The 1,153,433-nt window shown below is 38.4% G+C and overlaps 9 protein-coding genes and 10 long non-coding RNA genes across 86 annotated transcripts; 10 read left to right on the top strand and 9 right to left on the bottom strand.

Annotated features, from left to right (window-relative positions):
* Positions 1 to 23,032: 23,032 nt before the first annotated feature.
* On the top strand, positions 23,033 to 32,072 carry FAM110C (family with sequence similarity 110 member C). Of its 2 annotated transcripts, XM_086875961.1 has the most exons (3): positions 23,872 to 24,410; positions 24,492 to 25,449; positions 28,651 to 32,072. In XM_086875961.1, the coding sequence occupies exons 1-2, from the start codon at positions 24,105 to 24,107 to the stop codon at positions 25,407 to 25,409; spliced, it is 1,224 nt and encodes a 407-aa protein (XP_086732087.1). In that variant the 5' UTR covers positions 23,872 to 24,104; the 3' UTR covers positions 25,410 to 25,449; positions 28,651 to 32,072. The 2 variants fall into 2 exon arrangements, with proteins under 2 accessions (XP_023778302.2, XP_086732087.1); XM_023922534.2 differs by having other exon boundaries at positions 23,033 to 25,449.
* A 2,741-nt stretch (positions 32,073 to 34,813) lies between these two features.
* Positions 34,814 to 40,252, bottom strand: LOC111925910 (uncharacterized). The gene is made up of 2 exons (XR_002862562.2): positions 36,259 to 40,252; positions 34,814 to 35,030 (listed from the first exon to the last, which is right to left on the bottom strand). It is a non-coding gene; the product is annotated as an uncharacterized LOC111925910 (long non-coding RNA).
* A 2,403-nt stretch (positions 40,253 to 42,655) lies between these two features.
* Positions 42,656 to 49,311, bottom strand: LOC111925909 (uncharacterized). The gene is made up of 2 exons (XR_002862560.2): positions 49,179 to 49,311; positions 42,656 to 48,383 (listed from the first exon to the last, which is right to left on the bottom strand). It is a non-coding gene; the product is annotated as an uncharacterized LOC111925909 (long non-coding RNA).
* Positions 49,312 to 50,417: 1,106 nt separating this feature from the next.
* On the top strand, positions 50,418 to 70,263 carry LOC111925907 (uncharacterized). The gene is made up of 6 exons (XR_015282806.1): positions 50,418 to 50,531; positions 58,693 to 58,822; positions 63,381 to 63,439; positions 66,636 to 66,738; positions 68,651 to 68,764; positions 70,028 to 70,263. It is a non-coding gene; the product is annotated as an uncharacterized LOC111925907 (long non-coding RNA).
* Positions 70,264 to 121,992: 51,729 nt separating this feature from the next.
* Positions 121,993 to 152,993, top strand: FBXO25 (F-box protein 25). Of its 8 annotated transcripts, XM_023922517.2 has the most exons (12): positions 122,115 to 122,479; positions 122,583 to 122,621; positions 124,951 to 125,094; positions 131,843 to 131,952; positions 133,268 to 133,317; positions 136,255 to 136,347; positions 139,759 to 139,852; positions 140,564 to 140,748; positions 142,666 to 142,848; positions 145,012 to 145,155; positions 149,190 to 149,216; positions 151,808 to 152,993. In XM_023922517.2, the coding sequence occupies exons 2-12, from the start codon at positions 122,593 to 122,595 to the stop codon at positions 151,895 to 151,897; spliced, it is 1,149 nt and encodes a 382-aa protein (XP_023778285.2). In that variant the 5' UTR covers positions 122,115 to 122,479; positions 122,583 to 122,592; the 3' UTR covers positions 151,898 to 152,993. The 8 variants fall into 8 exon arrangements, 7 of the variants coding, with proteins under 7 accessions (XP_086732094.1, XP_086732095.1, XP_086732092.1 ...); XM_086875966.1 differs by lacking the exons at positions 122,115 to 122,479; positions 122,583 to 122,621 and adding an exon at positions 122,020 to 122,101; XR_015282807.1 differs by lacking the exons at positions 122,115 to 122,479; positions 122,583 to 122,621 and adding an exon at positions 122,027 to 122,101 and having other exon boundaries at positions 145,012 to 146,641; positions 147,515 to 149,216.
* A 7,526-nt stretch (positions 152,994 to 160,519) lies between these two features.
* Positions 160,520 to 188,155, bottom strand: TDRP (testis development related protein). Of its 2 annotated transcripts, XM_023922520.2 has the most exons (4): positions 187,898 to 188,155; positions 175,593 to 175,652; positions 166,027 to 166,130; positions 160,520 to 163,816 (listed from the first exon to the last, which is right to left on the bottom strand). In XM_023922520.2, the coding sequence occupies exons 1-4, from the start codon at positions 188,003 to 188,005 to the stop codon at positions 163,471 to 163,473; spliced, it is 618 nt and encodes a 205-aa protein (XP_023778288.1). In that variant the 5' UTR covers positions 188,006 to 188,155; the 3' UTR covers positions 160,520 to 163,470. The 2 variants fall into 2 exon arrangements, with proteins under 2 accessions (XP_023778288.1, XP_023778289.1); XM_023922521.2 differs by lacking the exon at positions 175,593 to 175,652 and having other exon boundaries at positions 187,898 to 188,132.
* LOC111925902 (uncharacterized) lies at positions 187,653 to 197,406 on the top strand. 4 transcript variants are annotated; one of them, XR_015282809.1, is made up of 4 exons: positions 187,653 to 187,803; positions 190,445 to 190,528; positions 191,189 to 191,387; positions 192,953 to 197,406. It is a non-coding gene; the product is annotated as an uncharacterized LOC111925902 (long non-coding RNA). The 4 variants fall into 4 exon arrangements; XR_015282808.1 differs by lacking the exon at positions 187,653 to 187,803 and adding an exon at positions 188,346 to 188,641; XR_015282810.1 differs by lacking the exon at positions 187,653 to 187,803 and adding an exon at positions 188,353 to 188,543.
* A 61,216-nt stretch (positions 197,407 to 258,622) lies between these two features.
* Positions 258,623 to 325,445, bottom strand: ERICH1 (glutamate rich 1). 4 transcript variants are annotated; one of them, XR_015282812.1, is made up of 6 exons: positions 325,272 to 325,445; positions 309,565 to 309,759; positions 295,477 to 295,611; positions 266,482 to 267,003; positions 263,720 to 263,914; positions 258,623 to 259,162 (listed from the first exon to the last, which is right to left on the bottom strand). XR_015282812.1 is itself a non-coding variant. In XM_086875971.1 (6 exons), the coding sequence occupies exons 1-6, from the start codon at positions 325,291 to 325,293 to the stop codon at positions 259,089 to 259,091; spliced, it is 909 nt and encodes a 302-aa protein (XP_086732097.1). In that variant the 5' UTR covers positions 325,294 to 325,445; the 3' UTR covers positions 258,623 to 259,088. The 4 variants fall into 4 exon arrangements, 3 of the variants coding, with proteins under 3 accessions (XP_086732097.1, XP_086732096.1, XP_086732098.1); XM_086875971.1 differs by having other exon boundaries at positions 263,720 to 263,824; positions 266,626 to 267,003; XM_086875970.1 differs by having other exon boundaries at positions 266,626 to 267,003.
* On the bottom strand, positions 279,486 to 282,797 carry LOC147654656 (uncharacterized). The gene is made up of 2 exons (XR_015282814.1): positions 282,658 to 282,797; positions 279,486 to 282,210 (listed from the first exon to the last, which is right to left on the bottom strand). It is a non-coding gene; the product is annotated as an uncharacterized LOC147654656 (long non-coding RNA).
* LOC147654657 (uncharacterized) lies at positions 300,936 to 301,950 on the bottom strand. Its single transcript, XR_015282813.1, has 2 exons — positions 301,843 to 301,950; positions 300,936 to 301,757 (listed from the first exon to the last, which is right to left on the bottom strand). It is a non-coding gene; the product is annotated as an uncharacterized LOC147654657 (long non-coding RNA).
* Positions 325,446 to 325,565: 120 nt separating the features above from the next.
* Positions 325,566 to 768,935, top strand: DLGAP2 (DLG associated protein 2). 29 transcript variants are annotated; one of them, XM_086875990.1, is made up of 17 exons: positions 325,609 to 325,750; positions 402,551 to 402,605; positions 540,873 to 540,905; positions 554,599 to 554,745; positions 617,252 to 617,284; positions 670,826 to 670,891; positions 685,348 to 686,417; positions 702,240 to 702,451; positions 717,453 to 717,600; positions 720,730 to 720,949; positions 740,659 to 741,008; positions 751,047 to 751,132; positions 752,347 to 752,762; positions 760,958 to 761,049; positions 765,399 to 765,551; positions 766,386 to 766,403; positions 767,892 to 768,935. In XM_086875990.1, the coding sequence occupies exons 4-17, from the start codon at positions 554,724 to 554,726 to the stop codon at positions 768,108 to 768,110; spliced, it is 3,105 nt and encodes a 1,034-aa protein (XP_086732116.1). In that variant the 5' UTR covers positions 325,609 to 325,750; positions 402,551 to 402,605; positions 540,873 to 540,905; positions 554,599 to 554,723; the 3' UTR covers positions 768,111 to 768,935. The 29 variants fall into 29 exon arrangements, with proteins under 29 accessions (XP_086732127.1, XP_086732125.1, XP_086732104.1 ...); XM_086876001.1 differs by lacking the exons at positions 554,599 to 554,745; positions 766,386 to 766,403 and adding an exon at positions 620,235 to 620,354 and having other exon boundaries at positions 325,566 to 325,750; XM_086875999.1 differs by lacking the exon at positions 766,386 to 766,403 and having other exon boundaries at positions 325,574 to 325,750.
* On the bottom strand, positions 359,038 to 363,221 carry LOC147654658 (uncharacterized). The gene is made up of 2 exons (XR_015282817.1): positions 361,636 to 363,221; positions 359,038 to 360,021 (listed from the first exon to the last, which is right to left on the bottom strand). It is a non-coding gene; the product is annotated as an uncharacterized LOC147654658 (long non-coding RNA).
* LOC147654659 (uncharacterized) lies at positions 454,481 to 464,410 on the bottom strand. The gene is made up of 3 exons (XR_015282816.1): positions 463,982 to 464,410; positions 463,744 to 463,881; positions 454,481 to 463,219 (listed from the first exon to the last, which is right to left on the bottom strand). It is a non-coding gene; the product is annotated as an uncharacterized LOC147654659 (long non-coding RNA).
* LOC111925904 (uncharacterized) lies at positions 680,826 to 733,039 on the bottom strand. 2 transcript variants are annotated; one of them, XR_002862557.2, is made up of 4 exons: positions 724,114 to 724,318; positions 705,734 to 705,822; positions 689,799 to 690,069; positions 689,380 to 689,704 (listed from the first exon to the last, which is right to left on the bottom strand). It is a non-coding gene; the product is annotated as an uncharacterized LOC111925904 (long non-coding RNA). The 2 variants fall into 2 exon arrangements; XR_015282815.1 differs by lacking the exon at positions 724,114 to 724,318 and adding an exon at positions 732,711 to 733,039 and having other exon boundaries at positions 680,826 to 690,069.
* A 39,137-nt stretch (positions 768,936 to 808,072) lies between the features above and the next one.
* Positions 808,073 to 815,039, top strand: CLN8 (CLN8 transmembrane ER and ERGIC protein). The gene is made up of 3 exons (XM_023922529.2): positions 808,073 to 808,304; positions 809,666 to 810,304; positions 810,707 to 815,039. The coding sequence occupies exons 2-3, from the start codon at positions 809,717 to 809,719 to the stop codon at positions 811,019 to 811,021; spliced, it is 903 nt and encodes a 300-aa protein (XP_023778297.1). The 5' UTR covers positions 808,073 to 808,304; positions 809,666 to 809,716; the 3' UTR covers positions 811,022 to 815,039.
* Positions 815,040 to 821,738: 6,699 nt separating this feature from the next.
* On the top strand, positions 821,739 to 929,897 carry ARHGEF10 (Rho guanine nucleotide exchange factor 10). Of its 18 annotated transcripts, none has more exons than XM_086876005.1 (31): positions 821,807 to 821,894; positions 830,164 to 830,223; positions 835,542 to 835,617; positions 850,844 to 851,014; positions 853,008 to 853,298; positions 854,247 to 854,310; positions 855,526 to 855,605; positions 856,711 to 856,767; positions 859,319 to 859,482; positions 862,590 to 862,706; positions 863,866 to 863,980; positions 866,431 to 866,543; positions 870,292 to 870,369; positions 870,595 to 870,774; positions 872,048 to 872,164; positions 873,914 to 874,006; positions 875,382 to 875,552; positions 877,825 to 877,970; positions 880,134 to 880,309; positions 892,452 to 892,567; positions 893,701 to 893,739; positions 894,207 to 894,334; positions 894,816 to 894,916; positions 895,828 to 895,949; positions 899,697 to 899,783; positions 901,114 to 901,337; positions 902,237 to 902,394; positions 911,094 to 911,236; positions 917,371 to 917,545; positions 923,937 to 924,059; positions 925,998 to 929,897. In XM_086876005.1, the coding sequence occupies exons 3-31, from the start codon at positions 835,581 to 835,583 to the stop codon at positions 926,510 to 926,512; spliced, it is 4,101 nt and encodes a 1,366-aa protein (XP_086732131.1). In that variant the 5' UTR covers positions 821,807 to 821,894; positions 830,164 to 830,223; positions 835,542 to 835,580; the 3' UTR covers positions 926,513 to 929,897. The 18 variants fall into 18 exon arrangements, with proteins under 18 accessions (XP_086732142.1, XP_086732145.1, XP_086732133.1 ...); XM_086876004.1 differs by lacking the exon at positions 821,807 to 821,894 and adding an exon at positions 821,918 to 822,022; XM_086876008.1 differs by lacking the exon at positions 821,807 to 821,894 and adding an exon at positions 822,049 to 822,245.
* Positions 929,898 to 937,686: 7,789 nt separating this feature from the next.
* On the top strand, positions 937,687 to 958,195 carry KBTBD11 (kelch repeat and BTB domain containing 11). Its single transcript, XM_086876022.1, has 3 exons — positions 937,687 to 938,081; positions 951,943 to 952,074; positions 952,514 to 958,195. The coding sequence occupies exon 3, from the start codon at positions 952,589 to 952,591 to the stop codon at positions 954,359 to 954,361; it is 1,773 nt and encodes a 590-aa protein (XP_086732148.1). The 5' UTR covers positions 937,687 to 938,081; positions 951,943 to 952,074; positions 952,514 to 952,588; the 3' UTR covers positions 954,362 to 958,195.
* Positions 958,196 to 993,951: 35,756 nt separating this feature from the next.
* Positions 993,952 to 1,070,494, top strand: MYOM2 (myomesin 2). 5 transcript variants are annotated; one of them, XM_023922513.2, is made up of 38 exons: positions 993,955 to 994,073; positions 1,001,274 to 1,001,406; positions 1,002,395 to 1,002,514; positions 1,004,194 to 1,004,332; positions 1,004,518 to 1,004,675; positions 1,005,523 to 1,005,615; positions 1,015,340 to 1,015,428; positions 1,015,509 to 1,015,559; positions 1,015,838 to 1,016,002; positions 1,020,337 to 1,020,498; positions 1,022,328 to 1,022,469; positions 1,024,066 to 1,024,265; positions 1,024,977 to 1,025,030; positions 1,027,629 to 1,027,756; positions 1,030,674 to 1,030,857; positions 1,034,056 to 1,034,230; positions 1,035,597 to 1,035,718; positions 1,036,516 to 1,036,536; positions 1,037,891 to 1,038,078; positions 1,040,512 to 1,040,638; positions 1,043,681 to 1,043,859; positions 1,044,021 to 1,044,135; positions 1,044,707 to 1,044,863; positions 1,044,956 to 1,045,062; positions 1,046,794 to 1,046,838; positions 1,047,304 to 1,047,440; positions 1,052,273 to 1,052,417; positions 1,052,534 to 1,052,593; positions 1,054,031 to 1,054,098; positions 1,057,874 to 1,057,987; positions 1,059,323 to 1,059,410; positions 1,062,469 to 1,062,507; positions 1,063,187 to 1,063,292; positions 1,065,983 to 1,066,146; positions 1,066,468 to 1,066,504; positions 1,066,630 to 1,066,652; positions 1,067,450 to 1,067,505; positions 1,069,424 to 1,070,494. In XM_023922513.2, the coding sequence occupies exons 2-38, from the start codon at positions 1,001,300 to 1,001,302 to the stop codon at positions 1,069,748 to 1,069,750; spliced, it is 4,392 nt and encodes a 1,463-aa protein (XP_023778281.2). In that variant the 5' UTR covers positions 993,955 to 994,073; positions 1,001,274 to 1,001,299; the 3' UTR covers positions 1,069,751 to 1,070,494. The 5 variants fall into 5 exon arrangements, with proteins under 5 accessions (XP_023778283.2, XP_023778281.2, XP_086732149.1 ...); XM_086876023.1 differs by lacking the exon at positions 1,036,516 to 1,036,536 and adding an exon at positions 998,952 to 999,031 and having other exon boundaries at positions 993,993 to 994,073; XM_023922515.2 differs by lacking the exon at positions 1,036,516 to 1,036,536 and having other exon boundaries at positions 993,952 to 994,073.
* Positions 1,070,495 to 1,134,856: 64,362 nt separating this feature from the next.
* LOC111926094 (uncharacterized) lies at positions 1,134,857 to 1,137,603 on the top strand. Of its 3 annotated transcripts, none has more exons than XR_015282515.1 (5): positions 1,134,857 to 1,134,919; positions 1,135,300 to 1,135,443; positions 1,135,675 to 1,135,747; positions 1,135,864 to 1,135,950; positions 1,136,134 to 1,137,603. It is a non-coding gene; the product is annotated as an uncharacterized LOC111926094 (long non-coding RNA). The 3 variants fall into 3 exon arrangements; XR_015282514.1 differs by having other exon boundaries at positions 1,134,857 to 1,134,908; positions 1,136,134 to 1,137,361; XR_015282516.1 differs by lacking the exon at positions 1,135,864 to 1,135,950 and having other exon boundaries at positions 1,136,160 to 1,137,603.
* Positions 1,137,604 to 1,153,433: the final 15,830 nt, after the last annotated feature.

The following is a 1,153,433-nucleotide window of genomic DNA, read 5'->3' on the forward strand; positions in this document are numbered from 1 at the left end:
ACTCCAGGAAGGCTGAGCAAAGCAGAACGGGGTAATTAAGTTGCCCTTTTCTCTGACAGAAAAGAAAGATCTCCTTGTTGGAGTTTAAAGTTTCCTGTTGCTTCCTTCCAGAGGCTGTGATATCTTCTAAACAGCCGGGTACAGGTAAAATTAAAGCCCTGGAGATGAAAAGTATCTTTAGTTCTGTGTTTATTGTCAGCTTTTCGTTCAGCATGTCCTAGGGCTGGCTAGTCAGCTCTCAAAAGGAAAGGCTCTGGATACTCAACAGCTTCCTGTTTAGGAAATCTCTATTGCTTTTTGCATCTTTCTAATAACCATTTGAAAAGTCTTGTTCCCAGTTTTCAAGGCCAGTAGTTGGTTAAAGTTCAAATATACTAAAATGAATACTTTTGCCAGTGTGATTTCCCATAGCCGTGTTTCCTACTACCTGATGTGCCTCCAAGAGCATGGTCTGGCCCTTCCCTTCCTCCCAGAACAATCCATCCTGAACAGTCCCTCCTTTTATGTCTCTTCTCTTCTCTGTGACACACCCATCTCCCATTCCATCCAAGTCCCCATCTCCCCAAACACCAGTGTGGCGAAAGGCAATTTATGCCATGCCCTGGCGTGAGTTTTGCATGTGCCAGCCAGTTCAGTGACACGTGGTGATAATTATGGACATCCAAGGGGGCAAACTCCTGCACTGGGTACAGCCCAGAATCCCACCCTGGCTCTCCTCCACAAGCCAGCTGGATGTGCAGGAAGAGAGGATCCTGAGGCTTCTTGCCCTCCATCCACTGCCATGGACAGAGAGCAGGGACATTTCATCTGATTCCTCTCCTTCAGTAATTAACTAGGAGTGAGTGGAATGTGGTAAAATGACTTGTGCAGCAACTGGTTACAATATTGAAATGACAAGGTCTACCACTAGTTTCTGGGGTAAATAAACTAGTGCAATGCATGGGGGAGGCACCAGCTTGCAGGGCAACTGGAGAGACTTGTTTAAGATTTCAGACAAAAAAACTGGTTTGACCTTTTTTGAAAGTGAAAGAATATTACCATGCTGTCAGACAGAAAAAAAATTGACCAGAATATATATTAAAACCAATATAGAATATACATAAAAAGAAGATCCAACAAAAACTGAGAAATTATATGAAATAAAAACAAGGCAGTATTACCATCATTACAAAAATCAGGGTAGCTGTGCCATCATTACATAAATTATATAGTGGGCAACTTTTATTTTGTGGTCTATCTTTCAGCCAGTCATCTATTTGATTCAGACTGTTGTACTGTTCTCCAGTCTTCAGCTCCCCTTCTCACTGCCACTTGTTTGTCACACATGACACTTGGTCATGGCAAAAATGTTTTTTATAAGTGAGAGAATCCTTTTCCTGATTAGGGATTCTTGACAGCAGTAAAAGGCTCCAGTTTGAGCAAGGCTTGGACATTCACATTTTGGAAGAAGTAAAATTAATAAACTGGTGTCTACTATTTTAGTTGTGGTAAAAAAATACTTCCACAAATAAATAACTCTTTTGTGCTCATCTTTAGATGTTAATACATTTCTGATGTAAAGTTATTTTAAAAATAAGGGTCTACATTGTACTGGCAATAATTCACATGAAAAATATGCTTTTAAAGGAATATGTACAGCTTTTAAATCTTCTAAGGCTATTTAATTCAAAATTACTTGACTTTCTAGATAAAAAGCTTTTTTAAAACAACATTTTAAAGCATCTCTTTCAAGATGTTTTGCCATGTGCTGCATTTTTACATTATTCTAATTTCTTTCTCCTGAAACTCTAGAGTTCTATGTATGAATTAGGCAAACTAAATATTAGCCTAAATGATAAAAAATATAGTTCTTTGCAATATCACTCTATTAAAAAAAAGGTCAAAGATAAGATTGTGACTCTTGCTGGCAAACATCATTTGAAGTACCTGAAGAGGAACTTGTTTTCATCCCTGTTAATTATTTTGGAATATAAAAATCAGGAAAAATTGCATGTTATTGTATGTTCATTTCTGTTTTCAAATTAAGCATTTGAAAGCCTTGCACGGTTTCAAGTTCCTGCTTTCTATGTACTACACAATCCCAATAAAACTGCTACCTGAAAAAAACTCAGAGGGAAGACTGATGATATAAGATGGTGGGAGTGTATAATCCTGTGAATGTCTCTTTCATTTCCCGGATGAAATATCAGGCTTCACGGATCAGTAAATTATTACTAGGTTTTAATCCATCAAAGCAGCACGAGTTTGAGAGCTGCAGCAGCGTGGGATGGTTGCAGGAGTGGGGATGTTGCAGGGGGTGTCTTGCTCTGTCCTCAGTGCAGCAATAGCTCCTCCAGGAGCTGGCAAAGTGAGGAGGGCAAGGAGAGCTGGGGGCTGCTGGGGGCTCCTGCCCACTCAGGGCAGCAGCGAACAAGGGACACTTGTGCTTTTCAAACTCCTTTTCATAGTTAGCTGCACACGTTTCAGCCTTGCCAGGTGTGAGTGCTGGGCTCTGAATCCCAAAGCACATGTGGATCTCTGCTACTGGCACCATCAACCCCTTCCACCAGCTGTCACTCGTGTGTGTGATGCTCAAAAGGCATCACTATGTATAGTGGGTACTGCATAACACTTGGTATCATTTGGAGTGAATTTCTTCATTTTTCCCGTTGTTTACCTCATCTTTCAAACTAGAAATTTCTTATCTCAATATCTGCAATCAGGTATCTACACAGAGCCCAAGAAAACCAGCTCCAAATATCCTCCTTTTTTCATCTCAGGCACCAGCACCCTGACCTGCAGGTGTGCACATGGCTGGGCAGCCGCTCTGGCTTTATCTCTTCTCCCTCCATACCACGGAGATTAAATATTTGTGACCTGCTGAGGCAGTGAAGGACTCATATATAGAAGTAGTTTAAAATGCAAAGCACACAGAAAACAAACTGCAAAAATACAAATTAATTTTGTATCCCAGGACACTATCTCGATACAAATTATAGCACAGCATGGTTCTGCAACCTTTTCTGAGGTGGCTTCTGCAAACACCCGTGCTGTGTACAATCACTTATTAACATTTGCTGGAAGTCTGTAGGGTAACATGAAATTAAAAGTCACTCTGGCTGGTATGCACTGATGAGAAAAGCTCGTTTTGAATTTCAAATAAAGCTTGTAGGACTACAGAATACTCATATAAGCAATTCCCATATTAGAAGGCATCTTCCAGGAAAGCAATTAACATTCCATCTCCTGTATTTTCACCACTGGAGAATTTGGGTGCTGACAACCATTGACATCTCCTTACTTACTTCATTTCCCCTTGCACATCCAGCTCCCAACCATGAGTGCTGTTTCTCAGCTCCAGCCCTCTTATTAGTGATAATAACAATGCTTTGGTGAGAGCAATTACAAAGCAGCCTCTCGAGAGACTTGGCAGTCATTTCCCCTCATGCTAAATATGTCAGGACCTGTGTCACCTACAATTTGACCAAAAATTAGTTTAAAAACTTCCCCACAGCAGCATGTAACTCTGATTCTATCAGTTAGCAGACATCAGCACAGTGTCAGGAGGCTGCACACAGGCTGGAACCAAATCTGCCACGGGCTGGCATCAGTGCTGGATGGGGGCTCTGAGAGTGCCTCTCAGCTGGACAAACTGCCTGTGTGCTGCTGGGAGAAGGCAGACACTTTCCACAGGTGCTTTCTAAGGATGGTGTCCATATCCCTCCCACATTGAACTTTTTGTGATCATCACACTCATAAAATTAAAAAAAACAGCACCATGTTAGTAGAAAAGTATGAAATAACCTGTATCTTATTTTTAAAAACTCAACCAACTAAATCAAAGCCTCCTGTGTTAAACAATGGAAACAGGGGCAGAGATCTTGGATCATGTCTCCAAACAGGTGTTTTAATAAACCATACTCTTTTCAGGTCAGTGGACAATCCCCAGAAAAATGTAACAAGTGGTACTGAATAACAATTTACTGGTGTCAGAAGGATCTTTGCAAATAAATAAATTAAATGAGTGATGAAAAACACAATTTCAGTTTGATGAATAAATTTATAAATACCAGCCCTGTTTTTCCTCCATTGGATTCTTAAACAGATCTCTGGAAATATTCTCAAAAATTTATTTCAGGAAGAAAAAAGGTTTAGTTCTGAAATCCTAGGCTATATTACAGATTTATGGGCATACTTGACCAGAACACAGTTATTATTTTGAAAGTAAAATTCATCTTCTCCAGTATTTACCCTTCTTGTACTAGCAAGACCTTTCTTTGTCCTTCTCTTCTTTCCCTGCATATACCACCAATCATTTTAATGAAGTTGCCAAGGTTTTTCCCCTTTCTTTCTCTAAACTTTGCTGTGTGAGTGAGCTCACCCAGGATTAGATTAAGTACCAGAATGTTTTAGTAAATGGAATTTACTCCCGACCTTCAGCTCCCCATCCACTGCTACAAACCAATCTTTCATTCCCTTAAGGCAGCATCTGAGGAAGAAGCCTCTGTATAAAAGAGTTACAACTCATTCAGACTCTGAGGGATAAGCTGTCAAAACAATGCACTGAACGGGTTACATCCAATAATACTCGTGTCTATTCAAACCACATCAAGGTTTGTATTCCATGCACTGCTCAAATGTCAGTTTTGAATCTTGTTTACTCTTTCAAAATGTAGAATTTAGGTATTTTAACTAATTACCTGATAATGTTTTGGCTACACAAAAATGCAGTGGTAGAGGAACCCATAAATATGAATAACAGGCTTTCAGACATATGGGACATCCTTTATCACCCTCAGCAGAACAATCAGATTCCACTGAACTCTGTATCCTTTTCATTGTAGAGAGCATAAAAAAAAAGTCTTGGCCCATGTTTAACAATAAAATTTTGGCCTTGTCCCAGTAACTACACAAAGCTTTGCACTCTTTTTTATGCTCTACCACAATTAGGAGAAATTTTCAAACAAACTGACCTGCAGCAAATAATAATATTTTTGTAAGCCAGAGTAGCTGCATTTTGCCTGATTGTGTAGAATCCTAGCAATATTTAGGTTGGAAAAGACCCTTGAGATTGCATCCAACCATTAACACTGCACTGCCAAATGCACCACTACATAGAAGCCATACAATAGCTTCATAACATTCTATGCTGACCCAAATTAATTGCTTACACAGACCATGACTTTGGCCCTAAATTTAAATGAATCTCCTATCAATTCATACAAAATAATTGAGAAGAAGGAGGACTCTTCCTTTAATTTTTCTGTGCATTGGGGAATACACAATACAGAGCAGAGAAATCATCAAAAGAAGGGATGCTACATCTTGTAAGTCGGGACAGAGCTAAATCCCAGGCTTCTGAAACCTCTAATCAAAAGTAAAGATGCCAACAAAACAGAAGCCAGCCCCAAGACAGCTGCAGCCCCTGGTTACCAATAAGTTGTGCAGGCAGCCTCATCCTTGGGCCAGGCAATGCTGTCTGCGCTCACAGGGCTCCACAAGACCCTCTAAAACACAACCAGAACAGCAGCCAGGACTGCAGACCTTGGGCCCCTGTAACAGGCCCATGCCAGCACTCTTCACACTTCCAACATCTGTCAGTCAAGGTGGAAAATCTTGTAATTCTCCCTTCTCCTTCTTAAAAAACATTTTTTAATCCTGAAACTTTTATTTATTTATGCAAAAGAAAGCTGATCTCACTGAGCTGTAGAGTTCCTGGGGGCATGTAATGACATCCTGATAACTGCAACCTGTGGAAGTGCCTTTACCTGTTTAATCACATGACCTGCCCTGCTGAAGTCAATGAGACCACACTCAAGACATAATTTAAGTGCATTTGTTATTTCAGGGACAGCTATTACATCTGGAGCATGCACACTCATTTTAGTGAGAGTACAATTTTTGGTGTGCGGTAGAGCAATCCATCTGGTGTGCCAATGTGCAAAAAAAACCACCTTTTAGCAGTGAGAATTTTCAGTTGACCTTGAAGTCTGATTTTTCAATAGAATACCGAGCCCCAAATGGGTGTCAGAAAGTTTTACCACACTAGGTAGAAGAAAACCAAAAACTAGATAGAAAGAACAGAAAACAACCACACTCCTTCTGGCACAATTCACTTTGCAGACCCCAACCACAGAGTTGTATCTGGAGATATTTTCCAAGCTCAGATGAGTGCAGATATTATAAATGTTCCTGTAGCCTCTAAAAAAAAAAACAAACCCAAACATCTAATTTATAATAGGCTAGTTTGATTCAGTGGGAAAAACCACCTTTTTCTCCCAGTGTAATGGTATCACTTTTGGAGAGGGAAGAAGTGCTACAGGTGACAAGTAAAAGACAGTAGCAGGAAGACAGTGGCTTCTCAACCTTTGCATCATTGTGTATTGACACAGTTTGGTACTCTGTATAAAGTCTGAGAAACACTGAAGTAAGATGCAATGGTACCTTCCATTGTCATAGACCTTTTCCCAGATGTACTCTATGTCATGTAAATATAGCTTGAGTCATCTAAGCTAGTTTTTTATCCAAGAGGTGTAGAAACTGATAATTTCAGGCAATTTAAAAATTGGAAGGTTAAGATTACTGTATCTGCTAGACACTGTTATTGTTCTATTTACTGTCCTCAAAACAATTTCCAGTTTCATATAATCATTCAACTTTTATGACCCTGATGTCATTGCAGAATGACATTTTCTAATACATTTTCTAATATGTATTGCTTGTAGCTATATGAAATAAACAGCAGCTAAGTTGTTATTTTTATCTGTTGCTCCTTTCCTTTATGAATTGTTTGTAAACTTCTACAACCCCGCTGTCTGTTACTCAGTCACATCCCAAAAACCAGTGCTGGGTTAGTTAAGGGTACTGCAGACTCACAAATGTCAGCCATAGAAAACAGCCAGTAAACACAGATGTCACCTCTGCCATAGAGATTTCATGCTCTACTAATACATGTTTCACTAAAGCCCCAGGCTAAAACATCATAAGTGCCAGATTTTGGTGGAATTCTATGTTAATGTCAAACCACTGGACTCCTGCATTCCAGTGCTTGAAGACCTTGCCTTCTGCAATTTTTATGCCCACTCTTTCAGACTTTCCCTAAAACCTGTCTTTGATGTTATCACATGTGTCTCTCATCTGCTCTTACACTGGGACTTACCCCACTTGTATTTTAATTTTGCTCATGAGTGCAGTTCAGGAGAATTCCTGAAAATTTCACTTCAAAATATTCCTCCAGACATGGAAAAAGATACATGATGAGCACAGGAAGAGACAGTTAAGGAGAAGCACAATACAGACAGCTATACTTAAATGAAGACAAGTGTGTTTATACCAGAGGGACACAGATGCATGGCAGGATTCCTGAGCGGGTTCCTGAGCGTGTTAAGTACCCGTTATGGGACCCTACCAGTGGGAGAATACTGGGTTACTTGGATTTTGGTCTCACCAAGTATTGCCCTTCATATGACTTTAATACTCATTTTTATCTCCTGCTACAACTCACCCTTCTCCTGTATTCACTAAATTAAGCCTCCTGCTTTCACACAGCAGGTCACTTATGAACTTTATATAACCATTATATGCCTCACCTATGAATTTGGCAGAGAAAACACCCTGGTTTCCATCCTACTTAATTATGGGTGATACTATTATATAGTATATAATTATGGGTGATACCATATATAATTTTTTTCAGCACATTTGAGGAGAAACTGGAATATATCCTTAAATATCTGACATCTGATTTGTATGTATCTACACACTATTTAAAGGTGTATATTGCCTTCGTATGTAGGAAAAAGAATAAATAGAGTCTTGGTGGTCTTATCATCTAGTTAGGCTTCAGCTAAAGAAAAGACTAATTAACTATCCTAAGAATGTCATTAATAACCCTGGCCACAATTAGCAAACTGACAGCTCCTGGCACTCTACTTTCTTATGTATACTCACTCAGGATGTCTTTAAAGGCATTAATTACCTGTGCTTTTTACTATCCAAACATCCTCTGTTTTCCATGGGATTATCTCAACCAGAAGACCTAAATTCAAAGAACTATGAAGAGTTGGAAGCAGAACAGTATGGGAAAAAACCCCACCACACTGTGCTGATGGCTCCCTGGGGCCACTAGCCCATCATTTTGAAACCCAGTTAAACAAGTAACCAAATGTAAAGCATCAGCTATTTTTTTTTTTTTATTGTGGTTTTGTATTTTTGTTGATTTGTTTGTTGTTAAAATATACAATTTCTCAGGATGAGAATAATACAGAGAGAAATTGTGAAGGTGGAAACAAAATAGTAGCTCAAGGAAGCAAGATGTAACGCATTCAACATATGAGATATTGTAGTCTACATGATGTGGACTTCTGAAAGACTTTTGGGAGTATGAGGAACCACATTAGCCTGGGGAAAAAAGGCTGAGCTTAAGGCCAAATGTAAAATAATAATTTACTTTATGTGCACTTAGTGTAATCAGGCAGCTGCAATCTCTCCTTGTATTAGAGCCCAGTCCTTTCCTGTTAGACACATGAGCAAACCAAGAAAGGCAAAACATTGCTCACTGCATGAGCTGCCCTGCTGCATGCAAGGTGGCTGCTCCTCTTCCACCTGTCTCATCAACAAACTGAGTAAGCAGCTGGGAAAAAAAAAGCCTTTCACCAGAAGGCAGAAACTTAAGTCTTGACAGTGGAGACAGACAGAAGACAGAGTCCCCCCATGTGTACTGCCATGGCATTATCTAAATGTATAACCAGAATAAACAGCAAGATTTGGATTCTAAGCCTTCCACAGGCCAAGGCACAGGAGCACAAACTGCTCCCTTAGATCTGCCATCAGGGTCTCACAAAGAAAGATGAGTATCTCAAGTCATTTTTCACATCTGCAAAACACTTGGATAGGGATGAATTGGTTATGAAGGAAGCTTATATAGGAGCCCTCAACACCCTTAATTTTTATTACATAAAGCCACTGAACAGAGTCTTCTTTGTGTTCTGAGGAAAGAGTATGATCTTTTAAAATTCCCAAACCATATTTGTTAGGGTTTTTGTTTTTTGTTTGTTTTTTTTTTATGTAAGCAGTTCTTTATCTTACTGACAGCTAAGCAGATTGACAGAGGTCTTCCATAAACACAGAGTCTGGAGATCTTTCCCTAGGACCTCTCTTTATGAAAAGATGGTACAGAATGATACATTGTGCTGACTCTTGGGTCAACAATTTGTTCAAAAAGTTGTCTCATTTAGCTTAGTGAATTTTGGGAATGAATGAAGTCAACGTGCACAAAGTTCACAGGGCATGTCTGCACAGGTCAGTACCTCAGTTCATGCTCAGTGCTGCAGCAATGGACTTACATGACTTCCAGAACAGAAATAGTTCCATGTCTGCCCCACCCAAGCATAGACAGGGAGAACAAGGTACCACTGACCATCAGTTTAGATGTGACCAGGACAGGGAACAAGGCTGTTCAAATGGAGAAACCCTTATGTTGCTATTGGCACTGCAAATTCACATCTTGATTTTCTACAGAATACCTTTCCCATGCAGGCACACCCTTAGAGCAAAAACACACTAGAGGATTTCCAAGCTGGTCAGCCATAGCTGAAAACTTGTGGCAGAGAAAAGTGTAGATGATTATTTTAATATTGACACTGTCCACAGGCTGCAAGACTTTGTAATTGTCAGTGCTTCTGTTTTAAACTCAGGATAATCCAGTAAAACAAAACAAAGCAAACAAGAAAAACAATGGCTATTACACTGTCATTATGGCTGTTTGCTGAAATTTACCTTCTCTGAACATTGTTTTATTAGAAATTCAGGCAGGAGTGCGCTAACCCTGTCCATGTCACACCCTGGATGAACTTGGCCACAGTAACAGCCAAGGGCATATTACAAAAGTGCCAAAAGTCCTGACCAAAGGGTAAAGTGTAGTCAGATGACAGGAGCAGGCTGTGACTCAGGAGCCTTTTCCACACAACACCTGAGCTACACCCAGTTAGCATTCTCTGCAGACTGCTCCCTCCTAGGGCAGACACAGTACCAGGAAAAGCTGCAGCAATTAGCATGGAAGCCTGTGACCTCAGCAGTCCTGATGCTGTAAAAGAAGTATTACAAGATACGCTTGATCTTGAAATGAAAGAAGTGCTGCCAGCAAGCAACAAGGGAACAGAGATGGAACACAGAAGGACCAATTAGAATATAGAAACCTGTCATGCTGATGTTACATGGAAACTGAGTTCCCTATGCATAGGCATCTGGTGTCATTTGAGTCACAGTAGGATAAATAAAGTGGCATCAGGGAGCCATCAAATATAGCACATATCCTCTAGAGCACTAATTTCCTTCCAGATCAGCAGCTGGACATCACATAGGTTCACCCTCAGGCAGCTCAAATGGTGCAGAAGCACCATCTGAGCATCTGCACTGAGGTGGGCTTTAGGGTGACCCACACATCTGTCGAGTGATGGTGCTGAGTAGAACTCCACTGGCCATGGGCACAATTTAGGCTCATGGCACCTACATGGGGACACTCATGGAGACACATTTTGTCCCTTGCTGAACCCCACTGGTACTGTTAGGTGAAAGGAATCCAGGCACAAGGTCAGGGCATATGGATACACAGTGGGTTATTAAAAATGTACTGATCATAGGATTTCAAACTCTCCAGAGTGGAAGGCTTACTGCAGGCACAATGGAGTAGTGGACAAAGATTAAGTGATGGTTTCTTCCCTCAGAAAACATGGCAGGTTTTGAAGATTTAAGGTGAAACACACAGCTCCTGATCAGAAAGAGCTAGTTTACCAATCTGCCTTGACAGCATAATACGCCTTAAGTGGTCTTTGCAGAAATCAGATACTATTTCTGCTGGTTGCATTCCAGCAGAGCACTGCATCGATAAATAGCTTCAAAGGAAACATTGTTCAGGAGTGTTCAGTGCCTTCTATTAACCTCAGTTTCTTTGATGCAGTTAAGTGATATAGTGATTAAAGCCACTTGCAATATTTTAAGATTAAAAAAATTCAAACAAGTTTCTCTCTTTTTCCATTATTCTTTTCCAACCCCCAAGCTCAGAAGAACTCATATTTGACAAAAACTCATTGTTTTTGCTGGCTCATAAGAAAGCTGGCATCATGCCCTGTTTCAGGTGGAGCTGTCAGGGTCTCTGTGTGAGTGTCCTCAGTGACAATACATACTAATATGACCAAATGGCCATAACTTGCTCTACAGTGCACCAAAGACCACCAACTTAGCAGTCGTCTGCTTGTAAGCAAAACAAAACCTCAGTGACTTTTTACAATGAAGTCTAAATTTTCCATAGATTGTTTTTAAAGTAGATCTGGCCCCAGGAAGGAATGATCTAATCAACAGGAGGGAAGAAACCACCTGGAGGATGAACTGGATCGCAGCTGTAGTGAACGTGGAGTCCCTGGCAGCATCCTGCTTCCAGCAGAATGATGCTGCTGCAGTCTCTGGAAAGGCCCTGAAGACACTCTCCCTCCACAGTACACACACATAAACACATGTCCACAGCCAGGGAAAGGGGGACAAGCTCTGTTGGGCCATCAGACACAAGAGGCTGGAGGTCAGCTGGCTGCTCTGGGGGACGTGTGGGTGAGCTCAGCAGACAGCCCAGCCCAAGGGAAGCACATCCACCAACCTGCCACCCAGGCTGGACCATGTCCCATCAACTGCCTGTCAATAACTGCGATATAGAGTGCCCTGGTACTTCTATCAACAACTGTTTTGGCTTTTTCTGTGAGACAAAATTATGACTTTGCAGCATGGCGCTTCCTGAGGAGCAGGATGATGATGGAGGAGTCCAAGTGTCCTTGCTCTGTGCACAGGCTGGTTTGTGGCACGGCAGGGATAGCAGCCAGCTGCTGTCTGCGGGGGAGCAGGGAGCATCTGCTGTCCTCCTGGAACAGCCGAGACACAGGGAAAGAGCAGAGCCAGCCAGGGCCCCAGCTGGGGAGCCATCAGCACCGAGGGGAAAGCAAATGCCTCTCATCAAGCCTCAATTAGCACAAACGTGATTAGAGAGGCCACCTCCCCTGCAGGCTGCTGAAGGCTCGGCCAAAGACAGCAGTGAGGGAGAGGCAGTGGGAATCGAGGGAGAGCGATAACAGAGGGGGAGAGCAGAGAGGGAGAAGGGAGTGCAAGAGACGGACAGTGGGGCTTGTGTGCTCTAAGATAAAATACCAACCACATTATGTAGGTAAATGCATTTCAGCCTTTCCCAGCGCAAAGCTTTAGAGACTTTGCCAGTAATCTAATACTCCTTACCTCAAGCCACACAGAGCTCCACTGAGCAGCTCAGCTGTGTCTGGCAAAGAAAGCAAACCCGTGCTGCTGTTGTACTAGAGAACACAGCCCCTGACCATTTCCATGTGCTTTGCTATCACTTCTCGTGTTGAGCCACACAGAGCCCCATGCTGTGGGGCCAGGCTCCAAACCCACGCAGTGTGCACCAGGGCTGCTGGTTAGGCCATCAGCATGAAGCAGGACAAATATTGTTCATATAAATGGCACTCCGGTTTCCAAGAGAAGGAGAATTCGTAATCATATGGAGGAAAATGCATTCTTGACTGATGAAGTCAGGCTGTGGAGGGTGGTGAGCCCTGTTGGGAAGGTGGGGGGGGGGCATAGATGCAGACCACAGCCTTCATGTAGTGCCTTCCAAGGGGTGAGCTGTAGTTGCTTTTATATTATATGTATTATTATACATATAATATATATTATAATATATTTATACTTATATGTATAATTGCCTATTTCTTGTCTAGAAAATGAAAGATTTTGTGCTCTTTTTTTTCCTTGCTCTGTAGAGCAGTATGGAACAGTATGGATCAGCAGCTGATATCCTTGCTGATCATCCTTTTTTTGATCTCTAAAACCCCTCCAAACATAGCAAAGCAACTTAGTGACCAGTGCATAATGTCAGCCTATTCAAAGAATTGTATAGAAGCATAAAAGGCAAAGCTCTGACATTGAAGCTCAGAGATGCAACCTCACACTCTGATGTTGTATCCATTTACATATTCAGCGTTAGGAATGCCTAGACAGTATTAACAAAACATAAACCTCTCAACTAAGACAACAGCAAACTAATGCGTGCATATTTTGTCCACAGTACTTTTAAGCTTCTAAAAATGTTAAATATTAAATTATATTTTACTAATTAATTCACTTTAAATTATTTTAAATTAAAATATAATTAGTTAAGAAATAAGTTTAACTTTTTACACTATTTATCTCCTTTCAAAACCCTTTGTAAAGGTTCATTTAGCATTGACGTCTTTGACTAACTTGACAGGATGCAAGTTATTTTTATTTCTTGAATGATTGTATCTCTGAGCAAACAAACTTGCCTGATGCTTCGTGTCCTTATCTCTGACTGAAGCCAGTGGGAACTTGAGCTGTTTATAGCTTCACTGATACATAGAAAACCCTCATTTTTATGTGGAAACCTTAGAGGACACAATTCTTTTTCACCGTCTCAGCCTATCTCTTCACCTCTACCATGCTCACATAATTTCAGTTGGCTGAAGCAGCAGTCTCAAGAAGGAAGGAAAGAAAAGCCAGGAACACTGTGGCCTGGCAGATGACTTTGGTTTCTCAACAAGTCTGTGCAAGTGCCAAGTGATTCACAAATGGCTCAGCAAATGTTGTCTCTGCCGAAATCAGATAAGGGTCAGCTCCAGGCGCCACATGAAACACATGAAGCCAGAGCCTGTGCTGGGATTGCAGGGGCTCTGGTGGATGCAGGGTCCTGCTCCTCCTCTGGAGAGCTTCCCCATTCCACAAAATATCTGCAATGGCTGCTCTTCCCACCTCAGATGGGTTTAGCTCAGGACAAGAGATGTGCTAATCCAAGCACTGCCCCATCTCCCCTCACCACGAGCCAGGGCTGACTGTGCTTGGTGCTGGGGGCTAGCACCTTGCACAGGGGCACCAGGAGGCCCAAGAGGAGACTCATAACTTGTCATCCTGTGTTTCAATGCCTGGTTGCATACAGCTTTCACCTCCTGGGAAACAGCTTTAGTTCAGTCTGGGCTGAATGCTCAACACTACAAAACTGGATGGATCAAATTTGCTCTGTATTTGGTGTTACTCGGAGAACCACACACAGTGCAAAAACCACCAGATTAGAAAACTTAATAATTATTGTGTTTTGGAAATATTTTTCCCTGGTAGTTCAGAATGCTAATCTGAATTACCAGATTATCTGTTCATTAATTACTTAGTACCAGTTTTAACCAAAGGAACAAGGATTTCAACTAACTTTTATTTTACAACATATTGCATGACTTGAGTTTGTGTGTTAATCCTTATTTTCTTCCCTTTAATAAAATTTTTGACACAGAACCTGAACAGGATAAGAGAATAATCCAATACTTTCACAGAATCACAGGCTATTCTGAGCTGGAATGGACCCAGAATGTTCATTGATTCCAACTCCTAAGTGAATGACCCATGCAAGGATTGAACTCACAACTTTGGTGTTATTAGCACAATGTTCTAACCAACTGAGCTAATCTCATGTGAAAGAGAAAATAACACCACAACAGTCTAATCATTAACATATTTTAAAAGTGTCTTTTTATTGGGGAAGGGCACTTTTTTTTTGGTGTGTTTAGCAGATGGGGTAATGGAAGCAATTTTCTGGGAGAAATTTAAAATACTATCTGCAGTTACTCTTTAAGAACAAGAAATGAGTTCTATTAGGCCTACATTACAGGCTCCCTCTAAGTTCAGCTGGTATTAAAATAATAGAGACCCTCTATTCAAAGCCAAAGAAAAATAAACTGAAGTTATTTTTCTCTCCAATGTAGTTTCACTTTCAGTGGGGATAAATAATTATTTTAGACTGTAAGTAAATAGCATGTCACATTTATTTATATATCAGTTGATTTTAATATTGCTAGAATCTCTTTTTAATTTATGCCTAATGATGTTACAAGTTACAGACCAGTTAAATACACAAAACCTAAGGTCTATATAGAAAAGCCTAAAATATTTTAGAAGCCTAAAACCTGTATAGAAATACTAAATGAATGGACCACATTAAGAATGGAAATTAAATAGGTGTTCAAAAATATCATATTATCAACTATTCATTTTTTTGCCTTACTCGTTTTGTTCTGCCAAATCTTATCAGTCATTACATAATCCTTCTCCACAACACTATTTTTAGGCCTAGGCCATAACCTGCTGTGGTCTCACAGCTGAGACTGCTTGGAGAAAGCATTTGGACTAGAGACCTGGCCTAGAAGACCTCAATTCAACATGAATTTCTCTGATCCTATGATCTGTGCTAGATCAGAAGCATGCCCATAAACTGTACCTACACTGCCAAATCCCTCAGGACTTGGTCCTGGGCTGACCCCAGTGCCCACGGTGGAGAGGGATGCTGGCTAATGAAAGCAGACCACGTGTGGGTACCATGTGCCCACACTGCTCCTGGAGCCAAGCTACACCCACCCCACAGCTCTCTGCTCCAAACTCCTGTGTTTCTTCTGAGACATAATTACAATCTGTGTGAGTGGCTGAGGGGTCATTTTGTCCAAAATATCTGAAAAGTGAGGATTGTGCTTGTTCCACAGGATGAATTATCTGTGCTGGAGACCACATGTTGCGTGCCTGAGGGTGTAGAGTGAAGGAGACTGAGGGCAGATGGAACCAGAGCTGGGGGAGCCCTCTCCATGTACCCCTTTGGAGTGGCTCTGGGGTGGAATCTTGCCTGTTCTGGAGAAGGAGGACTGAAGGCTCCAAAGCAAAGCCAGTGTGGAAATGAGTGCTCACCTTTCCTCCCTGACCCCCTCACACTGATCAGGTCACACAAACCATCCCTTAGTTTAGTTCAACACCTCTCTAGAGCAACTCAGGCTCTAGTAAAGCCCTAAAGGCCTTAGCATCTACTTCAGAAATCCAGGAAGCTTTTCCTCTTTTATATTTGTCTGTAAAAGTTATCTTAGAAAGACTTAAACATATAGGTTAGCTTATAGAGAGGGTGAGATAAATAAGAAGTCTGTACCAGCTGTACTTGCAAAAAAGGAAGATAGCAATAGACAGACAAGCATTTTCTGACAGGTAAATTCCTGGATGGACACTGAATAGTATCATCATATGGGATGAATGATTAAAATCTCCAACTCTTTCCTGCTCATTGAATTGACTTTTTCAGCTGGGGCTTAGCATCTTGTTAGCACCCGACAAAGTTTGCAGGGCAGGGGTGGAACTGTTCATGGAAGAGGTCTGGACTATTGTTTCCTAGAAAAACCTACAAATAAGAATAACTGTGTGATCTGTGCAGAGCAGCTGCTGCATCAGCATGATAAGATCTTACTGAATCCGTAATTTTGTTTAATGTAGATGTTGCAACATAAATCTAATGAAGCTTGAATGGTGGGGCTTATGTTTATTTGTTTTGTATAGCTTTGGAATTGATTTAATGATACAGAACAGCTAAGCTATTTTACTCTCTTTACCCAAGATGTTATTTAATCTTCAGAGTCAATCAGATTAGAACAAACCTGTTATAACTTTCAAGGTAAATTAATGTACATCAAGAATTTGTAGTCAGGTCATCACAAGAGTATTGTGCATGTTCTTCTGTTGTTGTGTGGAGCTCAGAGGGTGCTGGGGTGCATTTAAAAGGACTTTGAAATGTAAAGGGCATGACAAGGCTCGATTTCACCACGTAAACAGCAGTGTCAGAGAACCCACTTGCAACACAGATGTTACCCAGCTTAGTTAAAACACAACTCTATCATGTAACAGAAAATTACTCATCTCCCTAAACCAAAGCTGAAAATTATCAAATAGACTCAGTAAAATTCACAATTAGCTTGTGCATGGAATTGTAGCATGTCATGGTGAATATCTAGAAAAGGTCAAACAATTAATTAAATTTGTAGTAAGAATTCAGAATTGCATCTGTGGTCTCAGATTTATTCTCTGTTCTCAAGACTAAACCAGACATGATTTGACAAGATCTACACTGTTTAACTCACTTGTTACCCAGATAGGGTAGCTGGAAATTGCCAACAGCCTGTGCTGATTCCCAAGGCCAGGCTAAGGAGACATAGCCTATCTATGTCCTCTGTACATGCAGACAGGACAGGGTGCAGGCTCCCTCTTAAGCTTGGAAGATATTTGCCTTTTATGTCTGAACTGTACAAGAGTCATTTAGAAAGTGACAGGACAAACCACCACACCTTCAGAGGTATAGTGACTGATTACTATTAAATGTAAATGTTTGTCCTTGGCAGGGCAACTGTCTTGATAAATTAGTTCATTTTCTCATCTAAACTCAGAAAGGAGCTCTTGCATCAGCAAACTGAAGGAGACCTGAAAATACTTAGAAAGAGGAAGTGAAAAAGCTGCATTAATACATACAAGCACATTTATCAGTTTTCCTATATTTGCATATTTCTTGTGCCTAAACAGCAAAGAACCAATTGCCCTTTGGAGTCCTTAGACAACAACAGTGTCCTTTAATTATCACATGTCCATCAAGAACTGAACAGCAAACCCACATCCTTAGGGATCTGGGAAAGATTCTAAGCACTGAAAAATCATAGAAAACCTCAGGCATAGAAAACATCAGCACGAGGCATCTCAGCAATGAAAAGCACTGGCTCCTTCTGTGGAAAGGTAACATGCAGACTTCACTTGCCAATGACTCTGCTAGAGAGACCATGCAAAAGCTCTTCTGGCCCCTAAGTAATACACAGGAAGTATGGCTAAAACACTGGTCAGTTCTCCATGGATTTCATAAGGACAGTGATTTAAATTTGCAATCACTTGATAAGAATGAATGACTGCTAGATGTATCTTCAGAGACACTACAAGAAATCCTTGGGAAAGAAGCACGATCTCATCAAATTTGCTATTAAAACCTTAGACAGAAAATGACAGACTTCACATGTTATACATATCCATGCATTCCAAGTTCTGATACTGTGCTCCTTTGGTGATATTTCCAGTGTTTTGGTGTTTGACAGATGGGTTTCTTTAAACATTAGGAGCTGTGTCCATCACAGTGTTGGACAAATTTATTCAGCTGCATTTAAAAGGAGCTCAATGATGGGCATTCTCTCAAGGAAAATGTGTCAAAATTTCTGTCTTATAGAAACATTTTGAGTTTAGTGACTCACCACTTGTTGTAAAACATTTAATATACTCTACAGAATGTGGGTAAGAAGAATAGAGAATGGGATTTCCAGCAGTCAGAATGGGGCAATACCTGCATAAGCTGGTAGGACATTCAAAAGTCTGAAGACTGCTCTGAATGTTGTTTGGTTCCTATGAATCACTAGGATTTTCAAATATGAATGTATCCCATTGTTTGATTTCTAAACTCAAGTCTGTATCATTGAAAATGAGACTGGGAGAGCTCACAACAGCATGTCAGCAAGTATGGTAGAAGAGAGGAAGTTTTCAGATACCATTCTGTGATTTGAACACACATTTCCAGTGAACACCTTGAACAACATCAGAGATGAGACTTCTTCAACCTTCCCTGTTTAAGTCCTTCCACTTTGCAAGAGTAACTAAAAATCCATGAACTTCCTAGGTGCATGCACACTAGATTATCAAATTAATATCTTCTGACCGTTACCTTTAGTAAATTTCTAATTAGACAAGCAAAATACAAATGTCTTCAGCAACAGAATCTGAGTGACAATGAACTACAGACACACATTATAACTACTGTGTTGGGAAGCAAGAAATACTTTTTTTTAAAAAAAAAAAAAAAAAAAAAGTTTTGAAAGTTTACTGCAAATCTGGGAAGGGAAAACTGTCTCTCTCACTTGCCAGGTGAGTACCCCATCTACCACAATATAAATTATATGTAACAGACAGCAGGCAATTCTCTGTCAGAAGTTCAATAATCAGTGACATTTCATATCCTTCCTAATCTGCCTGTGTGTGAATACACAGCAGAATTCATGGAACATAAGTGTGCACTATATCTCTCACCTGCTTAGTCCCATGGATAGATACGTGCTGCCTTGACACAGCGGCAGCAAAAATTTTGTCCTGATCACTTTGGCATCTTCCAGGCAAGCAGAGAGCAAAGGGGTGACACACAGATGCTGGAAGTTCCCTAAAACATCAGGGATGGTTTTAAACCCTTTATTTGTTTTAGCTTTAGATTAGGTGAAAGGGCTTTTCTATGACTAAAGCTAACTTTATACATGAGACTAGGCTAGCAGGACCTTTACAGAGGAAAACTGTGGATAAATATGCTGATGATTGCAGCAATGCTGCCTATAGAATGCATAAAGTATTTAAGAAGTGTCCTGCCCCATCCCTGTGCTGGGTGAAGTGACTGTGTATGAGCTTGGTTGGCTGGTAAAGGGTGTTGCAACCACTGAGAGGTTTACAGCTCTTTACAGCTGCAAGCTATGACTGGGCCTATGGGGAACACTGTGGGAACGTTTATCCAACCCATACACGATGGAAGCAACAGTAAGAACCTTTTACTGAATCCAAAGTTTATTTTAACACATATAACACGTGTTCATTCATGAAATATTTCAATTCAAAATCAAAGGAATCTCTTTCTGGATCAAACAGAGTTGTTTTGGGAGTTAAATTACTTCCTTTACAGCATCATAGCTGTATTTTACTCTGAAAACTCTGGCTCTCCTCCTCTTTTCCAAGTTACTCAGTGAATTTAATCAGACAGCATGATAAACATATCAGTCTTTTCATATCAAAATATTCACTCTCAATATTTTAAGGCACACTTAAATACGTTAGAAACCAAACCTGGGTTTAATTTTTTCAAAATTTTTTTTATTTTTACATAGTGTAGGCTCAGATGTACTGCAGGGATGAGAAGGCATAAAAAGGGAAAGAAGCACGCTATGGCTAGCACCTTACCCATTGTAACTGCCACGTATAATGCATGTTGCTTTTGTTCTCCCTCTCATCTCTTGCTTCCACTGTGATATTCCATCGATTTTCTTCTGCTCTTTGTTCTAATAAGGATCCCCATATGTTGCCATGAACCATTGTGATGTAAATTACACAGTCCTGCTGAGATCCATGATGGTTGTTCAACCTGGAATGTGGTACATCTGGGGTGAATTTCCACAATTCTTCTAAAAAATGAAGTCCACTAATGACAATTGTGAGCAAGGTGGATTGACTTTAGGAAGAAGATGATTTCTGATTAAGATGCCAAGCTGTTTAATGAAGTAAAAAACCTGAAAACACAAGGGTGGAAAAGGATGCTAAGCAATCTGGCAGTGGTGGGAGAGGCTAAAAGAAGACATACAAGAGATGTGAGCCTGTGCCATACAGTGCTCAAGCCCAGAGTCTAAAAATTTTGCATGAGGATGTAGACACATGCCTATATCTTCTATCGTGTGAATCTGAGAGAATTAGAACAGTCACTGATTTCATGTTGAAAGGCCTAAAAATTCCCCACTGGAGACAGCTGTTTGGAGACTGTTCATTTCTGTGTTGTGGCTGCTTCACATTCCCCCAAGCGCAGCAAACAGGACATGCTGTGGCACCACTCAGTGTCACAGTGGAAGTGAATCAGCCCCTGATGAGAGCTGCAGCAGCTGCACTCTGCACTGAGAGCTGCTGGGAGTAGAAACCTCAGTCCTGGGACACCTTGTTCTGGTGGTCTCCAAAATGGGAGCGTCCTATTTCTGCTTGGGCTTGAGCTCCCCTTTCTATTTCCCCCTTGCCTTTTCCTCCCACTGCCACCACTTCATTTTTGCCCTTTGACCACCATAAATCAGAGTGTCACTGACACTGGCAATGGGGTGGGAGCAGTGACAGCAATGACCTAAGCTTTGCACACATTGTACTGTTTGCTTGCATTGCCATTGCACCAGTCCTGTTTCTGGCTTTCCTCTGGCTCAGACTCTAGCTGTGCTCTGAAAACATCCCTTATTAATAAAAACTCAGTGAGAAGTGGTTTTTCTTACCCCAGATAAAATTCAAGTGCTTTGTGTTTCATGATAACTTTAAATGCCAGCTGACCCAAAGGTGTTTTGCACAACTCTCCTTCCATGGAAAAACTCTTTGTGTCAGCTCAGGCTCAGTGTGTGCAGGACTTGCCTCTCTTATCTTTATCTAATGCATTGGTGCCAGAGGGAGACTGATGGCAGCTGAGGGATGGGTGCTGCTGCACCTATTTTAATTTCCATTTTATTATCTGCAAGCCTGTTCTGGGACAGGGGAAAAGGTGGTTTGCTCGGGACTCTCATAATACACTCTCTTTCTCTCTGCTTTTCTCTGCTTTCCAGAAGGAAGAAATGCAATGGCTCCGTCTTCTTTGAATACTCTAAGAGTGTATCCATAAATATAAGAGCTAATTCCAAGAAATACAAATATAAGTCTTTCAAATCAGAGAATCATATTTTAAACTGAAATGCATTTAAATTTTAAAATATGTGAGCTAAATAAATTTAAAATATCATTTCACTGTGCAGCTGATATATTGATGTACTTTACTAAAGGACTACAAAATTTTGTTTCTTGCAATGTTTTCTAACCCTGGGAAGACTTGTCTTCCTCTTAAATGTTGTTGTCATCAGCCAGTATTCTCAGGAAAAATATCTCACATATCTGGAAAGTCCGCTGGAAATGTTGCTGCAATTTTTCACGAGAAATTGTGACATGCACTTCATGGAAAATCAAAACTCACATCCACTTTTGTCAGTGAAACAAGGATGAAACTGGCTGAACACTTAAAATATTTCATCAAAAGTCTTTCAGGCAGGCATTTAAAGCCAAGGACATTTTAAGAGAAAGGAAAGCATAGCCAATTTTTTAAATGTTTTAAACCCTTTTTTTCCCATCTGAACCAATGTTTTTAAATTGGTTTTGTGTATCAACTTTAAACACAAAGCTATTACCCACTGAGAAAAACTAAATACTATTGTACGGAGTGAATGAACAACCTTGATAAATATATTAATTGTAGTTGTTTAATAAGAGCCCTATTATTGATACTTGTGTGTGTTCATTTTTCTTATTATTTCAAATGAATGCAAACAATTTTATTTTTTTTTTGTAAGTTCCTAAAGCTTCTACGAGACACTAGAATTTGGACAAAACACAAATTAAAATGCATGGAGAAATGTGTGCTTGTTATTACATTGTTCAGTGCCATAGAACTCCAAGGAAAATGTTGAAGAAAAAAAAATTAAACAGATTTGTCAATATAGAAATGAAACCTTAGTATCTCATTACTAAATTCATTACATCTATCAGCTTATTGCTCAGATTAACTGTCAGAGGACATCAGCTTTCTCTGTATGCTCATATAGCATCCCATGAAGCATTCAAACATGTAATGATATTAACTACATTCTCACACATCAGTGTGTGAACTGCTTTAACAGGAAGGAGCTCCCTAGTAATTAACTGAGCTTAAAATTTTACTACTGCCTCTCAGTTTTCAATATTGACTTTTAGGTAAGTTGTTATGCAAACAAGCTCTATTTGCATACCTGTAAAAGAAAATAAAGTTCTTTCCAAAAAATTGCACCCATTCTACATATCAACAAGAATTTCACCCTGAGTGATCTCAAGATGTGTCACAAATTTCAGTCCTGATTCAGGCAAGCATTGTATCTGGGATTCTTGCTGTGAACAGGGTTGTATGATTTATGGCTTCTGGAGTTCAGACCTACATGTCTAGAAATGAAGACATGTCAATTAAGGTGAAAACCAGCAGTAGTACCATGCTGGCAAAGAGAATATTTGTTTTGTGTGTTTCTGAGAATGTCGTCACTGAAGAGCTACCCCAAACTCTGACTCCAGGGTTGCTCATAACCCTTCTCTTGTCACAGTGAGAACCCTGGTGGTAGCAAAGTGGTGTACTCTGAAACTTCATAACGAGGACAGGGAGGCTCATCTCTTCCTTTCTAAACTTGTTAGCTACAATTTAGTGATTGTAAAGATGAAGTATGAACCAACCACCACAAAAGCATTCTAGTATTCCCCTAGAAGTAATAGACAAACTAAAACCAAACCACAGAGTAAAAAATATTCATGAAAAAATTTGCAGATATAAACTGTCTTTTATTCCACGTATTAGAAGAAAAGTTACCTCTAATTCAGTTTTTACAGTGCATCTCACATGAGATCACGAGTTAAAGTTGGACTGCCCCAGGTGATTTCCTATGACTTACAAGTCTGACTTTCGGAAGTTTACAATACAGCCAGTGGCTCTGTCCTGCCTGTTCAGCACTGCCAGCCCCAGATGGGAATTCTGCCCCGTGTTTCTGAAGGGCAAAGATTTGCGACACGCAATTCAGACTGAAGTCCATTCCACTGCACTTTACACTTCACAGGTGCGCAGCCGCAGCACAGCTACGGGCTGGGGACAGACGTGTCCCTGCTGCTGCCGCTGCCCCGGGAAGGGCAGGATGCTGCCAGCACAGCTGGGGGCACATCTGGGGGCACAGCCGGGGGTACAGCCGGGGGCACCGCTGTGCTGCCCGCCGGGCGTGCCCGGACCCTGCTCTGCCGCTGTGCTCTGGAAGCCCGTCCCGTCCTTTCCCGAGCATGGCAAGGTTTCCCGCTGGAGCGCAGCGCCCGGCACGGCCGGCTCAGCGAAACCCGCGGGGAACGCACCGCCTAAGGGCCGCCAAAGGAGCGGGGCAAGACGGTGCCCCGCGAAGGGCAAGACGCGCTGGGGTCTGCCGGGTCCGGCCCTCAAGCAGCGCCCGGGAGAGGATGCTTCCGAGGGGAGCAAGCGCTCCGAGTGCCCCGGCGTCGGAGCAGGCGCCCCGCGCCCGCCGCACCCCCGAGCCCCGGGCGCTCCAGCGCCGAGGGAGGCGGCGGGGCCGGGCCGCTGCCCCCGCCAGGGCGGCTCCTGCCTCCTTCCCTCCCTGCCTCCCTCCCTTCCTGCCGGCCGGGATTGGCTGTGCCCGCCGCGGGCGGGCGGGACGCGCGGCGCCCCGACGGAGCGGGGAGCGCGGCCCTCGCAGCGCGCCGCCGCCTCCTGCGCGCCCGGCTGCCCTGCAGCGCGCCTTTCCTCGCTCCCCTTTTCCTTTTCTTTTTCCTTTTTCGTTTTTTGGTTTTGGTTTTTATTTTTCCTCTTATCCCCCTTCCCTCTCGGGACTGGAAGCAGGAACCGCGTCCCTGAAATTGCTATGCCAGCTGAACTCTCCCGGGCCGTGGGAATGCACGCCATCTCCGACCTCCACTCCTCCCTCCCCCTGCGGCTCCTCAACAAGGGGCCCGAGTACCTCCGCAGGCAGCTGGAGGCCGGCAAGCCGGGCAGGAAAAGTGCCGTGGAGAGACTGGCCGCCGATAAGGCCAAGTACGTAAAGAGCCAGCAGGTGATCAGCACCAGGCAGGATCCCGTCATCGCGCTCAGCTCAGCCTCGGAGAGCAGCAGCGAGACCTGCTCCGTGGGGAGCAGAGCAGCGAGCAGGGAGCTGGGCACGGGCACGAAGGCCCTGGAGCTAGGCAGGGGCACGAAGGCCCTGGAGCTGGGCACGGGCACGAAGGCCCTGGAGCTGGGCAGGGGCACGAAGGCCCTGGAGCTGGGCAGGGGCACGAAGGCCCTGGAGCTGGGCAGGGGCACGAAGGCCCTGGAGCTGGGCAGGGGCACGAAGGCCCTGGAGCTGGGCAGGGGCACGAAGGCCCTGGAGCTGGGCAGGGGCACGAAGGCCCTGGAGCTGGGCAGGGCGGTGAGCTCCTGCCGAGCCCCCCTGCAGCACGGCCCCCCCATCGCCAGGCGCGGCACCAGGAGGCAGATGCGGCCCGATTCCCTGGTGATCTACCGTCAGAAATGTGAGCTTGGGAGAGGTCAGAGCCAGGACAGCTCACGGGGGAATTTGGTGAGGAGGATCTTCCATGGGTCCATAAAGGAGAAGCAGTTGGCTTCCCCCGAGTTGCCCAGAGTCATGGAGGACGTCGCAGCCACCGAGAGCTATGAAGCTCTCTCAGCAAAAGATGGTGACCGTGAGCCCAGTGACCGTGGAGCGGTGCAGACCATCCCTGTGAGCACTGAAGGGGAAGGAGTATGTATAAAAGAGCACGAGGGACCCTCTAAACTGAGTACACCTCCTGAAGAGGTCAAAGAGGTGAAGAGGAGAGGTCTCCATCGCTCCCAGTCAGACATCAGCTCTCGCTACTCCAAGTCCTTCGCTGAGTTTGAAACGTTTTTCAAGTACTGTGGCCTGGAGCAGGAGGTCATTGAGGATCTTGGCAGAGAGAACTTCTCCGTGGTGTCTGACAATGTCTCCTTCAAGATCCGCAGCATCAGCGTGGCGACATCGGAGAGTGAGTTCACGAGGCACAGTGGGGATGAGGGGCTGCTGGAGGACGAGCTCACCGAGCAGGTCCCCAGCAGCACCTCTGTGATTGAGCGCAACGCTCGGATTATCAAATGGTTGTACACCTGTAAGAAAGCCAGGGAGACCAGCAAGGTGATCCAGGAACTGGCGTGATGGCTTCGTTCAGCATGCGTTGGAGCCTGGTGAGCTCAAGGTGTGTGCAAAGCCCTGGCAATCTGTGTTTCTCTTTCATTTTTAGAGAGCAGTTGACTTCTCGTAGTTTATATTGGTCTTTTCAGAAAGAGCTGGAGGAAGATTTATTTTGTTTATCACATATTTCAAGTATGGCTTTTTTGCAAAGCAGAAATCCATACTACTACAAAAACCAAAATACAAACAAGTAAATGCTTGCAGCTTGCCAGGTTTAGATCAGACCCCCCACAGGAAATTAAAGAGTCGGTGTCTGTGAAGGATGCCTGTACTTTAGAGATTCCTGCTTGGCAAATATCTTATTTCTTTTAATTTCTGCTATATTAAATGCCAGGAAAAAAACTTAGAAAAGCATTCAACCTTTAGTTACAGTTATTTGGATAACAGACTGAACAGTCTACTACTAATTAGGAGTACACTGTATTTATACTGTACTGCTGAAACTATTACTCATCAGGAGTGCACTGTATTTATACTACACTGCTACAGTTTTCCCCTCTTTACTTTCCTTCACTCTCTCTCCTTCCCCCTACACATAGGCACCCCCAGGTATCAAGAAAGCAAAACTGAATCAGTGCCCTGCTAGCAATCTTATTCCCTCCATGGCTTTTTTCTGGGACCATAAATGTTTGTTCCAGGTGACCTCAGTATTTCAGAGAGTTTGGGTTTTCCTCTGCAGTGGGTTTTGCTGTGTGCTTGGTGCTGCTAGTCGGGCATGAGCTGTGTGGTTTGCCTTGGTCAGAGGGGTACTCCACTGTTTTAAGTTAAAGATAATTAACACAAAAGTGTGGCTCTAGAAATCAGTTACTTCACAGACAGAAACAGAACAAATTCAGCTCTGGCAAAAGCCATAGCCTGGGTTTAGTAAAAGTGGTGTTTGTTTTGCATATGTTCTCCTGAAAAAGAGCTATATTCATGGAGCCTGTGGTGTTGATAATCTGTAAGAGGTTTTTTTCTTTCCACTGCATAAAGCCCCTGGGATAACTACCACCGCTTACTGGGAGGTATTTAAAAATTGCTTGAGTAGGTCTTGATATGAAGGGTTACATGTATATTTTCTGACAGTTTGTAATTGGTGCGTGAGAAGAACATCATCTGGTGTAGATACAGCTGTTGATTGAGCATGTGGGTCTTACAAATATGGAGAATTGTAGTGCTTCAACCTCATTCCTATATGGATGTGGGGCTGTCGCTCTAAATTCCTTTAATCCATATAAGGCAGAAATCCATTTACTTGAAACTGGTTTTAATGATGTGAAATTCGGTTCACCTTTATAATTAGATTTTTTCTCAAAAGTCTGTTTTCTTCCTGCAAGAGGCAGAAGATGGGGAGAGAGCCATTTTACAAAATCCTTTCAAGGCTGTGCTGATAAGAATGTTCTCAGGTATCCAGCTAACAACTTAAAAGAAGTGTTGTTATGTAACAAATCCTTCCTCAAATAATCTTAGAAGAAAGGGCTCTCCTAAACTAATAATTTATCCTTGCTCATCCTTCTGTGATGAAAGGCCAGGGAGATACACAAAACAAGGAAAGTAGTGGTTTTGTGAAGCTCCTTGCAGCTGCCAGCCTTGCTGAACAAGAGGATGGGAGGCAGATTCCAGTAAGCATGAACCATGCAAGAAAACCAACCAACTAAAAGCCTGTTTGCTGCTCAGTGCCCCTGATGGGGGTAGGGTCCAGGTCGGCACCACAGAGCTGGCTCCAGAGGGAGCAGCTGGTCCTTTCCCCATCCATTTGCAGGGTGCTAAGCATGTCCAGTGCTACAGCTGTGGCAGGAGATGCTGGTGAGCACCCCAGGGAGCATGCAGTCTGCAGAGGAGGTGCTGCACCACGGCAAAGGCAAGGGCAGGAGCGGGGAGGTACCAGGAGCTGAACCAGTGTAACTTCACATGGACTTGGTCAATGGCTTTTTATTTTTACCATATAAGATAAAATGATAGTACACAGCCTAGCAAGGTGGTGAAAAGATATCCATGAAATAAACAGCAAGTTTATTCAAGTGATCCTATGTTCATTCTGTAATAACTTTAATACCTATAACAAGGGAGCACTTTACTCTGGTAACAATTTCCTTTGGCACCAAAATTTTTGACTAGGAAAGACTAATTCAGAGGGCCCTTATTTATAAACCTAATTTTAAGAATAATAGGGCTGACTCTTAAGTGTTGGGATCTCAGCTATCTGGTAGTTTCTGAAAACTGAGAACATGCTTACCAATTAGGCCACAGAATTGGGAAGTTCAGGAAGGTCAGCTAAAAATACCTGTACACAGCGCCCAGAATAAAGGACAAGGGTCATCAAGAGTTATCGTAAGTTAAATATTACATTTACTGGACAGAATTTAAGGAGAGAATTGTTATCACCACGTGATTGCAAGATGAATCTTGTAGTTCTGGTCTAAATTTTCATTCAGTTCTACACTTCCTCTGACTATACAGCATCAAGTCAGATATCTTTTCACAATATCCAGGTATTTGGATCTGTTTAGTTTGCCTATTAAAGGGCAGTGGACTTCTGTTCTCTGCTGGGGAGCAATGTACTCTTCCTTGTGTTCCCAGACACATCCTTAGAAGTTCCTGGTTTTCTAGAGAGGCTTGAAAATTGTTTCATCTTCTTTGGACAATGAGGCAAAAAACCTCATTTCTGAAATCCCAACATTTGTTATGTATAAAACACCTTTCAAGAGCTGCAGAGCTTTTATGGGCCAGTGATCATTCCATTCATATTTTATGTTCTCTGTTTAATTTTTCATGAGCTCTCTGGGAGCTGGTGCAGCACCATGTAAATAAAAGAGCTGTTTGAAGGATCAGGTTCTTTAGCATATTTCATCAGAGAGATGATTGCAGAGTGTGGGTTGTGAGCTTCAGAAAACTCAGGTCCTTGGCAAGATGGTCATTGCTGTTTCTTGGTAGAAAGCTGCCTGGGGTCACCTCTACAGTTCAGTTCCTCTCACTGTCAGTTCTGCTTGATTCTAGGGAGAGAGTTCACTTCACGTCCTCCTTCCTGAGCTGAATCAAGATTATTCAGCCTTGAGTTTCTCATCATTCTTAAATGGGTGGGCATTATTCAAGTGGAAATCTCCAAGGAGGGTAATTTACTATGTTGGCAGTAGCAATAGGCAGCTGAATAAAAGCTTTAGAGTATCACCTTATGCTTGTCTGATGTGATAAATAACAAATAACTCTCTTTTTCTTCTTTCTTCAGAATTTTTGACTTGGAAGTTGAACATAACCAGACACAGGAAGAAACTGTTCCCTCATCTGGCTTATGTGTACTTTGTCCAAGTTTAGTATTTTGTTATTGCTTCCTACCTTCACCCCTATCCCCTGGAAGCCTCACTCTTGTTAAGCCCAAGAGTGTCCAAGATTGCAATGACAAGTGGAGATTGTGAGCTGTGCCCCTGCAAGACAGCAGGAAACAAAAACCCCTGGAAAAGCAAAGCGTGGCAGCAGCTGCCATCCACAGTAATATTCAACATCAGCTCACTGCCTCAGGATGTCATTCCAGGCTGTGACAGAAGGTCTGTTTTGTGCACCCATCTCTTTCCAGCAATGTATTTGTCAACAAGGATGCGGGGAGAAAGTGGGAATGAAGTGGCAATGACCTGTGGGTCAGGTGTTTCCTTGCAGACAGAGACTGTTCAAAGGCTCTGCCTTACCAGGGCTGTTTGATCAGAGCTCATCCTGACGTCATTCACCATCATTTGCTTGGCTGCTGAGGGCTAGCTGTGACAGCCTTGTCTGAGACACTGGGCAAACACGCTGTAAACTCTAGCCCTGCCAAGCCTCTCTCTGAGGGCATGCAAGCCAAATTGGTGTACCTTGTATCCATCTAGTTTGATCTTGCTAGTTTGTCACACAGCTTGCTCAGCCATTGGGAAAGAATAGCACCGAGTACTTCCAGGAGCGTGGTTCCAAGGAACAGGTTTTGAGGGAGGTTTTGCATTGTTTCTGCCTTGCAGAATGGTACAGTTTGTTTGCAATGTGTGCCTGCCTCTGACATGGAAACATTGCAAGGTTTGGCAGTCATGGTGTAACAGCTTTAGTTCTAGGCAGTGTGTGAGCAGGCTCTTACAGAATGGCATTAGGGAGCTGTGCAAGGCAAGAGGGCATGTTAGGGCACAGCAGGCCAGGGAATGTCCTGAGGACACCCAGTGTAGACAACACCTTACTCAATAGCCTCAGTAAAATGCTTCATTTGGGCTGCCAGAGCTAAAGATGATACTTGGATCATTAGTGTGGTGAATGAGGCCTCTGCAGTACCTCATGGAATCTTCTGGCTATGCCTCAAACACCCTAATGTGTCATTGCTTGCTAGAAAATCAAAGCATTTCGATGTGGACATTACAAACCACAAAACAATGCAAAAAAAAAAAAAAAGCCAAAGTCACTTTCATTTGCAGTGATACCCATCTGTGAAAGCTGCTTGACTGGCATAATGTAGACTTTAGCTGTTGGTCCTGCAGAGGTTAAAAGCTTACTTTATGTTACCATGGTTGTGGAAGAGTTGCCCTTGAAGAGCTCCTTGACATCAACTAGATATCATCTGAGTTGCACTTCCATGGATTTTAAATGTGGTTGTCAGTCCTTGGATGGTTAGTTCTCAATTACAGCACCAGTTTGGGCATGCAATATCTTCTGTTTCTAGTGTTAGGTACTAAGGCCTACTAAGGTCTGAGGTTCTTAAGATAACTAGATAACAATTCCAGATAAAATAATTGTTGAACCCACTTTTCAGTTGGGAGAAAATGAAATAGTTTGTGTAAGCTCCTTCAGACTTAGAGAGAAGGTAGTATATGTGGATATTTTCTTACATAATGAAATCTCCATATATATTTGTTTACATTATTATAAAATAATGATTCTCAGAGAACTTCAAGATGCTGCTAAGAAAATTTATACACTGAAGGTGCAGGTTTTTAAGGATCACAGTCTAGGTTTATTAGTCAGGAACATAATCTGATGTATCTGTTCTATTCATGCTCCCAGCAAGATGCTGTACCAAATATATATTTATATATCAGGGCTAAGAAATGCTTTTCTTCAAAAACATGGATGACTGTAGACAGCTCAGAGTGCAGGAAATATCTTTTGAGTTACAATCCAGTGCCCTGCCACAGGAGAAGAGAATTAATTTGTTTTGTTTCCAAGGAAATTTTTTGTTTCATTTTCAAACTTCTATTTGCTGTTCCTCTTGTCAGTTGAGCAGCTTTCAGAAGTTAAGATGAAAGATGTATTGCTCATGAGTTTTCAATATTAGGAAGTAATATGTCTGATTTGCTTGAAAATACTGAACATCAACCTTTCTGAAAATCAATGTGGGTTTTATGGCAAAGGTTAGTGAAATCACAACTGGACTCATTTTGAGTACTTTTTAAATCCCTCTTTTTGTCTTTGTGGATAGTTCAGTAGAGTTCTAATGACTTTCCACACTGGTGTGGCAGAATTTCCCTGGCTTTGTTCATACTCTGTAGGAATCCCAAGCACTCCCATTTATTTTAGAGATGATGTGGACCTGTCTAAGATCTTTGCCTGATAAGCTATAAATTCCCTTTATTTAATAATACCTCTGGGGAAGCTAATAATTTACATTTCCTATATGTCAGAACAAAAATAGATGACAGTCTTTTTCTCCCCATATGTTTTGGGAATGGGTAATTCAATGTTTTTTTCCAAATGATGAGAGCTCTGGTGTTCATTCTGCTCCTGTTACTGTTACATGTAAAGGGTTTTCCTTTCTTCTGCTGGGTCATTCAGTCACATCCTTCAAAACAAGAAGAACTTGCTAACTAGTTAGCCACTGCCTATCTTTTTCTCAAAAAAAAAAATAGAAATCATAATTTTTTTGGTTTAGCACTTTTTTTTACTATTTGATTATAAAAGATACTCTTTGGGACAGGTGGAATTTTTCAGCTTTGGTGTTAAGCTGTGGAAACGTGGGCTGTTGCAGTTTGAACAGAAGTTTTAGCAACAGAGCTAGTTTTCCAATTGTCTGGGGAGCCTAAAATGGTGGCTGATGACAAAGGCTACTCATAAATTGAATTATTTTGACTAGAACTACGTAAACAAAATAGTCAAATGGGGTTCAAGTGTGCAAAACAAATTGCTGTTTACATCCAAGTGTTTCATGGTTCTCCAGTGCTGTAACAAGGGGCAATGTCCACTGCTGTGGCATAACAGGAAAAAGGTACAAAGTCTGGGGTTTATGGCCTGGAATATGGAGACTGAAATCTTTGCAATATATTGTAAATACTACTGTACAGAAATCTATAAGAAATACAGATTTTTCTATACGTATATTACTTTTCTAAGGGGTATAAGTCTACACGTTTCATGAAATCGGCCAAGCGTTCTGTCAGTGGGGATTAAGCAGAAACTTCCTTCTGGAGCAGGTTGTCCTGCCAGTGCCTCCTGTGCAGCTTCTTGCATCTGCTTTTGAGTCCTTAGACGTGGAATACTGGCTGGATCTGATACGGATGTTTCACCATTGTTATGCTTATATTCCTGTGAAAAAAACCGCGTGCTATTGAATGCATACAAATAAAACTACCACTCTGAGAGGTAATGCTTGTTTATTTAAAGTATACTTGTATATTGCTGTCTCCATTAAAGTGCTATTATCTTAAAGCTGGAATCCCATTAGGGAATTAATTTCTCTGTGAGTGAGGATGATACTTGACTCTGAACATGTGAAAATGCAGTTTATCCCTGAGCCATGCCCAGACCCCTGGCTGAGAGCTTAGGGATGAAATCTTGCAAAGAGGTGGAACAATAAATAGTAGCTCTCAGTATCAGTAAATCTGAATTATATGAGGCTAAGGCTGTTCTACAACATTCTAATATTTTTTATTTCAGAATATGGCTGAAAAAACAGAGTTTATTTCTGAAGGGTACTATTTTTTTCCAAATTTAATATTGTATTTGGTCTTGCTCATGTTAAAAGCTATGATGTGCTGCAGGCAATACCCCCCATGCATGTATGTCAGCCAGTGTCCAAAGTGTGAGGGGATTTGAATTTCTGCTTGAAAAATGTGTTATCTCCAGAATCTCATAAACAAACCGTTGTTTGACTATTCTTTCCATAGAAAGAATTTAGTATATTATGCTAAATCTCTGTTCATTTATTTTGTGAAGAAAGCAGCACAAATAATGGTTGCATACAGTGAGCTTTTATCAGAAACCAATGCACTCCAGTTTCACAGTAATCATTTTGGTATGGCCTAATCTGCTCAGACTCAAGTTCTTCATCAGCCAGCATTTGAAGGCAACTTGAGGTAGAGCTAAAGGATGCTTGGTGTGCAGATTGGGATCTTCCACAAAAACCCAAGAGCAACTTTATTATCAGTGACATGTAACCTGCCCTTCACAAATCCGGGGTGACCTCTGTCAGTGCAAGGTATAAAGCAAGTCTGGAACAGGTGAAATACATGCATCCCCCTTTCTACAGAGGTTAATCCCCCATAGCAAGCCTTTGCTCATCTTGCTGCCTTAGAGAGGACAGAGCCATCATAGTCTGAGAATGACCTTGGGCTACAGCCCAGCTTAGCATTTAGGAACATCGCTCTTGAGTAATTTTTCAGGTAACACCTTTATCCCATATTTTATGAATCCAGTGGATTTCTTCCAGAAGGAAGGTTTGGCAAGCTCCTGTTCTCAAGACTGTCTGGTGCAAGCAACCTTTAAAGGTCCACAGTTTATCCATCCACTGCTTCGCTTCTGATTTATCTCTGAATAGTAAATAGGCATTGGAAAGAAACCAGAGAAAAGGTCTTTGCATGTGTATTGTAGATGTTGAGGCATTCTGAACACACAACTGCAAAAGGACTTAGTATCTCCAAGAGCTTTAGCCAGGGAACAGCCTATGTCAGCAGGCAAAAACGCACATGCAGGTCTTGGCTTCACTCTGCAAAGAGATGACTTCAGATTTTGGGGATGTTTTGTGATTGGACTGTATTTATCCTGGTTTTATCCCATGGTGCTGAAGGGGACTACGTCAATTCACTTGAGTATAATGTTGTAGAGAGAGGTAGTAGTTAGCCCATCCTTGGAAATAAAATGGGTTTAGAAAGGACTACTCAGCTCATTTACAGGCAATGATGTAACAGCAGTCTGTCAAGGTCTCCATGACAAAAGGTGTTGAGAATTTTGGTCAATTATACTTGCCAATAAAATTAGTGATATAGCAGAAAAACAAACAGTATCTTAGAAAAAAGCCCCTCCAGATCCAAGTCAGCTACATATATCCATCTCCAGGAATCAATGTAGTTACTGAAAGAACAGGAAATCCTGTAAAATTAGCTTGCACATTTGTACTGGACTTGAGTTGCCTCAGCAGTTATGATTAAAAATATCTAAGAGGTGTGATTGTCTGGGTTTCAAAATTTGCCTCAATCATCAAGAGCTCAACAGGAGTACAATTTTTATGTTTTTTTTCATAGGCTGTAGCAGGAACCGGAGGGTAGCAATCATCAACACAAAACCACATGATTATTGGCCGGTTATTGATCAGCATTAGAGCACTGAAGCAGCAAGCACCAGGATGTAGAGTCACACACAGAGAGGCAGGCACAGCTGGGCATGCAAAGAGGAGTGCTGCTCCTATTCCTTCCTTTTAGCCCAACCTCTTCTTGCACCACTGTTTTTCTCTTTGGTGACCAGGAAGTCTTAACCACTTCCGCAGTTATTCATCGGCCTGAGTTGCTCATCTCACACCCTCTCTGACAGTCCCTTTCCATGTTTACATTTCCAATGAACTCACTCATGTGCCAGTCATTACACATGGCACTCTTCTAATTATCCTCTTTCTTGTAATCTTTTTTTTTTTTTCTTTTTTCTGAATAATGCTTTCAGTTAGGTTTTACACCCTTCTTCTCAATCTTTCTGTTTCTGCCCTAAGGAAACTAAGAACTAATGATGCAGAAATTTGTTGTGTAGTTAAGCAGGAGCTTACAAGATCAGAGACCAACTCTCTAGTCTTTTTTCATCCATATAGCTCTTCCTGCATAGTTTAGCATGTATTTTTTCATTGTTTTTTTCTTTGATACCTGTTTGTAACATAATCTTTGGCTTGGTTTATGTCTTCTAGAGGGTAAGTTTTTCAGAACTGTGGTGACACTTCATCCACAAAGAGCCCTGAGCACAGCTACTACAAAACCAAACCCCAGCTCCCACATCTTTTCATAGTGTAGCATAGTTTAAACCTTCTAGGAAGTTTGGTGGGGCCAAATAAGAACATTAGGACAGTGAAAGCCAGTTGGGTAAGCTTTGCAGTAGCAGGACTGGAAAAGAAAGACTGAAGCAGTTCTGTGTGGAGCCCAAGACAAGAAGGTATCTCTTGAGCTTGTTGGAAGGATGCAGTTCGCCACTCATTTCTTGGGAACACATCTTCACTCAACATTTATTTCCTGCTGGAAAGTAAATCTAAGAACTTTATCATGTGCAAGTCAACCAACATCAAACAGAGATGTAGTCTATTGAGTTCACCTGCAAACACAAGCTGAGGTGACTCTCCAGGCATCTGCTGGGTTAAAGAGCATCTGCAGAGCTGCCTTCACTTGCTCTGACTACAGTGAGAATAGGATTCCACTGTAAAGAAGGAATAAATTCCTTGATGTCAATTACTATAAAGAGGCTGAAAATTGTGTAACTTCTGAGAACAGGCCTTCAATTTAACCTTCCAATACAGACTGATTGTCCGGAAGCTCAAATTTTCCTAAATTTTCAGTCTTTTAGATTGTATAAATTTATTATTACCCTACAGTTGGTAGAAAGACCATCTTATTCCTGCAGAGTTTGAGACATTCATAGATCATCTTATATTGCTCTAAAACAATTGCAGAAACAAAGTAATAGGATGGTTAGAGGTAAGAGGACTTCTCTTCCCACTGATCACAGAATCATAGAATATGCTGAGTTGGAAGGGACCCACAGGGATCATCAAATCCAACTCCTGGTCCTGCACAGGACAATCCCAAGAATCACACCATGTTCCTGAGAGTCTTATCGTGCACTGTCCAAGAGGATGATTTTCTTCCATGGCCACTTTGTCTAAAATCCCTGTTTACCTATGCTTGATCTCAAACTGCCACAAATAAATTCCCCTGATCTTCAAATATTTTCAACAGAAATCAGTGTGGTTTGTGTTATGGTAGCATCTTGCTTTACCTGAGGACTGAGACCAATATTAGCAACAGTCTTCATGTGTAAAATGTTTGTACAAAAGAAAGTGTACATAAAAAATCTTAAGTCTGCTAATTACATCACACTACAAAGGATAATCTGTAAGATTTTTTACAGTAAAAATGAATATGATACAAAAAAAAATCATGCCCTGCAAAATGCAGGGAAACAAGGAAAACTGATTTGGAGGAATGTCTAACTCCCAAAATTACATAATTTTCGTCTTTCTTCAGAGTACTCTAAGAAGGGCATTTACAGCCTCTCTAATGGTTCAGCAGAGCTGGCAAGATCTAGGAAGGTTGCAGTAGACTGCAAAAGAGATGTTTCAGTACAGAGTAGAAGTCGGATTCCGCCTGCAGTTGGGAGCCACAGGAAACTTGTTTTAATTAGAAGTATGGATTTAAATCTATTTGTATTACTTTAGCTGTAAAACAAAATTGATTCAAAAGTGTGCAAATATCCATGTGCTCACTTGTCCTTCACCAGTCCTCCCTCTGCTTAGTTCAAGTCAGCTTGGCACAGGGCTCAGATGAACAGAAACAAGATTCTGGAAAATGATGGACTGAGAAGATTTGAAGCTCTGAAACACTCATTTAGTGGAGATCTGGCTATCAAATGCTGCATAGCTAGTTACCTTCAAACTGCAAACCCAGCCTCCAAGGATGCTGAGGTGCCCAAGAGCAGAGCCTGGCCACTGCCAGCTCCACTTTAGTGCTGCAGCACACTGAGCATCTTCTTGAGGTTTTGTCCACCTGGCAGGAGCTGAGGGAGGAGTGGGGACTGCTGGGAAGGAGGCCTGCTAGGAGGAAAGGTGGCTGACCTGGACTCTTTATGTGCTCACCAGGGATCATCCTCTCAACTGTAGCTGTTCCAGCTCCAGGGCCCTTGCCTACTGTGTAAATAGAATATGTACTGGTAAGTTAAAGGAAGAGAACAGGGTTTCTTTTCATCTAAATGAATGCACTACCACTTAAAAAAATTCTATATTTGCCTCTCTAAATAGATCACAAATACATATTTCCAGTTTAAGCCCAGCTTAAAATTATTTTGGTTATTCTTAAGTTAAAACAAACACCGACCAAGGACTCTTGTATTTATTCTCTGTTGATTTTACTCAACATTCTTCTACATCGATATATTTTCAAGGTATATATAGGTACATTTCTTTGGAAATAAAAACTTTTGATAGTTCCATAATCACAGTTATGATCCAGATCAAAACCATCCAAACATTTAGGACTGTTCAGGTACTGAATGTGAACGAGAAACAGAAGGACACCATTTTTACACTTTAGATTTTGCTAGAAGCCTGGTTTTCATCCAGATTCACATTTTAGTGAAGGAGGCAGGAGTGACACAAAGAACACATGGTATGTAGTGTGTCTGGTCATGGGCAAGTGCTGTGCTTTTCTTGTAGGTGTATACTTGTAGCATGATAATGTCCTGGGATGGCCTGCAGAACATAAGCATTGCCCAGTACAAATATTTCAAACATCAAGAACCCTCTGATGTCTATTTCCTGCAGCCTTCCCAGTCTTCCCTAGTGCTTCTATTCATTGTGACAAACCTCAAAGGTATAGCTGGAGGCACAATGATGTTTTCTGTGCAGTCAGGATCACACCTTTGACACTATGATCAAGGATGAAATATAAAGCAAAGACAAATTCCATCCATGTAGGAAGTAAACATGAGTGGTTCTGAGTGAAGTCAAATGGGATGGTGCAATGGAAACACAAAACAGTCAATCATAAACATAGCAAGAAATCCATCAGAAGTATGAGAAAAGCCAGTGTAGTTTAAAAAGGAGATGAAAATGAAATTGCTTCAAGGAGAATTCTAAAAACATGAGGAGTAAGGTGCACTACAAAGCTCCCAGACTGTAGAAAGAAAATGTAGCTGTAATGATAGCATTTTCCATTGGAGGAGGCAAGAAAAATTCATCAGGAATGAAGTGAAACATATGTCAACTGTTTGCCTTCCTTATTAATAATTGTGTTGGATCCACTGCAGTTTGAGTCTGGTGAGCTTCTAAGGTAAAAATAAGCTGATGTGAGAATCATTTTAATGAAGTCATAGATTTTGGCTATGTAAAATGTTCTGCTTTTCAGGCCTAAGTTTCTCACTCTATTTAATTGAGTAATAATCAATTATCGGTAGTAGTTACAGATAGAAAGTGCCACGTGGTACTACAGCCAAGAAGAGGGGGTGCTAAGGTCATAGCTTGAGCTGTTTGAAATGGTGTAATGTTTCCAAAGAACTCGCAAACTTTCCAAATCATAATTCTCTTTATCAGAAGTATCTCTGAGCCAGTTTTGCAAACAGATGCTGGTACTAAGGGTTCAGCCACATGACTCAGCTCTGGCAGCCGAACCTGCCAGCACTTGTCCTGTGAGCTGCCGTGACTGTCCAGGTGTGTGCTCCTGGCCTGCTCCAAAGGAGAGGTGATGCAGCCTGTAGGCATTTTACAGCTGAGGCTCTTGCTCTGTTCTAAGGGCAGGCTAACAAAGGGTGCCCAGCAGCACATATCACCTACCTGCCTACCCCAGCAGGCCTATCTGCAGCCAGTGAGTCATCCTGGAATGAATCACTTGTGCAGCTACCTATAGCTCACTGCTGGCTGCTGGGGGGACAATGGTGACTGATTTAGGCTAGACTGCTAACCTTTGTCCAGTTAAACTTGGACCAGAGCAATCCCACCCTCATCTGGTGTTCATAAGCTGTACCATTGTGAAAGTGTTTGTCTGAATCATAAAGTCTACTGAGATTGTTTGAGAGGGCTTTTTTTTCTGTCACTTTTCTTTTGTCCTTTATTGAGGTAAAACATTTTGGTCACTGTTTTGGTCTACTGTTTCTGAAAATCCATACCCAGGTGTGGCTGGAAGAAGCTTCAACTTGGTAACCCCCAAATTTGTCAAAACTAAGAGGCCCTGGAAGAAATTCTGCAGAGCCAACGTGGTCATTGGCAGAAGGTCCCAATAGGGCAAAGAATGTTGGGTGCCTCCAGGGTGGGCTCACTGTGACACCACAGTGGTACCCTAACATCGAGAGGAAGTGTAAAAGATGTCCTTACTTTTCTAGGAATAGGCAAGTTAGTTAAGGATAAACTTAACGTCTGGCATATTAATTAACTTCGGTGGAGTCTGACTCTCTACAAGTTCTTCGTTGTCTGCTCCCTTAAATCTCATTTTCGAAGGCTATTTCAATCTCACAACCAGCAGGTTAAAGTGGTGCATGGAGACATGATGAGATTTGGATTATCCTTTTGATAGAGATCAACACAGAAGGCAAATCTGAAAAATCAAGCTCCTATTCCAGAAAAGAGCTGTGTCTCTATCCAAAAAATGAATCAGTTGCTGGAAAGGCAGGGAAAACAAAGGCAAGGATTGATACAACAGTCTTTGTTTTATTTTCAGAATGAAAGTGGAAAGAGCAGTTTGTCAAAACAATAGCAAAGGTGTTTAAAATCAGTGGAGGAAGGAGATGTGAGTCATTAGTGTACATAAATCTAGATATCTAAATGGTAAGGCTGGTCAAAAAATTTCCAACAAAAATATTTTCATAATGGAACTTGATTTTAATGGAGCTCATGTTTTTCACAGAAATATTGAATGAATATCCTCCCCACCTCCAACTGTTCCAAAAATTTAAAATTTTAGGCACCAAAAAAGTTAGAAATCTCTGAAAAATATATTTCTGCCATGAAAAACAGTCTAGGTCAAAGGAAAACATCACATACATAGTAGAGGATGCAGTATGCTCAGAGCAGCTGGTGTGCTCAGAGCATCTAGCGTATTCAGAAATAGGCTCATTTGGGGTGCTGGGTTCTTTTTGTTCCTGAGGAGGATCATGGAAAAGTTCAGCACATTTAATTAGTAATTGTTCAGCTAAACAATATTTTTGTTGTTGTTGTTACAGGTGAAGGCCAAAACTTCTGACAAGAGTTTTAGAAATCTCTCATTATACCATTAATGCAAAACTCTCTGCTAACTACTGGGTCTAGGCACTGTACCCCCTTCATCTTAAAATTTCAATATATACATATATTTTGTCAAGTCTATTAATATTAAAGTTTAATATTCATTAGTATTCCAGTCAGACAAATATGTTCCAGGCCATTAGAGTGCAATGTAAAGAGTCATTACTTTTTCCAGATGAAGTGCAATGCACTGGAAAGGAAGTTTTTATTTGAACTCTAAACTTGGATGATATCTTAATATGTGAATGTACAACTACTGAAACTGTTAATGTGTAACTAACTGAAAGATTCTTTGGAACAATACCTTGAGTCTCTGCAGTTTTCTCAGTCATGTTACTGTCAGCAACATGTGATTTGCATGTGCTGTGATAAAAAACTTTGCATATAACAAATATAGTTGCATCAGAGAGGAAATGAAAGGCAATTTCCTGTCTAGCTATCTTTTTCTTTTTTCTATGTACCCTATGTACCCTCTCTAAATGTTGCTTTATCCCTACTGTTATGAAAAGCAAGTCGGTTGTGAAACACACTTAAATCATCCAGGAAGTCTTCTAACACCCATTTCATATTATTTCACAATGATGTTTTTATTTCCGTGTGGAAAAGTGAAGCAAAAAGAAATGGAAATTCCATAAAATTGAGAAAACACATGCCAATACTAAAGGGATTTTTTCTTTTATCTTTGAAGGAGAAGAAGGAAGGAAGGAAGGAAGGAAGGAAGGAAGGAAGGAAGGAAGGAAGGAAGGAAGGAAGGAAGGAAGGAAGGAAGGAAGGAAGGAAGGAAGGAAGGAAGGAAGGAAGGAAGGAAGGAAGGAAGGAAGGAAGGAAGGAAGGAAGGAAGGAAGGAAGGAAGGAAGGAAGGAAGGAAGGAAGGAAGGAAGGAAGGAAGGAAGGAAGGAAGGAAGGAAGGAAGGAAGGAAGGAAGGAAGGAAGGAAGGAAGGAAGGAAGGAAGGAAGGAAGGAAGGAAGGAAGGAAGGAAGGAAGGAAGGAAGGAAGGAAGGAAGGAAGGAAGGAAGGAAGGAAGGAAGGAAGGAAGGAAGGAAGGAAGGAAGGAAGGAAGGAAGGAAGGAATATCAGGCTGAAATAAAACTGTCTAGGAGATAGAAATCAATAAAATACTTTAAAACAAAGCCTTGTTGGTATGACTTGACAATGACTTGTTGGTATTTCGGCTGTCCTTCCTAAGAAATTACACTCTTATTACAATCTTGTTTACATGCTTTTCATAATCTGTTTAGAAGTAATTATTTTTCACTTTGCACCTAAATTTGTCCCCAGCAGTCTTCCCCCTCATATCTGGCCCTTTGATTTTTCATTCTGCTTATGAAAATAAGGCTGCTTGCAAGGTTACAGGACACTTCCCAGGGCATTCACTAGGTGTACCTGAAAGTCCTGCCCTGTGTTTGCCTGAGGTATTGGCTGCTCCTCCCCTAAAGGGGCAGAGATTGCATTTGTTTGCAGATGAAATCTATATTATTGATTTCTAGCCATCAAGGTTCAGGCAGCTGCTGTTTTCTGAAACCCTAAGGCAAACAATGAATTGCAGCCCCAGAGAGATACCAGACGATGTTTCTTGCTTCTGCCATTTCCTTGCACTAGCTTTTGTGTCTTTTGATTCTGACTTGGAGACATGTCTAAGTCATATTTCATTATGAAAATGTTTTGTATCCAGAGATTTTTCTTGCTCTTCTAAATGCACTAGTCCTCCAGACCCTAGCAGCCTATCAAAAGTGATCAAAGCGGGAGCTGAGAGGAGACAGTTTAAAAGGGAATTGCTGATCAAAGGAATGCAAAAAAACATTTTGACCAGAGATACGTGATATTATGTCCTGGTAGAATTGGTATAAAGGGAATAATGGTCTGTTTCATTATTAAAATACAGGTTTGCAATAATAATAGATTCTTAAAAAAGACTATAATATCTCTTATTATTATCTAATAAAAATTAAGCAGTGCCTTTTTGATATCTTTTCAGGTCCATTCATCAGCTCTTCAGACCTAAGGGCTCTTTTCTTTTTAATATACATTTAACTCTTTTGCTGAAGTCCCTTGATCTGGTTAGTTTTGAAGATGCCATACAGGACTAAATTGATTGGTGTTTATATTTTATTGGCTTGTTAAAACTAAGCATGTTCTGAGGAAGAAAACTTGACAAACTGGCAAAGATTAAAAGCTGTGAAGGGCAAAACATGTAACTGGGACAACTTTCAGAATTTGTGTGAATCCATCAGGAAGCCACCTACTTTGCACCAGGCTTGTGGTGTGAGAAATGCACCCACACAGCTCAGAATCCACCCAAAAGTTGTAGGATGGTGCTCTCTGCACCAGCACAGGGTTGCTTTCAAACCCTGCATCCCCAACTACTTGACAAGGCACAAACACAAACCAATTATATATTTGCAACAAAAGCAGTTCACATTCTAGGAGATGTCAAGAAATGTCTGACAGATACCGTAAAGACAACAAATGCAAGTCAAAACAAAGCAAACATTTTCAAAATACTGCTAATATCTTAATCTAAACTTGGGCAATTAAATTACTTAATCACAGACCTTATTAAAGACATTAACAGTTGTGAAATTTCTGTAATTCTGAAGGGAAAGAGGCCCCATGTTGTTGCCTGAACACAATGTAGAACCAAGCTTTTCCTAAGAACACAGGGACTGATTCAGAAAGGCCAACTTCAGACATGCCTGACAGTGCAGCTATGCAGAAGCGCCACATGAGCACCCACCCCTTATTGGCAACATGTCCCCTGCAGTTCATAATTAAAAATTTTGAGAATTTTGTTTTGGATTCCTGATTATAAATACAATATTTCAAAATACAGACTCAACATGCACTGTATATTGAGATTTCAGTGTTCTCTCACTGTTCTCTGGCTACTTCAACATCAGCAGTGCTAGAGGGAAAGTACAACCAGTTGATTGTATGGATTTGAACCTAGCTTTAAAAAAAAATCAGTAAGAACACAGTTCACAATGACAAAGCCTTTCAGTCACTTTTTTGATAAAGATTCATGATTCTAAAAAGCACAAGTACACATCAGGATTATGAAATACATCAACATTTCACTTCTTTTATTGCTTTTTACTTTAGGGGAGGGGGTTGGCAGAGCTATTTGTAAATATGCATCCCTCATCCAATTGCTGATCTATCTACCAGTAAAAAGTTAGTAACATTTAAAAATACAGCAACCTGAAATGTAAAACAGAGCTGCATATAGACTCTTGTCTTCTCCAGAATTAGAAATACTGTTCACTTTTTGGAGAGCAGTATGAATGAATAGATGAATGAGGAAGAAGAAAAGCAGACACATATATAATTTTAAAACCTGACTAATGTTCTAAACCATTAAATGAAGATTTCATCATTTCATCATATCTCTTTCCATTCAGTTGCATGATTCTTTCATTAGGAGCAATTTTTCTTCAGAATTCCTCTGTGTCTTTCCTAAGAGAGTTTCACCACTGTGAAAGAACTGACACACCAGTTACAAAATAGTGGATTTCCCCTAATACGGTCTGGTTAGCAATGAAAATGAATCTCACAACACAGACATTTCTGGAGTTTGCAGACATTGATGGTTTAATAATCATTGCAATATATATAGCCATTTTCATGTGTGTTTACATAACAGAAACACCAAAGCCTGCTGAACTGGAAGTTGATCAAAGTCATATTCCCAATTAGGCAGTAAGCCAAGACAAAGGGCAAGTTGATAAACTCTTCACAGTATTCATATACCCCTTAAATGGTAAGTAATCATGGGATTATTGATATGAAATGCATCACACTGCCAAAAAAAAGTATTGAAGCTTTTATCTTAGAACAATCAAAAAATAACATTTTCATCTTAGAAAAAGAAAAATTTTACCACAGACATTCATGCAATCCTGTATCCTCTTTTCATTTTGTACAAGATCGAAAGGGTGGAACCACTGAAAATTTGTTTTCTTTCAATTATTTTGAAGGTTTTTAGTCGACAGTTTTGAGAGCTTTCTTCTGAAAATAGCAGTACTATCTATGTCTACAGAGCTTTCTAACCTCACTATCATTTCAGTGAAAGAAGAATTAGGGCTGGAATTTTATTTTTTCCATGAGAAATAGAAACAAATGTAAAATCTATTCACTTTAGGGAAGAATGATAACTAGGGCTAGATGCCAGAATAATGCATTTGGCATTGAAAGGATTCCATCAGAGTTTATGAAGAAAAATTGTCTTTACATACATAACCTAGGATGCTGGAAATAAAATATTGAATTCTTTCTCTAGGATCATGTTAGCCATAGACCTGCTCAATAGTGCTATTCTGAGGACAACTGTTTTTTCCATAATTGAGCTACCATGATCCTAAGGACACGCAGGAACACAATTGTGTGCTGACTCAGACCCAGTTTGTTTTCTCATAGTGTTACTAATAAATGCACCTTTTCAGTTATTTCCTCCATTTGCTCCATAATTAGAGCAAATAAACAGTTTATCCAATTTTTAGCCTTTGCTTAAGGCAGGAAATGTTGAATGAGAATATGGCCTTTTAGCTCCACAGTTACAGAACTTTCCTGATAACTAGAACATGTATTCAATTTTTTATTTTTTTCTCTTATGGAGGAATGTAGGGTTTGATTTATCTTTATCACAGAAAAAAATCATTATTTCCATGGAATGACAGAAAATTCATATAAATGTCTTTGAGGAGATTGGTTTGATTTTCCCTGGGATATTCAAGGATCTCCCCCTGAATATTGTAAAAATGATGCTTTGAACAATCCCTTTACCCATAGATACTTTACTTAACAAATTACAGACCTCATATATACGTTCATAGTAAACAAGAAAAACCAGAGGTGTGCCAAACCTAGGTGAAAAGCCCTGCTGTGCTAGTTTACTATGTTACAAGTAATCTTTTTCCCCCTTTTTCTAAAAGGTGATTTATCTTGATCTGACTTGAACTGTCACTATTCGTTGTACCCTTTTGATACAGAAAACTTTCCTAAAAGCCTGAAACAAGCTGATCCTTCATGGTGTCAGTGAACATTTAGAGTACACAGAACTTTCCAGGCTGGTCTTCCAATGCAGCTTCTCTGCTGGTGCTGCTGCTGCTGCAAGCCAGGGGCTGTTGGAGCTGCTGGGAATTGCTCATGGCACAGCAGGTGAGCTCTGCATGTACCTGCAGAGCTGTGTAATGGTTGTTGTAAACCCTCCAGCACTGAAGAGCTGAGAAAATGTCCACTGGCAGGCAGCAAACACAAGTAGCAAATGTCAGTGAGAGGATGGAGTTCTTGCCCAATCTTAACATTCAGCAAAGCAGCCCTTCAGAAAAGGACTTTTAAAATTCTGTTCCTGTGTGAAACAGCAAATATATGAGTTCATCACACCCCAAAGCAAACTTAGATCCACTTGTATTTGACTGCAGACGTTTCTAGGTCCACAAGAGAAAACATGATTTCATAATGTTATCCCATCACTTATGCACTCTCTCTTAGCAACCCCAGCTCATGAAGCAATTTAGGTCACACAGATGACTGCACTCAATCCCTACCAGCAAAGCTGGTGTTTAAGAATTCACCATTAATCATGCTATATAATATTCAGGTACGTGCAAGTTACACTGCAGTCAGTGCCATGCACAAACCTGTACATACTAACCATGGCTAATTTAGAGGAGGCATGTAAAATAATAAAGCAGTAAACCACAAGGCATTTCAAGGAGATCAGTGATGTTTCTTTGATTTTTGTTAAGTCTGGGTACAATGACAGAGCCTTGAATAACACATGGAGTGCAAAACTATTTACAAATTGTACTATTAATCATCTTTTATATATTGGATAAAGGTGCATAGATGCATATAAAAATTATTGCCATGGTTATACACCAGTTCTGATCTCTCAGCTTAGCTCTCACAAGTGGCACTGGAGTGTCCCACACATTGCTGTACCACTAGGTTAGGTGCACATTGCACTTGGGTCCTCATGTAGAAAAACCCCAAAGATAGGGTGGGCATGGTGGATGAGAGGTTGGACATGGCCTGTCAGTGTGCCTGTGCAGAACAGAAATCCAGATGTGTCCTGGGCTGCATCAAAGGCAGCCTGGGCAGCAGGTGAGGGAGGGGTTCTGTCCCTCTGCTCTGCTCTGCCTGGTGAGGCCCCACCTGCAGGGCTGCATCCAGCACAGGAAGGACATGTTGGAGTGAGTCCAGAGAAGGCCACCAACGTGATCAGGGGGATGGAGCACGTTTGCTGTGAGAAACAGTAGCAGAGAGAATTGGGATTGTTCAGCCTAGAGAAGAAAAAGCTTTGGGGTGACCTAATTGCAGCCTTCCAGTACTTGAAGACCACAAGTGAGATGGAGGACTTTTTACAGGAGTATGTGGAAACATGATAAGAGGAATAGCTTCAAACTGAAAAAGAGTAGTCTTATATTAGATACTAAAAAAGTTTTAAAAATCCTTTACTGTGAGGGTGGTGAGGCACTGGCACAGCTTGACCAGGGAGGCTGTGGATGCTCCATTCCTACAAGTCTAGTGAAAGGCATCCTGTCCCACTGCAGGGGTGTTGAACCTAGATGGTCTTTAATGTCCCTTCCAGCTCAATCCATTCTATGATTCTATGAGTTATGATATATCTGTGAGTCTGCAAGAGGCATGTGTCACCCAGCTCGGCAAGGACTAAAAGCTTTTTCTTTCGCATAATTCAAGGCCTGAGGACAGGAGGGGCCATCTGCCACTTCTGTCCCAGTGACACATCAGTCTGCAGAAAGCCTGTCAGCTCCTTGAGATGGCACACAGAGTCAATGAATTCAGCCAGGGCACAGAGGACATCCCACAGAGGGTGAGTGATTCAACAGGGCATTTGGGGCTGTGACTGAGTGCATCTATGGGAAGTGTGAACATCCAGTGAGAACCAGTGCCCCACAAAGCCCTCGTTTCAGCAGGATTGCTTCACCAAGAACCAGGTGCTTATGTACAGCTCAGGAACCTAGGTTACGGAAACCATATGCAATCAGGAATTAATTTCCACATAGGATGGTGTTTTCAATGAGAAGTAATATTAGGCAAAGACTGAAAATTGTGGTTACTGTGCTGTTATAGCATGAGATGAGAAAATGAAGTATGAAGAGAAGATAGAAAAGGAGAAGACTTGTGAACAGCTGGAAAAGTGTCTTGGAAGAAAACTGGAACTGGAAAAAAAGTAAGCTTCAAGACCAGGCAGAAGTTTAGTGTTAACAGTTTTTAACATGGCATATTCTATCTTGGACTATGAGGGAAGCATGGTGACTTTTGTGATAGATATCCAGATAGTGTTGGTCATATTTGGAACAGATCATTCTGTGTCCACCTCTTACAACATTCAGCCTCCAATGTCCTCAGAGAGTTCCTCTCAATAGCACAGCATGATGCATTTACTGGGCAGTGAACCTGATGCAAATCTGCCGCCGCTGCTCACAGTCCCAGAACCCAGCATGAGTACTGGTAGAGAGCAAACATCACTGTCTTCAAGGAAGGTGAGAAAAAGGATATGGGGAACTACAGGCCAGGCAGTCTTAATCACAGGAAAGGTGATGGAGCATACAATCCTGAAAAACGTTTCTAAACATAAGAGCAAGAACGTGGCTGGGCATAGTCAGCAAGGATTTGCAAAGAGGAAAAAGATGCTTGAGCTGATAGCCTTCTGCAATGAAACTGAGGAACAGGGGATGTTTATCTTGACTTTAGCAGGGCTTTTAACACTGTCTCTCATAACATCATTATTGATCTAGATGTTGGGGCAGAGAGAAGACTCAGTAAGACTGCAGAAAATGAAAGGTTGGAATGAGTGGTTGACACACCAGGGAGTTTTATGGGCATTCAAAGGGACATGACCTGACGAGGTTGGAGAAATGGGCTGGCAGGAATCTCATGAAGTTCAATGAGGGGAAGTGCAGAGTCTTGCACTTGGGGAGGAGAAGTTCCATGCACCAATAGACTCTGGGAGATAACCAGCTGGAAAGCAGATCTGCAGAGAAGGAGTGGGGGACCCTGGTGGAAAACAAGCTGACCGTGACCTAACACTAAATAACTGTAGTAAAGGTCAAGAACCTCCTGCATTGCATTAAAAGTGGTGTTGCCAGCAGGTCAAAGGATATGACCCTGCCCTCTGCTCTACTTACAACTCTGCATAAACAATCAACAGAGCTGTAAATAATACGTGGGAATATCTAGATCTCTAGAAGTCCTTTTCAGCTCATCTGTTTTGTGATTCTGGAAAAGCAGAGTAACAAAGTACAGTTTTTAGTCTCTCCATATGGAGTAGAAGAAATCAGTGCTCTGGTTCACATGGCAGTATCTATCCTATTAGCTAATCCATTGATTTTAACATAAAGCTCAGAAAAATGAGCTTGGCCCATAGTTCTCAGTGAAGTGACACAGTCACAGCTTTCCACTGCTGTAATGGAAATGAAACCACTGAAGTGGATCTGACTATAAAATAACTGATGATGTGTTGCTTTGCATAGAGGAAAAAAAAAAACCAAGTGTTTTCAGAACTAAGATCACTGCAAAACTGTGATGGTATGTGTGTGTGATGGTTTGAAAATCCTAGTAAGAAACATAATTGAAAAGAACGCCAAAACATGGCTAAAACTGCTTAATTAGATAGATTCTGTCCCACTCTCTGGTATTTATTACCTCTTCAATCCAGTGTATTATTATATATTCTGAAGGTCAGACTTCAAAGTCTTGCTTTAGGTTCTTTTATTTGCTCAAAATGGCCTGGTCTTGATGTCCTCTGCCAAATTTCTTCCTGTAGAGGGTTTTTCAAGCATTTATGAAATTTATATTTGGCCTATGATTTTTCTTTTCTAAAACTGGGGGAGATATGAAACTCATCCAATTTCAATTAGTTCCTTAAATGGGTGATTATCATATCTGAAATATCTGAATGAGATTCTTGGAGCTGGCATATCTTCTCAGAGGGTAGCACATCCAGATGCTTTACGTAACACGGTTGGTTATAAAGCAAGAGGGATCTCTATAATGTTCCCCAAACTGGTGCAATGCAGAAGGATCTATACTAGCTGAGAATTCCCTGGGGACACCCAAGGCAAACAAGTGCCTATCATGTCCACACATTTCAAGGACATTTTTGCTTCTTTGCTGAGTAGAGGGTATCAACTAAAGAGGCAGAGGCTTGGACTCATGCCTCACCTCAGAGGCTAAGACAAAGCTTCGTTGCCTTCCTCTGCAATCACTGGGGGAGGAGGAGCAGGGTCTCCCCTGCCTGTCTGTGAGAACCAGCCCAGGTCTCAGCCACTGCATTGCAAAAAGCACTTCTCCTTGCCAGCCAGTAAAAGCAGTGAAGAAAGCCTGAAGGAAACAGGCTTGACAGCCTTTTCATGCTCCTCCTGCATACGTGTATGTGGTTTTCCTCCACTGATTTTGGTCTTCTCATAGTGTTTGGCTTTTCTTACCTTCCTGCTCTGGATACAGAACCTTCAGCACCAGCCTGTACTGTGGGTCAGACCGCTTTTCAAAGTTCTTTTAAATACCACCAGGCAGTAACCAAACTACATCAACTATGTTGGCTTTACCACCATACCTTGAGGAATTTGGAGCCTGACATTCTTATTTTCACTCATGTTGGATTCTCAGCTATGCTGGCAAAAAGGATTGAAAATAAACAGGGAGAGAGTTTTGGTGCGGACAAGCATCCACGTCTTGGCTCCTGCCTGCTTATTAAAATAAACAAACAGTGTGTGATCCCCTAATAATCTAAGTATATCCTACAAAAAGCAAGTATTTTTTTTACTCAAGACTATTTATCTGTTTAGTTACTGGGTGTCAAGCTCCAATATGAAATGCAAGGCTGCATACAGGGGAGAGTAAATAATCTGCCCAGAACGATCCCCTGCAGCCCTCTGATAAAAGGAAATGTGAGCAGAGGTGCACCTTGACCAGCTGGAGTTTTGAATTGTGTTTGCAGAAGCTCAGGTTGCAGGCTGTGTAAAAGCTTTTCTCTCATAGTGGTTAGATCAAGCATTAGCAGCTGCTGTTCACTGGCGCATGTGGAATTAAAGCCAGTCACAGGTTAAAAAAAAAAAGCAGAAAGAAAAAACACATGGGACAGTGCAAGGAACAAGGGCTGGTTGATGTTATCACTCAGCTGCAAACAGCAGAGCAGGGGAGGAGAGGGAGGGCTGCTTATCCCAGTTAATCCAGCTTGCTGCAGATCCAAGGGTCTGTTTTGCTTTTAACTCCAGTTCCCAGAACAGTAAAACAAGGGAGGAAATAAGTAGAAGGGTCTTGGAGATGGGCAAGGTAAATAAAATACTATAATGGCAGTGTCCTAAAGGGAGCTAGGAGAGGAAACTGTAAAACATGTTCTCATGCAAAACAAATGGCTAGCTTTCCACCTTGAACTGCAATTACCTGATTCTTCCAAAACAAGTTTAGTAGCATTCATGTTAGGGGTGGTATTGCCTTCTGTTTTCTCCACACTTACCTGCATTAGAATACACAAAACTCAGTACTAACTTATATTTCAAACATGAATCCAGCCAAGCACTTAAAAACATCCTGAAAATGAGGCACATAATTAGTTCCACCAAAGTCAACAAACTATTGATTTGATTAAATTTTAACAGGTACTTGAATGCTTTGCTAGACTGAGATCTCCCAGATGCTTTTACTTGCTAATTCCCCTAAGTACAAACGATGCACCCAGCCCTCCTTGCAGGCAAAGTCTGCCTGCCAGCTGTGCTGTGCCTTGGGAGGCTCCTGCACACACATCCATTGTCACATCACGGCTGCTGCAGGTTCTCCCCTGGAACTACCTGTGTGGGGCACTGCCCTCTCACCTCCTGCAGTCCCAAGTGAGGTGAGCCAGGGTCCAAATACAGACTGGGCCTTGCTTTGAGTGATGGAGCCTCTGCAGAGCGAAAATGTTTCGGAGGTTGGTACCTTGTGTGTTGCCAGGGATGCTGGAGACTGCAGCCTCTCCATCTCCATGCCTGAGCCCCAGGGAGGGGCACCTTAACTGCCAGGATGGAAATGTCATGATTAGATAGTAATTTTTTCATGCAATAATCAAGGGAATTAAACACAGTCTATTCTTTTCCTTGGGGAGATAATACATTGACTTGACTTCATATTCCATTTGTGTCACAAATTGTCAATGACTTCTAAAACAGAAAAAGTAGATGTGAGCGCCTCCTCTATGGGTATAAATTCTGGGCAGAGTCTCTGTTGTCAGAAGTCTCCACTTTGGAATCAAGACATGGAGTCATTATTTATTATACTCTGAGACATTCAATGCTTTCCTGTACTTGAAAAAAAGAACATTTTTCAACCACAGAAAAATGATTGTAGGTGTGGACCAAAGCTGTAAGCTCCATTCATTCTCACGGCTGTCTCTATGAAATGAAGAAGGTTGTAAAGCTCCCTTAAGCTATACATGTCCTGGGCTTCAAAGCATGTACAGGAAACACACCTACATAAATACATGGATTTCTGAAGCCTCAGGTTAAAAATGTAATACAAGGCTTATTGACTTGGTGTATTATGCTCAGTCTAGTAATTCTGTACCATGCTATGCAATTAAAAATGTCAAGTTGCTAGGAGAAATTTAAGCTATCCTTCTCAAAGAAATACCCACACCATGACTCAGAATTGGCTTTGGGCACAGACAAAGTAGGGAAGAAGGCTGCTGGAAGGCAAGTCTGTCATAGGTAGCAGTGCATATACCACAGCTTTGAAAAATCCCTAAACATGTGCTGAATTCTAGATGCTTTTAATTAGGGCAAATGAATTAAATCTTGGAGTAAATACCACAATTGTTTGTCTCCACTGACTGCACATGGAGTTGGGGCCTGGCACTCTGGCCAAATTTCTCACCCTACCACTGAAATCAGGCACCATGAGTTGCACTGCCTACATGCTTTGTAATGGGTGCAAAAATAAAAAGTCTGTCAGGGTGTGAGTGTGTGGTGAGAGATATTTTTTGTAAATTTTTCAAGTAAGCAATCAAACAAAAATTCCTCAATGCATTGTGGTTTACTCTAAAGCGTCTAAGAAAATCTAGATTGTTTCTGTCTTTGACTATTAAACTTAATTAATATGACCAAGCAGATGCAAATGCAGCAGTAAGCATTTAAAAAATACTGTTATCCTTCTCTCTGTTATTTTCCAAATTTCTTTCTCCCTTTCTGCCTGTATTACTCATTAGATTGTATTTCAGAGACCACTAATCAGGCTAAGTGCCCATGGCTCTCTGGGAGAGCTGCAGTTTAGGAAGCACCCAGTGCACAGCCCCATTTGAGCATCGACATGAAGTGGGGCATTCCAGCTAAAAGCACCTCCAGGACTTCTCACTGATAAAAACACACACACTTCTTGAAATGCTGATTGCAGTGCACAAGGCTTTCTGGCAAGGAAAAAAGTAGTCTTGGAGCTGTTATTAATTTTTCACAGCTGTTGCTTCTCAGATGCTGTAAGGATTGAAGAACAGGACTGAGGAAAGCACAGTAGGGTACCAGACCTACCTTTGCTCATCAACTCCGCGATCTCTAACCTCAGTGTGGCTGGCTGCTGCTGAGCCATCATTCATCACAGTGCCTCCAGTTCCCTGCACCAGCAGGTGCCAGTCCAAGATCAAAAGAAATCACAGCAAGTACAGTTTTTCTGCACTTACTGTGGACATGAAGAGGCATCAGAGCTGTAAAAAAATATGAAAAAAGACATCTTCTTTACCTTTCTTCCTGTGAGTTATGTGGTGACTCACAGATTTAAGAGAAACACACAGGGAAAGAGTAACCTCCAGCCAGATACATCTCAGCCTTTTGCTTGCAGGAAAAAATGCAACAAGGGGTTTCTTGGTGTTGTTTTCCTATCCAGACTCTGTCAAGACCTGTTTGGACTGCCTATTGAAAGAGCTGTGTGCTCAGCAGAGCATAATAATATTAATCTTCAGCACTACTAGAGTGCTTAACATTTTACCAGGGCTTCACAAATATAAGCTGAACTGCATTCATAACATTGGCTTGAGAAGTAGCAAGCTGACAGTGAGGAAAGATAGCAAGCATTCTTCCCCTCCTACACACTCGTAACAGCCTTACTCAGAAATGACAGGGTCAAAACAAGTATCCATGATCACAAATCTGGACAGCGGTCTGAATTCAGTGTACTGATGGATTTTTTGTAAAAGTGCCTTGGGAAAAAGAGTAGAAATATCACTTTCCATGGGTAAAATGACCTTGAAAAGCAGAAGCCTGCCAGGTGCAGAGGAACATGCTTCCCAAAGAGCTTGCAGGAACAAATCAGCCACAAATGAAACAGAACTGAAAGGCAGGGAGGATGATAAGGGTAGATTTATACTGAAAGGCTTGATCCTGCAAAGATATATGGACATGATGACCTCAGTGCACTGGGGCTGAGCTCTGCGAAGCATCCTGTGGCTCCTCCAGGGCATTACCTGACAGCCCAGCTGCTCAGACACAGCTCTCATAGGGCAGGGGTGCTGTCCACAAAAATTGGATTCATTACCTGGTGTGCAGCAAGCCAGTAATTAAACACTCCAGAGATATTGATTACTTATTTCAGAGCTGTGCAAGCCTGAGTGCTCCATGAAATTCCACAAAGCAAACACACCAACTATCAGAACCTTTTACTATTTATACATTTTAGCAAAGAAGTTACAAACAAAGGAGCTAGTGTTCATTGGATACAAGTTACATAGTTCTCTTGCTGATTAGTATTCTGTCTTCTATTGGTTAACAATTCTCCTTCCTCTCATGATAATTAGTTCCCATGCTCAGTGTTTCTCTTCTTTTGGGTCAGTGGGTTTCTTGGGTTGGTGGTCAGTGAGTCAGTGGTTGCAGACCTCCCCCTGCCAGAATTTCCTTTACCCAGCTGAAGTTGATTTCAGCACAGTTGCTGAGCTGGGTTTATTAGTTTCTGCCTTATCTTGGATATTCTGCCAGTTGTTTTTGTGGCCCATCAATTCTGTATTCTTTGTGCCCACTACCAGTAGGCATCCTTCTTCCTAAACTTTGTTAACATCCCCCTAAGTCTAAGATCATGTCCAGCCCTGAACCTTAACAAGCCACTTCTACCAACAAGTAATTTGCTTTTCTAACACAAGGATATTACTTAGACCCTGTTAGCTGCTCTCTTTTTAATGGTTTAAATCTCCCTTCTTAATGATTTGGTTTGAAAGTATACAAAGATCTAGGATTAAAAAGCATCCTTAAGAAAATTTTACATATTTCACATTTTGCAGCAATCCTGAAGACCAGGATAGGGGTTAGACCAACTGTACCCACGCATGACAAAGACTGAATCGGCTGATGAAGTAAATAGCCATCTGGAGGTTGTTATTTGGGGCAAACATAATAAGATACATTCTTCAGCCCTCCCTCAGTTGATTCACACAGCTAGAATAAGTAGGATTGACATTGGTATTATTTGTTAATTAAGTACATTGGGAAAATGTCTCTGTATTAAGCTACCAAGCTAAATCTGTAAAGTTGAAAACTGACAGCTATCTAAGGTGAGATGTTTCTGCTTTCATGACATAGTCCATAGCAGTGATGCTGATGAATAGTCTGTCAGAAGATCTAAAAAGGGCCTAAATTCTGTGGCTTATTACTGGTTACAATAGCTACTTGATCGTTGTCTTAAAACTGAACATTTATTAAAGGCTTCTTCTCTCCCTGACTTCTGGAGTCCACAGTTTTTAGAGCTTTGCTGTAAGACCATTTGACTAAGGTGTCTCCAGTAGCTCTGAGCAAAGCCCTGGATGCAGAACAGGGTGGATGTTAACATTAATGTAGAGTTCAGATTGTTTTCCCTGTTGCTACAGGGTTGAACTGCTGTATGAGCAGTGTAGCTTTTTTGTTGTCAGGCATAAGACCAGGCATGCTGTTCCATTAGCAGGCTGCCTCTCCAGCACAAAAAAGAAGGAGGATAACATCTGCATTTTTCAAGGATCGGGGTTTAAGCTGACCCCACCAAGAATTCTAACTAACACATTTTTAATCTGTTTGTTTGCACTGCAAGTAGAATATTCTTGTGTTGACCCAATTGAGATCTCCATAACTAAATGCAGGATTCCTCAAGCAGTCATAGGGGTCTGGTGGACCTTAAGTCCTGTGCCAGGCTCCTCATGAAATTAATCCCCAATTCCTTAGGAGATTCCAGGCTGTTTTCTCTCATAGCAGGGCTGGACTGATAGGAAGTGAACAAGCAACAGCTCTTTATCTAAATCACTGAGCTGCTGTGCTGGCATGCAAGGGAATAGCCTTTGCTCAAATCAAACAAGCAGGCCAATTAAATTGGTAGATTTTTCTCTTTGGAGAAAAAAGCTGTTACTAAAGCTCTAAGTCACAAGGCTGCACTCTATAAATGAGATAAGGCCATCATCTAGTCAGTAGGTTTGCCTTTCCTCTTGAGATATCACTGTGTTGTTGCCATGAAAGCACAGCAAACCAGGTTATTCCTTAGCTAATTTCTCTTTTTGCCGATTAAAACCCTCTCCTGTAAGGCCACTTTAATTGACAATTGCTGAAGAATGCTATTGTTCTCTGGTAGATTTTGTGAAGAAATATTGTTATCTGATAACATAAGCTATATCATAACATTAAATGCCATGTTTAAAAAGCTAATCCTCAAGTTAAGTGAAATCTCAGCTCATTGAAATAACAAGTATTAGCTTTGTCAGGCATCACTGCTGTAGAGAAAGGCTTGAAAATAAGTACCCCAAACATCACAAACTATGAAATAAACAAAACTAATTTAACTAGTTTGTACTTTAAAAAAGAAAAAAACAGATGAACAAAAAAACACCCAAACCAAATCAACCAGCCAACCAAAAAAAAATATTAAAAATTCCAAATTTCCATAAATATTTCTTATTTTTATGTCTTTGTTCTTTCATTTTTAGAAAAAAACTTCTCAAAAGGCATTGGGACTATTCCTAAAAATATTAATAATTTTTTTTCTGTTAATTGCCAACTAGTAAGTAAGTGTGTCACATTCTCTTTACACTGGTATTGCTATTGTTTGTAAAGAAATTAGGTGCTGCACTTTGGACAAATATACACCAAAATGTTTAAAGTTTCATTTTCTTTTACATTTGTAACTTAAAAATTCAGTTTAATTTCTGGATTTATTTAGGTTTTGCTCTCAAAATATTAATGTGCACTTTCATTTCATCCAAAATCCCTTTTTTATCCTGCAAAGGCATTTTGCAATTTAAGACTATTTCCACTTTTGAAAAACATTTATTCTTGCTATGTATTTGTACTTTTTTCAGTGAACACATGAATATCTTTCTAGCACTGTTTTGTTTTACTGGGAAGCCTGAATGAGGAGAGAATGACCATAATAAGAGGCAGTAGGGACACATCTGGGCTAAGTACAGGTTTTTTGGCAGCTGCTTACTCCTGCTCCCTTTTGTCAGTTTAGCTGGTAGAGATCCTGCCCTCAGTTTCAAATGTTTTATCCATGCAGAGAATTATGACTGCAGAAATTTATTACAAACCTTTTCCTTTGCGCTGAATTTTACTCTAACCATTACCTGACTTGAATGCGCAAATTTTAACATCTTCCCTTTGTTTCTCCAGTCCTCTCCTGCAGCAGTTTTCACATTTTTAACATCACCCAGCAGTAGCTGTCTACACACTTCAACAGGCCCAATACGAGGCTTAATTTACTGTGGCCAAACCAGCTTCTCTGTGATTTACATGTTATCTTCAGGAGCTCTCTTTTTCTGGTACCTGGCACACATGGGAGAGGAGGTGGAAATTTTTCACTTGGTGTTAAACTGCTAGGTTTAGCAGGTTATCTGTGTCTAACAAGCCTGAGATGTATAATGAACTTGCTATATTTATAAGAATTCTAAAGGTAAAAACAGTTATTAAATTTGTTCTGCATGGGCATTGTACTGAGGAGCTTGTTTTTTTACAGCCATGCCACCTCCAGCAATAGGTACCAAAAAAGATCATGAGAGATCAAAAGCATATCATCAAGTGTAAAACAAGATTAATGAATAATGGCATATGACTATCTGGGGGGTGGGACCTTCCACTTTCTCCTAAAGTCCTGTAAAATTTGAACATAAATGGCATGACTGCATCAGCATCACTGATCTTCTGAGACAGTCACACTAGTGATGCCAATCTGTTCTAAGGATTTCTTGTTCTTTTAATCCCTTTCCCTTTGGTCTTTCATAAAGACATTTGTTCTAGGCAGGTCTCAATTACCTTTAATGGGTGTCTTAGTGATGTTAGTTAATCTTATAAGTACCTGGTTAATTTAAGAGAGTCTGTTTTCATAACGAACCACAGTATATTTGTGAAATATCTGTGCTGAAAACCTGCTGTGGGTTATAGTGGAAATTCAAGTAGAAATTCTGTTATCTCCTGCTCAGTATTGCATATGCTGTCTCTGCAGCAGGCTGGGGTATATCTGCTGTCTGAAAGCCAAGGACTTGCCATCCCTGAGAATGGCAGACTGTCCAAGTTAGTTTGTTCAGGAAATTATCAGGACCGGCTTGAAATAACATGGAAAAAAGGCCTCTTCCACAGAATTTCTTCTTAATAACTACAGGCAGCCTCTCATGGCATTCCTTTGAATTATCTCCTGCCTCTGTGCTGCAGTGATACTTTCCAAAAGGGCTTCTTTCTTTGCACTCACTTCTACAGTTTGGAAGTGTCACCTGGGCAGAACAGGAGGATTTCTTGCTTTTGTTTGGCACCTCTGGCTTGATCAGAAAACACAGAGATGCTCCTTAGGGAAGAAGGGTACCCTTCAGCACCCACTCCAAAGTCTGATTCTTTGGGAGTGTTGAGGGGTTGATTTTGGTGTGTGGATTTCATAGATGGTCTGTGTTTCTGCTGTACACTTGATGTGCTCAGGATGTCTACTTACTGTGCAGAACCAGCTCACACACATTTACTTCTCAGATATATTCAGCCCATGAGCTGCACACTGCACTGAACCTGCAAAAGTATTTCTGTCAAGAAAATCCACCTATCCTAGCGGGCCCTGAAGTGACCTTCCCAAGAGTCAGTACCTAAAACTTAATTAAATTTTCACTACTTTTCTAGGCCATATGAAACCAGAAGTCATACCCTTCACAGAACTCAAATTCATCCTCAATGATCCATCACGCTTCTTCTTCCCGTGGGTATTCATTATTAGCAAGGGTGGTCTCTTCCCTGTCATACACTCTGCTCTGCTGCAGTTTCTTCCATGTTGCCAGACTGAAAGAAAAGTGAATGAAGCTATTTTATTTTCTTTTTCAAGAACAGTCCTCTAGGATATAAAATAGCTTTTCTCGCCAGTATTATCAGAAATGACAGTTTGCAAAAGTCAGCAAGGACATTTTTTCCAGCAGTTTGCCAATTGTTTCTAATTTGCAAAGCATCCAAAAGTTTTTGAACTACTGAACCTAGTTCAATTTTTTACACTCAAACCATGTCACTTTTATAGGTTTTAGAGGCAAATATCTGACAGGCTCAGTGCTAAAACCTGATGTTGTCACATAAAACCTGATGTTGTCACATGCCACTTTATTCCTATTGGGCCAATGCTGCCAAGGACTAGGATATCAACAACTGTCTGGCTCTTTCTTCTTGACACCCTCCCTTCAGATGTTTTAGATATACATTTAGATATACATTGATGACGGTCCCCTCAGTCTTTTCTTCTGGAGGCTGAACAGCTTCCTCAGCCTTTCCTCATAACAGAGATGCACCAGTCCCCTACTTTGCTGTCCTCCACTGGACCTGCTCCAGGTGTTCCATGTCTCTCTTTCCCTGAGGAGCCCAGAACTGGACATAGCACTCCAGATGTGCCTCACCAGGGCTGAGCAGAGAGGCAGGATCACCTCCCCGAGCCTGCTGGCAATGCTCTTCCTAACGCACCCCAGGAGACCTTTGGCCTTCTTGGTCACCAGGACACACTGCTGGCTCAGGGACAGTTAGTCCCTCTTCCTCTTCTCCACAGAGCTGCTTCCCAGCAGGCTGGCCCTCAGCCTGTGCTTGTGCATGGGGTCATTCCTCCCCAGCTGCAGGACCCTTGCCTTTGTTGATTCCCTCACCATTATTTCACAGACACAAGGCTAAGGATCCCTGGACACTGTGACACCTCTCCCAGTCTGCAGTCCCATGTATTTGGCCAACATGGGCAGGCTGACCAGAAAGCCAGCAGGACAGGAGCATCACAGGGATGCACAGGAACCAGGTGGGTACCACGCTATTCCTTCCAGGAATATTCCCTGCTTGCCTCCACAACCCCTCCTTGGTGGCAACTTTGCAAAGAAAAAAAGCTTTACACAGATACTCTCCCACGGAACTTCATGGGGTGGTCTGAAATGTCATCTTCATCTGCTAAAACAAACCTGGTTAAACACAGTGAGGCCTCTACAGAAAGAAAAAACCAGAAAAATGTCCTGTATTCTGCAGAGATGATTAAATTGCATGTCCTGTAAGTTCTTCTTGTTATAATCACTTTTGATATGCCCTGTGTAACATTCATCTGGCTTTCATCCCTACCTCTGTCTACTGTTTGTGGTTAAAGAAAAAGTGACGTTTATTTTGAGCTAAAAGACAGCTTTGTTCCAGACCAGATGTCTCATTCACTATGCATATGTCAGCCCTGCAGGTGCTATTTCAGACTCAAGAAACAGCAAGTTTTTCAAATAACAATGCAATGTCAAGATATTACTTGCACAAAATAATAAAACACTTTCTCAGCTTCAGTCATAGCAAGTTTTTGGTTTTGGGATTTTTTCCCATGTAGTGAGTTACATGTACTTCCATCACTGTAACTGAGAACATCTCCACTGACTTCAGAGGAAGGCTTCTCATCTATGCTATTAAGAGTGAAATTTTAAAATAGCACATGGATATGCTGCACATTTGAGGGACTTGGCTGGTTTAACACTTTAATTCTTCAGGGACTGTCTTCAGAATTTCCTGTCTCTAATGCATTGAAAGAAAAACCAAGCTTTCAATGAGTCATTTAAGAATCTCAGCTATTTGGGGAGAATTTTTACTTCAGGGTTTCACATAAGCATTATGTCACTTAGATGTAAACAGCAGAAAGTATCCTTCCATATTTAATCCAGGTGCTACATCACATAACTTCTGACTTCTCCCTTTCACCCACCACGAAAGAACTGTAACATCTTCCTTCTTGGTTTTATAACACCTATTTTGGAAACTTGTTGATTTTTTTTGCAGTGACAGCTCACTCTCATTTCAAATATGATTCCTTCTCAAATATCATCTGCAAGTGACCCATTTGTGCTTCCTTTCAAGTTGGTAAAATTTAGATTTTAAGATAAGAAGAGTAGATTGCCCCAGTGGCTACTAGTCATATATCTTTGCTTCACCTTAAGTTGTGTGACTGTCATAAGAGGTAAATTATTACGGTCCAGATCTACAAACATACCTAAAAAAGAATGTATATAGAACCAGGGTTTTCATCACCAGAAAGACATATCCCAAAAAGCTGCCTTATCCCACAAGGACTAGGAAAATTTTTGGTGTACCATTTAGTTATACTTCAATATTCTTTGAAGGAAAACACTGTTCTTCATCCATGGGTGGCCAAATCCAACATCCAAGCTTCCCTCTGACTGATGGGAGCTCTGCACACTGCATCACTACCCCACCTAATATGCTTTGCTTGTGGGTAGTTGGGGACATCTTGGGCCAGTTTCTGCCACAGGTCCAAGAGAAAACCTCATTAACCCTGCACAAGCCAACACTAGAGCTAGACCCTCCAATGAGTGTGCAGAAGGACAGAGGGGCTACCAAACTGCACTAAAACTGCTTGTGGATCTGAGGCACAGTATAAAACACAATGCCCTTTTATAACTGTGTTGCTGACCTGTTTTATATGGAAATTAATCTCTCTTTTTAAAGAGTTGCATATTTATAATTCACCTCAAGAGACTTATTAACAGGATCCTCAGTTATCCAGCCTCAGAGGTTAGTTGTAATAGCATGGCTCCATTTTGTTTGGATGTAGTCTAAATAGTTAAAAGTGCTTGTATGCTTGGAAGGGAAATAAGTTATAATATACTCTTTACATTGTCACAATTCCACCAATGCTCGAATATGGCTTTTGTTATCTAATCAATCATCTATTTCTTCTAGTTACCAGGAAGAGAAAGTCCTGCTGTGAGGTGACAAACACTCATCCTTTGCCTTCACTAGATGTGATCATAATCTTCTGAAGGTGCTTACTCTTCCTGGCTGACTTTAAGGGATGCCTGCTCTTCCAGAGTAGATATTTCTCTGCACTGACAGAAAGGGGAACTCAAACAACAAGTTGAGAGGTGGATGGCTGCAGCATGTGAAGTTTCATCTTTCCATGTGAGCCCTGTCGTCTGCGTCTACCCTCAGAGCTGTGTGACTGACCACGACAGCTCTCTGAGAATGACCTGGTGATAGCTTTCATCTAATGCACAAGTCATTTACTGAAAGGGTTTCAACACTTTAGGTATATGGAAGTTTACTGGTATTTGCCCAAATGGCCTTTTGGTGGCAATTTTCAATGCTGATTGCCAGATACAGCCTTTCTGCTGCAATATATAGCTACAAAACAAGTTACAGAAAAAAAAATCCTGAAGTTTTCTCACTGGGGAAGGGGAACTGAGTTGAGGTAGTGAGCACCTTTTTGTGTGTAAATGACTCTCTCTCATATACTTTTGTTATTAATGCTGTTGCTGTTACCGATTGTTTCTCATCCCATTGCTGTTTGCCTTCAGGAAATTGTTATCTTGACCCGTTGTCTCAGCCCTTGTCCCTCTCTTGGAGGGAGGTGCAGGGAAGGGGAGCAGCTTATTTGGAGTTTAATTCCCACCTGGTTCTAAACCACCACAGGGACATATCCAGGCTTGCAGCTATTTTAAGGCAGTTATCCTGCTCTTGCTAAAATTGCTCAAGGCAACAGTCTTCCTGTTAGCAAGAGACTGAAGAGTGATCAAACAGTTTACAAATATTGGATTGTGCTTCAGTGCTGAAATTTAAATAACCAGTCTTATAATTATTCTGCTTTTCCAGTTCCAAAATATTTTATAAATACATCCTTTCCAGGTCATATAAATCAGTGTCACACTCAGTGTGCTCAGTGGTGAGGAAGGAACATCAGTTCATTTTTTCAGTAGTCATCCAATCTGGCTTTTTATCTTTGAAATAGGAAAGCGGTAGTATTGTGAGCACAAATTTCATGCAGTCTGTTCATATACTGTTGAATTTAAAGTTAAATTTCCCTGACAAACAATTCTCCACCATACAACTTACCTCAAAACTCTAGTCATCTCTGTTAAATAATCTGCACAATTACTGTTACATTAGGCTGCAGGAAATGAAGGAGTTTTAGACTGCTTACCAAACAGAAAAATTCAATCAGTACAACAGTAGTTCAGCTCTCTATTTCCAAAAAAAAAGAAAAAAAATAAATTTAAAAGGCAACAACAACAAAGGAACAGCAACAAAGCAGTCATAACTCCTATAAAGATGACAGATTAGACACAGTCTGCCCATGAGCTTTGTTTCCCTTTAGGTAGAGCCCTTTTACAGTCTGTTACTGCAAGCAGGTATTGCCAGCATGTAAGGCACAGCTTTGCAAAGCTTTGAAAACTGGTGCCATCCTGGGTTTTCAATGAAATCAGGATGCAGCTCAGGGATCAGTGTGGTGTCAAGCTTCCATTAACTGTTAACTTTACTTGCTGAGGAGAAGAGCCAAAATTTGTTTCACTCTTCAGAAGCCAAAGAGAATGGAAGAATATGTGATGGATTGTGCATTCATGGTCAAGGGGAGAAGCTGCAGCAGGACAAACTGCAAACATTTCAGTTCAAAGACAGGACACAACAACAGCACAATGTGGAAATGTAGGTGGAGTCCAGTTGGGCTGATGTACCTAGAAGCAGCATCAAGATTCAGCACCATTTGAATTGTACTGACAGGACTGAGATGAGGAGAGACAAAGTTAAGTGCTAATGTAATGATAACTTTTTACTTAAAAGATCAAATATAAGAGTCAGCTCCTTAATTTGAACGCAGTGTAAAGACAAGCTATAGATTTTTGCCTTCTCAGTCTCATTTTTATGCTGTTGTTCTTGGTTATCAATGGGATTCATGAATAGGTTTTACCTCAGTTTAAGCTCTTTGAAAGCTGTTCATTATCTGTGTTTGTCACTCATTGGGAATTCCCAAAGCATGGCAAAAATCTCTCTGCTAAACTTCAAAGGTTGTTAAAGGTAATCCAGTCAGCCTAAGAGCCATTTATTTTCCCAAATTATTAAAAAATTCCTCATCACTTTTGTTGCTATGCAATTTATGGCAAAACTGCAGGCTGACCCTGATTGCAAGGATGGCTCAGGAAGGGTACATTGCTTTACCTGGCATTTGCCTTACCTGTGGTTCACTAAGCACGGCCTGCTACTCTTTAAAAGGGTGCAGACCTCATGCATAGTCTTTGGAAGAAAGGGCATCAACTAGTTTTGGCATAATCTGTACATAGCCTAAGCATTAATGTTGACAGAAATATCTAAAATCTCAGGCTATGAGATTTCCTGGGCAGTTCTGTCATTCAAGTACCAAATCTGAGGTACCCTAAGGATGCTCTTGCTTCTCGGACTCAGAAGAAAAAGGTCAGATCTTTGCAATCTCTAGCTGTGTCTACACCACTGAGTTAAATAGTACAGGGATCATGGGTCCTGAGGCCAACTGGCAGAACACACCTTGCAATCTGTGCATGACTTACCCTCTTGTATTGATTTTTCAGGAACAGTCCGTGACATACATTGTGATCCAAGCTGGACCTGACCATTCCTTTGGGAGCAGGTAGTTTCAGAGATCTTGAGAACTCTGGGGGAAGGAGACCAAATATCTGTAGATGCTGCAGATCATGTCACTGGCCAACGCCAGACAGAGCAACAATCCGGACTTTGGGGATGACTTACATAGACACTCTGGACAAGTGGCCTGGTGGCAGAGCCAGCAGCCCATTCCACAAACAGATTTCACTTGCCAGACAGCTGAGCTGGCACCAGGCTGCAAGATCCAAAAGATCAGAAAAGCAGTACTACTGCTCCACAAGCAGTAGCTAAAGAGAACTTCTGAAAGGCAAAGGATCCCAACTCCCTTGAGAACATTATCCTGGATCTGGAAAGTATGTGCTCTACAATTTAAGGTTGCCAGTGACTGGCTTAGCACATGCTTAGTGTTGTTGGACTCCTGCTGTCAGCCATGCACTCTCATCACCCACCAACCTGTCCAAGACAGCTTCTTCAGGGCTTTGGGGTAGCTACACAAACTTATCAAATCTAGAGTTAATCTTCTTAGATGAAAATTGCCCATTGTGGTAGCTGAACCCTTGCACTTCTGAGTACCCACCCTCATCTGGTGATACTGCATTTTCAGTCCCATCCCATGCTGGAGCCATTTCAAAAAGGTCATCCATTTGGCTAGTGAAGTACTGCTGCCATATCTTTTATGGCATGAATCAAACACTTAGAACATGCTCTAATAATGGAATAGCAATCAGTCTTTAGAAAATTCCACTGCTAACATTTCTGTATGGCTAATTTAAGTTGCTGAACCCATATATAGCCAGTAAAATGAAATGGCCTGATTTTCAGAGATGCTCAGTTCTTCCACATAAGTGCCTTTGCAAGACAGATGATTTACTAGGCTGTGCTGTTAAGCCTGTTAGCTGCTGGCTCTGAAGTTTCAAAGGCTAATCTAAACTGACAGAAATAGGCATTTTGCAGAGGGATCATCATAGAGGAGAAATATTTTATAGCCTTACACTGAATCTATATATAGAGACTGGGCTATCAGCCAGGGTGTGCAGTCCAGTACATTGTTTCTACCAGAAACAATTGATAAAGCCATTGATTAAAGATTTGACAAAGAAGTCATAGGTTTTTCTTTGTATGCAATTCCATTTATTCACAACATCAGTGACAAAAATGCAAGGACTCATGTTTCCTTCATGACACTGATTTAGCACAGAACCTCGTAGACCTGTGCTCCTCTTCGCAGCAGCCCATTCAGTAAGACAAACCTCCCTGAGACTGGAGAGGAGGAACTGCTCCTCTGCCTTCCTCAAGACTAGATCTGCTTTGGAGTCCCTTACCTGGAATCAAATAATGCAATGAAGAGTCTTTCTCCTTGGTACCAAGCCCTCTCTCTTTTTTTTTAAATATCATGCAACATACACCCTTTTGTCTTTCCTTGCTCATTGCCCTGCTTCTTTCTCACATAATCAAATATGCCTTAGTATGTAGCTGTTTTCTGGAGGATGATGGTTGCCACTGCTATGTCCCCGCAAAGTAGAGTCATTGTCTGAGATGAGCAGTGGGTGTTCTAGCCTCACCCGTGTGTGCATGGAAATCTTAAGAAGGGCTCTCACAGGCATTACTGTGCCTTGGCTAAAGACCTCTCACCAGGTTCTTCCTTTGTGTGAGATGTCCTCCCTCCCATGGAATTCCCAGACAACACTCTGAATATTCACTGGCAGGTGCAAAATCGATTCAGGACCCAAAGTCAGTGAGAAAAATATTTGCAATGAGGCAAGAAATGGGGGAAAAAAATAATTTGTACCCACTCTAAATCAGAGGGAAAGGAAGCAAAAATTATGATTAGAATAGGGCATTAATTTCTTCTTAATGACTTGATGCAGCCACTGGTGTTCACTTTGTGACAAGGAAAGTTTAGCAAAATTGCAAATGGATAAGTAACTATTCAGTACTGTACTTGCATGCTCTTCAAAATTTTAATTATTCCAGTGAGGAGAGAAAATCTAATTTATTCTTCTCATGAGACAGAAAATGAGCAAAAGACAGACAGCAAGGTCTGTTCTTTTAATTCATTAATCTAGTAATCTGTATTCCACATTTTTGCGAATCAAATTTATCCTGCATAGTAAATGCAGCTTGGCAAGACTTCACTTGAGTATGTGTGATTTTGTTACTCTCCTTTCAGATGTTCTTGACCACTCCACTTTTTTGCAAACATCAAAGCAGAGATCACAGTAGTTTAGTTTTCCTTTTTTTTGTTTTGCTAGGCAGGAAGTGAAATATTCCATGAGTACCATCTGTGAAACAAAAATGCTGATTTAACAAATCTTTAGATCCTGTAGTCACTGGAAATCAGGGGACTCACACAGAATCTGTATTGCAGGTCTCTCCCAAACCTCACTTTTTGTGTATATAATAAGTGTAAGCAATCCATATCAGTTCTGTATTAATTTGGCCTTTTTAATGTTGTTTTTTTTTGCCTCCTTCAAGCCCCTATACAAACTGTGTTTTCAATCACTTTTACTTAAGCTACCTATATTTTCTAGTAACGCAAAAGTAAATGTTGCATGCATCCCTTAGTGGTACATATCAAATAGCTCTTTCATACAATTTATTTAGGCAGTTTTTATTTTGCAAAAAACCTTAATTCTTGCAGAGCTATTCAAACAGAGTGATTCAATTAGTTTCCATTATGAGAGGGTCTAGGAAATTTTTATTTCCTGGCCTCTTTTCAGAAGCAGGCAAAGACAAGAATTTTATATTTCAACCAGTGTACAAATTTGACATTCTTCTCATTTCTAGAGTCTGCCATAAAGGATCTGAACTTGGATTCTTGTCATCATACATAATATAAGCGATAACATGCTTAGTACATCTAACATATTGTGGATACTGTATATAAACTATATAGTCAAACTATATAAGTACATTAAGTAAAAAAACCAAATTGTAAAATTCAAGATCCATGCACTGACCTGTAGTTAAAAGTATCTTCTAATATCTATAACAACTTTGTACTAGGAAATATATCAATCTTCCTATTTGTTCCTAACAACCTTTCCTTTATGAAACATTCATTGTTGTTGTGGGTTTTTTGTATTGTTTTGTTTTGGGTTTTTTGGGGGATTTGTTGCTGTTGTCGTTGTTGTTAATTTGTTTTTCTTTTTTTTTAATAATTATTTGTATGCAGAAATATTAATGCTATCTGTATATTTTATCTCCTAATCCACATTCAGGTTCTTGCCAAAGGTCCTAATCATACATATGTAGGTTAAAAGGCTTAAATAGACTGACTTCTATTCAGATGGTGCAGCCAGCGGGCCAAGGCAACTAATTGATGTAAGCATGTAAAGAATAATTCATATTGTAGCATACCTTGGTTATTCTGCCTAAATAATTCAACAGCATTCAGTCCAGTAGGGAACTTCTTGCCCATGAAAAAGACATGCTCTTTGCCCTATGAAACAATGGGACTTCATAAAGCAGAATCTTCCTGTAGGTAAAACTGGATAAAAAACTGGACTGGTTTAGATTTAAAAGGTTAAACAAGGATAGGAAGAACAAGAGAAAAGATTTAAAAAAAAAACAAAAAAGGAGACCACAGGAGCTAGAGGAAGACAGGTACCTGAGGTCATGGTCAAAAATAAGTCTCATTTGATATATTCTGCCAAATAATAAGTTGGCAGAATATTTCAAAACTTAAAGAGATTAACATCCTGAAGGTCTGCCTATCTCTTCTATCATCTTGTCTGTTATTCCCCTCTTTTCTCTGACATTTTTTTCTCTTTCTCTTTCCTTCCCCATCATATTCAGCTTGAAGCATATCCTACTTTAACTTCTTTTACTTCATCAAATACAGTAAAGGTGCAAATATGCATTTTATTAGTCCTATTTGTATGAGGATAGTTCCCTGATTTGAGTGTGATTTCCTCATGGAAACAACTATACTGGCATAAATCCATGCAAGGAAGAATTAGCATTAGTGATGTTGGAATATGTGGTTTTAAAGAAGCATGCCATGCTTTACATGGAGAGAATTATTGTGAGGAAACCTATTGATTCAAATGATATTGCTTATGTGAATAAGCTGCTAGGTTGGGCAATCTGTTGTGCAAAAAACACTCTCTTCCTCTTGACTATAAAGAGAGCACTGACTGTGAGCCATAGGTTCATCATACTCATGAATACAAAACACTACTTTTACAAAGAAGTCATGCACACCGGGTTGGGAATATAAAGCATCTTATGTAAGCATCAATATCTTATATGGATACTTAATTTGCAGGGTTTCCATCCTGTTTATATTGGGCATCTGGTGTTTTGATTTGTCAGAGAAGATCATTCTAGGAAGGATGTAAAATCTTCCTACCATTTGTTCATATAATGTTTGTCCCTCTCATTTTCAAACCCTAGAATCATTATTTATAGATAAAGGAAATCTGAATTATTGCACAAGAATGAGAGTGTTCTTCATTTGTTCATAATTTATTCTCATCCTGCTGCCACTTTTGGCAGTTCAACCATTAGACACAGTCAGACAATAAGAGCTCACAGCATGATTCCTATCTGTAGAGTTTTGCTCAGTTTTTGCAATCTAGGCAGCAATATTCTCTTGTTAAATAGGGGAAAAATTCTGTGTACCATGCAAACATGTTTTTTAGGTCAGCTATGTGCATTATCTACTGTTGAAATAACTATAAGCCATATTTAACCAATGACAAAATCTGGCATTTTATCTTAAAATATTTTATGCTCACTCAGCTTCAGAACAATGTTGGATATGAGATAAGAACCAAAACAAAATCCACTTTTAAAATATTAAGTGTTATACATACATATTTTATCCTTGTAGTCATAGTTATGCTCCCAGATCCAAAAGAAAATTAACTGTGTTAACCGACATGCTGTCTAGAAGCTGACATTGTTATCGCTCAGTTATCGCCCAGTTATCACTCAGCCATCAGTCAGCCAGTCCTGGTGTCTGCACAGAGGTAACCCTGCACTATTGTCCTGTTGATCAATCTGCTAGTCCAATTCCTTTTCTGGAAAAAAATTTATAGGAAAATTTTGACAGGCAGTTTGACAACTCAAGTAAATCCAGGTTATTCTTATTTTACACCTCTAAAAAAGAATATTTCATGGTTTTGATTTTGGTCCCTGGTCAATTTTTTGAGGGATGGTATGTAGTCTGTAGGCAGCTTTCCTAATTCCCTTGCTGTGATATTAATCCTCCTTGTTTCCCTTTTTTCAGTCATTAAATGATTCCTGGTACTATCCACCTTGATAGGTACAAGGAGATGCTGGAATGTTTGATTCATCCCAGTGAACTGAGGGATAGTGATGCACAACCTTATTTCAAGCACTGGTAACATAAGATCTTGCATTCAGATGTTGCCAATTTTATAATTAAAAGATCACAGAAGCAGCTGGGTTGGAAAAGACCCACAAGGACCATAGAGTCCAACTCCTAGCCCTGCACAGCAGCATCCCCAGGAGTCACACCTGTGCCTGAGAACATTGTTCAAACACTCCTTGAGCTCTGTCAGGCTTGGTGCTGTGACCACTTCCCTGGGGAGCCTCTTCCAGTGCCCAACCACCCTCTGGGTGAAGAATAATTTTCTAATATCCAACCTAAAGCTTCCCTGACACAGCTTCAGCCCATTCCTTCAGGTCCTGCCATGGGTCACCACAGAGAAGAGATCAGTGCCTGCCCCTCCCCTTCCCCTCATGAGGAGGCTGTCACTGCAGTGAGGTCTCCCTTCAGTCTCCTGTTCTCCAGTCTGAACAGACAGCTTTTAGACACTATCTGCAGAAGTACAAATTCTCTAGACTTTAGATGTACTTCAAAATGCTTTAGAAATGCAGAATGCAAAGGCAGACTTACAGCATGCATTGAAGTCTCATGCACTATTTCTCAGGGGAAATCGCTGACATTTTTTGGGGGACTTCTACTGAGCAAGGCACCCCACTATGATGAACTTACATGGCAGATAAAAACCCAGGTTTAGTATTAGGGGAAATCTTTTAATGGCAGGAATAATGAAGCTCTAGAGGGATTGCCAAAGGATATTGTCAAATATCCATCCCCACAAATCATTGAAAAAGAGAAAAATTGCAGTTATAAGTTATCGTATCTGGGGGTAGCCAGCTGAACTTCATGAACACTCGAAGTCACCTCCAGGTTTATTCCTGTGTGCTACCCTGTCCCACAACTTACTATGAGATATATCAGCAGGACAAGCCCCCTCAGCGTGGTGGAAGTGTGCATTGCATCTTCCAATGTGCCATGTGAGGAGTCAGGAGATCCCCTGCAGCACTGGTGAGATGATCCACAGGCATCTCAAGCAGCCACACGGGAGTTACAAGCCATGTCAGCCAGGGTGCATTGCCCCTAGTAGTGAATCACCACCCTGGGAAGCATGAGGCACAAGCCAGAAGGACAAAGTTAGAGTTTAAAGCAGAATAATGGTGCAAGACTCTTCTCTTTCTCAGTATCAGAAGGGAAGAAAAATGTTGCCAATACATTTTGTAAGAAAGCCACTGACATGATAGTAGTAGACACACTCTTATCTGCACTTTCTGCACAGCTAGAGTGCAAGACAGATCTAGACTTCAGTTTTTCCTTCAGTTTCTTGCAGGCTTTGTTCCAATGGAAGGAAGTGGACTTAGAAAATTGAAGAGGAGCAGCAGTGTCAGAGACATCTATTAGGCCTGAAGAACAGTGATGGTATTTTTTAGAGGAAGTGTGAGAAATGAGGAATGAGCAGAAAGCCTGCACCATCCTGTAAATTCTTCAAAACAGCGTCCAAGAAAGTGCTTATTGCATGACTTTTCTATTACAATTAAATATAATGATGATGATGATAATGGCAAGGAAGTCCTTAATTTTAGCACCATGAGATAAAATGCAGATGACAACTGTTAGGTTGAGAGTATTTAGTCTTCTTTATAAATTGAAACACTCTGCAAATTCCTATTGGTGTTGTATTTATATCCTGAACAGATGGATTTCCTAGTCATCCTTGTTGTCACAGCCAGGATGTTAAGATTTGAGAAAACCCAGAAAAATTAAACACCAGGACAAATGAGTATCACTGGGGGAGTTTTGTAATTTCCCTTCAAAGTATAATATAATAAAAAAAAAATTGTCCCCTGACTGCTGCAGAAGGAGACAGATAAGAAGAAATATTAGGAAATTTACATTGCCAAGAAAAAGACTTTAAGAAACCCTATAATGCAGGGCCAAAGACTTATATCTTATAACCAAAGATGTTCTATTAGAATACAATATCTAATGCTTAAATGTTAAAGGCAGTCTGGTTTGAATACAGTATTTGATTTATGGCAGGTACAGAAGAGTATTTTCTGTTTCCTTTTCAAAGTAGGATTTCTGATCTGTCCAGTGACTGATCCCAAGATAAAGGACTGAATAGTCAAAGGATGACTAGGGTTACATTTCATGAAAACTGAAAGAATTTCTCAACACTAGCAGATTGCATCTTCAGTGACCAAGAGAGCAGTACAGCTCTGCCATGAAAGACTCATTAATCCATGACAAGCCACAGAATGTGGCTTCTCCTCTGACTCCTTGCTCTAATCACCTTGCTATCGGTACCAGTTATTAAACTTATAAAATGTATCTTAATAAAATGGAAGAAACACATATCTTTCAGTGTATATATGCACTTCCTGTGAAGTTCAGCAGCCTCATTAACTTTGCAGTGTCTGAGCCTAAGTGAATAAGCCAAGCTCACTCAGCCCTCTACAAATGCAGCTGGTTACAGTACTTCAACATTTCAAAAAAAGAATGAAAAAAGAGGTTGATCAATAATTACTATCCCTACAGTGAGACAGACATTAATTATTTTAGTCAGAGAAGATTGTCCACAACCTAAACATTTATTTTTGTTGCATTCTTTTTGAAGTATCTAGAGGCTGTGCTGTTAAACAGAGTAGTTTTCTTATTTTAGTCTGAAAAAAATGTAAGAGTGAAAAAAAAAGCAAAGGAAAAATAATATATTATTTCTCATAGACTAACTGGTTTAATTTCCCAGTTGGCAAAATAAGAAATAAAGCCATGGAATTTTTTAAATTAAATTTAAATTTAAATTCAAATATTCTATATGAACACACATCTACATTTGCCACTATGATATTGACAATGAATAGAAATTTATAACCTTCATTAGAAATAATGTAAATTTAAATATGTGAGCATAATCTGGTATCAGATAATGATATGACAGGGTACAGTTGCAAGTAAAAACATAAATTAAAATATGGAACGAGACAGACATAGAAATCTGGCCTAATGGAGTAAAATCTGCTTTACATCTTGAACAAGTTTTCTGCAATAATTTCTGCACAGTGTTCTTGTCATCGATATGGATACAAACTTCACCAGCATGCATCCATGTATTCTTGCTGAGTGCTCTATTTTTTTTTCAGGTGGCATTTATTTACACCACAGCTGTCTGCTACATTTTCTTTTTCAGTAAGTTCCTTATTTATACCACAAACATCCCAGTTTTGCTCTCAAAAGAGAGCAAAATGTGATTCCACATCGGATCAAATTTTTATGTCACTTCAAATAATAAGCAAGCAGATTGAAGTCCTCTTTAACATCTTCTTTCTATGTTTTCTCCCATTTCTTCCCCATATTTAAGTCTGCCTCAAACATTCCTCCCTCTGGCTTGAAGCCAAGCCTGTGCTCCAGGTCTGAGACAGTGTGACAGGGGAGGTGATGCCTTTCTCTGCAGAAACTCTGCACTTGCCATCCTGCTGACTCAGGGGAGATTTCTGTGTGGCTAGGTTGCAAGTACTGAAATTCAGTATTAAGCAACAGGATATATCAATTCACAGCAACATTTTAAGAAGAGTTTTAGAAATAGGCTACTAAACTCAAGTTTTAATAAAAGGAGAGAAATCAGAGGACAAAACTGTAATATATTGAAGTTGTCTTTACATTTCCTATTTCATCTTATGCTTGGTCATTCATTAATCTGGTGCAATAATGTATTGAACCATTTCTGTTAATTATGCATGTACTTTATCAATGACAGTGGTTATTGGCTGTTATTTTTCATGTGCATACAAATTAATAATAGAGATAAGAGTTGTCTTTTTTTTTAATTTTGACTTCTTAAGCCTTGTATAACTGTCAATTTTCCAAAGACTGAGCTTTCAGCACTTTCAACAGTAAACATTATTATCAGAAAATGCTCAGAAAATGAGGGACCAAGTTATCTTTTAACATGACACCACTTTCTGTGGGCAAAAGAGGTTAATCTAGGGCATAAGAAAGAATTATTGTGCAAAATTCACAAAGAAGGAATATGCAGGTGCTCCAGCTTAGATTAACAAATGCATTTTCTTCGTCAAGAAGAGGTAAAGTAATAATGTCATTGAAGACAAAGAGCCATTGGACAGGTGGCATCTGGGTGTGCTTCTCTAGAAGTGAGCTGCATGTTGTCTGGCCATATCTAAGTGGCAGCCAGGAAGACTTTCCATAACCGGTATGATTTCAAATGATTATTTACTGAATTTGGTATTGTATGAACTTCAGTTCCTTTTTCAAATCCTGTGAAAGAAGAATCAGGAAGCTCCTCCTGGCTGAGCCCCAGGGGTTTTTTGGGAAGAACAACCACACACATAATAAACAGAGCAAGAGCAGTAGTTCTTAAGGTATCAGATTCACAAGAGTTTCTGCTATGACAAAAGTTTTGTTTCTTTACATCCTCCACCCTCTGCATATTAGCTCACAGGATGCATGGCACAGAATCCTGATAAAATCCCATTGATTTGTTATGTATTAAAGTTTGCCAAACACTAACCCACAGACTTGGGATAGAATTAATTTCTTCTGCCAGAGCACTTAGCCTAAATGTTGCAATAATCTAATGGATAAAATGTTGATTTGAAGGTTGCCTGGAAAGAGGATACACATAAATACTTATTTCATGAATTTCAGAGATAACAATATGACAAAGTTATTCCAATAAAAAACTTGCCCGTTGTGGAAATGATTTTTCCCCCAGCATGGTTTCATGGAATCAGTAGAAAAAAATCTTCCCACTTCATAACAGAACGTGATGAAGAAATGAAAATAAGAACTTAAGTAAGAGAATAAGAAATCTTTAATTAAAAATGCCTCCTTCAGCATTTTGCTGAAATTATTAAGGGATTTATGTGAATTGCAGTTGTTTTCTTTGGCTTACAAGCTGAATCTGGAGGTTTTATTCTCTGATAGAAGTGGCTGTTGAAAACAGGGCAGAAATTATGAGAACTAAAGCACACAAGTTGTGACAGGCCTTTAATTATATCACTGAAAACTGAAAGGGGGAGGCAGGAAATATTTTATGAGTAATGTGTTTCTTACATTTTGGAGGAAAAGAAATAATAGAAATATGGTGGGAAATGCCATGATAGTTCACGTCAGAACTGTGAAAGATACATAACACTCTATTTTGGGACAAAAAGGGAAAAGATTAGCTAGAAAGAAAAAATCCTGTAAACCTGGCTCCCCTGTTCCAGTACAAGAACTCAAACCAGAATGTATGTTTTTCAATACTGCTTGTTGCCAACATCAGAATTTCACATTCTTGCTTTATCTTTGCTGATAACCAAAACCTTCATCATACAGATGGAGACTACTCCTCCCCGATCTTCTGTCCTACCTGGCTCCAACTCTCAGCATTATCTCCTCTGAGTTAGAGCCCTGTCCTGGGCAGAGGAGACACATTTCTCAGTGCCTGAGTATGTTGCAAACCCCACCACCTCTCTCAGCATGTATGTTTGAGCAAGAGAGACCCCCCAACCCTGCAGGCACGTCCCTTCTCCAAGAGGCCATCAGCATCCACCCTTGCTGTAGCAGCAGCCCCAGGTGCCCAGGCTCTCCCTAGAAGCAGAGTGGCAGCACCACTGGCCCAGTCCCTCTGCTGCCTTTGTGCTGGCCATGGACTCCGTCTGGAGCTCCTCCCTCCCCACCGACCCTGCAGCAGCCCAGGTGCCAAACACAGCGAGCCCAGAGGAGCGCTGGGGACTGGGCTGTGTTCATGCTGCCACAGATCTTGTTGGACACTCATAAGTAAGGGATGAGGAAATGTTCCTGTGTACACCAATGTGTGTGTGTTAATGACTGTAGCAATGGTGTAGGCTTGTGATCCTGTTTGGGAAGTCCCTTTTTTCTTTCATTTTGCAAAGGAAAATTGTGTTTTTATTAATCCCCTGAAGTACAAAGCGCAATGTGACTGGGAAGCCTATAGTGTGATTGGAGAGAATTGAAATCAAATATAGCAGAGGATGAGAAAAGGGATATAGAAATTGCAGACTGGGTGGACAGAATCAGTTTCTGAGTAATGACTGCTCGTCGGTCAGCCTTTTTCTTGTGGTCAGAAGCCACTTGATCCAAGCTAGCAGCTCTGCTACCTGTGAATGGTGGGTTTTGTCTGCAGGAAAATGTCTCTGCTAGAAGCTGGGACAGCTCAGTCACATCAAGTAGACTGGCTGATAGCAGCAGCAGCCCTTTCAAGAGCATGTGGCAGAAAATCAGAAGACAGCATTTCTGCTGCTTGGCTCTATGAGACCTGTCTCCATGGAGAGGAGACCAGTCACTTGCTAAGATTAGAGCCACCTCTGACTAATATTCCCTGCACACCCTTTAATGAACCCACGCGAGATGTCAAAATCCACATGCTGCGTTGACTCATCCCTCTGCAAAAGTAAGTATGCCCTGAACTGGGTGCATGTGCTGGTAGAGCTTGTGGAGAGCAGTTATCATCCAGAGACTACTGGGATGTTCAGCAATGCACCAGGGCATGGCCAGAAGAGCACCTGCCTGGGCAAGGCAGGGTTTGGTGCTTTGCAGCTCCTGGGACACTGCTTCCCAGGATTGGGGAGAGCACATGAGGAAAGGTTAAAGGGGCAGAGCAAAGCACCTGCAGGTCCTGGTACTCTCTAAGGACATCTAGTAATTTCAGTCTTCATTTGCCCTGGTGCTAGTAGGCACCAGAGTCTCTCAGAAAAGCTATGCCAGCAGTGTTCATCAAGACCAACAGCAGGAAACGTGCTGCTCTGTGAACCTTCCATGCTGTTAGCTAAACCTGCACAGAGCTTGATCGCTATTTCTATGGAGCCTTGCAGTTGGGGGCTATCCACCTTGTGCAGGAAACATCAGATCTTACCCAAAACACTTCTCTTACTACATTACTCTTACTGCTTTAACTTAATGACCACTCTCTGTTTCCCTTTACTGACTGCTTTTTTATTGATGAAAAAGAAAACTCATTTTTTAAGTGACAAGAGAACTGTTTTTCTTGCATTTACTGTAATGTCAACCTCAAAAACTATTGACATCAATAATGCTGCACATCATGAGATGAGGAAAATCAGGCCCCACAGATTCACAGAGGATTTAAAGGGATCACTGGCTCAGAAATGGTATAAAATAATTTTCATTGTCACTAGCAATTGTACCATTCCACCAGCAAGGAAAGATTCTCTTTCTAGATAATTTTCCAAAGTGTCTTTAGGTCAGTATACTCTATTCTGAGCCCTCTTCTGGTGAGGGCTAATTAGCAGATACTTTAGATTAAAAAAATAAGACAGGAAGAATTTTGTTTTCTCGTCTCCAATGCTGAAAAAGTCTGTTTCATAAAAGTCCAGCTTTCAAGGTTCTGAGTCATCTGTGGACAACCACATTCTGAAACTTGCTTATTTGTACAAAACCCTGACGATGGATTTCACATGTTTAAGCAAAACCTGTTCACTGGAACATTTCTTAAACTTACTGTTCATACACTGAAGTATTCCATGAGAAAAAAGGGGTTTTTATGGTTCACAGAGTGCATTTGAACTCTGTCCTGAACTGCAGAGTCTACAGTACACAGTGCTGAGATTCACTGAAAAAGCCCAAGATATTCCAGCATGAGTGAGACACTGAAATACACTTAGACCTTCAAGAGCTGACATTAGTTATGTGTATTGGGAACAGCTGCCACATAAATAATTCCAAATCTTTGGTCTTTAGTTTCACATTTTGTTCCTTTCTAGTTATTCTTTTTCCCCATTTCTCAAATTCTCCATCAGAAAATCAAACAAACATTTTTTGTCAAATATTTCTTGGCCTCTTGCTCCACATCTCAACTGCAGTGTCACCACTTCATTTCACTTCACTGAGATAATTTTATCATGTAATAAGTCCATTATTTACTAGAAGCTAATTATTATTATCTAATATAATGGTCTAATGAGATAAAATTATATAGCAAAACTATATAATACATTATACATCATATTATATAATTATTACATATTGTATAGTACATTATATAATTACTACACTGTATCATACACAAATATAGTACATGCACTACACACCATTACAAAACATAGTAACAGAGTTATACCTAGTGGGGTATTATAAGACATATTTAATGTGTGTATAGGAATAATTATATTACATTTTTGTTAATCTGATTTTTAACAATCTGTTCATAAGTTCATATCAAGCTCAAATAAATGTTTCCTTTTCACAATATTTGCCATAAAAAAGAACAAAAATTAAAAGAACTGATCTATTGGTTATCTACTATCAATGCACTTTGGCTATTTATTAGATATTATTCATATTACAAGATCATTTCCACAACATCATATTCCAGTTTTACTTGTCTCCCTGTCTGGCAAACTGGAATACTTTTAAGGGTAGTGGTATCAAAGCTTCCAGTTGCATCATGTCTCTATAGATAAACAGACCAAAAATATCTATGGCATGGGGAAAATACTCTGGATCTTCCCTGGAGCATAGAATATAGTTTCTTGACATATCTTCTGGGCAATATTTTTAAGGTTGGTCATAATCAATGATGTGTTTACAGCACAGAGCTGTAAACCAAATCTGCAGCAGTTCTAGCAAGCCAATTAACAGGACCCATTATGTAAAAGAGGATATTGCAGCAGAGTTTCTGTTTTATTTATGCCACGCTTTACTCAAAGAGCCCTTTGGTTTCTGCTTGGTTGAAAACAGAATTTCTCATGCACAGAGAAAATAAAATAAAAATGCTAAAAAGATATATTTTGTCTTTCAGGACAATATTTGCCCTGAGGTATATGAAAACACTTGGAATACTAGATCATTACACTTAAGATATTTCAGTGGTTCTAGCTCTGCTAGACAAGGTGTGGTGCAGCCTCACCTTGAATATTGTGTGCACTTTTAGTCACTGCAAGATAAGAAAGATATTAAACTCTCATGAAATGTCCAAAGGAGGGTCACAAGCATGGTGAAGGCCTTGAGAGGAAGCCATATGAGGAGCAGCTGAGGTCACTTGGGCTGCTCAACCTGGAGGAGGAGACTGAGGGGAGACCTCACTGCAGTTACAGCTTCTTGTGAGGGGAGGAGGAGGGGCAGGCACTGATCTCTTCTCTGTGGTGACAGTGACAGGACCTGAGGGAATGGCCTGAAGCTGTGTCAGGAGAGGTTTAGGTTGGGTATCAGGAAAAGGTTCCTTACCCAGAGGGTGGCTGGGGACTGGAACAGGCTCCCCAGGGGAGTGGTCACAGGACCAAGCCTGACAGAGCTCAAGAAGGGCTTGAAAAATTCTCCCAGGTCCATGGTGTGACTCTTTGGGATGGTGCTGTGCAGGGCCAAGATTTGGACTTGACATCCTTGTGAGTCCCTTCCAAGTAAGCTGATTCTGTGATTCACACCTCAGAATATGATACAAGACCACCCTTCATGAGAGCTCTAGTTTAGCTACCCCTCTCCATACATGCTTACTTATACTGCCTCCTGCTCAGAGAGTGCTTAAGAGAAGCTCTGTTGAGTCATGAAAAATAATTGTGCTTAGGTAATTAAATTCTTCTTGAACTGGCTCAAGACAAGCCACTCTTTGGCTTTGCATTAATTAGATCTCCTTTGACTGTAGTGGAAACTAGATATTCTATATATTGGTACATACCTACAAGTATACACCTTTAATGAAAATGATTTTGACTTCTGATCCCAGTGGATATATTTAAATGCAAAGCTTGGAGACAAAGTAGTTACATCATTAACACAACTTATACTGCTGAGGCTGTGAACAAAAGCAGAATTCAACTTTAATCACTTCATTTTTTGTCATGTATTTTGAAGTATTTTGAAGGCAGAAGAGTTTTTGATGTTATTGTTAGGAAACTAGCTGCAAAACCAAGAAAAGAAACACAGAACCGGGCCAAAAGTAAAGAGCTTGTAAGGCAGCTATGTAAGTCAGCCATGCTAAGAAAATAAACCACAGTATTTTGTGGATAAACAACATCTGGCAGAAAATGGTCAGATTTCCCAGTCTTCCTGGTAGAAGTTGTAGTAGGTCACCAGTGAACATCTGAGTTCCTCCCCTGAACGGTGCTTTTGTTCCTTGTCCTTGCTGCAGCTGATTAAGGTACGTTGAGAAAGCCAAAACATGAATGACCTGTGACCTCCTCCAGCTCTCCTTTTCAAATGCCACCTGGGCATTTGGAAGCCAGACTGAACCTTAGCAACTCTCTCCCTTTCTTCTTTCCTGATGGAGCCAATTAAAAGACCAAGCCCCAGCTTGTCAGTGAAACCCAAAATAAAGGATTTGTCTCTGTTTGGGCAGGAGCTGCAGGTGCTGTGGGTTGGCCAAGAGGGCCTTTAGCCCTGGTGCCATTTCTGACTCCAGTGAAACCCATCCTTGCCCACCATATACTTCCAGGGAAGCAGAGCCCAGATATGTGAGTTCAGATCTGACCAGCCTGGCATAAATCTTCCCATGGCAGGACTACTCTCTTCCGGGCATTTTCATCTCCTTTCCTTATGTAAGTTGATCAAAGGAACCATTATTCACTTAAGATTTGTTCCACTGTAAATAAAGCCAAAGCTTTAACCACAAACACTTTACATGTGCTTGTTAGCAGTGTGTAAGTTTTATGCCAGTCCCTCCTGGCTGTTTGCAACTAGCCAAGATTCACTTATTACCATTCCATGTTGTCTAACACCATCCTGCTGATCTATAGGTAAAAAACACATAGTAAGCAACAACTGAATATTATAAAAGGCTCCCACTTTTGCTATTTAATGCATTACCTAACTCATATATCTTTGCTTTGCCACAGGGTTTCTAAGCATTAAAGTGTTGGAACGTGACTTGCATGGGACTCAAGGTTTTCTGGTAGGTTTACAAAGTATCAAATGAACAGCTCAAATTTTTTTCAAAATGTATGCCTAACAAGTGGAAAAATGGATGTGTGGTTGTGCAACTGTTGATAGCCAGTACAGGCATGCTCTCATTTCACATACCAGCTCTTCAGGTACTGCTGCCTTGAGCTCAAGTAAATGTTTCTCCATTGTCATTTGAGGGATTGTTTTAAAGTCAAGTATACTATATATACACGTTCTATACACATACTATACAAAGAAAACTTTTATCACTTCAGGATTCCATGTATGGGACTGATTTTTAAGCTGACCTTGAGTTTCAGTCTCAGAAATCAAGGTGTGAAGCAGAAAACTGAGGCTTCAGCTCCACAGGACACAGCCACTGTCATCCACTACTGCCACCTCTGCACATCATGCAAGAGCAGAAGGGCAGCATGTGTCAGATGTGCACAGAAAAGTTGCACTAAATCTTATAAAACCTCTGTGAATGAACAGATAAACTAGGTTCCAGTGAGTTGCACTTAATTTTGGAAGCAGTTATAAACTTAAAGAAACCAATGTGGTCAAAATTTAAAAGATTCGTTGCACTGAAATTTGAAATGTTTGGAGAAAAAGCTCAAAAGATACTTTGAGTCATACAGTTTCCATCCTCATATTTCTTTAGATTTTGTAATTACAAGTTAATTAAAAATAGGTAACATCACAATTAGTCAATGTACAAATTTATTAAAAAGACACATTTAGGTAAAGTTACCATATTAATAAGAACACCAGGGACTTGCCATATTGTGCCTTAAGCAAATACAGGATAAAGCAAAAAATTTTCATAAGTGTGCAAGTCTGACAGACTGACATACAAGTGTAGTCCCCATGTAACTGGAGACCCTATAATCATAAATGGCAATTTCCCATTTCCCAGGGGATTTCAGAACATCAAATAACTTCACTACAGACCTCCTTGTGACAAATAAAAATAATATAGAGTTTGGAACTGGGCATTTTGGAGGAGCACTCTGACAAGTAGATAAATTATTGCTTGCCCACAGAAAATTATAACCAAAGTTGACCTGGAAATCATGTTTTGAAAGAAAATATTGACTTTTTTTTTTCAATGGCAGGCTTAAATGATGGATTTGGGAAGAAACATGATAGAGTACACATGAGGAACTGGAGAACTTGAAGATGCCATGGGTATTGAGATGAATGATGATGATGTTGAATGCCTGTGGGTAAGAATTATGGGAAAGGCCAACAAGGCTGACATCCTGCTGGGAGTCTGTCATCATCCACCCAGCCAGGAAGAAGAGGTGGACAACTTATTCTGTAAGCAGCTGGAGAGTGTTTCAGAATCACCAGCCCCTGTTCTTGTAGGTGACTTTAACCTGCCAGACATCTGCTGGGAACTTAACACAGCAGAAAACAGGCCATCCAGGAAGTTCTTAGAGTGTGTGGAGAACAACTTTTTGTCACAGCTGGTGAGCCCACCAAGGAAGGGACTATGTTAGATCTGTTGTTTGCAAATAGAAATGGGCTGGTGGGAGATGTGGTGGTTGGAGGCCACTTGGGGCACAGTGATCATGAAATGATAGAATTCTCAATATTTGGTGAAATCAGGAGGAACATCAATAAGAATCTTACACTGGACTTCCAGAGGGCAGACTTTGGCCTATTTAGGAGACTTATTCAGAGTCCCTTGGAAAGCAGCCCTTAAAAACAATGGACTGCAGAAAAGATGGGTGTGCTTCAAAACAGAGATCTTGAGAGCACAGGAACAGGCTGTCCCTGTGTGCCAAAAGATGAGTCAATGAGGCAAATGTCCAGCCTGGCTGGGCAATGAGGTTTTGAAGGAACACAGGAATAAAAAGAGGATGGCTCGTCTTTGGGATGAGGGTCAGGTCTCTCAGGAAGTATTTAAGGAGGTTGCCAGGGCATGTAGGAAAAAAATTAGAGGCCAAAGCTCAGTTCAAACTTAATTTGGCAACTTTTTAAAAGGATAATAAAAATGTTTTTACAAAAATATTAATGATAAAAAGAAGGGTAAGACCAATGTTTACTCCTTATTGGATGAGGGCAGGAACTTAGTAACTGCAGATGAGGAGAAGGCCAAAGAGCTTAACGCCTTCTTTGCCTCAGTCTTTAGTGGGAAGACAGCTTGTCCTCAGGACAACTGTCCTCCTGGGCTGGCAGATGGTGTCAGGGAGCAGAATGTTCCCCCTGTTATCCAGGAGGAGGCAGTCAGAGAACTGCTGAGCTGCTTGGACATTCATAAATCTATGGGACCAGTTGAGATCCATCCCAGAGTGATGAGGGAGCTGGCAGATGAGCTTGTGAAGCCACTCTCCATCATTTACCAACAGTCCTGGCTCACAGGTGAGGTTCCAGATGACTGAAAGCTGGCCAATGTGTGATGCCCATTCACAAGAAGGGTGGGAAGGAGGATCCTGGTAATTACAGGATCCTGACCTCAGTGTCCAGTAAGGTAATGGAACTGTTTATATTGAGTGTCAACACGCAGCCCCTACAGGATGGCCAGGGTATCAGACCCAGCCAGCGTGGGTTTAGGAGGGGGTTTAGGAGCAGGTTTAGGAGGGGTAGGTCGTGTTTGACCAACCTGATCTCCTTTTATGACCAGGTGACCCTCCTGGTGGATGAGGGAAAGGCTGTGGATGTGTCTATTTGGACTTCAGCAAGGCCTTTGGCACTGTCTCCCACAGCACACTCCTGGAAAAGCTGCAGCCCTTGGCTTGGACAGGAGCTCTCTTTGCTGAGTTCAGAACTGTCTGGATGGCTGGGACCAGAGAGTGGTGGTGAACAGTGCTGCACCCAGCTGGTGGCCTGTCACCAGTGGTGTCCCTCAGGGGTCTGTGCTGGGGCCAGTTCTGATCAATATTTTTATTGATGACATGGATAAGGGTATTGGCTCTTTCAGTGGTAAATTTGCAGATGACACTAAGCTCGGAGCATGTGTCGATCTGTTGGAAGGGAGAAGGGCTCTGCAGAGAGACCTGGAATGGTTGGATGGATGGGCAGAGTCCAACAAGATGATGTTTAATAACTTCAAGTTCCAAGTCCTGCATTTTGGCCAGATTAACTCCCTATAGTGCTATTGGCTGGGGATGGTGTGGCTGGACAGTGCCCAGGCAGAAAGGGACCTGGGGGTGCTGGTGACAGCCGGCTGGACATGAGCCAGCAGTGTGCCCTGGTGGCCAATGAGGCCAATGGCCCCATGCCTGGATCAGGAATGGTGTGGCCAGCAGGAGCAGGGAGGTCATTCTCCTCCTGTACTCAGCACTGGTGAGGCCACACCTGGAGCTGTGTCCATTTCTGGCCCCTCAGTTTGGGAAGGACATTGAGACGTTTGAGCGCGTCCAGAGGAGGGAATGAGGCTGGTGAGGGGTTTGGAACACAAACCCTGTGAGGAGTGGCTGAGGGAGCTGGGATTGTTTGGCCTGGAGAAAAGGAGACTCAAGGGTGACCTTATGGTGATACAACTCCTGGTGGCTGTAGTCAGGTGGGGTTGGTCTCTTTCTCCCAGCAGCAACTGATAGAACGAGAGGACACAGTCTCAAGCTGCGCCAAGGGAAATATAGGTTGGATATTAGGAAAAAGGTTTTTATGGAAAGAGTGATAAAGTACCGGAATTGTCTGCCTGGGGAGGTGCTGGAGTCACCATCCCTGGATGTGTTTAAAAAAAGATTGGATGTGGCACTCAGTGCCATGGTCTAGTTGAGGTATTAGGGCTGGGTTGGACTTGATGATCTTGAAGGTCTCTTCCAATCCAGTGATTCTACCGAATTCTGCTGTTGAACTTTTTTCTCTTTTAGTTACTAGAGGTACCCGTGAGGGACAAGCATTAAAATCTGCAAACTTTCTACTCCAACCTAAAATCCTGGACAACTTGTGTAAAGGAGTCTTGGCTTTTTGGACTGTATTCTTCAAGATATTTTAGATCTCTAGAAAAATTCCAGACAGCTGGCTGTCAACAAGAATCACGTATGAAAAAGGACTGATGAATAAAGACAATACTGCTTTAGAGTAACATAGATAATTATCATAGTGGTTCTTAATCAACACCTTAAAGCACATTGTTGAAGTTTTTCAGGTGAATTTGGGCACTTTTAAAATTCATTCATCTCCTTTTCCCATTCTGTCTAGTATATCATCATCTTGAGACATTAAATAAGTTTTTTAAAAAGTTACTAGAAAAAGCCTTATAAACACAAATTTTTCTCTTGACAATGATGATGACAACATGCCAATTTAGGCAGTGGTTAATTAATTCACTCTGTCAAAGGGGAAAAAATTATATGTCTGATTTACTTATGTCATGTTGTCATGGTATCTCTACTCCCTGAAAACCAGCTCTGGAAGAATGCTCTTATCCCAAACATCCCATCAATCCAAACCTGCTTGGCTGTCATCACTTCCAGACTCTGTCAATAACTGGTAATAAGGTGTTTTCATAATTCTCCTTTCCATGTTTATATAAAATGTATTTCTGATGCATATGATATAAAGGATTGTGCACTAAAGTTTATATCACTCAACATTTTGCAATGAATGCTTAATTCTCAACAGCTAAATTATCTGTTTATTGACACATATCAATCTACTCACTAGTAGATTGTGGCCTCAAATGAATATTTTGTTTACTGTCTGGCCAAGTGCTAACTCTGCCCTGAGGACATCAGTGTCTCTAAATATTTGGAATGTGGTTTGAAACTGTTAACTTTCTTACTAGAGGACAACCAGGTGAATGCATTTGATTTTGAATGGAGTTCCTACAGAAAAGTGTCAAAAAGCAGAGATGTGATCTCAGATGACACTCTGATCCTTCACATAAATTTGTGATGTTTTAAAATGCCTGGGTCCAGCTGTCAGACCTACACAACCATCAGTAGCTCTTTAGACAGTGGTCTAGAGACCACCTTGAGCTTACCAAGAAAAGCATCAGTAGCTAGAAACACCTGGGGTTCCTTGTGTACAGTTCCTGCAAATACAGTACTTGTTGAGTACATTTTAGCATGACAATCAGTTCATTTTGCTTTTACTTATGGTTTGCCCATTTTTAAAAACAGTGTCCAGGTCAGAGACTGTATTCACGCAGCAGGGGCAGCTCCAAGGAGGGTGACTGATTTCCCTCTGCATTGTGCAGGACAAGCTCAGGATGCTCTGGACAAGGCAGAGACCTTTGGAGCCAAGAAATGGGAAGGACTGCCAAATGGGAAGGATGTTTCCCACAGGACATTTGCTGACCAGGGCACTCTTGGCACTGGTAAAAATTTTAAGATAATCCATATAGATCTCCTTTAAATTTACAGGCATTAAATCCTTTTTTAGGCTGTTTACCCCCACTATTCAGTCATAAGAATCATGATACTGTCCTTGGGTGGATAGGTTAAAATCGTGGTATTTTGGCACAGTACTTTGTTTCTTGCCTTTATTATATTTCCTAGCTGAATTTTGACATATACTTGGGACATATAGTTAAAAGTTTCTACCTGCAAGAACTTTCTTTAATGCCATGTAATCATATGGTTACTGAGTTGGTGTATTTAAGGATAAACCATTGAAATAGAAATAATGAGGAGGATTTTTCTTTGTTTGGAAAGCTTTTAGCAGGTTCTAAGGGATAAATCTTCTCCCTGTTCCAAATCCTATGATTCTGAATGAATGACTACCAAAAACTGAAGTTGCTCAATGGTGCCATGAAAAAGTGTGGAGATGCTGTGGACTCCTAACCCGTCTTTCAGGAGGTCCTTACATACAGTTTAAATCTAAGGAATATTATCACAATTACATTTCCACCTCCAAATTACTCTTTTTTCTTTATGCTAATTTTTGCTTTCTGTATTATGAATAAAAGAGATATTTTTCCTACACACTGCCACTGAGTATTTATTTTCTTTTCTTTTTTATCACTTTCCTTAATTGAAATTAAAGAAGCCATAGTCTGCAAGACCATGCTTTGTTCCTTGTGCATGAAAACATAATATCCTTCTGGGTTATCTCAGTGGGGTGCACAGTGACTGCAATGCACCAAAAACCTTCTAAAATTAAAAGCAAATAAACAAACTGAGTTTATATTAAACAAAAGAAAATTCCTATCAATTTAAGAGAGCAAGGTTGCAGAAATGTTTCCTATTCTTTGCCAAACTCTACTTTCTTTCTGCTCAGTAAGAAAAGCCATACTATGCTGCATTTTCCTGACTGGTGACCACGTTATCATAATGATTCTTTCTCCTATCACCATAAAAGGTTATAAACAAGTAACTTAGAAAATTGGGATTATTACAGCTGTTCATTGCAGTTGCCCTCACATCAATACATATAGCTATGATTAACCAAATAATTCAACTTCAGTGTTATTATAGAAACAGCACTAGCCTGAAATCATTGCAAAAGTTGCAGGGTAAAAGGGACATTTTCATCTGCCACAGCTAAAATCAGTGTGATTACTGACTGTGACCAATAAAATAATCATTTCAACTTCAGCTGTAAGTGTTTGGTAACAGTATCACACAAGTCATCACAGCATCAGGCATTGCAGTCATAATCAAGGACTTTCCTGTATAATACAGAACAAAAATGATGACCCTTGACTCAAAGTTCCCTGTTCTAAGGACAGATATTACTCAGTGATGACAAATGTCAGGTTGGCTTCCTGTGTGTTTTGCATGACACCTTCTAAAACACATAACTACACACCAGTGATAGCAAACCTGTCTGCAAAGGAAGTACCTGATGTAGGTAGTTACTCACCTCCAGAATTTATTTGAGTCCCTACCGGCTCACCTGTGATTATTTCTGTATGTTGAAAAGGAATGAAGCCAAAACACACCACTTCCATTTCATTATACCAGGAAAATTTCCCCAAGATAAATTCAGATAATGAGGGCTTAAGAACTTCCCAGCCATTCCTTTAGGGGCTTGCTGAGTAAGCACTTTTCTTTTTTCTTTTTTTTTTTTTCTAGAGGAAGTTTGTCACCTGAAGTGGCCTTTATGTAAATTCTCTAGCTTTATGAAAAAATGACTTGAAAATATCCCCAAAAGCCTCAGATTTGGAACATGTTTTGCAGACTAACCAAGGTCAAATACTGTTGCATCACCGAAGGAACTGCAATGGTAATGGAATACATAAGAGAATTGAGCACAAGGGCAGAAATCTTTCATGCAACTGCTCACATAAGCACCTAGAACATTCTTCTAGCTATCTGTTCTTGTGCAGCTAATCCAATGACTCAGAAAGGTTTAGTGCACATGGATGTATAAAAGGAAGGTTTCTTATCTCTACAGTTTGCAATTAGCTCTCTCCTTCCTACAGTTGCCTGCCTAAGTAAATTTAACCCTCACAGAATTGAGTTAAAAATAGGAAAAAAAAAACAGAAATGCTTGCTGAAGTGCCAGAAGTAAATCTGTGCTTACATGAGGATTTATCCCTTTGATGTTCCCTCTGACACCTGGTTGTTTCTGTGGCTAACACTTGAGCTACAGTGCAAAATGCAAAAGGAATGCAGGCTCCAGCACCTCCAAGATGCCATAAAAAAAATGCAGGGCAAAAACATGTTTCTGTGTAAGTTCCTAATCAAAATGAATACTCATAAATGCAGTTTGGAGGGCACTTTTTCTACAGGTAAGGACTGCAGAGCACAACTCACCAAAGCGGAGCACTAGGAAAGAAATAACCAAGTCCTTCAGCAAAATTTTACTGTGACTGTATGAATTTTTTTAGCAGTTACATCACCTCTGGGTGATGTTTTGATGCTTGTCTTACTGGAAAAATTTCCATTTCTACAGACAGAAAAGTAATTTTTAATTAATCCCAACAAAAAGATAAACCTGCTGAAAATTAAGTCATTCCCCAGGTTTGCCAGTCTATTTCCCTGAATACTGATTTAAATGTTCTTGAGAGGCAGAAGGTTGATGGATATAGGTAAAGTGCACCAAATAATGTATTAGGATAACTGAACAGGTTTAATGAGCGCACTATTCGAATTTAACATGCTGAAGAGTGCCTTTAGTGCAGGTAGCTCAGTGTGCGGGCTGCAGATTGAGCTCGGGGTGGTGGGATCGAGACACAAGAGGCCAGGAGCTGGCACCGATCCTTTTCACAAGAAAGGGCATTACCAGACTCTCAGAGGCACAGCAGGAGGCAAAGATCCCCAGACTTTCACACACTTAGACTGTGAGGATATAAAAGCCCAGGGTTTCCTTTGCTCATGTTCCCTCCTTAGAGACACACAGTTTGAGGTTTTGTCTTGTTTTTTAGCTATTGGACCAAGATTAAATTATTTCAAGGATCTAGATCCTGGAAACCCATGGTTGAGCCAGTAAGGAAGCCTGGTCTGTCTGTGTGAGAGTGGAGTGTGTGGGGAGTAAAGTGGGGACCTGTTGGTCACTGGAGCCACCCCCACCAAGGTGTCTCTGTCCCAACTCAGGTGGTGTGAGTGTGACTGCCAGAGTGGCTGCTGGATGGTCAGACAGGAAAGCTTCCTTAACACAGTCTAAAGTTTGTGCCAGTTTCTCTTGCACGGTCACCCAGAGCCTATGTCAGAAACTAAAATATGAATTAGTATGCCTGAAACACAAGAAGGCATCTGTGCTAGTAAACAAAATGTGCCCAGAGAAAGAACCATACAGCGAGCCTCATACCACATGGAGAACTTCTCTTCCAGTCCAAAACAGTGTCATAGATTCTGGAATGTGATGGGATGGCCTGTAATGCTCCATGAACTATACCCAAATGTTGTTTGGGAAAGCTTTAGATATGTCCCCATGGTACTGTGTCCAGCCCTTTTAGAATTTACTAACACATAGTTTATGTATCTACCATCAGGAAGCCACATTTTTAGCTTATCCATCTGCTGATAGTGCTTATACAGACTGGCACTTTAAGTTCAAAGCTTTGCCGTTTCAAGTGTTTTTATCCTAAGAATCCTGTGCCCAAGAGTACTCTATCCATCCAGCCCATGATACCAAACACTCCCACCCAGCAAAATCCAACATTCCAGTATCAGTTTCTCATTTAGAATGTCCTGTGCCAGCTCAGAACATTGCCTGGGAGTTGCCAAGTGCTATTTGATGTGGGTCAAGCTTTGCCAAAAAAAATTCTAAGAATTTAAAAATAGAGAGTACTATTACTCAGGGTTATAGGCTTAATTTATGAATATAGATGTAGCAGGAGAGATTGCTTTTATCCATATGTATCTGCCAGTCCAAGCTACAGGCAAACACTACACAAGGCAGGCCTTCCTTCATTCCTTCTGTTGTCCCTATCTTCAATTTCTGCAGAACAACTCAGTTCAAGAACTAATTACATTAAAACAAAACAAACTGAGATCATCTTTTTTTTTCTGTACATGGAGAATTCTCTACCCAGGACTTTATATTACCAACAGAAAAATCACAAAATTTGTATTTAAAGCTAAATATTTGTTTGTACATGAAAAAAATAGATAGTGTACATCCCTATCTCTCACAATAAAATATTTTTAATACACTAACATGTAAAAGGAGCTTTTAATTTTTCAGATTAACTCTAATGGAATTTGTGGGAGGATTGCTATATACTTCAGTTAATGCAGGCACTGTCTCACAGTTCCAATAATGATAAATTTCCAGTAACTATTAGCTAAGTGGGAATTCCTCCAGAATTTCAGAAATGTATCTAAGAGCCAAACTCAGTCCAAAGTATTTTTTAAAATACTTTTATAATCATGCTAAAATACTGCCATAACAAGGATCAAGATACAGAAATTCACACCATGATTATTGACACTTGTTTAAAATATTATATACTCTGAGTATACATTGTTTCTGGTTGTGACATATACAATTTAGACTTTAGTTTCTTAATGATTTTATTATCAAAAATACACAGTTTTTAGGTCAAATGTCTTGTATACATCATATTGTATCAGCAATGGGGAGTAAATAAACATATAAAACAGAGATTCTTCTTGATACATTTAGAAATTGTGTGTAATAAACAGTGCAAACTGAGAATAGGTCCTGAAAGAGTAACTGGATCATCTGACACAGAGAGGAAAACAGGTGAGAATTCACAAAATTAAGAGATACAGTTCTATTACATAATGGCAGTATTGCAAAGGTTACTGCTTTTATTTACTGTAAAGCAGATTATAATATAATAGAGACTCTTCTTTCAAACACTGAATGATCACTAAGGGGGTAGCAATCAGTATTTCATTTTCAAAATAAGAGGCTCTATTGAGTAAAACTTTGAAGCAGATTTCCCCAGCTTCTAGCTCTTTTTAAGGGACAGAATATACTTCCTACATATGCAATTCACATAAAGCTGAAGAATTTTATTACAGAACAGAGCAATAATCCAAAACCAATTTGACAAATGGGAGAAGTAGGCTCAAAACATAAGTACAAGTGCAGAATATTATTTTTCAGAGGTAATAATAATCTACCAGAATACAAGTATGGGGATAACTGAGTACATATTCCTTCAAAAAAAGGTTTAGCATGGAAGCTTATATTCAGATGAAAAATCAGAAGTGCCATGCCAGTAGAGGAAAGCCATACTGGAGCATTTGAAAATAAATATGCTTCTAAAGTCATGAGAAAGTAGTATTTCTCTTCTGCTCTGCTTTGGTAAGACCTCAGTTCAACAACTGTACTAATTAGGATGGCAGCATTTCAGTAAAAACAACACGAAGGCGTGCAGTATAAAAGCTACCCACTACATTTTCTCCCCTGGATACCTTTTTGAGTGTGATATTTAATTATTTTCACGAACTTAATTTCAGTGATGTTTGCGTGGAAGATGAAGAGGATGTGAAGAACACTCACTAAACCAGCAATATCTTCTGGCCCCTGCTTCTCATGAGTGAGATAAATTGTATGAACATATAAATACTCCTCCTCATCTTAAATACCTCTCCAGACTTCACTGAGTAGCCAATGTACTGCCTTCAATAGGATAAGGCTGAAGCTAAAAAGGAAGCAAACCTAAAAATTGCTTTTATTAGCCCAGAACCCCAAATCCTCAAAAAACTCTTTAGAAAAGCCATATTGACTAGGTTGAAAGCTATTTTCCTCAACTGAATTCCCAGCTCACCTTAATTTCTTTTTCATTATTATTTATTTTAAAAATAGTAATAAATAAATAGTAATAGTTCCTTCAAATCCTATTTCTGACATGAGACAGATTTATCATTCTGTTTGTCAAACAAACAGCTTTCTAATGTTTTTTCTTCTTTGTTCAGGGCTCTGAAGCACTCTAGATCCCTGGGGCAATGATAAGAAATTCTGCATTTTTCCTTTTTGTGGAACAGACCTTTGGCAGCCTGCAGAGAGAGGCAGCTAAAATAAGGAGCACGTGTCAGACCCTGAGCATCTCTCCTTTGCCCTGAGTCAAACCAGGTGTCTCTGTTCTCCGTGCTGCAGTGAACCCATTTGTACCAGGGACAGAACCATACTGTGCTCTTATACAGGCACAGTAGCTGTGGCTTCAAACCTCCAGAAATGTCATAAAGTTCACTCAACATCATCCAAGTACTTCAATAAAGGCCAGCTTAAGTGCTGAAAAGGAACACATGCTTTCTGTTTGAGATGTAAATACAGAGAAAGAAGCGTTAAGTTTTCTTCAGGTGAAGAGGAAGGTTATTTCCCTTGGCTGCTGTCTGCCTCTTGGGAGTTCATGGATGCTTGGCATTTTTAAAGTTTTTGTCCAGTAATGTAATGAACACTGTAAATACAGTTCAGGCACACATTTTCACTGCTTTGAAGCTCACTATTCCATACAGGATAATTGGTGACCTCTGCAATGACAGGCTATAGCAGAATGAAATATTTTTTTATGTGTGTTCATTTTCCCTTTCTTTATTCCTTGGTATTTATATCAGCATACTAAAGAAAGAGATTTTCCCTGCACTGTAGCACTTCTGCAAGTAGAATCAGAATCACAGAATCAATTAGGTTGGAAAAGATCTTTATCAAGTCAAATCTGTGACTTAACACCAGCTTGTCAAGTAGATGATTGCACTGAGTGCCCCATCTGGTCTTATTTTAAACACCTCTAGGGACAGTGACTCCACCACCTCCCTGCCGTGGGCCTGGGCAGCCCGTTCCATGGCAAATCCCTCCTTCTGTGAAAAGCCTCTTTGTGATGCCCACACTAAACCTGGGGAGCGCTGAACACCTGCCTGCCCGCGGGAAGTGATGAATTAATTCCTTGTCTTCCTTTGTTTGTGGTGCAGTTTTTGCTTTACCTATTGGACTGTCTTTATCTCAGCCCAGGAGATATCTCAGTTCAATCTTTCTCACTCTCTCCCATGATGGGGGACTGAGCAAGCACCCATATGCAACAGTATGTAAACTGTTCTCACTGGAGTCAGGGTAAAAATCCCTAGCCAAGTGTAGGACTCTTCACAGCAAGATGATAATCCGTTGACTTTGCAAAATCCATTGAATGGCCATCATTTGTACATTCTTCAGAATTACCAACATAAAGGGCAGAGTTTCAAAATAATAAGCATAGAGGATCACTTATGTGTTCCCCATGTTGTGGATTAAAAAAAAAAAAGAAAGGAAAAAAAGTCATCTGGATGGATAAACTGTCAAGCTGCAGTCTTGCCCACATATAGATGAGATCCCTGTTCAGTGCAGTCTCCAGGCTCAGTCAGAATGGGGAAATATTAAGATGTTTTACAGTACCTTGAACCTATCTGTGGCCACACTCAGACCTCCACTGCATATATAAATCAAATACAGCCACATTTTGGACTGTAGAAGCAAAAAAATACAGCAGATCAAGGAAAATTGTTATTCTATTCTCAGCACATATGTGGTTACATCTGGAACACTGTGGTCTCACTTTTAGCCCTCAGCACAACAGCAAAAGAACAAACCAGAGCAAGCCCTGCAGCTGATTCCTGCAATGCTTAAAGATGGAGCAGGTGATGTAAAAAGAGATGCTGAAGAAACTGCATTTGTTTAGCTTTAGCAAGAGAAGACTACAGGGCCACCTAGGAACAGTCTATGATTTCTGAAAGGGAGTTAATAGAGAAGATGGAGCAAGACTCTTCTCAAAGCGGAACAGCAAAAGGACAAGAGAGGATTCAAGCTGCAAAAATGGAAATTCCCATCAAAAATGAGGAAGAAATTCCACAGTGAGGGTTAATCAGACTGCCAGATAAATTGTGTGGTCTCCATCCTTGGAGACTCAGAATCCAGCTAAACACAGTCCTGAACAAATCCAACCTGCCTTCAGAGATAGCTCTGCTTTGAGCAGAAGTCTGAACTAGATAACCTTCAAACATCCCTTCCAAACCATTTTTCCATGATTCTCTGATTTAAACTATTTACCAGGAAATAGGCACAGGTCTAAGTGTCCTTCGTTTATTTGCTTGCAAAGCAGCTCCAGTAGTACAGGATGAATGTCTACAGTGCATACAGGAAAACTTCAGAGACAAGACCCTTTGTGTGACTCAAGAAAAAGGAATGACACCTTGTTGCTGTTGGACACGAAATGATTCACACAGACACAGCTCAGTGTGTGATAGAAAAAAGAGAGAGATTTTTTCTGTGGTTTCAGTATTTATAGATTCTTGACAACGACCAGGGATTGGATAGTTAAATTACTACTTTCTCAACCACACTGGTCGTGAGAAATGTCTGTCAAAAGACATTTCTTTAATGGGATGTATAAACATCTATGTTTATAGTTACTTTCCTGGGAAAGTGGTTAGAAACTATGAAAACAAGATCAGAAGGCTTAATTCTCAGGCTGACAATGCCTTGATAGATGCTAAAACTTGGTCATAATTATAACTTAATGTTAACTGATCTACCCTGAAAAATTTCTGACATAAAAGCAGAAGACCTTAAATTAACTAGCACAAGACTGAAGAAAAAGAAAAAAAAAAAGCAACAAGCTTTGCAGAACATTCAGGTTTTACAGGCAGAGAAATTTACAGGCAAACAGCAGCAAGAGATGAAGCCATTCCCTACGGGAAGTTGAGCTGGGGGCTGAGGGTGACTGCTAATCACCTGTGCTGCAGACCTGGTAACACACAAGGGCAGTCCCTGGCATAGTGAGGACATGAATCAGGCCTTTGGTCCACCCAGGGAACATTAGGAAATGAAGGACAGAGACAGTGGAGGAATTCCTTAATTAGGCAGTTTAAGACAGGACTGGAGAAAAAGCTTCAGCAAAGGTCCAGGATCCATCCTTGAGGCAGGTCCAGAAACATGGATTGGCACAGGCCCCCTCACAGCAGAACTGGGACCAGGACTGAATTCCCAGCCCTGAGTTGAAATGAAGCCCCCAGCACAACAGTGGGAGTGGAGGCTCCAGGTAATTCTGGTCAGGGCCATTAAAACCTATTAGTGATCTCAGAACCCTGCCAAATTCAGGGTTTAAAGGTATATCTTGTCTAAAGATGTAATTATCAAACTATATTAAGAAAAATAAAGCTTGGTCACTCTGAAGACCATTTTCCACAATGCAGCAAAAGGTGAAATATATTTTATCAACAGAAAAATAATAACAAAGTGTGATCCCATTAAATAAATTTTCCTATTGTTTATTAATAAATCAAGATATTGCATCAAATTTTGACAAGGTTCCTAAATTCCTTACTATCATGCCTACTACTTTTAGAATGGTATCTCACAGCTTAGACCTATTCACTATATTATTAGAAACTGATTGACATCTTGACTTTTCTTCTCCATTCCAGCTTGTGCATTGTGGTCAAATTTCAAGAAAATTGAAAATGCTATCTGGGCCAGATTCATTTCAGTGACGTACACATAAAATGAATTTGACCGGCTGTCACAGATTTCTCAATTTATTTTAGAATAACTTCAACTATGTTAAATAAGCTTCCCCAGAAACTGGAAATGCTCCATCAATCACTAGATGTAATACCAATAGATTAAATGCTGAGCACCAGCTCTGGTAATGACTGAAAAGTGATTTTTAGTGTATCTCCCACAGATATCTTAGCAGCACCATTCTTAGAGGTAGAAAGTTCTTCCTGCCCTTCATACTGTTTATAGATTTTCATAATGATCTGGTACCTGAACATGGTCTTACAACATGAAAAACACCTTCACATTCTATTGACATCCCTGAAAAACTGGTGCATACTATGAATTTTCATGAAACAACTCCAAACCCATATCTTTAGAGATGGCTCCTATATATTATGAAATCAGTGCTAGTTGTGTCCTCCCCAGACACCCTGAAAAATGAAGATTTGTTAGTTTGAATCTGTGCACAACTCTTGCTGTGAAAATAAAGCAATGCTTCTCACAGTGAGTTAAAGTTATCACTGGGAAGGGTGAGCATATGGCAATGAGCTAAGAACTGCTTTAAGTCTCTGCTGACAATTTAAGAATAGATTTTGTATAATTTTCTTTTAGCAAAGCTCAAATACTGAACCAAGTAATTTTATTTTATTTTTTTTTTTGTGAATAGGAAAATTAGTGTATAATTTCCTAGCTATTTAGAGCTCCACTCCCCTGATTGTTGTTGTTGTTGTTAGTGCCCCACAGAGCTGTATGGCATACAACCACTTTTCATCTTGAGGGTAGATAGAGTATTGATCAGGGGAGTGGAGAGGTTTGTATTCACAGCACATGTCAGTGATCCTGATGAGCTTCTTCAGGTCCCACTAGGTCAAGTCCCTGCCTGTCACAACTGCACAAGACCATTCATCATCTGTCTGAGGTATTTTGCCTTCATGTCAAGCAGGAGTGTGTTGATAACTTCCCAATTCTGCTGTGGATCTCAGCAGTCAGCTAAAACTGTGCTAGAAATCCTCCTCACTGGGAACACTGCTGCTGCTGCTGCTGCTGCTGCTGCTGCTGCTGCTGCTGCTGCTTTTCCTTCTGGGCTTTCAATCCATAAACATGAAAATCATTCACTAAAATCAAGTTTGCAGCAATACAATTAAAAGTTACGTTTTAATTTTTAAGTTTCTTATCAACTTAAATCAACATCTCTTGTACAAAATAGTTTCTCATTCATGCTTCCTGCAGGGCACTGTTCTCTGAGTGCAGCTTGTTATCATTCAGTAGTACTGGTGTGCTGGAATCCTGATACCAACATTTATTTGGAAGAGCACCTGGAGCTTCCTAAGCAGATGGCCAGCAGCCAGTGTGTGACTCACCCTTCACTCTAACCTCCTTGAATTCAGCAAGTTCCCCCTCAAAGGGATACTTGCCCTTCTTCATGGGGATAGCTGCCTTTCCTCTGTCCAGACACTTTCCCCTGCAGCCAGAGGTTGGAACTAGTCTTCATTTCCTTTCCCTACTGAAGAAATGGTGTTACCTCAATGCCCACATGACCCAGCCTTCTGAGTTTCCCTCCTGCCTCCTTAGCAATGACTACATCAAATTTAAGGGTTTGCCAGCACTATAAAAACCTCTGCCTACCCCACTGGAGAGTCCTGTGTTTTCAGCACCAGGGAGTGTCTGGAAAGAAAAAGTTTACAAAAATGAAGCAAGTGCATTGTTATTCCTACTAGTCTCAGAGTCACAGCAACTACAAAAGACCTTCATTTCCTGTGTTTCAGCACTGTACAACAAAGCAGGAACATCTATACCTGGATTATTCCTGGTAGACATATCTCTAATCTGTTTTCAAAGCTCTTCAAAGACAGAGATGTCATGACCTTCCCTAGGTGTTTTTTCCACCCTTTTACTACTTGAACTGTTAGAAAACTTCCTTGGTGTCTAACCTGAATTTTCTGATATAATTTAAGCCCTTGCATCCCATGGTATACATATGTCATAGACAAAGAGAACAAATTAATTCCTTTATCTTTACTGAAGACCTTTACTTATTTGAAGTTTGACACTTCTTTCCCTCTCTTTTTCTCCGGATAATCCTTTCTTATTTCATCTAAACAACCCTTGTTTGTTCAGTCTTTACTTGTAGGTCATGTTATCTAGTCCTCTGGTCTTTTTTGTGGACCTCTTCATGAATTTCTCCTTTTCTTTTCCCATGAACTGGAAGTGTCTCCTTCTGCAGAACCTTCATCAAAAAGACTAAGGATTACTTCTTATGTCTTGCAAGCTATATTTCTCTTCATGTGGGCATTTTCATCTAAATGAGGTGTATAAGCTTGCGGGTATCACCTGCGCGTAAAAGAAGCAGCCAAATAACCAGTCTCTTCTGCTAGTTTTTTTTATTAGATCTTTATTAGCCTCAGGTTTTTCTAGCATTCCATCATTTGAATTATGAAAGAAAAGCACAAAGTAAAGCCCTGGACAAATTCCAGTAAAGGTGAGACAAATTGAAACACTCAATAGTGATGCAATTGTCAGAGGCTCTTTTAAAGCCAATACTGAGGTAATACAGAGAGGTCTGCATTAAAAAAACACATCTGTACCTGAATCTTTGGTTAAAAATGTATGGAGCTGATTTTTTGGTTAAAAATATATTTAAAAAGGTGGCTGTTCTCTTCTGGCTGTGTGAAAACTACGTGAAGGCAATTTTGCTGGGAAGGTACTGATCATAGAATCATAGAATCACAGATTGGGTTGGGTTGGAAGGGACCTTAAAGATCCTTTAGTTTCAATGCCTCTTCCATGAGCAGCAACCTTCCACTTAACTGTGTGGCTCAAAGCCCCATCCAGCCTGGCCTTGAACATCCCTGACCTTCCAGGGATGGGGCATCCACAGACTCTCTGGGAAACCTCTCCCAGTGCCTCAGCACCCTCACAGTAAAGGATTTCTTACTGAAATATAACCTAAACCTAGGCTCTCATTTTCAAGTCATTCCCCCTTGTCCTATTCCTACAGACCCTTGTAAAATGTTGCTCTCCAGCCTTCTTTGTAGCCTGCCCTTTAAGTTTTGGAAAACTGCTCTAAAGGTCTCCCTGGAGCCTTCCCTTCTCCAGGCCAAACAGCCCTAACTGGCTCAGTCTGTCTTTACAGGAGAGGTGCTCCAGCCCTCTGATCATCTTTGTGGTCCTCCTCTGGGTTTGCTCCAGCAGGTCCATGTCCTTCTGTTGGGCGCTCCAGAGCTGGATGGAACACTCCAGGTAAGGTCTCGGGAAAGCAGAGTAGAGGGGTAGAATCACCTCCCTCAACCTGCTGGCCACAATCATTACAACTCCAAATGAAATCTGGTGGAATACACATCTGGCTCAGGCCCTTTTTTCCAGTTCATAACAAAGGGAGTGCTGAACACATCATTCCCATGTGACTAGAAACATAAACCCTTACTATCTGGTAGACTGAAAGAAATATTGCTAATGGGACTAAATAACTGACAGTAAGGACAGAAAATTTGGCAGCAATCAAATACAATTTGCAAAATGAATGGCAAAAAAAGGCACACCCTCTATTATATTTTGCCAATTTTTTAATTAAAAGAGTGAGTCATACTTCATGTAAACATGCTTCCCAATTTTACTGACTCTCTGGAATTAGGGAGCAGAAAAAAAGATGATACATGAAAAGTTCACAGTTTTTCACACTCTACTTTAAGGCCCATGGGCTAGATCTGTTATAGGATGCTGGAACATAAATATTTGGTAGCAAGTTCTGAAAATGGTTCTGGAAATCCACATTTTAAATTTGCAATCTCTATGCAGATAGTTAAATGTTTAGAAAGAGTATTTAAATTTAAATACACTTTACTACAGTTCATCAGGAGGACTCCATCAGGGTAGATCTTTACAAAAGCATCACTTTTTCTGGAGCTGGATCCTTGACTGGGGGCCACAAGGATGTAGTACCAGAGGTGAAAAGCACTGTCTCCTAATCACAAACATAATTATTTTCCAAATACTATGTAGAAGTCACTCTTTTCATTCCAAACAAGGTCGAAGTAGGAATGGCACAGAAAGCAGGAAACCTGAATTAATTTCTTCTCTGAGAGAGTGCTGAAGGAAGAAGACTGCACTGCCTACTATTTGCTGTTGAAGCTGATCCATTATTTAGCAAAAAGAACACTGAGGAAATTGCAGAATTAAAAACCAAGACACTGGAAGCACAGCTCACTCATATTTACATACATGACTAGGCAGAGACATTAGCAGGAAGATATACAATGCATATCATACATAAGGTAATATTTCTTGAAATGTATATAGCCTACTTACTGACTGAAATACTAAGGTCTAAAAAGCACCTCAGAGTCCAGTTTTTAAGAGAGCAGGCAGAGTTCACTCAGTGATGTTCCTACAAGCAGTAAAGAACCAGCTCTGTCATGAAGGACTGAAACATGGGACTCACACTAGCTTATTCCCAGTGCCTTAATCACTGGATAAAGAATGTGTCCATGATTACATCGCTAAAAAAGTGATTTCCAACTCTGGGGACAAGGATACTCTCCATGGCCAAAAAATTTAAAAATACATATTTTTCATTAGTTTCACTCAGATGCATTAATTTAATGTGGGTCGAAGCTATGTTTCTCAAGACAAATCATCCTAAAAGTTAATTCAAGAGATTTCCATGTTATATTGACACCTCATCAAAGGTGGAGGATATCTCTTTCGTGTCATGATGATGGTCTTTCTGGAGTCATAATGCATATAGTTACATGGTAGCTTTCTACTCTTCTGTGGTCCCTGCAGCCAATTGTCATCCACGTTTGTTATTAATGAAAGTATTCAGCATACCAAACCTTAAACAGAACCTTGGAACTTCCATATGGCCCTAAAGCTGAGTGCTGGGGAAAGCCCTATATTCTGCTACACAGGAAAAAGAAACTACTCTGTGAATGTCATGAGTGAAATGTGTCTTTGGAAGAAACCTCTGAATGCCCTTCACAGACGGCGTCTCTTTCGCCAAACTACTGACATGGTTTTCTTCTGGAATACTGAAATTTGATGATCATTTGATTATATCGTATCTATCACTCAGTGTTAAAATATCAATACTGAATATACTTTTTTGTAGAAGAATAAGAAGACATTCAGTTTCTCTTAAATTGTTTAAGCAGCAATGCATAATATGATATACATCTGTCTGCCCCAACATGCTTTAAAGAAAAATCTTATGTCAGATAAAAATAATATTTCCATTACAGTATTGTTTTCCATTTTAATTTTAATTTCTTGTTATAAAATATTATATTTTTAAAAGATTTTATGATTAAGAACTAAATTATAAGCTAAAGAGATGCAACCAGAAGTATCAGTTACAATTTCAGTAACTGTCTAAAATACAGGAATTGTGAGAGAAGAGTACAGGTTAGAGGAATAAAAATTGTTTACAGAAAAGCATATGCATTGTGAAAGAACTGAATTGAGACTCAAGAATTAAGAATTTTGAACTTGCTTCTGTTACTATCTTGATGTGGCTGCAAGCAAGTCACTTTATGTTTTCTAGTTACATTTTATTGGTGAAACAGAAATAATAGTATTTCTTTATAGGTGTAGTAATAAGGATATGCATGTTGGTAAAAAACTACTATGACATTGATTGACGACACAAATTCTCCAATTAATTGAAAGAGAATTTGTATTCTTTTTCTTCTTTCAGCTAATGTTTAATAGCTCAGTTGTCATCAACAGAATATTTGTCCAGTGAGACACTGACCTAGGAACTGAAGACTTAAAAGAACAGCCTAAATTCCAGGTTCTGTCTCTGCATTCACACATTCAATTATTCACTCGGCCAAGAAAAAGTGACTGATATGATCAAAGGGAGAACTGGTTTAGTGAAGTTCTTTCCTGCCTCTGAGGAAAGCATTAAGTCTCCTCAACACTGAATTTGCAGGAAACACTGACCCGACATGGAATTTATTTGCCTGAGTTAACTTGACAACTGGCAGGCAGTTGGAGGATGTTTCGCTTCCCCCAGTGCCTGAACTGCTGCATATGAGTCAAATGTAACCAAGCTCTACTTGTCAAAAGCTGTAACAGAACAAGTTGCAGCCCAGGAAGATGACAGATACAGCCACTAACAAGAATATGAAAAAGGTAACACCATTTCTGCATCACTAAGGGACACATCATCTAGAACTCAGTGACAACCCTTGGAAACAGAAAATACAGAGCATAAAGGTAAAGATGAAAGATGTTGTGAAGATGCCTTTGTCCTTTAGTAAGTCTGTAATGAATGCAGTTCTTAACATTCATCAGAACACCCAAAAGATGATGAAACTAATGATTTCCCACTTTCACAGCCTGCAATTGGCATGATAACATGAAGCTATGTACATTGTAAGAATGAGCCTTTTATTCCAGAAATAGCCTCTTCCCCTCTCCTCTGCTCTAACCTGGTTCCATCAGGTAGAAAGCCCTGCACTGTGTGCTGCATCCACAGAATCACAGAATTGTTATGGTTGGATGGGACCTCTGCAGATCATCCAGTCCAGCCCCCCTGCCAAGCAGGGTCACCTAGAGCAGGTTACACAGGAGCTCATCCAGGTGGGTTTGGAACCTCTCCAGAGAGGAAGACTCCATGACCTCCCTGGGCAGACAGTTCCAGTCCAGCTCTGCCACCCTCATGTTGAGGTGAAACTTCTTGTGTTTTACTTTGTGGCCACTGCTCTTTGTCCTGTCTCTGGGCACCACTGAAAAGACTCTGGCACCATCCTCTTAACTCCCAGCTTTGAGGTATTTATTGGATGAGGTATTTATTTAATGGATCCTCTTTCTCTTTTCTCTCTTTTTCCTCTTTCTATAAAATCGTTGGAAAATAAATTTAGGAGGTATTGACCAGAATCAGTTTTTCAGTTTCTGAATTTTTGCACAGGCACTTTCAGAAGGAATCATTCTCTTGGATTTACGATTTTAGAATTTAAAATTTCAGAAACTAAATGAGTGATCTTTAGTGGTTTGGTGGGTAGCAGTGTAAAGCAGGTTGATAACCTGCTTCCCAACTAGATAAAATCTTCTTATGGTATGAGTTTACTTCTCATTTTCATCTACCACTTTCACATTAAAAAAACCCTAAACAAACAAGCAAAATATGCAAATTTCCACTAATAATGTAACACTTGCACTATGTTCAGATCTAAGTAAAAAAAAAATGCAGGTCTTAACCCTCTCACAGGTATACTAGCTGTATCAAAAATTTATGTTAATTTGAAATTTCATGTAAAAGTCAAGAAAAATCTTCTGAGTTTATACAAGAGAATGGAATGAAGACTGTGAGAGTAGACGTTGAAAATTTAAGACTGGTAATTGATACATGCCATAGTCAATGTTATTTTGGTTATACTACCTTTTTCTACATTTGTTTTTAAGGTACAAGCTGATAGATTTTCACTGTGATTTCTATGAAACAAACTTACCAGAGACTTGACTCCTGAATTATCACTTATTCTAAGAAATACTGCCTGATTTTTGCTTTCCTTGTATTTATTTGCAGTGATAAGAAGCCTTTAGCAAACAGGTGGGTCTCGCAATCTGCTCCAAGGGAAATTTCACCATGTTGTGTGTAATCTCTTTTGGCTTCTCTGTTTGAATCAGTTCACAGGAAGATTTAGGAAAAATGCACTGAAAATACTCTCCTACATGCAGACAGTTAGAGTAAGCAATAGATAGCACTGCCAGTGCACAAAGTAAACAACACGTCCCTGTGGTTTTGTGCCATTTCTGAGGCAGTGAAAGGACTACGGGTTCTTTTAAAGGACATTGAAGATTCTTCTTAAATGGGAGAGTTTGGATGCATGAAGATCAAATCATAGACTGAACACTGGAGGAATCCTGTTTATCAGAGTTGTGCAATAAAAATCTTGCAATAACCAAGCTATTTTAGTGCTTGGACTCATGGAGAAGAGTGCTAGTCATAGCAAATATGGCCTAGAGTAAAAAAACCAGCAAAAACAGAGTGACATATCTGTTTCCACATCATGTGGAAAACATTAAGCTCTCTTGTATGTCTGCCTTAGTACAATGTTTAATTACATACCACATACAGTTCTTTCCAACATGTTTAAGGATCAAATTAAGGCAGAATACTGAAGAATACTCTTATCTGTAGCAGCCTCATTTCCTGAGGGAATGAGAAAATATCTAGTGAATAAGTGGAACAAAATAAGCTGATCTCAAGGTTAAGGCAATTGAATCTTTTGCTTATCCTTTTTGCTTCCAGCCCCCAAACAATAGTTTTCTGGTTTTGGGTTGTTGTTTTTTTTCCCTATGTGATGCCAGCCTCCCTTTTAGTAAAGTATTTTACGGATTATCACTAAGTTATTGTTTTCTCTCTTTCTTAAGTGCTGGAGGCTTGACAAAAATGTTAAGTGCCGCTTTGTCCCATCCCAAGCCAACCAGTTTGGAAGATCTGCCTCAAAGGCATGAGAAATTTATACCTTTTCAGAAAAAAGTAAGGCTGTCTGTGTGTTCTGCCCTGAGAAAGCAACTGTATTTTTCTTTTACTTCATTCTTAGTAAAAAATCAGGAGGCTGCCATTCGACACAGGCTGTGACTGTATTAGTAAATCAGACACAGCAGAGACAGTTCTGTAGCACGAGAAGCCAAGTGTCACAACACAGTTTGCAGACATACCACTAAATTATCTTGCATCTCAAAACAGAAGGGCCAGAGCCTGGCTGTCTCCCTGGCTTGTGCTTACCAAGCTATGTCAGTACCCAGGCTGACAATTAGCACAGCCAGTCAAGAGCTCTGACTCTGTTTAGCTTTATGGTGTAAACACAGCCTCCAGGTTCCAGCTTGGATGGGTACAAGTGGTAACACAATGAGCAACTGAGATCAGCAAATACTGATGGTCCTTCCCTGTTGCTAAGCTACTTCTTCTTTGAGGTCTTTTTCAAGTGGCATTTCCATACTTTTTTCATGAAGTTGCCATAGGAGTTTCATAACTTGTAATTGAAGCACCCTATGATAAGGTCATTCATTATTTCTGTTTCATTATGTTTGTTTGTTTGTTTGTTTGTTTATAAAGGAAACACATACATTAATTCATTAAAGTAAAGTAGGTTGAAGTCTGCTTTCCTATGACGTTACCTAAAGTTCTGGGCATCATTTACATTGATTCTGCATTTGTAGTTCAATACTAGTATAATTAGAATGATTTATTCCATGAAATGACAGTAAAGCTGTATTTGTATAAGTACTTGATTAAATCTCTTTCTGAAACTTTCGATGTTCATACATGGTAATAACATGAAAGCAGATTTAACACTGTTTAAGCATTGTAATTTCTGTGTTGTTATTGTTGCTGTTAATACACAAACTGTACAGACCTAGCAAGATAAAAACACCACACACCTAAACAGTGCTTTTCTCTGTGAAAGATGCCTTAACATTTTACAAACTATTCATCATTCTTCATTATGAATATAAAGATTTCCTGGAATTGCCTCTTGCATTTGATTAGTGGTAGCAGTTCAAGTCAGTCCGAGTCAGGAAATAATATCATACTATTCAAAAAGGGCAACAGTTTACATATCCAGGATAAAATTATCTGAATTAGACTTGTAATGGTTTTGGCTGGGGTAGAGTTAATTTTCTTCACAATGGCTGGTGTGGCCCCACCTTCTAGATTTGGGCTGAAAACAGTGTTGCTAATATAGAGATGTTTTTGTTGTTACTGAGCAGCACTTGCACAGCACTTGAGCCTTTTTCTGCTTTCCATGGTGCCACACTGGTGAGGGGACTGTCGGTGCATGGAAGCTGGGAGGAGACACAGCAGGGACAGGTGACCCAAACTGGCCAAAGGGATATCTCAGACCATATGGTGACATGCTCAGTACACAGAGAGCTGGAGGGAGAAGGAGGAAGAGGGGCACATTTGGAGTGATATTTGTCTTCCCAAGTCACCATGACAAGTATCTTTTAAGAGGATGGCTGAACATCTGCCTGCCCATGGGAAGTGGTGAATTAGTTTCTTGTTTTGCTCTGTGTGCATATGTGGTGCCTTTTTTTTTTTTAACCTATTAATCGGCCTTTTTCTCAAACATGAGTTTTCTAGCTTTTACTCTTCCAATTCTCTCCTCCATCCCGCTGGTGGGGGAATCAGTGAGTGGCTGTGTGTTGTTCAGTTGCTGATTGAGGTTACACCACAAGGCTCCAAGGCAATGACATGAAACAGTATTTCTGCACTTTCAGAAAAGGATGTGGACTGTTTCACACCTTTTTATCTAACATTCCTCTTTACTGGTACAATAGCTTTCCTCTCATTTTAGGGTACTCATTCATTGCAAATTTCTGGGCTACAGAATCACTTCTGGTTTGGATAGTAGTCACACCTAAAAACTGAACAAACAGCTGCTGAAGAGTTGCACTCTCGTCTGATCCTTCTGCATGGCAGCTGGAACAGACTTGCACGATCACCAGCACTATCTACAGTACTCCAGTTTCCTCACAGTGTACTGGTTAGATGTAAACAACCTGGTTACTGGAAGTTGTTAACAAGTCTGAAGTGACTTGTAGCAGCTACAAAACAAAGTTACTGAAAAAAGAACTACTACTTTACAGAAGCCTTTTTTAATTAGAATTTAATTTTTTTAACAACAATTCCTAAAGGGTATAACATTCTTGATGTTTAAATGCCCTTATTCTCACCTGTTTATGGACAAATCTCATAATGCATATGGGATTCATTACTGAGAAAGGACAGATGAAATTTATTCCAGAGAAAAGAAGCTTTAAAGCAGAATACCTATGCTAAATCAAGCCATGCAATGATGACCCACTGAAGCTTAAGTAACTTAACCAAGGACAATCAGTGAGATAACAACTAGATGAAGAAGGAAATATGAAGTTTTATATATAGTAAATGCAAGTAGTGATAGTTGCAAAGTGGCTAGTTATTCAGGTGGCTAAATACTACTAATTGATTAAGGTAAAACAGTTTTACATATCACTCTGTTGTGAAAATAGACCTTAAATGCAGCATTTAATTTTAGTTATAAATCTGGCACTGTATTTATAAACTTAAAAAATCACAATTAATTAAAAGCTATTTTCTGAGGGCATCAAGTTAATGTTCTATGATACTTGAATGTAAACAAGTATGTACAGATTTTCTTTCTAAGTATCTGCATGAACTCATATCTGCAAGTCAAGTGAAATCCACACATTGGAAAATTGCCTTCTAATCTAGAATTTCCAAGAAGATTATTATGGTCAGAGGGAGGTGATGGACAACAAAGTAATTCAGTAATCAGGTAAGTAATTCTGACTTCTCAGGGAACCTCCCTCCTGGCATTTCTATTCTGCTTCCTCCTCATCCTCCCTTGTGGCATCATTAAGTGGCACTACTCTTGATTTACTCCAGTAAGCAACCTAAGGAAACGTGGCTTTCAGTGCCAAATTCACCTGGTTTAGGAACTGTCAACCAAGGTGATCCAGCTGATCTTAACTGATGTAAAAGTAACTGAAGCAAAAGGAGTTTCACAAGTTGAAGGAGGTGATCCTCAGCCTCTACTTGACCCTAGTGAGGTGACATCCGGACTGTTGTGTTCAATTCTGGTCTACACAGTTCAAGAAAGACAAGGAGATCCTGAAGAGACCACAAAAATGATTAGGAGTCTGGAACGTCTCTCTCATGAGGAGCTGCCCCTGTTTCTCAGTCTGGAGAAGTCTGAGAGGGGATCTCATCAATACATACAAATATCTGAAAGGTAGGTTCCAGACTTTTTTCAGTGGTTCCCAGTGACAGGATAAGGAGCAATGGCCATAAAGCAAAACACAAGAAGTTTCACCTCAACATGAGGAAGAACTTTGCACTGAGGGTGTCAGAGCACGGGAACTTCTGCCCAGGGAGGTTGTGGAATCTCCCTTCCTAGAGACACTCAAAACAAACCTGGATGTGTTCCTGTGTAACCTGGTCTAGGTGACCTTGCCTTGGCAGGGGAGTTGGACTGGATGATCTCCAAAGGTCCCTTCTAACTCTAACTATTCTGTGATTCTGGGAGTCCAAATACTTAGGTCCCAAAATATATTCAGGGGAAGCCAGTTACATCCTGCAAGGTTTGGCAACTGGAATATTCTCTGCAAGCTATAGCACAACAGCTCTGTATTCAGACACTTTATTCACAAGATAGGGACAATAAAATTGCTCATATCTGAAACAGGACAGTAAATAATCAGGTACTATCATTCAGAATCAAATGAAGATATGTCCTGAAATACAAAGGCTCACATTTGAATTTTTTTTCTCTCTGCACTGCTGCCACCAAGGAGCTCACAATATCTTATAAATACCTCTTAAGGAAGAAAAATAAAGGCATTATGAGGAAGTGCATATGATTACAAAGTCATTTTTACAGGCTTTGGAAACTATGTTTTGAAAAATATTGAGATACTAATACTAATACCACTACTACTAATAAATATATTTTTTTAGTCCTGGGAAGGTAAGGTTGCTGGATTTAGACTGTGAATGGTTTGAATATTTATAAATGCTTGTAAGAATGAGGAATGATTATTGCTGCACATTGATAAAGAAGTCTCTTCTTCCTCAACAGGACTAATAGCATCTGCAGTGCTGAGACTCATAAAGCATTACTGTTGGCTTTTAAGATGATTCATAGGCCAATTTTAACAGAGAGAGGTATCTTAGCATAGCATTGGGAGTCAGAAGTTCTTCCCTTCTGATCTGGGCTCTGATACAAAATTTTCTTTATAGCCTTGGGCTGTTCACTTAATCTTTCTGCCTCATACTCCACATCTGTGAAATATGTAGTTACCATATTCACCTAATAGTAAAGAAAGGTCATTGTTTCTCTTCTCCAAAAATATTTTCCTTAGGCCATACTTCACCTCAAAGTCACATGAGGACTGAAAGTTATCCTGTTCAAGTATCCTTGAACCTTTGAGACTGGGTTAAACTTTGTGCTTGATGCTACGTAATTTGTCTCCACAGAAATATCTGCTATCAAACTCAGAACCTGAACCCTGGATACACAGCCTATCTGACCATAGCACATGCCAGAGTACAGATAATGCAAATGCTCAGTGACTTTCTGCTTGAGGGTGGAAGGAAGAGTCCACTTAAAATAAGTATTGATGGAGTTCTTGCAGTTGGGAAGATAACTTCATTGCCTGTGTTCCAAATATCTAGGGTACGATTTTATACCAAAAAAATATATATAAAAAAAAGTAGGCAATTCCCACTTTGACCCACAAAAGGATCTTTCTACTCTTTTACTTTGAAGCCATGAGTACTACTGTTGCTTTAGTCCTGCAGAAAACTGCAGCATGCTAATTCAGATAACATCCAATTTGCTTTACATCCATAGCCTAGAAACACATTGTACAAAAGAAATAAGTTTTTCTTTTCTTTCAAGATAGAAAAAATATTAAATGATAGCTCCACAGCCCAGAGGAGTGTTCTACCAAAAAAAAAAGGATTTTTTTTTTTTAACTTTAAAATAGTAGCAATATTAAAAGGATATTCATGAAGAGTCTAGGAACTTTTCTCAGTGTTTTTTAACCCTTAAATAGTCCACTCTATTATTTGAAAGTCTAGTGTTCTCATTTACTGTAGAAGTTGTATTATGGTACCACAGATTATTATTATTATTATTAACTCTAGACTCCTCTTGTGGGGTGTTAAACAACACCATTGGGAACCTGGTAATAAGAAAGATATATAAAGAAAAACTATCTAAACCAACAAACAGTGAGGACTGGGGATGCTTCCCTGAGCAGCTGGGAAGTCCTATACAGGACTATCCGTGCTGTCTCCCAAACATGGTATTCCAAGTTCATCAGGAAAAAAAGAGGAATTGCCAGAAAATCACACCCTTCTCTTCCTCTGCACTGACTAATGATACCAACCAAACCCAAGGATTTAGACCACTGTAAAAGAAGTGCAGCTGTGATCTCTCCTCCTAAATTAACACCACCATTTCATCTTGCTGCAGTGTTTCAGTATCTTTTTTTCTCATTAAATGAGTCATGCAGCATAATGTCACTACTACTCAGTAGAAGAGCTGCAAATGAGAACTTGAGTCTTATATTCTACAGATTTGTTTCATGATAAAACTGCTCTCAAAGTCTGTGCATACAACAATCTGCTGAGGAAACTGAGGAGCTAAAGAGGGAGCCTGTGGCCATCAGACTTTCTGTAACCATCCAGCCAGTAAAAGCAACATAAAACCTCTGTTTAGATTGATGAACATCTAACTCTTTCATGGAAGGGCAGAATCTAACTCAGAGTAAATACAAGTTTTTCTAGTAGATTTAAATTCGTTTCTCTGGGCTTTATATATTGATAGAAGAAACATGTGGTACTTTCAACATGCTTTATTTTGTTCTAATTTCATTCAAAATCTATTCTAAAAATAATTTCTGGGATTCTCCTTCGTTCAATTTCTTGAGTAAAGTTTACTTTTACTGGTTGACGATCCAGTATTTCTAATGTATACTGTTGCCATCTAGTGTCAAAAACCCAACAGTGTATTTAATATTCAATTTCCCATTTTTTAGGAGAATAAGTACATATTTGCATGTCTCTACAAATCTTTAAATCAGTTTGATTTTCTTATTTTCTCCTTATCAACCATTTGTGATAAAGGCCACCGAACTCTTACCATGTCTACTGCATATCTTTTCCAAGGTCAGCTAGCAGGGATCTGTGCTTTGACTTCAGTTCTGTTGGGCCACCTAGGCATGATACAGTACTTGGAAACTATGGTGGGAACAGAAATTCTTCCCCAAAAGCTGAATTTGGGATGTCCTGCAGGAGGATGAAAGGTGATCCCTGAGGGAAAGAATCCCATCTAACTAGACATATTTACAATACACACATTTACCTTTAAAGTTCCCTCCGCAGTCATTGGAAAGACACTGGTACTTTCAGGGAGGTATTCATCTCATCCTAAAGCAGAAGATTAAAAGAGGTCACATTATTGTTGTGCTTTAGAATTGCCTACTTCTCTGTGCTCTGCAACTATATAGCCAGCATCAGGTAGCAAACTCAGGTGAACACTTCTAAACTACAGATGACTAAAGGCAGATGAGATGAATCTTACTTTATCTCACTCTCATAAGGTCTGGAAAGAATTTACTAGCTGTCTAAATTTGGACCTGAGCCTGTCTTTTAAATAGCCCTGTTTGAATATTCCTCACAAGTAGTAATGAGATTTTCAAGTTATGTGCTTTCTGTCACTGATGGCAGCTAGTATCCTTTAAATCTTTTCTAATCATTTCAAGAGAGGTCGACAGAACACTGGAGAAAGAAGGAGAATTTGATTACATAATTGATTAAAGTGAAGATACAGCAAAGCTGCCAAGACAATCTCTTTAGACCTGGAAACCCAAAGCACAGTGCAACCCAATAATTCATCATAATGGCAAGTAACTGAAGAATGGGGATCCAGTTGTGGTATTTTCCTGTAATATTTAGAAAGACAGAAGGAGGTTTTTTGGTCTCAGTTTTGTTTCAAGGCAACAGTTTTAATAGAATTGAACTTACATTAAAAGACAAATTTTGGCTTGTCCTAGTCCGCTGGAGTCTTGCCACTGATTTCATTGAGATCAGGACTGCATTCTCAGCACTGCTGCTGCCCACTCTAACAAGTAGCTAAGACCTATGGAGCACAGCAACTCATGAAGGAGCATATGAGGTGAAAGCTTAAGTCAAAAGAGAGTTTTGGAAAGTGTAAGATTCAAGAAATGTGCAACTTTTTCCCCTCTTTTCTGTCAAGTGTTCCTGTCTGACTATTAAATGTACATTTCCAGAACTCATAATTCCTGTGACTCTCCCCACATGTGTTTAAACTTCTGTTAACGCAGTTAGCTCTGCTTCCATATGGCACAGCAGTGCCACTTGGTTGCTGTGATTAACTCTAAGCATTGGCTGGGAAGGTAAATGAAAAAAAAGGCATGCTTTCTGCTGAAGCAATTTGCCAGGGAAGTACTGCAAGCCATATGTTTCTCTACCTTCTTCCAAATATTTGTGCTGATGTTGCTAGAAGGCGATGTCATCCAAGGAAAAGGAGATGCATGATAGATTGTGCTGTGATAGATTACTGAAAGCATACAGCACTTGCCTAATGCATTTTTAGCCTCTAAATTCAGTGCTTTACAACTGCTGATGCTGCTGCCACTAGAATTCATCAGATTATTCCTCCCACCAGCAGGACTGCTGCTTTGTGGGGTCAATTACTTTCTTGATAGTGTTGGAAGCTGTGGAGGTTTTGCTCTCTATCTCCTGCTGGACATTATGCTCAAAGTATGGACATGCTACATAAAATTGTAAAAAATAATAATAAATCAGATCAGTGGTAGGCACTGCATTAAATTAAATGTGTGTCCTCAAGTAAGGTTAAATAATTGCAAATTGATTTTAATTCAGTAATTTTTCCAGCATTAAAACAAAATTAATTCCCCAGACAGGCATAGACTTATCTGAAAAACAACAGCATCTTGGGGCCAGTCTTCACTCTGACAAATTCTGGCTCAAGTTACTGAGCCCAGTTCACCTCACAGACAGCCTCTGCAGCACCACTTTATTACTGCCATGGGATTACTCCCTAAACCAGGCAGCTTCCATAACAAGCATGGAAGGGACCACCAAAAGAATAAGCATTCAAAGTGGTAGTTACATCCAGATGAAACTTCATCTGTCACTATAGTAACTCAAACTAGTCCAGCTTTAAGGGCTAAAAAACCACTTTTCCCTGATCCTCTTATCTCTACTATGCCAAAAAAACATTTTGTACAGATCCCAGTTCTGCAGCTGAAACATCTAGCATCAAAGTTATAAATTACTCTCATTTTTTATTTAATTAAATGAATAAAATGTATCCATGCTATAAAATAGACACATAAAAATAGTACATGCCATGAATTTACATTTTAGAACTGTCAGCAAATTCAATCAGGAAATGATCTTCTCAATATAAATGAACACAGGAAAGCGATTAACTGTTTTTAATTTAGCAACAACAAATTGTAATATGCTTCAGAGAGGTAAATCAGAATTATGTCCTAACTTTAATAATCTATAGGCAGCTGGTCTGTCCTCCCAAAGCTGAAGAATTAATGTAAGACTAGAGGTTAACAGCAGCAATTACTAGAACAATCATAAATACGTTCTTTTAAGCATATTGATTCGAATGGAATGAATGCCAAAGAACAGAATTCTACAGGGTGGAATTCTGCTGCCATTACCTAGACAAAACTCCTTTCAGCATCACACTTTTCACAACTGATGACATGACAGAACTGGACATTTATAAAAATCATAGAATATGAAAGAAGTGACTGGGCTGTCTTTAAACAAATTAGCTGCATCTTTAAACAGATTGGCTACACCTTTACTGTCATTTACAGAGTGGTCTAAATTCCAGTTCATCCCAAAGAGGTACTGCTAGTGATGAGGAGTGACTGCTGACCTCCCCATTCCATGGCAGTGTGGATGCACTCATCAGGTACCAGCTTGTTTTCTCAAAGGGCATACAGGATGATCTAGATGTTAAACACCATCAAAAGAGTTGAGAATGGCCATGGTGTGAGGAGTCCATGGCACCCTTTCTATCAGGTCAGAGCTGTGCGGAACAGAAGCCTCCACAGAAGCCATAAAGTAACTGGAGGAGATGGGTCCCAGCCCACAGCTCTCTCAGTGGGGGCACAAATCCTCTGCTGGGACTTCTACTCTCTGGGACCTACAAAGTCAAAGTAGAAAGAAAGGAGCAGAAGAAATGGAAGGAAAAAAAAGAGACACAATGAAATGTGGTTCCTGATCTGTTCTCAGGGTTTTAAAGACATTTAGTCATCCTTTTGGTATGGAAAGGCAATCATTGCTGGAGTAAATGTTATGCTCATTTAGCCAGGGTGCTTGCAGGAGAATAACATCAAGAATCAAATGATTCTTGAATCTAGCTCATGGGATAATTGTACACCTAGTTATGTAATGTCTGTCTAAATAGCATTTCCAATGCTACCAGCAAGACTATTCACATTGTTTATTGGTATTTGCTAGCATAAATTCCCAACTTGAAAGGCACATTGATCAATTCCTGCTGTTTCTCTAGTCTAATATGCGTGTTAATGAGACAGTTTTATCTTAATAGGTTGCAAAAATGATTTCTTTGCATATTGCTTGTGTTCAAATAATACATGAATTAAGTCTATGTGTCTTCCACTCCTATGAGCTTCTGAAAATGCCTGTTTAGTTTAATGGCAACCCTCCTTTTTCTGTAAAATACAAGAGTAAAAAAAATTCCTATCCACAAAGCCTTTAACTGTTTTGTTAAGGTTCCTATCTACAGCCATAGATTTTATGTTTAAGGTATCTATTAATTCATAATAAAAATTTCCAAATAACATATGGAGAAATGTGCACTCAGAATTAATAGTTCTAAACTTCTCTGGGAACTGGTTAGATGGACTGCCACAGAGTTCTGCTCTATGTAATAGAATGGTCCCCAGAACTATGCAGAAACCTATCTGTGAGTGAATAAAATTCTGCTTTTGTTTCTTCCTTATCAGGGAATAAACAAAACACCAGGAAAACAAACCTGAAATTTGCCCAGCTTTTTTCATGACTGTTTTTTATGCTGAACTGACACTGAATTTAACTATAAAGAATTGTAGTAGCATTGTAGTTGTATAATATACAGTTGCTTTTCTTACATATAAACAAGCCTGAATCATTTCCTGTGAAATAAGGGTCAAAATCCTCTTTGATTCCCTTGGGATTTGAGTGGCACTTGAGGCTGTCATACAAAGTGGTGCTCATATTAATACAGTAAGCAGAGATCAAATGCAGAGATTTCAACCCATAAAGATTACTGGACAAACTCACCACCTTCCCCCCACTCCTCCCCAGGCCCTCCCCAAGTGGATTCTTTAGTAGGAAATGTGAGTTTAGGGATTATAATTACATGGTGAGCAAGGCGATGGATAATAATCATGAAAGTATATTGTTCTCCCATTTCACAAAATATATTGCTTCCCTCTGTTTAGTGCTTCCAAAGGGAACTCTTTACTATCACAGTGGATTACAAATCATGAGGACTACTAATGATGAGGTGTAGAATTACCAACCATGTACTAATATCTGATAGACTTTTGAGGAGTTAAATTAGCTGAAAATATACAAGCATATACAATTCATAATATATGAAGCATATATATTATACAGTAACCTCTATAACTGTCAACCATCAGGTTTTTGTTTTGTTCATTAGAATCACTTATATTTTCATTTTTCCAAGAAAAGATAAAATTATTGTGAACCAAGCACTCCAATACCTTATCAACTAAAGATTTTGACAGTCTGCTTGCTGTTTCATCTCTGGGTCAGATTGATATTCCATTGATGCCACTCTCATTCAGCAGAAGTGTAAATTACTCTATTGAAAACAAAGAGCATTATGTTATTTATAACCAAAATTTATTTCTCAAAAAGGGTATAATATGCAAGCTTACATGTACACAAAGACCAGATAATAACACTAATTTCCAGTTCCTGGAGATGGTGCCTTTTAGATATGACAGTAACTCCCTCTGGCCAAAGCCATGGACAGCCTGAGCTCAAGCTGAATGTCCAAGCACTTTGAAGAGAAAAAACATTTTAATGCAGAACCTCCTGAGAAAGGGGGGTGAGGTTTCAAAGCCCCTACAGGACACCTGTGAGGGATGCAAACGTACAGAGCATGCAGCCATCTGTCTCTCACTGTTGATGGCAGGCATAACAGGCCTCAAAGAAAGTGGCATTTAAAGCTCAGTTTAATATGAAATCTCTACAAAGGTTCAATGTTCCGAAGCTGCTAACACATCACTTCCTGACACTAAGTTGCACCATGAGGTAATAAACATAATGCATGGTACTAACTACATTTGTCATGCAAGATAAGCATGAGTAAAACCTGCATCCCACAGAAGTAAACACACATGCCAGCAAAATTTACAATGTTCAAGAGTTCATCATGTGGTTATCCCATTCCCCTTATTTTTCTACCTACCTCCACAGAAGTAATTGTTTTTATTTCAGCATGTCCTCTTCCTCCTTGTGCCACTATCTCATTCTAGCCTTTTCCCCACCTTTATCCTGTTGAAAATTGTTCAAATGTAAGTCATGGGAACTGAAACTTACTAAAACCTCAATTAACTAAATGTTCAGTTCAACATGCACAAATCTACCAGAGAAAGACTTGCAGTAAGAGTGGAAGATTTTCCAATTCTGAAAAATAACATAGGTATGTGTATAGTATGAAAAGAGTTGATGTAAGAAACTGGTTAGCTTCTTTTAGAAATTTCTGTGGAGTCTGCTTTGCCAGTGGAAAGACACTTTGACTTTAAGAGACTTAAATCACAATTTTGATTGTACCAGACTTTTCTTTTTCCTTACTATGCATTTGCAGTTTGCTTCAGAAAAAAAAACAGAAAAAGGTTTTGTAAGCCAGAACCACAGTTCTTTGATACCACTGGGCTAAAGTGCAGTAGCTGAGTGTAACTTGAATTACTAAAGTTGAGATTCTGCATCCCATGTCATGATTCCAAGCCCACCTGGAGGTGAAACACCATGAAGCTCCTCACTCAAACCCCCTTCCCTTCCCTTCCCTTCCCTTCCCTTCCCTTCCCTTCCCTTCCCTTCCCTTCCCTTCCCTTCCCTTCCCTTCCCTTCCCTTCCCTTCCCTTCCCTTCCCTTCCCTTCCCTTCCCTTCCCTTCCCTTCCCTTCCCTTCCCTTCCCTTCCCTTCCCTTCCCTTCCCTTCCCTTCCCTTCCCTTCCCTTCCCTTCCCTTCCCTTCCCTTCCCTTCCCTTCCCCCCACCCTAGCTGAAACCAGGACAAAATTGTGTTTGTTAGTTTCCATTACAATTGTGATAAATCAGAAAGCCTGATTCTGTTCTCCCACTTCCATAAACCACAACATGAATTCACTAACATAATTATTATTTATAGGTGTTTCATTAGGTACAAGCAAAACCTAAGTTAACTTCAGGGCTGAGTTTTTTTTTTTAATTTCAACAAGATTTATTCTTTATTTCCTCACTGGTCAGCTTTATTATAATAACACTGCTGTTATATAAGATACAACTTTTGCTGCTGAGATAAAGACTGTTGCTGATAGTCCTAGTAATTATGTTTGGGTTTATGTTATTCCATTAAATCATGTATATCATAGGCATACCAAAATGGAAGTGAAGTACCATATGAACAGATGTTTTAATTACAAGTAGATATACAAAAGAAGGTCTGTAGAGAATTTCATTCTGTTTCAGACCACTTCTCCAAGGTCATTTTTAAGTCTTAGTGCATCTTTCCACATTTTTAGAGATCTTGCCGATTTCCTACCATCTACCAGCTTAACATGCATACACTTAATTCTGTATTCCAGCTCACTACAGAGGCCATATTAGTATTGGATCTTTCAACCAGAAATTAAAGTTAAATTTACAAATTATAATTGATAGGCTCATTTTTCATTTTTTAAGACTAGACACAGTATTTGCTCTTTTGCAGTTCTGTCACATTTCTCCAATCCTCTATATGTTTTCTATATAAATGCTAGTATTTTTAAGATTGCTTACTGGCTATGTAACTCAATTTATCAGGACCAGTCAAACTAATAAATATCTAATTTCTCTAAACATTCTAGCTATCTTTCTTTTTCAAGCTCTATTTTTCTCTGTCTTTGAAAACTTAAGCTTTTCAACTAGCCATCTCCTTCAGCTGAGCCTTTTAGCAAACACCAATGCATATAATTTTGTAGAATAGCAGACTAATAGTTTGCTTTTATTCTTACTTTCTAGGTACATCTACTATTTTGCATTCAGTTCCCTGCAGCTATTCAACTATATCATATATACTGATTAAGCTTCCCTTACTATAGTGATGAAACTTCTCTGTAAAATTAGATTTCTTTGATCCAATTCTTCCTATGAGAAAAGCAGACAGAAACAAGAGAGAAAAAGAACCTCTCTCCTTCAACAGTTAGATATCTTCTCATTTACACATTAATTTTATATCTATTTTAAGTATTACAACATTGTCTTCAGTTTTGATCCATTCTTTCCTTGAGTTCTATGTCCCCAGCTTTTGCTGCAGAAATTGCTTTCTCTTAGGAACATATTTGAAACCACTAATCCAAACCAATTTACAGGTTCTATGGATGCATACAAATATGGTGAAAACAGATGGTAACTTACCAATATAGAAAGTCTGCTTCTAAAAATTGGTGTTTTTGTCTGATTAAAGGTTTCAAGAAGGGTTAGAAACCTCATGCCATCCTTCATTACCATAAAAGCAATGAACCTTATTTTGATGAGTAATTCCTTACCAGTTTCTATATCTTGGACTGCCATGAAATTCCACCCCACACTGCAAATTTCTAAACTAATTTATTTTCTTTCCTAGTTACCTTTCTCTAAAACAGGCAAAGCACATATTTCTTGAAAGACAAACATTTCTTTTCCAGACCTTAGTTTTGACCTCACATTTCCCCCATCAGAGATGAGGTAGTTGCAGTATCCAACCTGCCATTGATCAAATGGTGTAATTTCTGTTTGTGTCCCAGGGCTTTCAATTAAAGATTTATCTCAAGATATGGTACATGCTCTTTTTCAGATTGTTTCTCTGGAGTTATCTAAAGTCATGTTTTTTACTGCCACACAGAAAGCTCTTCTGTTTCTCCCTTAATGTTATTTCACAGCAAAGTGTTTTTTTCACAGAGTAATTATTGGTTTTCAAAATCCTCTTCCCTCTGCTATAGAGTGTTTGTTCCAACCAGAATAAATCTGTTTTTACATTCAACAGTGAATTATTATAAAGTACATCTTCAATATTAAAATTCTGCAACCAACATTGATTTGCAAATCTGCTGAAGACAATTACTTTTCTGAGTGTAACCATTAATAACCTACTGTATATCTGTGAATCGTTTTTTTCCCCACAAAGCTCCAATAAGATGTTTCTGTTCATCAATTTTTTCCATTCCCCATGCTCTTTGGAGAGCAGTTCATCTGATGATATCACATCCCTGTGGACTGGGGAGTTGAGAGGGGTGCTGGGGTGATAAGGCAGGGGCCTTGCCTGTCAGAGTCTCTCTGCATAAGGCAAGTCAATGGTGGCTAGGTTGCAAGCAAGAGTCTACATCAAGGGCAAGGCAGCTTCAGGCAGCTCCAAGGTCAAGCTGGGAAGCCAATCTGCCAGTCTGCTTGCCCTGGCACTGTCAGCAGCCTCTCTCCGATGTTCCCAGGAGGAAAGGGGCTGCCCTGGGTTGCACCACTGCTGAGCTGGTCCTCAGCAGCCAAGCCTTTGGGAAGGGAGATGTTGTCTTATGCATCTACAGTTTCCCTAATACACTTAATTATTTATCCTCTCACACTGAGGAGGGCAATAAACCTGATGAAGGAAGAGTGGTAGCATTACCTCTTGTTTTGGCAGTATTCATGAGAAGTATTTAAGAAAAAAATATGCCAGCCACAAAGAAATTTCTGAAGAACTGTGTAATACACTGAAAAACACACATTAAGTAATATCTGGGATAATGAGGCTTTTCTCCAAATTTTGATTAATTTTTTTTACAGGTTGGTAGTTTTTTCCAGAAAAATTAAACTATAAGCAGCTGTCTCCTAGAGAAAAGGCCAATTGCTTGGATTACATGTTCTTCTCCATTTTTGTTTTACTTACGAGTTTTGTGTTCATTATTGTCATGAGTTTCCTTCTTCTTTCTAATGATTTTATTGCTCCTGCATCCCTTTCCTGTTTCTTTTTGTTAGCATTAAATGTTGCTAAGTAACTGAACCAGGCTGCAGTATTATTTGGCAGAACTATTCTATTTTTTGAAATATGTATAGAGATTACTCAGCAAAATGAAAACTACTCTCCCAAAGGAAAGAAGGACATTTGTATCTACCACAACCTTCATTTTCAGACAATTTCTAAGAAAAAATTGGAAGTGATTCCTATAAACATATTATGTATAAACATAAACACATATAAATATTCCTACAATGCTTATTTCCAGACTAAGCAGTTAAGGAAATATGAATCTTAATGAAAAGATGCTTTATGTGCTCCATTAAGTTATCCTAAGCCACACCAAACAACATTTGTTTTGCTTTTATTAACATGTCTCAGATCTTACAAGAAATTGTAATTTTAAAGTAAAATAGCTTGGCTTTCCTTCAGTGTAAGCTCATTTAAAGAGTTCACCTTCACCGTTGATTATTAAAAAGAAATCCTAATTTAAGTGATTTGATAGCAAAAAATGGGAAAGATGGAATTCACCATTTTATTAAGATCTCCTAATTTCATGTTAGTGTGGCAATGATATAGTGTCTCATCTACATGGACCTGCAATCAGTAACTATCTGAATTGCAAAACGCATCTGGGTTTAATGAAATTTTCACTTTAAAATCTCGCTGTAACAATCAAAAGCACTAACAGCCACACTCCAGATCAGTTTGTTCAATTTCCACTGTGAAGGTTTAAACTGCTTTAGTATTAAATAAAACATAATAGAAGGCTGTGACACCAGAATAAGAAAATTACCATACAACTTTATAAAGAATATCTGAAATGAAATAGTGTCAATCAATATTAAATTATTCAAGAACTGCTTGAGCTGCTCCATGTTGATCAGAATAGTCTTAAAGGCTTCCACATTCCATTAAGTTATTTTTCATCTTGAACCCCACCTAAAGAGAACAAAATGCTATTTTTTGTATACTTTTAACACAGACATGCACTAAACATAAAAAAATATATTTTAAAATAAATTTCTGAGTCTTCAATTAGTTTTTTATAGATCAGAGCATGGACTCTCAAGATAGCACCAATACTTAACATGGGAAATATCTTCAAATTTATTCATTTGAAAATTTGTCATATTTTGTTACAAAAAAAGGCACATGGAAAGGTATCATAAACATTAAATAGTAGTATTACTTCACAAACACTATACAGCAAAATGACTTTGGTTTTGAAGTACAGAGTGAGAAATTTACACTTGCAACAGAGGATGGCTCAGTAGTAACTCTGGGCAATAACCACTTTGCACCTGCTTGTTGAATAGTCACAAGATTTTTAGACACTTGGAATGGAACCACCATATACATAAAGTCTTGTAATAAGTGGCTCTTTACTAAAAAATAAATTAAAAATCACATTCTTCCAGCTCTCTCTATTGTATAATTAATATAAATATGCTGAAGCCAGCAGGTGAAATATTATAATAGCTGAGCATGAGTAGCAGCAAATATGCAGGAAAGAGAGTTGTCACAGAAAACCCAATTACTTCTGTACTTCAGCTATTAATAACTTTATTAAATTTGAGGCACAAGTCAAAGAGTGTGACCTCCTAAACAGGGAAGACACAGTTGTCCTTGTCCTTCTGGGACCCACACCAGAAAAAAAGAAAAAAGCTAGAAGCATATGACTTCCTCTGTTTCTTCCTTCCCTACTGTATCCTCCCTAAAGTGTGAGGTATTTATCTGGGCTTGACGCCAGCAGATGTGACCAGCAGGTTGAGGAGGTGATTCTGCCCCTGTACTCTGCTCTCATGGAGCCCCTCCTGGAGTGCTGCACCCAGCTCTGGGGACAGAGACAGGCCGTGAAGATGCTCAGAGGGCTGGAGCATCCCTCCCACAAAGACTGGCAAAGAGAGCTGGGCCTGTTTGGTGGAGAGAAGGCTCCAGGGAGACCTTCTACAGCTTCCAGTAATGAAGAAGGGCTACAAAAAAACCCCAAAAAACAACAACAACAAAAAAACCAAAGCAAACAAAAGCACAGAGAGGCTTTTTACAAGGGTGTGAACTGATAGGAAAAGGGGGAATGGTTTTAAACTGTGTGAGAGTAGGTTTAGATTAGATACTAGGAGGCCATTCTTCCCTGCAAAGGCTGGTGAGCCACTGTCAGAAGTTGACAGAGAAGCTGTGGTTCCTCCACCCTGGAAGATTCCAAGGCCTGGCTGGATGGAGCTTTAAGCAACCTGGTCTAGTGGAACGTGTCCCCATGGCAGGGGGATTGGACATAAATGACCTTCAAAGATCCTTTCCAATCCAAGTAATTCTATGATATTAGGAAGTGTGGTGTCCACCCCTCTTCTCTCTCCCCTCCTCTCTCTTTAGCAGGGGAAAGAGAAAAATGAAAAAGCTCATGGTTACAGACAATGACAGAGAGATTATCTATCTACCAACCACCATCATATGTAAGCTAGAATCAACTTGGGGGAGATTAATTTAATTTGCTGTGAATTAAAAATTGGGTATTTTTTAAAATAGCACTGTGAGAAACAGAAACAAATAAAAGCACCTTTTTGTCAACTCCCTCTTTTTTTTCCCAGACTCAACGCTCTGCTCTGTTCTTGATTTTTCTGTCACGTCCTCTCCTCAAGTGTCACAGGGGGATGGGGAAACTGGGGTTGGGGTCCATTCATAACGCTTTGTCTGTGGCACTCCTTCCTTCTCATGCTGCTGCCCTGCTCCAGCATGGAATTCCCCTCACTGGAAGTCTTCCACAAGCTGCTCCAATGTGAGTCCTTCCCAAAATGCTGAACTTTTTCAAGAAGTAATCTCCTGCTTACTGTCTTTCAGGTTTTAATGCTGCTTACTCCTCAGTAAAACCCAGCTTGCCCTGAAGGAACAACCCCACCAGAGCCATGAGGTAACTCAGTACTCATTGTATGTCATCCACCACAGGATACCTCAGAGACTGAAAATATAGAAGGATCCTAGAGACAAAAGGATTTCTGCCACATTGTGAAGGAATTTTGTAGATCCAGATACCAAATAGAAAAAAAAAAAACCCCACCAAAATCTTTTCATGGGTTGGGCAAGGAGATTGATATGTTCCAGGCAAAGTAGTGGTGTAGAACTGTTAATATTGAATCACATGATTTTCCAGGGTGGGGCTGGGAAACTTTTCAAACAGGCAATGGCAGAAAAGAGTGGCCTACAGACTCTGGCTGTACAAAGGCAGCCCCACACCACCTTTGCCATGGCTGTATTTATGTCAGGATAATGGGTCACGCTGGTCATAGAAGAGAGGGGCACACCGGGTGGGTCACACTGCTCACACCGGGAGGGTCACACCGGGAGGGTCACACCGGAGGGTTCCCCAGGGGGTTACAGGGGGTCACACCGGGGGAGTCACATTGGGGGGGGCTCCCCCAGGGGTTACAGGGGGTCACATCGGGAGGGGTCACACCGGGGGGGGGGACACACCGAGAGGGGTCACTCCGGGGAGGTCACACCGGGGGGGTTCCCCAGGGGGTTACAGGGGGTCACACCGGGGGGGTCACACCGGGGGGGTTCCCCAGGGGGTTACAGGGGGTCACACCGGGGGGGGGTCACACCGGAGGGTTCCCCAGGGGGTTACAGGGGGTCAGACCGGGGGGGTCACACCGGGGGGGTCCCCCAGGGGGTCACGCCCTCCCCGCCCCGCGCGCGCCACACGCCCCGCCCCCGCAGACCAAAACATTGGCACGTGCGCCCCGCGGGCGCCTATCACGTGACTCGGCCGGCCCATCGCTGGGCGGAGACGGCTCCGCCCCTCCGCGCCAATGGCAGCGCGCGCTGCCGGGTAGCAACAAGCGCGGCGGGCGGCGACCAATCAGCGCGCTGGGGGCGTGGCCAGCGCGGCCCATGGTACTTCCGGCAACAGCCCCGGGCCCGGGCCGAGCGCCGGGCGGGGAGCGGCGGGGGCGGCGGGAGAGGCACCGTGAGGTGAGCGCGGCCCGGGCGGCAGCGGGGTCGGGGGAACACCTGTGGGGCCGTGTGTGTGAGCCCTCGCCGGCCCGGGGGGTTGGGGCTGAGCGTGGGCAGCCGTGGCGTGAGGGGTTTGGGGTTGGCTCTTCAGGGCATGTGGAGCTGAAGGAGTGTGGGACAAGGTGTTAAAAGTCAGGGTGGATAGATGGGTCTGGGGAAGGGGACTGGGGCGAGGCATGACGGGCAGCACTGAGGGGTCTGGAGGGATGTGGAGCCTGCCTGGACGAATGGGGCGTTGGGATCTCATAAGCTGTGTGAGGATGGAATCCACCATGGTTTCACTAGGGGCATATCCCGCTTCACAAATCTGGTGCCTTTCTATGGTGGGATTTCAAGGTTGGTGGATGAGGTCATATAGGGTCACACTGTGACTGATGTAATTTGCCTGAATTTATGAAATGCATTTGACACTGTCCCACACAAATTTCATGTCTCTCAGCTGGAGAGGTATGGATTTGACAGATGGACAGCTGGGAAGGTAAGGAACTGGCTGGATGGTCATCTTCAGAGAGTTGCAGTCAACAGCTCTGTGTCTAAGTGGGGATAAGTGACATTCATGAGGGGTCAGGATTTGGACTAGATATGTTTAGCATCTTTCTTGGGGATATGGACAGTGGGATTGAGTGCCCCCTCTGCAAGTTTTTGGATGGTGCCAAATTGTGGTGCGGTCAACAAGCTGGAGAGAAAAAATACCATCCAGAGGGACCTTGACAGGACAGAAATAGTGTGTGCAAATCTCATTAAATTCAGCAAGGCCAAGTGCTAGGTTCTGCAGCTGGGTCATGGCAGTCCCAAGTACGAGTACAGGATGGGTGGAGAATGGATTGAAAACAGCTTTGAGGAGAAGGACTCAAGGCTGTTGGTTGACGAGGAGTGCAACATGAGTCAGCAGTGTGCTGTTGCAGCCCAGAAAGCCAAAGGTGTTCTGGGCTGTACCTAAGGAAGTGTGGGGTCAGTGGGTCAAGGGAGGTGATTCTGCCCCTCTACTCTACTCTGCTCTCCTCATATACCACCTTCAGTGTTGCATCCAGCTCTGTGATCTCCACCATAGAAAGGCTGTAAACGTGTTGGAGAGAGTCCAGAGGAGGGCTGGAGCACCTGTCCTGTGAACACAAGCTGAGAGAATTGGGATTGTTTAGCCAGGTGAAGACAAGGCTTTGGGGAGACCAGTAGAGCAGTCTTCCAATACTTTAAGGGAGTGCTGCAAGAGAGCTGGAGAAGGACTTTTTACAAGGGCATGTAGTGACAGAACAAGGCAAAATGGCATCAAACTGAAAGAAAGTAGATTTAGGTTAAGTCTTAGTAAAAAGTCCTTTACTGTGAGAGTGATGAGGCACTGGCACAGGTTGCCCAGAAGAGTGGTGGATATCCTATCCTTTTTAGTTCATGGCCGTGTTGGATGGGACTCTCAGCAACCTGGTTTAGTGGAAGGTGTCACCCAGACTGGAACTGGGTGATCTTTAAGGTCCCTTCCAACCCAAACCATTCTGTGATAAAGACACCAGTATGAGAGGAGTAGTAAACAATGTGTCGTGGTTCATATTATTTCTATGAAGCAGTAAAAGTATTTGAAAAGTGGATAGGCATGAATAAAATTAGTTGTGACTGGGGGAACGGATGTTGTAAATTTTGGAAAGGGTTCTTGTTAGGAGCAGAGGAAACCTGAGTTATTAGTAGGAAGGGGACTTTAGTCAATCCAGAGGCCTAAGCAATACACTTCATTTTGCATGCAATGCAGATTTTTAAATAAAGAAAAACCCATCTGGCTCACTCAACCTTTATTTCTTCTAGTTCTTTATACTGTTCTAACAAATATGTTGGGCAAATGCTTGTCAAGAGTGCAAATGTTTAAATAAATTCATAGTGATGCTTACTGATGGGGCCGAATATTTTTTAAGTTGAAAAAAATGAGAAAATGCGTATTTGTTAGGACCAAAGCTGTTGCAGTTATATATTAACATGTGTTTCAAATACCATAATGCTATCTTCCCTCTACAGCTTGCATTATAACTCAGGAGCATTATGTTTGCATGATGAATGGGAAGAAGAGAGCAAAAGCTGGCAAGGTTATAGTCTTCTAAGTGTAGAAAACTGCCTTGTTCAAACTCTCAATGTGTCAGAAGTGAATCTCACTTTTGAAAAATGGTAGCAGAACAGTGAGCAATATACCTGTGATGACCTGCATCTATTTGTAGCAATTTCTGAAGATGTCACAATGGACTTTGTTGCAGTTTCCTTTTGTCCTGGTGTCTGCTTAATAGGCTGGCATGGGAAGTGTCCTCAACAACAACCTAAAAAGATTTTTGGCAATGTTGAAATTTCTTTACTGAAACATCAATACACACTGTACAATAAACTCAGTGTTTGTAAGGATTAGAAAAAACAAAAGGAGCAACATTGATTTTGTTAGCTGTCAATCTCTTTAAAACCATTTGTTAGTCACATATAAAAATCAGTAATCTGTTTGATCATGGCAAAGCAGGTTATACATTATATAATTGATATAATTTTGCTTTTTTTGGTATCATTCTCTTCTTGTACTACCAGGATTCTTTTCCTTGTTTCCAAAGAACAAGAAAATCTACCTTGATCTTAGATCTTAAATGCTGAAAGACAAGAAGAATGTGGTTAGAGAATAAAAAAAATCTACTTAAACCACTGAATCTGTTTCTTAAAAGGATGCTCTACAGAAAACTTTTCTCAAGATTTTTTTTTTTAAGGCTAAAGAGAAAACTGAAATAGTGACAGGAAGTTTTGAAGCTTTTAAAATTAATAATTGACAAAGAATCTCTTCTTGCTGCTTATAGAGAAACCATGCCATTTTTGGGCCAAGACTGGAGATCCCCTGGATGGAGATGGGTTAAAACAGAAGATGGATGGAAAAGATGTGAACCCTTTAGTCCTGCGCTTGAGGATGGGAATAATCAGCTGAATGATATCAGCCACACTGTGTAAGTTTAAAAAAAAAAGTGATTCTGCATGAATTAGTAGCAGGTGGGAAGGCAAAATTGACTTAATTTCCATTCAGATGGCAACTGTTTGTGGTAGCTGATGTCATCTGTATACAAATGCAGTCATGTGTTTTGTTAGTTAGCAGGCAGGAGACCCCTGTGGAGATTGTCTGTCTTTTGTCACTGCTTTGAGTTACTTATTTGAGGCAGCCAGATCCCTTCTTAGCCTATATGTCTTTCAAAATAATAAAGCAATAAATACTTAAAAAAAACAAACAGAAAGCCAACCCTGCCCCCCCAATGCCTGTCGAGTACTATTTAAAAGCAAAAGTGGCACTTATGAATTATAAAACAACAATATGCCTGTGCAACTGTCATATTGAACAGTTACCTGGAAGTGAATGAAGGCTTTCTGCTGAGTGGGTATTGGATAAGCTTGTGGCAGCCATAAAATGCCTTTGCTCCAAATACACAATCAGTGGTAGCTTAATGCTCATTCTCTAACACATTGTATGACTGTATTTGCTCCTGTAGGACAGGTGAAAACGAGAGTAGATAAATAAAGTAAGTAATACTTGTGCCAGATGCCCACAGACTGGTGCTATATAAATCACTTTGTCAAAACAAATTTCTCCACAAAGAAGTAATTCTCAGGGATAGCATTCTTGGTCATGAATTCCAGCATAATGTGCTCATAATGAGGAAAGGGAACATTCAGTGTTTTGTTGTTAGTCCAGTAAATGATAACTCATGTGATTTAGAGAGGGGAATTTACTGGGAAGCTAGGACTTGCTGTAGTTACACACCTGTGTTTTCTAAATTTGTGAAACAATCCTCATGGGAGTTACCAAGCAGTAAAGCATTATTATTAAGCTTAATGTACTGTATTCTTCATGCCTTTTTTTGTTTTGTGTTCATCTGTCAGTAATCTCATTTGGATTCCTTTATTCACAGTCTGGCCACTGTGGATACAAAACCTTGTCTGGAAGAATGTTTAGTAAGCCTCCAACATAAAAGTTGCCTTAAAAAAAAAAACTTTGGGAAAAATCTTCTCTCTTTCATATCTTTAATAATATACTTGGCAAATTAAGGGAAATCTAGTAAGTATTTATCAACTATGCCAATTGCTTCAAAAACAAGTATCATGTAGGTTGTTTAATTAATACTGTTTGATAAGTATGAAAGGAATTATCAGTCCTTGTGAATACCAATACGACTTCTGTTCGTAACTGTGTGTGCCTATAAATGTAAATATGTATTGTTTCCCCAGAGAGCAAGGTGAGGTGTTTTTATTGCTTCTTTGAGCAAAAATATTGAATTTTTTCTTTTTTTTTTTTTCCTCCTCAGTCTTAGAAGACCCTAGAATTTAACTCTTCTGGAGCCAAAAACTTTGGCTTTCATTTTTGATTCTTAATTTTTCTTCTGTCTATTCAATTTAAAATGTATGTTGTTCAAACTCAGACTAGAGAATTCAAGTTAGTACATCTTGGCATAGTAGCACTACTTTGGAGTAATTTCAGTACACTTTTAACTTTGGATCTATGATTGTAACTTTAACTTTTTAGATGCTGGTTAAGTTCTGCCACTGAACTGCAATTAATGACTATTTGCACAACGTTATAGAACAATTTAGGGTGGAAACGACCTCTGGGCATTATCTGGTTGAAACACATACTCAAAGCAAGGCCAGCTGAGGTTGAGTTCTGCAGGGCCTTGCCCTGTTCAGCTTTGTGCTTTTCCAGGAATGGAAGTTCTTCTCTGGGTTCCTGTTCTAAGTTCTTACTGTCAGTGTTATTTTTGTTGTTGTTGTGCTGGCCTATGTGGTGTCATTCCTCCCTGCCCTCCTCAGGCTAGTAAGAATTTCTCTTATCACAGGTTGCATCCATTACCGCTTGACTTACTACTGCCCACCTCCTCCAGCCTTACAGTCTCACTCCATCTTATTTATAGCCTCATATTAGAAACTGACAACAATCAGATTTCCCTCCACCACCAGCTCTTAACACTGAGCAAGGTCAGTTCTCTTGCCCTTGTGCACCATGTGCTCCAGTACCTTGGTGATTCCCCACTGGAGTTCCAGTATGACAGTGTTTCTCTCTACTGGGGAGCCCCAAATTAGACACAGTGCTCCAGATGAGTACATATGCCAAATTAAGCTGGATGTTTGCTTCTTTCAGTCTGCAGGATACACTTCGGATAGCTCAAACCAGGGTGCAGTTGGCTTAGCCCAACACAAGGGCACACTGCTGACCTGTTTTCAGCTACTTATACTCAAGACTCCTGGCTCCTTTCTTGCAAAACTGCTTCCTATCCAGTCTGCATCCAGCATATAACCAGGCTTGTGGTTCTTCTCTGTCATGGACAGGGCCTCACACTGTGGAACAGCAGTGAAGGTGTGTTCCTGGCTGGTTCTCTGTACCATCTTATGCTATTTGGAAATAATTATGGTGTATATTGAAGGTAACTCAGTTTAGGAGATTTGTTAACATGATGTAGCACTAGAAAAAGAATGAGACTTGATAAAGTGCTTCCTTGTAGAAGAAACATTTATTAAACAGTACAAAAATACCTATTTATTTCTCTTTAAGTTGCCCTGTGAATAGAGATGGTGGTGTACGCCAGTCTGGCAGTTCTAGCAGGATTTTGTTAATTTACATCCATTGTAAGGAATTTTTTTTTTCACTAAAATATTCTGTAGGAATCTCTTCTGAAGTTAGTCCTCTAGTATTGTAGTTAAGGTAGTAGTTATAGTAGTTTTCCTTTATAAAGAAATAAATTCAAGCTATGTAGTTAAGTGAAACCCTTTCTAGTTTTGTTTCTATTCTCTTCTGTGAGGGCAAGTGTAGATGAAGTTGCTTGCCAAACTTCGTCCTTTACCCACTGCTAATACTTTCTCTTCCAAAATTGCAAAGATCTAATCACAAACAAATTCAGAAATAAACCTTTAAGACACATAAGTTACTTAAATTGAAGAATGTGTTCTTATTAAAATAGAGTTTCTAACTTTGCTTGATTAGTCATCCAATGCCTTGGTGAATCCCGCTGCTGAATTAGTAAAATTGGTGGACCTAATGCTTGAACAAATATAATCACTTGTGTAGGAACAGTTTTAATTATTTGGCATAATGCTTGAATAGTTGCACTTTAGATCTTTTCATGGAAGCTAAGATAGAAAAAAAAATGAGACCATCACTTCTGAGGGTCTTAGTTATTTGCATAAGAGTGTCTTGTGTTCCATTTGTGGAAATGGGGCTTGGGCTGTGTGCATTCAAGCTCTGTGGTGTGAATGCTGGCCATGACTGCCTATAAATTCAAGCAAAGATTGACACTTGCAATGTTATGGCACTGTGTTCTTGAAGTTTGGTGGTGGAGAGAAGCTTGGTGAGGGTAGAGCTGCTTTACAGAATTGCATGCAAGTACATTTCAATAGCTTAAGATTTAAACTGTCTTCTGTGTTCCTTTTGAGGTAAAAGAAAGAGAATTAGACAAATAAGATTTTCATGGTGGTGATACTTCTTTGTGTGTTAGGTTCATATGAACTATTTGGGTTGGCAGGGTAGTCATTTCAATCTGCAGTGTCTCTTGTCTAATTCTGCAAGATACAGTGTTCACAAGAGTGATTTTGGCACTAGATACAAGTCTTTTGATTTGAATCCATTAATAGATAACATTACAATATATTTGTCAAATGACAAATTCATTTGGTACCTGTATTTAACTCAGGGTTTTCCATAGTCAAGCTGTGAGAGTCACTTCTAAAATACTCTATGTGTCTCTGTATATAATTGCATGACTTGAGTGCCATGTGAAAAGAAGCAAGGGGGTTGAGGGAAAATAGTTTGAGCTCAGATAGCCCTGTCACATTTTCCATCCTTTTAAGTGTTGTACCCAAGAGATTGTTTAAATACCACTATGAAATTACTTTTTTTGGAAAAATTGAAATTGTTACATGATTTATCTAAGATATTATATTTCTAAGGACACCAGGTACTTTGCTTTTAAAAGCTTTAGAATAATTTTTTATGAAGTGTGTCATCAAGACAAGAGAGTAAGAATAGCTGTAAATTGGCAGTATTATGTATGTATTTAAATCCTGCCAGGTGCACTCAAATATCACGTGCAGTATTATGATAAAAACATTAAATTAAGGCTTCTATTACACCATATGGCACGTGCAGCACTTGATTTGGTTTCTTGTATCTTAGCTTGGTGTTTGAGGGGGCAGAGGTTGCTTTTGGAACAGTAGAGCAGCTTTATTACTTGTCAAGAAGCTCTGCAGATTTCTGGAAGGATCTCTAGCAATCATTGTGTAACTGTTTCTGTCCCATTCTTCTGATGTCTGTGGGACCATTGCTTTCCTTCACTGCTTTCAGACTAAAGGTTTGTCAGGAAGAATGGTGTTGTTTACAGATGAGTAGGGAAAGACTCTGTGCAAAGTGGGACAGAACATGGGGAAATAAAGCCTCATATCAGAAGATCCTCAGAGGTACCAGTCCAATTTGTCTTTCCTCTAAAGAGACTTAAGGAATTCCAGGGATGTCACAGGCAAATTTGAATGCTAGACAAAGGAGTTTGAAATAAGTCTTCATCTTCACAATTCCTAATGTTTATTGACTCCTTAACCTGCCTTAGTTATTTATATATTTGAGGAAGTGTATCTTACAGGGTGTCAGGAGTGGGATTCAAATCACTTCAGGTATGTTACTGGTCTGAATTACTTTCTAGAGACACTTCGTTCCAGGAACAAAAGAAGGAATCTTTACATTTTAACCTTCATCTTCTAAGCAGCCCTTCAGGAATGTGGCTTCCCATCTTCTAAGCAGCCCTTCAGGAATGTGGCTTCCCATCCTCTCCTAATTGCTTGCCCTGGATCAAGGAGAATGAGAGAGTTTCTGTGCTGCTTGGATTATGTTGCAGAGTATCAGGACCTATCTCCCTAGTCCTGTATCTGTTAGGATGATAAATCTCTAGGAGCTTTAGGCTCAATTTCTGGTTCTGTAGCAGCTCTTCAGAGTCTGCCATAGCTTCTCACATGATATGGTGATGCAGCCAATGTTTAAATCACAATTAAATTAATTTTAGTGAATTTAGAGGTTTTCTATATGATAGCTTTGGTGGAAAAAAAACCAATCCAAACTGATGGATTGGAATGTTGCATAATCAAATAACTTGTGTTGATGTTTTGCTTTTGTCTGTTGCTTTGCTTTTGTCTCTTGCTGGTTTCTTCCCTCTGAACTCTTTTGCTGTTTGACCAGATGTGATATTTGGCACTGTTGCATAGAATATTTAAGGTGTTGAGTCTTAATGCTCTGCTTTAAAAAATATTAAGGACTGGACTAAGGCCATCCCCTTGGATTGAGCAGTATCTGAGTGCAGAGGTATGTTAGGTTTAAATCTTGGGGGGAAAAAAAAAAGCTAAGATGAAACCAACTTTCTTTTTCTAAATCTTCTTGACTTGTGTATCTTTAAGCTGAGCTAGCATGTACTGATTAGAACAATTCAAAAGCCAAGAATATTTTTACAGTGTTTTTTAACAGATGGCTCAAACCTGAAAATTTTAACTCTGTAAGCTAGTAGCAATAGACTAAATGAATTTGGTTTTTGTCACTTAATGCCCAGATACAGGTTATTTTTGAAAAATTTCCTTTCTTCATTTTACAGTGTTCAGTTGTTTTAATCTGAAGTTTGAACTGGTAGTGATAAATTCAGATTAAAAATAGTAATGAAAGTGAGGAGTTCCATATACAATTTTGTTGCCAAAGAGCAGTAATGTTGAAATAAGAGTCCCCCAGTTAAACTTCATTACCATGTATCCTTCATTATTCTTATCTGTTCAAGACAGTAGCCTTCATATGTGAGGTATCTTCCTTCTCAGTGTTAGAAAAGAGAACACCCATTCTTATCTTTGTTGCTGGTCCTTACAGTTATCTGCAAAAATGGAAAGAAAATTTTATGAAGGTGTGTAGATTTCCTTTAGCACAGACAGTTTTTTAATGCATATACTTTTTAGAAAGGTTAGCTTATTAAAAAAGATTTTCAATAATTTGTATATGTATTTTTTTGTATTCACACTATTTGTTCAATAAACTACTTGGTATAGTCCTCAGTGTTGGGTTACATAGTTAACTGTTAGAAGTGACATAGGTGGAGTTGATTCTCTCTGGCAGAAACATGCCACTTGGCTCTTGATGCTGCACAAATCATTGGTAAAACAGTGCCATGACACCTGTAGTATGTGCAGAGTTGTGAATCAAGAGTTTCTTCTTGAAAGAAAGACTTATTTTGCCCCAAAGGTGACAGTAGTAAGAGAGGTGTTGTTCTTTGCTGGCATTTTGCCTATGCAAGGATGTGCAATAATTCTTCACAGACTTTTTACTTGTGTGCAGTTAAGGCTTGGTCCACTTCAAAAAATGGATTTTTGTACACCAGAACTTTGCAGAGTTTTACAGTTGTCTAGTACTGCCTCCTTAGTACTCCTTCCTGAATGTCAGTAATGACTTACAAGATACCTCTTGGGAAGATACTTTTGTGTATTTAATCACTTTGGCACAAAATTCAACCCCTTTGGGAAGAAAAGAAGACAGTTTCTCTCCAGATACGTGTTGCTATAGACAGTTAGGTAGAGGATCTTAATTAAGAATATGATTTCTCTGTTTTTCAGCTGGTAGACTTTAATGCAAAAAATTGTAAGATGTATGCATCTTAAATATTTAATTACTGCTATTCTAATTAGATGTTTTTATTTCAGTATCATAACTGGGGATGATGAGAATGAAGAAGTGTACAATACTGAAGACTGTGAGTTTGCAGCCAAGAAAAGGAAAAAAGATCATTTTAGGAATAACACAGATTCACAATGTAAGGCTGGGCATTTTCATTTGTTTTAGAAGACTCATGTAGGTTCAGAGAAATATTATAATAGCCATTTTACTGTCACCTATACAGTAGGCTCCAAATTATGTCTTTTTCTGTATTGGCAACAATTTCTGGTGTCAAAAGTGATGTGTTTTAATTGAAACTGTGTTATCAATCATTTCTTGTGTTGAATTTTTTTTTCAAAGACCCAAAGTTAATTAATTTCAGAATAGTAATCCCTGATTATTAGGTGTCTTCTGATACTAGCCACTGTTATGTTTTGTGGACTAGTTTCGGATTAAATTCTTCTGGATGCTTATGGGAGCTTCTCCTTCCCAAAGCAGATGGTCTATTTTTGTTTAATTCAAGTTCTAATTAGTCATATAACTCCAGAATCAGTTCATAAATAAATATGTTTTTTCATAATAATCATATCTCTTGATAAAGATTTTGTCAGTATTGAATTTCTTGGAAAGAAGTGCTTTTAAAAAATTAAAATATGAAAGCCATTTTATGAGTTCTTATTTGTAGAAGATCACTTGTACTTTGGACTGCAAATGTGTATGACAGCAAGTAACTTATGAAGCAGAGAGTTCTGTAGAGTAGGTAGAAAATGTTGGTTAGTAATTACTTGGCATTTCTGATGCTTTGATCTTGAAAGGATCTGTTATTTGTAGTACATCTCCAAAACTGTTAGAGAGATGGTGTTGCAGAAAGCTGCCAGCTTCTCCAGGCTTGTCTGAGTTTCAGGTATTTCAGAAGATTCAAGGGGCTGTATGTCTCATTTGACAATACGCGAGACTTGTAAAAGCTGAAGGTCAGCTTGGCTGCCTTTGTTAGTCTTGTATCCTTGACTTCTCTGCAGTCCTCTGCAGTTAGTTGAACCAAGTAAATGTAGAAGAGGCACCTGTACAGAGGAAAATGGATTAGAGTGGTCAGGAACAAAAGTGTTGTCTGTATCTGATATACTTTGGAATGCTAAGGAGCCTGTTGTATTGAAAAAAAAAAAAGCCAGGAATTATGTAGGATCACTTATGTAAGTGATTGGTCACAGCTGACAAAAATTGTCATTCATCTGCCAATTATGTGCCAACTCTTGTGGTTTTAAAAAAAATATTTATGTAACTTTTCTATTATTTTCATGAACTTGTGAAACTTTTTGGTTATCTTTTCCAGCCTTTATAAACTTCCTTCATTAAAACTGTTCTCCTATCTTATGAAGAATTTTATTGGAAATTGTATGTTTAGTTGAGTTTCTTTCTGGAAGGCATTAACTAATGTGGAAGCCTAAAATACTTCTATTTTGATTTTATTTTAGGTTTTTATCGTGAAAAGTGGATTTATGTTCATAAAGAAAGCACCAAGGAAGTAAGTCTGTGTGGTGTGGGTCAATTCCTACAATCTTTGTGGTTCTTAATTAATCTTAATTTTCAATATGCAGCCAGTATATTGAAAAAAAGTATTTTTGCCATGTGGTCTTAGGAGTTATACTTAACTCACTTCATTGGCAACACTGGACACCTGCACATGGTGAGGCAAAGGCAGCTGGCAAAGTGACTTCTAGGTAGGATTTTGTGGCAGAGATGTGAGAACTTGCAGAGATAGACATACAGTTCTCCACTACTTATCCAAGCCCATCTAGCTTTCTACTGTCTCTTTGAACTAAAATTGAAAGTATTTGCAAAACCAGAGAAATATCTCCAAAGAAGTTGCTTGCAGGCAGCCACCTGGTATTTTGGGATCTTGCTGTAAATTTGAATGGAACTAAGTAATACATCAGTTCCAAATTTTACAAAGAGGATCTTTATTTTCAACAAAATCCACATGCTTTCAGTTTGGGATATAAACTGTATCATGTAACTGTAAAGGGAATATGGAAGATCTTGGAGTGACCTCTTGGAAAGTTGAGTTGAAATGCATCCATTGTATGTAGAGATTAAACTGCATTGAAGTGTGAGTTTCATTCCTGTGCTGATTGCCATGGCTGGCTGGCATGTGTGGAACTTGAACACCAATGAGAAGGTTTTACATCCACATAGTAATGTCAGGCAGGAGAGAGGGAAGGAGGTGAGGCTGATGACTGTAGTCATGCAGGCAAAAGTAGCTTTGCATTTTAGAACTGAGAGAGACAATACAGATCTTTTTACTCGGGAAGGGCATGCTGTTGAGAGCTTACATAAAAGGACATACTGCAGGACTTTGCAGACCTTGTAGACCAGTGACCCAAAGACTGCCCATCTACATCTGAAGGGTACTTTAAAGCCTTTCACCAGATTCAGAGCTCTCTTTCTGCTGTATCTTCTAGATGAAGTCACTTAAATTGGTTTGCAAAAGTCTCAGGCATGCTTTTTCCATTTGTGCCATCTCAAATTAGGGTGAGAAGGGGCAGGGGGACAGCAGACTGTCACCAGTCATTGTGGTGCTTTGAATGGTAAGGTTAAGCTGAGGTTTCAAAGTACATTGAGGCCAAAATACAAAAAGCCTAAAATCATGCATTGGTGTCCTTCATAACCCATATATATAGGGATTATTTTTTCCCCTACTTGTGCAGAAGTTGGTGAACTAATCATAGGTGAATATTTGCTTTTGTTCCTTGTCTATTCAGAGAGCAGACAAAATATTTTTGTTACCTTCTAATATGTGACCATTGATCTTTCAGGTTTAATTGGGCTTTTTAATATAAAAGACAAACTGGGGGTGGTTAGAATTAAACACTAACTTTCAAGTAATTTTTTGTATAAATTTAAAAGCTTAGAGTAGAAGGTTGAAAAAGTGGCAAGGAATAAGAATACATGAATCAAAAAATTCAGAGCAACAATTTAGGCTAATCTAAAGCATAATTTAGAGGCTCTAATTTTTCTTACATGTTCTAATCTTTCTTGATTTTGGGATGGCAGTCTCACAACTAGGAAATGTTTCTTTCCCAAACTGGATATTATTTTTAGGGCAATATGACAAGATAGGAAAGTCTTGATAAGAAACATGAAACATGCTATGGGAGAGCATTGAAATTAAAGACAACCAAAACAAGTGCATATGCATGGCTGAAATAAAACCAGATGTTTTTTGAATAATTTTGTCATGATGGTACACTGGGAAAGGTAGAGCTGTAGTTTCATAGCAGTCTGTTTGGGGAAATGTCTCTTTTGGTAATGTTTGAAGCGTGACCTAATGGTGACTGTTTAGCTAGAGAACAGACACAAGTATTTACATTTCAACAAAAGTTTTGTTGACTGTATGTGTTAATTCAGTGCTATTAGCTAAGCAAGGTGTGCATATTGTCAAGTGTGCAGTGTGTTTGGGTTCGAGGTGTATCAGCTGAATGAGCAAGCAGTACAATCTTGAATTTGGTCATTAACCAACAGGCAATAATTATCACCTCTCTCAGTGAATTCTTAACTGTCCTGTCCCACTGACGTACATGCAAGGTAAGTATTCACTGGGTCACAAAAAGGAATTTTTTGTACTTTAGAATTTGTGACCTTTACCTTCTGTAATTTACCAAGGAAGTCTGTCTAGGAATGAGCTTTAAATTCTTACCCTAGGCTAATAAAACCATAGTAGCACACTGCTCTGCAAGACTCTCTTGTACCAGTTAGAGATTTTCCGAGCTTCAGTATATTTGGTCCTGGGTTCCACTGGGGCTTTGTGACTCTAAATGTACTGAATTTACATTATCCTTTCTCATTTTGGACTGCTACTTCTACCTTAAGTTGTTCTCAACAGCTTCTGAAAATTCCATTTTCACATTACAATGTGGAGAAGTACCAAAAGAAAATACTGTTTCTCTTGGTGTGTAAAAAATATAAAGTGCCTAAGCTTCTAGCACTTGGAAAATAAATTCTAGATGTTGATAAGTGTTTGTTGTTCTGATCCCAAAAGCAACTAGCTCTGTTCTCACCCTCAGGTGTGAATCAGGTAATTCTGGTAATTGTAAGCTCACACAGCTGTACAAACAAGCTCTTGTGCATGGCAAATGGGGACTGGATAGCCATGAAGGAATGCCAGCATTATGGCCATGTGAGAGTGGAGTAGATTCCCAGGGAAATCAAATACCAGTGCTGCCAGATTACACATTTAGTATGAATTGAAAGGCCTTGCCTACATACCTGATAGTTGCAAGTAGTGTATCTGGTTTCTTTTAATTTCTTGTAGAACAAATAACTCTTCAGTCCAGAGGTGCTATATTTCCAGGGAGCACAGTATTCATTAGCATCAACTGCATGTCAGAGTGCTTTTCTGGATGTTTTTCTCAATTTTGTCTTTGTTTCCTTCCATTTAAAGTGTATTTTTTCCCCTTCTCAGAGACATGGCTATTGCACCTTGGGAGAAGCCTTTAACCGCTTAGACTTTTCAAGTGCGATTCAGGACATCAGGAGGTTCAATTACGTGGTCAAAGTAAGCTCTTTATTTGATATACATATTGTAAGAATGCATTTGCTGATGTGCCTGTGTCTACAAACAGAATATTTTTGCACTGAACAGGTAATGATTTGTAATTGTATAAATATCCTGATCATATGTAATTTATAACGCCAGTAGCAACTTAAAACTGAGTAAATTTTCTTTGGTGAAAGCTCATTATGTGGATGTCTGAAAGCTACAGCTTGAGGAGGATGGTGATGGCCAGCGTGCTGTGTTATTTAGAGGGAAACATTGGTGGTAGCTTCATTTATTCATCAGTCTGGGTAATGAACTCTTTAAAGCTAAAACAATTTCTATACAACCAAAAATAGCAAAGTGTTATTAATCTTAAATATAATTTGCTGCATCTCAAATATGTTTCAAATAACGATTTCCAGAAGAATACTTGATGTGCAAATATTTTTCTATTTCTGTATTTTTGCAGCTTCTTATCTGTCCTGTGATTCATTGCAGTTTTGGTTTTTTTTAATCAAGGACAAGATACCTCTGCATTTACCTTTGTTAGCATTCCTTAAAACTTGAGACTCCAGCCTTAATTACCTCAATGCCTCACCAGCTGCCCACTTTGAAATGCCTTTTTTGGGGATACTGATCTCTTTCTTGCCCCAGGTTTATTTTGTTGTCCAACTTGAGGTAGTAAAGTGCTTGTCCCAACTCCTAGAGAAGCTCAAAATGTGAGTCATATCAGGACTAGAGTTCTATTCAGTGGTGAGGCTGTTCACAAGTATTGTATTTATTGGAATGCATACAGAACTTGAAAAGACACAAATAAAAATTAAATAAACATACCAGGAGAACACCCTTGCCACTAGGCTGTGGACTATTTGGAGAGAAAACACATTCTGTCCATCCCCATGAAGCTGAGGCAATGTATTGTACTTTCAGAAAAACAAGAGATGTGGAAACAAAGCAGAAAAGATTTGCTAGTGGTTAGGGTACTTGCCTTTTTCACCTTGCAGGGCTTGGGGTTTTTTTGGTACATGTATGTGTTGTGGTTTAGAGCATTACTTTTTAATGCTGTTTTGGGAGCAAAACCAAGAGCTCTGATCCTTCCCAAGACTTTTCAGCCTTGAACAGTAGAAAGAAGAAAGAACAAAGCACTTAAAAAAGGTGATTAGAAATTAATGGTGTCACTTTTGGGTACCTCACTTGAACAGCAAGCAGGTAAAAGGAATGCAGATCTAGAATTTTGCGTTTGTTTTAGATGCTGCAGTGCCTAAACTGGGTTGCTCAAAACAGTTGATCAAGTCAAAGTGCAAAGTCCAGCATAAGCATGTTGACCAGTTTTTCTTCTGTTCACCAAGAAATATAAAATGCTGGTTTAGTCAGCCAGGCTTAAGATCACTGAGAAAGGAGCAGTACTTTAAAATTCAGAAATTTGGCTTTGCAATCCAAACCATTATTCTGCTACTAGCAGACCCTAAGAAATCTGGGTGAATTTAAAATAGTAGATAGACTTTTGAAATCCTTTAAATGTTTTAGAATTTATTTGGAATTTTTAAAATTTAGAATTGTTTTACTAATACAAAACTTTAATCACACCTTTGCATCAGTTCCCCTGAGGTGGTGGCTGTTTGTTGATAGCAAGGTATAAATCAGGAATACTGTTTTTAAAGACCAGACCCTATTCTAGCTCTTCTTTGATCCCAGACCATCAAGATGATTCTCCAACTAAAAATATGCCATTCATTATTAAAAGTTAATATTGATCTCTATCCAGGGCCCTTTTAGGATGGGCAGTGGGGGGGAGAAGGTAGGATGAGTTAGTTTTTTTTGTATTTGTTGGTGCTGTAATGTATTGATAACTTTGTAGCTCTTAAATTCTGATACATTGAATTTGATATGGGTGGGTTTTGATGATCCATTCAAAGTTACAATTTTTAGTGGACAACATAAGCCATGGCTCTGCATGGAATTTGTTTGATTTGATCTTTAGACTGAGTGACATAACTGATTTTTTTGTTTTAAATTAATCAAGGGAGATGTACCTACTTGCTTGAACTGGCAGACTACCAGAGACCTCTAGGTGTGTTCTAAATTATTAATCAAACTAATAAGCTTTGAAGCCAAGAAAGAGATTCTGATATCTATTTATACAGTTTTCAAGACTAGGTTGCTTGTATTTAAATACATCAGGACGTTATTTCTTCCTTTCATAGTACATAATGTTTTGTCAGAAATCGTGTAGAGAAGCCAGAAGTAACATTAAACCAGGGAGAGAACAGGTGTATTCTTTCTTCCTCCCAAGGAAAATGAATGTTGAGTGAAGTGTCAAATTGGTGTTTTAGAAATGAAGATACAATATAATTTTTGGCAAGCTTAGTCTTTTTCATCCTCTGTGCCAACACTTTATGCTTCCCTACACCAGAGCACTCTGTAGGGAATGCTGTTTTCTGCTCCATTCTTTCCCTTTAGAGTGTGTTGGAAACACTTGTTCTGATCTCATTGTCATAAAGTGCAATTGCAAGGCTCAGTGCCACACCTCTAAACATTGCAATGGTGTCACAGCATCAAAGTCTCTCATAATAAGAGACCATTTTTTGTTGAAGAGGTAATGGTTCTTATCAGCTACGAAACTTAATCTGAAATGTAAAAGCAAATGTGCCAGAATGGAGCAAGGGCTGCCTCTAATAGCTATAGCTTGGCATTCATGTGTGGCAAGAACTTAAGCTGTTTTGATTATTTTGGCCTAAACCATTGCCACTGTTCTTGTCACTTTTTTTGCTCACAGTGGTTTCAGAGATGTGTGGACAGCTAGGAGATCCTTACTATAATAGTTAAGAGAAAGTTACTGACATGGTATGTACACTGCTCATTATTAGATCACTGTGGTTTATTCTACTAGAGACCTGCATGTAGGTCAAATACAAAAATTGTTTTTTGCTTCATTTAGGCAAAAGAGAGTATTTCTTCTCCTTGAATAGAGAATCCATCACACTTCAGTTTGACCAGTATATTTTCACTCAGAAGCTATAATTCTGGTAGCTGGTATCAGTTCAGAGTGATGTTCCTGGCCACTATATCTGTCAGGGACTTCAGGACATAGCAACATCTAGGGTCCCATCTGTATTTGTGAGCCCGCAAAACAGACTCTCTTTGTTGCTTCACTACAGCTCCAAGTCTGTACGTCATGTGATTTGTCACAGATAAGCACCAGAGATAAGTATTTGTACAGTATTTTGAAAATGTACATCCTCCAGAAATTGTTCATGGGATTCCAATGAGAATTCTTAAAGCTTTCCACATGTCTTGCTTTGTCTTCTGAAGTCTGTAGTTACATTTTCACAAAATGCCAATGCAGGCTGTTGTAGGTGAGTGTATTGCACTGTGTGCATTTAAAACCATCCTTCTGTCATTCTTCTGACTTATAATTTTTTGTCATAGCTTTTGCAGTTAATTGCAAAATCCCAGTTAACTTCACTGAGTGGTGCAGCACAGAAGAACTACTTTAACATTTTGGACAAAATTGTGCAGAAGGGTAAGACCTAAGGATTTGTAATCTGACTGTTCAGATTTAATTGCTGTAACTAAGCTATCGACTGTGGTTTTGTTAGTTTTATTACCATTTTTACATTGTAAATCATAGCAATAGCATACTTAATTAGTGCCAGGTTTCATACTTCCCATCACATGATTGCAGTAAGTTGTTTTCTCTTAGTTATTAAATTAAGTCTATTGAAAGAGGTTAGAGAAATTGACATTTAGATTCTATTTGAAAACTATTGCTTACTGTTAAATTATGCACTTGACAAAATATGAAAGCTTTTAGGTTAATAAAATGCTTGGGTTTAAGTTTGAATGATATACTGAGACTCAAAAAACATACGTTTTAAGTATTTTAAGAAAAAGCCATTACATTATATTGATTTTTATTTTTTTCTGGTAACTACACTAAATGGAGATGTTATACTGTCTGCTTTGAACCAAAGAAATTTGATTTATAACTACCTGTTTAGCATTGTTTATTAAATGCATAGCATGAATTTTTGTCTGTGAAATTGTTTATTATTGATCTTGCATGTAAGGAACAGCACCAATGAATGTCATGGTGGGAATTAGGGTAGTTATTTGTACACAAGCAATTGATTTGTAATTAATTTATCTAAAAAAAAAAGTGTTGATTGGCTTGAGCTATTTGCTTGGTTAACTCTGTCAACCAAAATTGTATTGGCTTTGTTTTGTTTTCCAGTTATGGAAGACCAATATAATCCACGGTTGATCAAAGATCTTCTACAGGATCTGAGTTCTACTCTCTGTATACTGATCAGGGGAGTAGGAAAATCTGTGTTGGTAGGCAACATCAATATTTGGATTTGTCGACTAGAAACTATCCTTCTGTGGCAGCAACAATTAAAAAATCTTCAAATGAACAAGGTGTATTATTAAATCATATTAATTAATATTTGGGGGAGGGGAATTGTGTTGAGTATGAGGATTTGTAAGTGAACCAAGTTTCAAATACAGTTTAAACAGTTTTACTTGGTTTGTGTTATAAAGAAGTAATGTGAAATTAACTCTTTGGCATCAACTTTCTAATGTTTAAATAGCTTTTCTCTAATGAAAACTACTGCAATGTCTGTACTTCTGCTTTGTAGTAGACATGTATAGATACAATTTTTTTTAAATTTATTTGATTGGGAAAAAGAAAATCTGTCTAGTTTGTCAGATAGACATGGGGGAAAAGCCACAGTTTTTAGTTCCAAAATAAATTTTCTGCAACTGACGAAATAAAAATCTAAAAGACATTTTGGAGGTGTATCAAGAAAACAGAAAGAAAGATAGAAAGAAAGATAGAAAATACTCAAGGAGCAGTTTTACAGATTTATTCATTAGCACAGTTGCTTTTGTGAAAAAAAAAAAGATAATGACTTCAGCATCCAGATGCTCATGTGACAGTGTTCAAAGCATGTGGTATGCACTGTTCCAGGGTTTTATAGTGAAAACTTCAGATGATAAGCAGACAAATTTTTTTAATCTAACTGGGTTACTCCAGGAAGAAATGCTATAAGATATTGCTCAATGTAAAGTCATACAAGTGTTTTATCTACTGGCTTTCAGCTATAAAAATTTGAAATTGTCCTTTCTGTGAGAGCTGGTTATCTGAATAAACCATCTACTTTTGAAATAGAAAGGAGAAATGAGAAACTTGGTCTCAGCAGTTTGCATGTGCCAGGCAGCCACAGCACAGACACTTCTGAGACAGTGCAGTTACTGCTGGGCCTGTTTCCTTCCAGCCTGACACTTCCCTTGGAGCTGTTTTGCACTGGCTGAAGTAGCCCATGACAAATCTTGCATCTGTAGTGCTCACATTCATTCCTCAGCCCCAGCAGCGTTTGCACCAGATGACTCTGTTTGCACCAGATGTTCTGAGTGTGGTCTATAAGCAAGGTGAATGACTGGGAAGGAAGTGCAGGGCTGCTGTGCTGTCACCACCTTGTGACAGGGCAGCTCTGTTCCCTGGGGCTGGCAGCTGCCCATGCTCCCTCCCTGCCAGCTGGGATGCTGCCTCCAGCCTGCTGGGCCTCTGCCACCTGGCACTGTGGGCTCCAGCTTCAGTAGGAGCTGTGCTGTAGCTTACCCCACCACAGGTCACAGAGGTGTATAGTCTTAATGAAAACTTTCTCAGTGCTCTCATCTGTCACCTCAGCAGATCTTCTCATTTATAAATGAGGGGAACTTTCTCCAGACTTCAGAAATTATCCCACTCTCTTCTGCCTCTGACTTCTAAAATGCTTTCATTTTGTACCTCTGGTCTTCAGTCCTGTATTCTGTATTCTATTCTGTACTCTAGTTGTCTTAAGGCAGGTTAACATGTGTTTTGTCTGTTAGCAAAAATTGAGAAACTGTAGTTTCAGTAAGTTACTGAAGTTACAAGTTACTGTAGATCCATTAAGTTAGAAATAATTGGTTTATGCCTTTCTTATTGCTAAGGCTTTAGCACACTAGAGATGGAATTGACTGTATTATAGTTTTCAAGACTGCATAATACTATTTTGAGAGAAGTATTTCAAAAATTACTTGAGATTAAAATAATGATTTTAGGATATGTTTATTTAATAGAAGGAAAGCTATGAGTTATAAAGCTTACAGTTTGTTGCTTCTGTACCTTTAGTCATTTAAATTTTCAACAGCAGTTATAGAATAATTGTAGGCAAGCATTAACCATAGATTTTACTCAATGATTTGAAAAAAACTAAACTAAGACCCAAGATGCTTCTAAAGTAAATAGTCTTATTTGTTCTCCATACTGCCATGTTTTTGTAGCTAAAAGTCTTCAACTCTTATTTCCAGCAAGTCAACAATGGACTTACGCTTAGCGATCTCCCTCTCCATATGCTGAATAACATCTTGTACAGGTTCTCTGATGGCTGGGACATTATTACTCTGGGTCAAGTGACCCCAACTTTGTACATGCTTAGTGAAGACAGACAGTTGTGGAAAAAACTCTGCCAATACCATTTTGCAGAAAAACAGGTAATACATTTTATTATTTGTATAATACATTTTATTATTTGTATAAATGTAGCCCTTTTGGTATCATATGCTAATAATGGAGCATGAGCTTGCCCTTTTTAAGGTGGTGTATCATTGTGCAGCAATCGTGAATATTCTCTGTATTTGGGGCTTGATTCCTCCTAAATATTGCATTCAGTATGAATAGAGTAACTCACAATAATAAGGCTGTTTCCTTGAGATGGTACATATCCTCTATCCAGAGAATTACTTCTCCTTGGGAAACAGCCCCATAGTTATCCTAAACTCACAGACATACTGAATGCAATATTGAGGAGGAATCAAGCCCCAAATACAGAGAATATTCACGATTACTGCACAATGGTTGCAGGATGGGCTTTTTTAAAAACTGCCTAACCAGTGTTGTGGAGGATACCTTGAAAGTGTTCCTCTGTAGTAGAGCTTGATTTACCAGCTAAGGTAGGCAGACAAATTGCTCAAACTTTTAAGTTACATGAAAATTCTGGAGAAGCCAAATTGAATTTTTGCTAAGACTAGAACAAATGCTTTGAAATTAATAACAGAAATAGAAACAGTACTTTCCTGTCACTTCCTCATAAAGAGCATTAAATTAATCCAGGAATGACTCCAGAACTGTCTTCATTTTCTGACATTAATAAATGCTGGGAAAAAATCAGAGTAGGTGAAAATAAACCTAAGAAAGTAGAAAGTACCTCATCAGAGCTGGAGGAAGGATTTTTGAAACCAAGTACATTCTGTACTGGAGGAAGCCAAAGTGCCCATTCTTAAATCCGGTAGGTTGAAGTTGCTTGGTGACTACCAGATTAAATATTACTGTAGTGGGGAAGACAGAACTGAAGCTCAGTTTACTCATGCACCATTCACCCAAATAATATTTTTTTTTGTCAGATGAAAGGTTTTAGAATTAACTGTAGAAAAACTAGACAGACAAAAGTAAACTGAAAATCCATCTTCAGAAGCAGCCCAAAAGAATACAAGGTGAAGTTACAAAGATAACAAAGCAGTTGAGTGGATTTTGAAGGTAGATGAGGTAAACTTTATTGAACAGTGGCAAAACTGGTTGGAGAGTAACTTCTCATAGTAGGATAATGTAGGGAAAAAGATCCTTAAGGATTTCAGAGAAATTATCTGTCCTTGTGCCCATAAAGTACTCTTTTACACAGTGTTTCCAGTGTGTTCCTGCATGTTCACATTCAATTTCTTACTAAGTTATTATCTAATGATATTCCCATATCAAATTCTGCTTCTTCCCTTTAAAAGTATACTGGCTTAATAAGCCACAGAATTATGTTAGGTTGTGTTTTTCTGTCCTCTGCTGTGTTTGTTGGGCCATTGAAACAACCATGAAAACATAATTGATATCTGATGAGCACTTTTGGAAAAAATGAGTTATGAAACAAAGTGAAGTGTAGCTGTAAGCAGAAGGCAGTGCTATCCTCTCTCCATTCAGGAATTGTCTTCTGAATGAAGAAAGCCCTCAATGTACTAGCATTAATCACACTGAGTGGAACAGAAGTCTTTTATAATACATACTTAATAAACCTTGTCTGTCTCTCAAGCTGTGGAGGAATACCTGTTGTGTAGCAGCTAATCTTTACATGAAGATTAGGTCGTCAAGAAATACATCAATCACTAACTATTGCTATCCTAGAAAGATCACAACCAAATGTAAAAAACAATGTATGTATGCTTTTAAAATTAAAGGAAGAGCTTTATTTAAATCCATAATGCTTTGACAGAAAACCTCTATCTGTAATGCGTGATCATGTTTTTAAATCTCATTCCTGAGTGGTTTGGGTTTTTTTAAAGGATAAAATTAATTGCTTACAGCTCTAAATACTGTTTTGTTAAATGCTTCTTGACTATAATTAGAATAATTTTGAGACAGTAGAATTAGATCAGCTGTGTATGGCCTAGTTTTACTTGGCAAATATGCACTCTACTATTTTTAGTCGTTGCCTTCCATCTTTTTTGTGGCCAGATCTCTCTCACTGCTTTGCAGAGATGTATGATGTCATAATACTGACTTCAAAGAATCTTAGTTACAAAACTTCAGTTTAACTGCCTTCCCCCCACCTTCCCCTGTCCTTTGCCTGAATTAACTATAACAATTTTAAAGGAAGATATTAATTTTATGTCTAGTTTTGTAGGCATTTGATTCCATCAGAGAAAGGTCACATTGACTGGAAGCTGATGTACTTTGCACTTCAGAAATATTACCCAATAAAGGAACAGTACGGGGACACCTTACATTTCTGTCGACACTGTAGTATTCTGTTTTGGAAGGTAAGAGCTTTAGAACAGATCATCAGAAATAAGTTCAAATAGCTACTGGTAATCATCTGCAAGGAAAAATATTATGGTCATCTTATCACCTTTCTCATGTGAAAGGTGATTGGATAACTAATATCTAATTTTAAAATAATGTATAAAACTTCCATATAAAATCTGTGTTAAATTCTAAAGTTGTTCTTAATCTTGCCTTATTTCTTGATATCTGATAACCTCAATACTCAGAGTTGCAATGACAAGTGCCATGTGGAAAGAGTTATTCTGTCTACTTTTATTAAATTGATCTTATGGAAAATTGTGAGGGACTGGTCTGAAGTTAGTGTTCTTAATGATGCCATGGTAATCAATACATGTCTAATGAGAAATAATTGCTACATTTTTTCCTACCACATTGATGTAGAGCTCTGTATTTTTAATATTATTCCATCTATCTCATAAGAAGCTTGGAGGAATGTTTAAAACTTCATCCAGAGTGTGTTTTACCCTTGTTTTGAGGTTTACCATGAAGCATGTGCTGTCTTACAGGATGATTTTAATTTCAGTAGGGCATTATCTTCTTTAATTTTTTAATTACATAATCTTGCTTTTACTGTGTTGCACTGTAACAGAGCCTTCTAGTTAGTAAGACTTCTTTAATTTTACAGCTGAAAGATCAGATTTGGGTAGTGTTATGTGGACAGTAAAGAGCAAGCAAAGTTTGAGAAATCTTGTAAAATACTCATATTACTCATATTCTCATTAGCATAAATTAATTGCTCTTGTGTCATCTTTCTGTGATTTTCAGGACAAGTTGTATGTCAGCGTGAGGATTTTTAATTTTCCTTCAAAAAACCTAGGCTGTTTAGCAGGATAAGCTAATTCCTGCTAGAAATAACATGTTCCTTAATGATGTTATCTTTGAGTATTTTTGATATCAGGGGAGCCCTTCCAGATAGTAATGTTTTGCAAAATTAACATTAGAAAAGCAGGTAGTCAGAATTGGCTTCTACTGTGAAAAGCCTGAGCATTTTCTGAAGAATCTGTGCCAAGAATGACTGAGAACTTTCATTACAGCAGAATAAGTATTTAGTATGTAGCTCAATATGTAGGGTAAAGACTCTCTTTGAAAGGGGAAACTTCAAAGGTAGGCACAGGTGCATTTAGATGGGCATTTGTGGTATCAGATTTCTCTGGATTGTCTGCCTTAGCTGTGTAGAGTTAATGCTTTCTACACTACATTTCTCTCATTTTGATCTTAATAAAATTGAAAGTGCAAGTCTCTAATATTATGAATTACTTTAAATGTGTTTGGAATTACATATTAACTTTGGAGATGGTGTGACAGTAAGAGGCAGATGAACCTATGCAGATTGCAGTAGGATTCCAGTAGTAGATTATAGTAGTCAAGGTGACAAGACACCTTCTCCAGTCTCCTGCTGGAATAATGGGGCTCATTATGGACTTTTAAATTCTTTAAAACACAGCACAAGAAGTTCTAAAAGTACTTTAGATTGATGAAAAGTACCTCCTAGGTCACCATTCCAGTGCTGACTGCCTCATCCTAGAGATTTGGGCAGATCTTAAAGTGACAGTGTAGTTATAGATTGATTGTGTGCATCTGCACAAATGTGCTGGAGCAGGTGTTGGGGATTGGCTGTTTAAACAAGAGCAGTGTCAGCAGGCTGAGGAAAGCCATTATCCCTTTTCATGCAGCACTCTTTAGACCATCTGGGATACTGCAGCCAGAGAGACTCCCAGCACAAGGAAGATACTGATAAAGCAGATGAAGTTCAGGTGAGGGTCATATAATCAGGGAGACTGGAGGACTTGCCCTGTGGGGAGTGCTGGAGAAGACTGTTTCAGGGGGACATAAGTGCCTGCCACGAGGACAGCCAAGCAAGGGTACAGTTTGAGGATAGAGCTGATGCAGTTTCAACCTTGGGTGTGCTCAAGAACTGACTGAATAAAGCTCAAACAAGCCTGATCTGATCTCCCAGCTTAGCCTGCTTTGAGCAGGAGGCTGGGCTCCTGATCATGCTGTGAGCCTACACTGCAGTATTCCTTCTCTAGTCTTGGCATCTAAGCCTTGTCTCTGGCTTAAAGTAAATGATGATCAGGCTGAAATAGATTTTTAAATTAATTGATTTATGCATAATTGGAACCCTTATTGGCAGGGACAAGTTAATTGTTCATCTGAAATACCATCTCTCCTTTTACAGAGCAATGTAGGTCAAGTAGGCTGGTCACTCAGCTATATGGGGAAAAAAAATAGTGTGCTTTTTTTTTTTTCAGACTCTTGTGTCTATATTCTTTCCCAAGCTTGCTAAAGGGAGGTGAGAAGTAAAGCAGGGGTGAGGGGCAAAAGGGACAGGAGGTACTTTTTTAATTCTAGATAAATCCTGTGCTAGGTGAAAATATTCTTTAATCAAACTTTTTTCAGGCTTTGGCAATTTATTCAATCTTCAGTATCATGCTTGATTGAAAGGTTGTTAAACTAAATATGTATATGTGTGCTTGACATGCAATTATATCTGTAATGCATAGCAAGAAAACCCCAAAATAAACAAAGCAAAAAGCTAACAAAAACACTGTCACCAAATCCTAATTTTAAAAGAGAAATCACAGTCACTTTACAGAGGAAAAGTGGCAAGTGTTTGAATCTTGAAACAAATGGAAGCACTGTATTCTTTAGATAGCTGATAATATGTAAAAATTTTGTTTCTTGTTTTAATGGTATAATTTAGATGTCGGGCAACTTTTGTTTCCAAGGTCATTCAGAAGAACTTCAGGCAGAATCTGAACGCTTCTTCCTAAGGCATCTATTTTTATTTTTCTTGCTTCATTAAAGAACAAAGCAAAACAAAGCAAAGAAAAATGTGCTAAAGTGATCAGGGCATGAAGAAGACTAGGAATGATTAATTTCTCTTAACCCAGCTGTGTTAAAGCTAAAAAGGAACGTGACTGCTCTCTATATAAATTGTTTTTGGAGACAGAGAAGTGGTGCATAAGCATGAGACTGCTTAGGGAAACTATTTACACTGAGGGAAGTCCTTGATGCAAGTAAATTGTAGTTTTGAGTAAGCGTCCTGAGAGTTAGGAGTTTCTAAGAACCAAATCCATGAGGATCTGAAATAGCCCAAAAGCACGTGCCTAGCTAGAGGTGAGAATTTTCAGCAATTTATGAAATTGATAATATAATGTAATTGCTGACAATGTGAGAGGGCTACACACAGGAAATTCTTGGAGCTCTCTGTTTTGTGTTCTTTTCAAAGAAGGCCTTGCAAAAGAAGGGACTGATGGCTGCTGAATTGAGTAATCTGTTGAACTGTTAAAGTAGGGGAATGACTTTTCACTTTTTCAGTATGTTGTAATACTCATAGTGGGTTTTTAACAAGCCTTTAGGAGTTTTTAGGAAGAGGCATTTGTATTCCTGTACTTGTCTAAAATCTGTAACCTAAGAAATTTGTATATAGCACATAGGAGTCTCCTAAGTTCTTTCTAGGAAGTTCAGTGACTTTTGTACTCTTACATGTTAGGAGGGAGTTGTAAGAAAATTTTCTTATTGAACATCTGTTTTCAAAATGACTTCTTGCTAAAGGATTTGTCCATGATGAAACTGATAAAACCCCATAATTTCAGTAGTGCAGAAGTAATGACTAATTATTGTGTGATGCCTCTGTGAGTACCTTCTCTATACTATTTCTTCTGTTCCACTAGGCACCATTGCAGTTGTGGCAGATTCTTTTATTTTCCTTAGCTTACTGAGTAGCGCTTTTCAGTTACCTCAGATATGGCTACAGAAGCTGAAATGCCTTTTCTTCTTCCAGTTTCCAGGGCTTTATGAAAACAGTGTAATCACTTCGCATAACACTTGGTTTTGGTCTTCTTGCGACTTGTGCCAATTTTGGTTCTCACAAAGCTGCTTGTATTCACCACAAGAATAAAAGACTTTTTCTAAATGGCTTATGAACCTTTTCTTAAATAAACCTTAACTCTGCTTCTTTTACCTTATGGCTCTCCTTCCTGCTTCCTTCTTCGTGATCTCAAAGGACTACCACCTTGCTTTGTTACTCCAGGTATTTCCTGTGTCTCACCTGTTTTCATTGCTGATTGTTCCATAATGTCAAAGTGAATAATGTGTTCCTTTCTAATCATCTGGTGCTATTTGTTTTGATTTTTGTTTCTGCACATCAATTTAGTGGCAGGAATAGTTTGTTTCTTGTTCCCTTTTAGGTAAAGATAGTGATGACATCCCATATCAGTTTTTCATCATTTTGTCTTTTATCATATTATATATAACATTATAATAAATAATATATATAATATATAATACATATTTTATTATATTATATAATATATTTTATTATTTCATATTTTCTTACTGCCATAATCCTTCTTAAAGCCATTTAAACTAGGAGCCATAAATCAATTTCTAATGAGCATAGGTGTCAGTGAGATCAGACAGATTTTGCTAAGAAATAGGTTTCTCTGTGCTCAGTGTTGTTATAAACTGTTTTCGGCATTCCCTGATGTATTTAATTTGATACTTAAATCTGAAGAGTAACATGAACCTCAGATAACTTTCATACAAAGGTACAAAAATTGATTTTATTGCACTTGGAATGCTGTAGTCATATTTAATTTTTATGGAGAATTTCTCTGAAAATTAATTCCCCAAAACAGGCTGCATGTGACTTGGGATAGTCAAGGGAAGCAATTATATTGTTGTCTTCTGAATGAAGAAATGATGAAAATACTTAAACAGAGCTTCTTAATATCTAGCTATGCTAAATTTTGAGGAAAACTACTACATTTGCCAGTAAACACTTCTCCTGGGGAATTCTCTTCTTACTTTGAAATAAGTCAGCTTTAGCTTTGAAACATTGAAATCAAATTATTTTAACACTTTATTAAATGTAATTCCAATGAAAATGTATTTCTCTTGAAATGAGGAATACTCATAATTACAAGAAAGTTGTGATTCTTCTTTTCAGTCCTCATCACTTTCTTCACTGTAAAATTTATGTGGTTTTCAATTAATAAAAACACCAATAACGGATCTCGGAGATTTTTATTGCACCTGTAATTCCCAACTGTGTAGAACTTTCAAAAGTGTTTTGATAATGATGTACAGAGAAAGCAGAATGTTACAAACTCAGTCTAAAATATTCAGGAGTACAAATAAGTACTAAAAGAGGATAAACCTTACCTTGTTTCCCAGAATTATAATTCTGATGGTGGTTTTTACTGGAAACTAGGAAAGTAATGACATGACATTGACATGGCAATGGGTAGAGAAGATAATAATCCATTAGCAACTGCCTTTAAGAGTGTTTTCTGGTGTGGTTCAGCTCTTCCTTGCAGATGTCATCTCAAGATGACTGTGTTAAGTGTAACACTTCTGGTTTTGGTCTTGGTCACCTGTTCTTTCTCATATGCAGATTTCCCCAATAGGCAGTTCTACCTGGGTTTCTTTTTTATGCGTGTATTTGTCTTTCCCTCTGTGTCATGAATCTAACAACTGTTTCTCAGGTGATGTTAAAGCAATTATTAAAAAGAGTGGGAGGAAGAGGAGGGAATACCACCTGATATATTCTTGTATTCCTCCATGGACTTAATGGAAAAACACAGATAATGAATCTGTCAAGTAACAATTTTCACTGGAAAAGCTGAGCAGTATTTAGAATGTGTTTCACCTGGTGCACTTTGGTGCTGCAGAGACTTTCGGTGGGAATATGGCAGTGAGGAAAAAAAATCACTTGGAGATTCTTTCCTTTTATTAACTTCATTGCATGTAACTTCACTTCCTATGGAAACAAAAGCAGTGAAGTCCATAGTAGTCATGTAAAGACCTATTTGTCATGTATTTATCTAGTTTTCTTGCCTCATATGGTGTGTTCACCAGCATTGGACAGAAACTCCTTAAAGCCTTAAACACTTCTGGGCCTTACAACATTGACAAGTTCTTTAACATGTCCATTGAATTTCTTCTCATTGCACCTCTGCATTTCCCTCATTTAGGAGGCTTTAATAAGATGGAAAAAAGAACTTTTTGTTCAAAGAGGAATTTCAATCTTTAATCAGACAGTTCTGCTGAGGTCAAATTTCCGTAAGAGGAAAGAAAGCACTGCAGGCTTAGTGAATTGGTAATGACAAAGCCTTTCCACCAGTCTAACTTCTCTATTCCTACCTTGCCTAGGTGCCATCTTTTCTTTTAAGACAGTGCTTCCATTTCACTTGGGGAAAAGCTAGGAGTGAAAGAAAAAATTAAAACAAGGGGGAAAATGTAGCAAGATGCAAAGACTGGGAATTCAAACACTGTTCAGGTTTTTTGAGGAGGTATCTGCTGTCCATCATTTTCAAAGCAAGGGACTCATTTTCCCCTAGAGCAAGAGCTATGACTTCAGGTTTTGATTAAACATAATTTAGGTTCAACAAAGCAGGTGCCTTTTTATTATGCTTATTGAAAAATAATGGATAAGGAAGATGATACTTTTTCAAGGTCTCCAACTCAGGTTCTGGTATTGGTAGGAGTGAATTGCTTTTGGTTTGATTTGGTTGTTGTTGTTTTTTGTTTGCTTTTTGGTATTTTTTTTTCCTAATTTGGGGGTGAAGGAAGACTGAATATGGAAAGAGAGCTAACTTTTTTCTCTCCTTCATTTTTCAGGATACAGGACACCCCTGCACTGCCAGCGATCCAAACACCTGTCTCATGCCAGTATCTCCTCAGCATTTCATTGATCTCTTCAAATTTTGAGATGTTCAGTAGCTGTTCTCCTGTGTTTGTGGCCATTTTTGTGAAGAGTCAGGCAGGATATGTTATGCTTTTTGTGCAATATATTTAAGTGTAATGTTTTATTGTGGTTTAAAAAAAATAATGGAGGAGATTATCAGAGAGGTTCATTTGGCATATTGCTTTTGTGCAGAATAGAGAGGAAGAAAGGAGAAACATTAAGAAAATTTCATTGTCAGGAAATCTCCAGTGGACTTTTTTTCAAGTCCAAGAAAGATCACTTTAATCTCAACTTTAAATCCATGCTTTTGACGCCTTAATAGTTGGTTAAAATTATGTAGGGGAGTTTTGAAAATTTCATGGAGGAATTAAACTACTCTTGCAGGGACCAAAGGAGGGTTTTTTTGTTAATCCTTCTTTCTATAAGCCATGGTTTTCAAAACACCTCCATATAATTTGCACTATTATAAAGAATAGGTCAATATTCTCTTAGACTCTTACTACATCATAATGAAGGTGGCATTATCTATTATGAGCTAGTGAGTAAAATATAACTGAAGTTATATCTGCTGTTGAACCCATATGAATGAAGGAAATCAACCAATTTTTGTACATACATTATGCAAAAATATTTATTTTTCTTAAGGACTTTATTAAGCATTTAATCTATCTTAGCACATCTTGCAAAACTCGTGAGACCAATCTGGGGCTACTGGAATTCTTTCTGATGGTAGCTACAGCCTTCATTTATACTGTTTGGAATGTCTACAAGTGCAACTGCATTAATTCATCTTCTAAGAAGAAGACATTATTGAAATTTAATGAGAATGTAGTTGCTTGTTTCTAGACTGGTACAGTGGCAGAACACTATGCTGCCAACTGAGGTTCTAACCTGACAGGCTATGAGAAACACTGAAAGTCAGTCTGAGCTGGAGCATCTTCTGCCAAGTTAATCAGTTCATAAATTTTCCAGGAAGCTGTTTTGTTCTATCCTGTAGAAAAAAAAATAAATTGCTTGGCTTAAGCAGGTAAAGGAAAAATTATGGAAGTTTTGGATTTGTCAATGAAATTTAACAATATGTAATGTACAGAAAAAATAAATCATGTACCATATTCTGCACTTGCTTGTTCTGAATCCAGTTTGTACAGTGTAATAAATCATGTTTTTATCTGTTATTCCTATAAGCCTCTGGTGCATAGAGGTGAATCAATTTGAATCTTGTAAGATCTCTCTGTAACATGTTCCCTATAATAATTGGTAATGGAATGAGAAGCATATAAGCAGTCCTAGTGCTATTGCTTTACAGTAGTTTGTTGTATTAGGCCTTTTTGTAATAGCAGAGCTAGGCTGTTTTTTGGCTACACAAGAAGAGAATATTTATGTCCTCAAGAAATAGTTTTATGTTAACTTGAATCTTGGTGATTGAATTGAATTGCTGATTTTTGTGGCTTTTTCAATATAGGGTTTTGTGGATTTTTTTTCTTTCAGTTCAGGTGTGGATCCTAGGACCTCCATTCTTATTCCTGTTCATTCAGAGTATTGCTGCAAGCCTTGCTTTCTCAGCCAAGCACTGCTGTAGCCACTGGATTTGTTAAGGACCCAGCAGTCCTTTAACAACAATTTGTATCCCATTTATTTAATTCCTGTAACAGTTCAGATGCTTTCCTGTCTTTATGACCTTTGTAACCCTGACAGTAGCTGGTGATGGCTGACATCCACTAATCGCTCCTTTACCATGGCTGCAGTTTTGCTGTCCTGCATAAAACTTCCTGTAAATACATGGATGCTGTCTCTGAGAGCTTGAAAGAAAGGTTTTAAAGCCAGTATTTGGTTTAATGCTGCTGTGAGCTCTTCCCCCTTGTGCTGAAGGTCTCTGCTGAGGAACTGTGCAGAACCATCTCTCCTGCAGACAGAGAGCAAAGCTCTTACACTGTGACCTGAGAGCTGCCCAGTGCTGAAAAGACAAATAAGGTGGCAGCTGGAAAAAGGTCTTGAGAGCTGAGAAGAAACCTCTCTCCTAGCCACTGAATTGAGGAGGGAGAGAAATGACTTGAAGGTCTTATAAGCCATCTTAAGACCAGTTTGGAAAAAATTAGTATCTGTAATAATTTTCTGTTCTCTTAGAAATGCCAGGTGACAGCAGCTAGGCTTACTCTGTTTCCCTTTCACTACTTATCTTGCTCTTCCTGCAGTAGCACAAAAAGCCTTTGACAGCCTGAAGGTTAAGTTCTGAAATATGTTAAGTTCCTGTGTGTGGATTTCCATTTAGGAGTACCACAGTGTCCCATTGGGCTGAGGTGGCAGGAGCTAAGATGACAAGAAGCAGAACTCTGCCTTGTATTTAAAATCAATTCATTTTATTCATTCTATTCTCCCAGGTTAATTGAGGGTGGAAGTGACCCAGCTGAAGCAGAATTAGCTAGAGCTTGTTCTCTAGGACTTTGTCCAGAACTGTGTCCAAATGGCTTTTTTATCTCCAGGGAAGGAGACTCTACAGCCTCTCTGGGCAACCTGTGCTAGTGTTTGATTGCCCTCACAATAACAGCATTTCCTGATGTTCAGATAACACCTCCTCTGTTCCACTTTGTGCTTCTTGCCTCTGGTCCTTTACACTGTCAGGAGCCTGGCTCCCTTCTCCTACCCTCCCTTCAGGTACTGCTAGATGATGAGTCTTATCTTCTGAGCCTTATCTTCTCCAGATTGAACAGTTCCAATTCAGCTTTTTCTCACAGGACAGATTCTCCAGTCATCTCCTTTTCTTTACACTTTTATCATCTTTCTGACCCTTCACTTGAGTCCCTGCAGTAGGTCCATGTAGCACACTAACCTTGCTTGACTTGTGTGCAACTTGGACCACCCAAAGCCACTGTGGTAGATCTTTAAACATTTATTCTGGATTAAGAAAATAAAAGAAAAAATAGTCAGGAGAAGAAATGTGCCTAGAGATGCTGAGTATTCCAGTTCAGGGTACTTTTTTTAAAAATCTTAAACACTGTATGTGGAATCATATTGTCATGAGCAGTGTTAAAAGCTTTTAACACTCGCAAAACTGAGCTTTGGGAAAAAGTTCCACAAACTTGTTAAGTATTTTCTGAATACATTGCTTAGACTAGGCAAATAAGAGCTTGATTGAGAGTGACTGTGTCACCAGATGCTTAAGAAGGTAACTTTCAATTGTGTTACATAAGTAAAAAAGCTAAGGCAGTGATTTCAGTAATAGTGTTGGTAGTGTTTGGGTTTTTGTGTTGGTCTGTTGGTCCTGAGAATATCAGTTCAAAGGCAATCTGGATGTTCCCTGCTGTAGTCCACAAGAGCTTGCAATTACAATTTTGAAGACCAAGCTCTCCCCACTCCCTTCCCAGTCACTGCCTCCCAAACCCTTCTCTGAGAGACTCCTGGCCTTTTTTATTACATACTCTCCCAACAGTTTTGTTCACCTGTTTCTGGGAAAACTCTGCCATGGACCTTCTCCAAGAGCACTGTGTGAGCTTTTCTCCTTGGATGTCAGACAGGACTGGGACTCTTATCTGGAAATAACAGAGGAGTGGGACCTTGCTCTTTCTTTCTCCCTGTTGCCCATCCTTGAGAAATTAATTAAGTTGCTTTAGGAGAAGGAAGAAGCAGAACTTCAAGAAAACACCAAGCTCAAAGCAAGAGTTCTCCACTAGGATTAGCACTGAAAGACCAGTGGCTTTCTGCAGTCTAGAAGGCAGAAGCAATGAGGGCTGAGCAAGAACAAAAGGATGGGATGGGGAACAGTAGAACAACATTTTGGATTTCGTGGTACACAAATTAGCATATTTACAGCTCCATCATTGGCAAAGAACTTAAGAGGAAGGCTAGACACTTAATATCCAACTAAAGTTGGTTGAATTGGCAGAGATAGATATCTGCATTAAATCAGTATCAAATGTTTGGGGACATTTGGTAAATTAGAGTTCAGAATATTGAAACATTAGCTAATTATGCTATTCACTTGCAGTATTTTTATACTTCCATCTCCAAGGCTCAGGTCCAACTCCTCAGAGTAACTAGAACATAATTCCCAGCAAAAATTCCTATGAAGTTCAGTAGGATGAGGGTGACCTTTAATGCTTAAAATGTCTCTATTTAAGGACATGACAGAAAAGTGGATCAGAACATGAGACGTGAGAGTAAGGGTGGTTTTCTTCCATTCAATTCCCATGGCCATCCTCTGTGCCACACACAGACCTGTCCCTCTACCTGTCAGACATGCTGGTATTGCTTATTTCCTGCAGGTTTATGTGTACATTCTTCTACAAATATGAATAAAACATGTTCAGTTTTATATTTGTTGCACTTTATAGTCATTGTGCCTTCAGCTGAAAGTTTTTCTAACAATTTTCAAGGCTCCACCAACAGCCACCACTTAATTCTAAAGTTTACTTACTTGATCTTTATATGCTCTTCCCATTTGAATCACATTTTTCTGTAGTATTTATAGCAAAACAATAATGAAAGGATTTTTTTTTGCTACAGTCAGTTATCATTCCCACATAATGCTCAGATACAGAAAAAAGTTCTGCACGCTGAGAGCACCTCTTCCCAATGTTTTGGTTCCCATTTTTCTCTTAGACACAGACATTATTTTTAGCCCTCCTGTAACAGTTTCCTACTGTAAACTTTTAAAGCTGCAGAGCTGCACTCCCCTTCTGAACCTAATGGTATCCCTTTAGAACTTGGTGAATCTATAAAAGCAAGACTTTGGCAGCATTTTCACTAGAACCAGATGTGCTTGACCATAATGCAGCAGCTCCTGCAGTCACATGTCCCAGGCTGCTATTTTTCCTTGCACAGCTCCATAGTGCACGGCCCGATCTGTGCCCTCTGTGCCCTTCCCCTGCTCTTACACAAAAGCCTGACCATGTTTAAGCAGCCACTGGGCAGAAGTGAGACCACTTCTAATCAGGATGGGCATTGCTCCATGGCCTAGTTCAGCCCCCCTACTTCAGTGGATTAATCCCACTGCCACTTAAACTCTTGCTGCAAGCTGCCCATGGGCCTTCTGCTGATACGATGTTTCTTCTGCCACCTGCACTCACCTTCTACATTTTTCATCAACTAAGTCTAATTTATAGGCATAGTAGTATGGAATAGAGCTGGACAAGAGTTTGCTGCAAGTTGAAGAGCAGCATCACTACAAACAAACAGTGTTTGTACCTGTGCACAAGGGATGGTCTTTTCAGCTGTTCATCAAAGGCCAAAAGTCCTGGTCTTGAATAGGAACACCATGAAAAAACACCAGGAAAAAGGAATAGATATGTTAGCTCTGATTCTCTAATACCAAAACCCTGACCTAATAGTAAATATTGGTACTAACAGCTGTAGGAACATTCCCAGATGTTCTGGACTTCTTATTTCTTTTTATAGTGTGCTTCATTCCTCGATTCCAGAACATCAGCTCCTTCCCTAGTCTTGCAACCCCTCTCCCTGTGCCCAGTGCATCCAGACCTCCCAGCACAGCTCAGGAGCTCAGATCTTGCACCATGGCCTCAGCTGCTGCTCACCCTGGCCACAGTGGTTTGGTCAGGTCACACCTGCTCTCGGGCAGGGAGCACTGAGGCAGCTGTGCTGGGCAGATGGGCTACTGCACTTCAGGGTTAGTTTATAAAATAAAAAAAAAGAGCATGTATCTTTTTCATTAAGTGTCTAACTTTCAAAATAACCCTATGTGCAGATTTACTCCTATCTGTAGTATGACTTCTGGGAATCTTGTGCTCCATCCTATCAAACAATGGTTTACTTCCTAATGGGAAGTGATGCTTGACTGGTTTTCCTTTTTTTGTCAAATCAAATGTTGATTGCCAAGTTTCTGTCCAAATGTTCAGAAGATAAACTGCTTACAGGCACTACCTAAACTGCAGGCATTTCAGCCCAAAAGAGGGGTGTTTGTCATGAGAAAAACACCAAGGAGTGGGTCTTCATGTAATCAGGATGTCTTTGCATGTGTGACAACCCTCCTAAAAAGCTAGCAGACTACAAGGACAAAAATAAAACAAATCAAAGAATAATTACTATTAATTATCTTGCATATTAGAAAGCTTTAGGAGAAAAAAAAATAATCTGCCACGTACTTGGTGTCAGGATACATTGGTCTCCCCTCCTTTCTCCAGCACAAACACACACACACCACACAGTGTTTCTTCCATCCCTCAAATACCGGAAGAATTTAGCAGTGTAACCTTGTAGAGAATCCAAGACTCCTGGACAAACAAGATGCTCAAGACCACAGCATATGGGGGCTTCAAGGAAAAATGTACAAGATAAAAAGGTTAAAAGGCATTGCTAATTTATAGGAATATTTCTGTATCAAATCTGATGTATTTTACAATCTATACTATAATCTCTATACTATAAAATCTTTACTATAATCTCAAATAATTAAAGCAGCCAATTCTCTGAAAAATTGCTTAACTGTTCAGTCTCCTCAGTAGAAGGGGCTGGACTAGAAAGCAAAATATCACATAATTATTTTCAGAAGTGGAAAACCAAGATCAGAAAACACACTTTTCTATGCAAAGAATGTTTTTCTTTTCCAATAGCAAACTCACAGTTCAAAATGTGTTATTAAATTTCCATTAGTGTTATTTGGGTCTCAAAAGTGTAAAAATTTAAATGCCAGCCAAGCTCTTACCAGATTGTTATGGCTTCAAAAAGAATACTCTTTCTTGCATCTTTCAGTAACTGCTAGACACAGAATAGGAAAAAAAAATCTTCCCAAGTACAGAGTAGTTGCTTTTTTTTCCATTACCAGTGATAACAGTTGGTAAATAACCATGTAAGAAACCACTGTGTCCCTACACTTTGTTTACTATTATATATTTAATATAAATATCTATTATTTATATTCCTCTTTTTTTCTTATTGTTTTCATACTCTTTATTTCTTTGTAACTATAGAAGCAGCATTATTTTTTGTTATGATGCTGGTGGTACTTACAATAAATACAATTCTCTCATTTTGATTTCTAAACTGTCTTTTTGGCCTGTATGTTTGATTCCTTATCTTGTATGGTACAAACCAGTCATGCTACAAGAAATTTTTGAGACTGGCAGTATCTAATGATGCACACCTTTGCCAACTGGCGCTGGTGATAATCCTTTTAGGAAATTACTTTTCTTCTTCACAGTACTGGTTTTATTTCCCAGATGCATCAGAAACAAAGTAGCAGGCACTCGGAGGAAAAGAATCAACCAAACCAACCCAAATTAGCACTAACAGTTTGGATATGCAAGAAACAGCTAAATAACGTGCACATTCGTGTTTTCAGATTGCACACAACCTACAGTTTTGTCATCCAAGATTCCCATACAATAACAAGCATTTTGAAAAGTTTCAGAAATTGATACAGATGCCACACTGAATTCACCTGGGCAATAGGAATATCTATGCTCAAAATTCAACAGGGTCTTGGTCTGCTCAGGAAATGCAGGTCCTTCTGCTGCCTTTCACCTTCCTAGCTGTGCATCTGACCCACCTGTGTCTAGTCAGAGGCATCTCAATACAGCCTTTTTTCCCCCACTAAGAATATAACTTTTATGAATGAAATTTTCTAGTTTAGCTATTTCATGCACTATGGCAAGAAACATCTTGCCTATATGTTCCTGGCTAAGTCTGTGTAGACAGCCACAAAGCCAGCAGACTGGAGTGGAAGAACGAGAGACTGGCAATAAACTTCCTTCTGCAGCTGCTCCACTGGAAGCAGTGGCTGCTCCTCATGTGTCACAGGCCAGGCCGTGCAGGTGCAAAAGCATTTCAGGTCCTCCACTCTACACACAGCTGGTGAAAGCTGCTCTGCCCAAGCTTTCACAACAGCCAATACGTTAAAAATCCCCAACAAAACCCACAACATTTTAAACCAAAAAATACCAATAAAGCAAAATATTTTAGTTTGTTAAAACCAATGAATTCTTGCCACTGTAAAAGCAGTGTGTGATGCTTTAAATCTAGGATGCTGCAAGTTCCAAGATGGCACGGTTCACAAAATGTTTGGGCAAACACTGCTCTCACTTCCTTGGCCATGCTCTACAATGATGAAAGTAACATCACAGAATCAGGTGAGTTGGAAGGGACCCACAAGGCTCACTGAGCCCATCTCCTGTCCCTGAATAGAACTGTCCCCAAGAGTCACACCTGTGCCTCAGAGCACTGTCCAAACACTTCTTGAGCTCTGTCAGGCTTGGTGCTGTGACCACTTCCCTGGGGAGCCTGTTCCAGTGTCCAACCACCCTCTGGGTGAGGAACCTTCTCCTGATATCCAACCTAAACCTCTCCTGGCACAGCTTCAGGCCATTCCCTCAGGTCCTGTCACTGTCACCACAGAGAAGAGATCAGTGCCTGCCCCTCCTCCTCCCCTCACAAGAAGCTGTAACTGCAGTGAGGTCTCCCCTCAGTCTCCTCCAGGCTGAACAGACCAAGTGCCCTCAGCCCCTCCTCACATGGCTTCCCCTCAAGGCCTTCACCTTCTTTATTGCCTTCCTTTGGACACTTTAAAATAGTTTAATGTTCTTTCTCATAGTGTGATGGCCAAAACTGTCCAAGCAAATGTAAACATATTCACATGAATAACATGTGAATAGAAAATAAAGAAAATAGGACCAATAAAAAGTCAAAGAATAAAGTGCTTCAGTTCAAACTAAATCTTTATTCATATGGAAAATACTACTTTTCTTTTTGCAAATGATGCTAATAAATAAAAATATTCAGAAAGAACTTTGCTCAGAGCTAAGTGACTAAGTAACAGCCACGCAAAGCTTTTAATTCCCGTTAAAACCACGCCAACAATCATGCATATTGGCTATGAGAAAGCAATAGAAACTATGTTTTATTTTGTGCAATCTTATCATACAATCATAATGCTACCTTCTTCTAAAACACTTCACACAGATTGAAAAGCAATTTCAAAACAAATATTAAGGGACATATTCTACACTTATTCCATATATGGAGCTGTGTATAGCTTAAGCTCTCAACATTTAATGTAGTTAAGCATCTAATAAAGGTAAAAGATGAAAGGACCCCATTCTGAAAATTCAGACACATTTATAAACATGAGAGAAGGAAAGCTCACACCAGTGAGTTCTCGACAGACAAATACATTATTAAAGCATAACAATAAATTATATTAAATTTAATAATGTTGATCCTTAAAATGGTTATTTATGATGAAATATCACTTAAAAAGCACACCAAAACTTTTATCACTAGGAATGAAAGTGGAATTTTACATGTCTCAATTTCCCACTTTTGTTTTATAATAGGCTTCAGATTTGTGAGCATATTTTCTATCATACATCTAAAAACAAATTGAAAAAGGTTGCAGTTAAGCTGTGCATCAAACACATCATCAAGGTGAGAAACAGGCACTTGACAGTATAATGTGCAAGGCAAAACCCTTACTGATCACAGTATAAATAGTTTCTTCAGGAGGGAAATTAAAAGTCCTCAGTTCATCTTTGAGAGCAAAATATTAAGGGCTGCTAACAGACCTTTTACTGTACTTTCAGATCAGCACCAACAACCAAATTAAATACTAGCTCATGCCTTAGAGGGTACTCCATAAACTATAAAATGCAGCATACTTTACCCAAGAATACTAATTCATTCCTATAAATAACCTCAGCATACATACTTGCCCAAGGTAAAAACAGAGTTTACTCACAGACTAAACAATGCAATATAAATCCTAACCTTTTCTCCTCTGTAAATACTTTTTAATATCTAATGCAAACTTTACAAGTATATTTGTCAGTTGCAAGATTCTTTTTTGTTGCACAAAACATCACCATTCTTTTTTGTAAACTCAAGAACAATGCCTTTTAGCATCCTATCTATATTGGGGAAAAAAACCCAACCAACTAAAACCATTTTGCTACAGTCTCCCTCCAGGCACATCTCAGCAGGAATCTCCAAAAAAATCTATGCAGGAACTGCAAGCCAGAAAACTCTACATTAATTGGAGGAGAGAAGAGACAGAGAGCTAAGGGAGGAGTAATGTGGCATAACAGAAACAAGCTTAGAAAAAAATTGCATGCATCCCTTTTCATCAGCATAAGCTTCTTGCAAAAATATGTTTACAAGACATCTGTTATATAAAGATCTGTACTTTCTTGTAAAAATGCTGATTTTCTCTAACATGCTAGCTTCATCTTCTGACTGCACTGGCCATATTGCTAGACAGTCAAGTTTCAGTTCTGTTACACCAGTTTAACAATCAGGAGAGAAAAGGCCTACTGTTCATTCCGCATGGAACTTTTGGTTTGATTTTTATTCATGAATGTTAAAGTAGTCTTTGTGTGGGTCACATAAACAAAACAGAAACTTTGGATCTGACATCAGCTGCACCACTAGTGACAGACAACATACTAAAAAGAGGCACTTTTATTAGTCATATATACATTTCAAATCTCAAGTTTAACATTTCACCTTCTTTTACCAAAAAATCAAAGTATCAGTAGCTAACAAGATGGAACTTTTCAACAAAAATGCTTCAGAAGTTGTGTACATGCACATACTTGCAATGGCTCAGTTACTCAGCTACCCTGAAAATGCCAGAGTATAATTCAATCATTGCTTATGCAGTGGGAAGGAAGGAAAAACACAGTCAAAACCAAAAAAGATTTAAAAGCTTCTGTAAAACAAGGATCAGCTGTTGTAAAAAAAGGAAAACATAAGCCCTTCCATAAGAAGCAACTTAATCTTAAATCCAGATTCAATATTCCTCCAGAATAATGAGATCATTTTACTCTTTACTCAATCCTGTTTTCCAAATTTTCAATCATTTCTATTTTTGGCATAATATGTATCTTAAAAACTGAGAAACTTAGCTTTGTCAAAAAAAGTTCAATATTAAAAAAACAAACAATCCAACAAAACCAAAATACAACAAACAACAACAACAACAAAACCCCACTGGAAAAAAAAGTATCCAAGACACAAAAAGTCCCCAACTCTGGAAGGCCCATTTGACCCAACTGTGGGTGACAATCCTGTAATGGCAGGAATTACATCAGAATGTATTTTCCCATGTCACACAGAGTACAGCACAATGTGACAGTAAGCATCTTGTATGCACAAGCTGAAGCATATGCTGAGGCTGAAGATTTGGAAAACAGTACAAGAACTCTCCCTGCAAGCGACATATTGGTATTCTTAGTTAAAAAAGGACAGCATCAAAACTAAAATTCTGAATGGCTCTCAAATACAAGAAAAGAAGCAGGACCTCAAGCTAGTGGAAGTTCCTTCATAAGGCAGTCAAATTTACAACCAGTGTATACATTCACTAAGGAATTACATTTTTTTTTGGTAAAACCAACAATCTGGCATACTGTGGAGTCTGAATGTGAAATATAGGCACAAAATAGATTCTCTACTTTTTTTTCAGTGTGGAAAACATAGCTATTAACAATGTAATAAGAAAATTTACTATCAGGTGAGCAAAAATTTGTAACAATCTGAATAAAACAAAGTACTGTATAAAGGTGCAATATTGAGCAGATTTGATTTTGGTTTAAACATGTGAGTAAATCATGGAACTGTTTTCTTCTTACATATAAAGTATTTCACACTACCAGTATCATTCTAGCTCTTCCCAGTTGTCAGTAAGGTTACCTTTGCTTTGACGTCTAATACTAACCAGCTTTCCAGCTGATTTGATACTCCACCTGGAACTGTTTCCTGAGCTGGCCAGGTTTGTGTATTTTGTGGAGCCTTTGGTTTCATCTTCCCAGCCTGACCAGGCTGTATAGTCACTTAAAGGAGTTGCTGCATCACTGGTAGAATCAGCAGTGGTAATCTGTGGTGGTTCCCATCCCTCAATCTCATCTGGTTTCCTAGATGGAACATTCTGCTTTATCACCAAACTGTCCCAAAAACCTGGCTTCTTTTCGGACTTCATCTCCTCCTTTAATTTTAGGTTTGTTCTAGAAAATAACAATGATGTGGTGATTAATTCCTTCATTTAACAATGTACATAGTAGTTACTAATAAACATTCAATTGTGATGTGCTAATCGTCAGCCTGTGGCAGCACATCCATTGCTGTCAGCTTCAGGAAAAACACCCTCACATGCACATGAACCTAAACATGGCAGATTCTTGCAGTGATATATCAAAAGAGGACTGAGTACGGTCATTTTCTATTACAAGAGAATTGACACACCACCATCCCCACCCCATTCCTCTAGGGTGAATTCCACAGAGCTGCCTTTGGAAACGTACAAAGTATTTTAGGATGCATTTGAACAATTTAGGACTCTAACCAAACAAAAGCAAACAAACAAAAACAAATTTAAAAATCTAGGAGTATGACAGTAGAAGGAGTATGAAAATGTTCTAACACCAGCTTTAACACTTTAACAGTTTCATACACCTGTTACCACCTTGCCAGTTAAAACTTATACCCTAAAATAGTTGATATGCACAGTATTAGAACTTTAAAGATACCAGGTTTTTTATTAACATTTTCATAAAGATCCACACAATAACATGAAAACAGCTGTTTTGTATTTCTGGTAAGAACCCACAAAATTCCCCTCCCAAACCCAAAAAATAACTGTAAGTTCTCTCTCAGATATTTGAAAAGCTACTCATATTATTACTTCTCTTATCCCATTAAGAATCTTCAATCTGAATAATTTTGCAATGTGAAATATTTAAATTACAGAATGTCAAATGTTCATGCATAACGTTATATGTGGGATTATGTATATAATAAAATATCATGCCACAGGGGAAGGTTGAACACCAGGCTGAAAGACATTGAACCTTTAGGGTTCAATGAGCTAAAAAGCAAATTGAAAACATAATCTGTAGTAGCATATCAATTCCTTGGCCACAGCTAAACTCGCCATTGAATCTCTTTTTAAACTGTATATTAAAAAAGCTTTGTTTCATTAATGAAAGCCCAGCTCTCTCATATTTAAACAGAAGCAACTCAACCAATACCTTTAAAAATCACTTTTCCTTTACTGGATTTTGAATTCATGATTTCTCAGAACTTTCGTCTTGCTAAAATCAGCCACAGACTCCAAATATTTTTCTTGTATTGTAAACAGCACACTTAAAAGCTGCATGTGTTTTTAAAAGTAAAAATCATGGTATATAATTAAAGGAAAATATCCTAAACTTAAAAAACAGGCAGTTCTCTTCGGTAATACCAAAATAGCTTTCTACATTGGTGGTAACTCTGTTACCATACTTCTGCTCTCTTCACTGTATTACTTGATTCTTATATTCAGCATCAACTGCAAAACATTATTACAGGAGCCTAGCATCTTAATAACACCCATAAAATTGCACAGGGATAGTGGCAGGGAACTTTTGGGAAGTTTTATGGAACAGGCTCAAATGGAAATAAAATATATGGATTTATATTTTAAATTGTTTATTTATATACATATACCCCCTACCTGTCTATATATACACTTGCATTCTGAAACACATTTATTTCAATGCAAACTAGAGACAAAGCCTGCTACAGCAAGTTTTATCAAAGCTAATGTTTGGTAGGAGCAGATCTACTGCTATGTGGTACATTTGGTTTGTAACCAAAGTAGTTTGGTAGCACATGTAGGTAAAGCCTACAGATAGCTGCAATAGGAAGATGGTCTGTCCTGGAAACGTGTTCTGTCCATGGACCTGCCCTGACCTTACCTGCACACAACGGTGCCAAAACACAGCTCAGTGCCAACAGGGAAAACCTGCACATCCTAGTACAGCACTTAACCTTTCTAGGTGTACTAAGACTTCAAAAGAGAGAGTAAGGCATGTAAAAAAGGGAATTTGTAAATTCAACCATAATTAATTCCTAAGAGGAAAGTGAATGACCCTTTTACTCACAAGGCTTTACTACTTTTCTACAGTAAAAAAATTATTATGCAGCTAAATTCCATTTTCTTCCTGACAAACCCAAAAATTTTAAAAACATCATCTGTCCTTTCCTAATACAGCATGCCTTATTCATTGTAAGCTTAATGTATATATAGCTTTGCCCTTAAACCTTTCTGTGTCAATTTGACTTCCAGCAATTGGACACTGCTGTTTCTCAGCATCCAGCTCCATTACTTTGCACACCTATTTTCCATTCCAGAGGATGTATTTTAATAGCAGATAGACCAAATGGTTTCACTCACCCTTTGGATTTTGGAGACTTGCATCCTGCTAGCAATTGCTGCTCATCATCTTTATTGAACATAGACGTCACTTCCTTCCAACCCCGAAAACTGGCACCTTGAACCTACAGAGAGAAGTAAATTCTCATCAGTGTGACAGACTTAAAGCACAGAGTGGCACTGCCACTGCTGACACTGGGGCTGGCAGGCAGCCATCGCTGTGTCTCCTGCGTGTGGTGCCGCTGGCAGCGAGTGACTCCAGAGAGCTGCAGAGGATGGCCATGCTTGGGAAAAGAGCTGGTCCAGTTACTGCAGCAAGAGCTCTTCCTTGCTGAGCCAACAACACAAATGCTTGGTGGTTTTGTGATTGTCATTGAGTACAGCTGGGCTACGCTTTAACGTATCACAGTAAGAAAGGAATCTAGGCAGCTTTAAAGACAGTCTAAAGGGCTACAGTAAATAAGAAATGAAGCAAACTGTCATGTCTGGGAAGAGTCACAACAGAGGACAGCCACAAGCATTATGAAACTCTTCAGACTGAACCTGTATTACACATATTGTCCCTCTCTGTAACCACTAAATATCAACTTCCAGCCCTTCAAACAAGAAGGGAAAGAGCATTGGCTCACCAGCGCAGTAAATATGCAGCACTGGCGCACTACATTGTGTTCTCTACATTTACTGTGACCACTAAACATTCAGCATAGATTACTTTTCTAACTTTAATAAAGGTTTGATTCTCCCTCCCTCAAGGTGAAATAACTAGGTATAGGTTATTTCTATTTTGATAGCATACTCACAAAAACACACACATGTGTGCCGAGCACAGAATATAAAAGTTGCTGCTCTTCATCACAGAATCCAGCAAGAATGGCAGTGATAGTCTATCAGTGTTACTTGACTATATTAAAAAAATATATGATACATTATGAAGTATAATAACACAAAAAACCACAGCTGTCAAGACAAGCATGAGATTTTGGCAAGGGCATGCACTAATAGGACAAGGGAGAATGGCCTTTAGACGAAGGAGGGTAGGTTTAGATTAAATATTAGAAATTCTTTACTTTGAGGGTGCTGAGGTGCTGGAACAGGTTGCCCAGAGAAGTTGTTGATGCCTCATCCCTGGAATTGTTCAAGGCCAGGTTGGATGGGACTTTGAGCAATCAGGTCTAGTGGAAGGTGCCACGTGCCTATGGCAAGAGGGTTGGAACTAGATTTTTAAGGTCCCACCCAACCCAATCCACTCCATGACTCTATCATCTGTTATCTTACTAGAATTCTATTATTTCAGGCCTTTTTGGGAAAGAACCTTTGCTTCCATAGGCAAAAACACAGCTACAAGCTGCACTTAAAAACTTTTTCTTCCCTTTAAACTGGATGATGCAATTCATACATAGCCTTCCTTCAAAAATGATGTTTCATCAAGTCATTCCCACCTAATAAATTTGCTGATTACAAAAAATAGAACCACCTTGTTACTAGTTTTCAGATAGCAATTTATGACATAAAACAGGCTTAATTTAAATTATATGTGCCTTTAAAGAACAACATTGATGAAATGCTTGGAGAGAAGCATTTATACACACACATTCAATGTAACAAAAAGGATATGCATGCATATACACCTTCTTTAATCTAGATCATCATACATACTTCACCAATGCAATCCCAACCTTTGCTGCACTGTCTGGATACCCAAGAAATGCTCCAAAAAAAAAGAAAAAAAAAGAAAAAAAAGAAAAAAAAAGTACCTATATCTAGCCAGAAGCTTTCCGTACTTTTTAACTTTAGATTTCTTTTCATTTTAAATTTCATTTCTCCAATTCTGATTCACAAATATCTTTAAGAATAATAATGAGAAAATTTCTATTCATTGACAAGTAGATAGCACTCTATCTGTATTTAAATCACTACCTATGTACACATTGTACTATTCCTTCCATATTTTCATGTCCATGGCATTTGGTAGGTACATGCAAGGCTAATAACCGACTTAGTCTTCTCTCAACTAGTCCTTATGAGAAATGTACACCTAACATTTAAGATACACTTCCAGTGTATACATACATATCCAGTGGATACACTTACTTATTTGGGGTTTCCAAAGGTAATAATGTCAGGATAATCTGCATAAGTACACCAGTGCCCAAGTAAACCACATTTTGCCAGTACGTGATATAACTCATAGCACAAAGCCTACTACATATTAAACAGACTAGGCTGAAATAAACCAGGAAGTGCAAGAGTAAAACCAGAACCTCTGCCTACCATTCCTAAGCCTCCTCTATTACACCAGCACCCATCTCCTGAAACATCTTTTCACTCCACCGACCAGGAGCTAACAGCTCACTCTTGACTGTCTTCCCAGTGGTAGCATACTCCAGAATTTAAACCTTAGTGAAGGAGGAGGTCAAATACATATTTCACACTTCTAGAAGCTTTTTTGTAACTACTGAACTGTTTTTAAGACAACAATCTTGTTTTTTGCCTACTGTTATCATGCAGCTGACACATAATAACGAAATTCCTCAGAGCAAACTGCTGCATTTTCATGTTTCATTTCGAAGTTCTTTAAATACTTTTAACCTACTGACAAGTGCAGCTGGAACAGTTAAAACCGTATCAGCTGGTAGGTACAACTCAAGGAGGAGATCATGAAGTCACCATTCCCTGGAACCATCAGTTTGACATGCAGCAGATGTACCAAAAAGTGCTGGGAACCATCACAAGAAGAATTAGATAAATTCAGACAGGAGATCCATAAATGAATACCCACTATTTAAAGGGGTACACATGATTCTTGATGTTAGGGGAAGAGGCCCTAGACACCAGCCATGTTATGCTCTCCCTGAACACCATCTCCTGTTGCAACAGTCACAGATTTCCAGAATCTAAATCAGCTGGGAATCACTTTTACAGCCTTACAGAGCACCTGGAGAATGACCCATATCCCAGCACATTCCTTGCAATGGATGTCAAAGGAAGGTCCGTAAGTAAAGATGACACTTCAGTAAGCTGACTCCTCACCACACTGGAGACTTGTTTTATGTAAAACTATTAAAGTTATGCAAAGTATGAAAACACAATACTGATACAGTCTTAAAGCATCAATCCACCAGCAGAACTTCTGTATTTCATTTTTATGATCTAACTCTACACAAAAGTACTACTCCTAAAATTTTCTAGAAGGTTTATAAATGTAACTGACCTACCTGATTATTCTCAGAAAGTTTAAACTATTTTTCCCTGTGTCATTGGAAAAATAAATAATTCAACATTCAGAGTTCACAAAATTTACAGATGGAAAAGACCTCTGGAGACATCTAGTCCTACCCCACTGCTCAAAGCAGGGTCACTCTCAGCAGATTGCTAAGGATCATGGACAGCCAGGTTTTGAGTAGCTCCACAGCTTGACAATCCATAACCTCTCCAGGACCTGTTCCAGGGCTTGAACACCCTCATGGTGAAAACTATTTATCTTAATTTTAAATTCTATGTCTCTATTCCAGTTTGTGCAATTGCCTCTTGCCTGCTCACTGAGCACCCTGAGAAGAGTCAGGCTCCATCTTCACATTCTCTCTGCTGCTGGTGTACAAGCAGAAACCTTTCTTATTGCTCACCAGATTTCACTCTAGGTGGGTTTAATCCTTCCTAACCCCACCCCTGCATATTCAAAGAGTTTCTATACTCGACCCTGTTTCCACCTCTAGTATGCCTCCTTTTAACGCTTGAGGTTTTACAAGAATATCATGTTCATGCCTCCTGCCACCTTTGCTTCTTTCTCTGCCTGATGGCTTAGGCTTGAGCTTGGAGTAGGTGATCTTTGAAAATCTAAGTCGACTGATAGAACCAAGTGTACTCTCAAAACCAGGTTACAAAAAAAATTCTGTGAAATGCTCATGAAACAGTGAAAAAAAAGAAAATGAGACCACTATTAAGGAAGAGAGCACTATTACTGACTACAACTGTAACATCAGATGTTAGAATTACAGGACCGCATTGGATGCTGCAGTCTGCTATTTTACAAAAATGTCAATGAGAAACAAAGCAGAAACTTCTCAAGATGGCATTTCAGTATTCTCTGAAGTAGAAACAACAGACTGGTCTCATAGCAGTTTGATTATGACAGCAAAGAGTATGCCTATCAGTACAGCAATTAATAAATTTTCTCGTGTTTCTTCTACTTTGGGTTGTGAAAACCTGTGCAGCAATGCCCTGTGCAATCACCTAAAAGAATCAGTAAGAACCAAAATTAAACATACATATTAATCCATCAACAGGCAAACTATTGAAAAGCCATCATGGTCTGTTCCAACTGGTATCTTAAGAGCTCATGCCCAGAGCACAGATTTTTTTCCTTTAGCTCCTTCTAGCTTATGAAGTACATTTTTCCCACAACGAGAAAGCTGCCATTTAGTTAGTGAATCTTCTGAAACTGGGAGTACAAGCAGTCCCTCCTAGAACATCATGCAAAGGATGCGGTCTGTATCCCTGGTCAAGCTGTCTGCCGTTTCTCCTACTCACTCCTCACCCCTCTGCTTTGCCAGTGCTTCAGTATCAGTGTCCATCTGTCAGGCAGATCCCCAGAGACAGGGCATCACAAGGTGCCAGATCTGGTTTATCAGATACTGCTGCTGAAAAGGGTCAAGGCAGTTCACTGCCTGCTCACGGATACTGCCTTCCTTACGCTATGGATTTGTACCTGCGTGATGCCGTGGAAAACCTGTTCAACTACTTGAGCCAGCAGAAATCTGTCTGCCTCATTTTTTGCATTCTTTTAGGTTAGTGCTGAGAATCAATTCATTAAAGATAAAGCATGTGGAATTTAGGGGCAACAGCACCTTTTTAGTAGCAGCAACTATTATGACATGTGAAGCACCCTCTGAAAACTGTATTCATCTATCAGCTTTCTTCCATAATCGGAGCTTTGTACATACAATATGGCTCCCACCAAACCCCTAAGCTTCACTTTAATCTCAACCTTCACAGTAAGACTTCAGCTGTTACCTGTACTGATTCAAGTGAATTAACTCTATACAAATTGTATATATATATATCTTGACTGCAATTTTTCTTTCTTTAGATAAAACAGGAACAAATGTCTACTGCTAGTTAACTTTATAAAATACCCCAGAATTGGTCCGGACCCCTTATATTGGAAGTCTCCTACAAAACTGATAGGTATTATTACAAAATATTACCATTTTTCATCAGAGTTTGTTGATGAATCCTATCTTCCCATAATAGGTAAACAGGGAAAGACTTATAAATGAACAACCAAAGAGTCCACTGGGAAACAGTAAAGTATCACTATGAAGACTTTTTCAGTTAATTTTACTATCAAAGGTAAAATTAAATATGCTGATAATTAGGGCTCTGCTAGAAGGCAGAAGAAGGTTCATTAAATATTAGGGTAAAAGGCAACAAACCAGGAGTACTAACAGCTGGGTATAAACTAAAACAGCTTAACCCTAAAAGCAAATTTCAAAAGTGTATTACACCCCAAAAAAGTATGCAGATATATACTAAAGAAGAAGATGGTGCAAATTTAACTGAAAACAGGTAAACTTGTGCATCAGATGGATGTGGTTAATACAGATTATCTTATAATGGGAGTGACAAAAAAACATGGAATTCAATCAAGTCAAAGAATAATAAGAAGATTTGGGTCACAGAGTTAGAGATACAAGACAAGCAGTTTACAAAACAAGAGATCCAAATATGTTAGAAATTTACCCTGACCGCATTAAGAGTGGGTACTGGTACTTGTATTATATACCTGCTAGACTCTTCTACTTCCCAACTGCTAGGCCAGCAGGGCTTTGGAGCACAGAAACCACTCTCTGCCAGCTAGAACAAGCCACATGACAGAGTCTTAGCAAGCAAAATGAGCAATTACAGGGCGTTCTTGCTGTACACCTGCAGTGAGAACCAGCACGTTCAATACCATTGTGTAGTTAAGCAGCTAATCCCTAAAAAGTCACTGCTCAGCATGTATGAAATGAGATTTCCAGAAATTTATATTTGGACCATGTTTCAGCAGACCTTCACAAGTATTTCCAAAGAGCACTGACAACTGGTGAAACAAAATTCTCTAGCTAAGTAGAGGAATTTCACAAAACACTTGCAGAATCTTTTATAAATATAAACAAAAAGAACGGATTTTCCTCTTGACCTTGACTGAGAAGAAATAATTGTTTGTTCCACAGTTTCCCTCACTCCTCCCCTAAAAAAAAATGAAGCTAAAATAAAAAGCTAGAGATACAATTTCCCATATAAGTTCCTTATAGTTCAATAAAATTTTAACAGTTTAACAGTTAAAAAAACACTAATCAGCTTTAATTAAAGAAGCATTGTTCCCACGTGACAGGAAACATCTTCAAAATGAACAAGAACACAGATAACTGAAATTTAAAAACCAACTCCCCTCCAAATTTGTCTTACAGATATGAAAGCTCTGGTGGTGGTGGGGATTTTCTCAAGTCAGCCGACCTCTGATGTGCAGACCGATGGTTCTTGTTGTGTACCAACACCCTTGAATCCTTCTCAGCAGGGCTGTTTCCAATCCATTCTCCACCCATCCTGTACTTGTGCTTAAGGGACTGCCACAACCCAGCTGCAGGATCTGGCACTTTTGCCTTGTTGAACTTCATGAGGTTCACACAGGCTCACCTCTGTCCTGTCAAGGTCCCTCTGGATGGCATCCCTTCCCTCCAGCTTGTTGACAGTATCACACAATTTGGTGCCATCCACAAACTTGCAGAGGGTGCACTCAATCCCACTGTCCACACCCCCAGCAATGATGGTAAACAGGCCTGCTCCCAACCCTGACCCCTCAGGAACATCACTTATAACTGGCCTCCACTTGGACATCAACCCACTGACCATAATTCTTTGCATGTCATACATGGCAATTTCTTACCTACTGAATGAGCCATCTGCCAAATCCACGTCTGTCCAATTTAAAGACGTGGACATTGTGCAGATTCTCTGCACAAGTCCACATAGATGACATCAGACACTTTTCCCTCATTCGCCAATGCTGCAACACTGTCACAGAAAGTCATCAAATTTGTCAGGCATGATTTGGCCTTAGTGAAGCCATGTTGGCTGTCCCAAATCCCCCTCCTTATTTTTCATTAGCCTTGGTATAGTTTCCAAGAGGACTGGCTTCATGATCCTGCCTGGCACAGAGATAAGACTGACCAGACTACAGATCCTTGGTGTTCTTTCCTTTTTTTGAAAATGGGGCCATGTTTTCCATTTTCCAGTCAGTGGGGACTCCACCAGATTGCCATAACTTCTCAAGTATGCTATACAGTAACTTACCCACCTCCTCCACCAGCTCCCTCAGGATCTACAAATGTATTCCATCAGGTTCCATGGATTTGTGTGCATTAAGGTTCTTGATCTATTTTGTTTCTCAAAACTTCGACTCGTTTCTAAATCTCACCTAAAACCAAGTGCAGATGAAGTTTCTACTGTACTTTTAATTCAGAAGCTGAGCATGAGCATGTGAGACCCCCAAAGATTAAGTTTTTCAGAAGCCAAATCACAGAATCATTTAGGCTGGAAAAGACTTCTGTTATCATTGAGTTCAACCTGTGACCAAACACCAGGTGGTTAACCAGACCATGGCACTGAGCGACTTCAGCTGTTCCTTGAACACCTCCAGGAATGGTGACTCCATGACCTCTCTGGACAGCCCATTTCAATGCTTAACCATGCATTGTGAAGAAATTCCTCTTGATGTCCAACCTGAGCCTCCCCTGATGCAGCTTGAGGACATTTCCTCTTGTCTTGTAGGCAGCTAATTGGGAGAAAAAGCTAACCACCACCTGGCTACAACCTCCATTCAAGCAGTTGTAAAGGTCTCCCCTGAGCCTCCTTTTCTCCAAGCTAAATACCTCCTCACAGGACTTACTCTCTAATTCACACACAGGGTGTGAACACATGCTCCAGATTTCTGCATTTTGCAGAGCACAACTGGAGCATTCATGGTTCCTCGCTTTGAGATGCTACTGGAAAAGCTGAGGCACCTATATCTGCCTTTCAAGAGAGGTGTGATGAGAGAGCTAGAAAAATTCAGCACTGCAATCAGCCCAGCCTCATTGCTCAGTAGGCAGCTTCCTGTAAGAGCAGGATCTAAGACCACTTTCCAAGCTCCACCTGCAGCCTTCAGGACTAGCTCCCACTTTTAGACCTCTATACCTAGGTCAAAGGTCTTCCTCTACAAATGGGCATCAATACTGTCTTTAAACTCAGTCTTTAGAGAAGGCTGTCTCCCCAAGGAGCACACATAGTACTCATCCACTACTTTCAAGAAATTTGTTGCTCTTCACCATATTGTTTCAACATGGAGACTGTTTTATTGATGACATGTGCCTACTGGAAAGGCCACATATGCAATTCATCAGCCTTTTATTAACATATTAAAATGTTAGAACTTCTGGAATATCACTGTACTGACAACTTCTAAGACAACAGAACAACCAAATAAAATACAGAATTGTTTTTAGAAACAGAAGATGAGAAGGATAAGGTGCTTTCTTGAGAATACATTTTTATGACCAGAGGATTTTACTTCAAAAGACAAAAATACTGCAGCTCAGTGCTTTACCTAGTAACATTTCTGTTTTTTTAAGTCAGAACACGCACTTAGCAAGCCTTCCTGAATGACTAAGAAAGGCGAAAAAAAGTTTCAATAGAAAGTAGATTAGTTTTAAGATTCTCTCCTTAAACATTTATCATCTGGCATAAAATATATGGTAATTTATGTTTTCATAAAAAAGAATATATTTCTTCAAAAGGGTAGAAAAAGATAAAGTACAATCTGACTTCTATTTTCAGTGAAAATCATGCTGAATATGAAGTAGAACAAAAAGAAGTAACAGAGAGAGATGTTCAGTTTATACATATTAATGTAAAGTATCCCATTACACTAATGAACCTATTTTAAAATACTTTTCTTTATACCTATGGAATTTCAAAACACGCTCTAGCTTATCGTAATAACTTCCACTTCTTTCATCTTCTACTAATGTATTTTAAGAACATTAAAGAAGATTCTTGGACACATATCAAGGTAAAAAAAAAAATTAACATGCAGGCGTACTTCTCTTTCCTGAAAGAGATACAAAATAAAATTCTTAACCTCCTGTGCTCAGAGAGCCAGTGGAGCTACACATAATGGAATAAACAACCCCAAACTCTTCTACTTTTCATGTTTTTATTGCTAGTTTCAGCTAGAATTTACTGCTTCTTTAGACTTCATTTATTCCTGTGGCTTCTTATTTTCATCTTGTGTTTTAATAGCAATCATTGAGAAGAAAAAAAAATACCAGGATACCTTCCCCTCCCCATTAATGAAAGCAAATAAGGAAGCTTTCCAACTAATCCTGCACTACTAATATCGCTTCAAAGAGAACCCCATGACCAAGGATCATACATAATTATAAAATCATCAATGAACTATATAAATTCCTCAATCAGCTGTCCATGAAAAACTGGCAACTTTCTAACATACATGGACTGAAATATATATATGATATTAAATGTTAAATTTTCAAAGAATAGGTATTTACCTTTGTTGCAAGGTGTGACACTGAAGATGAAACTTCATCATGAAGAAACTGGTCTTTATTCTCAAAAGAAGGATAAAGATAAAAAAGGCCCATAGTCAGTTTTGGTTTTACAATTAACACTGACACATTTTAGACTATTCACAAATGCTTTTATTCTATTTGGCACATCATAAAAGAAAATTGACAAAACATGATTAGAACACAAAACTAAGTAAACACCACTGAGAAAATACAAATCTACACTTAGAATGATGAAAAATCAAACCCTTACTGAACCAAAAACCCCATACCACAAAGGGAGAAAGATCCTTACATCATAAAATATCCAGTACGATTAGTTTCATTTTATCTTAATGGTAGTATCTTAATTTTTTGGATCTGCACTGAGTTTCTAAATACTGTAGTAGATGATAGTTTATGCATTGTCTGTGGGCTGGGGGGAGAGAATGTACTAGGATTTTTTCCTCCTTCCTATTAAAAAGCTTTACAGTTCCTTAACTCAGAGAAAGGCTTTCTTCCATAATCCTTTCCCATCCAAGCACAACTGTAGATTTCAGAAGAAAATTAGAGTGTTAGAGTGCTAAAGATGCCTGTAAAGGTTATTCAGTAGGGAAGCATTTCTGTCCATCTCTGAATTAAACTGCTACATTAGTATTGCCAGGCCCTCCTGTTACTATCAGTGCTCTCTTCAAGACATGGCAAGTAAGATCATTGCTGGGAGTACTTTAGAGACCAAAGATAAAGGAAGTGGGACACTGAATTCAGGAAATCTGCAATTTTCAATCTCTTCGCTCTGTGTCTTAATGAGAAAAATGTTACTTTTTTTTTTTTTCCTCAACATACTACTCCAAATACAAACAGTCCCAAGTATAAAACCAGAACAGCTACATATGACCAAAAAAATTTAACCTCAGTTTCAGGAAAAAAAATACACCTGATTTAAAACAGAAAAGTGGAAAAGGCCTTTGAAGCAGCAGTTTTACAAAATCTCCAGTATTTAGTTTGATCCATATTTTGATTACACCACCCAATTACTGTTTTAAAAATCAAATTTATCAACTCCTTCCTTTTCAACTAAAGTAAATGCTAAGGAGTTGATATGCACTCCACATGCACAAATCCCAAGACACCTAAAACACTTATTATCCTGGCTCCTACACATTGCCAAAGACCTCCTTCACTTTGCTAACAGTCTCAGAAAGAGGTGAGAAAACCAGCAAAAAAGTGTTACATATTTCTAGTCACGTGGGAGCCCAGGGATGTATCAGCTTCATTTTGACCAGCTTCAAATCCCATGTATTTAAAAAAATATATATATTTACTTATTTATATTTCTTTATATATATTTATTTACATACTAATGTTTCCACTTTATGGGCAATACTTTATATTATACAAGGGACAAGGATAGAGCATTTCTAGAATAGAGTGTGAAGACCACTGCTTTATACTTCAATAGTATTTGTATGTTGGAATAGAATGAGCTGTAGATAGCCAGATTTACTTGCTGGGGTGGAACACAAAGTCAGGAACTGCTATTATCATTCAAAATGAGACTATTACTTCCTGTGGATTGCAACAAGTTACTTAACTTCCGAATTCAGTTAGCTGTCTAACATGGGAGGATTGTATATGGGATACAAAAAACAAAAACCTTAAGTTTTGTGTAGTTCTTTCAAACTAAATTCAACTATTTCCACCCCTTTCGGCTTTTTTATTTCTCTACTTTTAAGAGAAGCATTGGCAATGTTTTAAATGGAAACAGCTCACACATACTATTCAGAAGTCTCCCTCTTTCCCCTCAACACTCTCAGCTCTCAACTTTTGAATGAGGTTGCACAGTCTTAACATTTTTTAAACTTAACATGATGAAGTCTCTTCTAGGACACAGGGAATGAGCTAGAGAATACATCACCTGTTTTATCCAAATTTTTCCCAATAACAACAAAAAATCAACAAGAACTAGGAAAGCTCCACGGGGAAATATGGTAAGAGGAGAAATTCTCAAACATCCAGAGCTGGCAGAACTATCAGTTTCAACAACCAACAATACTACCTCCAGAACAAACAAGATACTGTTAGTACCTTCCAAAGAAATAACACCTCATTTTAATTCTTCCAGCTCTACAAGTATCTTAGGAAGGAAAATAAAAATACAAAAGTGCGCAGAGAAATCATGTTCCAGAAGAGAGAAGACAGAAGATGGAGTGTGAAGGCATACAGCCTCTAGCAAGGCTGAGCACAAGGAAGTGAAAATGCAAGGCATTTTCACAGCGAAAGATTTTAGGGGGAAACCATGGGATGCCAAAAGCACCTTATAGGGCTAGGGAGTCAGCATAAATAAAATGTGAATACCACTGTCAACAAAATATGTAATTTACAACAAATAGTAGACAAAAAGGGTTATTTATTTGCTTCTTTTAAAAAGAGACAAGAAAGACTGTGTTGCTGTATGAATACAGTGTTACTACTCATGGTTATACAAAGTGGTACCTCCTAAGGAATGAGACGTGCTTTTGCAGCAACTATACTCACGCAACTCAGGCTGATGGTAAGTGGACAACAAAACAAAGTTTAAAGAGACTAAATAGAAAGATTGAAATACATTAAAAACTCAAGAAAAACTGGTGAGAATCCAATCCCCCGAAATACATTATTTGGGGCAGAAGACCAATCAAGTATTCATAGCATCCCTTTAAATACACTGCTGAAGAAAAAGTAGACTTAGACAATGGCAGAGTGCTTGTGATGTCCATCCACATATCCCATGCATTGTTCAAAAACAGTCTGTAGGTTTGAATTCAGACATCTCCAAAAGAATAGATTTGAAAATGTTTTGTGGAAAATCCATCCTTAGGGAAAGCAGAGAGAAGCAGACTAATTCCACACAGCAGGGTAAGAGGAGGAGAGGAGCAGGTATAGGGGTTCAAAGACAGCCATGGCCCACATGGCAGGGAGGGACCTGTGCACCTTGCAGGAAGGATGGGCTTTGTATTAAAAAAAAAAATACAGAGGGAAAGAGAAGAAGGAGGGAGGGGACCTGTGCCACGACTGAGAAGAACCCACAAGGAAAGATGAAAGATCAGTACAACCATCATCCCTCATTACTCACAGAATAATTTGAATTTTTAAGTGATACACATTAGTACACCCTTCTCCTGATACATATTCCCTACTTCTGCTACCATTCTGATAGGAGGGAGCCTATGATTTGGTTTATCAATTTTCTTTAGAGGACAATCTACTGTGCAGCTACATGTAAAGAAAGATCATCTTCACTCTTTATCATGCTGTGTAACACAGAGCAATACTGAACGCTTAAAAATTATTTCAGAATGTTTTAGTCTGGTTGGTTTACAGTTACGACAATTCCTTGCTTTACTTCAATTTCAAAGAAAAACCTGGACTACGTTACAGTATTTAGATATCTCTAGGTGAAAATGCTAACTCTAGTGGGAAATGCTGATCAGCAGCTTGAATAGCCCTCCAGTTCTGGCAGGGGAAGGTTGGTATGCACAGCATGTTTTCATAAGGAAACAAGCGCCCTTTTGTTGGACATACTGCAAACCATAAGGTACTCAAGGGACTAATTCAACTAGCACACAAACCTTTTTGTACAGAGATCAAAATTGTAATCTGCTTCCCTCAGCTTCCTTTGTGGTAAAGTAATTAATTAGTCTCTTTAGATCATTCACTTTCATAATTCAGGCCAAGATGAAGAATGCTGAACATCAAAGAGTTAAGGGAAATAATAGCATCATTTTGTCCTGCATGCCCTTCTTGTGCTCTAGTAAGTAAAATGGTATATTATTGATTTTCTCTACCCAGTTGTGGGAGCTTCCTATCATGCACACAAACACACACATTAGCTGTGCAAACACAAGAGTAAACAAGCTATTGTTAAAAGAGTATGTACTTTTGGGACAAATTCTCGCCCTTCTACTGACTTATTGCATCCCCTCCGCCTATCATCACATCTCATCAAAGACAGAGTGTAATATAAAGTCTATCTGTCATGTCTGTAAGTGCAAATTAGTTTATGTACCACAAATGTTATCATTTAAGTGGAAAAAAATCCCAAAACAAACAGCACCTGAAGAGATACGCTCCAGGGAAGAATTTAACATAATCACCAGTACTCCACAAACCCTACTAAATAATTTAGTGATAGGAGAGGGGAAAATTAAAAAAAAAATAAAAAAAATCACTCAGGAAATCACAAACCTGAATGTCAACCTCTGAAGCTGGAAAGATTCCCAAAACACTGATTACAAACCACCAACTACATATACATAGCCTGACCAGAAACAACACAGATTGTTTCTATGAAGAGGAGATCACACAGCCAGATCACCATCTTAAAATAAAGCTAAAAAAAGAGAATATTTCCTTGGGTTTGAGAAGGATCTTAATATAATGTAAAATGAAATAAACAAGACTAAATCTGTTTATTAATGCAAAAGTCATTCTGCTTATCTAAATTCAGAACTGAATCAAAACCAATGCTAAATACACTCAAACATGAGGAAGAAAGTTACCAGGAGAAGATCAGTGGCATTTGGCCTCATTTTTTTGCTGCACCTGTAATATAGACCTGGAAAAATTCAATGCGTGGATATATGCTTTCTGAGTTAGGAAATGGATGCAACAGGGATCAAATATAAATGGGCACTGAAACAACTCTACTACTTTCAATATTCTTTTAACACAGCTGAAAAACAAAGCTGAACTGTACCTGAACACCCCCACAAAACTGAACATGTCTTTAAGAAAAAACAAGGGTTTCAATTTTAACAAATAAAGGCTGCATTACTCAGTCATACAGAGCATTCTTCTTGGACACGAGGCTATGTGTTCAGCAGAAAAACTCCAATACTGAACTGTGGATTGCCTCTGCTCCTTTCTGGCAGAGATAGCCTAGACTGAGATCCAGATAATGTGATCATCCTCTTCCATATTTCATCTAATGCTAGATCTCCATCTTCCATTTGTATGTCCCTAAAGCAATGAGTGAATCAAACCAGCCATCTGGGCAAGTGGTATAAAATGAAAATTTCCTTTTAATGTCACCAATGAGAAGTATTACCTAGGCATTCCTAAAGTCTTGCTTAAGAGCAATTTGGTATTTTAAATTAATTTTTTCTCTTCTATACACAATACTTGTCCACACCAGACTGCTCCCTACACTTAGAAAAGACATCTTTATTATGACAATTAATTATCAAATAGTAACAGTGACTCCTATGCTGCAAGTTTCCTCTGCCAGTCTTCAGCAAAACTAAAAACATTTTTGTTGATAAAGAAAAAGAAAATGCAAAATATAAGTGTGCTGAAGAATATACATTAATTTTGGCATACATTTTGTAGACAACACTAATTTGAAAACCTGCTTTTAAAATGTAATTAATCAGATCTTTTCTAAAAGAACTTATTTCACTCCACTTACTTTAAAAGTCTGTGTGACTACTTCAGATACAAGATACAACCCACCCAACATATTTAAAAATGTTTCCATCTTCTATGCTCCAGTCTCTCATAACTGTCTACTATTCACCAGACCAACTGAGAGGTGAAAACGTAGAGAAACTGTTTCCATCTTTCAAATAATTTTAATTTATTCAGTATTAATAAAGACGATGCTCTTTTCTTTAGCATCCACAGCTGTTAAAGAACTTGCTTAGCATTTTCAAACTGTTTCATTCAACCACTTCAGTTATTGTTTCACATTCCATTATATTTTAAAACAGAATATCTAAATTATTTCCATATTTTTACTGTCAATTGATATAAATGGCCAAGTGTACCAGAGAAGATTAATTTCAGAATATAAGTATTTACACAAGAATACTTCTCTGGTTCTGCATTTTATTGGCATTACAAAGAGAAACATTGGAACACCAGATTCCTATGCTCTCTGTTTTTACATCAATACACAAGGTTACTCTACTAAGTGTTCATATTACTGTGCATCTCTGTAGAAAGAGATTATAAGACATCTTACTCAGACTTTGCTTCTCTGAAATATTTTTGGAAGAATATTAAAGATTGATCACCTTAAAATATTTAAAAAGCTCATCTGTCATTTAGAATTTTTAGTTTTAACTAATTTATAATATTTCACATATGTTTCATGAAATGGAAACAGCTGTATTAACATCAAAAAACCATCAGAGTTAAAGCTGAAATAAATAAGGTCAGATAATCAATTTTAATTCAATTTCTGTAATGATTCAACTATTCCAGTGAAGTTTTCAATTTTGATGAAATTTCCAGCTGAAAATCTATCAATTATTTTAACAACTTAGCCATAGCAGAGGTTTATATTTTCTGTTTTCTTATCCAGAAAACAAACCAACAGATGCTAATTCAAAAGACAGTAGCTGACATACAATTCTTACTCAGTCATGGAATTTGCCATTAAACTACATGCCTCCAATAAAGGTCTTGGATGAGTAATGGCCATATTTTCCTAGTACAGTTTCTGCAAAATGGGCTGAATGCATCATTTTTAGTTACAGTGTTCAGCACACACATACAGCTTCCTTTTGAAATGTGGCTTTAATCACATGTGCAGTGATCACACAGATGTTTTCCTGGAGCTGCTCACAGAGAACCAGCAGCAAAACTTGTTGGAAATGTACCTTTGATGATGACAGAGCTGAAAGAAAGTCTACCTAATAAAGTGTTCAGCAACTTCTAGTAACTCTACTTATGTTATGGATGTCCTCACACCATCTGGCAAATAAAAGCGAGGAAAACACTATGAATCTACTTTACAGTAAAGAATTAAAATGATTCATTCATTCTCAAAACACATTACATTTTACTTTGTATATTGATGGTAGCAAGTCCAGCAGTGGCAGGAGAGTATGGCTCCAAAAACCCCACAAAACCCCAAGAAGATGCAATAAATAACTTAGGGAAAGCAGACCTCAAGCAAAGCTGTAGAGCAGAAGATGACGGTGGGAGTGGATGATTCTGTGTCAGGCTGGAGGGGAGCAGGGCAGACACGGCTGCTGCTGGCAAACCCAGGCAATCAGAGCCAGTAAAGCAGAACTGGCTCGAGGAAAGGTACAAGTGATAAAAATGACAAATGGGGGGGGGAGGAAGGGGATGTACTAAGAAAAACCTTGAAAGCAAGGACAGAGATTTAAATGCAAATTTCCTGAAACAAAGGGAGGCCAGCCGAAGAAATGGAATCTGAAGGATGAGGAGGACTTAAACTTTATGCCATAAGCAACAACATATTATCAGCAATGGAATTTGCAAGAACTAGGGGATGGGAAAACACAGCTTAGGTATTAGAAGCTGCAGAAGAAGTAATCACCATCAGTATGGGAAGTGAGGGTCTGCACAAGAATTTCAGCAGTCTAGACAGCAAGAAAAAATAATAAATTAAAAAAAAAATAAAAATAAAAAAAGAGAGAGAGAGAGAGAGAGAGAGAGAGGGAAAGCAGACTTGACCTGGAATTTATGGAGGAAACAATAGTAAAGTCTAGGACACAAAGTCTCGCAGAATAGATAAAAACCACAGACAACCTGCAGGTTACAGGCTTGTATGAAAGAAAAATATATACTGATTGTATCTGTAATAGGAGACCAATGAGAACATGTATGCTTTGTGGACTTTTAAGAGTCAGAATAAGTCAATAGAGAGGGGATAAGAGCCGAGAAACAGATCTGATCCCAATCAACTGTGTAAAAAATGACAGTATAAATTAAAAAGTGAAGCACCTCAAAAATGAAAAGGATTTAAAACTTAGAAAGCCTAAAGCCCCAAAAGACACTATCAGCTCTGTAGAGCTCCAGAAAGACCCTGAGAAAGAAACAGGACCCACTCAAGAAGCTGCTGAAAGATTGTATGACAAGAAGGAGAAAAAGTAAGAAAGGCAGGCCAAGGAAGGCTCAGGAAAGTCTTCACTGACAGTACCACAATCTAATGTTCAAGAATGATGACAGAATTCAGGTGATGGATTTTAGCCAGGAAAATGCCACTGAAATGTCACAAGAACAACTCCAATGATGAGGAAAAAGCTAGGCTAGCCAAGAGGAGAAGGTATGATAGGATTATTAGAGTTCTGAAAGCAAAGCCTGAGAGACACAGAAATGGCTAGAAAGTGAAGGAAAAGCATTAACTGGATTAACATTTTCTACTTTGCTTTTTTTTAAATTAAAAAATACCCTTATTCAACGTATTAGTAAAAAATAAGAAATGCTTCTCAGCTCCCACCCATTTCTGCAGGGCTTGTCTGAGTTCAACTCACTCCAAGATGAAAGCCAGTATTAAAATTGTACCAGACACTTAAACACCTTCATTAAAAGAGATAACTAAAATTCTCTATAGCCAAACTTCAAACATCCTGAGCAAGTCTAAACAAAATTCAGCATAAAACATGTTTTTGCACACATTGTCTTTGAACATAACAAAAAATACAACTGGGGAGAACAGATCAAGGCTAGGGTTCTGAAATATTTTTACATGAAAGACAGAGTTTCATTAGATAATATAGGTCAGCCTGACACCCATCCCCTCCCTTAATATATAGATGAATTTTAACATGGAGTGCCATTTTACGTCAGAGTTACACACGATATTGACACAGCATTGACATCTCTGAGAACTGATTAGACAGTAGGATTGCAACAAGGAAAATGTAGCACAACTGCCAAAACAATGCCTTCCAGAAATCAAAACCCAGCAGTTTTCCCTTTCCAAAAATACAACTACAGTTTGAAACATAATGACTATATTCCAAACTGAACACAAGTTTGGCATGCACCACTGTACATTTCTAGCATATTTTAAGAAAGACACACAAAAAGCACATTAATTTCATCATATGTGCATACTATTTATGCATGTCAAGTTCCCTTCATGCTTTAATTATAACTTAAGTGAATAAAGCACCTTCACTGCATAAATTAAAAATACTTATGCTTCAAAGCATAAATTAAAATTAACTTCTAAGATACAGTCTAAAACTGTCTGGTCTAAAAAAACCTCACAATAATCCCCACATTTATTTACACAAGTACTGTTTTAAAATTTACTTGTCTTTCTTATCTCAGGAAACACCTTACTATTTTAAATAAGTGTTAACAATTCAAAGTACTTGAATGTATGCAGAAACTTTTGCTAAAAAGTGGCCAGAGGCTGACAGTTCCCTCCCTTGCAATTTTCATGTTCTAAAATTTGTTTTTGTTCTCCCCTGGAACAAAATCAAACCATTCTGTATAACACAAAACCAGAACTGTCAAAACTATTTTTTTTTTTTTTTAGATCAAACTAGGCTTTTCTATTTAAGAACTACAAACATCTACAAATTCAAATGTCTGCTTAAGCCCAGATCAGGCTTCCATATCTAAATAGGATGATTAAAATTGCTCTAGAGTAACAAAGGGGTTTTTTATGTTGGGCTTGCTTTTTTTTTTTTTATAACTTATAGTAGACTAATTCTTTGTTGCTGTCTGCTACTGCAATGTCCTAATTATTAGGTTGCACAGTGAGAACTCCTTCACTCTTTCTCTGCTTTGAAGAAACAATATACAGCACCAACATTTCATTACACTGGAATACTTTCAATGTGGTTTGCTTTAATGACATAGATGTGACTACCAATTTCTTGCCTTTGAAGTAAGAAGTTTCAGCCTTATTTATAGCATGAATGGTAGAAGCTAAGGATTTTCTTCCCACTTGCTTATTAAAAATGAAAATAAAGACAAAAGATGGTTGTTGGGAAAACAACATACCATAAATCAAAGTCAACACACAATGACTCTGGTTCATCTTCTCTTTTACCTAATGATGTATCAGAAAAGGAAATTAAATCTAACAGTCAACTTCTTCATGAGATCTAAAGCCGGTCTTCTTAATTTACTAAAAAGCACTCACACTAATTATCTGGATTTTGGCTCTAACAATAAAAAATTAGGGAAGTCCTGGATTCCTCTCATCTTGATGAGGTAATCCTTCATTCACAGCAGGCTGTACCGTAACAACTTACACACATACTGAGGCATCCTCACGCACAGCTAAGGTACCATAAGAACTACCCCTGTAACTCCTCCAAGCTCTCATGGTGCTACTGTCCTCCTAAGCCAGGGGTGGGCTGAGGCAGGTCAGGATGCAGCAGCAGAGAGTGCAGATCATTACCAAATCCCTCCACACATCACTGGATTTCACTCCTTTACAATCATATTATTGGGAGAAAAACAGGACCTGATGAAACATCAAAAGTTTCAAACATTAAAAGCAAGGAACATGAACCAGACCAGCTACAACAAGCTGAACAAGTGCATTTGATTCTCATGACACCTGTCCCAGCCAAAGTTTAGATATATTGTACCCATGGCTGACCTAAAAGCCACCTTGATCATGAGACTTGCAATGCAAATCAAGTGGTCAGAGCTTTCTATGTAGTCTGTTTTTCCTTAAAGTGTACATAAACTCTAAAATGACTACTGCTAAATATTTTGGGCAGGGTGTTGCATTCCTTTCAAAAGATTTTAACAGGCTAAATAACTGATAGCTTATAGTCTTCACTCCAGCCTCTGTACCAAGCTACACTACAGTTGTGCTAACCTTACTGAATCCTTCATCTTCAAGAATATTTCATTTACTGACTTAGAATAATTTTGTTTCACCTTCCACCTCCCAACACTGTAAAGGAATTTTCTCAAAATTCATGAAAATGCAAACCTTTTGCACAAGAAATCATTGTCATCACCATTATAACTTGAGACTTCAACTAATGGAACAGAGGCCCAGGACAGCAAAAGACAATTGGAGTGGACAAAATAAAATAAACAAATTCCAGCCTCTGTCACTAAAGTAGAGGGCTGGGAGAATTGTCTGTACAAAAGTCGGAAGAATCCTCTCCTGACTGGGAGGCTACAGTCAGGAGCCTCAGAGTGAGCTTGGACCATTAGTGGTAGAGAAGAGGAGCAGTGAAGAGTCAGTGGGGTTTACTGGAAGCTTTTGGTGACCTTTGGCGTTCGAGGAGGGTGTCAGGAGGTGAGCACATCTACGAGGGCTATGACAGTACAAGCCAGCAGCTTAGCAAAACCTGTGGAAGCTTACAAGCTCCTGAGGATAGAAACTGCAGGAGGCAGAGGTTAGATGTTGTGTGAGAGGTTGAGGGAGATATTTCAGGTAACCCCAAACCCCACAGTCCCCTTCCTCCACTGAAGAGGGTCTCAGAAATGACTGTCCAATCTTCTTCCACTGGAGAAGATCCTAGTCATCCATGACTCCCCACAGCTGCTGTCAAAGAAGCAGCAAGGACTATGTTTACTGTGTCCCTGCTTTACAAACCATACTGTTTACTGTGCAGGGGCAAGGCAAGGCTAAACTGGTGATTGTGGCTGCTGGAAGATGGAGAGAATAACTGCTGTGACTGGGAGAGGCTGCTCTTCAGCAGCTGCCATACACGTTGACAACCCGTAGCACTGTCAACCAGAAACTCTAGGTGAGGATAATCTATCCTGACACACTCCAGCTCTTTCAGCAAGATAGGCAAGATAAATATGGGGTAGAAAGTTGGGAAGGCTCTAGTACCTTCTTTTGAAAAGAAACTTCACTGTTTTGCAACCCTGGGCAACTGCTTACTTCAGAACCTCTCATTCAATATCTAAAGTAACTCTGTGGCAACAGAAGATCAGCAATGAAGCTGTACTGGGCAGCGTAACAGGCTTCTGAGCTGGATGGATGCCTAATTGCTACCAAGTTTTTGAAAGCAAGTCAACAAACTCTTTTTTTAGTTGTTTTCCCTGATACTCAACTGACACCCTTCCTTTCAGGTTATATTGGTTGAGAAAGTCACTGTTGGTACTTAACAGCAAAAGCTTTCAATCAAGATTGCAGCTATTTAAAGATCGTGAACTACCATTACTGAAACCATAGAAAAAAGCAATCCTGCCAAAACATCAGTGCTCTACACAAACACGCAAATAAAGTTATGTTCTTAAACATCCTTGTTTAATGTATTGTGCTTAACAGATGGGTTCAGTGCCTCTGCCTGGGAGAGAAGGTAACCTGCGGTATGAAGCCACTGGAATGAAGGACAGCAAGTCCCAGCAACGCCGGAGGCCGGCTGCTGGAAGGAAGCAGAGGTGGATAGGCCGGTCAGCACCCCAAAAATCCGGCTGACAGTCGCACGATCCCCTCAAACACTCCCAGCTCCGATCAGAGCCAGCTTGCCGGCACATCAGGGTGGGAAAAGTGATTACTCATGCCGCCGGAGAGCAGGGCAGCGGGAGCGGGGCCGAGCCTCACGACCCCTCCGAACCGGGCTCCGTGCTCCTACCTGGGGGGCCGCGAAGGCGGCGGCGGGCGGCGGCCCGCGGGGACGCGTCTCCTCCTCCTCGGGCGAGTCGTCCAGCAGAACTTTGCTGCTCTTGTTGAGCTTCCACATGGCGGGCGCGGGGGCGGCCCCGCTGCGTCCCGGCAGCGAGCGGGCCGCGGCGGGAGCGGGCGCTGCTCCGCAGCCCCGGCCGGGGCGGCTGCGCTCGGCAGGGCTGTCACCCCGCCGGGGGCTCCCGGCCGCCAGGGAGGGAGCGATGGAGGGAGGAGCTGCCTGGCGGCGCCGGGAGCCCGCCCCCCGCCGCCACCTCACCCGCCGGCCTGCGGATGGAGCCGGGGGCGCGGACGGGCGGCCGGAGGCGGGGCGGGCCGGGCCGGGCCGGGCCGGGAGCCGCCGCTCCTCACCTGCCGCCGCTCCCCGCCGGGGCCGCCGCCGCTGCTGCCATGTTTGCGGGGCGGGGGCACGGGGGCCTGCCCGGCATCACCGCGGCAACAGCGCCGGGCCCGCCGGCAGCACCCCGGGCTAGCCCCGCAGCCTCCCGCGGCACGGGAGGGGCCCTCAGGAAAAGGAGCCGCCGAGCGCCGGCCGGTGCTGTGGAGGGTGCGGGTGGCGCTGCCCGGCCAGCGGTGGCAGCAGAATGTGTGTGAGGGTAACGCGGGGCACTCGGAGGTGAAGCTGGACCCGTCTGCGTAGCTGGAGTAGCGGCGCCCGCAGAGCGCCACAGATGGCCCGACAGCTCTGCAAATGGTCCTGGAGCACCCACCCGTGTACCCTGCCACTGGGGCCACCTGTGTGCTCACCCGTGTACCCTGCCAGTGTGGCCACCTGTGTGCTCACCCGTGTACCCTGCCACTGTGGCCACCTGTGTGCTCACCCGTGTACCCTGCCACTGTGGCCACCCGTGTACCCACCTGTGTGCTCACCAGCATGCCCACCTGTGTGCCTGCTGCATTTCCCAGCCGTGCAGCAGCTGTGTTCCCCCGCGGCTCACCGGGGGTGCCTGTCAGGAAGGGAAGGCTGCACAGCCAGTTCCCCCAGCCTGGACCACGGGCCTGCTCCCCTTGGCCATGGAGCCCTGCAGCCAGGGTGGAAAAGCCTGGTGCATCCGTGCTGGAGCCCAGAGAGTGCCTAGAGCTCCCGTTTTGATGGCTGAACGATCCAGATTTAATGCCCTGTGTACCGCTGGGATTTTCATTGATTCTTAGTTTTCATATAGGTTTGCTAGGATACTTTTCCACTAGAACCCCCACCTAAGCGCTCCTTTATCCATTATTTTGACCTGTGAATTAGGCTCAGACATCCAAAGACCTAGGAAACTACTCTAAAACGACCTTTTTCAGTTGTTCTCTCGCTTAATGCTGCTATGATTTCACCAGTGAAAGGCAGTAACACTCAAGGATCCCTCTTAATAGACTTGCAAGTCTGGCTGTGACTGCCTGATCCCTTCGGGGCCGCGCAGCAGCGATCCGGGAGCAGCAGCGCTTTGCTGAGGCTGGTTTTGGCTGCAATGTGCACCTACCTGCTGAACTGGAAAAGGCTTCTCCCCGCGGCAGGAACACCAGCTCCTGCAGGCCAGCTGCTCCTGTGCTGCCTTCAGCTCCCGGCAGTGGCAGGACACCCACAGATTCGAGATTTGCAAATCAATGAGAAAGTAACTTTTTCTCTCATAAAATGTCCTATGTATTAAGCTAACCTCAGAGGCATCATAGTTTTAACTATAAATTCTCTTTTGTACTGATTCAGGATTTCTGTAATGGCGTAGGAATGCTGTGTAGCTAACTATAATTTGTAGCTGACTCCACAAAAGTTACATTCACTTCACTCGGACCTGTAACCACAGAATTTCCACCAGTGCAGTTTTAATCCTCTGTCTTGAAAATGAATTTCACAAAATTATATCAATAAGCATAAAGCAAGTGCACAAATGTTTGAAGGACTCTAAAAGCCTTTAGTTTTGCAATAAGTTTTCAAACAAACTCTTCTTTATCTCATTTTCAATCCCTTCTATTCTGAGACTAAAAGCTACTAGAAAGTGAAGAACAGAATTTCCTTTCACATCTTGTTTGCATTAATATTAACTGAATCTCAAGAGAATAGGACACAAAACACATTCTTGGTTATTAAAGACAGATCAGGTTTAGCATGGATTTCCTCTAGATGGCCAGGTCAATTTATAACTAGTTCTTTAACCTCTCACTCCTTCAAATTTATAAACAAAAATATTTCTAAGTTATATTGGCACATGTTTGTGCACCTCTAAGCAGAAAACAACCATTTTATTTGATTTGAATTCTGTATTTAGACCTTGAAAAGATCAAATAAGTTACTTCTCACCACATGACCCTACTATTTTAATCCAATGCCTTCCTTATGCTATTTTTTTTATGGCTGCCTGAAACACCAACCCTACTATTGGGCTAAAATACTGCAAATACTTATGACTCTGCACAGTTTTCTCACTAAGAAATTCACACAGCATTCCCAATACACACAAAATTAACTACATGCCCTTTTTTATTTTTATTAATTTTGATTTCTTTTCCCACTTAGGTTTTCTCCTAAGATCTTGGACTTCATCGTGAAAAATTTGTTTTACTTTGGTCATTGAAAATCAATCCAGTTGACTTTAGAGAGGTGAGAATTCCAGTTCACGTTTCCTATTTATCTTCAAGACCCTAGGGCATGGCTGAGCACTATCTCATATTCTTCTGAGAGGAATCTTATTTTCTGCTGATCTGTTCTACAGATTTGAGCTTATAAATTTATTATTGCCTTTTAAAATTAATTATATAAAACTCATCAAATTTGTTTTTCCAGAGTAAGAAGCCGACATCTGCCCACTGGATCGTCCTGGGGTGAAAAAGAATACAAAACACTTAAATACAAAGTTTCTTCCTCTAAGAAATTATATTGTCAAGTGTCCCTAAGTTGTATTCAGGGGAAAGCTGAATACAAAGTTGTTGAAATGAAGGTTGTATTCAGGTGAAATCCTGCTTGAGAAACTCCTTGCATGGTGTTTAAAATGCCATGAACATCTTTATAAATATCATTATGAGAAAAAATTGATGATTTCTCTTCTGAACTCTGATCCTGTCTCCCTTAAGGGAGCATAGAGCTGGAAAAAAAAAAAAGTGAGAGAAGTAACAGAAAATGCAGCCTTTGTCTCTGACTCCCAAGGAGCACTGAGCTGTTTTGAAAGCAAAGCCAGACAACATGGTTTTAGCAGCCACTTCATGACCTGGCAAAACATTATGCTGCTGAAAAATATGTTCCTCCTTTCCTCTTTTACTCCAGGCTCTGACCCAGGAGAGAAAAGGATGGAGTTCTTTTGCTGGCCTAAACCAGGCTCTCAGGAGAGAGAGAGCAAATATGAGAAAAGTGAAGAGCAGTAAGGAGGTGATTCCCTGTGTCATACCAAGTAACTCCATGACACTTTGTGTCTTTAGTCTACTTCAGTGACTCCAGGCTACTTTGGATATTACCAGACTTTCAGGTACATGCACAGTCGTTTCAGGTACTGGATCCATCCCAGCAGCTCTCAGCATTTGCCTTTCAAATCCCAGATACTATTCATGGCATCTCTCGCTCATCTGTGCCACAGTCAGTATCTCATGTGAGGGGTCTGTCACCCTTCCTGACGGACTAACCTTGCTGTGGCTGCCTGAACACAGCTGCCTGCTGTGCTGCTGTTCCAAGCAAGAGGCAAAAACAATCCCATGTTGTGCTAGAGATGACACATCCACCACTGCTGCCACCAATGCCAACCTTGTCAGCTGCACTTGGTCCTAGACCTTAGCCAGGCTGCTGGAAACCACACTAGCAAGATGAGATCTGCCATTTCCCGGCAGTGTTAGGCACACATTGCAAGCATTAGGGAGCCATCCCTGTCCCTCTGCAGGGGCCCATTGTTAGCCATTTCATGGTGAAAACTGTCTTTATAGCACCGTGCCAAAATACAGCATAGGCACTGGAGTATCTGTATATCCTTTCCTGGATTCCTACCCCCATGTGTTTTTCACTTTCTGGACACTGATAGTGCCAGAGTCCCAGTCTGGAATTTATCTAATGAAAATTTAAATGCCCAGATGTCATATCTCGGTTATTCTCCCTTTCTAACTTGTGGAGAACATTGTGTTGTTTTGCTTTTTTCACCTTAGCTTTCTGGAGTGTTTACTGTGGACATCTACTTATAACTGTATCAAAGTTCACAAAAATAAGCAATGTGAGGGCTATATCTTTTGAACTGCAGAAAGGGAGGAAGGTTCAGCAACTAATAACAGCAGAGTTCAGGGCAAAACTTTCTTCTTTGTGTTTTCCCCCATACTTCCTAGCAGTTCCCTAGCCAACTTCAAGCTAAAACATATGTGATTTGTATGAGAAAATACATATCATATGAGACAATACACCATTTTTAGGAATATGATTTCTAGATGACTGCAGTACATGAGTTCTGCAAGTCATCACAAAGTCCAAGCTCATTCAAATACAATACTTACACTTATATATACATAGGTGTGTGTGTCATATTTATTACATAAAAGCTGTTCTAGACTATTTGGAAAAGGTTGTATTCTACTCTTTTGGGATTTTAGTATAATTCTCATTTAAAACAAAACATAAATATAGCTGGTTTAAGAGCGAGAAAACGCCCCAAGATAGTCTAACCTTCCTTTCTAAACTCTCAAGGCTTACTGATAGAAAGGTGAGGTCCAACCCTACAAGGGAAAGGAAATAATTCTATCTCTAGCCAAACTCCATTCTCATTGATAACAAACCCACTCTGATTTGAAATACTGACATGTATAGGAAAGCTGTTTGTGGCTTGGGATGTAAGTTAGTCAATGTAGATCTTTCTCCAAAGAAAATGTGTAAAAGAGAAAAGCAAAATACTTTTGGAAAAAAGACTAATTTTAAAAATTGGCAGCTGGTTGAATCAACTGTAAGTCAGTTCAAGAAATACCAACAGTCCTAGAGCAAGCAAATTATTGCGTGCAAATGCATGCTAAATTAATTTATATTTTGTCATTATGATTTATTATAGAGATTTTATGTTTCCAGGGATGACATAGCAAAAATAGAAGAAGGCCAGTGCTGATGACAAAGACTCTTAGACATGGAAAAATACTGTTATGAAGATAGATCAACACTGTGCTTTAAACCAGAAATAAATATGAGGAGATGGAATAAACCTACACAGAAAAAGACTGGAAAGGTAGATAGAACTAATGGAATTGATTCTTCTCATCAGATATAAACACAGAAGCATCCATTTAGACAAAGGATAATGCATTTATAACTGAAAAAGGAAATAGATGTTTTTCAACAGTGTAATTGCACACTGTGCAAATTAATTTCTGAAGAATATCTCTGAAGTTGTATTAATGAAACAGGAACTTCATGAGGATAATAAGTACATCAGGTAGCACAAGTAAGCCCAAAAAAGCTAATGGTATTAGGCTCAGATTTCAAGTGTTATGCTAATTTTCACAAGCTAGATTTTAATAAAATTAAAATATATTCCATTATTTTCCACTGCAGGATTTCTTGCTGTGATGTACATCAAATTGACACTGACCTTTATGGGAAATAGAATATTACATAAAGCACACCACTACCTAACCTCTCTGATCTTTCATCCCTTTTCTTTTTCATAAATATTTTCAAAAATTTTTCCTGGACACAAAAGAGTTAAAATAAAGTGACCTGAAACAGTTTTGTTCTCTGTAATATCTACACTGGATTGAAGTGCTCTCAGAAGGTTGCAAGTATTAAAATTTCATTGTCTGCAGGAAACAAATGTTATAAACCAAAGTGGGTGAAATTCTCCATTTTTTGAGGTATGCTATGTTTTGTATTAGGTCAATCACTAACTGTTTTTCAAGAAATCTAGTGCATTTATAACCTTTAATTACCAAAATCTAATGAAAATGAAAAATTTTGAGATTAACTTTTGAATATTTAAGCCACAGAGTATGTGGTTCAACTCATAAGAATACTCTCATGAGTTTGCCCAGACTTGCTCAAGAAGAGTTTATGTAATCAGCCATGCATCACCCTCTAGAATATTCAGTGATGTGTTTTGCAGTAAGAGTTAAACCTAATGAAGCCTTCCCAGCATTTTCTTTAAGTCATCAGTAAAACTTTGATTGAAGATTCAGGCTTTCTCTGTCTGGTGAACTGGCAATCTCAGACTGAGATATTTTCATGCATATACCAGCACTCCACACAGGAAAAGATCTCCAGGTGGGGTCGTTTGTTTTGTAGTTCCACAATTATCTGAGGAAAACAATGTGTGCTGGGGGAAAATGGGGGACTGATTTTCTCCCACCCAGCTATCTACCAGAGCAGCAGCTCTGACCTCAAGTGACATCACTGGACCACAGGAGTCTGCTGGGCTATAGCAGACATGGCCTCAGTTTTCTATGGAGATCCAATTCTTACCTGGAGTTTTGATCCAAATGTACAGCATCAGGGCACTGAAGAGCACAAGACTCACCTCCAAGTTCTCTTCTTGCTCCGAGCATTGTAAGGCCATTAGTCACAAAAAAAACTCCAAAAAGGTGGACAGCAAAAATAGATTGGTGAAGAAAAATATGACAGAAACATTCCAGTTCAGTGCTTGTTCTGCTGGTTAACATCAGCAGTGGGAAGACAACAAAGGCAACTACTCAGTGTGAAGGGGGAATCTCAAGGCACAGGCATATGACTCTCCTGGGACCAATTATTCCTCAAGTATTTCTCAGTGATGCAGTGAGCACATAAGCTCTCACTAGGCCCTGCAGAAAGGAGCAAAAAAAAATTTAATTAAGTCCTGTTTAAACCATGTTAGCTGTTCTTCTCCCTTTTAGAGCCAGGTGCTAGCCCAACCATAACCAGCCCTTCAAGCCCTTTGAGCAGAAGGGGCTGGAGGAAAAAAATACAAGAACAAGTGATTCCAGAGGAGAAAGAAGGATTAAAAGGAAAATGTGTGTGTCAGACTCAAAAGTAGATTGATGGGCACTGGAGGAGGGCAGCCCTCAACAACATCAGTCACTCCTGGAATGTGTCCAGGGAAGCCATGGTTTTTGCCCACCAGTGCTCTCTTTGTCAGCATGAGAAGATGAGGGACTGGAAGAAGATGATGGAGTTGGCAGGATACCCTCATTGAGTTTGTGTCTCATGGTGGTGTGAAAGGCCACTTTGGCTGTGACCAGGAGGAGACTGATGAATAGGTCTCGTGTTTACTGCCCATTGTGTTATAAACATCTCAAGTGATCATTAATGAAAATGTGTTGGAAGAATAAATGCTCTTTAATCTAGGCAAAAATGCAATACTGTTCTGCAGTGAGCAAGCCTGCTTTTTTATATGTCATGTATGATTTAAGACAGAATTTTGTTTATTTGTAATTTCTATTCTTCCCTGACATTTAAAATGTTCTTTATTTGTTGTACTAATAATGGGCTTCAGATGTGAGAAAACAAATTACATACTTCCTTTGTAGTGCAACTTCAGTGCAATGATCTGAAAGTACTCACTTACATATTAGTGAATTAATCCTGACAACGTATTAGTCAAAATACATCTTCATAGCTGAAAACTCCAGCTTACCTTTTTTTGCCTCTTTTTAAAGTTTGCTATTACTGGAATAAAACAACAAATCGTGATTCATAGTAAAGCGCTATGTATGCTTGAAGCCAAAATACACAGATTTTCTAGCGAGCACTGTCAGATCTTTTACTAAACAAGCAGCAACATCCTGACTTCACGTTCTTGCTGTTTATCCACTAGCCCACTTTCTTTTCCAATTCCACATCTACACTAACAAGAACTGTTGAAGAACTGTCACCAAGTAGTCACGGATTGTGTATCTACAAATACATTTTTTCAAGTAATCAAAACCCCAAAATATTCTCCTCTGAGTGATACAACTTTTCCAAAGCCAGAGAAGCTTTTATCAAGCTTACAGAAGAATAGGAACATAGATGTTGCCTCATTTATATATTTCTTAACAATTTTCCAGTTCTATAATGCCCTGTTCTCTCCAAGCAATGGTCCCATTTTGGTTTTATTTTCTATTGCTTTGCATTGATCAATGTGATATGAAAACTTCACATCTGAGAAAGACTCCTTATTTTCTCCACTGCTAGCCCAAATCACAGGCAGGCAGTCATTGCCTCACATAAATCGTGCAGACACCTAAATACCATGTTTCTGTCCACAGAGAAAGACTCTGAATATCCTCATGCTGGAGAGAAGGGAAGGTGTAAGGATGTTTATCATGCAGCTGTAGCAATAGCCAGGTTTGTGAGGAACACAGAAAAGATGCAAAACAAGGAATGAGAAGCAATATTGCTAAAAGACAAACATCCTTCTGGAACAGTGAAGGGATATTTGTTTCAGTATGGCTGAATCAGACCAAAAGTCCACTTGCTCCAGCATCCTGTCTCTGACAATGATGTCTAAGAAAAGAAACAAGGCATGGAGTAAAACCATGGTGTGGTACTTCCCATGGCATGTCCTGTCAGCATCAGCTTCCTATTCTATAGACTATGTCAGCATCTTTGGTTTTGAAAAGCCTGATGAACTTCTATTCCATGAGTTTTCACTATGGATTCAACTTTTCTCCATAAAATGTATTTACTTTTCTTTTTTTTCTTTTTCTTTTTAACTGTAATGAGAAAGAAAATCACACACAAAAAAAAGTTCACTTTTATGCAGCAGAAGTTAGGAATGTTAATAGCATGATGGAAAACTTTATGTGGGTCACCTGGTCATATTCCTATGGGTGGAACAGTGCCATCCACTGCAAAAAGTCCCCCTAAATGCCACTGCAGAACAGCCCTGTGCCCATCTGAGCAGCCACTTACTTTCTACCCATCTCTGCTCACAGCCAGGGTGCCCAGCACTCAAGTGTGCTTCTGCTCAAGCATAGACCTTCAGGGGATGATGGAATTTACAGTAATTTAACTTTCTCTTGCTGGCAAAGGATAAAGGTCAAGACCAAACAGCCCATTCAGCATTTCAAGTGTTATTGTTATTATATGATACAGACACATAATCTCCTGCCCTTTCAAATGTTTGGCAATCTATAATGTGTGACTGTGAGAATGCCAGTGGAGCCCAGAATCTGAAAAATGTACTTGGTTTCTGTTGTAAGGAAATATAGGATTATACATAGTATAGAAGCATGCTGTGGATAAGGCAATCAAAGACATTGAGAAAATTAAAAGATTGAACAGCATTGGAAAAAGTATAAATACTAGCTAAGCAACAAAACTGTCTCAAATGCCTAACAGATGGAGTTAGAGTTATGGTTCATGAAATTGTGAGCATATATTTTCCATAGAATTCTGTAGAAAAAACTTGTTATTCCTGAAAGTTGAAAATTTAAAATAACTTTAATGCAAGATATTGTCATCTCAATAAAACTGCAAGTGAATCTCATTCAGAACAAAACATTTTGCAATTAAGGATTTTGCTTACTGTACCGTGGAAGTCTTTAAAACATGGATTAAATTATATTTGCTCCTTACATATATAGTTTTTCTGTTGATTTGACCTTGATTTCAGTTTGTTTACTTTGCTTCTGATATATGCAAAATTAAATTAGAAGTGCTTTAATTCTGAGGCTGTGTCCACACAGGATTAAAGGCAGTTTTACTAATACACACCCAAGTCACACCTGTAGGTGGTTCAGATCATTTTCCTGAATGCTTCTACATAATCAAGGCTGGTGTGACATGCTAATATGGGAGACTGCTGTAGAACTGGATAATGAGAGTCAGGAAGAGAACTATAAATATTTCCACAGAAGTTATTACTCAGTTTTGATTGTTAATTAGTTTTCTAATGAAGTATGCAGGAGTCAGTGGCATTTGCCCAAATTTGCCTAGAGTATTTGCCATTCCTATTAACTTTCTTTAGCATGGAAAAAAGTTCCCATGCATGGGCTAATGATGCAAGATGGAGTTGTGTTTTTCTTTCTATGCTTAGACCAAGTTGCTGAAACCTTGACCCCATTGATGTCATTGATAAAGTTTTCCCTGACTTTAGCAGAGGTGTATTTTAATTCAAAATAACTTCATACAGAAGGGAGAGCAAAAAACTGTGTATGCACAGTGTAGAAATATCAGTGTAATCTAAAGAGATATTTTATCAGATTAGTTCTTGGTTTCTCTCTTATGCCTTTGAGATCAGTATTAAAAAAGTGATTTTGTTATCCAGTTAAATTTCATGAGAGAAAGATTTGCTTCAGTTGATTCAAAACCTAGTAAAAAGAGTGATTTTTGTCATGTCTTTTTCCTCTTGATCATAGCTGTACCTAACCTAAAAGGAGACCTTAGGTTAGACCCATTTCTTCAGACACTTATCTAAAATGTTCCTGAACAAATATTTGAAATTAAGGACATATAAAAATCCAGTGGATTTTGGAGCAGGGTCTTAAGTTCCCTTTTGGTATTATTTATCCAATTGTGTAGATGATTTAAATTTAGAAAACCTGTATAAAGTTTACGTGGCTGAGCCTTTCAGTTTTCATAGAATCATTAAGGTTTTCTTGTCTCTAATCTCAGCTTCAATGACAATAGTTTTCTCAGCATTTAACTATTCCAAAAGCAGAACTAAAAACCAAAGTGCTTCCAAAATGATGAAGTTTTCACCAATCAGTTGCTGCTTTTTGCTCTTCTCAAGGCACTAGCATATAAAGCCAGTATGGATCCCCAAAGAAGCTGGCAGCTTGCTACTTTACAATTTCCTCCACATACCCCAGTGAGATGTAACTCTACAATAATCTACTTTTTCCACCTTTTTTACAGCACCTAAAATTTTAGATCCAAATAAATTTTTCCCCAGGTGTTCACTAATAACATGCTCAGTTTTACTTAACAGAAAGATCTCCTGTAAAGTAGATACAGGTGAGAGTTACTTTCTGAAAGCTTACATTGCTTTTTGTGTGTTATGCTTAGTGCAGGCCAGGTAACAGAGACTATGTCCCTTAGGTTTAGCAGTAAGGGAATATAAAACTTGCTTTAGCCACAAGGGGCTTATGCCAATATAGGAATTCAGTTTAGGCTAAAGCTGGAGAGATTTATACTGGCTGAGAATTTGCTTATGCTTTAAGAAGCTTACTTTTACTTAGAGAGTTCAGAGATTTTAGGATAGGCTTCAATTAGAAGAGTTTATCTTCTGTAGATCTATTTGCATACCAGTACTTATTTCCCATAAGAATTTTGTAACTTAAATTTGCATAGCTTTTATTTGGATTTAAAATAATGTATTTAATTTTCCCCATAGCTTTCCCTTCCTTTATTTCATTCACTGTTGATGAGCTTACATGTTCACTTATTACAATTATACTGTAAAATCACTAACTTCTTTGAAATTCCACTGTATCTTCCTCCTGACTTTAATAGGCTCAATACATACATAAATCCTTTTGCTTTGAATACCATAATAGTTTGCTATATAGTTGTCTATTTAGTCAGTAATTTATATCTACTGCAAAAGAAAAAGTAAAAAGAAAAAAAATAACAGTTACTTGGAACCAAGAAATTAATATGCTTCGGGAAAGGTGAAGATTGATATCAAAACAAATAAACTTACATTTCCTATGAGGGAAAATGTTTGGATTCAGAAATAGCATTGCCAGCTGCGTCTTGTGTTGTGTTTGTTGTGCTGTCACACAGTGCTGTAATCTCATCACTCTGCGTCTGCAAAACTGTTTTTAAAACTTCATCTTTGATTTGGCAATTCCACATTGGCCTCAATGTTGATCTTGAAGGTAAGCAGCCATTATGTGTGCGTGCAAAGTCACTGATCCTGCATTTTGCTTAAGAACTACCCAGTAAGTAAAGTTTCCTTCAAATTTCAGAGCAAATAATATCTGGTTTAGCTGTCCTGTTCAAGGTTTCTGGATGAGTTCAGTAGCATAGGAGCCTGCAGATGATCAGTTTGCCACTGCCTTCAAAGGCAAGTATTGAACTGTTTCAGATGGCACATGATAACTCAGCTAAGACACCAAATTAATCTGTTTGTAGATGATAAATTTTAACTGTCCTCTTTTGTGTTCTTTGCAAAGAAAGGTTTGGCATCTTGATGTAGTATTGCACCACATCTTTCTTGTGAACACTGATGAAAACCTATCAGTGAGGTAATTTCAGAGGGAAGGCAGCACATCCCATTAACCTGTACTGGGATCTGGGTACCTGGTGTTCTGCTAAATCCTAGTTTGCAGTCCAGAAAAGCTGCTTTCATCACAGTTTAAACTAAACCACAAGCTCCCTAAGTACAGGGTCTGCAAGTTCTGCAGCTCCCCTGGGTGTCACAGCTCCTGATTGCTGGGAGATGGGAAGCTGGCACTTACCCCCTCATCAGCCCAGTATTAAGAAGAAAACAATCTCATTTTTGCTAGTCTCCTTCAAAGAGCTTTTGGTTGCCTGGCCCTCAGTGAGTCTTTTCCCCCTTGCACAGATGCAGCAAGGGTGATGCCCTCTGATGGGTGACTAATCACAGAGACCCAGTGGTGGCAAATCAGTTCCCAGTTTTTTCAGTGACCAGTGTGCTCATCTTACAAGTATTCATAATGCTACTGAGAAGAGTTCCACAACAGGCAGGACCTGAGCCTCCAAAAATGAGGAATTCTTTTCATGATGCTTCTATAAACATCTGTTTTCTGCCTAGCAGTGGTCATGTGCCTCTTCACTGCCACTGCAAGAAAGAATGAGAGTTTTTTAGGTGGCAGGTACTTGAATGCGTAAAATGTTACATATTTTTCTTTAATTACTTGATCCTTGTATTCTTTAGAGATCTGGAGGCATAATTTTACTGCGTAATTTTTGAGGACTTGGACATTACAATATCTCTGACAATAAGTGTAACAACAACTAGGCAAAAAAAAAAGGTTCTTAACCTAATGACATAAAAGTCCAAAGAAATTCTGCAGGTCATACATATATGCAGATTTTCTCCATTAAATGAGCCTGAAGGGAATTGTCTGAGTAAAGTTGTGAACTACACTAGCATAAGAATCAATTGATTTTCTCAATAAAAATGCCTATTCTAGTGCTGACCCCTTCTATGAAAATAGCCACTTCTGAGGGTCTGTGGAAACATTAATGTAACATTAATAAAATCTAGGTTTTTTTTCTTTCAGTACTATCACAAGCAGGGGTTTTGATGCATGTAAGTCAGAGAATAACGTACAGAAACCTCATGCCCAAAAGAGATTTGAGTTTTTTGTTTGTTTATGGGGGGTTTTAATTGCTTTCTGAAAGTTAATAAATAATGTTGCAGAACCTTAGATGAGAAGCACCATGTCTAAATTGTACAAACACAGCCGGAGAGTGATTTAGATGGTGACTACTCCTTATCCACCCATATTGGTGGGGCAGCTGCACTTCCCATAGGTAATTTCTAGGAAGATGCAGATTATAATCAGTTGCCCTCCAGAAATCCAGCATATATAATTGAATATGAGTTCCTTGTAGTTCCACAGCCCACACTTTTATATGGAGTCACTATTCCTGTAGAATTACAACTTTCCAGGTATACTGGCTTTTCTCTGCAGGCAGACAGTGCTCACAAAGTTAGGTCAGCAATAGAAAATATCTTGATTGAAGGTAAGTGGTCATTTTTACCGGTGTAAATGACCAGTGGCTTTTCTGGTAAATTTGCTTACCTTGACAAAGTGACACGTGGCAGGGCAGTCCAGTGCAGTGGTGAACAGCTTGAGTACCACCTGTAGCACCAGTGGTAGTACCAGGGCAAGACAATTCAGTTCTGCTTCCTAACCCAACTCTGCAACTGCAGAATAAAGGAGATCCATGATTGCAGTGATCTGTAATTTCAGCCACAGAATTAACAAAACTATCATTCAGTGTAAAAGAAAATAAGAGACATATTCTATTTAATGGAACATTTATTAGTTTTTTATGCATTTTTCAAAGTGACTGTTTGATATTGTGCTATAAATCTGTAAACTATCAAGTTTAAAATAATCTGTAAAAAATTTCTCATGCTTATTACTATAACCCCTTTTTTAATCTGGTATTTTATATTTCCCACCTGTGAAAAACCTAGATATCTTTGAGTAAGCAATGTTATAAAATGTATAAATATTCAAAGAAAATAGTTTTGTGCTGTCTTATGGTAATATTTGTCTGCTAGAAAGTACAGTTTTTAACTTTGTTACGGAAGAATGATTTTCAGTGCCTGGAAAAATGCAGTTTGAAACAGAACAAAGACGTTCTCCATCACAGAAAAACACTGGTATTCAAAACTTCCTTGCTGACTGCCTCAGCCATCTCATAAGACATTTCATTGTAAGCTGCTGTACAGAAACCTAAGGCTCATGACTTAGCACTGCCAGTGGCTATGCTTGTGCTACCAGGCTGCTGCAGCATTGCATTCGAGTTCTTTAGGGAGGTTTGCAAGATGTGGCTTGAAGATATTACGTTGTGGATGAAAACAGAATTTTGGCTTAGCGAGCTCTTACTGAACTGGCATTGCTGAAAAGACTGTGGCTGATAAGACTTTAACCTATGACACAGTAAAACAAAAGAAATAAGTGTGTTACTAAGGTTATGACATGACCTGTAGAAAGTAAAAAAAGTGAAAAGTAAATTTTATATTCAGTTCAAAATTGCTGTGTGTGGTGTAAAATGACATCCAAAGTTGCAGCTTTGCTCAATGAGCTAAAAATTTTGTTATATCCAAGTGCAGTGTAATAGACCAAGGTGGAATTGTTAAAATTCTAGATCTTTGTGTGGCCCCATTTTTCCTGAAATGTTGATCTGTGTGTGGAATGGTATAGGATTATACAGGGAGAAAAAAAAAAAACTCATTTAAAAAATCCCACATAGATGAGCCATTCTTCTGTATATATTTTTCCTGTAGAATCACTCAATTAGTAAAAATACCTTTATTTCTTGTGATACAATCTACTTCATTAGTCTTTTTACTTGCTTATTTGGTTGGTTGGTTTTCAATCCTTGTACATACTAGAATGACAGGGAATCTGTTTTTTTTTTAATGATCTGCAGGTCTAGGTCTGGAAAGCAAAGCTCCTGCCCTCCAAGTTTTTATAGTAGGCCAGAGCTTCTCATTGCAGAGTTGTGCACCAGACACACTTTCCCTGCACTCCAGTTTCCACAGAAAGCACCCCAATCCTGCAGTCTGTAAGGGAATTCCCCACATTGTACCCCCTAGCATGGGTGTACCTGGCAGCACATGGAGACACAGCCTTCCAGAGGCAAAGCACAAGTGCAAGACAAATGAGAAGAGTTAAAAAGGAGCTGAAAAAAAAAACAACAGGCAATTGAAACCAGGACTGGAGAAAAGCAATGCAATCAGATCCTCAGTATTATAAAGCACCTCATTTTGTTTCCTTACAAAGCTGGAGCAAGACAGAGATCTAAATCTAATCAAACCTAGAAGAATGCTTGCCTTAGTCCTGGGAAGAAAGCAAATCAAAAAACAAACATCAGAGATTGAAAATTTCAGATGACAAAAACAAAGCGTTTATTTATTTATTACTGCAGTAATCTATCTCCAGTTTAAATTTTGGTTTTGTTATGTGACTCTTACCAAACCTCAGTTCATTCACTTGCTAAACTGGCATACTACTCAGAAGTAGCAGAAACCTTCCAAATATGAATAGATGTGTTACATTCTTTACTTGGCTCAGTGTATCAGAAATGCTTTTTGAGATTCCTGAGTAACAGGCACAAATTATTAAGTGTTGTTACTATTACTCTGAGCTTTGTATTAGGGACCTGACATAATGAAAATAATCACAGTGACCCACTTCCATCAAATTCTGTATTTCTTTTGAAAATAGAAATTTTCTTTTCTTTCTATTTTCTTTTGAGAATAGAAAATTTGCTAGGTTTATCCATAAATGGGAGCACAGGGGAGGACAGTTTTAGCATATTTAAGGAAGGAAAAAAGTGTGATCAATAGATACTATTTTTTAATCCATGATTAGACACCTAAAAGGGATGGAATGAAAAGCTGCTACAAGTCCAGATGTCACCATCTTGAAGGAGTTCTGGGAAGATTTCTGCCCCTCAGCACCAGTAAAGAACTGGCCTGATTCTTAACTATGGATTCAAGTAATCCCAGATATTCAGTTTTGAAGATGCTGTCTGAAACCTCTGAATATCTGAAACACCCAAATCCTCTAATAGTAGCAGTTAGCCTTTTCTATACCTTGGAAGATCTATGGGACGACTTTCAGTAAATAGTGGTAAAACCACATTTTCTTTTTTTTCTGTGTGGAGAAATAACTTTCTGAATCTCATTCTTTTGGATCAGCTGTAGGCAACACTCTGGAAGAAATACTGACTGCCAATGTAAAAACGTCGAGCTGCAGTCAGCACACTCATCACACTCTAAATATTGTAGCTTGTGGAAAGAAATGCAGTGTGGGAGTAACCTTTTACTCCCTTCTACATACTTGTGGGGGCTTTCTGCCCTTTTGCACAGTTGTAAGTGATTGAATGTAAAGCAAGGCACTACTGGGGGCTGTGGGTCACTGCTGGAAGCAGAGCAGAGCAGGTGACTCCATTTGCCTTTCTGCCAAATAGTTTAAAGGGTACCTTTAGCCCCAGTGTGTGGGGTGGGCATTAAATGAAGTCTCTGTTTGCCCTGCCCAGGGTATGGCTGAGTGTGGGTACTCAGTGACTGATGATGCACGGGGGAGGATTGTCTGCCCTCAGGAGACACCAAACCACCCTTTAACCACGGCTGGGACTGCCTGGGCTGGGGCACACATCTATGCTGGGTCAGGCAGAGACACTCAAACTAGCTTTCAGAAAATCATGTTTAGGGAAACATCCAGCTAGTGCAAACATCAGAACAGACAGTCCCTGGGATTTAAAACCTATAAGCAGAAAATACTCTCCTGCCTCACAGGTATGTCTGAGGTTTGGTCCTTCCCTTCAAGGCTTAATAGTCTATAGAGAACAAAAGAGCCAGAAAAGTGCTTACTACTTTCTATCTAGTGCCTGATAGCTGGTGATTGAAGAGGATGACACCACCTAAGTGAGCCCATTGTACCTCCATTTACAGACTGAATTAACAGCAGTAATAATACATCACATACATTCATTTCCTGCCAACTCAGTGAGGAAATTATATGCATTTGTTATAGGTTAAAATATCTCAGCAAGCTAAGGGGATCACCAAATTATCCCAAACACCTCCTTGTCTTGTCAGATCCCCTTGGGCTTAGCCTTTCCATTTTGGAGAGATTTGCTGGTAGAGCGTAATATAATTTTCTAAACTAGGAAAAGGTGAGAAAAAAGTACCATGCTTTTTGTCAGTATAATTTGTTAATAAAATGAGCCCTAGCCAATATTACCAGAGCAGTGTTTTTTCAGCTCAGATTTAGCCTTTTTTTAGGCAATTGAGAAACAGCACCTTTGGTCACCCTGGCATTTCTGCTACTCCATATTGGGTATAGGAATAGGACATCCATCCTCTTGCAGTGACAGCCCACTGAGCCATTCTGGTGTCTTCAAACATATACTAAGAGAGGATTGAAACTTCCAAAGTTTGATGACACAAACCAACAAGGTAGGTTACTTCTTTGCATGAAGGTAGTAGAAGTTTCAGTGGAGGTATAGAAGTACTTTGTAGATATTATGTAGATCAAAGAAAATCTTTATAAAAAATTGTATTGGGTTTGCATAGCCAGGTTTTGGTAGCAGAGGGGCTACAGGGGTGGCTCCTGTGAGCAGCTGCCAGAAGCTTTCTCCATGTCCAGCAGAGACAATGCAGACAGCTCCAGGATGGATGTGCTGGGCCAATCAGGAATGGTGGTAACACCTCTGTGATAACATAGTTAGGAAGGCAAAAAAACAGTTATTGCACAGCTATAACAACCAGAGAAGAGCAGAGTGAAAATATGTGAGAGGAACAGCTCTGCACACACCAAGGTCAGTGCAGAAGGAGGGACAGGAGGTGCTCCACGCACCAGAGCTGAGATTCCCCTGTAGGCCGTGGTGCAGCCCAGGTGAGGCAGCTGTGCCCCTGCAGCCCCTGGGGATCCACAGGGATGCAGAGATCCACCCACAGCCCCTGGGGATCCACAGGGATGCAGAGATCCACCCACAGCCCCTGGAGAGCCACAGGGATGCAGAGATCCACCTGCAGCCCATGGAGAACCACAGGGATGCAGAGATCCACCCACAGCCCATGGAGGGGATTCACACCACAGCAGGTGGATGCCTGAGAAGAGGTTGTGACCCCTGGGAGGCCCGTGCTGGAGCAGGGTCCTGTCAGGGACCTGCAGACCTGTGGAGAGAGGAGCCCACACTGGAGCAGCTTTGCTGGTGGGACTGAGAAGCTGTGGGGACCCCACGCTGGAGCAGCCTGTTCCCGAGGGACTGCACTCTGTGCAGGAGTGACCCACTCTGCAGCAGTCTGGGGAGGACTGATGCCTGTGGGATGGACTCACCTTGGAGAAGTTCACAGAGAACTATTTCCAGAGGAAGGGACACCACACTAGAGTAGCAGAAGGACTCCTCTTCCTGAGCAGCAGCAGCAAGAACCTGTGATGAACTGACCATAACCCCCATTCCCATCTCCCTGAACTGCTGGGGGAGGAGGTAGAGCTGGAAAAGAGGAGTGGGAAGGTGTTTGTAAGACCTTATTTTACTTCTCATTATCCTGCTCTAATATTTTTGTAATCAATTCAATAAATATCCCCAGTTTGAGGCTGTTTTGCCTGTGAATGATTTCTCTCTGTCTTGAAATTAAGCCAGGAACTCTTTGGTATATTTTTCTCTCTCCTTTTCAGCAGCAGAAGGGAGAATAGATTTGGTGGGTGCCTGGCATCCACCCAGGGTCAACCTACTATAAACTGTAAACGATAAGCTCATTTTTGTTTGGGTTATGCAAATACACTTCATGTTGCATTCATAGCTATGAGGAACATAAAGTTACTTACACATATACCTATTTGTTAATGTTTGTGTGCAATAATAAGAAAATAATAGGAACAGTTAGAACAAGGCATGGCTGTTGACTCACTTGCAAAAAGGAAGACTATGCATATGTAAATAGGCTTCAATGCAATAGAGGGGGGAAATTGTATTTCCATAAAAGAAACTAGGAAAAAGAATATGCAAATATTTTATTGTCTCATTCATGCATTCATTGTATGGTAACTAAAACACAAAAAATTATCTCAATCTTCAGTGTAAGAAAAATTGTTTAACATGAAAGTTTTATTTCAATATTTCTTGAATAGGGAGGAAAAGTTTCCAAACTGAATTTTGGCCTTCAAGAAAGGGATACAGAAGAGTTCTTTATACGTAAGCACTGTAGGGCAAATGTGAAGCAGAAATTGAAATACATATTTTCAGTATATTCAGTATGTATTTGGGCTAACTCTGCAAAAAAAAAAAAACTGCAGGTCTGCCACAACACAAAAGAGAAAGGGAGAGATGAGGTTAAGCTAAAATATCCTGGCAAGACCAATGGACATAGTCCTGTTTGGCATCATGTGTTCTCACATCTGTGGGCTGGGGATGTGTGTTCAAGGACAGGATCTGTTTCTCTGCAAGCAATTCTGCACACTGAACTTCTCCAGGAGCTCCACAAAGTGCTGGTAGTGGCAGCTTTCACTGCTCCACCCGAAGTTTCACAGCAGTCCAAAACTTGGCCACCCTGATACTGCTGGAAGACCTCAGATTGCCTGCCCTTAGGGCTCCTCAGCACTTGGAAAGTTTCTGAAATAGCTATTCCAGAACATTATTTGGGCATGCATCTTCTCTGGGTGCTCCTATTTCAGAGCTGGAATGCCTTTTTAGTCTGACTCTAATCCTTATTCAGAGCTAATTCAGAAACTGGGTGGCTGCATAGAAAATAGGTATTAAAAAATCACTCTGGAGTAATAGTCACAGCTCTAATTTCTTCATCAGATACAGTTTCTGGGGAATGTCTTCCAGTGCATTTCCACATGGAGGTGAGCACTGAGTGTTCCATCACCTGTGTTTTTCCCATCAGATAAAGAGAAATCCTTAAGCCACAGTTCTGAGAAACAAATGAAAACCCTTTGAAATTAAATGCTGCTTTAAACTGAAGTTATTTTGACAATAGATCAATCAAAGGTATCACGCTTTACTTATGGTGCCTGAAGAGCTGAATTCTGAGCTGTAATTTCTGTTGCATCACTGAATTACTCATTGTCTTAAACTTAACTAAAAATGATTCATGGGTAGTTAAAAAAAGGCAAGGAAGGTAAATACCACCCTGGCATGATCCAGCAGATAGGTGTTGTCAGGTGGAGAAACTTGGACAGCAGGTAGGTGTTGTCTCAAACCCAGTCTCACCAACAAGGCAGCGTGGATGCAGCCAATTTAAACCACACCAACAGCTTTTGTCCCCATGCCTGGGAACAATGTACCAAATTTCTGTAACAGTCTGCAGGCAGATGGAGTCAGCTCTGCACCCTTGTGCCGGAGGGACACTGCCCAGGAGGCCCTTTATAGCCTTTGTTTACCATGCTTGCTTCACGCAGCTCCACAGAGAGATCCAGCTGGAACAGAAATGCTGCTGGACTGAAGCAGCTAACCAGTTTTTTGTTGTATATATTATAGTAAGAACCACTGTCGATTTAATACCTTTTCTAGGTATTAGACAAAACAGGTTTAGATTGGATATCAGGAGAAATTTCTTCACTGGAAGGGTGGTCAACACTGGAACAGGCTTCCCAGGGAAGTAGTGGAGTCACCATCCCTGGAAATGTTCAAAAAACATGTAGATGCAGTGCTTAGGGACATGTTTTTGTGGTGGGCTTGGCAGTGTAAGGTTAGTGGTTGGACTCAATGACCTTAGAGGCCTTTCACAACCTTGATCATTCTGTGATTCCAGGTGTCAAAAAGCATGGAAGGAAAGGTATTGCTGCTGTGAACTTGGGCAGCCACCCTTGCCCCACAGTCAGCAGTCTCTTGAAGAACAGGTGAGATCAAGACCTGAGCTGAGGAGGTCTGAAATGCTTTCTAGAAGAGGCTTTGTCTCCACTGCCCTTGCAGGGAGGCACCACTGGCTCTCAAACAGGTGCTCTTACAGCATGTGATGTTAGCAGCTCTATGTACACCTAGGTCTGTAGTAAAATGATATCACAGGGCAACAATGGGAAGGCTCAGCTCTCTCTAAATCTGAGCTCAAGATGAAAAAGGCAAGATCTACACCTGTCAAAAGACACAGCTTTTCCAGGCTGTTGGGACTCTCACAGTTACTGATAGAAAGCCAACAAGTAATAAATAACCACAAAGTCAATCTATTAATTTCTTTACTAGGGCTGGCCAAAAATAGGCCACTGCTATTTGTAGCAGAGAGAAATACTGGATGGTACAGAGGAATAAATTGCTGTTATGAATTATAAGTTAATGGGCAATGAAAGTGCTAAATTATAGATATTAAGTAATTATGCAAATTATAGTCCTTCATCTAATAATTTATTTAGAGTAAGCACTTATATAGTATTTTCACAGAGTGACTGCAGTGGCAGAAACAGTCCTGCTGATGTATAACCTGAAGCATTAGAAGTAAACAAATTTCTGTTATAAATGGTATTGTCTTCTTTTCAACAACCTCAAAGCTTTTCATAATGTTAACAAAGTCTTAAGGTGGTCCTCAGAAATATAGGGATGGGAAATCTGAGGCACAAAACTGGTAGGGGAAGTAAGATCTAGGGGTTTTGCCTTCTGATGTTTCAGAAGTGAAAATGTACCAGTTTCACTGCAGATGGCAATGCTTGGCTTAACATGTTCCCATGCCACCACTCAAGCCTAGGCTACCCAGTGCCCCCAGCCTGGCTGTGTTCCTCAGGTATATCTGCATGATTGCTCATTGGACTACTTCCACACAGAAGATTATCCCTTAAAAAAAAAAATAAAAATATAAGAGTTCTAAATAGCTTTTTAAAATTTTTATTTCTTTTTTTAATTACACCTTAGTGTAAGTTGCCTTGGCAGGAATACCTGATGGCAGGGGCAGGCAGCAGCAGTAGTAGATCTGGGGTCAATGTCAGCCTGCAGGTGGGGCAGGGGATCTACCTAAGAGACTCATCAAGCCTCCCCCTTAGCCTGTGAAGATGGCAGTTCTCCTCTTCATGCACTGCTGAAGCATTGTTTTGCAGGAGGTTGGGTGAAATCCAGCAAATACATCTTTGTTTTTCACTCTGGTCACATACAATTCTCTCTGGGTTTTATGGTTATGCTGGCTGCTCTCTCTTCAGACTAAATGAGCAAACAATTAAGTGTCCCACTGCTCAGCCAGACTTAAAGCAATGGTAGTGACTGCCAAGGACTAGACTGACTATAAACACTAACACTGGGAATTAATTAATTCAGGGTTTATATGTGTGTGCAGCTTATAGAACAGGCAGAATTGCAGCAGAAAGCCATGCAGACAGGAAAAGTCATGTTTCTAAGTCAGAAAGAAAACCAGAAAACCACACTTTGGACAGAATGCTAGCTGAATGCCAGGGTTGAAATATGAAAAGGGAAATTGGCTCAGTATGATTTTTGTGCTTAGGAGAACATTATTTGCCAATAAACATAGTCATATCCAAGAAATAGCTGACTGTCATCATTTTCTCCTATGGAGTAGGGTGCACAGATCACTGCACACGAGGCAAATTCTTGTGATGAAAAGAATGAAAATATGAGATCTGATCTGATGTATTTGAGGCCTCTACGTGGGTATTTCAAAGTTGCCCATTAATTTGAAATTGGAAAAGTTTGTTATCCAAACTGCGAGTTCTGCTGAAAGTGCCTGTAGCATTGCCAAAGCCTGGCAGTGATGACACAGCCCTCAGTGCAGCCCAGACCAAGGCACAGACTTGCTCACCATGTGTCCTGCAGAAACTCTTAAAATCTTCTTTTGCTGGGAGATGCAAAGTGAATCTGTGGCCACTACATGAGACTTTAAGGTGTGTTTCTTGCTCGCTGATATGAAATTCTAGTTCATACCAAAAGCTTTCATTAGAAACTGGGATGAGACAGCTTGAAAATAGGATGATTTCACTGTCTTACCACCTATCCTGCCAGCACCTGTGAGGGACTGGCCATGCACTAGCCATGTAAAAGTTAATGGGAATGGATGAGTAGGTAACAGGACTTTACCACCTGTAAGGGACAGCTGGTAAAAACATGAAGGAAAAGTAAAGAACCATCTGCCCAGATCCTAACTCGTCACCAGAAGGAGTTATACCCAGCTCTTGGTTTTTTTGATCCATTCAAAATCTTAAATGTGGTAAATACCACATGCAGTAAATCATATATTAATCCCTGGAACAAGTATTGGCATGCAAAGGCTTTTCTCTTTCATACTCCCAAATCTAATTATTTTTTCTAATTTTCCTCCCTTCTTTTTCCCAATTTCTGCTCTGTTTCCTCTTTATCATTCTCATCCCCTTTTAAAACTTTCTGCTTCTTTGCACTTTTCCTTTCAACAAAGGGGAAAGAAATCATGTTGTCCTTCATTTTACTGCCCCTGTGTAGCAAAATCAGAAGTATAAAATATTGCAGAGAAGGGAAGAGAAGCACATTTACGTTTCTGCTAACTACTGCTGTTGCTGACATTTATATTTATTGGATTTATGCACACTATAATTAATACAAGTAATAAAGGGGAGAGCTCAGCGGTGAAGCTACAAAAGTTTACAAGTTGCTTTCACATGTTTATTGCTTTGCTAAACCCCAGATCCCTAATCAGCTTAACAGATTATTCCCTGCATTCATAATGCTCTGCTGACAATGAAATGTAAACAATCTGCTGCAATGGGAGAGGAAAGATCTATACAGAAGATCTCAGTGTTAACTTATATCTCTGTTCCTGATGTCAGGAAAAAAAACCAACAAAAACAGCCCAGTAATACAAGCCTCAAGTGAGTAGTTTTTCTGCAAGTGAAAACAATCTCACTGATCAAAAATTGTATGAGGATGTATCCAAGGAACATGTTATCCCACAGTTACTAATTGTTGAATACAGTAGTTAGCAATATCAATCACTCAAGTGAATGGAAACATTTTCTCCAAAAAGAAAAAGAGAAAAAAAAATGTGTAAAGTTAGTAAGAAAAAAATTGCATAAAACAAAACATTGTAGTTTGAGGAAAATTAAATATCACAACATAAAAAGGATTATAAATGTATTAGCATAAAGAATAGGAGTCCAGAAGAGCTCTTTACTGCCCCTCATATGGCCTGGGAGTTTTTAGGCAGGTACACTCAGAGGAAGGAGGAACTTCACTACATGACATTTCCTTTCTGTGATTAGAAATGGGGATTCTTTTTCCTTTTACTCCAAGAAAGGTGGAATTCAGAAAACCTGGCTATTTTTGCAGCTTTTAATCAAAATGACTTTTTTTCCCTATCTGCTACTCATGACAAGCTCACAGGACTTCTGTGTCTCTGCATAAACACACTGAGTCTTCAGAGAGTGCTGCACAGAAGATGATCCTACCTTCACCTGGACAGTGTGGAGGTCAAAGGTAGATCTTGCCTCAAATTACAGCCAATACTCCTGTGAGTGGGCCCCACTGTGAGCTGGTTTGGGATTGCATTCATCCATAGAAACTTGATTTTCTAGCCTAGAACTGACCTCCCTTCAGCCAGCATCTATAGGAATCAAACCAATCCTGTCAGACTGCAGGGCTTCCAAGCAAAGGAGCACACACCAGTTGGCCAGGCTGCACCTACATGTGCTCTTCTGTGTATTCAATTAAACACAAAAAAGAACATATGCATTTTGTCAGTTCCCTGCAATCATTAGGCTTTTCTCTGCCCTTAGAAGTTCATACCACAATCATTAATTTTTAAATAAGTAGGCACTCCTCAATAACTTCCAGCTGTAAGAAATGGGTCTCAGAAGGACAGGCTCATCTATTCCGAGTTCTTGAGCCCTGAGCAACAAGTTTAATTTCTTACACATCACATTAGACTGCAAGGCAGTCCAGGTTGCTATAGAGGATTCCATAACAAAGATAATTGATATGTATTCAAATAAAAACATATTTAGTCTACTCTGCAGTCAAGGAAGGCAAAGCCTATTCGTAGTCTCCTGATACTAGTTCAAAAACCCATCACTTTCCAGACAGAAACATATAGCCTGTTTTCTCATTACCACCCGTCAACACCAATGACAGCCCGACTGACAGACAATTTCAGCGTTCTCCCAAGCCCTCCATCCTCAAACCAATATTTCACAGGTTCAGCATATCTATTACAGCAGGAAATATCCAGTTTATTCAAGGGCATTTGCAGTGTTGACCCTTTTGTTCAGAAGATGGTCCCAGCACAGGATGTTTTACAGCAGCTTTCCCATCACGTGGCAGCAGAAGCTGAAGCCCATGGCTTTTCCATGATCCTTTTCCCCACAGGCATGCGAGCAGTCAGGGAGATGCAGCCCATCTGATCTCTGTAGCTTATTGTCAGAGGAGGTGACAGTGGCTAACACAGCTCTTTTAGGTGTTTAACCTAACCTGTGATTAGATTCAATTGATCTAAAGTAATTGGTGAGATTAGATAAGATTAGATCACTCCTGCACTCTCAAGGAATGCTGCTGCAGGAGGAGAGCCAGAGAATTCATCTGGAGCTGATGGTCTTCCAGTAGACAGCACAGTGTTGGCTCAGGGAAGCATTTCCTAGAGGAATTTTACCCAAAAAGACATCTGCAAGGTGGGAATTGTGACTTAGTGCTCCAACTGGAAGAGAATTTCAGCCTTGGCCACTCAGTGGAAGGTTACATGTGCCAAATATCTTGTGTTATGTTCTGATCTTAGAATTTTCTTGGAGTGTATGTAGGCCTATAGTTGTACATATTTTCTGAAATTATCCTCCAGTGTGACACTTCTTTATGGAGTACAACAACTAAATAGCAGAGTGCAGGCCAAACCACTGGGCCACATTGGAAGGCTTAAGCAGGAGTTAATTTAGAGTACTATTTGGATCTAATCCCAAATGCAGGAGTTCAGGTATTTAATTGCAGTGCAGATGTTCAAGCCACTGTGCCAGAAATAAAAAAGCATCAAGGAGGCTGGGAGAGCAGAGGCAGTATGACCTCATGGGGTAACACAAGGAAGAAAGGGGTGTATTTGGAAACCATTTATATAGTCCTTCTGTAATCAGAAAAATAAGAATTTGTAATGGTAACTCTTGCACTAAATCACTTTTTCCTTCTTCCCTGCAAAAGTCAAGGGAAAGGACCCCTCATGCAGATAGTGTACATCCCTCCTCTTGTGTCTGCTTGCTGGAAACAAGGACAACCCTGAAGGAGCCTCCAATTCACATCCTGGCAACAGCAGGGCTTGCCTGAATGCTTCAGCTCAAGGCAAACACAACAGGATGCTTTAAGGCAGAAAGATACAAGTGCTTCTCTTCAGAAAAGACTGTGCTCCTAAGCGGTGGATTTCACCCATCACCCTCAGGGGAACTAGTCCTGAACCACACCCATGTAGCTGAGCACATCAACACCCCAGGGACTGACGAGCTGCTTCCATTCCACTGCTTAACAGTAATTGCCCAAATACACGTCTTTTGTCCATGGGAAACACAGGCTAGGTCCTGATGTGTTGCTGCTCTGTGCTGAGAGTTGGACAGTTTCACATTTCCCATGGAGTAGAACTTTTCAGGTTATGTGCTCCTGGGCTGTAGCTAACACATAATAAGTTCAGAGGATATTGTGCCTACAGTCCATAATTTTGAGAGCAGAGTCAAATTCAAAGGCCTGAGAAAACAATAAGAATAACTTATTCAATAGTTAATTTTAATTAGTATTCCAAGATGAGTGGACAGAGGAAATAAACAACTAACAATCTTATCCTAAAGAATCAGGATAATTAAATTTGCATTTGTTTGTATTTGCTTAGAAGACCTCTATGGCTGTGTCATGTGAGCATGTTCTCTTGCATGAACTCATTAATTTAAGAAAAGCCATACCTTGAAATGATTTTTTACCAGATAGATGTAGAAATCGCTGAGGGATTCAGATGGCTCTGTGATGCAACTGTTTTCTTGCTGGAAGCAGGAATAACAGACAAGACAGCAAAGGTTCCCAGCTTCCTTCCCTGCTGGGCTGTGGCTGAAAGTTTCTTTTATTTCTTCCTCTCAAGTCTTACTCTAGTTCCTGTTTTGACTTCAGTTTCTCTGGGCTCTGTGTGCTGGTGTTTTTTCCTGTTTCCCTTTGGAAAGGAGGAGTTCACTGACTCCCCCCACAAGTGACAGCTCTGCCTGTGCCTTGGTGTTGTGGGCTGCACCGAGGGTGCTCTCATTTCTGCCCATAAAATGCTCTTGCTCTGCCTCACAACCACTTTAAGCACAAAGAGAGATGCAGCTCTAGCACATCCGGGGTGTTGGGTACTTTCATGGGGTTTTGAGGTGTTTGCTTTTCTGTTTTTATTGGTAGCTCCAAATCCCCATCATGTAGCCTCTCACTTGCATTTCTGGTGACAGTCTTAGCAAGAAACCAGGCTCACATTTTGAGGATAGATAGATAGATAGGTAGATAGATAGATAGATAGATAGATAGACAGACAGACAGACAGATAGATAGATAGATAGATAGATAGATAGAAACCCAAATACCTATCAAATACTTACCTGTTCATATAGAGATGTGTATGCATGTGCATACATTTCCCAGGAGCTGTATGTCAGAGCTGCTGTTGATGTCCTGAGGTTCTGGGTAAGTAGCACATGGATAGTGCCCAGGAAGGGAATCCATAAACCCTTATCCTTGGAGTGTTTGAGCTTGCTGTCATTTAACCATTCTGGCTCAGCTCAGTGGCTCCACCCTCAGAGTACCCTGAGGAAGAATGTGTTATTTGTGAAGTCCTGAGTAAAACTGAAACAGCAAGTTGCTGTCAGTTCTTCAGCTGCTTTTTTTCAGAAGTGCTGTCAGATGAAGAGGCTCCATAAAGTGAAGCAACCGTGCTATGAGAAGCTCTGTAAGCTATGTAATTTTATATTACATTTATAAGATAGATGCTGTAAGGTGAACTAACTGGCTAGGGAATTGTACTTGAATGGATTTCAGTTTCATGTTGGTCAGAAGTAAAAAATACTGACTGGTTTTATGACCCTAAATTTAGCTAGCTGTATTGCTATTTTGTTTTGGAGTAGATAATAACTGTCCAAAATCAAAAGTTAACCTGAGGTGAACAGTATGAAACATAGTGAGTGTCCCTTGTCAAAGACTATTTCCAAAGCCTTAAACATAGGTGATCCAGATTCCTCCAACGTGGTGATGGGCACATGAAAACCATGACATTGAAGTAGAACACTTAGGCAAAATCTATTGCAAATCATTGAAACAGGTTTGTCTTCCTTGTTTCTTTGGGTTTTTTTTATAATACATAATAATACATAAAAATAAGAAAGTGAGCTTTTTGACTCAAAATGTAGCCCAGGCTGCCTGTGGCTTTGGCTGGCCCAGAGCAAGGGCCATATTATAATCATATAAATACATTGATAATATGAAATACAAAATCATACCTGATAAATACACAAGCACATTTTATATGTTAATCATATGAAGCATAAATACATGTATATCTTTTATCACGTAAATATTACATTTGTATGACAGTAGTTACATAATGACACTGATATATAAAGATATACTACAGTATATGATATATAGTATACATGCAATATAAGTTTGTATAACATAAATTACATGTATATAAGTAACATTTTAATAGAATATATATGTAATATATAATATAATTATATTATATATTATTATATATTATTATATAATATTATATGTAATATAACATATGTATATTGCTATATTTTATGTTACTATATTTTACATTTATACATTTTACATAATAACATATACATATAATACACAGTGTATGAATTATATGTATTGTATGTACATAATACAATATTTGTATGGTTATTGTTTGACATAATACATATACATAAACCCCCAGCTGAAATATATGAGTGGATCTGTCAGGTTTGGCTTGTGCCTTTGCAGTGCCCAGCAGTTTTGTTACTCACTGGAAAGACACCAGAGTGACTCCTAAAGAGGAGGCACAAGGAAAGCAGAGGTGCCCTAATGTGCCTTTTTATAAAACTTCAAAAAGAGGATTGACACTATGGTGTCCAGCTCTTGCATCTCTTCATTTTAGTACTGGTTTTCCATGAATTGCATTTTTAATTTGAAGGTATAGGTGGCAATGACACTGTTATGTAGCAGCTCTTTTAAAGTTACTCCACTGCTGCAGGACATCCCTGCCTGACATATTTGCCCAGATGTTTATTATTTTCTTTTAATGGATTGTGTTTAATTCCCAGGAAACAATTCAGACAAAAATGGAATATTGAGTAAAGGTTTTCTGAATATGGCTCCTTCCCTGAGAGTGCTGGCTGGTAGGAGACTTCCCAGAGAGTGGTGAGATTTATGTGCTGGGATAAAGATGATGTGCATCATCTTCAGTGCTGTGAGGCTGCCTGGACACAAACATCTCAAAAGCTGATTATCTGAATTATCTGCTCAGGAAGTATTTCTTGCACAAATGTGCTCTTTCAGACTTTCAAGATAGCACCTACCACTGCAGCTGCCTCTTGCAGGAAGAAATTATTGAGAATTCTCTAGAAAAAAGACAGTTATTATGCAAAGGAAGGTGTAGGGGTGGCAGAGACTTCAGATGGGAATTTGAGAAATAGTTTTGGGCAAAGAAATGTATAGAGACAGCCAAGGGTAGTGATTGATTTCCCAGTCTCCAACTGCACCAACATTCATCTGATTGCACTGGTCTTTTTTTATTATGAGTTATTTATTTATTTAGGATCTGTATTTTCCTCTGTGCTGTTCCACAGAACTGCTTTTAGGTGAATTTAAATTCTTCATTTAAATCTTCATTTAAATTGGCAGGAGAATTTTCTTTTATTTTAATTTTCTTTTTTTATTTTATTTTTGTTTAATATTTCTAAAGCTCTTATTCTTGGAAGGGTCACGAAATAATGGCATATAAAATGTGGACTTCTAAATAACATGTCCAATTTTTTCATTATTGATATTCAGAAACAACTCCACAACATAAGAAGAAATTCATCTGGAGAACACAAGAGTTAAACACAAAATTATGGGGTTTGTCAATTTGATGGCAGATTTACATGAATTTAAACCCCAATCCAAAACAAATAAACCAAGACAGTCATGGCCAGCAGACCTTCTCTGCTGCCTGTGGAGTGCTGAGGTGCAAGTGAGGAAAAAGTTTTTATCAGTTTTGATGCTGAAGGACTGCGTTGTCTAATCATTCCCTCTGGTACCTCTGCAGGGTGCTGCCAAATTCAGTGGGGTTGAATCAGAGTGAATAACATTTGAATATTTCGAAACTGATAGAGCAGTTCTGGGACTATTTAGCTTTGGGGTATTTTGAGATGCCTTGTAGTGTTCATCCCACAAACCGAACCACCTCCTGCTTTGTATTCTGTGACGTCAGCCAGCTATTCCTTTGAAGAGATCTGATTAACAGACTCTCCACCCCCAAATTGTGATGTGTCATAGAGTCACACTTCATTTTAGTGTTTCTCTCTGACAATCTGCCACTAAAGACAGAGTCATCATCTGCTTATAGATAAATTACAGTGCATTCCCATATATTCCACCTCAGAGGGTTGTTGTTACAGCTGTGGGGTGGTGGTGAGGGCCGTGTTGGCTCTTCTCTCTGGACACACCCCAAAACCTCCCAATGATGTTGTAGGGTGTTTGTGAAAGGAGGACATGTCTCTGGCAGCAGGACCAGCCCAAGTGAGCATGTGGCCAGCCCCGTGGTAGGGCTGCAGCACCCAGGACACACAGAGAGGGTGTGTGTGCCTTTGCAGGCATTCCCAACCATCACAGAGCAGGAAACATCTCTCACCTGGTGCTTTAACATGAGTTTGGCACACATTGGTGCCACTGAGTCTTACTGGGGACCATCATCCTTATGGATGGTGCACAGGGCAGCTCTGACAAAAGAAGGCTGCCTGGAGGGAAAGCTTTACTGGAGATACAGTGTCTCACTGCAGGGCCTGAGCCTTTTTGTGTTATCTCAACTAATCTCTTTTTAGTTCATGGGCTGTTTCAACACAGAGGAATTTCATAAGACTTGTGCTTCCATGAGGGGCATTACAGAGGAAGATACCTGAACTGTTAGAAATATTAAAGCAGTTAAATAAATATATTTTTATATATTTATTTAAGTGACAAAAGGATATGTACTTAAGTCAGAACTTAGCTAGATATACTAAACCCAAATGTCCAAAATTGTAATGAAGGCCAGAGTGAAGCAATAAACCAATGCACACCCTATCCTTTTGTACACAGAAGTACTTCAAGTGCAAATCCACCACAGAAATCCCCTATCCTACCCACTGTATGGAGCAGGCTTAGTCTATGGCACCTGTATATGGATGGGATTTGCAAAGCTGTTCCCCACACCTCTTGCCTTGGTGCAATTTCTGATTCTGTACATTGTAAAGGAGAAAACTGGAGCACCACAAAAAGCCTGGCCCTCACACTTGTCTTCCAGCATTTTTTAGGGCTGCAGAACTCGACGTGTTCCTCTGTAGGCTCTCCACAGGCACATTAGCCATCAGGATGTGTTGTGTGCAGAATTGGAGGGGGAGACCACAGCACACCAAAAGGAGCCTCACCCAGGAGCTTCTGCATAAATTTGATAGGCTCTGACTCCTTTAAAGATATTTAGAGTTGTTTCAAAGTGGCATATATTACCTTATTCCCCATAAGGTGTTCCACAGATGAGGCAGTTTTTTGGCATTGATAGAAAGATGATTCATTTGTCTAAACCACTCAGCCTCGTTGTGTGCTCAGCTGGTAATACCATCACACCCAGGCAGGCTCCCAAAGAAGAATATACCTCATCCCTTGTCAGAAGGAGGAAAAGTTACATTTTCTAACACTACAATTTTCATAGGACTTAAAAGGATAAGCAGGTGAGGCTAAGAGGTGATTTATTCTTATTTGCTGGACTCTGCTCTCTTTCACTTCTTCATTTACCTTGTAAGCATAGGTTCAAGGGGTTGACAAGATCCTCACTTGTTCTTGCCTCAGGAAAGTTTCCTGGTTTGGCAAAAATAATAGTGCATTAAAAATAAAATAAGTTTTTTTTAAATTCAGGAATTTGCACGGGTGGATTTGTGAACATATGTATGTTACAGGGATGGTTTAGGACCTTGTCTGGAAATATGCCTTCAAATACCTTTCAGTGACAGATATTCAGATTGAGTTGTTTGAAAGAACAGGATTATGAGGCACCAGAGATTACTTAAAATGAACCATGAACATCCTTTTTCAGAAGAGCCTTACTGGAGCAACATGGAAAAATGATGTACAGGGAATCAAAATACATCCTGAGGACATGCAGAGCTCCAGACACATTTTTTTCTCCCTAGCATGCTGCTGGCTGCAGGATGGCTGTGCTCATTCAGAGAGCTCATTCATACTGACTTTATGTTTTGGGGAGGGCTTGCACAGAGGAAATTGCATTCACCAGGGCAAGGGCATTTACTGGATGTTGCAGATAGGACAAAACTGTGCCAGTTCTGATAGCAACTGCTTAAACCCCTTGGCATGTCCAACTGCAAAAGCTGGCCAATATTTTCAGAGTGCTGTCAAAAATAGTTTTGGTCTGATGTTTTCTCAATCCATTGAGTTCTTCTAGAGCTGGTCAAAAGAAGAGCTATATTTCAACGGGAGATAAACTGAAAAATGGGAATTTTCACTAAGTATTCTTATCCTTTTTTTACTTGCATGTAAATTTGTGAAAGAAATATAATTTCTCTTCTATATTCATCTTTATGCTTCTCCCACACTGGTGCTATAGGAACAGTTCAGAGGAAACCTGCATTAACATTTCGTCTCTTGATGATCAATAGCGTACGAAATAAAAGCTGCACTCCTAAAAAGAAACCTCGGACTTATGCTATCAAATTAACTTTACCTTAGGCCTATAAACTATCATTTGGGTTCCATGATATTGAATAGTTGATACAGAAAAATAAATCAGGCTTTTGAATTGGACCATTTGCAACAATGAGAATAACAGAAGAAATCACATATATTTCTAATCAAACACCAGAACTGGGCATAAGATGGACAAGGTGGTAAAAGTGAAAATTCCAGAATGGGAAGAAAAACAATCCTGAAAATATACTTATGAAAAAAATTACTTATTATATTTGCATAAAATAATTATGTTTTTACTGAAAGAATAACGTCTGGGTGCATGGTTTATGAAGTTTCAGGGCACAGAATCAGAGACAGCTTTCCTCCTCCCACTTGGTGTGTTAAATGTCAGAAGTATGAATATTTGATGTACCTGAAGCTGGGCTCCTGCACCAAAACTGGGCCATCTTCACCTTCTGGTCAGCAGGTAGAGCAGGGCTCGTACCATGAGATGTACCTGAAGTGCCTCAGGGGAGGGCTTGCTGTGTGGATGTGCAGCTGTGACCTCTGAGGACAGATGTCCAATGCTAAAGACTTGTCAGCAACCCCACGTTTGGGGCAGGGGGAGGTGAGTGCAGGCATGAGACCTCTGCCTCCATCCACCTGTGTGTGGTGGCAGCTTGCCAAGCTGAGCACTCCTGCTGCGAGAGACTTGCTTGGGTATGTGGCAGGGTATGGAGCTGGAGATAATGGAGGTTGTTTACCACTTGAAAACAATTTTCTACAGAGCACCAGGGCAATCCAAGTACTGATGGAAGCTCAGATATTTTAGAGTAACTGCCTCAGCTGGAGGTAGTATCCTGCAGACCCACTGGGCTGCTCTGCAGTCTCTTTTCTTCCCCCTGATGCTGTGGGGAGCAGAGTTTACTCTCCTGGCAGGGTACAGCTCATTTCCATGAGGTCAGGCTTTGTGGTACCTGAAGAAAGGTGCCTCAAGTAGAAAGTCATGACTTTGGCCTCCAACCTGCTCCCCATCCCCAATATTATGGACCTCCTCCTACTCAGAGAGGGCAGAACTGCAAGAAAACAACTTTGCTGGAACATCTTTTACTAAATAAATCTGAAAACAAAATACCCATCTCCAGAAAACCCTTGAAAGAAGCACTTGGCAGTGCAGCCATGCACATCTGTGTTCCTGGATGTGGGGCAGAAAACTTCTGGGATGGCTCATCCCTACTTGTATGTTTGGAGGCATGATCCCTCTAGTGATCCTGCTGTATCAAGTGCTGGTTACTGTGTTGGCAGGTTCCAGAATAACAGAGCACCCTTGAGCTTCCTGTCCAAACCAGCTGTCTCCAGCATAATTTTGTGGCACAGGGTGTGTATTATACGTCCACAAAGGCATTGCCAAGCAGGGTGGCCTTGGCTTTGCAAAGTGCTACGACAGAGAGCATTACAAGAAGGTCAGCAAGAAAGAACACCTGCTTTTTGTGGGTCAGCAGAGGTGCTTTCCACAGGCAGTGTCCACTGTTAGAGCTGCTGGGGAGATGGTCAGGTCCATGGCATTTACCACTCTTCCCCTTTCCAAGCTACCCATTTGTTCATTCTTTCTGTGCAGGTCACTTTTTCTTACTTTCGTAACTTTCTTCTGAAACTTTTCTTCACTTGGTGCACACTTTCCTTGAAGGGTGGCTCCAGAATGAGAAACAGCAGTTTTGCTGGGCCTTCACCAGTGCTGGACAAAGCAAAAAGTCTCCTTCACACGCCTTCCAGCCTGCAGCCTCTCTCTTGACATCCCCACGGGATTGCTTCCCACCCCTGCCAGCGTTTGACACTGCTGCCTGGTGCTGTAACTCGCTCCATCGCTCCTGCCTTGCTCATCCTGTGTTCACACAGCTGACGCTTCTGCCAAAGCATCAAGGTTTTGTGCTTGTCCCTCCTGAATCCCACTGCTGATCTTAGAGCTCTTGGCAGATTTTAGATCATTCTGAATTCTGCTCCTGTCTTTCGGCACCCAGAGACCTTCTGAGGTTGATGTTTTATGCATTCCCACTCACATACCATGAGTCATTAGTAAAAATATCAGGCAGCCCCCGTTCACAGCAGTGTGCAGCAGCCCATTCTATACTTTTTTCCCAGACACTCAAAGAATGCTCTTCATTCTTTGTAGGTTTTTTAACAAGGCCTGTAATCTTGTTACTGAGTTTCATTTAAGAGTGTTTTCCCCCAGCTTGCATGTGAGAATGACATTTGCCACCTACACTATGATGCTTGCTCACCTTACACTGTTGTCTGAGAAGGAAACTGGGTTGGTTGCACATGATGTGTTCCTGATAAAAACATTTGCTGTTTTTTATCCTCTTATTTTCTTGTGGGTTTGCAGATCGCTTTGATTATTTTTCGAGTACCGTTGAGTGGTTTTTGAGTACTATTGAGTGGTATTCCTGGGCTTTGCCATCTGAAAGATTTTTTGCCCTATTTTCAGTCTTCTGGGATCTCCTCCATTCTTCAAGAAGCTATAACCACTAATGACTCTGAGATTCCTTCAGCCAGGTCCTAAAGTACTCCTCAGGCAATTTCCTCAGGCAGCAGAGAGGGCTGTGGTCCATCCAGCACCCGGAGAGCACACTGCCTGCACAGGGACACTGCCTGCACAGGGACACTGCCTGCACAGGGACACTGCCTGCACGGGGACACTGCCTGCACAGGGACACTGCCTGCACGGGGACACTGCCTGCACGGGGACACTGCCTGCACAGGGACACTGCCTGCACGGGGACACTGCCTGCACGGGGACACTGCCTGCACAGGGACACTGCCTGCACAGGGACACTGCCTGCATGGGGACACTGCCTGCATGGGGACACTGCCTGCACAGGGACACTGCCTGCATGGGGACACTGCCTGCACGGGGACACTGCCTGCACAGGGACACTGCCTGCACGGGGACACTGCCTGCACAGGGACACTGCCTGCACGGGGACACTGCCTGCACAGGGACACTGCCTGCATGGGAAGGGCAGACACCTGCCCCTCTCCTCCTGCCATGGACAGAGCAGAGAAGTGAGAGAAAGGAAATATTGTTACCTGCCTGTTGCAGGTGAGGAACTGAAAGAACTGCCAGAGTCCCTAACTGGACTCGAATGTAAAACTTGAGCCCTATTCACCATATACCCTTCCCTTTTCTCATCCCCTCTCAGTGAAGTGAATGATTTCAAGTTCCTGGCACAAGTTCAGATTTGAGAGTGCAAAGCACACACAGTACCTTATTTACAGTGTAACAGAGATCTGCAGATAATTCAACCTCAGCAATATTACACAATTACTTATAGACGCCTGTGTTGAAAAGAAAGGAAAATTATTATTTATTGAGAACTGCTCAGTAGTACCTTGGATTAAAGAATGTAATAACATTCTATGTTAAACATTGTGTTAGGGGAAATAATACTTTAGTACAAGTATTGGCAAAAGAATGTTTCATTTAAAGGGCTTTTGGACTAAAATGAGTACAAGAAGTCCAGCTTTGAAAGAGCTATGGTGACTGAGGTACAGCACAACTCACTTTTTAATCAAATATCAGGGATGACAGTGAAGCTCTAACTCTGTAGGTCCCTTCCCACCCAAATCATTCTGTGATTCTGTGTTGCTGTTCATGACTGACTGTGGCTTTGTTGCTTGGGAAAAGCAAGTGTTAAGAGCCATGGATTTAATTTGCTGTAAGAGCAAGTTGTTTGACCTTTGGCATTGGGAGATTTGACACTTAAGTGGATTGATTTTGGCTTGGATTCATCCTAGCTAGCTATGGAAACATAAATGAGATGCCTGAATTAGAAGCACAGACACAGTAGGCTCCCTCCATAATCAGTGGGAAGAAATGTGTGCCTCTGGAGAGTGGACTGTCTCACCCACCCACTGAGTAGCACTTATTTCTTTCCAGTGCCAATGGGAAGAAACTAAAGTAATTGCAATCTTAGTTTAAATACCTCAAGTATTTTATATTTTGTCAGTTCATATAGAAGTTGCTCAGGTAGCAAAATAATGATGAACTAAATAAGACTCAAGACAGTATTTGAAGCATATTTTACATAGAGCTGCACAGTTTTAAGCTGCACTTTATTTTTTGTTTGTTATTTTGAGATTTGTTGGGGGTTTTTTGTTTGCAGATTACAGTTCTCACCCAGAAATGACTTATTTTCTGCTGTTGCCTCCTAGCTTAATTAAGAGACTGGGAAACTTGTTAAATTGCCTTTGTATCCCAGCTGAAATTAATCGATTAAGAGGCCTCCATGGGATTGCTCCAGTTCACAGGCACCTCCTGATTTGGTCACAACTCATGCATGTCCCAGGGCCAGCAGATGGCTCTGGTGGCCACCAGGCTTCACCCTGGCCCCCAGTCCACCTCCAGCTTGCAGGCTGCAGGCAGTGGCCTTGCCTTTGTTTCAGGGGGGCAGAAAGGGAACCGTCTCTCACAAGCTGACTGCAGATGAGGGTCACTTCCCTGAAAGGCCCACCAGGACAGGTGGTTCTGGGAGGGACAAGAGTGATCAGACTGGGGTCCCTGTTCCTATAACAGGGAGATGGATGGCAGGAGCTAGTTGGGCTGTGAAGGTGCCTCATGGTGGATCCTTCAGTGCTGTTGCAGTTTTCTGGGTGCCTGGAAGCTGTTCTCTCTGCAGAAGGCATCCTGCCATTTTCAGGGAGGATGATCAGTTGATACATGCCAAACTCCTGTCTAGCAGCTGCTCCTGTTGCTCAGTGACAGTGCACACTTGTGCCGAGGGCTTCATCTCCAAAGGAAATACAGAATGTCCTTTGTGACCTTTTACTTCCCATGAGGATGCTCAGATGTGGCATCTTCACTGCCCCTTTCAAAAGTGCTAGTCAGTCAGCCCTGGTATCTGGCAGGCTCCAGTACATCCACCTCTCCCTTGCAAGCTTGCTCCTACTCAGTGTTGCTTCAGCTCCCTGAGGCTTCCAGGTGCCTTCACATGAGATGTGAGCCACACTGGTGCTGGTCAGCCTGCTTTCCTAATCCCAGAAACAGCATCCTGCAGCTCAGTGACTCCCTCTGAAAGCTGGAGCCTGGAAATGGTGCCTATGAATTCTCTATCTGTCTGTGTCTTCAATGGGAAACTGCTGTCACTGGAGCAGAATGTTTTTGTAGAGATAGGGATGATTTGTCTCCACTGCCTTGAGCTTTCTGACACTGAGATGTCCCATGGCAGTACAGAGAGAGGCACTCATTAGATGGGAAATTGCCCTACCTCTTCTAGATGCCTCCTGAAGAAGATTAATTTTTTTCTGGAGGTGTTAGTTTTTTCCACTCACTGTGGACAGAACCTATGGAAATAACTCAGGCTGAATATTTAATATGTAGTGACTAAAGTTTAGTGAAATAAAGGTGCAGAATCATACTTCAGTATTAATATCCTACAGCAAACTCTGGGCTTTTAAGTGCACTGCTCAGCAAGGAAATAATTAATGTGGGAGAGCAACTATGAAATGGAATTCAGACTGTATGATTTAAAAAGTGACAACCAAAAAGTCTGCTAGTGACCCACAGAAAGTGGGTTTCTTTAAATTCATCCTCCTGTCACTTTGACACAAACCTGAACTGAAGACAGCTGCACAGCCAAACCACAGCTACCCAGAGCCTGAGTGAGTAGCCAGGTTTGCTCAATGGTGGTGGGAGCATTGGCTCATTATAGGCACCCTGGGCTCAGTGTGCTGCCAGGCTCACTGCATGGCCCGTGGTGGAGATGTACAGCTCCTCTCCCATTGGGAGGGATGCTGCTTCTGCTTCTCTTGTTCTTTGCTGAGTGATATCTCTCTTCCCATCCCATGCTCTTCTGCAAGATGGGGTCAGCTGAGAACTCAGGGCCTTTTTGCTTGGCAAGAAAAAGCAGGAAGTTGCAGGGACACACATGCACCAGCAGAATTGTTACAGCAAAATTGAAAATAATGTGGAAAGTGGCAAAAAACATTGCTGATACCTTCTCAGGGCAAACACTCAAAGTGTTTATTTTGTTTCTTCTCTTGATTCTATGCTATCAAATTAACAGCTGAATTCAGCTGGGGATGAAGCATGACAAATAATCCCTCAGGTGAGCTCTGGGGCTAATGAACAAGATGTCACTGGCAAGTGACTGAAAAGGGGACTCTGAGTTGCCAGATGAAAGAGCTTCTTGCCAGTGCTGTGCTGCAGATAAGGCCCAGTGGGAGGTTGCAGGTTACTCAGGAAAGAGCCACACATTTGCACAAGACTCTGATGCTGCGAGGCACCGCTCCTCACACCACATCAGCGGTCACCACCTGCATCTGGGCACAAGGGCTGCTCCTGCCCTCTCTCCCTTCAGTGCACAGACAGACAGACAGACACACTGGGTCAGTCACAGCTCCACAAGCTTCAGAGGGGCCACAAAGCAGCTCTGGGGGCAGAGACAGCAGTTGGGACAGAGGTGTGGACCCTCACTGAAGGCTCAGCCATACTCTGGTTGTCTTGGCCCAAAGCAGAGCCAAGGGGCTCTTCTGCCTTTGGAGGGTCATAGTGAAACACGTTTTGGGTTCCATTCCTCTCCTTGGGAATCTAGCACAGAGCAGCTGAATAACACCTGGTGGAGCAGAGTACAGGAACATGTGCTTCCTTTTCCCTTGAGGCAGAGCTCACTTTTCAAAAGCAACTGTGGCTCAGCTATGCCAGGGATGGTACACAGTGTTTGAGCTGCTCCTAGCCACTGATGATTCTGTTCAAGCTTTCAGCAATTTTGGATTTACATGCCCCCATTCCTTTTGGGCCAAGAGTTCCAAGTTCCAGTTATCCATTACTGAAGAATAGAGAGTGAAGGACAAACACATTTGTCGTTTGCTTTTTTAAAAATTATTAGAAATCTTTCTCAGCAGCAGGGTAACTCTGCCTTGGCATTTCTTCCTTACTCTGGTTTAAATAACAGCAATGAGATATGGCCCCTTTCCCTGGTCAGGAAAATTGCAGAAAAATTAGAGAACCCTCAACACTAAGTACTCTGACATGCAAGAAAGCCATCCCCATTCCTTCAGCTCATCACAAGGCAGCTTCAGGCTGCTGCCAGGTGCCAAGGTGGCAGTGGCCTGCCTAGAATCCATCTCTGCTCTCTGTATTGAGAGCTAAGGATTTGGGCAGATTTGTCCAGACTTTCTACTGCTCATGTCAGATGAGCTGGATCTCACCTGTTGTTTCTTAATGGAAACACATGGAAGCACCCACAAAGAGCTAATTCAAGCCCTCATCCTGTTTGGCATCAGACACTTCCTTTGACTACTCTGACTCCAGCGTCCCCCTTGTAGGATGAACCCCATCAGTGGCGTGCTGTGGATTACATGAAATTCCTAAAACCTTTTTAAAAGGTGTGGATTGATAGTTTTTATGCTCTTAGAAAGGTCAATTGCAAGAAGGATGCTAAGGAGGAGAAGAAATAGCTCTTTCTGGGCCCTTTGGGGCTGTTTCTTATGCTTACAAACACACCCACTGCAGAGACAGGGGCACTGATTAAAAGTCAGTGACATTCCATAGCTCATGATTACACACAAAGTTGAAAGCTGAAGTGAATGTAGCCTTAGGAACCTTATTAATCTACTGTTTGATTAAACTACCTTTCAGCCTCCTTATTAAACTGCGATAGTTCTAGAAGAATAACAACAAAGTCGTATGAAAGACAAGACTGCTTGAGGGTGTTATTTTGTGTTGTCATTGACTACTCATAACTAAGAGGGGAAAAGGTACTTTATCCAAGGTAAGAAAAGATGTGACAAGCATTAATATCTCCTTTTGTTTGTTTTATCACTAATATATCCATAGGGAAGCACCATTGCACTGCACAGGTAAAACCATTTCTCAATTAAGTGCCAGTGGCCACATTTGAATGAAGTCAGGGAAGTGAGAGAACACTAACACACAGCTTTTCCACTGATAAAACCACTGCACAATTTGCCATTGAAAAGGCAAGGCAGACACAAAATGTTTCGAGAAGGAAAAATCCCATACAATGTCAACACCCCAGTTTTATTTATTAATTTAATCATTTGTCGATTACCACTACAGCAGCATCTGAAACCTCAGCTGAGGCCAGACTTCCATGAGTCTGGCACTAGCAAATCTGCATGGTCTAGAATAAAGGGTTTCTCAGCTTTCTATTTGCATCCTGTTCTCAGTCAGATGCACAAATTAGGGGCTCAGCCTCATGTTGACATTACCACTGCCTTGTAAGAAATGGAGCACCCACTAATGGATAAACCCAAAAGTGAGGCAAACTCAACTTCATCTTCTGGGTCTGTGGTACCTTGGGAGATACACAATCTGCAACTCTAACTTTAGAGATAAATAATGGTCTAGAGCAGCAGTTTTGATGCAGAAGCATAATTTCCAGAAGGTGCAGGAAATATGTCAGACTGTCCCTTTATTTTATACTTTCCTTACTCATAGATGAGTGCTACCTTGAGTGACTGCCACCATCTGCCTGTCCCGATGGAAGGAGACAGAAATCCTGCTTTAGATAACTGAGTGCATATATGTGAAAGAGCTTAAATGCTCTGTGATATTCACCAGCAATGCCATTTATCACAAACAAGTCTCCAGTCTATGCTACATCTATTTGAAGAGAGTAACAACCATGTTTGAGTTTCTGATTATTTAATACTTTCATTTCTCTTGCCTTTAGGAGGTGGACTCAGGCATACAAATCAAACAGCTGCAAAATCTCCTGTGATTCCTCCTCAAAGAATAAAATAATTAACTTGATATATCAAGACATAATTTAGACTAGAAAAATTACTGCTGTTAGAAGTGGATTAGTTGAGTTACAATTGTTCAGTATCAGGAGATATTAACCTATATTTGCCTGATATTAGAAGTAAAACCAATCCAATAAATTTTATGAAATGGCTTTTAAAGTGTATTTGTAAAGAAGGTCTAATATTTACTAGGTTAAATAGTATTTACATTTAAATATTTTTAGAAGCTAGGGAAGGTACAAAGTAATTCCTGGAGGGTAAGTCCTCAAACATAACAATTTATATGCCAAATGAAATCCATCACTGGTGCTTTTTAAAACTAGGTAATGCAGCATTAACCTCCCCAAGCTCACCAGGCTCCTGACTTTCATCAGCATTCAATCGTTGATGAATTGCCAACATTTTTGAAATAAAACCATATAAACAAAAGTACAAGTATATTCAAAATGTAAATGCTTCTTTGGAGATCAAGGAAAAGATTAAATACCTCAGTCTGGCAAAGGATGTAAGGATGTTCCTTAAACTCCTTTGACTTCAATAGGACATAAACATATGCTTGAAGTTTGGCATGCTCAGAGCTTTGGAGGGAAAATTCACAGGCAGGTTTGGGAACTGCAGCATGGAGCAGTATCCTACTCAGGTTTTGGGAGCCCAGCCACATCCTGAGCCTGCAGGCTTCAGTTAGATATCTATAAACATGGCAAGCATAAGTAAGGTCCAAATCCACGGCACGCTGCGTGCAGGGAGCAGGCAAACTTAGCTAATTGGCACTTGGGAGGAAAAGGTTATAGCTTGTCCTTATTTCCTGTTTGTAGCAGGTGTAGAGCAGGGACAGGCTCATACAGCCAGCTTCCTTTGGGAGGCAGAACCCCCTGGGACCATGCCAGTCCCTCAGGAGAATGGGAGGAGGGACGATGCAATGCCACGGGCTCCTCCATGGGAGCACCTGTGCAGGTGCCTTTCCCTCCTCTGCTGAGGAGTGCTTGCTCTAACAGACAGCAGGACAAAAAGAGATACAGGATTTTAACTTTCAGCCATGTTCTGGGCAACCTCCAGCCCACGGCTGGGCTTCCAGACAGAGGAAAGATGAGAAGATGGGCGTGTTGTTGTCACCTCCACAAGGTTTTGATGCCTTGGTGCTCAACACACCCCAGCCCCACCTGGCTGAGGGAAAACTTGAGAGGCCTTCCAGGGAGCCACAGCAGTGAAAGAGAAGGGCACATGGCTGTCTGTTGTGCCTGGCATGAGGTGGCAGATGCACTTGAGAAAACTGACATTTTGGGTGTAGGTTTCTACAGGAACAGATAGGTTAGACACCAATGCCTACATCTGCTGCTGGATGCTGTCCCAACTTTTCACATAAAGGTGATTTTCTGCCCAGGCCAAATTCATCAGAAGCAAGTTGAAACATATCTGTTTTGTAAATAATTTCAATTACAGATCCCTGGTGCTTCACTGTATGTCCCCGAGGCTCCTGTGGCCCCTAGCTTTATAAAAATGTCTTCATACTTAGTGTGTCTATTGCCTGTGTTGTCCTCCTGTCATTTTCACTTGTGCTAAATAAAGCTTTCAAAACTACTCAAAACAATTTTCATGGAAAAGTACACATTCCTCATGAGCATCATGTCTAATGGGAATATCTCAGTGGCCAAGTCATCATTTATTTTATTCTAGTATATCTTGTTAAAATGATGTTATTGCACGTAGTCTTCACCTAACAAAAGAACTTGCATTAGCATAGTAATGGCTCTGAAAACAGCTGATGGTCTTACATTCATGTTGAATGGGAGCAGGAAATCAGTTAGCAAAAACACAGCAGACAAAAATCCTGTAATAGATTAAAAAGCCATAATTAAGGCATACTGAGGGTGGTGGTGGGGGTCACACTACATAATGTCAGTCTCTGTGACTGAATGCTTCCCAGAGGTCTCATTCTTTTGTCAAGGAGTTCAAGTATTTTGTTTCATTTCTTGTAGGTGAAGGCAGAAGATGGAATATTTCATTATATGATTATTTTTTAAAATATAAACAGAAGTCTATATTAGATGGAGGTCATTTGTGACCTGGCACACTGAAAAAAAAATGACCTTGTAAACACTGATTTTCTCGTGATCTTCTAACAAAACTCGTGGGGGAAGGAGAGACATTTCTTAGAGAGGGTGAGAAAAAGGCAAACAGGGACAAGAACAATTCAAAAATAAAAAAGTAAAAAATTCAGCCTGATTCAATTTGTGGTTTGTCATGTTGGAATAAGAAATCTGAAGAGTTCAAAATATTCAGCTGTGTAGGATGCCCCTTAGTGGCTGAATTTAAACACTGTTGACAGACAAAATAATTTTAAACACAGAAAAAGACCCCAAAATAATATTTGTATTTAGTAACCAAGAACAAAGGATTTTAAATGCTAACATATCCACAGAAGAGCCTACAAAGCCATGTTTACATGTAACATAAGAAACAGTTGGAAAAGTGTAAACCAATAGTAAGAGAACTTTCCTGAATAAGTTGTACCAAATGAGAAGAAAACAAGGGAGAAGTAGGAGAAAAAGGTCAAACTCTATTTCTATTCTAATCAGAATGTGTGTTATGAGATGAGTTGACTTTGCAGAAGAATACAGCCAGATATTGAACTCTGCAATGTAACCCAACCCAAAATTGTTACAGATACTTTCTAGAACAGAGAGTTTCTGTGCAGCTATGAAGTTATCTGGTCTGGAGCCATGGGCCCTTCCCAGCACCATATGGCTGGTGTAGCCTGTGGCCATCCAGGCTGTGACAGCAGGCTACCAGCTCGTGTCACAATACACAAACAGTGCTACTCTAAAGGCATCAAGAAATGTTTAATAGAAAAAGCTAGAGTGCACAAATTCTGTAATACCCAGATGTACAGTGCAAGGAGTCCAAGGGAGATTAATTTCATTTGTTCTAACCCTTGTCATGGGAAATATATTGCTTCTAACTTCTTCTTTGCAAAAACAGTCTTTGCATTGGAGTCATTTGCAAAAGCTGCAACGCAGGGACGCTCCCAGAGCCCAGCACCCACACTGGTCTGTTTACAGCTACTCTGAATGTCACTGTATTTTATACCTTTAGATCTCTATGTATACACTGAACAACAAAAGAAGTTCATAGTATTTACAGAAAGTTTGTCTTATTTAGAAATCCGATGCTTCTGGTAGCCGTTATTATTTTTTTTTTCCTTTCTTGAAGAAGTCTGCAGTTCTTCCATCTATTTATCTTTGCATGTAGAAATTACAGCTGCAAAGTGTCTCATTGCCTCCAGAGCGCTCAGAGGGGCAGAAAAGCCACTCATCAGCAGTATTGACATAAGCCTGGACTTCTTGGGTCACATGCTAACACAGCTTAGGTGGTCAGGGGGAATCTTTTTGTCTGAGTTAGCTGGTGTGTGCTGTAGCTGGATATGCTGATCCCGAACACTCCCAGGAGCAGTGCCGCCCGCTGCAGCGCTGTGTCTGACCGGCTGATAACCATCTTTGCTGCAGCTTGAGTCTAAGGGAGAAACAGGACAAGTTACAAGCTGATTCAGCTCAGTGCAACACAAAAGAAGGTCTTTTATTCTTCTCCGTGCCATTTAACAGGGGATGCCTGCTTTCCACTGAAGAGGATTTCACACAACCTATTGCATGTTTTGGAAGCCCTCCCTTTTTATCAGTTTGTAAAAGATAGGACTTTTATTTAATCTGATATGATTTTCCTTTCAGTTGCTGCTCATTGATTTTGGTAACTTTAATGGGTTCCCTCTGGCTACCTGAGAGGGAGAGCATCAAGCGTGGAGGCTTAGGCATGAAAGAGAAAGAACTTCCTCCTTCTGTAGAGAACAAAGATCTTTTCCTTCCAACAGATTAGCTACTAATACAGGATGTTACCTTGAATGTTAGATGTTAATTCAGGAAAGCAAGTCTAGAAGGGATATGATATCCTTTATGACCTCCACAGCTAGGACTAGACCAAGCAGACAAGTTTTGAGACAGTCACTTTGTCAAGTCCAATGAAGAAGCAGGAAATGCCAGGCAAAGTAATTATTTACTATCTGAATAACAATCAGAAAAGAAATTAAATTACTGTAGCTTGCCTGGTCCATATAATACACTGATCAAGAGGCAGAAACACATGATCATGGAATCCCTAGAGAGTAAAACAAAAACTCATATACATATTGGCACTTAGAGTTAAAATAAAATGTATCTTTTTTGGTGCTGCATTTGGTTTCCTTAAGTGAAATAATTACTAGGCCTCAAATAATGTTGGTTTTGTCCTTTTTAAATGCTTTCCTTTGCAATCCAAGGGTGAAAAGCATCACACAGGAGCAGGAGATTCCATTTAACCTCTTTTTTACTTCCAGATTCTATGTCTTTTAAAGAATTTAAAGAATTTGAGCTTAGTGCTCTGACCTTGAAAAATGTGTCTGACTGTGGCTACTTCAGCCACAAAATAAATAAAGACAAAAGAAATTTCAAACAGAATTACTATGCAAGGTGATATAAAAAGATATGCAAGGAGGTGAAAGAAATTCATGTCTAGGATGGAAACACAGCATCTTTAGCTCAGTCTCTCAACCACTCAACTATCTCCTCTCAGCTGCTACAGTCTATGATTCTGGATGCAGATTACAGTGCTAAGAGCTATGACATTTTCCAGAGAAGGGTTGGATACTCTGTAAATATCAAAATATGGAATACAATAAGGAATTCTTCTGTATTCTTTGATGTACATATATGTATATTTATTTATAGCTGCTTCAGTCTCAATTATTCAGATGATTTAAAATGTTTTCTATACATGCTTTTATTATTTTGTTCATATAATGATTGATAGTCTGATTTCCCAGTGTTCCAGAGGTCAATACTGATTGAGGCTTCCTTATCATGGCCAAGAAGCTGGCTAAAGTGTTTCGCTGATGGGTCAACTGAGTCACATCCTTCTTTCCATTAGTATTTTCCCATTGCCCCAAACACCCAAAGCCATGACAAGAGAAAATTATGGGGAAGCACTTTCTGTTTAAGCACTGCAGAAGAATTATCTCCTTCCAAATATTCTGTATTTTGTATTCCAGCATGATACCAATTATCAAGAAATGTCATAATTAATTTGCTTTTCAGCAGAGGATTAATTATTTTGAGTTATGTGAGTTAACCCACAAGAAACCAATGTTCCCTCGGGTTGGTAATGCAATAATTTGAAATAAAATCAACCTGATCAAGAGAAATATGGGTATTTTTAAAATTAATTAAAAGCAGGAAAAAAGAGAAAAAAGGAATTTCATACCTGCAGCAACCTTATATACCCAGGTGTCATTCTCCGGAGAGGAATAACCATGGTTTCTGAGTCTTCCTAGAGTTTCAGCCCCTACAAACCTAGAACACACAAAACATTACTAAACCCCAGGATGTTTTACAAGTTGACCACTTCATGAAACTGAAGTTTAAGGCTAATGCAGTTTGCTACAGGGCTGAAAGCACCCCAAGAAACACAGTTCAAACATTTCTGTCTCACCTGATGCTCTTTTCCCTGGAGCCCTTCCCATGCTCTCAGGCCTGGGGTATATAAAGCCCCACTTTGTTGCATAACCTGTCACATGGGATCTGTCTGCACTGCTTAGGTGTTGGCAGGGCTGCAGCCATCCTGCCTGGGGCCAGGTATGTCTTACAATATTGGAAAACACTCTGGGAATGCCTAAAGCTCATTAAGAGAGTGACCTCCTTAATAAGAAAAGGACCTGAGCCTGCTTTATAGATAGCACTGGACATAGGGAAAGGAGGTCATTATAGCATTTCGTGTCACAGAGTGACAATGCAAATAGGATTGGATGGTGTTTATATAACTTAAAGCATATATTTATACCCACAGGATGACCTGACTGGGTAGGAAGCTTAATGCAACCATGACCCAAGTTGAAATGATGTGCTAATATAACAGGGCTATTTGGAGGCACATTTAAAAATAAATGCTTTCTATTCTGATAGCATTCACTTTTACTCAGCATTATGCACAGTCTTGTGAGGTTTTCTGCTGCTATTTCTTTAAAACTAAAAATATCTAATCTGATACTTACTGATATTACTACCTTTTGTTAACTGTGATCTCTTTTCACTGTAGTGAGCTTGAATTCACTTCTATTCCTGTAGCCATACAGCACACAATGTGAGAAAAGGTGGTAAAATATAATCTACAAAATTAATTTCTCCTACTTTTTGTAGTGTCCATTGATAGAACATGCTAAGAAAGATATTTTTCTCCATTTTCAATAAATGCAACCTTGCATAGATAGCAAGGCAGAATTTGACTCCAGTTGGAGTCCTACTTCTAAACATGCAGGGTAGGAATCTTCAGGTGTTTTAAGTCAGTAGAGCACCAACATGCACACTGAGCCCACACCAGTTTTCATGACAAGTGTTCCAGAGATCAGTGCTGACTTGCACCCCTAGAGTCTCTAAGGGAACTCTGAGAAATATTCCCGCTGTAAAAGAGCAGAACATGATTCTACTTGAAAAACAATCCATTCCAGGTATTCCACAGTGATACCAGTTCCTCATCTTCCTTTCAGCAGATGCCTAATTAATGTTACCTAAAGGAATGCTTCTGTTTTATTCCAGGGCTCTGGCTTACACAGCACACAGCGGGCAGTTCTCATTTTTCTTTCACTGTACCATGTTTGCAGCACACCAACTCCGTGGCACCAACAGAACAATGTCTTATTTAAAAAAAAAAAAAGGATAACAGGCAGGGACACCTTCTCTAGGCAGTAAAAGCAGGAGACTGGGAACCTGTCAATCTGTTTGTTCTCTTTTTTTATAATACATAATTTTCACAGTGACCCCACACTAAAGCTTTCACACTCTATCCCTTAGCTGTAGGAAATACTGTATTAACAGGAAGTAATCAACATAAAACTGGGAGCTGACTGAAGTTATAAGAAGCCTATCAGTACCTGCCCAAACACATTTGGGATGAAAACCTATAGTATGAGAAGTCAAAGACCTTTTTCTTGTTTCTCACTGTATGCTCCATGCCAGCTTTCCCAAACCGGAGAGGGCCTGTGCTTGCTGCCCAGAGCAGGACCAAGGATAATGATGCAGTCTGCCTTTTCCTGGAAATACACAGGACACAGATCTTCCTTTAAATCTGCAGCCTTGCCTACATTCAAAGGAAAACCTCCTTACCGAAGTATCAGAGTTTCAGGAGCTGCAAGATTTCTGCCATTTTGTTTGTAACACTTTCCATTCAGAGAATGGCAAATGTGGAATGTGAGATTCCAGTGATATGGTATTCAGAAAGGGAGAGCTTTCCAAACACGTTTCTTTGTGTGGAAAATTAAAGGGAAAGGAAAGAATATGCTTTGTCTGACATAGCTGTCTTTAAAAAGGATCTCTTGGCCATGTGCAACACAGCTGAATTGTAGAATATTTTCTGTAATTGTAGGTGTTACCAAAATCTGAATTACAGCACCAAGGACTCTGAAAGAATAACTGTCCATGGCTGTTTCAGGAGAACTTTGATCAAACAAGGGAGTGCCTCCATTCCTTTTGAAGTCCAAGCCTCTGAGAATTGAGTTCTGACTGCCAGGACATGGAGATGAACGTGTCTGTTCTGGTTTGGGGATCAGAGAACAAGCCAGAAAGACCTCTCCTGGCACAAGCACAGGGACCCCCCATGTTGTGCAAACTGCTCACTTCATTCATCTACTGATGCCTTCCCTGTCTGATGAAGGCACTAATAGGCCTAATTAGGTGCCTTCAAATAGGCATCAAGCAGCTAAGAATGCAAGTGATACCCTGACATCCTCCCCAATATTAAAGACAAGGGATGCTTTGAACTCAGCTGTCAATATTCACCACCTTGTGCTCTATTTCCATTAGGAGGACAAATCAATAATGAAATTACAAGTTCCTTTGCTGCAATCCAGTGCCTCTGGGACAAGCAAGGGCTGCTTCCCCAAAGGCAGCCAGACTCAACCACCAAAAAATAAATTATTTTCACACTCTTAAAAGGCCCTTCTTGACTGGCACTCCCCAAAAACTTTCTATGCTGCTGGTGATCATGTCCCTGCCTCTCCAGAATGTGGAGCAGGGACTCTCATGACAGCTCAGTGCAAGCAGCAGGGGAAGCACTGCACTCGGGACCCCGACCCCTGCTCTTCTGGCAGATTTTGAAGCCTGTGCTGTTGAACACCCTCAGACAAATGGCTCAAATACTTAGACACTAATCATTCATGGACTTGTCACTTTCCATATGTGCCCCAGACTTTGTTAGGTTCTCTTTCACAGGCAGCTGATTCTCTTGACAGCTGGACCTTATTATGATCTTAGAGGTCTTTCCCAGCTTATGATTCCCACATCATAAGAATCCTCTATAAGATCCTTAAAAATATTTTATCTTGAAATGAGATTCATCTTCCCAGTTTGTCTTGTTTCCTGTGCTCCATACAATGATTCTTATTTACCAGCTCATTTTCCCACATACTTCCTAGCATATTAATTTTTATCCTGATAAAAGGGCAGCTACATCAGCATTTCCCTCTATAGCAGCTCCAGCACCAGAAATTTCTCTTCAGGAGAGGGCCCTATACTGCTTTCTTCTGCTCACCAGTTCTTGCCATTGGAGACCCTTGTGGAATCCAGAGTAGCAATGATCTGTGACACTTGAGACTCTGGATGCTAGCAGGTTCCCACACACACAGGAATCCATTGCCTACATCTGCCTCTGCTCTTTTTTCCCCCCTCATTGCTTTTTCTCTTTCTTTTTCTTTTTCTTTTTCTTTTTCTTTTTCTTTTTCTTTTTCTTTTTCTTTTTCTTTTTCTTTTTCTTTTTCTTTTTCTTTTTCTTTTTCTTTTTCTTTTTCTTTTCCTTTTTCTTTTTCTTTTCCTTTTTCTTTTTTTCTTTTTCTTTTTCTTTTTCTTTTTCTTTTTCTTTTTCTTTTTTCTTTTTCTTTTTCTTTTTCTTTTTCTTTTTTTCTTTTTCTTTTTCTTTTTCTTTTTCTTTTTCTTTTTCTTTTTCTTTTTCTTTTTCTTTTTCTTTTTCTTTTTCTTTTTCTTTTTTCTTTTTCTTTTTCTTTTTCTTTTTCTTTTTCTTTTTTCTTTTTCTTTTTCTTTTTCTTTTTCTTTTTCTTTTTCTTTTTCTTTTTCTTTTTCTTTTTCTTTTTCTTTTTCTTTCTCTTCCTCTTTTTCTTTTTCTTTTTCTTTCTCTTTCTCTTTTCCTTTCTCTTTCTCTTTCTCTTTCTCTTTCTCTTTCTCTTTCTCTTTCTCTTTCTCTTTCTCTTTCTCTTTCTCTTTCTCTTTCTCTTTCTCTTTCTCTTTCTCTTTCTCTTTCTCTTTCTCTTTCCCTCTTTTTCTTTCTCTTTTTCTTTCTCTTTCTCTTTTTCTTTTTCTTTTTCTTTTTCTTTTTCTTTTTCTTTTTCTTTTTCTTTTTCTTTTTCTTTTTCTTTTTCTTTTTCTTTTTCTTTTTCTTTTTCTTTTTCTTTTTCTTTTTCTTTTTCTTTTTCTTTTTCTTTTTCTTTTTCTTTCTTTTTCTTTTTTTCTTTTTCCATCTATTTCTGAAGAAAGTTTTAGCCATCCTGCATCAGAAGGAGGGAAGAGTGAGGCAAGATCAGGTGCATGAGTTAAACCACAAGAAGAGGTGGTGGAGGTGCCCAGGTGAGCAGCCCCTCAGGCCTCCCCTCCAGTGCAGCCAGGTCACCTGAAAGTCCCCTGCAGGAAGGACAGAAGCCTTGCTGGGAGCTGCTCCAGCTGCTGCTGGTGGTTCTGCAGGTGATGCTGACGTTGCTGAGCTGTGTTTGCTGGATGGGGCTGCCATGTGCACTCACTGCCACACCCCACACTGGGCCCCAAAAGCAGTGGGAACAGCAGGAACAAGGCAGGTGATTCTCCTGCTGCTGCTCTCAGTTCCTAAGGGAACCTGCCACAGTCACATTACTGGCTTTGCTGGTAATGCAAATGCTTTGCTTTGGCAAGGTGATGAGGCTGGCAAGGTGATGAGGCTGGCAAGGTGAGAGCAAGAATGTGACACCAAGGAGAGGACAGTGCTGCCCCACGGGTGGCTGCGGTGAGCAGCCCTCACTGCCAGGAGAAGGCAGCTGCACACCTGCAGACAGGAGGAGGCTCTGGGCAGCCCCAAGGCACCTCAGGCAGGTGGCACATGTACATGTTGATGGGCATCAGTTTTGTGTTTCCCACCATACCTCAGAGGGTTGGGGCTGATGTCACACAGTTATTGCTCCCACCTGATGGGTACGGATCGCAGGCAGAACACTGCAGGGCACTGCCTACGTGCAGGCACAATTCTGAACAATAAACTGGTTTAAAGCAAGACTCTCTGCTGGCTTTGAGGGCCATTAAGCTTGATTTACTCAAGGCTCTCTATACTGCTACAGGGACAGAATTTATAAGAGGATTTCCCATAAAGCGTATAACATTTTCATTCTATACCCGGTGAACAATAGGACATTTGGAAGTCATAATTTTGAAAACAATCCAGATATTTAACTAAAGAAGTACTTTCCAAAATTCATCATCCTTAAAGGGTACACGGCAGAATTCTGAACCTACTCACAGCTTCCACTGACACCCCTTTGTGCAGGATAGGAATAAACGTAATGTGCTGTCACTGTGGGCAAATCAATAAAATAAACCATATGAAAAAAAAACAAACCACCAAATCTTCCTCAACACACAGCTGTATGACTAATCGTAGTCTTTTTGACTTTAACAGTTATTAGATCTGAGAGCATGTCCTTGCAAATCATTACGTGAATTACTCAAAAATTAGAGCTAAGCTAAAAGTAATTTTGCCTTAAAGAAAGGTAACTAAACTGCCTGCTCTGTTGGGGTAACAGGACTGGGCACTGTTAGCTTATAGAAGGAAGAGTCCTGTCCCAAAGAGACGAGGATCTGTGGGGAGGCAGATGATTGCCACCAGCTGAAGGAGCACTGGGCAACAAAGAGAACGCACAGCTTGGCATGCGAAGCGATGTTCTCAGCTCACTTTTACAGGCAGACTGTTTCCAAATTTTTGTAGGCATTGCAGCAAAACACAACGTAAAGGAGAGATGTGAAGATGGTAAATGAATTTTAAGATGATAAGGGAGGCAAGGAACAGGAACAGTGTTAGTTGTATTGTTGCATTACATGGTAGTACCTTCACAAACACAAAATTAAGGAGATGGATTGGAATATGTTGACGACAGAAGTAGGAAATGCCATCAGTAAAAGACTGCAATGCTGTGTAGATGAGCTATAGACTGCAGAGTTCAGTCCTCAAAGTCATCTAAGGTTACAGATACACAGCAGCAAGAGATTTGTGTTGCTGAGGCTTACGGAGTTACCATTGAAGTAGCTTAAACTATTCATTTATTTCCTGCTGAGCATTGACTCCTGCACTTCCCACAGCTCCACTGCCAAGCACTTAGTCCTGTGTTTGCAGCCTGCCTGCCCACACTGCTTTGATGCCATTGAGGGGCAAAAGAATAGAAACTGACAAAAATGTAATAGAAAAATAATAGCAAAAAATCAAGTTCATTACAGCTATGGAGAAAGGAGAAATTCTTTCATGGAAGCAAACTTTATCAGGAAATGCTGCAATTTGTATTTGTATGTGTGAGAATATACAAGGGGGAAAAATCCAGAAGTATTTCTTAAGGAAAGGTAGGTAAGCATTATTGTTGCTGGAAAAGCACAAAGGTACTTCTCCAGAGCTTACCTGGAACCCAGTTCTGTCAAGCAGGGCTGGATCTTTCTCACCTAACTCCAGATAAGGCTCACACAGGTGCCTGCCTTGGAACTAGTTGCTCTAAATTCCCATTCTAATTTACCTATTTCAAATGTTTATGTTAAGATCAGGGAGGAAGTGACAATAGTACAGTGAGTTGGTATGAACTGCATCCCACTGATTACAGCAGGACAACTCAAAATGAAGCTGTTACTAAAAATGGCTTTTAAGATGACCAAAGCAGATTAAAGGCATATATTACAAGAAGAAACTATGTTCAACCTCACAAAAGGAGGACCATAAAACCCTTCCTCTCAGATACTGACAAGCAGTGAGGATGTCCTTGAGTATTGATTTTTGCCTCACTCCTCAGCTACTGGATGTGGTCAATAGCCAAGCTTCATGTCCCCTCACTCAGTAGAGGTCTGCATAGAGGGAAAGCAACACCAGTAACATTAAGTGGCCATAGAAAACACAACATATGAGAAGACTGAAGAGAAGGGTTTGGATAAACAGTTATAATCTGAGCTGATATTCAACTACAGCATCTTTAGGGGACGATCTCCAATGTCCCAGAACAGCCACTGCCCTATGGAACTGACAGCTACTGATCCATGAGCCATCAGCTGGATGAGCAAAATTGCTGTCATCTTTTCTCTGGCTCAGATGTGTACTACTATAGATTAATTTATTTCTTTCACAACTGACAACCAAAATGAAAAAAACAAACCAAACACAAAACAACCCAACCCAAACCCACAAACAGAAACAACGGGCATTTCTTGAAGGTCTTCAGACCTTAATAGAAGCTAGCACCTTTTGAAGAGGTGCAGCTACACTCATGCCAACCACTGGCATCTCTTATGTTAGGGTCCATCTTAAAATGTTGAACAATTTTGCAGAATCTGTAGGTTGGACTGCAGCAGAAAACTGTTCCAGCAGATATTGGCAGGGAGAAGTTTGCCTGCCTCTCCTGTGCAAGGCATTGCATCACAGGCATCCTGCACCTTCCTGCTGTCTCACTTAATACACACTCCTGGACAGCTGGTCCAGTTTAAAATAGCATAGCAGAATTACAAATGTCTTTTTGGAGCAACAACTTTATGCCTTTCTGCTTCTGTGGTGAGTTCAGAGGTCAACCAGCACAACATGCTACAGGAGAAGCTGGAACACGGCCTGAGAGCTGTGCTCACTGACCTGAGCACATCTGGGTGCATACTGCTGTACAGACTCAGCTATAGCCCTTATTCTGGGAAGGCTCATATCTGGCAGGCACTGGACAGGCTTCCAGCAGAGGTCCAGAGTCCCAGCTCACCCTGGAAACCTTTGGTAACAGAGTTCCCTTTTTCTCACAAGTGCAATGCCCTGTCCATGTCCCAGCACTCAGCGCAGGCACTCCGTAAGCAAGGTAGTGCTCTGAAGGGTCCTGATCCCTGGTGAAGAAGGTGAGGATCATCTTTTAACATAAAGCCATTTTTCAGCTACCAAGGCACTGCCGATCTGGCGTGGGAAGCCTGTGGCACCCCTGTGGATCTATCTGGATACATTAGTCGCAAGACACATCATTACTTAAGACCAAATGCACTCCTCTGACTGTGTGTACCACTTAGCTGTTTTTAATCCATGACAGCAGATTATTTCTTGCTCTAAAGGAGTGACATACAATGGCTGCTATTTTGCAGAGAAACAAGGCATTAGGCTCTTTCCTGTGAACAGCCTGCAATTTCCCATCTGTTTAAGAGCAAAGACAGGCAAGCTTGTTAAGGAGCAAGGCATGTTCTCTCATTCTGCTCTACTCCCCAGAGTCCATTAAAATGGGTATCTACATCCACACACCTACCAGATACTGGCTCCCATGCCAGGATGAACACGTGCTCCTGGCTGGCCATCCACAGTGGGTGTTTTTCACTGCAAAAGCTGATATGAGAAATTTTATTACAATCTGTGATGAGAACCGTCCATGTCGTGTCCTTTGCTGCTTCTGCGGCTGACAAGACTGAAAGCTGGATTGTCATACTCCATGTCCTCATGGGCATCCCTCATTCCATCTGCAGGGGTCCCAAGTCATGCCAGGTTTCATCACAGAACCCCAAATATCTTCTGCATCTTGATTCAGAGTGTACAGATCCTGACCCATGTAAACATTTTAAGCTGCCCACTGCACATACACACACAGCCCAGAGTCTTTGGAATCTGAATTTGTCTGTAAAAGGCTGGACAGATCATTCCCACAAGTGCTGTATTGCTGCTGGGAATTTTTGTCATGAATAAAGCTGTGCCCATGAGCAGATGCATATGCAACCACTTATTGCACAGGGTTCTTTCTCCTCGTGTATCTCCCACATGACAAACCTGTTACACACAGGGCAGTGAGAGAGGTTAGGAAGCAACCCTTCTGCCATGTAATTCCAGGTATTTGGGTATGGCAAATGAGGATAGGAGGCTGTCAGGCCTCCTACAATGCCTGTGAATGACTGCATGGCTTGCAAAGAACTGCCATATTTTGTGTGTGTGAACAACCTGTGCATACACCACACTGCACTTTTCTGTAACTTAGGGACATGTTTCATTTGTTTCAGAGCACAGCCACTGTGTGAAATCATAGCTGCAGTGGGGATATCTGGGGTACCAGAACTCTGGAATAGAAAAGGATTAATCCTAAGAAGATAAAGACACATTCAAAGTGTGACCACAATTTTGGTTCTAATTCTAAAGCACTGATTTACAACAGAAGTACACAACTTCAGTCATTTGAAGCTTCATTTCATTGGTACCTCTCTGTGCCTTTCAAACAAAATTTTCAGATAATCAAAATGTCTAAGTTGGTTAGATTTAGACAATCATAATGTCTAAATATGGCTTTATAATTTTGTGAGTAATGAATTCTACAAAAAGCACCTGTTCCACCTTCTGAACAACCCAGTACAATCTTTTTGGAGGGGCTGGAACTTTTCCTAAATGTGACAGTTAAATTCACAGTTAAAATGAATGTAGAGCTATTATGGAAATGTAGAATTTTACTGACATTCGCCATTCCTGAGTTAGAAAATGTGTCTAAACATTCAGAGGTTGTAAAGTCTTCCACAGTGGTCTCCTAGGAAATTTTTTTACATTTAGTGGCAATGGATATCTAGGTCTGTAAAATCCAAAAATGGTTTCTGATTTAGAAACTGTAAATGCTTTGATTCACCCTGAATATATTCTGCAGAACACTGTGTGTCTCCAATGCAACAGGCTAGTGAATTAGTCCACCAAAAGAACAAAAGGTCTGTAAATTCCCTTGTAAGGCTTTATACTGAAGTATAAAAATATATAAATTACTTGAGCTTTCTAAGTATGACAGAAGATTTTTCAAAGCTTTAAATTTAATTACATAGCTTTAGTGGTAACCTTGTTAGCCGAATTTTTGTTCTTGAATGCTTTCTGGTATGTTCCCTTGTTTTGGTTCCTTGCAATTGCTTTCACATTGCTGATTACACATGGCTCCCAGTCCTTACCGTCTGTTGTCCAATTTAAATGTTCTAATCCCTTAAATAGACATCTATTAATTCTGGCATGGCATTGCACCAGCATAGTTGTGGTTATTTAACACTACTGGTAGTCTATTTTTAGTCAAAATCCCAGTAAAGATACATATCTTCTGTTGTGAAGTCTCTAGCTGAACACTGCAAGATTCTTTCATCAACTTAAATAGAGGGCAATAAAAATTATGCAATAAATATGAAATAAAGGATTACAAATACATTAATCCAAAGAGTACCATTTCCATAATATTTTTTTATTTTTTCATTACGTGGTCTTTATTCTGATGTTGAGAATGTCTGACTGTGAGGCCAAGCAGAAATTACTAGAATAGAATTCAAATTACCTGGGAGTGGAAAACAAAATGAGGGTCAGAGCAGTGAGCATTTGCACTTAGGTACAATCCACTGGAATAAGCCTGGAGTTCTCTCTTCAGAGATCACATTTCCCAGGGCACAACCCTAACAGCTCACTAGGACCAGATGGAATTCACCCAAGAGCTGTAAACCAAGTGAAGGATGAAATAACACCACTGCGAGCCGCAGTGTGTGACCTCTCCCTGGGAATCCTCTGTGTCAGGGGATGGGAAGGAGGGGAAATGACCAATTTTTACAAAGGATTCCAGGGGTGATCTGAGGAACTACAGACGAGTGAACGTGATGTCCTTGTTCAGCAAATCAGTAGAAGCCACTGCAAGGAACAAAATGAGTAGACACATGGAAAAATATATTGGGAAACACTCCATGAAGCATCCATAAAAGGAAGACACACTTCACAACCCTACTGGCATTTTTTTTTTTTTTGATGAACTGGCAAATAAGCTAACAAGGTGTATTATAATGCATTTTTACAATTAAATGAAGAAAAAGAAAGTCCTTAAACAGGAAGTCTTATGAGCTAAAAATATCCTAATTTAAATGAATAAGCACTTTAAAAATATGAAAAAAGTAGGAATGCAGATTTCCCACTGGAAGGAGATCACCAACACAATCCTTTGGGACTTTTTGCCAGGATCTTTGCTTCTCAGCGAAGTCTTAAATGACCTGGAAAAGGTGATGAATAATGGGAGAACAGAGACTACTGATTCCATTACAGTTATCACAGGAATTAAAATCAAAAGCTGACTGTACAAAGCTGCAGGAAAGGACTGTGATCATGCACAACTGGAGATAAAATGGCAGATAAAATTCCACATAGGATATCCACTATGGTGGACATAATTATGTAAACTAATAAGATCTGTTCATAAATTAAAAAACAATACCATGAAGATGTCAGTTACATACCCAGTAAGGGGTCAAAAATGGAACCAAATTATTTGAAAAGGACTAGAAAACAAATCAGAACACACTTCACCAATGAGTAGTGAACTAGCATTTTTAATAACATGGGCAGTTTTTGCTTTCTCATCTTTGAAAGGATGAAGTAGACTTAGAAAAGTTACAGGAAAGGGCAAAAAAAGTACAAAGAAAAGTAGGAAAAATTTCTTTATGAAAAATCTGCAAAAAGGCCTCTTCAAGTTGTATGTGTCCTAGTCTTCTTCCCTGCTTCCCTCCTTCCTCTGTATGGAGTCCTCTCCCTCTCACAGTACTGTGTTGTCACCAAAATTTCCATAGTCTTCCCAGAATATAGAAGTCAAGGTCAAAACACAGGCTGTCAGAATTTTCTCTCCTAATTCAGAGTTAGAGGGAGGGGTTCTTCCATCTTCCCATATTCCTTCTCCAAGTTAGAAAATTAATATGGATTCACTGCACTAAGATACAAAGGTAAAAAAAAAAAAAACAAAAAAACCAAAAAAAAAAAACCTTTGAATTTTTTTACCTCTTTCCTGCATCACAGCCTTGTCAACAAGATTTTTACTGATAATCAGACATTGACTTCTCCAGTTTGGATGCAGAGACTGCTTTCAGTGCAGAGCTTCTTGGTGAGTTAAGAACTGCAGTGGCAGATTCTCCCACCTGGAAGTTACTTTCAGAGCTGACTGTAAACTCCCCCCACTTGACAGTTTATAGAAATCTCAATCCTCTGCTTTTCTCTGATGGTGAGGTAGTACTACTCTTCAAGCATGTTTCACTCTTACCTCTCACATATGGGAAGCTGGAGTCAACTTTATCTGAAAACTGGAGCACAGGTACTACAATTGCCAAGAGGTGTGCATGCCCTGATTGCTTCATCTGAGAACTTGCCTCTGTTTTGACCAGAGATGAGTCAGATAGAAAATCACTCCAACTTAAGAGATGTGTTCATGGGTTCCCACTCATTTGAGTAGGACAGACACTCAGTTACTGAGAAGCCCACTGCTTCAGTCCTTGGATCGTACCTGTTCAAAGACCTGTGCATTTCAGTTCAGGAGGAGTGGGACTGATGGGCTGTGGGTGGGAAGCTGCTCTTTGTATAGGCCCTATAAAGACTTTACATGAGGTGCAGATCAATACCTTCCTATGAACTTGTACACAAAAGCCCTTCCCTGTAGAGATGATTTGTTTTTTACACTGTATGTAGAAGTGTCCAATTATACAGATTACACAGATTTCTCCTTCGCTTGGTTCCCTACAGCCTGAAGCACTCATCTTCATTAACTTAGTGCCACATATTTCTGCAAGCATCAGAAACCCAATGGAAGGCTGAGTGTGGCACTGTAGAAAGAAGATTGCTAGTCACTATAAAAATGCAAAGCACAACCAAGAGAGGGTGCTTTAATTTCAGATAGACAGCTGTAAAATTGCTTAGCAAAGATAGTTGGAAATTTGCTTGTACTTCTTCCCAATTGCAATGCAGAGGTGAATGGCTGTGTACTGATAAAGCCATCTGTCTTGTGGGTGCCTGGAGGAAGGCTCTGCACCAAAGCAATATTGCCAGTTTTACAGTTAATATCCTGGTGCACAATACTCTTGAGCTGAGAGTTGGATTGCAGAGATTTCTGCTGCCTTAGGGCATCCCAGAGCACAGCATGCCTAGTTGTAATGACTCTTGTTCAAAAGCTCAGGCTGCTGGTTTGGGAAGGGGATGAGGAATGCTGCAGGGCACAGTGCATTGCCTGCACACCATTCCATACACTAAGATAATATTCACATCCATGGACTCAGATTTGAACCCAAAGAAGAGAAAGAACCACTCTAAGTAGAATGCTGTGGTTGTGCAGGTTTTTCAGGTGCCATGCATATCCTGGAGTGCTGGTTTTGACTGGGGTAGGGTTCATTCCCAATAGCTGCTGTGGCACTGTTTTGGATTTGTGCTGAAAACAGGGTTGATAATTGTATTGGGTTTGTGGCCACATTTCAGTAGTGCAGGGGCTACAGCAGTGGCTCCTGTGAGCAGCTGCCAGAAGCTTCCTCCATGTCCAGCAGAGACAATGCCAGACAGCTCCAGGATGGACCCACTGCTGGCCAAGGCAGAGCCAGTCAGGAATGGTGGTAACACCTCTGTGACAACATAGTTAAGAAGGCAAAAAACTAGTTATTGCACAGCTATAATAACAACCAGAGAAGAGAAGAGGAAAATATGTGAGAGGAACAGCTCTGCACACACCAAGGTCAGTGCAGAAGGAGGGACAGGAGGTGCTCCAAGCACCAGAACTGAGATTCTCCTGCAGGCAGTGGTGCAGCCCAGGTGAGGCAGCTGTGCCCCTGCAGCCCATGGAGAACCACAGGGATGCAGAGATCCACCTGCAGCCCCTGGAGAACCACAGGGATGCAGAGATCCACCTGCAGCCCCTGGAGAACCACAGGGATGCAGAGATCCACCTGCAGCCCATGGAAAACCACAGGGATGCAGAGATCCACTTGCAGCCCATGGAAAACCACAGGGATGCAGAGATCCACCCACAGCCCCTGGGGATCCATAGGGATGCAGAGATCCACCCACAGCCCATGGAGAACCACAGGGATGCAGAGATCCACCCACAGCCCATGGAGGGGATTCACACCACAGCAGGTGGATGCCTGAGAAGAGGTTGTGACCCCTGGGAGGCCCGTGCTGGAGCAGGGTCCTGTCAGGGACCTGCAGACCTGTGGAGAGAGGAGCCCACACTGGAGCAGCTTTGCTGGTGGGACTGAGAAGCTGTGGGGACCCCACGCTGGAGCAGCCTGTTCCCGAGGGACTGCACTCTGTGCAGGAGTGACCCACTCTGCAGCAGTCTGGGGAGGACTGATGCCTGTGGGATGGACTCACCTTGGAGAAGTTCATTGAGAGCTATATCCTGTAGGAGGGACCCCAAACTGGAACAGGGGAAGTACTCCTCTCCCAGATCGGTAGGAGAAAGAACCTGTGATGAACTGACCATAACCCCCATTCCCACCTCCCTGCACTGCTGGGGGTGGAGGTAGAGCTGTGAAGGGGTGAGGGGGGAAGTGCTTTTAAGATTTATTTTACTACTCATTATTTTGCTGATTTTCTTATTAATAAATTAATTTAATATCTCCAATTGAGTCTGTTTTGCCTGTGATGGTATTTGATAAGTGATCTCTCCAGGTCCTTAACCCATGAATCCTTTGTTGTATTTTCTGTCTCCTGTCAGCTGCAGAGAAGAGCAAGAAAGCTGGTGCTTGGAATCCAGCTGGGGTCAACCCACCACAGTAATACAAGGATATTTTCACTGTTGCTGAGCATTGCTCCAACACTCAAGGCCTTTTCTGTTCCTCACCTCATCCCACCAAGTGAGGTGGGTGTAGGTGCACAGAGCATTGACCCCAACTGATGCAGGGCATATGGTGTCATGGGCAGTATGTAAAGCAGGGGGAAGAAGGGAGGGGACATTTGGAGTGATGGTGTTTGTCAGTATTACACATGAGGGAGCCCTGTTTCCCTGGGGATGGCTGAACACCTGCCTGCCTATGTTAAGTGATGTATTTATTTCTTCTTTTGTTTTCCCCATGGCTTTTGTTTTATCTATTAAACTGTTAAACTGCCACTTCTGCTCTTTTGTTTCTTCCCCCTGTCCTGTTACCAGGCAGAGTGAGTGGCTGTGTGGTGACTAGATGTTGAATGTTATTAAACCAGGACACCTGGACTTCACAAAGAATGACAACAACTTAAGCAAGAAAAAAAAAGAAAAGTGGCAAAGTCTGGCCTAGTTTGGATTTCTAAAATATAGTTTTATGGTTTTTTGTATAATTTTAGACTTTTTTCTTTGGTCAGCTTCAAGGTAAATACCATTCAAGAGACTGCTGTACAAAGCAACTATGATTTCAGGTCACCAGTGATTCCTGTGATCAGCCATGCACAACTGGAGCTGCACCAGGGTTGACAGAGAGGACCATAGTTGTTTCTCAAAAGTCTAATGATCCTCTCAGAAATACTTGCTCAATATCATCTCATCTTTGTGACTTTTACCTCCTAAGTTTTCCACTGCTCTCATTTGAAAAGAAAAGTCTCAGGTTATCCATGAGAATGCTGTCAAGCAGAATGGGTCTGTGGGTCACCATCACAGCCTACAAGGGAAAAGCTACACCGCTGTCTCATTCCCTCCTGTTCACACCAGGGCAGTAAGCCACTGTTGCCAGCTGCTTCCCAGGATCTGCCCATGTTCAAATTCTCACCCTGCGGTACCTGCAGGGTTGTTTTGAGATCACATTTCACTTTGCAAGGCCTTGCAAATCATGGAAAAAGTAGATGGAGAAGGGACTTTTAGAAACACAACAGTCAGCAAAGTCTTTGTTCCTCAGGTAGCCTGACAAGGACACCTGAACCGGTTTTGGCTTGATATTGAACCTTGATGTTTTTTGCTTATGCATAAAGGAATCAGACTAGAAGAAAAGATAATACCAGGATATTTTGACAGAAATGCTGCTTTTTCTTCCCCTAAGACTTCCAGTGTAGGGGAGAGTTAAGGAACCTTTTGGAATCCTGCAAGGTGTTCTACATTAGCAGTGAGCCAGTTCCGGGGAGCTGGAGGCTTGATGCTGTTTGTCTGCAAGGTTTTATACAGGCACAGTTCAATTAATATTGCTGATGAATCCTTACATTGATCTTATCTTAGGTTTAGACAGCAAACACTGATGCTGACAGTGAACATACCTGTGCTGCAACCTAGGAATCTGCTCAGAGAACTGCTTCTGTAAGGAACTGAAAATTTACATATCCCATATGTGAGTACAAATTTGCAAGCAAACTTCTACATCTCAAATCTGTTTTACGCATCAGCAATCAATGAACTTGTTGCAGGGATCTTTCTTCAATTACCAGCTGGGAGAAAGGCAACACAACAGATAATACAAACAATAGACACCTTTCTAAGTAAAACTTCGGATCACACCTTGAAGGAAAAGAAAAAAAATATCAATTTTCTCTTGTTGTTTAAAAATAATGAAATCTTACACAACAATCATTCTTAACTAATGCAAATCATTCCCCACAGAGCAACAAATTGAAAACACCTAAGAAAAAATTGAGAGGCTATTTACTTTGAATACTTTTCAATTGTTCTGCTTTCTTCTAAACATATTTTAAAACACAATTTTAGAGGATTTTTTGTACAGTGTCTTTAGCTTGGATTCTTATCCTTATCTGAAACACATTAAAGCTTGTTTTTGTAGAAAACTGAAGAAATACTTGTTGACAACTATTACACCTAGTGCCTCATGACTTTCTGATCAAAACAAGAAGTGCATATAATAAATACTTGTTAAAAATATTAGAAATCTACTAGATTATTTCAGTTTTCTGTTTTCAAAAAGAAGGTAAAAATAGGGAATCGTGACTGAATAATGTAATTTCTCTTTGAATCCCATAAAGATTAATACTAGAAATTAACATGTTTAGCATTTTTACTGATGATATGGAAGGAAATGTAATCATTGCTGGTAAAATTTGCAGATGTCACCAAGATCAGAAGATAGTAAATACTAATGAAAGCAGTATAGTCACTCAGAATAATGCATCATTTACTAATCTAGACATAATAAAAAAAAATTGAAGTCAATACAACCAAAGAGAAAGACAAACATTCACAAACATGAAGTATGGAACCAAGGACTAAATCCTGGATAGCAATAAATTTCAATTGTACTTTTCTACTGTTATAAATAATTTAACATAGACTTCCTATACAATCCTGTGTCAAGCAATTGATCCAAAACCAATGAAACAGTGAGTACAAAAATTGTCTTTTCTGAGATTTTAAATGAATGCTAAGTTTCTATGCTCAGTTCCAGCAGGGTTTTTTCCTAAATGGTGGGAAAAAATGAAGAGAATGTACGAGGGAGCCACAAAACCAAGTTGGAAGCTATAGAAAATGCCTTAAATCAAATAGTTTAAAGAGATAACACTCAAGGCATCAAAAAGAAGGTTGCCTTGTAGCTTGATTACAGTGTTCAAAAACTTTCACAGAAAATAGTGGCTAGCGAGGGACTACTTAATATAGTGAAGAAAAGCGCACCAAGAACTAATGGCTGAAAGTTAAATCTAGACAAATTCAAATTTAAAATAAGGCACATGATTCTGTTTATGAAAGTGATTGAGTACTGGAATAAATTACTAAAGAAGGGGCTAAATCTTAATTCCTTGATGTCCTTAAATCAAGCTGCCTGTCTCTGTACAAGACTTGCTTTAGCAAAAATCACAAATTGTGCTTTTGTCAGACTGGTCTTTGCCATGAAGTAAAGGGAAAATTTATGACCAGGGATCTAGATGGGGTCAGAGAAGATAATCTCATGTCCTTTTCAGTCTTACCTTCCACGAATCTATCAATTTACTGAATGAGTATAGAGAAAAAAGTTTCTGACTGACTTTTGCCATCTGGATAACAATGTGATCCATAGCAAATTGTAAATCCTACAGTAATAAATGCATGTCAGAAGCCAATCAAGATGAATATATTCTTGCAATGCCTTCTAATTTAGAAATTTAGAGTTATTTAATATTTTACACATTAATTTTATTCTGGATAATTGAATTAAGGTGAAAGGGTTAAGCGGACAGGCTAAATGAAACACTGTGCCATGTACTTAGTTTAATGTGGTTGGAAAAATCAATGAACTTTGGTCTGTCAGTTTGCAATCACAGATTTAATTGAATAACATGTCAAGTATTTTAAACTGTTTACTAATGTAAATAGAATCCAGCACTACAGTCATGGTAATAAGCCAAGCAGCTTTCCCTGAATTCCAATCAGATTTGAACATGACCTTCATTTTAAGCTCCCACATGCCAGACAGAGATCAAATAGCTATCATTATGTCTATAGAGTTCAGTGATTACACCCGTGATTCTCAAAAAAACATATTTGGTATTGGTTCCTTGTGTAGAATCCAGGTAATGGCTGATCAGTTTGATATTCTTAAAAATGATTACTTTTCTTTGAGAATTTAGTCACTTCCACTTGATTATTGTCACTGGGAGGAGGAATGAATCACACAGCAAACTTAGAATCTACCTGAGAAATGGTAGAGGTTGCTTTGTGCATGATCACATGCACAGAGGAACAAGAACAGGAGAAGCATCTCCCCAGTTTGTGTTGGGTGAACTCCAGGCACAGCTGTGAAACAGCTCCTTACATTTCTAATTTCCCCTTTTATCACCTCCAGGCAGTAGCTTCCCACAAGAAGACATGAAAGCGTCAAGGAGAGAGGGCCACAGCCCTGTCCAAGCTGAAAGAGCTTGCCACTGCCAGACCAGTGTCAGGAGTAAATGATGTTTTGGCCATGCACGTTCCTGTCCTTTTCTCAGATACACTAAATTATGGTTTTTTCATTCCTTTTTTCTGTTTTTTTAACAAGATCCAGATGCCTGCAATGCAGATGTTTCCATGACTTACCTATTTATGCTTTCGTATCAGTCAACATAAAGCACTAAGTTCTCCCATTGGTACCATAGTTCCAATTCTAAACCAGATATCTAACAGCAGTCAGTTATATCAGGCTACTTAATCCCAGTGATTGGGAAGTTCTTTAGGATATGCAGCTCAGATGGTAAAAGCTACACTGTAGACATCTGAAGTCAGGAGAAACAACTGCATGCCTCCAAGCCCTCCCTAGCAAGCTGCAGAAGAACATTGCCTCCAAAGTGCCTGCTGTGGAGAACCAGGTCCCTGTTTTACCAGACTGATCACGTGTGCAATGAAAAATTAATAAGCCACTTTAAACCATCAGCAGCCTTGCCCACAGGTTCAAGCATGTTCTCCATTGTAGAGAGGTCTATCACATTTCCTGAGCACACTGTCATCTCAGATGCGATAGAACTGGCTGTGCTGGTCTGTGCAGCAGGGGAAACCCTGCATCAAATTGCTACTCACTTAGAAAAGGAGAAATCAGCAGAGAAAACAGCAGGAAACTGATGTGGGAGTACACAGACAGTAAGGATACATTAGTCAGCACAGCAGGCAGCTGTCCTAGCACTATACTGACCAGGCTTGGGGTTTTGGCCAAGGTTTTGAGAAGGATCACAGCAAAGGAAAGCTTTCAAGAAGGAAAGGAAGACAATGAAAAGATTGCACTGTAGAGTTATGGAAAGCACTGTGGGGAAAAAGCACAAATGTGTAAATCTTAAAGTATGGCAAATGGGTGATGGAATAATTAAATATGTTAATACCAGAGGCTGACAGGGATGGAAGAATCATCTGTGCATTGAAAGAGGGATGGAGAGGACTGGCAAAGATCTTGAAAGTAAAGAAAAGCAGACCCTATTTGATGCAACCTATAGCAGCCTAGAGTTGATGCAAGAGAAAAGCTCTTTCTGTTTTTATGTATTCCTCTTCAATCTTAAGATTACACTTCTTTTTTGTCCATTATGTATCCTAAAACAGGATGTAGCCTTGCAGTAATAACATAAAAGAGAACTACAGTTTGCTTATGCACTTTACCAGAGTATGGAGCTCATTAAAATCACTATAGACTATTAATTATACAAAGTTAAGCTCTCAGTTTTGAGAATAGCCTTATTAATGCTATATATTTGACGACCTTCACTATGGTGCATACACAGTTTCAAATAATCATAGTATATATAAGTTTTTTTCCTAGATTCTTAGATAGTAAACAAATACAGCATCTAAATTTCTTCTATTCTAAAATACCTATGTCCCTCCCTCCCCTTAGGCCTGCATACATCTAACAGTTTCAAACAACAAACAAAATTTACTCTGATGCAATGCAAAGGATAAAGCAGTAAAGGGTGAAGTTTAATTAGCAATACAGCCCTCCTTAGGAGCAGTCCAGGGCTGAAGAAATTAACTACAAAACCTGCATAGCTATAACCTGAGGTTTCCCTAAATATCAAATATAATACATTTTCCCAATCCTGCAGATTGCCATCTTTTGCACTACTACTGTCTGTTATTATGCCTAGTGTGTAGCATACTGTACATGCATAACACACACCTCTTTCCACTCTGTCTGTGGACTGGTTTTATAATATACATAGTATTACTAGGTGAAAAAAGTTTTCTTTGGTGAAAGACAACTTAAAAATCTTCTGTCATTCAGCACTTCTTTCCTTCCTTGCTTTTTTTTGGTTTTTTTTTGAAAGTTAGTTTTTCCCCAAGGTGTTATTTCAGACATTAAGCCTATTGAGTAGTAACTCCCTACACTGGTGCAGGAGAGAAAAGCCAGCTGTCATAGAAAATATATTAAGGAATTTATAACTCTACATGATTGTAAAGCACTACCTAAAATATTGCACCAATTACAAAGCAGTAAAAATTTGTAACATTAGAGATTGATTCCCTTATTACATATCCACAAAGGAGAAAAATTAAGGTCTTACAGGCAGTTTTAAGAATAAAACACACACCTATATATAGAGATAATGGCTTTGAACTCATACCCTTGCATACAAGTGCAGTGACCAGCTTAACCACTACTACAGTTGTCTCAAATGACTTCAGCCTCTTGGTCTTACTTGTACATGCTGATAAGGGACCACTGCCTCTCAGAGCACATTTCTCTCCCACTGTGCTGCTGCTCCTGACTTATTGTGCACTGTTCAATAATGTAAACTTGAAAGGTAATCCATGAACACACAATGCAGGTTACTTTCCAGTTGATCCTTAAATTCTTCCTACTCTTGGAGTCCATGTAAGTTATAAACCTTGAAATATGCTAATAATAGTGCATGTACAGTTTACCCAGAAGTATTCTGATGCAAAATCCACTTAAAAAACTCTTCCATGTTTCAGTAATTCCACATGATGCAGGACATTCAGTAAACTGAATTCAAGGTGATCTCCTTTCCCATTGTTAAGTTTAGCATGAGAATCTAAAAGGATAAATGTTTCATTGCTATGTTGACGGAGCCATGTATAGTGAAATGAAAAACAGTGTTCACTGGTGGATATTAATTTTTTTAGTTTTCATATCTCAGCCACATTGTGATCCACTGCTCAAATCAACCTGAAAAGGTGTAAGGAGATTGTGCACCATTTCTTTTAGAGAAGCAGTGCAGAAAAGTGACCAGATATTAAAATTGTGATGTATGAAATCTTTTTGACTGCAAATAGAATGTCAAATATGGAACCCTTGCCATTTTTAGTACACTGCCTAATTTAATTTATCAGTAAAGTCCGTTTCTTTTGCTTTTAAACTAGATCTTTCTGCTGTGTTCTTTTGTGCATTGTTCTTAAGTGCCTTCATGCATGTTGCACTTCAGCACACCGCTGTCTGGCACATTTATTTCAGAAACAAATCTACTCTTATGCAATTGCATTTATCTACAACAATCTACAATTTATCTGCTTGAATTTGGTCCAATTTTCTAAATTCTTTAGCATACTTTATCCTCTTCATAATCCTTGTTAGTGCAACAGTGGCAAGTTTGGTGAGTGTAAGATTCAGCTCCTATCACAGGTCATTTGCAAAGACATCAGATATCACTGACTAACTGGCTACACTCAGGAACTGCTCCTGGGCTTGCTTAGCTGGGGCCAGCTGATTTCTGCACAGAATATAAGGCTCTTACAGCAGTAAAAGCAGAGGGAACAAAAAAGAGACCAAAAGTAATCTTTTATCCATTATTACCTGGTTCAAGCAAAGTACATTTTTGATCTGTGAATTGTACTTACTGGAACAGTACAAAATTTTACCCTGCTTTATCAGTGAGGCTGACCAGATGATCCCACTGTGGGGATCCTTTCCAATCTTACCTATTTTGTGATTCTGTCAAAATATTTCTGTTTGGCAAAGATATCAAAATCTGCTCATCTATATGCAGCTATTCAAAATCCAGTAGAATTTTAAAAAATCACTTTAATATTGAGCAATCTGGTCTTGTGGAAAGTGTCCCTGACCATGGCAGGGGGGCTGGAACTTGATTATCTTTATGTCCTTTCCAACTCAAACCAATCTATGATTATGAGAAATGACCAAGGACTGAAAGAGAAGTATTAAGTAAGAGAAATTAAAGCAATAACCAAGGCTGTGACACGAGTGCCTGTGGGATCAGAGCGTGAACATGTGGTAGTGTTCCAGGCTGGACTAGCTGGTGCGCAGGAGAGCCACAGAGCAGACAAGAGAGCCCAGGACCCAGGCAGGGATAGGAAGATTGGCTGTCCTGCTGTTCAAGGGATCAAAAGGCTGTGTAGTCAGCTGTGTGTTGTGTGAGTCCCTGAGGTATGTGCTTATTAAGCATTGTTACTGTCTGAACATGGAAATATGGAAACTGGAGTCACCTACACTGACATCCAGATCTCCAGGTACACTAACCAGGAATCCAGAGAACAATGGGGAGGGATTGCCAGGTCCTGGTGTCTACTCAAGGCAGCAGCCCTATAACTTCCCTCAGCACAGTCACTCAAGTATCAGGAAATGCAGACACTACAGTTATTTTTGCAGTCTTAATTTGATCTCTTTCATACTTGTGTTTCAAGTTTGATTACATGACACTGCTTATATTTTTCATATTCAGTGTTTGGGACAGATAATGTTTACCTAATGAGTTGCTGTGTATCCTTTTTTGCAGTTCCTAGGCCTCATTTATGGTGTGACATTCAAATCTTAAAGTGAGTATGAAGTGATTAATTTCCCTTGAGTCAGTTGAGAAGGGTATCTTCACATTCAGTGATGTTTTCTTCTTTCTCCAGATGTGGGACTGAGTCACACAGGATTGCAGCGAAAAGTCACAGCTACAGTTCAAGAACACACTACTAGTTTCTCCTCTGCAAAGTCCGGTTTATACACCTTTCCTACTAGATACGGACCAAACTCAAGTTCTTCAGCGCTGCCTTAGCTCCCTTAGCTGTAAGAATGGTTTTTCTGAACCTGCAATCATTTGATGTACTACCAAACGCCTTTTAACTTCCTCAATTAATGAGAAAGTGGTATAATTTTATTCTTATTAAATTTATCTTATTAAATTTTGATCATCACTAAACCAATGCCTTACAACAGGATATATCAGGCAATATAATGAAACAGAAAAAAAAACAAAGCAAAAAAAACCCATGTGGTATTTGTATAGTCTCATCAGTAGTGTATCTCCAAGCACAAGTTGGAGAAGTTAAATACGTTGCCCCTCTCTTACTGATGACAAAGCTAACACACCTAGATATAAGATATGGTTTCTCTGTATCACCTGTCAGATGAATGATAGATTGAGAGAAGAGCCTCTCACAAAGCACTTTTTTCTTCATTATTTCTAAACATTTTACAGCCATGGATATTACTTACTGTAGTATCTACACTTGGATAAATTCAATTGTAAAATTATTACACAGCTGTAGACAGATTACACAGTAACCAGGGAGAGAGAACCCAGTGCCAGAGTACCATAACTTGAACTTAGTGAAACCCATGAAGCATGAAGCTGAGCCATGAAGTAGTTCTGAAAATGCCATCCAAGCTTCTGCACAACTCCAAACAGGACCTACATGACCCACATATAGAAACATATCTATTTCCACAATTTAGCAGTTTATTCAGCAAAAATACATTCCTCAGACATATTGTTGCTTAGGTTTAAATATAAAAAAATACAGTTCTGTTTTCCAGGTAAGCAGATATACAAAAAAAGTCAAGAAATACAACTTCCAGAAAGGAATGATAAAACCAAAAAAGATAATACTATATTTCTTAAATAAAATACCAGATAGAAACCATTCCAGTAAAGTCCCTTATCCTAAAGTGAAATGTACATATTGATTCAGCTGAAGACTCAGGCCATACTCATGACCATCCCATCACGAAAGTCACATTGTAGTTATACCTTTATTGTCTTCTGGAGTCTGTAACACAGGAAAGCAACTCATTTAGCTGAAGGTGTAGAATGTGTATTGACACTGCTCCTCCTGAAGAGTTGCTACTTGGTTAAGAGTTTGTATATTAAATTTTAATCATGCGCATATGGACACAGGGGTAAGGCTTTAGTTCCTGCTCTTCACAGGAAGGATATCTGTAATCCAGTAGTGAAACAGAGATGTGGCTACCTTGGCATGATCTGAAACAAAAAAAACACATTCCTCCTGAAATACCTCCATGACATTTCTGAACATAAGAAAAAGACTTGTGCGAACATCTGTTTCCATTCAATATTAACATTTCAGTAAAACCAATGCAAATACTGGAGCTTGAAGACTAATGCCTATGAATTTCTATACAAGCAGGTGCATTTTATTTTAGGAGGTCAGTCTTTTGTATGAGACACAATTTTGCTCATACACTTTGAAATTTCCTATTTGTTATGATTCAATAATTCAGAAAAAATGAGATTGAAATGACGTGATCATATGGACAAGGCTTCTTTCTGTCCGGAGAGTAATTTCACACATCATTATTTAACTTACAGTAGTACCTAGAAGCCCCAGTTGAGAATGAGTCACATTGTACAGATAGCTGCATTAAAGCCTCAAAATGCTACGACTTCTGTCTTAATTCAGAGATTACCTATGTGACTTTATTGATTTTTAATGATAGGATTTTCTGCAGTACTTATCACAAAACAATCACATTTAAGATGATTCTATAATATTATGCTAATACTGTTTTCAAATTTCCTTTTCTTTGAATGCTCATTCATTAAAAAAACCCCAAAAACAAGAAGTGTAAATTTCATCATTTTAAGGCCTCTGTATACCCAGCTTCTGCATTGTTGGCACACAGTACTGTATTAATTCTGGTCTGCAAAATGTACCTCCTCCTGCAATGAAGACTTATATAAATGACAATTCTCAAAAAAAGGCAGTTAAAAGAAGCTTCTAGCTCTGCCACGAGTGATAATTTCCTAGGCAACAAGGGAAGAGTAAGTTTGAGATTTGAAACTAACCAACAAAGAGAAAATGTTAACAGATAATAGAATGAAGTTGATGAGCAGAAGTTCATAAATGAGTTCATAAATTAGGAGATAATGACTTTTTTTAATTAGGTGATCACCTATGCTTTAATAATTGATGTGAAATGGGAATTAAGTAGCTCCCATTTCCAAAGCTAGTTTCCATCCAGCAAAGGGAGCATTATTTCCAGTCTCAGCTCCTCCCCTTTGCCCACTGCACTGTGGAGGATCACCAAGGTCTCTGGCTTCCTTTTGCTAATGGCCATGGACTTTCTAACAGAGAACAGCGAAGCCGCCACCAAGACAAATCCATGTCTATGTGACTTCTGAACATTCTCTTCCCTGCACTTACAGAAGATTTGAGGTAGAGGTAAGAACTTTTTTGTTAAAGACTACCAAATAAATGGAACTAGTAATAGGGCATTTTGTTCTCTTTTACAGACTGAGAACAATGACACTCTAAATAACCATGCTCACAGGAACACTCTTGACCAACCTCAGCTTTGTCTGATCATTCACATACAAGGTCAAAGGCAACTTGACAGAGTGTTTGAAGAACAAAGTACAACACAAGTAGATGGAGGATGACAGCTAAACAGAACAACCAGGGCCTCTGAGCCATAGAGATTTTAGTATGTATTTCTTAAGTATTTTTTCTCATTTAAATGAAGAGTTAAAAGATAATATCAACTGTTGATAATTTTTGTGTCTGAATCTCCTTAGTAGATCTTTTTCCTGCAAAATTTATCAGACCCTACCATCACCCTTGTTAGGACTGTCTTCTATATCACTGCAAATATTGGGATCTTAGAGCTTAAGATAAAAGAGAAATTTATTTCTTGATTATTTTTTCTTTTGGATGCACTGTGATTTTCAATTTGAGTAACAGCCTAGGAGATGCAAAGGAAATACCAAATCACGGTATTGAACCAGCAGTTTTGAATTTGCAATCTGCAAACCTGGAGCAGCCCATGGCTTTATTCTAAAGCACATTTACCATCAGCAGGCATAAGCTTGCCAAGTGGGACTTGGTAACCCCAGTGGAAAGTTGGATGAAACCATAACATCCATATATGAGGAAATAAAAGACAGAATAGTATGGATAATTTGTTAACTTTTACTAGTGAGAATGTGCATTTATATGAAGAGATGCATCTCTTCTCATTTTTTTCTTATGCTTCCCTTCCTGGAATTAAAGATACAACTGAACAAAATATAGCACCCATCTTTACTTTCTTGATAATGGCATCTTAAGTAGAATCACAACCATGGGAAAAAGGGTAAACAGGCTTAACATACTGTTTCTTGAACTACAGGGAATAAAATGTTTATTTTGTAAAAATAATAAACCTTCCTAAAATCAAGGATTTTTTTTTTATCATGTTAATATGGAATGACTTTTCCTTCTAGTACTTTGCACCCCCATCAAAAGACAAGGAGAGAAAAGACAAGATAATAAGACAAAGCCATAAAAAATTAGATTACTATTATGTACTGTACATTTTTACCTTCATGAACTGCCCTAACTTGTCTTTCTATAATAAGAACTTGAATTTGTTAATATAACAAAGGTTGTATTTAAAAATTCAAGTTGTTATTATAGAAAGGTATTATATTACAAAGTTCTCTGTAATAACTTTTATCACCTGCTCATTGGGAGTGAAAACTAGAATTTAAAAATCCTGCACTGGACAAGATGACCTGATTTTGAGCCAAATGTAGGGGAAAAAAAGGAGTATAATTAAAGGTGTAATTCAAAGTAAAATTTCAGAGCATTGTATTTGCATTCACTGAATTTCCAAAATTACAGTTAGAATGTATTTTTTAAAGTCTGCTGAGGAAAATTAATGACTAGCAGGTGCTTAATTATCCTTTAATAATTTATAAGAATGTATTTTTCCTCTTTCTTATGTTCTTGTACCTCATGAATATCAAACAAACTACTATGGTTACACCACTGTGAACTTGGAATGAGATGAGAATTGAGCACAGAGTGACAGCAGTTACTAGGGAAAAAAAAATCAACTGGAAGAGTAAACAATTCCAGGCTGTACCAAGAGCAACATTATTGAATTTTAAAAATTACACAGAAAATTGTCTTCTGCTTTTTCAAGTGATGAACACATCCATTGGAAAATTAGGGGTTTTAATTTGCTTCTGTTTTTCTTTCTTCATTTTGACATTTCTGCTGTACAAAAGTAAACAGAGCCACTTGTCTCGAAGCTGCAAAACTCAACCGAACTCCAACTGTATTGTATTGTATAAAAGTTAGATAAGCCTGTAAAGAATATCCTGAATGTTGTCATGTCAATTTCATTTGGATTTAATCAAGAAAAGCTGAATTAGTTCATTCAATAAAGGACAATACCATTTTCATGATACCTGCTGAGTTCCACTTGGTTTGCACATGTGTATTACATCCAATGAGACAATGTGATTAAAATTAAGATCAAAGATTGTAGGCTTGAAATGCACAGAAGGATTTCATTTCATGTATATGTGGATACTTCACATCCTTCAGAACCTTAAGGGTTGTCATACCCTTAAAGGAATACATATGTACTTCTCTAAGAGCATCCTTTTCAAAATGTGTCAGATCTGAACTCCACAGGCAGGAATTCTCTCTTTGTCCAACACACAGCATTCAGTAGACTCCAGGCTTGATGAGGATCTTAGGCCATTATCATGCTGTAAATTATTTAATGAAGTTACAAGCAGATGTCTCTTCTTTGAATGCTGTTGTTAATCTTTGGATGGCAATGATCTTAACTACACTGTTACCACACTGCTACCATTTCTGCAGTTACTCTTCAAAAGACTGAAGAGTACAATCTAAAATGTTGAGATTCTCTCATGCTGTAGCCAAGTGCCCTCAACTCTGATTAAATTCTTTGAGAGGCAAGAAAATTCAGCACATCTTGTAGATTTTTGACTGATGCTGCAACACAAGTTCTAATGACTAGTAGCAATGACTGTTTAAATGAAGACTACATGGAAAATGAATCATTATCTCATGTGGACTACATGCTGATCCTACTACATTCACATGAAGAACTCTTAACTGTGCAAGAAGAGATTCTACAAAAATTATAGGGGTTGTAATAGAAAACAGAAGGAGCCTGTGCCTCAGGCATGAAAAAATTTAGTAACACATTAATTTTTCTTTTTATGAATGACTTCAGAATATCATTTGTTATAAAGAGTAACTTTTAATTTTTACATTATCAACAGTATGTTTTAGAAACTTAAACAAAACTAAAAATGTAAATCAAAATTTAGCTTGCGAAGTCTGTGCATTAAAGAAGCCATGTGGTGACCAGGAAGAAATAAAATAATGGGTTTTATTGATTCTTATGCAGGTAAAATGAACCCTTAGCTGGAGGCCTGAAATCCTGAAATTTGAAAAGTCTACCATGGTAATGCTTTAAATATAATTAAATCTTAAAACACTTCAGATTTTAAAAATATTGGTTTAAATCCCCAAATCATCTTGTATTCTGTAGTTGCTTCAAAGTGAGAAAAGCTTCTATATTGATTGTTAACAAATGAGAAGTAAGGTTCCCACTTATTTTTGGTGGGGATTATGCTTGCATATCTTGTGTAAGCACATATTTACTATTACATCATTATTTACAGCTTCCTAATTAAAAAATAAATAAATAAAGTGGTGTGAATTTTAATTCACACAAAAATATCAGTGTATGAACTTGAGTGAATAGTACCTACCAGGAGACATCATAGACTGTTCCTGGAATTGTTTCAAAGCATCCTTCAATCTCTCAATATCCTGTAGCAATACAAGGGATTTCAGCCGATGCAGATGAGTCACATCTGAGGAAGAGATGGTGCGAAATTCAAGACATTGTAAGAGCTCTTGGGCAGTTGCTGAATTTACAGCAGCATCTCTGCATTCTGATTTCTCTGCAAAAACAGTTAGAAAACTATGTTAAAAATATTCAGTGAACTCAGAGAATTTTCCTAATTCTAATTTTTTTTTTTCCTAAGACAGCATCTTCCTTTTCAGTACAAATGGCAACCCAATATCAGGTATTAAAGAGTAGCTTGTTAAACATTTTTTTTTAATATTAAAACAATGGTAAAACACATACTACAAAAATTAGTAAGTAAAAAGGACAATAGGATTCTAATGATAGAAATGCAAAAAGAATAAAATTTTCAAAGTTAGCAGAGAAAAACGGTGTGAAGAAGAAACTGTACTGTGGCCAAAGCACTGTGCTTTTGCTTCCTACACATTAGATACTACAAACTGAACACACACGTCGAAAAGGGAACAATTCTGTGGAACTACTGCAAAGCACTTCTGGAGGCAAACAATTACTTTGGTACTGCACCTTTATGTTTTTATTTAAAAAGCAAGTATTACAGCATGCAAGACATTACACTGTTGTAATGGGTTGACCTCGGCTGGATGCCAGGTGCCCACCAAGGTGCTCCATCACTCCCCAGAAGGACAGGGCAGAGAAAATGAGATCAGAAGCAACTCATAGGTTGAAATAAGGCTGTTTGCTAAAAAAACCCCCAAAGCACAAAAAAATCCAACCAAAACTAGCAGATAGTTGCACACACATAATTAAAGATGAAAAAAGGTTTATTCTCTATTTTCCACCAGCGAGTGATGTTCAGCCACTTCCCAGGATGCACGGCTTCAGCCATGCAGTGGCTGCTCTCAAGGCAAACTCTGTAAAAGAACGAGTGCTCCCTGTTCTTCCTCCATCCCTCAGCTTTTATGTTTGAGCTGACATCATCTGATATGGAATATCTCTGGCTAATTTGGGTCAGCTGGCCTGGTTGTGTCCTCTCCCAGGGTCGTGTCCATTCCCAGCCCCTTGATGGAGGGGAATGTTTGAGAGATGGTGCTGATAAGATGGCAGCATTGCCCCAGCAGTAGCCAAAACTTTGGTGTGTTATCAACACCTTTCCAAAGCACTGTGAGGGCTGCTCACAAATGAACTCCAGCTAAGCCACACCCAATACAATTGTTTATACAGTACTAAACCAGAAATTCATTCTTCCATTCCAGTAACAATGTACTGTCTGTCCCTTTAACCAGACTCCCTTTAATTCTGTTTTTTTTACCAGGAAGACACCTGAGAAGTACAGAATTTTCCCCATTCAGATTTTTAATGTATGCACTAGAAGTATAATACAACATGGCCACTTGAAAATGCAGCTAAAAGCAATGGCTTCCAATTTTACCTAAAAAAACCAGAGAGTGTTAAAGTCATTCAACTAGAAAAGGCAAACAGCATAATGTCAGATCTATATATAACTGGGGACTTGCCTAATAAGAAAGTTAGTGACACTCTGATTTATAGATGTCATATCTGATCTACAGATTAAATTCTTTTCACCTAAGAATTCCTCTCTGTGGATTCCAAGAACCTCACTGGATCAACACTCCAATATGCTGGTTTGAAACTAGAGCCTGTCTGTCAAAAACTGCCAAAACCTGAACTTGACTTGCAGGAAAGCTGGAAATTCAACAACAACCTTCCTTAAAAATCAACAAGCAACATAGCTGTGGACAATTCATCAGGTTTCTGTTCTGGGTCATATATTAAAAGCAGATCTTGAAAAATTTGTAATCTTGTTCAGTCACTGTGTAGTTCCACTACAGCAAATGCAAGTAGCTTAGCTTGCATTTACTTAGCCATATGGCGAAGTAGTAAAATTCTTAATTTTGGTGATGGAAATACCTTAGCCAAAAATTAGGATAGATTCCAAATGCTATGCTTAGGATGAGACCTGATGCAGCAAGAACATTTAACATTAAGTAAAGAAAATTCTATGTGTAAATCTTGAAAAAGTTAATGAAATCCCTGATCTCATCTTAACAAGCTTTTTACAGTAATTCTATAACCAAAACATGGATTTTATGGTACTAGAAGCTGACAGCTCTGCCTTAAGATGGACTAAGACAGGTAGGTAAGCTATTTAATATTCTCTATTCGGCTCCACAGTGACCAGTGAACATTGGATAGGCTATTAGAGACATATCCATGCAATTCTTTAGAAAGTACTAGGGAATGTGCATGGAGCACCAATTGCCATTCATCTTGTTCACAAGTATTTTATGCCAATATACTTTCCCAGAGCCAATAGTATCTTCCCTGTTCTGTTACATGCTGTCTGTCTAGATTTCCTTATAGAACACAAATAAATCTTCTCCTAGGAAGCAGAACATTCTGAAAAGTAGTTTGGTGCAGAGATACTAAGCATGAAAGTAGTTTAAGATAGCAATTACCCTTATTTGAAGTTCTCTGAAAGCAAGTAATCCTTCTGGATATTTGCTTGCAGAGGGAAAAGAATTTTAACCACTTGTCTCAAGTGCATTGGAATGTTTAAGAGAAGAACAAGGAACATCATGTATATTTTTAAAGACAGAGGACCACAGTTTTTTTCTATTGATGTGAATTCTTACATATTTATGTACACACCAGAAAGTGGGACAAATACTAGGTACTCACATGCCTTACTTCTTCTCACATGTCTCTCTTCATAGGGACACTTCTTAAGCAGATTTGTCCCATTTTACCGCAGTAATAAATGCATATCCATTTTCCCCTGCGTGGTAATACTCACAAAAAGAAAGGAGAAAGAGTGGTACATACTGTCAGCAAAATAGATTTGTTGTGTTGCCTGCAGGAAGTCCAGAATGCTATCTGCCTTTTCACCTATGTCTTTTAAGCCTGCTGCTTCTTCTTTGTTGTTTTTGTCAGGCTGATATGTAAACTCCAGACTGGTAGTTTTTGTTACTAAGCCAGCTGCTCTCTTCTTTTCTTTCTGTCGCTTCTTTTTCATTTTCCTCTTTTTGTTTTTGCTTATTTTGGGACCGTCTGTTTGCTGCAGCTGTAAATTATCTTGAACAACAGTCTCTTGCATTCCCAAATCTGTTTGTTCTCCATGTAAATTACTAGAGATTTGTAAACTGCTCTTTTGTTTCTTCTTTCGAATTCGCTTTCTCTTGGTTTGCCCTTGATATTCTTCTTCTGTGGATTCAAAAGAGACATGAGAGCTGTAAATAAGATTTGTAATAAGCATTTTAGAACTGCCTACAATGAAATATGATACCCTTCAAATTCTGGGATACCTGAGTGGCTCTAGCCTTTCTTTTATGCTTACAGTGTCTTTCAGTACTACAATGTCAAAGTCAACTTTTCTGAATGCATTAAAAAGACAAGTTTTTTTCCCTTCTGCTTTCAATAAAGACTGTATTCTCCTTCATCCTACATACTTTACATCTCATTTACTTTCTTAAGGCAGATAATATGGTTCTATATAGAGCGAGGTCAAAAGAATCCCCAGAGCAAAAAATAATTTGGGCAGACTGGGCAACATGACATGAGAGAATTCCCCAAACAGTCCCACACCACTAGTTGATAGACTTGACCAAGAACACAAGAAGAATATACCTAATTTACAATAAAAGATGATAGTGTTTATATTGATGATATCCATTCATGACAGTGCTATCCTTTAAGAACACCAGACATCTGTTTCTGAGTCATCTCTTTTATCCTCCTTAAACATTCTTCTCCTTTGGGGTATCTTACTGCTTGCTCAGTTTTGGACATCAACTTTATAGGAAAATGTGCAAGGCAAAAGTGACCTCGGTAAGCTCTAATCTCTTCAACAGCCTGTGTGGTTCTGTTGTTCCCTTGCTACATTATAATTTCCTTACTACCTAATTCTTCAGAAGTCTCAGATATCACAGGAAATAAGTCCCTCTTGCTCTTCAAGACAGCTTTTGCACTTCTTTACTCAGATCTTATCCCTGTACAAAAAGCCCAAGTTTTATCTCTGACCCTGAACTGATTGCTCCTCCCACACACTCACTTCTGAGGATTAGCCCCTCTACCAGTAGCCAAGGAAGATTTAGCCAGAAGCCAAAACCCATCTTTCCTCTGAGTGCTCTGCTGCTGAAGCCCATATTCATGTCGAAATTAATTGCTGTCTACTAACTGTAATTCCCTCATTCATGGTCTAACAAAATCCTCACACATTTAAACATCATGGATTGAAGAATGCCAGTTTTCTTCTATGTATTGAGTTTGCAGGAAAAGATTTTGGTGACAGGGGCTACAGGGATGACTTCAGTGAAAAGCTGAAAAGTTACCAGAAGCTTCCTCTGTGTCCAGCAGATCCAGTGTCAGACAGCTCCAAGATGGACCTGTTGCTGGCCAAGGTTGAGTCATCAGTGATGGTAGTAACACCATGCATGTATGTATGTATATCATGCACTTAAGAAGGGGATAAAACACCAAGGTCATTGGAGAAGGCAGTGCTCCAGATGCCAAAGCATATTCCCCTGAAGTCTGTGGGAAGGACTCATTCTGGAGGACTGTCTCCCATGGGATGAACTCCATGCTGGAGAAGGGGAAGGACTCCTTTCCCTGAGGAGATGAAGAGCCTCACTCCCCATCTCATTGCACTGCTGGTGGGGAGGAAGTAGAGGACTGGAAATAAAGTTAAGCTGGGAAGATGGGGGTTGTAGGAGGGGAGAACAGAAAGGTGCTCTTAAGATTTGATTTTACTTTTCACTATCCTGCTCTAGTTTTGATTGGTAATAAATTCAACTAGTTTCCCCAAGTTGAGTCTGTTTTGACCATGACAGAAATCAGTGAGTGATCTCTCCTTGCCCTTATCTTGTGAACCCTTAGTAAATTTTTCTATCTTCTGTCCAGCTGAGGAGGACAGTAATAGAATGGCTTTGGTGGGTGCTGGCATTCAGACAAGGTGAAAACATCACATTCCAATGTTTTGCTCTAGAAAGTTAAGACATTTATCCTCCCCTCAACCCCTACCTGCATGCTTCTAGATTCCTTACAGTGCCCTGAGTCTTGTACTCTTCTTTATCTAGATTTGCACCATTCTCTTAGGGTCAAAGCCACCTTGCTTGGCTAAGGCAGGTGTGATACAGGAGAAATATCTGACGCCTAATGCTTGTTTCAGAATGATATGCAAAATCTCCTGAACTGTCTCAGACATTCTCAGCGTGTTTGGCTTTCTCATCACTCCTCCCCCTAACCAGTCTTTGTTGCTATTTTTTCCATGGTTGGAGGCTCTCTCTTTAATTTCTGTTTCTTTTTCTGTCTTGAACTCTGGCAGCTCTGAGCCACTTTCTCTTTAAATGTCACTACAGACTTTTAGTTCTTTAGCTGTCAGATGACTCACTGCAAAGCAATTTTCCATACTTTCAATGAAGAAGGCTGCATAAAAATAAATTTGCTGTATTGTAATTGAACACCATAGCACATTAAAGACATGCCAAACGCCACCCTGGACCCACAGTGTGGAATGTTTCACACCCATGGTATTTGAACTAAATATCTTTATATGTGATTTGGACATATGGAATGTGGGAAAAATAATATCTGTGTCATGCTGAAGGAATAAAATATCAGAATTGAAGGCAAATATGAATGGTGAAAGATGCTATAAACAAAACATCAGTGTTTCATTTTGAGATCTAATTTGGATTTTCATGGAAGTATTTGTATAAAAATATGTGAATTTCACTACAAATATATATACATTGTTTTGCAAAATTTCTCAGCCTTCTGTGAACCTGAACAGCACTGTTTTTTATAACACTTTAATCTATGCTCTCAGCAAAGCACCCTAAATTGCTCTTTAAGCATCTGAAACCCCCAAATCTCAGTGGAACTACAACATGGTGTGCAGCCTTCTTTGGTTTGAAATCACTTGGAAAAAACCAGGGCAGAAGCCAGGATGGGGTTTAAGTTAAGCACTGTTTTGAATCAAATCCAAAAGTTTCCTTATCCTAAGTAACTCAGGACAGCAGAAGGTCTTAAGAGACCACAGTGAAGTTGTCAAAAGGCAGAATGAATATAGTCTTCTCATGTGTGGGTAAGATAAATGCCTGACTGAAACGAAACCAGGACTTTGCTGACATTCCTCCAACACAGGAAACAGGCACAAGACTCTGCCTAGTTCTCTTGAGGAGGTAGAGTGGCAGCCCTTTAGCAGTTTTGGTCATTCTTTGCCATGCATTCTAGTATCTGCAGTATCTACTGTTCCATGTGTGGGAGCTACCAGTGATTCAACATCAGCAACGAATACCCTTAGATGCTAACAAATGCAAAGCAATGCACACAAAAGGGATTAATTCAAACAGCTCGATGGTAGGGGTAAAGTGAGCTGTTATCAGCTCAGGAAAAACAAAAGCCATACCTGTGCATCAGCATGGAAAGCTCAAGGAAAACATTTGCTCAGTTGGTATCACTGATCATAACAGCTAACACCTTGTTTGCATACATAAGAGATGGAAAATAACAGGAAAAATATTCCAAAGCTATTATAAAAACCTATTGTACTGTTCAAGCTTGTAATACTGTGTTTCTTAGCATAATTGCAGAACAGTAAGATTTTGGTAGGCAAAAGGAGGACTCTCACAAAAGTTAGCAGAGAAAGAAACTCCAAAAATACTTGTATGATTTGACTTGAAAGACTAACAAAATATGCTTAATTTCTGCTTCTTCATGTGAAAAACAAGGTGACATGCAATTAATCTGAGCTGTTTCACAAGCTAATAGAGGAAAGTAAAACCTTTTTTTTCACTAATCGTACAGTTTGCTATAGATTTCCCATGTGTGTGGCACGCAGAGGAGCCAAGAGAACTGCTTATTCATATAACCAGCAAGGCTACCTGATTACAACAGCCATGCTGAAATATAAATGAAAGTTATACAAGAAACATACACCATAAAGTTTATGTCACAGCCCACACAATGACCTTAACAAATGACATATTCAGTGGGATTCGCCTCCCACAGCTTTAGCTGCCTGAAAATACTTAGTGCATACATAGACCTATGCTCCCTCTGATAACCCAAGAGACACTTTCTTCTTCAGAAAGCAGTTTATCTCATCCTAAACCAGCAGGGATGGAAATGTAACCTGATGGATTTCATCTCTCTCTCCCTTTCCATTAACCACAAAGGAAATTGAGATGATGAGTTCTGACTAGATGCTTGCAACACCTAAGAAGAATCAGTCTCTTCTACAGAAAATATTGGTACACAGGAAGGTGTTTCTTACCATAGGTCTGCTCATTAGATGATTTTTACTAATTAACAAAATCCACTCTTTTATAAAAAACCCCAAATGAGACCAAATTTTTGAATTTGAATAGAAGAGATAATTCTAATAACTTTTCCCACTGACAGAAAAGATTTGTTATGTCAAAGCTAAGTAATTCTAAAAAATTCAGGGAATATACACTGCAAGAAATCTCAGTATGTTGAGTAAGTACTCAAGCAACAATGATAGGAATAGCCTTTGAACCACACTAACTCTAGCCACAACTATAGCTACAGCTTGCTCTAATTCCACAAGAGCTAATGCTTCTTCTGTTCCATATTGGTTTGTCACCTCTCTCCTTTCAAAGACCTTTCTCTGCTCCTCAAGTTCTTTAATTAATCACATAATCCAATTATCTGGGAGCAAGTGACTCTAACCTGTTTAGTCTGCACTTGGTGCTCTTTCAGACTGAGCAAAGTGTCTTTCACGATGGAATGCCTGAATACATTTCCCAGTCACAGTCATAATTTCATAGGCCTTTCTTTCAGCCTTAATAACCCCTTCCTCAGGAACTGTTTGCAGTTAATTTTTTTTTTTCACGGAATCATTTTTGGATGCAGTTTACCATGCAGATACACAGTCACACTACCCTGACTGAAAGTATGATATGGAAGTAGGAATGAGCAGCCTCAGAATGTATGCCAGCACTAAAAGAAAAAGTCATTTTTGAACAGCCTATCTCATCTTGTCTAAAAGATTTAAATGTTTTCTCCATTCAAACTGCATGTGTCTTTAAAAGAACAGAGGTAGAAATATGTAATAAGAGACTTTAAATTAAATAAGAGGACTCAGTTTATACATACAGCTTACTGAATTGTGATAATGAAAAGTCAGTAGCCAGTTTCTATCTTCAAAGAAAAACAGAAAACAATGAAAAATAGAAAAAAAAATATTGACAGGAAGATTCCCAATAACCTCACTTTTATTGAGTTCTATTATATTAGGAAGTTACTTTGTATTCATCATCAGAGCAGCTGGAAACACAAAGAGATTAAATACGGAGCTTAATGTAGGCTAAGAGCAATAGCTGACTTCCTCTTGTCCAGACTGACCATCAGCATGAACACACTGCTGGCAACTCCATCATGGAAAATCTAACCTTCCTCGATTTTATCTTTACTATTTCAGTTCCTTAAGACAATTCCAGATGGAAGCATTGTGAGACAGCATCCTATAAGACAATGAAAAATGGGAGGCTGATTACTTAGGTGTCTGCAAGTCCAAGAGATATGAAGTTCCACAGTATGCAAAATGAAGTTTGTCTATGAGAATAAGCTGGAATTTTTGAATGCCAGGGATTTTTTAAAATCAGGTCCCTGAATATTATTAGAACAAACTTTTAGAACAGGGGGAAAAAAAAGAGAAAAAAAAAATATGTACAGCATACTGAGGAAAAGAGAGTCAAAGAATATCTACTCAGCTTTAGGAATCCATATAATGTGCTCATCATGACTCAAGTATGGCAGCTGGCTCTCCTGTTCAAGTCCCACAGTTGGCTGTCTGGAAGCTGCTCATGGTAATTCTGTAGTTCTATTGGCTTTGTTTTTTTGGCTTTGGGTTGGTTTCTTTTTTCAGATGAAACAGGACATATGCCCTCCTGATTTTTCAGCCAGTTTAAGCTCTTTTCCTTTATACTGGATGAATCTTCCATGGTGTACCATGCAGTCAATAGCAGAGGAGTTTAATTTTGGTTTAGGATCTTCTAAGGGAAAATGAATGTTATTTTTAGTGCCAATTAAGATATTTGTAGCTGCCATTTGACCAAGAGTGAAAAGCTGTGGCTGGTGAACGAAATAAAATGGAATAGCTAGAATAAAATAGAATAGAATAGAAGCAATACTGAAAAGATCTCAGGCACACAAAATGGTGCTACTATTTTTTCACTCTTTTTTGGGGAAACTTCAAATAATTCGAAATCAGAGAAAGAAAACTCATTTAAAAACTTTAAAACTTCTGTTAATGTGCAACACATGTAATGTTGTAGAAGACTGCAAAAGACTAGAATCTGTTTAGGATAGGGACTGCTTTTATTTTTTCATTCATACTATATCTGTGTGCTGGCAAATGAAGAATACACATAAATCTGGCAAGTGTTGCATAAGTGCTGCCTACCACAAAGGAGTATTACCTCCTAGATTTTAAGCAAATCCAATGAATGCTAATGACAATAATTAGTTTTGCATAAGTCTTCAATCATAAATATTCACCTGACTGTATATACAGATTAATTTCTCTTACTCATAAGTTAAGTCAAATTCCTGCCATAGGAAGAACTGTACTTTCTTACATCAAACAAATACCTACCTCTATATCCTGTATCAAACAGTAGCCATTCATACACTGCATTCAAGAAAACATGAACTCTGGACCTACATAGAGGTAAAATAATGGCCATTCTTTTGCACTTTTTACCCTAATAATTGCCGTAATTTTGCTTCTTGATTGCTGCTGAGTGCTAAAATGTTGTTTTCATTGTTATTCTTCGTATTGTAAAATCTTACTCCTGCTTGGCAACAGTCAGTTCTGAGCTCACTATTTTCCAGGTGAATTTTGACTGGTTATCTTTTCCTAAGTACATCACTTGACAAATGTCTAAGATGTGTTTCATCTGTCATTTTTGAAAAATCACTCAATCTGGGATTACACTGCACCCAATTCTAGGCTTTAGTGAAGTTGATATCCATGTAGCCATCAGGTAACCTTCTGGTATCACTTCATTCTTCTTACCTGACCATCTACTAACACAAGCCTCCAGCTGTGACCTCTGTTTTGAGAACCGCTGCATTCTCTTCATCTGCTTATCTATTCTGGGGCTTCATTTTTCATATTATGTCTATGTGCTCTCTTTGGAGAGAAGCTTTATCAAAAGCTTGGTGAAAATTCAAGGAAACCACATCAGCTGTAGCATGATCCTTATCGAAGTGTTTCCTAAATCTTCAGATATTCCAAGAAGTATGTATACTTCCTCTTTGCAAACCTTCTGTTGATCTGTCCCATTCAGATCACAGATTATCAAGCATCCACAAATATTATTTTGCATCATAATTTGTGCTGAACTACCTAAAACAAACAACAGGATAACAGGCTTGCAGCTCCCTGAATGATCTAAAAAACCGGCTTTACACTATCTAACCTCAACATCTCTGACAACAAGGCAACTGGAAAAGCAAGCAGTTTTTCATCGTCAGTATTATGGGCAATTTTTTTCCTTAAATTCTTTTAGAAAGTTTAGCTGAATAAAATCTGGTACTCATCATTTTATTTTATAAATTTATTTTGTTGCACCACCATTAAATAATTTCAATTTCATATATCCTTTCAGAAAAGCCAGGAAGAATTGATGCATCATGGGATTCTCCACAGCATTTTTCCCGCAGCTAACATCAATGCAAAGGATTTATTTAACATCTCTAAAACAGGCTTCTCTAAATAGTCATTCTACACCACGATCACTGGCTCAAAAGAGTGGCAGACACATTGCTCCTGGTGCATCAAAAGTAAGACCTATTCAGTCTTAATTCTATGTAACATTTGTTCAAACACTCCTTCGCCTGTCTTTCCACGTTCTTACATTTAAATATGTTTAATACATCATTTGGGTGTGAATTCAGTTTTTTAAAAGACACCTACTTCTTTCTAACAACTTCCTTTACTCTGTTGTCTGGCTCTGCTATCTTTCTCTTGCTTTTTCTCAAGCCTTTCATGACAGGTGGTGGGCGCTGGCCTTGAATATCACATATGGTGTCCTTAAGTAGCTTCCATACCACCTGGTACAACTTCCTTCTCTTAGCTGACCTTTTTTAGGTTCTTTTTAGTAAGTATCTTTATTTTTGTGTAGGGCTCCTTCTTGAATTGTTGTGGACTGTTTGTTTCCTGTAGTTTTTTCGGCATATTGAACCCAATGGTTGCTGTTGTGATGTGCCTCTTGTATCCTCCAAACTCTGTGTAGGATAAAGTCAAGGGTTTCCTTTCCTCTCACAGCTCCACTAACCAATGTCTTGGTTATTTTATTGACTGTGTCTAAAATCTGAAACTTCACAACATCCTGATGAGACACTAAGGGAGAAACTCAAGATCCCATTTTTGCTCTCTCTGCTGCTTTTCTGATCTTTCAGCAGTGAGTGTTCCCAATCCCAACTGGATACATGACGAAACAAGACTCTAAGCTTGATTTGCTTTTTGGTATGTACACTCAGTCCACACATACACTTATCTGAGGCATCCAGGAGATATATGAAACTATTTTAATGCATAAATTATTTTAGCAATAATGTTTTGGGCCTCTTGTCACTTTATATGGAAAACTACACTTGATGAAGCCCCCAATCTTTCTTAAATGGAAGAATTTCTGATACAAATTCTACCATTAAGTACCATTCAGTTACTAAATTTTAAATATAAAAAATATATTTAATATAAATTAATAAATAATATCATTTAAATGTAAACATTTTAAAATAATTTTCAAAATATAAAAGTAATTTTTTGACCTTCTAGTGATCCTTTATTGTTTCAAATTTCAAACTCAGTGTCTTCAGTCATTTTGACATTTTGGGGTGATGTGTAAACAATCAGACTCAGTCAACATTATTTAGAAGCACCATACAGCACTTTCTAAATGGGCTCAATTGTGGTCCCCAAAACCACTAAGGATTATGTTGACTCAGTGAAGAAAACAGAGTAAAATCACAAAGCTGAGCATACTCGCATAGAAGAAAAAAGACATTCAATGACAACTGAATTCAATGCTTTGAAGGTTACTAAATCAGAAAGGCTCAAGAATCATAAGAAGCCACAAAGACTAATGGCTACTAAATAGAGAAATCTTCTTAGTCTTTGGCTAAATAAGATTACATCTCTGTATTAGAACAGATAGCACTACTATGAATAGGAGGAGGAGATTTGTAACATTCATATTAAAAGATGGAAACATTTTAAACACCTGATGTCGCATTTCCATTTCAAGTACTTGTTCTTTTTTTTAATTTTCAGGACACAATAACAAGTTCAGAGTTTTCTTCAAAGCCTTTTTTCCCAGAGATGGTTTCAACCAATGGTTAGTTTAAAGAATCCAAAGCTCTCTCTTTGCTCAGAATAACATCAGAAATTATAAGAAACATTGCAACCTTAAAATCCTGTGCAGCATTTAAAATGTTCTTTCCAAATATACCAGCTAAAATAGCACAAAATGTTTAGATGTTATTAGGAGTATAGGAACACAGACCGGAAAATGAGAAATACTGGCAAAACAGGTTATCTACTGGAAAACAGATATGCAGTTTTCCCCTGTGATAAAACAGCATCTAAGAGCATATCTAAAGTAAAGTACAATCTTTAGCACAGAAAAGCTACATAAAAGTACACATTGGCACAGCAAAATGAAGATACTTAGCAACAACTGCCCAACTTATGTCAGTTATCACCTCAATATTTCAGTTTATATACCTCATCTATTTTTTGCAATATTCTGCAATATTTCTTAACTTTTCACAAAGCATCTAATAAACAATTTTATTTAACCCCATATACAAAAGTGCTGCCACAACTGCAATTTATTACATGGTTCTTCCAGTAAACCCTGTTTCAAAACACTCTGGAAAAGTCTGAAAGAATGCAGAACTTCCATGCGTTTTATTTTAAATTATTTCCTTCATTCATTTACCTTTGGATCTTAAAGTATATCTGAATTAATTTTACTTACACAGTTTCCATGCAGCTTTGTAAAAACAGGGATGTTTTAGGACATGGATTAAGCTCACTTGCATTAATCACTTTCTAAATTAATTGTGTATTTAAGCAGTAAGTAATTTCTTATTGACCAAGTGCTCTATGTTGAACTAATCATACATATACACGTGCAGGCAGATATGCTGGAAAAATGAGCAACACCACAGGGAAAAATCCAGAATAGCTGTGATCTGGTAATTTGTCAGTTTGTAATAGACATGAATCTGGTGCCATAATCTTGCCCAGTAAACAGGTTTATTCTTGACTGCTCTGCCCAGAGCTGCGTAGTCACACTGCTCAAACTTTTTTTCCCAATGTGAACATTCTAAACCAGCCTTTTAAGAGGAAAGCTAGGTTTTATTAGAACAGACACTAGAACATCTGATTTCTTTTCTGGTGGTGGAGAATACTCAAAATGAGGAAAATCGAAACAGAACTATACATAACATAACCTTATCTCCACCTTGCCCACTGCATCCTCGTAAATCAATCCTTTTCTCTTAGGCTTGTTCTCAGGTCAGCACACCAGACAGTTCCAGAGTTGCAGAACAGTGTGCACAGTGCTCTCTGGGTCTCTAGGGAATGTCCCTCTGAAGCCCGGCTTCCCACTGCTCTCAGCAGACTTCTGGTCTCTGCTGTACAGTGTTTATTCCTTGGCTATCATTCCTCTACACCTGTGTGTCCCTCACATTCCATAAAGTTATTCCCTCTCAGTGTGTGTCTCCTCATATCCTAAGGGCTGCATCCAGGTTTCTGTACTAAGCAGATTTTCAAAGAATGAAAAATGACGTACGACATAAACATCTGATTATTCATAATAATAAATTTTAAATAAAAAGAAACCACAATGTCGCTAAAGGACACGAAATGATTCACACAAACACCTCTCAGTGTCAGAACAGAAAAGGGGAAATTTTATTCTCTGACTCCAGTATTTATACATTCTTGATAATGACCAGGAATTGGATAATTAAGTTACCACCTTTCCAAGCACACTGGTAATGTGAAACATCCATCAAAAGAAGTTTCTTAGAAGGAATGTGATAAACAACTTACATTTATAGAACTTTCATGGGAAAGTAACTAAAACTATGAAAACATTATCAGAAGGCTTTAAGTTTCCGGGCGACACCACAAAACGCAGCTGAAAGCATAGACTGCAAAAATAAATGTTTGGGAAGTGACTGAAATAATTTCGTCTTATGTTTTCAACAAGACATCACGTAGTATGCATATTCTACTTTCCTAGGTGTTGAATCCATTGTACATCATCTTTACACTATCAGACCACCTATTTCCAGGCACAGTAGAATATTACCAGGATAATATGGATCCATCTCTATAATTTCCAGGATTTCTTGTGCTGCTCTCCAAAAGTAATGCACTTAAAATGGCAACAGGAGCATAACAACTTGTCTATTCAGCTTAGTAAAGTGTCAAGTTGTTTTTAGTTCCCATTTGAATTGTTGAAAAATTAAGAGCTGCTCTGCATCTCATGGAAGAATAGTACCATCCCTTGAAAATAAGACATTGTTACTCTTCTTCAGCTATAGGACCTGTGAAATAACCCTGCTATGACAAAAGGACATGTGTTCATCTGTCTACACTTGACATTGTATTTCATATGAATTTAAAAATCTGTCATCTGCTTGCAGAATGCAGTTTTTTCCATCACACATTTTACCCCCAATCCACATTAGTGTGATGCAAATATTTTTCATCTTTGCTTGGTGCGCTGCCTATCACCTCTACAAAGCTGGTTTAATTTTTCCTTTCAACATCATAGAACCTTAGACATCAATAGCTGTCAATAACAGACTATCCATAATATGCTATGGATATGCATACATTTTTTTGCCTTTGACACACTTAGATGTTCATCACTAAATGAATCCCTCACTTGCCTTCACGAGCTGGCTGATCTATACTACTATTAATCCATTGCATTAATGGAATGCAAGTAAATTTCCTTGTTGGTGTAAAATCCCATTCCTTTGGGGTAGGAATAAAAAGGTTCTCCCAAAGAGAGCTTATTCCTGCCATGAGCACCTAACTTTAACCATATATACTGACTTTTAGGCAGGATGTTCTTCCTAAATGAAATACTGAGCAGCAGTAAGAAATATGTGAGAAGAGGAATAAATCTGGGTTTAGGAAGTCCCTCTCTAGGCTAAATGATATCACAAAATCACAGAATCCCCTGACTTGGAAGGGATCCATGAAGATCATCAAGTCCAACTATTAAGTGAATGTATATTTCACTTTTTCCCAAAACAGCTAATATATCACAGAAAATTTTATGACACTAGGGTAATATCACTTTTTTATATTCAGAGCCTGATAATATGCATCATGCATAATTTTATTTAAACAAGAAAATGTAAAATAAAAGTTTCTTCATTTCATTTGTATAGGACAAATAAGAGCCTTCTTGTAGGATCCAGGCCCAAGTGCACCTTGTATTACTATATTGTAAGTCAGATACATAAAGATTCTGGATTTAGATGCAAGGAAGGTAGGCCCAAGAGTAATTTTTCAATATCCTTTAAAAATTATTCCTTGAAGCAGTAACAGTTTCCCTAATTTAAATTAATTACTGAACACAAGGTGAAAAAAATAAATCTCATTGTAGATGCAAATGTTCTGCTGGAGTCACAGACTATAGTTTCATTTGGCCTTTTCCACCTTGAGAACACACACATTTTACAGCTGACTAGACAATGCAGGCTGGTTAATCGGGTAACATACATTTAAAGAGATCTGTGTGCTTCTGTAAAATATATATATATATATATATATATATATATATATATTACATGATCGCTACTGTTCCTACCTGTATAAACTCGCCAACTGCTTTTACACTCTACTACTATTACTCTCATGGCTGTATTACACGCTATACATGAAGCACAAATTATTGCATATGTATCAACCTGATTATCTTCTGTGGAATACAGGCCACCAAAATTGCCTCCTTGAAAAGAAATGTTTATGTTTTATAGACTCTTGGATGGCTGTTTACTATATGAAAAAGTGCTTTTCTAAAATCAAAACCAAACCAAACCACACTACCAAAACCAATGCACTATGTTCTATAGAAATCCCAAAAATCAAGGGGTTTATGCCCAGCTCAGCTGTGTTTTGATTTTTTCCAAAGGATATGCAAAATAAATGATGAGAAAGTGGGACATTTTCTTATAAACCAGTGAAGAGCAAAAAGAAAGCAGGACACATCAAAGTCCAAGAAGTCTGTAATAAGGTTACAAGCTACCCGCACATCTTATTAACAAATTCAAGATTCTTAAGGTTTCATGGAATGCTAGGTTTGCAATCACAAGGAATGGTTGTTCAGTTCCACTCCTGATTCCTTCATAAAAGTAATCTTTCACCAAGTGGGATAAGAGGCCATACAGTATATGTTTCTGTCTTCTCAAACAACTGGGAATTTGACTTTGATAGCCAGTTCCTGTGCTCACAGGACTTTTTTCATTCTCAAATAGTAAAGAGTTCACAAAAACCTTGCAGCAGGTTATATGATCAATAAATCTCAGGAATGGCTTTAGGTTCTCTGAAGACGAGGGCTAGAGCACTGATCTCTGTGAAAGCAGGACTGGGACTGGAGGTCCTCTGAATGGAGATAGCAGATGCCTGGCTCTGTGGTGGTGTTGGCTACTCCTCTGTCTGGGCAGCATTAAGGGAGACTACAGCTGGTATTTTATTACTCACTCACCACCCACAAGGAGATGCATGCTAATCAGGATTTCACACAAGATTCACTTATATGCCATTAAATTACACAGTAGCCAGTAGAGAGAACTTCCACTGTACCAACAAGCATGGTGACACAAAAAGTTGGCAGAAGATCATCAGAGAATAGGATGCAAACAGCTCAAAATAATTCAGGGCTTTCCATTTAGTTGGCTTTTAACATAACCATTTCACTGGAAACAAGTTTAAGTGTACAAAATTACTGCCATTAAAAGAAAAGGTAGAAAAAGAGGGAAGTATAAAAACCTTGTAAATACATTTGAACTAACAGATATATAATCACAATGGAAGTTCTTACTGCTTGTAACATAACTGCTAGAGGCACTTCAATTTAACAGAATTTATATATTACTATAAGAACGTACTTAATATAAGAAAAATGCTAGTGTCAGAGTGAAAAGGAAAAGCAATGTAGGTCACTAGAGAACACATTCAAATAATTTAATCATTGTACTTTTACATAGATGTTTTTCTGCATGTGTACAAGTTCTTCTGCCAGAAGAATGTGTCACAATATCTCTAAATTTTTTGCTGAAGTTTTCTATGAAAGTACATATGGTTTTATACTAAACAAAGTGTGAAGATTACTTTCAAATGCTAAGGGTTCTGATTATTAGTTGTACTAATTAGATTATTAGATTATTAGAATGTTGTACACCATTATGATTACTAGATGTATGTCAAACAGAATACTGCAACAGATTTTTTCCTTGGGATTACTGAATTATACATCTAAATTTCATGCAATCAGTAAGCCAATTTATAACTTGAAATTAGAAACACACACACATAAGTAACATATGAAATAAGGAAACACTACATACTTTATTTGATAATCTTTCATTTTTCCTTGATATGTTCTTCTTCCTTTCCAGAGGAAAAAAAAGAATCTCTGTCCAAAGCTGTATAATATTTAGCACTAAAGGCTCCACCCATCAATAGCATATTCAAGATTATGGTACCAACATTTAACTGAGCAGCATTTCAGAACTGCCTATGAGGACTTACTTTACCATGCACCCATATGCCCTAAAAAAATCATGGACAAATGCAGTAAAAGAAACAGTGAAGAGCAGAGAAAAATCAAAAAGGAGGGTATCAGAAAATACGGAGGGGAAGAAGCACTCAAAATTAAACCCGCAAAGCCCAAGAGGTGGAATGGAGTGTACTGGGTTTGCATGGCCAGCTTTTGGTAGCAGAGGGGCTACAAGGGTGTCTTCTGTGCCAGAAGCTTCCTCCATGTCCAGCAGAGACAATGTCAGACAGCTCCAGGATGGACATGTTCCTGGCCAAGGCTGGGCCAATCAGAAATGGTGGTAGCAACTATGAGATAACAGAGTTAAGGAGAATTTAAAAAAAGCTGTAGTCGCAGCTGAAATTGAAGCCAGAAAAGAGCTGGGTGAGAACATGCAAGAGGAACAGCTCTGCACACACCAAGGTCAGTGCAGAAGGAGGGACAGGAGGTGTTCCAGGTGCTGGAGCTGAGATTCCCCCGCAGCCCATGGAGGAGATCCACACTGAAACAGGTGGATGGCTGAGAGGAGACTCTGTGGGAGGCCCGTGCTGGAGCAGGGTCCTGGCAGGGACCTGCAGACCTGTGGAAAGAGGAGTCCACACTGGAGCAGGTTTGCTGGTGGGACTTGAGAGTCCATGGGAGACCCTCACTAGAGCAGCCTGTCCTTGGAGGATTGCACCCTGTACTAGAGGACTGTTACCCATGGGATGGACTCATATTGGAGAAGTTAATGGAGAACTGACTTCTGTGGGGGGAACCCCATGACGGAGCAGACTCCTCTCCCTGAGCAGCAGGAGAAACATGTGATGAACTGACCATAATCTCCACTAACCATGTCCCTTTTCCTGTCTGGGGAGGAGGCAGAGTTGAGAAGGAGGGAGAGGTGGGGGAAGGTGTTTTAAAGCCTGTTTTTACTTCCCATTATCCTGCTCTGATTTTTCTTTATTAATTAACTCAAATAATAGCATCAGATTTTTGAGGATGTTTTTCCTGTGACAGTATCTGAGTGGCCTCTCCTTGTACTTACCTCAAACTATGAACTCTTTGTTGTATTATCTCTCCCCTGTCCAGGTGCAGAGGGGAGTGAGAGACTTTGGTGGGTGCATGCAATCCAGCCAGCGTCAATCCACTACATGGAGGTAAATGCATGACTTTCACTAGCAAGTGCTACAAAGGAGAAGGATACCAAGAAGGTTTGGCATTTTTTCTCAGGAGGAGAAAAGCTGGTATAAAAAGACAAAATTAAATATATATCTTGAGAGGGAAGTGGAAGATCTCTATCACTGGTTTATTACTTTAAGTCTTCCCACTTATCCTAAGGCTATGTATTTTTATTTCTTAAAGACTGTAACAAATTAGTATTTCTCTCCTCTGCAGTGTTCACCTATATACTAAATAAAGTACTGAACAAAGAATCAATCAATTCTTTTCTCTGGCAGAAGAACAAGAAGGATAGACATTATGTTCTTTTCAGTAAAAATGCCATTGTTCAGCTAAGGTATTTAAATGTTGTGTAAAAACTACCGTAATATTCACTCCCCTTTCTGGGCTCACATAAAAGAGACAGGCTCCTCCAAACAGAAAATTTGATCCCAGACAGATTTTATTATCATCACTTACTGTAATATCACTAGGTGCCTCTCTCTTCTAATTATTCAAGCAGTTTAGTAGAGTATTCTCATATGCTTCAGTGAAGTGGTGGGAAAAAAATCAGATCCATGCACAAATGTGCTGTACTGCAGCAATTCAGGATATGAAGTGTTATAGACCTGCAGAGCAGCCCTGGAGCCTGCAGCAGTTGCTGCCTCTCTGTGTTGATCTATCAGCACTGGCTCAATATCAACTACATTATTATATGCAGGTTTTTGTTCATGTCTTTATGTTTGGGCTTCCACAGCAGAATCTTTACTATTTTATATGCCTTGTGATATGACAAGTGCCTAGATCTGAGCATTCAATAAAGTCAGATTTTCTGCGGAATGACTCTTAATAAAAGTTCATATTTAATTCTGCCTCCTTGTCTAAAAGTTAATGGAGAACTGATCTGAATTTGTCAGTTACAAACTAAGGTTATTAATACACTGAATGAAGGCTGGAGAAGAATATGTGCCGTACTTTAGCACTAAGAAATCCGTAAGATGTCTTCACTGTATTTGCTGCTTCCTCTGGAAAGCTAGTTAAGTAACTAAATATACACTTCCTGTATTTATTAATAGCCACTTTCCATAAAGCTTTACAGCAAATTGGATTCTTATCAATTTAATGTCGCACGCCTTTGTAGTTTTTGAAAATTTATCTTACGTGCTGTTTCATAATGGGAATAACAGAGCATTCCATATGTGAGAAGACATGCAGTAGACAGTATCAACTTTTAACTTCTCATCTTCAGACAGTGACCGAAAAATAGAATAGAGCTCTTTATCTGTCCAGACTGACAAAAGATGTGTCCATTTCTAAGTACTCAAGAAATGCTGATATACTACTCAAACAGAAGGCATACCTAAATGTAAAGATTGGAATGGTTTGTGGACACACTGCAAACTTAAGCCATCCAGGTAAGTGTTTAAGTTGAATTTAAGACAGAAGCATGAAAGGAAGTAAGCTCATTGTGCATTGGAGATGCATCTTTTTTATTAAATGCATGTTAAGCTTTCCTTAACGTGTGACAACCATTATACTTCCATTATATTTCAGATTTTTGCATCTAGCTAACCTACTATCCAAGCTATCAAAACAAATGTTTTATCTAATATCTGTCATCGTGATAGTGCAATGGCTATCTGCCAGTGAAAAGAAAATTAACAAAATAAATTCAATTTTGTGGTTAGCTGTGCAAGGATGCTGATATCCAGTTCAGTGTTATACTCACACGGTGGACCTGTTCCAAGACCACCAAGAATTTGTTTCTAGCAGTCAGGACTTCAGGTCATGAGGCATTTCTCATCCTGTTCTACACACCTTAAAGTTGGACTTACCAGAAAACTAGCTTATGTTGCATTCTCTCAATGTTCCTAACATTTATGAATTCAGCTTTTAAATATTCTTTTTTTAAAAAAGCAATTTAAGAAACCTTTCATGTTCATTCAATTAGATTGGTGAAAACTGGTATCATCATCCCAACAAAGCAAAAGTAGTTGCATAAAACTGTTTCTGCATTCTCACCTACTCTCTCCACAGCAAGATGCAGAGAGTTAGATGGGTGAGATATAAGTAAGTCCTTTCCAAATATCATCTATGCACCCAGAAACAAAGAGCTTTGAGAAAGTAAGGTCACCCAGTTCTTATGGAATAGTACAGAAACAGGCAGAACAGGTATGACTTCACACAAAACCACCTGTCATTAGACCAGCTACACCAAGACCAGAGGCTCAAGGCTATTGCTTAAAGTATTTGCATCAAGAAAAGAAGTCAAATGTCAGATGCTGGCAGTGTCTCACAGGTCAGTGAAGGCCTGTTCCCCATGTTCCCCACTACACCCCTACACAGATCAACGCTCAGCTAACTGCAAACCAGCAGACCCAGTAATGTGAGTACTGGTTATTCCAGTGTGTAGTACAGTAATGAGCTGTACTGGTTATTCCAGCCCAGAGGATGTGCACACTCAGATGTCAGGAGAGGAGTCTGTGAGATGCAGCACTATCAGCTGGATAGAGTCAGAGGTGCAACTGCTGGAAGGGATTTGCTTTCTGTCAGGAGAGATTGCCCATTGGCCCTAATGTTTCCCCCGCACCTGTGCACAGCCAATGCAGCTGGGAAATGGAACCACTGGTACAGACAGGCAGCAGCTTTGTTCAATCGTAAGCTATTCAAAGCAACTGGGGTTCCTTGGAATGCACTTCAGATTGCCTGCACTGCATTTTGGCTAGATTACAGCAATAGATTTGTGTACACTAGTATTTCTGTCTTTTGCTATAGCAATATCCATTTTCTTCGGCCCTACACATTGCTGGAAAGAGAGTAAGGATGATGCATGGCATGGGCAACACACAGCCTGTAATACTGAACAATCCTAAGCCTACAGTGAAGGCAGGAGCATCCTTTTTTGCCAACAGTTTACAATACAGAAGGCTCTGGTGAAGAATGCCCTGTTAGTGATTTGAACTCTACTTATGAGCCAATTTTTGCTTGCAGGGATAAAATGGAACGAAAATAGAATGAAACTAACAAAATTATTTAGCAAAGCTACTGTGAATGGGAGATTGATGGAAGATGATTTTCAAAGCTTCACTGGCACAGGATACATTTGAGGGCTGTTCAGGACTTTCAAACTGCTACATGTAAACTTAGCAGAGGGCAGTAATCAAAGGCAAAGGACATGAGATCGAGAAATTTCCCCAGTGGAGACTGCATGGAGACAGCCTATTGGAAGCTATATCAATGTGTGGCTGTTATACTTACAAGTTGCCATAAAATACAACTACTGCTATAAAAAAGAGTAACAATAAAATGAAATCGTGAGGTAGGCCTGATTCTGACTTTGAACATGAGACACCAGCATTTTCTGTATGTCATACAAAATACTTGCAGAAAGCTGTGTAAGAAAAAAAAGACATAGTTAATACTACACACACTTTTTTTTACTGTCTTAATTTTCCTTCTTCACTCAGCCACACTAAGTCACTTCATACTAGAAATAAATTTTCTACTCTGTTTTTACAATGTCCAGAGAATTTAAACTCCAGGGTAATATGAATGCAGAATTCCTATTCTTAAAAAACACTTTCCTTTTTCCCTGCTCCCTATTTTATTTTCAATTTGAAAACTGAAAATACTGCATTGAAACAAGTCTTGTTAGAGTAACATGGGTCCTCACAGCAAGAGGTTGAGCCGGGGTCACCTTCTCACAGCTATTGATCAACAAGTGTGTTGTCTGTCAGCGGACATTTGGGTCTTAACATGAAGGACAGCAATGTTTTGCTGTGGTTCAATGCCAACAGGTTCATAGGCAATAGCAGCAATAGCAGAGCAGTGGAGGTTAGAATTTTGCATGCACCCAACATATACAACTGATAACCAAAATTAAAATATCATGTGATCAGAAATATCCCAAGAGCTACAAACCAATTAAATTTCCTGCTTTAACATGTGAGGAACTAAGATTCAGAACCATGAAGCACGTGGAGACAGAGACTCAGCTCTCTTCTGCCTTTCTCCTTCATCTAGCCCTATACTAATTTTACCTTGCTGCTCCATGAAGATTTAGCTACAAAAGCTTAGGACTTGATTATGTTTTTATTATGAAACAAGGAGGTGAAAGTAGCCAATCAGTTTCCGATTTCCAAAATGTTTTGTGTCTGCTCAAGTGAGACAGCAATCATAACAGTGTTGGCATTTTTGCTGGGATCTAAAGAGCTTGTTGGTGCTGTTCCCAATTTCTTTTCCTTGACCACCAGTTCTTTACTGTCACTATGACAACAGAAGCCTGTAACACAGCTGCAAGGGAAGAGGAAGGGGGAGCATGCTCCAGCTGAAAGGGGTGAAGTGACTCATCCGGTAGGGAGCAAGGGAAAAAATGATGTTCAGTAGGGAAAGAGGATAAAATAGAAAGCCACAGTGTCTCTTCTTTCTCTGAGACTCCTCTATTATAGGACAGGATGCTCAACAAAAATACTTGTCATCACTGTAATTTGAAATAAAACAAAAAGCAAGGAAACGAAAGTCAGAGATAATGTCCCTAATTCCCTCTCCACTTACTACACATACTGTCACCTGAATACAGAACCTACTTTAATCAAATTACTTTCAGACTTATGGGCATGTAACAGGAAGGGATTCCATTTGAGACACCAATTGTAGCACAAAGGAATAAGAAAAGCTGAAGGTCAAAGAACTACCACAGGAAGTGAAGAAAATGACCAGAGTCAACATGCCTCATTAAACATGCACCTGTTGGTGAATTCTTACTCCGCTTAAACATGCATCTCTCCTCTGGGATCCAGCCCAGATTTCTCTTTATTTAAAAATGAAAACTGAAAGGCATAAACTAGGTGTATTGGATCTGCATGGCCACGATTTTGGTGGTGGCGGTGGGCTACAGAAGTGGCTTTCATGAGAAGCTGCCAGAAGCTTCCTCAGTGTCCAGCAGAGCCAATACCAAAGATGGACATGGAGCCATTCTGATATCAGTCAGGAATGGTGGTAATGCCCCTGTGATAAACCAGTTAAGAAGAAATTAAAACAAAGAAGTTGTTGCACAGGTGTAATTGGGGTCAAAGAAGAGCAGGATGAGAATATGTGGGCAGAACAGCTCTGCAGACACCAAGTTGGGTGCAGAAGGAGTGGGAAGAGGTGCTCCAGGCACCAGAGCTGGAATTCCCGTGCAGCCCATGGGGGACCTGTGGAGAGAGGGGCCCTGCTCCCATGCTGGAGCAGCCTGTCCTTGAAGGATTGCACGCTGTGGAAGAGAGACCCACGCTACAGCAGTCTGAGGGAAGCTGCTGCCCATGGGATGGACTCATGTTGCAGCAGTTCCGAGAGCTGTTACTTGTGAGATGGATTCACGCTGGAGAAGTCTGTGAACTCCGTATCTCTAATTCAAGCCTGTTTTGCCTGTGACAGTATGTGGTGAGTGATTTCTCCCAGTCTTTATCTGAACCCATGAAACCTTTGTTAAACTTTCTCTCCCCTGTCAGTTGCAGAAGGGAATGAGTGAGTGAATGGCTTTGGTGGGTGTCTGGCATTCAGACATCATCAACTCACTACATTAGGATTAGGGGTACGTTGCTTTCTGCACCACAGCAACATATAGTAATGAAAGCTTATTTCAAAGGTAAATTTTGGTATTGAAATACTTAAGGTTTTTTTAGAAGCATATAGAAACTAATACAGCATCTAAACATTTCCTTTATTTACAAAATAGTTACAAAAATATAAATCAAGGATCTTTAATAAACCATTAACATGCAGCCATGGCAAAAGTAAAGTATTACCAGTGTATCACATCACCATGTATTCTTTCTTCCTTAATAAATTTTCATCATTTACACCCTTTCGTAGCACCACACATACATTTCAGCTGAATATTTGGGGCAAGATTCTTTGACATATGGCTTTCAAAGCCATCTTCCAGAGGGTTTTTGGGAGTTTGGGGTGTGGAGGGAGGGGATTTATTTTGTTGCACTGTATATTTTCATGAGGTCTACCAACTTAATGTCAGAAACTACCACAAGAAATACTCATGTATTTCTTGTAAGAAATACTGAAGACTCAGTGACATTAAAAACTCATAATTTGTACCATGCGTTCTGCAACAGTCCCATATGCTTGTGAAGATATTGGCATTTAGAAGATGTAAATAGTTACAGACAGTGGTAGTTAGAAATGACTGGTTTCTACATTGTATATAAACCTAAATTAGTGAGTCATATTACAGCTTCAATTCATAGCCCAGTCCTTTGTTTAAAACCCTCAGTGGACAGCAGTGAATTTCTAGGTAAATTCTGAACTCGCTTTCAGAAGGTTCAGACTTGTTTGCTATGAAATCAAGAGAAGTGATTATTCCATTCTAGCTGGCTGCTTGACAGACCACAGAATTTGTGTGTAACGCTGCTCCAGAACACCAGTATTGTGGAGACATTTTCCTATGTGTCTGCCCAAGCTACACCTTAAATGCTTATAATTTGTATCACATTCAGTACACTAGAAATATTTCCAAGAAGATGGCATCACACTAGGCAGCTTTTGCAATGCAAGTACATCAGCAAGCATCTTCTTTGAAGAATATACCTAATTCCTTAAAATTAAGATGATAAAAGTTACACACATAACTAGAATTCTTGACAACTCTTATATCAGGTGTCACTTCAAAAAGGAAATCTTCTCCTGTTCAGATAGAAAAGGAATCAAAAATTTTCCAAAGCAGTATTAGAGAATAGGTTTAGGTCTTTCTTAGCTTTTAATATAATTCCAGTAATGCAATCAACCCATAACAATGTCAGTGTACATACAAACATTACTGGATCTAGACTTTTGTTTTTCCTAAAAGTTAAGCCAGATTTAACAAAGAACTAAATACTTTATCTGAACTCTGAAAATAAAAATGGTTATTTAATCTTATTCAATTTCAGAAAGAAAACTGGTGATTTTACCTATTAAGGAATGTCATTGCATTTATCAACAAATACAAGGTCTTCCGAGGGGATATTAAAGGAAAAGACATCTGAAGTACAGAATTCTTCAGCTATAGCTGTCCTACATCTCTATTTGTTTGTGGCATCTTTCACCATAACTGATTCCAAAATGTCAAGTGCACTTTAGCTGAAGAAGAAACAGGCTGTAGAGAAGAAACTTCCTTAACCTCACAGACAACTCTCCTTCCAAGTTATTGAATAATCTCTAAACACCATAACATTTTGTAAAAGCCTACAGTAACAGCCTCAACAGAAGAGTCATTGCTGCTACAGCTTGCTTTCTGATGACATACACATGAGAATTCCTGAAGCTGCCGATGGTTCAGAAAAATCTGCCATTCACAAACTGGAGCAATTGATTTCTGCAAGGACAAAGCTAAACTACAGAATGTTATCACCTATAATTTTATCATGCAAAGATATATTGTTTTAATACTAAACACTGATATCCAAACTGGCAGAGAATAAAAAACAAAACACTCAAAATTAACTAGGAGAATTCATCAATTAAAATTAAAAAAAAAATAAAAATACTTAGCCTAACCAGTACAAATACAAAAGAGCTTAAACTACCATATAATCACTGCTACTTCCTTGCAGAATTATTGAAACCAATTTTTTAAAGTAGCAACTCTTTCACAAATAAATTTTCAACCTGCAAGTCCATTCCACCCTTACCAGAAAAGGAAAGACACATGCTAACAAATCTAACAACAGAAGGAAAGAGAAGCAAACCTCAAAGTGTGATAAAAGTAGCTGAAAGCAGAACAGTAAAACTTATTTTTTCAGCAAGTTGTAAAAAAATCTAGACATCTGTGTAACAGTCTCATTCACTTATTTATGCTATGATTTGAAATCTGATTTGGAGCATCTGTGTAGCAAAACACTGGTTATTATACTAAGAGCTGTACTGTAGCATCTTTCATTATTCAGGCATAACTAGTGAAGAAATGAATTATATAGGATTTTTGTTGATAAGAATCCCTTAATAGGCTTGTTTTTCTATTAAGAAAATGAACAAAACTGGAAAGAATTTACTGGTTTTAGTTTGCAAATGCAGAATCCTTACTCTGAAACTTCCACAATTCCCTCAATTAGTCTTGTTATAAGCCTTGGATATTCTCACAGAAGTTGCTAGTACACTCTGGACAGTCAGTGCAGGAGCAGCTGACAGAAGGCACTATAAGACAACTCCTGATTTGCAGGAGGATTTTTCATAGCTTTTTCTCTCAGATAAAAGATTCAGAAAAGCAACTGTAAGTGTTCTTAAACTCCTTTGTTTTCAAGAGAAGTTCAGTTTATTTCATGTTGAGTTATTTCCTGAATTCTTCTATGTAAAATAAGTAACACTGAGTATTGTTAAACATTTTGATTTACAGTTAAGAAGCCCTACACAAACAATATTTATTGTAATATTACTGAGGTAACTGTACACATGAATGAGCCGATGAGGAATTAAAGCAAAAGTTTTAAATTAGTTGTTTCTTGTAACTTTTGTCTACTGTCACACCTTCTGATTAATTTGTAAACATATCTAAGACATTAATATAGTATTAGTTTATTCAAGGGTAAAGAAACACAAATACTACATGCAGCAGTGGAATTATATTATTAAAAAGATGCTGTGAAAAGGGTGATACCTAAGAGCTATAAATGTGACTTGAGGACTGAAGTAAGTCTCTTAGAGCAATGCACAAGTGAACCCATTTGACCAAAAAGATTGATGATGACTTGATTACTGTGCTTCTTTATGGTAAGAAAATACCGCTTAATGAAGGCTCTTCATTTCAGTGGAGGAAAGCAGAAAAAGTAATTTTAATTTTTTTTTTTTTTATTAAATAGAGACCAATTAACTGTTAGCCCTATGAAGCAGTGGAGCACCTCTGCCATTTTTGAAATGTGAATAGATTTTTTTTTTGTTTGGTTTGGTTTCTTCTAAATGCAAAGTGCCAAGTTCATTGTGGGGTAAGATCTCTTTAACAGGTACAGAAGATTATGTTAAATGGTCTGATGATACCTCTGGTTTCAAGGCTACAAAAAGATTCATTATGTTGGATGTTTCACATCTGGTGCTACCTATCAGCAAAAAGTTTGGTGCTGACCTTAGTTGCTTAAAACATATTGCTCCCTCGGTGTGCTGAGTCTATCAGTTCTGTGATGTATCACATTCCCAACCACTTGCACAAGAATGTAAGTAGTCAACATATGATTCATAAAAGCATCTCCTTAAAAACAAACATAAGCTTAAGCACCATTAAGTCTTCCTGAAATGGCTGCCTTTAAGTGAATCAAGATACTACTGACATGTAAAAAGATTACCTGAATTTTCTTCTCCCCTTTTGTTCAGAAGCTATTCTGGACATCATTAATTTCATCCTGACAGCATCAACCATAATGGAACTAGCAGTTTAAACAACAATAATAATAATGGAAAAACCCAAACATATTTTAGAGCCAAGAAGAAATTATTTTATTTTATAATTTTAATTAACTTCAACTTTTAAACCATTTCTCAAAAAGAGTTGATGTTGAAATATGTATTTTAGTAACTGAATGTTTCAGTCTTCCACAGACTAGTTTGCCATAATGAAATGTTAGTCATGGCACATCTACTCCTCTTGACAATCTTGTTGTATTAATCCATATATACTCATATTTGTTTTTTTTTTGAGAGGATACAGCAAATCACAGTGATGTATAACTGAAAAATTTAAATCCTAAAATAGAGTCATATTATTTTCATGAGACAAGTTTGATAAACAGTGAAATTAATTTTTAAGTCAGATTTCTTTTTGTTGAATTTCCACATCATTAATTCCCATTAGTTCTGGGCTAGAAAAGGATAGCACAGGAATCTTTTCTTACCCAGTACATAAACAACATGCTCACATTTTAAGGAAACACAGTGGAAGATTACCTGTTGCCATACAAAATAAATCCTACAGATAATATCAGGATTAAACAATGCATACATTAAATCTCAATTTCACCTTATGGACCTGGTCCTTTGGGAATACCTGGGACAATTCTAAACATAACAGATTTATTTTATATATATAAAATACTCATACATATAGGCATCCATGCACCCTCTTTTTTTTCAGTGTCAAAGGTTCTCATTAGAGCTTTCTTTGCTCCTTCAAAAAAGATCTAAATAAGGGATATACAACTAAATCTAGGTGAGAAGACTAAGTAATCCATGCTATGATTGCTTAAGATGTTCCTTTTATTTTTTATGAACACTGCCTGAAATCACAGACTTCATCCTGCAATAGATTTTATGTGTATGCTTAAATGACATGCACAACTAAAGTGAACCATGTCCCCTTATGCTTGCAATTTTCCAATTCTGCAATCCTTATTTAGACAAAATAAATAAGGGTCTAAACTGCAACAAGAAAGATGTAGCATTAAAAGGTAGTGAAACACCAGAGCAAGTAAAAAAGAGAATGTAAGAAAATCTCCCTATAAGGAAGTTAAAAAAAAAAAAAAAAGCAAATACCTGGTAAGAATAACATCTATAGTCAAACCCACCTTGCAAGAGGAGACACAGATTAAAAACCTTCACTTCAAACTTTTTTTTTCTTAATTCTGTGACAAAGTGCAAAGCCAAATAACAAACCAATCCAAAGGTCTCCCAGAATTCTAGATCCTTTGTTAACTGCTTAAAAAGTGGCTAAAACCCAAAACTTACTCTTCCTGAACAATGAAACTGGGATCAACTAACAGCATTCTCCATCCAGCAGTACATACTGTAACTAAGCAACATCAGAACTCTACTTACTGCTATCATGGTTGAGCACATATGTTTTGAAATAGTAAAGGAAAATATTAAATATAAATAATGAGCAAATAAAGCCATTGTTCAATACTTCATCCACTGTAAAACCAGGCAGATATTTACGACTCTAAAAAGAGACAACATAACTCAATCCTAAATTCTGTTCTGCTTAACTGCTTTGCAATGTATCTAACATCTAATTATGTATAATAATGTATCATTGCAACATCTAATATGCACCATACATAATCTGATTTATTCATAGATTTTAAACAGCAGCTGAATAAATCTGCCACATAAGTTTCATGCTAATGCCTTAATAAGAATATATCTCTGTTGCAGCAGTGTTCAGCATGTATGCTAGTGTTTTATTTAGAAGCAACTTAAGCCGCTGTATTAAAACTGAATTTACCTACACAGCATTAGGAGATTTCATTTAGTCTTATCAGCAAAACAATGAAGTGGAAGAAGCATTCCTCTAATATCTGAAAGAAAAGTACATTAAATAAGAAACAGAAATTATATGGCATGGAAGGAAAGAAAAGATGGTTCAAGATCAGCATAAGCAGCTTGAATCTGACATGCCAGGAAAGAGAAACCCAGTGCACTGTCCAAAGATTCTGCATCTAAACAAAGTTACAGGTAACCTAGAAACAGCTTCTCGATTCCAAACATGAATCCTGTCTAACTGAGAAGAGCACAACTTAGAAGCTCTAAAATAGAACATATTTCCATTCATAATCCAAGAACTATCATGATCTACTCTTATGCTACTCTGATAAAGTTACTTCTTTGTCACTTAAAAATGGTCTTTAAGCCACTGCAGACCAAGAAAGAATATTCTTGATGTGCCCTCAGTCATGCTGTATTTTGCTTCAGTCCCTTGAGCTACTTTTGTAGCTTTACTTGTATTCAGATTCTGACTGGAGCTCTGAACAGACTGTGGACCAAATTTCCAAGCTCAAAATTTACCCCTGTGCATACTGTTTGCGAAGACAAGCAGAATCTGCCTTTCTATATCTGCAAGTTACATCTCAGGTTTTCCTTACATTTAAGGCAATCTCCAGGGTGAAACTGATACTGTAGCTTAATAACTGCTGCTAATCAGATGTTTTACTTCAGCTGCCTTACCTGGCAGCTAGTTCTTCTTTGCTACAGAACGTCCCTAGTGGCCAATGACAGTGATACACAATTTTGGACAAACATAAATCCACAGGAACACAGCAATTGAAAAAACTAAATTAATTTGTCCTGTCTAACCTTAGGACTTCTTTCTAAAGACAGCCAGAATGAACCAAATTCTGGCAATGTCATTCAGAAAACCATGTATTTAAGTGAGATCAAATTAGAATCCACTTTATAGATTCTGTGCTTCTTCTCTTGTATCCTTTGACTACATCAAATAGTGTTTCTGAATTATGTGGTCACAATTTCTCATCAGAAAGCCTTTTGATATTGGATTGATACTCCCCCCTACCAACTCCAATGATTAATACTTGTTCTGAGAGAGGCAAATTTGAAAGGTTGTTAATTCTTTACCTAATTCCTCAGAACATAAAGGGTAGACTTAGTAATATAGTTTTATCTAACATTTGTCCTTAAAAAATAGTATGACTGTTAGCAGGCATAATGTGGATATACATGTCACTTGAGTGGGAGGAGCTAAAGACTTTATCCTCAGTCAGGTTCTACATAACTTCAGTGAGATCTGTGGCACAGCATGGCTATCACCAAATGCTGAATCTAGTCTAGAAACCCCAAATGATGGAAATGAACCCATAGGGATGTCCATCCTCATTTTGCTTATGTTGCAAAACAGTGACACCCACTGGCAGCAACTACTACTTTATTGTAGCAGCCTGAATCTACTTGATAAGAGCTGCTAAGAAGTTTCCCTTCTGAAAAATACATCACAGTAACAACCATACAAACTTACCTGTTGAGTCAGCACTACTGCCGGAGTTTTCAGAAATAGCCTTACTAAGAGCATCTGGAGTAACTGCAACATAACCCTCTGGAGGAAGATCCACTGTGTAAATTCTTCTTGGAGACATAACTGTATCATCATTACCTACAAAACAGAAAATCCAAAGTATCTGGCTCAATATTGCTCTCACTACAGATTTTCTAAAATATTTTCCCAACTACAGCAGTAAGCGATCTTGAAAATCTTTACAGAGGGTCAGGTGTGGAACACTGAAATTACCCTATGACCAACAGAACTGGGCCAAATTTCATAGCATCTACAAATAAACAAATATTCTATGGGTTAGTTCTTTACACCAAAAACATTTTTTTTTCTATTGTATGCAGCAAATCTTCTCCCTTATCTTCAGAAGAAGCTTCCACTTACAGTGATATTTTAAGAGAGACTCTAAGTATTTTTTGCCCCATTCAGCACGAGCAGACACTATTTCTTTAAGAACTGCTTCATAAAAGATGGATGGATGGAAGGATGGAAGGATGGAAGGATGGATGGATGGAAGGATGGATGGATGGATACATGCTTATTAGAAAGTGACAGAAGCAACAGAAAAAGCATCACAAAACTGTGGTTTGCCCATTTGCACAGTGCTTAATCACAACCTATGCTTCTTTGAAGGGTGCAAAGATAAAGGAAGTTTGAAAGTCACACTTGACTAAGCCTCAGCAGTGCCTGCCCCAGAGGACTCACCTCCTCATCCTGCTCTACTTCTTTCTGGGGCAGGAGGGGAAGTCCCAGCTTTCCAACTATTTCATTGCATAAGAAACTATTTGTGGTGATGGCAGCAGTCTATGTTTTGTATGATTTCTTTCCCCTTTGAAAGGTATTTAAAAGTACCTGGAAGAGCAGCAGTAGAAACCTTATTTGTTCACCAGACAAGAAGTGACATCTCTGCTTCATTCACACGAAACCACAGTATTTCTGCACAGAGCAGTAGCAACAGAGATCAACCACAGTGAGAAAAAAGCCCTCCCAGAAGGCCAGGATTTCAGGGTGTCTCCAGATGTTGCCATGTAGTCTTATTGTGAAGTCTTTTTAATTTTGGATTGCTGGGTTTTTTGGTTGTGTTTGTTGTTGTTTTGTTGGGTTTTTTAACAGTGAGCCAGCTCCATAAGTCAGACACGGAACTAGCCTTCCCTTCTTGGGGGCAATGTGTCCCATTAAAACACATAGAGAACTGTTAAAATGATATACAATAAAAATACTTCTGGCAGGTGGAGACAATCAACCTCCCTACACCATAGACTTGCTAGAAGATCCCAGTGATTCAAGTCGATCACTGAGGTGCAGCCATGTGCAACTGTGGTTGGACTAATCCCTTAATTTTTAAAATGGGGTTGCATCTGATAGATCCCTAATGAAAATTACTTCTGTATTTCTAATACAGAATTTAACTATGCACTGACATTTCGCAGATAGACTACTTCAAACACAATAAAGTACATTTCCGAACATTCAAAGTACTCTGAAAACACCACCATTGTTTTCATCATGAGGGAATAAATTTGCTTTGAAAATACAATTGACTAATACTGTCTTTTTCTTGAATGCTCCAGAAAGTTTCCAGTACTGATGATACTTACTTTGAAGGATAATGAAGATAAATAAATAAATAATACAGAAAGATGAAGAGCATGCAACTTGGAAAAATCCATTAGAAATTAACATGAGATAACTCTTCAGCAGATCCTTTCCATGTAGATGATGCCAAATCATTGAACTGGCAGTACTTGCATTGACTTTTTTTTCCCCCATCAAGGTTGATTAATGCTAAGTTCTAATTAGTGTCAGTTCAAAATTATAAGGATGTATAAATGTTTAAGTTATTCTCTTCTGAAGGATTTCAAGTTTGACCTTTTTTCCATTTTTATTTAGGTTTTGTAAAACAAAGATGAACAGGAAAACATTAAACTTGATATACATATGTCTTGAAAAATTCCAATCTTTTAATGCTATAAGCAGTAACTATATTGGGATAATAACCTCTCAAACAATATAGTTACACATAACAGAATTTGAGGGATCATCTGTAACACACAGAAGAACACACTACAAGGAAGAACAGTTACAATTCCTTTGATGGAAATGAATGATGACTCAAGACTATATTTTTTAATTTTACCTCTTTAAATGTGAGTCTCCAAATTACATATTTATTCACACCAGATGCATCTTTAAGAAGTTTCCAAGCTCATAAATCAAGAATTAGTCTTTGCAAATCCTGTGCAAGTGTGTCAAACCAAACTGCTACCATATCTACATCTGAATTTTTCCAGCCTGTGGCCAGAGTCTCCTTGAGCCAAGAAGAGATGGGCTGGTAGTAAAGTCAACCACTGCTGCAAAGAAAATGGCTGAGCTGGTAAAACTATGACATAAAGAGGGTTTTTTGATTAACATAAGTAATCAGATACTAGAGATATTAAAGAATGCTCTCCTTTTACTACTTAAAAGTAATGAACCCCATTTCTGAAGTTTTATTTTATGGAAAAAAAAATCCCCAGCAGCTAAAGATCATTTACAATGCCCCAAAGAGAGAAAATGTTTGTCTTTAAGGCAAACCAAGAATACAGAAGAAATGTTTTGAAACTGTCCTCTATTCACGTTCCCCACACAGAGATCCATGGCATGTAACTCAGCTTTGTGGACTGAGCTGAATGAGGAAGGCAGTGTTGAGGGAACTCACCCTTGGAGCAGGGCAAAGCATCTATACCATGCCATTCCCAACATTACATCTCCAGCCATGTCAGTTGCTTGGCCAGCTACATTATCTCTTGCTATCATACTACAAGCAAGTATAAGATCTTTTTAGAAGGAGATGAAGGTAAAGCTTCCAGCCATACAGAATTGTCAGTTTCTCAGTCAGTCAGTCATCATCTCAGGTAGCCACTGTATTTTGTTAAGTTTATTTTACAGCATCTTTAATCTATCACCTACTTGTAGCTCAGAATGGTGGTACATAACACTAGCATGGTTTCCAGACTGCCTGAACACAAAGCATGCTTAGGCACACCTCAGACACAAACATGGCCATAGCACACATTCATATAGTCTTAGTTCTTTTCTTGCTGTAAGACTAAATCCTGGTCAGAGACAGAATCACTTCCAGATTCTCACTCACTCTCCCCTCAGCAGGCTGAAGCTGCAGTGGCTTACAATGGGGCAAACAGGACTAAGAGAGCTCACAGGTCAACAGCAAAGAGATCACAACTACAAGAATCCTTCCTTGCTGGCTCTTTTAACTCCCACTCCTACTTTCTCTCACTGCAGGTTATACCCAGTTCCTTCAGCGAGACAGGGAGAAGTACAAAGAGATGGTAGGATCAATGTTTAAAGTTTTTGCTGCCCCCTCCTTTTCCCCCACAGGGGTTTTCCATGGGCTGCCATCCTTCAGGAATATATACTCAACAACAGAGAACCTTCTCCTCCTCTGACCCTAGGGATTCTGCTGTTGCCACTCCTTACAGCTACCTCTTGTCTCGGGCTTGTTACCTTGTTTCTTAAAGAAGTTTCTCCTAGGGTACCCCTGCCTCAGCTGTGGGCTCAGCTGTGCCCTGTGGTGGGTGGGCTGGAACTGGCTGCGTCCAGCACAGGGAATCCCCAGCCTCCTCTCACAGAAGTCCCACTGCCAGTGACTGGCACCAGCACCCTGTACAGTTTTGCAATCAGACAAAAACTCTCCCGGGAGTGCTTCTCTGCAACTCAGAAAGCTTTGATAACTCACACAAGTTAAGTTCCCGTAGGGCAGAACTCATAAGATCAAACAGAGAACCCAAGTCAAGGTAGAAAATCCTGCAGCTCCCCCACCAAACAACTGTAAATTAGCCCAATCTTAACAGGATTGTGATCTTTTCTACAAAATTACCCCTTGCAAACACTCAGCTATCACTTTCCCAAACAGATGGAAAGAGCTCATCCCCAAAAATAAGTCTTTATAGAAAAGCACAGTGTGCTTCTCTTCCTGGTTCTGGCCAGGACAGTTAATTATTTTTTACAGCAGCCAGGTGCAATAGTCACAGCCACTGAGGAGGCTGAGCCCACCGGAGTACTTGATCCAGGAGTTCTGGGCTGCCCCACGCTGTGCCCAAAGGACATGGCCAAGACATCAGTGTTACTCAGTACCACCTTACATCACTTGAAGGCTGGGGAAAAGGGAGTCTTGCTTCCAAGAAGAAAGGTGCTCCTTTCCAGTCATAGGGAAAATATCAGGCAGAGGAGCTGTCTGTCATTGTTTTTCAGAGTCCTCGGCTTGGTGAACATTTTGCATGTAAATCATCCTCTCTTTGTACATTATTGTTATTAGCATTGCTGCTGTTACTGTTTGTTTCGTATCTCATTGCTGCTTCCAGTAAACTTCTGTTTTTGACCTATGATCTATCTCTGCCTTTTGTTTCCCAGTGGAGAAGGGAGCATTTGGTGGTTTTCTTTTTAGTGGGAGTACTAAATTTGAGAGTAATTCCTAAACCATCATACACAGGAAATGAGGAATTGATGCTGAATCAAATACAAGGTCTGAGTAGTTCAGTGTGGTACCCTCTGCAAAAGCCATTATTGGTAGTAGGCATTTTCTGTGCAGTGTTACAGTAGATGTGACCAGGACAAAAAATAAGGCTTGAATGAGGTCCATTAATTCCCTTAGAAAAATTGTATTCAAGTATGTTTTTACTTATTATGTAAGCTAGAATATGACTCTGTTATAGCTATTCCTCATTTTTTATTGTATACAAGTGAGACTATGACCCCAAAACTCTGACAATTCCGAAGGAACATACACACCTCATTATCTGTACACAATAACTTTCCCTTCATTGACTAGCAAGACAAGCATCTATAAAGACAGGAGACAAATCTTGGGCAAGAGTTGTCTCCTTCAAAAACCTTCATAAGCTAAAGTGTACCAAAGGTGATATCAGTGGCTACCTGTACACACCTTGAGTGTCCTCCTGAACTGTGGTACTGGAAAATATTTTTCCTGTTGATGAATGTGAAGACATCAAAATGTCCTTCAACAGCATGAACGAATTCAGTGAACCTAAATACCACCCATTCCCCAATGTATACTCATTTTTGTTCATAATACCCAAGTTCCTGGACATCAAGCTATTTCAGTCTGCCATGATAAGGTACATTAAGGTAACCCTAGGGACATGAGGTGTTACATTATGTACAAACAACCTTGGTTCCCAGGTTGACTTAGCACAGGCTTGTCTTCCAGTGTCACACACACTAAAGTGCTTTCTACAAAGAAAAAGGCTTTTAGTCTTCTGTACAATTGGAAAGTACAGTGCTTTTCCTTGGAGGGTGGAATTCCTACTGTGTGACTGCAATCTTCAACAGGGTTCTCTCCCCCAACACTGGGGGAGTCACACTAGGTGGGAAACAAAAAAAACCAAAGAACAGACTCTACCACTCACTACAGACTACCTCATTATCCTTTATTGGAATAAACAAGGGCAGTCACTCCAGCCACTTCTTGGCAGAAGATACATATTCCTTCCAAAGATTTTCCATATTTTTCTAAAAACAAAACAAAAAAGCCTTCTGAATGACTTTTGGATACCCAGTTATCTCAAATACACTGTTATTACTGTCTTATATTTTATTAGCACCAATACATGTAACAGAATGCTGAAGAAGTTTTTTCTTCTGCAAAGTTCCAAATTTTTAAATTTTACAGTTCTGAAGATGTCTGCTATTCTTTATGGAAGGACAAATTTCCTTCTTTGCCAAGTAAAATGTCAGAGTTTAAAGTTCTATTCTAAATTGCACAATTACATACATTTAAACCAAAAAGTGATAAAAGAAGAAAGTCATAATTAAAGAGATACATGTTATCCATCTGGCTCAGAAAATCCTTAAGCAGCAACTGTTAGAGAACATTGTGAGGAAGCAGTACAATACGCTTATTTCATTCCAATCCTCTTTTTTTATAATACTAATGGTGACAACATATTGGTGCAGAAAACAGTACTGAATTTTTTGATTGACCTTAATTTCTGATACTTTATTCAGTTATGTTTACAGAAAAACAAGTCCACTATCCTTTGATATTCAAGCAAAGCATGTTTACACTTAATTCCCAGGGCATTATTTTTTAGAATCCTAGCCATATTACAGAAGACTGCTCCCAGTTCTTAGGGTGTATACCACTTGTGCCTGGCAGCATGTGGAAACTCAAGCCAGTTCATTACAACTTCCCTTCTGCCACTTCACATTCCCAAAAGTTCATCAGTTCACTGAAAAGAGAAAGTGTAGATTACAGAGGGTACTAGATTAGAGCACTGAAGGAAGAAAACAAAATGAGAAAATCCTCAGAAGTACCTCCTCATCATAGCGTTTTCCTTCAACTTGTTGGAAAACAAAAACTTCGAAAGGAAATTGAGGTCAATAAAGACATCTTAGAAGGCTCAAACTTGGGATAGGAAATTCCTAAAAAAACAAGGAACAAGAGAGCTCATGTTTATTTCCCTCTGTACCTCCCACAAATACACTAACTTAAGATTTAGTTTATTTTTTAGACATGTAGAAAGGCTGTATTATAGCTTATTTTATTGGAGACAGCACCTGCCATTACAACTCAGCTTCAGTTTCACTACATTAGGAGTGGCAAACACTCTCTGTCACAGAGAAAAATTTGATTAAGTACAAATTCTTCTTATTCTTATTCTTACTCATGGTCTGGAGAAGATGTTTTTGCTTTTTACCTGTGAACCATTAAAATATCTACATTTCCTTGGAAAAAGTAATGAAAACTAAGCATAAACCAACATGAGAGTGAAGTACAGAAAAACCAGTGATGTGGAAAGCAAGAAACAGAACACTTTTCAGAAGCAAATCTGACTACAGGCAGATGGCAGAATTGAAATTTTGCTGTTTTCTGGAAGTTGAATATAGGAGGAATGATGAAACAAACTATACAGCTAAATGGTATATGTGTCCCATATATGCCCTGGTATATGACTATATGCAGTATTTTGATTAGATGTTTAAGATTTCTAGCTGTACAAACAGGAACACAAGGCTATCTTAATGTTATGCTGGTACCCAGCTCAATTACTTCTCCTGCTGCAGAACTTATTTGTTTAACGCACTTTTCAAAGCCAAATATATCCCTGTTAATCAATCCTTTAAAAAAAAAAATAAATGCAACAACATTGAATCTAAAAGGCCATGTCTAGATTGCAATTACTTAATTATCCTCACTGATGAAGTGATCATGTCATTACTGGAATGTACCTGAAACAAGACCAGAAAATAAATAGATGTGCTCATAAGAGTAAAAGGAAACAAAATTAAAGGTTTTAAAGCTTTTTTCCCCTCTAAACTCACATTTTCTATTCCACAACTAGAAGTTATTGGTAACAGTCCATTCTCATTTGTGTAAAAAACAATGCAAAGCACAATAGATTATGGAAAAGTATTTGCTCGTAACATAGTTCAGTACCAAGCTCACATTATAAACATTTCCACTTTTCAAAACATTGTTAGAGGGCAGAGTTGATAGGAAACACAAGTAGAAAGTAAGCTTATGCAACAGCAGAAAATATAGGATTTGACTCTATATAACTATAATTTTGACAATAGCAGCTTAAGTGATAAACTCCCCAGTGTAAATTGGAGCAGCAGTGGTGTCTCACACAACCTGTTTTGTCATCAATGCATTGAAAGTTATTTCAAACAAGGAGTCAAGGCAGACAGTGAGAATGCTAACACAAAATTATTATGCTGCAGTTCAATTCAATTTAGTTCTACCAGCTATCCTCTAGGTGAAACAAGGCTATTATATCAAGTTCTTAAACGAGCCATTTATCCATTTCCTTTACCAAGATAGAGTTCTTGCAGCTGACTAGTTTAGGTTTAGAGCTTGTTAACACTTAGAGCTAAAGTTGGCATTTTCTACTCTACGTAGGCAACTGCTACACACTGTTAGATGAACTACCTGTTGAATTGTTCTGGGGTCTCACAGAGGCCAGCAGCTCTCCCCATGACAGCTAAGTTGCTTGAAATAAGCAAGTGGAAGAGAAGAATGAGTTAACATATATACATAAGAACACTGGAAAAGGAAAGAATCTGCCAACCAGCAGCAAACAACCCCTCCAAAACCCACAGAAACATTGCTAGAGGAACCGGAGACCTGTCACAAACAGAAGTGATAGATATTATACATGCAGCCCACTCAGTATGAGCAGAGAGAATGGAGATTTTTGTTTGTTTGTGGGATTTGGATTGGTTGGGTTTTTAAGGATGGGTTTTAGAATTTTTTTCCCCTCTCCCCTAAACCCCAGATTTCTACATTTCCCTAAAGCATGTAGTTATACTGGCCTGTAAAACTGGCTGGGCACCATTTTTACCACAGCCACCAGGGGCTGGTATCTTCAGACTAATATTCTGCTCCTTGACACATCTGTCCCATTTGCACAGCATAATAGCACTGTAATATACCATGTAATGGGAGAATTTTTAAACCCTTGAGAAAAGACTGTAAGAGTGTGAGACAACACTTTATTGTATAATAATTATAACCTCTATTGCTTTTTAGCTTATTCACAATAGAAAGCTTTTCAAAGTAATTAACTAAAGCAAAGCCAAACTGTTTAACAAGTCTCTAAAGTTGTTTATTACATTGAGTACTGCTAGAATTTAATTTCGCAACCATAAGTGCTTAATCAATTTGATCAACTAAACAGCAGGGCAGTTCATACATATTTTTAGACATGTTCTGTCTTCTAGGCATTTCTGCCACTAGCTTAAGTTTTCTTTAGTAAAATGGCTATAGGAAGACAGGATTAGTGTGAGGAAGGACACAAGTCCTAGTGTCCTAGTGATGATTTAAATGCAATACACTGTCAGCATCAATAACTTCAGTGGAACAAATAAGGAGAACACAAAATAATCACATAGCTGTACTGAATTTTGACATGAATTCCTCATATAGGATAACAATGCTGGGATATGTCACATTTCATAAGACATTCACATTTTTAGGAGTAAATTGTGTTTCGTCCATTTATATAGCATAAAATAGATTCCAGCTTCTCAGGAAAACTAAAACCTATTCCTAGCAACAGCTTAGTAACATTCCTCACTATTCCTCATATAAATAAATGAAGGAGAATAAAAGTTTAAGTAAGTTGCCTCCACAAGATCCAAAACTCTGATTAGGCTCTCTGCGTTTCAAATTCCTTTTTCAGAATTAGGGAAAAAGCAAAAATCAAAAGTGGCACAGCATACTTTATCACTGATAAACTGAGTACTATGTATTTCACTTGAATACAATTATCCTTCTTCAGCAACTCTGAAATTTCCATTTTTATAAGAAAGACACTAGATACTCATCAGTAAATCCCATGTCTTATAAAAGGTAGTTATAATTCTGACCAAGAAAAAGGTCAGAGACTAAGGAGGCCATTTCCTTGTACAAGGAAAGGCTGAGAGAGCTGGCCTCTTCAGCCTCAAGGAGAGATGACTGAGAGGGGACCTTATCAACATGTCTAAGTACCTAAAGCATGGGCTACCAAGTAAACATTTCCAGGATCTTCTTGGTGGTACCAAGCAATAGGACAAGAGGCAATGGGCAGAAACAGCTGCACAGGAAGGTCCAGTTGAAGATGAGGAAGAGCTTTACTGTGTGGGTGACTGGGCAATGGAACTGATTTCCCAGAGAGGCTCTGAAATCCTGTGCCATGTGCTCTAGGATGACCCTGCTTGAGTAGGGAGGTTGGACCAGTTGACTCACTGTGATCCCTTCCAACCTGACCCATTCCGTAACTCTGAGAAGCAAATCCCTAGTTAGAAGCATGCATGTCACTTTTGAATATATACTACAAAGGTAGTAGAAATAATTACTGAGGTTTTAAAATATCAGCAAAAAAGCAAAGAAATCACAGAACTGCAGACCTCACAAGGAATGTTTTTCATTATAGTAATCTTTGTTGCAAGTAGATCTGGCCCTAACAAAGGTCAAAAACTAACAAAATCAATTAACAGGACAGAATTTAGCCAAAGCCCATAACCAATGCGAGCAATTTATATTTTAAAATGCCCAGTCTTTTGCCAGGTACTTTTTTCTTTTGGTGATACAAGTTTTAAAGCATTTTTAATACAGCATTTGGAAGCATATTCACAAAATATCCTTTGTTTAGGGAAAATGTTCTCTTATTTTAGGAGCTTTAACCTCTCCATTTGCTCTTTTAATGCTTTGCCTGCCATAAGAATCAGGTTCATTATGTGTGTGTAACTTTTAAATGGTTTAAGGTAATAAAGATGGTAATCTAGACCCTCTTTAATTTTATGCTGAAGTAGGAAAAATATTTTATTATATCTTTTGAAATTAAGAACTATACCTCTTGGAATGGATGAATCAAATTCCTCAAGGGGAGAAATATTTAGCAAATCTTTTCTAATTGTCCTGAGGAATAAGAATCCCTACTTTAGTTACATTCACTTTCTCACTAAGCATATTGGTACAAAAGGGGAAAAAAATCTGATTTAGAACAACTATAATCCAAAAGGAAGGTATATCTTAGTATCTATGCCCTAGAACTGAAATTCCGCACAAAGGCAAGTGCTTTGTTCTGGTTTGGGTTTGTCATTTGTTTGTTTGGCTGTTTTTTTTGGTTGGCTTTTTCTTGGGGGGACAGGTTTGGAAGGGTTGGGGTTTTTTATATATGTGTGTTTTTTGTTTTGGTTGGTTTATCTTTTAAAAATACAAAATTTCTCTTTTCAAGTAAAAAGATATGACTACTCTTCTTCTTTGGGGTCCAGAAGAAGAATGATACCTCCATGTTTCCTCCCTCCCAATTTTTTTCAGGAAGGAATTTTACCATTCATAAGGGCTAGTTACAAAGGACAGTGTCCTTCAGAATTTGCTTTCCACCTCCAGTTATCCTGGGTCTTATTGTGAGCTTCAGTTCCAGAATTATGAGAGGATCTTTACGGGATAACCCTTGCTGATACTAAATTGTTAATTATCCAAAATTAAATGAGAACCAACCATTAACATAGGTCCTGAAGCTCCATCTTCTTAAGCATCTGAACTTCAACCTGGTCTCAAAAAAGGCATCTAAATGCAAATATTTACAGGATATAAAAGTATGATCTTAAAAGACTGCATCTGGAAGGACAATAGACATGCCAATAAAATTTAAAGGCAATGCTGCAAACTGCATTCCAATAAAGATCAGAATCTCACAGGGGGAAGGTGGTGGTGGTTAAGCTCAGACAAATTGGTAATGGTATTTTCACAATCTGAGAATAACTGTTAAAGACAAATATGACATTATGATGAGTTTTATAGTAAAATCTGTTATTTAATGCTAGAAAATACTTAATACTGAGTTTATTTTTAAAGAAATCCTCAACTTTTTATTGATGCTGAATCATTTTTAGTAGTATTCTGTAGGACTGAAATAATTACTTTCAAACTAGGAAAGAGTTAGTATCTACAAAAGAAAATCCCTCGTTTTCCATTGTTGCTTTCAATTAGCCATCTTTGACTACTGCTACTTAAATCATCAGCTGTCTTGCAGTTATGCCCATAATCTTTGGTCTGGAAGTAAGAAGTCACTTAAAACAGTTTATGCTCAAAAAATTCAATCAATGCTTTTATGTATTTCCTTCATCAAGGCCACAGAGTTTATAGCTCAAACCTTCTACCTATCTATAAACATGTACTTTCAGTGTCCAATGTTATAAAATCACATGCAAATGCAAGAGCTTGTTAAATTTAAATAAAATTACAACCAGAAAAGAATGGTTGTGTTTGGTTTCCCAGATGGGCAATTGATTTTTTTTCCTATGAGTTTATCACTTCAAGGCTTCTTTTTTTTTTAAGTACTTATATGTTGAACTTGAATCAAAGCAGAACCTTTTCTGTACTACTGTGGCATTTCCATGCCGCCAACAGAAAACAAATCCAGTTTGCTAGTTTGCTGTTAATTTCAAAAACAGCCTTGTTGCTCTGCTGTGAAAATCCTAAATATAAACCTGTTCTTTTTACTCCATGTTTCCTATCCCATAAGCTGTATTTTCCCTGTATTAGAATTCTGAATAAAAAGATTTTCTTTCATTACCTTGAAGAATATTGCATTAGGAATCAGGTATAAACAAATCAGAGGAGTTATAAATCACAAGGTCAAATAAATTCTACCCACCACCTCCCATTTCAGTGGGAGTTTTCCCAGGCCTTAATTTATAAGGAACGGTATATATTCACTACAAATGAGGATAGTTTTGGCTTAAGAAAGTACTCCATAGATGTGTATAATTAGCACACCTTTATCATAGAGCAAATAAATACCCTGTTACCTATTTTGAAAGGACATTAGTTCCCAATGCTATCACATATCATTGTACAGAGTAAGTTTAATGCTTTATCAACCTTTTGAAAACATGCCCTTCATTACTAACTACATAAAAAGTACCAGAAGTACTAATCTTGAAAACCAAATTGAGTATAAAACATATAGAACTACAGAAGTTGAAATTTCCATGCAGCCTTCTATTACAGCAATGGCATGCTGGTTTCAGCTGGGGTAGAGTTAATTTTCCCAGTGGCTGGTACAGAACTGTGTTCTGGATCTGTGCTGAACAAAGGGTTGATAACAGAGAGATGTTTTTGTTATTGCTGAGCAGGGCTTGCACAGAGCCATGGCTCTTTCTACTTTTTGTACTTCCATGCTGGAGAAGAAGTTGCCGGTGAGTGGAAGGAGACACTGCTGGGACAGGTGACCCAAACTGACGAGAGGAGTATTTCAGACCAATTGATGCACACATTGACACACTGGCTTGACCCCAGACCTGCCTTGTCACTATTATCTTGCCCGGTGCCACTGGACTGTTGGTTGAACCTGGTTACTGTTAACAGATGTTCTGCTCTTCTTTGCCAGGCACTGCGGGACTGCTTCCATCGTGATGACACAGCTCCTGTGTCTACCTTATCCCAGCTAGCCTTCCTTCACCTTCCCTTTGCAGCTCTCCCAGTCATATCTGAGCTCAGTCAGGCACCCTGTCACATTTGCTTAGTTTTCTGCATGTCTTAATAAGCCATTCTTATGCTTTGAGAGGTTATTCTTGAACCAGCTCTTCAGAGCTCCTTTGCAATTCAGACCCATCCTCTCATTAATCCTACCAAGCAGATCCCTGAACAAGAGAAACATCTGTTATTTGGTAGCACACAGTTCTAACCCTACTAATCATTCTGCTCACTTCTTTCCAGACGTTACTCTCCTGTCCCAGACCACATCCACAACCAGTTCTTCCCTGAGAGCAAGTAAGAAGGATAGCTGATCATCTCCCCTGTAGAAAGCTTTTTGTACTCTTGGGAAACACACTGTCCTATTTCAAGCCAGTTTAACAGCCTCCCAGTTATGGAAAAATCTGGTTTTACACGAATACAAAGCAATTCACACTCATTCTATACTTGTGCACAGTCTTTTACCCACAAGTAATACCGCAGCTACCTCATTTTCCAGCCCCATCTTTTGGCACACCATTCACATTCTACAACTTATTTGAAAAAAAAATAAATAAAGAGGACTTTTACTTACCTCTTCAAATATTCATGTGCCATGCTCATTGCATAAACACACACAACATAAAGCTATCTTTCAAGGGACTAACACAGTGTCTCAATATTTGCCTTCTGTTGGATCTGCATCCCCCATGGGGTTTCTGTTGCAGGAGGAGGGCAGAATCATGTATTCCTACCAACCTTCATCTGTACCTCTAACAGCTGAGCAGAGCTGTACCAGTGGGAGTCATTTTATCATTATTTAAGAAATATTATATCAAAGACAGCTACAGCTTACACTGAACTTTTAAATTTGCTACTACTAAATGCTGCATCCAAGCATATACACCAAGACTATTTCTTGACTTCCACAGGACCTCAAGTGTTCCAGGTATTAAGTACCACTAGCATTAGTACTCAAATTCATCTGCTGGTATCAATAAATGAAAAAGAACCCGACATACTATACTCTTCTGAAATAAAGCAGCTATATTTAAAAGCATATTATCAGAAAAATGACAACACAGTCTCACCTTGAAATGATTCACAGGGTGTATTAGTTGATGTGCTAGCATCTGCTGATGAAATCTGAACATTATCCAAATTCTTTTCTTTAGATTTTGATCCAAGATTTTCAAGAACCACCTCCTCTTCTCTACTTGAAGTATGAACAAGAGAAGATGATGATGTTTCACCATAGAGTCGTTTCAGTAATTTTGCCAAGAACACTGCAGGGTAAGAAAACTTTTTTTAACAGGAAGAAATGCAGTATTTTAGAAATACTTTAAAACTTCAGAAACCCCAACAATTAACTTTTATGAGACAGTTTCCCTCATATTCCTTGGAAGTCTATTTTGAGTAGTCCCTACCTCTCACAGGCGAAACTTAGTATATTTAAGTTCAAAACTTGAATTGCAAAAACAGCTTTAAAACACCAGAGTTCACTAGCAAGGTTATATTTAAAGTCTTCTATTTGACTACACTTTGGCAATAAATTAATACAATACATTTACAGACTAAAAACACATTAATTTTTAAAATAAGAATCTTCCTATGCAAGTGTCATAAGGCTGCTCAAAATGCAGGTCTCTTCTGGAACAGAGGCACTGCAATTTAATTACTCATTAAAATCAGTAAGCTACAATGATTTAATCACACAGAAAAACTAGAAGTAGACAGGAGCAGAAACACATGGTAACCAGTTATTTCTACAGAATTATCAGTATTCTTATACGCCTCTTCTTCTTATGGGCCCATTTCTGACGACACTGACAATCTGCTACAACTTAGTCAAAAGCAAGTATCATTTGATTAAAGAAATATATGCAAATAATCTACTCATTAACAAAGCCATTATCTTTTTTACATATACATGTATACTTCAATAACTTAAAAAGTACTAAAGTATTACCTATAGTTTTTATCTATTGCAAAGCAACATCTCTAGTTTCATGAATTTTGTTCAGTCAAAGATATATTGTGGGATGTGTGGGTGGGAAAAAAGACATTTGGAGAAAAACATTATCTAAACTGCAACTTCAAATTTAATATACATTCTGTGGACACTACAAAAGCAACCTGCTGCAGATTAATAATGAAATAATTCTGCCAAGAGAAGAGAACTTAAAAATTGTAAGAAGAATGTACCCCACTGCAACTTAGCAGAAAAACATTTTATCATCATGAAACTTGTCAATAAATTACTTTACAACTGAAAAAAACCCACTTCATCCTTGAACCACCAGTCCTTGACAGACAAACTGTATCTCCAGTGTACCTTGGCACATATGCTTTCTCATGTAAACGCCTAACTATGTGGGAGAATGCTTTGTTATGGGCTATGATTACAGTTTCCATATAGACAGACCTAAACAAGTGACTGTGCGTTTTTGTAAGGTTCCCTTGCTGGGTTAATCTACAGCTATAAAGAAAAATCCACAATTACTCTCCTCAGCTACAGAAAGTAAGATGGAAATAACCAGTGTCATGAGATAAAGTTAACTGCCTTTTGCAGATCTCTGACTCTAAAGCAAGTTATCCAAGAGGTTTATCCTGAATCCCTTCCCCAAGTGCTGCTGCTAACGCTACAGCATTTTAATAAACTACAGTACAGCCATTACTAAATATCATGGTTTAATGCCAAGAGGCAGCCAAGTCCCACCCAGCTGCTCGCTCACTTGCCCCCACATGGAATGGTGGAAAGAATCAGAAAGATAGCTCTGAGACCATTAATAGGTTGATGCAAAGGCAGTTTAATAGGTAAAGCAAAAGTCATGCACACAAGCAAAGCACAGAATTCATTCATCACTTCCTGTGGGCAGGCAGTGTTCAGCTATCCTTAGGAAAGCCAGGCTCTATCACACATAAAATGTTACTTGGGAAGACAAATGTACCCCACTTTCTCCTCCTCCTGGCATGCTGAGTATGACACCATACGGTGTGAGATATATCCCTTGGGTCAGCTGGGATGAGCTGTCCCAGCTGCGTCCCCTCCCAATTCCTTGAGCACTTCCAGCCTCCTCACTAGCGGAGTGGGGTGAGGAGCAGAAAAGAACTTCATTCCATGTAAGCACTGCTCAACAATAACAAAAAGATGCCCGAGTCATCAACACTATTTTCATCACAAATACAGAAAACACATCACCACAGGAGCTGTTATGAGGAAAATGAACACATCCACAACCAGTACACAGATTAACATTCAAGCACATGTACTGAGGGAACTATTCTTCCAAAGCAAATGATCATTGACATACTGATGAATCTAGATGTGCAAATACATCTCTAAATCTGCCGAGAAGAGCAGCCTCCTCATAACTACAGTGGATTTTATGCTTCCCATCTTGATATCTGATTTCCCTAGTCATCTCCCCCCGCAAACTAAATCACCTTTTCCTTTCCATTTTTAAAATTGAGGGACTATACTCATACACACAATAGCATTACTTCAAAAAGCAAGACCAGACCTGCTGTGATACATTCCTTCTAATTCCCATGGGGAGCTCTCCCCATCTTTAATAACTTTCCTTGGGAAAGCAAGGTGATAGATGCCTGCCTTGGAGGGTATGGATACTGAGGTTTTTCTTTGATAAAAATCTCTTTTTTCATTCAGAAAATTTTTTCATTCTCTTTTTTTATTCAGAAATAAGAATCTAGATCAGGAACAGTGATAGATTCACCAAAGTAACATCCACTTGGCTGGAGTTTTCAGCAGATACTAGAAGCAGCAAGGTGTGGAGTGAAGGAGCTCTTTACTGCCTACAAAGTTTTCATATATGTGACAGAGCATCTTAAGCACTGACAGAAGATAACTAGCAATTTTCAATAACCATAACAAAATAGAAGTGAGCAGTGTTGACACTTAGACATTAAAAGGTACTCATTTGAAACCTGATGCATTTCAAGCCTTCTGAAGACAACAGGAAGCAATAAATCCCAACAGTACACCTTCCTCAGGTGAATGAAGAATCACAGAATCTGGTAAGTTGGAAGTGACCCACAAAGATCAGTGAGTCCAGTTCCCGTCCCTGCACAGCACTATCTCCAAGAGTCACATCATGTGCCTGAGAGCTTTGTCTAAATGATTTTTGAGCTCTTTCAGGCTTGGTGCTGTGACCACTCCCCTGGGGAGCCTGTTCCAATGCTCATCTGTTCCAGGCACCATCTGAGTGAAGAACCTTTTCCTGATACCCAACTGAAACCTCCCCTGACACAGCTTTAGGCCATTCCCTTGGATCCTGTCACTGGGCACCACAGAGCAGAGATCAGTGCTTGCCCCTCATCTCCTCACAAGGAAGTTGTGACTGCATTGAAGCCACCCCTCAGACTCCTTCTCCAGGAGGAACGGACCAAATGTCCTCAGCTGCTCCTCATACGAATTGCCCTCAAGGCGTTCACTGTCTTTGTAGGTCTCTTTTAGATGGTCTCTAATAGCTTAATATCTTTCTTATACTGTGGTGTCCAAAACTGTCCCCAGCACTGGAGGTGAGACCACCCCAGTGCAGAGCAGAGCAGGACAATCCCTTCCCTTGCTCAGCTGGCCATGAAGCCCCCCAGGACAGGGCTGGCCCTGCTGGCTGCAGGGCACTGCTGGCTCATGTTCAACTCATCATTGTCCAGGACTGCCAGGTCCCTTTCCATGGCCCTACTTTCTGGAATCTCATTCCCCAGTCTGCCTGTACAGCCAGGGCTGCCCCATTCCAGGTGCAGAATTCAGCACTTGTTGAACTTCCTATAGTTGGTGATTTCCCAGCCCTCTAATGTGTTGAGGTCTCTCCGCAGGGCCTCCCTGCCCTAGACAAAGTCAACAGCTCTTCCTTGTTTTGTATCATCTGTGGATTTGGTTAGTATCCCTAGAATCACCAGAGAGTGCTGAAAAAACAGACTGACTTATTTTGAACTATTTGGAATCCTAAATATATTCTAGTCTGAATAAAAAATAAAATAAAAATCTGCCTGCAGCCCAAAACCTTTTGAACAAAGTGGTCCTCAGTATAAGTGAGCAAAGAAATTAGGCTCTGAGGAATACCCATTCTGCCATTCTCAGCAGCTTTACATCCTCCAAAGCAGCACTCTACTTTGCAGTTAACAGTCTTACAACTGAGCTACCAAAACATTTTTCAGATGACAAAGGAAACTCTTTCCAGAGGGTTTTATCGCTGCAATTACTTGAAAAAAAGGCATCATGTGATATCCATAAGCACTGGTTCAATCACAGAATTAGCTGCAATAGGTACCAAACTAGTTCCATGGCTAACTCTTGACAACTCATGTCTGGAAATAGTGAAGTACAAACACATCAGAAAACTGAAAAAACACCAGGTCTCTACATCACATGATGAAAGCAAAGTGTAACTCCAAGAAATACAACACAGAACACATGCTGGTTACTGATACAAACTGTGAACATCCATGATCATTCTATTACTAATTTTGCAAGAAGAGTAAGGAGTCTATTCCAGATAAATGCATTTTTAGCACCTATGTATTAAATTGACATATCGACTGAATTCTTATTACATACACAAGCAGACTATCCACAAACACACTGAAATAGCAGTGAAGATTTATGACAGTTCTGGGGTTGACAACTGGCCTTGGCATTAAAACTCAGTTAGGACTACAGACTGTAATAAAAGCATTCTGAAGAACTAAACAAATTAAGTTCTGAACAACATCAGAAACATTCCTGTGCAACGACAGCTTCTTCAAAAACATTTCTGTGGAGAATCCTTGCCACATACTTTTGGCTACTTGTCATCAATACTTAAAGTACCCCCACCACATTTCTCATTGGGTTGCCTCCTGCCTACTTAAGTCAAAGCTGGGCAGCAAGAACAAAGTAAAGTGGCATCAGGAACCCTGAACTCTGTGAAGCTTGCAAGTTGTCCTACTTGGTCTCTTTGTCTCCCCCACAAACAGAAGCTTTCCAAAAAGGGAAGAATCAGGAACTTCTGAAACCATCCCATGTGCAAGATGTGCTAATATGCTATTTCTGCTACAGCAGAAGGAAAGATAGTACAGCAGAATGGTAAAGGACGGAAAGAGCAGACAGACTGATAATCCTCATGCAGAACATATGGACAAGGCTTCATTAAAATGTTCAGTTCATCTCTTTTACTGAAGAATTACTCTCCAATATTCAAATGGATTTAAATCCTTGAAGTCTCTTTTATCACTAAAGTACCACATCTCCTATGAATGTCATGACAAGACAGTTACTTCACAACATGATCATAAAAATCACAGAATTGTTAATGTTGGAAGGGACATCCATGTATCACCCAGTCTAATCCCACAGCTCAGAGCAGGATCAACTAGAGCAAATTGCAGAGGGCCTTGCCTAGTTGAGTATACCAACCTCATTGCATGGATCATCTCCTCTTCCCTAATCATGGCTGGACACTCTTGACCAGAGATCCTCAAGGGAACCATCTGAAAAAGAGTGACTCTTGAAAAAGAGATGACTGTGTTTATCAGGACCCAGAGCAACAGAGTGTAAAAGTATTTTAAAAGACTGCTACAGAAAGAAAATGTTAGCTAGACTACTGTTCTTACCAGCTAGCAGGCGGAAGACTGGTAACTTCAGGCTAGGAGCTGTTCATTCCTTCAAACCATTCCCCACAAAACTTACTTTAACCATACAGGATAATTTCATAGTTAAGTGTCCTCTGGATCCTTTCTGAAGGAGTTGCTCAGATGGCCAAACTGATGAACAAAGGTCTTTGCTCTGTGTTTATCTGGCCTAACACAGTGATTTTTGGGTCATGGCTCTGCAAGCCTCACAAGGGGTTTGTATACACATGGGTTTGTATTTCAGCCACCAAGGCAAAATTCAGTCTGAAGTTATGATGTCTGATGGCATGCAAGGCATTCTGTTTTGCCTGCAGATTAGACACTGCTCCAGAGACCTCACATACACAAGACACCAATTCTGCCAATGAGCCTGTGAATGCCCAAGATGTACTCAGTAGGGATGATGGTGCACTGAGTACAGACCCCTGTTAGAGTAAATGGAAATCAATACACAGAACCTCCAAGGGTAATTAAAACTATTAACCTTGACTTAAACTTCCCAATACAAGCAAAAGACACACACATTGACCTCGGAAAAAAACAAAACCTCCAATCATCAAGCCTCACAGCCAAAAAAGCACAAGAAAAACAAAAAGGAGTTGGCTGAAAGCTCGAAGACCCCAAATCATTGCTAGAAATTGTAAAGACCAAAGGCTTGAAGTAAGTCAAGATAGCTTGTGTGTGTGGATAACATATTCTAGTCCTGAGGGAACTGAATAGCTATTTAGTTATTAACTTCAAAATCCTCTGAATAGGGATCACTTACCTGCAGAGAAGATTCCAGATTTGGGATACCAGTTCAGCAACTACCAAAAGATTAAAATCAAGGAAGAAAGAGAGTATTTACCAACTACAAAACATTCCATTTCCCCTGAGGAGGGTATCATTTTCCCACTTCCTCATTTTTACCAAAAACATTCAAGCTGTGCAGGGATATGAGAAAAAGAACGATGTAGTGACACGTAATTACATTCTCTGTAGCTTGACAGTTCAGATCATCTAAAAGGTGTATCTAAGATGGGATCCTCTTTTTCAAGTCAGGAGAAAGAAACAGAAAATGTGATTTTCTTGCTGTCAGCAAGGTCAGTTTTGCCAAGAGTGACGTATTTCCATTTCACCACGGACAGTGCATGCAAACCAAAGCAAAGCACTGTAGCAGTGTCATGGGAATAACAAAATTGATCTTTCCATCTGGGGGAAAAAATAGTGAAATATGCGGAATCCTAGCTATGATCAAAGTACAGTTTTATGTACACAGGAATGGGTACAGTATTTGGCTCTGTGCTCCCAGTCTGCAAGCAGTCCTCATCTTGCAGGCGAAGCTATGGTAACAGGCTCTTACAACAGTAGCTAGAGGATATAAAAAGGATAAAAAAGCAAGGACTGCAAGATCTGCAGCAGAAAAATTCAGGCTGAAGCTGACTGTCTCTTTCAAGAGGCACTTGTAGACAAACATAGAAACTAACAGCTTACAAGACCTTGTGTTTAGGCAAAGAGGAGGCCATTCTGCAGATCATTGACTTTATCTTCAGTCTTCATACTTCACACTAAATAGCATCTATGTATGAATTTATAGTCCTTCCTTCCAAACAGCACCGGTATTTTATGACATGCTTTCTTGAGGAAGACACCAAGTAATTTTTCAGCTTCATATTTCAGGATAGAATTCACTTGCATCTTAAGGCCAGAAAATGTACTACTCCATCTTGCCTGAATGACTGGGAGAAGTACTTTTACACACCCACCTACACTGAGACCCAAAAACTTGTATATCAGTACTTAAAATATTACAATTCAAAAGATCTAGAGAAACTCCATAGTTCATATCAGGGCTTTTTCCCAGTGCCTAAATGCCTTTTAAGACACATACACATAGACCATGTCTGCTATTCAGATTTGAAAAACTTGACTGTTTTCAGCACTGGGCCTTTTTCTTCCTCTACTTAGGAAGGAGAGGTTAAGGAATCCTACATTATATAGCAATATGTTTCCCATGGAGACCTCTACAGGTTAGAAACCTTGATTCTGAAGTCTCTTTTGGCCTGGAAGGTGGTCTCTCAGCCTCATACACCTTACTTTTAACTATCTGCCTTCATCAAGAGAGCACTTTGTTTGAACAAAGGCTGTTCATCCCATTTCTCCCACAAGGTATGGTGACTTGCTTGGTTGTTGGGAGGCTTTTTTGGCTTTGATTTTTGAACTATAAAACTCTGAGACTGAGGAGAAACACCATGGTGAAATCCTGATATCACAAGCTGATTATTTTAAACTTGACTAGCTCTTAACACAATCTTTTAGTTCTACAAGACTCACAAAACTTTAGTGGTATCTTACAGGGAAAAAATTGTACAGCTCCTTACAGGATGTCTACACAAGGCGGGAATGATCCTCTTTGACAAATTTACAATTGCTCTCATTGACATTATACGAAACAAATGATTTTAACTGCTAAAGCTATTATTACATATTTAATGGTGTAAAGAACCCACATGTACTGTTTGGGAATGAAATTATGGAAGGATTTAGTTATATCCAAGGTCACATGAATTCTGTGCTTGAACTACTATGTTATCAGCTGCATCTCAGTACGGCTGTTTACTAAAATGTCTCAAGGAGCTGCAGAAGAAAGGCAGATGCTATCATTTTATATCTAGTGTGTAACAGCAACTTCACAATATCAAGGTTTGTCTCAAGACCACTGACATTATTCTCACTGAAACACCATCTATTAGTCTTCAACTTCCCATTAGACAAAAAAAATCGGATGCTAATTGCCCTAATTTTACACCTGTCTTATTCTTTTACAGGTTCGAGAAACACAGTGGAAAAAAAATCCAGTTTTGTGCTCTAAGGTAGTAGTTGATACAGTATGTCTCCACTTATCTTATTACTTAGTATTACGTTTTACAGCATGTGGAAACCCACTTTGTTTTCTAAAACTCAGTAATAAAGAATTCTCCTGTCTGTGAGAAAACTTTTGAACAGCTGCAGCTTATTTAAGTATATGGCACATATTGAAAGGATTGAAAGGTAGGAAAGGAAAAGAATACAGTGATTAAACACCCCATATCTATGTATTCACCTAAATTAAGCAATTATTACAAAGGGACAGTTATTACAGAGAGAGATTGACCTGTGAACCTCCAGAACAACTCAGCTCATAGCAAACTGCAAATCTGCAAATATAAAACAGCAATTTATTCCTAGAAAAAAACAACATTTATTTTCTCTTCTTAGCTTAAAAGAAACTTATTCAGCTAGACCAAGCACTGTCTCTGTCACATTGTAGTCTCAAATCATTAAGACTGGTGTTACATCTGTCAGCAAATTCTACATGACTGTGTAGTTCAACAAGAATCTGACTAATAGATCGTGTCATCCTGTCTCAACAAAGGTTTTAGAGATCTGTCAGTAGGCCACCTTAATTGCAGCCACAAGCTCCTAGACATCTAATAAACTTGACATGACAAAGATGATAAGAAGCTACGTAACCACAATGAGAACACCAGGATTTCGTTTCGCTGTTCATAAGAATCCCATCTGCCTTGTAGTGAAACCCTGCAAAATGTGTATTGCTACTGCAGCCCTGGCAAAACAGAGCACCTTCACTTTAGTTTCAATTTGTGCATACTATCCATCTTCTACAAAACTTAAATATATGTTTCTCAAACTGCACCATTATCTTCTTACTTGGCACAATCAAACAGATCTCACTGAAAACATCTAAAGATATCTCCTGAGTACACCCTTACTAAAGCTTAATAAAGCTGCTATTATTAATACCCATAATTCTGGCCACTGAATTGAGCCAGCTATTAACTACAGTTGCACAAGACTGTCAGCAGTGCCCTGGCAGCCAGGAGAGCCCACTGTGTTCTGGAGGGCACCGGCACCGCTGAGCAAGGGAGGGGATTGTCCCGCCCTGCTCTGCTGCAGCCCCATCCCAAATCCTGTGTGCAGTTTGAGTGCCACAATATAAGAAAGATACAAAGCAGTTAGAGAGCATTCAAGAAACCTTCAAAGATGGTGAAGGCCTTGAGGGCAAGTCGTATGAGGAGCAGCTGAGGACACATGGTCCGTTCCGCGTGGAGGAGACACCTCAATGCAGTCACAACTTCCTTGTGAGGAGAAGAGGGGCAAGCACTGATCTCTGTTCTGTGGTGCCCAGTGACAGGATCCAAGGGAATGGCCTGAAGCTGTGTCAGGGGAGGTTTCGGTTGGGTATCAGGAAAAGGTTCTTCACTCAGATGGTGCCTGGAACAGATGGGCACTGTAACAGGCTCCCCAGGGGAGTGGTCACAGCACCAAGCCTGAAAGAGCTTAAAAATCATTTAGACAAAGCTCTCAGGCACACGATGATGTGGAGATGGTGCTGTGCAGGGACAGGAACTGGACTCCAGTGATTCTTGTGCTCCCTTCCAATTCAGTGTGTTCTGTAATCTTATAAGGTGTTTTCCTCTCTCTTCTGGACAGATTTGGGCAAGGGAAGGCTGTGCATTTATCACTGCTCACTGAGACCAATCTCCTGCCAACACAGGTGTGAAGTTTCAGAAAGTTTAAATCTTACTTCAACCTTAAACTGGATGCAAAGAGCATATGGCTAAAAGTGAAGATCAAACTATGCCACATATGGGCTAAAGTTAAATGTTATGGTAAATGATAGTAGTAATATGGAAAACAGACATCAAAATAGCTAAAGAGTAAAAATCAAAAAGTACAACAAAACACCTGCAACTCATTCTGAGTTCAGATTACTGAGGAGAAAAAAATTGCAGATTTTAAACAGTTTCACATGAGGAGAAGCAGCAAGCTAAAATGAAGGTCAAGATACCAGTATTTAAAAACCAAACCATGAAATTGGCAGGTGTAGTATCACTGAGCACAAAGGTCCACCAAGATTGTGCACTAAGAGTTATTCAAAAGGAATCTCCGTAAAGTCATATTATATAAAATAGAAATTTAATTGAATTTCTACATAGCTTTCTTCAAAGAGTAAATATACCACCCTTTGCAATCATTTCAGTATTTGATTATACAATATCAAGCAACTTCTGCAAGCATCTCTCTTGGGTTGCAATGCAAGATGTAACCAGAAATATGTATTCTATTACCATCTGCTGAAACCAGGTGTGGCAGTGATCTTTATCTCTTCCAAGACCCATCCTCCCTCCAGGGGTATATCTTTTGTTAATGGGCCATTGAGTCTCACTACAAGATTGATAAAATGACATCATCTCATTGTGAGCTGCTCCACCCAGGGGGAGGAGCCATGTGGCGACATGCCTTGGGGAAGACAAAGAGTTACACTGTCCCACCCCAAACCCCTTGTGAAAGACGGCCCAGGTGTTCTGATTGGGTTTGAGTCCCTGGGGGTTTCTCCTTTGTTGTGTATCTAGTGGTCCCTGACCCTGAACTCCACCCTCAGGGGTGGAGGCCCTCGGGAGTTCTGTCCCTCAAAAACCCCTGCCCTGGCTTTGTTTGGGGCTCTTTGTTCTGGATCTGAGTTTGTTTCCGTGCTGAATAAATGGTTTAATGAACAAAGGCCCGTCTCGTTGGTGTTCCATGCTGGTCCCCAGAACACTGCAGCTTCCCTGGAGGAGATCCTGAGGCTGCGGACTGCAACAGAGCCAAGCATTCCTACTTGGATATAATCAGAGACTTTGAACACTACAGTCAGCCTTCCACCACTGGATTCCCAGAGGAAAAAGACCAGACCCATTTACACCACTGAACCGTCAGAGGAAAACTACACCCTTCTACAGGATCATTACTTCAACAGAACAATGTCTGTCACTCCAGGAGGACTGCAGCCACCATTCAATCAGACTGCTACCAATACCCTGACCAACAGGGCATCAGGTTGTATTCTGACTTTATCAGTGGGTTGTATTTTTGTTGGTTTTCTTTTTTTGTACTACTGCATTTTTATTTTAATTTCCTTAGTAAAGAACTCTTATTCCTATATCTTTGCCTGAAAGTACCTTGGTTTCAAGATTATAATATTTTGGGAAGGGGGGGTGGCGGTTTACATTTTTATTTATTTCAGGGGAGGTTTCTGCCTTCCTTAGCAGACACCTGTCTTTCTCAAACCAAGGCAGCATCTCTACATATACATATAACAGAAGTCAATATTACACCAAACGTCCCATCACAGAAGTGTTCTGGAAGTTCCAATGCAGATGAACTTTTCTTTCTAGACATATACGGAGTTTTAATTTAAGTCATTAGGCAACCCACAGAAATCCAAACTTCTTGAGAACAATTTTCAACCTTTTAAATGAAACACAACTGAAAATATAAGTAACCATGTATTGCCATAACAATCTGTGCTGGTTTTGGCATGGATGGGCTGGATTGGGATGGAGATAATTTTCTTCACAGTAACTGGTATGGGGTTGTGTTTTGGATTTGTGCTGAAAAGAGGGTTGGTAATACACGGATGTTTTTATTGAACAGTCTTAAGGCCCTATCCCACCAATGAAGGAAACTGAAAGTACACAAGGAATTGGGAGGGGACACATCTGGAGTAGCTGACTCAAGGCATACCCCAAACCGTATGTTGACATGCCCAGCATATAAAGCTGGGAAAAAGAAGGGAGGGGGGAATGTTGTGTGTCTTCCCAAGTCTCCATTAAAAGTAATGGAGCGCTGCTTTTCCGGGGAAGGCTAAACACCTGCCAGGCTCTGGGAAGTCATAAATGAATTCCTTCTTTTGCTTGGCTTGTGTGGATTTTGGTTTACTTATTAAACTGTCTTTATCTCAACCAAGTGAGTCCTCTCACTTTTACCTTTCCAGTTCTTTCCCTCATCCCAGTAGCAGGTGAATATGTGAGATGCTTTGCTCTGAGGTAACAGCTTCCAGAAGTCTATTTTACAACAATAACAAACTTAGTGTTGAGTGAAAGGCGTTACACACTGAATTTTTAAAAAGGCAAACTAACTACAAACAGACACACTTTAATGGCACACACCACCACTTCTACACAGGTTCATACACCTGCTCCTAAATATATCCTAGCATGTTTAAACAGTCCTACCACCACCATTTGTGGACCATCTTATCTCAATGAATTGCTCCAACTTCTTAAGAACAAACCAACCCTACACCAACACAATCCATCTCCCGAAAAAAACCCAAAACCCCAAACAGCCATCTCCACAAAACCCTAAAGACCACATCAAGTAAGGCTCTGCTCTCTGAGCATGTGCTCCCCTTGCAGACTTTCTAAGTAGAAAGCCATTGGGTGCTTCATTTCTGCTTCTTTCACTACCTTGTTGGCCTTTCTCCTTGACTACATTTCTCATCCAGGCACAATACCAAGGTTAGCAACAAAAGTTTTTTTTCCCCCTTCCATAAAAGGTTTCAACTGCAGAGTCAAGTACACCTACCCTAGTGTAACTTCCACATTTAATCACAAAACCCTCACCCATTTTTAATTTAGCCAACTACAGTCCAAATAGAATTTACATCTTGGTAAACTGCAATAAATCTTTGGTCACATTGTGGGGGAGTAAGGTACTTCTCACAGAAAAAAAAAAAACCCCAAAAAAATGTCAGGCATTATACTCCATTTGCAATTAATGTTTCTTTTACTGACAAACATAAATAATGAAAGAAAACACACTCACTTTAAAATAAAAAATCTCTTTTCCCAGTAAAACATCAAAGTATTTGCCAAAAAATTATGTTGCGTTTGAAAAACAAAAATAAGAAAAGGATTTGAATAACCTCAAGATCTCTAACAATCAATCCTTCTCTGAAACTAGAAAAAGGAAAGAAATTGTGTGCTTTTCTGCAAGAATTAAGATGTTTAATATGTCATATGGACATTAAAAAAAACCCAGCAAAAGAAAACAACCTCAAAACTAAGAAACTGCACTCCATTTCAACACCCATTACAATCCTGCTCTCTCACCTGCGAGATCAAAGCAGCACTCCTTGAAGCAATATTCTCTATGTAAAACCATCTGTCACTGATGTCTATTAAGTGTCCACATTTGCTTTCCAGTTTAATCTCTCCAACAGGAAGTCTCCTATTGTTCCACCAGATTATCCCTTGTACAGCACAACTTCTCTATCACTTTTTACTAGCAATTATAGTCAATAATAATACACTACACCTGCATCAATACCTTAACTCTACCCTTCAGCAGCTGGAACATCACTCTCTATACAACCCTTAATGACAGTGTTATTTTGGGGCGACACAACTTTCAAGAATGATGACTAAAGCTTTCAAGATGAAACAGTCGATGTTTAACAGCAACAAATGAGGAGCTCAGCTGTCCCAGATAGGATCAGTACCTTGTTGATAACACACAGAATGACAGCGGTAGTACCTCTAGCCCTCTCACAAACCACTGCTACATAAGCACATAAAAAAAAAAAAAAAAGCCCCACAAAAGTAAAAAAACCCAAAACAACACTTTCTCAACTACTTCTGTTGCACCCTTTCCTGGCAGAGTGAAGTGCATCTCACTCACCTGCTCTATTGGCTTTTCATTATTTAAATTCTCTTCACTGACAATTACACCCATGACCTACAAGCTGTAGGTCCATCATATTTATTCTGTATTACAGACAAAAATTCATTGTTCACTTTCAATGCAGACAAAAAAAATCTGTCTTCAGCATCTTCAACATACTCTTAAAAAAAAAGAGCTAAACCTTAAAGAGAACCAGCTAAACCTTCCTTCTCAGCTCTTTTATAGGATACCTGTCTTTCAAAAATATATATAGTTTCACAATAGAAAGTCAACAGTTTTCATATATGCTATGGGCTGCAGAGGATGATCAGATGAGGTTCTAAACTCTTCTAGTTTTATTTCCTCCCCTGCAACATCCTTGTATTTCTCCCTGCATTTTCTTCCCAATCTTAAGTCACTGCTCCTTATAGTGGCTGAATAAAATACGATTTCCAACTCAATGTGTAAACAGTAAAGTTAGACACTCAGGATGGTCATTTTAGCTTTCTCTGACACACTACCAAAACAATTAGCTCTTTATCTGATCCTCAGTTTTAAACAATTTGAGAGCTTTAGAGTTCCCCCATTCTCAGCTCTAGAGCTATGCATTCATTCACAAGTGCAGGAACTCACTCTTCCTAATCCACTTTCCTACAGAAAATATCAATTTTTAATTCACATCCCCAAAGCGCAACAGCGGAACAGTTGCTCCTTCTCCCTTTCTCACAACGAATCTTCATCTTACTCACAGAGAACACTACCGTGTATTTATATGTCTTTCAAACGATCTCTAGTTGCAGTCTGTCAGCAAATAGCTTATACATTAACTCTTGCTGATCAGTTTCACTCTCAAATTGTTATCCTCCCATGAAGTATTCCAGTTTCTGGATGCTGGAACTGTCTGTAAAGGCAAAAGCCAAGCACAGGATGCAAGCATTCAGCTCTCTCACAGCTCAGCCCTACTCGACACCCCTTAAGAACGACATATTACTTATGAAACACCTGTATTTTGATTATTGTATTCTTCTTCTGCCGTGTCTTATAAAACATTTAGATAAACGGAATTGATTGAAGCTGTGCTTGGATAGCAGAAGGCTAGAAGATAGATAGAAGGCTTTTATTCTTTGCAAGCACAGCACCACAGTTATTTCAGAAGTAGCTAATTCACTTGAAATAAGCCAAAACAGATGATCACTAACAACAAGCAAGCACGCACGTATGCGCATAATGAGGAAAAAAAGTGTCATCATAAAATACTTTGTGATTAGAGAAGTACATTTTATTTGCTCTCTCTCCACCCTCAGCCAGGAAAACGAGGCAATAGAGCCCGCCCCGGCCCCTCCGAGCCAGAGGGGCTGGCCAGGAGATCGGGAGGGCTCGGTCCCGGAGGCTCCGCGGCCCCGCGAACCCAGAGCCCCGCCCGTGCGGAGGGCAGGCTCCGCCGAGGCCACTTTTGTCCTCCCGCCTCCCCCGCTGCCGGGCTCGCCCAGCTTCTCACCGTCTTCCCCCGCGGGAAGGGCGCCGAGGAGCGGAACAAGCGAGTCCCGCAGCAGCGCGGTGCGCCCGGGCCGGAACACACCTCGGCTGAGAGCAGCCGCGCCCGGAGTCGTCACCGCCGCCCCCCGGCTCCCTCCGTCACCAGCCCCGGGACCAGCACGGCGGGACCGACCACCCCCTGCCCCTCACGGCGCGGCCTCACCGTTCCTCCTGCTCCCGGACATGGCCCCGCGGCCCCTCCGAGCACCCGATACGGCCCCGCGCCCGCTCTCCTTCCTGTTGGCCGCCGCGCCTGTCGGTCACGGCGCTGAGCGCCGCCATTGGCGGAGGCTGCGGCAGGGCGTACCCATGCCACGAGCTGCTCCCGCCCCCTCCCGCTCCGCCTCAGCAGGCGCGATGCCCGCGGGCTCCGGCAGGGGGCGCGCGGCTGCGCAGAGCAGGCGGGGGCGCCCCTGCCGCGCGCGCGGGAGCGAGGGCGGGGGTGCGCGCGGGGCGCGAGGGGCGGGGGGAGCGGCGCGCGGCGGGCGGGCGAGCGGCGCGCGGCGGCCCCGGCGGGTGAGCGGCGCCGGGGGACGCTGGGCGCGCGCCGCTGCTCCCGCTCCCGGCGTCTTCTCAATCCCGACCCGCCGCAGCCCGCACCCGCCGCGTTAATAATGCACTAGAATGTCAGCGCTGAAAAAGGTAGGGAGGGAGGGGAGGCAATGGAAAGGGAGGAGAGGGAAGGGGCCGCCGTCGGGGCGGCAGGCGCTCCGGGCTGTTGGCGGGGTGCCTCCGCACGAGCAGCAGAGGGAACGGGCGGTTGCCGGTGCCGCGGGTCCGCGCGGGGACCGCACCGTCGGGGACGGGCGCCTGGGCAGCGGGGCGAGGGCGCGCCAGCGCGCCGTCGGTTGTGGTGTCATCCGCCACCACCGGTGCGTCCCGGCGTCGCGCTGGCCCCGGCGCGGTGTCGCCGTGGCGGGGGTCTCGCCTCGCTACAGCCCGGGCAGGACGGCGGCGCGGCAGAGCGCCCGGTGCCTGAGAGGGGCGGCCGCGGTCTGGCACCTTCCCGTGTGGCCGAAGGGAGCGGCGGGGAGGGGGATGCTGCGAGCGGAGCCGCAGTGCCGGGGCGATTTAAATTTTGGCAGCTCGTGATTCTAGGGAGGAGAGGCGAGGAGGGCCCGGGGGATCGGGGGGATCGGGGCTGGCTGGAGGCGCACCGCCGCCTGCACCGCGCCCCCCTTTCCCTTGCCGGCCGCCGTGCCCGGGAGGGCGCGGGTACGTCGGAGGGGCCGCGCTGCTCCGCCAGGCTTCTCCCAGTCCTCCGGAGGGACGGCGCGGCCCCCGGGGGCGGTGGGGCGGCAGCCGAGGAGGGGCGGGCGGCAGGTGAGTCCCGCACGTTCCCCGCGCCGGCTCTGCGCGTCTGCCCCGCCGCGGGTGCGCAGGGCTCGGTGCGGCTGCGGAGTCCGCGGGGGTGGGTGCCGGGCGCATCTGCTGCGCTGCCCTCGGTCACCGGGGCGATCGCGGGTGGCTCTCGCCGCACAGAGGGCGGCGTTCGCGGGCGGCTTGGCTGAGCGCCTCCGCGGTCGTTTGAAACACCGTCTGCCGGAGAAATAAAATAATTACTCAGCGTCGTAATGAGAGCGCAGCGCGCCCCAGCCCGCCTCGCCTCCGCTCCCGGCAAACCGCCCGGCGGCCGCCACCGTCGGGGCGGGCGGTGCCCGCCGGCCCGGGCCGAGCCGCCGCTGTGGGGCCGCTGCGGATCGGTCCGGGGCAGGGGAGCGGAGAGACTCGTCCAGCCGGAGGGAAGTGCAGGAATGGGGCTTTCTTCTACGGCCCCGTTTTCTGTCGCCTTCGTAACCTAATTCCTGCCGCTCCTGGTGTCCCAGTTCTAGCAGCGGTGCCGGTGCTGTACAGCTTGGCGTTTAGCCATGAATCCATATATAAGTGCTTCGGCCTCAACTTCCCTCCAACTTAAAGGGTTCTAATTTACGGCGACAACAGCCTACTGTTGTTTGTTTCCAATTTTGCTTCGTTACGGCACCTTCTTACACATGCTTAATGTGCCTTGGGAGCAGGCGATACTTGAATCTCTTCCGAATTACAGCCCTAAGAAGGGGACCAAGTGCTCCCGTTACCTCAGGTGATGTGAGCCCAAGATCACTGCTGTGAAAGCAAGTGCCCTTCTTAGCACTGGAGTGTTCTATATCTATTTCTCTCTGCTGCACAGTAGCAATACAAGCACTAATAAAATTTGAGACATTGGACACCTCTGGCCATTTAGGCAGTAGAAGACTGCAAGCAGGCATCCTGCGAGGAGCGATGGTCACCTCACTGTGACTGAATGCAGATCCAAATGCAGATGATGGAGAAATCTCATGTGGGATCTTAGTAACTAAATGGTTTTTACTGTGGGATGTGTCAGGGGAGCATATTGATGGTACTGGACGTTTTAAAAAGCAGCTCAGGGATAGAGCAGAGGATGGATGGAAATATTTTATAATGCACTTGTATTTTAGGTGTCAGCTGCTCACATCTGATTAGTTTCATTTCTGTCTTTATGTTTTATCTGGAAGACAGGTAAATAGGAATAGTAGAAGTTTTCTGTTTCTCTGCTTTCAGCAATATAGCAATACTTTGTCATTTCCAGATGGTTAGCACAAAACATTTTCTTTCAGAACTGCAAGTTTTAATTTTACTATGTGTAGCTATTTTTACTAAGCAGATCATATAATTTTTGTTTCAAAGGCTCTTCCCCCCCACCATTTTGCATGCTTTTCAGAATGTGTCATATGTGGTTAAAATGGACTCGGTGTTTAATAGTTTTATGAATTACAGTGTTATACATTGGAGATTTAATTCTGAGTGCTCAAGGCAGACCCTGTGTGATCTGACTTAATATTCCTAAGTTAAATAATGCATTTATCATGCCATTGTTCAGTAACACATGAACTAAAATCTAGGATTATCAAATAAATTTGTTGATTTCAGATTTTTTTAGCTTTTCATTTTAGTACTATAAAGTGCTATTTGCATTTATTTAGTCATATATCTAGTTTGCACTAGAACATTATAGGGAATACTCCTAATAACTTTTTAGAATTTTCAGTCCCTCTGAAATGAGTTTGAATTCCTGGTGCAAGTTGAAATTATACTTAGAGTGAAGTCATAAATGCTTTAAACAAGCATTTAATAATCAGGAAACACAGACTTAGACTTGACAGAGGTCTAAGTTCTGTCAAGTCACTTGAGGAGAATGTGTTTTGTCTATGTAACACATAAAACCACAGTCAAATCCAAGACTTGCTGAATCAATGGTAATAACCATAATGACTTAATGGGACTGGGATTTCACATTTGTGTATCACAAAATCCCACAAATATTAATAGTGATACTGTTGGAAATGCCAAGCTGTTGAAACAAAAAAGTCACCAAAGCAAGACAAAAATTTCAAGGTCCTGTGTGCCAAACTAAAAGTTATATTCTTAATGAATTCCAATACATGAAACAAGTTATTTTAATAGTAATTGGTACATGCGATAGAAGAAACATATCTCTGAATAGAAGGATTCATACCTGATCCCGAGGAAAGCTTGCATGTCCAGTTTCCACTGTGTCTCAACATCAAGCAGCATTCTGCCCAGAGGGTACCCCTGAATTTTGCTTGTCCTGGTCCACTTGTCATGTCACAGTTATGAAAGGGTTTTTTGACAGCAGATATTCTGGAAGGAAATATTTGTAGATGCAGTCTGCGAACTTCAGCTTGATTGTGAGCTTTGCCTGGATAAATTGTGGCCTTCAGAGTAATTATTAACATGGGATTTTGTGCCTTAACAAGAATGGTAAAATGTTATTTTACACCTGCCTTTGGCAAGAACTTTTTTTTCCTGTTTGTAATTATGCATAGTGAAAGCAATTTCCTTGTATAAGTATGATAATCCTATGTGAAGTTTTAGTAATAAAAAGAACATAACCCCTCAAATAACCTGCTGATTTTTTATGAGGTATACCATTGGGGGGCCTTTGAATCTGCAACAGTCAAACAAAAACAGCTGTTTTGGTTCTACTCCATGAACAAGACAAGTCTTATTTGCTGCTTCACTTAATCAGTGCAGTGAATTTGTTTATATTTAACCATGCATGGTGAATGAGACGACCACTAATGCAGAAAGTTAGTGTTAGCCCATTTGTTGTGATTACATTTAAGAAAGACTTTCAGTTCTTAGAAATGTATTATATGGGCCAAAATATCCCATTGAATGGAAAATGTTCTGTTTGCTAAATGGATAGTTTTGTTTGAATAGCTACAGGAAAAAAAAATTATACACATCAGTTCAGTTTGCCTTGCAAAAATTCATAGTCATCCACGAACCATATGGCTTTCTTACCTCTAGTAGAGAAATAGCTCTCAGCATGGCAGATACAGTATGTCAACAGCTATGATCAAATATAAGTAGAAGTGGGCATGGATGAATCAGAATCTCTTTTAAAGTAGACTTGTTGGAGAACACAACTTCTCATATTTCAGTCCGTATATACCTCCATTATAGAACTATATTTCCCAGAACAGATTATAGTTCATCACAACTACTTTCTGCTGGAGAGGCCAAAATGATTCATTAAAGTAGAATAAGTACTCTTCCCATGATATTTATTTAGAAAATGTCAAGTAGCAGTTTATTCATTTAGTACACGCTTGGTTGTGATGAGAGAATGGAAATCGCTGCAGTTAGATTTCTCAATCAGTGTTTCCACGCATGCATATATATTAGGTCTCACTTTGCTTTTATCTCTTTCTCAATGTACTCTTCTAAATACTTCTTTTGTGCATAAAATTTACTTATCTTCCATGCATTTTCATTCCGTATTTGTCACATTTCTCTGTCCTTGCCAGTTTTGAAAATGAGCAGCAAATAACTTCCAAAATAGCATTGGCCTTAAGCCCTCTAAATTTTTTGTGGCTTTATAAGCATATATTCCTATGATGTAAAAAGACTTTCTTTGTACTTTTGATAGTAAAGGGTAGTATACACCAGCAGTTAGCAGAAATACATGAGGTATGCCATAGATGAAGGCTTTTATCTCACAGGGGGAATCAGTGTCTGTTATCTTCAGGAGTCACTGCAACCACTGTGTGTAGATAAATTGACAGTAGTGGAACATACCAAAAATATAACCAAATACATAAATCCAACAAGACAAAAATCAGTAATTTAAAAGATTCAGACATTACACAAATAGGAGAAAGAGCTCAAGTATGCACCATAGCTTTTTGTCTATCTGTAGCTCCCCATCTTGGGTCCTTCATAGCTTCTTCTTCTCCCTGTAAAATTCTTCCACCACTCTCAATTTTGCATCTTCGATCTTAAATACTCTCTTTAAGAAGAAAATTTGTTACATCAGAATAAAGAAGAGCATCTTAATGTTGTCAGTTTGACCTGATCTCATTCTGAACACAAAAGTTGTTGCATTTCAAAGTTTACTCTAGAAAATGTAAAGGTTAAATCTTGATCATGATATCGAAAGCAGTTAGGACAGCATAAAACTAAGACGCAGATTTAGGGAGAAACTGACCCCCACTCTAGTGTAGTGGTCAATTAATGTGTCCCTGATATGTATTTCATCCTGGAAGCTGCCAGGCTGCGTGAGCAGTGTTCAGCCTCTGGCATGCTGCCTTTCAGAGGAAACAACTCCTCATGTTGTCCTGGAGAGGCAGCAGGACAGTACTGAGAAAAACAATTCAAAACTATTTTTATTATCTTTCTCCTTTAATTTACGTAATACTGTATGTTCAGTAATCTCTAAGGTGTGGTGAGAATGCAATTTAATTGTATAGGCTAATTTCCCTTAGCATGCAAATTTTTTTTTAAAAAAAATGTTGATTTTCTTCATGAAATTAATTTTTGTGCATTGGAGGTCAACTAAATAAGTTTGCTGTGATTCTTTACTCCTCAGTGGTATGGCTTGTATTGGGAAACTTTTAAATGCATTAATAATGTTATGCAAATTATATATCATAAAGTATCACCAAAATCTCCAGCAATTCTCCTAGTTTTGCAACTGGGAAAGCTGATGACTCTTCACAGAAAACAGACACAATTATTAATTATTATTAATGATGCAGATAACCAAGTTACCTTAAAGAAATCTCTGTCCAAACCATTTCACTCTCATGTGGTGGGTTTTAGAGCTCATGCAGCTGCAGGAATACAGAAGTATGCCATTGTATTATTCTGTGCTTTTCTGGCTATGAGGAGTAGAACAACCTTCTCAGCTTTCATTCCTACCTTCTAGTTTCACAAGTAGCCTATAAAAATAACACTGAACAAATAGCTTCAATCGCCACAAGTGGGAAGGTACTTTTTAACTTCTTTTTCCCCTGAATAGTGGACAGTAGTGAAAGAATCTCAAGCAGTTACTATACCTTTTATTTCTTATACTCTAAAAATAGAGGAGCAAGGAAAAAACCCCAAATGATCTTCCACATTCTTACTGATTTATGGCTTAATAAGTCATTGGGATATAAAGCTTTAGAGCATAAACAATCTTTTTATTTTAAATTTGTCTAAGCAGAGTCCCAGTAACATAAAAGAACTTCTGCTTCATTCATGCAGAGTGAAATTCTTTCCAAAGAGCATCAGTGTGAGGCCACCGTTATCCTCTGTGCAACAGCAGATTTCACTTAAATGAACAAATATATTCCTTAGTTTTACAGTTTGATAACAATTATCTTCCCTGATAAGCAGAAAGGAGGACAATGCTTGCTTTATTCCTTTGATTCACTTCCCTTGATCTTGCACCATTTCAAATCCTTCCTAGCTGAAGCTACAAGAAGAATCTGGGCCTTTTTTAATGCTAGAAAAGGAAATGGAAAAATACAACCAAATGTCTTGCAAAAACTATGTATCTGTCTCAGTTCTTATCCATGCTTCCTCATGATAATGCAGTGTATAGGAAATAACACGTAGACTTAAGAATGTGTGTGGTTTTTTTTAATTGGGCTATAAAGACGATCACAGCAAGAAGATGCTGCGTATCAGTGAGAAGTATTAATATCCTCCAGCTGGGAAGACGATGGGCTCCCATCGGTAAGAATGACACAAGCTTCACCTTCCCTCTGGAGGAGAGCTCCAGCCCCTCTGATGTTTCCAGCCCTTTCTGCCAGTGGGACATAAAACTGATCTTTTCTTTGATAGCAACTTGTGGCTTTGTTATCTAGCATCTGGCCTGGTTTTTGGCTATTTTGGGATTATCTTTGCCATAATGTTTTACTTAAAGGTAAGAAATTGAAAAAATATGATTGTTAAATGTTCCTGTTATGCATTGTGTACATGATAAATTTATTTTTATTTGAGCCTCAGATTTTGATCTCACTCATTTGAGGGTCTGTTTACAAATACTGTCATTTAGGAATAGCTTATATTCATACCAGAGAAGTCCAAAATTAGTTTTCAGAGCTATATAAATTACTGGATTTAAGAGAATAGCTTCAATGTATAATAGATTCATTTTTAAAGAACTAATGTAAATGATTTTTTTTCTTAGTAACTTAACAGAAATTTAAATTTACTCTTTTCCTTTCTGGAATTCAAATGAATAAACTGGAATGCTCTTCCCCTCAGTTTTAGTAGACTGAGAAATCAAAATGTTACATATAGCTTAGGCATGGCTCCTTCATGAATGTTTATTGAAACTCCAATTTACTAAAATTTGTAGATCAGAGTAATTTTGCCACAAGATCCTGCAGTTTATAGAATTATATTGCTTTCATTGAAATGAAAGTAATTTCATTTTGAAATTTTGAAATGCACATTTTGAAATGCACTGGATTCTTAGTGTCTCCCATCTCCATATATGTCAGCTCTCATTCATTATGCAAGAGGTGAGTATCGCAAGGTGTTTCAGAAGAAATTCGTTTTTATGAAGTTGAAAAGGGATGCAATTAGTTATGATGTAGTTTACTTTTATAATAATATAGATGGTAACTAATTTAGTAACAGTTTTCTTAAATGATAACTTATAACTTACTCCTCAAAATTCTTAACATGACACTTTGAAGGGAAACTTCTCAGTCTCATCTCCTTTAGTAAAATGATGCATTCTTATATTGCACTGACCTTTCTCATGAAAATTTGAGCTATCTACACTGCAAGGTTTCAGCTGCAACAAGATTTAGAAAGTTATACATTACTTTATGAATTCAAAGGCACATAGTGACCTTTGAAAGTAAGGAAATAGAGGACCAAAATATTAAAATAGATCTAAAAGAAATAATTTGAAGTTGTTATTTTTCTTTTAAAATTAAAACCTGATAGATTAATTTTGGATGCTTTCCAGAGTTTTTCTCTTTTCCTCCCTATAAATGTTTCTCTGCAGCTAAAATAACTTGTTAAAAGTGACAGAAATCAGTGGAACTATTCTTTTGTCCACTAGTAAAATACCTTATATAGTAATGTGTGTTCAGTTTTGAGGTAATTTAAAGCACTATAAATATATATTTATAAATTTATTTATAGTTAATGTTCTTTTATGTTGTTTCATTTTGAATTATCTTTTTTTACATGTATTTTTTTCTCCCCTTAATTACTGTATTTCTAAATACCTTTTTCATTTTATGGGGCTTTTTGGTACTGTGCATACCCAAGTAAATGTCTCATCTGATATATTATTATATTTAACGTGTACTGTGCTTATGATTCAGAGCAGTGTGGAAGTCTCTCCAGTACTTGTGGATAAGTTATGCAGCACGCTTACTTTGCTAACAAATGTCAGGTCTCTGATCAATTGCCTGGGATTTTTCTATTTCTTTTCACCTTCCAAAATTGTCATGAATTGCTGTTATAAAAATGATGCAGAAAAACCAAAATACAAAGCTGAGAAGATCAGTGTATGCTAGGCTGTAGAATAATGCTTTGATCAATAAAATGGAAAAGTTTCTCCTATACATTCAGATGGCATTCTCTTTCAGGAGCTTTCCTGTCATGTTTGTGAGTAATTTTCTATTTAGTTGCACTCCTGAGTAATGTAATACATATTTCTTTTCACTTTTATAAGAAAGATACAAATGCCTTTTCCAAACTTCCTTTAATAGAATATTTTCTGTGCATTTATTAATTTCTTTAAATTGCACTCCATTGTTTTAAACACTTTGTGGTATGCTTCCTAATTGGATGGAATTTTGTTTAAAGTGTACTGACAAATGTCCATTTGTTACTCCAGCATGGACACTGAAGCTTAGCAAAGTAGTGTGATACCTGAGAATCCCAAGAATGTGTAAAGCTTTACATTCTGATTACAGCCTGCAAATGAAATCTAACATTTTGCTTCACTGATATTCACACAGTGAATGTGTGTTCACACAGTGAACAATCACTGCTGTAGGTGCAGCTTGTTAACATTTGTGTTTTCCTGCACTTCATGTCGCAGTCTCTGAGCTGGAGGGTGAAAAGACACAGGAGCAAGCCCAGGTTAATGTTGGAAAAAAGGGAAAATATGCAGGGATTTAGGGAAGCATGTGTTACTGCTTAGCACCAGAAGAAAAGAAGACAAATGATCAAGAATATTGATGGAAGTGTCAGAATGTCATGCTGGAGAGATCCTAATAGAGCAATACAGAGGATGACTATTTTGGTAGCCTTGTTCTGATTATATGTAAGGGACAGCATCAAGCTTCATAACATCCCTTTCCTGATGTATCACACATATTTTAGGAACTGCATCATACAAGACTGACAGACTTCAATGTTTTCATGAGTACAGTATAAAGTTGCATGAACTATAGGTAAACAGACATCAGTATTGCATAACATATCTTGATATATAAAAATGTATAGAAGGTGCTCAGCTGATGTGAGATAGCTGCCAGGATACCAGGATTGGATTATTCTTTACTTGGGAAGCAGACTGCCTGTGAAATAGGGTGACTTATTAAAAAAAAAAAAACAACAACAAAGCCCAAGGAGACGTTTACTGAAAGAAAACATTATTCTGTTATTAACTTCAGTTGCATAATTCCACATAATGATGAATAAAATTTGTTGCTCTTTTTCAACATCTTTCATGGGCTGATCCAAGTTACCCTAAAGGAATATCTTACTATTATCACTGAAATTTGCCATTAAAGCTGTGCTTCTCTTGACCAATGGAATAAACCTTTCCTGTGTGTCTGACTTTAGAGTACAAGGACCAAAGCACTCCTGGCAGCCAGGCTGTTCCTGTGTGAATTCTCTTCTGAAAGACATCAATGTGATCATTAGTCGTCTCTACTTTTTCAGAGCGAAACATAAAATCCTTCAGCCTTGTCCTCCCTTCATAAATATTTCCAGATCTTGTAATCACTACCACTGGTGAAATCTCATCTGAAAGATTTGCAAGAGGTACCAAAATGAAGAGCAATGTATGTGCATGCAAGATGTCCCCTTTATGAAGGAATGATAGATATGCTGAAATACTGTTCCATAAAAATATACTGATGCATTTTCTTAAAAACTGTATCCATGAAAATTTACTCTTAACTGTCCAGTAGTACTGTTTATTTGGCTGTAGCTATTAGTCCTGTATAGTTTGACCTAGAGGATTTTCTGATATTCTTTTTGATATATTTAAATTCACTGTATATTTAAGCAATAAATTGTGATTATACCCAAGCATTTATATATGTTCCACAAAGGAGAGTGGAGAAAGAGGGAAGATTACAGACCAAACAGTAAGTTTTCAATATCTTCAGTGTCCTTAGATTAGAAATTTTAAGAGAAATTTAAATATTCCCACTGAAAAAAATAAAGTGATTAAAATATAACAAATAAAAGTGGAAAGGCAGAAGATAATACAGAATTATTGATAATGAGCAATAGAAAAGTAGTATTCATATAGTCGTTATGAAAATGAAACTAGTAGTAATTTCACTTTTTTTCCATGTGGAGGCAGTTAATTGTTCATAAATATATGAAAAAAACTCATGAATTGAAAGATGAAAACAAAATTGAACTGATTCCTGTAAAAAATTAAATATGATATAAGGTCAGTTAGTGGTTATGTATAATTTTTTTTCCTCACTCATGACTTGAAATTTTTATTTAGAGATCAACGAAAATAATTTCCTGGAATATTGCCTGTTGTCACCAGGAAACGACATCTTTCAGAATTTCCTTGATATTAACATTTTTTTGTTGTTTTGTTGGTTTTTTTTTTCACAGCAGGCAACTTGGAAATTTCAGGTGGTGTCAAATTGATATATATTTGTGAATTCATGTAAAAATATCTTCCATGTGTGTTTGTGGCTGAACCTGGGCCTTCATTTAGTTTCTTGATGCAGTAAAAAAGGCTGGCTGAAACCTCCTATTCCCAGTTGTGGTTTGGTCACTGTGGATATTGCAGGCTTTCTCTTACACAATGGCAGTTTATTTGCTTTACCTGTGCTTGATTCCATGGCATTTGAGTGTGTTGGGGGGTGAGGAGAACAGAGCATCCTCATTTTTGACAGGAGGCAGCATTTTGATAGCTCTGGCTTACACTTGGGACTAAATGCAGCTGGGCTCTCTTCAGTGCCCAGCACCACTCCAAGATGCCTGCAGAGACCTGGCTGTGTCCAGGTCAGGGGCACCCAGCACTGCCCAGGGAGCACCAACTCCCCAAGGGGTCCCTTCCCTGCCACTGGTGGAGAGCTCAGGGCCATGTGAGGGACTATAGATAGTCACACTTCTGCCCTTCAGCCCTTGCTCCAGAAGGGTCCCATGTAATCCATGTGCTCTATCTGCCAACAAATACAGATACAAATCTGCTCACCTCAGGTATCTCAAACTTTCCATAATAATACCAAATAATACCTGTTTGCAAATAGCTAAATCCTGCCCAAAACCTGTGTTGCCACTGCACTAAGGGGAGCTCTTGAAGAGGCAGTACATGGCTGTAACCACTGACTTGGATGAAAAATCTTCAGTGGTAAGGTAAATTTAAAACTAATGGATCCTAAAGATTTAAATGCATTTGTGTTTTTTATTTTATATAATAAATGAGCACATATAAAGTGCTCCTCAGATATGCTTGGAGAGCACTGTGCTCGCTATGTACAAATTTCAGCTGTCGGTTGCTTAGACTTAAGCTTATTTGTATTTAGATTTCACAAATTAGCCTACTTCCCAGGGAAAATCAGCCACTGAAATATCTGAAATGTTTTAATTCAGCCATTTGAGTTATGGGTGAACAAGGAAGATTTTGCCTCTGAACTCACATCCAGTTTTTAGGTGCCAGCTGTCAAAGGCATCCCTAAGCATACACCTGGCTGGTGAGCAGGGTTTTGGGTTTTAGCATTGTATTTGGGCTGTGTCATACTTCAGTTGTTTTCACTGTGGCCTTCCACAGAAAAGGTGACTTGTATATATTAACTCTCTGAGCAAAATTTTGATGAGCATGGGCATTTTCAAGTCATAAACATCAAAAACTGCCTACAAGAAAAGCTGTATTTTTAGCTTCTCTATGTTGTTTATGAACAAAGAATCCATGTTCCTATTTTTTCTTCTAATGTGAAAGAAGCATTTTCTTACTGTTGCTTCTGTCAGAAGAGTAGGCAAATACCTCAAAACATTGAGCTGGGATATGTGCTGATGGCTGAAGAGGGAGCATCACCAAGTTATTCTCCCCAAACTGTGCAGTGCCCTTTGTTTAACAGCCTCCCCTTCCAGTGATGACCACTGATGATGTGCCGGCTACCTGAGACCAGAACAGCAGTGCTTGAAGTGCCACAGTGGCTCTTGCCCTGCCACTGCACTGTTGATGAATGTGCCATCTCTGGGGTTTGTGGCCAAGTGTAAATTTACTTCAAGTGGGGCAGCCCCTTTTTCCATGGTGCCAGTGAGTTTTCTGCCTCTGAACTTTCTGCAAGCTGTCCCAGTCACTGGCATGGTGGGAATTACTGGAGTACTTTGGGCCATTCCTCTGCTGACATCAGAGGAATCTGAAGGAGGGGTCTGGGATAGAAGTGGCACCTGAAGATCTCTGCCTTCTCCATCGAAGATGATGCCTTCAGGTCATACTGAAGCTGGGCAGCATATTGCATTTTGCTGCCAAATCACAATTACCAGCTCCAAAGCTTGCCCTGCCACTGGAACACTGACTTCTCTTCTGGGTGCAGTGTTTGGGAAGAGCGCAGTCAGCAATCCTCTCTGCTGATCTCCAGTAACGACTGAGAAGGGGGACAGATTTAGTGTTTATCCTGTACAGGGCTGCATGTGCTTTTCCATAATTTTTAGAAATTTCCTTTGAAAGAGCTGACGATGCGTGATCTATTTTAAATAGTGCTTCAGAAGATGAAATTATTTTTGGTCTAAGTGAAATCAATAAGCAGTTTTAAATATAAGATATGGTTTAAATAAGCAAAAAAATATCCAGTGACCCTCAGTATTTACTGTATGTCTTAGACCTGCTATGACAGCCTTTATTAGCTAATTAATAGCTCCATTCTGTAGAACAGCTTATGGAAACCACCAAAACCTCACTCTGAAGTCTTTCAAAACTTCACTCTGAAGCCTTTTGAAGGCATGAGTAGTAACAAGTGCAGGTGTGGTGCTTCCTCCTTTATTTCAGGCTTCCCTTTTTCCTAGGATACCTTTTCCTCAAAGTCCTGGACTTTGTTCTCCCTGGCTTCCTTTTGTGCATCAGGAAGTTTTCCAAATCCTGGGCTATCCCTCCCTAAGTCAGGTGCTGGTAGAATCCCAGTTTGCATCTTCCTTGCCTGCACTGTTGCAAACTTCCCCGTCCTAGCACTCATACATGGTTGAGCTCTGCACATACTGGGCTGTATAGAGCAGTGCTCCTGCCTTGATTATGGAGATCACCATTCTGCCCTGCTCTCACAGTCAAAGGTCTCAGGGTAGAGTTTCCCAAACAGGGAAACATTTTTAAGTCCTTTATAAAAATTAATGTAGCTCTCCCATGCTAGCTTTTCCCCCCTAATGCTCACTTTTTACTGTCTCCTTGCCTACTGCTACAATTGTGATGTTGGTACTTTCATTTGTTATGTTGAATGTTTTCTGAAATAAATAAGAACTTTGCTTTATTTGTGGATAATGCTGGTCCCTTATGTACAGTACTGGGAAATGTTGCCTAGCAAATCCTGTGACTCTTGATGAAATATGTTAGTTTCTTCTCATAATTTACATCTATTATTTCTCACAGTATTAGATGTACATGCTTTCATGATGCTGACTTTAAAGGAAAGTGAAATGGTGGTCAAGCAGACTTTTGGATTCAGTTCTTTCCTTGAGGCTTTGTTTCTGGGTATGAGGTTAATCTTATTAAATGCACATCTTGTAGCTGCTCCATTGGGACAGTAACTGGTGGTTATTGGAACTTCTTGGTTCTCTTGGTGTGGAGAGTGGGGTGGGATGGGCAGGCCTAAGGGGAGATGTAGCCTTGCCCTAAGGCAGGTTAGCTGCATCTCACCTGGGAAGTGCTGCTTGTGTCAACACCTGAACTTGGGATGACTGGCTCAGAGGCAGGTTCCTATCATAAAGGACATATGTATATATATATATATAAGTGAGTTTTGTCAGGGAGATCTACAGCTAGTCTTTTTTTTCATACATTTAGTGAGAATTTTGCCATACTATTAAACAGGTCTTGAAAGAATGAATCTCTAGATTGTAGTTTCTCACTGTTACTAAAGATGCTTTAAAAATAAGTAACTGTGCATAAATACATCAGAAATAATTGACTTCTCATTAATATGAGGTTCCAGTCAAAATAACTGTTCTCATGCCCTGAATTCTGCAGAAAGTTAAAATTTGTGTCCTAACACTGCATGAACTTTTGAGTTGTATGCCCTGTCTCAGGCACCTTTTTTTTTCTTTTTTTTTTTTTTTTTTTTTTTTTTATCTGCATAACAGAAGTCTGATTTAGTGTAGTTCCACACAGGAGCAGGGCTGGGGTAGCTGCCTTCTCTTTTTCTTGTTCTCTCTCTCTCTCTCTGTCTCTCCCTCTCTCCCTCTCTCCCATCTTACCAGTAACTAAATTTTTGTCAGATCTCCTGAGATGCTTGCTGATTCTATTCCTTGCTCAGCAACAGGAGGTTAAGACATAGAAAAAGGCTGTTTTGGAGTCTATTTGAAACATGCCAATAATAGCAATTGTTGGTAATGAATCTATTCCTTCTGAGTACATGACATGCTCCTTCCCTCTTGTGATAGAAGCTTTAAATGTTAGTAGCCAGGAAGTGCCAGCATTTTGATTGCTGCCTGTAGTTAAATACATAAAAATATCAGAGGCATAAAATATTTTGGCATAAAAAAAGCAAATGGGTTGAGAGATAGGGAATATAAGGCAGAGGCAGAAGAATCTGCTTGGAATACTTGATACTGCCTTTCCTCCAAGTATTGCTAAGAGAAGTTTAGCAGCCACATAAGAAATTTGTTTGTGTTCCCTCATCAGCTGTGTTTGAACTGGGGAGTTTGATCTCTAAGCTGGTTCTTGTAACAAGATTTTTCATGTCTAGATAGTCCTGGTGCTGGTTTTGAAATGCTAAAAAGCGGAAAGTTCTAGTGACCTGGAAATGCTTGCTCCATTCATGGTGTTCTTGGAATGGATGTGTCCTGCATTTTCTTGGCTGATCTACTGTCAGTTTTTGAAGGGTCAGCTCTGTTCTGTGCTGCTTTTAACTTATCCCAGAGTTAAAATAATACAACAAATAAAAAGTAACAAATAATTTTTTTTCAAAGAACCATTCTGGTGCACTTTATTCCAGCTGAACTTTTTTTGGCATTTTTATGAATTGAATCTACTGCTGACTGTGTTAGAATGTTAAACAGAAAATTGTCATTGAAACTGGATGTTTAGTCAAAAGTTATACTTCCATAACTCTGATATCATAAAAGGAATAAATTGTCAGTATACATAATGCACATCATTATACACATACCCATTCTCTTTTTTCAGTAGCAGACATACTAGAAAAATTTCAGTGTTCAAAAAAAGAATTTTCATTAAATGAAACTGTTATTGTTGGGATTTAAAAACTTGTAAAGCTCTGTTTTACCATGCTGCATACACAGCTGTTTTTAGAAGCAGTCACGGAGTTTCTTTCAAACTGAGTCAATGTTAGATTTCAACTGAGAAAGCTGGTAATGATTCAGGGTAAGATTTCAATTTCTTTATATGTAAGAGCAAAAAAATATACATAACATTCTAAAATTGAATACTTGTAATACCTAAAATGTCTTAATAGATATTGGCATTTCTTCATATGAAACTTTTGTAAGTCATCCTAATCCTAGTGAGTTCAGCATCTTAAATAGGCACATGTTCATGCATTAAAGCAACAGCCCTTCTGTTGCCCTGTAAGCATGAAATCAAATAGGTTTTTTGTGGTTCATTATTTCAAAGACTTCACAATGGATCCCTAAATACTTTTATTATTAGAAATTCAGCATTTTTTGTTCCTCCAAAAAGCCTGTATGCTTTGTGTTTGAGTCACATTTGAGTCACTTTTGTGTCCAACTGACTTTTAAACTGTTTTCTGTTGCTTTTGATTATTGAATAGTTAGCTTACTCTAGCTCTGCAGGACACTGAGGAAAAAGAAGATAACTGTTCATTACAGATATGGCTATTCTCCCTCCAGTTCTCATCAACACTCTTGTTATCAGTTGTGTTTTAATATTGTTTAGACATGTTATACATTTACAATTTTCTATCCATAAAATAAGACAAATAATTAGTTAATAAATTACCTAAACATAGATGTGGTGCACATCTATCATAATCATATCAATATCTAAATCATATTTAAGCATAAATAAAAATTTGTAGGGAAAGTGACTGTAAACTTCTTTTCTTCTGTGCAATGGTAGCCTGTGTGCACTGTCATCATTCAGGCAGCATATTCTTTCATTAAAATGTTTCACTGCATTTTTATGAAGTTCATGTGCAATGTGTATTCCTGTTTTCAATCAAGCTATAAAACACCAGTGCCAGCTGGTGTTGTGAGCACCATTCATTGCTTCCATCAGACTTCACTGCTCTGCAAGCTTAAAGGACTACTTTTTAAAATTACATTCTTTATGACCTATTCTCTATTAGACCTATTGGTCTAATCAGCTCTACAATCTAGCTACAGATTCCTAGGGTGGCATTTAGGTCAGAATCTGCAGATGATACTCAGTTTGGAATTAAGATACATGAATGTAGTTTTCTGCCTCAATCAGATATCTGATGCCTTTTCAAAAACCTTAAGTTATTCCATGTCACTCTCAGCTACTGCACAAAAATACTCCAATCCTTCTTAGGTCCTGTGTGATATCTCCCAACATCAGCAGAGCTCTGAGTCAATAGGCAGCCCCAGAAGTTGGGGGAAGGCATAATAACAACAGCAACAATAATAATAATAAACACAGTCACCTGTATTTATATACTGACTCAATTCCTCTATGCCTAAGATCCCACTATAGGGCATGAAGATTAATCAGTACAGTGACAGAAACTGGGAAATTCAGCTGAACAGCCTCTGTGTGTGGTATTTCAGATGCTTGAGGTTATCTGAGACACCTGTGGGGGGTAGAATGTGTGTTGTGGGATGTAAAGAGGGTGTATGTTCTTCAGAAGAATGCCTGCAGGTCGAGCATTGCATCTGAGCACAAGCAGTGACACCAGGCACTGGTATGCAAGCAGCTGAATTGAGCCTCAGAGTATTATTAGAGGCATCACTGACTGTATGAGAGGCATAGGCACTTTGGGAACTGTAGTCACCAGTATTTGTGTGTCATGGTTCTGTGAGCTGAATTCTGCCTTGTTGAGGATCTGGATATTAATTCAGCATAATTTTGCTGCTTGGTTCTTTGCATGTGGTACCTCAATACTTCATTGTCACGTATGTACAAGAAATTACTAGTCCATAAAATAAAGAGACCTCTTCCCATAAACTAACATTTTCTGCTCTTTGGCCTCTAAGTCTTGTTCAAGACTTTGACTTGAAATCCAAACAATATCGTTTGCTACACCTTCTGTGCTTAATGAAACCTTTGAATGGTCATCATTTTCATGAACCAACATCTGTGTACCTAGGACTAAGACTGGCAGGTCATGTCTACAAGCCTTTTATTAAGTCCTTTATTGATCTTCTATTATCAAAACATCACTGCAGTATTCTGAAATGCAAATGCTTGAAGTGTGGGAATCTGAAGTGTGCAGCTATCTTCCTACCAGACCACATCCATGCAGTCTGAACAGAAGCTGGGGCTGAAGTCAAGCTATGTAATAATCACAATAAGACCTCACAATCCTGGGTCATCAGAAGCTTTAAATATGTTTTGCAAGTATTAACATCACAAAAGAATGAAGTGCATATTGTTAGTTTTGTGCCCATGCCTGTGAGGGTAAGTATGGAGTAAAAAGAAGCTATGAACTCCTCCTGAAATCTTGGGTATATCATTCAGATTGTCAACTCCTGTCTTAGGTGGATAGTAGTGCTTCTGTATTCAGTGGGGAGCTGGGAAGCAGTGCTAGCTGGGGAGGGTTTTGGTATCTGAAATGGCAAGTGTAGGGGTGTTTTTACAGCTAAAAATAATGTGAATAGGGATTTGGTGTACAATTCATATTGGCATTTATCAAAATGTGTGGAATTCATACAGTTGCAGATGTCTCCATCTGAGCTTGTTGCCCTTGCACTTCTTTACAGTCAGTGGAGGTCTAGTCAGTGTAAAGTGTAACTAATCTCATTCTAAAGTAGGTGTCTGAATAGATAAGACTGACTGCAAAGGGTGCATGGAGGTGACTAGTTCAGATGTAGGAGAACTGAATCTCATCCTACCTGTTCCGTGGGCAAAACTGCTATGATTTTGCCTTTAAAAATATACATTCAACTTTACTGAGCCACAGTTAGCATACCAGATGTAGAAGTGTTTCAGAATAAGTCTGTTTTAAACATTTACCGCAGATTGTCATACCAGCATTTTCATTTCATTATAAATACCAGATAATTATTTATCATCTTACACAAACACAAGGGCAACACCCATTATGTCTGTGTGGGTCATCTGGAGCAACAAGCAAGGCAATGAATAAGGTTTCACAGTGCAGGACTGAGGAAATTTTCCAGGGCTTCTATTTCTAGGACTTCTACATTCTTCCTTAATGTGATCTCTTGGAACCTTGTTCAGATTTCCACAGATCTAATGCAATACTTGGTAACCATATGTAACCATCCCTATCTCCAGCTGGTGCTTAAGGAAGGTGGGGTCTTCTATAGCTTTTGTGTCTGACCTGCCACTGGTGCAGAAGGTACCTGCACACCCAAGTATCTCAGAATGGCACTGGACATTGTATATGGATATCTTAGTCAAGGTTCATTTATTTGTCACCTTTTTACTTGGATCTCTTTCAGTTACCCTCATCTAATAGAAAATCATGTTACAGACAGAAATTTGCCGCATTGGGACTTTCAGAGCAGGCATAGATCATCCACACTGGAACTGCACAGTTACTGACCTGAGTTCTCATTCTCACCCTAATTATATATAGTTTTCTTCTGCCATGTTTCTTTCACGTGGCTGATTTTCCTACTGGGAAAATATATTAATCTTCTATAATAGAATATTTATTCTACAGCAATAACTGGATATTGGCACTCACAAATTAATCCAAGAATTATCTTAGTTGATTTTGACAACTTTCAAAAGACTTGGAAATAGCTTCATATTGGAAAAAAGCAGATCTATATGAGATCCTATAAGCAATGGTAATTCTCTGCCAGCTTTTACTGGTAAGGAAAGTCTCAGTAATCAGCAATGCAGCAAAAATCACCCACTTGCAAGCAAACAGATAAAACCGATACTCCAAGCCCCCTAAAAAAAAACCAACAACAACTTAAAGCACTAAGACAATCTATATTATTTTAGTAAATATGTATGGGACCTGCATGATTGTTACTGAAGTGAATAGGTAGTTTGATGCTTTATTTCTTACAGATTTTTTTAAAACAATGCTATTCACTTGCTAATCACACAATTTACTAGGAAAATCTTTGAAATTCCATTCTGTACTCAATGCTAGATTATTTAATTATGAAGAAGAAACAATATGTTGCTAATTCAAATTAAAATCAATGAATATTTAAGCCCTAAGCTATAAGTTGGGCACTGTGGGCTAGCCATAGCAGTTACAAAAGAGTATTAAGGGGTTCATGTGGTGTTTTTCCTAAGGAATAAATATTTTAAGTCAGTGTGTCCAGTCAGGCCACAAATCTCAGATGTCCTGAAACCTGCTCAAGTGCTACAAGGCACGTTTTTAATATCTTAATTTTAAAATCAATCGTAAAAATTTAATGCCTAAATTTAGGAAAGTTAAATTTTAAGCTATGTTATTTGGGAAGGGTGAGTTCATTAGTTTCAATCTGGATTTAGTACTGACTTGACTGCCCTTACTCTTGCTAGTGAAAATGCTGCGCAAGAAGAAAGGCCAGGAGTGCTAGCAATCTGTCAGTCAGGAACTCTGCAGGAAAGTGAAATTATAAATGGTGGGAGTTACAGAAATAATGCGAGTCATGCTAAGAAACTGTGTGTATCTAAGAGGAGCAATGGACAAGAGTGTATTTGCTCTACCTGTACCTACAGCACAGCAGCCTCATATTCACCATCCCCAACAGGAGCAAGTGTAAACAGCATAACTAAATAAAGGGGTGGGAAAGCAAACTGTAGGGGAATATATCTCCTCTCATCCAAAAGCTGTGAAGCTGCATGAGGGTGATGCTCTGCACAATCTAATAAGTCCTTGTTGGGTCTGTGAACAAATGTGCAGTTTTTAATTATTTTTCTTGCTCCATTTGCTGATGAGCATAAGAGCTTGGCCAGGACGTATCTTGGAAAAGGTAACTCATCATGCATATTCAGAACTGACAGGACTGGCATTTAAGAGATAACTACAGGAAATTAATTCATGTTTCAAACTGAGCAAGCAGAAAGGAACCTTTCTGTTACATTTAGCACCACTCTGAAATATATTGTAAAACTTCAGTGTCCGTAACATCACCGAGGCTTATAAAAACTTCATATACAAATGCCTTTTTTTGATTAACCAATTGTCCCAATTCAGGCACTTTGATTTTTGCAGGGGAAGATTTTTTTGTCTTATATTTGTGAAGAAGCTTTTACTTGGTAAAGGGATAAACACACTGGAATGATGGTAAATTATATATAGAAAAGATGCAAGTAAATAACTAAACAGGGGGTAAGCTGAGTTGTCTGTTGTGTGCAATCTGTAGCAGTTCAGTAGTTTCTCATGCCATTAGCGTGGTAACATAATGCTGTGATGGTAGTACTCAAAAATACAAATAGGAGTTGTGTTCAAAGCCACAATCCTGATATTAATTTCAATGTGAGTCTTATTATAGTCCATATATGAATGTGGTTTGTTATTTCATCTATTCAAATCTGTCAGACAATGCTGTTTCTCTTCCAAAAACATCTTTAGATCAGTCTTATTAAATGTTTTAGTTGCCTTTATGTAATTGCTTTTGAATCAAGGCATTCCTGTCCTAAACAGAGAATGAAAAATAGCCTAGCAGTGAAATCTTTTCACTTGCCACTCAGATTTTCTCTCTAAATTTACATTAGTATAATAAGAATATAAAATGCATATTTTTTAATCCAGAATGGATAAGAATGTGGTAAAAAAATAATTAGAAGTGTGAATAACTATTGTAAAAATCACAAGTTGACAAAAGAACCTACATTACATGAAAGATAGAGAAGCAGTTCAAAAAATGATCAGATTATTAAAAGAGCTTTATGCAGCATTAAGCTTCATCAAATGAGATCTTCCACTCTACAAAACCTTTCATTGTGGCTTGTGGCTCTATTCCTCTTTTTGCTCTTTTCCTTTTTTGCTTGTTTTACTTTATCATACTCTAGTCACGTTCTTAATAATCCATTTGTATTTCCCTGCTCTCATGTCCACTCCCTTGCTTCTCAACCCTCAGGGCTGAATCGTGCCTCTGCTTCTGGGAACTTCCCTGTGAGCAGTGCTTCTCAAAGAGCCCATGTATACTTCCAGAATCCTGACTGCTAGAAACACAGCTCACTCCAGGCCTAGTATTTCACTTGTCTGTGACCACTCAGCTTTAAAAGAGTGAGAAGTTGACTTGAGAAGGGAATGAGAAGCCAGGAAAGTGGTGGACATGGCTGCTTTCAGAAAGGCTCATTCTACTGGCCTAGGCTTTAAACATGCAAGTAATTTCATTCATATAACACTTCTATTATTTCTGTGTGTTAGCTGATCAAAAAGAATTACTTTCCTGAACATAACATAGAAAACTGAGCTCTTAGCAGCTATTTCACAGAGTGATCAGATGCAACTTCTAGTCAGGAGGATCTGAAACCATTGACTGCTAAAAGCTGGGAGTGTGCATCAAGAGAAGGGGCATTCAGTCTCTTGACTTTTCTAAAATGTCTCCTACTGACCATGGGTGAAAGCAGGGCACTACTGTTATATGTTACATGGGCTGTGGGTCTGAGGTGTAACTATTCTTGGCTTAATCTCCTAAGGATGCTCACATTTGACCAAATCTTGAGTTTGTAAAATTCTTTATATTTTCATTAGAGAAATGAAAACACATAATTTGAGTTTCTGTAGTACTGTCTTGGATTTCTTTGAAAGTATAAATTATGTATAGGGGCTTACAGAATTTAATTCTAGTCTTTAGGAATGACTTATGTAAAAGAGTATCAGCTTCCCAGTCAGTAGCTTTGAAAACTGCTCATCAGCAAGGCAGGTAAATTATCAAAACTACTTTAATTAATGTATCCCATGTAAGCCTTTGGCTAGCAGACTTTAGCTGTCTAAATATGTGATTACATATTGCTATCCTTTTACAGATTAAAAGGTTTTCTCTGCTTTCAACTTTTCAGGTGGTTTTGTTGGAGCATAGATTTGATTTCCCTGTTAAATTTTAGAAATAATGTTTTTTTCTTCCCCCTGAGAAACACTGAGAAGTTTTTTGTTTGTAGTTTCAATCCCCTCATACTTTGCACTAAGGACCTGGCGAATCTCTCCTGAACAATTCTGGATGGATCATAGATGTTGGATGTGCTCGTGTTGTTTCATTTTTCTTGTTTTCTGAAGTAATTTAATGTCTTCTTGTGTGTATGTGAAGCTAGAAGTATGGCTCCTATTACTCTTAGCAACACTGGAGTTTCCTTATTCATTAACATGACTTTATGTACAAGGTGGTGATTTTTTTTTTGCACTGAATGCCTGAAATGGGAGTTCTTCTGGTCATCAGTCAGTCACTGTGTAATTTAAGTTTGTATCCTAATGCATATTCAGAAGTGCCAAATAAAGACATTCCATGTTTCCTGACTTCCAACTGCCTGACTTGACAACATCAATTATTTTATTTTCATTTACATTTTAGAACCTTCTTAGATTTAAAAATGGTTGTATTTTTAAGAAACTTTGCATAAGTAGCACACTTATTAGCTGCCATATGCCTCTGTCACTTATACTTAAGAATGGCATTTATCCAACCAGTCTAGTTAGACCAGTCATAAGGAGAAGATGGTTAATAATTGTGAATGGTGGAAAAGACCTTCAGCAGTAGCTGTACACAGATACTTGAGTGACTTTGAGAGACAGTGTACCTGTGTGACATAGTTTTGCTGTATTTCTCTTATCCTTATTTATTCCTACTGCAGTAGTGCGTAAGTGCATATGGCAAAAGGTCCTGGCTGCTTTTGTTTCTCACAATCTGTGTAACACTGTCTAAAATAAAATCAGTCAGAGAAGCCTGGTGTCTTGTCTGAGGTCACAGAACAAGTGTCTCCTCCATGAGACACTGCCATGCCAGATAGGCTGTGCAGCTCTGCTCCGGCACACGGCCTGGGGAGCGGGCAGGAGTCAGAGCACCTGCAGGAGAAGCTGGAAGGGCTCCTCTGCTTCCCAGAGCCACACAGCTGCCTTGTGGCCACAGGGGCAGCTGTGTGACTGCTGTGGTGACATGCTGGAACAGACCTGCTCAATGAACAAGAATGTAATGAAAAATTACTCTTAGGAATAAAGCATTTAGGACTTAAAGGGATCGCTTGGATCAGTGAGATAATGCAATCATATATCTCATTGGACTGATTTAAGTCCCAGTTCTATTTATTGTCAGTTATTTTTATTTTGTGTTGTTATTTCGTATTTTGGAAAGCTTTCTACATCTTTGCATCTCCAAGGGTTTAAAGCAAACTAAATTTACTTTTTACTATATCAGACAGCACTCCTCTTCCTCACCTAGCTCAATATTCTCAGGATGTTTAAGGTCTTTTTCTAGGAGACAAATATTCAATTCTTACTGTGCACAGATTTAGTGCTTTAACTTAATTTGTCTTTTCCACATCACTGATCAAGATAAAAGACTATTAGCTCTTTTCCCTATTCTTACAAGAATATCACTCTTAACTTGAGAAGTGTTTTCTGGAACTGAGAATTGTTCTGCATAAAATATCTATGTTATCAAGTTGTTTCTAGCCAATATTAGTTCTAAAGCAATGTATACAGAGTAGAAAAAAAATACTGAAAAGTGTTACCAGGCTGACAACAGTGCCCTGTGCTGTCTGATACATGGATAAGAAATACTGTCATTCAGTGATCTTCTCCAAATATAACTGGATTTTTTTCAGGACAAGGCAAAAAGTACCTCCATGATTTGTATATCTGTTAAAGTTTGAATTCTGCAGAAAATTGTAAAGAGAACATTTCAAAGAAAATGGCATGCATTTTATATTGGAAATTAATACATAATGCAGTAAGGATTGTTGCTTTTTTTCTTTCTAGCATATCTCAGAAGCCACAGAAAGAAAGCATTCCATTTAGCTAATACTTCTATTTGTGAAATTTCCCCATTAAAGAGGTAAATTGAGTTACTTCTCATGGTTAAAGTTAGTGGCTTGAAACACTGCAGTGGAGCAGGTGTAGTGACCTCTTGTGCTCATGGTATGAGACATGGTCTAAGAACAAGACAACACTGTGGGATATAGAGACCGTCACTGATTTCAGGCTAAAAGTGCTACTGCAAGTATCTGATTGATTCCTTGATTCCTGAATGTCGCTGGTGAGGAACCAATACTCCTCTCAACTGCCTATTGTTGCTCATGGAAGCTTAAAAGGAAGATGTCTACAGTTGTGGCTGACAGAGCAAAATAAGGTGTTTTCCAGGAGGAGCTTCCTACCCTGAAATTTCATTCAAGAATCCCTGCCTCAAATCATCAACTTTTTGAAAGAAAAAAGCAGTTACTATTCTACAGACAGAAAAGGAATACAAGTAAAGACAAAACAGGGGTAAATAAAGAAGGGAAATAAAAGAGATGTTTTGCTTTCTCTAACAAAAGAAATTAAGATAATAGCAATGAAGGAGTCATGCAGAGAAGACAATACTGTTATGAGCAGAATAGTCAGATGAATTTCCAAGCTCTGTGTGGCCTGTGCTGATTAGGCAGGTTTAATAACTGACCAGTCGGCACTTTTTCATCACCTGTTCTACATTCTCCTCTCAATGTATAAACTACCATACAGGCAATGCAACAAGTAAAGCTGTGTTCCTCTCACCTTTTCTATATGTTGCACACATTAAACTGTGCCAGAGGAAGCTCATGAATATAACATTTTCCACTGCTTTTAGCTTATTCTTGCACTGCAGCCTAAGAGGAGTTTTACAGTACGCTTGGAAGGTTAACAAACCTGAGCTTTCACGAACCCTGAGGGTACTCCCAAACTCAGCCCCCATCACAAAAAAATCCTTCTCACAGCATAAAAACACAATTGAGCATCCCTGCAGATCTTGACTGTAGTAGGATTTCACAGGGACAGAAGCAATTTCTCAAGTAATATGGTCTCAAATCACACAAGGCATTGGAGATTGCAGCTAGCATTTGGCTCCCACCTAGAAATCTACTGTATTTTCATTATGGTATAGAAGAGATTCAGGTGCTTATCTTCATTTTTGAAGTTTTGGAATTAGGGCACAGGGCTCTTGCTATAAACTCTGAAATGTGCCTATCTGCTTGTAACAAGCTGTGCTTGTGTAAGATGTTTTTCCAGTGGGGAAGCAGAAAAGCAGGGTATTGGGATAGCAGAAAACATGGCCAGGTATTTATCAGCCTTTTCATCCTGAGCTGCCATGTCAAGCAATGATTTATAGTCTCTCCTGTGCCTCTCCTGTTTTATCCTGCTGCTTTAGCTGTTGATCTTGGAGGAGGACAGATGCTGAACTTTTTCTCCTACAGGGCTGTTTGGTCAGACCAGGAGGTCTCAGTTGAAGGCAATATCCTCAGCTTGGTGACCAAGACACTGAAAATGAATTTTCTGCTGAACCTGAAGCCTCAAGTGTACCATACTTTGGATGCAGCCTAAGGCTTTCTGAGGCCAGTGGACAGTCTTCCACTGATCAAATCCACCTCGGGATTTGGCCCAGACCCATCAACCTGATCTATCTGAAGATGTCCCTGCTCATTGCAGGGGACTGGCATAGAGGATCTTTCAAGGTCTCTTCCAACCCAAACTGTTCTGTGATTCTATTATGTAGCTATATTTTCATAAGATGATAATTACAGGTTAGGCATTCGCTATTAAATGAAAACCTAATAATCCAAATTATTCTCTGGGATAATTCTGTTGTTTTTTGGTTGAGTTATATCAATAAATTATTTGACCCAATATTTTGCTAATAGAAGGGCTTATGAAATGATAATTATGTTGGTCAAATTAGGGAAAACCAAACAGACTTCAGCTTTGTTTGTATGGTTAATAAATGTAATTATGAATGCTGGAATTGACAGCTAGGCTTAATGTGGAATAGTGAGCTCTGACTAAAACTGTGTAAGTGAAACACTTTGTTGGGAGTACATACTGTACGGAAACTGGAACATGTTTTTGGACAGCATCCCTGGCTTTGCAAATCAGATGCTAAGATTCAGCAAAGATGAGTCTTGAAGGTAAGGAACACTTCAGCAGAAAAAAATCATGATATGGGTGTTAGTCATGGGTTGTATTGCCCTGTGAATGAAGGTCCAGCTGGAATTATTTAAAATTGTTAATATGTTAGTATATGAATGACTCTAATCTGAATAAAATTGCCTGTGTTACAGGGAAAGCTGTGATTGATTTGGCCTTGTATTGCCCAGTTTGGTCAAAGCCAAATCCTGACACCACATCCTAAGACATCCCTGTAGAAGAGGAGATCCCATACAGAAACAGCATTTAACAGCATCTTACATAACCAGAATACATTAAGTTAAGATCAAAGTTCCTGCCCCTTCTAAAGCTCTTTTGTCAACAGTCAGTGGAGAGCATGGCATATAGTGCAGAATATATAGAAACATTACATGGTTATTTAGCAAAATATTTTAAAATAAATCACTATATGCATTTCAAAAGAATTCTCTCAATAGGGCAAAGCATAATTGTCAAGCTGTTGGTGCTTGATTGCAGGTTTACATTGAGATGTTTTTGAAATTACTAGAAATACCAAGAAGGCAGTAATAGCTAACTACATGAAGGTCTAGATAGGAGATCTGAAATGGAATGACAAAAGTGAAAATGTTTACTCTCTTCTTGTTCTTCTGTACTTACAGAAATGGGAACAAGAGAATTTAACCAAAGCAGAAGTGCTGCACTAGATTTTGCCAACCAGCTGAAGATTTTGGTTTGGATTGTGGTTTATACTGATATATGGCTCTGCTGTAAAAATCCCTACAACGCTCACTAGAATTAGTAGTGAAGATGAATTGTGTGACTGCTCTTCCATCCATTAAACAGAGTAACCACATTTCTCCTTACAGATTTTGATATGCCCCTCATACCTAAGCAGTTGTTATATTCACCCACCGAGCCTCCTACTCACTCATAATACACCTTTAGCTCACTGTCAAAAATATCTCTGGAGTTCAGGTGATTTATTTTTGCTCAGAAGGTATTAAGAAACAACTGGGATTCCTTTGTTTTTATTACACAATTTTTGTTAGAAATCAGTGAGGGGGAGAAAGATTAAAATAGTAACCTTTGTCTCTTTTGTGAACAATTTGAAGTTTTACAGCGTCTTTCTCTCATGGCATTATTACAATAATAATAGTAACAATAGTAATAGTTAATTTTGAATTATTTAATTTGAACCTTCATTGAAAAGGCAGTGTACTCCATAACTAACACCCATATTACAATTATTATTATTATTGTTAGTATTATTATTGTTCCTATTGAGAGTATTTCAAGGACTGTATTACCATACCAGAAAAAGGTTGGTTTTGTTTTTTGTTGTTTTATTAACAGATGAAGACAGTCATACTTAGATAATTATATAGACAGAAGAGTAGCAATAAGAAACAGGCTTTTATAGGCCTATGAAGTTTCTGGCCATGAGTCCTTGCTTAAGACTGGTGACACGGTTACGGAATTAATAGTATCTCTGTCCCATTTCTGGTCCCCCTGGAATGAGTCCCTCCAGGTGTCAAGTCTAATGCCTAATCCTGTGTCTAGATGTAAGCTCAGCCTTTAACCTACATTATGACCAGAATTTAGGTGTCATTCCAGCTCTTACTCAAGTTATTAAGCTTTTAATCAAGTTGTCTGTGTTAAGGCTCCAGCTTCTCCATTTTGCTCTAGGTACTATGCAGGCAGCATTTATCCAATGAGACAGATCATTAAAGGAAAGTATTTTAAAGCCTCAGCCAATTTACATGTTTATCTGGTTGTCCACTGTCTTATGCTGCCCTATGCAGATAAGTCAGTGACTTCTTTTTTTGAGGGATCAAGAGAAATAACTTAAAGAAATTAGTTCTTTTTAGTGAACAGTTTAAAACATTTTATGGTATTTCTCAGTGATTTTGCTTTCTCCGCTCTCAGTACCTTCACTGCTTCTTACCTCTGGGCTTGGGTTCCTTTGGAGCTGGTCCAGCCCTGCTCCTTCCTGACAGCTCCTTCCTGATTCCTCTTCTCCAGACCTCTCCCACTTCCTCCACAGTGCCTGTCCCTTCTGAGACCCAGCCTGGGAAACTTCACTTCTCACTGTTATTCCTGGCACAGCTGGGACTGAACTTAGTTCAAATAGTAGTTGTTTATTCAAAAACTTACATTTTGTACCAAATGTCTCTGATCCCAACCAGTTGGCCCAAGAGTGCACTGAGAAGGTGATGACCAAGCAGTCTGCCTGCTACACCCATTTGATATCAAAAGCTTTTGGCTACTGCTTTGTGTCTGTGGGACAATTAACTGGAAATGTTTATTGCTCTCTGACAGTCCAACTTACCAAAGCTATAGTTTGGTCAGGAGTCAACATCCCCCTTGGACTACACGTGCATTTACCACCAATGAGTCTGCTTTCACAGCACAGATTTGACTGTTTGGTTGGGAAAATTCAATATTATTTCATTATTTCAACCATCTGATTCAAAGAAAAGTGATATCTCATTGCTGTACTTTTGAAATAAATTTTGAAAAAAATTTTCAATTTTTTTTTCAATTTTTTTGACTCATAAACACATCAATTTTACAATTTCACTATGGACTGCAGTCCCTTTACTCCATTCCAGGACGGATTGGAGCTATTTTTCGTAAGTTGTTTTAGGCTGTTTCTTAAAGTCAGCAAGAAACTGGTGCAAATGGCATCTTTCAGTTGCCACTTAAGTCACAAGCTAAGGCAGAGGACAAATAGCTTCAACTGATCTAGATGTTATAAGGCAACTTCCCAGCAAAGTGGCACTGCAGTGCAGTGCTTAAAATCCCTTTCAGCAACAATATGAAAGTCTCAGGGGTGCCATTGCATTGCAAAAATGCTGGTGGAAGGATAAAATTCCTTGGTGTTTTTTTCTCTCTTTGTTCCTTGCGGCTCCTGGTAGCTTGTGGAAATTAACAGGCTGGAATTGAGAGTATTGCTCCTTATTCTGTTGATACAGAGAGATTTGTGTCCTTTCTTTCCCATATCTCTTTGAAGAAATAAGAAAGGCATAAAAAACCCACACTGTAGTGGGTTGGCTAGATTCAAATACCAGCCACTGTTGGCCTTTCATTGGTGTACAGCAGCCTTTGCAAGATTGTTTTGGGAGCCCCTCCAACACACAAATTTGCAATCTGCTGATACATATGCCATGGAGTTGAAAGTGTTTTTCTTTTATCAAGAACCTTTCAGAGCATCCTTACGCTTCCTGCACTGATTCAGGCTTTTGTCAGAGTTGCCCCTTACATTTCATCAGTCTTCAGCAGCTGAGATGAGGCATTGCTACTGCTAGATACCAAATTCATTCTACAGATGAGCTTGCTGCATGGGGATGTGAATGATACTTTCATAAGCACAGTGTCAAAAAATTACTGTAAAAAAACCTGTCATTAAATCTAACCCAGACTGAAATGTAAATACAAGGTTATGCTACTACTCAGAAAAGGTTGCTCCTTCTCCCTTTCTCTTATTTTTCTTAGAAGATTTGCATTCATTTTCTTTCCTGAATAAATGGTCCCAGATATGACTTAGCAGTTGTACTGTATCAGTAATATGTAATTAAAGTTTTCCATTGAATCTTGTACATATGAATAAAACAATTCTAACTAAGCCTACAAAGTACTATCAAATACACTAATACTGAACTCTAAACTAAAGAGACATTTTAAAGTTTTGTTCCAGACCTGAGAGGTGCTGAAACAACAAATACATCATCTTCCGTGATGCAAAGGGATGTCTTTCACAATGAAAGAAAATAGTTGCCAAATATATGCTGAACATTTGTGAAATTCAAATAAGCAAGGAAAGCCTAAGGTTGTGCATTTTCTATGTATCTCATCTACAGAAAAGATTGTGTATGAAAAGACTAATTCTATTATTAGAAAGGTAAGATTGCAATGACCTGACATTGTAAAAATACATTGTACTTGCTTTATTATTATTTTCACATTGTTATGGAAGTATCCTCTGCAGTAAATTTGTTGTAAAGAAACATTTTCAGACAAAAAATGGTGGCTGTCCAGCATTCCGGTGTTGCAAGCTCATGGGACCTCAATTGTGAGCAATAAAAATGTGCCTTAAAGTTTCCAAGATGCTTACTAGTTCTTTTTCTAAGTTTTTCATCAATAAATCAATTGAAGTGTAAGATGGTTACTTGAGCAAATGAGAAGGTAATGACTCAGTTTCACTGTATTCCTAAGAAAAAGACTATTTTTTTCAACAATTAGCAGTTTATAGCCAATTTGTTTCTCACATCAGCATACCACTTCTTTCCAGTTTGGATAACCCTTGTAACCTGATACTTCTTTAGCCCTTGGCAGATACATATGCATATGTATCTATGAATGACTGACTATGCACAGACATAGTGCTCTGTAAACAGAATTGGAAAATATCTTCTTCCTTCCCTATGAGCAGTGACAGCCCCTTTCAGCCCCTTTGTTACTGCAAGTTATCAAATGGACAAACAACTTTAGTACATGTAGTGGTTTAGATTTGCCAATTTCGTTTCCCGACCAATGCACCAAATAAATGTCGTGGTTTTAAAGCAGTAACTAAAAATACTAGAGAACTTACTTATTTCTTGCTGTGAGATATGGATTAGAACAAGAGCAAAACAGGCTTAAAACTTAAAAGGAATAAAGAAAGTTTATTAACAGAACTAAAAGAATAAGAAAACCAGAATAACTTCCAGAAAACCTCTTTCTCCCCCACTACCCAACCATTTCTTTGTTCACATGACAACATAGAGACAAAAAACTTGGAACTTAGGTGTTTAAATCAGTCCCAATTCCTGTTAGAGCCTTTTATCAGTCTTTATAGAGAAACAGAAGTCTTCTTCTGCTAATCTATGGAGTTTCTCACAAGAAAACCATTTCTGTTATAGCTTTCTATTTTTCTGATGCCAGCTGCCTGGAAATCTTGTCATCAGAATTCACTCCTCCCATTTCACATCACTCTGAGGTGTGTATGGGTCAAATGAGTCTAGGGATGTCATTTTTTAAGGATGAGTTATTCAAAGGTAAAAGTTCGCTTTATCTGTCTCTGTGAGCTTCCCCGGAAACAGAAGTTTTTTCTTTGCCTCTCAAGCGGCCCCAAATCCTCAACTATTACTTCTTCCCCTCTGTTCCAGCACCTCACTGTATCACAATTACTCCACTTTTTGCTCAAAATCCACACTTTGAACACTACATTCCTCCCAATATACTCTGCCATGAATTAAAGGAGTTTTTTTTCAGAACATTATTGTCCATCTCCATAGCTTTAACAGAGAAATATTTCAGTTTATAAAGCATCTCCTTATTCTCTCTTCCCCATCTAAAACTTAACTCTTTTCTTCACTCTCTTTGATGGTTTTATGATGTCTTCTTCATGTTGATTGTCTCTGTCTCTCTCTCTGTCTCTCTGGGAAAAAGGAGTAATCTGTAAGTCTCATCCAGGTAGTAAAAGAGTTAAAGTCTTGGAAAGCTGCAGATGTTCATGGTGTCAGGTTTCAGTTCAGCAGCAGAAACTGCAAACCAAGCCAGGCCGGCCGGCTCCGTTTCTCCCCCACCCTCTGCGGCCTTGTCCGGCCTGGAGGGGGGAGGAGGCCAAGACAGAGCCTGTTACCTCTTCAGAAGCCTGAGACCAAAGAGAACAAGAGAGCCCTGGCTTTACATCTTAAGGCGGTGTTCACAAGTTGATCTCACTTCTCAATGGTCAGAACTGCTGTCGATTCTTAGAAATGACCAATAATTGGTCACAAGAAAAGCCTCCCATCAGCCTCTTGCAGCTTCAACTTCCTCCCAGCTCTCGAAGCTATCTTAAAAGTAAAGTCACCCCATGACAGTACACAAGGGCAAAAGTACTGTTTTCTGTTTATACTTGTCCTTTCTGACACACATAACCAAAAACACCCAGAAAGACCCTTTGATTTGTAGTTACACTTTTGCTTGAGCCAAAGTCCAAAACAATGCCCAAATTACTCTCTAGTTTGAAAACAAGGCCCCAGAGCCATGTACAAAAATGAGCTTAAAAACATCAGTAATCTTTACATTAAATCTGATGGTGGTAAAACCCCATTTAAAGATGAGATGCTTTGCATTCTCTTTCATCTCCTGTATTTTCAACTTCAAAATTTCTCATGCTTTGTATTTCAAAGAATAGTAAGCAATTAAGTAATGTAGTAGCTTAAAGTAACATAAAAACATCAAATTGGTGGATGTTTTAGTGTTCAGTTCTTAGATGCATTGGTTGTATTTGAGTTACTACATATTCTTTGTCTTCAAAGAAAACTTTAAACAAATGACCCTCTAAATTTACATCTGTATTTTCCTGAATCAGGCAGGGGGTTTAGTATCAAGCGAAGAATATACACAGGACTGAATGTTGTCTCTGATTCATAGGTTTGTACAAAAGCTTTGATATAACAACTCTGTGGAGGCATTTACTGAAATCTTGGCAGGTTGAAGCAATAAGAGAGTTCAGGATGAAGAACTGGCCATGCACATGTCTATGAGAAATCATTCTTTATAATCTTGTTGAATTTTCCTAATTTTTGACACAAATATTAGTAAGTTAAAGCCGAGGTAAAAGTGGCCAGATTCTCTGTTGCAGGAAGGAACTGTGTGCTATTCCGGTAACATAAATTAGCACACTCACTCTAAGGCACCTTTACCAATGAAGCACTGAGAGACTTCAGGGAAACATCTATGAAAGATGTGCACACACCCATCCCCAGCACTGCAGTGCCTCTTTTTTTGGTCCTGTCTCCCAAAAGCAGAGTCTCCAGACCTGAGAAGCCCATAGAAACTTTATACATATACCAGGGGCAAGAGATAGTATTTCAGAACTGGATGCTAAGTAGCATGGTGAACCAAACAGCTCTTCAAGTATCTCAGTGTGAAGCCACGTAGAACTAGCCAAAGGGGATGCTCAGTGTCCTAAATAGATGTGACCTACATTTTAGACCTTTGCAAGATGTAGGTACATATGGCAGGGGCCCCCTTTTGCTCTGGATTTGAAAATACTAACTTCTCATATGATATGATTACATCTTTTCTCTATTTTATTCTTCTTCTAAAGTCTTATTTTTAAGCAAAACCATCATCCTGCTGTGTTATTTGGTCCTGTTCTGAATACTAAAGCATTCACAAAAAGCATCATCTTGTCCTTATTTTCCTCTCATGCCTGAAATTGGTGATTGGTCTCAGCTACTTCCTGTGCTGAGGGTCAGGAAGAGTTGGGAAGCCCCACAAAATAAATCCAGTTTAAGTAAACTAACCCAGTTAACTCAATCCTATCATAATAAATCAAATTTATTATTTAAGAAAAAACAATGATAGAAACAATAGAGCATTAAAAAATTTAGCAGGGAATTACTAGTGTTGGTAACATTGCTCCTTGTGCTCCAAGCATGTCTCCTGCAGTGGTGGGACAGATGTAAAAGAAAAGGCTTCCACAGGTGGGAGACATTCCTGCCAGTACATGGGGAGGAAGAAAAGCTGTTATTGTCCTGCACCCGCCCGGTTTCTGATGGAAGCTTCAGAAAAAGCAGGGTTGGCTGTGGTTTAGGATTGCAGCTGCCTGGGGCTGGGTTTTCTCACTCCTTGCACAGAAGCAGTCTGAGGAGAGTGTGAAATGCTTCCTCTGAGATCAGAGGAGGAATGAGATGCTGCAACCCAGGGGCAGCCAGGTGCTAAATGAGACTCTGACCTCCTCTCCACCACCCTTTCTTTCAGCCCTACTTTCTCTACACTTAGGTGCATTTTTCTGCAGTGATTTGACTTAAAATCTGGTATTTTGGCCCAGTAGAGAAGTCATGCAGGACCTGGGGTGGGTTTAGGTGAGGGGCTGGTTGCTGCCACCTGACAGAGGGGTCACACCCTGTTCTCCAGTTCACTGTTCTCAAGGTCTCTGCACTTGGTGTGGCAAGTGTAGGACAGGCTGTGCTCACCTCACCTCTGGACTGTCCACCAGTTTCAAAGCCATCGTTTCTGTACGTCTGAGCTCGCCTCGGGCTTCTTTCCCCACTGCTGGTAGACATGGGTCTGTGGGCAGTACAGTTTGTTAATGCTGCTTTTATGATTTTCTACCTTTTAGGGTAGAACACTGCTATTAGGCATCAATTCCTTTGATATGTGTGTTTGATTTTTGTCACTTTGAGATAAAATTCTGAGAAAGCTGAATTGTCAGTTTATCCTTTAATCCTGGTAGCTCAGGTAAGCTGGTACCTTTTCTCTGTGAACCAACAGAGCAAAGCAGTGGGGAAATACACATTAATCAAGAATGTAGACCACCCTGGATATATTAAAGTGGTGTTGAATTCTCCAACATCATACAAACTGAGCTGGTATCTACAGTGTTTATTAGGCTGAGAGAAGATCTGCTGCAATTCAGTGTTGAGTGCTGACGGGCAAGTCAAACTAACATTTAATTTCTAAAGGTTATGGAAAAAAGTACTTTACTGGTTTTTGGAATAGGAATTAGCTTGTTTTGGTTTGATTTCATTTTGCTTTAGTAAAAGAGCCCTACTTCTACTGCAAATCAAACCAAAGAGCTTGGCTGGGATTTAAATGCCTACATATCCAACATGAGTGGTTTTGGCTGTGTCTACACTGTTGTGTGCTGCTCTTAAGAGTAGAACAAGGCTATCACTGTTGCACATCCAGAGTTCTTGCCTGGAGGAGCCTGAAACCTGCTCTGGTGCAGTATTTTGGGAAGAATGCACATAAATGCACATTTATTATAAGGTTTGATATATATATATATATATATGTATGTATGTATGTATGTATGTATGTATGTATATAACAACCCCCCCATCCCTCAGGGTGCCCTTGCATCCAGAGTCACTGGTTCCCAATCTTCAGGGGTTATATTTGCCTTTGGGGTTGTGTGGTTGAGAAGACAACTCAGTCTGCTTTCTTGCACGAGTTTCTTGAGTTTTTCTGTGCATTCTTAAAGGGTGTTCAACTAATACTTGAGCATCATCCAGACCTCATGGTACTGATCCTCCTGCCAGCACTGTAAGCTGAGGGAATGCTATCCCAGCAAAATCAAGGCAGAGAAGACTGAGGTGGGCTTCAGATTTGCTAAAGATACTGATGACAATTCAGTACTAGTGCACCCCGAGTTTAGCACTGCATTTGGAGCATTTGGAGCATTTTGAGGTGCTCTCAGTAAATGGAAGTACAAATTTACAAGGCAGCTCTGTCCTTCAGGTAGCTCTGTCTACAAAGGATATATGTAAAGAGCTAAATCTCCTGAGAACTGTAGGCAGGAGACAGATGTACAAATCTCAAAAAGTTTTAAAATTTAAGGAGTTTTTGTTGGTAAGGCTACACCTGTTCCTGTAGTGAAGTGGCCCTATTTACAGGGAGAATTAGTTCTCTGGAACTCACATCTTTCCACTACCAAGTGGACTTTCTCTGGGCATTTCTTGAAAGAGACATTTTCAGTTTTTGAAAGAAAGTATTTTGTAATGCAGATCTGGGGTTCATGGATTAGTGCTTCAATCCATAAATTAAAATAAGTTCCTTCACACTATTTTCTCAAAAGTTATTGAATTCCAGAAAAATAAAATAACTAAAAAAGAATAAAATTCAGCCATTTCCATAATCTTCAACAGTTTGCTCTAATATGCTGGCTTGGGTGGCACCTACCCTTAGATATCTCAAATTTCTTTGGACATGGTTTAGGAAGCCTAACTGCTGGATATTGGATGTTGTTGATTTGGACTGTCTTGACCATGACTTGGAGCAGAAGTACTGCACTGCTTAACACTGTGGAATAAAGCCAAAGTGTGAATTCCTTGAATGCGTTACAAATAGTGGCAGCTTATTTCCCAGTTGTCTGTGTGATGTAAGGCCTTGCCTTGTCCATGGATCAGCTCTGTGGGACACACACATGGGGTCAGCTCTATGGGTCTGATGCATTTCAGATGTCTCAGATTCACTGTCAATGTACCACATATGTAGTTCTTTCATGTGGGTTTCTGTTTAAGAATTTCCAAACAGAAGTTAAACAGTCTTCCCTGAAGATGCACCTTTATTTGTTTGTTTGTTTGTTTGTTTGTTTATTTATTTTCATTTCTTGGGTTGTATAGAGGATTCAGCATTTTCAACTCACTAAACTTCTGACTTCCTATATTGCCATGCTGGTTGTCTTATATTGCTATGCTGATTTTCCCAAACAAGCTCAGATCTTCCATTAGTCTATTCCCATGTATGTCTTCCCAGTTAATAATGTCCATCCAACCCAGTGAATGAATGACTAGATGATTCAATTATATCGTCTCTTTTTCCTGTATTTTGCATGTAAAGAGAAAAGAGACTGCTAATAAACATGCTCAGTCTACGATGGCAAAGTTGAATACATGAAAAGGCTTTTTCATAGTATGGTTGTTAACATGCTGCATGTCTCCTTGTGTTCCTTGTTACGTGCAACATTTCTATGCTTAATTAAATTGAAAGTTTCTTGCCATGGTTTTATTTTTGTTTTATGTGCACGCTGCAAGAACTTAAAACCTGTTCCCTCCTCTTATTTTTTTTTTTTTTTTTAGGGTAGGGGAGTTGTTTTTTGCATTTTTAGCGTGCTTCCCCCATTGCTGTTCATTCCTCACCTTAGGGTTACTCCTACTCTGATTCATCAGAAGGAGAGCCCCAAGTTTGCCCACTGCTGCTGCTCTGTGGGGGTCTCTGCAGGGTTGTGCAAGGCTCAGACAGGGGCGCTGCTCAGGGACAGCAGCCTGTGTTTGTGGGCACAGCTCGGGCCTGCTCTAGGCTCAGGAACGGCAGCCCGTGTTTGTGGGCACAGCTCGGGCCTGCTCTCGGCTCAGGGACGGCAGCCCATGTTTGTGGGCACAGCTCGGGCCTCCTCTCGGCTCAGGGACGGCAGCCTTTGTTTGTGGGGAAGACAAAGTGCTGACGGCACACAATGACATCCAGGACTCGGGCTCTATGGTCCATGTGCGAAACGACTTCTAGGGCGGGGAGATCATCCCGCGCTTGTTGCTCCCGGGCAACGGCACAGTCCAGACCTCCCTCAGCTTTCCTTCATTGCCCTCTGCCATGCGGAGACAGCCAGGCCAGCCCCAGGCCTGCGACCCGTGTCCATCGCTGCGGTGGGCCGTGCCTGCTGTGGGGAGACCCTCCCGGCTGGGCGGCGGTAGGAGGTCGCGGCCCACCGGGGACTGATTCGTGCCAGGACAGAGCCCCGCACCTCCACAGGCTCTTCCAGAAAGCTCCCGGGCCGGACGCGTGCAGCGAGCGCCCTTCTGCGCCTGGCGCGCGGCGGGGGCGGGGCGGGGCCGCCGGCGCGGGGCGGTGCTGCCCCCTGGCGGCGGGAGAGAGTCCGGCACGGCAGGCCCGGCCTGGCCCAGCCGCTCCACCTTACCCTGTCCCGGTGTAACCCCGGCCCCGCCGCTCCACTCTGCCCTGTCCCGGTGTAACCCCGGCCCCACAGCTCCACTCTGCCCTGTCCCGCTGTAACCCCGGCCCCACAGCTCCACTCTGCCCTGTCCCGGTGTAACCCCGGCCCCACAGCTCCACTCTGCCCTGTCCCGCTGTAACCCCGGCCCCACAGCTCCACTCTGCCCTGTCCCGCTGTAACCCCGGCCCCACAGCTCCACTCTGCCCTGTCCCGCTGTAACCCCGGCCCCACAGCTCCACTCTGCCCTGTCCCGCTGTAACCCCGGCCCCACAGCTCCACTCTGCCCTGTCCCGCTGTAACCCCGGCCCCACAGCTCCACTCTGCCCTGTCCCGCTGTGACCCCGGCCCCACAGCTCCACTCTGCCCTGTCCCGCTGTAACCCCGGCCCCACAGCTCCACTCTGCCCTGTCCCGCTGTAACCCCGAATCCCGCCCTGCCCCACCCCGGGTGGAGGAGAATTGGGAAGGGAAAAGGTAAACCCCGGGCTCTGAGAAAAGCACAGTTTAATATTTGAAGCAAAATAAAGTTTAATAATTATACGGATCACACAAATGATAATAGTAACAAAAACAGTAATAACGGTAATAATGATAATGATTGTAATGAAAAGGAAAGAGAGGAGTAAAGCCCAAGAGAAATAAATGATTCCCAGTGCAATTCCTTATCACCCACTGACAGATGCCCACCCCATCCCTAACCAGTTTATACCCCGAGGATCATGTTCCATGCTGTGGGATATCGCCTCGGCCAGTTAGGTCAGCTCGCCTGGCTACGCTTCCTCCTGGCTTCTTGTGCACCTGCTCACTGGCAAAGCATGGGCCACTGAAAAGTCCTTGACTTAGGGCTAAGCACTATCAGCAATAACTAAAGCATCAGTGTTGTGTCAATATTATTCTCAAAATACAGCGCTGTACCAGCAACTAGGAAGAAAATTAACTTTATCCCAACCAAAACCAGGATATCCTACTAGGAAAATTTTTACCAGGGGATGGGGTAGGTGGGAAAAGGAGGTGTGTGTTTAGTTATCTACATTTATTTGAGCTTTTGGGGTTTTTTAATGGATTGAACATTTATACAAAATTATAACAATTTTCTACTGTAAGTTTTGTGGGTTTTTTTTTCTGAACTCACATTTCAAGAAATAATACAAGCCATTTTGAGTCCTAAATCCATTTTAAGTATTCATCTGCTGCTGGGATTTGATTTAGTTTTATTACATTGAAAGAATCAATATGTTACTGTAATTCAGAAAATGCTTCAACTGAACTAGGTGTAAGGCTATTTCTTTATTTATTTATTTACCTTAGTAATTAATGAATGGTGCTGTAAGTAGGAAAGCAGTACCTGAAGTACAATTTTGGATTATGGTACCTGATGATTAAATTATATTCTATTATAAATTATAAACTACATTAGCTGTAAATAAATTTAAATATCATACATGGTGCATACAGTAGATCTTGTGCAGCTCTATATTTTGTATTTTCTTTGTGTGTCATTTTTGTTCATCAATATTTATGTAGTCTCTGTTTATGAACATGTAAGTATGTCTAAAAATGTAGAAGAGAAGTTGTCACAGCATAATTTTCAAATCATGTTTAAGCCACCTGCTTTCTAGGTGTTGACTTTGTTTTCTGATTATACATAATCATACAATGGTGAAAAATTAATAGCAAAAGTGAAAATGCGATGCATGCTGTAAAAATGCAGTTTAAATTATTTAGCACATATACTTTTAGAGTACATTTTGATATCAGAAGTTTTCCTGGAGGAATTAAGGTGGCAAAGCAGGAATTTCATGGAAAGATACTTGAATATACCAACAGAAATTAATCCAAGCCCTTATTTTCCAGATACAGGCTTCAGATTGGGTGATGTTTATTGTTTTCTTTGTATTATAGATTCACTAATTTAGAAAAGCTGCATTGGTTTTAGTATTAGTTTTAATGGCTCTCTGTTCCTAGTCTGCTTTGTAAGTAAACTATTGCCATTAGCATGAGTGGGCTACTTCCTGTTTCAGTGATTAAAGAATTGCCAGATTAAAATTAAATTTATTTACAGCCTTGCATTCACAGGCTGAGCCTGAGATGTAAATACATCTTCCTTCCTTATAAGGAGGAAGATGCACGATATCCCATGCAAAGTAATCCAGTAAGAAGTACATTATGAATTATTTATAAAGACCATGACCTTTTTGAAGACCAGACATTTAAATATATTTATTTGAATATAAGGTAGCTGTAATCTTGAAAGCCATCTTCCTTATTCCTTTGGGTCTTTTTCTAATATTTCTTTTGTAGCCAGTCTTGCTGACCTGGATAAAAATATTAGTATTTTCAATGTTCTTTTCTTAGATGCCTAAGCTTGTAACTGCCAGATGCTGTGGTTTCTCTGGAGCAGACAACAATGACCTCAGCAGAAGTCATGGTTTCAGTTCACTGTTTGTGAATATGTGGCCCTAGTGTGCAGAAGACATTGAATAGTATTTTGCACTGTTTAATCTTTCAGTTTGTAATTATTTTCAGCATCAGATACTTTACAGCTATAGATCTAGTACCCTGAAAAAATACCTAGCACCCAATATGAATGCATGCATTATCCTGATGCCCAGAATCATCTGCCATGTGTATCATGGCAGACCAAGCTTTGGGGAATCTCCCATGGATATTATCACCTTTGCTAGGATACTATTAAGATTGAGGAAAGGAAATTGATGTGGAGGAAGAGGTGGGTATAAATCGCTGTAGGAATAACTCTAGCCTCAGAAATAATTTAATAAAAAAAGATGAAACCCAGAAAAATTTAGTAACGTTGTGTTTCTTTAGAAAGAAAAGCACCAAGTAAAACTGAGGACAGGGCAGTGCATTGTATTTGCTTTTGGCAAACATGATATGGAACCCTTGTATTGCAATCAGATAAATTTACTTTGCAAGAGTAAATTTTTGCTGCAGGGGAAGGGTGTGCACATAACAAATTTTGTGGAATGTGTGCTTTCTATTCAAATATATAAATTAGAACTGAGTGCAAAGTGCTGTTTGCACATCAATAATTGCCTTGTGTCTGACTGCCAGCCAGGCTTGACTGCTCAGCAAACACCAAAGAGGGGCTGATTGCTGTCTTCATATCTGCTCTTTGTCCTTGACTACTGTATGCACTTTTGGCTTGAAAAACGTGTTTTTTGCTGCAGAGTAACTGATTGACACAAGCCATCCTGAGGTAAACAGAACAACCCGGGTAAGGCAAGAGACAGTGGCTTTGGGTCTCTGCAGCCCACTGAAAGCCTTGTTTGTGTTTCATGTTCACCAGCTGAGGTAAATGTAGTCAAGTCCAGTGAACTGATCCTGGGACTGGTCCTTCCATCAGGGACAGAAGCCAAACTTGCTCTCTAAACACCAGCCCTTCCTCGTGAGCTCATATGCCAGGAAATGGGCCTTAATTTACTTCCCAGATCTTAACATGCAGCACTTTGGCTTGCACAAAGCTCCCAGAGCTGCACAACAGCTTTGTTGTGCTCTTTGCTAGTTGTGTGGAGGAGAGCATGGATATATTCCATTGCATTGTCCTGCATCAGCCATTACCCTGTGCCCTGGAAGAGTAGAAATGCCCTGGAAGAGAAGTTATGGATGGATGGCACAAAAGAGCAGAGAGGTAATGCTGCTTCAGACTTACCTTTCTGTTACTTACCTGTTGCAGTCAGCATGTTTTGTCTTTATGGTGGGCAAATCAGAACTTTCCATTGCAAAACCAGGAATGCATCTGTCTTTGATGGTTGGCTACAGCCATTCTTTCTCCTTCTGAGCCTCAAATCTTCTCTTACAGTTATTACTCTATATTTACTGTGGGTTTTGTGAAGTGCTGTCTGAGGGCTACACAGGTTGTGAACTGCCTTGGAGAGCCATGCATTTTGACTGTGGCAACACTTTCTGAAACGAAGCTCATCACAGGCTGTAACTAGAGCCCATTGATACTGGTAGTGTTTTAATGCAGTTGAAATAGGTTGAAATGAACTCCAGTGATATAGGAGTTTAAGTGATTCTCTGTTGATTCTGACTGATGCTTTATAAAGCAGTAAGTACATCACTTGGATAATGACCTTGCTTTGTAATCTGTGTCATGCTCCAAAGTTTTGATAAACTGTCTTGTTATAATCTTACACCTTTTTTTTTTTACAAGTAACTACTCTCATATACTATGCCAAACCACTGTGATATACATGTGTATATATATTGTGCAAATGAAAGACAGGATCTTAAACAGATGCCAAACACAAAATGCCTGAAAGACTAGAAATTTCAAATGTCCGTTTCTTTTTAAACACTTAAAATAAGCATAGCCTTTTTAAATATGCATATATCTGTCCATGAAGTTTGAATAGAAAAGTGACTTGCTAATTTTGTCACAAATGATCAGGCTGTACCCTGTACTCAAATAATATAATCTAACTCAAATTTTGTGGCTCCTGGTTGCTCATTTAACAGATTTAGATGGCATGTTGGCAGAGATAGAATCATAGAATTGTTTAAAGACCTTTAAGATCATTGAGTTCAACCATTAACCTAACACTGCCAAGTCCATCACTAAACAGTGTCCCTAGAGTCTAGCTTTGCCTCATTAAATTCTACGTAGGTAGTCTGAAGTTTTTATGATTTAGGGTAATTTAGTTAGTCCAAATTACTACCCCTACTAGACTTTGTAAATGTGTATAGATCTGTATAAATGTATGTATCCTCTTGCTAAGGTACCTGTTGCAGAATTTACCACTACTTATCTGTTTCTATGTGAGCTGTTGTTCCTCTGTCTGTTATCCAGACAGTGAATGTGTGATATCATGTGGATTATGTGCTATTTTCTTAAGCTTCAAATAAGGAAATTAGTTCTGAATGGCATTTTCCGTTGTAGATTTAACCTAGAATATGAATAAATATGCCTCATAGCCTGTTTTTTTCTGACTTATGTTTGCTATATGCTGAAAGATTTATAAAATACAGTCTGGTTGCTATTGGTTCCACTTAGTCTTCCTTTATAGAGTACTGTGTTATACCACACTAGAAATGCTGCCTAGCTTATGTGCAGACCAAGGTGCAGCAGATGATAAGACTAGGCTATTTCATCAGGGCCTAGATTAAATCAAGCAAGGAGTGTACTTATTCTGAGCCCTGACTTAGCAAAAACTCTCATGGGCATTTAAAAAACCCTCCAACAATGATACAAAACCCCCATATCACTGAGAAAGTCTAATGGGAATCAGAAGGCCCTGGTTCTTTCATTCATTTGCTGGAGACAGCCTTGTGAGAACAGAGATGTCTCTCAAAGGAGAGGAGAAAAACTGCTATGTCATTTTGATTCCTGGAGTTGTTGGGTTTGATTTCTGCACTAGCCTCTTTCTTCTCATGTTTGTATTGTGAGCAGCAAACCCCACAAAACATGCTCCAGCTGTGCTCTTCAAAGACCGTTCCTTTCTATTAAAGCTCAAATTGCTCTGTACCTCAAGGAGATGTGATAGAAGTAGGAAGTTATTTTGCAGCAGCTGTGATCTCCTGCCTAAATCCTAGAATTTACAAGATATACAATTATTTATCTGTGGGGTTCGTTCTGTGAAACTGCTTTCCCACTAGTACTGTGCACAAAACAAGCATGCTGGAGAGCAGCCCAAATTTCTAGCAATAAAATAACAGCAGCATTCCCAGCAAAATGTAGAGGTATTCAGTTCCCTCTCCTGTCAAGAGGGGCTCAGTCTTCTGTCTTGTAGTTTACCAGAAACTGGTCTGAATGTCTTACTTCATTTTTTTTGGTGAAGTCCTTTGGAGTTTCTCCTTTTGCAAAAATAATTAGATCTTAATGTGGCAAGATAAAAAAAAGCTAGAGTTGGTGGGGGTATTTATTTGAGGAAGGGATTGCTGGTGTTCTGAATGCGTAGTGCTCCATACTCACTAAAATAGTTACATATGCACTGGAAGAAGAAATAATTTTTAACTATTCCATTCTGTGTGTCCTTCTCTGGTAAAAGAAATGCCAAACAAAAGATAGCTCAAGGGGAAAATTCCAGCATTTTCCCATTGAAGATAGAAGAGCTGTAGTAAGAGGGATCAAGAAGTTAATGAGAATTCACCCTCAGTGACAGATGATGGTTGCTTGACTCTAGTCAGCTATGGAAACAACTTAAAACCCATTTCCTTACCTCCTGTCAGCCTCTGAAATGTTCCAGTGTATTTTGTAAGAAAGAGCATAGGCAGCCATGTATGGAAGAAAGTTCCATCTGGGGAAGGCCAGGAGATTGAAAGTGAGTGCCTAAGGGAACTGGGCTTCAGGTCATATTGCTCACTCAATTATTTCCATGGAGAAGGCTATGCCCTTGCTCACTGCAATGATCTCAGGATTCTCATTTTATGCAGTTTTCATGAGAAGATGCATTCATAGTTCCCTAGTGGAGTTTTTCTGGTTACAGTAGGTAATCAGAGGAGGAAGTGTTGAATCTAACAGCACCTGGACCCATAAATGTGTCCCATTTTGCCTCACCTGTCAGTGAAACATATAGCGCTTGGTGGATGGTGACTATATAATATCACAGTTACACAAAATACAGAGTTGCTAACTAGGGAGATTATTCTAAACATATGCTTGATCCATGTTCACTGAGGGACACTAAAGCAGAGAGGCAGCAAGCATGACACAAGCATGGAAGGGCTCTGACAAGGAATCTGGAAACCAAACCTAGGAAGAGAGAAGAGGACACATCTCTTGTTATCCACAGGGCTGGCAGCCACTGGCTGGGCTTGAGCACACTGATGTTTTGGTAGAGCCTTTCTAATGTCCATGATCAAAGCTGTGCACAATGATAATCTAGCTCTTCTACTCAGACCATGGCATTTCAGCCCAGACTTCATGAGAAGCTGTGTGGTTTTTATGAATATCAGTCTCTGCCAGATTATTTTGTATTAATCATCTCTTCTGCATCTTGCAAGAGTTGCTGGCAACATCTCTTTTCATCAGATACTCCTACATCAAGTGGACTTGAGAGTACCATCATTCTATACTGTTTGTTACAATTAATGCTCTTTTGATCATTGCTTATATGCTACGCTTTACTTTGTACATATTTTCCCCATAAAATACAATCACTGAGGATCTTCTGGAAAATAGTAATTGCTTAGGAATTCAAGTTAATATTGAGGAAAGCACAGTTCACAAAGGTAATTTGACCTCTCTCATTCCTGCCTAAGATTTCACATTTTCATCTGCATATACACCACTCAGCTATTCTGTCAGTAGACTGATTATGGTTGTTCCAGTTTTTTTTCTGATAACAGATCCTTTTAAAAGTAAAACCCTATACACACTGAATGAAAGGTACTAACTATACCTTTCATTGTCCATGTTCTCAGAGCAAAGTTTTGTCCAGTTAGGAACTGACCTATTAGTGCTTCCCACGTTGCCTTCTGCCCTGCTGCATGGAGGCTCACTGTCCCACTGGCATGTGATGTCCTCCTCTAAGAGGTGTCACAAGAATGGCTTAATGGGAATTGATCTCTTCAAAGGGAATGAATGAAATGTTTTATGGACTGGCTGCTGTCTTGTTAGTGAGAACACACTTGAAATGCAACGTGATGGCAGCTTGGATAGTCAAGGAAAAGCTTAAATTTAACTGCTTGAAATGCCTTAAGCATTCAAAAAAAAAAAAAAGCAAAAACCAAAACAAAACTTGAAGTTCCTGAAAGAATCTTTTTGGAAATGGAAATCAACTTTTCCCTTTGAAGATGAACTAAGCATTGTAAACTCTGCAAATTTTCCAGCATATTCTGCTGTACTTTTGTGAGTTCTGCCAAAACCTGGCAAATGAAGATAATCTGAAATGTGATATATTATTTTTAGCTTTTACAAAAATAGTTTGCTTGAAATTTGCAATGCCATGTTAACAAAATAGTCTTTAACTTTACAGAAACACTTTAATGGAATACAGAAACAAGAGTTATTTCCTTATTTTATTTCATAATGGAGATAAATTAAGCAACTACTTAAAATGTGGGTAACTTGGCCACAGTTTAGGAGTTTTTGAGGAACAAAGCCTTTTTTCACTAATTTAAAAAACTGACATAAAATATAGGAGGGTATAGTAAGCAGAAATGTTCTGAGGTAATGAATTAAATCAAACTAGTCTTAATTTGCTCCTTTATTTTAATTCTATTTCAAAGTTCATATTCTACTTCAAGCAGAGATGTTCTTTACAATTTTATACTCTCTGAGAATGTAGGAAAAACCATAAATTGGAATTTGTACAGTGAACTGTCAGTAAAATTTAGCTTTGTTCAGAGATCTGGAATAAGAATTATGCTATATGTAAGTCACATTAAGGCCTCTGTGGAGAGTGAGATTGTACAACTCTAAGATAATACATAATTGATTTTATCTTGGAAGTGTATGCTATTGCTCTTTGTATCAGATGAATGAATCTGACAGACAAAATACTGCATTTAAAACACAAAAGACAAATCATTATCCTTTGATTTCCTCCCTGTCCTTATGATAAAATCTGAGTTCTTTCTCCTTATTTTCTCCTACCGGAGCTCAAGTTAGGTTGCCTCATTTTCTCCCATTGAATTTATGGTTATTTAGGAGGTGTAGTAGCAATTTTATTACCATCAGCACTTCACCTTGAGAAGCACATCTGGAAGTGTGCATGTTCTGCAGCAATTTCTTGGATCTCTTTGCATAATAATTACACTAATTATGATTGTATTCAGAAGAAAATGGCAAAATTGTAATAAAGGTGTACATTCCCTGTTGAGGAGATGTGCACAGGAGCAGCAGTGATAGGCACAGCAGCCTTGACTCTTCAGGGCATTCCCTGTTTCTCCAGCCCAGATCTCCCTTTTTGTGAAGTGGCTGAGCACTGCTTGTTACTTTGGCAAAAGGCAGACAGCTCTCTGTGAAAGCTCTGTGTTGGGTGATGGAAATCTTCCAAGCTTTTCCAGGTTGTCAGTTCTGAGTAATTCCCCCCCAGAAAGTTATGGAGGAAATAGCTGAGGTGGCTTCTGAACCACTAAGTGTGAATCCTGGAGAGCTAAGACTTCAGAAACTTCAAAAAGTGCTATAATATAGTTCAAATGTCAAGGGTAGAAATGAGACCTAGAACACATACACACCCCCTTCTTCCATTAATCTGGATTCCATTGTAACACTGGAACAGTTACCCTGGAAGACTCAACATAACAAACACAAATAATGCCAGTCAATATGGTTTGATGGCAAGGAAGACTTGTCAAATAAATCCGTTATGTTTCTTTGACAGGATTATAGATTGGTTGATGGAAACAACTGTGTGGATACAGAAGCAATTTCATTTCTCTCAAGTATTTGGCTTAGATTCACAGGATATTTTGATTAAAACCTACAACTGTGTTGGGAGGAATAAACAACTGTCTAATTTTCAGGTTTGACTATGTCTTTTCCTGGGGGGAATCTGCAGAGACTTGTTATTGACTGAAAGCTGCTCAGTACTTTAGCAGTGGTCTAAATGAAAACGTGTCTGGTAAAGCATGTGGAAGGCATGTAGATGCTAGAAAATTATGTGGATTCTTCTCTTAATGGTTTCTGTTCATTATTTTGCTTTGTTAATTCAAGTGCAATATAATAAATTGAGAATTAAGATTGAAGGCATATGGACAAGGAATAGGAGGCAGAAGCTGAGATGAAGATTTGTTTGTCCCTGTTGGCAGGGTGGCAGTCTGAGTGCTGCAGGGTGCTGGTGGCATTCCCAGCAGACATGGAGGTGCTGGGGGGTCCTGGCAGGGCAACCCACAGCAGCAGAGGCACAGAGCTTTGTGAAGAGCATGCCAGCAGGGATGTGTGTTCCTGTGGAAGGGAAGGTGAGGAGGTTCCCCAGACTGCTGAACACAAATCTAGAGCAGAGTAAAAGGATCTGACAGGAGTGTGCTTTCCTACCTTGCAGTCAAAAACACAGCAAGAACCTATGGCTGAAAATTAAGTTAAATTAACACCAGTTTTGGTGAAGGACTTGGGGATTTAGCCTCAGCTCTTTATGTAGAGCTTGAAATATGAACATTGGCCTTGGTAGAAGTGGATGTTACAGTAGGATGAAGCAGATAATAAGCCTCAGGTCAGCCACCACATTTGCTACTCTTTGCTTCCAACCTCACAGAACCTGTGACTTTTATAGCAATTACAAGGTTTTCTTTCCAAATGTGTTTTTACCTCTCCAAACATGTCTTTTCAGGTGAGGTGTATGGCATTTCTCAGAGTGACAGTGCTATTACTGTGCCTCCCAACTTAGTGAGAATTTTAAAATAGAAGTAAAGTGGGCCACTTGTTTTAATAAGATAATAAGGTGTCCAGTCAAAACCCCCTTAAAATCACTGGTAATTGATTTCTATTTCAAAGGTTTCAGAAGAACCCAGCAAAATATGGAGCAGGCTATGCTTGAGTCTACTGACTAAAACAAGATGTATACGATTATATGCATTTGAGATGTGGCATGTGAAAGCATACTGTAAATCTCTAGTAGCACAATTTCAAATGTAAATATTCATATAAATGCTTTTTAAAACAGCAATGATACTTGACAGTGAAGGCTGAGAACAAAATTTTAAAAATATCTGCATTCAAACATTTATGTGTAGGCTAGATAAATGTGTGTAAATATACTTATAAATATTATAATAAAAATCTTTCATGCCTATTATCATGTAATATAAAAGAAGCAAAATGCAAAACTGACTGGTGAGTAACTAGTATTTAAACCAGCAGAAGTAAACAATTTGTTTTCAAAATTCAGAATATATAGAAGTCCTAGATGAGTTGTATATTTGGAAAATAGAGTCAAGCTAACTGTGGTGCAGTAATTTTCAATTTCTTTGAGCCTCAGAGTACACTGCAGTGGATCCTGTGTAGTCAGCCTTTGCAGTCAATGGAGAGAAGAGGCTTTCAGAGATGGCTCATCTGTCTGCTATAGAAACCCATCTGGATGTCTCTCTCAGGGTGCCTGCTTCTCTCTGTTGCCTATGGAGAGCAGGAATATGAGTCATGTGAATCCCATCCACTATATGTACAGCACCTTCATGGCTGAGGTGGTTTGGCTTTTTGATACTCCCGGCCCCTCTGGCGGCTCTCTGTGGCATTGGGGGGTCCCTGCTGTCTGACCCACAGCCCTCTCATCCCCAGGCTCACTGCTGCTGTGAGCTGAGCTCACCATCACAGTCCTGGGCCCAGAGCTGCTGCACTGCAGCTATGCTGTTGTCTGCTTTCAGGTTTTCCTTGGGGCCACAGTCTCACTTCTAATCAGTCTGTTAGCTGTACATCAGGGATCTAACAGGATCATCATCAGTGGGGGAGTTGAGGGTTATATCCTGGCAGTTCTCAGATCAAATACACCCAAGTACTGTGAAATGGCTACCTGTTTTTCTTTTCTCTGCCAAAAATCACAGATCTGTTGGAGGTTAACAGGTCTTCAGAAAAGGATTCTACTTAAGGAGATTTCAGTGGTCATCTGAGAGGCTGCAGAGCAAGTAGTGATGTGAGCTTGGAGAGTGAAATGAGGCAGACATGATGGTGGATATGAGCAGATTTTTGTTGGGTGTCATGCAGGTTGAAATGCAAGAATTCATGTTCATGCACTGCCAAATTTTGGATTTTGTTGTCATTATGCATCCACATTTTACAGTTTTTCAGGGAAGAAATGAATTGTTCAGATAGAGATGCACAGCTGCAATGAGCTAATGATCGTAAGAGCAGAGCAGTTCCATGAGATAAACTAGTTCCTAGTTTCAGTGCACTACTGGGAGCTCCTTTCTGCAAGATGACTCCAGAGCTCACTGCAGCAGGCATTGCTAGTTACTCTAGTGGAGGCATCCTGCTGTCCTGATCTGTTCTCATAACCATCCCTGTAGCACTGAGGAGGTCTTGATCTTCCAGAACACCCTGACTTATGTACAAACCCTTGGTTGCTCTGGCCTGACCTTTAGCAGCACTCGAAGACTGCTGTGGATATAGAGGCCAAGGCAGAGGTCCCTCTGGAGGGTTGAGTTCTGGGGTGCTGTTCCTTTTTCCCTCCAGAGCTGTATCAAGACTGTCTCATAACAACTTGTGCACAATCCCTTTGCATTTCCCCCATGCTGCCATTTAATTCTGCAGAGGCTGTGACAGTTTCAGTCAGGGACAGGCAGGCTTCTGGCAAAGCCTTTAGTACATGAATCAAACTTTATTCTTAGGGAAAATAGAAGAGAGAAGCACATGTGAACCACTCCTCATATATCAGTATCTCCTTTCCTTGAAGCAAGACAAACAATTCAAGGTTGCAATAAAAACCATAAACAAGTGTATGAGCTTGCAAAGTGTTCATGAAATAAAATATAAATGTTTGAGTTCCCCAAGGCAGATCCCCAAACTGTCATATTTAATGTCTATTGTTAGATCAGTATGTTAGTTTACAAGTGTCTAGGGAGAGTTGAACTGGGTGGAACAATATCATGTCTTGTAAACATATATCAAATGGTATGAATAGTAAGAACACATAGAATATACAGGATGTCCTCTACAAAGTCTATATATGCTGGCAGAATAATCAAGATTTATTTCAGTTTAGTTTTTATATGTTTTGCATGAATATTATTATTTTTTAAGTTAAATAAGTGTACTGAAATGCTCTGGATATTAAAAGCACCTCTTGAAAATACACAGGGTTCTTTTGTCAGTTTGTCATGAGTATATTGCATGGTGAGTTGCTCTTTATGAACCTTTATAACAACTTTTGTCCACTTCATGTACATTTCATAGAATCAAGAATCATGGAACATGCTGCGTTGGAAGGGACCTCTCATGATATTCAAGCCTAAATCCAAGCCCTGCATGGGATGCCCAAAGAGTCACACCATATGCCTGAGTCTTGTCCAAATGCCTCTTGAGCTATTTCAGGTTTGGTGCTGTGACCACTTCCCTGGGGAACCTGTTCCAATGCCCAGCTACCCTCTGTGTGCGAAACTTCTTCCTGATATTTAGCCTAAACCTCCCCTGACTCAGCCTCAGGCCATTTCCTTGGGTCCTGTCACTGGTGATGACAGAGAAGAGATCAGTGCCTGCCCCTCCTCTTCCCCTCACAAGAAGTTGTAACTGCAATGAGGTTTCCCTTCAGTCTCCTTTTCTTCAGGCTAAACAGACCAAGTGACTTCAGCAGCTCCTCATATGGAGAGAGAAGCACTTCACTATTCTTGTGGCCCTCCTTTAGCTTAGTATCTTTCTCATATTGTGACCCCCAAAACTGCACACAATTTTCAAGGTGAGAGAGCCCCAGTACAGAGCAGAGTGGGACAATCCCCTCCCTTCATTGGCTGATGATGTTCTGCCTGATGCACCCCAGGTACAGCTCTCTTTTTTTTTCATGAAGCATTTTTAGGATGTTTTGTCACTGACATTTCTGTCACCCTCTGCAATATATTTATTTAAATATTTTTTCCTTTGTGTGCTTGTATGCCTTTTTATAAAAATATCTATATTATTGAGTAAATCTTACAGTTAATTAAGAAATTACGTCAACTGAGGCAGAAGTTGTCACCAGACAAGGATTCCCTGCAGTTAAAGTGCCATAGCTAATGTTAAGGCATTTATTAAACGCAAAACAGACACACTCAGAATGTGAGGCATGTATCCTGCAACTGTGACCCCTACAAGAGGGGATTAATTATGCTGATGTCCCCACTGCCTTTCCCAGTTACCTTACTGCAACATGTTCAAAAGAGCTGCGTTGTACATGCAGCTCATGAATGAATCCCTGCATTTCAGTCACCCCCTCACTCCCTGCATCCGAATGTGAGCTGCTCTCCATCTGGAGTAAGGAATGGAATATCTTTCCTATCTGGATGACAGCTGTGAAATACGTCCTTCTGTCTTTCCCATTTAGTCTGCAATCTTCCTTTGAATTTTGGGATCCACTCCAATTTTGCAGCACCTTAGATGTTACAATAATGTCTGATCAGTGGCAGCTGCTATAGGAAGCACTAATACTAAATGGAACATTTTTCTCCATTCACTCCAATTTCTTGTGTTTGCTTGCTTTTATTGAACCTTCATTTTCAAACAGTGTGTGCCATGTTTTCCTTTTCCCAGGGATATATGAGCTTCCATGCAGGATCAGATTAGAGATCCTACTAATGTAATACCCTGCCTAAAACAGGTTCTTCAAAAGAAAGCGAAACTCCCATTTGGCAGACTTGTAATTAAATATGCCTTTGCGGGCAAATTTTCTGAAACTACTAACAGCTCTATTGAATTTTAGATAAAGAGAATATAAATTTTATATAAAGAAGACATAAATTTTATATAAAGAGGATACAAATTTGTGGGCCAACGCTGCACATTCTTTATATTTTGCTATGAAGTAGCAACAAAAATACTAATTCTGAGAAACCTAGTGTTCCTTTTCAAAATGGTTTTGTTTTCTGCCTTTGCAAGTCAATAAATTAAGTTCCACCATATTAACTGTATTTCTTCAACTGTCATATTAGCTGTATTCCTCTTTAACTTCTGAAAATTAGAAAGCATTCTTCCTTGTCATTTTTACTTTAAGGGATCTAGGCTGATTGAGCAGCTTCAATATGTGTAGATGCTTTAGCTTCTGCCAACATCACTTTGCTATGAGCAGAGTTACAGAAAAAAATCCATCTTCTTGTTAGGAAATATAACTGGTGCCAAGCATGTGCTACATATACCTCCTTCTGCTGTCTGCTTACCATCAGATAAGATAAAAGATTGAAAAGAGCCCAGCTGAGAACTACTGTGCACAAAAAATTGATCTAATCAGAAAACCCGCCAAGAAACCAGGAGTCACCCCTGTTGCCTCCACCTGTCTGCAAATTATGTTTCGTCTTCTGCTTTTATTCTCTTTAGTCTTCCCCATAGTTATCTTCCATGGACTGCATTTCTAACCCACATTTAACTCTTTATTGCCAGAAAATCACTTTTCTGTAACTTCCATGTGTGCTTGCTTCCCTCCTTCCCCCAGGTATGTTCTCATCTGGTGTGCAGTGTAATTGCACTCTTATTTCAAACAAGTTTTTACTCTTGCATTTTGCTTGCTGAATTCCATCCACACTTCCCTGTTCCCTGTGAATGCTGTGCTGAAGCGCTACCCTGTTATTCTCTCCATTTCATGCTCTTCCCTCTTCACACTCAGTACTGCAGCTGGTAGCATTATGTGATACAAATAAAATAACTGATTAACTGATTAGCTCTTTTCTGTCTTTGTGAAACAGTTATATAAACTGATTCTCTTTGTTGTCAATTTATACATAAGCCTTTGCTGAGTAGTTGAGATACATATTTTCTAGTCTGTGGGTACTTCACAAACTGCTTACTTTGATTATTAGCTTTTCAGTCTGTGATTAGTCATCTAAATCACAGGGTATCAGTATTGCCAACTTTAAACATTACGGAATCATGAGTCAGCCTCAAAAAATCATAGGATTGTTTAAAAATTATGTTGGCTTTTTCTTATTAAAATACTTTTGCTGTTTGGATTTTACTTGGCTTTTGAGCCTTTCAATTTCATTTGCTTTAAATTTCTTTGCAAGTTTGGATAGGAACACTTTTTAGTAAAGGAAGTTTATTTTGCAGTCTCCTGATTTAATGACCTGGACTCTCAAGAAGAATTTAGGGAAAATTAAATAAAAATAAAAGAATTGACAGTGATGTACCATATTTTCTGTTATCTCATTGAGTGACTGAAAATTTTTACATGGACAATGAGGAATACCAAATAACGATGACTAGAGATATAAATTTTCCGTATTTATTTAAATTCAAACAATTTAACACCTCCACACTAAGAAGTGTTAGGCTCCAGTTTTATTAATGATGTCCCTGCAGACTCTGGAAGAAAAACAAAGGTGCTTATAAGAGGCTAACTAACCCATATTGGCAATAATTCAAACAACAGAAAAATTTGTGCCACTCATACAAAAAAAACCCAAGAGCTTTTTGTATGAATGCAAGTATTTATGTGCAAATATAATATTTTCAGTGACAAGCTGACATTCTTGAACTGTTAAATCACTCAAGCATCTTTGTGCTTTTATGTAGGCAAATAATTGTCCTAGATCAGGGGTGACCAAGCCATGATCTGCTTATTAGGGCAGCTCACACCATCCTTGGTGTGCCCCATGGGCTCCTTCCAATGGTGGTTCGGGATTCGTCTGCACACCAGACATCCACCTTGTTCTCAGCCATGTCTGTCATACCTATGGTCCTTGTGGAAGAAACGACTTTTGCTGCCACCAGAACCGGCTGTCTCGCTTGTGGCCCCCGTTGGTTTGAAGGCACCAGGCAGAGGGTTTCTGGGTTTCTTGGTTTGAGGGCACAGACAGACAGTGTCTAGGTTTGAAGTTTGGAAAGCACCAGACAGAAGGCTACTAGATAATTTTTAGCCAGTTGTAGCCAATTTTTATCTTTCTTGTGCTCCTCACCACTTTTCCAAGCTGCTAATTACCTGTATCCCACTCGGGTATTAGTGGAGGTGCACATAAGGGCAAAGTCTGCAAACCCTTTAAATATGACTGTGAGGCAGTTGTCAGTTCTATACTCTGTAGCCTTTTGTTGTTGCTCATTACAAATCATAAGTGTCTCTTGTCTAGGAGGAAGTGTCTATACAAAGCCACCATTTACAGCAAGTAATCTAAGTAAAAGTAATAGGAACTTGCATGAAAGCTTGGTAAATGTCATGTCTGATTTATCTTACATTCCTTATAAGCAATACCAGGTGCAGCTCGGTTAAAGGTACAAAACCCAAGATGAACAGTTTAAATCCAGAGGAAAACTTCATCTTCCTCATTGCTCACTACCCTGCACTAAGTCCTTTGACTCACACAGGTATTTTATCAAATTCCCCTAATCCCAGGGGATCGCTTTCAAGACTAGTTTTCTATTATTATGAATGCAGGCTTATTTAGAAAATGGACCTCTGGAGAATTTTAGAAAATGATTAATACTACCTTCGAAACACCTAAGTGCTCTACTTCCTTTAGTCTACCTTGGAAACAAACTGAATCTAGGTTTTGAGTTGGACCTCTTGCTTCATCCCCCTAAGGCTTCCCCCTCACCCCTATTTTTTTTTTTTTTTTTTTTTTTTTTGAAACAGGAATTATGAACTGTTCCTCATATATTTTGAAGGTGTTGCAGCATAGTAGACCCACCCAGCAATGATGAAACTCAAGGCAGTCTATCCTAGTATTGGACAAGCCCTCACTATACCTATATCTAGAAGTATGCTGATACAGGCCATATTGTGGTAGATATAAGAAAACATGACAGTAATATTTTTTGAAAACCATTTGGCATACCTGTGTCACAGATAATGAAAATTTCAACCTTTTGTTTGGTCAAAACTGAAAATTCTGAAGATTTGTTCCTATCCTGAATGGTAGCCAGTGGAGTATTAATCAGCTTCTGAGTATTTTCTCTCTTCTGTTCTTCAGCAGATCTTTTCTCCCCCTGCAATTTACTTTACTTAAGCAGAGACATCAGTAGTCCCTGTAGGTAATTCTAGCTAGATCTCACCTCCCAAGACCTTCTGTTTAACGCCAAGTACTGCAAAGCGCAACAACAGCAACCTCTTGGAAGAGCTGTATATCCCACTATTTCTGCCATTTGTGGTGGAGCAAATTGTGGCTATCTCTGTGTCACATCACCACAAAGACAGGCAGCTGGACATTCCCACCGAGTTAAGCGATCACTGCAGCAGTCATAAACAAGCTATTCTGTAACTTGAGCAACTTTGAGGCTACATTGTACAAAAGCTGCTGATTCAAGCATTGCAGGCAGGGAGACACCTCCATCTGTCTCAGCTCTTGGTAGTGGATTTTAGAGGGCAGCAGATGCTGTCTCTGTAGCATCTTTCCTCTCTTTACTTGTAAAACATCAGACTAAGGAAAGACAAAACCCAGTATCAGGACTTGGGGTTGTGCTTACATAGCAAAGCTAGCACTCTTTTGGGACTGTGGTCTCTTGTTAGGCTCCATTGCTATTAGCTATTAGCTATTGCTTCCCTGCCCTGTCCACACACACTGGGTCTGTCCTTAGATCTCACTCTGTTGCTTGATCTGCTCATACCCCTGCAACCACTGCCTGTTTTATCGTTCTCTGTGGGCAGACCCCTGTTGTGTTTTCACCCAGCTCTGACAGAGTGCAATCCCTCCTGACACACCTTGTCCAGTTGTTACTTGCTGTAATAGTCAGGGATTGCCCATGCTGCAGTCAGACTAGATCCTGCTGTTCTCCTCCAAAGTACTGTCAGGGTGGTGGCACCTGAGCTAGCTTGGACTTCCACTATGAAGTCCACACCTCCCCACTGGCTTCTCTCCCTCTGCCTTGTGTATCAGCTTTGTTTTCTACTTTGCAGCACAATTTATCCCCTTTACTTCGCTAGACCAGGTATCTCTTTCAGGCTCCTTGATGGCATTTGCAAATGCCCTTGTGCAATAGCCTCCTGTCCACCCCATTCATTTCTTCTTGGTGTTTTGTCTCAGCAGCCTTTCCACACGACTTGCATGAGTAACTTATCCTGTCGAATTCATGCAGAAGCCACTATCAAAAAGAAGTAACCAAAGTACATGTTTCTAGCCAATATACAGGAATGGAAGGACATTTATAAAAACATATGATCAATGTGATCAAAGTGTCCATGTTGAAAGTGTCCCTGCTGAAAGTGTTGGTATGGATTCATAAAATTTCCCTTTTAAATTGGTGTGAGGTGTGTGTCAGTAGGGACTGCAAAGGATGCTAAAAGTAAATATGGCCAAGAGACCTTCTTTGGGCACATCTGAACTGAGGAATTTTGGAGCATTTCCCAGTCCCTTCAAGTGAGCAGACCATCAGTGTTTGTTGGACAGAAACACAAACACATCAGTAGCAAGTGACCCATCATGTGTTCCTCTGTGCTGTCCCATCTGGAGCATGGGATTGCAATGGAACTATTACAATAGTTGTAATGAAATGTCTCTTTTTGAGAGAAAAGAGAGGGAAAGGAGGAAAGAAGGAAGGAAAGAAGGAAAGAAAGAAGGAAAGAAGGAAAGAAGGAAAGAAGGAAAGAAGGAAAGAAAGAAAGAAGAGAAGAAAGAAAGGAAGGGAAAGAAAGAAAGAAAGAAAGAAAGAAAGAAAGAAAGAAAGAAAGAAAGAAAGAAAGAAAGAAAGAAAGAAAGAAAGAAAGAAAGAGAAAGAAAGAAGAAAAGTGAGAAAAGAAAAGAAAAGAAAAGAAAAGAAAAGAAAAGAAAAGAAAAGAAAAGAAAAGAAAAGAAAAGAAAAGAAAAGAAAAGAAAAGAAAAGAAAAGGAGAAAAGAAAAGGAAAAGAAAAAAGAAAAGAAAAGAAAAGGAAAAGAAAAGAAAAGAAAAGAAAAGAAAAGAAAAGAAAAGAAAAGAAAAGAAAAGAAAAGAAAAGAAAAGAAAAGAAAAGAAAAGAAAAGAAAAGAAAAGAAAAGAAAAGAAAAGAGGAGAAAACTAGAGTTCTCTCTGCTGAGTTCTCTCTGGATAATGCACATTAATAGTGCAGCTACCAGCAGTGCTTTCCATCAGACTGGATCTGAACCACAAAGAAGTGTTAAAGGTGCTTTAAAGAATTTTTCATATTTTCCTCTTCCAGACAACTATCTGACAAATAAAATAAAGATTTTTAAAAGTGACTCTGGTGGGTCACTTTTAGTACAGAATATTCTGTAATTCTATGATGGCTGTTTTTAACCATGTTTTATTGCTGTCTGCTGCCATTTTACACAGGATTTTTAAAAGAAATAAGCACCAGGTGCATTAGATTTTTGTAAGTACATTGTAAGGTTCCAGAAAACAAAGCAGCCTCAGGAAAAAACAGAAGTGAAGCAATACATGATTAGACTAAGAACAGTGCTTTTGTTGTATATGTAATGGCTTGTTTCAAAGCTTGAGGGAGTCCTGTAAATCCCTGGACATGTGGAAAATAACACATTAGTGCAAGGCCATAATGATAATCTATACTGACAGAATGAGAGAGCAAGTATATTTATTTTAACATGATTATACTTAGTGAAAAATAGCACTTCTTGAGGCCAAAGTACTAAGAGCAGAATGTTATTTGATTGCCAGAATTTCATAAGATATTGTGAATTTATCTGCAAATACAGAGTCCATATACTACAACATCAAACATTAAATTCAAGAACAAACTGCCTAAAGAACAATTATCTTGGTGTGTGGTACAAGAACAAGAACAGCTTTGGAGCAGCTGACTTAGGAAAGATGTTAGGCAAGTGCAGCCAGGGAAATGCAGTTAAGATTCTTGGGTCCAGACCCAACAGGATCTGAAGTCAGGTGACTGTCTCTGGGAGCTGAAGTCACAGGGTATATCTAAGCCCCAGCTTAGTTACTTCTGTCCCTGGCAGCTGAAGAAGTCTAATTTTCAACCTTTGGAGGATAAACATAAGTCATAATAAATCTTGTAACTTTTATGGAACATTTTAGAGAAGAAAAACTCTGCACTGTGTTTCTTTTGAAATTCGGCTACTCTTCAGGAGAAGATAAGGAGATTTTGCTGTCTGTTCAGGCTCTCCTCTGTGAGCAAAGGCATGTAGTTCTGATCCCTACTTCCAGCACTTCCTTGGTTATTTTTATTTAGATGATCACCAACCAAAATCTGGAAGCCATCCAGGGAAATTTCTCTGCTGCAAAAGTTCTCTCTAAATTAAAAAGCAGAGAACTGCTTTAACAAGTCATTCCTAATCCTTATCCTGTCCAGTGTTTCTTGGCTGTCTCACCTATTTGGTGTGTCTTCTTTATGCTACAGTTTGCTCACCCTCTCTAAACGTGGAGCTAAATGACAGAAGCACTGTCACAAATAGCAAGCTTTGCATATATAAAGCTGTTCAGTGGCATGACACTTTTATAACATCACACACATTTCATAAACTGCATATGGATTCCTTTGACAGTCTCACGAGGGACATCCTCTTTGTCAGACGTAACTTCTGAATTCCATTTATGCTTACAAAGCATAATAGAATTTTTCACATGAAGGAATCATTCATGCAGAGTAGTTTCACTGTCCTGGGGGACTGAAAAAATTCAGGTATGTTTTAATGAGAAATGACAGCCTTGGTACTGGGCGAAGGTAATTCACTGGAAACTTGATTTTTAGTTCGAAATTTTTGAACAAACATTGTTATTGGTTATATCAGTAGTTTGAGAAATGACCTTTGTACCCATCGAAGTGTAGTTGACAGTGTGAGGACTCCAACGTGGTTCGTCCTAGGAGTTTGATGCCATCAGATCCAGTTTCTGCTTTTCATGGCACTGAGTAAAAGGTTCCAGCTGAAAATTATCCTGACTCTAGTCTCCAATTCTCACAAAGTAACTATTTACCCTTCCTGTTGCATTTTGATGTTTTAAGTTTAAGCTCTCTTAACTTTTTCTCAGAAGAAGACATACTATTGTGAATCAATTCAGATAGGCAAGGGGGTCCCTCCCCTGATCTGCTTCTGCTTGCCTGCTGTCCTTAGCCTCCTACTGAGATTACTGACCCCTCAATTCTGGACCTGTCCTCTGTAAAGGGCTTGGTTTAACTTTTAAGCATCTAAGAAAACTGTTTACTGTTGAAATCAGCTGTTTGGTTAACTCAGGATGAGCTCTGAAGAGAGCACTGACCTCTTCTCTCTGCTGGCATAAAATGAGGGCATTCTGCTTTGCCTCATGTCCCACTCATCCCTGGGTGTGCAGTTCTGCTCTCTCTCCGAAGCCAAGATCTAGCTCAATATGCCAGCAGAAATTAACTTTTTTAAAATTAATTTATTTCTGTATTTGTTTTCTGCCAGCTCAGTGAACTGAACGGGCTTGGCATCGGGCAAGGTAAGCAGCCAAATGAGCATATGAGAAGATGCCTCGGCAGCAGGCAGTAGTGGACAGCCTCTTCTGCTGGCAGCAGCATGGCATCATCTCATGGTTTTAGTCACCTCCCAGCTCTCTGTGCTGCAAATAGGGCCTGCTTGGCAGCAGCTGCTGCATGCTCTGGTGGCTGAGCTACCTCCCATACAGGTGAGACTTCTGCAACAAGGACACTGTGGGTGACGAGGAGCAGGAACCTCTGCATCCTTCCCAAGGCAGACCATCCCCAAGGCTGCATGCAGACCCCTCTTTGGCTCCTTTTATCCTGTACACAAAAATCACAGGGATGAGCATGTTTTTAGTGGACTTTCTAAAAGCAGAATTCACAATAAGCCACAGATTACAATGATACGTTCCAGATGCTCCTTTGGATGAATCAAGGTACAGAAGGATAATTCTGGAGAATGAGGATGAGCAGTGAAGTTGTAATGAAATTGATAGACTTAATTATAGTATTTGCTTCTGTGAAAGCTAAAATGTTGTCTAATTAGTTAAAAAATGTGAGAAGTTAAAGCAGTTACTGTTTTGTCTATTTACACTATTACTTTTAGGGTTTGTTGATATCTAGGATATCAACAAATATATCTAGGATACTGTGTTAAATATAAAGGTGTGAATGGAACTATATAAGCTGATTACATGTTTGGAAAAAAACACATGAAATATCAGAAAACATGAAAAATTCTGGTGTTTTAGGTTGTCCATTTGCATTTTATGTGCACCTCTGGTTTACCTAATCACCTCACTTTGAAAAAAAACCCACCACTAGTCTGTTGTAGTATCCTTCCCCATAGTAAATCCAAAATGTCCTGTGTAAACTCAAAGAAAAAACATTATTATTACTAGCTGTTACTGTAACAAACACCAACAGTAAAGTATTTATACTGGAAAAGACTATTCTGTATTTGAATAATTTAGATTAATTTTTGTGCTCCACTTGTTTTTGGTAAAGACTGTTTTGCATCACTTGATAGAACCAAATTTGACCGTTGAATTATTTGATCTTTATAGATTTTTATTTTGTTTTGTTTTGTTTTTTGTGTTTGTTTTATTTTTTTAATGCATGTGGTATGGGGTAAAGCTTCAGGGAACAAAGCATTTTTCCTGAGATCCCAAGAATGATGCTGCAGTTTTATTTTCTGTTTTGCATTTCCTATGTTGTTGTAACTCTTCAGAGCAGGGCAAAATTATCATCTCATTTGCATTAGTTATATTATTCAATATAACTAGCATTAGTCTAAAAATGATAAATAAGTTAATTACAACTTCTTGACTCTCATTTTTTACTTTAGTAAAAAAAGTTTGGAGCAAAATCTATAATGTAGGGAACATACACTACATATTCACTATATACACAATAGGAACATACACTATATGTTCCTGTTTTCCTTTATTCCCTTGGCAAAGCCTACACTCTTATTCCAAGAGTGTAATTTTGCTGTTGATGCAGTTCCAGAGTTGTGGAACATCCTCCAGGGACTGTTTCTGCCTTGGTGACTTTTCCTCATTCTTTTCTCAAAGCAGTGCCTGAAGGATGAATTTTGCTCTGGGGCACTAAAACAGAAACATATTGACCAGCCAACCAGCAGACAATTAGTTGTAATTTTCTGGTGTCCAGTCTGGTATTTTTCTTTCTCAGAATAAGTCTCCAGAAATGTCACAGGTGTAATAAACCATGCTCAGGGCTACAGCAGGACAGTCTGGGATGTCCAGATGCAGGGAACACCACAGTGTGAACTGCATGGGAGCTGATGACAGCATCATAGTTATCAATGCATATCCAATGGTAGCAAATGGGGACATTGTTTCCCCTTTGTAGTGTGTACTTCTGTGTTAAAATTTTCAGCTGAAATACTCACTGGTTTTGAAGTTATGACCCAAATGTGTATATAGCAAATATTATTAGATTCACTAATTTAAATCTTTATAATTTAATAATAGATTTAGTAGTAGTTATGTCTATGCTGCAACCCAACAAAATGATAAAGTATATATTTTGCAGTTCACTATGTGGTTAAATGTGGACATACTGCTGAATCAGGGCTTGACTTGTGAATGGATATTAATCACAACAAAATACTGAACTATAATAAGCACTTGTTTGCCAAGTCAAAGAGCAAACATACATGACCCCTTTATTTTATTATTCTGAGGCAAATTAGTGCTATTTTGTTCTGTTTCCTCAAGTTATATGTAAATTTTTGTGACTCTTACACTGTTCTGACCTTATTCTGCTGATACCTCGAAGGCTTATTACGTTTTTTGACCCCTGATGCTTGTAGTTAAATCTGTAATTACATTCAGACTTTCAGTTTTCCATGTTTTTAAATCCAATTTCCAGCAAAGAATGCCAAGTGTCTGTTTTCCCTTTCCAGTTTTTCGAATTCATAGAATTCATAGATCATTCAAAGAATGACAAGCACACAGTACATGTCAGTGAGGAAGCCAGCACTGAAGAGTGGACCAGCATCTATGCTATTTTCTTTGTGATCGAGAGTAGACCATGTCATATCCATGCATTTGAAGAGGCTTCAGCATGAATTAATTCTTTGTTTAAACAAGTGAATACAAAGAAGGTCTTCAAGCATATTTTCATCAGTAACATAGTGTAAATATTGCCTTCTATGATAATGTACATAATTTTGCTATTCCTGGTCTCGTTATTTTAAATATGAAAAAATATGGACATCAAATAGCAGGTCACCTTTGAAAGGTAGAAAGCATTTACTTATCTGCCACAAAAATAGGTATGGAATTTAAAGGAGTATCCTTTCCTGAAGATGGGTCAAAGGAATATACCCACAGGTACTGAAGTATTCATTTATTTTATTTAAGTTTTCCCGCCTCATTTGCATCGATATGAATTTCTACACTATGTCACATAACAATAATATTTCTGTTCTAGTTCACAGATCACAATATCGTCTCTTGGTGTTTAAATGAGAGCCACAAAAAGAATTGCCACTTTCTCCAAGCACTGCAAACAGCAAATTAGCTGCAGTTGCCTCATGGCTTTTTCTGAGTTTGAATAACAAAAACTCATCAGTCTAAGGCAGTCTGAAATTTAGTAGGATATTGCATTAGTTGTACAGAACATTTGTGTAAATAAACAGGCTACTTATACTTTGGAATCTTGTCTCTGTCAAAACATTTTTGGTAGCTTTTTTTAATAGCATTTTGGCTAGAATAAGCAATACAAATGCTGAGTGACAGAGCTCTTTAGTCTTTCATCACACAAGTGCAACTGGGACAGACCTAGGAAATTTCATTGCTAATCCTAGATTTTAGTTTGAAAAAAATAAATTACTGGTGTTTACCAGTCATGAGGTAACATCATTGCTGATGTGTATGAAGATGGGATGACCCATGAGAATAATTAAAACACTGAAAAAGGAAATTATGCCAGTGGAGATGGCTTGTCTACTAGTCGGGTGCTCATTCTTTAATATTTTCAGCAGCCTGGGCTTGTCAAGCAGACTGATTTTATAGTTCAGAATTGCGTGACTTAACCTTTTGCTCTTGAGAGGTGACATTTCCTTGAAAGCAACATGAAATGAAGAATTAAAAACAAACAAGCTGAAAACAATCTATTGTCAACTGCATAATCAAGACAGAAAGAAAAAAAATAGCCTCTGAAACAACATTTACTTTAGCATGTAGTTAAGAAAATGGATACATTAAAGGTCATTCCACATATACCTTTACCAACAAAACAATGTTCCTGTACCCTTCTACCAGTTCTTGTGCTTATTTCTCTGATGGTAAATGAAAACTTTAGAAACATCATAGGAAAAAAAAAACAAACAAAAACAGTAAAAAATTTGTCCTGGTCGGAGAACTGTTTAACTTTGTACAGCCTCACTGCCCCTTGCAAGCCTTACAAACCCCCCAAAACGTAGAGAGCTTAAGAAAAGTGTTGTTAATAATTTCTTTATAGGGAAGTATTTAGCATGTTGTCCTGGGATGTAATTGGCACAAATCCAAATATTCCTCTGATTAATTTCAGGGTTCTTCACCACTCCAGAGCTCTAAAATTGGGGACATTTTTCTATGAAAGCAATTCTGTATTGTACACAATACTTAAATGAATGTTATCAGAGAGGTAGGAACTTTTTTTTTTTTCTTTCTTTCAGGAGCTCTGACAGCTAAATTTTAGAGCTCTTTGTGGTCTGAATAACATTAGTAACATTTTTATAACTGTGCAAAATGAAGAAAATCTACATCAGAGAGGAATGTTATCTCACAATAACTGCTCATGACAGCCGTTTAGAAGATAAGATTCTCTCACTTCCATTTGTCAGATACTTGATTTGCAGCTCAATCTCCCATATTGCAGATAAGCTGTGCCTCTATTGCCTGTCTCTCAAGAGGTGAGACAGCACTGTCATCTCCAGTGCTCAGTTTAAGACTATCCCCAAGAGTGTATCAGGTATTTTATGACTGCCAGCTTCCTTACACTCCTGGGGATTCCGCAAGCTCCCCTGGATCCTCCCACTGCACTGGAGGAGCATCAACTGCAGAGAAATAGACATAATTGTGTGTCTTTTAGCTCTGTCATTCCACCTTAATAGGCATCAAAAATACCCTTTCTCTGTGTGCATCTTTGGGTTACTTAGGGGTATGTACACACTAAACTGATCAAAGATTAGAGCAGTGCATTGAAGCTCCATAGTTTTAACAGTGTGGTATCACCAGCTCACAGAGTAAAACTGCCCTACCACTCTTCCAATTTTGTATTCTCAAAAACTGACTGCACAAGTGATGATCTCCCTCTTTAAAAATCACTACCAGAAGCATAACTGTTTAACTGGTACTGAAAAAAATTATAACCTGCTTACTGAGACCTATCCTTGTTTTATTCCACCTTCAGCAAAATCTCTCCAGATGACTGGGGTTTGCAATAAACTATCCTACTGTTCAACATTGAATGAAACGTGGATAATATTTCTGTATAAAGAGAAAGCTATTATTTCCATAAGAATGCCTGATCATTGGGGAAGGAGGTGTGGGTAGTCTCTTTGTGTTCTGAAATCTATATCACCCTGTGCTATCAAACATTGCCAAAGGCATGAATGAGGCACAGGCATCCTTCTCTGTTTGTTCTCTTTGTATGAAAGAATTCTATAGCCTAAATCAATGAAATAAGTATTCCTAAAAATAATCTATCCTTCTCTGGTTTTCTGCTGTCACTTGCAGTTGTCCATCAGGAGAGAAGTGTCCCAGTTCTGCCTATGCATGAATTTGGTAGTGTGCTGCTACTTCAGTTTGTGTGTTGGGCCAAAAGGTGACTAAATGGACTTGTCTTACACAGAACAAAACAGCTGTTGGAAAAGTTGTGTCCTGTTCCCAGTTTTCAGGGCAACTTTCACCTGGGCAAGGAAGATGGCTAGGTGAAATATCAGACATCTGATTTCTTCTCAGTGGATCTCCATCAATGATAGAGTGCTACTTATATCTAGAGTCTCAACTTCTCCAAACTGACAAATGTATAAAAACCTTGTTTGACATGTAACATCAAATAATATTTACAGACTCTTGTCCTTACACAGTGGAGACTTCAGTTTCCCCCATTTATATAGGTGATGGCTATTTTTAGATATTAATAAATTTGAAATTTGATTTATCAAATAGTTTATAAAAGACAAACTACTAATAAATTATAAACCATTAAGTAACTTCATGGATAGCTGAAGTAATGATTCACAACTTCTGGTACGAGTTTGCTTCACAGCAGGAAAAGATCTGTGATACCAGAACCATAAATGCAGGTAAACAGCTAGGATGTTTCCTTTTTTATTTTTGTTGTGGTAACTTTTATACTTAAAACACCCTCTTTTATCCTGTTCATAATTTTTGAGCTGAATGTCTTTGTATCTGTGTGACTCCTACACAGTAGAATAAAGCAGGCCATTGGGAGAGTTTTGTTGCCAAGCCCTAGCACAAAACCATAAACTTTAATTTTTAATGACAATTAGTTTTTTTGTAACAAAGATGTGTGGAAGGACTATTACTCTATTTTACATGTTTAATGGATTTGCTTCTGAAGTGCAAGTATAGGTATCAAAATATTTCAAATCCACATGCTTCACACATAAATCTTAAGTACAATTCCAGAGCAGCAAGAAGAAATATCGCCTGGTATTCCCTGGCATTTGCTTGTAAATATTATTATCTCAATAATCTGTGCTTTTGAATCACAAATTTTTTTGACACTGTGCCTTAAAAAGATCTCCTGCAACAAGGCCTAAACATATTTCACAAAACTCTCCCAGACTAAAACCTGAGAGGCCCCAAGCTATGGCTGGCTTTGTTAATGGTGTGTGGGTGAGACAAACAAGGAAACATCCCACATCTCTAACAAAACCTTTGAGGATTCAAGTGCTGCCTAGTGATGTAGCAGGGGCATGGTGCAGGTTGGTGCCACCAGCTGTAACCTGATGATGGGGCACCTTCACTTCTCCAGCTCTGGTTTTGGTGTGCTGGCTGGAGACCATTCCTGAGAGGTGTTTTTTCCTCTGTGTGGGTGTGCTGCAGGCTATTGTAGCCCTGCTCAGCTCTGCCTGGCAGGGATTCAGCCCTGTGGAAAGAGCAGGTAGGCATGTAGGATCCAAAATGTCCCGTAAGGGGGACTGTGGCTTCTACTCAGGAGAAATAAAAGAAGGGTAAACTGTCAGGGGCAGTAGCAGTGGTATCTGCAGTGCATAGTGTGTGTGTCCTGACAGTCTGTCAGATGAGTTATACGTGTGGAGAGGTAGCCAAGACCTATCTGCTAAAGGGCTTAAAATTCCCCAACCCAAAAGTATTTGCTGTGATTTCCTGTAGCCTTGCTCTACACTGACTTTTACCTGCACCTTTTTTGGTGTGTAGCCTCAGTGTATCACAGTGACATGGTGATAACACCAAGGTGTCCTTTTCCTGGAGGAAGGGTTATTCCTGCCACTCCATACCATCCTCTCCAACTAGGAGACTTTGCAGACTAGGCTTTGCAAGGCCTGCCCATGCATCCTTTGTATCTTAATAAACTAGTGCAGGGGGATGAAAAGGAGCTGTTGTTACTTTGCTTTGTGTTTTAGAGAGGGAAAATGAAGATGTTTTTTCTGCTCCAATATAGGTATAGCAAGCTCTAGAATTTGTATTTGCTCAAAATTCAATCTGATGTAGTGGGTTGACCTTGGGTGGGTGCCAGATGCCCACTAAGTTGCTCTATCACTCCCTTTCCCAATGGGACGGGGGAGAGAATAAGATGGAGAGCAACCAGCGGGTGAGGTGGTTTCATTACAGTGAAAGAAAGAAAGAAATAAGTGAGAGTCTGCACGCACATAAGCCAAGAGAAAAGTCAATCTATTTCCCGTCAGTGAGTGATGTTTGGACACTTCCTTGAAAGCAGGGATTCAGCACTTGTAAAGGTTCTTTTGGGAGCCATCTCTGAGGAATCACAAATGCTGCCCCTTCCTCCTCTCTCCCTTAGTTTTTATATCTGAGCTGACATCATATGGAATATCCCTTTGGCTAATCTGGGTCAGCTGGCCTGGCTGTCTCCCCTCCCAGGATCTTGCCCACTCTCATCCCTTTGATGAAGGAAGGGATGTCAGAGGGACAGCTCTGCTCTGCAATAGCCAAAACACTGGTCTGTTACCAGCACCCTTCCAGCTACCAATGCAGAGCACAGCACTGTGAGAGCTGTGAACTTTACCTCAGTCAGACCCAATACAGATGCTTAAAGATAAATCACAGCAGCTCAGTTAAGATTTCATAAGCAACTTCCTAAGCCAAATAACTCTCCATGCCTTACTCTTTCACGAATTACAGCCCTGGGATAACTAGTAACTTCTGAGGGAATACCTGTCTTTAGCTGCCTTCTAAAGCTGCTATGATTCTATACAGCTTTTGGGTTTTGCAGGTGGGTGTAAATGTACTCACTATTCAAATTTAAGATTCATTAGTACAAATAGAAATTGCATATGTCAGTTAAAACTATATTTGAATGAGGATAGAGGAGCTGGTGCATTTTATTCTTATATTTTACTGTGATCTTTGACTGTGTCAGTACATTAAATCTAATTTATTCAAATTGTGGAATAACTTAGGTTGGAAGAGACTTCTAGAGATCATCAAGTCCAAGCCTCTGCTCAGTGCAGGCTGCTCTCAAAGTTGGAGCAGGTTCCTCAGGGCTTGTTCATCTGAGTTTTGAAAATCTCAAGGATGAAGATTCCACAAGAAAAAAATCTCTGGCATGTCTTTAGCCTTCTATTTCTCAGGATATCTCTACCTCTTGCCCTGAGAAGGTGGCCACCTTCCAAGACAGAGAGGACTCACAGTCATCACCCTTGTAACCCTTGGATGTGTTCTGTCCAGCCTTGTGTATTTGCTATATCTAGTTAACTGAAGTGTTCCCCTCCTTGCTCCTCCTGGACATGAAGCTCAGGGGTGTAATGCAGGGGCTGGGTGAATCTCTGCAAGTAGGACATGCAGAACCTATGCTGTAGGACATGCAGGACCTGAGCTCCAGAGTCCTGCAAACTCCTGAGACAGCTGATCTGGCCATCCCTTCTTCAGCACGAGATGAAGCTTGAGGTCTTACCTCTCCAGAGTCTCCATGGAAAGTCGTGGCTGACCTTTGGACTACTAGAGATCTGCCACATTTATTTCTGTGCCCATGGTCCACATAATCCTATCATGCCAGAGACAGGATATCTTGCATCTAGGCATTGCCATTAGATGGAGATGTCACTGCTGCTTATGGCAGTAAGAGATAGAAGAAGTGTTTGTGATTTCTATTTTACACAAAAACTTGTTCCTTAGGTACAATCTCAGGAAAGTGGATTTGTTTCTTTTAGTTGCTGAATGTGTGCAATGACTGTATATTTGATCACAGAATCGCAGGATCAAATAGGTTGGAAAAGACCTTTGAAATCATTGCGTCCAACCCATGACCTAACGTCATCTTGACAACCAGACCTTGGCACTGAGTGGCACATCCAGTCTTTTCTTAAACACCTTCAGGCTCTGTGACTCTGCCACCTCCCTGGCATTCCAGTGCCAAATCATCCTTTCTGAGAACTTCCTGATTTCCAGCCTAAACTTCCCTTGATGCAGTTTAAGACTGGGTCTTTCTGTCCTGTCACTGTTTGCCTGGGAAAAGGGACTGACCTTCAGTTGTCTGCAACCTCCTTTCAGGCAGCTGTAGAGAGGGATAAGCTCCCTTGAGCTTCCTCTCCTCCAGGCTAAACAATCCCAGCTCCATCAGCCAATGCTCAGAGGACTTGTGCTCCAGACTTCTCACCAGCCTTGTTGCCCTTCTCTGAACATGCTTCAGCACTGCAACATGCTTCCTAAATTGAGGGACCCAGAACTGGACACAGAACTCAAATTGTGGCCTAACCAGTGCCAGCTACAGGGGAAGAATGGTCAGTCCTGCTGGCCACACTATTTCTGATACAGGCCAGGATGCCATGGCCCCTTGGCCATGTGGGCATGCTGCTGGTTCATGGTCAGTCTGCTGTCAATCAGATTAGGAGATACTTGGGAATGCTTCACCTGAAAGTTGAAAATGCAACTGCTTTTGTCCTGAAGTTTATCCTCCTGTTCATTTACTTTCGGAAGAAGGAATTAAAATATCAACTGAAAAGTCTTGGCCTCTTCCTCCAGCAATGTTAGTCTGGGAGGGACCACATCATCATCATCATCTCTCAGATTCAGAGCACTTTGACATTCCTTGTTCCAGATTTCTGAAGGCATAGTTTTGGACAATGGTGTAGTGGTGCAATTATTTGAACAACAAAGTGAAAAGTTCCAAACGAACCTATATTTACTATGCTGGATTTAGTCTGAGACATCTTAAATAATTTGTGAAATCTCTCGTAAGTGCTGCCAGTTACGGTAATTGGACCCAGAGGTCACAAGTGTATGTATCACTGCAGCAAAGCCTTGTTCTGTCAGACAAGAGTGTAAATTCCTGGCAAATGAAAGATATAAAAGAGTTTTTTGTTCTTGCTGGTGAATTGCTCTTTAAGTGTCTAAATACTGAAAAGGAAGTTAGAAATAAATAGGAGTTGTGTCTCTTGCCAGCACTAAATTTCCTACTATTAAGTAAATATTAAGTATGAAGACTGTCTTAAGGTGCTATTTTGAATCACTTCAGAGCTAATTCCAGTCTACATAGGTTTTTTTCCCTCAGGCTTGGCTAGTTACTCTGTTTAGTCAATATGTTATATTCTTATGAAATACAATCCTGATTATACTTGAGATGATAACTTCTAAAAGATCCATGTTTATATGAATCATGTTTATATGTTCATGTTAATCATAGGGCAATTATAATTAGTTCATGCTAATGCAGATTCGTGATAACATTACTCTGAAAAGTGTCATAATGGTTATCATGTTTTCTTTCCTGGGTCATGAAAAAATTATCAAGCCTGTGTTTCAGCTTAGCTTGTCATGGTGACTGGATAAAAGAAATAATGTAGCCAATGGCAGTGCAAGGAGCTCAGCTATGTTATCTGGGGTCACTGTAGCACTATACCCTCTCTTCTGGAGTAACTTTCTCTTAGTTTTGATTGAGATACAAAAAGTGGATAATGCAGTCAATGATTTCCTCATTACGTAAATATCTGTCACCTTTTGTTGAAATCTCTGCTATGGGAAAGTTCCTTCTGTTGTTGCTGTCACTACTTCCTTTAATCATGGAAAGGCTTGTAGAGAAATTACATTTTTTGAGATGTTATACAATTTGAAAGACCACATATTAATATGGATATTGGAATATTTTCATAATATTCTTTAAATTCATCTTCTTTAACATTTCCTTTTATTCAAAAAAAAAAGGACACAATATACATATTTAAATGTGATAAGATGTGCAATGATACATATGTTGATACAATGCCAATGTGTTTGATATATGGCCAACATGATTTATTTATTTTCATTGTAACTTCTCCTTTCCACAAAATCATCATGTTTTATTTATGTTCTTGATAACTAATTGGGAATGGTGGGGAAGGCAGAGGATGATAAAAAAATATACTTTTACTAAAAATCCCACAAAGCAGATAAATCATTAGCAAGTTCTGTTTTGACATTAAATTAGCTTTTGGTAAAAGGAATTAAAACATCAGTGTATATATGAAATTGGATACTGGATGTTCATCAGCATATATGCAAAATTGGATATTGGACAATAGCATATTGGACAATAGCAATCTAGTAAAATCTTGAGGAGACATAATTGGACAAGTCTGGGCTATCTCATCAGAATATAATGAAATGAACTGACAAGACAGGCTTCTCACTCACACCACCCTGGGTGAGAGACATTTTGGCACCAGCTGCCTTTGCAGCAGGGCGCGTCTCATCAGGAGCTAAGAGGAAAGGTTGTTTCCTTGTGAGGGCAGAGGAACTGACAGCTCACAGGGAATGATTGAAAGGTCTTGCAAAATCTCTACTTCTTCCAGCAGTACCAGACAGATAAAAAAAAAGAATCAAGTCTTAATATGTTCTACTTGGGCCAGCTTTGCCATTGCAAGTGGGGTCTGTGTTTCTCTGACAGGGAACACACATGGTTTTGGAGTAAGCCTTGGGAAGGCAGGTGCCACTGGTCCTGATGCTTTCCTGCCAGAGCAAGATGTTTCAAGGACTGGTTTCAGGAGGAACTTGGAACTGTTGCAGATGCTGGTGTAGGTTGCATCTATAACAACTGAAATTGAGACATAAAAGAGGCACACTAGTAATGAGGTCATCTTTTGAGTTCTTACAGGAATGGAAGTGATAACTGATGTTTGTTCGATAATAGTTACTAGATACTAGATACCCCTTAAAAAGCTTAACCAAATATGATTATGCTTGTGGAAGTGCTAAGAAGTTCAGCTTTGGCTTTGGTAGGTTGAACTAACTGCACATTGTTAGAAGTCTGAAGGCAAGGAGCCTTGATGCAGCCTGCTGCACCACCTGCTTGCATAGAATCATCATAGAATTGTAGAGCACTTGGGTTAGAAGGGATCGTAAAGATCATCTAGTTCCAACCCCTGTGCCATAAGGCAGGGAGGGACACCTTCCCCTAGAGTAGGTTGGTGGTTAAAGTCCCATTCAACCTGACCTTGCACACTTTCAGGGAAAGGGCATCTGCAGCTTCTCTGGGCAACTTGTTCCAGTGCCTCAATACCCTCTGAGTAAAGAATTTCTTCCTACTATCTAATCTAAATGTCTCCACTTTTAGTTTAAAACAATTTTCCCTTATCCTGTATGAGCCTGTCTGCTCTGAAAGAATTATGGTAATGCTGTAATGATAAGCCTTTGATTTATGATGGTTTGTATCACCCAACAGCTTGTGAACAGGAAACCTTGCCTACTTTTAACACCCTGTCTGAAGTCAGGTACCTTTACAGACCTGCCAGGTAAAGTGACTGCTGTGAGCAGTCAAATCCCAAATGCTTCTTTTCTGCTTAAGAAGCACCAGTGAATAGGTTCCAAAGACATTCTTTCTTCAACAGTGCTAATGGGACAGAGACATCTAAAATCATCAGGTATGAAGCCAAAAATAGATGGAAACAATAACACAAATGAAAACAAAAATATAATATACTCCTTTAATTATAGGAGGCAACAGAAGACATTCAGAGAAGCATGAGCACAGAATTTCCAGCGTTTTAAGATCTAGTTACAAACGTTATACCAAACCCACTTTGTAGTAGCTGACAAAGAAATTTTTTCCTGAAACAAAAGCCCTGACACAAATATAAGGAAAAGCAAATACAGAGAATGGATGGGATCGTTAGAATGAAAACAGAAAAAGTTATTTCCATGAGTCTAGTGTGGATGGGAGGAAGGCAGCAGTGCTTAGCACAGAGCAGTGCGGGTGGCAAGGTCTGGGAGGTGCCTCTCTTTTGCAAAGAAGTGGCACAATGTTTGAAAGACAAAAAGATAAAACCTCAATGGATCACACCCAAATATCTAACCTGAATTGTCACCATGCTGCTTCCATAGAAGATGCAAGGCATGCTTGGTGGCTGACTGTGCCCATGGACTATTTCTTTGCAACCGTCAGTATATGAGCAAATCTCAAATTCTGGAATCTCTTTTCTCTGAAGATTTATAAATTGTTGTGGATTTTCCCAGTATTTTCTGGACACATTTTCTTCTTGAATGTTACCATATTCTTGCAATCAAAATGCTTTACATGCTCACTGTAATAGTTTTGTGGGGAGGGATGTTTGGAGCCCTGGGGGTTCTCCCTAAGGCAGTCCTTGTAAATGGTTGAATGTAACCCCAAGGGCCACAAACAGGACCTGTGTGGCTGGCATGCCTAAAAGGGTATATTCTGACTTTCTTGTATTTAGGTTCAGTGGATTTGTAGAATGTAAAAAGCAGAAAAATATTGTCTCATCTTGGACCTGAAATCCAAGTTGAGCTGCTTTCCTTCTGGCAAGTTAAAAATCACAGTAAAAATCCTTGTTAAGTTCTGCCTTAAATTTCTCTTATCGAGCACTCGGACTCCTGAGTTGGGTGTTCTGCAAATTTGGACCTGTGAAGCATTCATTTTCAGTTGACTCAATTTTTAGCAGAAAAAAGTGTAAATAGAGAAGGAAAAATAGTATCTAGCTCATTTCTCTATGGCTATTTTAGCAGTCCAATTATAAGTGGGGTAGAATGCAAAACATTTTTATCATTCAGTACCAAAGAGAGGCCTGATCATCTCTGTGCAGCAGATCCTTTTAAGTGAGTAGATATCCATTTCACAGAGGCTTTTTGCACAGGAAAATTATTTTGCTTCACATTTCTGCTTCTCTGTAAAGTGGGGATTTTTTTAGTGGGTTTGAAGTTAAGACTTTCCAAACTGAAACTGTTTTTTAGGAATAAATTCTAGTGCTTGTTATATCACTCTAAAAAAAAAAACCCAAAAAAGTGCACTGAACACTCAAAGGACTTATCTGTCTTATTTTAAAGAAATTAAAGGAAAGTTTCCAAGCAAACTTATAAAAAATATGACCTTTATTAAAATTAAACCACCTCTGTAGCTACTCTGTGCTGCTCTGAGGAGCTTTCTGAGTACCCATATATGTATAGCTACAGGTTAAAATTTGAACACAAGTTATGACAGCTGAATATTTATATATATTTAAGCACAGCAACCTATAATGAAAACAAATGCAAATAGGTCCGAATCAATATCCAACCACAACAATCAGTGTTTTTCACTGAAAAATGCTTTTGTCTTGGCATCATAAGCAAAGACAATGTTTCTGCTACATGGGACTGTCTAGCTGTATACCATTGACCAAAGTTAATTTGCCTACTGCTAGGGAAGCATCTTGATGTGAAGGACATACCACCTGCTGTATTATTTATTCTGTTTCTGCATCTATGAGTCCATTTTTAATTTAGTATTTCAATGCCTTAACTCCCAGCTGAGAGCTTATAAAACAACTGAAGGTTAAATCATCAGTTAATATCATTGAAACCTGTTTCTCTTTTGCCTTTTTTTTCCCCTTGTATGTAAATCCCTCTGGATGCTCACATATTTTGATTTCTACAGCAGAAACCAGTCCAAGTCTGCTTTGGGTAAAGATTCTCCCTCAAATTGCCTGTGTAGGTAAATTTCAAACAAGCAAAAGGGGAAAAAAATAATCTAAGGAGCTTCTGTAAAATTAGAGAAAAATCTCTGGGCCTGATAAGGCATTTTGGGCATTTTAAGCAGAAAACTGGGTATTACAACATGCAAATGAATGAAAAGAAAGCAGCAGGGGAAAGGAGAGGCTTGCAGAGGGAAAGGTGACAGTTTTGCTGAGGAATTCTCCTGTCAGTTTCCCTAGGGAGCAGAGAAACAAAGTGGGGAGAAAGTGGGAGGAGAGCAGTGTGAAAAGGCTCTTGGATACCATGGAGATGGGTACAGTGTAAAAATCTGTATACTGTAGATAAGTAAGTGGGAGGTGGATATCAAACTCCTACCAGCCAGAAACTGGCTTTGTGCAGGGTAAACATGTTAAAAGGCTGGGGAACAGGAAGCATTGTTTAAGACTTTGCCGTACTGTTTGCGTACTTAGCACTTAAGAGAGTGAAGGAAAGGGACAAATAAATGTTTTTTGTGTTTTTTCATATGTCTGTTCTTTTATCTATATCCAGGCTACTAGGAAGGGCAAACTGTTTTCTGGAGACATTTTTTATTTTTTCCCATTGGATTTGTCTTCCAACTTCAGACCTGTTTTTTTTTTTTTTTTTTGTCTCTACTTTTAATTTCAGTCTTAATTTGATTAACTGGGAGCTCATGATAAATTCATAATGCTTCTTCATCGTTCATGAATGTGGGGAAGAAAATGTGACAGATTCCTGAAGAACTAAATGTTACTTTATGTCTGAGTAAGACAGTATGTTTTTAAAATTCATTCTTTGTGTTACACTGCTTTGAAAAACTGTCTCAGCTCATTTTAGGATTTCTTTGTTCTCTGATTCTAATTTTTATGCTTTGGATGCCTCTAAGACTGCTGTTATTTATATCCATGGCCGTAAGGAAGATGCTATAGTTTGTACATATGGCATTGTACCTCCAAGAATTAGGATTATTTTAAATTTCTAAAATGTAAGAGACACTGTAGAATGATGAGTGTGGTTTTCAGAAAATTGTTATTTCTTCCCAAAATCCAAGTTGCCTGCTGCCTATGAAGCGGGGTAAAGCAAGCTGATTTTTTCTTACTTCTTATCCACAAGCTTAGCTTTACATTAATGCCAAAACAAGTGAATTACTTTTGTAAAAGCATACATTTAAATGCTGAGTCTTGTGTAAAATTTAGATGAGTTGGACGGGGAGACCATTCTCATCCCTGTCAGCTGTACCCATTGCTTTTTGTTCAGGGAGGCTTTCTGGCCACAGACTGACTCCCGGAGTGATGACTGCAATAAAAACAGTGTTTTGCAATGGCCCTGCCTCTGCATGTGTGCATTCAGGAGGAAGCATGGTGCAGCAAGGTTCTTAAGACTTTTAATTGTTTTGCTGGAGGACACACAAGCTGAGGTGTTTGTCCTCCTGGGCGTTGTGAAAGTGAGTATTGGAAAAGTCCTGCAGGGAAGAGTGGGGACGTGTGTCACTGCCCAGGGGCTGTACATGTCTGGGTCTGAGCAGTCTCATCCCTGGTTATTAATCTTAGCCAAACAGCAATTGCAGTCTTTGGGGAAAAAATAGAAATGTGTCTATTCCCTAAAGTATTTTACTTCCTGGACTTTCAGAACTTAATGCCAGCTGTGGTAGTGCTTGGGGTCTTCTTAGAGATTGGAATCCAAGTTAGGTTTCCTGATAGTGGTGGTATAGAAACTAACTGGTTTTATTTCTTCTACATTTCACACTTTAAAGGGTGCGTGTTGATCTTCAAAGGTAAATTTGAACATGCCATCTTAGAGCATGATTTTTAATTGGCTTTTTCTCAGAAGCAGCAAAAGAAAAGCCATTAAAAATTAAGCTACAGTTTTACTGATGCTGATATCATTATCCATGGTGCAAATTCTAGATTTTAAATCAGATTAAAATTGAATATTGTGTGCTTTAAGTACAGTTTGTTGCTAGTAGGAGTACCAAAGTCTGCACCAAAATGGATGAATTTAATAAGTAAATCTGTGAAGAAGGATGAGATCCTGCCTGTGGGAAAGGGCCAGTGGTGGTGGTGAACTTCTGCAGCATTTCTCACTGGCTGCCAGAAGCATTGCACCATGGTGGATGTGGTGAACCACAAAATGTGGATTTTCTCTGTCCCCATTCCCTTGAGTTTCCTACTCAAGCTTCTGGAGTTTTATGTTGTCCACTGGAACTGGCTGTGTGGAGGGCAAAATGCCGTGCTTTGGAATTTGGACCTGAATGGTTTACAACAAGCTGGATGCCATAACCCCAGGGCCACATGTGCGAAATCAGGGACAGAAGCATCACTGACTGATAACCTATAGTCTTTCTTAGTTGGGCATTTTTGATTCTGTTCTTATTTTCTTTTAATCAAATTTTGATATTGCAATCAATGGGAGAATGTGAAGCTAACTTTACAGGCAAGTAGTAAGCAGCTCATTTTGCAAGATTCTTCTCTGTTTGCAGCTCCTGATGAACAGGATTCACCTTTACATCACATGATACTTAATTTGAGTTCAGTTTGAGAGCACAAACCTTGATCAGATGCAGCAAATGCAGCATTCCAGAAATGTCTGACTTTTCTTCATATGGTGTTAAAATATATAAATATATATCCATTAACACCTGTTTCTTTGTTGCCACAGGTTCTGCCTGGCATACTGCAGAAGCATTGCTGTATTTTACCTGACAGGAACACAGGTAAACTTTTTTCTTAATGTGTTAATATTGTAATATGATTTGAAGAAGCACGAACATAAATTGGATTATATAGAGAAGCCTTTTTGCTATTTATGGTAATTGAAATTATCTTACAGGCAGTGTTAACTTGGATATTTTGTTTAAATTATCTGCTTTCATGTGAAGATTTTATGTATTCTGCTAACATTCTGAAGGTGGCAGAATTGTAGAGGTTGCTGTCAGATCTCGCTTATAAAGTTATTTGTATGAACTTCTGAATATTTCTACATTTTTAATTAGAAAGTTACTGCTTTGTCAAGAAACGGGGTTTAAAACTGGAGTCTGCAGTCTGGTCCTGTTGATTCACAGAAGTACTAAGCATTAAGTCGTATGTAACTCTGCAGATAAATGCTTGCTTATTTTTCAGACTAGAGTAGACTAAAGGAGTAGACAGAAGCAGTATCACTATCAATAATTTATTGTTGTGCAGGAAGAAACTTAGAGTGATGTGTTTGTGAAAGAAAAAATAAATTGATGTGAATGATACTGGAAGAGAAGAAAGCCATGATTTAATTTTCCATTCTTTTATTACATAAAAAACCAATTTATTTTAAAATAAGTTTTAAAATACTTTCAAAAATACTATAAATTGACTGCATATGCAACTCTGGGTATGATTTGACAGACTAATTTTAGATAGGTAGGAAGAAAAATATTGCTTTTTTTCCTATATCTTCTTAATAGAATACATGTGATTGCTGGCATCTCTTAAATCTGCATACCTCTTTCACCCAGTAGATACCATTAAAATAAACCAGTTTGCTCCTTGGCTTGCTGTTACCTGTATTTCAGGCACAGTTTGCACTAAAGGTAATTACAGAGAGAACTTGACAACTGTGTTGAGCTGTAGTGGGATTTGTGGTTGCCTGCTAATGTTCAAATGAAATTTAAAATCTGATTTTCATTTTAGACTGTGAACATGATAGAAGTACTCTAGTAAGATTGTTAATATCATACCCCTTCCAGCAAGAACTTAAAAGTTTATAATTAGCAAACAAATTGTAGACAAATTTAGCCTTCATAACAATTTCCTGAAAATTTGACTTGGTGTTATGACCTCAGCCCAGTCTGTGTGCTCCTTTGCTGATATCCTGTGCCAATTACTTTTTTCCTTTTATTTTTAATACAGAAACTTGATCCAGATTTCACTGACAACCAAACTTTTTACCTATATAGAAGTGTATAATGTAGATATCAAAGCCAGAGTTACAGGAAATGATGGCCTGGTTTTGGGCAGTAAGACTGACCATTTATCTGGAGAGGGTAAAATATGCCTTTACAACCAATATCAAGAAAACTATTTATCTAAAATCTCAGTCACCTTCAGTAGTGCCTTCATTTGGACATAAGAAATAAAGGAGGAGCTTGCTAATGTAAAATTTGGTTTAGAAAATTTTGAACTAAGCTCTTTGAAGAGGAAATCTATCAGGTTTTTTATGTAACAGGTGCTGTACAGCTCAAGCACACTTAAGTGTGAAAATATCTGTAAGTTCTATTGTGTCTGTGTGACTGCTGCAGTGTTTTTTTTATGCTTTCCTACTATATAGTGGGGAGTTGCGAGCAGGTGCAAAGTAAATGAAATCTGTGTTCCATTTTCCTTCACTTCCCCCATTTACAGTGTTTAAACCCTTGGCAGAGAGAAGGAGAGTTCAGACAGGACATGGGGGATTTTTCATCTTCTTTCTTGAGGAAGAGAATGACTGAATAACAGTTTGATCAATTGCATCTGCTAGAGATGAATGAACCTTTGTCTTGCCAGACTTTAGTTCTAAATCAACTAGTCCAAACTGAAACTATGAAATTCAGTAAATTTGTGTAAATGGGGAATGTGCTATTTGCATTCAAATGTATACATAATACATAATCTTGTCCAGATCCACTCTCACTAAATGAGCCCATAAAAATTTCCTGATTGTGAGCTGTAGGTCTGTTTGTGTTCAGTTGTTGACATCTGGAGGAGCTGAGAAATGTGCAGACTTGGGTGTTCCTAATAAATTGAGAAGGATAAGGAGAAATGGGCTAGGTGGAGGGATGGGAGTAGAGAGAGGGGAAGAACCATACAATGAGACTGATGAAACCATTAGGAAAAAACAAGATGCTGTAGGATGAGTGGAAGGGAGAGAGGCAGTAGCAGTTTCTTCATTCAACAGTTCAAATGCAGGCAGCTTGATGTTCTTGGGCTCCTCATTCAAGAGTGCCCCCGTGACCAGACTCTTTCATGCTATCAGCACTGGAGCTGCAGCCCAGGGAAAGAAATGAGCCCTTGGGAATGATGGGGCCAATGCTGCCAGGCCATCCTTTAGTCTGGCTGCCCTTCAGACCTAAGTTTGATTCTTGGGGAATATATGCAATTAGCCTGAGAAGTAATATGTCCCTGACTGCCTGTACTCTGCACATCTCCCTGTCCCTTCCTGTGCTGTGTAGGAGTTTGAAGTGACCACACTTTGTCAGTATTGCTATTCTGTATTTGTAAACTGGGGAAGAGAGCTATGCCTGGAAAAACAGGTACAAGGATCTCCTTCCAGTGGTGATGGTGTGTAAGTACTTCTACCGTGAACTGTTATTCTCAGTGCTTCTAACTTAGCTATAAAAATATATCCTGCAAAGACTTTCAAAAGGGAGCATAAAAATGGTAATTCAGCCACCCCTTAGCAATGCAGTTTTGGAAGAAGATATATATTTAATGAGATTAGGTGTTTCAGAGGTTAAAGAATTATTAATTTTCAAACATGTAAAGCATTTACAAAATCTAATTCTCTAGATAAAACACTGAATACATCTAATGGGTTGCTTGCATTAAGCTTTGCTAACAGAGAGTGATGTTTCAATTCTTAAGTGTCAATTTATTTGTGTCTTTCCATTAATGATATTTTCATTACTTAATTAAAAGTTCATTTAGCATGCACTGGCACAATGTGTGCTTGCTATTATGTTAGCTGGTATCCAGATACTGTGTTTGTCACATACTCTACTACTCAAGAAGCAAAAGATCCCAGACCAGACACCTTTATTCTATAATTTCATCTTGTATGCCATAACCATACTGTAAGAACTCTGTTGATGGCCCTGCTCAGTTTCTTTCCATCTCCTAACCAGACAGCAACAACTAGGCTGCATTAGCAGTTATAAAGTCAATTGGAAGAAAAGCAGCTACATGCTCTGTACACGTGTTAGTAACAAGATCGTAAGGGGAAACAGTGTGAATGTGCTAATGACCTGGTGGGGAACAGCTTGCTTATTTTCTTGAATTATAATCCTCTCTCAACTCCAGCTGGGAGAAATAACCCACCCCTTTTGATGGACATCCACCACCCTCTGTGTACCACCACATGCAGTCAGCTCATATTCCCTTTATAAACATTTCCCAGCCATAATCCATCCCCCATTACTGGGAAATCTTCAGCCAATTCAGAAGTCTTTTCCATTACTGGAGAATCACTTCTGTAAACCTTAGGCAGACACTAAGGCTGTCCTTCTTCCCTCCCTTAGTAAGGTTCTTGGATATGGTAATGGATAAGAGAGCTGTTCATGCAGTATGAGCAGTGTCCTTGGTTTCTACCCTCAAAATGAAGATAGTCATTAAATGCAATATGTTTTGGCATTCCTAAACAAAACAAAAAATTGAGGGGTAGGAATCCTGATTTGAAACAGAGAAGTCAATGTACACTGCTGTGGGTTGCTTTTTATTTAAATGCATGTATTTGTAAAATTTATTTTTATTTTCAGTCTTGCTTGAAATAGAACTCTTCAGGCAGTACATGTGGGTTGTTTAGCTGTAGAAAATTTCATGCAAATAAAAAGAGGAAATATATCTGAAATCTTATGCTTTTGTGTATTCTGTGTTTAAGCAGTCTTAGAGTAGAAGAATGAATTCTTTGGAGTTTGATTTTTGTTTATTCCAGGCCTCCCTTTGTCATAATCTAGCACAATAAATGATCCTCAAGGTGTGCACAAATATACTTGGTGAAGTAAAACATAATAGAGCTCCTTAACAGAAGGCACTCAGTGTGATTTTTACATCGCCGCAGCTGTTAAATGGACATTCTTGTGCTGCAGAGATGCTGATAGTTGTGTTTTGTCTATCTCTGTTGTGCTCTTGATACACAATTATTAGTCTTCTATCATGTGAGGAAATTGCACAAACAGCTTCTATACTATTCTTTTCTATTGTAGTCGTGAGTTTGGTATGTAGTGGACTGCAAATTTGGGCTCATTTTCTCCCCTGAAGATCCCAAAGGAAGGAATGAATCAATAGTCACTAGCAGCTTCTTGGGCTGATTCATTCTTTGACGCTGTAATCTTGAATTTCCCCTCTCATCCAGAAGGAGAACATAGGTAAAATAAAGAGCATCTGCAGCTATCTTGCTGACTTGATTCTGAAAAATAACTCTCTTTAACTTTAAGCAACACTTTTAGAAAAAAAAAAAAAAAAGGAAAAAAGATTGATGCTGTCTCAAGTTTCTTCATAACACATTTTCAGGTCAGCTCTTGTGTGCTGATATCAAACTTGTGCAAGATGTTAAATCCTTCATTATAATCATCCTCTTTTGTCCATTGCATTGCCTAAAATTGCACTGAAAAAAGTGTGACCGATGTTCTGCTTTCTGCAAAGAATGAGTAATATCTTCTTGAGAGAGTGGTAATTGCTTTATATACAAAAGCAGGAATTTAATAATAACCAATCTCTTCATTGGGTGAAGTGCAGCCCAAGACAGGAATGTTTCATCCTTTGCTTGTTTGCTATCCTTCCTGTTGCTTGAAGATCAAATATTGAACTGGAGAAAAATCTAAGATGGTACTAAATAGAATTCCTGCACTAAAATTTACTAAATTGGACAAAGAAGTTAACATAGGTTTGTTTTTTTTTTCTTTAAGTACAAGTGTGTTACTTTATTAGATTTTAAAATACAAGTAGTGTGAATTAATGCTCAAAACCAAGGTGTTTTATAACTAGCAAATATGTTGCTGCTAGCTAATTTTTATATGTATGTATATGTGTATATTTATTGAAATGCAATGGATGTTTGTAAGGAGAGCCATCCAGATGACTGGGCTGACAATGCGTATATATGAACTGTACAGCAGCCAGTTTGATTCCACAGAAGGAGTTGCAACATAATGTTCAGAAGCCAAAGTCCTGTTACAAAAATATCTTTACCATATTCACTACCAAAATATCTTCCATCTGAATGTTTTGAAGTATTAAATTAATTGGGATGAATTCTTGCCTTGTGCCATTGTGATAATTTTTTTCCTATCATATCCTCTTTTATCAAAGGGGAAGTCAGATTATCAACTGGTGCCACATAGAATATTCACTGGCATGATATATCATCTTCTTTAGAAGTTTGTTGCTGAAACTGAAGTTGTCCTTTTGCTTTCAAGATGTAGCTATAGATTTTAGACAGTTCCTGCAGATTTCACCTGCTGTCTGCTTGCTGAGTTAAACATGAGCATTCTCATTCAGATGTTCAGCTGCAGGCTGCCTGCTGGTACTTTCCATCCTAGTTTCCATGGAAATGGGAATTAGAGGGGAGAAAATAAAGGAAGAATAAATATTTTCTAAATCTTCTAGTTAATCCGGAAGTTCTCTTACCTTGGTGTCAAGGTTGTTTTGCTTTTAGTTGGACAGGCATAGGATGCCAACTTCTGCAAATTAAAAAATAAATAGAACTCATTACTGGGGCTGTTACAAGCAATACTTGTTGCCATGACTCTGTAGAGGTGTTGGAGATTTCCAGAAGAGGATGAAGAAGGAAGAACTGAACTGGACTGTAAAAGAATAAACTGATGAAATGATGAGTGGCAATACCCAATGGCCTTTTCAGACTTAGTACTGCTAGATGTCTATCTAGAATAAAGAACTAGACACTTTCCATCTCAAACAAGCCAGAAGACTGCCTTGTCTTATTGGATTTGTATATACCTAGGATTGTTGATCTCGATCCACTAAAAATATGGTCTCCACGAGAGCAAAAATATAGGCAGTTTGGGCTAGACTCATACTTCAAAGGGGCCAAGTCTTTTATCTCATGACCAATAGGACCTCAGACCTCAGTATTAAGACAGCTATAAAACTAATTAACACATATTAGTCCACTTAAAATAATTAGTCAGGCTAGAAGACTCTGGATATGTGTGAGCATAAAAATGTTTTAAGGCTCCAGCTGGCACAGACCTCTGTGCCATTCTGCTTGTTGTGTAAAAAGAATGATCACAGCACACAGTGCTGGTGCTTCAGTCTTTGCATGGTGTCCTAGTTGGTTGCAAGCATAGTACAAAGACCTTTTTGGAGTTCCAGGTCCTCTACTACCACTATCTCGTCCAGGGAGATGTTTTTCCGCTCCTATTACTGTTATGAGAACTCACAATTTTGCTTCAGCCGAAATTATGTAGTCTTAAAACCACAAACAAAATACTTCACTAATGCTTAGATGTCATGTTAAATGTTTCAAGATTGATAAAATACTCCCCTGAAAGGCAAGTGTTGCCTAACCCCTGTGCTCTTGGGACTGGGTGTAAACCTTTAGCTGAAAAATAGCACTTTCCCAACACTCTCACCCTCATATGTGTGGGGGAAACAGGGACTGAAGAAAGAATTCTGTCTTGGTGAGGCTTAATTCTAGAGGCAGACGTGGGCATGCGTGTTCGCAGTCTCTTTGCCTAACGTCATAAGAGTCCTGGTAGCTAAAAGTGTGTAGGAAGGAAATTCTCTCCAGAAAACAGTATCCCTTTCAAGAAAGCTTACTTGACCTTTGCTTCTGAAATGTTTTGTAAAGCATTCCAATGTGTACAGCTCAGCTGCTGAAGGAAGAGAGAAATGTGCATCATCAGACGCAGAAACTGCAGGCAGCTCTGATAACTGGCCATGTTAATAACGTGAGTAAGTCTTGATAAATGAAAGCTCTATGTAGAGTGACTGATTTCTATATGCCATGCTTTTGGATTTTTATTTTTTCATGCTTTCATCTGTTTGTGAAATGGTTGCCCAGGCAGTATGTAAATCACATGGACTGAGGGGCTCCGAGTGTGTGAGTGTGCTGTACACGGGCACTCTCTTGCGGAGGAACATGGTTTTGAAGTTCACTGCCAAAAGGTATGTCTTGGCCAACACAGACAGTGTGTGGGTAGAGGTAAAGAGTGTGTAATTGAGCAGAGAAATCAAAATACAGACATTTCTACTCATACAGTGAGTAAGGAAAAATGTTAGTATGTTTTTCTAGAGCAACTTTAAGTTAATGGCGAGGAGCACAGGGAATTCTTATAGGTCTCAGAGGAATATAGCTATAGTGCTGAAGGACTCTTGAGTTAATTGGTTTTACGTGGGTTCAGTAGACCACACTGATATTTCATTACCCTTAAAGAAATTTGACTGTGGGCCAAAAAATCTATTCCCTTACCTTTTAAAGCTCTCAGAGGTGCCTACACAAAAGTATCTGCATTCCTCACTTCTGTCCTCCCTCTCCAGCTACAGTGAGGCACCTCTGAAGCGAGAACAGACCTCTTGGCTGGTATGCATAATCATACATAAGTCAGTTGTGCAAAGTATAGAAGTAATAGATATGTTTTATTTGCAACCATTTAAAAAAAAAATTAAGTATATTACTTTTTTCACTTAAATTGCAATTTAACTGTGCAAGTAGATTGTTATCTTAAAAAGATATCTGTTCCTGAGCTTTGAAGACACCCAGTCCTGAGAGGAGTAAGCAATCACAGCACTGGAAGTGACCACCAGTCTTTTATTCTAGATTCACATAATTTTTATTACAATCCTTCAATTTGGTGGCAGTTCTTCAAGGTTTTGAAAAGCAAAACTTCTTTTCAGGTTTGTGGGAATAACGGAATTTATCATGTAAGTTATAAAAAATATGCACTAGAACTCACATTGCTAACTTCTTAAAAGAAATCTGTTTTATGAAACTCTTGTTTGCTTTATTTTGTCCTTCTTCACCTGCCTCCCACTCCTCCCACCCCTTTTTACTAGAAAAGTGAAAAGTATGGGGAATTGAGTTCTGTATGTAAGATGCCCACAGTGTTAGATAACTTCTATTTTCATAAGATGCCTGAACAGTATTTTCCTGCTCTAAGGTATGCTTCTTAGTTTGGAATAGTTTGTCTCATGTTTTGGACTAGTATTTAACTACCTAGGATAGAATAACAGTTTAAAAGAGATGTAGCATGCAAGCATCTCCATGATTAAAACCATCAGAGCTCCCTTTCATTCTAGTTGTGCATTTTCCAGCAAAGGACATCCCCCTTCCACTGATGTACTGGTGAAGACTTTTTCCAGATGTACCTTTTTTCTTTTAGCTGGCTTTATTAAATAATGTAAAGTTTTTCCTGTCCTTCTTAAATCTTCTTGTATTAACTGATTGGGTGGGAGTACTAACACATACATTTTGTTATCAAAACATCTGAGCTGTTAATGCTTTCCAGTCTACAGTGATATTCTGTATGTATAAAATGGTTTTCTTTGCTAGAATGATTTTATTTGTAGTAACGCTGTATGACATGGTTCTCCTGCCTTTTGGGATACTATAGGAACTATAAATAACAGCTGCTAATGTCTACAGTCATACGCAACAGGAAGCAATTTAACTACTTGTCTCCTTTCTGTCACGATGGGAAATATCAACCATTTCTGCATCAATAATGCATATGCTCCCCAAGGCCATCAGTGGTGCTTATTGTAGAAGTATATTACCATAGGAAGTGCTGCACCCTCTGCACTTGAGATTAAACGGTAGCAAATGTTTCCATGCGTGTGGTTTAGTCGTCTCAGTATGACTGTGCATTGGTTAAGACACCAGCTGTACCTCCAGAGAATCTCTCCCAATCTCCCAGCTGAGAGGAGCGATGCTGTTAGGCAGGGAAAAGCAGGGGAAGAGCTTGGGAACAGCAAAAATGGACACATCAGCTTATCCTTCTTGAGACAAAGATCATTGGGGCAGGGAAGGAGCAGAGAAAGCAAAGATATTTCATAATAAAGGAGGCTGGTATTTCAGTATATCTATGAAAGTCATTGTAGAAGATTAGATGCATGTTGTCACTTCTAGGTTATATTAATTTTATTAAAATATGTTGGTTTGTTGGACTTAGGTAGTTAAATGCTTAAGTGAGAGGGTTTGATTATGTAGTTGGCCAAAGCTGCTGTCCCAGAATTCCCCAGGTCTTATCTGGATACAGCCTAAAATCCAGGAAGAAGTGAGGGTAAGAATACAGTACCAGGGAAACTATGAGATGCATAACTCACAACTGTGCTCATTTGACAGCAAATCTTGGGGATGAATCATCTGCAGATTTTCAGTGGTATATATAGGAAACCTAAACTTACCAAAGAATAACGATGGGATGACAAAAAGCCATGGGGGCATTTGCAGTTTTTCTTACCTTATGTAATGGCTTCTTGAATGTCCTTTATAAACCAAGGACTGATCCTCTGTACTGTACCATTAAAACTTGTGAGCCATGAGCCTCCATACTGAACATGGGCAGAACAATGCTGGAGGCTTCAGTTGACAGAAGTTTAATTCATGAACCACCTTCACAAATATATTTGGAAATTGTGACTCACAGAAATCAGCCCACAAGGCATAAGAAATTACATCATGGTTAAGCTGCAGGTGATTATAAATGTAAGGGATAAGATAAGCTTCAGGGAAAGGCATGTATGTATTGAAAATGCTTCAATACTTTCTGCTCCCCTTCTAATTTGGAGGGCAGTTGGAGGAAACAATACAGAACTGAAAAGCTGAAGAGGAAGGATCATCATGGCATGAACTGTTAATACCATGTGTTACAGATGGCTCCTTTCTTTCCTTACCATAAAGACTTGGAAATCATCTACAGCCATGAACACCTGTCCATTAGGACTAGTGATCAATGCTTCATGTACCTGAGTGTAAATCTTTCTGATGTGATGTATTTGCACCAAATATATATAATGATTCTTTACCAAAGATCATTAGAATTTGTTGCCCAGTGCTAAAATTTTCTCTCTCCTGTTTCTATGGAAACTGTAATACTGATAAGACACAGTAAACAAATGCACTGTATTATAAGCCTCCCCTTTAGCAGGACATTCATTTTATTAATATCTGTCCAAATTTGTCTGGTGACAGGTATTGTTCATTTAACCATTCAAACAGTAAAATATCTATTTAATTTTCACTGAAGACTTATCTTGTAGCTTTGAGGGCTTTTACTTGCTCTTAAATCATTTTCCTAACACAGTGGTGAGTTGGTATGTGCCAGTGGTTGCGGCTGCTAATATTTGCTTAGCTCAGAGGAGAGTAGTGAGTGCTTATATGAAGTGCTTCATAAATAGGAAAATCTAAAAGTTTAGAAGTGCACTTGTTGCTAACTAATGCAGAAACTAAAAGCTTCTTTTGCCTTTGATTCTTTTGAACATGCTTATGTGGCATGGTCTTTTGGGGCATAGCTGGAAAGGTACAGGCTGCTGTCTAAGAATTAAACTTAGCCTTTTGTGGAACAAGTTACACCTCACAAAGTGGAGTGTCATCTTCCTGAGCCATGCCCAGTTGCAGTCTTTAAGTATTTTACTCAGCAAAAAGTTCTCTGTGGAGAGAATTCTTCTATAGTTCTGAACACAGAGACAGTGAGGAGATGGACCTCCTCCTCCCCTCTGCTCTGGCTGGGAGGACTGGCAGGTTGTGGGCAGAAGCAGGCAGTGCATCCCCTGCAGTGCTGAGGACTGTGTGCCTTGAAGACATGTGCCAATCCAGGGAGCTCGAGTTGAAGTGGCAAACTTCATACTGATGATACAGTAAAATCCCTGCTTGATTGCTGATCTTACCTCCTGTTTTAGAGCCCTCCTTCTATGATACCAGTTTCAAGGTGACTAACCATGCTGGAAAGGGTGAGGAGGTTTTCAAAGATTAAAACTGAATAAATTGTTCAAATGAGTCAATAAATCCTATGCCTATGTTATACTTCTTGAGTGGTTTATGGGGAGTGAAAAGTCAAAGCTCAAATAGCCAAGGTTAGGAATGGAGAAGCCTGCTTGGTTTTTGGTCTCTGAAGAGACTGGATTTACTCTGAACTCTTTCCCCAGGCTGCAGGGTGGCAATGAGGCAGTCACCTTTGCTCCAGTTTGTAATGTTGAATACAGTTTAGTAACTTAAAGAACTGCCATAGCATTAGCAAAATACTTTTTCAATTCTATGAAAAGCTTATGGTACTTGTTTCATTGAAGACCTGCTATGTGATGGGGGTCAGTGTGCTAATAAGGAAAGATCTAGAGAAATGCAGATCATCACTCCAAGCCTTGATGTACTTGTGGCAATGGTAGACATCAAACCCCCATTTTGTAGGTTTTCCATTTCAGATTCTTTAGCAGTATTACAAGTACTGTTACTGCGACAGGGACTGAGATAATCTGAATGGATTCTGGGTTTTGGATACAATGGTGATGAATGGTGCTCCTCAAAGACACAAAATTACTTTGATGTTCAGTAAGAAGTAGGCTGTTGGATGGTGCTTAAGGTATGTGTACATACCTTTGTGTACAAACACAAGGGTCTTGGTATCATCCAAAAGAAAGCCTCTTTATGCAGGGCATCAGGTTGGACAGGGGCCCTTGAGATACTTTTTACTGCTTCAGTGAGACTGGCTCCATGAGGGTGCCTCCTGTGGTGTTTCATAACTATTAACTCAAGATGCAAATGAAGGCACATCAGTCTGCATAGGCTGAGATTTTTTGAAGGACTAAACGTATTTTATTTTGCCATTTTTTTTTTTTCATGTGGGGCAGGCCATAAGCCTTCATTATGATTGTGTTTTCATTTCTAGTGTTTACTTGAAAATAGATAGATTGCACCATAAACCATTCAGCTTATAAAGGGGGCTTATAGAAAGACAGAAACACTTTATACCAAGAACTGTAGTGAATTAGGCATCATTGGTTTTAAACTGAAAGATGGTAGTTTTGGACTGGACATAAGGAAGAATTTGTTTACAGTGACAGTGGTGAGGCACTGGAAGAAGATTGTGGTGGATGACCTGTCATTGGAAGTGTTCAAAGTTAGGGTGGATAGAGCTTTGAACAACTTGATCTAGTGAAAGATGTTCCTGCCCGTGGCAGGGGGTTTTGGACTAGATGATTTTTGAAGATCCCTTCCAACCCAAACCATTTGATCTATCTATGTCTTTTTGATTTTGGTTGTACTTGTTATTTGAATTAAAATTCAAGGAGGGGTAAACTATGAGATAGATTTGATGGCTTGTCCTTGCAAATGTCATGAGATTCACCTTCTTATTGGAAGGCAGATTTTGGTGTTAAAGTTGACATCTTCAAAATGTCAACCTTGTAGATGTGACGATATTGCTCTGTTGGAAACCATTGCAAGTGATAGCTGCTGGGCTGCTGGGATGCATTCTCTGTTTTCTGCTAGAGTTGGTCTCTGACTTGTTTACTCCAGTAATTTATGTGAGGAGGCTGTGGTCATCTTTCTTCTTTTGCAACGCCATTGTTTAGGCCCTTGTGGAAGATATCCTATGCCATTTCATCATTGTGATTTCCTTTAGTTGTAATTCAATCACAGATCACAGATATATTCATTGATGTTCTGTGTTTTCCTTTTGCTTAGGACATTTCACAACTCAGCATAGCAAGTAACTCAAATCTTCTTTATTGTTGGTAGTTATTTTAATTTTTTTTAAAAATTGACAGCTTTATCAGTTTGTTAGATATTTTGCAGATTCTCATGCCCAATATTTTTCAGTTCCTTGTAGGATTTGTTTGTTACTGCCTCTCAAGTTTTGCTACATTTATTTGATCTTTTAATTTTGTTCTTTATAACTTATGTGAATTCCTTTTTCTGTCTTTTTTTTTTTTTTTAATCATATAAGAAACAAGTTTCTATCCACTATACTTCCTCTTGATTAATGTAGTCTTTTGGCCTAGCACATTCTTAGCTTTTTGATGTTGTGTAATGCTTGGCTGTAAAATTCAGAGCATCTTTAACTGTTGCTGGCATCTTTGTTTGGCATTATCGAAGACATATGGCTTCCTACAAAACTGTGTCGTTATTTAACTTGAATTTCGTTGCCTTCCTGTTGGAGCTTTTGACTGAGGTATAAATACTGCACCATAAATATTTCTTTCCCCATTCAAGAAATCTGATGTTGGCTTAACACTGAGCATTCTAGGAGAGCCTAGGAGGTTTATCTTGCAGTAAAAAATATTTTGGTTTGTCATTCCCCTCTTCTTCCTCCTGGTATTGGACATGTGTGCACAGCACATTCATTTTTGAACTTTATCTGAAGTCATGTGGATAGTGCCAAGAGCGAGCTAATTTTTCAGCAGAAATGAAGATATGGGTTCTCTTTTTTTGTTGTCGTTGCTGTTGTGTATTGATTTGAGGTTATTTTTCTTTTTTTTTTTTTTTTTCTGGATAGGTGCTAAAGTTTAAGATGGAGTTTTCATTCCATTCTTTTACATTCACCGTCTCACTGTGGCCAGCCAAGGTGAAGGTACGGCCGTCACAGCAGAGTGTTGTTGCTATTTAGACTGAGTTTCCAGACTCCCACAAACAGCATGTCTTCTCTAACACAATTGATTTCTGTTGTCAGGGATCTGTTTTTGAGAAACATTTTTCCTTTCCAGGTATTCTGAGCTGGTACTCCTCTAAATTCATCGATGATGATAAAGGTTGTCCATAATTTAGCATCTCTGGTAGAGTTGCGTATGTCTCTGTCTCTTCATAAGCATGTTTTGCATTGTCACATTTAATATCTTCCTAATGGATGGTAACTTTATGACTTAATCTGCCTATATACACAATTTCTTATGGAACTACTAACTAATTTTTGCATGTAGCGTAATTAAATAATTTTACAGTGATTTTGTCTTTTTGGAGAATGTGATATATGCAAGAATTCTTGACTATTTGTTTGCAATTCAAAAGTACCTTTGTCTTCTGCATGGATGTTCACTAATGGTTCTGGGGACTCTATTAATGTAATATTTTAGAGTTCAATGAGTTAAATTTCCTCCAGATCACCTCAAGTTGGCTAAAAAAATGCAAAGATTTACAAATGTGGCTGTGTACATTAAAATGATACAGAATTGGCACCTAGGCTTTCTGTCATGAGAGAGGAAAGCTTCTGTAAGTCTGACTCCTTTCTCCATGAGGACCTGATACAGCAAAGCACTTAAAACTGTTTTCCTCAAAGACATTAGAGAAAACTATAGTGAAAACTGGAAGAACAGTTTAATGGAGGATTTTAGACAACTTGGAAACAAACAAAAAAATATAGCAGAGAAGTAAGCCCATCGTGGTTGAGAAAACTTATATTACCGATTATAAAATAAATTAGGGGGTTTCAATAAATATTTATATTCTGTATTCTACTTTCCAGGTGTAAGGCCTTGTGTTATGCAAGTCAGCAGTTCTTCTGTAACAGTGGTATCTATGAGTAACATTAGTATCTGTACAGTCAAGTAATTTACATCCAAATGTGTAAAAAAACTGGTTTGGAAAGTTTTCTAGCTCACTGTTTATACTAGAACAATTCAAGGACAACTGAGAAACTTCCCTACGCATGGTAGGGGGGATGGACCTAAATGATCTTAAAGGCTCCTTCCAACCCAAACCATTCTATGATTCTATGAAAATTCTCTAAGTGTGTCACTATTATACCAGTACTCAAAGTAACAAAATCAAGATTACTCCAGTAGTAAATTAGATTCATTTTATATAAAACCTGAATTGTGTATAATCTTTTTGGTTAGTAAGGAGTTACAGGTTTAGACTCTGTAATAGCTTTTCACATTTTTAAATGACAGTAGGTCTTGTCATAGAATCACAGAATGGCTTGGGTTGGAAGAGACCTTAAAGGTCCTTTTGTTCCAAACCCCCTGCCGTAGGAAGGGACACCTTCCACTAGACCAGGCTGTTCCAAGCTCCATCCAATCTGGCCTTGAACATTTCCAGGGATGCAGAAATTTTCTTCAAGGTTTCAGTTAATTTCAGCCAAATGCATATAGAGTGCTACAAGCTTCCTGACGATGCAGATGATTTTAAAAACATCACTCCATTATAGCAGTTATGGACTAGATACTGGTTGAAAGACAGGTCTCAAAAGGTGGTTGTGATGGCAGTAAAAAGAGGTAGTTTTTAGAATAGCTGTGAAACAAGTGGAACCAGGCTTAGCCCAGTTCAGCACTCAACTGGAAGTGAATATATATATGTATTCTTAAACTTGTATGTGAAACAATTTTTTTTTTTCATTCTTATTGTGTAATTTTTTTCTGGTCATTGGTGTTTCAGTGGCCAAGGTGCAGATGCTGCTGCTGACACTACCCCGGCATACACCAAATGTGTGCCTCTTTAAAAGGTCATGATTTAGACAACCAAGTTGACTGGAATTTTTGTGTAAAATGTAGATGTCTATGGAGAAATGGTGACTAAACTAAAAGATTTCATGATCTTTTCTAGGTCTTTGGGAAACAATGAACCATATGGAAGTTGCTTTTTTGGCAATTAACGGCTCCAGGAGCAGCCTGAAATATATAAAAATATATTCTTCACCACATCCTGTTACCTGTACAATGTAGCTTGCATATTCTTCTGAAGATTACACTTAAATTACTATCTTATTCCCAGCCGTCTGTAACATCAGAGCTTTTAACTTTTATCTTGATGTTATCAGGGATGGATCTTTCTGGCTCTGAAGTGATCAGAGATCACTTGTTATGCAGATGAACAAGCTGAAGAGCAATTTCATAGCATCAATTCTGAATGAGCCAGAAGTGCAATGAGGATTAACAGGATTGTCAAGCTGTGCCTTGCTGAGAAGTACACCCATCCACAAGATACATCTTTGCCCACTTCCAGTGATCCTGCATCACAAAATATTCAAAATGTTTCCTAATCTAATTTTGTACGCAAGTAAATGCATGTACTGTGTCCTAACTGCTGAATTCAATCAAATTTTAAAAGTATGCAAATATTACATGCTTATGGTATGATGAATGTGATTTGCATGGGACTAAATGCTGAAACACGTTTCTCAAAAGCATTGAAAAGTGTTTCCTGAGCAGAATGCAGTATTTTTCCTGTTGCAGATGAAAGCTCTGTCACTGTTACAGTGGGTTGTGTGCACATATTTAGATAATGTTTGTAGATAAAGGGCTCAGGTTGTTGCCAAGTTGTTGATAAATTCAGGTCCAAAGCTATTTGACAAAGAGAAGTACTCATTTCTTAAAAGTATTATAGTATCATTGCATTTAGTTCTATTTCTAGGAAAAATCCATCCTGGCAAATCAGTAGCATGTAAATTAATTTAATGTGATGTGATAAAAATATATCTATGGTAACTTTAAAACTGCATCATTAGAATTTGAATCAACACTTCTGCAAACATTTCTTATGGACAAGTCATGCAACCATATAAAGCTGTACTGTTTTGAGTGGGTTCTTGAGAGATTACAGGATTTCTGTGCAGGAAAACATTTCAGGATTGATTTTCAGATCTTATTTACTTAATTTCTTTGAATGTGTGCATGATTGGTGGATATACACTTAATCTCACATTTGAGAGAAATATTTAGGAAATTAGGAGAATGTTTTATTTTCTGTCAGAGGTGGATTACTTCATTACACTTCATTGAAGTGATTATGTTTTGTAAGCTAAATAGTCATTCTCTCAGAGAAGTTCAGAGTCTTGTCAAAAAATTGTAGTTTTACAAATCACACCCAGAGTAGAAACCCGGTAATTCCCACAGCTGGATGGAGTGGAGAATAACTTTGTAATGTTCCTAGGCTTTAAGAATTTTGTAAGACATTTCTCTTCCACTCAAATATGAAGAGCAGTTTTCCTATGAGTTCTCATATTCTGATGAGCCTGTTGTTTAAAAGTGAATCTACCTTTGTAAGCTGGAGGCATTGGCAAGGCAGGGTTGTTGTATCATGCATGGCAAAAACATCAATCCAAGACTAGTGCAAACTAAGACTATTGACAACCTTTTAGCTGAATTTTATAATGGGAATGATAATGTGTGCTTTGGAGAGTGAAAATTTTAAACATTATTAAAAACTGAAAACAATTACAGTGACTCAGAAAAAAAATAAATACAATAATTGAAACTGGAAAAAGCTATAATGAGATTATAATGGTACAATAATAATAAAAACAAATAGTAAGCAAAGGAAGATTATGCTCTCAAATATGTAAAGCTCCTGACAATAGCTGGTGAAAAGAATGACTAAGATGGATAGGGAACATTTTGGAAACTGATGGTGTAGTAATTAGCTGTGAGCTGTGCTGCAGAAGCACTACAAGCAGTAAGAAACTGCCCTTTTGGAGAATAGGGCCAAACCTCACCAAAACCAAGCTATCTCTATATGTATGCTGAGTGGGGCAAGAGGAAGGCAATTTGGGATTGCAATCCCCTTTTTGGGGGGTAATCTGAAAGCAGAATGTGTTTTGAATTACTCGTGTTCAGTTGTAACCAAATCTCCCATAGTACTAATTCTGGTCTGTGATAATATCTTATTGCAGCAGTGATATTAGAATCCAAAAGTGAGCAATTTAGCAAGAGAGAGACTGAAGAATAATTTTTCATTGTATTGTGGTATCTCCCAAAGGTTTTCTGGAACTTTCTGGTTACTCTTATTAATATTTTTACAAATGTACTGGTGACAGCATCACAGACGTGGGCTAACACTGCTGGAGCTGCCTCCACAAGGGCACTGTAGAGAGAGAATTGGCTGCCTGGCCACATGCTCCCAAAGTGATCCATGTCAATGCTGACATAGGAAGGGACAGTTCTGAGCTGGGCTGATGATCCTATATTTCCCCACTGTTAAGGTCATGGAAACATCTGTGCAAGCACATAGAAGAGGGGAGCAAAAAACCAATCCAGAATAAAACTCACTTTTAATGTGTATTAATTCCTAGTTTGGGCAGCTACAAGTCCCACTGTAAAGCCACAGGAACCACGTGGTCAAATGTTGGGGTGCACAGCTGCCTCTCAGCAATACTGCATGAGGTTCCAGCTTCCAGCATTCAGAGATCTGCAGTGTTAGGTGTTGACAGAGATCTGTTCAAAGTAAACAGATAACTTTTTTATTTCAGACATTACTCAATAGATCCAAAGCTGATTTATCTCTTCATGTCACGTCTCTCAGATTTAAGTCGAATAACAATATCGTTTATACTGAAAGAAGTATTTTGTTTGGCCCAGGATTGCAGAACTTCAGGATTTTTGTTTTTACAGGGCCAGTAGGCAGATATTTGTGTCCCTCACAGCAGTTTGATATGAGCTTTTCATCTAAGAGTCTGCACAGGTTTCACTGCCTAGTGCATTTTTTATACAGATTTTGTGTTGGTTTTTCAGGTTGCTTCTCTGAGCTCTTCATTCTTCTTCTTTTTCTTACTTTCCCATCTCCTTTTCTACTGTCCTTTCCTTTTTTTCCCCTTTCAGATTAGAAATTACAGGTATGTTTTTAATCAGGCTGTAGGACCTAGGCTGCTTCTGTACTAGCAAACAAAATCATGGAGTGCAAACATCTTAATATCATCCACAGATCCAGAGATACTGTTATTCTCCAATCCACAGACTTTAATGTTTTCCATGTTGTTGAATTGTTAACAGAGGGTTTTTTTTTTCCAATGCAGTTTTTGCTTGGGGCCAAAACTGTCTTTGTCTCAGGCAATTCCTAGACAAGGACAAGCGGTGGCTGAGGCTGAGGACAGAACCTACCAACAGCTTCTTGTCTTATTGTAGAGGAAAGAGAGTCCAGAGAATTACATAGACAGGCTGTGCATGTTACCCTCACAGTAAGCAAATGTTCCTTGGTGAATTTTGTTTGCTGGTGTTTATGTGCCACAGACAAGTGATGTGTAGAGAAAAGGGATATATTCTGGAAGGTTGTGAATGGCCTATGGGCCTGGTCTGAATAAAAACAACAGGTCTGTCTATGAACTAGATTTAGAGGTTCTTGCTTTGAAAGTAGAAGAATAATGCTGAGTATCCTAAGTTCCTGATGATGATCAGGTTTATCCTTTCTTTCTCATTTCTGACCTGTCTCCATTTTGGTGCTATTTACTTCCTCTCTGCCCCTCTTCCTCAGGCTCCTCACTCCTTGCTGAGGAAGTTTGAATCTCTACCTCTGAACTTCCCATTGCTCTCAATACTTGTGCTCCCTGGAAACAAGATGTACTTTGAACCCAGCTTCTTGTCTTGACTGTTATTACAGAGGACACTTTTTTTTTTTAATAAACATTTCTAAGTAGTAATCTGAGCTAACCAAAGCAAAGTAAGGCTTCAAATGTTTGGGTCAAGGCAGTAAATTATATTTATTCTTGCCTTTACATTCACTTTGCACTTGAAAGGCTGTTTAAGAAGTTGCATATCTGTGTAGAAAATTTAGGTCCTGAAAGAAAAGGTTACAACCTCTTGGCAATCTTATACACGCCTTATAATAATAATAATATTAGGCATTTCTCATATATGGGCATTTGAGTCTCAAGAAAATTCTTTATATATGACCAAGAAGCTCATACACCCAGAATTCTTTTTCCTTCTCAGTTGTCTTACACACATCTGATGTCTTCAGGTTTACAAAGCAGTCTTTGTACTTCATGTTCAAAAAGGCAAACAAAGCTGACAGCGACCTACTGTATGTAGATGAGAGGCTCTAAAGGTCTTTTTCAATTGGTAACTTTTTTCAAGCTGTATTTTCTGTACTGATCTTTGGCCATTTTCTTCAGTCCACCACTTTTTTTGTTCTTTGCATATTGGCACAGTGATAGTGCCTCTTCTGGGGTTGGTGGGAAATTGTGATTTGAAAAGGGCACAGATACTGAATCATGCACATCTTGTATTCTGATGAAAAATATGTATGGTGTCTTACAATTCTCCCAGGAGAATTTTACTTAAATGTTAATAAGACACAGTACTAATGCACTGGCAGCATCCATGAGAATAGCTGAGGATGATCTAGCAGTACTGGGAATGGGCCAGGTTAGATCCTGCTGCTGTCCTGCCAAGGCATGGGTGTCCCATGGCTGCTGTTGTCTGTCCTCCAGAGAGGCCAAATTCTGCCAGCTTGTTCTCAACTTCTGCCAAATGAACCTAATTAAAACAGGAATACACATTCTATAGTGGGGTTATAGGTAGCTATCTCTGTGCTTTAGGGAAAATGGCAATATAAACAGAATGGCATATAAATGGCATATAAACAGAAAATTTGGAGGAACTCAGAAGGCAGTAATTTTTCCACTCCTAAATTTGTTTCTGTAGAAGGGAAGATTATGACCATGTCATCTCACTAGTGACATCTGGGTTAGCTGATCTGGTTTGGTGTGCTCACTGAGCAGCTCTGTGGTACTCTTTCTGACATGAAGGACAGTGTGGAATACCTCCAAGATCACCTATGACCACTATTTTTGACCTCAATTGCAAAGCTATAGAGTAACAGTAAGATAATTTTGTGTGCAGAAAGGACCTTATACAACATTTTAGCTTTTTAGTGTATGAACTGTTTTCTCTTGTTTGCAGTTTGCATAAATATAATTAAAATTCAAAGAAATTAAATTAGGTTATTATTTTTAATTAAGATACAAACAGCAAATAATTTTCTCAAATTTTTGTCAAATGTATAAAATCTTCCAATTAAATGTTAGTAAGAAACTTTTTATTGTGTTCCATAGTATTAATTTTCTGCTACGTGGGAGTAGAAGAAAAAGACTTTATTATTGTTATTTCAGTTAAGGTTCAATACACATTCTTCATGACAGCAACTTAATTTTGAACTCTGCAAGGTGAATGGAAATAATTAAACTTTAATCTGTCCTGTTGGATATATGACTAAAAGCCATGTAAGGAAAATAGCAAATGCAAATTTCTTTCAGTGAAAACTTGAAGACTGAGGTAAAAGGCATTTTAATAGACTTACTTTAATATTTTCAATTATTGTAAGTATGTCTCATAATCTGATTTTTGTGGAGACTTCTGGAGAAGTCTCAATTTTATTACAGCATGGTTTTATAAAAAAGGAGAAAAGCAGAGGCAGCAAACATTATTAATTCCAGTGTTCACAGTGCTCTGAAAGTTGAATTGAAAAAAAAGAGGGGAGCGTGTGAGCAATACAGGCTGCAGTTTTACTTTCAGTCATATTAGATCTGTAACTACTTTACCCCTTTGCACCCAAATGTATGCAGCTGGACTGGAGGAAACCTCTGCAAGGGGGTCTGGATGGGTATCAGTGGTGCAGAAGAAAACATTCTTCTTTATCAAAATGTGTCCCATTGCAAAGTAGGACCCCCATGGAGAGCAAAGGTACAGTGATATTTTAATTAACATAGCTATACTCAGGTAAAGTGAACATCCATCATCAGAAAATTATATATAACTGATTGAACTCAGCACCTGGAAAATCAGGTTTTTAACTGAACATTAGTGACTGTGAATTTGATGTTTAGCTGTAGTTCAGTTTCTCCCACCACTCCCACCAGAGGCCAGTAATGTAGATATTTTGCCTAAAAACATCTATTCTGTCTCTTCTTCCTGAAAGAAAAAAAAGGTGTCCCTCAGTGATATTTGATGAGCATGTTTGGAAACATTAATTCTAAAATAAGGAGAAATTATTTTTCATGCCTACAAGTTCAAGCAATGCTTCCCTTATGAAAAAGAATCACGGAATCATTTCAGTTGAAAAAGGTGTAAGTTCTAATCAAGACCGGTCATTAACCCAGTGCTGCCAAGTCCACCAGTAAACCACGACCCTGTGCACCACACCTATACATCTTTTAAAAACTTTGTCCCCAGAGTGACTTCACCACTTCTCTGAATAGCCTGTTTCAATTTTTGACAACCCTTTTGGTGAAAAAAAATTTCCTAATATCCAATATAAACCTTCTCTGGTGCAATTTCAGGCCATTTCCTCTCATCCTACTGCTTGTTACCTGGGAGGAGAGACTGACCCCCCCTCACTGCACCCTTCTTTCTGGCAGTTGTAGAGGGCAATGAGGTCTCCTTTGAACCTTCTCTTTCCCAGACTGAATGATCCCAACTTCCTCAGCTGCTCCTTATCAGACTTTTGTTCCATTCACTGGCTCCACTGCCCTTCTCTGGACTTGCTTCAGCCCCTCAATGCCTTTCTTGTAGAGAGGGACCCAAAACTGGACATAGGCTTTCAGATGCAGCCTCAGCAGTGCTGAGTACAGGGGACAATCCCTGCCCTGCTCCTGCTGGCCACACTACTGCTGACACAGGCCAGGATGTTGTGGCTGCCTTGGCCATCTGGGCACACACTGACTCATGTTCAGCTGTTTTCAACCAGCACCCCCAGGACCTTTTCCACAGGGCAGCTTTCCAGCCACTCTGTCCTCAGCCTGCAGCACTGCAGGGGTTCACTGTGATCCAAGGGCAGAACCTGGCACTTGTTCTGGTTGAACCTGATAAAAGTGGCCTCAGGCCTTCAATCCAGCCTGTCCAGGTCTCTCTGCAGAGCTTTCTTACTCTCCAGCAGATCAATACTCCCAGCCATCTTGGGGTGATCTGCAAACTGGCTGAGGAAGCATCAATGGCCTCAACACTGAGCCCTGGGAAACATCAGTATGTGGGAAATCTTTGTGGAGGAACCCACAGCTTCCTTTTAGGAGTAGTTCTCATATGAGGTTTTCCACTTGCCTGTGCAATTGTCAGGTGAAGAGTATCTCCAACAGGCTCTTCTTTCTTGCATTCCATGCAACTTTATCTGCTTGCTGGCTAACAACAGAGCATACTGTTCCATTTATATCCAGTCGATGGGAAGCACGTTGATTCTTTTTTTTTAAAAAAAAAATACATGATAAATTCCCTCTATTCTTTTCTCATCTCTGCCTTTTCCCTTTGCAGTGTGTTAATGTCAGGTGCAAGCCCCAACCTGACCTACCTTCTGTGTCATCTCCGACAGTGCTTGCCAGAAGAGCTTGACTGCTGCTGAATGGAGAAGTTTGGGTCATCATGAACCCCTTGCTGAAGTACAATGAGTTCACTGTAGTGATCCAAGGGGAAGTTACTCAATTCTGACACTGCTCAATGATGCAAGGGCTTTAGCAATCACTGTAGAGCTTCCAGCCATCTTTTCCTTGAGCTTTGGAACCAAATCCTTTTTTAAATCAGAAACTGAAAAATCCAATTTTTTTTCTTTAGTTCTGTGATGATTATTTTGTATCTTAGACTCCAGTGCAATGCCATTTCATTCAGGGCTGTTACCCACAGCTCCACTGTCCTTCAGTTAGGAAATGGCTTCTGCAGTTTCCTAAGGAAGCTGATTTAACTCTTAAAGTTGGTGCTAGATGGGTAAGCACTATGTACACACTCAGGACACTGCATAACAAGGAAAATAAACCAAGAAAAAGCCCAGTGCACAATCTAAAGGAAGCTATTGATCACAAAGAATCCTATATTATTAAAAATGGATCAAACTTCAGAGAACACCACTTGGTCATTGTACATTAACTTCTTACAGTATGAAGGAAAATTGGTGCTGGCTCTGCATGCCTGGTCACTGCAGGTCCTTACAGTCAGGAGGGTCTTCAGTACACCACTAAGCAGTTGCAATTTGTGCTGTTTGAAAAACCTGTCCTGGAATAGAAATCATCCCAGAACCACCCATTGTAGCACTGAAATTACCCTGATTCGGTGAATTTCTTTTAGAAATTCCCTGCAGGCTGAAATGGATCAAAACATTGGCATGAGCTTGTGGGTTTAAACTTAGGACATTGAGACAAGATGTATCACCATCAGGTAAGTTTTCTCTATAACAGAACTATCAGAAGCCTTGCATTTTAGACCATGTCTTTGCACATAGCAAGATACTACATACTTTATTTGGTGCACCAACTACCAAAAAGATAAATACTTTTAGATATTGTTCTTAACTTATATATCTGTTTGGAGATTTACTATTCCTATTTTGGGCTGAAAGTTCACTTCTCAATGTGTTTCTGCTCTGGCTGTACTCATGAATAGTTGATTAGTAACGGGTTTGTATGCGTATCCATAATGCATACTTTCCTAGTTAGACCTCTTTTGTTGCTTCTATATATTTCACCAATAGATGGAGTAGAAAGTGCCATAAATTCTTTAAAGATTCATTCAGATGATAGCTTAATTGTAAAATAATTCTGGCCTGGAAGAACTTATGTAATATGATAGCAGCTTTTAAATTTGTAAATAAAATAAAAATACATACAAGTGTCTTTACTAAACAAGGCATTTGACAAAAAGACTTCCTTTCACCTCAGCTATTCTTTGGTGCTCTAGCATTAAAGAAAATTTTTTGGAATATACTATTGTACACAGCTGTTTGGTAGGAGGAAGTGGGGGTGTCTTCAGTGAAACACATAAGTTTTGCATGCAAAGAGTACTATTTTTGTTGTGCATTAATATTCAGTTTTCATTTTTTTTCAGTTTTTCAATATAAGGTGGATCAAAAAGAAACAAGTTTTGTGATCATCAGATTCTTGACAGTAATCAATTAACTGACAGTGATTTCCATGATTAAATGTTCATGCTTAGTATATAGCCTACACAATTAATTGCAATGTGTACCTCGCAGAGAATAAAATAAAACCAAACACGATGCATGGATCTCTTTTTTTTAAATTTTCCTTTCCACTATTATATTGTCATGCTTTATTATTCCATGTTAGTCTTCCTAACATGAAATGTGAAATTAGGTTTGTTTGGATTTATCTACTTGGCATTCTTAAACTTTGTGATACAGGAACTTTTAGTTGAATGTAAATGTTATTTATATTTATTTTGTATTTCAGTAATGCAGTCTTCATTTTATAAAAGAACTAGGCTTACAGAACAGAGTTTAGACAGAGTGAATAATAAAATATGCTTTCTCTTTCAAGATTTAATTAATAACCACTGTCTAGTTTAGTAATTGTAAATGTCTTGCTCTTACCTGCTTCTCCTCTCCATCTATTCTGTCCAGGAGTGTCTTACTCCAAGACAGTGATTTGCAGGCTTGATTGCAAATTATAATGCCACTGGAATCTGGGCAATGGAAACAGTCACAGAAATGTTATGACTCAAGCATTTAAGCTAGCTTCTATGGTCTCCTTCCTCTCTTTTTACTTATCCTTTCTTTTATTTCCATCCCTTCTTCTCCCAGAATTGAAAACCATCTGGTAAATACCATCATGAAAGTTCAGTTACACCAGAAATATTGGTAGATTCTTATTTTTCCTCAAAATCTGAAGATGAGGGGAGACTTAAAGAGAAAAAGCTGCCTCTGCCATGGGTATTCTTCACTATCCCAAGCTCAAGGGAGAGGGAAGAGGCACCTCTCCAAAGTTCCTCTGTCTCAAAATGAGTTCAGTCACGATTACACAACCACATTCAAACAGGTCCAAACCCCCCACCTGGCAAGAACATATGGTGAGATAAGGGGATATTTAATGTAGTGCGCTTTGTTTTTGTTGGAGTGAGGCTATGACATGTTCCAAGCATCAGAAGCCCTCAGCTGGTGCCATCTCACTACCTTACCTCGTGTTCATGGGCACACAAGGCTGAGCAGGGAGCAAGGGTCCAGCCTGACCCTTGCAGAAGTTAGAAGAGCTGAAGGGCTGACTTGAATTATTGATGGATGCGGTTCCCATGCAGCTTATGCCAATTCTGACCCTCTCACCTGCCCAGATCTTGTTCTGCTGTGTCTCCTGTACCTGTCACAGGACATGACAGGGGCAGCTGGTGCGAGAGTAGACTTTCTGCTTGAAATTTCTCAGTCTGATGGTAGGGCAGACCTCTTATCAGGGACTGGGGTGTCTTCTCTAAGCCTGCAGAAGTAGGTTAACACCACTGGGCTAGAGAAAGGTAATTTTTATTTGTGGTATAGGCAGAAGGACTTCAGTCTCTTCAGGGAAAGGTAAGTCAGAAGATTTAAAAAATGATAATGTACTTTCTAACCTGAACCCCTTCTGTGATAACTTAAAATGCAATAGCACTAATAAGCCATAATTAGCAATGAAGTCCCTTCTCATTGCACCCAAGAATGTGCTGTGAAGAGTTACGCCTCTTCTCTTCTGAAAGTTGTTGGAACTCTCCCCCTCTCCCTGTTCTCTTTGAGCAAGAGCCAAGAGTGATGTCTGCCTCCATTGTAAATAATAATAGACCTGGTGGGAATTGCCTGAACCAACAGTTGCCTTCTCTTGAAAAGGGAATTAAGTTTTTACTGAAGTTCATTTCTGCTGGCAGCTTGGGAAAAGGCCAGGTTGCTCATGCTGGTGGTTGCTCATGCTTCAATCTCTTCTGCTGCTTATAGCTTGGCTTTGCTGTTGTTTTGTACATTCTGCCACTCTCCCAAGTACCTTGTCAGAGATTTTATACCAAGTAGTTTATGTCCTGTCCTTTTCACCCAGCCAGATATGGCTCTAAATAAAATACCTGCTCTGAAAGAAAAGAAAATTGGGAACTAGAAAATAAGTCAACCTTTCAACTGAGCAACAAACTGCAGTCATATGTTTGAGGACAGATTTTAACCCCAGTCTTGAACCACAATTCATCTGTATTTTGACACGCTCCTGGCACAGAACAGACAAGGAACATCAAATATGGTTTCTGAAAGAGCTTTTATGCTCGAGTACTAGTGCAATCCTCCTGTCTGGGACCTGAGGATCCCAGAATTGTCATAGCTCCTGACAGCTGGACTAGTAATTTCACAGAACTAAAACAGAGTTAAAAGATTTTTCTTATGGTATTTTTTTCTCTTTAATTCAGAACCACTGAATTACCAGTTTTCAATGATATTTTTAAAACAGGGTCTTAAGGGCTTCCTTTTTTTTTCTTTTTTTTTTTTTTTTTTCTTCTCTAAACTTAAATATTGCTTTCATGGCACATTTTGACTTCAGAAAAGTCACTCTGAAGTTTTGATATGCATTTTTAGTCAGAGTCAAATATGAGTAGAATTTCAGACTTAAAGACATAAAAATATCAGTAATTCTGTTGATTATGAACCCAGAATATCAGTTGCAATTGCCTTGCGTGATCTTTCATATAGTGTAGTGCATGTGATTTCCTTTAAATAATACTTGTTTGAAATTGACCCTATCTTTTAGGCAGAAAAATATCTGACTATGATTTTAAATATAGAATCATAAGAACTGCCCCTTTATCCCTGTGTTTCTGATGAACATCTGAATGACATATTTAACAGCAGTTTACTTTAGTGCCACTTCAAACCCCCAGTAAAACATTTTGATAATCTTACTATAAGAGCATAAGGAATACTTAGTGTCTTTAAGGGACTTCATATTAATTAAGAAGAAATAAGTCCTTTTTTTTTTTAATGTAATAGTTCTGTAATTTTCAGTCAGATAGTTGCTATTGTCTTTGTCTTTATATCTTTTTGTGTACTTGGATTTCTTGATAATGGCTTTGTTTGAAGTAAAAAACTTTTAAGAGAAACCAAACAAGACACAAATAACTTAGAGAGTTCCTGAAAATAACTACAAATTTTATACTGAAAAATTTTAAATCAATAAATTTACCATACAGTATGCAATTGTAGGCAGAAGACAGACTGCTGGATTTTTTTGGGTTTTTTTTCCCACCATGTGTTAGAGAATTGATGCTCTGTCCAGGACTTCAATGAGGCAACACAAATAAAAATTCAATGTTTTCCAAATAAAATAGTCTTTAATTGTTTTTCTCAGGAAGGACTTCTTACACCTCCACATTAATAAGCATTCTTCTGTGCTTCAACTAACTACCCACTTACTTTCTCTCTTTAAAGGATCATCTATCCCAATTACCGTTGAGACTTTTCAGTCTCTCATTAAATTTGGAGCAGTAGGCAATTTAATCAGGGGGTGATCAGTGTGATATTGCAGAACATGACCTTTATAAAGCGTCTAACAAATTTGGATATTCTGTTTTACCAAACATATATTTAGTGTTTAGTTAGTTTACAGTTCTCTTTGGAGAAAAGAAAGTGACTCATAGCACTGGTAAGCATAAAAAAAAAAAAAAAAAGTTTTTATATATGTTATTTGTCTTTAATTTGAAGTGTTTTCTCTTGCATGTCAAGCAAATAACGAATTTCCACCCCCCATTTGGACAAGTTTGAATCAACCCTGGAGCTGACTGAGGATGTGGGACATCGGTACAGCATCATTTTTCAGATGAATGCCACATTCTGCCTTTTTTTCCCCCAGTCAGTATGTCATCTCCCATTGCTTGCAGAGAAGGAACCCTCTTGCAGATGGAGCTTTTACGTTGTAGCTGTGACTCAGAGCATCCCCGTGGGCTGTGGAGCGGAGCTGAGGCGCCTGTGGGAGCTGCAGGAAGCGGAGGGGGTGCTGCAGCCTTCTCCCAGCCTTCTGGGGGCTCCTGGGCTCTGCCGCACTGCCGGGGACGCAGCAGCTTCAGCAGCTTCCAGAGCGGCCTTTTCCGGAAATCCCTGGAGACTTTGGGTGCTGCTCTGCCAAAAAGTGCGCTGAAACTATGGCCAGTATGTAGAGTAGGAAATCTGTGAGGCCAGAAGGAGTTTCATTCTGGTGTAGAAGGGTTTGGTGTGGCAGTATTCAAGCATGCTAAGCCATTCAGTATGATTGCTGCCTGTGGTCACCAGGAGTGAGGAAATCAGAGCTACCCTGATACCAGTGAGATACTGAAAATTTTGTTTGAGTTTAGCAAATTTAGTAGTGCAGTACAACACAAGATCTAAAGCAACTATCTTTCCCTAGTGTTCAGGTCACAAATCTGGTTGTTTTTTGCTCTCCCTGCTTATAAGACTGCAAACACATATAGTCCTTGAAAATTCTGTAATTTGAAGCCTTAGGTTCAAAACCCCAGACCAACAGCTCAGCCATGGATCTTTTAATAAGTAATCCTGAGCATCTAAAGCTGTCTACCCATGTGCCACTTAGAAGCTCTACATCTAGATTCTTCATCACAGAAGATGAATTGCAAGTTGGATAGGTAGGATTTGACTTCTGAGAGGGTGCATATATTCCTTCTTCTCCTCTATACTAAAATAATCAAACAGATGCCCTGAGATATAGTGTCCAGTGTATTTTGTATTTCTGTTTTAGATGTTACCATTCTCTGAGTATCTAAATATCTTTTTCATATTACCTTACATTACGTGGTTCAACACTATTTAGTGCTGCCAGCCAGAGAGGAAGAGATGACATCCTCTTCTCTGCCTGCAGATCTCTGAATTCTTCTAACATAATCATCATATGTTTCTTTGGCTAGTCCCATCTCATATATCTGTATCAGAAGTACAAAAGTATTTTAGTCAAGGACTACAAGTACATTTGTGAGAGTTAACTTAAAGGTGTTATTTTTATTATTATTGCCATTGAATCCTGAATCAATTCCTTCTAGGAAAAGAAGGCCAGTTTCATGAGATCAGAATTAACAAAGGTTCACCAACTTCTTCCCTCTGTGGACCAAAGGAATTAACAAAAAGACACTGTACCAAAATTTAACATCTCAGTTCTACCTTTCATATTTCCCAAGTACACATTCAGGAAGAAAATTTGTCAGTTGTCTCTAAGCAACGTGTTAGGCAGTGTTGCAATTTTTCATCTGACTCTAAAATAAGTAATTTATTTCACGTAAATGGTGAGGACACCTATGCTGAATGGTGGATTAGTTAGTAAAAGGTAGAAGACTGATGTCTGATTATCTTGATTCCTTACTATGAGTTTCATTTGGGAATGCTGCTCATTGAAAACTCACATTGAAATGAGAAGAAAAAGGTAAGATTAAAAAACAGAATGCATTTAATATCTTATAGTACGTAAAATTACCAATAAATATTTTAAGAAAAGACACTGCGTTCAGTAAGGAATGTTTTCAGGGATGTAGCTGTATCCTTATTCATATATGTCAATTACTGACTGCTTAACACAAGATGAATTGAAGAAAGGTCTGGAGGGAATTTTACAGATGTCCTAGTCATGAGAAACTTTACAAAAAGCTTGTGAAGCTGCCCACAGATTTGAAGCTGTGAGAAATCTGAAATGCCATGGATGACTACGAAGCTACTTAAAACTTCTGAGGTTAATGGACCGCATGGTAGGGATTATGAGCATCACTTAACTGCTCTGCTTTTACAGAACAGACTTTTCCTCTTCTAATAATGTTAGTTATGAAGCATATGTATTCTGAGACAACATAATGGATGCTATTGTTCCATTTATGTAAACATTCAATGTTTACCAGTGTTGGTGAGGGACAGCATATTGCATAATCCTGCTATGCTTAATTTTCTGTTGTACATAATGCAGCGCTATTTCAGATACACTTTCTGTGTGTGCCAGTAGAACACCACTGCTATCACTGTTTTCTTCTTCACATTGCATACAGTAAAAAACTATTCCCACTTTTATTATAATCAGGAAATCAAAGTACACCTCATCCCATGCTTTCATTATCTTAGAAAACGAGTGATGGCCTTCTTCAGCCTAGTAAGTATTCTTTCTAAAGAATAGCAGCCTGATTTTCAATATCTGAAAGTTTCAAATTATTACTTTTTCTCCAACAGGTCTCCTGTCTTTTATCCCCTGCAGAAATAATTTGGACTAAACAAAGACATAAGCAAGCTTGTCAAATATCTTGCACGAACAAAAGAGCTGGTAGATGGCAACAACTACAGAGAATAGAGTTCTGCTTTCAAAACAGTCTTAAGCACTTATATCTTCCCATCCTTTTTCCTCTGGGAAATGTAGATGGGAGGCTTTCAGTTTGATCCTGGATTTGCAAATGCAGCTATGTTAATAAAGACAACTGAAAATTAGTATTTTTCTGTTTTGGTATCAAAATACCATTTGCTTGCTACCACAAGCAAATGAAACCAGCAGACAAAGGCCTCTTTCACTGACAAAAAGCTTTCCTATGTCAAAAAGCTCTTTCTGCAGAATGATAAAATTACATCAAATATTTGTTGCCTCCATACAGAAAGATATTAGTCTAAAATTTGAATAATTCCTAGAAATTCACTGATGTCCCCTCACCCCCATATTATTAATGCAGATTTTGTGAGATGTTTCCCACTTCCACCCCCCATCAGTTCCATCTGAACTGATGGAAATGTTTGGAATTGAGAAGGATTTTTCAGTTACTATAATGAGAGCAAAATTTAGAATACAGTAGAGATTGAATACATCTCACTACTATAGAAACTCAAGATCCCTTTTTCTCAGATGTGTAAATCTTAACAGATTCTATCAGGTTCAAAGCTTAAGTAAAGTACATATTCTAAAAGTTTTGTCATTTGAGCTCCATTTAGCCATTTCTGAAATCTTGTGAATAAAACATTTTCTTCCTCTGCCTTACAAGCAAGGAAGCATTGATTTGGAGACAAGTGCTTGAAGATGTGCTCTACTGTTCATCACTCTGAGGTACTAAGTTACAGAAAGCCTTATACTGTTTTGCTCCCTCAAGCCCATCCCTAACAAACTGTTTATAGAAGGTTTAAATTATTAATATTGCAACTATAAAGCTCACAGTTACTACTCAGCTCCTTAGTTGGCTGCTGGATGAAATTCTCTCCCCACAGTGGTGGGAACACTAGTAATACATTAGCAGATTGGGTTAAAGACAGACCTCACAAAACTGGTGGATATAGAAGAAGTGAAAGTAATAGCTTAGAAAAAAACTTGGGAGCTATTGATGTTAACTATGTCTGAAGCACTTGAGGAAGGACCCCATTGGGTGCTCCTGATGTTGTCAGTGACTGTTTAGTTTTGGCTTCTTTCGAATGATCTCTCTGCAAAGGGAAAAAACAACCAAAATGTAAGCTTTGTTTCCTGAACTGAGAAGTATCTTTGAGCTTTTTACACACACACACACACACACACACACACACACACACACACCTTTTGAATATATCTTTTTAATCCACAGTTGTATTTTGGCTTGGAATCAGTCTCCTGTGACACATCTTTAAGTTTTTTTGAGTTAGAAATACATATATATTTAACTTAGTACTGGCTGAAGATTATTCTCTTTCTGGTGGTCTATGCAAGATGGATCCAGTCTGTGAAAAATACCTCTCTAATAGAGACAAGTCTATCCAGATACATTATTTTCAGAAATGGGTTGTTTTCTGAGTCCAGTAAGGCTTGTCTTGCCACCTCATTGGAGGGTGACCCCATTAACCCTCATGATTTTGGAAGTATGAAAAAAGGCTACTGCTGCTGCGAGTGCTTTTTTGATAAAAGAATGCTAAGAGTCTGCAAAGTGCAGGCTTACTATCCCTTTCATTTTTATTGTAAGTGGACATGCTCTCTAATGGGGCCCTGTAGGGAAAAAAAAAATCCCTTTTCAAATACCATTAGTCCTCAGCTGCTGTGATGTCCAGCCCCCAGCTAGACTGGGAACCACCCTGCCTGCCCTGGGGTCTGTGGCTGGTGTGCCCAACACTGTGGAATGGAATAGAATGGAATGGAATGGAACAGAAGAATAAATTATTTTAATTGGAATGGACCTCCGGTGAGCTCCTAGTCCAGCTGTTTGATCAATTCAGGTCTGACCAAAAATTAAAGGAGTTATTAAACATAGCATTGTTACTAAAGACCATTACTTGGATGCAAATAAACTGTATACTTTCCTCCTTGAAGCAAAACAAATTATGACTGCAATTCTTCTTGCATTAAAGGGCAATTATAAAAATGGAGGAATAACAAAGCATGTATTTGAACCCTCTGCTGTAAAGTGTGTGACCATTTGGATGGTTGTATACAGCCTTCCTCTTCCCTTCCTGCTGGCTGTATTGCACATCTTGTCACTGCAGCTCACGTTCAGAAATTGTGTTGTGTGCCTAATGCTTCACAGTCACTCTGGAGTCATCACTAAGAGTTAAACCCAGAAATTTTTCATGAGTGTCAATGAATTCAAGAAGGTTGTGTTAGGCCCAGATGTGTTTGGTGTTCAGACTGATGTTTAGGGGAAATTCCATCAAACAAGGTCATTCAGGTGTCCTGAGCTAAGCAGAAGAAGCTATTAATGTTCAATGTGAGGATCCAGAAATGAGCTATATGTTAAGAAATGTAGAAGCACACATCATGTAGTAGTTTTTGAATGCTAGGAGGTTGTATGGTAGGTAAGAGATTAAATTCTTACAATTATCAGCACATAAGTATGATGTAATATGCCATTAATTTGCATAATGTGATGGTTTTTAAAAATTTCTGTCTTCGTGATGTGAGACTTCTTTTCTGTGCTACCTTCTGTTGAATCCTTAGTCTGAGGAACTGTAGGACTCCAGGTTATAAGAAAATCACTGAAAGAATAGTAGAAAGTCTGTAATTTTGTCCCAAAGTGACCCAGGAGGCAAGAAAAAAGGTCTCCCTGTTGGCAGCTGGTTCCCTGGCATCTATTCTGGCTCAAGATGCTACGAGGTTTGAACTGGGATGAGCTCAGTTGGTCAGACCCTGGTGCCTAACACCAAGGTTGTGGGTTCAGTCCCTGTGTAAGTCATTCACTTAAAAGCTGGACTTGATTATCCTTGTGGGTCCCTTCCAAATCAGAATATTCCATGGTTCTGAACTAAAAATGCTCTGCTGGAGCAAGAGTTGTCAGACCTGTCCTTACCTAGGCCTTCCAACCATGTCTGAATGTGAAAGGAAATATATAGCATCTCCAAGCATCCATCTGCCCTCCTATGAAATAGCAATAAAAAGCATATATTCAGTATTTTATTTCAGGGGTTAAGTAGTTAATGTGTTGAGTAGCTTAATGCAGAAGCACTTTGTATGATTAAGTACTGATGTACTTAATAAGTTTAGGAATTTGATAATGTTCTTTGTGGTCTCCTGCTGTGGTTCATTTAGTGCAATTCTGCTTGGTCTTCCCATGAAAGTATAAAGGATGTTGTGCTCAGAACACCCTTGTTTCAGTCCCTCCAAAACAGACAGGACACATTGGGGAATTCCAATTTCTTTGCAAAAATATTTGAGCCCAGAGGAAATACTAATGCTATGGGGTAGGACTTTGCTTGTGACTGTTCATAAGTCAAAAGCAACTACCTCTTTTCCTAGCACTCTTGATTCTTGGGGCTGACAGTCTAGAAGCCTGTCTTAAAGTCTACCTGCTGTAATTCCTGGTATATAGCATCCTGAAATAAAATTTGGGAGGATTTTGCCAGGTATCCCCATCTAGTTCTTTGTACCATTTGGGCTACTTGGGAAATACCAAAGAGATGCAGAGTCAGGCCCAATTTCTGAATCTTACTAATAATAATTACTGAAAAAAAAGTGGCTGGATGTGGTTGTGCAAGTTTGTACATCTGCACAATCATGGCTTAGTTTTCCAAGCAGCTCTTCTCAATGAACATTGCAGATATGGCACTAAGAAATGCGGTGCTGACTGCAAAATAACTGGTAATCACACCAGGAGAAAAGAGGGACCACTGTCCTTGTACATCTCACGTGTAAAGAGAACTCTTTGTTTCAACAAAGGAAAGATGGATTTGTAGCTGCATGTGTGATAGACTCTAGCCCTTGTTAAAGCCAAACTCAGATTTTGGAGACAGCAGTCTTCAATGACAGGAGCAAGTACACATTTCAATATGAAGAGCAGACAGTGACATGTAACATTTGCTGAGAAAATAACTGCCTGCACTGTTTTTTTCTACAATTTAGGAAAAGGAAGAGAGTATATTTCTTGATACAATGCATATGTATCTCCTTTAAACTGATAAACTTCAGAAAACTGGTAATGTTTCTCACCTTGAGACCATCATACTTGAAAAAGCTTCAAGTATTTTGGCCACAGCAATAGTTTCCTAATGTCTGAGAATCACGACTAACTGTAGATGGATAGTCATCTCTGAGCTTTAGACATAGCCTATTCAGCTATGGAAACACTAAAACTCATCTCTGCTTTTAACTTCTGTGCACTTTCTCTCAGTCCACTTGCCCTCATCTTCCTGCAGCTGTTAGCTCTCTTCCTTGTGGCTAGCATGATGGAGCCTGATTTCAGATCGTGGCTTCTAGATGCTATGGAAACAGAAATAAATATTTTTACCTTTTTATTTTTTCTATTTTTTATATTTCTTATTATATAAGTGCATTAGTGAAAATGCATGGCACAGTGCAGTAATCGAATGTGCTGTGCAGAGCTTACTCTTTGTTGCTTAGCAATTAAATGTATGCATGTAGCAGCAGCACTGACAAAAATGCTAATAAAAAGTGACAAGTTGTAGCTCCAGAAAAAAATTACACAATTAAGAAAAAAAATATCTGTCAAGATACTGGAGCAACAGCAAATGTTTCATATGGATAGATCGTGTCCCTCCTGAAGGCAAGATCTTCAGGTACTGACCACTAGAGGGGCTGAGATGATGGAAATAGAAGGTATCCACATTTATAGCATGGGCTACAGACACACAGTTGTGCAAACATCATGGTAAGGCTTTCTGTTGTTGTTGTTGTTGTTCCTTTATTATTTGTACTTATTTTTATCCATAAAGTGTCTAGAAACATGTTCTGTTTCCTTTGTTTCATTTTTCTCCTCGGTGTTCAGGTTTGCAGATTTTTCACAGCATTTCTGTCTATCGAATTTCTGACTTTCCTAGCAGATCCTTGTGTCACAGTATAAGGTCTTATTTATATAACATGATGCAATCTATTGTGTTAATGTTAATAGAATTCTCCTTAAAACTGGTTCTTTGAGAATACTAAACTGCTTCTCTTTATTTATTTATTTATTTATTTTTAATTCAGAGCAAACATGAAGCAGGGGAACTGCACTGTAGGCTGCAATTGTCAAAAAAGCCCAGTATTTAAAGACTCCTTTCTTTGTGGGATTTGTATGCTTAACCTTTCGCTCTTTCTCGTCTTTAGTCTTCTTCCAAAATCTTTGTCACTTGTGTTGTGCTCAGGTAGTGCATTACTGGTTAATACTGACTATACACTTACTCTGCTGTGGATAAATCAAGGATTTTTAGCACTTTTTCCAAACTGGCTTGACACATTGTTGCATGAAATTATTTTTACTACATTTAAAGAATCATTTACAGGTTCAAAGTAAGTGCTCGTAGCTCATTTATTATTATCTGTGGTTTTCAGCAAACATTTCTAGTTATGTGGACGATTTAAATAGTTTTTCTTCTAATAATTCTTTCCGGCATTTTAGAGCTTTTCCTCATTAGATTTCTGATCACCAAAGTGCTGATTCTGCACTTGACAGTCTGCCTGCATATTGAATTGCAGGATCTGGGCCCAATTTTGATCTATTTATATTGTAGTCCATTTCATTTTAACTGAATGCAAGTACTAATTTGGCTGTACTTGCTTTCAGCATTATCTCAAGTTGTGCCAAATCATCAGACAGTCCATTTGGAGTTTGGCGGGCTTTGCTGAAGCTCCTGCATTTTTGGTCAAGTGCTATTGAAAAATGCTATTTATCAAAAAAAAAGTAGCTTAACTCTTGGCTTGGTTCAACAGTTCTGGGTCTTCATCTCCAGCTTTAGCAAATAAGATGTACCCTGAATCAGTGCAGATCATGTTGTATTCTGTGTTAACAAAATGAATCAGGATTTTAATTCATGTACTATACCCCTTAAGAAATAAAAATGAAAACATACAGTAAAAATAATAGTTAAAAATTGGAACATTACTTGACATTTTTCCCCCCTGCCTTCTTTGACTCTATTCATAGAACAGTAATTGAGATAGCACAGAGAACAATCCTGTTATATGATGCAAACAGCAAAAAGCTATTCAATGAGATTTTTTTGAGCTAGTCCACCTTATGATCACTTGTTCCATATTTTTCCAAAAATGAGTCTTTTAGCATTAGTTAAGCAGACAGAAATTATCTCAAACAGATGCAACTATATTGCAATCCCAAGCAGTGAGGGTAAGGAAATGAGTGTGTAAGGGAGAAAGGAAGGAGAAGAGCAGCAGATCATTGTGCTGAAATATTTTATGCGCATTTGGTTGTGATCTTTTTAACAAGATGTTTTACATTTAGCTCAGGACATTGAATCAAACATCCAGAAAAGGGAAGATTTGAATCCACTGGGGTGATATAAAACAAATTTTTCCTCTTCCTCCTACTCTAGTAAAGGCTATCATGGCAAAATAAGCTTTGAGAAAATCACTTTGATTTGTGAAAATCTTTTCTCCAAAGGCTGCATTTTGAAAGCTATTTCCAAATAAGCCTGTGTTACCCAGAAGCAGCAGAAGTATTTCATGCTCTAGAAAGATTTTTTAATACATATTTATATATGCCTTCCTTCCCACATTACTTGCAATGACATGAAAACATGATGTGTGTGTGTGTGTATGTGTATACACGAGTATATGTGTGTATACATGTATGTATGTATATGTGCATATGTAATGCAAAGGGGACAAGCAAATGCTTTACAGAAATGTCTACTTAAATGTCTGCCTGAAAATGTATGCAGTACATTCTTTTTTAAACAGCCTCCTCCTGGTAATACCTTCACTCAGATTCTCACTGCTCCCATACAGTGTTCTGTAAATACCCTGTGAGAATGACTAGCAGGGAGGATGATCTTGCATAACAGGCAGCTGACTAATTTAGACCAGGAACACTGATCTACAATGACTGAAATAGTCTCAGTCTTGTTCCGATTTCGACATTTGAAGTTCTGGCATCACACTCATGGATACTTGTGTAGCTGTCACCGGAAGTCACTGTTCATATATTTTACCATTTTCAGGTAGAGCAAGAGAGGGCTAAGCCATTCTAAATATAAAAAAATGTTTTGTGTCACATGTGTTCCCATCACAAAGATGGCTATGTTAAATTTTTGTGAACTATCTCTGCCTTATCCATGTCTTTAACATGTACCATAACAGGCCCTCTTCTCCATCTTTCTCAACATGCTTCTTTTCCCTCCATATTTTATTCACCTTTCTGAGCACTGTATCTTGACCTAAGCTGTTCTTCTCTTTCATCCATTTAGATTAATTCATATTTTCATAAAAAGACTGTCTCCAAAAACTTCTTGCAATAATGAAAGTCTGAGGTCCATCTCTCACCTGTATTTTCTTCAGTTTTAGACCACCCAGGTAAAGCTGGGGACTGTGGCATATGTTTCACAGGCACACTAATTGTGCAGTTTCTTTGGCCGCCCGTGTCTTTGAGACATTGATTTAAATCAGTGCTGGACACTGCAAAGCCGAACACCGCAAAGAGGCAGGACTTGCTTGAGGACTGGTCTGTTCTGGGTCTGAAGCCAAGGGATGAAGCTGAGCTTGCAAGGTGGGAATGTCTTTGAGCAAAAGTGATTGCTAATCACTAGAGCCTCTGGGAGTTCAGCTCTGATGTTTTCATTTGATTGATATTCAACTATTCCCATAGGTGTTGGTACATATTCAATGCCACTGCTCATGTATGTACTTGCAAACACATTTGAGAGTCCACTGGGGTCCTCCTTTGACTCCAGTGAGCTTTTTCTCCATCCATGCTCTTTCTCTTCTCTTAGAAGAGACCTTAAAAAACTTCCAATGGGCTGTTATGCATGTGCTACATAAATAGACATACATCTTATATTCTTTGCTACCACAAAGATATGAGTCATAGCTGCAAGTAATTTTGTTTTGAGTAACAGCAAACTGGATCTGAATTCCTAAAGTAGAAAGAAGTCAGGGAAGAAATGACTGTGTAGTTTGCTAGTTTTGTTTTCAGCAATGAATCCTGTAAAATAAACAATGTTTCATGAAATATATGCCCTTAAAAGAAACCCAAACCCTAACCTAGAACTGTAAGATATATTGCTTCTGCATTTTTTAATTTAGATTTTCATTCTTACTGCAAAAATACATCTAAAATGAGTAAAACACAGAAAAATAGTAGGTTAAGAAATGAGCAGACATTTGTGCAATTAATTTTTATAGGAAAAGGAGTATTATTTTTTTTCTCTCCCCTCTCCCAAATGTGTCTTGCTTACAATAACCAGCTCACCAGTTTTAATCTTAACTACTTAGACCTAACTTGCAGAATACATCATTATGGAAAAGGTAAACTAGTTTGAATCAGAATTTTTTTCCTTGCTAAAAAACACCAGAAGAAAGTGATGGGTAAAATTCAGGACACTATTGTATAATAAATGAGTAATCTGAGGAAATGTAATGCATAGACAACAGTTGCTCCTTGCTGTGCTGTTGCTCAGATACACATCTTGTTTGAATCTAAACATACTGATTTATAAAAAGTGCATATTTGGTGATACATACCCCACAAGCCTGAAAACAGTGACTGGGAAGAATTATATTCATATAACTGGTTGCTCCCTATTTGAAAAAGCCCTTTTAGGCATACAATAAGCTACAGTGGAGTTAAGCTTGTAAAATTACATTGCAATACATGTTTTAGCCTGTGATTGGGAGAAAAGGGCTTTCAGAGACATCCACTCAAAGGCTTTCTTTTTTTTTTTTTTTTTCATCAGTGCAGAAGAGAAACTCTTCTGTGAGAATAGCTTGGCACAGAGTCCAGACCCCAGCAACAGAGAGGATGAAGTTAGACTTGCTTATAATTTTTAAAGTGTGTGATTTGGTGCTCCTGGGCTCTTTATCAGTGTTAATATGTGGTTGAAATTTTTTATTTATTGATGGACAAAAAAGAATAGCTTCATCTTTGTTCAACAGAGAAGGCCTTTGCAACATAAAGTATTATAAATTCGATAATCTCATTATTTTTGGAAACGTTTCTTTAACTTCATATTAACTTCTGGTGCTCTGTTTGATACTGAATATAGATGTGTTTATCAAGCTACTCGTGGGAAATACTGTGTATTTCTTATGAGACACAAGTAGTAAAGGAGTGCAGGAACCCTTTGCCTGTGGGACCCATTCTTGCCATCAGAATGAGAGTAAGCCTTTAATCTGTGTCATTTTATGGGTGCAGCAGAATCAGTCTGGCGAGGCTTGGTGAGGGAGGCCATTCAAACTGAGAGGTGGACTTCAGGGAAAGCTTGGTTTTATTTTCAACCGCTCAGCCTCTGCAGAAGGTGAGGTGGATGGAGCTTTCTCCCTCCTGCTGGACACCCTGCCAAGAGGACAGCAGCTCGGGGCGCTATTTTGAGTAGGTTCTGACTTGTGGAGAAAGGTGTTAGAGCTGCAGTGGTGCCGTTCCACCAGCTCAGGGGATGTTTGCCTCTAGATGGAGCCGTCCACTTGTGTTACAGCGGCGCTGGCTAAAGCAGAGCCTCAAAGGAGCAGCGCTGCTCCTGGAAGGATGCTCGGCAGAGCCCCAGCCAAGCAGGTCTCCCTGTTCCCAGCAGACTTTTATCCCTGCTCCCATCCCTGGCTATTCCCCTGTGGTCTCTCTTCTTGATCAACCCTTGCAGCTCACTCTGTGTCTTGGCATATTCCAGGCCTACAGAAGTCACTTGTTTCTCAGCATCTTCATCTTCTCCTTAAATCTATCAGCCAGCTGTGTTCTGTAAGATAGTAACTTTTTTGAATCTGTGTTTTCTTTATACTGTGTACTCAGTTGCTGTGATTGTGAATCTGCACTATGTGCTTTAGGTAAAGTCAGGGCATGTCTCCTATGTGGTTGCAGCTTGGAATGATTTCTAAAGGATAATTTGTATCTTTGCAGGTCATTTGCTCCCCAAATGGATTAATCTAATCTGAGCAAGATCTGTACTTGTTTTAAATACTATCCCATTATAAATTACCTTGTCTGTGAGTTACGATATCTGCTATAGCACACAATGCTGCAGCTGAACCCCTGTATAAAGCCATACTTAGAGCTGACTTCTTGGTTCCCAAGAAGCTGGGGCTGTGAATTTTCATTGTTCTGGGTATAAGTGTTCCCAAACAGAACAAAATGTGTTTCTGTGCCAATCAGGTTGTAACATATTTTAAGCAGCATGATGTGACATAGTTAATTGTTAGTATACAGAGGTCACTTTACTTTTTTGGCATTTCTCCCAGGAAATAAGACAGGAGCACAAGTAAGTAAGCAAGCATAACAGAAAACAGCTTAAATGTCAGAGTAGCACTCTAGCAATAAATATCAGCCTTTTGGTGTACTCTCCTTCCACAAGTTTTATAAGATCCTACTAAACTGCTTCTGTTTTTATCAAAATCTGTATGCATGTGCATTTACTAAGACATCAGAAGTAAAATCTTTATCACATTCCATTTACATTGAAAATTTTTGAGCAGAGAATTGTTCAATATTTTCTATGACTTATATAGAAATTGCTGGCTATCTTATGTAACAACTGAATTCTTCAGACTTCTAGCTAGTACTTTTCCCCTTCTTTAATGTATCTATGTGTCATACATGGAAATGATACATGAAAAAGTGACCACTGCTGATTTGTTGTTTGGTGTGACATTAGCAAGAGTTTGTTATTATGCAAGTGAGGGATTATAGGGAAAAGCTCTATTTTCCAGTGTGGTTTAAGAAACTAATGTTGTGATAGGCAGTATTCTGAGTTTTTACAGGTTGGACATCTGGTCTGAAGTGTCAAGGGCAATTTGCCTATCTATCTTTTAAGAAAGTATTTATGATTTTGGCAAAGTTCCATCTGTGAGTATTGGGGATGCTGTTTGACTCCTTGGGGCTGAGAATGCTGGAAGGGGTGCTGTAGATTTGGGTGTCGAGGGGACTATATATCCTACCTCAGCCTCAGGAATAAGCCTCTCATGGCACTGCTTCTCTACAAACCACAGCTCAGTTCAGTGTAATTCCTGCTAAAGTTGTCAAGTACTTTACCTGCTTGTCCTGTATGCAGTGAGCACTCTGCTCTTTCTGAAAAAGGGAAAAAGGCTTCTCCGTGAAAGGACCTCATTGAGTGTACTGAAGATTAATATTAAGAACTTTTACCTAAAGGGAACATCAACAAAATTACATATAGGAAAAATAAAGGGAAGTAACTGAAGTGATAAAGAATATATTGATCTGTCAAATATGTCACACTAAAAGCAACTAGCTGCGAGGAGGTAATTGAGGTGAAAAGAAGAAATCGGCTACTTGTATGTAGAACTGACAGTGGTGGTTCAGGGAGGTTTTCAAAATAACAGGCTATACCAGGGAACAAAATCATCCAGTGTGCTGGAAGGAACTTAAGTAGAAAGCTAATGGAAGTAAAAGGGTAAAACTAAGAAATGTTTAAAATGACTGTTGAGGACACAGCCACTGGATACAATTTTAAAGAGCTTGCTTAAATGCTGCAGGCTGTAGTCAGTTTGACATTTATATAAGAATACTGAAAGAAAGAATCATGCTGATTGCTGTAAGATAAAGTAAGGGGAAGAACGCTCCCAACCCAAAATTAATTTTACATATAGTTATTTATTATTACAACAGATAGGGACTCTAACTACCGAAGATGAACTTTTAACTTTCTTATTATTTGAAAGATTTACAATAATACAAAAAATAATCATCTGAATTTGGCTTGCTAAATCTCCAGCTAGTGCCTTTTTTTTGGCATCCTGTACAGTGTTTTCTGGGTTTCAGCTTTGCACTGGCCAACAGCTGTTCTACACACACTGCTGAAGCTGGGGGTCCACAAAGCATTTCCACCACAAGGTTTCTCCTGCAATACTTTTTCTTATATTAAGATATGGAATAATATGCCTCAGCTCAGAGTCTATACTTAAGAAGATAAAAGCAACACAGCTAAAAGGCTTATAAACCAGAGAGATTATATTTTTTTTGTCTGAATAATTTTGGTGCATTTGGTGAATTTTAATGCTTATGGAAATGAAAGATCTTATTGGAGGCAAAGAAAGTGTAGGCAGTAACCATAGTGACTTCTACATGTATCAGCTTTTCCAGTGTGCTTCAGTTCTAGGCTGCAGAATCCTGGATATCAAGCATTTGTGGGTGCTTACTGGGCAATCACTTTGCAGGGTTGATGTAGGGGTGTTACTGTCCTTTCATGAAAGACTAGGAAAATGGGAACAAAAGTCATTTGCCAAGTTTCTCGCTGAGGTCAAATCTAAATTATGAAAGCATCAAAGGGTGCCACTGTGAATATTAATGTTAATGCTGATGTTTTTCTTTTGCACACTGGCAGGGTTAAATAATCTATTTGGGATAAGTGTGTCTTTGTCATGTCATTTTCTGGCCCTCAGTCATCCTTAGGGAAAACCAGGTTTACAGGTGTACTGTAATATGCTTTCTCAAACTATTATTAGATGATTTTACTTCTTCCTACATTCCACTGTTAATGAGTAGTCTTGCTCACATTGTCTTTCTGCAAGAAACATAAAGCTTAATATAAATAATCTACAGAAAGAATATTTCTACTATGTTGTTTGCTATGGCTCAAATAACTATTTTTAGTAGTCAGGCTAACCAGTAATTTCAATGCACATTTTCACTGACATAGCTTATGCTAGAAGCCTCTGGATCTATTCAAGCTAAAAAAAAAAAATTAAAAAAAAACCATTAGAATTTGTAGTACATGTCAGCTTGGGAACTTTCCTTTGGAATGTGGCAAGGTTCTCTGAAATGAAAATGTAGGCTGATAAAAGAGGAAGGAGATCTAACTGTTATTATAGGAAATTATTATATATTTGAGTATTGAATATTGCAATACTAGATATGTATATAATTTACATTAAGTATTCAGGTTTTTTTTTGTTAAAATGATGCAGTTTCCCTATCCTATGTTGTGAATATTTTTTTTTCCAAATAGGAAACATTTGAAAAAAATTATTCACTTTCTAAAATAAAATATTCAGTTAGTTTCTTAAAAAGCCTCATAAAAATTGTGATAAGTAAACATACATTATTAATGTGGATGTGTGTAAATACATGTTTACCTTTATTACTTTAAGTTAGCATGAAGAGAATTTGTGTCAAAATAGATTTTTAATGCGTATTGTGACATCCAGAGTACCTCATTTCCTCCCACTGTCACTATACTGTGTTTTTCTATCTAGCTCAGATTCTTCAGTGGGGAAAAGTCATTTAAGTGCTATAGGTTTCTCCATCTTTGAAAACCTTGCCAGTCCTACATTGATACCTTAGAGTTTGACTTTCCAAATTTGTAAAGGCCAAATCCAGGTTCTTGTTGAGCTGTTATCCATACTCGGTATGAAGCAGGGTCTCAGAAAAAAGCTCTTCAAGAAGCTTTTGTAAAACAGATAGTAAGAAGCAGTCCTTGTTTTGAAGTCCTCTCAATTTATTTAAACGAAACAAAAAGACTTTGTTTTCCTGGTTGTATTTCAAGTGAATGTGCCAAGACAGGTGTGTCTGTCTGAATAGTTTTCTTGTAATTCATTATTCCAGGATGCTCAAACCCAGCATTGAATAACACTGAGCTCTATACTTCTTTCCCTAAGAGCTAAATCATTCCATCTCACTTAACTAATGTATCGATTGACTTTATCGAGTCCATAATAGTTCTGAGTTTATGAGCTGTGATGCCTGGAAATGGATTAGTGCCAGTGTCTCTGATGAGATATGGCCAGAAGACGACTGTTTTGTCTCTTGGCAACATGTGAAGTTACAGAATTTGACTTTGTTTCACCTTCAAAACCAAGTTTATCATGAGCCACAGTCAGGACCCGAACATGATGCCAAACCCACATTTCAACTTGCAAAGGTCCAAGCTCCGGTACTTTAGTTGTTGCAGCTCAAGACACAGTTAATATTGGGGTGACATAGTAGCCATATTTGCATACTGGCAAACAAAGCACAGAATATTTGAAGCAGAATTTTATTTATACCCCAGAGGATCTAAACTGTGTTACTATATTTAGCAAACAATCAAGAAATATTACTGAGACCTTGTAAACTCTTTCTCATGCCTGTGGCTGGGAGCCAGCACTTCATCTTGGAGCATCACTGCGTGAGGTGACTCCTTTGGGCTCTCCAGCCCCTTTGAAAGCCTTTGAACTATCTTCAGCTGCTGTCACGTTTCTCTCCCCATTTCCCAAATATTTGCCAAGGAAGAACAGATGATTTGATATGAGATTTAACCTGATCATACTTTGGTCATCTTCAAATCCTTCCTCTTTGTTTTATTTTTTCCACAGTTTCTAGAATGATTTTTTAGAACAGCATCTTCAGTTTTCTCATAAAGTCTACTGGTCATCTTTCAAAGATGTCAGATATGTGTAAAATCAAAAACCAGATAGGAAAAGATCACTTTTTTGTATATTTTTGCATTGCCTTTTTGTCTATTTGAATTTAGAAAATCAAGAAGGAGGAAAAGGGGAAGAAAAGTCAAGGAACACAGAACTGGAAGTGAAGGAACTGTGTTTGGCAAAGAACATATATCAGAAAACAAAAAGAAAAATTAAATCCTGTCATTTATCACAAATCAAGGATAACTATTTTTGCTTAAAACAAAAAAGGTCAGAAAGCCTACACAAACATTCTTAGATTAGTGGTTTCTGAAGCAGTGTTACTTGAGAAAAATAGATAAAAATGATGGCCCTGCTATAAAGTTTGTCAAAATGAAACAGTGCAAAGTTGAGAAAGTTCTTAACTGCTCTAAACTCAAACATACAGGGAGACCAGGTGGTTACTGTTTGTCTTTCATTTACAATAAGAATTTTGAGATACCAAGTACTTGAGTACATTCTGAGAATTCTACTGCAAAGAGATGGCTGGAAGCTCTGGAAAGAAAGCAAGCAAGCAAGAAAGAAAGAAAAAGAATATAAAGAAGTGCCATTTTTGAAGCAAACTCATTGTCTTTAAAAGAAGGCATTAGTGCTATATTTTTGTATATAGTCTTTTGGGATTGTCTTTCTCTTTGTTACTACAGCTGTTCTTCAACACTTGCATTAAAAGGCAAATGTTTAACATTTTTAAAATTTTAAATTAAGTTTTAAATTTTTAAATTTTTTTAAATTAAAAAGCCAGATGTTTTTGCAGTCTTGCCTCCAAATGAGTGAGGGATCATTGTTCATAAAGCTGTCTTGCTCACAGATGCATCTTCCACTTTGATACTATCAAAACATAAAGATTTTCTGACATCCTAACCTGCAAGGACCCTCTCCTTTTCATGTCAGTGCTATGAACATACCATAGCTTTGCTGGTCAATGTTAGTACTCTTTTATAGCTTTGATCTTCAATGAAGAAAACTTTCTCTATAGATCTCCTGTCTGCCAAAGGCAATGTTTTTTCACAATAGCTCTAATTTATAGAGAATCCAGGTTTGAAATACTCCAAGAATTAGATTTTTAGACTATGAGGACGAACCCTACCAAACATCTGATCTCTGGAAAGTCTGTCAGGCATCCTACAGTATCAAGGCCTAGGGTAGAAGAGAATATTTAGTTCCTGCTTATGTTAAACAGTATTTTTTACAGACTTTAGGACCATAAATGTTTCAATGCAGCTGCCTTTCAAAGAAGTGGGGAGTTCATTTGAAAAGGAAATGCCCAGTTTCACGGACAGAAAGAAATCAGGCGGAACTTCTTATCCTTTTCTTCCTATTTACCAAACAATTCTATTTCATTTAGAAGAGTCACTAGATGCAAACCATGATTGTCCCTTTTCAATCAGCAATTGTGCTAACCAGGTTTTGAAAATCAAAGTAAAGCTCTCTTCATTTTTTTTAGAAAATTTCTGCTCTCAATTATTTTAATATTCATGTGGAAATCAAAATTACGGGTTTTTTTATATCAGAATATATAATTTTTTGTTTGCTAGAGGTTTTTTTACACCTGTATTGCTAATAGAATGTGAAATTCAAATTTTCTTTGGGACACCAGGATGGCAGCTGGTGATATAAAACTGAGCTTGTGAACAGACCTTTTTTCTGATTGTTTTAGGCATTAACTAATAATTTACTGTGATTATAATTCTTAAGAATTCATTTAGTTGTGATATCTGTAATTGATATTTCTAGCTTTTTGTTGGGGAATAGGATTTGATGAGTAATTAAAAACCGCACTTTATTCTTTATCAACATTGCTATATTATTAAAAAATATAAATTTGGCCTTATGAGGCTGAAACCCCCTTTGAGTTTTCCATAGTGCTGTTGAAAAGAAAAAGTGATGAATCTCAGAGGGATTTAAGAAGAATATTTGCTTAGGTACAGAAATGTGATGCTTGTTGAAGAGATGTCTGTTCAATGGATCCCATCAGTTCAGCTCCTCAAGAGATTTACATACAGGTAGATCTGGATAAAAGAGTGAGGATAAAACTACTAGCACTTAACATTTTTGATCGTGTCTGCAAACATTATGAAGGATAGCAGACTAAAATTTCCTTGTCCAAGACTCTTGCTTAATTTTTCTGTTTGTTTGCTTGATTTTCCTGTTTGTTTTCTATAGAAACTAGTGGAAGTGCAAGATCTTATAAAGCTTTTCCTTGTTTTAGTGGTTGTGAGCCTTGTTAATCAATATGCACATGGGGTGGCCTAAGTAATACAATTAAAGGAAGCATCACACAATGCGCAGTAGCTGTTTTCCTACTCTGCTTCTGGGAAAAGATGGCATGTAAGAATTCACTTTCTATTTGTACTGATTGTTAGCTGTTTGCAGTTGAAAAGGACAGCATTGTAAATTTTTTTAACATAATTTTTTGTTGGTTTGGTATTTCCCCACTAATTAATATACATTACAATTACTGGAGATGGCAGGGTTTCTTGTTAGTCAAGTCTTGTTGGTTGTTAGCCCAGTTAGCAGACAGACTCATTTAACTGAAACAATTTGTTTTGTCTCTGCTTTAGAGGCTATCTACTAAAATATCAGTAGGTGTTTTACAAGGTAACATCCTTCTGTCTCCTTCCTTTCAGAATGGAGTTTCAATAATCCACTGGTGTTCTATAGCTAAGGTTTCAACTCCAGTTAGTGTAAAGCCCAGACATTTTAAAGAAGATCCAGCCTTTCTAAATTTTTGCCCAGAAATGTTCAGATTTATCAGCTGCCTGTAATGTTTGGAGAGATTTAATTTTCAGTTGCATTAGAAAGAACAAGCCAAAAAAAAAAAAAAAAGATAATTAGGAATTTCAAAAGTGGTTTAAGGACATTTAGACTTATTTGTTAGGATATCAGGGTATTTCAAAGATCCCACATGTAAAGGAGAGACCTTAAGAGGGGTAGAATATTCTGTTGTGTGGTCTGCAGTTTGATCAGATGTCCACTGTACTTGCTTAGTGTTAGATGTTGTGGTTTGTGACAATTTCCCCATGACCAAGTGCAGCAGCTTTGCTTTCACTGGAGTGACTCATCCTTTCAGTATAATCCTACAGGTCCTTCCTGAGACAGCAATATGCTTGGAGTATATCCCATAGTATCTCCCTAAACAAATGGGAACTGTTGGAAATGATGGTCCATTCTCTTTAGCACGATGTTTTATAAAGCTTAGAAGCCTTTAAAGGCAGATAGATCAGAGCCATTGGGGCATCTTCCATGGACCATATTTAACATTCTTCTCTGCATGGGAATGGGCTCTAAGCTCATCACTGGTGACCTCAAAACTAGGTTAAGGAAGAGTGGCGACATCCTTTGGCTCAGATGCTGAAAAAGAAATTGTTGTAAGAAAATACACTCTTGCCTACTGCATCCTGGGAACAGCCTTGAAAGACTTTGTACATTAACACAGAAGTCTGACATTTGGTGTTTCCCAAGGCAGGACTGAATTTGATGAAGCAGTGATTAATTTTCTTTTTAGCTATTTTCTGTCTTTTTTTCTTCTCCTCATTTCCATTTCATCAGCTTTTATCTAGCCAAGAGAGAAACTTCTGGACCATCAATCTCAGTTACACTCACACACACTTCTACTTTCTAACTATTTCTTGTGTTATCTTTATCTTTTGTCATGGAAACACATGGAAAATATTGATGCCATCTGGATACACAGAGTTTATGCTTTTCTATTTCCACCCAGTACTGAAATGAAGGGGTTATAATATCCAGAGCCAAAGCTGTGCTTCTGTCTTTTCCTAAGCAGCATATTTAAGGAGATCAGCTAGTGTTATCTTGAAGACAAGCACAGGAGGGATGGGGGGGAGGCAGAAGGAAAGAACAGGCTTGTATCTAAATGGCTATTCAGTGCTCTGAAGCTGTTTTCTCCAATATTTTCAATCTCTGAGGAAGGAGCTCTTCTCTTTAGGGTGCCTGTGAAAAACCCATTGACTTCTCTGCTTTGACAGCATACTGTGTCTTGTAGCCATGGATGCTGTGTTCAGATTTTGCTTTCAACCTATCTAGACCTGAAGTGAGTCACTCTGGTAGGAGTCAATTCTGAAAGAGTTGCTTTTATTATTAAAATTTGTGCTGCCTTGCATTTGAGACCGTCTCTATGTGTAATACAGAATTTTAGTAGAGGGCGGTCCCCGGTCCAAAGAAACTATAAAATAAGGGCAAAGTATTAAAAGGGAATGTACAGTGCAGGGGCTGGATTTTGAGAAGTGGACTCTCTTTTGCTGGGACTACATCAGTGGAAATTTATATAAAGCCCTCTTGGGGTTTTTGCTTTTAAAGTTTTCCACCCTGAAACCCCAGCTTGACTGGTGTTCTGGTGAGCACTGTCCAGACATTGATGCAGATGGATCTTAATGCATTTCTTCCTGTGTATTAAGAAGTTGTTTAGATGCAGCTCAGTCTGTTCAAAGCAGGAGTAAGCAAACCAAGATTTGTGAAGATCCTGTTGAGAAATGGCCTCAGGTAATTTTCTTTTTTTAATCACAGGACCTTATTCTGAAGTTCTTACGGACTTCTGCAAGGAAAAATATTAAATACAAGTTCTTAAGCAATTTGCTTTAGCCTCTAGGCACGACTGAGTCCCTTGGGGAAAGGGTGGGTAGGCAAGTGAACGCTGCATCACCTTTAACTCTCCTCACATCTCTATGTGTAAAAGCAGGCAGATGGAGACTAATTTCAGCTATCTGTGAGTATCATAACATTTCCTAAATACATATATTTAATGGAATGTTTTTTTCTCAAGAAAACACTGATGTAAGAAATTAAATCCATGTAGCTAGTGCATGAAGCTAGCCTGTTTAGCAGCCTGGATTTCAAACAGTCTAAGGGTAATTTGATACAGTGTTCATATTCCAAGTTCCTGTGACAAGCAGCTGCTAATTTTAAAAAATATTCACTAAGAGTAGGCTAATTTGTGTATCACTGAAGCACTGGTCCTTTTTGCTGTCAGTGCATATTTGAAATTTACAAGGAAAAGGGATATTCAGTCTTTTATTATTTGTTACAAAGAAACTGACAGCTACACTTCTTAATTGAGAGTGATTTTGTTCATATCTACCAGTATCCTTGAGAGTGCCGAAGGCATTTGAAAAGGTGCCACTGCTCTGGCATTATGTTTTATCTGCCTTTACTACCTCTCTAGGGTTTTTCCCCAGTTTTGTGGGGGTTTGTTTGATGTTTTTCTGGGGTTTTGTTTTCTGTTGTTTTCTTTCTTTTTTAATGAGCTTTACTAGAGAGGTTTAATGCTCCTCTTCATTTACAGTCTTTTAAGTGATTATGCAGGATTCGTGGTATCACATCAGAAGAAGCTGCTGTAGATTGATGGGACCCCATCAACCACCCTGCCCACTCAATATTATAAAAATTTGTGTCGTCAGTAGTCATGACGTTTTGTAGGAAGTTGCCCATTTATGGATACTAGAGCAAATGATATCATCACAATAGGTGGCTCCTGTCTAAATAGGATCATTTGTGAAATGAGATTACAGGCATTTATCTGGGAAACAGGAGACAGAGGCACCTGCTTTATGTAATTGATATCCTGGGGAATTATTGTGTACAATAATCAAGAAAAATTTTCATTTCTAATTCTATTATGTGGGAAAAGAACCTTTCTTTTTTCTGCCTGCATAAAACAGACCCCACTTCCACATGGAATAAGCTCCAGACCATGTTTTCTATTATGCTTGAATATATGGGACATGCATTGCAATCCTATGCTTGCCACACTGCTGCAGTATACTTGTTTTGCAGAGCTGTGTAGCAGGCTAGTCAAAGCTGTGACTAACCAGACCCTTGGATACATACTCTAATCTCTGGCCTTTATTTTTACAATGAATTTGATTTGTTCATTGATTGTATATTTTTTCTGATTTGTGAGAAGCTTCATGCTCTGTGTTTGGATGCTGACTGCAATACACCAATAGTCTTTGATACGGTAAGTCAAAGATGACTCATTTCTTACTCTTGTGCCTTCAATTTATACTTTCTACAACACCATCTCATCAGGTAGAAAATGATGTATTAATTAATGTCAAAGTAGTTAATTTTCAAGAGATGCTAGTCCCTTCCCTCTCCCGAGCACTTTGCACCATGTTTTTTTTCCTACTCATGAAAGCAATAGGTTTGAACTGTCTTTAAGTAAAATGCTTTTGCTGTGGTATTTTTAATAATATTGCCATCATTTTACCTATTTTATAATTTCAACAATAAAGAAGAAAATAGATCACATGCAGAGATTTGGAACTTAACATGTGATGCTAGAATACGATAAGTTCAGTTCAATATTAACCTTTATTACAGTGAACACAATTGGAAAGGCATGAATCTTTTCAGGGATTTATATTTCAGATAAAGCAGAAAGGTTTCAGTTTTTATTTGAGTATTAATACAGTCAGATACGTTCAGCTACAAGAGCCCTTATTTCACGTGAAAGCAGTAGAGAGAAAATGCCTTACAGAAAGACAGTTTTCTTTGTAATGCAGCGTGCAGAAGATTCAGTAGTACTCCTTATCAAGTGCACTATGTGAGATAAGGGCAAAAACCCCACATATTTGCTGCATGGTGATGACAGCCTTTGCATTATAAAAATGTTGTTAACAAAAAATGCTATTGAGCAGAAATATTCTTTAATGAGCTTTAAAAAGTGCTGTGGTCACACACACAGTGTGCACTGTTTTGGATACCTAATATTAATTGTACAGTAAGGGTTAAGATTTGACCTAAGAATTTTTTTTTTTTTTTTTTTTTTTATTTTGAGAAATCTACCTTTAAGCAGAGGTCTGGAGGATCACTAGGTTACTGGGTCTTCAGTGAAATTCATTCAATCCTGGTTTTAGACTTGGCAACTTTGCAGCAAGTGAATAGTGTCCAAATGCCTTGAAATGTTTCAATATGGGAAGTATTCTCTATATGTATTTTTCTCTTTCTCATGCTCTGAACTTTTCAACAGTAGAGGTTCTGGGTGTTCCTTTTTCCATAAGTATTAGCCCTTCTAGTTTTGGATATGCCTATCCAAAAAATCAATAATTATATATTTTTCAGTTTAGATTTCTGATGTGCAGGTAAAATAGATTGATCTTTAGAAGTTTATGCAGGAACAAGGCTAGAAAAGGAAAAAAAAAGAGAGAAAAAAGGGAAAAATAAGAACAAAGGTTCAGACTGGCTGTCATCAATTCACAAGTTGTAATTTCTGTTGCTTTTTCACTGCTATGGAGAAGTTTGAAGGTTTTATTTCTGTAGTATCAACATGATTATTTTACAGGCAAGCATTAATATAAGTTCCTGTATTTGATCATAATTAGTTCATGGATCCATATCTGTCATGTTTCCCTGTCATTTGAGACAGACTACATTCTTTCTATTTAGCAACAAGTGACCAACATGATCATGTAGTGCCCAGTACAGTACACTTTAAAAGGCTTCTTCTGAAATCTGAAAACAGTAGAACAATATTTTTGCTAGGTATACAAAATCTATGTGTTTAGCAAAGTTGGTGACTACTGGCATCATTTTTTTAACAAAACATGCTGTTTTAAAATACTAGCAGGCAGGTGAAAGTGCTTCAAGACATGAGCAGATTAAACAGCAGTACTGAGTCTGATACTATTGTATAGAATAAAGACTTATTGTATACAGAATAAAGACCATTTTGTTCAAGTAGTTACATAATGAGATTTACTTAATATGTTTCATGGAAGCATTTTTACTGTAAAGGCTTCTTAAAGTGCTCTAGAAAAATGAGAACATTTTCACAGATTTCCTTTGTGCATATTAAGCGAAAGCTAAAGGAAAGTGGCAGATACTGAGTTGAGGCCAAATTGTATGCAATGTGTTTCAGATATACAACTGTTATGCAGCTTAGCTGATCAAATCTCAAATATTGAGTGGTTTGCAGGTTGCAAACCTGGGAACAAAATTTTTTAAAAAATAATTGTGTAGTCACTGCTTTTACTAGCCCACCTGTTATTTTGAAATTTTATTTTCCAAAAAAAAAACCCCAAAAATGTATTAATGATTTTTTACTGGTTTTCAATCTATTATAATTTCCCACTAAATGAAAACAGCTTCTTGTGATAAATAATAAAATAATTTAAAAATAATAGAAAACCTAATCAACATAGTTGGAGCAATAGGCACACTGAAGGGTAAATAAATAAAAGCAACCCATCCATTATGTTTAAAACAGTATATATTACCAGTATTCTGAAAATTAAAAGAATATACGGAAGGAGAAATGACCATAGCACAAAACATACAGTGTTTCACTTGTGCTTTATCTAATAAGTTTTTAAATGATATATGGAGGAGTCATAGAACTCCATAGCATAGATTACGTCATGTTAGTTATGCTCCATAAATTCTGCTTATTATTTCTGGCATTCTATTATTGTCAATATGTTAGAAATCTCAACCGTATTTTTCTGAAAACTTTTTTATCTATATATTTGGGATTTTTCATCCTGGATATTTAAGTTTTTTGCTCTTGGCTTTGTCATTGCAATATATTTATGTAGTTAATTATTTGGTTCTGGTTTCAAGGAGAAAAGCTTGAGTTTATGCTGGAGTTCATCAAGGTAAAACACAAATAATCAATTCTGTAAATTCAAGTTTCATGAGTGTAGTACAGATGAGACCAGATAGATGTCTCTAATGTGAATATAAAGGGAGTTAAGTTTAAATACAAAGGGAAGAATAAGGGATCCACATTTCCATCAAAAATCAAATCATAATAAATTATTCTAGAGTAATAAGGGAAATAAGCTGGCTTTTTGCACTCATTTTAAAAAAAAAAGTTCTGTTCAGTGATAAGCGTTTACTATAGCACAAGGTCCATAAGTGCCAGCTTCATTTTCTTTGGATACAACAGGCGTGACATTTTTTCTTTTTATATATACTTTAGGAATTCTGCCCAAAAACAGGGCAAAAGTCTGGAGCACATACAAACCACATATGCTTGACTGGAGACCCCATGGCTAAATTAAATTGAATTCCTTTTAACTTCTCCTTGTGTAATATAAAATATTCATACCTGCAACAATGAAAGATTTGCATAGATTGGTGCAATACAAATTATATCTGTTGTAGAATTTAATTGTTTTTGACAGATACACTTGCAAAATTGATACTAAAGCCTGAAAATTGTACACGACAGTATGAGTGCCAGCGAAGTAGTTCTGCGCAGCAAGCTATTCATTCCTCTTAGCAGTACATTACCAAGGTACAAATAGGGTAACAGGTCTGTTACTGTCAGACAACCTGCACAGCAGAACATTCAGTGATATACAGAGAAAACCACATAGTAATTCATAGATTTGTTTTAGCGAAGGAAAGTGAAACTGCATCTTAGTTGCCATTAATATGTTCAGAGAAATGGCAGGCAAATAATAAACGCTACTGCAGCTTTTGTGGTAGCAATAATTATTTGCAGTATTAAAGTCAAAGATTTAAAGGTGATTATTGTCTATCAAACTAAAGAGAGAAAGAGATCCAAAGCAGAAAAATTATTTAATTATCATAAGTTTCCATGATCTCTGAGAAAATGCATTCTTTGTCACTAGGTTCAAGTTTTAGCTGATCTGTATAGTAATCTGTTATCTGTCCTCCCAGTTCTAAGCACTCGATCTGACATTTGATACAAGAGCAACAACATCCTTTAAAATTTTCTAGCTGACCTACCATCACCAAATCCTTGGTTTCTAGGGCTTGAACACGCTTCTGCTGAAGCTGATGGCAAAACACTTACTGGCTTAACTGGGATCATGATAAGGACAACACACCATTTAATAACAGAGGCCAGAAAATATCAGGCTGCTTTTTGCTTGTCAGATCCAGGTGCTATTCCTGCAGGCAGAAATCTCACAGCAGTTCACGAAGAGGAAGAGGACTTCCAGACTTTGTGTACTCTGTCCACAGAGGGACAAGGGGCAAGGGCAGGCCAGGCATGTCAAGATAAAATATTCCAGCAGCACGGCACAGATGATAGCATGGCGAGTGTGTGTCTCAGGGCAACCAGGTGCTGTGCACCCCAGGCTGTGCTGCCTGCCTGCATGTAGCACCACAGAGCACCTGCTGCCAGAACCCCATTGGGGTCCCGCACTTCAAATGCCAGCATGTAAAAGGAAAGCAGGTGTTGGTGATCAGATACTGCTTCAGCACACAGTCACAGTCACACTCCCTCACTGTGGCTGCTCCTCTCTATGTGATGGATAGGAAACCCAAATGGAGGTGTTTCATCTCCCACAGAAATTTTGCTGCGGGGTTGGAGGGGGAAGTGAGTTCAGCATTGCTTTGAGGAGTGGGCCCAGTTCAGATGTTCTTGTTTTTAATGGAATCAGACACCTAGGAGGTACTTATTCTTAGAAAGCTTGTCTTTGTGCTGGCTCTCCTAGAGAAAATGCCTGCATTAAACTCCTCCCAAACCTCATATACCTCACCATTCACATCACCTGCATGGCTAGGAGAGGGCACAGAACTCAGGAGCTGTTCTATACATTTCTGCAGAAATGAATTTTTAATCCCTGTTTTTTTCATTTAATTTTGGTCCTATAAATTTTTTCAATGGCTCTTTAAGTGGGATATTGTCACCTGGACAACTATTCTTGCATCTGATTTATTTCCCTTCTCTTTGTCCAACTGCTGATAGAAGTAGCAGGCAAGAACTAAAAGAAATTAAAAACATATTTTTTCTGTTCACCCTGTGTGTTTGACAGCCTTTCGTATCTATTCAGACTCACTGTTTCTTCAGTGCAATAATTTGGCTTCTTCCCATTTGTGCAGCCATAACAGAAGCTGAAAGGAGAAAACAACTTAAAGCAAGAGGAATAATACTGTAGTGTCATAAAGATTGGCAGGCATAATAGCTGAATCTCATAGGAAAACTTGAATTTATTGATTATATGTAGTCAATGGAATCTTTCTCATAAATATGCAGTCTGCATACATTTTCATAGACTTAGTTAAAGCTTAAATTATACCTTACAATTAGACAATTAATTTAGGCTATTGCTCTGAACTGCCGTCTAAGCATTTATCTCTCCATATTTTAACCATACTGCCACATATTGAAGTTGTGGTACCATTTCATTATTCCTTTAGCCAATTCATCTGAAGAGGCTCACATCCTGCCACAGACACTTGTTCCTTCCCACTCGGTGCCCAAAGTGTGCCTGATTGTGCTGACTTGGCTTTTTTGTGTGTGGCCACACTCCAAACCATGGCTTTAATAAGACATTATTTTTCAAAAACATGCAGAGACAAGCAGAACATGCCTTTTTATAAACTATATTCTTTTTTTCCTGTGTGTGTGCAGTTCCATTTTATTTTAATGTTCCATTTCACAGTTCCATTTTAAAGCACACCAGATGATAGCTAGGTTGATCTAGGAAAAAAAATCTGGAGCTAGGAGTAAGATTAACTTCCAAAAAGAACGTTTTATATCAGATCTTCATCCAAAGAAATATTAAAAAGCTTGATAAGTTTTCCTGGTCTAAATGTTGGGTCCATTCTAGATGAAAACAAATATGAAATTGAAATGCTTTCCAGCCTGGGAAATTCCCTTCCCAGGACTGTGCATAGCAACACAGCCTTTAGTGTTTGGTGCCCCTTGGAGCTTCTGTAGTACTACTTTGATGGATCCTTTATGTGCCTGTTGTGCAGTCAGTGCCTGCTTCTTATCAGTCCCATGCATCCCAGACAGAATTCCCTATATTTCCTATCTAAACACTTACTACTTTGAACTAAAACCTCTTGTGTCTGATCTGAGCATGGGGCTTCATGGATACATCTATGCTTCAGTAAGCAAGGACAAATATTTATAACAATGTAATCTTGAGATTCACTTTTGACTTATCTTGTTCTCCTAGGATCTCATGTCTTCCGTACCTGTTCTCACCCAGGATTGCTGTAATGTGTGAGCAGGAGCAGGCATTTGTTCATATGCACACAGATATTTGCATACACATATGCAGACACACACAGATACTTTCAGTAAGAGAGCCAGAAAAAGCAGTGTGTGCCCCCCTGAGATACCGCAGGCCACAAAAGCCAGGGAGGATCCCAAAGACCTCCCGGTGCTTTTCCTCACTCGGCTCATTGTCCTGCTCCATGGCCACACAACACGCTGCAATCAGTGCCCAAGCCTGGAGCTCTAGTGACAGACCTAGTCTGGTTCAAATTCTGGTTCTAACACATTTAAATGTGGGTACAGTATTCTCAGTTAAGCCTTTTCAATGACTGAGTACATTTTAAATAACAAAATCAGTAAAAGATAGATTTTGGACTAGTAATGATTGTATAGTGATGGAATTTTGAAGTGAATAAAACTGTTAACTAATAATTCTAAAATTTCCACTCTTAATTTATACATGAATAATTTACAGCATCTCCCAAACTCTTACACAGTGCTGCAATTTTGCTGGCTCATAAATACTTCAGTCTTCACTGTTTCATGCAATACCACTGCTTTGCAAGCCAGGCCCCTGGGGGATCAATATGTGTTTTTTCAGAAAAGTAGCAAAACAGTTATTTTGGTTTTTTGCCAGATGAATCCCTTTGATTCAGATATTTTTATTTCACTTCTGTGATCACGCTATTAGCAGCGATAATAAAATGATAAATTACAACAGTATTTGGGAAAAAAAGAGCAGAACAAGTGTTTCAGGTATTTCAGTGAAGGGTGAAGATGTGACTGCATCATTTCATGAATGCTGAAAACATTTTTGGTTGCTAATAGGTCATGCCGTTTCCTTGTAAGTCATTCCTCTGTAAAGTATGGATGGAAATACTTTGCCAGGTAGCAAAAAGCTGTATTATTTGAGATAAAGGTTCAGAAGTTGCCCCATTGATTTATTTGGGAAGCATGACTGACATAAATTGATAGAAATTACATCTGATGGTGTTCATACATGTTTCTTTCTATGCTAAGGAAGGGGAAACCATCCTCACAGAAGGGCAGACATTTCCATTGATTCTCTTCTGTCAATATGCTGAGGCTCTGAAGAAGTCCAGTGAAAATGACTGCTCACAGAAGTCAGGGAAGTCACTTAGGGAACCTGGCCACAAATATGCTCACTTTCAAATCCCTTCTTCAGCTGTATTTTTAATTTCTTTAGATTTAAAACATAAAATTACAGCAGTAGCCAAGTGTGGGCAGACTAAAAGACCTAATAAAGAATCAGATTTGCATTAGCTTCCAAAAATTAAGGTTTTGAAATTGAAAATATACTGAAGACACGCAAAGCAGCTGGTGGGATTTAACTTCTGACTATTGTGAGGAAGTTCTTGAAAGTGCAAGTCTTCAACACATTCTACACTTAATTTCATTTTAGTTTTGAAGCATTAAGAAAGCCAGCTATCCTGAAAGATGCTGTATGTGCCATAATATATTTGCATGAAACAAAAAGAGGACAAATCCTATGCACAAGTAGCACACAGGCCTGGAAATTAACTCAAATATTTAAAACTGTATTTCAAAAAACTTTTGTTTTAAAGCTAATTTAATGGCACAATTTCTGTTTTACTGATTTCAGTTCTGAGTTATATTAACAGTTAACAATATGAGATGATCAGCTGCTATGTCTTTTTCTTTTAGCAGTGCCAATTTTATGAATACAATATGAATCTTTTTCTCCCTACCCCCTAAGGGTGAAGTAACACAATTTTTTGCTTTCTGGAGTATTCACTCATGTTAAATGGTCTTAACAAGTCAGTTTAACTGTTCAAATGGGTTACTCTGAAATCAAGAGAGGCCACATTTGAATTTCCAGGCAGTGTGCCATTAAGAATCCAATTAGGGGTAGTCAGTTGGTTATGGAAAGATGAGATTTTAATGGAATTTTAGGCTGGAGGACTGCACAGTTTCTAGTCACATGTGTATGGCACCTGTGCCCCTGCTCCATGGGAATTCAGACAGAGCTGATGTGGTTGAAATTTTTTCAGAGACATTGAAATCTGTGAACAGATCAAGACCATATTGGATATTGAATAATAAAGATTCCTCCAAATAAAATAATTTAAATTAATGTTTTTATCCTTAAATTTAAGAGGTCTTATTCACACAGCTGTGAAGTGTCATGTACAAAAAAAATAACAATTGAGAACAGGATTCTGAGCTACAGTTTCCAACACAGAAGGGGACACTGGGATTACTGTGCTAGCAGCTGTTCCCCTTAAATGAAGGACACCTTTACAGAGAAAGTGTATAAGGATAAGATAGGATAAGAAAGAAATAAAATAAGTGTGTCTAAGTAATGCGAAGTAGGGATTTACAAAGCCTTTCCTAAACCTTACAAAAATCAATAGAATCAGACATCCAACTGAGTATTGTACAGGTTGGTTTCAAAATTAGGTTTGTATGATTTTCAATTTTTTTTAGCAAATATATATATATATATAGTATAGTATATATCCCTTTATTCAAATCAATGGGATACTTACTAGTAGATAAAAGTGGATGTAAAATTACCCTGATGTTCACCTAGAAGACATAATATTAGTTCTTTCTGCTCAACCCATTGCCAGTGAAAGCTAAAACCTTGGCTCCCACTGACTTGTGAGAAGTATCTATTAAAAAATATATTCATGAGGTTATTGAGCAAATTAAGATGCCAAGAGAACCTGTTAGCTTTTTCTCAAAAATTCAAAACCAGACTACACACAACATTAATGAGAATGCTCAATGCAAGTTTTAAAATACATTCTCCAAAGCTGACTTTGTTTTCTTCACATATTTTATGCATCAAAAAGAACCTAGAAAAATCAGAATTATAGCAATCTTGCATCAGCTGGAGACTTTTTCTGAGGACTTTTTTATAGCTTTCTTTTCTCGCTGTTAGAACAAGAATAAAGCAAAAAGTTTCACTAGTAATGGCAACATTAAACAAAGAGCTTAGTGTATTAAAAGAATAAAATATATCATTCAGGTCTAAAGTGGTAGTAAGATATAAGCAGCATATGCTATTGAGGAAGGAAAAAAACCAGGAAGCTCCCTACCTAAGAACTTAGCATAAATCTGAACTGAGAGTTCAAAGATCCTTATTTTCAGCCAGACAATGTTGATTCATGTAGATTAATAAGAACATGTTTATATATCATCTTCTTGTAGAATATGAGATCTGTTCTGTTGAAGGAGTTAATGATTTGGCATTTATATGAAGCAGATTATCTTCTGAACTTCTAAGGCATTAGTTTAAATTATTCCAAGTTTACATCTGTGTAACTAAACCTTAGTCTGAAGAGTTGATTTGATTTCCCTGAGTTAGCTTGAAGTTTATTGCTTATTCACATCAAATGGCCTGTTTGCCATGTACTCTGCCCATGGAGTCCTTCTTTCACTTGCCACTGATGTGTTGCAGGGGTTAAACATCTCTTCCAATACTGAAATAAGTTGTCTAGGCAAAATGTTGGAATCCATTTCTCTATGTGGTATGAAAATTGCGCTAGATAACCTTGAGCTTATGAAGGCTTTCCTTGTTTTCAGCCTGCAGGAAGAAAAAGGAGCAGCACTGAACTATTTAATAACTTTTTGGAATATTGTTGCTATTGTATAAAGAACTGCTAAACATTCATCTGTAAACCTCTAATGTTAGCCATAAATAAAAACCTTTAGAACTGTGATTTATTTCTGTATTGACTCAAAGCAGTGTTTTTTATTTCATTAACAAATTATCTGCTGTGATATCTGATTTAATTTCTGGAAGACTGTGTATTTCTGATTTCAGTCCCTGTGCTGGATTGACCTTGGTCATCTGCCAGACCCTCACCCAGGCACCTCTCATTCTGTTCCTTCAGCAGGATGAAGTATGAAATAGTTTATGGAATGAGATAAAACAGGGAGGTCACTTACCAATTGCTGTTATGGGCAAAACAGACTCAGCCTAAGGAAATTAACTTAATGTATTGCCAATTTAAAATAAGTTTGGATAGTGAAAAGCAAAGAAAAATTAAAATAACTCCTTTCCCCTGACCTCTCCTTCTTCCCAGGTTCAACTTTACTCCTTTATACCTGACTCCTTGGCCTCACCCAGGGCAATGTGGAATAGGGGTTGCGGTCCATCCATAAAAACTCCTCTCTGCTACTCCTGAACACACATCTCCCCTGTTGTGTCCTTCCATGGGCTGTAATCCTTCATGGCCAGCTTGCCTGTGTGGGAGGTTGTCACAGGCTGCATTGTGGCTGTTCCACCACAGTCCTTTCCACAGCTGCTTTGGTGCCTGGAGCACCTCATCCTCTCTGCTCTCACCTTCACGCACACAGGGTTGGTTTGGGGGTTATTCGAAGGTTTATATCACAAATTTTTTCCTCACCACCATTTGTGCAGTGGTTTTTGCCCTTCTTTACACAAACTGTCCCCAAGGTGCACCCTGCTTTGGGTGGTTGGATCTGGCTGGAACCGGCTGTGTCTGGCTGGAACCGGCTGTGTCCGGCTGGAACCAGCTGTGTCCGACAGGAACCAGCTGTGTCTGGCTGGAACCGGCTGGAACCGGCTGTGTCCGACAGGAACTGTCTGTGTCCGGCTGGAACCGACTGTGTTTGGCTGGAACCAGCTATGTCTGACAGGAACTGGCTGTGTCTGACAGGAACCGGCTGTGTCCGACAGGAACCGGCTGTGTCTGACAGGAACCGGCTGTGTCTGGCTGGAACCGGCTGTGTCTGGCTGGAACCGGCTGTGTCTGACAGGAACCGGCTGCGTCTGGCTGGAACCGGCTGTGTCTGACAGGAACCGGCTGTGTCTGACAGGAACCAGCTATGTCTGACAGGAACCAGCTGGAGCCAGCTGTGTCTGACAGGAACCGGCTGTGTCCGACAGGAACCGGCTGTGTCTGGCTGGAACCGGCTGTGTCCGGCTGGAACCGGCTGTGTCTGGCTGGAACCGGCTGTGTCTGGCTGGAACCGGCTGTGTCTGACAGGAACCGGCTGTGTCTGGCTGGAACCGGCTGTGTCCGACAGGAACCGGCTGTGTCTGGCTGGAACCGGCTGTGTCTGGCTGGAACCGGCTGTGTCTGACAGGAACCGGCTGGAACCGGCTGTGTCCGACAGGAACCGGTTGGAACCGGCTGTGGCAGCCCTGGCCTCCCCTCACAGAGCTGCCACTGCTGCCGGGGCCTGGGCACTCACACCCTGTACAGTGCTTTTTTCCTTGGAATGTTTAAAACAGAAAGTTTGTCATTTATCTGATTATGTAAGGAGCATCAGTTTAAAAAGCCCCAGGTCGTATGAATGGGGTGCAGGTATGATGTGTAGGGGAACCACCAGAAAATTAATCATGTAAGCTTTTGGAAAGTGGCATCCTCTCTTTTCTCATGAGAAGGATAGAATGTAAGGCAGACCTACCTAAAAAATGACACCTTGATCTGAAATTTAAAAGTTGTCCAAAATTTCATCTCTTAAAAACCTAATATATCTTATTGTCTGTTTTGGAGACTGTATTTCACGTATTTATAAACGTGTCAATGAAAATTTCCAGGGAAAGAAACTCAGTTTCTTGTGAAGTATTTAAAAATAACTATATTCTGATAAATTTCAGTGTTTCAGTTAATGTAAATGTTTTTGAAGTATTATTTTAGAGAAAAGTCCCCAAGTTAGACAGTGTGGATCGACTGTCTGTGGATTCTGTGGATTTCAGAACCATTTCAGAACCATTTAAATGCAGGGTAAAATATACTTTTGTAGAATAAGATTCATGCCTTCTTTTTGTCCATCTTTGATGTGGTCCAGCCCATGAGAGGTTGTGCAGCATCCAGCACAGCAGAAATCAGAGCAAATGGGCAGCAGAGCAGCCTGTGTGTCTCTGTGCCCTCATCTCAGCCCAAGAGGGGATGAGATCCTCCCTTAGTGCTAAGAGAGGGGACCAGCCCCTGCTGCTCATGAGGAGCACCTCTGGCTGAGGAGAAATGCCTCACTGGCAGACTGGTGCCACTGCTTGCACGGCACTGCACAGCATCTCATCCTCCAGGAGCCCCCCTTGGAAGGGAGCACCAGGCAGCACGGCTCCTTTGCCAGCAGAGGTTTGACCATGATCTTGAATGTGGATTGTTCCTGTACATATTGGTGTAGGTTACATTCCATGTCACTTTGACTTCAAGTTGATAGCAATGCTGAATTCCTTCCCGTACAGTGCATCTACAGAGACCATGTTGGCTCACATCTGCAAAGAGGTCCCATGGCAATGGCAGAACTATGCAGTTGCATGTTTTTCAGATGTCTTCTGGCAGTAATACCAGTGCAAGTCCACAAAAGCTTTCATGTAGCCTCCTAGATGTGAGAATGAACAGTGAGCTTATTTAAATGATAATTTTTATGAAATCAAGTCTAAACTAAATATCCAAGGAAACTATAACACCAAAAGGAAGATAGACAAAAAAAAAAAAAAAAAAAGTACTTCTATTATCTTGGGACTGTCCTGATGACAGTAATGTAGAAAATACATGCAAGTGATATGTACAGTCTGTGCAGTTTGTGATAGAGTTAAATTATCTGAATAGATTCACACAGGACACAGTATGGAGTGTTCCTCCTTTTTAGCAGGCATACAGATATGCCTTCTAAAGAAGCCATCACCATTCTATTCACAGTTATCCATTATGCTATGGCACTGAAATGCAAGGTGGAAATGTAAAATACATTGTGCTTTTTTTCAGTAAATGACATTTCTTTGTAGGTATCTTGATTTATCTGTATAAGATTCTTTTGATTATTGCTACTGACTAGGTCATCAGCATTCAAATTCTAAGAAATCTTGTATTTTGCTGCAGATCAGTGGGACTGACCACTGTTTCTTAGTGCAAATTTTTAGTAGGACTTTTTAAATATCCCTTTTTCATCAAGCATAGCTCCAATATTTACTAGTGTGAAGAGACAGCAATGAGAAATGCAAGTGAATGAGGTCTGTACTAAAGTGCAGTGATGGCAGGAGATCGAGATGTTGGAGAGTTGTGGTGCGTGCTAAAGGAACCTCTGCCTTAAGCAATTGTCTGTGGAATATCAATACTGATTTAGAACCAAACTCTTATTGATTGATTGACTGATCTTATTCATTAGCTCTGGGTTCAGGCTTGGTCAAAAGCCTCAAACTACCATGGGTCACCTTTTATCTATTTGATTTAACAATATTCATTTAGACATGATACTGCAATGAAGGAGGAAGATGTTAAGAAAAGTAACTCCTGAAGGTAGACTAATAGCTCCTATTCAGGCAATTAAACTTACAAGGAGATGCATATGGTGCAGACTTACTCTTGCCAAAGTTTCACAAGCAGGCATTTCCAGATTCTGGACAAAAATGTTGCACCACGCTGTGTCAATCTGTCTGCGCCTAAGGCTGACTGTCTCTTGGATGCATGGTTATTCTTTAATATCAGGAGCTTTACTCAGGCAGAATTACTGTGCAACATATTGTGCATCACTGTGCCTTGCTCAAAGTGCTTAAGGATAAGTGCAGCTCTGGCAGGAAAATTAATATGTCCCTTTTCTGATTTATTTTATTTTAATTATGGAAAGTTGTGAAGTTGTTTAAAGCATTACATATATATAATGCTCAAAACCCCAAGAAAACTCACTCAAATATGCTCACAATCAATATTGTATATGCCAAAGTGTAAAATAACTAGGGGAAGCATATTGCACTAGGTTGTCTAGGATGGATTCAAGAAATATATTGTAAAACTTTTATATTTACAAAATCCTCTGTCCTTCTAAGTAAGATGTGTTACCTGTAAATTTTAGGAAAGCAAGTGAACTTGTAATGTTTATCTAAATTCACTGTGTCCTTGATGTTATTCACTGAGAAAATAAATGCACATATATGTTTATATGTATACATACATATGGAAGCAAAGTAATGTGAACCTGTTGCACACTACAGCAACCTGCCTCAGTCATCCGAGCACATGTCTGAAGAGAGGAAAGATCATTATCCTTATTTTGAGAATTAAGCAGAGACTGTCAGTTCCTCCATGTCCCCAAAGAGGCCTTTGGCAAAGTATGAAATTAAACACATTACTCACCAGTCTTGAACTACAGCCATAACCACTGACCTGAATGATGGACACACTGCAGTAGTCTTCAGTCTTTCATAGTAGTTATTCTTGATCTTTTTCTCCCCATCTGATAACTGTGTATGACAAAATTTTATGATAGACAGCATGGCCAATGTGTTTTCTCTAGTAATTGCCCTAGAACTTCATATATCCTGTGCAGACTCAGACAGCCATGGCTACCCAAATAAACTGAAAATTTAAATCTGGAAAATTTGGGTCTGTATGGGGACAGAGTATCTGGTAGACGTCTTTGATCTCACTGTTCCTGGAACTGCAATTAGGAACATCCATCTGTGACCCTACTGCAAGATGTGTAATATATTTCTGGGACCGAAAAACTTGTAAGAACCATGACTGGAAACTCAATATGTATTACTAATGTCAAAACCATTCTGAAATTCCATCACTGCATAATGCTGGTATGTGCTTTAGATCTAATATCACCTATAAACAATGGCAGAATAAAGCATTTACTCAAAGTGCTTGCATAGCCTCCTATAAAGTATCATAATTTGTAAAAATAAGTGTCAAGCATGCTTGACAGATAATAAAGACTTTATTGTGTAAGCTATAGCTAATTTTCTCCTGAGATATGTCAACACTATTGACATCTTCACTATTCCATCTAATTTAATCTGAACTTGCAGTAATATATGGTCATGGTGTATACATCAGCAACTGTATCAGTGTCATGCACTCTTCCTTTCTGAGTGTTATTTCTCACCGTCCCTTCAGTCTGACTTTTATTAGTAAGTAGCACAATAGTGAAAAACGTCAGTCATTTCCCTTTCTGATTGTCTTCTTTGGGAAATGGATGGGGGTACAGGAAAGGGGAAAAGAGACTTCAGACTATTGTATCCTTTCCTCATTTTATGTCATTGTCTGTAAGGATTCAGGAGGCCCAAAGTTGTGATTGCAGTGAAGGATGTGAAGCAAGATGTACTCAAGATTACACAACTCTTTTGTATTTTCCTTTAGATCCAGCATAGAAGAGTTTAAGAGGTTCCCTAAAAGAGCAGCCTAGTATTTTGTCCTTCAGAAAAACATGATTTTGTTGATATCTCTTATTACTAGAGTAGATTTTCATTGTGTGAGAAATGGCCTTAATATTACCTAAGACTGATGATGTGGACAAGAATGGCAGATATAAGCAAAGGTATAGGATAATAATACTGTTTATCCAAAGTACAAAAGTCAATTATAGGGCCATTACAATCTTCATAAGACCAAAAATAATTATATCTTTTTAATTCTTATCCTTCTTGAAAAAAACAATATTTGTATCAGGTATTTTTCATCATCTTCTCTATCTCTTTTAAAATAATTTCTTTTTCCATGTGTACCCATCAATTTTAACTTTTTCTGTGCAGGCAGCACTTTGCATAAGTGACTGATTACAAGTTCACTGCTTTCAGCCCTGGTGCAAAGATTGGAGAAACTGTAGTGTAAATGTGTGCATATCAGTTCACATGTCTCTGAATTCCCATCTTTGCACATATGCTGAAAAAGCACAGCTGGACATAAACATGTCATAATAACTCATAGTACCATTCTTCTGTTTTGTGTCAGTTTTGACAATTGACTGAAGATGCCATGCTTTGTTAATTGAAGGATTGTCTCTGGTCTTAGATGCATCTTGATGCAAGTCTGTAGAGAGCTAGAGAATGAGTCTGCATCCTCTGGCAGAGCTCTAATACCTGGTTATTTATTATGAAGATCATACTTGTTTAAAAAAATGCATAACAGTCTTCCGTGAGACCTCTGATTTTTAACTAACATGGGTGCTCTGTACAGAACTTGGTTCTGTCTGACATGCACACAAAAAAGGCCCTAATTAACTGTTTTCACTTTAACCTTTTTATTCCTTCCCACTCATTGAGACATCTTTTTAGAACCCTTAAGTCTTGTTTGTGGTTGGGAAGTCTCATAGTTATCCATTCTTTAATCTTCATCTTCCTTAAAGCGGTTAGTAGTCGTGGTAGGGTTGGATCATCACTGTGATACCATGGCACAGGATGTCACCAGGAAAAGGCCCAGTTATTCTTGGAAGACCTTTTCTCTTTTGATATCTAACATGCACTGTCTTAACTCAGCCGTAAGAGATGGTCGCTGCAGGGACCTCCAGCCAAGAGTTAATGGCAGTTCTCATCTTCAGTTCCCTTGTGCAGCACAAGTATCTCATCTGTGCCCCAGGCCATGGAGGCAGGGAACAGGATATAGATACTCTGTACTCAGGATACAGGGTACAGGACAGGCTTTCTTCTCTTTTGAGGAAATGGAGCAGAAATGTCTTGATGAGAAAATGGATAATTTCCACAGCATTTTTGTTTCAGTAGAAAAGGAGGTGAGAGGTACCTTCAGTACCAGGGACCTCCATGGATAAAGAATATCTATCTTTAGGAAGAGTTGAGGGATCTTGGGGTTGGTTCTGAGGTGGGAAGTCTGTCCCTAAGGCTTAGGGACAGTAGCCTGTTCAGGGCATAAAATCAGGGAACAGTAGCCCAGCCTATGAAGCTACCAGCTGGCTTAGGTCCCTTGGTCACATAGGAAAAAATCTCTGCCTATAGATTCAGGTTTAGCATATGGAGATGAGCCTTTTTTAATCCATCCTGTGTGTGGGTTCAACTTCTTAAAAATAGTTGCTGCAGCTGCACACTTTGAGTCTCTGTTCATTTGAAGTAGGAGGGATGCTGAGCAGGTTTACAGCACAGTGTCTTGAAGCAATGTCTCCCCACTGCCTTTAATTCTCCTAGGAACACCTTTTGCACAGGCCAAAAAGGGGTTCTGCTTATGAGCCAATATTCATATGAATGCATAAGCACTGTCTAAAACAAGTGTGAAAATGTTACCAAGAATTAACAGCACATTGAATAGACCTTTCAATTATTCATTGAGAGCCTACTTATATTCCTCTTTGGCATTATACTTAGAAGTGTAACGATGTGTTTTCTACAGATTTTATGGATTATAAAATCATAGGATTAGCCACTCCATAAATTAATCCTGATGTATGTTAAGTAACTCATTTAAAAATGGATACTTCCCATATAGGAAATGAATAATTAATTTTGTTTTCCTGGTTAAAAAAAATCCCTCAGGTGCTTTTCTGTTTTCCGCTGAAGCTGAAATTTTTTAGTCCTCTGACAATGTCTTACACCCTCCAATATGTCTTGTTTCTATGGAGACACCAATGAACTGCAGCTTGCATTCTTCTGCATATCACAATAGAAGGTTGCTTCAGAATTTTCCCAGTCTTTCACCGTTTTCATTTTTAATTAGAAATTAATCAATAGGTTCAGTACTCTTGTCTCATGTACTCACATTTACATGCATGGGCACATATGATCCCTGTGACTGTGAGCCAGCCTATAAACATAATGCATGCTTTCAAAGTTCTAATTCAGAGAACAGCACATTTTATATTGAGGCTTATAAGACCAGAATTCTGAGCTGTATTGGATGTCAGTGTGGGAAGATAGATATCTTGCATGCAGTAGATGAGATGGAAGGATTTTATACCTCATGCTTCTTAAAAATAGGAAGGATGTGTGGAGTTCTGGAATGAAAACAAAAAATATGTTGTTTGGTTCTTGGAATTCTATTAATATTATCTGATATTAATGAATTCTGTTATTATTATCTTAATTTTTTTGGCCCTCCTCATAATTTTTATGTGAAATTTCACCCCTCATGCCTCCCACCCTGAATGATCAGTTATTCCAGGATGATTTTGTGGATCTGTTTCTCTGAGCCATGTTGTTCCTTTGCTGTGAGCACAAGGATTCCTCTTCAGGGCAGCAGGAAGCAAACCCTTTTATGGCAGAACACGTGCTAGCAAACAGCCAAAGAAAGAAGCTATGTAAATTATTTTGTTTATTAATTAAAAATGTACTGTGAAGTAAACAGTATTTTTAATTATCAAGAACCAGTGAGATTGAAAGGATGCCAGAAGTTGCTACTGTCAGTGAGCACTTTGAAGCCAGTAATATGCCTATTCTTCCTGCAAGATAGTCTGAATTATTTTCCCCTGGTTAAATCAAACAGGTCAAATAGAACCAGGCTAGTGATGGTTTGGGTTTTTTTTTTTTATTATTATTATTATTATTAGCTCATATTATGCTGAAATAAATTTCCAGTAACAATTCAAAAATAGCATTTGTAGTGGCCTCATAACAGATAAATGTTTATGTAAACCACCTGGTGATGGCAACAGATTACATCTGATGCTCAGTTTGTGTACTAAGATGTATACTGAGCAACTTTTTTCTCATTTTTTCTTTGTGCTACTCAGCAGACTGTATCCTCCTGCTGTCTCATATGTTCATTGTGATCTCTAGATAAAGAGTTGGGTATTTTTCCCATTTTTTAAAAAACTTCTGAAGTTAATAGTAGTTCTTAATTGTACTTAAACAACTAATAATCCAATGAAAAATAAAGGGTTTTGATGATACACTTCTAATATTTCTTGATAATATGTTTTCATTTATGCTAATACATACAAATATACAGATATATATGTGCCCACCTTTCATCACCATTTTTGTTGTTAAACTGAAAATGTAAAAACACCATTAAGCCTTTTATAGACATGATTTCAGAGAGAATGCTTTGTTTGAAGTCTATGAACATTTATTGCACTCTCAATTTATTTCAACTGTTCAGTATTTTTGTTAACAGGCAGAAAATAAGGTTTAACCTCTAAAAGGGCCAAAGCATTACTGCTTTCTCAAGGATAATAATTGTAGCTATGCAAGCTAGCACATAACGGTTAAATATATCCTTGCTTTTGACAGAAGCGAGTGGAGTTGGAACAGGGATGAACATAGCTTATTAAATATAGCTCTTATGAAGACTGCTCTATAATTACTGTGACTTTTCTTTGTATCATTATGATCATAGGCTGATGAAAACAATGAGTTGTGTGCTTTGGAAAGGCCAAGAACTATTCAGCCAAATAAAAAAGACTGTACCTAGACTACCAGCCCTGTTAGTTTTCTTTGAGCAATCTATGTAAACAATACACCATAAAGGTTAAATAACTTCCACCAAAGCTCCTTCTTCCATTGATAAGAATTAAAAACTCAAGAGGAGAATGCTCCAAGGAGGACCAAAAATGCTTCATTCCATGAAATCAAATACATACCCATAAGCAAATCTTTTGATAGTCTTTTTAATTGAGACTCATTTTTTTGTATAAAAAGATATGCTGAGATTTTTGAATGTTCGGAAGTGTTGTCTGAAAACCTCAGAATGAAATGACCTATATACTCAAAATACTACGATTACGAAAATGCCTGATTGTCCTTTTCTATCAGCTCTGTCACTTCTCAGATTCAAAATAGTTCTGGGGACCTGAATTCAAATATTTTCCATCTTTTCTAAGCCATGAGAGATTTCCGTGTTTTTTGTCCCCAAAAGAACAAATGTCAAGGGTATGATCTTTTGGTCTAGATTATATCCATTCTTCCCACATCTGTGTTGATCCAACTGGGGAGGCAGCAGACACTGATGTAGTTGCTGTATGTCAGGAGTAGCGTACTTGAGCTTTTCAACAAAGACCTTGGTCAGTGCCAGAATCCACTGTCTTCAAGAGTGCCCTTTCTTGTGAAGCTTTGCCCCATGTGTACTTACTGAAAACTAATTTTTAGGGGCCAAAACTTTGACACACCTAAAAAATTCAGCAGCTCCTGTCTTCTTTGTAATGAAGATTAATAATTTAGTTTTTCTTATTTTTAGATTTCATGAGGCAATTGAGGTTCATCAAAACCAAGCAGTTTTGATGCAGAAAACCAGACTTTCAGTATGAAGAAAATGTGAATCAGAAATTTCAAAGACAAAGTTAGGGGTTAAGAGTTGTTGGTATTGACTATCAGGCTTGCAGAGCTGCAAGGACCACTGTGTCTGAGATGAGGGATGGTCACGCTGCCTGTTTAAAAAATCACTTGACAACTCCTTCTGTGAACTAAGCCAACTTTATATTAGAGACATAAGGTTCATTGCCTTGCCTACATGTACTGGAAAACTTATCTGAAGGCTCACATTCCTGATGGTTGTTATTTACCTTCTCACTTCTAGCCTAATTTATTCTCAGTTAGTGTGTTTGCAGGTCACCAGTAACTATGCAGGTAAAATAATTATTTTCCTTCTCTGTTTATGTTTTCTGATGTTTAACAGACATCTCTCATGTTCCCTTAATTATGCTGGAAATGTATTTGGAATTGTTTGTGTTTGTGATACATTCATATATATTTTCACCGTGTGTGTCTATTTATGTAAATAATATTATCTCCTATTTAGTATTATTTGTCTATTATCACATACCCTTCTGTTCAGCCTTAAAGCGACCTAATTGTTTTATCAATTGTATGGAATTAATTCAAAGATCTCAAATCTGTAAGGGTAAACTTTATGGTGTGAAATAGTGAGTATGAAGAAGTAAAAAGAAAGGAGAACTGAAGCAAGTAGTTCAAAACCCAGTCTGAAGCAAATACAAACTTTCCAGTAGGTTTGGTTTAGACAAAAGCAAATACATAAGCAGTCAGATTTTCTATGCCAAGGTTTCACAAATGGCTTTCTGGTAGTGCCACAATTAAACATCAGTCAATTGAAAGAATAACTTAATGAAACCAATTAAAATTAATGATTTTGACAAATCTTTTTTGATTTGTCTTTTTTGACAAAGGCTTTTAGACCTTCCTGCAGAAACCTTGGCTGGTGAAATGTTTCAGTTGTCCAATGTGCTGCTATAATGATTGGCCTCTGTTTCAGCCTTATTTAACAGTTTCATTAATAGTATTAGGGAAAGCAAGTGAACAGCATGTTAATGAAGTCAGCAGATGATGTAAACAGCAGGAAACAGAAAATAAACAACACTTAGAGGTTAGAAACACGAGCAGGAGGAGTTATCAATGTATCATATTCTGATTGAGAGAAATGAGAAGCTAATGCATCTGTGATAAACTAGTTCAGAACTGCTTTTATATGCCTAATACATAATTAAATACACAGAAATGTACACATTCAATTGCACTAAAACTTTTTATTTTCTGGTTATGAAAGGTCCAGTTTGTAGTCAGTATAATGTCTAAAAGGAACTACTGTCTTTGAACAAATATGCAGATTGTGTAAAAGATTAGACATATAATTGCTGAGTTTCACACAAGTAAGTGGATTGTAGGAGCAATTTGCTGTTGGTCAGGCAGGGGTAACGTAAGAGGAAAGACAGAAATGTAATGAATGAATGAACAAAAAAAGGAATGGAGAGGAAGATTGCTGTTATCCACATACCTGAAATGTGTAAGCATTTAAAAAATATATGGCTTACTTAGCATTACCACAGATTTGATATCTTATCAGGAAAATGTTCTTTATTAGATGAAAGCAACCTATAGCCATACTGAATCAAGATTAAAAAAATATACATACAGTCTGTAAAGCACAATTTAGTGCTGTAGGCTTCTACTTGCATACAGAAATACCAAGTCTCTCCAATACCCCTTGCTGGGAGTACATGTTGCAGAATTCCTAAAGATTATATGTAACCTATATATTTTTCCCCTCTTCCCCAACAATATCCAAATGATAATTTCCCAGGTGCTCCATTCAGCAAGGCCAATCCCACACAAGCTTTAAAATATTTCCCCTTCCCCGGTGTGATGACATGCACGCTGCAGGCAGACTGACAACTACCTCCTCCAGTTGGAACATATAATCATCAATACCCTTCTGAGCTCATTTAAAATGTGACTAACTTAAGCCTCAGCTCATACATTGTCAAATCCCACTTGGTGAGTCTTGTTCCTGTTCCAGCTGGAGATGGGCCCACGCTGGAATTTGGGAATCTAGTTTTCACGTTCCAAAATTGAACAAAGAGACTCGGAACTCATTTCTAGTTTCCTAAACTGCAGTCATGTCTGTAAGTAAAATGCTGAAACATTAGTTGTCTGGGAAAAATAAATGAATGATGATTTTAAGAGATATGCTGTGGCTACTCAGTGCAGTAGCTTCCAGCTTTTTGGTGCTGTTCCCAGAAATGCTTCAACCATGGTGAGGAGCTCAATTCTCTAATTAAAAAAAAAAATTGTATCAAATATTTTTCAGCTTTACACTCTCAAATTAAAGCTTAAAAACCTCCAAGGAAGGAAAGGAGGCCAGATTGGAGGGGGAGGAGGTGAGAGGAAGGAAACGGGTGGAGAAAACCACTATATTCCCAAGATGCAAGGAAAGTTGAAAAGTAGAAGAAAAAATATATTAAATCAGTGTAAACTAAGAGGTAAGTTTAAGGCATTTTTTTACATTGAATGTATGTTTTGTTGGGGTATTTTTAGCAGTAAAATTCTGTATACTTAACAAACATTTGAAATACATTTAAGTGAGGTAATTGCTTTTTTGTTTTCAATTTCTTCTGCTGTAAACTTAATCTATATTTTTATTAAGCCTTTCAAAGGATGTGTTGTGCTGGGATTTTGCTGCTTTTCTGCTGTTGCTGGGTAAAATTGTCTATTACCTCACCAATGACCTACATGAAGTGAAACAACATCCCATGGCAGCAGACAGGTTGTTTCATTGTAGAGCTCAGCTGCAAAAGTTAATTGTTTATGGAGACTTAATGGGCATTGTGCTCCTACTTACCTACCTCACTGCAATTCAGTAGTGTGTTAGTGTAGCTTAGGAAAAGAGCCCCTGAAGTAATAGATTGTGGTATAGTTAGGAGGATAGTTGACCTGTGTTCTTAACTTGAGGTCAGAGCAGTGTATTACATTGTTTATTAGTGCTGTTGCTGTTATTGCTATTTGGTGTGCTGCCTATGCTGGGGTTGTATACGTTGAGTTTTGATCAGAGACCACATGCCAGCTGCTGAATAGTAAAGCTTGGTGCACTTAAAAGCTCGTTTGTTACTGGGATGTTTGTTGCTATACTGCCAAGAGCCTGCCAGAGATGCAACAGAATATAAATATTGGCAGTTAATATGACTGTGCTTGTATTGCTGCACCAAACACTTTGCACAGTTAAGTTTAGAAAGCAAGGAAGCAGAAATCTAAAAGAAGTGGAGGCAGGTGTAAGGAGGATTTGCACAGCTGTACCAGCTGGGCAGAGCAGGGAGGCAGAGATGTTCCTGTAGCCCTCAGCACCTACTGCATATATAGACCGGGTTACTTGCAGTATTTTTATTTGTGAAGGTTGGGGACAGTATAGGGTAAGTGCAAGACAGCTGCTGAAATGGGAGAGACAAAAAGCTCTCAGTAGCTGATAGTGAAAAACAATAGATGAGATTGAAGGGATAGGAATAAGGGTTTGTAGGGAATGCTGCCACCTTCCTGTCTGATCCATATCCAGCTTCTGTTGTGTCTGGTCCTCTCAGGCTGGAGGTCATACTGTGTATAAAAGCTTCTGACGTCTCAATTGTTCATGGTTTTATCCAGTCTTGTTTTTTAACATGTTTGCACTATTGATTTCAAAAATGTTATGGAAATAGGCTCTATAAATTAATTACATTGTCTTTGGTTTAAGCCTTGTGTTTGATTATTTTATGGATTTCCTCAAGTGTTCTGACTGTGAAAAGTGAATGCTTATCATTGCTACCTTAAACTGTCTGCTTATTAACTGAAAAGTTGTGGTCTGCTTAGATTCCTCACTTCTCCAAATATCTGGCCGTCCTTGTTCCTCTGTACATTTTCCAGCCGTGTTATGTACCTTCAGTGATTCGGGTGAAAATGTTGGTGATTTGCTGCCTTCTGAAGACACGTATGTCTAATGACTATCTTGCTTGCTTGCACTCGCCACTTAGCCTTCCTTAACTTTTCTAAATTTTTTTTTCAGAGTTGAAATGAATACTTAAATATTTCTACAGATAGCAGTTATATAAATATATGCATGGCAGCTGTGCACTTCAAGATGAATATATTATGGATGAAGAGCTTGAATGCCACAGTATTTGTACTATTTTTATTCAGACACATCCTGAGAATTTAGCATCAAATGGCCTAATTCTGCTCTGAATCTACAGCCAGTGAATTAAACCAGAAACTCCCACCAGACTTCATAGGATCAGACTCTGCTCTGCCTATTAGAGAAAAGAGCTTGACATCACTTTCAGAGTTGTTCCGAGTTGTGCATGAAGCTAGATATTAAGAAGGGTAGTCTTTTGTAAGAAAGGAAACCTGGGAAAGAAGAAACCCCAGTTGTTTAGTGGATGTAATGGTGGTGCTGAGGCAAGCAAGAAGATAGAGATGGCTGAGCAACAAGAGCTGTGAGGGGCAGGCAGGGAGAGCTGGCTGGCAGATGAAGAGTGAGGGGAATGAAAACACAGCCCAGCAGGCAGGCGGCCAGCAGCTGCAGTTACAGACCCCAAAAAGTGACAGGGGTGCTAATACACTAGTCAGATACTCTGATACCAGAATTTCTTCAAACTTCCAAAGGGCTTTGGACACCTGTGAGGGTAAATGGGAATAAGACATTCTAAGGCACCTGTGCCATTTTCAGCCTTGAGGTGTCTCACTTTAGAGGTGTCTCACTGGACAGCTGATGACTCTTGCAGTCTTTATTTTGTTCTGTATGGATTAAAGGAAAGCATTTTCCTCAGACATTTGGAAACCATGACCTATATTTTAAACAAATTCTTAAATAAATAATTAATATGGCTATTTAATCATAACTCCATCACCAGACAAAATTATCCAGCCAAGGAGTTAATCACAATTATATTCTTCCCAGTACCTGGCATGTGTTCTTGTTCTTTCTCGTCTGTGGATGCTTTGAACAGTAAAGGAACCCTTTTAAGCTGATACAGTTTAGCTTGGTATGAGGCTAGAAGGAAAATAAATGTTTAAAATTCTACATAGAAATAGGGAAAGCAGAGTTTGGACATTTTCTCAATGTCCAAAGATGCCTTTGCTCACTGCTAATGCAGCAAAGGAAAATAGGGGAACAATCCAGAAAACACCATATGTAAAAATTAGCCATTTACTTAGAAACAAGCAGCTATCCATAGGAATTGGTGTGTTGGCATTAGTACATCATTTACCAGGTGTGTTCTATCAGCTTCACTTCACAACAGATGTAAGACATAGCTTGTCATGAAGAAATTCAGGCTAGCATTAATAAAGCATGGCAGCACTTCAGGAAGAAAAGCTGCCTTTGACACTGCTTATTTGAGGATTTATTCAAGTGTGCAAACAGGTTGAATCCAGCCAGCTAATAGCAAGATGGGGTAGTAAACAACAAAGTCAGTCTTCTATCATGTGCTACCATGAGCTTTGCTATAGTCTTGGATTGTCCTTTTGAGACAGGGACTACCTCTCTGACTTAAATGGGAAAATGCTTGGTAATACCTCAACTCATTCAATGCAGTATTCACTCATCTGCAGCTGGATCAAATGGAAAGGGAACAAAATGGTGTCAGCAATTTAAGGACTCTGACTTGAGTTTTGCCAACAGTTCTATTGGTAACTGGAAATACTAAAGGCTTTATCATTGCACAATACGTGTTTTGGCCAAATGCTGTCCTTTTCCCTTCTCTCAAGTTGTGCCCCAGCAGTGTCCCTTGCATTAAGCATCTCTAGATGACTAATTTTTGCTCTTTCTGCACAGTGTGTATCCGTCCATTGTCCCTAGGTTTAGAAAATAGATAAATATGCATGAGAGTTGGGAAAAGAACTGAAGGCAAAACAAACCCTTTTCCTCTTAGAAAGTTATCTAAACTGGCACAGGACAGCCCCAATAGTTGTTCCCCATGTCTGCCATGCAGAAGGAACAGTGGATGACACTTTACCTAAAGCAGAAATGTTTAAATGCTAAATAGATTGGAGAAAGAAAGGTGTTGTTTTTCACTATGTTCCTATATCTGAGGTGCTCTATGCAAAGCACCACACAAATTAAAAAAACAACTCTATCTTCCACAATTATTTATATCCCTCTAGAGAATGCCTCCCTCTCCTGAGGTGGCCCTTCATCTTTCCCCAGTAGTACCTTTTTCATCAAGGACACTCTGCGTGTAGTCACAGCAACTGTTAGAAATGCACAAAGTTCCAACGTGAACTTCGTCCTCTTTTCATCACTATGAACACAGACAAAAAGAGAATCAGAATCATTTAGGTTAGAAATTATTCAAGTTCATTGAGGCTAACTATTGACCTAACACAGCCAGGTCTACCTCTAAACCATGTCCCTAAGTGCCACACATACGTGTAAATAAAATCAGGTTCCTGTAATATATTAATTTCCATTTCCAGATACACTACTTAAATATTGCTCTATAGCAAAGTATATTAGAATTGTCCTGTCCTCACTAGATTTTTCTTCTCATTCTTCCACATTCAGATGTCTTCTTGTGCATTATTCAAAAGGAATGTCACAGGTGGTTTCCTGCCCAGCAATACTTGGGCCTTTTGGGTTCCACTGTTGGCACTTTCTGTGCTTCCTGGTTATAGGACTTTATCCTTGAAATAATTTAAAGTAGAAGGGGAAGCAAGAAATAGTTAAAAGTGTTTATTACCTCTCCAATTTATTAATTAATTTTATAGTAATTTTATTAAAATTTTTATTTTTACAGAATAATTCTTTCTGAAGTCAAGGAAGAAGCTGTTTTAGCACAAAATTTGAGACAACTTTTACTAAATTTATCAGCAAATGAAATTATAAATGTTTTAAATAAGAGCTGAAGTGTCTATGTTTATGCATTTAGATAGCCAATGACTTCCAGATTTTAGGAAAAGTATGGTTATTTTATGTGTTTTGGACAGTCTAACTTACTTATCAATATTAAATTATTAATGACAAACATATATCCTGACTTTTATGGCCATTCAAGATTTAAGAAAGGGAATTTTCCTCACATCTGGTGCTCTCATGACCTCTACGTGGTCAGGAAAATGATTGACACTGTAAACTGAACTAATGAACTAACTAATAAACTAACTGAACTAATGGGCAAGGGAGGGATGGATATGTAAGAAGCTCTGAGTCTTATTTCCCCTACAGCACTGGTGATCAAGTATTGTGAAGGAATCTGCTCTTGGTTAGAATCAGTGGGGCAGTATTGGGTGCCTGAAATTAGGAAGGAGTTGACTTTTTGATCATTTCCTTCTCTTTCACTGTGTCTAATAATTCTCAGGTAGGCTAGACAAAACCACAGACTGGATCTGCAGAGGTAAACTGTGTAGTGCAGCATCAGAAAAATATTCTGATGGAAAAACATCTTATTCACTATTAGTTTAACATTCTATAAATTGAATAATAAATCAGTACTGAAACACTTTTCAGATGATAAATTGGCCTCTGAACTCTATGTACCAAACTGGGCTATTTGAAAAACTGGCCTTTACCTCAGTCCAGATGACATTCAGTAAGCCAAGAGAAGAGGAAAACTGAATCTTCAGTTAATAGCCATCTTCAAAGGAAAATAGGCACTCAGTATCAGATTGCTATATTACTACTGTATTTATTTAAAGAGATTGCCTAAATGGGAAATTTTTTTCATGCCAACATTTACCCTGGGAATGCAATGGTAACACCAGCTTTGGCCTAGAGTAAAGTCTAAGATTGTCAGGCAAGAAATACTGTGCTGACCTCCAGTGTCAAAGGTGTCTTTGAGCTCCAAGTTGCTCAGTTTTCTTCTGGGAATGCAGTCATAGTTTGAGCTTCTATGCTGGAAGTGTGTGTTTCACAGATGCCTTAAGGTGGAATTATTTCATAGAATAACAGAAATAGCTGAGTTTGGAAGACATCCCTGGAGATTTTCCAGTCAGAGCCCACCAGCTGAAAGCTGGTTGCCCCAGACACTGTCCATGTCAGTTGAGTTTTATCACCAAGAATGGGGACTGCACAAACTCTCTGGAGAATTAATCCAATATTTTTTCAGTTTCACAGTGAAGAAAGTTTTTTTCTAAATTTTGAGTGGAATTTTCTCTATTGAATTTTCTCTATTCTGTGGCAATTTGTGCCCATTGCCTCCTATACTGTCAGTTGATATCCTGAGAAGAGTATAACAGAGGGACAGTTATTAATTTGTAAACTGCAGAGCATTGTATTGTACAAAAGAAAGAGAGGAGCAGCTAAGAAATAATATTACCATTTTTGTTGTTACTCTATTCTTTAAATCTGGATCAATACTCTTTCAAAAAAAAACCCACACCAGACTGGAATTAGTAGAAATCAGGTAGGAGGAAAAGTCTGAACTTGATGCTTTACTTATCTCTCTGTGCCTTTGAAAAGAGAGGTTGAATTCTTCCCCATCAAAGTGCTCTCTGGACAGGTTCAGTGGGTCTAGGACACATTCAATGCCATTCTGAACCAACTAACAATTGTGACTAACAAGAAATTAAGGACTGTGTAATTTTTTGCTTCAGCAGTGTTCTCCTTTTTTTTAGAATAATTTAGAAGTGAGATAGTCACAGCATCTTTGTTAGAAATTGACTGTATCACCATTATTTTATCAGTAATACATTTTGCTGCAAGGGGGTGGGGAGCTCATTCTCTCTTGGAAGTGCTTATGGATGTATGGATATCTGTGAATATCTAAGGCAAAAGCCTTCAGGTGTGGCTCATGACCCAGGAAGTTATCCCCATCATGATCCAGGGTGGTAACTAGAGAAAAGCGTTAAGGCAGCCACACTACATAATTTTAATATCTATATGATAATTTTAATAGCTATAAATGAGTGAAGAGTTTGACTGTCCTCTGGTCCCCACTTGTAATACATTTTGCTGTGGAAATCTGTCCAGAATCACAGCTATTATCATGACAATAATCTTTACCATCTCTTATGAAAAACAGCCAACAGATTTTATTACTGTAATTCACAGGCTCATGTCATTTTATAGAGCTATATACAGTTTAAAGGTTAAATATCCAGCATGATTTCTTTTATTTCTGTGAGCATTTTAGAGATTGCCAATGTTTTCATCAGAGCAGTGCTGAATATTACTTCACATATCTGGATGGCTTTCAGACATTATATCATAATTCAGGGATCTGTGAGTATGAAACTGTACGAATGTGATTACTATCTGTAAACTATTTTATTCAACAGATAATTTTTTATTATTATTATTTGAATAAGAATTTATTATAATGCTATTTACACAATGGGGTGAAGATAGAGATTAGCCAATATTTATTGCAGGTAACTTTCCAAATTTTGCTTAAGGTGACAGAAGTAATAGCTACTTTTACTGTCTCTGAGAGAGATTTACCTCTGTCTCTCTCCAATGGCTGTAGAGAGGGAATATTTTCAGCTTCCATTTTATGGAAATATTCAAAGTTAGGTGTAAAGAACTGAAACTCTCTAAGAGATGAATATTCTTGATAACTGCAATAATCAAAATACTCCTGGCACTCTGCAAAACTTTCTGAATGGAGAGGTAAGGTGTGAGTTAATTAGGAAAAAAGAAGAAGAAACCCATTGAATGTTAGTCCTCTCCTGATCTCAGGTATAAGGAAAATGAGTGTTTCTCTTTGACAGCAATTTAGAGTGGCAAAAATACGTAAGGCATTAGACAGATATTCCTGGAAACTAGAATGGTTTAAGATTTAAAGTTGATGTACTCTCTTTCACTTCAAGTATTGTTTTAGTTTAGTTTTTAGGGACCTGAGTATATTTTTATGTTGGATTTATCTTTTTCACTTCACTGCACAAGTTATGATAGCTGTGTTCATCCTGTTTTCCTGAATGTAATTTTTCTGTCACTGTGCTACTGCAAGTGATTATAATAGAAGTTCTTTTCATGTATGTCTTGTCTGACTGATTAATTACTTGGATAATATAAATGAGATCACCGGGAAGTTTTTGATATTTTTGTGTGTTTATCTTTGCAGGTGTACATGTATTAATGTCAGATGTATTCTGACTCATTCATAAACATTCTGAAAATCTTCTTTCCTGATTGAAATCAGGAAAGGCAGCAAAATGAATTTTAAGCTGTTTTATAAAGCCAGGCCACCTAAAATGATTGCATTGGATCAAATTATCAGAAATGAATTCTGTGAATACATCTAGTAAAATACAACTTTGAATATAATGTTTTTGTATGAGAACACATTTGTTTCAAGTCTGTCATATGGAATCACTGAGCAACAGTTTATGATGGGTGTGTCCTATAAGCTACTGCATGCCAGTATGGAAGCACTGACTCCAGCTGGGATTACAATTAAAATAATTAGTAATTAAAGTAATTAGTAAAAGGCCTGGAGTTTAAATGTTGTTCTTGGGTCTAAGCTTTAGCAAATGCTAAACTTCATGTTGAAAATGTAAGGGCAGGATGGCAAGGTTTGCCATATCATAACAAGATTAATTTATCTAGACTATAATTTTTCCTGTTCATATTTGGGTAACTTGCATCTTACTGAAACTTCTGAACTTTACCAAAGTAGGTGAGGTGAGTAGTTAAGACAATAAACTAACAAACAAGACTGTATTGTCTTGTGGTTTTTTTGAGGAGTATCTTTATTTAACGTTTTAGTTATGGATGCCACCACCAGACAGGGCTTTTTAAGCTGTTATACAGTATGTTTGAAGTCTGTAATAGAAAAAGTTTTGCTTCTCCACACTCTCAGTAGCTTTCATTTTTTTTCCTAAACTGTAAAGCATTTTCTTCAGATGGACATTTTCTATTGGTTCCTTTATAAATGGATGTTTTAAGGTAAAAAGATCCATGGAAACAAACAAATAAAAGAGCTCATTCTAGCCATGGAAAAAAATAGGAGTTATCTATAAGAGTGGGAAGCTTGAACATGGAGAAGGTTTTCCAGTGCTTTTTAGCATATTTTGCTAAAAAGCAGATGCTTCAAATGCTTCAAAAAACAAGTTATATGGCAGAAACTTGAAAGAACAGTAAAAGCTGTCACAGCTATCAGGACTGTATGAAGTATACTTATGAGCATAAGATGAAGCATTCATTCTTTTCATGCTCTCCCCGCTTTTTAAATGTCCTTGCTGGTGTACTCTTTGGAATTTTTATACTATATTGGTGCAAAAACGGAAGTAGAAGATCCCTGGAACATAATGGTTAGTAAATGACTTTTAACCTGGAGATTTGTCATGTGTCATTCCACCCTTATCAGCATTTGACTACAGCATAACCAGGGCATAGCTTTAAAATAATATAATTGTGAAATATTCTTTAAAACAACCCCAAACAAGGATGATGTCTAAGACAGACATAAACCAAGTGTATCCAAGAGAGATTGTTAGCATGTAGTCAAAGGCTGATTAATGGGATCAGTAGATAAACAAAGCACATCGATTTAATGCTTCCAGATTTCTTGTAAAAATATAGCCATATGGAAAGTAGGCAAAAGAATTCAGAATAAGGTTTTAAATAAAATCAAATCAAAGATGTGTTACCGCATATACTGTATAAGCATAGATGCTGCTGGGAATACAATTGCTTCATCATCATGGGTTCAGTCAGTCAATGGATATTCTAGACAGTAAATCAGTGGAGTATGTCATTATTGAGTGCTTATTATGAAACAATTTCAGAGGTTAGATATACAAGCTAGTTATATAAATTTAAGTGAAGAATAACTATTAACTTTTCAATATTCATCAAAAGCAGAAAGGCTATGTTTAGGTTTTCTAATGTTTATGAATAAATGACATTTTATTACTTATCATTCCTAAACAGCAATCTAATAATTACCAAACGTTGATGACAATTTCTGAATACAGAACTGACCCTGCATGTTTGCATATAATTGCTCTGAAAGAATGATAGATTCATCAGCTTTAGAGGAAGTGTATGCTGAGAATATGAATATATGAGCTATCTGGTGCTAGATCTTCAGATATTGGGAGTGCTTGATTTCAAAGGAGATAGAACCACTCTGAATATCATAATTCATAGCTCAGAGAACATGCAAAGCATCTAATCTCTCTCACTGCACTGCAGGAATTGTCACCCTGATTATGTTTTCATAATGCTTTATGCAGTTTATACTCAAAGGCATTTGAAAACTTCTCTGATTTACTATAGAGGTTATTCTAAAATCAAATACATCTCAATTCTAGGTAGGGCCACCTAATTGTCTTAACTCAGCTTCTCCAAAAGGGGGAAAGCAAACAAAAAAAGAAAATGAAAATTATCAGCAGACAAGTCACCTCTTATTTCCAATTTAAAAAACAATGGGGACACAACTTCACAGTTAATATACTTCCATATACACTATTTTTCATTGAAGCACTGGCATAAAGTTGAAAAGATTGGTTACTTTCTATTCACAGTAATGGTCCCGAAAAGGATGCGTTTTTTAATTAAAATTTTAGGATATAAATATATACACCCATATTTTTCAATGTAGCAGAATTTCACTGTACTAAATTGCATGGGTTGATGCTTTTGTGTTTTCATATGTCCAGTGTGGTGTCTGTGCTACTAACAGACTTAGGCTTGTCTTATAGTTTAGAGTTATCAAGACAAAAATATTTGTGTCTTCATGGAACAATGCACTTTCCAGCTCTCTAAAATATGTTCTATTCTGTGTAAGGTTTCCTTACAAAAACCAATTATCTTTGATGTGTAGCCTTATCAAATTGTTCTTGAAAAATGCATAGCATCCATGTCACTCTCTTATCTATCACAACACCATTATCTCCAAAGAGTTCTGTCAATTTAGTTATGCAAGACATTCCTATCATACAGTCATAGTGGCTGGCTTTAATGAAATTAAGCTTAATTTAGTGGTCTTTTACTATTTGCAACAAAATTGTTTTTAATATGTATTAAAGATGTTAAGCTAGCTGGTGATTAAATATTTTACCCTTTCTCCTGTGTTATTTGAATAGTGCTAGTCTCAACTTTTTAAATTTTCAGAAGCTGGTTCTGCCATCACAGAGCACTGACTGTGAAAGCTCAGTAAATGCTTTGCTAATTGGAAAGCATTAGGAAGCAAAGCGCACTTATGTACTTAAACAACAGAAGCACAGAATGAAAATAGAAAATTTCAGAGAGTGAGAGAGAGGAGTCTAAAATTCAGAAGAAAATTTCCAATGTTAATAACCAAAAAATAAATGCTAAATAACTAGAAAAAAATTCTAAAGAAACAAAACTTTGTGTTGCTGTAAATGTCACACCACAAGGTCTTGGAGGTTTGGAGAACTTAGTTTTTTAGGGTTTTTTTCTGAAATGGGGGGGCTATGTTAGGTATAGTCATTTTTTTATGCCATATGAATAATTGCATTTTCATAATTGAATTGCATTTTTCAGTAGATTTTCAACTTAAGGAAACATTTTGGAATTAAAACAATAGAAAAATATATATACATATATACAGTCTATTTATTGTGTATCATCAAGGTTGTTAACACACTAAAAAGTATACAATAGTAAATTGTAGAGCATAAGAAAAAATAAAAAATGGAAAGTGAAAAGAAGCTTAAAGCCTCAGTAACGATAGGGATTCTCTTTCATACACCTCTGTGAAGGCAGTTTACAGCAGTACAGGCACTGTAATGCAGAGTGAAAAGGAGTTAGTGGTAGTGATATCCTGTGCAGCTTGGAAATGGAACCAGACTTTTGCATTCATGTCCATCTTGGAGGAAAGAAGTAGGCTATGAAAAAATACTTATTTTGTCAGTAGGCACAGTATTAAAATGAAGAGCCTCTCCCAAACAATCTAAACAATCAAAAAAAAAAAAAAGAGATAGAATTTGGGCTTTTTCTAAATATGGAAGAAATGTCCTGTTCCCCTATGGCAACTGGATCTTTCATGATATGGGAGAGTTTAATCTCAAAGAAAAGTAAGCAAGTCTTTAGGGGGCTGTAAGTCTTAATATGCTATTACATGCTCGAAGCATAGGATGAAGATTGATTATTTTGATCCATTGATTATTTTGTGGGACTACAGTTAGACAATAGAAACCTAATTAATATTTTGGTGAAAAGTGGATATTGTCTTGTAGAATTTTCTCAGTAGACAAATAGACATTCTGTCTCCTAAATTGAGAACAAAATCATTACTGGTAAACAGAGTGCAGCTTTAGCAAAGTATAGATGTTTTTTTCCCTTCCCACTTAAATCAATGGGAATTCTGGTCTACTGAAGTACAGTTAGTCTTGTTCACAGAAGCAAGGTGTACTTAGATTATGTAGGAAGCACAATTAAGACAAACCTAAATTAGCTACATATCCTCTTTACTTGTTAATTTAGAATTGCAGGCTTATTTTGATACTAAAGCACAAACATTGATACCAGATGAAAGGCTCTATAAAATAATGCGATGTGACTGCTTGGCTTTTTCTTTGTTAAAGAAGGTATACATTGGCATCTGTAAATAACAAGCAATAGAACAAGAAGAAATAGCCTCAATTTGCACCATGGAAAGTTTAGATTTTAGGAAAGATTTCTTTGTGAAAGGGTTGTCCAGTATTGGAAATGCTGCCTAGGAAAGTGGTTAAGTCAACATCCCTGAAAGTATTTAAAAGATGTCTGGAAGTGGCACTTGGGGATCACAGTTAGTGACTTAGGCTCCATGGTTTAGTGGTGGACTTGCAGTGTCAGGTTTATAGTTGGACTTAATGATCTTAAAGGTCTTTTCCAACTTAATGATTCTGTGATTCTAAGTATTGATTATTTTAGGAGATAAAAAATTCCCGTAGAAATCTATCAGGTTCTAAGAAGTGGCATGCCACCTAAGGAATTTTTCTCAGATGATTATTTTTCTTGCATTGAGTTGACCTCTGTGTTTGAGAGAAACTGCAGAAATAAGTGAAAGATAAAACAAATCTTCATCTGATGCTTAAAAGTGTATTTCATGCAGTCTTACTCAACATTTAAAAAATTTGAGCATATACCAGCATGAATTCTGTTTGAGTCAGCTGTATGCTTTCAGACCCATATCATGTATCCCTCAGACAGTGGAAAACTTTTGGAACTGGATCCATTCTTTTTCCAAAGAGTATATTGAGAAACAGCTTCATAGATTTGTACAGTCTTTAGGGATCATATTTTCTTTCTTGTAAAGATCCATGCTGTGTAGGCACCTTGGCTGTTATGTGGGTGATGACATAATTAAGTTTCTTACAAGTTTGGCTTACGTAAAGAAATATATATGTTAATGCATTGTAAAATACTTTTCTGTGGAATATTTCATTTACTGTAAAAATCCACTTTTTTGCTTGTCTTTACAACCTGTAAAATGAATAGAGAAGATTAGTTGATAATAATAGTACAGTAAAATCTTCCACTGGCAGGGAAAAAAATTATTCATGTTAGCACATTATGCAGTCTCAGGAGTTATCTTCTGTGTAAATGAATGTCATGCCCCTGGAGGAAGCCTGACAGGGCTCTTTGCTCAGGACTTCTATTCAGATTATATACAACACACAGACCACTTTCCCAACTACCCTTCCTTTGTCCTGCACTGAAACAATGAAGGGCAAATCCCTGTGTCCATGTTGATTTTTTTCTTCTCCATGGATTTTTTTTCCAGGAGTACCTTTAGAATTAATGGTCAAATTATAGTTCTTTGAAACAGGAGGAAGCCTATCCCTATCTTTCTCTTGTGAAAGCTTGTTCCTTGCTGCTTTATAGTGTTTGGTTTTATTAAAGTTAAGGCATCACATAGCTGGAACTTTCATTGTTCTAACTAGAGGAAGGACTCCAAATACTCACGTGTTTGACCAGCAACTAGGGAAATTCACACTGCACGGATTTGCTTTCTTCTGGGTATAGATTTTCCAATACCTAAAAATTTTTAAAAAGGAAGATTCCAGTTTTGGTCTATGAGCTTGCCATACATTTAGATTTGGAATTCAGAATAATTTATTAAGGAAACTTTAAGCACTTATTTTAAAATGTCCTTTCCCTAATACCTTTATGGAGCTCCTTTCTGCATTGCTATGATCATTACATACATACTCATGCAGAGTGATTTTGCCTACCAACTACATTAGTTTTGGAAACAGAATGAGCCTCCAGCACCTCGCTGGATAGGAACAATAATTATAATGCATTAAAGCCATGAAAAACATTTATTTCTGCAGCCTAATAAAAGATCATTTTAAAATATCTGAAATTCTTCCATATTTTAATTCAGAGAATTTGTTTGGTTCATCTATGCTTTGTTTGCCACCATTTATTTAGATAGGAAGTTTCAAAATATTGTTTTGCTTAGTAAGCAAAGAGAAAAAAAAAAAATTTGTGTTATTAGAACTTACAATTTTTACCAGAATTTCATTATTTGTTTTTTTGAGGAAGGCATGAGTTGATCAAAAGCTTCAGGGAGACTGTAAAACAAATACAGTGAAAACATTTGTATGGATATTTCCATTTATTACTCACTCTTTGCATTGCTAGCAATACCTGTAGCTGTTCATGAACTGGATGAGTGCATTTAACTCTTCCAATAACTATACTTTACACCTAGATGGGCCAAAATTCTTTATAACCAGCTTCATAGCTTTTAACATAGGAAAGCCTTTAATTTTAAATCCTAGTCTTTACAGTGATCATGGTTGTTTTGAGTCTCTTCATGAGTGACATAAATAAACAGATTAAAAAGCAGTTTACACACTCCCTGTTCAGAATTCTCCCTTTGTTCCCTTATTTTTTATAGAAAGTATACAATAAAACAAGCTCTTCGCTCAGCTTGCATTGTTAATCTCTAAACTTTGCTTATTTGGCTTTTCTTTTGGCTCTTCATTCCTGGCTATTTTGTCTCTTTGTGCCTCTATTTCCAGGAATGACAATTACTTTTTTCATCTTGTTCCAGCTGTGACTTCCACCAATTTCTTCAAGAACATTAAAAAAGCCTACATAATTGACATAAATAGTAATAAAAGCTCAAAAGTGTCATTGAATAGGTGTTGACTCTGGAGAGGAAAATAAACCAAAGTGGAAATTTTAATGCATTGAAGATGTAATAAAGTTTTGCCTGAGTGGTGACTGTAAATGCCATTGTATGAATGTCCTCATAACAAGCAGTAAAGGAAATTCTACCTCTGGAATTCTTTTCTTTGCTACAGAAGTGATGAAGAGCATGTCATTGCATTAGAAACTAGAAAAGCATTTAAGATTACACTGCCAATTCTAGAAGTAAGAAAAAGTTAAAAATAGCTTCAAATGCTGTTAGATCAGTATTCACACTTTTCCATTCATTTTAATGGAATTGAATTTACTTGCTAACACCTTCAATGCTAGAGAACATATTTAAAACCAGATACCATAAGAAATATATTTTTTGCATAATTTATTTATATTATGGAAACATAATGGCAGAAAATGGTATAGTAAGCACAATTAACAGTATTAGATACACAGAATATTTTTTGCTAGCAGGACTAGCAAATATGTTGACATGGATTTGCGTAGCATTTTAAGTTACAGTGTAAACTACAGCATATTGTGAGGATGCAGTTTCAAAAATTTTAAATACGCACTTTAGGAGGCTTGAAGCCGAAAGCATATCAATATGAAACTGTTTATTATCCTCTCTTGCCTTCAAAGTTTTCTTGGGACTTCTGTTCATATTGTGTCTATTAGTTTTTACATTGTCCCTATGAGAAAAAGCCACACACTGAAGACACATAACATAATCAGTAGCACTTACCACACAGCACTGTCCATTTTGTCTAGAAGACAAGACCACCCTTAACACATTTGTTGGATACCTTTGTATTTGCACTCTAAAGATGATTCTCCAGAAGATTTCAGCCAGTGTCTACAGCTCAGTGTCAAAATACGGATTTTGCATGTTTATTGGTTATTTGCAGGATTCAGATCAATAAATGAAGCTGATTTGAACAAGGGCCCTTGTGAGAATCAGGAATTTGATTATCAAGGTGCTGGTGCTTTTGAATACAAGCTCCTGAGTTTGATACTAAGTGCTATGATCTGTGTGATACTGGACTTAGACTCTATAATTTTCTTCTACCTGTAAGTGGGACTGAAAGGATCCCAGATAATACAGTTGTGTGTGCTTAGTATATGCCAAAAAACCCCAAAAAACCGCAGAAAGTACCACCTGTAATTTCTAAAGGCACTTATTGATGTCAAGGACTATTATTTTTGAACCTACAATTGTGCATCAAAGATTTTTGCTGAAGAATTGGAGAACTCAATAGCCATCAAAAATAGTAGTACAATATGATTTATTTTTTTTTCTTGCTTGGTATGCTTCAAGGTTGTGCAATTGTTTTAAATTATGTCATAAATTTCTTTGACATATTAACCTGCTAAAGGGGCTTTGTAAAAACTGTATGGTATTACATATAGTTTTCTTATGATAGCAACCAATATCTGTACGTCTGCTTGACAGCTTTACATTTCTCAGTAATTTCTCTTGAATTATACAGAAATACGTAAACTTTTCCATTCAGAAGTTTGCTAAACTGTGCACCTGTATCTTCTGTAGGACCATACACCCACCAGTCTTTATATGTGATGTACATCATTGATGCCAATGCTTAGGGAATTTGTGATGAGCAAACAGAGTATGTTCTCTTTATAAGATTTTGGAGACAGAGTCAAAATCTTGAAGCTTTATGGTGTCTGTCGTATTGAAAGCTTATAAATTCAGAGAAAAGAGGGCACTTCGCCCTATGGTGGGTAGATTGGCATGAGGCAATCTAGACAGATTTCACATAAAAGTGGGAAGAAATAACCACAGATCTTCTGGTAATTTAACTTTCTGCTTTAGCAGACCAATTGCTTTGTACAAACACTGCCAACTCGGGAAAACTGCTTGTCATCCGTTTTGCAAATCTACCAATTCATATCATATTCACGGCCAGCAGAACAGCCACCAGAACCACAAACACTAAATGAAACTCTGCCATATTTTCTGTTACCTGTTGAAGCAATATTAAGTCTTTTTAAAAAAAAAAGTATAAAAGCTTAAAAAAAAAAAAAAATTAGTCCCAGAAGCTTTCTGCCTCTTTATGATCTTGTGACTGCATAGAATGCTGGTTTTTCCATGAAAAAGAGCAGAGTTTTGCCATAAGGTTGGGGATGTTGTAGCTGCCCCCACTGCTCCTGTTGCTGACCAGTAGCACCAAGAGCTGTGAAGAATCTGTCTTTTTGTAGTTGAACAAAATTGAATGCTGCTGTGTTCCTTACTCTGACTCTGTACAATTAGAGGCAGAGTAAATTAATGTTCATCCCCAGAATAAAACTTTTTAATACCTGTTCCGTTTCTGGAGAAAATCACAGAAATGTGTAGAAGTTAATTTTCATCAATTTCATTCTCAAATTGCACAGCTACTGTAGAAGAATAAATATAAATTAAAAAATATATTAACATTTTTGGAAAAGACTGTTCAAAGTTTTAAACTAAAATGAGAAATTTCTTATCAGTAAAGTCAGAAAACTCTTAATCTAGGCTAATATTTCTTTTTCTACTAATATGTCAGTTAAAAATTCATAGTATTATACAGTTTGAATGTTTTTAATATTCATTTATTCAAAAATTCTATTTAGACTTCATAGAGAATCTTTCTTTAGTCAAATAGTTTGCTTTTTTTATGTTTGGGCAGGGGGACTTGTCTGCCCGTCTTCCTTTACAGAGTAAGTATAGCTGTATCTGGTTTCGAAGATCTCAAAACCCAGTACTAGGAAGTTACTTTATTTTCCTTTTTTCAAATAAGTAATCTTTAAAAGAGTGGACCAAATCTTCTGTTTTCTATAGCATTAATCCGACAGGAAATTTTCCTTACTGAGATCAGGAGAATTTGTCCCTAAAAGGATATTTTTCTTCTCTACTTTCTGTTATCCTTACCACTATGTTAAATTGACAACTTCCAAGAGTATAAAATTGCACAGGTGTAGCATTCTTAGATAGTGCTTTGTATTTGCAGGACATTTTACACTGGTCAATAGTAAGAAGAGTTGTCAAATAAGCATCATAATAACAGAATTCACTTAATATTTATGGTAATCTATACCATTTAAAGCTGATGAGGAGCCTGAACCCTTTGATCACAGTAATATTCTTTAGAAAACTGATTTTTTAAAAAAAGTAGATGTTTGGAGATTAATGCTAGCCATGGTGGCCTTTGTTGGGTATACTTCAAATGGTTTCAGCTTGACTTGTCTCCAAATGAAAAGTGTGAGAATAAAGGCCAAATACTGCAAATGAAAATTCATATCAGAAAGCTGCATCTAAGGCAGTAAAGCTCAGTTCTAGCTGTGCAACTTCACAGATTGCTGGCACAGTGACAGGCATGTGTATTTAAAGGTAATGTGTTATTAGTTATCCCAGCTTGGACTCCAGCTTCAGTGCTTCACAGCTGGTTTACTGCTGACACACTTGCTCTGCTTCCTTTGCCTGGACTTTTTGTATCATCGATATTAGTGCACCTCTTTCCTTTCTAGGAGTAGCTACATGAATGGAGGATCACAAGGCTGAGTAAATCAAATCTGTAGGAGGTACAGTACATACTCAAGTGAATCCTTTATGTTGTACTTGCCAATGGTTCTATTCTGTAGTTTGTAAAAGACATCATATCTTCCTTGTGGAAAAGTGTTCTTTCTATTAAGCTTTCATTGAGAACTGAGAGCTGTGAGAGAGCCAAAACTGTCAGAGCTTTGAGGCAGTGGGCCCTTTTCCATATAAAGAGCTTTCCAAAGAGGATCCAAATGGCTTTGAAGTTCAAAAAGCCAGAATTTCTTCGGCTATGAACTGGAATAATTAATAAAAGCAATAGAAATCTCCAAGTGGCCAGATGAAACAGAATGGAAATGCAAGGTTTATAAATCAGTGACCTTCTCTCTGTGACCTTGCAGGATGATCTTTGCTTTCAGTCATCTCCTCACTGGAGATGGTCCTTGGCAGTATCTCCTGTTCTGCTCTCAGCCCTTTGCTGCTCTTAGCAATTATTCAGGCTCTCTTTGAGTTGCAAGGATGCAGGTGTGTTCTCTTTTTCTGTCTTAGCCCTTCCCTGTCTTTGGCATGCAGTAACTGAGGCTGTTGCATTTCCCAAAGAAATGTACAGTTTCTGCCACCTCCTAGCAGATAACTGTCACTCCTTTTAAAGCAAAGAGGACAAATTTCACAGGCTGATCAGAGAGAGAAGCAGTATTTCCTGTCTGCACATGTATATTCTCAGTGATGATAAGATTCCACTTTTGTATGATCATACAGTATAACAAGTCTGTTAGTTGTATATATGCATAAATAGTGTATGAAGTTCACCTTGTATGACTGTATGGATCCAAGTGGAATCTAATTCATTGATGGATATATTTGTATATTGATGTTGTTTCCAGGCTGCCTATTTAAAAACAGGCATGTCTAATAAAGGTAGAATAGGTATAAAATGACATAACAATGTTTTTTTTTCAGACTGCTGTAGGTGACATTGGTGTTCTTTTCCATAGGTATGGTTTGGGGTATGTCTCTTGCAGTCTTTCAGGCCATTTACCTGCTGCCCTTTGTCCTGTGTGTTGTCCCAAGTAATACTGCTCTTTGTTTCTTCTATCTGAATTGCACATTCCACATATTCAAATCAATAAGTTACGCTGCAGAAACATAACCGGATGTTTTGTTTCAGTATACTAATCGAGTCATACATCCATCCAGTTGGCCAGGTTTTCCTTTTGTGTGACTCAGCAGAAGTGTACTGAGATTTATGAATTAAATGAATAATAATAGCTCAGAATTGCCACAATTGTTTAATCAATATAAGTGATTTTGAAATCCTTACTTACTATATTTTATTTTGTCAGTTAACAAAAAACAGGAGTAAGCATTGGTTTATCCAAGGAACAGCCTTAAATTCCTGTTTCAGAACAGGAACAAGTTGTACTAGTGCTTTATAGCCAACTGCTATTTTGTTGTAGGCCTCATATTGGTTTAGGTAAACTTCTATGACAGGTTTCTTACTTCTATCATGATAATCTTGTATGGAAATCAATCTTTATTTACTGAATTAGACCCAGATCCTTAGGTGCATATGAGTTGTCCCATTAAATCAAATTAAACCACTTTAGGCAGATCCAAATGCCCATTGTTAATTTGTATGCATGAGCTCAGTCATGGCAATGGCAATGCAGTTCCTCAGGGGCTGAGAGCCTCTTGTTTTTGTGGAAGTCAGTGGAAGTGTGAAAGGACTTAACACATTTGGAGAGCGAGTCCAGAGACATTATCCAGGAGCACACATACATTTAAAAGTTTTACAGCTTCTTGCCCAGCCTTACACTGGATAAGTAATTTAAGGCATTTCCTGTCTGTAGTTTCTACTGTAACTCAGACATGATGAATCTCTCCAGAGTTCTTCACCACTTGGTGATACTTTCTGTGGCAAAAGTTCTGGCTGTTGCAAATTTTGTCACTGTGGCATTATATAATATATCGTACAACACACTGTAAACACTTTAACATTGTAAAATACTAAAAATTATTTTTATGTTTCCTGTAATTTTCACTGCTGTTAGGTTGGCTATTCACACTTCAAACCTTGTGTTCCGTGGTAGTACATCTTTTAGGTAGTTTACTTAATATTTTATTAATTATTTTATATATAAAATATTATCATTAATTTATATTAATTATAAACCCTGGGATTAATCTTTTTGTACTGCAAGTGTTGCAAAAAAAGTATCAAGATCAGATCTTGAGGTCTCTTTTCTTTAACTATGCTTAGTAATAGCTCTACAAAGACTTCATAAATGTAGATATTAATTTAAATTAAACATGAAAACCAATGTATCTTTCCAACTTTCTGCTTTCTAACCTGAGTGATTACTTCTGAAGTGTTCATTTCCGTGCTCTCCAACCACCCTGTGCATTGGCTACCACCATCTGTTGTGTGCGGCCAAAATTGTGCTGGGAATCTTTTTGCAGAAAGACTTTTCAACTTTTCAGAAAAGTTTTTCAGAACTGATTAGTTCTGAAAATGTAAGTATTCTCTGTAAGACAGAAAGATATATAATAAATTAATAATTGGGCAGTATGCATCAGAGATGGCAGATCATTTAGAAGTGAAGTTGAACAAAAAAGTGGTTAGCAAGACTGGATACACTAGTAGAGGGAAAGCTCACAAACAAAATCCAGCTTGAATAATGAAATATTTACCAAAAGATGACAGTGCTTAATTTGGGCACGTTGCTCTCCTACCAGCAGTTGCTCTTGAGAAAAGTTTAACACGTGTTTCAAAATCTTCAGAGGTGCTGCTTGTTACTCTCTCCATGTGTGAAGAGTATAGGAGCTGTCACTGGAAATCAAGGTTCAGCTTCTTAGTTTCATTCTTAAACAATATAAAATTTATGTTTAAGTTATATTCACCCTCATTTTAAAAGTTTTGTTGTGCCAGGATGGTACAGTGGATTTTGATGTATCTAGAAAAATAGGAATAGACTGAGGCACTCTAAGCGGAAGACTGAATCTGAAAGCATACAAACTAAAATAAAGGTCTTGTTATTTCACTGTCAGCAAAGGCAGGTATTTTCTTTGATCTCTAGGCCACCCATTTATTGTGTAAAAATGTACTAGGAATCCACAGAGTGTCTGTTTTCAACAAAAGTAGAAATCAGATTTTAGAGTAAAGCATTTTCCTGTTACCACTTTTAAAAAAAAAAAAAATATTTTGAAGAATGAATTAATGTGACATAAAAGGAAAAAAAATATTAGTGTAAACTTGATATTTTGAAGCAGAGAAAAAAGATATTAAGAGAGGAGTCATTTGAGAGAAGTGTCCTCAGGAGAAAACATACTAATAGGTGTTCCAATAAGAGAGGAAAGTTGGCCAGCCGTGAGGGAGATCATAAATAACATAATGTCTCTTTCTTGTTTTCCACACAACCTCCTGCTATATTACTTCAATATCTGTCATACAAATCCAAAACATATTTTCTCGGTTGGTTGTTCATGACCAGCTAAGAGAAGTTTATGTTACAAGAGAACATAAATATCACAATCTCATCAAGACTAAAAGTGCAGACAAGTGTTTTATGATTTCATCTAGCCCTGTCGGGATGAGATTGCATTCTTGCAAATATCCAATACAACAGAGACTAATAATTGTACTCTTCATTTAATTATCATTTCCCTGTGGTCTTTAAGCTTGTATTTCCTATTATAAACATGAAAAAGACAATTAATTAATTGAGCAAAATGCTTTAAACTATAGATTGTGAAGTGCCTGCCAGGAACATGTGGACATCTGTTAAAACCTTAGTTCTAATTAACAAGAGGAAATTGATTGATTAGGGAGCAGTGCATCTTTCAAAATGGTTTGTTTCAATAGAAGAACTGTGGCAACGTATTCGGAAAATGTTTCATTACAATCTCACCTGGTAATGTACTTAACTATTAATATGGTAGTTAAAATTTTGCCTCTGATGTTTTAGATAGAAAGCTAGTAATTAGTTTGCAAGCAAATATCTCAAAATGCTTAAGCTTTAGTTGCCCTTTGACAAGTGTTTTGTAACTATTTATAAGGAAATCGGAAAGAAAAGATGGTTTAGATTTATTTGTCTTATTTAAAAAAAATATGCATTTACAGTAAGAGTATTTTCAACCACTTGGAAATTTTCATTTCTGTTGTGAACGGATATTCCAGGTTGGCACTAAAAACCAAAGTTACACCATTAGGAAAGATCTCCTTAATATGACCTCAAAGGCTGTATGTTTTGCCACAGCATTACTCTGAAAAGATTATATTCCAGATCCTAAATATCTGTGCTACTCCTTGTTGAAAAAGTTAGTCTTAGATAAAATTAAAAGTGTTGTGTGAATATATCTTGATTTGAACTTAGTGCGATATAGGGGGAAGTAGTCAGCTTTGAGGTAATAAAGGTTGTTCCTTGTTCTTTTAGTGTTATTATTAATCTGATAACTTATTCCATAATATGGCATAATATAGATATTTTAGTTGGTTTTTTTTGTTTGTTGTTTTGTTTCTGTGGGTTTTTTGTTTGGTTGGTTTAGTTTGTTTTTGTTTTGGGGTTTTTGTGTGTGTGTTCTTTGTTATTGTTGTTAAAAGTTTTGGGTTTTTTTTCAAAAGGGTTCTCTTGTGTCTTGTACTTCAAATATTAACCATTCCAGATGTTTGTGACGAGTAAAAAGAAAATCAGCTTGTGCAACCTCCATTATTACTGATTGATGAACTACTTAGTCTGACTGTAATTTGCAGTATAACTCTTGAAAGTAAATTCTAGCAAAGAAAACAAAATTATTATATAGTAGAAACTGAAATGATGATTTTCAATTCAAGACGTAATGCTTTTAGGCGTTTTGGAAATTCTGACATTAAAGGCACTCTGCAAATGAATGCATTTGTTTCTTCCAGTCTGTTATAGAAAGTGTATTTTAAAGATTTTTTTTTAGTGTTTTGAATGTGATACTAAGCAAGGCTTACACAGATCAGAGCAGACACTGTCACGGTTACTCCCCACACATCATGAGCCAACCTGATGCGTGAGGTAATTCTGGTCAGATTTTAGTGAGTGTTTCCAGTCTGATAATGCACACTGAATGGAAGAATGTATGTATTGGGCTTTAGCATCACATCTTAATCCAGCAGAGTACTCTGCTTGTCTACTTGTCACTGTTACTTCAGGTAATATGACAGTCTATACTGGATAGCAAATATTTATAGAGAATCATAAGAAAAAAAAAGTGCCAATAGCATGAACTTCAGAAACAGTAGCAAAGTTTTCAGACAGTAAAGAGGCAACAGATAACATATCCAGTATTGATGGAAGGCCTTATACTCTGAATCTTTTTTTCTGAGTTTTCTCATTTTAGCCTGAGATATGAGAGCAGACTAGATAATATAAAACTACAGCACACTGCAATTTTAAGTGTAGTATGGGAAAAATGGGACAATGTCATGAGATTACATATGTTTTTATATTAACATCTTAACAAAGTAGACTTGATCCAGAGATGATAAAGATATAAAGAGGGGTTAAATCTTCTGTGCTAAATTGTACACTGTCAGTGGTCTGAGAGAAAAATCTATTCAAAGCTGACTGGCTTATTTCACCACAAGATGTAGAACAGGTGGAATAATGGAAACATAAACACCTGTGTCTCTACAAAATTGACAAGTGAAGGTAGTTATGAAAATAAGCTGATCTGATCCAATCAGAAATGTCTCATAATATAATTGATCCATCATAAGTTAACTAGTGCCAGAGTAACAGGAATTCATGAGATGGAGCCTGCCTCTCCTGAGATTAGCGGGCTAAATGAGTCACAAGCAAAGCGGAGCTAGATCAGGTGGGAGGCAGCACAGTGAAGTGCCAAATGCTTTTGAAACAGCCTGCTCCTGGGCTGCATGGGCTCCTGAGTCACAGCAGGTGTTGAGGCACTTGTAGCAAAAAGACAGTGCAAATTCTGCTGTTGCTCGGAGATAAGTACGAGATAAATCTCATCCACTGCAGGTATCAGACAGTCAGCCATCCTCCTGCTCCATTAACACATTCCAGGTTGTCTCTGTTCTGACTGGTTACCTGGTAAATATTTTTTTATGTAGTGAACCATTCCAGCTCTTACATTCCTGCTCCTGGGTGATAGGAGTCACAGCTCTAATGAGTTGCACGCTACCTGTCCTTGGCAGGCACTGTTAATGAGGGTGCCTTAATGACACCTTGCTTTGATGCTGTAATGATGTGCAATAGTAGCTAGCTGTGAATCTGCCTTCAGAGTACGTTTATACTGATAATCCAGTTGCCTTGAATTATGTTCTTCATCTCTATGTGTTCTGTTTGTCCTCACCTGTTTTGTTTTGTAGCCTTGTTTTTGTGCCTTATTTCCTAAGCAGGCTGGGTTTATGTGATCACTCAGTGCAAAAACACCTTCCCTAATCATTAAGGAGCCACCACTAATGTTATCAGAAGAGTGCCTCACTCATAATGGCAGGAGAAGATGGAGAGAATGCAAGATGGGCTGAGGACAGTTGTATGAAGTCCAGCAAGGCAAAGTGTAGGATTTTCCATTTTGGTCACAACAACCCCCTGCAGTGCCACGGGCTGGGGACAAAGTATCTGAAAACTGCCCCGTGGAAGGGACCTGGGGGTGCTGGTTGACAGCAGCTGGACATGAGCCAGTGTGCCCAGGTGGCCAAGATGGCAAATGACATCCTGGCCTGTATCAGCAATGGTGTGGCCAGCAGGTCTGGGACAATACCTGGCACTGGTGAGGCTGCACCCTGTGCTCAGTTTTGGTGCTCTCACTACAAGCAAGACACTGAGATGCTGGAGTGAGTCCAGAGGAGGACAGCAGAGCTGGTGAAGGGTCTGGAGCACAAGTCTGATGAGGAATGACTGAGGAAGCTGGGGGTTTTAGCCTGGAGAAAAGGAAGCTGAGGGAGAATCTTACCGCTCTCTACAACTACTTGAAAGGAGGTGTTAGCTAGGTGGGGATCTGTCTCTTCTTCCAAGTAGCAAGTGGTAGGACAAGAGGAAATGGCCTCAAGTTGCACTAGGGGTGGTTCAGATTGGATATCAGGAAAAATTTCTTCATGAAGAGGATGGCCAGGCATTGGAAGAGGCTCCCCAGGGGAGTGGTTGAATCACCATCCCTGGAGATATTTAAAAGATGCATATATGTGGCACTTAAAAATGGCTAGGAATAACAGTGGTAGGTTTGCTGTTAGACTCTCAGTCTTCAGGGTCTCTTCCAACATAAATTATTCTATGATTCTCTGTTAGAATGCAAAGGTATCTCAGTTAGAATAATTTCTATATGGAAACACCAGACTTTATAACCAGCATATGTGTGCTGGCAAATGCAATGCTTAAATATAGACTGAGCAACAAATTTTGAAGCTAGGTAATTGTTTAGGCTTCAGATTTAAAAACAAACAACATTTTGATATAATTTTGGATCTTGTAATAAGATGGTCTTTCTTCAGGTAGCTAATACTCATAGCAAATAAAACATTCAACAGATTAGTAAATAAATTGCAGAAAATATTTGAGTTTTGTAGGGTAATGCATGGAATGATGTAATATATGGTTTTGGATCTGTCAGTCTTCATTTCTCAGCATTCAATACAACTATTTCTGATACACAAATACAGAATTTTAATAAGGTTAGTACTGTGATCTAAGTTAATTTTTAAATAAATGGGATGATTACTACTTCTTCCATGAAATTTTATTTTGAGAATCAGAGATATATTATTGTATGTGTCATGTGCATGTACCTTTTGAATACATGTTGCTCTGATTACTGTTTTGATTGTATAAACTAAATCTTATACTTTTTTTAAGCTTTTCATATAGTTTATGTTTTGTTTTTACAAAATTCCCTTTACAGTTTCCTGCAATAATTTTTGAAAAATATGCATTTAACTTCATGATTTACTCTCTGATTAGGGTGCATGAAAACCAGTGTTGTTTTCTCCTTTTCACTGTCATCAGTGTGAGACCTGACATGGAAATTTTCAGTCAGCGTTTTCAGCAATCAAGATGACTTTCCCCTTTTCTGTCCCTAACAAAGAGTTTTATCTCAGATAATCTCCAAAATTCCTTTATTCTTTCCTTGACCCCTATCCTACTTCAGCAGTTTGTGCAAAAGGGAGAGGGAGGAATCAATATCTATTGAATGTGACTGACATGAATGCTGCACCATCAGAATTTGAGTTCATTTCTGTCAATTCAGGCTGCCTTGAGTGAGAGAAGTTACACTGGGAAGTAACAGTGCAGCGAAGCGATTGGATTAACAGCACAGAACAGCTGAGTCAGGCTGTGAGGATGGGGGTGGTGACGGTTGTTTGGGGTTTTTTTGGTGCTTTTTGTTTGGTGGGTTTTGTTTGGGGATTTTTTTTCCTGGAATATTCTTTTTGCTGGAAAAAGTTTCACACCATTCCAAACAAGGCACTAATTAGAGTAGAATGTGATTTCTGGCAGATCTCTTTGCTTTGCTTGATCCCTAATATTGCTGGGGAAGGTGAGGATGATGGTGCCAGCAATCTGGCTTACCCACTTGTCCTTCTTTTAAGACAGGGAATTTCCTCTTGAGCCTGAAAGGGTCAGGTCACTTTTCATGTGTCTTAATGTACCTGCCATTGAACCATTCAGATTCCTCAGTCCTGTGCTGAGAGCAGCGATGATTTTCTTGGGAACAAGTAAATACTGACCTCAGCTTCTTTACTTCTTGATGGTTGTCTGTGGAGGCGTTATTCATATTTCTGTAGCTCGGAGTTTTTAGGCACAACAGAGAGAATCAGCTTACCCTCTACTTATATTGGCTTCTCACTGCTTTACTAACAGTAGTACCACTAGTATTTTGACTTTGACCCCTGCCTCCAGGCAGGACAGTTAACTAGAATTTAGAACATTGCTTCGCTGTGACTTACGTGTGTGAAGAATGACAATGAGGTGTTATACCTTAAAGAAATGTTTTGCATTATTGATTATGAGCTAGCATGGGGACACAAAATAGAAAGAAAATCACACTTTCTTTCCTTTTTTTCTCTTACTTTTCACGAGCTAAAAGGAAAGTTACAAGGATTTGTCTTGTTCATAGTAAAGTGAAGGTTAATTAGGAAATACTTTTCAGAGCCCTATTAAAATCCTTATATTAAAGGTTCCAAATACTGCAAGTATAAAACATTCTTATTTATTATTCATTTATTTTTGTCTGCTTCAGGACATATGGAAAACTCATTTCTAACTTAGAAAAAACAATCAATTATAATTTGGTACCAAAGCTTTTAATCTGATTCTTCTGGAGGGGGCGGTAGGGGAGGCAGGGAGGGTAGGTCATCTTTGCTGTGAAAAACCATCCACAAAAATTACAGTGGATATTAATGAGAAGAGTTTTAATGATGTTCAGGGCCTCCATAGAAATAAACATTAAAATGAATGCACTCTTACACGGCCTAAATTGAAAAAAAATGGTAGACTCATATTTTCTTTCCTATTTTCATCTGGCTCCTGTTGTCATTTCTCTGGTTGAGCTGATCAAAGCAGGATACTGAGGAGTGGTGCAAAGAGTGGTGCAACGCATGCTGCTTAATCTGCAGCTCTGAAGAGCTGGAAGAGTATTTCTAATGGTTGCCTGGTCTGATCCATACAGTCACCTATTCCAGTGAGGACCTGGACACTTTTCTTAGGCAGTGCCCCTGAAGAAACCCAGAGTTAAACTCTTTGTCTTGGGTGACAGCTCTCTATTGAGAAATAGCAGTAGGTGAAAAGTTCTGGACCATGTAATTTTGTGTTAGCAAGGTTATGAAATGCCATTTATGGCTCTAGTATTTATTTTATTAAAGTTTTACTGATCTTTAAATATCATTATAGAGCATCACTGTTTATTAGAGATCTGTGTGTGTTTCCAGAGTGCTCATTGCTATGGTTTCTGAGTACTGGAGGTCCTGAAGTTATCAATTTGACTGTGAAGCTAAATTAGGCAGTAATGCCCTTGACTGTTTCCTCCAGATCAGGCAATAATCTCCATGATTATAGCCTCTGTTTTGTATTAATTGACCATGACTTGTTATGCATCCTACACAGAAGATTCATAACCTATTTCAAGGTCACTTGTGTACTAGTCAAATGTCTTAAAAAGGTGAATATTGATGAATTCCAGTTTTAAAGGCAGCATTCCCTTTAATAATATAACACTGCTCTTACATGCTTTTATATAACACATCCAAAGCTTGTCTTCCTTAGATCTTCTCAAGACAGACAGTTGTAGCAAAACTTCGGCTTTTCATAATTAATGGAGACAGTAAATTATTAACTTTAGAAGTACAACTAAGTGCCTTTGCAAATAGTTGTTTGCAGGGAATGTGAAATTTTAATTGTGCTCTGGTTATCTCTGAAGCTGTGGAATTTTAGTTGCGGTACCTACATGGAGAAGAAGAAACTATATAGTATGAGAAAAAACAAAATTCTGAATACTTAAGAGAATTTTAATTAATAGGCACTGGAAATCAAACAAGTTGCTTTCATTATAGTCTATTGTTAATAACCATAACTTAATAACATGATTTGATGCAAGTTAAGGACCCAGGGGTTGTAGATTTCCTTATGCTAAATCCATTACTGAATTGGAGTAATTGGACAATTGGACAGCTGGATCTAGGTTCATGTGTAGTGCCAGTAAAACTCAAAAAAAAAAAAAAAAAGCAGAAGAACGGAGAATTTGTTAATTTCACTGAAATGAATGAAGGCATTGAAGTCATTTTCAAGATGGCCCCTAAGCTGGTGATTTTACAACAGCAAATGTCTTACTTTTCATATTTCAGTGAAAGTTATTACAGAAATTTTACTTTTCTATCATTATAGTTTGGTTTTTTTAGCAGATATGATGAATAAGAAACTTATTTTAGATATGTGCATCTATTTCTGTTTTATTAAAATGACCTGCATTTCCTCAGTTAGTTTCTGTATATCTCAGTGGTGATATGACCTAATCATTACTATCTCTAAGCTTCAAAATAGAAAAGTCAGAAGAAAATATTAGCTTGATGGAGACTGAAGAAGAAATTAGCAAGCCTGTGTTACATTTTGTCACTAATTCTCAGCAGACTCAGACATTTCCTAACAGTTTAAATACTGATTCTTGATTGACATAAGAACAGTCAGTGGAATAAAAGTTACTATTAAATAAAAAATTATGTAAATAATAATACATATTTCTTGGAAAACACGGGAGCCCAATAAGCTTAATTAAAATAATTATGACCAGGACATTAAGTAGTTTGCCAAAATTATTATTTTTCTTCTTCATTTACAGAAAGGAACTTTTGATGCAATTTTTTCAGAATTTTTTTCTTCTGTTGCAGCTGAACGACACCAAATACTGCATTATGCCTTATACTTGGTGGGTAGCATGACATTTCTTTCTTAGAAGAAAAGAATGGATGTGAAGCTACTTCTGTGGTTTTGACAGATGAATAATATCTTACATTCTGAAAGCTTAATTTTTCATAGTTTCAGAACTTATTTGATATCTGCTGTTTAAAAACTATGCCTCATGCATTTTAAGTTGTTTTGTAGCAACAACACAGCCCTACAAGACAGGGCCCCTGTTGAACACCTGTGTTTACTAACACAGTATTCAGCTACTTCAGGTCTTGCTGGTTTCTAAAATATAAACCAAAGTGAGCGCTGCTAGAAGACTGTGGGTCTGTATGGAGAGATGCTGAGCAATTCCCAAGGAGTGCAGCCCTGATGCTGTTACTGTGTTTGCTTCCCTAGACACACTTGGTGCTGCCAGCCAAGTTTAGCCAGGTGCTAAATAAGATTGAAGTTGAGAATAATGGTCTAAGAGGGAAAGTGAATAAAGTAGTATTTCCTAATTTTTTTCTAGTATTTCCTTAAAAAAAAAAAATTAAAAAATGATGCAACATGATATAGATTCACAGGTTTTCCTTAATTCTATTGAGGAAAATTTTGCAAAGTGGATAAAGATGTTCTTCATGATTGAAAAGAACCCAAAATGAAAAAATTCCTTAGAAAAACTATTTACCTTAAATGATTCAGTAGTCAGCTCATTTTGAGGTATGTTGCAAATGGGAGGCAAACTGTGTATTTTTAGAGGAGGAGGTAGGAGGTAAGCCTTGTTATTATATCTGGTATGTTCCTCATCCCCCAGTTCTAAAATTACATCCCAGGATGAGATTTAAACTGGATGCCTGAAGCTAACTATAAAGACCAGAAATTTCTTAGTCCTTCTGGATGGAATTAATTCTATCCAATACTGGTATAATAGAGATGTCTGCATATTGAACTGATCATATCTTTCTTCTTTTATAATGAATGCTGAGAAATAGGTGGGTTTAGGTCTGCCTTTCAGGTATGTGAATCAATTGTGCCTTTAAAGTGGCTGGTTAGCTCTCTTCGCTATGAGACAGCAATCTTAAGTGTAATTTAGTGCAGTCATCTGCATTTGATTATATGAATTCCTCTCTATAGTGTTTATTGCATTATAAAAAAGGACCCCTTCTCAAAGTAAATTCAAAATTCAGTACATTAGCTCAGAAAAGCTGCTCAGTCCAAGGTCATTGCTGCATGATTTAACTTCTCATTCTATGCACTGCCTGTCTCACCTAATGAATTATGTTTAGCTGTCCATTAGTCTTGCAGAATACATTGCTCCTCTCCTTTTTTCCCTTTTACATTAAACATCACATTCACAGATAATAAAAATGTCCACAAAAATATATAGCCATAGAAAAATCTTGTGTTCATAATGGGGACAGGTATTTTGAGCCTAAATTATCACAGCAGGGTTTTAAAAATGGATGTGATTTCTCTTCATCAAAAGTCAGATAAATACAGCCTTAGCACAGTTCAGTGCTATAGGTGGGCCCTATTGGAAGGTCGATACCTTCAGACAGTTACCCTTTCCCTGAACAAAGGTAAGCTTAATGTTTCATGTTAGGACTTTAGGAGTACTCTGGGGTTTTCAGAAATCAGTGAGATAGCTTAGCAAATACCCTGTTTCTACAGTGGCTGATGTGAGTGCTCAGACTGTATCTATGATCTTGGACAGTGGACTCCTGTGATATTGCCCCTCCTTTTTTCCTGTAATGTACTGAGGTAAGTACAAATTTCACAGCAGCGTTTGCATTTTCATCAGAGGATAATATACATAGACAAGGCACTACAGGGGCAGAAAATTATTTATTTCTGTTCCTGAAATTCCCAACTGAATGTCCAGCTAACAGAGATGCAGAATTGTATTTCCCCCTGTGTTTTAGATACGTACCCCTGTGAATTTTTTCATTCTTTACACTCCAGCCTTTGCTCTAACCTGATAACTGGATCACAATTGTGGGACAGGAGGGGTGTGACAGCAAAATATCTTCTGCTGAAGAAGACTTTGGAAGAGACCTGTTTTCCTGCCTCCATAAAGGCAACTCTAAGCTGGTATAGAAATAATAAAAATAGTTCCTTTACTTCTTACCCATGAAGCATGTGCTATCAGTGGCAGTTGCCATTGATGCTGAGATCACATTGATGACTTGAAGGATTTTACTGTCTTAGGCAGATCCTGATCATGTCTTGCTGGGCAGGTGTACTTCTGGTTCTGAGCCTTTGAAAGGAGCATGGGTTTTGAGACATTGTTTTAGAAACTCAAAATGGAGCAGTTTTAAGCATGTGCACAAAAAGGGCTCTTAACAGAAATAGCTGAATCTTTAAATATTTTACAGCACTGCTAATATAATGGTTACCGATGTAAACAGTAGGATTTTTCAATTTTTGTGTACCAGTTTTATTCCCTCCTGTATGCTGATTCTATTTTTCTAACAGAAAATCTGATAAAGTAAGATCACTCTTATTTTCTCATGTATAGCAGGAAAATTCTTTACATGTACAAATCTAGGCTCAAAACAAAATAAACTTTTTAACTATAGGGTGTTTGTTGTTAAAAGCAAAACCAACCTTTTTCTCAAATAATTAATACTAATGCACTTTTCTTTTATTTCTGATAATAAAATACATGGATACCTCAGTGATGTTTATTTAGATGATGAATACCAATATTGGGCACTGGCCCTCTGGTTGGACCACATGACTCCAGAGCCATCTAAATAGTCTATAACTATTGATGATAGTCTATAACTACTACAGAATACTTTGTCAAAACTAAATAATTTTTATTTTCTGCATTTTTGTGTCTTTCTGTATTTATTGAACACATGCTTCCTATCCCTTTCCCATAAAGTAGCTCTTTAAACTTGGTAGATGATTGCTTTTATTTCCAAGGCAAATTGCTGACAGCTGTTGCAGAATGATTCATGGTGTCTACATTTAAACAGTGATGCCTAATCATTATAAAATGATCCATCTGGGTTTTGATTCTACAGAGGGGACTTTCTGTGCTATGAAAAGACACAAGGCATGTGACACGGATATTTTAGAATGAGAACATAGCAAGTGCTCTGTCTCATAACTTCCTAGATTCTTGATCTTCCCCTAAGCCTTAAACATCAGCATATAAAGCTTACTTTTGGAAACTCTAAGTTGCTGATACAACTGGCCTGTTCTTTATTTAGGGTAAGATTGTGCCTATTGGCATAGCCTTTAGCAAGAGGTGGTTTGTGAACTGCATCATTGTAATACCAGCCTGGGGAAGTATGGTGACTCAGATTTTCCTCTGAATCACATTTTCTCTTCTGCTTCTTCCTTGCTCTGGGGGAATAGCAATTTACTGCTGGAAATTAGTATCTCTCTGCAGTAGCACAGCTGTTCTAGCCAAGAAGGCTGGAAAAAGACTTCAATCTTGCCCCCATTCCTCCTTAGGTTCCTTCTGCTCACCTGTTTCAAAGGAGATACAGCTAGGTAAATAGTCTGGTTTTATCCTACTCACTCAGGCCTAAAATTTGGTTTGCGTAGGGCTCTAATTGCAGGGTTCTTCCATTCTCTCCTGCGTGGGTGCGTACTTACAGACTAAACCTTGCAGAGAAGGCTCCAGATGTGATTTGCAGCCTAGAGAAAATAAATAGCATTTTATTTTGGCTCAGTCATTCAAGTAAAAGAGGACTGATAATTTGGAGACTTTGTACCAGTGTATGAATTTAACTTTTCTTTATCAAATAGCTTATAATTTTGTATAGTAAACAAATTTAGTTCTAATGCAATCTGAAAGAGAATCTCTCATTCTGTAGATTTGTATCCTATGGAATCTTGCTTTGAGTGGAAGTTTCTTGACATTTGTTGATATCAAGCTATGGAGGCTTGTTCTGCCGTTGCTACATGTGACCATATTAGTACTTCATATGTGAAACTGAATGGGCATCCTGCAGCTTCTAAAATTGTAAGAAGGATGGCAGGATAACTGAATACTTTTCATCAGCACTAATTATGCTCTAGAGGATTTTTAAAAAATATTTTTGTATTTTAAAATATCTATACTAAAGTAGCTCATGTCTAAGTATGATCTACTGTTACATCAGGGTTTATTCTGATTTGGTACTGCAGTATCAATCATGCTACTCTGCAGGAGAGTATTGCTGAATAAAAAACATATACACATACCACTCTTTAAAACTGTCATTATAAGTACACAGTAACAGATAATACTTCATATATTATTTCTAAACTGCAGAATCAAAATGTGATGAACATCAAGCCAAATAGCACTTTTCCTTCGCTGAAGGAGTGTGGGACATTAATCAGGGGCAGCATCCTTAACCTGGGGAGACACTGCTGGAATAATGCTCTCCCTGCTTTTCCTTCATGCTCATTCTCACAGGAGTTGTGATCTTACATTCTTTCATGTTTTTTCCTTAGAATTTTCATTATATATATCCAGATTTATGTGTTTGGTGTGTGTTTTTTACTTTCTTTATTGTGCTCCAAAAGCAATTCTGCTGAGCTCTCCAAGTTGCACTGCTTTAGTGGCCAGGAACAGACCATTTGCAGCCTATGTTTCATTCCCTGGGGCCTCACTGTTATACTGAGTCTGTTCCCTCAATATATCTATTATTGCTCTGTGTTTTTCCTCCCAAGGACCCCTTCTAGAGTGTAGACTTTATTCTGACCATACTGAGCAGTTAAACTCTAACAAAATTCTGTACAGCTGCTGTTCACCACAGTAAACTGGTGTCATCATTGCCAAGATCCAACTTGTACTCCTGATACAACAGGGGAATCCATCACCTTTGCAAACACCTCAGTCTAGATCTTAGTATTTTATTGTATGATCAGTAGTGATCATTAATATTACTACATTTTGTTCTGATGAGGAAGCATGATGTTTCTTTTACTATAGAAAGAAGAGAAAGCATACAAACATTTAGAACAGGCCTTTTTTTAAGAACTCCAGGAGTCATGAAGGGATGAAAAGCCCCTGCAGTACACATGCCCTGTTTAGTATCTCCAGTAACTATAAATGTTGATAATCATTCAAAGGATAAACAGAATGCTACAGTAAATTGTAATGTTCTTTCTAGTTTGTTTGACAAATAAACCTGATTCAAACCTTGCTTCAGCTGTGCTACATTTTTCTACTAAGGCATCTTTTTTTCAGCTCAAGATCATTTACCCTATTGGGGTATCAGAAAGAACAGGGAATATATTACATTAAGGGAGTTGCTATGAAAATCTGTGTGCTGATTACAGATATTTTTTACAGAATATACCATGGTGCAGTTTCTCATAAAAGGTTTATATGAAACATCATACCATATAATATGAGTGCACTGGTAGTAAGACAACTCTTTCAATCTTACATCCTGGTTAAACCACTTAAAATGTGCTGGGTTTGGTTGTCGGGTTTTTTTAACTCTAGTTTATAGCTTTCTGAAAGGGAAGGTTTTTGAAGGTGTAATAATCTCTGGAGGGCTCTACTTGCTGAGGAAGTTAAATGATTGACACCCTGTCACAAGGCATCTCCTACTAACATAACCCAGAAAGAAGTATGCCCTTTTTCTGAAATGCCATTGGCCTTGCTGATTGCTGTGGGATCACTGTTAACACTTAGCTTTCTATCAGCCAGTTCTTCCCTGACTGAATAGTCACTTTTTCTATTAGTGCACATGATCTCTCCTTTCTAAAATCACTACTTTGCCTGGTCTCTGTTGAATTTTGTCCTCTCAATTTTAAACACACTGAACTTTGTCAAAATCATTTTGAATTTCAGTGCTGTCTGGAAAATGCTTTTCACCCCTACAGCAATACGAATGCAGTTTCACTGCAGTTGTGTAAATTATTGCTGTATTATTATTGTAGTCCCAGATTTGGGCCAGCACTGAAGATGTTCTCCAAATTTTGTGACTCCAGACTTGATGAATGACAATTGATAATGACAGGAATGGTTGTGATTTTTTTCCCCAAAGTTGTGGTTCTCTGTAGTAGTAGTTACATTCAGATTACCATGAACAACACTGTTTATTAAATTTGCAACAGTATCACTAACTGAATTAAAGTAATTCTTATATTTGCAGGTGGCAGGCAATTACATTGGCTTTACTATGCTTGGCAAATTCTTATTGTCTCCTTATAGATTGTCTTATATTCTTTTTATAGCTTTACTTTTATTTTTTTTTTTATATATTTTGCAATATTTTGACTTTCAAAGCTAGATTAACATGTTTCTATTTCCTCAGCCTTTCCTTATCCCAGAAGATAGAGGAGATGTGTTTGTTATTCTGCAGCTTCCTTCCTGTATATTTGCAGGTGATCTCTCTGTTGAGATTGCCTTGGCTAGTTAGAAAAGTTGCCTAAAGTAATTCATTCTCTGAGTCTTTATATGTTCACCTTTTCTACATATTCTTCAGCATCTTTGCTTTTTCAGGAATACTGTTTAAAATGCATTTTATTTGGTTGATTGTAATTAATTCTTCTGTGTATGAAACCTGTGTGGAACACTTTTACCATCTCTGTGTATCATCCATATTTATGTCTCCTGTCCAATTAAACAGTAGTCTCTTCCTTTATTTTGTCTTCCCATAACTGGTTAATGTATTTGTAGACTTTCTCCTCATTGCCTTTTGTGTCTTTAGCTAATTGAAATATGTTTTGCACCCCAGTCTTTTGATTTTTATCCATATGGGGCATGTGAGTTCTCCACTATGCTTATCATTAATTATATGAATTTTTTTTTCACTTTTTGTAATTATTCTTTTTCCATTTTCAGATCATTACCAAAAATTACTGATTCAGTTAGAATGGGCTCTTAATATTTTCCCTACCTACACTTCAAAAGGGGTTTGCTTTTGTATTTTCAGTGTAGTTTCTCTCAGTAGGTAGTAGCTCTCACATGCTCATTTCTCCTTTAGATAATGTTATTGAGAGATCTTACTGTGTGGGTTTTTTTTTCCTCTTCTAATCTGCTTTTTAAGTCTGAACAAGAACTTCAATTTTTTTTTTTTTTTATATAGTTAACCTCATAATTTCACAATGACTCCGTATTAGCTTTGCTCTGCCACTTAATTTCATTTTAAGTTAAAAACAAACCTATGGTAGCTCTTCCCCAGTAGCTTTTTTCACCTCCTGAAACTTACTGAACTTCTGCATTAAAGGTTTAAATAATGATGTGTCCTTATATAAAATAAAAATAATCCCTAACCCACTTCCTACTCCTTGGCAATGATTGTTTTTTTCTCTTGCTATATCCACCCCGAGATACCCACTAAGTTTGTGGGTCTTTCTGAATTTCAGAATAAGTCTTCTAGATAATATATGCAATTCCACACCTGCTTGTATATGCTTGTTAAAAAGCACTTTCAACTCTGTGATATTCATGATGTGTGTAGATGTTTTTGTGTTATTCTTACTAGTACTCTAACATCTGATTTTTGCCAAAGGATTCAGATAAAAGTCTATTATTCTCACTGTTTCTCACATAGCCTTGCTGCAATGTCTAATTTCTAGATTTGTATTTCGTAAGTAAATCTGTGTTTTGAAAGTAGCAGTGAGCTTCTTTCAGCCTCTAACTTTACTGTAGTAGAAAAACCCCATTCATCTATATATCTCAAGTAAAATCTCTTTCTGCTTCCCATCAGGTTATCTTATCTCTTATCTATCTCTCTTATCTCTTATCTATCAGGCACTTATCTCTTATCTTATGGAGATTCCTGAAATTCCATTTCCCTTGGGGCTGAGATGGATTTTGTGTGGCTGTTAGATTTTACCAGGGCAATGTGCCATTGTTCCTAAGTTTTGAGCTTAATATGCATGCACAGTCAGTTTGTCTGTCTGTGAATCTCCCCCTTTAAACGTTAAGGTATGTGTGTGTGGATCCTGGGCTACTGCACATTAGACAAGATAATAACACGAGGAGCTGTGAGTGCTCATAGCCAAACAGGAGCAGTGCACATGGCCTCCCTTGTCCTTTGGTGACATTCACAAGATGGCCTTGTAAGAGACACCATGGATAAAGGAAGGGAACCCACAGTCACACAGAACAAAGGACCAAGGCAGGAAGTATCAGGACAACTATATCAGTGTCACCAAGTAAGGGTATAAAGTCAGCAAAACCAGAGCCAGTGAGGTAAGGGTAAATTAGAGTGGGAAGTTTATTTAGGAGGGGTTGAAAAACAGGAATATTCCTGTAAACAGGAATAGCTTGGGAAGAAGGAGGAAAAGAAGTATAAGATGAAACAAGTCATCTGCTTGGAGCTTTTTGGGAATAGCTGATGAGCAGCTTGCTCATGATCAGTGCAGTCTGGCAGGACAACATATCTGTTGTAGCTGTGTCTGTGACAGGCACTGACTGGGTTCAGTGCTTGGGGGAACTGGGGTGCTCTCCATAACACCCATGATGGAACTCCCAGAAGAATGGACTGAACTTCTTAACAAAACTCTTGTTAACTGACTGATCTCAAAGATCTGAAGATTTTTATAACTACAGGGAGAGAGACACAAATTCAGTCAAACTGACAGAAAGGCTTCAGTCAGCTGTGTAAGCAATGGGTGTGGGCCAGTCAGTGCACAGCCTTGGCACACAGCTGAACAGAAGCTACTAAGAATCCTGTGATGAGGACTGGGATGAATTTAGGGAAATGTAGGTAAGAGAAGGATGGAAGAAAACTAGAATTACTACATGAGGGACTGTGTGCACCCGGAGAACCTAGAATACAATAAAAGGTATGTCAGGAGTCAGAACAAAATTGAAAACAAACAACAAAAAAACCCACCAACCAACCCACCAACCCACCAACCAATCAAAAACACACAAAAAAAATGCATTTGTAGCCCTTGCTTATGAAACAATTTATTTCAAATCCCCATGGATTTCCTCTGACACGTTTTTGGGTGAAGACGAATTATTTATTTGGCTTCCTTTATCCGCGGTGAATCATCCCAATTTTTCAGGAAAGTAGTCATCACAAACTTTAGACTTTATCTTTGATAAAAATACCGTTTTCCCCCTTGCTTTTCTTTCAAACTTTATCTGCAAATTATTTCTATTGTTCTGACTCTGTACTGATAAAATAACACTCTTATTCTCACAGAACTAACATCATCTGCAAATTATCTCCTTTGTTCTGATGTCTTTTCCATATAATGTTCACTGACTTCACTTATGACAGGCAATCTTTGTGTCATTCATTTGGGCAAAGAATGTAGTATGTGTATATCACAGCTCTAAAGCTGTTATTGTGCAGATCTCAGAGGAAATTTTCTACTGTCCTCTAGTGTGCTGTGTTCACAAAAATAAAAACAATTAGCTAAGTAAAATTTTCTTGTCTAATCAAATGTGTATAACTTCATATTCAAATCATCTTATAAATGTAGGTAATTTGGTTAGAATTCAGAGGTTTCTTGTCATAGAAATCTCAGTTTTTGTCTTCATAATTACTTGCTGCCATAAGATGAAGTGACCCCATCTGCACCAGACAAATAAGGAGTTAGGAGCCAGAGGCTTTAATTTGCAAGGTTTTGACACTGCTGAGGTTATGAATGATACCTTGGCCCAATGTGCTGGCCTTGGTAGCCTTTTCACCTGCATCTCTTTTCTTTTGTGACCTCAGGTACTGCAAAAGCCTGTTTATTTTCAGTTTATGTCTCTCAGTTCAGAAAGACTAGGATTAAAAAACTGAAAATATTCAAAGCCTTAATGTACCATCCAAGCAACTTGACGCAGTAGGGGACATTAAATTGACTTAAAACCATTTTCTTTTAGCTCTTAAAAAAATAAACTCAGCATCCTTTCTCATACACCACTACAGTGGCTTTTCTCTTAACCACTTAAAGACTACTTTATCTGTTTGTCTCTAAACAATGATCAGCATGGATAAATCACTGATACCCCAAGTAACTGTAAGTATTCAAGTAATTCTCCTTGTTTTCTTTGCAATTTGATAAAGCAAAGTCCACTGTTACAGGTATAAATTTCTGAAATGTATTAGTGAAGTAGGAAACTAAAATATAGGACATCATAAAATAAAAGATAGGACATAGTTTATATTAAATAAAGTTGTGACCATTTTTTACTTTTTCTTAGCTATCTCAGAGTTCACTAAAGTTAAACACAACAACTCCATATACCATTGCCTTTTCAGTGAACAGAAATTAATTTGATATCTTTACATTTGGTTTCTCCTATATCAATTAACATCTCCTTTTTGCTTGTTAACTTCCTATGATGGTTTCTCCTGTATCAATTAACATCTCCTTTTTGCTTGTTAACTTCCTATGATATATGGTAAAGTCTATGAGAAAAATTAGATGTTATATTTCTAATAAAATATCTGAATATTCATGTCAGCCTTTATGTGGAAAGGTTATTATAGATTTGCTTGGAACACTTGAACCATAAATATTATGTTACATTTTTTTTTTGTAGATGGTATTTGCAAAAAAATCCCCTGCTTTAAAATTACTTGTAACATATTGATTAAGCTTATTAGGATTTTTTTTAATACTCCTTTGACCTTATAACTGAAATTACTGAGTTATGATTTAAAATTATGTAAACTGGAATTCTGTACAGCAGCAGAAAAAAATTTCAATTTCAAGTGTGGTTTGTGAGACATATGCTGGGATCCTCTGAGGAATGTTCACTTCCCAGTAACATGAAGTACCATTTGCTATCTCAGTGGGAATTGCCAGATATTGAATGTCAGGCCTGCCACTGGTTCATTTGTACATTTTGGACCTTCGGATTTTATCATATGGGGGAGGAATGAAAGTGAGAGAATGGCAGAAAAAGGCACTTGCAGGAAGGAAAAATATATTTCTCTGGAGACATTGGTATCTTTTTAATTGCAGCTGTTAAAAGCACTTGTCTGGCATGATAGGTTTGGCACAATGCCTTGTTCAAAGAAGGCTGTTGTACTATATCCTCTGCCACCTGAGAGACAGTGGTGGCTGCTGTCATAGTCTTTTCAATCTTCATGCCCTCCAAGCTTTGGTGACTCAATTGCTTTGTGTAGCTCCTTGCCACTTCTATAACTACACCAGCAACAAAAGGCAAACTGAGGAGAATTTCCACCCTTTACCTCAAGCTTGAACAGTAAGACCAGTTGGTCTCTGGGTACCAGCCTCCTGAGCTGGAAGACAGGGACAGGGAGCAGAATGAAGACACCATATTCCAAGGGGAAATGGCTGATGAGCTGCTACATCAGCTCAACACACACAAGTCTATGGAGCTGGATTGGATCAACCCCAGAGTACTGAAGGAGCTGTCAGAACAACTCACAAAGCAACTTTTAATCATTTACCAGCAGCTCTGGCAAACTAGGGAGGACCCAGTTAACTGGAAGTTTGCAAATGTAACACCCATCTATAAGAGGGATTGGAAGGAGAATCTGGAGACCTAAAGGCATGTCAGTCTTACCTTGGTTTGGAGTAAGGTCTTGGAGCAGACCATCTTGAGACTGGGCTTTTACTAAAGCCTTTAATGCCACTTCCCACAGTATTCTGGAGAAACTGGCTACTTCCACCTTGAACAGGTGCACTGTTCAACAGGTAAAAGAAAATGAGTAGATGACAGAGCCCAGAGAGTGGTGGTGGAGTTACATCTTGATGGCAATGGTCATGAATGGTGTTCCCCAGGACTCTTTATTGGGGACAGTCCTGTTTAATGTCTTTACCTGTGATCCAGATAAGCGGATCGAGCGTGCCCTCAGTCAGTTTGCAGATGACACCAAGCTGGGTGGGAGTTGTTCTCCTGGAGAGTAGGGAGGCTCTGCTGGAGGATATGGACAGGCTGGATCTGTGGGATGAGGCCACTTTTATGAGGTCCAACAAGGCTGAGTACAGAGTCCTGCCTTTGGGTCACAACAACCCCAGACAATGCTACAGGCTGGGGACAGAGTGACTGGAAATCTGCCCAGAGGAAAAGGACCTGAAGGTGCTGGTGACAGTGGATAAACATGAGCCAGAGTGTGCCCAGGTGGCCAAGAAGGCAAATGACATCCTGGCCTGTATCAGCAACAGTGTGGCCAGCAGGCCCAGGGCAGTGATTTTCACAGAATTCACAGAATTTCACAGAATCACTGAGTTGGAAGAGACCTTTAAGATCATCAAGTCCAACCCAGCCCTAACACCTCAACTAAACCATGGCACTGAGTGCCACATCCAGCCTTTGTTTAAACACATCCAGGGATGGTGACCCCAGCACCTCCCCAGGCAGATAATTCCAGTACTTGATCACTCTTTCTGTAAAAAACTTTTTCCTAATATACAACCAGTATTTCCTTGGCACAGCTTGAGACTGTGTCCTCTGGTTCTGTCAGCTTCTGCCTGGAAACTCCCCCTGTACTCAGAACTGATGAGGCTGCACCTGGAATCCTGTGTTCAGTTTTGGGCCCCTCACTACAAGAAAGATATTGAGGGGCTGGAGCAAGTCCAGAGAAGGGCAATGGAGCTTTTGAAGAGTTTGGAGCACAAATCTGATGGGATCTGGGATGGCTTAGCCTGGAAAAAGCAAGGTTCAGGAGAACATTACTTCTCTCTACAGCTAACTGAAAGGAGGCAGGAGTGGCGTGGGGGTCAGTTTCTTCTTTCAAGTGTGAAGCAATAGGACAAGAGGAAATGGCATGAAATTGCAACAGGGGAGGTTTAGATTTGATATTAGGATTTTTTTTTTAACCTAGATGTTCCTCAAGAATTGCAAAAGACAGGCTTTTCTTTGCCTTCAAGCATTGCAAGAGACTTCCCAGTGTAGTGATGGTCACCATCCCTAGAGGTATTTAGAAGATGTGTATATGTGGCACTTAGGGAAATGGTTAGAGACTTGGCAGTGTTAGTTTAACTGTTGAAATCCATGATCTTAAAGGTAATTTCCAACCTAAACGATTCTAGGATTCACTGATGGGAAGTAAGCATATCTCAGAATAATTTCTGTATGGAAGCACCAAACTCGATTACCAGCATGTGTGTACAGGCAAACAGTCTTGAACCTTAAAACAAGAGACAGATTGTGTAGTGCTGGATTAATGGTTGGACTCAATAATATGAGACATGTTTTCCAACATAAGTGATTGTGTGATTTTGTGATTTTGTGTGCACAGTGCAAGCACTGGAAAGCAGAAATTTGCCTTGCCTATACTGTTGTCTCTAGGTATTTCAATAACTACCTTCTTACTCTAGATAGCATGAGCAGTGAATTAAAGATCATTACATGAATACTTTACTTCAGGTGAGGGGAAAGTGAGTAAGTTATATTACAGTTGAAATATTTTGCATGGATGGATGTTTTGTCCAGTATTGCACTCATAACTAGTGGGAATCTAAATTTTAGGGTTATTAAACTTACACAACAGCACCTATTAATTTTCCTAGAAAGTGTAATATAATTTAATGACCATTCCTGATGTCATTTTAACAAAACTTGAGTATCATGAGTCCTGTTTTATAAAAGCCTTCTTTATTCCTCAGCTAGTGAAATCTAATATATTAAAATGGTCTCAGATGATTTGTACCAGTATTGTTTTAACTTTTATAATCATAGATTAAACAAATAAGTTTGATGAGATTACTCTTGTAGGAGGGTGTTATTTTTCAGCAAATAGGATCCTGAAGCTCATTTTCTGAAGCTAGTCCTCCCAACCACAGAACATCAGCTTTCTTCATGTCCCTTCAGAAAAGCAAACATGGCACTAAAGACAAAGGCAAGATAGGTAGAGTGAGATCTAGTCTGTATTCAAGTAGTAAGAAACCCTTATGCAGCTTTAATAATGATCATTAATATAATTATTAATCATTATTACTTTGCTCCCCTGGGCAAAATTATGGGTTAGAAGAACATTTGTTTCTTATGCCTTGACTGTGGTTTTAATCTTTTTCAGTCCATAAACTTATAAATGAGTAGCCACAACTGATAACAGGAAGCTAAGGGAGGAATTTTGCTTTCCAATGTTCCAATAATGTTGTAACACCCTACATAGCTTATGTACAGGCTTTCAGTGAAGTATATCACTTACTGAAAGGTTCTGTTTTTTTCAGTTCTCTATAAAAATATATATTATAGCATTCTGACCCATGAGTACATGAACATAACATTTGCATCCCCCAATGGCTACTTGTTCACATTCAGAAAAATCACAGTCCTTTCTCTAACTACTTGTTGAACAGTAAACTGTCAACATAAAAAATAAAAGCTCTTGATGGTACCCACTGGAGAAAAAACAGTGGAAGCTCTTACATGAACCTTTGAGCACAAGTCATTGTTTTATGATTAGATTTCAAATGCACCAGAGTTTTGTAAACCATACCTAATTCACATGCGGTGGTCTTTTCTCCAGTTTCTGAGAGAAAGGAAAATGCAGCCATGTTTTAATGTGAGCCTTTTATATTAAACCAGCCTTGCTGGGCGCTGTTTTGTGAGGGAATGAATCACATCTTAGAATGACTAGCAGAAAAATAGCCATCACTGATTATCCAGACTAAAGGCCAAAGAGGGAGACATAACAGGTTGTAGCAACCTTTTGCAGTTTATTCTTTTTATTGAAGTGGCACAAGTCCATGTCCTGCTTCTCATTTTCTGCCTGAGAAAATTCTTCGCAAAGGTAACAGGACAAGCTTTTAACAGAAACAGTAATAAAATTATGACTAATATTTAGGAAACTTTCTGTTGGATGGTAAAAACATGCATTTGCTTTAATAATATTTAACATAATGCAGGTTTCATTATGCCTGTGACAGACACTTTTACTGAAAGTTGATTTCTGTGAATGTTTGTTACATATTCCATGACTGAGGAAAAATTTCCTGCAACATAAAAGACTATCAAATTTTGGATTTGTTGACTATTACATAATGAAAAGGAATATAATTTCTGAATCAGGTTAGATCAGACAATTTGCAGAGTTCTGCTGTGCTGGAATGCTTTTCTCTGTAACAGATACTGAACTGCACCATTTGGTATGGTTTGAATACCTTTAGAGAGCTCTTCCTTGTGTCCATGCTCCTTTTATGGAATAGGTTTCCTGAATGGGGCTTTTTCTTGTTGTATATGTACTTTTATCAGAGAACCATTGAATGGTTTGTGTTGGAAGGGATCTTCAAGATCCTCTAGTTCAACTCCCCTGCCATGAGCAGGGACAATTTCCACTAGACCAGGTTTCCGAAACCCCCGTCCAGCCTGGCCTTGAACGCTTCCAAGAATGGGACATCCACAGCTCTACTGTTCCAGTGCCTTACCAATCTCATGGTGAAAAATTTATTCCAAATATCTAATCTAAACCTACTCTTTCAGGGGTAGATTTTTCAAGCTGTGTCTTTTCCAGGCTGAACAGTCCCAACTCTCTCAGCCTGTCTTTATAAGAGATGTGCTCCAGACCTCTGGTCATCTTTGTGGCCCCATCTTGCTCCACAGGTCCCTGTCTTTCCTATGCTGGAGGCCCCAGAGCTGGACACAGTACTTCAGGTAGGGTCTCAGGAGAGTGGAGTAGAAGAGGATCACCTCCTCTGACCTACTGGCCATGATTATTTTGATGCAGCCCAGGATACAGTTGGCTTTTGGGGCTGCAAGTAGATATTACTAGATCATGTTGAGCTTTTTGTCCACCAGCTAGACTTTCCTCAAGGCTAGCCTAAATACTACTCTCTATCCCACCTGCATTTGTGTTTGGGATTGCTCTGATCCAGCTGTGGGACCTTGCACTTGGCCCTGTTGTTCTTCATGGGCCTTGTTTACATAGGCCCAACTCTAAAGTCTGTGAAGGTCCCTCAGGAAGAGATTGCCTCCCTGCAGTGTGTCAGTTGCACCACACCCCATGTGTTTAGTGTCACCCACAAACTTCACAGATTTCACAAATGTTCAGGTTGGAAGGGACCCAAAAGGATCACTGAGTTCAACTCTTAAGTGAATGGTTCACACAGGGATTAAGCCTGTGACCTTGGTATTAGCCTCATGATCTAACCAACTGAGCTAATCTCAGGGTCCAGATTTGCTAGGGTGCACTCAATTTCACTGTCCACATCCCAAGAAAGATATTAAATGTCACCAGTCCCAATCCCAACTCCTGAAGAACATCACTTGTCACTGGTTTACACTTGAACATCGAGCCCATTGACCATAGCTCCTTGAGTTTTTTGGCCATCCAGACAACTCCTTATGGGACATAAATGAAGCAAATTTACTGCCTGAAATGGCTGGATTATGTTTTCTCAGGAACTATGAACTACCACTGGTTAGAAGTTATTTGTGTTAATTAATCTACCTTGTAAGTAATACTAAATATATAGCATGTCAGTGAATGTTACTTTAAAAGTAGTCTTAATTTATACAGTAAACATGCTATTTTTTCTCCAAGATAACTGGCAATATGATTCTATGTGAGTATATGAATCTTGAAGCATCCTGGGGATGAAATGTCTCAGAGGCAGTTTTGTTCCCATTGCTTCAGTGAAGTACTAATCAGATGACTGGCAATAACAGAAACAAAGTACCACTTTACTCAGTACAGTTAAATTTATGGTTATATTGTTATAGGAAGATAAAACTTGATGTTTCCCACCTACCAGGTAGAAAAGAGGAAGCAGGTAAAAGAACAAGAAATAAATAGTTTGCATATAAAAATGTGCAGTATAAGTCTTATTCTTTCTTGTATATATGGGTTGAAAGTACTCCAAAGGGCTGTCAAGCTTTAGGGAAATGTTGTAAGAACAGTACTTCAGAGTTTCTCTGTTCAGTTAAAAAATTTACTGTGATTTTTCAGTACTTAAAAAGTACTTTGAAATCACTAATTCTCTGCAAACTTTAGGGATACAATCAAAGAAAACATTTATGTGTTCTATTCTTTGATCAAACTGTAATTAATACTTCATATAGATCAGCCATTATATTAAATATCTTCTTAAATATTTACTTTAATGATCTCTAATTTACTAGATCAAAATTAGGTTTATACTGAACATTTCAATGGCACATTGTATTTGGAAAGCAACCAAGTTGTTTGATTAATGCTGGAACTAATGAAACTATGTTACAGATTCATGACTTATGTTCATATGTTGCAGTAGCCTGGTCCTCTCCTTTTGTTCCTTATAAATAAACTTCCTCCCACCCCAAGTAATATCTTTAGTTTCTCGATAACATCTGCTAGGCTTTCCTATTCACAGTATGCTTGGCTCTCCCCCATGTTCCCTAAATCCCAGCAGCTGGGGTAGGAGCAGCTTGTATAAGAGCTGATTTCAACATAATATGTGTGCTGATTGAGAGATGAACAAATCTGATTGTTGCTGAGCTTGTATGGCTGCCTTTCCAGTGGGGGTCTTGTGTTGGGTTTTTGTTTCCTCTTTCCAGATGTCAATATTGTCAAACCTCTTAGCAACTTGTCTTATAGGTGCCAAACTCCCTGCTGAAATGCAGAAGAGTAGGCAAAGGTGGTGGAAATAGTGCATAGAAGAGTAAGAGAGCTGCTGAAGAAATGGACAGTCAGGTATATTTAATCTCCTTATCAAAGCAAAATTTAAAAGGATGATCAAGTAGCAGGAAGGGAGCAGCTTACTTGTGTCTGTCCTGGTCCACAAATGCCCTAAGAACCTTCCCAGTATTTTTTGATTTTCTCTAGAAAATTTCCTTCCAGACCTTCTGGAGCTACCTGCAATACATCCCTCACTGATCGCTCCAGTGTCTTCCCCTACCCATGACCCATAATCACATCTCTTCCCTCCCATAGTGATCATAGTCCCTCCAAGCCTTGCCCCCAGCCTTGGTCCTAGTTTCTACCCCAGAATCCCTCTTCCCAATCCTCTGGTCCCAGCCCTTTCCACTTCCACTTCTCCTGTAGGTCACACTTATGCTCAATGCAGCTGACATCTGATACACATCTACCTATTTTCTCAGCCAGGTCCAGGTACTTTGATTTACATGGATAGGTCTGAGCTGACAGATTGCCCTTACCTTCTCGATTTGTTCCCAATAGCCACTTAGACCAACTTGTCTGGCAACTGACAGCTAAGCACATCCCTTCCCTTAGGCTCCTTGCTTGCTGTGTTGGTTTTACACGGTCTGGTTTTTGGTAGTGGGGTGGGGGACACAGAGGTGGCTTCTGTGAGAAGCTGCTGGAAGCTTCCATGTCCAGCAGAGCCAATCCCCAATGGCTCTGAAGATGGACATGCTGCTGGCCAAAGCTGGGACAATTAGAGGGGTTGGTAATGCCTCAGTGATAACATAGTTAAGAAGAAAATCAAAACAATGAGGGCACAGTTTTTTCCTAGCCAGAGAGGAGGAGGAAGTGAGAAGATGTGAGGGAAACAATATGGAGACACCAAGGTCAGTGCAAAAGGAGGGGAGTAGGTGCTCCAAGCACCAGAGCTGAGATTCCCCTGCAGGCCGTGGTGAGACCATGGTGAGGCAGCTGTGCCCCTGCAGCCCCTGGGGATCCACGGGGGATGCAGAGATCCACCCACAGCCCCTGGGGATCCACGGGGGATGCAGAGATCCACCCACAGCCCCTGGGGATCCATGGGGGATGCAGAGATCCACCCACAGCCCCTGGGGCAGGTGCCCACACCAGAGCAGGTGGGTGCCTGGAGGAGGCTGTGACCCCGAGGGAGACCCCTGGAGAGAGAGGGCCCTGCTCCCAGCCTGGAGCAGCCTGTCCTTGGAGGACTGACCCTGTGGAAGAGGGACGCACGCCGCAGCAGTTTTGGGAGGACTGCTGCTTGTGGAAGTGGACCCACGCTGGAGAAATTCAAGGACAACTGTCTCCTGTGGGAGGCACTCCTCTCCCTAAGCAGTGTAAGAAAACCTCAGGTCATGAGCTGACTAAATCCCCACACCCTGTCTCCCTGTGCTGTTGGTGGGAAGGAGGGAGGGGCTGGGGGGAAAGAAAGTGGTTTTAAACAGTTTATTTTACTTCTCATTATCCTCCTCTGACTCTGTTAGTAATAAATCCACTTTGTACCTCTAAGCTGCGTTTGTTTTGCCCTTGGAGCGTTTTCTCCTGGTTCTTATGTCAACTCGTGAACCCTTTCCTTAATTTTTCTCCCCTCTACCCAGCTGTGGCAGGGGAGGGTGAGCGAGTGAATGAGTGCCTAGCTGTGGGCCAGTGTCAAACCATGACATTTTCTAACTTAGATATCAATGTCAGAAGTGATTTTTGCAAGCATAGAGACCAATTCACAGAGCAGAAATTAGGTCTGAAATAGAAGTGAGCTATTGAGCTGATAGGACTTCTGTGGTGATCAAGAAAGAAGAGTGCTTACTTTAGAAGAGAAAATATTATGGGTTGACAACTTTTACACACACGGGGAAAGCCAAGAAGGGATATGATTGCTCTCTATAAATATTTCAAGAAGGTAAACAGCAGGAAAAAAATAAGTATTATAGTCTAAATTATATTGCCAGAAGAAGGATAAACTGGCCATGAATCAATGTCAGCTCCAGTTTAGTAGGATGGTTTTAGTCCTCCAAGACTAAAGCTCCTGAAACAGTTTTGTAAGAGCAACCAAAATATCCTACCTAGGTTTGGGTGAAATTTGTCACATCATGAGTAAGACTGGGAGTGGCTCACTCCCAACAGCACTGGGAGTCTGGTGCTTGGGGAGAACCACAAGCACACCAATTTTTGTCAGTAATGCATTGCCTTGCTGCATGCTCCCATGCCTGCCAGAGCTGGATGGACTGTTCTAGATGGTTTTTAATAAATGCCTGGAGCACTAATAATACTGCTTTACTTTGTGGTATATTTATTTATTAATGTAACCTGCTATCATCTTTGCCTTCTTTTCTAGCAGCTGTGAAATGATTTGATGGTTTTAATTATTTTTTATAATATCCCCCAAATTCCTCTCTTGATTAGCTTCCTAGATGAGATTTCCATTTAGTATATATTCTCTAACTTGGTGTTTGGTTTCCCTGCTAATTATCTCACATTTTTTTTCTGTGTTAAGCTGCATTTGCCATCTGCTCATCCAGTCAAAAAATAATGGAAAACCTTTTGAATCAGATTGCATTCTCCTAATTACTGGTTCTGTCTCCAGTTGTGTTATTACCCACAGATTGAAAGATCTTGGGCCAAATAATTAATAAAAACCTGAGATTCCTTTGATTTTAGCTGAGCCATGCTGATGCATACCAAGATCCTGATCTTTCACTTCTTAGTGTTGTAAGTTCCTCATCTTTCAAAATATTAACATCTGAGTCCCACTTCTCTAAATTTTCACGTACAGAATTGATGCTGCACTTCCCACACTTAGACCAAGCTCCTACTGTGAATGAGTGTTTCATTTAGCTATACTGGGCAAGTACTCTCTCTGTGGAATTCACATGAAGTTAGTAGTGCTTCCAACAAGCTTCAATGTTTCAGTAAACATGAACTGAACATTTCTTTGTGGCTACACATATGTGAACATTTGCAGATGTTTGGCAATATCAATGCTTACAATATTAGAAAAAAACCCCAAACTGAGAACATTTTAAGTTTTCATATGTATCTTTTCATTTTTCTCTGTATCTGTTGATTTTTTTTTTTTTTTTTTAATCTTCTCAGTGTTTCTGTATGTCGTTTTGGTGTCGGTACTTTTTAAGCCTTGCACTTGGGTTCTGTGATGCTGCTGCCTCCTGATACTTGTTACATTACTGTACTGGATTGACCCCGGTTGGATGTCAGGCCTCCACCCAAGCCTGTCTATCACCTCCCTCTGCAGCTGGATGGGGGAGAGAAAATCTAACAAAGCATTCATGAATTGAGATAAGGACACAGGGACATCATTCACCAAATACTGTCATGGGCTAAAAAGGCTAGTATTAGAGATATTAATTATATTAATTACTAACAAAATCACAGCATGATAATGAAATAAGATAGAACCTTAAAAACACCTTCATTCTCCCTTCCCAGCTCTACCTCCTCCCAGTGCAGGGAGAAAAAGAATGGAGTTATGGTCAGTTCATCACAGGTTGTTTCTGTCACTGCTCAGGGAACGGAGTCCTTCCCCTACTCCAGCGTGAGATCCCTGCCACAAAAGATAATTCTCCATGAATTCTCCAACGAGTCCCTCCCATGGGCAGCAGTCCCCCTCAAACTGCTGCAGTGTGGGTCACTTTTACCCAGGGTGCAGTCCTCCAAGGACAGGCTGCTGCAGTGTGAGCCCCCCTCCATGGGCCTCCCACAGGGTCACAGGCTCCTCTCAGGCATCCTCCTGCTCCACTGTGGGTCCCCTCCATGGGCTGTGGGTGGATCTCTGCATCCCTGTGGTTCTCCATGGGCTGCAGGTGGATCTCTGCATCCCTGTGGTTCTCCAGGGGCTGCAGGTGGATCTCTGCATCCCTGTGGTTCTCCATGGGCTGCAGGTGGATCTCTGCATCCCTGTGGTTCTCCATGGGCTGCAGGGGCACAGCTGCCTCACCTGCGCTGCACCAGAGGCTGCAGGATAACCTCAGCTCTGGTGCCTGGAGCACCTCCTGTCCCTCCTTCAGCACTGACCTTGGTGTGTGCAGAGCTGTTCCTCTCATGTTCTCACCCAGCTCTTCTCTGCCTGCAATTACACCTGTGCAATAACATTTCCCTTCTCAGCTCTGTCATCCCATAGGTGTTACCACCATTCCTGATTGGCCCAGCAAATCCATCCTGGAGCTGTCTGGCATTGTCTCTGCTGGACATGGAGGAAGCTTCTGGCAGCTGCTCATAGGAGCCACCCCTGTAGCCCCTCTGCTACCAAAACCTGGCTATGCAAACCCAATATATTTATTTTATGAGTTACTATCTTCAGTTCTAGATCTTCTTACCAATTCTTTCTCACAAAGATAATTCCTGTCTTTTTTCCTGTCTGTATATTAATATATCTTTTCCTACAGACTGTGTAGGAATTTTTTTTTTTTTTTTTTTTTGGTTATGATAGAGTCTTATTTCCAAATCAGCTGAATTGATTTTGGAGCTATTAAACTATTATAGTAAGTAGCTACATCATGCCAACTATACAGAACTGTTTATTTCCACTGTGGAAAAAAAAAATCATATAAATAGAACCCCTGTAAGTTGTTAGTTTGAGCAGTGTCACTGAAATACTGTGGCAAGGATGTGAAACCTTAGGGTCCAGATTTATTGCAATATTTGATCTTGTGCATTAGCTATACAAGTATTCTTTTCAAGGATCTTTTTTTAAAGCAGAGTTTGGACTTTTAGTTAGTTGGACAAGCAAGCTGCAGGACAGTTTCAAAACCACCCGAAATTCCTCAGGGCTACCAGTTGTTTTGTATTTCTAATTATTTTTTCAATAGTAAGCTGCTAATGAACTCAACTTTTTTGCTTACTTAAAAGAAATATCAGTTGAATGGTAATTGTAAGCATTGAATTCAACACCTGCAACTTGAGGCAGTGCTAGTTGGGCATTTACCCGAGGCTTTGTTTCAAGAAGCTTATTTCTTCTCCCATCTTAAATATAATTTATTTTTTCCCATAAATACTAGTCTTCTACAGTTTTATTAATTTATTCATGCTGCAACTCATTATTTTATTATCAAAATACATAATCAAAAAAATCATAGGAGAGAAAAAGAGAGAGAGAAAAAGAGGGAGAAATTCCTCATAATGACAGAAAAATGGGTAAAGAGGAGGAGGGAATAGATATTCCTAAATTTCCTTTCCTTTACTGTAGGAGTATTTAAGGATGTCCTAATCTTGGCTAATTTCAAAGCAGGCACATTTTAGAAAAATGTATAAAAAGCGACCTTGTTCTGCTGCAATCAGTGTAAACATTTAGGTGTTTTGCTTTTTTTTAGATTTTGCATCACATGTAATTATGTGAAAGCATGTCATTTCCCACCCAGAATTTTACTGTTGTGAAAAATCATTTGATCAATTATTTTAATACCATGGAAGAGATGGAACTAAATTTATAACTCTAGAGAAAATAATATATGCCTTCAGAACATAAAAAAAAGAAAAATAATTTCAATTCCTTTGTGTAGTTAAGATATTAGATTAATTTTTCTGGATTATTATGGAAATAATAAAGCTAGACTAGATAATTTTTTCTGTAAAACTTCATGTAAAACAAGGCATTTGTAAGTCAAATAGAATTGTGTCATTACAAGAAAATCATACAATTAGTTCATGGAGTCTGTATAACTGTTTCAAGAGCCTAAAATATTAATGGAAAACTATATATATTGGGAAAATTGTTTATGTTTAAACTCCATCTTAGCCAATGTTATGTTTACTGCTTTTCAGTCACACTTGAGGTACAATAATTTTTGAAGTCAAACAACAATTGTCTAATTATATCTATATATCAATAACTAAAATGTTTTAAGTAAGAAAACTTAGATAAATAGTCCTGAAAAATTGATATGATAAATCATGCTGTTTTTTTTTTTTAAGGGTGAAGTATTAAATCTGAGTGACAACTGATTTCACATGTATATATCTGTTTTCTGTTGATTAGTAATTCAGGGGTGTTTCTGTGATTAAGAGAATTTATAATGCTAAATTCTTTAGCATTATAAACTACTCATTTGTGACATTTATTTATGAGTAATTTGTGTATTATTTATAGTTTGACGATGAAAGATCAATCATAACTTTTTCATTACTTGTCTCCTGCCAGTAATTCAATATTACCTTCTTGTTAAAAATAATCTCCTTACTTTTAAATTTTCAGGAATTTTCCCCTTAGTTAAACCTTGCAAATAGTTTGATGGAGGCCAGTAAAATTGTAGTAATCCCATGTGTGTGTTTATAATTCCTAAATTCATGGCCAGTCCTACAGATAACCTCACTCGTGACTAGGGGTCAGTCAGCAGTGTTCAGAATGGTTATCTAAAAGAAAAGGCTACATTAACAACAAATTGCTCATGATTGAAACAAATTTTTTTCCCTTCAAATATTCTGTCAGATAAACAGACCAAGGGTGGCAGTTTCTCAGAATGATTTTAAACACTGGATCATAACGAGAAACTACTCCATCAAACTTTTTTTTAAATTTTTGTATGTAAACTTCCAGTATCTTGTTAGAAAGTTGAGAATAGTGGCTGTCATTATCCTAAAATTGAAAGAGGCAGTTTCAGTAGATATTTTACTTAATACATCTGGAAAGGAAAGATGGTAGTTCTGAAGAATAGGGAGAAACTGGTATGGCTTTAAACTCAGTTGATTTATCTGAGAAATTCTGAGCATTTAATATGCACTAGTGTATTTTCTGGACTTCTGATTTTGTCTCTCAAAAGTGAAGAGCAATTATGCAGCTCCATTTTATGTTTGACACAACAAAATGTTTATTTTCCAAAAGGCATTAACATTCAGATGGGACTATTAGTATTATCCTGTCCTTAGGCTAGATTGGTCAGTGGAAGTTTGCTCCAATGATGATAATGCCAGTGATTGGTATTTAATTAGCTGAGTGTAACATACATTAATTTAATCTTGAGAGTTTTATGAGGGTTTCAATATATCAATAACAATGTCTAAAATATTTGCAAGGCTTCTGCTGAGATTTTCATTTTGTTGCTGTTTTAAAATCAGACAAATGTATCCCATATGAGTTTTGTGTGTTTACACTTCAGGTTCCCTGAATTTTCTACACAACATATAGAGATCTGTGATACTCAGCAGCTACAACTATGCCAGAGTGCATGTTAACAATCTGTATTTTGACCTTTCAATGATTGTGCTCTGTACTTAGACTCCTAATACTGCAGATTTGGACTTCTACGTAGCTAGCTATTAAAGCAATCACCAGACCATTGCAAAGGCATAAAGGAAGTGAAGGTCAAATCACTGGCAGTGAATTCTAGCTTGCTGCAGTAATCTAAAAGGCAATGCTGGCTGAAAGAGGTACCACTTGCGGTGTACATGATGCACCAAAGAAAGCAAGGGGCTGACACAATTGAAAAGATACAGTGATTTTTAAATCTGCTGTTACAACTTTGCTTATTTAAAGTTGAATTAATTAGTGTTCCTACAAAAAGATCAGTCTTTTTCACTCAGTATTTCAGTCATTGAATTCCATATCTCAATGTAGCTTAAAACATCTTTTGCACCTTCAAATCCTATTTCTTTATTGCAATTCTATGTGTTTTTATCAAAGAATTTATCTAGTTATTTTTAATGTTTATTTAGTTGTAACTGGAATTTTGTGTTGGTTTTGTTTATGAATGTTCATGGGGAGTGTTTAAGATAGAAAATCATGCATAAAAAGTCTCCAGATGTCCTCAGTTTTACTCTTTGTTCCAGCTTAGGGTCTTTGTACAAGTGTGGGTGAATACTTTGCCAGAGAAAAGTTGTGAGTTTGAAGTTGATGCTTTTTACAGAAAATAGCAATTTCTTTTTTCCTGTTTAGCTCACTGGAAAGTTTCTATAACCCTAAATAAATCTTTAATTTCTATTGTAAAAGCTAAAATTAAGCACTCATTTTTTTGAGCATAAGTCTGAGTCCTTCAGTAAGCTCTTTGTGCCTTTGTAATGGTTAAGATAAAGGTCACATTTTTTTGTATCCAGTGAGATGGATGTGTTTTAAATCATCATCACAGTAGACCTATTTTTTTTCCTGAAAATGTTTAGGATGGAAAAGTAAGGATATTTTCTTTAAGTCCACTTTCAAAATTTTACAGATTAGCTTTATTAACGCTTATTTCTTTGGCAGCAAATGTTATATAGCATGAACAGATTTTGGTTTAATTTCTTAAAATCAGTTTTAATGCTTCATGCTAAATTTGTGCTTCTTCTGTATTTGCTCTCCAGAAGACAATGTTTCTGAGAGAGTACATGCTGTATGGAAGCTCTCCTCCTGAGATATGCAGATATATTTAGAAATATCATCAGATCTCAAAGACTGGTCAATGCAGACATCCTAACAGTTTCACCTCGGTGTTCTTGTAAACTTAGCTCTCCTCAGCCTGTATTTAAGAAGGAACTCTCATAGTGGTTTCTTTCTCAGGACGGTGGAAAAGTCTTATACAACTGATCAGACCTTGAGCTATGGCCTCTCACTGTTGGTAGGCACTGCCTGGCACATCAAAATTCACTGCTGTAAATGTCCTCAAGTAGTTATTTAGCATATGAGGTATGAGCATATTTGGGACTGGATCAGGTCAAAGCTTTAAAGTGGTATATCACAGTCCTTTCGAGTTTGAATTTGGACCTAGAAGTGTATGACTTTTAAAAGGAGCTCAGAAGTGTATCTGCAGCAATGAAGGCTGACTGCACACTGGACAGAATCAGTACACCTAGCAGGTTAAATTGAGTGATTGTTCCCCTTTTTGGCACTTCAGATGCTGCAGTTGGAGCAGGGCCCAATTCTTACGCACCCCAGTATAAGAAACACAGACAAATTGGACCATGTCCAGAGGATGGCCACCAAGATGGGCAGGGTACTGAAGTATATGATGCACAAGGAGACACTGTAGAGACCTGAATTTGTTCAGCCTGAGGCTGAGGAAGCCAAGAGGAGAACAGAGCTAATTGCTGTCCTCAGCTGCTTAATGGGTCATTACAGCCAGATGGAGCCAGACTGTTAATGGACATGCACAGTGTAAGGACAGAAGGGAACAGATAGATGTTGCAGCAAGGGAAATTTCAATTAGATTTGAGGTATAAACTCTTCATTGTGACGGTAGTCAAACCCTGGAACAGTTGCCCAGAGTGACTGTTAATTCTCCTTCCTGGTGGATTTTCAAAACTTGAGCAGGCAATGCCTTGAGAAATGTAAGGTTACTTAGGTAGTATTCTTCTGCTTTGAGGGATAAAAAACTACCCAGGCAAAAATGTCTCCTCCAATACATACTGTTCTGAGTTGGTAAACATCACTGACTTTCTGTGTTAGGACACCTAGTCAAGTCTTGCCCAGATGTGGATACATCCTCTTAAAATTATTACATGTTTTTGTAGACCCTTTGTATTTCAAACCACCTCCTTAAATTTGTTTGTCAAGACAAATCCCCACTCCATTTAGATGCTTTCAAAATCTGAGTCCTATGTGAAAGAAAAAAAAAAATAGAGTGAAAGAAATAAATTTAACCTTCAGTGTACCAGAGTATGTGATACACTCTATACCTGTACAGTCCTATACTATATTTTTTGCTATCTATCTATTTGGTTCTTTGTTATATCATACTCAGCTTGGATTTGTACCATTTTTATTTGTTCTTATGAGGCTCTGAGAGTATTGGTGAAATCTCTTAAAATGAGCAAAAGGAAAGAATATTGAGGAAAAAAAAGGGATGGAAAATAGAGGAATGATGATATATAGCCTGGGTAGTTTTGCACTAGTGTACAATTGACCCTGAGTTGAACTCCATTGACACTTGCATTGGCTCCAGAGGGCTTTTTGGAGCAAGAAAGGTGCAGGCTGTCTTCAGTTTTGTATTTCACATCACCCTCATGGGTCATCACTACAATTTTTGATCATCACCCTTACCCTCCTTAGTATTTTTCAAAAGCATGCTACAATGTCATTAGGGGGTGGAAAGTTTCTTAACCTTGTTTGCGAGGAGTATGACTCACTTTAACCTTCAACATCACTAGAAAATGAGAAAAATGGAAAGAAATACAAATGGATTTGCTCGATATAAACCTATCACCTGGTTGTTTTTGGACTCATTTGGGATATTTAGACTCTCCACTTGGATACTGTGCATTTGAAATGTGTATCAGAAGCGTGCTAAAGCACACCCTTTTTATTACTGTGTTTATGGCTGCTCCTTTGATAAGAAAGTGTTTGTGTCCAGATGACCAAGAGAAACATTTTTTATTTCTTGAGTGGCTAATATTTTGGTTTTTATTGCTTCAGTTATTTTTGGTTTCCTGTGAAAATATCTGATTTTCTAATCCCATATTTTTTTTTTTTTTTTAAATCTCTTTTGGTTTGGTTAATGTGTAAACTCCATATGGAGAAGGATCTGATGTGCAAATACTGTGAATAGGTTCTGGCATTGCTTTGAGCATGAACCTTATATTTTTATCTGGGGAAAATAATGGTCTCTTAATGGTCGCTTTATGCATTTGGTTGGATGTCAGTTCATTTGCTCAAAAATATATGAAGTTTGCTGCCAGGCTGTTTGCTGCAGGTTGATTTACTTCAGCTTTAGGCTCACTCTATTTTAAGAATGGCTATTCTGTTTATATTTAAAGTTCATTCTGTAGCTTCAGTTCTCAGGACTACTCATTTCCCTTGCTCTGTCTTTCCCAGTATAGCCCAGCTGCTGGTCTCTCACAGGCAGCTGGGTTATTTCCTATTGTATTTTCCCTATTCTCCAAAACTTTAGTAGCTATTTGATTTTCCTAACCTCAAGGCCCAGCCCTAGGCAGTAAAAGGGCTTTAGCTATAAATACCACAGCTGAAAGGAAGTATTCAAGAAAGCTGAAATTGCAAATGCAGGGGAATCTCATCTTGAGAATGGTCATACAATGATCTGCAGTGAGAGGCAGGCAGGAAAATAGGCTCTTGTGTTTGTAGAAATAGTTTCAAATAAATTAAATGCATTTATTTACTATATACACAACAACTCTAAACAATTGTTGTGTTTATATTTTTCAGCATGTTCTGCATGGTGAAGCGACTTATTTTTCTGAGTAAACACATGAACCACAGAAAAACCAAACAAGTTTCAGGATGGTCAGATGCTTACCTATAGATATCCAAATGTAGTTTCCTTTTGATTGAATTAATTTTTATTTCCTCTATGGCTGTTCATGGAAATGGGCCCAAACAATATCTAAGTGCAGAAATACGTGCTTTTATCTCCTATTGTGCCATTTGTCATCATTCATAATACTAAAAGAAATACAGTGTTTTGGTGTGGTGTCATTTTAATTATTTTTACCACTTCATAGTTTCAAACAAAAAGTTGTAAAATACACTTTGAATGCTTTGTGGATTTAGTTTACATGGATTACTTTAATAGGGATTGTACTGCAAAAGTGCATCAATAAAGCATCTTTGACTTATTTTCATTTTTATGATGGCAACTGATCCAGGTACCTGTAGTCAAATTTATGTTCAAAAGGATGAGTGACATATCATTTGAGTCAAGAAAATAGTGCTGCCTTAAATTGGGCCAATAGAAATATAAGAGATTGTCAACAGGTAAATATTTCACTGTATCAGGCAGTCAAAGGGTTTTGGTTATGAAGTGTATTCAGTGTGGGACACTTATAACTTTAGGATATGGCTAAGCTGGAGAACAGCAAAGACAAGTATTGCACACCATGACTGAGAGAAAAATTGAGGAATTAGAACAGAGAAAAAAAGATTAAGGAAATGAGTATCAGTTAGATCCTACTATTTTTTCCTCTGAGTGCATTAAACATTTTATTCTCCACCTGCATATGGAGGATTTTATTCCCTGTCATTGGAGGCTTTAGGGCACATTTTAGGAAAAAAGTCTGTAGGAAAAATGGGCTTTGTAGAAGAAAAGGCTAGTTGGTTTTTATAGATGTCTCTCAGTACCTCACCTAAATGGGTGACTGAACATGGAGCAGGACATCTCCAAAGGATTTGCTCTAGCATCAGTGTGGAACAAAGTGGATATTGTGAATGGATAATCTCAGTGGACATAATAAAATCTTGCAGTTTATCCTACAGGTCTGTCACACTGATGTTTCAGCAGATAATTCTGTGGAATGGTGAGATACCAACAGGAGGAAAAAGATAAAATAGATAAAAGGTGTAGGAGAAAAAATACACATGAGGAAAGAGAATGGAAAACATAGTTCATACTTTCAGCTTTTATCGGTGCTATTATAGCCATGTTTAGATACAAATATTGGATTAAACTCCTTAAAATTAATTGGTTTCACAGTTCAGCCTTAAATCATGCTTTGCTTTTCAGCTGCACTAAATCTCAATGTAGTGCATGGCTACTTTGTCTTCTTGAGTGCCACAGAGCTCTGTTTCATTAACATCAGTAAAATGATGTAGAGTCTCATGACATAGGGTGCTGATGAAAATGTTGAAACAGTTGTGTTTCTTGCCTTTAGAACAAAAATCTAAAGAATTATCTGCTAAATTTCCTCTTGGAAACGGATATTATTATTATTATTATTATTATTATTATTATTATTATTATTATTATTATTTTGCCTAAGTGAATAGGGGAAAGGGAAACTGACTTGTTTCATGTGAGGCAAACCAAAATTCCATATTTCTCTGTGAAACAAAAATAATTTCTAGTTTTTCTCTTCTGCATGGAACTCTGGATTCACATAGGCAGTGATATTCAGTAATTGTATCTATTGTATCTATATTTATATATATATTCTATATATAATATATATCTATATCTATATCTATATAATATATCTATATTGTATCTGTAGCAGAGCTATCTGCTTTTTTTTGGCCAATCAGTAAATAGATCCAGTGGGGGTAAAAAGGAAAAGCAAATAGAGAAATATAAGCAATAGGTAACATACATATCTCTAATTGAAATTTAAAACAATATGGGAAGAGCTATGTAGGGTATTTAGAAGCATCAGATGAAAAGAGAAACAGAAAGGCCTGTTACATAAATGAAGGGGAGATACAGAGCTGGGTATGTGGTATATTCAGAAGTGCTGACCTCACGCGTTTTCTGAATGCAGTGCTGAGGTGACAAGTTATCCCCAGCACTGTTTCTCACCTTTGCATATTATTTCTCACAGTATTGTCACTTCCATAAAACCTGGTCAAAATTATCCAGATTGAACTCCATAATCTGGATAAACCCCTGTTGAATGCTTAGTGTGCAGTAAAGTATAGTGTGAAATACCATCCAGTATTTTCTTTAATTAAAACTATTACTGATATGTTGTGTATCAATCTTATTTCATTATATAGCCTGCATGGATGATTTGAATTGCAATTTTTTTAATGGCAATTTTGTATATTTCACATGGCCCTTTTAATGTTTTCCTTACTGTACTTCTTTATAGTAGATTTGATGGTAATTGCACCAGCATACAAGAAAGGTATATACAAAGAACAGAATGTTAACGTGTTTAGCAGAATAATTTATTTGCACTCTAATTTAAAATTAAATGTTGAACTCCACTTTTTTTTATAAATAATGTTGGCATTTATATGTCTGGGTTTATTATTTTTAATTATTCTTATCATTTAAATTAGACAAGAAAAACTATAAAAATGAAATAAGTTTCATAATATTTGGAGAGAAAAAAGATATTGTGTTTCCATGGTAAATTTATTTCTTCATAGGATCTTTCTTATGACCTATTTTGTCAGCAAGTTCTTGTATCTGGGAACATTATTTCTGTTAGCTAGACAATTTCAAAATGACAGAGTGAGATTAATAATATGAATACAGGTTTTCCTTGTTCTATTGATTTATTGGGTCCTAAATCTCTGAACACTCACCTATATTAGTCATTTTACTATTGAGAGCTATGACAAAAAGTTACTCAGATGGATGAGTGTTTTCTTGAAGGAGCATCTTTGTTAAATGCAATTGATTAGCAACATACAACAAAGACTACCTCCTGTGAAAGTATCACTATAATACTTTGGACGGATCAGATATTTACAGACATAATCCATTACTAGGAATTGTGCAAGGGAGAGGCTTAAGAAATCTCTTTGTCTGAAATATGGTCATGTTCCTGCTTTTATTTCATCCACTTCAACATTTTATCCAGCATGGGTATAGAAAAGTTACTTGCACGAGGCCATAATTTCACATACATTAGCACTGCTATAATAGGTGAGAGACTTGGATCAGGGAACTCATCTCATTAGGACTTGATATACTAGTTTATTTTTTCTGAATGAACATGAATACCAAGCTGCACATGGGTGGATAGATGCATTGTTATCAGGTGAAGTGTGTGCTGGCCTATGTCAGCACAAGTATGATTAGCAAGCTGTCGAGGTTATTACTTCCCTCTGGTGCTGGTGAGGCTGATGGCACATGGAGTACTGTGTTCCCTGCTTCCACAAGCATAGGGAGAAAAGGGAGGACCCTTTTCAACAACAAAGGACCCTCTTCCAGAGCAGTTGAAAGAGATGGGCTTATTTAGTCTATTGGGGTGAAGACCCATAGTGGGCTACATGAAGGAGAGTTACACCCAGGATGGAGCAAAAGTCACTTTGGCAATGCTGGGTGATATAATAAGGAAGAATGGTCACAAACTGCAGACCAAGAGATTCAAATACAGCTTAATGAGGCTGATGCAGCACTGGTGCAGGCTGCTCACTGAGGTTGTGGAATCTCCATCCTCGGTGACTTTCAGGACTTGACTGTTAAGCCCCAGCGGAGTTGAAGTTGTATTGGCAAAAGCCCTTCTCTGCTCTCAGTGGGAGGCTGAACTAGTTAATCTCAGAGGTCACCTATAATAAACACTCCTCTTTTGGAGCAAATGTTATTATGAAGTCTAAGACCTTTTAAAACATTAAAAAAATGGGTAATTTAAAAAAAGGTGACTTCTTGATTTTGATTTCATGCTATATAAATTTCTAAGGCAGATTAGGTGGCTGTTTCTTTACTCTCATTGGTAAATTTTTTGAGGCTAGTTTAGATTTTGCTGATACACTCAATTAATGCTGATACTCAACTTTGGGTGAGATGGATCTAAGCCTAAACAACGTAATTTCACCTGATGGAACGGCGTACTGTTGTCATGTCCTTCATTGTTGTCATCTTCTCCCAGAACAGAAATTAAAATTAGAAAAAATTTCAATTAATACAGGTGTTTAGCATTGAGCCATCTTCCAGAAAGATCTTTTCTACCAACATACAGCAACTTCACTACAGAGAAAAAAAGTTAAAATATATGGCAAATCATAGCTTCTTAACAGAATTTTCAGATTTCTTATATTTCCATATAATGTAAATCTACAAATAATTGAGTGCCATGTGTGTGTTTTATGTGTTGTCATTTTAGAAACTGAGGGCATGCAGTCTCTCAACAATGGCCATAGAATGTACAGATCTAAACAGACTATACAGAGAAGTAATTATTTCTGTCTCTCTCACACAGGCTCGGTGGAAAGCAGGGCTCTGTACAACCTCCTTGTCACGTTATTTACATGCCTACTAGAACTGGTTGTGTTTTTATTTGTCACTCAACCTGTATGTGTCAAGCACAATGACAAGGGTATCTAGTCTCCCCACCCCAGTGGCAAACTACAGCAGAGAAATTAATAAACAGAGACTTACTGATGAATTATCCACATCCACAAATTCTGCTTCTTAGCAGGATAAAGACAGATGTGCTGCTGTCAGTTTGAAATGATTCCCAGCTGCTGGAAGGCATAAAAACAAAATCCCCACATGAAGTCTCCTCTGGCATGCTGAGATAGGGGGACACCTGGGTTGCCCACAGATACGGGACCCTAAATAAACATCTGAAAAAAGTCCAAAAAAGCAGTAGTCTGGCAAGGATGGTGCTGACACCTCTCTAGCTTTTGACAGCTTTCTGGCACTAGTCATAGTTGCAAGCCCTGTTTTGCGGATAGACTATCTAGTATGTTGCAGACTTGTAATATTGGCACTAATTTTTGTTTATGAGGAAAAAGAGGGAAGCTAGTAATTTGTACTGTTGAGTGGGCACATTTGGAAGATGGCGTTAGAAGGCGAAAAATATGTCAGGCAGACTTTGAGTTGTAAAAAACTGGTGAAGAAGTTGTTAGCAGAACATAGAGGATCAAAAAAAGTCAGAAGTTCAGAAGCCAAGTCTCAGCTTACTCTTCCTTATCAATCAGGATAACAAACTACACACAGGCAGACAGCCCATCTCAGTGAAATCTCAGAAAGTCTTTGAATTAAACGTGAAAAAAAGATCTTCTGAGCTGTTTCCTCTGCATCACTTCATGTTGTGGCAAGTGCATTTTTCATTGTGCAGCGGAAGAAACTGGCCTGATTTACCTGTGACCAGGCTTTTCGTGCTCTTGACTGGAGATTTTCTCAAGCCTGCTATTGGAGTGTTGTTTCGAGTTTGCCAGCTCTGCTGGAGACACTGAGTCTGTCAGTACAAACTTTGGTTACTTATGTCATGGTTCTGAACTGCTTTAAATTTCATTCCTTTTCATCACACAAGTTTATGGTGTTCTAAAAGTTGTGATCTACCTATCATCAGCAGAGCTGCCTGGAAAAACTTCTTTTTCCTCATTCCTTTCCCGCATGCATGCCACTGTCTCTAACAGTAGTAAGACCCCAGTGATTAACATGTTTAAAATATATGAAAGATGTAGGGTCAAGTGCCATTACAACAGGGGGTTACTGTGAGACAGCTTCTTATCTGTATGGAGAAAGTACTTCTGAAAATCTGGCAGTGTCACCACAGTGCTACAGAGGTCAATCTGCTCAGTGCATGTGTTTCATATTGTATTTTTCTGACATTTTTTGCCTTTGAGTGAAGATCATAGCTAAGTTAAATCTTCTATCTCTTATTCAAGGTGGAGATAATTTCAGCAAGGTTTTGTAGTGGACTTTTATTTGCCAGGCATGTTAAGCTGCTTTTTTGTACTGATTTTATATTAAAATGTATACAATGTACAAGTGCGTGTGTGTGCCTGCACATATATACATTTACTTCAGCACACTTGTTGCTGTTGGAGATGTCATTTTTCACCTGAGGGTTAAAATGAAGATTTCAGAGATTTGTGATAAAAAATATAGTGTTTCTTGCTTCTAGAAGGAGTTTTACCAGTATATCAGAATTATCTGCCAACATGATTACATACCCTGGGATTTCAATTGATTTTGGTATTTGGATTCTAAACAGTAGCTTTGTTCTACAGCTTGATACTGACTCCTGAAACAACTTGGTCTCAAGAGATACTTCAAAATATTTTCTCCATGTATTTGTACATTATGCAAAATAGATTTTCAGACAACCAATTTCCAAATAGTGGTGTGTGGATAAAATAGTAACTGCACATTTAGAGATTGTATGCTTGTTATGATGGAGTTTTATTTCCTTCATTTCTATACTTGAATGTTTTGCAGAGTGTAAGTGTACATTTGAATGAGTGTTTGACTTCTCTTGCCTAGGAGAACTTGGGAGTCTTTTATGAAAAAGGAATATAACTCTGTAACTATTACTGTTTGCTACCTCCAATAGCAAAATATTAGCAGGTTTAAATTTTTTATTTGAGTGACTGTTGTCACTGCAGTATTGTACATATCAGAACACAAAAAGTCATGTGGAAGCAAAAAGTCCTGCTACATGAATGCAGTCATCTAGAGGCTCTGAAGGTTATATAAATGTAACTAAACATTTATACAGTTCTGTTTTAAAATTCTTCCTGCAAAAATATTTTTATTTTTTAAATTGTTTTGCACCTTTTAAGAAATGTGTGCTGAAAATAGAATTGTATTTTTTGTGCTAACTTTGAGTTCTCTAAGTTTTGTTATATTTGGATATAATTATGATATCCTAAAATAAAGAAATTATAATTTTCTCTTTTTCTCTGCAGAGTCACAGTGTACACTCTGTGGGGAGCCTGAAGGTGAGTGTGTTTTCCTACTAATATTTTTTCAAAGCAGCTAGAGGTGAACACTTCACTTTAATAATATCTGTGTAAAATAGATTGGAAATAGTACATAAGTGATGGAAACATATGAAAGACTTTCTACCCTATGTTAGATACAAAAAATTATTTTAATCAAGCTGAGCACATGTTCCAGGCAGGAAATACCTTAAGGGAGAAATATTCCATTAGAACAAAAACTGAAATATTTACTTCTTGTTTTGTGTGTTGGTAAGCTAATTTGTCAGTAAGTGAGAGTGTAAAGAGAGATTTAAGGACATCAATTTAAGGATGGAAAATATAGAAATTGTACACAAAAGAGAAATGAAAAATATTTTTTGATTAGATATTATATTTACAGGGAGGCTAACATCCTTTAGCAGATGAAGTGAATAAATATTACTTCTGAAATTAAGATAATTAAGTAGAAACTCATGTAGTTTAAATGTGTGCCCACATGACAGTGTTCATTGGTTTGTATCAGGGTTTTTATCAAGTGATTAATGTAATACCAAGATGAGATCCTCCTTTGACTTAAATGAATGCCTAAACAATGAGAATATGATTTTTAAAGTATGTCATTATTGAAAAAAAATCTCTAATTTATTTATTTACTTATTTATTAACATTGTGACTGTTATAAAGAAAACATTAAAAGGTTGACTTAGTTTGAAATCAACCATTGGGAGTCTTTCTAAGGAACAGAGCTCAAAATAGTCAATGTAAATGCTGGAGCAAAGTATATGAACTAAAAAATAAAATTACAGATTCTAGGATGTTCAGAAGGACATTCAGCTTTATGTCTTGAATAGTTACTGAAAAAGAGTTTCAGCTTCTAATGTTTTATAAGTATAGGAGGCACAAGTTATTACAATATGAAGGCTGGAAGTGGAAGCCTTTGAGACCTTGCATCTAGAGAAATAACTCAGTAAATTAAATAATAATTATCTTCTTCTCCTTTGTTATCTACTGACAAAAATTCTTTTAGAATTTTGTTTTGACTCCATTCCTTTAATAAGCAGTCAATTGTTGATTTTTAAATTTTCTTTGTCCTTTATTTGATAAATTTACAATAATACAGATACACATATGAAAAGGAAAAGTGAGATTGGTGTTTGTTTGCCTTTCATTAGATATTTCTCTCCTGATAAGGTTGGCCAACTTTAAAGTTATGCATTGGATTAGTTCTGTTTTATTGTATGCTGTGCCTGCTTTGTAACAATAGTTTTCCTTTCTTTTCATTACTCCTCTTTCATACCTCTTCAGCTTTGCAAATATTAATAAATATATATGGACTTTGTAAAAAGGGAAATAAAAAAAAAAAAAAAAAGTGATATATTTTTGCACATTTACATGACTGAAAACCCACATTCAAAAGACAGTTATATGTAGTACTGTAGGAACAGGCCTCAAGAACATAACACTCCAATTTAGCTGTGCTGAAATGAACTTTCCCAGGAGTGAATGTCTCCTGGATCACCAGTCTCTCCTCTAAAACACAGGATTAGTGGAATGCTAATTATCAATTCTCTGCCTCAATTTTAAAAATATTGATATAACTGTCACCTTAGATTAGTGACAAGACTTAGAATCTGAAGTTTTTTCCCCTGCCAGATTAGCACAAATTCTTATCTAACACTTACCATTCACAGAAGTTTGAGATGTGATTTTGTAATGAAGAAGCAGCTTCTCAGGGGGTATGACCTTGGTTTTCAAAAGGCCATTCTAAGAGAAACTTCCTATCTCTGTTGTATAAACCAAAAAAAAAAAAAAAAAACTAACCAAAAACCCCTCAGAAATATCCTTTTCCTAGAACACTGCGCAATGTTCTATAAATTTTGCTATGGTTCCATAGTACACTAAGAGAAGTGAAGAACTAAAAAATCAAGCTTTTGCAGTGTTCCAAGTGTAATTTCTGACTTTTCTCTGTACACATTTTCAGAAATTTGAGATACTTTACGGCTTTTAGGTTGTTTTTTTTTTGGAATTTGAGGAGAATTCAGAGAGTATTAGTTAAAGTTAGATACTGTTTTCCTCCAAGTTCCTTTTTTCTTCCTCCTTTTCAGATAAAAAAAAAAATAAAAATTTACTAAGTGCCTTAAAGTACTTGAGTATATCAAGGTGAATTTGCAGAATTATAGGACAGACATGCCACAGTGTAGTCTTCCTATGCTCGTTTCCAAAGTGATAAACAGAGATTCATCTGAGAAATAGTAGATGTGGGGAAATCTCCGCAGCTTGGGTGAGAAGAAGACAATGTTTCACATCTTATGTTTTCTGGGCTCCTCTGAAGCTGTTTATACCATTTCTTGAAAGACATGCAGGCAGCTAGGTGTGTTCTGATCACGTCTGGGCTTCTGTAACAGAGGTGACAGAATGGAAGCATTTTGCAAGCCTCGAATTCTGATTGTCAAATTGGTCATCTGTAGTCTCACTGTTCTCCTTACTGTTCATCCTTTTTCTAACCAACTTTCAAAACCAGCAGTTTTGTCCTGGATTATCTCAGTGTCATAAAAACATAAAAACATAAAAACAGGGCTGTGTAAAACAGGGCTCTTCGCTGGGGGCACTTTGCCAAGTTCTTAGCAGTTAGTGCTGCACTGCAGGAAGCAAATGCATTTATCTGCATGCACGTTGCTGCAGAGCTGTGGAACAATGTGCGTGCATCATGTCTATTTTGTAGAGTGAAAACATACCAGATATGGACGGGAGATATAAATTATGAGTACAGATTTCTCATTTCAGTGTTTTGCCTGGGAACTTGTGGTTGTGCAATTAAATGTGTCACATGTTCTCCTTTACGTCCTGTCTAAAGAGAATGAGTGAGACAAAACTGAGGTCTCTGTTTGAGAATGCATCTTTTGTATGAGCTGCAAAGACTTGTGTGTTCTGCTTCAAAAATCATAGGTTTGCTCTGTGTTGATAGTGCACCAGTCACCATTCCTATCACTGTAAGATATTTGAAGACCATCAGGTTTTTTTAAGTATTAGAAGAAGCTAAAATTGCAGAATCCAGTTAACACAGCTACTTCAAGCAGATCCATCTTCTGGAAACACAAGAGCAGCAATATCGTGCTTTCAGAGAGGTGACAACAGCTACATTTGGGGAAGTGATCTGCAGTTGACAGATTATGTCATCATGGTAAACATTGCTGGGTTGTACTTTGCTATATTCCTGCTCAGATTTTGAGTGAGGATGGATGGCATGTTACAGACACGTCTAGCTAAGTCTTTGTGACAGCTGAAGTACTCTTTTAGACACACTGGTGTAGTCATGAGAAGTTTCAGGAGCAGTTATCCCCATAAATCCTCTAGCAGGTATTTCTGCTCTTTCTAAACCTTTGTATTTATTCACAGAAGGTTTTGAAAGGATGATATGATCAAATGTAATTTTCTATATTATCAAGGCAGAAAACAAGTACTTTTGGTGGCAGCTAAGGTTTCATTAGATCACTCTTGTCTTCTCAGAGCTTATACAAATGAAAGATTTTCTTCCAGGCATTTTTAATATCCTTCATAACTCTGGTAGTGTCTTACTCTTTCTGTAGTTTGTCCAGGTAATCCAGATTCTTCCTCAGTGTCTCAGATCTCTTTTGGGCTGTGTTATACACCTACAGTTTGAATTAACTTTGCCCATTATTTTTTGCCAGTAACTAGTGCAAGAACTGGTTGAGGTTGTTAGATTTGCTGTGTTTGTGGCAGCAAATTTTAAATAGTGAGTCTTTTAATTAGTAAAATAAATATTCTATGCAAAAGGAGCACTTGGATGAGTCTTATTTTTTAGTGTCTCACATTGCACACTGGGGTTTTTATCCTAAACTTGTTCTTCTGTTAAGTTAAACAGTTAATAGTTCATACAGCCATAGATACTGAATGACTCCAAATGTCAAAAGATTCAGAAATTTCTCACAATTATATTTTATCTGATAATAAATCCATTTGTCAAAAGATTAAGATGATTTTTTTTTTCTGTTGATTTAAATTTTGAACTCGGATGCCCACATAATTTTGTCTTTCTCTGAGAAAAAATGAGTTTGTTCAATTTTTTTATCAGTTCCAAGAGTGCTAGCATATGTCACAGATTTATCCTTACAGAAGTTTATGTCAATTACTTGCAGGAGGATTTTCAATATGATAAATAGTGGAAAATGAATTTAAATAATTTTAATCCTTTATTTAGTAAAAGAAGTTTTGAATGTTCTGAAATAAAAATAAATTGTACTGTTTAATTTTATTTGCTCACAAGATGCATAAAATATTCTGTGTAATTTGGGAAATATAAGAAATGTCACTGAATATTTGACAGTAACAACAAAAAACTCTATATTCCTTGATGAAAAAAAAATTATTTTTCAGATATGTCAGTGTTACAGAGATGTATTTATTTCAGGTGCTATCAGCTTTGGTGCCATTTGTGCTCTGGTCAATGCTAGTGTGTTGGAGTTTGGGGGGAAAGAAGTCTATTTTTTCCTTTGTTTTCTTGGCCTGTTTTATTTTCTTTGGTTGGTTTTTTTTTGTTTTGTTTTGATTTCATTTTTCTTATTTAGATAAAGGATCTGGAGAGTAGGTAGATCAAAAAATACCCTAAACTTGTCAATATGTCTTAATATTGATGATGTTCCGTCTGTGTAGTTCTGGCTCTGAATATAAACATTTCCCTTGATATCTCATGGATAACTATTGCAGGCATATTAATAACTCTCATTATTAATACATTCTTATTAATAATAAGAATTTACTTAATCTTCATTTTGCTAATCGTAACATTTAGTAATCTACACTGAGATCTGACAGTTTTGCCACTGCATATTTTTGTTCTGTATATGTACTATGAAATACTTAAATAGATTATGGTTCCCACTGTGAACATAATAATAATTCGCAATTATTACCTGAAGTGATTGACATAATGCTGAGTCCATTCAACTATTTATAAAAATTTTATGTAAATATAGGGTCAAGATCTTCAATCTTTCTGCTTTGATTTATTTGTACACCAACACCTTGATTTTCATGAACAGACACAGTTGTGTGCCTGGGTGAACTTCCTTCCTAGCATTTAAATAATGATAAATGAAATTACATTACTGGTCATATGAAACCTCCTCCTGATCCAAGTATTGTTAATAAACATTTTTTAACACTTTAGTTGCTACTCTCAAAGTCATTTTGATTTGTTATTTTGATAGAAACTTTTTCAAGTTTCACAGAATTGTATTGCTGTTGTACATTATTGGGTAGTCTGTAAATATTGAACTATTTTTTTACAAAAACAGGCAAGTTAGTTACACTATACATTTTTAAAACTAACTTGCAAAATTTGGAGATTGTATGAACCTAAATATTTTTTAATCTCTTTCCCACTGGGCTAAAATGTGTGATTCTACCAATTAATTTCTTTAGGATACCCAGTTAGAGTATGTTCACAATGGGCATTATTTCTGAAAGGTGCTGTGTTTTATATGAAGAGCTGTGATGTGTATCATGACTTTTAGGAAGAGTTATAGTATTTTTTTTCTTCAAACAATGTTGAACCACAGGTTGCTGCTGCATTTTCATGTTGCCTGCATTTAGGCAGACAGCAAAAGCTGTTTACAGTGCGTCTGCTAAAGATTTAGTTGCTGAAAAAGCTCTCAGTGTCTGGCTATACTTAAAATATTTGAAGATTAAATTTTGAACCATCATATTTATATAGTTTAAGAAGTTATATATGACATTTTAAAAATTAATAATTTTGTCTATAAATAGTAACAAAGCTTCCCCCTTTATCTAGTTGAATTGAAATAGAGAATGGTATATTCAGAAGCCTTGGTCCTATGTAAACTGAGTGTGAAATATGGTGATACTAATTTTCTTATCACAAGTAATCTTGTGGTTACTTAAGATAGACATATTTAAAGAAACAAATCTCATTTTTCTTTAAGAAAATAAATTATTTTCTTTAATAAAGTGTGCCAAGCCTTCACTTAATGTATATTTGGAATAAATTATTTTAATTCTTCAGCTCTTTTTACTTCTCATATGTACAGGAAACAGCTGTACTGAAAACTACAATGTTATTCTTGTTTTCTTCGTCTACTGATCCACTCCCCTGAGTTTTGCAAACCAGAAAAAGAAAAAAAAAACTGATTTAATTTAGATAAATAGGATGTAATCCCAAATGCACATTCATTTCACATTGTTGTGATTAAACAAACAAACAAAACCAAAGACAAGGACCATCTTATCTCTTTTTCTCCAATATGACTGAATAAGCGAAAAGTTGATTAGATTTCTGGGGATGAGGGGAGAAAAGCTGGCCTCCAAGGCTGTAGTCAGCACACACTTAAGGCTTCATACAGCATTAGGAATGTGAATATTTCCTCTACTAACAGTGGATGAAGTTGCAAATGTAATTTATTCCTATAGGAGAATAAATTGTCTCAGGTCTGCTGTGTTTGCTGGAGGGGAGGCCATTGTGAGTAAGGTCAGTGCAGCCTAGAAGATGCTGATATTTTAAATTAACCTTTGCATAGAAGTAGATATGGATAAATGTACAGTTCTTGCTTCCATTTCTCTTATTTTGTTAACTGTTTAGCACATTTTCATATTACATTCAATGTCCTGTTTTGAGTACTTGTTCTTATGTCAGATTTGTCTGCTGAATGTTAATTTCTGCAGAAGGACCTTCCTCTTAAAGATGCTCTTTTAGAAGTATGTCTCATAAATGAGAACTTTTGTAGTGTGAACTGCCTGTGCTGTCCCTTAGCTTCTAATTTCCATGCTCTGCAGTTCAACTGTAATGCTTCTTTGTATGCATACATAGCAGAACTCTTTCTGTTGAACAGTAATGTCTACAGAATATTGCCTTCAGCTTCTATCATACTTTATGGTTTAGAAACATACTTCTGCATCTTTGTAGGATAAGAAACATGGTGGATTTCTAACTAAATATAAGGATTTATTATTTTTTTTAAAGGTGGCACATTTCAACATTCATTCCTAATTTTATTTACTATTGATTTGACCTGGTAAAGCTGATATTATGGGCCAGTTTTTTGGTGGTTTTTTGTTTGTTTGTTTGTTGGTTTTTTTTGGGTTTTTTTAATTTTTTGGGTTTGTGGGTGTTGTTGTTGTTGATGTTGTTGTTCTGCAATGTGTAGATTGGGGTGAACAGTTAGCAAATTTGATTTGATTTTCACCGTATCACTCCGTGGACCTGTTCTGTAGTCCCAGGCTCAGGGAAAGCTCAGATGGTCATCCTGGCCTCTGCAGACACCTACTTAAAAGGAAATTTAGGTCTGCCTTAGTTTGCAGTTTTGTATCCAACAGGAGCCTTGCACTACTGGGGAATTGTAAGTATCTTTGTCCTTTCCTAGGAAAAGGTGAGGCTAATTCTAAATATAAAGTTGAACATGAGTGAGATGCAAAATGCTCAAAGTGCCACTGGATCTTCTGTATGAAAGATTAAGTTATTGTTTCTCAATCAGTGTTTAATTCTTCTCGGTAGAGGGGGAGTCTTAAAAAAAAAAATCTGCAATTGTAAAGTTTGAGAAGCACAGTTGTAACAGAAAGGAGAGAAAAACTTCCATTCCTATCACCACATACTTCAAGACTGAATATTTCCAATCCCTCTTCTGAAGCCTATGCACAGATAACGTACATGATTATTACTGCACACATGTACACATTTCATTCTGACTGAGTAGATTGTGAATGATTTTTACTTTGATTCTAGATCATTAATCTGAAAAGGTTAAGAAATAGTGTGCTAGCAAAAGGAAGATGATTTTGAAGACAAAACCTGCATTAATTTAACAGATATTTCCATGCAGAAAGAATGCTGGTTTCTCCTAGTGTGTACATTTGCATAAATCTTAGATAACTTCTGGCAATGTTCATTTCAACAAAGTATGAAAATCCTGAGCTCTTAGTGCAGAACTGCAACTGATATTAGTGAAAATACTATGTAGAAACAGAACTAGGACTTTCACAGCAAATAACTTCAAGCAGATTGATTTAGTCTTCTGTACCTGCTGATTATTTTCCATAGGCTTTCATCACAATTTTAGTCACTAGAATCTTCTCACTCCCTATAAAATACTAAAGGCAATGTTTTTATGTAATAATATGTGACAAAGAAATAGCTTTCAGTATGTGGTTGAAAATACTTTTTTGAATCTGCTGACTGATTGTTCATGAAAATGAAAAATATGATGGCAGCAACTGTGTTAATAACAATTAGCTTGTGCAGATGAATGTTAAACAAGTGCTGGTCTCTGAAAAATATTTCAGAAAAATCTTGACATAGTGTTCCAGTTACTGGAAAAATGCTTTTCCAGGTGCATCAAGAGGCAGCATGTCCTTCCCAGCACAGTTCCTACCCCAAAGCTGGTTTTACAAATTTTAACCCCACACAATATAGCAGAAACTTGAGTGAGTTTGTTCTTTCCCCACAGCTTACTTGTCTCAGTGGTACAAATGGACTACCACTGAATGCCTCAGCTTGCTTAGCAAAAGGAATAAGCCCTTACATTAATGCTTCACAAAAGACATGGTTCCCTCTTTATTTGTTTTATTTAACATCAGCATGGCCCATGAAGAGATAATGGGATGAATGTATTCTGTCAGATATAGGGCTTTGTACATGGTCCAACAAGTTATGTGGAAGAAAATGATAATAATTTTGTTCACTGTTCAGAATGGACTAGTTTAATTAGAAACTTTGAATCTTGAGCTTGGTTACACTAATGTCCATTTTCAACATTCCTTATGAGACAGACTAATTATTAAAACATAGAAATCATTTATCTTTCAGTGTATGTGGAAACTAATCTTTTGGGGGTTTTTAGCTTGTGGTGAATTTTCATTATGCCATTAAGTTTTTTGTTTGTCAAGTGTATAATATCAGTGTCCTTTTTAAGAAATGAATGTCTGTGTTTGCAAATCAGACTCCATTCTGAAAAGGAGCTTTTAAGATAATTCCATCTCAGCAGTCTCTGTTCCTTACCAAGAGCAAACTAGCGATGGAACAAAATTACTCTTGTAAATTATGGATTTTGTGAACTGAAATAAGACTTTAACTTAATGCTCTGAATGGCACCATGGATATTTTTTTTTGTCTTTTCCTCAATAACCTTCAGTTCATCATATAGATATAGAAGAAAATTAATTCCCTTACTGATGAAGAACATGTCGGTGTTTTCTGTCTTCCTTTGTTTCCTTTGTATTTACTGTATATAAACTATGTTAAAAATAGTTTTGTGCTAGACATAGTGATTTCCAGTTTTCTGGTGGTGAAGCATCTGATTAAGTGGTTATTTAACCACTGCAATATTTGCCTTGTACCACAGAAACAACAGAGAGGATCTGGAGGATATTCCTGAAGACAAGCCAAAAATAATCTTATTTGGTCTGTGCTAGCAGACTAGACACTTTATCATCAAGTCCATGCAGTTCAAATTCTGGCCTTTCCTTCTGTGAGCTAAATCTGACTCTTGATACCATAAGGTTATGTATGTGTTGTGTTTTCTAGGTAGCCAGTTGCTGAGAGTTTAAGCCCAGCTTGGGAGAGGGCTTTTCGGAATGATTTACTTCATGTTGTAAAAGTGCTGTCATAAAATAACATATTATTACTGTCTTTGCCATGAGAAAGTCTTTGAAGCAATCAGTATATAATTTAGGAATCCTGTGTCATACCAAAGGTTCTATGCCTGCAAAGGTTGGGTCAGAGTGCACTCTGTTTTAAGTATGGGGCTTTTTTATAATCTGTATATGAATGTCTTCATATTGATCTAAAGCCTAAAAAAGGTAAAAGGAAAGTATCTTCCTTTAGGCAAAAGACTAGCAGTGTGAGGTTTCTAAGCTTCAACAACCATAGATATAAACACAGCTCCCACAAGACACATGACAAGGACAAACTTGGCTTTCAAGGTTGAATTCCAGATCTTTGGTAAAGATGCAACAGAGTCATTGACTGATGGAGGATTTCAGGTAGAAAAGAGATCAAATTTCTCGTTAACAAAGGAGAAGCCAGAAACCTTGCAAAAGAGAGGTAAAGCTTTAGATGATGGGACTTACACAAGAGCAGAATTGGAAAAATATAAAGAACTTTTGAACTATCACCAACAGTGATATTCAAGAGCAGCAAGGAACAAAAGAAGGGAGATCCCTCTGTGTTTTATGACACAGTATAAGATTTTTCTTGTGCTGGATCATGGTTTAAGTCACAATAAGATAAATGTAATTTATTTGCAGAATCTTTATAAATCTAATTCGTTTCTTAGTGTTCAATGTCTAACCTTGAAAAGATGACCTCAGTTTACCCATAACTTGCGGGGACACAGACAGATTTATGATCTCCCAAGCCAGTTTAGCTGAGCTTAGAGTTCTCATTTTGTGACATGAGAGTAGAGACACCATGGAAAGAGATTAAACACATCCATTTCTCTCACTGGGAAAACCAAATACAGAAGCATCATCTAGCACAAAAGATCAGCCATGGATATGATAGAAGATGTAACAGAAGAAGAACAAAGACCAACTTGAAAACTGGAATTCATGCTCTATTCCATTGATGCAGGATTTTTTTCCAGTGTCACAGCCTCTAAAGGATGGTGGTTTTAATACCTGCAGTGAATTTGGCCCCATTTTAGCATTTTAATATATCTGTGGAAAACATTTGTGCTCTGCTGAACCACATAGTACCTTTCTGCCACAATTATTTCAGCAGAGCAAGCTCAGGACTTGATGTATCTGACTGAGTAGGCAACACAAACTGAAATGATTAATGTGTTTGAAACGGGACAGTTAAGGAAATTTTGCACTAGGTTTTTTTCTACAAGACAGATGAGGTTGAATACTTTGTGCCTGCATCTGTGCTCTATTCCTAACATTATCTTTTAGAAAGATCAGCCTCTGAATATGAAGACATATAAAGACTTGTACAATATATTTTAACTAGACATTGACAAATCAATCATTCCAACTCACAGTGGAAAGAAGTAGGCAATTTGTTACTGTCTGTCTAAGAATGATGGAGATAACAGGAAGAGTTGGAGGAGAATCCAAAGTTGAGCATTGACAGAAGCAGAAAAAAAATACAGCCCTACCTCACTGTGTAGTTGCCTACTATCCCTGCTGACTGAGCACAAGATCTTGCTGTAAAAGTACAATTACTACTTGGTTCTAAACAATGAGCATTCTGTAGCAAACCTACGTTACCCTCACAACTGCAAGATGACATTACTCATTAACATCTGATGAATTACATTTACAGTGGAAACTTCAGAAACAACCAACTCTGGAGATATAAATGCAGTACATGGAGTTAAAAAGAATAATGTCCCATACTGCATTCTGGGATACTGCTAGAAATACATTTTTAAATATTAGGTCATATTAAATAATATGTTATTATTGCTAAATTTAAAAAATATACAGTCACTCTGTATGGTTATCAGTATATCTCTTTGTCTGTCAGAGGCTGTTTTTTTCCAGAAAAATCTGCTGCCTGAGAATTAAGGGCTTCCAACAGAGAATTAGAAAAAAAATACAATGAATCAACATTTGGATTACTTTTAAGGTTTAAAAGCTGTAGTAGTAAACAGTACAATTACGTAGGAAGAGGACAGTGTTCCATTTTAATCTGTTGTGAATCAGCTGTGATCACATCACAAAATGCTGTTCCATTCAATGACAATCTAAGTGACCACAGCAACAAAAGGCTGTGAGACAGAACCTGGTTTTAAATAGAATAAGAGAATGGTTTGTGTTGGAAGAGAACTTTAGATCATCCCATTCTAACACCCCCCTACCATGGGCAGGGACACCTCACACTAGACCAGGTTGCTCAAAGCCTCATCCAACCTGGTCTTAAACACTTGCAAGGAAGTGATAATCCACAACTGCCCTGGGCATCCTGTTCCAATGCCTCACCACCCACATAATTAAGATTTTTTTCCTAATATCTTACCTAAATATTTCTGTTTTCAGTATAGTAAATACATAAGGAGTAAACTGCGGTCAGAATGTTTATGCTTGTTTTGTAGTGACTGGTTGCTTACTAAATTTTCAATTACAAATAACATCTAGTGTGTTTTGGTTGAGTCCACAGAGACCTTCTTAATAAGCTGTATGATCTGAAAAGTGATCAAATGTACTGTGAAGACAAAGGAAATTTATTAAGCAAAAGTGACACTATTTAGCAGAAGCAACATTTTAATAAATTTTTAGAAATGAATGATAATTGTTTTCAAACAAAAATGTGGGAACACAGCAGGGCAGTTCCAAAAATGTCAGGCTCTTTCTCTCTGACTTGCTTAGAAAGAGATAAATGCATTGTAAATATTCACAGCTTTGATGTTCTCTTCAACTCACCAATTCCTTATGGAACATTTTTCACCCTGTGGTAAACATCTCTCCTGACTCACCCTGAATTTAGTGCCATAACTCCCTCCATTCCTCTTGCTGTTTCATTGCAGCATCATGTATCATATTGCATCTACTAAAATATGCACAGTAGAGAATTTTGTTTCTTGTTTGAACAGGTAATACATTAATTAATAAATGCTGCATAATTTATTGGAGAAGTAATTGCTCATACAGTGGTAAATTAAGCTCCCTAGCTCTACTGAACTTCTGGAAAGCTTTTTTCTGACTCTAATTTCTGGTAGAATAACATTGATACAGTGTCTCTCCTCAGGAGAAGTGACTATAATGAATATTAATTTTAAAGGAGTGATCTAAAAGTTTAGGTTGAGGTTAATTTCTGAAGAAAAGTTCAGACCTGTTGTAAAGAAAACATATCCTGGAAATGTAGGGACTAAGATGACAATGTGCTTACTAATGTTTTATAAAATAAATATACACTATTGACAAGCTCTTTTTCAGATGTGAGATAAGTCCTTCAGTCTCTGTTCCACTTAGTTCAGAACAGGAACACTGAAGCTGAGTCTGTTTTCCAGATGAATGTCCTGGTCTGGATTAAAGTCTAACATAGAACAGATCTCCAGTGGCCTATGTAATCATTCTTTCTTTGAAGGAGTAGATGGCTGTTTATCCATAGTGGTACAAGGGAAATAGACAAACACATTAACCAAAAGCAAAATTCAGTTACCTATTCTGGTTCTGTTTGTAAGGAATCAAAATGAAACATAGGGAGTTCATGGACAAAACAGCTCTGTTTAGTGAATAATTCCATTTACATAACTTCAATTTGTTTTGTATTTCCTATAGTTTACATTTTTACATTTTGAGAAATGTTAATTTGGATAAAAATAGCTAAAGCATGGCCTCTCATATATTCTAATATGTTTAAGAGACATTTGTAGTAATACCACATTTTGGAGAGACCATGCAGTGGATTACTAGGCTTAAAATCTCTCTTTTAGCAACATTAATGTTGCTGAAAATTATTTGGAACGCTAAAAGGGTAAGCTTGCTATGCTTGCAGCCAGTAAGTTTCTTGGTGATGTTCAGAATGCTGACATCAGCCTGTCTACTTTGGATTCATTGAAGTGCTTGAGCTTACAGCCCTGGATAAAGCAACTTCACTGGCCTTCCTCGATCTTCCCTTCATCAGCCCCCAGGGATTGATTTCAAGCTGAGTGTAAAACAAGTACCTTCTTCAGTGACTCAATAATCCAAGTCTGGCCACTTATTGTGTGATTTTTGTGTTTTTATTGTATTTCAGAAACAAAAAGATGAAGTAATATTCTGTTTATCAACATGTTTTGTTTACCCTCAAGTCAATTTGTGTCTCTTGCCATTTTACTGCACTGAGCAGGGAAACAGCCTTGATCCTCAAAAGACATCAGAATGTTTACATCAAGTAACAAAGGTGAGCTCAAGGGCTGCTCTCTGAGTACGTATCACAGCTTCAGTGAGTGGGTTCTTTTCCAGTTTAGTTTTTAATGAGAAAAAGAAAAGGTGTTAATGCAAAAAAATAGTTTGTAATTAAGCGTATAGTAGGAATTAAATGTAGTCCTGAAACAGAACATCTGTTTCTTAGGTAAGCTTGATATCCAAATCGATTCTGTCCTTTGTCTCATTTCTCAAATTGATGCACAAGACAAGACTGGCTAAACTGACCCACAAATTATTTCCCTCTCTTCCCACTGTGATTTCCTTTCTTTTGTTTTACTTTGATCAATTAGGCTTTGTAAAAGTATAAATCAAACCTGTTGAATGCTGCCACTTATGACTGTTCTGATTAATAACTATTTTTCCCAGAGCTGTATATTTAATATAGAAGAGAGCTCAATGGGTAGCCAGAGAGACAACTTGCAACCTGAGTACTAATGAATTAAGACCAAGACATAGTTCCTATTTCTTGTATAGAAAAGTATTAAATATTTTGGAAAGTCCTTCAAATCATTCTCTGCTTCCACTGCCACTTGTCCCTAAATGTCCATGGACTGCATTTATAATGCAGCACAAGAGTATGCTAGTAAGGATGATTGATAGAATTGCCTTGGAGGTTGTGTGATGAGGAATGAAACCTGCTGCAGCTCTCAGAAGATCTGCAACAGGATGGCAATTGTTTGATCAGCTGTGGCATCTCTACTAAAGCTCTGGTGAGACTGGAGCCTTTCAGACTTACAGAATTCGGGCATGTTGGACCTTTGGCTGTTCCCAAAGCACAGCAGTGCTCTGAAGATGGAAAGAAAGTCACTTGCAGGATTGCAGCTGCTGTGTCTGGAATGTGTAAAAGTCTCAGACTCTCAGATCCATATAGACATTTTGAAGTATACAGCTCCCAGGCCTTGGACCAAGAGCAATGTATGCACTTTTAAATATAAAATTCAGCTGTGAAATTGCTGGTCAGTCAACAACCTAAGAAAGGCTAATACGTTATTTGTTTAGTTCTCTGCTTAGCTGCTCAATTGAACACATGGTTTGTCTTAAGCAGTCAAGTTTAAATATTTCATTATATGTTTGTAATAATAACCAGCTTAAGCCTGTGCTGACATTTTTTGTTGGATAAGGCATATTTTTTTGACAGCTGTGGAAAAAGAGAAATTATTTTTTTCGTAGATCAATAGGGCTTCCCCACCTACCATTGAATTCCCATTGAAAACTAAGCATCAGCTGGCTCTTAATTATCAAGTCAGCCTTAATTGTCAAGAATGTAAAGCTGAATACTACAGTGAAGCAACGTTGAATGGAATGGGAAAAAAAATGTGATTTAAGGGCTATATATATTATGAATTTCAGGAATGAATGTAAGAATTTCTACTGTGCTGTACTTGTATAATCATGTTACCAAAAATACAAAGCTGAAATTAAGAATGACTTACAATGATAAAACCCTGAAATACCTGACATGGGACCTGTTTATGAACACTTTCTGTATGCAAACCCATATTTGAAAGGCCTAATTTCCATGAGAACATTGCTGCTGTTATTAACTGACAGTCAGGATGCTTACATCTATTTTATCAAACCAGTGCACTTTTGATATGCAGATATCCCATAATACCTCCAGCTACCTGAGTTAACTCATCCCTTGTAAACACAGAGTGAAGTTTAATTTGCTGTTGAACAAAGTCTCATGTCGGGTGTCTTTGCAGATACAAAAACAGCCAAGACTGTTTTTCTTGCAAAAAGGCATTCAGGCAAAAGTGTATATGTCTTCAAAGAGAGGTTTTCTATCATTTTAATCAATGTTGAACTTAATATATTTAATATAATTTATTTACTATTTAATGTAGCACCCCATTAGTGAGAAACATAGCAGTTAATGACCTGCAAAATGATTCTATGTAACTAAATTCTAAAAGCATTTGACAATTAATTGAATTAACTATATCTTGAAGCCTGCTATTCTGGGAATATTCCAGCAATTGATAAAAAGCTGCTTTCTATACATAAAGCAAAGTTTTCTCTGCCTACAGCTGTGTCCAACATTTTCACTGTGAATCAGGGTACATATATGTAAGGAGTCATAAGATAAATGGCCTTAGATTTAATAGTTTTAATATAAAAACTTATATTCTCATTTTAGATAAAAAATGCATTTCAGTTGTACCTACTAGATCACTTGAACATTTGAGCTGTATATTTACCTTTTTCCTGTAAAAGGAGGGTGAAATACATGGGGAAAAGAATTTTGACAAGCTGTCCTACCTCTTGCTCACAAGTGCTATTTTAGCCTAGAATTTTTAGCAAGGTTTTTATTTATTTATTGATCAATCTAAGAAAAGAAATGTGGGAAAACAAGTGCACTGAAAGTGGCACTGTCCAGGATGATCACTTCTGTAATGTTACTTATGGATGAAGATTTTTAATTTGTTTTCTGTTTTGCATATGTTTTGTAAACCTTTCCATCATGTTGTCCTCTGCACTGGAAGTCCCAGCCTGTAGAATTCCTGGGGAACAAGACTGAAGATATTTTTGTGTTACTAATCTCTACAGATATAAACTTAATCCTAAACTTGTTTCCAAAAAATAAGAGTATTCGTTGATTACTCAGCTGCTCCACAATTAACCAGTTACAGTATTAAAAAATAGAAGGACCAACTTGCTTTATACTCAAAATGTGGTCAGTGACCCATAAATGAATCTTCAAAATTCAGAAAAGTATATTTGTTATGCATGTTTGGGCTAAAAAAAAAGGATTAGGTGAACCTGTAAAGTGTGAACATCATTCCTAAGCCTGGGGTGGGTTATGTATATCAGCCACATACTGAGAAGGAACACCATCTCTGCTCCAACCTGTACACCCAGCATCTCCCTCTGCTCTAGGCTATTCATCACCTTGCAGATACAGTTACTGTCCTTCTTTCTTCCCCAAGCAAATTACCCCACACTTCTCTCTTTGTTATCTTTTCTCCTTCTTCAGCAACTTCAGACTTCCTCAGACTCACCTTCAAATTTCATATGTCAAGCTTTCCTGCAGCTTGATTCACACTTGGCCCTGCTCTGGTTTGTTTACTTTGATTTAATTAAAATGCACCCATCCAGAACTCTGGGTGCTACTGACTATCCACCTTGCAGAACCTTAAATTTCTGCAGTATTTTCACATTGCTTTCTGTATAAGCCTGGAACAACCTCTTTCTTCAGTTATAACAAGAAATGCAAAATTTTTCCCTCAAAACCATCCTTTGTTTGAATCCCTGCTTAACTACCAAATATCTATTTTGACCTTCTTTAGCCAATCAGGAATTCAGTTTATTTCAGTTACTGAAGAAATAAACTACTGTGGTTAGGAAGGTCAACCTTAAAGTCCTTGTTTATTTCTGTATTCTTTTTTTCCTGGTGCTTTTAAGTTTTTCATGTTTATGTCAGGAGAGTAGCTTCATATGAACACTAATTCCTTTACTGTAGTTGAAAATAAAACAGTGTGTTTTTCTATGTTACCCAAGCAGTTTTGGATGGGAGGAATTAACAAATGGAAAAGTGTGTCTTCCTAAATTAGCCAGTAATTAAAAAGAAAAAAAAAAAAAAAAAAGGAAAAGAAAAAAAAAAGAAAAAGAAGTAAAAAAGGGAAGAAAAATAAAAAGTGGTGAGTTTCTCATATCTGGAGCCTCAGCTTTATTCCTAAGTGCAGAAAACATCAATAGCATTGTTAAAAAAGAATACTTCAAGCAATTAAGAACCTGAATAAATATAATTTATTAACCTTTTGGATTATTTGGCCTTCTGGGTTTTTTTTTTTCCAAGCAAGAGGACTTTCTTATTCATCTCTTCTTTTTCTTTCCTTATTCCTCTCTCTATCTCCAGTTCTGTTCTCCAAAGCTCATCCTCATCCTTTTTTCTTGCTTCATTCTCTTACTACTCCTTTCCTCTGTATATTGCTCACAAGTTCAGTTTTTGCCGTGGCAATTGCTCTTTTCCCTCCCTTTAGCCATAGTCTAGCATCCTGCACCTACCTGGCCCCCCAATACAAGCAGCAAAGAGAAGTGACAGTGGGAGTGTCTCAGGACAGACAGGACACAGGAACAAATGCAAAGCCACAGATTAAATGCAAGGTGTGAATTTATTTTGCTAGCCTCACCAGCCTGGGGAGCCTCCAGGCAGCAGCTGGGCAGTGGCACACGGGCTGGGACACAGAGCTCACTCTGTGCCAGAGGCTGCCTGGACCTGCTGCTCCCACATGGCTTCCAGGGATTCACACAGCACTGTGTGAATTCACTCAACCACTGGGCTTTGATCTTTCCCACAGCATGGCAGGAGTCTCAGGCAGCTTCCACAGGGTGCCTCTGAGTATCACAGGCCTGCATTTCCTAAATACAGCTGTTCTGCTCGTCAAGCACACAAGACTAAAGTGCTATTAGTGTGACATGTATGTTTTTTAACACCCCATCTGTAAGTCACCTGAGCAAGTTTGCAACAATCCTCACCATTCTTCCACTGTTTTCCCACACTCTGCCTCAAGTCTGCTCATCTGACTTTTCTTTAAGGAAGAACTGTATTCCCAGATGAATCTTTCCTGACTGTAAAATCAGTGACAGAAGCAGATGTCTGCACAGAATACTGCAGATGTCAGCTCTTGGTCAGATGAATCCCACTCTCACTGACTGCTCCAGTTTTCTTTGAAATGCATTCTTGGAAGGCCTGAATCATTTGATCAGAAATCAGTCTAGATATGATATTGTCTGAGTGCTTGGTTCTGCCTCCAGAGCAGCCACAGGGTCCCTAAAACTCTATTTTTTGTGCTTAGAGAGGAGGATTCTTATACACTGCTGGTGAAGAGAGTCACCCCTTGGTGTTGGAAGCAGAATTAGCTGGGTTAGTACTTAGAGACATTGAATTTACATTAGCAATTTTGGTATGAATAAGTGTGCATGGGAGGAGTGCAGAAGCACAGCAGAGGAAGTGCATTTGGTTCACTGCTGCTCCTGGAGCATGATGCTAGACACATTCCAGAGCTGCTCAGTTCTCTTCCTGAAACACATTGTGCTTGGTGCACTTCTAAAACAGTGGCATTTCTAAAACTTCTCTGTTCCTACAGAACCAATTTTGAGAAATACCCTTTTTGCTTTGCCATTGTGATACAAAAATATAGATGTTATGGTATTTAGAACATTTATCAAAAAGCATTACACAGGTAAAAAGACCTTGAGAGATCTGAAGTCCTTGTTTGCATTTTCAAATCAAAAGGGTTTTCTGGCTAAATATATTTTATTTCTTTCATTAATCTAACTTTAGTTTTGGTTTCCATTTTTTTAACTTTCTTTTCTCGATGTTAGCTGCCAAATATATGTTGATACATCAGTGCAACACTAAAATACTTTTTTTTAAATCAACATTTCACTTGAGTATTTTATAAGCTGTTAGTATGCAAGGCATTGTTCTCTCAGCTTCAAATTACAAATCTGTGGTTTCCTCTCTGTTCTTATGGTAGCTTCATCCCCAGAAAATCAAAATTACTGACATTTCTTCTGACTCTAAAGGTGATTAAAACTGGTATAATACTCTGTTTAGAAAAAAAAATTGCTATGCTACACAAATACACATTTTTATTAATGTTTCTTTTGCCATGGAAGTCTTCGGAGCATGCTTCTAGGGTCTCTAATAAGAAATGCTAAAAGGTATTTAATGGTGTTTTAATTAATTTAGGAAGACTTTAATTCATGATCAAAACATTTGGTTATTCTCAACAAACTTGGTTCATTTTTTTCCCAGTAGCTGTTATAATTCTTCTGTTTATTAAAGTATGACCTTAATTTAATGAAACCTTTAAGAAGGTTCCTGTGGTCTTTCATTTAGTAATATTTTTATTATATTCATGGAACTTTAGAATGGTTTGGGTTGGAAGGGACCCTAAAGATCATATAGTTCCAACCTCCCTGCCACAGGCAGGGACACTTCCCACTAGACCAGGTTGCTTAAAGCCCCATCCAGCCTGGGTTTCAACACTTTGAAGGAAGGAGCATCCATAACTGCTCTGGGCACCTGTTCATTCCATTGCCTCATCACCCTCATAGTGAAGATTTTTTTCGTAATATCTGATCTAAACCTGACCTATGTCAGTTTTAAGCCATTCCCCCTTGTCCTGTATCTCCGTGCCCTTGTAAAAGTTCCTTCTCCTGTTCCCTTGTATGCCCCTTTCAGGAAGTATACCTGCCTTTAGATCACTCAGAAGCCTTTTCTCTTTCTTTCAGAAACAACCCCAACTCTCCTCATAGGAAACCTTTTCCAGCCCTCTGATCATCTTCATGGCCTGCATTGGACTCATCCCAACAGGCCCTTCTTCTTCCTGCCCTCCTTCTTTTGGGGCCCCAGAGCTGACAACAGTCCTCTAGCTGGGGTGTCATGAGAGCAGAATAGAGGGGTAGAATCACCTTTGAAATGAGTGACTGAAGAATTCTACTTTCCTATGAACTGGAGTGTATTATATTCTTGGTGATATATAGCCAGTAGAAATTCAGCTAATTTGATCCAATTTGATCTAATCTGTGATTAGATCAAACCAGGGAAACGTTATAGTAGAAGACATTGTGGTCTCATGAAAGGTCAAATTTTCATCAATTCTGCACTATTTGTGCTGTATTTTCCTGTGTTGTAAATGAGCACAATTTCATTAAAAGTATTTCTGACCTTTTTAGTGCACATACTTTCCTTTTGAGATTCTTAAACTTTTCTTGATTTGTTCCTGACCTGAAAGAAAATCACAATGTTTTGTTCAAATGTTTTCTAATTATTTTGGTATTTTTGCACAAGGCCCAATGAAAGTAATTCTAGAGAAATAGAAAGAATTTATTTTAAAAGCAAGAACTGCACTGTGCATTTCAGAATTAAACAATATGCTCCCCAGTATTAATGATAGCTGCTTCCAGTTCCACTATAGCAGTGGATTCTGACATTCAAACCTACAGGAACAAATTCAGAGAACAATCAGCATTTGAGTTACTGACATCACAGAGTATTTAATATGCTTCTGTGTGTTTGCTCTATCAGCCTAGATTATATTTACCTTCACAAAGTCTTTATCACATGAGCACAGCAATTCATTTCAGTAAATTGCTCCTGTTCATTCTCTTTTCATCTGCAAATTCAGTTGAAAGTTTGTTCAAAGTAATAAAGAAAAAAATTATACTATCTTTACAAGAAGGAGAAGCCATTTACATTTTTAAGATCTTGAAAAAATAGATTGATTAAGTAAATAGAATATCTTCTGAAATAATTTCTCTGTATGTAATTTAGAATTTACATTAATGTATACTATCGTAAATATAATTGTTTTTAACCTCATGAGATCAGTAAGGTTATATCATTTTAATGTCTTCTTTCTGGATGTGGCTTTGAAGATGAGTAAGACTCAAAATCTGCTAAGCAGGATCTGCAGTGTGGTTTGGATTAACTGTGTCAGTTGGTACAGATGAATTTCTCTGTTAGGTAATAACTCTTGCTACTCCAGCAATGCTAGTGACAGTGAAAGCCCTCTGACTATAGCCTGGACATATGACTGAGCTGCTTTGCTCTGTACCATCGTGAAGACCTTTTATGGTCCTCAGTCTACCTGAGTAGTCTAGAAAATGTGTTTGTACCAAAAGTATATTCAGGATCATAATCCTTTATTTGTCTCATAAATCTCAAAGTAATATCCAGCCTAGTGTGAGACTTTGGTAATTAAACTCTACACTGAAATCTATGTGCTTCATGGATCATTGGATATGCTAATTACCTTTTACTAGGACTGTCACCTGTATTTATGTTGGGGTAAGCAATAGAATAATTTCATGTACTTAGCAAAATTGGTAGTTATGAAGGTATTTTAACTGTGTTGGGTTTTTTTTAGGTAAAACATAGAAATATGATACTTTTTCTTTCTCTGTACTCTGGCTAAATGAAACTGAACATCTTAATCTGAGTAGGTCTGTTGAGGTTTTTCTTAAACTCATAAAGTGTATTTGCAATGCATTTTGTGTTTTCTATTGCACTTGGGTTTACATGTCCTTTTACCTTTCTCTAAATTGGAACAAATTGTTCAAAGCTTGAATTGGATAAACAGATCTATTCTGTGTAATTTAATAACTGTTTCCTATTGCATAAATGATTTATATTGCACAGTATCAATATTTTTTTTCTCTTCTTTTCTATGATACAAGAGCACTAATGCAGTGTCAGAAAAATTTAGAGTAGTTTTCTCATTTACAACAGTGGTGTTCTCTTTATTCCTTAATTTTATGTCAAATTTTATTATTTATTTTTTATTTTGATATTAGATCTGATCAGGGAACAGAAGTGATCGAGTAAATATATTTGAATATCCATTTCAAATGTAGCAGAATTCTTGTTTATACTGTATCTGAAAGTATTATAATAACCAATGTGACTTCATTACTTAGAAAAGACAAGTAGAATTAAGCTTTTTTGCTATATTAATACAGGAAAACCACAGGAAAATGAGTGATTTCTTGTAAAGCAAGAGACTATACCTGTCTGACCTCTTTATGAATATAAGCTGAAATTTATAAACAAAAGTATCAGATCAAACAGAAACTAATATTACTGTATTTCCCCCTGAAATACTTTGACATTTCAAGATAAAGAATCAGGTTTCCGAATAAAAAATGTTTTTTGTTTTGGGCGGCATTTTGATGTTTTTATAACACATAATGTGACAAATATTTGTTTCTATAGAATATCCTGGTGATGTACTAGATATTACCCAAATGGCTGGGGTTTTTGGTTCTCTGTTGGGTTACCAAAGAGTCAGCTCCAAAAACTAACAAAATCTGCTCCCAAATTTTGAGTGAGCTCACTGAGGCTGCAAATAACAGAAAAAGAGTGAACCAATGCTTTTCAGTAGAAAACAATACTAAGATGATAAGGGTATGTATAATGACATCCTGATTACCTGTGTCTATTTCAAATGTCATTTTAGAAATCACAAAGATAATTTTCAGTGTAGCACAGTAATATCTTAACTGCTCTGTCTTTGAAAGCTACAGGTGTTCTTGAGCACTTAAAGGTGTGTGGTTTGTTTATCTACACAAACACAGATACCAATACAAAGTTTGAACCAGAGTACAATTCCTTATGTAATCACTCCCCTAAGAGTCGAAATGTGTCTTCAGAAGGAGATAATTTAAAAATTAAATCCCACTTTATTTGTATTAAAAGAAATTTGTCTGGTGATTTTCCTGGGTGCAATGATGAACTTTTGATTATTAAATTTGAACACTTTGAATATCTTTCAGATTTTTCAACTTTATATGTCATTTTAGAGGATTTTTTTCATGAAGTTCTTGTTCAATCATGCATTTGCCAGTATGCTCCATTTTGTTTAAGATTCATCTTTTGCTGGTAAATGAAACTGTATTTGTTCATGCAGATATGTTGCATCTGTAGTGAAACTCGCAGGAGTTCCATTCTTTTAGCTTGATACGATTGCTTTAAATATGGTTCCAGATCAATAGGAATTTTCCCTCTATTAAGTGTTACTGTGTGCTTATGGAAAAAATTTTAAGTGTGATTCTTAGACTGGATGCCCACATAATACTGAAGAGTAATCAGTATCATGCTGAACGTCTCAGCTTGTCCACACAGTCTCAACACCAAAGCAGAACTCACAGTATTCGGAATTCTTGTGGAAGCATATGGGGAAACCTGACTCAACATTGCACATACCTCCTTTGTGATCAAATTGTTTTCCCAATTATCTGAGAAATTCAGGTAACATAAAAGATTTCCTCTGCATTGTTGCAGTCAGCAACCTCAGGATCTCATCCAGGGAAGCTGCAGGGTTCTGGGGACCAGCATGGAACACCAACGAGCCGGGCTCCCGTTCATGAAACCATTTATTCAGCACGGGAACAAAGTCAGGTCCAGAACAGAGAGCCCTGAACAGAGGCACAGCAGGGGTTTTTGAGGGACAGAACTCTTAAGGGTTTCCACCTTTAAGGGTGGAGTTCAGGGTCAGGGACCAGTAGAAGCACAGCAAGGGAGAACCCCCAGGGACTCAAACCCAATCAGAGCACCTGGGCCGCCCTTCACAAGGGGTTTGGGGTGGGACAATGGAACTCTTTGTCTCCCCTGAGGCACACTGCCACACTGCATCTCCTTCATAGTTTAACAGGATGGGTTTCAAAGTCCATTCAGTATTGTAATGGTTCCTTTAATAACAGGCTTGTCAACAGAGTATTTCAAAGAAAAATATACCATTAAATTCCTCACAGTCATTAACTGTCCATTTGTTTAAATATATTTTCTTTCCTTATACATTTGAAAGTCTACAGCTACTAAGTTTGCATCTCCTGCCCTAATGAATTCATCCCAATGATTCAAATAAATTAAAAGCTTGAGGTGGCTTCATCAGCAATTATTAGTTTAGAAGTCTCTGATATTAGGAGTGGCATATATTACTTATAATTGATTCATCTATAGTAGTCAATATCAAATGACAGATTCAAATAAATGACATCAAAGAAGAAAAGTAATGTAATTTAGTTCCTTCTCTGATCTCTGTCAGTACCAACTACACCTAAACAAACTGGACCAGCAATATATCTGTACTTAAAACCTGTCAAATAAATGCCTCTTATATTCCTAATCCTTCCTCCCTCCCTCCCTCCCTCCCTCCCTCTCTCTTATTTCTTGCTCTCTCTTGCTATGCAGTGTTTACAGTACTTTTTTGCAAATAACACTAGCTCCTTCTCTACCTTAGAGTGGCCATTGATCACCCTTTTGTTTATAGCACATTTGTGCATGTTGGAAGAATATTACTGTGTTATACTCAATCTTCTCACCTTCAAACTAACTAATTATTGCTTGAAGTACAGTTTTTTTAATCCCTTTTACTGTTCCCTGAATTTTTCTTCATATTATCTCCACCTTCCTTAAAGTGCTGCTGTGTAAAGAGGATTCTGCATTACTTCAGCTCACTGGTGCTGAATTATGCACAATTATTGCATCTTTATCTGCTCAGCTGCTGCTTACCTTTTTACTTCCTCTATTATGACTATGTTTGATTGCTGTTTTCTGAGTACAACACTGTGCTTGCCTCCAGGAATTCCATCAAGTGGCTGAAATTTTAAAACTGTAGTCTAAAAATAATTTTTATTCCAGTTTCCAATGTGCTTAGAACCCCTCTGCCCTTAGTCCAACAATCAAATTTGGTCTTGTTTTTGCCATTATAAATGGAATTGGTGAAAATAGTTAGTAAGTCTCAGCCCTTCCAGTCCCTGATTCAGTCCTGCTTAAAATCATTAGTAATTGTTTGCTGAGAGAAATTTCTCGACTGATTATCCACTCATTTGATTGTGATTACATCTCCTGCCTTAGCTTTTTTATGAGAATATTATATGCAATAGTGTCAGAAGCTTTAATTAAAAGTCAGGATATATCATATCTGCAACTTCCCTTTTATCCAGTTGACTTGTAGAAGGAAAGTAGGCTGGCCTGACATGGATTCTTTCTGACCAGTGCACATATACTCTTTTACTATCTTGTCTTCTAGGAGCTTGAAGATACCATGGTTAATACTTGTCTTTAAAGTTATTAAGTTAATTAGGTGTTTCTTTGGGCATGAGAATTTGTCATTGACTGTTTTGGGGTTTTTTTCTTCTCTTATAGGTCCTTGATAAATACTTAGATAAATACTTAGTAATATTCATAATTTCAATGGCTAATTACTTAAAAACTTCAAAGTGTGCTTTCAGTATCTGCCCCATTGCTCACGTTTGTCTGATCTGCATCTTCCTTTATCATATTTTATCTGTGCATTTAATTATACTTGTTAAATTAATTCTGTTAAATGAATCTTCATTATTTGTCATTCATGTAAAGATTTAAGAAAAAAGGCAATGTAATAGGTTATCCTTTCTTTTTATGATTTGGTCTCTGTTCTCTTTTACATTCTTTTGTTTTCATTGTCCAAGTATAGTTATGAATCCTTTCTGTTGCCTTCTCTTCCTTGTTCCAATAAGAACTTTTTTTTTTTTTTTTCACACTAGTCTTTTGGATTTATTTTTGAATGAACATAAAGTACTCCCATGTGTTTCTATGATTCCTTTTCTGCTTTCAGATCATTAAAGAGCTCCTAGCTCAGCCAGAAATATCTCTAACTGTACTTCCTCTATTTTCTTTACATATGTACAATTTGTCTTTGTACATTTGGTAACAAAAAGTACAGTATTGCTAATGGGAATATTTTCAAGCTACATGCTCAGATTAGTTGATATCTGTTTTACTGCATTTCTGCACTTATTAGGATGTATTTTTTGAACAAGCTACTAAATGTACTACTTTGTTTTTTCAGACTGAGAAAAGGCAAGACAGAATTTGAAGTGTGCACACAAAGATGAAAAGCATCTCATGGCACTGATGATGTCAGAAACAGCAAAAGATTCAGCTTTCAGCAAACCAATGCACTTAGATTAGCAAATTCTTAGTTGTTTGAGATTATCTGTAGCTGTTTACAAAAACAATCAGCTCTCTCCCCTTGTTTTGGTCAGGACAGTAGAGGACACCATAGCCAATTGAGTTGCATTTTTTTTCCCCTAAAGGCTGAGTCTCAGCAGGACCCAGAAGATATTTTCTCTTAAGGAGACAGATGCTGTCAATCCCATTATGATATTGCAATTTTTTTGTGCAAGGCAGCAGCTCTTGGCAATTGCAGAGCCTGGTATTCAGTAGGAACCAGCTGCTGGGAGATGTCTTCATCGATGCCTCTGATGATGCTGTCACTCCTCTGTTTTGGTCCTGTATTAGCCCTGCTTCCTGTCTATCTACAAATACTCTCTCCAGCATCTCCACCTTAGCTTGCTTACTCCAATTTAGATTTACTTTTCAAGAGACATTTGAGGTTTTTGAAATCTATTACCGCTATTTGTTTTAGTCCATTTCCCAATTAATTAAAATATTAACTATAATAGCTGTTTTTACAATTAATTTTCTCCCTCTAGATTCTCACTGAATTCCTCAAGACTAATTAAAATTAAATCTGATATGGCTGCTCACTGGATGAATAAAAAGAAAATCTTGTATATGTTCTCTTTCTTCTCAGACCTCCTAATATGACATTGAATAAACTGGACTCTTCCTTCTTCCTGAATTCAGAAGAATATTACTTCTTAGGGAAGTATGCCTGCCCCTAAAAAATAAATTGTACTATTCAGGTCAATACTGCAGATCTGTGATTTGTCTCACTAAGAAATGGTGGGAGCAATCTTCTGGAACTTCACTTGTTTAGTAGAACAGATAAAATGTCCTGTCTTGATAGAAAATGATTTTATGAAGAGTTCCAGAGTAGAATTATTTATATACCAGAGTCTTGCAGAGCTTTAAAATACAAGAAGCAACTTACTTGACTCAGAAAATAATTTGAAAGCTACAGTGTGAGTATCAGTTATTTTTTAGCCAGCTGAAACAGTTTCTTGTCTCTAGGAAAAATGTTATCATTCAGAAACAGACACCAATACACTTCACTTGAGAATTCTTGCCAGATGGTGTCACATGGATTTCCAAGGATTTTATATTATCTCCCCATTTATCATGATGCTGTTTGAAAATGCAGTAAAGTCATAAAGCAAGCCTACAGTATTTTGTGTGAATTTATTCTTATTCTTTGAGATCTAATCAAGAAGTGTGACTATCCCAACCCTGATTGCATAGCCGATCTACTCCTGTTCTCACAAGTGAAAATGTTTACACTGGACATGACAGATAACACACAGATGTTTCTTCCTAAGAAATTATCAAAAAGGTTTGATTCTGCTAGCCTTAATCCTATATTTCACATGTTCTAGGAACATCTTTGGCTCTATTCATGTAAGTGAGATATGTGTGGAGATACACACACACACACACACACAGAGCAGTTGACTTGTAAACTTACCAAAGAAAAAGAGATTTTTTTAATCTAATTAAGTTTCAAAAGCATGAGACAATAATGTTAGTGATTTCAATATTTGAAGAAGGAAAATTGTTTTAGCCACTAGGAGTTTGCTGAATCACTGTGGGAAAAAACACTGGGGAAAACAGAAACTCTTGCAGTTCCTAGTTGATGTCTTTTTACCACCATTCCTGCAAAGGGTCACAAATGAAGTGTTTCCTCTTTATTGATATCAAAATTGATGCATGGGGCCTGCTATGGAGAACTTCTGATCTTCCTCAGCTGGGACAAAGGCTGCTTTGAATATTTGAAGGGATATATAAAACAAAGTTCTCTGAAAGACTGAATACTGAGCAATTCAGAATGGACTTTGAATGTTAGTTATCTGACATCTTTTCTGAATATTCCTCAGTTATTCATACACCATATGGGGCATAAAGAAAATAAATCTGTGAAATGCTGCTAATATCTGGAGTTGAATAATCTGTGAGGTTAACAATACCTATGGGTATTGTTTGGCTGCTCCCTGAGACAACAGAACAGAATATTGTAGAGTTGCATGTTAAGTGAGCACCCACCATCATGAGCTCTGAGTGAAGCCAGAACCACTTGCAAAATAGAATCAGACCATGCAATTAAGGCCAATCAAGCTAGGGTGGCAAATTGAAGTACCCCAGTAAACTAATTCTTGTACTTTCTAACTATTGAAAGGCTCATTTTTGAAAATCATGTTCTTTAATGCATTTTTTTTTCTTCTGTATATAATATATATTTGTAGCTGTTGTTGTTTGTCACTGAAAGTCTAATTAATTGTAATGTTGCCTACTGGTTTTCAATGGAAATAGTGGGGTTTTTGTTTTTTACTTCTTATGAGGAAGTATATCTTTCAGCACCTTTCCAGAATATCAAACAGCTTGTCCTAATTTTCACTGCAAGCAATAGATGCTGTCCAAAGGAAAACTAAAAGGAAACAACACAACTGATATTTCAGTAGAGGTTGCATGCGCCAGCTACAGTCTGTAGGCACATACTTCAGCCTGAATACTACAGTTTATTAGCCTGGGAATACATATAAATTTCCAAGAAAGTGTTGGATACAGAAAGGCACATCTTCCTTTATTGCCCTCTCCAAAGAGAGCTGTTGTGGTGCATGTGCCAGCTTAGGAATTTTGGCTGACAGTGTGCAGCTGTCTGGATGACAGGACTGTGCAGAGGAAGATGAGACTCTCCACCACTTCAGTTAGGAACATGGTCCATTTTGGCATGTCTTTACCCTATGGGGAATCCTGCACACCACAGTCAAAAAAAAAAAAGCTAGAAGAGCACTACAGAAACCCTGCCAAAAGGAAATAGTGGAAGAAACAAATGTACTTATAGCCACCTCACAATGATGTGTGCGCATAAAATAGTAAAAGAATTCAGATCAGAGCTTCAGAGAGCAGAGTTCATTGTGTCTGTTGCCTCTGACAGACTGAATATCCCTCTCCTCATAGCCATATTGGAAACAATCTGCAAGACTGAAATAGAGATCAGAAGTTAGATCCAGTGAAACCAGCTGCTCCCTCCCACAAAGCAGGGAAGAGCCGTCAACAAGTTCTTATGAAACTTCATGCTAGAAATGCATTTCTTACTGGACTGTGTGGGAAGGATGAGTAATAGGCTCTCCTTGTGTTTCACTTCTATACCCTTTCCCTCAGAATAGTTGCACAGTAATTTTTTTGAATCTCAGCAGTCGACCACTTGCTTTGCAATTCATCAAAATTGGCTATTCTTTATTTAAGTAAGCATTAACATTTATTTATGGTACTTCAGATCTGATGTGCTGACATATCTGTGTTTAAATATTTACAAGAACTTTCATATATGTTTTAAAATATTTAGGTTATGTCAAATGGAAAGAGTCTAGACACTTTGGCTTCAGAACCAAGGAAAAATATGCACTATTTTGGAGAAGCATAGTTCATCAAAAACTTGAGTGCAAGGTATTTGAAGAACTAAGATTTTCTGTCTTAATGAGTCATAATTTGAAATACAAAGTGAAGAATTGTGGAAAACCCCATGTGGTTATATACTCTTTGAGAAGAATTAGCTCTGAAGGTCATGTTCTTTGAGGGAATCCCATTTCTCTCTCATGATTGATGGTTTTCCCTTTCAGATACTTTTTACTTCCTCCTATCTCATCAGAGTAGATAATTCTGCACTGTCCCCATCATGCCTAATTATTTCCACCTTTTCATTGGCCTTCCCAGAAAAGTAAGGTATCTCTCCCCCATATCAAATGTCTTGCATCTAGTCTTCCATTTCTGTTTCCCCAGATGTTTCACAAACCTCTTCATTGCTTAGATTATTCTCATTCTTTTTTTTCTCTTCATCAGTCCTTGCACAGTTCTGCTTCTGTCTGAAACGTTTTTCCTTTTTTTCCGCCTTTATTTTTGAACAGTCTAGTTTGCTCCTTTTCTTGCTTTCAGATTTTGGCTTTCTAACCACACATGTAACCTCTCCAGTTACTAAAAGATTTTTGGATATATCTTTCTCTTTTCCAACTCAGACACTGAACACATGTATGTTAATGTTTGTGAATGCCAGCATTTTTGGTTTACAAGCACTGATTATTTAGTTTTGATACTGCCTGAGGCTGCAGAGTCTGGCAGCCGACTGCAGTGTGTCTCTTATGGCTCTGTATCCTCCGGCTCAAAAAGGCTGAGCACCTACTGGTGCTGGCACATAGACACAGGAGCCTTGGAGGCCCACAGCCCCCCTCTGGCTGTTCTCTCATCCTGTTTGCTATGTAGTCCAGCTTGATGCTCACCAGCATTTGCCTGTGCTCACTCAGAGCAAAGTGCATCCACACAGAAGGTATATATGATAGTATTAAATATGTGTATAGAATACATATGTGGTGATCAAACACAGGGCATAGTCAGACAGAGTTATGTACTACTGCCTGTTTCCACTTGATTAACCTCATTTATCTGATTAATTTCTATATTCCTACTCCTTTTCCTGTCTGAGCTATCTAGATACCTACATTTCTCCACCTTGAGTCCTTCCTCTAAACACCCCATAATTTATTCTTCACATTCACAAAATTTCCTTATAATATTCCTTCTGAAAGTTTTACACAGTCTCCAAAAATGTTCTTCCCTTCATCCCACAAGGAGTGTCAAACTTTAAAGACAGCTACTCCCTCCAGTGTGGAATGTGGCCATGTGGGAGTGTTTCTTTCACTACATCACCTTGGGGTGTTTCACCCAGGAACCATGGTGTAACAGGTCCCCTTTCTGGTCTTAGAGAGCAGCTGATTTAGTGAGCCACTCTTCACTGATTAGGTTACTTGGATTCCTCTGCCTCTCACTGCTCCTCCAGTCCTCACTGGGCTTTTTGTGATATCGTGGTGATTAGCATGGGCACTTTGGTGGTGATTAGCCTTTAATAAAACAATCTAACACACTGGAAAAAGATTCACCCAGCCACAACAAGTAAATAATCCTGCTCAGTGGAAAACTTCTGTTATTTCCCTCCTTTGAAAGATATTATTAGTATGTTTCTGGGTTGGGTTTTTTACTACAATCTTGTCTTGGTGTGATTTTATGAAATACTGTGTCCCCAGTCACCTGCTTTATGCCCAGAAATGGGTGCTATAACTTCAGGCTGGGCCTGGGGGAAGCCAGAGGAATTCTTTCAGCAGTATGTGTTCAGCACTCGCATACTCACTTGTTTTTCTCAGCTCTGCAGTGGAGAGAAGGAGTATAATTTTTGCATTTATCTACTTTCTTTTTGTTAGCTGAGGCAGTAAGATTTCCCCAGTACTGTGGCTTCTCCTTCTGGAGCTGTCTGGCTTTGTTCCGCTCCGAGAGCGGTGGGACACCGTGACTCCCACTGTGGAGGCTGCAGGAGAGCCTCATCCCAGCTCCAGACCTTGGGAGAAGCCCAGCAGAACTCTAAAGTCCACCAGCTTTCTCCACAGTGAGAAGGTTCAATATTAACAATTATTCTTTGTTCCCATGTCTGTGGGCACTCTGCTTGTGAAGTAAACAGTTTTTTTCACTTTCCTCTAAGAAATTGTTTTTGTATCAGTGAGGGAGGGAGTGTTGAAACCCACCTTCTCTAGAGGAGAGGTTCATTTCAGGATGTTTCCTCCTAAATTTGTCTCAAACTGAGACAAATCTAGTACTGAAGACTAACTTTTTAGCGCTGACAGGATTTTTCAGAAGTGTTTTAGTTGTTCAGTCTTTATTAGAAGTATCAAGAGTAAGAGACTCTTCTCATTTGGTTTGAGGTCTTCTGTTGTGGTCTAGTGTTTCATTCAGGTGCAAATCCATTGTATTCTGCCTTATTTCTGATTCCTTAGCACTCATGAAAACCACGGTGCAGAATCACTCAGTGTCCATGACTAACCCTTGAAATCTAACTTGTATTTAATCTGTATCACCTTATCATGCAATGACCTTTCAAGGCCCTTTGTACAAGGCACTTGTTCATTGAACTCTGTGGTGTCTACTGCCAACCAAAAAGACTGAGAGCACAACAGGGAAATAAGTGAGTTTTCAGCTCTGATTTAGGGCAATGGAGAGTTAGCATCCTTGGCAGGGTTGGTCATAGAGCTCTTGAAAGACTGGGATACCTGGAGAAGAAATGGCACTAAATCTGTCCACATGTGCTTTCAAAGCATGTAGAGTACAGTCAAGTCTATTCAAACTTCACTGGAGTGTATAGTGTGGACCTTATGAAAAAAATCTATTTGGAAAAGTTCTGAAAACCTGGGAAAGCAAACAGTGTGTGTATAACATTCAAGATAAAGCTGAAAAGCTTTTCTAACCAAAACAGCACTAGTCATATATAAAGCATGGTGAAAGTTTGAAAATTTTGTGAGAAGTTTTGATAATTTGAAATTGTCCTAAATTCTGAAGAAGCTAAAAATTTCTATCATTTCATTTGAAAGGGATGTATAGAAAGTATTTTGATCTTGTTCTGTTGCCTAGTTCTTAAAAAGATATACCTCTCCTGGGATGAAAGTACAGACAATTGCATGCACAAAAACTAACTATTTCTTATGTGTATTCTGATGTTAATTGAGACATTTTCAATATGCATCCAAGGATGAGTTGTACTGCATAACAGGAACACTTACTGAGAGCAGTGTTAGAACAAAAGGCTCCAGGTTCAAGAGTATGTATGACATCTGGGGGTTCTTTATACTTTAAATGTTCAAATTCTGTGATATTGAAATATTTGTATTTTCAAAAATATGTTATTAACATGAAATCTTGAATCACTAAAATATCAAAATATGAAAGTATGAAGTGGTGCAAAGCTTTTTTTAGCCTATTTGAGCTATTAAAGGTGGTTCCTGAGGCAATGAGATAAATGTGGTTAGAGCAACAGCAGCAGAGAATGGGAGCAGTATGATTATTAGTTACACATATATGTTAGTATGTATTTGTGCTAGGTTGTCTCAAATCCCTGTAGAATTGAGTTCTTTGTGTCTGCTGTGACTGAAATCCAAACCTAATATGTATATGAGAAACAAGAGGAAGGTTTAATTTGCTACTTGCTTGCAGGATTTTCGTGTGCATCTCATGGACAAACTTCTGTCAAAATCTTTAATATTTACTCAAAAGCATTCCTGTGTATTCAGCATTCACACCTGATTTGTGAACTAATGCAAAAAGTCAAAGTGTCTCTCAAATATTCCTTTACTTCATAGGAGAGGAATATCTATTCTGTAAAGCAATACCATTACTTTACAAACCATCCTTCACAGAAAACTTTATCATAAGATTCTCAGCACAGAGATTCATAAACTGAAGCAGATGAAGATGAATTTTAGTCTGGTTTATAGAAAAACATGAACCTATATCAATTTTATGAGATAGAGAAAACATAAATCTGCAGCAAAGAAAGGGTAGTAAAAAGACCGAGTGTAGTAAATAGATAGGATTTATCTTTAGATGTGATTATGAAGTAGACAACAAGTCAGTAAAGTCAGAGGTGAGAAGCTTTTGGTTTTAGGAATGAGCAATTTCTGAGCATTCAGGAAAGGAGGCTGGAAGGGACAAAGTCCAGGAAACTATGTTAGATGACAGATTAAAGATATAAAGACTGAATTTTTAAGGATGAATTCTGGAATGCTTTGGAACCATTTACTAGGTTTATGTATGAGACAGATGAAAGGAGAAATTTTTTAAAAATAAAAATAACTAAATATTCTGATCTGAATCAAAAGGTAGGTATGTGTGCTGGCATTCAGTGAAGAAGCAAGTGGAAGGAATTAATCTCATTCAACATGAGGCTTTGCAATTTGAATTTCTGAATGAAAACGAGTTGTACAAGGCTGACATAATAATGGCAGAGAAGTAGGAGTGTAACTCATCTGACATCAGCTTTTGGATAAAATCGTGATTTGCTTATCATCACTGATTTTAAAGAAAATCTAGATGATGAAGGCAGATATAATGTCTAAATTAGGTATCTATTTGATCAATGAAACACTCTGTTCCTCTCCAGCCTTTTCTTTTATGCAGCTCACCTTTGTAACCTCAGGCAAAAAAAGCATAGAAAGCTAGGAGAATGGGTGCTGAAATTTTTCTTGTCGTTTCAGCTCTTTGATGAGGACTGCATCAAAACTGAATCATATGTTACGCTGTCCAATATTTCTATCTTCAGGGAAAAAAAGGCAGGAAGAAAAGCAAACCTTTAATAATCTACTCATAAATAGCTCAATAAATGGCTCAAATCCCATGTGAAAAGAGAACCTTTGCTTAGATATCTGAAACACAACCATTTCCCATTTTCCTTTTCATTTCTTAAGCAGAGAGCACAGAGACAGGTGAATCACTAGGGCTTCTGTCAGCTGCTTTGTTTTGCTCGTGTGTGTTAGAGCTAACACAGAGAAATCAGGAAACTTAATACAGATTGTCAGTCCCCCTCCACTGTACTAAACAGAAGGTCTATCTGTATTTTTACCAGATATTTATAGATGAATACAAATACATGTCCCATGACATGTACAGCTTGCTCAAGACCTATATATAGAGTATTATATATAGATATATATAATATATATACCTATATATAGGTATATATAGGTATAGAGTATAATTACACAGGAAAGTTAAGACAGACTGGAATTTGAAATGGACTGTTAAAAAGTTTTGTAGTTACACTAGTTTTCATTACCTTTCCTTCTAAAACAGATGTCCAAGCCTTTTGAGCAGAATACACTTCCAGTCCCTTCCCATCTCCATGTTTTCTGTTTTCACTACTTCACATCTTCCTCCTGAAGATGATCTTTCCCATCATTTCTTTCCTCACACATCAGTTTAAGAGTATGTGACACCAGTGCCAGTGAAATGTGTGGAGAATTAGGAGTGGCCATGCTTGATAAACCCAGATGCTAAAAATATTACCCACTTATGCACCCACACTGCTAATGTTACGCTTTTCTTCTTATTAGCATATGTGGCATTACTGTCACTGTGGGGCAGGACAATGTAGACAAAAGCTGGTCCTCTTGCCTCAGTTCAACGAAAGATTTTTCCAGATAGTGTCTCTAGGGTGTTGTTACTGGAGTGGGTAGCTTGGGTTTCAGAAGAGATGCTGGGAAATGAGTGGGTGGAAATGGCTTTTCCTGGCAGCTCTGTCCCCTCTCTCCTGCACTGTGAGCTGCACCATGTGGGGACAAGGACTGGCAAGGACTGTGGAGCCCCATGCCCTGCTGTCACAGACAGCTATGTCATAGAAAGTAGTAAATGCATGGAGGTACAGTGCCTGACTGTGTTAGTGTCTGTCTTAAACATGCTCAGTGAGATATTTAGTGTTTTTCAGGTGCTGAAGGGAATGATGAATAAGAGGTTTGAAGGGTGATAAATTTATCTCTAGAGTAAGTAGGAACAAGAAAGTAAGAAACTGGGCTGGGTGAACACTGTGAAAAGCAAAGCACAAGAGCAATTTAATGGAAAAGTCTGCCTCGACAAAGAGCAGGCAGGGTGAATGTACATGCAAACCTTAAATGCTCTGAACAGATTAATCTTTGATCACTGTGGCAAACCGAAAGTTTGTAAGTATATTCAATTACTGACAGTTTATATCTGATTATTCATCACTTGCAGTGAACTGTGAAATAGCAGCATATTTGTGATTCATGTTTATGGAATCTATGATTTTATGATTTATTAAATACTTTTTCACATGAAGCCATTATGATAGTTCAGTTTTTTATTTACTGGGAAGCTTTTGGCAATGTAAATTCTGAGGACAGAAATAAGAATTCATAGAAACACAGAAAAATCTTATCTCTGATTTGGAGATAAGAAAGAATGTTGTGAGAGACTGTGTCAAATGCCTTAAATAACTTTAGGTAGACATCTGCCTGTCTTACCTTGTTGACCCTTGGAGTCGGTCCACCATAGAAGGCTGCCAGATTGGTCAGGCAGGGTCTGCTCCAATAAAAACTTCTTGTTTTATATGTGGCATAAAATTGCTTCCATGAGGATCTTCTCCATGGTATTCCCAGGCACAGATGTGAGGCTCACTGGTCTGCAGTTCCCTGGATCTTCCTTTCATTCCCCTTTTTTTAAAAGCAGGAATGATGTTTCCATTTTTCCACCATTGGAGACTGACTGCACTTGACCACCATGACTTTTCAAATACAAGAGAGGATGTCTTGGCAACAGCGTCAGCCAGATCTCTCGGGTCCCTGGGGTGTGTGTTGTCAGGCCTCACAGACTGGGGCCTTCTCAGTTTCACCAAACAGCCATGAACTTACTCTTCACTTACAGTGGGAGGGTCTTCATTACCTCAAACCTTACCTGGAGGTTTAGGAACTTAAGAGAAGTGAGAAGCCTGACTGCCAGTGACAACTGAGGCGAAGTTGTCACTGAGTATCTCAGCTTTCTTCATATATGTTGTCTCCAGTTCTCCCTTTTCATTTTTCAGGGAGGTAGAGTCTCCTTGGTCTTTCTCTCTTTTCTAACCTATATAATTAGAGAATGCTTTCTTGTTATTCTTCACAGAAGAATAACCTTTCAAACACAGGAATAATTTGTTCCTTTCCATTATTTAACTCAGATGCATCAGTCCTTCCCCCACCATCTAAAGATCTGTATGACCTATATCTATCTATATCTATCTATATCTATCTATATCTATCTATATCTATCTATATCTATATCTATATCTATATCTATATCTATATCTATATCTATATCTATATCTATCTATATCTATATATCTATATCTATATCTATATCTATCATCATCTATATAATCATCTATATCATCATCTATATCTATCATCTATACTGATCTATCTATATCTATATCTACATCTATATCTATATCATCTATATCTATATCTATCTATATCTGTCTATTAAAAAAGGTATATAGATAAAAAGAAGATTTATATTATTCTAGCATTTCACTTGGTTAAATTATTTTAACTGTGGTGTTTCTCATCAACATAACCACCTGATTTTGGCTGTGTATTGTCAAGTGCTGTACTATTGATTTCTCATCCATCTTTTAAAGTTGCTTAGTGAGATGATAAATTTTTTTCTGTGCCTCAAATTCTAACTTGTTCACAAATTAAAAAAACCCCAACATTTTGCAACTTCATCAATCAACTACTTCGTTTTCAGAGGGTTAAGGCAACTAAATCCTCTTATGTATGAAGAAAATGTCAGTAACAGGATTGGTCTTTGTGTTTGACAAATGCTGACTAATGCAAGGCGCTTTTTTTTTGTTAATGACCTTTCTTAGTCTAATAATGTTGGTACTGTACAATTCTATCATAACCTAGTGAGAATATGAAGACGTTATGCAAAAAAAAAGCAAAAACTGGTCTTGCAAATCATTCACTGTTACTGCTGTTATCTCACAACCTTCTGCCCATGTTCTGTTTAGTTCACAAATGTTCACTTGTTACCATCCTTGGATCACCTGTTCACTCTTCCAGCAGTACAACCAATGCACAGTTATATTCTGTCATTTGCTGGGGTCCTTTGGCAACACAGGTGTCTCCTTAGAATATGGATATTCATTAAATATATATATATATATATTTAATTGACTTTTTTCTTTTCTCTCCTGCTTTGAAAAGACTTTTGAAATACAGCACTTATATAACAGTGTTTTTAAACATGCCACTATGAGTCTATCAGGAATAACTAGGTGTAAGTATCACTAATGAGTAAACAAGTGTTTAACCCAGGTTAAGGCATGTAAGTGTAGAAAGTGTTTAAATCCTAAAAAAACTCTTCCAGATATGAAATGTGATACTACAAGTATTTTTTTCCATGTGAATTATTTATTTCCAAATTGCTTGTAACTAATCTTGTTATGAATTAATGGTTTTTTAAATGCTGAAATGTTGAACGGTAAGGGAGTAAGAGAAAGTACTTGAGGTGAAAGAGGTAGTAATGTTCGTAGTGGCTCTTTTATTTACAGTGTGAACAGATTAATTTGAACTCAGTTTTCTATTTGTGTGTCTGCTGCTTAAACCTACAGAGGAAAAGATCAATACTGTTCATTGATATAATAAGGCTGTCAAAACAGAAATCCAAATAGCTCCTGCTTGTGGGTAATCTCACCCAGGTTTTTCATCATGTATGTTTCTGAGTCTCTTTCTCTTTACATGAACAGCAGTTGTCCATAGCCATGTATGTTGTGAACCATCCATCAGTATTCCTTGTGTTTTGCAAATCCCAACCCTGCAAGTTGTATGTATTCTAAGGTTGATCTCTCCCTGTTCACTTTACACTCCTCTCTGAAGCACTTCTGGTTGTTGTAGGGTTTGAAGAAAGGCAACATCCAGGAGCAATACCATGATTTTTGTATCCTGACTTCTATTAATTCTCTATTTTCTTCTCCATAGAGATATATCATTGATTCCTAGAAGGCCCTGTAGCCCATAGAAACAAAGAAAAGAAGTCAAATTCTATGACAACATATTGTAGCGATAGGAAAAAAAATGTAAATGTACAGTTCAACTCTAAAACTTTCACAAACACTTCAATTTAAAAAAAAAGTATTTGAAATTTCTCAAAATATTGTAGAAAATAAGTGAGCTGCAGAAGCAACAAAAAAGCCTCTGAACTGTGAAATAAGTATGCTGTACTTGACTGACTGTTTACCTTTCTTAAGAAAACTATCCCATTGCTGTCATGGGTAAATACCTCCTAATAACTCAAGAGAAATTTTCTTCACTTTCCAAAGGAGGAAAGTGTAGGGACAGTGAGAAAAACATCTCCCATAGCTAACTGTAAGCTGTTAAGCTCAATTTGGTTATAATCATGCCTTTTTTTCTCTTATTTTTCTATCCTGCTGAGAGCCCTGGTTTCCAGGGCAAGAGCACCCGAGCTTATGACATGGTAATAAGCCAAAAGATGCTTTTAGCCAAATCTCTGTTCTGTATGACTTTAGAGATCAGGAGCTCGGGGAATATTATATAGTGTGTTTGGTCACAATTCACTTTACATCCACCCAATGTCACTTTCCCTAATGTTTATTAATTAATCTTTAAAAAGTCTTAAAATTTATTCAGATTTGAAAACTCTTCAGAGTCTGGATTTCAGACTATTATCCTGTCTCCTGGTATATAACCTTAAATGCAAGATATTAATAAATTATGCTAACTCTCTCTTGGCTACTTAGCCGACAAATTTATGTTATTTTTATTTATTTATTTTTAAACTAATGTAAGGCAGCCTAATATTTCAGATAATGTAAAATGTATGAGGCTTTAGAGAGGTTAAGGTTTTAAGCAGCTTTCAAAGTCTTAGATCATTTTAATTCTGCCTCATTTAAAGGCAGAAAAAAATCCTGGAAAGACTCTGAACCAATAACTAAAAGACTAAAGGTTAGACCATAAAAATACTTTTTGGAAACAAATACCTGCTCTGGTTAATGTGTTCTGCCTAAGCCACACTACATTTTCTTTCAAGCATGTGTTTTACCTGCCCAATAGGGCACTCAGACACGTCCAGTTTTTGCTCTTGTATTGCAAACTTGATGAAGGATGAACTCCTCTCTAAGGATCACTCTTGTATCACTCCTAAGCTTCAGAGTTTGAGTGAAGTGCTGGTCCTGCTAAAGGCAATAGGACTTTTGCCATTGGCTTAACTGGCTATTTTGAAAAATTCTTTACAGTTTGCACAAGTGGTCAAAGTCATGCAACGGGGAGGCTGATAAGGGCACAGCATAGCTGGGACATTGGTACTGTTGCCCTTAGACTTAAAATTGTTTCTTTTGGAGTTGTAAACAGTAGAAAGTATGTTTGCAGATATGTATTATCAACAATTATGTTTTTCACCAAAGTAAAATATCAAGCTTAGAGTGTTGATGATTTTAAAATGAGAATGCAAAAATGGGAACTAGATTGAAAATTACTTTCCAATCTCAGTTATAGCTGATTCTGACATTGCAAACACTATTATATTTTGCAGATATTTCATTCTATTACTTTCTGCTTTGAAGAGGCTTCAAGAACAGTCTGTCTGGTTTGTCAGGGCTTTTTTCCCTCTTGTGGTACAGGAGTGCTGCACTAGACAAGGCTCTTATCACTGAACTGGCCATTCTTCAAGATCCTGATTTAACAGGGTGGCATTCCCCAAGTGTCCATGCAGTTTATGGTGCATTATAGATTGCTCTTGCAATTGACTGTTGTTTGCTTGTCATGATAGACTGGAGAAGTAATGAAATGGGGTAAAAAGAAGCAAGAAAAATAAGGTAACATTTAAATTATGCAATCAGTAAGCCATTCATAAATTGTCAAAAGACTCTGCTAACAGCCTGGGAAACCTTTTTCACATATCCTACCTAAAACAGACATTGCAAGCTCAAAATTAAATTAGGTAATCACTCTTGTGATCACCCTTCTCTTATCTTTATTCATTGTTTTACAATCACAATTGCAATCCAACCAACGGGAGAAGATAAATTCCGAAGGATAAATAGTCTTGTAATTTCTGCTTGTGCAGTGCCTGGCATAGAAAGACATCAAATAAAAATCAAACAATTGATGCTAACAAAGACTGATAAAACATCCCAGCATTCCATAAGCAGCATTCTGCACTGGCATGTATTTTCAAAGTTTTCTGTTTATGTTCCAATTTCCAATTATAAAGCAGAAGATAAAAGACATGATAGTAAAATATGGTAGGACCTAGAAAATTGTTGGGAAAAAAAAAAAATCACTGCTTGTTTCTAAAATGAAATGTGAACTCTTTAATAAACCAGAAATGGTATTGTGGAGTACATTCCAAGAACTGTAGAGCTGAGATAAAAGCTGAATATTTCAGAGAGAGGCTGAAGAAAAGTCAAATGCAGCTGGATATAGTTTTGCAATATGTTTGTACACTGCATATAAGGAATAGCTAAGAACTCTCATTTTTTAAGGACTGCTTCACCAAGGTCACCTTTCTGTGTGGTTTGCATAACAGTCAGATGTTATTGTTAGGGGGAATATGCTATATTATAGTCCCTGATTCATAAATCTTTGCTTTTTGCCTCATTTATCATTCCACTGGTGGTATCAACAAAGTAAAACTCTGGTTGGCCACCTTTGAAAGGAAGTTTAAAAGGCTGGAAATCTGCTCTGATTTCAGACTGATAAGAAGAGCTAAAATGTAAAATCCCAGGCTGGAAGTGTTGTCATTAGGTGTTTCGTCAAGGTTGTATCAGATGAAGGACTTCCTACCATTCACTTTGAGGGCAGAGAGAAGGGGCTTCACTGATGTATCCTAAGTGATGCTAGGTGCTTTCCTGCTAACAAAGATGGCTCTGATTCATAGAGATGGAAACTGTATGTGATATGGCAGGTAATTTTAAGTATAGTTATATTTAAATAAAATTTAATGGTTATTTGAAATTAAAAATTATTTAAACAAAATCCTGTGAGTCAGATAAAATCTAATTTTTTTTTTTTCCCTTGAGGAATCTTTTCAGCCAGGACGCAGGGAATAATTTCCAAGTTTTACTTGATCATTTTTTTAATTGGATGTATGTTTGGGTATAACATCATTAAACAAAATTAAAAGATAATTAACATTATTGGATTAAATTTGTATTTATTCATTAAATAACAAATTTCAGCAAATTATTTCCTAAAGCTCTGAAGTCTGATCATAGTTCTCTTACCAGCTCTTTTTATTTTACTGTTATCAGGTTACTGTTGGGATTTGAGCCCAGTTCAGATAGGTACTGAGTTGTGAACTGTCTTGCAATTGCAAATACTAATATTACTGTAGGGATCACATTTAGTGGCAATTCCCTTGTTCATTGTTCTGACTTTTCTAAACATAATATGTCTTTGTACACCTGTACCAAGTCCCTAGTGAATTTATGAACTCCACAGCTGCTCTTGTGTGCTGTTAACAAGTCTCTTCTAGTGTTCTCTGTTGCATGGAGAGTTGCTACATTTGGATCAGCTCATTTATCTCACCTCAGTGTTGAGGTCTAATTGATTATCTCATTGTTAGCTATCTACAGCCCTTTTCTCAAAGGACAATATCATTGCCTAGTTTAGTTATTTTATTTTTTAAAAAAATTAATTTTAAGAGTCCATGCTTATTTTTATTCCAAAGAATAACCTCTATTTGGGGTACTTTTTCATAGGTGGGTTTTTCCTGCTGTGGGATTAGGTTTCTCGCTCATCATGTAAATGTGTGAGCATGCACAGTCTGTTCTTCTGTACTTTTCTGGAAATGGTTTGGATGTTTTGAGGGTCTTTGGTGATCTCAATACCCCACTACTGGTTTGACTCTCAGTAGACTGTTCATGACCACTTTTTGACCCCATTCCTTTGCTTGCACTGTTCTTTATGTTGTGCAGTCACCATGGATCAGAACAGGGAAATTTGCCCTACCTCCTTACAGCCCCTCTTTCCAGCCACATCCTGCCCTAACTTGCCCACTTGAATGGCCATTGGTGTTTGAGGCATAGTAGCACATCAGCTCCTTACTGTCCAGGTTTTTACAGTGACTAGTAACATCATTTTTAGTAAATATGGTTCTTCATCATCATTGTGTGATATGTGTTTTGGGGTAGATGATGTCCCAATCATAGCATGTATCCTGTGTGCCTGTCAGCAGCAGTAAAGATTTTTCTTCTGTTTAAACAACTTTTATCTTCCCTGGTGATTAGTTTTGCAGCAAATGCAGCATTGTGTGACTTTGGCATAGCCCAGGGTATCTCTCAATTCATGATTAGAGCAGAGAGCTCCAGGGCATTGTGCTGAGTAAGCAGTATAATTCTGTACAGTTTCATGACATGAACTTTGTTACTACCCTATGTATGTCTGCATCCAAAACTCTTCATTGTTATATTTGAGATTGTGCAGAAGGAGACATCAAGAGAATTGGAAAAAAGCAATCACACTGCTTGACTGTAAACAGAACAAAGAGAACAATCTGGCAAAGGTTGACAGTTAACATCAATCCTCAGAAAAATTCTAGAGCAAAAAGTCAAATAAAGTAGAGGAGCAAAGCACTAGCTGTCATATATCTTTTATTTGATGCAGTATACTCTCTGGGATACTTTTATTAACAACCTAGATGATGGAATAGAGTATGTTTATTGTGTCTTGCAATGATCCAAAACTGGGCGAGAGCTCATATGCTGGGTGATGGGATTGGAATTCAAAGTGATAATGACAAAGCAGCAATGCATGTGAAAACATAAAGCTGGAATTATTTACTGCAGTGATACAAAATGAGGACAGCTGCTTTGATAGCAGTTTTTCAGAAAAGCTGAGCGTGAGCCCACTGTGCTGTAAAAAAAAACAAGCACAAATCTAAAGTAGAGCCAGAAAGATGCATAAGGTAATCAGAAATGTGGCCTTTGGTAGACTAGCCATCTAGAAAACTGACGTTTGGGGCATTGTGCTTCAAGAACTATGTGGTGCAGTGGAGATAGTCTGGAATACATGAATGAGACAAATTACAGTTCTGTAAAGTTTGACCTGTTTTGTTATTGAAAAACATTTCAAAATGGCAAAGTCAATGAAGAAGTGTCATAGTTCTCTTTGTAAGTGATGGAACCTCCACCACTGGAGGTTTTTACAAACTGGTCAAACACCTCTTGTAAACAGTGTAACTATCATTTATCTTACCTAGGAGCTAGCCCCATTTTTTTATTACTCCATGATAATTAAAGCAGAAGTTCAAAGTTTTGATCACAACTGAATTATACACCAAGTAAGTGCTTAGGATTTCTTAATTTCTTAATAATAGATTCCTCTGGCTGGATTAGACTGAAATGACAGTGAATGATCCATGTTTATACATGTATATATGTATATGTTGAGAGCTTTTGTTTCCACTGGACAGGTTTGACAAACTTAGTATAGTTATCCAGATGGAGTTGTCAGCATTGCTGATGTTGAGGTATGTGTGATAGTGGTGGAAAATTGGAATTCTTCCCTTATCAAGTCACTCCTATAGATTCCTCTTATCAATGGCCATTGTTTATGCTTTAAGGAAACATACTCCCATGTGACCATTTTACATTAAAGATAGGTTCTACCATTTTTCCCATATTAGTAAATGCTTGAGGAATAAAGAAAAAACTAATTTAAGAGCAGCAGAATCCGGATCTTGGAATAATTCCGGAGTCAGGATCTCACATCAACAGGATTTGAATATGTATTTAAGTATAATAATGATTTTGGACCCTTAAAAGTAGGATATTATTTCCCCCCTTACTGTTGAACCCCTTCCTTCCATGCAGCTCAGTTGTGGTCTTTGCATTTTCATCCTCTAAACTAGAAATAAATATTTAAGCAGAATGTGAGCATTTTCTGTTGGATGTTTTGTATTCAGTTTGAACTTCTTGATGTCACCTTAACGATAAAACTGGGATAGCGTTACTGGGGCTTATTGTCTTTTTCTTCCTCATTGTCTTTCAGATGTTATGTTTTGGCATATGTTAGTGGCTGTCAAGGGGATATTATTGATCTGCTGAGACATCTGCTCCACTCACATTAATTTGACTGTTCTTTCATGAAAGATGAGTGCCTTATGATTTCACATTCCTAGCACAGTAATACTGACCAGGTCTTTGCAGCTGGAAGTTAATATTATTTAAGATGTGCTTCTAAATTATAGTTTTTGTGTCCTTCTAATTGAATGTCATTCTTTTTGGTGAAATTATCATGTCATAAACTATCTAAGGAATAAAAGTCCAAGTATTTAAATAGTGAGTTTTATTTTCAAAATACATTTTAACTCATTATTTTTGGCCTTGCAATAAAAAGGCAAAACTATTTCATAGAATCATAGAATCATAGCAAGGTTTGTGTTGGGTGGCACCTTAAAGATCATCTGAATCCGAGCCCCCTGACATTGACAAGGACACCTTCCACTAGACCAGTTCCTTGGGCTCCCATACAGGCTGGCCTTGAACACCTCCAGGGATGGGACATCTGCAAATTTCTGGGCACTCACCACCACCCTTACAGTAAAGAATTAATTCCTCATGTGTACCTAAACCTACCTCTGACTGTTTTAAGCCATTCCTCCTTGTTCTATCACTACATGTTGTTGTGAAAAGTCCCTCTCCACCCTTCTTGAAGGCTCTGTTCATTTACTGGAAGGTGCTCTAAGGTATCTCTTAAACCTTTTCTTGTCCAGGATGACCAATCCCAACTCTTTCATCCCGTCTTCATAGGAGATATACTAAACTTATTACTAAACTTATACTAAACCAATCTGACTGTGCTATTTTCTTTGCTATTATTTAAAATTATATTAGTATAACTATACTATATATATAGATACATATATATATAGTATAATTATACCATACTATACACTGCACAGGATCTGGTCGTGCTTCCACTGAACTCAATGGCAAAATTCCTATTAATTTAAATGGCACAAGAATGACCTCCAAATGCTCGTCCTATTAAACTGTTCACAAGCTGTGCCTTCTTCATGTTAATCAGCAATGAATTTTGTTTGTCAGTGCAGCTGATAATTTTGCAATAAAATAATAATAAAGAGATGTGATGACAGCTTGACATTTTTTTGTTCCTTCAGTCAAACACTTGATGTGATGGACTATGTGATTTCTTCATTTAATAAACCACCAGCTGAAGATGAAAGTGCTGTAACTGACACAATTCAAAAATGTTGACAAAAAATCCTTAATATAATTTATGAAATGTTTTTAGTGAAAAGAAAATTTGTCCACTTGTTTTCTTTCCCAGAGAAATAGCTTTTAGAGTTCTGTATGTTTAAATTTAACCTTAGACATTTGAGAAAAGGAAATAGAAGGAGAAACAATGCATCCAGTTGTCATTTTGGCTACCACACATGCTATATAAATAAATAAGTATAAAAATTCAAATTAGTAGCATGACAGCAGGCTTCCTGTAATATGGATTAATCAAAAAAATCAAAGGCAGCATTCTACTTTTCTCCTTAATTCTTATGTATACAAAAGATCTTTTTACTTCAACAGTGTATGAATCCCATTTAGCTCAAATTAGTGGTTTTTCACATGCATGACTGTAACCCAAGGAGCCCTTCACATATTCGGACAGGGAGAAGAGCAAATCTTCCTTATCTTCCTTTTTGTTCATAGTGATCACTGCCTAAGGCTTTTTCCCCCTCTTTTGACCTCATTACTAACCTTGCTGCTTTTCAGGAAACTTAGCAAGCTGTATTAATTTCCATTAACCAGCTGTTCAGAAGGAGTTGGCAAGGAAAATGTAATATTAACATGACATGACAGAAAAATTGTTAAAATGGCTCTAGTGGCAATTAGTACTTGCATTTCAGATGGCCAACAATGAAAGTTTGTTGTTATTTTACTTCCCTTTTTTTTCACCATAAAACTGGTTGCTTGGTGTATTTCTAACTACACAATGAATTGTGTAGTTATTATGACTGTAATGCTGTAATTGTCATTATTTAGAGTAAAACTTTGCCATTTGCAGAAAGTGGGCTAAGAACTTGTGTTACACTTAAAAAAAACCCTTGAAAGCAGCCATTTAGTAGAAAATAATCCCTGGAAATATCCTGCTATGTGCCATTTGCCACTAGAGCCAACATAGAGTTTTAGACACCATGGAATTTGATGCATCAGGAAGATAAGCAATCACTGTGTCTTTGCAAAAGAAATATTCACTGGTATAGAATCATAGAATAATTTTGGTTGAAAAAGAACTTCAAGGTAATCAAGGTCAACCATTAATCCAGCACGGCCAAGTGCATCACTAGATCATATCCCTAAATGCCACATCAACACCTCTTTTAAATACCTGCTGAGATGGTGACTCTACCTCTTCCTGGGAAGACTGTTTCAGTGATTGACAACCCTTTCCATCAGGGAAGTTTTCCTAATATCCAATTTAAACTTCTCCTGGCACAACGTGACACTATCTCCTCTCACCATCTCACTTGTTACTTGGGAGATGAGACTGATCCCCATCTCGATTCAATCTCCTTTTGGGTACTTGTAGAGAGATAAGTTAACCCTCAGTCTCCTCTTCTGCAGCCCCTTCTCCACATCTCCTCCTCATCAGACTTGTGCTCCAGACCCTTCACCAGCTCCACTGCCCTTTTCTGGACACACTTCTGCAGCTCAGTGTCTTGTAGTGAGGGACCCATAACTGGACACAGCACTTGACGTGTGGTCTCACCACTGCTGAGAACAAGGGGATGATCATTGTCCAAGTCCTGTTGGCCACACTTGCTGCTGCAAGCTGGGGTGTCTTTGGCCTTCTCGGTCAGCTGGGCACACGCTGTCTCACATTCAGCCGCTGTCAAGCAGCACCCCCAGGTCCTTTTTCACTGGGCAGCTTTCCAGCCACTCTGAACCCAGCCTGAAGCCATGTCTGGGGTTGTTGTGACCCAAGGGCACTATCTAGCTCTTGGTCTTGTAGAACTTCATGGAACTGGCCTCAACCCATCAATTCAGCTATTTCAGATCCCTCTGTAGGGTGTTTCTAAACTCCAGCAGCTTAACACTCTCACTTTATGATCTGCAGACTCTGGGAGGCTGCATTTGATCCCCCCAAACTGTTGATATCAAACAATATCAAACAGAACTGTCCCCAGCACTGAGCCCCAGGGAACATCACTCATGACTTGCTGGCAGCTGGATACAACTCTGTTTACCACCACTCTCTGGGCCCAGCCATTCAGCCAGTTTTTTCTCATTGAACAGTGCAATGCCCAAAACATGAGCAGCCAGTTTCTCCCAGAGAATGCTGTGGGAAATGGTGCCAAAGGTTTTTCTGAAGCCCAGGAAGGCAACTTCCACAGCCTTTCTTTCGTCAAAGTGGGTCCCTCTGTCATAGAAGAATATTAAGTTGGTCAATCAGCACCTGCCTTTCATAAACCTGCCTTTCTTGTAGATGGGTGTCACATTTGCTAACTTCCAGACCTCTCCTCCCCAGGTAACAAGGACAGCTGGTGTATGATGGAAAATGGCTCTGTGAACTCTTCCACAAGCTCTTCCACCAGCTCTCCCCGTACCTTTGGGTCAATCCCAAGGTGCATTGGTGTAGATGCACACATCTGGGCTCTTGATGCTGACACCTTTCTCAGGGGGAGAAGCTCTAATTTCTGTGTGACCATTCTCAGGCACTTCCATGGTTACTAACACATTACCTTGTGTCTTTGCTCCTGCACGTGTCTCCATCCCCATGTCTCCTAAAGTGGCAGACTAGATGACTTTGCTATCCCACTATCTCTCAAGCACTGACATGCTGTCCTCAGACTTTTCTCTAGTGATTCTGGTTTTATTCCTTTCCCCCTTCAAATACACTTTGAAGCTCCTCCAGTGAGCCTCTGCAATTCCTATGCAAAGATCCTTCTCCTCCTTTGAGACAGGTATGTCCTGTCTGTTGCCAGCAGGCTCAGTGTTGTGTAAACACATGATCAAAAACCTCTAAAATCTGCTGGTGATACCAGGCTTGGAGCCAGGTATTGATCTGCTGACTCTTCCTATTTCTTCCTTTATCATTCCCCACAACTGGAAGGATAGAGAAGGACATTGCTTGTGCTCCTGATCCCTTAACAAGCTGTCCCAAGGCCCTAAGGTCTCTCAAATGCCCTCAGACTTATTGCAACGTCATTGCTGCCTACCTGGAAAATCAATAAGGGATTATAATCTGAGGCCCATATCAGGGTAGGAAGCTTTCTCTTTATATCTGTAACCTGGTGTCACTCTGGAGCAGATCTCTAAATCCTCATAGCTTTGTCTAAAGCCCTCAAGTCTTGAAAAAGAGGCCTACATAAAAATCATGGAACAAGAGTCTGTTCTGCACCAGTGACCTGGACAAGGCCAGAGGGAGCTCAGATGTGAATTCTGAGGGTCATTTCTTTACTTGCCATAACAGATGTTTCTCAGAGAGATAAATGGCTACTAATGCCTGATACAGTATCTTAGAGGAATTATACTGTACTGCTTTAAAAAGGGGAAATATAACAGAATTTGTTAATGTGTGATCAGGTTAATCACTTGTGGTTTTCTGTACAGCACTGGTGTAACACGCTTACTGAAAGCAAAAAAAACCAGAATAATTTGAAAGTAAATCTTACTAAGATCACCTGGCAAGGTTATTTGTCCCTGTCACATCTCATAACTGTCACTTTTTCTTTTTTTTTAATATTTAGGTATTTTTGTGATAGCTTTTAATTATTGTAAAAATATAGGAAGACCACATTTGGAATACAAAAATTATGCATGCAGAATTTGGAAGAGTATTCATAGCTGAACTGTGGCTTATAGTGATGTACTTTTAAGGATATGTGAAGTACCACTTTTCGACATGACATTCTTCATTTTTCAGACACCCATCCTTTTACAAAGGAGATTTCAGTACAAGTTTTTACTAGTAAGTAGAAATTTTTGCCAGTTCCTGAAATGTTCTTTATGCAAATTGGAAAAATCCCAAAACTCTTATGAAGGAAGAGTTTCAAAACTTAGATCCTTAAAAGCCTTCATAAATTCTCTTTGGTTTTCTGGTTGTTTTTTTCTTCCATATGTCTGAACTCTCAGCTGGGTGGTCTAAACAACTGCATTTGCTTGTGTAACAAAAAATTACCCCAAAACAGTATGTTTTAATAGAAAATACAATGACAGCCTCTTGTTAGTACTTTGTTATTGATAGATTTATTGTCTTGACCTGCTTCTGTTTTAAAGGATGGGAGAGAAATCTGCTCATTAAATTTACTTTTTTTTTCTACTCACATTGTCCTTAAGAGTGTTTTCAGAAAAGCAAATTGGATGGCTTGTTTAACTGGCTTGGATACCATCAAGAAGAAGAGATGGTGTCCCCAAAGCTAGGAATAGGGGTTTAATTTAGGTACCCTTTCATTCTGCTGACTAGTTTAGGGAATGTGAATACCTAAAGACAAGCATTGTGAATAATCTACAAAGACTCATTCAGTTGTAAACGTAACATTCGACAAAAACAAGTAAATTAGTTATGTTAGTTGCAGAGATAAATAATCCACCTCTAGACATTGATTTTAAAGCTTTGCAAAGATTTAAAAAAAGTTATTCTGGCTCAGGTATTGTCCTAATCCTCAGCTGAAGTTACTAACACCTCCATATCTTTTCACTGAGGATGTAGGTGTCACTCAGGTATGATTTAATAATTATGATTCAGATATAACAATATGGAGTGGAGGGAAGATCACGTGTAAATAGTCTCCATAAGTAATGTGCTAACATTATTCACCCATTGCAACCACTTTTCTGTGTCTCAGTGCCACAGGATCAATCACTTGGCCATGTGTAAAAATCAAAACAGAAAACACTCGAGCACACATGCTGCTCTTCCAAATTCTCATGTGCTTAATCAAGCTGCACAGCAAAAGATAACACATTAGGTACAATTGTTGAGTTGGAGTAGTGAAATGTGGTGAATGGCATCCCTGCCTTTTCTGCCAAGGGAGAGGGAAGACCCTCTGCACTGATTAGGTGCAGCAGCCCTAGCCAGGGCAAGCACAGCTGGATACATTCTTCTTCCCTCTGCCTCCTCTGCCTCCATTTTTGCAAATGCTGTCATGCTCTACCTTTCTTGTTAATTCCACTGCATTTTCCATATGTTTTGTTATTTCAGTACTGAATTAATATTCCTTGTCCTCTGTTATGCTCCATAATGGGTTCAGCCCCATTCCTGGGGTTGTAGTCCTTTGATGACCGTTAATTGATCATTTGTGGTTTCTGTTCATCCTTTCAGGCTCTCTAATACCACACTGTGCTTGTCTTTTAAGGCTTCTGTTACCATTTTGTGCTTTAACTCCCAAAGGCACCTGCTGTACTCCTGTGATTGCTCAACATGAAGTGACCCACAATAGGTATAGTTCTATCGTAAAAATACATTTTTGTATTTTTCTCTATCCCTGGAACAAACAAGGAAATACATAATAGAGCTAATATTATTATTGATGAAGAGAAAGTACCAAAACTAGCCTGCAAACATCAATGGATGCTTTTGCCTGACAATTTCCTAAATTCCTCATGTTATTTATATATAACCAAACTGTCATCAATCTTAAGAAGTGTTATTGCACCATGAACAGGGAATTACCTTTGATAACAACATAAAACCATTCTGATTTTCTACGTTTAAAATTGGTAATAGACATCAATAATCCTTGGATTGTAGGATCAATACTGACAGGCAGAGTTATAGTAGGCTTTATTGTTTACCTAAAAATGTGGCCTTGTTACTTTAGTCATTATAATAACAATTAGTACTATGTTGACTGTATATTTAATGTTTATATTACATTCAGAGAACTGCATTTTTTAGATATGATATATAAGATATAAACTAAAAATTTCCATGTTATCACATTTTTTTTATTTTTACCCCAAGTGTTGTTCAATGAACAAGGTCTTTTTAGGTGAAAGGAATTTATTTTTGTGGGATATGGCAGAGCAACATTAGACACAGCTCTGCCTTCCTTTCCATGGATACAATATATACTGGATTAGCTATACCCAGATTTTTAAATGATACCTTTGTCATTAGTATGCTTTCAGTGTCCATCTTTAAAAAGGTCTGTTATGTGAGACATTCCTGACTCTGTACTTACTATTTTGACAAATAAAGCATTCATAAATATGGGGTGTTTTAGCTTAACATCTTTTTCAGTTTGACAAAAACTGGTGGCATATATTGGCAGGACATGACTTGTGAAATTAGCCAAACAAAATGTTAATTGTTGATAAAAAAACAATATGCTGTTTTATACCTTTCAGTGTTCATTTGTCTAGCCAATTGTGACTGGCTGTTACATTCTGAAAGTCTTTATGGTACTATTGTGTGGTTTTATTTTTATAATTTCTTAGTCCTCTGAACACTGTCATTTGGGATTTACTTTTATTTTGTGTGTTTTGAAAGGTGTTCGAGATAATATTTGAGATATTTAGTTCCAGTTGACTGACTATTACATGATCAGGAGACTTATATTTTTACTCTAACAAAGAGAAAAGTTTATCATCAACAAAAAACAAGCTCACTAGATATAAAGAGCTAAGATTTTGTTGTCTACTTTTTTCATGGACCATTTTCTTCAACAATGGCTTATAACTCAACAGCAGCTAAATATAAAATACTTTGGACTTCAGAGACTTTTATGGGGACAGGAAAATGTTTTACCACAAAGAAAAAAGTTATCATGTGGTGAAACTCTTAGGAAAACCTCTAAGAACAATTCAGTCTATTAATAAATACACTGTGCCAAAGCTAAAATATCTTAGTTTTGTTTTCTATTGTAGTTTTTTTTTAACAAGAGCTGAAATTTTTAGAACCATACAGTTCTTCGTATTGGTAAATAAATACAATGCCAAAGAGAAAATACCTAGGGGTTTTTTTTTCCATTTATTTTTTCTCAGGAGACAGGATTTTGTTTTTTTGCAATAATAAGGTTCTCTGATTAATAAAATATTGCAAAATATTTAGTTAGTAGTTATTATTGCTCCTCAGTGTTTAGCCTTACAGAAAGATTAAATTCCCACAAACACATACTCTAATACCATGGAAGAGAGTGAATTAAAACAAGCAAGCTACCTAGAATATGCTTAGGTTTCATCTTTTATCTGTTAAAAATTCCAGAAAACCAAACTGTTACCAGTAGTAGCTTTCCTAGCATAGGTCCTCAGCTGGGGTTTTTTTTGCCTAATGCATCTTTCTACAAAGTTTATTTAGAGAACATACTGGGAAGTTAAAAAGGACCACTGTATACTCAACTTGTTTATAAGATGTGAAGCTCCCACATCAGTTTGATTTTCTTCTTCTTCAGGCTTTCAAGACAATGGGGTAGGGGAAGAAATAAAAAGAAAAACCCAGGAAATATTTTCCAGGATACATAAATCAAAAGGTGAAAAACCAAAAAAGAATACCTTACACAAACACATTTTGAGGTAGAAAAAAGAGCAGAGTATAGCAAGAAAAAGATTTTATCACTTTATAGCTTCTATGATCAAATGCATGAATGCAGTAGCTCTACATCTTCAGCACAAATGAATGCCATACCCACAGTTTCAGTAACCTTTATTCTATTGAATTACTTCTCAAAGCTTCCACCTCTCTCTTTTTACAGAGTCTTGCTGATTTTTTTTTTTTCCCAAGAGAAAATAAACAGAATTTGTCATGACCTTTCTTCATTCTTTGGCTTGCTTTCTTCTCCTTTTCCCGTTTTCATCATGTTCGGAGCAGTTTCTTCTCTTTGCTTTTCTCACCTCTCCACTTTCTTGAATTCCTGCATCATTAATCTCTCTTCCATGAACCAGTACCCATTTTACACTGAACTTTTCATTACTTTAACAGGGGTTGTAAGAGACAAGGTTTCCACTGGATAATGGAAACTTCTAACTCATTGCTAATTCTTCTTGATTTCTCTAATGTTTTCCCCTCTGATTTCTTTCAAAGAGTAATGCTGTTTGTAAGAGTGACTTTTCCTTACACTACACCTGCACAAGACTGCTTACAAAAATCTTTTACTTCTTATATAGCAGAAAGTTATTTTTTCAGTAAGAACAGCAGTCCTGATTCAATAAATCAAAGATTTATCTACCATTTGGAATCTGTTCTTACCTATAGATCCCTCAGGTGGGAAGCTATTTACTTACAGGCAGTTAATAGGAAAAACAAGTGCAGGAGCATAGAGTAACTTCAGGCTGTGTGTAGCTGGAGCAATGTGTGCAAATAGGATAGATTTATTACTGTCCTCTGCTGATATTTTAAGACTAATGGATCTCTTCTACAAAAATACCATCCTTTTTAGAAATCTGATGAGCTTTTTCTACTGCAGTGTGTGATTCACATATAAACTGTGTTTTTCATGTGGGTGTTTAAATCTGGAAGTCTGCACACAAAACCTCTCTGAGCCACAAGACACCTCTAAAAGCATATAAGAGACAATGCTGTAGTCTGAGCATTTAATTTGCTCTGAAGAGTTACAGCTACAACAGTTTATGAAGAAAACACCCATGCATGCATCTTTTTAATGTGTGAAGAGAACACTGCCATAGAAAAGCTGAGTGAGGAGTAAAGAGCACCCTAAGTGACCATGATGTGTGGGTTAACTGATTTAACCAAGGGAAATATGGCTGTGGTAATTGGGTTCACACGCTCTTAACCTGTGTAAAGTGCTCACACTGTCAGGCTGCTGTTAGATTTATTCTGAGCTAAACCTGAAAACACCACAGCTCTTTTTCACTGTTTGAAGATCAAGCTGTGTTGGACAGAATGCCAAATAAAAAAGTCTTTTCTATTCCACCATGTTTCAACACTGTAGATATCTGAAGTTGTAGTGGTGAAAACAGATTTTAATCAAACCTCTCAGCTTAATTTATCAGTGTGACATTTTCCATACAATTTTACAAAGAAACTTAAGGACTTTTCTTCAATTGTGTTAAACTTGTGATAAAGAAGACATAAATATATCTTAAAATTTCTTGTCATTAGCAACAGCAGTTTCATTCAACAAATTACTTTTCATTTCTGTGTTTTAAGAACAGGAAATTTTCTGATGGATTTCACATGCATAAGAATGATTGTTCAACTTACAGAATATTAGGCAACTACAAGTTGCCTAATAATTCAGGACACAGAATTAATTATTTTATTCCAGAATTTTAGCAAAAATATTTCTGTTTTTTCTACTTTTTCTATGAATTTTTATTGACAGTAAGAAGCTAATATAAGAAATAAATCAAAATAGTTGAAATTATCACTGGAATAAAAACAGAATGTTTCAATATCATGGAAGGAAATGAAACCTGGCTTAAAAATGGATGTCTGAAAAAAAATCTGTGAGAAAAAACCCCCACATTGTGGCTTCATTAAGGGTAAAATCTTCTTTCCTTTTTCTCTCCCCTGCTTCTTGACATAAAAAATATGTGCTGCACTCTGCTGTCATCCTATTTATTTATACATTTTAATTGTCTCCCTTCTATAGACGTGTTATTGCAGCTTGATAGTGTGGTTACATTTGATCTTGTGTAATCCAGAGCTTCTCCACTTGCTTTAGTCTTTGCTGTTGACTAAGTTCCTATAGGTAGCAAAACAAGGCAGGTGAACTTGTAGCACTGATTCTGTGACCTGGACATGAGTGTTCATTTCTTGCAAGTGTTTGCTGCAGTTCTTTCCTTAGTGAGTGGGAAAACCTGCCAGAAGATCAGTGGCTGGGAAGGGCTCACTGAGGCAGCTGCAGGCAAGTGTTTGTAGGTATGACCTTTTCTCGACTTCACATCTAGTGCAAGACAGCTAACATAAGGACAGTAGCTTATGCATGACTGAAGAATCTGATCCAAAGCAAACTCAAAATGTTTTTTGAGAGCAAAACTGTTGCATTAAAATTTTTACAAAGTAACACTTTTAAAAAAATATTTTTTAAACACATCTTGCAATTAGGGAATCTGTGTAGTGGCAACAAGGCTGATACAAATTTCAAGAAGCTTTCAGTTTTTCCATTTTTCATCTCTATCTACATGAACTGATTTTTTTCTAAGAAATCAATGTTGAAACGTTAAGAACCTAACATGCAGTGGCACAGGATGCAAACTAGGGCAGAATGAATAGAAAACATTTTGTTCCAGAGTTCATGAGTCTGTCTTACCCCCTCTGGGTATAGATTATATTTCAGGACATTTGAATAGCAGCATAAAAAAATCAGTTCCTTTTGTAGCTAAATGAACTATGAATTTAATTTGTTATCAGATGACCAGTAGCTGTTAAGCATTTTCCAGCTGAGTAAGCTAATAAACCTATTTACTCTTTCTGCACGAGCAAGCACAGACCCATTATGCCTTCAGCAATATTCTGTGACATATAGAAGGTCATTCTCCTCTCATTGTCTTCATATCTTTATAGTTTAATGGTTAGCAAAAAGAACAGCTGCAATAGTTCTAATTAGTAATTTAAAATTGCAGTTGTAGGATTTTTATCCTCTTTAACCTCATTCTGATGGATTAGTGCTTTATATGCATTTACTTTGAAGACTTCTTGATTTAAACAGAAATCACCTGTAGTAATTTAAATTGTCAGAGGCTTTATTAAAATTTTGTTGGAAAAATTTTGTGCACATCAAAAGACCTCGTTCTTTACCTTGTTATTCAGCACTTGAGTGTTCGCTTGCAAGATCCTTTGCAAGTGATGGATCAGGCAGAAGCTAATGGATGATTTAATTTACCATGTCTTCTGACAGGTACTGTGTACTTTCTCATTTTTATGACAGGGTGGCAGGACAGGTTCAGTTTTTTGATACATTTCTCAGAACCTGTTGCATTCCTGTAAGTTTCTGCAGTAGGATAACGGAAATGAAAATACCTTACTGCATTTATTGCCTGTATGTCTTCTTCATCAGCGTCAAGTACAGCTGCTACACCAGCTTTCTGTGTTCCCTGGCAAATATTTTTTTGGAAGGACAGAGTCAGCTCACAGTGCAAGTTCACAACACACAAACATCAGCAGGAGACAGCAAATTTCATTTTTGCTTTCTAAGAGTGATAAAGTCTGTGATGTTTTTTGGTGAATCTGTGGAGTGTTTCTTCTGGACCTTTGAGTTTTTCTGCTTGATCAGAGCAACAGTTGTTTTAAATTTGTTTCGTACTGCAGTGAAAAAGGTACATGATGGGGAAGAATATACTGTCCCACACTCCAGCTAGGAAAAGCTCTATTCCATACTCTTTTCCCTCCTAGGGAGCTTATATCATGCCTACTGATATTCAGTTGTTCCTATAATTTCTTCAATTTTCTACTTTTCTACTTTATTTCTTTTTTTTTAACCATTACTATAATATTACTATTCTACATAAGCTTCTCAAGTTAATAAGAGAGATTTAAATGTCTGCTTGCATTTCTTTGGGTTTCTGTTTTAATTTCACACCTCAATTTGCTTAGAATGATTTCCAAATTTCTACAGTTCCACCACAAGCGGGTAGAACCCCTTTGTATTTACCAGTACCAAAAGGCTAAATATTAATAAAACGGTATTTTTGCTTTTACTAAGAGGCTAAAAATATTAATTCCATTAAAAAATATTGATATTTTTACTGTGATTATTGATAAAGGATTCTAGAAATAAAACCAAGTTTTATCACAATAAATATCTGTTTTAACTCAGTCATTTTTCTGTGCTCTTCAGATATATCCAACTGTTCGGATTCAATTTTCAGCCAGGGGGAAAAAGGTATAAAATTACTTAAGTGCTAAATTAAAATTAATATCAGCAGTAAACCCTGAAACTGTCTGTGAGAAACGTCATGTCATCCGATGAACCTTTCTGCCTTAGGGTGATTTATTCTGGAAGAAATATGGCTAGTTCTGTTCTGTCTTATTGCTCATTCAGTGCTGGGCCTTCTATATATTAGAAATCTTTATCTGGCTTAGCTTCCATTTCTCTGTGTTCTTTGAGGTCTGCTGACACTGACATTTTTGATTGGAAAGGCTTTCCTTTCTTTTGGCTGCCCCACAGCTTTCATCACACTTTGGTTGCAGCAGAAGGAAACCCACACTTTGCTTCTGCTTTTCTTTATGTCCCCTTCCTGGTGCTAGAGGATTCAAGCGTTTGGTCCCAGGCTGCTCTTTCTCAACCCTGCAGTTATTTCATGTGTGAGGACATTGTAGTTCTTGTAATGTGAGAAGTCTCTGACATGGAAAAGTGTTTTTCAATGCATTTGAAATTCTTATCTCAAAATTCTAAAGTATCATTTCCCTTCCACAAGTGTTTGAGAGTTTGAAGTGCTCTTATATATGAACAGTTTATGTATAAATGCTTATGACCCTGTTACCATAAGAGCTCTAATGACTTCCAAAGTCTCTGACAATTTGTGTTGTCTTCAAACCTGACCTCTAAACATGGTATTAGAAAATTTATATTGCTAGAGTTTTTGCCACACTTTATTTTGTTACCCATCTATGCAGGAATCTTATTTTATAGCGATCCTTTCTTCCCATCCTGATCCCAACCCAGGAAGCTCTCTGTTGACCCCTGCAAGTTGCTTTCAGTCCCTTCTCTTGCAGTAGGAAACAGGCACGCTGACCTGTGCCACTGGCTCTGTTTGCTGCCCTCAAACAGAGGGGACACAGCTGTCCCTCAGCCTGTGGCTCCAAGCTGGAGACCTTTTTCTCATGGAGCACATTCCTGCCCTCCCCTGGGCAGGAGCAGCCCTGACCTTCCAGTGGAAGGTGCAGCCACTAGGAGAAGGCAAACAAGGGCTTTCTGCTCCACCCAACCACAGCCTATCGAAAGAACGTAGCACAAATAAAACATATATTGTCTGCCACTGCTGTGAATTTATTTATTTTTTTTTAGGAAAGTACAGAAGACAGTTTGGGAACCAGATGCTGGAATTTGAAATAATACTGCTTTTGCTTTTTCTTTTGTTATCCATACACTGACATTTTTAGGACAATTCTAGGTTGTCTTATTATGAGTATATTATAATATTGCCAACTTCTGATTCAAATTTACCTTTTCAAAGTTTCTGAGTGCCATATATAGGCAAAAGAGAGCAACCTGTGTCACTGAAGACAGAAGGGTTTTCCTCCTTATTGACAGATGGTGCTTACTTTCAGAGCAGCGATTCATTAGGTGTAAATTAGAGAGCCACTCAGTGTTTGGTTTTCTCTGGGGATCAATCTGAGCAGAATGTGAATGTTTATTCTTGTCACAGTAGTGCCGTTCACACCAGTGTCGTTCTCCTGCAGTTCTTAATCTGTGGTCTGAAAGCCAAAGTGAAACTGATTACCACAATGATCTTTCCCCAAGTAATTTGGTTTTTAACTTTGAAAATTTCTGTCATAATTTGCACTCCCACAAATTGCTGTACACCCAGTGTTTCATCCATTATAGCTAAGAATGGTAAATCTAATGTATTTACTTACTGCTCCTGCCAGTCCTATGTGAGGTTTCAAAACAAAGCTAAAGGCTCAAAACTTCACAGTTACTGAGTCCTACTAATGTTCTGGTTTTAGCTACAAAAAAATGAACTGCTGTACTTTTTATACACTTGAGCACAGGTTTTGTATGAGTTGTTCACACAGTTTCTGTTGTTGCTAGAGGCAATTTCGTAGTCCTGTCCAGACAGAAGTGTCATCAAAATTTTCATACGCTTTCATAGCAGCAATAAGATGCTTATGGCTAACTGGAAATACAAACTTTATGAGCACTTTTTGAATTCATAGCTCAGTGGTATTAACTGAGACAAGAAGGGAAGTAGGATTGTTGCATTTAAAGAAAACAGTCCTCAGGACTATGTCCTTTATTCCTCTTAGTTTTGTACTACTCATATGAATTTTACGAAAATAAAAAGTAATTCAGTGTTAAGCTTGTATTTTCTGTGGGTTTGCATCACTGAATTCAGTGCTGGGGGATATTCTCACCATCTGCTGCATCAGAATTCTGGGGAAAGGGGGAAATATATTCTTCTGATTTCTTAAAATCCTCCCCACTCCCATTCTGCTACCATCCTTTGCACTTTAGTTTGGGTTTTTTTATATATTTCAGATTAAGGGTTCCAAAGAATAATACCAAGGCAGAACTCCCATGCAGACAAGAAAAAAAACCCTCATATTGTATCCAAGTTCTTATTACAGCATTTGTCTTCCTGATCTTTGCACTCCCTTTTTTTCTGGTACACCAAAAAAAGGACTAAATGAATCTTTTTCTGTTGACCCTTGTCAGGGCTACTACCTGTAGCATTTCCAAGCTTCACTCAGACTAGAGAGTTCTAATATGGCAGTTACATTACGTGAGAAAAGTGAAACTTTCAGAATAAAAATAACAATACTGATGTGTTTAGAAACATATTTTTTCTGTTAGTAAATGCTTATCACTTAATACCGATGAAAAAGCAAATCAGGGCTTTATTTTTACAGCCTGTCTTTAAGCAAGGGATAGATTGATTTTCTATTGTATAGAAATGTATAAACTTATGAAAAAAAAAAAAAAAAAAGCAAAACAGCATCTATGTGGAACCTTTTATTTATCCATTGCTTTTGTGGTGGTAGTAATGTTTCTGCCCAACCCTGCTTTCAGTCTCAATTGGTTCGACTTTAATGGGGAGTTTCAAGAAAGCATCACACAGCAGTCTGTGAAAGAAAATTTTATGGGTTATTTTTAACTATGTGAGTACTTAATTTAGGTTTTATTATTTGTCATCGTGCTTGCCACAATTCTTTATTGCCCTTAGTTGTAATATTCAATTTTCCATTCCCACTAAATTCTTTCACTTTGGTCTAACCTGAATTGGCACAGGAACTGTATGAATATGTATTTCATTAAATATTATTAAATATTCCTTCATGCAATCATTAAGAAATCTTTTGAACTTTTCTTTTTAAGCTATTTGTATTGCATTAAGATTCTTCTGATGTTGACTGAGTGGAAAATGTATAGATCTACTGTTTATTGACTGACAAGGACTGATCTAATATTAATTCACAATATTAGCAGTAGATCTCTGTAATAAACACAACACAAGCTTTCTAAAAAATAGGCCAAGAAAAGGACTGTACAGAACAACCATCTAACTCCTGCCCCTGCAGGGTTGGTGATGTTGAAGAGATGTTTGATCTAACTGTTTTTTCATTACTTCCAATATTGGAAAGACCATAATATCACCATCAGTTCTGCTCCTCTGCCTCACTATGCTTGCTGTTAGAAATTTCACCTAATGTTTGACACAAGTCTTCCCTGTTTCAGAATAAGCTCCTTATTTTTTTTTTTTTCTGCATATGAAAATATAAATAGATTATTCCTGCCCTTTGGTAACAACCTTTCCCACATTTGAAGACTGATATTTTACCCTGTTAGTTCTATTTATGCTTGACTTTATAGCAAATACTCTTTCAGTCTTTTCTCACAGGTCACGTATTCCAGAGTTCTAAACAGTGTCTCCTCTGCACGGTCTCTCCTGTCAAATCTGCAGACAGCTGAGGCCCTAACCTGTACTGCATGTGAAAAGAGGACAGCTTTCCATGTTTTTCAGTTTCTGCCCTTGCTTATATGTCCCACTATGTTCCTTATTTCTTTCCACAAATAGCATGATATTGTTGATCTAAAGTGTGTTGAACTGTAACAGTGAACACATTTTGTGTAAAGCAGACACATGACAATTTGTCCTCCAGCTGATATCTTACAATTAATTTTTCCCTGCTGAGTTCAGTGTCTTGTCCTTACTAAATCCAATCCTATTTTATTTTTTCTTTAAGAATTTTTTTTAGTTTTACAAGATAATTGCAAGCCTGCCCTCATGCTGTCCCAGTGACATAACCAGTCAGTCAGGCAATCCCATCTGATCAAAAAAACCACAAATTACCATTACTTATTCATCAGTATTAAGTTATTTAGCATAACATAAGGAAATGGCCTTAACTTGCACCAGGGGAGGTTCAGAATAAATATTAGGAAAAAAATGTCACTGAAAGTGGTCAGACATTGGATTAAGCTTCCCAGGGAGGTGGCAGAATCACTGTCCCTGAAGGTTCAAGAGATGTCTGGATGTGGCGCTTTGGGATGTGGTCTAGGGGTGATTATGGTGGTGCTGGATTGACAGTAGAACTGGATGATCTTGAAGCTCTCTTCTGGCCTTGATGATTCTGTGATTTCAACTGGGAATGGTTAGGATACAAGTTTTTGACTTTCCATCAGTTCAATTGAAAGTCATTTCATCTCGAATGTGTAATTCACGTTGTCTGGGACATTGCTGCCTTTGTCATGCGGGCCAGTGTCAAAAGACATAAGAAGGTCAATTAAGACACACCTAAGGCTCATCCTCATATATAAGATTTTTTACTCAACACAAAAAGAAATAGTTTTATTCTAGAAAGAAAAAATGTGGCTTGTCACTCCATTGCTTGTGTTCATCCACATGCTTATATATTATTTGTTTTAAATTTTTTCCTTTACCCAGAATTTCTAATTTCTACAGCTTTATGAATAGTCAGCCTCTGTTCCCTACCCCTCCCCTTTAAGTGTTTAAGCTCTGTTTTCCCTTTGTAATCTCTTAATACCATGTCTATTCTCCACCAGATCTAGATTATTTAATAGAATTAGTGAAGTAAGTATTCCTATTTGTCCTACAAGCCACAGGTACCAAAGAGCAGTATTTTTCCATTATAGCAGAAATGTGTGAGCCTGCTGCTCCAGGTATCTGTCTCTAGTTACCCCAGGCTCTGCTCTGATAGGCCAGAATAAACACACTCAGTGCAAAGCCAAATATAGAAAGTCATTAAAAAAACCTTGAACTAGAATGAAAAATGGTCTGTATCTAACAACTCTCTTTTTTTCCTCCCTCTACTTATAAATATTCTATAAGTACTTGTCCCACAAATTTTCCAGAGTTGTGCACTAAGATTATTCTGTTTTCATACCTGTCTTCAGGTGGCATAAATCATCCCCTGGAAATGTGTTTTGTCTGTTGATAGAAGGATACTAAACAAACAGCATATATAATAGCTAATTTTTCATAAGCTACATGCAGACATGGTTATTAAGGAAATTTCCTGAACTTGCTCGGCAGAGCACTAGTAGAGCTGGGAATAGTCCAAAACTTCTGAACTCCTTCCTTTGGCTTTTTTGCATCTCTAATTGCTGTCTTTGTGCATTGTATTACAAAAGAGAACTTTAACATGCAGCTAAAATATAGAAAGGCCAAATTTTGCTATGTCTTTGTATAGAAAATTATTTATTCTTTATTTGAAACTCAGAACTCTTTTAATACGGGCACTGATGAATGTAATGCAAAATTTAAATTTTATTTTTTAAAGCTATTTCTTATTCCAGTACCTACTTTAAGTAATATGCACCAAATTATCAGATATCATTGTGAAAACTGCCCTCACAGTTAGAGTTTGATACAATATGTATTAATGATAGAAATGGAGATTGATTGATTTTGAGAATTTTATGCTACTGATCAAACCTTTGGCCAACATGATATAAGTTTGTTAAAGAGAAAATTTAAAGCAAACATGAAGCATATTATTCTCCAGGGTTTTTTTTATGCATCCAGTTTCATGGGTCAGGGATAAAGTTTGGCAGAATATTTGCACAACCTCTCCATATATTTAAGTTTTTTATATGAATTTTTCATATCTTGTGTCTAAGGAAAACTGTAATAAAATAACTAGTTAAAAGAAGTGGATCCCTTAGCCTGTAATCAGAAGGGCTGAGGACTCTGTTTAGTGATGTCTGATTATTTTTTCTCTTCTCTGAGGAGACAGCACATCTGATGTAGAATATACATCAACCCAGATGCAAAGATCCATTTATATACTTGACCTCTGTATGTAATCGGCAGCCGTGGTGCTTTCATTGCTGCTGCCTGGTCCTTGTAGGTTAGAACCCCAGAGTTATCCTTGAACTCACTCATTCAGCTGGCCCTTAGGCAGAAGAGTGGTGTAGGTCTCCTTCAACAAAAAAATAACAAAAAGAAGATAATGGAGTCTCTTCCACCCAAAAATACATGAGCAATACTGAAAACATAGTCAAAAATTAGGAAACCTTGTAATGAAGAGAATTAGGGCACATGCAGATCCTGTTGTAGGGACAGAAGAGAGCTGACTCAGAGCTTGGAATAAATTTCTGGCTCAGCACACAGCACTGGCCATCAGAAGCCATTGCCCCACTGGTTTAACTCTCCTGCCACTCACGTTGCCATAGCATCCTGGTGCTCCCTCAGGATGGCTGCCACAGAGAAAAGGCTGGAAGAGGAGAGATGATGGGTTGTCAATGTCCAACATCTCTTTGATGAGAAAATAAGTATATTTTATATATATTTGTGTGAGGAGAAGATGAGGAGCCCAAGATCTCACTGGGAAGAGGAGCAGCAACGTGAAATGTAAGGGCAAGACAGTTCATGTCTCTGAGGCCTTTAGGGACAGGAGAAAATAATGCTTCACTTTTGCAGCTTTAATTGCTTACAACCTATTCTGTTTGTCTTAGTACAGAGCTGAACCTACTGAAGAAGCTTAGAATGGATTTGATAGGGACACCTTCAATCACGTTCAGAAACTTCCCCAATGTTAGCAAATTCTTGATGCCATGCAACAAATTTAAGTGAAATGCTGCTTAAATTTATTTAAAATCTGTTCAGGAATTAGAAAGCTATAAATTTTTGCTAAGAATACAGATGGACTTCAATAAAATGTTTTATAGTGCTGTCTCAGAAAAGAAAGAAAAATGTAAAAAATCCAAATTAATTTAAGTTTAATGGTATCTCTACTGAGATTATTAAGCCAGTTCTAAGAAACTGTTTTGCCTGAGGCTGCTGACTTCAGTTTTCTCTCATAATTAGACTTTCTTACACTGTGTGCCACATTCAGTTGCAGTAAGAAAATTAAACTAAGAAATACGAAAGATAGATATTATCCTATCCACTTTATATCAGTGAAATAGTTCTTCTAACAACTAAATCACTGCAAGATTTGTAGAACACAGAAAACAGCTCCTTTTTCTCGTTGATAATAAGTGCTTGAAAGCAACTGTACATTTTAAGCAACACTATTAAAAATTGTGTATTTTATTATTTTTATAACACATCCTCTCACAATATTCAATTGGCTCAAGATAAATGCTAAGTGGAATAACAAGACAATAATTAGAAGTTGTTTGGACTGCTTTTCTTGGGTTTTTTGGTTGGTTGGTTGGTTGGTTGGTTGGTTGGTTGGGTTTTTTTAAATATCATAACCAAATTTCCTGGCAAGCATGCTATAAAACAAGCTGACCAAGCAATGCTATGAAGGCAATTTAAGATTCTAATTAGAAACATGTGTTACTGGAGGGGACTTTGAGTTTTCTAAGTTGCATGATATTTTATTATTTTATTTTATTTTATTTTATTTTATTTTATTTTATTTTATTTTATTTTATTTTATTTTATTTTATTTTATTTTATTTTATTTTATTTTATTTGTGGGTGATCTCCAGAGTTGTGAGGTTGTGGACTGGGGGCAGATTTAAAGGGGTTTTTTTATGGCTGTCAAGATATTAACGTTGCATTGAGGTTCATATTCATAATATACCCAGATGGGAAAACATTGCTTCTACAAAGTTCAACCAGTTAATTTTGGAATTTTGATTTAAAAAAAAAGTAAATTAATGCAACCTTCCTAGTGGTACAGATTTTGTTAAAGTAAACTCTAGAACGTATAATATGTAGAAATGCTAAAATCAGAACAGAGGTCTTTGTCATTTAGAAATTGTACATGTAGACTAGATTTGGTTTCAAATACAGTTATTTTTAAAAATTTCTGGTAATTTTTTGTTTCCATTTGAAAATGCTGTTTTTTTCAAAACTGAGCCTTTTCCAGAGAATAAAACAGTTTCTCTAGAAAAGTTTTTCAAAGTCAAATTTGGTCAAAGTGAAAGAGATCCAGAACAATTTGGCTGCTTGCCTCTTTTCATGACAGAGTCCAGAATTAACTTGTAGCTTAGATATGTATCCTAGATTTAGATTTGGTAATTGACTTGTTCATGTATTTTACAATAACCTTCAGAAGAATCTTACCTAGGACTTAGGTTATTAATAAATAGTTGTTATCTCATCTAATAGTTGAATATTTAAAATCTAAAAAATCAAATACTTTGGATGGTGAGCCATATTCTGTACTGGAATAATTCCACTGATTCCAGTGAGTTATAAAATGACATAACTTTTCTCCTCTGGTAATATTCCACATGAACAATGTTTAAAGCACAAAACTGTTTCAACTGTGTTGAAAGAATGCTAAATAAACCAAGTGAAGCAATCAAATCTGGAAATGCCTGTGGGCAAAAGCCAATTCAGCCTTTACTTCATTCCCTTGTGCATAGAGATTTTAATTACATTATCACAAACTTCCCCCCATGAAATCCCTTCTCCTGCTTCACAGCCTTTTCCTTCTGAATTCAATGCAATTCTTACCTCTAAGAAATTAAAGGGTATCTTGCAGGCATTCCTGGTAGAGAACTCTGGTGTTTTGTCACGGAAAACATTGACAGCATTCCTAAATTACCACTTCAGAGACTGGTTAGTGAAGAGACAGGAACCACACCTCATCAAGGATGTGCAGTGTCTCCAGGCAAAGTCACATGGGGTGCTTTGCCAATAGAGTTAGCTCCTGTCACTCCAGAAATAAAAATGGGTTCTGCCTTTAAGTCTGATGGCATTAGGGTACACTGTACACTGGTAACTACTAGGGCTTTATATTCCTGATCCAATGGAAACAGATTCTAATGCATTTTTTAAAAGAAGTGGAGAATCCTGCTACCAGTAGTAGAGGAGCCCTGCCTCCAAACAGGTGGAGAAGAGGGACAGCTGGCTGGATCCAGTATGCAACAATTCAACAGTATACTCTATTTTTCCTATGCTGATGAAAAGCTGTAACAACATATGAAGTCTAAAGGCATGGAGTAAATGAACTCAATGGGCTTTTTTAGGGATGGTCCATAAACCAAGTGAAATGTGTGTGCGTATAAGGACAGATATCAAGGCACTGGGAGAGTGACGACAGTTTGCTGGGATGTACTGGAAAGTGTAGGACATGGTCATGGAATAAAGGTGGATACTATCCTGGTTTCAACTAGGATTGAGTTAATTTCCTTCTTATTAGCTGGTACAGTGATGAGTTTTGTATTTAGTTTGAGAATTACGTTGAAACACTCTGATTTTTAGTAGTTGATAATAGTGTTTACCCTAAATCAAGGAGTCTTCAGTTTCCCATACTGTGCCAGTGAGCAAGTACAGAAAAAGCTGGGAGGGAGGTGGCCCAAACTGACCAAAGGGATATTCCAGACCACACAATGTCATGCTCAATGTGTAAACTGTGGGGAACCAATCACTGCAGTGGTCAGCAGGTGTAACTGCGTATTACATCACTTGACTTCCTGGAATTTTATTCCTCTCCCTTCCTTTATTTCAGTCATTAAATTGATCTTATTTCAGTCAACAGGTTTTACTTTTTGATTCTCCGCCCACCAGCGTGAGAGTCTGTGTGCAAGTGGCTGCATGGCATGCAGTTGCTGGTTTGGATCAAGCCACAGCTACTTAAGTAGATGCTGCCTTTTTTGCTTGGTATTTTTTCCCTTCCTCCTTAGCTTTTGCATAGCTACAGGCCTTAGAAGACTCCGCTGGTCTAGTATAACCAGAATTGTCCTATTATTTAGTAAATGCCTGAGTCAGCTTTGTCATATAAAGCTCAACTTTGTACTTTATATGTCAATGTATAAATATAGTTATTTAGTCTTTGTGAAACCAGTCAGGGCATCAAAGGCTTGAAAGATAGCTTTGTTTTATCTGATAAAAGGAAAAGAAGGACAGGAGAATAAATATGAAGAAGTACTGTCTCTTGGTTAGCAAAACATAATGAATGATATATGAAGGACCAGATCAAGCTGAACACAAATGTGAATGCAATCTCATATGGTTTAGTGGAAGAGAAGCTGATGCTGTGTTGAAAATGAGAGAAAATAATCTTTTGTTTAGAAAAACCTTCTGATTCAAGAGCTTATATTTCTAAAATTTTCAAGGAAAAAAATCAGGGGAAGTGAGAAAGAAGAGGCATTTCCAAAGTGAAAGAATGAGATAAACTGAAAGAATTTGACATGAAGAAGCAGCTTCTGAAAGACATGTCATAGTATTTGACATGATTAGTGGCATAAAGTGAAACAGTTGAATTTCACAGAATTTCTTGCCTTTCTCGTGAAGAAAGCAAATTTAGAAAGAAACTGCAGCAAAACTGAGCAGACACATTATCTTGATGTTCACTCTTCAGAAAATGGGGTTTTTTAATCTTTTCTTTTCTTGTGTAATGTTATAGAACCTCTATTTGAGACTCCTCATTTGCCTGGAACCTACCTTCAGAGTTTCATCAAACTTTTTCATAAATATCTCAACATAACATATACAGTTTGAATTTTATTTAGCATTTTTTTAATTTTTATAGTTTTCATTGAAAATTTGATAGCTTGATAATTATGAGAGCATCATCAAATCTGAGGGGCTGGATGGAATTCACCCAAGGGTACTGAGGGAGCTGTTGGAAGTGCTCACCAAGCCACTCTCCATAAATTATCAGCAGCCCTGGCTAAGCAGAAAGGTCTCAGGTGACTTGAAGGTAGCAAATGTGAGGTTAGGACAGCCATGGCCCAGCCAGAACAAGTTTATGAAAGGCAGGTCCTACTTGACCAACTTGATCTCCTTCATGGATATTGTCTACCTGGACAAATAAAAAGCCTTTGACACCATTTCCACGGCATTCTCTTTGAGAAAATGGAGCCTATGGCTTGGATGGTGCACTGTTCACTGAGTAAAAATCTGTCTGGATAGCCAGACCTAGAGCGTTGTGGTGAATGGAATTAGATCCAACTGGCAGCTGGTCCTGAGTGTTGCTCCCCAGGGCTCAGTATAGGGGCCAGTCCTGTCAGTGACTTGTGCAAGGAAATGGAGCACACCCTCACAAAGCTTACAGATCACACCTAGCTGGGTGGGAGTGTTGAGCTACTGGAGGGTAGGAAGGCCTTGCAAAGGGGTGTGCACAGGTTGGAGGCATAGTCTGAGGCCCATTGTGTGAGATTCAACGAGACCAAGTTCCAGGTCCTTGGGTTACAACAACCCCCTGCAAGTGCTGCAGGCTGAGGACAGAGTGGCTGTAAAGCTGCCCTGTGGAAAAGGTCCTGGGGGTGCTGGTTGAAAGCAGCTGAACATGAGTCAGTGTGTGCCCAGGTGGCCAAGGCAGCCACAACATCCTGGCCTGTGTCAGCAGTAGTGTGGCCAGCAGGAGCAGGGCAGGGATTGTCCCCTGTACTCAGCACTGCTGAGGCCACACCTTGAGTGTCCAGTTCTGGGCTCCTCACTGTGAGAAAGACACTGAGGGGCTGCAGAATGTCTGGAGAAGGGCAATGGAGCTGGTGAAGGGTCTGCAGCACAAGTCTGATGAGGAGCAGCTGAGGGAGCTGGGGGTTTTGAGCTTGGGGAAAGAGACTCAGACAGAACCTTGTTATTCTCTACAAGGGCCTGAAAGGAGCTGGTAGTGAGGGGAAGTTGGTCTCATCTCCCAAGGAACAAGTGATAGGGCATGAGCAAACAGGTTTATATTGGATAGTAGGAAAACGTTTTCACCAGAAGAGATGTCAAACATTTGAACATGCTGCTCAGGAAAGTGGTGGAATCACCAGCCCTGGAAGTGTTTAAACAAGGTATAGATGTGGCACTTAGCTTTAGTGGTGTACTTAGCAGTGCTAGATTAATGGTTGAACTTGATGATATTCAGGGTCTTTTTCAACCTAAATGATTCTATGCTTTTAAGGTGTTGGTTATTAAGTTATCAGCCACATGTAATTTTAAAAGTGCTTTTGATCTTAAAAAGGTTAGTGGAAATCCTAAGACATTGAAGTTCATGAGGTAAATGAGGTGCTCTCACCTCTTCCATGGCTAAGCCAGCTACACAAGTGGAAGTCACTGGGAAAGCATGAATAATGTTTGTGTTGATCTTTCTGCAAATCTTTTTAATTTGTATGCTTGTTTTACATAAATGCACATATGTACATAGCAGTGTGCCTGTAGACGATACTGTCTACACATAGATGTGTGCCTTCCTGAAAGTGTATGGATTATTATATGTGGTGATGATGGCTTGCCTGTGGTAGTCCACTGGGAAATCCTGGCTCAATACGAGGCAGTAAAGCTGTGATGAACTCCACAGGGTCCAAATTACAGTATACCTACCTCAGATGATAGGTGTCCTCCATGACTGCTCTCAAAGAGCTGGGAAATGCTGCCTCAATAAAGTCTCTGTGCTCAAACAGGGTGGGTGCTGCTGCTGCAGTCAGCACAGCGTCCATCACTGCAGGAAACCAGGGCTGGGATTTCATCTGTAACATACTTTTAGTTTCCTGCTGAGAGCTACTTTGGAAAGCATTAATGTTCTGATCTTGAGATGTCTGTATGTAGCTATAGGTTCTACAAGATATTTTAAGACGCTCTTTAAAACCCTGCGTTGAATTTGGATAAACCAGTCCTGAGGCCATGATTATACTATGAAGCATGAAACAGACCAATTGCTTGAGATCATCAGCAGAAGAAAATGGATTAATGATGGCTTTCAAAATGTAAGGTCACTGCTTCTGAAGTGTTTCTTTTTTGTTAGTGGTTGTTTTTCTTCAGTTTTTTGAAGTGAGACAGAGTAAAGAAATGAGGAAAACATGTTTTGGAAGAAGAGAAACAAATCATGATCCAGTTTAGTTGGCCAGGGTAGGTGCCGCTGCCAAATGTGGCCGGGCTGCAGGGTACGTGTGATGAAGTGAAGGAGCCTTTGAGGGGCTTCCTGGGCAACCCACCTGGGAGCCCCCATGTGCTGTTATGATCCTGTGCCTCTGTGCAGACAGCTTCTGCTGGCCTTCCAGTCATGCACTGTGGAAAACTGTGAGTGTACAAGTACAAGGTGAGCTGTGTGCGCAAAGACTTCGGTGGCCAGTGTGAATGATTACCAGTTAGTAATAATAATAACAGATGTTTTCTATTACAGAAATCAGACTTAGTAATAAAGCTCCCCTAATAATTTATTTTTTTTTTGTGATCTGTCTCCCTCAGTTCAATTGTCTCATCAGGAATAATTCACTGTTTTTTCCTAATCTGTCAACACTACAGCCATATGTGGCCCATAATCTCCCTGGGCAACTTGTGCCGGTTCTCAGTCACTCTCATAGAAGAAAAAAAACACCAAAGGTGTTTCCTGGTGTTCACATGGATTCTTTTGTGTTTCAGTTTGTAGCCATTGTTCAAGTTCTTCCTGGAATAACATAATTCAGAAGGCAAAATATAAAGTGGCAAGTATCAACCTGTATAATTATCATATGATTTTAAGAGAGGGGAAAAACTGATCAGTGAATTTTTTTACTAGAGGCTGACAGGACTAAGTTTATTTTTATCCAGGATTTATTTTCATTTTTATTTTAAATTTATTTTAATTTTAGACATCTGAAGCCATCAAATTTGCCATTTTTAAACCAGCAATTTTTCCATGTCTAAGTCGTTCCCATTTTATTCTCGTGACTGTCTCAGATCCACACCCATATATGCATATTATTTACCTGAAATATTCTGGAGGTAAGATTCATCTCCAATTACCTACACTACAGGTTATGTAACTGTCTAACCTCACGCTGTAGTTATTAGAGATCTTGTCAATGGAAGGAGCTGTTCTAACTATTCCTCTATACAAGTTTAATTCCTGCTTTTCAATGTATAAATTGACTCAATTTCAACTACTTCTTCATTAGAGCTAATGGAAGCTCTGACAGATATCTCACAACAAAACATCTCTACTGAAGAAAAGTAAGTTTGAATCTTACTCTTAATGGTATCACAGGAAGGAATGCTGGTTAAATCAAGCCCTGGTGAGCAGCATAAATGTAATCTGCTAGTCTCAGTATGATGTAATTTTTTTATCAAAAAAACAATATTATCAAATTGAATCAGAGGAATAAATAGGCTTTCAAATGTCATATTGATAATTCTTCATAACTAACTGTTCTGGATTTTTTTCCTTTGAATTATCTCCAAAAATAAAAATGAATTCCCAACACCAGCACAAGTGAGCAGTAGGGTGAGGGATGACTGCATTGGTATGAATTCTTGAGTGCAACCCTTATGCTTTTTTTTTTTTTAACTTCTCAGGGAAATTTTACACAGAAAAAGTTTAGATTTCCATTGTTTAAAAGATTGGTGGGCCATGAAGGAAAATAACCTATTAATGAAAATGAGACTCTGAAAACAGATTAATTGTAGTAGGTTAGGATCATAGTGACAGATAATAAATGAGGAGATCCAAATTGAGGCAGCAGGACTGTGCAAGAGTTGTTATGCTGAAAAAAAATTTTCAGTGAATCATTTGCTTAATTTCTGTAGCTGAAGGAAACTCTCCACCACTAGAGGCTAACACAAAGAATTATTCGTATTCACCTACTTGAACTTAAACCTCTGGCTTTAGGTTTGGGTAGCAGCAAATTAACCCTCAAACCTTGGTGCAGTCAAACTCACAATCCCATTCCAATCCTGAGTTATGTGCCAATAATTTCAGTTTTCACTGACTTGGTTGTCAAAACTACAGCTGTAACTTCTAGTTAATGCAAATCATCTTTCATCTTCAGCCGCTGCAACTCTATGTCACTTCATTCTCTTCTTTGCAACCAGCCCTTTGTATTCCAAATATTATGAGCAGCTGGACTTCACTGATCTTGTTTAAAGAAGATATGAGCTTTGTAGAATTCATGGTCCAGGTGTTGTGCACATCTGAAAGGGTTTCTGAGTTCTGCTGCCCAGTTAGGGGCTTATAATAAGGTAAGAAAATAAAATCTTTACCTTATCTTATAAGGTAAGATTTAATTTTCTAACTGGAAATTTAGCAAAGCAGAGACATTTATTTCTTGCTGACAATCGCTGTTAAAACACTTAGAAGCAGGGCAAAATCTTGTATTTTCAAGAGAGCACGATTTAGCATTCATTAGCTTCTTCTAACCTTTCTAAGCAAGTACCAGCTCCCAGAGACAGTTTGGTATTACATCGTCTTGCTGCCAATGCCATGGAGAACCTTTAATGTTAAATGACTTAAATGTGCTCTGCACCTTAAATGTGTGCTCCTGTGCACTGTAAAAGTCATCCCTTGTGCTCATTTTGTGTTGGCATTCTGCCAGCATGTGTCAGTGGCAGCCATACAGTGCTTTGGTGTTTTACTGTAAGTACAGCACGTGGAGTATCCTGAGAGGGGAAGTCAAAATCTGAGCACTGCATTGTGCAGTGAACATTGTTTGTAAAATAGGGGGAATGGGCCTTGGAGGCAAGATACAGAGAGCACTACATCTTTGCCAATCAACTCTAGGAAGAAATAATTAGTTTATTGGCATGAAAATCTTGTACCATCTCCAACGTCTGTTTTGCACTGAGGTAATAAAATGTGGTGTACCAGAGGTACTGCTTGCTAAAAGCACACACACATATTCTCTTTTTAAAAATTCATGCTTTTCATTATAGCTCAAAGTCAGCTTTATTGTTAAATCACCAGTTTTATTACCTAAATCAATGACTTATAATATGAATCAGGTCTGGATTTCACGAGTGCAGTTCCTTGATAACTGCTCATGTGGACATGTTAGCTATGTTGCCTTAAAAAGGGAATGAAAGTGTGTGTCACTTTTATGTACTCCACTTTCATCTCAGATTCCTGCTGCTTAGAAAGTCTTATGTATGAAAATAAAAGTGAATAGCAACAAATCTGAGCAACTCACTAAATAAATGGAACAGAGGAAAATTGGATTCCACCCGTTCAGGCTTGCTTAATTGAAAATCAGTCAAGGAAACTGAGAAATGCTCTTAACAATAACAGGAAATGATGATTTTTCTGCTGCCCTTGGAGTCCAAAGAAGAGTAGAAGAAATCTTATAGCAGAGACTAAATATTCCAGTTGTTTCAGCAAAGGTTTTGTTCCATTATAACTGCAGTAATTTCATGTATTGAACTAGCAGGGAAATGTTGCACAGTGTATTTATCTTTCTAGGGGAAACTACCTTGCCTGCCTATGCAGTGTCAGCTCATATCATTCTTTGTGAAATGTAATGCTGTTATTGGGGAATGTGGATCATGATTTGTGGGTTGAATAAACCATAAAAACTTCTGGTTTCAGCTAGCAAAGTTGGTCTGATTTTCTTTAACAGTCCACACAGGACACATGCCTGGGTGACAAACTACCTTGTTTTCAGTTAGTGTAGGCTGACTTGTAAGAAAATAAACACATACACAATTTATATCATCAGCTTAACACAAAGTATTACACAGTAGTGTAATGCTGGAACAAGAGACTAATTAATTTACATTAACTTATCTGCAATTCTTTCAGAATAACATTTTTAATAGTGATTTCTGCTGCAAGTTACAATATGTAGATGAATTTCCACTTTTGCACTTTTCTGGGTTTTTTGTTTTGGTTTCAGTTTTTTGGTTTCAGTTTTTTGGTTTCAGTTTTTTGTTTCATTTTGGGTTTTTTGGTTGGTTTGTTTTTGTTTGGTTTTTGTTTGGTTTTTTTTTAAATCCTAGTGTCTGAATAGATTTTTCCACTGCTATAGAAAGAACAAAATTTTTCCCTCTTCTGTTCTTTTTCTTGGATCTTCAAGTTTTGCATCAGGATATTTTTATTAATTAAATAGAACAGATGTTTTCAAATACCTTATTGCTGTGTCAGGACGTGCCAGAGGATGTGCACAGTGACAACAGTTTGGACAATTCAAGCATTATGTATTTTCTGTGTGCTTTTGATTTGCAAGGTAGCTGTGTGCTGTCTCTGTGCTTTCAGGGAGCAATCATTGCCTAGCTAGATGTTCCATTTATGCATAATCTCGTTTTGGTGTGGTTTTTATGGACTCCTAGGGGGTAACAACATCCTTCTGTCTCTCAGACTCTGAAATAAAAAATCCTGAGGGTACTTTTTTTTTTCTCTGTAGTTTATGATAGAGCTTGAGACCCCCCTACACTGGAATTGTAAGTTAATTCACTGTGTTCAGCAATTTGGATTTCAGAAAGCAATTCTCTCTAGTGCATTTATCACTTTTTGGGTTGCTTTTCTCCTGTATTCACTTACAAAACTAAGCATGTTCACAGCCCTCAGTAAATGTCTCAGTCAAACTATTTTAAGAGCCAAACACACCGTTCCTCCTGTCTTAAGTGTTCCTTTTGCAGCTCCAGGAGTTAATTGGTAAATATTTTCCCAATGACTTTCAGAATTAGTTACTGCATTACAAAAAGTTCAGAATTTCTGTAGCCTAAACCATTAACTTAGAATCTTGTATCTGTTGACTGTTGCAATGAGAAAACAACTTTTATTAAAAAAAAAAAAAAAGGATTAAGTAGTTTATAAACAGTAGTTTATAAACCGTACTAAAAGATTTTTTCCAGATACTTCTAGTAAACACAATCAATTCCTAAAAATTACAAGAAAGCTCATTTGTAAACATAGTAGGGTGGATTGTCAGCCACAATCTGTCTGTTGTGTTTTTCCAAGAGAGTGTAGCTGTTGCATCCCCCTGTGATCCCACTGGTCATAGGAAGGGAGGAAGGAGAGTCTGAAGGTCTCACACTTTCTTGGTGAGCTAACAGAAGCTTTGTGGACTGCCCCTAGCAACAGGACTTGTTCTCCAAATGGGCTGACATGCCTGTCTTGTGTGACAGAACACTGTCTAAGAAGGGGTTTCTTTTGGCCGCGTGTCTCTGAGAATTGACCTTTTACCTTGGCAGTGCAGCAGCAATCGCAGCTGCTATTGACTGTACTTCATCAGCCTCCACTACTCTGCTGGCTATACTGCAACTCCTCAAAGTTACCAGATAAATCTTTGTTAAGAGCATGGAATTTCCAAAGGTGCAAAGTGCTTGAAAGATGGAATTCTGAGTTCTGGTCTCAGTGCACATTTAGAAGGAGCCATTCTGATGCCTCCAGCATCACTGATGTGCCTTCCTGCTCTCTCTTCAGATGGAAGTCACCAGTGAAGCCTTCCATTTATGCTTTATGGTGTCAGCAGGAATAATTCCAGCTCTTTTCTTTTTTAAAACACATATATTGGAAAAAAAAAAAAATTAAAGAAAAAAAATAAGTGTGAGCACTAGCATAGACAAAATCAGGTCTATTATCTGTTGTGATCAATAAGGAAAATGTTTTTAAAAGGGTACAATCTAAAATGCATTCTGCATTTTTCTAATTATTATTCTTATGTACAAAGGTAGAACAAAAATTTATACTCAAGGTATGTGTTTCTGAAATCAGAGTTCATTTACAAAGTATTGTAAAATTCCTATTTAATTGTAGCATGTATGTCTTAAACAGTAAAATGAATTAACCTCTCATAGTGTTCAAAGTTTTATTTAATATTTTACCTCTACAAAACTATGGAGAAGAAAACCATAATGTAATGTTAAGTTTTCTGGTTTTGCCTTTCTATATATATGATTAAAATTTTATATTGATGATAATGTGATATTTGGTGCCAGGTTTGATTTTGATTTTTTGTGATTTTTAATATTAAAATAGTGTTAAAGATTATTTTTTCACTGTTTTAATTTCAGATTTGGATTCTCTAACAGGGCATGCATTTCAAGGTAAAGTGGACAGTTAGATTAGATTATGTTATTTGTTTGTTTTATACTCAGTTTATTGAGTTTTCTTGGAGGGTGGGGGAAAGGGGTGTTGTAAAATTTATTTGGTGTGCTTCTGACAGCAGTTTGTTACGTGTCAAAATTGTATTATTAGGTGGATTTTTAGATTTCATATAAATGAAGAAAAGGTAGCTATTAGATGCACTAGTTTAAAGAACAGAATTGAAAATTTGCATTAAATATTAACTATTATATCATTAATGTAAAAAATCCAAGGGGAGGGAAAAATTATTCTAAAACAACAAGCCCTAATGAAAAGATTTTTAAGTTATTCAAACTTGCATGTGATTCTGTAAGGCAGGTAAAAAAAAAAACAAACCAAAAAAACCCACTGTTCATTATTTAAGGAAAGCAAAGATTCAAGAAATACAAGGCTTAGTTTCCAGTGTTCTTACTAGAAATGTGTAGGAAAGAACAGTAAGAACAGTTTTGAATTGTAAGAACATTTTCAGTTTGAGAATCGAGAAAGAATGATAACACAATTACATTAGTCCTCTGGATTCTACTGTACATGCATATTTTTTATGCCGTGTGGAACTTAAATTTAAAAATAGTATATTCAATTAAAAATCTTAGAATTTTACAGTTATACAATTCAACCATTTTGAGTTGTGAATATTTTAGTAATAATAATAATAATAATAATAATAATAATAATAATATTTTAGAAATACAAGAGTAGAGAATTTGATGCTAAGTAATTGTGAACTTCTGTGTTACTTGGGCAGAGATTTTGGCACAGAAGGAATATAAATGAGAACTTTCTGAATAAATTAAATCTCTGCTGCAAATATGTGGACTCTCTGTACTCAAAATTTTCTTTAATAATCTTTCATTTGAACAGGCAGTGAAAACTAAGGCATAATATTTGTATAAAAAAAGAGATTTAGTCAAAATTCGTGATGATATTTATCACTAGAACAATATTACTATTTATTATGTCATTGGCATCTAAAGTGTCTAGTGCATAGTATAATATTCCTCCTTCAGTTTTTCCTTAAATATCATTCTTTAAAAATTATGGGACAGTAGATTCATTTAAGGTTTTCCAAGCATTCCTGCACTGTAGGCATTAGGTATGCTGTTAGATACAGAACAAAAAAGACAAACAGAACAATAAAGTTCATTACAATTAATTTTGTGTGCAGTGTGGAGCATATCTGGGTACAGATTCTGTCAGAGATATTTGTACTTAAATACAGCAGCACAACAAATGAAATCTGTTGGAGAAGTCAGAATACTGTACATGTAGATTTTTCATTTTCATCCCAGATGAGGAAACTTATTCTGAGTATTTTGGTTTGATTTGAGTAAGGATACCCATGGAATAACATACTGCTTAATTAGGGCCATCTTGTAAATTTGTCATAAGTCCTGTCAAATATATGCATGTGTCACCAAAATAGAAATTGAGACAAACAGGATCAGTGTATCTTTTTTTTTTTTTTTTCTCTCTACTTTTTAAAGGTTGAGTCTGCTTTTGTTTTTGCATGAATATTTTATGTTACTAGATGGTGCTGTCATGGTGTGTCCCATTCTTACTTTGTAATATGACAACATAATGATAATGAGCAATACTGACAACAGACCCTTGTATTGGTACTTATGCTTCAGAATTATGGCAAAAACAAATCATCCTTATTCTGCATGGAAAATGTCCTGAATTGCACAACAGGTGATTTACATGCCTGCATTACATTCCAGGTGCAGCTGTGCACAAATCCATCAAATGGCCTGTTATTTAGCACAGGCAGAAATGTCTTAGAATGTAACAAACTGTCAAAGGGATGTAGGAGAATAGTATAGGCAGCCAATAAGCATGAGAGCCTGTCATGGACTTCACTTAAAGAGATATTTATTTGGAGACTCACAGTATGAACATGCTACTATGCAGCTCACAGAAATCACTAGAGGAACCATCTCTCATTTTATGCTTTATTTGACAGAGTTAAGACATATTCTTTTCACATAAAAGGGTAAAAGTAGTAGAATGTTCTTTCTTGCCTTCAGCTTTATTTACATTTAATAATCAACTCATTATAGTATTCTGCTAAAATAGTGCAGAATGTGTAGTTACAGATGTAGCTAAACTAAAAACCAAAAGGGCTGTCTATGTATATATGCTGGAAAACAGAACAGTAAATCCAGATACCTATGTGTTAACATGATTACTCTAGTTAGGCTAAAGTATGTTACCTTTCAGCAGATAGAAGAGAGCAAGGTGTTACTTACGCCTCTTTAATAGCAATTAGTTAATTAGCTGAGATATGTGTGTTAACATGCTGAGCAAACACAAACCAAACTCATTTGAGATTTCTATTTATCTCACCTTGGAAAAAAGCACAGCCTTTGAGCTAATCCAGCAGGATTCATTAACAAAACCTCTAAGGGTATGGTGATCCAATAGTTTTTCACTTGACCCTTGGCCAGTGCTCTGCAGGAGCAGACCATGAAATGACTCCTTTCCTTAAGTCATGTAGCAGTGTCAGTGAAATGCTGAGTGGGTGCTACTGCCAGACCCTTAGCAGGGCAGACAGACCAAACCTGCTTCTGCACTGACCTAATCACACAGGTTCCAGGGCAGAAGGGGTTTGCATCAATCTAGATGACTTTAAATTCATGTGAGTTCCCATTTGGATAGGACTGCTTCGTGAATTTCAGGCTAAGAGGAAATACTTTCCCTATCACCACTGGCAACTGCATCAGCTGCCCCATGTTTTCTGTAGATTTGGGCAATCTCTGCTACTTCAGAGACAGATCAGAATATAAAACACACTAAAGTATCTGTCTGGTTTTTATGTGAAGGGGAAAAAAAAATTCTTTATAACCCTTGCAGTTGATTAGCTGAAACCCTAAAGTACGAGATTTGATTATAGTCATTGTCTTAATGCAGAGCTGCAAGTGTTATGGGCATGTTGAGAACTTCCAGAAGCTGGATTAAAGCATCTCTTTTACAATGATATCTAATCTCGTCCTAAAGCTCCAAGCAATGGCGAGTCCACCAGCTCCCCTGGTAAGCCATTCCAATATTTAATTACCCTTAGTGCTAGGAAATTGAAATGTTGTGGAAAGGTTGAATTTGTCTAATTTCAGCTGCCAGTCTTCCTTTTGCTATGCCTTTTTCAGTGACACTGAAAATTCCCCCTTTCTCAGGTATGCTTTCTGAACAAGTGTCTATAACAAATTGCAGTGACCTGTTGAAAGGTCTCTGTGCAGAGAAACTCTGCCACCTGGCCTGATGAACTTACTGCCTTGACCTGCAAACCTGGCCTCTTTCATAGACTATCACAATTTTATCACCCCTATGTCTACTAAAAATTTTTATACAGTAGTCAAGGTACCTTTCAACTTTTGTTCTGGTAAATCTGATATGTTTTACTCTTTAAGGCTCACACTGTAAGACTGGTTTTCTGACAGCTGTCCTAGGAACCCTTGTTTTTCAAAAACTATGAGAATATATTCATGTAGAATTTTGTAAATGCTGTATATAGAAGTAAAGTACTTTTTTATTTGTACATAACACTTCCTTCTTAATTCTCCCTTTTTTAAGGATTTAGCTACAGTTCAGGTTATGGTGATTGTGTCAAGCAAACCAAGTGGTAATCCTAAAAGGTAACTGACAGAACAAGAATGAGCATTTTTTCCCTAGTCTGATGTGGCTAACATGAGATTTGAGGTGGAAGAGAAGGCTCTTATGCCAGCGTATGACATCTAGTGGTTTCAAACTGGTGAAATCTGAGTGGGCACTGAGTTTTGGGTGATCATTAGTCCAGAGAAGAGGGAGAATTAGCCAGGATCTGTCTCTAAGGAATGGGATGGAAAAAAGGTTAGAGACTTTAAAGCCCTATTTAAATGCATTCTTCAGACTGCATCCCTATAAATAATATCTTGTATTAGCTCAGTTGGAAGATTAAGAATGTACCTTTAACTCAGAGAAACTCCACGGTGAAGATAGTTAATAGCAGTTGTCTGCTTTGGTTTCCATGGGCTGTGAAGCACACTTAAGAATTCCTGTTCTGGATCACATAAAGGTTAGTTAGGTGTCACCAGAGTTTGCAATCTATACTAGGAAATCCAAATACAGCTTCTGCATCTCTGTTGATTTTTCTTTTAATTCAGCTTTAGTATGTAGTGCTTTCCCTTTTCCCTACTACCACTCCAAAGTACCCAGCTGGCTGGTAAGATCCACAGACTTTGTTTTTCATTGTGTTAATGATGAATGCTGTTTTGTTGAAATTAATCTACATAGGCTTGAGATTTTCTGAAATATTTCAGGAACAAAGATATTGGGGTTTTTTTCTTAAAGACTTCTTCACTGTTGGCAACTTAATGCTAGATTTAAACTTATATATATATATATATATTTATTTTTTTAAAAAATTTTTTGAAATTCCCTTAATAGTCTAGGGAACAGACTGCCATCTTCAGCACTGTCAGTAAAACTAAGATAGCTCTAACTGGAATGAGAATTCTTTGAATAATAGCTTGAGCTATGGAAGGAACTTGGCATGTGCAGTCCTGTGGGAAGTGTTTAGAGAAAGAGTGTCTCAAATGCTAATCGAATATGAACTCAAAATATCCATTTTAATTCCTGGGTGTATCTGATCAAGATAGTTGATCAGTGACCTGCTCATTTTCCAGAAGAAATAACACTTTGACCATATAATGATCATCACTTCATGAATTAGTTAATGGCCTGTTGAACTGTGCACCTTCCTATTCACAGACCTCCTGGGTCAAAAACTTAAATGGACATTTCATTCAGTACACCAGTACTGGCTATTGTGGTTGAAATAAAAGTTTATCTGAGAGTGTCTTCTCAGCCATATTATTTGCAGTTGCTGTACATTGAGTCAGAAGCACAGAAAGTCTCACCTTCATCCTTTTTCTCTGCCTTTGCCTAAAGCATATGAAATGTTGGAAAGAAAATGAAGATGGGATGGCTTAGGACAAATAACACTGAGTGAAATTTAGGTCAAGAGTATCAACAACAGAATATCAAAGTTCAGTGTTATTTGATTAGAGCTGACAGATTTTCAAGAACAAATTTGAAGAAAATACTATTTTGCAGCTGGTTTTGGCTAACTATCATCTTGATTTTTATCTGAGAAAATGCTTGCCTAGTGCTGTGTTGGAGGGGTTTTTTTATCTTTCTACTGAATTTCTGTAACAATATTTTTAATTTTCAAAAAAAGTAAGATCTGTCAGCTTAGGTTGAAGACAAGCTTGATTTTAAAAAATAGTAAACCAAAACATAAAATGAAAGTCATCAAACCATAAGAGGGTGGAGTATGATGATCTAGTAAACAAAACAAAACTAAAAAGGTCACTTACAGCTGAGCTCCTTTTGAGCTTCTTTAAAATAGAATGGACAGAATCACAAACTAAGTCATCTTGCATTTATTGTACTCATCCAGTATAAATTTTATCCAAATTCATAACATTTTAAATTCTGTTAATTTCTTACAGTTCTGTCATTGCCCCTTGACTTTTTTGTCTCAAATAAAAGCCATGAGGAGAAAGTTTGTGTGTACCCTATCTTGCCTTCAGAGTCTTAGTTGGGATGTAACTGTGCATAGTCCTGCTGTTCAAAATATAGTTTTTCCAGATGAACCTGCAGGTAAAAAAACAACGATTATGTACCAACATGAAAATGTGCTCTGGGAATTTGTTCTGTGGGAGGGGAGAAGGAGGGGGAGATATTAAAACATTATTTCAAATTGATTGAATTTTTTTTATTTCTTTTGTTTCTGAGCTCCTTCAGGCTCCTGATCCAAAATAGCTCGTATGTTTTCAGTCTGGGTTGCCTCTTCTGGGTGATTGAGCAAAGAGGATTGCATGTCACTGAGCAAACCTTTCCAGGGGTGGGAAGACAGATGTGTCTGGGGCATGCTCAGCATGCTGCTGTGCCCTTGCTCTAGAGTGCAACACAGTCATGGGGTTACAGAGATGGGAAAAGAAATGAAACTGCCCCATCATGTAGGAACTTGGCAGCTGTGCAATTCATTCCTGTATTCAAAGATTTCTATGTCCTCAACTTCACCTGTTTAGTTTCCACCTAAATATAAGCAAAAAGCAAAAATGGAAAGGATATGCACTTTTATTGAAAATATGGCAATTTCAGAAGTAAAGGAACTATATACTCCTTTGAAATTAGGAGCCTCACAGAGACATATGGTATTGATGCTTTGCCACATGAGTTTATTTTACTCTTTATGATTACTTTGTCTCATTTCTTTGGCTCTTAGCTATGATTCATACTTGTTTAACAAGAATTGTATAAAGAGCTGTTGATACAGAGGTACCGCAGGTACTACTAGTAATTTCTTAGCCATTTATATAACATGAATTATACAAAGTCTTAATGAGTTCTGTACAATTCTTGATATTTTTTAATGTGAAGTTAATGATTAATTTTCAGTTGTGCTTTTAATTAATTCTTTTTTGATATTTTATTAATTATTGTTTTTAATTGCTCTGGGGTATTTCATTTTAAGGGTACAGGATGAATCAGAGTAATTATATGCCTCATTCATTACCACCAAACAGATTTTAAAGGAACTAAAATAAATAAAAAAAATATTTGGACTCTACCAGATACTGAGAGCTATATGGTGTATCTCTCATTTGCAAATGCATGAAGTCATGGCTTGATTCTTCTTTAATTAAGCATATCTTTTTAGAAATATCTGAAATGTAATTATTTGAGAACAGCAAGGGCTACAGTATTTATGATACTGAGTTTGTCAAATTATCACCAATGTTCAATTAAGGCATCAATTTTTCCAAGCTGTCATTACCTATTCTTAGTCTTAGCTCTGTGTTTAGTCTGTGATGCTGCAGGAGATTGTTGCAGCACTTCATAATGTTAAGAGAAACAGGTCAAAGAAAGACTCTGAAATGCTAAAGTCTCCGAAAAGAATTATTTTCAGATGTTCTAAACTAATGCTATAGTCCACAGGAACTTATATGAAGAAAGATATCAAATTGGAATTGGAGACAAAGGCAAATCCTTAAGGAGGATAATTTGATTTTTGAGTTGAAAATAGGGTGACCATATAGGTAGTCAAAGCTTGTCTTCTTGCAAGCTTTGATTCCTCATCTAAGTCTGGCATCTTTAATTTATCCATTTTGAAGGCATGGATTAAATGTAAATTGTTTTTACAGCTAAATATAGCAAATGTTTTTAATTCTTCAGGTAGTAGCTTCTTAAATAGATAAATGTTGTTTGGGGTCTGTGTTGATGGGGTTTGTATTTACTGTAGTTATGTACTGTCCAATGTTACTCCTTGGCTGTAAGTTTAGGCCAGTTTGTAGCAGCTGTAAACTATGTAGAATATTTTACAAAATAAGTAGTTGATATTAGTACATATTCTTCTAACATATATATATATAAAAATGCATAAATGTTACAGGACACAATATAAATCATGACTGCTTTTATCCTCAGTGGCCAATTAAGTGGTCCAGCAACATTTTCTTAATGAATTTTAGTTGTTTGCTGTATGCAAAAAAAAAATATGATTTTTTAAAAAATTGTTTCTAATTTAGTTCTATTTTTATGGATATTAATTTATCAAATATCATTTTACCTAAAATTAAGCCACCTCAGAATGTTTTTTAAATTTATAATTCTGAAATATATATTTATTTCAGATCTTTAAATTTTTCCTTTTCTTGAAATGACCAGTTGGAGCTGTGAATTACAAAAACTATCCAAGGAGAATAGATGTCCAGATTATTTTCTATAAACCAACAGATTCTTCCCAGAAATTTTATATATTGCATAGATCATGAGTCATGTATTTCTTTTCTGTTACAAGATTTTTGACAATTATAAATCATACTGCTATATAAACACATTCTTATGAAAATATTAAATTACATTCTCTAAAGCTACAATGCCACAAGCAGTCTTTACTATTTCAAAGTAAATTTGCTGATAGAATTTAAATTTTATTTTTTACATTGCTCTAGAACTGTTTCCTTATTCAGATTTCAGCCAGGGAAGTGATCATGATCAGAGATGATAGGAGTTGGTGTTTTCCTTGCTTGTCTATCTCTGAATAAATATGGCTGTGTTTCCTGTAATCATAAATTTTGGAGGTGGTTGTGTAAGACTTATCTATCAAGATCAGTGGCTTGTGTATGTGTGTTTGACTTTAATGCAAGACTAGGCACTGTTAATTAATATGGAGATGACTTTTTACAGTTCTGGTGCTTAACAATCAATTTACAGAAACAGATTAGTTACTATTCCTGTTAATTTGGCAGGGATACTCAGCCTGCCTCACAGGTCAAGAACTGGTTATTGCTGTGATTGCGAGTCTGTCAGAGGGGATTACAGAATTTGTCCTGTAGCATAATAAAGGTTCATGCACTATTTCAGTAGCATAATCTAATGCTCATTTATTGCGTATGTTCAACTGCAGGATAAAAATACCCTTGTAATAATTACTCTGGTAGGTGTAGTGTTTTTTTCTTTTTATATCAGCTGAACATTTAAGCCTTCATCAAAGTGCTAGATCATACGTACTTAGTTTGTATGAATGAAGTTATAGTCAGGTTGTACATATTTGTTTGGATGGATGCAGAAACAGAGGATTATTTCTCTATCAGGAAAATGTCAGGATCTTTAGATATGAGAAATCATGCATTGCATTGTGGCTGGAAAAAAGAAGCTAACTGCCATGTTTATGCATTCTTTAGGTGAAGTTCATAAGTAGAATATACTGCATCTTACCCTTGATCCCTGCATTGCTCCTGACAAATAATCATGTAACCTACCCACACAACAAGTGACTGTGCTCCAGCATCACAGCTCCTTTTCCAGCTACCTGTGCCAGTTTCTGTCATCGGTGCACTTGCCAAAATGAGAAAATAACTTAGAAGTCAGAAGAATTATCTGCATACTAATACCATATATAAGTAATTCTCAGTTGTGAAGTAGAAAATTTAATGTTTTTACCTTCTGCATATTTTAATAAGGAATACCTGTGAGGAGGTGAATGCCTTAGGGTCCCTGTCAGAGGGTCAGCTCAGGGGAACTTCAGAGACAGAGCCACCACTTCATTACAGAGTCTATCAAATGCAGTGTCCAATATAGCATTCTTTCAAAAGCATCCATTTCCCATGGATAGGTGGTGATTCACTTGCTGACATCAATCAGATTTCTCCTTCAAAAGGAATTTTTCCAGCCTCACTGAGAAAATAGTATATGACATTATTCTTTGCAAGGCAAGGATAGCAGACTGCAATCCTATACTTCCAGTAGGTAGAAATTGATGCTGCTCCCCGTGATCTTTCCATTTAAACCATAGCTACTCAAGTGTGAAATTTCAGAGTACCTTCAGTGAGAATGTTAGTTCTGCTGTGTTTTTAAGTTCTTATTTTAAATTTTTTTCACAGACTTTTTTTTTTTTTAATTTAAAAATATGGAGCCAGATGTTTTTAAAAGTACTTTAGAGTGATTCAGATTAATAGCAAGATTCAAGGAACCATTAGGGAAGCAAAAGACTTACGACTTACGACTATGGGAGTGTGTCAGCAGTGTGTTAAATTAGTAACTGTGTGTAGGCTCAATATGAGATTTAACAGGTGCCCCAGATATGTTGTGCTGACTCTCTGCATTGAAGAGAATTTTATTTTGGTAACTGAGAGGAGGAAGGAGAGAAAGAAGGAATCGGCCAGTGAAGAAGCTGCTTCTGCACATTCCAGAAAGAATCAGACTAACATGAGAGACAGGCCAGCTTCAGATGCCTTTCACTGGACCTCCTGCACAACAAGGAGAACTAGATTGGTGTGTGGTGAGTTGAAAACGGTAGAGAATCCCATGAAATACAGGTGAGAAGAGAAAGAAGCATCTTTCTGCATCTGCAATAAAATCTATGCCTTCCTCAACATTTCCAGCATTTTGTCTGTTTTCTGTATTAGAGTCTTAGAAGACATACTTTGTGTTTTGTAAACTGCAATGACAGTGAAGTCCCTAGAATGGAAAGCAGCTATCTTGGCTAAATTATGTTGCCTGTTGCTATGGAAATGGTAGCTCATGAATTTTTATGTAAGTGCTTGAGGTACAATACTTATGACATTTTATCTCAAAAACAATGTTTATGCTTCATCCACCATCAGGTTTTTGCTTTACTTTAATGACAATATTGGGCAGTAATCCCCAAGAGCAAATGCTGAAATAAAATACTATTCCATGGAAATATCTTTCACCATAATTAACGGGGCATTTTTTGAATTGCAACATAATCAGGAAGTTATTGCCCTTTAAATCTGATTTATATATCTTTTCCCGATGTTTTAAATAAATATCATTACAGGAAAATGCAAATAATTTTAAGCAAACATTGTTTATTCTGCATGTTGTAATTAAGACTCTGCCTGCTTTCTTTCAGTATCACCTATATATCATATTTTTTCCAAATTGAGATGTAGCAAAAAACCCCATCAGTATTATGACAGGCTTCAGAAATGAAGCCAAGCCCTCATAAGTTTTATTCAAAACTTCATTTCCTGTTGCATCTTATAAAACTTTCCTACTGAATGTAGCCAAAAATTTGTTTTCCTCCTGCAGAGAATTACTTGCATTCTCATAACACTTTCCACATCATGTAAAATGTACCCACTATAACTGTTTATTTCTTGCTTAATTGAAAAGTGTTATATTTGTCTTCAAATCACAGACTGGAATTTGAAACTCATATTTTCCCTATTATTTTATCAAATTATGTAGTTGCTAAATAAACAGAGAGCTATCTATCTGCAAGAGACCATAAACAAAAGAAGTTTTCTCTGGAACGCTACATTTATGCTAAGCATGTGATCCTAGTAAGGTAATTGAATATTATAAGATGAAAGCAATTCTTTAGGAATATGGAGATGCTGTAGTGTCTTTGTCTCAAAAAATCAGAGAGCAAGTGCATTTCTTGGGCAAGCAAGGCATCAACTAACATAAGAGTTGCACAGTGTTCCTTCAAGCATTTGGTGGGTCATTGCTGGGATTTTTGTCACAGTAACAAAGGGAAATACAAGCAACCATAAAAAACTGTTTTTCCTCTCACTTTTCTTTGATCATACCTTCCTTTCCTCCGTGTCTGTAATTATCTAGTCTCATCTATTGTAGGCCCAGGTCATCCCTTTTTTTACAGCTGGTCTGAGTCCCAGCTGCACCAGTTCAGTGAAGCCTACTGCCCAGTGCCTGTTGCTGCATCTGCCGCAGTAAACTGATGTGGGCTGTGGTCTGCGCTCCCTCGCTGGCATGTGGCCATCCACGAGTGCCAGAGCATTCCTTGTGTGTGCCTGGGTGTGTTTCAAGGACTTAGGCATCTTTCCCAAAAAGCAGTTTGGATGCAGGCATTTTATTATTGGAAGTGGGGATGAAGGATTTGAAAGTGGTACAAAAAAGAGCTGTGTAGTGACAGCTGGCCTCAAGGCCTGTGTGATAGCCCAGGCCCATTTCATTTAAATAAGCTCATTGTTTAACCCCAGCCAGCACAGCCACTCACTAACTCCCCTCCAAGGGGAGAGAATTGAAAGGGTGAAAATAAGAAAACTCATGTGTGGAGATAAAGATAAGTTAAGAAGTAAAGCAAAAGCTGCACACCCAGGCAAAGCAAATAATTCATTCATCACTTCATTCAGCTGTCCCCATAAATGTCTCCATCATGTGTAATGCTGACTTGTGAAGACAAAAGTCATCATTCTGATGTCCCTGCCTTCCTTCTTCTTCCCCCAGCTTTATGTCACACCATATGATGTGAGATATCCCTTGGGTGATTTGGGATCAGCTGTCCCAGCTGCATCCCCTCCAGACTCCTTGTGCACCCACACTCTCCTCACTGATGGCACAGGGTGAGATGAGGAGCAGAAAAGGCTTTGGCTCTGTGCAAGCGCTGCTCAGCAGTAGCAACAACACCCCTGTATTACCAGTTCTGTTCACAGCACAAATCCAAAACACATCCCCATACCAGCTGCTGTGAAAAAACTTAACTCTACCTCTGCCAAAACTAGCACAACATGTAAATAGAGCCTGTAGAGATATAATCCTGAGCAACGGTCTGCATTGGTACAGAGATGCTATCTCGTTCTGACTATTGCTCTTGTTTCTTCTGTAGCCATCAGATAGCCAAGTTTCCTTGTTAGGGCATGCACAGAACTGGGGGGCAGCTCCTCCCCCGGTATGCATTATTGTAATGGCTTTGAAGATAATTGAACCATGACACTTCAGATTGACTGAGAAATGGTACACTGCTCTGCCATTTCTCTCCCATGTTCACCATGAGGATGATCCTATTCTCCCCCACTCTCTGATATCTAAGGAGCTTTCTAGAGATATTAAAGTCCTAGCTCAGAATATTCTGACTTAATTTTAAAATAAAAGCTTTACAGCCCTTCCTGCTTGGTATCACAAACAACTTTCCTTGCATGATCTGATTCCTTTCAATTAAATAAGTTTTGTCACCAGGAACGTGCTCTCAACTGTCCAGATTTTTTATTTGGAAAATAAAAAAAATATTTTTCAATCATTTCTGCAATCTTTCTGCTCTGTCTGATTTTTCTGTTACTTGGTGGTATAATTTGAGGAATAAATTTCATTCTTTCAAACAAACCCAGTTACTGCTCCAATTAAGAAAGTGACAGGACTCCCAAGTAAGGATTTGCTTGATGCACTAACTTCTGTCAAGGTGGATTATAGCCATTTCTTGATTGTCATGCATTTTAATGATATTAGTGAATTTCATGGTCTGAATAGATGTTACACTATTCACTGTAAAAAGTTACATAGTCTGTTATTTTGCTATTTAAGATCATAGCTTTGTGTTTTCTTGACCTCTTCCCCTCTATTTTAGTGCCTAGTCTTTAAAATATTACCTACAATTTGCATGACCTTTGGCAAACCTCTCCAGCATATTTGTTATGCAATAGGAGACATGTCTGCAATAAAAATTACAGATGATGATATGACTGTTTCAATCTTTTTATATCTTTGAATCCATCTTTTTTATTTATTGAGAGAAAAGCACACTGTGAACAAGATCTTTCTCCTGTGGATTCCAAAAATTTAGTAAATTTGCACAATACAATAAATTATTTTTTCTTGAAATAGAAGCGTTTGGGGCATTGAGATATTTTTCATACTTACATAGCTGAAGTTTAACCTATTTTTCCATCACTGCTAGATATGCAAAGAATGCTAGATAAGGTTTTAGCCATGTTAGGGCAATATATATATATATATATATGTGTGTGTGTGTGTGTGTGTATGTGTATGTAGTTTTCATAGTAGACTTTATATTCTTAATATTTCTAAAAAGTATACAAAATACAAGTTTTATAAATCTAGAAATATTCTGGACCAGATTTAGTACAACTTTCTTATGGAAAGTTGGTAATGCAACTCATACTGTTCTCAAACCCTGATACTAAGTTCAAAATAGCTAAAAACCACACTGCTGACTTGCCTGAGTTTTTATTACAAGACTTTGGCATGGAAGTAAGTCTAAGCACAGCTGGAGCCCTGACTTCACAGGGCCTCCCTTAGAGCAAGCAGGTCAGTTCTGGAAGCTGATTTCCATACACCAGGCAGTAGAGAAGTACAGCCTGTGGCAGGACAGTGGATTCTGGGAGTTCTCAATTCTGAGCTTGCAGTTCTGACATGAGCCTCTCCACAACCTGCACCCACGCAGGTGTGAGAAAGGGGAGAGCAGTGACCTTCACCTTTTGTGCCCTGCTCTCCTCGCTTCAAACTACTCAGCAATATGGGCAGCCCAGCCCACACCGAGCAGCTTCTGCTCTCGGTGAGCTGTGGGCCAGGTCTCAGGGGTGTGCAGTGGCATGTGTCAGATGGTGCATCAATGCTGGCTTCACAGGCTTGGTAGGCATTGTGGTATAAGGGTTCCCTGTGTGTTAGAGTCTCTACATGCATGAGTCATCTCCGGCAGGGGCTTGGGGTAAGAAATAGTCTACACATGTAGTAGAGAATATTGTTAGTAGCTGCCTTATAGAATTGTCTGTCTTGTTTTGCTTTGCAGTTTCACTGGGTTTTTTTCTTAAAAGATAATTTTAAGTCTTGCTAAATCATCCTAGACAACTATTCATCTTCTTCAGTTGGGACAAAATGAATGGAGTTAAAACTGACAAGGTTTTGTTGCAGGAAATGCCAAGGACTGGGGATGGCAGGGGCTATAGGTATTCCTTTGCAGTATGTCACAGAGGAATGTGGGAGGTTGTGCCATCAGCTACCAAATTTGGGCCTTACAAAAAAAGTTGTTTGGAAGAGGAGACAGCAGAGAAGACCTCTCTGAAGTAGAGAGTCTTCAGAGTAGTGACTAACTCTGTCTCTCATGTTAGTCTAACTGTTCTTGTCTGTTGTTTTTCTGTACTGGAGATACAGAAGAACTTTTGAGATAAAAAAGATTTATTCTGGGTTTTACTCATGAGGAAAAACTCATCTGGGATTTAATAAGACTTGCCTGGTTCATTCCATTTTTCCTTTTAAAGAAATTCACTGTGGAATCCTTGACATGATTTATTTGTACATTAAGTATCTGATTCTACATTTGATTGTCAGAGGTGACATTCATTCCACCTAACTCTAAGTAATTACACTCTAGGTGTCTCTGTTAAAACTAGTTACCTCAGACTCCACTAAATGGAGAGAAGCAAGTACTTTCAGGATAAGATTCATCTGACCTATTTAAGATGTCTGTTTTAAGATCAGATGTATAGCAGCCTATTCATCCAATAGCACTTTATCTCCACAATGACTGTATATGGACTCAGGAGTGTTTGCCAAGATTCATTTAGGCAGCTGAGTTTGGCTCCCGTTGAGCCAGATAAACACGCAAGATACGTTCAGACTTCTAAAGTACATGTATGTATTTGGGTAGAATTCTAGCCAAGTAATATAAATCTCTTTTTGAGGTTTTAGTCAATGAGAGGTAAATGTTTATTCCATCAGCTACTCTGCATGAGAATTGATAAGGTATCAAGTATACAGGCAAGTCTTAATCAGAATAACTGATGAGCATGATAACATGTACCAAATGAGTTCCTATTTAGGGAAATGGAAATACTGAAGTCTAATTCCCCTTGAATTGTGTTCATTGTCTGACTTTTCATCCCACATATCAGCTCATACAGTGGCAATGTTGTTGCTACCCTACAACTGTGTGAGCACTGTTTAGCTAATACCCGTGTGCCATCTGGGCACTTAGCTTCTGCCAGCTCCGGTGTCATGCCTGGCTTCTGCCTAAGCAGAGTCACTATTGTGCATTTCCCTACTGTTGTCCAATTTTCACAAACTATCTCTAGTAATTTTTATTCCCTTTTAAATTTGGTCTTGCATTCACAGTTAGTTACAAATTGACAAACAATGGACAACCTGACTGCACAAGTTGTCATAAATTCTATGCCAAAAGTACAAATAAGGCATTACATAAATAAGAATATGTAGTGAAATGGCAGTTGCAGAGGCTAATATTAATGATGCTCTGAAAAATGGAAGTGAAAGTCCCTAAATTCATATTTATTTGAGTGGCAAATCTTGGTAACACAGTGACATAGGTAGGCAACTAAACATGGGGTCATTCTGTGCAGAATTTCCTTGGGTCAGTCTGCAGCATAACAAACCTTTGGGTGGAAAATGCCAGGTGTAGTAAGTGAGAACCCGGTGTTTGAAGTGTTGTTACAGACGCTCATTGCCAGTAAAGGAGGCTGAATTGAGCACAGTGTTGATATCAGGCATAGGAACACAACTGGAAGGGGGCTCAGGGGGGCAGCTGGTGTTAGCTCCAAGCTGCTGACAGCCAGGAGAGCAGAGAGTGAGCAGACACAGACCTGGCAGGGGCAGGGACCTCACTGCTGTCAGCCTCCACTTGGGAACACTTTCAGTGTTGCTCCCACCTGTGTCTGAACTGGGGTTAGTTCAGCAGGCAGTAGAACTGTCCACTTTCTGCCTTATGCTGCTGTTCTTTGCTTTTTATATCTTTTTGCAAAATAATTTTTAGCTTAGTGGATACATGGTCGTTTTTAACACAAAAAGTTTGGCAAATCTTGGTGGATAAACAGGCTTAATAATATAAAAATCAAGTTAGATCAACTTAAAATGACCAAGCCTGGCTCCCACACTGTAATTCATGGTTCCTCTAGATGTCTGTATTTATGGTCATTTTGCTCAGGCTCTGAGTTGGTCATTTGTGAGCAAGTTTCAAGCCAAAACACCTTGCAGCCATTTTTAATGTGATGGAGTTTGGAGCTAAAAAAGCCCTGCTGGGGACTGAGTTGAAGCCCAGTGCTATTCTAATGACAACTTGCACAATTATCACATGGAAGTTGGCTCAGACATAATCATCAAAGCCTGGCAAAATTCTTTGCAGGAGCCCTCAGTACCGATAATCTCATGTTGTATTTTACCTGCAGTTTGTAAAAAGGAAGAGCTGACTGAGACATTAAGCTAACTAATAAGGCTTGCAGAAGCACAGGATTCAGAAAACATCATTAAAGCAAATGATAATTGTGAACAACACCTCTTCAAATATGATCTTTAAGACTGACTAGAGTGCCATTTAAAATGCACTTTTAAAAGTGGGCTCTGTATCCAGCTGCCTAAAAGGAGTCTCACGAGTACTTCTACAGCTCTAATCATGATGCTGTGCTTTTCAGGCCCTTTTTTGCTGATCCTGGCTTAAAAGGTCAGACATGTAACATTCATTACTTTGACCCAGCAGCATCAGGCATCTGTAGCACTTAACTCTGTAGCTATTATTCTCTAAACACTTGGAGTGAAAGCTAGAAGCCTCAAAGTCCTGACTTTTGAGTTTTCTCATGTTTCAACAAAAAGATTTTTCTATTGAAAATGACACAAACTATGTCTTGAGTCTATCAGTAAGTCTCTAATGTAGGGTGGGAACAGAAAAACAGGAGCTGGCTACCAGCAGCAATTCTTACAGAACTAGAATACACAAGTATTGGAAGCACAGGATTTGGGATTTTGGGTGGTCCTCTTTTATTTTTTTCTGTATTTATTTATGGAATAATATCTCTCTCTAAGTCTTAATGAAGTGTTTCTAACCTGTAAGGCATCAGGCTGAATATAAACTCACATTAGACATTTTAGTTTTGTCTCCATAGAAACTAAATGTTCAAATGTGTTAAGTTATTTTTGTCTTTGGAGTATTTATGTGCCTCAGAATTTGGACATGTACTCAGAGAGAAAAACTATGATCTCAATAAAATTGTGTCTTATGGACTATAAGTCAGTGGAGGTGAATGAGATATATTTGAATGAATGGTATGGCAAAAATAAACTCTGAAAAGAGAAAAATCCAGAACTCTGTATTATAAATAAACTAACCCTAATGTTCCATCTTCTTGCAAAATCTGTTAAGTGAAATATATAATATATATAAAGTGAAATATATCCAATTTAGAACATCCAGAATCATCATCTTCTTGAGATTGTGCATTTGAAATCTAATTGAAGTAAGGAAGTCCATTGAAGGATGGTTAACAATACGATTGGGTGAAATTTAATCTCAGCTGATACTTTGTTTCTCAGGGGAGAGATTATACTTTCTTAGAATCAAGGAAAAGCACCACTGCAGCTGAATCAAAGATCACATTATTTGACTTTTTAATATAGAGTTTTACTACAGAAAAACTGACATCCAAAGTAGGAGAGCTCAGGGAATGAAGAGCTTCAGTTCAATAGTAGAGAATTTCAGTTTCAGAAGCCACTTCAGAACGGCTATTTTCAACCTCTGACTTAGAAGAAGAGTTGGTGTTTATTTTTAATGGTTTTATCTGGGTACAGGTAATGTCTGAAATTCAGTTGCTGGGTGCTGTTACTGTACTGAATCAGTACATACTGCTATTTTAAGGGTCTTCACTTCCTAGAAGGTACTGACACATCCTCTCTTTTAAAATAAATACAATTTTATTACATGAGGAACAATTAGAATGAGTTACAGTAAAGCTACAGCAATATCAATAAAACCAAAGCCAACATGAAGCCACATTCTTTGTGTCATATAATAACTTACATTCATTTGTCGTTTTCTGTTGTAAGAAACAACAGAAACAAAAGAAGGCAATAGAGACAAAAGAAGGCAAAATAGAGGGAAACCACAGGAAGTGCAGGAAAGATGATAGCCAGAACATAGTGACAGACAGGACAAAACCCATGCAGAGACAGAAAATTTTAACGTACAGCAGAGAACAAGCTTGATATTTATACAGATGCTGTGACACAAACACAAGCACACATTACATCTTCATAGCAAAGATCTTCACTGCCTCCAAGAAACAACACAGCCTCTTCAAAGGCTTCTGGTTAACTAAAGAATTGCAACACATTTAGTCTGGAGGTAACAAAAATCCATGGGATAGATAGTAAAAAGAAGTTTTAAGAAAAACATTGTAAGCAGAGTGCCATGGAGAGGTACACTGGAAAAGAGGTCAATTAGCAGTGGAAAGGAGTACAGTAAACTTATGTGTTCCAGGTAGCTGTGTGCACTCAGGGATGTGCCCCTTAATTGCATGGCACTGTCAAAAAATGCCATTTTATAGGCTAAGTCCAGCTCCATGAGGTTACATTTTCTTAGGGTATACAAAGTCATTTTTTAAGGCAAGTAAATCTGTGTTATCAAATGAACAGAAGGCAATCTATTTATTAAACATACTGAGTGAAGAGCATATGCTACAAATGGTGTGCTATGTCTGTGCAGAAGGTAGTCACTAAATCATACAAAACAGATGCAAGCATTCTTTTTAGCTAGAAAATATCTGCCTTATGAGTATGCTGTACATTCTTTGTTGCAGTGTCAGATTTTCAAAATTATTTCTTGCTTTAAGAATGACAAATATGCTGTCCCAAATTTATGAAGTGAAAATTCAACAGGTTATGATACCACAGAAGAATACTGAAGTATGACTCTATTCACTCATAAAAGATGGAGACAGGTTGATGTAGTATGCAACACAGCTAATACTTTTCCAATCAGTGTAAATGCATAGTATTCCATATTTTTATGAGCAAGTTGTTAAAATCTAGAATCACAAAATAATAAAAGTTTTAAGGGAGCTCTGCATAACATCTGGTCCAGGTTCTACTCAAAGCAATGCCAACCTGGAGTTTTTCAGGGCTTTGGAGAGTCAAATTTCAACATCCCCAAGGATGGCCATATCTGCAGCCTTTCTAGAAAAACTGGTCCAATATTTGAAAGCCTTCAAGAGTGCTCCATTAAGTCATACTCAACTCTATCTACCAGGCATTCCAAGTTCTTATTTTGCAAAGATGCCTTGGAATCAATTGACCTCCAGCCTCAGCAGAGGCAAGAGGCCTCTTACATGTCAGATGCAGGACTTGATATTTACCTTTGCACACCATAAGTTTATTGTCAACCTGTTTCTCTGCCAGGTTCTTGTGAATAGCAGCATTGTACTGACCTTTCCCCTAAACTGATGCTGCTGACAGGGGACTGAGACCTCCTCCAGAAAATAATGGAGGTGTAGAATAACTGACCCCAGTTTTAGGGTGTGGAGATGCCACTAGTATCCAGCCACTGGCCAAACTTTTTATCAGTGATCACAGCACTGCAAACCCAGCTGTCCAGCTGATTTTGCATTCACCATAAGAATAGATAGTCCACCTGTCCAAACCCATGCCTATGGATTTATAAATGGACACTAATTATACTAATAATACATGTGATAATCATGAATTAAAATGCATTGTATTTGTTTACTCTTGCTGAAAACAGTATGCTTCCAGTGCCCTTTTAGCATTTAGTCGGTACACTAGGATGTTTCTGGCTATGCAGCTGTTTTCTCCCCAATTCAAATGGTCTTTGGAACTGGATATTTCAGATACAGATACTATCTTATTCTGCATTTGAGTTCTGTTCCAGGTGGGCTGGTAAATTGTTCTTTCTAGAAACAGCATTATAATATGGCTGTATTCCTACAGGTCTGATCTTAAGAAAGCTGAAATAAATGAAAATAGTCCCATCAATGTTTCTAGGTTTTATATTGGACTCAGTGAACTCCCAAGCTGATGTTAAATAAATGCACTTGCATTACGGAGGCACTGATGAGAACCCATCAACTGATGAGTGTAAGGAAACATTGTAAGCATGAATAACTGTAGTATAAACCTCAACCTGTAACATTTTATTAAATTTACAAGAGATCACTACAAATATTTATGATACTACTCATCACATAGAGAATTCAGGTGGGAGTGAGGCAGTAATGCTTTAGGCCAGGATTCCAAGCAAGATTTTGGAAGCACATGTAATATTTAAAATATGCATTATAAAAAGTATCACAGTAGATTTTGACCCTTATTCTGAAACCTCCAGTCTCTTAGTGCAGAGTAGGTGTTGTATTAGTATTGAGATATTATAGTGAAAAACACCAAAGAAATACAAATACATGCACAAAATGATGGTGTGTGGTCACCATCAAAAAAATATTAAAAAAAAATATTCAAAAAAATATTCAAACCCAACAATTTTGTGATTAATTTAACAGTTTTGGGAAATGATTTTTCCTTTTTGCACAAAGTGGAAATTTGCTCACAGCAAATTTCAGTCTTCTGTGATGATCTCTCATAAAGAATCTTTAAAAACCTTGTTACCTGAATTGTAAAAAAAAAGTGGTTTTGTATCACCTAAAAATTTGAAGCTTTTAATGGGGGATTAGAGATGGTTCTGGAAATGTTGTCACATATTTAAAATATTTTAAAAGCCCTGGTACTAAAATGCTTTAGCCACCTTTTTGTAAAGCAGATACACATTATTTAAAATTAAAGTACCTTGAAGTTTTCATCAGGTCTAATAATTGCTTGGGCTTTTTTTCTTACTTTTTTACTTTTCATTGTCTTTTGTAAAGCTTTCCATTATTTTAAGGGACTCCTAGCACTCCTTGTACAGGAAGGTGAAGCACCCAAGTGAAAAGTCAAAACAGTAATTTCTTAATGGCACTGTTGGATGTAGCAGTTGAGGGAATTTAGGAGCATGAGCATGCAGCAGTGAGGACTGGCATGAGCTGATGATGAGGGTACTCTGAGGCTGTGAGAAGGAGCTGCCTCCATCCTTCCTCCCAGCTGCCCGTCAGAAAAAGCAGGCTGAACCACAGTGCTGCAAAACAGCCAAGGAGTGGAACTGGTACAATTACCTGCCCAAAGCTGCCAGTTTAACTGTTGTTGCAGCTATTCTTTTTGTTTATAAACAGAAATAGCATTTCTGTTGCTGCTGATAATATGTTTAGATTGCAGTAGCTCCACATGACACGGGTAGAGAACCATTCCATATTCCAGGCGTGGAAAAGTAAGGGAGGGGAAAAAAAAAAAAATCACATTTTTCTTAGTCTAGTGGCTTCTGTATATTGAACTGGACCCAATTTGAAAATTTCTGTATCATGAACATGAAATATAAAACTTTCATGTCCTAAGTATTTTCTGCTCTACAAAGGTATACTAAAAATTACATTGTACACGAGCCTTTTAGGATATTGATTAAACTTTTATGTTTAAGTAATACCTCTGTAAACCTATCATCTTGAGATTAAAGCTCTTTGTATTGCTGAGGTAGTGGGAAATGTATTCTCACACAGCTTTTGATGTTCTTATTCATGAGCTATCAGTGACTTTGAATACTGCAGTAGAGAAAGAAGTGTGACATATTTGTGTTTTGTAGTTCTTAATACACTTGATACATGTATTATTAATAATAAGATAGGGAAAAATGAATATTTTTTAGGCAGTGCAATTCTTTGCTTTAGACTGTCACAAATGTTTTAATCTATTTAAATTTCCCATTTTCTTTAAGTCTGAATGTAAATTGAACATATGTTATTAAAAACACTGACAGGTCATAGAGATCTGGTCCTGAATTATGAACATCTCTTAAAACTGAAAAGTTGCAATTGCACAGAGTTAAATGGAGAATCATATACAAAGAGAGAAAAGTGAAAGAGGTTTTGCAGAATCACCTCGTTTAGTTAGAATCTCAACAGTCTCATTCTTCCTTACATAATTCCTTTCTGTTTCAAGCTGCAAAAAATCCCAGGTTTGTCCTGAATTCTTGTTATTTGTTTCTGTGTTACACTTTGAATTTCAGCTGTTCTCCAGAAATGCAGGAGGTTCCCCACTACCTGGGCTTCAGTTTGGCATGCCTTTGAGTAGGGACCTAGAATAGGATCTCTGTGTTTGATATGACCAATGTGTGGGGTTTCCACTGGCTTCTGTGAAACAGAGTTTATTCATCCTTCTGAGTGTTTTGTGCAGCATATATAGCATGGCCCTGAGCTCAAGCCATAAAAATAATTTTCAATAATCTGGTTTTTATTTTTTGCTGACTTCTTCTATTCACTTTCTAAGGAAATATAATGCTCTTAAATTGAAATCCACGGAGAACACAAATTCTTATGTGGAATCTAGATAACTCTTTCTGAATTGCAGTAGCGATCATAACAGGGACAAGTCCTCCTCCTCCTTCATCTATTTTTATTTTATTAATTTGAAATAAATCCTAAGAAATCAAATATAAAATATAGTTTAAAAATCTCAGAAATAATCCAGATTTTGGGACATGCTCATGTCAAGACCTCTGCCTCTCCACCTTTTAACTAGTTACTTAATTACTTAGCATTTTCTGGTTTGGGATGACAGACAGCTTTTAATTGATGTCAGCATAATACCTTTCTTATCATTTCCGCACCAGTTTTTGATCTGACAGCTTATCAAATGATGAAATACAGAGAGACTGCTTTCATCACCTTTCTGTCATCTATTTCCTTGGTCACCCTTTCAAAGAACTCACTTGGGTTTGTTTGGCAAATAAATATTAGTTGGAGTCTGGGATTTTTTTTTCCTTTTGTCATCCTCTAAGAAGCAGACCCTGTGTTCCTCAATGACTGATGCAAGAGTTTTGCCCAGAGAATAGGCTGGTCTCTAAGGAATTGCATTTTTCTGTCCTGTTCATTTCTCAAATAGAATGGCTGATGTATTTAACCCTTTCCAAGTAGCTGGTCTGTAACAGCACAGATTACAGCAAGACAGTCTGTTTCTGAGGGTCCTGGAGGATGCCACTCTGGTATCATGGATAAGAAAAGAAAGGATGCCAAAAGTTAAAAAATAAATCTGTTCAAGTGTACTGATGATTTTTTAAGCTGACATGTCACCTGCTATGTCAGCTTGTACTTCCTTGTCAACAGCAGGAAGCCTATAAATCTCCTGTTTGCAATTTCAAACAGTTAACTGTGTTTTGCAGCTGGTTGCACACACTGCTGGGCTCTGTATGCATAAAAGAGAGAAATCAAATGTTAGGATCTGCTCCTGAAAGGTTAAAGTAAATAATGAAAACTAGGGCTGTTTTGTGGGGTGGTGGTTTTTACCATCAGTGTCCTGAATGTCAGTAGTGTAGGGACAGGCTCTCCAGTGCAATTCCTGGCAGCAGATCTGCAAGTCTGCTCTGCTCTTGGTGGGTGCCACCTTGCAGCGCTCTGTGCCTGCCTCCAGAGCTGGAGGCGTGTGTTGGGGAATTCGGAGTGGGAATGGGAAGAGGGTGGGATGCAGCCCCCAGCTGCTGAGAGTTAGGATTCTGGCATGAAAGGTCTTTGTGGTGCACTCCAAGCTGTCACTGTGTGTTATGAGTGTCACTGAAAGATAAATCCCTTCTGGAAATTCAGACACACATCAGCTGCCTGGCCTATGATTTCTTCAATGGTGGTAGAGCTTAGGAAGGATTCAGAAGTCTAGTTTAGCAGTGGTAACATTTCAGAGAACTTGCCATATTGCTGTGAGGGGCATTTCCTGACCAACAAAGAAGCTACCAGTGAAAAGTAGAAGATTCTGCATTCTAGACCTCTCTTAGCAGCTGATTTTACCAATGTCCATATTTAAGGTTGCCTGAATGCCACATCTAATTTCTAAAATCTGAGCCACCAAGTGGCAGATAGTATCACAAATCATTTATATGCATTAAGTGGGTTTCTTGCAGTCTCCAGTGTCTTTGCAATTGACTAAATCTTTCAGGGACTTTTCTCTGACATATGCTTACTTCAGTCCTGTAAGACTCCCATGCAAATTTTTGGAAAGTTCAGTTCTTTTCTAGTGCTGAATTACTGGCCTGCTCTCCCATGTGAGGACAACAGGCCATATGACCTTCTTAGGTGAGAATGAAGGCTTGATATTACTTCTTTGACATAATGAAAGTACATATATTGTGCTAATGAAAGATATTACTTTGAAATTAGTTCTGTAATACAGTTCAAGTGTGTGGACCATTAAATAACTCTCATAGTTCAGAATCGCCAATCTATTAATTTCCATCCCTTTATAACTATGGATCTTTTTATCCTTATTTTAATCTTATTTTTAATCTATTTATCCTTATTTTATCCTTTGATTAGTCTTCTATTTCATCTTGTGGAAAAGAACAAAATTTAATATTGCTCCTTAGATTTGAATTTAAATATGGATATGAACTCCCTTAATTAATCATCTGTGCATATGACTAACTATATAATACCTACCAAACCAATTAAAAGATAACTAGCACTGTCAAAGCAACTGCAAGTACATAATGGGATGTGAGTAAGGAGAAAGACATAGTGCTCATTCTGCAGAGCCTCTATGTCTGGTTGGCATGTCTGTTCCCCCAGGCAGCAGGAATGCACAGAACACTGCAAAAAGTGCAGTCCCTGAGTCTGTCAAATGACATAAGCAGAACTTTAAGATCTCAAATTACACCCAGTATGCTATATTTCTGAAAATAATTTAACTTATTTTTATGAAGGAATATATTTAGAAAAGCTATATTTGTTTCCTATATAATTTAAAAATTATGTCCAGCTGGAACAAGGCTCTCCTCCCACATCCATGTCCTCAGCTCACTCAAAATCCACATATTTTTTTAAAAATTACCTTATCTTTCTACACTTTTTTTTAATGACAGTGGTACAAATACAGACTAGATCTTCCTGTAGTTTTCAGTTCCAAACCATGACTATTCAAAACTTGTGGGTAGGGAGTGAATGAAAGACAAAAATATTCTTTATCCAAGACATAATTTGCACCTAATAATTCCACACTGCTTTGGCATCAGTAGATAAAGTGAATCAAAAGAATGTGACGCTTCTCCTGTGTCACTTTAGCATGGCAAGATTTACTGTAATGCCGAAAGAGAAATTTCAGTGGCTAATTAATTGTAAATATTGCCATGCAAGTTAAGCCTTTTTCATGGAAGCAGGAAGGATTCTGCATGATTCTAGTTGCTATATAAATAAATAAAAAGGAATAAAAGACCATGTTACACTCACTCTTGAATGCCTTATTGAAATTGCATATTTTACAGCACTAGCATCAAGTGTCTTTCTATCAGGTAAAAAAGAAAAAAAGACATTTAATTCAGCTAGGTATTAATTCTGCTTCAGTGGACAATTCAGACATGAGTCTCCAGGGAAGTACAATCCCAAACAGGAAATAAAATCAGCTGCAAATGAGGCTCAGCCTTTTACTGTGCTTTTCCAAAGACAGGTTCTATTTGAACACAGCTCCAGGTTTGTGGCATCCTGTGTGCTAGCAAGCCATGCAGATTTTACATACAGTAGCATGCTGCCTTTCAGAAATAAATAAAACGAATAAAGTGCAAACTCAAGCTTCTCTCCATGGCAACTGCTGCATCACTTGAGCCTCGTGCCACTTCCTCAACAACTGCGCATAGGAAAATAAGCCAGCAGCCAGCATGGGGAAAAACAATAGGGACAGGTACATAAAATCTGTCAAAAACAGCCCAGGCTGTCAGGCATGGTCTTTGACTGTTTAGGGCTGCCTTTTTAACTTTGTTTCAGTATGTTCTGTGATAGGTTCCAGTTTATTCTCACTCTGGCATGGAGGCAGAAAATTGGGTGGCTGATGGGATGATGCAGAATATTCTTCTCAGCATGGGCCTCATGCAACAGCCTGTCCCCTCAGCAGGTTTGGTGGGTAGGAGGAAGGGCAGGCTGCCCCTAGGTCTTTCCAGAGCCAGCAGCAGTGGGTCACTGTAGTGATCCTTCCCAAACAGGTATGGAGCTGCACTTGAAGCCAAGCAGCAGCAGGCAGGCAGTAAAGCAGGTTGTGGCAACAAGTAATGCTAGACCCTGAACTGGCCCTGCAACAGTTCTCAATTTTACTTACTTAGGCTCTCTCACTGAGTCCATTTTGGTAAGTAAAATGGGCCACAGTAAGTGGGTAAACTGTCCCCTCTCGGGGCAGTCTTCTCTCATTCCAAATGTCCTGGAGAAGGAGCCCTAGGACATGGCCATGTGCTGTCTGGAGGGAGCCCAGGTGAGAAGGCTTCAGCTCATCTTCACCTGTGCTACCTGTCAAATCCTGCAGAGGAAATTAGAGCTGTATTTACATGCCTGCCCAAATCCACTTTATGAATTTCCAGATAAAAATGTTGGAAACAGGTAGACATCAGAATGGCATAAATGGGCTATGCTTTTTTTTACAGAGAGCTATACTTTTTTTGAACAGAGATATTCAAGCAGAGATGGGCAGAGTGAGCTGCTGTAAGGGCCAGACTTGCTTTGCATTCGATGCACTGATTTGGCTTGGAAGAGATTGGCAGTCATCAAGCCAGTTTTTCTTGGGTCACTGCAGAGATAGGATTCTTACAGTGTTTCTGATATTCTTCCTGTTTAATAAAGTTCATAAAGGAATTAAATACAGTTGTGCCTAATGCAGGATCAAAGAACAAAGTTCATGACCCACTACCATATGGAGGCACTCAATATCTAATGGGTTTCTCTGCTTCAACAGTCTACATACTCCATAATACAATATTAATTTTTTGATACTTGGTACCATATGAGAGATGGAAACCCTATATTCAGACTTTATAAATGTATACCAAGCAAGTATACACAAGTGTATCAAGTGTGTATTTTGCATCTAGCTATATATATGCACTCTTCTTTAGCTATTTTCCAAACCTAATAATAACAACATCTTCAGAAGTAATTGCTATTAGTCTTTTTTTTATTATATATGTTAAGCCCATTTTTATGATATACAAACATTTTGTTGCACTTTGCAAATGTGTTACTTAGAGAATGGCTCACTTACCAGCACTGTAAAAAATGGCAACCAGTGCTGAATCAAGGGGTACGTGACTATTGTGAGAATTAATGCAGGGATGAATAAAAAGCCCCAAATCTCTCCTTTTTGATAGGAATAAATTGACTATGTCTTTGCAAAATACTTTTAGATTAACAGGTCAATTTGCCAAGAAAATGTCCTAGTCACTGGATTAGAGAAACAGACTCTTCAGGGGTCACTAAATGCTTAATTATTTAAACAAGACGGAACAGCTAAAACTGGAGAAAAAAGTAACATTAGTCTTTTGGTCAGGGTACTTAGCTGTCATTGAGAGATGTGGAGTCAAGTCCCTGCATCAAGGCAAGCAGTGTATGGGCACCACACAGGACAGCTGACCATTTGTCTTTTGGCTGCTCTTCAGTAGCAGTGCTCACATCTCTAATAGCAGTCTTTACGTGTCAACCTCCTCATGACAATTTTTTAATTTTATTTTTGCCCCAATGAAGATTAAGACCCAAGCCTCATTTTATTTATGAAGAAAAAGAGGCTGGCTAGCTAAACATCCTGATTAGTTTTCAGAAACATTTTTAGGGTTTTTGTTCCTACTGAATAATCAAAATTTGGTGGATTTGGTCAATTGAATTTGTTAACAGACTGTAAATATGTGTAGGTATCATTGGGACAATGGGAGGTCAAAAGAGAAAAAAGGATGTCATGAGGAGAGTAGTGAGAAATATCACTTTACTGATGCCATTGTCCAGCAGCTGCTTTGGAATTTTTTTTCCAATTTAAAGGAAGATCCTCATAGCTGCAAATTCTCTATGTCCCACTTTCTATTGGCAAATATTGAACAGCACTTGCCTTCTTCCCTGCTTTGTGTGAGAGATGCTCTCTGCTAGATGATCTGCTGCACTTAGAGTGAGTCAAGGTCTCTTTGTTGGACTCCTGCAGACTTGGGTAAAGTGGCAGCCTGCTTGGAAAAGCAGAGGAAACAGCTGAAGGCAGCATTTGAGTGTCTTCCCATTACCACTGAGAGCTATTCAAACATGCATTTTCCTTGTTTCAGGCCATAGCTGTATAGTACATCTATGTACTATATATCTGTACCTATATATGTACATGTGTTTTATACATGTAATCGAGTACATATGTCACCCTTAATGGAGGTATTTTAGAAAGCTGTGCCATTTCAGACTTATTTAGGCTGTACATTTCACAGGCTGGCTGTGACAACTCTGTGCTATAACATAATTCTTGCAAGTTTTTCTAACATAATTTCTTGGAGGGGACAGAAAATAGATAACACATAATTAGGGTGGAGCTTTTGAAATGCATGTAATAGCAGGCTCGAGGTGTGGAAAATTTTCCTTTTATTAGTGTGAGGGTGATATGAAATTCACTGACTTCAGAAAAAGCTGTATTTTTATGTCCAAAGATAGATTTGAGCCTTCAAGACATAGTTTATGTGTGCTGTCCTTATATGTTCCTGGAAATAACTGTAATGGCTGTTTCACAGAGATGTGTGCAAGAGCTCAAAATCACTTCAAAGCACAATTACTCTTTGAAGTAGTCAGCCAAGAATGGTCACCTTATCAAAATTTGAAGTGACATATTCAAGTAGCCATTTGGATGCTGTATCCAGATAGTAAGTGTTCAAAAAGAGACTTCCTTTTTATGTCTATGCCAATCTAATATCTCTGCAAATCACATACACATCCTAAGCCACTTTTAAGGTAATTTTGTAAGTACAGGTTACAGACCAGGCAATGCAGACTACAGCTATGTGTGGCTTAGACAGCACACCTGTTTGTTTGTTTGTACCCCGTGCTCAGTGTTTTGCAGCAGCAGCAAAACATCTGGAAACAACAACCTGGAGGAGCTGTTGCTGACTGCAATAAAATTAGAAACCTTGTGTGAAGCTGAGGGAATCAGTTGATTCTGGGTCTAAACCACTGTTTCCTGGACAGACATGAGATTGTTCTGTCCTGCTCCAGGGCAAACAAAAGCTTCTTGGATGTGGCTACCAGGGTGCTGAGCCCAAGCTAATACACCCTCCCTCACCAGAACTTATTGGCTCAGACTCATCACCATGTTAATTGCTTTTCATATCTTACAAACATAAGCTATGCAGAATGGACAAGTGAACACATGTCTTCTTATAAATAACTATTCAGACATTGAATAAGCCAAATTGTCTGGTGGAAATAAAAGTGAGACACAGACAGCCCTTGAGCCCAACTGTTTTTGCTGGTTTTCCTATAAAAGCCTGAACACAGTGTGTCTTAGATGGGATGTGAAAAGAATACCAAATTACATTAGCTGAGTTTTCCTCTGATTCTTTTTCCTCTCAGTGGAAAGCATCCCAAATCTCAGGTTTCCACTTGGCATAAAAGAGCAAGAGTAAATCCTTTTGTGTGATTTGTCTGTTGGAACAGAGGAGTAATTAGAGACTGTTTATCAGCCTATGAAGACCAACTGACTCATTGCTTGTGTCTTTAATGGTTCTTTTGTGTTCATAGCTTATCTGAATTGTGCATTAACCAGGGATTCAGGCGATCCAGTACTGCCGTAGCCTGTGGCATGACTTCATGCAACCAAACCTTACTTGATTGTTTCCTATTTCATAAATTATGAATAGTGACATCAGCTCCCAACTATTCCATCATAAAAACTTAGATATACCAATGAGGGGAAGTGCATATTGGAGAGAGGTATTATTATAATAATTGTTTACTTTTTGTTTAACTGACCAATAATTGATGGGTAATATTTAGTGCATTTAAGTATTTAATACAGGAAATTTTATGGATATCATGAGAGGGCTGCTCAGTGTAGAAAATAAAAAATAGAGTTTGAGGGAATAGATTAGATAGGTAGGAAAAAAATTCCTACCTTGCATTTCCTGATGGAATTTAAGTGCTTTTTACTAGCTAGGACAATATGTTTCAGATGAACAAAATTAGTGAAAAATGTTAGATTCTGAGGGAAAATTAGAGTTAGTAACATAGTGCAGTTCTGAGATCTAAACATTTGGACTTTTACTTAGGTAGAAATACGGTTAGATCCTGGTTTAGATAGATAGGTGGTATTTATATTATATTTGTATGTATTCAGACAGAGCAGATACGAGAATCTAGATCCCTTTGTAGGAAGTCCTGAAAATGAGTTCTGTAAGTTTGAAATGGGAATTATTTGTCAAAAAGATTGCTTGAATTCCAGTATGTCACATCATTCACATCCATACTAGTGTCAGAACAAGCAATTGAACCCTATTTCTTTTCAGAACATATTCAATTATGATGTGAACTTCATGAGAGTCACACAAATGTACAGTTGTGCACAGAGATGTAGCAGATACTAACTAATGGCTACAGAAAAGGAGCCTATCACACAGAAAGTTTCTGAGACCCTTTCTATCATAGGAGCTTCCAATCCTATATTTCTATTAGAGAAAAAAAAAAAAGGCAAGAAGGAAAACCAGAAGAAAGAATTGGAGGATGGATTTTTGAACATTATGTGATGTAGTACAGATTGCCTTTACCTCCATTTTAATGGTTTTCACAAGTCAACACATTTTTTTGCTGAAAAGTAAAAAAGAAAATTTCATAAATGAAGGTTGGGAGGAGAGAGAGAGAGAGAAAACTGCTTAATTTCTTCAGCAATAGTTGGCAACAGCTGTAGCACAGCTGAGTTCTTATAAGTGTAGTGGGGAAAAGCTACACCATTACTGGCAATTTATCTAATGTTGTTCTCCAGGCTTTGACTATTATCTGAGTGCTTTGTGCCAAATATAATAAAATGGACAGATTTCTCTTTATAGAAAGCATAAATTGCTGAAGGCAAATATGAGGGAAACTGTCAATATAATTGTGCACTCTTGTCACTAAATTGCAGAAAATATATATATTTTTATGTATATGCTAACACTCTAGACCATTTACTGGTTAAATAACTTGAAGAGTGTGCACTGAGGATGTTTTATTCTTTTTGTCATTTTTATTGCTACATAGCCTATAGAGACTACACATTACAATATATTTAAAAAGCATTATAAATAGGTCAGGATGCCCACTTGCAGTCAGACACTTGTAATAATATCATTTTAGAAATTACAAAATTATTTGAGCAATAAATTAACTAGTAATTCAAGGGAAATGAAAATTAGTAGATGTAAGTTGGGCCTTTGTTAAAAATATGAACTCAGCTGGTTTTACTGATGAAATACATGCTTCTCATATATAAACCTTTTGAATGTTTCTGGTGATAGTCATCAAAGAAATACTGGCTAAGGTCATTTAGCAGTTTAATAGTACAAGTAGCTACTTTTCACACATTTAAAATATTATTTATTATGAAAATAATTTATATTTTAAAAACAGCACTTGTATTTTGTTAATAACTTGAGTTTTGGTATCTTCAACAGGAATAAGAGTTTCAAGAGTTTAACTAAGAGTTAAAACATAGTCAACCAGTATAACTTTTCCCCATTTTAGGGTTACTTACAAAAACCATGATGAAATTTTCATGTGTTAAACAAAATGATATGTCAGAAATAAATTTTTCCCAAATTGGAAGTCTTGACAAGATGTGGATAAGATGGAAAGGAGGAAAGTGGAAACAGAGAAGAGGAAAGGGAAGAACTCCAGGTCCTTGTTAGCCACTTGCCAGTGAATGCGTTCTGTGTTACTCAAGTCACCTTCCTAGTGACCAGGAAGGAATTTGGGATGAAAGGACTGAAAAAGAGAAACCAGGGTTTCCATCCTCAGCAAAAGGGAGAGAGGAGAATGCGAAGCATAGAAAGTATCCACCAAGTACATTGGGTGCTTCCCAGGTGTTTGTGGATGCTCCATCTATCTGCATGCTAGAAGGACATGCCTTCCCCAAGCTCTTTTTCCTGAACTTCAAAAGGATATGGAATATGCTCCAGTCCCAGTGTTAAATGAGAAACACAACTCAGCTGACCTATGCAGCTCAAGCTGCCAGGCCTTAAAGTTAGCCAAGATGCTGGAACAGAAAAGAAGGAATAAGATTTCATGTGCAAATTAAAACTGTAGTTTCTTCATTTATCATTCAGTTCTTTAGCTTCACTTACAATTTTGAAATCAAGAAAATTACTCTGTTTTCCTCATTTCGTTATGTTTATAATGACCTTAGGTATTGCTGGCAAGCATTAGGACAGAACTCAGTTCAGAATTAATGTCAAATATATGTACCTACAGACAAAGATGGCTAGATGTCTAAGTTCCCATGACAGTCATTAAAGATCTCATCAGTGGGGCCTCACTGATACAGAGCTCACCATACAAAGTCCATTGATTATGTTTAATAAATCTTTGAGTATGTGGCAGCTCATATGCTTAGCACATATGTAGGCACCTTCATTAATATGAGCTATTATAAGTGAATTAAATCTATTTTAATATATTAAACCTATAATATCCTAATAAAAGCATAACAAATTATAGCCAGACGTTTAGAATTTTTTGGCCTTGATGCAACATGGTGAGATGGCTGTAAAAGGTGTTCTGCTCTTAACATCCCGGCATGGGGTAGGTGCTGTATCTACATCTGTGTAGAAAGACACCCTGGAATAGTGCCAGGCAATGAAACCATGTGGCATGATCTGAACCACTTTTTGTTAGTAAATCTGTCAGCCTCCAAAACATGCCTGTGCACATGGATGAGAGCATGAAAAGTGTTGGAAATGGTGGGGATCCCTTCATCTCCCTGCAACATTCCGATCTCACACCACTGCTGAAACCCCTTTAGGATGTGGGGTTTTATGCTGGGTGGCACAAGCAAAAAACATGCAGCAGAACAATCTAACAATTTATCCACATCTGACTACACTCCAGAGCCTGGGAACATTCCTGAGGACTGGTTAATTCATTAGTGTACTTCTAGCTTGTAAGTAGTACTTCTGATCAATCTGACCTGTAGGCTTTTCCTTTGAATCCAGCATGACCCAGCTGGACTGAAAGTGTTACAGTGCTGTGAATAAAGCATAGCAGTTTGATTACAGATGAAGGAAAAAATACACAAACACCAATCCAAGCAATCAAGAAATAAGGTACATACTGCTTTGTTTACAGCTTCCTTCCACAGCTTATGATAACTCAGTTATTGGTACAGCACTGCAACACTTCTTGGGATTTTCTAGTAATGCACACAGAACAAGTGGCATGGGAAGGTAAATGGTGCCATGGAAACAGAATTTAGATATTGCCTTGAGCAGGATGGTAGTGTAGTGTAGGTCTAACAAAGGGATGTATAATGATTATGTTAGATATGGTCTAAATGTGAGTGAATCTTACATGTAAATACAAGATAATACATTTATGTTTGACTATTTTCCACATCCTCAAAAAAAACTATATCACAGAACAGTGAAATATGAGATTTTTATTCTATAGTGCCATGCCTACTGACTTTCAGAGGTATTGGATGTATTTTTATACTGTATTTGAATGCATTCACAAGTCACATTCCTTTTCTTTGTTTTTACTGTAGAAATAATACAGTTAGCTCTAAGTGTGTTGGAAATATCTCTCTTCATCAAATTCAGTGCAAACTTAAATTATGACAGTGGATAGAAGAAAAAATGGAATTCCAATGGTCTTATGCAGATAGCCTAGTCCAAGGAAAACCTCTCTCTAGCTTTTGTAGTAAAATATTGATTAAGCAAATAGCAATGTTTTTCTTCAACACTTGTCTTAATAATTTTCTTGATTTTTTTTCAATTTAAATTAAAAGCAGACAGTTTTCCTTATTATATCCTTGCACGTTACCTTTTTTTTTTTCAAGTATTGCTGAAGTGTTGCACCTACCACCAGATTTTGGCATCTGTGTTCTGAATCTAGTCTTTACATTGTGCAAATCTATTATCTCTTTCTGCTTTGAAATTATCCATCCAGCTATTCTGATCTATAAATAGCAACATACTGGTGCAATAAAATTCTGTTTTAGAAGTAATTTAACAGGATTTATGTTTCTGTCCCTACTTGTTGTGAATGAGCTGTGACAGCATGCTGGAATGCCTAGAATGTGTGTTTTAGGAGCTGGGACATAAAAATTTAAGCCAGTTTGGACCTAGTAGTTGCTTGGTATTATGTTTTATAACCATAATATTTTTAATCATTATATTTATGAGACTGCAAGCTGGAGCGGGGCAAACAGACCAGGGGATGTGTAAGGAAAATGAAATGTTTCAGTCTGTGGGAGCAGCTGATGCCATGGTCCTGCACAGGCAACACGCAGCTGTAGTGAACAGGTGGATGGACACACAGCCCTTCCATGAGCATTGCCCATCCCACTCCATCTCAGCACTGCTTTCATTGCCCCACTGCTGCCACTTGGGCAAGGAAGACCTGAATAAACTCACAAACAGAAACTCATGAGCTGTCTTTGAAGGGTACAGCTGTATTTCACATTACAGAGATTGAATAGCTGAGGCAGAGACTGCCTCTTACCCAAGGTTTCAAATCAAACCAACAGCAAAGCAAATAATTAGGACTCACAAGTCCCTTATTCACAGCTTTCTCCCATTTGACCAGATGCTGCCACTTCACCATTCCTTTATTTTTTTATTTTTTTTCAGAAAGTTAACTGTAATTGTGAATTTTAATTCATCTTTGAAAGGCCAGGGCATGAGAGCCTCAACAGGCCCTGGAAAGCATGGCCAATGGTACTAACTTGTCTCTTGAAAATTGAAAATAGGATATTGAATTCAGTTTTGTGTATTAAATGAAATATTTATCACAAGAAATTTAGGGAAAAGGATTTGAAAGGTCAAATTTTCCATTATGGTCTAGCAGCAGAAAGGACAGCACAGATCTTCAGAGAAAAGCTAAGGTAAAAATATCACTTTGTTCTTAGCCTTGACATGCAGACTCTTCATTTAATTCAGCAAACTGCATCCTGTTGCTACTCAACCCCTTATTCCCTTGACATTCACCTACAAGAGCAGTGCTTCACATTTTCTATGTATTGTTTTTCCTTTCATTAATTTTTCCATGCTTCAGATGTGCTCTTTCAGCATGCTCAAAAGCAGTTCTGTGAAAGTAAAATCCTTGAAAAGGGAATTGAGTCCCTTTTCCCCCTCTCTGATTAATTGTAAACAGGTGATTTCCTTTTAAAAAATGTGTGAATTTCCCCCTCATTTCTGCCTGATAAAACCTTTTCTGCATCTTTCAGGTGCCCAATCTACAGCCTATAGGCTGGGAAAAAAACCTGGAAAACACCTTTTGCAGCTTTCTGATTTCTGCACCATGCATAACTTGAGCCTTAACATTTTCTATGCATTTCAGACTCTCAGTCTTTGTTGTGTTCAACTCCTGGCCATCCTTTCCATGCATTTTGGTCATTGTCATCGACTCAAAATTGTTTTTAGAAATGAAGGAGCTACTCATCATGAATGAAGATATTTTTTATCATGAGGGTTTTTTATTGTTACTATTTTTCCTGTAAGACTTTGTAGTTTGACTTGCTCATGTTGTCCATAGAGAGCTAACACCCCAAATTAGGCATCTGGTCATTTTTGCACAGAATGGAGATGGTGTGTACTGCAAACATAACACCTTAAGAAAAGCAAAAGAGGAGATGGTCAAAAGATGGTTAGAAAAGCAAAAGCCAAGTTCCGGGTTTTTTAGCAAAGTGCAGTCTGTGTGAATTGTGAAGAGTTATCAGAAAAATGCTGGACTAAGTAAGGAAAAGTGAAAAAGGGAAATGAATAATAAAGTTTTGCAAAATGAGCATATTTAATCTAATTTAGATTTTAATTTTGATGCACGGTGACAAAAAGTTGGATGCAAGCATTTTGTTATAGCAGAAACAGGCTCCAAGAAAGTAGTGATTCAGATTAAGGGATACTCTGAAAGCTACTCTGAAATCTAAGAATGCAGCAAGATAAAAGACCTATTATTTGTCTGGTGAGTAATTTCTAATGCAGAATATTATCTCCACGATTTATTTTTCCATGGATTTGGTACTTGGAAAACAATTTAAGCAAATTTCTACATTTTGAAAAGCTGTCTTCCAGGCTTTATTTTGTTTTGTTTTTCTCAAAAGGTTGACTTTGCCTAGACAAAGCAAGACATTTGGCATTTGAAGACAGAAGCCTCAGGACTCCAGCCATGTAGTAAACTAAATTCTATTTTTATTGCTAATGATTAAAAACAGAAAATCAGAAAGTGAGTGTTGGCACTTTAGAACCCACACTTTAGAACTCACCACAATTCACATTAATTCAACCAGAAGAAGCTGCTGGCAACTGAAAAAATGAAAGGTTCATTTTGACCAAAAGTGTGGTTTTATATACGAGGTACTATAGTGACGCTGAAAGATGCCTGAAACATAAAATTAATGGAGAAAAAAAAATATTTAATGGAGAGGTAAACTGATGTCTCATGCAAACTCTAAGTTACCAGTCATCAGATTCTGTGGATTAACAGCCCAGGAATTAGCTAGACTTGTACTGGTTCCTTTTAAAAGGAACATCCTTACTTGTATGCAGCATTGTTCTCTAATTTCTTTTTCTACTTACACACCTTTCTGTTTACTTTCAGACAAAATCTGAAAGTTGGTTTGTTTGTTTATTTGTTTGTTTGTTTTTCCCAGGAGGTGTTATTTCTTCCCCTTCATTTTTTTCCAACAGAATATATTTTTGGAGATGTAAAAGCTGTAACTGCATCTAGGAATAAAAGTTCACTTCATGAAGGATACTTTAATTCTTTTAAATTCTAGTTCAATATAAAGTCCTCTAAACCTTGAATTCTTTATCTAGAAAAATGTTCCCATATTGGGCACTTCCTGTGACAATCCTGTCTCAGAGCTAAAAATGCTGCTCAGCCAGGTCTCTGGGCTGCAGCCATGCTCCTGGAGAACAGAGGAACGGTTCCAAGGGAGAATGAATTTATTTCCCTTGCTCAGCTATGGTGAAGCTTTATTGTGATTAAAATATCTTCATAAAATGTCTTGACTTCAGGGAACAGGAGCCAGAAAACTCCGGATATTTTCTGAGCAGCATTTATGTTAACAAGATTTCTTTCAGTTTTCCCACAAAGGCTTTTTTTTTTTGAAAGAGCTTGATTGGTATGAGCTATTTCTTTTTCATCTGCTTATGATCTGTCTTACCCCATATGTTATATTTTTTAAACAAATGTTGGTCTTCATCCACTTCAACAAATCAGAAGTATTAATATTTTTCTCACCAGTGGTATATGCATAATCAGCTGTTGTAATAAACATCGTGAATTTTTTAGGGGAAATTGATGCATCTTATTATAGGAGAGTCCAAAGGATGAAATAAATAGCTGTAAGATTAATGGAAAGAAAAAATGTAGCATTGAAAGCAAAAGAGAAAATCTTGAACATGTATAGATCAATAATCTCTGATATAAAAAATGTACTTTAAATGCCAGAGAATGTTAATTACTTTCAATTTAATAAGAAAATTAATTAAGGAACATCACAAGTACAAAGTAAGAATGCCTGTCGCTTTTCTCAGCAGATAATTGACAGCTTTGAAATACTAATAAAAGCCAAGCTTGAGACTTACAAGGCTATTATAGGACCAATTATTTCATGTAGAGGTGAGTTTTGGGCACACATTGAAAATAAAAATCAACTTCATAAAGAAAGTACCAAAAATAATCTGGAGCCATAAGAAAAAAAAAAAAAAAAGTCAAAAGAATTATCGAAGAAAGAAATTAGGGAGGTGGTGCAGGAAGTGAATTCCCAGCATTAAAAGCAGGCTGGACATGTAGCTAGGATCCTGAAGGATTTCTACAATTATTTTCTGTGTCTACTTTTAGACTTTGCATCAATAGAAAAAGGAGAAGGTTGAACAAAATATACCATTTATTAATATTATTTACAAACAATAGAAGAAATACATTGTTGGATATAAATGTTTGGACTAATAGTGGAAAAGAGAAAAGAATGTTGTTAATTGTGAGATAGGCTGTCAGGATCAGGAAATCAAATATAACCTAAAGTGTGATAACTTAAACATTTTAGGCAGGAAGGATTCTAGAAATCCCTTATAAACTGCTGCTTAGTATGTTGGGTAAAGATTTTTCCAGGTTGCACTTGGCAAGCAGGCAGTAAGTTTCTACCACCATGCCTATAAAATTTATGTCTTAATATCTGATAAATCATGATATAAGGAAGTTTTATTTTTCAGCCTGATGTTGTCCTTTCTATAGATGTATTGTATTCCTCCTAACTATGTTCAAATGGAGAAGAAAAAGGCAAGAAGGGTGGAAACAACCAAAGGAAGCATCAGTGTCTACTTTTAAAACTTTCAGAGTTTATGACACATGACATAATTGAAACAGCAGAATAAAGACCTACAGAATTTTTTAAAGTATAGACTGAAACATTGAAATTACTTTTACTCACACTTTCGTATGTTCTGTATAGTCTTAGATGCGTCTCCAGGGGAAATCTGACTCCTGTAAATGGAAATAGATATATATGCCAATCAATGATGTTTTTTTTAATTCAATATATACAGGCAGTGCAGTCCTAAGTTGCCACTTCATTTGCATATCCACTTGTTTACTACTATTACTATTATTTATTTACTATAGTGGTAGATTAGAGAGTCTGTTTCCAGAAGTCTTATGTGTATATTGTCACAATATTTATTTGCCAGTTACATGAATCATGACCTGTGCAAGAGACATCCGTATCTTCCTACATAGGGCACCCAAAGATTTGTTTGTTTATTGCTTTTATTAGCTTTTCTAATGCCATTCTTCATCCTTGAAGCCATTAGTGTTCTTAAAAAAAACTAAAAGACCAGGATGAAATATTCTATGGCTGCAGTTTCCAGTTGTCCTAACTTCCATTTGAGAGCTTTGCTTTCCCAGATTGTGGACTTTTTTCGTGAACAGTTTTCAATAAAACAATTCTTCTAATAAGCATTTTTAATACTATCATAATGCTATCATATTACTAGGAATAACCATAATAATCTAGTGTTAATTACTTATTTCCTTACTTATATGTTAAATATAGCATTGTAGCATTGGGAAACCATGAGCTGAGCAATGCAGCAATGAAATTTTGCAAGTTTAGGAGAATAGTGTTTATAATCTTTCAATTCAAGATGAAAATATAAAAGGAGAAATTACTACAACACAGATTGAGCAGCGGTTTACAGATATCATACTAGTACCCTGTCTGGGAGTTCTTTTAATGTAGTTTTTCTTGTTATTTACAACTTTTGATTGGAGTTTTGAGAAGAAAGCTGTTGCCAAATGAGAAACTAAACATAAGAGGACAGCTGGGGATATTTTAAAGTCACCTGAGTCTACCCAGGGTTGGGTCCATGTGTCCAGAACATGAGGAGTATAACTTAATGAATTGTGAAGGAAACCCTGTCACGCTGTCTTGGACAGCATTATCCATGGACATATTTATCCTGCCATCAAGCGTGATTTCCATTAATTAGTTCAGCAGATTGGCTGATGTGTGTAGCTCCAGTACTGATGGCAACAAGGCTGCGTTGCTCACGCTTCAGTGAAGATTTAACCAGGACCCAGTGTCTGTTCTTAGTGGCAAAGGCCTGAGTTGCTATTGCTTAGCAACTGGTGATTTCTAGCCAGATTAAAGTTTTGTGTGCTGTAATGATTCTTAATAAAAAGGCCTATGATCTTGAGCAAGTGTGTTTATGGGTGTGAGAACAGAGGGCTGAAGATGGATAAGCACACATCAGCATGTAGGAGATGGAAAACTACTGTGGTGAGAATAGGATAGCACAGGAGGCTCTGTTCTCACTGCTTTAATGATGTAGTAAAATTCAGAGTGGGGGAAGAGGGTATTTGAGCATAATATTATGTGATTTTGTATCAGTGAATGCACTTCAACAAAATATGCAATGTTCTATATGTTTCAATGGTGGTGATTTTTAGTCACTGATAATTCCCCATTTGTCCATAAATCCAAAAACTTTAAAAGAAGTTCTGTGGAGAAAAAAAAAAACTTTTTTCCTTTTTTTTATGGCATGAGCTGCAAAACACAATAATTAAGGTTGGAAAAGGCTTCTAAGATCAAGTCTAACTGTCCTTTGTCCAACTAAGTCAACCACTTGGGTGGTGCAAATGTTAGTAATTTCAAATTTAGTGTGGAGGATATTCAAACAGATACTGGTCTTATTTGGAGAATTAAATATTTGAATAGAAAATAGTTTTTCACTATCACAGGACTTGTCAGGATTGCAAGTTTTCAGGACTGCAGCAAAACTGGGTCATGGGCTGACACCAGCCAACAGCCAAATGCCCACACAATTGCTTCCTCATTCCCTCTGCCACGGGATGGGGAGAAAATAGAAGGAAGGTGAAAAGACTCATGGACCAAGATAATAACAGTTAATAAAGAAAGAACTGTACATGGAACCAAACAGAGGAATTCATTCGCTGCTTCCTGTCAGCAAGTAACTGAGTATCCATTCCTTGGAAAGAAAGGACTCAGCAACCAGAGAGATGACTTGGAAGACAAATCCATAACCACATATTGTGGTTATTGCCATAACCACAAACATCCTTCCTCTTCCTCCTTCATTGGGCTGACATGAAGAAAGTAAACTTCATCCCAGACAGACCCAGCAGAAACTGAAACCTTTATGTTTGCTTATGTTTTATGTTTTTTTCCTTTCTCTTTCTTTTATTTATTAATTTATTTTTTTTTAAATGAGTGGCTGGAGAGGTTTATGACCAGTAGTGGCAATATGAGAAATCCAAATTATTTTCTGCTTTTTCTATTCTACTTGACATTACTTGACTTTTGGCATGGTGAATAATCCTCCCTCTGTCTTAAAAAATATTTAACCATTTAATCATTAAATTTAAATAGGTCCAACAAGAAAAACCTAGAAAATATCACGTCCAGAAGACCAAGATACTTTGAGTGCTTGATTAAAGTGAGGGACTTGTTTTCTAACACCAAATCTGACCCAGATGAAATAACAGCTGACAGCTGCTTCTTCTATGCTGAATCAATGTCAAAATTAGCAAGTCCTACCAAGGCAGATTTCCTTCTCTCTTTGGCTGGAAGAGGAAACCTTCATCAAAACTGATACATTCCCGCAAAGAAATTTAGGTCTCAAGGAGCTGATATTTTCTAAGAACAGGAATAATAAGTGAAAAAAGAAAGAAAAACAACAAAACCCTCAACTACACTTTCCCCAAAAATATTTACTTATCCATCAAGAAGCCAAGAAAAATTCCACAGCAAATCCAAAAGGAGGGAATGCATAAATAGGGTATTCTTAGAGGTTAAATTTTAATTCAGATACTGCACAGAGCACAGCCACCATTGTCTGCATGGACATGAGGGGAGATGATTCTGCATATGAGAACTGAGAGTGCAACAGTGAAATTTAACCCATTAAATGCTTTCAGTGTTGGAACTAATGGCTAGAAAGCTGTTGATATATGTTTCTTATCAGTATGGCATCCTTTTGTTATTTCTTTTTAGCTGCCACTTTTACACACGCATTCTTTCTGCCACCTGTAAATACATGGTGTGCTTTCAGTGCCTTTGTCATTTTCCTTTGGACTGACTCCAAATAAAGTTAAACCAACGGAAGGTCTTGTATGAAGAGACTACATAATTTGACTCAAATTAGCTTTTTGCTAAGAGGCTGGAGAATGAATACAAAAAGTAATATTACTTTCAAAATAAAGTCATTAGTAATCATTAAAGCAGCAGCCAAATGCAGACAGTATTACAGCTGCATTAAAAGATGGAAGTGGAAGTCAAACATTACTACTAATCACTGCCATTGTCCTGAAAGAGCAGAAATTAAACACTGATTTAAACTCATTTTAAATCCCATTACTGAGAGACCAAATTACTAAAACCGGGGAGGCCTTACTCATGGATTTCCTCAGAACAAAACCATCTTTGCATTCTTAAAACTTGCAAGTGTCCTTAAGAGCTACCAGAATGACAGCACAGGAACTGCATCCAGTTGCATGGGTGAGTAATTGGTACATGAAAGCAAGATTCCTAGTACTGTCTTGCTGATGTGACTTGACTCTGATGGGGTAAGAAGCTGACAGGCTATTATATTCCTCTTGCCCTTTCATTCTGAGACATCAGAGAAAAGATTAAATTTTGTCATGATGGCATGCCTCTCTTGTGGGAATTCACAGAATTCTCTGATTCATTGTCAGCCAAGGAGTTTGTCACTACCAGACTGGGCTTGATTTGAGCATTGCATCAGGAATTAAAGTCTCAATATTCCTTTTTAGTCTTCTGGCCTTTCTGGTGCCCCTATTTATGGCCTTGAATAAGCAAAGATAAGGAGAAGCAAAATGAGCCCAACAGTACTCATTTGGTTGAGCTTGAAGACCCTTATGCATGCCTTTCTCCTCCTCCCCTTGAAAATGCAGCCATGGCTGAAATACTGCGTGACTAAAACATCCCAGCAAATGTTTATGGGTGTCCTGAACAGCTATTAGAGTAAGATTGTGGTAAAAATGGATTGAAATTAAAAGATAATGTGTTCAAGGTACTGAAACTGCCCAAAAGTTACTGTAAATGGAATGATGTGTTTGTTTCCTATGTATTTTGTGTCTGTGATGGACAGATCAAAGAGAGAGCCCTGCCACACTAGTGTGTTGCAGTAGTTTATTAAGTCACTGTATGTCTGCTGACCCTTGGAAACTGAACTTCTTTACACTGTACTATTGGCAGATATGATCTAATTCCAGGTAATTTTACCTTACAGGCTATGGTTTAACTGATTTGACTTACCTCACAGGCAGATGAATGGTTACTTCAGTAGAGCTGATATTCTTAAACACATTAAACTGACCAAATCTGATCAAGTATCTAAGCCGATATTATTAAACCATTTTTTCTTGTTGCTAAATTTTTCAGTTGTGTGAGTTCTTCCAAAGAGCAAGTTGGATGTATTCCTGACCATGTGTCATTGCCAGGGCAGGAAAAGGCCGGGTGAACATCTGTGCAAATGTGCCTTGCAGATACAGGTGTAGGAGTCCATGTGCATAATGTCACTGACCTTGGCTCTGCATCTGTATTTGCCCACACACAGACCTTAGAGACAAATTCTTGTAGTGAGCAAGATCTGGAAACTGTTTTACTTTGTTGCTCAAGTAGGATTAGCAGCACTTAAATGTGGAAGAAATTTAGGTTGTACTTCTGCCAGCATAGCAGCTACAAACATAACCACAGCCAGTGAGGTGACATGAGTAAATAGCACCTTTGCTGAGAGCAAATATTTGTGTTCAGTTTCTCCGTTCCTTTTTAAGCAATCATGACAGTCTGGCTTAATGTCATTTTGCTTTAGGCCCTTATTTGAGGACTGCAGGTGATGAGCCTGGCAACCCAGCACTTTCCTTAGTCCCTAGAGAAATGGGCTGGACAGAGATCAGTGTAGAGCTGCCCACTCCTCCCCACCAAGGGGAGGAAGACAAGGGTGCCCAGGCTTCCCAGGTGCTTCAATGAAATGCTTATCCTTGAGAAATTTAATGAAAAACCTGTCTCTTCTGAGGAGATAGTACAGTGAACTTTAAGATTAGGAACTGGCCAAGCATCTGTATACCTTTTGCAACGTCTTAAATATTGATTCTGCCCATCTCACAACAGACAGCTTATCATTTTGCTTTCTGTTTTCACTGGCCACACAGAGAATTGATTCTCCTTCATTTCTGTTTGTCTCGTAAGGAAAATCCAAATAACCCAGCCACTTCACAGGTTGTAATTGAATGTCACAACCAACAAACAGAAAGGTTCACCTCGGCCCCATTGTAATTGGTTTTTAAATGCAATGAGTCAGTGTGTCTGTGTATCCTAAGCAATCACAGAAATATCTGCTATATATTGCACAATTTTTAGAGCAACTAGAGATGACCCAAGGAGGGTTGCACCCACTGTGCAGAGTGTTAAACAAATGCATTAGTGAGAAAGCTCTCTGTGGTGAGGTAGTTGGCAAAACCCTTTTCTTTGTAAAGCACAACCTTCCTGAAACTGAAACTGTTTATGAGTCAGTTCCAAACAAATTCCTTCTTAAAATAAAAATGCAGGAGGAAAAAAAAAAAGATTTTCAATTGTTGAAGCATTGTATTTTGACATTTTCAGAAGATTCGTTTTTCTGCCTTGAAAAGTCATGTGCTGCCTGACATCTCTTTTCACTTTCGAAAAAAAATAAAACTGTATGAAATTAATTTAAATATAGATGTTTCTTTCATTTTAGATTTTCACTTAAAAATTTTATTAATTTTAAGTTATTTCTAAGCTGTGATTTCATAATCTGCAGATGAAAATTGCTATGGGAACAAGGAAAATTTCTTTGTTTTTTCTAAATATTTGCAGTTCTCCATTAAAGACCTAGTGGAACAAATAACTCAGTAAAAGCACATTGTTAGGACTATGCAAGCATCGTGCACAAAATCTTCAGGTGACCTTCAACCTGTGCCATATTACTTGTACCTCAGTAGCATTAGGACTGTAGATCGAAGAAGATTAAAAAAAAAGACTGATGGGGGAGAATTAAAAGGAAAAAGAAGAAAAAATAAAGCATATCTATGAAGGAGATGGAAAAGAGAGGGATATGGGACAAAAAGGAAAGACGAGAGATGGAAAGAAATAGATGAGAGAGCAAGTCTCACATTGCAATTGCAGAGAGATGGTGGGGGAGGATAAAAAACAATAGCTAATAACCAATTGCTGGATAATGCATTAAATCTGAGCCACTGAGCATAATTTCCACAGCATCCACAGGAGGATGAAAACACAGGGCAAAGAAATGAGGCATCCTGATCCATCAGTCTTTGCCTGTTGCACTTGCTCCACAACCATGATTTTTTCTAGGAAGAAAACTTGTCCTGGGTATCACTATTTTTGAGAGAGAAAAGGGGGTTCATTTATAGGTACTGCATTTCATATCTGCTTAAATTGCCAAAAGGAAGCTGCATATTACATATTATGTAATCATATTTGCTAAATAAAAAACTCCACCAGCTGTCAATCTCACCAGCATTTAAGTTTTCACAGAAATCCTCACCAAAATTGTCTTGTGTAGGAATGAATATATTTGAGCCTTCCCTCTGCTGTCTTCTAACCTTGCACATAGAGAAAAACACATGTACATCCTGTCTCCAGTTATAGAGAGCTTCATCATATAATGTCAAAGGCCTCATTGAGGGGTTTCACAGATACTAATAGTTAATTTCAGTTCTGAGTGGAATTGCTGACTTTGCCCTCACATCCCATTGGGGTCAAAGGTTTTCCGTGCTAAATGTCTCCTACCATGGTAGATCAGTGTGACAAATGCAGTTGTTCTCTAATGTTAAAATATCGTATTTATTGAACATTTGAAAGACAGAGACATTGTTCAGACCTTTTGCCCCACCATAAAATGAATCTGTAAAATCAGAATGCCATGACCTACTGGTAATAATTGTTGTGTATCTGGCTGTGGTTTTTACCAAAGAGTAAAGCAAAATATAGTCTGAGAATATCTAGTTTAACCTGACAATGGAAAGGTTACAAACCCATGTTCTGTCGAACAGTTTATTATTAGAGATTTCAATCATTTTTAAGGAAAGTCTTAAAGAAATGTCTTTTCTAAAACTGATTTTGAAATATATTGAAAAGGCTAATTTTTTCTACAGTTTATTTTTCTTACATGACTTTTCATTTCCATGCATAAGCAGAAGATAGAAAGATCAATAAATAACTACATTCATCCAGTAAGAGAAATATCCTGTTTCCTCTTCACAAACCAGTGTAATTCAGTGAAAATTTTTATGTATTTCTAGGAGGGGTGTAAGTTTTCTGACTTACTCCTCTCTCACTACTGGAATTTGCTCTGGCATTCTTCCTCACTTTCAACCTTCTTACATATGTAATTTCATGTAATTTCAGCAGGTATTTTTATAGACTTGGGGAGCATCTTACTTCTCTGACAGGACAGTTAAGCCTTTGCAGCTGTGCAAAATCCTTCTGTGCTCCTGACATGTATTTTCTATTTCTTCTCTGCCAAGGTCCAAGATAGACCTCTTGGACCTCCTCAATTGTTCTCTGTGAGGTAGCTGTGAGTCCTTCCAAGAGCTGGCACAGTGGGGGGAAGATGAAAGGGTACCAAAGGCAACTGTTCCAGTTTGCATGAAAAAAGAAATCTAATGGAATCTGAAGAGCTGTAGGGAGAGCTAAAGATGTTTCTGGGGTATCCAGAACTCCTAGGTTCACAGGATGTGGGTTATAATTCACAATAATGAGATACTATATTTTTTAGTATTCACACATTTTAATATAGAATATTTGAGATTCCTCTCACAGATTCTGAAAAACAATAAAGGGCAAATAGCTTGCTCAGGGCTTGACATAGTCATTCAGCCACGAAAAATCCAGGGAGAAAGAACTAGGAATTTCAGAGATGGTTTGTAGCATGTCACACAGATCTGCGTTTGAACACAATGTCTTATCTGTAACTGTGTTACTCTTTTTTTGCTTGCAGTCACTTGTTAATTTTGATAAGAAAAGAGTTATTTAACTGAATCATTCATTTAAGTGTTAGAATGACTGAAAAGTAACTTTAGTTTAGGACTTCACAGCATCATCCAAGATGTTTTTGCATTAATTGCTTTAAGTGAGGAAGAGGAACTTACAGATGTCTGGGATAAAAGGGATAAGGCAGCTCAGAAGCTGAGCTCCAAGGAGCCAGCAAGGAGCTGGCTCAGGAGAGGCTGCTGTGGGGAACCAAAGCCTTTCAAGGTGATCACCACAATATTGCTAAGGCAACCTATATTTTATGGATGATTTTCAGCTGCCAAAAGCTGGGAGGTAAGAGTTAGTTCGCCAAGACCAAGATGATTCCTGACAGCTTCTGTGGTCCCCTGCAATATATTTTATTTTATTCTTTTCCCAAGATAGGACCTGGGGGACACAGCCAGCTTCCTCTCCCTGATTTATTGGGCTGTGTGCCTGGCTACTCTCACTAAAAACTACCTGATTTCACAGTCCTGCTGTCTGGAACTATACTGTATAAAAGTGGAAAGGCTGGATGAGAGCAAGAGAACAGGAATTCCTCAGTCCTGATTTTCAGGGGGTGTGAAGGGTGATTTATTTTAAGAGTTTTGATGGTAATCTGAGCTAAGTAGAAGTCTGGGATTCTTCAATATTTATTAGTGCAATATATTAGAGAAGTAGGTTTGTGTTTGGAAAACCAAACAAATTCTCTCTCACAACTTAATATGATTAATGAATTCTCTCTAGGTTATGAAAAGGGCAGATGGAAATATTAAAAAAAAAAAAGAAAAAAAAAAAAAAGAAGAAAACAAAAGAAGAGAACCACACCATACCACAGTAAAAAAAAACCCCATACTATAAAGCCATTTGAATTTCTGTCTGCTGTGTCTGAAAATGACATGGCAGAGCAAGAAAAATGTACAGAGAAGAGTGAAAAGGATAATGAAAGTTTTACAATAGCTTTGCTATAATAAAATACTAAACATTCTTTGGTTTGGAAAAGGGAGGATGAGGGGAGGGATATGGTCTACATATTTATAAATTATATAGACATAATGAGTAGGGCTCACTGATCCATTATTTTTCACAACCAAAGAACTAGAGGCACCTAATTTAATTATCAGGCATCCTGATAAACAAACAAAAAGGAAATTCTTTTTCAAATAAAGAATAATTAAATTGTGAGGTGCATTGGCACAGGATGCAGTAGAGGCTATCAGTATAAATGGGCTCAGAGAAGATTAGATAATTCCATAGAGGATAGACCTATTGGTGGGTATTAAAAATGATGGTCTAGATTAAACTTCTGTCTCAGGAAGTCCCTTAAGTGCTGGTTGCAGGAAGTTGAAAAGGTATTTTAGGCAATCTATGTATTTGCCCTGTTTCTAGCAATATCCTTTTGGGCCAGTGCTTGAACCAGCATACTGGAATGAAAAGATCTTTGCTGAACTCATCAGGAGCATTTCTCTGTGCGTGTGTGTGTGAGAGAGAGAGAGAGAGAGAAATAAAAGAACAAGAATAAAGGAGACTGCAATGAGAAAAGCAAAAGCAACTTAATTAAACAATGACTTCCTCTAACTGTTAATACTTTTCACATAGGCCTCTTGCAAAGGAAAACCTCAATAACCCTAAATCTGCTACTATCAGCTTTAATTTTCATTTCAATCAGAGTTTTCCCAGCCCTGCTGTCCTTCTGTGCATTTGTTGCTTATCAGCATGCTACAAGAACAATGCATGAGAATATTGTATTTGACAATACTGCCACCTGGGCTACATCTGTAGTAAATTAAACAGTGCCAGGACAATGCCAAACAAATAGGAATTTAATTATTTGTAATGTTGCTCTGACAGGTCCCTTTCTTAGCTTTATATTTGGCCAACTAATTTTCTCTGTCCCAAATAGTTCCCAGGCTTTGCAAGGGAATTAGCATGGACAAAGGATCATTTCCCATCACAGTTTAGAAGGATTCAAACTGTTCTTCAAGATATGGCTGGAACATGCGTGTTGACCTCATGTCTGGAGGAGGAGCCTTCACTATGCCTGGTTTGCTTTATAGGTGTGATAAAGATTGGATGTAATCTCTTGAGGACTGGGTGAAGAATGGAATAGGTTTTCTAGAAGTGTTTTTAGCCTCTTGGGGAAGGTCCAAACCAATCCAGTCAGCTGTCAGGAGGGGTGAGGAGTCCATAACATCTCCCAGGCATGCAGACATTTGGTTGTTTCTCTGAGGTCGGGACCAGTTGTCAGTTCTCTGTGTTCATGATATGCGCTGAGCAGTCTGGGGCTGTCTTTGGCCAGGCTGAAAGGCCACCTGCAAGAAATGCTTTGATTGCGTAGCAGGACTTGGGGTACAGGAGATTTCTCTTCTAGATCTTTAAGTTTCCCTAGCATGGTAGAGGTGATTTTGTTTTCTCAGATCATGGAGTGATGTGGTGAGTGTCCCATGTTCAACCTCTGGACACATTCTGTCATTATGTGATCGAATGAAATTCCAGCTGCAGTTTAATTCAGACATTTTTAGGGCTGTGTTTTCTCTCATTTGTTGCCAGACTTATAATACCAGGCACTATATAAAAGCTAAAACACAGCAGCTTCCGTAGGGAGCTTGCCGGCTGAAAGAAAAGCACACAGTGAAAAAAATTGATGTGAGGTCCAGAGCAGGCCAATAATAAATAAGTCAAAATCCTATGAACTAAGAAGTTCAATATCAGTTCTAGTTCAGTCTTACTCTTATATTGTGGTGGAGAAGGCAGTTAAATGATTATAAGTCTTGCTGATGTGAACCTTTTAAAGTATGTGAGCAACAAGTCCACTGACCCTGGGGCCTCTTTTGTGGACGGATAGATTATAAAAGAAGTACAATTAGGAGATGGAAACAGCATGCCTGGTTATTAAGGGTAGAATGAATGCACGAAAAATGAGGGCCAACAAAGAGGCAAGACTTTGCAGGTGAAGAAAAAGAATTTAAACTGATAGATCAGATCTTTATAGGTTCAGAGAGTAGACAGGGGTTAAAGCTGAGATTGACAAAATTTGAATGATGGGCAAAGTGATTATTCATCCCTGCCAGAGCTCATATCGTTGACCAGATTTAGCCCATGCCAAGCAGTGCTTCCCTAGAGAACGTCTGCTTAGCAGGGTATGGAAACAGCACAAGGCAGGCCACACTCCTGGCAGACATCCAGCCTGTACTGGGGACGAAAGCTGTGCCAGGCTAGCTTGATCTTGGGCACTGCTCTGTGCCATTTCCCATATGCAGTAGCTTCGGGGTTGAATGAGCCATCTAGATGTGTCAAGCTGGTTCCAACTCAGCAATATCTCCTGACATTTCCAAGCTTAAGTCTGGAGAACTTCAGCTGTGACAAGTTCCTATCACAGTTTTGAGTGTCATCTGTGCAGTGTTGCACTGGAATGAATGACAGATACATCACGTACTTAAAAAGGAAAATGAGATACTACATATAAGCGATAGTTTGTGTTCTGCTACTTATGTAGATCACAGTGTCATTTTACTATACATTGAGCTTTCACAGAAGCAAATGTCTTTGCACTTTTAGAGCCTTTCATTTTTTGTCAATGTTTTGAGCCCTGTTGACAGTGAAGACTTTTCCTGCTGTGTTTTAGTTTCAGGTTCAGAGCAAGAGTCTTGATTTCTATTTAGACCTGTCTGTGATGCAGTAGTTTGTTATTGATGTGTCCCTTGTGTGTGAACTGTGTTCCATACATTGTTAAAACACTTATATTGCAAATCATCCTATTTTCATAATCTTTTTGTTTGCAATTCATTGTCCATTGAAGCATTCCATGCTAAGAACACGACTTTCTTCTATGTCCACTGGTGTAGGATGTTCTACCAGTAGCAAAGGGCAAGCAGAGGCCCTGTATATCTATGAGGTAGGGAAGGTGAATGACATGAAATGAATGCACTCATCCTCTGACACTTGCATTTCAACATGAGTGAGAATGCTGTGATAATCTGCCTGACTCCCTTACTATGAGATATGAAGTGTTCATGAATACAGTGTGTTCATGAATGAAGGCCATGCTTTTCATTTTTATGGTCAATAATATAAATGGCAATTTCTAGGAAAAACATAAACAGAAGAAGCAAAAGCCTTGTATGTCTGTTGCTGAAGGAATAATATGGGTTTGGAGTACAGTTTAATCTCATACAAAGATTATCTGTGTAATACTGCAAGAGCCACCAAGACTCTAGATTAATTTGTGCTTCATAAGTGCAGAACACAAAAATTTAATCTCTTCAAGGGCCGAAATGACAAAAGCCTTTTTAAAAGACAATAGAAATAATGACATGGTGATAGTGATAAAATAGAAAAAAGTAAAAAGTCCTCATAATTAGGAAGTAAACTAATCACTAAGACCTACTCATACCCATCATACAATTCATAAATCTAAGGAAATGACAGTGGAATTCTAAGTTCATTTCAAATATCTGCTATTGACCCTATTTATAACAGAATATAACCTTTCTGCAGGAAGGACATTTTATCTCTTTGTGCTCTCTATAGGTTTTTCTAGACAACAGGCTCACTGACATTAACAAATGTAGTACAGCTACAAGAAAGAAATTAATTTTAACCCTAATTCTAATGGGAAATTGAGACAGAAAGAGATTAAGTGGATTGTCCAAATTTGCACAGGAATGCTTATAGCAAAGTCAGAATCTGACTTACAGATTGCATTGCATGACCTTTCCTTTAATTTTGAAAAATACTTTTCTTTTCCTTTTTTTTTTTCCCTCAAACACTTCACACCCACAAATGTTTAGTCTTGATTAACCTACTCCTAGCATCTTAGTCTAGTTTTGGCCAGTTTTGTTTTATGATGCTGACTTCTTGCAAGGGAAAATAATGTTATGCATTCATTCTGTAAGTGTTTCTGAATATATGTGTATGATAGACCTTTGGATTAAATTAATAGCTTTTTCAAAAACATAAAACTATCCTTTTTATTTTGAAGTTAGCAGTAAGATATCCTACTTACTTATAAGAATGTACAGGATCCTTCTGAATATTTTTGTTATAACTTCCATTACTTATAACTAATTCCAGTGCAGCCACATTAGAGGACAAGCATATGAGTTGCACAATATAGGCAGATCATGTGAGCAATGTCTCCATGGAAACTGCCTAATTTGTGCTTTTATTTAATTAGAGTTGTCCATTACCTCTCCAAATGAAGTTTAATTTAAATTCATATGCCAGTCATTTTTTAAATTGTGTATGACTTTTCATCCATCACTTTCTAAAATCTCCTGTAGGCTGTATTTTAGCAGACTGAGTTTATTTAACAATTGAGTTTATAAACAGGGTGTTTATTTGACAGCTCAGCTTATCCAACATTCTTAACATCCTTGGAACTAATTTTCTATGCAGTATCTGTGCTATACAACTCATTGTTATCAATTAGATATTCTTAACCTCAGAAATTGTCAAAACCCCGGAACAGTTGCTTGAGAGATCCACATGAGTATACTCACTCATTTCACTTGCTGTGAGATAATTGGGAAGAAATTGGAGTACAAATATAAAGTGTAACCAGCACAAGAAATATGCAAAATGCATGTGTTTGTTAAATGGAGCATTGAAACAGGCAAAACTGTACATCTATTGTATGCTGCACCACAAAAACCAGCTGGTCTCACTGAGGTACTCTTAAGAAAAGTCTGAGTAGGTTCGACCTTACAGAAATGTCTGCCTGAGGGTATGATAACATGAACTGATGAGAGTTCTTTGGAAATCATCAGTCCTTGGTGGTGCACCAGAAAAACATGGTCTGCAACACCTGATTTTATATTTCTTTCAAGAGCTGCTGGTTCAATGTATAGTGAGAGGATATGAAGTACTCCATTATTTCCCAGTTCTTCTGGGGTGTCTTGCAACATGCACAGACAATAAGAAAGAGGACAGTGGAAGGCTGTGTATACTCAATAATTCCCACCCACCTGAGACACCAGCAAAGATGAAGAATAGGAAAAAAAAATTAAAAATGTAATATTGAGTAAATACATGAAACATACTACTGACATATTTTGTATCATAATGTATGTATTCTGAAGCAAATCTTGCATCTCACGGAATCGTTACTGACCCAGTTTTCCTTGCAGCTCCAGTACAGAAATATCCAGACTAGGTGCCTGGTCAAAAATTAGTTTATATGCCAGGATGACAAGAGGGCAATGCAGGGGCAACAAACTGCAGTTCTGAAAGGGGTACCTCTGAGCAGGGTAGCTCAGAGTTGCACTCAGGCCATTCACATGGTTTCTGCATTCATACAGCATATACATATCATCCAAGTTTAAATACTCTTTCAGAATCACAGAAATTATCTCTGGGAAAAAAGTAAGTGCTATTGACAGGAAAAAGTCATCATCACAGCATTATCACAACTCACAGTGGAAGAATTGAAATGTTTGTGTATAAAAGGTAATAAAAGTGGCCTAAGAATCATGTGTGGGAAGTGCTAGAGGTGCAACTGGAGGACCAACAATAAGGAATAATTCTGGAATAATTGCATAAAGGCTAAAAGGCAATACAATTTAACGTGACTAAGAAAAATTGGCAAGAACAATGTAAAAGATGTTACAAAAAAGGCATTTATGAATATTATGACACTAGTGATTTGAAAATGTCTATAAAATTTAAAATAATAATAAATAATAATATTACTAATAGAAGAACACTTGAAAAACTGGCAAAGGGATAGATACTACAGATAATAGCAACTCAGCAACTTCAAATTAACAAAGGTCCCGAATGGTAATAGGTGTCACTGACTGGATTTAAAAACTAGTGGAGAGTTATGTCTGGATGTAGAAAAATATCAGAGTTATTAAATAGCTACTTTGTTTCTGTCTTTTCAGAAGAAGAGGGTGGCGATCTGCTCAAGTCGGGCTTCAGTTTTCCAGGGACGCCAGAGGAGGAGCTAGGTACAGATCCATCTCTCAGATACCTGGTACTGCTCGCGCACCCCGAGGCGGGCGCAGCCGCGGGCTGGGCACAGGAGGCTGCTCTGCGGCACAGCCGCGCCACCGAAAGAGTTCTCTCTTTTGAGAACTCAAAAGGTGTTCAAGGAAACTACCAACCTTCCTTCTTTTGTCTTTTTGTCTTACCCTTTAGAGAATATCCTAAATGCAGACAGAGTTTTCGATGTTACCTTATCAATTTGAATTAATAAGAGAAGCAAGAAGAAATCAAAAACTCTTAAAGCCCATGAGCGAAATCTCAATACTTCTGTCTTACAAAGCTAGTACTTTGTCCAGCTGGCTTCACTTTTATACATTTAGATTGTGAAAAATCGAATTTCTGTTCCTGGAATTTTATATTCAGATTGTCACTGGTTTATGTGAAATCCATCAAAATTTTGATTTATATGCAATTACTTCATGTGGTTATTTTTAGAAAAGCAATATGGGAAGTGGTTTCTATGTGTTTGCTACTTAAAGCTCCCTTTATTCAACATGAGCTTACTTACATTTCAGAAGTCAGTGTAAAGTAATTTTTCTTTTTGTACATATGCTCATGTTAATATATTGCAATGGTTTATTTTTTGCTATTAAGATATTGTTGTAGTTGACAAGAATATTATAAACTCTTGCCCTGCCCATATTACTACCCAATGCCAGGAAGATAAATTGTAGTTGCCATGTTAAGGACAACTACCCAAGCAGTTAGAACAAGTCACATGAATTCAGACAGGTTGTGTCCTTACATTTAGCAAATCTTTTAAACAAGTAGTGTTGCCACTCAGCTGCATTCAAATCCGAGAGTACCGTAAATGTTCAATGTAAAATATCTGTACTGGACTTGTTTGTTCACTTAACATTCCAAACAAGTGAAAAAAAAAGCTACATTCTAAAGATTAAACACAAGAATGTGTTAGGGAAAACACTGAAGAAGCCTCAGGCAGCTTCTGCCTTAGTCAAAGTGGTGTAAAAGGGAAGATATCATTAAATGTGAGGTGTCCTAGGAATCTCACAAGTGGATCCTGTGGAGCAGTCATGAAATGAAAAGCTTCTTGGACAGCCTTCTTGGACATTTGCAGTTTTTTCACCCTGCTGTCCTATTTCACAGCACACAGGAAGGAGTTCAGATGCCCTGGGTTAGAGCACATCTCATTGAGAGCTGGAAAATATTTCAGAGGTAGATGTCTAAACAGTAGATCTCGGGACTTCTTTTAGAGTCAATGAAGAGTAATCAACTTTTCTAGGACATAGCAGGTTTGGCCTACTTTAGAAGCTTAATGAAGAATGAGATAAGTCATGCTTTAGAAATACGTCAAAATCGTTCTTCTTCCTATTTGTTTGAGAAAGAACTGCAGGATTTCTGGAGCCAGAGTAAATGATACACAAGTCAGTAATTTTAAATGTCAGGTGTCTACAGGAGAAAGGACCCTCTTACAAAATAGGTAATCAAAGATTAACAAAAAGATATATTCCAACTGACCAATCATCCAGAACCCTGACTAGGAAGAAGATGAGGGATTAGTCAGAAATGAGAAACAGGAAAGTAAACAGCAATAAGAACAACAAGTAACAACTAGAGTAAAAAGAAATTAACCTGCTTTCAAAAATTTCAACTATTTATGGCTAAATGACTGAAAAAAAAAAAATCCCAAAAGCAAGGAAAAATCTGTCCTTGCTCCTAAACTTTTTCCTTATCACAGTCCTCTGAAAGTACCAAAGATTGCTAGAATATATGGGATGAGGTGGATGTCTTTAATATTTTCTGAAGAAAATCCTGTCCTGACAGGACCTAATTACCAAACTGGAGGTAGTCAAAGTAAGCAGACTGGATATCATCAGTAACGTGAGAACGTGGTATCCCCTTCTCCCCTTCTCTGTCTCTCAGAGAGAATTATTGAAATTGGAAAGACTTTTAGAAAAGTTGTGGGATAGTGAGTTAAATTCTGAGTAGACAAGCTCTGCAGTTACAGCTGTGCTAATGTGCTACACCTCTACAGATGGACAGGACATATCTGTCTTTCTGTCTTTTCCCAGTGTTGTGTTCTGCCACTTGAAGATTTGTGTTCAAATCAATGAACTGTATGTGTAACATAAGTGAAAAAACTGTGAACATATCTTTTTCTTGCTGTTGCACATGTATCAAGTTAATTACTCATTGGAGAGAAATAAGATTCTGGGTGGATACTCTAATCCCTGGACTATGGAAATGGGCTTGCTTCTTTTCTGTATATACACAACCCAATGACTATGTCATAATTTTGTATGAGCAGCCTCAATCTGACAGACTGCTAGAGACCTTCATCCCCAAAGAAAACACAGAAAGGGCTGTCCTTGAGAAGTAAAACAAATTGCCCTAAGTCAAGACAGAGTCAGGATGATGTTTTTTGAGGTAGCTCTAACTGCAGAGCCATTCCTTATTCTAGACTCTCATTGTCCCAGGGAGCTTCAAGTTATGATCTCTCTGGTACTGAAAGATCTCTGGCTCCAGGTCCTTATTTGTAAAATTGGTTCAGAATTTCCTAGTGAGGTTTGGGGCTTTGGTGGGGTTTAATTAATGTTTGCACAGTATCTCACCAGAGAGAAAATGCTGAATAGTCATTAAAAAATATTTTTAACAAAATTATCCACTGCCTTAATTGGAAAAATGTATCAAGGGGTAGGACTGATCCCAACTCTTTCCCACTATTGATTCTGTAAAAGACCTCATTAGTTAAAACAGGCAGAAGTGTAATCTATTCCTTCCAAAAAAAAGCTTATCAAAGCATTAACAGTCAGTTTTTGAGAGCAATACTTCATAGTTTTTCCATTAATATTTATTTGTTACCATACCTCAGGGTGATAAATATTATTGTTACAAGATTCACACTTACGGCAAAAATTCCTATCCTGTTCACTAGGAATATCTCAAATAAGAAACCTGGTTAACCAAATAAAAAAATCATGGTAGCAGGGCATGGTGATGGGAGCAAGAGATCCGATGTGTGATCTCAAGCAGCTCACCGTAAGTCTCACTGAAACTGGAGTTCTTTCATTCCAAGCTTTCTTCTATCTGATGTTTATATTATCTAAACAATGTTACTGTATTAAAAAAAAAGCAAAAAACAACCGCTACCTGAAAATTTCTATGATACCTGAAAATAGCTCAGTTTTGTTTACTTTAGGAATGTAAAAAGTAAGGCAGTATTGTGCTTTAGGTGTCAAAAGCAAATAGTGCAATCTTAACAATAGACATAGAAAAATGCTGTGTATGAAAGGCATTCAAATAGTTAAAGAAATGTGAACAGGGAAGATGGGATGAACTTCTCTTTAAACCTATATTTTAATAGGTAGTACATGCACAGAGTAATGAGGGAAAAATAGATTATTGAAAAATTATTTAAACTCATTTTTACAGGTAAGGAAAACATTTACTTTACACAAGTTTTATAGTTAGCAGCATCTAATGTCAAGCAAAGAAAGAGAACTTGCTTTTTACTACAGTAAATTGCTGTTTTCTCTTTGGGAATGGTTCTTGAGTTGATATTAAGGAAAAGGTTGAAACCTGTAAAATAGGTTGCAGTTACTAATAATGCTCTTAACATGCTCCAATTGCAAAGTAAACTGTAAGGGAGTTTAAGGGCAGGTTACAAAAATGTATTTTCATTTCACAGTTGATGCTTTTGATTAATTGGTAAGGTTCAAATGTCAGACAGTAACTCATGGTTATTCAATCACTGTTGATTGCATGATCATGCCTTTATGACCTTATGTGATGGAAGGAAGAAAGGACATGGCTGTTCTTGAAATGAAAACATGAATAAAGTCCTGACTTTTCAGTCTGTCTGTCCTTCTACCATATTATCCCTCCTTCCTCTATGCAGTCAGTGTCTGAACACTTCTCAAGGGTTTTAGCTTCATGTACCAGGAACTACAGGAAATTTTCCCAAGGACAGAGGAGGGGTTGTCAGTGAGCTCTTGACTCTCATCTGTGCCACATCCATGCCACAGTGCACCCTTCCCCAGAGCATCCAGGGATGGTTAAACATCTGTAGACTGACTGGAGCTGGTGTTCAGTCAGACACATGGCTTGGCCACACAGAGTAACCACTACAGTGACACTCATCCCAGTAATCAGCAGGCACAGTGATACTCTGGTCTGAATTCCTAGATGGGCCACAGACTGAATGTTTCCCTGGTTTGTGACACTAACACTCAGAGGTACAGAAATTTTATTCTAGTCCTGTGGGGAATTGAAGTAGAGAGTCTACAAGAGATATGCACAAAGGATCACTGCAACCCAGCGAGGGAAGGTCAAGCCTCTCCATGGCAACTGACACCCCTGCCCATGGCCTTGTCCTGAACCATACAAATAATTCATGGCTGGTAGAAAACTTGACTGCAGATTTCCCAAGTTAATCCTCTAACCACAAGGTTATCTTTCTGTCATATAATAAAAATACATAGCCACATGGTATGGCATTATAAAAGTCTTTCAAATTTACAAAAGGTTTTAAATATGATGTGCCCCAAAATGATTCAGTGCCACCCTATAAATTGCTTACTGTGACTACATGAACAGATACTGCAAAAGAAATCCTTTCTTATTTTTCGTATCCCATCATATCTTGAAATAATTCCACTTCATATCCTTCATTTTTCTGTACCTAAAACTTTAGTGAAGAAGCTCATTGATATGATAATCAAGACTGTAGAAAACATTAATGAAATAATAGGAAACGTTTTTCAGAAAATAAATTTTGAACTTTTAATTCCTTTCAGCTATGCTTGAGAATTTATTCTGTAAATTACTTTCAGTCATAGAACAAAATAATGTCATATGGTCTGATCATATAAAAACATGCTAACTGTCCTGCATTTTAATTTTAGGTTGTTGGAAACAAATGCTTACTAACAATCTGCAGATCAGAAGCTATTTTTAAAAAATAAATACCTCATAATGTCAAATAACTGCAAAAATCCCATTTGGCCCAAGGTCAATTCACAAACAGGCAAAGATATTTGTAAGGATGTAAGAATAATCAAGTAGGATATTTGTAATGAATTATTCATTCATTTCTACTACAGAAAATAAAGGGGGTTATGCATTCATAAACAAATATTTCTGTTCTAAATGATTTTACATATGGGATGTTAGCAAAGAAAGGACATTTTTCTCTCCCTCGTGGCCTGCTGACCTGTGTAACACCTGGGTGTGTACCTGACACACAACATTTACCTTCCCATAAAGTGTGACCACTGCAACAGAGATGAGATGATGATGATGATGATGATGATGATGATTATGATGAGATGAGATGAGATGAGATGAGATGAGATGAGATGAGATGAGATGAGATGAGACTGACTTCTTAGCTACACCTGCCTTCCTCAATGAGTATCTTCACTGGATTCTCCCTTGTCAAAAGGATGAACTGTGAAGGCTTTTAAATGTACTTCTATGAAGAGCAGCTTAAATGGTGGCCTCTTGATTTCCTCAGAAAAAGAGTTACCATGCTCTGCCTCCACATTCATCATTGCCTGCTTAGGTTCTGTTGGGAGTGGGACAAATTTGGCACAACCAGGGTGGTGGAGATGTTTCCAGTGTGGAGGTAAATGACCACAGTTTTCTGTCAGAGTGCTGGGCACATAGGTCACTGTCTTCCCAAGGGAATTTGCACTGGTGGAAGCAGTGCAGCAGCACAAACATCATCAAAGATTTCTAATGCAATCCCTGCATTCACTGCTGAATTCAGTTGTCACCTCTCATTGTGCAATTTCTTGTTTTTCCACCTATTTATAATGTAATTTCTCCTCATAAGAGAAAGGCAGCAGCATATTGAGATGCCTTGTCTCAAACTGACCCAGAGTGGGGGTACCTAAACCTCATCTTGTCCCAGGAACAGGAGTCACCATTTGGCCCTTCCCTGCCACATGGAAAATCTGGGTGTTAGTGATTGTGGGGAAGGGCAATTAATGTTTGCAGTGCTTGTCACAGATCCAAAACAGAGCTCAGCCAGGCAGAAAAGAGACAGCACCCTGATTTGAAAAATTCCCAATCCGGAGGTTATGTAAAGAGGAAGATTGTCTGCCTGTTACTATGGCAACAGGTTTAAAAGGGATCTTGTCACCAGGCTGCTATTTCTTCCTGTACCCCATAGGAAAATCAGGATGTGTCCTCCTCCATCTCAGTGGGTTGAACTGAACAGAAAAGTTCACTATACAATGGCAAAACAGTAAGAGGCAGCACCAAGGGTGCATACCTGCACGGATAATGATGATCTCCAAAAAATAAAATAAATTTTTGGGTCAGATCATGGCTAAAACTAAAATTTTTAGTGAATCAAAAGTATGCAAAGAACTGATGCTGAAACAAACTGAACCTCAAACAATTTTTTTCAGTTTTGATAATTTAAAACCCTGATTAATGCTTAAAAAAACCCAGAAATAGAAAGGTAATTTTGAAATAAAATGGTATTTTAAACAGAGCAGTTATTGTTCCATGGCAATAATCAATGCTTTCCATAATTAATTATTACATTATCTCTTTCTCAGAAGACCACTCTGTAAAACAAGTGGAAACTTTAAAATATATCCGTGTTTTAAAAAAAATAATAAAGGGCAATTTAGAAGGAATATACAATAAATACTTTTGCTTGGATACATGAGCATTAGTTCTTGCAATCCCCTTATAGGGTGGAAGACTTGCTCTGTGATATAGCATCATAAAAAGTGGACAAATTCAGAAGAATTCCAGAAACACTGAGAAAAAAAAAAAAAAAGAGGGAAGGAGATCATAAATATTGGCATTATTTATTTTATATCTAATAATCAATGATAAGTATTTCTTAGTAGAAAAGAAACCCTGGAAATTTGGTGGTTCTAGTAAATCAAATAGTTGGTCCAAATGGTTTGGATCCTTGGGATTAAATATTGTCAATTATGCTATCACAGGCAGTATTTGAAAATTACCTGTTTTACCCTTCCATGCCATCATCTTTCTGATGTGAACCTTTTCAGGTTTCTAATATATTTATTCCAGTTCAGCACAAATTGTGCATTCTGCAAAATGCAGCCCTGATTAGAGATGATCAACCTCAAATAACTCAGGTGTCATAGGAAAAATGACCAAGAACTTTTCTCAGCAAATGTTTCCAACTAATCCTGGGCCCATTAAGTTAATGGGAGATTTGTAACTGCTATCAACATGACAAGGATTTCTCTTGTACTTCCAGAGTTGTGCATAGATTTCTGTGTATACCTTTGAGTTGTATGGTGCAATTACTTTGGCTTCCTTTAATTGCTGAGAAAATAGTGGCATTTCTATGACCCTGAGGGCCATGGATTGTCTCATGACCTAATAACTGTAAGCAGCAAAATTTTATCCTTTAGGAAAGGAAATCCATAAAGCCAAGAACAATAAGGAATGAAAGAAGTTTAATGGTGTTGGGCTAGCATTTCTGCTCTGTATTTGGAGGCATAATTACCCATTGTTCAATGATATTCACATAGTGAAACTCCGGTAGACTCCATATAGCTGGATTTTTCCAGAAAATAAACCTACAGGTTACTTATTTTAGGTCAGTCTAGTCTACTACATTGTGGTTTTTTTCAAAACTTCAGTGATCATACAGATTCTCTGAAAAAATATTAGTTGTAAATCATTTTGTGGACTTACCTGTGTCATAGCACTGTTGAAAGGTGAATAATGGGAATGTACTTTAAACTTGAAAAGCACTGTGAAGGTCTGTGTGCTGCACACTAGTTGGTACCAAGACATCATATACTTTAAACCAATGGAAATGAATTTTGCAACATCCTGAGGACTCCATGCATTGCTGCACAGGCATATCCTGGAACTTTATACAAATTCCATATTGCCTCTCATGGATTTGTGTCCTGTCCTTTTTCATGGCATGGGCACAATACTGTGACTTTCACCCTCTCCATACAGTCCAAGGGACAATTTTTCCGCCCAGAAGATGTGAGATGTCTTTGTTCCTCAGATACTGTTTCCACATTTCTTCATTTTCACACATAGCATGCCCTGTTCTCCGTGCCAGGCAGTCAGTGTTGTAACTTGGGTTTAGCTTGTCCCTGATCACAGCTCTCCCCACTTATCACAACTCTGTACTTTCCTTCCTCCCAGTATATTGTGCTTTGTGTCCCCCACCAGCCTGCTCACTACCTCCAAGGTTCCTTTCTTGCTCATCGACTATTATTTTGCACTCCTTTTATTATATACCTTTTCTCTTACCATGTTTATTTATCTCAGAAATAAATCCCTTGAGATGTTGGACTGTCAGTCTACTAATCTTTATTTGAAAAACAGATAGATGTGGAAAACTGTTGGGCTGAACAATAGGATTTGGTGCTATCAAATATTTGTTCCACATGCAGACACACCTGCATAACAGTACTCAAAACTGACTGTACTGAATAAATTGCTGCATTCTACATGGTTCTTACCTCTCCCTTTGGGTTTTCTGACTTTGCTCCATTTTGGTATGTTCTGGACTCTGGTGCTGCTCTAAGAATACAATTTGAATGTCCATTTTTATCTAACATGGGAGTCATAAAATCCATCTTACTCTTGGTCATTATTTGTCATGTGGTTCCACTGAATTAGCTTGGGCTGTCAAAACATTTTCCATGCTTTAGCAGTATCCTGTGTCAGATCACCTAAACTTATGCATTTTTTGATATAGGTTTCTGCACTGGAGCTTGTCAGCCACAGGTTTTGCCATGATCAGCAGAGACAAATGTGTACATGAAGGATGGTATTCATCTGTCATTTTTGGACACATAGCTCAGGCCCCAGAAGAATCATGCCAGTTTCTCAGTCAAAAATAAAACCACATCCAGACTGTGTATTTGTAACAATCTTTGGCTGGCGTTCTTGAAATCATACCTATGTTGCAGTTCCTATTTACATAGTATGAAACTGTGATGGCCACAGTTTAACTGTATGGGCTGGACACACCCTCTAGCTCTCTGTACACCACTAGTGGAAACAGAGCCATACACACCTGACACACAGTACCCAGCATTCTGAATAGAGAAGTATTTGTTTTTCAGGTTTATGTGTCAGAACAAACCAAGCATCCACATGCAGCCCATGTGCCATGAACCACCTACTTCTTTCCTTCGACTGTGCAGAGAAACAGGGTGCAAAAAGTACCTTGTTGCAACAGTGCTGTGAGAACCAATATAACTTTTCTTTGGGGGCATGCCACTCAGTGTTCAATATTCCAAGTAGCAGCCTGTGCAGTTATGTAGGAATTCACGGAAAGGTCAATGCACTGCATGAAGAGCACACACATCACAGAAAATACAAGTCATCTTCTAAAACTGGAAGATGGTCACCCAATCTTTGCAATTTTTGTAAATTTTAAACCAGATGTTGTGCTACATAAATAGGTTGGAATCTCATGAGACCATAGCAGAAGCTTAAGGCATTTGCATTTCCAGAACTTCTCCCTTGCATTTGGCCAATTAGTCACTCTTCTCAATTCCGCTAAATATTCATTTTCAAGGCTAGAATGGAACAGAGAAAAATACTATAACAAGTTAATGAGGAAACAATGCTTATATAATACTACTTAATGCAGACCTTGGACAGACATTTTTCCAGCTAAAGCATTTTAATTATCCATTTTCATGTTTAATGTCTACTTATTTATTTAATATGCTCATTTTCCAATATTTCATTTTTTATTAGTTATAGGTTAGGCTATGAGTATATATTTTTCATAATGCATTGCAACACTGACTCAACCGTGTGAAACAGCAGCATGCAGCAGCCTGGTTTTGTCTATCACCTCTTTTTGAAAGCTAGATTAGGTGTCACTTTTCAGCAATGCATTTTCCTGGTTACACTAGGCAGAAGAGCTGTTCCTTCTCCAATGAAAACAACAGAGACTTTTCAGATGGGAAAGCAGTTTACTGACAGGCTTATAACATTAAAGCAATTCAAATTAATTTCTCAATAGAAAGAAAAGTAAGAAAAACTCAGGCATTATTTAGTAGTTCTAGAGAGTATTATCATGCCCTGACATACAGCACACAAAAAGATTTGTGGAGACATTAATTTCTTTTGAATATCAGAGAAGTTTCTGTGGTTTTATATCGATGCACTTTAGCCAAGAGCAATGTTCCAGGAAGTCTAGAAATGCACAGTTCTTATGTTTACTTACTTAGAGAGTTTTAGCCTTCTGACCTAGAACATTAATAGCAATTCTAATTCATCAATTCAAACATTATTCATGGTCCTTGAACCTATCTTTCTTTCCTTGATACTGACTAGAAAAAGGAAAAATTTTGGATGATCTAAAAATTGTGGCCAGACCCCAAACACAGGAACAACATCTGCTTGGAGCAAAAGAACAACTCTCAGAAAGTCCAGAACTGAACACAGGAGAAAAAACACCAGGGCACGACATGGCATAACAGGGAAAGACTTGAAAGAGATAGGAAGGGATGCAGAAATCCTTCCATCTGTTGAGGTTTAAAGTTGACATTTCTGTACAATAGACTCTGAAAAAGAAAGATTTAAGGGATTTTCAAGGTTTTGGAATTACTGGATTCTCTGGCATAACAGCCCATGTCTTGTTCTAGGTACACCTCCAACCCAAGTCTTTAAGTATTATCTGACTATCCATTGAAGTTAATTTAAGGATTCCATTTTACTCTAATGAAATCTAAAGAAAGCCATTGCTATGCTCTCATATAAAATATTTTTCTCTGTTCCTATTCCTTTACCTTTTTGTCTGCTTTCGGTTATGTTTATTTATTCTTTTGTCTCCCTTTAGCTCTTTAGATCTGATGGTGGCATTTTATGTTTTAGAGTGATTGCCCAGAGCTGACATAAAAAAACCCAAACTTCAAGATAGTGACTAAAACTTCAGTCCAATCTGTCATTATTTGATCTATCCAACATGAAACTATTTAATTATACCAAAATATTGTATTTCTTTTGAAAGGACTGAGAAAAAAGATTGCAGTAGCTTTACGAACTTTTATGAATCAGCTGAGCTGTGGTCATTGACCATAGACACACTTTTAGCCCCTTGCAAATGCTAGAAAAGCATGTTAGCTTAATTGAATTTTAAGCTAGCATATTTTTCTTGGCAGGCACATGGGCAATTACACTGCTTTGGTACCACACAGTATTCCATTCAGCTCAACTGTTTCTTCAAACATTTCAGTCTCCTGAAGAAAGCTGACTGAATAATACAAAGCACAAATTACTTGATAAATTTATACATTGTGTTTCAAAATTCCGAAGATTTTTCAAAATATTTGTATGAAGAAGTAGTTGTGTCTGGGATAAGGAACAAGTTTGATATCCTAGATAGACAAACCTAATCGGACTGATAAATTTAAATGATGCACATGTAAGTAATTTGGGAGTTTATGTAGTTTTAGTTGCTCTCTATGACAGTGTTAAGAGGGGCAATTACTTCTGGAAAACATCTACTACTTAATTCATGTTTTAATTATTTTGATTATGCTTAAAAAAGTCCATAGCAGTTTCTAGCTACTAAGTTTCAAATGAAAATAATTCAGACATTTAATGCAGCATATAAAATGCTACATGAAAGCATGCTTTGTGAAAGCAACATAGAGAAAATTGTATATTTTTATAGCTGCAATGAGCTGGAATCACAGGGAGCCATGAGGGAAAGAAAAGCTGTTGTTAGATTATCCATTGCAGTGTAGTCAAATCATCATATCTGATATTCCTAGAGATGTAACAGGATGAAAATATTTGAAGCTTTCTGGGCTATGTTTGAGGTTGCATGAGGCCTAAAGAAATCACTAGGGACTAGCAATTCTGTGCTCGAGAACTCATTTAAAATTAGTTTCTTATTCTCTTTCTTTCATTCTGGATTTCTGCCATGCCCTGACTTTCTTTTGTCTACATACTCTGGTGAGGCATAGTACAAATTATATTCATTCATAGATGTGCAAGATTGTGATGAAAAGGCCTGGGGTTGACTCTCATGCTGTTAGAGTGACAGAAGAGCTTCTTTTCACCTCCCTCTGGCTCACACCTTTGTGAACATTAATATCAGAAAATACACAAGCACTTTGGAAAATGTTTCTTGTATTGCAACTTCCTATTTCTCTAAAAGGAGAACAGTACCTTCTACTTCTTCTCTATAGAGTCATAGAATAGTTTGGGTTGGAAGGCACCTTTAAAGGTCATCTAATCCAACCTCTCTGTAATAGGCAGGGACATCTTCAACCCTATCAACCTCTTCTAGTGTTTTACCACCCTCACTGTAAAAAAACTTCTTCAGTCTATCTAATCTCATGGTTTTGTAAGAACTACAGTAGTAATTTCTGTCAGGTGCTTTGGGAACCCTTTATGGGAAGTACAGACTAAGTAAATTCAGCACATGGTCCATTATTATTCCCCTGATAATGTTTGGTAATATCCTGGGTAAAGTACCACTATTTACAGGACTACTTATGTGGCTGAATTCCAAAGCACTGTTATAATTTACTGCCATGTCTGTATACAATCAAAATTACATCATTTCAGAGAAACAGTTATATTTCCTTCCTGTAACTACATTTATGCAAGGTATTATAACCTAAATAGGACAACAGAATGAGTAATCGTCAGTAATAAGATTTTATTTTAATGTGGTAATAGCCAAGAATTAAGTAAAAGAAACAGACAGGAAAACAAAATAGAAGCAGAAAAGGACACAGTAAAGGCACAGACCCATCAGTCTGATGCCATGATAAAGTATGGAGGTGGCATTTGTACCCTTAAATCCAGCTTTGACTTCAGTGTGGCATCCTTGTGCCTACACTGAAGAATACTTCACTGTTTATTAGTTTAACGCTGTATTCATTTTAAAATGTTGTGTGCAACTTTGTTGAAATTAGGGTGTAATAAAATTGTCAAAGCGTGTCCCATAATAGGAAATAGCATTTCCCATAATAGGAAATATACAGCATTTAGGTTAAGAGACAGCTGATGCTAAAGACTTGCTACCAATTGCCTTATGTACTGAAGGTATTGTGATGTAACACATATTAGTTGAATTAAATTAGAGAGATATGAGTAGTGATCTATTTCATGACCATATCCAGGCACTGAGTTTTCACCAGCAGTGGAAATATGCTTTAGGAGAGCTTTGTCATATGGTTAGAAACCCTTCAAAATGCTGTCAATTACTGTGTCATCTCTACAGCCTGGTTTCAAGTGTCCAGTTAATATGCATTCTCTCTTCCATTCTGGTTGAGACCTACAGCTTCTTTATATCAACCACCTGTGCAAGATTATTTAGATTCTTAGAGCAAATTTGCAGAAAGGCTGTGCTAAGTGGGCTGTATAAACACTTACACATCTGTCTTATCCTCTAAAGGATTATCTTGCATCTTATCTCTTTGTCTGCTATTGAAATGTTTCTTAAATAAGCTGAAATTGAAGAGGGAAAGTGAATGAGAAATTCAAACTGAAGTATTTCTGGGGTTGTTTTTAATTTTCTGTTTGTAGCATTTGACAGCTGCAAGAAATTGCATGAGAGAAAAAAATCAAAGGCTTAAGTATCAAAATCTTTGCTTACAAGCTACTCTTATTTAGCAATCATGCTTGCATAATAACTACAACTTGGAGCACATGATTCATAGGAACAAGTAATCAAGTATATAAAACTCCATGGCTTGTACCTAAATGTATTTGTTTTTTTCAGGAATAACATAGAGTTGTTAAGTAAATATTTTGTAGTGTGGTCATAAAAAGGGGGAAACTTCCTAACAGAGAATACTCCACATGTATGGTAATAACAATAATACCTCTGGACTAAGGATAACAGATGTTCTAATAGTTAGAAATGTTTATTGATAAATTGTTCAGCAGTATCAAAATTCAGCTTCATTTCAGCACGTTCATATTTTTTTCTTCTTGCTGTTAATTATTTATACTTATGAAGAGTGAACTTAGGATCATGAAGCTGAGATTCATTGAAGAAAATGAAGTTCAGTTTATGGTACAAAAATGACTCCATGGAGAAAGGATACATTTACTATATCCAACTGTGAAACCACCAAAATAGAAACTAGACCCATGTAACTTAAATGATTAGCCACAAAGCTTGACATATAAGCTAAAAATATTAAATAATAAACTGAATATTTGAATGTATCCATTAAATTTAAGTGCATTTACACAATGAATAGCTTCATAACATCTAGAATTGCTAGCAGACAATTTTGAAAAAAGAAAGGAGGCTGTATTCATACCATAATTTACACATAATGAACAATTTTAATCAGTTTTTAAATGGTGGAAGAAATTTTGTGAATGGTGAGACTTTCCACCAAGGTCATAGAGAAAAAATGTTTCGTTTTTCAATATACTTGGAATTTTCAAGTTAATCTTTTAATCAGACACATAACACAGGTTTTATGTGTTCTCATGACAGACCAGCAGTACTCATGGTCGCCTTCTCAGCACTTCAATGAAGAAAGATACTCTCCTGCTCCGAGGAATATGAAAGGATTATCTGGTAGTCGCAATCAACCACAGTTATGTTCAGCTCATACTTGTGGCTTAGCATCCCCTGAAGATTGTGAACATACCCACGACCTTATCCACCATGGGCAGGAGCCAAGGCCATCGTATCTTCTCAGCCCCACGGAGAGTTGCCCGCTGGACCACCATCGTTGCTCCCCACGCAGCTCCATCCATTCTGAGTGCATGATGATGCCCATGGTAATGGGCGATCACATGTCAAGTAGCACTTTCCCCAGAATGCACTACAGCTCACATTACGACTCAAGAGACGACTGCGCCATGTCTCACGGTAACCCTAAGATTAACCGTATTCCTGCAAATCTTTTGGACCAATTTGAGAAACAGCTTCCTCTTCACCGGGATGGGTTTCATACTTTACAGTACCAGCGGACCTCAACAGCTGCGGAACAACGCAGTGAGAGCCCGGGAAGGATACGCCATCTCGTTCATTCCGTCCAGAAACTTTTTACTAAATCTCATTCTCTGGAAGGATCATCCAAGGGCAATGTTAATGGAACAAAGGGGGACAGTCGAGGGGACGATCATCATCATGGGCACCATTCCAAGCATAGCAAAAGGAGTAAAAGTAAGGAACGAAAACCAGAAGGCAAGCATAAGTCTGGAATGAGTAGCTGGTGGAGCTCTGATGATAATTTGGACAGCGATAGCACTTACCGAACCCCTAGTGTGGTAAATAGGCACCATACAGATCATATATCCCATTGCTATCCTGAGGCACTCCAGGGGCATTTTGGGGATCTCTCATTGAAGACTTCCAAAAGTAACAATGATGTGAAGTGTTCGGCTTGTGAAGGGCTACCAATGACCCCTGATAGTAAATATATGAAAAGGAGTTCTTGGTCCACGCTTACAGTAAGTCAGGCTAAAGAAGCTTATCGCAAATCATCACTGAACTTAGATAAGCCTCTGGTTCACCAGGAAATCAAACCTTCCTTGAGGCCGTGCCATTACCTTCAGGTAAGAGGAAGATTTTCTTGGGATTTTTAATGAAAAGAGCATCACGGTATATGCCACAGTCATCGTAAAAAATATATAAAGGTACCTCTCAAAGAATTTCTGTATGACTCTCCTAATGCAGATATCAGATATTCCATTAAAGTGAGAAATCTCTGGCTTTTGTCTTTGTTTATAGACCACAGATTAAAAACTATAAAACAGGTGTGATATAAGTTAGTTTCAGGTCAGTAGATGTGTTTTCATCTTTGGAATTCACACTGAACCCCTTGATGAAATATATATATCACACAAAAAAGGAGCAGTTCTCTCAGCAGTCTGAGCGCTAGAAAAAGTGTTTCAAATACATCTATGGATGAGTGATTTTAAAAACAGGCTGTGGGGAATCCTATTTTTGCATTCTTTTATAACTTTTCTCTGTGTTTTTGTAAGTAACAGAAGAATGTATTTACTGGTGTCTCAAATTGCTTTGCTGTGGTGATGATCACCTGCTTATGTTATTTTAATGATTGGATCACCCAGGATCATATTGAACTGAGCCTCTTTTTAAACCATACTATAACAACATCTGTTTTAAAAAATACATGGGTACCTCAGAGAGAGAGATATTTCAGGCCTGGGCCTCCAACTGTTTTTGATGGTGTTCTGCATGTTTTCTTTTGCAGCAACAGAAATTGCTCCCAATTTCTCCTACATTTAATTTTTAATGCCTTCTGCTTGATGCCATTTTCCATCCCAAAGTCATGCTAATGTAACTATTTATCGTGCTGCAAAATGATCTGGATCATAAAGTGACATGGGTTTAAAAAATACTTTCCAAAATACTAATTTTAGACATTTGCATCATTTACCTGGCCTACGTCCAGCACAGTCCCATCAAAAGTGACATAAGCACGTCAGATTATACAGAGAACTCTGTAGTGGGTGCAGAGTAGAAGGGAGAGTTACTTGGAGGATAACTCTTTCAGCTAGCTTTATCACTGGAAAAAATGTAGAATACAAGTATTCCTTTAGTAATTTATACTAAGTATAGCCTGCAAAGTCCACATTGTTTTGAGTGTGTTCTATTTCTTTTTAAGGAACTCCTCTTTCTCCAGAACTTCACCCATTCTCACATTAACATGGGGAAATCTCTAGTCCATATCTATGTATTTGGAGATTTTCAGTTTCTCTGGGCCCTACAGAACTCTCTCCTCTCAGAACTATAGGTGTCCAATAACAATGAGCCACACTTGAAGAGACAGATCTTTTCAAATGCATATGCAGACATCCAGGATCAATCTTCCCTACTGAAACAGGGAAAGTTTCTCATTGCAGAGAAAGGAAAATAAATTGCAGCCCTCAGAGCATTACCATGCAAATTGATTCCAATCGAGACTGACAGCTGTGGTATTTTATCATATCCAAGTACATTCTCATGTATGTAAAATAGACTGCACTTCCCTGGAAGTTTTTGATCTAAGTCGAGGAGCCAGAACTGGAACTGCGTCATGTGCAGACTTCCACTCTGTGTGAAGTGTCTGTGTTCTAAAACCATGCATACAGCTGTGACATTACAGAGAAGTTTAAATATGACTGGATTTTTCCTTCCCGTTACATACCTCTACCCTGACAATTCTTCTTCCTCTATACCTGTTTTGGGTTTAGTGCTTTCCTTCTCAATCATGTTTCATTGTTTCCTCTTCCCCATCCCCCCACCCCTACATCTCATTTGCAAAAGCTATCAATTTTTACTTTTCATTGGCCTTCTCCTTACTCCCAACATATGTTACTCCCAACATCAGCATCCTCAAGTGAAAGGTGAAAGACTGAGCTCACAAACTAACTTGGCTATTGCTAAGCTTTAGATCAAGCCCAGTGACAAGCCTAGGGGTCGAAAAGCACACTTCTTTACAGTCATTTATGCTTTTTGTGAATTAGGATTACTACAGAAAGGAATTTTCATTCAGTAATTAGGAAGGTTTATCCAGCTTAAAATCTAGGAGATGGGAATTCAAATCTTTTGCTGCACAGAGATTTGTGGTCTTTGTTATTTAAGACCCTTTAAAAATGGGATAGTACCCATTCTCTATTCACAGGGATCCCATAATGGAAATGTGTTAAGACTCAAGTGCTTAGTTACTACCACAAGGAACCTATACTTGTGTCCAAAGCAATAATACAAGGAATTCTATAACAGAAATATTCTCATTATAAAATATTAAAATAAAACATGTTTCATCATATCAGAATATGCCATTCAGAGCATAGATATCCTTCAGACTGAGAGGCTGGCTTATTCACTAGCCCATGGCCAGCAAAAAAATTGAGGGGATATCATTCTGTCAATGTCATAACTAAGTGCTTGGTTTTGAAACTTCTACTTTCAGGGATGCTGGGCTCTCACGATAAAATCATTAAGGTCAGAAATATGTCTCATTATTAGCTCTGCCACAAACTTTCTCTCTGACCCAGGAAATGTAATTTGCTAATCACTGCACACTTCAGTTGCTCTATCTGAAAAACTGAGGAGGGATATTTAACTTTTCCTATGGCAATGTAAGCAGCATCACTGTATAATGATTGGATAAAAATAATCATTAGATTCAGAAACTAAGAAAGGTGGAAAAACATATCAGAATCCCTACCCAGGAGAGTTTACTGCCTTGCTCAAAAGTAGATGGCAATGAGAATTCATGGAATTATGAAGCTGATGTGCAGCAGGAGACTTCCCTGAGGTACACAAGTGAACAGATTAGCATAAAACCCCAAGGCCTTTCACAGGGTCTCTGTTTTTAAAGTTATATTAAATACATTTGTCCTGACTGATTTCAGCTATATATTTTTAATTATTTTTAAAATAAAGCTGTGAAATTATATCCCTTCAATAAACACACAAATAGTTAAGCAAGCATATCTCAGAATAAAAAAAAAAATCTATGTTTATATATTAATATCATCAATTTATTTATATATATGGCTTTTGTTCTACTACCTAGTTATATGAGGTTTCTCAGTAGCCAGCTCACTTTTCTGTCTATTGGTTTTCTTCCTATTATTTTTTTCAGTATCTGCATGAAATATTTCTACTTCTGTTTTCCGCTGAGACTTTTGATATGCAGAATCTCAAACTGAAAGACCATGGCAGTCTTAGACCTGTGCTTGAGACTGTTTTCTGGCTTATGTTTCTGGGCTTCCACTTTGTCTTCCACCATAATTACTGAGCTTCTTCTCCTTCAAACTGCAATTCTGAAGTGTGAATATAGGAATTTTCTTTCTAAGAAGGAAGCTGCCATCAAAATAACAAATGCCTGGAAACAGGAGATGAGACAAGGGATTTTGAAGGTGTCTACTCATTGTATGCTTCAGTCATGTCCTAGAGCTGAAAGCAGCTATTTCATTCACCTGGTAAATCTCCAAGCTTAATCTCTTAAGGCTCGTCTTTTAGGGTTTCACTTTCCTTTCTCCACACAGAGTTCTTGCAGCTGAGGCATCTCCTTGGACTGGCAGTGTGGTGCTGTAAGTCAGAGGTGATTCAGTCAACATGCCTTTTTCAAGCAGGGGTGGTCATCAGTCATAAAGTGGATGGTTTGAGAGAACTAAATTAATTGAAATAAAGCTGTATAAACCTAGATCAGATTTGCATCACTCCTTCTACAGTGGAGGTGATGGGAGCCTGCAGGGACAAGGAAGAGGAGAAGAGTGAGAAACTCATTTGGGAGGGCTGAAATGTCACTCAGTTGATCAACTTCCACCTCAAGAGCAGAGGGCAACCATTTGTAACTGTACACTCACAGCATTTATCAGACCACATCTTGTGAATGATTAGCTACAGGAATTACGTATGGGCCTTTAATTTCTATTTTAAATGCAGACAAATTGAGCATTTCAGTGCATTTCTGGGCACCAAATAGTTTGCCACATCACTCAGCAGGCAAAACAGCCCAAGTAGAACTCACATGCAATAATGCACATTTTTGTATAGTTTTAGCTATAGTGGCTGCTACTGTTTTCAAAGTAATTTTAATATAAAATATGTTAAGAAAAAGATAAATGAGCTGTGAGATCTCCTCTGTCTTCATCAGCTGTTTTGGCTAATTAGGTTTCACATGTGTGCAGTGCAATGACTTTGATTAATTCCACTCTGATATGAGTACTAGCAAGGAGCAAAGATTTTTAACAGGAAAAAAAAGGATATGAACTAGATAACTGTGCTGAAATTACGTGCACAAAAGAGTCACTTACGGCTTCCATAACTGAAATAACTTTGAATGCTAGTTAAAGAAAAATAATTCCTACAATAGAGCCAAAAGATAGGCAAGGGCATCACACACACCAAGACTGTAGTTCTGGAACAAAGTGCGATGTGTCACTGATTAATATTCCTTCCTCACCCATTCAACAGCAAGCAGTTGGGGTAAACATACCACAAGGTACAGTGAATGAGTCAGCACTAAAAAAGGAAATAGCATGTTATTCTAAAAATGGCTTCAACCCACTCCTGTCTTCCTAGTGCATTTAAGTACGAGCGTCATCGGTTACAGCCGAGGCACTGCTAAGTGTGTGGATAATAATGTCAGCTGTGTACTCTACAGAATGAAAGAAAAGCACAGAGTTGGTCTCTTTAAAAAGAAAAAGAAAAAAACAGCAGTTTCAACAAGGCTCTTTGCTGGTTTAAGTTAAGGCTACGTGGAGAAAACCTTTGAGGACAAGCTAATGGATAAATAGGCCTTAAGCCCGCAGTTACATTTTCTCAGGAACTCTGCTGGTGACAATACAGATTCCCATAAATGAAACTGCTGCCTTTGTGAGGCACACCATTGCTTTGCGCTCTCCCTCTAGTTTGCAAGGATAGATGGTTTTGAACTCAATGCACTTTTCTCAGCACTTCGTTTTAGTGAAACTAGATTGTATCTGTTTGCTGGACACAAAACCCATGCAAGAACTACAGAAACTACATCCACTCCTCTACCAGTGAGTGCACACTGTGGAGCTAGCCAGAGCTAGCAGAGTTTTGATACATCCAAATCACTACCCACGCTGCTTTCACAATGATTTATGACCAGCCACCACTCAAGAATTAACTGGGTTGTTTCCACAGCAGGAAAAGCTAGTATAGACAGTAGGGTAGCAGGGCAGTCTGCATCCTAAATCAGCATGGACAAATGCTGCACCATTTGGTGTTCTACAGCCCATTACAGTCTCACAAGGATGTCTCAGCCACCCCTATGCCCTCCCAGTCTGCAGTGGAGATGAGCAAGACAAACAGGTAGTGCCGAGACAATAAGGGAAATAAAAGGACAGGTTTTGCCCTGTGGTCCATCCACAGTGTTAATGTCAGCCTGCAACATCTTGTGGAGCATTAAACAAAAGGGAGTAATAAAGCTTACACTTCCCTGTATTTACAGAATGCTGATGGGTTTGTGTATCACAAATCCCAGAATACTTACATACCCCTCCCAAGACGAAAAAATATTAAAAAAAAATAAATTAAATAAATACATTCAATCAATGATATTGTAAAGCAAAGCTCTGACCAAACAGCTGTTCTAAATCCTTGGTATCTTGAATTACTGTGTTAATCAGTGATACAGTGCACTGCTTCCATGCCCATGTACTAGAATCCTCATATTGGATGAAATTAATTACTGAAACTTTTTTTCAAAGAAGAGCAGAAAGAGTTCAGAGTTAGTATTTTCTTAAAGCTGCCTGAAAATGTCCCTGTTACTGTGGAATGTAACATGTCAAAGCTATGAGCAGAAAAGAGAGGCCATGATCCCACTGCCCTTTAATCAGGGGGAGTTGTCCTCCTTTACAATGTTAGAAGCTGTTTCTCAATGTTCACTTCATTGAAGCTGAAGGCTGACCTTTGCAGTTGTTACTCAAAGGTGTCACTGGTTCTGAAGAAGTTTTCATACAGGAGTAACTTACTGTTATGTACAATCAGGCCATCTGTCAAAGGAGACTTCCAGGAACACACCCTTGGGGCTGTAATGACTGCACACTCTCCTAGGGCACAGGCTGGCTGCCTAGGGCAGACCTAGCTCCTCTCTTGAGCAGTCCGTGCCATTTTTCCTGCAAGGAGGTGACTAAAAATGGTGAAGTATTCACAAATGTTGCTTTGTCTTTTTGTTTTGTTTTGGTCTTTTCTGGGTTTGTCCATCTTACAATTCTGTGTTTAAAGCTTGTTTTTTAAAGTGGAATTGCAAATGTATCTAAATAGCTCATTGTTATATATAAAAAGTTATAGCTGGACAAGTTTCCTGGTACTTTGGTAGGGAAATGCTTTTTGAAAGGTATGTGGATAGGCATTACATAATAGATAGACAGGGAAAAAATACTTATTTTGCTCTGGAAGGTAGATAATTGCAGTCATCTGGACTTAACTGTTCAAAAAATTATGTCAATCATTAGTTTAAATCAGAAAAAATTGATGAGAGGCAAATACAGCTACTAAATAGCCTTTAAAATATTTGTGTTTTAAAGACACATACTGATTTTCAGTAGCAGACCTGTAACAAACTGAAAAAAAAAAAGTGATATAATATTTTGCTTCAATTAAATATGATGCTGTTTACTACAGGTCACTTTCTGAGACACCCTGCATATGCTGCCTTTTAGGTTCATCCCTCTCTAGCCTTATAACAGCTCTGCAACACTGAAGACCTTGCTCCTTAGTTTCTGTGTTTTCAGAGGTGCATTGTAAGTTTGTTGGGAGCACCACTCCCAACATTTTTTTTCTCTTGCTTTATATTTCCGTAACCTTGAACGGTCGGTGGACCAACTCAGAAAAACTTGTAGTCAGCTTCATTTGCTGATGTTGTGGTCCTCTGGACCTTGTCTGCTGCCTGTCAGTCAGGCAGCCCAGCTGGCAGGTGTATTCCTGACTCCCTGTAGTAAGTATTCCTTACTAACCTGTAGTAAGAGACAGGCTGCAATCCTGTTTAGGTTTTTTTTTATGCTGGTTTTTAGCCAAATTTGCATTTAATTCAATTTATAGAAAAAGACTTCAAGAAATATGCTACTATGAGCTGGTCCAAAAAGACAAAGACGTAGGAAAATGAACTGTGGGTGCAAACTCTTTCTTGGCAGAAAAGCTACTTGTTGTGGCATGCATGCAAAGTTACAAGTTTTGATCTTTGATGTTTCTGTGAATTTCCATTACTAAATTAATTGCTACCTTATGCTACATCTATTCTATCAAATTATATAGTGTCAGGATGGTTTCCTTGGCACTGCATTCTGATCCTCAGTACTGGTATGTGGCTCAGCAGGTCTCAGGCATTTTTTTCATCCAAGCTAGCTTTTTTTCCTAAACTCCCTCCTGAGCACTCTTGGTTCAGTACTTAGCACAGGCCAAGGTGTGTTCCTAGTAGCCACACTTTTTCAGATGTAAAGATTGCTCCACAGCATGGGAATGAAGTGCTTCAGAGCAGCGACCTCCAGGCAAGACAGTGGGTCTTTACTGACCTGTATTTGCCCAGCACTAAGGCAGTCACCAGATCATTTGCATCCTTCTCTCTCCTTGTGCAGCAGCACAGTGAGCTGGAGCAACTCACCAGCTCAGCTGAACTCTTACCTTTACTTATCCTTATTAGTGTTGTAGGGTAATTTTTCACGTAGCACTCTAGGTCACTTGACCATTAGCATTTCTTAAAAAGTTGAATATTGCTTAAGAAAAATCTGCCCCACTGGAGTTAATGGTAATATAATTTTAAAGTGGCTTTAGCTGACCACAAAGCAGTGTCATTGATCACATACCAAAGAAAATATGCAGCCAACTGAAACACATGTTTCTTGGTTGAAACTCTGCTGGTTTTGTCTCTTAGATTGAGAGCTTATAAACAGGTTCTCATGCAAGTACAGGCCAAGCCCTCCCTTCAGTCCAAGTTCACCTTATATCAAAGCTCTGGCATAAGATCTCAGTGAGCTTAGCAGGCTAAAATCACCCACAGTGTGGACAAGCCCATGGCTGCTGACAGCACCTTGCTCCACCGTGTCAAAACAGCACAGAATCCTGAGGGTCCCAGAGAAACCCAACAACACAGCAGTGGTTTGCAGGTGGCTGAACTTCAGGCACTGATCTGTGCCATCAATATGAGCACAGATGGTGATGGGGTGGGAATTTGGCCCACTTTCATCCAAATAGTATAAACAAAGCCACAAAGTCTTTACAACACGAATTCCAGTGTTTAGCCACCCTCAAATTATAATTCACATTGTTCCTGGAGAATCAGTTGGGAAACACAGTGCTGGTTCTTTTTTTTTTCTTTTTTTTCTTTTTTTCTTTTTACATTGTTTTCTGTTTTTTTGTTGTTTTTAATTAATCACTTGTGAGATATGTGTTATAAAACAATATTCAAGTGAAAAGAGCACAGTTCTTTAAAAAACACAGAAGCAATTTTAGTATACCAGACAGGAATCTTTCCTTCACGGATTGCTTAGTGCAGTTTGCTTGGAACTCCACATGAGGGAATAAAATCCGGCAACAAATAATGATTTTCCTATTTGAACATCTCCCAGCTGGAATAGTATGTTTGTGTTCTGTGATCTGCATGTGTGTCCAGATTATTACCAAATCCCAAATTCCTGAAGTCAAGTTGTTTTCAACCCAATGTAAAGCATATATTGCTTGGGATCTACATTATTTCCTTCTTCTTTCTGTAATACTATGGCTGTTCAGAGCAAAGCCTGGAGAGAATGGCTGGCAAGGTAAAGATGACTCTTGTTTTCTCAAATTAGCTCCTACCTTGATGGACAGTGTCTACACACCTTTGGGAATTCTTCAAGAACTCTCTGTGCTTCTGAGCTGTCAAGAAGTTCAAGGAGTAGAGGGTGGCATGTGAAAATTAAAGCTAATTATGAAGAATGACATTGTTAGTGGTGAGGAGGAGTCCCTGGCATGTTTTGTAGAGATTTTTCAATGACTTCATTGCATAATTCATGTTCTTTGCACAATGAATCAGCACATCAGAAAAAAAAAAAAAAAAAAAAAAGAGAAAAGAAGACCACACAGAAGAAACTAGTCAAAAATGTGCACTGAGAAATTGTGGTGTGTTGTAGACACAAGATTAGCTACTGAGGAAACAAACTACTCTTTTCAGATACTGCATTCTTACCTCCTGCAAAAATCGTGGGCAACAGGTCTAGAGTCAACAGACAGTAAACAGGGGAATGTCTTAGTGCCATTAACTTCAGAAAAATATTCTTATAATTGCTTGGTGCGCCATCTTGAGAGAAATTTTTGAAAACACAGGAGGTCCAGCTCCCATCTCCCACTGTAATATCAAGGAAACTTTCTAACATTGCAAAAAAACATCACTGTCTGGTCTCCAAGATTGTCATTTATTTTCATCTGCTTGCAGCTGTGCACAGAGGCTGTTTTTCTGAGGCTCTTGAAGATGTGATCTAAGAGAAAACATCTTACCTACATTTCAGATTGTGTCATCTTCTTGGTCAGGTTGAGAAAGCATAAAATTAAAAAATTTACACTCCAACAGAGTGTTTCGTATCTTATCCTTCTTCACATATGTATAGTCTAATTCCATGTGCAGACATTTCTGCTTCTAGTAAAATGTGAAAATTGTATTACAAAAATAAGATTTAGGTAAAAATCAATATTTCAGTTGATTTTATACCAGCAGGCTTATTAAATTTTACAGAACTCCTATGAGGTAGGTAATCCTCACTTTAGCCTTTGGGAATGAGAAATATGAAGAAGTGATAGTAATTTCCCTCAGCTGAAGCCCTTTATTTAGAAGAGTTTTGTTTTCGGTAGTAAAGTAATCAGCAGTTTTAAGTAGATCAGCAGTTTAGTCATGGAAGATCTTTAAAATTCTGGAAGCTGTGAGAAAATGCCATGGAAGTGGATGGAACAACAGGAGCAGGTCTGTTTTGAAATGTCAATGGTGGTTGCCATTTTGACTGTTTTAGCTAAACCCTAAACTGAAATAAACTAAAAAAAAAATCAAATTAACAGTGGTCAAAATCTAGAAGAATGAATATTTCATTGTTTCTTCCAGTTTTGTCATCAGTATTGCCTAGATACAAGATTAGATATTCACATTCCTAGAATTAGTTTCAGGGGACTTAGGTTACCTATTTCTCATAAGGTATAAGGTAAAGCTTTTTTCCCTCTGAGTGTAGTCAAACATTGGAACAGGTTGTCTAGAGAGGTTGTGGAGTCTTCATCTTTGTAAATATTCAAAACCTGGCTGGACACAGCCAAATTGTCACTAAATATCCTGAGCTGGAAGGGACCCACAAGGACCATAGAGTCCAACTCCTAGCCCTGCACAGCAGCATCCCCAAGAGTCACACCTGTGCCTCAGAGCACTGTCCAAACGCTTCTTGAGCTCTGTCAGGCTTGGTGCTGTGACCACTTCCCTGGGGAGCCTCTTCCAGTGCCCAACCACCCTCTGGGTGAGGAACCTTCTCCTGATATCCAACCTAAACCTCTCCTGACACAGCTTCAGGCCATTCCCTCAGGTCCTGTCACTGTCACCACAGAGAAGAGATCAGTGCCTGCCCCTCCTCCTCCCCTCACAAGAAGCTGTAACTGCAGTGAGGTCTCCCCTCAGTCTCCTCCAGGCTGAACAGACCAAGTGCCCTCAGCCACCCCTCATATGGCTTCCCCTCAAGGCCTTCACCTTCTTTTTAGCATTCCTGGGCAACCTGCTGTACCTGACCATACTTTGAGCAGAAGGCTGACCTCCAGAGTCCCTTCCAACCTCAGCAAATCCATGATTTATAGTTTGTTCTGTATCTTTGTTAAACCCATCCCTGTTTTCCCTGACAACATGCTGTTGGTTTTCCTTTCTGAGAATTAGGGGACAGACTTACTGTTGTAGTCCAGTTAGGGGTCCAAAATCCTTCCTCTGTCTGTTCTGGTCTGAGCACTCAATCAGTACATTCAACAGGAAGAAGTGAAACAAAGAATCATTTAGACTGGAAATTATGTTTAAGGTCATTGAGTCCAACTGTTAACTCAGCACTGCCAAGCCCACCAGTAAACCATGTCTCTAAGCACCACATCTACAGGTCTTTTAAATACCTCCAGGGGTGGTGATTCAGCTACTTATCTGGGCACCTTGGCCCATTTCAATCAAATTAAAACACACTGTAAAACATATTAGAAAAGAAGAAAAATAAGAACTCTACTCAGACAAATATGTACAATTTCTATAAAAGGGAGATAGAAAAGAGATTTAGAATAAAATTCAGAAATCATAACTTTCATGGCCACTAACTGGTCATGTGATACTCTAGGTATTTAGCCAAAATATTAGTAGTAAGGAGTATTTTAAAGCATGAACTTCTAACAAAGAACAAGGATAGTGACATTTCATCTAAATCAAGGAAATTTGTTTTTATAGTAACAAAGTTTCTAGAATACCTACTGTGAAAATGACAGTTTGTTTTTTTCTTGTAGTTTATAGAAGGTCAAACACCATCATCTCAGTTCCCTGAATTGCATTCTGAGCAGCAGGATGTACATCAGTTTGGAGCAAAAACACTTCTTTCTTTATTAAGAGGCTCCACAATTTTACATAAAATTCACGTGAGTGCTTGGCCTAGGGGGCTATAACTAAGCTCCCTCTTTTCAGGTAAATGGCTGATCACAAACTGTATCACACCCTTTTATGTAAATGGATCCCTCTCTCCTAACCAGACCTCCCCAGGCAATCTGTGAGAGTTTAATGAAAAGGCTGAGAGTGACAAAAAGAGGAGGAGAGCATAACAGTTTATTTATGAGCCTTAGGTCTTCTTCTTCCTGAGCTCTCCAAACATTATTGATTAGAAGGTGACCAAGAAAGTCTTCCACTTCCACAGCTGTTTCATAATAGAAGGAAAGAATAAGGCTACTGTTCTTTGAAAAAAAAAACAACCAAACAAACCAAAAACAAACAAACAAAACTTTTTTCTTCAGGTGATGATTTTAGGATCTGACAGAGAAATAACAGGCCTTCCTGCTACCTGGAATTAGATACAGTAAGTCCAAGAAAGGAGAACTTTTTGAGATTTTTTTTGTGCTTTATGTTTTAAGTGCTAACTAGAGGGACCCTTTGTATACTGCTTTGAAAGTACTAACTCTCCTAAATGCCTTTATGGGGAATTTAGGATCCTTCCTAAAGTTCTGGAATTCACTCTCAGTTCAGCTTCAAAACATGTAGTGTTAGATACCAAGTGCTTTATTAAAATTGACCCTAGGTGAGTAATGAGAGATATCAAAATATGTCGGCAGATGGATAATTGAAAGATGTCAAATTTTCTGAAACTGGTGCTCTTTGCAGCAACAGTGAATGATATTTATAAAGGAGACTCATCATTCTCTGTGATAGTTGCAACCAGATCAGCAGCCAGACCTTGTCAGACACTTGTTCTTGAAAAAGGAAATTCATATGGTAATATGCAGTCTAACTCCTCTGTGGATAGAAACTACATATACAAGGATTCATGTTAACATCTAGAACAGAAGGAAGGCCTTTTTAGACATTATAAATATCAGCACTCATCACTGTATGTAAGTAGATAATTAGGGTAATTATTCCAAATTAGCAGCTGCAAGCCCTGCAGATGGGAATTTCAGGGGCTGGTAACTATTGTAAGATAGAATTTCTGCAAGTTGCAAAGCCCTTCCCACATTTTGGAAGGTGTATATTTAATGACCTTCATACATTATGTTAAATATTTTTGTTAATATTTCAAAATAAAAATCTTTCCTGCACTCATATAATGCTTTTGCTTTCCTTTAAAGCTGTGTTGGGGTTTGAGATGGCCTGGATTTGAAAAGGTTTCTCCAAGTTTTAACCTATGAGCTCAAGTAAATGAAGAAAGAACTAGGCTGAACTGGGACTCAAATTTGGCTTCTGTTCTCAGTCCATGAGGAAAAACAATTTTTGTTTGTTTGCTTGTTTTTCTTTTGAAGATGGCAAAAATACTCCAGCTGTTCTCCAAAGCTCTGGATGAAACCTTCTGAGAGAACACATGGTCAAACTTCCTCACCAGGTTCCAGAAGCATTTTCACTGTGTTTATTGTATTGTGCTCCTTTGAATGGCTTAAGGGAAAAAAAACAAGCAAAAAAAAAAAAAAAAAAAAACCAACAAAAAACCAGATACTTTATTTGTGAATAATTTTGTAACAACCATAAATGCTTCTGTGATAGCCAGTGAGTTGGTCTGATTAAAAAGGGATTCTTGTTGCCTCGTGTACCATGAGCACATCACACACACAAATGGAGCAGGATTTCTTTAGTTTTTAGCTTTGGTCTTTAGCTGTTATGTGAATACATATAACTTATGAATACAGACAGCAAAGGAAATGTAATCAACAGAAACAGTAAAGCACATAAATGTAAGATTTGTCCTTATCACAGTGAAGAAGCTTAATTTTTTAGATACTTTAATGTACAAAATCAGTCATTCCTATCTTTTAAAATAAGATTGCAACTTCAATCAACAAACAAGTCTGTGTTGTACTCATTTAAATCCAGTCCTTATCTTGCTATTTGAACATGGAATTTCAGACAAAATAAAGTTGAGAAAGTAATAATTTTCTGCATTTGAGTAAGTAAAATGTTACTGATCGATGTCTTTTTAAACTTTCTATTTAATTATCTTTGAACTAAAACGAAGGAAAGATGTTTCAAGCCAAAATAATTATTCTATGAAAAAGTTATGAGGTTCTTTGCAGTTTTTTTTAGAAAATAATATTAAGACATGATAATTCAGCTTCAGTACTGAAAATTGAACATTATATCTTGAAGTGGGCCTATGTAGATGCCAGTAACTGCTTTTCAGCATTTGGATTTTGTCTTTATCCATTCTGACTGCATTTGATAACGAATATATAAAAATAAGAGTATGTTTGTATGATATAAAATAATAAAATAACTCTCTAATTTAGATTTTTACAGTTGTTAATGTTGTCAGCTGTAGATTAAAAATGCTAAATTAAATATATATATTTTTAGCATTTTATGCAACTGGCTATGTCTACTATGACTATTTGTAAATTTTTAAAAGACTTTTAGGTCTCATAGAATCATAAAAAACATTCCTGCAACATTAATCTTATACATACTAGGTCTGAGAAAAAAAATGAGAATGATGTGTCACGCTTACAGACTTCAAGTTTGGGAAGATTTTTGCTGCTTCCTTTCCAATCACCATCCAAAGCTGAATAATGTGAAAATTTTGTTTCTTTGCATGATCTAAACCATATTTCACTTGGATTTATGCTCTTTCCTATTACTTTGTATAAGAACATGACTCTTTTTTTTCTCTGATAGTTATCTCTAACATTTTTCTGATATGTGCAGTCTATTTAATCTCTTTTTATCTGACTTCAGTCTTATATTTTTTTCTGTCTAGAGCTTGGGATTTTTAATTTCAGTTCTCTATTTTTATTTGTTCACCACTTCTTAAAACTTCATTGCTCTCTTAATCCCTTTTTAGGACTCAAAGCCCCAGGTCTGTTCACCTGCTATGCATGGTTAATTTGTCTGTCTTGAAAGGGCCATAAAGATGGCAAGCAGATCATGTTAGTTGTTTAAGCACAGTCCCCAAGACTGCTGAAACCAATGGGAGGATTCACTTCAGCTCCACAGTGAACACTGTCTGTAGAAGCTTTCAAATATGTTTGACATGAAAATATTTATTAGACATCCTGCTTTGCAGAAACTACTAAATATACGTTTAATTGAGATTTCAGACTTACAGTATACAGGTAAATAAAGGCATTAAACTGCTTAATATAGTTGGAATAATAATATTAATAAAGATTTTGATGCTGCCAGGATCATCAGTCTTGGTCCACTGAAGAACTCTGTCACATCCTACTTTTTAACCATGAGTCCTTATAATGCATTTCAGAGAGTTGCCTATATCCTTTAAACTAAATAAATGCATAAGTGTGTTTCTGGATTAGAGCCAGAGGACTCAGCAGCTTGGAAGATTAATTTTTTAAAAAAAATTTTAAAAAGCAATACTGGCAGAGACAGGCTTGCTGTGTTTAATCATAAGTGTTAAAACAAGGCTGATTTCACTTTGGATTGAAGAATCCAATCCTGCTCAATTCTTTGGTAATTTGTGGTGAAGAGAGATTTCCATCCACCAACTGTGGATTATCTGACTACCAATTTTACTATTTGGAAATCCACTTGAACTGCATAATAGTAAATGCAATCCTGCATTATTTAAGTGGTTTAACATTATTAACATTATTATTAACATGGATTATTTAACTGGTTGTGTTTCTGATGTATTACAGTCTCTATCAACTATTCTGCAGTTTCTAAATAGAAAAAAAAGACAAATTACCACTTTTTCTTTTTTTTTTCCACAGAAGTTTGTCCTAAATCATAATCCTATCCATTTATGCCAGGATCATGGCTTAGTTTATCTTAGTTATGCCATTCACCTCCTTGAAAGCCCCTTATAAAGACTCTTGGTAATAAACCCCAAAGTGCTCTGCTTTCAATGAGTTTTAGGTCTGAGATACTTGATTAACTTATTTATATCAGATGAAAATCTATGTGCATCTCTAAGCTGCTTCCTGCAGTTTAGAGTATGTCTACAAATAGATATTGCAGCTCAGCTCACAATCCATGACTTCATTGCTCCTTGGGTACTAACATTTATAAACTGAAAATTTCCTACTCTGAAACTGAAGTTAAATGGCAAATTCTTCAGGTTCTTAGAAATCTCTTTATAAGCAATCTGTTTCTGAAGAATAATTTAAAAAAAATCAATACTTGTCTTTGTAAACTGAAAAACTGAAAGAAGTATTTAAATATGTGAAAAAGAATAAAGCACATCCTGTGTATGTTTTATGGTCTCTGTTAGGTACCTCAGGATGAATGGGGAGGATACCCAGCTGGTGGGAAAGATGAAGAGATCCCGTGCAGAAGAATGAGAAGTGGGAGCTATATTAAGGCCATGGGAGATGAAGAAAGTGGAGATTCTGATACTAGCCCCAAGACATCGCCAAAATTAACAGTTCGGCCGGAGTCATTATTAAAATCCATTGGGCAAAGACCACTTGGAGATCATCAAAAGTAAGCTTCACTACACCTTTCTGGAAGGTGTCACGACTTGGATAACTTTTCTTTGTGTCTTATGGGCAATGGTCAGCTTCCATAGGAAAAAAATATCCACAGTGTAAAAGGTTATTTTTTGGCTTCATTTTAACTTAGCTACAGTTTCTTGTGGTTACTGGATGAAAGCCTGTCATCTTCTTCCATCTGTGAAATAAACCTTCTATTTCTGAATGAGTTTCTCATGTTTGCTGAAGGAAATATATACATATTTTATGCCAAAAGTTCAAAGTTCTGATTTTTTTTTCTTGTCTATAAGAATTGGTTTATATTATAATTTTTTGTTATTTTATTGCTTTCTCTGAAATAGAAAATATACTCTATTCTATACTAAATATAACATTAAATATATAATTGTACCATATTTTGGGTATTTTACACCTTTTTTATCAGTGTAATGCTTTACGTATCAGCTATACCGTATCACAGTCATTTAAACACATTGTGGAGGATTTTGTCTGACTGGGTTATTTTTCATTCATATTACCATTCATGCTACCTACAATGTGTCCTATTCAATAACTAAAGCAAATCTTAAAACTACACAGAAATACACAGCTATATATGTTTTCCAGTAGATCTTCATTTTCCTCTCCTTTTTATCTTTTCAATATATCGTTTTATAAGTAAACTGTAAATATACTTGTCAGGGGAGTTTCAAAGTGGTAGCCTAATTTAGAATTTTCAGATTCTATTAATGCAACTGGCTGTTTCTCATGGCTTTTTGCTGGAATACAGACTGAAAAAATTAAGAGTGAAACCTTTGACCAAGTGTTGTTTATTGTTCTGTAGGTAATACCATATGGTTTACTGCAGTGACTCACCTTTTATTTAATAAAATAAAACAAAACAAAAACCCTAGGCAAAAATCCTTTTGGCTTAATTAAATTAAATTATTTACCTTGCTATCTGCAAGAAAGCCACCAACTTTCACTATTATTGAAGAGTTTGTGCTGTCCCAGCCATTGCCTGTCTGGGTTCTGGGCACTGGTGTAGGCCAGGGATCATTCCCAGACACTTTGGTTGCAGTCATCCCAGTTTTGGAGGGTATGACTTACCTCATTTGTGCCAAACTGAATTATTTTCTTAGACATTGTTCTAACTTTCTAAGCACTTAGACCAAATAAAATACATTCTATGCTGTTCTTTGTTTCCAGCTATGGCTGGGCCTCCCACAAGGGAATCTGGGTAGCAACACGAATTTTCTGGTGTGTGACAGGTCTTGGTGCCAACAGCTTATAAACAGGTTCAGACAGCAACTAAACATAACTAAACATACATATTCAAATAAGGAACGTATTTCAAGAAAGTATTCCTGATTTTGTTAAATCCTGAAGGCAGGTGGTTATTAGTAGACCAGTACCAAATGTTGTGTCTTCTGTTGGTTTTCCATGTATTGCAAACACACCACTCAAAATTTAGTTGATTAAAGCACGGGTGCACTCCTGATTCATGTACTAGGGTTGACAGCTGTGCTTGTTCATGGCCCCAGAGGATTTCATGGCATAGTTACCACTAACCAGTTAGATAGGGAGGAAGCTTTTTTGTAACACTGTGAAATATTATTAGGGGTTCTGTTGAAAATTTGTCACTAGCACCGGACTAAGAATAATTGAGCAGCCAGGCTGCTCCTGCTGACAGATATCTTTTAAGTCCTCAGTTTTTTTCCTTAAGCTGAAGTGCAACACCTTGAATCTGCCAGCCTAACATTCACGGGTTTTTCCAGTGAACTTCAAGCAGAAATGTGACAACTATTCTGGTTCTAGTAAGCCATTCTTGCAAAAATCTACAGATTTCAGCAATCCTAAGGCAGACAGAAAATTTCTTGCTGCACAGAAAAACTAAGTTCTGATGCTACTTTTCACCACAAACCATCTCTTCCCAGTGTATCTGTCTCCCTGTCACTGTGGTTGCCTTTCTGTCTGGTGGATGCCTATGAAGGATATAACAATGGATAATGGTTATGGAGCCTTCCTTCCTCCTACAGCATGGCTCAGTAATCCCCACTACAAGCCCAGCACCATTTGTACCACTCATCATGCTGCTGAACCAGAAGCCAGGGCTTTGAACAGCATTCCTTCATGTGTAGCAGGGCTGAATATAATTTCTGGCATGTGTTATGAGAAATTACATAATTCAAGATGTCAGCTGCATTATCTGGCTTTTTAGCTTGTTTACCCAGATGCAGGGAGCTAGTGCACAGAAATAAAATGGGGGCTTAATTCTCTTAGTCCTCTGCTTGGGTGACAGGGTAGCTCAAACTAGGGTCTGCCAGAGCACAAATACACTTGCAATAAAAGCTGAATATTGATAGTTTTGGCAGCAGTATAAAAATATTTATTGGCTGCAAAACAAAAGTAGATGGATTTCATAAGAAAAAGCCTAGTTTTCCATCACTATCCTGAATATGATAAAATGAAAATTAGAACAGCCTTCAGTTAACCTTCAACAGATGTTTGACATGTGTGTGTTTCTCCTCTGAGTATTATTAGGCATCTTTGCAAGGTCTTTTTTCCCCATTTAAATTCTGTTTATGCCTCAACAAAAGTAAACCCTATTTTACTTTTTTTATTTTATTTGGTTTGTGTTGCTCAAATATTCAGCAAATTGAATATTAAAAGTTTCTAAACAATAAAAATGCATATTTGCACCTGAATAAATAAATACAAATAGATAAATGTAAATGATATAATAGAAGCATTAAAATTCTGAAATAATATCTTTTAGGTAGCTTTTGGAAGGGAGCATATTTTAGTCTGAGCTGGGGAGTGGGGAAGTGGAAGTGCATAGTCTGTCAGTGCTGGTTTATAAAGCTGAAAAAAGCAGGTCATACACCTCCAGCCTAGGCCACCTGTGTCACCACTGCACACTGCACACTGCCAAGGCATGGTTCAGGGACCTGCTCTGTTGGATGCAGCCACTCCCACTGTAGGATAAGAAAGCTTGGACAAAGGGTCAGGTAATGGACCTGGATTATTTCCTAGTATAGCTATAGCATAAGGGGGCTCAATTTTTTTCTGGACTTTTCAAAAATTAAATGCACCTAGATATCTAGATGGCTCACTGAAGATAAATGAATTTAAATTCTTTCTTTATGTTTCAAAAACCAAAATAGTATGTTGCATTACTTAGTCCAATAACATCAAGTTGAAGGCCAGTGTATTTTATTAGAATTATTAGGAAATTGCATTTGAGCAAATTATAATGCAATCAGACTTGCTGAGAGGGAGACAGGACACATACCTGAATCTGCTTCCTTTCAACTTTTTGTTTTCTTGGAATGGTGCCAGAAGTCCTATTTAATGTGCAAATTATGTTGACTCCCAGTAGCCCTGTGGAAAAAAAAAGTTAATTTTTATATATATTTTTAATTATTTTTCACTATTGATAATACAAAATTGTTCAGATGTCAGTTTTGCTATACTAGAAGTGAAATTCAAGCCCTATTCAGTCCATTGTTTTCTGCTGCACTGTGATGCTTCTGATGATGAAGTTAAACTGTGTTGGAAGGCAGTAGTTTGTAAATAAACTGCTAGGCATTTTCACTTACATTAAAGATCAAAACAACTGAACAGTTTATGGAATGGATAGCTGAAACAAAGAGAGTGTCTGTCCCTGTCCTAAATAAGTTCTGTGCAATCCTGGAAGAGGGACTGACCCCCATGATTTGTAAGAATATCCTTCCAACCTCGTAAATGCTATTTTTCTGTATTTATGACAAAACCAAGCAAAGCTGAGATGGAAGCAACAGAGGCACTGTGATTCAGAAAACAAAGCTGAAAATAAAACAAGAATTTTGTACTCTGAAATAGGAGAGCAATTCTGAAAAACTGAAGATAATACAGTTATTTGATGCTTTTTATTTTCAGTGGAAAAGTACTTAATATACTGATTATGTAAATGAACAGAATAATACTGTAGAAATAGCAAATTCCATTTTCAGTATCTCCTTTTTGAAGTGTTGTGAAAGACTCTGAAAACCATCTCACCATTTAGTCAAAAGTGATAACAATAGCATTTAGCCCAAAGTAAATATGCTCTATTTGAAGATCATACTGGTATCACTCACACAAATGAGGAGTCATGCTGTGCTGAAGTTTTCCATTATGCTCTGAAGTGACTCACAGGAAACTATGAAGATGAAATAGGTTAAACTACAGTAAAATAAATTCAATGACAGCAATATGTACTTTTGTTTTGTAAACCTCAAATGGCAGACTTTTCTGTTTCTGGTAGTCCAGACACCTTAAGCTTATGGGTGGGCAGACAGAAAGACGTGTGAGCACAGAGGTGGTACAAAAATGTAGTGTTTCAATGAGGGAGGAAATCTGCCATTGTACAAATTATTTGGCAAACTACCACAGTACAATACCAGTGATACTTCAAGTTGTCTTGACAACCCAAGATTAAGTTTTTCACTTAATCCTCTGCCAGATTTTGGCCACTGTATGAAATGAGTATCTTAAATTATGAATCACTCTCACAGAGAGAGAGCATCTGTGCCTTCCTCAGATGTTAAACATCTTTGTTTTGTAGGTTGTTTACACCCATAGCACACCTGAAGAGCATGATGCATGTCCATATTTCAGCCCCTCTTACTCACAGTTCGGTACCTCAACACAAAGCACTTTGTTCAGTATTGTAAACTAATATGTCTAAAACCTGAAATGGTTGTCATGTTTTCTGGGTTTATAGTAAGCCAGAGCAAAAGAATGACGTTTCACTGCTCTTCCTCTTTTTTAGAGTGAGAGATTGCATCCATCCATGGCCACACTAGCTTAATGCTTATCTGGACTGTTATCCAAGGCATGTCCACATGTTCTGTTTTGCAGACTTTATTATGGAATCAAAAGTCTTGTCAAAGCACACAGCAAGGGGATTAAACCACAACCAGATCTGACAGCACTTAGCTGCCAGACCCCTTGGCTCAGCAGGAATCATGGAACAACACAGGCTCCTCTAAGACATATGGAAAATCTCCAATAAAAATAATAAAAAATAATAATAATAATAATAATAATAAAAAATCCATTTCCAACCATTTGTGCTAACCATAACATGCTTACAACATGAGAAAGTTAAAGCCAGAAGAGAAGTTTGGAAGCAATGCATAAGACCAATCCTGTGGGTTTTCATCCATCTTTGCCCATGACAGTGAAGACTCCATTATTCTTTAGTGCCAAACAAATTTGTGTGTATTTCTTCTGAGACACACCCCTTGGCAAGCATACCCAGAAAAGACTTTGAGTAAATGTGCACATGAGGAAGTGGGTGTGCTGCAGAAATGTCACAGATTGAGAGCTGAAGCACACCTTCCTTGCTAGAGAAATTAATGTCCTCTTTCAACATTATCCATTGCTGTGCATCAGTGATCCAAGCCTCTTTTAATTTTTAAGGTAAACTACAATTTGCCATTAACTCTTCTACATTTTAAATTAGGAATAGTTTTTAAGCCACTCCTGAGAAATATTCTGAATAGCAGAGATGAGGAAAATCACTAGAATAGAAACCCTCATCTTTTATATTCTTTTTATTTATCTTTGGGTTTTTTCCCCTCAATCTTTTGACTCTAAAAAGCCTCATTACACACTTCATTAGTAGCTTTCTGAGGCCCTGTAGTGTAGTAGCATCTACTCAGAGTCTCTGAGGGGTGAAATTGGAGATTTACTGAGGAGAGTTTGAGGGCTAATTACAAAGCCTTATCAACTAATAATGTAATCAGAGGGCCACTGGCATGGTGATAGTCTTTGCTGCAGTCAATAAGATCTGGGTTACATTAGGCTGCAGGGTTAAGAAGGAATGCTGATGAAGGGCAGACAGTCATCTGGCTACCTAGGAAACATCTTTTGTGGGGTCCTAAGACATCCCCATCATTTCTTCCTTTGCAGAATAATAGCAAATGCTCTTAAGCAATGTTAGGAATCTTGTTCTCTGAGAAGTAGCACAGTGTGAAACACAGAGAGTCACTGAGCCCAGTTCTCCTGCCTCATTTTTGTAAATACCAGCTTTATGTTGTAGGGCTGAAATGTATTACTCTGGATTAGGGATGAAAGGGGGATCCTAAGGCTATAAACAAAGTCCAGAGTCTTTTCAGGAATAAAGCAGGTTTTTCTCAGAAAAATGCAATTACATGACGGATTGTGTTGAAAATGCAGTAAAATTCAGGTCAATACAACAAGTATGAATAGTGACATTCAAGGGAAAACATGCTTCTGGTTTTTGGTGTCTATTTGCTCCTGCTTCCAACAAATATGTTAGTTTTACTTTTCATTTGAAAGGGATCAAAATCTGATTTTCTCATTTGTTTAGTTTTCAATATAAACTAAATAGGACTATAAAGGATGTGTACAGAAACACTTCTTCAGGAAAGGATTTGAAAATTAAGATGCTTTTGGTTAAAAAAACAGAAATTATATTTATATTTATATACATATACATATACATATACATATTCACTTTTCCCAATTCTACTCAATTGCTTCTCCAGAAATCTTCAACTTCAGCATGAAGGTCACTTATTTTCTTTAGATCTACTGGTTTTAATGGACTTACATGTGTGTTTAAATTAAGCTCATGTTCAGATGCTTTAATGAGTCCTAATAGCCCATAGTCTACACTTGTTCTACCCAGTTAGGACTTTTTGCATGTGTACATGTATATGCACCAAAAGCAAAAAGAAAAAAAAGTGAGACAGCTTCCTGAAGAAATTAATGAATATTTCAATTCCACAAATGGATTTAGGAACACATATCCAACATTTGAGTACTGCTTATATCCACAGACCCATTTCCTGAACTGCTATATGATGCTTTAAATGCCCTTTAAGTTTTTGACATAGCATCCACCTGAATTTTGTTGAGGCTGACCAGCTTGTTGCCTGCTTGGCAGGGCAAGATCAAAATACTATATTGGAACAAGACTTTTAGAATTAACTATAGATTAGCTATATGTGTAAATCTGTCACCTTTTAGAAAGTTTAGAGTTTAGATTTCTCATATCCTACTTTTCTATTACATGCACATTTTGAGTCATTTGGAATACAGGCTTGATTGAGCCTACATCCTCTCTGTCTTTGCAAGGAGTGATCAAATCACCAGACTGTTTAACGATTCTGATGATTTCCTCTCATTCTCTTCTGGTTCATGTTGTTCCAAATCCCTAAACACTTACTGACAGTAAGAGTTCTGTCCTACCAGTGATTAGTAGGCATTTGATAAGGATAGAAACAGCAGTCTCCACCTCTTTCCTAGAATATTCCTGTAATAAATCAAATGTTAAGTATCTTTCAGGCACACTTTTTTAAAAAGTACTGGTCAATTATGAACTATCTAGGCATCTAAATAATTACATTTGTCCCAAATTCTCATATCTACCAGTGATCAAAGAGAAGATTCAGACTGGCAAATATTAGAAAAATAATTCTTTGCTACAGATATATTTATGAGATTTATGTGCACTTTCTGTTTTCTAAAGAGCCAAGCTAAATGTGCTATTCGAAAGGAGAATCAGACTTAATGTCTACACTCTTGAGTTCTCCAATGGGCTGCATGCAGGCACATCTGGGCCCCTTTGCAGAGCTCTATTGACTCCAGCAGGACTCCATGGAGATACAGCGTGACTCGCAGCTGCTGTACAATGGCACTGCTGGCTAAGCTTAATCATTAGAGTCTGGTCCATGGGTTATTTCATATATCTAGAAAGACATAGTTAAGATAGATCCAGATAGAGAAATGAATATCCATTGAAATGCAAATGTCTCAATAAAATAGGTTTTGATAACTGCTGCTACTTTGGTAATTCTAATGCACCTCCCTTTTAGGCACCCAAGAGGAATACTTTTACAAATTTTATCTTTTTGTCCCAGAAAGATACTTCTGAATTGCATATACTGATTTGAACAGAAGTGATTGTACTTTCTTTAATGTTCCTATTCATTCTCACATTTTTGCACAAATGCAGGCATGATCATGAAAATAAAAAGATATGATTTTAGAATATGGCAATTCCAAAAATTAATTTGATGGAACATGAACTTTCTTTATATTGGATGCTCCCTGAATTAAGATGATAAACCCATTCAGAGTCAGAAGGTGACCTTCTTGCTGCAACTTGTAGAGGCCTCAGAAGATGTTAATTCACTCTTGGTGCCTTCTTGACCCAGAGTGCACTGGTGGCTGAACATTTGACAGAGGAGAGCCACTCTGGGGAGTGATCACTATTTTGAATGTCAGTAGATCAAGGAATGACCTTGGCAAGTATATTTCTGGCATCAGAATCATACTGTTTTATAATCAATCATACTGTTTTATACAATAGTATTAGGTTTATGACAAAGTATGTGATGTCAATCACTTATTAGAAAATGAAGATAGTAAAAAAACAAAACTAAAGCAGTGTGACTGAGAAATCCCTTTCTTGGGAGTTATAAAGTTCATTATTCCCCTGGGGTTGTCTTGGCTATCAAGTATTGCTGCTCAGGGATTAGAATTTGTAGAAGGAAGGTAGGGGGTTTCTAGCTTCTGCCCTGTACTCAGCTGTAGTGGGCTAAACCACATTGGCACTGGTGATGCCACACTTCAATTCCTGTATCCAATTTTGGGCCCCGAGTTTCAAGGACATGGAAGTGCTGGAGCATGTCCAGACAAAGGCAGCAAGGCTGGGGAAGGGTCTGGAGCACAAGTCCTGTGAGGAGCAGCTGAGGGAGCGAGGATTGTTCAGCCTGGAGAAGAGAAGGCTCAGAGGAGACCTTATCACTCTTTACAGCTGCCTGGAAGGAGGTTGCAGCCAGGCAGGGGTCAGCCTCTTCTTGCAGTGACAGGACAAGAGGACACAGTCTTAAGCTGCACCAGCGGGGGTTTATGCTGGGCACTAGGAAGAGGTTCTTCACACAAGGGTGATTGGGCACTGGAATGGGCTACCCAGGGAGGTGGTGGAGTCACCGTCCCTGGAGGTGTTTAAAGCAGGACATGGCAGTCAGTCCCATGATCTAGTTGACAAGGTGGCGTTAGGTCGTTGGTTGAACCTGATGATCTCAGAGGTTTTTTCCAACCTGCTTGATTCTGTGATTTTGTGATTTTTTTGTATTGTTTATTATTACAGCTATAAGTTGTAAAACTGTGCCATTTTCTAATTCTGGCATTTCAAGCTGATCTAAAAGGGCATTGTTACCATACATACCTTTTCACCAAATGAGAAAACGATTCATCTTCTGCAAAACATGCAATATCTGCATAAGTCCTGGTGCAGTAATGTGTGTGGTAAATCTAGCTCACAGCAATACTCATCATGCAGCAGTGACAAGAAACTTCAGGAAACATTCCACAAACCATCCTGGGTGTTCATCAGCATCTGATCTCGGTGACCACAAAGGATGGGCCAAATGCTACACAAAGGGGTAGATTTTGACTGAGTGATGTGAGGTGCTGCGGCACACATCACAGTAGGAATGCCTCAAATCCCCCAGCGCCATGTGAATTCACCGTGCTGCTTCAGACACTGTCCATGCTCCCATAAACTTTCCAAAAGTTATATAAAACAATGGAATTCAGGAAAAAAATGAACCAAAATTATTATTATTATTATTAGCTCTCGCATTTATAAAGTATCTTGTTCCTTTAACAAATACACCATTAATATAAAAATAAACAGAAGGTTAAATATTAGATTGCTGTAGATGAGGAAATAAAAGTCTTTTTATTATCGTTAGTTAATTCCCTTCCCTTATCATTAGTTAATGTGCTACTGCAGCTACTGGATTTGCTTGCATTATCATTCCTTTCATTAAAACATGTTCTAAATAGCTCTGTGGTTTTCCAAGTCTTCTTCTAGAAAGGCCTAAATTAGGATAAGATAAGGAGATGTAGACATCCTTTTCCATCTCTTGAAATCTCTTCACAAAGCTTATGTAGTGCTTTTTGATTGCAGTACAAGAAAACTTAAATTTCTTTCTATATTTTTGATAAATGTCCTGTTAAGGATGACTATAAGACAAGGAAAAGCACGAATTTAAGTTGAGGGTTTGGAGTCAAAAGAATGTTATAAAATCATCCTTTTTTTGGTTTCTCTGTGTTTGAGTTTATGTGCTAACAAGAGTTAGCATATCTTGTTGCTTGTTGTAAGGTTAAAGAAACAGGTGTTTCCTTGCAATTATTTTCCCCCATTCTGCTCTTAAATTTTACTCTTTACAAAGTCTGGACAAGAACAGTTAGTTTGCACAAGAAGTCAAAGAGGTTTTGGATTAGTGGTAGCCTCCTAATGAGGGGGTGGGATTGCGTGGCCCTAGCAGGTTGAGCAGGACTTTGATGACAAATAGAGGTGTTAGGGGTACTTTTGAAATCTGCAGAGGACAGAAGGGTAAGTGGCCCGGGGTGTGTTTTAGAAGATCTTGAACAGAAAACTGTGAGCTGGGACTTAAAGAGGGAGCAGTAAGGATTAGGATCTGGGTGGGTCAAGAATGAAAAAGCTGTCCTTGGGGGTTCTGGTAGAAGTGAGTGCCTTTTGGGGGAAGGGGCAGCTTTCGAGCAGGAGCCTCAGGACACGTGAGGTTTGGATACAGAAGCCTGAGTTTTTGCAGGTTAGAGAAATGCAAGAAAATGGAGTCTGTAATGCAAGACTCTTAGGAACTGCTTAGGACTGCCTGTGCACTACTGTCTCCTCCCTTATTCTTGATCTATTTTTTGTTGGAATATGCAGCCTAACCTCACTGCCATTCATTCTGTACCAGGGTGACAGGCCCAGATAAGCATGTCATGCTATAACTCACATTATCTGGTTACAATACAGTATTTTTCCCCCCCTGAACACACTCAGGCAATCTGCTGAGTGCTGAATGTGCTGTTGCAAATTTAGCTATCTTCACTGGGAGTCCTTCACTTTCAGAGTAGAGGTTCTTAACAGCTGCAAGGTCATTACATGGAAGTGCTTTTTTTCCCCAAAATTTCTTTAGGTTTTGAGCCTTTCTTTCAGCTAAGATATTTCTCATTAAATTGAAGACCTCTGCCTGGCTGCCATGAACTTCTTCTGAAGCCAATGGAAAATAGAAAGTAACCCTTGGGGGCAGAAAAGCTTTTATAAGACATCTCTTCCTAAAATCTAGTCTATTCAGAAAAGCAAGTAGGAAGAGAGCAGACATACTAATTTAATTTTTCCCATTAGCATCGCCCTATTCCTCCTTTTCCACAGTACTGATTTTTAGAGTCACCTCCTTAATGTTACTGTTTATATTTATTTAGTGGTCCTGGAGATGATCTGTTAAAACATCTCATTTGCACATGTTTGTCTTGCCCTTCTGCAGTGATCAGCTGAGATATAAGATCATCTGTGCTGCTACAGAACATAAAAGAAAATTATTTTCTTTTTTCAAACAAAAGAACTTTTATGTTTTGGAAATGAAGGTCAAGAATTTTGTTCCTAAGCTTATAGATAGATTGGATTTCATTAAAGAGTAAGCATTCACTAAGACATTGATTGTGTTTTCTAGTATTGTTGACAAGCATGAGACTTCCTTGAGTAGCAGGGCATGACATTTGAGAGCAACTTCCCTATGTAACTCTGGTATTACACTTCTAGATCATTTTTATAGCAAGGTCATAATTTTCACCATGCATCAACACATTTATCCTAGAGGATAACTTCGAGATTATATCTTAGAAATAAAAACTAATAATTTCTATTTATCAGGAAAATTTCAAAGTGTTAAGCAAATGAGTGTAAAATTGCTTTTACTGCCTTTTATGGCTTTTATATGCAATATTTCTTTTACTTTGCTACAGTTCCATGGATCAATTAATCTCCTCTGATAAATGAAAAATTGTTTAACTATCAAGTAATATCCAAACTCATTCATCAAAACTCAGCTGCCCAGCAGTACAATGGAATACTGGGCTTCTTTCCATAAGAAATTATTGCTGTAAAAATTGTTGATGGCATTTAATGATAACAATACCTAAGAAGGAACCGGAATCCCATTAATTAAATACTAGGTTGTTAAGCATTATTTAGCAAAGGGGGCAGCTATTAGAATCAGGCTTAAATTAATTAATCTGAAGTATTTCATACAGTAATTTCTAATTTAATTCTATTCCTTCTATCTTTTCTTAATGTGGTCCATGTTTTAATGAAATCTCAAATATCTCTTTAACAAACTGTTTATGAACTCAGAACCTAGACGTTGCCACCCAATGATGACAAACAGAACATCCAGGAGGGACTTATTTGTTTTGAAAAACACTAATATAACATCATCAAGGAGATTACTGAAAGTACCAGACAGTCTCTCTGCCCTTGTGTGACCCCACCTGGAGCAGTATGTCCAGGTCAGGAGTCCTCAGCACAAGAAAGATGTGGACCCCTTAGATCAGGACCACAGGAGGCCACAAGATGATCAGAAGGCTAGAGCACCTCTCCTGTGAAGACAGGCTGAGAGATCTGGGGGTGTTCAGCCTGGAGAAGAGAAGGCATCTTTGCAACATTCCAGTATATAAACAGGGCTTTTAAAGAAGGAGAGCAACTTTTTACTTGGGCAGGTAGTGATAGGACAAGAGGTGATCAGTTTCGAACATAAGAGATTTAGGTTAAATTTTAGGAAGAACTTATTGACAGTGAGGGTAGTGAGGCACTGGAATAGGTTGTCCAGAGAAGCTGTGGTTGCCCATCACTGAATGTGTTCAGGGCCAGGTTGGATAGGGCTTTGAGCAATGTGGTCTAGTGGGAGATGTCTTTGCCCTTGGCAGAGGGTTGTAACTATATGATCTTTAAAGTCCATTCCAACAGAATCCATTCTGTAATCACACAAGTAAGTAAAGCATATGCAAAAATCAGAATGACACAGTCAGTCATCAGCCCATCCATACAGGAAAGGAAGTTTAGTTAAATCCAGCAACTAAATGTGAGGCTTTACACCACTTCACCTAATCTATTTGTCTTCATACCTATGGGAACAAAAATATGTTCTTGTTTTTATCACCTAGAACCAAATTAAACCCAGTATCAGACTGTTACCTTAATCATGGAATTACTTTGACTGTAATGACTTAATTAACCTCTGAGCACATAACTGCAATAATCTCATACATTTTCATTTTAGTTTTAGCAGTTATAGCATAGTTTCTACATAGTTTATCTCTGGCATGAGGTTACAGAGACATTCCATAGAAGGAACTGAATACACAGGAAGAAATTAATTGTTTTTTTCCTCCAGGGAAATTTCTTAGGTTTTGGAAATAATGCCTGCATTGAACAAATATGAAAACAAAACACATGCCTTTTTTTGCTTCACCAGCTCTGTTGCTCTTCTTTGGATATGCTCCAGCAAATTTATTAGGAAAAAATTCTTCATTGAAATGATTATCAGGCATTGGAACAGGCTGCCCAGGGAAATGGCTGAGTCACCATCCCTGGGGGTATTTAAAGGACATGTAGATGTGGTACTTAGGGACATGGTTTAGTGGTGGACTTGGCAGCATTCAGTTAGCAATTGGATTCAATGATCTCAGAGGGCTTTTCCAAAGCAAATAATTTTGTGAATCTAAGACAGATGCACCGAGGAAGCAAGGTTATGTCTTTGTCGACCCCGAGAAGGGAGAACACATGGAAATGCCTGGGAACAGACCTTCCAAGTATAAGGGTCTCTAAATCCCATCTGCTCTTGCAGCTGCTGGTGTGAGGGAATACTGGATCATCACCCATCAGACATCAAAGGACATGTCCACATGGGGAGATAGATCTCAGTGCTCTGCTTTTCTAGGCAAAAAGATACAAAATGATGAAATGTTTGAGATTCCTCCAAGAGTGCCCCTCAGGGTTTGCATCCAAACTGAGTTCTTCCTCAAGCACCAGCCTATGGTCATGTTTGATAAATATGGTTTGAGAAACAAAACCCTGGTTTGTGCTTTGTCTTGTGACAGGAGTTGAAACTGTGCCTTTCTCACTCACTGAGTGGTCTGGTTCTTACAGAGAGGGAACTTCCCCCTTCACAGGGGAATTTCCAGCACCCAGGCACATGTCACAGACACTGCTGGACTGAACAACACTGCCAGCTCAGCATGAAGTAACTGTATGGTCAATATTAGGCATTCAACTGTCACAAATCTATTTTCCCAGAAAGTGTTTTTGTTCAAGTTGCCTTTAAGGAATAAAGAGCTGCCTATTTACCACATGAAACCAAATATTGTCTTGGACATTAATTCATTTCTGCACTGATGTGCTGGGGAAAGGTCTGAAATATAATTTACAGAGGTTCTGAGAACTCTGGTGTACCAGTTTAATGTTTTGTATTCAAGGCAAAGTACTGCACTTTTCTCAGATTTATTTTCCTGGAATGTTAATCAATACATTTAAAACAAAACATGAAGACTAACATATTCTTAGTGTGAAAGCATACAGAAGAGTGCTCAGTGTGGTGTTACAGTCCCAGTCCTGCAAAACGGGAAATGTGTTGTAATAAAATAATTTCTAGAGCTTCATGCAATTGCTCTGAGGAGTTATTAATTTATTTTTTAGCTGAACATGGGATATTTTAATCTTTTGAAAAACTATATCAATTCTTTGAAGATAAAAGGGCTCTTGATGCCTAAAATCCTGATGAAAACCAGATTACAAGTAGCAGATTTTATCTATGAAGAAAGATTTTTAGTTACTTTGGCTTGTGCTTCAGCTCTGTTTTTCGTTCCTGTTGACCTAGACATTGTCTTTTAGTAAAGTTCAGCATTAATAGCCAGGAGGATTGATGATGTTTAGATAGAGCAAAGACTTAAAATTTTATACTATCTAGGTAGCAGAGTCACAGACAGATTCTCTGCTTGTGCTAAGACACTGGGCTACAACAGGTCTATGATGCTTTATAAAGAGTAAGAGTTGGACCCAGGGGAGTGGGTTTGTTTACAAATTACTGTCTTTAGTGTCCTAATTGATTCCATCTGTAGTTTTACACCCTTTCCTTTTTTTCTTCCTCTTTCCTTTGTAGTCAGAGCTACCTTCAAACTGCAAGTGACGTGCCTGGGGGTCACAACCTGGATCCCTCTGCAAACTACAATTCCCCAAAGTTTCGCTCAAGGAATCAGAGCTATATGAGAGCAGTGAGCACGCTCAGTCAGGCCAGCTGTGTTAGTCAGGTGGGAAATTCTTGTTATAATTTTTCTTATAGGTTAATTGCAGATGTGAGAGTTGTAACTAGTGGATGGTTTTAGTTTTTTTTGCATTTTTAAAATTAATATCAAACTGAGGATGTGAATTGTGGAAGTAATTAAATTCTAAGGAATGTAACTCAAAATTCCAAGAAAAATACTGAATGCTAGAGGCAAAGAGACACTATAAAACATGACATGTTCCATTTTTTTTTTTCATTAAAAATATAAGTACTGGTGTTTCTCTTTTCAGTCCATATTAAATATTTAAATGTTAAGAAGATTCAGACTGAGCATGAGGAGTACACTTCTACAGTACTCATCATTTGAAAATACCCGCTCTGATGTCAGTAAACGTGGGTTGCCAGATTAAGATATAGATTGAGAAAAATATGCTCCAAAGGAGCAGTGATTCATCCTAAATCAAATCTCTCACTCTTTTTTTGGGTGAGAGAATAAGTTACATGAACTCTTCTATGTATGGGGATCCCTGAAAAGGTACACTTTTCCTCCCTACTGGTTTTATGTCTGTTAGTGCTAAGTCATTGTAAAGTGAGGTCTGAATCACACCTGAAGTGCAATAAGCCATAATGTGAATGTTTTATTTAGCAGAGGACTTTACATAAAACTCCCAATGTTTCTAAGGTTTATTGGTCCTGACATTTTTCCCTGTGTTGTTTCATGACAGATGGGCCCTGCCCTCTTCTCAGACATGGTACTTAATATTTCTTTGACCATTTAGTGAGCCACCTAAGGGTATACGTACACTATGGTTATGTTAAAAGAGAAATCTTTTTAAAGCAATTTCATATTCATTCATATTCGATTTGTATTGCATGGCTATTCAGGCCTGGATTCAAGTCATCTAACTTGAGGCTTTTAACTGAGGCAACAACTAAAGCTTCCTCTGTAGTTAATGGAGCAAAAGATTTTCTTCCAGGGCAGTGCACATCCTGAGTGGGCTGGGAGCCCTCTGGAAATGCTTGTCACTCTCCCTGACTGTAGAGAGCTGGGAGGGGCTAGTCACCTGACTAATGCCCTTCAGTCAAATTCCTTTATTTATGTGAGGTAATTCTAAATACAATCCTATGCAGCACACATTAGAATTAGAAACAATCAATCATTTTCCAAACCTTTCACTATTTTTTTTCACAGCTCTCTTGTGAAAACTGTTGCCATCATTCTGATGCCTTGTTTTATATTACACTGGTTTGGTTATTTTGTCTTTTTTATTACACTCTACTTTTGAGAATGTTTCATGTGTATTAAATCCTGCATTCAAAGCAAATGCTGTCAGCTGCCACCTAACAATGTTCTCACATAGAACTAGTCTAACATCTTCTGCCTCTGACCATGTCTGTGCACAGCGTTCACTGAGCTGTCCATGATGATTAATTGGTTTCAGTAGTGGTTAAAATTCTTTATTTCAGTATGCATTACCTGGAAGGTGTCTACAATAGATTTCATTTGCAGGTAGATTGCTCAATTGGCCAGATTAACTAAGCCTGCTGGATATAGCTCCTTGCTTTTTTAGTGTTCACTAACCTATGCAACTTTGTGTTAGCCACACACTTCCTACCTCACAGTCCAGGTATTTCCAGACCATTGGTAAATGAATTTTATAGATATTACCCAAAGCAAATGTATTAAAATATCAACTTCTGATCATCTGATGTTTCCTGTTCTTTTTCCATGACACCATCCTCCTCTTGTTCCATCTACATAATAGCAGTTTGTATAATTTATGGTATTTTTTATGCCTTTTTGTTGCAAGATCCTTCCTTTTTCACACCTGACAAAGGGTAGACTCAAGAAGAATGCTGAATTCCATGGTTTACATTTTTAATTTAAGTTTGAAAGTTTTTAATTTTCTATTTTCAATAACTTTAATTTGAAAGAAGAGACTAAGAGTCTACAGACTAAATTACCATCTATTTCCTGATCAACAATTTTGCAAAATAGTTCAGAGTAAGATTTTTTTGATGTCTTTGAGATTGCATTAGTCTACTTAACTTTATTAAAAGCAAATTTTATGAAGAGTAATTTAATCCTTTTCAGAAGATTTTTAGTAGCCAAAATGTCTTGAGCAAAATTAAAATATCCGTTACTCATAATCATCAGAACTTCTCTATAAAATTTCCATTTACTTAACCAAAACCCTAAAACGTTTAAAACATTTGATGGGACTCTTTTTCCATAATGAATAAAGCACTTGGAGCACTTAGCAGCTGTATAGGAAAATTAATACCAACAGGATGTGTAATTTAGCGATGCCATAAATTTAACTTGTAAAATTATTCATAGCGATTCTGATTTCTAGCACTCACCTTTTAGAAAAAAAAAATATTTTCAGAAAGTCATGCAAGTATCTGTCCAGTGTTAACTTCCTATCTGATTTTGGATGAACATCATATTGAATTATTCAGGTACATTTACAGTTAGGGCTGCCTTCAGTGAACCTTTGAAAAATGCTGTAGGTAGAATTAAAGCACTAATCTTCAAAACAGCAACATATGGTTACCTACTGAGAGGTTCCCCAAGCTGGCCGCTCTGCCTAAGCCCTGTTTATCATGAAATTTGCCTCTGAGAAGGCTCAGTGTTGCATCGTGCCCAACCTGCAAGGCAGGGCTGGCAGGTAGGTGCTGGGTCCTGCCCAGGCACTGCAGGGAGCTGGAGGCTGCTGCTGCAATACCCCAAGGGAACAGCTGGCAGAGGCTCCAGGAGGCACCACTGGGCTGCTCTGCCAGGCAGGGTACCACAGATCACCTGCTACTAGAAGTATCAGATTTTATATAATGCTGCTGAAGAAAAGGTTCTTCCGTGGCAGTGAATGCCTAACCCAGTCTGCCAGGGGGTGAGTTTGGCTTAGGTCCCTTCTCGACTATGACAAAAGATATTAAATGTAACATTAATGCAATGTGTGATGCGTTTAATATAGACATGTGAACAGCTGATGTAAGTTAAACAGTGTGAATGTGATCAGAAGGGATTACTACATTTTAACTATTTGCTAAAACAGTTCTTCATCAATGTACAGGTGTCCATTTGAGATGTTGAGGCCGTGATGATCACAAAAAAGCAAGTCAAAAATCAAATGCATTGTTGTTGTTTATTCAGATGAGTGAAGCAGAGGTTAATGGACAATTTGAATCGGTGTGTGAATCAGTGTTTAGTGAAGTTGAAGCTCAGGCAATGGATGCCCTTGACCTCCCTGGGTGTTTCCGAACAAGAAGCCACAGTTACTTGCGTGCCATTCAGGCAGGCTATTCCCAAGATGATGAATGTATACCTGCGCTGACATCTTCCAACATCACCTCAACCATCAGGTCAACCACAGGTAAGCAAGTCTCCACTGACCCTTCCACTGCTCTGCATGTAAAAACAGATCAGCTTGTTTGCTAAAAGGCTGTTTGACACTAGAAACATTTTCCCCTGTGTAGAGATAATGTTTGATACCAGCATTCTTATGTTTTTAATACCGTACCATTGTGGCTATATCTTGGAATAAGCTCCTTCTGAGAAGAATCCTGCATGTATAATGTAATGGACCTGGATTTTTGACCTCCATTTCACATATGTACAGTAACCTAAGTGCAAATATAAAAATGCAAGTGCAAATTGTATCACTTCAATATTGTTAGACGTTAATGTGGCTTATCTATCAAGTAATTGATCTTACAAATGAGATTAGTTGTGCTAATTTTCATTTAGGTTGTTAAAATACAAAAAAAAAAGAGAAGTAATATTAAAAATATTTGGTCTAAATACTTGAAGGCATTTAATGTAAAAGGTAATTAATTACTTTTAGGGAAGGTGTAACCAATTTTATCAGTGCACTGAATTGTAAACGTTTTGGCAAGCTTCACACATCTATTACTCATCAGTAGCCATTAACATTCATTGTTGCAACACTCACTGTTAAGATCTTTTAACATTCTTCTGGAAATTTATTTTTTCTTTTTAGTTGCTTAAAAAAGACAATAGCTTAATCCATTTTAGAATTTTAGCATATATTGCTAAAGAAAAGAAAAGATTGAAGAGTAGGTAGGGGTAGAGAAAAGATTGCACAGTGAGCCGGTAAATAATTAAAGTTACATCTATAGGAAATATGTACTCTGTAAACTGGTCCAAATTCACTTCTACCTTTCCAAGTATGTTAATGCCAGTTCCTAATTATGGTATTGTCCTTGCCACATACTATTAAGTTGTAGTGCAGGCTACCCATCTACAAAAGGTACAAATGAGTGCAAAATGTATCATATAAAAATACTTTTTAAATTATTTGCTTGACACATCTGTTGTATAACAGAACAGTGGGAGCTTAGAAAGGAAGCTGTGGTTGAATAACATACATTTGCATTCCAGAAGTAGCATAAAATGTTATTTTATCTTAAGCATGGTATTTTAATTGTTATATAAAACTTTGTGCAAAACTAGAAATTGTTGCTTACAGTGCCCCCTCTAGTGATGTTTCTGTTCTTTGATTAATAGAGATGCTATCATGATATAAAATATTATTTCTACCCCAGAGACTAATTTTCATCTTTATCATATGTTACTGTGTGAACATTATGAAGACACTTTCAATGGCAAAAGACACAAATAGATGCTTATTTTGGAGTCTGACTCCAAGGACTAAATTGGAATATTTTCAGAATTATCTTGGTTACCAAGTGGTCTGATTTTTGCCCAAGCTGTCTTAAGTTTATATGCTACATAAGCCAAAAATTCTCACAGAAAAGGATTTATTTTATTTTCCTCAGAGTGACAAACCTGAATAATAGAATATTTTTTGGAATATTTTTGGGTAGTAAGTATGTTTGCATCACAGTGTTTCATACTTATGAAAAATGTTTTGTATTGATTAGTAGTCGGCTGGTTAAATGCTGTAGTTTTGAAAATTTTAACCTTTATTTCACACATAACTTCTCCCTTATCTCAGATATGATTTGTCAGATTGATTTTCTTGCCCACAATATAATTCTTCTTCTTTGTTGTGGTGAGGTGATATTGATAATCTGGAGAAAAAGATTATTTGAGGTGTTTTCCTGATCCAAAATTATTTCCAAGCCTATGGACTGAATAGAGTTTTGAGTGTCATTCTATAATTAAAATGTCATCTCTGTGCCACTGAGCAAGTTTGTCCTCAGCTTCTATAGAAAGTAAATATGCAAATCAGAAATAATTATCTGATATACAAGAAGAGTAAGGCTTATGTGATTCACTTTTAAGGGAAACTTCAGTTGCCAAATAAGTTCTTGCTCTTAAAATCCTAGGTGTAATTCTTCCATTTTTTCCTCTCTTCAGCCCTTGTCACTTTGGAGGGAGATGCTACATTTCCTGTCCTTACTATGATTTTTACAAAAATCTTACTTCTTCATCCCTTTCTGAAAATTGTAAAAGAAGCAGTTGCCTGAAATGTGAAAATGGTGTTGGCAGATATTTGACATTCAAATAAATGTCAGAAAGGTCAGACTTTCACTTCAGTTTTTAGTTTCAATTCAGTCTTTTGAATTCTTAAGAAAATTACATTAACTTCTTTTTAGCTTCTGATATAACAAATTCTTCTTGGCAAAAAAACTAAAGGAATTTTTTTAGAAAATTAACAGTCATTTAACAGTCATTTAACAGTCAATTAAATTATTCCATTCAATTTTAGTTATATAGGTCAAGACTGCCCCTTATCATTGTCATAAAACAATTGATTCGTAACACACAGGCTTAGCTGAAAATTAATTCTTGTAACTTAATATGTAAACCTAAAATAAAAGAGTAGTATTTGATCTCTGAATTCAATTACAAAATTATAGAATATATATTTACAGCATGCATTTTCCTAAAATATTCCTAGATGCATCAATGACTTTCAGGAGGTTGCAACTATAATGAATATTATATGGGACATTATTAATGGACTCTGCTAACAGAATTTTCTAATAGATGGAAAAAGAACTACCAGTGTCGGGCTCTTCTTAACTGCATACAACTTTACAAAGCCCAACAAAACTTTGGTAGTAAAGAACACAACTTCTGCACGGATCCACATAGTTTAATTATTTGTGGAACCAGTCTTCTCCACCTCTGAAGGAGATTGTGACAAGGCCAAGGGCAGTCCCTGCTGCCCCAGCTGAAAATGAATGAGACAAGTGACAGTGCAAAGGAGGCACCAGCATTGCTGGCCCATGGTAAGCGAGACCTGGCCTGTGTTACTCCTGCTGAGACTCTTGTTTCATTGAGGTTAGGGCATTTCTAGCCATCACAATTCATTTTGTGAGGAGATAATGAACCCAGTAAAAGATACTTGATGTTAAAAGCCCTGAATGGCAGCATATGCTTTCTGTCTCTGAACCGAATCCAGTCACAGCTGTCAGATGCACAGCTGAGAAAATACAGCTCCAGCTGCTGCTGCCTCCCACCTCGTTCCTGCATCACAGACAACATGTAATTTCCTGAATGGGAAGTCACTGAACGCAGTAGTCATCCTAAGTGCTACTGACTTACAGCTCTGCTGCTCCTGCAAGCGAGGCTTCACTTTTCAGGAAGAGTTCATAAAAACTGGGTCACTTTCCCAGGTAGTACCAGCCCGGCTCCCTGCTGTCTAAGCACATCACGGCACTGGCAGCTCGGCAGGCTCCTTCCCGGTGCCAGGCAGGGAGTGTGACACTGTGCCAGGCAGGGAGTGTGACACTGTGCCAGGCAGGGAGTGTGACACTGTGTCAGGCAGGGAGTGTGGCACTGTGGCAGGCAGGGAGTGTGGCACTGTGGCAGGCAGGGAGTGTGACACTGTGTCAGGCAGGGAGTGTGGCACGGTTACAGGAAGGGAGTGTGACACGGTGGCAGGCAGGGAGTGTGGCACTGTGGCAGGCAGGGAGTGTGGCACGGTTACAGGAAGGGAGTGTGACACGGTGGCAGGCAGGGAGTGTGGCACTGTGGCAGGCAGGGAGTGTGACACTGTGCCAGGCAGGGAGTGTGGCACTGTGCCAGGCAGGGAGTGTGGCACGGTTACAGGAAGGGAGTGTGACACTGTGGCAGGCAGGGAGTGTGACACTGTGGCAGGCAGGGAGTGTGACACTGTGCCAGGCAGGGAGTGTGGCACTGTGGCAGGCAGGGAGTGTGGCACGGTGGCAGGCAGGGAGTGTGACACGGTGGCAGGCAGGGAGTGTGACACTGTGGCAGGCAGGGAGTGTGACACTGTGTCAGGCAGGGAGTGTGACACGGTGAAAGGCAGGGATTGTGGCACTGTGGCAGGCAGGGAGTGTGACACTGTGGCAGGCAGGGAGTGTGACACGGTGCTGTGGGAAGGAAGGTGACAGAGATGTTGTGCTGTGCCACCGCCAGCTGAGCCCGCAGCAAGCCCTGGCTGCAGAGGAATGGAGGGCAGGAGGTCGGGAGCAGTGCTGCAGTAACACCTTATCCCACCTGCCACACCTGGCTTCTCCTACCGAAAAGTAGTTCAGATACTGTGGTACAACACTAGACCGTGCTATGAAAGCATCACCAACGAGGACATCTGGAAGATATTAATCACCCCCTCCCTCATTTCCCCTTTGTCTGACAAAGTCTACTTATTTTTCTTTCAAGTTCTGTAGAGAGAGTCCTTCATATTAACCACTCGGTATGTTATAGACTATTTCAGAATGTTTCCTTACAGGTTTTGTAGTTTGTTTTCACAATGAATGCAGAAACACTGAATTGTAGTGGTAATGGAGGTAGCAGTTAGGATGGTCTCTTGTGAAGCAGAACATGCTAAAACCCCTTCCCTGAAAGAGAGAGAGTGAGTAACTTGGTATTGCACTTCTGGCCAACTTGAATATCAGTTTATCATCCGCAGTAAATTCCACATTTACTGAACTATTCAGTTTATCATCTGTTCAGGTGTGGGGGCACACCTATTTTCTCCTGATGACAACATATACATTGTAAAAAACACATCTTTATTGAGAGAAACACTTCACCTCTGGACCACTGCTCAAATGTTTACCCATCAAGTAGAATATCTACTCAGTGTGTATAGCTTTTATATTCAAATTGAAACAGCCAGCCAGAAATGCTAAATATGTGACTCAATTAGATGTACTAAATCCTTCTCCAGCAGCAAGCACAGACTAAGCAGCCTCTGTTATGTTCTTTGGTTTTCAGTCTGATGAATAAAAGAGAAGATCATTTTCAGTTTCTTAAAATTACTCCACGTGTTCCTCTAACCCAGTTTTTTTGCCTACAACAGTATTTTTTTACTGGATTACTGATAAAAGAACCCACCTAGCTATGGACTTCAGCACAATGGGAACTTGGTCAGGGTACATAAAGGCACTCTGAATTTCTGTCCTATGTTGAATGTCAGTCCCAAGTAATTTCTCCCACTTCAGGGATTTCCTGCTAATCTTGAGAGAAATTTACCATGAAGAATTGCTGGATTAAGGGAATATAGTTGCTAGCCTTAAATTGCTAGTATACTCTATAAAATTTTTAATTCTTCTAGAAAATGTAGCACAATGTAATTCTTCCAGCCTTAATGATTTTCTCAGTTGTACATGCACCTTGTTTTTTCTGATTCATAGGCAGCTCAACTAAACTTGTGCTTGCTAAAGACTTTACTGAGGAAGATGAAAAGTAGGGAACTGTCTTTGTGCCATTTTACTTTTCTTAGTCAGCTGGACTCTGCTTGGCAATGAGTAAACTTCTGAGAATTCCACATTTACTGAACTATTCAGTACTAATTCCAAAACCAATTAATTCAAACAAAGTCACATTGGATGGAGTTTTCAATTAGAGTTCCTACAATTACTCAGGATGCCTGAGGAATTACAGGTTTCCCTTCTCCTGACTTGAAGCTATTTTCAGCTTTCCATTTTCAAATAAAGTGCTGTGTAAGGTGAATTTTTACAGCCCATGTTTGATACTTAGATACAGAACTCTCATGGTTGGTGAACTGATTGCATAATCATGTGCTTACAAAAATAGATGGATGAGAATATGATATTTCAGAGATAAATTGTATCTTTCCATAGCATGGCTACCCCTTCAAACCCTAAAAGGACTGATTCACTGGTTACTGTCTGAACAATAATAACACTAGTTATTGCTTTTAGGTTTTGCTGGTTTGTCATTTTTTTTGCCACATATGAGGATACCAAAGGTGGGAAAAAGTCATGGTGCTACTGCATATGACACCCCTCCCATGAGAAAAACATAAGAATGTCGGGACTGATCAGCTTGGGGAAGAGAAAGCTCAGAAGCAATTTTATAAATGTGTATAAGCATAAAAATTGAGGAAAAAATGCTCTTCAGTTCTTAAAAGAAAAATTATTTATGAGCAACAGATGTGTGATTTTCTTTTACTTTTTCAAGTATGAGATACTTCAACCAGGTGGCTGTTTGGATCTTCTTAATCTGATGCACTGTGGCTAGGAAAACCCAGCCAAATGAAGGAAAACTTATGCATGAAGTAACATCCCACAATTTCTGTTCTGTCTATAGAAATGCTCAGTCTGAGAGGATTTTACTGGTATCCATTGCTAGGTAATAGCTAGCAGTGGAATCCACAAGAGGTATGTTTAAAAACACAAAGCATTGAGTTTAAATAAGATATAGAAGGCTGTGTTCTCAATCATAATTTATTATGTCGACTTTTCTTAATTACTGTTGGGGCTCTATGGAATTATCTGACACTCTAACTCTGCAGGAAACACCATCTATCTCTGGGAGTATTTGGGCATCCTGAGTTAATCCTTTGATGCTGTGCCAGCTTGTGTTCCTATACTGTGAGAATAAATTTTATCCTAACAGATGATGAGCCCAGTTCTACACTTGGATACACACACATAATTTTCATTGCTCTGGGTGTATCTGGAGATCATAATTAGTCTTTAATTTTTTTAAACATATTGAAGTTTTGCTGCTATGCTGTTCAAGAGCAGCTCTACACAGTAGAAAAGGCCCAGGAAGTCACTAGGATGAAGGTGACACAAACAGTTTGATTCAAGGAGCTCGACAGGATGAGCAAGGGGCATCAACAGCCACAACTGTTCACAACTCTGGGACTCCTAGAGAAGGAGCAAGGCTGTGCTAATCAGGGCTGCCTGGCCTGTTCAAGCTGATGAGGCATGAAAGCAGTTGGAGCAGTAGCCAGGAGCTTTTCATATTTTCATTCTCCCTGGTGCAAATTATCTTCAGAGTCAAAGGTAAAAAACTAAGTCACAGACTTCCACCTACAGTTAGTTTAAAAATGTGTAATGAGTGTTTCTCTCTTGCTCCTGCTGTTCTGTGCTTGACAAAATTCCTCTGTAAACCACTGGATTTGCCAGACAGCTTTTTTTTATTAAAAAGGACACCTATGCTGTCTCCCCTGGCAGAATTTGGCTTCAAAGCTATTTTGTTCACAGAATTTTCTCAGCTATGTTTTCTTTATAGTATTATATTAAAAAAAAAAAAAGAGTAGAATTTATCAGAAAAATATAACATGCAAGGAAGGTGTTTCACTGCTCAGTTTGAAACCTTCCTGACATGGCAGAAGCTGACAGCAGCAGATGTAAATACCAGCCCAGCTATTTACCCTGAGGTTGCCAGAGGGCTTTTTCTGTGCAGCTGAGGGAAACACACAGGGTGTGTGACCCTGGAAGTACCAGCTCATCGTGCTTCTTTGCAGTGAAAAAGAAGGAAGGACCCTGCCTGTGCTTCTCCTCCTGGGTTCCTCTGTGAAGGAAAATAACCTCTAAGGAGTCTTCTCAGAAGCTCTGCATGCATTTAGTCCTGTTTTTTTGTTGAAGGTCTGTATGTCAGGAGCCATAATGATGATATTTGCAGTGAAATGGCATTCCTTGCTGTGCTAGCTATGCAAACATCATTTGATCCATTTCTGCATGAGGAAACTCATTCAGACTCAGATCTACCGTAGAAAGACAATTGATAAACCTGATACTTAAAACATACTGGGAGGACTTTTTGCAGAGACTCAGAAAAAATAAATTGGTGACATTCCTAGGGCTCAACCTGACAGAATTAGCCTTTGACCAGACAGGTTAGTTGAATTGTGTTGGGTTAGCCTCCAGGTCAAGTCAACTGAACATAGATACTTTTGTGCAATCTAGCTAAGTTCCCATGACAACAAAGTCTGATTAGTTCAAAGGCAATTGACTGGCACCATTTGAGACATTTGAGGCATCTACACAGGACCTAGAAGAGAATTGCAATGTTTAGACAAGAAGCTGTTGTTTAGGGAGGAAAGCTTCAGTACCCATGTTTTGGTGAGTTTGGCTCAGACTGAATACAGTGTATGTATTATATTGTGCACAACACAGAATCAACAAGCCTCAGCCTACACTGAGGTGTTTTATTGTCAACAAGTGCAACTTTGAAAGTTCCTGACAAAGTCTTACTTGCTGTTAGGCTACGAGTCAGTCTCAGTATATAGTCCATTAAAATATACACAATATAAAATACCAGAGCACTGCTAACAGCACACTACTACTCCTCAAGGGAAGCTAGAGGACATCCAGGGTTATGGGAGATACTTAGTTTGAAGTGAGTAACTTATCACTTGGCTTTCTGAGAATGAGAATAGCATATCAAGGATACATCAATGAGTCATAGATTTTGTATGCATTTCTTTACCTTTTGGGACATTCCTGTATCCAGAAAAATACATGTATTTCCTCTGTCTCCTTCCCCCACTCAAAGAAATTATACAAATTCCTGCCATAAAAGTTCATCTCACATGATACATATATTAAAATGTAGGTGTCAAAGGCAATCACCTTAATATCCAGTTATAGCCAGTGAACATATATGTCCTTTACAGCTTGTACCCATTATGAAGTGGTCTTCTGGACATCCCCATTTCTCTCTCTTCCCTATTAAAATAGTCCACAATGATAGAATTGTATAGCTAGCTGCTTCCATTAATCTAAGGCAATAATTAAACCTATTCAAATTACATTATAGGATGAAAATTAAGGTTAAATTAGGGTCCCACTGCAAGCAAGGATAACTAAGAAAACCATGCTCTGAATTACAAATCTGAGAGATCAAAACACAGCAGCATCATTTTCCACACCTAAATACAGGGCTGTGAGCCTGCAAGTAGCTTTCTTAGCACTGGTTTTGACACTCATACTGATTCCATCTGCTTCTTGGGTAAAATGGTTATTGAATTTGACAAAAAAAATGCACTCTGAGTTTGTGTCCGGATTTGTAATATCTGCAGATTAAATTAATTGTTTAAAGATATTAAATTGCATTTGTTTAAAATATTTACTAATCACTTAATGTCAGATTATTATCATAATATAGTGATAAAATTATGCAACACTTCCTTAAGGGTAAGTAAGCAAATTGTTTTCCTCATCCTATTAATCTTAAAATTCCTTACTGGAAGTTAAATAAAATTATAAGCTACACATAGTTACTGTAAGAAAAAGAATAGAAAATAGAAAAAACAAAACCAATTATAAGCCTATATAATAGATTTATGAGGGGTTTAGGAGGCTGCTGGAAATTAAATTAATTGAGTGACAAGGATACATGGGAGTTCGAGAAGAAACTCTACTGAAAAACATTTTCAATTTTTTGTGTTATTTCAATGTGAGAAGAGTAGCACAAGAAGAGCGATTTTTAGTGTTTGAAACTTTTTTTCTCTTTGTCTCTTACTGTGTTGATGATGTGATGTGACAAATGCAATCTGTATTCCTGAAAAGCCACACGCACATTTTGAAAATGAAATATAGTTAAGAGTTTTCCTTCCTGTAACTGAAAAACTGAGATGGTGGTTTTTAATGCAACTTCAGTACTTTAGAGACACATAGGAACTGTTTAGAAGAGCAGTACAGCTGTCAGCACTTCACTGTGCCATCTACAGGATACTGGTTAGGCTATAATTTCTTGCTAATTAACTGATCCAAAATAGAACCCTTTGTAACCAGTCCATCAGCAATCTATGAGGTTTGTGTTGCCCACATCTCTTTTAATTTTAGCAAAGGCCTACAGTTTCTGATCTTGATGTCTTGTTCGATTTGCATTTCTGTTTTGAGACTAACATTAATTACACTGTCAAAACATATTTATCATTTATGTAATATGGAGCTGCCTACAGACCTAAGTTTTCTCAATATGGAGGTAACATCTTGCACACTGAATTACTTGATTACAGTAATTCCTTTTATACATTTCTTCTCCAGGGAGACTGTAGAGGCTCCAGCTTTTTCCAAATTTAGTGGTCCCATTTCCACTTAATTGTTAGTTTCCTGTACAAAATCAGGTACATGTACAGAACTGAAGCCTAAAAAGATTCACTCTGAATATTGAGACTAACCTGTTGCAGACACAGATATTATTATTATTATTATTATTATTATTATTATTATTATTATTATTATTATTATTATTATTATTATTATTATTATTATATATATATATTTTTTTATTTTTTTTTTTTTTTAATAAATAAATCTCATCCAGTAATTTTGACTTACCCCAGTAAATTTTAGTTGAGGTTAGGTGCCATACTAATGATTTCATTCGTTTTAAAAAGTGCTAAAACACAGATTGTTTGTCAGAATGTCATGGGGTGACTTTACCTTTAAGACAGTTTTGAGAGCTAAGGAAGTTGAAGCTGCTGGTGACTGATGGGAGTCTTTTCTCCTGACCAATTATCAGTCATTTCTAAGAACTGACAGCAGTTTTGACCATTGAAAAGTGAGATCAACTTATGAACACCGCTTTAAGATGTAAAGCCAGAGTTCTCTTGCTCTCTTTTTGGTTTCCAGCTTCTGAAAAGGTAACAAGGCTCTGTCTCGGCCTTCCCCTGCCCCACCCCGCTCCAGGCTGGACTAGGCCGCAGATGTCAAAGACAGATGCTGCTTAAAAATAGGTTTTTTATATGTAATTCGTTTGGCAGCAGTGTCTCAGTGATGCACTATTTTGAAAAACTTTTCTTAAAAGTTGTAAATAGGAACCACAATTCTTGTCTGTGTCAATAATATGTTAACATAATGGTCCAGATCCTGAGCTGGTATGAATTGGACAGATTCCACTGACTTCAATATCAACATTTTAAGTGGGATTAACAGTATGGTCTAATCTAGGGCCTCAAACTGGTCATATAATTAAAAAAAATATAGAAATACAGAAGGTTTGCTTTTCATTCCAGTCTGGAGTTATGAAGCTACCTTGGGCAAAGCTGGTACTGGCTGCTATGTAGTAGCATCAGCAGAAGGGATCAAGGTGCAGGAAATCACGTTTCAGTCATTACTGCAGGCAAATTCCATTCAGATTTGCTTTACCATCCTGCTCACAGATGTTGCAGTGTGTTTCTTGTTAATGGTATGTTCTGTTATTAGCCAAGTTGATGGTTTGGTCCAAATTATCGCCCTGCCCAGACCCTCCCATCCCACACTGTCAATCTTCCCTGAGTCTTGGAATTCTACTTTGGAAATCCCCTAAATTTCAACTTTTGATTAGTCCATATGACCCAATTTCCCCCCCTGCCTCCCTCATTGGAGGATGATTTTGTGAACCCTGCCTTTTACCATCCCCAGGATATCTCTGATTAGCTGATGCTTTGTACCCTCCCTTTAAATTGCCTTCCTATTTCAGCTGTTGCATGCTCGCATTTTCTGTCTTTTGCCCCCGAGATTCCCCACAACAATAAATCCTCTATTAATCCATGCAAAAGACCTCCCTCTCGTCCTTGCCTCCTCAGACAGCCAAAAAGCCGTAGAGCAAGTGCTCTAGTCACACCTTGGGTCATCCTGCTCCTGGGGTGTGACCCACTCCTGGCGCAGGCTGAAGTGACAGAGCCAGATAAGCACCAGCCCATGTGTTACACAGGGGATGTGGAGCAGGGGAGATGAAACTGCCACCTTTCCAATGATCACTGGTAACAAAAGACAGGAGAGGTTATGTGCCAGTGCAAAACAGTGTGTGACAGTCTCCTAGTTTAGGGCAAATTTGGGAGAAAACTCCAAATGGGGGTTTCCCCAGGGAAAAAAAATTCAAATGACACCTCCCCCGCAACTGGTCTGGGAAAGGAAAACAATTTCCTTGGAGAGAAGTGGAAAAAGCTGCTTATTTAACAGAAATTGAATAATATTAAATAATAATACCTCTTGCTGTTCGATGGGATGGCAAATCTAGGAAGAAAAGTCCTTTTCACGTGGTGTAGCTCAGCTCGCTCAGGTTCTTATCAGTCCCTCCGGTGCTGGAAAAGGCCAAGGCCCAGGCCCTGGTGGGTCTCAGGTGTGAGCTCCCAGGGTTTAGCTGGGTGTTCAGTCCAGAGCAGGCTTGCACAGATCCAGAAAAAAAAAAAAAAAAAGAAAAAAAAGAGGTCCAGGGAACTCCTCTTCCTCAGCTAGCTAAAACTAACTAAAAGCCAGAGAGAAGCTCTGTCCCGCTGTCTGTCCGTGCTGCAGACACCACAGTCCAGGAGCGGGATGTGTGGGAGTTATGTTTTTCCTTAACACAAACTGCGGCTTCTTCTTCCCCCCGCTCTCAGAGCCAGTCTTAAAGGTGCAGAACTTAATATATAACATAAACCAGATGATTTGGGATACTAGTATCATAAAGTCACCCCAGGACAGACAGGAACAGAGCTTTTGGCTGGAGTTTATCTCATCCCTTTAGACATTTCATAGCACCACAGAATCATTAAAGTTGGATAAGACCACCAAGCTCATCAAGTCCAACCTTTGACTGAACACCACCATGTCAACTAAATCAAGTGCCAAGCCCACTTGTTTCTTGAACACTTCCAGTGATGGTAGTCAAAATTAGATGTCCTAATTTGAGCTGGTTGTCCATGGTTGTCTTTATGGTTGACAGAGAAAAGTATTGGATGATTCATTTCCTGGTAAAATAAGCATCTAAAATGGATGAGAATTTCTCCCAGAATTGCTTATTTTTCTCACAGTAATTCTAAAAGTGATTGGACAGCTAACTTAGACCTGGATGACTGGGGATTTTTCAGTGACTAATGTGAGGTGAGATGGATTCCCATGTATGGTTCCCAAAAATTGTCTTGAAGGTCTGATGTAATTCACTGCTACTGAAAGACCCTACTTAAAATACTGGCACAGGATAAATACAACATTTTGCCCCCACAGACTATGCCAACATGACACTACCAATTAACATCTGACTTTAGGGTGTAACAAATATCCAGGTTTACTTAATCACAAGACATGTAAAATGATCCATCAGGAAAAAGGTTACAAAGTTGTAGATGCATACAACCCAGACAGTGCTTTCAGGTACATAATTTAAATAAAGTGCAGGCCATCATATAAATTGTGCAGGTAAAAATCATCTGAGTGTAAGCAGTCTTTCAAAAAAACCTCATAAAAATATCACTCTGATATTTTTATATCATATATATATATATCTGTTTCTTACTGTTTAATCTCAAAAGAAAGTAACAGGGTCTTTTCACAGATGTCCAAACTTGAGACTCTCTCTACTGAGAAACTCTCTGGTCTCTTTACTGGCTAGCATTCATCATGGAGGCCTGAATGAGAATAGGGAAGAAGCAGAAAGATAAGTTAACCACTAAAGTATCTCTCTGATTATGTTAGAGAGAAATTTATTCAGAATTTAATTTTAAAAATTAACTTAATTAAAAGCAAAATTATCTCTTGAATTTCAATCACAATGTGACATTGTTAAGTTTTAATGACTACTTTTGCAAGGTTTGAAAATCTTTACAATGAAAAAAAACCCTCTCAACTACCTTAAAAATGGAGAAACTCTTGAACATGGAAAGCCCTCAGAAATTACAGGATCTTTCACCACCAGAGCAGCAAGCAAAGGTGTGGACCTTTCCAGGGGGCAGCAAAGGAAAGAGCTGGAGAGCCCGGGATTGTATGTGATGTTTCCCTTGCCTGCCCTACACTCACATACAGACAGACAATATTTCAATTTAAGTACGAGTGGGTGTGTTATAGGAGCACTCTGAAGGACTTAATTTACATTCAGGTGCCTGTCTAGGGTCAGGTAATGGAGCAAATCACTCTTTTTTTTCTGTGCAGCCTGAGCGCATCCTGCTCCAGCACTGAAAGGAGAAAGTAGAGACCCCAATCATCCGTGTAGGTTTTGAGGTAGTCACTGAGGGCACACATTGAAAATGGCAAGCTTGGATCCAAACAGACTGACTTACTGATTTACTTTGATCCAAACAGTCTGATTCAACACTTTCCTCTTCATTCTATGAGATTCATTTTTCTTAATTAAATATCAGAGGCTATGCATGTTAAAACTAAGCATGTTAAAATCTTTTTGTTATGACTGAACTTTAAGGGTATAACTGATTCAAGAAGGAAACCCCTTAGTAACGTTTCAGAATTTGACTAAGAAAAGCAGATTATTTTGCACAATTAAACTGGCATGTTTGACACTACAGTCTCCTTTTAATGATGTTTGGAATCAGAGACTGGTGTAGATGGAAGAAGAGCCATATAAAAAAGATGTGTCCCAACACCCTCTCATTTAAATAGGGACTTGTATTCTTATTTTTGACATCTATGCCTTGTTAGAAAAACCATCAAAAAATTAATTCTTTATGTGAGAAATAAACTGTTTCGATGTCTGAGATTTTTTTTTTCTCAAAAGTCCGCCTTGATTTCTTAATATTCTTTTAATTATCGTCATTCTCTGTTTTGAGAAGTAACTGTTAGGCACCCAAATGTACATTTTTATTTTAGGAGTAACTCAGAAATTCTGATGACCATGATGGAGAACAGTGAAGAGATTTCAGGGCATTTCAGTCATGTTAGCTGGGACTTCCAAAGCCTTTTGGCTAAAAAGGTATATGCAAAAACTATTCCAAAACTGAAGACTCTTTTGATACAGGATTAGATTTCATTGTCACCTTTCGTTATAAGAACATCTCTTTTCCCTCTTCTGAAGTAATTTCAGGGTTGGTATTGACTTTCCCTGTGCAAAGCAGATCTAGTGCCAGCCTTGGCATCTGCATTTGTGTTTCTGTGTGGTTCTTCAGAGGAGCCCTGTGTGCCTTCAGCAGCGTGCCCCTGGGACCTCTGCCTCCAGGGCAGCTCCAAGCTCCCTGCAGAGTAATTATCCTCCTTCTCAAGAAACCTCCTTACAAAATAGAAAATCGTGTTTACTCCTGCCACAACCATTTCCTTTAATTGATGGTGCTTTCATGTAAATTCATCATCCAGCTAACTTTGTGATCTCAGCCTAAATAATGTTATTTTGACTAAGTGCTTAATGGTTATATTGATTTGTAAAAACCCCTCAGGTGATTCTATCTTGCAAATGGACCAAAAGTGGTGATTTATTAAAAGGCTGCCTTTTGAAAGGTGTTCTGAATGTCACCCACGGCCACTGCTATTTCATCAAATAGATGGCATTTCTCCTGCTGCCTTGTGCCTGTGAAGGTCTATGGCTAACCTGAAGTTATATCTACATTGACCTATTTTAGTGATTTTATTTCTAGTATAAACTTTGTTGGCACTGAAATATGCGTGGAATAACTGACTTCCATGGCTGTATTAACAGTAACTTCTAGCAAGTTTAGACAAATGCAGTGTAGATTAAGGGGGATATTCTGCTTCCAGCTCTATCAGTTAAACTGTTGCTTATGAATTATCCGGAAATATTCTGGTTGTGCCCAATGCTGCCTGGCTGGCATCATGCAGCACATAAAAAAAATTAATGGGGTTTACAGAACAGGTCATTCATAGCCACCTCTGTGCCAAATTCAGCAGTGGTAGGCAGTCTTGTGTATGTGAGGGTCTGGCACTTAAGATATCAGTCCTTACAAAACTAATCTGATGTTTTACACTTTTTCCTGACTGGGTGACAAATTAATGCATGTTATACTGCATATCTACCTTCTCATTTCTCCTGAACAATTTATATGGGTTTGCATCGTTGTTTCATCTGGCCCACTATGAAGCAGCACAGAACCATTTTGTTTTCTCTCCATTTCTCTAACAATGCCCTTCCTTAAAGGAAAATCTAGTGGACCCAATTAAACATATTTACGTTGAAGTGAGGCAAGTACCAAACATCTAATACTTTTATTCAAATAGGAGTCTGAAATACCCACATGGTTTAGAATTAGAACAGTTTTTTTACCATTTTTGTAATTTTTGATTGATTATTATAAGCTAATAGGGGGAGACAGAATGTATGTTAGCAATTTTAAAAAATATTTTTCCCACTTTATTAAATTAGGCAAAAAATAAATTCTGCTTCTTATATCAAGATAGCCTTTGAATACAACTAGAAAGAAAATTTTACTTTCTTTTTCTAGTTTATTCATTAGAAGACATATTTATGTCTTGTGCCATCTACTTTCTTTTTCCTTGCATTTCAGAGCAGCTGTAGATTTTGCAAGCTGATTAACAGCATTACAGAGGCCTGTTGCTTTTACTTTGCTTGACCCTCGTTGCTCAGCAGCAGGACTGGTGAGAGAAATATCAGCAATGCTCAGGATATACACACTAAAACCACTAAAAAATTAAAGAAATCAGAAAACTAAAGAAATCAGAAATCTTTGGTCAGTGCCAGAAACAACAGGAGGTTTTCCTGGATTGATATTTTATGTGTCCAAACATGGAGCAGGTCTCTGGGATCTGCTCAAGTCCACAATTTAAATCTGTCTGAAGCCATCCCGCATCAGCTCTGCCCTCCTGGTGCTGTATTCTTTCACACCCCTGCCTCATGCTGGTCTCATCTCCTGCTGTTGTGCTGCCTCTGATGCTCAGCTTGTCCTCGCTGAAGACAAGAATTCTGCATCCCGCCCTTCTCGTTCCCTGTTCAATTTTTATCACCAGTGCCCTGTGGAGCTATGGGGCACTGTCCTCAGTCAGTGCTCAGCAACCCAGGACTACATTGCCCAGCAGCAACCCTCTCTGTGAGGCTAGCAAAATCCTCCACAGCTCTGGAATTGGCAGAATTGTGGCAAAAAATTGGGAAGACACGAAGCTGTGCTAAGGAGGTTTTATATGCTTGCTTTGGACTAATAATTACTAAGACAAATAAAATTTACAAGGTAGAGAATGATGCAAAGGTGATAGGACCCCCTGTCCATCAGCATAGGCAGATGATAAATAAGAAGTTCATTTTCTATTAGAAGATGGAAATGTTTCTTCCCATATATAATGTGTTATATTTGTGATTGCCAGGACCAACAACTAGACACGGTAGAAGAGCGTTACTGTTGTCGACAGGACTATTCCCAGATGCCATTATTAATGGAAACAATTTGCAAGTGAAATAAAATACTTATTTATTAGAGATCTAAACCCAAGCATGAACAGTAAACTGTGGATTACTGTGTTATTTTCTCCTTTAACAAGACCCTAATCTGTTATGTAGTCGTCTCTTATGTCAGCAACACATGAAGTTATCCCATTTACTTCACTTGAGTGATTAAAGCAAATAGAATTTGGTAGCAAGATTTGACTCTCAAATGCATGTCTCTGTCCTCTTACTTGATCCTGTTAGTCTCCAATTAGTCCCAGATTTCTGTCCTTGAAACTGTTATTCCAGATATGAACTCATTAACAGTGTAGAGATGGATTTTTTTATTCCCTATTCAATATTTGATCTCTGTTACTGTATTGGAATTAATTTAATTTCTTCCTGCCATATTTAACTGCAAACATGTAGCCACTTTCTCACAAACTTGTAGTCTAGTGGATGTTGAACATCTGTGAGATTTTTAATTTCTGTTTAGTGTTCACAATTAAATTCTTGCCAGAATACTGCAGTAATGCTAATACTTGGTGGCTTTAAATCATGTCACTCCACTGAAATAATCAGACTTTTTTAAAATATTCAGTCCTAGGGGAAGAAAAAAGTGAGGGGAGAAAAAAAGACAATAAATTGTTTTGGTTTTGCCACAGGGAGAATTTTTCTTTTTCAGAAATGTAAATTAAGATTAAGTCAGCTCTGAAGGGTTGCAGCAACAGTTTAACATTTATATTCATTAGACAGATCTGCTGCTCAAGTAGTAGGGATATACCTGCTTGTGAGGTTTCATTATCACATTAACCATATGTTTCATTATTCACTGCTATTCTTTTACATGAAGATAGATGTAAAAAACAGTAACATAGTTATCATAGTGATAACCTGTCTTATGTTACAGGTAAAATTGGCTTTCTGTGCTGGACATTGTTCACCCTATTTCACCCCATTTCACCCCCTTTTCTCTACTTTTAATATTTCCCAGCACGTTGATCACTTGCATCTACATTTGCAGGGAGAAAGTAGGGGAGCAGCTTTATGGCAAATCTCTTAGTGAAACATTTCTCATACCCACTGCTTGAGTACATTAGACACTGTCATGATTTCTAAGTTTACAGCCTCCCCCTTCTTCTGTGAACTTTCTGTACTCCCTAAAGCATTTGAAAAATATTGAGGTTTTTCCTTTCTTCTTAATTGCTGGTTACAAAAGTGACAGGAGATAAGATTGGTGATAGGACAACAAAATTGTACCTCAAAAGAAGCACAATCTCGGATTCTGAAAAGCATGTTTCACATGTTTTGCCTGTTTCACCCTGTTAGAGAAATTTAGCTCAGAGCAAGGCTCTAAATCTCTACCAGAACTGAGCAACATCAATAATTCAAAATGCTCTTTAAATGAAGGCTTTCTTTCCTAGATCAGCCTTTCTATCTTTTATGTATGGTAACACTTTTATTTATGATTATCAAGAGGCAACATTTAAGAGTCACTTTCTCTAGACTCACTCTTCACATAGGCTAGCCTGGTGATACAGACTTAGCAGTCCAAAGTGTTAATTCCTAAGCCAATTTCTTCATTCCTGAGAGCTGCAACATAGCCTTATATTAAAAAAAATCAAAAAAACACAACTGGAGAGGCTGACTTCATTGCTCATCAGCCCATCCCTGTGTAATGGGAAGAGGAACTTTTATAGAATCCTTTTTGGACTCAAGAAACCCCAATTCCAAGGTTACCTGTGTCACTTGCAATATCAATCCATTTAGTAACAGCAGACAAACTTACTCCTGTAAATATACAAGAATACTCAGTTTCTCCATACAGAAATGAAGGATGATGTATCACAATGCATTTTTTTTATCAGCTGCTAGTTTTATGAATTATGATTATATGTACTTTGGGGAAAACACTCTTCCACAACAGAAATACTCTTATTAGTACCAAAAAAACCAAAAGTGGAAAACTGTAGAGTGGGCTTAGACAACTAAAAAATTCAGCTGTGTGATATTAATGACTAAATATTAATCTCTATGATTTTTTTAAATTCTTTTAAGGAAGCGGTATTGCACAGTTCTGCATCTGTAGCATTTTCTTGAATGTTTTCCTGAACCTTATTCTGGAAGACAGAATCTATGTTAAACCAGACTCAGAACTGCTCTGCTCATCAAATTCTCAATAGCTTGGCATATATTACAATATTTTAACATGCCTTGAATTTCCTTTTATTAACTGTATTGTTATTTTATGTTATTGATATTTTTAAAATACATACTTCTTTGACAAGTAAGTATCCAACCTTGCCTAATTCAGACCAGAGTACCTGGAAGGATTTTAAAATGTTAAAGTGTGGCATACCACAAAGTAGAAGTTGTTGAATAATATTTTGTTCCAGTATATTGAAGCTATTTTCTTCATATACTGTATCAGTACAAAGCTCACAGTTCAGATTATAAGAATGGGGGAAAAAATCATCCTTACTTTCTCTTATGAGTTTTATCCTGTAATCTCAGAAGCCTCAGTGTGTACTTACTCAGCACAAGTATTAACACATATATCCTCGCTAACTCTCTTTCATCTTCACTGTAATTTGGGACTCCCATTTCCACCCCTCCTTTCTTCCTTGTTGAAATGAAATGTTTCTTTGTGTAGCCATATGACTCCGAGTGACACTTTAGTGAGGTTTATGAAGAGCAGTACATTACACCATCACAATTAAGCAGCACAATCTTAAGGTGATTTCTTTTGTCAAGTTTCCATCAGATTAATCTTGATTTATCTCTTTTTTTTTTCTTTTTCTTTCTGCTTTTTTTTTTTTTTATTTTTTTCTTTAATTCTCTCCATAGCTGTAACTTATACAAGTTACAAAAAAACACCACCACCAGTACCCCCTCGTACCACTTCCAAGCCACTGATCTCCGTCACGGCACAGAGCAGCACAGAATCCACCCAGGATGCGTATCACGACAGCCGGACTCAGAGGATATCCCCGTGGCCGCAGGATGGGCGAGGGATGTACAACTCCACTGACAGCTTGGACAGCAACAAGGCCATGAACCTGGCCCTGGAGACAGCGGCTGCCCAGCGCCACGCGGCCGAGAGCCAGAGCACCTCCATACGGACCAGTGACAAGGCCATCCTGGTGACAAAGGCAGAGGAATTTCTTAAGAGTCGACGTTCCTCTATAGGGATCCAGGTAGCCTATCATTAACATCTGTCTGTGATGAATTGTTTGTCTTCTTCCTGTAACTAGCATAGAATGAGTCATTCAGCTTCACTTGCTCTAATAATCTAACAAACAACCCCTGGCTGCTTAGCGTTAATTGCAATTCACATCATGGCTGTGCAGAAAAGTCTTCGGCTAATACACTGTACCTGGGAGAAAATGAATGAATAAATCTCTAGGGAGGTTACCTGTCATTACCACTTGATATGAAAATTATACTGCAGAGCTACAGGTGAACAGCATGTTCATCTCCTTCCCTCCATGAATTCACAGTCCTTTTTATATAATTTCATCAGCTTGAAAATGCTTTACTGTACTTTTTCCATTATATTTCTCTTTTGACCTTGAAAATGTGTAAAGTCACTCAATCTTCAAGTATTCTGCCTAAAAAGAGACCCTTGCCCTATTAGTTGTGATTGGAAGAAGGTACCAAAAAAGAGAAAGAAATGTTCTGCTTTATATACAGCATAATTAGAGATGGGAAGTAATAAAATAACATTAATAAACACAGTCTTAGAGCATTCTTCCATTTGTCCATCAAAGCCCACAATATTTATTTCACCTGACAAAATGAGTGTCAGGCTGTGGAAAGCTCAGTCAAGCTCTGTTGTTTCAGGCAAATGAAATAAGACAATTCCAAATGCAAATTTTGATTGCTATTCCTGCTGCTAAATGGTAAGTACTAGATAGCTAAAAATGGTCATTTTTTCAAATCTTTAGGAAATACCAAGTAATAATAAAAATTGGGAAGTTGAGCTCACAAGAATGCGAAGTCCTTTGAGACAGGAATAGAGGAAAATTTTGGCTTCTGTTCTGCTGAATATTCCTTTTCACATCACTGGGTTCACTTCTGTGCTTCCTTTTGCTAGATTAGCTATAGAGAAACTGACATTTATTTTGACATAGGTATTGTGGAGACAGCAACATAGATCTTGAGAAGGTAATCGTCCATGTAAAAAAGCCTAGTGAGTGACTGTATATTAGAAATATACAAGAATATAAAAGAAAGTATATTATTTTCTTTAAAAAGTAGTAATTTCATTTCCATTAATTTCATAATATAGTCATAGAAAAGTGTTTGGGTTAAGCATGTCACAGCTGTTGATTGAACTTTACAGGTTAACATTTTAGCATGCTGTAATTTTGCTGTTCCATAATGCATTAGACTAACGAGAAGGAATCAGCTTTGCCAGAAAGCTGTTTGTCCATTTCCTTGACATAAAAGTATCTGCTTCTGATTCTTTGGATGCAGAAGAGTAGGCTTCAATTTAACAACCAAAATATTCAGATGGCTACTTTTCAAATGTTTTACGAAGTAATTTGTGTACCCTACATTGTTCAGAGGAGAAGCTTGGGAGATAACACTGAAAAGTTCAAAGGAGCAGTAAAGAAATCTTTGGTACCTTTTAGCCCCTAACCTGAAACTTACTGTTCAGAAAGGAATAGAATCAAGTGCTGTTCTTATCTCTCCCTTACAGCAGCTGTGCATGGTGGTATTTATCAGTGTTGGTGTCTTGATATGGTCAGTCCTGATATTCCAATTAATTCTGGAACTTTGATTACATCACTTGATCCTGTTTATTACTACAGGTGATGACCAGTACTTTTCACTGGGCCCTGACCCTTCTTTATGTGTGGTGTGTTTAATAATGGGTGTTTATAATCCACAAAAACACCTGTGCAATGATTTCCATGGAGGCAGCGGATCTTCCATGGCAGCTTGTCTTCTGGCACTTGGACTGTAACACTGGTCCTCAGATGCACACAAAGAGAAAGGCAAATGTTGTTTGCAACAGCAGGTCATAGAAGGATGAGCTATTGGTTATCTTTCAAGAAATACAAACTGCTTGGTTGTACCACTTGATGTTAGATTAGGTTGGATTTCCAACAATATCCTGAGCACATTTTTTGTTGTTCAGGACTTTTTTCAGCACTAAGCTTCAAACATTAGTGTGAAAAATACATTTCTGCAGTATTTTTAAATAGGAAATACATTTTGTTATATTGCTATTGCTAAGTTTGTACAGAATAAAACCACAAGGTAGAATGCACTTATTGCAAACTACACAAATAATTTATGCACTCAAAGTACAGTAGCAGTATTTAATTTCTCTTAGACTTCTGTGTCAAAGTACCTTGGAAAAGGATGTTTTCTATTTGCATATTTTGTTGATTGACTAAATGACTTGTTTTCTCATTAGCATGCCATGCCAGGGTAATGCATTGAATTTGCATTTATTTGCATTAGTTAATTTGCTATCGGGATGGTTAATTTGTGCATTTTTTACTGTTCCACTCCTTTAACACGTTGATGGGAGAATGTTTGCCAAGAGAGCTTCATACAGGAGCAGAGAGGAACAAAGGTACAGAGTGACCAGCAGTGCCACTGCAAGTGGAAATGCAAAGGACCCACCCTAGGGCTTCCACGGCTTTGAGAAATGTGATTTGTGTAGTGTCCATGCAGTGAATAGAAGTCCTTTTAAAAAGCCCTGGCAGGCTAGGCATGTGCCAATAGGGCTGGCACTCACATGCACAGAGAACCCAAGCTCCTGGGGAAGCACTGGAGTTGCTATACATCTGTAACACCTGTCTGCAGAGACAGACAAGAGCACAGATACACTACTCCATCTCACAGTATGTTAGTCCTGTCCCAGATGGGAATTTTGAACAAAAATATAAAAGCTTTGGAAATGAAGCTTTTCCAGAAAATAACAGGGGGCTTTTGGTTTTGGGGGTTTTCTTGGTTTTGGTTTTGGTTTGTTTTTCAGTGGATTTTTTGTTTATTTTTTTCCACTGACATATTTAAATCAAGACTAAAATTGTCAGGCATGTCAATAGGCACTGGGAAAAAAAAAAAGCCAACTTATAAATTCAAATGAATTTCAAAATACTGATTTTGAGATTAAAAATTTAGTCAGCAATTGAAAGAATATATGGATATAAAAAGAACAAGACTCTTGTAATCCTAGTAGATATAAACTTCATATCTGTCTTCTAACATGACAGCAAAAGACTAATCAAAGTATGTGAATTAAAATGGAGAGTAGAGATTGTCAAGAGTAAAATAAGCACTAAATCAGAACAAGGTTGTTGCTAAGATATTTTCCAGGATTTTCCTCGCTCTTTTGCACATGCTGGTATATATGCTAATGATTAACATTTCAAATCTGCTCTAGTTATAAACCATTTCATATTAAAAGCATTAGGAATGTGAAATATATGAGAAAACATGTCAAGAAATTCCTCCTATTTATTTCAAGTACCTCAAAACATGCAGTCCTTTGTTTCTTCTCTATTTAAAAGATATCAAAATGAGCAGAAACCCTGGAAACTAATGAGTTGGAAACAAACGTTCTAAGTGTGAAGGCTGATTCACGGTTGTATTTTTGGAGACAAGCACTAATTGTAGCGTAGAGAATGGACTCAGTCATCTTCATTTATCATCAGAAGATCACGCTTCAAAATACCTAGTGGGTTTTTTATAATCTTCAGGATCTACATTGAACAATTCCTTCTTATAAATTAAAGGCTGTATCCAGGGAGATTAATGCAATAGCTTGCTTGCCTAAGTATTTTTAAGACAAAAGGGGATCTTCTTATAATTTTTTATATATATATATATATATATATATATATATATATATGGAATGAAGTTATTCATTTCACATGGCAAAAACATTGTTCATTATATTCTGCACTCTCAAACTAGAATCCCCCTTTAACACATGTACCTATATGTTAAATGTACTTAGGCACATACATTTTCTTTGTACAGTTTAGGTTATACCATTTTAGTCAGTGCTCTACTTCAGTGTATACACAGCAATCAGAAGAAATATTTGCTTTGATTACACTGGTTTTTGGATCATAAATGATCCAAAGCTACAGAAGTAAGTATTGTTTATTTTCCTCCTAAAATGACTGTCAGACTGGGCTTTTGTGAGAGGAGTGTATGAAGTCCTTTGCCTGGAGAAGTCAGTGAATATTTGTTGGTTCAGAGCAATTTGACACTTAGCATTAAATGCACCAAAAAAGTTATCAGTAATCTCTACTGTGTACATTATTTTCTTGCGACAATCTCATATAAGTTTGACATGAATCCCATTTCTAAACTCAGGCTTGTATTTTTAGTAAAAAGTCCTTTCTTAAAAGATCACAGGAAGTTTTCAAGCTTCTCCTTTTGGTAATTTGCAGTTACTGTGCCATGCCACATATTTGAGTAGTCCAGATGTTCAGTTGAGAAGTAGCAGAGTGGCAAAATGGAGCTCGATGGTGAGACACAAAAAATCTCAAAAGCATGAAAGTATAGGTATATTTTGCTGGGTTTATAAAAATTACTTTAAAAGAGTGTATGTTTTTGGCTGGTTAAAATATTTCATCAGTTAAGGAAATCAATAGCTGTTAGTATTGTAGCTTTATTTGAAGTGTTTTTCCTGCTTTGAAGTCACTGCATACAAATAAGGTCTCCCTATACCTAAGAATGGTTATCTGAATTCACAATTAAATGTACTTGATCTAGTGTCAAAAGTAGTGTTTTCTACTCTATTTTAGTCTTATTGTCACTAAGAAGCCTGTGCTTCTTAGTGAGAGAGGAAGGGTGAATTATTTCCCTTCCTGTACATCATCAGAGAGATTGTTTATTAAACTCTAATTATAGAATAAATTGGTTATAGCAGTGAAAACCCATTGAGGGCAGTGAAGTCGCATGGGGAGTGATAATGTGGCCTGAAGGACTCTTACTGCTAATGTTTATGAGAGAGAAGCGAAAGTCAACAGGTTAAAATCTGTTTTCTTATGCATTGAATTTATTAACTTCAAGTCTACCTTTGAGACAGTATGCACAGAAGCTTGGACTGGAATTTTTAGGATGCTGCAAGATTATTGCAGTTGCAGTGCTCATGTTTAAGAGCAGAATAAGGCTTTAACACAGAAATAAAGATTGGTTTTAGAGCAGCTAAAATATTATCTAAAAATGCATAGTAAATTCTTTGAAAGAATAATTTAATTAATGTATTCTTTGTTAGAATGAGTGCCTATAAATATACTAAGATTGACTATAAAAAGAGAGTTTCTTGCGATAGTTATTTGCATTTATTCAAATAATTTTGTGTTCTTACCATTTACTTGTGGATCCTTTACTACCAAGGCAGTGTTAGTAGCTGATACTTAGTTTCCAAATTTAGAGCTGCATCAGTCAGCAGTGACTGATCTCTGAGGAGTATTACTATTGTCTGCTCCTTGTATCAACAGCAAGGAATGTGAAGGGGACTTGTGCAAGGTAAGACATAGAATCATAGAATCATGGAATATCCTGAGTTGGAAGGGATTCACAAGGATCATTGATAAGAGAAATAATCTCAAGGTGCTCCATTACATTTTCTACTAATACTATAAGCCTAGCGGACATAAGGACATTCAACAGCATTTTTCATGGCATAAGATGCCGATTTTTAAGGAGCTTTTTTTTGCAATGAGAGAGGAAGATGATTTACTATATTAGATCTACTCCTTTCTTCTGTTTTGGGTATGACTTCCTATTTTTCTTTCCTCTTTTGAGTGAGATTCTGTCATAAACATACAAAGATAAAATTTTTCCTATTATTTTGCTTTACTGAGACTCTAATCCAATTTGAAAATATTAAGGCTTTTAGAACCCATGTAAATATTAAAAAAATAATGAATCAAGGAATATAAAAACAGATCTAGTAAAACTTATTTGAGTTTCAAGAGCTACACCATCATTATTTTTTATCCTCTGCTCATTTGAGTTTAGCCTGGCCAATCAGATTAAAGAGTTTCCTGCTGTTTTCTAGCACAAGTCTTTACAATGTCTGTCATAGAGCAATGTAATTTATTTGTTCATTTTTTTTTCTTTATGATTGCAAATTACTGTCTTATTTCCCACTTTTACTTGTGTTGGTATTTGCCTCCATTTTCTTGGTTGTTACAATATTTGCAATGCTAGATTTTGCCTGCACACACTCACACACAAATTTGACATTCTCCTGCTGTTACAAGGCATAGTGAGAAAATGAAAGCATTAAAATATCCAGGCAATCATCAGGTCATTCAGTTAGTGTCAGTCTTGGCAAGCTGGAAGAAAGGATAATTTGGCAAGAGTTTATATTTAAAGATAAGTAATATTTTTGTTTTGATACCTGGATCATCATTTTTCTGATTTTTTTTTTTTAATAAAAGTTTAGAGCATATTACTTCATTTGTGCCTGTTAACTCTAAGTATCAATTGCATCTTGGGTAAATTACTCAGGATTATATCTCCAGATGAAATGCCAGTAAGCAAACACTTCAAAACAGATAGATGAAAAAGACTTTCTCTCGATGTGTTGCATCAATAGAAAGATACCAACCCATTCCAAATATAAAAGGTAAATCTGCCTCCACACATCAGAAGCAGAGTTCAGAAGAAGACCTGCTATTTCCTACTAAACCAAACAATGTAGCTGGCAAAAACAGGTATGTTTTTGATATGCAATAAGGAAGAAGGTTGTGTGTTGCAAGTCTGTCTGCTTTGTTCCAGAAAAAATTGATGGGCTGATTGATGTTCTCTGTAGGGGCCTTTCCTTGTTTATGTCTTTGAACCACCATGTTTCTGAAACAATATGTCTGAGCTGCTGAGCCATCTCTGTAGAAAGCAAATGTCTATTCTCTGTCCATTGGCCACTGCTCACCCCCAGAGTATTGCTAGCTGTGTGTTACCCCCAAAACTACGATACCATTGACCCTCCTTACCCTAGTTCTGTCTTCAGGAATCTTGCCTACACCTCATACCCCGGGACTCACTCCCTAGATACCAAGGAGGACATTCTATAAAGATGGCCATCCTAAGGATATCACTCACTGAAGGAAGTGCAGTGCTTTGGAAAGGGCTGAAGGCAAAACCTGACATGTGTGGAGATGTCAGCTTGGGTTCACCTCTCTGGCTTTGCCTCAGGTCTGAACTGGCACACAATGTTCTGTCCTTCCATGCTGTGCCATGTGAGTGAGCAGAAAGCCCTGATAAATCCTTGACCTGCTCAACTTCTTCAGTCTGGCCACCCACAAACCTCTTTTCCCTTGTCAAACCTTAAGGCTTGTAATCCTCTGGAGCCTGTGCCTACATCATTGACACCATCATCTGGAGTTGCATCTCAGTCAAACAAGTTCCAGGAACTTGATCGACAAGTGAAAGTAATAAGAAATTATGATGGTCTTTTCCTTGGACCCAGTCCAATAGAATAATAAAATAGAATTAAATTATGGAATAGTTTGGGTTGGAAGGCACTTTAGATATCATCTAGTTACAACCTCCTTCCATGGACAAGAAGACCTTTCACTAGACCAGGAAGCTCAGAGTGCCATCCAATTTGGCCTTCAAAACACTTCAGGGATAAGGTATCCACAACTTCTCTGGGCAATCTGCTCCTAAATTATGTCATTTAACTCAGACTGACTGGTTGCTTTGGGATGAACCCCAGTAGTATAGCTCTTAGCAGCAGTTTAGATTTCCTGATTACTCCGTTTGTTTTTATGGATTTCAACAACAACAAACAACATCCTCCAGAAAATTCCCCACCTTGGACACTATCTTCCTTCTAGCGTTCCTACAGCTGCAACCAGGAGCCACATTCTAAGCATTTTGTGTTATCTGCTCTTATTCACTACACAGTCACAAAATGGGTCAGGTTGGAAGTGGTCACACTGGGTCATCTTGTCCAACCTCCCTGCTAAAGCAGGGTCATCCCAGGGAAAATTGCACAGGAGTGCATCCAGATGGCTCTTAAATATCTCCAAGGAGCCTCTCTGAGCAATCTGTTCCTCTGCTTGGTCACTCATACTGTAAAGGAATTCTTCCTTGAATTCAGTTTCTGCCCATTGCCTCTTGTCTTATTGCTTGGCACCGCTGAGAAGAGCCTGGAAATATCCTCTTTATACTCTCCCTCCAGATACCTGTAGATATTCATAAAGTCCCCTCTCAACCATCTCCTCTATCTCTGAGAATGAGTTCACTCTTCAAAACCTGTCCACACATGTTTGACTGAAGTTTCATGGCAGAAGTCAAAGCTGCAAGTGTAACTTGCCTCTCTGCTTCTCCCCAGCAGCCTACATGAGTATCTCATTCTTTTCTCAGTTAATTCAGGAAATTAATGTGTTTTATATGCAGCTTTCCTCAAATCACTGAAAGGACTAGGTGAATGCCTAGTCCCTCACTTAGACTACAATTTGTTATTTAAGGCTCTTTCAGACTCTTCTTTGCTATAGGTAAGTCTGCATTTCCTGTCAGTCATCTCTTTGTGCTAACAACTGGACCTCATGGCTGCTTTCCATAGAGCAATGTTCTTTCAGAGATTGTGACCCCTCCAAGCAGTTGAAGCTTCTCACTCATCTTGCAGCCAAGATCCACCTTAACTAGGAAACCAATTCACCTATTATTTCAGTTCGTTGTTCTGGCTTTTTTTTCCTCCAAGCTGCTACCTCTGTGTTTGAGGCGTTTTCTTTACTGCCAATGTCTAGAGGAATCTTTCTTTTTCTACTGACATCACCACATTCTGGAGACTGTTACCAAGTCTGATATTTTAGTTCTCTTAATGCACTGCCCATCAAAATGAATACAGTGAGCTTCCATGCAGCTGCCAGGGTGGAAACAGATGGCAGCATGCACTGTCCCCTAGATCTTATGCAGAATAAAGAGAATGTGTGGGAAATGTGTCTTTCCTGGACTATTGTCACACTGATAGTCAGACATTTTAGCACACCTGTGCCTGGTGCTACACTGTGCAGTTCAAGCATGCCATTAACATTTACTAAAGGGTTCCTGCACTAGCTGTTATCATGAACATCTCCAAGACTTACACACAGGATACTCGTTGCTGGCTGGAATTCCCTTCCATGTGAATGTACACTGAGCTACTGCTTAAAGACGGAAGGAGAAGTTATCAGCAGCTGCCTTCCTCAGGAAGTGTAGTCCACATATACACTCGTTTCTCACCCTCCTCCCACCTTGTCCCTGCATCCCTTCAGAAACCAGGTGGGGTTGGGACTGTGCAGCTGAGACACAGCTGCAAACACCATCAAGCTCTTTCCAGAGATGCCTGTGACTGCTGCAAGGGTAAAATTTTTCTTATCTTTATCATCAGATATATTCTTTGAATTCACAAATGGAGTGTGCAGACTGAAAAACTGGTTCATAATATTTTTTTTTCAACAGCAAAAATATCATTCAGAAGGATATGTCAGTTCAATTCTTTTCCTTTTTTTCCTGATTCTCCCTTGATTCAGTATAATTTGCATACTGCAGCACTTGCTCTGTGTCAAAGGCTTGGGGGCGGTGTGGTGGTGGGGAGTGCTATATAAAATTCCACAGAAACTTGCAAACGCAAGTCTCAGTCTTGAAGGAAACTACTGTGAATATATTTTGGTAAGTGTATTTCAGATGGGAATGCTATAAAAAGTGCATAAATTGCCTGCTTGATACAGCATTTTCAGGACTGTTTTATAAAAAAGGTGATATAGGGCATTCTGCTGTATCTTTCACATCATTTAATGGTTTCATATTTGTCAACACAGTTGTCGATAAAATTTCATTGCTCCATTTCTTTTTATCACTTGCAAGCTTATGGGGCTACTTGAGATTTTATTTTATTTTGTAAATCAAGGACTATAATGAGACTGGTTTATAATAATATAAAGAAGGGCTATCCTGTGGATTTCTCATTTGAAGAATAGCCCTTCCAGACCAAGCTTACTCCCTGATGCCACCAAACTGAGTCATTGCTTCTGCTTGGGTTTGAAATGTGGAATTACCTAAAAGAAGTACTTGTGCAAAACTTTAATAAGACACAGCACCAAAACAATAATACCAGGCTGAATACCTATTGCATTTATTTTACTGTGCTAGGTATTTCTTAACAATAAGAGATTAAATATATAATTAATTTTGAATGAGTGTGTGCAAAATTATGCTGGGTTGTCAATGCTCACTCTGCAGATGTATATTTTGTGTTGAATTAGGTGGAAACAGCAACTGATTCAGATACTGAAAGCAGAGGTCTACGGGAATACCACTCTGTTGGAATACAAGTGGAAGATGAAAAACGGTAATTTAAGCATGTTCAAAAATCAGTAGTCTTTCATAACACAACATGCATTTGTAAACAGATTTAATAAATAACACATAACAGGTGCTGCCACTAAATAATTCTCAAAGCCAAATGTCTTATATGCATGCTTGTCATTTGGAAAAATTTGTGGAGATTACTTAGCAGTTGCTTCACATTTATCTAACTTTCCAGTTTTTAATTGGAGAGAAGGAAGTTAAAGTATTAGAATGAAATAATGGCTTAATATAATTTCATTTCTGACAGAATACTAAGTGCTATGCATTGGAACAGTCTTCCTTCAATAGGACTGCTCATGCTGATCCAGGTTTTCCCAGTCCACAAAAGGAAACACAGTTCTTAGGATGGTACCTTTATTCAAAACTAAAATCAACTTTTTGATTAGTTCAGTCCTTCTCTAATTTTTTTAAGCTGCTGGCCCGTGTACTGACCCACAGGTTATCCCTGGCAGGTACTGTTTGTCAAGTACTGGACCAGGACTATTATCTCATTTCACCACAGCTGAGTGTCTGGCTGCTAATTGCCTTTTGCCATCACAAACAATTTGAGACAGTAGACTCCAATGTGAAAAGACTTCACAAATAATCTTTGCTTTTCTAGCTTTTTAACACAAAGCTTCTCTAAAATGTCATTATTCAGTGTTATATAATAGTGGAAAATCAACTTTTAATGGGCACCCTATAAGACCAAAAAAACCTCCAACCCACAGTCTTAAACATGCTGATATTACCTTTCTTTTATTGCAGGATTCTCAAAAGTCCTAACTGAGCAGATTTTCAGATTTTTCTACTTAAAATTCTGAACACTTTAAATTTTTTTATATATATACTTTACAGACTTCTATCAGGAACTACTAGTTCTGCTAGTTATTTCCAGTTTATTTAGTAATGATACGTGTAATTTTGTAGTATGAGAATAAATCAATATTTGCTTCCAGAGATAATTTAAATTATTTTCTTTTGTACCCTTTTGCTTAGATCAATGTTTCCATTATGAATTTTGTTTTTCTTCGCTGTTGCTACTCACCATGTAATTTTAGTGAGAAAACACAAAAAAAAAACCACCAACCTTTAACATAAAGTCCAACAAGAACAGAATCTGCTCTTTCTCACTGAAAAATTATTCTGTGCCCTTGTACCATCACATGTTATTTATATGTCTTAACATCTTTTCTTTCTTCCCTCTTCACCAAGACATGGACGATTCAAGCGCTCAAACAGCGTAACAGCAGCTGTCCAGGCTGATCTGGAACTGGAGGGTTTTCCAGGACACATCACCATGGAGGATAAGGGACTTCAGTTTGGCTCGTCATTCCAGCAGCACTCAGAGCCCAGCACACCCACCCAATATAGTGCAGTGAGAACTGTACGGACACAGGGACTGTTCAGTTACAGAGAAGATTATAGGACCCCAGTTGACACCTCAAATCTTCCACCACCAGAACCCTGGCTAGAGCCAGCCATTGAGACAGTAGAGACTGGTCGAATGTCTCCTTGTCGACGGGATGGATCTTGGTTTATGAAGTTACTACACACTGAAACTAAGAGAATGGAAGGCTGGTGCAAAGAAATGGAAAGAGAAGCAGAAGAAAATGATCTCTCTGAAGAAAGTAAGAACAGTATATTTTCTTACAGATGTTTACTAAAATATGAAATCTGTTAGGATAAAGCTGTGAGCTGTGGTTTGTCCTCACCCATTCTGTAGGAGCAAAGAACCATAATACATAAGAACATTGCCCTGCAACTGACTGCACAAGATGGTGTTTCCCAGAGTAAGGTTTTGTGGAAGTAGTTAGAGCCAACTCTACAGTCCAGTGCAGGATCAAAGTCTGGTATTACACAGAGCTCAGATGGTGCAATAGCTCCATTCACAGCTCCAAGTCTGACACATCCTTCCCGCTCACTTCTATGGCTCCAGTGCTTGGCCCTCTGCCAGAGCACCCTGTGTGCTCTTACATGGACATTGTTTTGCCCTTTTCCTGAAACCTGTGATTTTGACTCTTAGTGAGCAGTCATTTTAAAAATGTTTAAAAACTTACATTTAAAAATGTTTCCTTTACAGGTACTTCAGCCTGTTGGAGGAACAGAAAGCAGGCAAGAACAATAGTTAAAGTACTTCTGCAGTTAGACAGGCATATGCATTATTAGAAGATTCAGCTGTATTTTCTTCTTACAATTTTGTCAAGAATCATTATTATTCTCTCATGTCCTGTGGACACCTTGAAAGGAGTGATGGTATAAAGTGAAAAATAATGTAGACTATTTTGGAACAAGATCCAAGACAGTGCTAATGGTAGTAATATATCAAAGTGGTCCTAGGACTCAGTAGCCAGCTCCCTGTGATTCCCTTTGAGGTCAATTATCCTTGTTCTTCAGGCTTAGTTTTATAAATATTTCAAACCCTGACAATCTGAATTATTGTCTCAGCTGAGATTTTCTCAGATCACAAATGAATTCATATTAAGTTTTCTTACTAGCATCTTTCCCTGCACTCTTACAAATTTCACCATCACCTCTGAATAGTTTCCTGATCATCTTCTTTCCCCCTCAATGAGTTCCTGCTATGATGTGCCCTCAAGTATTGAGACAGTCCAGCATGGTGACTAAAAGGCCAATTTCTATTTTTTGCATTGACCTTTTCAAAACAAAGAATGTCTATGTTTTTACGTCATAACTTTTTTATTTTACAGTCATATTTCCCTGCTGTATTGTGCACAAGTCTGCCAAGTAACAACTGATGATTTGGGGTGGGGCAGTGAGTAAGGCTGGTTTTCCTTTCTTCAGCCTCTGGCGCTTTCTGGACTGTGGGTTTTGCCCTTATTTTCATCATGGCAGAGCAGAGCTCAGAATATTCCTCTTCCATTGATACTATGAAGAGTTTAACACCCTCCTAGGGACTATTAGATGGTAACATATTTTGCTTTGATTAGCCTGTGGAAGACTTTCCAAGCCTTTCATAATGGTTATTCTCCAGTACTTCTTTTTTTCACATATGTCCTATTTTTCAATTCTTCAAGTCTTTGCAGTGCTGAATACTGACATTTCAATGTTATCATTAAGAATCCCAAAGCACCTGCTTCCCAGATCACCTGTTACTGATATAAGAACATCAATGTTTTCAGTCTGAAGCAGAAGTTCAAAGAGCAGGACTTTGATCTCATTTGAAAGAGTAAGATTATTAGGGAGCAAAGGGGAGAAACACACGGACCGTTAGCCCCTCTCTTTCCTAGCGAGGAGTCTGCAGGCAAGAGCTGGGCTTCTCCTACCTCCTCTCTCTGTGAGCTCCTCCTTTTGCACAGCCCTACTCCGATCTGCAGCCGTATGGAGTGAGCGATGGGAACGCGCTCGCATCAGGACTCCCCCCTCGCTCGGAGGTGTGGAGAGGCAGTCAGAGCTGTTACTCTTTGGAATATGAAACTGGGTACTACATGAGGAAAACTTCCATGATCTGACTTTAGCTAACTACCTGTTCTCAGGTGCAGAACCACTGTCCTTCCCATCATATGCTATGATGGGAACTGTGATGAACCTAGACTTTTGCACTCCAGAAATACTCTGGAACACTTTGCTGCATGGTGAAATGGCAATCAAGAAGGTAGTTTTCTGTAAATTGTACATACGACATGAAGAAAATATGGGCTTCCATAATTTTTATTAATATTTGGAGTTAATGACACCCTTTTAACTTAGAATATTTCAGTCAAAAAACAAAACATAGTATTGTGGTTTTGTTTCCCTGTTTGCAGAGGGACTCAAATTTGGAAGAGAAAAAGAAAGGGCAATTTCCTGATAACAGAGTTGATAAAATACAACTGAAACCCTTGAAATCTCTCTTTCTTAAAGTAAGAAAAATGGATTAATAACTTGTGCTTGGGGGAACATTTTGATCTCCCTAACAGGTTAAAAAGTTCTACAATAGGTCTACAGAGTGTTTGCAAAGTCAGAATCTGTGTTCAGCTGCATGTCAAAAGTGAACCTCAAAGTTCCAATTTTTTATTGTATGTGACTCACTTCAAGAGATCTTCCTGAAATAATTTCCAAATTACATTATTTTTAAATGTTATCCCTTCATCTAATAACACATCAAGTAAAAGGAAATTTTCAAAGAATTAATTCACCAGGAGAATGAACTTCACAGCATCCTAAAAGCTCTATGTGAATAATTTTTTTCCTGTTGAGAATTTAGAACATTTTTTATCTTCAGTCTGAGCTACAGAGGTTGTAAGGCATGTATCCTCAAGAACTTAAGTTTAATGATATCCCAGCATGAAATGTATCTTGACGTATTTAAACATTTGCCAGTTCCTTGAAGAAAATAATCAGAAATGTCTGAGACAAAAGCAAATAAATATAGTTTTCTATCTTCCAGCAAGACTACTAGTCCCAAAACACAAAACAGCAAGGTTTGCACATTCAAGTTGTCATTCCTAAAGCTGAATAATTTCTTTTTGGCCTGGATGTGTTAATTGTACCTGAAAACCAAATATAGCTTTGCATCTCATAGGAGAAACTTGTCCTTATGATACCATTTCTATTTTGTTTTAAACATGGGAACAGTTAAAATAGAACTGCATTTTAGAAAACAATTTCAGTTTTGGTATTAACACAGCTGCCCTGAGATCACCAAAAGCTGTCTAATTGCTATATTGATTTTTTCTTTTACTGTAGCTTTTCTCCCATAATGTTGTTTTAAGAACTTCACTCATTAGGTCTTAGAAAAAAGAGATCATTGCAGCACAAATAACCTCTCCCTCCTTCTTCTCAAAGCATTTTTTTTATTTGGTTAGTTGCTGTGAGTTTTATTTTGAAGCCTCTGCAAAGTTCTTATACTGTCTGTGGAGACAGTTATTTGTGTTCTGTTTATTACATATGTGTATGTGTGTGTGTGTTCATTTATATATAAAAAATATAGATATGTGTCTGTAACAGTTCCTAGGGTTAGACATCGGGTCATTTGCACTCACAGGGTGCCTCCAAGCAAAGATATGTGTGTCTCATGGGTGCTGACTGGAGTTTCAGTTTTACACCCTGAAAATTGTGTTTGGCTATTTCAGTGTAGGTGATGACAAGAAAAACAATTTCAAGTGTCACAAAGCTATTGAAGACCAAGAGGGAAGGGCTCTGCATCCCATGAGCACAGTGATGGGAGCAGGGAGAGTAGAGCAGGGAGAGGAATCTGCAGTCCCTGCCCAGAGCTTGCAGGCAGACACTGGCAGAGGAAAGAAGAAAACACCCTGGGCTTCTTGGTGCCACATGCTTGGCCACTAGAGTACTTTGCTACGGAGAACAGCTCCACAGAGTTTACTATCACATAAAAATCCTTAGATAGGTGCAAAAATTAACTATAGGATAAACTATATCAGCAGAAAGGTTGCTTGGCTGGTGTTTTCTGCATCATGCTTAGGAGCTTTGCTGGCATAACAGTAAAGTGATCTCTAATGGGGAAAAAAATTAAGATATTAGAGTAGGAGTGCAAAGTATCGCCTCTCTCTCCCATTCCCCTTATTTCTGTGGCTACTGGACTTGCTATCTGTGGATACCTTGCTAATCCTCTAGCTGATTTTCACAGTACTGCAAAGGTTTTACTAATAGGACTGAATAATAATAGAAAACACAGAGTAAAATCTCCCATAATTTTAGGGGAATAAAAATCAACAAAAAACCTTCACAGCCAATTGATTTTAGTATATTCATGAATTAATTATCCATAAAAGCTTTCTTAGGTGTTTGACTAAATATTGGTTATACTTTAACCAAAGAGAAATTACTAACATAATTTTTTTAAGTTTTTCACAAACCTATCCTTCAGGAGCTATTGAAATTTCCAGTTGGAGTGTTGTAAATGACTAAAGAATGTCTTAACTGTACTGAAACAGTCTGTAAAGTCCTGTAGTGTGTCTTCCAAGAATTCCTCCTAGCATTTGTATTGTTCTGCTGAAATTTTCTCCTTTCTGAATTTAGCTTTGTTGAGGTAAAAAGCAAATTTGCATCAAGTCCCAGTTGGTAAACAAGGGTCCCGTTACCCTCCAGAGCACTGCCAGCTGGGGGTTGTGTTGTCCCAAAAATGCCATCTGAACATTATGTATTTATTTTTGTGTCTACATGCTCTGTTGATAGTGAAAAAGATATTTCTAAATATTACTAATTTAGGCTTAGAGATTATACAAATACCATGCCCTACGTTGAGTTAGGAGAGTTAACTAAATGCCAGTTTCAATATTTTTCCAGGCATATTTTCTCAGATTGTGGAGTAAATTATTTACAGGTATAGAGGGAAAATGGAATGATCAAATGGAATGAAAATTTAAATTAAAACATGTCATTTAAGTAGACAGTAATGAATGCCAGAAGCAGATTAATTGTTAGCAGTTTCTCACTGCTGATGCAGCAGTGGCACAATTGAACAGAGCTTTTAACCTGTCACGATCAGAGTTACAGCATCAGATTATAATCAATTTCATCAATACAGACCTAACTTTTTGTCTCTACCTTTGTGATATGAAATCATTTTTGATTACAAGGTTTTGTAGAATTTCTCAAGCAATTCCATACATACAGGGGAAAATATTGTATTGATTGTGCAATTTACATAATCTCTAGTCAGGGTGTAAATCCTGAACCTACTTTTACTGAAGTCATGGTCAGGGTTTTGTATATCTTCAGAGATGAAGTCATAAAGGACCATTCAAGAAAAAGGGAGTGCTTCAAATGCTTCAGGGAGCAGAACTGAAGTTGTGTGACTCTTCCTTGACATTTGGGCAAATACAAAATTATCTTAATGCAAGGAGGTATATGGATTATATGAAGGACATGTCTATTTATGTGTATTGGTAGATTTTATCATCATTTATTTACAAGAAAAATCTTCTAGTCATCATCAAACATCTCAATCTCTTCAGTCTCTAACATTCATCATTCTTTCATGGAGGTAATCAATCTGCACTCATCAGAATAATTCCCCAATGCATGAAATTAATAACAAGACTTTGGATGTCTATTAATATTGTGCTAAAGATTATGAGGTGAAGTGTTTTAATACTTTAATTTAATTACAGCAAAGCAGAGTAGCATGAATATGAGATATTCTAACCTCTATGTTTTATTACATCTGATTTACTTATTAAAATGGAAATAGAGTTAGATCTTTAGTAAGTGCTAGGGCTGTAATTATACATGTGTATTCAGCACTGTGACTCAGTGGCACATGCAACCATCACAGTCTTATATCCCTGATAAATATGTGTCCCACCAAAATGCTACGTTGCCAGTGCCTAAGTCTTGACCAGTCTGACTGGGCTTTAAATCACTAATGCTTGTTGGAACAATGTTTCATATTAAAGAAGATAAAATTAATGTTTATTTTATATGAGGGTTCGGGTAACTAGATTCACTAGAAAATATCAGACATATATTGATTCTGATAGGATCTGTATTTCTGCAGAAGAGCTAAAACAAATACCCCTTACTCAGACTGTGTATTTGAGCTATGAACTGTAAAATTCAGCAGAGGAAACTAAAACTGAACTTTACTCACTAGAGACAACCAATACAACCATCAGCCCGTGGAATCGCCCTCACTCATTTTTTGCCCAGTGAATCATTGAACACAGCATGGAATAGGTGATATTAGGGACCTGCTACAGCACAATTCCTCATCCTGGAAAAGGAGGAGCTCTGACCCCACACTGGGTCAGATGTTCTAATCTACAAATCACTGAGAGAAAAAAGGAGGATACAAGACTGTGTTTCACTTAAGTCATTGCCTTTATTAAAAATGTTGAAAACCAAATTAAAGCAAGTTGTGTCAGATCAAATGAAACATTTCTTTTTTATTTATGTTTTTGTATGCTTGTCCAGGTTTTAACACTCAAATTTTCCTTTCTATATGCCAGTAGCGCTGCAGAGGAAAGTGAGGGGTTTGGTGATCAAAAACCCCAAACCAATTAAAATGTTTTATTTCATTTGGCCAACAGAACAAAAACAAACCTCAGTGAATTACTCATGCAGCCCTGAACCACTTAACCCTTTTACAATGGATGTCACACAGGACTGATGAATTATGTATATCTCTGTTTAATTTAGTGTTGTGGCACAGCTGTACTGTTTGTTTAACAGAAAATGGAATAGAGTTTGAGAACCACAGCTCTACACATCAGCACATGCCTTGAAAGTTACTAAGATTGTAACTGGAGCCCAAAACTTTCAAATTACCTCTTGCTGCTAAATGTACATGAGCAGATGTTTCACAGGAGTAAAGGAAGCATAATTAAAATGTAAAATCTTCTACCAAAACACTGTTTTCATATTCCTTCAGATACTTATTCTAAATTACAACAAAATGTTAAGTCCTGCCACAGTTTAATGTTTCCTATATCAGGGGCTGCAGATCAGTTGTGCTGTAACAGCTTTATTCCACACTCACCATCCTGTTTGTATTATCAAACTTGGTTTCTCCAAATTGAAGTTAAACATATCAGAGTAACGCCTGTCTACCCCACCTCTCTATATCTTTAACATTATTTAAAGATCTAGAAATACTCCTGCTAAAATATTTTTTTCCTTGAGACCACAGATTATAATGCTTTTTAATTTTTAATTATTTTTTTCATCATAGAGATGGATGTGGAGGAAAGGAAGTGTAGGAAAGGATATGTAGGAAGAAGAAAAGCATGGTGCTACCTACCAAAGTGTAATATTTACCCCAGCAAATGTGGGAGTCAGGATGAGTTAGTTTCTTAGGAATAAGCCAATCCCCTTAGGTAGTACTGTCAACAGAAAGACAGAGGCAACTCCAGGAGGAAATTAAACCCATCTGAAAATAAGTGCCTAACATGGCTGAGTTTCTGTACTCAGATCACTGATTATAACGCATTTAAAAATTTAAATTTAGACAGATGACTCTTGGAAACAAAATCAAGTAAAATGAGTTTGGTCATTTTCCAATAACAGACCTCTGACACGTACCACTGGAGAACAGTGCATACTGTAAGGTCATGTACATGGACAGTGAGGAAATACCAGCACACCCACAGGGCTGATCCTGGTTCAGCAAAGTCCTGGAGCACCTGTTTGTGTCCAGCTCTGTCTGAAGCTCCTGTACTGAGGACTTTGTATCTTTTCTTGGGCAGAGAACCTGTAATTCCTAGTGGATGTACCAAAATATGTCTTAGACATGTAATTCCTGTGAGGATCTAAGCTTTATGGTAGGAATATGTTACATTACAGTTGAATGTCACAACTTTACCCTCAGACCAGACAAAGAGATCTCACCCAGGGATTATCCACACAAGTGTAGTGAGTGGAGTAATTTGCAATCACAGAACCAAAAGATGTAATCTAAGGTGCCTTTGACATCAGAAGGAACAGACATCCAACTGGTTCTTGAGGCAAGACAATTTCAACAGCTCCCAATTTACATGAGCAAATGTAAATGGGACAGGTGTCATTTACTTTGAAATTTAAGAGTTTTTTCAAAATCATATGAACTGATGGATGCCTACTTCAGGAAGCTGAATATAGTCCCTTGGTTTTTCCTACTTCCTTAAGCAAGTAAAGTCTAAGCTGTTTTGACTTATTAATATATCATGTATTATTCATTCATTATTGCCAAAAGATAAGGTTTCACTGAGCTTTCCTACACCTCAGTCTTTTTTAAAAACATTTTATGTGTGTAATCACAATCAACAAGACCAAATATTTACTTTCATTTTAAAATAACCAGGAATTTCACCTACGTATTTTTGAGTTGTATGTTGTATTTGCTGCTAAAAAACATTTATTGGTAATAATCAACCTGTATGCTTAGTCCTAGGTAAGATCAGAAGTGCTGTTGGAAGTGCTCAGCTCCTCATGTCTCAGAAATTCCAGCAATTTTATTGGCTTTGTCAGCAAAATCTGGTAAGTCACTTTGCCTGGCTATTCTTGAAGAGTTTAAATTATTCACCCATAATATACCACAAAATGCCACTTTAAATTTTAGAATTTAATATTTTTACTTCAAAACCAATTGTAATGCATCCAAGCAGTAGCATTCTGAATTGAAATTGGTTTTTATTATTAATTTTTTTTTCATGTCCCCAATTTACTTACCCCTTTTTTTAAACTTAGTCCTTAAGTATGATGCTAGTATATGTCTTTTAAGAAAATATGTAATTTCGGTAGTTTAAGTCTGATCATGTTTTGCTGTTGTCTTCTTGCTGTCCTTATTAAACAAACGAAAATGAGAAGAGAACAAGTTCAAGTTTTCTGAGACATAATATTATGGCTTATTTTTGCAATACCCTAATATAGTAACTATATGTCACATAAGAAAGGGGGAAATTTTCACATTACAATCAGTGGAAAACAGTAAAACGGAATAGTGGAGAATACATGATCCAGCTTTCTACCTGCCTGAAAATAGGACTGATCATGGAAATGAGGTATCTATAATGCTCATAAAATTGAGTTGGATAATTTGCGCTGCCAATTATAAATGAGATGTCCTGGGGCTAAAGGAACAGATGCATTACATTACTTATGAGGGTTACTGCTATTGTTCTGGAAGTTCATAAGAGACTAATTCAATTCTAAATGTTATCTTCATTAATATGGCAGCAGCCGTCAGCAATTCAAACGTTGTGGCAAGATGATACTAATCAATAGAAGAACGGAATTCTTATAGCTACAGCTGCTGGTAGAACACCTTTCTGTGTCTCTCTCAAATATCAAGTGTACCTTTTCCTTCTGACTAAAGTCCCTAAACCTCATATCTTGAAAGTACTGAATTTTGTTGTGTGAATGACAGCAGATATAAACTATACATCTGCTTACATACTTTGCTTTGCTCACTGGGATTTGTCACGTAACTTCCAAGACAGAACATCCATTCTGCAAAGACCTACTTGCTGCTTCCCATCCATAAAGTTAAACACTCAGAATACCTGCAATGAAATAATACTGAGAGAATAATGCTAAAAATTTCATACCTTCTGATAGAAAATATTAAGATACATGTTTCTCATTAGGAAAAAATCCAATTATCCACTTCAAAAACTCTTTCAAATCAAGAAGTTTAAAAGCTGTTACAGAATAACAAAGGAAAGAAACAAAGCAAGACTTGACCACATCTGTATTATCAATTACATCATGTGTGCTCCCTATCTAGCAACTTGTTTCATACCAAAAGAAGGAAATCTTCATCAGTGTCTGAAAATTTCTCTCTGCAAATTTAAAAATGCCCTCCCTTACCTGATTGATTAAGCTATGCAAACTAAGATTTAGAGAGCATAACCTCCACTTCATTTATCTTCAAGTGGGCCCAGCACTTGTTCTCGAGAGCATTGCTGTAATAGCAAGTGCAGCTCCTGCTCAGCACAGCCATCAGCTGCTCAGGAGTGAGAACAATTCATCACTGCAAAAGCAATAGGAGTGCAAGGAGAAATCTTCAATTTTGTAGACAACACAACCAAAAAGCTGGCAAGATTTTACTTCTCTTTTTCTCTTTTGGAGAGTAAACCTCTAAACTCCATAACAGCAGCTTTACCCCACTCTCAAGGTTTAGGCTCTGAATATCCTTCACTTTCATTAAATCAGTAATGGGCTCTGCAGAAAGCAGAAGCTGCAAAACTGACTGGAGGTCATTCATGTCTGGAGGCTTTTCTTCCTATACCTAATGATAAACTTTGTTGCTGAATAGTGACTTAGTACATACCTACAGCAGGCTGTCCATAGGCTCCTAAGGAAGCATCTCAGTGCCCCAGGGGAATGCTGCCAGCTTGTGCATTCCCTCTCTAAAACATCCAGCACATACAGGGCTGCCACACAGCAGTTTCTCTGACAGTGTTCAGCCTATATATGTTTAAATGTAGGACACAGAACAACAGTATTTAATTCTGCCATTTCAAAATGCAACAAGGGTTTTAAAGGAATATACTTAAACTGAAATTTCACCATGAAGGTCACCTATGGACTTTTCTAAAGGATAATGGGAACTTCAAACGGCACATTTGATTATGCTCTGTGTTAGGAACTCTTATCAAAGACTCCCACTTAGGGTAAATTCACAGAAATGTAAGCTTCAATGAAGTTTTCTTTTTTATGAATCTGGCTGTCTCCTACAGGTATATTGTTCCCACTAACTACTTAAAAAAAGCATCATTACTGATTAATAACTAGTCCCTTCTGCCTTATTCACATTACTTTTTGTAGTACCCTTTTTTTCCTTTGCAGTGTGCTCCTCCATGCTCTCTAGTCAGGACAGATACTACTCAGCTTGTGTATCATAGTTGTAGGCTAAAACAAAGCAGCTTGAGCACCATCTAGGGACTTGTTGCTTGCTTTAGGCCTCCTTCAAAAGGAGGACTGCAAAGCTGAATTCCAAGTAAGATACAAATAAACAAGCCGTTTCTGAGAAGAAGCAGGTTGAAGCCAATCTTTTCAAAACTTAGTTGGCTGTAGTAGTACTCATTTGTGCCAGCATTTATTCATGACCTGTGGATGTGTAAGAAGCAGAAGGAAGCCCTCCTGTGCCCAGACCACACATAGCACAGCCCTCTGCAGGAGTTATGCTGGAGGCCACGGTCTTCTCAAACACCACGAGCAGAGTAGGGAGCACAAAGGTGCAGAACAGCAATTAGCCTTGATTTAGAAAGCAATGCCCTTGCAATGAGTAGCATAACTTCCTGGCTGTTTAGAGGAAACTGGGGAGAGTGACTGAGGAGACCAAGCAGGAGACAATGATTGTAAGATAAGACAGATTGCTGAGGGACTGTCCTCATGAATTTCACACAGGCAGTCTGTTCCTAAAGCCTGAAATATTGACCTCTGTAGAGTAAGTTACACCACTGACATACATTTCAAATTGTTTTGTAACAAATTGGGATCCACCCAATGAAGTAGTTTTCAGTAAACACTAATCTGGAGTTGTAAAGTTTCCCAGAAGTCTGTTATAATCTTGATGGTCAGTTATCTTAAACCCCTGAAGTTCCCTATTAAAATGAACCATTTTTCTAGTGAAGAAGACTTGTAAGTTGCTCTTGGCCCAGATTCTAGTAGGAGTCTAGATATGGGCAACACCACATGTTGTCATGCTCAGTTCCAAGCGCTCATCTCCCACAGTGGCATCTGTAAACCCAAGTTTGGGCAGCAATTCCTAGTTTAAAACCCTTTGAAATGTGCGATTCAAGGGAGGAATTCAATAGCAAACCTTATCTCCCAGTTTCTAGACAACTGTGGGGTTGTGTTTAAATATTAAATGCCTTTAACCACTAGATTTGAAAAAGGTGGGGAACAGAGCCTGCCATAACAGCAGTGATGCTAACATAGCAAACTAGTCTTTACAGGTATTGCCCGGGAAGGGAGAGATCAAGAGTCTGTTTGGCATAATTTTGATGTCCTCTCTCCCAGCTCCATTCTGTAGACCATCATAATGGCTTCCTCCTGTCCTGGAATGAAAAAGGCATTTCTTCATTACCTTCACAGATATGTTTACCAATTAAGCCCTATTTCAATAAAGTGACAAAGCTCTCTTCTTGAACTAGTACCAGTGCTCGGACAGCATAGGGTTAAGAATCTGCATACTACTTTATAATACAATTTTTATCCAGCACTGGGTTCAGGTTGATTATCAAATACAGGGTCATCTTGCTAATTGTTACCACCAATGTTTGCTCCATTAAGTCTTATGCACACAGAGCCTCTTAATTGCAGTACCTGGTGGTAATGTCTTCCCAGTTCCTAAGTGTGATACAGCTCCCTGGGGAACAAAATCCAAGCATCCCATCAAGACTTCATACATCACGTATACATTTGAAAATGCAAGACAATGTAAACATCAAGTTCAGCATAAGGTGACAATGTCTTTGTGGCATTGTTTTGTCTTAATCAGCTATCGTGAATGTAATTTTTAACCAGGAAGACTTCAGGCTGGCTGGAATACAAACCATGTTCCCCTTGCCTTTAATAATCAGCAGACAGAGGCTGTCAGCTTGCTCCTTTTTAGAAATGCAGGTCAGCACAGCATATGGTGCTAAGGAACTTCCCATGCCACAAATTCAGGAAAGCTCTCATGTGACATCCAACTCATTCATGTTTGGGTTGTGTAGGAGGCACAGCTTTCCAGTCACAGCTCCCAGCTGCAGAGCATGCAGAGCCTTAGCACTGAGCAGCGCTGCAGCAATGAAATCTGGCACCATGCCCTTCCTGCCTCAGTGCACACTGCTGAAAACCTCCTGGAGTATTCATCTTCTCTCCTTTGTTCATTTCAGGACCCGAGTGCCATGCCAAGACCAACTTCCCAGGACCTTGCAGGTTTCTGGGACTTACTGCAGCTCTCAATTGAAGATGTCAGCATGAAGTTTGATGAACTGCACCAGTTGAAACTCAATGAATGGAAAATAATAGAATCACCTGAAAGGAAGGTAAGCAGACCATGGACAATACCATTTACTTGCAATTTGTAGTTCTGCAGTCTCCTTGTGTTAAATACTATAGTGAAACACAATAGGTTTCTAACGCTGGGAGGTATTTAATTGGCATGGCCCAATTTTTACATGGAAACTTTCATCAGATGTGAGGAGTCTTTTCTTTTTTAACAATGTTGAGCTGAATTTTATAATAAATAAAATGGATTTTGCTTAGCTAGTTTACTCCATGACACTTTTGTTTGAATTATTTGATTCACATTCTAAAGGCTAGAACAGAAATATGTTCTTATTAATTCAGACTGAAGACAATAGCCTAAGAATTCAAACAAGGTAAATTCAGCACTTTACTACATCTGGGGCAGCTCAGACTTGAACACTGCAGTGTTTAACCCTGCGTGCATGACACAAATGATAATGGAACAGGAAAGAGAGAAAAGCATGTGACAAAACATAGCACAGGTCATACTAAAGCTCAGCTTTTATACTTTTGGGGGACAAAGTGCTGCTGGTAAACTCCCTGCACCTCTGCCCTGCACCTCCACAATTTGGGAAATGCCCCACATGATGCTTACAAAGGTCACAAAGGTGACAAATTGCCCATAAAAGCAGGGTAATTCTGAAACTGCCTTTCCCCTCTCTAGAACTTCATCCCTTACCTTGATTATCCCACTGTCCTTACTGACTATTGAATCAGCCAGATGAAAAGAGCATTTGGTTTGAGTTAGTATTGTTGGCCTCAGGTGAATACTTGTTTGGTTTGGGAGAAATTAGGAGGCATTTTGACAACTTTTTCATTTCTTCATGCTCCTCTTGGATTTTAATTTTCAGCCAACGGGTTGGTGGATGGTGAGTTTGCAATTCTTGCTTACTAGTGACAACTGGAAGTAAGAAATTATTATAGTGACAGCAACAGTGATATTCTTAAGAGGGAAATAACTAAAAGTGGAAAAAAAATTAAGATGAGATGACAGGAATGGAGCCTTTATGAAAACAGGAGAGAAAGAAAATAAAGACAGGTAGAACTGACTATCACAGGGAATAGCATCTTAAGCTGTAGCACTGCTCCTGTTTAATGCAGAGCTATGTTTTTAAATAACCTTATTTAGTCTTGGCTATTGCATTTGGATAGTAGAATTAGAATTAGTTTAAAAGTAAAAAAAACCGAAACCCTACCAACCAAAATAAATAAAAAAAATAAACACCGAAAAACCCAATGAGGAGTCTGTAAATCATAAGTGTATCAGTTCAATTTTTGTATTATTTCAATCCTGCTGTGCATCAAATTAACTGTGTTCTCCATAAGGAACAGCCCATACTCTGGACTATTACCATTACTTTAAGAAATTATATGGCAAAAAGATCTATCATAATAACCACACCTACACAAATGAAGTTATGGAGTCATCATCTTCAGGGCTATGCAGTTCAGTATTAAACATGAAATTAAAAAAAAAAAATCCAAACTGATTTAACTTCAAAGTTTCTTATAATTTCAAGTGCATTTTGAATGGGGATTGTATCAAATCCTCTCCAGAGGATCTTTTCCAACCTAAATTAGTGTACAATGCCTTTATAATAGGCCCTCATATGATCTTTCACAATCTGTAAATGGTCAAAATAATTCTTGATTTAACACCTGCAGAGAAATTTACAGCTACTTTGGTAACAAAATCTACTAACTTTCACTTATAATTTGATAATTCTTCAGAATAATATTCTTTGAAATGGCCCAGACTTGCAAGAAGAACAATTAGCCCTATGTTCTCTCTCTGATTGGTGCTTGAATGTTTGCATAGAGCAATTCCTGGAGGAGACTAAACTAATAGACATGTATACACAGCTGCTATCTCATATCCAGCTGAGGCTAAACTCAGTATGATTAATTTAATCAAAAATCCTGTCCTGCTAATCTTAGAGAGTCTTTTCACTTGATCAGACCACACAGATGCGCTGAATTCTTATTGGAGAGACAGTATGTGTTTCTGTTTATAATGAGTGTAATAATGTGTCAGCTTAAATTAAACAAATCCATATGAAAGTGAGGTGTGCATATTGCATGTGCCAATACCTGCAAGGATGGTGGAAGGAAGCACAGTCTTTTTTCAGGCACAGGACTGCAGAATGCATAATGGTTGTCAAATAGGAGGGTTTTGTCAGTGTCCCTAGTGTGGATAGCTGTTCATGTAATCCATAAGTCAGCTGATGGGCAAGCACAAATTGAGCATGCTTGATGTATGTAATCAGTATTTTGCATTTCATGTCTTTGATGTGCATGCTCTGCTGACAAGTACCTTTTACATGCAGCTCACCCTTAGTTTTAATGCCCTGTTGCAGGAAGAAAGAAAGATTCCCCCTCCTGTACCAAAGAAGCCCCCAAAAGGAAAATTCCCTATCACAAGAGAAAAATCTCTGGACCTACCTGACAGACAACGACAAGAAGCCAGAAGACGGCTGATGGCTGCCAAGCGAGCAGCCTCTTTCCGGCAGAATTCAGCCACAGAGCGTGCAGACAGCATTGAGATCTACATCCCAGAGGCTCAAACCCGGCTTTAAAGACAGAATGCTGCAGAGTTCCTTTTTTTAAGCAAAATGCTTGTACAGTTTGTCACTTACCTGGTAATTTTTGTCTCATTCTCTCCACTAAATATGCCCTTGATGTTGTGTTCTTTGTGCCATAAGCACAGTGGAATGCTTTTGATTTCCTCAGAATTTGCTGAGCTCACCGCAAGAATGACTTCTTTTTGTATTTATTGTCTGACTTACAATCAGCTACAATGGATAGGGCTTGTCAAGACCTGACTTATCCAATATATTCTCAGAGGACAACAAGAAACACCTCTTGAGATGGAACCCAGCTTACTTTTTGTTATTTATATTTTTATAAAATGTGTGATAATTAGGGATAAGAATAACAAACTATAAATGGGTGCATCTCACCATTCACTAGAGGCATTAGCTAATCCAAGTAGAAGGTGCTACAAATGTAAAGAGCAGGAAAGAAAGAACCCATTTATCTCCTTGACCTCCAGTTTCTTTTCCTAAAATCCAGCTAACATATTTACCCATGTGCTCTTCCACTCTTCTCATCTTTGTTACTGCAAAATAACATTAGGCCTCTCATCTCATTCAAGTTTCTGGAGATGAACAGGGATATCCAGCCACTAAAACTCCAAAGTTCATCAGAAACCAAGAAGCATACGAGTCTGGTGATGGTGGGAATGTCTACTAAGAAACGTTTGCTGTTAGCAGTATAACGACACTCTGAAACCTAAGCAAAATTGTAATGCAAGAGGACTTGAGTGATGGGTGAAAGTAAAATGGAAGCCTTAAAAAGTTAGATCTTCTGTAGTAAGATGAGTAAAGAAAAAGTTATGCTCACTCCTTTGGACCACTCATTGCATTTTTAACAGTTCTTTTACATGTTAATATTTATTTTATAAACCTTCTCTCTTTCATTTCAAGAGCTGTGCTACATGTACTATTTCAAACTCTCAAATTGTTATAACAATTGAGTTTCCAGGGTATCCTTGAGAACAAAAAAATCTTGCTTGTTTAAAATGCCAGTTGTGATGTTGTAAACAGTTTAAGAAATATGAATGTGAGTGGTAAGTATATATAAGTTTAAATGGTTATGTTAAGGTAAGGTAAACTGTGGTTTACAATTGTATTTTTTTTTTTTAGAACTATTTTTCTATGCAGTTATCATTTATGGCAAGAATAAGGTTCTTGCTTGCTTCAGACATAGGAAAAAAAAAAAAAAAAAAAGAAAAGAAAAAAAAAAAAAAGAAAACAAAAAACCTGACTCAAGAGATAAGTGATTTCCAGCCATGGAATATAGGGAAAATAATATATTTTCAAGCCTCATAAGGTCAGAATAGAGAAGTGGGAGCTACCACAGTCAAGAGGCTTTAATTTAAAACAAATTAGGACAGAATTATTCCACTTCACCTACCTTCCAGAGCCAACCAAGCAATCCAGCACTTAGAAGTCTTCAGGTGAAGACGCAATAAAATGAGTAACATGCAGCCCCCAATACCAAGGTTTGGATCCTACTGAACACAAGTTTAGGTGAAAAGAATGAGAACCCAGTGAGACAGACAGCCCCAGTTACCACATTCCCTCTTTACCTGCTTTAACAAATGCAACATATTTAGCCATAGGCAGAACAACTCTAATTATACTCGAGCACTTTGGTTCTTCACCTGTTAAGCACTTTAAATCCAAATCCCACACACCCTGCAGCCTGATGGATGACTGAAAATATGAAGTACCGTAGGTTATGCAGATCTGACATTGCTTCAAATCTGTTCTCTTTTGTTTGTTTGGTTGGTTTTTTCCTTCTCTTTTTCCTACAGTGTGTGGTATTAAGCATGAGTTCTGTCTTTGGACAGCTGATAAAGCATGCTTGGCTTCAGAGTATGAATCTTTAGAGATGAAGTTTTGAGAAGTTTCTGTGAGAAGGCACCCCTGTAAATTTAGCCTGGTATCTGGTATATACTTTGCCAAATAGCCTTAAAACTATATTTGAAGCAAAAACCAAGAAGAATGTATATCCTTCAAGAATGCAAAAAAAAAAAAAAAAAGAAAAAAAAAAGAAAAAAAGGAATAAAAAAGAATAAATCCCTGTAATATTCTTCTATAGATGAAAACATTATATTTCCCATCCCTTGTGTTTTCAAGGCATTTTCTATTAAGGAAAAGAGATGAATCCTAATCAGTGTACAATGTTGATGCTACTTCCTATATTTGTTGTACTATTTTAAATACAGAAGTACATGCAGAGACTGGCATCTTTAGTCTTGAAAACTGGTATCTTAAAGTGGAGCTGCTAATTAGAATATTCACACAAAACCAAAGCCAGTATTTTCCCTCAACTGAAGAAATTGAAAGTAGAGACACATACACCTGTACACATATGGCAGCTGATACATTTTATCTAATTTTCTGTACACTTACAGGAGAAGCCCTCCTACTTACAGCAACACGTCATGCAATTAAGACAAGCTATACCTGATCCTGCCAGTAATCAGACTTTATGAAGAGAAATTGTAAACCAAACAGATTACAGATAAACTGAGATCCCAGCTGGCCTAATAATGCTGACTTGGAGGACTCTGTGTTCTACATTTCCCATGCTATTATAAAAAAATTCTCAGTATAAGATTTATAAATCTATGATTTCTGTTTGTTCCACCTTGTTCAAACCAACAAACAAACAAAAAACAAAAAAAATCCCAAAACAAACAAACCCCACAAAAAACAATTGGAAAAAATCAAAAGTAAACTAGATGTCTACCAACAAATCTGATAATGTTATCTGTGCACATTACATTTTGAAGTGCAATATATTAAATTATTGTACAGGTAACATTGTATCTTTAAAGACAAATAAGCCATTTAAATTTACATATTGTACACCTGGTTAGTTTAGAAAGATAACATTATGCTCATCATATTTGTGTTGCAAATAAATCAAAGTCAGATTGTTTCATTCTCTGACATGAGAAACACCATATGTTAATAAACATATAACCAGATCAAGTGTAATCTGACTCCACATCACAAAAATGAAAGTCAGTTACAAAACCAAAGTAGGAGGAACATAAATAAACAGAAAGATAGGAACTAGAATGTTTTCTTCTTTGAGAGTTCATGGTACAGACTCTCTCAGAACAGCTGAATATAGCAAAATAGCCTTGTGTTTAATTAAATATTAATTGGGCTAATATGTATTTTAACACATTAAAACTATAGAAAGTCTCTATTCATTTAGTCATTGCCTGTAAAACACAAGTATACTAAAGAGAATTCAGAAAATTTAAATAAGGAAAAAGGCCTGAATGGTAAAATTGTTGATATTTGCCATACTTACTTTTGCTTTGTATATTTTTTTAGATTTGAAATTCTTTGTAATTTGGTGAAGTACATTATGAATTGTTTTATTATTTCATGTCCACCTGATTAGAATGGCCTTTGGCAGAATGCAAAGATTAACAATATTGTACAGTTTAATACCAAAAAGTGATATTTTAATTCATGCTTAAGCCTTGACACTATATTAGATTTGAGATCAATCAGGAAGGAATTAAAGAGTGCATAGGAAAGTGTGTGAATTTCATATACATAGATAGAAATAACATATATTTCATATAATGGAAATTATTTGTTTTAAAATAAGCCCACGTCCTGCTGTATCAGTAAATTAGTACTCTACTTCCTCAGCACTGCATCTAGTATCTAGTCAAGAAATGTTTGGTCATTGGGTGGTTTTGCAAGTAACAGCTACGCGATGGAGCGTCACACGTGGCCTGTGTGCCACATGGGGCCTGCAGCCTGCTCGTGGCCGTGGAAGCAGGGCCCTTCAGAGGTCCCTGGCCCCGTGGCACCTCAGGCAGTGTCACTGTTCTGTCCCAGGCCCTCTGCACGCAGGGCTCCCGGCCCCTCGCCTGGAGCAGTGAGCCTCCACATCAGCCCAGCTCAGCCTTTTACACTCAAAGCCTTGGGCCTGCCCTGCCCAGTTGGTGGGTTTGATGTCCTCCTCAGCACTTCAGTGTTGGCACCAGTGGCAAGGGCACACTGGAGGCTGACCCATCAAGCCTTGGTTTGTGCATGCCGATTGGAGGCCTGAAAGTGGTTTGGCAGCTCCAGGTGTCAAGCTGTGTGCAGTGAAACCCTGTGAAACCAGAGCCTCCGTGTAAGACAGCTTAAATGAATCAGGAAGCAACGTAACTCCCATTAGTGTTCCCACAGCATCTTATGATGCAGGGATACCACCCGCCAACTGCGCTCGAGGTAAGGAATACAACAAACCCCTTAATGTCTAGAGAGGTGCTTCCTGGTGTATGACAGGTTGACACCCACATTTATACAGTGCCTTTCATCCAGAAGGATCTGCAAGCACTTTATTAGCCAACACACAAACTCCAGGCTGGGCTGCAGCTGGGACAGGTAACCCAGCATGGCGGGATGCTAGGAGTTCTCCCACCTGTCCCCATGCTGCTGGGGAGTTTCCTTCCACAGCACCCTTCCAGCATCTGGGACCTCACAGTCTGAGTCTGTGCTGAAGGAGAAGAAAAGACTACTGAACCAAGAGGAAGACCTGAGCAAAGCAGAGATGAGGGCAATCAGTGCTCATACCATCCCCCAGAAAGTAGGCAGGGAGTGATGAGCATCAAATTAACCTTCCAGAACGATCTCTGCCTTTTCTGTTCCCGACAGCAGCAGTGAGGTCCCGGCAGTGGAGGAGCACCATGGGAGGGTGCTGGAGGAGACTCCTGGCTGGTGCCAGGCACAGGAGCTGATGTCACCAGCAGCTGAGCCCTCTTGGTCAGGAATCTTGGCAAGTCTCCCCTTCGCAAGTGCATTTTCCCCCGCTTTTTTAGCGGGAGAGATCCATCTGGGGTACTTGCTGCACAAGCAGCCTCCCCCAAACGCCCTGTTCTCTCTCCAGGTCTGCCCTCCAGCCCAGCTAACCCGAGGGATGACGTGGGGCACAGGACTTAGGCATGATGATTGTGCTTTGGTTTGGGCAGCTGCTCTTTCATGAGACTCAGCCCTAACCCTAAGGGTTCTTTCATGGCAGAGCAATGGGGACACCTTTCTCGGCAGATGAGAGGCCACCATTTCATACTGCAGAGAACAGAAAGAGGATATATACATATATCAATTTATACACATGATGATTTTTCACCGTCAAGGTTCCAGAGAACCAGACTGTTGACCACAGTCAACACACACATTCCTGTAGATTGTGCCACTTTCTTGCAGCTCATCCTCAACACCGATGGCTGCAGCAGGTTCACTGCCTACTGCAGCCCCATGGCCCATCAGCAGCTATTCACCATGTTCACCTCCAGGGACCATCTTTCAGGAACAGATGCTTTAAAGCATACTCATATGCATATACAGAGTCCTGTCAGGAATTAAGCCCTCTGTATCCACAGAAATTGCTTAATTTATCTCTGAAATGCAGCTACCTCTATGGCATAATGCTGTAGCTGTTTTACTACATAATAAGCTGTTCAGGACAACAAGTATAAAATCAAAATTGAAATGGAACATTGCCCAAAAGAAAATTTGGCCAGCATATGTGGGCTGATTCAGCTCCTCTTAATGAAATAAAATTCCAATAGCTGAAAGAGGCCATGGCATTCGCTACTGAATGTCTTTTCCAACATAAACAATTCTATGATTCTGTGTCTAAAAACAGTATTCCAGATATTTTCTCATTAAATGCTTATCACATTTCATAGAAGATGATAGCAGAAGAAGACTGCACGTTCACTGATCCACCTTTCCACACACAGCTTTTGTCCCATTACCCTTCATTGCCAGAAGAGAACTGGGCTTTTGAAGTCAGATCTTAGTTAAGGTGAATTAGTCTGTCTACATGGCTTACTCTTTAACTGAGCAAACACAGAACAGTTTTCATCAGCTGGTAATTTAATTGTATATTTTATTAAGGCCAAATTGTTATTTTTCTAAATTGGTTTTGTTGGACAGGATTTTTTACTTCTCTAGGTACAAAACCATGGATATTTTCACCTAAGCATAAATGAGGAGGAGGCTTATCTGAATATACAGTCATTATTCAAAAACATAGCCCATTAGTGAGCAATTTTCTTCTTCTTACCTTGCCACTCTTTCATTCAACACGCTATTTCCCAGTCCTAAAAACTTCACTGTCATAGTCATACAAGTTTCTTATTTGTGAGATAAGGATTATTGTAGAACATCGGGATAAGTTCTGATCCCAGTTGTATTAGAATCAATGCTCAGAAACTGAAACCAGAAAGAAATATCAGACCTGAATCAATATAATTCAGATCAATATCTGACTCAGCAAGTCTGAGGTAGGAAGGACTCTGTGTTCAAGGTAGCAAGTGTGCCGTTGCTTTGCAGGAGCTCATTTTTCCTTTCAGGTAGGTCAGAGTCATACATAGGGCTCAGTAGTAGGTTTGAGTCTCTGAAGAGAGTCCTCACAAAGAAATGTCAGCTTTTTATAATTACCATGGAATCCACATGCTCATATCCATGCTTTGATTTACCCTTTGGAGGTTTAATAGAATGGCCATCTCATTTTAAAAGGGCTCAGCATGTATGTATTATTTAGTTCAATTTATACATTAATTTCTTGACTGAAATAAAATTCCCTTTCAAGTAGTCTGGCTTATATGATCTAAAACTGTTCTTTCCTGAAGAAAAGCCACTATGACTGTGCAGGATTTTCTGTACAGAGACAAAACTCATACTTTCATTTACCATGGACACGCCAAAATAATAAAGTGTGGCCTAAGGACTAAATTAAATGCCTCCTATAGGACTTCAAGGAATGTTAGTACCAGGAAACTAGCTGTTTAGTTATCATTAAAAGTATATATAAATATATATAAATATATATATACATAAGAAATCATATCAACAATGAGGATGAACTGAGTGCCAAATATTCACCATCTGTATAAAGCTACACTTCACTAGAATTAAACTATTTTATGTAATTCTTTCTCATGCTTTTATGGTTCTTTTGATAAATTCTATTTAGTAGCATGCAGGATACCTAAATTGAATGTACAGTATGTTGTTTCATTGCTACAATAATTTATTGCTTCTCAGTAATATCTTCTTTACCAGAATGTTATTTGTTACTTTGAAGACATATTTGAAAATTGTTTTATTATTGAGTTATTCTTTTTTTCATGGTTCTCTACTCACCTCCAGCTGATTGTAAGAAAATGTGCTTCACTATTTTGCCCATGGCTCTTTTATGAAGCTGCCTCTTTCAACTGGTTTATGTATTGTTTATGTTCATCTCCTGTAAATAATTCTGCAATTAAATTTTTTGAGAAAAAATAGAGTACACTCTTCATTACATTTTAAATTTCGCATTAGTTAAATCTGACATTTCCAACTAGGCAATTTTTAGATAACACTAAACTATTACTTTAGACTTGTAGCCTTTAGAGTGTAAGAAATAAATTATAAAAATAATTTTGATGGTATTTTAGCTGAAATCAAAGGAAGACACATATAAAAATAAAATCAGATGGAAAATAGCAAATAATGGAATAAGATATGCCAGTCCATCGATATGTTTTGATTTATAGTCATTAATACTATAGGTATAGAATGTCATCCACTGATTTTGAGTGAGAACATTGTGCATCATTAACAGAAAGAATACTACCTCTTTTGCTTGTAAAAAAACCCAAAACTGAATTACTTGTAAGCAGTCATTAGTGGGCAGAAGCAACTGAATGGATTTGTTTGGACAAAGTGAATCCTGAAGCATCTTTGTGTGCTTTTACTGTTTACAACAGAATAACCAAAAAGAGCTTCTAGCCTACTTCAATGGTTTTCATCTTTCAGGGCAGACAAGTTTCCTTCTTGGAATGGCTTTAGCAACTCAGCAGAAAATGTGGTCAATACTTTGCCACATTTCTCAATGAGACAAAAGCCATGGTAGGCATGAAACAAATATTAGTTTAAACAAAGGAGGTATTCGAAATAATATGAAAAATATAAAATTATTTGGCATAGAAAGGTGCCTAGTTGCTTGAATCACTGGATTTTTATTGTTCATGTTTTATATATACTTCTGTAATGCTTAGGAGCCCAAGCTGGAGACCACTTGTAGATTTGAACATTTTACATTTACAAACGGGACATTTTCTCTGACCACAAAGAGTTTACAGCCCAACCAAGAGATAAGAAACAACAGATAGGCAGACACAGGAGAGAAACTGATGGGAAAAAGTGAGATGCTATTAATTAAAATGAAGAGCAGCATCTGATCAGTTGTCATTTGTTTTGAAGCCATCAGAAAAAGAGGGGATAATGATGTGGAAGATACCCTCAGGGGTGTCTTCCCAAGAAGGGGCTGAGTTCGAGAGAGACATTTGTTTGAAAATTTAACACAGACACGATGAATTTTGGCATCCTGAGCCACCTGGATGTAGAAGATGACATCTCCTGATTTAATGGCTGGTGCTAGGTACACCATGGACAGATAGTGTACAAAGAGGCTGTGAAAGGTCTTGACAGTAATACCAATAAAATTAAACATTTGATACTCTGCTGGCTCATTGCTTCTATGAAGGAATTTTCATTTTTAATATCTGTTGTGAAAGGCTCAAAATTTTCCAGCTATATCAGCCATTTTAATGAGAATGAAATTTAGGAAGAAGTCATTAAAGCAGCTTAGTGGCTGTTTTTATCTATGTCCTAACACTGGATGCTATGACATGGAGCATCACTTACAGCAGTTCTGTACTATTATATCACAACAAAGGCCTGGATCACTTCTAGCCAAAATTCCAGCTCTTAGCTTCTCTTAGCCTTCATGAGTTCCCTAAAATAGGCTGATCCCTCCTGCAATCTGGAAAGGATCTCAGGACTAACAAGCAAGCTGTTTCTTGTACAACAGCTTCACAGATGGTTGAATGTCAGCCTCAGTATTATAGGCACACCCGTATAAATGAGGACAGGCATCGCTGATGAACTACTGAGGTCAAGTAAAGTTGGGGCATAGATGGGATATATTTTATTTAAATAGCTGAACCAAATAATCAGGTGCAGAGTACATGCTCTGGAATTAACATATTTATTCCAGTTGAACTGCACTGACACTGACAGTGGGTTTGTGGAAGGCTGCTATTGTTTTAACTGTAGCAGCACAGCTGAAGTGTGAAAATTTTGAAATGTAGACAAGTACCTTACATAACCTATTGCAGCCCTAACACAATCCCTGCACAAATTTTGCCATGACTTTTTAAACAAGCAATTTATAAGTAGCTAGAGGATAATACAGTGATAAAAACTAGGCAACACTGGTTTGCCAACATCCTATCACATCAGCAAATTTAATTTTCCTCTTTAACAAGATGAATGGCCTAAGGAATTAGGTAAAAAGAGTAGGCTGTGATAGATCTTCATTTCACTGAAGGTTTTGATTCAGTACCATTTTCATATAAAACTAGGAAAATATTCTCTAAATTAAATGTTTCTAAAATTAAATCCGATGCATCTCAAAATATTATTTTAAATATGCATGTTTGACCTTTTGTGAAATCTGAAGGCCTTTTGAATTGTGAGAAGGAGAAAAATATAACCTGCTCTCAGTACTATTCAGCAATTTCTTTGCCAATTTTGATGATTTACTAAAAAAAATCATCATTGACATGGGAGTATTATATTCATTGACCTGGGAATAGTTACAAGTTCTGCAGAGAATGTGATCAAAATTGACAGTGATCCCGAGAAAACAGGCATGCTTTCTAAACTCAGTGTGATGGAATTTAGTGAAGAAAAAACAAAAGAATGATATATTGAATGCTGTATTAAATGTTGTACTCAGGTGTGACAGAATATTCTTTTGAGAAAAAGCAGAGCAAAAAAATGTGATAGCAAGCTAAAGGAGAGTCAACCTGCTGCTAAATCAACACATGCTAAATGACATGCTCTTAAGAAAAGAGGAAATCTAATAGTGAATGTATTAGCATATCATTAAATTAGTGTAGCTTAACAAATTATCATGCTGTGTAATCATCCATGTATACACAATCTTATATTGCGGCATGCACACATTATTGGACTTGACATTGCAAGCCAAGCTAAAATGAATTACCCATAGAAGGAAGAAGTCTTCAGATCAATAAAAATCAAACTCATGTTATCTGTGACATGGCTCATCCTCCCCCATCCAGGCTGCTCAGTAGAAATCTCCATGGGCACTGCATTTTGCTCTATGTCAAGGGTCTAAGGACTTCTAACAGACTTGGATGGAGATGGTGTTTGTCCCTCTCCCAGATATGAGCCCCAGCAGGTCTGGGATACAGGACAGGATGCTTTTTGTGTGCTTCTCTGCCTGTGTTTAGGAACCAGACTGTCATATCTGGGCAATGGTGGGATACAGACTCTGAATCTTGCTATCTTCAGCTTAGCCACTTCCACCCACATTCTGTCTGAGATAGCAGAAATTACCCTCTGGATCTCTAGAAAACACTCAAATACAAAATGTTGACAAGTGAGATGGGCAGAAAAATTTCATAATGCCTTAAAGTGACACTGACTGGCTGAGTACTCAGAGATGCCATTGAGAAAATGGGAAGTCAGACGTTGGGGATGTAGGAACATTTCCTGTGTGCTACAGAGGTTCTTGTTCCACTCTGTTCAATACTGTTGAGTTTTGGTTAGAGTATTAAATCCTGTTTCAAAGGAATTTAGAAGCAGTGGAGAAAATTTGAAAGACAGTAACAGTGATTACAAAATATTTAGAAAGCATGACATAAGTGAACAGAGTTCAGAAGATGAATCAAAAAAAGACTGACTTGTTTCAATCAAATGAGTTCTTATGTGCTGTTAATGAAATTACTTCCCCATTCCCTGGAAGGAGGTTATTAGCATCATTAGCAGAAAAGTCTAGCTTTTGTTTCTTTGGATAAGGGTAGTGAATCCCTGTTTAACTATTCAACTCAAGGACAAGGTAGCAAACATATCCTATGTGGCTTTGCAGCTGTGATCCAGATGTCAGAACTCCCTGAAGAGCCACAGGAGCCACCATCCAGCATCCTGGCAGCACACAATGCTCTGTAAGGGATGTACCTAGACCACTGGTATCCTCATCTCACTCCACAGATGATCCTGTCTATAAGCAACTGACCATTTGCTACTGTGAAAGAGGCATTCACCTGCCAAAGCTGCCAGTGCTGCTCCCCAGCTCCTCCCAGAAGGAGAAGCTGACCAGAAAGGTGGATACAAGAGGCAAGTGCCTCTGCTGGCCTCAGCAGTTGGGGAGGTGAGTGCTTAGGGTCTCCACTTCTTCTGTGTGTTATGGGGTTATCAGCTCACAGAGAAACAGAGATGGGCTGGAATAAAACACCTCAATACTAAAAAAAGGGAACTGTAGAAAATTGGTGATAGCAGCTGAGTCAGCAATGTTCTTTTCTCAGTATGAGGTTCATATCCCTTTTTATTAGTAGCAGGCACTAGGCTGCTCAAGGTGTTGCAATTAAGAAAAAAAAAAATCTGAAGAAAATTTCTGCTCTACATGAGGAGTAACATCACCTCAGCCTTTATCCCTAAATGGAAGCCCAGCTCCTGACCAGGACTAGACACTAGTAACCTGCTTAGCCAGAATCTTTTCAAAAGTCTTTGTGGTCACTGTGTGGCTCATGTATCCTTTGTGACCCACACTAACTCACCTTCACAGGTGAGAGCTATCCAAAACACGGAGGAGTTTGCTTGTCAGAGGACTCTGCACCTGTCATTGCCATACTTGGCTTCCTCCTTGCAACTGAGCACCACCACTCGCTGCAGAGCTTGGCACAGAAATATTTGAGGAGGACAGGGCTTAGGTCAATGGAATGGAAAATAATGACAAATCAATTTAAATGCAGATCCTGGAGGAGTGTATTATAATAGACTGCTTCAGACAAATCTTAAAAGGAAATTAGCTTCAGTAAAAATCAAGAATTCAGTGTATTAAAAAGTGACATAATCCAAGTCATAATAGAGGTAATAAATCAGTTTTTCCAGATAGGAAATAAATCATGACTGAACAGTAAGGGAAGCAGATGAATGTTATCCTTTGGGATTTAAATATGTCAAAGTGAATTTTGTAAAATATTTATAAATTTATGAAGCATTGACAACATCTTAAAAAAATCTGGTATTTAGAATTTTATGAATGTTTATACGTTTTTATGAGTTTATGTGGCTTTATATCTGTGTATGTGTATATATATATACATACGTATATGTGTGTATATAATATTTATGTATATATTTATCCTTACAGAAATAAAAGAGGAGAAACTGTAAATTTTATATATATTTTTTTTAATGGTCAGAAATCACGTTCTGTTTGGTATGTGCATGTCTGTATCTTATTATAAAGCATTTGCTTATCTAAATCACAGAAGGAGGAAGCTGAAAAGAAAGGCTGAGGAAAGGGAAAAGCTATAGAGCAAAACCAATGTCAGTGCTATATTCTTTATTTTTGCTTATTAGAAATACACGATTGCCTTAGCTGATTTGGAATAGGACTTTACTATAATTCTCCTTCACAGTGAAAGAGCATTTTTTTGCTAATTCACACTATATATCAGCTTCCACAGCCAGATCTCAAATCAAATGCATGCATGCATATTGTGCCAGAAAGCAAACAGATTCTGCATGAGATGAGCTAATTCATTGAGACGCTTTTCAGCCTCAATTAGGAAGTGGTTTTACTGTTTTGAGACAAATTGGTGTATAACAAATTCAAGATCTTTTAATCCTCCAAGCAGATTCACTTCATTCTCTCAAATCTTTCCAAAATACACATTACTGTCATCTTATTTACTGAGACATGGGATGAACAAATTTTACAAGAGCATCCTCATTTGAAATAACAAATAAGAAGCTGTAACCCTCCATCAGATTTTAAATCTCTAATTAGTAACTGAAGAAAAAAAGCTTAATACCTGGAGATGTATGTGAATTTCTATCCATTCAGTTAGAAGGGTCACTTATGACCACATGTAAAGCAGCTGTGATAGCACGTGTGGAGAGGAGGTCTCCTCTGTGTGTCATTTCCCAGCTTGCTTATCTCCAAATATCAAAGTAAGGTAAGTGCAATAAAAATGCTGCTGTAAGTCAGAGGCTACAGAGTTTTCCCTGGAATTTATTGTGCTGCAGGAGAACAAGACGATACAAGGAGAGGAGAGGTTTTGTGCACAGGAGGACCTGAGGAACAGGCAGCAGCATTTCATGGCCATGTGAAAGACTTGTAGGAAGCCTCTGGGGCACATTTACCATCTGTGATGTGTTTCACTTTGATGGCATTTACCTTGTGAGACATAACAGATTGTGACCTTTCCTGGGCTTCTTTCTGGGATCAACTTTTCTTTTCTGGAAAACAGAATAGCTGGTCCATGAGCTGCTAAGTATTTATCTTTATTGTCACAAATGAAATATCTGTAAATATCTTCTGTGATGATCTGTTGTGTTATCTCGTGTCAGATGCTATAGTGAGACCACTGACTTTTTGGATAAAAATTAATGGCTTCTGGTGAAGCTAATATTGTATTTTTACCAGAGGAAAAAAAGGGTTAGGTGAGTTCAGGAACAAGCTGAGTGATAACTCTCAGACAATTCATGAAAGGGGGTAGTTTTCAAGGTAAAATATATAAGGGAAATTGTTCCTGAGGAAGTGGGTGAGAGATGTCAAGAGATAGATAGGAATGAACAATAGATGCTTTTCAGTCACAAGTTCATTTCCAGTAGCTAAAAATTAAAGATTATTATGACCAAAATAGAATTCAACTTCCTGTAATTCTCATTGCACTAACTTACATTACCCAAGGGAGATCTGAATTTCAGAAATCATGAGGAGCTGACGGCCCTTTCAACCCCCACCAAATCACTGTGTTCTCTCTGCTAATGTGCCCCCCATTTTGGATATCTCCAAAGTTATAGTGTTATTTGCTTTTGCTCTAAACAGACACTTTCCAGGGTCCTGGGAGTATAATGCTGGTTAAAGATAAGCCCCCTTTGACCCTTCTTGCTTCATTTTACCTCATTCTGGAAGGAATCTCACTGTTGCTTACATTGTTGCCAGTATATCCTGTATAAAAAACTGGTCTAAATGTAGTTCTACCACCCTTATTTGTCAAGAAGAAACAGAAACAAATAGATTAGAGAATACTTTTGAATACTGTCTGGAGGGACAGGCACTAAATTTTTCAGGTCCTTCTGGCTGTGTCAAACAGGACAGAAGAAGCTTTTTGCAGTCCCATTTTGCTAGTCTGGAAAGTGTGAGGAATGAGAGGCATACATCACATCTCCTTCCCAGCCTGCCCTCCTGGATGTCTTTCCAAAGGCAGGCAGCGTGCAGCAGGATTGCCGCACCCTCTCATTGTGTCCTGCCGCGCAGCTGGACTGGGGGCTGCTGGCACGGACACAGCGCAGCTGCCATGTCCAACAGGCTCAGCCAGCACTTCAGAGCACAGCTCTCCGTGTTTCAGAAGTTTATACTGCCACCCATTGCTGTATCTGAGCACATTTTCCCCAAAAGTGATAGCAAACTCCTGAACAGATTTAATTCGCAGTAATGCATTTCTCTCTCTGGAATCACAGCTCTCCATCACAGCAAACAGATATATTTGGGAATAAAGGTTTATGGAGTGAGTCTGCATAGGTTAGAGTGGAAATGCTTTCTCAAAGGCAAAGTGTGATCAGACTGTGGAGTCATCAGGTCTATTTTCAGTGCCTGTTTCTTCTCAGCCAAGAATACTTTGGCCCCAGCTTTGTCCCTCTGCCACAGGGGTTTTGTTCCAGATGTTGTCAGTATGTTGCAGTGATGCGGGGGAAAAAAATTCAGGTCTTCATAACCTTTGAGGCTGAGCATCCATTGCCTGACAAGATACATTACACCACATGATTGGAAACAACTGCACCTGCAGGGCAGGTGCAATGGGAGCTATGGCTCCTATAAATGAGATGAGAAGAAAACTATATTTGGGACTGTGCTGGTACATCTGGACCGTCAATGTATGCTGCTGAAATAATGGAATGTTTTTCTGTAGACAGACCTTACAGAAAAAAGGCATTAAACCAATATATCAGCAGTTGGTGTAAGTACCAAATTCAAGAACTTTCTTCAACGGTAATGATTCATTTTTTTTCAGAGAATTTGAGGGATTATCATATAGTTCTACAAATGTTTCCTTGCACTATGCTTGTACTATTCAAAAAACTTTATTAATTTAATTTATTTAATTTTAATTTCAATTTAATTTCTTCCCTTTGGCTTCATCTGCTATAACTATAAACAACCAGCTTGTATCTGTGTTCCCAACACATGCACACATGTGTATAGATGATAAATTCCTTTACACCAGTACTTGTCATTAATGTACTTCAGTCTCAAATTTTCCATGCCATTGGTCAGCATCTCATGAAATTATCTGGCAGAATATTTGTAGGCGTAAGAATGTATTTCTCTAAGTGGGACTAGGTAGAAAATGAATTTTGTTTGTATTTAAAAAAATACTAATTTCACCAGTATGATAGCACTGATGAACTCCATGGTATGTCTAGAGTAAAGCTCAGCTCTGCATGAGTCATATGGAAAAAACAAACAAACAGAATCCATTTGTGCATGGCAGCTCAAGCTGGAGGGATTTTGGGAGCTTCAGGGCACTGCAATCATGCAGAGCCTACTAACAGACAGTATAGGAGACCAGGATTTTCCCTCTACTTTTTTCTTCCAGCTTTGAAGAGACTGGGCTGAGAAGATTTTGCTCACTGGAAGCTAGGAAGTATCTCCAGGGATATTTTTTTTTTCCCTGTCTCATGCTCAGGAAGCAAGAAGTTATCTAGAGCAAGAAATCTAGCTCATACTGAGAAGGAGGACAGCAATTTTGGAGAGGAGGAACACGAAAAGAGCCAGGGGGTAGGAAAGGGATGCCTTAGGAAACAGGAAGAAATACTTGCAAAAAAGGTGCTGATGGAGGCCAAGACTGGCTGCTGGGATGGAATAGGAACTTATCCTTCCTGGCCCAGACTGAATTCAGGGCTACCCAACAGTAAATGTTCAGCTACTCCCCATCAGTGCCTCTAAAAAAACAGTAGATCATTACTCAGCTGTATCTCAGCCCTCTTAAAAGACCAGTTCACATGGGGGTCAGTAAAAATGATGGAAGGGTCTAGTCCTTTCACATACCAAACTGGATTTTAGTTGGGGGTTGAAGGGTTGGGAGATTTTAAAAGCCTCTTGCAGAATGCAAGAGTGCAAAAAATACCCCACCTTGTCCCTCAGTCCATAAAGAATAGATTGAATACAGTTTATATTAGGCCAAAAGAGCTGTTGGGAATCAGGATGAGCAAGCTCCCAGTCCACTCATGGATGGTTTCTCAGCACCCTCTCTTCATTTTCACACTGGTAGTGCTGTCGCATAATATGCAAGTGTGAGAAACTACAAGTAAACGCAGGGATTTATAACAGCAAGGAGAAAACTACATAATGAAATTAAACAAGGTACCCATCTGAACATAAAAGAACTTCAGTAATTCTAATTAATGGCCAGGAGACACGTTTCAAGACACAAGACAAGCAATGAGGCATAAATTAATAAATAAAAACATCAAGAATGCTGAATCACATAATATATTTTGTTCATTTTGTGGGGTTTTTTTTATTCAATATATTTTTTTAAAATGGAGTTGTAGGGAACATTCAGATCTTGTTAATGCTTTAAAAATAAACCAACAAATCAAACTCACTACAAAATACTGCAGATATAATTTTCATTTCAATAATGCATAAACAGCCGTAGTATGCCAGGGAGGATCAGAAGTACATTCATTGAACATAAGTCAAGACAGGTATACCAAGTCTGAGAAAAGTTCCTGCTGTTGACTCTGTACTCATGCTTGAGTAACCTTGTCCCTTCCTTTAGTGGCCTGAGCTTATCCTTGTGGATTCATGAGCAGCACTCAACCTTTAAATCTACAATTGGAATTTTCTGTGTTTGTCCTCTGACTGCCTATACTTAGACCATTGAATCAACCAAACAGAACACCTCCTTTTATACCTCTAAGTAAAAACAATTTAAGGCATATCTTAAGTGGAAGTTAAGTTAGGTACCACCTAGTTTCTTCTGTTTCAAAATATCAGTGTAAGACTTGGTCTATAAAGTGGATATTGCTGTTTTAGGATACACAATTTTTTTAATACCAAAAATAATAAAATTATTATAGTGTTGTGTGAAAGTAATAAATAACTCTGTATCTTCTAAGTTAAAAATGCTGTGAAAGACAGTTCTTGCCTGACTGAGCATCTGTTCAAGTAGTGATTTTAAAGGGAGAGTCTAAGTGACAGTTCCATCCAGCCCATATGGGTTTACCTTTGAATTACCCTGAAATTCAGCAATTAAGGGAACTTTTAATAGCTGCAGCAATCAACACCTCGCTACTGTCTGATACCATTGGTAGAAAAAGCTGAGTTAATGAGAGGTCATGGGATAGAAATCATTTACTTTTCTCTAGTGAACAAATTGTCCTTTATACACAAGGACTGCATGAGGGTTCGGAATGTATTTCTGTAGACTGGAGGCGAAAAGGAACCCTATTAATTTCAGATGGAAATAGAAAAGTACAATTTGAAAATGAAAATTTGTCATAAATTCCAGGATGAACTGTCACAACATGAAAACTGACATGAGACAATACCTTCTCCAAGACTGTGATTTCCCCTCTTCCCTGCTCTGGTCCACTACCATAGGCAATGGGCAGGCAGAAGACTCATTGAAGGCAACTTTGCACCTGGCTGGGCTCAGTCTACACTCAGCAACTTTTCTCTAATGAGAACATCATTTAGTATATTTGTGGATGGAAAAATCTGCTGTTCCTACTCTTGAGATATTAAGTATCTCCTGTGTTTGTCCACCTAGAGAAAAGACATAGGTCAGTTTAAAATTTAATTTTATTAACTACAAATGGATTTTCAAAGAGCTAATAAAGGATCACTTACCAGAGTCTGATACTAACTGGTGGGGCATAGATAGTCAGTCAGAATGGAGCAGCCAGGGTACCAGTCACATCTTGGTTGAGAGAAGAGAGGATAAAGGATATTCCTCTCCTCTGTAGATGTTATCTTCCATAACATTTTGACTGCAGTTTCCTTCTAGTAGACTTGTCTTGCACCATGTTGGATTAATGTTGCTCTGCTGCTATTAATATTACTACTGCTTTATCTGGATAAATGCTGTCTGCACCAGAAAGAATGAAAAGAAATTGAGCAACCAAAAAAAAAAAAAAAAACAAAACCAAAAACTTTAAAAGACATTCCACAGTGAATTGTCCAATCCCTTAATTACTTCTTCCTAAAATAGTCCAGTTTTGCAAGTCATCTCAACACCTACAAATCAGAACATTCTGATGGAATGAAAAAAAAATATGAACAGAAAAATAAACTTCAAACAAGCTCTTGCTTCATTTACATGTAAAACAGCTAAGAAAGTAAGTTCAGCTCTAATTATGCTTAAAACCCCCCTTACCTGATATTTTTGATGTAGAACTTCTACTTCATATACAGACTTTCAAAAACACCCCCAAATTTAGAGTCGTGAAAGTTGCATTAAGCTTCAGAAAATGTCTAACAGGTGAGCACAAAAATAATCTGTTTAGTTTATAAAAAAACCCCACCCAGCCTACCCTACTCCAACCTCAAAAAATCTAAAATGTCATCTCATTTCAAAATATCAGTATTTTCCACGGAGGAAGTACTGGGAATTACTAGGCTTTTTAGCCTAGCAAGGAAAAGTACAACAGGCAGTGCATAAGGGGAAGCTAGACTGCTTCAAACTCCCGAGAAGGTCTGCATTTTAAGGCTGAGATTAGTCACTGGAACAAGCTTCTAATAAAAGCAGCAAATTCATTTCTTTGGCCTTCAAAAACATAATAACTGGATTTCTGAAAATAAGCATTAGTCAAACTCATGAAGCCTGATAAAGGAATGACTGAGTGAATGTTAATGGCTTGTGATGTGCAGGAGGCTGGATTACATGCTCTAGTGATACCATCTCCCCTTAAATGCTCTGAGTAAATACAGCATTGTACTTGCTTCAAGCATAATGCTCAGAATTCAGCAAATTTACCTTTTTCTTCTCCTCAATTTTGTGTTTCTTTTCAGAAATCAGGGAGACAATTGCCATGTTCCCATCTGTCTGCTTTGCTATTTTTTATGCTCCTAAATCTTGAAAAGAAGCAGAATTCACTTTATGACCTCTTCACTCTAATAAGGTATTATAAATGAAAGCTGGGGCCATTCTATTTATCGCTGCTAAACCCACAAGACTGACAGGCACTCACTGGGCATGCTGTAGCCTCAGGCATGTGGGATAATGGCAAGATTTTAGGGGCTTCTTAGGAGCTTCAAATCTCATTTCATTCTATGAACAAATAAACATTAAAGATGTTTAAGTAACTGTTTGCTTAAAAAGCTTATTTATTTAATAAAACAGTAACTTCAGTTCTGCAGGTTTGTGTCATGCCTGTCCCACACCAGCCTTCTGGCTGTTGTATCTTCTTTATTTCTCTTCAAGGGAAGATCCCACTGCATCTGCCATTCTTGTATGATTTCTAGCACTGGGTTAAATTTAAATGGGGGAAAAAAAATATTTGTTAATAGTAATGTACTTGGAAAGTGTAGTAGTGATGCAAAGAAGCAGTGCCACTGGAACCATTTGCTCTGAGGAGTCGTTCTGCAGGTGAGGAGCTGTGCCCCTTTTTGACAGGATCTCTCTAAAGATCCGTGTGCCTGATACCGCGCTTTCCGAGTAAGTTCTGATTTCACGACAGCAGCTATTTCCTTGGAACTGGTGTCCATGGGTCCTTCCCGGCTGTGCCGGTGGAAGAGCAGCCCCCGCTGCCTGTGGCGCTGGCAGCGCGCAGGACGCGGCAGCAGCGGCGCGTCCCCAGCGGGGAGAGGGGACACGGGCGGGGACACGGGCGGGACGTGATGCAGCTGGCAGTACCGCCGTCTGGAGCTTCCACATCCAGAACAATGTTCCTGCTTCCCCATCTGGGGGTGTTGTCATTCTGGAAGCGGTAACCAACAGCCCGCTGAGTGCTCCTGCTCCGGGGTGAGTGCTCCATTCCCTGCCATTGGAACCGGGATTAATGCTCAAACCCCAGCGGGGGCCTCATCTCCACACTCGGCCCAGCCGCAGCCCCGCATGGGCAGAGCACCGCTGCGGAAAGCGGAGCCTTCGGGACCCGGAGCTTCAAACCGAGCGGCTTCTGGAGACACCGCCGTGACCTTCTGCCGGGCTGGAAAAGGCGCCGAGACAGCGGCGAGACCGGGCCAGACGGACCCTGCCCGGCTCCAGCGCTGTGTGCCCGTCCCTCCCGGCGCACTCTGGCCAGACGCTGCCGCTCCCGCTCCCGCTCCCGCTGCCGGTGCCGGTGCCGGTGCCGGTCCTGGTCCCGGTCCTGGTCCCGCTGCCGCTGCCGGTGCCGGTCCCGGTCCTGGTCCCGGTGCCGGTGCCGGTCCCGGTCCCGGTCCTGGTCCCGGTCCCGGTCCCGGTCCCGGTCCCGGTGCCGGTGCCGGTCCTGGTCCCGGTGCTGGTGCCGGTCCTGTTCCCGGTCCTGGTCCCGGTGCCGGTGCCGGTGCCGGTGCCGGTGCCGGTCCTGTTCCCGGTGCTGGTGCCGGTCCTGTTCCCGGTCCTGGTCCCGGTGCCGGTGCCGGTGCCGGTGCCGGTGCCGGTCCTGGTCCCGGTGCCGGTGCCGGTCCCGGTGCCGGTGCCGGTGCCGGTCCTGTTCCCGGTCCTGGTCCCGGTGCCGGTGCCGGTGCCGGTGCCGGTCCCGGTGCCGGTGCCGGTCCTGTTCCCGGTCCTGGTCCCGGTGCCGGTGCCGGTGCCGGTGCCGGTCCCGGTGCCGGTGCCGGTCCTGTTCCCGGTCCCGGTGCCGGTCCCGGTGCCGGTGCCCGCGCCAGGTGGCAGCAGAGCCGCAGCCACGGGCGGGCAGGGGGCGGCTAGGAGCCAGCGCCGCGCCCGGCGGAGAGCGGCACGGGAAAGCTGCAGGTCTTGGGTGGGTTTTGTTTTTTTTTTATCGCAGAAAATGTGAGTGGGGGTTATGTTTGTTTGCGTGGTTTGGAATCAATAATAAATGAAAAGGAAAACAGGTAAAGCTGGGAGCAGTTGAGCTCTTCAAGAAAGGGACCCGGGCTCTGCGGTGCCAGGGCTGGTGGGTGCGCCACAAGCTCTTCGCAGGCTCCCTCGGCTGAGGACCTGCGGCTGTGGAGTCACGGCCCTACGCTGTTTCTCCAATAAGAATTTAGGGCGAGGAGAATTTGCCAAAGAGTAGCAAACACCATGAAAGGTTATTCAAAATGTGTCGGATCTTTACACGCAGAATGCTGTGGCCAAGTTTCCGTCCAGAAGACAAAATCTCATTCGTTTATTTACTCTTTCACTTCTCTTGCTGTCATGTATTGTAATGCCACTTGATGTTGTTTTTTTAATTGTTAGCGAGACACAGCAAGACATGTCTTATTAGTAAAATCATTATTGGAACCGGCACCCAAACCTTTTCTGAGCAGTAAATTTCTGAGCTCTGAAACTCAGGTGAGTTTCCTTGGTAATTCAGTCCTCAGGAGAGTTTCAATCTTAATTACTGGGTTTTACAGAGTCAACCATAAAGCTACTGAAATTTTTTATAGTGGAGCTCTTATTATAGAAATCAGTCCTATTCTGTGCTTGACCTTATTTGCAATAATTATAAATCAGACATAACCTGTCAGTAGATAAGAATAGTAGGGTGACTCTTATTTTGGGGATTTATTGTAGTATTTCTAATAGGCCACTCTTAGACCATTTAAAGCCGTAAATTTGAAGACGAGGAACTAAAGCAGGAAATTGTAAAATCCTTTTTACAGGCCAGCCTTTCCCAGGCAACCTTACATCAACCTTTAAGTGGCATAAAGTTGCTCGTTCCCCAGAGGCATCCAGGGCTCGACAAACCCTGTGCCACCAGCTGGTGGTGTGTCTCCCAATCAGGCAAAGCTGCATCTCTCGTCCCTGCCTCAAACCAGACACGGACATTAAAAATGAGGATGAGACCCCCAAACACATTCCCTGACCAATACCTGTGAACACCTCCTACCCCAGATGGAGACACAGCTACAACCAAACAATACAGTTGGCCTTAGAGCCCTGGAAAAGGCATGTGAATACGCTGCCACAGGTCCCTGGCTGCTCAGGAAATAGTCTGTAAAGCCAAATACAGCCACAGGGTGGAGAGAGAACTAAAGAGAGAGAGAGAGAGAGTAACTAAAATTGCACCCAACTGGTCATACCTTCCCCTGGGAGCACAGCCCCTGTAATGCTTCCTGGAGCTGTGCTATCCCCCACTTTGTTTTGTTAGGGAAGCCCTTGGAATAGTTGCAAGATATGCCTCTATGCTAGTGTTCAGACTGTGAATGTGTGATGAATTAGACTGTTGCCTTTCTGCGAGCCTTAATTTCTGAAAGAGTTTAATTTGCTTTATTTAGAGCTGCTGCATTAGTTTTTGTGAGTAATCCTTTATTTTAATTAAAGAAAGTAAACAGATATGTGGAAAAATAAATATTAACTGGATCTGTTTCCTTCCCAGTGAAGACTGAATTCCAAAGCTTCAGCAGTGAGTACCTCTGTACATTGCCTTGGTGCATATGGAGAGGGGCTATGGGACAATAAATGCCCCTTGACATTACAAAAGGCTGATCAGAAGCCTGTGATTCAGGCACACATTGCTGATGTTGGACCCTGTTCTACTGAGAGGCACAAATGCTGAGCACTATGAAGGCATCTGTGATCATCTGAATCTCCCACAAAGCTGAGCAGGGTTAAGGTCTCCTGGGACCCTGGCAGCCTCAAGGCTGGAGCCTGGCAGGATGGAGCAATGCTGGGTATCCATTTCCCTTGCTCCCCTCCACAGAAGTACTCTTTACTGAAGACAGAAAGGAGTGTGGATAAAGAAAGTGAGAGAGAATAAGCTAATTTTTTGACTCCTACATCAGAGGTACAATGCTATGCTGCTTCCTTGTTCTGTCTCTAATGGTCTGATCTAAGTAGATTAAGAACCAGCTGCTGCTTCAAGCTGTCATTGACAAGAGCATGGAGAATTCCAGGCAGCTGATGAAGTGCCAGCTCCATTAGCTCTGCAGCTGATGTGTTTTCATACACTCCCAGCCAGCCTGAGCAGCCACAGTGGGCTACTGGGGATGCTCGGTGGCTATGGGCTGTTACCAGGGGTAAATAGCTATCTGGACTGCTGGATGCAGGAGACATTTGTCTTCATTCTGTCTCTCAATCTGCATTAGTAAAGCAGTTTCAGAACTGTTCAGTTCTGTTTCAATTTCTGAACCATTTCAGAAATTGGCTGAAATCCCAATGTCCTGAGAGAGGGTGGTAAGAGGGACCTCTCTTTTTATTCTTCTAACCTGTTCAGATGTTCTGCTCCTGTGCTGCCTTCAGTATCCCTCTGGTATTTTCATCTTTACACAGAATCTGTTCTGTCTCCTACAACACCCATGCGAAGAGTCATTTTCCCCCCCTAGTGTGATGCCAGATTATTTGTGGAGAGCAGAGGGAAAAAAAAAAAATAAAGGAAAAAAAAAGAAATGCAGAATGTTCTGCACTTGGGGTCAGAAATGCACCCTCAGACCTAAAGTGGTTATTCAGGAAGATGGGATGAGAGGGTGCAATGGCAGATGTAGTGAATCATTGTCTGGTGTGGTTCTCAGAGACAGTGCAAACACATGAGGGAACTGTAGAGATCACATGTGTTGTGGTAGATGGGAGCTGTGCAGAGGTGTCTCCTCTCTGCAAATACTATTGTTCTCCTTCTGTAACGGGTGGGCTGACAGAGCTCACTGAAGTAGCAGCCAGCACACTTTCAATGCAAACTGATATGCCTGCTATACTGTGATCTGTGTTGAATCTTCCTGCCAGTTTCACATTTATTCTGTGTTAGCAACCCTTCTTGGGCTGCCTCTGAGAGACATGGGGGTGCATGGGACTGATAAGCCAGAAAGAAACAACCCTAGCTGGCTGGCTCCCAGGGGCTGGCAGGCACACGTGGATTCCTGGCCCTCTCATCAAAGCCTGACTGGTACTGCCTTGCCTCAGATCTTGTGCAGCAAACTGCAATTGCCAAGGAGCTCCCAAAAGCATGCTTGTCCTGCCAGGGCTGCCCGACCCGCAGCCAGCGTGGCTCCCTGCCTCGCGTGCAGCTGACCTACCCTGACTGCAGCAGCACCTTCTGACTGCTGAGCGCTAAGTTCCTGTTCCCAACAGCCAAGCCATCCGCACACGTGTGGTCCTAGAAGATGAGGTCATTGATGTCCTTTGGGTCCCAGATCACACAGAGCTCAGCTGTCAAAAAATATTCCCTAGAAAACATGTCTATTTTCCATTGACTAGAGGGAAACTGAGAACATGTAGTGTAAGGCTGAGCAATGCACCACAAACATCCTTTCTGAAGACCTCTAGGATTTCTTTTCTCCTTTTCTCCTCTGCTTCCCTGTTGCCTAAAGGCAGAGCCGACCTCTGAATATTTGTGACATTTTTCTCCAACAGAATTTTCCTAAATATGGTAAAAATTCAAAGTGCACCTTGTTTTATTTTATAGATAAATTACCTGAAGGATGTATTCAAATCAGATAAATCACAAGCACATGCCTACTTGTTCTTCCACATACTAGGTGTACACCCATGGCTCAGCTTAAGGAAAATTCTATAATTTCAATTTATATATGCATACATACATTCAACAAAAATGCTGCAGTGTTGAAAAGAGCTTGAAAAAAGTTTTCATTTAGGTGAGACAAACCATGCCTTTGTATCAAAGCAACCCTCTAATACATATCTGATGCCTAATTTAAAATATTCTTACTAAAATGAACACATAAAGAAAACAGCTAAGACGTATTAAGGAAACCCATGGTAGAAAAATAAGTGGCTGGCAAATAGTTCTTTCACAGAGCCTAAGCAGTCCTCCAACCTTCATAAATAAATATTTTGGAATATTATCTTATTTTGCACAATTACTGAATCACAACAAAGAAACTGAAAATCAAGTTTCCTCAAGGCGAGGCTCCTTTAAGACATATTAATGAACATAATCTCTGTTTTTAACTATATGAAAGCTGGATTATGTAACAAGGCATCAAAGTACAACACTGATAAAGGTGTGAAATTTTTGTTCTAAAATAATTTTTCACTTGTTTTCTCTCAACTGGCAGGTTTTATATGGCCAAACAAGTTTCATATATAGAATCTGCTCCTAACTCAACTAGGAAACCTCTGTTCTTACTTTTTGTTCTTTCTGATACTTTTCTAGTGTTTCTTCTCCATTAGAAATAGAAACATTAAATACCACGAATCTGCAATGAGGCTGTCCCCAGTAAATATTGTTTGCATATTTAAAATTTATATTTATTACACCCAAAACACATATGAGGGGTTTTTTTTCCAGAATCACTTTTGTCAACACTCTCCTTTCTTCCCCATGTTTCTCCTCTGCAGTGTCCTTTAATGTACTGAAGAGGGATGCTTGCCTGACCCTGCCAAATTCTCTGGGCTCTGCTCACTACCTCCGTTCTCTCAGTATAATCTCCTCAAATACTGACACCGGTTTTCATGCAGAGAAATACTTATATTTTATATACTCTCCAATCCAAAATGTCCTTGGATTTCACAGGGTGTATTTTCTGTCCTCTATGTCAGGCAGTTATGAAAAGTGTGATTTAGACAGTGATTTACATCATCTGTGGCACAGCCTTCACAGTACTCAGATGGTGCTTAATGATACCGTTGCAGACTAGCTCGTAAAACCGGGCACATAAATGTTTTTATGATTATGGGCATACATGGGTCAGTTCCATATATCTCCCTGAATTTAGGCACTTCTGCTGAATTAGCTTTTGATCAGTTTTTGCCATTCTGCTGTGCACCTGGTAAGAGGTCTGGGCTAAAAGCAGCTAAGGCACCAAGCCATTTGTTTCTCCAGGGTTGCCAGTCCCTGTAGAAACATCACTTAGCTGCTGAGAAACGCTAAGAAAGAAATAAGTGAGATCTCCCTTGTTGTCTTGCCTAAATTTTGTTCTTTGTGTGAAGAAAGAGATCTTTTATGCATTAATTTTTGAACACACAAGATTTAACTGAAAATCAAACCATCTCAAGCTGTTATCCTGTCAGCAGGAAAACAAACATGCTACAAACAGAGCTGTCTCTGAGAAGTCAATCTTTAAGCCACTCTCCCTCCATCTTTTAAAGTAGTCTTACAGAAACATGACCTGTTAAGTGTGAACAAGCCAAACCATAGGAAAGGAATATCAGCCAGAAGGATTAAAATACTGAGGCAGGAAGATGCTGAGAGATAGACCCCATGATTTTGGATAAAGGGCCTTGTAAGAGAAAAGTTTGGTAGTTTGGCAGAAGAGAGATTTAGGGATGGGGAAGAGAAGGAGGTACAGACTGGAGTATTGTGTTGGTAGGGAAAAGAGGTTGAGGATGTCTTACTTTGCAATAGTAGGAGAGGGGGGAAAATGGGCACTGAAGGGAGGTGAGAGGGATTTGAGAATTGCGCCTAAGGATATTGCAAAATGGAAGACAGAAGTAGACATGACAGGAGTATTTATTAGACAAGCTTGATGACACCGATCGTTGTCAGTGCCCTCCTCACGCACAGACAAGCACACTCCCAACGCCTTCTTCCTGGGCAAACAGCTGCTGACAGTGCAAAGGGACACATTAGGATGCCTTTGTGGTAGCAGATTAGCTGTCCCTTCTGTTGAGAAATCATTTTTCAGCCACAGCTAGGACAGGTTTATTGCAGGATGAATGTTTTCTGTGGAGCGGCTGCTGCACTGTAGAAGGCTGATATCCGTGTGAGTCTATGGAAATCTGGTGTTGGTCAGCTGAAGACCCTCATGACCCACCTAATTGTCTTACTGTCAATTTAGTTGTAATTTCCAATGAATATTAATAATCATGTGATTTCTAAATGTCCCTCCTTTCCTGCCTAGAACCTTCTGAACAAGATTCATACTGTACTGGGATGAGTAGTCTGCTTCACATTTTGTCAGCTCTCCCCAGCTGCTCATACAGTGTCCCTGCTCAGATGTTTTGGTATGGATCTGGCAATATCACATCACATTTATTTTTGTCATTTCTTCAGCTTCATTAACCTAACATCTGTCTATGAGCTCCTTTTCTGAAAAAAAAATAATAAAACAAAACAAAACAACAAACCCCTCAACATTTTCAGCTAATATGTTACAAAAGAAAGTTTTTTAAAACAACTGTCCTTTTCAATAGAATACCTATGCCATGTTTTCTTGGTCAAAAGTGTTGACAGTACAAAAGTATTAACAACTGCAGTTGAATAACTTTATTTTAAAATATATGCATATATAAAAACTATTTTCTTTAAAAATGCTTACATTCTACAGCCTGTTTTCATGTAGATAAGTAAGACCAAAGGTCCTTCAATAATGTTTTAAGTTCACTGCCTTGTCCTTCAGAAACAGACTGAGCAGAAATAACAAAGAAAATTACAGTTAGAGCTGTTTAAAAATCTATTACTTCTCAGCTACAGCATCTCTGCTAAAAACTGTGTTTCTGTGAAGAGGCTTAACACCTACCTATGAGTCCAATGGAGATGCCAGGGGGATACATGAGCAGTCACACAGTGATTTAGTGGGAGATCAAGAGTTTGATCACAGAAAAGGGTGCTCACCTGCCCTGGTCATAAGTAAGACCACGACTTCAGGCACAAAGAACATACCTCCACAGTAGTGCTCAGGGAAAAGAAATGTAGAAAGAAATCTGGAGATCATTCTGGCAGTCTTTCTGTAAGAACACAGGGCTAGAAAAGAGATGCAATACTTTCATAGTATTTTCCTATACGTTGATGTTGAAACAACTACTAGAATACTGTTTCCAAACAAATAAAGATTCAAAAAAGTTATGGATTAAAACTACAAAACTTTTTATAGATTTCTTAATCATCCTAAAAGCTTGTTCATTTACATTATAAAAGATTAAAGGCTCCTTGATCACAATTTATAAATGCCAAATCTAGCTGTTGAAGGTATAATGAGATTCAGTGACTGGAAGATGAAGTTAAACCAATTCAGACCATAAATAATGCTCTCAGTAGTTATCTGTGTACATATTAACTCTTTAAATAATCTATCAAGGGTTGCTCATCACTGAAAAGGATTAAATCAACATTGTTTTTTTTATTTGGTAGATATGCTTTAATTCAGCAACATCTTGGACTTGAAGCAAATTAAATAACGGATGTCCATTGATCTGTGTTACTCAGAGGACTGAAGTAAATAATTTTAAGGCCTATATTAATCACTGAGTTCTTTAATTTATTCCATGAAAATAACGGTGTCATAGCTTGGTTCGGTGGGTTAATCCTTATGTCTTGATTTGTTTCTTCCAATCACAGTGTTAGGATATCCTTTGCAGGGGATACTTCCTTCCTCCCTCAGCCAGCAACAACCCTAAAACAGACCACTGGGGCACATCCTGGCCTCTGGGTCATGTTGCCACCTTTGTCAGCAAGCCTTCACAGAGGCCATGCTGGATCAGACAGGGACATTTTCAGCAGCACTGTTGTCCAAAGAGATTACAGAGAAGGTGACATTATTTGGGGTTGTAACTGTACCCTGCTGAAAGACATCCCATGACAGTTGCATCTTTTAAAATGCATTGCAGTACAGCCCGGGAACAATGTGGTCATTTTTCAAGGAAAGAGACATCTAAGCGTGCTTCTCATTAAGCTCTCAGTCAGGCAATTCCAAAGCCTAATCATTGCTCTGCCTTTTTACTTGGCTGGCAGTGATTCATTCACCTCCCTGGGACCATGTGTCAAATGACTATAATCTGCTCTCTGGGGGCTTCCAAGCAGTAGGTACTGTTATGTAGTGTGCTGTAACTTGCAGGTGCATTTCAGCATGTCACCCAGACCAGCACAGTGACGGACCTGTCACCTGTATTGATGATGATGGAACAAGCAGCATAAAAGCTGGAGAAGATGGGGAGAGGGGTTGTGACTTAATTGCAGCCTTCCAGTACCTAAAGGGAGCTTGCAAGAAAGCTGGACAAGGACTTTTTACAGGGGCATGTAATGATAGAACAAGGGGGAATAAGCTTAAACTGAAGGAGGCTGGGTTTATATTAGATAATAGAAAGAAATTCTTTATTGTGAGAGTGGTGAGGCACTGGAACAGGTTGCTCTGAGAAGTTGTGGATGTCCTGTCACTGAAAGTGTTCCAAGGTCAGGTTGGATGTGACTCTAAAGACCTTGGTTGTCTAGCCCATGCCCTAACACTTCAACTAAATCATGGCACCGAGTGCCACATCCAGTCAGTTTAGGGAGAAGACTGTTAAAACTTGCTGCTAGTCAAATTATACACTATTTTGCATTTGGCGTAACTTTTTTTTGGCCAGTTATAGTCATATACCACTTTGGCCTAACTTAAGGTCAGTGGTATACAGTTTCAGTCAAGGATTTCTCTTTTGTAAAACCCTTACACCACTTTTTCTACCATTAAGGGCTGGTGCTTTATGAATCTTTTGCATATGAAATTGAAAATGGCAGCCAAATGGCAGCCATGGAAGTCACCAATAGTTCTGAAGAACCAGACTTTCTCCTCCTCCAGGCTGTATCAGCTAAAAGGACATGACAGGTCGGCTGCCAGACACTCTTGTTCCATCCCAGCTGTTACCTAAGCCATTTGCAGAATTGTTCCTTCCCTATTTGGAGCTTACTGCAACAGGTCAGAAAAGGGTTACTGGCCAAGGTAACACAGCTTGCCTTGACAGGAGTGTAAGCAGCTCAGGAATAGATCAGAAGGGGAAGGCAGTAAGCTGCAACATGAAAGGTGAAGGAGAGGTGGTCAGCTGAAGACAATATCTTCTGTTAACACTGCCAAGTCTTGCAGTGAACATGTGCAGCAGCCTTAGTTTTGCTTGATTTCTCATTTAAAATAAGGAACACAATAGAAAGTAGGATTTTCCTCTGACAGCTTCTACTTATCCCAATCTCCTATGCATACCTCCCCCTTAATGCTGGATTTTAATTTGCCCATTGAGCCCTCTAAAAGCTCCCTTCTTTGTTCTTACTCACTTCCCACTCACTTCTAAAGACAGTGGCTGTGATCATGTTGTGAATTCTGTTATGCAGCACTACCAATTAGTACTTGAACTTATTCCTGACTGTTACTTTGGAAGAAGTTGAAAGTATTTTCTCATTTTCATTCTTAAGGTCACTTCGTGAAAAATTCACCTTCTGCAATAGATGATGTGTCTGTAAGTCACAATAACTTAAAACACAAAAACTTAATTTAACAGATTGGATTTATGAAATTTGTTGCTATTGCAAATGCAATCACTTCTTTCATGCTGCCTCCAACTACCAGTTCCAGCTCTGTATTGAATACAAAATGTAGACTAGGGAATATATAACTAACTAAATGGGGTAAAATAAGAAGTGTGTCTATCTGGATACTTATGTTTGAGCTTCAGCTGAAATTGGTATTCTATTACTTACTGTTGTTGCAATAGGTTTTGATATCAGATTTCTTCAGAAGCCTGTTATTCAGAAGTACTAAGTTTTGGTTTTTTTGTTTATCCTCTTCAGCAGTGGTAATGATTAATCTGATTCTTTTGGCATGCAGTTTTAAATCCAGCCTCTTCAGCAGAATGAAACTTTAACCTTAGCAAATGCAAATCTACTGCTTGTCAGTGTAGCATTCTTTTCTATGTGCTGAAGGGCTAAATGTTCAGTAAACTCTCCTACAATGATATCATGAGTACACCTGCTCTCTCCTTGGTTGTCAGTTTGATTTTTGGTAGTGTAGGTAAATTTATATTTCATTTTATAGGGAAAAGTGAGCTAGTCCTGCTAAAAGACCTTAAGGGAGGTTTTATTCTGTGTAGCTATTTCACCCCTTTCTGTGAAAAACATTTCCCAAGGGACATTTTATTTCACAGAATATTCTGGGTTGGACGGGACTGACAAGGAACATCAAGTCCAACTCTCAAGTGAATGGCTCAAATAGCCATTGAAGCCATGACCTTGGTGTTATTAGCACCATGTTCTAACCAACTGAGCTAATAATGAAACCTTTAATTACCTTAAGACCAAATCAGAAATAGAATTACTTGGCAGCTAAAATCTAGTTTCTTTTAATAGCCTATCCCCTGGAGGTGCTGGAACAGCAGAGATCCTGCACCTCTGACACTGTAAAAACTGTCTCCTTTTAACAGAGGTGTTGACTCATTAACTGGCTTCTTTTGCCTTCAGTTTGTTCTCTTTTATTCAGACATTAATTTAATTTGGAATGTGTTGGGGAGGGTGAAACAGGGAAACCTTATGAATGTGATTGTTTGGCAGAAGATTCTAAAAATATGAAGGCTAGAATCGAAGTAGCAATGAAAGCCTGCCTTGAGTTATAGGATACTGAGTACTGGTTAACCAAAGAACAATAGCCTAGCCAGCTAAAGGAGAACCCCTGTTGATAAAACAATGTCCTTCTGCTGATAGAAATCCAAAGGTCAAGAAGCATGGAAAGAACTCGTAAAGCTTTGTAGAATCTAAAATGCAACACTGTATGTTAATATAGGGAAGCGCATAGGCTGGATGTAAATTCTTTAGTGGGTGTGTCTCATGGTGATTGGTTACTAAGAATTAGAATATTCACTATAGGAAAGCATATATTGGATTGTAACAAGAACTTTGCTCTCTTAGCTCTTAACTTTTCTCTCTTACCTCTGAACCCCACTCCCTTACCTCTTACCCCTTTACCCCTCTCCTCCACTCTTAACTCTCAGCCCCCTCTCCCTGCTCCTACCCCTCACTCATCCTCCTTGTTCCCTCCCTCTGGTTTTTCCCTCTTTCCCTCTGTTGCTCTTACTCCCTCCATCCCCTTTTCCAACCTCACCTCTCCAGCTCTGCGGGCTCTCCCTCCTCCCCCGGACCACATGGACGCCGAGGCTGGTGGCAGACACGGGTCTCCCCTCTTTTTACCCTTATAATAAATCGCTTATACTTGAACAGCTTGACCCTGGAGAAGTCTCTCAACACGAGCGAGCGTTTTTTTTCACCAATAGGAATGCTTATACATAAAAATGAACCTGATGTATGGGAGTTTTGGTCTCCTCTTCCAAATAAGTGGCAAAAAAATAGGGCCATTACTTTCTATAGCTTGTGTAAGCAGGTATCCCTTTTCTGTCAATTCACAAATACAGCAACTTCAGTTCAGTCCAGATGGTAACTTTAAAGAAAAAAATGTACTGATAACAGTGAAGACCTCTACTACAATTCTCAATGGGGCTTTTCCTTTATTAACATAACTGATTGCAAAATGATGTGTTGGAAGACATAAGAAGGCTAAGAATTGATTAAGTGTTCGCAGAATGAGGATTCTTTTTTTGAGAACAAAAAAACCAGCTGACTTCACATTTAGGGAAGTTGTCAAGTTCTGTGGAAGTGAGAAGATAGTATCACTGTGGGCTGCTTTATTTAGGAGTCTATCAATGTGAAGCTGTAAGCAGAATATATTCTAGTTTTCCTTGTGCTGTATTTTCAAGTACCTAATCCTTCTGAAGTAAAAGGCTGGAACAGTAACCAACACTCATCTCCAACAAACTATACACATTTAGTGAACAGATACAGTGTTGTCCTGTAGCATCATCATTTCCAAATGAAGGAGGGTGGGTATATAACTGGAGCCCAGTTTAGCCTTCAGACCACTAAAAACTGGCTCCTTCCATAGCCTGCTGCTCACCAGTGGGGCCATGCCACAGCATTACACTTTGAACTGGACAAAATATTTACACATAGATTGAATAGATTACAGCCTCAGTTCACAAAGACTTACTTGTGCTTTTCACTGTATGGAATCCCACTGAAATATTGATAAAGTTTGGTGTCAACTTTTCTGAGAAAAAAGCTTGAAAACCTTGTTCTTGATTCTGAGAGGCCATTATGAATCGCAAAATCAAATTGTTTTGAGAGAAGCAAGGCAAAGGAAACTTGTTGCCTGTGATTTTTCCATCAGAAATTCCTCTCACAACATGTTATTCCCACTGGTCATCTGCCATCCTTAGCAATTTTCAGAATGAGCTGCCCATATACATGAATCTGGTGATTTGATGTTGAGTTTGGGCTATGTCTGCTAATGGATTGACCTGTAGCAAAACAGGACAGAGAACTCTTGTTTTGTGGTGCAGCCTTTCTTTTCATGGGGTACTAACTGGGACTTCCTTTCTACTGATTTCTGTGAAACTTTTCAGGTCATATTTACTTTGGATGAATCCAGACAACCATTATGCTCAAAACATAATAAAAAAATCTCTTGTGACCTGATGTGTAAAGGGAAGATTACAATAAAACCTGATTTCCTTAAAATTCTATGATTTGTTAATTGTCCATTTTCCTCTACATTTTCTTAAAATACTCTAAAGGCTACTACAATGGGTTATACCCATAACCTGCTATGGTTTATTTCAGTGGGGTTTTGATTAAGCTTGCAAGAAAGAGGAGAGGATAACATGTCAGAAAATTCTCTGATACGTGTTCCTTCTCACCCTTGAAATATATTTTTTGCCCTCTGTGGATATGACTTGTGAATGAAAGGCCTTAGGTCTTTCCCTTCACATTAAACTATGTGATGAACCTACTGCAGTATACAAGAGTCTAGCAAAATAGTGAGAAGGGCAGTTTACTTTTTACTGAAAGTGAGAATTCAGGAAGAATGGAATACAAAGAAATGGGAAAAGCCCACACAGGGACTGACCACGAACTGGTATAAATCAGTTCAGTGCTCATGTGCTCGATGATGCCTTCTGTTTCAGCACACCACACCAATGCAGTAAATAGCAGACTGATTGATGAAAGCTCTAGGCTCATTTAGCACTGACAGATTTGTGGCAGACATCAAATACTAGACTCCTGACCATTGTATATAAACCCAGCTTTGAGGAAAAAGGAGGTATTAGGAAGAATTTGCAGTACCACAGGCTTAGCTAAATGAAAATCTGTATTAAGGATTAAAAGAGATAACATAACTGCTGTTTACTAACATTAATATGCATAGAATTTATTTTTAGAAATTCATGAAGTAGATGGTACTACTAGAAGATAAGAAGAATCTTCTTATATCTAAGAAGATAAGAATCTTCTTATTCTAAAGAAATTTAAATAGACTAAAATTTTAAAAAAAAATAGTTCCATCTTTTGCAGATCTAAAGTAACCTGCCATAAAAGCAGCTTGTTCACAGCTGTTGTTTTAAACATACATTTCTTCCAACTATTCCTAGCAAAACATTGTAACAAAAATTATTTTCCTTTTAATTTCTAATATTAATTGTTGCTCTATACTCTTGCAGTTGTTGCACAGTGCTGCAATTTTTGAAATAACTGAATGTTTCCACTTGGATCAGGCTGAAAATGAGAAAATAATTAGTCACCTTCCATCTTCTTTACTTCCTATGGCCTGCTTATTCCAAGAAACCATTTAAGCTGTTCAGAATCTTCTTACTATGATGGATTTGCTGTCATTTTGGTGAAATCCCCAAAATAAAGCTTGTCGTATTACTGACTGAGGCCACAGAAACGTTCCTCATTTCTGCCCACAGTAATTGTATGCTGTTGCCGCACAGTAATTGTACGGTCCTTAACTTTACCTCGGATAATTTTCACAGTAACTGTTTGTAGCTGTCTAGAGAGACAACTGAAAAATGGTCTAGAGATGGACTGGTAAACAGCCACTGGCTGCTCTCGTTTGACAAACTTCACTTTACCTGCTGGTAAATCCCCTAGTTTCTATTCAGGTGAGATTACCTGAAGCTAAATAAAACCCCAGAACGATAAGCATGTATTTCAGGAGACAGACACAGTATTTCCCTTTGATTCCTGAAGAGGCACTGGAGGTAACTGTGTGAGAAATGAGAAGGAAGGACTAGACATTCTGGGCCAACCTGAAACACCAGTTAAGACTAACCTTCATGACTACTGCTGTGAAGCAAGAGCCTAAATATTACAGCAGAATAACTTGTTCCAGCAAACATTGTTAAGACATGTTGTTTGGTGAGGGAGGAATAAAAAGGTTCAACTGGAAACCCAAGATCTTATCATCACCTCGTGGTACTTACTTGAAGCCAGCAAGAAGCAACTGAGGAACTTAAGTGCAGGACTGAATACAGTCAGTATAATTCTTACTTATTTTTCCTATGGGGTAAAAGAAGGGGTTAGTGACATCAGTGACACTGGGCACTAAAAGGTAAAGATCCTCAGGTAGGACCATAAAGAAGCATCAACAAGACAGAGGTAGTGAAAAGAGGGAGGAAAAAAATATTATATTTAAGCAATGACTCAACAGACATGTTTATGGTGGACGGAATATAAAGGGAAGCTTGCAAAACAGAAAGAGACTAAGAAGTCTGTGGAGTAAGGTATGAACTTAAGGGGACAAAGAAGAAATGAAGCTGCCATGACTTATTATTCATAGATCAACAGTAGGGCCAGCAGAAGAGAGAATTTGAGATTCAGATAAATTCATGACAAAATGGTTGGATGGAGCAGGAGAAGCCTAAAATAGAAATAAATTAGGATTAGAAAAAATTATGATAGGGTATCTTGCCTTAAATGGAATTAAAAGAATGAGAAGAGAAGAAATAGTGAAGGAATAATTGTCCAGAGGCTGTATACTTGGTGAGGTCCAACTAAGCAGTGGATAAGGAATGGCCAGATTTCACAGGTTCAGCATGGAAATGAGTAATATCCTGAACTATGTCAACATGTAACAGAGCTTTTGGAGTGAAACTGAGATATACAACACTACTCAACAGTGGTTTCATACCTCCAGCATTTTCATGGAATGTTCACAGAGGGACTGAGTTAAGAATCTCCAGTTTTTCTATATCACTTCCATTATCTGGAAAGATTCAAGCAGGCAGAAACTGACAATTTCACAGTTGATAGCTCAAAGTGTGGATGCTCAGCAAATCTGAATTGTTTAAAATTTTGAGAATATCAAGTGTTTCAAGGCAACTACTTTCATTCTGTTCTGAAGCATAAGGAGTTGATTAATTTATTTAAAACTGACTATAAGTGAAATACAAAAAGAGTTTGTGCAGATCTCCCAGTACTGAGGAAAGCATAGAAGTCTAGGTGGATGAATATGTTATGTAATGTAAAGACATTCTGAATCCATGGCACACATGAAAGCCTTGTAATACAGGTTTTCTAAAAGAAGTCAAGTATACTTCCTACTAGTTAAGAGGGAAAAGGCCTTAAACAAGCATGTTCAAAGTGCTCATTTTAACAATTGTGATTTGCATCTAGGAATACTGCATAAGTACTTGTTGGACAAGAATCAGAAGAACTTTGAGAGTGTGTATAAAAGCACTGAAAAAACCCAAGATTACACATTTGGTATTGCCACAGTGTTCCTTGAGGCAGGCATGCACTAAGCCTCCCACAAACTTGAACCAAAGCTCTCACAATTAGTAGATTTGAACCCAGATTGTAGATTAATAAGTGGAAAAGGTGTAAATTTCAGTTTAAAAAGAGAATTCAAGGAGCATGCCACTGCAATACAGGATTACATGACAGGTCAACACAATTTGAGCCTATATACATGAGTCAATGTCTGTAAATGTGTGAGTTTTTCTAAAACTTTGGGAGCAGAGGGCTAAAACCTTTTGAGAAGTCAGTGAGGTCTTGGCTTTTAAATTATCAGTAGATTTTTTATCCTCTGTTAGGGAGATTACCAGCTCAGGTTTTATTTATGATCATATGATTTAGTTCAACATACACAGACTACAAGTGTTTGGTACTTTGAAATTTTAAAATGAATATATGAAAATGAAAATAACCTTAGGCAGTAACTTGAGTTCTTTCATATGCTACTTAGAGGATGACAAAGAGCTATAAAATGATCAGGGAATAGCTTCACCAGGCAGGTTTTCTTCCAATCTCCATCCCTTTTCTTTTGCCACAGATAACTTCAGGCCCCATCACGCCATGCAGAGAGAAAAATCCCTGCTGTTTCCACTGCAAAAGGCAGAATTCAGAGTGGCTTACTGTGGACTTTTGTGCCACTACATGTCCAAGACAAATGTTTACAGAACAAACAGCTTTCTGCAGTGGATGGATTAATTTGGTAATAGGTTTGAAACTCCTTTCTCAACTTGGTCCTAAAACACATTAGTCACCTCACCGTGAATGGCAATGGAAGCACAGGTAGGCCATATTCTGTATTCCCACCACTTACACATAAAATCCTACTGTAGTCCTGCAGTCTCCGCACAAACAGTAGGCTCAGCTCCCCTCTCACTGACGGTGCCACTGGTTGTCCTGTGTCCCCATACATCTCCTAAGCCTACTTTTTATGTGCTCTCACACCACAAAAAAGGGGACTAGTCTGCCCCTGGAAGCACATGGAGCAGGACTTGGGATCATGCCACTTTGATTTGGGGAATAATGAAAACAAAAGTGTTAAAACTAAAGACATTCTTAACTATCATCAGGTACCTGTGTATTTGTAAATAAAACAGAGGAGCTACTGATTTGTTACCACATGCACTATTTAATTATTGCTATGACACTAAGGTATGCTAAAGTTCACCTGGACTAACTGGTACTTGTCTAAAGGGTTGTCTAAAGGGTTCCTAGGAATTCAGCATTTGTGGCAGCAGTATGGTCAAAATTACCTTCTGAAGCCAACATTTATACACATGGTTTGGGAACAGTGAAAACTGAAATAATTTTCAGTTCTCAGCAGGGATGCAACCACTTGTTTCAAAGTAAAAGGCAGCCCTCACATGGTGGAGGATGTATAAATGTAGACATGGAGGCAACAAAACACAGGTATTGTAAAGTGAAAAAGATTCAGTTCTTGACTTCAGGCAAGCACTACCAAGTCAGTATGGAGAGGCTTTTAGCTACTTTTTTTAGGAGTGAGTGGATCATCCAGACTGCAGGCGGGGATCCCTGCCAGGAGGTGCTCTCTGCTCTTCCAGCCATGACATTTTGAGGATGCTGAGAAACTCTTCCAAAATTGAGACAGTCTAGATAGGAAATTTAGCTTTGGACAGGGTATGCTGTAGCACCCAGACAGAATGTCTGTAAAAGGGAAAAGTGAGTATGACATAATGTAGAAGATGAGCCTCACTGCAGGACAAACTACTTTGAAATACCTGACATGATCATAAGAGAATGCCTATAAAAAAGCTGTTAGTAAGTATGATTGTTGTATCAGTAGAGGATTCAGAAAGTAACACTGAACTATTTCAACATGGCTATGGCTGCCAGTAACTAAAAGATGCTACGTTTTTGGTTTTTTTTTTACTATATTTCTTGCTTTGAGAAGGCAAGAAAGGCAGCAAAGACAAAGAAAATCCACAAAAAAGACAAGTGATCTTGCTTTTGACATTGCGGTCACAGTTCTTTATATTTAAGCAAAAAAATCCTTGACAACTTAAAGGAATTATTTGAAGACTGTTCTGGCAAAGAATAAAATTTGGGAAAACTAAAACACATGCCCTTGGTACATAAGCCCCATCATGTTGCTTGAGAGAGAAACTTCTTTCAGCTTCTTCCCAGCTTTTGCTTGGTCAGCTTTATCATCCTTTTCAGGTTTCTCAGGACAGCTCTGGCACCTGCTAGAAAACAGGGGTCGATAAGTAAATACCAACCGTCAGCTAGGAAGTACTTTTCAAGTGAGAACTCTGCCAGATTTCTTCACATCTCTTAGGCCCTGTGGTCCTTTTTCCCCTTCAGCCTCAGTAAATGGCTCTAACCAAATCCCAAGGCTTTGGAACAAATTTCCTATCCCTTTTGTGCAAAAATAAATCCTACAAGACAAATTTGCCGGAGCTTGTCATTAGTATCTCTGTCACTCAATTGTGCCTGCTGTATGAAATCAGTATTTTTGCTGAAATTTCTTGCTCAGCATTTCTTGCTGAGCCTGGTCCTGCTGAGGTTACTGGTAGGGAAGAGGCAGGTGTGCTGTGCCTGTGGCTCACCTCAGTGGCACACAGGTACTGTCTGGGTGTGCGGGCACCGAGCCCTGCTGTCCCTTTGGGCTGAATGCAGGGCAGCTCAGAGAGAAGGTCCCTCGCACCCGGCACATTAAAAGAAGGCACAAGAGGTAGGTTTTGTCCCCAGACTTTCCCAACAAACAGGTGTTTCTGGCTGCCTGTATGTAAACTACTGAGGTAGCATATGAACAGATCTTACTTTTCACAGAACACAGGGGTCTGTCGCAGACCCCGGTATCACATTAGCAATTAAAAGCAAATGTGCAAAACCCCTGGTGACCTGTTATCCTGCTATGGTGCCAGCTTTCCACAGCACTTCCCTCTCCCCATCTGGAAACCAAGAGCGTGTCAGCCTGCCGATGCAGGTTTTCCAGCTCTGGTCTCTCATCCTAGGTAGGCACAGGTTAGGATTTCAGCTGTTCTAGGTTCCACATGACAAAAGTTGTGGCTTGTTTATTTGTCTGTTTTGGCTGCTCTTGTTGAAGAATCACCTGATCTCTTGTGGCACTGAGCGTTTTCCTGGCAAAATCCAGAGTCCGTGCCAGTCACTCCTGTTTCAGACAAAGGACACCGCGGGTGTGGGCCTGTCACACAGCCGAGGAAGCCTCCCGGGGTAGTTTCAGCCACCTCGGGAGACTCAGCCTGAGTCACTGGGATGACAACACCAATTGTCACAAATATGAAGAGAATCATGTAGTAGAAATCGTGACATCCATTCAGTAACTTGCTGTCTTTAATGAAACTGGATAATTATAGCTAAATGTACTGGCTATGCCACCACTGATATTTTTTTTTCACTGTCAGTCTTGCTGAGCAGGCATCTCTCAAGGGTTAACCTCTCCCTGGTGGCAATGTCCAGCCCGGCTCGCAGCTGGCGAAAGCCGCCTTGTAAACAAGGCCCCCCCGCCCAGTGGTACAGCCGCGCCTGCCTCTCCCCATCCCGCCGCGCTCGGTGGTTGGTGCTGACGGCGGCGCATGCGCAGAGGGCGCCCGGCGGCTGCGGGTGGTGCCGTGGGACCGGCGGGTCGAGCCGGGTCGAGGCCTCCCCAGGCAGGCCGCGCCGGGCCGGGCCGGGCCGGGCGCTCCTGGGGGACCGGGGAGGGCAGTCCCGCAGCCGGGAAGGGCTGTCCTGTCATTGCGGGCAGCGCTGTGGGTGAGGAGCGGGGTTTGTGCGTCGGGGCTGGTCCCTAGGTCTGCGTGAGGGACTCGGGGTCCCCGGGAGCGGGGGAGGGTTACGGAGGGTGTCGGTGCCGTGTCTGTGCCGGGTCTGTGCCGGGTCTGTGCCGGGGAGGAGGAGCTGTCGCTTCCCTGATAGAACCAGGGCTTGCGGTTAGTGGGTCGCGCTGTGCAGGGCCTGGTCGGGCCGTGAGGTGGTGTGTTTTGCCCTGGTTTTCCCCGGGGAGATGAGGGCGAGGGGGCTGCTGGGACGTCGAGTCTTGCCAAGTGTGATGCCGGGGGATGCCCGAAGGGTCTTCGGGGCTCCCGGTCCTTCCCCTCCTTGGAGCGGGGCACCTGCGAGCAAAGAGCAGGGCGAGTGGGTGCCCCACAGGGTGCACCCCGGGGAGTGGTGATGGCATTTGCTGCCTGCTGAAGCAAGGCGGGAGCTTCTTGCCGTGCGCTGTGCCCTCGGTGGTCTCTGTGGCCTTTTCACTTGCGTTGACCAGACTCCCATACGCACAGTGCTGTTAAGCGCTCACAGGTTGCGGCTGGTGTGGTGGTCTTGCTCGTATCATCTATATGGTTCATAAAACCACCTGGAGTTTATGTATTTCTGTATTAACAGGCTTTTCCCTCCCCACAAGCCTTTGTTTTTGAACTACAGCGTGTTCAGGAAGTTTCAGACAACTTGAGGCACTTAATGCTGGGGTGTTCAGCTAATTACACTGATGTTGCTAATAATATGTAATAATGCTGCTTGTCTGCATTCCATACTCTTTTTCCATTTTTGAATATGGGTTCTTTTGGAAAGTGGCTTCATGTTCATAAACTGGTTGCAGAGGCTTACTTTGAGCCATGATCATTACAGCCCCTTTCTGGTATAAGTGGTCCCCTGTACTGCATTAGTTTTCTGTAGTTTTATGTCCTGGATCTGTATTTATGATTCTGAATTGCACCCAAAGCTGTAGCAAATGCTGGCAAATCAGTGCGGGAGAAGCAGGGGAGTAGGAAAAAAACTGCGCAATGCTGTTGAAATGAAAGTTTCATAAGTAACAAAACAGGATTTTCTTCCTGTATTTTCTCTTTCTTTCTTGCCTTCCTACTTGACCCTCTTCTGCTTTTGCTTCACCGCATTATTTTGTGCTAGTAGGGACTTCATGGGCCAGTTGTAAATCTTGTTGCTTAAGGCTTTTTTTGTCTGTCTGCCTGTCTTCGGGATGACTGTACCTAATGGCAACAGGATCAAAGTCATAACTGCAGTGGATGTAAACCCTCTATGGTTTAGAATATATGTATATATATATATATATATGGATGTACTTAAAAATTCACTTAAATTTTTTCTCCTTGTTCCAGATGAAAGAGTTCGTGCTTACTGGTTTGCATAACAGAAGAGACTAAATAGGCATGAAGGAAACTATAGTGGGGATGAGAAGTGTCAAAAGAGAAGAAATGAATCCTACATATGATGATCCAGTGTTTGGGACCGTTTTTGACTGGGACTATCTCTTATGGGAAGTTCGTTTGACATTTTTAGCTGCTGGTTTTTTAATCTACTTGGGAGTATTTCTTCTGTCTCACTGGTTGTCTTCTTGGAGAAGTACCACTTACCGTGCCTTGCATGCAAAGGAGAAGGTGTTTTGGAATATGGCAGTCACACGTGGTGTGTTTGGACTTCAGAGTTGTGTTGCTGGGTTATGGGCTTTGCTCATAGATCCCGTTTTTCATGCTGACAAAGTCTATTCACAGCAAAAGTGGAGTTGGTTTAACTGTTTAATAGCAGCTGGATTTTTCTTGCTTGAAAATGTAGCAGTCCATATGTCCAACATAGTTTTTAGAACATTTGATGTTTTCTTGGTAGTTCATCATTTGCTTGCTTTTGGTGGCTTGGCTGGTTTAGTAATTAATGTGAAATCTGGACATTATCTGCCTTTGATGGGAATGTTGCTGGAGATGAGTACTCCCTCAACATGCATTTCCTGGATGCTTCTGAAGGTAAGAATGTGATAATTTTCAGATTATCTTTGTAGCAGTTTTCATGCATTTCACTTGTTCATAGATAATCTCTGTGGTTCTTTTGGATAGTTTTTCATCAAATCTGCATTTATCAAGCTGATATCTGTGTTATTGTCATACCTGCTTTTGTCATGATGCTATTTGTGCAGGCCTCCATGTAGGTTTGTTTGGTGCTGTGTGCATGCACAGTGGGATGGTATAGATCCATACCAAGTTAGGGATGCCATATATATGTGGAGTAACACTGCACTATGAGGAAAAAATGTCTGAGAGTGTGTGTATATGAAAGCTGGATATTTGTATTAGTTCTACAGATTCCTCAGTTCCTTATCTTGAAGTAACAATCTCACTTCTGCATACTTTGTGTTCTTATTTTTCTAGGCTGGCCGTGCTAACACCTTTTTCTGGAAGGCAAACCAGTGGGTGATGATCCATCTGTTCCACTGCCGCATGATTCTTACCTACCACATGTGGTGGGTGTGTATTTTCAATTGGAATTCTATTGTAGAAAATCTGGGACTTCTTCACTTTATTGTTTTATTCTCTGGATTATTTGCTGTTACACTAATACTTAACCCATACTGGACATACAAAAAAACTCAGCAACTCCTCAGCCCAACTGACTGGAACTTTGAAAATAAAGCAGTGGAAAATGGAAAATTAAATGGTGAAACACATCAAAAGAAGAGGATATAGCATTGAAACAACGATTTCCCAGCAGGGTAACAAGAATACAATGCAAAATCATTCTTTGCATGTAAACTAGAAGATTTTGCAAGAAGCTCATTGACACAGTGACTGCTGGTAGCACTCTGTATGCATCACAAGTGTTGAAAAGCATTGTTTGTATTTCTTATGTGTATACATATAAGAACTTCAACCCTTGTTATGAATTACATCAACAATTTTTCAGGTTGGACAGTATTTCATCATTTAGTAGTGATATGCTCCCTAATGACATGTTTTCTTTCCTAATGCTTCAAAGTGTCTTTACAGTAAGTCATCTGTTAAGCTCAGCTTGAATCAAGTTTAGCTTGAATCCTATTTCACATATGGTGGAGATACTGATACTGAAAATTGTGTTAAATTGTTTATTAAGATCAATTATGATCTAAGTTAGGTATGCATGGGTACCTAATTTCTGTGTGTCAATGAATCATTCCAAGTGGAAGAACTGGTCAGTGGTAGAATGCAGTCATGGCCTGGGTTTGGGTATTGTTGTTGGTTGGTTTATGGGTTTTGGTTTTTTTGGGTATTTGTTTTTCTTTTTCTCTTTTAAGTGCACTTAAGGAACAGGAAAATAATTGTTTGAGTTTTTGTTGTCAAAGTTGTAGTTTTTTGAGGTTGCCCTTTGTATGGGAGGAGTTCATATCCATCAAAACCATGCATGTGGAGATCGATGCATTTGCCATTTGAGTGGTCTCTGGACTTGAAATCAATGAAATACAAGTGGCAACACCAGAAAGTCACCAGAAGGTGACTGTGTATTGTCCTTGAAAAAAAATGCTGCTTGATTAGTAAAATTATTTCATTTGTAGGTCCCACATGATGGGTCATGCAATTAGTTCCACTAGTGCTTCTGTTATGGTTCCTCTTATTTTTGGGAATGCACTTAGTTTTAGATGGTTTCAGAACCTGAAGTGACTCCTCTATGGAGGAAAGCCCATATCACCTCCTGTAGGAGTTCGGTTATTTTAATATTTTAATTTAACTTTAAAGAATATACCAAGTAACACTAACAATCCTTTTCACTTTATCTGCCACATCACAAAAATCTTTCCTTGACCTGAGAAACTGGGTTGTTCTTTAGATAGGGACTAATGGTGATGGATGTTCTCCTACTTAAAATATTGGTGTGACGGTTCCTGGGTGAAATGTTGGGAAGTGGATGGAGGGATAAAGATCATGATAGAAGAGAGTGACGCCTAGTGGCAGGAGAATGACAAGGGTTAATAGTTTTGATGCATGGAACGAATGAGATTTTTAAAAAATGGTTAATTGGAACTCTGTGTGACATGACTGCTACACAGATTTATTTCCCAAAGCTTTAAAACTGGGAGAGCCCAAGCTGTGAAGAATTTTAGATCAAGCCATGAATTAGAGACTTTGTGGACTGATCTGTGGTGGAACATACTGTTTTAAATGTGTGAGGGAAGCACTCTTTAGTGTAAACAGCCCCATTTTATTAATTTTTGGGAATGTCTTTGATTTGTTCTGTGTGAAGGCAGTGGTCGGGTTGCTGTGTTCCCTAATTCACTCTGTGAGTACAGAGTTGAATTGGTGTTCTGTGATGTGAAGGAAACTGCTTACTTTAGGTCACAAGTATATATCCAGATATTGTTGATAATGATGAAGTGGTGAATATCTGAAATTGCCCATTCAAAACCAGGCTGAGGGTCGCAGCAATTTTACACAGCATCCCTGTCTGTTATTCTGCTTATATTTGATAGATAAAATATAAATTTTGAGCTACCTTCTTATTTTTAAGATGGGCAAAATGAAGTTGCAGTGTTGCCTGCCTGGGTGCCATCCTATTGTAAAAAGGGTTCTCAAAAGTTTGAAATGGTGTAGCTGTGTTGAGGAGTTGTCTGAGGGAGAATAATGTTAAAAGCACTTTGGAAGAAACCATAGGGATGAATTGCTTGCCTGTGGAGCCAAAAAATATGATCTGAATGCATATCTTGCAGAATCCAAACCTCACTTGCAAGCGTTCCAGGGAGAAAGGCAGAGAGAAAGTCATCTGGTATCAGAATGATGGTGTACACTGTGAAGTTCAAAACTTGAAGGTTTGGAGTGGATTAAACAAGATAATAATTGTTAAAATCCCAGCTACAGCATTCTGAAGAATTCTAACAGAAAATGGAAGCATCAGAAGTGTGGGATGACTGTGTAATTCTTGTAGTGGCTGGCTATGGAATGTGAAGTTCCTATGTGCTAAAATAAAATAATATGGAGGGTGGGGGTTAGTAGAGACTGAATTGAGACTGAAAAAGACAGCTGGAAATTTATAATACCAGATGTCTAAAGTTTAATATATTATTAATTTGTATAACTTTATTAATTGAATTTAAAATCTTAAATTAAAATGATGGTTTTATCATCATAATTTAGTCTTTTTAGTTTGCATCCTAGTGTGAGTTTTTTCACAAAAAGACTTAGGGTTTGAATGTCTTAACTATATAATGTTAATGTTGGAGCCCCTGTTAACCTATATACTGGTAGACCAGCTAGAACAAGAAAGCTATAAAGCAAATAACAGCACTTATTTTATTTCTGTTGGTTTAAGGATACTTTACAGTCCAGCTGAAGAAATACAACACAACAAAAATACAGACCTTTCTTCTTCATCTCCTTCATGGCTTTGTGTTGGAGTTAGCAGTTCTGTTACACAGAGCCTCTTTTATTACACTGTAGTATAAAAGGACCTTTTATAAGGGCATGTAGTGATAGGACAAGGGTAATGGCTTTAAACTAAAAGAAGGAGAGATAGATTATATTAGGAAGAAATTGTTTCCTGAGAGGGTGGTGATGCACTGGAACAGGTTGTCCAGAGAGTTGTGGATACCCCGTCCCTGGAAGTGTTCCAGGTGAGGTTGGATGGGGCTTTGAACAATCTGGAGTAGTGGAAGGTGTCCCTGCCTACAGCAGGAGGGTTGGAGCTAGGTAATCTGTAAAGTCTCTTCCAATCTCAGACTTCTGGGATTCTTCACTATCTGTTGACTGGTCCCTTTAGGAGGATTTTCTGGTTTATTGTTGTGGAAGTCATGTTGCTCTGAAACAAGTCTGAAAAAGTTCTTGAACTTGGTGTCTATTTACCCTTATAACTAAGTGCTCCTTTTCAGCCCAAAGGTAGAGTAGCTAAATCTTGTTTGTAAATTCTACTAAGTGAAATTTATCCCAGTCCTGGGCCTTCTTATACAGCCTCATCCACAATTCCATCTAGAAAAATTCAATTAGCTTCAGCAGTGTCTGGTTTGGGTCACAGGGTATGCTGCTGTGGATTTGAAAAATTTGCATAATGTGATTTTGGGTGTATTATTTGTTTGCCAAGGTGATTGCTATGGACTTGCCTCTGCTTTCTTGTTGGACAAGCTGAATTGAGGAGTGGTATTCGTGTCACCTTTCCAGCTGGAGCTTTTTTTTAAAAAAATCCAAACAACAAAAACCCAAATCAGCAAACTGTGAGGAGGATAATGGTGTTCAGTTGTTTCGGTTTGGGGGTTTTTTTTAAAGAAAAATATCTGATCTAAGACACCTTTTTCAGTCATCTGGGTCTTACTGTCTTCATACAGCATTCCTAAATAACAGTTTGTGTTTTCCTCCATTTCTTTCCTATTTTTATTCTCCAAAACTTGTTATTGTTTTCCCCCCTGAACCCACCAATTTTCTTTATTTTTATTCTTACGTGCAGTACTGGTCATGATGTTGGAGTAGTCACATTACCACTGCAATATTTTTGTCTAGTAGTTTTCAATACATCCTGCCGTCTTCGACTAAATATCCATGTCCAAATCTTTCAGAGTCTTTTTGTGTTTTCCTGATAACATGGATTAAATATTGATGTGATACACAGTTATAAGAAACCTTCTTTAACCTCAGGGAGACTCCCCCTTGAAGTTAATTTAAAAGTGTTAAGCAAACTCAAGTCTTCCCTTGTACAATATAATGTTTGTTGAAAAGCATCTTTATACATAAATAAAAGTATTTTATTGAATAGCTGTCTATCGTGAGTTTCATTTACTGATTAAAATAATGCCTGCTATTTTTTGCTTACTATTTGTAGCTTAAACAGTTTTTGCAGTGCATGCACTAAAAAAGTGATTTATTTTGAAATGTTAAACTTGACAGAGGTAATGTCATATTAATGAAAATAGCTATAAAAATCTTGCAAACCGATGTCCTTTCACCAGCATTTCATGTCTAATTTGCACAGGCATGTTTAGAACACTAGAAGCTGTGCTATATATAAGTATGTATTAAAAACAGTTAAAAAAACATCTCTTGGGAATGGCCCTTCTGACTTGTGTATTTGAAGTGTGTGGTCCATTTTTTGCATTGGGCTCTGACCATGAAGATACTTCATTTGGTACCACATGATGCTTCATGGTTTACTATAAGCTACCTCAAATAAACAATAAAAACAATGGCCATAAAGACCAAAAACTTGCCCCACTGCAAAATAGTAAAGTACAGTTCTAAGCATTTCTTTCAGGATGTTTTTCAGGAATTAATTCCTGATGCTTTTTAGTTAGTTAGTCAAGGGAACAGCATTATTAGTGGCATTTTATTTATTCTTATATGAATGCACAATGCAAGCAACTGATTGGCTGCCTCTGCAGCACAGTCCCCAAGATTAATTGAAGCAGAAGCAAGACATTCTTGTGTACAGCTCCACTAACTGTGAGATTATGTGTGGGTAGAGACTGGGATGGGAAGAACAATGTATAATAGTGTTGGTATGGGTAAAGTACCCTTTTTTTTCTGGTAAATAATCTGTAAAACGAATTTAAATGTTATTGTTTTGCTATTTGGGTGTTTCAATTAATTGGAGAAGACTTGTGCCATCAATGTTATATACAGCAGTTACAATCTTATGGTCTTGTATCATTGCACTGTTGCTTAATTTAGAACCAAAAAATGCAAGCAGTGGTCATTAATGAAGGAAGCTATGCCTGTTGTAGTTGTCAGCCCCCAGATGGGTTTCCAGTATTGGAGGAGACATTTCATGCTCTGGATCTGATTGACTAATTACCACGTTCTGCTGGTGGTGGTGCCACAGAGCAGGCACAAGTATTTTGCAGCACACTGTGCCTTCCTCTTTTTCCTAAATTGAGCACTGGTGAGTGGGGTGGAATGATGATTGTACAGTGAACCTACAAGGCCACAGCAGACCTTTTTCATAGTTCAAGGTGGCAGATAGGCCAAGCTTGGAAGGAGGGGGGCCTGCTCACCCATCCACAAATTAGAAAGCAAGGAAATTGGCTGTGCCACTGCTTGCTGCTATTGCGTGTTCTTAGAGCCAGTTAGGGTTACTTCTGAGTCCTTAGGAATATGACCTGAGCAGAGAGACTGAAAATTTAATACTAGCTTTGTCAGAGGCAGTACTTCTGCTCTGAAATTTTTATTTCCTTGTATGATTGCCTCTGCTACTTTGACTGCTTGGCTCACATTAGCGTGCTGTGTAAGCTGACAGTGTTTTCACCACTATGTTCACTGTAAAGAATTGTGAGGTTTTAGTACTGGTAATTGATTCTGGCAGCTCCAGGTATTTGCTTGGATTTATATATTGCTATATAGATCATCAACATCCTTCTCTTGCCTTGCTGCTTCTGGTGCTAAAAGCAGTTTACTGTGTGAACACAGCATTTTGTTACTGAAGTTGTGCTCATTCAAGTTTAAGCATGGGTCTTGCAACAAGAAGGGGACAAAATATACCTGAGAAAGGACTAATTTCATAGAAGGTAGAGAGCTGACTTTCCTGTTTCTGAACCTTGCAGTTCTGCTGTCAGGCTCTTTTAAGTGTAAATCAAGGTGATAACTATGATACCATGAAAAAGAAAGTTATGCAGACAAACTACAGAAGTATATAAAGTACTTTTGCATTGAGGTTTGCATAGAGTAGGCAGATAGCATCCAATGAGCTTGTTCATCTTGTTTTGTGGGTCATATTTACAGGTAGAAAGTATATTCTGGAAAGTGGCAGTAGCCTTCTTAAGGAGTCATTAAGAATTAAATAAGAAAAAAGGCTTTTGGATGAGGTATATGGAACTGGTTGTTACATTTTATACTGCTGATGAGGTTGTGGTTACATATTGAACATGTAGTTTTTCTTTTGCTTTAACTCTTCCTTTTTTCTCTCAGCATGATATTACTGCGACATAGTTGAGACTAAGTTTAAAAACTTTTCAGGACATCAAAATTGCTAAGCAATATATTGCCCAAGGCTGAAAGAGCCTAAAGTCTGTTGTAATTTAATTTATTCTTGTATCATCACTGCCTTTTTATCTTACATAATTATTTTTTACCCCTGGAGACTCTTTTGAGTATTCATGAATACAAATCAATCTGCTCTTTTGTTTTCCCAGCCGTCCTAATATGCTTTGTTTGTCACTTTTCCCACTTAAATTCATTTTTATTACATGTTGACAGCTTGGAGTTGTACATAGTATTTGATATAAAGTCTTGTATTACTCTAGTACCTCCTTTCCTCCCCTAGGAACAGTTGGCCAAAGGCTGCCAACTTTTGTCTTTCAGGGTTGCACCGCTTCAGCGCTTTGTGGTGCTCCTGAGAGGAAATTCACTCAAGTTTTTCCCTTTATCAGCTTCAGGAGGAAGAAGAGCCATCAGAGAACAGTGAAATAACAAAGTAGGAATGTGTTATAGAAACAACTTGTGCCTGTGACTGTCTGGAGTGTGAGTGCCCAGGTCCTGGCAGCACTGGGGGTTCTGTCAGGAGAGGCTGGGGCTGCCCCAGCCGGACACAGCCGGTTCCAGCCGGACACAGCCGGTTCCAGCTGGACACAGCCAGTTCCAGCCGGACACAGCCGGTTCCAGCCGGACACAGCCGGTTCCAGCTGGACACAGCCGGTTCCAGCCAGACACAGCCGGTTCCAGCCGGACACAGCCAGTTCCAGCCGGACACAGCCAGTTCCAGCCGGACACAGTCATATCCAACTGCCCACTGCAGGGCATGGCTGAGCCACAGCTGAGGCAGGAGCATCATCATATGAAACATAGGTAAAGAAGGGCAAAAAATGCTGCAGAAAAGTGAGGAGAACAAAATGAAAGAAACAGCTCTGCAAGCACCAAGTTCAGTGAAGAAGGAGAGCGAGAAGCTGCCCCAGGGCACCAGAGCAGAGATTCATCTGCAGCCCATGGCAGAGCCCTTGAAGGAGCAGGTTAATCCTGAAGGACTGCAGCCTGTGGGAGGCACCCACACTAATGCAGAAGAGAAACAAGAGGAGGAAGAAGTACCGGGAGGAGCGGTTATTGACTGACCGCAACCCCAGTTCCCATCCCACTGTGCCCCTTGGGGTGGAGGAGGCCAAGGAGCTGGGAATGGAGTGATGTTGAGCCTGGTGAGGAGGAAAAACAGAGAGGGGGAGGGTCTTTTTACTTTTGTCTTTGTTTCTTACCATCCCATTTTTAATTTTAATTGGCAAAAAATGAAATTGCTCCAAGCTGAGCCTGTTCAGCCCATGACAGTGGTTGCTAAGGGATCTTCTTGTCTTCCTTTTGACCTACAAGATTTCCATTTTATTTTCTTCCCCAATCCTTCCCCCAGTGTGGAATGAGAGAACAACTGGGTGAGGGTCTGGTTGCTGGCCAGGGTCAACCCATCACAAGAAATTATGGTATCAGCTGTACTATCACTTATGTACCTCCCATGACAAACAAGGAGATGATGTAACACAAGGGCCCTGCTCCTGAGAAATATTAAAATGTAGGAAAATTTATACCTAGTCTGAATTGGCAGTCTAGTCTGAGAATTTGACTTGCAAATACTCCTCATAAAAGAAGGAAAGAAGTGAAATGAAATGCATTTATGAAAGAAGTTCTAGTGCTGGTAAAAGATCACAATATTATAAAATTCTATTGTCAGGTTAACCTGTACTAATGTGCCCAGAACAGAGGAACTGTCTCCCAGTAGTGGTGCTGGTGCTTCAGGAAGATGTGGAAGACGAGTCAGCAGTAAGCATCAAAGCAGAATATGAATAAGCAGTGTTTTTATAAACCCAAATGTTATTTTTGATGTAATAGTCTGAATTTAGGAAAACTGGTTTGCTTTTTTTTTTTTTTAAATAAATATTATATAGCATATATAAATAAATAAATAAGTCAGTCTGGTTTTGTAAGGAAAGTAGAGGGACCTGTAACTTTACAGGGCTCCAGCATGTGTTCTGCAGACACTCAAGTTAAGCAAGCTTGTTGGATGCCTTGGCTTTGTGTTGTTTCTGAGGAATTACAGTAAGCAAATGACGTACTGTCTTCATGGGGGACACAGCTGGGAACAACAGAATTTCCAGTGGATGAATACTCCCTAGGAAAAGTGCCAGCTACATCAGCTGTTAAATGGAAGAATCTGAGAAAACTAGGCTTTCTTGGGGAACTTGATAACCTAAATTTTAGTTGTTTTGTTCAGATTTCATGCAATATTTTGGAAAGCAAGCTATTGGGAATGATGTCTTATATCTTAGGTGTCATAAATTTAGGTGTACATTCAACCATGCCAATTTCCATGGAGACAGAAAAAAGGCTCCCCATCTTCATGGCATTGTGTTGCAGGGGGTCAGGTCAGCACCTGGGGCTGATGATGTCCTTCAGATGCCTGGTACATGAGCTGGAGTCGATAGACAGTGTAGATGTATGGTGAAGATGCAGGGAATAGATGGCTTATGTGCAGTAGCCTGGAGGTGAAGCATCTTTGCTGAAACCCCAGTAATCAGAAATGACAGTAAGTAAATTTTGGTGTGGCCTCATGCAAGTATCACCAGTAAAACCAATTTAAATATCAACTTCTTGGAATCTGGTTGTAAAAAGCATCATGTTAACAGTGGAGACAGCCATTATCTGTAGTCTAATTGTCGACAACTGTGGATAAATAAACAATGGGTGGATAAATAATGAATTTGTGATTGCAATGATTAGGGTGCTAATTATTACTGCTAGTAGGCTGTTGCCTTATAAAACAGTAGGAAAGTGTGAGTTATTTGAAAAGTTAGGTTTTTTTTCTTTGTTTATAAATTGATCTGCTATTGCTGGATTTGTCCAACAAGGTTTCCACAGCCACCTTTTATTGGAATATATGTATGATCACCAGAATCAAAAAAAGGACCTGTCAAAGATCAAATGGGGTCACAAAAAGTTTTAAAGAAGGATTTCAATTTTGTCTAAGATAATTGTGAAATATGATCTTTGAAAGGTAATTATAAAAGGGAGAATTTAATGCACAATCTCACAATAGATTGTGAGATAGGTTTCAAAAGGAGAAGGATATTGCTAGTAAATGGTATTTTGAATTACAGAATCAAGCTAGTTGTCCTTGGTCACTTTTTAAAGTGGCCTCTTGTCATAAGTACTATTAAACAGTTCGCCAAAGATTGATTCCCCACCATTTCAGCTCCTGAAATGACAACTTGGTGTGACTGAAATGCAACATATTTTAAAAATTACAGAAACAACAGGATGAAATGGTCTCTGATTGAACTGAGTGGTCTCTGATATGAACTGAACACCATAATGGGTATTCCTGACCTTAACTTTTACATATGGCTCAATTTTCTTGTTTGCTTTCTTACATAGAACCTGTAGAACTATGTGAAAGCTTTTTTCAGTCTATGCCATGATGAACTGCATTAAAAAGAAATAAATTTGTGAAAATGGGAACGTTTTTTGAAAGGAATGGTTAAAAAACTTTGTGATTTAGACTGTATGAACCCACACAAAGACTTGGACAATTGTGAATCTGTGTTGTTAAATTACAGACAAAGAGAAAATGTAGGGGAAAGGCAGATTAATCAAATGCCATCATTTTCTAGTAATGTTTTCCTCTAACGACAATGAATTTACTATTTACTGAGTGTGCTTTATGACTCACCGTAGAATGAGTTTACTTAAATAGGCGGGGATCACTGCTGGATGATGCACGGATTTTTGAACAGCATTTAGCTTGAAGATTTCATTCTTAAAAGTGGTCCAAAGTTTTTAGATAATACTTAACATTAAATAGTTGTAATGACTTATAATTTATTCAAGAATTTATAATGTACTTAAGAGCATTTATTTTTATTGAAGTTTGTCAGATGTATACACGGATATATTGTAAGGTACACATTTGCAGAATGATTGGATCTTGTAAAGGTTTTTTTGTATTTTAACTAACTGGCATGGTCAATCCTTTACGTACAAGTGCTAGTGTTACTCTCAGGACGAGCTTTCCATGCTTAAGTGGCACGGGTTTTGGGTGGCTGTGTGGTTGCCTTGCTCAGTGGTCTGCAGGAATACTCGCTGTGAGGACTGTCATGCAAGGGATGCAAAAAGCAAAAATGTTCGCCATGAGATGCCAGCGTCTCTAGATAGCATTTATTTGAAAACTATTACTGGATTTCAAGTTATGAATGAGATTAAAACCCAAAATAGCGCCGTGGCCCAGCGTGTACCCTGGCGTGTTCAGGGGCTATTCGTGAGCATGAGGCCGAGCGTGCCCAGCTGTCCAGCCCCGGGCCCGGCTGCCCTCAGCCTCACGTCTCCGCCGCTTGCCCCGACGCCTCGGGCGGCTGTGCCCGCCAGCAGGGCCGAGCGGCGGGATCTGCTCCCGCCCCGGGGCGGCGTCACGTTCGGCGGCAGGAATGCGGCGAGGTCCGGGGGGACACGAGATGCCCGCCCCGCCCCGGCTCGGGCCGGCCCGACCGCCGGGGCCAACGGGGATCCAACGGGGCGGTCCCGGGCAGGCGCTGACGGCAGCGGCGGCCGCAGCGAGGCGGGGCCGGGCCGGGGCCAGGCCGGGGAGGGCCGGGCGGCTCCCGCCGGCGCTCAGGAGCTCCGCCCGGCGGCCAGTGCGAGCTCCACGGTAAGTGACGTGTCCGGGCAGCGGGGCGGCCGCCGGGGCCCCGGCGGAGCGGGGCGGAGCGGGCCGTGCCGTGCCGGGCGGCGGCCGCCTCGGAGCGTTTGGCGGCGGCTCCCGCCGCGGTGGAGGAGGTGGGTGCTCGCTTCGCGCCGGGGTCGTGCTCCGGTGTTGTCACGGAAAGTTTGGTCCTCGGAGGGTGGGCTCGATGTTTGGTGCGGAGACGCCCTCCAGGGGTGGGGGCTGCTTCGCTGGGGCTGCGGGGGCCCGGGGCGGCAGCCGCTGGACACCGCCGCGGGGGAGGAAGGGGAGACGCATGGTGTGAGGTTCTCATTAAATTGGCTTTGCCCGTGCGAGGTGGGTCACTGAAGGAAGGTGCGAGGGATCCGTAAAACGTCTTGGCCAAACTTCTCGCTGTTGAACTGCGGTGAAGTTTTTTCCGCGAGGTTTTCGCGGGGGCTTTCTCGTGTTCCAGGGTGTGGGGAGCCGCCGGCTCCAGCCTCCCTCTCCTCTCCATCAGCTACAGACACGGCTGTGGAAAATAGAACTCCGGTAGAGGCTGGAGTTCCTTTCCTTCCCCGTTCTTCAAAGCTGGTGTTAACCAGGTTTTTAGTTGGCATCTGCAATTAAATCGATTTTCTTGAAACTGGGGAAAAATACTTCTTCACAGTAACACTGTCCTTTTATGTATTTTTTTCTTTGGTTTCTTTGTAATTAACGGTGCAAGTATTGGAGAAGTTACATAGTTGTTTGTGGTGATCCCGGACCATGTAGTTGCTTTTTCTAGGTACACTGCGCTTACAGGGTGAAGTCAGAAGAGCTTTAAAAGATTGCCCAGTCATGCACTGGACGAGTGAGTGAGCAAGCTGTGTCAGTAGGCAGTACCAAGTGCTTGGAAAGGCAGCTATTAATAATTTGACCACAGCAAAGGTTTATTTTAAAGATTTTTAGGTGTTGCTTGTAGTTTTGGCCAAATCAATTTTATTCATCCTAAATTCTGTCCTCTTTCATTTACATATTTATTAAATCCTTTTTTCTTTTTTTTTCCGCAAAGATACTAAGATCATGGTTTTTACCTTGAGCTAGCAGGTTTTAAGTTGTTTAATTGCAATGTAAAAAACAAATTTTTTTTCAGTCTTGCAGTTTAACTGTTAGCATAAAAAGGTGTAGGATTGTGGTCTTTTTTTTCATGAGTCAGGAAATAAAAAGCATTGCTTAAAAACTGTTTCATGCAAAATAAATACAGTGAGGTTATACCAACATGTGTTAGTTTATAGCCATTTTTATTAGAAATAAAATATTTTTTCCCTAAAAGTCTTCACTCTGCTTGGTGAAACCCAATGAGCAATCTGTTCTGTGGTAGAAATGAAGTATAACATTTTTAAAATTTTCTGTTGGCACTCAGGAGACACAGGTTTATTGCCTGAATGTGGGGACATGTTCAGCACCTACAACTTCAAGCCCATTATTCAGGCAGAGGTTCTGGCTGTTCAGCCATTTTCTTCAATGGGCCCTTCATTCTTTTCACTTGGGTGATCTGTTTGATCTTGATAATCTATCTGACTTGCTTTGTTTAATCCATCTTGTCTTTTTTCTTTTTCTTTTTTTTTCTTCTCACCCTCAGGCTTAGTACTCCATGAACTAGTTACATGTGTTTATCTGGTTATGAACAGTAGTTCTTTAGATACTACCTTGAAATCTGATATTTCCAGAGGCTTTACAGTGAGATTTCAAGATTTTTATGATATATTTTGTGGATTCCTTAGATTACCTGTGGCATTGTACATGAGATGTGACTTAGTGTGTGAATGATGACAGGTGTCTTGTGATGGTACTGGGTGTTCAGTGTGTAGTGTGGCTGGTACCCACAGATGGATGTGGTAGGAGAAAGGACTATGGGTTCCTATAGGAAAGGTCCTATGGGTTCGGGCTTCAGGAGCTGCTGTGCCACAGGATATGGAGAGCAGCCTCAGTGCTGCGTGATGGGTGTGTGCGGTCTGGCGTTGCAGCTCGGGGACACGGAAGCCAAATGTGCAAGTCTTGTGCAGAGCCAATCTGACAGGCCAGTTATGAGCACACTTAAGTACTGAACAGGGGGTTGCCTCCTACCCTCCATGCTGAGGAGCTCTCTTTGACCCTGAGCTATGCTAATGCTTAGCAGATAGGCTATGATTTTACTCATCAATAGACTGCAAAAATCCTTTCCCATACTGAAATACTGTAAAACAAGCTTTATCTTGCCAGGCCCCTTGGCTGGGGCTCTGAGCAACAGCAACCTGGTCTGGTAGAAAATGTCCCTGTCTCATGCATGGCAAGAGGGTTGGAACCTGTATGATTTTTAAGGTCCCTTCCAACCCAAACCATTCTATGATTCTGTGAAGAAATCTCAACAACAGAGAAGTTCTTCAGTTGATTCTGAGCAGTTTAGGAATCATTGCATAGTTTATAAACATTTGAAGAAACACAACAAATCTGAAGGGCTATTGTTAAACTTCATAATTGTTAACGGAATTTAATGCATTTGGAAATAGTACACCACTTAGTTGTAAAACAGGAAGTCTATTAACTGCTTCTATATAAATTAGAAATTATTTTTAGAATCTGATGTAGAAAATGTATAAACTTCAGTCTATTTCTGAAGCATCCAGGAAGCAAAAGCTGCAGTCCAGAAGAAGGAGGGCTAGTTTTGATTCAGACTTTCAGACTTTTGATTCAGACTTTTGATATGCAATCAGTTTATTTGTGCATCTGTAGTACACTGTTCTCAATTTTGTATGTTATGGAGAAATGAGCTATGTGAGGTACTTATTTTCTTCATTTTACATATGTGGGATGGTACTTTTGTTTCCACTTGTGTACAGTGACTTCTATTTCAGAAGTAAGTTCAGTTTCCTGAAGGTTTTTTGAGCTGTAAGTGCATTTTCAGACTATCCTTGGATGCTTCTTGTAGAATATCCATTGCGGCAATTGTACCTTAGAGAAACTTCCTTTGGAGTTAGTGTTAAGCACTGTGAGTGCAATTGTTCTTACTTTTTTGAACATTTTGTGTGTTATAATGAAACTATAAATGAGGTTGCATTGATAGTTGTATGAATTAGTCTTTCATTTTGTATGTATTTGACAACATGTGAGGAAGGCATTTTTCATATCTAAGATCATATTTGGTTTAAATCAGCATTTATTACATATACTTTTCCCCCACTTTTTTCCTACTCCCATTCCTTTTAATAGAATGTCATTCTTGTTACTGCATCTGTTAGTGGAGAATTAATATTGGTAAATTCATTTCTGAATCTAGAAGTAGTTCAGCGACTAGAAAAGCTGTAAGCCTGGATGCTTGGAAATTTTCAGGGATTGGTTCATAAACTGAGGCCTGAGAATTACTTAGGGGAGACTGCAGGTGTATCATGCAGGAGAGAGGCTCTTTATCATAAGAAGGTTGGAGGCACATGAGCAGGCTAAACCAGAATTCTCGGTATGGACCTGTACAGCTATGTCTTAGTATTCTTTTTGTTCTCAAATATTTCTTAGTACTGTCACTGTACGTGTCAGCCTGTGGTTTACAAAGAGCAGAATATTGTGACTCCAGTTCTGTCACATATCCATGGAAGAAAACTGCTGCATTATTATTAGCACCTTTTGAGATTTTAATCCGTTGGACACTTTCTTATCATAAAGAATCTTGAGTTTTACTTGAACCAATATAGTGTAAGTTATTTAGAAACCAGGAACATGTGAAAGTAGAACTTGTTTTTAAGGGAGTGATGATAAGTAATGCTAAACAAGAGTTGAAAAATATGTTTTCAAACTTGTGTTTTTAGATCAAAAACTTGATTCATGTTTATTCTGAAATGCCTGAATCAGCAAGGCTGTGGGAAGTGATGCATAACTGCACAACATTGATTATGTCCTACATGTTCACTGCTCAGTCAGGAAGCCTGAAGCTTAATGTCAAATGCGTGGGTGAAGCAGTTAAGCAGAGCAAAATAAATTGTTCTACTTACATACTGCTGAATAGGGGCATTATCTTGGGAAAATCTGTTTCAGTAACTTACTGTACTGTACAATATTTGTTACTTGGGACTGAACCATGAATGTGAACTATTAGGATCCAAGCTCAAGGTCAAATATTCACTCTTGTTTCTCTTCTGTAATCTCTTGTTTCTCGAAATGTGTTTAAAAAATTGCAGAAATCATATATATAAATAGAATAAATATTTTTTTCTTAGAAATACAAACTGTACACCTCAAAAACTTCCAAGAAAGAGGGTAAACATTACTTCCTCATCTGTAAAATGGGATAACAACTTAGTGAGAAGTAGATGGCAATATTTAGATTTCCTGGTAGGATTACAGTGAGTCTTGAGCCTATGTCTCTAGTTTTTATACTTTTCACTTATCTAAAGCAATTGTCAGTCTTATCTTCAGTGTCCTTTTAGAATTTCATACTTAATATTCAGTATTGTTGCAAACTGTGGATTGACTAAGCCAAGTTTTAAAAACTTCACTTTCAAATTGTAGAAGGTTGAGACGAAAGATGTCTCCTAGATAATTTCTAGTTCAAGGAAAGAGTGAAGACTGCTGATGTTTGGACTAGATGTAGAACTTACACTTCTGTGAGAATCTGGCTTCCATTATACATTTTTTGAAGCTAAGGGCTGTTCTTAGCAGGTGCTATTAGTACTTTTGATTCTTCCTGTAATTAATGATTTAACAGCTGCATTACCTGATTTCTGATTTATTTAAATAAAATTTTGGTGTTATAAAATCAATGAAAGTAGTGTTATTTTTCTAGAGTGTACATTTTAACTTTGTTATTAGAAATATGTTTCCATATTTTACTCCATGTATTTTTGAAACTCAGTAATAAGACTCTATTTATGTTCTTAATATATTTATTCATCAGGTGAAATACATTTGTTCAACTGGATGATTTTTTAATGATCAGATAGAATGAGTTGTCCTCAATGAGAGACATCATGGTTACTTTTCCAAGGACAGTAGTACCCAAAGAGCTGAAAATGTTTAGGTAAAGCATCTCTGTCAGGACCTGGTTTGCAGGCAGCAGTAGTAACTGAATATTCATTTCAGTGTATCCTTTCACTTACATTGCTGGAAACAGCTTCTGGTGGAAATTTTCATCAGTTGTCATCAGTATTTTGAAAAACAACCTATGCCTTGTAAAACTAGGATGGACAGATTTAGTGCAAGTTGAAACAAGACTTTCTGCTTTTGTAATTAATGTCTGACTAATGTACAGTTGGAGGGGAAAAATGCTTTATTGACTGTATCCATAAATAACATTTCTGTGGCTTTTTTTTTAAGTTAAGACCTTGCTTTGCTGGAGAATGAAACCATATTTCTGAGGGGATATACTCCCTGTGACAAAATTACTGTATTTTACATGTAAGGGTGATCAGAATTACTATACTAAATGATGTTTTGGTACATTTTTAATAAAAAGCATTTCTAAACTCTGGCCATAATAATTCTAATTGCACATGTATTATAATAATATGTATTTATGTCACAATTGAAGTGTGCTGCAGCATATGAGAATCTTCTCTGATTAAAAAACAGAAACCTTGATGAGGATATTGCCAATTAAGATAATTCTTCATATCCGGCATTGAAAAGGATTAATCTGAATTAAATTTTAAAAAGGAAATTGCAGAAATATGATTGCTTTTCCAGATGAGGTTACTTGATTGCTATCAAATTATAGCAGAAATTAAGAAAAATGCTCTTAATATTAATATATTTTTATTTTGCTTGCATGTGGGACATGAAGGATCTTTGTCTTGATCCAGTGATGTAGTTTTCTAGTTTGTGTGGCACAGAAGAAAACAGATCATTCTTGACTTAAAGCATATAATGCCAATGTTTCCTTTTAATTCTTCAGAGGCTTGCAATATTTTATTGTACTCTTTACCTTCAGGATGGTCAGCAAATCCTGGGGTGATACCTGTCTTCTTATTTTGGGTATTTAGACAGTTGCCAGGACAAAAGACAGGAGCAAGGCTCATTCACTAGAAAGGTTAGGTGTCCTAAGTGCATGTTTGGGAACCTCTTCCTTTCTGTGGTTTACTTTATATCCATATTCCTCTGATTCCCCAAATATTTGTAGGTCATGGCTTTTCTATTTGCAAAGTAAATATATTGCTACTGAGCTTAATAAAACCATATGCTTGTGTTGGATTCAGCAAGGCCTTTTGCACAATGTGGTTGTGATCTAGGTGGGTGTGCTGCTGGATGGGTGGAAGCCTGGTGGGATGGTTGGTTTTGGAGGTGGCTGGTTGTGGCTGGTAAACAGTGGAGAGCCCCAGCCGTCCATCATAGGATGTGTCCAGTTTAATGTTATGCATGAAGTGAAAGTCCACCAGCCCTTGCTCATGGAGCCTGCAAGTGACACTAAACTGGGGGAAAGGGGTGGACAGCGGATGTGCTTGAGATTCAGGCTGTCAGTCAGAAGGACTTGGGTGGATTGGAGGAGCTGGCTGGCAAGAACTCTGCGGAATTCAGCAATGAGGAGGGTAAGGTTACACACCTGGGAAGGAATGTCTCCTCAGAGGGGAAAGGTTCCTCTTACTCAGCACTTGTCAAACCACATCTGCAGTATTGCATCCAGTTTTGTGTCCACACCTCACCCCAGTACAGGAAAGATGTGGGTAAAACGGAGCAAGTTCAGCACAAGGCTGCTACAATGCTAGGGAATAGCAGCAGTGCCCCGGAGGAGAAAGAATCTTCATGGGGGCCTGGCAGTGTGCTCTCACCAGCTGGCAGGCTATGAGGAAGGGGGCAGGACCACAGGCTATGGCCATAACTGAAGTAAGTGTAGTTCTAGCTAGATATGAGGTCAATGTTTTTTTCTAGGAGGACAACAAAACAAGGCAGCAGGATGCCTGACAGTTGTGCAGTCTGTCTTTAGAGATTTTTCAGTATCTCAGCAGATAAGGCAGCCTTGTCTCACTTGGTAGTGGACCTGGCTTGGAGCAGCAGGTTGGACTACATGACCTCCTGCCAACCTGAACTAATTTATCAATTCTGTAATTTGCCTTGCAATAATAATCTCTAGAGGGGAGGAACTTAAATACAAAGAATTTAACAGTGCTGATTTCACTGTGATCAGGATCCTTTGGACAAATCTACAAATGCAATCTTTGCTTCCCTCCTCCTGTCCTATCCTCTAGGTAATGTACTGAGCAGGAATCTAGGTGAAGAAATGTTGTAAGTCAAACCCTCTAAAAAGGAAGATTAGAAAACCAATCTTCAGCCGTGTTTTTTGGGATGTCTCTGTAGATCGCTTTTTATTCAGGGCTTGCTGCTGCTGTACTTTCTCCGGCCTTGAGCAGGATACTGTTTGATATGAGAAAAGGGAGCAGATAAGCAAAGTAGCTTTTATCAAAGTGGATTCTCTGTTCATTCTGAAAAATGTGCATCTCTGCAGATCTTGTTTGAATTGCTGTAAGAAATAGAATGTCGCTCAACTTTAACTGAGCCAGGAATTGGTCTTCCTATTAATTTTGTACCTGAACCTATGTACTTCCTTTTTTTTTTTCATTGCTTGCAATTTCAGTAATTTTCTTTGCTAAGTTTAAGAATAAAATTCATATAGAACAGGACTCTTAGCTATTAATAAAATCAAATGTACATTGAAAGAAATAACGATCCAGTCTTGATACAGACTTCTCTGCCCTCTTGCAGCATGGGACGGGAAGCTGTCATAATATAAATGGCTTCTTCATTCATACTCACTGTAGACACCTCTTAAAAAAATTTACTGTCTATGTTTCTTAGGAATAACTTGTATGGAGAGCAAATTGTACAATCAGTTTTTATTTTTTCTGTCTGTAAGAGAGCCTTCTTGAGCTACAGCGGGAAAAAATGGGAAATTAACCTTCTACCTTCTGCCTTCTTTTATCTTGTTATTTCTCTGCCCTACTGGAAGAATCTTTATATCATTTTTTTTTTTTCAAGATTTACTTCCCAGTGGGAGCTCTGTAGTTCTAGGCGGAATACTCAATTGGGCATTATACAGCAATATTCACTAAGTGATGTGGAAACAAGGGGATTTTAGACATTCATGAGTTTTGCCTTTGCATCTTTTCTTGTTTTGATGTTGTTTTTTTTTAGTTTGTTTTTTAGACTTTCAGGCTTTCTAGGAGACATTGCATTTCTGCTTGGACTAAGGTTTCTGAACAAGTCACAGTTTGTTGGAAATCAGCCTCCTTGATTCAGCTTGTTTCCTATTACAAAATGTTCATTCTCTCTGCAGTGTTAAGAATGAAGACTCCTGATGTTGCTGCAGTTACAGTGCACACACCCTAAAGAGAAGGTATGTGAGTCACTTGTACCGTTCTTAGGGTGACAGAGCTGAGAAAGCTTAGCAGCATGTGCCCTTTGGGAGCTCAGTACATAAGTACTGTGCCCCAGCTCTGAATGCTGCACTGCCTTTTGGCAGTTTGTGCCAGTCCCATTTTTGTTGCATTCTGACTTCTGCACAAGTAGTGACTGTCGGAAAATAGTTTTATTGAAGTGGAAATGCAGATGTTGATCAGTATTTGTAATCCTTTAGTTGAGAGCTGATAGTCTGTTGTTTGTCCCACAATTAGAGGAAATCACTGAACAAAATCACTTACGTAGAAGCAGCTGAGAAACCTAGTCCTGGAGGCAAAAGGAATTACCAGAGGTTAGGAGAAAGGAAAACTGAGTGTGAGAGAGAAATGTTGACATTCTTCTATAGTCTTTGGACAAGCATAAAAGTGTCTTTGCTTTTGTTTCATTTGCTGAAACTGCCCTTTGCTGTGGAACCAGAATCTCAGTCTCACAGGTTTGGCAGGTATTAGCACATTGTGTTTGTGAGGTCTGCTGTGGAACATCACAGACTTGCACTTCCTTCAGTGCCAGCTTCCATGGTCAAAGGTGAGTGTAGTTGGTGGAAAATTTGAAGTATTGGGAGCTGTCCTTAGGGACCATTTCACACTTGGAGGATTTTGGTTTCTAGTGTGACTGCCATTGGAGATCTGACTCCTTTAACTGTGTGAGACTTCTCTGCATTAGAAACATTGCCCATGAACATCTGGTTTTAATGTGGTGTTTTAATTCCTTTTATATTTTCCTTACAAATCAACTTAAAACTTAGAAAGCATTGCAAACTTGGTCAGGAACTAACACATGGGCTGGTGCTTATCTGGCTCTGTCACTTCAGCCTGCACCAGGAGTGGGTCACACCCCAGGAGCAGGATGACTCGAGGTGTGAGTAGAGCACTTGCTCTACTCTAGTCAGTCTGTGCTCTGAGGAGGCAAGGATGAGAGGGAGGTCTTTTGCATGGGATAATGAAGGATTTATTGTTCTGGGGAATCTTGGGGGCAAAAGACAGAAAATGCGAGCGTGCAACAGCTGAAATAGGGAGGCAATTTAAAGGGAGGGTACAAAGCATCAGCTAATCAGAGATGTCCGGGGAGGGTAAAAGGCAAAATCATCCTCCAATGAGGGAGGTAGGGGGGGAAATTGGTTCACATGGACTAATCAAACGTTGAAATTTAGGGGACTTCCAAAGTGGAATTCCAAGTATGCGGTGGGCCTAAGGTAGGATTGACAGGACACTCAGGGTAGATTGACAACGTGGGGTGGGAGAGTCTACCTTGGACCAAACCATCAACTTGGCCAATAACAGAACATACCATTAACAAGAAACACACTGCAACAAGGAACTAAAGATATTGCAGTATAATAAAGGACTTGTTGCATTTTTTTTTCTTTGAAAATGCATGCATTTATTATAATTTTTCTTGATTTTTAGTGCCAAACTTAGGAAGTTACTAGCTACACATCTGGAATAAAAGCATGCTATTGTGCTACAAGTATTTTTTCTTAATGGTAGTCCCTTAGGATTGGGATAGTTGGGGTTTGTCTAGATAGATTGGTTCAGCTATAAGTGGGCAGATAAACTGGGAACTTAAAAAATCGCAAGACTATCTTTCCTCTTCCAATCTGTAAATATGAGTAAGAATTACCTGTTCCTCCTAACAGTTTGGCAGGAAAGGACTGGATGAAAACATCAGGAAGTAGACACTGGAAATGTTTAGACCAGAGAGGGTCAGTTGCCCATTTTCAAAGGTCCAGGAACTCCTTTTCCTCTCCCCCTGTACATGGGACACACAGGAGAAATATTGGGGAAGGTGGGGAAAGGAGACAATCTGTAGACCAACTTTGTGGCCCACAGCAGTCACTGCTATCTCTACCCACATCTGAAGCAAAGAAAGTGATGAGCACCAAGTCAGGTAAATTCCTTTCACATCTGGATGCCAGTGGGAAATGTTAAACTTTCAGCTATGTAACTCAGAGTTTTTTGCTGTCCCTTTGTTCCTGTGATTGCTGTGGAGTCAGGAAGGGTGCAGTTTGAGTTATTAAACACAGGTTATACTGTGTTTGAGAAAACAACATTACATGAGGGAAAAGAGCTCCAAATTTTTAGAACCTCTATGTCATTTTGAGTAGGTCAGGGCAATTATTCATATTTGTAATTTTATGATGGAATATGCATGAATATAATGACACAGGTTTAATAAGGATTTTTTATTTTTGCAGTTTTTAAAGTACCTTTGGAACCAAATCTTAATATTCTGTGTCTTAAAAGCTGTTAATTTTTTTAATGTAATTTTATGTTAAACCAACTGGCATCTACTCAGTGGTCTCAATGCTGCATCTGGGATTCAGTGCTCATTGTGAAGTCCTAGTACAAGAGAGGAACTAGCAAACTGGAGCAAGTCCAGTAAAGGCCAGTGCTATGGTTGGGGGTGGGAAGAGGTCAGAAGAGGCAGAGAGAACTGGGTTTGTGTTGTTTTGAGAAGAAAGGATGGAGGGGGATTGAATTGCAGTCTTCTGCTTCTCAAGGCAGGGTTGGAAAGAAGGTGGAGCCAGGCTTTTTTCAGGGGTGCACAGCAGGAGAATGAGAGGCAATGGCTGCAAGCTGCTCCAGTTGGGATTATGGGGAAAATTCTTCCTGGAATTTCTGGTTAAGCTCAGGAGCAGGATGCTCTGGGGGGTGGTGAAACCTCCACCTTCGTGGGGTTTCATAACTTGGGGGAACAAAGGCCCTGAGCAACCCTATTTAATTTTGAAAACACCTGTCCTGAGTGTATGAGAGAACATTCAGAAGTCCGTTTCAGCTTAATCTGAGCTTTGATTTTCACTATTACTGTCTAAATTCACCTGTAAACTATGCTGTGTATCTCTGTTAGGAGGAGAATCAATGTGAAAAGCACTTGAGCTACAAATGCAAATGTACAATATGCTGCTAGTTAAATTAAATCATCTACCTTAATATTTATTTAAACATCTTTAAGCTGAGTTAGTTCCCATGCCTCTCTAAAGAAGAGTGAAAAACTTCTCTTTGAAATATGGTGGTATTAGAGATTGTTCATAAATGTGCTGTCTGCTACATTATGGCAATTATCTTCTTTTTGGAGGGTATTAATGCAATCTGTAATACACAAGCTCCCTTTCCTGCTGCAGGATTTTTCTCAGCATCTGAAAAGTAGCAAAAAATATGTGGAGCTTCAAAATGAGTTAATGTAATGTATAAATCAACCCCTGGGGCATTCTTAAGTGAGAAAGTGTATCTTTCTTCTTGTGAATAACTGCACTGTTCAGATGGGAGCAAGCAGGTCATGGGTAGGACTCTTAACACTGAGTCTGTGTCCTTCTTTTACACAATTCTTGTGTAATTTGAAGCATGTCACTCTGAGCTAGATCAAAATGGAAATCAAGCTCGTTGGTTCAGCTCTGTCTCATTAATATTTGCTGGTGACAAAGGAATTGATTTTAAAATATCACTGTTGGAAGTTAACTTTGATAGATATTTAAAAGTTTGCATTATATTTTTTAAAGAAAAAAAAATCATTCTGAAAGCCTTTTAGCTACTCAAAGATGCATTTGGAAAAGGTGCTGAGACTCACTTTCAGAGGTTTGCTGGCTGTTACATGTGTCACACTTGAAAATCTATGCTCCAGTCATGAGCAGCTTTAAAAAAATATAGAAAAATAGCCATTTCTTCAAACTGTAACTATTCCTTGTTTTGGCTGACAGTTTTGGTGTGGCAGGATGCATTCCAGACATCTGTAAGCAGGAACATGCCTTGGAGCCCTGCAGATATAAACTGTAGAGAAGCTTTAGAAGGAACATTGTATACTGAAAGCATATTGTGTTATAGACAGGTGTTGTATATGTGGGTGAATCCTTTCTGAGTCTTGGCTCTGAAGCTACTTGATTTTGTCTAGGACTGGATTAAGAGTTTCCAAAGCTTAAGACAGTTTAAAAAGGAATTTTGTATGCTTAGTAAATGACGTTATGAATTGTCTCATCATAACAGGATCTTGCGCTACCAGAGTTGTTATCCTTCCTGGCACATCTGTCCTGATAATTCACACTTGCAAATCTAATGTTAGTGAGGTAAATTGCCTGGTGCCTCCTAGGGTTGGATCCTTTTTTGAAGTTGGTTTTTTTTTTCTTAATTCACTACCACTTTTTCTGAAAGCGGCAACTGATTTGACTGTTGTATCCTGATCCATTTAGTTTAATATTTTGCCACTGTACCTTGCATTTCACTGTCTCTTTCAGCTTAATCCTTTCATATTTGGGCTATGGAGATTTTACAAGGGTTTGAGCTGTTTTGTTACCAGCAGAAGATATAACTTCAGATTAATATCTATGGGCCACTCAAGAGTAGGAAGTAAATTCAGAATTGACTCTTCCACTGGCTTTTGTAGCTTTTGAAAACTTATTTTTCCTCCTCAGCCTTATTCTGAAATTGTCTTTTTGACATGCTGTCCCTTGAGTTTGAGTGAAAATGGTCTGTGAGCAGAATGTGTGCATTGCTTAGTACAGTAGGTTTTCCTTCCTGATGATACTGGAATGTCACTATTAAGTAGCATTATGGGGAAGGAGAGATGACGTCTCTCATGGGTTCTGGGCTTTGCTCTCTTCAGTTGTGTATTGAGTACCAAAGTAGGGGAATGCTTTGTAGAGTTATTCTTTTCCTTAAGGCATGAGATCAATGGCATTTGAGAAAAGAAGATGAAAGAAAAGATCCTCAGGAACTTGCTTACTAGTACTTCACTCTCCTTAGGAAAGGTGGGAGTAGAGGGACTCAAGCAGAATTTCTAAGATTAGCGAAAAAAACCAAACAGTGGAAAGAAGCTGTGTACAGGGTGTATAATTAAATCTTGTTATTTCTGATTGCTGGATAGAGAAAAGCATTATGAAAACTGATAAGCTTCCTAGAATTTTTATCTTTCACCCCTTCACAAAGATTTTGAGATGGAATATGTACTCCAAACAGACATTGAAATAACATATTTTAGTAATCTCCTTGTGATTGTCACAGAGGGAACTGCAGAGTACCAAATAGTTTAAAACTTCATCTTTCTTCAGCTGTCTTACTGAGATCATGAAAAGAATTGGCTGCAATACTGAGGGCTGTGTACATAAAATTTTGGACTGTATTCACATTGAAGCAAGAAGCCAGGCAAATTTCCTCTCTTCCATAATGGTATTAGCTAATAGGTATGAGCTTGGCCAAATTGAAAAGGAGTGTCTCAGTATTTGGAAATTGAGTTAATCTACAAAACATGTTCCCTTCATTTTTCCAGAGTTTTCCAATCTGCTAAAGGTGCGGTGGATACACTAGAATGGACACAGAGGATTTCCCTCCACCACCACCAGAAGGTAATTGAAACAGTTTGGAGCTTAAAGCAAATTTTTCTGTAAAAATTTGATTATCTTTCCAGCAGTGATTTTTCCTCTGCAACATTACCTTTCCCCATATCACCCTAAGACTTGCTCCTAGTAGTGTTCTGTTGAAACATGAGCTCCTGTCATCTACCCTGTCTTGTTCTTGGACTTCACTTGTTGGTATAGTTAGAACATGCTGGGAAGAAGCCTGGGAGCAATTGGTCCTTGCAGTCCAAATCTGAAAATATGTGTTTTCTGTGGCAACTCTGTGTAGTTAGAGCACAGACACTTCCGGAAGAGTATTACAGATGCTGGACTAAGGGGCTCATTGTGTAAAGTCAACACTCAGTGCCCCTTGCCTGCTGTATGCTGGTAGCTGGATGGCCTCTGGTGTAACCCATGTTTCTGAGAGTACAAAGGTAGGTTCTACAAAACCACTGTCTCACTGCCTTTTGCATTTATGCTCAAAGAGGACATCGCATGTGGTGATTTTTGTATCCCATTTGATTTCCTGTAAGCACATCATTGTGTAGCGCTTGCTACTACATATTTTAATATTTAACAGGATTTGGCTTTTGGTAGCTGGATGCTGGGAGACTTCAAAGAAGTATTAGGTGCTTGTTCTTGTCATCCCAAAACATAAAAGTACTGAGATTTGTGATTGCACCTGCTCTTAGTTTGGTTATGTTGCTATTATGGTAAGTATAGATAGTGATTTTTCTGTAAAATATTATCTATTCCTTATATATGACAGTATTACTTCTGGACTTGCACTTTATTATAGACACTGATATATGTGCATATTAATATATATAAATAATATACATTAATGCCTATAGGCCATTTCACTTAATGTTCACACAAGACTTACATGAAGCCATTTGAGTATAAAAGAATATTTAATATTAGTTTTGTTTGGCTGTAATTCTAGGAATTTGGGAATTGTCATTCTAGATCAGAACTGCTTTCTCTCTAGTTTGGGCACTGCCACAGGTAGAGGTGTGTTACTAGATACTACCTAGGGAGTTGGGAATGTGAAAGAAGCAGAAACTCATGAAATCAGCTTTTAATGGGTTAGATTTCTGGCCAACATTATTGGCAGAAATCACTGAGATATCACTAAGACTATTATTGGCAAAAATTCCTTGGCTGTCCATGTCCTAATCCATGTGGTCAGGACCCTGAATTTAGCTCAGTTTTGTTTAGTGACAGATACTGTGAAACTGTCTCTATGGGATAATCCATCTCCAAAGCAATGTAGTGCTGTAGAGAAAGAGACATCCCTAAGGAATCAATATTTCCACTTGAGCAGACGCTGCTGTTTTTCAAAGACAACCAGTAATTGCAGCAACTGCTCCAACTTTGTGCAGCATTTCAGCTTGTTTGATACTCTGACAAGCTTTCAGGATGACGCAGTGCAGTACGATTCCAGAATTCAAGTTCTTTCTCGGCAAAGGTTTTTGTGGCATGTACAACTATGTGTATCATGTCCTTATTTTCAGACATGTCAGTTCTTAATAGGTTGGGATTAGATTTATTTAACATAAATTGAGATTCTACTTTACCTAATTTTGTGTCAATATTAATTGATACTTTTTTTTGGGGGGAGTGGGGAAGGAGAGGAAGGGAGTAGTGGGTGAGTTTGGAACAGGCTCCCCAGAGACCAGCACCAAGCCTCACAGAGTTCAAAAAATGCTCTCAGGCACATGGTATGATTCCAGGGTGGCCATATACAGAGCCAGGAGTGGGACTCTGATGTGTGTTGTGGGTCCCTTCCAGCTCAGAATATTCTGTGATTTCTCTCTCATCTGAAAAAGCTTTGTCTGAAACTAGTGGAACTTGCATATTTTTTTTAGTTTGCCATTGCTAACTCTCTTAAAAACTTATTAAAGGGATTATCAGTGAAGATAAATTTTAATAATGACACTAAGACATTTTAGTTCACTTTCTAGATAATTCTCATTACCTGTTTTGCAGGTGGAAAAGAAGTGAGGATTTTAAGGCCAAGTATGACAGCAAGTACACATACCAACTAACAAATGAGGATTTATGATTCATACATATACACTAGCCATCCATGTGTCTGTTCAGCAGGGGTGAAGCACTGTCAGTGCCTTCAAACAAGGGGCACAGGAATGGGTTATCCTAGCTCATTGTGAGGATGAGATTCCTGTTAGGTGCAGAACCCTTTGCTACACCATTAAAAAAAAATTCTTAATTTTGGCATAATGATTCTAAAATCTCACGCTTGGGCCACAGATTAAATCAATTGCTTTTTTTAAAAGAAAGTTCTTATGATGTTCTTATGATGTGGGAATTTTTATGTTTACTTATTTTTGTCCTAACACAGCTGTAGTGCTGAAAGTCATGTGGGCTCCTTTCTATCTACAAGTGTATAGCTTGCACTATCAATCTGAGCTCTATTCTTGTTGAGTAAGTTTTCTATGGTTTTTCCAGGTAAAGTCTCCAAACTTATTTTTTTTCAATTCTAATTTATGCAAAGGGGAAGAATAGTAGTAAACCTTCATCTTTGTCATGGGGATGTTGCAAGAAAAGAGATGAAAGGTTAAATAATGTGTTTTCATTAGCCATAGCATCTGCATCTATCCCTTGTTTAAGTTAGGGCAGTAAAGGTCAATAGTGAAGGTGCTTCTGCCACTTCTTGATAAGGAAAAACTACATGGGTAAAAGAATGGAATGTAACATATTTTATTTGTTTTAATTTACTCTGCTTATGCAACTTATCTGTTCATAGGTGTTTGGACATTCCATTCATGCATTGCTAATCAGGTAGTGACAAGTCTGTGCTGGTTACTTTTCCTACCTCAGAGCAAATTCAACTAGTGAGTAACTTGGAAAAATTATTGCCTCTGTGTTCTGTCCTCTAGATTGCTTTAAAAAGAGCTTCTTCTTCAAACCATGATTAAAAAATTCCTAGTACTTTTCTCTGTGTGTGTCAAGGGAATGTATGTTTTAACAACCAGGGAGCAGTGGGAGTGGGGTATATGCAAAGGCTTCCTTGGCTAAGAGCAAAATCCAAAGGAGTACTTCCAAAATGGATACTTGTGATGATAGTGCTAGCTTGTGTTCCCTTCTTTAGTGTGTCTGTACATCAATTTAGGCATGAAGTGCAGGTATTTAGAATTTCTTACATAAAAGAATTCCATGGCTATCTTGTGAAGTAAAATAGAGGATAATTCTTGTTTTGTCAACAGAAAAAAAATCCTTTCTTGAAAGCTAAATGAAAATGGCAAATTTTTATTGTGGCTGTAAGTTATAATTATGCTTTTAATTGATTGCTGCAATGGAGTGTCCTTAACCAAACCCATTTAGACAGGAAGAGGATATGCTGTAGACTGCACACTGTGGAGGGAGGAATTACAAAGCTGATAGTTCTGAGAATCTGGAATCACTTGAGTCTCTTGTGTACAGGACTTACCTTCACACTGAACAGCTGGGACTGGAGATTGGATGTTAATGTTAGGATGGTGTTTATGTGATGGCCTGTACTTGTCCAATTACTGCTTTATTAGGAGATGTCATGTCTGGCAGTTTTTCATTCCTCTGCTTGGAAAATATCTGGTGATCTTTCAAAGTGGAAGTCCTTTTCTTTAAGTGAGGACTTCAGAGGTGTTTATCAGGGCCTGTTTCCAAAGGAAAGCTGTGTTTGTTTGCCTGGTGGGATGGATACTTGAGAAACAGCTTCTTGCACAAAGGAAACTGGCGGTACTTTCTGTGTCAAGGTGGGTTAGTTTTGCAGTTTCATTGTCTCTGAATGTCTGTCTCACTCTTTCTGATGCATGGCACTGTGCCTCATATGATTTCTCTGTGAAAACTATTAGAAAGCATTGGGTGTATTTCCTCATACTAAGTATACTTTTGTTTGTTTCTCATTTATAGAAAATTAATATAAATGATCTGTTAAAATTTTAAAGTGAAATACTGAAATTTCAGTGTTTGTACAAGGACATTGTGAGAATTAATTTGAATGCATAGTCTTCATATTATTGCCAAATATTCTCTCTACCTGAGAGAGAATCATCTTCATTTGAGAAGTATGAGAGGTGCCCTTAAGGACCAAGCACAGTGGAGAGCTGTATGTTCACTCACCCATACCACTGTCCCCAGTTCCTCGGGTAAGATAAGCCTTGTCTTGCTGAGGTTTGGGATTTAAGATGTTCTTTGAAATAAAGTGTTTTTGTTACTATTTTTCCTAAAACTGGTAATAGACTAAAAATATCACCTAGACACCAGTTTTGTACACCTTTTTATATAAAAAATCAGCTCTCTAGACCTATGAGTGGGATATTTCTTTGTTCCTGATATGGAGACATATAGAGCAAGGAGCCCAAGGACTTAAATCTGGATATCCTGTATGCAACTGAGTGCTGTGATTGTGTCTTTCCGCAGTTATTTTTTGTTGTTTCCCTGTCAGGGCCAGAACACTAAAATAGTCCTTGCTCCTCTGTCTCTGAGAAGGAAGTGTAGCCTGAGTCCTTGGGCAGAGACTGAAGTAGAAACAACTGTGTTCTTGTAAAAGTTTCCACTAGGATGGCCTTGCATATTATAACAAAAAAACAAACCCTAAAACAAAAAAACCCACCAAATAAACAAAAAACCCACCAACCCCAAAAAACTGAAACTCAACAAAAAGCCCACCAACTTAAAAAATTTTTTTATTTACTCTAGTAAGGCACTTCTGATGAGCTGCTGTGTTTTGCTGTAGAGATGACTGTATTTCTCTGTCAGGGAGCTGCTTTTTATTATGTATCCTATATGTATTTCTTTCAGATTATTTAGGTACCTTTTCTACTACTTAGTGAAAAACATTTCCTAGTTTATTTATGTGTTAACAATTTTAAACAGTTAATTTTGTGACTGAAACAAGAGGCGGTTAAATTGGGCTTTTTTAATATCGATAAGAGAAGCACTTGTGTGTTTTATGATTTTGTTTCTGAAAGTGCAGAACACTGAAGACCCTAAGACTGTATTTATTTACTGTGATTGGGGAAATAAGACGTTGCTTAAATTAAGCTGCAGATATGAAGGGAGTTGGGCTAAACAATATTGCTAGGTATCTATTTTCAGCATACTGACAGTTACAAATGATTGTAAAAAGGGAGCCAAGATTTCAGAAGAATGAGAACAGAATATGAATTGTAGTTATGAATGGCTCCTTGTTTTTGAAACTGGCAATAGCTTGCTGGTGTCTGACATCCCATCTGTAACAGAACAATTTATTTATTTCTAAAGGTCACATTTCTCTCAGTAAATGAAGGAAAATGCATTGTTTAAGGTAAGGATTAATTATTTATGTGACAATTCAGACAAGTTGTGTAATGAAGAGCAACAAGAAGATTCCCTTTGCAAAAACCGTTTATGGTGTCACATGTCACTCCTAATTATGTATTTTTAGTTCTAGCCAAATATATTTGTGTGTTGGGAAAAAAAAAAAAGAAAAAAAATAAATTGATTAATAAATAGCTTATTTTTGGTTTTAGTACCCACAAAGAAAGCACAGTGTACATAGATGTAATTATATATCTTATTTTATTTTGAAGAAAAACAGTAAAAACTTAGCTAGATGTCTAGAACATGTTAAATGATGTTACTGTTATGGATTTCTTGGTGGGTGACTTCATTCTTTTGACAGTATTTGGTGTTTTCTTTCAGAATAATATGTAGTTTTGTTGGGTTTTTTCCTGTTTACTCAGCTGCTCTTTAAAGTAATTTGACTTCAGTTGCTAGATTTTGTAGGGAAAAGGCCCAGACATGTTAATCAGAAAGAGTAGTTGATGATGAGATAAAAGCCTTACAGGAGATTGTAGCAAAACCTGATCATTGGTTAGTGGTAACTAATGTTGATTGCTTTAAAAAAACCCAAAATTTGTAAAGGAATTTGTACTGATTTTTGGGTATTCTTTCAACAAACAGTTGAAACTAAGCTCTGAAATTTTAATTTTAGTGAGCCAACATGTAAGAAGAAGGTGAGTTATTTTTTTCCCTATACTTCTTCCTTTTTAGGACTAGTATCTATCATTAATTGGCTTGGATAAATTGTTGGCAAAGAACTGAGAAATTTGTTTTGTTTTGTTTTTTAGTTTTTTACTTCTGTTTCCCTGAACTCAATAAATATTCACTAACCATGCCTAAAGCCTCTGTAATGATTCTACTCTAGAGTTTTCAGAAATATTCACTTTTTTATAAATTGTTATAATTCTTTTACCTTGTGCTTGAGCTTGTCTCAGATAAAATCTTGTCTGCATTATAATAACTTAAATACATATAAATACAATAAACATTTTTAGGTGCTGCTTGCTTTCCTTGCATGGAGGAACTGGAGCTAGGACTAGTAATCTGCAGAAAGCATACTTGTTAAACATTTTTGGGAGAAGACTCTTCCAACACCCTGTATAGATTTTCTTTTTTCTTCCTCACTGAAATAATATTTCTAGCCTTACCATAATTTCATTAAAAATGAATACAGAAGATGATTTAGTAGGTCAAAGAAGGGTTGTTTCAAGAATATGTCTTACTGTTAAATAGTCTGTTGCTGAGCTCAATAACTTTGTTTAGGTGAAAGCATGATAATTTCTGGATAACCTTATGTTGGTAGAAGTTTCTCTAGGGGCTGGAAGGGAAGATGCCGGTGCTCCTGTGCCATGGGGATGCCAACTAATGGATGACTTCCCAGTCTCTGTATTTCCCCATTCTCTTTGTTGGCAGGGGGGACAGAGGGAAATTCAGGTGCTGCCCTGAGAGCAGTGAATTGGTTAAGAGTAATTTGTCTGGAGGATCTTAGCAGTGTCGTGTATTGCAAAGAGAAGTAGAAGTAAAATTAAGTTTGGCTGGGATTGCTGTTTCCCCATGCATGTCAGATGGTGACCCATTTATATTTGTATGAGTAGAGCACTTGCCAACTGTATTGTGTCTGGCTGAGATGGAGTTAATTTTCCTCACAGCAGCTCTCTGATCTCTTAGATCAGAACTCTCAGATCTGGCTGGCAGTGGCTTTGCTGGACATGGGGGATGCTTCTGGCAGCTTTTCATAGTAGCCACCACTGTAGACCCTGCACTTGCAAAACCTGGCCGTGGAAAACAAATGCACAAAACCAATTCTTAACAAGACTTTTAATATTGGAAGAAAATCCTTCCTGACTTCCATGTGGACTGGCTGAAGGTCTGAATGGTGATGTTCGCTTATGGTGGTTTTTTTTGACCAGTCTGGGGGTCAAGGCAGAGCTTCCTTCCCCCTCCATGGCTAATGAAAGGGAGCAGTGAGAAGAGCTCTGGACTGGAAGATCCCAAGGAAACATCATTGTTCCCTAGTATCCACTAAAGTGATAGAATTTGTGGTAAAATAGGATTTCTGAGAGTTCAGTGGTGTAAAAATTACTATTTTCATGAGTTTGCTTGAATTCCACAGGGTCTTTTTTGAGCTAAAACTGGACGTTACCATGTTAGGGCAAAGAAGATCAAGATGTGTTCAAATAATAATTAAAATAAATACTAAGAAAGAGGATGCTATAAAACTCCCTCCTCATTAGTTGCTGAGATAATGGATTTGTCATATTTGGCATATATTATGCTTAGTTTACAAATCAGTCTCTCTGATTAGTGCTCTTTAGGCTGGATGAAGGGATAACCATAGAAATGAGGAGGAAATAAGCCAGCTGAAATCCTAAATATTTCCAGTATTGTCCTGGATTTACAGGACATTGCCATTCTGTTCTGGATTACTTTTTTTGGTAAAAGATACAGAAAATTTCTGTAAAATTTAATACCTAGTTTGTTTCTTTGTCCAGAAGTCATCAAGGGGAAAACAGAAATAGTTAAATCGTGATTATTTTTAAACATGTAAACAGGTTGCTCTCAGTGCTCAGAGTGTTAGATGGAGTTGTAATTGTTTGGAACAAGGAACCTTTTGGCAGTGTGTCCAAAAGGACATCTGTATGCCTGGAGCTGCGTGCATGTTCTGGTCCCTCCTGGGCTGTTGCTGTGGAGGTAGGCTGAGTGTATGAAGGGCTGTGTATCAGCCTCTGTTGGAATTCAGAGGCTTTTAGGTGTTCTGAGTGGTGCTTCTGGGGGCACCCAATAAGTGCTTAAGTATTGACATTGCTAGACAAAGGGTTGTTCTGCCTGCACCAATGATCCAGGATTTAAGTATCCATTTGCTAGAGTCACCTGAAGGCTCAGTCTAGGAAGTGTGTACAATTGCTGGCAGGGTGGAGGAAAAAACATGATCCAAAAATGAAGTCAAATCCTTTGCTAACTTCTTAACCAGACTGTGTCATCCTGGTAGAAAGATGTTACTAGAATGATCCAAGAACTAAAAACTCAAGCTTTTGCTCTGGTTGGCTTTAGCTTTTCTTTAGTACTATAGTTAGTTTATGCACCCAAGCTGTATGTTTTCTTTCTGTAGAAATGGGATCTCATGCTCACTGTTTTAGATCTCCAGGGTGTGTCTGACTACCTTCTGCTTCACAGGGTTCCAAATTACTTTTAAAGAACTTTTGGTCTAAGGTATTGCTAGATGAGTCAGCACTTTTGTATTGCTAATTAGAATGAAACAGACTGTATTAGATAAATACCTCAAAACATTAAACAGCAATTACTTCAAAGTAAAATTAATTATTTGGAAAACTAGATATTAATAGTTGATAACTGATAGAAAAAAAAGTATAGAAGTAAATAGCAAGCCAGACAGCTCTCACTGGTGGAAGTTTCCTTAAAAATGGTTATTCATAAAATTGTTGACTACATGGTCAAAGCTACATTTTGTGGAAAATTTTTTATTTTCCTTTGGTTGACATTTGTACCTGATGGTTAGCCAACATTTTCTGTCCTTGCACTGCCAGAGCTGGATATTTAATTTTCTCAATGACTTTGTAGTCTGCTGTTTTATTTCTGTTTTATTAGAGCTCTCTGGTTTTCCTATTCCCTGTGTGGATTGTCCGTTTGGCAGCACGTTGTAGGAGAGTTCAGTGGGTCATGTGTGCAGTGGCTGAGGCTGAGCTCGGCTACACAGCCACCATCAGCAGACCCATTGTACCTCAGCTAAGCTGCCTGGTGGCATTTATACCAATTCAGATGGGTGACTTCTGGATTTCTAAGGGTTAAATATATATATATATATATATATTGGTATTCCTTGAATACTGATGGAAAGCTAGTAGCCTTTAATATGGATAGGTGCTTTTCAGCATAGAGAGGGATCTCCTATGTATTTATGCAGTATTCCAAATAACATGTACAGGCTTTCCTTACAGCACCCACAAAATTTCTTGGTGAAATTCATATGTCAGAATGTGCTAATATGATGCTGAGGTAGAAAAGACATCCTTGGGACTAGGCTTGATCTGTGTTTCTAGTGGTGGCAGGCAATACCAGTGCCACGAATGTGCTGAATATTTAAAGTAAATGGCCACAAAACACTGATTTTACTTAGCTGCCATGTTGGTTATTGGGTAGCCAGCCCTGAAAAGCATGCTGAGGCTTTACAAAGGAGTACAAGTCTGCTGGTGTTGCTCTTGCTTTTCTCTGGACGGCCTGGTTAATGTCTTAATGCTTTAATTTTAGACTTGATTTTTTGCCACTCAGTTCTTTTAAATTTTAGGTAATTAATACTTAACTTTTATCTCTGTGAGTAGTTTGTAAACTTCTAACAAAAAACACTAAAAAGGGTTTTTTCTATCTGTAAATCTCATCCATCCACAGACCTGGGCTTTATTTCAAGGAATGCAATTTTTTTGGTGTTAGGCATGCTGTTGTTAGAAGGCTCTCTGAAACTTGAACAGGCAGATTCATTACTCTTCTGACACTGGTTTTGAATTTGTTTTTTTATCCAGAAAAACAATATCTGTTGTGCATGCTCAACAACATAATTAGTATGTAGTGTATGTATTTGCAAAATACTGAAGAGGCATTTGTGCTTATTTCTTTGTTATTTATTTTCAGGGAAAGCCTGTTAATTCATGTGGTTTTGCTTTTGTTTCCATCACTAGAAACACTTTTTGCATGAATGTGTACTCTTTAGTTTGATTGGGTTTTTTTTAAACTGTTTTCCACAGAGACTGATAATGATAACATTGTGGTCATGCTTTGGATGTGTGTGCGAACTGTGTGTAATTAGCAGCATGCTTGTAGCGCAAGGACCTGGGTTCCCTGCAGTGCCAGCTTAGCACAACTGAGAGTGCATGGGGAATGAAAGTCCTGGGCTCTGATCCGCTTCCCATGGGAAGGAGTGCTTACTCGTGTGTTTTTGCTTACACAGTTTTGTCCTAGCTGTTTATTTTCCCCGAGCAGAAGAGAGACTTTCCACCTGTGTGACTCTGTGAGGAGGTGATCTATGGATGCCAGTGGTGTAGTGGTGGATGTCCCATGTGACTGGGAAGTGTCAGTGAGGGGCAGTGTTGGCAGAAGCACTTGCTCTGCAGGTCAGCCTTTCTTTCTCCTGCAGGATCCCTCCTGCCCTGCACCTCGCTGATCTCCCTGCGCTGGTGCAGGTGTCCTTTGAGGAAGGGCAGAAGAGCGATGTGTCAGCTGAGTACCAGAGTGAAAGAATATTTAACTGCAGTTTTCTGTCCTGGAACTGAAGAATTAATGGTCACAAGTGGGAGATGAGTGGGTTGAAAATACCACGTTGCTTTCTAGCTGTAGAAATGCAACCTAAGTAGTGCTTTCAAGCTGGGAGAAACAAGAGGCTGTCCAGTGGTGGGCAAGTTTCTTGAAACTTGTCTTCAAGTTCCTGCTGAATATGAGGCAGCTTTTATTTTACAAAGGTGGCCAAGCCTGGAAGCTTCTGCAGACACGAGTGTTTCCTAGCACAAGGTTCACCATCCTGACAAACTCCAACCTCTGCTATTAAATGTCTTCTGAAATAAGAAGGGAAGAGCTTGAGATCCCGTTTATCCTGGAGCACAGTCAGCAGGATATGTTTGGCCCCAAATGGCTAGTTTTACAAAAATAATGATACCTTTAAAAATTCAGTTGTTTCCTGGTATCTGTATGCTTTCAGTACTTATTTCTATTGTACACTTCCATAAAGAGCTCGGCAATAGAAATACAGGTTTGTAAAGGGAAGGGTATCTCATCAGAGAAATCTCTGGAATGTATCAAGGATAAATAATAAACATTTTGATTGCTATGTCTGACAGTTTATTTTGACTTGTAACCTGTGCAAGTTAACACATTTTATAATACCTAAAAATATTCTGTAGTAGTAGCATTTTAAATTTTTTACTAAAAATATTTTCTTATGTATTTAAAGATACTCAAGTGTTTGTAGAAAGTTGAAACATTTGGGGAATTCATTTGAAAGGAAGGTAGGTCTTTGCAGTTCTAAGTTTCTTGTTGCAATCCAAAATAATGTATTAAAAAGATAAATGTTTTAAAACTGCATGTTGTAATAAGAGCAGGCAACTCCTGCCAGTGTGTTTTAGTATTGTATTCGTATTTAGTTTAGTTTAGTATTGTATTCATATTTTTCACTAAATAATAACTACATATGTGCCATTTGAAGCATTGTACACTTATATTTAAAGAACTCGATAAATATTTTTAGTCGCTACTACCATGACTGATGAAGGAAATAATAGCTACATTTCTGCTTTTTGTTCCATAATAGCCTGTGAACTTTAAAAAAAAAATTGGGTACAACTGATTTCAAAAATGACATCCCTAATACACAGAAGCCTTCCTTCTGTATAATTTTTCCATAAATGGAAATTAAGAAATTTTCCATTTCTAAAAATATTTTTCAAACCTTAAAGCATAAATGATTCATATTTCTTGGTGGCAGCATGCCTGTTTACGTCCAGGGTACCCAGGCTTATTCTTACTGTGCTGAACTGTTTGTGTTATGGTTCTATTTCATTCTTCCTTTATCATGGTTTTTAATGGAAGAAAGTTGACTTTTTCAGTGGACTTCTGGGTCATCATGGATTTACAGCATTGCAAGAGGGGACAGACATTTGGGGAGCTTTTATTCTTTTCTGGTGTGTTCATATTGTATTCAAAGTGCACTTGATAGTACCTGCAGAGCTATTTTCTCTTACTTCTGTGTCACTAAAATAAACTGTTTAAGAAAACTATTAATGAAGCTTCAGTGACTTAATCTGGGCTTTAAAATTAATGTCACTCTTTTAACTCCTTAGCTATATTACATTGAAGTATAAATAATTTGAGGATAATAGATGGGAAGTCAAATGGTGGCAGGAATGCTTTGCAAGTCGCAGAGCAACTAAACATTTTTTAAATTTGCTTATGCCCCAGCAGGTCTCTGTAAACACAACCTAAGTGAGCTTATTTTTGAAGTAAACTTAAGAAATGTCATTTCACTGGATAACAAAGCACTGAAAAAGTCATAAGTCTGTGTGCTGTGCACAGTTATGAGAACATGTGTTCCTTTTTCTGATTCTAAATTAGCACTTTCATACTTAATTTAACTTGAAGACAGTTTTCCATTATATCAGATTTTTTTTTTTGGTCTTGAAAACTCCAGATGTAAATTTTTAGAAATGTAAGAATTTCCCTGAAGCATTTACAGAGCTCTCAGAGTGGCATTGCCATAAGATGAGCAAGTTCAATGAAATTGTGTATTCCCATTGCTCTGGTTGCACACAGAAAGCTAAGGATGTTAGTAGTGGTGAAAGGGAAAATTGGATTTTTAGTAACTAATTTAATTATTTGAAGTAATTCAAGACAGACACTGTCATTCTAAGAAATGTGTGATTATTACTTCAGAAAAAGAATTACTGCATTTTAAAATGATGGTAAAAAAAACCAGTTTCCTCTGTGTGTTTTTTGCAAGGGAGGGGGCCTTTGAAAACCTGCCCTCACACACTCATTCACCAAACTCCCCCTCTCCCTGCCTTTTCTTTTTTTTTTTTTTTTTCTGCAAGAACAGTTGCTTCATGCAGTTTTTGGCTTGATCCTTTTGATTTGCAGATAAGGGGTTGGAGGAACTGGGGCTTTCTTCATGAGCATGAAATTTTGCAAGATCTGTGATGGTGCTTATTAGCCAGATTCAGCCTGGGTCTAGCTGCAGTCTGTCTTCCTAATTGTAGCACTTAAAAAGAGCTTTTGTCTGTGTGTTGTTGTGACATAACACAAAGAACTGTGGAAAATAGGTATTTTCCAAACAGGAATTTGTCTGTTTTTTTGTGACATAGAATGTATTTATCTGCAGTTCTGATCAGCTCTTAAATTGAAGCAAAAAGCCCTCATCCTCTTTTTTTTTTTTTTTTTTTTAAATTTTTTTTTTTTGTTAAAATACTTTTTCCATCGACTGAAATAGTATGCCCTTGATATTACAAGCTTAAAGAGAATAGTTTTATTAAATGTGAGATGGAAGGTATCTGTAAATTTAAAAGGCTGAAGTTTATGCCTGCAGAATTAAGCAAATGTAGAAGTGATGCAGAGCTGAAATACAGTTTTAAAACTTTCTGAACTGAGGATAGTTGTTTGGCTCCTGTCTACCCTCTCTGACAGACAATGTATTCTTTCTCTTTTTGTCTCTTTTTGTAATCCTAACCCGCTGTCCCCTCAGTGGTGCGATTATGGGATCTCTCCAGGCTGTAGTGCCCATTTATCAGGTTCTGTGCCTTGTTTGTCTATGATGCAAAGTAAATGTTTTGAAATGAATGAAGGGGGGTGGTGTTAACAGCCATATCAGAAAAAAAATTAGATGTCACATCCATTTTGGTTTTTTTTAATCATATTGAAAAGACATTTTCCCCTCTTTTGTTTCTTTTCCCCATTACACAGTCAAGCAAAAGGTATTACAGTTTAGTCAGATGGATGCTGAATTAGGAAGAATGCCATGTTTGTCTTTAATCACTTGGACGAGCTCTGAAGAATTTCTTGCATCTTTCAGGAAAAAAAGAATTGCTAATGGACAAAGCAAAAATGAGAAGCCTGACTTCATACAGAAGAATTTTTGAAAGGAATTCATCCAAATGAAATTAAATGTCCTGCTGCCTCAGCCATAACACATGACAATAAATGCAGGATAACCTGGGTTTTTTATTCTGTACTGTTTTTGCAATTAGTTCACTTTTTCTCCTGCAGAGAGGCTGCATGAAAGATCTTGTTATTTGTGGCTGTGGTAAAATATGCTGGCTCAGCCTGAGCTAAGCTTTCCTGAAGAAACAGAAGCCTTGGCAGGAATGCTGATTACCATGACAATCTAAGCAGTCTAGAGCTTTGGGGTGTTGTGAGTTTTATCATAAAGATAAAAAATGTGTCCTGGATGGTAGGATAGCTGATAACATCATCATGATGCAGCAGATCAATTGTGTTTGCAAGACTTATTTTTCATTTTGTGTTACCTGAGGGAGGAGGGGGTGAACCTTATGACCTTCGGGTAAATTTTTATAACTTTTTTTATAAGTTTTTATGTACTTGTGTCTTTACATCTTTATCTTGTTTAAGATATTGTTTTATGCTGTAGGACATGAAGGGGTTTAAATTTTCATGGGTTTTCCCCAATGGCATGGGAGAAACTGCTGTGTACTTCTTCCTGCTCCCTCTCCCCAGCCTGATGTACAGTGCCAAATCTGTGCTACAGTATCTTCAAAAGCAAAGAGGAAAAAACCTCAATTCCTATTCATATTAGGGTGTCATTATTTCAGCCATTTCTTCTTCAAAGGTTCCACACCCTCCCTCCACCAGAGTGCACTTGTGTGTGGTAATAGGGCTAATAGCATGTTGCTTGAGGTCCTTGGTTTAAAACTGTCTCAGATTGGAGTAGGAAAAACAATCTGCTGGTCTCTGTTGGAGCGTGTGAACTCAGTTATTGTCACTGGTATTTGGGCACTGTTAGGAAAGAATAGACTTAGGAGTTTGATTTAAAAAGGAAAAATGACTTGAAATTATAAAGTTGCAAAGTCCCTGTGCAAATAAATTAATTGGTGAACTTTTCTTGTTTTAAAAATGGCTGTTTAGGTGTTCTTCTAAAAATCTTTTGGCTCATTATGAAAAAAGCAAGTGTATTTGCATTATTACTTGTTTATTTATTTTCAAGTAATTTCCTTGTTTGCACTAAAGGATTTATTGAAAACTGCATGAGGTTATCAACACATCAATCAACTTTTGTTCTGTTCCAGTAACCTAAAATTCTAAGGGTTCATTGTGTAAGCTTCATTTGTAATGTGGAGCATTTACTGGTCCCATGAGATCATTATTAAGAGCAAACAACCTAAGGTGTGTCTTTGCACAGTTCTAGAACATGAACCAAAAGCCACAGGTCCGAATGATGAAGAGGAGGACGAGGGAGAACAGTTTGACTTTGACAGTGGAGATGAGATACCAGAAGCAGACAGGCAAGCCCTTGTACCACCTATTCCTGGCCCTGGAAATAACATAGAGCCCCAAGAGGCTGGTGCTGCAGGTAAGTCAGCCTGTTGGTCTGTACCTCCACTGGGCTAAATAATCAAGACTGATCATAAGATGCCATCATAAGATGCCTTTTCTTGACAGTGCAATAAAAGTACTTTAACAAGACTTTTCCATGGTGTTATGGCCTGCCCCTGAGGGTAACTCAGGCTCTACTTTTTGGATCACTTAGAGCAGATTAGAGTGAAATGACACTGAATGGTTCCTGTTTGTAAATATACATGCTGGGTTTACTTTGGAACAATTTGGTTGAATTGGAAAGCATATATGTAGCCATTTTGGTTATTATTACATGTAGTAATATGGCGATATCAAAGCATAGAAGTGCCACCCTCTTAAGAAAAAATATAAGGAAAAAGAAAGGGTAAGAGTAGGAAGACACATAATCACCACCCATGGATCTGTGATGAGACCTGATTGAAGTGACATGTGAAAGTCTTGATCTGTCAGAGGTGGGTGAAAAAGCCCACATAATACAAAGTCTGGTGGGTTAATACACTCTCAGGTTCAGGTGGGAGTGCCCAAGCACCTCCTCTGTGATTTTGATCATCTTTTGATCAGGTGCAGTTCGCTGGTGGAGGGTGTCAGAAATGAGTCTGAGGGCACTTCAGTGGTCATTGGGAGTTTATGAGCTTTTCTAAGGCAGCTGCCTCCAATGTCAGTAAGCTTACATGTAAATGTGAGCTTCCCAGTAGGAACGTGTGTGTGTAAGGGAATGCAGTTTGCCATGATACTGTCTCCCCAAGGTCTGCTTCTTACTGGCCTCAGAGCCCAGTTTGTAGCCTCTGGTGGTGATAAGTTCACCCCCTCTGTCTTGACCAGAGGTTTGTCATTACACACCAAAAAACTCACTGTCTTTTCTTTGTGGGCTTGCAAACCGGGCCTCAGCAAAGCACCCAGGAACCTCTGAAAGCTGTCAATTTGTTTTGAGTCATAGTCCAGTCTCTCACACATGGAAATACGCTGCAAGTGTTTTGAATATTCCTGCTAGTTACAATCATGGTAGATCTAACAGGTAGATCTGACAGGGCAAGTGACCATCACGTCTGAATCCTGTGAGGTTTCCCATTCAAGTGTGATTTCCACACCAATGGGTTGGACATAGTCTGAGTGTCATGCTACAGGAAAAATGTATATCCTTGCTGGTCTTAAGGCACACCAATGTCTTGAGATAAGGTGTTTCACAGCTAAATTTGCTGGTTGCTGAGCTTGAGATGCTGTGCATAAAATAAGTGGAGTTTGAATGTATGAATTTCCTTCATAAACAGAGTTTTGCTAAATACTGAAACATTTTTTATTGCATATACAGATGTTCCCAGTGCTGAGGTGTAGTCTGGAAATTGCTGTATTCTGCTTAAATTGCTAACAGCTGATTTTGCTTATTTTGATCCAATTTCCTTTTGTAAATAGATTCATTGTGCTTATAGCAATTAAAGGTAGATAACTCTTCAGGTACTGTACATTTTGACAACCTGTAACTTAAGCACTATCTTCCCCTGAGCATCTGTTGCTTGCTCACCCTTATTGTGAAGTTGTGCTTACAGCTTAAAATCATTTGATCATTTGGGATGCAGTTCTGCAGTTCCCTTCAGAGGGGCCTGTGGTTCTGCTGTACCTCAGTGAAACTTTCCTTGTCCTCATGACTACCCCTAAAATATTTCTTGTGTTTGTAGGATTCAAATTCATCTAGAATGCTGATTTTAACCTTTAGGATTTAAAACTATTTTGACCTGTGTTTATGAGTTATTATGTCAGTTAAGTTACTGTTTTTCCATAGGCATCTTTGTGAACTCATTCTGCTTTTCTTTGCTCATCTGTAAAATGGGGATGTTGGCCCTACTGTGTGGGAATTTTGAGTCATAGGGTGTAAGCAATTTGTTTAGTAAAGATAGGTCAGTGTTTAGCATACTTGCAAAGAGTTATTAGAGCAGCTTGAGCAGGTATAAAAAAATTAAACTTTGTATTTTTGTTTAATCTTTCAACTAAAGGAGCTGATAATTTAGAAAACAGTGAGAAGCTGCAAACATCACAACCTGCTGCAGAAGGCACTCCAGCCAAAGTAAATCCCTACTCAGTCATAAATATTTCCCCAATCCAAGATAAGGATCCATCCTCGTCACCAGAACCAAGTCCCCAAGATGAATGTGCAAGTCCCAGCTTGTCCGGTGGATATTCCGTTCCTGTCCCTTGCGGATATGCTGTGCCATCCAACTTACCTTTGATACTGCCAGCATACTCCAGTCCTGTCATCATACGCAGTGTTTCTGTAGATGAAGAAGGTACTGTGTTTACACACCTTACTTTATTCAAAGGGGAATCCTTGGTTAATCTCAGGTACCTTTCCTGTATAGTGCTCACCCTGGGTGAATATCATTAATGCTAATTCCTTTTTAACGTAATGAAATCATTTCCAGATCCGGAGTTCAGTATTCAAGTCAAATGGTTTCTTCTCATATCTTTTATTGATTTTTTTTTCTAGTTCCTGGCAAAATTAATCGCCCTTTTACCTTTTCTATATGCATCTATATATATCTCTTCTATTTCTTTCCCTTTCCTATATTTCTGTTTATGTATTTTCCAATTCTTGTGGATTTAGAGTTGCTGTGGAATTTTTCCCTTGATGGTTTGATGAATTCTATGTCATCTAGTACAATTTTAAGACAGAAGAAGAAACTAGAAAGAGAAATAATTATGGATTATTACAGAAACAAGAGTTTCATTTTGTAACCAGAATTAAGAGAGTTGACAGCTTAATTTCAAGACAGTACGAAAAGAAAGCTCCCCATATCCTGCCTTTTTCTTTTTCGTATTTTGAATATACTTTTCTTTAGCTAGACAAGAATTCTTCTATAATTCCAATCTTTATTCCAGCCTTTACCTTTTAGGAATACTGTCAAGTTAAAGCAAATATTTGTGTGGTCCTTATTACCTGTATAGGAATATGTTTGATAGATAGAATTAAATGCATCAGGCATTTTAATTTCCTCTAAACAGATCTTCTAACAAATGGCTGTGTCTTTGAATTGCTTAGTTTTCAAAAATGCATGGTGTGAAGGAACTTGTATTTTTTTAAGAACAGGTGTAAGAATAAAACTATTACAAAGAAGAAATGGTTCTTTAGCTATGAACTAGTAAAATCAGTTTCTTATGCTAAAATGTGCCATTTGAGCCAAACTGATGTGTTATTGCAAGCATTTTCTTTTTCTTTTTTTTTTTCTACTTGGCAGGTACACAGTCAGCAACCGAAGAATGTCATTATAATTCTGTAAACCTGGAGGACCCTCAGAATAGGTGATTGCTAGTTCATCATGTTTTAATGATTTGTAAAACCTTAATTCCTAAGAAAGCTTGCATTTGATAAATATTTTATTTTGCTTGTGTGATGCTTGATCATGCAAAATCACCTTGTGTGATGTTTGTTGGCTGTTCATTGATTTGGTTTTTTTCACTTTCTTATTCCTGTAATTCTGTACTAAAATCAGCACTGGTGTGTGTAACTGCATGACACAATGGGTTGAATTTTTATAGAGTGATGGCAATGTCAGATGCAACAGATTGTTGGAGACTGTCTAGCCTGTTATTTCCAACAGGACCACTGCCAGTACTCCATCAGATAAACCATGACCTTGCTGGCTGAGCCTTCAAACCCTCCAAGGATGGAGGTGCTGCAGCTTCCCTGAGCAGTCTTTCCTGCTGTACTGCCTTTCCCCCTACCTCTCCAAATGTCCAAACCAAATCTTCCAGTGGGCAGTCTGTTGACCATTCCCTCTTTGTCTGGCATTAAAAAAAAAAAAAAAAAAAAAAAAAAAAAAAAGGCCCCAAAACAAGCCTAAACAAAAAAAAAAAAAAAAAGTAACCTTGATTCCATCACCTCTGTAGCTATCTTTTGGATAGTTGTAGCTGCTCTTGGATCACCCCGTAACAACCAGACTAAATAATCACCATGTCTTTTATCTTCTTCCTTGTAAACCAGGTGCTTTAGTCCCTGACTTCAGTGTCTCTACATCTTTCTAGAGGTAGCTTCAATTTCTCCACAGCTCTCTAGCAGGGGAGTGTTGAGAAGCCCAAACTAGACAAGCTGCTAGAGAGGCACCAGGTGGAGCAGGATAACAGTTTTGCCTGATGGCTCCAAATGTAACCCAGAATGTCTGTAGTCCTATTCACCATGAAAAAGCAGCTCTCACTTCACTGTTTCTGAGAGAATTTCCTGTGTTCTTGTAGATGAACTCAAAAGCAGAGTATTTTTAAAAATTGTAAAGAAATTGTTTTCAATTTTTTAAAAAATGTAAAGAAAGTGTTTTCAATTTTCTGACTAAAATTCTCAAACTATTAAACAGAATAGATTATTCATCACCCAACTATGTACTGAAGCAATATTTTTGAGTAATCAGCAGCCTTGGAGTGGAAACTAGAAGGCAGAAAGATATTTACTGCCTTGTATTCATGGATGTTCAAAAATGTTGTGGTGTAATTTTTAGTTCTTTTATTTTATGCCTCTTTTTCAAGTGAAGATAACCAGACCAAGAAAGAGGATGATGCCCTAGCCAAATGGGTTGCAGATCCTGAAAATACAGCATGGATGGAAAGTAAGTACCAGTGAGTACTGAAGTACAGCTGTGGAAGGTGTTCAGTCTTAAGTTGTGATCAGCAGTATGTGTGTGTCTATGTGCACAAGCAGATTTTATGGGAATGTCTGTGTTCACTTTTACTGTGTGTTTTCAGATAGGTGCCAGAACCAAGCTGTACCAGTTGGAACATTCAACAGTGTAATAAAATTGTATTTTAGAATAAAGTTAGCATTCACTTTTTCACCTTTTGGAAGGTGGAAGATTCTTGGCTCCATCAATGCATGTGCAGTGGAAATAAGTGGAAATAAGCTCCAGATTCTGATCTGCAACTGTATTTGAAATTGCTCTTCTTGTGCAGTAGTTGGCAAATAATTACTTGAAGGAGTTGGAAAGGAAGGAATTGCCACTGCCTGGGTGTGTCCTGTTGATTCTTGGCTGATAGATGCATTTTAAACCAGAACAGAGACTGTGTGGTTTGAGGACAGGTTATCCTGCCTATTCTCAGCCATTCCCACTGGGCTAGAGGTTAATCTTACATATTTCATGAAGTGACTGAAGAATTTACATTGTCATTCTGCCTCTTAATGTACTTTGATGATCACTACATTATTTAGTTTTGGTTCTTTTTAAAAGGTCAATTACAACTTTTCTATAGCCATTCAGTAAGGCAATGAGCAGCCTTCAACAGGCACAGAACATACCATACTTCTGTAAGAAGGAGGGAGAAATACTGGCTTTTGAAATGGATTTTTGTTTTCAGGCTACCAAAGGTCATCATAAACAATGCAGACAAAACTCTGAAATTTCACGAATACCATATACTGCTTTGTGCATTATTGCAATATTTAAATGATTAGATGTGCAAGAAAAATGCTAGTGGAAAGTGAGTCACATCCATTGTGTTCATATATGTCTATGTAACCAAATTTTTTTAAAATAGAATACAATATTTCGGTTGGAGAGGACCTACAGCATTTCTACTGCCTGGCCATTTCAGGGCTGACCAAAAGCTAAAGGCACTTTAAGGGCTTTGTCCAAATGCCTCTTAAACTCTTGGTCTCATTCAAATTCTAGGAAATTTCTCATTTGTTTTTTTTTTTTTTTTTTCCTGTCTTGATTTTAGACCCAGATGAAGTAATTTATGATGATGTGCCAAGAGAAGATTCAGAATCTGAACCAGGTTTGAGGTCTTTGTAATGCTGAAAGCACTGTAAAATGGAATTATATGCATGTATACTAAACAGATACGTTTGTTAAGTACCTAAAATATATGTAAATGGAATTAACATTGTGTCAATAATTGGTAGGTCTTAGAAAGTTCAGAATTATACTAACACTTAAAAGACTATCTCCTATACTGATCCTCTCAGAAGCTGAATTCTGCTTTGTTTTATAGATACTGTTCCAAATGCTTGATTATTCTGCATATTAGAGAATTACAGCATTGTAGCTGTAGAAAAAGGGTGTTTTAAATAATTGATGTATGATTATGTATCATTGTCATAGTTACAGAGAGAAGCTCTTTCCTTGAAAGTTCCCTTCAATATATAAATGCTTGATAGATGGAAGAGACGGTTCAGAGTGGCTGTTCACCATCCTTATTGTGACTCTACAGAAATGTTTTATTTTGGATTGGAAGTGCTCCACTCCTGATGGTTGTGACCATGTTTGGAGGGGCAGAACAGATCTCAAAGAAGTTGCTGGAGTCAAGATTTTTACCCTTACTGGGTATGATGGAGTTAGGGCTCAAGGAGCATATTTCATTGAGTTCTTGCTCAGGTTTGTTTAGCAGTTTTTGGGTGTAGTGAAGTCTGCTTAAAGATCAGTTGCTACTGACTGATCTTGTGTTTGAGTGAATTGGCTTATTGGTAGTTCAGCATCTTACTCGTCATGGGTCTCAGAGAGTGTAGGTATTTGATACTGAAATTGTTAATGGATCAAGAAAACGTTTAAGTTTTCTTGTGTGAAAACCATATTAATCTTTAAAGCTGTAACAGTTTCATTTCTTGTCCTTAGTAGTGTTCAGGCAAGGTGTTTTATAAATTATTACTGATTTTTTTTTTTTTGGGGTGGGGGGGAATTTATTATTGGAAAGTATTGTGTTACATTCATGGCTTGAATGCTTGTTACTGGAAGTTCCCTCAGTGGACTGTGTTACTCTGAGCAGGGACATGTTTGCACTGTTGCTATCAGTCAGGAAACACATACACCAGGCCCAGGTGGCTGAGCTAGGATATGGGATATGGAGCAGAGTTCTGCTGAGCATATTGGTCAGAATCTTTAGCTTAACCCATGAGACATTGATTAAAAGTTTGATTTCCATTTTTCCCCCAAAGACATTGAAAGATTCTGAGGAAATAGGTAGTAAGGGAAATTTCATCTTCGTACATTCATCATCTTGATGTTTATTATTTGTATATTTTGTCAGGGAGACACAACTATTCCAAAATAAGTTTCAGTCAGACAATCTAGATTAGCACATGGACAAGGTAAATTCACTCAGTCATGGGGTAAATCCTGCCCCAAAGCTGACAGCACAGGAATTAGACTTGCATATATCTTGATTTATTTTAATTTACTATGATGGTTCTTTTAAGTTACTCATTGTGATAGATTACCACTAAGATGTCTTCTTCAGTACAAGTATTTTAAGGACAGTCTTGATCTGCAAGTGGATTTAATTTTTTTTAAAAAAAATCTGAATCTTCCAAATTAGTCTAGAATCTGTGTTGATTATAAAGAATTTAATTAATGTTGATAATAAAATCCAGGGTTTAGATGGATGTGCAAAACATGGCAGCTTTTCTTTTGAGTATATATTTTTTCTCTGTTTAAATGAAACATCAATCTTAAAAGCACAGCTGCTGTTTACTGAGTTTAATAGGAGACAGTTGTAAATGTTGCATCATAACTTCTGACAATAGCGATCTCTGGCAGAAGTGTTGTGCCATGGCAAGTGCCCACACAATTCTCTACTTGTAATGACAAATGATGCTGCAGGTAGAGTGCATTCCTGTTTCCTGATAAGCAATTGTGTCTAAATTTTCCATTTTATTTTGAGTAAGTTTTATGTTCTTGACATCTGTGCCAATGGAAAGGCCCGTGTCTTTAACAGGAGGTACTTTAGTCAGCCTTTGCAATATAGATTTGAAAACGTTATGTCTTGAAAAGGTTAATACTTCAAATTTTTAGAGTAAATTATGAGCAAGGTAGCTGCCAGGTGTGGGAGGCCTCCAGTGACTGGTGGTGATGAGTCATAAAACCATTGTTTCTTGCTACTTTGGTCTGATATGTTTTGTTGGAAGTAGTGACATTTTCATTTGATTCTTGGAATACTTTAGCATTTATCATTTGAGCTGATGTCCCTAGGGACAAATGGCAAGCTTACAAATGGAAGGATGATGCTTCTTAGTGCAGATGTGCTTTCACAGCTACAGTTTAAACTTCCTTTGAAATTCTGAATCTTTGCGGGATCTGGACACAACTGTGTCATTTGAATAGCACATGTTTCTGAAAGGATCGTGGTGTGTACCTATAACACTTTCTTTAGTACTCTGTTTCAACAAAGACAATCTGCTTTGGCTATTTGAGTATTGTATTTAATTCAGATTTTTTAGTGTGCATACAAAAGTCTGTACAATTCTTTATAGCATATCCAGAACAAGTTTTTTGGTGTTCGACCAAACATATATTTCAGTGTAGCTTTTTGAATTTTGGTTTAATTCTTGCAGAGGAAATGATTTATGATGATGTTGAAAATGGTGATGATGGTGGAAACAGCTCGCTGGAATATGGGTGGAGTTCAAGTGAATTTGAAAGCTATGAAGAACAGAGTGATTCTGAGTGTAAAAATGGAATTCCCAGCTCCTTTTTGCGAGGCAACCACAAGAGACATGTATGTATTCTGCAGTGCTGCTCAGTCATTGGTTATCCTGATTTCCAATACTTGCCTTTCTCACCTGTATTTCTTTATTTCCTCAATTCAGTTTCAAATGCCAACAGCATCTTTTTAAAGGAGATATGAATCAGTGTGGAAGTGACAGTACTGACATAATGTAACAGGGAAAAAAGATGAAAATATTAAACAGACAGAAGCTTCTTACAAAAATGAAAAAACTCAAATTAGATAAAAAAGATATTTTTTTTTTTGTTTATGGGCAGTTCCTCACCTTCTCTTCTTTTGCAGTTGCTAGATTAGTGTAAGTGGTAAATAAGTGTGGAAAATAATGTGAAGAATAAATGGGGACAAGTCTGACAAGAATTGAAGGTTTGGGATCATTAGGTGCTCAAAAGTCAAAAAACCCTTTGCCAGTGTTCCCTAGCTTTCTGTCTTAGATCTGCATCAGTTTGCTTGTTCGAAAGTGGCTGAGCTTAAAAAACTTCTAAAAGTAAAAGATTGTTGTAATCAAAGAGAATTCTACCTGTTCAGAGAGAAGTGAGGTGGCATGATTAAAATCTGTGACACTTCTCAGGTCTAGTACCTTTGGCTCCATCTGTTCTGCAGGAGGCAGGAAGACACAGGTGCCACAGGTGCCTCACTGCATCTCTCCCATTGCACAGGGAGAGCAGCCCTGGGCTCTTGCCTTCTCTTCACCTTGGCTCCTCTTCCTCTGCCCTTGTGTATCCTCTTTGTGAGAGGCTCCCCCGTTTGTGCTGACTAGGGACAGACCCCGTAAGAGCCACTGGGCAACTGTGTGTTGTGAGCTGCCTCAGCACCCCGTAGCTGGAATGTGCAGGGGTTGCAGACAGGTTGTTATTTCATGGGACCCTTATTTTCATTTTGCAGGTTTCTTAACTTGATGAGAATAAAAGCCTTGCTGTCTGTGTTTCCCTCCAGTATATGTTATCTGCTCTCCCCTCACCTCCATCCTTGCTGCCTGTCCTTTGGAAATCAGGGAGTGAGCAGTTAACTGCAAGACTTGAGCCCACCCAAATCGGCACTTTGTAAGCTGAGTGCTCATCCTCTGTTTTTGTCTTGGTTTTGTTCTAACTAGGCATACTTAAGCTGTTGCAGCTGTTTGGTTCTTTTTTAACAAGACTGAAAGAAATGAGTTTGATTATTTTTTCTTTTAAACACCTTGGAAGAGACTAGGAAATTACTTTGCATGTGGATGTGTGAGCCTTAACATGACTGCTGACTTATTCTTTTTACTTTTTTTTTCTTTTTTAATCTTCTCTTGTCATCCCTAGCTTCAGCTTTGGCCAAAGTCATAAGAATCTATTTACGTATGTGAACAAATCAAGGTTTAAAGCCATTTTTTGGAAATCCTAAACTTTTAGTATACTTTGATCTGTCATGGAAAACTGTTGGCAGTGGTTGAATGTGATTGTACCAGGACCAGACACAGAGTATCTGAGCAAGAGACTGAGGAGTGATGAGAGAAGAGGGGTGTGCCCTTGGGTACTGCCCTGCAGATTGCTTTTTCAGGCCTGTGACAAAAGGTTTTGGGGATTGCCTTGTGAGGATGGGTGTGAGCAGGTGAGGATGGGTGTGAGCAGGTGAGGATGGGTGTGAGCAGGTGAGGAGCACTTAAGCTGGTGGCTGGAAAAGTCAGAGAGGCTCCTGCACCTGGATGGGTTGCTGGGAAATGGAGAAATTGGGAAATTAAGGAAGGGTTTTAGCAGAGAATGAGGAAAGAAACTTTAAGACTGCTGAAAAAAACCCTGCAACAAACAAAAAAAAACAACCCAAAAAACCAACCCCAGCCCTCCCTGCACTGGCACTTCAACATGGGCAGATACTGCTCTTCTTTATGTACATTTTCTCTGTATCCATTCCCTGCACTAACTCTCACTTCTCCTCTGGTCTTGTGATGGATATTACACTATTTTCCCAGAACATTGCCTTCTGTAGCCTTACAGAGCCTTGCCCTACTAATAATTTTAGTATTCGTTGAAAAGTATGGCAAGGTCGGAGGTGGGATTTTTAATTTTAAGTGCTAGTATGACTTCCCTATAAGTCACCTTGCTGTTATGATTTTTATTATTCTATTTATTTTCTAATTTATTTTAAGAAGGGAAAGTTTTTGTGCTGTTATATTTTTTTTTCTGTGAACCAGATGCTATTCTTCATTTTACTGCTGTAATGCCAGAATCATCATGTTAGAGGTAATTGCATCCTGACCCAGCCTAGTGGAGCTGCGTACTGAGCCTGTCACTTTGTTTTCAACTCAGTAGGCCTTCTCTTTCCTGAGGCTTTGATCTCTTGCCAAATAACTCTGTTGATATCAAGCTGAGGGGTTTTCCACTGGACTTCTATTATAGGGCACACCAAATATTTTCCTCTTTTTTTTTCTTTCCTGGTTGCATTTTAACCTCTTTTATCTACCTTTGTCAAAATGTTTAACAAACGGTAATTAGTATTCCAGAGCATTCCTTTCTCTGTGATAGTTTCCTTACCTTGCAAATGAATATATTCATGCATGAGATGGTTACACCCAAGTTCATACAATGAGGCTATGATGCATGTGGAAACTATAAGAACATGAATCCTGTTAATGCCTCTTTACTTGACTCACTGCCCTGTCAATTTCCATATTCTCAGGTTCCAGCAATTTCCACAGGTTCTTCAGTCTCCGAGTTTTCTTCTGATTCACTGTTTTGAAGGATAGTCTGAAATACAGACTAGGGTTTGTGCTCCAGTGACTAATGCTTATGGTTAAAGCTGATGTATTGTTTCTATGTGGTTTTTAAGAGATAGGCACAATACAATTAATATATATAACAATATAGTTGCCTTAGTCTAAGTAGCTTTGCCCCTGTCTTTACAGAAAAGCACCTGGCGGAGTTCAGCAGTGCCCAGGAGCGATGGTCTCTTCCTCAGACTGGATATTCCTCAGTGATAGTTTTCCCTCAGTGATAGTTTTCCCTTAGTGATAGTTTCCTTTCAGTGATAGTTTTCCCTTAGTTGTCTTTGTACATGTGCATGATTTATGTGAGTGCTTTAGCATGAAGTTTTCACTACAGCTTTTTGAAAAGACTGTGTTTTTTTATGCACTGTAGCTTTCTCATGACCTAACCCGTTTAAAGGAGCATTATGAAAAAAAGATGAAAGATTTGATGTCAAACACTGTGGGAGCAGTAGAGATTCAGCAACTAAAGCAAAAACATGAGCTGAAGGTAGTATAGTTGATTTTTGTAACTAGCTACATTTAAATAATTGCTTTTCCAACACAGACAATGTTGTCTTTTATTAATAGCTTGAAAAAGTAGACAATAATTTGTATGAAATTAATTCTGAATGTCCTGAATTTTTATTGTGCAGTCTTAAATTAAAGACTATAATATTGCTATAGTCTTAAAAATACTTGGTCGAGGACTCTTTCTCATGCTTACTTTTAATGGTAGCAGTCTCAGAAAATGAGATAGGGAATTGTCTTTCTCTGCTGACTGGTGCCCTCCTCCCAGAGTGTGAGCCAAGTGTACAACCCTAGTGCCTCCCTGAGACCTTGGCTCCATGGGGCTATCCTAACCCTAGCTACGATGAAATTGGGAGTCTCCCTGTTCTCCATTCTGGGTGGAGAAATGAATGAATGGTATGAAAGACTGGGTTTTTGCTAAAAGCTTGAATCTCAAACCCAGAAATTGCCTGGCTGCAGCAAGACAGCTTTGTTTGTGTTCTGACAGTAGTGGAGATATTTTTGTTGTGGTGACATTTTGGGAAAGAGGAGGTACAAAGCAGGGTATTTTAATAAACATTTTCCAGCAAAGCTAAATTTCTTTGTTTTTTTTTTTGTGTTCCATGAAATTTTATTTGGCTGTACTAGTGTACTGTAAGATTATGGAATTCTTAATTAAATTAATGTATTTCTTCAGTAATGAAGTTATTAGTTTTAACTTTTTCCTTTATAACAGTGTTTGTTTAAGAATACAGTTAATATATAACTGAGTCTAGGGGATTATCTTTAGGTCAGAAATACTTTGGAAGAGTTATTGGGACACTGAAAGATGGACAAGACCTCTGGCCATTAATGACCTGTGAGTAGTAGGCATTTGTTCCATAAGATAACATTTGAGACTATTTAAAGTTTCTATTTGAATGCAGAAGGGTTCTTAAGCATTTTTGCTCTTTTAGACTTGCATACAGTATTGCCATGAAGTAAGTCCTTGTCTCCACTTTTTACTTTACTTTGGAATACAGGAGCTCGGCTCTGAGCTTTCATGGTTCTCTCTACTTATAATATATTCATTTGGACAATATTGATAGCCTAAAAGTGTGCAGGTTCAAATGTTTTTCTATTATTCACTGAACATGTAGACTATATTTTTTATCTTACAGATGCAAAAGCTTATGAGAGCTGCTAGAGAAGGTACCAAAGATGGACTTGAAAAGACAAAAGCAGCTGTGAAGAAGGGTCGTTCTTTCATTCGGACAAAATCCTTCATTTCTCAAGGTATATGGTCTTTACAGTATTTCTCTTTGTTAAATTCTCTAGTAATTTCTGAGATAGAAGATGAATGGCCTAGCAAATTTTTGTAGTGGGAACTGAGAGCTAGATGCAAGAAATCAGATGTATAAAAAATGTATGGTATAATATTCAGTTCAGATGACAGTATGGTCAATGCATCTTGAGCAGTTTTTTCTGCTTGGGGCAAGTACCTGAGTGACCTGAGAAACTGAGGACCACAGAGAAGGGTTGACTTAATAACAAAAAATCCCACCAAGCAGTGTGCCCTAGGTACAGGTAGATGGGAGTATGGAAGTGATGTTAAGTTACTGTCATGGTGTAACCCCAGCCAGCAGCCAAGCCCCACACAGCCACTCACTCACTCCCCTGCCATCAGGACTGGGGAGAGAATTAGAAGGCTAAGAGTGAGAACTTGTGGGTTGAGATAGGGACAGTTTGGTAGTGAGCATAAAAGTCACACACAAGCAAAGAAAGACAAGGAACCAGTTTACTGCTTCCCAAGGGCAGGCAGGTGCTTATCCATCTCCAGGAGAGCAGGGCCCCATTGCACATAGTAGTTACTTGGGACACAAATGTCATCACTCTAAACATCCCCTACCCTTACTCCACCTTCCTCCCACTTTATATACTGAGCAGGATGTTAGGTGGTCTGGAATATCCTTTTAGTCAGTTTGGGTGACCTGTCCTGGCTGTGTCTCCTCCCAGCCTCCCATCTACCCTCAGTACCCTAGCCAGCCTGGCAGTACAAAAATCAGAAAAGGCCTTGGCTCTGTGTAAACCCTATTCAGCAATAACAAAAACATCTCTGTATTATCAACCCTGTGTCCAGCACAGATCCAAAATGTAGCTCCATACTAGCCACTGTGAAGAAAATTAATTCTACCCCAGCCAAAACCAGCACAGTTACTAAATCTGCCCTGGTCTTTCCATCAAATAACTCCTGAATGTCAGGAAAATGTGCTGTTAAGACATGGTTTTCAGTGGAGAAGTAGTTAGCTATTTTAAAAAGTTCATCACTGGTAAGGAGTAATGCTTTCCGTGTTTACAAGTGAAAATAGGGGAGAGGACTGTACTGCTTAGTCAGTTTGATGATTTTTGATGAAAGCTGAATTTGGGTTGGAAAAACAAAGAGTGACATAAAATCAAAAAGCCACAGAGGTATTTGTATTCTTTCTGTAGTTGATAGCAAGTGACAGCCCTTTGTCATGAGCCTTGGCAGCAGCTGTCCACAGGTGATTTTTTTGAAAGACAGGTGGTAGTAAATTCAACTAGTTTCTTTTTCAGATAAGTCTGAGGGTTAGTATATCTTTCTGCTCAAGTTTCTGCCCAACTAATTAAATGGTAGTACCTTCAGAGCTTATTAAACTACAATTTTAGGAAGCTAAAACCACAAGGCAGGAACAAAATATCTTTATTGAGAGGCGTAACATAAAGTTGCATCCTTTCTGAATGGGCCGAGACACATCTTAGGTCTCTGTCATGACTTTTGACTGCTTCTCAATTTACTTAATTCACAGACTGAATATAGAAAGGTACAAAAAATGAGGTGATCATTAAGTGTATCCTCAACTTCTTGCTGTTGAACAGATGAAAATGATCTGCAGGGTGGTGTTACAATGGACCTGGCATTCCTCCTTACATTTCTAGAGATTAGGTTGCAGACACAGTGTATCTGGGGATGGCTGAATCCCATAACAACTTTCCAAACCAGCAGGGAGCTAGTGAAATTTTTTTTTAAACTAAACTCACAAGTTTCTCCCAGACATCAGGTCTCCTTATTCCCTTATTTCTCTTTTTATTCCAAGACAGTTTCTCATACTGTTCTTTGTCTCCTTTCCTCCTGTCTGGTTGTTTGGCTGGCTATTTACTGCCATCTATCAGTACACTTCGGTAGTGCTTTTTCAGTAAAATTTTTACCCAGAGAGCAATGCAGAATCTCTCACTCCTTTCTGATGAAAGCAAACATTTTGACTAATTTGGTTACTTCAGGTTAGCTATGGAAGGGTGTATGGAATTTTTTAGCTGGATCACGATATGGATGTTTTCAGTTTCTTCCAGGGACCATTTATTTTAAAACTGCTGGCCCTGGAGCTGCAGTGCTTTAACCCGAGTTGTCATGTCCTGCCCTCTGGACAGCCCCATTCTCCTGGCTGAGGGGAGGGAGTAGAAGTCAAGCAAAAGATGCTCAGGCTGTCTCCAGCTGTGGGATATTAGGATGCCTTTGAAAGGTGTTCTGTATTAGATGCCTATTGGTGGTAGCATTTATGTGATTTCATAGATGATACAGAAGTGCTGGAAAATTTATTTTGTTTGGTAATTGAAAATTTATAATTTCTGTGTTTGGACAATAGGGCCTTTGCTTTTTTGGCTTGGTTTTGCTTTTTTGTTCTTTCAATCCACATGTAGAAGCTGACATTTTGGTTATTTATTTGTAGATCATAGATCATCTTGTCTGGAAGAAGAAGAGCTAAATTTATTTATTGATGTGGACTGTATGCATACAGAAGCGATTATGACTCCTATGCCTGAAGGATTATCACAGCAGCAGGTAGTAAGCCTTGGGAAATATGGTCTTCTGCCTCTCATCTCCCCTTCTGCTCTGCACCAATGGCTCTTAGCTGCCTTTGGTCTTCAAATATATAGGCATTTTACCTAAGTGGACATCAAATTCAGAACTGAATGAGTAGTTTTTTGAAAATTGGTGGGTGTGCATATAGTTGCATCAATCCTGAATTCGCCCAGAGGTGCAAAATGCTGGTTTGCATTATAAAATTATCTATAAGAACTATATTGTTTTACTACCTGAATGTGATGAAACTGAATGTGATGGTCATGAGGGAAAAAAAGAAGAGAGTTAAAGTGTTTTTATTGAACCAGAAGACATTGTTCCAGGTGCTCTGGGATTTCAATTTTAAATATAGAGAATATCCTGTATGCTCTTTGAATCTAAAGGTTTTTTGTGGTTAAAAAAAAAAAATCCCTAGTAAAGTCAAGTTTACAGAAGAGTTTATTTTGCTGTTCTCCACCTCAAACTGTATAGTCACTGTGGAAAACACTGCAAAAATATAGAAAACAGCATCAGTTAAGAAGTTTTGGCTGAAAATAAATCCCTTGGGTTCATGTCACTGTATTGTTATGACTACTAATAACTGTATGAGAGCTTTTAGCTTCTTGGGGTGTCAAGTCATGAGTTAGTTGGTCAAGTACCTTAAGAAAATGAGCAAAAAAACAAACTAAGGGGCAATTGAGGAGAGTGCTATATATTTTTGGAATTTTTTTGTTGTTGTTTTACCTTTTACTTGAATGAGGTTTACTTTTCTCTTGTGTTTAGCACAGTGAAGTGATAATCTTGTAAGAATGCAACTACCAAACTGTGTTCCATTAATGTAAGGTTTTATTATGAGATTTCAGCATCAGTCTGAATGCTCTTTCCTTCTTTCCAAATAGGAATTTGAGTTTCTCCAGGGTATTTTGTAAAAATAAGTTTACCCTCTTTTGCAAAAATACCACAGAGTGCTTGTAGTTTGGAACAAACTGGTAATAGTTGTGTAAGTTGTGACAAATATTGCTTATCTGCCCAGGAGAAGCTGTCCAAGTGGGCAGGCATGCAGTTAGGAAAGCCAAAGCTCAGTTGGAGGTAGTGAGATGTGAGGGGCAACAGTGAAGAGTTTCTGATAACTATGTTGGCAACAAAAGGAAGCTGAGAAAAACATGATATGCTGCTTGGTGGGGCACAGACCCTTGATAAAGGGTCAAAACTTTGCCACCTCTGTTTTGGGTTTTGCTGATGAGGCTTGTTCTCAGGACTCAGCCCATGAGCCCAGAGGCAGGTCTGCTGGGGTGAAGCCTAGTCTGCAGCTGAGCTGAGGCCATTTGGACATACAGGTGTCTGTAGGAAGAGATGGGGTGGATATAAGGATGCTGTGGGAAAGGCCTTTCTCAGTCATCTTGGATCGCAGTGATCAAAAGAATGGGAAAAAGTGTCACACTCTTACCCACAAGAAGGAGAATTGAGTCTGGCCTCACCTCAGTCCCAACAAAAGTGATGGAACACATGCTCTTGGGAGCTGTGTCTGCGTTCAGTAGGACGGGAGGGTGAGTGGGGAAAAATCAGCATAGATGAGCAGAGTCCATTTGTGCATGACCAGCCTGAGCCCCTTTGAGGTGACTGAGAGAAGAGGTGACTGTGATGACTTTATGGGCAGAGAGGAGCAAAGTGTGTCACTTACCTCTGCTTTAACAGGGCTTTCAGCTGTCTTCCAAAGTATTCCTATACTCCTGTAGGTAAGATACAGTCTGTATGGGTGGACTAAAAGGTGGGTGGAAAATAGGTGAGGATGCCATGCTCAGTGAGTCCATGGTACAAGGTGCAGTGGGTGGTCAGCATTAGTGCTGTCCCTCAGGAGCAGGCTGAGGCATTTAAAGCCTGCATGAATATCTGGATGCCAGCTGCAGTGCACATCTGGAGGTGATGCCAAACTGGAGGGGTGCAGCAGCTGTGTGTGGGAGGTTGGCTCCGGGTCAGCAGGGCTCTGGGGGCTGGGGTGCACCAGAAACACTGGAGCAGCTCTGGGGGGGCGGGGGGCAGAATAGTCTGGCAATGAGAAGAGATCACAGCCCGGGCACCCCAGGCCAGGACCCCCTTCCAGCCCAGCTGCCCTGTCACAGCAGAGCTGCTCTGCGGACATGCTGACTTGGAACAGCAGGTGGCATGATGGCCTCTGTTTAAATCCTGCTGCATGCGGGGGCTGGGGCTCATATCTATTGCAATCACCTGAAGCCACTATTAAGTATTCTTTTTGTGTGTTAGAGAGCCTGAAATTTTTATTTCTACAGATGTTTATTCTTTTTAGAAGAATGAACAGTGACTAAAAGTAGGATTAGTATTCTTCACCAGAGCCGCTGATCCGCTGTACCAAATAAGACACTGCTAAATCCATTCTAAACACAGATTAGACACAACTAATTTTACTGAATATATCTTAAGCAAAGCCTCAGATAATTTTGAGGTCCTCCTTTGAAATGCCAGTACCAGAGAGAAAATTTTCATTTAATGTGCATTTAATAATTCAAAATACAAGTGTAGGCAGTGCAGTGATGGTAGAAGAGGCAGGAGGCTGTGGGGTTCTGAAGCAGAAAGAAGCAGGCCTGAGATTTGAGTTTCATGGTCATTTAGGCTAGCTCAAAATATCAAAATGAGCAGTTTTTCCTTCTCTTGTAGTTATGGAAAATGGTTTGATCCTACCCCTGTGTTGTTTTCTTCCTCATAGTCCCCCTTTTGAAAACTCCAGGGAGAGCTGGATTAGGAAATAGATTTGGGTGAAAACAAATCCTTATAACCAACAAGAAAGCCAATTGATGGCAAGAAGCTTAAATTCTAAACCAGATTGGTTCTCCAGTCTTTCCTGTTGTGCCACCTGCATGTACATACAAAGTGCATTTGAGCTGAATTACAGAAGCAGAAGGTGGAGAAGGAGGTGTAATAAATAGCCTGTAGTTTAACATGAAATATGGTAGCTTTTCCTGAAACTCTTACAACTCTTGTCAATGCATATAAATATAGATAATATGGGGGTTTTCATCTCTGCATGGTAATGCTCAAAAGAGAATGCTGACTTGGATATGTTCTCAGTGGTACTGTTTATATGGCCTTAACTTTAAAAGGCAATTAGTATTTGCTTGTGTACCCTTCATGTTGCTCCTAATAAATTTATAAAACCTATTAAAAAATAAAATTTAGGACTTATTTTTGAAAAATTGTTGCCCATTTTGTTGTAGCAAATCAATGAAGTAGTCAACATCATCTTATACCTATGATTGTTTCCATTAATGCCTACATATAGACATTTAAGGTACATAGGATTATAGAATATCCTGATTTAGAAGATCACTAGGATCACTGACGTCCATCTCTTGGCTCTGCACAGGGCAACCCTAAAAATTGCACCAGGTGCCTGAGACATTGTTAAATGCCAAAGTCAAAACACAAGTTTCAAAAGTAAAGCTTGGAATTACAACAGTCAGTAAAAAATTTAAGATATTGATACAATAATTGTTGTGTTCTTTAAAATAAGTAGTTTTAGAGTAATAGTAAATTTAATTACTTTTGAAAAGGTGTACAGTATTATTTATTGCAGTTCCAGTATTGAAATTGCTTTGTATTTCTTTTGTTTTATTAATGTGAGAATTTTATCATCATAATTTCAACTATAATGTTAATAGTAATTAACATTATTAACTGTAATGTTAATAATTACCTGATTAGAGCTTTGGACAAAACTTTGTTGTTTCAACAGGTTGTGAGAAGGTATATTTTGGGCTCTGTGGTTGATAGTGAGAAGAATTATGTGGATGCTCTCAAAAGAATCCTGGAGGTACCTTAATATCTTTTGCATTTTAAAATTTTGAATATTTGAAAAAGAATCATTAAAGATCATTAAAGAACCTGTCATATGACTAATAGAGATTTTACTACAGATGCTTCATGCCAAACATTCAGTGATTTGTGTGTGTGTGTGTGTACTGTTGCATAAGTTTGTTTTTCTACTTACAAAAGTCCATTTTTTGTTTGTTTAAATCAATTTTTTTTTTCCCCACAGCAATATGAGAAGCCCCTTTCAGATATGGAACCAAAACTACTAAGTGAAAGAAAACTTAAAATGGTCTTTTATCGAATTAAGGAAATTCTTCAGTGCCATTCAATGTTTCAGATTGCACTGGCGAGTCGTGTATCTGAGTGGGATTCTGTTGAAATGATCGGTGATGTCTTTGTTGCTTCAGTAAGCAAATGTGTCAGAACAGATAATCTGTTTTTATTTTAGTCTTGCTTTTCCATCTCCATATCTTTCTGACTTAGCTGCTTTATTCTCATGTTCTCCAATGCCTGTGGCAACTGTCAGAGTATGAATGTACTATCCTGATAAGGGAACTGACACCAACACATGTCTTCAGCTTGGTTGGCAGATGTGAAAGGATTGTGAGAAAAGTTATCAGGCTTTGATTAATCTTGCAGACATTTCAGTAAAAAGTTTATTTTTATGAGAAATTAGATATTACAAACCTACCAAAATTAAGGTGAGGCTGAGGCTCAGCTTCTCATAAAAAATGGGTGGTCATACCTAGTAGTGTGCAAGTAGAAAGAAACCACAGCAGGTAATGTCCTGAATTCTTGAGTTTGAACTGAGATGGAGCATTGATAAAGAACATTAAAAAACCTCTATCCTATCATATCCTTCTGAATGGAAATTTGGAAATGTAATTAATTAAAAGACAGAATTAGCTGTTCTAATTAACTGCTTTAAATTAGAGAAAACAAGAAGGTGCCTTGGTTGATAGAAAGACGTTGTTCACCATGAAAGTGTGGCTCTAACAGGCTGCCTGCCTTCTGGCTTGAATGCTTTGTCTTATTGCCACCCAGGTGCTGGAAATCACCACCTTTTCATGCCTGCTGTAAGAGACCTGGGATCTGATCACAGTTTACCCAAAATGAAATAGTTAACTAAAGATTTGTTTAAAGCAAATCTGCCTTGTTGTGACTGAAGCAAATTAGATAGTCTTAATGAGACCAGAAAGAGAGGGATAAAATTACCAAGAAGGGAATGGTTGGTGATCCTATCATTCCTATGGTAACTCCACACAATCTGTCTGTTTTTGGGTAAGTCCTTAATAGCTGAAGTCAGGGTGTGAAAGCCCTGGGACTTTGCTGATTCACTTAATCTGGAAGTGAGATCACTGGTAGTGAGATGATCTGGGGATCTCAACTGTTACTTTGAATCTCAGTGGATGCCCTTTGACTGCCCATGGTCCTCAGGTTTTGCCCCAGTGTTCTAGCCAAGATGAAGCAATTTCTTTAAATACATTTCGTGTATGTATTATATAGCTGTTATATCCTTTTGTTTCCAGCCTGTCTTCTGCAGAAAGATTATTTTGGGCATTACCAGTATTTCTATATATCTAACACTAGGCAAAACAAAGCCCTTAGCTCTGAGTAAGTCCCTAATAGCCAGAGGTATTTTGTATTTTTAGTTAGGATTTGCCCTTTTTTCTTTTCAGTTTTCTAAATCTATGGTATTGGATGCATACAGTGAATATGTAAACAACTTCAGTACTGCAGTTGGGATTCTCAAGAAATCTTGTGCCACCAAACCTGCTTTTTTAGACTTCTTAAAGGTTAGTTCATTCAATGTTAAAATAATTGTGCATGTGTGATAAAGAAGAAAGTATGAGTTATAATTTGGGAGGAAATTTGACTGCTGATACTGTATATTGTCTTACTGTTTTTATGGACTTAAGGTCTGTTTTATGGGTTTGACACAAAAAAGCCCCAGAGGATGCCCTTCCAGTATTGTATTTTTGGCATAGTAAAGTGCTGTTAGATCTGGGATGTATTTTGAAGTGCACAGTAGTTTTATTGTTATTCAAATCAGTTTATTGGTGTTTGCATTACTTTATTTTGGCTAAACATAAGGATTCTTCCATGTCAGATGAACTTCAAATAATAGTAGTTCACCATATGAAGCCACTTTTTAATTTGAAATTTATTCAAACTCTGATTTGTTTATTGTGTTGTGAGAAGTAGTGTAGCTGTATTTTCATTCCGCAGATTGTGTTTCTAGGTTGGGGTTGAAATTGGTGCTTTTTTTGCAGAATGCATACTACCCTGTTGCATATGATGCTTGTCATGATGTGTGTGGAGAGCCTACTGTCACACACAGTAGAAGTGCTGTGAATCCCTAGAGTTGACACCTTAGAAACTGTACACAGAATCCATGGCAAGGCTTTTGGGATGTCTGTGACATTGAGTCTGAAAGCTCAGTTTGTCTCATTCCCCAAGCGTCCTGAATTGAGTTGTGCCTCTCAGAGCTGGTCACCCTGTCAGGTCTGTTACAGTGGTCCACAATACACTAAAATTGGGTGCCTAGTGCAGCTTAAGTTGCCTAGAGCAGGGTGGCAGGGGTTTGTCTTCACATCTTAAATTAACTAACAACTTTTTGGAGTGTGGACAACTCTGTGCAGGATGATATGCTGAAAGCCTTAAGCAGCATGAAGATCAGACTCTCTAGTGAGTGTGTAATGTCATCATACTTCTACTGTTAAAAGCGTGTTTTTCCAATAGACATAACCCACACCTCTCATCACTGTCAGTGCCACACTGGTTCTACTTGCAGAAATACAGCCAAACTCTGATGACAGATGACACTTCTTTACCTTTTTTCATTTGCCCACCAGCAATGAAGATCAAATTCTCTACTGTTTGGAAAAAAATAGATGTTTGTATAGATAACTATGAAAATAAATTGCTGTGAAGCTGATAGTTGTAGCAATAAATAGCAATTTAAGCACAACAGCAGTTGAATATAATGTAGATTTGCTTGGTTTTTAATATTTAGTATTTCCTCTAACCTTCCTATTTCTGACCATTTCTGGCTTTTTTGTACATGCAAAAGAAATTTGTCTGGTTCTATCTGCCATTCCTGGTAACTGAAATAATGGATTCTAATATTTTTCTTTCCAAATATAAATCAACATTTTTTCCTTCATTTTTTTCCAATAAGGAGGATCAAAATTTCTCTTTGCATAGCACTGAGATTATGATGGTTTTTTTAGATTTCCTCTTAAAAACCCATAGGTAGGTTTTTAGATTTGTAGGTGCTGCATTGCTGGTGTGGCTTTTGCCCAGCTGTATTTATTTAAGAAGGATATTTCAATTCAGTGGCAGGCCATCATTTTTAATAATGAGGAGTTTTTCTAAGATTTAATATTTTTAAATTAAACCTTGATAGTAAATTGAATCTTTATAGTGTTCCTTTTATAATTAATGTAAGCAATGTAGAAGAATTTTTAAGAAATGTTTTCCTTTCATTCTGTAACTGGTGGAAATGTGCTTATGGTAGTAAATGTGGCTTTTTTGCATTGCAGCAATGTCAGGAATCAAGCCCTGATCGCATTACACTGTATGGTTTAATGATGAAACCTATCCAACGTTTTCCACAGTTCATTCTATTATTGCAGGTAAATATTGTTTACCAAAGGGGGCTCCTTTTGCATTTTTTGCATAGTTTACCCTTGGGATTACATGGTAGCTGTCTTCTGTTAGAGGATCATGGGGAAATAAAGAGAAAACTTCAGTGTGTTAAGCATGCTGATCTCATAGTCTGGTTGCAGGGACAGGCAGTAAGGGCACTGCAAGAAAGCCTTAGTATACTAGATTTACTATAGATTACTTGTTGAGTAAAATATAGCTTATAAATAATTTTCTAGTAAAGGTGTTGCTCAAGTATGCTACTTGTTTGTATCTGTTTGTTAGCTAGTAATGCTTCAAAACGTGATAGGAACTTAGTCATATTACTTTCCATGGAATTAAAAAACAAGAGGATTAAATTAATGTCTTGGATAGTTTAAAATATGTATGAGATGCAGAACAGTATGCTCTCTGACTACTTGGCTCACAGGACCTGCTAGAGTATGTTGCAGCTTCCTTCTGACCTGCAGCATCTTGCTTCTCTTCTCATGGAAACTACAGATTTGACAGGGACTCCTTGGGTCTCATCACAACAGGTAGTCAAACTGCAGGAAGAGCACAGTTACTCAGAAGAGATGTGCTGCAGGCAAATTTACTCTGTACCTCCTAGACCACAGCAGATCTACCCCAGTAAGCACTGTGTGTTAGCTGTGCTTGCAGGTGCTGCAGAGGAGGACAGGCTTTGGGCTGCAGGTCTGGGAATTACTGTGGGTAAAGGAGCAGAGGTAGTCGTGGGGGAAGCATGTGGGTCAGAAGCCATGGTGAAGGTTTTTGAAGTAGTAGGAACGATCAGGTTTATTATGGCAGGAAGACAGAGTAAATATATAGGGATTTTGAAATGCTCTGGCAGTGGAGACAAAGTATAATTCAAACTGTTCCTACTGTATGCTTACAAAAGAGAAAGACTTGGAGGAGCTGTTGTGACCTTAATGAAGTAATATCTCCTACTTCAGTAGGAGTATGCTGTCCATGTTTTAATGAGGAATAATAACAGTAATAAAGATAATACAATATTATGATTGTAAATATCAGAAAATTTTCATTTTAAATCATTATTTATAGACATGTACGTATTATAGTATAATACTAATTGCCAGATTGTTTAATGTTATGTCCCGTCTCTGTAACTTTTTCTTTAAATAAGAATGTATGTGATCCCATTCCATATAGTTTAAAGAATTACTAAGATATTCCAGAAGTTAAACAATGTGCTGTCTGAACATTCATTAGATGTTTATTGGTCTTATTCTTTAGTAGTACTCAAGTAACGAATGTAGTTGTAACTGTTCATCCTGTAATCTTTGGAACCTGACTTTGAAAATAAATTTGATTTTTTTTTTTTTTTTTAATATAATTACCCCTCAGGATATGTTGAAGAACACTAATAAAGGACATCCTGACAGATTACCTCTACAGATGGCTCTTACAGAACTTGAGACACTGGCAGAGAAGTTAAATGAAAGAAAAAGGGATGCAGATCAGCGTTGTGAAATAAAACAAATAGCAAAAGCAATGAATGAACGTTACCTGAACAAAGTAAGGAAAGTAGGAAAGTATAATGGAAATGGAATAGTCAGTTTCTGGGCCTTGAGTAATCTCCACAATAGAGACCAAAGAGACAGCTATGTTGGTTTTTTCTGTAGAGCTCAACCAGAATGGGGAATTCTAGTGGTAAATGTGAGATGTGACCTACCTCTGGGACTGAACAGGCTCACCACTGTATGCTGGAATGGGCAATGAACTAGCCTCAGCAGTATTGGTGTTCTGTAGCAGTGTAGCAAATATAGTAAAATCTCATGCACATTTTCTGCATGGAAAAATTCAACTTTTAGTTTTTCCTAGAAGTGAGGAATTACTCCTGTGTAAAGAAAGGAACCATATCCTTATACAGCAGTGCTTCCAACTATGAAGGATTTCAGGATGTGCTGTTGAGTGGGTCCAACATGTTCCTTGTTTTAAGGAAAATCCCAGTCTATTTCATTCATATATTTGTATCATACAATAGAAATGCCTGGAAAGAACTCTAGAGGACATTCAATAAGAAGAAAGGAACAACCATTTTTATTTGAATTTATTAGTAACTATCTGTACTGTGGATATATGTATGATTGTTTTATTTGTATCATAAATGATTCCTTCTTTCCTGTGAAGTGGGGCATAAATGCTTCAATTACTGCTTTTGTCAAGTTACAGGTTATTATCCTGGGGACTTCTGAGATAAAGTAGTGGGGATGTGCTGAAGGAATGGGATTGGTTTTGTTGATACATAAAAGCACATATTTTAGGAAAGCAATAATCAACTAGAAAATGCTTCTTTTAAGCTATTTACCAGGAATGAAATACTGAATTTATTGTCATACTAGAACGGTATTTCCATTCTAAGTGCATTAGAAGATGGATTCAAACATTTTACTTTCTTTTCTAGTTGTCAAAATCCTGCTTCTTGAAGCAGCTATTAATCATCTGCAAATAGCTCCAAGATACAGAATGTGCTTTTGAAGAGGTGGCCCAGGTTACCTTTTGTCAGTTGATACTGACTGTAAGGTTTTGTGTGTTATGAAGTGGAGGATTCATTGATATATACATGAATATTCACTCCAAATCTCACAGAGTCCCACAGACCTTGTGTGTTAATATCACAGAATCAGCTGAGTTTGAAGGGACCCACACCATAGAGTCCAGCTCCCGTCTCTGCACAAGATGACCCCCGAGAATAACACCAAGTGCCTGACATTATATTGTCCAAAGGCTTCCTGAACTATATCAGGCTTGGGGCTTTGACCACTATCCTGGGAAGCCTGTTCCAGTGCCCAGCCACCCTCTGGGTGAAGAATGAGGAAGTTGTAACTGCAGTGAGGTCTCCCCTCAGTCTCCTTTTCTCCAGACTGAGCAGACCAAGTGACCTCAGTCACTCCTCATACAGTTTCCCCTCAAGGCCCTTCACCATCCTTGAAGCTCTCCTTTGGACACTCTAATAGCTTCATACCTTTCTTACATTATGGCAGCCAGAATTGCACACAATATTCAGGTGAAGCCAGTGCAGAGCAGACATTCCCTTCCCTTGCCTGAGTGGCAGTGCTGGGCCTGATGCCCCCCAGGACATGGTTGGCCCTCCTGAGCCTGTGTATTTGCATATACAGTTTTGGAACAATGCCAGCCAGGGTAAAATAGGTGGTTGATTAGAAAACTAGTGAGTTTTGGACCCTTTTATTCTGTTGGACACTATGGAGGTGTGTTTGACAAGGGACTAGTACACACTTGCACACAGTGGCTGATCCTCAGCCTTTGAAGACAAATGTCAGAAGCAATTTACATGCCAAGGATCTCTTGGAAATGGCATCTTCTCCACAGTCTGTGACACCCTGCCAGCTGCATTCCTCAGCTGTGTGAGCCCAGGGGACAGAGCAGGCTGAACACTCTTCCTCTTTGCACTCTGGCCTCCATTCTGGGCAGCTAGAATCAAGTGTAGGTTTCAGTAGACTGTGAAAGAAGGGACTAAGGAAGGAAATCAGAGATATTGTGGAAGGAAACATTTTTTTGGCCAAGAAACTTTTATCAGTGTGGAAGATTGCCAGAGCAACCATGATCTACATTAAGATGCAAAGCCCTTTAAGCCCACATGGGCACCAGAATTTACTGTTTCTCTGAATCAAAAACAGATTTATAAAGAGACCTAATTCCCTTGGCAAATCCACCTGCAATCACTTGTGCTAGGATGGCAAGTGATAACCCATTGTTTTTGTATTTTATGTGCTGATGTTGGATGTAAAGTGTATAATATACAATACTGGTTGTTTTCAAAATCCAGCTACTCAGCAGTGGAAACAGATACCTCATACGGACTGATGACATGGTTGAAACAGTTTATAATGACAAAGGAGAAATTACCAAAACCAAAGAACGGCGACTTTTCATGTTAAATGATGTGCTGATGTGTGCAACAGTAAATATTCGGTAAGATTTAATTTATATTTTTTAGATGATCATTTGAACTTCAGATGGAAATTGCCATTGTGTTGTTTTTTCTGTGGCTAATGGTTTCTAGGAGTAGTCATAATAAATGGATAACTAGCTTTGTTATACTCCTCCAAATTGCTGGCTGATATTTGGAAGTTCTATAGTAAATTTGTAAGAAAATTATATCAGTTGGAGATTACAGAATGAAATGCTCTGTAGTGTTTGTGTATTAGTGCTTAGTGGAATACAGGCATGCCAAGGTAGCACTTCTTTCTCTTCTTCCTTAAATTCAAACTGTAACACACATAGATTGGTAACTTGACACAACTTGTAAATGTAATCCAACCCTCTGCAAAACAAACAAACAACCTCCAACAAACAAACAAACCAAAATCCATTAGTTAATGGTTAATACAGGTAGCCAGAACACACCTGGAACTCACTAGCAAAGTTCCAGATGGGAAAGGGTTGTTATCTCTGAGACCAAACACTGAAGGATTAAAGGTGAAATGCTGTGAAAAAAGCATTGTATCATGAATTGTTTTATGTGGTGGTACCTTCTGACCAAGAGAATGTGGATCATTAAAATCTTCCAAGAACAGCTTTTCTTAAGTATAATATGAGTCTATTCATTAATTCATTGCTGATGTATGAGTCCTGTACATATATTTCTGAGTGTGTGATTGCTTGGTCTCATGACAGTGACTGGGAAGTGCCATGTAATAACTACGCTTCAGAAAATTAACAAGCTCATGTCAATTATCCTGTGATCCTTACCTTTACAAATTCTTTACTTTCTTAGTAACAGTTGGATATTGTTTTTTAACTGTTCATATTTTATCTTCTTCCATACCAGTAAAGTCTTGGATTTTCTGTTTTTGTTTTCCATGTTAAAAGTTCATGATCATGCCAAGTCTGACCCTCAAGGGTCATGTCCTCTGTAAAAGTAAGTATCTTTTGCAAGCCATAGAAAATTCCTCTGTAACTAGTGGACCCTAGGCACCTGGGATGTTTGAGTATTCCTGTTTTGCAAAAGAGAGATATTTTTACAGATGACACGACCCTCAGGTCTTTCTTTTCACACAGTCTAGATGACACCAACAGGAGCTGGTGGCCTAACTCTGTAGTAACAGCAGCTGGATGGGATGGATGCTGTCTCTAGTGGCTGAACAAATGTGCCCTGCCTATTTTTTCTTGTTTCTTCTGAGCTAGGTCAAGAATTTATAAATATTTACTTAACTTGTGGCAGTTGTGCTCTTTGTTCGTACTTGTTTCCTCATTGAAACAAAAGTCTGTGTTGCAAATAGTTAGCTGACTAGTTGAAGTTCAGCATTTAGTTACTGTTCTCAGTAAATGCATTTTGCTGGTTTCTCTCAAGCATTTGACTACTGGATTTCAGTCATACTTTCTGTGAAGTAAACCTTTTTTGTTCACTTTAACATTTCTTTTGTCCTTTGTAATAAATGTTTGTTACTAGTTCTTGAATGGGAATAAGAGAATGACATAAACAAAGTAAAATTAGTATTAATGTCATTTCTATTCCTAATGAGCTTCCTCAGTGTGCTCTTTCCTCTGAAATGCCTCTTGTGGTGCACACTTCTTAAGCAGCAGCTCAGGCAGGATTACTCTTGGAAGCTGCAGCAGATGCAGAGGTTTGCTGTACAGAACAGTCTGGGCTGTGGGGCTTGGCAGAAATGTTGGCTTGTCAGCCCTTCAGAGGTTATATTGTCCTTCCTGTTGCCAGTAGTCATTCAAAGGTCCCATCATCTGTACTCTCCTAAACATAGCAGTTAGGACCCAAAAAGAAGTGCTTAAAAAAAATAAGAAAAATGTGGAGCCAAAGTATAATCCCAAGCACTTGTATTAGGATTTCAGATTGCACATTGATGTTAAAAGACGGTAATTTATGTTTTGGTATAGAAATATAAGAATTGGTTTTGGCAGTCCTTTGATGTTTGTAGACCAGATTATCTGCACCTGCATGGCTGCTCTTTGCATGCCAGGAAAGGTCAGTCATGAAAGTCAGCCTGATGCGTGTATTTCTTTCAAGTTGTGCACTGTACTCAAGCTGCTAAACAGTAGATTTTAGAGGCCAAAATAATAAATAGTATGCCATGAAACACACTTGCTTGTCACAGCAGTAATTTGTGCATCTTTCAGCTCTTCCTATGAAAGCAGTGGCAGTGTGACAACTGGCCAGAGGTATTTACTGAAGTGGAGCGTACCGCTGGGACAAGTGGACGTCATAGAGTATGGCAGCAGTGAGGGCCAAGGAGACAACTGCAGGTTCCCACCCCAGCTCTCTGCTGAAAATGTCATCATTAACTCTAAGCCAAGTAAGTGACAAGTAATATTACTGACTTTTACAGACTACTTTGTTAAAATCCATATTTGAAATTCAATGGGCTACTGAAAACAAAGGAAAGCATTCTGTCCATGAAGATTTCTGTAACTTGAAGGGTAGTAGAGCCTTTTTCTTTGGAAACTGAGAGTGCATAAAGTGACAGCCAGACTCCTGCCTTGCAACATGAATTACTTGTATTTGTCATAGTTTAGAATTTCATGCATGAATGAGCAAGGAATTCTAAAGCATGAGAGCATGGAGACGTGCAAAAATGTGGGTTTGGTGTGGTGTGCCAGTGGTCTTGTGGTCACTGGTTCTGCCTCTATTCTTTATCCCATAGTTAGAGAAAAGTTTCTCTCAATAAAGATGAACAAGCTACCCTGTTGTTATAATTAAGAATCTGAACACAAGTGGTTATTGCAGGGTAGAATTTACTTCTCTCAAGCCTATGAAGTTTTGCCATTCAAATTAGTTTTTCAGAAAAAAACCCTCAATGAATGTTTTTGAAATGACCTATTAACGACATATTGTTTATATTAATAGGTAATTTCCTCCTAACCTCTCTCCAAAAATGAGCTCAAGCTCTGAAATTTACAAATTCTTCTGTGCTAGTTAATCCCCCCTACAAGTCTGCCAACTGCCTTCAAGAGAAATATGAATTTTAAGACTTTGTTAGACTTTCATACATAAGTAGTTATTTTATAGCCTATTTTTTGCCTAAATAAGGTAATATTAAATGTGTTTAATATCTCTAGATTGTAATATGATTCCTATTCATGGATTATAATTTATATGGATTTCAGTGCTAGCTCTGGGCATTATTTCACACTACATTTATTTAATATTGCACCCTTGGCTTCCCACATGAATTTTCCCACAGTTGTGCTATAAGGAGGCATAAATGCTACAACATCAGAGTGTAGTATTTACACTATACATACCCCCTGTATTCTCCAGGATGGTTCTTGTCAAGTGTTCTTGCTCCTCCCTTTGTAAATAGCTACAGAAAATTTTATGGGCACTTATGTCTTTATTTTAAGGATGACTTAATGTTTGTAACTTCTTTTAAGCAATAATGGAGTACTTAGAGAATGAGATTAAAGCCTTTATCTTATCATTTACCAGCTGCTGTATGCATAACCTTGAGAGGACTATATAAAGAAGTGTATTTCTTAGAACTGGGGGTCCCTTTTGTAGGTGAGTGTGGGAGGAACAGATTCTTGAATATTCCTACTCTGATTTTGTGCAGCAGTTTCACAGCTGATAAGACCAAATCCTTGCATGTCAGCATGCTTATATGGGGAAGAAAAGCATGAGGGGAGAAACAAAAACTTCTTACTGAACAGTCACGTAGAACTTACTTGAACCTCTTGCCTTTTGAGTTTTTTCAGCTTTATCATGTTTGGTGACAATATCATAAAAAAAAAATTACTTGGTACATCATTCATATGAAGTTAACCTTCAGGTTAAATGGTAAAATGTGAGCTGAACTAATTTTTGTCTTAGTAAGCTATGTTATATTAATTCAGTCTTCTAATGAAAAGGATCGAAAGATCAGGAATAAAAAGGATTTGAAGGATACTGGGTATACTGAAAAAAGCCTCCCTCTGGTTTAATCAAACTTTTCTGCCAAATGATCCAGCTAAAATGAATATAAACAATCATGAAAGAAGATCATCATGGCCTTGTCTTTGCACATACTACTGTGTTTGCACTAGCTGTTACTCTGAATGCAGAATTGTTTGAACTGGCCTTTACAGACAAGTTTGAATACACACCTAATCGTATTAGGTTTTCTGTAGAGTTTTCTCCTTAGTTCCAATTTAAGTTGGCTGCTAAAGATTACAGAAGCTCAGAAAGTGCAGCCTTCCTGCAGAGTGACAGACTGGTAAGACTGTGTACTGGTTCAGTGTTGCTGAACCAGAAAGTTACTTAAGCACAGAAACATCAGCTTGAGCCATATGTCTAAGGGCAGAAAGGGGAAATGAACCAGACCCATCTGTACTCTATATCCATGCAGTGATGAGCATTGAAAAAAACAGTGAACTGAAAAATCAGGTTAATATGCTTATTGGCTGGGTTTTAGTGTCATTTTTTTCTTTCACAGATTTATAGTTTGTAACTGAGAGCAAAGCTCAGCATTGCTAAGCCATGGCTGTTCCCCTTTCTCATTCAGACTTCCAGGGATACATTTGTACTCTGTTTCCACTTGATCATCTTCTTGATCTCTGTGGGGTTTGGTTACTGTCAAATATAGTAGTGACATGATGCTGAAGTGCAGAAATTATTCCTCTCTTCCAAGTTTCCTTCTCTTTGATGCAGTGACTTTGTATTGGCCTCTGAGTGTTGCCAGGGAAACAGGGAGGGATGTTTGATGGGCTGCAGTGTGCACTTGTTTCTGTCAACATCTTGCTCAGTGGAACTGCAGCTCTTTTCAGAAATGGTGATAGTGCTGCTGTGATTGCTATTAACATTAAAGCAGGGAGTTTTTGCAGGTTTGTCTAATGAGAGATATAGAATTGGAAAGGAAAAAGAAAGTCAGCTTTATGATCCCTCTAAGGCACAGCAATAGTAATACAATATCCAGAGTAAGCAAAACTAATGTTAAGTGACATATCAACTCCAGCACTGGTGATAAGATTTTAGAAAGAATGATGTGGCATGACTTGCTAATTGAACCAGCTTTCATCTCAATGCAATATATAAAGATTAATAATGTAAGTCTTTATTTTAATGTTATTGAAGACAATACTGTGCACTAAAGGAGATTTATTATGTTTATAAACTGTCACTGATATATGCAAACAGAAGACCAAAGATTTTAGATTAATCTAGTGCCAACAAGTCTGTTCATCTGAGCAAATGGGGTGACATTAAATAGTTCACTTTGTTAAGTGGACATAAATTTCTATCTAGTGGATTAGGCAAGGATAAATGTAGGTGTTACGTGCTTGTCTCACCCATGCAGGATGAGATTCTTCTCCTTGCCTTTTGTATTTTTTATAGCTGTTATAGGATTTGTCATCCACTTCCTAGAAACCTTGTTCCGTGTTGCCAGGGATCTCATCCACATCATGACACAGAGTAGTAAAATTAGTAGAAATCCAGCTGGTGTGTATAAAGGAGGGAGGTGAGCTCCTCACAGTGCCATTTCCACATGAGTTGTTATAGTCTGGTGGGAGCTCCTTTGTCAGCTCAGCCACTTTACAACTGGCTGCAGACCTGTCTTGGGATCCCTTCAGTACTTCCATTGTTTAAATGCCTTCACATGTGTACTTTCATTGCCTGTTAATATCAGCGCTTGTCTTTTTGCACCCAGTTTCTCTCTCACCCTTTGTGCCCATGCAGGTGCATTGCAGAGATCCTGTGTCACCCCTCTCCCTCCTTAGGAGGGCAGGGGCTTCCAGGTCCATGCTTCTTCTCAGCCTTTCTCTTTGGGCTTTGTGAGAGAAAGGGCCATGGCACTTCTTTTCTTTCACTCTCAAGTCTTTGCTTACAGCATTTGTCTTCCTCATGGAACAGAGCCAGGAGCTGCAGTCAGTACATAGTCCAGGAAGACCCCTGACCAGTGTCCCAGATAGTGTGACATTGGGGAGCTGGGCTGTGAGGTCTACTCTAATGAGCATATCAGCTCCAGTGTTTCTTTCTCATGTTCCCTGCTGCTTTAATCTCTGACACAGTACAACTGCTTCTGTCAGAAGAAAACATATTTATGGCCTTTTATATCTGAAATTCCCTGTGCAGTCAGGATTAGCTGGAGCTTAATATAATCTTGAAGCCATGCTCTCAATGTATGAACTACTTCTCACAGTCTCAGAGGCTTTACATTTCCTTGGTAGTTTTGCATTATTTTGCATAATTTTATTCACAAATGGTATAGCACTATGAATTCAATACCTTACTCACTACTTGAAGTTGCAAGTTGTTGATTTTATCTTGCTATTCCTCGAGATATGTGAATAAGCAGTTTTGTAGTTAAATGGTAGTTTTTATGAAACCTATTTCTTCAGCGTTCAGATCTGGTATAATGAGAAAGACAGGTCTCACCATTCATGTCATTACCAGTTGAAAGAAAGGTATTAGCAATTGACAGCGAGGTAAAGCATGTTAAAAATACTTTTTCAGAATTGAGATTTGTGAGGTTTGTTTCCCAGCTCTACTGTATGTACTGGGTGTTGTGTTGTATTTGGTTCTGTGATTAGGACCTGAAGAACTCCCCCTCACTCCTCATGCCAGTGAGAATAGTTAATTTAATACATTCGTTTCAGAGGCTCAGATTACCCATTTCAATAATTAAGAACATAAATTATGTTTAGATGTTTACATGATTAAAGTATGATTAGACTGAACAGTGTCATTTCATGTTTATGATAAAGCTCTTCATGGTGATTGATGATGGAGAGTCCTGACTGTATCCTGACTGCTTGCTTACACCATGTCTGAACTGAATAGTTTGCATTCTTGTAAACTCAAGGTGTTTATTGCTTATCACCCAATACTGTGTGTGTGCTTGTGCTGCTTCTTTCCATGCTAGGTTACTAAGCCTAAGTTAGGGCTGTACTGCCAAGACATGTGTGAGCTTTTCATTGATGGCTGCCAACTAAACTCTTGTTCTCTGACATAATTCCTGACTTCCCATTTGCTTAAATTTCCAAACCTGGAGACTGATGCCACTCAAAAACTTGTGTTATTTGGACCTGACATTGTGGTATAATCTCAGGAGACCTACAGTTGACTTACTGTGGCTCAGATTTTTTGGGTGCATGCAACTGTGGAGATCAGGAGATGGATTTAGTGTGAAAGAGCAAGCCAGATGAGGGCAGAAAGTCTGCTTTTCTGTGATGAACTTTAAATTGACCCATGGACTTGTTTAGGTCATAAGCCAGGATTGTGGACATTTTTTTTATCACTATTTCAGTCAAATTCCAATTGGCTGTTCACAAACTCTCATAAAGGAGAAACAAGACAACTGAACCTGCACCACATACTCTGATGCATCTGTGGAAACAGGAACAGTATGAGTGAGCAAGTGAAGACACAAACATGAGGAAGGTGGTGATATGGGGGCTGTCAGGGACTTTGCTTTTATAACACAGCATGCAGGGAGTTAGTAGTTCAGCTTCTAAGAACCTCATCTGTGTTGTAACTGGCTTTAACACTCACACAGAATTTCCAGGAAGGGTGTATATCAGAGGTATGGATGTGCCTCTGGTGTATAACAGGTGCTCGGATGTGTCAAGTTCTGTGAAAGATAAAGATTTAGTACAGAAGGGCGCCCCCATCACCAGCCCTCTAGCTAGGTGTTCTATGACAAGGGAGTTTGCAAAGGGAAAGGAAATAATAACATATTTACAATTTACATAACATCACTATCAACTGCTAAATGAATTAGTGTTTCTGCTATTTCAAATATTCATAATCTTTTTGCCAGCTCTGTTTATTAGTTGCTGCAATAGATAGCTTGCTTATAATAATGACACATAAAGATTTCCTTTTCTGTTTGTACTGAGAAAGGTAGTTCCACTAGACCTGTGAAAGAAGAATGCTGTTTCTCACTTTGAAAAGTTCTTTTCCACCAAGAAGCTGTAAAGCATTGGTGTGTTTTGCCACACCTAACCAGTGTATCTATAGTGTATCTACAGGAGAAGGATTTAGTACCAAGTATAGGGGAAGAATTCCTCAACCACTGTGATCTTGGGCCTTAATAATTTCTGGGTTTTCTTCTTTATATTAATTATCAAGGTCTGCAGTGTACAGGAAACTATTTTACTTCAGGTACAACATTGTCCTTCACAGTCTCCATTCTTGTCCTAAGGGTGGGCATTTTAAATTAAGCAGTGGGATGCTGTCTGGCTGTTATTACTTCAGGAAAAAAAATCAACAAAACTTTTCTAGGACAATCAAAGAAAAATTTAAAGAATTGAACAGTTCTGTCTACACTTAAATGGTGGATTTAAATATATTACTTCTGCATCATCATAGTTTAACATAGGCTAACAATAGTTTAAACAGTATAGGTTAACATGGTTTAAAATAGGTTAACAATCTCATATCTGTCTAGTTTATTATGAACCAATCAGGAATTCATCTAGTATCATAATACTTTGTGTTCCAGAATACTGTGCAAGCTTCTCAGGTTTAAATGTAGTTGAAATGTTGTGTAAGAGCCTGTTTTTTTTGTTATTTGTTCCAAGTGTGTAATCCTATACAAATACCAGTTTGTTATGCCTTCCTCAGACATAGCAGCTTTTAAAGTTACCTCCCACATATGTAACTTCTTCCCCCATCCCAGGTGATTTTTATGCTCTATATGAGGATCGAAACTTTCCCAAATCTCTTCCTTTCATAACATTTGGTGTTTCAGTGTGCTGCCTGGATGCACACAGATGGCTCAGTGGGAGGAAGCAATACAAATGTGCTCAGCCTCCAAGGCCAGATTGCAAATGGCAAGACAAATTTGGGATATACCAAGCTTTCAGAGTGGTCTTCAAATCTGGCATGTTCTTCAAGTGTATCATTAATTGTGCATTACCCCTCAGTAGTCAGGAAAAGAGCTTTTCTCAGATTCAGTTGTGGTTTTTGCATTTTAGCATTCATGATCTTCCATTTTGTGCCACACTAGCCTGACTTCAGGGCTCTGTGTCTCTCAGAAGCAAAGTAATCTTTATAAGGACCTTGAATTTTCATGATGCATTGGTTTTCATTTCATTTCATTTTATTTCATTTCATTTCAGTATAGCTTTTCCAAAGACAATTTGTATTGATGTGTTGTGGTTTTGAACTATGTGGAGAAAAGGTCATTACTATGATTACACTCAAGGCAGATGTTGTCTATATTAGTTACTTTGTATAAAAGGGACACCCAACAGTCTGTCTATTAACAGTATTTCATTTCAACATGATAGGCAATACAGAAATGTTTGCAAAAATAGTTGCAATATTGAGAGTATATTGACTGAGGCTTTTATTTTATTTGTGTGACATTTGGATTTATAGAATTGTATTACTTGAAGAAAATCCTTCTAATTGGAATAAACAGGAGTTTAGTATGGGATGGGACCAGCTGAGCCATTATGTTTGCTTGCCCAGCAATAGATGTTCAAATTATGGATGATTGCATCTACTCTGTCTTTAGTAGCATAAATCTGTGATGAAATAGTAATTCACAAATGCAAATCAGAACACACAGCAAGAGCTAGTAGAAAATGCTTACAGGTAACAAATAACCATGGAAAAGAAATGTATCCCTTTGTAATTCTTAGAAAGGAAGAAGAGGATGTGATCAGTTCAGGATTATGATAACCAATATGCTTGAAGTGTCCATGGAAATTGGAAATTCAGGGGAACAATTCGGTGTGACAATCCCAAGGGATTGGGTGACAATCCCAAGGGGGCAGCTGCTGTGGCAGCACCTATTAAAGCAGCAGCTGCTGTGCAGAGGGAGAGCTGTGGCAGCTCACTGTGCTCCCCAGCAATGCAGCCTTCTGCCAGAGGTGGGAATCCTCCCTCTCTGCCTAGGCACTAGCACACGGACCCTTCTCTAGCATGTCTGTATTTATTCACAACCTTCAAAATTCTACTTTTGCCTGAACCAAGTTAAACTGACTTTAACTACACCTGGGGGGTATTCCTGCAGGCTTTGAAAATGCCTGGGTATAAATCACCCAGATTTATAAGAAGCAACCAGAGTTGCTTCTGTTTCAGTTATAAAAATTGCTTCATACCAGGCAAAATTGATGAATTTGAAGCTGTGGTGCTAAGAGTAACTCTGGGAAACAAGCAGGTAAAATAAATGCTTAGCATTACAGTCAAATGTATCTTGACCTAAGAAGAAATGGTTAGAAAAAGCAAAATCATCTCCCCAGTTTTACATAGCAGTGAAATAAATTTAAACTTTAACCTCCTTTCTTCCCTCTAAACCAAGCTGTGGTTTTGTTTTCTTTTTTAACCTTGAGTGTATTTCATTTTAATGCTGAGCAAGGAATTGGGAATTTTGCAAGAATTACTGGTTGTTGGCAGTAAACTTGCCTGTTGCAGGGAGGCACGAATTCCTCTGGTAAAATCTTAGCAACAAAGGAGTTGGTGAAAAAAATTCTTGCTGGATTACATGTGGCCAAGATTTCACCCTTGATCTGTAGGTGGAATGCAAAAAAGTTGCCTTTGAAGCCACATATGTGGTTATTGGTTACAACATGCTGCCTTGTCTCCTGCCCAGGCACACTCCGTAGCACGTAGGATGTGTTGGGGAGAGCCTTCTCTAAAACCATAAAAGACTTTTTATCCATAGGAAAAATAAGTTGTTTTAGAGCTTGATAATTAACAAGAGTGGCTTAGAAATGAGAAGGAAATGTCTTTGTCATTTGTGAAATATTTCACAGTACAAAAGAAACCAACCATGTATCTGTTTTGGAGTGAAGCCAAGAGTTTTTCAGTGCACTCTCTATGGATAAAAGAAGGAGTGAACACCCACCCAAAAATAGCCAGCAATTGAATGGTCAGGGAACACGTGTGGGCTGAAGCAGCCAGTCTGTGGCTGTGAACTGAGAAATATCTGATGAACAGAGTAGTGTTCTCCCCCACCTCCTCCGCTCAAGAAAAACCCTGCATCAGACAATTCTCAGGATCACCAGTCAGTGTTTGGTTAACCACTGAGGAGCCAGTTGTATTTTAAAAGATGTTGTGAGTAACCCTTACAGGACCCAGTTCAGAGATAAAGTTGCTATAACCTGCTTCTATTATCCAGACACAATCCAAGTGATCCCTTTCTGGAGAACTCACTTCCGATGAATCTACATCATTGTTGATTTCTGAAGTCTTATTTTTCTGTGTCAGTTTGTGCCCAATAAGGACCTTGGTGAAAGGCTGATATTAATTGTGCCTATTGATCTAGTCCTTGACTATTAAAATTTCTTCTTGGCGGTTTCTCTTTTCTCAAACAGAGGATGGGAGCAGGCTCTCATTAATTATTTACTGTTTTGATTTTGTGCTTCCTTTTCTGTACTAAGAATGTGATCTTTTAATGAATGAGCCTAAAATTACTTTTGTGTGGTTTTCCTGTGTGACAGCCTTTCAGATGCCAGGTTAGTTTATTTGCTTTGACATTCATATTGCATCCTTTTTATCTTGACTTATTAATAGCTTATAAAATATGCATGACGCAGACAAAAGAGACTCAGGTGACAATTACTGAATTAAATTTAAGATTAATGCCTTATTTCCAAGGCTGGAACAAAGATATTTGTAAGTTTATTTGAAGCTTCAAGAAGAGGATTCTTAGGCATGGTGGTTATATATGTACTGCCCAGGGCAGGCCCATCTCTGTAAGCAATTTAAGCTTGCTTTATGGACTCAGTTGAAGACTATGGCATGAAGTCCTGCAGCATCTAGGACTTGCCTGGATGCTGCTAGTTATATGTTGCATTAAAGGCTGTTCTCCAACAATAAACAAAAATTCTGCTAACTATCGAGCAACAAAGAGTGACCCTGAATTTTGGAATTTAATGTAATTTGCTTGGGTGAAAATACTCATCCTGTACAAGTGAAGCCTCTCAGGCTCAGCTTTTCACAGCCTGATCATTGTAATTTTTTTTCTTGGTTCAAATCCACAAAGCTAAATTTCAAAAATACTTGTAGTAATTTTTTCACAGCAGCTGTTTGGTTTGTTTAGTAGTGGAGTTTTTTTAGAGTGGAGTTTGTAAATGACAAGTGACTGAACTTTTGCCAAAAGCTCAACTAATGAAACAATTATTTATGTTCAGGGTACATTTTTTTTTCCAGAAATTATCTTTTCATTAGAGAAATTTGAAGCAAGAATGATATAATTTCTGTTGTTTACAGTGCCAGACACATTATGGCTTTTAGCTAGATTTCACCAGACTTCCTGTTAACACTGATCTGCACATTTCTTTGAAAGTAGCCCCATTAAAATCAACAATTTGATGCATCTAGGAACTAGTGATTCTGGTACTTAACAAATTACAATTATTGTGGATGTTAGCATGAAAAAAGGTGTAAGCTCTCAGAAGATAGGTATGAGGAGAGAAGCACATCTTTTCAGATGTAGATTTTTCAAGTATTTGGGTTGAAAAAAGTGAAAATGTAGCTTAATGGAAGTATGGAGTCTGCAGTTCAGGAGAAGTGTTTAATTTTTATTTTTTTTGAAACAAAACTGCAAATATACTCAACTGACCATAATTTCAAAATTCTTTTTCTTAGATCTGCTTTGCAGTTGTTTCTTTTCATGGTATACAATAAATTTAATTATCTTTTCTCATGGACTAATTTGGTTTAAGGGTAAGAAAGGCTAGATTGTTCTTTAAATTATCATTCAAAGCAGGCAAAGAAGAGGATGATAGTTGCGTCTATTATCTGGATGGGTAAACAGTAGTAAAGTGAAGTCATTCCCCTGTTTGGTGCTCAAGTACAGTGCACAGAAATAATTTATTTGATACAATTTACCAGAAGATTTGAAGGCCAGATTACATTTTGGAATTTTATGGGAATGTGAAATATTTCAGGTTTATGTTGCATTTTCCTGCAGTGAACTGGACAACTCAGAAATAAAGTAGCCATTAATATTTTCTTTGAGCCTTGAAATTTTATACTTTCCAGGATTTAAGGCAGACTTCCAGCTTAATATAACAAATTGCATTAAAGAAAAACATTGTGATGGCCTCTTTCATTTCCAAATAGGAAAATGTCTTCAGAAAATAGTTATTTTGAGACCTAACTGAAAATATCCTACTGATTTAAGTAGCATTGTTTCATACATGTTTAATTTTCATGTTCATTCTGCCTTAGGCTATTGGGACAGCTTTGTGTTTGGTTGGATGCGTTGTGCTGTGCCCCCTGCAGCAGGCTGGGGGAGCGGAGGTGCCAGCGGTGTGTGCGGCAGCTGAGCTGTGCCCGGCATCCTCTGCCCTGCAGCCAGAGCAGGTGGCACAGCTCCTGTCCGTGCTCCTCAGCTGTCTGAAGGGACAGTAGCCAGCACTGTATTGAGATCCTGTTCTTGCCAACACACCTTTGAAATCCTTCTGATCCAGGGGTGTTTGCTGCCCACAGACTGCCTTCCGAGGCTGTGCTAGGGATGAAGGATCCATAGTTTGGAAACTACACTGTGTGAGCTAAAGAATCTGCAGGGGTTTGCTGGCAAGATAATCTAGTCCTGTTCCTGTCATTCAGCCAAAGGGAAACATGCTGACTCTGTATGAGTCAGTGTGGGTTTTTTTATGGGAGAGTGAGTGTTATTTCCAAAGGAATTATATAGCCATTCCACTCCTAGCATCGTGGTAGTCAAAGTATATTAGTAGGGATTTGCAAGCTTTGTGCACTTAAATGGACACCTTATCCTAGTAATCAGTGTGTTTTTCTGAGTTACTGTTCCCTTATAAGCCCTTGTACTTATTATTAGCATAAAATATTTCTGCTGCTGTTCAGATTTGCTGCTGATCTAAGAACAGATCCTTTTTTGACTTAAGCATGATTGCAGTAAAATTTCAAGTGGTTCAGTGAAATTGCAGGCTCATATTAGAGTTAGGATATGGATATATTACCCAGAACTGTCTCACTTCAATAAAGCAAATACTGAATTTTAAACCATCGTAGCAAAAGCTGCAGATAATTTTTTTTGCTTGTCATGTAACCAAAAATATCCTTCAGGAAAAATGTTTGCATTCATGTGTTCAGCAAGTCTGTTGTTCGGTGCTAAACAAAACTTTCATGGCAGCAAGAGATTTTGGGGCCAGTGAAGCTTTGGTATTTGTTACAATTTTGCTGTGGGATATTAAAACTGTAGATAGTGCTCTCCATCATACTAGATGAACAACTTGAATCTTGTTTGTAGCTAAAAGGGCAATAAGATGATCTAAAAGGAAATGCCAATGGTAATGCCTGTAAGTGCAAAGGTTGTATGTGATATATGCTACTGCCTATTATTTCCTGGGGTGCATTTCACAATTATCTGTCTGCAGGGACATTAGAATCAGCTGGAGCAACAAAGTGAAATTCTGAGGATATATGTAGAAATAAGCCACTCTGATTTTAAGATGTAATATATGTCTTTGTGATACTTTCTTTGTTTAACTGAGAATTGCATCTTTTTATTGTGTATAACCTTATGGTTCTATTCATTTCAGACAAGCTCTATATGGGACCAGGGCAACTGTACCATGATCTGCAGAACCTTTTACATGACTTGAATGTACTTGGTCAAATTAGTCAATTAATAAACAGCCTTAAAGGAAACTATCAGGTAATAAACAAAGCTGGATTTATTTTTCAAGTCTGTTCTTGTAAAGTAGTATAGTTACCTCTCCCTAGAGTCTGTGCAAGACATTCCTTAGTTCTCTCTGCAAAAAGTGGAATAAATTTCACCCCTAGTAATGCATTTACTGCTAAGTATTATAAAAAGATTACAGCTGTCCTAATCTTGTTTTTCTTTATTGTTTTTAAGTGTAGGTGGATGCTACAAGTGTCTGCATTTGTTCAATAGCTGATAAGCTTATATGGGAACAGAATTACATTTTGATGTTAAGAAATTGGATTCCTGCAGTTAGACACGGTAGTAGGAGGATGGTCATTTGGAGGAAGTTCTTGGTCCCCATCCAAGCTCATAATCCTGGCTTTTGGGGGAAAACTGTACTTAAAACTGAGTATAAATCACAAAAATACAAAAGGATTTTTCAGAAGAATTTTGGAAGTATTTTGCTTTAACTTTATTCACATCCCTTTGATTTAGCTTATATTCTGGCAAAAAAATAAAGTACTTAACACCAAATGAAGTCTTGAGACTTCAGTTTCTTTTTTGCTTGATTTTTTATACATTTTATATGTGGTTACATGTAATTTTTAACTCCTACCTTCCAGCACAGTTGCAAATATGCGTAGATGTATGAATATATGAAAGCTGAATTTCACAGGTTGCAAATGTGTGTATATGAATCAATATATGAAAGCTGAATTTCTCTTGACATATCTTGGCTTCAGAGTCAAGGCATAAAATAAAACAGCATTTTGTGAAAATGTGTACTTTGAATGAAGCTTATGAAAACAGTGCTTTTGAACAAAGCTTCACAAGCATTAGAAGGTGAATTTCATCTGCATAATTGGGAATATGTGTAGCACAGATACCGTAAGACATTCACCCTTCACCATATAAAAAACCTTTCTGCCTGCTCTGACAGTCGGAGCCAATTATGCTTAGAAAACTTGAAATTCAGTTGTCTTTTTCAGGTAGATGTGTGTAAGATCATTACAAAAATTTAGCTGAGGAATGAGGTCAGTTTCTTTATTTTTGGGAAACACTTAAGTTATCATAGAATTCTGATGGTAGAAAGTGTGTGTATTTTTGTGAACTTATCAGTCTCAATGCTTTGTTTCATTCAGGTGAGCTTTTACTCTCTGCAACAGAACATTCACCTTGCAGTGAGTTATTGTTTCAGCATCTTAAACAGATTTAGACCACACATCTTTCATGATGGCTCTGTAAACATTTTGACTCAAAGATTTGAACAAAAGCATATTTTCAGTATGATCTGTAGATGTTTTCAAAAGATTCTCTTTAGTAACAGAATTTGTGATGCTGGAATAAAGTAAAAGGCTTGTACATACACCTGATACAAATTTGCATTTTTTATTTGACAAACGCCTGGGAATGCCATTTATGCATCATAAAATGAGCAGTGTGAGATTAAATGTTCAGACGAAATACGTTAGAAAATATTTTACAGGTATTTCTGAACTGTGTTTACAAACACGGCTAAATTATCCATGATGGAAATGTGGTCTCATTGAAGCCCATGTGTCGTTGTTATATGCAGGAATCACCTTATTATCCTGTTTGCAACAGGCTGATAGGCTGGTATTGAATCTTAGCTTTTTTAATTTTTCAGAACTTGAACCAATCTGTAGCCCATGACTGGACCTCAGGTTTACAAAAACTGATTTTGAAAAAAGAAGATGAAATCAGAGCAGCAGATCGCTGTAGAATTCAGCTGCAACTCCCAGGAAAACAGGACAAGTCAGTGTAAATCTTGATTACAAAGCTTTCTAAATTGGTTTATGTATTAGGTATAGGTGTACAAGTGAGGGTTTGGGGATCTGTAGCTCTTCCCTCCCTTCTGTTTTCATGGTAATCCCCTGGCTTTTGCTTTTATGTCATAATGCTGGGAGCTTTAATGTTCCAGAGCAGCACTGTAGCTTTTCTCCTGTTCCTCAGCCCAGTGTTCTGGATGCAAGAAGCAAGAGAGGAGCCGTGGCAGTGAGAGCTAATAGGGAACAGTCACTGCTGTATTCCTTCACCAGTTCCTCATAACATTTCATGTAAAGTATAGGAAGATGGGCAAATGGCATATCATAGCCTGCACACTTAAATCAGAGCTGAGTCTTTGTCTAAGTATTAGGAAATAATGAAATTTCATCTTGCTCAACATTTTTAGCCATGGCTGTATTTATACCTCCTGCATTTATAGTGGTTTCTTTTTTTTTTTTCTGTATTGCAGGTCTGGGCGGCCAACTTTCTTTACAGCTGTGTTCAATACATTTACACCTGCTATCAAGCAGTCTTGGATCAACAATTTACAAATGGCTAAACTGGCCCTTGGTAATTCTTAGTTATTCAAATTTCCTAACAAGTTAGAATAGCTCTCAATGTACAGTATGATTTATTTATTTTTACTTTTTGGAGAATGATTTTCCTTTTTTGGTGAAAATTTGTCTGTAGATGTTTAAAATTGCAATACAGTAAATAGTAGTGATTTTGTATCAATGCAAAGTAATAACATTATAGATAAAACACTCATTATGAAGGAATATATTTTCAACAGTATTTTAATGAAGTTCTTGTATTCAATACTAATTGTGGCATCTAAACCAACACAAATAATCTCTAAGTTAGAACAATAAAAAATATTCTGTCCTGTGATGTTATTAGTCTACTGTGTTTGCACAGGGGAATAGGTTTCCAAATATACTTGGACTTTCAATGCCTAAGCTGAGAAACATTCACTTGCTTGGAAGCAAGTTTCACCAGCACATGGTCAAAACAGAGCACTTTTGTGATGTCTCACGGAAGACAAGCAAAGGAACAAAAAAGAAGAGAGAATGGATGTTTCCATCATTCCAGGAGGATGGTCCTTATAATTATGATAGCTGGCAGTTGGTAGTGATGTTACATAAACAGGCAGAAAAATGCTTTTCAACCAACAGATTTCCTAGAGTCTGAGGAGAGGTTTTATGTGTCTTTTCCTCTTTCTATATTCAATTTACAAGAACATTAAGAGACTATCCTTATAATTTTGCTAATGTAAGGTGTTCTTTTTTTGCATTATCAGTATGTACGTAATCTACTCAATTTTTGCTCACAGTTTTAAGCTGTCATATATGCATCTATGGCATAAGAAATATGACAGTTGATTAGACTTGACAGAATTCCTTTCTGTTCCTGTGGAAAGGTGGAAGTGATTATTCAGTAAAGGATTGTGGAGTGTTTATTGTTTGTTCTTTCCATTACAGCGGAGGATAATCTGTTAGGTTGGTTCTGCATAGAAGATGATGGGAATCAAATCAAAAAGGAAAAACATCCTCTCCTTGTTAGACACATGCCAGTGATGATGGCCAAGCAACAGGAGTTTAAGGTGAATGGAGTTTTGATATGAGATTACAATAATTTTTTTTGTGATATAATTTCTAAATAATACCATATTGTAAATACATCTATTAGTTCACATCTGTTATTTCTCTTGAGTGGCTACCCTGGTTTAAGACTATTAGCAATTAAAGAAGAGTCACAGGAATGCAAAATGCTGCAATCTTTGAGGCGCTAAGGAGCATAACATTTATTTTTACATAGTATAACATTCACTTTCATATGTGAATGAATCACTCAGTGTAAACAGAGCTAATGGAAAATTTTAGTTCATTTTGAGATTTCCATGTGTGTGTTTGTGGCTTAGAAGTAACCTAAAGCTTACAAAGAGCAGGGGTCTGATCTCCATGAAAGCTGTCCTTTCCTGGTATAATTTTGGTAAATCCTCCTCAAATTTCTGATTTTTATTAGTGCACAGAGAACAATACTTTAAAAATATTTTTTTAAAAGTATATTTCATGGAATCTTATGTAAAATGTCATGTTCTGAACAATGATATATAAATTGTCCTAATGGTTCATTACCTAAAGCAATGTGTCCAGTTTGAAATCTTATTGACCACTGACTTTAATGATGAAAATAAATACAGTACCAAGCCAACAGATGGAAGGGAAGAGTGCTGGGTGCTATTTTTCCTGTGTATCAACAGGATTTCTTATTGACCATCAGTCAGTAAGTCTTGTGCAAAAAGAGTGATGGAAATAAAATTGTGTATGTGTGGATAGAATCCCAAAGTTAAGTTAATGGCATTGCACGGGTGCTGCTTTAAGAGGTGCGTCTGCAAGCCCTCCCTGCTAGAACAGCTTACACAGGAGGGAAGCTCAGCTGACAGCTTCACTTCAGATGTGAGTATATAAGCCTGGATGTTGGGGGAAAATAATTGGTGGTTCAAAATGCAGTAGAAATGTGTAATGGTGCTAAGACAATTTATTCCTATGATACTGGTCTCCAGAGCAGCGAAAGTTTACTGAAACTCTCTGATTTCCCATAGAACCAGCCATGCTTGTATCATTAAACAGCTTTTTCTGTAATTACTACTTTCTAAAGTCACCACTGGTGAAATAACCAGCTAATTTAATTCTTTTCAGAAACTTAAATTATGTATGTATTTCCTTAGAGCCTAGGCATTTGTAAGTCCTGAAAATTCATGCCAAGATCCGTGAACACCCAGGCTCAATTCTTGAAATCAAATTATATCAGAGTCTTCTTATTTGGAAAGGAAAGGGGAGTTTGTCACCTTTACAGCTGGCTGGTGATCTTTGCCTTGGTCACCTCAGGAGAGCAGAGTGTGTGACAGTATTTGCCTCAGCCCTGGGCTAACTTTGACAGTTTTGCAGCTCCTAAAGTAATGTGGATGTGAGCTCAGGTGTCATTTCCTTGTTCTCCCAAGTCCTTGATATTACTAGAAAATCTTACTTAAGTATTAGTGCAGCCTCAGCTGCAGTTTGGCTCTCAGGTCTCAGCTCAGGGTGGGAAGAGAACCTTGGCTTGGATAATCCTGTTTGTTGGCTCTCTGTGTGCTGCTCAGGCTGCCCAGTGGTGTAAGGAGCCATCAGAGCAAGTTTGCATCCTGGGTGTTGTAGTTAGGGCCTGGCGCTGCGGAAGAATTCGGGATGTAGCGGAAAGTTAGCAGACCCCCTCCCTGTCAGGATAGTAAGTTCTCTTGCAATTAGCCAATAGCACCCAAGTGTGACGTATGTAGATGGGAGTAACACAGTGAACCTAGGCTATAAAATGTTAAGTTTCCCTGTAATAAATCACCATATTTTCCATCCATCACATTGATGCTGTGGGGTATGGTCCGCGTGGCTGGGATAGCCGCCTGTGCTGGAGCTGATCAGGGTGCTTATCTTGCTTAAACCCAACGCCTGGGCTTCTGTCAGGACTGAGAACTAAACAACCAGGGTTTAACTATGGAAGAAAACATCACTTTTGACTAAGATGCAAAGTGACACAGAGGTGTAACAAGGAGCCTGGGAAATATCCAACATGCAGACTGTCTTATTTTTCACTAGTGATATATTTCATTGTCACAGCTACTGTAAATCACCATAAATAGATAGCTTCAGCATATGTTAAATGAGACATGCTAAGACAGGATAGCTCTTTTTTTTTTCTCTTTTTTTCTCATCTGTTGATTTCAATTTTTTATGTGTATATAGTAAGTTGCTTTGCCGAATAAATAATGTTTTTTCTACTAAGGCAGATCACTTTTTAATGCCTGCTGACTTCAAGGAGATTTGTAAAATTCTTTGCACTTTGGAAAATTAAGTAAACTTGGACTTTAGAACTCTTTAACTTTTGCTGACTTGTTTTGTTTTTGGTTTTTATGTTTTTTGTGGGGTTTTTTTTAATTGCTCATTGTTGGAAGTTGATGTTGGCAGACTATGGGGAGTTAATGCTAACTAAGTAGTCTAAGTTAATACTGAGTTGTCTCTAGCACTACAATATAATCACAAGCACATTGATGTCCAAGATGAAAACATTAGTCTGAATTATAGAGAATCTTGTGTAAAAAGTAGTATCACACCTCATTAGAAGCCTTTTTATTCTCTACACAGTTATGAATTGTTCTTATATTTTTTGAAGTGTTTACATGAGCATTAGGAAACTGCCATGGATTTTAGGAAAATTAGAAATCCATGACTGGTCATAAAAATGTTTTTTTCATGAATGATCTTCGGATATGGGATAGACTTAAATATAGACCTTGAGTCTGGTGTTGCTTTCCGTTATTTTTTTAAATGGTCTGCATGATAAAATCATGAGTATTGTTATTAATTTACTGACAGTAACATGATGACATGAGATTGGAAGGGAGTTGAAGTCTGAAGAATGATGGTATTAGCATTCAAAATGACTAAGGCACCTGGAGAAATAATTTGGGGGGGGAAAGAAAAATCAAAAGGATGACAGTCAGCAGGACAGACACATGGTATGCTCCAGGAGAATTTAGGAGTTTCATAAATCCAGACTGAAGAGGTGGTTTAGTTGGTCTGTTAAAGTAATTTTTAATAGACCAGCAAGGTAAGGATTGGTTAGGAATGTAATATTGTTACAAAGAGCAGTAATGAATGAGATGTGTAGAAACAGGCTTCTGAAGAGGTGACCATGATGTAGTGCTGCTACCAGCTCTGCTAGAATGGTGTGTTCAGCTGAGAAAGCTGCTCTCAAATATACACATCAGGGTGATACATCTGCTGGAGAGGTGTCAGTTGAAAAAGTGACAATAATAAGTTTGAGCACAAAAATTTGAAAAGGCAATTGTTTAAAAAAATTATATGTAATTAAGTGATAATGTTGATTTAGCCTAATGAAGAGGTGTCTCAGGCAGGGTCATGACATATATCAGCCTTACATGTAAAAGGAAACTGCAGAGAAAGAGAAGTACCTGATGTCTGAGATAAGAGGTAACAGGCTAATGATTACATCAGGGATAGTGTCAGGCTGGGGACATATAAAAACTTAATAAAAGTTATGAAGCACTTGAGCAGATCACCAAAATAGAATTTGTAGTCTTTGGCCTTGAAAGTCTGTAGGGATAGATAAGGAATGTATCAGGAACAATATCTGTGCAGCTGACCCTGCCCATGGGAAGCTGGGTGAACTGAACTGACTCCTTGCCTCATGAGATTCTTTGATAGCCTTAAATGCTTTTGTTAATTACAAACTAAAATAAACAGAAACAGGCATATTTTCTTAATGTGCTAACAACTCTCTTTTCCTTTTTTTGAAGATTGAATGTGCTGCTTATAATCCTGAACCATACCTTGCTGGAGAAACAGAGTCAGATTCCTGTGCTGTGGAACATGGTTTTCTTTGGGTAAGTGTAATCTTTAAAATCTGAAAGTGGTTGTGTCCTGTTTTTTTCCATTGCTTTTTGTGACTCTTGGCCATGTGTAGATATGAAAGAAATGTTGGGTTGTCTTTGTTTATTTGTTTAAAAATAAAGGGTTAGCTACTAATTTGTCCTCATGATCTTGCCAGTCTCTGCAGGGTGTCAGTTAAGCGTATGTGATTTGTGCAGCACAGAATGAATTCCAAAGTGCTGAGCACATTTAGAAGGGAGTTATGTGCTAATTTGTAACAATTGCTGCTAAAACCCATATGAGCTTACACTCAGTCACACACAGTCCTACCGTCTGTTTTTGTATTTTAAGAATATTTTATCCAAAAATAATATTTTTAAATCTGCACAGGAAAACAGCTTCCTCTGTATGTTGCTATGACCCCAGGTATGCAGATATTCCAGCAGAAAAAATAAGGTGGCTAGAAGCTGTTGTCAAAAAAAAGGCAAGCTAATGTTTTCAGGAGCTTTTCTAGTTACTAGAATACTGAAATTTTAAGGGAATCTTTTCAAATTAAAAGTTAGAAACAACTTTTCTTAGTGGTCTTTTTCAAGGCAATCCATATAATTTCTTTTTGTCTTTGCCATTTTTGAATAATCATTGCAAAACCATGCAAATTAAATCTTTCTATTGCTACAAAATACTCTTCTCTTTCCTATTTTATTTCATATAAACAGAAAGAGTTACTATGTTACTATACAAAAACATGTGCTGTGCCTGGCTGGCTTTTTCTTTTCTGTTTGACTTCTCTCTGATCCCTAAAATGTACAAGTTTATGGACATGTTGATGATGCTTAGTTCTGGATCAGGGAAGAATTTAGCTTTCTGCATCAGCAAGTTTTCCAGACTCTTTCTTCTGGGACAGAGCATTTCTTTGTAGACCTGTTACTGTGCAAAGGACAGGCCTCAGCTATATTACCTGTTTTAAAAGAACCTGAGACAATTTAGACCACTAGTTATTAAAATAACAATGTTTCACAGATACTTAGAGTAATTGCATTATGTAATGTATATACATTTGAATCAGATATCAGAATAGGCCATAAAATTATTTATGCTTTAAGAACATTAATTTTTTGTGAGCATAGAAGGCAAGTTTGTACGTATAATGTTTTGACATATCTTGTATTTGTGCTGAATTATTCTCTTATGTCTTAATGCATGAAAATTCATATTCACACATATAACTTGAGATGCATTCTTCAGTTAACATTCCAGTCATTCTTTCACATGCTGATCTTCCTGGAGACAGGTATCAGTTATGGTCTGGTTTTTTTTTAATTTATTTTCCTTTTTTCATTTCAGATTGGAAGTTGTACTAATCAGATGGGCCAGATTGCAATAGTTTCATTTCAAAGCTCCAGCCCCAAGGTTATTGAGTGCTTCAATGTGGAATCCCGGATTCTCTGCATGGTCTACATACCAGAGGAGGAGAAGCTGAAAGAGCAAAACAAGGCTCCAGACTCTGAAAATGTTCTTGCAAAAACTTCTAATGTGCCTACTATTTGCCTTGGCATGGAAGAAGGAAGGTGATTCTTGCTTTTGGTGTAATGTGTATAATTTATTGATTAAGTTTGCTATACTATAGAAAAATTGTGTGAGATACTTCTAAGAAAATGTTTACTTTTTAAAAAAGTATCCAAATGTTATCTCAGTGACCTCAAGGTATTGTTTCCACTTAAATCAGGGATAAAATGCACTCTATGTTATTTAAAATTACACCATGTGATATTTGAAATTAAAGCAGGGCATCTTTTTGATGAAAAAGGATTAGTTCATAATATCTGAAAATATAATTACTACTTTTGTAACTTTGCAACATAATCTTCAGGTATTGGAAAATTTTCAGAATGGCAAAGAGGAATCCATTAATCTTCTGCCCTGCCATATTATGCAGGATTTGTCATGTGAAAAAATAATATAGCTGTTTACTATTGACATGAATTACTTTTCTCTCTTTGGACCGATGGCCTACTGACCATTTCTAGAAACCAGTGATTTAATTCCAGCCTTAGCAATATTCTTAGCATATCCATTGTAACAATCAGTAGGAATCATGGAAATTTTAAGTGTAAGTGACATCTGGTTGTGAGTTTTTTTTCTTTTCCCTAGTTCTCCACGTAATATAAATTTATTTTTTTTTAACTAATATAAGTTTTAGATAGGCTCATAATAAGGGCTTTGAACAGAATTGTTACTATGCCTCTTTTTTGAATAAGTTTCTGCAGACAAGATAATATGAATGTGTTGTCATATGTCAGTGTTAAGTAATTGCAAGTTGTCTACACAGACATTCTGGGGTGTCAAGAATTGAAGAAGAAAATCCTCTTTCCCCCAGTATTTTATTCTAAACCTCTCTTGCATATTCTAACAAGAACTATGTAAAGCTTAATTTCACAGGTCTATTTTTTCTTGCTTCTTTCTACAGCATTTCTATTTACAAAAGTTGTCAAGGCTCAAAGAAAATTCGACTTCAACACTTCTTCACTCCTGAAAAATCAACTGTTATGAGCTTAACGTATAGGTCTCAATACTTGTTTGCTGGCTTGGTAAATGGAAACATCTCAATCTACACAAAAGCAGAAGGTAATGCTGCATAGTGATATGATTTGATGGCATCCTGAGGAACTCACATGTCAGTGTATTTTGGCAGAAGTAATTTTCCACTAATATATTTTCTGGAAATTCTTTGTAAAACTGCTGAACTAGGATTATGACTCTTTCAGGTATGTCTGAAGAGACTTGTCTGTTTTTGAAGGATAGTAGGAACTTTGGTACTCTTCCCAATTTCAACATACATGCATATGACAATTGATTTTCTACCTTTGCTTAAACCCTAAAGTCTTCAGTGTTGCGAGAGTCCAGAAGTTTATGTGCTAACAGCAGTACACAGTATCTTACACAGCACAGTGCTTATTTCTCTCAACTACCCGGTATTGGTGTTTATGAAACAGAAATCTCCTACTGGTAGAGATTTCTGTATATCTTACTTTAAATGACAACCCCATTTTTACTGTACAGATGGGATGAGTCTTTCCTATGTGTGCAGTTCATGTATTTCATGGCAGGCCTCCTTTCTCTATTAACATTACAGTTGGTTGTTTTGTATCTAGCTAAATAATTGGCTAAAATAATTTGAATAAAGGAGAATCCTAGGCAATTCTTCTGAACCACAAGTGTCTTTTCCAGAGGTGGTTCAGATGCTTCCAGTACATCTCACTAACTTTCCTGCAGTATGGCATATATATCTATTCAGTGAAAATCAGTGAGGCTTTGCTCAAGATTTGAAACCTTTATGTTTTAAGCGAAACGTTACCACAGAGACTCCTAACCTTGCAAAGTACAGATTAAGGAGAGATCTGCCTTATTTGTGTGAGCTGCAGTAAAGATGGTTGTCATGCTTCTCTAGTGAGGATGTTCCCTGTGAACAGTTCAGCTGCATTTGTGTGGCACTGTACCTTGGCTACTAAATCCTACCAGTCTGTAACTGAGGAACCAAACTCAGTATCTGTAATCTTGGAACAAATTATATGTTCACTGTTAGGTCATATAAAAATTTTGTTTGGGAAAGGTACAGGATGCTTGCTTTTTTTTTTTTTTTTTTTTTTTTTCCACAAGCAACAAAGGATTTGGGAAAAAGTGTTGGGAAAGAGACTTCCTTTGTCCAGTTGTTGTCTTCAGCCTAGTAGGTTTCCTGTTGAGCTGTTGTCTCTGATCCAAAGCCAGACATTACGTTTCAGTTCCCTTTAAAACTTTTTTTTTTAAACCACATAACATTTTTTATTTTATTTTATTTTAATAGCTTTTTTTTTTTTCTTTTTTTTGCTTTTGAGGCTCAGGAGTGAGGTCTAAATCCTAGATTCATAATATTTTTGGTATTTCAGTTTCTCTACATACCTGGGAGGGGCATTAAAGTGAACCTGTCATCTTCTCTGAATGGCGTTGGTGAATTTAAGCTATTTTAAGAATACAGTTACTATCACTCAACTTCTTCCAGGAAAGATCACTTCAAAAACACAGCTGACATCCTTGGCAGTATAGTGAAGAAAGGATTAATGGGTTGCATATCTACTGAGAATAGTAAAGATGGGGCAGAGCTGTTAACCAGACTGCATTACAGTCTGGTTATGAGAGGGAGGCTGTTGCATTGACCAGGATCTTAGCATCCCCTGTTTGTCTTCTTCTGAAGACACTGGTTTTGGGCAGTGAGATGTTCATAAAGCCTGTCAAAGTCTGAGTCATGATCACTGGAACTTTGAGATGGGAAATAATGATATTTTTCTGACTCTTGTCAGTTTATCTTGCGGTTCCTCTCCTTACTGCTTGGTCAGTGTAGCTTATTTCAGTTCTCCATGCCCCATGGAAATTGTGTGATTCAGCTGCTGCCATGTTAGTGTCTGTCTTCCTTATAGTTGGCTGCTGTGGTTATGTGAGGCAGTACGCCCTGGAGGGGTGTTTTTATGAGCACTGACCTATTTACCAAACAAAGGAATCCAAGTGAAATGGGAGGGAGGGGGAATGCAACCTCTGAGGAGCTTTGTGCAATTCATCAGGGTTGCCTTCTATTCTGCAGAGGGGGTTACTTTTCAGCCATGTACTTCAGCTTGGGTTTTGGTCTGTCATTATAAAGGAGATTAAGTAAAGTTTTAAAAGTGAATGTGAAATATATCACTGCATTACATCTCGATTTGAAGCCTGAGAAGGACAAATGCTGTGAGATGCACAGGAAAAATGTTTGTTCAGCCTGTTACAGGATTCCATTAATGAGAAAGTATAATCTTTCTTCTAGGATCAAAATTTATCTCACAGTCTGTGACAGAGCTGGGGTCCTTTTGTCTTCCTCCGTGGGCAGAAACTGTGTGGATCAGTTCACTCACTGAATTTTGATGCCTTACTCTATGTAGTCAGAGACCCATAACTTGTTTCATTTGGTTTTCAGGACCCAAATAGCTCTAATTTCTCCAGTTGTTCTCAGAGGAGTCAGTGCATATAAATATCCATGATGTTTGTTTATAAACAGCAAGTGCTTTCTTCTGACTTTCTTCGCTAGAGAACTTTGTCAAATCAACAGCATCCAGAGCGCTCTCTTCCTGCAGAAAGTCTTGTCTTGAAGTAGTAAAAAATGGAAACAGACGTCTTACAGTAAACCAAGGAGCAACTGCCATGTTAGTGGGATAGTAGGAGGTGCACAACTCTCTTTCTGGAAAGTAGTCATATTTTAGTGAGACACCTCTGTTTCCATGTATTTTCACATATGAGGTAAAAAGTACTTGAGTACTTTTTAGTACTTTATGTCTTGTTAAGTACTTGAAAATATCTACTGTGATGTATTTGAACATAAACTAAAAGCAAAGTCTTGAGGTGCTGGTACTGTAAAATCTACTTGGCTCTTAAATGTGAGCTAACATGGTGATTTGTGAAAACATCACAGAACACTAGGGTGCAGGCCAGCTAATATGTTAATTTTAAAAATAGTACCCTGATAATTATCCTCACTAATTCTTAATTTTATGTGAGTGAGAAGACTTGTTTTGGGAACTGTGAGACAGCTAGTGAATTAAGTGCTGTTCTGTATAGGAATGGGAATGATGCAGATTGCAAAATTTCTGACACTGTTTGGGGAGGACTTACTTTACAGGTCTGTGAACTTTTGCACGGTTATCAGTCTGAAAAATTCTGCATTTAGTGTTTGCCTCAGGCTGAGTTAATATTTCCATGCAAAACATACTTAGAAGAGGTTAAGGAAAAAGTGTGTTCTATTGTCTTTGTTTAAAAAACAACAAAACCCCTTTGTGATGGTTGCAGACAGCCCAGCAGATGTGTGTTCTGAGTGATGTAATAGCTAAAAAGGTCAGCGCGTGTTTGACTTCCATTCACAAAAGTATCTTGGGAAAGGGAAATTGCAATCTTTATATAATATAGGTGTACTGTTCCTGATATACTGTAGTCAGTTCCAGCTACTTCCTTTCTTCTAGACATTGATATGCATTTCCCTTTCATAAAGTCCTGTAAAGAGTACAGGAGAGAAACAGGAAAAAGAAAATAAAAATTCAGAATTATTGTGGCAGAAAGTAGAAGAATTAATATTTTAGTATTTCAGTAAGAGTTTGGTCAGGTGAAATAATAGCTGAGGCAATTTTGGCCATGCACAGAACAGAAGAGACTTCACTGGTAAGAACTTAGGGAACTCTGAAGTTGGTCGAAGTTCTGATGACTCTGATACCTGTCTAAGGAGGCCTTTGTAGCAATAATCAAGTGAGCATTTTCAGAGGATTAATATAAAGGAAAATGACAAAAACTGAAAGGAAATACAAGGCTAAGCGGAGACAGTTACAACAGTGAAGGAGTAGCAAGTCAGTTCACTGGTGAAGTACCTTGATGGATTTGGTACAACATTCTTGTCCTCTGACAGACAAATGGAGGAAAGAAGAGTATGTGGAATGTAAAACGCTGATGTTGAAGTCAGAGTGGATCCATGTACCGCTATAGCTTGTCTGAAGAGTGGATTTCTGGCATGTGCGTGTGACTGCCACTTCAAGTAGATGTTGTGAAAACTTAACAGTGGTATTAAACTGTTAGGGACAGGACTAGAGCAGTGATACTGAAACAGAGATAAAATACTGTTGTCTTTGCAGTGTCACATAATACTCATTACCAGAAATATGTTGACATTGCTTTCAGTCTTATTTGTATATTTCATGCTGGGTCCTCCAGTACCACCCCTGTATAATTTCAGGAAGAACTCTGTCAGCTGTTTCACTTGAAGAATTTGATGCATGTGGAAGAAAAAATGAGTATGCATGCACAATATTCTAATTCCTAAAACTAATTCCTAGTTACACATTGTTTAGAAGAGCAGGCCTGAGTGTCTCATCTTATTTTCAAGTGATAGGGAGTGTGCTAAACTTTTGACTTATGTAGGTACCATTTTACTCCTCCACAGTGCTGGTTTATGTACCATGTGATGGAAAAAATGTTTGTGCTCCACTGCACTAATTAACCAAGAACTGCTGTTCCCAGGGCTGTGTTGGCAGCTCTGTTGAAACCATCAATAGTGCTGCTAAGCAAGAGAGGAAGCTGTCAACAAAAGTGCTTGCTCAGTTCAGCTTGACTGAAAGCATAAAGGAAGGGAAGACTACTACAAACTTTGAAAAGACTTTCTGAAATAAAACTACATGTTAATAGATTATCTCACATGAAGAGCTCAGTGTACCGACTAATTACAATTATTAAAAGTATTAAATATTTAAAATATTTATAAATTAATAATTGGAAGATTATTCTTGTAAATTATTGTGAAATAGTATTACTTTCCTTCGTTGGGTTTTGTGGAAACATACCACAGAAAGATAAAATGAACATTGTTTTAAAACTTTTCCTATCTGATTAAATGTGAGTGAATAGAAGGATAACTAATTTTCCAAATTCATAAAAATCACAAGATTAATAACAAAATGCACTAATGGAAATAATTTCCATTTGCATTAAAATATTATAGAAATTATTAGAAATATTTTATGAGCATGAGAGACCTTCCTTTGATGCAGCTAAACAGTCTGATATATGCATTGCAAGATGCTGTTCAATACTGGTGTATAAACTATGACATGTAACTTACAAAGAGTATTAAAAATAGTGGCATAACACAGTGACATGACACAGATCTATTAGTATAAAATCTCTCTTCTGGTTTTTTAAAATACTTATTTAATATGCAAATATCAGACATCATATATACAACATAAATATATGACATCTAATTTTCAGAAACCCCTGGATTAATTTCTGTCTTTGGCCCTGTTCTTAGATTTTGTAGACACATGTCTTTCCTGCAAACAACTGTACCTGCAATCCATGTAGTATTCCTTGAGACGCTGTTGGCAAAAGTTTTATCTTGGCTTCTGTTTCTTGCTTCTTTCCTCTTTTGCCAGGAAAAAATAAACTTTAGTCAGTAACTAGCAAAGGATTTTATAGCATCAAACAAAGCTGTTCCTTATCTTTTTTGCAAGTGCTGTGACTAATTTTAAGTACCTGGATAGTGCCAGTTGTTGAAACTACTTACATAAGCATGTCTTGAATCTGCAGGTGTTTACAAAAGTGGGATAGATAGAGATAATGCCTCTTTTCTCTTAGATTTTAAAAGCCATGGACATTGGATCAGACAGATAACATGAAACAGCCAGTGTCAAATGAGAAGTCTGTGCAGGCAGGTATTGAACAGGGTCTGCTGAGATCTGGAGAGAGAGGCAGGGAGAGTATTATGTTTTCTTCAAAGTGTGATTTTGATAGTCTTAAACCACTTGTGAGCTAGACACAGACTTGTTAAGTAATTTTAGAGATGGGTGATAAAATTCTTGGTCAGCAAACTGAAGTTGTGGTCTTACTTTTAGCCAGCAGCCTGTGGTTAAAGCATTTACAGAAGTATGTTGGATTATCAGGCTTAATCCCTCGCCTTGCTTTAGTGGATTTTTACCCATGCTTTCCACTCTCAAGAGATCTTCCTGGCTGCCACAAAATGAGAGGAGAGAGATGCATAGGGCTTAATTTGTCCTCTTGGTGCCATTCCACTTTGTATAGTTAATTAGTCATTCACTGAGGCAGGGTCCAGAACACAGTTGACACATCCTTTGAATACTGCTCTAATTACTAGACCAGAGAGTGTCCGCCTACACTTTTTTCCCCTCATCTGTCTCAGATGCTATCTGATCTGGAAGACAGCAATGTTTGCAGGAAGAACTAAAAATGCACCAGAGAATAGCCTTATCACATAACTATAGGGTCATAGGGGTAGAGTGATAGCTTTGGATGTTTGCTGGGCTGATACATCAAGTGGGATTACAGGGATTTTTTTCATGAATTGTGGTAGCATGAAAGACATGAGGCTTCTATCTCACCTGCTTCGTTTGTCCAATCCTATGGAACTCTTAAACTGGATTGTCAAGTACTGTGTTAACACATACACCAACAGAAAAGGGTTTTGTGAGAACTGAGATTTTTTAGGCATATATGTTGAATCGGATATTCATGACTCAGTTGGTATTTATAACATTGATAGTCTTGAAATCACTTTCTTACATTGATCAAAATTGTTAATAAGGCTTAATGCTTAGTCATCTGAGGAATTACATGAAACTTCAGGGCATAGAGTTCCAGATATAAAAAAAAAAGAAACACATTAGATGTTTGAAATTTAATTTAAACAAAATGCAAATGAGTCCACAGTTGAGATTCTCAAAATCCTTATTTTCCTGTTCTTTCAGTATCAGCTATGCTTTATATATAAATTAATGTATAGCTTGAATGTATTTAAGAAAAATAGTTGTCCATGAACTTTTGTTTTATGTTAATGTTTTTTTCAGTGTGAAAATATAACTAGAAAAGATAGCTTTTTTGCTCAGCATATCCAATCCTTGCCCAAACTCACAGTCCTTATCCTTCGAAATAGACAGGAAGAATGTACCAGAATTATGCTGATTTATCCCTAAGAATGGTGCTATGTACAGATTGCTGTTAAAATTCTGCAGTCAGCATCCCTTGCACAGTGAAAATTGTGACACGCAACTTCACTCTCTGAAGGCTTTGCACTGACTACAGTGGTTACAGCAATCATAGGGTATGGGCAGCCTCCAGTTTAGAATTTAATTTGTGGGTAATGTGGTTGCTAAAGAATGAAAACTTCTCCAGAAGTTTGTTTATTGCTAATAGTACGTATGAGTCATAGAGAACAGAGTGACTCTGACATTGCTGGGAGAGTTTGCAGGCTAATAACTGGAAGCACTCTTCTCAATGCAAACTAAAATAATGAAAATTATTTTGACAACTTGAAACTAAATGTCACTTCTACAAAGATGCTTTCAGAAGAGAGCCACATCCTGAGAATGACTCAGCGAAGTTTGTATCACACAGATGACAGAAATTTGGAGAAGTACTCCAGAACTGATGCTTCTCATTTTTGTTGTTGCCACTCTAATTGGTGAAGCAGGAAATTTTGTACCCCTATTCTTTAAGCAAATAATAGAAGATGTACTTGTTTTCAGGAGGGAAAAGAAAAAAATAGTACTTCAGTGCTTGCCTAAAGATGTGTTTACTTTGTTCTCATCAAGTCAAAATTCAAGTGGTTACTGAGTTGAAATCAGTGTCAGAAAAGTAGACTACTTTACTGCAGTTTGTGCAGGAAGAAGGCTTTTCAATGAAGAAATGGTTTTGAACTATTTTATCTCAATGTAAAACCCAGTTACTTTTAATCTGGGTTACAGATTTGTATATTATTAATAAATCGTAATGTATAGATAGAAATGTTACCTTTGAGACTGTATTAAACAAGCACTTACAATATATTAACTAATATGAAAACATTAAAATTATTATTGCTGTACTTAATATGTCAATTTGTGTGTATAAAAGGTAAAACTCCAACTGTTTCAAGAAGCTCATGTTGCTGGCTCTTAAATTTGGGGAGAAATAATCTGCTAGTCCTTGTTTCAAAGAGATGGCAATTGACAGTGACAATAGCGGTAGGAGGAAGCATGCTGCTCTTACCAGAACCCCTCTGAATAATTGACTGTGCTACATACACAATTTAATTTAGATCTGATAAATGCAGTCCAAAGAAAAAACTGTGGGTTTTATAATTAGTGGGAAAAGTAAGAAAAGTGAAGATATGGCACAAGACCAAGTTTTCATTTTTTGGGTTTTTTTTTTTGTTTGTTTGTTTTCTGTTTTTTTAGCTATTGCTTTGTTTTTTTGGGGTTTGTTTTGGTTTGTTTTCTATCTTAAATGAAGCATCTAGTAGCAGGAAGGTCAGTTCTATCAAAATGCTCTTAGAGAGTGATCTGCACTCATTACAGCCTACAGTAAAAATCTTTCTGACTACTTTGCACATGAAAGATGTATCTGTCCTGGTTAGAAATTGATTCATCTTGAAGAAAGTTGGTTGTGAGCTCCTTCTGTGTTGGACACAGTTGCCAGACATGGGTTTCTGACTGTATTTCCTCTGGGGAGGAAAGCAGTTTTAACAGAACAGCAATGTGGTACTCCTGAATTATCATTTAATCTAGATAAAATTTGCTCTGTTGACAGATACATGAGTACTTATGTTTGGATTTTCCCATTAATGTTGTCTTATCCTTACAAATTTACCCTGGAAGCTAAAAGTAACCATAAACAAATCACAGTGTAGCTTGAAGTGGCAACTTGCAGAAATTCAAGCAGTGGATTTTCAGAACTGTTTTAAAGCAAAGATCTCCATTTGGTTGTGTATAACCTTTCTTCTTCTTTTATTGAAGATGGGACATGGAACACGGAACCTCAGAAGATAGTTAAATTGGGGGTTCTGCCTGTTAGAAGTCTGCTTGTGATGGAGGAGACCATTTGGGCTGCATGTGGTGGACAAATTTTTATAATCAGCACTGTGACGCATTCCATAGAGGTAAACACTTTTAAAAGCATTGCTCACCTATTACACTGCAGGGTATAAGCAGTGAAATTTTGAAGATGAAAATCCATTTAAGAAGCATCATGATTCATGAAGCTTTTTATTGAATGTGGTCTCAGTTCTTTTAAATCTCACTCCTTTAGTTTGTAATTCTGCTGTTGTGTTCTCTGCTGATGTCTCATTAGACCTTGTTCCCACTTACCCACTGGTTTCTGTAAGGTGCTTGGAAATGATGGAGCATTTGGGGCACAAGATTTTCTTAAAAATGAAATCTGAAATAAGGCAGCAGAGAAGTGGGTGCCTATAGGAATTTCATGTTACTTACAGCAGAAGGTTTAGCTGAGAGACTGCCTCTATATACTTAGATATTACTTGCACCTTGTGATAATGTCATAATATATTTTTTCAGATTTTTTCTTCTCGGTGACCTACAAAAATTTTATTTGCATAAGAGCAGTTTCTGATGAATAGTCACACAAAAGCTGGCTTTTTCAGAATGAGAGAAGAGTGTTAAGGGTTCAAATTCACATTTGTGACATTTTCCAGAAAATGTTAATCCCTTATTTCTGTCAAAATTATAGCTTTCACCAAAAGAACATCCTAGTAGTCCCAAGAGCTGATGAAACATTAGTAGTTCAACCTCTCATTCAACCTACAATAGTGTATCACTGAATTGCATGATGTTTACAGCCATGAAGTTTTTTCAAACAGGAGTCATGATGAGCTCACAGCCTCCTTCTTTGTGTGCATTGTTGCTGCATTTTTTTCCTTTGATGATAGTGTTTTCTCCCAACAATTGTCCATTTGGTACAATTGATTCTGTGAGTCACTGTCATGGGTTTGCGGGGAAATAGCTAACATCCTAATTTCCTCTGTCTTTTTCTGTGTTTTCTGAGTGATTTGTTTCATCTAATAAGATGCTTGGAACATAGTTTCTTCTACTTCACTTTTCTTCAAGGCTTGTTTTGTTGGTAGTTTGAATGGTACATTTAGAGAAAGATTTTGGATGAGTGATTTGGATAGGTGCTTGAAATGGACTTTTGCTAGTTCCGTGGTTGCTGTTCTACAGATTTTGGTAAAATCCCTTAGATTGTCACTAGGAAAACGGTAAGAAATCAGAGCCAGGTTGTTCTTGTGTGAGGCTGGATACTCACAGCCAGATCTCTGTCAATTCTGGCCTAATTCTGTAACTATGTTCTCCCTAAATCAGGTGATATGGCTGCAGTTTGGACTATGCTAGGCTGTTTTGGCAGAGGAGAACAAACTCAGAGTTAAACAAGCTTTGAGGATTAAAGAATGTTTAAATATTACTCTTCACTCTTACATAAAATGTCATAGACTGCAGTGTTGAAAACAAAAGTTTGGAGAGATAAAATAACAAGTACTCTAGCAATATCTCTCAGACATGGCAGTTTCACTTTTCAGCTGTTACTACAGATTTTCCTATAAAAGCATCACAGGAGGTTTCTTCTCATTTCTCAACTAAACCATCTATAGTTGATGTAGTTGTAGTCAGAGCTCAGGTTATAATACGTCCATTGTACACACAATAAGTGCTGCAGCAAGCACCATAAGAAATGGTGTGTATGGGTTAAGTAGTGTTTTTTCAATATAAATAATTTTGTTCATGAACATGATGATTTTCTGTCACTAGTGGACACGAAATAGAAGCATGGATTCAATCACAACAGCCAAGGTTTTTGATCTGAAGAAGGCAGAAGCCTTTATTTCGGGGTTTTCAGCCCCTTTGTAAGGTGTTCCGATACAGGTTTAACATGATTGGTAAAGGGAACAACACCTCTCTTGTCCCGTTGGTGGAACAGGAGAAAACACATTCAGAACACCTGTACACCACTGTTTTGTGAACCAAAAGCCTATTTACAAAACAGAGAGAGAGAAAAGTTTCCCAAAAGACTTTCCCTTGGGAAACAGATCAGCCACTGACCGGCTGAAAACACTTTCAGGCTCAGAAAATCATGTCCACAATTTTCTGTACATCTGGCTGAGGGTCATCTTTTTTATTTCATACAAATACCCATGGCATAGCATGTCATCTTCCTCATAGAATTGTGAACAAGCAATGATTTTCTGTTGCTTCATTATGGGCATTAAGACATACTGGTCTTTTTCTCTTCATCTCACCTAGCTAAACAGGTCCCTAATGTTTTCAGTGTTGCTGCCTACTCAGTGACCTGACTTGTTTTGATAACTTCCTAGATTTATGTTTCCAAAAGTGATCTGCTCTGTTGTCCTTACTATGTCCACTGGCAATATTGTTTCAGTATTACATGGTGCATGGGCAATTTAAACTCTGTCAATGTCAAATGTTTTAACATCTGAGCTGCCTCTTCCTTATGGTGAAGAGCAGAAGCTTTGTTGTACAAGAGGAAGCAGCAGCAAGGAAAAGTTTGTTCTCCCTCTGCTCTCTCTTGCTGAGAGTTAGTAGTAAAGATTTGACTCAAGATCTTCTGTATAAACTTAATCTTTGCTCTAGCAGCAAGAAACCAGGTGTCATACAGGGCTCACCTGTTACTCTTCCCTCTTTACTGAGCACCTTCATATCTCCATATACTTTATGTGGAGATACTCCATTTATACTGCCATACAGCTGCTTGCTAGTTCACTGCTATTGTCATGCATAAATACTGTGTACCCTGCATCATGTACATTACCTGTAAAGTCATCTGACAAGGTTTTAAGGCAAAATTTGTGCAAGCCCATGAGCATATTCAAAACTATTTTGTAAACTTGTCCTTATAAGGCACCCTTTGCTTCACAGGTATCTCGTATTTAACTATCTGTGCATTAGCTAAGTGCAGAGTATGTTATCCTTGAAGACAATCTCATTCCATTCTTCCTTGCTTTGCTAAGGTTTTTATTTAAGATCTTTTCTTTATTTAATAATTTTTAGTAAACAAGCATGTTTGTTATTGTGTGTATTGGATTTGGATATTACTCATGTCTGCTTTCCCCCACCCACTCTGATATGTGTAAGATTCTCAATTCATTTGTTCTAATGATACGTTACTGTAACAAAATGTTTTAGGTAATGTCTTTTATTGGCACAATACCCCAAAATGGCAAAATGCCTCAAGATCCTTGGCAGGGCACAGGTGAGAAATGCACCAATTGCTGTTACATATTAATTACATACTCTGATACGCTTTCTGTGAAGAAATTTGTCACTTAGTAATGACCCTAGATCTGACAGCTGTATTGCTGTTGGGTACAGACCTACACCCCATAATGGTCTCTGTGGCTGGAGCATCTTGTACTCTGCAAAGGCAGTTTGCCTTTGTTCAAAAACCTCAAAAAGTGCCAGAGTATTTAATAAAGTTACCAGTTGAGTGTCATTCTTTCCTAGTCTGTTTTGTCTTGTTTTTAAAACTTTGCTAACTATACAGGAGTTACACTGAAGTCTTCAGCTGAGTAACCAAAACAGATGGAAATCCCTATACATGAATGAGTGTGTGTTACCCAAGTATTGTAACTTCTTTAAGGCAGTGAAAGACATTTGTTTGACGTTGGGGGTAATGACCCTCATTATCTTCTTCCCTTGAACCTGGAGAAATCGTGCTTCATCTCTTGGTGCAGCTATCTGGTGTAATTGAGCACTCCCTCAAAAGAAGGGCTCTGCTGTGTCTCACACTGCTGGAACACTGGTGAGCTGCACTGGGCTCTGGCATCCACAATGCCTTCTGCAGCTTCTGTGCTGCTGTAGATAGAATGGCAGAGCCTGAGAGGGGAAAATCCAGGCTTTGAACAGACAGGAATGTAGGTATGAAAACTAAAAGAGAAAAAGAAAATGAAGTTCAATTATTTTGATGACAAATGGAATAAGACATCTTTGTTCCTTTCTATCTGTGTTTCTTGTTATAAAAAGAAAAGAAAAATAGAAGTAAAAGGCCAGCTCACTGGTTTTCACGTAGACATGTAATTGAAACAGATGTCAAAGCTGTCCTTTATACGAAAATTTATGCATAAGAAGGTGAAGTTTTGGAGTGTGTTCTTGCTCCAGGTTAGAAACCCTTTCAATGAGAAGAATAGTTCTTTCTACAGGTCTTGTCGTGTTTGCAATATACAGTTTAACTTCAAATGTGTCTGTGTGTTCCAGCACACAGCTGTACGAATGGCAGGACAGACTTAAGTGGGAGTATAATGAGTTGGCTGGTTAAAATGGAATGTGACAAAAATGCATGTGTAAGTTGTTTTCAGTGGCACCAACATAGTAGTCAGCTGTGGTCGGATCTCTCCAGAGAAAATTCTTTTTTTATGCTCTTCTTCATTTTCCTTCTAATTTCAAAGAGTGAAAGTTGCTGGTCAGGTTTGCTTCAGCTGCTATGGATTTATCCTCTAGAAGTTCTCAAAAGGCAATTAGTCACTAGTGTAGGGATGTATGAGTCTATAAACAAAGAAAATATTTCAGAATATTTTTTGCAATGGAACATGGATGATGAGAATATCAGCAAATCTAGTCATAAGGGCTGCTTCTGACATTGAAAGATGTTTTTTACAGATAAATTCTTCTGTTGAATGAATTTTATGATTTTGAAATTGTGCATATCATTTGATAACGAATGAATAGTGGTTACTTCAGGAAAACTGAATATAAATGTGCCTGCCAGAGTTGCTTATCTTACATTCTGCAGTGTTATTAGTCAAAGAATCAAAAGATAATACCATAACACTCAAAAACTGAACCACTGCCTCACAGCTGAAGAGAAAATTCTGTTCATTTACTAAAAAAACAAACATTTGAAGAATAATGTTAACAAATGAAACACACAAAAGATAATTCCCATTCTCTTTAAGCAACAAATTTCTCTGTGAAAATCATAATTTATGCAGTAATAAAGTATGAAAAGAAAAACACATAATAACGAAAGTTATGCTTTGTGAAATTCTACCTTTTTATTCTTTGTCTCTGATCTTAGCCTGTTAGTTGTATTTTGATGGAAAATTTGGAAAATATATCTATAACCCTATTATATTTAGATGTTAATGAAAAAAAAAATACCAAAATGTAACTCTTAATTGTAATGCCTAGAAAATTTAAGTGTATTTCACTACAAGGAAGTAGGAGATACTTCTGCATTTTGTCTGCAAATGTCATAAAGAGTATATAATACATTAAGTGAATATTAGAGCACTTATTACTTCCATACCCCTCAGTGAGAGATTTTTATCCAAGGAACAGTTTGCCATTTATTTAGCTAAGTAAGTTTTGTGTTTATCATACTGGCTTTCTGATAATAGCTGGCACAACAATCAAAGACTGTGTTCAGCCTCAGAGACAGTCTTCTTACAAGACAAAACTGAGAGGAAAAAAATCCCTCCTTGTTAATGATTAAGAAACTTTACTACAGCTTTATCTCACATGTTAATAGATACATACAGAGAGAGGCTTCTGCCTTCCTGGAACCAGGCTGTAACTGGCACTAGATCAAGGAAAAAGGTCTATCTTCAAAGTGCTGTGTTACTTACATTTAGAAAGAGGATTTTAGCTTCTATAATGAGAAGCATCAATTCTTTGAAGGACAGGAAAACAAGCGTCAAAAACAAAACTGCAGAATTAAGGCTCGCATTGTTACGTGTGTAATTGAGCAAATAACAGTGTGTTTATATTCTTAAAAACTCTACCTTCTAAGTATGACTTTTTATAACATTCTATTATTCTTGTTATGAAAAGACCCCCTGTCAGAACAAACTATTTTTTTTATTGTTGAAATAGAAGTTCTGCTGTAGATGAAAGTACAGCTGTGGTAGTTTTCCCAAAGGAGTATAAAGAAATACAAAATCCTTTTAAGTCTGAATTGTTTTGGGCTTGCCAGCTCCTATCATACAAAATTTTTAAAAAAGGGAAAATCTGAGTTATTCTGTCATTAGGTGGAACCTTGTATCAAAAGCTGAGAATCTTTCCATACTGATGATGATATATTTCCCAAAAAAGTTCTAGGGAAATTAACACATCATATGCAGCTATTAGAACATATCCTAAGCAAGGCAGAGGAAGCTTTGTCCTTGTCAAAGAGGATGAAGATACAGTGCCTACACTGAAAGGCTGGTAAGAAAGGTTGACTGATATCCTTGACTTGCATCTCCCCACAGAGCCCCTGTTTTTCTTGCAGAACCAGTTTGAAGCCCATCAAGAGGAAGGGATGGTGATCTCTCATATGGCTGTGGCTGGAGTGGGAGTCTGGATTGCCTTCACATCTGGATCTACTCTTCGACTGTTCCACACGGAGACACTGAAACACCTCCAGGATGTTAACATAGCCACACCTGTTCACAATATGTTGCCAGGTAGCTGAATAGCATCATATGGTAACATTTTTTTTTTTTAATCACTGTTGTTCTCTAGTGCTGTAGATTGGACCAGAATCAGAAGGTTCATCTTGGACTTTGAGTCTGATGTGTTTCCTGACTATTTGTTTTAGTAAGTCATAGTCCATCTGCTGCCCAGGTGAACAATGTGCACTGAGCTGGTTGAGTAGCCTCTTCTCCTTAGAGGTTATCAATGTAAATAGATAAGCAGGTGCATTCTTCTATTTGGTCATATTTTTTGTGTGACCATGAAATAGTTGGACAGTGTAATCTGTCATGAAAATGTGTTTACTTTACAGAGATTAGCATTTGCTTTGGAACCTTAGAATCAAGTGCATGATGAAATAATTTTGCCTAGCATCTGGACCAAAAAAACCCTTGCTTAATTTTCGTTACATCAGTAGATCCAGAGAATTCAGCTGAACCACTCCCATGCTACCATTTTGGAGTTTGTTCAGTGTTTTTCTGACTGGAGCTCTATTTTGCTGAATTAAATGGTTAGACTTAAATCTATCCTGTGGTTGTTAGGATAAAATTTTAAAACTTAAAGATTTTTACGTGCTTTAAGACAGAAGCTGTTCAATAGGCAGTTGAAATGGCTTGTATCTGTTTAGCACATGAGTGACAAGGACCTTAGCATCAGCAAGCACATCAGGTGGGAGCTGGGGCAGTGCTGGGAGTAGAGACAGGAAAGTGGTACTGGCATGGTTGAGCATGAGGTATCCATGAGTGGACAACCATTCTTTCTGTCTCTTTCTCTTTGTAGACTGGAATAGACCAAGCTTCTGCAGTTTTTATGGGCAATGTGTGTGCCAGCTTTATTGCTTAGCTCTTCTAGCTGAAGTCAGTACTTCCCACACAAAGATTTTTCTTATATTCTCACAGGAGTTAGGTATAAAACTTGCATCAAAAATGTTTCACTTTTTTAGTCTCTGTCTTGCCATATTTTCTTTCAGATGACATTAGCTTTGCAATAAAATTCCATTATAAATTATGTCTGTCATGTTCTAGACAGGGTGCTTTTTACATGTGGTGTTGGACTGTAGCTCTAGCACTGAACAGCAAATCACCTCTCTTTGATAATTTGATTGAATTCATCAGAACTGTGCAAAGAAATCAAGATCAGTTGTAAAAAGATTAACTTTTAGTATGTTCTGCTGTTCATGGTGGGGGGAAAAAGGGAAGTAAGACCTCCCTTATACATACTTTTCTGCATATAAAAATATTCAAAAATTTAGCTTTGTGTTCATTTCCATGGCAATAAAACTGCTGATATAACATACAATTATTTTTGTAAAAGAATTTTACCTAATTATAGCTCCTTGGTGTCATTCTTACCCATTTTAGTTCTTTTTTTTTTTTTTTTCCTTAATGCCTTCACAGAAAGCACACTAGTGAATGAAATGGAAGTTTATTTTGGGAGTAGGACTTCATTACAGCAAATGTTCAAAGGGAGACTCCTTTCTAAAAATGAACTGAATTTCAGTTATTTAGCAGGAGCTCTCAGGCCTCTTTATATGATCTCAAAAATCCTGCAACAACAAAAGCTAAAAGACAGAGTAGTAGGAGTTTACATAATAAAGCAGCAGTAAGGATTAAAGCAGCAGTTTCAGAACTAAAAGGAGCTAAAGAGTAAATCAAGTTCTATAGTATATACTGAGATAAAAAACCAACAAAGTGAAACTGAATTACAGCATGGTGAAATAGCTGTGTATTTACAATATATGCATTTGCCTTCATAGGAGATTTTTATGACATTTAATTTTAGAGGAAACAGCTCTGTTAGCTTTCTGAAATTCAACAGAAGTTCCTTAATATGCAGAAGTAACAGATAAGTAAAAATTCAAGAGGTGTTGAAATGAAAGAAGAAATTGGTGTAAAAGTATTGCTAAGAGTCTTAAGAAGATAGATTAAAAAAGGAAAGATCTTTGTATAACATTGAAGAAGCTGGACTTCTTTTCCCAGGATTTTAGTAGTAACAATATGTAATAGTGGCCCAGTAGGCTAAATAGAGGTGTCACCTCTGTCTTCCCTTAAAGTGATGTAAATATGAAGAATGTTGCTTCATTAAGTTAATGAATTTTTTTTGTTGTCATACAGTACAAGTAAAAGAAAAACACTGTCGCTGTTAGGAATGGTTACTGTGAGTTACGGTACTGTACTTAAAGGATAACTACAGTAACTAAGCTGAGTAGGAGGGTCTCATAACCATAATAATGAGTTCTCATAGTATTAAATTTCCCCAGTTTTGTTCTTAGGAGAAGACAGTTTTAAATCTCAAAGCTCTCCATCTTGTAAAGGACAGAATCACAGGGGAGTGAAATGGCAAAGAAGGCAATTGTCCTTATGATGTGATGAAGTTTAGTAATGCAAAATACGGACTATGTCTGGCAGATTCTTTTAGCTGCTGGAGGTAATTTTAAATCTGTGGCAGTCCACTTCTGAGTACTGGAGATTGAAGGGCTCCCACTTTCTTGAGCTGTGGAAAGTTTGTGTTAGGAATTCAAGACTGGAAATGAAACCAGGGTCACAGAGGTGACTGTGGGATAGACATTTAGTCTAGACTGGTCTGCACTACATTTATTTAGTATATCATCAGAAATATTTTTAATAATATATAACAAGATTGTGTTCTGTAATGAAAGACCAAATGCCATGTGAGAAAGGAAAAGAATGGTTGAGAGGAAGAACATAATAGATCCAGCTAGTAGTTTATTTCACTATCTAGTTCACTGTGGATTCACAGTACAGCTGGATTGCTTTTAAGGATCCCAAGCTCAGCTCTGTTATCTTAACAGAGGGCATACTGAGCAGCAGAGAAATCTGTTAACATTTGAAGACAAATACACATTTCACTAGTGCAACATAGGTTTGTAGAGCAAGTTTATGCTTAAATGTTTTTGATGCATAGCTGAAGGATCAACAAAGCAGTTTTGCACCAGCCTTTGTCACAGGTCACACCAAAAAAATCATACTGTACATGAACAGACCACTTGTTTTTTCATAGTCACAGTCAGTATTTTATTAAAGGACATCCTTAAACATGTTTTTGCTCTCAGCTCTAAAAGAATTTGCCCTTTTAAAGAGACTATGGTAATTACTGTGACCTTAATACTTCATTGCTCATATGGATGATGACAGGTTACCTGTTTAACAAAGAGATGATTTCTGCTTAACTTGATGTATTCTGTTTATATCCATATATCCTCTAATGACATGTGTGTTTCCTGGAAACAGATGGTAAAAGCAAAGAAAATAAAGTGTCATTTCCTCTCTATGGAAAACCAACCCTACTATGAGGCTTTACAGCTTGCTTTTTTCCCACCCTGCCAGGTGCCAGACTATGAAATGCAGTTGCTTTATGATCACTGCTGGAAAATGATAAAAAGATGAGAAAACTTTAGGTTAGCCCAGCAGTTTTGTACAGTGGGCTGTTTTTTTACATTGTAAGAGCAGCGTGGCCATGTGAGAGGATATGCAGCAATGTCCTTGCACCTATTTTGGGCTGAATTCAGATCCATGAGGATTTATCCAGCTCTGATGGTTGTTGTAATGGAAACCTGAGAAGGATGAACACAGAGCAGACAATATGCTTAATTATTTGCTTTGGTTCTTGTAAAGTCAAGACCTTGGTTAGATTATTGTACAATTTTTCCCTCATTGGAACAGTGTGAGCTAAAAGATGCTATTTAAAGATGAGTATTTTATTTGCTTTGGAATATATGTTTAACATTTTCCCTTCTCAACTTGTTAATTTGTCTACTTATTGCATAATACATTCTGGATAATTGGATTGACTATTTTTCTCTGAATTTGAAATATATCAAAACAAAAACCCAGAAAATAACAAAGTATGATTTCAAACCTTGGCTAGCAGATAAATTAATATTTTAAGTTAGTATTTTTAATCTCTCTCTCTCTATATATATGTTTTTAGTTGTTTTATGTTATTTCAAAGCATCTTCTCAGATACAGATGTTTTGTGCTTTTCCAAGATTTCACGGCAAGCAATTTTTGTTTTGACCTCACTGTAGCTGTTTCATGCTTTAGGTTGTACTCAGTTTTTAAGATTCTAAGTTGCTGGGTGATAATTTGGTTGTTTACTTATGGAAACAGTAAAGCATACTTGCCAGGTAAAAATTACTACCTAAAAGTTGCTTCAGGTTTGGAGCAGGAAATCATTAATATAATGTTATCTTTTAAATGCTTCAAAAGCATTAAAGATCCATTGTTTAAAAAGGGGAGCATATTGCTTCTACAGGGGATTGAGAGGCAACTGTGCATTTGGAACTTTTGATAACCTTAAAAGTTAAAAAATTGTTCTCAAGTATTTCTGTAGTTTATAAAACAAGCTCTAAGTTGAGCTCACCTTAGCTTGCACTTGCTGTGGCACAAATGGTGGGAGAGGACTCACATGTCATATATAATTTGAGCAAGCCTGAGCTCTAAATCATAGAATTCAAATACTGATTTTTGAAAATTCCAGACACAGAGGTGTTGGGACTTCTTTTGTGCTGAAGGAGTGCCTTTGTGTGCTTTGTTTTGGAAACTAAATTAATCCCAGTAATATCACAAAAAAGCCAAAACAAAACAAAGAAAAACCTAACAACAAACCCATTGAAAAGGCAAACTTCAAAAGATTTATAATTTGTGTACAACATAGACCATCCTTGCTTATTTAGCTGGGGAGGGATGATGCACCCTACCACCATAAACACCTGCAGATCATGAAACTCAATGCAGGAGTCTTTGAAGGTCTGCACAACTAGATGGAGCCTTTTAAACTTACTTGTCCTTGTTATACCTGACCAGGATAACATAATCATTGTGCCTTTAGGGTGTTTCAGGATGTGCTTTTAGATAGACAAACCTTGGATTCCAGATCTGATCTTTTATGAACTTCTCAAAATACACCACTGCTGGGTTAATATTATGGTTTTGTAAAGTTCTGTGAGGAAAGACTTGAACTGTGGTCTGCCTTCTGTTTTCCAGTCAAGTGCTTTGAGTGACTGTCAAGCTGCTCCTTCCCTGCTTCCACATTGAGCCTGCAGTTCATATATTCTTGGATGTAAATTAGCTCAGCTTCAAGGGACAAGAAAGAAAATGCATTCATTTGTGAAACACCATAATTAAGATCCTTCTCCAAAGTGTTGAACATGAGGGTTTATTCAAGTTAAATCAAACATGGAATTAAGATTTTCTACCTGCTAATGGAGTGATTCACAGCTAGAGAGCTGTGATGAAGATGGAATGACTGCTCTCTTACATGTAGAGTTAATAATAAATCTGAGAATGTGTATGTTTTGAACCTGAAACTCTTCAAGCTTTGAGCAGAGTTTAAATGCTCCTCCCCATAAACTTGGGCAAAAGTTTGGGCAACTCATAGTTCCCACTTCTGAAACTTGTCAAGGCCATTTTGAAAATCCATCCAAACTGAATCAAACATATTTTACTCAACATTACATGCAAAAAAATTACTTTGTTTTCATTGGAAAAATAGCAATTCTGTAAATAGTGTTGTAGAAAACTATAGAATCATAATTTTGATTGGAACTTAATCTGGAGGTGGTCTTGTTCATCCTTCATCAAGAAAGCCTGATTAGACTGTTTGTTCAAGGTCTTGTCCAGTCAAATTTTTAATACTTTGGGATGGGATGGAGATCCCATAACCTCTCTGAGCAACCCACTGCAGTTTTTGACCACTTTTATTGTGATGCAGTTTTTCCCTGTGTAGAATACAATTTTCTCATGCTCTAAATATGAGCATGCTGTGTCTTATTGTATCACTGTGCACATGTGGATAGAGTCTGACTGTCTTCTGTGCATCCTTCCATCAGGTATGTGCAGACAGCACTTCCTTTGGTATCTCCAGTCTCCTGATCATCTTGGTTGCTTTCCATTAGACTTCTTCCAATATGCCAATGCCATAGTTGTATGCGAGGACCCAAAGCTAGACAGGTGGACTCAGCAGTTCTGATAGAGTTTCACAGATGAAAAATTAGGAGAAAAAAGTAACTGTGAGCAGGCTTGAGTCTTTAGTGTGTTACTGAGTATTGTGAAATGCCTTTCAGTTTTATTTTTTGGAATATATAAACATAGCCTATTCATAAAAGCATGTTTGTAGAGACAGTCTGTGTCTACCTTTAGATGCTGTGGTTCAGAGATTTGGGGCAGAATGTTTCAGATGTTCAATAATATTTAAATTTTCATGTATGTAAACTGTAATTCCATAATCCAGCAAAATATTTGCCTTTGCAATGAGCGCTTTGTGGAATTGAGATGCTACAGGTGATTGTGTTTGCCTGAAGTTGCTTTGATCAAAGCAAAGGTCATCACTGTTCAGTAACGGAGCACTTGCTAAACTCCACAGGGCAGCAGCGTGTCTCTGTGACCAGCCTCCTGGTGTGCCATGGGTTATTGCTGGTTGGAACAAACCTGGGCATAATCGTAGCGTTACCAGTGCCACGCTTGCAGGGGATTCCCAAAGTAACTGGTGAGTGAAATTTCTCAAACAGATCAAGTACTGAAGATATCCCGTCTCTTTTGCCATAACTTAAGTGAACCTGCCAAATTAAATGTATTGTTTAGATAATAGAGCTGTGTGATGAAATTATACTTGCTCTTTCCAAGTTTTACAATATTATCCAGATACTTGTCTTGTCTTGTCCTAGTTGTTTGAGAGGGGACAACTGTTTTTAAGAGATAATTTAAGAGGCATTAATCCTGTCAGAATACAGCCAAATATATGGGAATGAAAAGAGAATGCAGACAGTTTTTTACCAGATTTAGGGAAAATAGATGCATTAGGTTTAGAGACACAGATACTGAAAAATGAGCATGTTGTCTAACTGGTTATTGAATAAATTGGTTGTGTTCCTTTTTCCCCCAAACTGGAGACTTGGAAGATCAATGAGAGTATATATTTCATTTTTTTAACAGTGATAGAGGTTTTTTGCAATCTGGAGAGATGTATTTGTGAGTTACTTTCATATTATCCCATTTGAAATACAAACATACAAATGCTGCTGCATCACTATACAAATGTTTAAGCTACTAGCAGAAGCAAGGTCATAAAGTGTGTTTAATAGGGGCTTTTCCCCAGTGTTTTGGATTCAGAATTCTGCTCAAGCTTCTGTGTTGCAGAGGGAAGCTGGCATATTTTATGAGGCAAGCCGTTTGCAGCTTCCTCCAGGGGGAAAAAAAAAAAGATTATGTAACTTCACAAAATGAAAATGAAATCCTCTGTGTTCAGCAAAATACGCAGCAATAATCTGGTATGACACAGGATAAATGCTTTGTAAAAATCTGGAACCTATCTTAGGTGAAAATAAATGCAATTACAAGAATATGCATAGCTGCAGAATCAAAAAATCTCTCATTCTTCCATTTTCTGTTTTTATTATTTTGGTTTATGTCATATATTCTTGCATTTGTCTGGGATTAAGAGTTGTCAGATTTCTCAAATCTAGCAACATTACATTTAGAGACGTGTTTTTATAGTCTTTGAGACATGCATTTTGAATTTTAAAATCGTAGCTTGTCCCCATTAAGTTTCCAATAGTGATAATTCATCTTTATATGATTATACTTCTGTAAAAACAGAATATGTTTTCTTGTAACATGAAATGCATTTGGGAGTTAGGGATGGATGTAGTGATTTGTAAGGTGTGTGGGCTTTTCCCCTTGCTAGCCGAGCTCTTTTTCATATTGTAGCTTACTTGGTAGTATGCAATTTTTTTTCTCCCTTTTTTTGCTGTAAAAGGCACATCTATTGATATTGTTATAGCTTCTCAATTTGACCATGTGCAATTTGTTTTTCATACATTCTGATGATTTGCACTGTGTAAATCTTCCTTGTACCACCAATATCCCACTGATTAAATACTTTAAAAAAGAAAAAAGAAAAAAATATTTTTCAGTCAATTCCTTATGAATCTGTAATGGTAACTAGACAACCAGAAAGATGAGTTTTAGTTCCTGTTGTACAGTTTGGATGGGTCTGTTGCAATGAAACAGATGTTCTTATGTTGTTTGGAGAGGTGCAGAGGTAGAACAGGATTGATTTGGGGTACACAAAATATGTGGGGATTACTGGAGAAAACTCAGCGTTACGTTTGTGTTGATGCCAGCTAAAACGTCAGCAGTATTTATGTGCTCATGCTGTAGTGAGAACAGAGCACAAAAATGCTTCAGGTAAAGTTCATATGCCCTATTTCATCTGATTTATTAATCCTAAAACACTTATGGTAGGACATTATTTATGTACTTATTTTTTTCTGTAAACAGTGTCCACACAAGGCGAAAGACTGGATGCATATAATAGGGCTTTAAGCGTTATGCTATTCTGAGCAAATTTCATGAACTAATTATGGTAGAACACTGTGGTCTGAAAAATAATGTTCGTTAATTGTGTCTTTTCTTTTGGCTCCAGGAAGAGGAATGGTGTCATACCATGCACACAATAGTCCAGTCAAGTTTCTTGTAACAGCTACATCTATAAACAAGAAGAACAGAAACAAACTGAGGAACAGCCTCCCTCTTGGCTCAGAACCTAAGGATGATGATCAAAAGAACATTCTGCACAGTGAAAGACCAGGCTCTTCCCTTAGTAACACCCAGGACACTGCAGTTTGGCTGGGGGATTCAGTTGGGTCCATTGCACAAAGAAGTGACTTGTCATCATCTTCTGGATCCCTTACTTTGTCTCATGGATCAAGCTCCCTAGAACACAGACCAGAGGACAGTAACATTTATGAGCTTTTGAAGGATCAGAATATCTCATTTAAAAGTAAAAGACAAAAATCTAAGAAAATGAAAGCAAGTTCAGTTTTAGTAATTTCTGGTGGCCAAGGACACAGAAGAGTGAACAAGAAAACCAAGCAGCAGCGACAAGATGAACTAGTGTCTTCAGTGATGGTCTGGCAAATCCCGCTATTAAATATCTAACTGAACTAAATAAGATCCAAGATTGTTTTTGCTGTTAAAAAAAAGTGAGATATCCATTTGTGGCTAATGCCAGCTTGGGATCCAAGCAGATAGACTTTATACACCTGGGAGCAATTTCAGTAGGCTTGGATCACAGGATTAAGGGTGCATGACAGTCCTCAAATACTTAGAACATTCTGCACTCTTGAGTATTGGAAAATGTTTAGCTATTGGTGCTGTCTTTGATACTTAGGGAAAAAAAAAAAAGGAATTGTTAGGGACTTTTAAATGGTTTTAGAATCTCTTACCTTATTTATACTCAGATTTATAAATATCTTAATTATGTTAATTAAATTCTATAGCACTTAGGAAGGCAAGAAAGACATGCCTTGTCTCAGCTGGTTTCTGCTTACATAAATCAGTTGTTCCTACTTTTTCCAAAGTGACATATTGCATGGATCAGTAGATTTTAACAAATTAGCAAATATTTTTAAATAATAAGTAGTCTAATGTGAGCTAATATTAATTTGGAAAGAATTATAATAGTTTAAAACTCCATTTCACAAACCAGAGTTTGGCTGGAACGAAACTGTCTAAATTAATTAATCAGTATTTGTTTATTTCAACATAGAACATAGATTTTCTTAAATACTAATTTCTAATGCTCAGTATTATTAGAAATGTTGCCGTACAAAAAGCACGTTAATTTTCTTAGTAGGTGCAATGTGTATGTGACTTGGTTTTGTTATACAGAAAGTTGCAAGGATGCAGTGGCTTCAGGCAGATAGAAAATACAGATGCAGGACACCTGTGCATTATAGAGCTGCTAACACATCTTCCCTTTGGAACTCAATATCAAAGCTAAACAGGGACTGTAACATTTCTAAGGAGGCATGCACATCCAGTAAATTAATAAAGAAGTTATTAATTGGGAAGAAATATACTAATATAGGAATATCTATAGGAAGTGCAGGTAATCACTGTAAGTCCTACATTAGCTGAGTTGTGCTCTGTCCCCAGGCAAGCATCTATCAAGTAATGTCACGGTGCAACACCAGAGATAATGGTCATACCTGAGTGATGAGCACTTCTTTTCACCCAGTTTCAGCAAAGCACAGTCCTGTAAATGGATACTGGGAAAGTGGGGTGCACAGCTTCAGTCCCTCAGATGGGCAAGCTGTCGCTTTGGTACTGTTAAAAAGATTAATTCTAAGTAGGGACCTAATCAATATTTTATTTGTGACTTGATGTCTTTCCAAAGGAAACTTTTAATTTGGGGTTTGAACTGAAATTGCCTGTTGCACTAATCTCTGCACATGTGAAATACAAGACAAAGGCTTCAGTTCATAAAGACATTGCCAGAAATGGTGAGGAGATACCAACTGTCAAAATCTGTTTAATGCAGATAACTTGTTGAATAGTCACTGGAAGCATTCTTTTCCCTTGTCAGTAGACTGAAATACAGAGAAAATAGAATGATTAAGTTTCATTTTTTTTAAGACCTCTAATAGTATCCATTAGTTCAGTAATATGCCATTTAATTATATCTGAAGTAGAATGTTTGCCAGATATATGCATTGACTAGAACCAAATAAAACCTGGCTACTTTGGTACCATTATTATCCAACTAAGAGGGTGACTTGCCCTGAAATTGTTTTTGCTACTTCTAGTTGATTCCACTATGTTTTGTTTTGATCTGTCTAGTTTAAATCACTATCAACCATAATGGCAGTGTTTCCCAGCATGTGCCATTTCAAGGCAAACGGTACTAGAGACTGAGGTATTTTGCTGGATATAGCAGTAGGGCTGGGGTTTGTAAAATGTTGCTGAAATTTATATTCTTAATTTTGCAGATGATTTGTGTATGTCTAAAATTTTCAGTCTTGTCTATTTTAAAAAGCAAACCTCTATCAAGGAGACCCCAAAATCAGTGTGTATGTAGGCTGACTGAGCAAGTTGGACAGAACACTGGACTAACATCAGGTCTTCCCTGATGCCTGATGCCAGTGAGTGGGACAGAGGGAATGCTGATGAAGGCAGTCTTTGCCTGCTAAGTGGCACCAAAATAGGAATTTCAAAATCAAGTATGCATCCTGATTTCAGAGGCTTTGCCCACATTCTCCATTGAGCCATTAATAGCATGGATTTCAATGAGTCACAAAGGATACTTGTTACAGATAGGATTGTAGGCTTAGGATCTTCATTACTGTTTTATGTTCTTTTTCCATGTCTTTTTCTGTATGTCTTGCAAATTCAGTTGAGTATTGTCAGTGTTGGCATAGGCTTAGTGTTGGCTTAAGTTTTGGTAGGGAAAAAAAGAAATAAAGAAAAAAGCAGAGTGCCTCTAAGCCAGGCATCTGGCAACATTTTCCCCAGTTTTCTTCTTCTCCCTGACCTACTACCTAGGTTCCCCCTGGCTTGAGAAATCAAGGCCAGTTTCATTTTCTACACTCTTCCATAGCTATGGCCCTGGGAGCTGCTCTTTGCCCACTGTGTGGAACAACTACATTGTGCAGTTTAATGTATGTATACTGGAAAACAAATTAAAAGATTCTTCTGTGTATAAAGCATCTATAATCTAGTATCCCTTGGCTACACTGCAGCAAAAAGACCACAGGTTTTATTTCACATGCTCCTTGGGCATGGTGTTCCATGTCCCTGCGTTCAGGACTGGAGAATCACATCTACTCCCTGATGGATCTTGATCACTAGGAGCAGTAAGTAGAGTCCACCACACACTCAACTGGCAGTCAATGCATGGTGTTATCACAGGATCCTCTAGCAGTAATTCTTAAGAGTTATAAAGAGACATTTATTCTGTCAGCTGAAACATAATTTTCTTCAGTTCTATCAAAAGAACAGTAAAAACATGGTAAAAATCTGCTCTTCTGAAAGACACTGGAGTTTTGCCACTGACTTCTGTAAGAAAAGAATGGGTCCCTCATTCTTTTCCTGTTTTGAAAATACCTATCTATTTATCTAAGCTGTAAAGCAAAAGAGAAGCTGTATGTCTGTCTTTAAAAAAACACATTGTCATGAACTAGATTTTAGTAACTAACTGAGCACAAGGTGCAATGTTTCTTTTTGACTGCAACTTACTGGTATTACGTTACTATGAAAACAGGCAGGAACCAAAGTTTCTCTTACAGCTGGCAAATAGTCCTTATAGCTGTTATAGACTGTGCTGCTCAGAGGCTGGATTTTGCTTTCTGATACTGCTTTTCTAGACTAATAGAAGTTATGAAAATAGGAAAAAAGGGGAGCAAATGTAACCACTACACTATATTCTATATATGTTTTCTAACACATAGTAGTGTCTTTTGTAACATGAGCCATAAAACTTGTGTATTTATGTTCAAAGTATAAATTGAGAAAAATGTCAAATAAAAAATATGATAAAACTTAACTTCAGAAGAACATCTTGGGTTGTCATTTTAACCAGAAGGCTAGAATTTGGGTCATGCGTTAATGAATAATATATATATTAATAGACTCATGCAAGAGAAAATAGGATATGTGGTTAGGATGACAAAGATGAATTTTTGTTTTATATTTCTACAATTTAAACATCACCAAATGCAGTTTCTGAAAAATATGCAGTCATTTATTATAAGGTTTGATTACTGCATCAATGGACCCAAATAGTGTCTAAGCAGTAGAATTTCTACTATGCTGTGTGGAGTAAGCATCAGCACTTTGGCAGCATGCATGCTGCATAAAAATGAGAAGCATTAATTTTGAAAATGAGTATTGCAGAGCAAAGGCTTTAAGAGAGGAAATTAATTTTCAGTTGCTAACAGGCAATTCTTTCTAATTAATCTGCCCTAATGGATACATACATAATCCCATGATTGTGTTTAAATACAGAGACTTGTATTTATCAGACTCAGCAATAGTATTTTCGAGTGTACCTGTGCTAGTGTAAACAAGAGGAGTTACTAAGAATTCTTTGGTTGCTAGGAAAGCCTGCCTTTTTGCTCCTGGCTGTATATCACATCTCTTTAATACATGGTTCTGAAAAACATCAAATCATATGAGCGTAGGATACCTGTGCACACCTGGAAGATAGATTCTGTCCCAAGGGGAATTTATAGTTCATTATTTATGGTGACAATCTGAGGGCTAAAATTGCTTACTGCCTCTTTGAGAGAGGTCTGAATATTGAGAAGGGTTTCCTGAACTGTTCAGTGCTTAAATTTCACCATTCCTCTCTCTTCTATCCTATTTAATTTTCTAGCTGCATATAGACAATTTTTTTTTTTTTGTAAAATGCATTTGCAGGTGAGAAATATCAGTCATTTGAAAGGTGCAGCTGTAATGGAGGGTTCTGCATGAGTTAGTCTGTATTGCAATGAGTGACACCATGGAGCTGATAACAGTATTTTTAGATTGCTTTACATAGCTTCATAGTAATAATACTTCACATAATAATAGTCCTGTTAAGAAGGCAGATTAGTATCTGTAGCTAGGAAGAAAATAAGTTGAAAAGCATTTGCCTGACTTGAAGCTACATGATGAGTCTGTAAAAGCACACAGATTAAAGCCATTGCTGCTCTCTAAGCCCATGATTAGTCCTTTAAACAATCTCCTTGCAGGTGTCCTGTACATGTGGTGGTGGAAAATGTCTCTGTGAGTAAACTGGTCAGGACTAGGGTGACAACTGGAGCACTGAGCTGTGATCACAGGTAGTGGTTGGCTGGCTGGGGTTGGGCCTGGCCTGGGCTGCTCCCGTCAGACAGCACTGGCAAGGTCACGTACATGCTGTATTTCAGGGACTGATTAACTACACGGATGTAAATTGTGTAGTGCCATTTGCACAATAGGCTTTCTGCCTCTAGTTTCTTGATACTGATGCAGCCTTGCATGTATCCATACAACCTTCAAACTATGGGATGGTCGCCTAACAGTCTGCAACTTGGGAGCTGTCAGGAGATGGAAATACCTAACAGCATAGACTTGACATGTACCATACAGGTACCAAGCCGGTATGAAGAGTGCCACTGTTAATCTGGGATGGTTCACCAGCTGCTTGCACCATGCCACAGCTCAAAATTCTGGTCTACTTCCTATACCTTTAAAGATCTAGGGGCTTTGTAGCTGCATGCAGAATCTATGTCCTGTTTCCTCACAAATGCAGCATGCACACTGCCAGATCTATCTGCTGTTCAATTTGAGAAATCTAGCTCGATATTTTTCAGAATTAGTTGCTTCTGCCTTGTAATTGTGTTTATTTGATTAATAGCATTTTCTTTAAAGATGTGCCCAGCTACCAAACTGCCAGAAACACTTTTTTCCTCCTAAAACGAAGAGTCAACAAAGCAACACTGAAATAGCTTCAGATGAAAAGACCTGAAAATTTTCTAGCAAATGAAGATTTACTGTGTGATTCCATTTGAAATGCAACAATGCTGACATATGACCAAAAGCACTTCAAGTGCTTTGGCCAAGCTCCATAAACCACACTTTAAAGCAGTTAGTCTTTCACAGCATGACCTTCAAGGGTGTTCAAAGGGATTTTTTTCCTCCAGAAAAACAGGCCTTGACAGCAGAACTGCAATTTCTACTGTTGTACATATTGTCATACTCCAATGATAACCACAGTTATCATTAGTGTGTGTCCCAACCTACAAGATGAGCCAGAACACCTAGGATTAAAATTATACACCTTGGGGGAGATGAAATAATTGTAAGAGTTTACTGGAAATACAATTTCAGTAGTATTTTGACATCAAAAGGTTCAGCTGAGCCTCCAGCAGAGTTTTCTCAAATCACTGAAGCACCTAATTTCCACTAAAACCTATGTATCTTAAATGCCCAAATGCAGATAACAAGTATGCTTTTATGTTCAAAAAACTTAGCTAAAGATGTTTAATTTTTCCTTTTTCTTATTCCACATTGGAGAGAAACTCTGTAGATTTCACCTTGAGCATCAGGATCACCTTCAATGTGGGTACAAAAACTGCATTCATACATGCCTTCCAAATCAAATTGTTTAAATTGTTTCCTGCAGGCTTTTCTGGTTTGCTCTATCTGTGTGCATTTCAAGTTGCAGAACATGACTGCCAGACTGCACCAACCAAATGCTTTTTAGTGTTCCCTTTCTAAGATTTTTTTTTTTCTGTAGAGTTGGGTAGCACAGACTGCACAGATTAATGAGGAGGATTACCTCCAAGATTTGTAAGAGCAACAACTCTTCTGCAGTGTCGCTCAGAGCAGCCTGTGATGCTTTTAATCCTGATCAAAGCAACTGACACCGTCAGTTAACTTAAGCTGCATCTGCAGTGCTAAACTCCAGAGCACTTCAGAGGTTACAGACACACTGTAAGGCCATATCAGGTGAGATCCATGTGCCAGTCCTCTCCTTGCCTTTCAGGGGATCAAAGCTGGCTATAGTCTACACCAATACATGATAATATTCTGTATGGCATGTGGGGAGAAATGTACATATAATGAGGTATTTTGCTCACAGGCCATAGTCACAGACACATGTAGATGAGACAGGCAATGGGAACAATCTGTCGCTGATTATGGCTGGGAAGAAATTATTGGATAAATTCAGCAATGAAAAGAGTTAGGGTAGGCTTTATTTTTTTCCCAAATTCTTTTTGATTTTATTTTTAGCAAATTAGGGGATGTGCTAATAGATAGAGGAACATTTTCTCAATTGTTCATCTAAGTAAATGCTGTGTATTCCCCATCTTTTAACCTTATCGGATACTTTCAACCTCATTAAAATCTGCTGCACCTATTCAGAACACTCTTTTGGGTGGCAGATGTCTGTGGTAATAAGGTCTTTTTTTTTTATGCTGGCTGCTTTTTCTTAAATTAAAACAAATATTGATTTGTCTCTGGTGCACAGAAGTATGCAAGCCAACACTGAAGAAATCTTTACGATTTGATCTTCATTACAACTATAAGGCTCTATCTGCTACAAGCTGATAACCCTGATGGTGCAACCAGCACTTTTCTTCAAATTCTACTATCTGGGCATATTACAGGGATATGTGAAAAATAATACATGCAGATCAGCTTGGCCCTGCATCACATGTATACAACATATCATGTATACACCATGTATAGGTTTTGTATTCCAAATACAAAAAATGTATTTTAGGCATCTTTGCTCAGCAGAAATACAATAACTATTTTATCTGTTCCAGCAATAGCATCAAACCAATCCTTGAGGCTGTTGTATTACAATGCCAAAAAGTATTTCACACAGGAGTGTTCAGCTGTTAAACACAGGATGAGCAAAAGAAGTCAGGTTTTATTTTCTCTGTCCTGTTTTGGTTTTACATGTTGGCTTCTAGCCATGAAACAGATCTCTGGGCACTGTAGGGAACATAGACATCAGCTACTACCACTATGTATCTGATACTCCAGTAATCTATTCAAAGAAGGAATACCAGCAAGTTTCAACAATTATCCGTTCCAGAATTTTCATGCTGCAACATTTATTTTTTCAATACATCCTTGTGCCAATCTAAATCACAAAGAAAGCCCCCAACAAAACAACCAATCCAGAAAACTAAAAACAGCCTACCAACAGCTTTGCATGTGTGAAGACACTGTGACAAGTTTGTGCAGACATACCAGTACTGCCTAGTGTGCTGGACATGTGCCCACAGCGTAATGGGCTCAGTGAGAAAAGGCTGCAAAGCCCACCTAATTAGCTGGGTAAAAAGTTGAACATGGACCCATATGCAGCTGCATGCTGCCATGGGTGCACTGTCTGCAGGACTGCTTGCTTACAGAAGCTAGCCTGCATATATTGTGACATACACTGAGCCTAATATGTAGGAAGGCTTAAAGCTTCTTGATTCATAGGATGTAGAGTGAATATTTCATCTGGATAAAATAATTATTTGCTTAATTTATTCCTAACCTCCTTAAATGAGAAGTTCTGCCAAGAATCAACCACCTGAGACTGGGATGATTAATTTTTGATGCGACCTACTGGCTAATTTTGGCTGAGGAACTGTGAATTTTTTCCAGCTACCATGATAGTCCAATCCTGCAAGAAAAGCCTCCAAGCTGGGAATAGCTGCAATGCACCTGCTGATGCAGCCAGTGGGAGAAAGAAAATAAATATATTAGCTTGCCCTAGAAGAGCATGGCCCTGATAAGCTCTGAACAGATGTACTCTGAATCAAGATGCTGTTTGGTGACCCTATCATGAGAAAGGCATTCAGCACTATTGCCTATTGCTGCACTGGAGACATCACAGTATTATGTCTTCTAGAAGGAATACTTTGTTTTGCCTGATGTGGATTAAACAGAAAGGTGTGTTGGAAGAAAAAACCTTCCCACTACTATTTCTTCATTTGGATTTTTTATTTTTAACCAGAGAAACACTTGATAAAATTATTTTGTTCCAAACTGTGTTTCCTTTTTATTACTGAGCACAACTGTTCAGTAATATGAGTATTACAGAGCATGGGCTGCATGTCCAGAAGGAAGTCTGCTGTATGTGACTAGGCAGGGGCCACTTGAGGTTTCTGGGACAGAGCACAGCAAATGCTTCCCTTCCTGCCTCTACTCAGCACTCTAATGTTGCTGCCCCAGGCTAACTGCCCCTTGCAGGACACAGGATCTCAGCAATGCTCATGCCTAGTAGCAGTACTACAATAATCTATCAGTCCCTTTGAATATTTGTTGCACCAGCTGTGCTACAAAATGCATATCAGGCACCAAATTATGTATCATGTAAACTGTGTGATACCCGATTTCTTTAGGACAAGGCCTTTTCTACGCTGGGACAATGATTCATCTCACGTAATTCAGGTATTTAAAAGCTGTCTACAGCTGCACCAGTCTGACTTTACAGCTAATGGAGAAAAATGAGAAATACCAAAGGATGATTCACCTCATCCTAAGATAAGATATCAAAGATAGGTGAGAAAAATTGCCCTTCAGACATAGTTATTCCTGTACATTAATTATAAATTGGAGCTTCGGGAACTCAGGTTAAGTAGGGAAATCAAGGGAATAAAACATGATTTCCACAATGGGTGTCCCAGTTTTTTCATCACGTCCAGTTCTACGAGAAACTGTGAGGCTAATGGATGAGCAGCTTTATTCTCCATGGCAAGTGTTCTGGCCTATGATCCATAGAGCAGCAGTATTTTGCAGAAGTTATGCTACAAGGTCAGCAACTCCTTCATATTTGTTTTCACTAATGGGTTTAATGACAAAGGGACATGGGGAACTACAAAGAAACTTGATGGGAAGAAAGTTTCCATAAGTTATGGAATTCCATAACTAAGTTAAGGAATTGCTGCCCAAAGCTGAACTTTCCTAAAGCAGAATTGAGGGCATTCTACATGATCTGCTTTCTGGCAATGTTCAGTGAGGGCAGAGGATGAAGTCTGCAACAGCCAAGTGCTACCTGACTTCTCAGGCTAGGATCTCCATGGGAATTGGATTTTGTGTAGGTCTTGTGCTGGCTCTAGCCACAGGGGCAAATATGGCCCATAAAAACACAATATGCTACTTCCTACACACCACTGCTTTTCAAATTGTCTGCACAAACTATAACTCAGACACTTCTATGTGCATTCATACTGGAATGTGATGTGGCAATTAAACCTGAAGAGAAGCTAAGAAAACCCAGTGGTGGTTAAAATTGTCATGTATTCAGAAAGCATGAGTCAGAATGATCTCATATGATCTCAGATATTATACTGCTGCCACGGTCACATAACTCTCATCAGTATGAATAGAAGTCAGGCACCTTAAGGAGAGACAATACTCCACAGAGAAATAGAACAGAGATTTTAAAAGTGAAAATAATTTCCCACAGCTGTATCAGTTGTCTAATTTTAGTGTCATCTTGAATAATATAGTATTTAAAGTAACATGAAACAGCAAGAATATTAATTCCTGATGTCAGAGAGAGGAGTTATTTCTGGCAGGTTTTAATAGATCTCCTGTATCACATGGAAATTTCTTCCAGCGAGCCAGGAATAAAACCACGTAACAAACTTTCATTCTAACCTTGTAATGGACCCAAATCAGGGGACAGTGACAAATCTGCAGTTATGCTAAAGCCACATGTTGTGGTTACTGTCTCTTCTAAGACCCTGGTGACACTTAAGGATTGTTGCTTATCTATTCCATAGCACCCAGAAGAGTGCTGCCTCTCTCAGTCAAGATGGAACTCGACCTCTGCTTGAACACCAGTCTTCTGGTTAAGGGCTGCTCTGAAGTCAGTGCACAACGACTGGAGCCAAGGCTTTCAAGTGGTTACAGTTACCCAGCACTGCATGCAAGCACTTCAGTTTATTAAGTGCTAAGTCAACACACAAGAGTTGAGCACAGCTGATGTCAAAAAGTACAAGCAATGGGACAAAATTAAGGAGAAGACACCAAACCACGCTTAGCCATCACAACTGTGATGCTCAAAGAGCATACAGCTGCAATGGTCACACTGACACCACTGAAGCAATTAATCGTCAGGTTAATTTGAGAAGGGAGACGGTAGTAGCTTTTCAAGTCTGCTTAGGAGTGTCTCCCAAGGCCAGAAGCCACTCACTGGGCACTGCAGGGGAACCAGTCTGACAGGACCCTGGAGTCAGTGGAGAGGGAAAAGGAGAAAACCTGCAGATAAATAGTGTTTTGAGGCAGCAGTATCACAGGAAAACTGTATGTTACAAACACAATACGATATATCCCAGCATCAGGAATGGGTCAGAAAGACCAGGACAGCACGTCTGCTGACTTGGCAGAAATCAAACTGCAGCCTGCCGTGGGACTTGAGCTGGGTTAGGTACCGCTGCCTGTGCCGAGAGCAGACCCACAGTACAAATAATGTAACGCGAAGAGTTTTCTAAGAAACTGAAAAGAGGGTCTAATTCTGGGAATCTGATGAGAGTCTCAGCTTTGAAACGCAGGAGAAAATGGGACCCTGGTGCCAACTGCACCTGGCCTCCACGGCGTGGTTCCTCCGCCGGCAGACACCTGAATAAGCCGGAGGCTCCCCCGTGCAGCCTCCCCGCCGCCTCCCGCAGCGAGCAGGCGGTGCCGGGCCGCGGGCCCTCGGGGCTCCAGCCGGGGCGCTGCACCGCGGCCCCTGCGGCAAAGCCCCCGGCCCTGCCTCCCGCGGGGGAGCGGCGCCGCTTACCCCCGGCACGGCTCCCCGGCCCCGCCCGGAGGTGAGGGAGGGAGGGAGGACCCGGCGCTCCCCGCCCGGCGCCACACGGGGGGAGTTTCTCCTCAGCGCGGGCAGGTGGGGCCGCTCCGCCGCCCGCCCCGCCTCAGCCCCGCGGGGCAGCGCGGGCATCCCGCGGCGTTCCGGCCTCGGCCGCTGCCCCTCGCCGTAGCCTCCTCCAGCAGCAACAGGTCCGTGCCCGCTCCTCCCTCCGCCTGCCAGGCGAACAAAGGGGCTGAGCGCGGCCCCGCGCCCGCCCGGCCCCTCCGTCAGCCCGGCCCCTGCGCTTCAGCCATTTGCCTCGCCTGGCATCGCCGCGCCGCTCCCACCCGCCTTCCCGGCCTCCCCCGCCCGCTCCCGCTGCCTGGGCGAGGCGCCGGGGCCGCTGCGCTGCGGGAGCTGCCCCGGAGCGGTGCCGGGCTCGTCGGCCGCCGCCGAAAGGTGAGCGGGGAGGCAGCGGGGCGGGAGCGGGGCCGGGGACGCGGAGCCTCCGGGGAGGGCTGGTGCCGGTATCTGCCGAGGTCTGCGGTGAGGACCGCGACGCGGAGCCACGGTAGCCGCGTGTGTGTGAGTGGGGTTTCTGAAACGCTGTCAGGTTTAATCGTGCTCTTTCTCTTTCCTCTGGCCCCCTTAATCCACCTCCCTCGGGCAGCGGGGTGGCCGGGCATATCTCCATATCCCTTGTCCATATGTCGCAGAGGAGCCAACCCTGATGGCTGCGTATTTTATTTTTTTTATCCTGCTGACCTATTAAAAATCTAAGTGTCTCTTTACACTAACGTTTAGGGATGTGTAGCAGCAGGAGATTGCTTCCCGCTATAAATTCTTCATGGCGTGCTACCCCATCCTACTAAAAGCACACGCAAGCCCTGGGTGAGCCCTACTCGTGCACGATTTTGCAGGGTAAAAGATGCTTCAAAAGAACTTGTACTGAATTTCTGTAGGTAGATTTTTATGTCTGGTTCTTTAAAGCAACAAAAAGGAGACTCCTGAACCGAAACTTACACGTAGCACAGAAAATGATAGTATTAAACCCTATAGCCAACTTTTTTCACCCATCAAGAAAAAATAAAACCCTCTAGTAATAATAATAATATTCTGTAAAGCTTTTCCACAGCAATTAAACCAAACAATAGAAAACTGGAGCAAAAAGCTAGGAAAAAAAGTAGGGCAATAAAAAATAGAATAGCAATAAAATAGAACAATCCTTCTGTATGATCTGAGGAGCAAAAGGGCTCTGTTTTCCAGGGACTTAACCATCTGTCTCCCAAAAAGGAATTAAGTGCAACGTTTGTGGAAAATAATAATTAAATTGTCACTAGTATTGACAAAGCAATATTTCCTCTCTTGTTTAACTGTTTGGCCCACCCTACTTGTTCTGTGTTCTCTTCCCAGGGCCCATCACACAGCATTTATTCACTCTTTAATTAGGACATCCAGTGCATGCCAGTGGGATGCTCTGGTCATCCACTGCTAATGGCACTGTCTGATGAGAACATGCCAAGAGCCAAGTTCCTGTGCCTGCCCCAGCTCCTCTGTGCTCTGCAGGACTCGCTCCTGGCAGTGGTGCCACTGAAGTCAGTGGTGTTACTTAGGATCTGAAGTTTGCAGGACTGCATCTTGATAATATCAAAAGGCTAAAATCTGTAGTAGCTTCATTTCTTCTACAAATGCTGTGTTTGCATCACTTTTCAATATAACAAATAGTCCAAAGAGATGGACAGACTTGAAATGTCAATAAATATTAGAGCACCATTGTTTGGCAAGAGCATTCAATGAAAGTCATTAACTGGCTTTACTATGGTAAAGCAGGATTATAGTATTTAGGGCTGGCCTAGGTTACCATAGAGACGACGATGTGGTGAGATGACTGCGTCCGGATCCTATTTACCAGGGGTTTCAGCATTCTGTAGTGTCCTGTTGCAAGAGGATATTAGGGACAGCTGACTGCTGAAGAAGGGTATAATAAAACATGAAGGGAAATCCTGCAATTTCTTTTAAGGTAGAATTAGACTTTTTTTTAATACCCTTTTTTTTTTTTCTTGGTGGAATCCTTTGTGGATTTTGCAGGGATTTTTCTGTTTATCCCTATTGATATTATACAGCATTGCAGTTGGGAGACTGTTTCTTGCCTCTGAACAGAAGCAGAGAAGTCATTTTATACCACTTCACGTCATTGAAAATACCTGTTTTAAAAATGAGCGCCTTATAATTGTATTTTATCTCATTAGCTTTCTCAGGACATGACATTTTTACTCCTAGTGTTTTATTTTTCAGTTAAATTGTCATCATCTATTGTTTCTGCTTCATGTTTGTTCTCAGTGTTGTTTTGTCAGTGAGCAGGCATGATTAGTTTCTTTCACTGAAGAATTACTTTATAGCAGTTCAGGATTTGACAACCAGATTAACCTGATGTGTGGCTGAGCACACTCTCACTGAGCAAGAAGGGACCCTGCTCTTTCCCTAGCCTGGGCCATACATTCCTGCCTGACTCCCTGTGCCAGAACTCTTCACCATGTGACAACACAGTGAATGGACAGAGATTTTGCCTTCCTCCTGCAGTTAATTAAGCAAGCACTCAGTTTACACTGCAGATGTTGGCATTACAAGTGGGGCTGGTCCTGTGAACAGAGTGTTTAAATCTGTGTGTAACTCTCTGTAGGATCAGGACCAATTAGCTGGAAATGCTGCACCCTTTTCTTCATCCTAAAATGCTCCTTGGATGCTAACTGGCAGCTTTGGCTTTGGAAGGATTACAAGACTGGGTCAGTATTGTATATGGGGGATTGAGTGTTAATGCAAACAAGAGCTTGCTGGGGTTTTTTGTTCTGAATTACACATTTGGTAATTCCCAGTTTTTTTCTTATACCTCATCAACGAGGATGGCAGGAATTCATGATTAGTTAAGTCAGTTTATTTAGTGCAAAACAAGCACGAGAAAAAAATCTAATGGTTCCACAGATTTTGCACTGTGTGTTGGGGGAGAAGAAAGATGTGTCACATAAATGCTTTTCAGGTGTGATGTTTCACAAGCTGCCACTGCCGTGCCTCTGGCTGAAACAGACAGGTTGACAGCCTTTTTTAACTCACTCGGAAACATTCCAGAAACCACAATCATCCTGGATGAATCAACATATGTTGGTCAAGCATCTTCCATGCTGTTACGTTGTCTGTCACAACATGATTTGCATTAATTGGAATTTATTTTACATTTATGCATTCATGATTAGCACAGCTCTTTCTTGTTTTTCTGGACACTGACTCCTCCAGGAGTACATAAAGACCTAGGTAAGTTTTGCATCTCAGCTGTGGGTGTCTAACTGCTGGAAGGCTCCTGGACTTCTGAATCATTTCAAACTATCAACCTGTCAGAGTTGTACAATAGTTTTGTTGTTTTTTTTTTTTCTTGGAAGCAGTTCTGTTTTCCCCGTTTTTTGTACGTAGATTGAAAAAAAAGGCCCTAAATTCTGGAAATGAACTATTATTTCTGCAACCCATATTTTAGGTGTTAGTAAGAACTAAAAGCCAACCTTTCGCTATGGGAGTGGCTTGTGAACAACAAATGTTCTGATTCTGTCAGTCAAAGACAAATCTGTTCATGGGAGAGTTTTTCTCTTATCCTGTAGCTTTCTTTCATCTTTCCTTTTACTGCAACTCCCTGCATTGCTTTAGTTCAAAAAAAAAGCTACCGTTTACATGTGTCTGTACAGTTGTGGTAGATTAACCCTGGCTGGATGCCACGTGCCTACTGAAGCTGCTCTATTACTCCTCTCCTCAGCTGGACAGGGGAGAGAAAATAAAATTGTAAGCCGTGTGTTTGAGATAAGCACAGTGAGCTATCACTCACCAGTTACTGTTATGATCAAGACAGAATCGACTTAGGGAAATGAGAGTAGGATAATGAGCAATAAACCCAAATCTTAAAAACATTTTTCCACCATACTTCTCTTTTTCCTGGGCTTAACTTTACACTTGAATTCTTTACCTTTCCCCCTCCTCCAATGGTACAGGGGAACGTGGACTGGGCATTGTGATCAGTTCATGTTATCTCTGTTGCTCTTTCTTCCTCACAATCTTCTCCTGCTCCACTAAGGAGTCTCTCCCATAGGAGAAGGTTCTCCACAAAATTCTCCAGTGTAAGTTCTTCCCATGGGCTGCTGTTCTTCACAAACTGCTTCGGCATGAGTCCCTCCCATTGGGTACAGTCCTTTGGGAACAGACTGCTCCAGCATGGGTCCTCTGTGGGGTCACAAGTCCTGCCAGCAAATCTGCTCCAGTGTGGGCTTCCCATAGTGTCATGGCATCCACCTGTTCCAGTGTGGGATCCTCCACATCTCTGTTCCACCATGAACCTCCATGGACTGTACGGGGACAGCTGCCTCACCATGGGCTGCAGGGGAATCTGATCCAGCGCATGGAGCACCTACTCCCTCTCCTTCTGCACTGACCTTGGAGCCTGCAGAGCTGTTTCTTTCACATACTCTCACTCCTGTCTTCTCTGGCTGCAGTTTGCTCCTGTGCAGTAGCTTTTTCCTCTTCTTAATTCTATCATCCCAGAGGAAATACCACCATCACTAATGGGCTCTGTCTTGGCCAGTGGAGGGTCTGTCCTGGGGCTGGCTAGCACAGGCTCTATCAGACATGGGGAAGCTTTTGCCAGCTTCTCACAGAAGCCGCCCCTGCAGCCCTCCCACTGCCAAAACTTTGCCATGCAAACCCAGTACAACAGTGTAAGAAATCCAGATGCTCATGAAGTTAATGGGAAATGTCCTTGACTACAGTGGGGTTGGGATTTAAAGTGATGTCAGACTCTGGCTTTATCAAAATTCTCTGTGAAACTTAGGTGTCTGTTTCTAGTTGCAGGCTACTAGCACAAGCCTTGTTCTCTTCAAAGCCATGGAAGTCAGCTGTACACAAACATACTTCTTCAATAACAATTGATAATTTGAGTTTTGAAGTTTGGTTTCCACATTAGATGCAGAAACAGTGAAAGTAAATGTCATTTGAGTGTATTGTAGTGTGAGCTTTGGAGCTTGTCAGTGCCATGTGTCCCAATAAGTTTTAAATTTTGATACAGGAGAATGAGGGCAAAGACTGTTTATGTGCATTCATGTGATACAATTGACTAGTGTTGCTTCTTGTTCAGGATGAGGTCTGTACCACTCATTCTCTGTGATAGAAGACCTTTGAGACAGGCAAGAGAGTTGGAAGAATCTGTTAGTCCATAGCTGGACAGTATTTCTGCCAAGACATTTTGCAGTCTTATGGGAAATAAATAGTTGGATTGTACCCCCAAAATCAGGCAGCTTTTCACATGACAATGGCTGAAAAGCCTCAGCATTTGCTTTAAGATTTTGTTGATGTGTATCTAAAATCTTTCTAGTCAGAAGCAACCAAAGTTTAGATTTTTAACTGAAACATCAAAATCTCTAAATGATAAGAACCCCAAACCAGAATTCCTGAATCTAAGCTTCTTTTCACACCTCCCAAATCATAACCATAAAACCAAGCATCTCTCTGTCGTGCATTCTGATGTAAAAGTCTTAGTTCTTACTCTGGATCCTGGCCGTACAGCTCTGTCCAGGTTGCAAATTAATAAATTCAAGGATAGCACTGTGACTAAATATTTAACTGCATGCATTAGCAACCCTTTACTCTGTAGCACTTGAAAATGACAAGTTTGAATCATAGATTAGTCAGACATACTACAATCTTTACTTCTACTCTGTGTCAAAAAGTCCAAAAGCAGATGGGACAGTCCTGTGATCATCATCACCCTTCATGGTTGTGTTGCCAGTCTGTATGTCTCTTCAGAAAGAGAAAAGATCATTTTGGGGAAAGAGAATTCAAAAGTGAAAAGCAGAATGTACATTTCTTCAAGGTATTTAGGATGATCTATTTGACACCTGCTTTTCCATCAAGGCCGTTGGCCAAAACTGAGAAACCGAATAGATGTGAGATGAATGATCTGAGCAGAGCAACGTTTTGACCTAATTCATCCAGAAGTTACTGGCTTGGTACTGGAGTAAAATTCTTTGGTCTGTTCTTGCAGGAATAAGATTAGATAACCAGGCAATCTTTTCTTTCCCTTTAATTTAGACACCTGTCTGCCTTGTTCAATGGAAAAAATCATTATAGTGGGAGATACTGAATTGCCTGCTCTAAATTCTTGATGTAAAAGTTGAGCTTAGTCAGAGAAATTAGTGCCAGAAAACTATTGCCTGAATACTCAGGCTCACCATATGAAATCCACATATTAGTAAAAAATGCTATGCATCCAAGGCAGAAATTGTCAGGTCATGAAAATAAGAGTATTTTAATAGAAACCTATTTTATTTCTGTGTCAAGAGTGGTCAGCAAGTTTTAGATTCTATTAGTGTAAACAGCATGCATTATACTCAATTTTCTCTTCTTTCTCTGTTTAATTCCAATTACATAAAGTCATTGCAGACTTTGCTAAGCCCTCAGTTGCATCATTGCTGCTAAAAGCATTTCCATTGTTTGGTGAAATCTGGGCTGACAGCCTACAGGTATTCCTGATAGTAAATATCAAATAGCTTGCCACAAAAGTACCTATGACTGAAGCATGCGTTTCTGCTTTGAGAATCAGCGGAAGTGTTTTTTAATCCTAGCATAAACCAGAATGGCTTAGATCTCCAGCCAACATAGCTGAACCCTGACCTGCTAAAGGCAATGAGAAAAAGTACTGAAACTTCACTTTTGGCAGGGAGCAGAACCCAGGATTCTTCTTCCTCACCCTCAATAACATTATTTATAGTTTCTCTGAAAAGTAATACTGTTTTAGTCTGAAGGAGAGTAACCCTTCTTTCATAGACTTGATGGTTTGGGCACTTGGTTGATATTCAGGGGTTTTAGTCTTGTTAGGCAAAGGGAAGGGGTAGTGGCAGGTTTCCCATGGGCCTTGGTCAGAGCTCTAATTATTGTACAGAAAGGCAAAGTAGCAGCAAGAGTCAGTACTGCTATATTTGAAAGTAATTTAGGTTTATTTTGCAGAGGATTCTGGACCAAGACACTCAAAGCAAGAATTAAAGTTCCCTGATTGCACAAGCTAAGCACTTCGTCACCATGGTCTTTGGTATTTTTCTCCTGGCTAGCCCTTGGTAGCTCTCATGTTCTGATTTTTGAGTATCCAAATCAGTTGGCACCTATTTGTAACCACCCATGCATATATGTGCAGAAACTGTGTGTACGTTCCAGATTTCTTTCCAGGAGCTGGTTACAGGTAGATCAGCACTGCTGTGCAATGCAGCTCAGACACACAGCATTGGCCCCTCTTTCAGGAGAGCTGGGAGGTGCATCCCACCCACAGATCAGTTCTGTGCAAGAATATAGCCCTATGCCTATCCACCTTGATTTTCATTAAATAAAAGCAGTCAAACTCCTGTGAGTCACCTAGTATGTCACAGTTACAGGACCTACAGCAAAGTGTTCCAGCAGCATTTCTGCCATGGCAGAGAGAAGCCTGTGCAAGCTGATTTCTTTCCTTTTTTCAGATTAGGGCTGTCATGCTGGAGGTTTTGCTCTGCTATCTGATCTGGCTGTCTTAGGTCTTATATCTTTGCTGCATTGCCAGCTGCCAGATAAACCTGCCCTCACAGTCAGCCTTTTGCCATGTTTAGCACCGTGGCAGGTTTCTCTGTATTTGAATCCAGTCCAAAGTCTGTGTAGAGACAATGTCTGCAGGAACTGGAATTTTTCTTAAAATCAAGCTACCTGTAATGTTGTTGGTTACTACCTGTAATGCTGCTTGGTTGCAGCTAGAATGACTGTGAACCTTAAGTTTGAAGAAGAATCAAGGCAAAGAAACCATGTGTGATCTCCAAAAATGAGAAGGATGCTATTCACCATGTATCTAAAGGACCTCTGCCTTTCTTAGCGTCACCTAGTCAATGAATCAGTGAAACTGTTTAGTTTCTAAAAGTGGGGCATTTTTTCTCTTAAGTACCAGATCTAAAGTTTGTCTGGGAAGAAAAGTATTTTCATTATTGCCTTCTCTAGAAGTTTTACTTTCTTTTCCTAAGTATAAGTCTCAGAAAAGTGGGACTGTTTGCTTCCCTTCGAAGTCTGTTGTTACCTCTCACATTCAGTCTTTCTCAAGCACAATGGTGACATATTTTGGCAGATTTCTGGTGCTTTGGGCTTTTCAATCTGTATGTCTTTTACATAATGATATAAAAAGCAAAATCCAGTTTTATCTTAGAGCAGGAATTTTATTTCCTCCAAAAATGTTGCTCCATCTTCTGTATTAAATGCAGTACAGAGCAGATGTGTTGGAAGAGTGCAGTGCATTTGTGGAGATCAAGTGCTGTTCTAGAATGCAAAACCAAGCCTGACTCTACTTTGATTTTCAAAAATCTCCTCCTTCTTTGTTAATACCAGCATTGCCAAAGTGTTTGTAGAGACTTTGAACATGTTTGCAGCTAGTTGACAATACAGTTTAATACAGAAAAGCATTTCTACAGTCAACATTACCACATTACAGTACATTACACACTAATGCTTAAATGAGGCTTTTAATCTTCACAAGCTGATGCTTTGCTTCTAGTCAGTGCTTCTGGTGTATGGCAGTTTCCAGAATTTAAGGTCAGAAAGGATTTCTAGATCAACTAGTCTGCTCCTGTCAAATTTTATTTACCCTTGCTTCTGAAGTGCCTTCCAGCAAAGCACATATTCAAGATCCCTTTCATCACATCAGAATAAGGATCTTCCTATGTCAGATGAAATGTCCACATAGACCAGCATCCTGCCTCCTATATGAACCATAATCCAGTATTGACAGAAGTATATGGCAGGATAAAAATACTTTCCTCCATGGGATACTTCTTTGTCTTTGAATATTAATACCCTGACAGTTTTCTCACTCAGGATCCTCCTAAGCTAAATGTACTTTTTGGGTTTTATTCTATAGATTTCCTTAAGTCCATCCTTCACTTTCCCCATCAATTATGGTAAAAAATAATTAACCACAATACGCTCTAGCAGTCTTGTTTTTTTCTCCTCAGTAGCATAAATATTTTGCTTTGTTTACATTACACTTCGTTTGCTTAGGGTTTCTTCACCAGCCTAAGAAAGCCTTCAGCATGCAGAATTTTCATGTGCCTACACTTGTGCACAGTCATCAAGTCACAGAGCAAACATACCAAGCCCTGAAGAAATGTCAGCTCTGCATTTCTCAGGCTGACTAAGGCTTGCTGTATTAGTTCTCCAGGCTACTAGCACAAGCCACCTTTTCTCCAAAGCCATGTGGCTGTTAGAGGGTGCCTAGGCTAGGGATCACCTTTTTGTTTGGGAGCTGGTGTGCAGCATGGAGTAAGCCTTTGTCTGTTTGCAAAGTGCTGTTCTGAGTCTCTCACTGAAGTGGTTTTTTTTTGTCTCTGAAGTAAGTTGGTATTCTTCTCTGTCTTCGCAGATTTTGAAATGCTACTCCCAAAATGTAAAAGCCTTGTCCATACATGCTTCCATAATTCAACCACCATGTTCCATTGCAAACCTACTAATGCCGTAGAGGAAAGGTAATATTTTCCCTGTGGGTGCTCCGTGTTTCCCAGTACACACATTCAAGGACTGCATTAGTCCCTTCAACTGTAGCACCACACTGGTATGTTTGGTACTGCTGTCAATTCAATGTAGTGTTAACTGTGCCCAGATATGATGAAAGCAACCAAACTTCAGTTTATCATAGACATGACCACATGCTTTTATATCTAGAAGTGGAGCTGTGAGGCCATGTGTAGAATTAGCAGCAATTCTGCATAAAAAGTTTTGTTATATACAGTATGGTGTTGCCATGCAATACTTATTTCTTGACCTTTAGTGCATTAGTGATAAAGACACCAGCCCTAGAGTTTTTCCCAAAGGTATTGTAATCACTCAAAACTTTTTTCTGACTGTTCTTTTTTTTTTGTTAGACTTTCTTTACTCTAAGGGATATTGGAGAGAACTTGCACTTAATCTTTGCTAGATTTTGTTTTTGTAGGAGCGTTACTTCCTTTTTTCTGTGAGAACTCCTCAGAGACACTACTCCTCCCTAACTATTTCTGAAGAGTCTAAACTGGAAGGAACTCAAAAAGATAGTTTCCTTTTTAGAGAATATTTGTCTCTAAGGATATCACTGATAGAAAACCTTTTCGCTGGTCGTGATGACTGTTTAGAACTCCTATATTTTTAGTTTAGATTTGTTAACTATGATATCAATTTAATCAGCCTTTTGATAATATTTTTATTATGACTTATTTCCCCTCTCTCTTCCTCCCTGCCCAGACACACACAGCCTTTTCTTCCTCTGAGTTTGTGATGAGGAACTGCTGTCCACATGTTTCTTGTGTGGTCTGTAGTTATAAGCTGCAATTCTTAAATGTTCAGGTTTTTTTGTGGTTCTATAAAAATGTTGTAGTTATGCAATAAAAAACAATTCATATGTCTATTACATATATTGTCAAAAAATTACAGTACCTTGAGATGACAAAATTTGTATCCACACTTGAGTGTGAAGGCAATAAAAGGCATATAACCAGCAGTCAGGGCAAGACACTAGTATTATATTGTGCGTAACTTCAAAAAGGGGAGAGAAAGAGTTATTTTTCCTGCTGTTTTTCTTGAGGTGGCACATTGAAAGACAGTTGTACTTTTTTCTTACAAACAGGAGGTTAATCAAGTGGTTAAGATTTAGAGTTTAAATCTGTAATACAATCCAAGCAGTGCAGGCCCTTTCAGAGAAATGGCATCTTTATGCTCCAGATGTTTTCCCCATCTACAAAGAAAACATTTTTTCCCTCCAAATTTCACAGATCTACTCAGAGATAAAGAGTATTACAGACTATTTTTATAAGTATGCAAACTACTCTACACTTGACTCTGCTTACACTTCACCCTGGCCAGTTTTACTTTTAAGTAATTGTTTAGTTTTTAAAATGAGTATAAGGGTTGTTTTTTCTCTTTTGATGATCCTGCCTCTTTGGACGCCTTAATCATCTCAATCAGATTGGCAGCCCTATCCCAAGGGACTTTTCTACTGAAGTGAAAATTTGGAAGTCCAAGTTTTTATAAAAAGCATTTTTATATTTTATAGAAGCATTTTTACCTCTTCACTAAGGTGGAGCAGAATGGCATTTTGTCATTTCTGAACTGGTAAGTCTCCTGGGGAGGATAGCCTGATTATATAAATTAGAGTTGCTTATGGTAGGGAAAGCACTGCTTTTACTTATCATGAGACTGAGTCAAAGCTGTTTCCATTTGTGAACTGGAGAGAAGTAACCCAATTCTTCCCAGATGCACATATTCCCCAGAGAAAGTGGGTCTTGCTAGAGGAGGTGGTTTGGATCAAAGGCTATTGGCACTGCACAAAAAAAAACGAGGAGAGAACAATTCAATACAAGCATTTAATTGGATTTTATCAGAAGGACTGCCAAATGAATGCAATGCCAGGAAACTTTACCTGCAGCTCTTCATTACACTTTCTCTGTCAGAAAAACTGTGCCTTCTTATCTGTGTTGTTACTTGAGCAATGTCTCACAGCATTTGAGGTTGGGGCCACACATTCAGGATATTGTGTGTCATTGCCAAGTCTGTAAATACAGTTCATGTTTGTTGGCAGCTCCTCTGTCCATTAACATTACATCATCCCTAGACCAAACCCATGATAATGAAAACATTTTCAGACCAAGTAATTCAGCTTCTGACTTAAAAGTCCCCAGTATAAAAGGTAACCTCAGTCCGTAGGTACCATATACTCTCAGTAGTGTGCTTCCTTTTCCAGTACCTATCCTGTTTGTGAGTTTAGAAAAAATGTTAAAACCAAGTTTATTTTAAGCCAGATGAGATCTTTGGGTGGTCAGATTCTTCTGACTCATCACAGCTATCAAGTATCTTCTGCAGTTCTGTACTTTTTTGAATATTCTGTGTTGCCAGAACAGCAGTACAACTTTTTGATCACTAACAAGAAAGATAAGAAGGGAGAAGGAACTGAGTATTGTATTTCCATCAGGCCCTTTCAGCATCTTTCTGTTTCATACTAAATCCATGACCTTTTAACTCGGATCATTCATGTTACTCAATAATGGAAAGGTTCCACAACTTCTCTCAATCGTTTTTCCAGCTTCATCTTTGTGTAATTCTTGTATTTTGCTTTCAACTAGACAGAGCTGCTGAGATTGCTGTTATGGTCATTGCTGTCATTGACATAATCCTCCAAACCCTCCTTCAGCTTTTCTGAGTCTTCAGCTTCCCCATATAGTTCCTTGTTGCCTTAATTGCGGGTGGTACTTTGATTTAAGTCCTTCTCATGCTCTGCATGAAATTAATCATATTCTTGGTAATTAGCTTTGGGTATACCAGAGGATAATTTTCTTCAGAATTCTGCTGCTGGCCATTAGCAAGCAATGCCATCAGTCCTTCGTTCTCCTTGAGATTCCTCACAGGAGTTGTAGTGTGTTAACACAGGTGTTTGTTACAGTCTTCTTTCTCAATAACATTTCAAATATGTCAAATCAAACTTCTAAACTAAGCAGGTATTTGAATATGGGAAAAGATACAATTACGGTGTGTGCTTGAGGAGGATCTCACCTTTTTTTTTTCCCATTAGCTGAGAAAGTTGGTAAGTTTTTCTGGTTATTGTTTTAACTACTCTGTTCAAAATGGTGATTTTCCTTTGGGACATAATGCAAGAAATATATTTCACCATAGAGAGATCTTACTGGTATTTGAGTTACTGTTTTTGACTTGTCACATTTAATCACCCATACTTGTAATTTTTGGTATAGCATTCTTTTTCATTCTTCCTTTATAGTTTCACTTGCAAAATCAAGCCATAGACCAATAGTTTGAAACTATCTGAAGCTACTCAACCCTTCTTTTAGGGGGGTACATAAGTAGAAGTTAGGAAAAGTGGTTTCAGGAATGGCCAGAATATTGTCAGTTACAGTAGTTGCTCTGTGTACTGTTAAGACTCAGAAAGCATAATCACATCAACAGGGATGCTGCCCAGTTTAAGTAGTTAATGAGTCAGTACATCTTCCATGGGCCCACAGAGCATGCATATAGATCACTGCATTTCTTCTTGTCGAGTTAAAACCACAGAAAACTCAGTAAAGCTTGACCTACAGAGTTTGGACGGCAGGAAGTCTGCCACTAAAGGTAGCCAAAGTTCATACAGTCACAGAAGGTTCCTAAGTGCCAGATTTTTAAACACTCAGATGGGGAATATAAAGTTGGTAAAATCTACTCATTCTATTAAGTTTTAAAATGCTGTTGTTAATGGTCTGAAATTCTCCAATACCCAAACCTTAGCATTGATTCAGTCTAACTGAATGTGATCAAATGTAGTAGAAAGCCCTTTATCGGTCAAGTGCACAAAATAAAAAGCCATGATGGAATACTAATACTGTCATTTAAGTAAGTTTGCATTGCAAGTATGAGCTTCTAGATTTCCTGTCTGCGTCAGGGGTTTCCAGACAATGTCACTTACAATTATGCTTTCAGTAAAAGAAAAATAAAAATTAAAAAGTTAGATCTCCCTAATGCTAATTTAACAGGGTAAATGAATCATGTCTGCTGAAAGGAAGCCATAGTGCATACTTTACATAGAAATGAATGTTCCTTGAGGACTGTGAAAAAACTGACAAAAGGGATTTTAATGGAAATTAATAACCTCCTTAAAAATAGCATCAGGGATGCAGATACTTATTAAATTAGATTAAGTACATTTAGACAATTCTTATGCATCACTCATGAAAACTTATACCAAGTTTTGATGCTTGGTTCCAAGTCTGGGAAATTCATAAACAAACATGAGGCAAAGAAATGGCACGCCATTAAATTCTAAAAACTATATTTATGAAATGAAGGTACAACTGAGTGGTGATTGTGCTGACATGGACTAACCTACTTACAGCTATGCCTCCCCTGTATCCTGCCTTTTCCCACAGGAGACTGCATGTTCTAATTATCTATTGTGATTTTCTTTTTCCTCGCTTCTACTTTTTATTAACAGAACCTATAAATCTTTGAATAAAGACATGAAGCAATCTTATTAAGTCTGATTAACACTTTGCTGGTGCTTTGCAGCTACATATGCTGCTACACAAATGCGAGATTGCTCATCCCAACTACAGAAAAAATACTTCCATGTGTTTCATAAACACCTAGGATTGTTAGCATTCTTACAGTGTCTTTAAGATACTCTAGATATATTATTAAAGGAGACAACTTAAACGCACTCAAACTTCTGACTAAAAAGAGCAAAGATTTTAAAAATACTAATCTTTTCACACTTTGTTTTAAACAGGGGGAATGCATATGAGGAGCACTGATACGAAGAAAACTTCCCGAAGGTCATGCAAAGGCGAACTTGGCTAGTGGGGAATCGCCTTCCAGAAGAGACTGCACCCTCAGCCTTCCACTGAAATAATTGCACAAGGTGAATGAATACATGATGATAGTACTTCTAAGTGTCTGCCGTTAAAGGAGACTTTTTGCTCGTCACCCAGCGCAGCGTAGGGACCAGGTGTCATGAAAAGGACTGCAGTGCCTGCAGACTGCTTAAAATTTCTGCAGAGCAACGGGAAAACCAGAATTGCTTTTCAGGCTGTTGAGGTGCACGTCGGGGCGATCCCACGTCCCACCAATAGAGCTCAGGTTTTCGGGGGCTGAGCTATAGTGCAGTTAGCAGCGGGAGGCGGCCGAGCTGCAGGGTAGATCCCAAAGGAGAAGCCGCGGTTTAGCCCCGGAAATCAGAGACGGCCCCGCCTGCGAGAGCGGCGGCCCCGAATACTAATCCTGAGAGGCGGGGTGGGGGGAAGCAGCCGGGGGAGCGGAGGAAGGCGCGGATGCTGAGCGCTCTTGGGTCTGTCCCGCAGGTGATGGCCGCGCCTCGGCGGCCGGCAGCGTTCCGCACGGAGCAGGCGCGGCGCCGCCGCAGGTAGCGCGGCTCCATGGAGGGCAGCGGCGCGGCCCCGGAGGAGGAGGAGAGCGGGGCCGCGAACGGCGCTCCCCCGCCGCCGCCGCCGCCCACGCCGGCCGCCCCCTGCGGCTTCAGCTCCTCCCTCTGCTTCAGCGCCGCCGCTGCCGAGCCGCAGCCGCCCGCGGCCGGCGGCCGGGTGGTGCAGAGCCAGTGGGAGATCAACAACGCCGCCTGCCAGCCGGAGGAGGAGGATGAGGAGGTGGTGGGGCCTCGGGACCGGCCGCCGGAGGAGCCCGACCTGGTGATCGAGGTGTCGGGCCGCCGCATTCGGGCGCACAAGTCTGTGCTGGCGGCCAAGAGTGACTATTTTCGTGCCCGCGCCTCACGGGACGTCCTGCGGGTGAAGGGGGTGAGCTACGGGGCGCTGCGGCTGCTCATCGACTACGTGTACACGGCCCGCATGGGCGAGGTGCGGCACGACAACCTGGCTGAGGTGGTGAGCGGCGCCCGCGTCCTCCAGATGCCCTGTGCCCTGCACTGTGCCGCCGAGGCCATGCGCGCCCAGCTCTGCCTCGGCAACTGCTACCAGCTCCTCTGCCTGGCCAAGAAGCAGCGGCTGGCCGAGCTGCGGGAGGCTGCCTATCGCTTCATGAGCGACCATTACCTGGAGGTGCTGCGGGAGCCCAGCGTTTACGGCCGCCTCAGTGGCGCTGAGCGGGACCTCATCCTGCAGCAGCGCATGGATGCCGGCCGGCCCTGCTTGCTGGTGGCCGAGGTCAGCGACGCCTTCGAGCGGCCGGGTGGTGGCAGCCGGCCGCAGAGCCGCGAGAGCAGTCGGCCACAGAGTCCCTCCTCAGTTGTGTCGCTGGAGGAGAGTGGCTCCCTCATTTACTGCTACCAGGAAGCCAGCGGCGAGTGGAGGGTGCTGACGCGCCTGCCCGAGGAGGCCAATGCCAAGGGCTGCGCCATGTGTGTCCTCCACAACTACCTCTTCCTGGCAGGGGGCATTGTGACAGGGCCGGTGGGCAGCGAACCCAGGGCCCGCCTTTCCGACAAGGTCTTCTGCTACAACCCCCTGACCGACACCTGGAGCCAGGTGCGGCCGCTGGCTCAGCCCCGCTCGCAGCTCAAGCTGCTGGCCCTGGATGGTTACCTCTATGCTGTGGGGGGCGAGTGCCTCTTCACTGTGGAAAGGTATGACCCACGGGCCGACCGCTGGAGCCCTGTGGCACCTCTGCCCAAGGGTGCCTTCGCTGTGGCTCACGAGGCCACCACTTGCAACGGGGAGATCTATGTGTCAGGAGGCTCCCTCTTCTATCGCCTGCTCAAATATGATCCCAAGCGTGACGAGTGGCAGGAGTGCCCTTACAACAGCAGCCGCCGGCGCTCTGCTGACATGGTGGCCTTCAAGAGTTTCATCTACCGCTTTGATGTGAGCAGTGGCCGTGGTGGGGAGCAGGGCACAGGTGGTGGGACAAGCGGTGGTGTTGAAGTTTTCCGGTACAACACAGTGGCCAAGTGCTGGAGCCAGTGCGCCAGCCTGCGGCCCAGCGGTGGCCCCATCCAGCCCTTCCGCTGTGCCCCCTTGGGCAACACCATCTACTGCGTCAACCGGACTGGCACCCTTCGCTTCAGCGTAGCCCAGGACGGTGAGGTGGAAGCAGATGGTGGGCTCAAGGGCACCTTTGACAGGGAGCTTCTTAAAGCTCCCTTAGATGTCAAGGGTGTCCTCCTACCCTTCGTGCTTACCCTGCCTGAGAGGCTGGACAAAACCGGGGACCAGGAGGGTTCCCTCCCACTGTGAGGTGGCCAGCCTGGCTCTGGCTTCCTGTGGCGGGAGTTGGGTGGCAGATCCACAAACTCCCATTGACAGAGGAGACCCACTGTCTTGTGTCTGCGGAGAAAAGGGACTTGCCCTTTCCTCTGCTCTGCTCTCAAGATCATGAGCTGGTTTTAACTCAGTTGTAATTCTTCTCATGTTTGCTGTGCTTTGTGTGAAATGCCAAGCACACAAAAGTAAAAGCTGCTATAAAGGATAATCTCTGGATTATGTTTGTGCCAATCCCCAATCTGAGAAAAAAGTTTTTACACCTGGATTTTTAAAATATTCTCTACAAGAGTGTCATAATGGGACATTAGTGTTGGTTGTGTGTTTACACATACTTGCAACCTGGGCTGGAGCATTTTCTGTCATTTGTGGCTTTTTCTCCTCTGGGATGTTACTGAGGGATAAACATTGCTGGCAACATAGTTTAGCTGCATTTGTTTTCATGTTAAACCAACTATTTCCTGTGTTTAAGAAGTATAGGAAGAACGCCTCCATCACAGCCTTTCATTTCTGGTGCACTAGACAGTGTAAGGAAGCTGTGGCACTGTATTAGTCCCAGGAATTTCAACCACAGATGATTTAACAGATACCAAACTTAATGTTTTAAGTAACACAAATGTGTGCCACATGTTTAACTTGGAATGCAAAAAAGAGAAAAAAAAAGTCAAGCCACCTTTTTAAAATGTGGCATTTTGTGGTAGATATGAAATACTGATATGTTCTTTATTTGAAAAGGCAATGGTTTCTGTATGAAAAAATACTGTTTTATTACTTTTTATGATCAGAGATTTTAAATTAAAAATGAACTGAAGCTGTTCAGACTGCAACCAGTTGACATGACCATGTATGACACTAGAACTGGGGAAAAACTTTGTACTTTGTGTGCTCTTTAATTGACTGCAGGTCAAGGAAGGTTAACCTAAACCAACCTGTGGCAAAAGGCCTTTCCCACTTATTTCAAGACCATCAAAAGGGGACATGGAAAATAGAAATGTGCTACACATGTTTATAATATTGTGCCACTAGTATGATGTTACTTCCCTGTCTTTTGATTGAGAGACTGCTTTATTTATTTTGAACTAATGATTGCTGTAATCAATAAGTTCTTGTTAATTGCAGTACGTGCTGATGGCGTACGCAGTCATTGTGATTCTAAACTGCCCAAGAGTGCTGTTTGTGGGGCAGCATCCAAATGAGGCAAAACCATACAAAACTTCTTCCTGCCTGTGGAAAGTTGGAGCACACTTTTTGTCATGTTACTCAGAACTGGAAAACATAAAATGTCTACGCAGACAGACTATATTGAAAAGGGCACACACATTTATTTTATACATTTTATATTTAAAAAAAAAATAGGCAAGGCAAATGTTCTAGCTTTATGGTAAATCACTGAGAAACCTTTTCTGAAAAAAGAACCTGCGTTTTTGCTGGTACATTGCTGTATATTCAGCATGGAACTCAAGTGGACTGTGGAAGAGAATTGTTTATACTCAAAGCTCTAGTATAGATTCATATTTTAGAAAGACATAGGGACCTTGCATCAAAAAAAAAAGCAGATCTTTTTATGTTTTATTAAGATGTTTTTGTTAAATAGGACTTTAGCATTCTTACATATAATTGCTAGTTCCAAAGGAAGGCAGCAGGCTCTGTCCTATGAGACACCATCTGTACAAAAGAGAATGGTGAACTTCTTAGATATTTCTTTCCTTCACTTTAATGTTTGGGTTTTTTTTTCTCTTCTCATTGTTGTTGCACAGGGTTTTAATGCAGCTGATCTGGTTAGTCATTCTATAGAAAACAGTGGTCCAGTCCTAGAAGTTCTTAGCCAAGTGAACCTGTTCCCTAGTGAGCTAATTAAAGCATCAGCCAGGCAGGAGTGTGACATTTATCTTAGCCTCAGTACAGGTTGGTGCAGTGGAATTTAACATCCTTCTCAGAATATTTGATTTAATTTTCAGACGAAAATCCTTGGAAATACTGACTCTAAATTAAATTACGGCATTGTAGCTTGAGCAGGAAATAAAAATTACATATTTGCTTTCAGCATAATTTTTATGTTAACTGTAGAAAGTATTTCAAGCTGTGTAGTGCAACGCTTAGGTGCATACTTAAACTAGAAACATAAGTGCTAGGCCAGATTTTAAAATAGTAGCATCACCAGGAACACACACAAGGAAACGTCTTCTTGCAATACAATGCAGTTTCACAGTTCAAAGACTTACGTAGTATAGTTCTTATACTACAGCATAGTGAGGTATCAAGCCAGGTTTTGCATTCCTATTAATTAAGCATTAATTAAGCACTTTCATTCTGCTAATGCATGAAAATGCTTCTAAATGAGTTTTGGGAAGTTTCCATGACTTAAGATGTGACAATATAATCCACAAACTTTGGAGATAGAATGAACCATATCCTTTCCTCCAATATTTATTGCTGTACACTAAGAAGAAATACATTTGCAAGTAAGTTTTACAGTATTAAGTGTTCAACAAACCTGCAGTGGTTTGTGTTTTTGCTAGCTCCTATTTTAAAAAAAAGTTGAATCAAGTGCTTACCTGCTTTCACTGTTCAAACGGTGAGACGGGAGAGTCTGGCCTTCATTAGTAGCTGTCTATCAAACCTGTTTCCTTTGTACACTGCGTAGTCACAGCCTGATGATTAACAGCAAAAGCATGTTTCTAGCCAGATTTCCTACTTTGTGGCCTCTGTTTCCTCCCTGGTAGGCCTAAGGCAGGTTTGCTGAGAATTGTTTTCTCCCCCAGTTATATCTTCACAAAGAAACACCCCCACCAAACTTGGATGCTAAAACCAGAATTTAGATAGTCTTCAGGCATTTAAAGACTGCAATTGTCATTCCAGAACCCTACAGTTTTACTTAAACCTAGCAACAACTGTCTCTTTAACATGTGGAGCTGCTGAGCAGTTCCCCTCCACCCATTTGGAACTGCTTAGGGCAGTTCCACACCTACCTACCAAGTGGGATATCCAGAAACCACTGATGTAATAGGGTTTAATTTAGGTACAAACCAAAGGGCCAGGCCACCCTCAAATCTTGTTTGCATATGTTTTGCTTTTAAAACAGACATTTTATCTAGAGTAGCCTGAAGTCTACCATGTTTGCATAGGAGCACAGAGATCTGTGTGTGCTTTCTTAGCCTGCAAGCATTCAGTTCACATCTCCCACCCTCTGGTTGTCAATGGACTAAAGGAACTCTTGGAGCTAGTCGTGATCTCTAAAAATTTATGCATTTTGCATTGTATGTTAATTGGCTAAAAGTCTCACAAATCAAGTTAGTCATCCTCACTGAGTGATCTGAGACTAGCTAGAGAGACATAGTCTGCCCTGCTGGTGTTCTTCCCCCTGAATCTTAAAGTCCTCCCATTTCAATGGGACATGTGAGAGATAGTAGCCCTAATTTTTCAGTGAAAAATTCATTTCAATGAAATTCCTAAAGCCTTCATTGAATCTAAAACTAAATTCCAATTTCAATAAAGAAATGCTATTAACAGATGAAACTTTACTGTTTCTATCTATTAACTGGTTCCATGAAATAGAAATCTTAATTGCAGCAAAAGCATGTGTACAAAGTCTGTTTACACTTGAAACTAAGTAAAAAGTGGCAGAAGAATAACCCTGTTTGATCAAAACCTGCGCTGTTGAGCGACATGAGGAGGATGTTAGTCATACCCTAGTAATGACTAAAATTGTGCAGTCACTGATGTAAATTCTGTCCACAGAAAGTTTCTTTGTAAATAAATACCTGGTAAAATTTGAAGTGATAAGAGAATAAATTACTCACATGAAAGCCATACCTCTCCTGTGCTGTTTGATTGGCTCACAGAGTGCCGTTTCCCAGTTACCACTGGTTATCACGAGTGGGCTATTGCTTTTCTTGATTTACATCATGTTTCCACTGACTGTTCCATAGATGTGTTACCCTTCATTATCACAAAGCTTATCAGTGGTGCTGGTGCTTTATGTCTGGGCTGATATGTCGTGTTTTCTGCTGGAATGAATCCAGATCAAGACAGAACCCTATCTTTGGGCTTTTGTTTTTTCCCAGTAGCATTGCTCCTGGGAAACTTAAAAAGGGGAAATGGTAGTACTGCTGAGCAGTTGTAATAAAAAGCATTTTATTAATTACTCTTTTTTCTGCTGTTATTTTGCACACCAGATTTGTGCTGGTTTAGCAGAGCAGCTGTTTGGCTGTTACCAATAGTATGAGTCCAAGCACTATTGCAGCAAAGTATGTTTTTACCTATTTGCTGCCCCAGCTTCTACTCTGAGATAAGGTAGTGCAAGTCTGTAATAGTTCCATGCAATTACAATGTTACTGGAACTATTCTGACTATATTACTGCTACTCAAAGCTGAGATTGACACACAAGCTCAGTAAAATTGTGCACTCAGAATATATAATCACACACTTTTCATTTGTTTTGGCCTACTGAATGCTGAGAGCTGCTGGAATGAACCCACTGGTATTAGGAATCAGCACAAGTGCTGGTTTTGGCTGGTGTCAAGTTAATTTTCTTCACAGTAGCTGGTATGGGCCTGTGTTTTGGATTTGTGCTGAAAACAGTGCTGGTAATAGAGATGTTTCCATTGTTGCTGAGCAGTGCTCACACAGAGCCAAAGCCTTTTCTGCTCCTCGCCCCACTCTACCAGTGAGGAGGCTGGTGGTGCACAAGGGTTTTGGAGGGGATGCATCTGGGACAGCTCATCCCAGCTGACCATAGGGATATTGCAGACCATTAGTTGTCTTGCTTAGCATATAAAGTTAGGGGAAGAAGAAGGAAGGGAGGACATACGGAGTGATGGTGTTTGTCTTCTGAGTAATTTCTGTGTGTGTTGGAGTACTGCTTTCCTGGGGATGGCTGAACATCTGCTTGCCCATGGGAAGCAGTGTATGAATTCCTTGTTCTGTTTTGCTTGCAGGTGCAGCTTTTGCTTTGGTTATTAAACTGTCTTCATTTCAACCCATGAGTTTTCTCGCTTTCCCCCTTTTTATTCTCTCCCCCAAATCACTGGGAGTGAGTGAGTGGCTGTGTGGAGCTGAGCCTGGGGTTAAACTGCAACAGCAGGCTATTTTGGAGACTCTTAACTTTCATGAATTACTCAAAGGAAAGAAATGGGAGTGAAAGATAGGGAAGAGATGAATTCAGAGTCAAAAGTACCCACTGTATGTTCAGTTGAAACAAAGAGCAGGGAAGGGAAACCACAGTTGGTACTTGAGACAGTGATGGCTTTTTTTCAAATATTTCTTAAACAGGGTAGGTTTTTATCAATTATATTGCTAATCTTATCATTTTGTACCTGCAGTGCTTCTCAAACCACCACGGTGTTTAATAAGCTGCCTTTTGCAAGAGTCTCTTGCTTTGCTTTTAAAAAGTCTTAGTGGATAAACCCTGGACAAATTTGTGAAATTATGAAATAGCAATGTCTATGCTGCCACCTTCAACAGATTAACTAATGCAAATTCTTTAGACACTGTTCACAGTTCAGGTGAATTATATGTGTAACTGATGTATTAATAGTTTCGTTTTTGAAGCATATATCGGTAAAGCTTTTTATGTACTCCCAATTTATGTTGTAATGAAATAAATATTTAAAAAAAAGCTTATGCTCTCCATTAGGGATTTCTGGGTAATTGTTTTTTCTTTGTTATCCATCCAATCAGTAAATGTTATTATGTTTTTTCTTACAAAGGAAAGACAAAATTATACAAATTATCACACAGGTAAATATTTATGAAATGTTTCTAAGGCTAATAAAAAAAAAAATATTTTAATTTCACAGTGCCCTGGGTGTTTGGAACTTGAAATATTCTGCAGTAAAAACATTTTCCTAAATGCAGATTAGCATATACTCCAGTTAACTTTTATTTCCTTCTTATCTTTTTGTTTGTCAGTATGTTAAAGTGCATTATTCATTTATTGAAGTTACATGTAGGTTTTTCCAGGATACTTTGCTGTATTATGTCACATATGTCAGATTTTTGGCTGGAGTAGATTTACAGCAGCATAAGTGAAAACAGAATCAAACACAATTTAAATTTCCTACTTGGTCTCCTACTTATTTTCTCATCAGATATTTTGCTTGACATGAGGTCATATGACCTAGTTGAAAACTCCAATTTTCATAGATCATGTGGGGTTGAACTTGCTGTAATTTCTTTTATTTCCTTACCTGTTGCAGTCTTTCTTACATTTTCTTAAGAAGGGCTAAATTCTGCTGCTGATTAAACCAGGGTAGATCTGGAATAGCTCAATAAAACATTTTAGATTACCAGATTCTTTTTCCATTCATCCCCAGAGTTTTGAGTCTGTTACAAAATCACTGGGGGCATCCTTTGGAAAACAAAAAGAAAAGTTCTGACTGAATAAGACTCAACCAGTCAGTCACTTGAATATGTTTTGGGCTTTTTTTTCTTCACTAGAATATAAAATTTTTAACTCTAATTTTTATCTGTGTTGTGAACTACATATTGGGAAGTTGCACATCTCTCAGGATAATTAGACCCCAGGCTCAACCTTCAGGTTTAGTCTGGTAAATTATGTGGCTTGGTCCAATAACCTGTGCCGTGATTAATTTTCCAGTTCTGAAATGCTAAACCAAACAATTTGAGCACAAAGAATTTGGATTTCAAAGACCTCTCAGTTTGGGCACACAGAATCCCCTGTTGTTACCCATTTCCAGGTGTAATGTGTCACACGTGTCCATATATTCAAAATTAAAATAAGTTTTCATAGAAAAACATCTGCAAGCAGATGGTGTTGACCTGTATTCCCCTGAAGGCAGACGAGTTTTTCTGTAAAGACAAATACTCAGTTGTTAGACTGTGCAAACAGGGAGGTCACATATAGCTGTGAACTCGCATGTCATACTGAGTAATTATCAAGTGAACAACAGTGTCATTAAACGTGACTTTACAGCCTGTGGACAGATGTACCCCTCATGGGTGGGGACAAAGGAAATTTAAATCTATGCCTAGAGACAAACCCCATTCCTGTTACAGGATTGGATTCTCCAGGCAGGTGTCAAGAGAAGAAAGAAGTCCTAGGCTAAATAACAGCATGTTGCTAAAAGTAGGTTAGGAAGCAATATGTGTGGCAGTACCTGCAGTCTTCTTAAAAGTGTCTGTGAAGAGGATCTCTGTCTCATAAATCCCAACCAGTGCAGCTGCTGGTGAGCAAGCTCAGGCAGAGGGAGGGGAGCACGACTGCCTGACAGCAGTGACACCTGCCTGACAGGTCACTGGCAGTGAGCAGTGACAAGAGGGAGCTGAATGAGCATCCTCTGAATGACAGCTGTTCTGAAGGCAGAGTCCTTGGGAAGGAGAGAGAAAACAGTACAGGCCTGGCCATCTTGTGCCATGCCCTTCATTGCTCTCCCCCTGTGCTGGCAATGCTTGTTCTCAAATTCCCTGCTGAGCAGCTTTATACATGGGGAGTCTTGAAGGTGATGACATTTTATCCTCCTTTTTTTTATTTCTTTTTTTGCCTGTATTTTTCTTTGTCTTTTTTTCTTACTCAGTTTTCTCTTTCTTTACCTCTCTCATGTATTTTTTTTTTTTCCGTTTAGAGATTGTATGTATTTGTCTCTCAAACATTTCAGTAGGTAACACAGGGAGTCTGTTAATTAGGAAAAACTACCTATTGGAAACCACTGAAACTCCTTTCCTCAGGAGGCAAACTTTCCTTCTATAGTCTAATAATTTTCTTTCCTTAATACAGCCCTACATTTTTAGATGAAGTGTGGAAGACTTAATCTATCTGCTTTTTGGCAAAATGGAACCATGAGCTGTTCACTTCCTAAGAAAATAGAGAAAGTTGTGAGCAATTAAATGTCATAATGCTCAGCACCTTTTGTTAAGCTTACCTGAGCTCTTAGTCACTGCAGAACTGCAGCTACAGCAAAAATAACTGCAGGGTTAAGGTATAGACCAACTAGGAGGTCTTTGAGGAGTAAAATAAGAGCACAAATTGCAGCAGAATAAAGTTAATTCCCACACTATTTAGAAACCATTATCTCAGTGATCAGGGACTAATTCACTAATTACAGATAAGGTGGTTCTCTCTTCCTGTGTCATCATGATCCCCATCTCCATGTCTCATCCCATTCTGTTCCCTGACCTGCTGATCTGCAGTTCTTTGTCAATGTGAAAAATCATTGCAGAGTTTGACAGTAGAAAATTTGTAGGAATTTTAACTGTTCTGCACAGGTAAGGGGATCTGTCATCTGCAGTGACGGATCATTTGTCTCTCCCATATTTTTCTAATTAAAGAAAAACACAATCTTTATTAGAACTAGAGAAATAAAAGCTGAGATTAAAAATAACTTAAGGGAACACAAATAAGGAATATATATTTTCATCATTGCCAATCTCTTTTTAGATTGTAATGAAGTCATAGACAGGCAGAGAGTCTTCTTAAAAATACATTTTAAACTATTAGGAAAATGCAAAGTCATGCAGATCCATGAAAGAGTTCCTGGGTTGGGAGCAGCATGGTGCAGGAACTTTCATGGGCTAATTAAGAGAAGATGAACCTCTTTCCTTTACATTCTTACTGAAGTTCTCTGCTCCTGTGTATCTACTGAAAGCAAATGCTGATTCTGATTGTGTGATTCAGTAGCATACCTTGGAGTGCAGTACTCTTTCACCCTATTCTAAAGCAAATTAAGTATTTCAAAATACTTATTGAAAGAAAAATTGAAAGAAGTCCCTTAATTAATCATCAGCTTCCTTCATATTGCCTTTTTACATGCTTCTTCAATTAATCCAGTGTTATTTAAATTCTCTCTGTGTTCAAGTCTAGTTTGCCTTTGACAGAGTTGGAGTACAAAGGTATGATGGTGGTGCATATGGAATGTTTGACAAGCCTGGTCCATAAAAAGCTGATGCTGGCTCTTAATCATCTGGCAGGCACACTAATGGGAACGAGATAAAGCCTGTAGTTCATCTCATCATACCTGCTGCCATTGCTATATCAGGCTTTTTGAGCAGGTTGTTGGTGTACAGATGTGTGTCAGAGTACCTATCACTACATATGCCTGTAACATGTTTTTATCCCAGTCTAGCTTAGGGGCATTGTGCCTCCAGGCAAGAAGAGGAAGTCTCTGCTCACCTCATACTCTTTGTTCTGGCTCCCACTGCTTTCCTGACCAGACTGCCTGGCTCAGTGCCTGCAGAAATGAGCAGAGCTGTATATTCCCTCTCCCAAAAACAAGAGGAGCACAGCGGCTCAGTTGTTACTCCTTTGTAGGTCTCTGGGGAGAGTGCACTTACAGGCTTCCTCTTACTCAAATTACAAGGTTGCCCTTCATTCCCAAGAGCCAAGAAAAAAGCTCAGCTTACATGTGGTAAAAAAGAACTTGTAAAAGTTATTTTTGAAGGGGCAGTAAAAAAGTCAGTACTTGCAGTGGTTACCCTTGATGTTGCTACTGTATTTGAAACAGCTGGAGTGTAGGTCCCCTCACTGGACCCAGGGCTTCCTCATGCGCAGTTTAAATGTGAAGGGATTCAGGCAAAAGGTTTGCTCTCTTTGAACTTTCCCTGCTATCTAGAGGCACTAAAAAAGGCAAAGGAGCCAGCTGAGTGACTGCAGCAGTTCATCTTCCACAGTGCTGCACGGGCACTCTGCAATGCTGTGCTGTGGCAGATGGCAGCAGGTGGGGAGAGAACATGGGAGCAAAAAGGGGCTTGAGTGAAGCTTTCTTAGTGAGAAGAAATCACAGGTGCAGATTACCTGGGAAACAGTTCCCTGTTAATGTTTTTTTGACTCTTATATATGCTTGCACATAATTAAAAAAAGATAGGTAATTCTATGGGCAATGAATAGTTAGTCCCTGCTGCTCTTGTATGAGGAAGTAGAGACATCAAGAAGACCTAGTTTCATTTCTGATTCTGCCATAAAATTCCATTTATTACTGGAGAAAAGCTGTTGAAGCTTCAGTTCTCTCCAAAGAGAAAAGTGGGGAGGGTCAGGAGGGAGAGAAAGGTGAATCATCCCATTCTGTGTTGGAAATAAGTTTGGGTTTTTTTCATCAGTAAATGACTTTGGGAATACTGGCTAATACTGCGGAGTGCATTTTACTGTTTCAACATTTTACTGTATTTGCTCCATGTGAACAGAATATTTTCTTCCTGTGAAGCTGACCAGAATAAAAAACGAGTGAAACTGTTCCTACTTGTGTTCCTGTTTGTGGCCTTCTGCAGCATCATTCCTGGGCTTTGAAAAGGCAGTGGGATGCCTGCCTTTCTGTAGAGGCACAGATCCCTGCAGTGGAGGAACCAGGTGAGTAAAAACCCTGACAGTTTGGAAATGATAATACCTCTGCTGTGACTATTCCTCCACCTTCATCTCCAGCCCCTGTATTTTATATCAGCAAGGACGTGTAGTTTTGAGAGAAGCGTGATGAAAAAGTGGTGCTCTTCCTCACAGTCTCTTTTGAGAGACTTTATCTGAAATGATGTTCAGTGCCTTGCCATCTGCACATAGTTAAGGTTACAAATCAATTTTCAGTTTTTTCACTTCAAATTTTTAAGATTTTGGGTGAGATTATGTTTTATGTTTTTATCTTCACTCTCAAAAGTTATGTCAAAAGTACTGAACAGGTCATTAGAGTACTTTGCATGAATTAAAACAGATAGGACCTTCCTTTTTCTTCTTCTGAAATCCTAAAAGGGTAAAATCTCATTACAGTGTTGAAAGATTTCTTTTTGTAAACTTCAGAGAATTTCGAATTCTGTCAGAAAAAAAAAAAAAAAAAAGTAAATCCCTAATACCTAGTACAAGGTAGAAAAGAGCCAACCACACCTTCCCTGGAAAGGGTTGCATTTTCATTATATTTCATAGGCCTTGTCAAGGGCTGCAAATCTGGATACATGAAGTCAAGATAACAATGCTGATATGTGCTTCCTGAGAAACTTCTTCTGGGACACCTCTGCTGGTGTCTGTCGAAGTGTAGTTGTAAGGGTATAAGGTTTTAAGGATGTCTAAAATACACTAGCCATCCCCATTAAAGACACTTTAAATATTTCTGGTGGTGTAGTTCACCAAACAGTCAATTCTTGCCTCTGCTAACCACTGGTGATTGCCACAACATGTCTGGTTTAAAATTTCAAAACAGAGTAAGGAGAAACACTCAGCAGTTCCTTTTGGCAATGTGGTAGCTCTGTCTTCATCCAAACCAGCTAGCAGGAGAGCTTTGCTCCATTTCAGATAGACAACCTGCTTATGGAAAGAGCTGTTTCCAGCAGTCCTTTTGCATATAGCTTCCTCTTCCTTTCAAATCTGGAGACTCGGATGTCTCTATGCTGAAAACCTTTTACAGATATTGGTGTTTAGTGAACAGGGCAAATGGTTTATTTTGGTTGCTCAAGCATCCTGTGCAGCCTCTTGCATTCACCACTGACCGCCGTTTGAGAGGGAAAACTCACAAAGAGGTGCTATAATACTTGTTAATAGTTTCCCCTCATATCCGTTTGCCAATTTTCTCCTGAGTAGCTGGCCTACATGTGAATTGAAGCCAAATGTATCTAAGTTTAGCTGGGTTCTTGTGATAGTAAAGACAGCAATTTCCTGTCGGCAGGATGGGGCTGCTGCGGACGTGGAGCACAGCCTGTTGATCCAAGCTGCCATTTGTGGATACGACTTACTTTAGACTGATTATAGCTTCAGCAGGAACTCCACTTGGGAAACCACACAGTGTGCAGGTAATTGGAAACAGAGCCTGGCACAAACATCTTTTAAAGTTTAGCACTGGCCTTTGAATTTGTAAATAGAAAAGGCCTGACTCTGTAGTAAAAACGGTGGCTGCCCTAGTAAATTTCAAGAAGGAAACAGAGACGTTATTGTTTTCTCCCTCCCCATATAGTTTGCTTTTTGTTTCTCTCTTTGATCTAAGAAAACTGTAGGACAGCTTCTTTAATTAAGGGGCAGTAGACAAAGCTTTGTCTGCAGGGTGATGTTTGTGTTGATGCACACAGCTAAGGTTACAGGCTCTGTTTTTTCCTCCACCTTTTTATTCTGTTTAGAAAAGCAAGACGCTTTCCATATGACCTTTTTAAATCTTATAATATCCCCTGTTTTAAAGGATGCCTCCCACTGCTTCCAAGAGTTTGAATCTAGGCAGATGACTTTCTTTCTGGTTTTTGCACTTTTTCTTTCTGTTTTATTCATGGGTGGGTTTATGAGCACAGCACTCATGGTAATAGTTTACATAATTATATATAGGAAACATAAATTTTACTTCTTTGTCGTTAAGTAACTGGCATTTCAGTAATTTCCTTAGCCTTTGTGCTACTTCTCCATTTTTCATTGTTGTTCTTTTTTCTGCTTGTACACAACTCCTTTTACTACTCCTTAAAATGCCAGATGTGATCACAGTTGTTATCAACTGTATTTTCAGCAGAGATTATATCAAATGTTTTATTTTTCACTAGTCACACGGACATCTTTCAGCTACAGAAAGGATCATCTGATTCACCCTGGAAAATACGACTTTTCAAAATCATCTGTGCTAAACTCCTACTCATTCAGCATCTCCTAGGTGACAGTGACTGCACGTACTCCACGATCATTTAAAATAAAATATCCCATGGTTACAAGCACTGGTTGAATTATGATGATGATAGCAGGGTTTGGTATCTAGCCCAAAAAGCTGCAAGAGACCACTGGGATTGTGAACACTGTGTTTTTTAACACAGTTCAAAGATTTATGTAAGACAGAATTTGGATACTAGTAGCAGTATTTTAAGTTGGGTTGTCCATCTGACCGTTGCAAGCATCACTGGAACAGAACTAGGAGAAGGAAGGGAAAAAATCAGTCAAAAATCTCTCAAGATAAAGAAACAGTATTTTGAGTCTTTTGATGAATGTTTATCTGTTAAAAAATCAAGTATTTCCAGAGGTAAGTTACTTACTATGGGATGTTAAGATCCAGTTATTGGTACAGAGATACCTCTGCCCAAATTAAGGTGCAAAAGAGACTATATGCTGAAATTCAATAGTATGGATTTTATTTAGCAGTAAATGTGAGACAGGGAGAAAGAGAGAGGGAGAAAAATAGGAAAGGGGTGGGGGGAGAGAAAGAGTGACAAGAAGCAGGCTGAGTGGAAAACCCACTGCTCTGTGGATCCTGGCAGCATCCCGCTGATCCTCTCCTGGTCTTATTGGCTGTGATGGTCCCACAAAAAACAGAATTCAGTGGGTTAATAGTGTTCAGGCTGGCTGGGACCAGGTACCTCCTTGGCAGGGAAGTGTTACACTTCCTTTCTTGCCATAGGCTCTGGATTGGTTGCATCATTTTGCATCAGGTGCAGTCCTCTGGTGCAAGGCCTCAGGAATGGGACTGGGGGTGCTTTGGGGGTCTTTGATGGGTTGTGATCCCTCCTCAGCTGCCTCTCTTGTGAATGACCCGTGGATGTGCCCTTCCTGGGGTGGGAAGGTTTTACAGCTGAGCCAGTTTGTGTAAGGGAGGGTGGATGCTCCCTCTGACCCAAGTTACACCACACACCCAAAAATTCTCCTCCTCTCACCCTGGCCTAGGGAAAGCGTGTGCAAACCTGGCCTCAGTAAATGAGTCTGTGGGGTTTGGCTTTCCTTGTGGATACATTTCTTTCCCAAGACACAAGATAATTGGACAATAATGCCACCTTTATCTCAAGTTCCTGTTAGGTGGCTTAACTCACAGTCCAGTTCCAGTCAGGAGGCATATTCAGACAGGCAGCAGGCTTAGGTGGTCACATCCTCTTTATACAATTTTGCTATAATGGGCAAAGTCCTTTTAAAAAAATGTGTAAGCCATTAACCATAATATTTCAGTGTCTCACATGGGAGGAGACAGAGCTATTGCCTTACTGCTAGTAGGTGGCATATAAATCTAAATGAAGCAGGCGATAGTAAAGCAAAAGACATGAAATTTGCATAAACATGCAAACTGGTGGGTTGGATGACAAGTAATGATAGTGGCAATGCAGAGGTGCTGGGACAGGCAGGGGATAATGATCTCTCACAGCAGATGAGACATGACTGCAGCATAAGCATTGAGGGAAGGTAAGAGCTGTACTCTGACAGAAGGCCTGTTCCCATAGCCAGCCTGCAGTTTTATTCACTAGCATTAATGACTGCTACTCTACTAAATTCCACTTGGCATAAACAAAGTAGAGGCTTGAGAGTGAGAGATGAAAGGTTTATAGTCTGAGAGCTGTGCTCAGCTCCCATTCAAATACCTCCCCTGGGTCACATATTTGGCTTTCTGTTACCTATTGCACCTCCTTGAAACAAGAAAACACACTGTAATTTCAGATCAGAATATGGAGGAAAACCTGAAATGCTTTAAAAAAAGGAAAATGCTTTGGTTTTCACCTTTTGAAGATTTGAAAGAGCTTGAAAGTTTGTCTGTCTGGGCAAAACAGCATTGAGCATTATCCATTGCAGAGTTAATACAAATTTAAAAACACTGATGGAGTAACAGTCAGTCAGTTAGAAATTGTGTGGGAGGAGGGTGTCAAACCTGTCCTGTCTCTAGCTGCAGTCTATCCAAAGTGCTTAAATCCAGAGCTGAAGTGGGTTGTCAGATAGCCCTGGCTCTGTCTCCCCAGCAGCCTGTGATGAGCAGGGAGAGGGGCTGGGAGCTGTGGGCTGCTCTTCCCCACTCTGCTTCCTCATGGATTCATTTGACTGCCTAAGGGCTGCTCCCAGCTCTCCCCACCACAGGGCAGGGAAGGCTGAGGAGCAGGCAGGGACGTGGGGGAGGCTGTAGAAGCAGAGGCATTACTTGTGTGGGCTTGCTCACCTGCACAGAAAACAGCGACTCATGGTCCTAGTTACAGCTCTACATCCTATTTACAGGATGGACATCTCTGGTGCCAGGCCTGATGCCTCTACACTGTTTTCACTCTCTGGGCTATCTGAAGCAGATCAGCTTTTATAATCGTGCCTAGAGCACCCAGTTCTGCAGAAGGCTGCAGTGCCCTGCAGTGCATCGGGAACCCCTGACAGCCTCAATCCTTCCCCATCACCTCCATCTCTCCCTCATTTTTAATGGCAAATTCATGACCTTTATTTAAGCCCACACTAGATGGTAGTGTTTTTACTAGGAGAACTCTGGTGCTTCCTATCCCTTTGGCTGGGTAACTTGTCTAAGCTCATGTTTTATATAGAGGTAACAGGGACATCTGTGAAGTATCAGGGCCTTCACACATAAGTCAGCTGTTTGTGGAAATGACCTGGTATAGATGGAGTGAGTTAGACTGGCAGAAAGTTTCTCTGTGTGAATGATGGTGATCAGTGGAAAAAGTAACACTGTAATTAAGGAGACATTTTTTCTGCTAGGGTAAGGTGCAGTTCACGTAGGGAGGCTTTACGGCAGAGCTAACTAGGAAAGATGGTATGATCAAAACCTTAGAGTTTAAATTACCAAAATGCTTGCATATGCCAGTATTCCAAATTATTTTTAAACAATCCTGAAGGAGTAACTAATATCTAACTCCAGTGTCTACTCTCCAAAATAGCTAGAGTTATTTCCCTCAGGCCATCAGATGTTTTATTATTTCATGCCATATGCAGCATTTTGCTCAGAAAAATCTGAGAAAGGCATTTAGAAACACTTCCAGACTGCTGGCTGCATCAACAGGATCTGATGATAAAAGTTCACATTTCCCTGGACAGAGAAAAGGGATGAAACAGTTTTTTCCCTCATATACAATAAACAACAGACAATTGTCTCTGATACACAGGACTGATCTCTCTCCCTGCATTTTGTGCAGTTCCTGACCCCAAAAGGAGGTTCTGAGAGATCTGTCTGAATTAGAGATTGTTAGTGTGATAGGCCTAGTTGGTGGACTTGGAGATAATGAAAAAGGAGCTGTATGACAGTGTTGTAGGTTTTCTGTTGTGCCCAAGGAGGCATTTATGTTCCCAGGGCATGTGGACTCATTCTGTGATGCAGTGGAGATGAGTAAGTTTTGTATGCCTGGAAAAAAATCTGATATTAATGAATTAGTTTGATGGAATCATTAAGACTGGAAAAGACCCTTACGATCATCACAACGATTGGTATATTTACAAAGGGGGCAGTGAGCACAAAACTGGGTTTGTCATAAATCTTGTCTGTATTTGGAACAGAAGTACTCTGGTTCACTGGGATTTACCATGCACATTCATACCTTGGCTTTGCTGCCTAAAAAGATTGTTTTCCATGTGGAAACATAGAGAGATAGGATATAAAAATGTGCTGGACACTGAGGTTTGCTGCAGACAGATTGCTTCAGATTCTGGTCCCTTTCTTGGCTGATCAGACTTTTAATGCATAAGGCTCAAGACCCCCAGGATCAGGAGTAAAAACAAACATGATTGATTCTTTCTCAGCTGTGAGCCACAATCACTGTAGGTAGGCAATGGTGTCTCTTGTCATCCCTCTGATCTAGAGTTTGCATTCTCTCAGCAGAGAAGCCCAGTTTGCTGTAGTGCATGTCTTCCTTAACAAGTGAGTCAAAATGCAGCAGGAACACTATATGGTAAGCTTATACTGTGCTTTGCTACTCTAGTTTTTCTTCAGCTGTAATTCCTACCATCTTCTCCACTGGCTGCTGTGAGTTCCTCTGGCATCCCACATCGGGTCACTGATGTGGCAAAATGAGGCCATCACTGGAAACTTGGTGCAATGATTAGAGTGGCAGCTGTATCTGTCATTTTCTTACACAGCTGTCAGAGCTGTCCTCTGCTGTGTCCTCTCACAGCAGCTTCTCTTGCTGGATCAGGTCTGCGGTGAGTGATACTGCTGATCTGCCAGGCTGGGCCCCTGCACACAGGATGCTTCTTTCTTGTTGACAGCTTGCCTAGGAGGGATTTTTTACTGCAGACCTTGGAAAAAAATTAGAAAAAACAGAAGAGATAAATGTTGCCCTTCCTTCTTTGTCTGTGTGTGAAAATGAGCATTTGGGATTCTGCCTCTGCTGCAACACAAAAGATCCTTTCTCTTTGCCTATCCTCAGGCTGAGTTTCCTCACTGGTGCCAGTGTTCTCCTTTCTGGATACCATTCAAAGGACAAGTAGCAGTAACTAAATGTCCTCTGCTGTTCAGAGGGGTCACTGCATCTTACATAAAATACATTATGTCTCTAAACCCTTAACCAATCAATCAAATACATTATTCTGTTTAACTGTGTAACTGAGGTGTTTTTTCCTGCATTTGAGTAGCTTAACCAATGCTTAAAGAGTATTGTATACTCCCATACACATGCATTATTTTTCTCCCTAAATACATATAAGATATCCTTGAACCTTAAGAATAATAGCTGCTGTCTCAGCAGATGCTTGTGCTGAGCTTAACAGTTTGTGCCAGCATAGTCTTGCTGATAAAATGCTGTACCCAGGTGAGACAATCGAGAACAGGTCTTTTTTTACTGTAATTAGATCAAATTTCACCTGTGGGATTCAGTGACATTATTCTATGTGGAAACTAAGCATATGTCCGTGCCACTCTGGTGCCATATATGCAGACAAGCTCAGAAAGAGAAATACCTCAGGGAGAAAATCATATTTATTGACTTGTAGATATGGTAAAAAAACGTGTATTTTCTTGAGGACTTTGCTCCAACAGGTTAGTAGTGAATGAAATACCTTAGCTTTACCTTTTTCCTTCTTTCAGGGGAAAAGAAGCTTTGAAAATGTGTAGGGAATTGCAGGACAGTGTTGGAGAAGCTGACTGTGATGCTGTCAAAGGGAGGTAGCACAAAGATGGCAAATAGTAAAATGCAGAACTGGAAGGTGCAGCAACAAGAAGATGTGAAGTCTCTTAACTAGGGAGTGTAGTATATCCAGAACTGTAACAAATTATGTGAATATTTTGGTAGATGCAGGTCTTGCTTTTCCTAACTCAGGCTATGACTGAGCTATGGTGTTTTCAGGGAGACTCACCTGAGACTGCTTTATGTTGTACATGATGTTCCAGGTGGGCAACAAGCTCAGGCTGTTGATTTGAACATGTTATTCCTCTGAAAGATCGTGTTCTGGTGGTCTCAGGGAAGAAAATTCAAAATTCAAAGTCATTAATCTTCTGGAATTAATGAAAGGCTGGTTTTCTTTCCATCCCATTCCCAGACTGTTTAGGCAATGTGATGCTTGAAATAAGCTTTACGGGGTTCATGTTTTTGTTTTGTTCTGTTGGGTTTTTTGTTTTGTTTTTTGCTGTTGGTTTTTGTTGTTGTTGTTGTTTTTGGTGGTGGTTTTTTTGCTGTTTTTTTTTTTGTTTGTTTGTTTGTTTGTTTTTTTCTTTTAATTTATTTTTTAATCTCTTCTTTCTGAGAAGGTCCTGGACACTATTCCTGGTTTTGCCATTTGGTCTGTGTCATGTTGCTCCCTGCCTTGTAGTAACAAATGTATCAGTTTCCTCCTGCTTCCTCCACAGATCTTACCTTCTGTGTCACCCACATGGAGCCTGAGTGTGTCTTTTCTCCCATATGCCACGGCTGGCAATAAAAATGAGCTTCATGGAAACAAGGAGGAGTTTGCTTTCCAGAAGTGCTTTATCACACAAAGTGTCCCAGTATGCAGCTTTTTCTGGGGATGATGTCATGCAGATATTGCAAAAAGCAAGGGGAGGGCAGTACAGCAAGAAAGCTGTGGGCTATTCCTAAGTGGAGTAAAAAAGAAAGGAATTCCCTTCATACCTCGAGCAAAAGTAATGAATGACACTAATTTAACATCTTGTGGATGTGAAATTAAATGTGAATTGTTTTTCACGTTTAATGAGGTAGGGTGCAGCTGGCCAGGTGACAGAATCCCATTGGGTCCCTCAGGACAGAATGGGAAGCAAAGGATATTGGGTTACCATGTGAGTCTGTTATATATATAAAAGTGAAATCTACCATTTAGTGAAAAGTTTGAACAGGAGCATTATTTGTAAAATGAGGATTAATTGCATGAGTGAGACAGGCTGAAATATTGCATCTACTTTCAGGCATTGTCCTTGACTGGAAATGTGGACTCAGTGGAGAGGGTTCAGAGGGAAGCAGCATGAGTTTTGGGACATGAAGAAAGCTTCAGAGCACTGGCTATGTTTGATTTAGAAAAAGAAACTCTGGATGAGGAACATGAAAAGTCTTTCATTATGTAAAAGAGCACTATCAATGATTGGTCAATCTCTTTGTTTAGGAAAGAAACCAGATTAATTTTTGCTTACTCTCCAGATATAAATATTCAGGCTGGATGCTATGACAAATTTGTTAAGGTAGTAATATTCCTATTAATCTACTAATCTAAAGTTGCACAACATCCTTTTTTTTTTTTTAGTTTATTGCTAAAAATCTCAATGCCTGAAATGCATTACTCTGTATTTAGTAAGTTCTAGAAGTGTCTTTAGACCATACATTAGACCATTAGTACTATTAAGTAATTTCAGGATTAATTGAACAAAGATGCCACGTTTCTAACAGTATATGCTTCTATTTATCTTGAGAGCACTGTCTGAGGACTTATGGGCTCACCCACTCACGTGTAATCTCATGCTGAACTTTGGATAGAGCTCAGCAGACTGCAGTCTAATAAAGCACAGGAGGAAAGTAACTCTGAGAATGAAAACCCTCAAAGAGGATAAAGAACATGGAAAATGATTGATTGATTGATTAAATGATTCATGAAAAGGATGTGAGGAGAAAGAACAATTGATAGCATGTGAGAAAGTGACCTTGGCAAAACAAGGCATGCAGGTGAGGAAGGAATATCTGACACAGAGCTGTACAAGAACTGTGTGAAAGGGGGGGAGTGGGCAGACTTAAGGCAGTGGCAGATGAAGTGTAGGAGGCAGCAAAGAAAAGCTGCCACATACATGAGGATGAAGTAATAGATCTCCTTCCCCCTTCCTTATATTACTGGATGGAAGGGGAGTGTTTTGAAAGCTCTGTAAAGCAGAGAGATGGCATTCTTCAGTATGGACCTACTCTGCACAGCTCCCAAAGAAGGCTTAGTTGTCATCAGGAACTGGTGGCTCTTCCAGGCCTGCCTGTTCAGAAGCACTTTCCTATTTTGGTCACCACAAATATTCAGTGTTAGCTGGACCTCATGTTCCTTCTCCTGCACCAGTCTTATGTGTGAACATAGACAAGTCTTGTCTGTTTTAGTTTCTTTGCTCCAGTTAAACCCTGAATTTACACTTTAATGATTCCATTCCTTTTTTAGGATTTTTTTTTCTGTTCTCATAAGGTATGCTGTTCTCCCCTGCTACAATTACAGACTTTAAAGATGTTTGGTGGCCCTGCCATATATGCACAAGCTGCTTCACCTCCATACTCCTCCTGTGGTACTTGTCTCTCCCCTGCCCTCACTCCAATATTGCTTAGCAATTGCTCCATTTTTAAGTCTACCAGATTCTGGTATTATAGATAGATAGATAGATAGATAGATAGATAGATAGATAGATAGATAGACAGACAGATATATATATATATATATATATATATATATAAATAATATATATATATATATATATATATATATATATATATATATATGTGTGTGTGTGTGTATATACTATTAAAATGAAGGGTTATGGCTGTCATAGCTGATCCTTAGAACTACTGCATCCCTAGGAATACCTTATACTGCACTATAAAACTGTTTTACCTACTAACAGAGGAGGACTGCCTCCAAACTGCCATGGCCAATGATGCTTTGCTCAGGCTGAATCCTGCCTGTACTCAGGAATTGTTTGGGAAAGAGTCATGTCTTATAGTCCAAAAGAGAGGAATTTAAATACTGTTACAGTATTGATGACTAAATTGCCATACCTGGGAACCTCCTGTTATCTTCACAGAATCACAGAATCACTGGATTGGAAGAGACCTCCAAGATCATTGAGTCCAACCCAGCCCTAACACCTCAACTAAATCATGGCACCAAGTGCCACATCCAGTCTTTTTTTTAGACACATCCAGGGATGGTGACTTCAGCACCTCCCCAGGCAGACAATTCCAGTGCTTTATCACTCTTTCCATAAAAACCTTTTTCCTAATATCCAACCTATATTTCCCTTGGCACAACTTGAGACTGTGTCCTCTCGTTCTGTCAGTTGTTGCCTGGAGAAGAAGACCAACCCACCTGACTACAGCCACCTCTCAGGGAGTTGTATCACCATAAGGTCACCTCTGAGTCTCCTTTTCCCCAGGCCAAACAACCCCAGCTCCCTCAGCCACTCCTCACAGGGTTTGTGTTCCAAACCCCTCACCAGCCTTGCTGCCTCCTCTGGACGCGCTCAAACGTCTCAATGTCCTTCCCAAACTGAGGGGCCAGAAATGGACACAGCTCCAGGTGTGGCCTCACCAGTGCTGAGTACAGGGGGAGAATGACCTCCCTGCTCCTGCTGGCCACACCATTCCTGATCCAGGCATGGGGCCATTGGCCTCATTGGCCACCAGGGCACACTGCTGGCTCATGTCCAGCCGGCTGTCACCAGCACCCCCAGGTCCCTTTCTGCCTGGGCACTGTCCAGCCACACCATCCCCAGCCAATAGCACTATAGGGAGTTAATGTGGCCAAAATGCAGGACTTGGAACTTGAAGTTATTAAACATCATCTTGTTGGACTCTGCCCATCCATCCAACCATTCCAGGTCTCTCTGCAGAGCCCTTCTCCCTTCCAACAGATTGACACATGCTCCGAGCTTAGTGTCATCTGCAAATTTACTAATGAAATACTCAATACCCTCATCCATGTCATCAATAAAAACATTGAACAGAACTGGCCCCAGCACAGACCCCTGAGGGACACCACTGGTGAAAGGCCACCAGCTGGGTGCAGCACCGTTCACCACCACTCTCTGGTCCCAGCCATCCAGACAGTTCTGAACTCAGCAAAGAGAGCTCCTGTCCAAGCCAAGGGCTGCAGCTTTTCCAGGAGTGTGCTGTGGGAGACAGTGCCCAAGGCCTTGCTGAAGTCCAAATAGACACATCCACAGCCTTTCCCTCATCCACCAGGAGGGTCACCTGGTCATAAAAGGAGATCAGGTTGGTCAAACACGACCTACCCCTCCTAAACCCGCTCCTAAACCCCCTCCTAAACCCATGCTGGCTGGGTCTGATACCCTGGCTGTCCTGTAGGGGCTGCGTGTTGACACTCAATATAAACAGTTCCATTACCTTACCAGGTACTGAGGTCAGGCTTATTGGTCTGTAATTACTAGAATTCTCCTTCCCACCCTTCTTCTGAATGGGCATCACACATTGGCCAGCTTCCAGTCATCTGGAACCTCACCTGTGAGCCAGGACTGTTGGTAAATGATGGAGAGTGGCTTCACAAGCTCATCTGCCAGCTCCCTCATTACTCTGGGATGGATCTCAACTGGTCCCATAGATTTATGAATGTCCAAGCAGCTCAGCAGTTCTCTGACTGCCTCCTCCTGGATAACAGGGGGAACATTCTGCTCCCTGACACCATCTGCCAGCCCAGGAGGACAGTTGTCCTGAGGACAAGCTGTCTTCCCACTAAAGACTGAGGCAAAGAAGGCGTTAAGCTCTTTGGCCTTCTCTTCATCTGCAGCTACTAAGTTCCTGCCCTCATCCAATAAGGAGTAAACATTGGTCTTACCCTTCTTTTTACCATTAATATTTTTGTAAAAACATTTTTATTATCCTTTAAAAAAGTTGCCAAACTAAGTTTGAACTGAGCTTTGGCCTCTAATTTTTTTCCTACATGCCCTGGCAACCTCCTTAAATACTTCCTGAGAGACCTGACCCTCATCCCAAAGATGAGGCATCCTCTTTTTATTCCTGTGTTCCTTCAAAACCTCATTGCCCAGCCAGGCTGGACATTTGCCTCATTGACTCATCTTTTGGCACACAGGGACAGCCTGTTCCTGTGCTCTCAAGATCTCTGTTTTGAAGCACACCCATCTTTTCTGCAGTCCTTTGTTTTTAAGGGCTGCTTTCCAAGGGACTCTGAATAAGTCTCCTAAATAGGCCAAAGTCTGCCCTCTGGAAGTCCAGTGTAAGATTCTTATTGATGTTCCTCCTGATTTCACCAAATATTGAGAATTCTATCATTTCATGATCACTGTGCCCCAAGTGGCCTCCAACCACCACATCTCCCACCAGCCCATTTCTATTTGCAAACAACAGATCTAACATAGTCCCTTCCTTGGTGGGCTCACCAGCTGTGACAAAAAGTTGTTCACACACTCTAAGAACTTCCTGGATGGCCTGTTTTCTGCTGTGTTAAGTTCCCAGCAGATGTCTGGTAGGTTAAAGTCACCTACAAGAACAGGGGCTGGTGATTCTGAAACACTCTCCAGCTGCTTACAGAATAAGTTGTCCACCTCCTCCTCCTCCTGGCTGGGTGGCTGATGACAGACTCCCAGCAGGATGTCAGCCTTGTTGGCCTTTCCCATAATTCTTACCCACAGGCATTCAACTTCATTGTCATTAGTTTCAATACCCATGGCATCAAAAACTTCCCTGATATAAAGGGCCACCCCTTCTCCTCTTCTCCCTTTCCTGTCTCTTCTGAAGAGCTTGTAGCCATCCAGTGCAGCACTCCAGCTATTTGAATCATCCCACCACATGTCTGTGATTGCAACTACATCATAGCTTTGCTGTTGTACCATGACTTCCAGCTCCTCTTGTTCATTGCCCATGCTGCATGCATTAGTGTACACACACCTCAGCTGGGCTGCTGATCTCACCCCTAACTCAGGCTTACCACCCTTGGGCCTGCTTCCCAGGAGCCCAGCTGCATCCCCTTCTTCCTTCAAACCTAGTTTAAGGTCCTCTCAACAAGTTCTGTCAGTTCATGAGCTAAAAATCCTTCTGCCCTTAACAGAGAGATGGAGCCCATCCAGTTCCAGCAGGTGCCATAAATGTTGTCCCACAATCAAAGAACCCAAAATGTTGTTGATGACACCAACCCTTTAGCCACTTGTTGATAATGTGGGCTCTCCTATTCCTTTCAACATTTTTGTCTGCCACCAAAGGGACTGAGAAGAACATTACCTCTGCTCCCACCCTATCAACCACTTGACCCAGTGTCCTAAAGCCCCTTTTATTTGTCCTGATGTTCCTCTTTTCACTCTCCTCACTGCCAGCCTGGAGTATCAGCAGTGGATAATAACCAGAGGCTGAATCAGCCCAGGGAGTCTCTCAGAAATATCCTGTACCTGGGCCCCAGGGAGGCAGCAGCCCTCCCTGTGCGGTGGGTCAACGTATGGGGCCCTCTGTTTCCCTCAGAAGGGAGTCACCCACTACGACTACACTTCTTTTTCTTTTAATGTTAGAGGTGGTGATCTCTCTGACAGAGGAAGCTTGATGAGCAGCCAGTGTGTTCCACCTTCAGAAGTTGCCTTTAGAGAAGGCTGCCACTCCAGGGCCTGATCCAGACAGACAAACAGGATAACAACCCAGCCAGCCCCATATTGGCTGTTATCCATGTTGGCATGGACAAGTCTAGGTTGTCTTCATCAAGCCGAGGGCTGGTGCCCATCACTGCACTTGCTGCTGTGCAGTGATGATATACAAAAATAAAGCTACTTTGCAAATCTGATGAATCTGAGAGAAAAGCTTATGTTCTTACTCAGAGGGCTACTGCATGTGCTGTTAAACACAAGGCTAAGAACAATGTCTCCTCTGAGAATTAGATGCAGGGGCTGTTTTTGCACACCTTCTTTCACTAAATATGCAAAGATCAACATTTTCTGTAGATCTATGTGTATCTACGAAGCAGAATCTGGGCAGGGAAGCTGATGTGTTTTTGTGAAAAGCTGAGTTCCCAGCAGAACAAGATTGAGCTGAAATGTCTCTGAGGACTGTAGCTTGTTAGAAATGTATTTTCCTAAGGGATGGTGGCACTGCTGTTGTCTGGACCAACAGGGAAGAAACACGTGGTGCTACTTGTTACACATGATTTTGTGCTTGTCCTCCCCTGCAAGTAGGTGTAGCCATAATTCTACGTAGTCAGATCCAGTTATGTGAAAAATCTTATGAATTTTATTGGTGAAATACAGGGACCTTTTAAGAATGTAGGGTTTAAGGATTAGGTAGAAAAGAATTTGTGTGGTGGAGGGTCTGTGCTTTCCTTCTGGAAATATAGGTGCTGATAGAATTTAAATACCCTTCTGAACCAAATTACAAATTCAGCTCGAACTCTTAAACACACTTGGGGTTCTGATATTTCTGACCACTTTTTGCCCTTATTATAATAACTCTCCTCTGGAAATGCAGCTTCTCAGAGTGAACCTGGTGTTGTGAGCTGACAACTTCTTGCCTTGGGGCCCCATCTAGTGGGTAGTGGCTTCTACTGAGCAGCAACAAGGGCAACTTTATTTGTGCTGCTGAGAAATGAAAAGCAGGAAAAAGATCTGATACAAAAACTCCCTACAGAGTTTAATAATCACAAATTAAATAGTTGTGTGTTCATTCTTGTCCTGCTGTCATTTTTTACTTTCTCTCTACAATGACAATGTTACTTTGCATTTTGTGCTGAGGGATTTTCATAACATAGTGGCGGCATACCCTAATCACAGGGGAAAAAAAAGATAAAAAGAAAAGATGAGCAGAGAGGAGAGAAGAGAAATCAATTTCTTCTCTGTACCTCTGCATTTCTTTTATTAATGGAATGGCTGTATTACTTCTCTGAGTGTGCTGCAGTCATTGGTGAGTGACACAAGGATATGAGTATTACTCTGTGAAGTTAACCATAAGTTAAGAGGCTTCTTAGGTAAACTTGAAAATGGAAACCATTCCAGACACACTAAAAGGTCTGTCAGAGCCAAACATTTAAAATCTCTATTTTTTCTTGACAGAAGTGCTTACATACCAGATACTACAAAGGTAACCATGTTCAGACAGGACCTGTTTGTCATATGCATTTATTAGAAAAAGCAAATGTCTTGATAAAGGAAAAAAGGTTTTGTGGCTATGAAATTTTCCTAGTTCATCTGTCAAAAGAATTTAGTGAGCCAAATTGGATTTCAATTGCACTTAAGTCATTCAGAGTAGCTCAAGGGAGGAAGATGAATAACTAGACAAAACATGGGGCCATAGCTGTCTAATATTTTGCCTTTTCAAAATAAAAAGAAAAAAAAGAAGGAAGTAGCTAATCTGTCTGGTAAGGACAAAGCTGTTTTCTCTGGCCAATGTATTTTACAGAACTAGCTGTTTTGAAAACAATGCCTGTAATATAGCTAGTAGGCTTTCAATTTAACATGAACCTCAATAAAAACACTTTCTGATGTGCTTCTGTGCTATCTGTATCTTCAGAGAACATCATAAGGGGATGGAGATTGGGTACTCTTGCATTTGTGTAATAGAGTTATTTTGCAAAAAAGTTATTTTATAAAGGATAGTCTGATTATTTTTATTAAGCTGCTTAGTGGGTTTATTTAAAAACTATGCATGAAATTTCCAAGGTAGAGATATTGGAAGATAAATGAGAGTCTGGCTAAAATGAAAAGACCATGGTTGAGAAATATGCCTTTCTATACTTTGACTGTTGACCTTGAACATCTCTTTGTCTTAGTTATTATTTCTTGTCCTATTCTTTTTCTTCTTAGATTTAGTGTGTGTGTGGAAAAGACAACTGAAGTAGCTTTCCCTGCCTTGAAAATCTGACTCTTTGGTTTGCTATTTATAAAGGAGGAAAAGTTTTAAAAGACAGTATGCGAGTGTGTTTTATTATGAAAGAGTAATCAACAAATAATTTCTCCTTTTATTATTACTGACATATTTTTTTTTTTAGTATTTTCTATTGGTTTTTAGCCTCTTTCTTTTGTTCTTTAGCTTCTATAACATCCCTTTAACAACACACTTACATTTCCCTGCTTTTTTAACCTAGGTTAGTTTTATGCTGTCTCAGGAGTCATGTGGAGAGTGGGAAAGATCTTTAGTTGTGCAAATCCTGGAGAAGCTCCAAATGATTTTTTTTTTTTTTTTCCTTCATTCTGTTTCTCAGCCTGTAGGGACTAAAATAGTTTCCAAAATAAATGATCCTGGAAAAAATTACATTCAGAATAAATGATCTGAAGCACAGTGCTGGAGTTGCAGCAGCTGGAATGGTCCCGTAAGTCCCATTACACTGACCAAAAATTGACCTAGCTCAGCACCCCAGGAAAGGCGTGAAGGTCTGACAGAGGTGAATGCTTACATGATTTTTTAGGAAACAGATCTTATTTGTGAGAGAAACTTTGTATCACAAGTACGTATATTCTACTCTAGACTAGATAGCAAATGTCTTTTGCACTCTGATTTTTGATTTTCAGAAAAAGTCCTTGAACTGAAACAGTACTGATTCTAATGATAAATGAAAGTCCTCTTGCCTGTATTGAGTGTCCCAGGTTTATTCTATATGGTCTCCTAGGTAAGCTAGTTCAGTTTGATATTTAATAATCAAATTTCAGGGATTGGGTAGTGTCAAAAATAGCCATTCAGAGAGGGAAAATTCAGTCTCTTTTTATTCCATGTGGAAGTCAATACCGAAGAGGAGGAGTTGCAGCAGAGGAGCAGAACCCCAGCCCCCTCTAAACAGCACAGGGATGAGGGGATGGGCAGAGGCAGGGCAGAGTGCTAAACCTCCAGCTGCATGGCCAAGGGCTGTGGCTGTCTCCAGCTCAGAGGAAAGGCTGTCCTTAAGGAGACCTTTGGAAAATGGCCTAATGCTTCCTTCATTCTGACCTTGGTCTCAGTCTTGGTGAGCCACTGGCAATAAAAGCTATGAGGCTGGAGGGAGCAGCCTTACATCCAGCCACTCTCCTGGCTCATGGCTGATCTCCAATCTGTTCCTCAAACTACATGGTGCAGGCTGGGCCCTACACCCATGGCTGATCTGCTGTCCTGAGCTTTCCCACTCAGGGAAGCTCAGAAGAGAAGTGAAGGGAAGACAGAAGTGTATCCTAAGAATTCATAAACAATGTAAGTAAACCTTCATTGTGGCCTGAAACTCCTCCTTGGACACGAGAAGCATTTGCTAGCAATTCCATATTCACAGATGTACTTATCTGTTGAATGCAAGCTAATATTAAATAAGTATGATATTTAATATGAAGTTTGACATTTATCATTACATTGCAACATAAAGTTTAAACAATTTGCAATATTGAAATCACTGAAACTTGCCTATTTAAAACTGGAGTTTGTGAATCATAATATATTGCAGAAGTTAAATAAAGTTTTAAAATAAAATCCAGCACCTGAATGGACCAGTTGTATAAAGGCAAATGCTATTTCATGAAATCCTTGCTCTGTTGTTTTGGATTTCTTACTCACCAAAAGCTACATTCTGTGGTATAGGGCAGGCAGTAGACATTTCCTGATCAAAGCAGTTTCACTGATGGCCAACAAAATGCAATGTGATTGAAGAGAACTCAGAGATGTGGAGGAGACTTTCACCAACTTTCCTTCCCAAATGTAACTTTGGAGTTAATAAGAGCCTCCTCCTGCCCTGCCCTTGGCCACATCTCAGTTCCCCAGGGCCAATCTTTAGCTTATCACATTCCTGGGCATCACTAAAAAGAGCCTGGCTCTGCCTTCTTTATACCCTCCCTTTAGGTATTTATACACATTCATAAAATCCCCTGAAATTTCTTATCTCCAGGATAAGCAGCCAAGATTTCTCATCTTTCCCTGTATATCAGTTGCTCTAATCCTTTAATCATTGTCATGATACGTCCGTGTAAATATGTATGGTATATAAATTTTAATTATGCACATAACAGTTATTCCAAGTATGGTAAATGAAATACTAGTTGGTAGTCTTGTAAATGGTGGCCAGAATTATCAAGTCATGAAACTTCCTTGAATGTTTTAAAGAAATCGGAGGTGATTCTGGATATTATTAATTTTAAACAACTTTCACAGGCAGCTGTCTTTGGATAGCTGCTATTTAAATTATTTCCTGGAGGAAGTTGTTGATCTTTGGTGTTGATCTTTAGCTGTAATGTATCTGTCTAGAAAGATATCATCATACTTGGTTCCTCTTCAGATCTCTTTCATACACAATGATTTATCTTTCCTCCTTACTTGGTTGCTGTTCTCTATTCTTTTCTTTCAACAGAATACATTCACCAAGCAAATGTTCATTAGCTTCTGGAATGGCAGATCAATTCTTTGACCTTTTTCTCCTTAACATCCCTGGTGTATATTTCATAACTTTTGTCTTAACATAAGAATGACTTTATTACACCAGGCCTAGAGGTACATTTGGTGTCCTTGGCCTGTCTACAGCAAATAGCAGGTCCCTAGGAGGAATTTTAAGAACAAAGCAAATGTGCGTGTTGTGCTGATCCTACAAGCAGTTTACATCAGCTTACCCAATTGCAGGTCAGGTCCTGTATGGAAGGAATATAACACCTCTTCAGCTGTGAATTCAGGAGGGCTGGATGTGGAGGGCTGCTTTCATGAACTCACCGTGTTCCAAGTACCTGTGAGTTCCATCAGCAGGAAGTTTGACTGGCTGCAGGGAGACCCATCAGAAGACTAATGGATGCCATTATTAGTTATGTTGGTAAGTTATGTGTTACTCTGCTTGTTACCTGTCTGAGTGGTGAGAGAGAGTGGCATTCTCATCCTGGTCCTTGTCTCATCCTCTGGGCTGGCACTAATGATGGGACATCTGGACATCTCCCTTTTCTTCTTGAGAATTATTAAGGGAGGTATGGGAAGGAGGGAGGAGGTAGAATAGCAAACAATAATAATGGAGAAGGCACACAACAAATCAGAAGTCAAACTGTTGAGACAGCTGCTCTATGTTACCTGAGAGTTGAGCTTTAGTGGACTATTTCTATGTGGTTGTCATGAGGCACAATTTTGTGCCAGGGCATGTGCCACATGAGGCTTCTGTTAGAAAGGGAGTTAATGCTGCATATATGTTCCTTTCTGCTGTTAGGGGGATTTCATGTCTAGTCTGTTTTCTTCTCGGTGCCATATCTTTTGTCTGGCTGAAAACGGAGCCAGTAGTTCTGTTCCACATGTATCATATATGAGTTAAAATGTGTGATTGATCAAAAGTGTGCAGAAAACCAATCATCATATTCTGTTGCCCATCTAAATTCCAGAAAAGAGGTCTTACTTTCCCAGGCCTCTTTTTACTGGTTTCTTTCATGATTCCTGCAAGGACATGATCTTCCAAGCTGTCAGGCAGTCTCTTCACCAGCAGCTATCACAATCAGCTTTATACTCTTTACATCTTCATACTAATTCTACCTTGGATTTAGCAGGAAAGAACATCTGCAATGGATATTTGTTTTTTTATAGACACAAAGCTGAAGCTCAAGTCAAAGCTTTTATATTACAGTTTAGGAATGCAATGCAGGTTGCTTAATTAGCATTTCTTAGAAAACTTCTGAAAATATCATGATCCTAAGGTGTCCTTTTGGTAAGGTTCCTTTTCCTACACACTTCCTACTTCTGTTATATTAATTTTTTTGTAAGAGAATCACAGAATCAGGGGATGGGTCATGTGGAAGAGACCACAGTAGATCCTGTGGTCCAACCTCCCTGCTCAGGCAGGGCCATCCTAGAACACAGGATTGTGCCCAAATGATTCTTGAATATCTCCAGTGAAGGAGACTCCACAGTGTCTCTGGCCATTCTGTTCTAGTGCTCAGTAAAATTCTTCCTCATGTTCAGGTGGAACTTCCTGTGCATCAGTTTCTGTCCATTGCCTCTTGTCCTATTGCTGGGCACCACTGAGCAGAGCCTGGACACATCCTCTGACACGCTCCCTTCAGATACCTGTAGCCATCTCAGTCATCCCTTCCTGAGACTGAAAAGGCCCAGCTCACTCACCCTTTCCTTGTACAAGATGTTCCAGACACTTAATCATTTTCATAGTCCTCTGCTGGACCTGCTCCAGGGGCTGCATGGTTCTCTTTCCCTGAGGAGCCCAGAACTGGACAGAGCACTCCAGACGTGGCCTCCCCAGGGCTGAGCACAGGGGCAGGATCACCTCCTGTGACCTGCTGGCAATGCTCTTCCTAATGCACCCCAGGATATTATTGGCCTTCTTGGCCCGAAAGACACACTGCTGGCAAGTTCATACTGCTTCTCTGATATGAACTATTACATGGAAGGTAATGATAGGCAAATTTCAACTCTAAAAAATGCAGCACAATTTTTTTACACTAAATATAATAAAAAGTTGGAGAAAAGCACACTACTGGTAAGGTATCACTGCAAAGTATTTCTTCCACTGCTTAATGTTTGCCATGATCTATGTCTGTCTCTCATCTTTGGTTGACTCTCCACTATTATGTCAACACACAGTTCCAATTTCCTTGTTACTTCCTTGCCTGCTTGCATTATCTCCAAAGAATCATTCTCTTTTTTCACACATCTGGAAAATTACAAACCCAAACTCGTTTCAATTCTTTGTTTGTTTTCTACCTTGTTCACAGAGTGCTAGAATATTCTAGCACTTTCTTTGTGCTAGAATACTGCACTGCCAGAATACAGTCAGTATATTGAACCAATATTCTGTCTAGCAATTGCAGTGCAATAGCAGTGAGAAGGTGAAGTTTGAGGGTTAGTATGAGAGCACCTTCAGAGGAACAAAATACAGTGTTTTTTAAAATCTGAGAAGCCAGCAAAAAACTACAGTGCGGAAAGTAATGCTAAGCAAATTTAAATTCTAGAAAAAAAGGCACTTTTTTTTACATACATTAAACAATTAAGAGTAGGAGAAAAGTGTGAGTAATGAGTAAGGATTAATTCCTGTATATACCCAAATTAAGACCTATTTCCTTTTATAGTACAAGTACTTCAGCAGCTGGTGTTTTAACCATGTTTTATCAATTGTGTGGTGTCACTGCACGGAAGCAGCCAACACAACTAAATAGACTCTAAGGTATAAATAAGACAACGATGACTATGATACTCTGCCCTCAAACTATGTGTTTCCAGTCAAGAGTTCCTATGCATTGGAGGTTCCAGGCAGCTGATTTGGGTCCCTTTGTCAGGTAAAGAACATCCATCTATCATTTACTGAACTCATTGGGGATCTAGGCAACCTGAATGGTTTCTGTAGTGTTGTGATGTTGCTGTTGTTGTCCTGTCATAAATACACAGACATCTTGACTACCACACTCAGCCCAAGATTTTTTCATCTCCTGTGCTGCTGCAGTATTTGTGTCACTTGGGAAACACTGCCAGTGGATGGGATTGGGTACAAGTGTAATCAGAAAGGCCACCGAGGCAGGGAAGGAGGACAGCTGTCCTAAGCATTCAGAGCTTTACATTCTGTGCCGTTCTGAAGTGACGTAAGCCTCAAGATATTTATTAAGCTGGATGAAAGCCTGCTTTGGTCTTGCAGCTCTCTGAATATGCCTACCATTTATTTAGAATATGTTACAGTAGATACCAGATGCTGGTGGTACTTAATGCTGCCTAATTGCAGTTGAAAATCAGAGTAAAAGTAAAAAAAGGAAAAAAAGAGTAAAAAAAGGTGCAAAAATTTTACTGCCATCTCAATCTATCTGTGTACCTGGAACACATAACGATCTCAGATTAAAGTTAAGACTAATAGAAAAATTGCTCCATTCAGGTATCAGTAAGGTAGAAATCAAAATATATGTAATTATATCTTTAAGATTCAGTAATGTAAACATTACCTTGTGATTAAAATACAGTTGTAGAGCAGGCCAGTATGTGAAAAAAGACCTAGTCTGGATGAATGATGAAAAAAAGAAAACAACTTGAGAATAACTTTTCTAAGTTTTATTTTAATGTGAGCAGTGTTTATGAAAGGAATCCTACAGTTTTTATTTGGGTAAAAACACCATTTGAAATGAAATGAGTCTTTGAAGTCTTGTCAAATGGGTCAAGGACACTGGTGGATGACTGATTTAGTGGCAACTGAATGGCAAAGAGTGAGAAGATTAAATAATCAGCTAAAGGGCATAGACAAAGGTTTCAGCAAAACAGTAACAGGAATGGAGAAAACTGCTGACCTCCAAACGTAGCTTGACCTGAAGCACCATTATATGGACCACAGAGAGAAACAGTATTTGGAGATTGTCATGGAACAATCAAGTAGGTCTCTTCAGTGTGAAGATGTAATGAAATACTGCTTTGTTTTGTATGCACTATGGCATTGCTCTTGAAGACCTGGAGAAGCAATTACTGAGTAGTTGGAGAAGAATCAGTGTGGTTCATTAACACTTCTGCTAAGCAGAAGTTTTTTTTCTTTGTTTTTTCTATCAAAACACTGCAAATTTGGGGCCTGCCTGAGACCATCAGTCTTAGCACACTTCTTGTTTTATCTACCCATGGTAAACTCATTCTTTTGGCTTAAAGTAACTACAGAATCCAAGATATACAGCAGTAGTGAGGAACAGGAATTAAGAGGTCCAGCTGATATAACTCCTTAAGAAAATTGTGCCTGATCTGCATTTGCAATAGTTCTTGTCCATTTACAGTGAAATCTTTCTAGATCTTCATTTCTCTGAGCTGTTGTGGATGTAAGTCATTTAGTTCTGAAATAAAAAAAAATGTAATTTTTGTAATGAGAGTTACCTGCTTCCAGGAATTCAGTAAAAGTTCATTATTCTAAAGTACAGTAATGATCATATATGCCAGGCAGCATATCGTGTGCCATGAGACACACACGTCATAGCTCTGTGCTTTCAGTGACATGAACTGTTGGATATGCCACAAAAAGTTCAATGACCCTGAACAGAGGTATAATAGAATATACATCTATATTATACTATTATACTCTATACTATAATAGAATAATAGAAGTATGTCTGAACTTGATACCATTTGAGGTTTTTGATGTCAGCTCTCACGCTGGACTCATGCAGGCGCTGCCGTGTGATCTGCTATGTATTCCTTTCCTTCTCTTTTTCCTCTGTGAAACAGGAACAGATAATTCCCACATTATCTGTGTGAGGATATGTGGAATGTGAGAAGATTTTATCTGAAGATGTGGGGATGGGGTGAGTGAAGATCCTGAGCACTGGACCAGGGGTGTGAGAATTGGTAGACCTGCATAAAGTGATGAAGAAATGCTTAGGGGAAGAAATCAGAGGAACAAAGAGAGGATTATCTAGAAAGGGCTACAGAAGGGGCTGACAGCATCTAAAATACATCTATCTGACTGAGCCCTGTGCCTGATCACCACAGTCTGTCCTGTCTTCATTCAAACCTTTCTTAACTGTATATCTGTGACATCTCACTCTTCATCCATGCGTGTGAGTATTGCATAGACTGACTGATAGTTACTGGGGGAACTGGCTGCTGGCTACTGGTGTCAGACTGGGGGTTTTAGGTGCCCTTATACCCTACATATAGCTATCTGGGGGACCCATGGGTGTGGGGTACCTGCAACATCAGCCAGCGTGAGAGTGTGCATTGTGAGAGTTTACAGCAAGCATGACACAGACAGAGAGAGAGAGTGGGAAACCAGACAGCGAATGTGTGTGTGCTTGTGAACCTGGAGGGTCTCATGTCTGTGCTTTCACCAGTGACCTTTGGCTTCTGCCAGCCCAAGAGGAGAAAGGGACAGAACTAGAGTCAGCTCCAGTCAGAGACACAAACCCAAACACAGAGGTTATGAACATTAGAAAATTTCTTTTTGTCTTTTTCTCCCCCACTGTGAGAGTACCCAAGAGCTGGCCCTGGCTGCCCAGAGAGGTTTTGTGTTCTTGTCATGGTCTAACCCCAGCCAGCAGCCAAACCCCCCACAGCCACTCACTCACTCCCACCAGCAGGATCAGGGAGAGAACTGGAAGGGTAAAACATACTCCTGTGTTGAGATAAAGACAGTTTAACAGGAAAAGCAAAAATTGCACACACAAACACAGCAAACCAAGGAATTCACTGCTTCCCAAGGGCAGGCAGGTTTTCAGCCATCTCCAGGAGAGCAAGGTCCCATCACACACAGCAGTTACTTGGGAAGACAAATGCTGTCACTCCAAACGTCCCCCCTTCTCCTTTCTTTCCTCCATTTTATGTACTGAGCATGATGTCATATGGTCTGGAATATCCCTTTGGTCAGTTTAGGTCACCTGTTCTGGCTGTGTCCTCCCAGTGTCCCATATACTCACAGTTCCCTTGCAGCATGACAGTGTGAAAAGCAGAAAAGTCCTTGGCTCTGTGTAAGACCTGTTCAGCAATAACAAAAACATCTCTTATCAACCCTATATTCAGAAAAATCCAAATCACAGCTCTATATCAGCTACTGGCAAGAAAATTAATTCTACCACAGCCAAAATCACCACAAGTCTTCATTTTGGAAATATTCAAAATCTGTACATGGTTCTGGACAACCAGCTCCAGGTAGCCTTGTTTGAGAAATGGGCTGGATAAGATGACCTTCAGAGGTCACTTCCAACCTCAAACATTCTCTGACTCTGTGCTCAGTTGTCTCTGCTTGTCTGATGTGAATCCTGTGTGCAAATGCTGTCACAGGAAGTAACTCCCACAGCTGACAGCTACTGAAGCCCAAAGACATTAAAATAGGCTTTCAATGGTGCTGCTTAATGGTGGATTCAGGACTGCAGCTGCCTTGCCTTCATTTCCAAGTGTGGCGAAACCTCTGGAGCACACCACTGCAGTGTTAGTCCCAGTCTCTGCCTTCTTACAGCTCTCTCTAGATTTAATGTGCTGTTGATGATACTGGAGTTAGTGATAAAGACAACAGTTGCAGCAGTAGATATCTGCCAAGCGTGTTGTGTGACACTGGAATAAATATACCAGGAGAAGACAAACATCTTTATGGCCCTTGTCTTTGTGCAGGACTCATTGTGAAGGTAAATGAAGAGATGCCACTGAGCTGATATTAAATCAAGAAGGATACAAATCTGAGCTCTCCTGAGTCAATAAAACCTTAGCACTGACTCTGATGGGCTATAGAGTGGCTTCTTGGACATCAGGGGGACACATTTCTGTTTAGCTATCTAAAAAAAACAATTGATTTGCTGTAGCTCAGTGAGTTGTAACTCAGTGGTGTGTTTGTCTTCTTAGATATAAATGAGGATACTTACTAAAAGATTTACTTTGCCTTATATTTCAGGAAAAAAAATCCCAACATTTTGTACGCTTAGTATTTATTCAAAGACTTATGCTAAAATTGTTTGATGTTCTAGTTTAGTCTAGCTCATATAAATTGCTGATTGAAAATCCTTCTCTGGCTATTTAAAACACCTTGCATCTAATGTGGGTTTGTTTTTTTTTTTTTTTTTTTTGTTTTGTTGTTTTGTTTTCCTTCAGCTGCCACTGTCCTCTCTCCTGGGAGTTGTACACCCTTCCCTTAGTTGGAAGTGTATTTTCCTCTTCCTCCTCCAAATTACTTGGCTCTTCTCTGGTCTTATGTCCACACAGCATAGTCTCACTTCTGGGAAGGGTAGTTTCAGCTTTTGACAGTCCTCAGCTGTGTGAAGCCAGACTTAAAATGCTTGCAAATTGGGCACTGAAAAAAAAATCAGGAAGTTCTAGTAGAAGAGGAGAAAATGCATCAAGAAAAAAAAAGAAAATAAGCAGAGAAGAGGAGGTAGAGAGAGAAGTGCTTAGGCTTCTTAGAAGTCAGTATGGGTTTGATCTCTCCCCACATGAAAGAGGCAGTAATGTGTATTTCCCTTGGGGATTTGTGCTCAGCTGCACAAATCTGCAGATTTACAGTGCTGTCAAGTGCATCTGTTATTGTTCTCTTGCTACCTAATCTTCATGAGCAGGTGCACTCCCTCCAAAACTGTTTTGAGTTCGGTCCTTCAGGTGGTGATATTCTCCTCTGAGACACATTCTATTTGGTTTGTATGTGGAGCCCATAACTGATAATCCTGAATTTCTGACCAATGGTCAATTTCTTACCATTAACAGAGGAAATAATATGATTTAATTTTTTAAGTGGTTGAAATTGCATGCACTGTTTTGTCTTTCATTTGTAATACCAAGGAAGATGCTGGGACTTGGGTAACTGTGAAGAGAGACTGCTCAAAAATCACCAATGCACAGTGTCCATTGTTCTAGCATGGCTTTAGAAACCTCACCACGAGGCTGTGTGAATAACTGGGACTGCAGCAGAGATGAGGAACCTCATTGGTAGTTACCAATCTTTTACTTTATAAGAAGCTGTAAATATGCATCAAGAATTTGAAGAAATCAGTAGTTAACATATTAACAAAGCTGGCCTTCAGAAGCTGCCATACAAAGATGCATTAGGCTTTCTTGGAGCTGGAGAAAGCTAAAAGCACAAGGCTGCTATTAAGGCACTCTTACTGGCTAAAAGCATACCTCTTCTAACACCATTAGATTTCATTTTATTACTATTTTGATGTTTAATCCAATGGCTAAAAACTAACACCTCTTTTTCCTGAGCTCCATTTCAGTTCTTTGTCCTCCCCTTTGCTGGAGTAGTTGAGACATTTCTTAGGCCTCTATCAATTGAGCAACCCCATCAAGAGACTGGCATAAGATAAAGAAGTAATTCTAAAATATCAAATTCACAAAAGGGTTTTAGCACATTCTAAGTATAAAATGCTTGAATAATCCTTTTGGTACCCTGTTAAATCTCTGCTTTAGAAAAGTACTTAGGGAAGATCTTCTGTTTAGGAAGTGGAGGGATCAGGAGAAGGCACTTTCTGTGTTAGGGGCAAAGTAGGAATATAATGTAAATTATTTCATAGTTAAATGCTGGATAATTTTTGGTGCTCTGCTGCCTAAATTTCACCACCAGTGAATAACACAATATTGCAGTTTCCCCTTCTATCTTATTTTGTAACATCTATGAAGAGAAGAAGAATTTATCTATTGTCTTTCCTGGACATAACCTGGGACTGGCCCTCCTGCATGGCTTGTTCTTGCCTTTGGCATTTTTCCCAGAGTCCTTAAGATGCACTTCCATATTTCTGTCATCCAGCCACACCCTGAAGAAAACTTAAAATAGAAGAGTGCTCAAGTGTAAAGGCAGACAGAGCTGGCTGTAAATGCCTCCCTTTCTGTAGAGATAATAAATATAGAACGAGAAATGAAAAGCAGAGTGTAGTGAGAACTTTAAAGTTTTCCTGAAAAATGACCTTTTTCCTCCCACAGGAAAATTCAATAGGGGAGAAGAGATGGAGCTGGATAAGTAAAGTGGGTTTGCTGTGGATTATTACATACTAATTACTTTGACAGCTGCTTCTGAAGCAACATCTACATTCAGGGCATATGCAGTCATTCCACTCTGCCTGTCTCTGTAGATCTAATTCTGTCAGACTGAGTTATAATTCAAGATCAATGGGAGGAAGGGAGAAGTCTGTTTCAAACAAATGGTAGCCCTAGATGATACAAATGTAAGAAAGATCCTTACCAGAGCTATTTAGGAAACTTGGATGAGCACTGTAGATGGGATAAGAATCAGTTATTTAAAGGCTTTTCCACCTCTTGCTCTGCTTTCCCATACGTATACATGAGAATAATACATGACTTAAAAAGAACATTGTTCATATATCAGTGTCACATACCAAGCACCGGAGGAGATTGTCATTTAGTGACTTTGACCAGATTTCTATATAAGTAAATTGAAAATAGATCTTGTTATATCCAAATAATTTTAAGATCAATGAATTCTCTACCTTCTGTATGTTGCTGACTCACTGATTATTTGAGTAATTATGGGCTAAGTCATGAGGTGTGATTAGGTCTGCCATATAGCCAGGTTTTCCATGTCATGTTGTCCTATTTTCAGACAGAATGAGAGAAATGTGATTAATTATTCATGCTTGTCACAAAGCCTTGTCAGAGGTCCTACCCTTCCTTCCCTTCCTCCATATGGGTGCAATCTCTGTGGGGTTGCCTACCACCAGAATGGGGCAGAGTGCCTGTTCCCAAGCCTGCCAGCTCTGCAGAGCCAGTGCTGCTACCACATGCCATCTGGACATGTCAGAGACACCACAGTGGTGCCTTGTGGCTTCTGCATAGAAACCTAGGAGCCCTACAGGCAGCTAGCATCCATTTTAGTTAGCAATAATTGGGAACCATCAGGGACCACCAAGGTCTCACAGAGTTGACTGCTTTGGCTGTATTTTTGCCTCTGCATGTTTCTGTATCTGTGCATGTTAAATTCTTCCCATTTTACCTACAAGACGTAGAAAGATCTATCTCAGTCAGATTGACTGGTGATGTAATAGAGATGGAAATAGGGGTTTTGTACAACTGGTATGCCTTCATATGTTGCAGACATTCTCACATCCAGAGAGCTCTTAAGGAAGCAATAGGGAGGCTCATTTTACAGCCTAAAGCACCAAGGGAATCTCATGTCTCTACGAATAATATTCTGGAGTTTACTTCTCCTCACTGGTCTTCTAAGTTACTGATTATTTTAAAGCTTCAAACTTTTCTAAATAAAAGATTTCAAGTGTTTTCTGACATTTAATTGCTTCCCATGTGCTTGGTGCTGCTGGGAAAAGAAACCCCACTTTTAACATAAACAACTGCCTTTTTAAGGAATGAGTTTTTTCTTTTATTAAAATACAGTATTAAACTGCATATAGGCTAATGCTTTTCTTTTGCCTTTATATCACTCCCTTATTGCGTATCAGGCTGACCTCAGTTTTGGGAGAATCACTTGGTTAGTTCTAAATATAGCACTGCATCTGCCCTTAAATAGGACTGAAGGGGCAGTAGCCTTTAGAGAGGGGAATTATTTGTTTTCCTCAGGCAGTGTTTGCTAAGCTGGAAAAGGCTGGTCTTCCTCTCTGCTTTGCAGTTTTTCTATATCTTTTGGTAAGTCCATTTTCTATCCATGTTTTTCTTGTACAGAGCAATGAGAGTGCTTGTAGGAGGAGGTTGGGTGCTTCCCTGTAAAAAAAAAACAACTTTCCTCAGGGAAAACAAGCAGTAAGTAGGACACAGATTGATTAATGAAGAGAAAAGCAAAACAAAAACATAAAGTAAGGTTGTTTTGTCCTGTGCATTGTTTCCTTTATTGTGCGTTACATTTCCTCTGTTTCTTTCTGCATATAAAGAACTACATTAAAGAAATCTATAGCTTTATTTGTATGTCTGCTTCTCCAGTTACACAAATATTGGCAATGCCACTTTCTTGTGAGCTTATACCATACGATTTTTCTGAAGTCTGTGTGTAAATAATTAAGCATAAAACCATACAGTAGCTGGAAAAACTATTTGGCCTGTTGAAGAATGGGATGTAGCTAGGTCAAAAAACAATCTGCTTTTATTTTCTGTCTGTCATGCTTTCAAGTGCACATTTCCAGAAGCTGTGTTTCTGGTGTCTGTGTTGCTCTAAGCTAAGTGATATGTTCTGTGCCACATGAAAATTCCTGCTAAATACCACTGATAGAGTCTTGGGAAATCAAGTTCATGCTCTTGAAATTATGCATGTGTGTTGATAATGCCTATGAGCTAATAAAAGTACCATAATGAAGGATAATGATTGTTGGGATGATGGGAAATGATTTTTATCATCTCACTGTCCAACATTTTTAGCTGTCCCATTGAAGGGAGATAATACACTTGCCAAGTGAAGAGAAGACTTCAAGCTTTATCAGAACCTGTTTGAACTCTGTGTGTTTGGGATGTTAGAGTGGCAAGGATTCAAGTCAATATGGGCAAATTTAGCCTCATTTAATTCCCAGTCTTGTATGATCATGAATTCATAAGGTGACATCCACATTAGTACCCTGTCTGGGATGTGTACTGTTCAGCTTCTATCAGAGACATGGAAAGAAAGTCAGTTTGGAAGCTTCCACTCCTTTCCTTCATGAGAGTCACAGAAAATGCAAAGTTACATTGTTTTATAGACTCACTAGAATACAGGAACTGGTGCTTCCCTCCATGACAATTACCTTGCTGGAGGGAAGGGTACCCATGACTCTGCCTACTGCTCACCTCTACAGAGCAAAGGTCCTGACTTGTGGATAGGACTGTGACCACCCATTATATATTTCAAATTACCTCCACACTAACTGTTCTGGCCAGAGTGTGAAGCAAGCCATCTGGGGACTATTACGAAGTGAAGGTGCTCATTCTAACTAACCATAGATGTGCTGTAGCCAAATGATTGCATTAAATTGCTGAATCTACCTGTATGTCATTGAAAATATATGAAATTAATAAAAATGATAGGCAGATTTGTGATGGCCGGCACTGTCAGCTGCTTGAAAATGTTGCTTTGCTGGTTATTCAGATATGTAGAAATAGAGAACTCAGGTTTTTAAAAATTTTTTTAAATTTTAAATTATGTTTAATAAAAAAAGTAATGTATGCATTGTGGGGGATTATTTGACTCTGTTTAAAATCGATTGGTGAATCGAGGAAAATACTATTTTCATGAAAAGGAGGTACAATCAGTAAACATAAAACCAACTAAGATGTAGCTAAAAAAATCAAAGAGAAAAACACAAAAGGTGTTCAAACTTGCTGAATGATGTCTGGAATTCAGCAGAGTAAGCAAGTGGGAATTCCATATAATTTTTTATTTTTTAAATGATGAGAATTTGTGTTCTGTTATCAAAAAAGCTAGAACTGAATTCTTATGCAGTTTGAACAAGATTGTCATTGGAAAGACTGAAACATCTTAAAATGACAGTATGTTTGAGAAGGTTTTTTTATTCACAAAACATAATTTTCTGTGGAACATCAAAATATACACATGTGTACAGAGAAAAAAGACTGGAGAGACATATTAGAAATTCTGTCAAATCAGTTTTTTATCAAATTAGTTTCTTGTCAAAATGGAGAAGAATTAACCAGATCCTCTACATCCCATTCTCTTTAGACTGCAAGTGTCTAGAACTGCATAATGACTCAAGGTGGTTTTACAAGATTTCCACCAAAGGCAGGTTTTGGGAGAAAATGATAATATGCTATTAAGTCTACAATATCTACAGCATGGATATAACCATTTGGAAAGGATCACATATTTTTTGAGGCAATATGGGAATTTTTTATACTGGTCATCAGGAGCAACCAATTAATAGAAGGTGGCATTTTATTCTCTTTCATTGTTATATGCAGGTGATATGGATTTAAATATATTTTATCAATTAAATATCAGGGGATTTTATGCACCATAAAAGTAAAAGTTGTCAGCTTCCTGAAAACACTTCAATTTGAACAATGTAGAGAACAGCTAGCAGAACAAGAGACAGAGAAAAAATGCCTAAGTTGTGGGAAAACAGAACAAGCCCTCAAATAAATGCAAATGGTCAAAGAAATTTCTGGAAACTTGTGAATAACTTTTGGCACTTCTGCAGAATGCCAGGAACAGAGATGAGCAGAGAAGTGCGTGTTGCATGGTACAGCACTGGCAGGTCAGGCTGAGAAAATACATACTGTACAGTGCATTGCTCATGACACGAGCCTTGTGAATCTGGGAATGCAAGTTGTCTATCTATGGCGAGTGCAGCCATGTTCTTCTTACCATGGCATTTGTCAAGCCATCCATCAATTTAGTTGGTTGTGTGCCTGCTCTCTGAGGCAATGTAAATGATCATGCTAGAATTTACTGCTTGTCCTTTAAATCTTAAATTAACTCACTTATCAGACTAACAATGTTTATATCAGACCCTTGGCTTCTCTGCTCAAGAATGTGGCCCCATGTCACGTGGTCCTAGATGATGGCTTTCTATTCAGATCAGTATTACTGTGCCACAAAACTATGCATATCCTGACCTGGGAGCTTGGCCTTTTACTCACGGTCAAGTAAAAGTTGTTATATACATGGTACAAAACATGAAGAAATACATGTTTATGTTGAATAGTCTAATTCACCTATGGTTTGTGCCATTAGTCCTTAAGGACATTTTGGCTCAGGTAATATTTTTCTTTATGTTTAACAGTCTTGTGAGTGGTTTATACAGCACATAGATTATTACACTTTAGGTCCTTTTGATGTCCTCAGCATTTACAGTCATAGAAACAAATAGGAAAAATAATAATAATAAAAAGAGAGGAGTACAATGGTGCTGTATTGCACTAACCATGCAAAGGTCAGATGAGACACCAAATGTTTTAGGATCAGTCTTCTTCCTGTAATTCTAGGCCTTTTTCTTGAAATTCAGGACTGTTCATAGGATGTGCATGGATGTAACTCCAGGGTTGTTTATGACACAAAGGTGATGTATTTCAGCAAGGCCTCCAAAATTCTTGCAGTGGAACTTGGTAAATAAAACTTGAGATTTACTTTTTTAATTAGTTATAATTAGTCAGATAATTAATTTGTCTTTTTCTGGATTTAAGCTTTGTTATTGTTGTTGTTATTGGACTCTCAATTTTCCACTGGGATTTTTTTCCCCCCAGTTTCTCTGCCAGACCACTTCCTTCATCTTATTTTTGAGTCAGTTCTACCAATTCACTTACCAGTGTAACTAGGTCTCCAGACACTGTCATTAATAAAAATTTTGCACTGGGGTTAAGCTGTCATCAGCATATCACGTTCTCTAACTTTCTTAGTGGAAGGTTGTCTAAATATTAGAATATATTTCAAACATCTCATATAAATGTTGTATCAGTGGAAAACTGGTAAAACTGTCAACATATTGTTCCTAGGAATACAGTATAAACTTCTTTTATCAGGAGCTCAATACCCTATATGCTGCTTTTACAGTGGGACTTTGCTTTTGCTCTTCTGATACTTGTCTTTTCAGCCCTATTAAGTATTAAATACATACTGTGCAAACGTTTTTGTAATTAACTGGTGATTATTATTACATTTGGAATTGTTGCCAGGCAGCTCCCCTCTGTGTTAACAGAAGGCAAAGTGAGCCCGGCTGCTAACAAGCTCAGTGAATTTCTTGTATGAAGGCTGTGAGAGGATGGCTACATTTGTTTCTATACTAAAGGTGTTTGGGTAATGTGAAAAATATATGAACCCAAATTTGAGGAGTCCTGGGTGCTGACAAATAGAAGAAGATACGCTAGTTAAAATGTAAGTTTTACATTTAGTGAAAAAAGCTGGACTGTAAATAGCAATGGTGTTTTCTCTTCTCTCAAAAATGAAAATAACTTAGACTCAACCATCCAGATAAATGGGAATTTCTCTACAATCCTTATAAAGTGGATCTCAGTGTGAATTATATACATAGCAAAATTTACACTGCATGTTGATAAATTCACAAAATTATTTAACATGGCCACATGTAAACCTGAGTAGTGCTGAACAGTGGAGTGAGCTTAATCTGCATCTGTCTTTTGTACCTTCATTTAGGCAAAAAGAGCTAATTAAAAATAGGAAAAAAAGTAAAATCATACCATTAATTGTCCAGTTAACATATGAACTAATGTGGAAATCCAGTGTCCTATACACAATAGTCACAGTTAGCAGGAGGAAAGCCAGATGTCTGCAGATGTAGCATTACATCATGTACAGATATCAAAACTAGGAGAAGCCAAGGCTGCTTGTGGGTCTGTGCAACTCTACTCATGTAACCAAGACATTGTGTCATATGATGAGTTAATAGGTCCATGAGGGATCCATGTCAGCTCAGCATTGTATGAGGGCATCTTACTAAGCCAGCATCTCTGTGAGGTGCTGAACTAACTTGGGTCATGCTAACTTTCTTATTTCTATATAAATGTGGCAATATATTTCTTTAATGCCCCCTAGTAATGCTGTAAAACTGTTTAATTTTTGTTTTGCAGTGTCTTGTGCTTTGCCTAAATTTCTCATTACTGAACCTGTGACTTGTCATTCTCATATCTCTTGAGAAAGAGCAGAAAAGGTAACTCTAAGTTATGCAGAAGATGCAGTTATGAGGTGATAAATTGTAAAAATCTCTTCAGATCTCTGAACATTTTAAAATAGGATGTGACTTCTATTAAATATATGCACTGTTTGCTCCTTAGTTTTTCTTGGAAAAGTAAAAGTAGCTGATATGAGAACATCATAATTTGGGAGCAGCTCATTCTGCCCTTGATTATCTACAAGTAAGAATCAGACACAGTTACAGTTTTTCACTCTACTTCACCAATGACTAGCATTTCAATTTTTTTTAATAAATACTATATGCTGGAAAGATGGTGTATACTGTCATTTTAACTTGTTAAGTGCTTTTTCTAAATGAATTTATAAGACTTCTATTCAAATCCCTTTGAGTTTTCATTTGGTATACATCATGAAGCTGCTTATATATGTGACTTTTTGTTACAAATTTGGACTTTTGGTGTGGGTCTGAGGCAGGTTCTTCTTGGCATGGTCTGTCGTTCCGATTGGGAACGGCTAGAAAGAACGACGTGAACTCTCAATGGAGTTTCAACACGAGAATTCCCTGGTTTATTGCTTCAGCTCTGTCTTATAGACAGATACGTGGAAAAGTACAGAAAAGAAACTCTTATTGGTTAACAAAGTGCTACATCACCATCATTGGTCAGGGACACTCTGCCCCCCTGACTCTCTCCTGCAAGGGAAAACAAGAGGACTGCAAAACAACACCTGCAAAGCTGTTTAGTGTCCCTGAGAATTGTTTTAATTCCTTCTCATATTTTTCCCAGGCTACTTTCTCAGGCAGCCTGAGGAGCCATGCGGCCTGTAATTTGTACAGGCACTGTGGTTCAGATTTAGCATCCATAGTGGTCCATGTCCAGACAGGTCCAGGCAGTGGGATGCTGGAGACTGGATCTGCTGTGTCATTTCTGGGGTGGAAACTGATGTTCCTGGGGACTGACATAGGGTCCTGGGCTATGGGCAGGGTAGGAGGAACTCTGGGGGAGGCTGGGCTGGGACAGTCAGGTCCATTGCTGTCCTTAGGACCATGACACTCCTAATGTGTTCCCTGCATGAGCTGTGTTGCTTCACATGCCATGGGTGCCCTGAGGTGGATCCCAGGCCGTACCTCAGCCTGTGCCCTGGGTGCTGGCATGGAGCTGGCAGCCTGCACTGTACGGGGAGCGTGACAACAGGGATGCTCCCCTCAGCTTTTAGCAGAGTATTGGATGTTACTGCAGTAAATTACCTGACTAAATCTTCATCTGCTTTAAACACTTGTATTGTGAGCTTACTTCTGTTGTCACTGAAGTGTAGGTGCCTTGTGGGGGAGGTTTTGGCTGTTCATTTGTGATCCCTCACCACTGTTTGGGATAAATGGCGCAGGAGTAGAGAACCCCATACCTAACTGAGACTGCAGTTATACAAGATGGCACCTACTTACAACATGGCTCATGATATTCCTCACTTTTCCAAGAAGTTGTCATCATATTTCTAATGAGCACAAAGGCATGCAGACACCTCTGTGTTCTTTTAATTGATATGGTTGGTAATCTGCTTAACTCCAACTCAGTGGGAAACATGCTCTATCCCCCCCACTCCTTCAGGAGCACCCTGAATGTTTCTTAAAACCTTCTATCCAAATATTGATCAAAAACTATGCCATGCTTTGGAAAAAGTGTGCAAGAAGGAAACCAGAATGATTGATAGTCCTGAAAAAAACCCACAAGGAAAGATTGCATGAGCCAGCTTTGTTGAGTTTAAACAAGACTGCAGGAAAGAAAAGTAAAGAAAATCTTCAACAGGCTCACAAAAGTGAGCAAATACTGTCTATTTGTTGTCATGGTGAATTGGACAAAACATAGGGAGCATAAATTGCCAAAATGGAAAAAGTGAAAGGTTTGAAGAGCAGAGAGCTGAAATGACGAACAATGGCCAAAAACCTGTCAAATTTTCATCCCTGGAAATTTCTCTGGAGGCATTAAATGACATCTGCAAAGAAGGGGAAAAATGATCTAGGGAAATATCTTTTACACAATCATCTATGATTCCATAGCTCACACTGTATGACTGATAAGACACAGCCTGAGGTACCCACGTGTGTGGCTGATAGCTCTATTTGTCACAAATTGGTGCAATTTTATACATTTGGACATGTTCACACACATGTCTACATATCAAAAAATATCAAACCAAAATGTCTGAAATATATAGCTAAATGTGTGCATGGCTAAATATATGGCTAACTTCACTCTCTGCAGGAATTACTGGTTGTCACAGAGGAATTATGTCTTCAGTAGCAGTGCCATTTTACCAGAGGAGGCACAAGCACTTTGATCAGTCCTATCGCAACATTCAAACAAGATATGTACTTGAGGAATATGCAGCAAGAAAGTAAGTGACATGGTTTGGGTAGTCAGTTCTTAAAAACAAGAAACTTACCTTTCCTCTCAACCCCAAAAAAGTGTGATTTCTACAGAATGATAGTTTTGCACTTCATTTCATTGGCATGCTCCTTGGCTATAGTCTCTCACCAGCATAGCTAAACTTCCTAGCAGCATTGCAAGATACCTACACATACCTTTTAGCTTAGGATCTGTCTTGTTTGGTACCTCTGAATTGAAAATTCTTCCTTGTAGGCTAAAATTGAAACTCTGACTTATGAAAAATTACTATGAAATTTATTTTAAGTCACAGAAACAGATTTTTACCCATTCTTCCATATGACATAATGATGTTCCTTCTCCTGAAGTTGGCTATAACTATAGTTTTGTAATTTGATTTCCTTTTTTTAAACTTAAATGAAAGCTCAATGCTTCTCATTTGAAATCTCAGAATTTTAATCAGAAAATACACATTCTTTGTGTGGTTGGTTGTGTGCCTGCTTTCTGAGGCAATGTAAATTATTGTGAAACTTTGTAATGTGATTGCTTAAGAATCACTTTTCTCCCTACTTGGTAATTAACATGCCTACCTAGCTGGTCCAGATTCCCTTATGAAAGAGGACAGTTGCAGAAAGTGAAATATAGAAAAGCTTACTTAGAAATAGACATTGCTGTGGGGAATCTTCATGGTTTGTGTGTTAGACGGGCCAGTACTCTTGGGGTTCTCTGAAATGCTATCATTACACCTGAATGATTGAAGGCTGAAATAAATATAAATTTAATAGAATGAAGTAAAACATCTAATGATCCCCTGTGACAGATAATAGGCATTAAGCCCTTGAAGGACAAGTGCAGTCATTGAAGATGCAAAGGTTTCTCACTGAAAAGTGCTCAGTCGTGGTGTTCAGCTCAATCAGCTCAAAGTAATTTCTTTGATGTTTGTGAGTTCATGTTTTACCTGAATTGCTGGGTTATAACAATGTCTCTTATATTTGAAGGGCTGCTTCCAGGCAGGCTGCTTATTATGAATCGTCTGGCTTGGGCAAAACAACGTGTAGGCTTTGTGCCAGGAGGGCACGCACCTTGGCGCATGAAGCAATGCAGGAATCCAGGAAAAGGTAAAGCTCTGTTGGTCCAGTCTGACCTGTGTAGTGGCTCTGGTCCCAACTCTTTTGCCAGGGCTCTTTTCAGAGTTGACAAGACTGGAGGCTTCTCTGTCACTGTTCTTCACTAATCTATTTTGGCTGGAACACTAAATGACTGAGTGTCACTTTCAGTCTCATATTTCAACCCAGAGTTGTTCCCCTGATCGCCACTCTGACCCTTGAAAACAGCTTTAAAACAAAAATAAATTAGAATACACCTGGTACCCAGAACTCATTCTGAACAGAACCGCTCCACTATTCCTAAATTTCTAATTTGCATAAATTTAAACATTTTAAATTCTTTCCTGAATATCAAAAGCAATATTACTGTCATGTCTCAGTTGCCACCTTGATGAGAAGTCCCAGAGTAACTGTGCTGATGACAATATTCCCCTTCATGAATTTCACTGTTTCTGCTCTGCTTTGCTCTACAGTTACTGCTCTAAAGACATGGAGGATTTATATTAAAGGAAGGAATTCTGTCTTGTTTGTAGAAAATATGTTGTGCAAATCATATACATCCATTTGGTTCTGGTAATTGGATTGATTTGAAATATATAACCTCAGAACAGAAATCTCTAGGAAAATAAAATAATTTTGTTTAATTTAGGTTTTAAAAACTGTTTTTTATTTCAGCAATATCAGAAAAAGGCAAGACATGGCTGGTATTTAAAGTACCTTGAAATGTACTTTATGAAGTTTGAAGAATGAAATTGTTTTTAAGCATCACACAAAAAATATCTCGATTTGCTAAATTTCATGGAAGTTTTCTTATTTGGGTTATGCTTTCAGATTCTTGCCATGTGTTGATTATATTGACAGACATGTTAGAAATATCTGATATTCAATAATACCTTCTTGTGTCCTGGGAAGGAAAAGAGTAGCATAAGCTGTTTACTGAATCAGCATGAATGAAGGAAACCGAGCTAGCTCCTCCTAAAAACATTCATGAGTTAGGGTATTTTTAGGAATTATGAAAAATGTATGGATTTAGGTCTTCAGGGAGCAACTCATAAATTTGTCAAAACTTTATATATTCCTGTTAGTTTCTATAATATTTCCTGCTCATACTTGTCAAGGGACAGCTTTTTTTTTTTGCATGCAACTATTCATCAAATCCTTGTGAACTCCTTGGTCTGTATCTTTCAGGTCAGGAGATACAGCCCATGGAGCTACAACAGCTCTGAGTTTCTAAAGCTTCTAAAGCTAAAGGTACTATGTAAGCAAGGCACAACTTTTAAGAGGCTGTGAACAGGCACAGAACTTGGTGTCACTCATCTGCCTTCTTGTGTCCATAGAAATGAAAATCACGGGCCAGAAGAAGGCCAGGCAGGTTCTTGATCTTGGTTACCAAAGGACAGTGGGGAACCATGTCCATGCAACCACAGCAGAAGTCAAGACTTAGAGCTATGGTCCCATAAATACAGGGGGAAAGAATATGAAGAAAATTCACAGGATCTCACATACTCAGGGTACACAGATAGATGCTAAGAATGATTCCTAACCTAAATTTTACATCCTACTGGTATGGTCTCAGAGCGTTTTGTTGCCTGATGTGTATGATGTGTATGAGTGTATGATGTGCATGATGTGTATGAGTGACAAACTTAAAGCTTCACAATGGTTACCTGATTTATTTTCTTGTCCCACAGGAGTCATGAGCAAAAGTCTCATGTAAGTGATGAGAAAAGAATCCGTTTTGCCAGTGAGTTGTCTGCTTTGGAAAAAGAGATTCACACAGCCAGGCACCGTGCTCGAGAGCATCTGGATAAACTTGCTGTGCAAAGAATGGTACCTGCAGAATCTTTTTGCAAAAATTTTTCCTATGTAAAAAAAATTACAAGATATATTGAAATTTAGGCCTGTGTTTCAAATATGAGTAGTTATTAAGAATCTTTTTGTGAATTTAGAGTTAGATCTTCTACCCTGTTTGAGGCTGGTGACAGATGCTTCTTTTCTTTTCCCATATTTAACAGGTAGAAGAAAATATGGCTCTGGAAAGACATATCACTGAAGAAAGAATAAGTCGAGCCCCTGAAATTCTAGTGCGCCTGAGGTCTCACACTGTCTGGGAAAAGATGTCTGTGAGCCTTTGCTTTACTGTACAAGGATTTCCAACCCCTGTTGTACAATGGTAAGAGACTGGCCTTTCACAGTCCTCTAAAAATGTTGTTAAGCTTTTTTCATTTGAAAGTTATGCCATAGCTGATAAGTGTCATGCATATAATGGCTTTGTTAAATCCCCTTTATAATCCTCCTAGATGTGCTGGATCGTAGCAGTTGATACTGCAGTGGAAGGAGTGGGAGGAAAACTTGCTGAGTGGCCCCGTGCAATGTGAGAAGCAAACTCAAGCATTTCAGAAGGCTGACAGTGGAAGGCATTCCAGTCTTTCTGGACATTGAGTTTCCTGTACACAAAGTAGCAAATGGCAAAATACACAGAACTCACAGGCTGCTTTCTAAGCCTGGATAGACATGCGCAGCACCACTGTTGTAATGGGCTGTATCTGTGGTCACATTGTGTTAGCTTCTGTTGAGGAGGACATAAAGGTCCTTGCAGCTGCCCTCCTCTCTGGGCAGGTGCTGTCCTGTATATATGAAAACCTCAGGCTGCACCATAAAGACCTAACACAAGACATAATTCTGTTGCTGCTCCCCATTTTTGTGCTGAAGCATTTTACTGTGGTGCAAGATAAAGTTTGCTTCCCATCATGTGTCAGGACTAGTGGACTTGAAAGTTCAAGCCCCATGCCATCCTCTCTACATTTTTTCCTCATCTTCTCAACTGAGTGCACATCTCTTTCCACTTCCTTGCTGCTACGATGGTCCTGCTTTGCCTTCATGGCCCAGTATGTACCTATCCATACATACTGGAAAATACTCCTTGCAAGGAGTGAGAGTTCAGAAAATAGTAAATGATATCTTGAAATGAATAAATAGTTGCTGATATTTATGAGTTTTATTGTTTTCTTGATTGTCAGGTACAAAAATGAGGAATTGATTTTTCCTGCAAGTGATCCAACAAAGTATAGAATTGAAAGCAAATATGGAGTACATGTGTTACATATAAACAGGTAAATCTTTCTGGAGAATACAACAGATTTTTTATACCCTATACAAAGTATTTTATATCAAATACAATTAAAAATTCACACAAACACTGAATCATTAAATTCAACATACTTTTCTGTTGGTATTCACTTTTAGGCTGGAGAAGGTTCACTGAGTACTAGATTATATTAGATTTATTAGATATTATTAGATATATTAGATGTATTAGACAGATTATATTAATATTATATTATGAAAATGAAATTATAAATTAAATATTTGTATTCATTAACTTCAGCAATCTACAAGATATAATAAGAAGAGGCAAGTAGCTGAAAAAATAAATTCCTTTATTTATTAGAATTATGTCTTCTCAGCATTTGAAGTGGAAGATTTTTTGTTCTTGTCATGGTGAAACTCTTTTAGGTAAACAAAATTATAGCTGGACAAGGCAGGGATACATAGCTGTATTTGTTTTACTATATGGTAGGTTCTGCTTACTTTTTCATCTCCTTTTTTTTTTTTTTACTTCCAAAAAGTAAGGAAGTGTAAATTACTTTTTTAAAGGTTCTAATTTATTTAATTTTATTTTTTCAAAATGTTAACTTTGTGATATAGAACATGCTTGGTATAACAGCTTCCCATAAACTAATCCCATGCTTTCTGAAACAAATGAAAGGTTACATGACTGTGTGACTTGATGTAAGCTTTTTAAAAAATAGAAAAACCCAAATAAAAGTGATGACTGCAGTATTTAAAAAGAAAATTAATGTCTAGAACAGAGACCCAAACCTTTTTAATTTCTCTAGAACATGAGCATCAGCTGTGCTGAAACAGCTGGAATATTTGTGGCTAACACTTGGCTGGCCAAACATTTAATCTTCTATCCTGTCTCCATCTGTCAGCAGTGGAAGCAGCCCTGAGCACAGCCTTGTGGCATGAGTACAGAAAATAAGTGCATCATTCCTTCTGCTTTTGGGAAAAACTTCTTGCCTTTGTCATCCTGCAGCCAAGTCCAGCCCAGCTGTCAACCTTTTCATAGCTCAGGATGGGAGAAACATATCCCTGTAGAGAGAACCTGGCAGCAAGAATCACCAGGTTGTTGCTTCCTAAAATGCTTCAAAGGCACCCAGTCTACTACCCCCAGGCCATGGATAACTTATTAACTGCTCTCTGTATCCATGAAACCTGTCCATACTGCTGTTTCTTCCCACCAACATTACTTTTGAAGACAATAACAGGAGGTTAAAACATAAAATCAGCTTGTCCTTTTGCATTCCTCTCCCTTTTAGCAGGGAAATGGAAAACTCTCTCCTTTGTCTGGATATGTGTGAGTGCCAGTCAGGAGATGAAACTTTGGTCACTTCCTGATGGTGAGTGATTGTGACTATTTCCCTTGGCTAGCCACTCCTGAGGAACTGCTTGGTCAGTCCAGATGCCAGTTTGTAGTATGGAGGTTCCCTTGTGACATTTTGGGAGTAAATATCTTATTAGGAGAAATGAAAATCAGTGCTGATGCTGCTTTCTGAGCACGTGTAACCATCAGGCTGAAGGGTAATAATGGCTTACATGCCTCTGGTGCTTTTTATCTCTTTTCTCTGTGGTTATCAGCCATGTAGGCATAAACAGCTTTGGGAATTTAAGACTCAGCCGTATTACAGGCAAGTTCAGACATATCACAGAGTCATTTATTAGCACCCACTCGGGTTTCCCCATCCCGTGTCTGCTAGTCCCAGACCTGTATGTACTCATGCAGACTCCCTCACATTCAGCCAAGCTGCCATCTTCAGAGACTCTTTCTCCATTTCTCTTTCATTCTGTCTGGCAGTGTGGTCTTTATTGTCACCTAAAGATTCCTGGCTGCTCTCCCACAGATTTCCCTTCTACACTTAAAATATTACTGGGGGATGGTTATGATTTATACAGTTTATTAAATTAGAATTTCTAATTTAAATATTTTTTCTTTATTACTAATCCATTTTATTTCAAAACTTGATCATCAGCTGTATTTTATGTCCTAAAAAGCAGAAAATGGACACACAGGAAATGGAAGAACATTTTGCTAGTGTATAATTAACATTAAGTGTATCTTGTATTGAAAGAAATGGATATCAAGATAATGGTTAAATTATGTAAATGATTAATGTTTTTATACAAATATGTCAATTAATTCTGTATCTTCCATTAATATCTTTGTGAAGTTATATTTTGTATTTTATGAATAATTTGTTCTTCTGGGAGGTGAAGCCGCCGGGAGTTCCTATCCACTTTTTCTCTTGTGCTCTTCTCAGCTGTTCATATTAAAGTGCTGAGCTGAATGTAATCCTATCCACAGCCGCTCAGAACGGCCTTGGAATTTCTTGGCTACTTTTCTAGCACTTCAGCGAAGCCCAGGGAGTGAACTTTTTCCTTCTGATGCAAGTGTGATATTTATTCCCGTGAGTATTCCCTGATCCCAGTGGAAACATTCTTGAGGCAACGAAACCTTGCCATCACCTTGTTGTCTTAAAGTAGTAACTGGACACAATTTCATCCCCCACTGTTTGCTGCTCTCCAGAACCCATAAGCCTACACAGTAATGAGATAATTTTAATTTCTCTGTCTCATATTTTTTATGATGCAACGTTCTCAATTACCACATTTTCTGTGTGCATTCAGTGCAATTATGATCATATAGTGTCTTTTCCTTGCTCCTTTTAAATTCCTTCAAATGAGAGTTTGAGTTCAAGATCTCCCTTGAGCAGTAAAGAAAAGGAGTTTGGAGTTCAAGTCTGTTTTTTGCACATCTTATAATTATAGTAGAAGTGATATGCACTGGGGTAGTGGTTCATCCCATCCTTCAACTCTCATCTGATAGGTTATTAGGAGGAGACTGTGAGGAATCCTTGGAGGAAAAGCTCAAGGTAGTTGAAATGAATCATACGTGTCTGAGAATGTGCGGGTTTATTTAAAATGTATTTTTTATCCCACATAATTTAACTGTGGATAGGCACATATTACAAGAAAAGATTTCTGTATCAGTGGTAGTCAAAATGAGGCCGGTCCAGCTGCAGAGTATTTTCCATTTTAGTGAGTATCTTAGTAATTAACAGCTGTAACATTTTTAACTTCTTAGTTGCTATTACTTGTTTAGCAACAGAGTTGGCCTTTTTTGTTTGTTTATTGTGATGATTTATTAAGTGGATAAATTGGTTTTATTCAGCTGTGCTTGGCTGTAATATTCCCAGCTATGTTGGCTGGTGCGTGGAGGAGGCAGCAGGATATAATCCTGCCTGGGTTATTGCTGATCCCAGCCCTCAGTGAGCGAGAGGCTGAGCTGGGCTGAGCTGAGCTGGGCTGGGCTGGGCTGGGCTGAGCTGAGCTGAGCTGGGCTGGGCTGGGCTGGGCTGGGCTGGGCTGGGCTGGGCTGGGCTGAGCTGGACTGAGCTGAGCTGGGCTGAGCTGGGCTGGGCTGGGCTGGGCTGAGCTGAGCTGGGCTGGGCTGGGCTGGGCTGGGCTGGGCTGGGCCGAGCTGAGCTGGGCTGAGCTGAGCTGGGCTGGGCTGGGCTGGGCTGGGCCGAGCTGAGCTGAGCTGAGCTGGGCTGGGCTGGGCTGGGCTGGGCTGGGCTGAGCTGGGCTGAGCTGAGCTGGGCTGGGCTGAGCTGGGCTGGGCTGGACTGAGCTGAGCTGGGCTGAGCTGAGCTGGGCTGGGCTGGGCTGGGCTGAGCTGGGCTGAGCTGGGCTGGGCTGCAGGAGCGGGGAAGGACATTCCACTTCCCAGAGCGCTGTCAGTGTGGTGTGGCCGCCCAGATTCCTAGGGCTGAAGGTGTGACAGCATTTTGCCTTTATTAGGGCCTGTCCCGTTCCTGCTCAGTGAAGGCACAGGGCAGCGGGGCGCCAGGGCTGGGCTGGCGGCTGCACGGGCAGAGCGTGCGGCAGAGCCAGCAGAGGGCAGTGTAACACCTGGGCCTGCGGCCCCTCACCTGCCGCGCCACCCTCCGCCCGCTCCTAAAGGAAAAGCTTAAAAATTGAATGAAGCCTCTCCTCTAGCTTTCTCGTTTAACAAATGACCCTGTGCGGTCAGTAGAGTGCTATTTCAGTTTGATTAGGCACAAAAGGTTTGAGATGATTTAATCTGGAGAGGCAGAGAGCGAGGCGTGCCCTTCCTCGGCTGGAGGTGGAAGCAGAGCAGAGCAGAGGTGTTGAGACAAAGGCGATCCTCTGGTGTAGCCCGCAGAGCCTTTGAGCTGTGCCAGGTGGGTGGGTGATAGACTGCAGCTCCCTGGGTTCTGCAGGTACGCAGTAGCAGTGGCTGTATAGCCAGAAAAATGGTGCGCTGCACTCCTCTCCTTGCTGGAAGGCAAACAACAGCCCCCAAATATGTGACCTGACTTGTCAGTCACTGTCCCCTGTAGCTGCAGTAGCTGTGGGCTTGAGGAAGTGACCATCACATAACAGAGACCCTTCTTCCTTAAACATGAAATCCAACCAAACAAAAAGAGACAGTCAGATTCATTCTGACTGGAGAATCAGGAGATGGCAATTCTGCAGAGTATTTCCAGACTCTGATATCACAAAGCCATAACACTGAAAATTTTGTCATTTGGATCCAAAGGAGTAATTTTTAACTCTGTAATTTACTACATACTGCCTCGTGTTCTTTACATGCACTGAAATGTGTTCTAATTCAGGCAAAGATGCTATTTCACTCTTAACTCCTGTGTTTAAATCTACACCAGGCAGTTGGATGAATATATGCATCTTAAATAGATGTTTCTGCCTGGGGAATATTCCCTGCACAAGTATTAGCACTTCAGAACCTCATGTGGATTCAGAGCAATTTAATTTTCACAAAAAAGTATTAGTACCTTGGGACAGATACAGTTCTGCACTCACATTTTATGCTACCTAAATGTACTCTATGCATATTTTATCTGACCTTTGTAAAGGCTGAAAAACACATTCTCCACCATAAAACAAGAATAACTGTTAGACCACACCTTGCCTCCTGGGTACTTCAAATGTAGTTTCTAACTGGTCTTGACTCAGTGCACTTTACAGTGCAGTTTAGGAAATCTAAGATTCTTTTAGCATACAAGGAAATAGATAATTTCCAGGATAATCCTCCAGCTGAGCATTATCTGGCAGAAAAGTCAGAACCTTATGTAACTTGCTATCCTGTCCAACTCTCTTCAGAGTGGATATGAAACAAAAGCGCTGTCTAGCTCCTAGCCATTAAAACTCTACATTTTCAATATAAGATTTAAAGGTGTTTCAGTGAATACTAGGCTAAGATGGTTTATTTCTCTTCTGGAGAGTCAGATGAGTGATCATAGAAAAGACATATAAATTGCTTTCAAAGCAGTCAGCTACAGAAAATGGGTAGAGTTGTTATGACCTCTTAACTAGCAAGAAGTGTCTGGCCTGTGGAGTTGTGTGCTCATAATAACAGTTAGAACCTCATAGAACCTCATTTCTCTTCGTAAAAAATCAAAGCATGCTGTAAGAATGTGGTCAGCTATTTGGTCACTTCTTTCTCATGTTCTCTCTGAGAAAATTGGTTATAACTCTATCACTATATCACTATCTCTATATTTTGTCAAATATTTGCTTTCAGATTTTGAGCTCCCTTTGGCTAAAGATATGACCCTTTTGTGAATCTTCTGCCTGTTGTAGAGACATTTAAGATCATATTCTTTTTTCTTTACCTTGGATGCCATCACAAACAGAAAATGCTCATCAAAAATGTATTTTACTGTTTATTAGGAGAGCAAAACTATGGGGAGGGTATTGAGATGAGCACAGATATATATCCATTTGAAAAGTTAATCAGGTATCTGCCATCCTACTTCTTCATTTTTGGGACACAACTTTGCAGTTCTTACACCTTTAGGTTTCTAACACTTTGAGTGGTTTAGCACAGTTTGGGACCCCAAATGAGTTCACAATACATGTTTCTCTGTTTTCTGGATTATTTTTAGGCCACCTGTTATTTAATAATAAATTTCTCTTTAGATCCTAAATCCTGTGTATATGCTTACAGATATTGGTTCCTCTTTGACTATTTTTTCTGTTGTTCTGCTGAAAAATGAAGCTAACACTGAGAGCAGATAATGACTGGTTTAAAGTGAGATTTAATCAGAGTTAACCTCAGTCAAGCAATGTTGATTTTTTAATCTTTGTTGTTAACACTCTATAGCAACAACAAAATGTTAGAGAGCAGTTCAGTTGGATTTGAGAGAAGTGAAGCAGCCTGAAGTAATTCTGTGTTTATGTGAGGAAATGGCCTAGTGCAGCAGTGCTGGTGTGATGTTCATCATCATTTATGAGCTGGGTGCTGTGTGCTGTCTAAATTATGTCTGGGCCAGGGAACAGCGTACACAGGGTGGCTCTCCCAGCAATGTCCTGCCAGGGGTTAGTGTGCACCATCCTTTGGGAGGGTCTAGCTCATCAGGAGAAACCTGGGCATGCAGGTGAAGACACTGTGCACCTCTGTAGGTCTTTTGCAAGATGTGGGTTGGGTTGTGGCTTGAAGGGCAGGAAGCCTCCACAGGGCAGGTACCTGGGGGCAAGGGTGGGCTGTGGCATGTACCTGCCAGCAGTGCCTAGGAAGTGCACTCCTGGCTCTTCCTGACAGAGCAAATTAAGCACATGCTCTACCACAGTGACCTCCTGGCATGAGATATACTAATTTTTTTACCCTTCAGGACAGGGCTGCCAGACATCCAGACTGCTTTCTGGAAAAGGTCCCTTACTATCTCCTGAGCTGTGTGTGGGAATCCTTTTGGTGAGCTGGAGCACACCAATGCTTGGCAAGTGCTGTTCTAAGACATCAACATTAGGGCAATCAAGATCCAGTTTCTGGGGATGAATGCTATTTAATTTGCCAATGTGTAATATATGTTATTGAATATACTATGTACTATATTTACACTATTCACTGTATATTCTATATATAGTTTCTTAAATTAGGGCTATAGCAGAGTGACAAAAATGCTACAGTTCCAAACCAGTTAATTCTGCAATGCCCTTTGTAAGAAACTTTTGAGCCTCTTCATTTGCTGTTAACTTGTTATGTTATAGTAAGATGCTGTACCAGACTGTGATAGATGCATGAACTAAGTACATTCCAGTATAGAGGCATAATATGCCTTAGGAAATTGTCCTGTACTGCAGTTTTATATAGCTTTTTGGCATTTTATTACACAAGTGTTAAATAGTGTGAAACTGGGACAGTAAAAATAATGTTCTGCTTTTAAAAATTCATAGCAAAGTGTTGTCAAGTCTGACATCTCTCAAACAAGTCCAGGATCAGTTAAGCTTTATATAGCTCTGGGAACAGGTATTGTAATTTCTTTAAAAGCCTTCATGAAAACAAGCTGTTTAATAACATCCAGCCCAGAGAATGGTGATGAATGAGATTACATCCAGCTAGTGGCTAGTCACAAGTGGTGATCTCCAGTTCTCAGTGTTGGAGCAAGAACTGTTTGATATTGTTGTCAGTGAAGTGGATGAGGAGAGTGGGAGCAGCCTCAGTCAGTCTGCAGATGTCACCAAGTTGTGTGGGAGTGTTGATCTGCTGGAGGGTGGGAAGAGTCTGCAGAGGGATCTGGACAGTCTGGATCAATGGACTGAGGCCAACTGTGTGAGGTTCAAGAAGGCAAAGTGATGAATCCTGTTGTTGGATGGAAACAACCCCAGACAGAGTGTCTGGAAAACTGCCTGGTGGAAAAGGACCTGGAGGTGCCGGTGACAGCAGCTGAACATGAGCCAGAGTGTGCCCAGGTGGCCAAGCAGGCCAAAGGCATCCTGGCCTGTGTCAGCAGTAGTGTGGCCAGCAGGAGCAGGGCAGGGATTGTCCCCCTGTACTGGGCACTGCTGAGGCCACACCTGGAGTGCTGTGTCCAGTTCTGGGCCCCTCACTGTGAGAGACACTGAGGGGCTGGAGCGAGTCCAGGGAAGGGCAACAGAGCTGGGGAAGGGTCTGGGGCACGAGTCCTGTGAGGAGCAGCTGAGGCAGCTGGGGGTGTTCAGCCTGGAGAAGAAGAGGCTCAGGAAGACCTTGTTGTTCCTACAACTACCTCAAAGGAGGTTGTAGCCAGGTGGAGCCAGGCTCTTCTCACAAGTAACAAGTGACAGGACAAGAGGAAATAGCCTCAACTACAGCAGGGGAGGTTTAGTTTAGATATTAGGAAAAATTTCTTCACTGAAAGTGTTGTTAATCATTGGACCAGGCTGTTCAGGGAAGTGGTTGAGTCACCATTCCTGGAAGATTTCAAAAATCATGTAGCTCTGTCAGGAAGTCATGTTTTAATGGTTTAACATGATGGTAAGTGATAGGTTGATAGCTGGACTTGATGAACTTAGAGGTCTTTTCCAAACTTATCAATTCTATGAAGTAAATTTTTTAAAATTGTTTTTCAGTCTCAGTGTGCCTTTCCAGACTGTACTAGGGTTTCCTACCCAACTGCAGGCTTTTTGGTTATGTAGTCTAGTCTTGAGACTTACCCTTATGTCTTTGATAATTCATTGTATGATAAACTTTGTAATTGATTTCTTGGTTTTGTGAAATATGTGGCTGAAGGATTGCCTCCAGGAGGAGCTGTTAGACCTGTAAATTTAGAGAGATAAATCAAAATTTGATGAAACTATCAAATATCAAGTCGTGCTTTAGCCATCACAGTACATGTAGTATCATTTTTATGATATGACACTGTCCAGAACATATGTACGAAGCCAACAATAAGTGTCTGATGTGTCTGTAACAGCTGCTACATACTCCAAATTTGGCATCCTGTTATCAATTTCCATAAAACACTCTTACATATTCCTTCTCCCACCTCTAGGATATATGACCTCTTAGAGGACAAGTGTAATCAGAATTTCATCACTTGGCAGATGCCAAGAAGACACAAATTGTTGTTCTGAGAGGAAACAAAATGAATGCATGCACAATATTGAATCTCATAATTGAAAATTTTTGAGCGGCCTCCATTAAATTTAATACTAAATATTATTCCTGATAGGTTCCATTTTAAATAAGAAAAGAACTGGAGCATCAACGTTTATACCTATATCTTAACAACTGGTCATATACGTACTCATAGAACTTCAAGGAAGGAAGTAAAACACAATCAGTGTTTTGCACCAAGTAAATATTTTCTGCTTTATAATTTTTTATACTGTCCTTGCATAATGAATCATTTTTCTCACCAAAAAATACAACAAACCAAGCCATGCATGCACATAAGCAATTTTGATCAGTGTTCCTGATTTTTTAATCATTTTCCTGGTCTGAGATATGAGAGAGGCAAGAAATACTGCTGTCTGCCAGCTGGGAATAGCCATAGAAGGCAGAATTTTAGAAAGAATCACATATACTATTTTTCCATGTCTCTCCCCCAGAATATGGCAGAAGGGCAAGATGGATTAAGGAAAGCTACGCACAGAAAGGGAATAGCCAGACTGGCATTGTCCATCTGTCTCCTTTTGATCATTCTCTAAAGGCTGTTTCCAGTTTGCTCAAGTTAATGCAGCCTTCACACCAAGCTTGATAAAACTGCAGTTAAAAACAGTAGCGGTTTTCTGATTGTCTTTCATTGATGTCTTGCACTGTGCAGAAAGCAAAGAGCTTTCTACACTTTCCCTACTAGTAAAGAGCTTTATACACTTTCCTTAAGGTTGACACCATTTGGCTTGTAATATCAATCATTAAGAGAATTTTTACTTGCATGAAGAGGCATCTGGTTTTCTCCTCTCCCTTTTCAGAGCTGACTTTGATGATTCTGCAACCTATTCAGCAGTTGCAACAAACGTCCACGGTCAGGCATCAACTAATTGTGCTGTGATTGTGCGAAGTAAGTCCTACTTTATATTTAAAACAATAAATAAATATAATCCTCATGTCACTGAATGTTTCTTGTATGTTTATTCGTAGGGTTCAGAGAGGATGAAGAGCCTCACCCAGCTGCGATAATGCCCTTCCACTGTAAGCCTTTTTATCCTATTTGTTTAGATAATTTATGTCCTCTTGTCAGAGTAATGTTTTACAGATTAGAAAACTGGATACAGCTTGCTTCTTCTGACTTTGCTCTTTAATAGCTGAGTTATAGCAGGAGCTGTCCAGATGGTCTTGCTTTTCTGCTTGAATTTCTAGATCAGCATACAGTATAACAGAAAACTCCATCTCCTGCTCAGATCAGACACTTACCTGTGCCAAGTACAATTCACTTGTACTCAATAGTGCTTTCATTTTCTCATGCATAGTGCCCCTGTCATATGATGTTTGCTTCACCCACATTGATGTGCAGTTTCTGGAGAAGTTTGGAGTCACTTTTGCAACTGAAGGGGAGACACTGACCTTGAAGTGTTCTATGCTGATCACTCCAGAGTTGAAAAGACTAAGACCTCGTGCTGAGTGGTATAGAGATGGTAAGTTATTACATTGAATAGAATCTACCTGGAAAATGCTGGAGGAGACATTGAGGATACAGGTCAGGTTTAGAGCATCATATTCTCAGAAGTAAATCTGGAATAGAGAAAAAGAAGTATCTCTAGTTAGAGTTTGTAGTTCTGCACTCTCAATTAAGTGACTTGGTCAATGTTTTCTTGAGCACACATTAATAGCAGCAGGAGATAACCTAATATTGTGATAGCAAAAGAGTTAGAACATTTACTTGGAAGAGATACAAACCCAGTTCTTAGGTTTCACAATGACCCACAGTTGAATACTGTGACCACTGAGCTGAAGGGTACCCACAGGGCAGTAAATTAAAGTTTGAGGTACTGAGGTATGGGTGTGGGTCTCCACTTTAATCTTGCTCTAGCATTTATTGTGAATTTTATATTAAAATCACATGAATGTACACTTAGGTAATACTTCCAGAAGCCAGGCCTGATAAACATATGTTTGTTCTGCTGTTTATGTGCCATGTTAGTAGGTTTCTTACCTTTCCTCTTTCATCTATGAAAACCTGTTATGCCAGGTGAAGCAATCTTTACCATGAAATACTCAAAATAACATCACTAAACTTTCCATATACTGGGGTAGATAGTACAAAAAGCCTGGATGAGTAGTGTTTGTTCACTGCAGCAGAACAGGGTTTTGAAACATAAAACTAGTTACTTAATGGATAGAAGCCTGTTGTAGATATTTAGCACACCACTTTTCACCAACCACAATTTGTGCAGGATTCTAAAGTAATTATTCTACCTGATGGTTAACCAAGGAAAGCCTTGGTTATTTTTGAATGGTTAGACCTTTCCACAAAGGGACCATGTTTGATGATGGTGGACTTCCAAGACTGATGTTTGGACTGGTCCCAAATAAAGTTGGCAGAAATTTCCATAGTGGAAAAAAATGTGATGAATAAACTAAGAAATCACAGTAAGATTAAAAAGGCAGTCAAGAAAATTCAAGAATAAGAAAATCAGAAAAAGAATGATTTTGTTACTGTGTGCTATGCCTTTGTTTAATGTATATTATAGTTTTACATAAATTCACATCTGATCCCTCAGGGAACAAACTACTACTTAATCTTTGATTCCTATTTTTCTATCTTTGTGGATAGAAAAATATCCTTGTGATGAACTATTAGATGTCACTAAAGTAAAAAAATATGAGATAATGAAAATGGCTTTTCCTGTCTCGTGAATAAGCAAAAATCTAAGACTGTTACTTGAATTCAGATTCTGTCCCCACAGGAATTTTGCTATACACTTCAGAATATTTAGTAACTAAAAATAATTGCTCACTTCATTCTCAGATGAACCATAATTTTCAAGGGTACCTTTACTTTGTCTCCTACTGGGCACACTTTCTCAAGATGCCAAATCTCTCAAATTCTAAGTTTGAGGTTGCAGCTAGGAAGAATTTCTAATTTTCAAGGACTGCACAATATTGTTCCACTTCTCATTGAACATGAATTTTTTTTGCACTATAGAAAAAAGTTCATGACCCTTTCTCTTTGTACCTTCATAATGACAATTCCTTCCTCATATGCAACAATATCTCTTTGTTTCCCCACTTGTTTAACTTAGTAAGTCCTTACTTGTGAATACCTGAGATGAAAGCTTGGTTTGTTTTAAGCCAATATGTTTTTGCTAGGGAGTCAGATAGGTGCTCATCCCATTATTCTACTTCTGTTAAGTGAAGTAGGATGTTATAAACAAGCTTAGATTAGTCCTTCATTACAAGTACACAGATCACAATATTTCCAAGAGATGTACAGGTACATTAGCTGGCAGAGCTTGTTCCCAAATGCAGCAGAAATTCATGCACTATGAACCTTTGTTATATGCTACAGTACCCTGTGTTGAGTTCCTTGAGAGTTGGAGGCAATGCATAAATATAAGCAATGAGAAGTTAAAAATTTGTCATATGTCATGTGCTTTAGACATTCTGGTTCTTTAGAGAGATAATATTTAATTCTACTCTTGCATTAAGATTTTACTCTTTCTAAAATTTTTGAGTTGGTGTTAATCAAATAATAGCTACTAAAGCCCTGAGAAGGATATGTATGATTTACTTCTAATAATTATACACAGGAGAAGTATGTGTTTGTCTTGCATAAATAAGCTTAACACTAGTGAGCCTTACTGAGGGTGTCTAGTAGACTCCTAGGGGCATATAAGTCAGCTCAATCAAATCCTCTGAGCTGATTTGGGATTTCATGAACATGAATATGATGTCTATTATTCATGGCCCACTTAAAACAATTTAGGATAGTTAAAGAACCTTTCAAGATACTGAAGGAACAAAATGAAAAGAATACCTCAGGAATGTATATCTAAACTATATCTATGACTAATCTATGACATGACTTCAGCTGATAGCAGGAAGTTTCTGTTATTGATCTCTAATGTAATATAAACACTATAAAGCTATATGTACCAGCATTCTGCAACCATTTATGCGGTAATCTAGAATAAAATAATTGAATTCAGAAGGAAAAATCATGGAGTGAAGAATCTAGCTGAAATTTCAGCAGAACAACAAATACATGATGAAATTTCAGTATATAGCAGTTCCCCACTCCTTGTATGAATTTTAATTAATGTATTAGGAAAATTATCTTACATATTAAAAACAGCATGTGAGGCTTGAGACACACTGCCTCTAAGGGTTAGTCTCCTAAAAGTAAATTCTGGGAGAAATAACAGAGCACAACACATGAATAGACTGTGAATAGTGAGAACTTGTAATTGTAATATTATTGTGGTGGTAGGTTTATGAATACTTGTTCTATTAGAACTTTTAAATACGTTTGATGCCTCAAAACTTTATTCTAATTGTCTTGCTACAAAGTCACTCATCCAAATTGCATTAAAAAAAAGTGGGCTTCTGATGATTTCTGTTGGATTTTTGGCCTTGTGTGGGGGAGAGAAGGTTTTCTGCTCTTACTAAACACAGCTGCCTCCTCAATTTCTGCTGGTGGGTACACATAAAGAATGGAAATGGGTGATTCTGGCCTTAGTAGCATTACAGGCTTGCCTATAATTTCTATATATTCAAACTATGGTGGCTATGAATCCAATAAAGCTTGCAGTCTAAATACGTGACCAGCTTTTCAGAGATGCCGGTTAATCAACTTTTTTTTGCTTAGGATTTTCCACAGGGCTTATGTACTGGCTACAGTTTCTAGGTAAAGATGTTTTCTGATTTAATTTAAAGTACATCATGTCTCTCTACACAAAGTACCATTGTGATAGGCATGACAGAAAGGGGACACTCAGGTTTTCTAGGTAAGGAGCTCATGACTAAGGATCTCTTGGGAAGGAATGTGATTAAATTTAGTTTGTTTGCTTCTCATAAAACTACTACATGCTTAGCTGGTTTTGGAATTAACTGCTGTAAGATTTAGTAGCCTGTGTCTTCCACATACTCTATTATCTGAATGTGTGTCATGTTTTATACCTTCTTATGCAACTCAGCTGGTATGTGAGAGCACTGATTTCTTTGCAAATGTTTGAGTACCAGCTCCAAAATCTATCTAAGCAATAGAATAATATACATTCACAGGTATTCAGATCTTTTATATCGGGTTCTGCTGCACTGATTACAACAAATTTGTATGTGATTTGCCTTAGGGAGTTAAAAATCAAAAATAATCCAATCAGCTATTTAAGAGGATGATATGAGAAAGTCCCTTGCCTAGCATAAAATATCCTGTTCATTCTTTTGCTCTGGTTTCACTAGGCAGTCAGATTAATGTGCTTTAATCATGGGTCACCACCTCTCACCTTTGAGCATTGAATTTAATTCAATGCTCAACAGGCATGCCTTGAACATTTAAGTTTGGTGTGTATTTATAGCATTTTTCAGACTAAGCTGAAACCTATTTTTTAAAATTTGGAATTAAAAATTGAGTAAACTGACATTTGACCTGAACAGGAAGCAAAACTTATTAAATATGAGACAAGATTCCACCCTGCATTCATTATAGGGTATGACAGATTTTCATGTCAATATTTCTAAATGTGGGTAACATTTTGTCTCTCAGTGTATTAAAAATTATAGCGATAGGAATTTTGTTGTTAGCACTGCATAACATAGTACTAGACCTCATGTTCTCTAAAATTCATTGATCAAATAATTTTAGAGAAATGCAACTTACAGTCTGTAGAGTTTTCATAGCATCAAAGCACTGTCATTCTGAATATAACTGGCATAAATATTAGTTTGTGTCCCAGGTTAGCAGAGAAGTGCACTAGGTGCAGGTTATTCTAGCAGCACTGTAATGTGTCTGATGGGTCTTCTCTTCCAGATGTGCTGATAAAGGACTCCAAGTGGACAAAGCTGTATTTTGGAGAAGGCCAGGCAGCTCTTTCCTTTAGTCATCTGAACAAAGATGATGAAGGTTTATACACCCTGCGCATGGTTTCAAGAGGTGGAATCAGTGAATGCAGTGCATACCTGTTTGTAAGAGGTAAGCTTTTAATCTGGTTCTTCAGGAGAAATTAAAAAACATTATGAAGTTTAGTTTTATGAAAAAATCCCATGTAATAACTGAAGTATGAAATTCATAGTCTGTGGAATTTCATAGTCATTTGATTTGTACATAGTAGTCTGTACTAAAAAATCAGTCACCTTACCTGAATGGGGAGCTTCAGAGGAGCATGCTCCTGAGGACATTTTGTTTCCTGAAGAACCAGAGAAACCGTGCTTGGGAAGAAACAACTTGTTTCTTTCTTTCTCATCTCCTTTTCTGGTAGGAAATAAACATCTTTGCATATAATTGGTTCTCACTGTGATGGTTTTGGCTTTAGAGATTGGAAACTGGGAATGAGCCTTGTTGGGCAGTCTTGAATCTTGTGCCTGGTCTTAGGGATACATGCAGGAGAAAGCAAAATAAATATTCCTACTACTATACCTGTCACAGTAATATCATTAACCAGAGAAAAGAAGCAAAGTAAGAAACTAGCTGACTGAAGAAACAGAGTTTTCACAAGAGATATAGATAAAAGGAGGTAAATGTATTAAAATAGAATAAAGGTCAGAGCTTTTCATCACATTTCCAAGCACAGCTCTCAGTGAAGTAAAAATGAGATTTTGCACGTACCTGCGAGCAGGACTTAGTATTCAGTTTTATATTTTTTTCATTGAAAGATAAAAATATTTCTGGTTAAGCAGTTCTTTCACTCTCTTAAACACACTGGACAACATCCTTGATGTGGTCAAACTGGAACAGCCCCACTGAGGCCACTGTAGCTGTATTAATTTTAAACCTTGTTCTTGAAAACATATTGGAGCATATGTGCCTTGTGGGAGTGTCATCCAGACAGTTTGTGTGGGGTAGAGGGATTGAATGTCTTTTCAGGGGTTTGAAATCCAGCTTCCTCACAGAACTAGTGCATGGGCTTCATCAGCTTTGCAGTGTCTCGAACAAGTCACTCTGGCACCCTGTTCTCATGAGAAATAATTTGCTAAAGTTATTTATGTCAAGGTTACATTCCAAGAAAGACATTATTCAGGTGAAAAATGCCCATTAATATATAAAAACTTTCCTACAGGTTTTTTTTGTAGTGATGGGTAAATTTCAGGTATCTCTCTTGTCTATTTTATATTACATTTGATCCCTTTGCATGCCCAGGACCCTGGCTATGTGCTCTGGAGTCTCTACTGCTGTCTGTTGGCCATTCTCTTGCCTTTCTTCATGGAGGCTGTGATCTGTTACTGACCTCAATCTACCTTATAGCTCCTTTGAAGGGAGAGAACTTTACCTGTTACAAGATTTCTTTAGGAATTTTGGGTCCAGATTAGTCAATATCTCTCAAAATGAAGCCACAAATGAGTATCTTAAAGGTGGTATACAAGACTATAAATGAAACATAGCATTATGAATCTTCCAGGAGTTTGCAAATTTTTTATTGTTTAAGAGATTTGTTTTCCTGATCTACATGTTTTTCACTGAGTACCTTGGTCTGATTGGTAACACACTGAGACACAGCTTTCAGTGTGACAGAGCATCAAAAACACATGAGTAGGTTAGGCTTTTAATTTTCATGAAAGATAATAGGTGTTTGGTTCCTAAAAAGCTCTCCTGTTCTCAAAAATATCCTTGAACATTTTGTCTGTATACAAATGTAGACATTATGGTCCTGAACCATTATTGCAGTGAATTAGTATGCCATGAAATGTTTGGGCTTCCATTTACATAAACAAGTAGCACAATGAACTAGAAGTCTTCCCTTTGACTTTTTGATGTATGTCAGAAAAGTTGGGGGAAAAACCAATTTATTTTTGTTTGTGGTCCAGATGCTGATGCATTGATCGCAGGAGCACCAGGGGCACCAATGGATGTTAAATGCCACGATGCTAACAGAGACTATGTTATTGTTACCTGGAAACCACCGAATACTACCAGTGAGAGCCCTGTTATCGGATATTTTGTGGACAAGTATGTACACATTAACATTTATTTAATTTTTTTAATCTCCAGAAATATGTATATACTGAAGAGGAAGAAATATCATTATATCCTTTCAGTGTGTGTGTTCCTTGGATATATTTTTTCAGACACTTGGCACTGCAGCTCACTTACACACTGTGTTAAGTTACTAGATTGTTCCCTGGCAAACTTTTGGCCCAGATGATTTAGTACTTTCACAGGCAATTCTGGGCACAGTCTGGGAATTAGCAGGGGCTGGAGGCCATTCCAAGTAATATTTGCAGGCAGACACATTTTATCATACACTTAAAAAGTTCAATAGTATGGATGTGGGCACATCAGAGAATGAGCTTTGACAGTATTTAATTTATAAAAGCTAGATCCATGGGCATCTTGAATGAGATTTAGTCTCTTTAATCTCTATACTGCAAAGGCTGAAACCTAGGAGTTATTACATTATCTTTTTATTTCTTTCTTAAATGTAGTACATCAGGAGCTCAAGGCCTGGACTCCACGGAGCTGGCAGTTTAAATCAGACTGGCAGGCCTCTGTCCTTCAGTGAGCTTTGCACTTTGCTGGAGTCCCAGCTCAGTGCAGGCAGCTGGTGAGCAGGGAATCCTGCAAGCACTGTTTTGCTCTTCCACTGAAGTGAATTCTTGCTCCTTGTAGCCAGCTCAGGTTGTCTGATCCTCAGTGTCTGAAACTGTCTGTCAGCAAAGCCTTACTGAAATGATTTCATAATGTATACTGCTCTGCACTTAAAAGCAACATTTGCAGCTCGTTGCTGTTTGCTACCCTGTCATTTGGTCTAATTCAATGACAACTGTCTGGGAATAACTAGAAAATAGTGGTTTATGAATGGCAGTCAGTATGAGGAAATTAACTTGAGACCTGGGGACTCTTACCATCTATATCCAATTTATGCAGGGCATAGATCACAGGAGTATTTCACCTATATTGTGTATAATCTAGTCAGATGTGCGTCAGTGTGTGTCACTTGTATCACTGCAGTGCCAAGGAGCCCTTGATCATGCCATAATTTTTTTCTGGTACAGTCAGGGCAGAAGAGTCTTCTACACAAAAGTTTACAGTAGTAAGACACAAACTATGTATGTACACACAAAACAGTATGTATGGGGACATCACTTCTTGATTACTTCTATACTCTGTGGCTCAGCCATTTTGGGAGGGAAAGGCACAGAGAAGTTTACTTGGAAATATGAAAAGGAAGAAATGAAAATGATTAGGCGAATCTTGCAAATTCATCATGTTCTGTGGAGATGAATATTAAAAATGAAAGTGAATAATTTATTCTTTACATGGCAAAGAAGAAAACCAAAGAGAAGGGAAGCAGAGAGATTTGAAAAGGCCAAGAACCATGGAAAAAAATGACCTTTACATTATGAAAAACATAGGAAACGGAGTGGGAATTGGATCTCTCAACAGAGGAGAGTGTGTAAAGTGTGTGACTTTCATTAATGAGATGTATGGTTTAGCATCTCAGCCTAGTGAAGGGGGCTTCTGTGATTCTGACCTGGTATGGGTAGCATGGGGCATATTTATTGTGAGATGATATTGACAAATGCTGTCTTCTGATATTCCAAGATGTGAAGTAGGTTTGGAAAACTGGGTGCAGTGCAATGATGCCCCTGTAAAAGTCTGCAAGTATCCTGTGACTGGTCTTCAAGAGGGACGGTCTTACATATTCCGTGTGAGAGCAGTGAACAGTGCTGGCATTAGCCGGCCTTCTCGAGCCTCGGAACCAGTTGCAGCACTTGACCCCCTTGACCTGGAGAGAACACAAAGTAGGTTATTCAAGGCTTCTTTGTTTTCAATAAAATGTTTAAGATTCTGTTTGCCCAGTTAACCTAAGGAGTGGAGTTTATTTATTCCTTTGATTGAGTATCTCACTACAGACTGCAAAGCAGCGTTTGGAGAGCTTCTCCATGAATAGAGTAAGCTGGCTTGCTCTGGGGAGTAGTTGCATTGATTTAGCCTTGTCCTAAACCCCTGTGCAGATTCTGTATATCATGTGCATGCACACCTTCTGTTTCGTGTCCTCCTTTTAGTCAGAGGGGAATTAAAGTAATTATGAATACCTTAAAGCACTGCCCCAGTGTTGCCTGTGAAATCTGAGCTGAATATGCAGTTTCCTTTACTCATGTTCTATGTATGTGTGTATGCTTTATGACTAATTTCTATAACAAAAGTACAGTTCATGATACAATTGATTACTAATCTGCCTCAAAATCAAATGTGTGACCATGACTCTTCCCTTTTAGCACATCTTTGAATAGTACTGTCTTATCATACCCTGTTTTCCTATGAAAGTGATTAAGCAATATATGACCTCAAGGTGACTCTATCTGGGGAAAAGTTTAATAACAACATTGTAGAATAAGAGGTATCCAGGCTTTTGAACAGATAATAATTTCACAATATTTGAGCAATAATTTGAAAAAATTGTACATATAATGAACTAGTTTGAGAAGCTAATTGAATATTTTGATCAACAGCTGTTCATGTGGATGAAGGGCGAAAGATTGTGATCAGTAAGGATGACCTTGAAGGTATGTAACATTTCTACAATTTCAGTCCATCTGCTCATACTCCAGGAATTTCACATCATAATTAGAAACATAACTTGAAAAGCAATCCATCTAGTGATAAACTCTCTATATTAAGAAATAAAGACACATTATGACTTGCAAGACTGAGAGAACACAAGTGAACAGTGAGGTCTAAAAAAAAGGAGAACATCACACTCTAAACAGCAAAACTTTTATGATATGTCGACAGCATTTTCTCACCTTTTTGCCTTCACTAGTGCTAAGCTGAGTTAAATGGCTGAACATTTAATTGCCCATTTGATTGGGCATTTGATTGCCCATATTTCCACTCTTTCTAGCTTTCTGGGAGCTGAGTGTAGTTTTCTTAGATTGATTTTGAGTACCTGAGGAAGTTATTGCCATTCTCATAAAAAGCTTACACAATCCATTTCAATTCTTTAATTACTATATCTACCTGAATATAGGGGTTATTCTTAAGGTTAATGTTATAGACTAAGTAATGTTTTTCCTCAGGAGAATTGGAGAGATCCCTGACAACTTTTGAGATAAAGCTTGAAATTTTTCTGGTTTTGGTTGTTTCTCTATGGAATGATTTGGTTTTTAGGCTTGAATAATGACCTTCTTTACACTTAAATTGCTAAAATTATTAACTATAATGGCACAAAACTTTTAAAAAAGTGTCTGTCTCTCTCACAAAGGTTATAAACTTGTAACTCCAAAAATAACACTGTCAAAGAGAAATTACCTGAGAACAGATGTAGTTTCAAGGAGAAACAGACATTAAATGTCTTTCCCAGTGCATGGACAGGACAGATGAAGTTTCTCTATTTTTATAATAGTACTCTAAATGAATTGGTATGGGTATTAAAAGATCAGATCATTACAATATCAGATTGTAATTGTCTTGTTTGGCTTCACAGACCATTCTTCTGCTCTCAGGATTGCCTTAGAATGACCAGGTCCAGGAAATGGCCACTTTGGAATAGTCATAAAAAATGATATTTCAATTTCTGTCACATGAATGTGCATATTTAATACAGTATGAATATTCAAATCTCACTCTTTTTGTAGATTGCTACTTTCATCTGCAAGATTGGAGACTATTTCTGAAAGAGCAATCTCACAGGTCACAAATGGTTTTCCTTTTTAGTGCAGGCTGTTGTCCCATTCTGGCAACCATCCTGTACCAGCATGTTATATCATTACAAAGTATGAGAGCTTTGTTTTTTTAAGAATGAAAGAAAACATGTTGAGATATTGTTACCTGAAATCAGTTGGAAGCCTTTTGTCTTAATGCTGTGAAGGAATATTGTAATTTTCTTGACTATACGTCATCAATTTCATCTTAAACTCAGCTGATTCATGTCCCTTTCTGAAAGAAGAAATACAGTTGTGGGAGATCAAATATAGAAAGCATTGTGAGAAATAAATTTTCATTGGATATATCAGTTTTCTTTAAAAAAGGTTTGGTTTTGATCTGGTAAATATATATGATGAAATAATATCAATGTACATTTTGAGCCCGGTTTGTTCTACGGTTATGTATAATCATTTAAAATATCACTGCCATGATTTAGAGATTATTACTGAAATGCTTTTCTCTTTTTTAAAGGCAAATCTTAAACATTTAGAGGATATATGCTCTTTTCTTAGCCTGAGAAGTGGAAAAATTTACCTTCAAAGAACAAAGATTTTTTCCTTTTTCTATCACAAGCCATAAAGATAAAATTTTTAGGTGTCTGCTGAATTGCTATTTCTGACCAATCACCAAGTCAAAGCTCCTTCAGGGCTGTGTAGCTGTGCCTGTGTAGAGGTCCATCACAGGTCGATCACAACTCACTCTCCCATCTAGTGCTGTTTTACCCCATTGTAAAGCAGAACCAGCTTTTTCTCATGTTGGGCTCAGTGAGCAGGACCATGAAAGACTGAGCTGAATTCTAACCTGGCCCAGGCTAGGCAGGTTGTCTCTAACACTGCTGGTAACTCTGCAAAAAGAGTGGGGAGAGTGATCAGGCCACACTGTGTGGTGGAGCCATCAGAGGGCTGGTGACGTATTTTTATGTCTCTGATTCATAGATTTTATAAGTGCTTCAGACTATATAGATGCTAATATCGTCATGTTATAGGACATACTGCTATTAGGTTTTCCTTTTCCTGCTTTCCTCTTTGTTTTAAAGGTACTTTTCTGATTGTACTTCCCTTCCAGCTATTTTCTTTATTCTAATTTCTCATAATAACTCTTTAGAGTTCTGACTTTGATCAAAAAATATTTGCATATAGTAAGCAGGTTTTTTACTAGCAGATTGAAGTAATTCTAATGTGATCAAAGGAAAAAGTGTGACAAATACGCAGAGTTTCAGGGAGCAAATTTAACCTTTACTGAAACAGTAAGTAACTAGCTGTCAATACTGAAGTTTTATTTATCAAAATTGAATTGAAGTGATCAGGTGAACTGCACAGATGATATCACAGCCCCTAATAGATGAGCATTGCAGTGCAGGGTGGGAAGGTTGAATCAGAAAGATGATCTGTAACACGAATGCTGACCCAGGAGTTAACCTGCTTTTTAACGCTTTGCTACATTTATTAATCTTACAGGGGATGTTCAGATTCCAGGCCCTCCCACCAATGTACATGCTTCAGAAATCAGCAAAACATATGTTGTACTCAGCTGGGATCCACCTGTTCCCCGTGGCAGGGAGCCACTGACGTATTTCATTGAGAAGGTACTGCACCTTATAGTGGTGTTCTGTTGAAAGGTCCTTCATTGCTGTGTGCAATTACATTCAACCCATTTTCAGAACTGCAGAATGAGCAATAAAACTAACACTTTCTGTGGTCTTGCAGGATTTGAAAGTGGGGTATTAGAGAAGCATGGATAATCAAATGTCTTATTGCAAGTTTTAATGAGCATTGAAATTCAAGGTCCAGAGAAAAGGATTTCCCTATGCTATTTGCTTACTGCTGTCTAAATGGGAACAAATTATTATGTAAAGTATCAGTGTTAAAAAAAAGAAAAGAAGCATCTATAGTTTTCACAGTCCTACAGGCGGAAGTTTTCAGTGTCTCTGTTAAAGGGAAATTTCTGCTTGTCCTGCAGTAGAGCAAGGAATAAACAGTAACTCATAATTTGATCCTGGCTTTAGCAGGCTTACGGCAGCCTCTACTATACACTGACATTTCCAATTTATCCTCTGTAAGGTCAGCAAGGAGGCAGATGCCTGTCTCAGGTTCACTGGTCCCTGGTACTCTTCATGGCTGCCTCTTTGAATTGAAAGGGGACTTCAGTGTTCACAATACATGAGGTTGGTTCTTCATCCACCTAATTGAATAAAATTTATATAAATCTGTCCCTGAGGCATGTTTCTAAATTATATTGGATTACATCAACTTGTTACAAAGATCTCCCGATAGGTAAAATGGGCCTCATACCTGACCTCGAAAACACAGGTCAAGCTATACTTAGTTTTTATGAATTATGCCTCTAGCATATGCACCCTCTTAACAATCCACAAACACTAAACCTCTTCATAAAACTGCCACACGTTCAATTTGCACCATGAATCTTTTAACAGCCCTTACTATACAAGTTGTTTTCTTCTCACATCTAAAATACTGCACATTCCTCCACAGTTCATTTCCTACCCATCCTGTTGATGTCACTCCTCTTTTTGCAGCCCTCACAGGTTGTCTTTTCCCTCTCAGACATGCAAGAAAACTCTCCACTTCCAAAGGAATCCATAGGCCTTTAATTTCATTCTTCATCCATTCCTTGCTGGATGTTGAACAAATCGATGTAAAGGGAACACCACTCACTGGTTAAATTTTCCAGCAAGCATGACCATTTCTCCCTCTCTGCTTATACATTTCATAGAAGTCATGAAAGTTTTTGTCGGGATAATTGTCTAGTTTTTCCTTCTATGCAATAAAATAGAATGTTTTTCTTGCATTTATTCCCAGTTACACATGTCTTTGCTTATCTATAAATTTCAAGAATATTGCTGTAAGGATTTTGAACTGGCTCATGTCATGGAAATAATTTATTAGTTCCAGAATAAGCAGAAATAGCCCAGATAAAAAGCTCAGAGGTAGATTTCCATTGAGTGGAAATTACCTACACTTGGTTAGCTGAATTTCATTCTAAGAATGAATTGGAAAATATACATTATCTGCTTTTTACAAATAAATTTATGTAGCTATAGAGTATAGAGCGGTGAAAATGTTGAACAAAAAAGTCTCAAACCCTACACTCACTGAAGGAAAGGGAGAATGAAGACTAAATGGCTATTATTAGAAAAAAAGGTTCATTGTACTAATTAACACCTGAATCTAAATTCTTTGCATGGATAACTAATATATATGAACAGCTTATTTAGTTCAAAGGTGAATGTTTGTTCTTTGCTTTCTACTGTCATCTCAGAATTTAGAACAGTTTCTAATTATTTTATTTCAAATAAAGAAGATCCAGCCCTGAAGAATAAAAATGTATTTGTAAAGCCTTCAAGAGACACAAAATGGAAATGAGTTTTCTATATTCTCTTGAAATGCTTTTTTAACACATAAATCAAACTGCAGAACAAAATGTGATGCTGATTCTTTGTGAATAGAAGAAATTAATGTTTTTCATGGCACAAAGTAAAATATATGGCAAAATAACATTTTTTTCATATTTTATAGCTTTTTGTAATGAGGAAAATTGATGTAATATTTCTTTTTTCTGTTGAGATCACTAGGTGGGTTCAGTACCTATGAGAAAGATTTTGATATATGGATTCCAGCTGTTTACATTATTATTATCATTTGTCTATTGTAGGTGTCATTATATACAGGGCATTTTCCAAGCACCCAGGAAACGCTGTTCCTCCTCTAAGAAATTCACAGTCTGTCAGATTTTGTTCCCAGAATATCTGTTCCAAAATTTTATAAGCACATAATTTGTATGCACTTATGTACCAAGGAAATTTTCTTCAATCTGTTTATTAGGCACTTAGGTTTTCATAAAATTTCAGAGGGATTCCATGACTAATTTTTGGTTAGAGTAAACGGTTTATGTGGGAAATCTAATGGACAGCACACTTGTCTCAGAGTGCTGATTTGCTGGCTCTCCTCCATGTGCAGTTGCGGTGATGATAAGCTCAGCTGCTGCACTGAGAATACTCAAAAGTAATTACTTCATTTGATGAATGCTTTTAGGGGACATGACCTTACTCAATAGAATAAATAAAGATAAAGTTGTGAGTAAAGTAACATTTCCCTCCCTACTTTTCTGCAGAATTTGGATTAGGGCTTGTTTGCTTGACTCCAAACATGTGTTCACATGAGTTTTGCAGGACATGAAAATGATTCTTTTGGGACCAGTCACAGTAGACAGTCAGAGACCTAAAAGAAAGCTGGCTGTATGTACAAGTGTGCATGTATTGAAGTCGAGACATACAAGGAGACAGTGAGCTATTCAGACCTTTTTGTAGAGTAATGGAATGCACGAGCTACGAGAATTTGCATATGTTTAAGTCAGGCATTTGAAAGTGATCCTTCTCTCATAGCTCTTAAGTAAATTCATGACAAGATGCAATATGCCAATATGTTCATATTTTGACAGTTCACAGAAATGATTCATGGCTTTTTTTTTGTTGTTTTTTGTAGTCCATGGTTGGCAGTGGAAGCTGGCAAAGAGTCAATGCACAGGTTGCAGTAAAATCTCCTCGCTATGCAGTGTTTGACCTTGCAGAAGGAAAACCATATGTTTTCCGAGTGTTGTCAGCAAACAAAAATGGTATCAGTGATCCATCTGAAATCACAGAACCTATTCAACCACAAGATACTATTGGTAAGATATTAATTGTAAGACATTAATATTAAAAACAATAGGTATTTTACTGTAAAAAGACAACTCTCATTAGAATAGTATAACTGCAAAATAGTACTCTATTTGTGTTCAGTTCTGTGAAGGGTTTTAAAAAGACCAAGATGCTAAATTTTAGAGACTTTCCAGAATTTTCCTAGTGATCACACACCTCGCTACTGAAAACAATAATCAGTATAAATTATTTTTAGTTATTCACTCTTCAGTGTTCTATTAAAGTGACGTCAAGAAATAGGTTAATCACTAACTTTGATAATTATATTTTCTAGCTCAGATAATTATATGCTACCTAATTCCCTACAGTTTCAGCTAGATAAGGTAGCCTTTCATTTCTTTCTTAGTATTCTGAGTTGCAAATTACTGCTGCTGCACTATTCCTGTGTCATACAGATGAGTAGACTTCAGGGAAAGAGGAAGATACAACTACACATTCAGTGGTGATTTTCCAAATGAAAATGAAGTGTTTATCTTGGGGTCACATTCAAAAACACAAATGAAAATTTAGGGAGTAGTTATTCATCTTGTTTTTGAAATATATATTTCCTTTTTGCAGTTTTGCAGAAACCACACATAACAGCTAGATGTTTTGATAATTGTCACCTTAAGTGCACATATCTTACCAGAACACTTTCTAGTAATACACAAAATATATATCTTTTATCTGATATACCATGGTTAAAAAATATATTCCATACTTTCAGCTTGATCTGTAACTACATGATAAATAAAAGCATCTTTTGCTTTCATATATTCTTGATTTGATGTCTCATTAATGCATATAAATTATTTAAAGCATTCAATATTCCCCAAGGTAGGGAAGAAAAATACTGCATTTATTGCACTTAGTACAGAAAATAAGCTATCCCTTAGGGGTTAACATAACACCTTCTGCATAACTCACAGCTTTAAATAAAACACAAAGTAGAAGAATTTATTTTGAAGAGAAACTTCAGCAGTATTTTCATACACAGAGTTTGCCACCTGAGCTAAAATATATCAGAAACACATTTTTTTTGTTGTCTGCACTTAGTGTCATTTGATATTCTTAAGGAGGACTGAGACACCTTCATGGGGACTGCAATCATTACACAGAAATTATGGGTACCTTATGAGCAGAAACTAAAGAATAGTTGGGGTATCCTAGGCCATCCTAAATGATACTTAACATGATAAAATTTAATTGAGTGGTACAAGAGTATTCAGTTTGAGATTAAAATCTAAATAGAGGTGTTTCCATGTAGGTATGCACACGTGCAGTAGATACCTCTGCTCTGACTGTGGCAATTGGAGCCTGGAAGATAAGTTGGCTGATGTTGTCATAAGTTGCCCCATGTTACCCAGCTGTACAGTGTCTCTTTTCGGGTGAGATGGATAAGTTTTCAGGACCCTATTGATCTCTGATGGAAGGCTCAGTTAAACTGGCCAAAGAGACATCCTTCTCAAATGCTTTCAGTTTGCCATTTCAGAGGACTGTAGGTACTATCTCCCTAGTCATATCTGACAGCTCCATGAAGAAATGACAAATGGTCCAAAATGGCCCTAAATTAAATTATTTGTGTAACTGAGTGAAGGCCTAGCCCTTTGACTGTAGCAGCAGCTCAAGAATATGCAGTTGTAGACATACAAGAAAGCCTAAATGTAGGTACATTTATCAGACTGAATCATTTGATCTTACAAATTTATTGCATAAAGTATAGTAGTGTGTAAGTATTATTTTTTATTTTAATATTGAAAGACTAAGTGGAAAACATGCTGCCTTTTGTTTCATGCTGCTTGCAGCTCTCTGCAATATCAATCTGAGGAAACTAAAATATCTTCAAAAGGCAAGTACTGGGTGCCTCTCTTAACCTGCCATTTTAGGCTGAGACATTGCTTTAGTTTCTTACATTATGAAAACTCAGATATTTTATAGTGTACAGACTATGTGCTGGTTCTTACTAAGATTTTTTTTTTTTCCATTTGGATCTCAATATTTCTGGTTCTATTTATGCACATTCATTTGTTTAGATTGATGCAAACCAACAACAAAATTTCTTTGCATGTAAAGTAAACTGCATACCACGGTACATTGGGAGAACTGTAGTCAACAGATTGAAGAAAGCTATATCCTCATTTTCTTGGTGGTGTTGAGGTCAGTCCTGGAGTATTGTTTCCTAGTTTGGGCTTCCTTAGTCAAGAGGGATGGTTGTAAAGTGGAGAGGTCCTCTGTATGGCAACCAAGATGACCAGGGGTTAGAGATTGTGACCTATAAAGAGAGCTATTTATTTAGTTTGAAAACTTACAAAGATGCTGGTGTCAAACTTTCCAGCATTGTCAAATGACAAATAGAGGCAAGAGCCAAAAATTGTAGCTTATGAAGTTCATTCTGGACATACTCATTTAATGAGAAATGTGCAGGAGTGCAGTACTGGAAAAGTTGTGCAGCTAAGCTGTGAAATCTCCATTGTCAGAACATTTCAAGACTTGTACAAATCCGTGACTGGCACTCTAGTTTGGTGTTGGTGATGATCTCACTCCCACTGATAGGGTGGATGGACTAGATGATCCCCAGAGATCCCTTCCAAACAGTGTTCCTGTGCTTCTATGACATTCATCTAGCTACTTTTAGATAAACTTCTGGCATGCTTAAAATTGTCCTGAAAATCTCATATTTTTGGAATTGAGGCTGTCATTAGTTAACTGTAAAACAGTATTTCTTAATCCTCATGATATTATATCTCTGTAGTTTATGTGCATTTCTTACTGAAATGCTGCAAGTAATGCTGCAGGGACATAAGCTATACATCATATTCTTATTTGAGAAATAAATGTGAGAGTGAATATTTTCATATCAGTATGCTTTTATCCACACTCATATTTGAAAATACGTATTCCTATAATTAACTATCATAAAACCTATATAAAATCATATAGGTAAGGAGCCTCACAGCTTAGAGAAATAAAGAGAAAAAAATATATTTATATACAGATATATATAAATATCCAGAGTTAGAGTGAAAGAAATATATTAAAACACATATCATGTAACAATATCAACATGGTAGGAGTAGTCATAGCTGTAGTGATTAAATATGATCAAGTTTTACAGTGTTTCATCTAGTTCAAATTACTTTTATTTTTATGTATTTTCTAATAGTATATGTTTTATCTCTTTTTCTTAGTTTTGCCGTCTGCACCTGGTCAGGTGGTGGCCACAAGGAATACAAAAACATCAGTTGTAGTTCAGTGGGATAAACCAAAACATGAAGAGGATTTATATGGCTACTACATTGACTATTCTGTGGTGGGATCAAATCGCTGGGAACCCAGTAACCATAAACCTATTAAATATAACAGGTATTGATAATATTTCTGTATTTTTGGGAAGTCTGAAAACTGTACCATATTTTTAAGATATTTTATGTGCTAAGCCATAGGGTTATAATTGAAGAATGTTAAATGTGAAGAAAACCAGTCTGCAGACTCTCAGAGCCAAGATTTCCAAATTGCAGGGAAATTCTCCTCACAGATTTTTGTTTTTTTCTCTGAGGAGAAGCGTATTTTTTTCTATTCCATGACTTTGAGTTTTAAAAGCAGATTCTAGAGACATAATTCTGAGTGTCTTGGATGTGAGTAAGTGCAAAATATGCCCTTTTTAAGTATGAATTATGTTGTGGGGTAAAGAGATCTGATGAGGAATAGTATGAGGAAGGAGAGGGAATTCTAAAGCTTTATCATAGTCCATGAGTAACAGAGCAAAAGGTCAGGCCATTTCTGCTATAAATATGGTGGCAAAAGTCAGCTTTGTCAGCTGACACTATTGTGCAGGAAAGCCAAGTGCCCCATTCCAGAAATATCAGAGCTCCCTGATCTGTTACATCTCTTCATAAAGGACAGTAGACCCTGTTTCTATTTCCCTTGTCATGACACTAGCACTGTTTGAATTTCTGATGATTTCTTACTCCTTCCTGAAGATATCAAACTTCATTATGGCATTCTTCAAGAAATTTCCTCTGTAAAAATCATACTTATTTTTTATTGGAATCAATCACCAGATGCAAAGTTTAGATTTGTTGTTTGTATTTTCTATAACAAGCATGTAATTTTGTTTAGTGTATTATGTCAGTCATTAACGGAGTCATTAATCATTAACGGAGTGACTTTGTGTTCTGATGAGTTCTTTTTTCAAGTAGTCAAGAAATTCGATCAAAGAAAAAGTAGAGACCGATTCTTGGTCAAAGTGGGTTGGGAAACCACAAAAACTAAGAAGAAACATTTAATTTCTTCATACGTGAAGATATCTTACAATAGAAGAGCTCTGAGTATTTTATTTAGTACAGTAATTACCTAGAACTTCAGATCAAAATTGAAAACTATTTTTGACAATGACTATAAAACTACAGTGAAAAATATGTTTCCTTCCCAGGATAGATTAGAATTTAGCAAACCTAAATTCAGTGGGAATATATTGTATGTTGTCTGCTTCTCCTGCTAGATCAGTACTAACAAACTAATGGGTACTGTGATTTTTGCTACAGCATCTCATCTGGTTATAATGTACTAAATCATGCCATTATATTGAAGTTTCCCTTTTGGAAATATTTTCCTTCGTGAAGCACTCATTAAGTTGAGCTTTTTAATTGGTACAACAATTTCATGCTACAGCAAAGAATGACTCTTGTAAAATACATCCTAATATGCGATGCTATCTTTTTTAACCCAGGTTTGTTGTTCATGGTTTGGAGGCTGGAGAGCAATATGTCTTCCGTGTGAAAGCTGCAAATGCTGTAGGACTGAGTGAAAACTCGCAGGAGTCGGAGGCTGTAACAGTGCAGGCAGCCCTTAGTAAGTGTGATTCTGTGCAACCCAGCTTCTTGTTTCCTGAATGAGTGACGTGTTTTCAGCAGTCATCTCCTTTGGTCTGATTTACTCTAATTGTATACCTTGCTGCCATCAGGCACATCTATTTAATGATGTCTATTCTCTGACATGTGGCTATTCTGGAGAAAAGGCATTGTTTTATAAAAAAAGTTTTTTATAATGACTGTTAGAAATATTGGGTAAGATGCACTTTAGGGACCAGGTTGCCTTTTGCTCCTAGGCTGTATCAAAGAAATTTATATACTAAGTTAGACAATTAGTTTCTGAGTGACTTTGAGTGGTACAAAGCAGTTTAGCATGGAATCTGCTCCATTTAGAAGAGTTTCAGAGTAAGAGTTTAGAAGAATAAGTTTTATTACTGTGAAGAAGTAATAGAAAACAAAATCCCCTCTGTTTACTCCAGGTTGGAGCGCAATTTAGCTCCTCTGTTGTCCTACAAACAAAATTTCTGTGTAAGATCATTTGTACAACCTTCAGTGGGAATGGTACATGTTGACTGAAAGGTTGAGTAAGTATTTACAACGAAGAGTACATAGATCTGGGCTAACATGGTCCAATTTGAACTAAGGGACAGAATCAGCTCCATACTGAAAAATATTAAATAGGACACATTTTCCTCAGGAGAGTGCCCTCCACCTCTTGGAAAAGACCAGTAAACCTACTTGTGAGAAATAATCCTCTAAAAGATTTATAATTCAGGGTAGTCAATAGAAAGTAAATTTGTATGTTACTGACAAAGTTACTCTATTTGACATTTTTAGGAGGAAGTGTGTCTCATATGGGTAGGTGGTGCATGGACACTTGCACATCTATCCTCACAAAGTTGTGAATGCACTTGCACCTGTTTGTCACTGTGTGCTTTGGAGATGAGGGTTGCATGCGGTATATCACCAAACACAGAGCACGTGGACCTTCCACACACTTGTGGAATGTGTGGGTGGCTTTTATCCATTTTTGTAGCCTTTACCCAAATTTAGTAGGACTATTCATAGATGACTTAACATTAACGTCTTTCTGTAGTATTATTTTAAGACTCTTTACAGGAGTTTGCTATGGTCATTCTTATTTACCAAGAAGTGGCAGTAAGCACAAAGGCCACATTTTGCGACCTCTGAGTATAGCACCATATCTGAAAAAAAAATAAAAAATAAAGAAGTATGAAAGGGCAGTTCTGCTGATTACTTCTGCTTTCATAATGATCACTAGTACAGTTACAAGATCAGCAAAGGCCTTTGCTAATGTATTCTCTTCTGAATGAGCTAAGTTACATTCTCTCATGTTATACTGGTAATTCAGCTGAAAGTATCAGATCAGCTTTAGGGCAAGGTGTTTAGCTGTACTGTTTGAAGCACCCCAAGTATCAGGAAAGGGGTATCTTTGGGCAGACTTTTATGTATGGATGACAACTGCAAAACTTCTTGCTACAAGGGGTGCTTGCCAGTAGGAGGGGATTAAAAAACTCAGAAAAAGGGTTTTATTCGTCCTTGGGAAGGTGCCTTGGTAACATTTCTGCTTCTGCTATAGGAGGGAGCAAACCCACACAAGTAACCTCATGAAGGACATTACTTTTCTGCCTCATAGGTTAAGTTACTGAAAGTCTAAGTATCTGCTTTTTTTTCTAGGGCAAACAGCAGTCACAGTCTGAATAAAGCTTATACTATCAGGATTGTACAGGAAATCTGTGGTGGCCATAGACCAGTCAGTCATATGACTTAATTTCATTCAAGTTTATCATCTTTGTTCTTTTTTTATTGGATGATTTTTACTGTATTCCAGAAGTATTTGAGAAGCTTATTTTTTTCTTACTAGGAAGAGATCTTCTGACCCATTTAAAACTTTTAGCATAATTTTTGGTCTGGAGACGCTGGCATTACTATTTCTCTGCAAAGTTAATCTATTTTTCCTTGCTACCCTCTGAGAGGGCAAAACATTAGGCAGATATTTTAAAACCCTCCTTGTTTATATCTGGTGATAAAATGAATGTTGGTTAGCAGCTTTACAACTACATTGCCATCATTATACAGCTGAGAGCAGTATGCTGCAGAAAACAGAAGCAATATCAAAAATGCTAAGCAACTTCTACACTGCAGTGTTTTTGCCTCTGTCCTAACTCTCAGGTTGTTTATTTCCTTGTAGCTTGTCCTTCATATCCTCATGGTATCACTCTTCTGAACTGTGATGGGCATTCAATGACCCTTGGCTGGAAAGCACCAACGTACAGTGGAGGTTCACCAATCCTTGGTTATTATATGGATAAACGGGAAGCTAACCATCAAAACTGGCATGAAGTCAATTCTTCCCTTATTACCCGGACGATTTATACGGTTAGTATTTTTTGATCATTATATTTTTGGTTTGATTAGAATTTTTTCTTTGGATTTTTTTTAAATGGAGAAATTCTTTAAATACTTACTTCAACAAAACTAGGCACTTCCATTCAGAGTGCAACAAGGTTGAACTTGGGCTGAAGAATCAGTGCCATCCGCTACTATGAAATTCTAATACAAATTAGGCCATCCAGATAAGAATTTTTTTTGAGCAAAAAGTGTGAAACACATTTTTCAGAAGTAACAAGATGAGCTATAGGGTGTTCCACAAGCCATTTTTATTAATGATCACTGTATGCATCACCACTATAACAACATACAGACAAAGGACAGAAGCATTTAGCAGGACAGGTAACTGCTCTCTGTAGAACTGGGGACTTATAAATGAAATGGAGATGGGTTGAGAAAAAATTAACTGTCCCTGCTCTTACTTTCAAAATCTGCCTTCAGCTGAAAAAGCATGTATATTAATGAACTCAGCCTTATGTCCTGTCACCTCCTTTACAGAGTACCAGTTTTGAAATAAATTGCTTCTGGTTGCACTTGCAATATATTAAATGTTTCTTAAAATAGGAAAATTTGAATGTGAACTTCCATGAAGAAATGTTAGGGAGATAGGTTATAGCAAATAATCAGTGTGATGCTTTTAAAATTAAGTTAATCAGATTTTATTCACAAATACTTAAAATTATATTTCTGCAAATTTCCTGTAAACCTTAGGACAGAAATAAGTCTTGCAGGTATTTGACACTGAAGTACAAGATAATGATGAGCTGAGGAAGAAAGTTTCATGCATAGATTGGTGGCAGCAATACTCAGGTGCAGGTGTGCTTGTGACTGATTCTAAGACTGGCATCTCTGATGTAGCAGATGGAGCATGGATGGTGAGAAATAAAAAAGGGTAGGTTGGATAGGCATGAAAAGGCAATACTAAGCAATGCTTTCCATTTTTATTTCTATTATTTTTATTTGTAATGCATTTGTAAACAAATGAGTAATGTAAATTAGGAGCCACCATTGAGAATTTAACTAGATATTTAAGTGTCAGTCCTGCCAATAACTGTATTTGTGCCTAAAGGTGCATCTTCATACATTAGTTTGAATGACTAGAATGTGAAATACTGATGGGAAATAAAACCGAGACAGCTTTTAGTAGCACAGAATATTTTATGACATACTGCAAACAGACAATGCCCTGAGATATTCAGTGCAGCACTGGGAAATCACTAAAGGTCTCACCTTCTCTTATTAAATAATTCTATGGAATTTCCTTTCTCTTAATAACCTGGATTTCTTATAGGCTGATCTTTTATTCTGTCTTGTGGGTCATACTATATAGCTCCTTGTCTTCAGTAAATTATTTCAGTGCCTGACTTTCCTGTGTTACCTTGTTTGCTTTGGTCTTATATTTGAAGCTACCCCATATGTTTGTTACCATAATGTTTTTTATCTTTAAAGTTATCACACCAAAATCCTTTTTTATCTCACGTTTTGAAAGATAACTATTTATTCATGAAAACCTAAAACTGTTTGGTATCTCCACTAAAAGTACTGCTCTCAGCTGTCTCTCTTGAAACCTATGATTAAAATATAATTGTGGGAAAATTATTCAGAGGAATCAGGTGTCTAAGACTTGTTTGTTTGTATTTAGGTGCTCTGGAAAAGGCAGGATGGACGAGGGCTGCTGCCATGAGGCATTCTGGGTGTCAAGACATTCATGCATTTTAGTCCTCTATTTTGATCTCAAAATCTGAGATGCTGGTGTGGGGATGGGCTCAATCAATAAGTCAGGGATCATTTATCTGGGATGTTTGCAGGGGAACATTATGGATTCTTCTCATTCCATTACCAGTGCTTACTTTCTCACTTTGCAATGGTAGGCAACATTAAGAGAAAGATTCATGCAAGACATGAAATACTACTGAAAGTCTCTTTCCTGGAGACATGTGTCAGTAGGTTGTGGAACAAATTGGATTGTTTTTTCTTTTAGTTTACTATAATTACCTTTTCTTCCTAGGTCAGTCCATTGTGACCTTTTAAACCAAAACAGAATTTGAACCCTTGCTTAAGTGAATGGCTTATGAACAGCCATTCACATGCAATGCAAGAAGATATTTCATTGTAGAATACTCACCCGTAGTGTATGCTAGTGGTCACTCATTGATTGAGCTCCTTGAACCTTTGTTCTAAACTTAACAACTTTTCATGCCAATATATGAGTGATGTTACTCCTAGGATTATGTGACTGAAACACGGACATATAATATAAAACTCTGAAGTGCATTTGGTTTAAGAGTAAAATCTTCAAATTAGACCCTTCAGTACAGCAGTAAGGCCTGGTAATTAATTAACTAATATTTATATTCAATTATTAATTTAATATAAATAATGGCTTTTGATATATTGAATTGTTTTCTCAAATGAAAAAAGGTAGAGGATTTGACTGAAGATGCCTTCTATGAATTCAAAGTTGCTGCTGCAAATCTGGTTGGAATAGGTCAACCTTCAGATCCCAGTGAGCATTTTAAGTGTAAAGCCTGGACTATGCCAGAACCTGGTAAGTCTATTAGTTCTTCATGAACCTCAAAGTCCTTAAAACACAGCCACAGAATTCCAGCCAAACTCTGCAGGATGTCTTTTGCTTAATGTCTTCCATAGTACCTATTGAGATTGTCCTTGTTTCTGAGATCTGTTAAAAGTTACCTCCACACCTCCAGTGATGACACTGAATCTCCTGGAAAATAGATGACCTTAGCTTGTTGAGTGTCCCTTTCCTTCACTGCTCTCACCAGCTCAGAAGAAGTTAGTCTACGCTAGAATGAGCCTTTAGTCTATGTTTGTGTCTCTATCACCTCTTCAAGCGCCACAAGCTCCACCTCACACTCCCCACCTGTACAATATCTCTGCACCATAAATGTATTCTATTAAGAATATTCCTGGAGTTTTAGACTCCAAAACTACTTCAGTTTTGGGTCATAAAGAACACATAAGAGGGGCCTGTTTTTGACATAGAGACAAGTAGGACAGACAGTCTTCTACTCTCAAATAATGTGTCCGTGTATTTGTGTTTCTCCTAGATCATTTGTACCTAGGTGTTACCTGAGAGATCATTATTATCCAGGTGTTAGAACAAATGTGCTAACAAACATACAGTAGGAATGGCTGTGTGCTAGTACTCAAACCCTGTGGTTGTCTGTTGTTTGGCAGTGTAGATGTAGCTGAAGACTGTTAATTGCAATTATAAGTACTGTGAATTTGAGACTCTCACCAAAAAAAGTTAAACTGTAATCTAACAAAAAGCAAAAACTGCCCTATAAAGTTCCAAGTTTAGTTCTTTTAAATGCCCATATTCTTTGCTGAAAAGCTGCTTATGTTTTCCAGCTTAATTCTTCAGGGCTCATAAATCTTGCCATATGAATTTCATTACATGACAAAGCTGTCAGTAACAAAATGGTTAATCTGACCTTAATTCACTTGACTTTAATTACATTTACTCATAATCTCATAATATTTAGTATAAATTTGAATGATTATTTTTCTCAAAGAAATTATCTACAATTTATGCTCTCTACAGTGTTTTCAAAGCACCATTTAAATTATGCAGTGTGTGAAGAAGTGGAAATTATCCTTAATTTTAAATGACAGTTAAAGAAATAAAAAAAAAAGGTGTTTTCAGGAAATGAAGATAGTAAAATTTCCATAATGTACAATCTGACCTTTTTATTGTTTGGCTGATTATGTTGTTCTCATTATGATAGAGTTGAATAGACAGTGTCGCTTTCCTCCTGCTTAAAAAAACATTAAAAGAAACATTGCCCACCCTGCAAAAAACCTCAAATCTCCAAACCTGTTAAATATTTCACAAACCTTTTTTAAAATGCATTTTTAAACAATGGATTAGCAATAAAGAAAGGAAATTGAAATTTAAGACTAGGAGAAAGAGCCTGACCCTCCTCCCTGACTTGCTAAAGGTACTGAGGACTAATGTAATATGACTGCAATATACTCTCAGTGTCAACAGAATATTCTTCCACCTTTTGGTATAGAAGGAAGGTTTCCTTCCTTAGAAAGGCCATAACCTTTTGCTAGATTTTCATCATAAGTGATGGATTCTTCACCCAGAGTCCATAATTATTTCATCCTTCCACACAATTTTAGTGGTAGGTATCTCTGTGAGTTTCTCGGAGTCAGCAATGATAGTTAATGGATTATCTTACATTGCTTTAAATAAAAAGAATTGTCTGGGGTCTCAGACTCCTCAGAATAGAACATGCTTCATTACACTTTTCTTTCAATATTTCTATTGGGTCCATTTGACAGTAGAATTTTAATTATCTGTGGATATATAGACATCCGGATTGGGATTTTTAAAGAGCCCTGAGGGAAGGCTTTAGGTTCCTTGTAAATGGCAGTCTTTCCACGAGAAATCTAATATTTATCCTTATAAGGTCTGCAACAAGTATTTAATCTGTTTCTTTTCTGAAATGTATTTACCCACTTTGGAGAAAAACTTTTCTAATTTTTTTCTTTCCCCTAGTATACTTGCTGAATATAATCCTTTACAAATTTTATGCTCATTCATCATTGGTTAACAATGTGTAGGCTGGAATGGCAATCAGATCTATTTTTAAGGTTTTCTACTCCTTTTTTTTATTATTCTTTTAAATGGTAAGATGTGTTGTAAGGAAAATAAATATCTTGAAAACTAAGGAAATCCTTAAGCTGTGAGTTAATTCTTAAGTCTTCAGCTTTCCTTGCTCTACATCTAAAGCAAAAGAAGCCAGCAAGCAACATAATTTGACTGAATATAGAAAACCTATATGATTATGCCTTTACATTTATATTTATTTACTAGTGTAAATAAATATCAAGAGTATAGTAAAAAATAATTTCTATAAATTGGACTGAATGGTGCTTCAACAGTTAGGTGAAGGAGAACTAAAGTATAATAAGAACATGACCTGGTAGTTGCAAACATAAACTCTCACTTATTTGTAGAGTATCAGAATATTTTTGGTTTAAATTTTTCTCCTAACAAGTATCATTCATCCTGACAAGTTCCTCTTGGCTTCAGCTATCCAGTTCATAATAAAAATTCTTCTGGCAGGGAACAAGAACCCTGATCCAAAGTCCCTTGGTGCCACTGGATTTTGGATTACTTTGAAAGATTATGTCTCATGTATACTAATGAAAAGATAAAAATCCTTATGTTAAATTATGAACCTGAATCAGGCACAGTGAAGCAACTTTGATGTGAGGCTGGTGAGTTAAATAATAGACAAGAAGCCTCTCTTGCTTGCTGGAAAATCTTAAACTGCATGGATTTTCCACATGATTAACTTAAATAGAATTGCTGAGATCTAGCTAAGGAAATATGCTTCAGAATACTAATGTCACTCACTGTGTGAGACAGGTATTGCTGTGTACAGCCATGAGGGAAAAATGACCTAAATACCACATATACCAGGTGTATTGTAAAGGTTGAGATTTTTGAAAGCAAATACAGTCAAGATTATAGCAATACATTTTGGCTTCCACAGGGACAGCTTGCAAAACTTCATTATATTGAAGTGAATTTCCAATATTTGAAATATTTTAGGTCCTGCCTATGATCTCATGATATGTGAAGTTAGAAATACATCACTAGTTCTTCTGTGGAAAGCTCCTGTGTATGAAGGCAAAAGCCCTATTACTGGGTATTTAGTGGACTATAAAGAAGTAGATTCAGAAGACTGGATCACTGCTAATGAAAAACCTACTTCAAAGCGCTATTTTAAGGTAACATTTTCATGACTTAATATAAAACTGAGTACTAGAATTTCTGATTGACTATAAAAATATATGTATTTGAACTTCAGCTTCTGCTAATATCCTCATATGAGTAAACAAAATAATTTAGATTGTTTTTTAAATTGGCTTTGTCCTTTATCTTGTTTAAGGTTACTGATTTACAAAAGGGTCATACCTATGTTTTCAAAGTTCGTGCAGTGAATGATGCTGGGGTAGGCAAGTCATCTGAGATATCTGAACCAGTGCTTGTTGAGGAAAGGCCAGGTAAAATGAACTGTTTAATCTCTTCTGTTTCTAAAATACTAAAATACTTAGCATTGAGTTTAATTAACCCAACTTGATATTACATAATATATAAGTATTTAAAGAATTAAGATGTTCTTAGCCTTAAAACATAAAGAAAAAAAATCATGTGGATACAGAGACAGTGATTAGAATTTTTTTCCTTTACTTACTGCAAGAGTTATTTGGTAATCAGTTATTCTGTTTCTTATTCTAACAAAGGTGCTACTTTTTGTGAGAACACATTTATTAACGCTTCAGGAATGATAATAAAATTGATTTTTTTAAACATTCATGTATTCTCATATTCAGTTATACCTTATTCATTTGTTTCTCACATTTATTAGTAATATTATTCCTTTCTTGCATGTAGATTAAGAAATTTACTAGAATATGGTGCTGAGTCAGTATATGACATAAACCTGCTTTAAGATCTGCTAATAGAATCAGTATCTCTTAGGACAAAATGGATGTGGGCTTTAGTAATTTATGAGTTGCACCTTGAAAATAAAAAAATGCAGTCTTGACATTTGAGTTGATTCCTATTTTGCAGGAACAAAAGAAATCTATTCTGGTGTGGATGATGAGGGTAATATTTACCTGGCTTTTGAGTGCAAAGAAGCAACAGATGCATCTCAGTTTGCATGGGGTAAATCTTATGAGGAGATTGATGATTCTCATAAGTTTAAGATTGAAACAGAAGGAAATCAGTAAGTCATGCCAATCTACCAAAGGAAATTAGTAAGTCATGTTAAAAATGTGATACTCAGCTAATTATATTCTTCTTCATTGGTAATTTTAGTTCTAAGCTGTACTTCAAAAATCCTGATAAATCAGACTTGGGAACTTACTCTGTCTCAGTTAGTGACACAGATGGGGTTTCCTCCAGCTTCGTTATGGATGATGAAGGTAAGGCCCTTACAATTTCAAATCTTTCTTCACTGTATTACCTCAAGTGCACTAAAAATTGCCCAAGGAAAAAAAGAATAGAACCCTATGACTCTTACATTATTTCCTATGCATTGAAGAAAAGCAACAGACTTTGTGTGATTACTTATTTTTCTGATTATCATAATAATGAAAGCTGGGATAACTTCAGGCAGCATTTTCTAGCTAAAGATAATAAATATGGCAAATAAGAATTGTTTTCTTTTTGCTGGGATTATAATGATGTTTGTAAATATCCCTTACACTTTCAGTTGTGCTTGGGGCTCTAGATGCAGTTTCTTATAAATGAGATGCAGGAAATTAGTGAGAAAAACTATGATGCTTTAACAAGGTCTTCATACATTGGGTCAAATTATCATTTGGCTTACATATATATTAGTTTGGCTTTTTTGCATTGTAGCTATTTTGTTTCATTAGACTGGCAAATTAATTTGCTTCAGTCTCACTTTGTTTTATCATTGAGAAATGCTGACATAGAAAGCAAAGAGGAAGGTTTGCTATTTCACATAAAATAAAAATTACTTTGGTGCTTTCCCAGTCCTTGGATGTAATTGCTCTGCCCAGTTCCTCAAGTATTAAATTCCCTCTTCTTCTCTTCTTCTCAACCAACTAAGCCATTTAAGGAATCACAGTGTGAAACGTGTTAAACCACCCTTTTGAATCAAGTGTTGAGAATAAATCCGTGTTCAGGGAGGAAAAAAATTAAAAAAAAAAAAAAAAAAGGAGAAAAAAGAATTCTCCAGAACATGGAAGATTTACGAGCCATTGTCATCGGCTAAGTTTTGAATCATCACTCTGAAGTCTTTCTGTAGGTCTTGTCACCATCTGCTCTACCTTTGAATTTTTTTTTTCTATAAAGCACTGAAGGTGTTTCCCATCCCATACTTCCCTTATGTGTTTTCTGATCATATGTCATTGAAAATCACAACTTTATTTTTATTAAATCCCTGCACAAGTATCAGATTTTGCATCTTAACACTGAAATTAATTAATTAATTAATAATTTCACTGCCCATTTAATCTCTCAAAAGCTATAAATTCTCCTGTAATTTTGCTCAATTTGCTAAATCTATCATGTCATAAATCCATGCTAATATTCTCTGGTCTTTACATTATCTGTAAATTTGGAATTGGTAGTAATGTTCATTTTCCAAATCTTTATTGGTAATGACTATGATAAATAGGATTAGTATGAAAAACTAAAAAATGGAATTCTAGACTCTCACACAGCCTTAATGAGGATCTAGTGCATTAACTAGAACTTTCTGTACTGTTTTCAGACTAACATGCATTCAATCTTGTTTCCTGTCTCAGTAAAACAAAATTTGCAGGAACAGTCTGAGAAAGGAAGTCAGGAGATAAAGGAACCTGATATACTGCTTAGAAGCTATTGTTTCCCATCTTTCTTTTATATTGCTATTTTTTAATTTTAAAATAGCTTTTGTCTTTTGCTTAGATTCCCTTGTATAGGAGAGTGTGCACTAAAACGCATGCAATAGGAACATTTGCTAAATCCATGTTTTCAGAATTTAAGTTTCCTAAATCTTATTTTTCAGTCATTTTCGGAGGAGTTGTGTATTCATGTACAAGCTTTAAGGAGCTGCTGATGCTGATATTTACTTTTGTTGACATCTGTTTGTTGTCTGTATTTTTCAGTCTAAATTAAAACATGAAAATTTTTCTCATTTTCAGAGTTTGAACGTTTGATGGCATTAAGCTATGAAATAAAGAATCCAAGTAAGTTGAAGATCTGAATCTATTAGATACTTCTAGAAGGAATATAATTACATGCTAATGACTGGAGTTCCAAAAAGATTCATCCTGAGACAATGGCAACTTCATTTTTCATGGCAGCTTCATTTACCATGGAACACCTTGCTTCCTTGTTCTAGTTTAGAAGAATATTAGTTGACATCCTTCCTAAATGTCTCTGAAGTTTAACTTTGACAATACGTTATAGATTGTCACTAGCCAAATCCTTACACAAGGATTGTAATGTGCAAGCTGCAAATTCTCTGTTCCCTTTAGGAAATTAATTTAATAATCAGCCAAAGGCTGCATTAGAGGACTTTTCCTTGTGTTAAATTTATTTGATACCCAGAAATCTATAAATAATAGGGAATTGCTAGTATTTTACTATAATATTTCTATTTCTCACAAGATTTAATTAACTATTGATTTTTGATTCTTTTCTTTTTGTAGCAATACCTCTGAAATCAGAATTAGCTTATGAGGTTCTTGATAAAGGAGAAGTTCGTTTCTGGATTCAGGCTGAAAGCTTATCTCCAGATTCTACTTTCAGATTTGTTATTAATGATAAAGAAGTTGAAAACAGTGACGTAAGTAGATAATGAGTGCTATACGTAAGTGATTTTGTTTAAGAGAACTGCAGGTTTCTACTGTTATCACAGAATCATAGAGTCATTTAACTTGGAAAAGACTTTAAAGATCATGGATATCAACATGACACTACCAAGTCCACCACTAAAAACCGTGTCCCTGAGTGCCACATCTACTTGTCTTTTAAATACCTCCAATGATGGTGTCTCAGTCACTTCTCTGGGCAGCCTGATCCAATGCTTGACAACCCTTTTGGTGAAGAAATTTTTTCCTAATATCCAATCTAAACTTTCTTGGTGCAACTTGAGGCTATTTCTTCTTGTCTTATAGCTTGTTACTTGGGAAAAGAGACTGATCCCACCTGGCTACAACCTCCTTGTGCAGAGCATTACTGGTCCTCCCTGAGCCTCTGTTTCTCCAGCCTAAACAACCCCAGATGCTAGGGGTTGTGATCCCAACCCTTCACCAGCTCTGTTGCCCTTTTCTGGACACACACCAGCATCTCAATGTCTATCTTGCAATGATGAGCCCAGAACAGAACACAGGGTCTGAGATATGGCTCAGAACTGAACACAGGGTCTGAGATGTGGCTCAGAACTGAACACAGGGTCTGAGATGTGGTCTCACCAGTGCTGCATACAATCACTGCCCTGGTCCTGCTGGCCAGACTGCTGCTGATACAGGCCAGGATTGACCTCCTGGGCACATGCTGAGGGTTCATGCTCAACCAGCTGTCGACCAGCACTTCCAGGTCCTTTCCCTCTTGGCCTCTTTCCAACAACTCCTCCCCAAGCCTTGTTTTGACCCAATGACAGGACCCAGCACTTGGCTTTGTTGAACCTCATGCAGCTGGTCTTGAGCCATCTATTCCACTTGGCGAGATATCTTTGCAGAGTCTTCCTACCCTTTGGCAAATCAAGACTCCCACCCAACCTGATCCTTTCTTCTAGATCATTGATAAGGATATTAAACAGGACTGGCCCCACTGCTGAGCCCTGAAGAACATAATTTCTGATATCCACCATCTGGATTTAACTCCGTTCCCCACCACTTTGCCCCTGGCTGTCCAACCAGGAGCTAGTACATGCATCCAAGTTATGAGCAGCCAGTTTCTCCAGGAGAATGCTGTGGGAAAAGATGTCAAGGGCTTGACTTAATTCCAGGTAGACCACATCCACAGCCCTACTTACATCCACTAAGTAGGTCACCTTGTCACTGAAGGTTATCAGGTCATTAAAGCAGGGCCTGCCTTTCACAAGCCCATGCTAGCTGGGCCTGATCCCCTGGTTGTCCTGTGCATGTTGCTTGGTGTCTCTCAAGATGTATCTGTTTCTTAATGGCACTGAGGTCAGGCTGACAGGTCTGTAGTTCCCTGGATCCTATATTTTCTTAATATTGTGTTATTAAGGTGTGATAATACCTGACAAGAAAGCAAATCTATAACTCAAATATTTTTTGCAGTATAGAATTCCTGTTTCAGAGTGAGCCTATTCATACTGGAAAAAGAGTTGGACCCTTTTCACTTTTGGTAACTAGATGATCAACAGCCAACAAAAGGAGAATTTACACACAGACCAGTGTTAAGCAGAAATATTTTTGAAAAATATCTGAAGAAAATGGCTGCTTCAAGTACAGTTTTGGATTCCAAACCAACAAGATGTGCTGTTCCCAAAGACTCTCTGGGGCTGATATTACCAGTTTTATGTATAATGTGGGAGGCACTTGACAATGCAGCAGTGTTCATAGACTTACAATTTTTATATGGTATCACTTTCTATTTTTTTTTTTTTTTTTTTTTTTTTTAATTTTGGATTAGAAACTGTGCATTGAACAGCTACATAGAGATGAAAGGATAGGCCACCAGCTTCCTGCATTTTTATAGCTCTAGGAAGACCTCTCATATAAAGGGGCATAAAAAAGCTTGAAAGCAAGGTCATGCCTTTTCAGGTCAAGAGTGATTCATCTACAGGCCATAAGCACAACACTGGAAATATATTCCTGTGAAGATTTCACCTCCAGTGCAGCTGTTTGAAAGATTCAGTTTATTCCTGAGAATGCAGATCCTGGTTTGGGTCAGAGAAGCTTTATCAGCATTTTTATACCATAGAAAGGCAAAGAACATTTACTTTAATTACATATTGACAAGTAGAAGAAGTATTTCTGAGTAAAATAATTCCATTTTTCTTGCTTTAAGAAGTAATAAACCATAGCACTGAAAACCTGAATATTTGTGCCTAGGATGTATTGAAATGACAATATCTGCTGTGGCAATTTTCATGGAACAGAATGAGCTATTTTTAGTTCGCATATGTTTTGGAAGTGTTGACATCAGAAAGGATCTTAAAATGAAGCTGCATTATTTCACCTCTTTAATTAGTAACCTGCAGGTGACATTTATGTTTGGAGACAGATGATATTTTTGTGGAAAGTCACATAAAAGCCTAATATTTATGATGCACATAAAATCATTGAACTTCATCTTGCTGCATAATGGCAATAGTTAGAAGGCTAATTGCACTCTAAAACCTGTCTGGAGACTGGGCTACAGTCACTGAACATGTTCAATAGACCATTATGCTGGTGAATTGTGGCCTGATTCTTGACATTGGCTGAAGTGATAAATTTTTCCTGTTAGGTCGTAAAAGAGAGTGTTTTTGGTAAGATTTCAAAATAAGCTTAAAATGGAATGAACTGAGCCCCATTTACCCAGCTTTAATTTTAATATTTTAATATTTTGTCTAATAAAAGTAGAAAATTTAAAGAAAGTGTAATAAAAAAATAAGATTCAAACATACATCTTGCTCTTTTTTTTAAAAAAAAAAACCCTTTTCTGCTTCTGGCAAAATTTAATTTAATGTTCTCCCTGGGAACTCATGAAGTAAATGCCAGTGTAGTCTTTGACCTCTGAGGAGAGGGGGCTGTAAGCAAGAATTTGACTTTTGCACATAGAAATTTGCATTTTGGGACAGTTTAGGTAAGTTTACTAATGGTTCTTTTAACCTTCCTTACCTATCACTTTAACTCTTACAGATAAACTCTTACACAAGTAGATTTTCTACTTAATTTCCCAATTAATTTAATCTTTTCTTATTCTTTGACATTGTATCTTTGCACTATGTATGGAAAATTCTGTATCCAAATTAACATGCATATTCCTTAAAAAATTATTATCCTGATCAATCTGTTAGCTGACTGCTTTGTTAATTCTACGTCTTTTCTTTTTCTTCATTCTTCCATTACCCCATTAAGAATTAAAAGATTTATATATTTGAAAATGCCAGTATGAATGCTAAATATCTTGACTGTGTGACACTGTTCTTCCAGACTTGTTATCCATACACCAGTGAGTCTGTTTCTGAGGTTGGCCAGTATGCATCCCTTAAAGCTAAAACAGATCTATCTGTGGGGTTATTCCTACTACTTTTGGATCTTAAGGGACTTAGAGGTTCTTCCATTTCAATAAGATTTTAGAGAGATGAATAAATAACATTTTTACTAGCTTTTTAAATGTTTCTTCTTTCTTTTCCTTCCTTAAACTTTATCTGTTACTTTAGTACCATTTTTTTATTTTTGGAGACCAATAAAGAGGTTTATCAAAACATTCTATTTATAAGACCTCATGTCTCCTTTTAACAGTATGTATAATATATTTAAAAGTAGCAGGGTCTATAGTAAATCACTTCATGTAACTCCTTCTAGATGGTGACAGTTACTGTTCCATTCAATCGTGACTGGAAGTTAGAGTGTAAAGTCTTTGGCCACATTGTTTGCCTAAAAATGTTCACCAAGAAACTTATGCGGCTTATTTTTATTTAGCTTTAGGAAGTTGTTAGTAGAGATTCAAAAGACATCACTCCCAGTGGGGGACATTGTCCTCATAGATGTAACTCACTGAATAAATGAGGATATTAGTAAAACATGGTTGTATCTAAAATAGTACCAGAAAATTCAAAACACATATTTTGCAAAGATTGTCCAATATTAGCTTGTAATTTTCTGTTTCCACGATGCTGCTTGCTAATAATTTATCTTTCTGGAATATTTAATAAAAAGCAAACACATAAAGGGCACAAACAGTGAAAAGCATATTTAACTTTGAATTCAAGTCAATATTTGGTGTTTTGTGTATTCTGCAAACACTTAAGTGGGTAACTCTATGTCCTGACAGAACTATACTTCTCTTTTGCTGGACTTGGTCAATCCCTTTTGGTTCCCAGAAAATGTGGGGCTTGAACAAGTTACTTTTCTCATTGTCACTTGTTTTAAGTGTTCTTTGAAAATGACACTTAGCATTAAATGAGAAAATCATTATACTCTTCCTAGATCAACTATTTTTATGAGAAAATAAGGTATCCTCCATTAACTACTATATGTGTCTCAGATAATTAGTGTGGATGAGTTTTTGAATTTGGTGTGATGGATTTATTTGAAGGTCCACATTTGTGTCTAGAAACACAATATTTCCAGTTGTTTCTGGACTCTGCTAGGAATAGTGCTTCTCCCTAGCAAACTCCCTCGAACTGGAACCTGTAATGCAGCTAAAGGCTGGCTGTTAGTCTCTTCAAATATGCACAGTGAAAACAATTGTTTTCAAATACAAACCAGCTATATTATGATGACTTGGGGATTCCAAGTGCAGCTGCACACAGAGGTTTCTGTTACCACAGGGATTTCATTGTACAACAGTAAATAAAAGCAGAGTCCTCTTCCCTTAGTTTACAATTAAAAGGACATGAAAAAGGTTGACTGTGGGGGAAGGAATATAAATAATAATTTATTAAATAGGAATCATAAGTAATTTACACTATACTAAAGTATTTTTCTTTTTCAGAGGCATAAAATAAATTGTGACCGTTCAAATGGCATTATAGAAATGATGATGGAAAAATTTACAATTGACAATGAAGGTACCTACACAGTACAGATTCAGGATGGAAAGGCCAAAAACCAGTCCTCATTAGTTCTCATTGGAGATGGTAGGTTCACTGAAACATTGAAACATTGAAACTTTGACTCTGATGAAGAAGCGAACTTCAATTATTCTTTGAGTAATTTTGTGACTAATTTTTCATTCACCTTTTCTAAAACTTAGCATTCAAGAACGTATTGGCTGAGTCTGAGCTCCAGCGAAAGGAATTTCTCAGAAAACAAGGTAAGACGGAGCAGATTGGTGACTTTAGGCCCAGTTTGCAGCTAATGATTCATCCCTGGTGAATGCTAAGTGCTTGCAGCTTCTGTTCTTTATTAGAAGATGAGTATATTGTTCAGTCTTAGGAGACACTTGAAACCTTGGTGGATCTTATTTTCTAACATGGTCAATTTGTGACAGAACCTTCACTAAGGAGAGAAAAAAGGAGTTCTCACAGGAGGTTATCTTTGCTCAATACTCATGAGAAGTGTGCCTACTGTAGGCTCCTGTCCAACAAAACATAATTGCATTTAGTTTTATGCACACAAGTTGTCTGTTCAATATAATTGATGGAAGAGTAGACAGACAAGTTGTGCCAGAAAAGGAAGATTAAAAGCTTGACCCTATGGTTACTTTTGATGCAAAATTCCAGTAAATGTATATTTGTTGCATAGTTGCTATACAGTTGTAGAGTTTGTTATATAGTCGTTATTGATATTGCTTGCAGCTGAATGAGAAAATTACTATTGGATACCTAATTCAGAATTCTGTCCCTGTGAAAATTGAAATTGAGCTCTAGTTTGTAATTTTAACTTGTAAACATTTTCAGGATGAAAATAACAATAATAATTAAAAACTTTTTTCCTAAATAGGTTAGGTAAGATTCTGTACAGAAATAATGTAATTCTACTTTTTTTTTTTTTTTTAAGGCTGTTTAAAATTTATTGAGGAAAGAAATTATACCACTTACAGCATAAACTGTACCTTTCAGTACTCAATGATTTAAGTTCAAAACTTAGACTTTGCAACTTCCCAGGTTTGGGTATCAAAATTATGGGCCCTGATCCTGCCAGCACAAAGACATATACATTTATTAAGATAAGCAAACACAATAATTTAAAAAGTTCTATGTACGTCAGCAAATATTTCTTGGCAGGATTGGAACTTTAATGGGGAAAAGGAATATTTTCAGTTCTGCCTGTAATATTTAATACACTTATAAACTTTACATTATCACAGCAAACAATGTTTGTCATTGGTTTGTTGTATTTACATTAAATATATTAAATGTAAATTTAATAATTAATTTAATAATAATTTAATTAAATACATTAAATATATCTGTACATTTGTTTGTAGCTACTTTGTTTCTTTCCTTTAATTGGCAATTTGGCACAAAGGTATATAATAAACTAATTTCTCTAACCCACCATTTTATATTTTGGAGCATTACCCAATTCATACAGATGCAGAGATGAGATTCAGGTTTCTAAGCTGTAATGTAGACACTAGGTAAGTATGATATATACTTGTAGGATTTTGCTTCTAGTGCATGGGTGGTTCAGGAGATCCCTCTTGTTTTGGTGTAAGGATATTGTAATTGTCATCCTTTTGCTCTCTTTCACTGGATCTGATACTCTTCATTCTGCAACATTGTTTTAAGATTATTTTGTTTCTTAGGTCCTCACTTCTCAGAGTTTTTGTATTGGAAGGTTACAGAGGAATGTGAAGTTTTACTTTCTTGTAAGGTAAGGAAATATACTTGAAATGATTTTTTAGAATGTGCTGATGAAGAATTGAGGTAGAAAAATGTGAAAAAGGATTCAGATGCCTTTAAAAACAAAAGTTTCATATGAAAATTATTTATTATTATTTGGAAAATTTTAACATTAAAATTTCTGACTTCTTACTATTCATCAACAGTAGTGTTAATTAAAACAAAGCGAAAATATAGGACATTTCTAAATGCATTATTAGGTGGTCCAATTCCTTGTAAAAGTTTTAAGCCATAAGAATAATTTACACAAAATATACATCCCTTTTCTTCTTCTTCAGAAATAGCTAAAAAAGTCAGAGTTCAAAATCTTTCTTTACTATTTTCTAATTTCTCTAACAAGGCATCTGTTATATAATCAACTGTAATCAAATGTGTTACAAAGACTTCTAGAATTAAGGTTATAAAACATGATTTTTAAATTATTTTTGGTTACTGACTTTTGAATCTTAAATAATGATAATATGTATTGATTTCAGTGTAACTTCTGCTATTAACATCTTTAAATGCCTTTCTGAACAGATAAATTTTCAATTGTTTTGCTCCTCCAGAGTGACTAATTAGAGGTCTGAATAACTAAGTACATTGAATCCAGGCTTCAAAGTGTCTTCTTCATTCCCTTTTCCTCTAATATGGACTCTTTTGTATTAATTTTCTCCTCTTCTTTTGAATAACTTTTGGCTTATAATTAGACTAACTTGAATCATTCATTATGAGCAATTTACTTGCATATTTGTGGGGATTTTTTTAATTTTTTAATTTTTTTTTTTTTTACCCTGCTCATTAACTAGGAGACCCTTAAACCTGAGTTATTCCCAGCAGAACTGACCTGGTACTGAAGCTGCCATTCCATGTGCTCCCATTCTAGGGCTCAACACTCATTAGTTAACACAGTACCTTTGCTGAAGTACTTTATAATCTCCACATGCATGTGCCTCAGGCATGAACCCTGCTTATCCTTTCATTCACATGGGGAATTAAATGTTGCTGAACCAGTTATGCTAGTGTTAATTCTCTACAAATTAATCTGAAATTATCCTTCTTTCATTGACTGTCAAGCCTGTTTATAGCACTGAAGCTGTGAAAGGCTGAGCATCTGATTATTTGCTTTTCACCAGTGTGCTTTTTTGTTCACAAGGTCAGAACATTTTATGTAAATGAAATCTAGGATGTGGGCTGCTTGCACACTCATCATTTTAACTATGCTATTGACCTTATAATGTTTGTTACTGTTAGTATGTGACTGGCCATTAGGTTCACATGGTACTGTTGTTTATGGCTGTTTAACTTATATTTGTACATAGTAAGAGTTTGAAAAACAAAGCCTGGGTTTGTCCTTCAGACTCCAGATACCTGACAAACAAGTTTTTTAGAAGTGTGGCCACTCCGTGCTATTTCTGTGGTAATAAAAACGATCAAGGAGTAATCTCTGCCATCTCAGGCTGTATCACAACACGACCCAGGTCTCTTCCAGGCTCTCTTTAGTGCTCCTCTGAAAAAAAAAAAAAAAATCAAGGGAATTTTTGCCTCTTCTAAAAGCTTTTAAGAGGGATAATAAGAAGGAAGTATCTCTAAGAGAGGGTGTTTTAACTTGACTTTTTTAAAGGCCATAGCATGGCATAAGGAAACAAGGAAACCATGCCAACTGGAAACTTGTGTAGGGCAAAGGACTGACTGTATGATCCAGGCCCATAACAGAAATGATGGACAAATATGGATTGTGTTATAAAAGAGTATATCAAATATTACCTCACATATCCCTTATTTACTATATCATTGGACCTGACTGAGTTTTCATTGACTAATATTTAACTCTGAATTAGCTGGGATTGATGACCATGTTCTTGGTTTTGTATCCCCTCAATGTCAGTGGAACATGGTTGTCCATCTGAAATATTGAAATAATTTTATAGTGTTTGCTTTTTTTTGCTTTTTGTTTTGTGTTTATTTTTCTTCATATGCCAGCAACTACTGTCATTTTGCTTCTAGTGGTTCTAAATTTCAGAACATTCAGAAGCTACTTGCTCTTCCACAACTTTGGCCCTTACTTGTTCTGTGTCTGTTAAAAGCAAGATTTTTTGGTATGTGGCTAAACAGTGAAAAATGTAACATTTTATAGTAAATGCCAACATGAAATAACTTCAGCACTGCAAATTGCATGTGTCTGAAACTCAGTCTATGTATTGTCAGATTGAGTGCTAACAGTCTTTGATGAAAAATTGTTGGAAAGCATTAAAGGCTTGTTCCTTCAGGCTTTGTTCAAATAAAATTGCCAATCATGTCATAGGACTACAGGAACAACCACTTTGTAGTTACTGGTAAATGTAAAGTGCTGCTCACTTTTCTCCAGCCCCATTGCTTTGGGCCAAGTGGTGATCTCAAATACTGTCAGAGATCCATAGCAATCACACTGGTTATTAAGCAAGAATAGATGTGATTAATTTGAGCATGTTTGATAGAGATGTCTAGGAATCAGTATAGAGGACCCACCTATCTGTCACCTCCACAGAGAGCTGTCACAGATCTGCTCGTCTGTGGAATGACTTCTCTAATGTAAAAGGGTTAGAAATTGGCAAGTGTTTTTTCCTTCAAGCAGGCCACTTGAAAACTATTGCAGATCTTTATTAAGTTCCTGGCTGCCCTCTAGCCATTTTTTCAGTTTTTCACTTTTTCTTTAAGGAGCCTTTTTAAAGCAACTGCCTGGGGACTGAGAAATATCTTGCTGGCTCTGTCCCTCAACCAAAGCCACAATGACATCGGAATTCAGGCTACACATAAAAATACCATTGCATTTTTATTACTTTTATAAGGGTATGGGGATAGTGATATCAAATAAACCATAGTACTTTTAAAAGTGAGAGAAAAAAAAATAAATTAAAAATTAAATATATATTTATAGCCAAAGTTTCTAAAAAGAGCTGTACTTTTAGCTTCTTTGAATTCACAGTTTGAGGCAATTTATCCAGCAGTATTTCAAGTGTATCCAACATACAGTCTTTATATCAAAATTAGAACAGTGCTTCAGATACAGATATTTAAGCATTGTTTCAATGAACTGCTGCTGCTATGGCAAAATTCTTGCTTTCAAACAACTGCTCTGCGTATGTGCTACGTTTTTGGGAAAGACTGCAATTTGTAGGATTCCCCAGGTCTCTTTATGCCCCATAGGACTCTATTTTACCTTTTAGAAGGTAAAATAGAAAAGGATTTTTGGTGCAGTTCACAATTTTGAAGTCTTGGATCCTTTCAGAATAGTGATTTCAGTTGCTTTCTGCAGCTTATCCATGAGTGACATTGCTTAGGTAGCTGGGGTAAATCTCCAAATTGGCCGAAGACTAAGGTAGGGCCTAAGATCTGTGTTACAACTCTCTGGAGTCACAGGGCAAAGACAGAAAGGTAAAGGAGAGTTCAGAAGCTCTAATTTGAAAGATATTTCTGCAGCTATCTCTAGACAAGCTACAAGCACAGAGCAAGGGTGCAAAACCATCTAAGGGAAGAGATTGCCAGGATTTTCTTATAGAATTTTACAAGGCTCTGAAGCTGTAATCTGTATCCTGTGCTGCAAAGAAGCACTGTAGGACTGAGATTTGCTTAGTAGGACTCGGTTGAAATAGATTTTTTACTTAGCTTTATTTGACATGTGTTATAAAAAATATGGTTCATATGTTGAAAGTACCTATGTGACTTCCCACAGTGCAATACCTTTCCTCAGGACATAGCCAGGCTTATGTGCCTTTTCTGTTGTACAGGTTGCAAACACAAAGAAGGAGACTGATTTTAAGTGGTATAAGGATGGTTCTGGGGCTGATGTTGAGGAGCTGCCTGATCTGCAGAAGGGAGAATGTCACCTCAGTATTCCCAAGGTACTGTGTCACCTGATGATTACAAATTACAGCTTCTGCTTGACACACTATAGATTTGCCAGACAAAGAAGCAAGCCAGCTATCATGTTTTTTTTGAACAGTTGTATGATAAAAACCTTATTTTCTACTCTTCCAGTGAATAACTATTGCTAGCAAAAAGTATCTGTTTTTGTAGTCAGCTCAGAATTCACGCTTAAGTTCCTTCAGAGTCCTTTGGTGACCTCTGTCTCATCCTTTATTATTAATCCTTAATTTTTAAACTTGTTCAAGCATCTGATTTTTGACAGTTTTCAATTCTATTGCCCAAAATGAACAAGTTCAAAGTTTATGGCTTCTTAAGATCTATCTTTATGCAAACAGGATAACACAGCTTCTATCTGAAACCTTGCATAGACGCTGCCTTTGTGAAGTGACAAAACCTCCCAGAATGAGATTTTCTGCTTTCAATAATATGCATTCCATCTAAATTGTTTATTTATTGGCTTCATATTCTTCTAATTTCCTTCCTTCATTTCTCTTGAAAGAGGATACTGACTTACCAACCTCATTTTTCTTGAGCAGACTTTTTTTTTGGGAGGGTGTTTCTGTTTCTGCTTGTCTCGGATTGCTCTTGTTAGTTGTCATTCAATTTTATGTTATTTGTGCTATGGTTTATATGCTTGCAGATTTTTATAAGTTTAAGTCATCTCCAATCTATATATAAATGTTTATATATTTTCCTTCAAGCTTTAAATGAATTAAAATAAACCCACAAAACCTGAAAATCCCTACTGCCTTTAATGCAATATCACTGTGATAGATTTCAGAATGTAAAGTCTCCAAGGTTAATGAATTAATTATTTACTTAGCACAGATATAATTTGACTAGAATTTCTGCTTGAATGCAAGCAGCATGAAGGAGCTGATATTACAGGATATAGATTTGCTGTTATGATTTACATAATTAGAAAAAAAAAATTGTTGAAGAAAAATTACATTTCTAAGGTTTGTGTAGGTTGCAGTTATGCCTTGTTACATCTTACTACAGTGCTTGTAATTTCTACTGACCAAGATCAATGCTGTTTTTTTGAAGCAAGAGAAAAACCCTCATGGTTTTATTTCCTAGAGGAAATTGAACTGAAATCAGAATAGGATTCAGGCTTAAGAACTTAATGCTAATCTATAAAAAAAAGCATGAACAACTTATTCATAGTTTCCATCACCTCTTTGGTAAGATTATTTATCCAGAAGACAGCACAATGTATGTTGTTTAGAAAATTATGCAGGGGTTGAGCAAATCTAGTACTATCTAGTACAACCAAGTTTGTCAGTAAACATCTTGTGTCTTCCTTGCAGCTGTCTCGCAAAGATGAAGGGGTTTATAAGGCGACACTATCAGATGATAGAGGTCATGATGTATCTTCTCTTGAATTATCAGGAAAAGGTAACATTCAGTCTACTGCAATGGAATAATGATCTCCACATGTTCTCCATAGGTGTCAAAGATCTATCCTTGCAAATGTCAAATTAGCATATATTTTTGGTGTTCTTTGAATTTCATTTCTCTTATGTTATAGAGACCTGAACTGCGGATCAGCACTTTAGGAGGGTGACACTGGGCTTTTTGTAATTAATCTCTAGCATTTTGACAAGCAGGAGATGAAGTATGTTTCTAACTAGACAGACACTCCATTTTATGGGAGATCACTCTCTCTCAGGTTTGTTAAGCTTTAATATCTACAAAAAACCCTAAAGAAAAAAAGGGCTATGTTCATGTGGGACTCTCAGTGGGGACCGAGAGTGCTTTTGATTCTAAATCATAAAACTGTTTTGTGGGTTAGCATCAGCTGGCATCTCAGCTCCACACAGCCACTTGCTCACTCTCTTTCAGTGAGATGGGGGAGAGAATTGGAAGGGGAAAAGCAAAAGAATCCTGGGTTCAGCTAAAGATGGTTTGATAGGTAAAGCTGAGTATACGAGCAAAGCAAAACAAAGAATTCCTTCACTGTTTCCCATGGGCAGGTAGGTGTTCAGCCATCTCTGGTAAAGCTGGGCTCCATCACACGTAACATTGGCTTGGGAAGAAAAACACCATCACTTTGAATGTTCTTCATTTCCTCCTTCTTCCCTGAGCTTTATATGCTGGGTATGAAGGCATATGGCACGAAATGTCCTTTGGGTCGGTTGGGGTCAGCTTTCTTGGCTGTGTCACCTCCCAGCTTCCTGTGCACCCTCAGCCTCCTCTTGGTGAGACAGTCTGAGGAGAAGAAATAAAATTCCCTTCCGCATTGTACAAGTACTGCTCAGGAACAGCTAAAACATCCCTCTGTTACCAACACTGGTTTAATCACATATCCAAAACACAGCACTATAAAGCTGCTATGAAGAAAATTAACTCTATTCCAGCCAAAACCAGTACAATTTCTGTCCCTTTTTCCACAACATTTATGTCATGCTCAGGTCCCACACTTTGAAATATGTTCTCATTAATCACCTCCTTGTTTCCTGTCCTTTGATATATATATAGATATAGATATCATTCCCTTGGTCTGTGGATGTGTGCGTGTGTATCCTGAGCACTGAAATAAGAAAAAGGTACAGTAGGTCTCCATCCTATGGTCAGGTGTCCTTCTTCCAATGACTATACTTCAGTGAAGGCAAACTGTGTTGTGCTTGAAATATACAGTGAAATGCCCATTTAGAGAATTCACAGCACCTGTGGGCCCAGGAGGCTTTCAAAATGTCTACCAGAAAACCCATGAAAACTGCACTATTAAACCAAATTATTAAGCCAAAATATGGGTCTCCTAAATGATGGAGTTAGCCTTGAAACATAAAGGATAAAAAGACAAGTCTAGCAGGAGCAGGGAAGACTGCATATTCTAAGGGACAGGTTACTTCAGGCTCTGTATCCACTGATGTTCAAATTATGTTAAATGCAAATAAGAAAATATAGTCTAAAATATATGCATGGTAGACATTTAAAAAAGATTTAATATGATATCAGACATCACAGTGAGGTACAACAATTCTGTTTACATTTAATTTTTTTTAATGTAAAAAATGTCAGTTTACCTTGACCCTGAGATGAGCTCAGCTGGTTACAGTACAGTGCTAATAATGCCAAGGCGGTGGGTTTCACCCCTGTATGGGCCATTCACTTGAGACTTGGACTTGATTGTTGTTGTAGGTCCCTTCCAACTCAGAATATTCTGTGGTTCTGAGTCGATAACAAGCCCTGATCTGTTGCCAACATGAGTGAATTTTACTTAACTTTGGTGAAGCATGCTTCCCTGGATATATCTGCTTAGATCCCACCAAACAGGCCAAAGTGAATCTAGATTCATCCCAACTGCGTGTAGACATTTGTCACAAGTAATGAGTATTTTTTGGAAGGCTCCTAGCAGATTGAGAAACACATTTTAAAAAATTAACTCAGTTTACCAAAAATCTTATCATTCCTTTTCAACAGATGGAAGAAGTACCTGTAACAAAAGGAAAAGATGAGTATCAGGTGGAGTTCTTAAGATGTGGTTTACTGCAGAAGGCTGTATTATCAACTGATGGTCTCACAGGAATTTTTCTTTTGCATAAATTCTGCCCATTATTCTCTCAGAAAAAAGCCCCACCCTCATTTAGACAGTATGGCAAACATAACCCTACCTCCTCAGGCATTTGTAATGCAATATATATATAATATGCAATTTATAACCTTATGTCACAGTGTCAGTAGAAGCATACTGGAGATTGCTAAGAATTATTGAACTGTATCATGATTTATTTTAGCTGAGACAAAAATGTGCATATACAGATCAATACAGAACAAATATATAAGTTGTATTTTATTTTCTGAATACTCTGTCTTCCATTTTCATAAAAATTCATCAATGTTGAATATGCATCCTTCAGACTTGACTATGCATTCTTTAGACTATGGTGGTTTTTTGCTCTTTTTACCTCACACAGTGTCACTGAATATGATTCTTCTGCTATGGAAGGGTTCCCCACTCTTGTGCCCTTGGCTGCAGGGTTCTCTCCTGCCACAAACCCATCAGCTCTATGATATTTCAAAAACTTGATATGATACCTGCTTTATTTCACTTGCTGTTAAAAGACTTTACTTCTGTCAAATGCCACCCTACAGGGAGAAGGTGAAACTGTTTTCACCAAGAAGGAGATAATTTCTTTTTCACCTGCACTTTCTTTTGAATGTGAGCTATTCAGTTTTAATGACTTTTTTTCTTTTTGCTGGCCTAAGGGAGAGAGACAAAGAGTTTGCAGCAGACAGCTGACTCCACAAAAGCCTGAGATACTCAGAATTCATATGCTGTACACAGACAGTTTCCAATTTGTCCTGTACACCTGTTGCAATTTTAATGGTTTTCTTTGCTTAAGGATATGAAGATTTCCCATATTGCTTTAATTAAACTGAACATAAAAAAGCTATATTCTGATTGAATTTTGATGGTACATTTTCTCCCTTTTTTTCTTTCTCTCTGCAGTTTATGATGATATAATTCTGGCATTGAGTGGAATGAGTGGTAAGTAAAACTGTCTTGAATTTTCATGTAGTTTTTTTTTTATATTTTGAAATCACATGAGCATGAGACAGAAAACTTATATTTTAAGTGGGTAATCTCTAAAAGTCCCAATGCTTATATTATTATGGATGTTGTTACATTTCTAAACAGGCAGTTGACCTTGCTAATTGTCAGTATTAAAAGGGAACAAAGTACTATTCCACCTGACTTCTTTGGTTTAGATACTGTGAAAATGTTGCAGCAATAATTTTCTTCCTACTTTAGTAGGAAAAGTGAACCTTGATATACAGAGAATGAGGTTCTGAATCTGTTCCCAGTGAGAAGCTGTTCCTCCTGCTTAAAGAACAGGGTTTGCACAGGAATAAAATTTTTATGCAAATAGAACTATTACACTTCTCTTTCATGGCAATTATATGACTAGATCATTATTTCACAATGGATCTTGCCAGTCCTGATGCTTGTATATGACAATAAAGTCATAAACTTATACTGAACTTTCACCTGATATAAATCAGCAGGTGCTCCCTGAGGGGTATGACAATTGTCTCTGTAATCCTTGAGAATTGTGACCCAGGTCTTAAATTTTCTTTTGTCCAGCCAGACCAACAATCCATTCCTCTATTTCCTGTTCATTCCTCTATCTCTCATATTTTATCCATTTATACTCTACTTAATCTAGGTAAGTCAGCCTCTCCACTGAAGATTCTTTGCACTGAGGAAGGAATAAGGCTCCAGTGCTTCTTGAAATACTACAATGAAGAAATGAAAGTCAGCTGGTGTCACAGGTAGATGAGAATATTTTTTTCAGTATAACTTGAGAAATAACTGCTGTTGTTTATTATTTAATATTTACTACTTTGTGGCTATTCTAATATTCTATTAATATTCTATTCTTTATTCATTTATAAATTGGACCACATTAATGAATTTTTCTTTCCAAAACAATATATTCTCTTTTAACATAAGAAGTACATAAGGTTAAAGAAATATTAAAAGGCTTGTCCAACACCCATCAGGAGGGCTGTATTAGACAAGAAAAAGGAATCTACTGTATTGTGTTCTTTTATTCAACACAAGATTGCTTGTCTTCTGTTGTATTATCTGACTACTTAAAAGATAGCAAAATATTTGGGAAAAGTTTCTGATACAGGGCTGCTCTTTTTCTAAAATGGATGAAACTCACCTCTAGGTCTAGGTGAATACCAATGATCTACTCACACAGTTTAATAAAAGCCTGTATTAAGAACAGAATTATTTTTTTCCAAAGTGTCACAGTCTTAAGTAATCCAAAATATTTTAATTTTGATATTCCTCTTTGAAAAGATATTCAATGGGGCACAGAATACCTTGAGAATAACCCTCAGGGTTGAGGATATGACTGAAAAAGAGCTTTAAAGCTGTGAACAGTTTTCCATTCTTATGTTACATTAATCTTTTACTTTGGAGACAGTCAAATCATCAGTGTATTTACAGTTAAATATGGGTTTATATATTCTGTTATGTCAAGTCCTTGCTTGTTGGAAAGTGTGAGTAATATTTGAAAGGATTTATCATTTCTTCAAGAGTTTCAACTTTCACATTTCTTGATGGCCTACAAAGATGACACACAGTGAGTTGTTCTGACTTAGACAGAAATAGTCTGGCTTACCAATTTGTTGTCCTAGATTTGCAATGCTTTCTATGAAGACAGGAACTCCAACAGGGCATCAATTATCACATTCAGGGAGCTCAAGAGCACTTCTGCAAGGCCATGCAACTGTATTTATATCTCAGACTTTGTATTTACAAAGTTCTTCTTTCATAATAGTGATACTACTAATGATGACAAGGAAAAGAAAAAAATATTTGCCTCTGCCTTTTACTGTATCTGCTTGAGTTTTAAAAGTGACAGTCTATTCTACCATCCATTTAATAGAAGTATAAACATAATGAATGCTACATGGCTAATATGGAAATATTGGTGTGCATATTTACATTTACATTTACGTTTACATTTATATTGTTTATATTGTTTATATTTATATTGTTTATATTTATATTTATATATTATTTATATTTATATTTATATTTATATATTATTTATATTTACATAGAGAAATATTTCAGATTTTATTATACCTTACACTTTGATTGTCTTGAAGATCATTGAACACAGATTCTGAATGAATAAAATTTCAATTCTTATATGAATACAATGGCTATAATCAGAGCTGTTAAAGCCAAAAGAAAGACCAAAATCAACTGACCAGCCTTACCCAGCTTCCCATGTCCTTTAAATGGGATTATAACATTTTTTTTTTCCTGGAAAAATTAAAATGCTACACAACCCATGATTTTTTTTATTTTTTTTACCACGTAAATTTCTAGCAAGCATTTAATTATCCACTGTCTTTCATAGCATGAAATACAATACAAGTCCTAGACCTAGACCTAGTATTCATCATCCATTCAGGGCACAGTGAGAAACATTATATGTAATATTTTCTAATATATAGCTGTTTCTATCCTGAAATCTAATTTGGTAGGATGAATTCAATGAAGTTGTCTTAAAGAAAGAAAAATGGTAAAAACACTTTTTCACCATCAAAATAATTCTAGCTATGGAGTCAAATTAGCTCAGTCTAGGCAAATAAAATGAATGATCAAGGAAAATCTAAAACTGACTTCATTTATTAAAAATTCCAGCTAAAGATGCTTGGGGAGGAAGAAGGAAAAGAAGTATTTCTTTAGTTAATGAGTGAAAGAAGAAAGTTCTCTTTGAGCCATTGAAAATGGTCTGGTTTATATGCTGTCATTAAATAGCCTCTTCTATTTCCTCTCTTCGTGACAGACTGTGGATCAGAAGACCACCTGATCTGAATCTGCAGAGCATTTCTTTTATTCTTAACTAGGAAGTGATGATAAGTCAAGCTAATGCCATAGTTTTTTAAAAGAGTTTTTATTACTTATCTGCAGTTAAGAAATTTTTATTGTTTCTTTAGAAAAAACAAAAATGTACTTTCACTTGATGGAAGAGTAATTTTATGGAAATCTTTTGCTAATTGAGTTTTGAAGCTAATGAAAGACAGAAGATTTGTTTCCTTCATCAAAAAATGTGATTTGCCTATGATTTACAACCCTTATGTATTATATTTTACTGTGTATGAAGTGTACAGAACCCTAAGCACTTTCACACAGTTGTGTGTGTGCATGAAGATGTAAGCATAGCTCGGTGTGAGGAGAGGAGGATGAGAAAAGGGTGAACAAATGAATCTTAGAAATGAAAACACAAGCAAATATTTTCAAAGTGTTTTGTACTCCCACTCGGAAGCAGAGAGTATTCTGGAAGAATGAGCCCATTAGTCACACTCTCTTTATAGCTTTGGAGCATTGTGTTATCATTTGTGACTTTTTACAGATGATTTCCCATGGACAACATACAGGAAAAGAATGTTCAAACTCTATTAATTTTTTTAAATTTTTTTTGCTTTTCCAGGGAATCCAAGATTTCTTCTGGTGAAAAGATGAAGATTGGAGGTGGAGATGATGTTGCCTGGTTGCAGATAAGTGAACCCACTGAAAAGGATAAGGGGAACTACACATTTGAAATCTTTGGTGACAAGGAATCGTACAAGCGCACGCTTGATCTGTCTGGTCAAGGTATATTTATTTATAAGATCAGATTTGTACTGTGCCTTTTCATGGATTATGCAGATTTTACTGGAAATAGAGGAATTGCAGTAAAAACAGATAGTCTTTGATCAGAAGCAGTCATAGCTAAGTTTTATAACTGTTATTATCTTTTTAATCTTGTATCTGTTTCCAGCACCAGCGGCATTAGTTTTCAGGGCTCTGGTTTCTCATTGTGCTACTGTGTGACTGTACAGGTTTTAAAAGATCTGTAACATGGGTATGTGTTGAAATGTTTATAAGTGCAAGTTATGTCCATGGAAGATAACCCTCTCAATTTCTTTATTACAGCTTTTGATGATGCATATGCAGAATTCCAGCGGCTCAAGTAAGTGCTGCATCCTTTGTATTTTAATGCCATAACAATAGTATCTTTTTTATTACAAAAAAATATTTTATTGTTAATTTAATCAATAACATTATATGTTTTTCTTTCTTTTTCAACAACTTTAGGGCAGCTGCTTTTGCTGAGAAGAGTAAGTTTATTTTGCATTTTATCAGAGGTGTTTTACAATGTAGTCGAGTATTCTTTTTAAAACATCCATGATGACATGCTACCATAACTTACTGAGTTCTGTGGCTAGAGAAATCCTCTATTGACTCAAACTATTGCAATAACAATAGCAATTTGTGGATTTGGTTGCAATGGAAACCAACTAAATACTTTACATATTTTGCAAGCCTCTAGTGTATCTTTTGACTGCAGAGATTTGGCAGAGTGTGAATTGTGTGTCATGCAAGGAGGTGTTGATTCTGAAAGCAATACTGAATATTGGGAATCTCTCTATTAAGTAAAAACTTGCCTGCTGCTGTCTGTTCTGCACTGCTTGCTGAGACCCAGACTGTGGGCAAGCTCATTACTGCTAGGGACTCTAGGTGTACTGGAAAGTATATCAATTCCCAGGTGATGACATGATGCTTCTTCCCACAAAGACCGTGGCTGAACAAATTTTCCTTAGGCTTTGGATTCCACCAAGAGGAGGGCCCTTCTTACTTTCCTCTAGGCCCAAAACACAAACTGTCAAGCTCAGCAGTACCTTCAAGGTTATGTCTATCAGTTTAGAATGTTGCGGCACAATTTCTACCATAAAAATCTAAGGAGACTATACAACACATTAAAACCCTCCCAAAATATCACAAAAATTGTTTTCTTGTTAAAGATTACAAAAAAAGCCCCAACAAACCTGTTAGTCATGACACCAAAACCATTAAGAAATGAGTAATTCTCAGGTCTAAGCTTCACAAATTCACCATATTTTTCTTCAACTCCTAGATCGTGGTAAAGTCATTGGTGGTTTGCCTGATGTCGTTACTATAATGGATGGGAAGGTAAGGACAGCTTTCTTCATGCTGAGCAGTGTGATGTTTACTTTGATGTCAGAAGGTGAGGGAATGCAAATGGTTTCATAGAAACTGAAAGCAGAAGGAGAATAATTTTAGTTTAAGTTCAAATCTATAATTTCATAAGTAGTAGAGCCCCAAATTATCTTTTAAATGACTGTGGAATATATCTGCTAAGTTTATTTACTGTGGAATTTATCTGCTACATATTAACTTAATAAGACTTGATTAATTATTATGATTTAATTATTAATTTCTCTTAAATGATGTCACTTTTGAAAGCAATTGTAATTAAATGTTGCCCATGTTACAAAAAGGACAGAAAGAATATAACTCAGAATATTAGAAAAAAGGTTATTTTTCCAATATTTTATTTTTGTGTTTGCATCATCATTCCTTTAAATATTTTATATCAAGTCTAGTTTCTATATGCTATTAGTTAACTTTGCCTCCTACACAATATCACTGCAGGAATCACTCAGACTTAGCTTGCCACTGTACCCACAGTATGTAAATCTTCCTTCAGCATTCTGGCTTTTTTTCATACTCTGGATGTATGAATTGTGCAAGACCACTTCTATTTGTGAACATATGGTGCTTTCGATCACTGAAAATTTCTTCCTGCTTTATTTTTACTCTGAGTTATATCACACCTATTCAGTCACCATCAATCAAGAAAAACGTTTCTCAAAAACGTGCATGTGTGAACACAGATGGACTTTCTCACCTCCCTCTTCATCAGGATTTGGTGAAACCTGAAGGGAAATGTGGAGGGACTATAAGGAAAAATTCTGGTAGAAATTGTCAGTTTGGGGTTGTTAGCAGTAGGGTTTTTTCTTAGTTTTATTTTTTTCCTGTTTTCTTTTTCCTTTTTCTTTCCTAACAAAATGCTGCATATGTTGAATTCTTAAAGTGGTGTAGTTATCTAGGGCATAGTTATCTAGAGTGAGTTTTCAGCAAAGGTAAACAAAGTACAGACTAATCAATACAGCTTCTCAGATTTTTCTTTCATTTTTTCTGTGACCACAATACCTAAATACATGCAGTTTACATACACACACTTAGAGGGTGGTTCAGCAGTACCTCTATAAAAATTTGGAGGAATGCTCATGAAAATTTTACAAGCTACTTAAATCTCAGTTCAGCTTTTGAAAAATGCCTTAGCTGCCAGGATGGTCCATTACATAATGTCAGCTATTTTCTGAATATGCTTCACATGCATTTAACACATGGCCAGGTTGGACAGGACTGTGAGCAACCCTGCCTAGTGGAAGATGTCCCTCCCTATGGCCAGGGGATGGCAAGCAGATGATCTTTAAGGTCCCTTCTAACCCAAACCATTCTATGATTTTAAGAGCACTTTACCAATATTTTGGTATTATTTATTCTTCATAAAATATTTCCACTTTACCAGTCAGCCACACCTGGAATCGGTGTCCAGAGATTCATGTTATGTATTCTATTTTGAAGTGATTTTTTTTTTTTAATCATCTCGAGCAATAACCTCGGGAGGCCTTGGTCAGAAAAGATTTGCTCAGTTCTCCTCCCTGCTGTGTACAGGAAAGCTTCAAGGATGTTTTTAAAACTATCATTGCCTGAACCTCATGTCAGACTAATGGGTTGTCAGGAGTCTCCTGCAGGCAGGACTGTAATGACAGTCCAACTTACCATCTTTAGACACTGTAAGCCTGAGGCTATTACTGTATCACAGTTACTGGTGAGATGGTGGAAAGTCTGAATCAAGGGAAAAAGAAATATTAAGGACTACTTTTCAGTCTTCGGGAACAAGGTACCAAGTCTTAGTTTAATTAGCTAAGAATAAAAAAATGCATAAAAACAATACAGAGAACATCCTGGTTAAACAAATCTTACTGATCTCAGCATTACTTCTGTTTTTCTCCCTCAGACACTAAATCTGACCTGTACTGTATTTGGAAACCCTGACCCTGAAGTGGTCTGGTTCAAGAATGACAAGGCCTTTGAAATTGATGAGCACTATGCATTTTCACTGGAACAAGGGAAATATGCCAGTTTAACCATCAAGGGGGTGACTTCAGAAGATTCAGGCAAATACAGCATCCATGTCAAGAACAAGTATGGTGGGGAAACAGTGGATGTCACTGTAAGTGTGTACAGACATGGTGAAAAAATGCCTGAAATTAAGCCTGGCCAACTTGCTAAGCCCAGGCCAATACCACCATCAGAAGAAGTCCTCAAACCTGAGGGCGAGTGAAGATCCTGTAACAAGTGAAGTTCCACCTTCTGATAAACAGAATAGAATACTTGAGCTGTATTTGAGCTATTGCCACACAAAATTCATTGGTAATGTCAAAAGGGAAACTGAGTTTTTAAGTTTGCTTTGGGAGGTAGCTGTGCTGTGGTGCTGTACACCTCTGCAGCGATCTCATTTTGAATGCATATAATAGAGTAGGACTTGCAAACAGTGAAAAAGCCAAATTCCTGCCAGAGGTTCCCATATGAAATGACACGTTTCAAAAACCTACAAACCTACAATAAACTTTCATTTTTACACTTCTCAATCTTGTGCAAAAAACCCCCACAGTCCAAGCAATACAACAAGCCTCTGAGAACAAAAGCCCCAACAGTAAAGGCAGTGAACTGCAGTTATCGACATTCAGAGCTGGTCCTTTTGGCTTTGAAGCCCTTGAAGTTTAGTGAATAGTCTTGCTTTAGTAGTGATACTCTTGTTCTGTCAATAGTGGGATTTTCGTAGACCTTTACCAATGTTCACTCTGTACTCACTGAACCATAGGTCACATGGTTGTGTTTTGTTTTTCCTGCTTTGTGCTAATAAAACTTTAAAAGTCACCTTTGCTACTCACTGCTCCAAATCACACCTAACTAGTTCTATTTACTCTTCTTCATTGTTTAATTATTGCTTATTGCACAATTTCACAGCTGGTAGACTAGCAGACTATCGACTTTCAATAAAGAATGCAAATTATGGTTAATCACAGTCACTGGGTGGCACTTGCAACATTAATTTTACTTTTTACAATACAGGTCAAGCTTAAACTGGCATCAGAAGATATGTATACAATTCAGTCACTTAAGATAATTATGTCTTTGGTTCTCCTCTCAGTGAAAAGAACAAGGGAACTCTTCCATGGGTGAAGTGATGCTCTTCTAGGCAAAAATTTCAGTACATTCTTATTGTGAAATATTCAAATAGGATGGGCATCCGTTGCTCACATATTTCTCATGTGATACATAATGGAGTATTTGCAGCGATGGCTTTTTTATATCAGATTTCCTGCTCAATAAAAAACCACCTATGTACCTAGAAGAAGCTTTTCTCCTTGCTAAGCAGATTCCAGCAAAGACCAGTGGTAAGTAGCACTTGTGATACACATTGAAGGCAGCCGTCCTCTCTTGTCACTTCTTCCAGTCTCTAGGATAAACTAGATGGAAAGGGAGCATTGTGGGAGATGGGAGCTTGGATGAGGGGTCACATGAAGAAATGGCACTGCAAAATCTTCACTGAAGAAACTGGATGAAAGTGTTTGGCACAAGAATACAGACTATAAATTTGTGTTTGGGATCACTGCTGAAAGATGATGCTCAGTCTTTCACTCTGAGTTTCAGCTTCTGGGCCTAAGTGTGGGAAATATAGAAACAATTGTTCTGCCTTCTCTTCTCCCCCCTGCAGCAGATGAACTGAAAAAAAAAAAACCCAGGAAAATTGATAGTTTTGGAACAAATTTAATTTCAGGGTTTCCTTCTTTTTTTTCTTTTTTTTTTTTTTTTTTCAAATTTCATTTCAGTGACATATAACTTTCATTGTTTTGTCTGAAACCCAATTCACCTGAACCACAATGTTTTTTTGTTCTGGAGAAAGATGAAAAGCAGATGAAATGAGAAACCAACTTATAATCTGTCAGATGCAGCAGGTTGGAGAACACATCTGGGAGACAAAAGAGCAACAACTCCCTCCCTCTGCCTTCCCATCCATAGAAATTTGAAGCAGTATCTCTGACTATCAAGGGTAGTGCACTAATGCTGAGTTTGGTTAGCATTTGGAAGTGTTGCATCAATTTTTTTATTTTTTTTTTACTTTATCTGGCTGGGTAAACAGACTGAAAAGGAGAATAGACCTAGGTATCTTGCCTCTCACGTGAGATTCTTAAATGTTATATTTGAGAGGTTCTCTTCCTTTCTTGTATTCTATTCTAATTTTCAGTAGTGAAGGAGGGATTGAGGGCATGGTAATATAAACTAGTTAGGAACCTGATGGTTTGAACAAGTAATGATGAGGATGTCTTCAGTGTAGTTTCAAATTCTCCAAAGACTGCAAAGCTCTTTTGCAACTCATTCATATCTGTGAGTAGTCATGAGAAAAAACAACAGACCAGCTCTGAAAGGCATATAGCCTTTGATCACACTTTAATAAAAGATGCTTTGATTTTAAATAAAAAACTTTTTGAAAGATTTTTGTTACCCAGAGCAAATGAACAGTGAGTTTATATTTAAGTACAGTATAAACATCCAGGAATTATGCTGAATGGTGATGAAAAATACTTTTTTGGGGGGTGAAAACTTGTGGCTAAGAATCCACATTCTGCATCTGGTCATTGAATGAAAGTGTCCAAGAGGTTTAAAGACTGAAGAACATGGTACTAACATGAGGTTACTATCTTTAATATCTTTAGTTAGGAGATTTTAGGACACAAAGAAAAGTAAGGATTTACCATTTGAGTATCTGTCAAAATATGAAAATATATTTTTATATGAATCCATCATCACAAGAACTTCAGCAAGTCTGAACAAAATAAGCCATATTTTCTTCTTTTTTATTCTAATTTCTTATTAAAGGTATTTAAGGTTTTCCAAATCTTATTATGGCAGGCTCACACAACATCAGAGCCAGTCTCCGTAGCATACAAAGTGAGTATCAGCAGGAATTTAATATTATTCTTATCTCCTTCTACAGTACACAGGTTAATTTTAGCTGACACTTATCAAATTATTGCATGTTATGGCAGCTTTTAAGAGGTATCCTTGGGCACAGGAGACAAGGTTAGTCTCATCTCTGCTTTACCTTTTGCTGGCCTTCTTAGTTAAGGAAGTTTCACTTTTTTCCTTCCAGGCAAACAGCAATAATTTACTATGACAGCTAATCCTCTGCTGAAGTACAGAAATTATCATTCACAGGAACATTGTATTCTAAAGGCTAAGGACTTCCTAGAAACTCTTTCACATATTTCAGTGTTCAGTGTACATTTGGTTCCTTTGTACACATTTAAAAATCTTGTTATCAGTGCTAGGAAATGACTTGGTTCACCTCTGTTTAAAAGGGACTATCTTTCCAGACACAACGTGCACCTAGTTGCCTGGAGGGGCAGTAGAATTGGATGGATATCAGAGGGACAAAAATGATGCTCCAGTAATCTATTCAGATGGAATACATGGTGAGGCATATTAGCATTTGCCTTCCACGGACCTGGGGTTAGCATTAGTTTAATTAATAAACATTTGAAGGGGCAAAACAAGAAGGTAAGATTTGCTCGAGAAGGTCTGATGCCAAATTAACCTCTTCACACTGAGGTCAAGGGAGATGGACTCATTTATACTGCATGTGAACCTATTTTTTTTACAAAGCCAGGAGCCCATTATGGTGAATAAGCTCTTTCTGTTACCTTCGAGAAGAAGTGATTATTATTAATTATTAGAATGATTTTCTGTCACACTGGTGAGTTTTGTGTTGTCTGAGTTTCGTGTTGTGCCTTTCTGAGCAATGCTAGCGTGAAATGGAGCATGGCCACCGTGTCACAGGAGGCAGATGTCAGCCAGTTGTGCTGGTGGGCCAAAGTCCTAGCTGTGCCTGCCACGTTGGCATTCTGCTGCAAGGCTGGCAAGGCTGCCTTTTCTCCAAGCACCTGCTTACCTTGAGTCTGCTTTGATATGTTGCTGTTTATTTGCTGGAAAACAAGTTCTATGAGAATTCCTTCTAAGGCAAATTTACAGGTGCTATTTATGAGCAAAAGAATTTTTTTTATGGCAATGTTGGCCTCTAGTATAAGTCTTACTTAAGCCCATAAGGCTCACTTGCATCCCAGAGATCAAAAACCTGTACACACTTCATTAATCTGCTCTTGTATAGAGACAGAGGTTCAGTGATAATAGCACCTTAAGTGATGTTAAGGTGCAGACAATTTTTAAGGGCAACTTTGAAATATAATAAAGCACTTTATTTTCTTCTTTGTGAATCTAAGAATAAAACCTCTAGATGGCAGCAGAAGAACAAGGTTGAAACAAGTAGATCTTAAAAAGTTCTGCCAGCTATAGCATATCCATCATTTTGATGCAAACACATCACTTAGGCAATGGGAGATTATTAAAAGCATTATACTTATGCCAGTGACAAGGACAGGTCCAGAAAATGACTGTTTCCTGGAAATAGCAGGTGATTTTGCAAGCAATAACACTGCCTCTTAATCTTTGCATGACACACATTAGGAGGTTAAGTATGCCTTGTAAAATATTGCAAGGATCATTTTAGATCAAGTTTCTCCTTTGGATATGAAAACCCCAGAGTATCAACCATATTTATGAGGGAAGAAGATTTGAGTTCGAGCTCTGAATGCAAGGCTCTCAGACTCAGCATCTTCCACAGGTTTCTAAAACACTGTTTGCAATACTGTAAGGCCCATGCCCTACAATTTTTATTCAGTTTTTACAGAGAGATGATTCCATTTAAAATTAATGTGAGATGTGTGAGCAAAGAGCACAGGTCTGGCTCTGAGCACTGCCTCTGCAAGATTCAATGATGTCAAGACCTGTAAGAAACTACCACTAGCTTTCTAGATTAATATTTAATTACTCATTGGAATGTGTATGTAACTCAGGACTAGCTTTGTCCTCAGGTAGCTCAAGGTTTATCAGACTGTTGTATTTTAAAAATAGCGCACTTGTCTTCACGTCATTTCGTTTGTGAACATTTGAACTTTGTGTGGGTGCAGTAAAGGACTGTTAACTTGTAATACACACTTGCCATTTTTTAGGTTAATGCAACTTCATTTTATGTTACTGTTTTTCCTCTGTTACATTCATATTGTACAGCTGACATCTGATAGGAAAAGGAGACTTAGACACCCTAGTGCAGCTAGAAGTGATGGTTAATTGCTGCAGTTAAAGCCTTTCCCATTGTATCCTAAATTATCCAGCAAGGTTACCCAATGCAGATTTCACCAGGCACCATCACATCCCAAGAGTGAATCTGCCCTCCACCCTGCTGAGGGCCTCTGTGGGAAGAGGCATCCAATGGCATTGGTGCACACAGCATGGAGAAGAGAGGCAGATGGAAAGAGCTACAACTTCTGTTAAAGACAGAGCCAGTGCCGCTCTTTACCATTTTAAACCACAGTACAGATGATGATCAAAATTTTAGTCTGCTGGCTTGGTGACCTCCACTGGACCATTTTGAATAAAGAAGTGCACTAAAAGCCAATCCAACAATTGTAAATCAACCCAAAGCCAGCCCTCCTGATTGCAAGATAGTATGTGAAAAAGAACCTCATATAGTCATGTGCCACTTTAGCTGCCTGGGAAAAAAATTCCTTCCACATATGAAAATGGCAATCAACCTCCTGCATGGTGCTTAATGGGAGGTAAAACACAAGATGACTCCCTGGCTGGGAGTTATGAGGCCACATGCAGATGTCTCCATCTGAGCTAATCACTGAAACTCCCTTCTTGGAAATGGAGAGAAACAAGTACCAGTAGGGCACAAGTCATGTCATTCTAAAGCAGGTCTCTCAAATAAGTCAGATGAATCATATAATATTTCCACTGTCTGTAAAGGGAGTTTAGGATAAACTGGTCAGATGGGAGACATCACACAGGCAGATGCTTAAAGTCAGGTGTGATAAATTCTGCACCATCTTTCTCTAATTTAGCTCTTTAGTTCTGATGAATCTATTTACAGTTTTCTTTCTTAATACCTGACTTTATTTTCTGTGTTTTTACAGGCTGTCTTCCTCTACTGAACTCTTGTAATTTGTTGCCTTCTTTGTGATATCCATCTTATTTCAAAATCTTTTTTCAAGCATTTGTTGACTTCCATCAGTCACTTAGTCCCAACTCATAGGTGGTTCTCATCATTTGGCCTTTATGAAGACACAGCAGTATGCTTTCAAGTCTTTTAAATTTCTAGGTCTTCCTCCCACTTTTTGATTGTCTGTGATGCTGCTGTTAGTGTAGGAATTGTTTCTGCCTTTTCTCCTCTCAGTGCCATCTCCCTGTGGCAACTTCTCAACCAATGGATGCCATAAGCCTTTCATGCTCTGTTTGTGTCCTTTAGCTAAGCCCATAAGATGGGCAGTTTCTCTGTTGTTCTGGCAAAGCACACCCTCTGGCTGGAGAAGCACTGTTCTGTGGTTCTCATAAGTCCAAATTCTTCTGCCCAAGGCAGATCAGTAACTGGCAAAAGCTCTGAATCCTCCTGCTTCTGGGCTGGAATCTGTCTGCTTTAGTTGTCTGTCTGACTAGTTCCAGTTGTCTTTCTGTTCAGCTCTGTTACTCTCTAGGTTTTGTGATTTCTTAGTATGATCTGTCTTCCTCAGTCATTCCATCTGCTGTCATTTAATTCTGCTTTAATTTTTTATTCCTTGGGACAGGCAGAACCTGTCCCAAGGAACAAAAGAGCACAAGGCTTACTTTTCCCTAGACCAACACCCTGTACATGTCACATGTACTTCTTCTAGTGCCCACCACAAACTTCAGTGTCATCTTAAGGGCCCACTGGACACAATATTTACTCACCCTAACTTCTGATCAAGAGTTGTTTAGGAGTGTGTGAGCTGACCTGCACCAAAATTTTGCTGAAGTCAGTCCAAACAAATAAAAGTACTAGCTAATTAAGTTCAGTGCTGTAGTGCTGGTTAATTTTCTCAGAGGTTGTAACCGAAGTGTCCGATCACCAGCAGCCATATGAAATGTGTATATGATAGCATCAAGACTTAGTGACTTATTAGTAAGCAAATAATTGGGTCTACATGGCCTACTGTTCTAATAACCACTTTTCAGTGAGCAAGCTTGTCCTAATGAAAATGAAATGTTTTGTTCAGCAGCTTGTGAATCTTGTACTGCTGGTAGCTGAATTCAGCATTTCTGAATGTTGACCCTTTCCTGTTCATGATGCCTTTTTAACATCACTCACCAATGATTACCTTTCCACTAATTTTTGGGTAACTTTGCGGAAAAGTATGTTACGATTAACTGGCACATTTATACTTGAACTCATCTGCAAGATAAACAGAACTTTGCAAGCTTAAACCTTAAAATTCCTGATTTTCTCGGCTTTTGGATAGACCTCCAGGTCACGTACAGTAAACACCAGTGTGAGCTTTGGCTGTTAAAGGTTATATTCTGACCTTTCAGGAACAGGTTGGGCTCTTGTGTGATCTTTTTGCTTATCTTGGTGCATATTCCCTGCTGTAGCAGTCTGGCATTTATGACTCGTCAGTGGGATTCCAATTTTTTCTCAGATGTGTCTTTTCCTCTAAGCATGACATGCAAACCTGTTTCACTTTGTTGTGAGGTGTTAGTGTTCTCTTTTAACACAGTAATGTTTTACATGCACAGCCCTCTGATTAGAAAGGCAGTTAATTTCCTATGAATCTTATTTCTTCAGGCTTTCTCATATGAAGTGAGTCTGTGTCCCATCCTTTTGTGGCTGCCTGAAGTGTCCTGCTGCAAATCAGAGAATATCACTTGCTGACCTCTGTCTTCTACATCATGAAGTGTCATGGTTTAACACCAGCTGGCAACTAAGCACCATGTAGCTGCTTGCTCACTTCCCCCAGCTCTTCACTCTGGTGGGGAGGAGAATGGGAAAGAAAAGGAAAATTTTGGGGGTTGAAAACTTTGGGTTTTAATTATTAAACATTACAGTTTAATAATTAAAAAAATAAATATCACTACTACTAATAATAATTGTAATGAGAATGGGTGAGAGAGAGAGGGGGGAATAAAATCCAAGAGAAACAAGCTGTTTCTTTTCAATACAATTACTCACCACATGTTGACCTATAGCATTCTATAGCATAAGTCCTATATATATATAGTATAAGACCTAAAGTCTATAGCATTCTTGGGGAACAATCAGCAATCCCCAGCCAACTGCCACCAGTTTATGGGCTAAGCATGCCATTCTCAGATGTAGAATATACCTTTGTGCAGTTCAGGTTGCCTTTCCTGGCTACACTCCCTCCCAGCTTCTTGTACACCTGCTCACTGGCAGAGCATGAGACACTGAAAAGTCCTTTATTTAAAGTACTATGAGCAACTAAAACATCAGTGTGTTGTAAACATAATTCTCATACTAGATCAAAAACACAGAACTTTACAAGCTATAAAGAAGAATATTAACTTTAAACTAGCTCAAATCAGGACATCAAATCAGCTCAAATCAGGACATCAAATCACCTGTATTTTAACCCATTTAATTAACCATTAATTCACTTCTCAGAAACTTATCCTTACCTCATAGTAATGAAGATTCGGAAACAACACTTTCCAAGCTCTGCACAATACATTCTGATGGGCTCTGATCAGGCCTCATGTCCATCCCATACCAAAATGTATGACTATTCTATTCCAAAGAACATAGCTAGTAATTCTCTTCCATCAGAGCACATCTCGTTGGGCCTGACAGGCTTTAATTGAAAATGCCATGGGCTAATGACTTTGCAGTAACTGTGCTCCAAGTCTCCTCCTGAGGCCTCAGACTGTAATTAAAGATGCTCCACAGGCATTTCAGGATTGGCAGCTTCCTTATATCTGTCTTTATTCTTGCATATGATCTTGTATTTTGATGTTAAAGAGACAGGGACATTCTGAGTAGCTGAAGGTACCTTTGTCTTTAGTCTGAGCAGTTAAACAAGTTGAGCCTATAAGGGGTAACCCATCCAGAAAAACACAGCCAAGACTTGTAGTGTTTTTCCCTTTCAGGAATGATACTGGGAATAGTACCAGCACACATTCCCTAGAGATTGGTCTAACCATTGAAGGATTGCTTATCCTTCTTGCAGGAGCAATCATTTTCAGCATAAGCTGAATTTGGTTCACATGGTAACAAGCTTGACCCACAGTGTGGAGACCCTCACATATTATTGACTGCCTAAGTGAGCCTTCTTTGAGCTCTCCCTGCTTTGCAGCATGGTGGTGATCTCCTCTGGAGTTGGGAAACCTCCAGAGGTTTCTACTTGTGGCAGAGAGAGCTTTTACCAGTGACTGATCTTTGGTAGAAACCAATATTGTGCCTAAATTTGCAATATGGTAACTTTGATTTGAGTTGCTAAATTAGATTTTTGTCTTGATAATTTTGAATCAGAGTTAAAATGATTGTACTCTACAGTAAAAAAGTGAACTTTTTCATGGAACGTTTTTACACCACAGCTTTACAGCATCGCATTGGAACTGCTTTTGCTAATACATTTGAGAGCAGTTGTTTAAGTGATCTAAATTCATGACAATTGAATGCAGGAGGAGAAGGAAAGGCAATCAGAGGAAGAAAATTGTCTCTTTCTGTCCTCTTCATAACCTGTGTAAATGTGACCAAGTTGTTAAATTTTAGTTTGCACGTGAGTTGTGATTTCCTAGTAGTAAAGGTGTCTGATGGTTCTGTGTACACAGGTCAAGCTCTAGCCAACCCTAGCTATCCCTTTCTCAGGATCTCTGAGGTCTAAACTTATTATGTAGGGTGACCTGAACATGTTATTCATGAGGAAAAGGGACACTCTCTTTTATCTGAGGAGGTGCTAGCTGGGAATTCTTTGAGCAGTTTCTTCTCCATAACAGCTGTTCAGATACGAGTAACAGAGCTGCCACAAAATAAAGATTGTATTTGGGCTATATAACCTGATTAAATGTTCTTCTCTGGTTGACTGGCAGTGGGATGGATATCATATAGGGCAGAGCAGGAGCTACACAGCTATCAGTATTCTCTCTGCAGTGATTTCATCTGTCAAGCTGCATACAGCTTTTTGCTTTGATTTTATAGAGCCAAAATCTTTAATAGAAAAAACAATAAGGGATCTTGTGACCTGCCAGTTTCACTGATGTGTCCCTGGCTCTCTGTACCCAGCTTCAGCGACTCATTGTGGCCATAACCTCAGTGTTTATGTCTCTCTTGCTCTCTGGCATGGTACAAAACAAATCTCAAGAATGCAGCATATATTTTTCTCACCTGTAGAAATACTTTGCTTTCAAAGTTCTCTTTTGTTTTCATTACCCTGTCATTGGGGCCATGAGTTGTTTTGTGAAGAGTTGCAGCTCTGCCTTTTCAAAAAAAAAAGGAAAAAAAAAGTGCATATTTTAACTGCCATTTCCTTTTCTGATTTTTAAGCTCTGCTCTGTTTCTGGTCTGTTTTCTTTACTTTTCTGAATTATAATAAATGATTCAAAGATGAAATTATACCTGATTTAAAAGACAAGGAGAAGCTATTTCACGCAGCTCTTTTTTTTCCCTTTTTATAAATTTTATTTTATTTTGATGCCTAATTCCAGATGGGATATGATTAGTCCATCCTTTTTTTAATAAGGGTTTGATTGAATGCATAAACTCTTGTGAAGTATGAATCACATTGGAGAAACTTTATAACAACTGCTGCAGTATTCCTGTTCAACCCAGAATGGTAACACCTTAGCTATCATTTACTGGAAATACATTTTGTAGTGAAAAACTGTAATAGATCAGCGTTCAAACTCTTCACAGAAAAGCAAAATTATGAGGATAAGATAGCAGAGAAAAGGTATTGCACTTCAGGCATAAGAAATATCAGGAAAGAAATGTCATGGGCAACTAAGGCTGTTGAAAAATTGAGGTTGTGACCTGGAGTAAAATTAGTGTGTTGGATTGCAGGAAACTCTGACAACACAACTTGAAAAAAATAGATGTTTTGTAACTTGTCCCACCTGTTGCTCTCTACAACTACCTGAAAAGAGGTTGTAGCAAGGTGGAGATTATCCTCTTATTTCAGAGAATGTGGCCTCAAAAGAATATGACCGAGAGAGATATAGGTTGGAGGTCAGGAAGAATTTCTTCACAGTAAGGGTTATAGACCATTGGAATGGGTTGTCCAGGGAAATGGTGGAGCCTGCATCCCTGGAAGCTTTCAAGAAATAGCTGGATATGGCACTGAGTGCCATGATCTATTGGTGGTTCATCAAAGATTGGACTCAAACTTGAAGATCCTCTCCAATCTCATTGATCCTGTGTCTCTGTCAAAATTGAAAGAAATTGAAAGGAAAAACTTAAGAGTACTTGGGTACTTCTACACAGTAACTAATAAGCCATAAAAATCTCAGTTTCTCTCAGGAGTATCCTTCCCTAGAGGGATAAGTTTTTCAGAGGGGCTATGGCACATACAACTCTACAGACAAACAGATGATTCTGTGTCTTATATGATGCACCAGGCATGAAACCAAGTGAAAAAAAGCAATGTATGAAAATACACACAGTGCTATAGTCCAGCCATCCTTCTGCTGCTTGAAAAATGACTAATGGATAAACATTCAACACCAGGTATTATGAGGAAGTAACACTGCTTGAGGGCAAGAGAAGTCAAATTGGAAGCAACTTGCTAATTTTCAACAGTGAGATTCAATTAATATATGGGACATAGCTTTGATAGCAATTGAGAGAGAGAGGGTCTTTCTGAGTAGATACAGATTAGTTAAATTACAAGTTATTTAATACTTGATAGTCAACTTCATTTTTGTTTGTTTGCTTGTTTCGGATTTGTCTAGGAGGGGAGGAGGTGGCTGGCAGCTTTTTTTGTCCAGGCTGGTCACTGATTTTCTTCCTGCTGTAAAAATCTACAACGCAGTATCCCATGTAATCTTGCCATATTAAGTGAAACCTTAATTCTTTCTTCAGATCATGGATTTAGAGACAAGGTCTTGAATAAAAGAATGAGACCCTGTCATGATGAAGGGTGTACAACTCAATAGCAAATGAAGCATCTCTTCCTGTACTGGGGAGTTAAAATGAAGCTTTTGTCACTGTAAAAGATGTGTGACAAATACAGTTGTATTTGCCTTCAGAAACAGGGATCATTAAAGACCTTCAGATGGATGCAACCCTTTGTATATCATCAGACTGAAATTTCAAGTCTCAGGCTTGTCATATTATTGAAACAAATGGGGTCATACTAAATGATGGTTTTGGGCACTGGGAAGGTTTGGTCCCCAAGGACTTTATTCTCCTGTGCTAAATTTTGCTTATCAATCAACTGGGCATTCACTTTTAATCCTGGTGCTGATACATTCTTTCAGGTGAATCTTAATTTGTGAGCCCTTTGCATTCTCTAGTGAGTTAAGAAGTTAAACTAATTTGGTATTTCACTCCCTTGATAATGAAAAAGGCTGATGAGAACAAGACAGAGTTTACATTACTGCGTCTCATTAAATAATTTTGTATTTCAGTAGCAGGATGATTTATCTTTCAAGTGGTGCTTGTGATAAAGGATGGATAAAACCTGTCCAAAAAATCCTAGTAAAAATGCAAATGTTCATTATTTTTATTACAATAAAATTCAAATTTATGATAAAAGTTATGGCTGAATGGTGCTAGAAGTTGTACCAAAAGCCTCATATCCATTGATGAGATGGTTGGAATTTCTGCTGCATAACCTGATAATTTAGATTTAGAAGTCCTAAACTGATGTTAGTATCTCAGTTTTAATATAAACATAAGAATTCAATTCTAATCTGGTGGTTGTTGCACAGAAAAGCTAGAGAACCTGAACTAGAAAAGGCAGTAAATAGAAAAGTTTGCCCTTCAGGGCCAGGGGGAAGTCAAGTGCATTTAACACCTCTCAAGAGAACTGGGCTTATTCTGTCCACTTTAACCACATCATTCACAAGTGTGAATCCCCCCAGATGCACCCAAAGAAAAATATCTTGGAGTTGCTTGCTGCCACTGGAGCAGCTTGGCAAACTCTCTGAGCAACTTGGCAAACTCTCTGAGCAACTTGGCAAACTAAACTATCTGCTGTGGAGCTCCTTTCTCTGGAGGTGTCATGGAGTCAGGAAAGTCTGGCTACATGAACTGCCCCTCTTACAACTGCAATCTGCTGCTCACCACCATTTTCCCTTGTGATCATTCCCTCATGACATGACAGAAGCAAATGAATTTATTAGAATTAACCCCTACACTTGGTTGCTGCTGAAGAGGCTGAAGAGAAAGTAGTGCTGAAAGCAGCTCTATGCTGGATTCTTCTTTCTGATGGGCTGCAGAAAGTCCCTTTGGGTTTGAGGTGAGCATCCCTGGGTTGTAATTTTATCATAAACCTTAAGAATAATAGTTAATAATGTATGAACTCAATAAGATTACTTTTATCTCATCTGTGAATAAAATGGTGTGAGGATCAAGATTCATTAGAGAAGGAATTGCTTAAAACCAACCCCAAAACAATAATTCATATGGGAGTTTGATTTCCAAGTACAGCAATATCCTTATCTGTGCTAGAAGCCTTCTTGGTCACATTGACATGATTGTCTACTTACTGCAATATACAATAATGCAATGTAAGATTCACATGACAGAACTAGCTAGTTTATATCTTTAGCTATAAACTCAAAAATAAATTCTTTATACAAAAAATTATGCTGTTCTTTTCATAGTGGCAGCATGCTACTCTAAAGAATATTTTTATATGCTTGTTAACATAATTGTCACATAATATTGCTGCTCTTGACAAGAGCAATACAGGCCATTATTTTTCATAGCTTTTGAATAAAAAAACAATGTTCCTGAAGTATTTTTATAAAAATGAAGATTATCCAGAATTCAATTCACATCAATCTTTAGTATTTACTGTCTAGAGGAGAAAACTAAGGTCTAGGAAGTACCTAGCTCTGGATGTGCTCATTAAAAAGATACATAAATCAAGCAGTTTAACTCATATGCACAGATAAAAACCCCAACTCATCAACATCTAAAATGGTCATTTACAACTTCATGAAACAAATGATTTAAGGTTGAGGGTGAAGACAAAAAAGAGAAAAAGGAGCTGATTTTCTTATCAGAATATGAATAGAAAGACTCTCATGATGCCAGAGATGGGCTAAATGTTACCAATAATAACAAAATTCAGATCATGTACACAGGTGCCTAAATCCAGCCTAATGAATATTTGGCCATGTGTATCCTCTGTGCAGTGCTGCAGTGTTCATGAATCAAAGAATGGCTGCATCTTTGGAAGATGCTGAATCCTAGAAATGCTAATGAGGCAGTATGCAGAAGTCATAACTGTTGCCACTGTGAAGTGGCCATGAAAATGATTATCTGTTAAGATATTGGAGGCAGAGCTATTATCCTCTAAATTCTCATGGAACTTATCTGATTTACTAACTAGTCATTGCATCAAGATTTTTAGTTTGTCATGGAAACCTGAGAAGAGAGAGGAGTAGGATGCCATCATGCAGCAGTCATAATGCAAGCATAAGTTAAATGCCTCTAAAGTTAATGATCCAAACTCTTCATTGCAGCTGTGGGGCATACAGTGTAACTTGGGGGAGGTGCACAGATGCTGTAAATTACTTTGGATGCCAGTACTGTGACCCTGGGCCAGCTGTGTATCAGACCAGGCTGGTGGCATAAGTTACAATAATATAAGTGCTGCTGTGATTGATCCTCTGTGGCTGATGTGGCAGATGTAATGTCAGTGTCAGGCATAAGTCCCTTTTTTTTTCCTTTTCTTTCCTTACTCTGGCTGTAGGATTGAGGGCAACCTGGGAGCTGCTGCATTTTTTCTGCCCCACTAGGAAATTATCCCACCCTGAGTAATCTGTCCATTTCTGCTGGTCCTTATAATTCAGTAAAATGCTGTGAATGTTCTTAAGAAAACACGAGACAAGCCAAGGCAATATAGTTTCCCTTGCTTTGCATATTTTTCTGTTCTACATTTGATTTTACTGTAATAGCATGGACAGTCATTTTGCTTTAATTGTGAATCTTGGATCCAAGAAAATGCTTTTAACAATATCAAACGACTATTCACCTAGGTAAAAATGGTAACTGAAAAACAATGTTATTGACAAAATTGTCTGTCAGGGCAAGAGCATCCTCTCTACAGCTTTCACAGTGTGATGTTATTAGTGCATGTGAAAGCTGCCTGCCTGCTCTGCTGCCTGCTTTTTAGTGATAAGTATTATCTATTAAGTTGCAGGGACTTTTGGTCAAAGTCTTGTATATTTATAACTTTTCTTAATATATTTCAAGATCTTCAGGTTTTATCATCTGCAGATAATTCTTGTAAACAAACAGATAATATTCTAGTGGAAGAACAAGAAGAAACATCTGCAGCCAGAAAAACCAGCAAACAGAAGTTTGGAGGTAGCAAATGAGTCATGTGAAACTAGGACAGACATAGCAAGGAACAGACACTGTTCATCTGTGCAGTAAAACCCATTTACTTTAAGCCACAGCTGTAAAATTAATGGAGTTTATTCTCTGGGGATAATAGTAAGTTTATGTGTCTTATGAATGTAAGATTTCTTACATTCTCCGTTCCTTATCCTGGTAACCTAGGCTGCTGAAGTCCTTTTTACACTGCCCTCCTCTCTTTTTTTTTTATTTTTTTTTTCCCATGGAATATGCCAAAATCTCTCATAAAGCAGTCACTATATTAGGAGACAGAAACTCACAAAGCCTGGGTAAATGTCAGCACCGTGTAACAACTTTCACCCCTGAAAGGTCACAGACTGCAGTTCCAGCATATTGTGGTCCAGTCAGCAAGCAACCAGTCAAGCATATCAGCTCAGCATAATACCACATTATTACATTTATCTGGCCAGCATTAAATGTTCTGCAGACTCATGTTTTGTTTTCCTTGACTTTGAATGAATGAAGCAGCTTTTGTAGGGCATCCTAAAGCTGTTCATTCAAAGATTAGGAAAAGGCCATGGTGTCTGATGGGGGATTTAGACCAAGTGGAAACACCTAACAAGAAACCCATGAACTTCAAACCCCCATTCAGTTCTCTCTAATCTTCACCATTTGCATTTGCTGAATACCTAGAACAGAAGACTAGAGTTACCTGGTAGCTCTATAGCTGTGGTGGGAACAGGGAGCTCCTGGGCCCAGCATCTGTTGAACTCTGCCTTTTTCTCCTGCATCCTCAAAAAGTATTTGCAGAGAGGTGATTCATATCTTAGACAATTCCACCTATGAGGAGCTGTAGCTTGAGAAAACTTGTTTGATTGGTTTGTTTTGAGGGTAGAGGGAAATGGGACTGAGAACTCTCCAGTCACAAATCCCAAATGGAAGACTGTGCTGCCTGGTCGGGCGGGGGCACTAACTTAGTGTAAGCCCTTTCTTCAGGACCTCTTCCCCTCAGGCTGCTCTGTGCTTGCTGTACTGTTTCTTGTGGGTCTAGTTGTTCTGCAACACTGCTTAAAAGTTTGATTCCTAAATTCTGGTGGTACTGGTTCCTGTGCATACAGGAAATATTTTGGAAGTCTTAATGTTCTTATCAGTTTATCAAATTTGTCAGTTTGTCAATTGAATTTGAAAAAAACACACCAGGGACAGGTGTGTTAATTTTCTAGAATCTACATATAGTGCATATACATTTTTTTTTAACCAATCGACAGCACTTGGAAGACAGCAGGGGTGTATGTTACTAGACCTTCCACATGCTTATTGATTACACATTACATTACAGTAGAGATTATATATTGATCCCATAGCATTTTAATGAGGTTTTCACAACCATCATGACAGATTATTTAGAAGATTAGTGATAAATCACTTATCTGATGATTGCGCAGTGCTAATGACTTCTTTTCCTTGGGTGATTGTTCTGTCAGAGATTATTGTACAACCTATAAAAGTTCTAAAGCTGTGTTTTGTGTGGGTGAGCCAACACTTCATTGAATGGCTCTGCACGTTACAACTTTGCTGTTTCCTAGGGCAGGCTGCCGATCTCTGCCTTCATTTTTCTGAACATTATCAGAACATCTAATTTCTATTCTGCTTTAGGGTCATGTTAAGTTACCAATTTTAAACAGTTTCTGTGATGTTGACAGTTTTAATTTGTTCCACTTGGTATGTTAGCAGGCCTATTGTTTGTTCAAAGTAGATTTTTGTGTTTCTGAAAGAGACAGTTTCTGTATTTTCTCAATGCAATGCAATTTGTACCCACACTGCAGCTCCAGACATCTCCTTAAGGGCAAGTCTAATTGAAGTTACTTGATTTCTGCTACCAATCAGAGTTTTTTTCAAACTGGGTTTCTTTTCAACTGTAATGCTTTAAGCTTCTCCTGTATTAGCAGGCTCACTCATGTGTAACATTTTCTCTGAATTTCTCTGCTTGACCACAGCCTTCTGGTTCACTTTAGTCAGTCTCCCAGCTAAAATTTAAAAAGCACCTGATGAGCTCTGAGACTGATTAATACTTATGAGAATTTACTTGTCCTTTCTTAAAATGATTGCATCTAAATTAAGCCATAAATCTAGCTCTGACTCACCTTTCAGCAAGTTATGCCTTAGCTGAACTCCCAGTAGAGCAGGACAGGATTCAGGGTGGACTCAAGGACCACAGTCTGGAACTCATTCAGTATTCATTTAAGGGTCATTTAAGTAGTAACTTGAGATAATATTTCAACACTTACTAACCAAATCACTTTACTGGACCTATGTCCCTTTTTTTTGGGAGAAGAATTTGTTGTTCTTTTCAACGGTGCAGTGTGTTATGCAGGGGGAAATGTAAGTCTGTGTGCCCTTGCATTGGAATGAATAGTTTGCAAAAGAGAGGAGGAAGGTGGAATTTTTCATGGTATGTATTATTTGAGGCTTTTACTTACCTCTTGGATTTCAGCAAAATGGCAATTTCTTAACATTCATGTATCTCTTCTATATCCAAGCATAAACAAAACTGATACATTTGATTATCTTGTCATGGATAATATAATAATCTGTGTTTTTTTTGGACCTGAGTGTAATGCACATTTTAAATATCTTTTGTTTGTGATGAGTTTATGTTAGCCTTTCATTGTAGTTGCATATCAAAATGGCTTCTTCTTTTCTTTACAAGTAAATCACTAATCATTAAAAGCTTCTTTTCCCTCAGGAATCACTAAGCTGTTTTTTCCATTTGGTTTTCCAAATACACATGAGACATCCTCCCTCCATTTTCCATTACAACATTATGATATTTTGCATTTTAGTTAAATTTGGATATGTCTTCACTGAACAGCTGTCAGGAAGAGAGGCATGAAATCAGAGAGGCAAGAGAGGCTGATGGTTGGACCAGGAAATATGCACCGTTGTCTTCAGCTTCCCTACCATGAGCAGTCTTTGCAGCTGGGGAAACCTCTACCCCTGGCTTCCCTGTCCTTCCCCACTCTATCATTTTTTTCCCATTAGGAGAGGCACTTCATGAGGAATGCAGGCAAGGAAATTGGGTCACACAGAGGAAGGGGGAGGATGGAACTGACGATAGAGATGGTCAGGGCAGTTGGCAGGAGAGTGGTGGATTGCAGTCTCAGTGTGGTGATATGTTCTAGTGCAAAATCCTACCAGAACAAACCAATATTTACTTCTCACTATAGACTTTCAGTCTAATAGGTGGAGGATTCATGGGCCCTCTCTGTCATGCAGTTTCCATATGCTGAATATTGTCCTGGCTACTGAGTGTGTAAGGTAGTAGCAAATTGAAAGTTTTCTGCAAATTGTAGGTCTATGTGACCATCTTTGATTTGGAGATATGGAAACTGAATAGAAAAAAATGATTTATTTGTGGGAACCAACATGGCAGAAGTAGTAGTAACAGTAGAGGACTTAAAGCACACCCACTGCCCAGTTTTATCTTTAGCTCATTTCTGCTTTGTTGTCTCACTACATTAGAGACTTAAAAATTAATTTATTCTGTGAAAAAAAATTTTGGATACTAATTCAGACCTTTACTAGGAGAGTACAGATGTTGTAAAGGCAAAGCCTTAAAGCCTTCACAAATATTTTAGGGTGGCTCAGCAGCAGCTAGGTCATTGATGATGAATTAGCTGATTCTTAGACATTGTGAAAACAGTCTAGACCCAAGTCCAGAGCTAACACAGACCCACACAATTCCACTGAAACTCCCTGAGAAAGTTCAGCATTGAAATCTTTTCCTAAGCAGTAATACATACTAGGTAGAGTATTTAAGAAATTACAGTTATATATATATATATATATATATATATATATATATATATATAAAACTGTAATATATAAATATATACAGATAATATGAACAGAACTGCACTTCATAAATCAATATTTTTAGTTTTTAATAAAAAAATTATATGCATAAGGGTCCAATTGTACACCATAAAGAATGTTCTATTTTGAAAGTATTTTTTCGGAGTGCAATATTTTCATCCCATATGTAACATTATAAATGTAACATATGTAACATTGCCAATTAAATAAAATTAATACAAACAATTTTTGTTTGTGTATACAAACAATTTTTATACAAGATTTAAATCAAAAATAGTAAAAAAGATAAAGACTGAGAAACGCTACTATTTTTGCTCCCTGTAAATATAAAGTTATGTAAGGAAAACTTTGCCCCACAGTGTTGATGAACTTTGAACGTATTATTATGGGAGAGAGAATTCCTCAATAGAAAATGAGCATTCAAGATAAGTTCCTGAGGATGTATTTAGATTCTGGTAAATTTTTGCTGATAAAATTCTAACTAACTTGTTTTTATGCAAAATAATGGATCTTGTTTAATTTCTAAGTTTTTCATTAAATCTGCGTGTGCTAGAAATGCAGGGAACTGTTGCAGTTTCCTAAATCATGCTATGAAAGATTAGAATTGTTCTGTGTAAGCCTCAGGTGACCTGGGGTAGTTCATGATGCTTTCATTAAACATTTTCTGTTGAATTTATCATCCATTAACTGATAAGAAAGATGTACTAACAAACCTCTAGCTGTGTTAGAACCTCTCCAATCCACTAAGATGTGAGGGAAATCTGTTGTATATTTATTTTCTTGACAGAAAAAAATTCAGAAGGTTCAGCTTTCTAATTTAGATTAACTTCTAGCAGAGAAAAATACTTTCATAATAAGTATTTAATACTTCTATACATGGTAGCTATACTACTACTGCTGATGTCACGAACAGTGAGAATAGAGTATCATTCCTCAAACAGCATTGAAAAGTATAGATATTTTCTCTTCCATTTAGCAGATCTGAATACATTTTTACTAGAAGGACTCTTTGCCATTAATATATATTTTATATACAGTACAGGTCTTTTAAGTCAACAAAACTATTTATGACACGTTTATTCATTATTTTGTGCTAATGTTAAAGGCTTTATTGGGTCAGCATACCAAATTGCAAAGCATATTAGTTTGTTTGCTTTTACAAGAGATGGGAATGGAGATTTTATAGTCAGAGATACTAATGATAATATAATTTATTAGCATTTACATCAGATGTTGACATTTTAAATCCATAGTCCAAATTTATTAATTAATCCCAGCAGCAGAGTATTATATTCAGCTTACTGTTGACTCCTAGAATTTATTGAAAAATGGTCTTGTTTCACCTTATGTATCAGAATCAGTTTGCAGAAAGCTTCTCTGCTGCAGAGGTATCTCTACTAAATTTGTACCTCAGATTAAAAGAGAAGGAAATGTTTAAAATGCCATTAAAATTGAGTGGTAAATCTTTCACTTTAAAAAAGAGAGGAGGAGGAGAACTCATTTTTCATTTCTCATCAAAGGTAGGCAACTAATTAGTCTCACTCCAATTAATACTTGGGTTATATAAAAGATGATTGATTCTGTCTAGATTTTTATCCTTTGAACATATGGCAACAAGGAACACAGAAAGTTTTCATCTGTCGTATTTGTACTTGCATCTTAAAGTATGAAGGTAAATGAGAAAGTATTTGGGCTATGCACTGGCAGTGGTCTGATATTTTGGCTGCAGAGATAAGTGCATGCTATTCAATCACTTCTATTTCCACTGTTTACAGCTGATAAAGAACAGATCTTGGCCATGCAGAAAGCATGTTGATCAGCTATATTGTGTACAGATGGCTTCTGAAAGTGTATCCAGACTGGTGATTCCAGGGCAGAGCTGAGAATATAACAATAATGGTGACATGTAAAATTTAGTCTCACTGTAAGATGCAGAGTCTGGACACAAAATGATCTTCCAAAAAAACCCCTGTCTAGCTTGTCTCAGTTTCCTACAGCTAGCCCCATAATGCTGTCCACTCACTGCACCCATCCCTCCCCACCTTGACAGATTCTGCTTTCTCCCCTTCTTTTAAGTCTGCTGTTTGAATTTCCACTCCCATGCACAAGCAGACCCTGACACAAGTTCAGCCAGGGCAGGCTTTGGTACTCCTGCCTTTCTCACATAGGAACAGGTTCCATGTGCCCTGCCCAAGAAATTGCTTGCCCAATACAAGCTTGTCTGGTGTTATATGGAAGCAGACCCAAGGGAAATGGGTGGAACAAAAGCCCTTGCTGAAGATGCCATATGGGATGATGGAGAAGAAGGGTAATAGTCAAGCTCAGCAACCCAGGAACATGGACTTTTTCATGTCTTGGGCTGCTCATTCCTACACACCTGCAACTGGTAGGAGCAGTGACAGAGAAAGTTATCCAGTAAAGTTGTTTCTTGTGCTGTTTCTAACAGACAAGATACAAGTCTCTCCATTTTGGGGAAAATTTTACTCCTTTTGTCATCCTCTCAGCCCCCCATTTCAGAGGTGGTGATTTAGAAAAGGAATTTGCTAAGGTAAGTATTAATTTATGTTAGGAAAAATTAAATATGAGTAGCTTGAACAGCTGGATATTTTAAGATTTTAAGCTCTGTCATGTTCATTATGGGTGAGAATTTCTCCTGCTTGCAGAGAAGCTTTGCAGGAATAGAGGGAAGATCTTTGACAAGAAGAATTCACAACCAAGTTCCCTAATTAAATGAATGCTGATCTTAGCATATTGTCCTTTGCCACTTTCAGGTGTTTTTTATGAGCTCTCTGCCTTGGTCTCTCTCTGCATCCTTTATAGATTTACCTTTTTCTTTTTTCTTTTTTTTTAGTTAGTTTGTTTGTTGTTTGTTTTCCCTAACAAAAAGAAATAACTATGAGAATATTTGTCAAGGAACTGGGTAGATCAAGTGCAAATTCTTATATATAGAAGGGCTAGAAGGTGAGGAGAAGCAGCCAAATGCGAGTTTCTTTAGTGTCATGGAACACTGGTCCACTGCAGACTGCTACAAGCACTGTGTCAACCACCTCACTGGTTTTCTGCATTTCTGCTGTTCAGAAATATTTGCTGGCACAGGTCACAGCAGCACATACTGCAGCTCTTTGCTAACTGCATCTACTGGTCTGCTACAAAGGAAAGTATTTCTGAGATGTGGACTTAGCTCAGCTAGACTTCTTTCCTCTTCTGAATATTTTTCTCCTCCACATGTAAGTGCCATGCAGAGGTAGTATAAAGGTAGGCTGTTACTTAAATACAGCTGCTCCTTCAGCCAGCAAAACTGCTGTTAGGCACTATTACTAATTAGTGACCCCCTGTTCAATGCCATCTTTTCAAAATCTAACCTGTCTAAAAATCTCCCTTCTATAACAATGACATTAAGAATGCACAGAAAATGAGGCAAAAGTAATTAACTCATCCTGAAAAATTATTACCCTGCACAATTTGAGCAGTATAATTGATCAATGTTACTTCCGTAAGCATTTTGTGGCCCTAGCTTGTAAATTAAATGAATTCCTGATAAAGAAGTAGAAATCCAATATCATTATTTCACTTGTTCATATACTTTACTAGAGAATTATTTTTTCTGTAACAAAGCATATTTTCTGCACTGTTGAACAACATCCATCTTAATGGGATCTGCCTCTTTCAGATTTGTATGTTTACTTGACTGTGTGTCTTGCCTGCTTGAGAAAGGGAGGATTTTGAATTATAAAAACAAGAAAATCTCATCCCCAAAAACTTCTCTCCATGGTATTTATGATATGAAAGAAATGTTAACAAAAGTTATTAATTTTCAAACATAATTACCGGTAACTATTCAGGTTATCGCTTTCTCAGAGGTTTACAAACTAGCAATAAATATTACATTGTTCTGGTCATTCCCCTGAATCTGGGAACAGAATGAACTGGATATTTTAGTGAACTGGATATGAAACCACTGTCCTTTCTATTTTTTCCAGTATTTCCAAAGTACTTCTGCTTTTGAAAACTGCACCTTGAATGGCACCAACTGTGAGCAGTTTGTTGCTCTGTGATGAGGCACTTTGCTTTCTTGGACTGAAAGGGAGCTTCAGGAGCCAGATCCTCAGCTGGTGTGAATTTATGAATATATGAATAGTGTAGAAGTAAATACCCTGCCATTTAGGCTGCCTGCTGATGTTCCCTTTCATTCCCTTAGAGTGATGTGTGTCATCCCACTCACATAAACCTAGCATGGCTGATGTTATTCAAGATGTTATTTGCAAAGCAGAAGGGCTTTGCTCTCTGTAAGGGAAAAGGAGCAGTGGTCCTCCATCCACTTCATCCTCTCCTCCACTAAAAAGCTGTTCACAGGCTATTGGCTCAAGAAAATCACCACAGTATTTGCTTTCAAAGTAGAAAGCAATAAGCTGCTACTCAGGGGCACATAAGTAAATGGAAAACAATGAAATTATGTTAGTTTTCTCTGTTTTTAAGGTTATATTTTTAGCACTTGACCAAGATTTGATTTTTCTTACACTTATTTCTATTGAAAATAACTTGTGTTCCCACCAATTAAGTTCAGGCTTCATTATGTCCCATACATAGCACAGTTCTGGCCCTTGGACACAGAACTCCAAGGTACATGCAGTAGCTTTGCTCATCAAACTAAATTGGGAGGAGCTGTCGACTCCCTTGAAGACAGAGAGGTCCTGGGCAACAAGGTCTAGGTGACCCTGCTTGTGCACTAGGTGACCTCCTAAAGCCTCTTCCAACCTCAAGTATTCTGTGTTTGTAAATAACTCATTCAATAAAAGGGACAAAAGCATGACGCTGTTTTACTGAATAAATCACCACCACCTTTGTATCTTCTTGTTGCCAGGGATGTAGAAATGTTCAAAAGACTAAAGTGATAGCAATCACTACATGCATTTATATCACAGGGGTAGAAACAAGTGTCTACAATTAGTTACATTTTACTGTCTGAAGGACAAATTAAAAAAATATCCAGTATTATAAAAAAGCCATGGGTTACATGTAGTGATTGTACATAAATGTGGTAAAAATAAAACTGTCTTTTTCACATCTAATTTTTTTCTTTTCAGTCTTTGATTCATGTAGCTAATAGCACATTCAAATGGTATTAGAAGCTTAAATGGAGTTTACTATCAGTTACATTCAGACTTTTCACTCCCAAAGGATAGTTAATATTATTTGAATTCTTCACTAAACATGTCTAAAATGAAGTTCAAAAAAGCATTTGAACATTCTTTCAAGGCTCCATTCAGATATAATATTTCTTCAATAAAACAGAACTCTTTCTTTAAAAGAGAAACCCTAATTCCTCTGTTCTTTATTAGGCTATTTATTTTTGGATTATGCAATGTCTGTATTGGTATGGTTAGGGGAATAATTGTTTTAATTTTTAAACTGATTGGTAGATACCCTGCATCTATGTCAATTGCTTGGTGGGGAATACCCCCTGGAGCTAATTAAAAAAGTCAAAATAAACCAACAAGGTGCCTAGTGTCATCTTAATTGTTATGAAAAGGTTTGGACTCTGGTGAAAAACCAGAATAAAATTTTCCACCTAAACCTGCTACATAAATCTACCACAGAGAAAGCAGGTGTTTATAAACCAGAACTTGTAGCAGTATCAAATGTGAATTTGTAGATTTGTAGAGGTATTGAAAATAGAGTCCTAATTTAACAAAAATCCCATATCTACCTTCTATGAATATCTTGAAAGAAGAAAATCTTTGCAATATGCTGTATTGTAAAGAAATATAATAATTATAAAGAAATGGTTTTCTACTATAATATATTTGTATTATAATATAGAGGAATTAAAGGCATGAAATGAATGCTATGTGCAAATAGGGAACACCACAGAAGATCTTAAGATGCAGAACTGAAAATTTGGAGCAAGCAGAGAGACAGGAAAAGCTGAGCATGTAGAAGTTTGTGAGAGAATCCCAGCTAGCCCTGCACACCAATATGTGCCATGTGCTCCAGGTTCTGGCAGCTATTGTGGCAAAGAAAACCTTTAAAGAATATTTAAAGGGAGATAATACAGGTATGAGGATGACTTTTGAGCCATTTTCTATTCTGATTTCAATGAGTCATGGCAAGCTCAACTCTCAGTCCTGTGTTTTCCTCTCTTCTAAGACTGTGAGGTGATATCACAGTTAAATGCTGCTCATGCTCCTCAGTATTTCATGCCATTGTACCTAAATCATGTGATTTCCAGGTATTTCCACAGATCACTGCTTTTCTGAGGGTTTAGTTTCAGAAATATATTGGTTCCTGTGTATTTATGTATTTGTATACACAAATGTATGCTGCAAATTCTTGTCCCTGCATCTCATCCTTCACAAAGCTCGGCAGATTTTTCAAGAGTTGCAAGCCCCAAATTTCCAGCATGTACAAATCTGCTGTGATTCTTGCTGTGGAGGACTCTTATGGTTCCTGTGGTCCCAGTGGGTTCCATGACTTTACCTTTCTTTGGTCTCACTGTCATGCTCTGTAGGCTCCAAATCTGGTCTCAGCGCTGTAGTTTGTGATCCAGCTACCCAACTGCCTGGTGCCAGTGCCTACCTTGGCTGCTCTGTGGGAATCTGTCATCAAACAAACCTTTTCATGGTCAATTTGTAGTACAGCAACAAAGCAGAAAGACTGCCAAAAGGTTTATATGACAACTACTCTTTAATTTTGATGGCATAAATGGTGTGTAGGTCTGTACAAAAGAAGTAAACCATGTATATACATTGTTAGTTATACCCAGCTCTTAGAAATAATCTTTGGCATATGGATTAAGGCTTCTGGAGTGTCTTTTCCTAAATGTGCCCTCTTTTTCTGTTATAAACTCACAGTATGCCTCCCTGCCCACTCCCCCCCTTTTTTTTCCTATTTGTCCCCTTGTGTTTGTTCATTCCCAGCTGAATGAATAATAGAAAAATTCTCTCTGCCATAAGAGCAGGCTCTTACAGCTCCTTTCCCGGTTCTGTGGTTTCAAAGTCTGCACTCATGTTTAATTTTTATGGGATGTCTGAATTGTGAGATTAAGTAGAGATAAACCAAACTGCTTGGAAGTGGTTTGGCAGCACAACACATCACTAAATGAGGGCTAATTTACTCAAATGAGAAGGAGAGTATGTTAGTACACAGATGCAATATGTGTTGTGGATTATCTATGAGCTTAATTTTACCACAGCTCATCTGCTTTTAATCTTTTAATCAAATTTACAGAAGAACAGTAGTATTGGCTTTACTTATTTTGTATATACTAGTTTTACACAGATAGGCATATCAAAAAATGTGCAAGTCCTCATAATCTTCTCAGCCTAAACAGAAATGATGAAATGATTGACAAATATGCACAGTCTGTTTAGCACTTGAAGGCAGTGTCTGTTGAAACAAATTATTTATTTACATTAAGTTATCCCATAGCATCAAACAGGGAAACCAAGTCACTATACCTCATAGCTGCAATACAGAACTACATAATATTTCCACAGTGCTTTTAAATATATGATGACCTTTCATGGTTTATTTTGTCTGCTATAAGCAACATTTGAGATTTAGTGTTATTTTTGTGGTAGAATGTATTTTTTTTATAGGAGTCTTTAGGATAAACATCTGCCTGTCTTTTTAGCTTAGACTAAGACAACTAAGACAGTTGGACAGGTCTGGTTATAAATTATTTATTCTCTAGCACTTTTAGTTTAAAGTCATTATTTCAGTTATATATTACCCTCTTCACGCACTTAACTGCTTTTGTGTTTTTGCCTTGTGACAAAGCCCTGTGAAATACTTTTGTTGACATTAATTAGAGAAAGAGCTGAGTAAGTTTGGATGTTTATGATAAAATATTCAGAAGACAGTGGGAACTTGGCCTTAAGTACTGTAGTTTTTACTCCACATCTTAGGATGACCAGATGTTCTCATTCCTAATGGAATGTTCATTATTACTGCCACTTTTTTGAGTTGACTAGCTGATTTATTGAATATATTTCAGAATCAGCAGCTGTCAATAATCTTTAAAAGAGTTATTTCTGTGGAAGGAATCTTAACATTTTTGAAGACAGTAAGTCTTGGGACCTTTGAGACCTCACTGTTTTTCAGCAATATTTCTCTTAGGAATACTGTGTAAACTTGAGGACCAGAGTATCATACTTCATCTGAAAGCCAATGAATATAAGGAACAAACAGTAACAACAGAGACTTCCCTGAAAATGCATTGCAAAACAAAGCAGGCTAACTTTTCCACTCACAGTACTTCAATAAAAAAGAAATCCAAAAAGTTCTTGAGCATTACCAAGGCTTCAATGCACACTAAATTTTTGACTCAAGCAAAAGGTCAGCTTTAAGCCCAGACCCACAGGCAATCTCCAAGAGCTTCTGAGCTTAACCCATGCATGAAGTTCAGGGAGATGATGCAAAGACCATGGCTGAGAGCTTCACCTCCAAGCCATCCAGCCCCACTCCTTAAGCTGTAAGCACTACAATGTTAAGTGGCAAACAGCAGATCTCTTCTTCCCGGTTTTTTCCCATTGCTCTTTAGGGACAATGATTATTTGATTAGCTAGAAGTAGAATGCTGATCCTTAGAATGGTATTGTGGGAAGAAAAGGGAACATTGTTTATAGAAGAGATAGATACATAAATTAAGGTATATTTAGAGAAGCCTTATTGAACCTCTCTCTACTGCTTCTGTTCATATCACTGATCAAGTGCCCTTGTTGCACACTTAGGAGATCTGGGGTTTCAAGGATCTAGATCCATATCAGAAGCCTCTGGTTTGTGGCAGACTGGCCTCCACTGGCAGCCAAGGCCCTGTGTGGCCACTCCCTCTCTCCCTTCAACCAGGAGCAAACGGGTAAAAGAAGAGTGAGAAAATCCATGGGTTGAGGTAATGACAGGGACATAATTTACTTATCACCCTTGTGGAAAAAAAGAACTTTGGAAAATTAATTTAATTTGGTGCTAATTGATATGAATATTTAATTATTAATTTGGGTATTGGAAATTTGCTACAAGACCAAGAGACGAACATTGTAAGAGAAAACACACAACTCTTCCTTCCCCATGCTCAAAAGACACCTCCTCTTCTACCCATTTTTATTGCAGCAGGAACTCTCTATTCCTCCTATGACAGAATAGGAGTTGCAGGATGGTCTGTAGTCCAGATATTTTGGGTAATTTTTGCCACTTAATACTTCTCCACTTTTTGTTTTTGTGTTTTTGCCTTGTGAGAAAGCCCTTTGAAATATTTTTTTCTGGCATTAATTACAGAAAGAGCTAAAGTTTGGATGTTTATGATAAGTCTGTGCTGTCACACAGGTGTTCCATGGCTGCAGTCCCTTTGATATTTCCTGCTCCTTCCCTCTTTTTCCTTCTGTTTCACTGACTTTCCCCCCTTGTTGAGGCTTTTGCAGGTGTGCTTAGCTTACAGCCTCTTTACAGAGCATGCTGACCCTAACAGTAGACTGCCAAAGAAAACAAAGTGATAAGTATTCCTGCTCGTTGAGCAAGAAGAAGGATCAAAGGTCTGCAAGCATCTAGTAATTTGCTTTAAGATAAGGATAGTAACGTGTTTAGAGAAGAACGAAAACAATGTTGTAAACTAGAGCTATAAGTTTGTATTCTATTTTTAGATGCTTGGCAAAAACTATATATGTAATGCAAGAGCAAGAAATAAAGGTCTCGGTTCCACATCACATTGGTGTGCTGTCTGATTCCTGCCTTAAGATTGGATTTAACACCCCCTCAATACTCACTACCATTTTTGCCCTTTTTTACACTGCCAGAAGCGCTCCCACACCATCCGTGGGGCTCAGCTGTGTCCTGCAGTGGGTTGGTTGGAGTTGGCTGGAACAGGCTCTTTTTGGCACAAGGCAGTCCTGGCCTCCCCTGACAAAGCTCCCCTGCACCCTCTGCTGCTGCCACAGCCTGGGCACCCAACATACATACACGTAGTCATACATATATACATACACACCAAGTTAAAAGTCAGTGGGAGAGTCTCCTGTTTGCATTTCAGTTGAGGACACTGAGATGCTGAGTACCATATGAATGAACTTCTAGTCTAGTTTTAATAATAGAAATGCACAGAAATTGAATGCTCTGGTGTTTACCAGTCATCTTGAAATCACTATCCTTCAGCTGCAGGTGAAGGTGTGTCTCGATGCACTGAGATCAGAGCTCAACTTGAGAGTGAATGTATCAAATGGCATCCCAATGTTCCAAGCTTGAATGCAGTGCTTTAAAAGTCTATTAACTCTGCTACAAGGTAAATTTTAAATATGGGGAAATTCAAATATGTTGCTCAACCCTGATTAAATAGAGAGCTTGGGAACTTGTCTCCTACATATTTTGTTGTTTCTTGACAGAGTCCTTCCTCTAGTATTTCCAATCTGGATTTAAACAATAGCTTTGTTTAAAAAAATACCCAGAAGTATATGGATTTTTAAGAAAATATTCTTTCCATCACCTCAGAGCCTTGGATGTTAACTCCTGCTGTTGTCAGTATTCAGTCATTGAATCTGTCATCTCCAAAAATAGGGCAGGTAGTAATTCAGGTAAGCTATATACATTTGTTCTTATTGGCTAAAAAAGAGAAAGATTAAAGGAAATCTTAGAGACTAATAGACTAAAGACCACTAAAATGGTACAATGTATTTATGGAAGCACAGAAGCACAGAACAATCAAGGTTGGAAAGGTCTGCTGGAAATAATCCACTCCAAGTTCATGCAAGGCCAAAGCAGGTTATCCAGGACAGTGTCCAGTTTGGTTTAAGAATCAAGACTGCAAATTCCTTGGCCAATCTGTTCTGCTGTTTGACCATCCTTGCAGTAAAAATGAATTTTTCTGTGCCTGGGTATAATCTCAGGTGTTTCAGTTTGTGTCCCTTGCCTCTCTTTCTGCCAGTGGAAATTATTGGGAAGAGTCTTTGCTCCTTCCCATCAGGTATTTATGCCCAATTATGAGATCCCTCCTGAGTCTTCTCTTGACATTCCCAGATCTCTAAGCCTCTCCCTATATGTCATATGCTCCTTATATGTCAGATGCTTCAACCATTTTATCACCTGAGGTGTACTTAGACTGTCATGTCCATACCTTTCTTGTTTGTTTTCCACCCCTGCTCAATCAGATATCTCAATATTTCATGCAGACCTGCTGCCTTGATTTCCTGTTTCATTGATATTTAGAACTAAGTGAAGGTTTTCTTAAAAATGTTATTATAACCCTATAGTAAGAACTGATTTTGGATGCATTATGCTTTTTTATATTGATTATTTATATTGTGTGGTATAATGTGGTTTCCAATGTCAAAATAATTAAAAATCTTGACCTTAGAAATAACAGGAGTTCTATCAGATGAATTAAAGACTTGTCTACCGAAAATCTCTAAATTTATTTTTATTTGTTGCAAATAACCGAAGTTTATCCTTGGACTATCATTTTAGTATTTATTTATATAACATTTTATGATCATGAAGCAATTTACCAAGCAAGTCCAGCCATGACATGACTATTGATGGAGAAATAAGCAATAAACACTGCATATTCTCATGCAGAAATAGAAATAACAGGGAAAGTGTTCAGATGCCCCAAAAAAGGCATTTAAATGCTGAAAAATAAGTTAGCCTAGGTAAGAAATGCAGACAGTCTGCAGGGGAAGAATGTAAATCTTGGAAAATAAGGCTTTAAGATACCCAGAATAGCCAGCTCCTCGTGTCTTCCACAGTGTAATGCTGGGGGCAAGGAGAGGTAATGTGCTCCTTGTGTAGGTAAAGAGTAGAAATAGGGTCATGAGCTTGCCTCTAGCTGCACCTCTGTAAAGGCTGAAATGATAATCCATTGCATCTGCCTCTGTAATTTAAGGGGGATGTATTGAGACAGCTTGAAGGAAGGCACTCAAAGTGATCTATGAATTGCAAAACAATGTGAGACTTATAGTGCTCAACCCTTTGAGCTTGTTGAAAAGCAGCCTGGAAGATCATTTCACACATAAGTGAATCTGATGGGGGGAAACTTTCTAACATTCTTAGAAAAAGTCAAAACAGGATTCAGTGACTGGTGGTTAATGTTAGAAAAAAATCAGCCTTAAGGTAATATGAATTTTACTTGCTGTGTAGGTAATTAAACATTGGGGAGGTGCTGGACTCACCATAGTTCAGAGAAATATAAATGAGTTTGGAGAATAAAAAAGTGAAAAAAAGAAAGAAAAAGGCTTTATTTCACTTTTTGAGAGCATTCATATTGCCCAAAGAAGGGCAACTCAGCATTAGGACACATGGTATTAGAAAACCATTTCTAATATTTTCTCCAGGATTTGCAGGAAAGTTTTCCTCAAGGCACAATCAAGGAATTTTGTTTGTTTGTTTGTTTGTGTTTTGTGCTTTTTAGTTTTCCTTTTTTTTTTGTGAGGGTTTTTTTTTTGTGTGTTGAGATGGGTTTTTTGTGTTTGCTTTTGTGTGGTATTTTAGTTGTTCAGGTGGGTTTTTTGTTGCTGTTTGTGTTGTTTTTAACTTTATTTTTATTTTGTTTTGCTCAGACTTACCTCAGAGGTGATCAAGAGAGTGTAAGGCAGTGCCCTGAGGCCAACCATGTCACCTGTTTGGGGAATAGAACAATCATTTGTGTTAAGAAAAATACAGGCTGAGCAACTGTCAAACCTAGAAGCGGAAAGAAATATTTTTGCCATTCATATTCACAGTCCTACTTTTTTTCCTCCTTGGCAACCTGAAGCAGAGAGTATCCTGCAGGATTATTGAAGTGTGTATCCTCTATTTTGTTCTCTGCTACTCTGCAGCCCTGAAGTGATACTGAGCTTCTCTGCTTCATCACAGTGCTATGCAACAGTCTCAGCCTCTATGAAGTGAAGTGTTTTAACATAAAACATTTGGGATTTTTTTTTTTTTTGTACTAATAAAAGGGTTGCTGGGTGAAAATAAATGGTCTGTGTTATCCAGGAAATCAGTTTGGATGAAGATCCCCAAAGCCTCAAACTCCATGAAGTGATGGAAGGTTAATCAAAGCACTACATAAAAGCACAATAAGACCCATCCCTTTAAAATGACTATGACTCATGGGATCCAAATATAAATTCTTAGTAGCTCTTGTTCCTCCTCTCCCATTAGAGGGCAATGTTTATTTAGGAAAAATTTCCATTAAAGTCATCATCATCCATTTGCATATGTATTCAGGGGATTAAAAACTAGTGTCGAGTTTATCTGTTTAAACCATCAATCCATGTCTGCTTAATGTTTCCTCAAATGACATAAATGAAATAAATGACAAATGGAATAAAGGAGTTTGTATAAGAACAAGCATCAGTGATATTAATAATGACTTCTTCCACACCAGTAGATACAAGTGTAGAGAAAGTTGTGCTGTTTGGGTGTTTGTCAGTGAGCTGGGAGTTCACTGTAAGTCAAAATTGCCAATAAGTTTAGGAACTGATGTTTCTAATTAAATGTTTACTTTGTTTGTCTTGGGCTTTGAAAAGAGATAAGAAGCTGCTTCATGCTGATAAACAAATAGGCATACAACACAAGGGGACAATAAGATCACTAACTGCTTTGCAATATGTGGAATTATTACTTTTTCACTTCATTTAAACAAGAATTATAATACTTAACAGAATGTCTGTTTATACAGGTCTAGGGCATGCTCAAGGTTACACTGATGAAAATGGAAATCAAAGTTGATAAGATGGTCTGTTCATTGCTTGGCAAGTTGTGACAGAAAATCACTACCATATTTTCAGATGTGTGACCTGTAAATTATTTGTAAATCCCTCAGTTTCAGGAGTGTTACAGGTGATGTATGTGTACAGGTTTTTTAAAGACCTCAGCTGAGAGATCCCTTGTCTTAAAAGCTTGCTCTCTTCTCATTAGTACTACCCAATTTCCTCATTTTGCTTCTTCCTTGTTGCAGCCGTGTATGGGTTGTCTTGAAGACTTACTTACAAGGGTGTAGACTTTATGTCTGTATTCTGAAGTTTGTATTTTCTTTACAGCAAAATCAATAAGTTAAATTAAAATAAATTATAATAAATTAAAATTAAATTAAAATAAAATAAAAAGTTCAGTATTACTTGGTGCTGGATCTTTCTTTTTTTTGTTTTTTGACTGTATTTAGCATAGATTTTTGAGAACTAAAGCTTACAGTCCCCAAGTGAAATTATGTAAGACTTGCAAACACCCAGGGTCTCTTTTTGTTGAGAAGTGTGGTTCAGCAATGGAAAAGAAAACAAGACCAAAAGTCAAACACTGAATAAAACCCATAACTTTGTTCTTTTATTTATGTTGCCTACAGGCAATCACTAATGTTTTTTCCAGCTCAGTTTGATCCAAGAAACTATTTCTCTTGAATAATTTGCACATTATAAAGCTACACAGAAAATAGAATATGTAAGTAGAGCATATTATTTTGCTTCCTATCTTTCTCCATGCCGACAGATGACCTGTTTGGGGAGGGAAGTTTTAAAGCATGTGAATTTATCTATAAGGCTGGTAATTGAATGTCAGAAAAAAAAAATCAATTCTTTTCATTTGTTTCCTTTCCTTCTCTAGTGAAAGGTTATAGTGTCAAAGTGTTATGAAAGTATATATCAGGAAAAAGATAAAACAAGTGGAATTTGATGCTACCCTTCTACTCCGCTGTCATGACATCCCACCTGAAGTGGTGTGTCCAGCTCTGGGGCCCCCATCCCAAAAACAGCAAGGAGTTGTTAAAGCAGGTCCAGAGGAGGCCACAAAGATGATCAGAGGGCTGGAGCATCTCTCCTGTGAGGAAAGGCTGAGAGAGCTGGGGCTGCTTAACCTGGGGAAGAGAAGGTTCTGGGGAGACCTTAGAGCAGCCTTTTCTGCCTAGTCAGTACCTAAAGGGACTTACAGGAGAGATTGAGGGACTTTTTACAAACACCTGCAGTGACAGGACAAGAGGGAATGGTTTTAAACTGAAAGAGGGTAGGTTTATATTAGCTCTTTGGAAGAATTTCTTTGCTGGGGGAGTGATGAGGCACTTGCACAGGTTGTCCAGAGAAGCTGTGCATACCTAACCCCTGGAAGTGTTCAAAGTCAGCTTGGAGGGCTTATGAGCAACATGTTCTAGTTGAAAGTGTCCCTGCCTATGGTAGGGAGGCTGGAGATAGATTTTTTTTAGGTCCTTTCCAACACAAACATTGTTTAGGCTGAATTTTCAGTGTATTTCAACTCACCAATAATATCTTGTACCTCACACAATACATCTGCAGTCACCAGTTTCTGTACTTCCCTTCTCAGCTTCTGTGTTCCTGCACATGCTCTACATGACAGTATTTGAACCATGAGAAAATGGCTTTTTCTAGGCAGAAAAACACTGCTGCCTTTCCATTGAGGTGCACTTACCGCAATGCTGTGCAAATGTGGTAACAGAATTTGCCAGTTAATAAGGTCAAGAATAAGCATGACTTTGTAAGAAAGAAAACTCCTGTTATAATATATATGATATATGTTATAATATATGATAATGTGTCTTCTTTTCCATGCTCACATTATTCCTGGATTTTATACTAACACTATGTAACATGAAATACAGATTCAGACATGAGAGACAGAGTGAGAAACTTGTACCTGTCTGGGGTTCAGGCCTACATTACTGACATTCTTGTCAAATCCAGCTTTTTCTGGTGATACACTTAAGCAAACTCTTCTCTGCTATATATCTCACTGGATATTGACCATGTGCCCTTACAGTCAGATACTTCTTGAGATGTTTAATCCTTCTCTGAGACCATTAGAAAATAACAGCTACCTAAACAAACATGAATCCTGCTGAAAGGCATAAAAGTTGTACAGTTTAACTACACTTTTTCCTACTTTCCTAGTAAACATGATAGTGTCAAGGAATATTTTTGCATGCTGAAACTTCATCTTGTGCATTGCCAGAGCAGCTCATGACATGCTTTTTGATCTTTCTCAAAAGATTTCTTGGCATGGTTCAGGATTAGCGTGGGCCATGGATCACTCTCACTAGACAACTTGCACTTAGCTATCTTATATATTGGAGGATAATTTAATAGAATATATGAAAGTAGTTTGCCTAAACAGGTCATTCTGAAGATTGTTGCTTGGCACATCCTGTGTGCTAGTAAAGTTACGGTCATATATATGTTCTCTGGGTCAAGCCCTGCTGTCTACAAAGAATACTCACAACCAGGGGCTCTAATATTCTTCTTCCAAGATAAATTCTTATTCAGTGAAAAAGAAGCCAAAGAGACAATCACTATGTGTTTGGAAGTTCCAAACACAAAACCAGACTCGCCTAAGCAGGGTAAATCTAACTGCTAGTCTTTAGACTGCCTTCCTCTAAAAGCAAGGCAAAGCCCTTGATTACCTCTCTGTTAGTTACCTCTGGTCTTTTGGTTGCTCAAATCAGATGAATGAAATGAATTCCTGTTTGATCCCATAAACATAATCACTGAGAACTTTTTAACAGCTTCCTCCTTATTTCAGTTCCTTTATTATAGATGCACATCTGGTACCAAGAAAACTTGGGAATATCTGGATTTAAAAATCATTTTGCTTAGTTTACACATAGATGTGGGGTTTTCTTTATTGTTCCAAGACTTTTCTTGTCAAATATCAAGGGTTTATTGCAAACCACAGGTATTAAATTTATTCTAAAATGTTTAAATAATGGTGAAAGAGTATTTGTTTTGCTCACTGTACTTAAAAGTTGTTGAAGTGTTTTCACCCATGACACACAAAAATGTATTAGGCAGAAATCAGAGTAAGAAAAATAACTTTATGAAAGTTTGAAATTTGGTAAATTTGAGTGTAAGTTTAAACAAATTATTTTATACTATAAACCCTTTAGTAATGAGGCTGATACATAATGCAGTTTCAGTAAGAGGTAAAATTATCAAAGAGATTGTATTTTGCTAACTTTTAAGGAAATCTTAGCTTAGATGGGTCCTAAGCAATAGAGCCTCATACCTGTTTTGAGACACTGCAAACAGAAGGAGGTGCTCTCATTATTAGTAGAATGACTAGAAACCATCAACAGGGTCTAATTATGAAAAAATAGATGTGATCATGGACATTGTCATTGTGATTTTTTCTTCAGGAAAGATAAAGAAGAATTAATAATGTCAAAGGCACTCTTAAAATGCATTCAGTAAAGATGATTCTAGAATTCTGAGATGGTAAAAAAAAAGATTGAAAATATATTTTATGAAAGCAAGCTAATAAATAAAAATTACTCCTGTTTGAACAATATTGAAACTTGAAAATGTTGTTTAACACTGCTAATTTTTCCCTCCAGCCTCCAGAGAGAAGGTAGTGATTTAGCTCAGTCAGTATCCTCTGGGTTCATCATCTGTGAAGAAGCATTAAAGGACTCATGAGTAGAATCTTCCCAAACAACTCTTACACAAGCTGCTTACTAAGTGCAAGCTTTCTAACATGAGAAAGAATATTGGTGTTGCAGTGAATGCCAAAAGAGAATTCACAACATATAAACAATGTATACCTGTATATAAAAAATACTGATAACTACACAAGAAACACATGAATCTGATGGAACAAATCCAGAGGAGAGCTCCTAAACTGATCAGAGTGCTGGAGCAGCTCTCCTATGAACTCAGGCTGAGGAGAGAGTTATGGCTGTTCAGCCTGGAGAAGGAGGGGCTCTGTGCAGACCATAGAGCACACACCAGCTCCTAAAGGGGGCCTGCAGGAGAGCTGGAGAATCTTTCACAAGGGCATGTGGAAGTAGCCTTAAACTGAAGGAGGGTAGATTTAGATTAGATACTAGGAAGAAATTCTTTACTATGCAGGTTGTTAAGAACTATGTAGGTTGTTAAGAACTGGGAAAGGTTTCCAACACAGGTAGGAACTCCCATCCCTGGACATGTAAACACTAGGCTGGGTAAGGCTCTGAGGAGCCTGGTCTGATGGAAGGTTCCCATCTATGGTGGAGTGATTAGAAAAAGATGATCTTCAAGGTAGCTTCCAACCCAAACTATTCAGTCCTTCTATAAACAACAGGAAACTGGAAAATGACAAATATTCAGAACTGAGGCATGTGCTTGGTAATTTTTTCTCTTTCAAGTAAGAGATGATCCTGCCCTGTGCTCCTCTAAATGCTGTTAAGCCAAAACCACTTCCCTTAGAACTTACAGTCTCTCTCCATATAACCAGCATTACTTGTCAAGGCTGGGGAAGGTCTGATAATGAGAGTCTGATTTGGATTTGTGGACTCTGAATGTATGGATAACCAAAAAGCAGAGCACATGGCAGCTTCTCTGTGGTGTGGAGGGAAAAGAAATATATAGGAGGCTTCAGATGTCATGTGTGGTGTAAGTCAAATTAGACTCCAGGATGCATACAGTATTGTCTAGCTGCAGACATTTTTTTTCTACCTGTGGTATCAAGGAGTTGCAATGCTAGAAAAGTTTCTTTTGTTCAGAAAACTACAAGTAGGCATTTAATCTGCAGCATCAAGCAGGTTTTCTACATGCTTGGCTGGAGTGTCAATCTACCTGGGGCCCTTTCCACTCCTGACAATGAGGGTGAGACTTTCTTCAGTGGTATTACTGGGAGTCCTCTGAAGTTTAAGGAGATTTTAAAATGTTTTTCAGCCTTTCCTTTCAACAACACCTCAGGTGCTTTTGGTTGTAACTTGATGTTCAGGTAAATGAGAGGGCTAGTCATGTTATTATGTGAGAGCAGTGGTGTGTGATCTACAGACAGAATATGTTTGGGTTTTAATGACTACGGTCCTTTTCCTGCTTGAGAATATGCTAGGAGGCCAGTTTCAAGTTGGGCATTGCTGAGTTTGGCTCTTCTGCAGCATAAACATTATTGTGCTGATCTTGAGAACAGGCAGGAACCATGGCAGTCAGGAATTAAAGTCCTGAACCACAGCCAAAACTCTTCTTATGAGTCCAAGTGCGCTCTATAAGGCTGATAAATGCTTCTGCAAAGCTGCAGAGTTTGCCAGCAATAGTCTACATCTTCTCACTGAGTCACAGCCTTTTCTCAGCTAAGGTCAAATCTCAGAATCTAGAGCATGAGTTGTTTTTTTTTAAACCTGCTGTTTTCATTCTTCTGACAAAATAAATTAAAAAAAACGCATCTAAAACTGATTATAAGAAAAAGAAAGAATTTAATCTGGGCTGCAAGAAAAACTGTTTCATGTTGTTTTCAGGATCTTGTAAAATTTTATTAACTGTATGGGAATTTTGTCCTTAACTTTTGTGTTTCAAACAAAAAAAAAAAAAAAAAAAAGGAAGCCTATAATTTTTTTTTTTTCCAAAATAGAAGATTAATTTGCTGCTTTTCTCAAAATTACATGTACTTGTGAAAAGTTCTACTCCCTAATTTTGGTATACAGTTACAGCTGTTAGCAACCAATTTCTGAATTTTATTTTAACCTTTACTAAGGATAATATATTTTGTAAAGATAATCTCTGCAGACAATGTAAACCATTTGCTTTTGTGTGAGAATGTCTTGCTTCTGAAATCCTTCTCCTCACTTCATCTTTTCATTAAATACAGGAGACTACTCAGTTCCAGTCCCAAACTGTAAGAACTGTTTGGTATTTCAGTACAGTAAAAACTAGCTGTGCAATTTCTGTATTCTGTTTACAGCTAGGTACACACATTTAGAATCAGAAATAGCAGTAGTAGCTCAAGGTACAACTGTAAATTACCTGAAGATACATATTTATTTTAATTATGTTTACTGAAATTATTGTAATGACAGGAAATTAATGTATGTGTTTACATCATACAGGAATTAAAGTTGATCACAAGGTGCTAAATGTTGACATTTGTCACTCTCTGAAAATAGTTTTGAATTTTTGTTTATTTTTCTTCTTTGCACAAAAAGCATAAATTGCAGACAGACCTGGAATGCTCCATATGATGGAACAGCATATGACCATTTCATCAATAATGTCTGTATCACTTTGTCAATAAGGGGAGAAGAGAAAAAAAAGATTCATCTGCAGGTTTGATAAATTGGAATGTTACTAATTCAATGGCATTTCAGTCTAAACTCCCTGTCAGAGCTGTCTGAGAGAAGTGGAAATTTCCTCCAAGACAGTGTATAGATTGCAGTCCGTGGTCCCATAGGCAGGATTCTGCTGGAGATTATTCTGAAGCTACTGCAGTAGTCTAGAAACTAACTAAAGCTCTTTAAATCAGATTTGTGAAACAGCTAGGTTGTTTTGTTTTTTTTTTTTGTATTTTGGGAAGAATCTCTAATGTCAACATATCTCTATAACTAAAAAAAATCAAAACCAAACTCTGAACAATGCAACCAAGACTACTAAAAAATGTTTGAACCAAAAATTGGTTGCTGTATAATTGAGTTAATGTTGTGGCATTTTTTTTATTGTGCATTTGGGAGAGATTTTTATTAGTGTATGTGACCGGAGACAATGGTGATTACGGATCAATCATTATGTAATTAGAACATAAAAGTTGAATGTCATTTATGTTTCCCTTCTTTTAAAATCCTTAATGAACCCATTTTCAAATTTTATTTTTCTTTTGTAACCAGACCATTCCCTTATGCCCTGACAATCTATTATTGTGATAGAAAATAGATTAATATATGTGAGAAGATATAATATTTTTCATAGTTGCATCCATTTTCCCTAGAAAGGTTCCTAGTTGGAAAAGATAAAGTCCATTTTTAAGTAAAAATTACATTGCATATTAAAAGAACCAAGAGATATTTCAGTTGTCAAATTATTGTATAATATGTGTGCATTATGTCTTTTTTATAGAATTTGAGGAAGTTTAGAAGGAAATGTTTTTAGATTGTGGCTATTGGTCTAATATTTTATTGATGAATATTATTTCTCCTGTGTTTTTACTCAGGCATCAGACAAGATGTTTCTGGACAACAGAATTTTGGAAGGGTTCGGGTCAGAAAGGACCTAAAGAATCATCTAGTTCCAAGCCCCCTGCCATGCACCAAGTTACTCAAAAGCCCCATCCAACCTGGCCTTGGAGAGAAGAGCTTGAACACACTGCAGCAAGAGTAGGTGTTGATTATTCTATTGCTCTGAATTTACTCATATCACCTATATCTATGACCAGAGCATCTTTTTTTTTCTCTTAACAAGAGGGTCCTTTAGTATGTGGGCTATGAGGTAACAGAAAGATGGTTTTCAAATAATTTCTTCATCATGCAGTCCTTGTGGTCCTTTATAGATTGTTTTCTCTTGCCTAGGGCCCAGAAGCATAGAAAAGTGTATAACACCTTGCATCTCTCAAAAGAAAAGCATAATTTTATTATATGTTCTTTTATTTGGGTTTGTTACTTGCCTATGCCAAGCCACACCATCAAAACCAGCATCCCTACACATTTGGGGATGAAGGTTTACAGGAGCAGGCCACCTCCACCCACTGGGAGGTTGGCAGCAATAAGACACAGCACACATCCTGCCCACCACTGGGAAGCAGAGATCTGTGGATCATTGACTCAGAGAACTCTTTGGGTTGTAAGTTCACAATATGGGACACAACTTACATGGCATGGATTAATGTTAAAACGTTTTGTAATAACATGACATTTAATTATGTTGGAGTGAAAAACCCCCAAAAACCCAGTGTCAGCAATATTTATTTTACTTGAAATGAAATGAAAAGAGATGTGAAATATTTTTTATCTTATAATTTATATTTATTAAGAAACTCTTCTGTAGCAGGTAACTGGCATGCTATTTTTCAAGGTCTGATAATTAAGACACTGGAAATTATATTCTTGTTCAATATTTAAGTTTAAGCACTTGAATTTTTATTTTAGCTCCAGCTATTCAACTGAAATAGCATGTTTACAGTTACTATTGAATTATAGTAACAATTTATACGTGTTGGGAGCTTTCTTGATCAGATATCCCTTCATCTAAATTTTTGATAAAGGTTTAGTTTTCTGAAGTTCAATTCCACTTTGATCATTGTAGGAGAGAATCACATCTCATTGCATGACTTTTATATTTTTGCTAATATCATATGAAAGACTTCTTTCATATTAACATAAAATCTCAAGCTTTTTTTGACAAGCATTTTAAGATGCTTATGTTTATATTTATATGAATTAATTGTAAAGGTTATTTAAATGTACCTTTCAAAGTTTTTCTCCTTTGGGATAATACATAGGTTGTAAGACTATATAAGAATTTCTAGCTAGATTTTGTAACAGGTAGAATAAACAAATAATAAGCAAATATTGATAATAAAATACACAATAAAAAGAAAATTATTAATAAATTATTAATGAAATATTAATAACAATTATTATAATAACTCCACAAAAAAAAAAGTCTTAAAATATCTGGCAATGCAGAATTAAATCTAATACTGTGTGTCATTGTAAAAAAATTAAAAATAAATAGAAGGCCAAGCATTTAATAAGACATTTATTTTAGATTCAATATAGTGACTTGCATCAGTACTAATGCTAGGAACCAAAAAGTAATCAGATGTAGCAAATGCTGCAAAAATCCTGAAGTTGGACACTGTTGTATCTTTTTCAAGATTTTTTTCAAAAATTGTCCCCATTTCTTCACCTGCTTAACTCTTGAGATCTCAGTAGACAACTCTTTAAACTGCCAGTCAGGAATTTTTGCTGCTAAATGGCAAAGAACAGGAGTGAGAAGAGCTGTCCTGACACGGCATGTTTAACTAGTATTGCTATTCAGATAAAATTATATGCCCATATCCACAAGATTTTATAATACAGTCAGAGCTTGCTGCTACACTGAAATGCTCCACAAAGCATAATGTGGATAAATTTGCTTTCATTGAGGATGTGCAAATGTACTGGTCAGTGACCTGATTTAAAAGCCATTGGAATAAAATTAAAAATAGATTCAAGTCAAATGGCATACCCAAGTTTTGAGTAACAGTATAGTCTCATTAAACTGAAATTAATAGTCCAAGCTGTTATTTACAAGAATTATATCTTTTTCCCCCCATAATTATAGCCAAAGTCTTTAAGACTGAATAAAAGCAAAGTTAAAAACATTACATGGAGCAGCGTACTGTTTGCAAGGAATGAAGCTGGGTTGTGTTTAAAGTTTTGCACTGACTCAAGATATTGATGTTCCTCTGTTTCTTGATCTTTTACCTCAGAATATTCCTGCACACTCAGAGGTTCTGAGGCAGCTAACAGCTATTGACTGAGAAGATAAGTGTTTAAATACCTTTGAAGCTAGCTGAACTGATTAGAGGAATGCTCTGTGTAAGCATGTTGTATGATCAGAGGACAGATACAGTCAAATGACTGCTGCTGCTGAGAACCTGACATCCACACTGCTCCTTTGGGAGTTTTCTTCTGGAGCATCTCGAGAGAACTCCTGTGTACTGCAAGCCTGTTAGCCACTGGAAAATGTTATGTGTGCTCAGAAAGCTTAGTTTCATCCAAAAGTAATTGAGTTTATATGCTCCAGCACTTCTCAGAGCTGAAAAAATGTATAGCAAGTGGAGGAAATGGAGAAATTTGGTTTGAAAGCTTCTTCAGTCTCTTAGATAAAAAAAATCTATTCCATCCTAGAGATAATGATTATTAACATAATGGTGATAGTCTCTTAGAGATATAATGAGGTGAGTTCCTCAGGTATCACAAGTCATGTTCTCTCTCAATCAAATTTATTTTTCTTTAGTCTTTATTTTACATGTAGCTGACTGGAAAGTGAAAAATCATTATTCAGAAAAAGTACTTATGAAATTTTTTCTCATTAACCACACTTTTACTGAAAATATGAAACAAAGTGTCACAACTGATAAAAACCTCCAATATCTAGCTGCTGTTTTCTTTTCTTGATTCTGAATTCTGTACTGCTGTGAGGTATTATTATAAAATAATTGGGAATTATGAAAATCAAAATTTTAACTTCTAAAAGGTTTGATTTCCATCTTCTGCATCCTGTGGGCTAACACTCAAAACTATTTGTTATTTAGCTCGTTGCAGTGGTCAGTGCACATACAGGAGGATAGTTTACATAGCTCTGGTGGTTGTTTTTGTCCCCAACATTTATTTAGCAGCAAACCATTCTAGTTTATCCTTCCTTATGTGGGACAATATGAGCCATTACACTAAAATCAATAGACACCTCTAGCTCTGCCTTAATATAGATTAACATATATTCTTAACCTCAGGTCTGAATTGTTTGCAGACTTTTGGGCTACAGGTGTTGAGTAAAATGCCAGAGGTGGAGCCATCTGCCTTCTGCACTGTGCCCAGTTGTCAAAGGCCCTGGGGAAATGGACTTTCCCTGGACAATGTGTCAAGATCCAGTTACTAACGTTCTTAGAAATGCCTGTGCCCGAATTAAGGTGCAAATGAGACCATATGCCAGTGACAGTAGGATGGGTTTTATTTGATAGTAAATATGGGAGAGAGAGAGAAAGAAAGAAAGCAAATAGGTGAGGGGGGACAGAAAGAGAGTAACAGGGACAGAATAAGGAAAATATCACCCCTTTGTTGATGCCAATGATGCTCTGTTGATCCTCTCCAGCTGGTCTTGGTGGTGAAGATCCCCCCAAAAGGCACAGAATCCAATGGGTTAATATATGCTCAGGCTAGGTAGGAAAACCCAGGCTCCTTCCTGGGACAGGGGGGAGTTTGCATTGTCTCTTACAACAGACTCTGGATTTCTTGTATCATGTGCAGTTCTGTGGTGCACAGCTTCAGGAATGACTCTGGCAGGGGCACTTTGGAGGATCTTTGCTGAATTATGACATCCTCAGATACCTCTCACTTGAATGCCCCATGGATGTGACCATGGGACAGTTTGTATAAGGGAGGATGAGTGTTCAATGCCTCTAACCAGAGTTTACACCTGAAACCTCCTCCCCTTCCTTGTTTTGGGGGGAATAAACCTGGTCTCTGTGGGCTGTGGTCTCCCCCACACCAAACTCAGCCGGGGAAGAATCTCTGCTGCATTTGCCTTTCACAACAAACCACTTGTGGATACATTCCTCTGCCTCAGCCTTGTTTGCTTTTCCCTAGACTGGAATGATTGGACAATAGAATCTTATCCATGTGGTTTAACTTACAGCCCAAAGTTCCAGTCAGGCATCTTCAGGGAGGCTTCTTTGGTTGCAGCTTCTTTTACAGTTTTTGTTATAATGGGCAAAACTCTTTTATATCGATGTTTGAGGTATGAACTGTTTCAGTCTCTGACACCATGGAGACGATGGGTCTTGGCTCTAGCCTGAGCAGTCAGTGGACCTGGGGCTGACAAGGAAGTTCAGGGAAGCTGGATAGGAGTTACCTACATGCATGTTTGTGGATGGCTTTTGATTTTTTTATTTGTATCTGATGAAAGTGTTCTTATCAAAAATATTATCTTGATCACACTGTGCTGAATATGAGTTTCCCAGTGACAGAAAAAAATTGCCTTAATAAACTAAATCTGTTTTAATTGAAATGAAAATTAAAGGTCTGGGATAAACAAGTACATTAAATATTTTCTTTCTGCATCAAATTTCTTGAAAGCAAAAGGAGAAGTTGAGCCACTTACACAGGCTTGTTTAAGAGCTATTTTAGACAGTGTTTCAGGTTATTTGTTTGTGTTTGTTTGTTTTACTATGTACAACATTTCAATTTTCTTTAAAGAATATATTATTCACTTAGGAAATGGGGCATACTTTGGGTTTACTCAAGATTCTTTACAATATTTCTATTTTTGTTTCTGTTTCTATGATTTTTATTTATATTTGTGCTTAATTTGATTTCTAATTGTTAGGTTTCCCTCCAATGCCTAAAGCTTTCTTCACCATTTTTTGAATGTCTGACTAGATCTTAGCAAAATTGCTTCTCTTCAGTTCTAGACACCAGTTTACCATATGAGTAAATTTACTGAGCCAAAATTAAATTATGTCTTTGACAGCCTGTTTAAAATTTCATTTTAAGTCTGCCCATAAATAAAGGTCATATTTCAAAAAGGGAGTATCTGGGATTTTTAAATGCCCCATCTGTTCTATTCTTTGAGATTTTCACTCCTTTTGATTCAATCTGAATCTTTGATTTATGAGATATATATATTAAAATAACCAATGAGTTAGCCAAGTTCCCACTGGAATGCACAGACTGACAACAGACTTTTACTGAAGGATATAAATCTCCAGTGTCATAATGTGCTGAAAGTCTTTTTTTAGTTGGTGTCAACCACTTTGTACCTTTATGTAAAATTTCTGTCTTCCACTAGAAGTATACTGTGGAAGTAGTAGTACTTTTTCTTGGCAAAAAGTTGAGTCAGTGAAGCTATCTTCCCATCTTAAAACTGGACGCGCAACCAAATTTTCTTTCCTATCTGACACTACTTCACATTTGGTTTTGTGTTCTCTTTATTTGTTTCTTTAAAATCATTCCACAGGATAATATCTTTTCCCCTGTCATTCCTGAAACAAGACAGAAATACCTCCTTAAATATTGATGAACAGGGGATCATGATTTTGGAATGCTACATTTTACGCATTCCTGTAACTCATGCACAAGGGCACTGAAGTCTGCTTAATCCTCTTTCCTTAGCTTAATTTAAAATAATACATTAAAGTCTAGGAACTCAAGTTTGCATAATAAAGCTCTCAAAACAAATGTCTAATTCAGAACCAAGGATGTTTGGCCATACTCCAGAGGGGAGGAGATAATGCAAGTTTGTTCCTACTTATTCCATAGAGGTGTCATTAAAAGTATTTTTGATTCAAAGCATTTCTCTGATCATCTGTAAACAAAAGTCAAAAGAAGAAAGAAGAATGGGCATAGACAGACCTTCTGTCATGGCCAAGTCAGGTCACACAGAGCCTCCAGACCAGAAAAATGAAATGGTAGGTGTGTGGAACTCGGGGGAAAAAAAATAAAAAGGCATAGGTGATATAAGGATGTCTGTGGGAGAAATGGTGCTTATAAAAGAAAGAAAAATATGGAACTCCAGAATAAGGTGCATCCAGGGACAAGAAAGTCAATAGAAAGGCGTGAAGACTTGAAAATTAGATTACTAATGTAACAGGCCAGAGACCATCCTTTGCTTCTGAGACCAAATAATATGGCCTGGCCTCCATTCACATGCCCCAAATCATTTTCTCTGGATGAATTAATTTCAGACTGTCTCCTAAGTACAGTATCTACGAAACTTATCAGCCCAAACACTACAAACTTACTATCTTCACCATAAAAATGCTATTTAGATTTCTGAATCTAAAGAAAAGATATCCAGAATCTTTTAATTTAATCTTATAGCTTGAACAAAAAAAAAATCCATCAAGTTTCATTCATGGTTATATCAGACTAATTTTCTTTAATCTTTGTTGGAATTTATTTGCTTCCTTTGTTCCTTCTTTTCCCTATCATATTTCAGTACACAGTAGCCATATTCCAGTCTTCACTTGCTAAATTGAACCGTTCTAATTTCTTAGAAGAAAAATGTGTTAAAGTGTGATTTCTTAAAAGAACCTAAAATAACCCTCTTCCTTTTAGTACTTAAGCAATGTAAAACTCCAGTGAGATCCTGCTGCGTGTCTGTAATCTCTTGCCATATTAAGTAAAATAAGTAATGATTGCAGCAAGGATACTTTTTGTGTTTATGACATTTTAAATTTTTGTCTTTTGGATTCCTAGCAGTGCTATGAAAATTATAAACCAACTACATTGTATTGTGTGAGAGCTGTTGGGAACTCCTCTGAAAAGACATGCAAAGCCACAGATATGTTCAAAAACCCAAGGTCTTGAATCACAGACAAAGAAGGCATCTAACTACTTTTTACTATTGTCAAGGAGATACGTATCAGCTTTGAAAAAACACATCAACTTAAGAGAGATGGATAAAGAGCATATAAATGTAGTTAAAATAGATTGGAAAAAGGAATAAGGTACCTGTGTTCAGGACAAATCAGGAAAAGATCACCATGAATTCTCCTTTTCACCTTGGAAAGCAAGTGGCTTAAATACTTGATGGTGAATTTTTGCTAACTGGCTGATGTCAAATAGTTTCTTAAATTCTTCATTAACACTTTCCATGGGGAGGGATATTCTAGTGGATTAGCTGTATATCCCAGCCTTCTTTTTAAGAATTTTTTGTGAATCTTGCCAACTTCTACACAGTTGGAGAACAAACTGAATGTACTGATAGCCCTGACCAATATCTAAGATTGCTTATATTTAAGAATCAGAAGAGATAACCTCAATTGGAAATGCCAAGTAAAAAAAGTAATACTAGAAAGAATAGAAGTGCATGGGTCTGAACAGAAATGTAAAAAAAAAAAAGTAAAAGACATGATTAAATCACAGCATCTGGGAGTTTGGACACAGGGGATAAAGTTTTATGGAGACATGTCCAGCTGCAACTAAGTATTTAGTTGGAATAATGTTATCTCCACCACCTATATAAACACTAGTATATGTAAAATAAGATAGCATAAGTTGTGTCCTAGCTGAGATAAGCACTTTGATTAATTCTACTCCATCTTAAAATGTTGGCAATCTGGCCTGTAAGCCTGTGATTACCTAAGGAGTCCATGTTTTTCCTCTCTGAATACAGCCCTCATGGCGATTGTTCAACTGCATCACTTTTAAAAATGCACAAGAGCTATATTAGCAAAATCATCCTCCTACCTATATATCACAGCTCTAATTCTCCCTTTCTGTTTTAATTCCTCAAGCATCATTACACTGTCTGTCTATGCAAAAGACAATTTATATCCCATGATATTTATATACTTTTATTATTATCTTCTAAAGAATTCTACTTAGGCTATTGTATCACATATTTATTTGTATGCAGATAACAGGATGGACTTTAATAATCTTCTATTAATAAGCTTACATCCATTTTTATTAGTTTTTATAAATTCAAATTTAATCTCTTATTTAGCTCATTGCTATGTTGAGGGCACACTTGAGTTTTATCTTCATTTCTATGAACCTCTTTATGGTATTCCTCCTTTGCTTTATCTTGCTGTGTTGGCCTTTTTGTGCTGTGTCTGACTTTGAAAATGTTTTTAGTTTAAAACCAGTCCCCTAACAAAACATCATCCTCTGTTCAAATTTTTTCAGTATATGGCCCATTCAATTCCAAGTAACCCCTTGTGTCTTATACAAAATTTCTCTTTTGTTGTATGAAGATTCATAAATCAAATGTATACTAGATGATTTTTCTTTCCATCTCTTCTCATGTTCTTTTTGTTTGATGCTAACATTTTCTCCTCTACTTTCATATATTAAAAACACCTTTTCCTCTGCAGGATCCATCATTCCAGATCCTCGGTTTCCTGTTTTACTCTAGGAGAGAGAATGGACTAAGGTCCCCTGGGCTGGCCTCAGGAAGCACAGCATGACATAGCATGGATTGATATGGCTAAACTTCCCTGGCCCCACAGATGGTAAAAAGCTTCATGGCCTTGTCTTTACTCCTTGCTGGAAAGTAACTTTTCTGCCTAAACTACTCTTGCACATTTTAAGGAGGGAAATCTTGGCCTGTAGCTTGAGGTCTCTGGAGCTTCCCTCTCAAAAGCAATGGACAGAACAGGAGAAGAGAGAATGGAGGAGATACAGTCTCTTCTGTATTTGTCAGGGTCATTGTAACTAAACCAAGCAGAATGGACATCATATACCATCAAATACCATCAGTAGGAAGAAAGGACAACCAAGAATGAAAAAAAAAAAAAATAAAAAAAAATGAGGAGTTAAGATAGAAATATTTGTATACTTTGAAATGAGAAATTAATATGGATATGTGAACTTGTAAGAGTAGAAAGTTATCATTAGATAGGTAGATCTAATTGTCAGATCTTGATTGCTGAGTCAATAGGGAATAATTTCTAAATAAGAAGGTTGCTCACTACTTATGACACCAGTAAAAAAAAACCACAGAATGTGATGCAGAGGAAAGTGAAGAATGCCTAAAAAGTGCAATGTTTTGGCAAATCATATGAGATATTTGTTTCAAAAAAATGAAAAATATTACAGAGATGAATTTGAAATTTTTATCATTTCTATTTATTTTCTTGCCAAAACATCTTTGAACTGGGATTAAGTTTTGCTTAGCATACTGCATCCTTGTTGCAGAATATGTCTTAAAATGATCCCAGTTATATTCTCTAAGTTACATAGTTTCATTTTCTATAACAGGTTAAATGCTCTTGTAATTGAATAAAATTATTTCCCACAGGGTATTCTATACATGCAATTACATATTATGTGTATTAATGTGCCTATGATTACTATAAAAAAGCAACTAAATCTTTTTAAGAATGTGGAAATTTAAAGTAGAGAGGGCTTAAATCTGTGGGTAAGGGTTTCTGGCTGTCTTTGGAGTTAACTTTAACTTTAGTGTATCTAGGCATATAAAGAACATGCTTAACTTTTTCATTTTAGTAAGTGATGATGCAAGAATATTAGAAACATATATCAAAATGAATCTGTTATCCAGATCAGAAATTTTAAGTATTGGGGTTTTTATATTTTTAATAAACTTTCTACAACACCTGTAGCTTGTCCTCCAATAAGAAAACATTAACATGATTTTACTTCTTTATTATCTTAAGAAAACTTTAATAAATGCATCTTAAACTGTTTGCAATTGAAATTCTATATGTGCTGTGATTAATAATTTTGCATGGTACTTTGGTTACATTTTACTGCTTGATGAAAATGATGATTTAATTATGATAACTTGATGAGGCATGCATTTAAAGAATCTCTCCAGAGTTGTGTTGGTTTTTTTTTTTTCCCTTAAATTCTTGATTGGGACCAAGGTCACTGTTGAAATGAAAGGTTTTGTGTGAGTAATTTATAGCATAGTTATTCCAGTTTGAATATTCAGATTTCCTCTAATTTTGAACCATTTCAAACATTTAAATCTTATATGTATTGTGTCATTTTTAGTGCTCAGTTTTACAGGATAGGGAATCAATCATTAGAAACCACAAAGCTTTTTGAAAATGAACTACATTAGAGCAATGGGAATTGCAGTATTCTTTACCACTGTGAAAACATATGCTGCTCCTATGGACCTGACCAACTCTTTAGTCCCTTACAGAGGCAAAGATTCTGTTAAATCAATGTGAGGTCAGGGAGAATGGTTAGGCAAAAAGGCAGTATTTACTCATGTTACAGCTTTGTGTTTCCTCAGGGGAAAAATGGCAGCAGAGCTGCCTGTGGATATTCTAAATATCTCTTGAAGTCAAAAAATAATATGAGACTTTTAACTTCCTATTTTAAGAAGAGAGTAAGAAAATTATCAGTGCTTTTCAGAACTGCTTTGAATAAAGAAAACTAGAGAGCTATAGAAGGACCCTTTTTGAGAATAGCCAATAAATTGATCAAGAAGTTTAAACAGATCAAAGGAAATGTAAACAAGGAAAAAATAACTTGGGGGAAAAAATAACTTAGCTACACATATCTTCACAGATAGAATGATGACACAAAAGCTTACAGCGATGAGAAGCTGAAAGAAAGCATCTAGACAGTAATCTTTCTCATATATTGTGTTTTTTCATGAGCTTGAAGAGTTAACCCAAAAATCCCCCCCTTTTTTAATAATGTCATACAGATTTTTATACTTTTTTTAAGGATCTATTTCTCTGGAAAGATCAATTTCTCTGGAAATTTTGAAAAATAAAACAGACAAAATTCCCTGATCCACAGATATTTCATGTAGAAGTTGAATAGATTTCTGTAGAAGGTTCATGGTATTAAAAAGGATAAAATTTCCAGATGTAAACCAAAAATCCCATTCCAAAATTCAAAAAATGTCCACAAAAAAATGTCCAGTCTCATTACCATACCACTGGCTTATAGCTGTCACTGAGAAATGTTTTTCTTCATTTGAAAAAAAAAAATTATCTCATGGAATACCCTTCTCTCTGTGTCTTCAGTCTCTGTTGAGGTTTGAGATTACATTTTAGTTTCCCATTGCTTATTTTCTCTTCTGTGCTCACACTGGCTCCTAATCAGTGCGTCCTTGGTGTTCCACCACTTCATTTAACCACTATTTTCTCATGTCATTGAATCTGCGTATTTCACACTTTCCTCAACATAGTGGATTATTTCTCAAGTACCTGTGAAGGCTGTCTCTTTTCACTTTAAATATGCTTTTTTTCTGTTCAGTTCTACCATCTGTTTACCTAAATAACTATTTTCCAGCTACTTTAAAACTCCTTAGTTCCATCTGGCTTTTTCCCACCATTGACTCAGACTTCAAACCCTCTTCTGTATTCTCCTTCTCTCCCTGCCTCTCTTTGTCTCTCCCTTCATCCTTCTCTCTTTTCCACTTCCCCATATAGGAAGCACTACTGCAGCACTACTTTTTTCTCATCCATTTTTTGCCTCCTGGTTTTCCTCCTGACATTCAGTTCTCCTTTCTCCCTGCTGATCTGCATACTTTCTAGCAGTTCTCCCCTCAGCTTTACTCTTGTTATTGTGACCTCTCTTCAACTCTGAAACTCTTCCACACCACTCTTGCCCTTGCATTTTCTTTCCACATAATTTCTCGCTATTTTCTGGATCTTTTATTTAACAATGTATAAAGGACAGTCTTTGCTATGTGAAATATATCCCACCTTTATCTTAAATTTTATTCTCATTTGTTGTCCTATCTTGTTCATCCCTTTTGCTTCAAGCTCATTAGATGCAGACTGGTTTTCCCCATTTATTTATGCTCAATTTATCCCTTACATTGAAGGGTACTATTTTTGTTAATATCTTTAGTGGCATTTTAACAAAACCTTAGACTTTTGCAATATTTCTTCATAATCCTTGACCTCTAAACTGCCTTTTATTTTGCTTGAAATAATTTTCTGTCTTTGCTTTTGCAACTGATCTCACCACGTCTCTCTTTCTACCTGTCTAATCATTCTGTTGATAGATCTTTTAGAAATCCATCCATATCTCTGCTTCCTGTAGGTTTCCCATAGGTCATGTCCTCCATTCTTTAGATTTATGTTTCTACACTAGTAAATCTTTCTTTCTGTGCAAACTAAAGCTAAATAAAACTACAGCCTTAGCCAAAAGGCTGGGAGTTTCTTGTGTTTAGAGGCATCGATTCTGGGAAAAAAAAACAAAATAATATCTCCAGCAACACAAAAAGAAGTTTCTAGAGACTGAATAGAACACATAATCACTTGATTAAACCTAGCAGCAAATGAGATTTTATGATGCTAGATTTTCTTGTTTTGCTTGGGTTTTAAAGAATGATACTCTATTAAAAAGTTTGATTTACCCATAACACTCCATTGTAATATGCCAGGAGAAAGAAGGAGAAAACTTACCATAGTTTCTAGTTGACACAATACCTTGATGAATGATTTTCAAACCCCATTCATGTCCTAACATAAAAATGTGGGGAGGTGAGTTCTTCTGGACTCTTACTCAGAGGTAAACAGAGCTTTGAGTGAGTAGGACTAGAGTCAGTTTTGTGCCACACTTATAGTTGTTCAGACCTTGCCAATATTCTGGAAGCTTCTTCAAGAGTGTCATTATATAAAATAAAGAGAGGACTGGAATGGTAGCCATGAACATAACTTTCTGGTTTTACATAGAGCTATGTATAGTGGTAAATATCAGGAGCTCTTGAGAAAGCTTGTAAGAAAGCGGAACAAGAAGAAAAATAAAGGCAACAAAATAAAAGAAAAAAATCAAATAAACCCTCTAATAGAGCAAAGGAATAGAATTTCTCAAATAGAAGTAAAAGATATGCTAAAAAAATGTGTACTCACAGGCACATAGTGTGATTCCTGGGGACAGTCCTCTGCAGGGTCAAAAGTTGGACTCAATGAATTGGGTCCCTACCAACTCAGCTTATTCTGTGATCCTGTAATAAAAAGAACCAGAAAAATGAAAAGTCTAGAAGAGAAAACTGTTCTGGCACATGGATGGAGTGAAATTTAGCTTGAAAGTGAGAAGACTCAGCCTGGACCCACCCTTCTATGCCACAGTTTCCTCTGAAATTAGAGTACTAATGCATGTCCCCAGGGTTTATTGAGTTGCAAACAACAAACCATTGAATTAAAATAAGAAACTCACATGCTGGAATAGGCAAATACCACCGTTTTTGTGATCACTGTTCATTGTGATTGAAGGAGATGGTTACGTCATTTTTAGGTTACACAACGTAATTATTATTTGTCTTTCTTCATATGTCATAAAATATTAATACCTTAGTATTCACAACCACTCTAACCTTCAGAGATCAGGCTTCTTTTGTTTGTGTTAAGTGTGGTAACCGATATCTCAGCACCCAAAAATAAGCTGGATGCCTCAAAGAAGTCTCTGAAACATATAGCTCCTTTACAAAAAATTGAGAGTATAGAAAGCAGAAGCTACTGTATACTGCAACAGAGTGACATAGTAGCTTAGCTTAGATGTGTAAATATATTCATTAATTTATTTTAATGTCTCTTTTTTTTCTGCTAATAAAAAAAAGAAAGTATAATAATTTTCCTATACAGAAAATTAAAGTTGTTTGCACAGCAAGTCCTTATCTCACACAGTTTAAAGATGCATTACATTTTGTTTGACTACTTTGAAACAACATTTTTTTTCAGAAAGTGACAGACTAAAGAAATCTTTTATTGTCCAGTCTCTTTCTCCCTAAATCACAAGTCACTAGCAGTTCTTTTGGCCAGACAAAGTATAATGCAAATATTAATTTAACTAATTTAAAAGGCCCTCGCTAATGATGTCCTCAGTTTTTATTTCAATCACAGTAAATAGAGTACTGTAGGAAATAGAAAAGATAGAATGCTCTCAGAACTGTGTGAAAAAAATCTCAGAATACAAGAATGCAAGAATACACAGATACAAGGTCAGGAAACAATAAGGCTGTGTTTTTGAGCTGTGTAGAGATAGGCCTTAGAAAAAATGGTTATCAAGATAATAGAAAAATGTAAGTTTAATAATGAAGCTTTATCCATTGTTTTTAAGCTATAACAAGCAAACCTTGTTAGAGGTAAGATGTATGTGTAGTTCTAATGATTGACTTAAGCAAACACTTGTAAGCTTTTAACATTTTCCTATTGGCTAAAAAGTTTTTCGAAAGGCATTGTAACCAAGAGAATTTTGGCTGTTGTTGTAATGGCATGAGATTTCAACATCTTTTGTGCCTCACCTTGTACCAATGAGGCTGATGCTGAATGAAAAGCTCAAGGATTAGTCACTGTCCTGTTATTGAAAAACAGAGATCCAACAGAGGACTATCCAGAATAAGGTAAACTAGAGAGATATTGAATTTTAATAATTTTTTGTTGAGCAATAGAGGAAAAAAATAGTATTGATGTAAGCTATTAACTACAAGGATGTGTCTGCTTAGGTATTTAAACTATCTTCCAGCATTATTGTGTCAAAATTTATTTCTGGCATCAGAATTTTATGTTGTGGCCCAAAAACTTTATTATACCACAGGTTTTAGTCTGCCTTCTGAAAGAGTAAACTGTAAGTTAAGATGGTTACAAAACAGTACTGTTAACTTTTGCCTATAAGCAGCACTAGAATATTTATGATCGGCTTTAGGGGAAACCATAAAATCTAGACATGTCTTAATGTAACCTAGGTTATATTTTTACTGAATCTCTACTTTTGCAAACTGACCCTTTTTAGCAATATTAGAACTCTTGACAAACGTGTAATGGAGTGACACTTTCTGCTTGTCCGTAACAAGTTGATCAAAGAGTCCGCAACAAAGCAGATTTGTTACTCTTTTACCATATGATTGAATACAATATGTGCATATGAAGGTATTTAGATGCATGTCTCAAACAGACAAATAGTGAAATCAGATGCCAGATGGCGTATCATTCCTTCCCATAAAATTTCTTTTTCCCTGATGACTGAGAACTATCTGGGGGACCTGTCTGAAAAAGAAATCCAAATGAAAAATCAAATTTCTGGGGAAAAAAGACTACAGAATGAGAGGGGAACTGTTTCAGCTTTCTTTGTGCATCCCAGAATATTTTGTTGAGCACAGATCTTGAAAGTCAATATGTGTACCATCATTTCAAAGTCTAATTTTAAATCAATATAATCAAATTCTGTAATTTCTAGTTTTACAAATTCTGAAAATAATCTTCACATTAACTGTCACACTATTTGACTTGTATTTAAATATGATAAAGAGATAGTGGAACCTCCTTCCTTTTGCCTCTTTTGTATTCTAGTACTTATACTAAGGCACTTTACAAGTAATGATTCCCAAACAAGTCAGTGTTGCAGTTCCTGGTTTTATTCCTATTACTTGTAGTCTGTCAGCTTGGTGTCCCATCCCAGTGCACAGAGAGAATAAATCATTGGCCAGGCAAACAGAGCAGAGAAGACGATAATGCACCCTCCTAGCCCTAGGGTGAGTCATAGGCAAGCTTTCTGAAGACACAACAAGAATCCCCAGAAATGTTTCTAAACTTGGATGCACAGGTTGGGTTAAATTTCTAGCACAGAAAACAATGCACCCCTTGGTAAGTAGACCCTCTTCCAACTTCTCTCTTTTTATTTAAATTTCCTGCAGATTCTTCTGTTTTCTGGCTTAATAAAAGTGGTCTCAGTATTTTTAGTATTACTAGTTTATTATTTAGTATTATTGATTTATAATTCTAATGAATCACCGCTCCTATAGGCAAAAAATAAAGACTTTTCATTCTTTATTCTCCCAAGAATTATATGAGGAAGTTTGCTTTGGCCCAGTTTTAGTCCTGTTGCATCTCTTCTAATGGAACCTGTTCAGATACACATTTATTCTTAAGCATGCCTGAAGTCTATGTGCTCCATTGTACCAGCAATGTGAGATCTTCTCCATTCTCGTGATATCCTCATGTCTGCTTACATTTAACAAGACTCAGGAATATCTACTGCATGCCAGGATGGAATCATTCACCCTGAAAAGTATTGTGTGGCTATAATAGTTTCTTTTATGAGTGATATGAAATTCGGGTAATAGAAAGGAGAATTTATAATTGCAAAGAAGAGGCAAATAAAATAGCATAATTTAGTGAACGGATAACTTTTCCCATCCCTTAACTCAAGAGTTTTAATCAAGATTCTTAGGAGTGCCAACAGAAAGAATGGAAAGCTAATAAACAAGCATAGATTCCCAGTTACTGTGTTCTTTGCTGGTTGTCACAGAGACAACTCACAAAACTCATATTCCTTGTAAGTCAGGAGCAAATTTCCACCGGATTTTTAGGAAGACCCTGATATCTTTTCCTGCCTAAGAAAATATCTATTTCATGCCTAAGAAAATATTAATCTCATTGATTTTTTGTTCACTTTTTAGCTTTTTATATTTTAAGATTTTCCTTAAGGATTAGCATCCAGGGTTTGTTTCTTTTTTAAATTTTTTTTTCTTCTTTTTGGGTTAAAAACAGATTTCCAGATTGTGGCTGTCATTCTTGCTTATTTATGAAATTTCTTTGCTGCCACAACAGAATCTCTGCCTAGTCTGAGAAGGAATCATTTTACAGATGGAGTTGCAGACAGACTAATTATAATTCCAGTAGCAAAGCCCTGGATCCACACAATTTACTGTGTGTGCTACATGGCTTTAGAGCCTAAATATCTGCCTTTATAGAGTGGGATCTATTCATTAAAAATCAGCCATTTATCTTACCATATATTTTATATTAAATACCATGACAACCACAGGGCCTTTTTCATATTCTGTTGATAGATTTTATTAAAAAGTGACTCACTGCCATTAATGAGTCTTTAATTCATCAGCCGAATGAATTGAGATTTAAAGTGTTTACTTTGCTTTTATAATTTATATTGTGATCCACATTTGATGCTTACTTACTCATCTAAATGGAACTGAATGTGACAAATTTGATGTCTGATTTAGTGTTTATGCTACCTAGCTGACTAGCTTTTCATCACATGAAATGATCTGGGAGTCTAGAAAGATCTGAGCAGTTAAAAAAGAAGTCAGAACTCACTCAGAATCAATGGACATATTCACTCCTGCCTAAGCAGATGTCCTGGCTGGCACCACAGGTACAGGTCCCTTCCAGCTCAAGAGGTCTTATCCCATCGATCTGGCTTCCTTCCCTATCTGCCAAGTTTTGTGGATAAAAGCTGCCAAAAACAACAGGCTATTTATACCTTATAGTGTACTTAGGAGGGGACAGCGAGTTGTTTCCAAGTACAAGGTAGCTTTACATGTCGCTTTTGTATTGGGAGAAGCAAAGACTGTTGCTCATTTTTTCTTTTTCCTGTTTGTATCTGGCAGACTAGGTCTGGAGAGAGCAGGTTGCTGCTGCAGTTGTGTCATGTGGATACTCCCATCCTTGGGAGAACAGGATCAAAGAAAAACAGTCAGGAAAGGAGGGAAAGCTGGGAGAGGAACTTAAACCTCTGAAAGGATAAATGCTGATGTCAATCAGACTGATGGAAGAAGTTTTGGAAATGGGGGAAGAGTGCTTTTGTCTCTGGGCAGGGTACACAGGAATGGTAGGAAATGGGGGAGTTTAGTGGGAAGGATGATGAATTTACCTTTTCAGTGTGTGGGTGAATGTGAGTCATTGTCACACACCTTGCTGATTACCAGAGTAATTTCAAATACTACACATGTTGTCCCAAATACGAGTTCTTTTACCCTGTGTGCAAAAGCCAACCAACATACCGAGTGGAGATGCTTGATTTTATTACAATTCTGCAGAATAGGGTGCCAAGCACCTGACACAGCTGGCATATCTTTTAGAAAACAAGCACAGTTTTTTATACAAAGAGGTAACAAAAAAAGAATGCTGCTGAGACAGGTGATTAGTCACTCATACTTATATAACAAAATTCCTAATGCGCATGTGGTGGTCTTGGTACAGTTCATTATACTACCATCTCCATATACAAATTTCTGAGGGGGTTTGTTTTTTAGCAATATAATCACCTCAGATAACTTGAGGTTATATTTCCATCCTATCAGGTACCACCAAGTTATTATTTAACCTTATTCTCTATTACAGTTTCTGCTTCAATTTATGCAGAATAATTATTTGTCAGCAAAATGAGGATTTATAGTAATCTGTTTGTGGGCATTCTTCACTTCCTCTGACACACTGTTGTCATGGTTTCAAGACCAACCTATAGGTGATGTGAAATTTTGTGGATTTTTAACCTTGTCTGCCATAACAGATATATGGCCATATGAGAATATTCTTTTAAAGAAGATCGTATTTATATTAACTCTTTGGTAATTTATACTTATCTGATTGAAAATTTTGGTTATTTAAAATTGGTTGGACTACTCACCAATCATGGAGACTTTGAAAAACCTGAGAATACTTTTTTTCTTAGGGTGAAAAAAACTCACCATTTTCATTGGTCATATTATAGGCGAAAATAGAAACTTTGCTACACTTTGATCAAAACTTTAAAATCATAGTTAAAATAAAATTGCATTAAATTACACAAATCAACCTCATGAAACAACTACTGGGCCCTAAATGTGACTACAAAATTAATTTTGCGGGGAGTTTGTTGTTTCTTTTTCACATTTGAACAATAGTGGATGGGTTAATGAGTGAAACTCAGTGAATTATGGATATGAAGTCTGTTTAGTCACAGACAAGAAGCACTCTGTTCAGTACCTTCCTTTAGGAGAAAAAAGAGCTAGTTAGAAGATAAATTTTGCTAATGCATTATTACATCATGGCCATGAGTCCATAGAGTTTTTCAAGGAAACACATAAAACCAATATCTTAGTAGATTAGTGTTAAAATGAAACAATTAGCATCTCTGTAAATATACTATCACTAAACCCATAGAATTTATTTAAGATAATTCACAGAAAGAGAGCAAACTGCTTTCATAGTACCTCAAAAAAATAGCTCAGAGAGATGAATAGACAGTGCTGAGACTCGAAGAAGGCATTTTCTCATACACTCCAGTGCCTGAAGTCTGATATGACTTCAGTCTCAAATCACTACCTGCTCTTGCTGTCTGTCAGAATAGACTGACTTGGAGTATGCTGAGAAAAATGTTCCCCTTCACTAACATTTTCATTCCATTGCACTGAGCAACAGAGTTAGTAAAAAAACTGCTTATATGGGAACTCTTTGAAAAGATCACTTCAATAGAAAATAAGTTATTCCCACCTAATCAGTGGCATAATATTTAAATAAAACGTATCACAACCATCTGGAAAAGATATATGTAGATTTTTGATTTTGTCAGCCCACCATTTCTAGCAGTCATTTATCAATATCCATTTTGAGCTGAACTGTGCTTTGTAAAACCCCTTGGCAAGTGTGCAGCAGCTGACTGTATAGGAGATACAACTGTGCTGGTGTGTGTAGACCAGGCAGACTGTTTTCCTAGGTTATGGAAGACTGGGAAGCTGATTCATGCTGGTGGCTCTCTGAAAAAAAGCTCCATTCCATTTCTGCTTCAAAGATATCCCTGCCTTTGGTAAGAGGCAGGGATAGCATGTAAGTGCTGCACGCCATTTTGGGAAGTATTTACCTTAGAATCACAGAATCACAGAACATGTAAAATTGGAAGGAGTGACAGTGGGTTCTCTAGTCCAACCTCCTGCTCAAGCAGAGCTGTCCTAGAACACATTGCACAGGATTGCATCCAGACAGTTTTTGAACATCTCCAGTGAGGGAGACTCGACAGCCCCTCTGTGCAGTCTGTTCAACTGCTCAATCAACCACACAGGAAAGATCTCATGTTCAGGTGGAACTTCCTGTGCATCAATTTCTGTCCATTGTTTCTTGTCCCGTTGTCCTGCTGCTTGACACCATGCCTTTGGTCCTGTTTCTTGGTCTCCATTTGATCCAGGACTTCTCTTGTAGAGAAGACACCCTTTTCAGGCCCTTGTTCAAGTGATAAAGTCTATTTTTTTTGTTTTTTAGCCCTGTGTTCTCGCTTTGACTTTCACCAAATATTGTCCTGGTTAGACACTCTCATATGTTCATACATTTTTGAGAGATGAAGGCTCTCCCTCAAAGCTTCATTATCATTTAAGTAAAATTTAGGTTTTTGTTCTTTCAAATTGAGAAGTTCAGAATCAAATATTGTCTTTGAGCTTTGAAAAATGATTCTGAGTTTTCTTTTCTAACAGGCTGAGGCATACACTACACACTCAAGGAAGTTCTGGAAGCCTGAGATATTTTAATTCGAAGAATATGTAAAAGTGCAATTAAAATGCTGCAAATTGCTTAAGAGATATTATTTAGAGGTGTGTTTTATTTCAATACAAATCAGTAATGACAGTTAGTGGGACTCTAGATAATAACAAGAATCCAGTGATTTAAGAGATAAAGACTCAGATGAAGCACCATAACCACCTGAGCATCACCAAAACTATCCTTGAACTAAGCTTTATCCTAATCCAGAAATGTAGGAACACTGGAATGATCATCTAACAAGCATTTGGCCATCTAAGAGATCCTGCAGGGCATAGTTTCTTATTCCATCAATCATCCAGTGAGCACTAGATAATGCTGATTTTCTGGCATGGGGCAAACTTAAAGCCAACCTATCTCTTATCTAATCTTCCTGCGTGTTACTATGGCTCTCAGCAGTGTAGTCAGGTGCAAAAAAATAATTTAACCTAATGATTAACAATTTAACCTAATGGAAGGAAACTGAGTATCAGTTCTCATCCATCTCTAAATTTGAAGTAAAGCAGGTCTGATTTTTGAATTATTATAATATACTATTACTGGGTGTATAATGAGAGGAAAATGGATCTTTATGTATGACAGAGTGATATAAAGGAGACAATTTTTAAATTGTGTATTTAAAATCTAAGAAGAATATCCTGTATACATTATTTTGATGTGACATTTCTACTTATTATGGCCCCTTACCAAAGTCTGACTTTTTGTGTATTATAACATTTCATTAATTGAATAATATGAATTAATCATTCATATTTCTAAAATATTTTGAAATTATAAAAGTGCAATATGACAAGGTCAGAGAACTGGCAGGCTTCAGCAGCTCAGTGTTTGAAATTAGCCAAAGAAAATTCTGTCCTGCATTTGAGTGTCATGGCTGCATACAGTCAGTATCAACAAACACCATAGGCTTAAGAAATTTGAATAATTTGCAGAGTTGCACAGTCTGCAATATTTTCTGCTAAATTTGACCATGAGTTTTTCTTTTTCACATGAGATGTGGAAAAAGAATTATGCAGCTGCTAGAACTATTCAAAATATTTGAATACAATGTAAAGAAGTCCTTTTGAATGTTTGTGGAGGGAACAGTAAAACTATATGGGTGGGTAAAGACGTGAATAGGAAAAAGCTCAAAAGCTCAGATTATTTAAAATTTGAAAAGCTCTCTAGACACCTAGTTACTTCAATATTTATGGAATTTATGGAATATATGCTTCAATATTTATGGAATATTTTCCTTTACCATATGTCTGCCCAGTCACACATATATAATACTACCACTGCTGTTCCACACAATATTCCTACTGCACTATACAATACTGCTAAAACAGCACAGCCATTACCACTCCTGCTACTGCTTCTATTCGTAGGGAATACTAATACTGCTACTCTGCCATCAGGAATTTTTGAAGGTTAAATACTTTGTAGATTATGAAGGGTAAAGATCAGGTGGTAAAAACATAAATGCAGATGACAAGCATGCCTACAATATAAATTATGGAGATTTGAGTATGTACTTCAAACATTTAGGTATGTCTCACAAAAAACTTAATGAATAATGATGATTTTTTCCATTTAGATTCTCTCAATATTTAAGAAATGAATTGTAAAAAAAAACAAACCAGAGAAAAAAAAATGGATATTTTTAACACTTGCAAGAGGCAGATGGTAAAAATCTCCATACCATCTGAGACTTATCATCACCACATTTGTGCTCTGATTCCTATTTTTTTCTTATTTTAAGTGTTGGGATATCCATCTATGTCAGTTGTGCCTGTACAGAAAGCATGTTTTGTGCTGGAGAAGTAACACATGCAACAGAGGAGAAAAGACCTTGACTTTGGTTTGCCTGGAAAGTTCTTTTTGTCGTACAGTCCATGGCTCAGATGAACTCCTACCTCACTTCTTCTTGTCTTTGATGAGGACTCAGAGATAATGAAACATACTATAATCAGTAAGCTACAGAGAAAGGTCACATTGCCAATAAATCTTATTAATAAAAGCAAAAATTTCTTTTCAGATTGTTGCATTGTAGTTCCTACCTGCAGTAACAGACCCTCATGGACCCTTAAACTCAAGCTGTTAGAGAAGGTCAGATTTTGTTGACATTCAGGAACTGATAAAAATCTTGTCTGGAATCTGTCATCCTAGTCTGTCTCCATACTGTACAACAGAAGACAAAATATTTCCAGTTCTGTGAGACACTGAATCAACCACTCCTTCACATCTGGATCTGTATGGGGAACTCCAAGAGAAGCTATTACACAGTTTGGAAACTGAGACCTTCCCTAAAGACCTTCCAACTAGCAATCAGCTGGGTTCATTTCAGCAGCTCCAGAGAACCTTCTTAAAATTAAAATGTATAAACAGTGATACAAAAAGAGGAGGACATAACAGCCAGTTCTCCAAGGAGGGATATTCTCACATACTTTCCCACTGCCAGAATATAATATTCCTCCTCATCCCTTTGTGGCAGCAGCTTTGGAATGGCCAAGCCAAGGGAAGAAGACACATAGACTCTATGAAGCAGAAGAAGGAAGATGTTTAGAGAAGAGCAAAAGCAAAAGATGGAAATCAGGACAGGAGGAGGAAAATTTTGGGTCTCATGCCTTATCTTCAAAACTAGAGTACATCTAGACCCCATAATTCCTGATCTTCACAACACAATAAGCATTTCTCTCTACTCCCAGAAAGGTACTTCTTAATATCTTTTCATCTGAAAGAAAAAATTAAATTGTGTAAATGAGGAATTAAGGACAGTGAATGCATGAAAATGTAATAAAAGGCAAATCCATTGTTAAAATTGTCCTATAGGGAAACAGTCTGTTCAAATTTAAACAAGTGCATCTATGATATATGGAGGAATAACTTCTACTTTAGTAATGTGGGAAACATTGTATGTACAATATAAAAAAATATCATGCAGAGAATTTCTAGGATAATTAAAAAATTGTCACTGATGAATATACGTTGGACATTATCCTTGAAAAGCCACACAGTTAATACAAAAAATTTTCTGTGAAGTATTTAATGAGCAGCTACACCAAAAGTTTGTCTTTACACTCTCAACTCAAATAATCAAAGAAAATGTTGTTTTTAGGAATTTATGATACAATCAATATGCGGTGCAATAAGGAATTGTCTACAATACCCAATTCTGCAGTGAACTGTAGTAGCACATATCCTAAGTGAAAATTAAGCATGCCATCAAATAAAGTGTGCAAAGAATCTGTTTAACTGTGTACAAACTTTCAGTGTACTGGCTCATATCAGACTATTTTTCTCTGTAAAAGTTGTTCTTGAGTCTCAACTTCATTAATTGAAACAGAAAATGATGCATAGAGAATTTATGACAAATATTACATAGTTGTGACTTGCTTTAAGCAGGTGATTCTAGAATAAGCTTTGCTCAGTTTAACATAGCTGTTTGCATCAAAATTTTACAGTCAGTAAACACATATTTTTTTCTTGCAGTAGTGACAAAAGTGTCTCTTGCATATGTTATTTGTCATTTCAGTAAATGGCTAGAATTTAATTTCTATTAAAAACACAGATCATTAATTTCAGAATTTGTTTCTAACACATATATCCAGGTTTTACAGGCCTGCCTGCCTGTGGGAAAATAGAACTCTTAGTTTTTCCTTTGCACTTCAATTATCTGTATTGTGTAACTCTATTGTGTCTTGTGCTCCTATTTAATATTTGCAGTGCATAATTAAAAAGTAATTCAGGGAAAATATTTCTTAACAAAGTCCGCTTATGTATTTACTTCCTCAAAGAGGAAAAAAACCAAATTATATAACAGTCTTTGTTCTCAGCAAATCAAGACTGCTTTGGGTCATTGGTTCATTTTTCTGAAAGCTAAGAATTTCAAGAATTTAAATATCGGTTTGTAGCTCTTAGCTACATTTTAATTACAGTACGCTGCCTTTTCATCTATTATCTCTTCACTGTGAAGACATTTCCCATATCCATAACACTTTCCAGCTTTTTGATGGTGTCCTTCAGTGCTCCCAGGGTAATTGCATTGTAGGGCTTGGAGCTGGAGTAGGCTGGGACATAGCTTAGGTAATCACAGAGCAGTCAGCCCAGAAGAAATGTATCTTCTAAAATTTCTTCCACTGATGAGTAAAAAGCATATCATTTCAGCATGTGTACTTCTTTAGTAACTTCCCAAGTTTGTAGCATGTTTTGTTATTTGTTAGCATATTTTGAGAAGTACATGAATTCTCTTTAATTCATCCATGGAGAAATTGCTAAATGATTTGCCATCATTCATAATTTCATTTTAATGGAGTTTAGAGATTTATTAAGAGCATTCTGATTTCAAGTATTGTTTTGGAATGTGATGCAAAGTTCAAGGGCCCATTGTAGTGGAGCATAGGGAGTACACATAACAGAAAGATAATGCCTACTGTGAAGAATTCATAATTTGAATTTAAGTTGGTGAGATAAACAGTGTAGGAAGCATGGGGTAACAGATAGAATAATGAGGAAATGGCCTCAAGCTGTGTCAGGGGAGCTGCAAGTTGGACATTAGGAAATATTTCTTCCACTGGAAGAGTTGCTAAGCACAGGAATGGGTTTTCTAGGGAAATGTTGGATTCACCATCCCTGGAGGTGTTCAGGAAATGACTGGATGTGGCAGTTGTTGTGGTTTATCTGTCACGGTGGTGCTCTGTCAGAAGTTGGACTCAATAAACTTGCGTGAGAGCCTGGAGGGGTTGTTGGCTCCAAACATTTCAGTGTGTGTGTGTGTGTGTGTGTGGCGAGGGGCAGCTCGGGTCTTGCTCTGGTGAGGTGATGAGCTGCCCCTTACACCCCACCCTTCCCCCAGCCTGTATCCCAGCCCTGCAGTGGCTGCCAGTCCCTGGCACACTGGAGGAAATGCTCCACACCTGACCCTGGGGCACCTAACCCAGCTCCCATGTGGCCAAATGACTGCAATCCCCAGCTGGGGAAGCGCCCAGGAGGTCGAGTGGTATTTAAAGCAGGAGGAAACACATGTCTTGACCCTACCTTCTTTTTGCATTTCCATCAGCTGAACAAAACAGGAACCAGAAGTGATAACTATGTTTGGGTTTTTTTGCATATCTTTCTGCCTTTCTCCTTTTAATTCCCCCTTAGAATTTTCAAGTTACTTAAAACTGAATGAGCCTAGAATTTACTAAGTTGAATGGGCAGAATTAATGCTTTGAGAAGTGTTTCATGTTGACTGAATGCTGTTCTAACCCTTTTGCTAAAGTCCTCTGATTTTCTGAGGTTGCCAGTAAAGTCTTCTTTCTTGTTTTGACCTCGTGAGGATATCTTATTAGTATTTCTCCTGTGACTGTAACTCAGAGTACATGAAAAACTGTAAACCCTTTTAAAAGCCACGTTGAGTGAGATTTTTGGGACCTTACATCTTGGAGGTATCTTCCAACCTTAATGATTCCATGATTCTATGTTCAACAGTGCTGTAAACCAAAGAGGAGTTCATGCTTGTTGAGCAGGCTGGACATCCAGACTGGATGACAGAGGCCCGCCAAAGCCCTTTTATTACTCCCCTGCTCAACTGGGCAGGGTAGAGAAAATATAACAGAAGGTTCTTGGATTGAGGTAAGGACAGGAAGATCACTAAGAAATTAGAGTCATGGAGAGAACAGAATGGGAAAGTAATTGAATTTACTAATCAAAATCAGCATAGGACAATGAGAAGTTAATCTTAAAACACCTTCAAATCAACCACCCCTCCTCTGTGATTCCCATTTCTGTCTTCTCTCCTGCCACCAGTTCAGTGGGATGGGGAATGGGTGTCACATACTGTATCTGTCACTGCTTCCTCATCAGGAGAAGGAATTCTTCCCCTGCTCTAATGTGGCAGCCCTCTCACGGGAGATAGGACTCTACAAACTTCTCCCAGGTGAGTCCTTTCCAAGGAGTGCATTCCTTCAGAAAGAGGTTACTCCAGTGTGGGTCCCTTGTGGAGTCACCAGTCCTTCCAGCAACCCTGCTCCAGCATGGACTTCTCCCTCACAGGGCCACAGATCCTGACAGGAACCTGCTTCCCACAGAGTCATAGCCTTCTTTTGGGCATCCAGCTGCTCCAGCATGGGGTCCTCCAGGGTCTGTAGGTCTCTGCTCCACCATGGAGCTCCACTGGCTGCAGGGGCACTGCTGCCTCACCATGGTCTTTGCCATGGGCTGATGGGCTGGTACCTGGCACCTCCTCCCTCTCCTACTTCACTGACTTTGGTGTTTTTCTCACATATATTGACTTTTCTCTGGTTGCATTTTCCTTCTGCTCAGTAACTTCTTCCTCTTCTGAAATCCAGAGGCACTACCATTGTCACTGATGGGCTCAGCTTTGGCCGGTGACACATCTGTCTTGGAGCCATCTGGCATTGGATCTACTGGATGTAGGGGAAGCTTCTGGCAGTTTCTCACAGAAAGCACTGCTGAAATGCTCCCTCTGTCCCCCACCCTGCTGCTACTGAAAGTTTGCCACACAAACTGGAGGAAAAGCAAGACAAATAGTGTCAAGATATGTTGCTGTCACGTAAATGTGTATACACAGAACTTCAGTAAGAATGACTTGAATCCAAGATTTGCACTGTATACATTTTGAGAAAGTCATCTTGACTTTCTAACCAAATTGTTTTCTTGTGTTTTGGCCCCAAAGGAGCACTTTGAAAAGACCAGACAGTAAACTGCTTCCTTTATAATTCTGGGCTCTAACAGAAGTGTCAAGAAGGTGATGAGAACATATTACACTCTCATAGTATAAGCCACAAGCATCATTTTATAGCAAACCATCTGTCAGCTAGTAGAGAAAGCAGTGTGGAGATATTTTAGTTTTCCTGAACTTATTATACATCCTAACACACATAGCATGCCTTCACAAAACATAATATACTAATGAGCATTAATAAAAGGTAATTGTGTATGTCCACCCAGGATTCCAGCATTGCTTCTGGAACTGTGCCAGTGTGGACTTTCAAGGTTAGGAAAACACAATGATATTAACAGTTCCAAAAATTCCCTCAAAATAGACTGGTTTCTTGAGGGTGGGGCCATTGCTGACATATAAATTTAGCAGGAACACGGCAGAAAACATGCCTGACTCTATCACTGATATTCATCCCAGCAACCAAGAGCTACTAAAACATGACTATTGGTGCCCATAGGAGGGAGAAGCACTTCCAAAAAGAGGTTTTTATTCCATTTTAAGATAGCTAATTAATCTCTGGAATGAATCACCTTTTAAAAAGTTTAAAAATAAGAGAAAGAGAGAAATTATTTAGTTAGGATCATGTAGTAATGCAGTATTTATGTAGTAAAAAACACAATAAGATTTGACACTAAATGTGAAAAAAACAGAAGAGATTGCTTATGTTTAGAAAGATTGTAAATATTTGTGAGCCAGTATCCTAACGTTTCCTCTTCAAAATCTTAATTTCCTTTTCATTTAGACTTGTACCTCTTGTAATGGATAAAAACAAAAACACATTCATCAATAAAGTATAAATTAAATATGCTTATTTTCTGTTCAGCTGGGCCCAGTGTATCAGTGTTCTGAATACTTGAAGTGCTTGTTCATACAACAGTTGTCAGATATCTGTGGGACCGCTTCTGTCACTAAATGTTGATTGATTTGGTATGAATTTCTTTGAAATATGTTTACTTCATTTATCACCACTTGTTCAGGCCTCCATAAAATTATCTAAGGAAAACTAAAATAAAGGAGTAATTTACTTACAATGTTTTCTCAGTGGTAAATCCCTTGTCTTAGTAAAACTCATTACAGCCTTTTTCTCATCTGTCCAATATATTTTACTGCAAAAAGATTTCCCCAAATCCCCTAGAAGTTTTACAATAATGTTTGACAAGACAAAGTGGAAAAAGTATTCACTTTGAAGTTCATGATGCAGCAAAAGAGAGCTGCTGATACATCCCCCTTGTAAACTCTACTATTGGCTGCTGTTTTAGAAGGACCATCTCCATCGTGTGGTACCACCAATATAGTTTTCATTCCTGACCAAACTGAGGCACTAGTACATTTTAATTTTTTTTTTTTTTTAACCCAGAGTGAATCCTATATTTGGCCTATTAGCTTCACCACATGTTTATGAAAAATCATTTACTTTTTTCATCCAACTTTTAAATTTTAATTAAATTCTTTTCCACCTGGATTATCTTGCTCTTTTGTTCAATTTCAAGTAATGTGTTCATTTTGTGTTTCCTGAAAATAATCTTTCTTATTTTAATAACTAATATTTCTAGTTTTTCTTTATTTGTGCTATTTGAATAAACATTTCCAGTCTGGAGAAGATGATAAATGTTGCTATAAAAGGGGAGCAAATTGCATCCCCATCCACCAAATAATAGTGCTAATCATCTCAGCAGCTATTCACATGATTTAAAGATCCAAAAAAAACCAATAGAAGCATTTATTTACATCTAGAAGGTGCTAAATAAAGAGTTACCCTTAGAATTTATCATGAAAGAAACCACATGGGAGGAACCAATTGCAACACTTGGCATAAGAATTCAGCTTCTTGATGAATATATAGGTAGAGAATATTCTGGAGGATTGCAGAGGCCACTCTATAACATAATTACATTCTGAAATAGTTAAAATGGTGAGGCAAGATACACACAATGGCTAGGAACTGAGCAAACAAAGCTGAATTTTGCCTGTATTGTCTCAGTGCTATCTTCCTTGTGGGTAATGTACAGGCTCAAGCTGTTTCATTTAGATCTGACCATGTGCTGTGGCTCCCTGAGCTGTTCTTCTGAAGAATTTATATGCTGGCTCACCTGTAAAAGGGAAATAGAATGCATACTGCCACCAGGGAAGGTAAAGGAGACAGCACATGACCAAACTTTTTCTCTGCCTCTTTTTCTAAAGGCTGAGGCCATCTCTCCCCTCAGAAGAGTGAGGGTTTCAGAACATATCTGAAATCTTTAACCCATGTTTCATCATAATGCTACTGTTGCCTAGAATTGAAAGATAAACTTTCCAGATGATATTAAAGTGGTAACACAAAGAGAAGTTTTTAAATGAAAACTTTAGTGTTCTCAAAATATAGCTATGCCCACATCTGGCATCAGATTTTCACAAATTTTATGAGTTTAATTAATTAGCAGATCTAGCAAGTACATCCCATAGGAGACCAGATGCCCTGGTAACCCCCTCTGGGGCCTGCCTAAGTCTCTCCAAGGGTTCTTAGCCCTGTATTTTGTTATGTCTCCCAGGTGCTGGTGCAAAACAAGGTGACAATCCCTGACAATACTGTGGGATCTCATTAAACAGATTTCCACTGAGTCTTCAAATCCTTTACAGTGTGCAGGAGGAAGGTGTGCATATATACAAAACTATGTCTTGTATCTATGAAGCCTTCCTAAATTTTGCTAGGAATGACTAATACAAAAGCTGTGGTCCAAAAAGGCTTCTTTGTAAATATCTGGCAATTGAAATAGTGGGGTAGATGACTGCACAGGATCTCTTATTTAAAGAGAGAAAAGCTCTAGTTTGGTGAAACTTTGAAGCATCTTGTTAGGAACTGAACAGGGCATTTATAACAACCAATATTTTGACCCCTAAGAGTCTATTACTTTTGCTCAACTGGTAGATTTAGCTGGAAGTAATAGATGAACATTTTATTTCAGGATTATACGTGAAAGAAATAGCTCATATTAGTGCCTTTACATTAACAGGTCTGTTCTAGTAATCTGAATTGAAAGTATATGCATGTTTTATGTGCACTTTATACTGCTGAATTTCATGAACCAAAACGTATATAAGCAGTGGTGAAAAATACATGCCATACAGTGAGATGAATGTAAAGGCCATTCTAATTTCTTTTTTTTTCCTATGTTCATTTTTTCCTTCTCCTTGCTGAGTAGCTCATTTTGCCTATCAGCACAGAATAGGCTGTGAAGTATATTTCTAATGTTGCCTAAATTAAACCTTTGAATTTTTCAAAGGAGTGCTTTACTGCTGGAACACAATATTTAAGGACAGATTTTTCAATAATCCTATTACTAGGATTATAGGCTAGGGCTAGTGGAATGTCTGGTGCTTTCAGCTTCCAATTAATGACTGCAATTCCTGCATATAAATTTGCACAGTAATTTAGTTGCAGTTCATTTATCAAACAAGAGTAGAACACCTTCCAAGAAATCAGATCTTAAAGCTATTATCACCTATAAATTCTATTATTTACTAAAATCTTCTTCTAATCCAAAGTTGTGAATATAGAATATCTTGTGTTTTTTTAAATTATTTTCTAAGGAAAAAAATGAGAATACCTCAGATGAAGCATGAACTGTTATTCATTACTTAATTTGAATTTACATGGCTGCATATACAAATTAGATTGTGCTAATAATTTTTATTCCAATGGTATTTAAATGGCTTTTTTTAATTACAGAGTCTAATTTATATCTGGAATTTGACAAGTGTCAAGTACTTTAAAACTCATCCTATCTCTCAGATACTCACACACCTAATTTCTTAGGAAGGAGATGTAAAGTAAGAGATCCCATTTATAGGTAAGTGTATGTGTGAGTAGAGGAATGAGAAAACTGAATCTAATCCTCCTATTTATAGAGGTAAGTATCCAAGAATGGAACAACCTGTTCATTTGGAAGTGATGCTGCTAACTTGGGAGGAAGCATTGCAACTTGGTAAAACCTTCTGGGGGGACTTTTTTTATCCATTTATTAAGATAAAAACCGCAATGATTATTTCTATTTAGATAAAACATAGGGGGGTAAAAAGAAAGCTTCACACATAATGAACATCTTGCTGAAGAAATGTTTAGAATTTTTGCCTATACATGGGTTTTGCTAAAGCAGTATTCAAAGTGTACTTCATGGGGCTCTTAGAGTGTACTCCATAGAGCTTGTGAGCAACAACTGGTCTGTTCCCAAGGGAATGGAGTGGAGTACAGGATGCACAGTTCTGATAGAGGGGAAAATGGAGAGCAGGTGGGTAAGTATGGGGAGACCCTGTGTCCCTGAGATAGATAAGAGGCAAGGACATTAATTTCAGAATGTACCAAAAGTTCAGAATGTCTTGAGAAACAGGAGAAAACTCTTCAGGAAGTGGTTTAATTAGTGTGACTTGTTCCCACCTCTGTATTCCCAGAAAGGGAGTCAGAACTAAACAAGTTTTGTATCTATCTACAGCATACAGTTCAATGCCCTGCATAGGCATGCTTGCTGTAACATTTTTTGAAATGTGTCCAGACTAGGTGTTGTAAAGTAACCTGGGTCTCCACCACTGCCTTAGTCAGCAGCCAAAATACTACCCATGTGCTCTCTCACACACCCTCAGTGGGACAAAGGGGAGAAAGCAGGGAGATGATAATGAGAAAGGACCATGTGGAAAAAAAGGAAGATCTCTTATGAGTAACACCACTGGCAATAAAGATTCTACCCGGGGAAAAAGAATCTATTACAAGTAAAAATAAATATTTAATTAGTGACTTCAGTAGACTGAAACAAAAAGACAAACATTAAAGCAGAGTTTTTACTTTCCCCTTTCCTAGGCTCACATCAACACAGACAGCTCATTCAGCCCTCAGTGCCAACACTTTGGCACCTGCACCCCCTCCAACACTGACTCAGGTGTGTGAAATAAGGGCAGCTTCAGTCTTTCCTAGCTGTGGTGCAATCACAGGCACTTCATGGACTTTTGAATGCTTGTAATGAAAAAATCTGACTAGAAAGGCTAGCTGAAATATGTAACAAATATTGCAGATATCTCAGCAGATAGGTGTGTGTGAGGAACATTCTTTTCTCACATACAGAGTAACAGGACACATCTATTCCTGTGTAGTGTTTCAACTTGGGTAACAATTACTGGTCTTGTTCAAATGCTGAGGAGTCAGAGAAAGCAGGGTCCTGCTGTAGTTAGTGACTTTCTTCAGCTCTGGAAGCTGTGACATTATTAAGTCCCTCCTTGACTTCCTTCCAGGCAAGTACAGGATTGTTCACGTCCCCTTTAACAGGATCATGATGACTGTTGTTCTCTCCTGATTATAGTGTTTCAAACTTACATTAGTCTTTGAATTACTTTCAGTCCTGCAGAATTTGGGAAATATTGGTTTGGAACCTCTGCCTGGAGAAATAGCAGAGAAGGAGGAGGTAATAGATATGTGCTATTCCTTTCTTTGCTTCTAACACAGGAAATACTGGGGTGTTTCACTGCTTTTGACACAGGAAATACCGGGGGTCTCTCATCAAATCTTTTCAGTGTCAGATATGGATAAAAAGAAGTTTCACCCGTCTGTCCAGAACCCCTGACAATGTCCCCACTTCTCTCTGTTTCTCTGCTACTCACAAACTACTTTTAAACTCAATCTGAAGAAACAGAAGTTATTTTAATAAATATGTCTCCCCCGCCTTACAACCTCTGTCGTTTAATCAGTCTGAGGACGTTTTAAGAGACATTCTGTTGTATTTGGAATTAATTGCCTAGTCTCAGTTTAGTTCCAGGCAGAAATGCAAAAGATCCCTTTCTGTTGACACAGAGATGCTTTTGATGCAGGATAATCATCCAGTAAATGGATGTCAGCCACCCTTCTATTTTTATTTTTTTTTCCCAAAATACAGTTCTGAAAGCTTAAAACCTTTTATCAGTCAGGTAGATAAATCTCATATCTTCAAACTGGGTTGATTAACATAACAGTTTTGGTTGGTCTTTGGGATAAAAAGCAAATATCTGTTGGTATTATTAAAATTGGGAACCTAGACACTAAGAAATTCTTCATTACTCAAAAAAGTATCTCATAAACTGATTGCAGTTGATTGTCAGCCTATAAAATACCACCTTAGTTAACAGAAGAAAACAAAATCTTTCTCATAAGCCTGACCTTCATATGTTATTTGAAAGTGACGTTAGCACCAGGATGAACAAATCCTTGGGGAAAACATCTCAAGGGAAAAGTTATTCTGCAGCTAAATAATAATGAGAATTTTTTTTTCCAGTGGATAACCAGCAAATTACCTGGTTAAGAGCAAATTAAATACAAAAGATTGTATTAAACATCACCTGACCAGGAAGCAATTTGAGGATTTTATTGCAAGCAATAGATCACTCACAAGGATCTACATAGACACATCAATGCATATTTTCAAATTTTTAAATGTTTTTGGTCACATGGAGGACATCTGTGAGTGTTTTGCATTAAAAAAATCCGAAACATTTAGTGATTTTTAAGAACTAAATTTCTCAAACTTAGCTGCAGCCACATATCTATATGAAGAATGTTAAAGAATGCAACCATCCATTAAAATTTTGAATATGATGCAGCTGAAGCTGCAATAATCAAATGAATTCCTGGTTTAATGTTGACGTCTTTTATCATTTCCCTGACTGCCTCTGGTAGACTAGGCATGTCATGCAAGCAGTGGGCATATGTGCATGTAGAAATTCTGAAAAGGGAGCAAGAACCCCGAAACCAGAGCACAAAATTTCCTGGTGAGGTTCCCAGAGGATATTCTAGACCGGATCAACCTATGAGTCACTTATTTAAACTTTTGCTGTAATAACAATAGTACACACAAAAAAGGAGGTCGGACATATGAACTACTACCCCAGACTACCTTTATATAGAGTACTAGAATTAATTTATTCCTCATTTCATGTCTGTTTAGCTGAATTCACTGCTGTCACCGCCCTTTAGTCATTTTTAATCACAGTGTCCTCATAGTGGAGCCACCTCTAGGGTGGAGTCTTCAGTCTCCATGATTTCAGTGTGCTAATTTTCTGTTGTGGAGGGAACTGAAATACACACAGACACATACACAAACACTCCAAAACTGCCTGAACAGAGAAAGTTTGCAATTAGTTGGGAAGCATAGACATGTGGTAAATAATTGAAAATCACAGCATTTTAACTTCAGTCTGTTAAACTCCTGAGCAAGCAGGTGTCTTAATACTTTTCCTAGAGAGTAGAAACAGAATGACTTAGGGAAGTTGTTCTATGCTGAACCTTTTGTATCTAGTTCAATTAAGTCTGTCACATCACTAAGGTCCATAAGTCATCATTATTCAGATAGGTAAATTAAGCTTATGTTCTAATTCCCATCCCTGGTGGGCAGGATTGCAGAAATTTGTAATAACTATTGCTGATGAAATAGTACAGTCTTTTGAGGATGTCAGTTCCCATTTTGTTCCAAGAAGACACCTTTCTCAAAAATTAATGTGAGTTAAAAATTAAGGCAAAATTAAGGTTTTTCTAGAAACTTTCTGGACAGAAGGTATAAAAAGTTTGTTAAAAAGTTATGTGAGGAAGAATCCTGACAGATTTATCCTGTGTATCCAGAATATCTGAGAGGAATAAAAAAGTCATTTGTAAAACCATCAAAATGTTGTCACGGTGTCTAGTGATGAGAAGATAAACAAGTGATTCCCAGACATCTAAAATCTAGTAAAAGTGACCAGCTATCACTTGGAAATAATAACCTAGCCTCAAAAAGGTAAATACAGCTTTAAGTTTTGCTCTTTGTTATGTGTCTGACAGTATATGTTACACCCTGCTAATATATTTAATCAAAGCTAAAGATAAGATTGCAGGAATAGGGTGAAAATCACCTGAACATGTATAGTCAGAGATGCGAGTAACCTCTGGAAAATTTTAACTGTTCTGTATCACAAAAATGGCTGTCAAAATCTTTACACAGACAATATAACTGGCAAACCTTGGTTATCCAAAAGCATTTATGGTGAAAATGATGCCCTAAGTTTTAGCATTCATATTTTCCATATTCAGTGCTGCCTAGGTGTGTAGTTTTGAGCTTCATATTAAGTGTTAGTGAGCTCTCTTCACTAGAGTAGAAAAATTATTTTTCAACTTGATACCGAGGACAATAGTTACAAGTTTCAGGCCCAAAAGCATAAACAACGGTGGACTGAAGAGAGAAAATAATAAGGATGGGATTTCATAACCTGAAGCTGTAATTGGACAATTAACCCTGATATGCAGATGGACCAAAACTTATGAGATCTCATGGCTAGTCATTTCTTTTGTGCCCATATTTAGGTCTGTCTTGGGTGTAGCCCTGGGCAAGCTCTTGTACTGCCCAAAGTGTATTCTTTAAGGCCTTTCAATAAATACCTACTTTATTCTTAACTCTGTCTAGCCTCTGTTCTAGGTCAGCCTTCTCAAGGCATCAAATACATCTCAGATAAGGAAGATGATGTTTGGTGGTCCATTGGCCTGAACTGGAAAAAGTAGCATTGGACCTCTGGGTTGGAGAGGCAAAGGGTAGTGATGCTATAGAATAATCAAATTATCAAAAAGATGGGATAATGGGAGGTCATGAACAGGCACCTGGAGAATATCCACTAATAAAACATCAGGCAGATATTGGACTCTGAGTAACTAGCACACACAGTATTACAATCACCCCTAGTGTTTGGTAATACAAATAAAGCAGATGAGAATTAGGAGAAACACTTGTAATATCAGAGGGTTATCTCTAAAAGCCCTAGATCATCCTGACAATGACTAGTAAGAAACATTTTGTTTTAAAACCTGAAACCTGAAACAAAGGCATAACATTATTCAAATAAAAACAGAACATGACTGAAATGAGATGCAAAAATTAGGTTGTGAGTATTGCTAAGGTAAATAATATAGGCAAGTGGAAAAATTGCAGTGTCACATCAAATAAGTCATGGAGCAAGATCCGTAGATCATTCAAAGAGATATTGTCTCAGTCTGTATCCATAAGGATGAGCTGCGATGTACCCACTGAGAATGGAACTCACACAGTCCCCTAACTAGATACATTCTGCAAAGACATCACTGATTTTTTACACTGATTTTTCAGCCCATTGAAATCCATCTGTGCCAGAGATCTTAGCTGCAGAATAGTTGTGACCATACAGTTTACTTAGCAGGCATTTCTCATCTAGATTTTTAAATGAGTGATTCTGTGATTCTGAAGGAAGCTGGTGACTGTAAAATTTGGTTCCTATATCATCAAACTTAATGATCCATGTATTCAGTGAGACTTTAATGGGCTCAAATTGCTAAAGCAGAGTTGTGGAGGACAGTGACTGTTTAAGAATGGTATAGCAGTGCCTTCAGCCTCTGAACGAAGCCTAGTGCAGCACAGCACCGTCAGTCACCGCGGTGTGTCACGCAGGAACGCAGGTGCTACACGGGGTGGTCTGTTTGCTGAACAGCAGTGTCTCCGTTTTGTCACCACAGGATGTAGACACTTACTCACAAAGTACTTCACTGCATTATGAGATGATGTTGTGTCCTTCCCAGAGGGAGGAAATTGTGTGATAAAATGAATGGCTGTGAAGGATCCTTCTGTGACAAAGGAAGCTGCTGCTTTTCAGCTCAGATTTAGCCTAATTTAGGCATTATTTCAACCCTCAAAAAATTTTCCCCCCAATAAAGAGAAAATTTTCCAGTGGTCATACTCTTACAAAACCAGAAATATTCACTGATGAGGTATTACTGCTTATTTACAGGTTCTTTTATGAGGTGCATTCCAATACTACAGCTTTTTAAATGTGAACTTTCTTTCATTAGAAGTATCCAGCCAAGGGCTCTAATTAGGCCCATGCACGTCTGTGAGGGAAGAATCCTTGAAAGGGAGAAAAAACTTAGCCTCTGACAGTAATGTGTCTTCACTTGGAGAAGTCAAAAAATATTTTGAAGATTCTTATAAAAGTTATTTCTTTTTGAAGTAACACAGTAAGAATTGAAATGGAAAGTGATTTGCTATGAAAGGGTTAGAGCAAGAAAGACATTTCTATCAAAGAAAAGGTTACTGAGAACATATTTCTAAGCAGCCCCAGGAAATTTTAAAGAGAGAAGTTAAATCCCAACAAAATTGGTAACCAATTTAGCCCTTGCTGAGTGTTTTGACTAGAGGATAGACAAAAACTTATTTTTTTTCAGGCAGACTCCACCGGGCTCTGTGTTAGTAAGAAAACAGAATTCCCTGCATGGTGCTTTAGTCACAGCCCCTGATCAAGAGCCTCTGGCAAACAAGCTGCTCCCCAGACTCAAACATGACACAAAGAACAGGGAATAAAAGAACAACACACTGTGGAGAAGGCCATGGCAGTACTTTTTTTAAGGTGTTTTTAAAGGCTCATCACTAAGAATTCAGCACCCATTAGGCCCAACCAATCTTGCTCTGAAATCTTGTACAATCGCTTCTTGAAACTATTAACAACTCTTTTTGTCAGGAAAGCGTCTATTCCAGAAATAGGAATGGTGTGAACTAGCTCATTTATATAGTCAATAAAAGATTTTTAATATAGCTTTTTGTTTCTGAAATTTTTGCAGAAGTCTCATGGTTGTGCCATACTGTGGGGGAGGGACCATCTTCCAGTTTTTTTCAAGGGTGTAATCAGTCCAGCGTGTTCCCAGTATATAATGGCTGCACTGTGATCAAAACAAAACAGAAGTGTGGTTATAATGTAATGCCTCTAGTCTGTTGAAAAAAAAGAGCATGAAAACTGCCCTAATGTGTTTCAACATACTTACCTTTCCTACAAGACAGACAAACAGCCAAAACCTACCTCCTTAAATTGTCAGTGGAATAGAGAAACAAAGATTTCTCTTTCTTTGATACCTGGGTATCTGCCTCCAGCATGAAAAAGCAATTGTGTTTCCAGAACTAAGTTCTGTGTACAGTCAAGACATAGCTGTGTGTACAACCTGTTCCTGGAGTGAGGTGAATTCTCAGGTGTCCTAGCATAAGCAAAGCCAGAACATTCTACTGTCTTAGTTGGTTCTTTTCCTGTTTTCTATTGTCCAGACCTTTTATTTGCTGGGACCCTTTGGTCAGTTGAGGTCAGCTGTCCTAGCTGTGATCCCTCTCAACTTCTCATGCACTTCCAGCCTAGGCTGGCTTCCAGCCATCACTGTTTGGGTGGTATGGGGAGCAGAAGAGGCCGGAAAAGACTCTGTGTAAGGCTCAGCAATAGCAAACCCATCCCTGCTATGCTTGGCACAAATCCAAAACATACCCCCCTCCCTACTAGATACTGTGAAGAAAATTAACTCTATCTCAGCCAAAACCAGCATGGGAGGAAGTGTGGGAGGAATAATATAGCACCAGCAATCTATGTTGTTCTTGAAATAATGAGGAGGAGCAGTAGATCCTACACAGACATTAACAGAGAGAATACACATGCTTCTTCATTACTGGCAGGTAGCAACACGTGAAAATCCTCAGATATGAGCAGTAGTCTGAACATTTGATTTGAATGTTTGGATTTAGTTTCATTGAGAAGACAATCATCTTTCTAGCAAAAAATATGCCAGAATGAAAAGGAGTTTTTTTAACCTATTTCTTCTATCAGCTCTTTACACATTCCAGGATGGACATTCCCATCTGTGAATGCTGTGTAATTTTAAACTTGTATTCGCTGAGAGACAACATAATCTCAGTCGTGTTCCAAGGACATGTAAATTTTAGATGATGTGTTTCCACTTACTTGTAAAATATTGCATTATACCATTGCAAAGCTGACACCCTGATAATCCATCTAGAAAAGGGGGCCATATAGTGTGCTGTATTTACCAAATACATGTCTGTCTTTCAGTAGAATCCAGAGCATGTGGTAAAATGCAAAGACAAGAATCTTCCCTGGATTTTATCATACAGAGGAGTAAAATCATAATGAACCCTTGAACCTGAGAAACCAGAAGTATTTCTCGATCTAGTCCTATAGAGGTTGTCATGTGTTTTGAATCTCATTCAAGCTGGCTTATACCTCTTAAATGGCATCTTAGTACTTTATCTCTACAGCTGACTTCATAAATCCTTCCACATAATGTCAATCTTCACGTAAGACGATGATTTTACTCCAACCACTGCTGACCTTTATTTTTTAGAACTGAATGTAAGAAGAAAAACACTCTCAGCTTGTGTAAAGATTTTTAGGCAGGATGGTGCAAAGAAGTCTCCTCATTATCAAGTATGGATATATGATAGAATGAGAGGAAAAAAAATCAATAGCCATTGGAAAATAAGGAAGATTACATAACCAGTATTTAAAATAGAGAAGAAATGCAGTATACAAGGTATATACACCTCAATGGCAAGAAGTAGAAGACTAAAACAAGGGGTTGAATGCAGTATAGACTAGGATAAGATTCTGAGAGTGAATGGAATTCAACACTATAAACACTGGAGACAAAATCCCATCAATAGAAATGTCTCAGGGAGAGATATTTTGAACTGCTAAAGAGAGGTATCACAAAGAATTACAGCTGCAGTCCCTGGACAATCTACAGTTTGGCTTTAAGATGTGTTTTAGGATTGTGTTACTCTTTCTATGCAGATGAAATAAAGAAGATATTTTTCTGCTGTAGGTGGAATTAGTTGGGAGAGGTCTTGAACAATACAGCTTTCAAATTAAAAGGAAAGTCACCTAGTCATTTGATGAATTAGAAAGTATAATTTCAAAGCATATTTGTTGATTCACCATATTCAAAGAAACTCTCTGTACCAGAGAAATCAGGAACTCTAATTTCAGTGAAAAGGTAGACTGGGGAACTTACTCAGCTCAGTCTAAAGGTCAAAGCTTTACAGAGGCGTTTGTAAGCCACACAGGAGGAGGACTCTGTACTCGGCTGTACGTTGTCTTCCTGTACTGGTAGACCTTGACACATTCCAAGTTATAAATTTAAGCAAATACAAATAAATGACACTGCAGCTGTTTAAAGATCCTCTGAAAATGCATCTTATTTTTATTGAAATGGAGCAGGGAATGCTAGTACAAGAGAATTGCATGGCAGAGTTGATCATCTTGGTGGCATGCAGAAGAGGAGCAGGGAAGCTGTCTGAGAAAATGTATGATGGGGCCATCATCAGAAAACCCCATTTTCTGTGAGTTCTGTTAAATAAATAACTTTCTCATCTGACAGAAGATAATTAGACAGGACCTGATTAGAGAATGAGTATTTTCCACAGCAGCTGCAGTTTTCAGGCCATGAATTTGCTTGCAAGTTTTTATGTATTGGAGGCTGAAAATACCAAAAAAAGGTGTGTGAGCAGCTAAAAAGGTGGTTATGAACTGAGAATGAAAGGAAGATCTCAACTCCTATGGTGTTGGAAGCACTGTGAAGTCATGCTTGGCAACTTAAAACCCCCAAATTTGTTAGTGTTTTCTTTAGACTTCAGACAAACAAGTCACATTTGTTTTCTGCACCTCCTTTAAACAGGCACAACCAGGCTTGTTCCCAGCTGCTGGCTGTTAGAGTAGACTTGTGGTTGTTGCAAGCCATGCAGCATGTGAGAAAGTGCAGCAAGTCACTAGATATCATTGTGCACTATAAGTATTCAAATTTTGAGAAAATGTCTGGTTTTCATGCTGCCTTTGCTTCTCTGATTAAGAAATGGAATGGGGTTGTGCCCTATTAATTTCTTGGTCTTTCTTTTCTTTCTCTGTTTGCTTTCCTAAGCCTTGCAAAATCTTCACTATGGAATCCCACTTCACTAGAGTTTTGACTTTAAGAAATGAAAGAATTTATTCATTGTGGGATACAAAAAGCAGAGATTAGAAAAAAAAGCACCATCCTCTCTTTAGATATCATTTTACTGAAGAAAATTTGAACAGCTGGCATATTTGAATAGAAAATATTATATTTCTAATAAAAATAAATTTTACCCCAGGCAAACACTGTACTGTTTGATAATCACCATTTTGATTAGCATTACAGAAAGAATATTTTAATGTGGAGTTTAAATACAATAGATTCATTTAGTAAAATTTAAAAATATCTTTATTCATTAAAAATACTAAAAGGGGATTAAGAAGTTTATACTTTCTTTTCTATTTTAGCAGAAAATGGTCCATTTAGACTTTTTTATTTCTCTGGAGTCATATTTCAAGCAGCTGATTAGGTGCAGTATTTTTGGCATTTAACTTGTGATAAATACAGTAAAACCAACAGTCTTTGATTATTAAACCACTGCCAGGCAGGGTTTAATTTGAATAAAATGAAATAAGACACAAAAAGAAAGAAAGACCTGATATTGGCTGAGGACAGGTAGAAAATGTTCTGAAGAGGTTATATTTGGCCTTGATCTTCTTTGTTTAGAACAGGATACCTGACCAAAAGCACTGTGGTAATAGAAATAACAGCTAAAGGTGATAAAAAAGAAAAAAACAGTAATAAGTTCATAATAATGAATATAAAGACAGACATGCTGGGTCAATCCAAAGGGCCTTTTCCATATTCAGAAAAAAAGCCAGAAAAAAAGGCTTTTTTCTTTCTTCCATAGCTGCTCAAAACAGGCACCTAGAAAAGAATGTAAGGACAGCAATTTGCACTCTAATCTCCAATTCTCAGTCTGTAGTAATTTTCCACATAGAGCTTGTGTCCAGGTTTTTTATTGCCCAAGGAAGTGGTGCCCAGAAAATCACCTCACTAAAAGGGGTAGAGAAATCGAGCATACAGTATGAATGGACATGTTGGAGTGGTTGTCTTTGTTCTGTGGTTGAAGGAGGACACTAAAGTGTGATGTGATTGTTGTACTTAATGGGGAGTTAGCAAAAGACACCAGTTTTCTCAGAGATGCATAGTGCATAGGCAATAAGTAATGAATAATGATCACAACTTGCAGTGAGAGAAATTTCAAAGCAGATGCATGGAAAATATTCTTACTGTAAAGAGTTGTAGAGTACAGAACAGCTTGGTCAGAGTGGTTGTGGGATCTTCATGCTTGGACCTGAGTAACTTGTACTAATTTTGAAGTTTACTTTACTTTTAGCAGAAAGTTGAACTAGATGGTCCCCATGATCATTTCCAGTCTCAACTGCTCCATGATTCTGTGGATTGGTGACTGTCTGAGTTGAATTTGGTTTCCACATAGAACCACAATGGATTTCTGTACTGAATTTGTGGTTTCCTTTGAATCTATATGAACCTTCTGCATCCAAAAAACATCTTGGCAAGCACTCCCACTCCCTTGGAGAATCACCCCTTTGGCCTTTTTTTAACTACTCTAATGGCTTCATTCCTTTTATTTCCTGTGTATCTACTCTTTCCATCAGACTTGTAATTGTACACACTTGTATTTTTTTTTTTTTTCAGATTTGAAGACTCGGTGTAGTCACAGTATTTTAAATAACAATCATCCTAATACAGTTATCAGATGCCTGTGTCTCTGTGTAAACAGCTTTATGATGATACTAACAGATGGTGTTGCATAAGCCACTACTTGCTTTAAAACAAAAGAATGTTTCTTTGCTGGATTCACAACAACAAAACCAGGACTGCATTGCACCATAGTATTGGCTGCTTTTTACATTCATCTTGAAATTAAAGCCCAGCTCTTCATTTTCACACTTTAATGCCAAAGTGTGAAAAATACTGAGTTTTGTTAGCTTTTGGTCAGCCTTTATTGGATTGCAACTGTTATGCAGTACCTTGACCTGCTGGTAGTTGCAGCAATGTTAGTACTGAACTAAATAAAGTGGTAGAATATAGACACACGGAACATTTCTAAATCTAAACTGTTCTAAAACTAAATCAGTCCTAAATCTTTCTGAATCTGAAAGAGAAGCTGTCAAATAATGAAAAGGGAACTTAATTAATCTCCTAATATGATCTTTACTACATAGACAAAATATTTTTCTGCCTTTGCAAGAGGTCCTGGTTCAGTACCATTAATTCCAGCAACAAAATACACAGCCTATATTTCCTGCCTATCAACAAATTCATGGCAAGGCTACTTGAGCTTTATGGATTTTCTGCAGTAACACTGAATTGAATTTTCAATTAATTTCACAAGGAAATTTTATTTGCATTTTTATCTTTCAGGCTGATACACAACTTCCAGTCATTAGTAATTTAACCTGACTGCATCTTTTTTCATTGGTTTATTTTATTCCTTTACAGATTGTTGCATCAGTACTGGTTCATTCAAATATACCTTTATTGCTGTCTTTTCTTTGAATTTCTAGAGTTTACTCTTGCAAGATTAGTGCAATTTGCCTGCAAGGAAAACAGCATTGCTATTACATTTTCCCAATAGACATTTAATATCCTACTGAATTTGCAAGACTTATTTCTTCTTATTCCAAGCTTCCATGAAAACAGTTCACCAATCCTTACAAAGCCCAGATTTCTTCCTCACAGGTTAAGCCGTTTAAGAGAAATAAATGCATTTAAGGATTTAGTCAAAATATTGTAGGCAATAATTAAAATAAGAAGGTAGTGTTTCCTCTCTCCAGAAGATGTTGTAGCTCTTCCAATATCTGCATTTAGTTCCAGAAGTGATATGGAGTCAGTCTGGGCTAAAGTTATCTTGTCTGTATTTTTCTGTTCTGTGCAAGAAAATGAACAGCCACTACACTGAGACTGGTGGTCTGAGTTAATTCCAGAATCTTCTATAAAAAAATAGCAAAGTGTTATGATGAAGAAATCTGCTCTTGAAATTTGAAACAAAACAGCACATTATTGTCATTATTTTGGCTCATTATTTTCCTGAACTTCTACAGGCATGGTAGGTAGACTTAATCCACCTACAAAATATACTTATCTACAACTGGGCCTGTCATCTTAGGCTTCTTTTATATTTAGTGGGAAAAAGTAGTAATTTTGGTA

This window comes from Cyanistes caeruleus, chromosome 2 (genome assembly GCF_971803275.1).
Source record: "Cyanistes caeruleus chromosome 2, bCyaCae1.hap1.1, whole genome shotgun sequence".
NCBI classification, from domain to species: Eukaryota; Metazoa; Chordata; class Aves; order Passeriformes; family Paridae; genus Cyanistes; species Cyanistes caeruleus.

Excerpts from the sequence above, each read along its gene's own strand:
- FAM110C (XM_023922534.2), top strand. The coding sequence starts at position 23,130 with ATGACTTACAAGTCTGACTTTCGGAAGTTTACAATACAGCCAGTGGCT.
- FBXO25 (XM_023922517.2), top strand. The coding sequence starts at position 122,593 with ATGGATTTGACAGATGGACAGCTGGGAAG. Across the intron at positions 136,348-139,758 it reads GGTTCAATTACGTGGTCAAA|CTTTTGCAGTTAATTGCAAA; the intron begins GTAAGCTCTTTA and ends TTTTTGTCATAG. Across the intron at positions 139,853-140,563 it reads GGACAAAATTGTGCAGAAGG|TTATGGAAGACCAATATAAT; the intron begins GTAAGACCTAAG and ends TTTGTTTTCCAG.
- TDRP (XM_023922520.2), bottom strand. The coding sequence starts at position 188,005 with ATGTGGAAGCTCAACAAGAGCAGCAAAGTTCTGCTGGACGACTCGCCC. Across the intron at positions 175,653-187,897 it reads CCGCCTTCGCGGCCCCCCAG|AATAAAGACCAGTTTCTTCA; the intron begins GTAGGAGCACGG and ends CCTTCTTTTGAG. Across the intron at positions 166,131-175,592 it reads TGTCACACCTTGCAACAAAG|GTTCAAGGTGCCAGTTTTCG; the intron begins GTAAATACCTAT and ends TTCTCTCTGTAG.
- ERICH1 (XM_086875970.1), bottom strand. The coding sequence starts at position 325,293 with ATGTCCGGGAGCAGGAGGAACG. Across the intron at positions 309,760-325,271 it reads GTCCGGGAGCAGGAGGAACG|TGTTCTTGGCAAAATTACTG; the intron begins GTGAGGCCGCGC and ends CTTACCCTGCAG. Across the intron at positions 259,163-263,719 it reads ACAGTCTATGATGTCTCCTG|ATCATGCCAAGGTAGCCACA; the intron begins GTAGGTACTATT and ends TTTTTGTTTCAG.
- DLGAP2 (XM_086875973.1), top strand. Across the intron at positions 702,452-717,452 it reads CCACTTGGAGATCATCAAAA|TCAGAGCTACCTTCAAACTG; the intron begins GTAAGCTTCACT and ends TTTCCTTTGTAG. Across the intron at positions 751,133-752,346 it reads CAAGTGGAAGATGAAAAACG|ACATGGACGATTCAAGCGCT; the intron begins GTAATTTAAGCA and ends CTCTTCACCAAG.
- CLN8 (XM_023922529.2), top strand. The coding sequence starts at position 809,717 with ATGAAGGAAACTATAGTGGGGATGAGAAGTGTCAAAAGAGAAGAAATG. Across the intron at positions 810,305-810,706 it reads TTTCCTGGATGCTTCTGAAG|GCTGGCCGTGCTAACACCTT; the intron begins GTAAGAATGTGA and ends TTATTTTTCTAG.
- ARHGEF10 (XM_086876007.1), top strand. The coding sequence starts at position 835,581 with ATGGACACAGAGGATTTCCCTCCACCACCACCAGAAG. Across the intron at positions 862,707-863,865 it reads AGCAAAAACATGAGCTGAAG|ATGCAAAAGCTTATGAGAGC; the intron begins GTAGTATAGTTG and ends TTTATCTTACAG. Across the intron at positions 877,971-880,133 it reads TGTGCAACAGTAAATATTCG|CTCTTCCTATGAAAGCAGTG; the intron begins GTAAGATTTAAT and ends TGCATCTTTCAG.
- KBTBD11 (XM_086876022.1), top strand. The coding sequence starts at position 952,589 with ATGGAGGGCAGCGGCGCGGCCCCGGAGGAGGAGGAGAGCGGGGCCGCG.
- MYOM2 (XM_023922513.2), top strand. The coding sequence starts at position 1,001,300 with ATGTCTTCAGTAGCAGTGCCATTTTACCAGAGGAGGCACAAGCACTTT. Across the intron at positions 1,015,560-1,015,837 it reads TGCGATAATGCCCTTCCACT|TGCCCCTGTCATATGATGTT; the intron begins GTAAGCCTTTTT and ends TCTCATGCATAG. Across the intron at positions 1,063,293-1,065,982 it reads AAAGTCAGCTGGTGTCACAG|GGAATCCAAGATTTCTTCTG; the intron begins GTAGATGAGAAT and ends TTGCTTTTCCAG.